The sequence below is a fragment of the Podarcis erhardii genome, assembly GCF_964252035.2.
Source record: "Podarcis erhardii genome assembly, chromosome: 3".
NCBI classification, from domain to species: domain Eukaryota; kingdom Metazoa; phylum Chordata; class Lepidosauria; order Squamata; family Lacertidae; genus Podarcis; species Podarcis erhardii.
Window position 1 is genome coordinate 101219125 of NC_138507.1, and position 1105848 is coordinate 102324972.

Sequence of the window (1105848 nt, forward strand, 5' to 3'; positions counted from 1 at the left end):
TCTAAAAAAGAGCTAATGGTATAAATTATGTCAGGGAATGGTCTGAAGATGAGGACTGGGGAATGCATTCTATGGCAGACTAACTTCTCTCTGATGGAGAGCTGGAGGGAGAAGAGTCCACAGCATGTTCAGAAACAGAGAGAGAGAGAGAGACAGAAGCTGAACAGCTTAGGGTGGAGATACCCAGTTATGAGATAATGACAGCAGAACCAGAAGGGAGGTGGCAGCTAGTTGAGATGTCACTTGAGAGTGTTGAGGACCCCCCCATGGAATCAGAGGTCTGAATGTATCAGAGAACAGAGGAGTCAGAGGGAGGGAGGAATTCCTGTTGGCACCGAAAATGCTGCGGATGCCAGAAGGAGAATTAGACTAGCCAACTGCCATCCTTGAGGAGAGCTGTGTATTTGCACTTGCAACATGATGCTGTAATAAAAGGACTAAAAATCCATCAATGCTTGTTAATTCTTATCTGTGAAGTCACCGAAGGGAGGGGAGGACTCTCCACACCTGACACTATGTAATCTTTATGGAAGGAATTATGACAATTGTTGTGATTCCCACAAACAACAATCAACCTTCCCTGAAAAGTCACCTGTGGTTTTGCTCAGGGCTTCCATAGCACCCTGGAGCCTTTAAAAACCAGCACTTCTAGACTTTTGCAGTGTCACTTAAGCTGTGGTTGGTGTCTAACGTTTGGACAGAGTGCAGTTAAAATCCTGAGGGAATGTTTCAAAGCAATGCGGGAAATGTTACCTATGGCCCATGTGTGTGTGTGTCTAAAAATGGGGTTGTCCCCCTGTCCAAGAGGTGATGTAATAGCAAAAGTGTCATGTACAATGATGAAATTAGAGACCGTGACAGTTATATCTTCTGTAAATTTCAAGCTTAATACTAGACATTGTCATTGTACCATGGTAAGAATCCACACAGACTTTCCATTTACATTCTCATCTTTTCCAGTTCATTAGACTTTGAAACTCTTGAGCAAAAAACCTGTCACTACAAAGCCAGGATGGGAAAGCATCTGGGTTTAAGGCCAAAGTGCCATCTGTAGACACAGCTGCTTATGCATAATCTGGAGCGGGTGTCAAAAACTACAAGTCCCGGGTGGTAGATTAGGGAAACCATATGGGAGAAAATGAAACAACTTGACGGGCAAGCATTGCAAATTCTCTAATATAAATGTCAGGGAGACAGTTGGGCACAAAATTCAAAGCCTGCAGCCTGCCAGGAGGAAAGCAGCTGAAATCTCTTCTGGAAATGTGTGTTTGGAAACAAGCCGTTTGGGGAGAACAGAAAGTTTACACAGTGTAATCAAAGCCCTTTCAAAAGGGCAGAGGGAAATGAAGAGAAGAAAGATCCCTCAATAATTCTCTGTTCTGAAAGGAGAAGAACTTTTTGATCATATGATCCCTCCCATAATACATTGGATAGTCCTAGGAGCTCAGCGTATGCCAGTTTTTGCCATTACTGGTACTTGAGGAACTTTGTAACATCACTAATGGCCTATGCATTTACCCATAATATTCTTTTACACCTCAGTTGTTGGGTGAATGAGCCGTGGAAAGCTGAGTCAAGCGATTAAACTTACCATAGAAAACAGCCATTTAGCAGAGTTTGTCTTTACTTGGACAACACCGACATATGCCACTATACACACACACACCATTTACAGGTGTTAGAAGTAGTCTTTTCTCTCTGAGTCCAAAGAGGGTTATTCGCCTCAAAGTCCTTGCTGTGTTAAATTCCGTAATCAAGTCCTTGGTTCAGTTGCTTGCAAAGTCCTGCAACTGATAGAGTTCTTTGAGTTCTGAAATCTGACAATTTCCTACTTTCTTCCTTAGGCAATCTCTTCAAAAAGTCTTCACGCAAACCCACAGTTGAAACAGATAGTCTTCAACACCTTCTGCAATCTACCACCACGACCTCACACAGTATGCTGTAACAGGACCCCTTTTATACACAAAGTTACTTGCCAAATCTGCCCAGTAAAACAGATAAGAGAGTCACAAGGTGCCTGCAGGTGCATTGTGGGGAATGAGACCTGTCTGTGGACTAATGGAGTATCCACGTTTTCCTTCTCCTTCTCTCATCATGCTAGAATACTATCCAATGAAGCTGAATCTTGGAAGATATGGACAAAAGAGTGTACTTCAGGCAGCACATGGGAATATTATCCTTCAAGATATAGTGATGGCCACCGACCTTAATGGCTTTAAAATAGTCATGATGACTAAATTCTGTCTACACTGTTGGGTGTAACATGCCTTTGGCATAGCTGTCAACTTACAGATTTGAAAATAAGGGACCAGCAGCCTCAAAAATAAGGGATCAGCAGCCAAAATAAGGGATTTTGCTTAGCTTATACATAAATCCGGCACTGATGGAGCCATGCTGCTTTTGCTGCGACTGACTGTGTTTTGCAGGGGGTTGGACTAGATGATCCTAAGGGTCTACAACTCCAACCAAAGAAGAGTGGCAGACAAAACTGATGAACGACATCGAGATGGCAAAGCTTACAGGCAGAATTAGAAACCAGGAAGAGGACCTTTTTAATAAAGAATGGGGAAATTTTATAATTTATTTGAAAAGTTATTGTAAAGAGTTACATACATTGGTAGGATTGACAGAAAACCTGTAGTAAAAATTTGAACTATGGATGGACAAATGATTTATAAAAATAGAGTTATGAAAGGGATGCAGAGGGGGAAATCACTACATTAAGATGCTGCACTGGTTGGAGGGGATGCTAAGCAGCACGTGGGGGCTGCTGTCGTCCTGGTGCGAGGAGTTCCATCAGTCCTTCCCCGCCCGAGAGGGAGGGAGGGAGGGAGGGAGGGAGACTCTCGCTTGTGCCGCCCGTGAGCCCGGCATGAGGTGCTTGTGGCACCGCGGCAGCCACTGAAGCATTGCCCTTCTGCGTCCCTCCCCGTACCCTCCTCTTCCTCCTCCTTCAGGCCGCCTCCTCAGCTGCTGCCGCCGCCGCCGCTGCCGCCTCCAGCTTCCCCTGGCAGTGCGGCGGAAGTCTTGCAAGAGAGGGGCTGCCTGCCCGCCCGCCGCCACCCATCTCCTCACAACACACCCCTGAGGGGGAAAAGGGAGAGAAGAGACGCGGCAGCTCGTGCGCTCTCTCTCTCTCTCTCTCACGGCGGAGGACCCCGAGCCGCTGCTTCCCTCCCAAGCCGGGCGAGCATGAAACCCGGGAAATTTAAGGGACATCATCAATAAGGGACAGCGGTGGGACACGGCGCTGGGATAAGGGAGTTTCCCGCCAAATAAGGGACAGTTGACAGCTATGGCCTTTGGATATCCGTTGCTGAGCATCACAAGTGGGGAGAGCACTGTTGTACTCAGGTCCTGTTCATGCACTTCCCATAGGTGACCATTGTTAGAACCTTTGTCCTGACCCACCAGGACTCCCATGTTCTTATGTTCCCATCTGAAGGGTACCTGGTACAATACAAAGTACATGTGCACGTATTGAAACTTAGCAAATGCCCTTGTTAATTGGGCAAAAAATCTGTAACTTCAAAAAAGAGAAAGTACTTGAACAGAAAGAATCAAACTCTTACACATCATTTAGAGTTGGATAGCCTCTGAATCTAATTTTGTCAATGCTACCATTACCACAAGGCATGGCATTTTTCTTTTTTTTTAATTTTTTTTAAAAATAATTTTTATTAATTTTACAACATAAACAAAAAACAAACAAACATAACACGACTTCCCCAAACCTCCCCTTCACTGCATTCTTGTTTTAAAATTTTTTAGCAATCCTTCATCCCTTTTTATATTTAATTCTCTCTAAAGTTTTTTAAGTTTCAATTTTTACAGCTGTAATTCTTTATATCCAATCCCTTGACATCTTAACATTCCGAAATTTTACAACAATTTTTAAGATAGATTTTGAATTTTTTCCAGTCTTCTTCCACTGTCTCTCTCCTCTGGTCACGGATTCTGCCGGTCATCTCTGCCAGTCCCATAAATTCAGTCACCTTGGTCTGCCATTCTTCCAGAGTAGGTAATTCTTTAGTCTTCCAATACTTTGCCAAAAGAATTCTTGCTGCTGTTGTTGCGTACATAAAAAATGTTCTATCTTTCTTTGGAACCATTTGGCCTACCATGCCCAAGGGAAAAGCCTCCGGTTTCTTTACAAATGTCCACTTAAGGATTTTCTTAATTTCATTATAGATCATTTCCCAGTAGGCCTTAATCTTCGGGCAGGTCCACCAAAGATGATAAAAAGTTCCTTCACATTCATTACACTTCCAACAGTTGTTATTGGGCAAGTGATATATCTTTGCAAGCTTGACTGGGGTCATGTACCACCTATAGATCATTTTCATTATATTCTCTTTTAAGGCACTACATGCCGTGAATTTAATACCTGTGGTCCATAACTGCTCCCAGTCAGCAAACATAATATCATGACCAATATCTTGTGCCCACTTAATCATGGCTGATTTAACCGTTTCATCCTGTGTGTTCCATTTTAGCAGCAAATTATACATTCTAGACAAATTCTTAGTATTGGGTTCTAGCAATTCTGTTTCTAACTTTGACCTCTCCTTCTGGAATCCTAGTTTCCTGTCCTGCTTAAAGGTCTCATTAATCTGGTAATAATGTAACCAGTCTCGGACTTTAGGTTTCAATTTCTCAAAACTCTGTAGTTTCAACTTTTCACCATCATATTCTATAATTTCACAATATTTTGGCCAGTCTGAATCCATGTTCAGTCTTTTTACCGCCTTGGCTTCCATTGGTGACAACCACCTGGGGGTTTTACTCTCTAACAAATCTTTATATCGGTTCCATACATTATACAGTGCTTTCCTGACAATATGGTTTTTAAAGTTTCTATGTACCTTTACCTTGTCATACCATAAATATGCATGCCAACCAAAGTTGTTATCATAACCTTCCAGATCCAGAATATCTGTATTCTCAAGAAGTAGCCATGGTTTCAGCCAGCAAAAAGCTGCTGCTTCATAGTAAAGTTTTAAGTCCGGCAGGGCAAAGCCCCCTCTATCCTTTGCATCAGTCAAAATCTTAAATTTTATTCTGGGTTTTTTGCCCTGCCAGACAAATTTAGATATATCTTTCTGCCACTTCTTGAAACAGTCCATCTTGTCTAAAATTTGCAATGTCTGGAACAAAAATAACAATCTCGGCAATACATTCATCTTGATAACAGCAATTCGGCCTAACAAGGAAAGTCTCAGCCTAGACCATATATCGAAATCTTTCTTCACTTCCAACCAACATTTCTCATAATTATCTTTAAATAAGTTCACATTCTTAGATGTTAAATTCACCCCCAGATATTTTACTCTTTTTGCAATTTCCAAACCGGTTTCTCTTTGAAGGCATGGCATTTTTCTAAAGGGAAGAATAAAGAATGAGGTCATGCTCTAATTAATTGGAGTTACGAATAAACAGTTCAATATGTGTGTGTGTTTCAGTGTGAGGCTAATCTTCTTCTCAAAACTCTCCCATCTGAATTCCCCTTGTAATGTTAGAAGAATGAGTCCATCCTAACCCAGGAAACTGTTATTTAATGAGAGGTCAGGCATATGTACTAAAATGCCCATTCAGTGGTACCTATGGTTACATACTTAATTCGTTCTGGAGGTCTGTTCTTAACCTGAAACTATTCTTAACCTGAAGCACCATTTTAGCTAATGGGGCCTCCTGCTTCCACTGCACGATTTCTGTTCTCATCCTGAAGCAAAGTTCTTAACCCGAGGTAATATTCCTGGGTTAGCGGAGTCTGTAACCTGAAGCGTATGTAACCTGAAGCGTATGTAACTCGAGGTACCACTGTACTATGATAAAGTGTGCATCAAATGCATGCATTATTGAAAACAATGCATTATATCAGGGGCAATCACACACAATGTTTCCTCTTAGGAAAAACCTGCACTAAAATACTGGTAAATTTTCATGAGGCCTTCAAAGAAAACAATAAACAACTTATGTGGAGACCAGGAGAACTGAAGTTAAGATGGGAAAAATGAGGAGCTGAGAAAATGGATTGCTTCCCCAGCCCTAAGGGCAAACAAACAAACAAACAAACAAACAAACAAGGCAACACAGACAAATTGCAAAGCTGTGATTGATTTGCTTATACATACTTACCAGAGCTGGCCCATACATGAGGCAAGGTGAGGTGGCAGGATCTATAAGTGCAGCAGGTCCAGTCTCCAAGGAATGCATCCCCTACTGCCATGGCAGTATGTGCAAACAACTTGTAAAAATGGTTCTGTCCATCATACCTGCCAGACACTTTCCTTCTAATGTAAGCAATCAAGGATAGTTGAATTGAATCTTAAACCCAACAAAAAATTAACTGCTAACTTTGTAATGGGATGCTCAGCCAAACACAGACCTTGCACTCATTGCACAAAATGCCCAAGGTTGCAATCAGTGCAGATGGGGTTATTGGTGCAGGGGATAAATCTAATTATTATTATTATTATTATTATTATTATTATTATTATTATTATATTTATTTATTTATACCCCACCCATCTGGCTGGGTTTCCCCAGCCACTCTGGGCAGCTCCCAATATAATAATAATAATAATAATAATAATAATAATAATAATAATACAGCATTAAACATTAAAAACTTCCCTAAACTGGGCTGCCTTCAGATATTTAAAAGGAAGATAGTTGTTTATTGCCTTGACATCTGATGGGAGGGTGTTCCATAGTAAAGGCACTACTACCGAGAAGGCCCTCTGTCTGGTTCCCTGTAACCTCACTTCTCGGAGTGCGGGAACCATCAGAAGGCTCTCGGTGCTGGACCTCAGTGTCTGGGCTGAATGATGGGGGTGGAGAGGCTCCTTCAGGTATACAGGACAGAGGCTGTTTGGGCTTTAAAGGTCAGCACCAGCACCAAGCCATGCATATAGCTTACTCAAAGGGCATATTTCACAATGAAAGCAAGCAGAGGGGATCTCAGAAGAAGCTGTGTTAAGAATGGCACATTTCCATTTTCCACCAATGATCTGAAATTAGGAGGACGCTAAATGCACATTGTACATAGTGCGAAGATAACTAAAAGGTACAGTGTATGCACAGTTCAGCCTGTCCCAAGTAACCGAAATAATGTTCCTACTCCTGCTCATAATAATGCACTTTCATATATAATTAATTTTGATGAACTCCAGGAAGTGCACTATATGAATGCATAAGTTTCCAAGACTCACTCTCCCTCATTCACATTGTAATCTCATGTTTATGTAGCCAGTTTATGACTTCTCCTCCTTACAAGGGCAGAGTGTCCTTGAAGAAGCTTGTGCATGCATGTCATCAGGGGAGGAAAAGGAACTGGTCTACCCTATCAGTGGGGATAGGGTAGACCAGTTCCTTTTCCTCCCTTGATGCCATGCACCAGTGTTTCTTCCTCTGTCAGGGCTTTGCTTTGATGGAATACAAGAATCCACCACACGAGGCTGCTGGAGAAAAGAAGACTGTGATGGTGAAGAAGGCCTGCATGGTCGCCATCTCATTGTTCAATGCTGTAGTGACAGAGACTTGTGCAATGAATATATATAGAAAGGACTTAAGGTCACCTGACTTAAAGCATGCATGTGCCCTTACTCTTTGGGCTGGCTCTCGCTTTTTCTTCTTAATTAGGATCAGTTCTGGATAAGATTCAGTTAATTTTTAATTAATTAAATAATTAATTCATTCAGTTTAATTTCTAAAAGGATTCATGAGTTAATCAATACTATGTATGGTTAATGATTATAATTGCAGGGTTGTATTCAACATGCTGCTTATTTGGTCTGTGAGTGGGCCAATTATGATTTCTCGGCTCACCCAAGATGCTCTCTTGGGTTCTTGTTGAGATGCCTCATCATGGAGAAGAAAAGAAAGCACCTGTTCCAGTTTGCTGAAGGCCAATGCTCTTGTTCCTTTTTGTGCATGAGTGGGCCAGTTATGATTTCTTGGTCCACTCCCTTTCCTCTTTGATCCCTGTAATAGGAACTGATGGTCTTGTTCAGATGTGTCACAATATTGTTGTTGTTTTTTAATGAAAAATGGGCATTATTTACAAATGTTACTAGGATCAGTTCTGGATTAGATATCAACTATTATAATTTATTCAGATAAATTTACAATAGCACTCAAAAATTAACGGATACTATGATAGTGTTAATGACTGTGATTGTATTTCATTGGCCTAGCTCCTTTCTCTTTGATCCTCTTAAGGGGACATGGTATTCTCTTGGGTTCTTTTTGAAACATATCATCATGGAGATAAAAGGAAACTCTTGCTGCAGAGTGCTGAAGACCAGTGTGACTTGGGTTTTGCTTTGTCCCATTAACCTCCAGATTCCAAGATGATCTCAAAGGAATGACTTCTGCTTCTTGCAATTATGAAATAATGTGTTCACTAACTCATATGGCAATTTCACAAGAAGCATGAAGAATGAACAAGAGCCATGTGATTCTATAACTGTTTTCTTAAATAAGCAATTATAACCACCCCATGGAACCTCTTAAAACTTTTGAGAAGCTAAATCCTTGCTCATGCTTGCAACTCTCTCTGTGCTGGTTCAGAGCTCAGCAGTTCTTCACAGGATACCCATGGAACTATGGCTTAGAAAAATGGGACATCAATTTGAGCTAATCTGTAAGATGGGTATAATAGTAGAGCCACTTCCGACATAAGGAGGAGGTGGTGTTGCGGGCTTCATGCCCCCAGCACGCGCGCGGAGGCTGGTTTTCAGCCCCGCGCGATTAGGGGAATTCTTGGGGCCGCGTCATCCCATGAGCCAGCCAATCGACTGGCTCGGGGTGTGTGGCTCGTCTCATTTAAGGCAAGCGCAGCCTCTGGGATCTCCCTCTTTGGTCCACACAGTTTCTCTCTGTTTTCTATTTCCCAATCTTAAATTTACTTCTGCACATTTCCAAATCAGTTTGTGACTTTTATCTTTTTTTTTACAGAAAGAAGTCCTCATAAAAAATCATCAGCATTTTTGTGTGATTTTTACCTACTGTAATCTATCTTGAGTCTTCATTATATGCATACTTTACCCAAGCAAGTTTTGAAGAAATAATTGTGTTTCTGTTCATGTATTATTTCCAAGGCACTGGCTCTGAGGGGCAAGCCCTGGGCAGGAAAAGGGGGGAAGTGGAGTAGAGGGCAAAGAGTCTTGATTTTTTTTTTTTTAATGCCTTGTGCGTCCACATCTAATCTTACCCTTTTCTAAAATTTATTTACTGGTGTGTGTTTCTCTTTTTGTAAATGTACCAAAGACTTTTGAACCACCCTGAGACCTCCGGGTATAGGGTGATATATAAATTCAATAAATAAAAATAAAATCAGGATTTCTCAGGACAGGGGAGGGTGTGTGTGTTGTGTCCCGTTGGTGTAAAGATGGTGGCACTTGTCTTTTTTGGATTGGAAGTGCTCTGTGGTGGGTGGGAACAAAAAAATGGAGAGTCAAGGAGGGTCAGTTGGAGTGAGAAATGTGCCTATTTTCATCTGAGGAATGTTGGAGGGTGTGGGGAATGTAGCTTATCCAAGGGGTAATATTTCACATTGAAAGGAGGCAGGGGTCTCTCAGAAGAATCTGTGTTAAGATTGGCACATTTCTCCTTTCCATCAATTATCTGTGATTAGGAGGACACTACATGCACATTGTACGTAGGGTGAATGCTCAGTTGATGCACAGCTCAGCCTGTCCCAAGAAACTGAAATATCACTGATCATAATGATCCAACTCCTGTCCATAAACATTTACTTGCACTATTAGGTATAGTTGATTTCAATGAATTCAATGAAGTGTAACTTATGAGTGCACCCAGAAGCTATCAAAGAACATTTAGAGAACTAAAGAACAATAAAGCTTTCAAAGCTCTCTCTCTCTCCTGCTTTCATATCTCATATTTCATATCTCATATTCATGTGGCCAGGTTATGGTCCACTGCCCTTTCATTTCCCCATCTTATAAAGACAGGATATCTTCTAGTGGGTTGTGCATGCATGTTATGAGAGGAGTTAAAGGGAACTGCCTACTCCACAGGGCAGGGGGCGGAGATCAGTTTTTTACCTCTATGAGCTAGGGCTTTGCTTTGACCCAGAACCCTTCTGATTCCAAGATGAGCGTAAAGGATCAGATCCTGCTCCTTGCAATCTGTGCTCTCCTCACACCTGGAGGTAAGTTCCATTGGCAAGGCACAGGATAAAGACTTTTCAGCAAGTGTGTAATACATAAACAGCGACTCCTCTTTTTGAAATAGAACCAAAATTTTCATAGCCTGGAGAGAAATTGGATTCCCCTCATATGATTTATTTAATCTCATCAACAATAAAGAAAGAGATATACAGTCGTACCTTGGCTGATGAATGCCTTGCGACTCAAATGTTTTGGCTCCTGAACACCACAAGCCCTGAAGTGGGTGTTCTGGTTTGCGAACGTTCTTTGGAACCTGAACATCCGACGAGGTTTCTGTGGCTTCTTGCAGCCAATCGGAAGCCGTGCCTTGGTTTCCAAACATTTTGGAAGACGAACGGACTTCTGGAATGAATTCCGTTTGACTTCCGAGGTACCATTGTATATGAATTATGTGCAGGTACAATATATATATCTAGAGAGAGAGAGAGAGAGAGAAGGTAGAGAACAAGGAGGAAATCATAACATGTAAGGTCATAACAATAAGCATACAATAATCAAATCAAATAAATATATTGTACAGAGTTTGAATCAATACGCTCTTCAAACCAACAAAGAATTCCAAAGTTTTACTGCAACCTGCCTTTAAATTTGTTACAAAAATGTTGAAAATACGAATCAACTCATTGCTCTTAAACAACTAGCAATGTAGTCCAGTTTTAAGTTCTTACTTTTTAATATCATCCAATAACTATTCTCTCTCTGGTCCCATAGAAAGAGTCAGATAGGAAAATTGCTTCTTCAATATGCTAGCAACTTCAGAGAGAGATCCAAACTCTAAGCGATGAGTAACTGATTAACATAAACACTTAAAGTCTTTGGGAGTAAGCCCCAAGAAAAGAAAAATTAGTACCTGCCACCTTGCAGGACATATTTGAGAGAAGAAATGGCTAAGGGGTAAACCCTGCAAAAATCCAGACTGGAGACCCTAAGATGGTTGGATCTGATATCCTTCCGGCAACTCCTGCAGCCAAGCTGGTGCCAAATATATATTGTTTTGCTTTCCTTTGGATCACTTCAGCGAGGCTGAAAGGGGGTGTCTTGTCATCTGGGCAGCGCATGACCTCTATACACAATACACACAAACATAGCATTTTATGCACATTAAACTTTTACATGATTTGCCTGTTAATATAGCTGCCCATTTGTGCTCTTGTTCTAACTCTATGGATAATTATTGAGAAGCTTTATTTGGAAGATCAGTTAAAGAATTTCATTTCTGCTCTTTGTAGGGAAAACTGCAAGAAATGTGGTTGTGTGGCATGTGTATTTCATTCTCAGCTGAAGCTTTGTTTTGGAATAGCTATTATTATAGACACGTGTCTTTTAGATACCCTGCTGTGTCGACAATGTCAGTCTATGCCACCTGATCTAACATGTCAAAAATACGATGGCTTTGAAACCTGCAAAGCTGACCCTGACACCAAAAACTGCAATGTAGCCAGAATCTACAAAGGTAGGTTATCCTAAGCCCACTGATATCACCTTCAACAGAGAGGCCTCATTCCAACAAGATGGGGTACACCTGTCCGATGAGGGAACTAATGTGTAGTTGGCTGACCTGGTGGGAGGTTTAAGGTCTTGGCTTCCGACATGAGTCGTTTAGTTGTGAGCATTTGGTCAAGTGGCAGTTTAGGCATTGTAGTCTCTCTCTCTCTCAAGCATCAGACAGCAAAGAGAAAGAACAAAGGACAATAGTACCACTTCACAGAACGACTCCCGGCTGGTTGCCCAGGAATGTACAAAGACAGGGGAATACTTCTTACCATCCTCTTTTTATTCAGTATTTACAGAGAGAGCCTATAGAATCCAGCCTCTTGGATAATGCCATTGTCCTGAGTGAATCTCCACCCCTCGTCTCTTCCTCATTTGTCAACTTCATTGTCTCTGTCCTCTTTGCTCTCCTACTTTCAAGGCTTGCTGGGTTCAGGGGGGATCTGGAATGCTTTCTAAAGACACAGTGTCCATCAGCTGTTGCCCCCTGATGCTTCCTCCTTCTCCTCTCCCATTATTTCCCAACTTTCCCCCTCATCTGCCTCTGAGCTGCTATCTCCCTCAAACCCTTGTTGTAATTCTGAACTGTCTTCTTCCTCCTCCCTGGAAGAGTCAACTGGGGAGGCAGTCTCCACCATTCCTCCTCTGCCCAGTCCCTGACAATTAGTAGCCCAGTGCAGGTGTATATGGCGACTAGACATATAATAGGAATAATTAATTATTATGGTAAAAATAGCACGGCTCACTCTTTTTCCATGCTCCCCTCCTTAGGTGGAAACCTATATTCCATTGTACGTGGATGCTGGAGAAATGAAGACTGCAATGCTGAAGGAAGCTTTGAGGACACCAAAGTCATCCTAAAATGTTGCAGTGACAGTGACTTGTGCAATAAAGATATATAGAAAAGTCTTAAAGTCACCTGAAGTACTTCAACATAGACCAGCATATATGTATTCTTACATCTTTGGCTGCCCTTCATCATTTCCTTTCTCAAGAAGATCAAGTCAAAGTTGTGGCTATCTCTGTAATTCCGTGAACTGATAAGAATGAAAGCTACTATATTATTCTGGTGTCTTGGTTTTATTTTTATTCCCCCCCCCCCATAAGGTTGCAGAAGAAAACCTGGAAAATAAGTGGCAAAATCAGTAATGGCTGAAACAATAAATGGAAAAAAACACAGGGAAAAAAAATACAAAAAACCCCCAAAAATACAGAAATACAAAAGTACAAACAATTAACATAGAAAAAGGGCAAAAAAGAAAAAGAGAAAGAAAAACAAAAAATCCCTCTTTTTTAGTTTCTCTTCTTTAGTTAACTTATTTTCCTGACTTCCTCACGCCTCCCTTTTTTGTATTCCACTTAAAAATTGGTTCAGCAAGTTCATATCCTATTGGTCTATCCTTAATTATTTTTCCTCACATATTTTAACTTCAAACTTTCATCTAATATCAATCCATTCTTGCCTGATCTTTTACCTTATTACGAAAACCCCTTCATTTCATTTCAATGTCATCAACATTCAAAAATTTTACAATGTTTCTGTAAGTAGATTTTAAATTTCCTCCAATCTTCTTCCACCAATTCTTCTCCCTGGTCTCGGATTCTGCCAGTCATTTCCGCCATTTCCATGTATTCCATTACTTGCATCTGCCATTCTTCCAAGGTGGGTAGATCTTGTGTCTTCCAATGCTTTGCGATGAGTATTCTTGCTGCTGTTGTTGCATACATAAAGAAAGTTCTATCCTTCTTTGGCATAATTGGCCGACCATGCCCAGGAGAAAGGTCTCTGGTTTCTTCAGGAAGGTATATTTAAATACCTTTTTCATTTCATTATAGATCATCTCCCAGAAAGTCTTAATCTTTCGGCACGTCCACCAAAGGTGAAAGAATGTACCTTCAGTCTCTTTACATTTCCAACATTTATTATTGGGCAAATGGTAGATTTTTGCAAGCTTGACTGGGGTCATGAACCACCTGTACATCATTTTCATAATATTCTCTCTTAGGGCATTACATGCCATAAATTTAACCCCGGTGGTCCACAACTGCTCCCAGTCAGCAAACATAATATTATGTCCTATATCTTGTGCCCATTTTATCATTTTATTATAATCCACTCTTCACATCTTCAAATTAGTTGACACTTTTTTTGGTGAAAAAGGAAGTCCTCATGAAAATTCATCGACATCGTAATATGATTTTTCTCCTAATATAAACATATTTGTAAAACATACTATACCCAAGCATATTCCACAAGCAGGGCATCCCTTTCTTTGCATGAGAGCATGCTAGCTACTTTGGGAACCTCAATTTCACACCAAGATCTTGCCTCTAAAAACCCACTTTTTCCATTGCTACGATCTCGTGTGGTCGCATGACTCACATGGGAGCACAGCTGGGAAGATGTGTGTCCTAATTTTAGGACTCAGCATGTTGGAGAGCATGCCTATGTTGATACATTTTTGTGCACTTTACTTGTATAGCAAAATTCAGAGATGAGTGAATTTTGAAGGAGGACTCTGAATCTGGTTGCGTATTATTTCCCAAAGTGTAAATTTGGCATATTCACCTTTAAATGCAAACTGAATCAAGTTTCTCCCCCACCCCTAGGCACAAACCTCACAGGTCTGTGCTTATTTTTAGTTAATTTCATACAACTTATATGTCACTTTATTATTAAAACCCCCCTCAAATCAGTCTATAAAACTTCTTTGTAACATTAATCTAACTGTGCAAACCAACAAACCACCATTCCCCAAACCTAAAATTGTGCTGAATGAATGAGAGAGGGAGTGTGAAGATAGGCTCTACTTGCTTTTATGTGTTGAACTTACAGGCTAGGACCATATCATCTTTTATATGGGCAGGGCCAGACCAGGGGGTCTAGTCTACACAAGGCTATATTTCTCATTCCTCTCTCCTGGGAGGAAGAAGCATGACCAGAGCTGTAGGACACATTCCAAATGGGGAAACGGACTGAGAGAGGATGCAGAGCAAAGACAGGTGAGATGGTGGCATGGCCTGCTGAGAAGGACTGGCCAAGAAGAATCTGGGAGGCCATATAGAGAGGACCACATTCAGCACCCAGCCTCCTGCTACAATGTGGCTATAAGCAGCGAGAGATGAAGGCTTAGAATCCAGAAATTGGCTTGGCAGTCTCTCACTTCTGTGCTTTTTAATTCAGTGTATAACCAATCCTCGCTTCCTCGCTTCACTGACCATCTGCACATTAGTCTAAATGTTTCCCTGACATGTCTCCATCATTCTTCACCAGGATGTTCAGAATTCTTTGAAAAGGTTCATGCCCACCTCACAGTTCTATTGCTCTTTGGGGGCTCAGAATGTGCAGGTGGCAGCCTTCAGGGAGGAGAAGTGTTTACCTGACTTTCCAGCAGTGGAGATGCTGCAAATTACTCAGAGGATGAGTCGGAGCTAGGAGGCCAGTGCTATGTAAATGCTCTGGTGGAGTCAAATACAGCACATTCTGCCATGCTTACTCTCTCACTGACCCTCCAGGGAAACTGTGGGATAACCAGCCTCACATAACCAACATGCTTATGTCTAATTAAGGCATGAAGGGCACCATCATCATCATTTTATTTATTTATACCCCGCCCACCTGGCTGAGTTTCCCCTGCCACTCTGGGCGGCTCCCAACAGAATATTAAAAACACAATAAAGTATCTATCCTTAAAAACTTCCCTAAACAGGGCTGCCTTCATTTTTTTTTTAAAAAAAATAATATTTATTGAAATTTCTGAGAAAAAAGAAAAAAGAAAAAAGAAAAAAAGAAATTACATAGTCCAAAAAAAGAAAAAAGTACAAAATACAGAGAAAAAAAGAAAAGGAAAAATATGAACAAGCTAAAAACAAATCCCTCTTTCTCTGTCTTATAATTCATTTACTTATTTCCATGACTTCCCCACACCTCCCTCCTTTGTATTCCAATTCAAATAATTAGTTCAGCAAATTTTCCCCTCTTTGTTTTATCTTAGTTGTTTATCTTAAACATATTATATCATTCTATTTTTCATCTAGTTATCCAACCATTTTTTGCATATTCCCTTTTAACCTTATTGTTAGAAATCACTTCGTTTCATTCCTACTTCATTTTGACATCCATTGATTTTACACTGTTTCTGCAAATAGTCCTTAAATTTCTTCCCATAAAGTTTCAAAATTTAAACCATATTTATGCCTAACTTCTTCAAACCTTTCTACTAAAGCCATTTTCCCCCTTTCCAACAAATTCCCTGTTATTTCATTAATATCAAACTAATTCCAAAAATAAATAGAAGTTCTCCTCAAATTTTTATCCAACGTCCCTTCTTCCTGGTTTCAGGTTATGTCAGTCCTTTTAAGTCTCACGTCCAGTCCATCAATCTGGTGTTCTGATAGCCGAGGCTCTTAAGTCTCTTCCATGCCCCCTCTGCAGATTTTCTTGTTCCTGTTTATTCTTACACCCTTCCCTGTCCCTTGTTGGTTTGTTTTGTAATTTCTTCTCTTTCTCCTTGGGAGGTGGGCCTCCGGGGAACTCCAACCGGTAATAATCTCCCTTTTCTTTCATCAGGCTAGCCGAGTCCCACTCCCCTAGGTTAATTTTGTAATCCAAAAAGTAGTTGTTCCAGAAGTAGTTGTCAACCCGTTCCAGAGTCCCGCCAGAGCTGAGAGCTTCCTTAACTCCAAACACTTCCAGAAACACACAATATTCAATCTTGCAGTACTGCGGCTTTTGGTCGTGCAGGACTTTAGGTTTCTCCATCTGTGTCTTTTGAAGTGCAATCACAACCTCTTCCGTCATCATCTGCCCTTGAGCTTGCCCTGTCAAGCCAGTTTTCTGAATTAATTGTTGTGGAGCTTCTTTATCCTTATTTTCTGTTAGTTCATATTTACTGGCTACAACAGACATAAAATATAGCTTTTCATTCATCAAGTTCATTTTCTCATGCAGCTGCTGTAGCATAGCATTTATTCTGCCAAGGTCAGACGACAAGATTTCTTCCTGGCACATTGCTGTTCAAGGTCAGGCAGCTGGTCCCATGGTCTAATTCCCAGAGTTGTAGAGTTTCACTATAAACTGCAGCAACAAATTGACAAGCTCCCTCTAGGGGACACAATTTCAGTTCACATCCATCTTTAAAATGTATCCAACAAAGGAAAATTTACTTTCGGTTTTCAAATACTTTGTTTCCTTAACATGCAAAATGCAGAAAGCAGCATTAAAGATAATTTGTTTCTCTTCTTTTTGCTATCTGTCAAAAATAAACCACTTTCACTCGATGGGCATCTCCAAAAATTTCTGTTCTGACACCCCGTCCCCAGGTTTGGGACGACGGAGACTTATGTTCCTTTACTCTCTCTCCGCAGGCTTAAGAAATCAGAGATTTCCCCCCCTTTCCCCTACTGTCAAGGGGGGTTTTGTTGTTTATGAATACAGGAAATTTCAGTCTTTAAATCAATTTTCCAGGCTGTTTTGCTTATAAAGTCTTTGCTTCAGTCTATTTACAAAGCAGAAGGCAGACTTCCTGTTTAGACCTTCCCGCTTTGTGCCTAAATCATAAATTTTGTAATTTTCTTAGTCGAATCTTCCGTTTTTACTCACGGGTATTTTTTGAGTACGATTATCATCCGGAAAAAGTCAGCGCTCTCTGGTGATGGCTGCGTGGCTTCCCTCCGTGAAAGTAGCAGTTGGTTCGATGCACCGCGCTGCTCACCCCACTTCGCTCCGGAGCCCCCAAAAGGGGTTTCCCGCGAGTAGGGGAGGGGCTCTCGGCGCTCTGCCGAACCCCACATCCCCAGGCTCCTCCACCTGGGGTTTCTAGCGGGCCCCCACCTTCGCCGCCGTGGGAAGACCCAACTTTCACGGAGCCCGCTCCTCCAGTCGGAGGAACTCCGCCATTCACCGATGGCGCAAAGCCGGAAGTCCCTAAACAGGGCTGCCTTCAGATGTCTTCTAAAAGTCAAATAGTCGTTTATTTCCTTGACATCTGATGGGAGGGCGTTCCACAGGGCGGGCACCACTACTGCCTGGTTCCCTGTAACCTCACTTTTTGCAGTGAAAGAACCAGCAGAAGGCCCTTGGAGCTGAACCTCAATGTCTGGGCAGAACGATGGGGATGGAGACACTCTTTCAAGTCAAGGCCGTGTACTGCTTTAAAGGTCAGCACCAACAGACAGATGATTCTATCAGGGTTGTTGGGGCATCTCCTTGGAATGTCTTCTTGACAACAGGAGAGAGAATGGGAAACTGCTCAAGTGGGGCTGTCAGTCGTTTTATAGAAACATGGGAGGGATATTATTATTATTATTATTATTATTATTATTATTATTATTATTAAGAATTACTTCTGGATTAGATATTAATTACTATAATTCATTTTAAACTAAAGTATCTCCCTTCAAAAATGCTTGAGCCTTAGCAAAGTTTACAAATTGAAAGACCAATGACTACATTGTTCAAGAAACTGAAGGTTTCGCTCCATCTTCAGATGCAGTCTCACAAAGAGTGTGTTTCACAAGTACTACCTGTGGGATCTTTATGAAATCTGATTGGGAGAAAGAAAAAGCGGTCGAAAGGAAAGGGTTCATGCATGTTTAGGTTTATTGCCCATCTCCCATTATATTACAATAGTCATGGTCATCACAGCAGTTAATTTTGAAGGCCACCTTCTTTTCTGGATATTCGTCTTCGACACCACAAAATGTACTAGTTACAGGTGGCTTACAGTTGTGACAGCAGTCTTGGTGTATTACAGTCAGCGTTCCTCCTAGAACGAGATCCAGAGAGAAAATAAGGAAAGAAAGGGTTTGACAAATTGCCCTTCTTGAATAGGTATCTCATAAACTAAAGTATCTTAAAAGCACAGCTCAAATAACTTTTTTTCATATATTTCATACATTTTATTTCCTATACAGTACTTGTACTGATTCACATGATCACTTTGTGTCGTCAGTATATGCAAATGGCTGGTTCATTTAAGGCTATATTGAACCTTTATTCTCAGTAATAATGGAACTCACAGATGGCTAATACTCTTTAAAATTTAAAATTCTGATAATTTGTTTTGCTTGTTTGCACTTTTTGTTGTTGTCAAGAAATCAATTATAAATAAATAAATAAATAAATAAAGTGGATGGTGGGTTGTCCCCCCCCCCTCTTAAAACCAGCCAACATAAAATGTCTAAAATTTGCATGTCCTCATGAGATACACCTTGAGTAAGCTATTCGCATTCTCCTTCCTCCAGAGATGAGATAAGCAAAAAGGGTCCACTGCTCAGAGAGGACTTTAACCCTGGCCCAAGACAAACATGCTCTACTTTGGACCAAGGCGTGCACCTTACAGGATCAATCTAGCTTGTCTTTATGTGGGAGGATCCTGTGCAGTTCTGCTGCTTTGCAAAAAGATTCCCTGCGTGCAAGGAAGATATTCATGAAAGTGCGAAAACCAACCATCCAGGCTCAAATCCTCCAAAGTGGGAGGATCTGAGACAGTGCTGTGCGGCTTCAATAGGCAGGAAAAAGGAGATGCCTAACAGTGGGCTTCTGGGACCTCACCCTCTTTTGAGAGAACACTAGTATTTTTGCATCAAGAATTCCCTCTTTGTTTTATAAAAACAAAAGATGAGAAAGTTTGGGGAGATGAGTTCCAACAGTTTGGGTATATGCAGTTGGAGCTCCGGCATATAGATTACCTCTAAACTCTTGCATAGTAATGCAGGCATGTGGTCCAGACGGCACTTCACAGAGAGTTCGTTCACTAGCCACACTGGTTACAACATTGGTTTTGCCTTTCGTACATAACAAAGCATCTGCTTGGGAAGAGAAAATGTACATAATCAAATCTCTTGCTAACCCAAATCTCAGCTAAGAAAGGACCAAACAACCTTAGCTGACAAATTTTGTTACAATACTTCATGTATACAGCAGAAAAGAAACCCCGAGGCCAGGGGTCATCCAGGTGAAATGTCACCCATTTTCATCATCCCTGGGCTTTCCCTTCTGGCTGAGTCACTGTCATGCCACTGCATAAAGAATTTAGCTTTTGTGAGGAAGTAGAAACTCATCTTGACTGAAGTCTGTGGATCAAAGGAACAAGAGCATTGTTCTTCAGCTATGGATCCTTAAATGTTGTTGGAGTGCAGCTTGCATCATCTCTGGACCCTGATCCTTGGCTAAGCTGACTAGGGAGATTGAGAGGATGTTATCCACCCAACAACACCTGCTGACCCAAGTTTGAAGAACACTTGACTAGAGAAGGAAAACCTGTTCAGACATAACAGGGAAGTTTAAGCTGTGAGGTTGAGTGGGCTGACAGACAAGAAGAGGAATGTTGTTAAGAAACACTAAGGAACAAAGAGGTTGAGTGACCACAGGAAGTGATCAGAATGGAGAGAGGTCTTGGACATGGGCCATGAGCACTGAGCAGTGTCAAGCAACAGGTTGCATCTGAGGCAGAAATCATTGCACTAATGGGATGGCTTTGCTGGAACCAACTTTATGATTTACTGAACTCCTGTCTTTTGCCTGTTCTGTGCCAGCTTCAACTGGCACGACAAGAAGAGGAATGTAGTTAAGAAAGGAACAAAGAGGTTGAGTGACCAGAGGAAGTGATCAGAATAGAGAGAGGACTTGGACATGGGCCATGAGCACTGAGCAAGCAACAGGTTGCATCTGAGGCAGAAATCCTTGCACTAACAGATGACTTTGTTGGTGTCAGCTTCGCCTTTGAGCCAGTGCCAACAACTGGGCTCAATCTCTTCAGCCCCGACTGGGCCAGGTGAACTGGGAAAGCACTTCCAGAGACCTTCCACTGCAGGGAGCAGGTCTACGTGCTGTGGACTCACAACTTAGAGCTGTGAGCACCAAACTCAGTTCCAAAAGTCAGCAGAGCACAGCAGAGCTGAACCACACAAACGACAGCTCTGAAGTATAACTTCTTTTATTCTCTACAGCTACTGCATAAACTAACTAAAAACTAATCGGAGACGCTGGACTGCATGAGTGTTACAGCTGCTTGAGCAGTCATCTTATACAGATAAGACTCAGACTCCCGCAGGATGGAGCGGAAGAAGCGATGAGCAAAATTCGCCCCCTCCTTTCTGAAACATTGTCAGCAGATTCTTGCAATGGGAGGGGTGAAACATCCTCAGTTGGAACCTACCTTATGATTTAATGAACTCCTATCTTTTGCCTGTACTGTGCCAGCTTTCTGCATACATATATAGACACTGAATTCCAGCAGATAATTTTTTACACACAGCTGGATTGGATTGAATATTTGGCTAAATTCCCCTCATGTTTTTCTACAACAAACAAATATGACGCCTAAATCGGCCCTGCCATTTTTGCGTGTGGAACAACCAATCTTCTCCATTTTTTGAAATGAGATTCCTTTCTTTGCCAGGTCTTCCCTTAGGAATTGCTTTCTGTGTGAAAACCCTTCTCTGATCCCTTGTCAATGGACCTTACCTCCAGATGTGAGGAGGAGAAAGGCAGAGATTGCAAGGAGCAGGATCTGATTCTTCGGGGCCATCTTGGAATCGAGAGGGTTCTGTGGTCACAGCACAGCTCAAGTCACACTGGCTTTCAGCAAACTGGAGAAGAGGCTTCCTTTTATCCCCATGAAGAGACATCTCCAAAAGAATCCAAGAGAACATCATGTCCCCTGAAGAGGATCAAAGAGACTGCAGTGTGGTCCTATCTGCCCACTTGTGGACAAAATAAGAAGCTGTAATAGATACTACCCCACAATTATAAGTGCATTTACGTGTATATAATTAACTATGAATCCTATTTTTAAAATTAATTTGAATGAGTTACAGCATTTCATATTTGCTCCAGATCCTGATCCAGAACTGTTCCTACTAAAGTTTATAAATACTGCCCACACATAAAAAAATTCCCCACTCCAATGCTATCTTGTGACTGAATGTAATTGCATGCCAAGACCCCGAGGCTTCCCCCTTATGTTGAATAATGACAGATGGACACCATATATGCGCAAAATTTAGGCCACAACTTTATTGGTTAGCCAATGTGAGCAATATTGGCTTAGGGATTAGAATTGAACCAACTATATCTGACTCCTGCCCACCTGCAGGAAGTCTCACAAGGGTTAACCACCAGCAGGGGGAGCCCTGCTGATGCACACCAACCCCTCCAGGGTCACCGAAACCAGGTTTACCAATGCCTAATCAGTAACCATTCCTCCTCTGTCCAATCCCTGACAATTAGTAGCCCAGTGCAGGTGTATATGGTGACTAGACTTCCGGGTTGGCGCCATCGCCGAATGGCGGACTCCCTCCGAGCTCCGGAGGGAGCCTGCTCGGCAGGGGCTGTATCCTACCGCGCCTTCATGGAGGAGAAGTGTTTACCTGACTTTCCAGCAGTGGAGATGCTGCAAATTACTCAGAGGATGAGTGGGAGGTAGGAGGCCAGTGCTATGTAAATGCTCTGGTGGAGTCAAATACAGTACACTCTGCCATGCTTACTATCTCACTGACCCTCCAGGGAAACTGTGGGATAACCAGCCTCACATAACCAACATGCTTATGTCTAATTAAGGCATGAAGGGCATCATCATCATTTATTTATTTAAACCCGCCCACCTGGCTGAGTTTCCCCAGACACTCTGGGCGGCTTCCAACAGAATATTAAAAACACAATAAAATATCTATCCTTAAAAACTTCCCTAAACAGGGCTGCCTTCAGATGTCTTCTAAAAGTCAAATAGTCGTTTATTTCCTTGACATCTGATGGGAGGGCGTTGCACAGGGCGGGCACCACTACTGCCTGGTTCCCTGTAACCTCACTTTTTGCAGTGAAAGAACCAGCAGAAGGCCCTTGGAGCTGAACCTCAATGTCTGGGCAGAACGATGGGGATGGAGACACTCTTTCAGGTCAAGGCCGTTTAGTGCTTTAAAGGTCAGCACCAACACTTTGAATTGTGCTCGGAAACATACTGGGAGCCAATGTAGGTCTTTCAGGACCATACAGTAAGCTCTTCTGCCAGGTTTAGCTTACTTTGGGAGGGAATGTTAATCAAGCCTATTGTTCCCCTTCAGTCTACCTGAGAATCACAGCGTGTGAAGAGGTTGGAGCTGGTTGCTCCAGTTGAACCACAAGACTCTCACCAGCCTTTCTTGAGTTCATATACCAATAATTTAGGAGCTTTCACCACTTGGTAACAAAACCAAGTTTTACTGCCAGTGCAACTCTCTGCATCACATACATCTGACCTTGTGCTACCTGTTGCTTCTCTGGTTACCAGAGCATGCTCAAAGTTCTCTCCATGCTGAAAGCTAGGGAGATCTGGCCTTCATGAAAACAGGTCTGGGCATGCTCAGAACAGACAGATGATTCTATCAGGGTTATTGGGGCATCTCCTTGGAATGTCCTCTTGACAACAGGAGAGTGTGAAACTGCTCAAGTGGGGCTGGCAGTCCTTTTATAGAAATATGGGAGGGATATTATTATTATTATTATTATTTAGAATTACTTCTGGATTAGCTATTAATTACTATAATTCATTTTAAACTAAAGTATCTCCCTTCAAAAATGCTTGAGCCTTAGCAAAGTTTACAAATTGAATGACCAGGTGACTACATTGTTCAAGAAACTGAAGGTTTCGCTCCATCTTCAGATGCAGTCTCACAAAGAGTGTGTTTCACAAGTTCTACCTGTGGGATCTTTATGAAATCTGATTGGGAGAAAGAAAAAGCAGCCGAAAGGAAAGGGTTCATGCATGTTTAGGTTTATTGCCCATCTCCCATTATATTACAATAGTCACGGTCGTCACAGCAGTCAATTTTGATGGCCCTGTCCTTTTCTGGAAATTCGTCTTCGATATCACAAAATGTACTAGTTACAGGTGGCTTACAGTTGTAACAGCAGTCTTGGTGTATTACAGACAGTGTTCCTCCTAGAACGAGATCCAGAGAGAAAATAAGGAAAGAAAGGGTTTGACAATTTGTTTTGCTTGTTTGCACTTTTTGTTGTTTTCAAGAAATCAATTAAAAATAAATAAATAAATAAATAAATAAATAAATGAATAAATAAAGTGGATGGTGGGTTGTTTTCCCCCCTCTTAAAACCAGCCAACATAAGATGTCTAAAATTTGCATGTCCTCATGAGATACACCTTGGGTAAGCTACTCACATTCTCCTTCCTCCAGAGATGAGATAAGCAAAAAGGGTCCACTGCTCAGAGAGGACTTTAACCCTGGCCCAAGACAAACATGCTGTACTTTGGACCAAGGCGTGCACCATGCAAGATCAGTCTAGCTTGTCTTTATGCTACCAGTTATGTGGGAGGATCCTGTGCAGTTTTTCTGCTTTGCAAACAGATTCCCTGCATGCAAGGAAGACATTCATGAAAGTGCAAAAACCAACCACCCAGGCTTAAATCCTCCAAAGTAGGAGGATGTGAGACTGTGGTGTGTCACTCCAATAGGCCGGAAAAAGGAGAGGCCTAACAGTGGGCTTCTGGGACCTCACCATCTTTTGAGAGAACACTAGTATTTTTGCAGCAAGAATTCCCTCTTTGTTTTATTAAAATAAAAGAAGAGAAGGTTTGGGGAGATGAGTTCCAACAGTTTGGGTATATGCAGTTGGAGCTCCGGAATATAGCTTACCTCTAAACTCCTGCAGAGTATAGCAGGCATGTGGTCCAGACGGCACTTCACAGGCAGTTCGTTCACTAGCCACACTGGTTACAACATTGGTTTTGCCTTTCGTACATAACAAAGCATCTGCTTGGGAAGAGAAAATATACATGATCAAATCTCTTGCCAACCCAAATCTCAGCTAAGAAAGGACCAAACAACCTTAGCTGACAAATTTTGTTACAATACTTCATGTATACAGCAGAAAAGAAACCCTGAGACTTGAGGTCATCCAGGTGAAATGTCACCCATTTTCATCATCCCTGGGCTTTCCCTTCTGCTGAGTCACTGTCATGCCACTGCGTAAAGAATTTAGCTTTTGTGAGGAAGTAGAAACTCATCTTGACTGAAGTCTGTGGATCAAAGGAACAAGAGCATTGTTCTTCAACTATGGATCCTTAAATGTTGTTGGAGTGCAGCTTGCATCATCTCTGGACCCTGATCCTTGGCTAAGCCGACTAGGGAGATTGAGAGGATGTTATCCACCCAACAACATCTGCTGATCCAAGTTTGAAGAACACTTGACTAGAGAAGGAAGGTCCTGTTCAGACATAACAGGGAAGTTTAAGCTGTGAGGTCGAGTGGGCTGAACAAAATTCGCCCCCTCCTTTCTGAAACATTGTCAGCAGATTCTTGCAATGGGAGGGGTGAAACATCCTCAGTTGGAACCTACCTTATGATTTAATGAACTCCTATCTTTTGCCTGTACTGTGCCAGCTTTCTGCATACATATATAGACACTGAATTCCAGCAGATAATTGGATTGAATTGAATATTTGGCTAAATTCCCCTCATGTTTTTCTACAACAAACAAATATGACGCCTAAATCGGCCCTGCCATTTTTGCGTGTGGAACAACCAATCTTCTCCATTTTTTGAAATGAGATTCCTTTCTTTGCCAGGTCTTCCCTTAGGAATTGCTTTCTGTGTGAAAACCCTTCTCTGATCCCTTGTCAATGGACCTTACCTCCAGATGTGAGGAGGAGAAAGGCAGAGATTGCAAGGAGCAGGATCTGATTCTTCGGGGCCATCTTGGAATCGAGAGGGTTCTGTGGTCACAGCACAGCTCAAGTCACACTGGCTTTCAGCAAACTGGAGAAGAGGCTTCCTTTTATCCCCATGAAGAGACATCTCCAAAAGAATCCAAGAGAACATCATGTCCCCTGAAGAGGATCAAAGAGACTGCAGTGTGGTCCTATCTGCCCACTTGTGGACAAAATAAGAAGCTGTAATAGATACAACCCCACAATTATAAGTGCATTTACGTGTATATAATTAACTATGAATCCTATTTTTAAAATTAATTTGAATGAGTTACAGCATTTCATATTTGCTCCAGATCCTGATCCAGAACTGTTCCTCCTAAGGTTTATAAATACTGCCCACACATAAAAACATTCCCCACTCCAATGCTATCTTGCGACTGAATGTAATTGCATGCCAAGACCCCGAGGCTTCCCCCTTATGTTGAATAATGACAGATGGACATATATGGGCAAAATTTAGGCCACAACTTTATTGGTTAGCCAATGTGAGCAATATTGGCTTAGGGGCTGGAATTGAACCAACTATATCTGACTCCTGCCCACCTGCAGGAAGTCTCACATGGGTTAACCATCAGTAGCGTTAGCCCTGCTGATGCACATCAACCCCCCCCCCCCCGGGTCGCCGATACCAGGTTTACCAATGCCTAATCAGTAACCATTCCTCCTCTGCCCAGTCCCTGACAATTAGTAGCCCAGTGCAGGTGTATATGGTGACTAGACATATAATAGGAATAATTAATTATTATGGTAAAAATAGCACGGCTCACTCTTTTTCCATGCCCCCCTCCTTAGGTGGAAACCTATATTCCATTGTACATGGATGCTGGAGAAATGAAGACTGCAATGCTGAAGGAAGCTTTGATGACACCAAAGTCATCCTAAAATGTTGCAGTGACAGTGACTTGTCCAATAAAGATATATAGAGAAGTCTTAAAGTCACCTGAAGTACTTCAACATAGACCAGCATATATGTATTCTTACATCTTTGGCTGCCCTTCACCATTTCCTTTCTCAAGAAGATCAAGTCAAAGTTGTGGCTATCTCTGTAATTCTGTGAACTGATAAGAATGAAAGCTACTATGTTATTCTGGTGTCTTGGTTTTATTTTTATCCCCCCCCCCCCTTCCCATAAGGTTGCAGATGAAAACCTGGAAAATAAGTGGCAAAATCAGTAATGGCTGACTCTGCCGATTTTGATTTCTCTCAGTTTCTCATTTTCCTAATCCATTCTTCACATCTTCAAATTAGTTGACACTTTTTTTGCTGAAAAAGGAAGTCCTCATGAAAATTCATCGACATTGTAATATGATTTTTCTCCTAATATAAACATATTTGTAAAACATACTATTATTAAAACCCCCCTCAAATCAGTCTATAAAACTTCTTTGTAACATTAATCTAACTGTGCAAACCAACAAACCAACAAACCACCATTCCCCAAACCTAAAATTGTGCTGAATGAATGAGAGAGGGAGTGTGAAGATAGGCTCTACTTGCTTTTATGTGTTGCACTTACAGGCTAGGACCATATAATCTTTTATGTGGGCAGGGCCAGACCAGGGGGTCTAGTCTACACAAGGCTATATTTCTCATTCCTCTCTCCTGGGAGGAAGAAGCTTTACCAGAGCTGTAGGACACATTCCAAATGGGGAAACAGACTGAGAGAGGATGCAGAGCAAAGACAGGTGAGATGGTGGCATGGCCTGCTGAGAAGGACTGGCCAAGAAGAATCTGGGAGGCCATATAGAGAGGACCACATTCAGCACCCAGCCTCCTGCTACAACGTGGCTATAAGCAGCGAGAGATGAAGGCTTAGTATCCTGAAATTGGCTTGGCAGTCTCTAAGTTCTGTGGAGATGTGCTTTTGCTTCACTGACCATCTGTACATCAGTCTAGATGTTTTCCCTGACATGTCTCCATCATTCTTCACCAGGATGTTCAGAATTCTTTGAAAAGGTTCATGCCCACCTCACAGTTCTATTGCTCTTTGGGGGCTCAGAATGTGCAGATGGCAGCCTTCAGGAGGAGAAGTGTCTACCTGACTTTCCAGCAGTGGAGATGCTGCAAATTACTCTGAGGATGAGTCGGAGCTAGGAGGCCAGTGCTATGTACCGTATTTTTTGCTCTGTAATACGCACCAGACCATAAGACACACTTAGTTTTTGGAGGAGGAAAACTGTGATGGCCTGGGATTCCGATTCAGAGGCTGAACCAGAGGAATCCCAGCCTGCACTGGAGTCCCCGCCTCCAGGGCCGGCTGAACTGGGGCAAGGCCTAGATTCTGAGGAGCCTGCACCTGTGTCAGATCCTCAGGAGCAGGCACCAGGTGAAACCCTTCTGAACTACAGAGGCTTAGGGCAGAGAGGCGAAGGGAACTGGTTGCTCCCAGGAGGAGCGCTCGCCTTAAGGCCAGAGGAGGCGGGGCTCCTGGGGACCGGGACCGCCCCTGGCCTTAGAAGAAGATAAAGGTCAGTCAGCCCGGTTCCAGGTTGCGGGAGCAACGTCGTTGTTGGCTTCAGATCTTCCAGTGTTCCTGTTCCCTGCCCGGCCTCCTGCTCCTGACCTTCCAGTGTTCCTGTTCCCTGCCCGGCCTCCTGCTTCTGACCTTCCAGCGTTCCTGTTCCCGCCCGGCTCCCAGTTTCGGACCTCGCCTCTCATCTTGTGAACTCTGACTACGATCACGGTACCTTCCCCCCGGGGCCAGCACAAAAACAAGGAAAAAAATATTCTGAATTTCAGAAGCCAGAACAACAAGAGCTTTCGCTGCGCAGCGATCACTCTTGTTGTTCTGGCTTCTGGGATAGCTGTGCAGCCTGCATTTCCTCCATAAGATGCACACGAATTTCCCCTTACTTTTTAGGAGGGAAAAAGTGAGTCTTATAGAGCAAAAAATACGGTAAATGCTCTGGTGGAGTCAAATACAGCACACTCTGCCATGCTTACTCTCTCACTGACCCTCCAGGGAAACTGTGGGATAACCAGCCTCACATAACCAACATGCTTATGTCTAATTAATGCATGAAAGGCATCATCATCATCATCATCATCATCATCATCATCATCATCATTTATTTATACCCCACCCACCTGGCTGAGTTTCCCCAGCCACTCTGGGCTGCTCCCAACAGAATATTAAAAACACAATAAAACATCTATCCTTAAAAACTTCCCTAAACAGGGCTGCCTTCTGATGTCTTCTAAAAGTCAGATAGTTGTTTATTTCCTTGACATTGGAAGGGAGGGCATTCCACAGGGCGGGCACCACTACTAAGAAGGCCCTCTGTCTGGTTCCCTGTAACCTCACTTTTTGCAGTGAAAGAACCAGCAGAAGGCCCTTGGAGCTGAACCTCAATGTCTGGGCAGAACGATGGGGATGGAGACACTCTTTCAGGTCAAGGCCGTTTAGTGCTTTAAAGGTCAACACCAACATTTTGAATTGTGCTCGGAAACATACTGGGAGCCAATACAGAAATAAATAAAGTGTATGGTGGGTTGTTTCCCCCCCTTAAAACCATACAGTAAGCTGTTCTGCCAGGTTTAGCTTACTTTGGGAGGGAATGTTAATCAAGCCTATTGTTCCCCTTCAGTCTACCCGAGAATCTCAGCGTGTGAAGAGGTTTGAGCTGGTTGCTCCAGCTGAACCACAAGACTCTCACCAGCCATTCTTGAGTTCATATACCAATAATTTAGGAGCTTTCACCACTTGGTAACAAAACCAAGTTTTACTGCCAGTGCAACTTTCTGCATCACATACATCTGACCTTGTGCTACCTGTTGCTTCTGTAGTTTCCAGAGCATGCACAAAGTTCTCTGCCTGCTGTAAGCTAGGGAGATCTGGCAGTCATGAAAACAGGTCTGGGCATGCTCAGAACAGACAGATGATTCTATCAGGGTTATTGGGGCATCTCCTTGGAATGTCCTCTTGACAACAGGAGAGAGAGTGTGAAACTGCTCAAGTGGGGCTGGCAGTCCTTTTATAGAAATATGGGAGGGATATTATTATTATTATTATTATTATTATTATTATTATTATTATTTAGAATTACTTCTGGATTAGATATTAATTACTATAATTCATTTTAAACTAAAGTATCTCCCTTCAAAAATGCTTGAGCCTTAGCAAAGTTTACAAATTGAATGACCAGGTGACTACATTGTTCAAGAAACTGAAGGTTTCGCTCCATCTTCAGATGCAGTCTCACAAAGAGTGTGTTTCACAAGTTCTACCTGTGGGATCTTTATGAAATCTGATTGGGAGAAAGAAAAAGCGGCCAAAAGGAAAGGGTCCATGCATGTTTAGGTTTATTCCCCATTTCCAATTACATTACAATAGTCACGGTTGTCACAGCATTTAATTTTGAAGGCCACCTTCTTTTCTGGAAATTCCTTTTTGATATCACAAAATGTACTAGTTACAGGTGGCTTACAGTTGAAACAACAGTCTTGCTGTATTGCAGCGAGCGTTCCTCCTAGAACAAGATCCAGAGAGAAAATAAGGAAAGAAAGGGTTTCACAAATTGCCCTTCTTGAATAGGTATCTCATAAACTAAAGTATCTTAAAGGAACAGCTCAAATGACTTTTTTCATATATTTCATATATTTTACTTCCTATACTTGTACTGAGGCACACGAGCGCTTTGTGTCGTCAGTATACACAAATGGCTGGCTCATTTAAGGCTATATTGAACTTTTATTCTCAATAATAATGGAACTCACAGATGGCGAATACTCTTTATTATTTGTAAAAGGAATCTTTATATGAGTTCGAGTTCATATTTTATTGTCCCTTTGGAGGCACACTGTATCTTTGTATTTTGGTCTTCCAGGCTGTGATGCTATATAGTTTAAAATTCTGATAATTTGTTTTGCTTGTTTGCACTTATTGTTGTTTTCAAGAAATCAATTAAAAATAAATAAATAAATAAATAAATAAATAAATAAATAAATAAATAAATAAAGTGGATGGTGGGTTGTTTCCCCCCCTCTTAAAACCAGCCAACATAAGATGTCTAAAATTAGCATGTCCTCATGAGATACACCTTGAGTAAGCTACTTGCATTCTCCTTCCTCCAGAGATGAGATAAGCAAAAAGGGTCCACTGCTAAGAGAGGACTTTAACCCTGGCCTAAGACAAACATGCTGTACTTTGGACCAAGGCGTGCACCATGCAAGGTCAGTCTAGCTTGTCTTTATCTGGGAGGATCCTGTGCAGTTTTTCTGCTTTGCAAACAGATTCCCTGCATGCAAGGAAGACATTCATGAAAGTGTAAAAACCAACCATCCAGGCTCAAATCCTCCAAAGTGGGAGGATCTGAGACTGTGCTGTGTGGCTTCAATAGGTAGGAAGAAGGAGAGGCCTAACAGTGGGCTTCTGGGACTGTATTCCTCTCTCACCATCTTTTGAGAGAACACTAGTATTTTTGCATCAAGAATTCCCTCTTTGTTTTATTAAAACAAAAGAAGAGAAAGTTTGGGGAGATGAGTTCCAACAGTTTGGGTATATGCAGTTGGAGCTCTGGAATATAGCTTACCTCTAAACTCCTGCACAAGATAGCAGGCATGTGGTCCCGACGGCACTTCACAGAGAGTTCGTTCACTAGCCACACTGGTTACAACATTGGTTTTGCCTTTCATACATAACAAAGCATCTGCTTGGGAAGAGAAAATGTACATGATCAAATCTCTTGCCAACCCAAATCTCAGCTAAGAAAGGACCAAACAACATTAGCTGACAAATTTTGTTACAATACTTCATGTATACAGCAGAAAAGAAACCCTGAGGCTAGAGGTCATCCAGGTGAAATGTCACCCATTTTCATCATCCCTGGGCTTTCCCTTCTGGCTGAGTCACTGTCATGCCATTCCATAAATAATTTAGCTTTTGTGAGGAAGTAGAAACTCATCTTGACTGAAGTCTGTGGAACAAAGGAACAAGAGCATTGTTCTTCAACTATGGATCCTTAAATGTTGTTGGAGTGCAGCTCCCCTCATCTCTGGACCCTGATCCTTGGCTAAGCCGACTAGGGAGATTGAGAGGATGTTATCCACCCAACAACACCTGCTGATCCAAGTTTGAAGAACACTTGACTAGAGAAGGAAGGTCCTGTTCAGACATAACAGGGAAGTTTAAGCTGTGAGGTCGAGTGGGCTGACAGACAAGAAGAGGAATGTTGTTAAGGAACACTAAGGAACAAAGAGGTTGAGTGACCACAGGAAGTGATCAGAATGGAGAGAGGTCTTGGACATGGGCCATGAGCACTGAGCAGTGTCAAGCAACAGGTTGCATCTGAGGCAGAAATCCTTGCACTAACAGATGACTTTGTTGGAGCCTACCTTATGATTTACTTTTGCCTGTACTGTGCCCCTGAATTTCAGCAGAGAATTTTTTACACACAGCTGGTTTGGATTGAATATTTGGCTAAATTTCCCTCATGTTTTTCTACAACAAACAAATATGACGCCTAAATTGGCCCTGACATTTTTTGTGTGGAACAACCAGTCTTCTCCATTTTTTGAAATGAGATTCCTTTCTTTGCCAGGTCTTCGCTTAGGAATTGCTTTCTGTGTGAAAATCCTGTGTGAAAAGAGTTTCTAAATGGTATTAAGGCAATCTATACAGAACACAGAGCAAAATTGATAGTTAATAGCGTAATTACAGAAGATATAAAAATATCTAAAGGAACAAGACAAGGTTGCCCGCTCTCACCATTGCTATTTATAACGGTTCTGGAGGTCTTTTTAAATGCGATTAGACAAAATAAACAAATAAAAGGGGTTCCAGTTACAGATAGGTAGCCGTGTTGGTCTGCCATAGTCAAAACAAAACAAATTCCTTCCAGTAGCACCTTAAAGACCAACTAAGTCAGTTCTTGGTATGAGCTTTCGTGTGCATGCACACTTCTTCAGATACACTGAAACAGAAGTTTCATAGAAGGGTCTGGAAACTTCTGTTTCAGTGTATCTGAAGAAGTGTGCATGCACACGAAAGCTCATACCAAGAACTGACTTAGTTGGTCTTTAAGGTGCTACTGGAAGGAATTTGTTTTGTTTTGACTATGGCAGACCAACACGGCTACCTATCTTATATAGAAGGGTCTGGAAACTTCTGTTTCAGTGTATCTGAAGAAGTGTGCATGCACACGAAAGCTCATACCAAGAACTGACTTAGTTGGTCTTTAAGGTGCTACTGGAAGGAATTTGTTTTGTTTTGACTATGGCAGACCAACACGGCTACCTATCTTATATAGAAGGGCCTGGAAACTTCTGTTTCAGTGTATCTGAAGAAGTGTGCATGCACACGAAAGCTCATACCAAGAACTGACTTAGTTGGTCTTTAAGGTGCTACTGGAAGGAATTTGTTTTGTTTTAAATAAAAGGGGTGACAGTAGGTCAGAATGAGTATAAAGTTAAAGCCTTTGCCGATGATTTGGTAATAACAATCGAAGAACCAATAGAAAGTGTAAAAGAGGTATTGGATGAGATGGAACAAGTTGGGAGGGTAGCCGGATTTAGACTGAATAAGAAAAAGACTAAAATGATTGCAAAAAATATGGAACAAAGTAAGATTGAAACAATGCGGCAACAGACGGAGATAGAGGTGGTGAAAAAGGCAAAATATCTGGGAATTTGGTTATCTCCCAAAAATATTGATTTGTATGAAAATAATTATATTCTGGTTTGGAAGGGAATAAGGAATGATCTGGAGGTGTGGGGTAGAATGAAACTATCTTTTGGGGGTAGAATTTCTACAATAATGCTGAGTGTACTGCCAAAGATGTTATTCTTATTTCAGACTATCCCCATTATAAAGGGGATAGGAATTTTTAAAGAATGGCAAAGAGTGATTTTAAGGTATATCTGGCAGGGGAAGAAGCCAAGAATAAAATATAAGTTATTGACAGATGTAAAAGAAAGAGGAGGCTTCACCCTACCAGATATGAAATTATATTATGAAGCAGCATGCCTATGTTGGCTAGAGGAATAGATAAAATTAGAAAATAAGGAGTTACTAGATCTTGAAGGTTTTGATAACTGATTTGGTTGGCACGCGTATCTATGGTGTGATAAGAAGAAAGTCCATAAAGGTTTTGGAAACCACATTTTCAGGAGTTCGCTAATACAAATATGGGAAAGATATAAAAATTTACTGGAACCAAAAGTTCCACATTGGCTATCTCCGCTGGAGGTTATGAGTGTAAAAAAAAATTAATATGAGAGGTAAATGGATCACATATGGAGAATTGGTAAGAAAAGAAGGAGGAAAATGGAAACTAAAACCATATGAACAAGTTAAAGATCATGTATATGATTGGTCACATTATTTCCAGGTAAACGAAATGTTTAAAAAAGATCTAAAAGAAAGTGGTTATGTAGAAAATGATTCTAAATTCCAAACGGATATAATAAACAATGAATGTAAAACTTTGTCAAAAATGTATAAGATATTGTTGGAATGGCATACAAAAGATGAAGAGGTTAAATCGGTAATGATACAATGGGCCAAAGATTTTGGATATAACATACAATTTGATGATTGGGGAAAACTGTGGAAAGAGAATGTAAAATTTACTGCATGTATCGCGTTGAAAGAAAATGTTATGAAAATGTTTTATAGATGGTACATTACACCAGTAAAACTAGCAAAGATGTATAAGACGTGTAACAAATGTTGGAAATGTAAAGGAAAAGAAGGAACATTCTTCCATATGTGGTGGGAATGTAAGAAAGTGAAAAGTTTTTGGGAAATGATTTATAATGAAATGAAAAAGATGTTAAGATATACTTTTGTAAAAAAAAAACAAAAACCAGAGGCTTTTCTTTTAGGGATCACAGGAAAGGAAATAAGAAGAAAAGACTGTAAACTCTTTCAATATGCAGTTACGGCAGCTAGAATCTTGTTGGCCCAGAAATGGAAACAAGAGGAAATACCGACGATAGAAGAATGGAGAATGAAACTGACAGACTATGCGGAATTGGACAAACTGACTGGGAAAATTAGATACATCAGAGACCAAAAGTTCATCGAAGACTGGGGAAAGTTTGTAGATTATCTGAAAAATCTGAGTGATGTGAAAACAACGCTAGTGGGATTTCAGGAGGCACTGTAAAAACAAAGAAGTATTGTTAATATGAAATAAAAGGAGAAGGGAAGTTTAATGGCATTACGTATGAAGGGAATGCGTATTAAGGATATAAATATGGATGACTGTCAGAGACGCTGAAGGAAGTTGAAAAAGAGATGATTTGTTAAAATTTGGTTTAAAATGTATAATTGTATGGAAAACTAATAAAAATTTATTGGCAAAAATAAAATAAAACAGAATTCCCAACAGGCAAAAATGGTCCTCCTTTAAACAGGCCTTTCACTGACTGACATGCAATGCCCTTTTAAAATGTGTCAGGGGGGAATTATGGGTTTGTTCTTGTTTTTTATTTTGATGACTTATATTGTGTTTTTATCTTGTGATTTTATGTGGTGGGTTTAAAAAAAATATTAAAGATTTATTAGTTTACAAAAAAAGAAAGTAAAGAAAATCCTTCTCCGATCCCTTGTCAATGGACCTTACCTCCAGATGTGAAGAGGAGAAAGGCAGAGATTGCAAGGAGCAGGATCTGATTCTTCGGGGCCATCTTGGAATCGAGAGGGTTCTGTGGTCACAGCACAGCTCAAGTCACACTGGCTTTCAGCAAACTGGAGAAGAGGCTTCCTTTTATCCCCATGAAGAGACATCTCCAAAAGAATCCAAGAGAACATCATGTCTCCTGAAGAGGATCAAAGAGAATGTGGTGTGGTCCAATCAGCTCACTTGTGGACAAAATAAGAAGCTGTAATAGATACAACCCCACAATTATAAGTGCATTTACGTGTATATAATTAACTATGAATCCTATTTTTAAAATTAATTTGAATGAGTTACAGCATTTCATATTTGCTCCAGATCCTGATCCAGAACTGTTCCTGTTGTGACGTGGGGTTTGTGATTTCAGCTCTCTTGACATAATATGCTGGAGACAGTTCTCTAGTAACACTTCTTTATTAACGCAACAAGACTGAAACTTGAGGAGGGGAGAGCTACATTTATAGGGACAGGGAACAAGCTAGAAAGGATACATTTTGGAGGGAACAATATCAGGCAATCACAGTCCTGCCTTTTGGAGGCAACCAATAAGACAGAGGATCCAAATACAGCAGCTTAAATGAACCAATAGTAGCTGTACCCTCTGGAACCAAAAGGCAGTTACTTTACCCTAATGCAAATACAGACAATAATAATACAGATATAAAATCCTTTGACTCAATACACAACAGTTCCCACTAAAGTTTATAAATAATGCCCACACATAAAAACATTCCCCACTCCAATGCTATCTTGTGACTGAATGTAATTGCGTGCCAAGACCCCGAGGCTTCCCCCTTATGTTGAATAATAACAGATGGACACCATATATGGGCAAAATTTAGGCCACAACTTTATTGGTTAGCCAATGTGAGCAGTATTGGTTTAGGGATTGGAATTGAACCAACTATATCTGACTCCTGTCTGCCTGCAGGAAGTCTCACAAGGGCTATCCACCAGCAGGGGGAGCCCTGCTGATGCACATCAACTAGGAGCTCCTCCAGGGTCACCAGAGGCTTCAGACAGGAACCACAACCCCTGGATTCCTTTAATGGAATACCCTTTAGAATGGGAGGGCAGGTGATGGCCACCCCTCCCCTCCCCCAAACCAGGTTTACCAATGCCTAATGTCACTCAAGCTGGTAAGGCTCACCGCCTATACCCTCACACCCTCAACCAACCTCTAATGCCCTCAATGACTATGGCCAACCAAACATCATTTCCCCAACTGGAAAGATGTACACCATCAACATGGAACAAGGCCTCTTTGCTGAACATAATGGTGTGGTATGCAATCTCCAGACCCTTCAGCTCTTCCACCTTCCGTGTCACCACTCATTTCACAAGTTTCCTGGCCTAGTTAGTGGCAGCTGGACAAAAACTGCAACGCAACATGAGCATTTGTCCTAATTAGTGTTATGTTTGGAAATGCTGTTGTCAACTCATCAAAGACCCTTTTATTGTTCCAATTCAAGTCCAAGCCTTTCCTGAAGACCAAGTTATACACTCCCAGCTGCACAATCAAAGCAATTGGGAGGGCCGAGTGAGCTATCCCGGCATTCATGACCAGCAGAAACTCTTCCCATCACATTCCACGCCTCGATATCCAGGAAATTTGGATGTTATAAGGCAATTGCCAGACTGCACCCCCAAGCCACTGTCAACAGCACACACTTGGGCCCAGTGGACAATGCTGTGACCCACCATCCACATATGAGCACCAATAGCCCCTGAAAATAAAACAATGACAACGCAGGATTAGAAGTGATGAAGTCTGGTTACAAATTATGGCGAATATAGCCTTTGTAAGCATCCAATCTCCAACAACCCATGTCTTTGATTTTGTCAGTAGGCAGGCCTCAATGAGCAGCCATTGTGGAAGCTCCTATCCTGAAAGAATGAGCAGTATATTCTCTGACCGGGAGGCCACAGGATGCCATGGCCTTATACATCACCCACGTGAACTGATGGTGGGCGAAGTGGGTACCATCTTGATGTATCAGGAATACACCCGAACCAGGGGGCCTAAGGTAAATGTATTTCCAGGTGTCTTTAACAGGACAGGGACCTTACGTTCTGATGCTGTGAACCGGATAAGGGCACCTTTCCCCATTTGGTTGGCTTTTGATTGACGGATGCAGAGCACCAACTCTGAACTAGATAAATTTACCTCTTCCAAATGCAGCCCCCTAGAGGAGCATCCTGGATCACCCTCGTTAACAACTTCACTCATTCTTAGGGAGCCAAAGAGGGTAACAGAGAAAGCAGCAGAGAACAAGCGAGAGTCATAATTTGACCAATAAATTACTCTTACTTTTTAAAGTATTTGACAAAGTAGGTTGAATGTAATAGGCCTTCAACCCTCACCGCTTGGTGGCTGCAACCTGCGCCATCCCTCAATCACCCTGTGGACTACAAATTCAGCACAGGGGGCCGTAAAACAAATGGATTTACTGAAGAAGGAAATAGCGGCTGACAATATTTAAAGTCTTAGCTGTGCGCCCCAAGTTACGCAGGTATACAAAGTATTGAAGCACTTGATCTGTGGTGGGAGGCTGACTTTGCCCAATGTGAGGCTTAATATTAATTAATAAAGCCCTGAACAACTTAGGTCCAAGTACCTTAGGGACTGCCTGAACCCTTGTATCCCAGCTTGATCACTGAGAGCATCACTGTGTCAGGAGGTCCTACACACGAGTAAGAGCCTGGCAGAGACACATGCTCGACTGGCATGTTCTCCCCCTCATGGTTCAGGAGATTCAAAAGCTTTCTTCAGCACGAACATCATAGTGACTGATACCTAAGAGGCATCAGCACACTTCAGGATCAGCAGAGCATAGGCAGTCAGCATACAGGCACAGCCTCACAGCATTTTGGCTAAACTACATTTATATTTAAAAAGCAGAGACATCACCTTACCAACAAAGGTCCGTATAGTTAAAGCCATGGTTTTTTCAGTAGTGATGTATGGAAGTGAGAGCTGGACCATAAAGAAGGCTGATCGCCAAAGAATGGATGCTTTTGAATTATGGTGCTGGAGGAGACTCTTGAGAGTCCCATGGACTGCAAGAAGATCACACCTATCCATTCTGAAGGAAATCAGCCCTGAGTGCTCACTGGAAGGACAGATCGTGAAGTTGAGGCTCCAATACTTTGGCCACCTCATGAGAAGAGAAGATTCGCTGGAAAAGACCCTGATGTTGGGAAAGATTGAGGGCACAAGAAGAAGGGGACGACAGAAGACGAGATGGTTGGACGGTGTTCTCGAAGCTACCAGCATGAGTCTGACCAAACTGCGGGAGGCAGTGGAGGACAGGAGTGCCTGGCGTGCTCTGGTTCATGGGGTCACGAAGAGTCGGACATGACTAAACGACTAAACAACAACAATACGTTTATTTACATATACACACTCAGAGCATCGTAACTCAGCTCCTTCCTCTTCAGCATCAGACAGCAAAGAGAAAGAACAAAGGACAAGTGTCCTACATCATGGAAACACAGTAATACAAACATCCTGTCTCTGTCACTTCCCACAATGTGGAATCAAAATATACGCCATCATGTGATAAAAACAACCCCATGACTGCAACACAGGAAAAGAATCCTAACACACTGATTATTCCCTGAGTTTGCAAGCTTCATTTGGCAGCAAGAAGAAACCTAGCCCTTAGTATCATCTGCCCAGTCATGTGGAATACTTTGCAAATTGTCACTTGCTGGTCCAGTGTATTTTTGCAGTTAAACTAGGAGAAGTAGTTTGAGAGACAGAGAAATTTATACATCTTCAGATGATATGCTCTCTGAAGAAATCTACTTCCAGAGTTCCTTGTGCAAGTGCAGAGGTAAGAGGAAGAGGAAGGAGAAAGTACCATAACAATTAGGGACTGTGGATGCTGTTGTAATACAATTACAATGGAACCTCAGGTTAAGTACTTAATTCGTTCCAGAGGTCCGTTCTTAACCTGAAACTGTTCTTAACCTGAAGCACCACTTTAGCTAATGGGGCCTCCAGCTGCCACCACGCCGCTGAAGCACAATTTCTGTTCTCATCCTGAAGCAAAGTTCTTAACCTGAGGTAATATTTCTGGGTTAGCGGAGTCTATAACCTGAAGCGTATGTAACCTGAAGCATATGTAACCCGAGGTACCACTGTACTGCTAGTGCTGCTCTCCTCTACCCATGTGCCTCTAATGTCTTCCCCAAATCTGTTGTGGAGGGTTGGTGGGGGGATGCAGAACACATTGGGCAGTAGCACAGAAAAAGGAGAAAAGTGTTGTTGCACGGGTGCAAATCCTTGCACTAGTGGGATGACTGCATTGGATCCTACTCAATGATTTACTGAATTGTGATCACACTATGCCAGCTTTTGTGCACACAGCTGCATTGGATTAAAATAAATATTTGAATATGATATTTAAAAGCCCCTTTTCATTTTTCTCGAACAACTACTCTTCCTTGTTATTGGTCACATGATTCTTTTGCCAGCCTGGTTAAGTTCCTGTAAATGGAATCTCTTAGGAATTGCTTGTCACTCCTGAGTGCAAAATCTTCTTCCACCCCTCTTCCCCCGGTGTGAGGAGGAGGAAGGTACAGATTGCAAAGATGAGGATCTGTTCCTTCAGGGCTAGTTCAGAATCAGGAAGATTCCGTGGGTTAATGTGGGTCACTCTGGCCTTCAGCAAACTGGAACAGATGCTTCCTCTTATCTCCATGATGACACATCTCAAAAAGAACCAAACAGGATGTCATGTTCCCTTAATAGGATTAAACACAAAGTAGGGTGGGCCAAGAAACCATAAGCAGCTGACTCATGGACAAAATAAGCAGCACCATCAGAATTGTCGTTGTTGTTGGCATGAGTGTTTCTTGAGAGACAATGGAGTGCACCCCTGGGGGTGAAGTCAAACCTCTGTGTTAGCACCGAAGTGACCTCTTTTGTATGGAGGTCCTGGGGTTCCCAGATGATAAGACCCCCCCTTTCAGTTTCACTGATGCGTCCAAAGAAAAGCAGTGCAAAACAATTGGCAGCAGCATGGCTGCAAGGAGTTGCTGGAAGGAGGCATACAAGACTCCATCCAACCATCTTAGGGACTGCACTCTGGATTAGTGTAAGGTTTACTCCCTAGCCTTTTCTTCTCCCCACAATATCTTACAAAGCAGCAGAGTTTAGGCTAAGAGTTTTCCTTCTTTTTGATGGACTACTTTTCTAGGTTGATGAGCCCCATCTACCTCTCACTTCCCTCTACAGTAAGAGTGAAACCACCTTCTTGACTGTTGGATCACCTCTTGATCTCGTCTGTATGGTTAGAATTTTGCTTCTAAAACATAATTCCAACCAATGCTTCCAAATAAAGCAATAGCTTGAATTCTTTTTGGTGCATGGAAGCATACAGATAAGTCCCGACTGACTTAATTTGACTGCAGTCCGTGCTTCCTTCACTTTTACAATCATCATTTCTCCAATTTTGTTGTTTAGTCATTTAGTCGTGTCCGACTCTTCATGACCCCATGGACCAGAGCATGCCAGGCACTCCTGTCTTCCACTGCTTTCCGCAGTTTGGTCAGACATTTCTCCAATACCCTCATGTAATGAAGACCTGCTTCCCATTGCAATGAAGGTGTAGAAGGGCTGAAAAAGGGTGAGTCCTTATTATCTCCCCCCTAGAACATCTCTCTCTCTCTCTCTCTCTCTCTGTGTGTGTGTGTGTGTGTGTGTGTTACAAGAAAAATTTGGATCACAGTAGTCTAGATTATGCACTGAATTGATCCAGTTAAGGCTGATTGAGGCTTTGATCGGAATGGGTTGAGGCAAAGCCTGGTCAGGCCCATCCGGAGTGAAGCAAGGTTGTCAGAGGGTGAAGGGCTGCATCTTGTCTCAGCCACCTCCTGGTCTTCTACAATGATGCATCTTCTGCAGGACAGGAAGGCTTACACCATTTGGGATGACAATGACAAGATGCCATCTCAGACTGGTCTCAGCACCACTCCTTTATGCTCATTGCTCCCAGCCTGTTCATCCTCGCTGCCACTCACATCAGCACATTTACTGCAGCTCTGACTCCTGTTGTAAAGTGTGGGAAAGAAGCCAGGCAAGGTGTTGGTGGCAGGAGTGCAGCCTGTTAGGGACCACAACCCTAGTATTTTCCTCCTTGGACACAAAGTCCACAGCCCACTGCAACTCCATCTTTCCCCCTGAACTGACCATATGTTTAAAACCCTGATTAACATTAGGGCTGCTCCCTGATTCATTTTGGGACATAAATCCAGGTCATGTTGGGTCAGCAATGGATTACCCCAGGTCAGATCAGGCCATGCACAGCCCTAGATAATGACTTTGTCTCCATTCCACCCAGTGTTTTTTCCCCCAGGGGGTACTCAAGGGTACACAGTACCAGCACCTCTTTTGTTGTTGTTAAAAAGTGTGGCACTTACTGTAACAACATCATGGCGAGTACCAGCACCTATTTTTCTAGGAAAAGAGCACTGATCCCACCTATCCTGCAAAGAGTTGCAATGAATTACAATGACTGACATATGAACGGGAACTTAATTGATTCCCTCTGTCCAGGGCCCCAAAGAACCAGTGATTCTGTATCCAATGAGTAGAGAGATTACAACAAAGAAGACAACCTGTAGTTTTTATCCTACAAGTCCCAATTCACAAAAATAATTGCAAAATGATTAAGTAGAAATAAGCATTTATTATAGAGAGAGACTGTGTCCACTTTCTAAACAGAAAGAGCTCATTAAATTAGGAAACATTGTGCTACCAGTTGCTTCTCTCGCTACCAGAGCATGCTCAAAGTTCTCTCCATGCTGAAAGCTAGGGAGATCTGGCCTTCATGAAAACAGGTCTGGGCATGCTCAGAACAGACAGATGATTCTATCAGGGTTGTTGGGGCATCTCCTTGGAATGTCCTCTTGACAACAAGAGAGAGAGAGAGAGAGAGAGAGAGAAACTGCTCAAATGGGGTTGAAAAGTTAGCAGTCCTCTTAGAGAAACATGGAAGGAATAATAATAATAATAATAATAATAATAATAATAATAATAATATTGCAATACTTTTGGATTAGGACTGGCAGCAGCATTTTCCTCCCTTCCTCTACCTTCAAGATATCTGGAGCTTAAATTATAGGAGCACAGACACACTTTCTCTGTTCTAGTGAAGGGTCTTGGCCAGTAACTGATTGTTGAGAATATTTTCAACATCTATCTAAACTTCAGCCTCAATTCCTCACCCCTTTTTGGTAATGGGGATGCAGCTTAGGCCCCGGTAAAGTGTAACACCCCACCTCACTGTGAAGTGCTTAGAGATAACATTGAATTATGGGTAAAAAGGAAATGTTTTTACAGTAACTGGGTGTAATTTAGACACTGCATAAGGATTACTCCTGAACGAGAAACTAATGACAAATACTATTGGCAAAGTTTAGTGATTGAATGACCAGGTGACCACATTGTTCAAGAGACTGAGGGTTTTACTCCATTTTCAGAGGCAGTCTCCTTTTATCTCGATAATGACACGTCTCAAAAAGAACCAAACAGGATATCATGTTCCCTTAAGACGATCAAACACAAAGCAGGGTGGGCCAAGAAACCACAACCAACCTACTAATGGACAAAATAAGCAGCACCATTGGAGTTGTTGTTGTTGTTGTTGTTGGCATCCGTGTTTTTCGAGAGACAATGGAATGCATCCCTGGGGGTGAAGTCACACCTTTGTGTTAGCACTGAAGTGACCTGTTTTGGGGGGCAAGCCTGGGCAGTGTGTATGGAGGTCCTGGAGGACAAGACCCCCCTCTCAGCTTCACGTATGAGGTCCAAATGAAAGCAGAACAATACATTTGGCATAAGTATGGCTGCATGAGTTGCTGGAAGGAGGCATACGCCATCCAATCGTCTTAGGGACTGCACTCTGGATTTGTTTACGCCTTAGCCTTTTCTTCTTCCCACAATATCTCACAAGGCAGCAGAGTTTAGGATAAGAGTTTGCTGCATGGAAGCATACAGATTTGTCCCAAATGACTTAATTTGGCTGCAATCGGTGCTTCCTTCACCTTTACAATCATCATTTCTCCAATAAACTCATGTAATGAAAACCTGCTTCCCATTGTGAAGAAGGTGTGGAAGGGCTGAAAAAGAAAGAGTGAGTCATTGTTATCTTCCCCCTAGAATCTCCCTCCCCCCCTCTTTCTCTGCCTGTGTGTGTGTGTGTGTGTGTGTGTGTGTTACAAGGAACATAAAATTTGGATCACAGTAGTCCAGATTATGAACTGAATTGCTCATGTACAGGACAATAATTATGATTGGACCAAGAGATTGTAATGCTAATGACTCTGAAACTAAGAGAGTATTGGATCCGGCACTGAATTTTCCTGGATTGGATTCAACTTCCATATGAAAGTGATGCTGTTTTAAGCTCATGTAGATGAATACAATTAAGCAAGCATTGCCCTCATTCTAAACAGGAGCACGCATTTTATCCTCCACAACTTCATTTCAGACATAAGGACTTTGTGGAGAGTGGAGGTGCTTGCTTCTCATTGCTGATCTGTGGGTCAAGGGTGGTATACAGATTATAACAGCAGCAGCAGCAGCAGCAGCAGCATGTACCCAACCTGCATCTTGAAAAGAACAGAACCATTTGCACAGAGTCATTACACACAGTCAATTAAAATGCATGTATACCTTTAACCCTTATCCCCAATAAAGAACTTGTCACACCAGGAAGAAGGAAAAGGCTGGTTCATTACATGGAAAAGCAAAGAATGAATATGTTCTGCTTTAGACAGCCTGTTAAAAAACCTGCAGGCAGCAAAATGATCATGATTACATTCACACACCTTATTTCTGTAGAGCAAAAGTGTCCCTAGGTACCTAAAAGCCCAGAGAGTAAGCGCAGGGACAGGACACTAGCTGGTCTCTCCATAAAAGATAGGAAATGTATTGGAGTCACAGAGAGTTCATGAAATGTCTTTGGAAAAGAGAGCCTTCTTTCATTGGCTGTTGCTGCTGGCAGGGTTGAGGAGAATGAAGGGTGTCATTTCCCCAGCTGGAAACATGAACTAGGAGGGAGGCTTGGTGAAGTGCAAAGAGAAGAGAGGGGGCTGGCAAGATGCAAATGGGGAGAAGGGTGCTTGGTAGGGTGTGGGTTTGGTAGGTTGCAAAGGGAGGGCTTAATGCAATGGGTGATTTGTAGGTGGGATTGGTGAGTAAGTTGAGGAGGGCAGGCAGCCCCTAGTAATAGAATACAATGTAATAAAAAGAAGCAATATGTATAAACGTGAAAACTCTACAACATCTAGCACAATTGCTACAACAGACAAATCATTAGGTTGCTCTCCAAGAACCTCAGCAATTTGCAGGTGGCCAGTGGATGTAACAGGAATCTATGGTCGTCTGCTATATACAATAGGAACTTTCCTCCATGAGGCTCCCTTGGAATGAAGTGAACAGAAGTTGATAACAAGTGTGCCTGTTTTAAAGAGCCATGCCACATCCCAGACTGAAAAAGGAGACAATCGAAAGGAGCAGACCATATGCATTTGGGGGGGGGGTCTTCAGATGGCCTTCATACCTGTCTACATGTCCCTGTTGCAGAAATCAAAATTATTGCAGCAGATATTATTCACCATGTACTTCTCCTTTTCATTGCTAACAGATGTCACCTCATAGCCAATGCCACACATTTCTTTATTTTCAGCGCAGTAAGTCAGTCTCCATACAGGTTTCTTATCTATAAGGGTAGAAGGTAGAATCCATTGGAACAGAAAATGAGTACAAGCATTAATGTTTCTGTTCCCTGATTGCCATTTATACTTCATATAGTTACTTATGTTTCAAAACACATTCCATATAACCCTTTTTATCATCAAAACAGTAGGGGACACTTGCTTCCATTGTATAGATGTGATAAAGCAATGAAAATTCAGCATTGCACAACTGAGAGTGCATTGATAACTCATCTGTAGGTCACAAAAATGTTTTGTATGAAGCTTCAATCCATAGCATATCCAAGTAAGAAGGATAAAGTGGCAAATGGGATGTTTTGCCCCATCAAATAAACCAAAGGGCATGGAACTGCTGTTTACTACTGTGCCAATTCATGTACCAATATCTGAAATCACTGAAATTTGCATGGGCAATATTTTACACCAATGTTTACCATGGCAGTGGTGGGAAGGTCTATGACACGGGTCCTCAAACTTTTTAAACAGGGGGCCGGTTCACTGTCCCTCAGACACTGTTGGGGGCTGCTGAGATAAACCTGATGGGCCTGTAGTTTTAGGACCCCTGCCTTAGAAGGTCACAACCTTGTCATAAGGGATGGTGGCCATTTCCTGTTTGTCTCTAGAAACACATGGTATGCACAGGTAAACTGCCTCTAAAAATTCTAAAGTTCCATTTAGCCACCAGAAGCCTATGTAGTGTTCACATTACATCTGACTTAAGAGCCAGGCTCAAATCCACACATGAAGTTCACAGGGTGATCTCAAGCCAGTCTTTGAGCCTGAACTCTCTTACAGGGCTGTGGCAAGAATAAAACAGAATGGAAGAAGAAAGAAGAAGAGCTATGTACCCTGAACTCCTTGAGAAAAGGATAGGATTAAAATGACAGACAACTAGAAAATCCCTCCAGGAATTTGTCTTTTTTAAAAAATAATAATAATTTTTATTCAATTTTTAAAACACATAATTAAAAGACAAACACATCACAAAACACAAACAAACATAAACAAATCAAACATAAATAAATTCATAATCTTATTTTCTTGTAACTTCTTTCAATCGACTTCCCCATACCTCCCTTTCGCTGCATCCTTATTTTAGAAAGAATTTTTTTAGCAACCCTTTAGTCAATTTATCCATTTAGTTCCCTTCATTAAATTCCCATAAATTTGTTGGTTACAGCTGTAATTCTCTGCTTCTTACCCCTTGACATCTTAACACTCCTCAATTTTACAACAGTTTTTAAGATATATTTTAAATTTCTTCCAGTCTTCTTCCACTGCCTCTTTCCCCTGGTCACGAATTCTGCCGGTCATCTCTGCCAGTCCCATGAAGTCAATCACCTTTGTATGCCATTCTTCCAGAGTAGGTAGTTCTTGCATCTTCCAATACTTTGCCAGAAGAATTCTTGCTGCAGTAGTAGCATACATAAAGAAAATCCTATCCTTCTTTGGCACCAATTGGCCAACCATGCCCAGGAGAAAAGCCTCTGGTTTCTTAGTAAATGTCCATTTAAGGACTTTCTTAATTTCATTATAGATCATTTCCCAGAATGCTTTCACCCTCGGGCAGGTCCACCATAGGTGATAGAAGGTACCTTCATTCTCCTTGAGAAAAGGATAGGATTAAAATGACAGACAACTAGAAAATCCCTCCAGGAATTTGTCTTCTTGTGATTTTTCTTTTAACAAACCATCACCAACACCACCACTAAAAGAAGAGCACAACTGGGCTTGACTTAATGTCAGCTACGGAAGAGTCATCCTCACCCCTCCAGCTCCATCATTCCCATCATTCTCAGCCCTCTTATCCTGTTCCTCATAGAAACACCAGATGAGCCCTGCTGGATCAGGCCAATGGCCCATCTAATCCAGCATCCTGTCTTCCCAGTGGCCCCCCAATGCCTGTGGGAAACCCCCGTGAGCAGAATTCGAGCACCTTCCGATTCCCATCAACCAGCATTCAGAAGTCCTGCTGCCTCCGACCCTCCCAGGATGCACGCAAATAAATCTCCCCCCCAACCTCACACTTTCCACGTAGCCTTGGGCACAATCTCCCTCCCTCCCCAACCAGGTGCCTCTTGCAAGTATGACTAGAATAAGCCCCTTCTGACCCCCACCCCTGCCTCAGCTTCCTTTCCCCCAGGCCTACCAGAAACACGGCTCTGTCCATGTTTTTACTTGCATTCATTCCACCATGCTTCACCATGTTCCTTCCTTTACCTCAGTATGTCTTGTAGAGTCGCTGTCAGGAGAAATGGTGGGATAGAAATCAATATACAATGTGAGGGTCCTGTTCCCACCCTCACCACCTCTGCCAGGCTCACGCTTCCCCAAAATTCACCTCAGGTGGAGGGGGGAGGGACCCTTTCCCCCTGCCCTGAAGTTGGCGACATCAGCGCCACCCCCACCCCCCGCTGCTGCGGCGGCCAGTGAGGAAACACAAAAGTGCCGGTGCATTACCTCTCTCCATCCTTTCTCTTTTTATTTTAAATTTCCATGGAGCCCCAGAGAACAAGGGCTCATGTGTACCTGTGTGAGAGCGAATTGCTTTGTTCCATCCGTCCGAGAGTTCCCGGATGCAGCACCCCCTTTTTTCTTTGCTCCTTTCCCTCAGGTGTGTGTCCTGCCCAGTGCTCATGCATTAATTCCCTCAATGCCCAGTTTGTACTCTTGTGCCAAAATTCCATAAGACCCCGCCCACTTCCACGTCCTGACCACACCTCAGTGGTGGGTGTGCATGCATGTGTAAAAGGCAACGGGCCAAAGGGACTAAGCACATGCGTTTGTTCTTTTCAACAGAATTGCCACACCACGCTGGGTTTACCTTGCCACGCTTCCTGCGGCAAGTTGGAAGCCTCACCGCCCACTCAGTCAGTTCCCACTCACTGAGGTAAACCCAGTGTGGTGTTTCAGTCAGTCAGTCAGTCAGTCAGTCAGCAGCGTTTCACTCAGTCAGTCCCTGCACGCTGAGGTAAACCCGGTGCGGAGTTTTGGCCAGCGGGCTGGATTTATAAGCCTGGCGGACCAGATCCAACCCGCGGCCCGTAGTTTGAGGAGCCCTGGTCTATGGGAACAGTTAACAACGCATCCAGGGAAGGATGAGAGATTTCTGATACTTCTCAGTGGCTTCAGATGTCCAAAAAGCATATCTGACGGGGAAATCTAGCATTTAATCATAGTGAATTGTTTCCCACAGATTTTGGAAGGGGTTGTTAAGCAATCTTTGTTTACCATATAGATCTATGTCTTCCTGTATGCAATTCAACGTAGAGATCTGCATTGTATATTGGAAAAAATCTAGGAGTGGAAAAAGGAACCAGCCCCACCAATTACCCTTGGGGTGAGATGGTTAATGCTGAGGATATGGTCTCCACCACCACCTTTCCTGGAGATTTATGCTCCTTTTGCACCACCCTCTTTTCCCCAGCCGGAAAATGGTACCGCCTATTGCAGCTGCCCAAACTACTGCAGCTGCCATTTCGAAATTGGGAGAGAAGGAAAAGCTTATAGACTTTGCAAAGGTGTCCTGCAAGCAAACCTCTGGATCCCAACACCTTGGAAGTCCTAATGGGGCTCTTGCCCCTCCAAACTGCATCCACTTTGGTCGAAAGAGGAAAAAGTGAAAACCATTGCTATATTTTCCCTTGTCGTGAATGGGAAGCACTGAGCATTTTATACACAGTGGCTCAAGATCCAGATTATGGACTAACGCAGTGCTATTTTTCTGGGAAAAGTGGTGCCGGAACTCACCATGAACGCCTTCCTTGTTCTCTTATAATGGCAATGGTATCTACCTGAGAGGGGTCTGGACTAAAGCACAGAGAGCACAGAGCATCTCAGAAGCTGACTGATTACAAAAAAGGGACAAAGAATGCAGGTAAAAGGTAAATCTTGGGATCCTTCCACACTTACCATATGGCAACATTGTATAGATAAGACACGTCCCATTTTCTGCCTTGGTTTCACAGGTTTTATTAACTTCATTTGGAGTACGTGAGTTGGATAGTTCACATTTCAGGGTGTCTGCTCCAAAATAATAATAATAATATTAATAATAATAATACAAAAAAGAAAAAACGAAAATAAATCCCCACTCTTGTAATTAAAATATTGAGCTTTGAGTGAGAATGAAAAAAATAACTTTTATTTGGTAGCTCTTTGCACTGCATATTCTCTACATGGCTGACAGCACAGAAACTTTAAATCAGAGAAGAAAAAGATAAAGGTAAAGGACCTCTGACAGTTAAGTCCAGTTGCGAACGACTTTGGGGTTGAGGCGCTCATCTCACTTTAGTGGCCAAGGGAGCCAACGTTTGTCCACAGACAGTTTTTCCGGGTCATGTGGCCAGCAGGACTAAGCCACTTCTGGTGAAACCAGAGCAGCGCACGGAAACACCGTTTACCTTCCCACCAGAGCAGTACCTATTTATCTACTTGCATTGGTGTGCTTTTGAACTGCTAGGTTGGCAGGAGCTGGGACTAAGCAATCGGAGCTCACCCCGTCGCAGGGATTCAAACTGCCAACCTTCTGATCAGAAAGCCCTGGGCTCAGTGGTTTAGACAACAGTGCCACCCACGTCTCATAATTAGAGAAACCTTAGCCTAAATACATACAAAAAAATCAAGACTTTGTAATGCCCTGGTTTTCCTGAGGCAAGAAACTTACCTCCAAGTCGAAAGTAGATGACAACATAGAAAGCCAGGAGTATGATGCGAACTTTGGGAAGCATCTTGGAACTGGGAGGGTCCTGCTCACCACAGTGGAGCTCCAGGATACAGAGGAAGGAGTGCCGATCTCCTTTCACTTCCAATAGGATGGACAAGCTGCTTCTTATTGTTTCATCTGCAAGGCGGCTGCTCAGGGACCTCTGAGATCATTCTGTCTCTGTTCCTTGCTTAAATAGAGAGCATAATGGACCATGAAATCACAAACTGGCCATTCACATGCAGGACTGGACATCCCTGAGGGGGGTTTGACAAAATCCCAGCCAGTCCCGATCATGGGCGTGCCGGAGCGCACCCCCCCCAGCCTGGCTGCTGTGGCAGATCACGCCCCCTGGCCTGGCCACCATGGCAGAGTGTGCCTCCCGGCCTGGCTGCCAGGCCGGATCGCATCCCTGGCTGTGCCGCCATGCCAGATTGCGCCCCCCTGGCCAGGTGTGATCACCCCCCACTTTTTCGGGAGTTACAGGGGGCAGCATGCCATTACCCTACACTCCTGCCTGGAGGAGGTAGGCAGACAGGCAGGCAGGTGAGAGAACGGGAAAGAGGCAGGCGAGCAAAAACAGAGGGGGGTGGGAGTGGGTGCTTCAGGCCCCATCCCGTCCCTCCCTATGGGCAGTTCACACTGCCCCAGGTGCCATAGAGGTTTTCTCCACCACTGACTGGACTTATACAGTGTCATGTGAGTTGGACTCAAACAGGGACAGTATAAGATGTTAAGCAAGAAAAGTGGGGAGAGAGAATTTGCACGTGTGCTTTATTGGTTATGGTTGTCCCAGTGATTAAAAAAACCCCTACAGTATAGCCCATAGTCCAAATAATTATTACCCACACTTGTAGTAGAACCAACCAGCCCTTGAGTAGTGAGGGGGGCAGCATTAGGTCAGGGGTGACTTTTACTGCCCTGAATTCTCCCCATCACCCGAATTTCCTCCTTCCTGGTTTCACAGCCTGTGAATGATGTCAGTGGAGAACATACTGGAATCAGGAGGATTGTGTTGCCGCAGCAAAACTCCAGGATGCAGAAGGAGGAGCACTCATCTACACTCACTTTCAGCAAGATGGACAAGCTTCTTCCTTTTATTCCATTGACAACATGACTGCACAGGCACCTTGAGGACAATTTTGTCCTTCTTCCTTGCATGGGTGAAGAGAATTGTGGGCTATGAAATAACAAACTGGTCATTCACATAGAGTACATAGGTGAAGATTGGGCTGATGGGTTGTAATGTGCATGTGACTAAAACAGGGCTAATCTTACCTTGTGCCACAATGTTCTTGGAGATACTGTATTACACTCTCATCCAGTAAGACAGACAAGCTGCTTCTTTTTATCTCATCGAGGACACGGCTGCACCGGCAGCTCAAGGGTCATTTTGCCTCTACTCGTTGTCTGTGTATGTACAGTGGGTTGAGACACAGCCTGATTAGGCTCATCCGGAGTGAACCTCAGTTGTCAGAGGATGAGGGTCAGTGGGAGTGGAAAGGAGACCTTACATCTTGTCTGAGCCACCTCCTGCTCTTCTACCACAAGGTATCTTCTGCAGGACAGGAAGGCTTGCACCATTGGGGATGACAATGACAGGATGTCATCTCAGCCTGTTCTCCTCAGCATCGCTCACTTATGCTCATTGCTTCCAGTCTGTTCAGCCCTTCTGCCACTCACGACAGCACATTTACTCCAGCTCTGACTCCTGTTGTAGAGTGTGGGAAAGAAGTCAGGGAAGGTGGTGGCAGCAGGAGTGCGGGATGAAAGAGGATCAAAGAGAATACAGCGTGGTCCAATCAGCCCACTTGTGGATGAAATAAGCAGCTGTGATACATACAGCACCACAATTATGAATGTATATAATCATGAATAATTCATGAATCATATTTTAAATGAATTATAGCAGTCCAGAACTGATCCCACTAAAGTTTATAAATTATTCCCATATATACCAGTAATTTGGGATAAAAACATCCCCCCTCCCATATAAAAACATCCCCCCTCCATTGCTATCTTGCAACTGAATGTTATCTGTAAACTTTGGCAGTACCCAAACATTCAGAGGAGGGGGAACTATGACTAAATTTTAGGTATTGCTTGAGAATATTTATGGAAACCTATTCCCATAAATATTCCCATAAATAAACTTAAACCCATAAATATTTTATTTGTCTATCTATTGAGCAGATCACATGAGAATTCAGCTATCAAGCTGAGGATTTGGCTACCTGGCTGACAACATGTCATCTGCACAGAGCGCCCGTTTGCTACCAAGTCAGGTCATGTATTAATTGACAAAGCCCTGGACAACTTAGGTTCAAGGTACCTTAGGGACTGCCTGAATGCTTGTGGACACATGGTCCACCAATAAGGTTGTCTTGTAGTTTGAGAGACAGAGAGATTTGTGCATCTGAAGAACTCTACTCCCAGAATTCCTTGTGCACGTGCAGGAGCAGCAGGAAGGGAAAGCTGGTGAGAGGAACAAAGCACCATAACAATAAGGGACAGTTGAGGCTGTGCTACTAGTGTTTCTGTTAGCGCTGCTCTCCTCTACCCATGTGTCTTCCCCACATCTGTTCTGGAGGGTTAATGGGAGTGGAGATGCAAAACACATTGGGCAGTAGCACAGAAAGAGGAGAGAAAGTGTTGTTGCACAGGCATAAATCTTTGCATTAATGGGATGATTTTGCTGGATCTAAACCCTATGATTGACTGAATGGTGACTTCTTCACATATTATGCCAGCTTTTGTGCATTCACTGCTATGTACTGAATTTCACCAGAGAGTTTTTGCACACAGCTGCAACAGATGGAATTAAGTATTTAGATAGATTCCCCCCTCCCCCATGGTTTATTTTATTTTACAACATAAAAGAGAGAGAATGGAGTTTGTGGGTGAAGTCAAACCTCTGTGTTAGCAGCACTGAAGTGACCTCCTTGGGGGCAAGCCTGGGCAGTGTATATGGAGGTCCTGGGCTGCTCATATGAGAAGACCCCCATCTCAGCCTTACTGATGTGGTCCAAAGGAAAGCAGAGCAATATGTTTGGCACCAGTTTGGCTGCAGGAGTTGCCAGAAGGAGGCGTACAAGACACTATCCAACCATCTTAGGGACTCCACTATGGATTTGTGCAGGGTTTACTCCTTAGTCTTTTCTTCTCCCCACAATATCTTACAAGGCAGCAGATGTTTAGGATCAGAGTGATTAGCACATCTATGGGGTGATTTATGTGCATGAAGGAAATGAACTCCTTCTCATGTCCAGTTTCTTCAATGAATCCTTTCATATGCATCTGCTTGGCCTTGTTTCTCTCTGCTCTTAGCCAAGTGTGCTTTTTGTCAGCTCCCCCATGACAGCAGCTCAAATAGCACAGGCAATATGCATGGTACTGTAGAATGTGATGCCCTATGGACCATACGGACTATAGACCATATAGTCCATATGGTGAGGGCATTGCTGGTGAACAGATAGACAAATATTGTTTGCTTTCATAACCAAACTGATAGGTTTTTGCCTATCAGCTAGGTCAGGCATAGGCAAACTCCGGCCCTCCAGCTGTTTTGGGACTACAACTCCCATCATCCCTAGCTAACAGGACCAGTGGTCAGGGATGATGGGACTCGTAGTCCTCAAACTTCTGGAGGGATGGAGTTTGCCTATGCTGGAGCTAGGTACACAAAGCTCCTTTCATTAATATTAGGAAGTTGCATTCAGTCCTCGACACCACTCCAAAAAGGACAATAAACAGAGTACACAAAGCACATTGTACTTATTTAAATGGTACAGTTGGAAAGCAGAATAATCCAGCCTGACCAGTGACCAGTTTCTGTCTGTCCCCATAAAATGTACCTCCACTATCATTTTCATCTGCTGTAAGAGGTGTACTGTTGCAAAAGTGTACGCTTACCAATAGACCACATTAATTGGCAGCCCAAGAACTAGAAAGTTCATATCAGGTCAGTGGACGGCCAACCTGACTACTTGGTTGATTTATCAGGGTGCAAAAGCACTGTGCAAAAATTTTCTAAGAAAAAAATCAGCTGCCCCCACCCCCCCGATTTTGGAGCTCTGGGTTACCAGATCTTGTTTCCAAGATGAAGCCATTTTATTTTATTTTTTTAAAAATAATATTTATTACTTTTAAAAGAAGAGAAGACAGAAGCAGAAAAAAACAAAAGAAAAAAAGTACAATACAATACAATACAACATAAAAACAATACAAAACACAACCTAAACCCATTAAACTAAACACTATAAACTAAACTAAACAAAACCCACTCCCTAACCCTAACCCTAAATAAAACAAATCAAAAACAATTTTAAAAAATTACATCCCCCCCTTTTCTTTCATTCCCTTGTTTCCTCGACCTCCTCGAGCCAGTGTGGTGTAGTGGTTAAGAGCGGTAGACACGTAATCTGGGGAACCGGGTTCACATCCCCGCTCCTCCACATGCAGCTGCTGGGTGACCTTGGGCCAGTTACACTTCTTTGAAGTCTCTCAGCCCCACTCACCTCACAGAGTGTTTGTTGTGGGGGAGGAAGGGAAAGGAGAATGTTAGCCGCTTTGAGACTTTTGAAGGGGGAGTGAAAGGCGGGATATCAAATCCAAACTCTTCTTCTTCTTCTCTCACCTCCCTTTTTGTTTTCCACTTCTACGAGTTGTTTCAGCAAATCCTTTCCATCTTTCTCTATTCTCTATCATATTATACATAACATTTTTTTAACCTTATTTTAACATTAAAACTAAAATACTTATATATACTTAACTCCTTATAACATTTCTGCTAAATCCATAAAATATCAATCCACCATTTTTCTATCACTCATTAATTTTGCAATATTTCTATATATAAACTTTAAATTTTTCAATCTTCTTCCATCAACTCCTCTCCCTGGTTTCGGATTCTGCCAGTCCTTTCTGTCAATTCCATATAGTCCATCAACCTGGAGATCTTATGTCCGAGGCTCTTAACTCTTTTCCAGGTGCCTTCTGCAGATCTTCTTCATATTCTTTAATGCTAGAGAGCAAATCTCGAGACAACTCCATCCTAACAATATTTTTATTCCTTCTGGACAGTTCAGCCAGATTTCCATAGTTGAAGCTAGGGTCTATAAAGTGTTTCAGGACGTATTTCAAGATTCTTCCAAATCCAAAGGCCCCCAAAACTTCAATCTCCTCCAAATCCAAGTCCATGTCCCAAAAGTCAATTAATCCCTTGATAGAGGGATCTTTCCAACTTTCCTTCTTCAGTCCAAACCGGGATCCAATCCTCGAAATCTGACTTTTTCTATATTCAATCATAAAAGGCCTCAATTTAAAGTCCTCAATTTGCTTCTGTAAAACTAAGGGTCCCACTTGTGTTATTTTAGGTTCACAAACAACAACTTTCTCCTTTTCCTCCACCATTTGCTCTGCCAAAGTAGGTTCCTGTGCCAGGTCCTGAATTATTTCTGTGCTGGTGCTCTCTTCTTGTATCAAATTAGTCACTTTCTGTTCCAAGTTATCAACTTTAAAAGTCGTGGCATCCGTCTTTTTATTAAGCTCTTCCAGCGAATGACTTATTTTACATAATAGAGTCACAATATCTTCTCCTATCAACATTTTGAATAGTCCAAGGTCAATCTCTGGTTCTCAGAATCCTTATCTTGCAGCTGGAGATCCCCCAGTTACACTCCTATAACAGTTTCAAAAGCTTCCTCTAGAGGGAAACAGTCTCCACTTGTATCAGTTCTTTCAAGCACAACTCAAGCAATAAACAAAGTTTCGATTTTCAGTTACTTTTTCTCCATTTTGAATGCAGAAGAGGACAATGGAAACAGTATCTTGCTCTTATTTTAGCTAGCTGTCAAATCCGGTCTGTCAACAAACTTTCCCCAAACGTCATCTGGCAACCCGTTCCCAGGTTCAGAGCTGAGGTAATTTGATTTCCCCTCACTCCTGCAGGCTTACTAAGTTCAAAATTCAAAATTTCCCCCCTCTTCACCTGCCTCCAAGGGGGGGGGGGGTTTGTATTTTTAACCGATGGAAATTTAATCTTTTATCAAAAGCTTTCAGAGACTTTAGCTTGTAATGTCTTTGCTTCAGTCTATTTACAAAAGCGGAAGGCGGACTTCCTGTTTGTGACCTTCCCGCTTCAGATCCAATTTTCCGTTCTACTCACGGGTAGTTGTTTAAAATCCACAGGAAAAAGTAAGCGCTCTCCAGCAATAGCAATGCGGCTTCACTCCATGAAAAAAGCAGTCTATTCAAAGCACCGCGCCGCTCACCCCACGTCGCTCTGGATCCCCAAAACAGGGTTTTCCTGCAAGTAGGGGAGGCGCAAAAGGTGCCAGCCGAATCCCAGGTTCACAAGCTTCTCCCGCTTGTGATTTCAATGGGTCTCCACCTTCGCCGTGGCGGTCAGACCCTGTATTTCACAGAGTAAGTTCCTCCCGCAAGATGAAGCCACTTTAGAAGGCAGAGCAAAATGTGGCCCTCATTTCCTTACTACCCTGTTCAATAGAGGCTGCTACACATTTGGACTGGGAGGGCAGAAGGCAAGGAGACAAACAGCTAATGGAGCCAGAGTCAGCGACAGGCAGACTTGCAACCTGATTGGCTGGAAGAGATTGTTGGGGCAGTTCCCTATCCACCCAAATAGATCAGCCTCGGCTTATGTCATTTATAGGCTGTGAAACCAGGAAGGTTTTGGGTGATGGGGAGAAATAATAATTCAGGGCAGTAAAAGTCACCCCTGATCTAATGCTGTCACTATCACCCCACTCAAGGGCTGGTTGGTTCTACTACACGTGTGGGGAACCATTATTTGGACTATGGACTATACTGAGACAACCATAACCAATAAAGCACACATGCTAATCCCCCCGCCCACTTGTCTTGCTTAACACCTTCGTCTTTTTCACTGTTAGTTTTTTATTATGTCTAATTTATTTATTGAAAATCAAGCTATTTTATTTATGGCTTTTGACACCTGAGATGATTGACACCCGAGTGATCTGATTGAACTGTTTTTAATTCTGAATTTCAAGCTGTTGTAACCCACCCTGGGTCCTGCTGCTGAGGGGCAGAGATTAGGAAGGAGAGGGCGTCAGGAGGTAACCCATTTTGATAATTGCTTTCTTCCGTTTCATTTTTCATCTGTGAGTATTTCCTTTTCCTTAAGTAGCTAATGAAAACAGCTTTAAATTTCCTCAGTTTACTGTTTACAGTGGCCGCTTGTAATTGTTTCATAGTGTTCATTTTTATACAATGATACAGAATTTCCCTTCAGTGGCCTCACAGCACATCATCCTTGAGTGTTTTAGCCTCACCATAAGGTGTCCTTAACCTATTGTGATTATTGAATAAACTAATTGGTAAGAACTTTTCTTTGTTTTTCTCGGCTTCTTTGCTGCCACCATGAGAGGGATCTGATTCCCCAAAGCCTAATAAAGGCCGAGTTTCCAGATCCTTTATCACCTTGGTTGCCCTCCTCTGCACATGTCCTAGCTTGTCAACAAACTTCAATTGTGGTGCCCTGAATTGGTGGCAGTATTCCAGAGGTGGTCAGACCAAGGCAGATGTCTATATCTATATAGTATTTCCATGGCCTAGGACAGATTAGCTCATGCTATCAGTTGCTAATGATCAACAGTGGGAGACAGCGACTGCCTCCATGTTATGCTCCCAGAGGCATCTGCTTGGCCACAATGGGAAACAGAATACTCAACTAGATATTCATTTTCTTTCTGATCCAGCAGGGATCTTCTGACATTAATGGACTTCCGGGTTAGCGCCATCAGCTAATGGCGGACTCTGATTTGGAGGGACCAGCTCCGTGGAAATCGGGTCTACACCGCTACGGCAAAGCGGGGACCCTACAGAAACCACAGGCGGGTGAAGCCTGTTAGAGTTCAGAACTTAACTGGTTAAGTGTTCTGAGGTGTGCGTCACTTTCTGACGTTAGCGATTCGAAGCTGGGAGGAGCTTGTTCTCTGTTCTTTCTCTTTCCTCTGTGTCTTTGAGGGAGACGGACGCAGCTTGTAACGGCTGTAATGGCTGAAAGAAGCCCTGGACTATTTTTCTGAGAAATGTCGCAATAAAGAACTGTAAATAGACAAACCTGTACTGTGTATGTTTGTCTGGAGCAAGTGACAGCTTTACCGCTGTGTCTACTCTGCTAGGCGTGACTGAAGAGACAGCAGGAGTTGCGCAGGGGAAGCGCACCGGACCGCTGTAAAGAGCTGATTGGGATTGTAAACAAATCAGCAAGGTCACGCCCCAATCAATAAATTGCACAAAGCCTGTGAACGTGGGACTCGGCGGGCACCCTTTGCGCCCCCCCAATTCACAAGGAAACCCGTTTACGGGTTTCGGAGTGGAGCGGGGCGAGTGGCGCGGTGCTGTGAGTCAACTGCTCTTTTCACAGAGCGAAGCCGCATAGCCGTTGCTGGAGAGCGCTGACTTTTTTCCTGGGACAATTCGACTATAAAAAGCAACTACCCGTGAGTAGGGGGAATTGGATTTATTTAAAAAGAAGGAAAAAAAGATGTAATTGGATACCGAAGCGGGGAGGTCTAAACAGGAAGTCCACCTTCCGCTTTTGTAAATAGATCAAAGCAAAGAGACTTTAAGCTAAAGCTTTGGAACTTCGCCTGGAAAGGACTGATTTCTAACTCGATAAAATTCCGAACCTCCTTCCTAGGAAGCAGGGAAGGAAGGGGGACGTTTTGGACTGTGTATTCCTGCAAGAGAGAGGGAAAGAGCTTGAAATCCATGGCTCAAACTTGGGAACGATCTGCCGGTAGACAAAGACTGACGTTTTCTGAACTGCAGCAATAGAAGGTTTGTTGACAGTAAGAGAGATACATTGTGACCAGTTATTTTACTTTGTTTGAAAAAAGGAGAGAAAGTAATTGGAAAGTAACAAAAAGTAACAAAAATTAGAACTGTTTATTTTTCTCGGTTGGAGTTTTAAAGGACTTTTTTTTTGTTCTTTTTTGGACTATTGCAACTGTTTCCCCCTAGAGGGACTTTTAGAAATTGCTACAAGGGGAAATTTCCACTGGTAAACAGACTGTGTATTTGAGATTGACCTTGGCTCTTCTATTGTTTAAGTGTTATGGCAGATGGGAAAGAAAAAGTAGATTTGCCACCCCCAGACAGATCAACAAGGTCTGGGAAGATCTTGGGGCAGCGAAGGCAATCAGCTGCTGGCCTTACTACTACATCTTTGACTGTACCAACACAACCTAAGCCTAGTGCAATGTCTTCAGAAGATGCCTTAGTGAACGCACTGGCCAAGATTAATGAAACTTTGGTGCAACTCAGTACGAGGGTTGAAGAGACAAATAAGAGGGTCGAGGAGACAAACAAGAAAGTCGATACTGCAACTACTAAAATTGATTTAAATACAGAAACTTTAAACAGTTTGCGACAAAAGGTTAACAGTAATACAGAATCTATCCAGAAATTGTTGCAGGAATCCACTTTGAACCAGGAAAAAGCTGCTGTTATGGAATTCAAGTTAACACAATTGGAAACAGAGAAGGTTCCAGACCTACAGAAACAAATTCAAGACAATAAATTGATGCTGTCTATGTTGGAACTTAAGGAAAAACAGACGAATTTAAGAATTAGAGCTGTACCCGAATTGGAGGAGGGCACCTTGATACAGGACTTTTTGACACAGGAATTTGCAGAGTTTTGGAAGCCGGAATTGAAACAAGAAGAATTTAAGATTGCGAGGTCCTTCAGACTAGGAAAAGGAGGAAAGAAGATCAAAATAAGGGATTGTCTGATCACCCTCCGATTAAAAGAAGAGAGAGACAAAATCTTGGGTTTGCATTTTCAGAATCCTTTGATAATTCTGCAATCAAGAGTGGAATTTTTTAAAGACATACCGAAACATCTTTTGGATCTTAGATCCAACTTTGGAGATTTGGTTGCCCTTCTGAGAAGGAACAAAATCATTTTCAGGTGGGAATTCCCCCAAGGCCTATCCTTTAGCTACAAAGGAAGAAAGATAAAAATAAGATCAGTTGAGGAGAAAGATAAGTTTTTGGGAAATCACGAAGAAGATCTGCAGAAAGAACTTGGAAAAGAGCCAGAAGCTATGGAAGAAGCCCACCAAAAAAAGGGAAATCAACACCACCGACAGACATAGATAAAGTACTGGGTGCTGGTGGAGGAAAAGCAGAGTAATTACATCATGACACTGCAAGTATTAAGCTGGAATGTGAATGGACTGAACTCCCCGGAAAAAAGGCGGAGAGTCTTTCATTTATTAAAAAAAGAACAATTGGATTTGATTTGTCTACAAGAAACACATGTGACAAGGCTACATCGGAAGATTTTGAGTAACAAAAGATTAGGACATGAATTTATTTCATCAGATAAAGTCAAGAAAAGAGGAGTAGTACTTTATGTAAAGGAGAGCCTGTCACCGAAATTCCTATTTAAAGATGACCAAGGAAGATTTGTTGCAATTGAAATTCAATCACAAGGAGAAAAGTTTTTGAAGTAGGCATCTATGCACCAAATGAAGGGAAATCGGAATTTTTTAAGAAGTTGTATGAAACTCTGATAGATTATTTGGATTATAATATGATCTTGATGGGAGATATGAATGGAGTGGTGTCTACAAATATGGATAAGGCCCAGAGACAGTTGGTTACAAAAGATGGCAGATTACCAAAGACGTTTTTTTATATGGCTGACAATATGGACCTTATTGACATTTGGAGAACTAAGAATCCCTTGGGAAGAGAAGGAACCTTCTTCTCTGAAGCCAAAATGACATGGACAAGAATTGGCCAAATTTGGGTAACTAGGGGGCTGGCCCCGAAGACTAGAAAAGTGGAAATTTGTCCCAAAACCTGCTCCGACCATAATGCGGTGAAGATGGAAATGAAACTAACACCAATTGGTTCCTTTAGATGGAGGATGAATGACTCATTGTTTAGGAATGAAGAAGTGACTAAAAAGGCCCCCCAAAATTTGAGAGATTATTTCGAGATAAATATGAGCACCACTGTTGAAAAAAGAGTAATTTGGGACGCAAGTAAAGCAGTTATGAGAGGATTTCTGATACAACAGAATGCAATTAGGAAGAGAACTCAAAATGAAAAAAAGGACGAAATTTTGAAGAAAATAAAGGATGGAGAGAAAAGACTGAGAGCAAAACCAAAATCACAGGAGATTCTGAAAGTGATAAAGTTATATCAAGTACAATATATGAAATTGATGAATCAGGAAATAGAATGGAAGATTAAACAGATGAGACAAAAGACATTTGAATCGGCTAATAAATGTGGGAAACATTTGGCATAGCAAATGAAAAAAAGACAAAAACTTAACACGATTACCAACTTGGAAGTGGAGGGAAAGAATATACAGAATCCTGAGGAGATCAGGAAGTGCTTTCAGAAGTATTTTAAACAGCTATATACACAGGAGACTCAGAAAGAAACAGACATTGACTGATTTCTCAAAACAAATGGACTACAAAAAATCTCTCAAGAGAATAAGTTAATGTTGAACTATAAAATAACAGATCAGGAGGTGGAAGGAGCTATTCAGAACATGAAATTGGGCAAATCTCCAGGGCCGGATGGCTTGACTTCAAGATATTATAGATCTTTGAAAGAATGGTTAGTACAGCCTTTGAAGGAAGTTTGCAATGAAATATTGGAGGGGGAAAAGGCACCAGAGTCGTGGAAAGAAGCCTATATTACACTTATACCGAAAATAGAGTCTGAGAAGACACAACTTAAGAACTACCACTCCATTTCTTTGCTCAATGTGGGTTACAAAATTTTTGCTGAAATTATGGCTAAAAGATTAAAAAAGGTACTGGTAGAAGAAATCCATAAAGATCAGGCGGGCTTTCTCCCGGGGAGATACTTATCAGATAATACAAGGAATATAATTGATATTTTAGAAAAACTACAAGTGAATATTAATACCAAAGCAGTTTTGATATTTGTGGACGTGGAGAAAGCCTTTGACAACATCTCTTGGAGCTTTATGAAGAAAAACTTACAGGGAATGGGGGTAGGCCAAGGTTTTGAAAACGGTATAGGTGCAATTTACTCAGAACAAAAAACTAAATTAATTGTGAATAACGTAGTCACAGAAGAATTTAAGATTGAGAAAGGAACATGACAGGGTTGCCCAATCTCCCCATTGCTTTTTATTTCGGTCCTGGAGGTTTTGCTCAATATGATTAGAAGGGACCAATTAGTTAAAGGTATACAAGTCGGAGCCAAACAGTATAAAATGAAAGCATTCGCTGATGATTTAGTCTTGACATTACAGGAGCCAGAATCCAGTACTAAAAGAGTATTACAATTAATTCAAGAATTTGGTCATGTTGCGGGATTTAAGTTGAATAAGCTGAAAACTAAGGTGTTAGAGAAGAACTTAACAGTGATTGAGAAAGAGAGGTTTCAGAAGGAGACAGGATTAACATTGGTTAAGAAAGTGAAATACCTGGGGGTTAATATGACTGCTAAGAATGTGAATTTATTTAAAGATAATTATGAAAAATGTTGGATGGAAGTGAAAAAGGATTTAGAAATATGGTCAAATTTGAAGTTATCATTGCTAGGCCGAATTGCTGCGATAAAGATGAATGTATTGCCAAAGATGTTGTATTTGTTTCAAACATTGCAAATTTTGGACAAGGTGGACTGTTTCAAGAAGTGGCAGAGAGATATTTCTAGATTTGTCTGGCAGGGCAAGAAGCCTCGAATAAAATTTAAGATTTTAACTGATGCTAAAGAAAGAGGGGGAATTTGCCCTGCCAGACCTGAAGCTTTACTATGAATCAGCCGCCCTTTGCTGGCTGAGAGAATGGCTACTTCTTGAAAACACGGACATTTTGGACTTAGAAGGTTTCAATAATGTATTTGGGTGGCATGCATATCTGTGGTATGATAAGGTCAAAGCACATAAAGCGTTTAAAAACCATATTGTCAGGAAAGCACTGTTTAATGTTTGGATAAGATATAAGGACTTGCTTGAAAATAAAACTCCAAGGTGGTTGTCACCAATGGAAGCTAAGGCTCTGAAAAAACCCAATATGGAGGCAAATTGGCCAAAATATTGGGAAATTTTGGAACAAGAAGGAGATAGATTAAAACTGCAGAGTTTTGACAAACTAAAAAACAAAGTACGAGATTGGCTTCATTATTATCAAGTAAGGGAGGCTTATAATTTGGATAAGAAAATTGGCTTTCAGGTAGAAAAATCAAAATTGAAAACAGAATTGTTAGATCCTAAAACTAAGAATTTGTCAAGAATGTATAACTTGCTGTTGAAATGGAATACACAGGATGAAATGGTTAAATCTGTTATGATTAAATGGGCACAAGATGTTGGACATAACATTATGATGGCTGACTGGGAAAAGTTATTGTCAGGGAACTGCCATCAGAGCTAGAGGTGGAGGGAAGGCTCCGGAGGGATGCCGGAGAGGGTCCCAGTAGGGAGAGAGGCAGCCCATCTGCTGGGGAAGGAAATCCGCGTAACACCAGTGGAGAAGGGGGGCAGATGGGGGATTCGGAGAGGAGGCTCCAAGACTCTTCGCCAGAAACCAGCGGGGAGAGCACTGCCCACTCCTTCCCTGCGCAGAAGACTTCCGCGCAGGGAGAGTAGGAGGAGACTTGGCGTCAAACAACTTCTTTGCTGGAAGAGATTCAAAAAACGCCCACTGACGGATTCTGCTAGCGACTGAGACAGCCACGAAGTGAAGGGCTGTCCAGACAGAAAGGGTTCAACCAGGCAACCAAGCCAAGAGTGGTGGCAACTTATGCACAAGCAACCCCTAGAACCATTACAGTTATGAACCACAGGTATGAAGTTTACGGCATGTAATGCCTTAAGAGAGAATATAATGAAAATGATTTACAGGTGGTACTTGACACCAGTCAAGCTTGCAAAAATCTATCATTTGCCTGATAATAAATGTTGGAAATGTAAAGAGATTGAAGGTACATTCTTTCACCTTTGGTGGACATGCCCAAAGATTAAGACCTTTTGGGAGATGATCTATAATGAAATGAAAAAGGTATTTAAATATACCTTCCAGAAGAAACAAGAGGCCTTTCTCTTGGGCATGGTCGGCCAATTGGTGCGAAAGGAGGATAGAACTTTTTTATGTATGCCACAACAGCAGCAAGAATACTCATCACAAAGTATTGGAAAACACAAGATCTACCCACTCAGGAAGAATGGCAGATGAAGGTGATGGACTATATGGAACTGACTGAGATGACTGGCAGAATCTGAGACCAAGGAGAAGAGTCGGCGGAAGAAGAGTGGAAGAAATTTAAAGTTTATCTTCAGAAATATTGTAAAATTAAGGAATGTTAGAAAGATGTTGGGAAAAAAATTATGTGATTTTAGCAGAAAAGATATAAAGGATTAAGTAAAAATGAATTGGTGAAAGAGAGAATGTAAAATTATAGTATATTAAGATAAATTATTAGGACAAAAACAAAGTTGGAAGGATTTGCTGGAATATCTAACTGAATTAGAATACAAAAATGGGAAGCGTGAGGAGGTCAAGGAAATAAGTGAATGTAAGTAAGTGATTTAAAGGTTTGACGTTTCTTATTTCTTATTTTTTATTTCTGTTTTTTGATTATGTTTTTCTATATGTATTGTTTTTTCTTTTTCTTTTTTGATTGTCATGTATGTGTGTGTGTGTATATATATATATATATATATATATATATATATATATATATATATATATATTCTTTTCCTTCCCCCCCCGTAACCTTTAAATTTTTAATAATTTTTTTTTTTTTAAAAGACATTAATAAGACCATACTGAACTAGATATTCATTTTCTTTCTGATCCAGCAGGGATCTTCTGACATTAATAAGACCAGCCTTCACTCTTCACAGCTTAGTCCAAAATAAAGATGTCAATGAAAAATTGGCTTTCTCTTGGGCTATTTTTATTTTGGGATGTGAATTCCAGGAGCTCTCTTACAAGTTGGGCTCCCTTTTATGGCACAGAATAATATTTTGTGACAAAAGAACATCATATTGACTTTAAAGAACATAAGAACATTAAATGCATACTTTATGAAACACAGTTGATCCATGTAAATGACTGTTGGAAACTCAATTCATCTGTATGCTGTATCCTACAATTTTTCAACTTTAATTACATACATATATTAAAAGTGCTAACTGCTCCTGTGGGTCCTCTGTTGTGATGCCAAAATAAGAGGAGGTGGCTAACATGTTTAGCTATGTTGCAAATCTTCCATTGGCTAGTTTTACCTCATTTATAAACCGTCATTGCAGAAATTAATGCCTACTGAAGGCTTTGACTCTTCGCAACATTTGTACTCAACATGGATATGTTCGGTCACCTGCTGTTTGGTATCACATACTTCTTTTGGCCCACAGCCAACCTTTGTCCAGATTAGTTTCCCCTCTAAAATGAGCCAGAAAAAGAAGAGGAAAAGATGTGGTGAGCCACTTTAGTCATATTAACTATCCAGAGTATAACACAGTCCAGTTTCTTTGTCCTCAACACAGATCAGGCATGAGCACAGTGAACAGTGAATCTAAAGAATGAGGGTGAGGTTTCTTACCTTCATAGGCTTTGGCTATATTGCAACTTTCCAGTTCAGGGTCAGCTATGCAAATCCGGTCAGAGCCTTCAACTCCAATACATCCTTCTTCAGTCACTGTGCAGTCCCGACATAGCAAAGGATATGCTCCAAAAGACAATTTTTCACAATTAAACACATTCCAAACTACTGCTCAAACTCACACTGAATTGTGCATTCTGTGCAATAATTTTCTCACAGCACAACTTTTTACTGTTTGGGCTATTTGGTGACGAATTTGAAGAACCATCAGCCTACAGATAGCTCAGTTGGTTCGAATGTGGTGCTGATAATGTCAAGGTCACAGGTTCAATACCAAAACGAGAGAGCTACATAGTTCTCCATTGCAGGGGATTGGACTAGATGATCCTCAGGGTCCCTCGCAATTCTATGATTCAGTAATTTATTATGACTGCTTCCTCTGCCCCACATTTATGATCGAGTTCTGTAGCTTCACAATAATATGTATGTTGTGTCATCCCCCCTATTTCCAATGTTTCAGAATAAATGTTTTTAAGCATCCAAAACAGCACCATTGACAACGAGGGGGGTCAAAGTACAGGAGGGGGTCACATAATCATGTGAAGAGAGGGATAAATACAAGAGAAGTATGGGGAGAGATTGGGACGCGGGTGGCACTGTGGGTTAAACCACAGAACCTAGGACTTGCCGATCAGAAGGTTGGTGGTTTGAATCCCCGTGACAGGGTGAGCTCCTGTTGCTCAGTCCCTGCTCCTGCCAACCTAGCAGTTCGAAAGCACATCAAAGTGCAAGTAGATAAATAGGTACCGCTCCGGTTGGAAGGTAAACAGCATTTCTGTGCACTGCTCTGGTTCGCCAGAAGCGGCTTAGTCATGCTGGCCACATGACCCGGAAGCTGTACATTGGCTCCCTCGGCCAGTAAACCGAGATGAGCGCTGCAACCCCAGATTCGGTCATGACTGGACCTAATGGTCAGGGGTCCCTTTACCTTTTATAGGGAGAGATTCATTGTGGTGGGGTTCCATCCCCATGAGGAACACACATGTCCAGTGGTTGCAGAATACTAACTAGGCGGGGAGTGGAGGCAGAGGGGCAAGGGAAGTATTTTGGAGGAGCATGTGGCTGGCTGTCAGAAGCATTGAGCAGGAGTGCTCTACACTGCAGCATTTCCTTAAAGACCCCACATGTTTATTCTGATTGATAATGTGCCCTAAGATCACCTTCGCTCTTCCTTATGTAGCCTGGTGTCTCCTTGTCTGATCTCCTGAAATCCACCACTGCAATATGAAATCCAGGCATCCAGAACCCTGAGCTGTGGAGGTTGGGGAGGCAGCCTGGCTTTTTTTAAAACCCTCATATAGTAAGAAGATATTTGGATTTTCTTTTTATGTTCCAACATATCAAAATTGCCCCTTCCTTTAAAAAGAAAGAAAGAAAGAAAAAGAACTGCTCTTATCTATTTTTTGACATGTAGATCCATTGCCAGCCAAATCCAGCTGCCACTAAAGGTTGCTTTCTGCATGTTACACTCGAGTGAAAACCCTTCTCCGATCCCTTGTCAATGGACCTTACCTCCAGATGTGAGGAGGGGAAAGGCAGAGATTGCAAGGAGCAGAATCTGATTCTTTGGGGCCATCTTGGAATTAAGATGGTTCTGTGGTCACAGCACAGCTCAAGTCACACTGGCTTTCAGCAAACTGGAGAAGAGGCTTCCTTTTATCCCCATGAAGAGACATCTCCAAAAGAATCCAAGAGAACATCATGTCCCCTGAAGAGGATCAAAGAGACTGCAGTGTGGTCCTATCTGCCCACTTGTGGACAAAATAAGAAGCTGTAATAGATACACCCCACAATTATAAGTGCATTTACGTGTATATAATTAACTATGAATCCTATTTTTAAATTAATTTCAATTAGTTATAGCAGGGGTGAGCAAACTTTTTCAGCAGGGGGCCAGCTCACTGTCCCTCAGACCTTGTGGGGGCCGGACTGTATTTTGGAAAAAAATATGAACAAATTCCTATGCCCCGCAAATAACCCAGAGATGCATTTTAAATAAAAATGCACATTCTACTTACGTAAAAACACGCTGATTCCTGGACCATCCACGGGCCAGATTTAGAAAGCAATTGGGCCACTCTCATCTATTTTTTTGACATGCCGATCCATTGCCAGCCAAGCCAAGCCAAGGAATTGCACAAGGTTTGCTTTCTGCAGGTTACACTCGAGTGAAAATTCTTCCCTCTTCCCTTGTCAGTCAATCTGGCCTCCAGGTTTGAGGAGGAGCAGGACACAGATTGTAAGGAGCAGGATCTGATTCTTTGGAGTCATATTGGAATCAAGAGGGTTCAGCGTCAAAGGAAATCCCGAATCAGCAAACTGGACCAAGTGCCTTCTTTAATCCCACTGATGGCACATCTCAACAAGAACCCAAGACGACATCATGTCCACTTAGGATGATCAAAGGAAAAGGGGGAGTGGTGTGACAAGCAATCATTATCAGCCCACTTACGGAAAGAAGAATATATAATTGTGGGGATACAACACCACCATTATAATCATTAACCATATACAGTAGTACCTCGGGTTAAGAACTTCATTTGTTCTGGAGGTCCATTCTTAACCTGAAACTGTTCTTAACCTGAGGTACCACTTGAGCTAACAGAGCCTCCCGCTGCTGCCGCTGCGCGATTTCTGTTCTCATCCTGAAGCAAAGTTCTTAACCCGAGGTACTATTTCTGGGTTAGTGGAGTCTGTAACCTGAAGCGTCTGTAACCTGAAGTGTCTGTAACCTAAAGTGTCTTTAACCAGAGGTATCACTGTATAATAATTAATTCACGAATGCTCATTTTAAATGAACTTGAATCAAATATATCAGTTGATATCTAATCCAGAACTGATTCTAATAGAGTTTACATATAATACCCCCATTTCATTAAAACACACACACACATTGTGACACATCTGAATGGGATTGGCTCACGTGGACAAAAGAAGCCGCAGCATGGGCCTTCACCAAAATGGAGTAGGTGCTTCCTCCCCGCCCCCATATGATGGCATACCTCAACCAAAATCCAAGAGAACATCAAGTCCATTTAGGAGGAGAGAAGATAAATGAGGGAGGGCCAATAAATCAGGTCTTTCATGGTTTTTTAAATTAATGAATTAGAGTCATTAATATCTAATCCAGAGTTGATAAATAACATGGTGCCCTTTGAATTCTCATAATGGGAGAAGCTAATCAGGTTCTTAGCCAGAGGCATGTCGCCCACCCCACTTGCTCACTGATCCTTTTATATTCGGGGATGCCAGGGATTGAACATGTGATGTTCTGTATGCAACACACATAGTGGGGCGATCAGTCATAAACATTATGCCAGTGTGTTGTGCACCCTTGAGACAATGGAAATAAATTCATTTTCAGTCATAGAATCCTAAACTCAAATCAGGCATGGATTTTGCTTCCCTTATCTTTTCCGTACAATGTTGAACCGAAGATAAAACAGATTGGGTGGAAAGAGGTTTTGACATTTAATCTGAAGTGTATGTAACTATTGCTCCCCCCCTCTCTCTTCACTCATTTGCACTGACCATCCCAGATGGGAAGCAAATTAGGAAAACTGCAGGCAAAAGGAATCTGCCAAATGTGACACTACAGGGAAGTCTTAATGCAATTGTACATTGCCTTTTGAGCAGTGCTTTATCAGTGCGCTGTGTGCATGCCTGATCCAGAATTAATTTTATAAGCACTCTTAAATGTTTTTTAAGTACTCTGACTTCTTCCCTTATATTCCTTTATATTCCCTGCATCGATTCCCAAGTCCACATCCCCTCCAGATTGCACAACTCTCTGGCTCTGCTGCTCACTGCCAAGGACATGTTTATGAACTGTGCCCTTGAACTATATTAATGCCTCTTGCTCACCTCGAAGGACAAGGAAAAGTTTGTGTGTGTGTGTAAATCTCTCTCCTTTGCATAGCTATAAAGCAGACTATAGTACAAAGATACATCTGTTACCTAGCTGTCACCGGAACATGCCAGTCAGTAATCACACAATTCAAAGTTGGAGTTAACTTCTTATTAGCAAAAATATCATTTCCCCACCTGAGACATTTGGGGCTGGGTGGCAAAATTCTGTCCCACCCAAGGTCAATTTTGCTAGCGGCCACCCAACATTTTCGGGATTTAAATGCCAGTCCTTTCTCCATTACCACACATCCACAGCCAGGGGGGCATTTTAACCAATGCATTTTGACACCTGAAGTTAACCACAAAATAGCACCCCCTCCCAACCAGATAAGAAGGTCTGAGTGAAGATCTGCATCAGAAAACTGCAGCAGTAATATCAGTTCCTCCTGTGCTGGATCCCCTACTCTGCTGGTTTCCATCCCAGTGGTGTTGCAATCTCCCAGTCCACTCTTGATCATTGTCCAGCCACTTTGTGAGTCCATGGCACCTAAGAGTTCCTATCCACGCCAAGAAAACCACAAGACTCTCTGTGCTTGCCAAAAATAGGTACAGAATGAGGTGGGTTGAGGGGCCTATGCAGTCATGCCATCAATGCAATAAAAGCAAAAAGTTTGTCCACCTAGCTGGAAGTGAGTGGAGATCAAGGCATCTCCTTCTGTATCCCAGAATTGCTACGTAGCAGACAGAATCCTCTTGATTCCAAGCTGTTCCCCATGGCTCAAATCCTGCTCCTTGCCTTCTGTGCTTTCCTCTATCTTCCTCCTGAAGGTAAGTTCCTTATTCCAGGGCTGAGAGAAGGAGTTTTGATCAAAGATGAGTTGTAGATGTCAACTTCCAAGCAGCTTTAATCTTTCGAGCTAGAGAGCCCTCTCAAGTCTGCAAACAATGATAGAAATACAAAATTATATAAAAGCATTATATTCTCTCTCTCTGCACCTGAGGTTTTCTGTTCACCTTCAGAGGTAGCCCTGCGTAGAGTGTGCAAATGCACACAATCCTTCTGCAAACAGGAAAAAACAACAAGATTGTGAACACTTAACTTAGACAGATTCCTAGGCAGATCTACTTTCTGTGCTAGTGAAATTGGGTGCAGATCACTCTGGTGAAAAATCCTACTGTGGCAATGCATGCTTTTTTCCAGGTAGGACTTTTTGGAACTCAGTTCCGCCACCTCTCAGGTGGGCACCATTGCCATTATAAGAGAACAAAGGAGGCGTTTTGTGAGTTTAGGTACCTGGAAAAATAGCATGGGATATGATCATGCACTAAAGATCCATGAGGTCAATGTAAGATACACAATTTTCGTGAATGTGGCTGTGTTTCAGGCCAGATGGTTGTTGAAAGGTATGCTGGTGCTAAATTTGTTAGAAAGGAAAGAGTGGTGTTTCTCCACATAACTGAGAAGCTGCTCAAGAGAAGCCTCTGCAATACATTCTGAGATGTGAACTGTGTAAGTCTGATACACCATTATGCTGCAGAATGGAGTCCTCTGCTGTTTTAACTGTGATAATTCCATTATGGGATCAGATAATCAAAGGTATTAAAGGATAGTTTTGCTTCAGTTCATTTATTGGTCCAGGATGTGTGGAATAGGTACGTTCACCTTTAAGTTTGAATCTAAAGATGTTCTCCACCATCCCCCTTGCCTGGGGCCGGTTTTTGTCTTCTGAAATCTGCTCTCTCTCTCTCTCTCTGTGTATGTGTGATGAGGCATAAAACTGGCACCATGCACAGAGCAGCGTGCTTGATTTGGACATTGCATGCAAACATCACATAGGCAATGCTCCTTATTCCTCCATTCATATTTAGAAGAGGTGCAGTTGCAGGAATTAGGAGTGTCAAATATAAAATTATCATGCAAAATTCTCCTCCTTCTCACTGGCGCATGTTCCTACTACATCTGAACTTGCATAAAACCCCAAATTCACCCTTCACCCCTCACTCCTGAGTACAGCAGCTTAAATAATGGCGGACACCTTAGCTTCATGAGCTGATTTCAACCAACTTTTCCACAGTCACCAGCTTTTACACAGATGCCTAAGCAGGGATACAATTTCCTTGGAAGCAACAATGATGGCTCTAGTGGCACCCACAAACTGTGTACCAGCTCCTTCACTGAAAGGACATCACCGTCCAGGGCAAACTCAATGGGTGTACCTCCCAGAAATAACAAGGCTGTATTTTTTCTAGCTGATGCCTTGGAATGTGCATTCTACAATCTGATGCAAGATGTGAAACCGCTACCCTGCAAAGGCACAAAATGTGCTGCCTCAAAAGAGTATGCAATGAGTGAGTTCTCCCAGTTTAAATTTCTTTGGGTTTGATTGGTAAATGGTGGGGAAATATACTACAGATGCAGTGGCGTAGCGTGGGGGGTGCAGGGGGGGCCGGCGGCACCGGGTGCAACATCTGTGGTTAGGGCAAATCCATGGGTTAGGGGGCGCAAATCCACGGGTTAGGGGGCGCAAATTACTTGCCTTGCCCTGGGTGCTGACAACCCACGCTACGCCACTGTACAGATGCATCCTCCTACTGCCACTGGAGATTGGGTTAGCCTCCTCACTGCTTGCATGGTAATGATGGAAGTGCCATTGACCATGCACATTTCAAGGATGTGGCATGCTGGAGGAATTCTCTGTTTGTTTGGTGTTTTTTTATATAAATATTTTATTAAGTTTTAGAAAAGACAACAAACATAAGAAAAAACAAGAAAAAATACACAAAAATACAAAGTTATAAAGTACATAAAAATAAAGAAAAAATAGTTTCAAAAGAGAAAAGAAAAAACACATTTCAAAAAAAGGAAAAAAAACCACAAAATCCCTCTTTTTGCTTCTCATCTTTGATTCACTTATTTTCTTGACTTCCTCATATCCCCCTCTTTTGTATCCCTGTTACAAATTAATTCAGCAAATTCATGTCCAATTTATTTGTCTAATTATCCATCCAATCTTATTTTTAACCTCGTTGCTAGAACCCCTTCAGTTCATTTCAATGCCTTTAACTTTCAAAAATGTTACAATATTTCTGTAAGTAAATTTTAAATTTCTTCCACTCTTCTTCCACCAACTCTTCTCCCTGGTCTCGGATTCTGCCAGTCATTTCCGCCATCTCCATATATTCTATTACTTGCATCTGCCATTCTTCCAGAGTGGGTAGGTCTTGTGTCTTCCAATGCTTTGCGATGAGTATTCTTGCTGCTGCTGTTGCATACATAAAAAAATTCCTATCCTTCTTTTACACCAATTGGCCGACTATGCCCAGGAGAAAGGCCTCTGGTTTCTTGGGGAAAGTGTACTTAAGTACCTTTTTTAGTTCATTACATATCGTCTCCCAGAAAGCCTTAATCCTTGGGCACATCCACCAAAGGTGAAAGAATGTACCTTCTGTTTCTTTACATTTCCAACATTTATTATCGGGCAAGTGATATATTTTTGCAAGCTTGACTGGGGTCATGTACCACCTGTACATCATTTTCATAATGTTCTCTCTTAGGGCATTACATGCCGTAAATTTAATCCCGGTGGTCCACAACTTCTCCCAGTCAGCAAACATAATATTATGTCCTATATCTTGTGCCCATTTTATCATAGCTGATTTTACCGTTTCTTCCTCAGTGTTCCATTTCAACAGCAAATTATACATTCTTGATAATATCTTAGCATTGGGTTCTAACAATTCTGTCTCTAGCTTTGATTTTTCCACCTGGAAACCCACTTTTTTATCCTGGTCATGGGCCTCTCTTATTTGAAAATAATGAAACAGTCTCGCACCTTATCTTTAAGCTTCTCATAACTCTGCAAACGGAATTCTCTGTTTGTTGTTGTTTAGTCGTTTAGTTGTGTCTGACTCTTCGTGACCCCATGGACCAGAGCATGCCAGGCACTCCTGTCTCCCACTTCCTCCCACAGTTTGGTCAAACTCATGCTGGTAGCTTCGAGAACACTGTCCAACCATCTCATCCTCTGACGTCCCCTTCTCCTTGTGCCCTCAATCTTTCCCAACATCAGGGTCTTTTCCAAGGAGTCTTCTCTTCTCATGTGGTGGCCAAAGTATTGGAGCCTCAGCTTCAGGATCTGTCCTTCCAGTGAGCACTCAGGGCTGATTTCCTTAAGAATGGATAGGTTTGATCTTCTTGCAGTCCATGGGACTCTCAAGAGTCTCCTCCAGCACCATAATTCATAATTCTCTGTTTACAACCCCCCTTTCCTTACCAGAATTTTGTTTCTTGTTTCTCTGTAGCAGGATGGGAAGTCATGTATCCTGGAGGGACATCCATTTCCTAACACATTAGCTCACTCCTGACCTGTAATAGTCTTAGACTTCTCCTCCTGGGAGAAACTGCTCAGGATCTCAGACAGAGGACTTTCACCTCACCTGCTACCTGATCCCCTGTGAATTCCTTTGAATCCCCTTTGATTCCTGCATTGCAGGTGGTTGGACTAGATGATTCCTTCCAACTCTACAATTCTATGATTTTATGAATTGCAGGTGCCAGGAACTGAACCTCAAACTTCTGTAGATAATGTGCTATCCACATGCTGTACAAGAGAGCTATCAATCATTAGTGTCACCACATTGCATACCCTGGATCAAATGCAAATACGTTTGTTTTCCACCACAAAGAATCCTTAACAAAAATCATTCTTCAGACATCCCTTACAGATTCTCCAAGTGTCCCTATTTTCTAGGGATGTCCCTGATTTAGAGAAGCCAGCCAGTTTCTGATTTGATCCTGGAATATCCTGCTTTTCCTTCGGATGTCCCTATTTTCACTGGAGAAATGTTGGAGGGCATGGAGTTATCTGAACCATGAGCCATCTGAAGGCAATCCTGTATATGGAAGGGTTTCTTTTAATGTTCAATGCTTTATTATGTTTTTATATATGTTGGAAGCTGCCCAGAGTGTTGGGCAACCGACTAAGATGTGTGGGGTATAAATAGTAAAAATATCATTATGGAATGGGATGTCCCAGTTTTCACCAGAGAAATGTTTTGGGGTCATGCCCTTATCCTTTTTGCACAATGGGCAGAAGAATAGCTTAATGTGCATCAACCTTTAAAATGGTGGGGGCGGGGAAGTGTTTTGACATCTAATGCAAAGTATATGTCACTATTAGTGGAAATAAAATGCTAATGCTTCTTCCTATCCTCTCTCTCAATTTATTGTTCCCACTACCATCATAGATGGAGAACTGAGAGAAGTGGTTTTGTTTTGTGCGAAAGCTCTATCGGAGTGTGGCACTAGAAAGAACATCAGCCAAGGTGGTAAAGTTACTGGTTACATGGAAATCCTCTGTTGTGAAGACAGAGACTTCTGCAACGCTGGCTTATAGACAGGTCCTAAAGCTGACTGAACATCCTCCACACACCAACACATGCCTTTGGACTTTTCATTTATTTTTTTTTTACAATAATATTTATTAATTTTCAATAGATATAACAAAAAAGAAAATATACAACAACACAATAAAGAAGTTAAAAAGAAGAAAAAAGAATAACAAACTTAACATACCTAAACAGGGGGGGGGGGGGACTCAATTAATTAATTAAAATCCATTTTCATAAACATTTTAGTTGACTTCCTCTAATCTCCTCCATCTGAATTTCCTCTTAATTTGAATGTAGCAGTTTCCAATATCATTATTTCATAAAACAATATTACAGTCGTATTTCAATTTTCTTATTTATATATATAAGTCTAATTTAGTCGTAGGCCTGATTGGTTCTTTCAAGTGGTTACATATCTTTAATATTAGAATATTTATTCAAATAGTCTTTAAATTTCTTCCAATCTTCTTGGTAGTCCTCTTCTTTCTGGTCACGGATTCTCCCGGTGAGATCAGCCAGCTCCATAAATTTCATCATCTTCACCTGCCATTCTTCTACCGCTGGTAATTGTGTTTTCCATGCCTTTGGACTTTTCAGCTCCCTTTCCTCATGTGTATTTTTGGAAATCTGTGTGCCTCTGTGTGATTTGGCAATCAAGGTGTCTGAATTAAGAGTTTCCATTAAATGAAGCAAGCACTAAATGCCATGGCTACAAAGTTAGCAAATGGAAAATGCCTACACTGCAATGGAGCAAGGTGTGGTGAATGAGAGGCCTGCTGCATTTGTTTTCCTAGATGGGCAAGAAACAGTTGGCACAAAACTAGTCCACCGAATGTTCTTCTTCTGCCTAACATGACCGCCAGGGCTGTGCATGGGATGCTATTTTAAAAGAAAACTGGAATATTCGTCACTGAAGAATTTTTTCAGAGGAGGGGTGTGTGTGTGTGTGGTAAATTCACACACACTACCACCTTTCTGGCAAAAAGTTGATTAGAGAAACACAGCATAGATAGTATATTTATGCAAATATATGTATTGCTTTTTCATAGCCTCCCAGATCCACTCCATGGCCACAACCTGGGGGCACCCTACAACAGGACTATCCGCCTGCCTCAGATGCAGTCCTGAATTAGTTCTAGGTCTTGGGTTAAAGTTTATTTGGGGGTGGGGAGGGTTATACTGTTGGGGGTGGATTATGGGAAGGAGAATTTGCAGGAGGTTCGATTCTATTGGGTGCTCATTTCTAAGCAGCTTCTCTGCAGGAAGTCAACTGAAAAGCAGCAGCCTGCTTTTCAGGATCACTGCCTCTGCTCAACAGCTGTTGAGAGGAAGCATGAATTGGGCAGGGTTCACCTCAAGGGGTGGGGGTTTGAGGGAAAACTTGGGCAGGCATGGCTAGTGCAAAGGGACAACTGAGGAGGTGTTTATGTCTGCTTCATTCCAACTCTCCCTTCGTCTCCTTGCAGTGCTGAACCTCCCTCCCTCTACACTATGTCCCCTTTGAAAGTAGTCACCTTTTCCAAAATTTGAGTAGGACAGGGGCTGGGGCAGTTCACAATCCTAGGAGCCATCAATAGCCTTGCCTCCAAAAATTTAGCTCCTCCTCCCCTAAAAAGGTAAAGGACCCTTGACAGTTAAGTCTGGTTTCTAACGATTCTGGGGTTGCGGCGCTCATCTCGCTTTACTGGCCAAGGGAGCCGATGTTTGTCCGCAGACATTTTTTCTGGGTCATATGGCCAGCATGACTAAACTGCTTCTGGTGAAACCAGAGCAGCGCACGGAAATGCCATTTACCTTCCCACCGGATAAGTACCGATTTATCTACTTACATTGGCATGCTTTCGAACTGCAAGGTTGACAGGAGCTGGGACCGAGCAACGGGAGCTCACCCCCGTCATGGGGATTTGAACCGCCAACCTTCCAATTGGCAAGCCCTAGGCTCAGAGGTTTAGACCACAGCAGCACCTGCATCCCTATCCTCTTCTTTTAAAGCTACCCAAAAATAACATGAAGCAATAGCCACTAACACTGTGCAAGACCCCACCCAATGCATTTGGTTTGGAGTCTGATTCAGTTTCCATTTAAGAGAAAAGGACTGAAAAACAGTTATATGAAGAAGGCTGGGTTCTAAATAAGCAGACCAAATACCACCAAACTCTAGCATCCAAAGAACTTACAAAAGAGTGAGTTAGTGAGACCGAGCTGCTAGTTTTCACTTCCCCTCCTCACCAAGTGAGTTTGGATCACAAAACTAGTGCTGTCATTCTGCAAAGTGCAGTTCCACTCCCACCCCACCCACTCTGGCATTCTCCTTATGTGGTGGTGCTGTTTTGCAATACTTTGGAGATACACTGTCTGGAGTGTTTTGCGTTCCAGATTGATCCACATTGCTACAAATGGTCCAAATTGCTACAAATCTCCCTCTCTGTCCAGGGACATTGATCAGGGTGATCCTGGCTGATTCTGTGCAAAAAGTGGACCCCCCAAAAATCCAGGAATGGAATAGATCAGGGCTGGGAAACATTATCAAGATCTCCCTTAGGGCCAAATTTGACAGGTTAGCGTGGCCTGTCAATTATGTGATGACATTATGCAGTTGACGGACAGGTGTCCCCACACACCTGTCAAAATCCCTTGCAGGGTTCCCAAACACTTCCTGATGCTGTGGGAGGAGAGAAAAACAAGTTCTTCCTGGTGATTTGCCCAGCAGCAGTAGGAGCCTGGGAACCCTGCTGGCTTTCCTTCTCTCCCTTTCAGTGGTGGTGGCAGCAGCAGCAGAAAGGGTGGGACGAAGCTTATTTTTCTCCTTTGGGGTGAAAGCTTTGTCCCCCACCTCAACCAACCAACAGCAATGGAAGGAAGGCAGTGGCTGCTGCTGTTGTGTGAAGCCATTGGTGGCCAGTGGGCTTAAATTTCCTCCTGTCGCTTTTTAGTCAGATCTTGCTACAATCTCAAAGAAGGAAGAAGAGCCTCCCAAAGGCTTTCCCCAGTCTTTGCATGTCCCCCACCCCGCTTTGAGACCACAGTGAGATTGGCTTTAAAAGGGAAGGGGGAGAGAAGTGTTCTCCCTTCCCTTCTAAGACTGATCACACTGCAGTTGGCAGGATGGAGTGGAAAACTCCCAAATGCTCCCAAACTCTTTTAAGACCCTGATCTGCTGTTTTAATTTCCACTCTTATTAAATCCTTCTGCCTAGGCTGTGTGATCCTGTTCCCTCCTGGGAACAGTGCTGAACAGGAAACACAGGATTTAACCCTGTCCTCCTGCTCGGCAGCTGGCATCGGCCGTGACATCAGCTGATAGACAGTGGAACTCACCATGAATGCCTTCCTCGTTCTCTTATAATGGCAATGGTAACTACCTGAGAGGGGTCCAGCTGAAAAAAAAGTTCTGGACCAAAGCATAGAGAACACAATTCATTGTATCCATTTCAATCATAGATGGGAACCTGTTTGCTAAAGAAAAAAGATGCATGTTGACTCCTGAGATGGGGTGTGATAAACACGAGACAATAGGAAATAAATTTCTTGTACATACTTACATGGACTCAAAAAGGTTTAAAACCTCTGCTTGAATGAAATAAAAAGCACTTCATTTGCCAATCATTCAGTTTTATTCTGTTTATTTAATCTTTATTTAATCTTCCTATCACAAATTATTGCTACTTTGTTTTTTTAGGCACATTGAACCATTCAGATTTTCAGTTGATTGATTGGCTTCTGAAGGATCTGTCTTTATACTTCTCTTCCTACTCTTATTTCTACAATGTTGTCTCTACTAAGCATTTTCTGTCAATAAACCATTTAGTTTAAGTTAAAGTAATGACTTTGTCTCTATCTATCTATCTATCTATTATTATTATTATTATTATTACTACTACTACTACTACTACTACTACTACTACTACTACTACAACGAAAATGACTTTATTTATGGATTTATTTCATAAAGTTCATACACCTCTCCATCATATAAAGTCATCAAAGAGGTTTACAAAAAGGATAAAGCAATAAGAGAAATTGACAACAATAATTTGAGACTTTTGAAAAGTGAAAACAAAAGACTAAAAACAGATTGAAACCTCCATCCATTTTCCTAAACATTTGGGTAGGCCAGTCTAAACAAAAATGTTTTCAGCAGGAGTAAAAAAAAAGTACAGTGAAGGGATCTGCCTGAATGGAATACGTAGGGAGTTCCAAAGTATAAGGTGTTACCACACAACAGTTCCAGTTCTGCTGACTGAAGCAGTCTAGTCAATATTGTAGGTAAACTGATAGTACCAAGCTTATAAAGGTAAAGGTACCCCTGCCTGTACGGGCCAGTCTTGACAGACTCTGGGGTTGTGCGCCCATCTCACTCAAGAGGCCGGGGGCCAGCGCTGTCCGAAGACACTTCCAGGTCATGTGGCCAGCATGACAAAGCTGCATCTGGCGAGCCAGCGCAGCACACGAAAACGCTGTTTACCTTCCCGCCAGTAAGCGGTCCCTATTTATCTACTTGCACCCGGGGGTGCTTTCGAACTGCTAGGTTGGCAGGCGCTGGGACCGAGCAGTGGGAGTGCACCCCGCCGCGGGGATTCGAACCACTGACCTTTCGATCGGCAAGCCCTAGGTGCTGAGGCTTTTACCCACAGTGCCATCCGCGTCCCACCAAGCTTATACGTAGGGAGTTCCAAAGTATAAGGTGTTACCACACAAAAAGATCAAGTTCTTACAAATGCAGAATGGATATTATTAAGTGGTGCCTGTAACAGTTCCAGTTCTGCTGACTGAAGCAGTCTAGTCAATATTGTAGGTAAACTGATAATACCAAGCTTATAGGACATCGCAAATAATGCCGTTTTCTGGGCTGCCACTCCTCAAATGTCTGAGGGTGATGGAAGAACCAAGAAAGCCCCATCTGAACTTAATCTTGGATGGTGTCAGGAGTTTCTGCACATGGTGTTGACGGAAGTGGGGGGCAGGTGGGTTCATTGACTTGGGAAGGTAGTCCATGTAAGAGAAAGAAAGATCTGATCTGAAACCTCCACTGCCTTGTGGAATATATTCTGGAAAAGAAAAGGCCTAGAGAGTAACCTCTATACAAATTTGGAGTCCCTAAGACTGTTGGATGGCGCCTTGTACAGATCCTTCTGGCAACTCCTGCAGTCAAGCTGGTGCCAAACATATAGCTCTGCTTTCCTTTGGACCACACCAGTGAGGCCAAGAGGAGGGTCTTGTCATCTGGACAGCCCAGGACTTCCATATGCACTGCTTGCATCCCAGGGAGGTCACTTGACTGTTGCCAACACAGCAGTTTGACTTCACCCTCAGAGGCACACTCCATATGTTTTCCGAGGCAGATGGATGACCACAAACCATGTATTATCATCTCTGTAGTGGATTGACAATCCACTTGCAGCTCTTCAGCCAACAAAGCCTACTCATTATGCAGGTAATGATATACTCATCAAGATGCCAACAGACCACTGACAATCCATGGAGAGGAAAAGGGAAACATCCGATATGTAGGAGATTTCATAGCCCATTAGACTCACTCTTCATGCAACTAGTAGAGGAAAAATGACTCTTGAAGTGCCTGTGGAGTCATGCCCTCAATGGGATCAAAAGAAGCAGATTGTCTGTAAGTGTAATATCGTGAGTGTAATACGGAATCTCCAACTACACTGTGGGACAAGATAAGATAAGCATTTCTTTCTAGAACAGGGACACATCCTGTACACTCCTTGTTTTAGTAGCTTGAAATGTTTGGTTTACTTCCCATGGAAGGAGGATGGTGGTGCCTGCTATGGTGACACATGCTATAAGAGGAAGAAATTTGGGCTGGGTAAATATCCTCAGTTTCCAAATATTTGGGTTTCATTGTAAATGTTTGAGAACAGAAGTGCATTTATACTGCCACCAGAAGTTAGATGTTAATAGTCACAGCACCCCCACAAACATGGTAAATATGGAAGGCAGTTGAAAGCAATATTTAAGCAGAATCAAAATCACTTTCTTTATCAATCATTCATTTATTTATTTAATCCACATTCTAATAATGAATTATTGTTACTTTGTTTCACTATGCACATTGAACCGTTCAGATTTCCAGTACATTGATTTGCTTTTGAAGGATCCGTGTTTCTCTTCCCGGTCTTCCTAATATATTGCTTCTGTACTGAGCGTTATCAGTCAATAAACCTTTTAGTTTGAGTTACAATGACAACTCTGCAGTTATTAACTCTATTTCTATTACTATTAATTCATTTTTGTCTCCCTTCACTCAGGTCCCAGGGTGGCTTACCACAATTTTAAAACACAAAATATAACATTAAATATAACATTAAAATAATCAAACCTTCCTCACAGAGTTGTGATGAGAAAGGGAAAGGAGGGATTGCTCATGCTTTCTTGAATTTATTGGATGAAAAGAGGGACAAATTATCCAAAACATGTAATAGTCAGGCTAGATTGGTTGAACCCTTGGAGCTGTACCAGTTTGAGTGGGAAGGACAGAAAAACATGGCTCTTTATAAGACAAAGATGTGCCAGTCTGGTTAAAGGAACCAATATTCTTTTGTTTGCTACTATACAAAAACAAATTCTCAGAATAGGGACTTGTTCATCAGTTGAGGAGCAGGGATTAAATCCTGATGGTTTTGCAGCAGAAGTCTTGTTTCCTGCTGGGAACATGGTGCACAGCCAGTGCATGATTAAGCCCTGCCCTTCCTATCTCACCAGTGATGTCAGCTGAAGGATGGATGGGCATGGTTTGGAAAGAATGGCCTCACAGGCTAAATTAGACCCTCTGGCAACCCAAGATTGATTGGCTTATGGGACTGAGGTCCTGGTGTATCATAGAATCCTAGAAATGTAGAGTTGGAAGGGACCCCATAGGGCATCTAGTCCAATGCCCTCCAATGAAGATATCATACATGACAGATGGCTATCCAACCTCCAAGGAGGGAGAGTTCATCACCCCCCAAGGGAGTCTGCATTTTGAAGGTGTTAACTTGGTAGCCATGGACGACACTTAAGATCTTACTTTTGAATATATATATTTTAATGGAAACGCTTTAGCATTCCGCACTCAGAGCCATAATCACACTCAGAGTCATGCCTTTAACTAATATGAGCATGGGACAAAGGAAAACTAAAGGGCACAAACAATGCACCCACACGCTGATGTGTGGAGGATCTTCAAGCTGCTTCCAGTGCCGTGAGAAATTTGTCATTGCAGAAGTCACTGTCTTCGCAGCAGAAGAATTCGGTCCACTGGTCTGGGAACGGGGCGGGCTCTGAGGTGCCGCACTTTGCATCTTTCTTTGTCCTGCAGCTTAGTGTTTGTATTTGAAGATCACCATCTGTGATGGCAGAGAATAAAATCAATGGAAAGAGGGGGGAAATGAGTAAGCATTTCCATTTATATTTTCATAGGTATATATACTAGGTGCTGCTATCCCTGCTTGCATTGCTCACCAACCCTGCCTGGCTGGGTGCCCACTCCCTTCACGTGGCCTCTCTCTCATTCAGCCAGGCCACCCACTCATTTGGACCCCAGGCTTCCCTTCTCGACATCGTTTGCAGATGCACCGACTTGAACCCGAAACATTGGGTGCCCAGGGTGTGCCACCATCACCGCGGCATGTGCACATGTGCACACGTCAGCACACCCCGTGATGTGCTGATGTCACTTGCACATGCCACAGGGAGTGTGTGCACCACCAAAAAGAAACTGGGGGGGGGGGCTGATCATTTTAAATTTGTGGGTGCCCAGGCACCCGTTGTTGTTGTTGTTGTTGTTGTTTTGTTGTTTTGTCGTGTCCGACTCTTCGTGACCCCATGGACCAGAGCATGCCAGGCACTCCTGTCTTCCACTGCCTCCTGCAGTTTGGTCAAACTCATGTTCGTAGCTTCAAGAACACTGTCCAACCATCTTGTCCTCTGTCGTCCCCTTCTCCTTGTGCCATCCATCTTTCCCAACATCAGGGTCTTTCCCAGGGAGTCTTCTCTTCTCAGGAGTTGGCCCAAAGTATTGGAGCCTCAGCTTCACGATCTGTCCTTCCAGTGAGCACTCAGGGTTGATTTCCTTCAGAATGGATAGGTTTGATCTTCTTGCAGTCCATGGGACTCTCAAGAGTCTCCTCTAGCACCATAATTCAAAAGTATCAATTCTTCGATGATCAGCCTTCTTTACGGCCCAGCTCTCACTCCAGGACCCCACTTAGTTGGCTCCTATGTCCTCCTATGTCCTTTTGTGCACACATGCAAGTGGGAAAATGGGTGGCAGCAGGAATATGGAGAACATGTGAATGCCCACTTGGGACCACCCAATTGCTTGCTCTGCCAACCTGTAACCTGGCCTGCCTGGTTTCCACACTCCACCTGCTGTTCTTTAGCTGCAATTCTTACCAAAACATTATATAGTAAGATATATATTTTGGGGTGTCCAGCACTATTCCATTCAAGACAGGATTTTAGTCCAGCACTGTTCTGTGAGTGCACCACCATGCGGAGGGAGAGGAACAACCTGGTGTACCGCTATGACACTGGCAGTTGCACAACTCACATACAGAAAGTCCACATTTCATTCCCTTGCATCCCCACATTAAAAGAGAAAATCAAGTAGTGGGTCTTATAAAAGACCTCTGCTGAAACCCTGAAGAGCCAGTTCCAGAGTATGCAAAGGGCACAGTAATAAATCATTAATCATCAGTGTGCAAATGGCTGTCCTTCCTGGACTCAGATGTTTTGACAAACAGTCATACCTTGGAAGTCGAATGGAATCTGTTTCGGAAGTCTTTTTGACTTCCAAAACATTTGAAAACCAAAGTGTGGCTTTTGATTGGCTGCAGGAAGCTCCTGCAGCCAATCAGAAGCTGCAGAAGCCTTGTCGGACATTCAGCTTTCAGTCACTTTCAGGTTTCGATCGTCGGGAGCCAACAAATTCAAGAACTAGGCTGTTCAAAAACCAAGGTACATCTGTACTTTGCAACAAGATACTGTATGTACCAAACTGTGGGAAGCAGATGGAACTGTAAACATGGAATTTGATGTCAGTGAAATTTGCATTGGCATTATTGCTCCATAATTAAGCCCAAAGAAGAGGAAGATTAGATTACTTACTAAGGTACACCTTTAGGGCATGGCAGGTTTGCCTTTCAGGATCAGCTTCACAGGCACGAGGAGGCAAAAATTCTTCCGATGGACTGGAGGAGCTTTCCCGACATTGCAGCGTATCAACTTCGAAAGACAAACCATCCTGATTATACCACCAAGCTTGACCTCAAGTGACAATGAATGAATAATCTATTCTTTGAAGTCACTGAAGTTTTCCATATGAACATGCAGTGCAGAATCCTTAAATTAAGGATAATGCTGGCTGAATGGACGCAAAATATTAACTATTTGACGCCCTTTAAGATTAGATTATGTGCTTGTAAAGTCACTTGGTAGGTTTAGCTTGGAAAAGATTAGACTGAGATAAGATATGCTAGCCATCTTCAAATGTCTTAAGAGCTGTCACATGGAAATAGGAACAAGCTTATTTTCTCCTGCTCTGGAGAGTAGGATTCGAACCAATGGCTTCAAGTTACAAGAAATGAGACTCTAACTAAACATCAGGAAGAACTTTCTGACTGTAAGAGCTGTTCAACAGTGGAATAGTCTCCCTCGGGAAGTTGTGGACTCTCTTTGCTTGGAGGTTTTTAAGCAGAAGTTGGATGGCCATCTGTCATGGATGCTTTAGCTGAGATGCCTGCATTGCAAGGGGTTGGACTAGATGATCCTTGGGTATCCTCCAACTCTATGATTCATTAACAATGCAACTTCTACAACACAAGTCATGCATGTGGCACTCACTGGGACATGGTGGGTCAAGATTCCAGTCAGAGCTCATTTGCTGTTTGTTGTAGCTTGGAAGTGCATGACCACCCTCAGGGGTCACCACCAGCTTCTGGACCTCCCAGCTTCTTTGCCTCAAACCATTTCCTCAGCATTACTGCAGGCAGACTTTTCACCTGGACAGTATGCACAGAAATCCATCAGTGCATGCACTATGGTTCACAAACTTGTTTTGTGCCACCACCCCTTGGTTCTATAAACTTATCTGCAATATCCCCATCCCTTTAAAAAGCATCATTCAGAACAGCACAACCCACCAAGGAAGATCATAGCACAATACAATTCATGACACTACCCATTAATTGCACATTTCCCCACAATATCCAATAAAACTATTTAGTCTAATTAATTCAACAAAATGGATAAACTTGATGCCAGCTTTTCAAAGGCTGTGTCAGAGCTGTTCCCTTTCAGAACAGAACAACCCATCAAGGAAGATAATAGCACAATACAATTCAGACACTAAACATTAATTGCACATATATTTTTTTCAAAATCCTGTTATAACTATTTAGTTTAATTCAACAAAATGGATGAACTTGACCCAGTGATACCAGCTTTTCAAAGTCTGAAAGTCATCTACACCTGCAGCACCCTCCTGCTGACACCTGCCTCATCGTGCCCCCTAAGTAAGATCACGATTCAGAACCACAGCTGAAGTTTGCTCATGCTTTCCTATGTATTGAAATGAGTTACTACTGTTCCCTTTCTCTTTTTTAAATGCTTTTGTCTATGATACCTTGAGTGAACAGCCTTCTTTTACCTCTGGGAGAAGGAACTTACCTTTGTGTGGAAGGAAGAGAAAAGAACAGATAACAAGGAGCAGGAGCGGAACCCTGGGGGACATATTGGAATCAAGAGGGTTCTTTGCACCACAGTAAAACTCTAGGTTCTTCAAAGGAGACACAATGATGTCCACTCCCTCCCAACAAGACAGGACAACCTGCTTCTTTTATCCCTTTACTGGCATGTGTACAGAAGCATTCTGTCCCCATTAACTGTGGACATAGGGAGTTCAGTGGGCATTGACTGGAAAGAAAACGAACACACATTGTAACACCGAAGTGAAGGGAGGATGACACTGTTTTGTACATTCTAAGACAAGATGTGAACCTTAAAAGAACTATCTCTGGAAATTTACACTTATTTTAATTTTGTGATATGATTCTCCAACCAAATAAATATCTTTTCTTCTACCTTGGGGAGCATCATGCCAAATTGGGTGAATGCCTCTTCAGAGGTGTCCAAATTAGTCTAGTTTGGAACAGTCTAGTCTGCCATCTTGATCCAAAATGGCATTCAACACTTTCCAAATGTAGACAAGAAACAGCTCCTACATTTCAGAAATCAATATGCCAGATATCTTCACAAAGTCTTCATGGAAGATAGTGGTACTTCCTCCCATTATATATCTAACAAGTGCCTTCTCTATTGTCTTTTTAGCACCTACTCAAAACATTCCACTTTGAGCTAGTCTTCTTAGTGGATATCTTCATCCAAGTTGATATCGGTATTTCATCTGGAGTGAATTTATTCATGTTATCTCTCTCCCCCCTGCCTAAGAAACAGTATCTGACTTTCCTCCTTGATCTGGGCTGATCCAGGGAACTCTCAACCAGGATCTGGTCCCCAAAGTTAATTGCAAGCAGGGCTACATTTAACAAGGGCTTTTTAAACCCTGTATGGTGGGGAGACACATTGCCATGGGGGCAATAACCCATGGTGAGAGACGTATTGACTCTGCTGGCTCAGTTGGTAGAACATGGAATTCTTAATCTCAGGATCATGGATGTGAACTCCAAATTGGGCAGGTGATTCCTGCACTGCAGGGGGTTGAACCAGATGATCCATGTGGTTCCCTCCAACTCTCACATTTTAAGATTCTTTGACCCCTGGCGCTATCCCAACAGTAGTTTCGTATCAGATTGTTTTACAGTTTTGGAAGGTTCAGCTCACCATCTTGATTTAAAGTGGAGTCAAATGGTTTCCAATTATAGAATAAAACCCCTTCCTTAGTCCCAGGAATCACCATGCCAAATTGGGCAATGGAATCTTCTGTGAGGTCCCAAGCAGTGTATTGTTTGGTCTACCCTCTTGACATTGCAAAATGAAGCAATTAGCAATGGTAAATCTCCATGGGATGCCTCATGGGAAGAAATTAATAATTGAAACAATAAAAAATAAATAAATTTGTTGAAAGGGAATGAAATTTCAGAGATCGACCTGCCTTCCGGTCGGCGCCAGCGTCTTAATGGCGGTCCTTGCTTTGAGCTCCGAAGCAGGACTGCTCCGTGAGTTCGGGTCCGACCCGCTACGGCGAGCGGGGGACCCCTAAAATCACAGGCGCTGAAGCCTGTGAACAAGGAGATTCGGTGGGCACCTTTGCGCCCCCCGGTATTGCAAAGGAGTCTTTTTAAAGGCTCCGGAGCGGCATCGGGTGTGAGCGCGGTGCTGAGGATCGCAACCCAGCTCGCGGAGCGAAGCCGCGTCGCCATTGACGGAGAGCGCCGATTCCTTCCTGAAATTACCGATTGGCAACAATACCCGTGAGTAAGAACTGCAAAACAAATTGAATGGGACTTTTAAATTAAGAAGATTTGGCTGAAAACGGGAAAGGCAAAAATTAAGGAAGTCAGCCTCCCGGAACTGCACGACTAACGCAGCAATGAAAAGAGCTAGCTGTATTTAAAGGGAACACTTTTTGAACTTTGCTAAACCTGACATTGGAAGGGTCTTCCCCCCACTGAGCGGGAGTAGGGGGGAAGGAAAAATTGACTTAATTTAACCCGCTAGAAGAAAGTTGTGAACGGGAAACTCTCCGCTGCCGATACCTCTGATCAGGCTGCCTGAGCGGTGAGCGCCTAGAAACGAACTGTCAAAAAGAGAGGACTGTGGATACAAAGTAAGACTTCACTTGAAATATAACAACGGAACTTTACTTGGCAGAGTCTGATTTTAAATTGCAACAAAGTAGGACTTTGGGTTGGATTTTATTTCTTTGGGACATTGTATGGCTACTTGCTTCCCTGTTTCTTTGTTATTCCTGCCTGGATACAATTTCCCCCTCTAGAGGACTAAAAGAGAGACTGCTGTATTGAGGCAAAGAACTGGGATTTTCCATTTGCAACCTTCCTGTGGGAACGACCTTGAGTTATGAGCACGCCACTGGATGAAATATCAACAAGAAGCAAAACAAAGCAGGCTCAAAAGCAGGCTCAGAAAAGAAGCTCCATATCAGGAGCAGCAGCTGCACAGGAAAAAGTAACAACAGCATAAATGGATTCTATGACACAGGCACTGCTCAGAATAAACCAATCTTTAGAAGCACTCACTAAGCAATCTACAGAGAACTCTAAGAAATTGACAGAATTGACAACAAGATTGGATTTGAACACAACGACAATATCATCTAATACAGAGTCTATAAATCGTTTAATACAAGAAAGCACGGAAACAAGGAAAATAGCTGAGACCGCTAAGAGCACTGCCGAGGAAACCAAGGGAAAATTTGCGCCTATTGCAAAGAAGGTACATGAACATGATGCAACTTTGGCTCTTATGGAATTGGAGAGGAAAGGCAAGAATCTGAAATTGAGATTGGTACCAGAAGAGGAAGAGGGCAACCTCGGGGAATTTCTCACAGATAAATTTCAAGAATTTTGGACTGACGAATTAGAAGGAGAAGAAGATGAATTTGTAATAACTACAGCTTTCCGGATTGGCAAGAAGCAAGGCAAGAAACCAAGGGATTGCTTAATCACTTTGAGATCCAAGGAAGAAAGAGACAAAATACTGAACCTACATTTCCAGAAGGCTCTGATTATTAAGAATTCTCAAATACAGATTTTTAAAGATATTCCTAAATACTTTTTGGAGGCGAGGACTCAATTCAAAGATTTAGTGGATTTATTGAAACAAAACAACACTCCATTCAGGTGGGAGTTCCCACAAGGGTTGTCCTTTAATTTTAAAGGGAAGAAAATCAAAATAAAAACAATCCAAGATAAAGAACATTTTTTGGAGAGAAATTTTGAAGACTTTCAGAAAGGAACTGTGAGTGAGAGAGAAATACCGGATATTGCAAACCTATCATTTGGATTGACCCCAGCACCGACCGATCAGGAACAAGAACTTGGTGCAGTCGGTGGAAAAGATACCCAGTAACAAAAATGTCTCTGCAACTTCTGAGTTGGAACTGCAATGGTCTTAACCATCCCCGAAAAAGGACTCAAGTGTTTCATATATTAAAGAAAGAACATTTAGACATAATATGTTTGCAAGAAACCCATATTGCCAGAATACACAGGAAACTTTTGACAAATAAGAGATTAGGACTGGAATTTATTTCCTCAGATAAAGTTAAGAAAAGAGGAGTGGTGATTTATGTCAAGGAAAAATTGGAACCAAAAATGATCTTTAAGGATGAACAAGGAAGATTTCTGGCAGTGGAAATTCAAATTCAAGGAGAAAAAATTTTGATTGTAGGAATTTATGCACCCAATGAGGGGAAGGCTGAGTTTTTCAAGAAGTTGCATGAGACGCTAACGGATTTTATGGACTATAAAATTATAATGATGGGCGATATGAATGGAGTCGTCTCCACAAATATGGATAAGGCTCAAAGACAAGTAATCTCTAAGGATGGGAGACTACCAAAGACTTTCTTTGAACTGACTGACACAATGGACTTGATTGACATTTGGAGAACAAGGAACCCTCTGGAAAGAGAGGGGACCTTTTTCTCTGAAGCAAAAATGACATGGACCAGGATTGACCAAATATGGATTTCTAGCAATCTGGCACCAAGGGTTAAAAAAAGAGAAATCTGCCCGAAAACTTGCTCCGACCATAATGCAGTAAAGATGGAAATGAAATTGACAACAGCTGGAACCTTCAGATGGAGAATGAATGACACCCTTTTTAGAGATGAAGCAATTTATAAAAAGGCCCAAAAGACTCTGAAAGATTACTTTGAAATAAATCTAGGAACAGATGTGGAAAGAAGAATAATATGGGATGCAAGTAAGGCCGTGATGCGTGGTTTTCTAATCCAACAAAATTCGATAAAAAGGAAACAACAGAATGAGAAGAAAGAAAAAATTTGGAAACAAATGAAAGAAGGAGAGAAGAAACTGAGATCAAAACCTAAATCCCAGGAGATTTTAAGAGAAATAAAGTACTATCAGACCCAATATATGGAATTGATGAATCAAGAAATAGAATGGAAAATAAAACAAATGAGGCAAAAAACTTTTGAATCAGCTGACAAATGTGGGAAACTGCTGTCATGTCAATTGAAAAAGAGACAAAAGTTGAACACTGTGACATCCCTCGAGGTAGAGGGAAAATTTATAAATAAACCAAATGAAATTAGTAATTGTTTTCAAAGTTTCTTTAAGAAATTGTATGCACAAGGGCCAAAAGATGAACAAGAGATAGAAGAGTTTATTAAAAAATATGGACTATCAAAGATCTCGGAAAAAAATAAAAGGAGTCTAAATGAAAAAATTACGAACCAGGAAATTGAGGGTGCCATCCAGAATATGCAATTGGGAAAATCACCAGGACCAGATGGGCTGACGGCGAGATACTATAAAGCAATGAAGGAATGGCTAATACAACCATTGAAAGAAGTTTGTAACCAAATTTTGGAGGGGAAAAAGGCTCCCGAATCATGGAAAGAAGCATTTATCTCACTTATACCGAAGACAGAAACTGAGAAACATCAAGTTAAGAACTACCGCCCTATATCACTTTTAAATGTGGATTATAAAATTTTTGCAGACATTTTAGCAAAAAGATTTAAAAAAGTGTTGTTAGAGGAGATTCATAAAGACCAAACAGGCTTTCTCCCAGGGAGACATATGTCAGATAATGTAAGGAATATTATAGATATTTTGGAACTATTGGAGACTGACATAAATAGAAAAGCAGTTTTGATTTTTGTGGATGCGGAGAAAGCCTTTGACAATATTTCTTGGAGCTTTATGAAGAGGAATCTCCATGGGATGGGGGTAGGCCAAAATTTTGAAAACGGTATAGGTGCAATATACTCTGAGCAAAAAGCTAAATTAATTGTGAATGCTGTGGTTATGGACGAGATCCCAATAGAAAAAGGGACACGACAGGGTTGCCCAATATCCCCTCTATTGTTTATATCGGTCCTGGAGGTGTTGCTGAATATGATTAGAAGGGACCAGCTGGTTGAAGGAATACACCTCGGAGCTAAACAATATAAGTTAAGAGCATTTGCAGATGACCTAGTTTTGACTTTGCAGCAGCCAGAAGCCAGTACAAAAAGAGTTTTAGAACTAATTGAAATATTTGGTCAAGTGGCTGGTTTTAAATTAAATAAACAGAAGACAAAGGTGCTGGAAAAAAATCTAACGATGGGGGGAAAAGATAGTTTTCAAAGGGAAACTGGTTTGGAAATAACAAAAAAAGTGAAATATCTGGGGGTGAATTTAACATCTAAAAATGTGAATTTGTTCAAAGACAATTATGAGAAATGTTGGCTGGAAGTTAAGAAAGATTTTGACATATGGTCTAGATTGAGATTATCCTTGTTAGGCCGAATTGCCGTTATTAAGATGAATGTATTGCCGAGATTGTTGTTTTTGTTCCAGACATTGCAAGTTCTAGACAGGATGGATTGTTTCAAGAAGTGGCAGAAAGATATATCTAAATTTGTCTGGCAGGGCAAAAAGCCCAGAATAAAATTTAAGATTTTAACTGATGCAAAAGATAGGGGGGGTTTTGCTCTGCCGGACTTAAGACTTTACTATGAAGCAGCAGCTTTCTGCTGGTTGAAACAATGGCTACTTCTTGAAGACACAGATATCTTAGATTTGGAAGGGTATGATAACAATTTTGGCTGGCATGCATATTTATGGTATGACAAGGCAAAGATCTATAAGGGCTTTAAAAATCATATTGTCAGGAAAGCTTTGTATAATGTTTGGAATCGATATAAGGATTTGTTGGAAAATAAAACACCCAGATGGTTGTCACCAATGGAAGCTAGAGCGGTGAAAAAACTTAACATGGATTCTAATTGGCCAAAATATAGTGAAATTATAGAATATGACGGTGAAAAAGTTAAATTACAGAGCTTTGAGAAATTAAAATCCAAAATTCGAGATTGGTTACATTATTATCAGATAAATGAGACTTTTAAGCAGGACAGGAAACTAGGATTTCAGAAGGAGAGGTCAAAATTGGAAACAGAACTGTTAGAGACCAATACTAAGAATTTGTCTAAAATGTATAATTTGTTGCTGAAATGGAATACACAGGATGAAACGGTTAAATCAGCTATGATCAAATGGGCACAAGACTTAGGTCATGATATTATGTTCGCTGACTGGGAACAGTTATGGACCACAGGCCTTAAATTTACGGCATGTAGTGCCTTAAAAGAAAACATAATGAAAATGATCTATAGGTGGTACATGACTCCAGTCAAGTTTGCAAAGATATACCATTTGCCCAATAATAAATGCTGGAAATGTAACGAATGTGAAGGAACTTTCTATCATCTTTGGTGGACCTGCCCAAGGGTTAAAGCCTACTGGGAAATGATCTATAATGAAATTAAGAAAATCCTTAAGTGGACATTTGTAAAGAAACCGGAGGCTTTTCTCTTGGGCATGGTCGGCCAATTGGTACCAAAGAAAGATAGGACCTTTTTTATGTACGCAACTACAGCAGCAAGAATTCTCCTGGCAAAGTATTGGAAGATGCAAGAATTACCTACTCTGGAAGAATGGCAGACGAAGGTGACTGAATTTATGGGACTGGCAGAGATGACTGGCAGAATCCGTGATCAGAGGAGAGAGACAGTGGAAGAGGACTGGAAAAAATTTAAATTATATCTTAAGAACTGTTGCAAAATCTCAGACTGATAAAATGTTAAGGGTTAAGAAATAGAGAATTATAGCTGTAAATATTTAAGTTAAGAGAATTTTGAGGGAAATTAAATATTGAAATGGAATGAAGGATTGCTAAAAAATTTTGAAACAGGGGTGCAGTGAAGGGGAGGCATGGGGAAGTCATGTGTTGTCTATGAATGTTTTTATTTGTGTGTTTTTTGTTTATGAAAATTAATAAAAATTATTTTAAAAAAAAGAAATTCATAAATGAAACAATAAAAAATAAATAAATTTGTTGAAAGGGAATGAAATTTTGGAGATCGTAATACTGGATGGATAACTTTTATAAATATTAGTTAGAGACATTTTCCCTTTGAAAACAATGATAAACACAACCCTTGTTGGCTGCCCATCTCATGACTGTGGACAGCCAGAGATGATGTATTGGGCAGACCCAAGAGCAATACGATGTTTTCCTCTCATTTAACAGAGCTTGCAGCAACACCATACATTTAAAGAACTCCTACACCACTTAAACAGCCATGGCTTCCCCAAGAACTGTAGTTTCTTAAGGGTGTTGACCTCACAGTGCTAAAATTCCCAGCACTCTTAACTAGCTACAGTTTCGAGGATTCTCAAACCCAAAGTAGTATAAGAGTGCTGTCAATGTATAGCATAGATCTGAACATAGGGAAAACCCATTCTACAACCACAGGTGTTTCAAAGTTGGCCTCGCTAGCTGCTTTTGATTCCTTCTGTGGAATTGCATAGGCCAGGGATGTCCAACCAGTAGATCTTGACCTACATGTAGATCCCCGGCTGATCCTGGTAGATCATGGGATCCCTATCATGTTCAAAAAGTTACAAGGGAAAAGCTTAAAAAACTCTGTGCAATCCTCCCCCCAAAAAGCTCAACAACTCTGGGCAACCCACCCACCCCAAGCACGCTCCTCCTCCCTCCAATGACAAAGGGGAGATCACTGCCAGTTTTTTTAAACTGGGAGTAGATCACAGTCTTTTGGGAGTTGGACGTGCCTGGTATAGACTACTGAAGATATTTGCTTGAATGCTTCCTAGCTTCCTGGTTTTGTAACTGGTGACTACAATCTTAATCCCTGATCTGTACATATGTTGATGGCTTCATGCTCACTAGAATGTGATCATTACAATGTGCAACTGTTATTTTGCAAGCCATTGCCCATGGGACCCTCTGTCTCTGATAGGGACGGAGTGCACTTAAGGGCATCTGGGCAAGCACATCATCAAATGGATAAAAGGAAGCTGCTTGTTCGCCCCAGTAGAAGTGAGTGGAGATCACCATTGCCTCTTCTGTAACCAAGAGCTCTGCTGTGGCAAGATGTCCCTCATGGTTCAAATGCTGCTCCTTGGTATCTGTGTTAGCCTCTTCCTTCCTCCTGGAGGTAAGTTCCTTCAAGGTTGGTATTTTGGAGTCTGAGAGGGACTCAGAGGCAATATGTCTCCAAATAGCAGGGGATTCACCAGTGGCTGAAGTGCTATTGAGCTCACATGCTGCTTGTGATCTGTTGGGCTTCTGTGAGAACAGGCTGCTGGACCAGCTGGGCCATTGGCCTGAACTAACAGGCTCTTCTTGTGTTCTTATACATTGATTACCCATTTATTATCACCTGACTTTCAAGACTGGTATTCTGATAACCTTGGGGTTCTCTCTTTTGATGCAGATGCATTGACATGTCGACTTTGCAAGTCCCCATCTGAAGGGAGTCCATGTCTCCCTACAGGAGTTACATGCTCAGCAAACCCTAGAACACAAGTGTGCCATGCCTACACAGTGACCAAATGTAAGGGTTCTACATTTCCCCATTGCATATAATGATGAAGGGTGGTATAATATATCACAGAAGTACCTTTATAAGGAAACCTATGTTGCTATACTAACATGGCAATCAGGGACACGATGCTGGTCATGAAAATTTCATCAATATTTCTTGCTGCAGAAATTCCATATTATTACAGTCCTTTCTCCTTTTGGAATTTTGTTTCCTGTGGTGGAAACCATAAGTATGTCTAACGTCCTGCATTCCGGAAGAGCCCCCATGGCCTAAAGCAAAGATGGAGAAAAGGTGAAGCTCCAGATTTGTTGTACTACAGTTCGCATTGGCCTTTGCAATTGACCAAGCTGGCTGGGGCTGGTGGGAGCTGGAGTCTACAACAAGTTGACCATGCCTAAACTCAAGGATAGGCACAAAACTGAGCAATGATCGATCATTGGGCACTAGCTAAGAGCAACTCCTGAGTGTCCTTCAGATCACCCTCTACCTGATCTATTTTAACTGGAGACCTTCCGTATGCAAACCATTTGCTCTGCATTCTTGTTCATCATACTGGTGTGAAGTGCAGCTTTCCCCACAAAAATAGTCTGGGAACGCAGCCCTGTCCCTCCTGCTTACGTGTACGAGCTGGAGAGGCAGGGCTGTGAGGGGAGGGGCAGAGCAGACGTGCAGGGAAGAAACCTCCCTGCATGTCAGCTCTGCAAGCCGCAACTGTCCCTCCTGCATGCAGCCTTGCCTCTCTGGCTGGCGCATGCGAGCCACAGGTACAGAGCGGCTTGCAGAGTGATGCTCAGGGTGGCTTCTTCCTGCACACCAGCTGCTAGCCAGGAAGCTGAAAAGCCTCATCAAAGCCCCGCTGCACCTCCAGCTCATAAGAAAACCCTTTTCAGAGCCCACAAAGAATGTCCCCTTTGTGCTCCAAGGACAGTCTTCTCATGAGTCAGAGGTACTATGGGCCCAGAGGTGTTACTGCTGAAAAAAGCCCTGCCAGTGTGCCAACTGATTCACAACTGTGGCACAACCTGGATCCTGTAATTAGCATGGCTGATAGTTTCACCACACTCACAAGTGGGGAGAATGAAGACTCAGGAGAGGACTTCATTTGATGTAAACTGTAGATGTGAGGTATAGTAGCCTCTGTGTCCAGAGAGCATAAATATAAATGTCTTCTCCTTTTCTCTCTCTACTTGCATTCTGCCTGTCACCATAATAGATGGGAAAGTTCTGAAGAAAGTTCTAGGCTGCAAGCCAAAGAAATCTGTAGTTTGCAACACCGGCACCAGTCGTGATGGATTTGAGGCTACACATATCTGCTGTGGTGACGGAGACTTCTGCAATGAGTATCTGTAGACAGGAACTAAAAACAACCTGAAGAATGACTGCAAATTGAAGCATGTATAGGATCTTCTGTTTATGGTCACCTTTTTCTATATCCTCTTCTTCTGTTTATTTGATACAGGTTTTTCTTTGAAAAAAATTAAAGGCAACTGCTACACACAAATACAGCTACAGCAGAGCAAGATGATGATGATTATCTATCTATCTATCTATTATCTATCTATCTATCTATCTATCTATCTATCTGTCTATCTATCTATCTATCTATCTATCTATCTATCATCTATCTATCTCTCTATCTCTCTATCTCTCTATCTATCTATCTATCATCTATCTATCTATCTATCTATCATCTATCTATCATCTATCTATCTATCTATCTATCTATCATCTATCTATCTATCTATCATCTGTCTATCATCTATCAATCATCTATCTATCAATCATCTATCTATCTATCATCTGTCTATCATCTATCATCTATCATCTATATCTATCTCTATTATCTGGCGATCTATCAACTGCTACACACAAATACAGCTACAGCAAAGCAAGATGACGATGATTATCTATCTATCTATCATCTATCTATCTATCTATCTATCTATCATCATCATCTATCATCTATCATCTATATCTATTATGTAGCGATCTAGTAATCTATCAGCTATTTATCCTGTGTCCATGCCATAGTGGCTTTTAAGTGCTTTATAATCATCAGATCAACAATGAGATCCTAATGTAATTAATATAAACAATAAAAAAAATTCAAGAAAGCATCAAAAACATTCATATTATTTTCAGATTTTGGAGATGTGATTTCTGGAGTGAAACTGAGTCATCTATCAAGCATTGCCACAACTTTCACAACCTATACTTCATTTCCCACCTTGTCTGCCTGCCTCCCTGTGCTATAGATGCATATGAGGATATTGATAAAACACAAAAGGCCACATTAATGTGATTTTATGTACGATGGGGTCAATACAAGTTTTCTCCAGTGTTTCACAAATGCACAAGGCCTGCAACTGTGGAGCAGAAAGGCACTGCAGAGGTAGATTTTGGCTGCACCTATACATATCTAGGTGTGCAATAATCTATTCTTTGAAGTCACTGCAGTTCTCCATACGACCATGCACTGCAGAATCCTTAAATTAGGGATTTCAAACCAATGTCTTCAAGTTTTAAGAATGGAAGAAGAAGAAGAAGAGTTTGGATTTGATATCCCGCCTTTCACTCCCTTTAAGGAGTCTCAAAGCAGTTAACATTCTCCTTTCCCTTCCTCTCCCACAACAAACACTCTGTGAGGTGAGTGGGGCTGAGAGACTTCAGAGAAGTGTGACTGGCCCAAGGTCACCCAGCAGCTGCATGTGGAGGAGCGGAGACTCGAACCCGATTCTCCAGATTACGAGACTACCGCTCTTAACCACTACACCACACTGGAGACTGACTAAAGATCAGGGGGGAAACGTCTGATGGTAAGAGCTGTTCGACAGTGGAATGGTGTCCCTCTCTCATTCTATAAGTAATGCCACTTTTACAACACAAGTGAAAGGTCTTTGGATCATGCATGTGGCACTCACTGGGACTGGGACATGGTGGGTCAAGGTTGTAGTGAGTGCTCAGTTACTGTTGCAGCCTGGAAGCGCACGACCACCCTCAGGCGTCACCACCAGCTCCTTGACCTCCCTGCCTCCTTCCCCCAAACCATCTCCTCCCCAGCAGTTACAGTGCTGCCACCACCTGCAGCATGCTTCCCTTATGTGCTACTGATGGTGCAAGCATTACCACTGCAGGCATTTCTCATTTTAAAATGCTTTTGTCTATGATACCTTGAGTGAACTGCCTTCTTTCAGCCCTGGGAGAAGGCATTTACTTTAATGTGGAAGGCAGAGAAAAGCACAGATAACAAGGAGCCGGAGTGGAACCCTGGGGGACATATTGGAATCTGGAGGGTTCTGTGCGCCACAGTAAAGCTCTAGGTTCTTCAAAGGAGGAGCAATGATTTTCATTCCCTCCTGCCAAGACGGCACAACTTGCTTGCTTTATCCCCTTACTGGCATGTGTACAGAAGCATTCTGTCCCCATTAACTGCATAAATAAAGAGTCCAGTGGACAGTGTCTTGAAAGAAAATGAACCCACAGTGCGTAACACTGAAGTGAAAGGGGCCCCTCTTTGGTACAGTGGTGCCCTGCAAGACAAATGCCTCGCAAGACGGAAAACTCGCTAGACGAAAGAGTTTTCCGTTTTGGAGGTGCTTCGCAAAACGAATTTCCTATGGGCTTGCTTCGCAAGACGAAAATGTCTTGCGAGTTCCTGTGGTTTCCCCCCCCTTTCCCCCCTCTTTTTCTAAGCCGATAAGCCGCTAAAAGCTGCTAAGGCGCTAATAGCGCTAATCCGCTAAGCTGTCAATGGGCTTGCTTCGCAAGACGAAAAAAACGCAAGACGAAGAGACTCGCGGAACGGATTCTTTTTTTAAAAATATAATATTTATTGAGGTTTCCAATTATAAACATATAAACACAAACCAACATACAAACATACACAAACAAACAAACAAACAAGTATAATTCCAATCCTTTCTTTCTTGAACCTTATTTCCCTGACCTCCTCACACCTCCCCCTTCTGTATTATAACTTCATTTTTGTCCGCTCAACAAATACTTATTTAAAATCTATTTAATCTAAAAAGAAAAACCACTTTTGAGTTAATTTTAAACCTTATTCCTAAAGTCGACCCAAAACTCTCTTCCGCGATTTTCCCACCTTCCATAAAAGTTACAAAAAATAAACATATGAACAAGATCTGAACAAATTATATTTAAACACCCTTTGGATTCCCAAGTCCCCCCCTCCCTTTCCTGGTTGTGGTCTCTAAACCCAATGTCCATCAGTACAGCTATTCTAGCCTGTGTCCCAAACGCCTGAGGCATTTGGCCCTCTCTTAGTTTCTCTCTGCCGGTCTTCTTGACAGTCCTTTATTTTCAACACCAACTCTCGAGGAAGCCTTATCACCTTAGTATTCTTTTTTCTTGCCAGCAGGCCTCTGTATTTAGAAGTGGAGCTCAAATTCTCTTTCTTAAGTCTTTTGAATCTATATGGCCCTGAAGCTCCAATTTCCATCTTGGATAAATTTATGCTGTCAGGCCTCTGGTCAAACTTAATCTTCTGCAACCTTGTGGCTTCTCCTTCAGTTTCCAACAAGTCCTCATGTGTCTCTTGGGATTTGTCAAAGTTCATTTCCTCAGCTGTAGCAGCCTCTATTTCACCTTCCAAGGCTTTTGGTTCGGAGACAAAAACTTGTATCAATTCACTTCCTGTTCCCATAAGATTATTGACAGTATTATTCAATGCTGTTGTCGTTGTTGCTAAGATACCACTTTGGTCATGAAGCTTTCCCAGGAGATAAAAAGTCCTATTCAGTTCTTCCAGTATTTTTCCACTGAGAGCCATTTCTTACAGTATCTCAAAAGTCCCCTCTAGGGGAACTCTGTTTACTTAGTATCTTTCCAATTACTCCAAAAGTCCAAATGTAGCTTATTTTCCTTTACTCCTGACAAATTGTATCCAAATTTTAAAAAAGATCTAGCCAGCAGAGTCACCAGAAACAACTTTTCCTTTTATTTCCCAACTTTGACAGCTAGTTTGACAGCTGTCAAAGTCCGTATCTTTTCAACAGGCTCTCTTGCAGATCACTCCCGGTTCCCGGGGGGGGGGGGGTTGTACTTTAATTTAAGTCAGTTCTTATCCTCCAGCAAAATCAATTGTACAGTCCAATCGCGAAAATATTAATTTTTCTTCCAAAAAGGAAAAGATGGTTCTCTCGACTTTAGTTATCCGATCTTTGCTTTAAGATATCTACAAAGTGGGGGGGGCAGACTTCCTTTTTACCCCTCCCCCGTTCGTACCGAATTTAATTTTTTTTTTCTTTTAAAGTCCAATTTCCGTATTACTCACGGGTTGTTGCTTTTAGTCCGAATGTTTAAAGGAAAAAGTCAGCGCTCTCCGTCCATGGCATGCGGCTTCGCTCAGCAGGGGAAGCAGAAGACTCTCAGCGCCGCGCCACCCCCCGTCCCCCGCGCGGAACGGATTTTTTTTCGTCTTGCGAGGCACCACTGTATGAGTTATATCTGAGTCCATTCCACCCATGACCATCTCTGCAACAATAACATCGTGGACAGACTTCAGTTAAATGATCCGTGGTACAAAATTTGATTTAAAAGCTTGCTTGAGGGAAATAAGAAATCCATACAGTAGCAGTAGTTGCCAGCATCATGCCCTCCAGGTGTTTGGATGCCTTGTGTTTTCTTATTTTCAGAATGGGGGCAGGGAGCAAGGTTGCTAATTATTTGGTATGTTACTTGTATTTTCCTTACTATTAGATGTTAATGCTCATTTGTGTCTGTGTGTCCTACACAGGCATTCAGTATTATATGGATTTTTCCCTTTTGTATACATGATGTGCCTTTCTGTTTCTTCCAACTTTTATATTCTCTCTCTCTCTCTCGTCTTCTTGAAAACATTCAAACAATCTCGTTACCTATTTCTAAGCAACAAATTGGTAGGAGGGGGACATTCATAGGTTTAGGGGAATGTTGAGGTTTTCAGCGATCATATGTAGCTATATATACCACAAACCATATTGATTTAACAACTAGACATTTCCACCACATATGCACTTCTTTGATTTTTGTGGTGCAGAAATAAATACAGTGGTATCTCGGGTTACATACGCTTCAGGTTACATACGCTTCAGGTTGCAGACTCCACTAACCCAGAAATAATGCTTCAGGTTAAGAACTTTGCTTCAGGATGAGAACAGAAATCGTGCTCCGGTGGCGCAGCAGCAGCAGGAGAAGGCCCCATTAGTTAAAGTGGTGCTTCAGATTAGGTACAGGTTAAGAACAGACCTCTGGAACAAATTAAGTACTTAACCCGAGGTACCACTGTACCTTCTATTCCACCTTGGGGAGCATCATGGCAAATTGGCTGACTGTATCTTCAGAGGTGTCCAAAGCAGTGGAGACTTTATTCAAAATGACATCCAGAACTTTCTAAATGTAAATAAAAACCAGCTCCTCCATCTCATGAACCAGTGTGCCAAATATGGTGACAATGTCTTCAGAGGTTTCCAAAGGCATTCAATATGTGCCTTCTGTGTTGCCTTTTTAGCACCTGCTAAAGACATTCCTCTTTAGTTATTTAAAAAAAAAATAAATGGAATTTTATTTACAACATAACACAACCCCCACCCCCAAATACACATTTTGCAGACCCTGGCAAAATGTCCTGGCCGTTGGCAGAGGAAACACTTCTTTGTGGTTTTCCAATCTTTTCCCTCCCTCTTGCAATCTCCACTGAGGTTTGAAACCTCACGCGCACCTCACGCACACGCGCGCCATCTATTTCCATTGGCTCAGCCACCTGGGAAGGCTGTCTCGGTATTTCAGGAATGCAGTAGATATGGCAACGTTCCCCTCTCACTTCGCGTTTCTCTTGAGCCCGCGCTTCCTGCCGCACTCCAATCGCAACTACAGCCTTGGTCAGCTGATGCATCGACTGTGGACGGGGCGCGTGGGACAGTTTGTCTTTCACCGTTGGGGATAACCCCTCCTCAAACAACATTTGTATAGGTTCAGCATCCAGATTCCACCCAAGCCGGTGGATCAACATCGCAAAGCGCGACCAATAGTCTCTAACTGACTGGTTCCCCTGCTTGCACCCCACCAGTTCCCGACGTGTCACACTTTGCTCCACTTCACTGGAATACATCACATTCATTGCTTCGAAAAACTTCCTAAGGTCCTTCAAGGCAGCATTTTGCGTGGCCATTAGGGGCCTGATTCATTCACGTGCCCCATCCTCCAGATGCCCCACAATGTAGGCTACCCTCTCCCCATCATCAGCAAAGTCATTATGCTGCAGTTCCAAAGCGTACTCTATTTCCGTTCGGAACGCATTGTAGTCCTGGGGCTTTCCCCCAAACTTGTGTACCAGCCCCAGTATCTTCCTTGCGATGGGGGTGGGTCTGACCTGTGCATCCAGAGTTCGTCTTTCGTCCAGCCGTGCCATCAGGAGGGCCACATGCTGTTCCAAATCTCGGTTCCTCTCTACCAGATTTTGCACTCCAGCTGCTTGCCCTATCTCTCCTGTTTCCTTGGGTTGGCTCATTGTGCTGCCTCCATTGAGCTGCGCACAAGCAACTTGAGGGACTGGGGGATTTCTGTAATGGTTCTAGGGGGTTGCTCATGTGTAAGTTGCCACCACTCTTGGCTTGGTTGCCTGGTTGAACCCTTTCTGTCTGGACAGCCCTTCACTTCGCGGCTGTCTCAGTCGCTGGCAGAATCCGTCAGTGGGCGTTTCTTAAACTTCTTCCAGCACAAAAGTTCTTTTACGCCAAGTCTCTTCCTACTCTCCCTGCGCGGAAGTCTTCTGCGCAGGGAGGGTGTGGGCAGAGGAGTGCCCGTGCTCTCCCCACTGGTCTCCTGTGAGGAGTCCTGGAGCCTTCTCTCCGCTTCCTCCCTCTGCCCCCTGGTGTTACGCTGATTTCCTTCCCCAGCAGATGGGCTGCCTCTCTCCCTGCTGGGACCCTCTCCGGCATCGCTCGGGACCCTTCCCTCCGCCTCTGGCTCCGATGGCAGTTCCCTGACATGATTCTTACAATATCTTTTAGTTGTCTCCCCGGTAGGAAAACCGCTTGGTCTTTATGGATTCTTTTATTTAACACTTTTTTTAGTCTTTCCGCCAGAACGTCGGCAAATAGTTTATAATCATTATTTAATAATGAGATCGGCCTGTAGTTTTTCACCTCAAGGCCATCCGCATCTTTTTTAGGGATTAAGGTAATGTAGGCTTCTTTCCAGGTATTTGGAATTTTCCCTTCTTTTAAGATGTTATTCATAACTTCACATAGTATTGGTGATAGTTGGTCACTTAATATTTTTTAATACTTGGCCGATATGCCATCTGGCCCCGATGCTTTTCCTATTTTCATTTTCTTTATTGCTTTCCTGATCTCTTCTTCTGTAATTATCTGATTTAATTGTTCTCTTTCTTCAGTCGTCATTTGTTGCAAATGATGTTTTTCCAAATAACCCTCTATTTCATTATCTATTTCATTTTCTCTTTTATATAATTCCTTATAGTATTTCTGAAATATCTTTTTTATCTCTATTGGATCTTCCACTGCCCTTTCTCCATCCCTTATCTTACATATCATATTTTGTTTTTTCCTTTCTCTTAATTGCCACGCTAGGTGCTTCCCTATCTTATTAGCTGATTAAAAGTTCTTTTGTTTCATCATTTTAATCCTCCATTCAATCTCCTGGTTCACTATCATAGAAAGTTGAGCTTGTAGCATCTTTATATTTTGTTTTATTATTTCATCTCCTGGTTTAATAGTTAGCTGTCTTTCATCCTCCATAAGATGTAATAAGATTTCTTCTTTCCTTTTCTCTTTTTCTTTTTTTAGGTGGCTATTTTTCTGAATTAGGAAGCCACTCATAACGGCCTTTCCTGCATCCCATACCGTTTCTATAGATGTTCCTTTGTTTAATTTTCAATTCAAATATTCTTTGATTGTCTCTTTCACCTTGTTTATTATCTTTTGGTCATTAAATAATTTTTCATTCATTCTCCATCTGAATGTTCTAGAGTCCTTTCCCTTTATCTCCATATATACTGGATTGTGGTCTGATATGGTTTGTGGGAGAATTTCTGATTTAAGTAAATTTTGTGTCAGTTCCTTCGAGATCCAGATATAATCTTTTCTCCCCCAACTCTGGTTTGGGTTTGAGAAGAAGGTAAACTGTTTTATAGTAGGGTTTTTAAATCTCCAGGCATCAATTAATCCCATATTATCCACCAAATCAAAGAAGGTTCTAGGTAATTTACCTTCCTTCATTTCTTGCTTTTTTATTGATCTATCTAAGTTCGGTAGAACCACTCCATTGAAGTCCCCCATCAATATCAATTTTTGTTCCATCCAGTCTATTAACTTATTACCCAATTCCGGAAAACCCTCCGACTTTTTATCGTTAGGCACATATATTCCGGCGACAATTATCTTTTCTCCTTGAAAAGTGATTTGTACTACTATCATTCTCCCCTCTTCGTCTTTATAAATTAATTTTGGGTCGAGCTTTTCTTTTATATATAATACCACTCCTCTTTTCTTAACATTATCTGATGCAACAAAATCCAACCCTAATCTCTTATTACTTAAGATTCTTTTATGCTTCCTTGTTACATGGGTCTCTTGTAGACAAATTAAATCAAGGTTCCTCTTTAATAATACGTGGGCAATCTGGTATCTTTTATTTTTATTATTAAGCCCGTTCACATTCCACGACAGTATTTTTAAAGCCATGGTTGATATACAATAAATAGGTTATCAAATCTAAGTTAGGTCTACTGTTCCTTATCTTCTGTCTCTTCCTCTTCTTTTTCTTCTCCTGAATTTTCCTCCTCTTCTCTCTCCCCACTCCCTCCATCTCCACCCCCCTCTCCCCCATCCGCTCCCCCTTCCTCCCATCCCCCATCCTTTCCAGTTCCTTTTTGTATCTTCTTGCAATTTTTTCCAGCTCCAGAGGACTAGATACTTTAAATCTTTTTTCCTTAAAACAGAATGAAATCCGTTCTGGGAATTCCCATCTGTATTGGATCCCATTTTTCTTCAACTGGTTGGTTAATTTTTTATAAACATCTCTCCTTCGAAGAAATCTTGAAGGAATCTCTTTAAATATAATAATTGATTTTCCCTGAATACACAACTTTTTGTTATAGTTCTGTTTCAATACTGCATTCCTCATGTTCAAAGAGTTGAACATAACTAATATGTCTCCTGGCAGTTTCTTCCCTCTAGCTTTAGCGGATTTTACTTTTATCTGAAAGATGTTTGCTATTGAATATCCCATATCCTCTTCCTTCATATCTAACCAAGCTGCCAGTTCTTTAACCAGTTTAGATCTTATATTTTCATTTGGGTCCTCTGGGATCCCCCTGAATTTCAGATTTGATTGTTTCTGTCTCATCTGAGTCATTGCCATACTGTCCAACAAGTCTTCCTGTATTTTATTTATCTCCTTGACCTCTATTTTAATCCTATCCATATCCTTCCTACTTTCTTTCATATCTTTTTGCACCCTCTTCATTGAGTCCTCAAGAGATTTGGATCTTACCGTCAAATCTTTTACTTTTCCTGTCAGCTCTCCCACCACCCCCTCCAATCTCTTATCCAATGTATCCTGTACTTCTAATAACTTTTTCTCAATATATTGTTCATTATGTTTAAATTCTTTCCTTATTTCCGCCATGAAGCTGTCATAGTTCTTGATTTCTTTCCCTTCTTTCCCATTTTCTTGTCTGGGTGGTCTCCTTTCTACTGGCGTTCCCACCCCTTTTTTCATTTTGTATTTCAGCTTATATTAATTAACTTTCTCTATCCTTCCAATGTAGTTCTTCCCATGTAGTTCCCTTCTACCCCCACACTGTGGCACCTTAATTGCTTTCCAAGTCTTAACTCTTAAAATACAAAAAATACAAAGAAGGAGAGGGAAGGAGAGGGGAAAACAACAACAAGAATCCGAGAAAAAGGGGGGGGAGACACACAACCAAAAAGTTCTCAGGAACAGGAACAGGATACGAGGTGAGTCTCAATGTGAGAGCAGAAATGGAGAAGAGAGGTGGAGCTAAGCGGAGGGAGCTCCACGAGGAGAGGAGCTTCCCGGGGTAATGAAAGGTCTTGCCGAAAAGTCCTACTTAAGCCTTCCTTTCTTTTCCCCTTGTCTGTTTGCCCCCAGTCTCTTCCGACTAAAGCGGTAATTCAATCGCTTAAAGTGCAGCGTCCATCTTCTCCTAATTAGTTGTTGTTGTGTACCCCTTTAAAGAAGGAGGAGGAAACAAAATGTGAAATGGCGGTGGAGAGTCCCGCTGTATTCTCAAACTCTCCTCATACAGTTCGTGTTTTGCTCCCAAACCTCCTTAAAGAGACGCTGCCTCTCAGCGTTTCAGTTTCTCTTATTTCCAGTTCAATTTTTAGTCCTTCAGACGCCTCAAGCATAAAACAATCACTGTTTAAACGTGGGAGGTGGAAATCACAATTTAAGCACTATTTAAAACAGGCACTGTTTAAACAGGCAAGCAAGAGGGTTGATTGCAGAGTCTCACTTATGTGTCCCAAACGAGTCGCTGGCGTAACGCACTCCAACCTGGACAAACAAAGAATTTCCATTCACTTCTCTCTAGTCCATTAAGATATTTTCTTTCTTTCTTTCTTTTATAAATATTTATTAAGATTTCCAATTTAATACAAACATAAATACCACAAAAGAGAAACAAATAATACACAAAAAAGGAAAAAACAAAAATATCAAAAACACACAATTTTGAACAAAATAAAACAAATATAGTTCCAATCACTTATTTCTGTTACCTTATGTCTCGAACCTCCTCTCACCTCCCACTTTTGTATTCTAAATCAAATCATAATTCAGCAAATTCTTATTGTAACTTAATATAGATTATTTTAGCTTATTACTCAGCCTTTGCATTACAGCTGGTAACCACTTAATGTCAGTCCAACATCATTCTAGCATTCATTAATTTTGCAATATTTCTGTAAGTAGTCTTTAAATTTCCTCCAGTCCTCTTCCGCCGACTCTTTTCCCTGGTCTCGGATTCTGCCGGTCATTTCTGCCAGTCCCATGTAATCAATCATCTTCATCTGCCATTCTTCCAGAGTGGGTAAATCTTGTGTCTTCCAATATTTTGCAGTGAGGATTCTTGCTGCAGTTGTCGCGTACATAAAGAAAGTTCTGTCCTTCTTTGACACCAATTGGCCAACCATGCCTAGAAGAAAGGCCTCTGGTTTTTTCAAGAAGGTATATTTAAATACCTTTTTCATCTCATTATAAATCATTTCCCAGAAAGCCTTAATCTTTGGGCATGTCCACCAAAGGTGAAAGAATGTACCTTCAGTCTCCTTACATTTCCAACATTTGTTATCGGGCAAGTGATATATTTTTGCAAGCTTGACTGGGGTCATGTACCACCTATAAATCATTTTCATAATATTCTCTTTTAAGGTATTGCATGCCGTGAACGTTAAACCGGTGGTCCATAACTGTTCCCAGTCAGCAAACATAATATTGGGCCCAGCATCTTGTGCCCATTTAATCATAGCTGACTTCACCGTTTCGTCCTGAGTATTCCATTTCAGCAGCAAATTATACATCTTTGACAAGTTCTTTGTTTTAGGTTCTAACAATTCTGTTTCTAATTTTGATTTTTCCACCTGGAATCCAACTTTTTTATCCAATTTATAGGCCTCCATTATCTGACAGTAATGAAGCCAATCTCGTACTTTACTTTTTAATTTCTCAAAACTCTGCAATTTCAATTTATCTCCCTCTTGTTCCAAAATCTCCCAATATTTTGGCCATTTAGACTCCATGTTAAGTCTTTTGAAAGCTTTAGCTTTGATTGGTGACAACCACCTTGTAGTTTTGTTTTCCAGTAAATCTTTGTATCTTATCCAAATGTTAAACAATGCTTTCCTGACAATATGATTTTTAAATACTTTATGTACTTTAACCTTGTCATACCACAAATATGCATGCCACCTGAAGGCGTTATTAAAACCTTCCAAATCCAGAATGTCTGTGTCTCAAGAAGCAGCCAATCTTTCAACCAGCAAAAAGCTGCTGATTCGTAGTAAAGTTTAAAGTCTGGCAGGGCAAACCCCCCCCCTTTCCTTAACATCAGTTAATATTTTAAATTTTATTCTGGGCTTTTTGCCCTGCCAGACAAATCTAGAAATGTCTTTCTGCCACTTCTTGAAACAGTCCATCTTGTCCACAATTTGCAGTGTTTGAAACAAAAACAACATTCTAGGCAATACATTCATTTTTATAGCTGCAATTCGGCCCAACAAGGAAAGCTTCAAATTTGACCATATTTCTAAATCTCTTTTGACTTCTGACCAACATTTTTCATAATTGTCTTAAAATAAATTCACATTTTTTGCAGTCAAATTTATCCCCAAATACTTCACTTTCTTAACCACAGTCAAACCAGTCTCATTCTGAAACCTTTCTTTTTCAATTAATGTTAATTTTTTCTCTAGAACTTTGGTTTTCGACTTATTCAGTTTAAATCCTGCCACCTGACCAAAATCAGTAATTATGTCTAAGACCCTTTTCACACTAGATTCTGGCTCCTGTAGCGTCAAAACTAGATCATCTGCGAATGCTCTCAATTTGTACTGTTTGGCTCCGAACCTGTATCCCTTTGACCAACTGGTCTTTTCTAATCATATCCAGCAGAACCTCCAAAACCGATATAAAAAGCAATGGTGAAATTGGGCACCCCTGTCGTGTCCCTTTTTCTATCTTAAATTCTTCCGTAACCACATTATTTACAATTAATTTTGCTTTCTGTTCAGAGTTTATTGTGCATATACCATTTTCAAACCCTTGCCTTACCCCCATCCCCTGTAGATTCTTTTTCATAAAATTCCAAGAAATATTGTCAAAGGCTTTCTCAGCGTCCACAAATATAAAAACTGCTTTCGTATTTATATTCACTTCTAATTTTTCCAAGATGTCAATTATATTCCTCAAATTGTCAGACAAATGCCTTCCCAGGAGAAAGCCCGCTTGATAATAATAATAATAATAATTTATTATTTGTACCCCGCCCATCTGGCTGGGTTTCCCCAGCCACTCTGGGCGGCTTCCATAAAAACCAGAAATACACTAAAATATCACAGATTAAAAACTTCCCTGAACAGGGCTGCCTTAAGATGTCTTCTGAATGTCAGGTAGTTATTTATCGCATTGACATCTGATGGGAGGGCGTTCCACAAGGCGGGTGCCACTACCGAGAAGGCACCCGCCTGATCTTTATGAATCTCATCCATCAATACTTTTTTCAATCTTCTAGCCAAAATATCAGCAAAAATTTTGTAATCCACATTTAATAAGGATATGGGACGGTAGTTCTTAAGTTGTGTCTTTTCAGTCTCTGTTTTCGGTATAAGCGTGATGTAAGCTTCTTTCCACGACTCTGGTGCCCTTTTCCCTTCCAAAATCTCATTACAGACTTCCTTCAAAGGTTGTATTAAGTACTCCCTCAAAGATTTATAGTATTTGGAAGTCAGTCCATCAGGTCCTGGAGACTTGCCCAATTGCTTACTCTGAATGGCACCTTCTATTTCCTGTTCTGAAATTTTATAATTCAACATCAATTTACTTTCCTGTGAAATTTTTTGTAATCCATTTGCCTTTAAAAAACGTTCTATGTCCATTTCTTTCTGTGGCCCTTGTGAATATAGTTGTTTAAAATACCTCTGGAAGCAGATTCTAATCTCAGTTGGGTTATGTATATTTTCCCCTTCCACTTCTAGATTTGTAATGGTATTTAATTTTTGTCTTTTTCTCATTTGCCAAGCTAAAAGTTTCCCACACTTATTTGCCGATTCAAAAGTCTTTTGTCTCATTTGTTTGATCTTCCATTCTATTTCTTGATTCATCAATTCCATATATTGTGTTTGATACAATTTTATTTCTCTCAAAATCTCTTATGACTTTGGTTTTGCTCTCAACCTCCTCTCACCTTCTTTTATTTTCTCTAGAATTTTATCTTTTTTCTCATTTTGGTTTTTCTTCTTTACTGCATTCTGTTGAACCAAAAACTCTCTCATAACGGCTTTACTTGCATCCCAGATTATTCTTTTTTCAACATCAGTTTTCATGTTTATTTCGAAACAGTCTCCCAAAGTTTTTTGGGCCTTCTTATACACTTCTTCATCTCTAAATAAGGTGTCATTCAACCTCCATCTGAAGGAGCCAGTTGTTATTTGTTTCATCTCCATCCTTACGGCGTTATGGTCGGAGCCCATTAAGATATTTTCAGTCATTTTGTTGCCTCAGATTTCTTATACTTTGTATCCGAGGTCTCTCCGCTACACCCACTTAGCGGTTACTTTCTTACTTTCTCTCCTCTCCCAGCCTTCCGTTATACTCCATTTTACTCTTACCGCTGCAGTGGACTCCTTCTCCTTTCTCGCCACGTCTTCTTATTCCGCTGGTTTTCTTAGCCAAATTTCTTGGCCAGATGTCTATTTGTTGTTGCTTTCGTTGCCTTATTTGTATCCCAGCTTCTTAACTGCTGTTGGAGGCTCACCGCTTTCACTCAGAGCCTGAGGCTTCACAGCACGGGGTTTGTTGCTTTCCTCATGTTGCAGCTCAAATCCTGTTAAAAACTAAAAAACAGGAGAGCACACGAAGCACCGCCGGGTACTCTGTCCCCCAGGAGAATTCTCCTGGGGTTTCGAGGTTCACGGAGCCTTCGTGACACCTCTGGACCCCTGTGTTGTTCGAGACCCCCTGGAGGGTAGCCTCGCGCTCCTTTTTCGTGGCTGCGGCTCACCGGAAGTCTGTTAGGGCCCTGACTGCAGCCAATTCATTTTTGTTGAGTCAGAGCAGACCCTGCTGGCTGGTTCCGGCAGCCATATTGAATGGCGGAATTCTTAATCTTAATCTCAGGGTCATGGATGCGAGCTCCACATTGGGCAAAAGATTCCTGCACTGCAGGGACTTGGACCAAATGATCCCTCTGGTTCCCTACAACTCTCACATTGCCATGGGGCAATAACCCATGGTGAGAGACCTATTGACGCTGTACCTCAGTTGGTAGAACAGGGAATTCTTAATCTCAGGATCATGGATGTGAACTCCAAATTGGGCAAAAGATTCCTGCACTGCAGGGGGTTGAACCAGATGATCCATGTGGTTCCCTCCAACTCTCACATTTTAAGATTCTTTGACCCCTGGCACTATCCCAACATTAGTTTCGTATCAGATTGTTTTACAGTTTTTGAAGGTTCAGCTCACCATCTTGATTTAAAATGAAGTCCAATGGTTTCCAATTATAGAAGAAAACCCCTTCCTTAGTCCCAGGCATCACCATGGGCAATGGAATCTTCTGTGAGGTCCCAAGCAGTGTAGCTTGGTATTGTTTGGTCTACTCTCTTGACATTGGAAAATGAAGCAATTAGCAATGGTAAATCTCCATGGGATGCCTCATGGGAAGAAATTCATAAATGAAACAATAACAAAATAAATAAAGTTGTTGAAAGGGAATGAAATTTCAGAGATCACAATACTGGATAGTTAACCTTTATAAATATTAGTAAGAGACATTTTTCCTTTGAAAACAATGATAAACACAACCCTTGTTGGCTGCCCATTTCATGACTGTGAACAGCCAGAGATGATGTACTGGGCAGACCCAAGAGCAGTACGATGTTTTTTCTCTCATTTAACACAGCTTGCAGCAACACCATACATTTAAAGAACTCCTACACCACTTGAACAGCCATGGCTTCCCCAAGAACTGTAGTTTCTTAAGGGTGTTGACCTCACAGTGCTACAATTCCCAGCACTCTTAACTAGCTACAGTTTCGAGGATTCTCAAACCCAAAGTAGTATAAGAGTGCTGTCAATGTATAGCATAGATCTGAACATAGGAAAAACCCATTCTACAACCACAGGTGTTTCAAAGTTGGCCTCGCTAGCTGTTTTTGATTCCTTCTGTGGAATTGCATAGGCCAGGGATATCCAACCAGTAGATTGTGACCTACATGTAAATCACCAGCTGATCCTGGTAGATCGTGGGATCCTTATCGTGTTCAAAAAGTTAAAAGGGAAAAGCTAAAAAAACTCTGTTCAATCCTCCCCCCCCCCAAATCTCAACAACTCTGGGCAATCCACCCACCCACCCCACGCATGCTCCTCCTCCCTCCAATGACAATGGGTAGATCACTGCCAGTTTTTTTATACTGGGAGTAGATCACAGTCTTTTGGGAGTTGGACGTGCCTGGCATAGACTACTGAAGAAATTTCCTTGAATGCTTCCTAGCTTCCTGGTTTTGCAACTGGTGACTACAATCTGAATCCCTGATCTGTACATATGTTGAGGGATTCATGCCTCACTGGAATGTGATCATTACAATGTGCAATTATTATTTTGCAAGCCATTGCCCATGGGACCCTCTGTCTCTGATAAGGATGGAGATTTTCAAAGTCTGTGTCAGAGCTGTTCCCTTTCGGAACAGTACAACCCACCAAGGAAGATAATAGCACAATACAATTCAGACACTAAACATTAATTGCACATATATTTTTTTCAAAATCCTGTTAAATCTATTTAGTTTAATTCAACAAAATGGATGAACTTGACCCAGTGATGCCACCTTTTCAAAGTCTGAAAGTCATTTACACCTGCAGCACCCTCCTGCTGACACCTGCCTCATCGTGCCCCCTAAGTAAGATCACGTTTCAGAACCACGGCTGAAGTTTGCTCATGCTTTCCTATGTATTGAAATGAGTTACTACTGTCCCCTTTCTCTTTTTTAAATGCTGTTGTCTATGATACCTTGAGTGAACAGCCTTCTTTTAGCTCTGGGAGAAGGAACTTACCTTTGTGTGGAAGGAAGAGAAAAGCACAGATAACAAGGAGCAGAAGCGGAACGCTGGGGGACATATTGGAATCAAGAGGGTTCTTTGCACCACAGTAAAACTCTAGGTTCTTCAAAGGAGACACAATGATGTCCACTCCCTCCCAACAAGACAGGACAACCTGCTTCTTTTATCCCTTTACTGGCATGTGTACAGAAGCATTCTGTCCCCATTAACTGTGGACATAGGGAGTTCAGTGGGCATTGACTGGAAAGAAAACGAACACACATTGTAACACCGAAGTGAAGGGAGGATGACACTGTTTTGTACATTCTAAGACAAGATGTGAACCTTAAAAGAACTATCTCTGGAAATTTACACTTATTTTAATTTTGTGATATGATTCTCCAACCAAATAAATATCTTTTCTTCTACCTTGGGGAGCATCATGCCAAATTTTGTGAATGCCTCTTCAGGGGTGTCCAAATTAGTGTAGTTTGGAACAGTCTAGTCTGCCATCTTGATCCAAAATGGCATTCAACACTTTCCAAATGTAGACAAAAAACAGCTCCTACATTTCAGAAATCAATATGCCAGATATCTTCACAAAGTCTTCATGGAAGATAGCGGCATTTCCTCCCATTATATATCTGACAAGTGCCTTCTCTATTGTCTTTTTAGCACCTACTCAAAACATTCCACTTTGAGCTAGTCTTCTTAGTGGATATCTTCATCCAAGTTGATATCGGTATTTCATCTGGAGTGAATTTATTCATGTTATCTCTCTCCCCCCTGCCTAAGAAACAGTATCTGACTTTCCTCCTTGATCTGGGCTGATCCAGGGAACTCTCAACCAGGATCTGGTCCCCAAAGTTAATTGCAAGCAGGGCTACATTTAACAAGGGCTTTTTAAACCCTGTATGGTGGGGAGACACATTGCCATGGGGGCAATAACCCATGGTGAGAGACGTATTGACTCTGCTGGCTCAGTTGGTAGAACATGGAATTCTTAATCTCAGGATCATGGATGTGAACTCCAAATTGGGCAGGTGATTCCTGCACTGCAGGGGGTTGAACCAGATGATCCATGTGGTTCCCTCCAACTCTCACATTTTAAGATTCTTTGACCCCTGGCGCTATCCCAACAGTAGTTTCGTATCAGATTGTTTTACAGTTTTGGAAGGTTCAGCTCACCATCTTGATTTAAAGTGGAGTCAAATGGTTTCCAATTATAGAATAAAACCCCTTCCTTAGTCCCAGGAATCACCATGCCAAATTGGGCAATGGAATCTTCTGTGAGGTCCCAAGCAGTGTATTGTTTGGTCTACCCTCTTGACATTGCAAAATGAAGCAATTAGCAATGGTAAATCTCCATGGGATGCCTCATGGGAAGAAATTCATAAATGAAACAATAAAAAATAAATAAATTTGTTGAAAGGGAATGAAATTTCAGAGATCGTAATACTGGATGGTTAACTTTTATAAATATTAGTTAGAGACATTTTCCCTTTGAAAACAATGATAAGCACAACCCTTGTTGGCTGCCCATCTCATGACTGTGGACAGCCAGAGATGATGTATTGGGCAGACCCAAGAGCAATACGATGTTTTCCTCTCATTTAACAGAGCTTGCAGCAACACCACAGTTTCGAGGATTCTCAAACCCAAAGTAGTATAAGAGTGCTGTCAATGTATAGCATAGATCTGAACATAGGGAAAACCCATTCTACAACCACAGGTGTTTCAAAGTTGGCCTCGCTAGCTGCTTTTGATTCCTTCTGTGGAATTGCATAGGCCAGGGATGTCCAACCAGTAGATTGTGACCTACGTGTAGATCCCCGGCTGATCCTGGTAGATCATGGGATCCCTATCATGTTCAAAAAGTTACAAGGGAAAAGCTTAAAAAACTCTGTGCAATCCTCCCCCCAAAAAGCTCAACAACTCTGGGCAACCCACCCACCCCAAGCACGCTCCTCCTCCCTCCAATGACAAAGGGGAGATCACTGCCAGTTTTTTTAAACTGGGAGTAGATCACAGTCTTTTGGGAGTTGGACGTGCCTGGTATAGACTACTGAAGATATTTGCTTGAATGCTTCCTAGCTTCCTGGTTTTGCAACTGGTGACTACAATCTTAATCCCTGATCTGTACATATGTTGATGGCTTCATGCTCACTAGAATGTGATCATTACAATGTGCAACTGTTATTTTGCAAGCCATTGCCCATGGGACCCTCTGTCTCTGATAGGGACGGAGTGCACTTAAGGGCATCTGGGCAAGCACATCATCAAATGGATAAAAGGAAGCTGCTTGTTCGCCCCAGTAGAAGTGAGTGGAGATCACCATTGCCTCTTCTGTAACCAAGAGCTCTGCTGTGGCAAGATGTCCCTCATGGTTCAAATGCTGCTCCTTGGTATCTGTGTTAGCCTCTTCCTTCCTCCTGGAGGTAAGTTCCTTCAAGGTTGGTATTTTGGAGTCTGAGAGGGACTCAGAGGCAATATGTCTCCAAATAGCAGGGGATTCACCAGTGGCTGAAGTGCTATTGAGCTCACATGCTGCTTGTGATCTGTTGGGCCTCTGTGAGAACAGGGTGCTGGACCAGCTGGGCCATTGGCCTGAACTAACAGGCTCTTCTTGTGTTCTTATACATTGATTACCCATTTATTATCACCTGACTTTCAAGACTGGTATTCTGATAACCTTGAGGTTCTCTCTTTTGATGCAGATGCATTGACATGTCGACTTTGCAAGTCCCCATCTGAAGGGAGTCCATGTCTCCCTACAGGAGTTACATGCTCAGCAAACCCTAGAACACAAGTGTGCCATGCCTACACATTGACCAAATGTAAGGGTTCTACATTTCCCCATTGCATATAATGATGAAGGGTGGTATAATATATCACAGAATTACCTTTATAAGGAAACCTATGTTGCTATACTAACATGGCAATCAGGGACACGATGCTGGTCATGAAAATTTCATCAATATTTCTTGCTGCAGAAATTCCATATTATTACAGTCCTTTCTCCTTTTGGAATTTTGTTTCCTGTGGTGGAAACCATAAGTATGTCTAACGTCCTGCATTCCGGAAGAGCCCCCATGGCCTAAAGCAAAGATGGAGAAAAGGTGAAGCTCCAGATTTGTTGTACTACAGTTCGTATTGGCCTTTGCAATTGACCAAGCTGGCTGGGGCTGGTGGGAGCTGGAGTCTACAACAAGTTGACCATGCCTAAACTCAAGGATAGGCACAAAACTGAGCAATGATCGATCATTGGGCACTAGCTAAGAGCAACTCCTGAGTGTCCTTCAGATCACCCTCTACCTGATCTATTTTAACTGGAGACCTTCCGTATGCAAACCATTTGCTCTGCATTCTTGTTCATCATACTGGTGTGCAGTGCAGCTTTCCCCACAAAAAATAGTCTGGGAACGCAGCCCTGTCCCTCCTGCTTACGTGTACGAGCTGGAGAGGCAGGGCTGTGAGGGGAGGGGCAGAGCAGACGTGCAGGGAAGAAACCTCCCTGCATGTCAGCTCTGCAAGCCGCAACTGTCCCTCCTGCATGCAGCCTTGCCTCTCTGGCTGGCGCATGCGAGCCACAGGTACAGAGCGGCTTGCAGAGTGATGCTCAGGGTGGCTTCTTCCTGCACACCAGCTGCTAGCCAGGAAGCTGAAAAGCCTCATCAAAGCCCCGCTGCACCTCCAGCTCATAAGAAAACCCTTTTCAGAGCCCACAAAGAATGTCCCCTTTGTGCTCCAAGGACAGTCTTCTCATGAGTCAGAGGTACTATGGGCCCAGAGGTGTTACTGCTGAAAAAAGCCCTGCCAGTGTGCCAACTGATTCACAACTGTGGCACAACCTGGATCCTGTAATTAGCATGGCTGATAGTTTCACCACACTCACAAGTGGGGAGAATGAAGACTCAGGAGAGGACTTCATTTGATGTAAACTGTAGATGTGAGGTGTAGTAGCCTCTGTGTCCAGAGAGCATAAATATAAATGTCTTCTCCTTTTCTCTCTCTACTTGCATTCTGCCTGTCACCGTAATAGATGGGAAAGTTCTGAAGAAAGTTCTAGGCTGCAAGCCAAAGAAATCTGTAGTTTGCAACACCGGCACCAGTCGTGATGGATTTGAGGCTACACATATCTGCTGTGGTGACGGAGACTTCTGCAATGAGTATCTGTAGACAGGAACTAAAAACAACCTGAAGAATGACTGCAAATTGAAGCATGTATAGGATCTTCTGTTTATGGTCACCTTTTTCTATATCCTCTTCTTCTGTTTATTTGATACAGGTTTTTCTTTGAAAAAAATTAAAGGCAACTGCTACACACAAATACAGCTACAGCAGAGCAAGATGATGATGATTATCTATCTATCTATCTATTATCTATCTATCTCTATCTATCTATCTATCTATCTATCATCTATCTATCTATCTATCTATCATCTATCTATCATCTATCTATCTATCTATCTATCTATCATTATCTATCTATCTATCATCTGTCTATCATCTATCTATCATCTATCTATCTATCATCTATCTATCTATCATCTGTCTATCATCTATCATCTATCATCTATATCTATCTCTATTATCTGGCGATCTATCAACTGCTACACACAAATACAGCTACAGCAAAGCAAGATGACGATGATTATCTGTCTATCTATCATCTATCTATCTATCTATCTATCTATCATCATCATCTATCATCTATCATCTATCATCTATATCTATTATGTAGCGATCTAGTAATCTATCAGCTATTTATCCTGTGTCCATGCCATAGTGGCTTTTAAGTGCTTTATAATCATCAGATCAACAATGAGATCCTAATGTAATTAATATAAACAATAAAAAAAATTCAAGAAAGCATCAAAAACATTCATATTATTTTCAGATTTTGGAGATGTGATTTCTGGAGTGAAACTGAGTAATCTATCAAGCATTGCCACAACTTTCACAACCTATACTTCATTTCCCACCTTGTCTGCCTGCTTCCCTGTGCTATAGATGCATATGAGGATATTGATAAAACACAAAAGGCCACATTAATGTGATTTTATGTACGATGGGGTCAATACAAGTTTTCTCCAGTGTTTCACAAATGCACAAGGCCTGCAACTGTGGAGCAGAAAGGCACTGCAGAGGTAGATTTTGGCTGCACCTATACATATCTAGGTGTGCAATAATCTATTCTTTGAAGTCACTGCAGTTCTCCATACGACCATGCACTGCAGAATCCTTAAATTAGGGATTTCAAACCAATGTCTTCAAGTTTTAAGAATGGAAGAAGAAGAAGAAGAGTTTGGATTTGATATCCCGCCTTTCACTCCCTTTAAGGAGTCTCAAAGCGGTTAACATTCTCCTTTCCCTTCCTCTCCCACAACAAACACTCTGTGAGGTGAGTGGGGCTGAGAGACTTCAGAGAAGTGTGACTGGCCCAAGGTCACCCAGCAGCTGCATGTGGAGGAGCGGAGACTCGAACCCGATTCTCCAGATTACGAGACTACCGCTCTTAACCACTACACCACACTGGAGACTCTGACTAAAGATCAGGGGGGAAACGTCTGATGGTAAGAGCTGTTCGACAGTGGAATGGTGTCCCTCTCTCATTCTATAAGTAATGCCACTTTTACAACACAAGTGAAAGGTCTTTGGATCATGCATGTGGCACTCACTGGGACTGGGACATGGTGGGTCAAGGTTGTAGTGAGTGCTCAGTTACTGTTGCAGCCTGGAAGCGCACGACCACCCTCAGGCGTCACCACCAGCTCCTTGACCTCCCTGCCTCCTTCCCCCAAACCATCTCCTCCCCAGCAGTTACAGTGCTGCCACCACCTGCAGCATGCTTCCCTTATGTGCTACTGATGGTGCAAGCATTACCACTGCAGGCATTTCTCATTTTAAAATGCTTTTGTCTATGATACCTTGAGTGAACTGCCTTCTTTCAGCCCTGGGAGAAGGCATTTACTTTAATGTGGAAGGCAGAGAAAAGCACAGATAACAAGGAGCCGGAGTGGAACCCTGGGGGACATATTGGAATCTGGAGGGTTCTGTGCGCCACAGTAAAGCTCTAGGTTCTTCAAAGGAGGAGCAATGATTTTCATTCCCTCCTGCCAAGACGGCACAACTTGCTTGCTTTATCCCCTTACTGGCATGTGTACAGAAGCATTCTGTCCCCATTAACTGCATAAATAAAGAGTCCAGTGGACAGTGTCTTGAAAGAAAATGAACCCACAGTGCGTAACACTGAAGTGAAAGGGGCCCCTCTTTGGTACAGTGGTGCCCCGCAAGACAAATGCCTCGCAAGACGGAAAACTCGCTAGACGAAAGAGTTTTCCGTTTTGGAGGTGCTTCGCAAAACGAATTTCCTATGGGCTTGCTTCGCAAGACGAAAATGTCTTGCGAGTTCCTGCGGTTTTCCCCCCCTTTCCCCCCTCTTTTTCTAAGCCGATAAGCCGCTAAAAGCCGCTAAGGCGCTAATAGCGCTAATCCGCTAAGCTGTCAATGGGCTTGCTTCGCAAGACGAAAAAAACGCAAGACGAAGAGACTCGCGGAACGGATTCTTTTTTTTTTTTAATATAATATTTATTGAGGTTTCCAATTATAAACATATAAACACAAACCAACATACAAACATACACAAACAAACAAACAAGTATAATTCCAATCCTTTCTTTCTTGAACCTTATTTCCCTGACCTCCTCACACCTCCCCCTTCTGTATTATAACTTCATTTTTGTCCGCTCAACAAATACTTATTTAAAATCTATTTAATCTAAAAAGAAAAACCACTTTTGAGTTAATTTTAAACCTTCTTCCTAAAGTCGACCCAAATCTCTCTTCCGCGATTTTCCCACCTTCCATAAAGGTTACAAAAAATAAACACATGAACAAGATCTGAACAAATTATATTTAAACACCCTTTGGATTCCCAAGTCCCCCCTCCCTTTCCCGGTTGTGGTCTCTAAACCCAATGTCCATCAGTACAGCTATTCTAGCCTGTGTCCCAAACGCCTGAGGCATTTGGCCCTCTCTTAGTTTCTCTCTGCCGGTCTTCTTGACAGTCCTTTATTTTCAACACCAACTCTCGAGGAAGCCTTATCACCTTAGTATTCTTTTTTCTTGCCAGCAGGCCTCTGTATTTAGAAGTGGAGCTCAAATTCTCTTTCTTAAGTCTTTTGAATCTATATGGCCCTGAAGCTCCAATTTCCATCTTGGATAAATTTATGCTGTCAGGCCTCTGGTCAAACTTAATCTTCTGCAACCTTGTGGCTTCTCCTTCATTTTCCAACAAGTCCTCATGTGTCTCTTGGGATTTGTCAAAGTTCATTTCCTCAGCTGTAGCAGCCTCTATTTCAAAAAGGAAAAGATCTATTTCCAAAAGGAAAAGATCTATTTTCCAAAAAGGAAAAGATGGTTCTCTCGACTTTAGTTATCCGATCTTTGCTTTAAGATATCTACAAAGTGGGGGGGGGGCAGACTTCCTTTTTACCCCTCCCCCGTTCGTACCGAATTTAAAATTTTTTTTCTTTTAAAGTCCAATTTCCGTATTACTCACGGGTTGTTGCTTTTAGTCCGAATGTTTAAAGGAAAAAGTCAGCGCTCTCCGTCCATGGCATGCGGCTTCGCTCAGCAGGGGAAGCAGAAGACTCTCAGCGCCGCGCCACCCCCCGTCCCCCGCGCGGAACGGATTTTTTTTCGTCTTGCGAGGCACCACTGTATGAGTTATATCTGAGTCCATTCCACCCATGACCATCTCTGCAACAATAACATCGTGGACAGACTTCAGTTAAATGATCCGTGGTACAAAATTTGATTTAAAAGCTTGCTTGAGGGAAATAAGAAATCCATACAGTAGCAGTAGTTGCCAGCATCATGCCCTCCAGGTGTTTGGATGCCTTGTGTTTTCTTATTTTCAGAATGGGGGCAGGGAGCAAGGTTGCTAATTATTTGGTATGTTACTTGTATTTTCCTTACTATTAGATGTTAATGCTCATTTGTGTCTGTGTGTCCTACACAGGCATTCAGTATTATATGGATTTTTCCCTTTTGTATACATGATGTGCCTTTCTGTTTCTTCCAACTTTTATATTCTCTCTCTCTCTCTCGTCTTCTTGAAAACATTCAAACAATCTCGTTACCTATTTCTAAGCAACAAATTGGTAGGAGGGGGACATTCATAGGTTTAGGGGAATGTTGAGGTTTTCAGCGATCATATGTAGCTATATATACCACAAACCATATTGATTTAACAACTAGACATTTCCACCACATATGCACTTCTTTGATTTTTGTGGTGCAGAAATAAATACAGTGGTATCTCAGGTTACATACGCTTCAGGTTACATACGCTTCAGGTTGCAGACTCCACTAACCCAGAAATAATGCTTCAGGTTAAGAACTTTGCTTCAGGATGAGAACAGAAATCGTGCTCCGGTGGCGCAGCAGCAGCAGGAGAAGGCCCCATTAGTTAAAGTGGTGCTTCAGATTAGGTACAGGTTAAGAACAGACCTCTGGAACAAATTAAGTACTTAACCCGAGGTACCACTGTACCTTCTATTCCACCTTGGGGAGCATCATGGCAAATTGGCTGACTGTATCTTCAGAGGTGTCCAAAGCAGTGGAGACTTTATTCAAAATGACATCCAGAACTTTCTAAATGTAAATAAAAACCAGCTCCTCCATCTCATGAACCAGTGTGCCAAATATGGTGACAATGTCTTCAGAGGTTTCCAAAGGCATTCAATATGTGCCTTCTGTGTTGCCTTTTTAGCACCTGCTAAAGACATTCCTCTTTAGTTATTTAAAAAAAATAATATGGAATTTTATTTACAACATAACACAACCCCCACCCCCAAATACACATTTTGCAGACCCTGGCAAAATGTCCTGGCCATTGGCAGAGGAAACACTTCTTTGTGGTTTTCCAATCTTTTCCCTCCCTCTTGCAATCTCCACTGAGGTTTGAAACCTCACGCGCACCTCACGCACACGCACGCCATCTATTTCCATTGGCTCAGCCACCTGGGAAGGCTGTCTCGGTATTTCAGGAATGCAGTAGATATGGCAACGTTCCCCTCTCACTTCGCGTTTCTCTTGAGCCCGCGCTTCCTGCCGCACTCCAATCGCAACTACAGCCTTGGTCAGCTGATGCATCGACTGTGGACGGGGCGCGTGGGACAGTTTGTCTTTCACCGTTGGGGATAACCCCTCCTCAAACAACATTTGTATAGGTTCAGCGTCCAGATTCCACCCAAGCCGGTGGATCAACATCGCAAAGCGCGACCAATAGTCTCTAACTGACTGGTTCCCCTGCTTGCACCCCACCAGTTCCCGACGTGTCACACTTTGCTCCACTTCACTGGAATACATCACATTCATTGCTTCGAAAAACTTCCTAAGGTCCTTCAAGGCAGCATTTTGCGTGGCCATTAGGGGCCTGATTCATTCACGTGCCCCATCCTCCAGATGCCCCACAATGTAGGCTACCCTCTCCCCATCATCAGCAAAGTCATTATGCTGCAGTTCCAAAGCGTACTCTATTTCCGTTCGGAACGCATTGTAGTCCTGGGGCTTTCCCCCAAACTTGTGTACCAGCCCCAGTATCTTCCTTGCGATGGGGGTGGGTCTGACCTGTGCATCCAGAGTTCGTCTTTCGTCCAGCCGTGCCGTCAGGAGGGCCACATGCTGTTCCAAATCTCGGTTCCTCTCTACCAGATTTTGCACTCCAGCTGCTTGCCCTATCTCTCCTGTTTCCTTGGGTTGGCTCATTGTGCTGCCTCCATTGAGCTGCGCACAAGCAACTTGAGGGACTGGGGGATTTCTGTAATGGTTCTAGGGGGTTGCTCATGTGTAAGTTGCCACCACTCTTGGCTTGGTTGCCTGGTTGAACCCTTTCTGTCTGGACAGCCCTTCACTTCGCGGCTGTCTCAGTCGCTGGCAGAATCCGTCAGTGGGCGTTTCTTAAACTTCTTCCAGCACAAAAGTTCTTTTACGCCAAGTCTCTTCCTACTCTCCCTGCGCGGAAGTCTTCTGCGCAGGGAGGGTGTGGGCAGAGGAGTGCCCGTGCTCTCCCCACTGGTCTCCTGTGAGGAGTCCTGGAGCCTTCTCTCCGCTTCCTCCCTCTGCCCCCTGGTGTTACGCTGATTTCCTTCCCCAGCAGATGGGCTGCCTCTCTCCCTGCTGGGACCCTCTCCGGCATCGCTCGGGACCCTTCCCTCCGCCTCTGGCTCCGATGGCAGTTCCCTGACATGATTCTTACAATATCTTTTAGTTGTCTCCCCGGTAGGAAAACCGCTTGGTCTTTATGGATTCTTTTATTTAACACTTTTTTTAGTCTTTCCGCCAGGACGTCGGCAAATAGTTTATAATCATTATTTAATAATGAGATCGGCCTGTAGTTTTTCACCTCAAGGCCATCCGCATCTTTTTTAGGGATTAAGGTAATGTAGGCTTCTTTCCAGGTATTTGGAATTTTCCCTTCTTTTAAGATGTTATTCATAACTTCACATAGTATTGGTGATAGTTGGTCACTTAATATTTTTAAATACTTGGCCGATATGCCATCTGGCCCCGATGCTTTTCCTATTTTCATTTTCTTTATTGCTTTCCTGATCTCTTCTTCTGTAATTATCTGATTTAATTGTTCTCTTTCTTCAGTCGTCATTTGTTGCAAATGATGTTTTTCCAAATAACCCTCTATTTCATTATCTATTTCATTTTCTCTTTTATATAATTCCTTATAGTATTTCTGAAATATCTTTTTTATCTCTATTGGATCTTCCACTGTCCTTTCTCCATCCCTTATCTTACATATCATATTTTGTTTTTTCCTTTCTCTTAATTGCCACGCTAGGTGCTTCCCTATCTTATTAGCTGATTAAAAGTTCTTTTGTTTCATCATTTTAATCCTCCATTCAATCTCCTGGTTCACTATCATAGAAAGTTGAGCTTGTAGCATCTTTATATTTTGTTTTATTATTTCATCTCCTGGTTTAATAGTTAGCTGTCTTTCATCCTCCATAAGATGTAATAAGATTTCTTCTTTCCTTTTCTCTTTTTCTTTTTTTAGGTGGCTATTTTTCTGAATTAGGAAGCCTCTCATAACGGCCTTTCCTGCATCCCATACCGTTTCTATAGATGTTCCTTTGTTTAATTTTCAATTCAAATATTCTTTGATTGTCTCTTTCACCTTGTTTATTATCTTTTGGTCATTAAATAATTTTTCATTCATTCTCCATCTGAATGTTCTAGAGTCCTTTCCCTTTATCTCCATATATACTGGATTGTGGTCTGATATGGTTTGTGGGAGAATTTCTGATTTAAGTAAATTTTGTGTCAGTTCCTTCGAGATCCAGATATAATCTTTTCTCCCCCAACTCTGGTTTGGGTTTGAGAAGAAGGTAAACTGTTTTATAGTAGGGTTTTTAAATCTCCAGGCATCAATTAATCCCATATTATCCACCAAATCAAAGAAGGTTCTAGGTAATTTACCTTCCTTCATTTCTTGCTTTTTTATTGATCTATCTAAGTTCGGTAGAACCACTCCATTGAAGTCCCCCATCAATATCAATTTTTGTTCCATCCAGTCTATTAACTTATTACCCAATTCCGGAAAACCCTCCGACTTTTTATCGTTAGGCACATATATTCCGGCGACAATTATCTTTTCTCCTTGAAAAGTGATTTGTACTACTATCATTCTCCCCTCTTCGTCTTTATAAATTAATTTTGGGTCGAGCTTTTCTTTTATATATAATACCACTCCTCTTTTCTTAACATTATCTGATGCAACAAAATCCAACCCTAATCTCTTATTACTTAAGATTCTTTTATGCTTCCTTGTTACATGGGTCTCTTGTAGACAAATTAAATCAAGGTTCCTCTTTAATAATACGTGGGCAATCTGGTATCTTTTATTTTTATTATTAAGCCCATTCACATTCCACGACAGTATATTTAAAGCCATGGTTGATATACAATAAATAGGTTATCAAATCTAAGTTAGGTCTACTGTTCCTTATCTTCTGTCTCTTCCTCTTCTTTTTCTTCTCCTGAATTTTCCTCCTCTTCTCTCTCCCCACTCCCTCCATCTCCACCCCCCTCTCCCCCATCCGCTCCCCTTCCTCCCATCCCCCATCCTTTCCAGTTCCTTTTTGTATCTTCTTGCAATTTTTTCCAGCTCCAGAGGACTAGATACTTTAAATCTTTTTTCCTTAAAACAGAATGAAATCCGCTCTGGGAATTCCCATCTGTATTGGATCCCATTTTTCTTCAACTGGTTGGTTAATTTTTTATAAACATCTCTCCTTCGAAGAAATCTTGAAGGAATCTCTTTAAATATAATAATTAATTTTCCCTGAATACACAACTTTTTGTTATAGTTCTGTTTCAATACTGCATTCCTCATGTCCAAAGAGTTGAACATAACTAATATGTCTCCTGGCAGTTTCTTCCCTCTAGCTTTAGCGGATTTTACTTTTATCTGAAAGATGTTTGCTATTGAATATCCCATATCCTCTTCCTTCATATCTAACCAAGCTGCCAGTTCTTTAACCAGTTTAGATCTTATATTTTCATTTGGGTCCTCTGGGATCCCCCTGAATTTCAGATTTGATTGTTTCTGTCTCATCTGAGTCATTGCCATACTGTCCAACAATTCTTCCTGTATTTTATTTATCTCCTTGACCTCTATTTTAATCCTATCCATATCCTTCCTACTTTCTTTCATATCTTTTTGCACCCTCTTCATTGAGTCCTCAAGAGATTTGGATCTTACCATCAAATCTTTTACTTTTCCTGTCAGCTCTCCCACCACCCCCTCCAATCTCTTATCCAATGTATCCTGTACTTCTAATAACTTTTTCTCAATATATTGTTCATTATGTTTAAATTCTTTCCTTATTTCCGCCATGAAGCTGTCATAGTTCTTGATTTCTTTCCCTTCTTTCCCATTTTCTTGTCTGGGTGGTCTCCTTTCTACTGGCGTTCCCACCCCTTTTTTCATTTTGTATTTCAGCTTATATTAATTAACTTTCTCTATCCTTCCAATGTAGTTCTTCCCATGTAGTTCCCTTCTACCCCCACACGGTGGCACCTTAATTGCTTTCCAAGTCTTAACTCTTAAAATACAAAAAATACAAAGAAGGAGAGGGAAGGAGAGGGGAAAACAACAACAAGAATCCGAGAAAAAGGGGGGGAGACACACAACCAAAAAGTTCTCAGGAACAGGAACAGGATACGAGGTGAGTCTCAATGTGAGAGCAGAAACGGAGAAGAGAGGTGGAGCTAAGCGGAGGGAGCTCCACGAGGAGAGGAGCTTCCCAGGGTAATGAAAGGTCTTGCCGAAAAGTCCTACTTAAGCCTTCCTTTCTTTTCCCCTTGTCCGTTTGCCCCCAGTCTCTTCCGACTAAAGCGGTAATTCAATCGCTTAAAGTGCAGCGTCCATCTTCTCCTAATTAGTTGTTGTTGTGTACCCCTTTAAAGAAGGAGGAGGAAACAAAATGTGAAATGGCGGTGGAGAGTCCCGCTATATTCTCAAACTCTCCTCATACAGTTCGTGTTCTCCTCCCAAACCTCCTTAAAGAGACGCTGCCTCTCAGCGTTTCAGTTTCTCTTATTTCCAGTTCAATTTTTAGTCCTTCAGACGCCTCAAGCATAAAACAATCACTGTTTAAACGTGGGAGGTGGAAATCACAATTTAAGCACTATTTAAAACAGGCACTGTTTAAACAGGCAAGCAAGAGGGTTGATTGCAGAGTCTCACTTATGTGTCCCAAACGAGTCGCTGGCGTAACACACTCCAACCTGGACAAACAAAGAATTTCCTTTCACTTCTCTCTAGTCCATTAAGATATTTTCTTTCTTTCTTTCTTTTATAAATATTTATTAAGATTTCCAATTTAATACAAACATAAATACCACAAAAGAGAAACAAATAATACACAAAAAAGGAAAAAACAAAAATATCAAAAACACACAATTTTGAACAAAATAAAACAAATATAGTTCCAATCACTTATTTCCGTTACCTTATGTCTCGAACCTCCTCTCACCTCCCACTTTTGTATTCTAAATCAAATCATAATTCAGCAAATTCTTATTGTAACTTAATATAGATTATTTTAGCTTATTACTCAGCCTTTGCATTACAGCTGGTAACCACTTAATGTCAGTCCAACATCATTCTAGCATTCATTAATTTTGCAATATTTCTGTAAGTAGTCTTTAAATTTCCTCCAGTCCTCTTCCGCCGACTCTTTTCCCTGGTCTCGGATTCTGCCGGTCATTTCTGCCAGTCCCATGTAATCAATCATCTTCATCTGCCATTCTTCCAGAGTGGGTAAATCTTGTGTCTTCCAATATTTTGCAGTGAGGATTCTTGCTGCAGTTGTCGCGTACATAAAGAAAGTTCTGTCCTTCTTTGACACCAATTGGCCAACCATGCCTAGAAGAAAGGCCTCTGGTTTTTTCAAGAAGGTATATTTAAATACCTTTTTCATCTCATTATAAATCATTTCCCAGAAAGCCTTAATCTTTGGGCATGTCCACCAAAGGTGAAAGAATGTACCTTCAGTCTCCTTACATTTCCAACATTTGTTATCGGGCAAGTGATATATTTTTGCAAGCTTGACTGGGGTCATGTACCACCTATAAATCATTTTCATAATATTCTCTTTTAAGGTATTGCATGCCGTGAACGTTAAACCGGTGGTCCATAACTGTTCCCAGTCAGCAAACATAATATTGGGCCCAGCATCTTGTGCCCATTTAATCATAGCTGACTTCACCGTTTCGTCCTGAGTATTCCATTTCAGCAGCAAATTATACATCTTTGACAAGTTCTTTGTTTTAGGTTCTAACAATTCTGTTTCTAATTTTGATTTTTCCACCTGGAATCCAACTTTTTTATCCAATTTATAGGCCTCCATTATCTGACAGTAATGAAGCCAATCTCGTACTTTACTTTTTAATTTCTCAAAACTCTGCAATTTCAATTTATCTCCCTCTTGTTCCAAAATCTCCCAATATTTTGGCCATTTAGACTCCATGTTAAGTCTTTTGAAAGCTTTAGCTTCGATTGGTGACAACCATCTTGTAGTTTTGTTTTCCAGTAAATCTTTGTATCTTATCCAAATGTTAAACAATGCTTTCCTGACAATATGATTTTTAAATACTTTATGTACTTTAACCTTGTCATACCACAAATATGCATGCCACCTGAAGGCATTATTAAAACCTTCCAAATCCAGAATGTCTGTGTCTCAAGAAGCAGCCAATCTTTCAACCAGCAAAAAGCTGCTGATTCGTAGTAAAGTTTAAAGTTTGGCAGGGCAACCCCCCCCCCCCTTTCCTTAACATCAGTTAATATTTTAAATTTTATTCTGGGCTTTTTGCCCTGCCAGACAAATCTAGAAATGTCTTTCTGCCACTTCTTGAAACAGTCCATCTTGTCCACAATTTGCAGTGTTTGAAACAAAAACAACATTCTAGGCAATACATTCATTTTTATAGCTGCAATTCGGCCCAACAAGGAAAGCTTCAAATTTGACCATATTTCTAAATCTCTTTTGACTTCTGACCAACATTTTTCATAATTGTCTTTAAATAAATTCACATTTTTTGCAGTCAAATTTATCCCCAAATACTTCACTTTCTTAACCACAGTCAAACCAGTCTCATTCTGAAACCTTTCTTTTTCAATTAATGTTAAGTTTTTCTCTAGAACTTTGGTTTTCGACTTATTCAGTTTAAATCCTGCCACCTGACCAAATTCAGTAATTATGTCTAAGACCCTTTTCACACTAGATTCTGGCTCCTGTAGCGTCAAAACTAGATCATCTGCGAATGCTCTCAATTTGTACTGTTTGGCTCCGAACCTGTATCCCTTTGACCAACTGGTCTTTTCTAATCATATCCAGCAGAACCTCCAAAACCGATATAAAAAGCAATGGTGAAATTGGGCACCCCTGTCGTGTCCCTTTTTCTATCTTAAATTCTTCCGTAACCACATTATTTACAATTAATTTTGCTTTCTGTTCAGAGTTTATTGTGCATATACCATTTTCAAACCCTTGCCTTACCCCCATCCCCTGTAGATTCTTTTTCATAAAACTCCAAGAAATATTGTCAAAGGCTTTCTCAGCGTCCACAAATATAAAAACTGCTTTCGTATTTATATTCACTTCTAATTTTTCCAAGATGTCAATTATATTCCTCAAATTGTCAGACAAATGCCTTCCCGGGAGAAAGCCCGCTTGATCTTTATGAATCTCATCCATCAATACTTTTTTCAATCTTCTAGCCAAAATATCAGCAAAAATTTTGTAATCCACATTTAATAAGGATATGGGACGGTAGTTCTTAAGTTGTGTCTTTTCAGTCTCTGTTTTCGGTATAAGCGTGATGTAAGCTTCTTTCCAATGACTCTGGTGCCCTTTTCCCTTCCAAAATCTCATTACAGACTTCCTTCAAAGGTTGTATTAAGTACTCCCTCAAAGATTTATAGTATTTGGAAGTCAGTCCATCAGGTCCTGGAGACTTGCCCAATTGCTTACTCTGAATGGCACCTTCTATTTCCTGTTCTGAAATTTTATAATTCAACATCAATTTACTTTCCTGTGAAATTTTTTGTAATCCATTTGCCTTTAAAAAACGTTCTATGTCCATTTCTTTCTGTGGCCCTTGTGAATATAGTTGTTTAAAATACCTCTGGAAGCAGATTCTAATCTCAGTTGGGTTATGTATATTTTCCCCTTCCACTTCTAGATTTGTAATGGTATTTAATTTTTGTCTTTTTCTCATTTGCCAAGCTAAAAGTTTCCCACACTTATTTGCCAATTCAAAAGTCTTTTGTCTCATTTGTTTGATCTTCCATTCTATTTCTTGATTCATCAATTCCATATATTGTGTTTGATACAATTTTATTTCTCTCAAAATCTCTTATGACTTTGGTTTTGCTCTCAACCTCCTCTCACCTTCTTTTATTTTCTCTAGAATTTTATCTTTTTTCTCATTTTGGTTTTTCTTCTTTACTGCATTCTGTTGAATCAAAAACTCTCTCATAACGGCTTTACTTGCATCCCAGATTATTCTTTTTTCAACATCAGTTTTCATGTTTATTTCGAAACAGTCTCCCAAAGTTTTTTGGGCCTTCTTATACACTTCTTCATCTCTAAATAAGGTGTCATTCAACCTCCATCTGAAGGAGCCAGTTGTTATTTGTTTCATCTCCATCCTTACGGCGTTATGGTCGGAGCCCATTAAGATATTTTCAGTCATTTTGTTGCCTCAGATTTCTTATACTTTGTATCCGAGGTCTCTCCGCTACACCCACTTAGCGGTTACTTTCTTACTTTCTCTCCTCTCCCAGCCTTCCGTTATACTCCATTTTACTCTTACCGCTGCAGTGGACTCCTTCTCCTTTCTCGCCACGTCTTCTTATTCCGCTGGTTTTCTTAGCCAAATTTCTTGGCCAGATGTCTATTTGTTGTTGCTTTCATTGCCTTATTTGTATCCCAGCTTCTTAACTGCTGTTGGAGGCTCACCGCTTTCACTCAGAGCCTGAGGCTTCACAGCACGGGGTTTGTTGCTTTCCTCATGTTGCAGCTCAAATCCTGTTAAAAACTAAAAAACAGGAGAGCACACGAAGCACCGCCGGGTACTCTGTCCCCCAGGATAATCCTCCTGGGGTTTCGAGGTTCACGGAGCCTTCGTGACACCTCTGGACCCCCGTGTTGTTCGAGACCCCCTGGAGGGTAGCCTCACGCTCCTTTTTTGTGGCTGCGGCTCACCGGAAGTCTGTTAGGGCCCTGACTGCAGCCAATTCATTTTTGTTGAGTCAGAGCAGACCCTGCTGGCTGGTTCCGGCAGCCATATTGAATGGCGGAATTCTTAATCTTAATCTCAGGGTCATGGATGCGAGCTCCCCATTGGGCAAAAGATTCCTGCACTGCAGGGACTTGGACCAAATGATCCCTCTGGTTCCCTACAACTCTCACATTGCCATGGGGCAATAACCCATGGTGAGAGACCTATTGACGCTGTACCTCAGTTGGTAGAACAGGGAATTCTTAATCTCAGGATCATGGATGTGAACTCCACATTGGGCAAAAGATTCATGCACTGCAGGGGGTTGAACCAGATGATCCATGTGGTTCCCTCCAACTCTCACATTTTAAGATTCTTTGACCCCTGGCACTATCCCAACATTAGTTTCGTATCAGATTGTTTTACAGTTTTGGAAGGTTCAGCTCACCATCTTGATTTAAAATGAAGTCCAATGGTTTCCAATTATAGAAGAAAACCCCTTCCTTAGTCACAGGAATCACCATGCCAAATTGGGCAATGGAATCTTCTGTGAGGTCCCAAGCAGTGTAGCTTGGTATTGTTTGGTCTACTCTCTTGACATTGGAAAATGAAGCAATTAGCAATGGTAAATCTCCATGGGATGCCTCATGGGAAGAAATTCATAAATGAAACAATAACAAAATAAATAAAGTTGTTGAAAGGGAATGAAATTTCAGAGATCACAATACTGGATAGTTAACCTTTATAAATATTAGTAAGAGACATTTTTCCTTTGAAAACAATGATAAACACAACCCTTGTTGGCTGCCCATTTCATGACTGTGAACAGCCAGAGATGATGTACTGGGCAGACCCAAGAGCAGTACGATGTTTTTTCTCTCATTTAACACAGCTTGCAGCAACACCATACATTTAAAGAACTCCTACACCACTTAAACAGCCATGGCTTCCCCAAGAACTGTAGTTTCTTAAGGGTGTTGACCTCACAGTGCTACAATTCCCAGCACTCTTAACTAGCTACAGTTTCGAGGATTCTCAAACCCAAAGTAGTATAAGAGTGCTGTCAATGTATAGCATAGATCTGAACATAGGAAAAACCCATTCTACAACCATAGGTGTTTCAAAGTTGGCCTCGCTAGCTGTTTTTGATTCCTTCTGTGGAATTGCATAGGCCAGGGATATCCAACCAGTAGATTGTGACCTACATGTAAATCACCAGCTGATCCTGGTAGATCGTGGGATCCTTATCGTGTTCAAAAAGTTAAAAGGGAAAAGCTAAAAAAACTCTGTTCAATCCTCCCCCCCCCCAAATCTCAACAACTCTGGGCAATCCACCCCACACACGCTCCTCCTCCCTCCAATGACAATGGGTAGATCACTGCCAGTTTTTTTATACTGGGAGTAGATCACAGTCTTTTGGGAGTTGGACGTGCCTGGCATAGACTACTGAAGAAATTTCCTTGAATGCTTCCTAGCTTCCTGGTTTTGCAACTGGTGACTACAATCTTAATCCCTGATCTGTACATATGTTGAGGGATTCATGCCTCACTGGAATGTGATCATTACAATGTGCAATTATTATTTTGCAAGCCATTGCCCATGGGACCCTCTGTCTCTGATAAGGATGGAGATTTTCAAAGTCTGTGTCAGAGCTGTTCCCTTTCGGAACAGTACAACCCACCAAGGAAGATAATAGCACAATACAATTCAGACACTAAACATTAATTGCACATATATTTTTTTCAAAATCCTGTTAAATCTATTTAGTTTAATTCAACAAAATGGATGAACTTGACCCAGTGATGCCACCTTTTCAAAGTCTGAAAGTCATTTACACCTGCAGCACCCTCCTGCTGACACCTGCCTCATCGTGCCCCCTAAGTAAGATCACGTTTCAGAACCATGGCTGAAGTTTGCTCATGCTTTCCTATGTATTGAAATGAGTTACTACTGTCCCCTTTCTCTTTTTTAAATGCTGTTGTCTATGATACCTTGAGTGAACAGCCTTCTTTTAGCTCTGGGAGAAGGAACTTACCTTCATGTGGAAGGAAGAGAAAAGCACAGATAACAAGGAGCAGAAGCGGAACGCTGGGGGACATATTGGAATCAAGAGGGTTCTTTGCACCACAGTAAAACTCTAGGTTCTTCAAAGGAGACACAATGATGTCCACTCCCTCCCAACAAGACAGGACAACCTGCTTCTTTTATCCCTTTACTGGCATGTGTACAGAAGCATTCTGTCCCCATTAACTGTGGACATTGGGAGTTCAGTGGGCATTGACTGGAAAGAAAACGAACACACATTGTAACACCGAAGTGAAGGGAGGATGACACTGTTTTGTACATTCTAAGACAAGATGTGAACCTTAAAAGAACTATCTCTGGAAATTTACACTTATTTTAATTTTGTGATATGATTCTCCAACCAAATAAATATCTTTTCTTCTACCTTGGGGAGCATCATGCCAAATTTTGTGAATGCCTCTTCAGGGGTGTCCAAATTAGTGTAGTTTGGAACAGTCTAGTCTGCCATCTTGATCCAAAATGGCATTCAACACTTTCCAAATGTAGACAAAAAACAGCTCCTACATTTCAGAAATCAATATGCCAGATATCTTCACAAAGTCTTCATGGAAGATAGCGGCATTTCCTCCCATTATATATCTGACAAGTGCCTTCTCTATTGTCTTTTTAGCACCTACTCAAAACATTCCACTTTGAACTAGCCTTCTTAGTGGATATCTTCATCCAAGTTGATATCGGTATTTTATCTGGAGTGAATTTATTCATGTTATCTCTCTCCCCCCTGCCTAAGAAACAGTATCTGACTTTCCTCCTTGATCTGGGCTGATCCAGGGAACTCTCAACCATAGAGTTGGTGTAGACTACTGAAGATATTTGCTTGAATGCTTCCTCGCTTCCTGGTTTTGCAACTGGTGACTACAATCTTAATCCCTGATCTGTACATATGTTGATGGCTTCATGCTCACTAGAATGTGATCATTACAATGTGCAATTGTTATTTTGCAAGCCATTGCCCATGGGACCCTCTGTCTCTGATAAGGATGGAGTGTACTTAAGCGTATCTGGGCAAACACATCATTAAATGGATAAAAGGAAGCTCCTTATTCGCCCCAGTAGAAGTGAATGGAGATCACCATTGCCTCTTCTGTAACCAAGAGCTCTGCTGTGGCAAGATGTCCCTCATGGTTCAAATAATGCTCCTTGGTATCTGTCTTAGCCTCTTCCTTCCTCCTGGAGGTAAGTTCCTTTCCCCAGTGCTGGGAGAAGGTTTTTCAGATGGAAGCAATAAACCTTTGATTACCAGTTGCTGGCAATCACAAGTGAAGAAAGTGCTGTGGTGCTCCTACTTGTGGACATCTGGTCAGGCACTGTGGGAAGTGCTGAACTCAATGGGCCACTCCCCTGATCCAGCAGAGCTCTTCTGAGGTTCTTCTACATAAATTACACTTGAGGTTCAAGGTTGGTATTTTGGAGTCTGAGAGGGACTCAGAGGCAATATGTCTCCAAATAGCAGGGGATTCACCAGTGGCTGAAGTGCTATTGAGCTCACATGCTGCTTGTGATCTGTTGGGCCTCTGTGAGAACAGGGTGCTGGACCAGCTGGGCCATTGGCCTGAACTAACAGGCTCTTCTTGTGTTCTTATACATTGATTACCTATTTATTATCTCCTGACTTTCAAGACTGGTATTCTGATAACCTTGAGGTTCTCCCTTTTGATGCAGATGCATTGACATGTCGACTTTGCATGGCCCCATCTGCAGGGAGTCCATGTCTCCCTCCAGCAGCTACATGCTCAGCAAAGCCTAAAACACAAGCGTGCCATGCCTACACAGTGACCAAAGGTAAGGGTTCTACATTTCCCCATTGCATATAATTATGAAGGGTGGTATAATATTTCACAGAAATACCTTTATAAGGAAACGTAGATTGCTATAACTAACATGGCAACCAGGGACACGATGCTGGCCATGAAAATTTCATCAATATGACTTGCTGCAGAAATTCCATATTATTACAGTCCTTTCTCTTTTTGAAGTTTTTTTCCCTGTAGTGGAAACCGTAAATCCCCCTGCAACAGTATGTCCAAAGTCCGGAATCCCGGAAGAGCACCCATGGCCTAAAGCAGCGATGGAGAATACGTGAAGCTCTATATTTGTTAGACTACAGTCCCCGTTGGCCTTTGCAACTGACCAAGCTGGCTGGGGCTGGTGGGAGCTGGAGTCTAACAAGTTGACCATGCCTAAACTCAAGGATAGGCACAAAACTGAGCAATGATCCATTATCGGGCACTAGCTAAGAGCAACTCCTGAGTGTCCTTCAGATCACCCTCTACCTGATCTATTTTAACTGGAGACCTTCCATATGCAAACCATTTGCTCTGCATGCTTGTTCATCATACTGGTGTGCAGTGCAGCTTTCCCCACAAAAATAGTCTGGGAGCAGAGCCCTGTCCCTCCTGCTTACGTGTACGAACTGGAGAGGCAGGGCTGTGAGGGGAGGGGCAGAGCAGACGTGCAGGGAAGAAGCCTCCCTGCATGTCAGGTCTGCAAGCCGCAACTGTCCCTTCTGCATGCAGCCTTGCCTCTCTGGCTGGCGCATGCGAGCCACAGGTACAGAGCGGCTTGCAGAGTGACGCTCAGGGTGGCTTCTTCCTGCACATCAGCTGTTAGCCAGGAAGCTGAAAAGCCTCATCAAAGCCCCGCTGCACCTCCAGCTCACGAGAAAACCCTTTTCAGAGCGCACAGAGAATGTCCCCTTTGTGCTCCAAGGACAGTCTTCTCATGAGTCAGAGGTACTATGGGCCCAGAGGTGTTACTGCTGAAAAAAGCCCTGCCAGTGTGCCAACTGATTCACAACTGTGGCACAACCTGGATCCTGTAATTAGCATGGCTGATAGTTTCACCACACTCACAAGTGGGGAGATGTAGTAGCCTCTGTGTCCAGAGAGCATAAATATAAATGTCTTCTCCTTTTCTCTCTCTACTTGCATTCTGCCTGTCACCATAATAGATGGGAAAGTTCACCAGAAACTTCTAGGCTGCAAGCCAAAGAAATCTGGAATTTGCAACACCGGCACCAATACTGATGGATATGAGGCTAAACATCTCTGCTGTGATGACAGAGACTTCTGCAATGAGGATCTGTAGACAGGAACTAAAAACAACCTGAAGAATGACTGCAAATTGAATCATGTATCGGATCTTCTGCTTATGGTCACCTTTTTCTCTATCCTCTTCTTCTCTTTATTTGATACAGGTTTTTTTGGAAAAAATTTAAAGGCAACTGCTACACACAAATTCAGCTACAGCAGAGCAAGATGATGATGATTATATCTATCTATCTATCTATCTATCTATCTATCTATCTATCTATCATCTATCTATCTATCATCTATCTCTATCATCTATCTATATCATCTATCTATCATCTATCATCTAAATCTCTTATCTAGCGATCTAGCAATCTATCATCTATTTATCCTGCGTCCATGCCATAGTGGCTTTTAAGTGCTTTTTATAATAATCAGATCAATGATGAGATCCTAATGTAATTAATATAAACAATAAAACAATTTCAACAAAGCATCAAAAACATTCATATCATTTTCAGATTTTGGAGATGTGATTTCTGGAGTGAAACTGAGTCATCTGTCAAGCATTGCCACAACTTTCACAACCTATACTTCATTTCCCACCTTGTCTGCCTGCTTCCCTGTGCTACAGATGCATATGAGGATATTGATAAAACACAAAAGGCCACGTTAATGTGATTGTATATATGATGGGGTTAATACAAGTTTTCTCCAGTGTTTCAGAAATGCACAAGGCCTGTAACTCTGGAGCAGAAAGGCACTGCAGAGGTAGATTTTGGCTGCACCTATACATATCTACGTGTGCAATAATCTATTCTTTGAAGTCACTGCAGTTCTCCATACGACCATGCACTGCAGAATCCTTTTAAATGGCTGAATGGATGCAAAATATGAACTATTTGGTGGCCTTAGAAATTAGATTATCACTGAATGGGTCTGGAACCAAAGCCTTACGAGGAGTGTTTGAAGGAACTTGTTATGTTTAGCCTGGAAAAGCACAGACTGAGATGAGTTGTGATAGCCATCTTCAAATGTCTTAAGAGATGTCACATGGAAATGGGGAAACAAACTGTTTTCTCCTGCTCTGGAGGGTAGGATTCAAACCAATGTCTTCAAGTTTTAAGAATGGAGAATCTGACTAAAGATCGGGGGGGGGGGGGAACGTCTGATGGTAAGAGCTGTTTGACAGTGGAATGGTGTCCCTCTCTCATTCTATAAGTAATGCCACTTTTACAACACAAGTGAAAGGTCTTTGGATCATGCATGTGGCACTCACTGGGACTGGGACATGGTGGGTCAAGGTTGTAGTGAGTGCTCAGTTACTGTTGCAGCCTGGAAGCGCACAACCACCCTCAGGTGTCACCACCAGCTCCTTGACCTCCCTGCCTCCTTCCCCCAAACCATCTCCTCCCCAGCAGTTACAGTGCTGCCACCACCTGCAGCATGCTTCCCTTATGTGCTACTGATGGTGCAAGCATTACCACTGCAGGCATTTCTCATTTTAAAATGCTTTTGTCTATGATACCTTGAGTGAAATGCCTTCTTTCAGCCCTGAGAGAAGGAACTTACCTTCACATGGAAGGCAGAGAAAAGCACAGATAACAAGGAGCCAGAGTGGAACCCTGGGGGACATATTGGAATCTGCAGGGTTCTGTGCACCACAGTAAAGCTCTAGGTTCTTCAAAGGAGGAACAATGATTTTCACTCCCTCCTGCCAAGACGGCACAACTTGCTTGCTTTATCCCCTTACTGGCATGTGTACAGAAGCATTCTGTCCCCATTAACTGCATAAATAAAGAGTCCAGTGGACAGTGTCTTGAAAGAAAATGAACCCACAGTGCGTAACACTGAAGTGAAACGGCCCCCTCTTTGGTATGAGTTATATCTGAGTCCATTCCACCCATGACCATCTCTGCAACAATAACATCGTGGACAGACTTCAGTTAAATGATCCGTGGTACAAAATTTGATTTAAAAGCTTGCTTGAGGGAAATAAGAAATCCATACAGTAGCAGTAGTTGCCAGCATCATGCCCTCCAGGTGTTTGGATGCCTTGTGTTTTCTTATTTTCAGAATGGGGGCAGGGAGCAAGGTTGCTAATTATTTGGTATGTTACTTGTATTTTCCTTACTATTAGATGTTAATGCCCGTTTGTGTCTGTGTGTCCTGCACAGGCATTCAGTATTATATAGATTTTTCCCTTTTGTATACATGATGTGCATTTCTGTTTCTTCCAACTTTTATATTCTCTCTCTCTCTCTCTCTCTCGTCTTCTTGAAAACATTCAAACAATCTCGTTACCTATTTCTAAGCAACAGATTGGTAGGAGGGGGACATTCATAGGTTTAGGGGAATGTTGAGGTTTTCAGCGATCATATGTAGCTATATATACCACAAACTATATTAACATCTAGACATTTCCACTACATATGCACTTCTTTGATTTTTGTGTTGCAGAAATAAATACAGTGGTATCTCGGGTTACATACGCTTCAGGTTACATACGCTTCAGGTTGCAGACTCCACTAACCCAGAAATAATGCTTCAGGTTAAGAACTTTGCTTCAGGATGAGAACAGAAATCGTGCTCCAGTGGCGCAGCAGCAGCAGCAGCAGCAGGAGGCCCCATTAGTTAAAGTGGTGCTTCAGATTAGGTACAGGTTAAGAACAGACCTCCGGAACAAATTAAGTACTTAACCCGAGGTACCACTGTACCTTCTATTCCACCTTGGGGAGCATCATGGCAAATTGGCTGACTGTATCTTCAGAGGTGTCCAAAGCAGTGGAGACTTTATTCAAAATGACATCCAGAACTTTCTAAATGTAAATAAAAACCAGCTCCTCCATCTCATGAACCAGTGTGCCAAATATGGTGATAATGTCTTCAGAGGTTTCCAAAGGCATTCAATATGTGCCTTCTGTGTTGCCTTTTTAGCACCTGCTAAAGACATTCCTCTTTCGGTATTTTTTTTTTTTTAATTATTGGAATTTTATTTACAACATAACACAGCCCCACCCCCAATACACAAATCCACCCTCATTAAACATGAACATAACACAGTGAGCATAACATACAACAATACAAACAACCAAATAAAAGACTTCCTTTATCCTGTATCTGGCCTCTTTATTTACTTCTTATAAACTTTTCTTTTATGAATAATTATTAAGATTTTTCTAATTATAACTTAAATATCCACAAAGTCTCTTGCATTAATCAACATAAATTGAAACAAAGACTCTCCTCCCTGAAAGAGAGGGGAGTGGTTGTGGGCAGGAGCCCGAACACTGCTCCTAGCAGGGGGCGTTGTCCCCTGCCTCCAGCTCACCTGGCTGGTCTCACGCCCCCCCGGTGGCCGTCCAACCAGGTGCCATGGGGGGGCGCGTCCAGCAGCCTTTACGCTGCAGCACCAGCCTCTCTCCCAGGGCCAATTGCCACCGTAAAAAGTTTGGGGGAACACAAGATTGGAAGGATGGAGCTCTGTTAAAGGATTCAACTACATCCACCTACTCAACTTCTGATGTTATACCAGGTGATCATCTCTTTGCAGGCAAAGATCTTAAATAGTGAGTTTGTTGATATGTTTAAGTTGGTTCCTCCTGCAGAGGAATTAGGCAGGGATGAAAGGAGGCATTCCCATGGTAAGAGGAAGAACAAGTACCCTTCCGTGCCTAGGACGTTTGAGAACTGGCTTGATGGTTTTCAGGCTTTTATGCGTACGATTGTAGCAGCTTATCCCAAACGGGCTGTGCATTTGGTCGCGTATCTTTCGCATATTCGTACGGCCTACGCCCTCTCAGGGGAGGCTGCCGCCATAAGTTATGTTAAGAAGTTTCGTAGGAAGGCTTCCAGGATCCCGTTAGCACGATGGGATCAGATTGAGAATGGCATCTGGTCAATATCAGTGGGCCCATACGTAGAGAAGAAACCGGCCGATTCATTCCGTTCGGCCCGAATCGAGTCTAGGAAGGATTTTAGGCACAAGTTATGTTGGGAGTTCAACAAGGGGTTGTGCCAGAGGCCATCGTGTAAATACCCTCACGAATGCGAGAGATGTGGTGGTGCTCATTCGGTAGCAACCTGCTTTAAAGGGGGGAGGCAGCCCTTTCGTGGGGGCCGGGGGTTCCATCATTCCAGTTCCTGGGGAGCCCCCGTGGCGGGGAACAGGAGATGAGGTGGTTTGGGAGTTGGCTTTTCCCCCTATTAAGCTTGCCCCCCTTTGCTACTTTCTGTCCTTTTACCCAGACAAAAATGCAGCTATTTACCTTCGGGAGGGCTTTTCCAGTGGGTTCAGAATACCTGTAACGGGCTCTTTAATAGCGAAAGATTCCCCCAATCAGAAGTCGGTAAGGGAGGGACCAGAAGTTGCTGAGAGGAAGATAGCCAAAGAGGTGAGCGCAGGCAGGGTAGCAGGCCCATTTGACAGCCCCCCCATCCCAAACTTGCACGTATCACCATTAGGCATCGTGCCCAAGAAGACCCCATGGGAATTTAGGCTTATTCACAATCTCTCTTATCCGAAAGGTGGCTCGGTTAACGACGCCATCCCACCAGAGTTATGCACGGTTAAATACGCCTCCTTCGACCAGGCAGTCAAGCTAATCTGTAGTTTTGGTCGCGGGGCGCTGTTGGCAAAGTGCGATATCGAATCGGCCTTTCGCCTTTTGCCAGTCCATCCTAGTGACTTTTGGTTGCTAGGTTTCAAATTTAAAGGAAAATACTACGTGGACAGGGCCATGCCAATGGGCTGTGCAGTGGCCTGTTCGGCATTCGAAGCTTTCAGCACGTTCTTAGACTGGGCCCTGCGTTTTAGGACCAAATCCATTGGGGTCACGCATTACCTGGATGATTTTCTTTTCGTGGGTAAGCCCAACACTAGGGAATGCACCTCCTTGCTCGAGGCCTTCTCAGCTCTGGCCCAGGACTTGGGTGTTCCTCTTGCTGCCGAGAAAACTGAGGGACCAGCCATGCGCCTAACTTACCTGGGCATCGAGCTGGATACAATGGTCCAGTCATCCCGCCTACCTGCGGAAAAGATTGAAGCCCTTAAGGAATTAATTCAAGACACTCTTAGGCTGAGGAAGATCACCCTTAGGCAAATTCAATCTTTATTAGGCCATTTTAACTTCGCTTGCAGGGTAGTGTCCCCCGGACGCCCCTTCTGTGCCCGCCTTGCCAGGCTGTCAGTTGGTCTTAGTCACCCACATCACAGGGTCCGCCTCCCCAGGTCGGTCAAGGTGGATCTGGAGGTGTGGACGACTTTTCTGGAAAACTACAATGGGGTATCTCTATGGCAGGATGTCTTGAATTTGTCATCAGACTTCCACGTCCAATCGGACGCAGCTGGGTCCTTAGGATTTGGCTTGTACTTCAAGGGGCGCTGGTGTGCACAACGATGGCCAACGACATGGCAAGGTCAGGCCATCACGCGGGATCTCACCTTTCTTGAGTTCTTTCCAATAGTGGTGGCCGTTCACATCTGGATGGAGGATTTTCGAGATCACCGTGTGTGCTTCAGGACCGACAACCTGGCGGTGGTGAACATTCTAGCCAGGCAGTCATCTCGGTCTGAGAGGGTCTCCGCCCTTCTGCAGGTGTTCGTCCTCCGGTGCCTTGAGTACAACATAATATTTTCAGCCAAATTCGTACCCGGAGCCAATAATGACATAGCCGATGCCCTGTCTCGATTTCAGATACCTCGCTTCCGGTCGCTTGCACCTGGAGCACAACTGTCGCCCGAACCCTTTCCGGAGTACCTGTGGAACGTTGGAGACGCAAAGTGATATAGGGAGTATTAGCGTCCGTGGCACCCTCCACTCTCAGGTCCTACAGAAAGGCCTGGTGTGATTTCCTTGGTTTCAGGTCTGGGTTATCTGGGCTCTCACATGATGTACCTCCTACCACTGACGATGTCTTGCAGTACCTTTCCCATCTTGATGATCTGGGACGTGCTCCCAAAACCTTAAAGATTCACGTAGCTGCCATCAGCTTCTTTTCAAAAGCTACATTTACTCATGACCCGTGTAGCGACTTTTTGATCAGTAGAGCCATTGAGGGTTGGGGCAGGTTACAACCTCCCAGGGCCGAGGGCCGTAAGTCGATTTCTTACGGGTTGTTATCACAGATCCGCATAAAACTGAGGTCTATTTGCTGGTCCAAGTTCGAAGCACGTCTCTTTTCCGCAGCATACGCTGTCGCCTTTTTTGGCGCGCTTAGAGTTGGTGAGGTGGTGTTTGAAGTCAGTCCACGAGGTTTAACACGCGGCCTCCTGAGGGAGGATGTGCAGTTGTCCGAAACTGCTGTGACAGTGCGTATACATCAGTCCAAGACGGATCAGGCTGGTAAGGGTGTCCTAGTTAAGCTCATGGCGTCGGCACAGCAGGGCCCTTGCCCGGTAAAGGACACTAGGAGGTACCTCTACCTCAGACCACCCGGCCCAGGTCCGTTCCTGGTCCATGAAGATGGGTCACCCCTGTTGAGGCACCAGTTCACCAGAGTACTTCGCAAGACTATTGAGGCTTGTGGTCTATCCTCCCAGGAGTACGCTGCGCACTCATTTAGGATTGGTGCCGCAACCACGGCCGCACACCTGGGGCAGACAGGATCAAAGAAATGGGCTGGTGTAAATCCAATGCTTATAGGTCTTATATTCGCTAGTATGCGACCTGCAGCTTTACCCTACTTATCCGCCTTTTCTTTTCTGTCTTTTACCCCCAGCTATGCTCAGGAGAAGCGTATGGATTTGCGGCCACAGTATAGTTCATTGGGCCCACGTAAGAGCGGTGAGCTGCGGCTTCGCACCCAATCTTGGCCTTCCACATGGTGTTCGAGTTTCCTGGTTTTCGAGAAGAGGCGCGCGTTGGGAGGAGCTTATGCCATTGCTTCGGGAGAAAGTAGCCAAGTTCAGCCCTCCTGACATCCTTGTGATTCATTTGGGGGAGAATGACCTCGCTAACAGAAGGAGTGTGGACTTGTTGTGGAGCATAAAAAGAGACTTGAATGCATTTGCAGCCTCGTGTCCCAGAACAATGGTGTTCTGGTCCTCCTTCTTGGAAAGAACTGTTTGGCGCGGTGCCAAAGCTGTATGGCCATTGAAAGAACCAGGAAACTTGTAAATCGGGCGGTAGCCCGTTGGGTGCGCTTTATGTATGGCCGAGTCATTTATCATGACCATATCCGGATCGGCGACCAAGCTTTATGACGGCGTCCACTTATCGGATCTGGGGAACGACATTTGGTTAGCTAGTGTCAGCAAAAGCATCTGGGATTGGTTGCAGCTTTGAAGGTATTGGCGGCGAGCCTTTAGCTCGGGTGGCGGTTAGGCATTGGAATAATGTGTTGTGGTGTGTCGAAGTGCTAGGTGTGGCCATCGCCTATGCCTTCAATTTCTAGGGGTATTCCCTAGGGGTATTCCGTTAAAGGAATCTGGTGGTCGTGTATTCCGTCCGAAGCCTGCTTGGCGGGAGGCCATGGCACGACCCTCGGTGACATCAGGGGTGAGCCTATAGTTGGATTAGCATCAACAGGTGATGAACCCCTGGTGAATAAACCCACTTGTTTCACGATCCAATGCCTAAGCCAATACCTTTTCATTGCTGTAATCAATAAAGTTGTGGCCTTTTCTAGCCCATTAACCTTATATCACGTGTCCCTGTGTCTTCATTTTACTTCGCGGGGGTCGGGTCCTCGAACCACAAGTCCAGGTATGTATTTTAGGGCACTGTTTTGTGAAGTATTCTCTGCATTTCCCTCAAACTTTTTGAAACTCTTGTCTAGGGTGATCTCTAATTGCCTCTGTTAATCTAGCCACTTCAATATAATCTAACAGTTTGTCTTGCCATTCCTTTTTTGTTGGCACAGTTTCTTTTTTCCACTTTTTAGCAATTAGGATCCTTGACGCTCCTGTGGCATAGAGGGATATATTCTGATCTTCTCTTGCTATACCTGTGTCCGTTATCCCTAGTAGAAAAGCTTCTGTATTTTTCATAAAGTTATACAGTGGTATCTCGGGTTACATACGCTTCAGGTTACATATGCTTCAGGTTACAGACTCCACTAAACCAGAAATAGTATCTGGGGTTAAGAACTTTGCTTCAGGATGAGAACAGAAATTGTGCTCCAGCGGCGCGACAGCAGCAGGAGGCCCCATTAGCTAAAGTGCTGTTTCAGGTTAAGAACAGTTTCAGGTTAAGAACGGACCTCCAAAACAGATTAAGTACTTAACCCAAGGTCCCTTTGTACTTAAACATTTTTTTAAGCTCATCATACACTGTGTTCCAGAAGCTTTTGATTTTTTTCACAGGTCCACCAAACATATATAAGTGTCCCCTCTGTTTTATCACACCTCCAGCACAGATTTGTTTTTGTCTTATACATTTTAGCTATTTTGGTAGGTGTTAAGTACCATCTATAAAACATCTTGATTAGGTTTTCCGCTCAATACTTCACAGGCTGTAAATTTCCAGTACTTTCTTTCTTTTTTTTAAATGATATTTATTAAACTTTCCAATAAAAACATACAAATACAAAACAACTACAATGAAAACAAACACAAACAAAAGACAACAAGTATAATTCCAAAACTTATTTTCTCAACCTAATTTCCCCAACTTCCTCATACCTCACCGTTTTGTATTCTAGTTTCATTATCCCATCAGCAACTCCATCCCCTTATTTCCCAAAAGTTTTTTTACTAATTCCATTCCTTTTCTTACTCTAATGTCTCTGAAAACCACAGTATTTTTAAATCCATGTCAATCTAACATTCTTTAATCTTATAGTATTTGTTGAGATAGTCCTTAAATTTCTTCCAATCTTCTTCCACTGTCTCTTTCTCCTGGTCTCGGATTCTGCCCGTCATCTCTGCGAGTCCCATGTAATCTGTCATCTTCATCTGCCATTCTTCCAGAGTGGGTAGGTCTGATGTCTTCCAATACTTTGCAATAAGGATCCTTGCTGCTGTTGTGGCATATAAAAACAAAGTTCTGTCCTTCTTTAACACCACATGGCTGACCATACCCAGGAGAAAGGCCTCTGGTTTCTTCAAGAAAGTGTATTTAAACATCTTTTTCATTTCATTATATATCATTTCCCAGAAAGCCTTAATCCTTGGGCACGTCCACCAGAGGTGAAAGAATGAGCCTTCATTTTCTTTACACTTCCAACATTTGTTATCTGGCAAGTGGTAAATTTTTGCAAGCTTGACTGGGGTCATGTACCACCTATAGATCATTTTCATAATATTTTCTCTCAAGGCGTTACACGCCGTAAATTTCATGCTGGTGGTCCACAACCTTTCCCAGTCAGCAAACATAATGTTATGACCAATATCTTGCGCCCGCTTAATCATAGCTGATTTAACTGTTTCATCCTGCGTATTCCATTTCAGCAGCAAGTTATACATTTTTGATAAATTCTTAGTATTGGGTTCTAACAGTTCTGTTTCCAATTTAGATTTCTCCACCTGGAAGCCAATTTTCTTATCCATCTTGTAAACCTCCATTATTTGGTAATAGTGGAGCCAATCTTTCACTTTATCCTTTAATTTCTCAAAACTCTGCAATTTGAAGATACTACCCTCCTGTTCTAAAATTTCCCAATATTTCGGCCATATACACTCCATATTAAGTTTTTTCACAGCTTTTGCCTCCATTGGTGAAAGCCACCTTGGAGTTTTGTTCTCCAGTAGGTCTTTATATCTGATCCAAACATTGTACAGTGCTTTCCTGACAATATGATTTTTAAAGCCTTTATGAACCTTAACTTTGTCATACCACAAATATGCATGCCACCCAAAGAAGTTATTAAAACCTTCCAAATCTAAAATGTCTGTGTTCTTAAGGAGCAGCCAATCCTTCAACCAGCAGAAAGCTGCTGATTCATAGTAAAGTTTCAAGTCTGGCAGGGCAAATCCCCCCCTTTCCTTTGCATCAGTTAAAATCTTAAATTTTATTCTGGGTTTTTTGCCCTGCCAGATAAATTTGGAAATATCTCGCTGCCATCCCTTAAAACACTCCATCTTATCAACAATTTGCAGTGTTTGGAACAAAAATAACATTCTAGGCAATACATTCATCTTAATAGCTGCTATTCGACCAGACAAAGAAAGCTTCAAGTTTGACCAAATTTCTAAATCTTTTTTCACTTGGTTCCAACATTTCTCATAATTGTCCTTAAATAAGTTCATATTTTTAGCTGTCATATTAATCCCCAAATATTTTACACTCTTAACCACAGTTAAACCTGTTTCATTCTGAAACCTCTCCTTCTCTCTTACTGTTAGATTTTTCTCTAATACCTTAGTCTTTAATTTATTTAATTTAAATCCTGCCACTTGACCAAACTCTTGAATTAATTCCAAAACCCTTTTCGTACTGGATTCCGGCTCTTGCAATGTGAGTACCAAATCATCTGCAAATGCTCTCAATTTATATTGTCTCGCTCCGACCTGAACCCCTTTAACCAGCTGGTCTTTTCTTATCATGTTCAGCAAAACCTCCAGGACCGAAATAAAAAGTAGTGGGGAAATTGGGCACCCCTGACGTGTCCCTTTTTCTATCTTAAGTTCTTCTGTAATAACATTATTTACAATTAGCTTTGCTTTTTGTTCAGAATAAATTGTGCCTATACCGTTTTCAAAACCTTGGCCTACCCCCATCCCATGGAGATTCTTCTTCATAAAGGTCCAAGAAATATTGTCGAAGGCTTTCTCCGCGTCCACAAATATCAAAACAGCTTTTGTATTTATATTTACTTCTAACATTTCCAAGATGTCTATTATGTTCCTTACATTATCTGATAAATGCCTTCTCGGGAGGAAGCCCGATTGATCCCTATGAATCTCCCCCATCAAAACTTTTTTCAGTCTCTTAGCTAAAATGTCAGCAAAAATTTTGTAATCCACATTTAATAAAGAGATTGGGCGGTAGTTCTTCAGTTGAGTCTTTTCAGTCTCTGTCTTCGGTATAAGCGTGATAAAAGCCTCTTTCCACGTATCAGGTGCTTCTTTCCCCTCAAGAATTTCATTACAGACTTCCTTCAAAGGTTGTATTAGCCATTCTTTTAACGCCTTATAATATTTGGAAGTCAGTCCATCAGGCCCCGGAGATTTGCCCAGTTGCATGTTTTGGATGGCATCTTCTATTTCTTGTTCAGTTATTTTCTGATTCAGAAGCACTTTGTCTTCACTTGAAATTTCCTTCATCCCATTTTTCTCCAAAAATTGTTCTATATCAGTGTCTTTTTGTGGCCCTTGTGCGTATAATTGTTTAAAGTATCTCTGGAAGCAGCTTCTGATTTCAGTTGGGTTGTTAATGTTCTTTCCATCCACTTCTAAGTTTGTCACTGTATTTAATTTTTGTCTCTTCTTCAATTGCCAAGCCAAGAATTTCCCGCATTTATCAGCAGATTCAAACATTTTCTGTCTCATTTGTTTGATTTTCCATTCTATTTCTTGGTTCATCAGTTCCATGTATTGGATTTGGTATAATTTAATTTCTCTCAAGATCTCCTGAGACTTTGGTTTTGATCTCAATTTCTTTTCTCCTTCTTTAATTTTTTCTAAGATCTTATCCTTTTTCTCGTTTTGGCTTTTCTTCTTTATTGCATTTTGTTGTACCAAGAAACCTCTCATGACCGCTTTGCTTGCGTCCCAGATTACTCTTTTTCCCACATTAGTCCTCATGTTAATTTCAAAATAGTCTCTTAGTGTTTTTTGGGCCTTTTTACAAAATTCTTTGTCTCTAAATAATGAGTCATTCATCCTCCATCTGAAAGTGCCAGCTGTTGTTTGATTCATCTCCATCTTCACGGCGTTATGGTCGGAGCAAGTCTTTGGGCAGATTTCCACTTTTTTTATCTTCGATGCCAGTCCTCTAGTGACCCATATTTGGTCAATTCTAGTCCAGGTCATTTTGGCTTCAGAAAAGAAGGTTCCTTCTCTTTCAAGAGGATTTTTTAATCTCCAAATGTCAACTAAGTCCATATTGTCAGTCATTTCAAAAAATGTTTTTGGTAACCTTCCGTCTTTAGAAATTACTTGTCTTTGTGCTTTATCCATGTTTGTAGAGACAACTCCATTCATATCTCCCATCAAAATTATATTTGAGTCCATGTAGTCCAGCAAAATCTCATGCAACTTTTTAAAGAATTCAGATTTGCCTTCATTTGGTGCATAGATTCCTAGAATCAAAAATTTCTGGCCTTGTACTTGAATTTCAATTGCCAGATATCTTCCTTGTTCATCTTTAAATATTTGTTTCGGCGTCAATCTATCCTTTGCGTATATAACCACTCCTCTTTTTTTCACTCTGTCCGATGAAATAAATCAATCCTGGTATTGTTGGCTCTTCTCCAAGTTCTGCTTCCTTCACTAAGTCTTCTTCGTGATCTCTCAAGAATTTATCTTTATCACTCAGTGTCTTTATTCTAACTTTCTTTCCTCTGTATTTGAAAGATAGGCCTTGGGGGAATTCCCACCTAAAGAAGATTCTGCTTTTTTTCAGTAGTACAACCAGATCTTTGTAGTCCTCTCTTGCATCTAGAATGGGCTTTGGGATATCTTTGAAGATCTCCATGAAAGAATCCTCAATTTGCAGTGTATTTTGATAGTGCAGGTTTAAAATTTTATCTCTTTCCTCCTTTGATCCCAAAGTAATCAAACAGTCTCTTGGTTTATTTTTTTTTGTCTTATTCCAAGTCTGAATGCACTCACAATCTTGACCTCCTCCCCCTGCAGGCCTTCTTGCCAAAAGTCATAAAGTTCTTTTGTGATAAAATCCACCAGGTTGTCCTGTTCACTTTCTGGGACAAATCTCAATCTTAAGTTACGATCCCTCCTTTGAAGATCTATCATAGCAAAGGATAAATCATGGTCCGCCAGTTTCTTCACAACTGGTGGTATTTTTCCCTGAGTTTCAGTTGCAATCTCCTTTGCCTCCTCAGCAATCTTTCGTGTAGTGGCTGATTCCTCTAGGAGTCTCCCAATATTCTGAGCATTAGCAGTAACTTGAGTTCCCAATTCTTTTAGGCTGGAAGTATTCAAATCTAGTTTTTTTGAGATCTCAGCTACTTGTTTGCTTGTATCAGTCCCTTGTTTCGTTAAAAATTCCAGAGATTCATTTATTTTTCCAAGAGCTTTCATCAAAGCATCTTCTGCAGACATAGCTTTAGATTTTATTTGCGAGGCCGCAGCTGCTCCTATCACTGAGGCCCTTCTTGGCTGTGTAGTACTGTAGGTTTTGCCGGATCTGAGGTTTTTCTCCTGAGCCTGATCTATCTTTCCTTTGCCATCTGCCATGCCACTATCAGCCAGGCCAAGGTCAGTCCCACACTCCTAGATTTGTTTTTACTAGTAAATTTCCAGTGGCTCAGCTTCTAGTTGCTTAGTTGTTTCTCACAATGTAACAAAGTCTCCTCTAGAGGGGGAAATTCCCAACTTGCATTCACAGTTCACAGTTCTTGCAACAGATATACTGTTTCAAAGTTCCCCCCATCTCTTCTAAAGGAGAGAAAACCCCCAGTTCCAGCACTTTTTTCTTAAATAGTTACAAATATGTAACAGTCCAGGTAAAGTCCTCAACAATGTATCTTTCCCAGTTATTTCCAGGCTCACTTTTTTGGCAATTCAAAGTTCTTTTTCCCTTCTTACAAAGCAGTCCGTACCCAGGATACAAAAGGCAGTGGGTAAAGTTCAATTCTTTCCTTTCATGCAGGTGAATAGTTTCAGTGACAGTTCTCCCTCACCGCTCCTGCCCGCTAGGTGAGGGGGTATCTTGCTTTTAGGCAATGGGTTTGTTATTCAAATACAATCCTCAAAGGTTTCAGCTTAATAGTCTCTTTGCTTTCTTCTCACTACAATGCGGTAAGGCAGACTTCCTTTTTGTACCTTTCCCGTGGTGGCCAATCTTTTAAACTTTAAAATCCAATTTAAGTCTTTAAGTTTTTGCTCTTTAAAGTCGAATTTAAGCTTTTAATCCTACTCACGAGTAGATGCTTTCAGGATCAATTTGCCGGAAGAAATCAGCGCTCTCCGATAATGGCGACGCGGCTTCGCTCCACAGGCTGGGTAGCGGCTCTCAGCACCGCGCTCCCCCCGACACTGTTCCGGAGCCTTTAAAAAGGCTCTTTTGCAGTTCGGAGGGGTCGTAATGGTGCCCACCGAGCCTCCTTGCTTACAGGCTTCTCCACCTGTAATTTTTGAGGGTCCCCGCTTTGCCGTAGCGGCAGGACCCGAACCCGCGGAGCAGGCTTCTCCCGGAGCTCCGGGAAAAGTCCGCCATTAATCGCTGGCACCGACCGGAAGTCAAATTTCCAGTACTTTCTTCACATGCTGTTAAGTTAATGGTTTTCCCAATTCTGTCCCCATTAACTGTGGACATAGGGAGTTCAGTGGGCACTGACTGGAAAGAAAACGAACACACACTGTAACACCAAAGTGAGGGGAGGACGGCACTGTTTTGTACATTCTAAGGCAAGATATGAACCTTAAAAGAACTATCCCTGGAAATTTACACTTATTTTAATTTTGTGATATGATTCTCCAACCAAATAAATATCTTTTCTTCCACCTTGGGGAGCATCATGCCAAATTTTGTGAATGCCTCTTCAGGGGTGTCCAAATTAGTGTAGTTTGGAACAGTCTAGTCTGCCATCTTGATCCAAAATGGCATTCAACGCTTTCCAAATGTAGACAAAAAACAGCTCCTACATTTCAGAAATCAATATGCCAGATATCTTCACAAAGTCTTCATGGAAGATAGCGGCACTTCCTCCCATTATATATCTGACAAGTGTTTTCTCTATTGTCTTTTTAGCACCTACTCAAAACATTCCACTTTGAACTAGCCTTCTTAGTGGATATCTTCATCCAAGTTGATATCGGTATTTCATCTGGAGTGAATTTATTCATCTCTCTCCCCCCTGCCTAAGAAACAGTATCTGACTTTCCTCCTTGATCTGGGCTGATCCAGGGAACTCTCAACCAGGATCTGGTCCCCAAAGTCAATTGCAAGCAGGGCTAACATTTAACAAGGGCTTTTTAAACCCTGTATGGTGGGGAGAAACATTGCCATGGGGGGCCATGGTGAGAGACCTATTGATGCTGCTAGCTCAGTTGGTAGAACATGGAATTCTTAATCTTAATCTCTCTTTTTTTTAAAAAAATGAATTTTTATTGGTTTATCATTATATATACATATAAACAAATACAAAATATAATACATAAATTACATGTGTCGTATCCAGTCCATGAATCATACATATATTACATAGTTGTTTTAAGCTCCACTGAGCCTTAGACTTCCCTCCACTCCTTTGGTAAGTATCAAATAAATTCTGGAATCACATATTTTATCTCCTTTAGTTATTAGCCATTCGCTGTTAGAGTTATTCCAGTCCTGCCAGTGTCATCAAAGTTCTACAATTAATTCTTATATACGTCAAATATTTATTCCAGTTGTCATGAAATTTCTGTTCGTCCTGATCCCTTAATCTTCCTGTTATTTTAGCTAGCTCAGCATAGTTTATCATCTTGACTTGCCAGTCACTTATAGTAGGTATTGCCTCCATTTTCCAGTTTTGTGCTAACATGGTTCTTGCGGCCATTGTGGCATAGAGAAATAGATTTTTATCTTCTTTTTTAATTTCTTTGCCAGTCATTCCTAGCAGGAAGGCTTCAGGCTTTTTTGGAAAAGTATATTTCAAAAAAATTTTAAGCTCATTGTAAATCAGTTCCCAAAAGCCTTTCACCTTACTGCATGTCCACCACATATGATAGAAATCACCTTCTACCTGTCCGCATTTCCAGCATTTCTTACTCTTCAATCTGTAAATCTTAGCTAACTTCACTGGCATGAGATACCACCTATAAATCATTTTCAAAAGGTTCTCCCTCAATGCTGTACATGCCGTTAACTTCATATTAACATTCCACAATTCATGCCACATTACAAAATCAATATTGTGACCAATATCCATGGCCCATTTGGTCATAGCCTCCTTCACCTCTTCATCTTTTGTGTACCAATCCAGTAAGAGATCATACATCCTAGACAAAGTTTTATTTTTACCTTCTATAACTTCCACATTAAAGTTAGATTTTTTATCTTCAAATGCTAATTTCTTTTTGTCTTCTTTTAGCAAGTCGTTTACCTGGTAGTATTGCAACCACCCTGTAAATAAGTTCTTTACCTCTTCATAGGGTTTAAGTTTTATGCCCTGATCAGTTTTCCTGGTAAGTTCTTCATAAGTGGCTTCCCCCCCCTCCATATTAGTTTTTTTGACAGTCAGCACTTCTATTGGTGAAATCCACCAGGGTGTTTTCTTTTCCAACAAATCTTTATTTCTTTCCCAAACTTGGAATATTGGTCCTCTAATAATATGATTTAGAAAGCCTCTATGAACTTTCACCCACTCATACCACAGGTGCCACCCGTACCTGTTATCGAAGCCCTCTAAATCCAAAATGTCAGTATTTTCCAGTTTTATCCAATCTTTCACCCACATTAAACATGCCGCTTCATAATATAAACTCAAATCTGGTAATGAGAAACCTCCTCTCTCTTTTTTATCTACCAATATTTTCATTTTTATTCGTGGTCTTCTTCCCTGCCAAATGTATCTCGCCAAAGCCCTTTGCCACTCTTTGCACTGTTTCAGCCCTTTAATTACTGGAATAGTTTGAAACAAAAATAGCATTCTGGGCAAGACATTCATTTTAATAACTGATATCCTCCCCCAAAAAGAAAGTTTCAGACTCTCCCAGATTTCCAGATCTTTCTTAATACTCTTCCAAGTAGCCTCATAATTATCTTTATATAAGTTTATGATTTTAGCTGTAATCCACACTCCGAGATATTTCACCTTCTTTGCTGCCATAATTCCTGTTTTTTTGTTCTAATTCTACTGTATCTTCTTTGCTTATATTTTTTATCAACATTTTAGTCTTGCTCTTGTTGAGTTTAAGGCCTGCCACTTTACCGAACTCTTCTAATTTCTGTAATGCTTCTTGCAGACTATTCTTTGGGTCTTCCAATGTTAATACTATGTCATCCACGGAAGCTTTCATTTTATATTCCTTACTTCCTACCTTCACTCCTTTGACCTCCATTGTTTCCCTCAACCTCTTATTAAATACTTCCAGCACTGTTATAAATAGTAGGGGAGACAGAGGACCCCCTTGCCTCGTCCCTTTAGCAATATCAAAAGATTCTGATATATTATTGTTTATTATAAGTTTGGCTTTTTGCTCTTGATAAATAGCTTCAAAACCTTTTCCAAATCCTTCTCCAATCCCCATCATTTTCAAATTTTCCTTCATAAAGCGCCAAGAGATATTATCGAATGCCTTTTCGGCATCTATAAATATCAGCGCTGCCTGCTTATCTATTCTGCTTTCCAAGTATTCAATAATATCTATCATGATTCTTACGTAATCTTTTAGTTGTCTCCCCGGTAGGAAACCTGCTTGGTCTTTATGGATTCTTTTATTTAACACTTTTTTTAGTCTTTCCACCAGGACGTCGGCAAATAGTTTATAATCATTATTTAATAATGAGATCAGCCTGTAGTTTTTCACCTCAAGGCCATCCACATCTTTTTTTAGGGATTAAGGTAATGTAGGCTTCTTTCCAAGTATTTGGAATTTTCCCTTCTTTTAAGATGTTATTCATAACTTCACATAGTATTGGTGATAGTTGGTCACTTAATATTTTGTAATACTTGGCCGATATGCCATCTGGCCCCGGTGCTTTTCCTATTTTCATTTTCTTTATTGCTTTCCTGATCATTTGTTGCAAATGATGTTTTTCCTAATAACCTTCTATTTCATTATCTATTTCATTTTCTCTTTTATATAATTCCTTATAGTATTTCTGAAATATCTTTTTTATCTCTATTGGATCTTCCACTGTTCTTTCTCCATCCCTTATCTTACATATCATATTTTGTTTTTTCCTTTCTCTTAATTGCCACGCTAGGTATTTCCCTATCTTATTCACTGATTCAAAGTTCTTTTGTTTCATCATTTTAATCCTCCATTCAATCTCCTGGTTCACTATCATAGAAAGTTAGTTAACTGTCTTTCATTCTCCATAAGATGTAATAAGATTTCTTCTTTCCTTTTCTCTTTTTCTTTTTTTAGGTGGCTTTTTCTCTGAATTAGGAAGCCTCTCATAACGGCCTTTCCTGCATCCCATACCGTTTCTATAGATGTTCCTTTGTTTAAATTTCAATTGAAATATTCTTTGATTGTCTCTTTCGCCTTGTTTATTATCTTTTGGTCATTAAATAATTTTTCATTCATTCTCCATCTGAATGTTCTAGAGTCCTTTCCCTTTATCTCCATATATACTGGATTGTGGTCTGATATGGTTTGTGGGAGAATTTCTGATTTAAGTAAATGTTGCGTCAGTTCCTTCGAGATCCAGATATAATCTATTCTCATAACTCTATTCTATACATCTATTCTATAACATCTATTCTATAACTCTGGTTTGGGTTTGAGAAGAAGGTAAACTGTTTTATAGTAGGGTTTTTAAATCTCCAGGCATCAATTAATCCCATATTATGGACCAAATCAAAGATGGTTCTAGGTAATTTACCTTCCTTCATTTCTTGCTTTTTTATTGATCTATCTAAGTTCGAACCACTCCATTGAAGTCCCCCATCAATATCAATTTTTGTTCCATCCAGTCTATTAACTTATTACCCAATTCCAGAAAAAAACCTGACTTTTTATCGTTAGGCACATATATTCCGGCGACAATTATCTTTTCTCCTTGAAAGGTGATTTGTACTTGTTAGAATTCAGGCTCGGTCAGAGGTATGTGCCTATCTGCAGGCACCGGCTGAATTCCTTTGACCTCCCTCCGGCGACTCCCGGCAGGAATGCACACACGAGGTCCGTTCCGGCGATTTTCCTCAGGCTGTAAGAAAAACACACCAACTGCTTCTCCTCCTTCTCCTCCTCCCTGCATATCCCCAGGGAGGGGAATCAGACACAGACAGAAATGTAACTACATTGCTTTTATTCCTGTCTATAGCAGTCATACAGTAAAAGATGTCTGCTCTCTTCAACAAACAGAGAGAAACTCCAAACTCCACCCATGTACATCCTGTACAGGTCATATGACACACACTGAGCTCATATCCTGTGCTCAATAAGGATGGACTGCCCCTTTGTTGCCATGGCAGCAGTCACACACATCCTGTCTGGCTTTACAGCCACTAGCAGCTGTCTGAGCTGTTAGAGCCTTTGCTTGCTGCAGCATTGCTGCTTTAGAATAACATACTCCCCCTAAAGTATCAATGCGTGCTGCGAGCAAAGCGTCATCCAGAGAAGAAAACAAACAGTTGTTATACTTATAACATTCCCCTGTTGTTTCAGTTCCACCCTTGGAACTACCCGCCACTGGTTTTACCAATGTACCTCTCTGGTTGTGTGACTTCCAAGGAATGAGTGCTTCTGCATTACCTTGGTTAACAACTCCCTGTTGTGCCTTTGTCTCTGACACAGCTTCAATTTGACCTTGGTCGTTTACAATAGCAACAGCTAGGTTAGCAAACTCTTTCGAATACCTCTTGGGTGGTACACCCTTCGTTGCTCTCTCAGACCTACGTAAGAAGTGCTGCTCTTCTTTGCTTTCTGGTTCAGCCTTTGGACTCTCTGGAGAACCAGTATCAATTGTAAACAGTGGTTCGTCTTCCTCCTCTTCTGAGGGTCTAGTCATTACGTGAGATTTCCTCTCAATGACTGTGACAACTGAGCTGTCTGAGCTATCGCTGTCATCAGTACTACTGAACTCAACAAAATCAACATCATCATCATCATCATCAGAATCATCATCACCTGTGGGAAATGTGTGAACAACCACTCTCTCCTGTTCAGGAGCATTCTCTAGAAATTTTGTGAGAATCACCTTACCAGATTCAGACAAAATTACTCTGTAGAGACCCTTTTCATAACCCACAAAAATGCCTCTGGCATTCTTTACTCCACCCGGAGCTTCTGTCCTCACATGAGACCCAAAAACCTTGAAATGGGCAACAGAAGGTTTTCTGTGGAACAGTTTCTCAAAAGGAGAACTTCCCAACTCTTTTGAAAACTTTCTCAACCACGTATAACAAAATGACATTAGCGATTCAGACCAGTACTCATGTGGCAGATGTGAACTAAGCAATTGCGCTTCCATTCCCTTTTGCAATTCTTTGTTCACCCTAACACAGACACATCTGTTCCAAGCTTCTTCGGAAGCTGCAATTTTGTGTCTTATCCCTTCCTTCTTCAGGAACCTCTGGAAATCCTGTAAAAGAAAAATTGGCTTCTCATCTGTGCAAAGACAATCTATGTCAGCATCATGCATATTTTTAACCGTGTCACAAAACTCTTTAAACCTTTCTAAGGCTTCTTTCGGTCTCTCCAAAAGATAAATCCATACAAAACCTGTGAAAGAATCAACACATATTAGGTAATACTTTGCATTGCCTCTAGATGGTGCTAAAGGACCAATCACATCAGCATACACCCGCTGAAATGCCTTGTCGACCCTCGAGGTGACCTGGTTGGCGTTCTTCTTGGCTACACCTGCAAAAGAAATCATGTTAGAATCACAAGAATTACATTCCATGTAATCGCTTTGATCAAAAGTCAACAAACATAGTCCATCTTTCTCTTCGGCAGAAAGATACAACTCTCCATCTTTGTAGATCTCGCAGTGTTGATCATCATAGGACAGTTTTAGTCCCTTCTTGGCAATCTGCGATACGCTGAGCAGATTGTACTTCAACTCTGGAACCAAATAAACATTGTTTATAGTCAAGTTCTGACTTTTAAGATACACAGTCCCAATTCCGGTGGCTTTTAGCTCTTGACCGCTGGCTTGTTGTACAACGAAGCTTTGCTTCTTAAACGACGAAAACAAATCCCTACGATGGGTCATGTGAAATGTGCACCCAGTGTCTATGATAAAAACGTTCTCCACATCCGGCTTGGTTCCTTTCGACATCAAAGCCTTTGCAGGCTTCGTCTGTGACTTGGCATGACCTCTGCCTGACGCCTCAGACTTTGTGGAGCTTCCCTTGGCTCCCTTGTTCTGACGTGGCTTCTTGCAGTACAGCTGAAGATGCCCAGTCTGTCCACAATTGTAGCATCGGACAACGTTCAAAGCTACGGCATTTTCTCCAGTAGCTGTAGCAGTGGGGGTGTCAGAACTCCGTTCTTGTCTCCCCCTGTCCTTGACTTCCAGGGCGGCGAGTCTGTCATGTTCACAAAGAACCACGGCAAAGACCCTCTCCGACGTTAGATCAGCTGCTGGGAGGGACCCCAGCTGACTGGCAACTGTTTTGTAAGTCCGATTCAGACTGTTGATGACCATGAAGCAAAACACTTCCTCCTGCAGACAGAAATTGCGTTCCACCATCTGTTGACGCAGAAATTTCATTTCCGTCAGGTGCGCTTGAACATCTCCATCAGGCGCAAGCCTCAGGTTGGTCAACTTCTCAAAATACAGCAACGCTGAAGAACCTGCATCTCTCTGATGTGTTCTTCTCAGCGTGTCCCAAACATCTCTCGCGTGCTGTAAATCTTGTATATGAATAAGCTCAGAGTCTGACACGCACAGAATTATAGCAGTTCTGGCCTTTACATCCTGTGACTCCCATGCACGCGTTGGTGCTGGAGGGATGGGGTTCTCAATCACCCCAAACAGTCTCTGATTCTGCAGCAGGGCCTTCATCTTAATAGACCAAGATGCATAATTGTCACTGGTCAGGAGGGGCGGAGAAGGCAGGGCTCCCCCCTTCTTAGCATTCATTTTGAGTCCTTGCACTGACTCTCAAACACAAGCCTCTAAAATCCAATAGCTGGCTTGTTTACACTCTGTGCACCTGGCAGCTTTAACACTGGCCGCTTGCAGAGTCGCTTTCAAGAGTTCCTTTCTAAGGGCCTAGTCAAAACACCAGCTGTTTTTGCCTGACTTCCAGCCCTTATCTTGAAACTGGCCTGCGTTGCTAAGCAACTGCATTCCTTTTCCTTGGACAGGATTAACCACAGGAATGTTTGGAATGCAGAGTTCTCCTCTCTCGGAGCTGTTTTTCCCAAACGCGGCTCCCTCGAAGCAGAGAATGAATCAATCTGCATTCACACTTTTAAGCCCGAAAATCTCATACCTGGGCTCCGTAGCTTGGCTTTCAGCTTCCTCTGGTGAGCTTCTGGCTGCAGAGAAATAGCCTCTCACTTCAGGCTTCCATGGAGCAATGGAAACAGCAGCTCTGCCACTCTTTGATGCAGACTCCCATGGATCGAAGAAACCATCTGGCTCTTGCTACCACTGTTAGAATTCAGGCTCGGTCAGAGGTATGTGCCTATCTGCAGGCACCGGCTGAATTCCTTTGACCTCCCTCCGGCGACTCCCGGCAGGAATGCACACACGAGGTCCGTTCCGGCGATTTTCCTCAGGCTGTGAGAAAAACACACCAACTGCTTCTCCTCCTTCTCCTCCTCCCTGCATATCCCCAGGGAGGGGAATCAGACACAGACAGAAATGTAACTACATTGCTTTTATTCCTGTCTATAGCAGTCATACAGTAAAAGATGTCTGCTCTCTTCAACAAACGGAGAGAAACTCCAAACTCCACCCATGTACATCCTGTACAGGTCATATGACACACACTGAGCTCATATCCTGTGCTCAATAAGGATGGACTGCCCCTTTGTTGCCATGGCAGCAGTCACACACATCCTGTCTGGCTTTACAGCCACTAGCAGCTGTCTGAGCTGTTAGAGCCTTTGCTTGCTGCAGCATTGCTGCTTTAGAATAACAGTACTACTATCATTCTCCCCTCTTCGTCTTTATAAATTAATTTTGGGTCGAGCTTTACTTTTATATATGATACCACTCCTCTTTTCTTAACATTATCTGATGCAACAAAATCCAACCCTAATCTCTTATTAATTAAGATTCTTTTATGCTTCCTTGTTACATGAGTCTCTTGTAGACAAATTAAATCAAGGTTCCTCTTTAATAATACGTGGGCAATCTGGTTCCTTTTATTTTTATTATTAAGCCCGTTCACATTCCACGACAGTATATTTAAAGCCATGGTTGATATACAATAAATAGGTTATCAAATCTAAGTTAGGTCTACTGTTCCTTATCTTCTGTCTCTTCCTTTTCTTTTTCTTCTCCTGAATTTTCCTCCTCTTCTCCCTCCCCACTCCCTCCATCTCCCCCTCTCTCCCTCCATCTGCTCCCCTTCCTCCCATCCCCCCATCCTTTCCAGTTCCTTTTTGTACCTTCTTGCAAATTTTTCCAGCTCCAGAGGACTAGACACTTTAAATCTTTTTTCCTTAAAACAGAATGAAATCCGTTCCGGGAATTCCCATCTGTGTTGGATCCCATTTTTCTTCAACTGGTTGGTTAATTTTTTATAAACATCTCTCGTTCGAAGAAATCTTGAAGGAATCTATTTAAATATAATAATTGATTTTCCCTGAATACACAACTTTTTGTTATAGTTCTGTTTCAATACTGCATTCCTCATGTCCAAAGAGTTGAACATAACTAATATGTCTCCTGGCAGTTTCTTCCCTCTAGCTTTATCGGATTTTACTTTTATCCGAAAGATGTTTGCTATCGAATATCCCATATCCTCTTCCTTCATATCTAACCAAGCTGCCAGTTCTTTAACCAGTTTAGATCTTATATTTTCATTTGGGTCCTCTGGGATCCCCCTGAATTTCAGATTTGATTGTTTCTGTCTCATCTGAGTCATTGCCATACTGTCCAACAATTCTTCCTGTATTTTATTTATCTCCTTGACCTCTATTTTAATCCTATCCATATCCTTCCTACTTTCTTTCATATCTTTTTGCACCCTCTTCATTGAGTCCTCAAGAGATTTGGATCTTACCGTCAAATCTTTTACTTTTTCTGTCAGCTCTCCCACCACCCCCTCCAATCTCTTATCCAATGTATCCTGTACTTCTAATAACTTTTTCTCAATATATTGTTCATTATGTTTAAATTCTTTCCTTATTTCCGCCATTAAGCTGTCATAGTCCTTGATTTCTTTCCCTTCTTTCCCATTTTCTTGTCTGGGTGGTCTCCTTTCTACTGGCGTTCCCACCCTTTTTTCATTTTGTATTTCAGCTTATATTAACTAGTAAAATTGTTCACCCCTAGAGGTCGCTAAAGGGATGCGGATGGCGCTGTGGGTAAAACCTCAGCGCCTAGGACTTGCCGATCGCATGGTCGGCGGTTCGAATCCCTGCGGCAGAGTGCGCTCCCGCCGTTCGGTCCCAGCGCCTGCCAACCTAGCAGTTCGAAAGCATCCCCGGTGCAAGTAGATAAATAGGGGCTGCTTACCAGCGGGAAGGTAAACGGCATTCCGTGTGCTGCGCTGGCTCGCCAGATGCAGCTTGTCACGGTGGCCACGTGACCCGGAAGTGTCTGCGGACAGCGCTGGCTCCCGGCCTATAGAGTGAGATGAGCGCACAACCCTAGAGTCTGTCAAGACTGGCCCGTACGGGCAGGGGTACCTTTACCTTTACCTTAGAGGTCGCTAAACTGAGATATTGAATTTCTCTATTCCTCCAATGTAATTCTTCTAGTGTAGTTCCCTTCTGCCCCCACACGGTGGTGCCTTAGTTGCCTTATATTAATTATCTGATAAGATTTTCCCCACCCCTAGAGGTCGCAAAGCTGAGATATTAACTTTCTCTATTCTTCCAATGTAGTTTTTCCCATGTGGTTCCCTTCTACCCCCACACGGTGGCGCCTTAATTGCTTTCCAAGTCTTAACTCTTAAAATATAAAAAATACAAAGAAGGAGAGGGAAGGAGAGGGGAAAACAACAACAAGAATCTGAGAAAAAGGGAGGGGGGAGACACACAACCAAAAAGTTCTCAGGAACAGGAACAGGATACGAGGTGAGTCTCAATGTGAGAGCAGAAATGGGGAAGAGAGGTGGACCTAAGCGGAGGGAGCTCCACGAGGAGAGGAGCTTCCCGGGGTAATGAAAGGTCTTGCCGAAAAGTCCTACTTAAGCCTTCCTTTCTTTTCCCCTTGTCCGTTTGCCCCCAGTCTCTTCCGACTAAAGCGGTAATTCAATCGCTTAAAGTGCAGCGTCCATCTTCTCCTAATTAGTTGTTGTTGTGTACCCCTTTAAAGAAGGAGGAGGAAACAAAATGTGAAATGGCGGCGGAGAGTCCCGCTGTATTCTCAAACTCTCCTCATACAGTTCGTGTTCTCCTCCCAAACCTCCTTAAAGAGACGCTGCCTCTCAGCATTTCAGTTTCTCTTATTTCCAGTTCAATTTTTAGTCCTCCAGATGCCTCAAGCATAAAACAATCACTGTTTAAACGTGGGAGGTGGAAATCACAATTTAAGCACTATTTAAAACAGGCACTGTTTAAACAGGCAAGCGAGAGGGTTGATTGCAGAGTCTCACTTATGTGTCCCAAACTAGTTGCTGGCGTAACACACTCCAACCTGGACAAAGAATTTCCATTCACTTCTCTCTAGTCCATTAAGATATTTTCAGTCATTTTGTTGCCTCAGATTTCTTATACTTTGTATCCGAGGTCTCTCCGCTACACCCACTTAGCGGTTACTTTCTTACTTTCTCTCCTCTCCCAGCCTTCCGTTATACTGCATTTTACTCTTACCGCTGCAGTGGACTCCTTCTCCTTTCTCCCCACATCTTCTTATTCTGCTGGTTTTCTTAGCCAAATTTCTTGGCCAGATTTCTATTTGTTGTTGCTTTCGTTGCCTTATTTGTATCCCAGCTTCTTAACTGCTGTTGGAGGCTCACCGCTTTCACTCGGAGCCTGAGGCTTCACAGCATGGGGTTTGTTGCTTCCCCTCATGTTGCAGCTCAAATCCTGTTAAAAACTAAAAAACAGGAGAGCACATAAAGCACCACTGGGTACTATGTCCCCCAGGATAATCCTCCTGGGGTTTCGAGGTTCACGGAGCCTTCGTGAGGCCTCTGGACCCCTGTGTTGTTCGAGATCCCCCGGAGGGTAGCCTCGCACTCCTTTTTCGTGGCTGTGGCTCACCGGAAGTCTGTTAGGGCCCTGACTGCAGCCAATTCATTTTCATTGAGTCAGAGCAGACCCTGCTGGCTGGTTCCGGCAGCCATATTGAATGGTGGAATTCTTAATCTTAATCTCAGGGTCATGGATGCGAGCTCCACATTAGGCAAAAGATTCCTGCACTGCAGGGAGTTGGACCAAATGATCCATGTGGTTCCCTACAACACTCACATTTTAAGATTCTTTGACCCCTGGCGCCAGCCCTACATTAGTTCCGTATCAGATTGTTTTACAATCAGAGCAGTTTTGGAAGGTTCAGCTCACCATCTTCATTTAAAATGGAGTCCAATGGTTTCCAATTATAGAACAAAACCCCTTCCTTAGTCCCAGGAATCATCATGCCAAATTGGGCAATGAAATCTTCTGTGAGGTCCCAAGCAGTGTAGCTTGGTACTGTTTGGTCTACCCTCTTGACATTGCAAAATGAAGCAATTAGCAATGGTAAATCTCCATGGGATGCCTCATGGGAAGAAATTCATAAATGAAACAATAACAAAATAAATAAAGTTGTTGAAAGGGAATGAAATTTCAGAGATCACAATACTGGATAGTTAACTTTTATAAATATTAGTTAGAGACATTTTCCCTTTAAAAACAATGATAAACACAACCCTTGTTGGCTGCCCATTTCATGACTGTGAACAGCCAGAGATGATGTACTGGACAGACCCAAGAGCAATACGATGTTTTTCTCTCATTTAACAGAGCTTGCAGCAACACCATACATTTAAAGAACTCCTACACCACTTAAACAGCCATGGCTTCCCCAAGAACTGTAGTTTCTTAAGGGTGTTGACCTCACAGTGCTACAATTCCCAGCACTCTTAACTAGCTACAGTTTCGAGGATTCTCAAACCCAAAGTAGTATAAGAGTGCTGTCAATGTATAGCATAGATCTGAACATAGGAAAAACCCATTCTACAACCACAGGTGTTTCAAAGTTGGCCTCGCTAGCTGCTTTTGATTCCTTCTGTGGAACTGCAACACACTTATACCAAATAGTGAATCTGAGAAGACACAACTTAAAAATTACCGCCCCATATCCCTGCTTAATGTGGATTACAAATTTTTTGCTGACATTTTGGCTAAAAGATTGAAAAATGTATTGGCAGAAGTGATACATAAAGACCAAGCTGGCTTTCTCTCGGGCAGACATCTATCTGATAAAATACACAAATCCACCCTCATGAAACATGAACATAACATACAGTGAGCATAACATACAACAATACAAACAACCAAATAAAAGACTTCCTTTATCCTGTATCTGACCTCTTTATTTACTTCTTATAAACTGTTTCTTTTATGAATAATTATTAAGATTTTTCTAATTATAACTTAAATATCCACAAAGTCTCTTGCAGACATGAATCGAAACAAATCCAGGTATGTATTTTAGGGCACTGTTTCCTTGTTGGGTTTTAATCCTGATTGCTATCATCCTCCCTTTTTCATCTTTAAATACAAATTCTGGATTTAGTTTGGGAGTTGCGTAAATAATAACCCCTCTTTTTTATTTTTTTAAATAATATTTATTGAAAGTTTCCAAATATAACAGAAAGAAGAAAAAGAAAAAAAGAAAACATTTACTTTTAAACCTTATTTTCATTAACATCTTTCCAGGACTTCCCCACCCCACCCCCTCTTGTATTCCAATTCCTTCAAATAAATTCAGCAAGTTCTTACCCCAAATTTTAAGCTTATTATCATTGACCCAATGTTAAAAATATTTTTTTTTATTCCCTAAAATCGAACCCTGTTCCCTTCCACGAGTTCCCCTCTTTAATATGCAGAACAGAATAAAATAAAAAATAAAGAACAAAGTATAATTTTACACCCTTTGGATTTCAAATTTCCCTCCCCCCTTTCCCGGTTACGTTCCCCAATGTCCATCAATGTCTGCTGTCGTCCTGGAGATCCCACATCTAGGCTGAAATCCCTCACAACTCCACTTTGCCGTCTTTTTAATAGTCTTTGCCATCTTTTTGGTCGTCTTTAATTTCGAACATCCAATCTTGGAAGGACTCTATCTCAAGAAGGTCCATTTTTTCCATCCAGATTTCTATATTTAAGAGTAAAACTCCAATTTTATTTCTTTAGACCTTTTAAATCTGGATGTCCCAAATGTTCCCACTTCCAGCTTTGTCCAATTCTTGTTGTTCTCTTTCCTCACTTTCCTCTGGTTTCTTTTCCTGCTCCACTGCAAAAATGTTCTAATTCCAAAAGCTTCTAGTTCCTCTACAGAGGCTTTGTTTGTTCAGGAACAAAACCTTACGTCAAGTCCCTTCCATTCTTCAATAGATAAATCTATTGTCTTCTTTAGTGTAGAGACCTCTGTAGACAAAATAATGTTCCATTTCTGCAGTTTTCCCAGGAGATAAAAAGTCCCATTCACTTCCATGCGTACAGCAATACTTGTAGTGTCCCAGAGCCCCTCTAGAGGGATTATGGTAACTCAGTTTCCTTCCAGATCACACCCAAAAGTCAAAGTAACTTGTTATCCCTTGTTTTCAACAATTTATATCCAAATTGTAACAAATATAACCGGCAAAGTCCTCGTAACAAAGTTCTCTTTTTATTCTTCAACTTTGACAGCTCCTTTGACAGCTGTCAAAGCTTCTATTTCTCCTCACCAGGCACTCTCACGGATCGCTCCCGGTTCCCGGGGGGGGGGGGGTTACGTTTTAGCTCACACGTTCCACTTTTCTCCTCCAGCACAGTCTTATAATTTTCCATCATGAAATTAATAACTTTATCAATATAAAATAGACCCTTCTCTCGATCTTAGTTGTCAAATCCTTGCTTTAAATCCTCTACAACAGGGGGGAGATGGACTTCCTTTTTGCACCTCCCCCGCTCGTTCCAATTTTTTTAAAAAAAATTTCCTTTTGAATCCGATTTCCCAATTACTCACGGGTTGTTCTTTTAAGTCCAAATTTTCAATGGAGAAAGTCAGCGCTCTCTGTCGAATGGCATGCGGCTTCGCTCGGCAGGGGAAGCAGAGGACTCATAGCACCACAACACCCCCCGTCCCCCACTCCGTAGCCTTTAAAAAGGCTCCTTCGCGGGTCGGGGGGCGCAAATGGTGCCCGCCGAGTCACCAAGTCCATGGGTTTCAGCGCCCATGGTTTTTGAGGGTCCCCGCGTCGCCGGCGCATCGGGACCCAACCCCTGCCGAGCAGGCTCCCTCCGGAGCTCGGAGGGAGTCTGCCATTCGGCGATGGCGCCAACCCCTCTTTTTTAAACTACATCTGAGGATATAAATTCTTCACTTAATTTTCTATTAATTAACACCCTTCTGTGGTTTCTTGTAACATGTGTCTCTTGTAGACAGATTATATCCCATTTATTTCTTAGGCATAGGTGTTCAACTTTGTTTCTTTTAACTTTGCTGTTTAATCCATTGATGTTCCATGAAATAATTTTTAAGATCCATAACTCATCAGATTCAGATTCCTTTATTTCAGTTATAAATTGTATTATGTTATGTAGTATATGGTTTAAAAGTTCCTCCTTATTTCTACTCTGTCATTAACATCCTGTATCTTCCTTTGTTTCTCCCTTGTCACTCTCTTGTTCCTCTTTCGTATCTCTCCTGTCCCACCCATTTCCCCCTCCTAATGCTTTATGACATCTCCTCCAAATTTTTTTTGCTTCTTCCTCTGAGTTCATCCTCTTCCTGCTCTGTTTATAAGTGAATGAAATTCCTTCCGGGCATTCCCAGCAGAAGGGGATGTTGTTCTTTTTGAGTGCATCTATTAAGCCTTTATATTTTCCTCTTTTCTTCCTCAACCTAGCTGGTATTTCATGCATGATTATAATTTCTTGTTCTTCAATTCTGAGTTTTTTCTTCTTATTTGCTTGCATTATTTTATCTTTTATAATTCGCAAGTTAAGAAAGACGAGGCAAACTCCAGGCCACCTATTGGGTCCGGCAGATCTTGACCTAATTTGGAATGCTCTGTTCATGCAGATAGAGATGTCCTCTTCCTGGATTTCCAACCAGGATGCTAAGACTTTTATTATTACTTCTTTGATATTCTCATCGTGATTTTCTTTTATTCCTCAAAATCTCAATATTAATTCTTTTTGGTTTAGCTCTTGGACTGCAACCGTGTCCAAAATACTTTCCTGTCCCATCCTTAAATCCAAAATTTACTCTCATTCTTTCCTGAGATTTCTTAAGTTCCTTGTTGTTTAGTCGTGTCCGACTCTTTGTGACCCCATGGACCAGAGCACGCCAGGCACTCCTGTCTTCCACTGCCTCCCACAGTTTGGTCAAACACATGTTGGTAGCTTCAAGAACACTGTCCAACCATCTGGTCCTCTGTTGTCCCCTTCTCCTTGTGCCCTCAATCTTTAGGAAAGTTCCTTACTTTTTATTATTTGTTTTTTAATTTAAGTTCTTGTACCTCTTTCTCTAGTTCTTTATTTTTCCCTGCTAGGTTATTCACTACTGCTGTTAAATCTAAAATCATCTTTGTATTCTGGTCCATTCTCGCACCCATTGTGTCTATTTTCCCACAGAGATTCTCCATTTTATTATTCAATTCTTTCTACATTCCTAAAGTGAGTTCTTTCAAGACTGCTCCCTGGTCTATCTCAGTCACTGAGGCTCTTCTTCCTTGTGTCCCTGATGATATAGGAGTCACCCCTGAGTGAGCCTGTATTTTCTTAATTTTGTCTATTTCTTTGTTTTCCTTAAGGGAGCTCATTAAGTTGTTTAATAAGTTAACTCAGATTTGAGGCAAAAATTCTATCGAGGGAAAATTGAGTGAGTTATTTCCTCACTCTTCCATACCTTGTTTGCTACTGTTCACTTGTTCTCTTACTTCCTCTTTGTATCTTGTGACTTATTGTCAGTAAAGTTATACAATTTCAATCATAAACACAGTTTCAATCACAGCTGCAATACATTAACCATAAAAACAAGGGCAAGAAAAATAGAGAGGAGTATGATGTAGGGGAAGGAAACAAGAAGAGACAAGAAGAAAGCAGGAGGGTGAAAGACCTGCAGATACGTATTTTAATCAAAACATGAACTCATTTATATATTCCTGCAATTACTTCCTTCTCCACCTGGTGTCGATATCTTCTGTTGGCAGCTTGCTTCGTTTACTTTACTTGATTCACTCCTCCACCTCCTTCTTGGGCGTCATTTCTCAAACAGTCATTCAAGCAGCATGAGACAGCAGTTTACCCCCCCGCCATTTTCCTCTTTAGGGCCTTCCGTCACTGACCACCCCTCCCTACCAAGCTCCACCATTTGTCCCTCTTTTCCTCTTTCAGTCCTCAAAATTATCTTAATGTGCTGGGGTTCTTCCTCTCACTCTGCCATTTTTGGCAGCTCATCTGTAGCTTGGGGAAACCACTTAGAACATAGCTTGGCACATTTGAGGTTATATTTGCAATGGGGGTGGGAGAATGGGGAAGAATGTGTGTGTGTGGGGGGGTAAATATTAGTAAAGTCATTCTCTCGTCTATTCCTTTCTGATCCAGAGTAACAAAGCAACAATGTATCAGTTTGCTGGTCCCGGGGGGAGGTTACCGTAGGGTGAGGTCCAGGACCTGAGTCGAGGGTCGGCAGACAGTCCTCCATGGGCAAAGCAGGGTCCAAAGCGAGGAGCCGGGCAAGGACAGGAACTCTGGAGGAACAGGACTGGGTGCTGGCCAAAACAGCTCTTCAACGATGTTGCTCCCGCTGACTGGCCTTTATCTTCTCTGAGGCCAGGGGCGGTCCCGGCCCCCAGGTGACCCACCTCTTCTGGCCTTAAGGCGAGCACTCCTCCTGGGAGAAACCAGTTCCCTCCGCCTCTCTGCCCTGAGCCTCTGCAGCTCAGGAGAGGCTGGAGGGTTACTGGAACCAGGGGGAAACTCGCCTTCCCCTGACAGGGCTGGGAGAGGCGCACCTGTAGGCAATGTGTCCTCAATCTCCTCCGGAGCCAGAGTAGATTCACCTGGTGCCTGCTCCTGAGGATCTGGCACAGGTGCAGGTGCCTCAGAGTCAAGGCCCTGCCCCAGCTCAGCCGGCCCTGGAGGTAGGGACTCCTGTGCAGGCTGGAGTTCCTCCAATTCGGCTTCTGAATTGGATTCCCAGGCCATCACAGTAAACACCTTCATCCCACCTTCTCATTAGGAACCACTATTACTGAATTCATCCATTGACTGCTATACTCACTTCCTTTGATGTTTAATTATCTCCCTGCAGTTTACGGTCCATTAATTTAGTCATAAATCCTGGAGAAATCCATCACTCCCCTGGTCAGGTTAACAAGGCTTCTCACAGGAGGAATTCGCACCGTCTCTAACACTGAGGTTCTCCCGCTTGCTCCGCTGCTGTAACAGCTGCCACAGCTTCTCCGAAGACAGGGGAAACCCCTTAGTGTGCTGCTAGGCACGTTTGAAGCTCAGAATGCTTTTCCTGAGCTTTTTAGGGTGTTGCGTTGCCTCCACTTCCCTCTTTCAACTCCTCCGCATAAGTGAGCCATCTTGACCTTAAAGCTGGACGAACTCTTGACCTGAACGCAGCTGTGACGGATCTGGAAATCAAGACATTCCTCTTTCAATAAGCAGGATGAGCCTACCTATGAGGCAAGGTGAAGTGACTGGAGAGACTGGATCTCCAGCGCAGGCAATCCCAGTGTCAATCTTTAGGGGGAATGCCTCAGTTGTCAAAATGTCTTGGGCCAGCCCTGTCAACAAGCCTACTAAATGGATATGTTGGATATGTTGATTTGGATTTAGTTTATGTATGTGTTGTTGCTGTTTATTCACATACACACACACACGCAAACAGTACCAATTGTTGCTTGAGAAATAAAAACAAAACAAAAAAATGCTGACATTTTAACAACTCCTACTTCCAGTGCTTTTATCCTGGGGGTATGCTGGGGTGCTCATACGCCTAAACATGTTCTGAATCTAAGTTTGGCCTCATTAAGGGGCAGTATTTCAATATATGAAGACAGGAGTGCCTAGCATGCTCTGGTCCATGGAGTCACGAAGAGTCAGACACGACTAAATGACTAACCAACAACAACCACAACAAATTTCAATATAAGTAGGAAAATGAGAGTACCACTAAACATTTTTTTAAAGGAAAAAAGCACTGCCTACATCACTTAAACAGCCATGGCTTCTGCAAGGAACCCCAAGAACTGTAGTTTCTTAAGGGTGTTGACCTCACAGTGCTACAATTCCTAGCACTCTTAACTAACTACAGTTTCCAGGATTCTCCAACACACAGTAGTATAAGAGTGCTGTCAATGTTTGGCATAGATCTGACCATAGGAAAAACCCATTCTGCAACTACAGGTGTTTCAAAGTTGGCCTCGCTAGCTGTTTTTGATTCCTTCTATGGAATTGCATAGGCTACTGAAGGTATTTGCTTGAATGCTTCCTAGCTTCCTGGGTTTGCAAATGGTGACTACAATCTTAAGCACTGATCTGTACATATGTTGATGGCTTCATGCTCACTAGAATGTGATCATTACAATGTGCAATTGTTATTTTGCAAGCCATTGCCCATGGGACCCTCTGTCTCTGATAAGGATGGAGTGTATTTAAGCGTATCTGGGCAAACACATCATTAAATGGATAAAAGGAAGCTCCTTATTCGCCCCAGTAGAAGTGAATGGAGATCACCATTGCCTCTTCTGTAACCAAGAGCTCTGCTGTGGCAAGATGTCCCTCATGGTTCAAATAATGCTCCTTGGTATCTGTCTTAGCCTCTTCCTTCCTCCTGGAGGTAAGTTCCTTTCCCCAGTGCTGGGAGAAGGTTTTTCAGATGGAAGCAATAAACCTTTGATTACCAGTTGCTGGCAATCACAAGTGAAGAAAGTGCTGTGGAGCTCAGGTCCTACTTGTGGACATCTGGTCAGGCACTGTGGGAAGAGGATGCTGAACTCAATGGGCCACTCTCCTGATCCAGCAGAGCTCTTCTGAGGTTCTTCTACATAGATTACACTTGAGGCTCAACGTTGATATCTTGGAGTCTGAGAGGGACTCCATGGCAGCTTCCACCTCCACAATCAGAGGCAATATGTCTCCTAATAGCAGGGGATTCACCAGTGGCTGAAGTGCTATTGAGCTCACATGCTACTTGAGAACTTCCCAAAGGGGTCTGTTGGGCCTCTGTGAGAACAGGGTGCTGGACCAGCTGGGCCATTGGCCTGAACTAACAGGCTCTTCTTGTGTTCTTATACATTGATTACCCATTTATTATCACCTGAGTTTCAAGACTGGTATTCTGATAACCTTGAGGTTCTCCCTTTTGATGCAGATGCATTGAAATGTCGACTTTGCATGGCCCCATTTGAAGGGAGTCCATGTCTACCTGAATATACATGCGATGTTAACCCTGAATTACAAATGTGCCATGTCTACAAGTTGACCAGAGGTAAGAGACCTACCATATTTTTCCATGTATTGGATGCCCCAATGTATACAACATCCCCTATTTTTGGGGAGTCCAAATTAAGAAAATGGGGGAAATTACCCTGACTTATTGAGCTTTTTTGGGGGGAGGATTGTTCCCTCACCAGCAATCTCTGAGCTGTCTGGGGGGGCAGAGTTGAGCTTTTTTGGGGGGGGGGGTTAAGCTTTTTGTTTTAGCAATTTTTGCCTTTTCCGTGGGGCATTCTTAGTCTGCTTGCCTCCTCACACTCAACCCACCCTACAGCTGGGAGGGACGCTGAAGATGGTCCATTTGTGCAGCGAGGATTCTGCGCCCGGCTACTCGTGAGTGGCGCTGCAGTTGTAGGGCAGGCTGAGTGGGCCAACTTGAGCGGCCAACTTGAGCAGGATGCTTCCTGAGGGAGAGCGGGAGCGAGTGTGTGTGTGTGTGGGGGGGAGGTAAGCAGACTTAGGAGGCCCCAGGCTCACCACTGCAAGGAGCTGCGACTGCAAGAGCATATATGGTGGAAAGTTCCATATTTATTTATATATTTTATTGCTATATTCCATGTATAAGATGACCCACATTTTTAAACTTCAAAAATGTTTTTTTTGGGGGGGAGCACATCTTATATACGGGAAAATGCAGTACATTTCCCCATTGCATATAATTATGAAGGGTGGTATAATATTTCACAGAAATACCTTTATAAGGAAACGTACATTGTTATAACTAACATGGCAACCAGGGACCCGATGCTGGCCATGAAAATTTCATCAATATGACTTGCTGCAGAAATTCCATATTATTACAGTCCTTTCTCTTTTTGAAGTTTTTTTTCCTGTAGTGGAAACCATAAATCCCCCTGCAACAGTATGTCCAAAGTCCGGAATCCCAGAAGAGCACCCATGGCCTAAAGCAGCAATGGAGAATAGGTGAAGCTCTATATTTGTTGGACTACAGTCCCCACTGGAGTTTGCAATTGACCAAGCTGGCTGGGGCTGGTGGGAGCTGCAGTCCACAAGAAGTTGGCCAGTGCCCAATAATGGATCATTGCTCAATTTTGTGTCTATCCTTGAGTTTAGAAGGATAGGCACAAAACTGAGCAATGATCCATTATTGAGCACTAGCTAGGAGCAACTCCTGAGTGCCCTTCAGATCACCCTCTACCTGATCTATTTTAACTGGAGACCTTCCATATGTCAGCTCTGCAAGCCGCAATTGTCCCTCCTGCATGCAGCCTTGCCTCTCTGGCTGGCGCATGCGAGCCACAGGTACAGAGCGGCTTGCAGAGTGACGCACAGGGTGGCTTCTTTCTGCACACCAGCTGTTAGCCAGGAGGCTTTTCAAACCCTTTTCAGAGCCCATAGAGGATGTCCCCTTTGCTCTACGGGGAGAGTCTTCTCATGAGCCACAGGTGCAGAGGTGCCAGAGCCAGAGGTGTTGCAGCTGAAAAAAGCCTGGCCAGTATGTCAGCTGGTTCACAACTGTGGCACAACCTGGATCCTGTGATAGGCATGGCTGGTAGTTTCACCACACTCCCAAGTGGGGGGAATGAAGACCCAGGAGAGGACTTCATTTGTTGTAGCCTGTAGATCATAGCATTATGTTGTGAGCGAGATGTAGTAGCCTCTGTGTTCAGGTGGCAAAAATATAAATGCCTTCTTGTTTTCTCTCTCTACGTTTATTCTGCCTGCCACCATAATAGATGATGGGGCCCTTCTGATGAAAAGTCTAGGCTGCCAGAATAGGACATCTGCATATTGTACCGAACCCACCGTTATTGAGGGAGTAAATTTAGAACATATCTGCTGTGATGATAGAGACTACTGCAATGAGGATCTGTAGACAGGAACTAAAAACAACCTGAAGAATGACTGCAAATTGGATTTGCTGCTTATGGTCACCTTTTTCCATATCCTCTCCTTGTGTTTATTTCATGCAGAGTTTTCAAGGTGTTTTTTTAATAAAAAAATAAAGGCAACTGCTACACACAAATACAACTAGGAGCAAGATGATGATGATGATCGATCGATTGATGGATCAATATACTGCATCATCTATCTATCCTGCATCCATGCCATAGTGGCTTTTAAGTGCTTTATAATCATCAGATCAATGAGATCCAAACGTAATTAAAATACACAATAAAATAATTTCACCAAAACATCCCAAACATTCATGTTATTTCCAGATTTTGGAGATGTGGTTTCTGGAGTGAAACTGAGTTGTCTATCAAACACTTCCACAACTTTCACAACCTACAGTTCATTTTCCTCTCAATCTCCCCGCTTCCCTGTGCTATAGATGCATATGAGGATACTGATATACACAAAAGGCCACATTAATGTGATTGCATGTACGATGGGGTCAATACAGTGGTACCTCAGGTTGTGGAAGGGATCCATTCCAGAGCTCTGGTTGGATCTCGAGGTTTCCGCAACTGGAGGTGACTGTTCTGTCCATGCACATGGCATGATATAGTGATTGTGTGCATGCGCGCGCGGCAAACACAGAAATATACTTCTGGGTTTGCTGCTTTTGCAACCCGAAGTTTATGTTATTCAAGGGTAACATAAGTTGAGGTTCTACTGTACACGTTTTCCCCATTGCTTCACATATGCACAAGGCCTGCAACTGTGGAGCAGAAAGGCACTGCAGAGGTAGAGTCTAAAGTCATTTGCAGCTCCAGGGCCCCCCTGTTGCCCCCTTGCCTCTTCGTGCCCCCTAAGTAAGACCACACTTTCAGAACCATGGCTGAAGTTTCCTCATGCTTTCCTGTGTATTGAAATGATGGTGTGAATTGACCCTAACGCTGTCTCTTGGATTCAGTTACAGATAGGTAGCCGTGTTGGTCTGCCATAGTCAAAACAAAAAAATTCCTTCCAGTAGCACCTTAAAGACCAACTAAGTTAGTTCTAGGTATGAGCTTTCGTGCAGCAGCTTGAAGCAACCTGAAGAATGGCTGCAAATTGACACATGTGTACAATCTTCTCCTTGTTGTTACTTCTTTTCCATATCCTTTCCTTATGTTTATCAGGCAGAGGAGGAATGATGGAGACCGCTTCCACAGCCTGACCCTTCCAGAGAGGAGGAAAGCAGTTCAGAATCACAAGGAGCACTCACACTTTACATTGTGGGTGCCTTTTGTGGGATCGTGCACGGTGCTACAATTCCCATGGAGCTTACTGGCAAACAGGGGCTGGCTTGCCTCTCAGTGTTAATTTTTGGAGGTTCACGCCCAGCCTCAGTAATCAAGTTTCTTGCTGGGAGGTGGGGCCAGCAACATTTATAAATAGGGGGTGGGGCCGACAATAGTCAGGCAGTCGGCTCTGGAGATTCACCCTCCCTTTGTTTGCAGGTTAACTTTTTCTTTCTGTTTAGCGGGTGCTGCTATAGTCTTTGACTGGTTGCTGTTGAAGGACCAGGAAGAAATTTTCCTGCATTGGCAGGTTTTGTCTTCCCCGTAGCAAATCGTCACAACTTTGGCAGTTATGGCCTTGGGTGGAATCCTTTAGTCTTTTCTTCCCTATTGGGTGTGTGTGAAGTGGTGACTCACCCTCCAGCAACGATGATTCCAGGTCCCCCTCTGAAGAAGAAGAAGAAGAAGAAGAAGAAGAAGAAGAAGAAGAAGAGTTTGGATTTGATATCCCGCCTTTCACTCCCTTTAAGGAGTCTCAAATTGGCTAACATTCTCCTTTCCCTTCCTCCCCCACAACAAACACTCTGTGAGGTGAGTGGGGCTGAGAGACTTCAAAAAGGTGTGACTGGCCCAAGGTCACCCAGCAGCTGCATGTGGAGGAGCGGAGACGCGAACCCGGTTACCCAGATTACGAGACTACCACTCTTAAGCACTACACCACACGGGCTCTCTATAAAGGGGTTATATATATGGGTGTCACTGGCCATACACTGAAAGGTCGTCAGTGAACTACCCTGCGTGCGGGGATATGGGCTTGGCTGCCTGCTACATTTACGTCTCGCTGAGGACCCCCATATCCCATTTACCCTGATGAGCCCCAGTTCTCCCCGGCTGGGGGGCTGGGGGAGATACACACCCAAGGCCTAACCAAGGTCTTCCTACATTCAGAAGTTTAATAAAGTTGTGGCCTAATTTTAATTCCCTAACGTTGTCAGAGTCTTTATTCCTTCTTTATGATCCCTTGGGGGCTGGGGCTGTTGCCGCCTGGTCACGCAACAGGGGCTTAAGGGAGGTCACAGCTCAGAGGCAGAGGAGGGGACAAGTTGGAAAATAATGGGAGAGGAGGATGAGGATGAGGAAGAGAAAACACCAGAGGGGTGACAGCTGACAGACACAGTTTCTTTAGAAAGCATTTCAGACCCCCCCCCCCAATTCCCAGAACCTGGCAAGCCTTGAAAGTAGGAGAGCAAAGAACTCAAATGCATGGGGCACTTATCAGTACCTGTAGAGATGATAAATGAGGAAGTGCAGAGTTTTCAAGGTTCTTATTTTTTTCGCCTACCTCATAGCAACCGTCACAACTTTCGTGGTATTTGGCGGTTAGGCATTGGAATGTGTTGTTGGTGTTTCGGGGGCAAGGTGTGGCCATCGCCTTCCCCGGCAATTTTGGGTATTCCACTAAAGGAATCCGGCGGTCGTGGATCCTGTCTGATGCCCGTGTGGCGGGGGGCCATGGCACGACCCTTGGTGACATCAGAAAGAGAGCCTATAGTTGGATTAGCATCAACAGGCTTCCCCTACTGGTGGTTAACCCCTCCTCAGACTCACCCCTCTATGAGTGGGTGGAGTCTAATGTTCCGTGGTCCAATGCCTAAGCCAATACCTTCTCACATGCTGTAATCAATAAAGTTGTGGCCTTTACCTTACCCATTAACCTTACATTCTTTGCCCACGTGTCTTTATTCCCCAAGCGGGGATCGGGTCCTCGAATCACAAAACATCAGACATTAAAAACTTCCCTTCAGATGTCTTCTTAAAGTCAGATAGTTGTTTCTTTCCTTGACATCTGATGGGAGGGTGTTCCACAGGGTGGGTGCCACTACCGAGAAGGCCCTCTGCTTGGTTCACTCTCACAGTGAGGGAACCGCCAGAAGGCCCTCGGTGCTGGACCTCAGCATCCAGGCTGAACGATGGGGGTGGAGACGCTCCTACACTTAAGATGACTTACATGTCAAAATGGCTTCTAAGGGCTTTGTAAGCATAAAATAAATGCCAAAATCCATCCATAATTAAAACACACAATCAAACAATACCATCAAAACATTAAAAACATCTGTATTTAAAATCCACAATCAAATCAATCATTTAAAAATCTACAATTAAAAATGCAATCCAAAATGCAATATAAACAGATGGGAAAAGGAATTCAAATGTAGGGGCATGATTTTAAATTATTTAAATCAATCATTTAAAAATCTACAATTAAAAATGCAATCCAAAATGCAATATAAACAGATGGGAAAAGGAATTCAAATGTAGGGGCATGCTTGCCTAAACAGATGAGTTTTCAAGAGCTGGTGAAATGCCAATAGGGATGGGGGTTCTCATATTTCAAACAACAAAGGCATACAGAGAGTAGGACCTCATCAAGCACAACTCTGTGTGCTCTCATTTCATATACAGAGTTGTGTTTGATGAGGCTCTCATATTTTAGCATGGAGGGCATTGCAGATCACCAGTGCAAAAGACCCCATCTTTGTTTCTGAAAGCTGATAATCATTAGTGCACAGAAAAACTAGCCAATCCAATAGTAAGTCATACATTTTAGACAATAATTTGTTGTTACCTTCTATAATGTCAATATGAAATTTTGATTTCTTGTCTTCAAATCCCAACCTCTTTTTATATCTCATTGATTTGGTGGTACTGTAGCCACCCTGTCAGCAAATTCTCTACTTCTTCATATGTCTTCAGCTTAATACCATGCTCAGTCTAGGACTTTCAAGACCAGTCTTGGTGGCCGCTGCCAGTCACCAGTCTAGCTGCCGCATTCTGAATTAGTTGTAGTTTCCAGGTCACCTTCAAAGGTAGCTCCATGTACAGCACATTGCAGTAGTCCAAGCGGGAGATAACCAGAGCATGCACCACTCTTGCGAGACAGTCCGCAGGCAGGTAGGGTCTCAGCCTGCATACCAGATGGAGCTGGTAGACAGCTGCCCTGGACACAGAATTGACCTGCACCTCCATGGACAGCAGTGAGTCCAAAATGACTCCCAGGCTGTGCACCTGCTTCTTGAGGGGCACAGTTGCCCCATTCAGGACCAGGGAGTCCCCCACACCTGCTCACCCCTGTCCCCCCAAAACAGTACTTCTGTCTTCTCAGAATTCAACCTCAATCCGTTAGCTACCATCCATCCTCCAGGCACTGACACAGGACCTTCACCACCTTCACTGGTTCTGATTTGAAAGAGGTAGAGCTGGGTATCATCTGCATACTGATGAACACCCAGCCCAAGCTCCCTGATGATCTCTCCCAGTTGCTGAATGTAGATGTCAAAAAGCATTGGGGAGAGCAGGGAACCCTGAGGCACCATATATATGGTTGTTCCAGACCTAGTGTGTTGGGAGAGTTAATTACCATATTAGCCCTAATATAAGACTCACTTTTTTTCCAAATTCCGAAAGTGAAAAGTTAAAGTGTGGCTTAAATTTGTGACCTTACAAAAAATGACTTTTATGATATTGCTGCTGAAACAGATATATGGTAAAACGGAACAAAACAAAAAAAATGTTTTATTGTCAATTTGCGAGCTTGAGACTGTTCATTTGCCATTTATGGTTGTGAGTGCCTATGGAATTGTCACAACTGAATAGCGATTTGTGATTTTAGTGATTGTATAATAACTTTTGTGAACTTGCAAAGGCTTAAATTGGCTTGGAGTTAAAATTCTACCAACTGCAGTGATTTTCAGCCTGTAACCCAATTTTTCCTCCTTGAATTTTATTTATTATTGTTTTTTAAAATAATTTTATTGATTTTCTTTTCTCATAACAATTATTCAATATCATCATTTAACATCCATTTCCTAGTTTTCCCCCTCCCTGTTGACTTCCCCCAACTTCCATTTCTGGTTTGTTACACCAAATGTTACATTCTGCTGTTTATACATAATGTTCTGTTATCACTAATTATATTTCTTGTTCTCTGTAAATAAAATTGTAAATGTTTATTTAAATCCCGCCAAGGAGTCCATGTTTTTTCTGCAAGTATGTTGTAAAGGGTTCCCATTCTTTTCCAAAGTCACTAATGTCCTTTTCACACAGTTTGTCTGTAATTTTGCCAGTTCTGCATAGCTCATCAATTTTTCTTGCCATTGTTCTTTAGATGGTATTTCTCCAATCTTCCAATTTTGTTCTATTAGTATTCTTGCTGCTGTAGTAGCATACAGGATAATGTCTTATTTTTCTTCGGCATTTCTTGTCCTAGAATACCTAACAAAAAGGCTTCTGGTTTTTCCACAAAGGTTATTTTAAACATTTTTTCCCCCAATTCATTATATATCATTTTCCATTTTTTAAAAAATAATCTTACAATCCCACCACATGTGATAAAATGTACCTTTAATTTTAAAGGTGAGGCTTATATCTAGGTGAAGCTTATATTCGGGCCAATACGGTACTATCTTCCATTGTTCAATTCTTTGCAGTGTTTATCTGGAGGGTACAAGGTCACATTCCATTCCTTCCACTGTTTACAGACTAGTGTACAGGCTGCAGCCATAAATAACTCACAGAGTGCGTATCCAAACTCCGCCATTAAAATTCTGCTCTAGGGCTCTTCCTCGGCACACAGTTAAAAGCAAGATATTTTCTCAAATTCAACCGCTTTACCACATCTGTTTGGCAGCAGTTCATTCTTTATTCCCCCACTGCATTCCTCCAATAGCAGTCCAGGAATAATTTTAAATAAAGTCTATTCAGCCTCTGTCAAGGAGGGTGTGCATAGGAAAAACCTTGTTAAATTCATTGTTGAGCATAAATCAAAAGCCATCAACCTCTTTTCTGAAATAACAAACAGAATAACATGGCAGGGACTACACATGTCCTTTTTCATTCTGCAGGGGAAGACAGGAAAAAGGAGAGCATTTGTAAACCATAAGAAAGCATAGGAAAGCACAAAGCGGAACAGGAATGGAAAGTAATAAAGCTTCTAACCATTGATAGTACTACTACCAGGGCTAATAATATTTTTTATTATCATATTGCATTGTATTTTGAGTCATTCCTTGGAAGCAGTTGTGAGAGTCAAGCAGATTGGAACATCGACAAGACTATCATGCTATAGACCTACCTGTTACATGGTGTGCTGTCTGTATTAAAGGTACTAATCACGCCACAGTGTGTGTAACCTGCAGGGTAAATGCCAAAGTCCTACTTCATTATGATAGCTCAGTGTTGAAGTGAAATATCCCATTCCAAGCTTTTGTCTGAAACTGAAAAGGAAAGCTTTGCAAGCAGAGCTGAAATTCCTCTGTCCCATTGTTACCACTCCATAGGCAAAGACATCATCATTTGGAGGTAGGGGGATTTTAGATTATTTGGAAAAGGAACACAGGGAGCTGTCTTGTACTGAGTCAGACTGCTGGTTGCTTTAGCTCCGCATTTGCAGTTCCAGTCACCGTGCCACCCTTCTCTTGGCAGTGGCTCCATGCAAGGTGTGATAAAATAAACTCAAGCAAAAAATGTTCTGGATTAGAAAATGGCCACCACTTAACTGATGTAGGTGGAATTTTGGCTCAGGCATTAGGTGTATTATTGTTCCAGCCTTCTGCTGGAGAGATGAAACTTTTTCAGGGTTGTGAAAAGAATCATGGCCTCCCTAAGACATTGATTCACTGAGGCGGCTGTCCTAAGGCAGCTGCTGGAAGCTCTATGGCCCATCTGCCCCACACTTGGCTTCTGGACAGAGACCTCCACTGAGACCCTCTTACGGGGTACCCTGAATACGCTGCTGGTTGAGGACAGGATAATGCACCACTTTACCTCAATATTTGAAGACTAGAATTCCACTCAATGCTTTAACTGCCAAAAAGTGTGACGTTTTGCTATGGTGAAGGCAAAACCTCTAGATGGGCCAATTTGTCTGCAGACAAATTCCTTCCCAGCTCCAAATATGGCAACCGTTGGCAACCACAGCAAGGCCAGGAAATCCAAGGAATAAAGACATGGTTAAATAAAAGAAAACCTAGGGAATAAAAGATGGTTAAACCTACAACCTAGAAAGCAAAACACATTTTAGAATACACGATAAAGAATTGACAGTGTTCAGCAGTGGAACGGGCTTCCTTGGGAGATTGTGGACTCTCCTTCCTTGGAGGTTTTTAAGCAGGTGCTGGTTGGCCATTTGTCATGGATGCTTTAGCTAAGATTCCTGCATTGCAGGGGGTTGGACTAGATGAGCCTTTTTGTCTCTTCCAACACTACAATTCTATGATTCCATGACCTAGAATGTAATAAACACTTAATTATAAGGGATGAAGGGAGGGTTTGCTCTTTTCCCGATGAATCTGAGGGAGTCAAGTGTAGCCAGTTTTTACGCATTGCTGGTTGACCAAGCAGACAAGCAACCAACCCCAATCAGCCAGCAAGGCACTGCCTAATTGGCAGGCCTCTGATTGGCCTGTTTAAATGTAGCTTTTTGGCGGGCAAACCTGCTCTGCAGCTGAGCCAGTTGGGGAAATCCCCACATGCCCTGGCCAGCATGGATGGCAGCCAAACATGAGGGGCTGTAACCACCCAGGAATGGGGTAAGCAGACATGTGTTGAGGTCCTACAAAGTCTCCCATGTGATACTTGCCTGATCTGGTTTAGTACCACTTCCGGTTTATATCTCTGTATGTTAAGAATAAGTAAAAGTCTGTAAAAGAAGCTCTTCCTTAGCAAACTGATTGGACTGACGGGAGACCAACACAATATGCTGTACAGTGGTACCTCAGGTTAAGTACTTAATTCGTTCCGGAGGTCCGTACTTAACCTGAAACTGTTCTCAACCTGAAGCACCACTTTAACTAATGAGGCCTCCTCCTCCTGCTGTGCCACCAGAGCACAATTTCTGTTCTCATCCTGAAGCAAAGTTCTTAACCTGAAGCACTATTTATGGGTTAGCGGAGTCTGTAACCTGAAGCGTATGTAACCTGAAGCGTATGTAACCTGAGGTACCACTGTAGTTGAATAATCCACTATGTGCTCCAACGACCACCTGTGTTTCCAAAAGAACCAGGAAAATCTAAGCACTGACCGACATCAAAATGATGTCTATACCACACATTTTAAATCCTGTTGCACCACTTAATCAGTCACAATCTAATGGAAGTGCTTACCTCTATGTTAATTGCTTCTAGAGGGAGAAGGAAGCATTTGTCTTCCATTAATCTAGAAAATCAAATGAGTAAAGTGATGAAATTTGGGGTGGCATCCCAGCACACATCTCTTTCTTAGCATTTTTATGTTATGGGGATGGGAGAATAGAAGCAATCACAAAGCCAAAGTTTCTTAACACAACAGGTAATGAAGAACATTAGAAACTGGGGCAGAAGCACTAGCATTATAACAAGAAAAAACAAATGCAATAACCCCATGTCTAAATGCAGGGTCTGGAAATGACAGTCTATTTGTCAACCACAGCGAAAATTGTGCTTTGTCAGAAAAGAAAACTCATACCACTACCTATTGATTTGCAACTCAATCAATAAAGTTTGGGAAATGGCTAGCTAACATGATGAAATGAACTTACTTTGTTAAGAGTCAGAGACGGCATACGAAAAGATGGTGTTTATTAGAAAATGGAATTTATTTGTTTTACACTGGAATAATAAAGCACAAGATCACATTTGTTGTTGTTGTTGTTGTTTAGTCATTTAGCTGTGTCCAACTCTTCGTGACCCCAAGGACCAGAGCATGCCAGGTACTCCTGTCTTCCACTGCCTCCCGCAGTTTGGTCAAACTCATGCTGGTAGCTTCGAGAACACTGTCCAACTATCTCGTCCTCTGTCGTCCGCTTCTCCTTGTGCCCTCCATCTTTCCCAACATCGGGGTCTTTTCCAGGGAGTCTTCTCTTCTCATGAGGTGGTCAAAGTATTGGAGCCTCAGCTTCACAATCTGTCCTTCCAGTGAGCACTCAGGGCTGATTTCCTTCAGAATGGAGAGGTTTGATTTTCTTGCAGTCCATGGGACTCTCAAGAGTCTCCTCCAACACCATAATTCAAAAGCATCAATTCTTTGCCAATCAGCCTTCTTTATGGTCCAGCTCTCATTTCCATACATCACTACTGGGAAAACCAGTAGCTTTAACTATATGGACCTTTGTTGGCAAGGTGATGTCCCTTCATGGATCACTGCCTTGCCATGGCAAAGGGGCTTGAATAACTCAGAGAAGCTATGAGCTATGCTATGCAGGGCCACCCAAGATGGACAGGTCATAGTGGAGAGTTTTGACTAAACGTGATCCACCTGGAGCAGGAACCGGCAAGCCACTCCAGTATCCCTGCCAAGAAAACTCCATGGACAAAGACAACAGGCATAAAAAAGATTACATTATTTCACATTATTTGGAGAAATACATAAGGCAAAGTAGAAAGAAAAGACAGTCTATCAGAAAATTCTTTCTGATATCTGTAGTCTTTAAAAAGCTTAAAGACAGATATAATAGTACCCTTTATAAGCTTCTGGGAAATAGAATATATTTGTTAGTAAAAATGAACGTGTTCCCTAAACTACTCTTCCTATTTCAATCAATTTCAATACTAGGTGGAACAGACCACCTCAAGGCGTGGCAAATATTTATTTCTAAATTTATTTGGCAGGGGAAAAGACCTAGAATTAAACATCAAATCCTAATCGACATCAAGGGTAGAGGAGGCTTTTCCCTGCCAGACCGAAGATGCAGTGGCCTGTCTCACCTGGTCAAAAGAATGATGCTCACTTAAAAACCCAGACCTGTTAGATCTAGAAGGGTATTAAAACAGGTACGGTTGCCATGCATACCTGGGATATGGGAAAGTCAAAGTGCACAAAAACTTTTTGAACCAAATCATTAGAAAATCTCTATATACCTTCTGGGGAAAATATAAAGACCTCCTCAAACCCAAAGTGCCATCGTGGATTTCACCACCCGAGGCAATTGTGGTAAGAAGGAAAAATAAAAATGGAAATTGGCCTGTATACCAAACAGTATTAAAAGAAGAAGGGAATCAATTAAAACTAAAGAGCTTTGAAGAAGTGAGAGAACAGGTATCTGACTGGTTTTAGTATTATAAACTACTTGAAAAATTTAAAATTGACAAGAAAAAAGGATTCGTGACAGAGATCTCAAGATTTGAAACAGACAAACCAAAACTCTTTCCAAAACATATCAACTCCTCTTTGACTGGGAAGTCAAGGAGGAGGAGGTTAAATCAGCTAAATGGGCCCAAGACTTTGGTCACAATATAGAGATGTGTCAATGGAAAAATCTATAGAAAGTAAACTGGAGATTTACGTCATGTTACTTTAAGGGAGAACTTCCAAAAGATGTTCTTGACCCCTTATAAGCTTTCCAAAATGTACAAAAGCATCCCAAATACATGCTGGAGATGTGGAGAACCAGGCAGCACTATGTTTCATATGTGGTGGGTATGTAAAAAGATCAAAGACTTTTGCAATGATATCTATCTTGAGCTTTAAAAAATGCTAAATGTAACCTTCCTTAAAAATTCAGAATCATTCCTACTCAGTATCACAGGCCCAGACATTCCTAGAAATGTAAGAAAAGTTTTTTTTATATGCCACCGTTGCTGCGAGGGTACTTATAGCCACACAGTAGAAAAGCGACAAAATCCCCACTAGATCTGAATTGGTATTGTAGCTTGTAGAATACGCTGACCTAGCTAACCTTTCTGAAAAATTGAAGATAAGCTTAAGCAGCAGTTCATTTCAAACTGGGAACCCTTCAAGAGATATTTTAAAAATAGTTGCTGTCAACCAGCAAGCAACAACAACTATGAAGAACATTTATTGTTCGAATATTTGTACGTTTTGTGATTTTTGATGATATTGATTTACTGATAACAATGAATACAATTTTTTTCTGTTGTACAGATGCAATTACGAACAATAAAGCAAATGGAAAAAATGTGTTAGTAATTTTTGGAATATATTTTATGGTTTTTTTAAATAGATTTGTTAGTATGTTTATAAAAGCATACTGTCATGATTAAAAAGTAGGATTTATTGCAAAAACAAACTTTTCATTTCAAATAATACGGCCTGGCAAAAAATCAAAGCTATTTCGTATGTTACTGCTCCTAAATTGCCAACTCAAACCTTCTGATTCAGTGTGGATACCCTGATGCCCAAAGTGGGGACTAGGTGATCCAACCATCAGATCTGTTGTTCCAACCACTTCCTGCTTATCCCTGCCCCAAACCTTTGAAAATGTGCCTGGAAAGTACAGTACACCCCTGACTCCCCCAACAAGCTTTGAAAGATCAATGAGTCCAGTAGTGGTTAAGGGAACTCCCTGTCCCAGATCTACTAGCAGTTTAAGAAGGTGGGCTTTATGTTTTTAAAAAACCCTCCCCCACAAGCATCCTGGAGAACAACCTGCCTTCATGAAGGGAACATGCTGCTGAATCACAAAAGAGTACACTGGTAATTGACAGGACCATAATGAGGATGGGAGTGGGAGTATGAAATGGCAGAAGGACAAGAGCATCATGAGCAGACAGCCAATATGGGGCCACTTCTGTACCTCCTTCCCCAATCACTATGCAGCGAATGCTGACTTTGCCCAGGTTCAGCAGTGAGGATCATTATTTACTCTTGAAATTTAGAACTCTGGAAGAAACATATAGACTAGACTTGCATACAGGGCAAGGAACTTGCAGCCCTCAAAAACAGCCATCATGAGTAATGTTGCTGAGGCGACTGACAGGTGTGCAAAGAGCCACCCACCGCCATGACCCACCAGCAAGGGCCCTGTTGTCCAAAGGGTCATTGGTGGGCAGGGGCTGTTTTTCTCCATGCTGGTTTTTCAGGGGCGATGCTTTTATCCCTTGAAAATTAATAGCAGCACTGCCTCAATGACATGCATAAGGGGGAACTTTCTCCCACAGAAAGTATTGATGGTAACTAACCAGGATGGGTTGAAATGAGGATTGCACATTTGGATGGAAGATAAAACTATCCATGGCTACTAGCCATGATGGTTACGGTCTGCAACCATGGTTCCAGACAGTATTGTTTTTGTATACCCTTAAAATCACAAATTGTTGTGGAAATATATATAAATATCAGAGTGGTGGGCCTCATTCTGCTCAGTGGGACATATTTTTAAATAGGCATGCAATAGTTAGCAATGTAATTGTGGCTTTGTTTTTGGTTTTAATCAGGTCATTTCTACAGATTTATTATATTAAATTAGAAACATTAAAACCACCATTCATTTATTGTTGTGCAAGAAGTAATAATATTGATGATTATTGAGTATCCCATGAAGCTCTGGCCTTTTTACACCTGATCATCTCCCTGCCCCATCCACATAGATATGTCACTGCAATCTTTCTTGTCCTGCCTATGAGGGGTCAAACGTGTGATTTCATGGCCCAGAAATCTCTACCTACATTTGCTTCTTCAAAGACAGAATCATCTTCCGGGTACTTCTGCATACAAGCTATAAATGGGAACAACTTGCCCATCCTGTTGGAATGAACAGAGACTAGTCTTCCTTCTTCCATAACTTTCAGCTGTGCTGTGGCACACAGAAGCCTCCAGATAGGAAGATGTCCACAGTGTTTCAGATCCTGTTCCTTGCATTCTGTGTTATCCTTTCTCTTCCATCTGTAGGTAAGTTCTTCTAAGGCTGTTAGAAATATTTTTATGTCACCAATGTGGTATGAAGCATTTCACATAATGCCCTCCTCAGGCATTCACAAGAGTGTCCTAGGACTATTGCTGGCTAGAGATGGATAGCATCTTCAGCATCCCCAGTTCTCCATAGCTAGTGTGGTGTAGTGGTTAGAGTGTCAGACATGGACCTGGGAGATCAGGGTTCAAATCCCTACTTGGCCATGAAGCTCACTGGTTCACCTTGGGCCCTCAGTCTAACCTATCTCAAGGGTGGTTGCGGGGATTAATTGGGGAGTAGGGAAACCATGTATGCCCCTGTGAGCTTTTTGGAAGAGCTGTCCAGAGTGGCATATAAATGTTGTTGTTGTGGTGGTGGTGTACCCACTCACTGTACCCTAACTTATTGTTTCTCCTTGTTTCTTTCTCTGTTCAACTTTCAACTCGCCCCAAATGCCTCCTGGACTTAGATTCCTCGTTCCATTATCATGTGCGAGATGTTCTGAAGACAAGACAATATTATCTTGAAGAGGCTGTGCATACAACATATCCCATGCATTAAATCTCTGTTGCTAGTAACATGAGGGTTTGTTTTGTTTTTGTTTTTTTGTCATTGAGCATATGAAGATCTGCAAACCAAATGGCTGTGAAGAATACATTGTTGACCCTGGTGCAATGTTGGCTTGGTGTTCTTGTAATAGTCAATACTTGTCTTTTTAGGAGCAACTGTTCGTTATTGTAGTCACTGCAAATCAGTTATACCAGGAGCTCCCTGTAGACCAAAGCACTGCAAGATTAGCCCAGAAGGAACTTGTGTGGCCCTCATAATTTATAGAGGTAAGAAACCTATCCCAAACTCATATATTCTTTAGATTTTTTGCTCCTCATCCAAACACCTCATTTTCTCTTTAAGCCACATCTTCATTGGGTTTAATGTTTCAAGGAAGTGGGATATTCTGTAGAAGTATTGTGTTAGGAGTTTGCGAAGCTTCCAACATTGGCAGGAGAACCCTGGAAGGAATATTGAATATGTACATCCCAGCTTCTGAGTAGCCACGCAATGGTGGAAGGACAGGGATTTGATAGCTCCTGCTGAGCACTGTCAGATTCGGTTCTGCAGAGGGTCAGAGGAAGCATGAGAGTGACACAAACTCCCAAGAAAGCCCTGGTTTTGCAACTGGCAACAGTAATTCGGTGGGCTCCTTTCTCTGTCTCAGTGCTGGAAAGTATGGAGGGGGGGGGGGTCAGCGACGAAAAAGCTGGTCAGTTAGGTGACAACACAACCCTGCGGAGTGAAGCTTTTGTTTCCAGCCTTACAGCGGCTACTTATCAAAGAAATCTTCAAACCAAACTTCAAGGTGAGGAGTTACCAATTTAATTAGGTTGAATAATTCAGTTACAGCGGGGAGTATTAAAAGGAAGTCTACCCCTGTCTGTGGCTGCTTGCGAGCATGAGAGACAATGCAAGTGGAAAGTTTGTGGATTACTTTGATGGAGTTAGAGCCAGCTAATGTTTGAGAAGGAAGTAGGATTATAGAAGTGTTTTTAATACCAATCTGAACTTTTGACTTTTTCAAATATTGAATTTGAACTTGACCTGAAGTAGAATTAAGAAGTGAACTTGACTTGAATTTGAGATTGCAATTAAGGTTCTTAAATAAGAGACCCTGATGCTGATGGAAGAAAGGAACCTTGGCTAACAGCCAAAAATATAAATATAGTTAAAGACAATTATGAAAAAACACGGAAGGAGATAAAAAGGAATTTAGAAATTTGGGGAAGAATGAATATTTCATTGATAGGAAGAATATCAGTTATCAAAATGAATGTATTACCAAAAATGTTATTTTTATTCCAGTCAATTCCAGTAATCAACAATGCTTCAAAGAATGGCAAAGAGATATTTCAAGATTGATTTGGAGAGGGAAGAAGCCAAGAATAAAATATAAATCACTAACAAATATAAAAGACAAAGGAGGATTCTTCCACATCTTCAAAAGGGGCAGGGTGCAGGGAGGCTCGAAAGGGGCCTTTCGAGCCTCCCTGCACCCTGCCCCTTTTGAAGATGTATATATTTGTTGAAATATATTTTGTTGATATATATTTTGTTGAAAGCCTGTGCCCAAAATTTGGATTCCAGAGTAAATTTATGTTGACCTTAAGCTCCAGAGATCTGGATTATAATTTTTGATCAGCAGTGGATTTTATTTCCATTGTCCTATCTATAAAATGGGAATATGTTTGACTGATTTCAGGGGCAACTAGTGATTTCAAATGGGGTTGAGCATTTCATGTGAAATCAAGTTGATTACTGGAGAAAATGCAAATGTTTAATCTCCTCACCCCCCCTTCCTCTTCTTCACTCTTCATTTCAGGGGGAAAGGTTTTTGAGAGAATACTTGGTTGCCGGAAGAAGACAGATGTGACATGTGGCCTCATCCATGTTGATAATGAGAATTCTTACCGCTATGATGTCATCTGCTGCACGGATAAACATTTCTGCAATGAGCACTACCCATGAGACAACACTTAAAGCAGCCTCTAGGCCCTCCACACACAAATAAAGCTTTTGCTGTGTTTCACTTTGGGTTTTCTCTTTTCATACTTTCTTTCCTCACATTTGTTGGTTGGAACTTTCAATTCTATCCATGTGACGAGAATCAGTAATGATCAGTCTCACGCCAGGATGTGTTGAAGGCGTCTGATGATTCTGGGTCACCAGAACCCCATATTTATTGAACACACTTCCATAAGCCATACCAGAAAAAAACAACCATATAAAGAACATAACATTGTATCCGCCATCGGATAGGGAACTACCATATGAGGGCATCATACCATCACACTACTTCCACGTAGCTTGTCATGCTATACTACGTCAATATTTCTTTTACAGGATTTTCAGGACTTCCTGCAGAAGAAAGGGATAAGGCACCGAGTTGCTGTTTCAGCGGAAGCGTGGAATAGGGGTGTCTGTGTACGGGTGAACAGAGAATTGCAAAAGGGGATGGAAGCGCAATTGCTTAGTTCACATCTGCCACATGAGTACTGGCCGGAGTCGTTAATGTTGTATTGTTATACGTGGTTGAGAAAGTTTTCAAAAGAGTTGGGAAGTTCTCCTTTTGAGAAGCTGTTCCATAGAAAACCTTCTGTCGCCCATTTCAAGGTTTTTGGGTCTCATGTGAGGACAGAGGCTCCAGGGGGAGTAAAGAATGCCAGAGGCATTTTTGTGGGATATGAAAAAGGTCTCTACAGAGTAATTTTGTCTGAATCTGGTCAGGTGATTCTCACAAAATTTCTAGAGAGCGCTCCTGAACAGGAGAGAGTAATTGTTCACACATTTCCCACAGAGGACAATTCAGATGATGATGATGATTTTATTGATTACAGTGGTACTGATGAAAACAGTGATAGCTCAGGGAGCTCAGTTGTCACAGTCATTGAGAGGAAATCTCACACAATGGCTAGACCATCACAGGTGGAGGATGAACCATTGTTCACTGTTGGTACTGTTTCTCCAAAGAGTCCTGAAACTGAACCAGTGAGCAGAGAGGATCAGCACCTCATACGTAGGTCTGAGAGAGTCACAAAGGGTGTACCACCCAAGAGGTATTCAAAAGAGTTTGCCAACTTAGCTGTTGCATGTATTGCTGTTGCACACAACCAACGACAGGTTGAAACTGTGTCTAAGTCAGAGACAAAGGCACAACAGAGAGTTGCTAGCCAAGGTAATGCAGAAGCACTCATTCCTTGGAAGCCAGACAACCAAAGAGGTACACTGGGGAAACCAGTGGCGGGGAGTTCCAAGGGTGGAACTGAAACAACAGGGGAGTGTTATATGTATAACAACTGTTTGTTTTCCTCTTTGGATCAAGCTTTGCTCGCAACACGCATTGATTCTTTTGGGGGAGGATGTTACGAAAAAGGAGCAATGCTCCGGCAAGCTGCAGCTGGCTGTAAAGCCAAACAGGATGTTGATGTTGTGGCTGTACCGTGGGAGCAGAGGGACAGCATATTCACAGTGCTGAGCACCGGATGTTGGCTCAGTGTGTCATCTGACCTGTACTGGAAGTACAGGGGTGGAGCTACTCTCTCTGCTGTTGTTGTTTGAAGAGTACGGACGTGTTTCTCTGTACTGCTGCATAGACAGAAATAAAGGCATGTAAATACATTTCTGTCTGTCTCTTCCCCCCTCCTGGGGAAACAGGGAGGAGGGAGAGTGGTGTGTTCTTCTCACGTTTGAGGAGAATCGCCGATAGAGACCCCGCCTGTCTCCTGCTGGGAGTCGCAGACAGGGGAGGTCAACAAGTAATCTTAGCCGGGTGCCTGGAGAATGGCACATTCCTCTGACTAGGCTTGAAGATTACAACAGTCCAATCATCAACATTGCACGAGGTGTTCACGTGCTCATTATGCCTGGCGCAGCGTACCATACCAAAAGGTCAGACTGCAGTAGATTTTCACCCACGCACTCATTGGGCCACGTATGCACAAGCTACCATTTTCCTACATCCATGCACAACAGATAGAATTAGATATGACCATCCAGGTGCTTCACTTATGTCTGGTATGAGATGCAGTAATTCCTGATGGAAGCTATGATTTAAAAAATAAAAAGAAGGTTGGATTATATAATAATCAGGACTACAAAGGCAAACCGATAACCCTACTCCATGATATATCAGGTTTGAAGGTGTGTTGAATCAGGGAAGCATTAAGAACTTCAGTTTTCCATCTGCAGTCAGAAAGAATCAGGACTAGCATCACAGCCTTCACAATGTATCCTTAAGGTAAAGGTAAAGGGACCCCTGACCATTAGGTCCAGTCGTGGCCGACTCTCGGGTTGCGGCGCTCATCTCGCTTTATTGGCCAAGGGAGCCAGCGTACAGCTTCCAGGTCATGTGGCCAGCATGACTAAGCCGCTTCTGGCGAACCAGAGCAGCGCACGGAAACGCCGTTTACCTTCCTTTTTTGTTCCTCTTTGGCCAATCAGGTACAGCAAATCCTTACCCTCTTTCAAAACTAGTTTCTAATTGTTAAAATCACTTCTATTATGTCTCCCATCTTTCCTCCATATGTTTAAACACCCTTAGCATATTATTTACTTTTGACATAATATAACTTTAATCTTTCGCCCTTTTTCTATTACATTTTTGCATACTTCTTAACACTGTATCCCTAATGCCATATTATTTTTATACCCAACATCATTTTAACATTCATAAACTTTGCAGTGTTTCTGCAGATAGATCTTGAACTTCTTCCAGTCCTCTTCCACTGCTTCTTCTCCCAGGTCTCGGATTCTGCCAGTCATTTCTGCCAATTCCATATAGTCTATTACTTGCATCTGCCATTCTTCCAAGGTGGGCAAATCTTGTGTCTTCCAGTACTTTGCGATGAGTATTCTTGCTGCTGTCGTCGCATACATAAAAAACGTTCTATTTTTCTCTAACACCAATTGGCTGACTATGCCCAAGAGAAAGGCCTCTGGTTTCTTAGGGAAGGTATATTTAAATACCTTTTTTTAGATAGATAGATAGATAGATAGATAGATAGATAGATAGATTCTTTATTGTCATTACACAAGTGCAACATTGCACAAGTGCAACGAAATTGGATGCCATCCCTTAAAAACAACAAAAGCAAAACAACAACAACAACCAAACAAACCACATTCCAGCCACACCCACACCCACACCCATCAAACTCCCAGGTCACACTATCGAGTTACTGCATTTAAGAAGGCCACAGCTCTTGGATAGAAACTATTTTTCAGTCTATTTGTCCTTGACTTGATGTTTCTGTATCTCCTGCCAGAAGGCAGTAGTACAAACAGACTGTGTCCCGGGTGAGATGCATCCTGCAGGATATTGTTTGCTTTCCTAAGACAACGGGAACCGTACAGTTCTTCCAAAGATGGGAGGGGATGACCAATAATCCTTTGGGCTGTGGTTATGACCTTCTGGAGCACCTTCCTCTTCCTAGCTGTACAGCTGGAGAACCAGGCACAAATACAGTATGTGAGAATGCTCTCTATGGAGCCTCGGTAGAAGGACACCAGCAGTCTCTCACTCAGATTGTTCTTCTTTAAAAGTCTGAGGAAATAAATTCTCTGCTGGGCCTTCTTCACCAGAGCAGTGGTATTTGCGCTCCAAGTCATGCCCTGATCGAAAGTCACTCCCAAAAACCTGAATTCCGCCACCCTCTCCACCCGTTCCCCGTTGATATACAAGGGCTGAATGTCCGCCTTTTTTTCCCTGTAATCCACCACCAATTCCTTGGTCTTAGCCGTATTAAGAGCCAGATTGTTCTCTCCACACCAAGCACAAAGCCGCTCCACCTCGTCCCGATAGGCGGACTCATCCCCTCCTGAAATGAGCCCCACCACCGTAGTGTCATCAGCAAACTTGATGATTTTGTTGCTGGAATAAATGGCTGTACAATCATACGTATAGAGAGTATAGAGCAGGGGACTCAACACACAACCCTGTGGTGAGCCGGTGTTAAGGCTAAGGGCTGTGGACATATGTGACCCTACTCTAACCCTCTGAGAACGTTCTGACAAAAAGTCCAAAACCCAGAGACAGGTGGAGTTGGAGAGTCCAATCGCCTCTAGCTTGGACACCAGTCTATGGGGGAGGATAGTGTTAAAAGCAGAGCTAAAATCCACAAACAGCAGCCTCACATAACTCCCCGGCTGCTCCAGATGGAACAGAGCAGCATGGAGAGTGGTAGTGATAGCGTCTTCCGTGGATCTATTTGCCCTGTATGCAAACTGGTAGTTGTCAAAAGTTGATGGAAGACAGGAAATAATGTGACGGCGCACCAGTTTCTCAAAACACTTCATGATGATTGGAGTCAGTGCAACTGGTCTGTAGTCGTTCAGACTACTGATTGTGGATTTTTTAGGTTTTTTTTAGATTTTTTTTTTAGATTTTTTCAGTTCATTATATATCATCTCCCAGAAAGCCTTAATCTTCGGGCACGTCCACCAAAGGTGAAAGAATGTACCCTCAGTTTCTTTACATTTCCAACATTTGTTATCAGGCAAGTGATAAATTTTAGCAAGCTTGACTGGGGTCATGTACCACCTATAAATCATTTTCATAATATTCTCTCTTAAGGTATTACATGCCGTAAACTTCATACCGGTAGTCCACAACTTTTCCCAGTCAGCAAACATAATGTTATGACCAATGTCCTGTGCCCATTTAATCATAGCTGATTTAACTGTTTCATCCTGAGTATTCCATTTCAACAGCAAGTTATACATTCTTGAAAGAATCTTAGTTTTGGGTTCTAACAATTCTGTTTCCAATTTCGATTTTTCCACCTGGAAGCCCAATTTTTTGTCCATATTATAGGCCTCTCTTATTTGATAGTAATGAAGCCAATCTCGCACTTTATCTTTTAGTTTCTCAAAACTCTGCAATTTCAATTTATCTCCTTCTTGTTCTAATATCTCCCAATATTTCGGCCAATTGGCCTCCATATTGAGTCTTTTCAGAGCCTTTGCCTCCATGGGTGACAACCACCTTGGGGTCTTGTTTTCCAGTAAATCTTTGTACCTTATCCAGACATTAAATAATGCTTTCCTGACAATATGGTGTTTGAAAGCTTTGTGCGCTTTAACCTTGTCGTACCACAAATATGCATGCCATCCAAAAACATTATTAAAACCCTCCAAATCCAAAATGTCAGTGTTCTCAAGAAGCAGCCAGTCTTTCAACCAGCAGAAAGCTGCTGATTCAAAGTAAAGTTTAAAGTCTGGCAGGGCAAACCGCCCTCTTTCCTTCACATCAGTTAATATTTTAAATTTTATTCTGGGCTTTTTGCCCTGCCAGACAAATTTAGAAATATCTCTCTGCCACCTCTTGAAACAATCCATCTTGTCCACAATCTGCAAAGTTTGAAACAAGAATAACATTTTTGGCAATACATTCATCTTTATAACTGCAATTCGACCCAACAAGGAAAACTTCAGTTTGGACCATATTTCTAAGTCTTTTTTAACTTCTGACCAGCATTTCTCATAGTTGTCTTTAAATAGGTTCAAATTTTTAGCTGTCATATTTATCCCCAGGTATTTCACTTTCTTAACTAAAGTCAAACCAGTCTCATTCTGAAACCTTTCTTTTTCAGTCTGTGTTAAATTTTTCTCTAAAACCTTCGTTTTTAACTTGTTCAGTTTAAATCCAGCCACCTGACCAAATTCTTGAATCAGTTCTAATACCCTTTTCGTACTAGATTCTGGCTCCTGTAATGTCAAAACTAGGTCATCTGCCAATGCCTTCAATTTATATTCTTTCGCTCCGACCTGAATTCCTTTGATCAAACGGTCCCTTCTAATCATATTCAGCAGCACCTCCAGGACCGAAATAAATAACAATGGAGAGATAGGGCAACCCTGTCGTGTTCCTTTTTCTACATGTTTTTCCTACTGTTGCTGGAAACATTATAAACTCCTAAATGCTGAGGCATGTGATAAGGGCATTTCTGTGACCTCTTTCCCTTTATTGCATCACTAAGCCAAAATAAATGGAACTTAAGGAGAAGGGGGAGGTGGAGCCCAAAGACAGGACAACCTTAGCTGCTGGTTCTTACTTGTATATATGAGGAGGGCCATGCAGGGGCTTCCATCTTTAGTTTCACAGGTTTGGAGGTTGCATGGGATTTCTGGTATAATGGCTATGCAGTGTAGACAGACGATAGCATCTGCTCCAAAAGACAAAACCAAAATCCCATGTGAATAAATGACGGTAGTTTTGTAGCCATTTCATTGGAGGTCTTCATATTCTCACCAACAAAGGAAGTTTGGAAAATCCTGACTTGGGTTAGTAATAGTTGAAGATCATGGACATATTTACACTCAGGAGAAACTGACACAGGGAACACACAACAACAAAACACACATCACAACTTGTTCTGTGGGTAACACATAGGGTTCTTCTTTCAAAGCTAATTCCATCAATGAAAGCAGGAGGGGATGACACTTTGGCAGCCCCTAGGTTACAAACCATGTTGATTTGATGATCCCATCCATTTGCAACATAAGGAATGTTCACCAGCAGTGCACTTTGAGAAAAGAAATGGTTCCCTATCTTGCTTTCAAAATTCCTGATGTACAGACATTGGGAAAACAAGAACAGGGACTGGCTCAGCTCTCTTCTCTTATTTCTGTACAATGTATCTGATAGCTTTAAAATTGCTGCCCCCATAAGCACATAGGGGTGGGCATCTCTTTCACCATACAATTCCGCAGGAAGGGACAGAACATGACCAGAGAACTGTTCTAAGCAGTTGTAAAATGTTTAAGGGAGAAAGAGGCAGCCCCCAGACCACCTCTTCAGAACTTCATATTTCTGCTTGTAAAGCTGGGTGGATTTCTGATGGCTTGTTCCTCACACAATATGGGTGCCACCCCAGGAGGGAAATATATTGATCTACCCATCCCTAGCTCTTAGATAGTGGAACCTATTGTCCTGAGACAAAGGTTTTTGAGAGCAGAAGCAGTAAGGCCTACACAATCATTCAAGCCTGCTGACTTGTTAACTGTTAACAGCAAACTGCTAAGTCACTGTGACCCATGACTCATCTTGAGTGAAGACTCATTCTCCCTACAAAACTAGCCAGCCAGTGTGTGTCTCAGCTAGGTGTGTGTGTTGCGTTGTTGCAGACAGAGTGGCTCCAGGACTCTAGTAAATCAGTAACTAAGACTGTGCCTCTGTGAAGAGTCAGATAGCTGCTATGAGCACTCTGTGTATACTCTTTAACTATGCTGTTTATGAACAACTTTATTTTCTCGAGTAAAAGTTTTATTCTGGTTATGAAGAAGACTCTGCTTTGATTAATTTACCGCTGCACGATAGCCTGCTCAAATCTTGAGTCTTATTTTCTACTTGCAAAGTATCTTTACTCAGAAAAGCCCTGACATACAAATTTAAATATTAGGGAGAGTGGCTTAAATAAATAAATTTGAGCAGACTGTAGCAGGCTGCAGTAAAGGAAGAGATGTGAAGCAGGGCCACTTCATCATTGATTGCAGGGGGTTGGACCACTAGATGACTCTTGGGTCCCTTCCAACTCTTAGATTCTCTGATCAGCTCTACTGCAACAACAGCTGCCTTTGGCTCACCCTCTCCCTCAGTTATCACCTAGGAACAGTCTTTCCATTCAGGTGCAACAGAGGGAGAGAAGAGAAGAAGGGCCATTTCATTAGCTAAGTTCAGATTTTATGGAGGGGCAGGGTTAAGTTTGGTTTGGCTCAGTATTAAACTGCCTAAGTTGCATTTGCCTTCTCTCTTAGGCCTGTCAACCTGCACTTAAGCTGCCTCCCTTGGCTGACAGTGCTTTTCCCAGCTCTTGCAAAAAGAACATACCTCCAGGTGTAAGGAACAGGAAAACAGAGATTGCCAGAAGTACTTGACTTGGGATGGGCATCTTGGTATCAAAGGGTGTGTTCTCCAGCAGAGCCCCAAATCACAGAGGAATAGATGTGGACCTTTACTGGATTCCTCCAGGGTGGAGAAGCTTCTTCCTTTGATCCTTTTAACAACAGCCTAGAGATCATGGTGTCCTCGGAAAGGGACTATAAAGATAAATGAACTGGCCACTCATCACAGATCAAAAATCCCAATTTGAGTGATAACTTGAAGTGTGGGTGGAACAGATTCTTTGATGTCAGGGCTTCAATGGCCTCTGCAAGTCTGCACTGGCACACCTGCCACTTTTAGGACCAAAAAACTGCAGGACAAGATCTGTAATCATCAATATTTTCACTTCTTGCACACTAATCTATGGATGGTGGTTTTAATATTTATATTTTACTGTAATTAAATTGTAGAAATGTCCATTTTAACACCACAAACAAGGCTATATTTACATTGCAACCTTGGACATGCCTATTCAACAGTAAGCCCCATTGAGTTCAATGAGCCTTTCTCCTCAGGTGCATACAGGATTGCAGCCTCACTGTATACAAAAGACGGAGGTAACAATCTTGTAGCAGATTTTGATAGTAAAAGGTAAAGGTACCCCTGATCGTTAGGTCCAGTCGTGGACAACTCTGGGGTTGAGCGCTCATCTTGCTCTATAGGCCGAGGGAGCCGGCGTTTGTCAGCAGACAGCTTCCGGGTCATGTGGCCAGCATGACTAAGCCGCTTCTGGCAAACCAGAGCAGCGCACGGAAATGCCATTTACCTTCCCGCTGGAGTGCTACCTATTTATCTACTTGCACTTTGACATACTTTCGAACTGCTAGGTTGGCAGGACCAGGGACTGAGCAATGGGAGCTCACCCCATTGCGGGGGTTCGAACCACTCACCTTCTGATCGGCAAGTCCTAGGCTCTGTGGTTTAACCCACAGCGCCACCCGCGTCCCTAATGTATCCTTAGGTGGGTTTAATACAAGGTTGAAATGGTCCCAGCACACACTAGCTTGACAGATGGAATCATAAAGTTGGAAATGCAGGGAATCCACTGCTACATCATCTCCAATAGGTGGCAGCCCAACCTTTGCTTAACATCTTCTAACCATGGAGATTCGAACACCTTCCAAAGACGGCTGTCTTCTAGTAGGAATAATTTAAATGTCCAACACTGAAAGTGATCAAACATTATTGCATTCCTTGAGCCCAGAGAGATCAAACAGGCTGCACTACTAAGAAGGCCCCCTCTGGTTATAAAATCCAAAATTAAACTATGTTCTACTGTGCCAAATTCCAATTCTGAATCCATGAAAAATACATTCTATTATATGTTTAATAACTCATAAGGCAGCTGACTACAAAACCATTCCTATTGATATCAATGTAACCAACCATAAGATTATTGCTCTTGTTCATCAATATGATATTCTAAAGGTTGAAAGGGGTCTGCATGATACGCTTCATATAGTCATCCCTTCCAGGGACTTGGGAACAATATATCCAAGTACATTTTCACTTGGAAAGAGCAGCAAGTGGAGTATCCTGTCCCCATCCTGGATTGAAGCCACAAGGCAACATGCACAGAACTCCCCCCCCCCTTCTTCTCTAACTGCATAATGCTTATGACAACCTGGTGTCTCATACTGAATGTAAATGAACTGTGAAAAGACTCTATGAATTGAAAGTGGAGAGCAGTGTGTACTATTTTGTCACACATGAAATTTTTAATTAATTGATTGATCAATTAATTAAACAGAGTGCTTCTACTTCTTTTTTACCTTTACTTCCTTTCAAATAACACAGCATGGCAAAAAAGCAAAGCAATTTAATATGGAAATGCTACTAAATTGCCAGCTCATCCCTTCTGATTCAGTGTGGATACCCTGACTCCCAAAGTAGGGACTAGGTGATCCATCCATCAGATCTGTTGTTCCAACCACTTCCTGTTCATCCCTGTCCCAAATCTTTGAAAATGTGCCTAGAAAGTACAGTACACCCCTGACTCACCCAATAAGCTTTGAAGATCAGTGTGCCTAGTAGTGTACCTCCTTCCCCAATCGCTATGCAGCGAATGCTGACTTTGCCCAGGTTTTGCACTGAGGATCATTCTCTACTCATGAAATTTAGAACTCTGGAAGAAACATATAGATTTGCATACAGGAGAAGGAACCTTCAGCCCTCAAAAACAGTCATGATGAGTGATGTCACTGAGGCGAATGACAGGTGTGCAAAAAGCTACCTCCCGCCATGACCCGAAGCAATGTTGTCCCGAAGCAATGTTGTCATTGGTGGGCAGGGGCTGTTTTTCTCCAAGCTGGTTTTTCAGGGGCGATGCTTTTATCCCTTGAAAATTAATAGCAACACTGCCCCATTGACACGCAAAGTATTGATGGTAGCTAACCAGGATGGGTTGAAATGAGGATTGGACTTTTGGACGGAAGATAAAACTATTCATGGCTACTAGCCATGATGATTATGATCTGCACCCATGGCTCCAGTTAGTATTGTTTTTGCATACCATTAAAATCACAAATTGTTGTGGAAATACAGGTGAAACTCGGAAATTAGAATACCATGGAAAAATTCATTTATTTCAGTAATTCAACTTAAAAGGTGAAACTAATATATGCGATAGACTCATGACATGCAAAGCGAGATATGTCAAGCCTTTATTTGTTATAATTGTGATCATGGAGTACAGCTGATGAAAACCCCAAATTAACAATCTCAGAAAATTAGAATATTAAATGAAATCAGCAAAACAGGGATTGCAAATAGAGCAATATTGGACCTCTGAGAAGTAGAAGCATGCATATGTACTCAGTATTTGGTTTGGGCCCCTTTTGCATCTATCGGCCTGTGGAACTGCTGAGGTCTTAGTGGAAGACCAGGATGCTTCAATAGCAGCCTTCAGCTCTTCTGCATTGCTCAGTCTCATGTCTCTCATCTTTCTCTTGGCAATGCCCCATAGATTCTCTATGGGGTTCAGGTGTAGCCAGTTTGCTGGCCATTCAAGCACAGTAACCTGGGCATTGAACCAGGTTTTGGTACTTTTGGCGGTGTGGGCAGGTGCCAAAGTCCTGCTGGAAAATGAAGTCAGCATCCCCATAAAGCTAATGTGCCCAAGGAAGCATGAAGTGCTCCAAAATCTCCTGGTAGACGGCTGTGTTGACCCTGGACTTAATGAAGCACAGTGGACCATAACCAGCTGATGACGTGGCTCCCCAAATCTCTTTTCTGATGAGAGCAGCTTTTGCATCTCATTTGGAAACCAAGGATCCAGAGTCTGGAGGAAGAATGGGGAGGCATACAATGCCAGATACTTGAAGTCCAGTGTGATGTTTCCACAGTCTGTGTTGATTTGGGGAGCCATGTCATCTGCATGCTTCTACTTCTCAGAGGTCCAATATTACTCTATTTGCAATCCTTGTATTGCTGATTTCATGTACTATTCCAATTTTCTGAGATTGTTAATTTGGGGTTTTCATCAGCTGTACGCCATGGTCATCACAATTACAACAAATAAAGACTTGACATATCTCGCTTTGCGTGTCATGAGTCTATCTCATATTAGTTTCACCTTTTAAGTTGAATTACTGAAATAAATGAACTTTTCCATGATATTCTAATTTTCTGAGTTTCACCTGTATATATAAATATCAGAGCAATGAGCCTCATTCTGCTCAGTGGGACATATTTTTAAATAGGCATGCAACATGAAGCTCTGGCCTTTTTACACCTGATCTGGGAGAGTGGTGCTTGAGGCTGCTGAGGTGTTGGGGAGAGAGTTGTTGCTCTTGTTGCTGCTGGGTTTGTTTGTTGTTGTTGTTTTTTTGTATCTTCTGTGATTTATTGTTAAGTTTGGTTTTGCATTTTCTGTTGATGGCTACTTTTGAGATGTTGTAAGCTGTTAAGGGACACGGGTGGCGCTGTGGGTAAAACCTCAGTGCCTAGGACTTGCCGAGCGCATAGTCGGCGGTTCGAATCCCCGCGGCGGGGTGTGCTCCCGTTGCTCGGTCCCAGCGCCTGCCAACCTAGCAGTTCGAAAGCACCCCCGGGTGCAAGTAGATAAATAGGGACCGCTTACCAGCGGGAAGGTAAACGGCGTTCCGTGTGCTGATCTGGCTCGCCAGAAGCGGCTTCGTCACGCTGGCCACGTGACCCAGAAGTGTCTGCGGACAGCGCTGGCTCCTGGCCTCTAGAGTGAGATGAGCGCACAACCCTAGAGTCTGTCAAGACTGGCCCGTATGGGCAGGGGTACCTTTACCTTTACCTAAGCTGCCTTGAGTATGGTTTGAACTGTAGAAAGGCAGAATGCAAATAAAAATATGTATGTATGTATGTATGTATGTATGTATGTATGTATGATTACACGTCTTGTCCTGCAGGGGCAAATGTGCCAGTGGAGACTTGCAGAGCCCATTGTAGCCCTGAGCTAAAAGACTCTGTTCCTCCCACACATCATTAGTGTCCTGTTATGAGTGGCCAGTTCATAATGTCACGGCCCACCAGTTTATCTTTATAAGTCCTTTCGGAGTACACTGTGGTCTGTAGGGTGGTGTTAACAGGAACAGAGAAGAAGCTTTCTACTCTGGTGGAATCCAGTGCATTTGTTCCTCTATTACTTAGGGTTCTGCTGCAACATACACAGTGTCTTCTGCTTCCAAGATGTCCACCCCAGGCCAACTTTTTCTGGTAATCTGTGCTTTCCTGTGCCTTATACCTGGAGGTATGTTTTCTTCTTCTTCCGAGAGTTGGGGAAAGTATTATCAACCAAGGGAGATAGGTTCAAGGCAGGTAGACTGGTCCAAGGGAGAAGGAAAATGTAACTTAGGTAGATTCACATCGAAATATGAACCAAATCAAACTTCTCCCTCCTCCATAGAATCTCAGCTAAGCCAATAAAATGACCCTGATTCTGTTATCTGCTGCCACTTGATGGAAGGATTGTTTTTAGCTGACAACTGAAGGAGAGGGAGAGCGAAAGACAACAGTAGTTGCAGTCGAGTGGATGGAGTGGTCCTGCTTCACATTTGCACCTTTCCTGCCAACTGCTACAGCCTGCTGAGATTTATTTATTTATGCATGCCACTCTCCCTAATATTTAAATTGGAATGCCAGGGTAGAGGTATCTTGGTAGAGATACTTTGCAAATACAGAATGAACTCAAGCTGTGGTCAAATCATGGGCTCCATCATCTCAGAGCTGGGGACGGATGGGTCAATGTATTTCCATCCTGTGCCAACTCCTTTTAATCCCATTTGGGGCAAATTATGTAAGGAAAAATCAACCCAGCTTTTCAAGCAGCAATATTGAATATTCTGAAGAGGTGGTCTCAAGCAGCAATATTGAATATTCTGAAGAGGTGGTCTTTAGTATTTTACAGCTGCTTAGAGCAGCTCTGAGGCCATGTGGCAAAACAAAATTGTGATCTCAGGAATTGACAGTCCCTTCCTGGGGACTGTCCCTTCCTGGGGAATGGTAATGTAGAAAGGGATGCCTGCCCCTGTGTGCCTATGGGGGCAGCAATTGTAAGATACCAATACAAGAAAGAAAGAAAGAAAGAAAGAAAGAAAGGAAGGAAGGAAGGAAGGAAGGAAGGAAGGAAGGAAGGGGGCAGAAGGAAAGGAAGCTGAGCCTGGGCCCATTACCCCTTTTCCATTGTCTGAAAGTAAGTTTACAGATTCAAAAATCTGTAATCAGGCATTCTGAAAACAAGATAGTTTTCCATTTCTTTTTTTGAAGTACACTGTCTGTGAACATTCCGTCAATGTTGTTTTTGTAACCTAGGGGCTGCCAAAGTGTCACCCATGAGTGGATATGCATCCACAGGCACATCCCTGGTACCTACGATATCCCCTCTCCACCCCTTGAGGAGGCAAGACTTGAAAGAAGAGCCCTATTTGTCACCCGTAGGCCAGATAGTGATGTGTGCTTGGCTGCAATGTGTTGCCCATGTCAATTTTTCTTGTTTATAAATATGTCCATAGTCCCCAAAGAGTTAACAATCCTTGTACTAACCTAAGGCAGGGTTTCCCAAACTTGGGGGTCTCCAGCTGTTGTTAGACTACAAGTTGCATCATCCCTAAATAGCAGGATCTGTGGTCAGGGATGATGGGAAATGTAGTCAAAAAACAATCAGAGGACCAAGTTTGGGAAACCCTGACCTAAGGGATTACTTTCTTGCCGAGAATATGAAGATTTCCAACCAAATGGCTACAAGGCTACCCTCGTTTATTCACATGAGACTTTGGTTTTGTCTTTTGGAGCAGATGCTCTCCAGTGTTCACTGTGCGTAGCCTCGGAAGAAGGAGGAAAATGCGAAATGAGTACCTGTGAAATTGATGGTGAAGGACAGTGTATTGCATTAATTGCCTATAAAGGTAAGAAAACCACACCTGCTATAAGGTTGGACCTTCTTTGGGCTCCATTTTCCCTTTCCCCTTAAGTGTCTGGGGGGGGGGGCTTAGCGATACAATAAAGGGAGATAGAATTCAATGTGGCACTAAGTGAGGAATGTGGGGGGTGGAAAAATTAGATTCTAGTGAAGCATTTCAACAACAAAAGAGGTGGGGTTCCTAGATCCAAAGAGCAGGGCTAGCACACAGAAAGACCCAGCAGGGTTTAAAATCATGTCACACTTTGTGCAGTAGGACAGTGTGGGGATAGGCTGTTAAAGCTGCTTTAATATCCCATTTAATCTACCAAAGCAGTGGACCCATTTCTATCCCTCTTAGCATTTAAAACACCACACCTTGTTAAGGAGGTTTTCAAATGCTTTACTTACAGATGCAAAAGACTGATTTATTATTTGTTCTATGCAGTGGCAAGCAGAAATCAGGTACAATGCTCTTTGGTGGAAAACATAGAAGTTTAGTTTCAAAAACACAGTCTGAGCTTGTAGGGAGCAAGCTCAGACACATTGAATGGTGGAAGAGAGTGTGGAAAGGAAGAGAAGGCTTGACTTCTTCCCTCACAGGAGAAGACAGTGTGGGACCTCAATGATTCTAGAAAACACAGTTTTCTGTTATTAACCCCTTCATACACTAACTAGCACTCAGGCACAATTATGTTTGACTGCAATGTCCCATAGTATGCATTTGGGTAGCAAGGTCTGATCACATAACAAGTATCCCCCCCCACCTTTCCTTCCCATATGAACTGCTTAAACCTGTTCTGGGTTTCTGCTAGAGCAGATTAGGGAGCAGGGGAGGAGTGTGTGCCTATACCCAGAATAGCTTTGTTCCCCAAGAGTAATAAATTTTGTGTTTCTTCTTTCCTTCAGTCATCAGTATTACCAGACTATTTATTTCTAAGCTCTGCAGAACTCTCAGTAGGGGGCACAGCTCAAAGGACAGCAGTTTAGATCTTTTAGGTGAAATTCAGTTAATCATTGTGGTGGCAATAGTGATGCAAACATTCACTCTTTTCTCTCCTCCTTTTTCCTGCTTTCTGTCCCTTTTCTCAGCTGAGGAAGTTTTTGAAAAAATACTTGGTTGTTCGAAGAAGGATGATGTCACCTGTGATGAAACAAGTGATAACCCAGAAAATGGCATGCATTATAAACTCCACTGCTGTGATGAAAGTGATCTCTGCAATTCAAAGTTTTAAGACTCTGCTCAGTTGCAGACAATAAAAGCTTATGCTCTTAGCTTGTCAACTTTTCTTTGAATGTTCTTTATGCAGTGAGGTCATAGTCTGAGACAGTGGCACCAGGTGAGTTCAAAACAGCCAGTACTATTTCTGCAGCAGTGTCCCAAACCTACCCAGTTAGCGTGAAAAGGGAGCTTTTGGGCCACTGTAGTTTCTAAAGCTAAGCATCTGGAAACACTGCAATCACAAGGGGCTTTGGATTCAAGAGAATGGTGTGCAAGTTCTGTTAAGCACAATGTGTCAATTATTTGGTTAATTAAAAAGAATTCAATGGATTCCTAAATCCAAAGGTGGGACTAAATACTCTCCAGTAAGAGAGAGCCCAGGGAAGAGTTTTTTGAAGTCACAAAACATGCAGCAGTAAAGCATGGGAATATAGGCAATTTGACCATTTTAAATATCCCATTCTAAGTCAGTTCCAGTGCTTTCCTTTAGCATTTGACAGAGCACATTGGTTAGTAAGTTAAAATGGTTCTTACTTACAAACTTCTAAAGTTTGATTCATGCATTTTCCCATAAAGCAGCAAGCAAAACTGGAAGAAACCTTGGGTTAAAAATATGGTAAAGTTTATATAAGCACACGGTCTAAACCAGGAGCCTGTGGTTCAGACCTCCATTACAAATGGCATTCACATGGTGGGCTGAATAAACAAAGCACTTCTCTAAGCTTCTCAAAGTCTAGGAAGTCACTTCTCAAAGTCTAGGAAAAGAGTTCTGTGGTCTTTACCCCTTCATGCATTAACTAGTACTAAACACACTGGTTGTATGAGGCTGCAATTACCCCACAAAATGGAACTTCATGGAAAACACATCTGAAGTAATTCCAAAGCATTATATTAGAAAATATTAGATCTAGCTGAAAGACAACTTATGGAGATCAGCACTGATTGTGGCAATACAACCTACATCATCACCATAACCATCATCATCATCACCCCCTGCAAGGCAGGGAGCAGGTCTTCCAGGTCTTTCCTTAAACTCTTCTAACCATGGAGAGTCTACCAACCTAAGAAGGCTGTCTTGTAATGGAGACCCTTAAAAGAAAGCAATGAAAATGATCAAGCATTTCTACATTCCTTCTGCCCAGAGAGATCAAACAGGTTGTACCATTAATAGGCCTCCACTGAGCATCAGATCCAATTTAAAGCTACAATTTGTTGTGCCAAATGCCTTTTCTGTATCCATGAAATATAATACTCTGGTTTTTTACAATTCCCTAGTATATTATAGTTAATAACTCCTAATTTAAGGCAGCCGGCTATAAAACCATTCTCATGGATAGCAATATAACCAAGCACAAGCATATCACGCTTCCTGATCAATATGATATTCTAAAGGTTGAAAGGAGTCTGTATAATATGCCTGCTACATTTCACTCTGCTTTGCAATCAGGACTATATTGGTTTCTTTTCAAGAGTGATGGAGATTTCCATGGCAATTTGATAGTGAAATGAAGGGGTGAAAAGCAAGGAGCACAGAAGAATGAATGGAGCCATCTCTTCACCCTGAACAATAAACCTCCACGTACTTGGGAACAATATATCCAAGTACAGTGGAATCTTGGTTCTTGAACGGCTTAGTTGATGAACAATTGGCTCCTGAATGCCAAAAACCCGGAAGTAAGTGTTCTGGATTTCAAATGTTTTCGGAAGCCAAATGTCCAACTTGGTTGTTGGCTATTGTTTCCGGGGCACCTGCACCAATCAGAAGCCGCACCTTGGTTTTCTAATGTTTTGGGAGTCGAATAGACTTCTGGAATAGATTAAGTTTGAAAATCAAGGTTCCACTGTACATTTTATGGGGAAAGTGCTGCAAATGGGGGTATTTCCCTCATTTCCTGGATTGAAGTCACAAGGGAACAGGAACAGAGGGCTTCTCCTTAAAAAAAATAACAACACTGCATGGCTAAAAAGCAAGGCTATTTAATATCTAACTTCAATTTAAGTGCCAGGTCACTACTGCTGATTCTGTGTAGATATCCTCACTCATAAACAGAATTCTAGGTGATGCATCCTGACTCCAAGTATCAAATCTGTTATTCCAATCACTTCTTGTTTAACCTTGCCCACAAACCTTTGGAAAGTGCCTAGAATGTACAGAACACTGTTTATTCCTGCAACTTGGAAGATCAATGAGTTTAATAGTATTTCAGGAAGCAACCCTTAAATTTTTGACATGACCATTATTTTGCATTCCCAGAAACTGAAATGGCACAGCCATCGGTCTATGGGCCTTGTCTGAGTTTTTCATTTCTTCATCTGCCTTTCATGTATGTGTGTTCTTGGCCAGCAAAGGCATTTGCTCTGGTACACTTCCCACAGTGTACTGTGCTATCTGGAACATCTGGTAGAGATCAGCCAGATTCAACTATACTGTGTACTTTAACTACAATGTGTACTAGTGTGCTCTGCTTAAGGGTTTCTTGTGTGCCCTGAATGCATTTCTAACGTGCAGGAGCTTTGCGTACCTATATGTCAGGAATACTTTCGCTGGCAATCACACATTGAGAGCTGCTTCTGAATACTACCGGTAGTTGCTGAAAATAACCGAAGGGAAGAAGACCCTTGTGCTTGGGTCCTTCAAGCCAGTTTCCCACAGGAATTTGGCTGACTCTTGTGAGAACAGGATGCTGGACCGGATTGGTCATTGGCCTGATCCTGCAGGTGAAGGCTGAACCTTATCCTTGCCAGGGAATTCGTTTGCCCGCGTCCCCAGTGCCGAAGAGAGAGCAAAAAGCACCAGGAAAGTTTCTTCTTTGGAGAAAAGAGTTTATTGCAATCTGCGCAGAGTGACAACCAGCAGGATAGCTCCTGCAAACTGGCTGTGTCGCAAGACACTTCAGCAGACTTTCTTATACTTTTCTGAACACTCTCCCCCCTCCCATACCTTCTCAAAAACTTCCCCAATCAGCTGGCAAATGTTCAACTTATTCCCTTATATGGCACATCTATATTGCTTACTAAACATATTTTTACTGCTTGCTAAACATTCCTCATACGTGTCTTTCTGCTAGCTAAGCACTCCCCCCCTCCCCTCTTGCTTGTACATGTCTTTTCTTATTTTTGCATTAGTAAGCATAAGCACAGGAAAAGGGGGCCTCCTTGGCAGGCCTGATTAAATCTGCAAACAGCAGTTAAAATGTTTCTGCAATGCTAAGAAATGGACTTTTGACCTGCCAGACAAATTTAGCAAACAGTCACTGGCGATGTGCTAGCTGTCTGGCCGAAATTTGCAGAAGTAAGATTAGCACAGGATTAGCACAGGAATTTACTGCAGATAGTATTTGAGAGCAACCTTTCTTAGGTACAAAGTACAGAGCTTAGGTGCAGATTTCTTAGGTACGAGGTACAGAGAATATTGAGAGAGACCTTTCTCATCCCCTGCATATATGTCTTGCATTTCTAAAACATTTCTAAAACATTTCTAAAACCGGTAGCACAAAACAGGAAACAGCTCCCAGTCTGCAGAGCTGAAAACAGGAAGCAGCTTCTGGCCTACAGAGCTGACACATTTGCGGTTTCTGCTAGCTGCCTAACCACAACTGCAGCCCTTTAGCTTCTTTTATAATATTCTAGTTAACCTTTCCTTCTCCCTTCACAGGCTCTTCTCATGTTCTTAATTTTGCAATCTAAACCAAATCCTGAAATTCTAAACATGGTACAATTGTACCTTGGTTGACGAATACCTTAGCAGTCTAACCTCTTGGCTCCCAAACGGCTCAAACCCAGAAGTGAGTGTTCTGGTTTGCAAACATTCTATTGGAAGCTGAATGTCTGGTGGGGTTTCCATGGCTTCTAATTGGGTGCAGGAAGCTCCTGGAGTCAATTGGAAGCCACGCCTTGGAAGTCGAACCTTTTTGAAGTAGAAAGGGCTTCCAGAAAGGATTCCATTTGGCTTCCAAAGTATGACTGTATTACTAAATATTTTGGACATTACCTTTACCATTATGAAATGTAATCTTCATGTTCATTCAGTGAAACCTGACAGCAACTCAACAAGATAAATTTGTGCATTTGCAACAATAAAACTGTGATCCTGTATGGGTCTACTCAGAAATCAGCACTGCTGAGTTCAATAGAGCTGATTCCCTGGTCTCTTCAATACATAACAAAACAGAGGACATTGTAAGTCCGTCCTTCTTCATTAGGTGGGGGAAATGCATTTAATCTTTCAGGAACCCTGAGACTCAGTCACTGCTCCCGTTGTTTGGTAAAGCTCCTGCCCATTTGGTAGTTCAAAAGCATGTTAAGTGCAAGTAGATAAATAGGTAGCACTCCAGCAGGAAGGTAAATGGCATTTCCGTGCGCTGCTCTGGTTTGCCAGAAGCGGCTTAGTCATGCTGGCCACATGACCCGGAAGCTGTCTGCTGACAAACGCCGGCTCCCTCGGCCTATAGAGCAAGATGAGCACTCAACCCCAGAGTTGTCCACGACTGGACCTAACGATCAGGGGTACCTTTACCTTTTACTATCAAAATCTGCTACAAGATTGTTACCTCCGTCTTTTGTATACAGTGAGGCTGCAATCCTGTATGCACCTGAAGAGAAAGGCTCATTGAACTCAATGGGGCTTACTGTTGAATAGGCATGTCCAAGGTTGCAATGTAAATATAGCCTTGTTTGTGGTGTTAAAATGGACATTTCTACAATTTAATTACAGTAAAATATAAATATTAAAACCACCATCCATAGATTAGTGTGCAAGAAGTGAAAATATTGATGATTACAGATCTTGTCCTGCAGTTTTTTGGTCCTAAAAGTGGCAGGTGTGCCAGTGGAGACTTGCAGAGGCCATTGAAGCCCTGACATCAAAGAATCTGTTCCACCCACACTTCAAGTTATCACTTAAATTGGGATTTTTGTTCTGTGATGAGTGGCCAGTTCATGATGTTATGGCCCACTCATTTATCTTTATAGTCCCTTTCCGAGGACAAAATGATCTCTAGGCTGTTGTTAAAAGGATCAAAGGAAGAAGCTTCTCCACCCTGGAGGAATCCAGTAAAGGTCCACATCTATTCCTCTGTGATTTGGGGCTCTGCTGGAGAACACACCCTTTGATACCAAGATGTCCATCCCAAGTCAAGTACTTCTGGCAATCTGTGTTTTCCTGTTCCTTACACCTGGAGGTATGTTCTTTTTGCAAGAGCTGGGAAAAGCACTGTCAGCCAAGGGAGGCAGCTTAAGTGCAGGTTGACAGGCCTAAGAGAGAAGGCAAATGCAACTTAGGCAGTTTAATACTGAACCAAACCAAACTTAACCCTGCCCCTCCATAAAATCTGAACTTGGCTAATGAAATGGCCCTTCTTCTCTTCTCTCCCTCTGTTGCACCTGAATGGAAAGACTGTTCCTAGGTGATAACTGAGGGAGAGGGTGAGCCAAAGGCAGCTGTTGTTGCAGTAGAGCTGATCAGAGAATCTAAGAGTTGGAAGGGACCCAAGAGTCATCTAGTCCAACCCCCTGCAATCAATGATGAAGTGGCCCTGCTTCACATCTCTTCCTTTACTGCAGCCTGCTACAGTCTGCTCAAATTTATTTATTTAAGCCACTCTCCCTAATATTTAAATTTGTGTGTCAGGACTTTTCTGAGTAAAGATACTTTGCAAGTAGAAAATAAGACTCAAGATTTGAGCAGGCTATCGGTGTCGTGCAGCGGTAAATTAATCAAAGCCGAGTCTTCTTCATAAACAGAATAAAACTTTTACTCAAGAAAATAAAGTTGTTCATAAACAGCATAGTTAAAGAGTATACACAGAGTGCTCATAGCAGCTATCTGACTCTTCACAGAGGCACAGTCTTAGTTACTGATTTACTAGAGTCCTGGAGCCACTCTGTCTGCAACAACGCAACACACACACCTAGCTGAGACACACACTGGCTGGCTAGTTTTGTAGGGAGAATGAGTCTTCACTCAAGATGAGTCATGGGTCACAGTGACTTAGCAGTTTGCTGTTAACAGTTAACAAGTCAGCAGGCTTGAATGATTGTGTAGGCCTTACTGCTTCTGCTCTCAAAAACCTTTGTCTCAGGACAATAGGTTCCATCACCTAAGAGCTAGGGATGGGTGGATCAATATATTTCCCTCCTGGGGTGGCACCCATATTCTGTGAGGAACAAGCCATCAGAAATCCACCCAGCTTTACAAGCAGAAATATGAAGTTCTGAAGAGGTGGTCTGGGGGCTGCCTCTTTCTCCCTTTAACATTTTACAACTGCTTAGAACAGTTCTCTGGTCATGTTCTGTCCCTTCCTGCGGAATTGTATGGCGAAAGAGATGCCTGCCCCTATGTGCTTATGGGGGCAGCAATTTTAAAGCTATCAGATACATTGTACAGAAATAAGAGAGCTGAGCCAGTCCCTGTTCTTGTTTTCCCAATGTCTGTACATCAGGAATTCTGAAAGCAAGATAGGGAACCATTTCTTTTCTCAAAGTGCACTGCTGGTGAACATTCCTTATGTTGCAAATGGATGGGACCATCAAATCAACATGGTTTGTAACCTAGGGGCTGCCAAAGTGTCATCCCCTCCCACTCTCATTGATGGAATTAGGTTTGAAAGAAGAACCCTATGTATTACCCACAGAACAAGTTGTGATGTGTGTTTTGTTGTTGTGTGTTCCCTGTGTCACTTTCTCCTGAGTGTAAATATGTCCATGGTCCTCAACTATTACTAACCCAAGTCAGGATTTTCCAAACTTCCTTTGTTGGTGAGAATATGAAGACCTCCAAGGAAATGGCTACAAAACCACTGTCATTTATTCACATGGGATTTTGGTTTTGTCTTTTGGAGCAGATGCTATCGTCTGTCTACACTGCGTAACCATTATACCAGAAATCCCATGCAACCTCCAAACCTGTGAAACTAAAGATGGAAGCCCCTGCATGGCCCTCCTCATATATACAAGTAAGAACCAGCAGCTAAGGTTGTCCTGTCTTTGGGCTCCACCTACCCCTTCTCCTTAAGTTCCATTTATTTTGGCTTAGTGATGCAATAAAGGGAAAGAGGTCACAGAAATGCCCTTATCACATGCCTCAGCATTTAGGAGTTTATAATGTTTCCAGCAACAGTAGGAAAAACATGGAAAGATTCTTGGCTATGTACATGGCAATATTGTGATATGTTAGGGGAATGCTCTGGGTGAAATTCCATGTAGCACGAAGTGTGGGGTGGAAAAATTAGATTCTGGTGACCCATTTGTGTGGGTGAACAAGAGAAGAGCCAGCAAGATACCTAGATAAAAAGAGCACACAGAAAGACCCAGGAGAGTTTAAAATCATGTCACAATTTGTGCAGCAGTACAACTAGGGACAGGCTATTAAACCTGTTTTAATATCCCATTTATTCCACTGAGCACTGAACAAAGCACACACTGAGAGATAAGTTTACAAATGCTTTACTTACAGATTCAAAAGTTGGATTTATCTGTTGTTCCATGCAGCAGCAAGGAGAACACATGCAGAATACTCACATGGAAAATACAGAAGCATAGTTTCAAGCAGACAGTCTGGGCTTGTATACAGCAAGCACAGACATGTCTTTCTTTTTTATTTTCTTTTTTATCAATAATTTTTTATTATTTTCTTTACACAGTTGTTTTACAATACATTAAACCACATATGCACTTTTAGCTCTGCCGAGCTTGCGACTTCCCTCCTTACCTTCAGTGGGTATCCCTTATTCTCTTCAGTCGCGTATTTTAATTTTTATCCTCATATCTATATTATACTTTGTAGGAGTTACTTCAGCCCTGCCAGTGTTTTTAAGTTTTTACAATTATCCTTTAAATACACAATAAATTTACTCCTACTTTCCTGGAATCTCTGATCATTCTGATCCCGAATCCTGCTGGTCAGTTTGGCTAACTCCGCGTAGTTAATCATTTTCATCTGCTACTCTGCAATGGTAGGGAGTTCTTGTAGTTTCCAATTTTGGGCCAACATATTCCTTGCTGCAGCTGTGGTGTACATAGATAGTCTTTGGTCCATTTTCTTAATCTCCCTCCCCATCAAACCCAACAAAAAAGCCTTTGTTTTTTTGGGGAAAGCTATATTTAAATATTTTCTTAAGTTCGTTATAGATCAACTCCCCAAAATTCTTAACTTTCTTGCAAGTCCACCACATGTGATAGAAATCTCCATTCGTCTCTTTGCATTTCCAGCATTTCTTGTCCCTCATCCTATATATGTGGACAGTGGAATTTGCTGCCAAGGAGTGTGGTGGAGTCTCCTTCTTTGGAGGTCTTTAAGCAGAGGCTTGACAACCATATGTCAGGAGTGCTCTGATGGTGTTTCCTGCTTCGCAGGGGGTTGGACTCGATGGCCCTTGTGGTCTATTCCAACTCTATGATTCTATGATTCTATATTTTCGCCAGCTTTACTAGTGTCAAATGCCACCTATAAATCATCTTCATTAAATTTTCTTTTAGAGCCGTACATGCCGTGAATTTCATACTTTCATTCCATAATTTTAGCCATGCATCCAATTCAATATTATGCCCAAAATCTATAGCCCATTTTATCATTGCTTCTTTCACCTCTTCATCTTTTGTAAACCATTCTAATAACAAATCATACATCTTAGATAATATTTAACCTCTGCCTTCTATTAATTCTAATTAAAATCTTGATTCAGCTTGAACCCAGCTTTCCTTTTATCCTCACTCAGTATATCGTTCACCTGATGGTATTGCAGCCAACCTGTAAACATGCCTTCTGTTTGATAATATGGTTTAAGCTTTAACCCTTGTTCCATTTTTCTAATGATTTCCTCATAAGTGGCTTGCCTTCCTTCCATATTCACTTTTTTGACAGTCAATACAGTGGTGCCCCGCAAGACGAATGCCTCGCAAGACGGAAAACCCGCTAGACGAAAGGGTTTTCCGTTTTGGAGGTGCTTCGCAAAACGAATTTCCTTTGGGCTTGCCTCGCAAGATGAAAATGTCTTGCGAGTTCCTGCGGGTTTTTTTTCCTTTCCCCCCCTTTTTCTAAGCTGCTAAGTCGCTTATCAGCTGATCCGCTAAGCCGCTAAGCCGCTTAACAGCTGATCCACTAAGCCGCTTATCAGCTGATCCGCTAAGCCGCTAAGCCGCTTATCAGCTGATCCGCTAAGGCGCTAATAGCGCTAATCCGCTAAGCCGCTAATGGGCTTGCTTCGCAAGACGAAAAAACCACAAGACAAAGAGACTCGCGGAACGGATTCTTTTCGTCTTGCGAGGCACCACTGTACCTCTATTGGCAATATCCACCATGGGATTTTCCTTTCCAATAAATTTAAATTGACCTTCTGATCACATGATTTAAAAAACCTTTATGAACTTTTACCTTATCATACCACAGGTACGAGTGCTACCCGTACCTGTTGTCAGGACCTTCTAAATCCAAAAGGTCCGTATTTTCCAATGTTATCCATTCCTTTAACCATACGAGACAGGGTGCTTCATAATAGAAATTCATATCTGGTAAGGCAAACCCACCTCTTTCTTTTTTATCTATCGATATTTTCATTTTAATCCTCGGCTTCTTTCCCTGCCAGACGAATCTCGACAATATTTTTTGCCATTCTCTACATTGTCCTGTCTCCTTGATCACTGGAATTGTTTGGAATAAGAATAACATTCTAGGCAAAACGTTCATCTTAATCACCGATAATTTCCGCCTGTTCCAAATTTCTAAATCCTTTTTAATCTCTCTCCATGTGATTTTGTAATTATCTTTATACAAATTTATATTTTTCATTGTCAGCCAAATTCCAAGGTATTTCACTTTATTAACCACCACAATTCCTGTCCTATGTTGCAATTCCTCTGTCTCTTCTTCATTCATATATATGAAAATAAGCACAGACACATCTTTCCTGGCTGCTGCATGGTTGAAGAGAGTGTGAGCATGCAAAGGAAGTGAAGGCTTCACTTCCTCCTGCACTGGAGAAGAGGGTGTGCATCTTAACTGAGTTTAGGGAACATGGTTCTCTTGTCTTACTTTATACACCAATTAGCACTTATGCACACTTATCCTTGACAGCAATTTCCCAGTTTGCATGTGGGTAGCTAGGTCTGCTCACATAACAATCTTCCCCCCACCTCTCCTATCCACATGCATGCCTGAGGTTTTCCCCTACCCTCTAGAGCAGATTTAGGAGTGCACGAGGATGGGGAGGGTGGAACATGTGTGCCTATACTGAGAATAGCATCCTCACTTGTGCAGGGATTCCATTCCCAGCTGCCACATGCACCAGCAAAACATATGTAATTGTGTCCTTCACTTCTCCGCCCCTGTGCTGCCCTCACCTCACCCCCTTCTGGTGCCAAAAATGCCACATTGACAGCAGCCCCTCGTGGGCTGATTGTGCACAGGTAGGGCGGTGCCTGTTATTGTTTCTGTGCTCTGAAGTGGTTTAGTCATGCTGGTCACATGAGCCAGAAAGCTGTCTGTGGGCAAACGCCGGCTCCCTCGGCCTGAAAGTGAGATGGGCACCGCAACTCCATAGTCGCCTTTGACTGGACTTAACCGTCCAGGGGTCCGTTACCTTTTATTTTACTATATACAGTGGTACCTCGGGTTAAGAACTGTGCGATTTTTTGTTCTCATCCTGAAGCAAAGTTCTTAACATGAGGTACTATTTCTGGATTAGCAGAGTCTGTAACCTGAAGCGTCTGTAACCCAAGGTACTACTGTATACACCAAACTCCCAGTCAATAGGGAATACAGACACAACTCATTGGATATTTTATGTGAAATCCAGTTACTCATTGTTGTGGTGGTGGTGATGACCCAAACATTCACTCTTTTTTCTCTTCCTCTTTCCTCCCTTTCACCCCTTGTCTCAGATGGGAAAGTTTCTGGGAAAGTACTTGGTTGTAGGAAGCCTGATTCTCCGAAGTGTGGTTCTATAGTTTATAAGCCAGAGATCGTAACCCATTATGAACTCCACTGCTGCAGGGGTAAGGATTTATGCAATGGAAAATTGTAAGACAGGCTGAAAGCAACATCAAGATTCTACACTCCTGCAAACAATAAAAGTTTGTGCTGTTTCCCCTTGGCTTGTCAATTTTTTTAATTGTTTTTGTTTTAATTGTTCTATGTGAATTGGTCTAGTGGTCCGGGTTAGCACGCAGGGGCTGGGGTTTAAAATGGAAAATATTCTACAAAGCTAAGCATTTAGGAACACTGAAAACCCAAGGGGCTTTGGTTTCAAGAGAATGGTGGGTAAATTTATTAAGGACAATGTGTTGATTATTTAGTTAATTGGAAAGAATTTACTGGATCCCTAAATTCAAACATGGAACTGAAGACTCTCTGGTAATAAAGAGCCCCCCCCCACAGTGTTTTAAAAATACAGCAGTAAAGCATGGGAATATGGGCTGTTAGATCTTCTAGAGATCCCATTCTATGTCAATTACAGTGTTTCCCCTTTCTACCTTCTGTAATATTTAATAAACCACACCGTTTAGTAAGTTAAAATGGTTTTACTTACAATCTCCAAAGCTCAGATTCATGTGTTTTTGCATACAGCAGAAAGAAAAACTCAGGCTGAAACCTTGGGTTACAAAATATGGTAGAAAGTTTATAAACATAAGAAGAGTCTCCTGGATCAGGCCAATATTTTATCTAGTCCAGCATCCTGTTCTAATAGGGACCAACAAGATGCCTGCAGGTAAAAGGCAAGGAGGACCCAAACACAAGAGCACTCTGCCCCCTTGCAGTTTCCAGCAACTGACCATGGAGGCAAAGCATATACCTCAATCATAGCTAATGGTCATTGTTGGCCTCCCACTCCATGAATATGACCAGTTCTCTTTCAAAGGCACCTAAGCTGGTGGCCATAACTGCCTCCTGTAGGAGCCAATAGCTCTGTGGTCATATGTGAACGATTCCATTCACTCACAAAAAGGAAAGCTGGTGTTGAGGACAGCATCCTCACAGAGCATGTGAAAAGTATTGCTAATTAGAAGGGCAAGTATATTATGTTTATGACACTATGGGCTCATCCCAAGATGTGCCTCCAGCGTGGCCCACCATCTGCTAGGGCTGATGGGAACAGAGAACAGCTAAGACAGGCACAACATATATTAAACAAGTGCCCAGTGGGGTTGCTGCCATGACCATTGGCTATAGCACTGCGCCATCTCTAGTTTGTGTTTGCCAATAGATCACATCAAAAGAAAAGACAAGAGAAGAAATCCAAGATATGAACACGGTGCCCCATATATACTAAGCCTGTACTTGGCTATGACTCTTCTCAGAACAGAGATGGAGACATAGCTGTCAACTTTTCCCTTTTCTTGAAAGGAATCCTATTTGGAATAAGGGAATTTCCCTTAAAAAAAAAGGAAAACGTTGACAGCTATGGATGGAGAATCTCTTCCAGATGTTGTTGGACTTCAGCTGCCAGCTGCCCTAGCCAGGATGGCCAAAGTATTTTAATTGTGTCAGTTTGACAAGATTTCTCTACCACCTATTTGACAAAAAAAACCTGTAGTTTTCATAAGGATATATAAAATATTCATTAAAAATACTGATAAGACATTAGATAGAGTTACAGAGAGGGTGTCTCTGAGAAATATTAATGGGTAGGTACTTCCAGGGAGTAGGGGCTATGCTAAAGGAACAGTTTATTGGGGTGGATGTGTTGAACAATTCTCTCTATATAGCTGACAGATGAGGAATTCAGAAGTTCTTGGGAATCAGGTGGGGGATTTCCCCCATTTCTTGGATTGAAGTTACAAGAGAACAAAGGGAACGTGAACAGAGGGACCTTCTCATTTTGAAATAACATGGCATGGCTGATAAATTGCAAAGCAATTTAATATGTACCATATTTTTCACTCTATAAGACACCCCAGACCATAAGACACACCTAGTTTTTGGAGGAGGAAAACAAGGAAAAAAATGTTCTGAATCCCAGAAGCCAGAACACTGAGAAGGATTGTTGTTCTGGCTTCTTGGATAGCTGCGCAGCCTCTTTAGGGCAGTGGGATGAAGGCTCCCCATACCCCGAAGAGGCTTCGCGTGGCGAAGCTAGAACAGTGAGAGAGAGTGCTCACAGCGATCCTTCTTGCTGTTCTGGCTTCTGGGATAGCTGCGCAGTCTGCATTCACTCCATAACACACACACACATTTCCCCTTACTTTTTAGGAGGGAAAAAGTGTGTCTTATAGAGCGAAAAATATGGTAACTGCTTCTTAATTGGTGTTACTGTTCTGGCTTCTGGGATAGCTGCTCAGGCTACATTCACTCCATAACACACACACACATTTCCCCTTACTTTTTAGGAGGGAAAAAGTGTGTCTTATAGAGCGAAAAATATGGTAACTGCTTCTTAATTGGTCACTCCGTCCAATTCAGTGTGGATATCCTCACTCACAACGTGAGGGCTAGGTAATCCCTCCTGACTCCAAGCATCATATCTGTTGTTCCAACCACTTCCTCTTTATCCCTGCCCATAAACCTTTGAAAATGTGCCTGGAAAGTACACTACACCCCTGACTCCCCCAAGAGCTTTGAAGATCAATGAGTCCAGTAGTGTTTAAGGGAGCTCCCTGTCCCAGATTCACTAGCAGTTTAAGAAGGTGAGCTTTATTTATTTTTTAAAAAATCCTCCCCCACAAGTGTTGTGGCTAATGGCATGGCCAATCCAGTCCAGCATCCTGTTGTCTATTCAGAGTCCCTAAATGCTTAGCTTTGTAGAATAAGGTAAAGGGACCCCTGACCATTAGGTCCAGTCGTGACTGACTCTGGGGTTGCTGCGCTCATCTCGCTTTATTGGCCGAGGGATCCAGCGTACAGCTTCCGGGTCATGTAGCCATCATGACTAAGCCGCTTCTGGCGAACCAGAGCAGTGCATGGAAACACCGTTTATCTTCCTGCCGAGGCGGTACCTATTTATCTACTTGCACTTTGACGTGCTTTCGAACTGCTAGGTTGGCAGGAGCTGGGGCTGAGCAACGGGAGCTCACTCCGTTGTAGGGATTCAAACCACCGACCTTCTGATCAGCAAGTCTCTGTGTTTTAACCCACAGTGCCACCCGCGTCCCAGCTTTGTAGAACACAGTGGCCAAACTGTACTCATGAGGGAGGGAGATAGTACTTTCTCTTTCAAACCCCCAGCCCCTGCCTGCTTTCCCAGACCACTAGACCACTTCTCATAGCTCAATTAAAACAAAAACAAGAAAAATTGACAAGCCAGGGGGAAACAGCATAAACGTTTATTGTTTGCAGGAGTGTAGAATCTTGACATTGCTTTCAGCCTGTCTTACAGTTTTGCATTGCAAAACCCCCTGCAGCACTGGAGTTCATAATGGGTGATGAGCTCTGGCTTATAAGTTATAGAACCACACTTCAAAGACTTATCCGTCTTGCAACCAAGTATTTTCCCAGTAACCGAGACAAGGGGTGGAAAGGAGGAAAGACGAAGAGAGAAAAGCATGAATGATGTTTGGGTCATGACCACCACCACGACAATGATTAACTGGATTTCACATAAAATATCCAAGGTGCTCTCCAGTGAGCTGTGTTTGTATTCCCTATTGACTGGGAGTTTGGTGTATATATTGCATCAGAGTACAGAAATAAATGCAGGCACCATCTTCTTGCGCACAATCAGCACACGTGGGGCTGCTGACATGAGCAGCATTTTTGGCACCAGAAGGGAGTGAGGTGAGGGCAGGGCAGGGGCAGAAAAGGGAGGGACAGAATTACGTGTGTTTCGCTGATGCATGGGGCAGCTGGGAATGGAACCCCTGCATAAGTGGGGGTTCCATTCCCACAACACCAGAATTAATTTTAAAAGTTGGCAGGTGTCAGTATACAGGTAGAAAAATTCAATTTCAGAATTCATTGGGCTGAAAGGGATGGAGTGGGGTGAAGGGAAGGATCTGTAAAATCTGAGTCAGAAGTTCATAGATCCCACTTGAAAAAGCCCAAAGGCGCTGTGTAGTAAGAAGCTGAATTGATGGCTTGAAACATAAGTTTTGATAAAAAAAATACAGAGTTGATGAAAGTTTTGAAAGTAGAGTATATATAGCCAGTTAATTCTTTTTGATTAACCAAGAAATCAACACATTGTGCATAACACTTGTCCACCATTCTCTTGAAACACAAGCTCCTCATGTTTCAAGTGTTCCTAAATGTTTAGCTTTGCAGAATACAGTGACCAAAAATCTCACCTTTCATGCTGTTTGGGCTGCTTTTTTCCTTTTTAAATCATTTTTTCTTAAGTTTCACCTTTTAACAATCCAATCAAATTACATAGAACGTTCAAAATTAAACAAATACATATCAAATAGTCCAAATATTCAGCCTAAATTATAAATATTTTGTTGGGACTTCACATGCTTCAAGTTTGGCAGGCTCTGATCTGTTTGGGGTTCTATCAGATACTGCAGCCAAAATAATACTGGCAATTTTGAACACTTACCCACCCCCCATCTTGGACCATTACATCAGTGTATATAGTATATTTGAAAGAAAGGAAAAAACAAGAAAGGTTGACAAGCTGAGGGGGAACAGAATAAACGTTTATTCTTTGCAGGAAGGCAGAATCTTGAGGTGGCTCTCAGCCTGTTTTAAAAGCTTGCATTGCAGAAATCAGTATCATCACAGCACCTGATTTCCTGAAGCATGTTGTTTCGCTGTAAAGAATTTTCACACTGCACATTATCCTTCTTTGCACAACCGAGTATTTTATCTATAACCTTCTCATCTGAGACAAGGTGTGAAGAGGAAGAAAGAGAAAAAGAGAAAAGAGTGAAGGTTTGTATCATCCTCACCCTCAGTCCCCACAATGATTAACTGGAATTCACTTAAAATATCCAAGGTGCTCTCCATTAAAAACCCTGGTAATACTGATGGCTGAAAAATTAAGAAACAAAAGGGCTGAATCAAGACATATATATATAAAATTAGGAAAACGTGTTGTAAACTTTATAATGGGAAATCACGTTGGAGAAAGATGGGACTCCACAGCGCCATCCAGTGTCATAGCGTTATAACGCATATAAAATGCTTTTTCTTTACTAATGCAGCTGAGTCCAAGGTTTATGACTCTGGGGAAACAAAGCTATTCTGAATACAGGTACACATGTCTCTGCCCAACTTCTTCAACAGCCCCTAAATCTGCTCTAGAAGATAGAGAGAAACCCACAAACAAGTTTAGGGAGCATATATGGGAAGGAGTGGAGTGGAGTCTTGTGTGGTACCCACAGGCGTACTGTGGGATATTGCAGTGAAACATAAGTATGCATGGAGGGTTTGAGACCAGAGAGCTGTGTTTTATAGAATTGGGTCATACACCCTCTATTCTGGTGATGTATCTTATTTGTCCTTCTTTTAATTATTTCAATGTGCTGCGGAGGGGGGGGGGGGTGACAATAAATTTTCTGCACAGGGAACTACCTGACCTTGCTACGCCACTGAGTGATGGAGGAAATAAGACTTTCTCTTCCTTTCTACACTAACACTCTCTTCAACTATGCAACAGTCAGGAAAGAAATGTCTGAGCTTGTTGCATACAAGCTCAGACTGCATGCTTGAAGCTGTGCTTCAGACAAAGGCATTTCCATGAATTATTCCACTTTCTTGTATCACTAAGCTGAAAGAAATGGAAAATAAGCAGAAGGGGAATGTGGACAAGGAGCCCAAACAAGGCACAACCTTTGCAACTGTTTCTTACTTTTATAGGTGATGATGCCAACGCACATTCCTTCATCATCAACTTCACATACTTGCTGTTTGCATGGTACTCCTGGTATCATATCTATGCATTTTATACAGAGGCGAGCATCTGCTCCAAAAGAGAAAACAAAAATGTTGTGAATAACAGAGGGTTGCTTTGATTGATGGATTATATTTTTATGCCACTTTTCATTCAAAGGAACCCCAAAGTGTCTTAGAAACAATGAATGACAATAGGGTAATAGAGCATCGGAAATACAGCAGAAATCATATAGATTTTTAAAAAGTAATAGCCAAATAGCCATGGAGTTTCCCTAAGCATCTGTAAAATGTGAAATGGAGAAATGGAGAAAGAGGTATCCCCCAGACCACTTCTGAAGGACTTGTAAAAGTAAAGCTGGGTGGATTTTTCATGGCTTGTTCTTTAAAGAATTGACCCCAAATGGGATTAAAAGGAGTTGGCACAGGATGGGAAAACAATGAGCCATCAACCCTTAGCTCTGAGATGAACCTATAGTTTACCCTCATCTTTTTTAAAATAAATAGTTTTTATTAAAGATTTCTTGTGCTACAGAAGGCTTGCCCACATCTTCAGTTTTATTTTCTATTTGCAAAGTATCTCCACCCAGTAAAGGAGTCAGTTTCCCTGCTTGAATATTAGGGAGAGTTGCTTAAATAGATAAAATGTTGAACAGATTCTAACAGGCTGCAGTAAAGAAAGAGATGTGAAGCAGGGCCATCATTGATTGCAGGGAGTTGGACTAGATGACTCTTGGGTCCCTTCCAGCTCTAAGATTCTATAATTCTCCGATCAGCTTCACTGCAACAACAGCTGCCCTTGGCTCACCCTCTCCCTTTGTGATCACCTAGCAGCAGTCTTTCCATTAAGGTGCAACAGAGGGAGAGAACAGAAGAAGGGCCATTTCATTGGCTAAGTTCAGATTCTGTGGAGAGAGCATAAATTTGGTTTGGTTCATACTTCAGTATGAAACTACCTAAGTTGCATTTTCCTTTTCTTAACCTGCCTCCCTTGGCTGACAGTGCTTTTCCCAGCTCTTGCAAAAAGAACATACCTCCAGGTGTAAGGAACAGGAAAACACAGATTGCAAGAAGTACTTGACTTGGGATGGACATCTTGGTATCAAAAGGACACTGTATGTTCTCCTGCAGAGCCCCAAATCACAGAGGAATAGATGTGGACCTTCACTAGATTCCTCCAGGGTGGAGAAACTTCTTCCTTTGATCCTTTTAATGACACCTTAGAGATCATGATGTTCTCGGAAATGAAGTATAAAGATAAATGGGTGGGTCGTAACATCATGAACTGGCCACTCATCATGAAACAAAAATCCCAATTTAAGTGAGAATTTGAAGGGTGGGTGGAACAGATTCTTTGATGTCAGGGCTTCAGTGGCCTCTGCAAGTCTCCACTGGCACACTTATAGCAGATTTTGATAGCCAAGATGTGTAAGACCTACATAGCCAATACCTACATTGGCTCCCAGTACGTTTACGAGCACAATTCATAGTGTTGGTGCTGACCTTTAAAGCCCTAAACAGCCTCGGTCCAGTATACCTGAAGGAGCATCTCTATCCCCATCATTCTGCCCGGACGCTGAGGCCCAGCGCCGAGGGCCTTCTGGCGGTTCCCTCATTGCGAGAAGCAAAGGTACAGGGAACCAGGCAGAGGGCCTTCTCGGTAGTGGCACCCACCCTGTGGAACGACCTTCCAGCAGATGTCAAAGCGAAAAACAACTACCTGACATTCAGAAGTCATCTTAAGGCAGCCCTATTCAGGGAAGTTTTTAACGTGTGATATTTTACTGTATTTTTGGTTTCTATGGAAGCTGCCCATAGTGGCTGGGGAGGCCCAGCCAGATGGGCGGGGTATAAATTATTATTATTATTATTATTATTATTATGAAGAAGAAGAAGCAGAGTCTTGACATTCCTGAAGGACTAAATGCATTCCCCCACACCAAAAGAACAAGAAAGTGTTATAGGACTTCCTTTCAACATCCTTTGTTTTATTTTGTACAGTCATACCTCATGTTGCGTCCGCTTCAGGTTATGTGTTTTCGTGTTGCGTCCCGTAGCAACCCGGAAGTACTAGAAAGGGTTAGTTCTGGAGTTTGCAACTGGTGCATGCGCAGAAGCACTAAATCACACCGTGCACTTGCGCAGACGCAGCGCTTTTGCTTGCATCAATTCCATGTTACGGAAAGGCCTCCGGAATGGAGTCCGTCCGTAACATGATGTTCCAGTGTACTGAAGAGACGTTATCCACTCAGTCAGTAAACCTACACCCACTTACCAAGGAGTAAGCGCCATTTCACTAAGTAGATTTCACTTCTGAGTAGACCCATACAGGATCACCTTTTTTCAGGTTTCATTCAATGAACATGAAATGTGACATGTAATGTTAATGGCAATGTGCAGATTATCTAGTAATACTTTATTTAGAATTTCAGAATTTGGTTTTGAGTGCAAAATTAAGAAGATGAGAAGAGCCTGCTGGATCAGGCCAATGACCAATTCAGTCCAGCATTCTGTTCTCATAAGAGTCAGCCAGATGCCTGTGGGAAACTGGCTTGAAGGACCCAAGCACAAGGGTCTTCTCCCTCCGGTTATTTTCAGCAACTGGTAACCGGAAGCAGCTCTCAAAGCGTGATTGCCAGAGAAAGTGTTCCTGACAAATTGGTACACAAAGCTCCTGCACATTAGAAATGCATTCAGAACACACAAGAAACCCATAAAGAGAGAATGCAATTGCACATTGTACTTAAGGTACTTAAGGTACACAGTATAGTTCCATCTGGCTGAACTCAGATAGCAATGTCCCAACTCCTGCCTGTTGGAGACAAGGGGCACAAATCTTCCCACTCCTCCAGCTCCTCTTCAAAGAGGACCTGATCTGCCTGAGAATGCATTCCCCAATCCTCTGATTCAGACCATTCCCTGACACATTCTGATTGGGCTGTTCTAGAATACTGTGGGAGGCATTGTGGTCTAAACCACTGAGCCTTGCGTTTGCCAATCAGAAGGTTGGCGGTTTGAATTCCCGCAACTGGGTGAGCTCCCGTTGCTCGGTCCCTGCTCCTGCCAACCTAGCAGTTCAAAAGCACGCCAAAAAGTGCAAGTAGATTAATAAGTACCGCTCCGGCTGCTCTGCTGTCAGTGTTCGTTTGCTCCCCTGGCCACATGACCTGGAAAAACTGTCTGCAGAGAGGACAAACACCGGCTCCCTTGGCCTGTAAAGCGAGATGAGCACTGCAACCCCAAAGTCGTTCGCAACAGGACTTAATTGTCAGGGGTCCCTTTACCTTTACTGTACCTTATGATACTGCAGCTGAAATAGCACTGACTAATTTGAACCCACTCAACCCCCCCCCCACTACCTTGGACTATTACACCACTGCATATATCATACTTGAAAGAAAATAAAAGAAAAAACCAAGAAAGGATGACAAGCTAAAGAGAAACAGTATATAATTTTTCTTCTTTGCAGGAGGGTGAAGGCTGATGACTGTGTCCATTCTGTTTCCAAGAATGCAAAGCTTGCCATGTCAACATTTGAAGGGGAAATATATTAGTGCAGAGATGGATCCTCTTTTTCAACTCCAGGGAAATCCTGAAGGTGCAAGGGGTTCATGTCAGTGGCCGCACACATTGACAAAGAAGAGGCAGGCAGCTTATACACACATGCCATGGGAGAGAAGGACTATGACAACTGACATATTTGTTAATTTTGGATTCTGTCTCATTTCTTGATTCCTAAATTCAGTTTTCCAGAATTCCACAACAATTCATTATTTTAATGATATTTGGAAGTAATTGTGCTGGGCCCAGGGGTAACATGAGAACCTTAGTCCAGGTCCATTCCAGAATCTAAAGGTTCTGCTAGGAGTCAGTCCGACAGGGTCAAGGCAGGACACGAGGCAGGAAACCAGGCAAGGACAGGTACCGGATCTGGCATACAGCAATGTTGCTCCCGCAACCTGGGGCGGGGTCTGACAGCCTTTTATCTTTGTTGGGGTAACAGCCGGTCCTGATCCCCAGGCAACTCACCTCCCTGTTTCGCTCGAAGGTGAGCACTCCTCCTGCAAGTACTCAGGTCTCTCCTTCTCTCAGACCTCAGTCTCTGCAGCTAGGGAGACGTCGGTGTGTTACTAGACCCAGGGGCTGCCTCAACCGCTGCTGACCATACCGGTAGTGGAGCAGCTGTAAGTGATGGCTCAGGGCAGGCTCAGGGACCTGACTCGGCCCAGTTGGTGTTTGTTGCAAGGGAACCTGTGCAGACTGGGACTCTTCAGGATCAGGCCCCAGACTTGGTTCAGATGATAGGCAAAGGATCCAGTGCAGACTGAGACTCCTCTGGTTCCGAGTCTGAGCCTGAGTCCCAAGCCATCACAGTAATACTGTCTCCAACCCTTGGGGCAAAGCATAACTATCATGGCTACTAGGCACAGATAGCCTTATCTTCCATTAATATGTCCAAACGTCACTGAAAGCCATCCAAATTAGTTGCCAGTTCCAGCAAGCTCTTCTTACATTCTTAATTTTGCACTCAAAACTAAAATCTGAAATTCTAAATAAAGTATTACTAGATATTCTGGACATTACCATGAACATTATACGACTCATCGTATAATGAACAGAAGGGAAGGGACAGCCAGCAGAGACGACATTAGAGAGTATGGGAGACCCTCCCTCCCCCAAAACTAGGAGGTCTGTCCATATTAGAGAACAAAGAATGCAGAGAGGAGGAACTTCTCGTTGACGCCTGGGATGTTGTGGGAGATGGAAGGGGGAGGATTCATTGCAGCCAACTTCACTCCTTGTGGAGGGATATGGATTTTTGCTTGCAACCAGATGACTGAATAAAAAGGACTATAAAATAGAAAGTGCTCGTTAATTCTTGTCTTTGAAGTCACTGAAGGGAGGGGAGGACTCTCCATGCCTTATAGCATGAAAGGGGAGGTTTTTGGCCAGAAACTGAAATGAAACAGTCATCAGCCTATGACCTTGTCTGAGTTTTTCATTTCATCATTTGCCTGTTATGTATGTGCTTTCTTGGCCAGCGGATGCATTTTCTCTGGTACACTTCCCACAGTGTACTGAAATTATATGAAGGCAGGCAGGAGTTGGAACATTGCTATCTGAGTTCAGCCAGATGGAACTATACTGTGTACCTTAAGTACAATGTGCAATTGCATTCTCTCTTTATGGGTTTCTTGTGTGTCCTGAATGCATTTCTAATGTGCAGGAGCTTTGTGTACCAATTTGTCAGGAACACTTTCTCTGGCAATCACGCTTTGAGAGCTGCTTCCGGTTACCAGTTGCTGAAAATAACCGGAGGGAGAAGACCCTTGTGCTTGGGTCCTTCAAGCCAGTTTCCCACAGGCATTTGGCTGACTCTTATGAGAACAGAATGCTGGACTGAATTGGTCATTGGCCTGATCCAGCAGGCTCTTCTCATCTTCTTAATTTTGCACTCAAAACCAAATTCTGAAATTCTAAATAAAGTATTACTAGATAATCTGCACATTGCCATTAACATTACATGTCACATTTCATGTTCATTGAATGAAACCTGAAAAAAGGTGATCCTGTATGGGTCTACTCAGAAGTGAAATCTACTTAGTGAAATGGCGCTTACTCCTTGGTAAGTGGGTGTAGGTTTACTGACTGAGTGGACGAAGTCTCTTCAATACAAAATAAAACAAAAGACGTTGAAAGGAAATCTTATAACACTTTCTTCTTCTTTGGGAGTGGGAAATGCATTTAGTATTTCAGGAACGTCAGGACTCTGCTGCTTATTTACACATCTTGGCTATCAATATCTGCTATAAGATTGTCACTCCCATCTTTTCTATATTAGTGAGGCTAAAAGGTATCCTTGAAGTTATTTTTGAATGGGCATGCATAAGGTTGTGAGGTAAGTATGGCTTTGCGGTTGTTTATATTGTCATTTCTACAGATTTATTATATCAAATTAGAAACATTAAAACCATTGTCCATTTATTGTTGGGCAAGCATTGATGACATTTCTGATTTTGCCCTGCATTTATTTGGTCCTAATGTTGGCTATTTGCAGACTAGTTGCGCTGCAGAGAGCTTGCAAGGGAGACCACACATTACAAGGAACGCAAAATAGCTTTAGCTAGGTTTTAATAACAAAAACAAAAACTCCTTTTACACTTAATATATCAATAAACATGACCCATCCACCAACCCAACCACCAGGAAACTGAGAGAGCTAGGTGCTGCTCTTTATATATTATACCCAATTGCTGACACAGCTTAATTAACACAACTTAGCAGCACCTGCTATACTGTTTCACAGCTGTAAAACTAGGTCGCGTTATTTGCTCTGGCCCTTAAAGACATACACATCTTGTGGAACAACAATGAACCTTCAAATTTAAAGAGACCATTCAACACCTAAAAGTTGAATTAAACATTAAAACCACTGTCCATTTATTGTTGGGCAAGCATTGAAGATATTTTTGATTCTGCCCTGCATTTATTTGGTCCTAAAAGTGGCAGGTGTAACAGTGGGGACTTGCAGAGGCCATTGAAGCCCTGACATCAAAGAATCTGTTCCACCCACACTTCAAGTTCTCACTTAAATTGGGATTTTTGTTCCATGATGAGTGGCCAGTTCATGATGTTACGACCCACCCATTTATCTTTATACTATCTTTCCAAGAACATCATGATCTCTAGGCTGTTGTTAAAAGGATCAAAGGAAGAAGTTTCTCCACCCTGGAGGAATCTAGTGAAGGTCCACATCTATTCCTCTGTGATTTGGGGCTCTGCAGGAGAACATACAGTGTCCTTTTGATACCAAGATGTCCATCCCAAGTCAAGTACTTCTTGCAATCTGTGTTTTCCTGTTCCTTACACCTGGAGGTATGTTCTTTTTGCAAGAGCTGGGAAAAGCACTGTCAGCCAAGGGAGGCAGGTTAAGAAAAGGAAAATGCAACTTAGGTAGTTTCATACTGAAGTATGAACCAAACCAAATTTATGCTCTCTCCACAGAATCTGAACTTAGCCAATGAAATGGCCCTTCTTCTGTTCTCTCCCTCTGTTGCACCTTAATGGAAAGACTGCTGCTAGGTGATCACAAAGGGAGAGGGTGAGCCAAGGGCAGCTGTTGTTGCAGTGAAGCTGATCGGAGAATTATAGAATCTTAGAGCTGGAAGGGACCCAAGAGTCATCTAGTCCAACTCCCTGCCATCAATGATGGAGTGGCCCTGCTTCACATCTCTTTCTTTACTGCAGCCTGTTAGAATCTGTTCAACATTTTATCTATTTAAGCAACTCTCCCTAATATTCAAGCAGGGAAGCTGACACCTTTACCGGGTGCAGATATTTTGCAAATAGAATATAAAACTCAAGATGTGGGCAAGCCTTCTGTAGCACAAGAAATCTTTAATAAAAACTATTTATTTTTTTAAAAAAACAGATGAGGGCAAACTATAGGTTCATCTCAGAGCTAAGGGTTGATGGCTCAATGTTTTCCCATCTTGTGCCAACTCCTTTTAATCCCATTTGGGGTCAATTCTTTAAAGAACAAGCCATGAAAAATCCACCCAGCTTTGCAAGCAGAAAGTCTTTCAGAAGTGGTCTGGCGGCTGCCTCTTTCTCCATTTCTCCATTTAATATAGGGAAATTCCGTGGCCATTTGGCTATTACTTTTTAAATTCCTGTTAATTATTCTGTATGATTTCTGCTGTATTCTGTCTTATGATTAGTGATGTATTTCTGATGCTCTATTACCCTATTGTCTTTCATTGATTCTAAGACACTTTGGGGTTCCTTTGAATGAAAAGTGGCCTAGAAATATAATCCATCAATCAAAGCAACCCTCCATTATTCACAACATTTTGGTTTTGTCTCTTGAAGCAGATGCTCGCCTCTGTACAAAATGCCTAATTATGGTAGCAGGAATGCCATGCAACCACCAAACATGTGAAGTTGATGATGGAGGAACCTGTGTTGGCATCACCACCCTCGAAAGTAAGAAACAGCTGCAAAGGTTGTGCCTTGTTTGGGCTCCATGGTCCACATTCCCCTTCTGCTTATTTTCCATTTCTTTCAGCTTAGTGATACAACAAAGTGGAATAATTTATGGAAATGCCTTTGTCAGAAGCATAGCTTCAAGCATGCAGTCTGAGCTTGTATGCAACAAGCTCAGACATTTCTTTCCTGACTGTTGCATAGTTGAAGAGAGTGTTAGTGTAGAAAGGAAGAGAAGGTCTTATTTCCTCCATCACCCAGTGGCGTAGCAAGGTCAGGTGGTACCACGTACAGAAAATTTATTGTCCCCCGTCCCCCCAGCACATTGAAATAATTAAAAGAAGGACAAATAAGATACTTACATCACCAGAAAAGAGGGTGTATGACCCAATTCTATAAAACACAGCTCTCTGGTCTCAAACCCTCCATGCATACTTATGTTTCACTGCAATATCCCACAGTACGCCTGTGGGTACCACACAAGACTCCACTCCACTCCTTCCCATATATGCTCCCTAAACTTGTTTGTGTGTTTCTCTCTACATTCTAGAGCAGATTTAGGGGCTGTTGAAGAAAGTTGGGGAGAGACATGTGTACCTGTATTCAGAATAGCTTTGTTTCCCCAGAGTAATAAACCTTGGACTCAGCTGCATTAGTAAAGAAAAAGCATTTTATATGCATTATAACACTGTGACACTGGATGGCGCTGTGGAGTCCCATCTTTCTCCAACGTGATTTCCCATTATAAAGTTTACAACACGTTTTCCTAAAATGTTTATATATATCTATCTAGATTCAGCCCTTGTGTTTCTTTATTCTTTCAGCCATCAGTATTACCAGGTTTTTTAATGGAGAGCACTTTGGATATTTTATGTGAATTCCAGTTAATCATTGTGAGGACTGAGGGTGAGAATGATACATATCTTCACTCTTTTCTCTTTTCCTCTTTCTTCCTCTTCACACGTTGTCTCAGATGGGGTGTTTAGAAATAAAATACTTGATTGTGCATCGAAGGATGTGGTGAACTGTGATATGCCTTCTCCTAATCAAAATGGTATCCGTCTGGAAGTCAACTGCTGTGATGATTCTGATTTCTGCAATGCAAACTTTTAAAACAGGCTGAGAGTCATCTCAAGATTCTGCCTTCCTGCAAAGAATAAATATTTATTCTGTTCCCCCTCAGCTTGTCAACCTTTCTTGTGTTTTCCTTTCTTTCAAATATGCTATATTCTGTGGTGTAATGGTCCAAGATAGAGGGGGGTAAGTGGGTTCAAAATGGCCAGGACTATTTTGGCTGCAATATACGATAGCAGCTGAATCAGCATGAAAGGGGAGATTTTTGTTCACTGTATTCTGCAGAGTCAACCATTTAGGAACACTTGAAACATGAGGAGCTTGGATTTCAAGAGAATGGTGGGCAAGTGTTGTTATGCACAATGTGTCGATTTCTTGGTTAATCAAAAAGAATTCACCGGCTCTATATATCACTTGCTCTCATTTCCTCTACTTTCAAAACTTTCATCAACCCCGTAGTTTCTTTAATCAAAACTTATGTTTCAAGCCATCAATACAGCTTCTTACTACACAGCTCCTTTTGGCTTTTTCGAGTGGGATCTATGAACCACTGGCTCAGACTGTCCAAATCCTTCCCCTCACCCCACTCCATCCCTTTCAGCCCTAAGAATTCCGAAATTGAACTTTTCTACCTATATACTGACACCTGCCAACTTTTAAAATTAAATCTGGTGTTGTGGGTGATGCAAGTCTGTTCAAGAGTTCTGACACTATGTTATATATAACAACTAGGCATTCATGTTGCAAGACCTCACTCCTAGTGGAACACTGAAATATGTTTTATTTTTTCTTAGGCCACATTCACACCATGCATTTAAATTACTATGATGCCACTTTAAACAGCCATGGCTTCCCCCACCCCTAAAATCTTGGAGTTGTCGTTTATTTTTATTCTTTTTTTAAAAAAAACCCCATTGTTATCGCTTTACAAAAATATAAACATTAACAGAACAATTGGTTTTCCCCATTCCCACCCCCTCTCCCTGAAATAGAAGACTAATGAGTTAGATTTTCCCATAAGTCCACGTGAATATTTCATAAAGGGGTAACATATTTCAACAAAATTATCCAGATCAGATGCCTTTTGAGACATGTACTCTCTTTGTTAGTTTCTCAGACAAAGCAATTGTCCATATTTTTTTCCATTATCTGATGTGTAGGTGATCAATTACTTTGCTATGAGTAATTGTGCAGCCACCAGAAGAAAATTAATACAGTGGTACCTTGGGTTACATACGCTTCAGGTTACATACGCTTCAGGTTACAGACTCCGCTTACCCAGAAATAGAGCTTCAGATTAAGAACTTTGCTTCAGGATGAGAACAGAAATCGCACAGCAGCGGTGCAGCGGCAGTGGGAGGCCCCATTAGCTAAAGTGCTGCTTCAGGTTAAGAACAATTTCAGGTTAACAAAGGACCTCCAGAACGAATTATGTACTTAACCTGAGGTACCACTGTAAGTTCTGTGTATAACAAATTAAGTTGAATATCTGTTAATAAGCCTAGGCTTGGGTTACATTATATGTCCTGATCCGTGATTTTGCTTATTTCTGTACATACGCTTTCCCAGAATGGTTGTAACAGCTCACATGCCCACCACATATGAAAAGTCCTATCAGTTGCCCTGTAGTTTATTCAGGGTGCTGAGAGTTGCTTGTAAACTCTCCTATTCCTTCCCAGAGCTACAATTCCAGAGTCGTTTAACAATCATTCCCTCTTCCCAGGGAGTTGTGGCAACTTTAACAAACTACCATTCCTAGGATTATTTGGGGAAATCTATGACTGTTTAAATGGTGTCATATAGTTTTAGATGTGGATTCAAGATTAATGACTCTTCTTCTTCTTCTTCTTCTTCTTCTTCTTCTTCTTCTTCTTCTTCTTCTTCTTCTTCTTCTTCTTTTGAGATTGCAGTGCTCACATAAAACATTTTACCAGTCTTTTATTAATCAGTCTTGCCAGCAACTCAGGTATAGGGTCTTTTCCGTGCAGGATCCTGAATAATGGAAAGAGCAATGGATCCTTTAGCTCTCTTCCACTGGAACCTTCAAAACAAAACAGAGAATGGGACTGAATGGCAGACATGCACCCCTCCACTGTTCCTGCTGTTTTTTAAACCATATCAGTTAATCTTTTCAGATTGACTCTAAGCATTCATTGCCCGATAACAATAAACTCTCCGTTTAGGTTATTCATTGCTTGTTGACAATGCTAGAAGAATTTCTGAGGATGTGGAACACTTTTTACCAAATACCAAATCCCTTCCACCTCTCACTTCACCTCCTGCTCCTGAATTTAATTACTGATAACTAGCAGAATGGAAAGAAGTAAAATGGTAGTTTAGGGAAAATGTCATTGCTTAATTGAGCAGTCAGCTATACAGAGTGTTGCCAAAATAAGTAGAAACATTAGATTGTTGTAATGAGACTGGACTGCCATGACTGAGAATGAACATCTCACCAGGGATTTGAGTAGATTAAACATATTGGGGGGGGGGGGGAATTCAATGCAGTTCAAAGCAATGAGACCCTAGCTGTCAATTCCCCATCATAGAGCCGGGCTCTACCAACTGTAAAACATACGGAGCACATTAATTCTAAATAGGAAAGCAATCTATGGTGTGTGGGTCACAAATTATTAGGAGATGGGACAGGAACCTGAATCCCAGTGGTCCTCCTGAATATGGGACAGAGTTAATCCTCCTTGCATTTCCGGTGCTGTATCACTGCCACTGAAATATACTCGGAGTCGAGAGTGGATTTCATGCTCTTTATTCAGCTCATAGTGGTGAGGAGGAATAGAAGTTCCCCCAGAATGTCTGCTTTATATACATTATTTACATAATGGGCCCCACATGATTGGCTAATTCCGGGATTCACCTAAAGGCCAATCAGGTTGCGGATTCACTTCCACCTGGAGCTGGATTGGGTGGCTCCTGTGGACCAATCAGACTGCTGCATTCTGGACCCTATTGTTCTAGGACCAACCAGACTGCTGCCTTTTGGATCCTATTCAACTCAGTACATAACAGCCACCTTTCTAGTTCAGTAGATTAAAGGTAAAAAGCATTCCAAGAAGACAGGAGTGGAATGGCAGCGCGGGATTGCTTAGTTTGAGACAGACAACATAAACCTATATCACTCAGAAGAAATACCCACTGATATCAGTGAGGTTTACTCTGATGTAAATGTGTATTGCAGACAAAATCTCAAGCTTTGTATTTGATTTGTGAAACAAAGTTACAAAAAGCAAAACAAAAACCCTCACAAAATATTTGGCTATGATGACTCCACTGGGGCAGGCGAGGCAGCCAATCTGATGCTCCAACAATGGACTCGATGAGAGGAACCTGAGGAGGAAAAGCAAGGTAGGGCTCCAAGTTGACACTGTTTAAATGGCCTGGGCACAGACCTGAGGGAAGCCTTCTTGCTCTGTCAGCTCCACCCCCACCCCTGGCCCAGCCCATTGTCCAAGCCTGAACCCTCATTCGTATAGCTGGCAACTTTTCCCTTTTCTTGCGAGGAATCCTATTCAGAATGAGGGAATTTCCCTTTAAAAAAGGGAAACGTTGACAGCTATGCCCATTCGCCAATTCCTGGTGCAGGCTAGGATCTGGCTTGTGATATGCCCAGGCCACCTATCAGGGCAGGACACCATCCTCAAATCCCTCATCAAGGTCTTAGAAGAGCCTCTGCCATCCCACAACACTGCCGCATCGAGAGGGTGAGCGGACTTGGCTATCGTCACTCTGAAGAATGTCCCATTAAGCAATCATTTAAATAAATAAATAAATAAATAAATGGGAAATAGTTTTTATTTTATTTATTAAATGTGCATACCACCCTATACCCATAGATCTAAGGACCACCAACTCAATAATAATAATAATAATAATAATAATAATAATAATAATAATAAACAAACCATGGTGTATAATTAAAACTTTAAAATACAGTCGTACCTCAGAAGTTGAATGAATGCCTTGCAACTCGAACGTTTTGGCTCCCGAACGCCACAAACCCGGAAGTGAGTGTTCCAGATTGGAAATGTTCTTTGGAACCCAAACATCCAGCATGGGTTCTGCGGCTTCTGATTGGCTACAGGAACTTCCTGGAGCCAATCGGAAGCAGCGCCTTGGTTTCTGAACATTTTGGAAGTCAAATGGACTTCCGGAACGGATTCCGTTCGACTTCCAAGGTACGACTGTACAGGGGAAATAGCCAACAGGGAAACAAATAAATTATCTGAGAAGGCCTGGCCTGCTGAAACAAAATATCTTTTGGTATCAAAAATATCAAAATGGCAATACCTGTCTGATTTCAGTAGGAACAGTGTTACAAAATACTGGTGCCACTGCACACAAAAAGGGGTAGCCAGTATGGTGTCCTTCAGATGTTGTTGGACATTGCCCACCAGCCTCAGTCATCATGGTTAGGAATGATGGGAGCTGTAGTTCAGCAAAATAAATAAATAAATAATGGCTACCCCTGGTGTAGAAACTAAATGAATTTTTCATGAATAGAAAGCAGAAGGAGCAGTGATGCACCAATTCCTGGGTGAGAGGAGGTGGCCATTTGCAAAAGGTGGCCAACCTCACATACTGTTGTATACTTACGCAGTCTGTTCTGGAATGAGAAGGCTGTCTCCATTTGGTAGACACAGGGTATTACTGTCAGCAGTAACAACAACAGATGTTCCTTCCTGAAAAGGCAGGAACAAAAGACAGGCTTTTAATTCTTCCTGGACTGTCATTAGCAGCCACAAACTAGGAAGTATATCTTAATGAACTAATCAGTCAGTCTAACCAAATCATCAGTAATCTAGTGATCTGGGAAATAAACAAATCAATTAATTCTGTAAAAGCAGGGCTTGTGACCCAAAGCAGTCATTAACAACTATATGCCACAGGCTTGATAGACATTCTTGGTTCTCATCTTTCTGGGACCTGAATAAACTGAATGGTCGTTGGGACAAGAACCTAGATTTGGCTGCTGGTGGACTTCCGGGTTGGCGCCTCCGGTAATGGCGGAATTCCTCTGAGCGGGAGGAATTTGCCTTGTGGAAATCTGGGTCTGGCCACCACGGTGAAGGCGGAGACCCACTAAAAATCACAGGCAGGTGAAGCCTGTGAACGTGGGATTCAGCTGGCACCTTTTGCGCCTCCCCCACTCGCGGGGAAACCCGGTTTCGGGGCTCCGGAGTGACGTGGGGTGAGTGGCGCGGGCTTCAAATTGGCTGCTTCTTCCACGGAGCGAAGCCGCATAGCTGTTGCCGGAGAGCGCTGACTTTTTCCTGTGGACAATTTGATCTTAAAGTAATTACCCGTGAGTAGAGCGGAGAATTGGATTTTCAAACGTCTTAATTTGGCACCGAAACGGGGAAGTTCAAAATAGGAAGTCCGCCTTCCCCTTTTGTAAATAGACTGAAGCAAAGAGGCTGCAAGCTAAAGTCTTGGAAAGCCTACTGTAAAGGTCTAAATTTCCATCGGTAGAAAACATTAAACCCCCCTTGGAAGCAGGAGAAGAGGGGGGAAGTTTTGGATTGTGTGTGCCTGCAGGAGAGAGTGAAGAAAGTTAAAATACCACCGCTCCAAACCTGGAAACGGGCTGCTAGTAAGATTGACGTTTTTTGATTGTTCATTGATAGTGAATAGAACGTTCGCTGACAGCTAGCTAAATAAGAGATATACATTGTTTCCATTCTCTGTCTGCTCTTTAAAAGGAGTAAAAGTAACTAAAAATTGAAACTAACTTTATTGTTTGAACTGTGTTTAAAAGGACTAATACAAATAGAAACTGTTTCCCTCTAGAGGACGCCTTTGAAACTGTTATAAGAGCTGAGCTGGGGGGGATTTCCAGCTGTAAGATAAAAAGCTGTGAGATTTTGGGACTGACCTTGAATTGGTCAAGAATGTTGACAGAAGAGGCCTTAGTGGCTGCATTATGTAAGATAAATGACTCACTGGGACAGCTTCACAAGAAGCTGGATTTAAATATAGAAAGTATAAATAATTTGGGACAAAAGGTGAACATCAATACAGAAACTATCCAGAAATTGACACAGGAATCTACTTTGACATGGCAAACTGCAGAGAAGGCTAGGGAGAAAGCTGTTGCTGTTGAACCTAAAGTAACACAATTGGAGAGAGAGAGTCCCAGCCTCACAGATGCAACTTGATGATTATAAGTTGATGCCTGTCATGACTGAATCTAAAGAAAAACAGATTTTGAGGATCAGAGCCCTGTCTGGAGAGGGAAGGTTTGATGGACTTCCTCACACAGGAATTTGCTGTTTCTTGGGACCTGGACTTGGGTCAAGAAGAGACTAAAATGGTGAGGGCCTTTGGACTTGGAGGAGGAGGGAAAAAAGAGAAGAACAAAATAAGAGACTGTTGAAACTACCAGAAGAACTTAGAAGAACAACAGTTAAGAGAGGAAATTTTTAATGACATCCTGAAATACCTTTTGCGTCTTAGGTCTCACTATGGAGATTTGGTTGCCCTGTCGAGAAGGAATAAAATCATCTTTAGGAGGGAGTTTCCCTGAGACCTACTCTTCCGCCTCAAAGGAAGGAAAATAAAAATAAGATCAGTAGAAGACAAAGTAAAGTGCTTGTATAAGCACGAAGAAGACTTGCAGAAGGGACTTGGAAAAGAGTTAAGAGCCTCGGACAGAAGATCACCAGGTTGATGGACTATATGGAATTGGCGGAAAGGACTGGCAGAATCCGAGACCAGGGAGAAGAGACGGTGGAAGAAGATTGGAAAAAGTTTAAAGACTATTTATAGAAATGTTATAAGGAATTAAGTATAAATAGATTATTAGAGTATTAAAGGGAAAATAAGGTTAAAATATGTTAAGATAATTATATGACAGAAAATAGAGGAAGATGGAAAGGATTTGCTGAAACAATTAACAGAAGTGGAATACAAAAAGGGAGGTGTGAAGAGGTCGCTGAAACAAGTGAAAGAAAGATAAAATATTGAAATGGTAAGATGTGTGTTTTAAATTGTTTTTGTTTGGTTTTGTTTAGCTTACTGTGTTAGTGTTGTGTTGTTTAATGTTTATATATTGTATTGTTTTCTTCTTTTCTCTTTCCTTTTTTTGTAGTGTTTAAAAGTAATAAATATTATTTTATATATATAAAAAAAGAACCTAGATTTGGCTGGTGGTGGGAGATTTTTCATTTACCACAGTGTTTCTCAACTTTTTTTCAATCCATGTCCCCTTTTAGCTAACATAAAATAGATTCCACACCCCCTTCAATTCCAGTTCACGTAATTATTTAATTTGTATTTTTCACATGGATTGAAATTTCATAACTTTAAATTTGTTTACTTATATTGTACATTACCAAAACAAAAAACCCCTATTCTCTCACACACTCCACACCAGGTTCTTCGTATGCCCCCGTTGGTTGAGAAAAACTGATTTAGTGCATCACAAGTTGTGCAAACCTAGTATGCAGTGAAAAGGTCCTCCTTTGTTTTGATCAGTTTAGGGCCCATTACTTGCAGGGCGGGGGGGGGGAATATTGAGACCAATAATGTGAGTCGATGTAGAATTTGGGGGGAAAGTTCGTCTCTCCTTAGAATTCTGTAGTGATAGCTGACCTTTTCATTTGTGGAACTATTTGAATTGAAATAAGGGGGGGGGGGACTGAGTGAGGCTTAACTACCATAAGTAAAGCCAACAGAAAAAGAAAAACTCCCCTGCTACCCAGTACAGAGGCACTGTGAGGAGTAGCAATCAGACTGAGTTTTGCAGCCCACAGCTCCACATAATGAAGCTGTCTAGAGGTGACCCAACTAACCTAGCAGTGTGCTGATAGATATGTCAGCCTGAAAATACAGCACTTGGTTGTTTGAAGTATTTTTCAGTCTTCTCATCAGATCCTTGAAATACTTTCCAGGACCTGAAAAGTTGCACACCAAGCCAACAGGGACTAGACTGACACTGTGTTGTTGTTTAGTCGTTTAGTCGTGTCCGACTCTTCGTGACCCCATGGACCAGAGCACGCCAGGCACTCCTGTCTTCCACTGCCTCCCGCAGTTTGGTCAAACTCATGCTGGTAGCTTCGAGAACACTGTCCAACCATCTCAGCCCTCTGTCATCCCCTTCTCCTTGTGCCCTCCATCTTTCCCAACATTAGGGTCTTTTCCAGGGAGTCTTCTCTTCTCATGAGGTGGCCAAAGTATTTGAGCCTCAGCTTCAGGATCTGTCCTTCCAGTGAGTACTCAGGGCTGATTTCCTTCAGAATGTTTAAGTTTGATCTTCTTGCAGTCCATGGGACTCTCAAGAGTCACCTCCAGACTGACATTACTACAAGGAAAACAATGAATACACTACTAAAAAGGGCTTATATCTTTCTTCTAAAAATGATGCTCTGTGAGCCATTTCATTCCTGTGAGGACTAATGGAGGTCTTGCATGAGCAGAACTATTTCAAATGGGCAGGTAGGGAGAATGATTTTACACTCAGGTTGTGCTTGTGGGCTACCAATGGGACAGCTGGGCTATATGGACTTTTGACCAGATCCAGCAATAATCATTTTATATTCTTAATCTGAGGCATAGCCAGCATCAACAGTAGACTGGGTTCAGAGACTGCTGAGGAACCCATGGGTGAACCCCACTGCCTCTGTCCAACTGCAGCAATCACGAGGGTGTCCCAGCATCATCTGTAACTTTTCTCCTGAACCAAACTCGGACCCACAGCTGGATCTTCTGCCCATGGAGGCTTTCTGACAAGCGTGTTGTTATTGCTTGCTAGGAGGAAAAGGGACAAGGCTGTGGGGTAGGGGTGGCGGAGACATGGCCAAACACTGGATTGGCTTTGCACCATGCCAGCCTCTATGTCACCTTGCTGCTCTCCCTCCAGATAAGCAACTGGCTACCCCAGAAGCTACCATAGCAGTTCTATCCTACCTGTTGAGCCACCTATGGTCAGTTCACACACCTCATTTATTTCCATTGCTTGTTTGATGGAAGAATTACCGTATTTTTCACTCTATAGGACGCACCCGACCATAAGATGCACCTAGTTTTAGAGGGGGAGAACAAAAAAAATAAAATTCTCTCCCTCTCTGTGCAGCGCCCCTTCAGCGAAGTGGCAGGAGAAGTGGAACCCCTTCCATTTCTCATCCCGCTGCAGCTATCCCTGAAGCCAGGAGAGTCTTGCTCTCTTGGCTTCAGCGAAAGCAACGTGAAGCCTCCAGAGCACAGCGGAAGCTCCCACTGCACTCTGGATGCTTTGGGCGGCTCTCCCTGAAACCTGGAGAGTGAGAGGGGTGAGTGCGCACCGACCCCTCTCGCTTTCCAGGCTTCAGCAAAAGCAACACAAAGCCATGGAGCCTACATTTGATCCATAAGACGCACACACATTTCCCCTTAATTTTTGGAGGGGGAAAAGTGTGTCTAATAGAGCGAAAAATATGGTATTGCCCATGCGGAAACACCGGCTCCCTCAGCCTGAAGTGAGATCAGTGCTGCACCCCCTAGTCGCCTTTGACTGGACTTAACTTTCCAGGGGTCATTTACCTTTTTACCCTACCTACATAGTTAGTGCGAAATGGAACTAGCATCACATACCAGCTGCCATAGCCATACATCTGCATTCTTTCCTCCCTCTTTGGTTATTCCTGGTCCAAAAATTATAACCTAGGCAACAAACCAAGAAAATGCAATGTGTTACTATGAGAAACATTTGTGTCAATGTAAAATTATTTAACGGAAATTGTGAGAAGATGCATTAACCTTGCCAAAGGATTTGTATACCAGAATGTAAAAACAAAATGTAACAGATCACATCTACACATTTCTCTCTCTCTTCACCTCTATGGTCTTCCCTCCTGTACTCTTCTGATCCTCCCACTAATAGCTTTGTGCTTTTATCCATAGCGTACACCACTCTTGGGACAGACAGTGCGTTTTCCTTTTGCCAGAGGCTTGCACTTGAACTTAATGGGAATCTTTTTCTGGACTTCAAACAGCTGTGGTTCCTCATTTATTTTTCGCTTCTCATTCCTCTTAATCCCTGTTTAGAAGTTAGGGGCAGATCCCCATGGTTAACCTTGCTGGCACTGGTCTTTGCAGCAATGCTCTGCACATCTTGTCCCAGCTCCTGGAGACTATGGGCATTTGGTTTTAATGATTTATTGTTTTTGTAAGTTGATTTTGGTTACTTTTGTGAGGAAAGCAACATCATCAATAGAAGATGCATCCATGTGGGGGATTTTTCTGACATTGTAAACCACCTCAAATCAGACTTGATTAATAGAGTTATATAGTAATAATAATAATAATTTTATTATTTGTATCCCACCCATCTGGCTGGGTTTCCCCAGCCGCTCTGGGTGGCTTCCAACAAATTTAAATCATAATAAAACATCAAACATTACAAACTTCTCTAAACAGGGCTGCCTTCAGATGTCTTCTAAAAGTTGTATAGTTATTTATCTCCTTGACATCTGAATGGAGGACGTTCCACATGGAGAGAGCCACAACTGGGAAGGCCCTCTGCCTGGTTCCCTGTAACCTCATTTGTTGCAGTGAGGGAACCACCAGAAGGCCCTCAGAGCTGAACCTCAATGTCTGGGCAGAACGATGGGGTTGAGATGCTCCTTTAGGAATACAGGGCCAAGGCTGTTTAGGGCTTTAAAGGTCAGCACCAACACTTTGAATAAGTTATATAAATATATAACTTATATATATATAAATATCTATTTTTATTTATATTTAATGTTAACTGAAAAGGCACATTTAACGTCAATTGTTTGTTTTCTTGATGACTAAATCAGTGTTTCTCGGATGTACTGGTGTAAATCAGTTTGTGTATTAGCAGGAATCTGTATACCTCCCTAGAACGGCTGTTGGGCATACAACTCCTATAGAGTTTCTCCTAGTTCAGGGTTTGGGAACCTGCATTCTTTCACACATGGCTTGACTACAGCCGCCTTCATCTACTGAGAGTTCAACAGAGATTGGGCAGAGATTCCTCATCCTTGTCCAAGGACAATAGAAGAGAGAGAGAATGGACATCTTCAGGCTAGATTATCCTTGAGGAACATTGCATATCATTTATTCCCTGCCCCTGAATAAGATATAAAAAAACACTTCTCCACAGGAGGCTGCCTGTTCACTTGAAAAAATAATTCACTCAACTCCTCCTTTTCAAAGTACTCAAGTTCTTTCTACCTCAGTTTCAGAGCTGTCTCCAAAACGTCTGAAGGATTTCGACTTCCGGAGGCAGCGCCATTGGCAAATGGTGGATTCCCTCTAGTTTCGGGGGGAATTGCTCCACGGAATTGGGGTCTAGCCGCGACGGCGAAGTGGGGACCCTTCAGAAACCACAGGCGGGATCAGCCTGTGGCCGTGGGACTCGGCGGGCACCCTTTGCGCCCCCCCAATTTGCGAAGGGGACTCTGAAAAGGGTCCCGGAGTGAGACGGGGCTGCGGCGTGGTGCTGAGAGTGAATTGCTTCTTCCGTGGAGTGAAGCCGCACAGCCATTTGCCGGAGAGCGCTGTCCTTTTTCCTGTGACAATTTGGCTACCAAACAACAACCCGTGAGTAGGTCAAGCTTAAAGATCGGGGGACTGAAGAACTAAAAGTTATAAATTCGGCACTGAAGCGGGAGGGTGCAAACAGGAAGTCCACCTTCTGTTTTTGTATACAGATCAAAGCAAAGAATGTTCAAGCTAAGACTTTTAAAATTGCGTTGGAAAGATTTAAATTTCAATGTCAAACCCAAAGAATTCCCTCCCGGAGTTGCAGGAGAGGGGAGGGAAGAAGAGAAAGTAATTTGTTTTGCCTGCAAAAACAAAGAAAAGGGGAGAGAAGAGAATAAACCACAATTCAATCCCTGGGATCAGGCTGTCAGAAAAGGGGAATTGATGCACTGAGATCGCGCTGTGTAAGGATTGTTAATATTTGACAGCAAACTCTGCAAGAAAGATACTTTGTTTTCAAAGGGATTTGAAACTGTTTTCTTTGGAAGGGGGGCTTGGGAGAGTCGAAAAAAGATACCATATTGTATATGGACTTTGCTACTGTGTCCCCCTAGTGGAACTTGGGAATTGTAACAACTGACTGAGGAATTTCTTTTACTTTTAACTGGCCTGGGAAACTTCCACTGTAAAACAAGCCAAGGCCGTGGGACTGACCTTGATTTGAAGACAAAGTGTTATGGATTTGTCTGAGCTTAAGAAAGCAAGATCAGGCAAGATCATAGCGCAGCAGCATAGGCCATCAGTACCTGGCCCCCCTGTTCAACAGGGGGAAGACTCTGCACAAGCTGGTTCCACAGGTACGATGTCTGATGAGGGTTCGAACTCAGCACTAAGTAAAATACTTGAATCACTGGAAAGACTTAGCAAACAAGTTGCTGATGTAACGACTAAAATTGATCAAAATACTACAAGTATTAATAATTTTGGACAGAAGGTGAATTTAAATACAGAATCTATCGAGAAACTCCTGCAGGAATCTACGTTGAACCGAAAAACAGCGGAGGAAGCAAAGGAAAGTGTCCTGGCAGTAGAGGAAAAGATCCCTCCAATAAATAAACAGCTTCAAGATCATACGTCTATGCTGTCTATGATTGAACTGAAGGAGAAACAGACGAATCTGAGGATCAGGGCGGTACCCAAAGTTGAAAAAGGTAGTTTAAGTGATTTTCTCACACAGGAATTTGCAGGCTTTTAGAACCTAGATTTGGAAAAGCAAGAATTCAAGATAGTAAGTGCTTTTCGACTTGGAAAAGGAGGGAGAAAGATCAAGACAAGAGATTGTTTGATTACCTTTCTAACAAAAGGGGAGAGAGATAAAATATTGAGCCTGCATTTCCAGAAGACTTTGGAAATACAAGAATCAAGAATAGAGATTTTCAAGGACATCCCGAAACATCTATTGGAGCTTAGGGCTAACTACGGAGACCTGGTGGCCCTGCTGAGAAGAAGTGGAATTATTTTCACGTGGGAGTTCCCCCAAGGCCGATCTTTTGCCTTTAGAGGGAAAAAAATTAAAATAAGATCAATAGAAGATAAAGAAAAATTCCTGAGAGAGCACGGAGAAAACTTGCAAAAAGAAGCTGAAGTAGAAGAGGAGCCAATAGCATCGAAACCAGGAATCTTACCAATATTACCACCTTTGGATCTGGACAAACCAAAGAAAGTGACACCACCGACAGAAGAAGAACAATTATTGGGTGCAGTTGGAGGAAAGTAAAGTAAATACACCATGTCTCTGCAACTGTTAAGTTGGAACATTCAAGGTTTTAATTCCCCGGAAAAAAGGAAAGAAATATTTCATATATTAAAAAGGAACAATTGGACTTGATTTGCTTACAGGAAACACACGTGATAAGGCTACACAGGAAAGCATTGATTAATAGAATACTGGGCCAAGAATTTATTTCATCGGACAAGGTCAAAAAGAGGGGAGTTGTAATCTACGCAAAAGAGAGTTTATCACCGAAATTTATATTTAAGGATGACCAAGGAAGATTTGTGGCAATTGAACTTCAAGTTCAAGGAGAAAATTTTTTGGTAGTAGGAGTGTATGCTCCGAATGAGGGGAAGTCTGAATTTTTTAAGAAGTTGCATGAGACATTGGTGGACTTTATGGACTATAAGATCATAATTTTGGGAGATATGAATGGTGTGGTGTCTACAAATATGGACAAGTCACAAAGGCAGGTAGTGACTAAAGATGGCAGACTACCAAAAACCTTTTTCAATATGACTGACAACATGGACTTAATCGATACATGGAGAACCAAAAACCCCCTGGGTAGAGAGGGGACTTTCTTCTCTGAAGCCAAAAAGACATGGACAAGAATTAACCAAATTTGGATATCTAGAGAACTGGCCCCCAAGATACGGAAAGTGGAAATCTGCCCTAAAACATGCTCCGACCATAACGCTGTGAGATTGGAAATGAAACTAACACCAATTGGTTCCTTCAGATGGAGGATGAATGACACCCTGTTCAGAGATCCCGAGGTTACCAAGAAGGCCCAAAATAATCTCTCAAACCTTGAGAGATTATTTTGAGATAAATATGAAAACTAATGTCGAAAAAAGAGTAATCTGGGACGCAAGCAAAGCGGTCATGAGAGGGTTTTTGATTTTTTTTTAAAGTAATTTTTTATTAATTTTCCAATTTTTAACACTAAACAGCAACAACACACAAACATCAACAAATACAAACACACAAAAAAAATATCATTTCTTAACCTCATTTTCATACGCCTCGTTTCTCGGACTTCCCCATACCTCACCCTTTTTGCATCCTTGTTTTACAGTTTTTCAACAACCCTTTTTGCCAATTAAATTTTAAATTTAAACTCATTGTCATTCTCAATTTCACCTTAAACCATCAAACAGTTTTAGCTGCAATTCTGCGTCTTCCTTCCCCTTGACATTTTATCACTCCTCTATTTTACAACAGTTCTTAAGATATACTTTAAACTTCTTCCAGTCTTCCTCCACTGTCTCTTTCTCTTGGTCGCGGATTCTGCCGGTCATTTCTGCCAGTCCCATAAAGTCAATCACTTTCGTCTGCCATTCTTCCAGTGTGGGTAATTCTTGTGTCTTCCAATACTTTGCTAGAAGGATCCTTGCTGCTGTAGTGGCGTACATAAAGAAAATCTTATCCCTCTTTGGAACCAATTGGCCGACCATGCCCAGGAGAAATGCCTCCGGTTTCTTTTGAAAGGTACATTTAAGTACCTTCTTAATTTCATTATAAATCATTTCCCAGAAGGCCTTAATCCTTGGGCAGGTCCACCAAAGGTGAAAGAAGGTACCTTCGGCTTCATTACATTTCCAACATTTATTATTGGGCAGATGGTAAATCTTCGCGAGCTTGACTGGGGTCATGTACCACCTATAAATCATTTTCATAATATTTTCTTTTAAGGCATTACATGCCGTAAATTTGATACCGGTGGTCCATAACTGTTCCCAGTCCGCAAACATAATGTCATGACCTATGTCCTGTGCCCATTTAATCATAGCTGGCTTAACAGTTTCGTCTGTTGTATTCCACTTCAGCAATAGGTTATACATTCTTGATAAATTCTTAGTATTGGGTTCTAACAATTCTGTCTCTAGTTTCGATTTCTCCACCTGGAAACCAATTTTCCTGTCTTGTTTAAAAGTCTCCATTATTTGATAATAATGGAGCCAATCTCGTACTTTAGACTTTATTTTCTCATAGCTCTGTAATTTAAATTTACCACTTTCTTGTTCTAAAATTTCAAAATATTTTGGCCGTTTAGATTCCATGTTAAGTTTCTTCACCTCCTTGGCTTCCATAGGTGATAGCCACCTAGGAGTTTTATTTTCCAGCAAATCCTTATATTGAATTCAAACATTATATAATGCTTTTCTAACAATATGGTTTTTAAAACCCTTGTGAACTTTAACCTTGTCATACCATATATATGCATGCCAACCAAACCTATTGTCAAATCCTTCCAAATCCAACGTGTCTGCATTCTCAAGAAGTAGCCAATCTTTCAACCAGCAGAAAGCTGCTGATTCATAGTACAATCTTAAGTCCGGCAGGGCAAACCCCCCTCTTTCTTTTGCATCAGTAAGTATCTTAAATTTTATTCTGGGCTTTTTGCCCTGCCAGACAAATTTAGATATATCTTTCTGCCACTTCTTGAAGCAATCTAGTTTATCCACAATTTGTAGTGTCTGAAACAAAAATAACATTCTAGGCAATACATTCATTTTGATCACTGCAATTCGGCCTAACAAGGAAAGCTTCAAGTTCGACCATATTTCTAGATCTTTCTTTACCTCTGTCCAACATTTGTCATAGTTGTCTTTAAATAAATTCACATTTTTGGATGTCATATTAATCCCCAAATATTTTACTTTCTTTGCCACCGTTAATCCAGTTTCATTTTGAAAACTCTCTCTTTCAACATTTGTTAATTTTTTTCCAAAACTTTAGTTTTTTGTTTATTCAACTTAAATCCTGCCACCTGACCAAAGACTTGAATTAACTCTAAAACTCTCTTTGTACTAGTGTCCGGCTCTTGCAAGGTCAATACTAAGTCATCTGCAAATGCCTTCAGTTTGTACTGTCTGGCTCCGACCGAGAGGGTTTTTGATTCAACAGAATGCAGTAAAGAGAACTCAAAATGAGAAAAAAGATAAGATTTTGGATAAGATAAAAGAAGGTGAGAGGAAACTAAGAATGAAACCAAAGTCACAAGAGATTTTGAGAGAAATTAAACTATACCAAGTACAATATATGAAAATGATAAACCAAGAAATAGAAGGGAAAATCAAACAGATGAGACAAAAGACGTTTGAATCGGCAAACAAATGTGGGAAACTACTAGCTTGGCAGATGAAAAAGAGACAAAAACTTAATACTATAACAAATTTGGAAGTGGAGATTAGAAATTCCTTCCAGAAATACTTCAAACAACTATACTCACAAGGGCCACAGAAAGAGACTGATATAGACCAATTTTTAAGAAAAAATGGATTACAAAAAATATCTCAAGAAAATAAAATAATGTTGAACTATAAAATAACAGAACAGGAGGTGGAAGGTGCCATTCTGAATATGCAGTTGGGCAAATCTCCAGGACCTGATGGCTTAACCTCCAAATACTATAGATCCCTGAAAGACTGGCTAATTTGACCATTGAAGGAGGTATGCAATGAAATTTTGGAGGGGAAAAAAGGTGCCAGAGTTGTGGAAGGAAGCTTACATCACACTTATACCAAAAACTGAGTCTGAAAAAACACAACTTAAGAACTACCGCCCCATATCCCTGCTTAATGTGGATTACAAAATTTTTGCAGACATATTGGCTAAAAGATTGAAAAAAGTTTTAGTTGATGAGATTCATAAAGATCAAGCTGGCTTTCTCCCGGGCAGACATCTGTCAGATAATACGAGGAATATAATTAACATTTTGGAGAAGCTACAAGTGAATATTAACACTAAAGCAGTTTTGATATTCGTAGATGCGGAGAAAGCATTCGATAATATTTCTTGGAGCTTTATGAAGAAAAATCTTCAAGGGATGGGGGTGGGTAAAGGATTTGAAAATGGTATAGGTGAGATTTATTCAGAACAAAAGGCTAAACTGATAGTTAATAATGTGGTGACAGAAGAATTTAAGATAGAAAAAGGGGCACGACAAGGCTGCCCAATTTCCCCACTGCTTTTTATTTCGGTCCTGGAGGTTTTGCTGAACATGATTAGAAGGGACCATCTGATCAAAGGTATTCAGGTCAGAGCTAAACAGTTTAAATTGAAAGCTTTTGCAGATGATTTAGTATTAACATTACAGGAGCCTGAATCTACTACCAAAAGAGCATTGGAACTGATCCAGGAATTTGGTCAAGTGGCAGGATTTAAGCTGAACAAATCAAAAACTAAGGTTTTAGAGAAAAATTTAACACCGTTAGAGAAGGAGAGGTTTCAGATGGAGACAGGATTAACATTGGTTAAAAAAGTGAAATACCTGGGGGTAAATATGACCGCTAAGAATTTAAACTTATTTAAAGAAAACTATGAGAAATGTTGGTTAGAGGTGAAAAAGGATCTTGAAATATGGTCAAATTTGAAACTTTCCTTGCTTGGTCGAATTGCTGCTATAAAAATGAATGTATTGCCAAGAATGCTGTTTTTGTTTCAATCATTACAAATTTTGGACAAAATGGACTGTTTCAGGAAGTGGCAGAGTGACATTTCTAGATTTGTCTGGCAGGGCAAGAAGCCAAGAATAAAATTTAAGATATTAACTGATGCAAAGGATAGAGGTGGATTTGCCCTGCCAGACCTTAAACTCTATTATGAATCAGCAGCATTTTGCTGGCTGAAAGAATGGCTGCTTCTTGAGAACACAGACATTTTGGATTTAGAAGGTTTTGATAATGTTTTTGGGTGGCATGCATATTTGTGGTATGGCAAGGTTAAAGCACATAAGGCATTTAAAAACCATATTGTCAGAAGAGCATTGTTTAACGTCTGGACAAGATATAAAGACTTACTTGAAAAACTCCAAGGTGGCTATCACCCTTGGAAGCGAAGGCTCTGAAAAAACTCAATATGGAGGCCAACTGGCCAAAATATTGGGAGATTCTGGAACAGAAGGGCGATAAACTGAAATTGCAGAGTTTTGAGAAGCTTAAGGATAAAGTGCGAGACTGGCTTCATTATTTTCAAATAAGGGAGGCTTACAATTTGGATAAAAAAATTGGTTTCCAGGTGGAAAAATCAAAATTGGAAACAGAACTACTAGAACCCAAAACTAAGATACTATCAAGAATGTAAAACTTGCTGTTGAAATGGAATACTGAGGATGAAACGGTAAAATCTGCTATGATAAAATGGGCACAAGATATCGGACATGACATTATGTTTGCTGACTGGGAACAGTTGTGGACCACAGGTATGAAATTTACGGCATGTAATGCCTTAAGAGAGAATATTATGAAAATGATATACAGGTGGTACATGACTCCAGTCAAGCTTGAAAAATTTATCATTTGCCCGATAATAAATGTTGGAAATGTAAAGAGACTGATGGTACATTCTTTCACCTTTGGTGGACATGCCCAAGGATTAAGGCTTTCTGGGAGATGATCTATAATGAAATGAAAAAGGTATTTAAGTATACCTTTCTGAAGAAACCAGAGGCCTTTCTCCTGGGCATGGTCGGCCAATTGGTGCCAAAGAAGGATAGAACTTTTTTTATGTATGCTACAGCAGCAGCAAGAATACCCATCACAAAGTATTGGAAGACACAAGACTTACCCACCTTGGAAGAATGGCAGATGCAAGTAATGGACTATATGGAATTTGCGGAAATGACTGGCAGAATCCGAGACCAGGGAGAGGAGTCGGTGGAAGAAGATTGGAAGAAGTTTAAAGACTATTTACAGAAACACTATAAAATTATTGAATGTTAATGATGTTGAAATGAAATGAAGAGGTTTTAGCAATAAGGCAAAGGAATATGTAAAATGGATTGATTTTAGACGAAAAATTGAAGTTTATAATATGTGAAGATAAGAAATTAAGGATAAAATAAGAGGGTGTGGATTTGCTGAACCAATTATTAAATAGAATACAAAAAAGGGAGGTGTGAGGAAGTCAAGAAAATAAGCAAATGAATGCTAAGAATATAGAAAGAGGGATTTAGTTTTTAACTTTTCTTGATTTTTCTTTGTTATTTCTATTTTGTATTTTGTGTTTTGTGTATTCTTTTGTTTTCTTTTTTTCTATTTTTGTAATTTTTCTTATGTTGGAAAACTTAATAAATATCATTATATATATATAAAAAACGTCTGAAGGATTTCTTCTGATCTATCTCTTCACGATGATCATTCAGCCAGCCTTGAAAGGAAAAAGGATCCATGACCTTGGATACAGACAACATTAAGCAGACACATTTACTGCCACTACTCATTACCTCCCTACTGGGCATTCAAATGCCTTCTAGGGATTCTCTTGGCCAATATGGAACAAAACTGAATACGCAGCACTTCAAAATTTAATACCCTGCATTTCCTGATTGTTTTGAAACAGTCTGAAACACTCTCTGCCCTTTCAAATCCTGTTCTAGGGTTCACAGTTTTGCACCCTGTGAAATTAACTTCAGTCTGTTAACTAAATGCAAAGGTGAAATCTCACCCTCTCCCTCAACCGCCACCTAGCAACAGTCTTTCCATTAAGGTGCAACAGAGGGAGAGAACAGAAGAAGGGCCATTTAACTTCCTCAATTCAGATTCAGAGCATAAATTTGGTTTGGTTCATACTTCAGTGTGAAACTACCTAAGTTGCATTTTCCTTTAATTAACCTGCCTCCCTTGGCTGACAGTGCTTTTCCCAACTCTTGCAAAAAGAACATACCTCCAGGCGTGAAGAACAGGAAAACACAGATTGCAAGAAGTTGTTGACTTGGGAAGGACATCTTAGTATTAAAAGGACACTGTATGTTCTCCTGCAGAGCCCCAATGGGTGGGTTGTAACATCATGAACTGGCCACTCATCGCAGAACAAAAATCCCAGTTTAAGTGAGAATTTGAAGTGTGGGTGGAACAGATTCTTTGATGTCAGGGCTTCAATGGCCTCTGTAAGTCTCCACTGGCACACTTATAGCAGATTTTGATAGCCAAGATGTGTAAATAAGAAGCAGAATCTTGAGTTCCTGAAAGACTAAATGCATTCCCCCACACCCAAAGAACAAGAAAGTGTTATAGGACTTCCTTTCAACATCCTTTGTTTTATTTTGTACAATCACACCTCATGTGTGTCCGCTTCAGGTTACGTGTCCGCTTCAGGTTACGTGTTTTCGTTCTGTATCCCGCAGCAACCCGGAAGTACCAGAAAGGGTTACTTCTGGATTTTGCAACTGGTGCATGCACAGAAGCACTAAATCACACATGCACATGCACATGCACAGATGCAGCGCTTTGGCTTGCATCAATTCCATGTTACGAACGGGCCTCCGGAATGGATTCTGTCCATAACATGATGTTCCAGTGTATTGAAGGGACTTTATCCACTCAGTCAGTAAACCTACACCCACTTACCAAGGAGTAAGCGCCATTTAACTAAGTAGATTTCACTTCTGAGTAGACCCATACAGGATCACAAAGCGTGATTGCCAGAGAAAGTGTTCCTGACAAATTGGTACACAAAGCTCCTGCAATTAGAAATGCATTCAGGACACACAAGAAACCCATAAAGAGAGAATACAATTGCACATTGTACTTAAGGTACACAGTATAGTTCCATCTGGCTGAACTCAGATAGCAATGTTCCAACTCCTGCCTGCCTTCATATAATTTCAGTAAACTGTGGGAAGTGTACCAGAGCAAATGCATCCGCTGGCCAAGAAAGCACATACATAAAAGGCAAATGATGAAATGAAAAACTCAGACAAGGTCATAGGCTGATGACCGTTTCATTTCAGTTTCTGGCCAAAAACCTCCCCTTTCATGCTATAAGGCATGGAGAGTCCTCCCCTCCCTTCAGTGACTTCAAAGACAAGAATTAACGAGCACTTTCTATTTTATAGTCCTTTTTATTCAGTCATCTGGTTGCAAGCAAAAATCCATATCCCTCCACAAGGAGCGAAGTTGGCTACTATGAATCCTCCCCCTTCCATCTCCCACAACATCCCAGGCGTCAACGAGAAGTTCCTCCTCTCTGCATTCTTTGTTCTCTAATACGGACAGACCTCCTAGTTTTGGGGGAGGGAGGGTCTCCCATACTCTCTAATGTCGTCTCTGCTGGCTGTCCCTTCCCTTCTGTTTTTCTTTCCATTATCTCGTAGCTATTCAACTCCTGTCTAAGATCCTCTGTGTCTGTGTCTCTACCTGCTTCTGAAACTGCTGGAGACAAGGGGCGCGAATCTTCCCACTCCTCCAGCTGCTCTTCAAAGAGGATCTGATCTGCCTGAGAATGCATTCCCCAATCCTCTGATTCAGACCTTTCCCTGACACATACTGATTGGGCTGTTCTAGGATACTGTGGGAGGCATTGTGGTCTAAACCACTGAGCCTTGGGCTTGCCAATTAAAAGGTTGGCAGTTTGAATCCCCGCAACGGGGTGTGCTCCTGTTGCTCTGCCCCAGCTCCTGCCAACCTAGCAGTTCAAAAGCACGCCAAAAAGTGCCAGTAGATTAATAAGTACCGCTCCGGCAGGAAGGTAAACAATGTTTCCGTGTGCTGCTCTGGTGTCGGTGTTCGTTTGTGCCAGAAGCAGCTTAGTCATGCTGGCCACATGACCTGGAAAAACTGTCGGCAGAGAGGACAAACACCGGCTCCCTCGGCCTGTAAAGCGAGATGAGCGCCGCAACCCCCGAGTTGTTCGCAACTGGACTTAACTGTCAGGGGTCTCTTTACCTTTACTGTACCTTAATATACTGCAGCTGAAATAGCACTGACTAATTTGAACCCACTCAACCCCCCCCCCCACTATCTTGGACTATTACACCACTGCATATATCATACTTGAAAGAAAAGAAAAGGAGAGAAATTTTTGATCGTGGGAATTTATGCACCAAACAAGGGGAAAGTTGAATTTTTTAAGAAGCTGCATGAGACACTGACGGACTATATGGACACAAACTTAATATTGATGGGAGATATGAACGGAGCAGTATCGACCAACATGGACAAATCTCAAAGACAGGTAGTCACAAAAGATGGAAGACTGCCAAAAATCTTTTTTGAAATGACTGACAATATGGATCTAGTTGATATTTGGAGAACAACACACCCACTTGAAAGAGAGGGAACTTTCTATTCTGAAGCTAAAATGACATGGACTAGAATTGACCAAATATGGATTACTAGAGGAATGGCACCTAGGATAAAAAAAGTTGAAATCTGCCCAAAGACTTGCTCCGACCACAATGCAGTAAAGATGGTGATGAAGTTAACAACAACTGGTACCTTTAGATGGAGGATGAATGACACCCTATTTAGAGATGAAGAAGTTTGCAAAAAGGCTCAGAAGACTATAAAGGACTATTTTGAAATTAATATGAGGACCAATATAGAAAAAAGAATTATCTGGGACGCAAGCAAAGCAGTGATGAGAGGATTCTTGATACAACAGAATGCAATTAAAAAGAAAAGCCAGAATGAAAAAAAAGAGAAAATCTTGGAAAAAATAAAAGAAGGGGAAAGGAAATTGAGATCAAAGCCAAAATCACAGGATATCTTGAAAGAAATTAAATTATATCAGACACAATATATGGAGCTGATGAACCAAGAAATAGAGTGGAAAATTAAGCAAATGAGACAGAAGACTTTTGAATTGGCTGATAAATGTGGTAAACTGCTGGCTTGGCAAATAAAGAAGAGACAAAAATTGAATACAGTTACAAATTTAGAAGTGGATGGAAAGAGCATTTATAAACCAACAGAAATTAGGGATTGCTTCCAGAAATACTTTAGACAACTGTATAAACAAGGTCCTCAAAGTGATACGGACATAGAACAGTTTTTGGAGAAAAATGGACTGAAAAAGATCTCTCAGGAAAGTAAAAGGTCTTTGAACCAGAAAATAACAGAGCAAGAAATAGAAGGTGCCATTCAAAACATGGCATTGGGCAAATCTCCAGGACCGGATGGATTGACTTCTAAATACTATAAGATTTTGAAAGAATGGTTAATACAACCTTTGAAAGAAGTTTGTAACGAAATTTTGGAGGGAAAGAAGGCACCAGCTACGTGGAAAGAGGCTTTCATCACACATACCAAAGACTGAGATAGAAAAGACTCAACTTAAAAACTACCGCCCAATCTCCTTATTAAATGTGGATTACAAAATTTTTGCTGATATTTTAGCGAAAAGGCTGAAAGTAGTTTTGATGGAGGAGATACACAGAGACCAAGCAGGCTTTCTTCCGAGAAGACATTTTTCAGATAATGTAAGGAATATAGTTGATATTTTGGAAAAACTGGAAGTGAATATTAACACTAAAGCCGTTTTGATATTTGTGGACGCTGAGAAAGCCTTTGATAACATTTCATGGAGTTTTATGATAAAAAATCTTCGGGGGATGGGGGTAGGTCAAGGGTTTGAAAATGGTATAAGTGCGATATACTCTGAACAAAAAGCAAAACTAATTGTAAATAATGTGGTTACAGAAGAAATTCCTATTGAAAAAGGGACACGTCAGGGATGCCCAATCTCTCCATTACTTTTTATATCGGTCCTGGAGGTCCTGCTGAACATGATTAGAAAGGACCAGTTGGTTAAAGGAATACAGGTCGGAGCTAAACAATATAAATTGAGAGCCTTCGCAGATGATTTAGTACTTACACTGCAAGAGCCCAAATCTAGTTCTAAAAGAGTATTAGAACTAATTCAAGAGTTTGGTCAAGTGGCAGGATTTAAATTAAACAAGTTTAAAACGAAGGTTTTGGAGAAAAATTTAACAGCATTGGAGAAAGCAAAGTTTCAGAGTGAGACAGGGCTAATTGTGGTTAAGAAAGTAAAATATTTGGGGATAAATATGACATCTAAAAATCTGAATTTATTTAAAGATAATTATGAGAAAACTTGGACGGAAGTAAAAAAAGATTTAGAAATTTGGTCAAATATGAAGCTTTCCTTGTTGGGTCGAATTTCAGTTATAAAAATGAAAGTATTGCCTAGAATGTTGTTTTTGTTCCAAACATTGCAAATAGTGGATAAGATGGATTGTTTTAAGAAATGGCAGAAAGATATTTCTAAGTTTGTCTGGCAGGGCAAGAAGCCTAGAATAAAATTTAAGATATTAACTGATGCGAAAGAAAGGGGCGGATTTGCCCTGCCAGACCTTAAATTGTATTATGAATCAGCAGCTTTTTGCTGGTTGAAAGAATGGCTACTTCTAGAGAATACTGATATTTTGGACTTAGAAGGTTATGACAATTTTTTTGGATGGCATGCATATCTGTGGTACGACAAGGTAAAAGTTCACAAGGGTTTCAAAAACCATATTGTCAGGAAAGCATTATATAATGTCTGGATTAGATATAAAGATTTGTTGGAAAGTAAGACTCCAAGGTGGTTGTCGCCAATGGAAGCAAAAGCTGTTAAAAAATTAAATATGGAGGTCAATTGGCCAAGATATTGGGAAATTTTGGAGCAAGAAGAAGACAGATTGAAATTGCAAAGTTTCGAGAAGTTAAAAGGGAAAGTGAGAGACTGGCTGCATTATTATCAGATAATGGAAGTTTTTAAATTAGACAGGAAAGTCGGCTTCCAGGTGGAAAAATCAAAAATAGAAACTGAATTGTTAGAACCTAGTACTAAGAACTTGTCAAAAATGTATAACTTGCTGTTGAAATGGAATACACAAGATGAAATGGTTAAATCTGCAATGATTAAATGGGCGCAGGATATTGGTCATGACATAATGTTTGCTGACTGGGAAAAGTTATGGACCACCGGGATGAAATTTACGGCATGTAGTGCCTTGAGAGAAAATATTATGAAAATGATTTATAGGTGGTACATGACCCCAGTCAAGCTTGCAAAAATCTACCACTCGCCCGAGAACAAATGTTGGAAGTGTAAAGAAAGAGAAGGAACATTCTTTCACCTTTGGTGGACGTGCCCAAGGATTAAGGCTTTCTGGGAATTGATCTATAATGAACTGAAAAAGGTACTTAGGTACACCTTTCTTAAGAAACCAGAGGCCTTTCTTCTGGGCATAGTCGGCCAATTGGTTGCAAAGAAGGATAGAACTTTTTTTATGTATGCTACAACAGCAGCAAGAATTCTTATAGCAAAGTACTGGAAGACACAAGATCTACCCACCGTGGAAGAGTGGCAGATGAAAGTGATTGACTACATGGGCTTGGCAGAGATGACGAGCAGAATCCGAGACCAGGGAAGAGCAACGGCGGAAGAAGATTGGAAAAAGTTCAAAGACTATTTAAAGAAATATTCAAAAATCAGTGAATGCTAGATTGATGTTGAATGAGAAAAATAGGGGTTAATAGCGATAACGGTTAAGTGGAAGAAACTGAATGTTTTTACAATTAATTTGAAAGTAAGGGAGGGATTTGTTAATTAATTAATTCGACACGAGAATGCAGAAAGGGGAGGTATGAGGAAGTCGGGAGAGTAAGGAATATGAAATGAAGACTCTGAAATTATACGTGTTGTATGTTCTTTATTGTTTTGTTTTCTTTGTTATGGATGGAAAATTGAATAAAAAACATTAAAAAGAAAAGAAAAGAAAAGAAAAAACCAAGAAAGGATGACAAGCTAAAGAGAAACAGTATATAATTTTTCTTCTTTGCAGGAGGGTGAAGGCTGATGACTGTGTCAATTCTGTTTCCAAGAATGCAAAGTAAAGCTTGCATGTCAACATTTTGATGATTTGCAAGCCCCCTCCATAGAGGCTGGCCCCTCTCACTGTCCTCGGAGCTTGCTTACCGGTAACCTCCTCTGGCTGATATCCAGACAGACCAGGGAGATTTTGATAGGCGACATTTTCCCAAGCATGGGCAAAATGCACAACCCCTCCCTCCTGCTTCCGCAGGGGAAAGAAAATAAGTCAGAAATCTATTTACATGATGTTTATTTCTGACATTACAGCACTAGAGAAAAACACGTCCTTTCAGTTCAGTTCTTCCAGCACGTCTGACAAACTTCCTGAACATGCGCACACAGAAGGTTTCAAGCTACACTCTTCACAAAGACTTATCCAGCCTGTGAACGTCCTGGGAAAATCTTCTTTCCCACAGATAAGCGCATCATGTTGTGTCAACAATCTGGCTGTCTGCAGCGGTGATGTTTCCATATACTGACACATTTAAAGGGGAAATATATTAGTGCAGAGATGGATCCTCTTTTTCAACTCCAGGGAAATCCTGAAGGTGCAAGGGGTTCATGTCAGTGGCCGCACACATTGACAAAGAAGAGGCAGGCAGCTTATACACACATGCCATGGGAGAGAAGCACTATGACAACTGACACATTTGTTAATTTTGGATTCTGTCCCATTTCTTGATTCCTAAATTCAGTTTTCCAGAATTCCACAACAATTCATTATTTTAATGATATTTGGAAGTAATTGTGCTGGGCCCGGGGGTAACATGAGAACCTTGGTCCAGGTCCATTCCAGAATCTAAAGGTTCTGCTAGGAGTCAGTCCGACAGGATCAAGGCAGGAAACCAGGCAAGGACAGGTACAGGATCTGGCATACAGCAATGTTGCTCCCGCAACCTGGGGCGGGGTCTGACAGCCTTTTATCTTTGTTGGGGTAACAGCCGGTCCTGATCCCCAGGCGACTCACCTCCCTGTTTCGCTCGAAGTTGAGAACTCCTCCTGCAAGTACTCAGGTCTCTCCTTCTCTCAGACCTCAGTCTCTGCAGCTAGGGAGACGTCGGTGTGTTACTAGACCCAGGGGCTGCTCCCCTGTAAGTGATGGCCCAGCTGAAGGTAATCCCCGCATCTGGAGCCAGGGCAGGCTCAGGGACCTGACTCGGCCCAGTTGGTGTTTGTTGCAAGGGAACCTGTGCAGACTGGGACTCTTCAGGATCAGGCCCCAGAATTGGTTCAGATGACAGGCAAAGGATCCAGTGCAGACTGAGACTCCTCTGGTTCTGAGTCTGAGCCTGAGTCCCAAGCCATCACAGTACAGTAATACTGTCTCCAACAAGTCTCTTCAATACAAAATAAAACAAAAGACGTTGAAAGGAAATACTATGACACTTTCTTCTTCTTTGGGAGTGGGAAATGCATTTAGTATTTGAGGAACGTCAGGACTCTGCTGCTTATTTACACATCTTGGCTATCAAAATCTGCTATAAGATTGTCACTCCCATCTTTTCTATATTAGTGAGGCTAAAAGGCCTCCTTGAAGTTATTTTTGAATGGGCATGCATAAGGTTGTGAGGTAAGTATGGCTTTGCGGTGTTTATATTGTCATTTCTACAGATTTATTATATCAAATTAGAAACATTAAAACCATTGTCCATTTATTGTTGGGCAAGCACTGATGACATTTCTGATTTTACCCTGCATTTATTTGGTCCTAATGTTGGCTATTTGCAGACCAGTTGCGCTGCAGAGAGCTTGCGAGGGAGACCACACATTACAAGGAACGCAAAATAGCTTTAGCTAGGTTTTAATAACAAAAACAAAAACTCCTTTTACACTTAATATATCAATAAACATGACCCATCCACCAACCCAACCACCAGGGAACTGAGAGAGCTAGGTGCTGCTCTTTATATACTATACCCAATTGCTGACACAGCTTAATTAACACAACTTAGCGGCACCTGCTATACTGTTTCACAGCTGTAAAACTAGGTCGCGTTATTTGCTCTGGCCCTTAAAGACATACACATCTTGTGGAACAACAATGAACCTTCAAATTTAAAGAGACCATTCAACACCTAAAACTTGAATTAAACATTAAAACCACTGTCCATTTATTGTTGGGCAAGCATTGAAGATATTTTTGATTCTGCCCTGCATTTATTTGGTCCTAAAAGTGGCAGGTGTGCCAGTGGGGACTTGCAGAGGCCTTTGAAGCCCTGACATCAAAGAATCTGTTCCACCCACACTTCAAGTTCTCACTTAAATTGGGATTTTTGTTCCATGATGAGTGGCCACTTCATGATGTTACGACCCACCCATTTATCTTTATACTATCTTTCCGAGAATACCATGATCTCTAGGCTGTTGTTAAAAGGATCAAAGGAAGAAGCTTCTCCACCCTGGAGGAATCTAGTGAAGGTCCACATCTATTCCTCTGTGATTGGGGGCTCTGCTGGAGAACACACCTTTTGATACCAAGATGTCCATCCCAAGTCAAGTACTTCATGCAATCTGTGTTTTCCTGTTCCTTACACCTGGAGGTATGTTCTTTTTGCAAGAGCTGGGAAAAGCACTGTCAGCCAAGGGAGGCAGCTTAAGTGCAGGTTGGCAGGCAGAAGTATGAACCAAACCAAATTTATGCTCTGTCCATAGAATCTGAACTGAGTCAGTTAAATGGAAATTCTTCTGTTCTCTCCCTCTGTTGCACCTTAATGGAAAGACTGTTGCTAGGTAGCAATTGAGGGAGAGGGTGAGCCAAGGGCCGCTGTTGTTGCAGTGAAGCTGATCAGAGAATCAGAGAATCTTAGAGTTGGAAGGGGCCCAAGGGTCATCTAGTCCAACCCCCTGAAATCTTTGATGGAGTGGCCCTGCTTCACATCTCTTTCTTTACTGCAGCCTGTCAGAATCTGTTCAACATTTTATCTATTTAAGCAACTGTCCCTAATATTCAAGCAGGGAAACTGACTCCTTTACTGGGTAGAGATACTTTGCAAATAGAATATAAAACTCAAGATGTGGGCAAGCCTTCTGTAGCACAAGAAATCTTTAATAAAAACTATTTATTTTTTAAAAAGATGAGGGTAAACTATAGGTTCATCTCAGAGCTAAGGGTTGATGGCTCAATGTTTTCCCATCCTGTGCCAACTCCTTTTAATCCCATTTGGGGTCAATTCTTTAAAGAACAAGCCATGAAAAATCCACCCAGCTTTACTTTTACAAGCAGAAAGTCCTTCAGAAGTGGTCTGGGGGCTGCCTCTTTCTCCATTTCTCCATTTAATATTTTACAGTGGCTTAGGGAAACTCCGTGGCGATTTGGCTTTTACTTTTTAAAAAACTTTTTAATTATTCTGTATGATTTCTGCTGTATTCTGTCTTATGATTTGTGATGTATTTCTGATGCTCTATTACCCTATTGTCATTCATTGTTTCTAAGAAACTTTGGGGTTCCTTTTAATGAAAAGCGGCATAGAAATATAAGCCATCATCAAAGCAACCCTCCATTATTCACAACATTTTGGTTTTGTCTTTTGGAGCAGATGCTCGCCTCTGTACAAAATGCCTAATTATTATACCAGGAGTAAAATGCAAACAGCAAACATGTGAAGTTGATGATGGAGGAACCTGTGTTGGCATCACCACCCTCGAAGGTAAGAAACAGCTGCAAAGGTTGTGCCTTGTTTGGGCTCCATGGTCCACATTCCCCTTCTGCTTATTTTCCATTTCTCTCAGCTTAGTGATACAAGAAGGGGAATGATTCATGGAAATGCCTTTGTCAGAAGCATAGCTTCAAGCATGCAGTCTGAGCTTGTATGCAACAAGCTCAGACATTTCTTTCCTGACTGTTGCATAGTTGAAGAGAGTGTTAGTGTAGAAAGGAAGAGAAAGTCTTATTTCCTCCATCACCCAGTGGCGTATCAAGGTCAGGTGGTACCACGTGCAGAAAATTTATTGTCAGCCCCCCCCCCCCCAGCACATTGAAATAATTAAAAGAAGGACAAATAAGATACATCACCAGAAAAGAAGGTGTATGACCCAATTCTATAAAACACAGCTCTCTGGCCTCAAACCCTCCATGCATACTTATGTTTCACTGCAATATCCCACAGTACGCATGTGGGTACCACACAAGACTCCTCTCCACTCCTTCCCATATATGCTCCCTAAACTTGTTTGTGTGTTTCTCTCTACATTCTAGAGCAGATTTAGGGGCTGTTGAAGAAGTTGGGGAGAGACATGTGTACCTGTATTCAGAATAGCTTTGTTTCCCCAGAGTCATAAACCTTGGACTCAGCTGCATTAGTAAAGAAAAAGCATTTTATATGCGTTATAACGCTATGACACTGGATGGCGCTGTGGAGTCCCATCTTTCTCCAACGTGATTTCCCATTATAAAGTTTACAACACGTTTTCCTAAAATGTTTATATATATCTGTCTAGATTCAGCCCTTGTGTTTCTTTATTCTTTCAGCCATCAGTATTACCAGGTTCTTAATGGAGAGCACTCCTTTAAAAATCACTGTGGTAACTGAGGGTGAGAATGATACATATCTTCACTCTTTTCTCTTTTCCTCTTTCTTCCTCTTCACACGTTGTCTCAGATGGGGAGTTTAGAGATAAAATACTCGATTGTGCATTGAAGGATCTGGTGAACTGTGATATGCCTTGTCCTAATCAAAATGATATCTGTCTGGAAGTCAAATGCTGCGATGATTCTGATTTCTGCAATGCAAACTTTTAAAACAGGCCGAGAGTCACCTCAAGATTCTGCCTTCCTAAAATAATAAACATTTATTCTGTTCCCCCTCAGCTTGTCAACCTTTCTTGTGTTTTCCTTTCTTTCAAATATGCTATATTCTGTGGTGTAATGGTCCAAGACAGAGGGGGGTAAGTGGGTTCAAAATGGCCAGGGCTATTTTGGCTGCAATATACGATAGCAGCTGAATCAGCATGAAAGGGGAGATTTTTGCTCACTGTATTCTGCAAAGTCAATCATTTAGGAACACTTGAAACATGAGGAGCTTGGGTTTAAAGAGAACGGTGGGCAAGTGTTGTTATGCACAATGTGTCGATTTCTATATATCACTTGCTCTCATTTCCTCTACTTTCAAAACTTTCATCAACTCCCTATTTATTTTTTTTATCAAAACTCATGTTTCAAGCCATCAATTCAGCTTCCTATTACACAGCTCCTTTTGGCTTTTTCGAGTGGGATCTATGAACCACTGGCTCAGACTGTCCAAATCCTTCCCCTCACCCCACACCACCCCTTTCAGCCCTAAGAATTCCGAAATTGAACTTTTCTACCTATATACTGACACCTGCCAAGTTTTAAAATTAAATCTGGTGTTGTGGGTGATGCAAGTCTGTTCAAGAGTTCTGACACTGTGTTATATATAACAACTAGGCATTCGTTTTACAAGCCCTCACTCCTGGTGGAACACTGAAATATGTTTTATTTTGTCTTAGGCCACATTCACACCATGCATTTAAATTACTATGATACCACTTTAAACAGCCATGGCTTCCCCCACCCCTAAAATCTTGGAGTTGTCGTTTATTTTTATTCCATTTTATTTTTTAAAAAAATGTTATTGCTTTCGAAAAATATAAACATTAACAGAACAATTGGTTTTCCCCATTCCCACCCCCTCTCCCTGAAACAGAAGACTAATGAGTCAGATTTTCCCATAAGTCCATGTGCATATTTCATAAAGGGGTAACATATTTCAACAAAATTATCCAGATCAGATGCCTTTTGAGACATGTACTCTCTTCGTTAGTTTCTCGGACAAAGCAATTGTCCATTCCCCCCCCCCCCCATTGTCTGATGTGTAGGTGATCAATTACTTTGCTATGAGTAATTGTGCAGCCACCAGAAGAAAATCAATAGGTTCCTTGTATAACAAATAAAGTTGAATATCTGTTAATAAGCCTAGGCTTGGATTGCATTATATGTCCTGATCCATAATTTTGCTTATTTCTGTACATACTCTTTCCCAAAATGGTTGTAACAGCTCACATGCCCACCACATATGAAAAGTCGTATCAGTTGCCCTGTAGTTTATTAAGGGTGCTGAGAATTGCTTGTAAACTCTCCTATTACTTCCCATAGTTACAATTCCAGAGTCGTTTGACAATCAATCCCTCTTCCTAGGGAGCCGTGTCAGCTTTAAAAAAAATAGCATTCCTAGGATTATTTGGGGGAATCTATGACAGCTTTAAAAAAAATAGCATTCCTAGGATTATTTGGGGGAATCTATGACTGTTTAAAGTGGTGTCATATAGTTTTAGATGTGTGGATTCAAGATTAATGAATCTCTTCTTCTTCTTCTTCTTCTTCTTCTTCTTCTTCTTCTTCTTCTTCTTCTTCTTCTTCTTCGATTGCAGTGCTCACATAAAACATTTTATCAGTCTTTTCTTAATCTGTCTTGCCAGGAACTCAGGTATAGGGTCTTTTCCGTGCAGGATCCTGAATAATGGAAAGAGCAATGGATCCTTCAGCTCTTTTCCACTGGAACCTTCAAAACAAAACAGAGAATGGGACTGAATGGCAGACACGCACCCCTCCACTGATCCTGCTGTTTTTTAAACCATATCAGTTAATCTTTTCAGATTGACTCTAAGCATTCATTGCCCGATAACAATAAACTCTCCCTTTAGGTTATTCATTGCTTGTTGACAATGCTAGAAGAATTTCTGAGGATGCGGAACACTTTTTACCAAATACCAAATCCCTTTCGCCTCTCACTTCACCTCCTGCTCCTGAATTTAATTACTGGTAACTAGCAGAAGGGACACGGGTGCCACTTTGGGTTAAACCACAGAGCCTAGGACTTGCCGATCAGAAGGTCGGCGGTTCAATTCCCCGTGACTGGGTGAGCTCCCGTTGCTCGGTCCCTGCTCCTGCCAACCTTGCAGTTCGAAAGCACCTCAAAGTGCGAGTAGAAAGATGGAAAGGTAAATGGCGTTTCCATGCGCTGGTCTGGTTCGCCAGAAGCGGCTTCGTCATGCTGGCCACATGACCCGGAAGCTGTACGCCGGCTCCCTTGGCCAATAAAGCGAGATGAGCGCCGCAACCCCAGAGTCGGTCACGACTGGACCTAATGGTCAGGGGTCCCTTTACCTTTACCTTTAACTAGCTGAATGGAAAGCAGTAAAATGGTAGTTTAGGGGAAATGTCATTGCTTAATTGAGCAGTCAGCTATATAGAGTGTTGCCAAAATAAGTAGAAGCGTTAGATTGTTGTAATGAGACTGGACTGCCATGACTGAGAATGAACATCTCACCAGATTAAACATACTGGGGGGATTCAATGCAGTTCATAGCAATGAGACCCTAGCTGTCAATTCCCCATCATAGAGCCGGGCTCTACCAACTGTAAAACATATGGAGCACATTAATTGTAAATAGGAAAGCAATCTATGGTGTGTGGGTCACAAATTATTAGGGCATGGGACAGGAACCTGAAAGCCAGTGGTCCTCCTGAATATGGGACAGAGTTAAGACTCCTTGCCTTTCCAGTGCTGTATCACTGCCACTGAAATATACTTGGAGTCGAGAGTGGATTTCATGCTCTTTACTCAGCTCATAGTGGTGAGGAGGAATGGAAGTTCTGCCAGAATATCTGCTTTATATACATTATTTACACACTGGGCCCCACATGATTGGCTAATTTTGGAATTCACCTGTAGGCCAATCAGGTTGCGGATTTGCTTCTACCTGGAGCTGAATTGGGTGGCTCCTGTGGACCGATCAGACTGCTGCATTCTGGACCCTATTGTTCTAGGACCAATCAGACTGCTGGATTCTGAATCCTATTGTTCTAGGACCAATGAGACTGCTGCCTTTTGGATCCTATTCAGCCCAGTACATAACAGCCACCTTTCTAGTTCAGTAGATTAAAGGTAAAAAGCATTCCAAAAAAACAGGAGTGGAATGGCAGCGTGGGAATGCTTAGTTTGAGACAAACCTATATCACTCAGAAGAAATCCCCACTGATATCAGCGAGGTTTACTCTGATTTAAATGTGTATTGCAGCCAAAATCTCATGCTTTGTATTTGACTTGTGGAACAAAGTTACAAAAAGCAAAACAAAAACCCTCACAAAACATTTGGCTATCATGACTCCACTGGGGCAAGCGAAGCAGCCAATCTGACGCTCCAACAACGAACTCGATGAAAGGAACCTGGCGAGGAAAAGCAAGGTAGGGCTCCAAGTGGAGGCTGTTTAAATGGCCTGGGCACAGATCTGAGGGAAGCTTTCTTGCTCTGTCAGCTCCACACATATCCCAGGCCAGCCCATTGTCCAAGCACCCCGATTGCAGGCTAGGATCTGGCTCGTGATAGGTGGTCCGGGCTTATGCCCAGGCAACCTATCAGGGCAGGACACCATCCTCAAATCCCTCATTGAATTGAGGGTCTTAGAAGAGCCTCTGCCATCCCACAACACTGCCACATCGAGAGGGTGCACGGACTTGGCTATCGTCACTCTGAAGAGTGTCCCATTAAGCAATCATTTTAATAAATAAATTGCAAATATATTTATTTTATTTATTTATTAAATTTGCATACCACCCTATACCCATAGATCTTAGGGCCACAAACTCAATAATTATAATAAAAAAAAACCATGGTGTATAATTAAATCTTCAAAAACAGTCGTACCTCAGAAGTCGAATGCCTTGCAACTTGAACGTTTTGGCTCCCGAATGCTGCAAACCTGGAAGTGAGTGTTCCAGTTTGGAAATGTTCTTTGGAACCCAAACACCCAGCATGGATTCTGCGGCTTCTGATTGGCTGCAGGAGCTTCCTGAAGCCAATCAGAAGCAGTGCCTTGGTTTCCGAACATTTTGGAAGTCAAATGGACTTTCGGAATGGATTCCGTTTGCCTTCCAAGGTACGACTGTACAGGGGAAATAGCCAACAGGGAAACAAATACATTCTCTGAGAAGGCCTGGTGAAACAAAATATCTTGCCCACCAGCCTCAATCATCATGGTTAGGAATGATGGGAGCTGTAGTTCAGCAAAATAAATAAATAATGGCTACCCCAGTGTAGAAACTAAATGAATTTTTCATGAATAGAAAGCAGAAGGAGCAGTGATGGACCAATACCTGGGTGAGAGGAGGTGGCCATTTGCAAAAGGTGGCCAACCTCACATACTGTTGTATACTTACGCAGTCTGTTCTGGGATGAGAAGGCTGTCTCCATTTGCTAGACACAGGGTATTACTGTCAGCAGTAACAACAGATGTGCCTTCCTGAAAAGGCAGGAACAAAAGACAGGCTTTTAATTCTTCCTGGACTGTCATTAGCAGCCACAAACTAGGAAGTATATCTTAATGAACTAATCAGTCAGTCTAACCAAATCATCAGTAATCTAGTGATCTGGGAAATAAACAAATCAATTAATTCTGTAATAGCAGGGCTTGTGACCCAAACCAGTCATTAACAACTATATGCCACAGGCTTGATAGACATCCTTGGTTCTCCTCTTTCTGGGACCTGAATAAACTGAATGGTCATTGGGACAAGAACCTAGATTTGGCTGCTGGTGGGAGATGTTTCATTTACTACAGTGTTTCTCAACTTGTTTTCAATCCATGTCCCCTTTTAGCTAACATAAAAAAGATGCCAAACCCCCTTCAATCCCAGTTCGCGTAATTATTTAATTTGAATTTTTCACATGGATTGAAATTTCATAACTTTAAATTTGTTTACTTATATTGTACATTACAAAAAAAAAAAAACCTACTCTCACGCTCCACACCAAGTTGTTCATATGCCCCCATTGGTTGAGAAAAAACGATTTAGTGCATCACAAGTTGTGCAAACCTAGTATGCAGTGAAAAGGTTCTCCTTTGTTTCGATCAGTGTAGGGCTCATTACTTGCAGGGGGCGGGGAATTGAGACCAATAATGGAGAACTCTGGGGAAAAGTTCACCTCTCCCTGGAATTCTGTAGTGATAGCTGACCTTTTCATTTGTGGAACTATTTGAATTGAAACAAACAAACAAACAAACAAACAAACAAACAAACTGAGTGAGGCTTAACCTCCATAGTAAAGCCAACAGAAAAACTCCCCTGCTACGCAGTACAGATGCACTGTGAGGAGTAGCAATCACACTGAGTTTTGCAGCCCACAGCTCCACATAATGAAGCTGTCTTGAGGTGACCCACTTCTATGGCATTGTTAATCAACTAAGCTAGCAGTGTGCTGATAGATATGTTAGCCTGAAAATACAGCACTTGGTTGTTCGAAGTATTTTTTCAGTCTTCTCATCAGATCCTTGAAATACTTTCCAGGACCTGAAAAGTTGCTCACCAAGCCAACAGGGACTAGACTGACATTGTGTTGTTGTTTAGTCGTTGAGTCGTGTCCTACTCTTCGTGACCCCATGGACCAGAGCACGCCAGGCACTCCTGTCTTCCACTGCCTCCCGCAGTTTGGTAAAAAACATGCTGGTAGCTTCGAGAACACTGTCCAACCATCTGGTCCTCTGTTGTCCCCTTCTCCATGTGCCCTCAATGTTTCCCAACATCAGGGTCTTTTCCAGGGAGTTTTCTCTTCTCATGAGGTGGCCAAAGTATTAGAGCCTCAGCTTCAAGATCTGTCCTTGAAGTGAGCACTCAGGGCTGATTTCCTTAAGAATGGATAGGTTTGATCTTCTTGCAGTCCATGGGACTCTCAAGAGTCTCCTCCAGACTGACATTACTACAAGGAAAACCATGAATACACTACTAAAAAGGGTTCATATCTTTCTTGTAAGAATGATGCTCTGTGAGCCATTTCATTCCTGTGAGGACTAATGGAGGTCTTGCATGAGCAGAACTATTTCAAATGGGCAGGTAGGGAGAATGCTTTTACACTCCGGTTGTGCTTGTGGGCTGCCAATGGGATAACTGGGCTATATGGACTTTTGACCAGATCCTGCAATAACCATCATATATTCTTAAACCGAGGCATAGCCAGCATCAAGAGTAGACTAGGTTCAGAAACTGCTGAGGAATCCATGGGTGAACCCCACTGCCTCAGTCCAACTGCAGCGATGACGAGGGTGTCCCAGCGTCGTCTGTAACCCCTGGAGTGAAATACTTTTCTCCTGAACCAAACTCGAACTCACAGCTGGATCTTCTGCCCATGGAGGCTTCACCGAGCGGGGCAGAGCAGCTATGCTTGCTTTCTGACAAGTGTGTTGTTATTGCTTGCTAGGAGGAAAAGGGACAAGGCTGTGGGGTAGGGTTAGGGGAGACATGGCCAAACACTGGATTGGCTTTGCACCATGCCAGCCTCTATGTCACCTTGCTGCTCTCCCTCCAGATAAGCAACTGGCTACCCCAGAAGCTACCATAGCAGTTCTATCCTACCTGTTGAGCCACCTATGGTCAGTGCACACACCTCATTTATTTCCATTGCTTGTTCGATGGAAGAATTACCGTATCGTATATTTCGGGATGCACCCGACCATAAGATGCACCTAGTTTTAGAGGGGGATAACAAGAAAAAAAAATCTCTCCCTTTCTGCACAGCGCCCCTTCAGCAAAGCAGAAGGAGAAGCGGAGCCCCTTCCATTTCTCCTCCCGCTGCAGCTATCCCTGAAGCCAGGAGAATCTTGCTCTCCTGGCTTCAGCGAAAGCAACACGAAGCCTCCAGAGTGCAGCAGGAGCTCCTGCTGTGCTCCAGAGGCTTCGGGCAGCTATCCCTGAAGCCTGGAGAGTGAGAGGGGTCGGTGTGCACCCCTCTCCAGGCTCTCCAGGCTTCAGCAAAAGCAACGCGAAGCCATTCGCTCCATAAGCCGCACACACATTTCCCCTTAATTTTTGGAGGGGGAAAAGTGCATCTTACAGAGCGAAAAATACAGTATTGCCAGTGCGGAAACACCAGCTCCATCGGCCTGAAGTGAGATCAGCGCTGCACCCTGTTGGTTTTTATTTCCTTCACTGTGCAGCAACTGCAGTCACAAGACATTATTTGCATTCCACAGTCAGAGTTACTGTTGGATTCCCACGGGAATGGGAGACTGGATGTGACGTACACTGGTTTCCTGTTTTTCACTGTTCTCTCGGTTTCTATTAGAGAGACAGTTGCTTCTCTGCTCTCACAGAGGCAAGATGCATGTTTGTATTCTCTCAGCATAGAGTATGAATAAAGTTAAAGAATGTAGCACATACTGCTTATCCTTCTGCTGTGTGGATTACTCTGCTTGGGCTCAAGATAAGACGAGCCTGTATCAGCTTCAGATGGGCCGAAGCTGGTCAAAATCTCACACACCCCACAGTCGCCTTTGACTGGACTTAACCTTCCAGGGGTCATTTACCTTTTTACCCTACCTGCATAGTTAGTGCGAAATGGAACTAGCATCACATACCAGCTGCCATAGCCATACATCTGCATTCTTTCCTCCCTCTTTGGTTATTCCTGGTCCAAAAATTATAACCTAGGCAACAAACCAAGAAAATGCAATGTGTTACTATGAGAAACATTTGTGTCAATGTAAAATTATTTAACGGAAATTGTGAGAAGATGCATTAACCTTGCCAAAGGATTTGTATACCAGAATGTAAAAACAAAATGTAACAGATCACATCTACACATTTCTCTCTCTCTTCACCTCTATGGTCTTCCCTCCTGTACTCTTCTGATCCTCCCACTAATAGCTTTGTGCTTTTATCCATAGCGTACACCACTCTTGGGACAGACAGTGCGTTTTCCTTTTGCCAGAGGCTTGCACTTGAACTTAATGGGAATCTTTTTCTGGACTTCAAACAGCTGTGGTTCCTCATTTATTTTTCGCTTCTCATTCCTCTTAATCCCTGTTTAGAAGTTAGGGGCAGATCACCATGGTTAACCTTGCTGGCACTGGTCTTTGCAGCAATGCTCTGCACATCTTGTCCCAGCTCCTGGAGACTATGGGCATTTGGTTTTAATGATTTATTGTTTTTGTAAGTTGATTTTGGTTACTTTTGTGAGGAAAGCAACATCATCAATAGAAGATGCATCCATGTGGGGGATTTTTCCGACATTGTAAACCACCTCAAATCAGACTTGATTATTAGAGGTATATAGTAATAATAATAATAATTTTATTATTTGTTTCCCACCCATCTGGCTGGGTTTCCCCAGCCACTCTGGGTGGCTTCCAACAAATATAAAATCATAATAAAACATCAAACTTTAAAAACTTCCCTAAACAGGGCTGCCTTCAGATGTCTTCTAAAAGTTGTATAGTTATTTATCTCCTTGACATCTGATTGGAGGACGTTCCACATGGAGAGAGCCACTACTGAGAAGGCTCTCTGCCTGGTTCCCTGTAACCTCATTTCTTGCAGTGAGGGAACCACCAGAAGGCCCTCAGAGCTGAACCTCAATATCTGGGCAGAACGATGGGGTTGAGATGCTCCTTTAGGAATACAGGGCCAAGGCTGTTTAGGGCTTTAAAGGTCAGCACCAACACTTTGAATAAGTTATATAAATATATAACTTATATATATATAAATATCTATTTTTATTTATATTTAATGTTAACTGAAAAGGCACATTTAACGTCAATTGTTTGTTTTCTTGATGACTAAATCAGTGTTTCTCGGATGTACTGGTGTAAATCAGTTTGTGTATTAGCAGGAATCTGTATACCTCCCTAGAACGGCTGTTGGGCATACAACTCCTATAGAGTTTCTCCTAGTTCAGGGTTTGGGAACCTGCATTCTTTCACACATGGCTTGACTACAGCTGCCTTCATCTACTAGGAGTTCAACAGAGATTGGTTAGAGATTCCTCATCCTTGTTGAAGGACAATAGAAGAAAGAGAGAATGGACATCTTCAGGCTAGATTATCCTTGAGGAACATTGCATATCATTTATTCCTTGCCCCTGAATAAGATATAAAAAACACTTCTCCACAGGAGGCTGCCTGTTCACTTGAAAAATAATTCACTCAACTGCTCCTTTTCAAAGTACTCAAGTTTTTTCTACCTCAGTTTCAGAGCTGTCTCCAAAAAGTCTGAAGGATTTCTTCTGATCTATCTCTTCACGATGATCGTTCAGCCAGCCTTGAAAGGAAAAAGGATCCATGACCTTGGCTTTGTTTAAGGGGAAAGGCATTTCTTTCAAAAGTTCATCTGAAAAGAAAGAAAATCTAGAGGTAGATAAGATAAATAGATAGATGATAGATAGATAGATAGATAGATAGATAGATAGATAGATAGATAGATATTTCTGATTGCTTTAGAAGTGGCGACAGGTGTTTGCCCATCAGAAAGCTTATTGCAAGAACATGTGATATTGTCATATTAATGCTTGGTGTTTCATATGGGTAGAAAAGGACAAGGGCCAAATTTCAAATTATTTAACAGTCCACGACAGCTTCTCCTACTTCTCCTGCCCTTCACCAGCTTCTTTAAACCTGCCGCCCATTAGGTCTTTCAACTCCTGCTTTGTCATAAATACAGACAACATTAAGCAGACACGTTTACTGCCACTACTCATTACCTCCCTACTGTGAGTTCAAATGCCTTCTAGGGATTCTCTTGGCCAATATGGAGCAAAACTGATTACGCAGCACTTCAAAATTTAATACCCTGCATTTCCTGATTGTTTTGAAACAGTCTGAAACACTCTCTGCCCTTTCAAACCCTGTTCTGAGGTTCACAGTTTTGCACCCTGTGAAATTAACTTCAGTCTCTCAACTAAATGCAAAGGTGAAATCTTCTCCCACACTCCCGTTTTCTTCTCCGAAAGCCACGGGGTACTCTCAAAACATGTCTCTGGGGTGCTTTTTCAGCAATGGTCCAAATAAGATGCAGAAAAATGCAACGTCTCTCTGTGGTATCCCAAGTAGTTATGAAGCACATTAGGTAAGCATCAGTAGTATAGTCAGCAAGGGGTCCTGGGATTGCGTTCATTTGGCCTACTTAGAAACCTTCCTGTATCCTGTATAATTGTTTTTGCAGATCAGGTTTAGATGTGAAAAAAAATGTACTGCACTGTGAATAACAAAGACATGGCACCAAAATTTATAGTTAAAAAAACCCAACCCAAACAGATAAGAAACTTGTTAAAACTCTGCAGATCTCTGGCAAGAAAATGCTATTCCTGGCAACTGGCCTCTAAGGTCTTTTAATTTTAAAAACCCTCAGGCCAACACTTCACGCATGGTGGAGCAGCACAAGCTGGGCAGCTTCTTCCCAACACCTGCCTTCCCAACCCCAAGAGTCACTTGGAAGGAAGAGGCTTAGCAGAGGTAGTCCAGTGCTCCTGCCACCATGTTTGCACCTCACTGGGACCCAGTGTGGTGTAGTGGTTAAGAGCAGTAGACTCATAATCTGGTGAACCGGGTTCACGTCTCCACTCCTCCACATGCAGCTGCTGGGTGACCTTGGGCTAGTCACACTTCTCTGAAGTCTCTCAGCCCCACTCACCTCACTGAGTGTTTCTTGTGGGGGAGGAAGGGAAAGGAGAATGTTAGCCGCTTTGAGACTCCTTCGGGTGGTGATAAAGCGGGATATCAAATCCAAACTCCTCCTTCTCCTTCTCCTCCTCCTCCTCCTCCTCCTCCTCCTCCTCCTCCTCCTCCTCCTCCTCTTCTTCTTCTTCTCTGAACTCCCTACCCTTTGTCTCACCTTTCCTCCTCTCAGGAATGCTCAGCATTGGGAACGCAGGTGAGCAACGTTGCCCTGCCTACCCCAACCCCTCCGATGGCTGCTGCATCTAATGGTGCCTTATGGGTAGAGATGGAGAAGAAATTCAGTTTAGTGAGGACTTGCAATGCGAACCTACCTAATTGGAAGTTCATGAAACAACATGCAAATTTTCAAGATTCACACTTCTCTACATTTTACGATGCAGTTCCCCAACAAAATGATGCATACAAAAATGTGTATATTAAAGTGTGCATCAAAAGGCACATGTTCCTGAAAACAACATATAGAATGCAAAATTGCTTTGCCAAAAAAAAAAAAAAATGTGTATGCCTGGGAAAATGCAGATAAAAGGAGAAAATTTCACTAAAATGCTGATGAATTTTCATGGGAATTTTTTAAAAAAATAAATAAATCACAGACTGATACAGACATGTGAAATGACTTGAAAAATGAGAAACTGAAACCAAAATGGGGAGATTCACCCACCCGTATTCCAGGAACTTGTCATGTACATTAACATCCTTGAACAGCAAGGATGACTGCACTTAACTAAATGAACAACTGATGCAGAAAACAGGTCACAAAGATGATGGTTTTCTTTTTGCAACAACCAGCTATTTTTCTTGCATTTCCCTCCTACCTTTCATTCAAGGCTGCCCAGAGCAGCTTAAACCTTTCTCTTTCTCCTCTTCTCCTCCATCATTTTAACTCCACAGCAACCCTGCTTGGGTTGAGAGATAGTGAACTCACATGATCACATCCCAGGGTATAATATGAATGGATGGCATGCATGACACGAGCTAACTTCTACTAAATCTTTAAAGAAGGTGAAGGAATCTGTGTGGAGAACCAGAGCAGCACATGGAAACACCGTTTACCTTCCCGCCTGAGCGATACCTATTTATCTACTTGCACTTTGACGTGCTTTTGAACTGCTAGGTTGGCAGGAACAGGGACCAAGCAATGGAGCTCACCCTGTCGCGGGGATTTGAACCGCCAACCTTCTGATCAGCAAGTCCTAGGCTCTGTGGTTTAACCCACAGCGCCACTCGCGTCCCCCTGGGATAAACCACTGTAAAACCCAATGGCTGTCGCTAAAATGCAATTATAGCATTTGCCATTTTTTAATCTACTCTGCCTGTTGTGTCAAGCTTAAGAGACAAACTGGCTTCAAGTAGTCTAGCTTCTTTGTATCTAGAAATAAACACAATTGGTTTTGTTATTGTTAATATAATAGAGAAGGAGAGAGAAATACTCTCATAAGAGTTTTTAAGGAGGGGGCAGGAATAAACACCTTAGACAAAGCACAATAGCTCCTCTTTTGCTTTGTAATACTCTTAACCATGGAAGCTGCCCCATGGGGCCGTGTGCAAACAATCATGCCTAAGAGCTCTCCTAATATCTTACCATGGGAATTGAACTAAACCACTGAGAACCTTTTGCACAAGTTTATTGAAGCTGTCAGAGGAAGCACAAACACTCCAGAACAAAGTTTTCCTCTTTCTTGTGAAAAGCTTTGTTAGAAAGCTATGTATTTTAATTTTTGAGATTCTGAAAAGCCCAGAGAAAGCTAGGCAATAAATCCATCTCCCTCTTGTCTCTACCCTTTAATTCTGGCAGAGTCTCAGTTAAGAGAAAGAGAGAGAAGAAAGTTAACATTTCTCTTGCAGAAGTTATTTCATTTGGAGCAGTGTTTAAAGAGAGACAGTGGTTCTGTACATACCATACATTTAAATCACATCCACCACCATCCCCAAATCCTGGGAACTGTTAAGGATGCTGAGATTGGGAATAGTAGCTCTGTGAGTGGTAAACTACAGTTCCCAGGATTCCCAAGGTCTGTGTGCTTTGAATGTGTCATGTGTACACAGCCAGTAATAATACGTTTTTTTTGTTTTTGTTATTTTGCTGTTAATTAAGTGGATGGCACTGTGGGTTAAACCACAGAGCCTAGGACTTGCCAATCAGAAGGTCAGCGGTTCGAATCCCCGCGGCGGGGTGAGCTCCCTCGGTCCCTGCTCCTGCCAATCTAGCAGTTCGAAAGCACGTCAAAGTGCAAGTAGATAAATAGGTACCGTTCCGGCAGGAAGGTAATCAGCGTTTCCGTGCGCTGCTCTGGTTCGCCAGAAGCGGCTTAGTCATGCTGGCCACATGAACTGGAAGCTGTCTGCTGACAAACGCCAGCTCCCTTGGCCTACAGAGTAAGATGAGCGCGCAACCCCAGAGTTGTCTGCTGCTGGACCTAACGGTCAGGAGTACCTTTACCTTTTACTATCAAAATCTGCTGTAGGATTGTTACCTCCATCTTTTGTATATTAGTAAGGCTGCAGTCCTGTATGTACCTGAGGAGAAAGCCTCATTGAACACAAAGCGAGATGAGCGCCGCAACACCAGAGTTGGCCATGACTGGACCTAATGGTCAGGGGTCCCTTTACCTTTAAGCTTTCCTTAAGGGGAAAAAAAACCCACCCATATTATTGCTTGTTGAATAATTGCTTTGGTTCTGAAATCAGTTTATATTACCTGGATTGGGTTTTCCAGTCTGATACTGCATTGAGCTGAAAAACCTGGAATGACAAATGTTAAAGGAGTAAAACTTTTCAGACTAATATAGGTAACCAAATTGTATGTCTGGGCGACATTACAAATGCATGTTTGCTTTCCCACTCCCTCTGTGACAAGTGAAGCAACAGAGAACTAGGCAGAGGGCCTTCTCGGTAGTGGCACCTGCCCTGTGGAAAGCCCTCTCAACAGACGTCAAACAGATAAACAACTATTTAACTTTCATTAGACATCTGAAGGCAGCCCTGTTCAGGGAAGTTTTTAATGGCTGGTATTTCATTGTGTTTTTAGTGTTTTGTTGGAAGCTGCCCAGAGTGGCTGGGGCAACCCAGTCAGATAGTTAGATGAGCAGCAAATAATAATAATAATAATAATAATAATAATAATAATAATACAACTTGGGCCCATTAATTTCAGTTTGTCAGCTCTGAATAAAAGTTATTTGGATACAACACGATGCAATAAAATGGAGAAGACTTACTCTTGGATTATTGGGATAAGTTGTGTGCCAAGGTCTTCACAGTAAAACCATCTCTCAAAAAGGACATTGGTTGATTCTCCAACGTAGTATCTGACAAAAGGGTGGGGGAGGAACTGCATTAAGTGGCTGTATCATATAAAATGGAAGGCTGTGTTATTTTACTCTCTAAATGTGTTTCAAAATAGCATGCACTGGTAAAAACAAATAAACGTATAATGCTTTGATTTGAACTTATCTGCACTGGGTAGGATAATAAAATTCGGCACCACTGAGAATCTTGAAATCTGATTTCGGCTTAGATTGGACTTCAGTTAATTCAAATACATGGCAGCACATTCTTGTCATTAAGCACAGTATTGTCTGCACTGATGGGCAGACAATCTCCAGGATTTGAAACTGAGGACATTTCCAGCCCAACCTTGGGATACCAGACCCTCTGTATGCAAATATGTCCCATCCCACTGATCTATGACTCTTTCCTCAATATGTTATTTACTACACATTGCATACTTGTTGGCATCTATCTGTCTAGAGAGACAGTGCAGTGTGCCTCCAGGGGTGAAGTCAAACTGCTGCTTTATCAGCACTGAAGTGAGCACCATGGGATGTGTAGGATGTTACAGGAGGGGTAGTACCTATGGAGGGGGAGACACACATGCATTGTGCTCCTTATGGGCTAGTTTGTCCCACTTTGGTCTCCATCCTACACTCAGATCACACCTGTGACTCCTAAAAGCTGCCAGCATGTGTCAGCCTGCAGCCACACCAGCTAAACCAGGTGAGGGTAGTTGATGGGTCTCAAACCCTCAGTGAGTTAGGGACTCCCCCCTGAATGTGTAGACAGGCTCTGCGACCAATGGAGGGTTCAATGTACAAGAAGGTGGTTTCTGCATGGGCTGTAGAAGGAAGTGAGGAGCAGATGGAGCTCATCAACCTAGGAAGGTGACCCATCGAGGAGAAGGAATACTCTGATCCTAAACCTTCGTTGCCTTGTGGGATATGGTTGGGAGAAGAAAATGCTAAACCCTACACAAACCCAGAGTGAAGGCCCTAAGACAGTTGGATGGCGCCTTGTACGCCTCCTTCTGGTAACTCCAGCAGCCAAGCATATTGCTCTACTTTCCTTTGGACCACATCAGTGAGGCCAAAAGGGGGGTCTTATCATCTGGGCAGCCCAGGAGCTCCATACACACTGCCCAGGTTTGTGCCCCGGGGAGGTTACATATTGCATAAGTACTATATTTATACTACAGTATTTGTATGCCACTTTTTTTGAACCAAAATTGTTCTCAAAGTTGCTCAAGGTAATAGAGTCAGAGTTTTAAGAAGATTATATTTCACCTGAGTCCATCGGTTTCAGTCTTTAATCTTTTTCTCTCAATAACCAATCCCACAGTGTTTGCGAATCTCTGAGGGGAATGTGGTATCCTGGCTGGTAGGAGGAACATCTGCCCAGAAAAAAAGAAAGGAAGTGGAAACAGTTGCCATAGTTCATGGCAGGAGTGGGGAACCTCAGGCGTGGGGGCCAAATCCTGCTCTATCTGGCCCTCAGAATTCTCCTCAGGCCATACACTGGCCTTGTTTCACCCCCTGAATGTTTTCTGGCTGGAACGTGTCCTTGAACTCTGATAATACCTCTTGCTTGTCTGGATGGAGGATACAGAGGTTGTATTGAAGAAATGTTGGAGGGTATGCTATACACATGATAAGGGGAGGACTCCAGGAGCATCCAGAGCTCATTCTGTTTGCTTGTTTTTCTTTTCATGCAAACGTTCCTATAGCTGAAGAGGTAAGCCACAAGTCAATGGAAAATGTGGCTTGTTTCTTCAGCAGAGAGAACTATGACAAATACACCCTTGCTTTATGTGCATATTTCCCCCACCAATTTCCCATTAACCATTTACAAGCCTATGTTTACCTCTCCTTCTTTAATGTAGATATCCTTGTGTTTTCCATTCTCTATTATCTTCAGGCACATATCTCCTTCCAGCTGGTAGAACAACTACAGTGTAGAAGAGGGGAAAACTTAATTTAAAGTATGCATATCACAATGCCATATGCACAGTCTGCAAGGGATTCATGTATATTGCAGCGCCTGCACAATCAGTTTTGGAAAATTGAACTGTGGTTTTAAAAATTCAATATGAGGGAATATGCTGACATCTATTGGATACATGGAAAACTGCAAGCTACGAATGCTAAGATCAGGCATAGGCAAACTCGGCCCTCCAGATGTTTTGGGACTATGATTCCCATCATCCCTGACCACTGGTCCTGTTTGCTAGGGATGATGGGAGTTGTAGTCCCAAAACATCTGGAGGGCCAAGTTTGCCTATGCCTGGGCTAAGATGCTCACTTTAAAAAAAATAGCTTAATGATAACAGTCCCCTACTCCTCTATCAGTCCCAGCCAGAGTAGCCAATGATCAAGCATGATGGAAGTAGTAGTCCAACAACATCTAGAGGGCATTGCGTCATAGATAGTGCAAGCCTATGTAAGGACATTGTACCCAAATCACTAAATGAAAGACTTCTCAATGGGTTACCTCTTCTCCTTCTTCAATATGATAATCCTTCCTTTGGTTTGGTCCACCAACAAACATTACATTGAGCTGATAGCGGTGCCTGCAGGGTAATATAAAAACCAATTTTTAACATAAACCTATGATAAATTAAGGCATGAAAGGATAAAAGAGTAAAGACTCCTCAAACCAGCATTTTTGTATGCAACCTTGCCTATTTGCACAATTTTGCATGTCTGGCTTCCCTGATATAAAGCATATCCGCATGCTATTTTCATTGACAGGTGCACTTTTATACAATTTACTTGGTCAACAAACTACACTGCAAAATTTGGAGAAGTTTAAATTTCAAAGGATGCTCGTGTATTGTTTCAAATAGTGTAAATTAGTGAGTTTCACCTCTACATGAGAAATGAATCAAATTTCTCCCACATTCCTGCTTTCTAACATTCAGAGAGGGAGCTTGCAAAATTATGAAGCCAGTGAGAGCTGAGTTGTACTTTGAAGTTTTCACTATCCCTCTCCCCAAACACTGTGATTGGATAGTGTTCAATGAGACTTTAGCTCTGGGTTGGGAGATAGAGCTCTCAGTGAGCAAAGTCCAACTTTCCAAACTGGCATCCACCTAATATGGTGTTTTGCAATGGGGGGTGGGGATGGGGTGGGGCAGGCAGCTAAGCTTAGACAGAGTTCCAAGCTCCAAACAGGCTCAAATCACTCCCAATTTACTCAGAGCAAGTCAGAGCAAGTTGGAGTGGCCTCAATTCAATTCAGATTCAAGCTGAATCATCCCAAATCTTCCTGCATCAGTGGGATTCAGCCGAAGTGGTTGCACAGCCCACCTCTGAGCTATCCTAAAATTGTTGTTGCACTTTGATGATGATGATGATGATGATGATGATGATGATAATAATAATAATAATAATAATAATAATAATAATAATAATAATAATTTATTATATATACCCTGCCCATCTGGCTGAGTTTCCCCAGCCACTCTGGGCGGCTTCCAATCAAGTGTTAAAAACAATACAGCATTAAATATTAAAAACTTCCCTAAACAGGGCTGCCTTCAGGTGTCTTTTAAAGAGAAGATAGCTGATTATTTCCTTCACATCTGAAGGGAGGGCATTCCACAGGGTGGGCGCCACTACCTCACATCTTCCCTGTAACCTCACATCTCGCAATGAGGGAACCGCCAGAAGGCCCTCGCGCTGGATCTCAGTGTCCAGGCTGAATGATGGGGGTGGAGACGCTCCTTCAGGTATATGTTATTTCCCACCCTCTTGGTGCCTAGAAAACTCAAACATGTTTTCCAGTTACTGTATATGACTTGCTTCTTCAAAGCCTGGAGTTCTTCTCAAAACCGCCTCGGTCCAGTATATCTGAAGGAGTGTCTCCACCCCCATTGTTCTGCCCAGACACTGAGGTCCAGGGCCAAGGGCCTTCTGGTGGTTCCCTCACTGTGAGAAGCCAAGTTACAGAGAACCAGGCAGAGGGCCTTCTTCGTAGTGGCACCCGCCCTGTGGAATGCCCTCCCACCAGATGTCAAAGAGAAGAACAACTACCAGACTTTTAGAAGACATCTGAAGGCAGCCCTGTTTAGGGAAACTTTTAATGTTTGATGCATTACTGTATTTTAATATTTTGTTGGAAGCCGCCCAGTGTGGCTGGGGAAGCCCAGCCAGATGGGCGGGGTATAAATTATTATTATTATTATTATTATTATTATTATTATTATTATTATTCTGAACCTGTGTTTTATTTTAAGGTGTGAAAAATACTATTTGTGGAGTGTTGTACACTCTTACAACCTGCTGTCCACAGGCATACAACAAGTTTATTATCAGTGCATCTGTGAATGCCACAAAGACTACAAAGCATGTTTATTATCAAGAACTACTGTTTACTTAATGTTGACAACTATGACTTTTAATCTGCAAAACAGCCTTTAGGTTTGATTGCTTCTGTTTCGGCCAGACATTGAAGACCTTTGACAGACATATACAGTATTTCACTCAAGGACCATACGGAGCTGCCTTGTACCGAATCAGACCACTTAGTAATGTCTATACTGACTGGAAGTTGTCCTCCAAGGTTTCAGACAGAGAAATCTCCCAGTGTTACCTGAAGATGCTAGGGGCTGCACCTGGAACTCTTGGTATAATATTATATAATAATAATAATAATAATAATAATAATAATAATAATAATAATAATTTATTTATACCCCACGCATCTGGCTGGGCCTCCCCAGCCACTCTGGGCGGCTTCCAAAGAAAGCAAAAATACAGTAAAATATCACACGTTAAAAACTTCCCTGAACAGGGCTGCCTTAAGATGTCTTCTGAATGTCAGGTAGTTGTTTATCGCTTTGACATCTGCTGGAAGGGCATTCCACAGGGCGGGCGCCACTACCGAGAAGGCCCTCTGCCTGGTTCCCTGTAGCTTTGCTTCTCGCAATGAGGGAACCGCCAGAAGGCCCTTGGCGCTGGACCTCAGCGTCCGGGCAGAATGATGGGGGTGGAGATGCTCCTTTAGGTATACTGGACCGAGGCCGTTTAGGGCTTTAAAGGTCAGCACCAACACTTTGAATTGTGCTCGGAAACATACTGGGAGCCAATGTAGGTCTTTCAAGACCGGTGTTATATGGTATGCAAAGCATTGCTGCTCTACTGAGCCGTGACTCTCCTCTCCTCTTTAATTTGCATAAGAATTGAAAGACAACATTTTGTTTTCAATGAAACATAGAACAGCGAATTATAGAATCCTAGAATCTTAGAGTTGGAAGGGACCCAAGGGTCATCTAGTCCAACCCCCTGCAATGCAGGAATCTCAGCTGAAGCATCCATGACAGATGGCCATCCAACCTCTGCTTAAAAACCTCCAAGGAAGGAGAGTCCATCACCTCTTGTGGGAGTCTGTTCCACTGCCAAACAGCTCTTAATGTCAGAAGTTTTTCACGATGTTTAGTCAGAATCTCCTTTCTTGTAAGCTATTGCCTTGAGTCCGACCCTCAAGAGCAGGAGAAAACTCTGCACATGTTCCATAAAAACAACAACACAAACCCATTAACTTACATGAGCTTATTGCATACTGGAGGCAAGAAGGCAGCTCTGTTTTCTTCTACCCATTTCTTTATGTTCACAAGCATCTTCTCCATGACTCTTGATAGCAAAGTGCGCCGGAGGAAGGAAATGAGTTTGCATAGCTCAATACATCATGCCAACTAAGTTTTGCACAACCTTCGTGAGCTGCTATACGTGGTTCTAAGCTACTTCGGAGCGGCAGTGTCTGCTCTGACTGTCCCCCCTTCTCAATAGAATGCCAGATCTCTCTGCGTTCAATCTTCCAAAGGTCTCTTTGTTGAAGAAAGGGTATCTCAGTAGCTTAGCCAATGATCAACTTGTGCAGGGATAAAGTACACAGCAAGCAGCTTCCTTTTCAAAAGCTTGCACAGTCATGGTAAAAAGTGATGTGCCAGCCGTGTGTGTGTGTGTGTGTGTGTGTGTGTGTGTGTTTTCTGAAGGCTGCTCTGCAAACCGGTCCTGCTGAATCAGCCTGATAGTCCATTTGGCCCAACATCCCTTTCTCACAGTGGCCAACCTTATGCCTATGGGAAGCTCAACAGCAGAACCCAAACTCAACAGCAATTTCCCCACTTGTGATCCCCAGCAATTGGAATTCAGAGGCACGCTGTCTCTGCCACTGGATGAAGAACATAGCCATGTTGTATTGTGCTTTGTTGGGAGCCACCCAGAGTGGCTGGGGCAACCCAGTCATACGGGGGGGGATATTATTATTATTAGTATTAGTAGTAGTAGTAGTATTCACTGATAGCTTTTTATCACCCTCTTTGTCATCTATGAGATTGAGCATCTATCCTATGTGTAACATACAAATGCGACAACACAGATGAAAATTTTCAAAGTGCCACAGGACTCTTGTTATTTTCCTCCTCCTCCCCCCCCCCCTATTTTTTCTTGATTAACTCTTTGGAACTTTTACACTGCCAAGGGAGATTGAATGCAAGCAAGTTGCAATGTTTCGTCGGGCCTAATAAAGCCATGACCTGATTGTGGACTTTGGATTTATTATTTTTCTCAATACTCCTCCTTTTCGGTATGCGTGAGGGAGCAGAATTAAAAACACAAAACATACAACCAATTCCCCTTAATATATAAGGGAGAAAAGGGGTGAGAAAGAAACTCAAGGATCCAGCACCATTTGGATTCTTTATAACCTGATCAATTTCCATCCCAACTGGTTGCTGGAATAGCTCAGCCTGCAGAGCACGAGACTCTTAATCTCGGGGATGTGGGTTTAAGCCCCACGTTGGGCAAAAGATTCCTGCATTGCAGAGGGTTGGACTAGATGATCCTCGAGGTCCCTTCCAACTCTATGAATCATGATAAGAACTTTATAGTTTACCGGTATATGGTAACTCTGTAGCTACTATATTGGTTTGCTTCCTGCCTATCGCCTTTTCATTTTGTGCCATGGTCTTTCAGTTCTATAAGCCTGAGAGTAGCAACTGTTTGGGTGGGCTTTTTTATTATTGATCTGAAAGCCACTTTGGCTTATTTTTATTGATCAGCAAGCCACTCTGTAAGCCTAAAGAGGAGCACAAAATGCTTTAAGTACCGTATTTTTCGCTCTATAACACGCACCAGACCATAACACGCACGTAGTTTTTAGAGGAGGAAAACAAGAAAAAAATATTCTAAACGAAACAGTGGATGTATGATTTTTGTGGTTCATGCTGTGGCCACAGACATGTGATGTGATGGTGAGTTTGTGGTAGCCCAATGCAAAAATCCTGAGGATCCATGTGGATCCATGCTAAAGTCACCCTAAAGTCGCCGGGGCACTGGGGGAGTGAAGGGGAAGCAAGAGAAGGAGAATGATGCCTCACACACACAGAGACACACAGAGTATCAATCCTAAAGTCGCAGGAGAGCGCAGGGGAGCTGGGAGAGTGAACGGGAAGCAGGAGGAGGAGAACGATCCCTCACACACAGAGAGACACACAAAGTATCAGTCCTAAAGTCGCAGGGGCGCTGGAAGTCGCAGGGGTGCTGGGAGAGTGAACGGGAAGCAGCAGGAGGAGAACGATGCCTCACACACACAGACACACAGAGTATCAATCCTAAAGTCGCAGGAGAGCGCAGGGGCGCTGGGAGAGTGAACGGGAAGCAGGAGGAGGAGAACGATAGCAGAGACACACAGAGAGACACACAGAGTATCAATCCTAAAGTCGCAGGGGCGCTGGAAGTCGCAGGGGCGCTGGGAGAGTGAACGGGAAGCAGGAGGAGGAGAAGAACGATAGCAGAGACACACAGAGTATCAATCCTAAAGTCGCAGGAGAGCGCAGGGGCGCTGGGAGAGTGAACGGGAAGCAGGAGGAGGAGAGCTATCCCTCACACACACAGAGTATCAATCCTAAAGTCACAGGAGAGCGCAGGGGCACTGGGAGAGTGAACGGGAAGCAGGAGGAGGAGAACGATAGCTCAAGCACACACATACACAGCCCCTATAGTGGCTAATCCAAAATCGGACAGCAAAAAACTGCAGGCAGGGACAGAGAGCACGGGGTTGTTTTAAAGCAGCCAACCCCGCTCTGCTTCTCTCCCTCCTTCCGGCTAGGCTGGCTGAAAAGCTTTGCTGCTACTTAGCGAGCTCAGTGGGGAGGAGAGAGGGACATAGAGCACGGGGTTGTTTTAAAGCAGCCAAGCCTGCTCTGCTTCTCTCCCTCCTCCCGGCTCGGCTCGCTGACAGGAGCCGCTTACACCCGCTTTGCTATTTCAAAGCGAGCCACGGACTGCTCACAACTGCAGCAGATTCCCCTGCATTCGCTCCATAACACGCACAGACATTTCCCCTTACTTTCTAGGAGGAAAGAACTGCGTGTTATGGAGCGAAAATTACGGTAAATAAAGAATTGATTCTGGTGACTCTGCTGATGCCACAGTCCAAGGCCTTGCCCTCATTTGCCTGCACTGATGAGATAACGAATGAATGGCTGGACTGCCTGGCAAGTGGACTCAAATCAATACTAAAAGATACTATTAATTATGATCAATCGGGCTTTCTACCAAACAGACATATGAAAACATTGATTTAATTGAATATTTGGAATTAAGACCTAGCAAAAAAGTAGCATTTATGCTAATAGATGCCGAAAAGGCCTTTGATAACCTATCATGGGCCTTTCTGCAAAAAACTATAGAACGATCAGCTTTTGGAGAAAAATTCTGTAGAGGTGTCAAAGCAATATATAAAGAACAAGCCAGTTTAATAGTAAACAACACCAAGACCGATATTACAAAAATTGAGGACACCAGGCAGGGTTGTCCACTTTCGCCCTTATTATTCATTTTAACTCTCAAAATTTTAAATTCAGAATGAAGAAATGAAGATGAAATAAAAGGGATTACACTTGGGGGAAAGATATTTAAAATCAAGGCATTTGCAGATGACATCAGGGAAAGAAAAAATGCAAATTGTGAAAAAGGCAAAATATTTAGGTATAGAATTAACCATGAGAAAGAAGAACCAGAAAAAAGTGTCCCAAAAGCAATAGAGAAAATTCTAGAATTTGGCTGTGTATCAGGATTTAAGATGAATATGACAGAGACAAAGTTAATGGTGAAAAACATGCAAGAGCAGGAACAAAAAGATCTACAGGGAAAGAAAAAATGCAAATTGTGAAAAAGGCAAAATATTTAGGTATAGAATTAACCATGAGAAATATCAATTTATTTGAAAATAATTATAATAAGGTTTGGAAAGAAACAAAAAAGGTGTTTGAAACTTGGAACAGATTAAAATTATCAATAGGAGGAAGAGTTTCCATAATTAAAATGAATGTCCTTCCCAAAATGCTCCATCTCTTTCAAACAATTCCCATAATATCTAGAGAAACATGTTTTGAGGAATGGAGGAAAGATATGACAGCTAGCAGGGACTCAGCTATGCAGCTGCAAATGAAACGTTTTAAATGTGTTGTATCGTGCAATAAATATACAAATTTAACACTAGATGGCGAGAGTGAGCTATGCCAAATTTGATGTATTTTCCAAAACTTATTTTTTAAAAGCATTTTCACAATGTTTTTAAAATGTGTGTAGATTCCACCCAGGGCTGGGGGCGCTATCCAGGTTTCTGCATTGCAGGGGGTTGGACTAGATGACTCTTGGGGTGCCTTCCAACTCTACAAACTCTGATCCTACTCCTAAGGTGTAAGCTCCCCCACCGGCAGGGAAAATTAGGGTTTCAGGGAAAGAGGTGCTGCTCTGAGGGGAAAGATCTGAGAAGGAAAAGACCTATTTCTTAGGAAAATAGGTATCCTCTCATGTCAAGGACTGTGGGGGCCCTAGAATTGGGTGATTTGATCATTAGGGATAGAGATGACTGAGTATGAAAGCACCTTGTGAATTTATTCATCCATCTTTGAGATGAGAAGCAAAACTGGCATAGTGGATAACTTGCAATGTCCTCTGTGTTTCAGCACTGGAATGCACATCTTGAAAGAGGAGCGCGCGCACACACACACACACACACAGAGAGAGAGAGAGAGAGAGAGACCCATCCTCAGGCTTTTTCTTTTCTTTTCTTTTCTTTTCTTTTCTTTTCTTTTCATTGCTTTGAGTACATTTTTAATATTGAAATTGTACTAAATAGGACTAATTTAGCTAACTAGCCCTGGTGATCATCTAATGTTTATTGGATGGATTTCCCCTCTAAATTGATTTTGAATTTTGAATTTATTGTTATTCACGTTTTCTACTGTATTTTCTACTGTTTTTGTTGCATCCATTAAGTGTTTTAGATTTGTTGTTAGCCGCCCTGAGCCCGGTTTTCTGAACCGGGAAGGGTATAAATAATTTATTATTATTATTATTATTATTATTATTATTATTATTATTATTATTATTTGCAGTGGACATGCAGAATATTGCCTGCCCAAACAGAGAGTTTCTCCTCAAGATTGTTTCATAAAATGTATACACTGCCTGATTGCTAAAATACCTCAGAGCGGTTTGCAAAAGACAAAACGGTAAACTCAAGATAAATTCACAACCCTACTTTAAAACATATGTAAGTTAAAATACTAAAACTGTAAAATTATCTCTACTTTCTAAGCAACTAAACAGGAATGTTTTTAAGGAGGCTCCAGAAATGAGTAGAGCAAATAATAATATTGGAGGGATGGGGAACCTATAGCCCTCCAGTGGTGTTGGATTCCAGCTCCCATCATCCCTGAGCATTGCCCATGCTGGCTAGGACTAATGGGAGCTGGAGACCAATTAAATCTCGAAAGTTACAGGTTTCCCATCTCTGCCTTTGGAAGCGCTTGTTCCTATGACTTGCCCGCTTTCTGCAGTTCAGGCAACAGGTGGCGCTGTGACCACGTGCCTGGGTGGGGAAAACTCCCCAGGCAAAACACAGGGAGAAAGAAAGCAGTTTCTAAAAATAATAAGAGGCCTCTTGCCAAGCACTCACAATGTTTGTTCCTCAGAGTGAGAAACAATAGGTCCGCATTCCAGTGGTCAGGGGGAAAGCCAGAGCAATAAATGGAGGGATAGGATGGGTTTTGTGTGTGAGTGAGACCGATATCTTCCAAAGCCAAGATTTTGGAAGCAAACTGATTGCTGGGGTGCCATGTAAGATGACAAGAGACAGATGGAAAGTGTGTGATTGTGAATGGCACTTTTATTTTGCTCCTCTGTGAGCTGAGCATTCTTCAGCAGGCCTGTTAGAATCGGCCCTGGAAATGGAATCTCCGCCTCTAGGGAACAGTGGGGCAGCACTCAAACATCCCTGCAATTTTATAACGTAAAGGATTTGATGGCTGCGTTCTGTGGCTATAGCCCTTCACGTGTGCTGAGAAAGTGTTTTAGGAGAATGTATTTTCCTGATAGCGATCAAGGAAGAAAATAATATGTGGCGCTTACTTTTTAAAAGTTTATATATTGGCGTTTAGCTGAAATCCAACATGGATTCTTATTCTTCAATTGTGTTGCGCTGGAAAGAGTGAAGGCAGGGCTGTCTGAAGCATATGTGGTGCCGGGGTGCAAAGATCCGCCCAGTGCCCCCTCCTCCAGGTTGCGCAGTCCCAGGCGCGCAGGTGGGCGGAGCCAGGTGGTCACCTCAGCGTCTTGCTGGCTCGGTTGCCCCCAAACCTGCGGGGCAGAGCAGAAGAGCAGAAGAGCCTTCTCTTCCTCGGGCTCAAATCTTGGGGCCCCGACTCTCAGCCTGGCAGCCCTGAGAGCCCAGCGCCCGGGTGCCCCGCACCCCTAGTGCCTATGGGTAAGACGGCCCTGAGTGAAGGCCTGACAGAGTGGACACTATCCACGTAGTGTTCATAAAGAGATCAACCTGGAATAAGTGCAAACTAAGCCTGCCTTGCAGTATCAGCAGAGTCACTGGAATAAATTCTTTATTTACTTAAAGCAATTTACACTATTCTTTAGACTTGCAGAGGGGCTTACAGATCAATAATAAAATAAATCACCCATCCACATAGCATTGCACACCGATGACATGTAGTGGATTCACACAAGGGGGGGGGGGAGAGGCCGAGAGTAGACCCCATCCAACAATGTGCTGGGCACATGTGTAACTGCACACCAGTTACACATTCTGCCACTACTGCATTCACACTCTATTGTTATCTGCAGATGAGTGTGAACTGCAATCCATATCTCAGTCATCTTCATTGCAAACGAGGTGTGGTGGGCGTCCTCTTGGGTGTACAATGTTATCCTTGTTTCTTGAAAAATCTGTAATGCTGAGTTCATGGGGATTTTTGCTTCCAAGGCAGGGAATGCAGGGTTTCAGCCTTTAAAATGACCATTTTGCAGATTAAGGAACTGAGGCTTTAATCTTTCAACGACATTAAAAGTGATTCTTACTCCAGTCAGATTAGTCACTGCGTCAGGGAAAATGAGGATTGCAACTCAAAAGTCTCTAATCTGTCATTGGCTTGAATAGTAGCTACAGAATATCACAATGGGGGAGAGGAGGCTCAAAAAGTAATATAAGTTTTGTGTGTGAAAGAGAGCACATCATTTTTCTAAATTCACCAGCTAGTGAAATACAAAAATCAAGTTTTGCACCAGTTGCTGATGGCCTCGGGAGATAAAGGCAGGTGGGCATCAGGAAGGTAAACAAGAGAAGAAAACTAAGCTTGTGTGTGAAGTCTTTTGGATTCATCGAACCCTTTGAAGAATCATAGAATCATAGAATCATAGAATCATAGAGTTGGAAGAGACCACAAGGGCCATCGAGTCCAACCCCCTGCCAAGCAGGAAACACCATCAGAGCACTCCTGACATATGGTTGTCAAGCCTCTGCTTAAAGACCTCCAAAGAAGGAGACTCCACCACACTCCAAGAGAGGTGGATGGAATCCATATAAACACAACATCGATTCCAATCAGATACAGAGCAGCATAAGAATTTCCACACAAAAGATTTGTTTAAAAAGGAAGGTTTTAAAAGGTGCTGACAGGACAACAGAAGCAACGCCTGTCTGATATATGCAAAAGGAGGGACTTTCAGTTGGTAGATCCCTCTACACTAAAAGCCTGATTCCTATATGGAATAAACTTCCTGATGAGACTGTATCTGAGGAGATTTTTTATCCTGTGAACTGCCCTGAGACCTACGGGTATAGGGCTGTATACAAATTTAATTAACCATAATAATAACAACACCTGCAAGATGCCCTCTCATAAGAGCACTGTGACTGGTTGGGTATAGAAGAGGTGCTGTGATGTTTCAGGTATCCTGGTCCCAAACTATTTAGGGCTTTGTTCACAAATATCAGCACTTTGAACTTAGCCTATTAGGTAGTTGGCAGCCAGTGCACCTGAGGCAGAAAATCCCACAAGCATCTCTCCCTGGAAGTAAAGATACAGTAACAATAAATCAAATATTTGCAGCATTTCAGTCAGGCAGAATCCGCTGACTGATTTTTCCTCCAGGGAGAAATCCCAGAACACTTAAAACTCAAAAATGGAATGTGTACTATGAGCACTTTAGAAGCATAGGGAATAATAATAATAATAATAATAATAATAATAATAATAATAATAAATTTTATTATTCATACCCCAACCACTCTGGGTGGCTTCTAGCATAATAAAAGCATACCCAAAGCAAAACGTCAAACATTAAAAACTTTCTGATACTGGACTGCCTTCAGATGTCTTCTAAAGGTTTGAATTGTGCTCGGAAATGTACTGGCAGTAAATGTAGACCTTTTAGAAATGGTGTCAAATGTGATTGATTCATTGGTTGATGAAGGCAAAGGGGTGCAGAAACTCTGCCCTCTGGGCCCTGTTTGCGCCATGAGGCCATTTTTGCTAAGCTGTGCCCATGTGCCCCATACCTGGCATAATAAGTTGTCCGGTGCAGGGCAGGTAAGGATGTGGCAAAGCAGAGTTTGCAGTCCACGGCGTAGAAATAGTATTGCAAAGGCTGTCCCTCAAAACAGCTCTACCTAAGAACATCCAAACATTGCAAGCTAGAAATCTTCCACAGTGTTTTCTTCTATGCTCTTGGCAACTGCGCCCTCTGCAAGAGGCCCAGTTCGTTTGCCAACGCTGGGCTGGAATATGCGCACACAGACCATCCTTCGAAGCTAATTTTGCATAGATGATCTAACTGTGTTCCATCTCCAGCGTTTATGATTTCCTAAAATTGCAGCTGCCAGAAAGAGAAACTGGCTACAACCTTTCAGGAATAATCGTCGCATGTGAAAAGAGTTCTGTGTTGCCGATGCCTAAATGGTAGGTTGGGGCTGTGGGTTTTATTATAATGCCATGCCTCTTCCCTTTCCCTCCCATAGTCACGAAAGTTTGCATAGCCAAAGGGGAGCCCAGCATGATGCTTGAGAACCATCTGCAGCTGCGGAGAGGGAAACTGTCGGAATGTTTTTATTCCTCTGGTCAGAGATCAGATCACAGTTTCCGCCCCAGTTTTTATTTATTCAGAAATATAAGTGGCACACGATGGGTTGCCGTGTGTGTGTGTGTGTGTGTGTGTGTATGTGTGTGCCTCTTGTCAATTCACAAGTGTCAATTCTGCGGCATGTCTCAGACATTCATATTTCTATCAGTATGGAAATACCAGGAAGGTCAGCAAATCGCACCCTGACCCTTCTCTGGGCAAAGTGAAAGCAAATGAAGCAAGGACTCCATTATGCAACAGCTCAGTGTTTCTCCAGGGCAGATTCCTTGATGAACTTACAAAGGAAGGTTGACTCCAAAGTCGTCATAGGTCAGGAATGAGCATATGGATTGATAATATGGACAGATTAGCTACATATGAATGAATTGCATGTTGACGCAAAATAAGAATGGATAAATATGAAGAAATCTGGAACGAATATTTAAGCGATAAGGCGGATAGTGGTGGGAAGTAGGGGGAGGAGAGAGAGGCGGGAAAATGTTGTTAAAAAATGTGTAGTCATAGGTATATTCAAATATGAACTGTCAAATTGTGTTATTATTGTTATTATGGTTTTTGTTATATGTGTCTTTTGCGGTTGATGTTTGTATCGAAAAAATGATTAAACAAATTTTTAAAAAGAAAAGAACCTGTGGCCTTTCAGATGTTGTTGGATTACAGCTTTCATCATCCCTAGTCAAAGGCTATCCTGGTTGAGAATGATGGGAGTTAAGAATGTTGTTGTCCAATTCTGGCACTCACTAAAAGAGATATTACTGGACTTTTAAAATGCATCAGGATTGAAGGTGAACTTTTCGAAATCCTCTATGTTATGCTTAAATGTTACTCTGCAAGAGCAAAATTACCTAAGCAGAACATTCAAAATGGAAACCTGCCCAGGTTGTTTCAAGTACCTGGGAGTCATTATCACAAACGAACTGAGACAACTCAAAAAGCCAGCTTTGATCCTTTAATGGGGCAGCTTAGGAAGGATTTACATCGCCAGTGTGAGCTGAATCTTACCTAGCAGCATAGAATAGCCGCAGTGAAGGTGGCGCTTCTACCTAAGCTCCTCTTTCTTTTTCAGGTTTTACCTGTCTAGCTTGAGAAGGATGTTCTTCATAAATGGCGAAAACCTTAGGCTGCTTTCATTAGTGGAAATAACAGATGAAGGGCTGGTGATAATGGGGGTTTGGGGATCCCCAGACTTTCCTCATTTTTGTGATGCCTGCCTGCTTAAGCAAGCCATTCAATTTTATAAGAGGGAATGAAAATGTAGAGTGGTCTCCACTGAACCTGAAAAACCTTATGAAACTGAAACACTACAGGGCATTGCTCAGTTCAAATGAAAGGAACTAAACAATCCATTCTACATTATTACTCTGAAGACTTGGAAGAAATGCTTGGGGTTTGGGGCCAGTGGCAGAAGAAGTCTCTCTGGCACCCAGTGCAGAATGCTGGGGGGCCGGGCGAACCATCCATAAGGACAGGGCGAACTGCCCACAGGAGCGGAGCAAGCTGCCTGGTTGCGCACGCAGAGGTTCATGAAAAAAGAGACACATTCATTAGAAGAAGAAGAAGAAGAAGAAGAAGAAGAAGAAGAAGAAGAAGAAGAAGAAGAAGAAGAGTAGCAGCAGCAGTAGTAGTAGTAGTTTGGATTTGATATCCCACTTTATTACTACCCGAAGGAGTGTCAAACTGGCTAACAATCTCTTTTCCCTTCCTCCCCCACAACAAACACTCTGTGAGGTGAGTGAGGCTAAGAGACGTCAGAGAAGTGTGACTGGCCCAAGGTCACCCAGCAGCTGCATGTGGAGAAGTGGGGAATCGAACCTGGTTCACCAGATTACGAGTCCACTGCTCTTAACCACTACACCACACTGGCCCAACCAAATTAGTGTTTGGTACCCATTTGCAGTGCATACTGTGGTTCACATGGGAGCAGTAAGCCTCAGAAATCATTATGTTACTGAGACAGTTATGGTCACAACCCTCTTAGCCAGAATCTCCAGATATTGTCTGTTTTATCCCCATTTTAATTGTGCTTTATACAGTTGACAATAGATGTATTGTTTTACTTACTGAAATGTTGTATGCTTTCTATATATAATTTTTATTACATTTTCTGTTTTACAATTTAGAATATCCAATTAAACAACCTTAAAATGTCAGTGACTTCCCTTTCCATGGTTCATTTAGTATATCATAAAACCCTGCATGTTTTACATAAACTAAACCATTCAGTATTCCATTATTACATCTGTCAAAACTTGTTTACACTGTTGGATTTATCTTAATGCTGCCAACGTTTTCAAGTGTACACAATTTGCTTCCATATATTCAATAAACATTTTCCAATCTTCTTTAAACGTATGTTCTTCTTGTTCTCTTTTTCTATATGTGAAATCTGCAAACTGCACATATTCCATCAGTTTAAGTTGCCATTCTTCTTTAGTTGGGACCTCGCTTCTTTTATGCTTTCTACACATGGGATGCATAGTACAATGATAATGTGATTATTTTTATTTTTATTTCTTCCCTGCTTTTATTTCTTCCCCTGATTGTTCAGCTTTGGCCTGATCTTCCAGGTTTCTTGGTGTCTTCTTAAATGTTCAACATGACATAACTGCTTCTAGTGTTTTCCCAGGCCTAGTACAATTGGTTGGTTGCCTTTTGCCAAGAGTGTGAAAATGCTGGACACGTCGCCATTCATTTACAGTGGTACCTTGGGTTACATACACTTCAGGCTACATACGCTTCAGGTTACAGACTTCACTAACCCAGAAATAGTGCTTCAGGTTAAGAACTTTGCTTCAGGATGAGAACAGAAATCGTGCTCCAGCGGTGCGGCGGCAGCAGGAGGCCCCATTAGCTAAAGTGGTGCTTCAGGTTAAGAACAGTTTCAGGTTAAGTACGGACCTCCGGAACGAATTACGTACTTAACCTGAGGTACCACTGTATTTTACTAGGTGGTGCAGAGGATTTGCATGGTGGTGCCACCAGCAAGCCATATGTTTCCCACAATGGCAACTTTCACATCATACATTTAAAGCATTGTGGTACCACTTTCATGGCTTCCTGTAAAGAACTATGGGAGTTGTAGTTTGCCAAAGGTGCTGAGAGTTGTTGGGAGACTCCTTTTCTCCCTCACAGAGCTACAGTTTGCAGAATGGTCTAAACAGTCTATTCCTCTTCGCCGGGAACTCTGGTAAGTGTAGCTTTGTGAGGGGACAGGGGGTCTCCTTGTAATTCTCAGTACCCTTAACAAATTGCAGGGCCCAGGATTCTTGTGGGGGAGCCATGACTGTTTAAAGTTGAATGGTACAGCTTTAAAAAATGGTGTTAATGCGGCCAATGTCTAGCTAGGCTTTTTCCAAAAATCTGGAAATTCTAGAAAAGGCAACTATCCAAGAGATGGCAGTATTGCACTCTGCATCTTCCAGCGACACCCTTCTTGCGCTAACAAAACCAGAGCTTATTCTAAACTCATCTATGGCCCTCCTAGAAGCAACAGCCTGTAAAAGAAGAAGAAGAAAAAGAAAAAATCGAAACATTCTTGGAAAAAGTTTTACAGAACAGATTCTAGCATACAATGCTAATTGTGTCTTTTTGGAGAGGGGTGGGATGGGAGATCACAGTTGTCAACTTGGAAATTCATCATTTGGGCCTTACAAATGTCTTCCAAGTTGAAGCCCTGCATCTAAATTGAAAACAAAGTTGTGTATATGAAATGTCTGAAAAATGGCTCTGAGCACAGGAAACTCTAGCAGATAGCGGATTTAGATAGAGCACTCTCATCTGCAAAGTGTTAACCTTCTCCCTCTCTTTCTAAAAGATGTGCCTATCCAAAATTAAGATCATATGGGAAAGACCACAAGTCACTTCCCACATTGGATTTTATGGCTCCCCCTTCCCCCTCCCAGTGAGAACCAGAGAGACTTCAACCAATATATTCCAGAATATCTCCTAATGTTAGTGGAGATGGCTTTGGAGGAGACTGTCACAAGTTGCAACCTATGTCTGCTTAGAGCTGGCATTCTCAAGGGTTACAGGGGGCCAACTATGCAGAGAGTTCAATTTCTACAGCAGAAACAAAGTTATAAAATTGGACAGTACCAGTTCGGAAATGGGAGGGGTTTCAATGTTTGAATATCCCTAGCACCACTAAAAGATACATCATGCAGTACAGGGAAAGGAAAATAGGAGGAAATGCTCCTTCACTCTGACACTGCTTCCCCCCCCCCCCCCATGCAGGAATGTGTTGGTGTTGTTTTTGTGGCATGGCAGTGCGTTCAAATGCGTGCTTCCCAACCTATAGCCTGAAGTGAAATCTAATATCAAATTCTGACTTTGGCACAGCCAGTCATTCACGCACTTTCCATTTTGCATGGCTGGATTGATTTTAATTCCAAGAAAGCTATGGAGCAGAGATCCTTGAATGGCAGTAGTGTTGAAGCATTTTCCTTTACGAAAGGTGAGATGTGACAGTGAAGTCCTCTTGTCCATTGGGCACAGGGCAGCATGACTTACACTGACACTGGAACTTAGGAAGCTGCTTTAATCTGTGTCAGACCATTGATCCATTCAGTATTGTCTACACCAGGGGTCAGCAAACCTTTTCAGCAGGGGGGCCAGTCCACTGTCCCTCAGACCTTGTGGGGGGTCCGGATTGTATTTTTTTGGGGAAAATAAACAAATTCCTATGCCCCACAAATAACCCAGAGATGCATTTTAAATAAAAGCACACATTCTACTCATGTAAAAACACACTGATTCCTGGACCGTCCGTGAGCCGGATTGAGAAGGCAATTGGGCCGGATCTGGCCCCTGGGCCTTAGTTTGCCTACCCATGGTCTACACTGACTGGCAGTAGTACTCAAGGGTTTCAGACCAGGGACATTCTCAGATATCAGGGGTTGAACCCAAGACCTTCCACATGCAAGGCAGATGCTCTAGCACTGAGCCATGGCTCTTCGCCAGATGGCCATTCCATCTGGCCATAACCATTATCTAAGAGTCGGTACCTGAATGTACATATTTTCCTCTTCCACTCGTGTCACTTTTTCTTTTTTCTTATGTTGGTTTGATTGTAAGCCATTGTGCGAGGCATAGGGTGAGGAACGGTCTCCCTCAGGAGGTTGTGGACTCTCCTTCTTAGGGAGTTTTTAATCAGAGGCTGGTTGACCATCTGTCATGGATGCTTTAGCTGAGATTCCTGCATCGCAGGGGTTTGGACTAGATGCCTCTTGGGCTAGATGCCCTTCCAACTCTATGGTTCTATGATTATTTAACTGTTTGCTAGAGTTGGGGGAGAAATTTTGTTTCAATGTAATGCATTTCTCCCTAATTCACACTTGTCAAAACAATGCATAAACCAAAACACTGGGCTTCTTTGAATTTTGCGGTGCAATTTGGCAGCCTAAAACTATGTACCAAATGTCTATACTGAGGGACAGGTTTGCATACAAATGCATATATTAGTGAAAATCAGGGGGGGGGTGATGTGTTAAACTGGGGTAAATTGCTTGCAAAAATGTGTATATTGGGCAAAAGTGTGTGCAAATTGTGTATTTTGGGAGCAACACACACAGACATTTTCCCTCGTACTGCCCTAAAAAAGCACAATCAGGGGAGAGATTTTCCTCATGGTGGGAAGAAAGGGTTAAATTGTCCCTCCATACTTGTTGCAATTCTGGTAATCATTACCTCCTCAAGCCTCAGCTGATGCTATTCTGCAATTCTGCAAAATGTGGATGAAATCTTTGTTTGTTTTGCAGTGTGTGTGTTTGCTGTCTTGCCCACCCTCCCCACTTTCAGGACGCAACAAGCTTTATGTATAACTAAATAACTAAATAAAGCAATCAAGCAATCTACAGATACAGATGTTGAGGATATAATGAGGAAGGAAGAGGAGAAGGCAGGAGGGTTAAGGGTAGAGTACAGCTGCTCAAAGCTGTGCGGTGGCAGAGAGCCAAAGCATTGTTGTGGCAGATCTGATGCTAAATGCAGAGACTGCTTGTGGTGCTTGAAAAGCTTGAGCTATATGGCAAGGAAGGAGGGAAAGGGAGAGACAGAAAGAGAAGAGAGAGAACAAACAAATCTGCAGGAGTAATAAGAGTGCTTTGGTGTCTCCTGGCAATGATGTAAGATGGGGGACAAGGAAGAAACATTTGTGTGCAAACGTGTGTTGAAAACGTCCGTGAGCAACCACATATAGAAAACAAGTACCAGTAACCTACCTACTTTAGATTAAAACCACGGTCCTATTCCTGACTTGGGACCAAACTTATCCCCATCCAACTTCCATACACCAGCCAAAGTCAAAGATAGACTGATGTAGGAACGACTAATGTCCACAATGGTACTTAACTGCCAAGGCAGCACGACACCCCTGGAGGAACTTGGGCTGAGATGGAGGAGTGAAAGTTATTTGGAATCTTATGCTTGCTCAACGGTCTGTCCCATGCCTAAGAACAGGGAACTGATTTGCGGCCGACCCTGCCATTAGGCAGGGAGATGGCCCCCTCCCGTAGCTCATTTTAGCTGCTCAAAGTGTGCTCTGGTGAGCCCCAGCTTACACTGATCAACTCCCTTGGGCTTACCTGGAAGTAACAGCTTACCACTGCTGTGGTTGGGGGCTCCATTTTGACTTCCTGCAGTGCACCAGAACACTCAATGTACTGCGTTAAAATGGAAGCTCACATACCCAGTTGCTTAGCATTTTGTAAAGCATTTTGTTATATACATGTGTGATTATGTTTTAGATATTTTTTTTGTTTTCTATTATGCTTTCTTTTATCCTTTATTGTAAATTGCTTTTATTACTTGGGTTTTTAAAAAGTGAGTAATAAATTTAATAAATCAGATAAAAATTAAATGGCGGGTATGGGAACAAGGATCAGTACTGATTGGCCCCCGATAGGGCAGTGGACTTTGGAAGCTACCATAGGTTGCCAGCTGCTGGTTTCAGGCATGCCAAACGATTGCTCCATGAGCCAAAAAATACCAGACAAAACAGGAAGGACTTATCATTGCTTCCAGAAGGAACACAAAACTTCAGAGAAATGTGGGGGGTGGGAGGAATTCCACTTCAGCTTAATGTCACTGAAGTTAATGAACCCATTCCAAAATGAGATATTTAAGGACTGCAGCATAGTTGTGAAATGATGACTGCCATCCAGGGAATGTTAGGCGCTTAACTTAAATGTTAAGCGCTTGGTTTCAGCGGGTCTTAGGTATGCTTAATTTCCCCAGAATTATTTCCTTTTTATTTTTACACATATTATAATGGCATTAAATTGACAAATGGTGAGCAGGATGGGAAAGCGTACATAAAGACTCAATACAACGTAAACTCTGCAATCTCAATCCAGGTGATTCAAGAAAATGCCAACAACATCTCTCAGTTTCTTCTTATTCACATTTAGCCCAGGTGGACAGGAATTGACATCTGGTAGCTAAATGTGCAATTGATGACACCATCTAAGTCAGGGGTCAGCAACCTTTTTCAGCCATGAGCCGGTCCACCATCCCTCAGACCATGTGGTGGGCTGGACTATATTTTGAATTTTTAAAAAAATGAACGGATTCCTATGTCCCACAAATAACCCAGAGATGCATTTTAAATAAAAGCACACATTCCACTCATGTAAAAACACCAGGCAGGCCCCATAAATAACCCAGAGATGCATTTTAAATAAAAGGACACATTCTACTTATGTAAAAACACGCTGATTCGCTGACTGGATTGAGAAGGCAAATGGGCCACATCCAGCCCCGGGCCTTAGGTTGCCTACCCCTGATCTAACTGCTTGGCCTTTGCATTTAGGGGGTAGAGTGGGGGATGTCTTGATTCTACAAACCGTGATCTGGAACTATATTCCATAATGCAGCATCCCCCAATCTGATAACTTCCAGATGTTTTGGGTCTACAACTCTCATAATCCATGAACATTGGCTATGCTGGTTGGAGCATGGTTTGCTTTAGAGCAAACAATGTTTGGCTTCCCTTGCCAATCTATCGGTTCTCCAGCCACCTGCGTAGGTTTGTGTCCTGTGGTCTGCTTTGCTTCTGGTATAATGGCAGGGTTATATTGTTTTACACCTTTCCGTTTAGGTAGAGGTGTGGGGGAGGTTTCCAGGTGTGTGCCCTGACCCTTGAAGAGTAGGACCAGGAAACTGCTCTGCAGAGGAAATCCTCTACTTTTAACAGGATAGAAAGTGGCAAGCAGGAGGAAGACCACATTTCATGGAATCATAGAATTATAAAGTTAGAAGGTACCCGGAGGGTCATCTAGTCCAGTTCCCAGCAATGTAAGAATCTTAACTAAAGCATCCATGACAGATTACCATCTAACCTCTACTTAAAACTCCCATGAAAGAGGGTCTACCACCTCCCAGGTCTTACTGTCAAAGTTTTCCCTGATGTTCAGTCAGAATCTCCTTTCTTGTAACTTGAATCCATTGGTTCAGTCCTACCCTCCAGAGCAGGAGAAAACATGTTTGTGCCATCTTTCAAGTGACAGCCCTTTGGGTATTGGAAGATGGTTATTATATCTCCTCTTAATCTCCTCTTTTCCAGGCTAAACATCCCCAACTCCCTCAACCATTCCTCGTAAAGTTTGGTTTTCACACCTTTAATCATCTTGGTTGCCCTACTTTGCACAAGTTCCAGCTGGTCAATATCCTTCTTAAATTGTGGCACCCAGAACGATTACAGTATTCTAGGTGTGGTCTGACCAATGCAGAATGGGGAGAGGGCTATTCCTTCCTTTGATCAGGACACTATAGTTCTGTTGATGCAGCCTAGAATAGTATTTGCTCTTTTCTTGCTACTGTTCATTCATGTTCAGCGTGTGGTCTACAAGGACCCCTTAGATGCTTTTCACATGTATTACTCGCAAGCCAGGTCCCCCATCTTATATCTGTGCAACTGGTTCTTTCAGCCTAATTGTAGAACCTTATGTTTGTCCCTGTCAAAATTCATGTTGTGAGTTTGGGTCTGATCTCTTAAGGCCATCTTGAATCCTGATTTTGTCTTTTGTGACATTAGCTACCCCTTCCAGTTTTGTGTCATCTACACATTTTATGAGCATTTACTCATTTCCTTCATCCACGCTGTTTATAAAGAAGTTGAACAACGATGGGCCCAGGACAGAATGTTGCGGCACCCCCACTTGTCCCTTTTTTCAGGATGATAATTTCTAGTATGTAGCCCAAACAAATCAACAATAGCAGTTAAGCAATTGCAAAGAAGAGAAAACTCTGCTCCAGTTGACTTCACTGAAGCAGTGAGGAGATGCATCTGGTCGTAAGGAGAATCAGTCATCAGTTCCAAGCCTGTCTCTGGCTGCAAGGGAACTGCAGCTGGCGGTGACTTGTTTTGCAGGACTGAGGACCACCAATGTTACTTAGCTCAAACTGCAAGAGGAGTGGGGTGCTTTCTCCTGAGAGTACCCAGAGTACTCAGCCTTCTGCACTGAGAAGAGTTTTCCAGGTAAGATTTCCTAGATTGCCACTGTTGGCTTGACACCTTGGCTTGCATGCCAATTTGATTGACTGGACCGCCCCTTGCTCATGGCACATTGGAGCCATCTATTTTGGAGGTGCTTGGACTAATGTGTGGATCAAATGTAGGTACAAATGCACTTCCCTGTTTGCAACACACACAAAATGGTTTCAGTTTCAGAGAAAATACATTTGTTGTTGTTTAGTCGTTTAGTCGTGTCCGACTCTTTGTGACCCCATGGACCAGAGCACGCCAGGCACTCCTGTCTTCTACTGCCTCCTGCAGTTTGGTCAGGCTCATGTTGGTAGCTTCGAGAACACTGTCCAACCATCTCGTCCTCTGTCGTCCCCTTCTCCTTGTGCCCTCCATCTTTCCCAACATCAGGGTCTTTTCCAGGGAGTCTTCTCTTCTCATGAGGTGGCCAAAGTACTGGAGCCTCAGCTTCACGATCTGTCCTTCCAGTGAGCACTCAGGCCTGATTTCCTTAAGAATGGAGAGGTTTGATCTTCTTGCAGTCTGTGGGACTCTCCAGAGTCTCCTCCAGCACCATAATTCAAAAGTATCAATTCTTCGGCGATCAGCCTTCTTGATGGTCCAGCTCTCACTTCCATACATCACTACTGGGGAAAAAATACATTAGAACTGTGTATTTTGAGAGAAAACATTTTTAAAAAATGTTGATTAACACAAAAATGGGATAGGCCTAAGTTATGGGTGAACATATGCAGAACTGATGGTCTCTGTGTCCATCCTGATATTGGACTTTGTCCATGGAGTTTTCTTGGCAGGGATACTGGAGTGGCTTGCCGGTTCCTGCTCCAGGTGAATCACGTTTGGTCAAAACTCTCCACTATGACCTGTCCATCTTGGGTGGCCCTGCACGGCATAGCTCATAGCTTCTCCAAGTTATTCAAGCCCCTTCGCCACGGCAAGGCAGCGATCCATGAAGGGGGCAAAAATGGGATAGGCCTAAGTTATGGGTGAACATATGCAGAACTGATGGTCTCTGTGTCCATCCTGTTATTGGACTTATGAATCCAATGTACCCTGGAGCCTGGTGGAGGGCAAATTCTGCAATTCTGAAGACTGCCAACCATCCACAAGTCTTTTATAGTTCAGGCACATCTCCCACCATGCATACAACATAACTAATGTTTCGTTCTCCTTAGAGACTGCAGCTACCAGAATGCAAACAGATGTAGAAACACATATACAGTGATACCTCGGATTAAGAACTTAATTTGTTCCGGAGGTCCGTTCTTAACTGAAGCACCACTTTGGCTAATGGGGCCTCCCGCTGCCACCTCACCGCCGCCGTGCAATTTCTGTTCTCATCCTGAAGCAAAGTTCTTAACCCGAGGTACTATTTCTGGGTTAGCGGAGTCTGTAACCTGAAGCGTCTGAAACCTGAAGCATCTGTAATGCGAGATACCACTGTATAGCCAGTGCTTTTTTTTCTGGGGATACTCAAGGGTATGCATTGCTGGCACCTCCCCCCCCCCCAATTTTAAAAGTGTGACATTTAGTATAACAACTTCATGGAGAGTACTGGCACCTTTTTTTCTAAGAGGGAGAGGGGAGAGAGAGAGAGGACTGTATATAATGACGTCATATTCTTGTAGAGAGTAAGAATGAGAGTCTTTGTGGCGTAGTGCTTAGAGTACTGAGCTAGGACCTGGAAGTCCAGGGTTCAAATCACCACTCAGTCACGAAGCTCACTGGGTGACTTGGGGTCAGTAACTGCCTCTCAGCCTAACCTACCTTGCATCGTTGTTGTGATAATTAAGGAAGGAGGGTGTGAACCATGTACACCACCTTTAGCTCCTTGATGAAAAAGATGGGATATAAATGCAGGAAAATAAATAACTTATGCATTTATAATAAAATTAGGCTGCAGAAATGCCTTTGAACCAGATTCCTCTCCATCCCTAATCCTGACTAGTAGCCATTGACTGAATCTGTCTAATCCCCATTTAAAATCACCCATGCTGACAGCCATGGTCAACATCTTGAGATAGTGAACCCCATGTGTGAAGAAGTCCTTCCCTTGTATATCCTGAATCTTCTAACATTCAGCTTCATTCAATGCCTGCATTGGGTTTCTAGGATTGTGAGAGAGGGAGGAAAATGAAACATTTGATGGTGGCGCCCAGAAACTCGAGCTTTATATTGAGCTCTGTGCCTGGCTTCTGCTTTAATGTTTGGTCCTGGCTCTTATACAACTGGGTACTGGAGCCTAAACGTTAGAAGTGTTTGTCAAACTCTACCACTGCCAAGCATGTCTGCCTTAAGCTGTTTGAGAATTTAAAGCCATTCCTTTGCCAAGAGGCAATAGCCAAAGGAGGCCTAGCCCTGCCCAGCTACCTATAGAAGAAAGTCATGTATATAACTAGCCTGCTGTGCAAAAATGTTCTCCCTCCACTGTCAGAGGCAGTATGCCTCTGGATGCTGGTTCCTGGGATACACAAGCAGGGAGAATGATCTGGTACTCAGGTCTTGTTTGTGGGCTTCTGGCTAGCAAAGGATCCTGAAAGGGCCAAGGTCAGGCCCACACATGAGGCATGGTGAGGCGACTGCCTTGGGTGGCAGGATCCATAGGGGCAGCAGATCCTAATTACCTGCCCTCTTTGATACTGATCTTCATTCATCACTTTTTCCCTTAAGGGGAGGGAGGACACCGTTTTGTGGTTCATCTCAGGTGCCAACATGTCTTGGTTTGGCCCTGCCTTGGCCTGTTCCAGCAAGTTCTTCCCATAACGAGCCCCTGGTCTGGGTAAATGAGTACACACTCACTGTGTGGTATCATACAACTTTTTAAACAGCCATAGTTTTCCACAAAGAACCCTGGAAATTGCAGCTCTGTTAAAGGGGCTAAGAAAGTTATTAACAGACCTACAGCTCTCAGCATACTCAGCAAACTACACTTCCTAAGATTATTTGGGGCAAGCCACGTCAGTTTAAGTGGTAAGATGCTGCATTAACTGTACAGTGCAGGTGGGGCCTAGCTGTTGCAGATGAGGAACAGGCTGGTTCTCCAATTAAAAAATATACTCTTTGGGAGGAAAGCATTTCACAAGGGCCATCTGACCCAGTATAGATTCTTCTACACCAGGGGTTTGGAACCTCAAGCCCAGAGGCCAAATGTTGGCCTATTCCCCCTAGGCCATGTCCCTTTCACAGTCACACCCTCTTCCCCCAGGTCACACACCTCACCTGCATTGCTTCACATCCTCATTGTGTGTTTTTGCCTGTGTGGGATGTTTACCTTGAACTCTGATAATGCCTCTGGCTTGCCTGGATGGGGGATAGGGAGGGGTGCATGACTGGAGCAGAAACCATCCTGTTGCACAAAGGTAACACATACATCGCTACACCCACTTTCGTCTGTAACTCTGCTGTGGGCCCCAGAAGGCTCCTGTGCTGGTGAAGTTTCTTCACCCCTTTTCTATGTGGACCAGCAACACTTCCCAAGGTCTCATTTTGACTGGAGACTAAACTGGCAAGAGTCAGCCTTGCACTGAATTGTGCTCCAGGGAAGGAACATCTACTCTGTCCCTCTGTCTCTTTAGCTTTTGAATATGTTCCTTTTTCATTGCACTTGTAGCCGATTTCATGACTTTGGCACGCAGTTTGCATCCATAAATAATACATCCCTGTCATATAAGTTGATAAATGTGCTTGCCAGGCTCTGTAAATCTATATTTATTCATACCATATGAACTGTTTATACTATTTATTTCAGCCATGGAATGGATAATTGCAAAGATAGCATGTGGCGGATGTTTCCTGAGCCTGGCAAACCCAAACTCTGCCTCTCAAAGCAGTGGCCTGGTTATCTGCTTCGAAATCCACTCCCGCCTGAGTTGTCAAACATGTGCTGTACCATTTTGCTAGGACCTCCTCCCCCTCGCCCCAACACAGGTGCACCCAAAAGCACCAGTAAGCCTGGACTTGGAGGCAGATATCTGAGTACCTCCACTCAGCTCATTGAACAAGAGTGCCTCCAAGCGAGGATTTGTGTTATACATTGGTCTGGAAGAGGCGCACATGGGGACAGAAAACCAGGATCTCCATTGTTGGAGGAGCTGGCCGAACAGAGGCTTGGTCAATGCACTGTTCCTACAACCCCTGCTACCTTCCAACAATGGAGATCCTGCATCCCTCTCTTCCAGGCCCTTTGGAATTACCAGCAAGAAAGGGGATGGTGGTGGCCATGGGAAGCTTAAAACACTCTAGATCAGCTGGGAGGCACGGCAGATAGATAGATAGATAGAGAGAAATGGTCCTGGGAGGAAGCATGCCTCTCTTTCCTCCAACATACGGGCTCATCTGGAAATTGAACCCAGGACCTCTGATGTCCACAGCAAGAACCATGCCCTTATATCAGACTCCCCCAACCTAAGTCCATCTAGATCAGTGGTTCTCAACCTGTGGATCCCCAGATTTTGTTGGACTACAATTTCCATCATCCCTGAGCTCTGGCCTTGCTAGCTAGGGGTGATGGGAGTTGTAGTTCGACAACATCTGGGGACCCACAGGTTGAGAAAGGCTGATCTAGATGTTATTGGACTACAAGTCAAAGCATCCCTGGCCATTGGCCATGCTGGTTGGCACAGATGGGATTTGGAGTCCAACGGCATTCACAGGCAGCAGGTTGGGGAAGGCTGCCTGCTTATCAAGCCTGACCTTCAAGGAGCCAAATAAATAAAGAAGCAAAATAATATTGAAATCATTATACAGATATTCCTTTAGAACAGGGGTGAGGAATCTGTGACCCTCCAGATGATACTGAACTACAAATCCCATCATCCCTCACCATTGGGGCTGACGGGATTGAGTCTAGCAACATGTGGAGGTCCACATTTCCCTACCCCTACTTTAAATTGTCATTGTCCCAGACGAGTTATTCACTGCCATTCATTCACCGGCCTCACTTTCTGCCCAGTGTTATCCTGGTGTGTTGAAAAGCGCAGTGCAAACGAGTAACGATTCTAATAGTGGCAGCAAGAAGAAAGCATGAAATGCATTCAGATGGCATTTTGGTACTTCCTTGTTGTGATTTAGAAAAAGAAATGTTCCAGTGGTTTAAAAACCTGCAAAATAACAGGAAATCTCTTAAATCGTACTTTCCATTCCTGTAGTCAAAAATGCATTCCAAACCCTGGCTATAAACATAAGGCAAAAGACTAAGTGGTCACAGAGAGCTATATTTAGCTTTGATGAAACAGCATTCTGAAACTGGCTATGTTCTGAACTTTCTTTGAACACAGGCTTCCAAGGATTCAGAATGTGTATAGTTTTAATGAAGGCACATTTTAAATGGCCTGTTCTCGAGGACTGAGTTGGGTTTACTCTACTTTGCTGATCATAAATAGAGCAGCTTACGGGGAGAGTTTGTCCATATTTTCGTTGCTGTGATTATTAAGGAGACACACTTTTCTATAGGCATTTATACAGCTTATAGAAGATTGCTAAAGTTACTTCTTTAATAGGCATTAATGGCTACAAGATGCTTGCTTGAATGTGCATGGATGATCTGCTAGCTGCTAGATACAGGACACCTCCCCTGTTTCAGTGAGGACTAGAGGGAATCATAGAATTGTAGAGTTGGAAGGGACCCTAAGGGTCATCTAGTCCAACCCCATGCAATACAAGAATCTCAGCTAAAGCATCCCTGACAGATAGCCATCCAACCTCTGCTTGAAAACCTCCAAGGAAGGAGAGCCCACCACCTCCAGAGGGAGACCGTTCCACTGTCAAATGGCTCTTACTGCCAGAAAATTCTTCCTGGTGTTTAGTGGGAAACTCCTTTCTTGTAACCTGAAGCCATTTTTGAAACACTTTTGAATGCAGCCATCACCCCCCCCCCCCAATATTGTTTGGTTGGAGAACTGCAAAACTGCAACATTCAGAGAAGTCTGAATGTCAAGAGGTGTCTCTGTGCCGGTTTTCGTATCGTTTCAGAAAGTGTGAAGGGAAGGGCTGTATGTGATGGCCTGAGACTGGGGCTTGGACTCAGAACCAGAGGAGTCTTGGTCTGCACCGGATCCTTTGCCTCAGGCGGCATCTGAACCAAGTCTGGGGCCTGATTCTGAAGAGCCCCAGCCTGCACAGGTTCCCCTGCAACAAGCACCAGCTGGGCTGAGTCAGGGGCCTGAGCCTGCCCTGGCTCCAGATGCGGGGATCACCTCGTTGCCTTCAGCTGGGCAATCACTTACAGCTGCTCTACTACCAGTTGGGTCAGGAGAGGCTGAGGCAGCCCCTGGGTCTAGTAACACACCGACATCTCCCGAGCTGCAGAGACTCAGGTCTGAGAGAAGGAGAGACCTGAGTACTCGCAGGAGGAGTGTTCACCTTCGGGCGAGCCAAGGAGGTGAGTCACTGGGGGATCAGGACCGGCTGTTACCCGGTCAGGGGACTTTGTCAGGGGACAAAGGTAAAAGGCTGTCAGACTCTGGCCCAGGTTGCAGGAGCAACATAGCTGTATTCCAGATTCTGCCTGAGACCCTATGCCTGTCCTTGCCTGGTTTCCTGCCTTGTGTCCTGCCTTGGCCCTGTCGGACTGACTCCTCGTGGAATCCTTGGATTGGGACTGAACCTGGACAGAGTTGCTCGGGTTAACCCCATGACCCAGCACACTGTAGCTCAGGGGTAGAGCATCTGCTTTGCATGCAGAAGGTCCCAGGTTGAATAACATCTCCAGGTAGGGCTGGGAAAGACTTCCTGCCTGAAATCATGGAGAGCCATTGCCAGTCAGTATAGACATTACTGAGCTAGCCCTTTAAGTAGAAGGCAGTTCCCTGTGAATCTTGGCCTTTAAAAGTTTACTAAATTCAAGCTTCTCCCCCATATTTAGTTAGAAGCCTGTCAATCCCTGTGAATCCCTGCAGCAATTGAGAAGGAATGATCCATGTCTGCCTTGGCATGGGGAATCTTCTCTTCACAGGTGGAGCTCCATGCCAGTGTTCTGTGTAGGAAAGGGCAATGAGGTACCTACTTTTTAAATGTAAATATATATATATATTAATACCGAAAAATAGCACCCATCAAGATCCCTAACCCACTCACAATTCCCTAAAATGACCCCTCAACATTACCTGTTTATCAGCAGGCAGCAAAATGATGCTTTATTAACAAAACCCCTCTCATATTTGTTTTCTCTGCTTTCAAAATAGGAGCCTCGTTCATGATTTACGTAGGCTACCACTTTCCAATTTGTAACAAAAGGTTGTCTAGACTTGCCATTAGTTTCTCATGTACAAATACAGGGCTGTGATGGGGTCATGACGTGGTTTTTTTGCTTCACTTTTGTGTGTTCTCTGAACTATAAACAGTGGATAATCTTAACCAGTGCTCCCCCCCCTAAAAAAAATATGTTTAGGGGTACTCTCATTTTGACTCAAGAAAATCACCATTTTATAGTTCAAATCAGGAAAAATAAATACAGTAAATGGACAAAAGTACAAAGAACATGCATTACCTCCACACATCCCATACTGCTTCACACACTGACGATTCACTGGAACTGATGATTCACCATGCTAGAGAAGAAACTAATTTTTTTTTCTTTTCCCCCCTGTTAGATTCACAAATTATTTAGGGGTATGCGTACCCCCAGAAAAAAAGCACTGCCAGTGCCACATGGTATGGAAGCAAGCTATGATAAACAACATGGATACTTGACAGTGGCCTAAGTTCACATGTTCAAACAAGAGAACAAAAGATGCCTATTCAAATTCGTACGAAAACCTAAGATTTATGGCTAGTTAGAAGCCTCCCTCATAGGGCAATGAACCCTAGAGTAAAGAGCAGGTAATTTGAGCATTGTTGCCTTTTAGCGGATTAGGAGCTGACTTTTCCAAGCCATTAGTGAAAGAGTAAATATGTTTTAAAAGCTAGACAAACTCAATGGGTGAACAGTTTGTTTCGGATAGAGCATAAATCCTTGGGGTCCTCTAGACTAACTGTAGCCTGAAATGCCTTAAAAAAACAAAGATTTCCTTTGCTCTTAAACTCTCGTAGTTCTTTCTGAAGTCCAGTGTCTGCCAGCCCAACACTTAAGGAGGGGCAAGCTGAGGCAAGAGACTCTCATCATCACAGGAAGTGAAGGACCTGGCTGGTGCTTTTTCTGAACTTCTGACCATTATGAAAGCTCTGAAGCATTCATGAACGTCTTGGATTTTATGTCAACCAGATCCCCCCTTCATGAATCAAGGGATGTCTTAGAAAATGCAGTAAAAAAAGAAGTAGTAAAGATTCATCTTTGTTGTGTGTTTTTAACAAAGCATCTTGAGAATATTTATCCCCCGATGCATTAAAAATAATGTGTGGATGTGCGAATGCTGGCATGTGTCTGTCTCAGAAGACAGTGAAGGAGTGTGCCTTTATGGGTTAAGTCAAACTGTTGGAGGGTTATAGCGCCTGCTGTGGCTGTAGAGACAGATTTGGGAGAGAGATGTTTTGTTGCAGCCGGGGCAGATGAAGGTGTCCAGTTGCGCAACTGCAGATGCATCATTGTGTTTCTTCTCTCTGTGTTCCTCCCAGCGGTCATTCCTCCTCTGTCACTGCTAGGGATACATGACTTAACAGTCTGTCTCCAGGCCACTGTGGCTGTAGCAGCGGGTTTGGTGTTGCCAGCTATAATGTCACATTTACAGACATTACTGTAACACAGAGTTGGTCTGCCAACAGGCCTGGTGCCTGATAGCTTCTTGTAGAGCACGCCCTTGGGGAACTGCCATCTTCCATTCTGTGGACATGACTAAGCCAGCATAATTGCAAAATTTAGAGAATTGCAAATTTCAAAGGATGGCCACATTTTTGGTTTGCATATTACTGTAGGTAAGAATTAGGCAAGTTTCCAATTAAATGTGAATTGAACTGATTTTCTCCCTGTTCCTGCCAGAGGGCACTTTACCTCAAACTCAGAGTTGGCCCTCTTTTAGCTCGTCTGTCAAGAACTCCAAAGTATCCAGCCTTTCTACATGGAGATTTCATTGCACTCTCATGGACAATTGCCCTTTAGACTTATTTTCAGTGGCATCTGTCTAAACCCAAAGCAGCTAGTGGTCACTCCTTGCTCTTGACCTAATAAATTCCATAAGTAAATTTTGAATTGTGTGAGGGAAGCAAGATTCTCTCTGCCTCGTATATTTCATATATGAATGCAAATCCTTTATGAACGCTGTTTTTATTGTGTAAGCTGGTCTTGGACCGTAATAAATTATCTATCTATCTATGAATGCAAATCTCTTTTATATACCAACACAAAGCAGAGGGTTCCATGGTGATGAGCATTGGTAAAGTTAGAATTTAAGTTCTACAGGTAATCATTTCATCTACCTTGTGTGTGGGGTGATGGTGGATCTCTTTACACAAGCAAGAAAGTTGCATGTTATGTTATAATGGCGACCAAAGGGCCCCCTCCTATCCTTTTTCTCTGTAAGCCTAGTAAGGCTGGTACGTAACATCAAAGCATGTGGTATTAGGGTTGAACTTTTGTCTCCACCAAGGACTGAAGAGCTATGGATTCCACATTGTTCATGTTTTCTTTCAAAACAGCCTTGACTCTTGCCCTTTTGGGTTCTGCATGTGTGAATGAGTGGATGTTTGTTATTGCCAGCCTCACTGAGAACAGCAAAGTTAAACCCCTGGCCTCTGTGAAAGGCACAGAGGGGGCAAGCACTTAATATAAACACCCTGGTCACAGGAACATATCACAATGTTCTTAGTGAGGGCTATGATTCATCTCAAGTCAATATGGTCCTACTTCCTCCCTTCTGTCTTATGTGAAAGAGAGAGCGCGAGAGAGAGTGTGAACAGATCTGAAAGGAAAATTATTAAGATAAAGGAGAGGGGTTATCGCTCAGGAACTAGGCACACATCTTGTCACATTCAGAAGACTCTGGGTTCAATTCCTGAGATGGGGAGCAATCAGGGAAAGACAGTTCTAATGCCCCATAGAGCTTCAGTGGTATAGGGAAGTTTTTGATGTTTGATGATTTATTATGTTTTTGTATATGCTGGAAGCCACCCAGAGTGAGTGGGGCACAAATAATAAAATTATTCTTATTAACTCTGGCCCCACTCATGAATTATCTCTGTGAAGGGAGAGTATGTGGGTTGTATTCAAATTAGCATTGAAGCAAATGTTCCATCCTCCTCACCCTCTTATCCATCCTGCACCCCCCAAATTTGTTCTGGGGTTTCTCCCAACCCTTCAGAGCAGATTGGGGGATGGCTCAGGGGGCACACTGTGGGAATCCCATTGCACAAATGCATAATTTAGCTGAACAAGGCGCTCTTTGTTTAAAGAGTCACAAGACTACAGCACCAGCTCTGTTCCAAACATGGTTTCTTCACCTCCACTTACTGGGCACCCAAGAAGAGCCTGTTTCTCCCTGTTCTGGAGGATCCCATAACTCTCTGGAGCTGATTTGAAAGAGGCACTGGGAAGTGGGGACCAGCAAAGATATTGTTGTCTCCTCTTCCTTGAGACTGACAAACCTGTGGCACTCAAGCTATGGTTGGGCTTCAGCCTCCCAACAGCTCTAACCAATGTAGACACTGGTCAGAAATGATGGAAGTTTTTTGTTTTTATTTATTATTGCATTTATATCCCACCTTTCCTCCCAGGATATCAAGGGGTGTCCACCTCATATCCTGGGAATCAAAAATATTCTCCCACCATTCACAACATATGTTTGTACACACACACATGTCACATTGTAACCCATGGGGACAAAATGCCATGAAATATACAGTAAGTGGCATAGTTGATCTGTGACATTTGGTTTCTCTCACATCTGTTTGCAACAAACAAACAAACAAACAAACAGTCCTTGTGAAAATCACCAGCATTTTAAGGCTCATTTTTCCAAATACACACATAATATGCACTTTTTGCCCAACACGTACATTTTTGCAAATAGGGCATATGTGTATGTTATTTTCATGAATATATGTAGTTTTATGAATACATTTCCCTAGTATATGCAATTTTGTACACAGGACTCAGCTGGAGAATTGCACTGCAAAATTCAGAGAAGAGTGCATTTCGAGGGACAGCTGCATTTCAGTTTGTAGATTGTTTCAGAAAGCAAAATTTCAGTAGGTTGCCTTGAAATGCAAACTGAATCAAACTTCTTACCCATCCCGACTCACAACTGATGGTGAAGGATGTCTTGATGCACGTATGGCCTGGCACCCTGGAAACAATATGTGTGCAGAGGTCAAGCTTGAGTGGAGCAAGATAACAACAACAGCATTTTAACTCCTTATTCAGTTCTTGCAGCTGCAGATACAAGACCTGAAGTGCAATTGCTCTTTAAAGCTGAAAAGTGCAAAAGCCAGTTTCTAAATGCACAGAAGAGTTGGTTCTACCTGGTCCACAGCCAAGCAGACACTCCAATGCTCAACTTACACTCAGCATGCAAAGGCGCTGTTTGGGAAAGCTGAAAAGCATGCAGGGGAACTGATGCAACATCTGCCTCTACTTATGCTTGTCTCTTTAGACAATGCCATATATATCTTTCCCTTTTATAAACAAAAGCAGAGAACAGAGAAAGAAGAGCTTTCAGATAACCAAAACAGCTAAGTTAGGAATGGCAGGATGATGGAGTTAATCAAACAATTCATTTTGAAATGGCAGTCAAATATCCGTATGTATGTTTATTTTTTAGAAATGGAAAGTCAAAACAAAGAAATGAAGTTCAATTCCCTCCTAAAGCCATATGATGAAGTCATGCATAATTGGAAGTCCTGCAGGCATATTCTCCCCAAATGTTTATGATACAAAGTAAAAGCTCCCTTTCTGACAAATCCTGGATTTATGAAACAAAGAGCAAAGTGCTGCAATTATGGCAAACTGGTAGGTTTCTGTACACGAGAAGAAGATGGGCACAATTCTGATATCAACAATGGTCAGAATCCAGAGAAATTGCACTTTCATCTCCTTTGGCACTCTGCTGCTGACCTCAGAGCCACCATGCTCTCAACAAAGAATACTTCAATGGAGGCCCCACAGCAAGATGGGTGAACTTGACATTATTAGCAAATTTGCTGACTGATTCTGTTTGGTTTGAACTAAATTGGAGCTGCTTATTACTGTCCCACTCTGGGTGTTACATTAGCAGAACCGAGCTAGGAAGACAGTATCGACTGTGATGGCTGTTGTGAGTGGGTCACTTTTCTTACATTGCAAACATCTAGGTCAACTGTGACATTTGTAGGCACTAAACTTAAGAGGGGATGAATGAGAAGCTGTGGGGAAAGCAGCAGGGCAAACAGAAAACCGTTTGGACACATATTTTCTAGGCACGGGACAAGCGTATGTGTGGACAAGCCCCTAGTCTTGCACCTAAAGCTCAGCAAAGAGAATGCCTGCCTAATCTCAGTTGGGAGGGAGTTCAGCCCAGTATACCTGAAGGAGCGTCTCCACCCCCATCGTTCTGCCCAGACACTGAGGTCCAGTGCTGAGGGCCTTCTGGTGATTCCCTCACTGCGAGAAGCAAAGCTACAGGGAACTAGGCAGAGGGCCTTCTCGGTAGTGGCACCCGCCCTGTGGAACGCCCTCCCACCAGATGTCAAAGAGAGCAACAACTACCAGACTTTTAGAAGACATCTGAAAGCAGCCCTGTTCAGGGAAGTTTTTAATGTGTGACATTTTAATGTATTTTTAATCTTTGTTGGAAGCTGCCCAGAGTGGCTGGGGAGACCCATCCAGATGGGCGGGGTACAAATAATAAATTCTTCTTCTTCTTCTTCTTCTTCTTCTTCTTCTTCTTCTTCTTCTTCTTCTTCTTCTTCTTGGCTCAGGATGTGTTTGATGGGTTTCATGAGGCAAGGTTTGCCTTTAAATGCAGACTGGACCAAATTTCTTCCCTATCTGACCTTGAAAACCCCCACTGATTTTACTGAGTGAGGAATGCCTTTCTTTGGTGAGTGAATTAAAAAGGCAGTTCTTGCGGTATAGGATGCAAATGTTGGTTTAGGGCCAGTCTGGGAAAGCTGTAGTCCTTCCAATGTTGTTGGACTGCATCTACCACCATCCCTGACCATCCAGGCCATTGGAGTCCAGCTATGGGAAGGCAAGCTCTGATGTTTCCTCAGAAAGCATCAAACAGAGGCAGAGCCTCATGTAGCTGCAGTATTCCTGTTGCTAGCCACACCCTCACCGGAAGGTGCCTTTTTGGTTAAAGTGCCCTTGCCTCCTCCATCAAGGAAGAATCTGGTCTCTTTGGGGTCTCTGTGATGGAAACCAAGATAATGCCAATTGCCTAGCCAGATGTTTCAGGGCATGAAAGTTGTCTCCCGTCCCCAGTTCTCCCTACCATCTGATGGGGCGGTACCCTGTATCCACACAGAACTGCCACATGCCTCTCTGGTGCATAGCAAAGAGCAGTAGATTTCTCTTTCTTTCTTTTTTCTAAAGAGAAATTTGATTCTCTAGTTGGATTTGTTTCAGCAGCAGACTAGCCAACAGCACTTTCTGTTGCCTCACCTGGAATGGGTCTTTTACACTTCTGACATGCTTTTGGCAAGGAAATAAGCTGAGTAAGGAGAAGTCTAGAAGGATCAAATCTCTGCCTAGCTTGAGTCCAGCACTTCCTTTGTGATCTGTAACGTTTTAAAAGGTAACCAGGGACCTGACCGTGAAATGGGCTACAAGATGAAAATGAAAAGGAGACTCTTCTCAGTAAACTCTTCCCCCTGTAGCTGCCACCCTATCTCAGGACCCTTTATCAGAGCCTTTGTGTGTTGCTGACATTCAACAGGGCATGCATGGTGCTTGAATGAATATGGTGCTTGAATGAATGGTGATCATGCATCCCAACAATTATGTCTTCTTGTGAGCAAACTTGACATCTGAAGCCTCCATTTTGCAGGTCTCTCTCAACAGATGCCACTGATATTTATGTGGGGTATCTTTCTTTGAGAGGGGATATTTCTTCAGATGCAAAAGACCTAAAAACAAAGATCAGTTAATGGCACCGAGGAAGGGACCACCAGTGAAAGACTCTGTGTGAGAGGCAGGGAAGGGAAGATCTTCCAGGGTGGGAAAAGAAAGGGATGCTTGGGTTAAGATCGACCCTTGAGAGAGGACTTTGTATTATTATTATGTTCTCTTTCTCTTTCCCCTTTTGTTTTCATTTAGGTTAGTCTGTTTTTTTATTTTATTGCATTACGAAAAAGCCTTAAAAAAAATTATTTGGGGGAGGAGAGGACCACCACAATAAAAAACAACCAATGGCATGGAAGAACGCATATGAGGTGCGCGCACACACACACACAAATCAACACACGGCATTGAGGAAAGGATACTGCAAGAATTTTGTCAGGAAAAATGGATGAGTTCAAGGAGTCAAGAGTTGATGGGATGCTAGAAACATATGATGAGATCCAACTGACTAAAATCAATGGATTTAAGTAAGTCTGTTGATGTCAGTGAGTCTACTTCTGAGTATGATTTAGCTGACTCCCACCCATGAGATAATTCAAGTGCAGACCAGGACGTAAGGATGTGGAGATGCTTGCTTTATATACCATTGGACTGTGTGAATTGCAAAACTACCTGCCTGGTGATGATGATGATGATGATGATAATAAGAAGAAGAAGAAGAAGAAGAAGAAGAAGAAGAAGAAGAAGAAGAAATTTTATTTCTACCCCACCCTCCCCGGCCAAGACCAGGTTCAGGGCGGCTAACACTGAATAGAAATACGATAAAAACATAAAAAACAAACAAACAAAAACAGTTGATTAGAATATAAGTTAGAATACAGTTTAAAATGCAGCTTAAAATGCAGCCTCGTTTTAGTGGTAGCCCATAGATCAAAGCCATAAGGGGAGAAAATGTCAAATATTCACCAGGGCCAACTATCCATACTGGTCCTACATGGGCCACCAAAAAGAGCCAAGGGAAAATTTATATACAAATCCCATATAAGAGGTTCCATTAAAAAAATAAAAATAAATGAAAGGGTAGGTTAGACTGAGTCCAGCCCAAAAGCCAGGTGGAACAGCCGCGTCTTGCAGGCCCTGCAGAAAGTTGTCAAATCCCGCAGAGCCCTGATCTCCTGTGGTAGGGCTAAGGCCAGGGCCAGAGCTGAAAAGGCCCTGGCCCTGATTAAGGCCAATCTGACCTCAGAAGGGGCTCAGAAGGGGCTCAAAGTGTTGTTATTTATGGAGCTTAAGGTCCTCTGCAGGGCATACCAGGAGAGGCAGTCCTGTAGGTACAAGGGTCCTAGGCCGCATAGGGCTTTAAAGGTCAAAACCAGCACCTTAAACCTGACCCTGTACTCCACTGGGAGCCAGTGCAGCTGGTAAAGCACTGGCTGAATGTGATCCCACGGCAAGGACTCCGTAAGGACCCGCTGGAGTTTCTGGGTCAGCTTCAAGGGCAGCCGCGCTTAAAGTGAATTACAGTAATCAAGCCTGGAGGTGACCATCACATGGATCACTGTGGCCAGATTGGGGTGAGAAAGGTAAGGGACCAACTGCTTAATATGGAGGAGATGGAAAAAGGCCACCTTTGCTGTAGCTGCAACCTGCGCCTCCATAGAGAGGGAGGCGTTGAAGGTGTGCGTGTGATGAGGTTCCTTTCCTGCATCTCATACTTAGGGAACATTCCTGTATAATTTTATGAATGAGCTGTAAAATGGAGAAAAATAGGATTACAAATGTCCTCAAAATTGCTGCAGAACATCAGCACCCTTTAAATAAATGTTCCTCTTGTAGTCAATGTTCCTCTTGTAATGTTTGCCATGGGTGTTGTGAAAGGTGTTTCCACTTTGGCACATTACTGTTCTAAATTTGGAGATGTCTTCCCTCACTGGTGCACGGGTGAGCTATTCGCCTAATCTCTGTTGACACTCGTGGGTGTCACATGGAAATTGTAAGTCCCCAACACATTCCAAGAAGAAGACTTTCTGCTAGTGTCCTTTTACTTGGAGCTGGGAATTTCTCGACATCTGCAAAGGGCTGTTTTGGAGGACCAATGTCCCAAATCCCAAACCATACACAAATATGGTGTTTTGGGGTGGAGAGTTTGCGAAACTCCAAACATATTTTGGAAGCCACTGACACAGCCATGGGAATGTTCCACTATCTTCCTTACATCATCTTTCCATTTAGTCAAATAACAGGGCGGCAGGGTTGCATGGAGACAGCCACAAAACCATAGTGACAGCATTGGCCCATCCCAAAGCATCCCCATTTATAGGGATACCAGTTACACACCTATGTTTGCAGCAAATTAGCAGTGTGGGTTTTTTGGTCTGGAATTGCTCTCTGCCAGGATGTGGGATTTGTACTGAGCAGAATCATCCTTTTGCTGAAACGGACAACCTCCGGTGCTTTCTCCTGCAATTGCCCAAACACCTCTTCTTCTTATAAGTACACATAATACAGTGGTGCCTCGCAAGAAGAAATTAATCCATTCCGCGAGTCTCTTCGTCTAGCGGTTTTTTCGTCTTGCGAAGCAAGCCCATTGACAGCTTAGCGGATTAGCGCTATTAGCGGCTTAGCGGCTTTTAGCGGCTTTTAGCGGCTTAGCGGATCAGCTGATAAGCGGCTTAGCGGCTTAGAAAAAGGGGGGCGAGGGAAAAAACCCCGCAGGAACTCGCAAGACATTTTCGTCTTGCGAAGCTAGCCCATAGGGAAATTCGTTTTGCGAAGCGCCTCCAAAACGGAAAACCCTTTCGTCTAGCGGGTTTTCCGTCTTGTGAGGCGTTCATCTTGCGGGGCACCACTGTACTGACATAAGATTGGTGGGTTGAGCTGTATGGCCTTTCAGGGACCCTCCCAACCTTATAATTCAGTGGCTGATGAAGAGTGCCTGCTAAAATGGTAAAAAACGGTTGGACAGAAGATTGCCTCAATAGGCCTGGCCTAGCCTGGCGAACCTCCTCTGTTATGGAAACTGGACCAATGGGGTGCAACAGTTGGCCTTTTCAATAAATCTTTCCATCTCCCCTGGCTGTGAATGATGTCATCAAGCAGTGTTTGTGTGTGCGTCAGTGGTAGTTAGAAGGAGAGTGAAGGCAATGTGAGAAAGTCAGATTTTTGTCTTTGTAAAAGTTTCTTGGAGGTACTAGCTGTTCACCTAGGAATCTGAAACAGCAGTAGTGAGTTTAGAACATCTGTCAAAACGTTAAAGCTGTACCTCCACCTGCACTTAATCATTATATCTGTAAATCTATTGACTGTTTTATTTTTTTATTGTCTTTATTGTACATCACCTTAAGATTGTTGTTTAGAAGGTGATTAATAAATCAATAATGATGATAACAATAATAATAATAGTTTTTGCTGTTGTTGGCATCCGTCTGTCTTCGGAGACAATAGTGTGCCTCCTTTTGAATTATGGTGCTGGAAGAGTCAAGAGTCCCATGGACTGCAAGAAGATCAAACCTATCCATTCCTAAGGAAATCAGCCCTGAGTGCTCACTGGAAGGACAGATCCTGAAGCTGAGGCTCCAGTACTTTGGCCACCTCATGAGAAGAGAAGACTCCCTGGAAAAGACCCTGATGTTGGGAAAGATGGAGGGCACAAAGAGAAGGGGGTGACAGAGGATGAGATGGGTGGACAGTGTTCTCGAAGCTACCAGCATGAGTTTGACCAAACTGCGGGAGGCAGTGGAAGACAGGAGTGCCTGGCGTGCTCTGGTCCATGGGGTCATGAAGAGTCGGACACGACTAAACAACTAAACAACAATAACAAGTGTGCCTCCACGAGTGAAATCAAACTGCAGGGGAACCACAGAGCCTGCTGTGTTTGCAGAGACCAGTAACTCATAGCTGCCGCCTACTGCATTGTTTTTTTTGCTGTGTTAGCAGCACCAAAGTGATCACTCTGGGTCACAAGCTTGGGCAATGTGTGGGGAGATCCTGGGCTGCCCAGATGACAGGACACTCCTCTCAGCCTCTCTGATGAAAGGAAAGCAGAGCAATACATTTGGCAGTGAGTTTCATGACTGAATGGAGATTTGAATCCTGGTCTCCCCAGTCCTAGTCAGACACTTTATCTGCTGTGCAATACTGGCTCTGCACTTCTGAATTTGCAACTGAATCCTATACTCCTGCCACCCCACCAACCTCCCTTCTATTTGCCCCTTTCCTCCCTGCTAAGTGACCCACCTGCCAGAAACCAACTTGTGAGCTGCTTTTGGTTTAGAACTGGAAGTAAGGGAGCAGGAGCTGGGAAAACAGCTTAACAAACTCTCTTTTAACTGTGAAGCATCTCACATAATGAATAGTTCTGGTATTATTTTTTATTACCGATAGTAGCAGCAGCAGGAGGAGGAGGAGTACACAATGGGCACAACAAACCACTCAGAATGGACTTTGTTCAGATTTGCAGGTTGAGCGGTTTGCATAGCTATGGACATTTTTTTGTTGTTGTTTTTTGCCCTGCCCCAAATTGTGGGGGGGGGGGGCAGGGAGGGTTGCGTTTGCTTCCTTCAGCTATTTAAAACATAAGCTTGCATGAAATCAATTTGGATTCCTTGTGGATGAGGTAACAGGCCTTGGACCAAGTTTAGTTTCAAAATATATTCTAAGGTGACTCAAAGAAGACTGGAAATTTTCCCCTAAAGCGGAGGAGGACGTTCTAATCCCCGGTTGGTATATGGGTTACTGGTGCCTGCTCTGCACACTGGTTGCAAGAGCCCGCCAAAGTGGAGCATTTAAAAAAACCACCTCATTTATTTCAGCATAGGACAAATGAGTAACTGCTTAATTCTTCTCTGAAAAATCAACAGGAGGGAGAACAAGAATTAACCTCAGCAGGATTGTGGCCATAACAATTTATTTACTTGCATGTTTATATTAACATTTATTTGCTGCTTTTCGGCACTGTAATATGTGATCGTATTAAGATGGACACAACAGAGGGAATGTGTTTGCATGGACTTCTATTCTTACCTGAGGTAGCCCTACTCAGAGTAGACCCACTGAAGTTAGTGGGCATAACTATCCAAAGTTAATTGATTTCAATGTGTCTACTCAGAATAGAATTATATCTGAGTTCCACACTTTGTGTGCTCGGTTTCTGACCTTCTAACTGTTTCCAGCTGCAGCCTTACCAGTGTTGGCCAAAACATTTTGCTGCCTTCTCACAGGACACATTTTGGCCAAGCAAAAGAAGCTGAGGAGGGTGCTGAGTGGAGCCTAGAAGAAGAAGAGTTTGGATTTGATATCCCGCTTTATCACTACCCAAAGGAGTCTCAAAGCGGCTAACATTCTCCTTTCCCTTCCTCCCCCACAACAAACACTCTGTGAGGTGAGTGGGGCTGAGAGACTTCAGAGAAGTGTGACTAGCCCAAAGTCACCCAGCAGCGGAGACGCGAACCCGGTTCACCAGATTACGAGACTACCACTCTTAACCACTACACCACACTGGCCTAGGCTTGGAGGGCCACTTTTCATAGAATCACAGAGTTGGAAGAAACCACAAGGGTCATCTAGTCTAACCTCCTGCAATGTAGGAATCGTTTGCCCAACTTAGGGCTCAAACCCACAACCCTAAGTTTAAGTGGCTTATGCTTTACCAACTGAGCTATGTATGTCAATCTCCCAGGCTTGCAGTTCCCCATTCCCATACCTTCCAACATTTTTTCCCGATGAAAATAGGGACTTCCCATTCCATAACAATAATTTTACTATTTATACCCCACTCATCTGACTGGGTTGCTCCAGCCGCTCTGGGCAACAGAGCTTCCAACATATATAAAAACATAATAAAACATTTTAAAAAAATTAAAAAATCTCTTCCCTATACAGGGCTGCCTTCAGACAGCTATGGGTTTGGATGATTCCATACCCTCCAACATTTCTCTGATGATCAAATCAGAAACTGGGACAACTTCTCTAAATTGGGGACTGTCCCTGGAAAATAGGGACACTTGGAGGTTCTGCATTCCTGTCTTAGCCAAAGTCTTCTTCTTCTTCTTTGGCTATCACTCGTAGCCGAGTAAGATTGTATTCCATAAACACGGTTTTAACAATGAGTCCGTAAGTGACTGTGGAGGCCAATTCTGGATCCACATGTCCTTCCACAGTGGGGACCTTGGTTTCTGGGCGGGAGTTGATCACAGTGTGGATTTGCCAAGCGTGCCTTCCTCTTAGCACCACTGAGCCTCTTGGGCTTGCCGATCAGAAGGACGGTGGTTTTAATCCCCACAACGGGGTGAGCTCCCAGCTCCTGCCAACCTAGCAGTTCGAAAGCATGCCAGTTCAAGTAGATAAATAGGTACCACTGTGGTGGGAAGGTAAACGGCATTTCTGTGCGCTCTGGTTTCTGTCACCGCATCCCGTTGCGTCAGAAGCAGTTTAGTTATGCTGGCCACATGACCCGGACAGCTGTCTGGACATACCCCAGCTCCCTTGGCCTGAAAAGCGAGATGAGCGCCGAAACCCCATAGTCGCCCTTGACCGGACTTCCCCATCCAGGGGTCCTTTACCTTTACCTTTTTACCCCACGTACTGTATGTAAAGCACTATTATTTCACTTTAACAGCCAGAGCTTTCCCCAGGAATCCTGGAAACTGCACTTTGTTAAGGGTGTTGACAGTAGTTAGGAGACCAGAGTGGTTTAATTCTTTTCCCAGGGAATTCTGGCAATTGTAGCTCACTGAGGAGAATGGAGGTCCCTTAACAATTCTCAGCATCTTCAACAAACTGCAGCTCATTCATTCAGGTGGTTATGACTGTTCAAAGTGGCATACGGGTGCTTTAGATGTCTGGTGCAGAAGTGGAACAAGAAACAGGGCTGAGGCCTGTGGTGCTTTCTTTGGGTGCCTTGAGCAGAAAGAGCCCAAGTCCTCTGGATTAAGTGGGGAGAGGGCTGGGTGGTCTTGGTGCATAAGGAAGAGCAAGTTTTCATGGAGCCCCAAGGCAGTTTACAGAGTAAAAAAGAGAAAAAAATACAGCATTTGAACACACCAACCAAGCAGACGAAAATTACTGACACGTATGGGACCAAAGGCTTGTTGGAACATGTGAGTGACTCAGGCTAGGCAAGGCAAGAAGCAAAGAGGTTAGGCAGGCATACAGTTGGCCTGGGCCCATTCCCCTTTGCCAAAAAGCACTCCAGAGTCTGTCACCCACACCACAACTATCGGAGACACCAAAGTGTCATGCCACTGGGGTTGCTGGATGCAGCCCCCCTCCCCCTGTTTCATTTTTGGGTTTTTTAGATTTGTTCGCGCAAGGTTTCAACGAAGCAGAGATCTTAACAGTCAAGAAAATAGTGTGTTTGGAACGAGAAGAGAACAAAGATACAATCTTATAAGATCATTACTTCACAATTTACAATGGAGCTATTGACATAACGTTATGGTGCAATGTTTTTCCAAAAGCCCTAATCTTGCAGAGCAAAGAAAACAAAACAGTATACTTGGAAATGGAAGAGAGCAAAACAACCATGTTACCAGGCTGATAGTGAAACTCCTACAAATGAACTAATAATGTAAATAATTGTAAAACTCCCACATGCTCGTCGTTTAACAAACCAGATACCACATAGATTTGGAAGGCAATTTGTGGGTCCTCAAGTCCAACCTTTGTATGTAAAAGTTCTCAAGACTTGCAATCCTCTACAAGCAACTTATTTCTTGCCCTTTCATGTATTAATGTATTAATCTCCCTCTGGTGAATATAGCGCCTGGGCAGTCTAGAAATGATCCCTTCCCGATCACTGTGTTTGGAGCAAAGAAGATACACTGAACATCTCTTTGTACACTAACAACATCTTTCTAAACATGTTCAGAAACAGAAAGAGTGGAGAGAGGAGTGTGAGTGTGGACTGCGGCCTGCCCTGAATTCCCTAAGCTTAGCCTGCTACCCTCAAGTGGAGGGCAATGTTCCATTGCCAGTGTCAAAGTACAATTCAACTGCCAGGCTGGTAGACTTTTGTTGAATGGAGAGACCTCTTGTCACCTTCTCTTTTGCCTCAGGCGGCAAAATGCCTTGAGCCAGCTCACAAGTAAGATAGCTACTAGCCATAATGACTATGGTTTGCATCCACTATTGGAGGAATAATGCCCCTCAGTGCCAATTGTTGTTCTGCTGTGCTCAAGTTCTGCTTGCAAGCGTCTCAAAGGCATCTGCAAGAACAGAATGCTGGGCTGGATGGGTCAATGGCCTGATTCATCAGACTCTTTTTATCTTGTATAGTTGTAAGTCCCATTAAGATCAATGGGTAGACCTGGCCTCTGAGAGGGAGAGTGTGTATGGGAGAGAGGGGGGGGGGAGAGGGAGAGTGTGGGAGAGAGAGAGATGCAAATAGATTATTTATAAACCCAATCTTCCCAGGAAAAGAAGGGGATTACGTTTCAGCCCAAGTCCCTTTGAAAGCAATAGGTCTCACTTCAGAATAAATATTGTTTCATAAATAGCACATCCTTTAACTGAATGGAACCTATGTCATTAAAAGTTTGGGGTTACTCATTGCTTTTATTAGTATTATTTTTACCACTTGGTACTCCAAGCAACATGCAATGGACAAAATCTACATTAAAATTTGCAGATACCATACAATGTAACCCAGTAGCAGAGATACAATAAAACCAGAGAGCAATTAAAATTCTATTAAATTACAAAGTATCGGCAATAAAGTTCCCTTCCTTAGCAGTAATCTCTGAATTAGCAAAGAGGAATGGATTTTATATGCCGATGGAGGGATCAGGTACACTTCCTTCTGATAGGGTTCTGTTATGCCACTGTGCAGTGCTTGGAGTCACAAGACTCTGTTTACATTCCAGTCTCTTGGAAGTCTCACGGGAGATGGGAGACAGATGTTCATGTTACTGGTTTCCTGTTTCTTTGTCCCAGTTGGTTCTCTGTCTTTCACAGAGAGCAGATGCATATTCTTTTCTGTCCTGCGTAGTTAGAAATAAAACATAGCGATGTAGCACATATTTCGACTCCTTCTGCTGTCCAGATACTCTGTGGAATGGGGGAACGTGCCTGAAGCCTCATCAAGGGCTTAGGTCGTTAATCACCGTCAGAGGAGATTCTGAAGACACGACCGGAGGAGTAGCTCAGTCATACGGAGATTCCGACACCTTCTGTAGGGTCCCTCCAAAGTCTAGGCACAGCACCAAGAATGTTCCATGCCATGCCCTTAGAGCAGGGGGTGGGGAATCTTTGTGGCCTAGTGAGTCAGATCCTTATCTGTTCCCACTCCTGAGGGCCAACTTTGACGCACAGACCCCAATCAAAGTGCCTTGCACAGCTCTGTCCAAGCACCCAACAGCCAGCTAGTTGTTTAGCACTAGGGAATCACGGTGGGAGGGGCTTTGCCAGCCCTATGTATGTCAAAAAGCTATACATAGGGCTTTCAAAGTTGCTTTCTGAAAGGATCAGCTGTGCAATCAAATTCCCCCATGGGGAACTCAGTCACGTAGCCAATTCAGCATGGTTGAAGTCAGTGTGCAACACAGTTGATAGGGCTTCAGCTGTGATTTCTGCAGGGATTGGCTTTATGATTGTGTTCCTTGAAAGGAATTCCATTGTGCAGCCCAGCCAATTGTGCCTCTACCTGCCCCATATCTGACATTGCATACCATGTCACTTGTGGGACAGGTGGCCCTGGTTTGGGGGAAATGGCCTCATGAGTCAAACTGGGATGCTCCCTTACAACAACAACAAAAAAACCAAAAGTTATGTGAATCATGGTGGCCCCACATATTCTCATTGCCTGGGAAGGCTCCCATGAGAAGAAGGTGCCTCCTTACAGATATCATTCTGGGCTTTAAGACTAAGTGGATGTGGGCACTGATTTGGGCTCAAAAACTAATGGGAAGCCAGTGCAGAAGGGTCAGAGCAGGTATGGTACTCCCCCAGCATTTTTTTTTTTTTGGGGGGGGGTGACATTTAACAAATTGCCTTGTTCCATACCAGCTATACAGAAGTACTTAAAATAAGTGCACACAGCACTCTTAGGTTCTTTGTTGACACACCTCTCTGGCTTTCTGTGTTTCACTGAAAGCTGGGGGGTAGGCATCATGAGTTAGCTTCTCCCTTGGGGCCTCTTGGGAAGGCACAGGCAGCTAGGGAGGCTGCAGAGCACTGCAGAATTGTTTAATGGAAAGAGAAATGTGCACAACTGGGGAGGGACAAATGTGTCAATTCCCAGTTTTTCTCATTTCTCCCCCAACTTAAATTCACTTCTCTTTATTTCTACAATAGTTTGCCATTTTTTATTTTTTAAAAATCCCAATGAAACTTAATCAACAGCTTAATGAAAAATTTATTCTAAAAATACATTTTTATTTGCAGTTTTTACTAACTGACACATTTTGGTAACATGTAATTCCCCCTAATGTTTTCTCTGGATTATTTCTCCCTCCCTCCCTCCCTCCCTCCCTCTCTCTCTCACACACACAGAGATTCTCATAAAAATGCAAAAAAATTTAAAATTCTTCCATCCCTGCACAGCACCCACAGCAATCTCACAATAATCAAGTAAGCTCAACCCCACCCTCACCAAAATGCTAAATAAATTACCGTATACCATGGAGAGAGAGAGAGAGAGAGAGAGAGAGAGAGAGAGAGAGAGAGAGAGAGAGAGAGAATGGAGAAAATTTTCAAGACTTTGTATTGGCGAGAATGGCGTGACTCTAGAGGACACACGTTATGTTACTTGCACAACAACTCATCTTCTAGGGAACTACTATATAAAAGACATAAGATGTAGTAGTGTTGAGTAACATGCTGTTTTAGTCTACACGAGTCAACTACTAGCTGGAGTTGTGAATGAGGAAATGGTGACGGATCCATTCATGTTTGTTTTAGGATTGCTTTTCTCAATGCCGAGATTAACCAAAATTCTTTGCAAAAAGTAACATTGGAACATGGAATGCCAGCAATAGCTGGCAAAGTGGTTCACCAGCAGGAACCAACCACTTCTGCTGCTTTGGCAGAGTGATCATGTATCTTCCTCCCTCCTCTACATGATACTTAGCACTGCAAAACCCATGCTGCAACATTGCTGCACTGCAAATTTCCTTGATCCACTGTGCTTCATTGACTGCTGCTTAACAGGGGTGGGGACACTGAACACTGACATCGCAGTAGGCTAACATCACATCATCACACCTTTTATAGTACAATATGAAACTCAGAAAGAGGAGAGGAGGAAATGTGTTGCCATGCTTGCTTGGGACATGTCCACATCTGCAAATGACTTCTCTGCATTCAGGGAACAAACCTTTCCGAAACACAGATTATTAGAGGAAAATCAACTCCAACGTCCGCTATTACCCTCACTCTATTCTCACAAAGAACAAGCCACTTCTTTGATAAAGCTAACCTAGAATTTAGCACCTTTTTTGAATACTAGGAGCATGCATGCATAGTTTTAGATTTTTTTTTCTTTTAATGGCCCAGAGTGCCTTTGTAGAGTACTCAGGGGGCAACTGAGGTGAGATCAGAGCATTTTGAAAAGGAGCATTCTTGGGAAAGTGCAACAGATGGCAAATTATTGATTAACTGTGGAGGTTGTCCCAAGAATGGGATAAGTAGAGGAGAAGGAACCAGAAGTGGGATGTTGGCCAGCTGTGGAGGCCGTGTGGTGGATTGCTTCAGTTTCTGAGGAGGCGAGAGAATGGGGAATTCCAAGAGAAATTGAAAAGTGGGAGAAAGAAAGAGCGGAAGGGTTTTTACCTTGATGCTAAGGTTCACTGGGTTCAGATGGAGCCCGAGAAAGCAAATATATCTCATAAAATGGCACCCAACACAAGGGTTATAGTGCATGTGTGCTGGCCTGCAAATGGCCAAACTCACAACAGCTATGTCACATAGCGAAAGCACAACACTCCAGGTAGTAAAGGAAGTCAATTCCTGGGTGTAGCTTACAACGAAAGAGCAACAATTGGGAAGAGACAGGAACCACCTGTCTGAAAGCAGGCTAAGTCTTGCTATGTTTATCACAGTAATACTTTTTTCTAGAATCCCCCGAAGTTTGGGATTTAGAGTAGAATGTCTACCAGCCAGCTAAGCTAATGAGACACCAATTCTTGGTGGATTTCATGTAGATTTGAGGAGAAAAGAGACTCACTTTGTTCTGGACAGATCCAGCTGCTGAGACTCTCAGAATGGGGACCTAGACTTTATCTGGAGTGTGAAGGCTTCCTTTTAAAAATCACACAGAATCTTAGGCCTCTTCATTTCCAGACAATAAGTGCAATCATTGAAAAGATTAGGAAGTGTAAGCAGGTTGGATGTTTAATGATTTCTTGAGACCCCTCATTAATATATAGAGTGTTGATTCTTCCTTGTCCATTTCAACAGAGGGTTTGGGTGGGAAAATTTCAAGTGCACTTTCCCCTGGTATTCCAGGTTCTTACTAGCCTTTTGAGTCATGAGTGGACATACAAAATGGCAGAAGATTAGACATCTCTCCAGTAACAGATGTGACACTACTTAACTTGGTGGAAACCAAACAACTCCTGAGTCAAGGGTGGGGGACTTGTGTCCCTCCAGATTGTATTGGATTCCAACACACATCAGCCCCAGCCAGCATGGCCAATGGTCAGGGATGATGGGCATTGGAGGCACAAAATTCCCCATCTCTGTCCTGTATAATGTAGTTGCAGCCTTACAAACACAAAGGATACTTCTACAATGATGTCTTCTTCCCACATTTTGGGCATGTTTCCCATTCGCATTTGGTGACATCTGAGCCCTCCACCATTTTTTAAAGTGAGAACAGTAATTTTAGATTTCTTTCATCACTCGAGTCTGTTTTATCACATGTCATGAAGACATTTCGGGACTAATGCATGTAAATGATTCCAAAGCATGATTTGCAATTAGCATACCAAACTAGTTTCCCACCAAGTCTGATAATTAAAAGCCTCAAATATAGCTGCAACACCCATGCTCCCAGGATGAAAAACTACAGTTAAGAATCCCTTAGAGCCATTATGTTTATGCATGCTCATGGATTTCTAATTGCAAACAAGACTATGTATTGATTATTTGCCAACTTAGTTTGTTGCTGTGCTCCATGTTTCCCATGCACGTTATTAGCATTTGTTATGAAAAACAGTTGGTGGAACTGACGTCCTTCCTTTGTGACCTTCTTTTTATAGCAGCAGGAATTTCATCTTATAAAATGTGAAATCATGCTCTACTCCAGCTCAGTATAATGTTGCAAATGAGGCTGATGAATCTGTGCTTTTAAGTGGGTGCGTTCATGTGTGTTGCTGGAGGTTGGGTTCACAAAAGTAAACCAGACATCACTACCCACTGAACCAATATGCAGAGGCGAAATCCAAAAGGAGATGAAGAGCAGTTTGGATATTGGGCATCATGTCACTAGGATTTCTGAACTGGAAGGGGAATTGTATGCAGAAGCTAGTCTGCAAGATAAGCTCATGGCACCTGGGCCCAGAGATGTTGCACTGAGGACTCCATTACAGAAACCTCGGTATAATCAGGTTCTCCACTGCTTCACTGAAGTAAAAGGTTGCTGGAGTGAGCTAGACTACCTTAACTGAAGGGACACCTTTCAGTAAAGGTGAAGCTTATAACTGAGATAAAACATAGCCTGAGCCCTTCAAAAGGCCTTGGTCTTAGTGCCCACATCATGGCACTGGTAGCAGAAGGGGCATGCTTTCTTGGCAAAAGATGGGTGCTATTTCTGGATTCTGGCAGCTGGGCATATTAGGCACCAGCTCTTGTGAAACTTTAGAAGACCCCAGGAGTTCATGGGATGGAAACACTGGGATATTATTAAAGGTTCAGGTTAGTACAGGGCGTCACATTAGGTTGGTGCTTTATATGAGGAGGAATCCTGCATGAGGGCAAGCAGGCTCTCTTTGGAAAACCAAGTGATGAAGCAACCTCTGCTACCCAAAGGTGGAACTAAATGTTAAGAAAATACAGGGTTGTGGGCTCAAACAGTAGCTTCTAGTTTTCTCCCATAATTTGCAATGCAAGTTACCCTGTGGTGTGATAGCATTATAATATGCATTTCTACATTGACAGCAGGGGCAGTCAGCGATGTTGGCTGCAGTGAGAAAGCACACAGTACAATTGTACTAAATGTTATGGAGAAGGCAACTCAGCACAGAGCCTTCATTTTTGCTACCGATGCTATTTTGTACTTGGGGGCAGCGCACTAACTAAGCACTGATTCCTTAGCCACAGCTCAGGGATCCCCTCTACTTTTCTTCTTTTGGATTTGTGGAAACCCTGCTGTTAGCCAGTATTTGGATACCTGTTAGAAGGCTGGATAGCTCAGTCAGTAAAGCATGAGACTCTTAATCCCAGGATCATCAGTTCGAGCCCCACATTGGGTGAAAGATTCCTGCATTGCAGGGGGTTGGACTACCTGACCCTTGTGGTCACGGCCGACTATACAATTCTATGATTGTCTCCGTTTCCCATTTTTCCAATCTTAAGTTCAACTATCCACATTTCTGCAGACATATATAGATTTCATCTCTCTCCCTCTTACACACACACACATGAATTTTATCAGCCCTTTAGTGAGAATTTCTCCCAAAATACACACTTTGTGTGCAATTTTGCATTTGCAGGGGGTTGGACTAGAAGATACTTGTGGTCCCTTCCAGCTCTACAATTCTATGATTCTGCAAAACAATTTCACCTAACATAGTGCACTTTTGTATATTATTTCAATAGCATACACACTTTATCCTCATATATGTACACATTTCTTGGTCAGAGAATCATATTGCAAAATTTGGAGAAGTATGGATTTTGAAGGATGGGTATGTTTTGGTTTATATTCTTTCAGAAAGTGACAATTTGGTAGGTTTGCCTTTAAAAGCAAATCCCACCCCCCGATTTCTACCTAGTATGGACCTCCGTATGGCCCACTTGATAAGCTGGTTATGTTACCAACATGTGTTCGGAGCCCAAGATCAGTATTCCACACACAACACGAGCCTCTTGTTTTTCATAAGATCTAATTCCTCTCTGAAGCTACAAATTCTCCACAGTCATCTTCCCATGTTGAAACATCTTTGTCTTCTGGTAGTATGTGCATGCGTGGTTCCACTTCGCTATGCAAACTTATATCCTGGTATTAGCAGGCATGAGAAAGGGACCTAAGATAACAGAGAAAAGTTAGCCTCACTGGTGGAATGCAAAGGACTATCAAAATGGCCTCACCTCTGCAACATTTAAGCCACCTTGTAAAAATGATTGCTTTCAAAAGAGAGCAAAGAAGGCTTTGAAATATAACTGTCGAGAACTACAGACTGTGTACAATAACTTTTACAACATTAATCTTTTATACCCACCCTCAAACAGTAAAGTCTTCCCTTCCAGGTGAACATCATTCTGATGTTTTTCAGACTTCATCATCTTAGAAGGGGTGGCCATGTCTGGAAACTGAACTCAATTCTGGCAGGAAACCAAAAGGTAAGAGAATTCCCTTTTCTTTAAGTAATGAAATTTAAGGCACCCTACACAAAACCCCAGGATATGTCTACTTACAAGTTGGCAAGCTTTCTCCATTCTCCAGGTACTAGAATGATGGCAAATTTCAGCTGCTTTGCCCCAAAGGTGAGAACGCTATAGCCATTTTTAGATGCCCCATTATAGTGCATAGGGAACACAGATATTTGTTTTCTAGAGTGTGGCTTCGAATCCAGAGCACAAATCAACATTGAGATTGCATAGAGCAACTCAAAAACAGATTAGGATTTTAAAAACACAGAAAAACATGAGACCTATCTTGGAACACTCCTACTGCATACTGTAAAACTTAGTGCCAATGGGGAATTTAGTTTGGTCTGCATTTTAAAGTGAATTGGCCTAATTCACCAGTCCTGGACTCCTATGGAGATTGGAATGTAGCTATAAATTAGATTGTATGCTGAATTTTGTAAAGCAGTTTTGGTTCCAAAATGTGTGCACAAAAATGCAGACTTTAAAGTTAAAAATTATTTACAAAAATGCATCTCTTGGGAGAAAGTCCACAGAAAAGTACATATAAATGCATATATTAGGGACTGAATTTAATTTAAATGCAAAGGAGAATGTTCATGTTGTTGTTTTTAAATCTGCAGGAAACAGGATGGAATGAACTTCTAATGGAATGCATGTGAAACTGACATGGAAAGGAAATAGTCTCTTCTGTCTACCCCTAGAAAGACTTTTCCTTTCTGCCATGGTCCTTGGCTGATGCAACTGCAAAATTAATCTAAACACCAACATTAAACAGGCTGATCACGCACCAATTATCACCATTATCAATAATTGTAACGGTTGAAAAAAATATTATCAGATGGTGCTGTTGGCTTTGTTTGCTCATTTATATTTCCCCCCTAGGTTTAACTCAGGTTTAAACTTGCATTAACAAGCCCTCTGTCCCAAACTAGCTTTCTGCTCAGGGCATTTCCAGGCTGACGTGTTACAAAGCAGGGTTTTACAACTTTTTAACTGGGAGATTTTATCTCTTCCCAGTGAACCTTGACTCACAGTTTTAGTGTTCCAAAGTCCCCATAAAAGATATTTAATATTGCAGTACTGTATTTTATTTTATTTTTGTTCTGTGGAAATATTTTACACTGTCTTAGAGATTATCTCCAAATCTTCTCTAAGGTTTAGGGGAAGCCTAGTTCACAGACCTGTAATTCTCAGAGTATTTTGATTTTCTCTCTTCTTTTGATGCTCAAAAACTCCACATTAATTAATCCAGACTAATTAAACACTTTCTGGTTTGGGAAAAAGAGGTCTAATCTGAACCCCACACTTTACCCCATGACGATGTATGGAAAAGGTCTGCCTACATACAGTTTAATGTGAAATGTTAATGAACTCTCCATTTTTTCCTGTTGAAGTTAGAGTTGTTCTTTTTCACCAGACTGTTATTCTTCTGCTGTTTATTGGACCCTTACAAATACAAATGTGGTCCATCCATTTAATACATTATGGTGCCCAGTATTGGGGTTCTGTATTTTTCAAAGAAGAATAAAGCTATATGTGGGGGTTTTTTTTTAAGGACACGGGACGGTTTTCATGCAAGATGTTACAATCCCATAAATTGAAATAACACTCCCCCCCCTTTTTTTTTTTTTGCTATTTGGGTCTTAAATATATCATAACATATTGATCCAGTGAAGAGCCATTTTTTGAAAAAGGAGAAAAAAGCCTTCCCCACCAAAAAGGAAAATAAAACATAACCCTTCAAAGGAGTGCGTTGTTTCTCTTAGGGCAACCATCCACACCAGGAATGACTGAAGGCTCCTCTTTCCTAAACTCAATGAGACAGGTGAATCCCCAGAGAAGTGACTAGCCAGTGGCTAAATAGAACCTGTCGGGCTTTCATGCAAACTTCCTCTACATGTTTTTTTGCGGCTTCCAAGCATATGGTACAGTTTATTAGTATTTGCATGCATAAAGAAAATGACGACGGGGAAGGAGGAGAGCAATAATATTTATTCTTCAGTGATATTTTCTAGATAAATATTTATTAAGTTGACACAGAGGCTGATCCTGTGCATACAGCTGAGACCAGCAGCTCAGAGGGGTTTGATATGTAGCCTCATGGATACACACACACACACACACACACACACACACACACCATTAGGAGTCAAGAAGAGTCCTTGTAAGCGCAGGGTTGCCAGACCCCTGGGCAAAACTGATTATGTAGCTAAGGTGCTAATTTTCCAACTCAGTGCCGGCCTACGATATTTTGCTGCCTGAAGTTAAGCACAAATGGCCATCCCTTTCTGGGGTGAGGAACAGAGGGAAGAAATTTGGTTCAGTTTGCATTTGAAAGCGAACTATCAAATTCCCATTCTTTCGAAAAACGATATAAACCGAAACACAACCATCTGTTGAAACTCACACTTCTCTGAATTTTGCAATGCAATTCTCCAGCCAAACAATGCTTACAAAACTGCAGATGTTGAAAACAACATAGAGAAATACATTATATTTGGGGAGATTGCTTGCAAAGCTGTGTGCGTTAGTCCAAACTGTATACAAAAACGTGTTTATTGGGGGAAATTTATACTAAAATGTGACTGAATGTTTGTGAGGATTTAAGAAATAAACAAATCACACATTACTGCAGTTGTAGAGAATTGATTTTTAGTTTAGAAAAATGGGGAACTGAGAACTGAAGTGGATGGATCGTTCCATCTCTAGTTCGGCCCAAAACTATCTATCTATCATCTATCTGTCATCTATCTATCATCTATCTATCTGTCTATCTATCTATCTATCTATCATCTATCTATCTATCTATCTATCATCTATCTATCATCTATCATCTATCTATATCTATCTATCATCTATCTATCTATCTATCTATCATCTATCTATTTATCTATCTATCATCTATCTAGCTATCCTTGTTTCACAGTTAGTTCAGACACCAATTCTTACAATCATCTTCTTCCTTGGTCCCTATAGTACCACCAGAAGCAGATCACTTCACTTTGTTGCATGACAAAGTACACATATCCTTTCCTTACAAATCTACAATTGTCAGCTCTGGAAGCCTGAAGGATTGTCTTCTCCCATATAAGCGGTCCTAAATATTAAGAACATCAACATGTGTACCAGATCCATGTCTGGCTGGAGTAAGAGAGGATATATTCTGCAGCTACACCTAGGTTCTATGATCTGCTATTTAGGCAAGCAATTACAGATTGATTCATAGTTCATCGTGAGAAGCATCCTTGACTGCTAAAAGATATTTCAGGTTGCTTTTCATGAGGTCCCAACAAAATAGTACTGACTTTCCCATAAGAGAGTACTTTGAAGTAGAGAACATTGCTCCTGGTTGTCAAAGTGTTTTCCCGTCTTCCACCGCCCCATGAGGAAAGCACTCACTATACACACACACACACACACACACACACACACACACACACACACACACAGAGCAATCTTCTTCCATCTGCCTTCAGGCAAAGAGATATTCCATTATATGAATGAAGAAGTCCTCATTTATCAACCTAAGTGTTGGGCAAAGGCAACTTCCAGTGTAAACAAGCAAGCACAGCATTCTTGAGTGCCTGTATGGGCTGAGGTTTGTTTACCACACTTTTCTGGAGGCAGGAGATATTTGCATTGTTGTAACCTGCCCCAGAATCCCGGAGCAAAGGGCATATCACAAATCCAATAAATAAAAATGGAAATAATAACCACAGAGACATGTGCGTAACACAAATGAATTCAGTGCTTTACTGATAGAATAGGCTCAGGACAGAAACACCAAAGAAATAATAGCAGGAATATAAATGAGAAGTTCATTCTAAGCAAATCAATGTACTGAAAATATGAACATTTTTGTGTGTAAAATAGAACAAAGTAACATTGATTCAAGATAGGTACCACACACACACACAGGAACGCAGTTATTTTCAATAAACAAAACAATTTACAACAACTGTCATTCTTTACAACAGCAGAAGAAATGACAGAAGAAGGTTTAGAGAAATGGGAGAAAGAGAAGACAAATTTATGAGTGTGTACAGGGTGCTTCCGAGTGTTGTGTGGGATACTTCTGAAGAGGGGTATATTTTGCACATGAGATATCACAAATGGGTGCTTGGTAACAGGGTTTTTTAAGGTTATTTTTAAAAATTAACCTATAAAATTAGTTTTAACAGTAAATCTGCATTGATGGGGGCATAGGAGTATGGCTGGCATTTCAGTGCCAAGGGTATTTGGTGGGTGCTGACAGAATATTACCTTTCATGGGCCTAGAATCAGTGGATCGTCATCCAGGACAGAGTTCAGGACAGAATTTTACAATATTATTTGTTTCATTGTTCACTGCCTTGAGAGGGCTTCCTGTCAAAAGAATAAAGTTTAGAAGTTGAGTTGTACATCTGCAAATCCCTATAGGGTTGTCACGTGGAAGTTGGAGCAAACTGGTTTTCTGCCGATCCAGCGGGGAGGACCCAAACCTCAAATTACAATAAATGAGATTTCAACTAAACATTAGGAAGAACTGTCTGATGGTAAGAGCTGCTTAACAGTGGAATGGACTCCCTCAAAAGGTGGAGGTTTTTAAACAGAGCTTGGATGGCCACCTGTCACAGATAGCTCCATCCGTAGCTGTGATCCCTGCATTGTAGGAGGCTAGACTAAAAATGATTCTTGGTAGTCACTTCCAGTTCTACAGTTCTATGATTGTAACACATCTTTGAAAATCCCTCTTCCAACCCTTATAGAAGGAACTTACCTTCATAAGGAAAGTAGAGAAGAGCACAGAAAGCAAGGTTATTGCATACCAGTGTGTAGCATCAGATCAGATTAGGTGGTGGCACGTCTCATGGTTAAAGGTAAAGGTAAAGGGACCCCTGACCTTTAGGTCCAGTTGTGACCGACTCTGGGGTTGTGGTGCTCATCTCACTTTATTGGCTGAGGGAGCTGATGTACAGCTTCCGGGTCATGTGGCCAGCATGACTATGCCACTTCTGGCGAAACCAGAGCAGCGCACGGAAACGCCATTTACCTTCCCGCTGGAGCGATACCTATTTATCTACTTGCACTTTGACATGCTTTCGAACTGCTAGGTGGGCAGGAGCAGGGACCGAGCAATGGGAGCGCACCCCGTTGCAGGGATTCGAACTGCCGACCTTCTGATCAGCAAGTCCTAGGCTCTGTGGTTTAACCCACAGCGCCACCTGCATGTTACTAGCCATGATTGAGGCTATGTTGCTTCATGGGAAGCTGCAGGAGGGGGGAATGTTTTTCTGCTCAGATCCAGTTCGTGAACTACCCTCAAGCATCTGGTTGGCCTCTATAAGAACAGGATGCTGGACTGAATGGGCCATTAGCCTGATCCAGCAGGCTCTTTTTACGTTCTTACGTTTCTTTGGCTTCTTTCATTGTCTCCCTACCCCCTCACTCTGCAGGCTACAGCTGTGCTGTCACAACATGTGTTAGGAATCTTTAATGCAAACCAGAGCCCATAAATGCACCCTCCACCTAATTAAAATGTATGCTTGCAACATATACAAGTACAGCCACATCCTCAATCACCTGAATATCATTCATAACAATGTCCCAGCTACTGTTCATCCCCTATGGATAGATACTTCCTTATACAATTTCACTATGTCCTGAATGGTGTACCATAGAAAAAGCACACGGTAAGCCACCAGTAAAGCTCTTTGAAATGCAAATGATTAAATGATTAATCAAGGTAACTGTTAGGTGGATTTGTAGCTGGTTGACTGACCGAACCCAAAGAGTACTCATTGATGGTCCTACTGTCCCTGACACAGGGCTCTTCTTGTGTGCTTCTATTCTTTGGATGTTCTAAACCTACATCTTGAACCCTTGGATCCCCAGATGTTGTTGGACTACAACTCCCATCATCCATGACCAATGGCTAAGCTGGCTTGGCCTGATGGGAGGCCCAAGACTGAAGAAGGCAGTCCTCCAAACCAGCCCGGTTTAGAATGTCCCCAAGTGAACTTGCATATTTTCTTTTGTGGGCAGATCTGTGAGCTGTCTGCATTTGGAGACTTGAGCCTTTCTTATGTAATGTCTTCTAATTTGCATGATATAAACAAATCGCAGCGCACAGACTTTATTAAAAGGCTCTTATAATCGATGTGGCAAAGGCACAAAAACTGAGTTATTAGAGTTCCTCTGTTGCTGAAGGAGCCAGTGAGTCACCATTATAAAACATTCTGGCTTTATGAAGAGCTTACTTTTAGACATTGTGTACTGATTTTTGAAAGAAGATGGTAAGTTGCACTGATGATGATTGACAGTAGTCACTACCCCTTGCGGTTTTGCTAGCTATAGTGAAACTTCCTCTGCTGGAAGCCATCTATTCTTTTAAAATGTGTGTGTAGATATTGATAGATACATAGATAGATGATGATAGATAGATAGATAGATAGATAGATAGATAGATAGATAGATAGATGATAGATAGATAGATAGATAGATAGATAGATAGATAGATAGATAGATGATAGATAGATAGATGATAGATAGATAGATAGATAGATAGATAGATAGATAGATAGATGATAGATAGATAGATGATAGATAGATAGATATAGATAGATAGATAGATATAGATAGATGATAGATGATAGGTAGATAATAAACTACTAGTTGCTACTGCACCACACTCAAGGGCAGCCAAATATTAGAGACATTATTTCAAATGGTTCCTTATGAAACGTGTTTCATTTTAGTTTCCTTTAAACGTCTAATAAAGCAAGCCTTCAAAGCTGAGGATCTATTTCAAAGCAGAACATAAAGGCCTTGTTTGAATTGGGATTTGTCTCTGGGGTTAGGCAGTGCTGTGAAATAATATCCAGAAAAGGAGTCACCGGACGTTTCTTACATGTGAATGTGTGTAACACGTAGTTCCACATGAAATCCGACTCTCCTTACAGCCTCTTTTCCTCAGGTAGAGTACTTTACTGTCTTCCCAACAATTGGGATTACTGGCGACAGATTCACACCAATGTCATTCTACCAAGTTGGGAGGATTTAAAACAGGCTTCCTCAACCTCAGATCTCCAGTTGTTTTGAGACTACAATTCCCATCATCCCTGACCTGCTAGCTAGGGATCATGGGAGTTGTAGGCCAAAAACATCTGGAGGGCCAAGGTTGAGGAAGCCTGATTTAAAACACCCCATCAGTCCAAAGATTCCTACTTATGCCACTGGAGTTTCCCTTTTCTCCCACCCCACCCCCTCCAGATCTCCTCTGGAGAGTTCGGGAGTAAAAAACAGAACAGATTTAGAAGGCATGGAAGGTGGAGAGGAGAGAAGTCCTGTTGTGCAAGTGCATTGGATATATGTTGGATGCTCAAGATACAATTGTTGCTTTCAAGCCTGACTTGGTGGTTGGTGTCAGGATGCTGTCAGCGGCTCCCGGCTGGTTGCCCAGGCAAGTATAAAGACAAGTTTCTTACAGACCTTTTTTATTTCAAACTTTGCAGAGAGGCGCTATAGAACCCAGCACATACTCTGCACGCAAAACATCCTTGGTTTACCCCAGACAATTCCAATGGGGACTAGGGAGAGATGGTGGGAAAGACCTCTGTCCAAAACCCCCAGAGAGCTGCCAGTCAGAGCAGACAATATTGAGGTAGATGGATAAATAATCTGAGCTGGAAGAAGGCAGCCTTCCATTTGTCTGTTTGAATGTGCTCTCCCCCCCTTCTTTTGGCATTTCCCCCTTTGGATAACCAAGGAAGAATTGAGTATCAAATACAAGGTGTTTGTTAGGCCTTCAATGTCAGGGGAGCAAAGAAAGCTGACCTCCGAGGAAATAATAACTTCTGTCCAAGAGAGAAATCTTAGAATATTCAATAGGACTGAAATAGAACTCTATGGGGACTTTTCAGGAACATCATCAAAGAAAACATGTCCCGGCCCGTCACAATGAAATGTCTGATGACGAAACAGGAATGAAATCGTTATTTAAAAGGAACAAAGGGAAGCAGAGACTCACAATAGATGAGTTAGTGTGCAAAGTTGTTATCTCTTGTATCAGGCAAAAACCCTTGAGACCTTCAGCAATGCTGGGATGGGGACACACACAATGAACATCAGCAATGAATCATTTTGATAGGGGAAACTTTCAGTTTTTACTCATTTGAATCTATTTTGTACCATTCAAAAAGAGTTTGGGCAGTACCCAGATGGTTTTTCTGAAAGGATGCCATCTCTTGTTCAGCTGATAAATTGCATTCGTTTGTTCAGATTTCTGCCTCAGCCCATCCTTGGGGTTTGGCGTGAATATGAAACATCACACACATGCACACAAACGCACACACAATTTTAAAAATAAATCAAGCCGAAATAAAACATAAAAATGTAATTCTAGTATTTACAAGTTATATGTAAATAAAGTCCCCTCCCTTCTCCGATGGGCAGAGCAAACCCGGTGAAAGATAAAAAGAACATACCTATTCACAGGCATCTGGGTGGCAACTATGACAAGAGGATGCTGTGCTCAATGGGCTGTTAGTCTGATCCAGAAGCCTCTTCTTAAAATATATACAGATTATTAATATAATTTACACAGACTGCTCCAGAGCCAGTTTATTTTTATTTTTAAGAGATTTCTAAATTGCCTTTCCACTTTAAAATTTCCCATCAGGGCAGCTTACAGCAAATGAACCAATATACCGCAAATCAACATGTGCGCTAAAAACAATACAAACTACACAGAGAAACACAGAAGGCCGCCATAAACTGAGTCAGACCATTGGACAATATAGCTCAGTATTGTCAATAATGACTGGCAGTGACTCTCCAGGGTTCTAAGAAAGAAGAAGAAGAGTTTGGATTTGATATCCCACTTTATCACTACCCGAAGGAGTCTCAAAGCAGCTAACATTCTCCTTTCACTTCCTCCCCCACAACAAACACTCGGTGAGGTGAGTGGGGCTGAGAGACTTCAGAGAAGTGTGACTAGCCCAAGGTCACCCAGCAGCTGCATGTGGAGGAGCAGAGAGGCGAACCCGGTTCACCAGATTACGAGTCCACTGCTCTTAACCACTACACCACACTGCAACAATCCTAGAGCCAGATACCTGGAGATGTTATGGATTGAACCTGGGGCATTCTGCATCCATAGCAGATGCTCTTCGAAGGAACAATTCCCCCAATAAACAAAAGCAGCTGCAAAATCTTTCACGCACACACACACACACACACATCAGAATCCCATATTACCCCCATGTGGAACCAGACTGAAATCGTCATTCGCATTACTTCCATATTGGTGTACATCATTCACTTCAATAGTCTGTCAACCTTGAAGTGTTTATTCTACGGAGATATAAGGAAACAGTGTTTTGTTTTTAAACTCAACCCGGAAAATTCACCTCCATTGTTCCTTATAAAAGAAGATTTGGTTTCAAAGGCATGGCCCAGTCCTAGAAGTGCCTTATATAATTGGTGCAGGGTCAAAGAAGGGACCTGCCTTTCCACACAGGGGACACGGATTGTAGGTTACAGTAATATCATTTCCATTCCGTCTCTGCAATGTATCCAAAATATCCAAAAATATCACATGGCAGGGAAATAAAATAAATCACCGTGGCAGTCTGGCAAGCTCATGACTGGGTCAAAGTATTTATAAATAGAACTGGGTCACTGATATACTTAGGTTCTGGCAGGTCATTTTGTTTTTATGATGCACTTTCTGCCACCATGCCACCATCAAGAACTCTAAGGGGCAATGTTGTTTTTAAAAACAGAATTTAAATCATTTTCCCATATGGTGCCATTTTGTTTTTGTTTTTTTGTTTGCAGAAAATAACTGTGGGTCTCTCCAAAAACACAGAGAGGGATGACACGACTTTCAGCTACAAAACCACTGAATGCAATATGACTTATTTTTACTGGCTTGGGGTTGCCATATTTCAAAAAATTGTTGTGGAGCTTTTTTTGGGGGGGGAGGGGGGTGGACAAATCCAGGAATCCCTGCTATGTCCAGGAAATTCTGGTTGTATATCAGCCCTGTACTGGCTGTGCAAACAACAGCAATTAACAGGGATTCCTTCCATTTCTGATCTTCAGATGCGAGTGCCATGACACTGCATTGGTAAACAAAATGGCATCAAGGAGGAGACATCAGAAGACTCAGTTGAACTTGAGGCTTGCAGAATAGGGGGGAAAAACAAAACTTTAGGAAAAAAACACTGGTGGGAGGAGAGAGGAGGCCCAACACCGAGCTCACCCATTCTTTCACTTGTCGCATGCCTAGAAAACATCCGTCCAAGAGTTTTGCTTGCCCCATGCTTTCTAGACACGGGTCAGATTGGTTTGGCCTTCCTGCTGCTTTCCTCTGGAGAATCTGCTCTATAGCACTAAATTGGAACAAAGGCAATCTGCAGAAAAACTTACTGCCCTTTGTTCCAGTTCAGCACTAAACTACAGCTTTTCACAGGGGAAAGTGGCAAGGCCAATTGAAGTGTGGATGGGACAGCAACCCCTAACTGTGGGTGAGGGAGCAACAGAAAACTGGGTAGAAAGGGCGGGATGGAGTATTGTAGAGGAGAGCAGGACTGGCTGACTGAAAATCATGATTTTATAGGCCTTTTCCTCGTTTATTATTTATTTACTAGATTCTTGTCATGCTCTGTCTGAAGGATTTTTCCTTCAATATCTACAGAAATTGGCTTTGGCATTTTGAGTCTTCCTACCCTCCCTTCAAGGCTTTTCAAAACATTCTGCTCCAGCTATGTTCCTTTCTCGTCTTTCTGCTTAAATCTAAGCAGCGGCTCTTTTCAGACCGCCAAAGGGACTTGGCTGACTGGGATTTCAATATTTTCTTAATCCCCATCGTATTTATTTTCTAACATTACAACATTTTCTTAGGGTCACCAGGGTGAGGACTAATTAAGTCCGGGGTCTGGGATGTCTGGTCCTGAAATTTCACTTCTAAGTTTCACCTACCAGGTAAACTCTCTCTCCATTTATAAAATCAGCTTTGTAGGGAGAGAAGCCAAATGCATGCCTTTCCCCAGATCCTACAGCTCCTATTGCAGGGCTAATGCTTGTTCTTTAAATAGTCATCATTCCAAGGGTATTTTGATGTTGGGCGGAAGCCTGATCACCCCACTCTTTACACCTCTAACCTTTCTAGGCCAGGAGCAATGGAAAATACCTGCAACATTCTGCAAAGACAGGCGTGGCAAATCATTGCTCAGTAGAGGACAGCAGCTTGAGGTCATAACCTTGTGAGTTTCCCCGTGACTACCAGCAGAAGCCAATGGTGTCGCATGGAGGTGGGACAAGTCCCATTGTGAGGACATCCCAACAAGTGGTCCTCAACTTTGTGGAACAGAGTGGCAAACACAACGTAGGGGTGCTATTTTCAGCCCTGTCCCCACGACATGCCTCCTGCATACTTCTGGCTAGGACTCACAAATTTGATAGTATATGCAATGAATTTCTAACTTCTAGGAAATGTTTGCATTTGGGCAGTGATATGACCACAATAGCAATTTATGACTGCAAAATGTGTTTTTCAGCTAGAGGGATTGGAGAAATGTACATATAAGATGAGAACTGTCTGATACTAAATTAGAACCTTGGCCTCTCTTAGATCAATACTGTCTGCACTGACTGGCAGCAGCCCCCTGGGGTTTCGAACAGGGGCCATTTCCCATTCTTATCTGGAGATGCCATGGGCCTTTTGTGTGCCAGACACAAACTCTGCCACTGAGCCAATGGTGGAGCTTTCATTTTTTTAAAAAAAATCCAAAATAAATAAATAAAAAGTGATGGCCACAACTCTAAACAGCATGGAAGTGACTTGATCATTTTATTTATGACTCGCTTCCATACTATGAACCACATATCCAAATCTCTTTCTAAAACAAAATTGCGAAAACCCAACACAGATTGCTATTCTTTAGCATTCAAGAACCAAAGATCATGCCGAGACAAACCAGTTATTCAAAGGACTTTGACAGTTTTGGCATGTGAAGCATAGAAAACGGTGAATCTGTCGATTTCAGTTTCTCTTTGTTTCTTATTCTTCCAGTCTTCCAGTCTTAGGAAGATACATATTTCTGTATCAGTTTGCAATTTTTTTTATATGAAGACAATCTTTGTGAGAAGTTGTCTGCATTTCAGTGTATTTTTCTCTACATTACATTTTTTTCTCAAATTTTTGTATGCAATTTTGCCTGTATACATATTTTTTTACAAGCCAGTTCCACTAATATACTGTATTTCCCCATGTTATTTTCATTATGCACCAGATGCTGATCAAAAGAATAAGAAATGTGAAGCATAGAAAACGGCGAATCTGTTGGTTTCAATTTCTCTTTGTTTCTTATTCTTCCAGTCTTCCAGTCTCAGGTTCTCCATATTTCTGTATCAGTTTTCAAAAAAAAATTAATACAAAGACAATCTTTGTGAAAATTTGTCTGCATTTTAGTGTATTTTTCTCTACATTACATTTTTTTCTCAAATTTTTGTATGCAATTTTGCCTGTATACATATTTTTACAAGCCAATTCCACTAATATACTGCATATTTCAATGTTATTTTCAATATGCACCAGATGCTGATCAAAGCAATAAGAAATCAGTTGACGTACATCTCTGTATGTGCAAATGTGTGTGTCGCAACTGACCGGTTAATTTATAACAGCTCAGTCCTAAGTATGATTATTCAGAAGTAAATTGCTCTAGAGGCTCAAGGGGAGTTCCCCTGTAATCGATGTGTTTCACAAGTGCTACCTGAGCTGCTTTTTGTTCTTCTGTAATGCAAACAGGGAACCTGTTTGCCCCCCAGACATTGGTAGATTCCACTTCCCATCAACCCAGGGAACACAGCTAGTGGACAGCTAATGGTTCAGCTATATCAGAAGGATTAAAGGCTCCCCATTCCTGCACATGTTTGGGATCTTTTGGAGTTTTCCCTCCCCTCGAACCAAATTAATTTGACAGGCCCAACCATTTTTTTGTGGATGGTGGTTGTTTGGTTCTATAGCTTCCTCCTGATGTAGCTTTGAAATGGTAAAAAGTAAGGTGGGATGAGAGACTTCTCCATGCTTTGGGTTTTTTCTTTTCTTTGTGGGGTGAGGGGAATAGTTGGATATTTTTGAGGTTCCTTGAGTTTCTGAAAAAGCTTGCCTGTTTTGCAAGAGCTCTCTCCTGGTGGGTCACGCTGCTGGATGCGCTCTTGCTAGTGGTGCTGAATGAATTGTTGTATTGACACTGTTGATTTCAGTCTGGTTCCACCTGCCATGACTCTGCTCCACAGCATCAGCCGTAGCAGAGAGACATTTGCACAGTCAGCACTCCCTCCCCTTCCAAAAGAAGAATTGCAACAAGAGAGGGCTTTAGACAGGGAAGTAGTACAACCACCCCGAAGCCAATTGCCCCAGGGCAAAAATGAAACAGGCAATCCAGTGCTGTTACCTATGCAAAGATATGTGCAAGAGATTCTAGCTGGTAAACAGGTGCTAGTTAGCAGAGGCTGGGGAAGAAAAAATAGCTGGATCAGGCTGTGTATCTAATCTGAGAATGGAATTTTCCATAGCTGTCAAGTTCAGACACAAGGCCAGGTCTAACCAACTGAAGCCATACATTAAAAACACACACACACACACAAAAACCACAGTTGTTTACTTTTGCACAGCCTGTCTTTGCAATGGCTGGCAATACACGGTTGGGCAATCGGCTCGTTGCCTTATTGTTCAGCTTTGAAAACAGAGCTGTTTCTTTCCTCTTTGAATGTTTGCGATATGGGTCACAGCCGTGCCTCTAACTTGTCTGTGCCTGGAAGGTCAAGGCAGGGAGTGTTTTGCCTGAACACAATACCTGTTACTGTGCTCACAGTTATTAAACTGGCTGGCTTGATAAACATCAATGGGAATGTTTAACTGCACAGATTATTAGAGGGAGAGAAAGGGAGAGACTGAGAAGAGAGAAAGAGAGAGAGAGAGAAACTAGGCCAGCTATCTACCATAAAGGCAGCTTGCTTAACTGATCGAATGATTATAAACGAATAAATGATGCTTTTCTATCATTCTTTTTGATGTTGCTAGACTGTGTTGAAGTCTACTGACTGCCACAACCCATGTGCTAGCAGCAGATCCTGGTGTGGTGGCTCTGTGCTGAATGTTTACTACCAAATAAACTCCATTTGCAGTTCTCTGGACCCCATTTTGGTCTCCCCCCTCCCCTACTCATGCACTCACACCATAAATGTTTGTGCTGGTAGCAATTACGTCATCTACAATTCATTTCAAAACCACCTCCAGGAAGACAAACGAGGGTTTGAAGAGTGCAGATGGGAAGGGAGAGATGAAGAATAGCTGTGGAGATGCCTGTTCGTGGGAGAATAAATATACAATTTCTGATAATTAAATACATTTTAATCCTTTTCAGTGTTGCAGAATTACAGGAGGGATGACTCACCCACACAGGCTGTCATCGTCTCTCTCCCTCTGTTCAGCCTAGCAAGTAACAGGATTATTAGCCTGTTAATAATTATAAACTTCTTGTCTTCTGGGTTCACTTCACTTTGCCATATTGCGAGGACGTCTTTTGAAAAGCCAGCGCTGACATACTGAAATGTTTAAGACACCAGAATGTGACATGTGTTGTTGTCTGAGATCCATCTTGCGCATGGTAGGAGGGAACAGGACTATTTGTTCCAGTTGTTATAAATATTTATTACACAAAGACGGGGCCATGCTTGCCACCACCGGTGGAAGTGTGAAAAATAAGGCACATTGCAGCAGCGTTTGCCCAAATGCCTCAACTTCTATGCACAGAGCATAGTTAAACTATAGAACTTGTTCCCACAGGAGGCAGTGATGGCCACAAAGCTAGACAGTTTTAAAGGGGGATTAGACAAATTCATGGACAAGAGGGCTGCCAGTGGCTACTAGCTATGACAGCTATGCTCTAGAGTCAAAGGCAAGAATGATTCTGAACACCAGTTGCTGGAAACCACAGGAGGGCAGAGTGCTCTTGTGCTCGCATCCTGCTTCTATGTTTCCCACAGGAATCTGGTTGGCGACTGTGAGAACAGGATGCTGGAGTATACAATCATAGAATTGTAGAGTTGAGAAGGACCTTGTCCAACCCCCTGCAATGCAGGAATCTCAACTAAAGCATCCGTGACAGGTGCCCATACAGGCTCTGCTCCAAAACCTCCAGTGAAGGTCTAGATGGGCCATTGGGTTGATCCAGCAGGAACTTTTCATGTTCAATGAAAATGACTTTCATGGACACCCCAGAAGGAACACTGCAGCAGTGTTGGACTTGACAATTGCACCACACCTCTCTATACTGCCTGCAGTGTTGATTGTGCAGGTAAACAATGCATTCCTTGTAGGCATTCAAAGGGAGAAGAATCTTAGCTCAGTGATAGAGCATCTGCTTTTCGTGCAGAACATCCCAGGTTCAATCCCCATCATTTCCAGGTAAGCCTGGGACTGCCCCCTGTCTGAACTTGATGGGCCAATGGTTTGGCTCAGTACAAGGCAGCATCCGATGGTCCCATATTGCAAAATGTAGCCACCAAATTTGCAGTTCATCAAGAGATTCAGTGCTATGACCTGTAGACTGAATTGGGACAGAAGGTTATTCAAATAATAATAATAAAAACTGTGCCACATTGCATCTTTCAATTGGCTTCTTGATGCCAGGGATGCCTGTGTTACCACCAATAACCACACTGGAATATACGTATATATGTGCAACACTCCTATAGTACCTAGTACAAGCAGATGTGATCTGTATAGACACAGTGGGATGCATTTCAAGTGCCATGCTGAATCTGCTGCTTGCTTAGGACTTAGTCTGGGACTTTCATGTTTCCTTTTCACTCTGTGGTTCAATACACTGACATATTATATCCTGACATTTTAAAAAAGCATCTGTTTCAGCATGTTAAGGTAACTCTGTCTGGCTCCACCTTTGTTTGGTCAGGTGTCGGCTCACCAAATTGAATTAAAGCCTCTATTCATTGTGCCACTGCTTTTTGACATGGTTAGCACCTCGCTTAGATGTTTCGCACAACCTCCCGTAATCCCACTGAAAACAACCCTCCCCCTGAGCCCGTTTCATAAATCCCTTTGTGCGCTATTGTCCTCTCTCTGCAAAATACCTTCCTTTTGTGAGAACCAGCATTTCGACGTTTTTCGGTGTCAACCAGGTAAGGCAAAATGTTGGGTTAATATTGCAGGAGAGGTTCCAGGGCTTTCCCATTAGATCTCCCTTATACCATTGCCTAGTTACCCTTCCCCTTCCTCTCCTCTCCTTTCACTGTGTTCTGGAAGGTCTCTCAAAACACTGGAGCCGATTGGTGCAAAGTGGGTGCTAAAGAGGAGAGAGCAAGTTTTGTTGCACAAGGAGAAGTCTGTTGAGAAAATGGATGAGCAAATCAGTTGTCCAGTGTCTGTATCTTGCTCTTCTCTCAGGCCAGGTCTCCTCTAGCTTTAAGAATTGTATGGAAGAGGAAAAGCTGGCAGGCAAACCTGACTACTCAAGGATGTAAAAAGCAACACTTCTATTAAAGGCAGAATTGAGAACCAGTGTGGTATTATTATTATTTATTGCATCCTACCCCCCCCCCCAAACTCAATGTGGTGTATATGGTTTTCTCTACCCTCTACGTTTAATCTCCCAAACAAGCCTGTGAGGCAGGCTGAGAAGCGGAGAGTGGCCACCCAGTGAATTTCATGGTCGAGTGGGAATTTGAACCCTGGCCTCCTAGGCCACTCTGACCATTACACCACACTGTTGTTGTGGAGTGTCAGAATAGGACCAAGGAGAGATGCAATCAGGACCTCCCTCAGCAGTGATCACTGGCCAGTCATTGCATCTTGGCCTAACCTATCTCACAGAGCTGTTGTCAGAAGTAGCTCACCAGGTGGGTCAGAACTACTACAACAGCTTCCAGGCAGGTGGGGGATCACCACTTTTGCTTCTAGCCATGTCCATTACTGGTGTGTGGCCTCTGGAAGGTTCCTGAAGGGAATAGGGTTCTCAGACAGGGAAAAAAGAGTCTCATCCCTGCATTACAGAGCTTGTTTCTGAAGCTTTGCTTAGAGCTGATCTGTGTCTCTTCTGCAACTTTAAGCAGCAGACAAGGGAATGAGGCGATGCTAGGAAAATGAATAAGGTGCATGTTATTCCCTAACAGGTCCATCCTGTTCCCTGTCCTTGAAGGCAGTTTGTCTAGCCCAGGGTTTACCGATCATGCCTCTCAAGAAGAGAGCCTATGGGCAACAATGGAGTCTGTTGGTGCCAAAGACTTCTACAGGAGAGTATGGCCAGTGAGTCCAAGCTTTCCTATAAGCTTTTTGGGCTAAATCAGATGGTACCTCTCTGTGATCCATCCTACACCTTACAGGTCTGATCTAAGAAGAGTCTGCTAGACCAAGCCAATGGCTCATCAAGGCCAGCATCTCGTTCTCACGGCAGCCAACCAGATGCCTATGTGAAACGCAACAGCAGGACCAGAATGCAAGAGCACTCTCCTCATTTGTGATTTTCTGCAAATGATATTCAGAGGCATACAGTGGAACATAGCTATCAGCTGGCGTACCCTCCAACCTTTCTCCAATGAAAATAGGGACATGCTAAGGAAAAGCGGGACATTCTGGGATCAAATCAGATACCAGAACGACTTCTGTAAATCTGGGCTTGTCCCTGGGAAAAAGGGACACTCGGAGAATCTGAGCTAGTAACCCCTGATAGCCTATCTAGCTTTTTTTGTTGTCATCGTCTTCCAGTAAGAGCTGTAGGCAATCCTGCTCCACACTAGAACTGGTTATTGGAGTACAGCATGGCAGACTTTGATAAATGTAATAAAAAAAATTTCCTTCCAGTAGCACCTTAGAGACCAACTAAGTTTGTTCTTGGTATGAGCTTTCGTGTGCATGCACACTTCTTCAGAAACACTGAAACAGAAGTCACCAGACCCTTATATATAGTGCTCTCATGGGAATGGGTGATTGGCTGATAGGTGTGGTAAACCAGTTGACGACTGTTAATGACTGCAATTGGTCTTACAGGAAAAAGCAAGGGATGAGATAGCCAAAAATAGCTTTATCATGTATAATGAGATAAGAATCCAACGTCTCTATTCAGACCAGGTCTCTCCATTCCCACCACCCTTCTGAGTAATATCCCTCCCCACCCTCTCACTAAATATAAGGGTCTGGTGACTTCTGTTTCAGTGTATCTGAAGAAGTGTGCATGCACACAAAAGCTCATACCAAGAACAAACTTAGTTGGTCTCTAAGGTGCTACTGGAAGGATTTTTTGTTGTTGTTGTTTCGACTACAGCAGACCAACACGGCTACCTACCTGTAACTTTGATAAATGTAGTCTTGCTTGGTTTATGTGGCCACTCAAGTTGGTCCTTCTCAGCACCAAGTGCGGCCAGAGACACTTAATATCATTGACCTCAGTTAATAATTACACCTATGGTCCCTTTGATCATTCACAGATACACAGGGTCTGTTTCATGGCTTCATAAATATTTACCAAAGTCATGAGGCTCTTTGTTTTGCTATCTGCCCTGCCCACGCTCATTGTTGCTAAGCATCAGCTTGAAGCGAGTAAGTGCCCATCTAATTGATCTATGCATGAAAGGAAGTGGCCTAGTTCATAAAAAAGATTGTTGTCTTTACATTCAGAGTCACTTCGCCACTCTTATTTCTTTTGTTTACTGAGTTGCTGGGAAATGGTGGGAAATGAGAAATGCAAGCAGTCTTGCTCTGGACATCTCGATACACTGGTGAAATGCATTGTTCTATGCGCAGGGAATTAGTTTAGGTCACACCCGCAGAACTTGCACCCACCAAGCTGAATACTGCCTGTCATGGATTCAGGTAGGTAGCCATGTTGGTCTGATGCAGTCAAAATAAATAAAAAATTTAAAAAATTGTCCAGTAGCACCTTAGAGACCAACTAAGTTTGTTCTGGATATAAGCTTTCATGTGCATGCACACTTCTTCAGATACACTGAAACAGAAGTCACCCCACCCCACCCTCCCATTATATATAAAGGTCTGGTCAGGTGACTTCTGTTTCAGTGTATCTGAAGAAGTGTGCATGCACACGAAAGCTTATACCCAGAACAAACTTAGCTGGTCTCTAAGGTGCTACTGCACAATTTTTTAAAAAATTTTATTTATTTTGTCAGCAGATCAATAAGCCATGGGTGTGGTCAAGAACTTTGCAGCCGACAGGACATGGCTTTTGCCTAAGGTTTGACAGGGTCTGCCAGCCATTTTTAGGTCCATTGGTCGATTTCACTTGGGTATAATTTGCAAGAGCACTGCCATGCTTTTGTGCTGCTCCCATTCATTTCAACAACTAAAGGAGTGGGATCATATCTCAGTGATAGAACATAAACCCAACATTATTGAGTTGTTCCCGTTTTTGTTTTTATTATTTATGTTGTGTTTTTATATTGTGATTTTATGTTGTGTATAGGGCGGTATACAAACTATCTTCATCATCATCATCATCATCATCCTCTTAAAAAAATACATAATAGGGATTTGGGGAAAATTCAATTAGATTCACAATTTGAACCAACCTAATCATGAAATAATACCAAAACAGGAACACAACTCTCCTTTGAGAGAAATGTGCATGTTAGAAGAAAGTGTGCATTAAAATGTATAGTGAAAAATTAAGTCAGCATCTTGTTCTCACAATGGCTAATCAGATGCCTATGGGAAGCCCACCAACGGGGCATGAGCACAACAGCAGTCTTGAGACATACACAAATATACAAATATCTACCACATCATCCCTAACCGTGCGCTCTCAAAGAACTCAAAAAGTGAAACAGTGCTTACATTTGCAGAGAACTTATGTTTGAAGGCAACAGTCCTCACTGTTCATCCTCAATGTATGGCTTTCTAAGACTTAGCACCCCTTAACATGCTTGCCGCATTTAGCATGGCCACACAAATATTACATTGCATGTGTCACACTATATGTAGGCTATCCTGGTCAGTTTGGCAGCTAGGGTTATGGTATCTGGGCCACTACAAAACATGACTGCTCTACAACAGGTCAGATAGCATTGGCTTTCCTGTGAAGGTAGCCATGCAATACTACTTATAAGGAACCACACTAGTGGGTATGTTTGCCTTTCCTATATTTCCCCATTCTTACTGAAACAACTCATTATTTTTTTCAGATTCCTCGTTGAAATAAGCTGTTCCCTTGAATGGGCAATTTTAACTTAATGGTCAACATTTGCGTACCCCCAAAGGAATACAATCTCTTATTCTGGGAGGCAAGGCTGCTGGAGACTGCACAACTGGCTATGTGGTGAGTTATGTGTATATGAGCATTTAGGGAAGAGAAGATGAGACGGACTTTATGGGGAAACATTATGGTGTTAAAGGGGAGTGTAGCATTTCCATATGAGAAAATGTCTAGAGACAGTTTAGATAGCTGGAAAGCAAGTGGTGAATTGTTGTATTGGGAATAATATTAGGGTAGTCTGCTGTGCTAATTTATTGAGCTACAGTGCTCCTTTAACTGCCTGGGTTGTTTGGTTCCCCCACAAGGAAACTCATGGGAGGTAGGAGCAAACCTTTAATACTTAGGAATATATATTTAAAAAAGAAAGAAAGAAAAACAAAATGAACTTCAAATCCACCTTGAGAGAAATACAGTTAATTGGCGTTTCCCTCCTTGAACGTGTGAGCAGATGGAGGTTGAGGTTGAGTGGGGTGCAGTTTACAGACATCACAATCAGAATTTAATCCAGTACAATTACAAAATGTTAGGTGGGAGATGGACGTTTAGAATAAAAAGTTGACAACTCCAGAGCATTTTCACTTGAAAGTTGTGATAAGTTCAAATATATCCAGCTTGGGGAAAAGTTCCCATATCGGAAAGTTTGCTTTATTTAGTTAAAAGTAGGTATATATTTGAAGCTAACACACTGAATGGAATACAGTATTTTTGCAGGATGCTAAAGTGGTCGGGATACTTTAGAGAACAAAGTTGGATAGATTTTTTTAAAAAACTAGGGCTTTGGAGGAATCTCTTGGATGCTCAACAGCTTCCAAAGGAACATACTCTTCCATTTCCTACTTTTTATTCCAAGTGTTCTGGTCAAATGCTAATTTCATTGAGCTAATGATAGAGCACAAAGTTACTTTGCCCTAGCCCACCCCCCCATACCTCATCTACAAATGCAGACCCTGATCAGGATGAGATCAATGGGATAAATCAATTAAATGCCACCAGTATCAGTTAACACAACTAATTTTTCCTGAAGGGGCTTAGCCAGGGGAGAGAGTGGACTTTTAGGGACTCCCAGGATTCATCCCCTGGCCCACATTGGCGTAACATGCAGCCACAAGCTACGTCCATGTGCCTCATCACTCCCTATAGGGGAAAGGCTGATGGTTGGTGGTAGAGCATCTGAAGACCCATGTTCAGCCCCCCAACATCTGCAGGTAGGGTTGGGAATGTCCCTTGCTTGAAACCCTGGAGAGCCACTGCCAGTCAGTGTACCGTTGAGTGTACAAAGCCAGATATACCAATGGTCTGCTTCAGTACAAGGCAGTTTCCTGTGTCCCCTGCCAACATCCACCAATTTGCCCCCTGCACACACTGCAGCAGGCAGGGGAATGTGGAAGCGAAGGCAGAGAGAAACACCTAGAAATCTGCAAGGTAAAATTTGCAGGGGGAGGAAAGAGAAACCCTGCACCTCCAAAGCATTTCCCCTTCAGCCTACTGACAGCTCGCTTTGTCCATCACCTCCCTTACACCAGCTCATGTTTTTCACACAGCCTGTCAACTGGAAGAATGCCATCTTCTCAACGTGCTGCCAAAGGCTTCCCAACAACTGGCTACCTTGACTATTAACCAGCAAATTGCCTAATGTAAGAAGAGTCCTGCTGGGTCAAGCCACAGGCCTCTCTCACCCAGCCATGGCCAACCGGAGGAGTGCTGGAAGCCCAGGAGCACAATAGCAGCATCACAATGTTCTAATGCAAGGGTAGCCAACATGGTGCTCTCCAAACGTTGTAAACTACACCTCCCATAATCCTTGACCATTGGCTATACTGAATGAGGACAATGTCAGTTGTAGTCCAAAACACGTGGAGGACATCACGTTGACTGTCATTGTTATAATGTGTGATCGGCCAACAGAGCAGGAGAAATCAAGGTTAGCACATATCCCCGCAGAAGCAGGAGTACAACTGTTCATTAATCCATTGAATTTATATTCTGCCTATGAAACAGGTAGTGAAAACAAATGCACATTGGTTGGATTTTGCTGCCTCCATTCTCCCGCTTCTTGACACTTGGAGCCATTATAAAAAATTCCAGGAAGAGGCAGGAACTTGCTGTCTAACCCTATGACCATCTGCTGGGATCTGCTCCTTGGTTTGTGAGCAAGAAAGCAAATTCACACTGTTCTCCCAGCAGCTGAACGTTTACATGTGGAACACCGAGGAACCAGAGCTGGCAGGAAATAATAGTTTCCCTTTGTTCATGGTGTTTACTCCAAGCCTCTGCATTTCAGACAGAAATGCCATAAGGAGATGCAACGTGGCGTATAGTGCTTAGAGCGTTGGACTAGGACCAGGGAAAGGCAGGTTCAAATCCCTGCTCTGCCATGAAGCTCAGTTTGGTTGACTTTGGGCTTGTCACTATCTGTCAACTTAGCCTACCCCACAGGCTTCTTATGGGGATAAAATGCAGATGAGGGAACTATATACACTGCCTTGAGTTCATTGGGGAAAATATGGGATATAAGTGTAGCAAATAAATAAATGAATTTGCATGAAGTGAGGCCACCACCTTCTGGGGCCGCCTGTTTCCTGGCCAAACACTGCTTACTGTTAGGAAGATTCTGCTGATGCTTAGCTGAAATCAGTTTCCTTGACATCTCCACCTATTAGTTGTGCCCTCTGGAGCAACAGAGAGTAACATCTGCTCCATCTTCTGTGTCACAGCCCTTCAGATATTTGAAGAAAGCTATCAGGCTCATTGTTTTCAATGTCTGCTTTTAGAGTTACACAAATTCCTTAGCAAGGATTTATTATTCTTCAGACGCAGTTGGAGACTCTTATATGAAGTAATAGTGGTGGTTCCATCTTGAAGGCCCATAGGTATGATTAGCTGTTTTATAGCTGTTCCATGTATTCAAGGATTGCAGATCCAGATCTGCCCATCTGAACACTTTTTAATAGAACACTCTACCGACATATCTGTTGCTATAGCCCATGCAAAGGGAAATGAATTGTATGCATTTCTCATTTCCTGAGGGGCAATGAGGGGAAATGAAGGTCATAGGTGTCCTCTGCAAGCCTTTGTAGAGGATTTAGTAGAGTGTGAAAAGAGGAAAAGGAAGAAAGGGGTTAAAGAGTCATTGGCCTTGTCCATGGCTGCTGTTTTCATGGTGATGTAACTGACTTCCTGGATTGTCCTCTGGGTTTTTCCTGTACATTTTCAGCACAAATCATGCTTATGACAGTAGTATTTAATCTGTCAGAGATGAATTCTGCTTCAGCCTCTCTGGCGAGCTTTTCTATCTCCACAAGTTTGAGCTTGATCACTTGCCATTGAGATCTTTCCTTGATTCATATGGGGTGTGTTGCTGGGATCAGCCATGCCAAGGTGAGAGTCATATGTAAACAAATGAAACCTTCGTGTTTACATTTTGATCAAGGGACTTTATGGCTTAGCTGGAGCTGTGTCAGCAGTTGCCATGCGAGCTCTGTTGTGTTTGAAGAGGTCTTAGCAAAATTCTGAGAAGGGGTGTGGAACATTGACTTTAAAGTGCCATTGCGCCCTTCCCAAACCTTGAGGCACTGTGAACTCCAGGCTGTTTCCTAGCTGCGAGTCAGCTTCAAGGACTATTCCACTCCCTTGAATTTGTGAGAACTTTTGCTGCCAACAATGCACTGTGTTTATTGCTAGAAGTAGGGCAACACTGTTGGGGTCACAGCCAGCCTTCTTGGCTAAAAGCAGGGGTGGGGTAGCCTTTGGAGGTTGCTGGACTACAACCACCATAATTCCTGACCTTCGGTCATGTTGGTTGGGGAGTTGGAGTCCAGCAATAGCTGGAGGGCCTGACAGATCATCCTGGTCTACAGTTTCAGGATGAATTACTGGTGCAGAATACAATGGCCATGTTGCTCACTAGGACAAGTTGGTTTAAGCATATCACACTGATCCTGGCTTGACTGCATTGGCTGCCAATTAGCTTCCAGGCCCAATTCAAAGTGCTGGTTTTGACCTAAAAAGTCTTAAATGACGCAGGATCACAATACCTCAAAGACCACCTCTCTCCATAGGAACCAGACCCTGAGATCATCCTTTGAGGCCCTTCTTTGTGTGTCTCCTCCACAAGAGTCCACAGTGTGGCAACTCGAGAACGGGCCTTTTCTGCAATGGCTCCCCATTTGTGGAATGCTCTCCTCAGGGAGCTTTGGCTGGTGACTTTGACTACACCTTTAGGAGCCAGGTGAAAACGTTCCTTTTTAACCAGGCCTTTGGGTGATTAACACTGTATATCCCTTTTAAATGTGCTTGTGGGGGGGAATATGAGGGGGGACTATTGATTTGTTGTTGTTGTTGTTGTTGTTATCGTGCATTTGGTATTTTTATATTGTACTTTTAGGTTGAGAACCGTCCTGAGATCTGCTGATGAAGGGCAGTATACAAATTTAATAAATGATAATAACAACCCTAGTGAACCTAACAATGAGGCATAATGTCTCACTACAGTTCAACTCACTAAGCTCCACACATTACTTCTGCTATTCCAGATGGGCAGCTGTCTGAAGGACAGACTGTGAACGTGGCTTTTCTTAATCTTGGGCTATGAGAAATTAAGACCAACCTTGTAACTAACCCATACATAATGTAATGGGGAGCTGAGGATATGCTCCAGAGTTATGGAGCTCCAGAGTTATAGGGTGTTGTGGCATGTTTAAACTTTTAATTTCCCTCCCCATGTATATGAGACAGGCACCATCTTTGCTGTCTTTTGGGTACCTAATAAAGCTTTCTTCTTTTAACATGCCTTTTAAGTTGAGCTCTTCCCTAGTCTAAATCTGTATTGGAATTGTTTTTAAGATGTCTTCTTACTTGTTGTTTACCACCCTGGGCTCCTTTGGGAGGAGGGGCAGGGTAGAAATTTAATGAACGAATTAACAAATAAATAAATGCAGGCTGAGCTGGGTGGATATGCCAAGAGAAAGAGTGGAAAGGATGGCAACGTTTAGATATTGTCACAGGGAGGCAGATAGTGTTTCTAAGTCCAAGTAATGAATGAATAAATAAAGAACTTCTGGCCTAAATATAGATGTAGGGATCAGGTTCATGGGGCTCCATGATTTATAGTTTAACATCCGTTAATCAACAGAAAATATACACATACAACCTTGCATGTGGCGCACAAGTAGAAGATACTAAATGTTCCAGAATCACATTCCTTAGTATGAATGCATTGCTTTGAGGATAATTGGATTAACTAATGAAACTGAATTAAGACTAAATATGGCAGCATTGTTTATTTACCTAGATGTTCTTTCTACTGAATATCTTAAAGCCCACTCATTGATTCTGGAGCCTATGAAGCAAATGACCACAAATTACTTTTACAAATGGTTGTTTCCTCCCTCTTCCCCACCCCACTTTTTTTCCCCCTTAATGACTCTGTTAAGCAACTGCTATAGCCTCTGGAAATGAATCATTAGAGTGGTCCGGTAAGGACTGTGCCTGAACCTAGCCCAATGTGAGGCAGAGGGAGAAGCATTCTTGCAAAGCAGAGGATATGAAGCATGTTGATCTTATGCCATATGCTGTAATGTGGGACCAGCAGCTCATCTCTTAGGTGCAATTAGCTGGTCCATCGAGCACCTAATCTGGCCCTTCGGAAGGTAAGACAAGTTGATCAGCCATGACTTGCAAGCCAAGCTGCAGAAAGGGCTAGACGAGTTTGAAAAGGAAGCTAAGGAACAAGCCCCTCGGGGCTACAAATTCTGGATCTGAGACACAGCCGGAGTCAATGAAATGTTGCACCAGGGAGCCCTGCAATGGAATTGAGGAGAATGAGTGACTGATCTGAGAATGTTCCCACAGTCATCTCTGACAGCAACCCTCTATATAAAGGTTCAGCAATCCCCTATAAAGGTTACAGCATAAAGGTTACAGCATTAGGGTCTTAAAGAGGAAGAGGCAATATGCCAGAAGAGTAACATGATGGTACCATTTTGTGTAAACAGTTTAGAGATTTTTTAAAAATTGAGTGGCATATCTTCTATTATTATTGTTGTTGTTGTTGTTGTTGTTATTGTTGTTATACCACCCTTTATATAAAAATACAACACAAAACCACAAAATAAATATTAAAAACAAGAGCAACAACAACCTCAGGTGGGTGCCATTCAGGGACGTCTTTACCATTGGGCGTAGTGGTGTGGCGAGCCAGGGCGCCAAGCAGTGGAGGGCGCCAAGCAGACAGTCCAGGGAGAGTCCGGGGAGGGGAGAACGTGGAGGTAGGTGAGTGGGGGCTTGGTGCCTGCGCACCTCCAGCGCACATCGGAGGTGGGAAGGTTCTGGATGCTTTCCGCATTCTGGAACTCCGCTGGCTCTGCAACACACCACCTCCTTGGCTGCGTGGTGTGTGCTTACATCCCAAGCTCTGCGCATAATAAATGTCACTCTACCACCGCTCCCCCCATCCACTCTACCTCGAAAGATCCCCATGCTTGAGGCTACACGCTGCAACTGCTGCCCCCAGCGCCCCTCCCTCCTTCCCCTGCTTCTCAACCACCACAGAGCCTGCCTCCTCCTGCTGCCCCCACTACCTCTGCACTCCTTCACACGAACCGTGTTTCCTTCCCCTGCCTGATCCCCTCCCAGTCATGCTCTCTCCTCCCCCCCTTCCTCCCCAAGCAAGAACGGCAAGACTGCAGCTGAGTGCGCGCGCTTCTCTGCTGCGGCGACATGGATGGCCCAGCTCACTTCGCCCGTCCCTGCCTGGTCAAGACCTCCGCCTGCCTCCCGTGCCACCCCAATCGCACCCGGCTGCCCAGCCCCACACCATGATCCTGCCACGAGAGCCAATGCCTGGTTGTGTGTGAGCAGCACGAGGGCAGGAGCAGCCTTTCCTAAAAATGGTCAACAACTTTGGGGTCCCCCCCTAAGAAAGGTTGACAACCCTGGGAAAGGGGGGACGCCGGAGGGATCTTTGTACCATGGTGCTGGATATGCTTAAGACGGCACTGGTGCCATTGCCATTATAAGAGAACAAGGGAGGCATACATGGTGTGGGAATGTATAGAGGATGGAACTTCAGATTGGGGTGAAAATGAGAAATGAAGACATTTGTCCATCCTTAACAGTGAATGAAGATTTCAGTAGCTGCTTTTCAACTTAGCAACGACAACTCTCTTCCTCCGACGATCCAGTGTGTTCAGTAACAGAGCTGAAAGTGTAGTTATTGGCCTTCGTTTACACCCATGATACTAGAAGCTAGAAAGTTCCAGTGGTGTGTGGTCATTGGACAAAGGAGACTAGGCTAGTCCCCTAAATGTTCCCCTGGTGCCTCCTTCCCAAAGCCCGGGAAGCTTCTGCCCAGCTTAGGGAGGGAGGTGTGAGGCTCCAGTGGGTCCAAGATCCATCCTGCCATCTTTCCAAAGCCCATCTGGCTTTTGGAAGGAGGCAGGAGGACTCCAGAATACTGTCAAAGCCCTGGCACCTTTTTCCCAAAGCCCGGGAAGCTTCTGACTGGCTTAGGAAGGGAGGCATGATGCTCACGTGCACAACATCAGGACATCACAATGTCACATGCATGACATAGCCCCCTATCCCCCTCACAAGCTGGCACCTCTGCCCCTAACAGTTCCCCTATGAAAATCAGCAGTTCAAAGATTTACCACATGGAGAGCTGTACACAGAATTGGTTGTTTCTGATACAGTGATACCTCGGGTTACTTACGCTTCAGGTTACATATGCTTCAGGTTACAGACTCTGCTAACCCAGAAATAGTACCTCGGGTTAAGAACTTTGCTTCAGAATGAGAACAGAAATTGTGCTCCGGTGGCGCGGCAGCAGTGGGAAGCCCCATTAGCTAAAGTGGTGCTTCAGGTTAAGAACAGTTTCAGGTTAAGAACAGACCTCCAGAACGAATTAAGGTAAGTACTTAACCCGAGGTACCACTGTACTCAGAAATGAGCTTTAACTCCTACCTGCAACATTTTATTTTACTGTATGAAAGCATTTCTTCCCACCCCCTCAACACATTTTATTTAACAAATTTTCAAAACTTTAAAAAAGGGGGGACCCCAAAAGAATACAGAAACAACAAGTGAAGAGAGCGACAAAACAGAATGTTTCACAACATTCCTGACAAATTCAGTCTTTCTAAACTTATTCTAGTTCGGGATTTGCGTCAACCAGTGTCTAGAATTGTCATAGAATCATAGAATCATAGAATCATAGAGTTGGAAGAGACCACAAGGGCCATCGAGTCCAACCCCCTGCCAAGCAGGAAACACCATCAGAGCACTCCTGACATATGGTTGTCAAGCCTCTGCTTAAAGACCTCCAAAGAAGGAGACTCCACCACACTCCTTGGCAGCAAATTCCACTGTCGAACAGCTCTTACTGTCAGGAAGTTCTTCCTAATGTTTAGGTGGAATCTTTTTTCTTGTAGTTTGGAACCACTGCTCCGTGTCCGCTTCTCTGGAGCAGCAGAAAACAACCTTTTTCCCTCCTCTATGTGACATCCTTTTATATATTTCAACATGGCTATCATATCACCCCTTAACCTCCTCTTCTCCAGGCTAAACATGCCCAGCTCCCTTAGCCGTTCTTCATAAGGCATCGTTTCCAGGCCTTTGACCATTTTGGTTGCCCTCCTCTGGACACGTTCCAGTTTGTCAGTGTCCTTCTTGAACTGTGGTGCCCAGAACTGGACACAGTACTCCAGGTGAGGTCTGACCAGAGCAGAATACAGTGGCACTATTACTTCCCTTGATCTAGATGCTATACTCCTATTGATGCAGCCCAGAATTGCATTGGCTTTTTTAGCTGCCGCGTCACACTGTTGGCTCATGTCAAGTTTGTGGTCAACCAAGACTCCTAGATCCTTTTCACATGTACTGCTCTCAAGCCAGGTGTCACCCATCTTGTATTTGTGCCTCTCATTTTTTTTGCCCAAGTGCAATACTTTACATTTCTCCCTGTTAAAATTCATCTTGTTTGTTTTGGCCCAGTTCTCTAATCTGTCAAGGTCGTTTTGAAGTGTGATCCTGTCCTCTGGGGTGTTAGCCACCCCTCCCAGTTTGGTGTCATCTGCAAATTTGATCAGGATGCCCTTGAGTCCATCATCCAAGTCGTTGATAAAGATGTTGAATAAGACCGGGCCCAAGACAGAACCCTGTGGCACCCCACTAGTCACTCTTCTACAGGATGAAGAGGAACCATTGATGAGACCCTTTGGGTTCGGTCAGTCAGCCAGTTACAAATCCACTGAGTGGTAGCATAGTCAAGACCGCATTTTACCAGCTTCTTTACAAGAATATCATAGGGCACCTTGTCAAATGCCTTGCTGAAATCAAGGTAGGCTACATCCACTGCATTCCCTTCATCTACCAGACTTGTAATTCTGTCAAAAAACGAGATCAGGTTAGTCTGACATGACTTATTTTTCAGAAATCCATGCTGACTATTGGTGATCACAGCATTCCTTTCTAGGTGCTCACAGACTGTTTGCTTAATGATCTGCTCCAGAATCTTCCCTGGTATTGATGTCAGACTGACTGGGCGGTAATTATTTGGGTCCTCTCTTTTCCCCTTTTTGAAAATAGGGACAACATTTGCCCTCCTCCAGTCTGCCGGGACTTCGCCTGTTCTCCAGGAATTCTCAAAGATGACTGCCAGTGGTTCTGAGATCACATCTGCCAGTTCTTTTAATACTCTTGGATGCAGTTCATCTGGCCCTGGAGACTTGAATACATCTAAACTAGCCAAGTATTCTTGTACTATCTCCTTAGTTATTCTGGGCTGTGTTTCCTCTGCTGAATCATTTGCTCCAAATTCTTCAGGTCGGGCATTGTTTTCTTTATCGGAGAAGACTGAGGCAAAGAAGGCATTGAGGAGTTCAGCCCTTTCTGTGTCCCCTGTTTTCATTTCACCATCTTCTCCTCTGAGTGACCCCACTGTTTCTTTCTTCTTCCTTTTGCTACGAACATACCCATAAAAGCCTTTTTTGTTGCTTTTAACCTCTCTAGCAAGCCTGAGTTCATTCTGTGCTTTAGCTTTTCTGACTTTGTGTCTACACGTGCTGGCTATTTGTTTGAATTCCTCTTTGGTGGTTTCCCCCCTTTTCCATTTTTTGTACACATCCTTTTTTAATCTTAACTCAGTTAAAAGTTCTTTAGATAGCCACCCCGGCTTCTTTAGGCACCTTCCATGTTTCCGTCTCATTGGTATTGCCTGAAGTTGTGCTTTTACTATCTCTCTCTTAACAAACTCCCAGCCATCATGAACTCCCTTTCCTTTTAATATTACTGTCCATGGGATCTCACCCAGCACTTCCCTAAGTTTTATGAAATCGGCTTTCCTAAAGTCAAGAAATTGAGTCCTAGTATGCTTGGCTGCTCCTTTCCGCTGTATAGTAAACTTCAGAAGAGCATGATCACTCGCGCCTAATGATCCTTCCACTTCTACCCCACTAACCAGGTCATCAACATTGGTTAGGACCAGATCTAAAATGGCTGTTCCTCTTGTTGCTTCTCCCACTTTCTGGACAACGAAGTTGTCTGCAAGGCCAGTGAGGAATCTGTTTGACCTTATGCTCTTGGCTGAGTTTGACATCCAACAAATATCCGGGTAATTGAAGTCCCCCATTACTACTATCTCCCTTCCTTTTGCATGCTTGGCCATCTGTTCCAGGAAGGCATCATCTATGTCCTCCGTTTGGCTTGGGGATCTATAGTATACTCCCACAATGAGGTCCCTGTTATTCATCTCTCCCTTAATTTTGACCCAAATGCTCTCACTTTGGCTTTGAGGTTCTAAATCTTGGATCTCTTCACAGGTATACACATCCCTGACATATAACGCCACTCCTCCTCCTTTCTTGTCTGGTCTGTTTCTCTGAAATAGATTGTAACCCTCCATTATTACATTCCAGTCGTAGGACTTATCCCACCAGGTTTCAGTGATGCCTATTATGTCATATTTAGTTTGCTGTACCAAGAGCTCAAGCTCATCTTGTTTATTACCCATGCTTTGCGCATTAGTGTACAGACATTGAAGTCCATTAATCATTCCCCCGTGTCTCTTATTTAAGGATTTTTTCCTCCCACCACTAGGTCTGCGTACTGTTTGCTCCATTTGGTCTATGACATTTGGATGATCATCTTCATCAATTGATAGACTCCTACCTTCAGGAGCACTGTCTTCCTCCCCCACAAGGAACGATATTGTTCATTTTTCCATGTGTACAATTTCAACTCTTTTCACAAGCCATTCCAATATAGCAGGAACTGGGGGATTTCCAAAAGTGAGCATAAACTACTTTTGCAGAAATCAAAAAGTTCATAAGGAACAATTGGGTCATCTTTTATCTGTCATCTTTTAAATAAATAAAAAGAATTGTTACTGTGTCACAGTTTCTCTAGTGATCTGCTGAATATCTATTATGTAAAGCCAATATCCTTGAGCCTTGCTACATAACCACCAAAGGCAGTATTAGTCTGCTTGATGAGGATTAAATTTCCAACTCTTAAATCTGTTTACACCTTTAACTGCAACCTGAATCTGTAGCAGGAACCCCCCCCCATCATTCAGTTTGTACAAACTTCACACACACTCACACTCACGCACTACATATGCTATGCTTCTGTTATAAGTTCATAGAAAATCAACCATGCATCGGATTTGCACTGTTCTACTTTTATTTTACTCCATGAAGGAAGGACTACAAAATGGGGAAGGTTTGATACAGGGCACCATAATCCCTTCACCATCCCAGCACATCCATAGGAGCCCTGCCCAGTTGCTATGCCAACCCTGATGGTCCTAGACAGAAGACAATCAAGATCACAAATAACTTGCATATGGGAATGGATTCAGCATGGACTGGAACAAAGGACAATGATCAGATCTTCCCTCAGGGGGCAGGAAACTGCGACTACCTTTTGTCTTCAGAAAATGACTCATGGGGAGGAGGAGAAGGGAACCAGCCAGGTGACAGGACACTCAGGTTACCACCACAACTCCTCCCTCAACCCCTCCTTTCTGTAATGTATGCATGATGTTTCTGGGGGTGGGCTTGACCTACAGGATGGGAATTTCGAAAGTTTTTATAAGGTCTTGCACACCATTTTTCTGTGTCTTTCCTCTCACCTGCAAGTGAGGGGAGCACCCTGTTGCAACAGTCAATAAAGGCCAAGCTTACAGGCTGCTGATTTGCTCCAATTTACTCTGGTTGGTGTCTTTACTTTTTGTCCAAGGGAGCCCTCGGATTTTTCCGGTAACAAATCAAATGACCCACATTAAAAAATTAATACATGCACATCCCTCTCCAATTTTATTTTTTCTATCTCTCTCTTCCATATTTAGGTTTTGTGCTTTGTGTGTGTGTCTTTAAAAAGAAGGCAGTTGAAACACTGTTGGTACAACCCCTGTCTGAAAACAAATATTACATAACATGGAATCTGGGCATGTGTTTTGGGACTAAGTCGCAACATATAGCTATATATAGGACTCAATCAGACCTTTATGGAAGGCATTACTGGCTAACCTGTGTCCTTCCAGATGTTGTTGGACTGCATCTGCCATCATCCCTGAACATTGGCTAGAGCTGATGGGAACTGGATTCCAACCACATCTGGAAGGACTAGGATTGGAAGGATCTGTCAGTTTTGGTTCTCTCCGTTTTTCAGTTTTTCCAGTCTTCAGTTAAGTGCAAGGATCTGAGAGATGGCCAAGAGGTGCTGAGTTTTCACTGAAGTGGACAAATTAATAGGAAGGGACAGGAGAAGGGAAAGAGAGAGAGTGGGAAAGGTGGGGAGAGAGGTCTGATTTTATGACAACTAGGTAGATTGATTGCTTAGTTGGTAGGGATATAGGAATGCATTTATGTTTTTAAGAGGGATGGGGGACCTGTGGTCCTCCAGAAGTTATTCAACTCCCATCAGCCTCAACCAGCATGGCCCATGGTCAAGGGTGATGTCCAACAACATCTGGAGGACCACACATTTTCCATTGGTGGTTTAGAAGGAGCCTTAGCATTTCTCTTCCAGAGTTGTTCAGGCCATTCACTCTCACAAACGGTTTTGTACCCATTAAAACTGTATCTGGTAAGTGCTCTGATCTGTTTGCATTTGTTTGCTGTATGAGGTTAATGGGAACCATTCATTTACATGACAGAAAGTGATGGATGCACTTAGAAATAACATTTGACTGGTGATCCCACCACCAACGAGAATCAAGACTGCTCCCTAAACGCATAGCCCCACCCTGAGTTCTGTTTCTTGGCCACGCTAATGTGCCATGGGACGTTGGGAATAGATAGATATATTTTCTAATTTGGCATGGCTCAAGCTCAAGAATAAATAAATAAAATAAATAAAAATTCCCCCCTCTTCCTAAAGAGATTTTGGCAACTCCTAACGTGAAAGAAAAGCCAAACATCTTGCTGTAGATTAGGCAGAGGCAGTTTCTTGTTCAAGAGATGCTGTTGTTCTAGCATGGTGTTTGCAACAGTAATATTCTTAGCTTAGTGCCAGCCGCTCCATTAGGTTCCATCCCTGTTCCTCCACCACTCCTTCACTCTGTGGGGTTTATAACTTGGCTGTAATGTAAAGTTTCCTCCTGGCTGAAACTTGCCATGCCAAAATCTCAGCCCAAGGGATAATTTCCTTTCTCTTTCCCTCCAAAAAAGCATTTCAGCTTTCTTCATGTATTTATAAAACTGGAAACAGCTTTTGAGCTTTGAGGAGTCAAGCACATGGCTCAAAATACCTGGATCTGTCTTCCATCAGCCATTTATGTCCTGAAAATGAAAACCTTAAGACTTAAAGACCATTTTCAGATTTTTAGGCTTGCAAAGCAAACCTTCCATGATGAACTGATGCTACACTATCTTCCCGCAGCTACAGACAACCTGTAGCTATGACTGTGAACTATTAGTTTCATTATTAACCCACCTGTCACCCTAAAGTCCCAAAGTGGGTTACAACAATTAAGACTCAGTATTTAAAGCATTTTAAAACAACTTACGATCATAGAAATAAGATGGGTCCTGGAAATAAACATCTCAAATGTCAAAAGCCAGGGTTAAGAGATGTGTCTTCAGCATTTACCAAAAGCTTTATAATGAAAGTGCAAGACAAACCACTGTGGGGAGGAAGTTCTATAAGTTAGGGGCTCCCACAGATAATGTCCTCTCCCAGGTCACCACCACCCTGAGCTTCTGAAGGTGGTGGAACAACCAAGAGTGGTCCTGATCTTAGCACCTGAGAGGGTCTGTAGGGAAGGAGACGGTCTTTCAGGTAATTTGGGGGAGATATGGTATTTGCTGGGGTCACGCAGTGTAATGAGTGGGTGCTTGAATGTTCAAATGGGGAGTCAAGAGCTCAGGGCACCACATGGTACATTCTGCAGTGAGTGGGGACTTGGTCTCAACAGACATTTTAATGGTCATAGATTTCTTTGGTCTAGGACAGCAGGCTGTGCTTCCCAAAGGTAAAGGGACCCCTGACCATTAGGTCCAGTCATGACCGACTCTGGGGTTGTGGCGCTCATCTCGCTTTAGTGGCCGAGGGAGCCGGCGTACAGCTTCTGGGTCATGTGGCCAGCATGACTAAGCCGCTTCTGGCAAACCAGAGCAACGCACAGAAACGCCGTTTACCTTCCCGCCGGAGCGGTACCTTTTTATCTACTTGCACTGGTGTGCTTTCAAACTACTAGGTGGGCAGGAGCTGGGACCGAACAACGGGAGCTCACCCTGTTGCGGGGATTCGAACCGCCGACCTTCTGATCGGCAAGCCCTAGGCTCTGTGGTTTAACCCACAGCGCCACCCGTGTCCCTACCTTATTTCTAACTCGCATGGAGAGGGAACATAGCTCAGGTAACTAAAGGATAGTTTAGGCAAAGTGGTTAAATAGCACATAATGTAAATAATAATAATAATAATGATTGAATTGAACCCCTAGAGAGCAACTGTCAATCAGAGTTGGCAAGACCAATGTTCTGATCCAAGGAAGCTTCCTGTGTTCCCATCTAGAATGAAGTTGAATTTTGTGGTCCTTTTTTTAATGTGGAAAAGTAACCACAAATAAACCACAAAGTAATTTTTGCTTGTCATTCAAAATTGTGATGAAACTTCCTTTCGAATGGATCCAATGTTTAGCCTCTCTAGGATATCAACAGATATCAACAGAGCTAAACACTCTAAAGAAGGATCGTCTCAAGTAATTGTAATTATGGGCTGTAATTATGGGTTTCAAGGAAAATAATTACTCCTGCATTTCTTAGGTTTATCTTCTATTGTTTAATTTAACAGTCTGTAAAGTTTTGCAACTCCTGATGTTATTTTCAGTTGCTACTGTAATGTAATGTAATCCTAGGGCACAAATAATAATAATTAAAATTGAAAAGAAAATTCATCAAGGTTTTCGTGTGAATATTTCTGAATATGCACATTTTTGAATGCAGCTTTTCCTATGTCCGTTTTATTGTTGAACAGCTCTAACCATCTGAAAGTAGTTCCTAATTTTTAGTCGAAATTTTGTGATTTGAATCAATTTGTTTGGGTCCTACATTCTGGAGCATCGGAAAACAAGCTTGCTCCAACTACCATGTGACAACCCTTTAGAGGACTGTCATATCTCCTCCCAGTCTCCTCATTACCAGGCCTCTTTAAAGGTAAAGCGACCCATGACCATTAGGTCCAGTCGTGGCCGACTCTGGGGTTGCGGCGCTCATCTCGCTTTATTGGCCGATGGAGCGAGCGTACAGCTGGTCATGTGGCCAGCATGACTAAGCCGCTTCTGGCAAACCAGAGCAGCGCATGGAAACGCCGTTTACCTTCCTGCCGGAGCGATACCTATTTATCTTTTTTAAAAAAATATAATATTTATTAAAGTTTTAAATATTACAAAAATAAAAATAAAAATACCACATTAAACAAAAATAAAACAATACATCACAATATTAAAAAAGCAGAGAAATAAGACCCATTAAACAAAAACACAGGGGAAAAAATACATCAGATCTCCTCATTACTAATCTTTCATTAGCTTATTTCCTTGTCCTCCTCACACCTCCCTTTTTTGTATTCTAAGTCAATTATCCATTTCATCAAATCCTTTCCCTCTTTTAAAATTTTTGTCCTGTAAATTGTCTTAATATAATGTAACTTTACTTTTCCTCCTTTCACCAATTAACAGTCAATTATTCCCAAATCCTTTATATCATTCCTGCTAAAATAATATAATATTATTCCAACATCCTTCTAACAGATATTAATTTTACAGTATTTCTGTAAATAATCTTTAAATTTCTTCCAATCTTCTTCCACCAACTCTTCTGCCTGGTCTCGGATTCGGCCAGTCATTTCCGCCAGTTCCATATAGTCCATCACCTTCATCTGCCATTCTTCCCAGGTGGGTAAATCTGTGTCTGGTACCTATTTATCTACTTGCACTTGACGTGCTTTCGAACTGCTAGGTTGGCAGGAGCAGGGACAGAGCAACGGGAGCTCACCCCGTCGCAGGGATTCGAACTGCCGACCTTCTGATCGGCAAGTCCTAGGCTCTGTGGTTTAACCCACAGCGCCACCCGCATCCCTTACCAGGCCTCTTTACCATCCCTCATAAGCCTTGACTTCTAGACCCTAGATCATCTTGGTTGCCCTCCTCTGCAGCCTGTCAGCTTACACTTCTTAAACTGTGGTGCCCAGAACTGGATTCAGTCGTCCAGGTGGAGTCTGACCAAAGCAGCATCGAGTGATACCATTACTTGACTTGATCTGGACATGATACATCTATTGATGCAGCCTAGAATTGCATTCACTCCCCCCCCCCCACACTGCCACTTTCATTATGCTTGCTGCCTTCACACGTGTAATGTTTGAAGAGGCCTACATTTGGAGGGGAGGAAGGGGGCAGTTGAACACATATGTATCATGACTATATTAATTGCCAAGCTGTACTCTGACTTTGAACAACACCAGGGCTTGTAAGCTTAAACATATGTGCGATTTTGGAAATGCTTTAAAGAGATCAGTACCCATGCTGAGGTCAAACATGAATGTGAATGGATATTTCTGGCAAAAGGAACAGAGACATATTTGTCTGACTTGGTTTGAACTGGGTGGATATTTAATACAGAGGCTATATCTTCCACAAAGGCAAATTTTAAAATATTTGTAGGTTGTTCCATTCCTATTAGATGGGTAATGACTCTGGGCCAGAAATGTGGTTTGTGATGTGGTTTCCATGACAATTACTACGCATACTGGAACCCACTAATTGCTTTAGCAAAGTCATGGGAAATGGCTGTGTTTTCTGTCCAACATGTAAAATGGGCAGAAACTCTTTTTGCCCATTTCCACCTTCTTCCTATGTGGAATCAAAATATTTTACCACAGAATCTTGTCTCTTCAGCAGTAACATTGCATTCCTGTGCATGCATTCTCCTACTGGATTCAGTGGAATTTACTCCTGGATAACTATGTATAGGATTACAACCTTAATTCCCTTAATTCAAAGTAATTTAACCCAAGGCATAGGATTGCCTCATAACCTTGTTGAACGACCTTTTACTTGTCAAATGGCACCAGAAGATCCCCAAAGTTATTGTGGAAAATGTTTTCTAGGACTAGACGTGTCTGATGAAGTGAAAGGGATGCCAGAAGAGGGGACTCCAGCAACCTCTGGAGAGCCAAAGGCTTTATGGCAATGCTTTATGGTTAGGCAACATTATTTCTCCTATATTGCAGAAGGGGAGGAGAGAAATTCATGCACACACATAATTGTAACATTACCACAGAGTCATTGCATATATAACTGCAAGGACAACACAAAGAAATCATCACAGGGAACCTAGATTCAGGTAGGTAACCATGTTGGTCTGACGCAGTTGAAATAAATTAAAAAATTATCCAGTAGCACCTTAAAGACCAGCTACGTTTGTTCTGGGTATACACTTTCTTGTGCATGCACACTTCTTCAGATATAGTTAAAGCTATGGTTTTCCCAGTAGTGATGTATGGAAGTGAGAGCTGGACCATAAAGAAGGCTGATCGCCGAAGAATTGATGCTTTTGAATTATGGTGCTGGAGGAGACTATTGAGAGTCCCATGGACTGCAAGAAGATCAAACGTCTCCATTCTGAAGGAAATCAGCCCTGAGTGCTCACTGGAAGGACAGATCGTGAAGCTGAGGCTCCAGTACTTTGGCCACCTCATGAGAAGAGAAGACTCCCTGGAAAAGACCCTGATGTTGGGAAAGATGGAGGGCACAAGGGAAAGATGGAGGGCACAAAGATGGGAAAGATGGAGGGCACAAGGAGAAGGGGGCGACAGAGGATGAGATGGTTGGATAGTGTTTTCGAGGTTACCAGCATGAGTTTGACCAAACTGCGGGAGGCAGTGGAGGACAGAGGTGCCTGGCGTTCTCCAGTCCATGGGGTCACGAAGAGTCGGACATGACTAAACGACTAAACAACAACAAGGTGCTACTGGACAATTTAATTCTTTTATCATAGGGAACCATGAGTGTAGCGGCAGACTTTGGCCTCTAAAATTCCAGCAACTCCCTGTGTGAGATTAAAATTTGCCCCCACCTCTTGCGTTACATTCTACAGCATTGTTGTGGCGCCCCCTGGAGTGCAGTGCCTACCCTAAAACCACCTCTGATGTATGGATACATCGTCTTATAATACAGGTGAGGAACTGGCTTCAGCCAGATCTTTCCCTTCCCCATCTTCCACAGGTTAACTTTGACAAGTGGCCTCACATCTTTATCGGTTCTGGGTGACACAAGCAAAGAAAGGAAGAGGAGAAGATTCAGTTTTGTATATAATTTGGTAGTAGCATGCTGTTTTATCAAGTTTGTTCCTTCTAATTTAGTATCTGTGGCCCGGCTGTAATTCTGTAAATACTACAACTGGGGGTGGAACAGGTGTGTTCTGGGGGAAATGGTCTTGTAGGTCCTATTGGGATCTCTGCTGGAAAATTCCCAGAGTGACTCAACAATCAATCTCTCTTCTGAGAGAACTCCAGGAATTGTAGCTCTGTGAGGAGAATAGTAAGTTAAGCACCCTTAACCCAGAATTTTTGGTATGGGGGACCATAACCACTTATAAAGGTGTAATGCTTCTTTGAATGTAAAGTGCTGATGGGGCCATTCTCCAACTTCATTTCTCTCATTATGTGGGGAACAATGGGGAAACCATTAAAGATGAGAGGGAAAATAACTTCTCTTAATAGTGTGCATTGTTCTTTCTTAAAAAATAAAATCTGGGAGATAATACACTTTCACAATGGAAATATTTGCTTCCCCTTTCCAGTAATGACTGTGTTTTTGTTCCTTATGTGCTCTGTATTACTTTCAAAGACCACTTATTGAAAGAAAAATGTAAAGCAGTTGCAGCCTGCACCTGCATGTAGACTATGTTTTGGACAGTGGTGAATGTGGGTTCAATAGAGGTTCAGTGTGTAAGAGAATAGAGCATATTGTACAAATAAGGAATGCCATAGCATGGAAGCAGCCAATTCAGTCACTTAGACAGCGGCACAGACTCATTCCAGAAGAATTATGAAGAGCTGCTGCCTTTGCTGAAATAATAAATAAGGGGAGACAAATTCATTTTGATTCACATTTTAATTCACAGTTCCCAAGACAATCCTCAAATCGAAACACTCCTGTAATGGTTCTAGGGGTTGCTTGTGCGTAAATCGGCACCACACCTGGCTGGGTTGCCTGAGTGAATCCTTTCTGTCCGGACAGCCACTCACCCGTGGCTGTCTCAATCGCTGGCAGAATCCGTCAGTGGGCGTTTCTTGAACTTCTTCCAGCAAAGAAGCTCTTTGACGCCTAGTCTCCGCCTACTCTCCCTGCGCGGAAGCCTTCTGCGCAGGGAGGGTGTGGGCAGCAGAGGACCGGTGCTCTCCCCGCTGGTCTCCGGCGAGGAGTCGTGGAGCCACCTCGCCGATTCCCCCATCTGCCCCCTTCTCCACTGGTGCTACGCTGATTTCCTTCCCCAGAAGATGGACTGCTTCTCTCCCTCCTGGAACGCTCTCCGGAATCCCTCTGGAGCCCTCCCTCTCCCTCTGGCTCTGATGGCAGTTCCCTGACAATTCCTATCCATACAAATGCAAACTTTTCTGAATTGTACAATGCATTTCTCCAACCAAAACATGCATACAAAATTGTTTGTATTACAGAAGGATATGCACTGTGTATTATTACACAGGAAAGCCAAAGTTAAATGGCAGAATATGTGTCTGTGTGGTTCAAGTAATCTTGTTATATTTATAATATTGAAATGTGTTTTTTATGTTATTACATTTGCTATTGTTTTTCTATGTTACGATGACCTTGTTACTATTATTGATGTTTTGCAATGACATCATGAAATTGTTTCCGTAGTGCTTGTTTGAAATGTATGTTTCTTTTGTTGAATGATGCTTTGAGCATGATTTTTTGTGTGTGGAAAAGTGAAATACAAATAAAACGAATGAATGAATGAACAAGATTATTTCAGTGGCATGTGTATCTATTAATGGTCTGGCATTTTATGGACTGCAGTAAATACATTTAATGAACAGATCTGAAGTTATGTTTAGTTACAGGCCGAGTTTCACGAGGGCAGGTAGACCAGGAAGGTTCTTCCAAAGGTTTTCCACAAAAAGTGGGTTTTGAAGCATCACCCAAGTGTTCTTGGAGTCAATTCAAGTTATATGAGGCAGCAAATGAAAAAGGGCTGGGCATTTTGAGGCGTTATCAGATGATGGAGAGTGTTGGAACTGGAGCAGCAAAGAGAGAGAAGGGGGAGGAGCCCATGGAGGGTTTTAAGAAGCTTTTGCTGGATCCAGAGCTTCCTTTGGTTGGGAGATAATGAGGCAGATAAAAATGTCTGATGATGACAACAACAACACAAAAGACAAAAGTCACTCAGCAGGAGTGGGATCTAGATTGAGGATGGGGAACCTGCGGCTCACCAAATATTGACGCACTCCAGCTCCCATCAGCCCCTGCCAGCATGGACCATGGTCAGAGATTGTGGGAGTTGTAGTCCAGTAACATAAGGAGGGTGGGACGCTGGTGGCACTGTGGGTTAAACCACAGAGCCTAGGACTTGCCGATCAGAAGGTCGGCGGATTGAATCCCTGTGACGGGGTGAGCTCCCGTTGCTCAGTCCCTGCTCCTGCCAACCTAGCAGTTAGAAAACATGTCAAATTGCAAGTAGATAAATAGGTACCACTCTGGCGGGAAGGTAAATGGTGTTTCTGTGCACTGCTCTGGTCTGCCAGAAGTGGCTCAGTCATGCTGGCCACATGACCTGGAAGCTGTACGCCGGCTCCCTCGGCCAATAAAGCAAGATGAGCGTTGCAACCCCAGAGTCAGGCACAACTGGACCTAATGGTCAGGGGTCCCTTTACCTTACCTAACATAAGGAGGGTGCCACTTTGGCTATCCCTGATCTGGAAGAATGCTGCAAGTATTTGATGATGTGGCCTGTAAATGGCCTAGAACTTCGGGTCACTGGGATCAGATGATGTTCCTGGCCCTGGAGGAAAGGATGCCTCTTCTTTTGCACCAGCGAGGCCATTCTACTGAAATTTAAGGAATGCTTTGATGGTATCATCAGACTTTTCATTCACCCCCTCCCCATTCTAATGTAAAGACCAGACTGGGCATCGTTCAAGAGAAATCCTTCTGATAGCAAATCCGTCCTTGGCACTAATACACAATGGATAAATGGTTCACAGCTTTTCTCATGAAGCTTACAAAGAGCCAGGACGTCTTGATCCAGGAGGGTTACACATAATATAGTTCTATAAATATAATAAGCCCGAGAACAATTAAAAAAAGAAAAGAAAAACAACAACTCCAGCTTCATCTTGGCTTCTGAAAAAGACTCCTGCTGTTTCATTAACTCAGATGTAAGATAGCTTCCAGCAGCCTTATTTTTCCTTCCTGGTGTGTTGAGACCAGGCACAATAAAATAACCACAAAATTATAATGCAGTACCATGCACAGTTTTCATAGCAAAATGACTGAAATGTCATTAGCATTTTGTAGCTGTAAACAAAGATGCTTATTTTCATGTTGCATTCCTAACTAGCAGGGTTCTCCCGTAATAGCTGATATATCTTCCCTCGTGACAAAACATGGTGAACTGTAATTACTTTATTTGTAACATTCACTACTAAGGAATTTAAGATAGTAAAGGTAAAGGGACCCCTGACCATTAGGTCCAGTCGTGACTGACTTTGGGGTTGTGACGCTCATCTCGCTTTACTGGCCGAGGGAGCCGGCATACAGCTTCCGGGTCATGTGGCCAACATGACTAAGCCGCTTCTTGTGAACCAAAGCAGCACACAGAAATGCCATTTACCTTCCTGCCGGAGTGGTACCTATTTATCTACTTGCACTTTGACGAACTGATGGGTTGACCGAGCAATGGGAGCTCACCCTGTAACGGGGATTCGAACCGCCGACCTTCTGATCGGCAAGTCCTAGGCTCTGTGGTTTAACCCATAGCGCCACCTACTGTGCCATAATATTGGAAGTGTTTAATTAATTGATTAATTTTTAAAAATCTGTATAAGAACATAAGAAGGGGGTTAATGATCTCTGACAAGCAAGCAGCCTGATAAGCAGCAACGACTCTCTGTCAGTTTTATGTAAGTTTATTTACAAGAAGAAACACATTCAGAGCTCGGCCTTCCTGCCTGTGCTCATTGACAGTAGTTGCTCAGTCTGACTCATCGTCCCTCCCCCAACAGGCAGAACGCCAAAATCCAGCCTTTCTCCTCCTCCCTTTTTGTTGTTCTCTGAGCTTCTCCCATCTCCTAGTAAGGGGACTGAATGGATGGCCTGTCTCTGCCCCCTACTCCACTCTCAGAAGACACAGTCACAGACTCTGGCTTATCTGATTGTTGCCTGGCAATGCTCTGGCTGACTCCCAACTCCTCCTCTCCTTGAGAGCTAACAGCTTCTTCCCTGGGAAGGAGCGGGGCCGGGCTGTCCTCTCTAAACACCCGACAAACAGGTCTCATCTGCAGGGTCGGCCCCTTGTTTGCTTAGCTCAATTTCTGAGGCCGACTCTCCCGCTGCGCTTGGGGGGGGCATGTTCCTGACAGTTGGTCTAATTCTCTTTGAAAATCATTCAAGTTGGGGGCCATCACTGCAACTTGTGGGTGCAAAGGCCACTGGTTAGCTGTGTGTGTGTGTGTGTGTGAGAGAGAGAGAGAGAGAGAGGGAGAGAGAGAGAGAGAGAGAAATAAAAAAGAATACTTGGGGTGGTTTTGTTCAGTGCTTGAAAAGAGTCAATAAGCATGAGCATAAGACCATCGGAAGTTGCCTTATTCTGAGTCTGACCATTGGTTCATCTAACTTTGTACAGTCTACTCTGACTGGCAGCAGCTCCCCAGAGCTTTAGGCAGCAGCTTTTTTCTTTATCTATTTCCCAGCCCTGCCTGGAGAAATGAGGGGTTGAATCTTGGCCATTCTGCACCTTCTCTCACCTCATCCCAAAACCATGAGCTATTGTCCTTATTTAAAAACCATCACAATGGCAATGTTGTAGCAGATCTCACAAGCTGTCTGATCGAGGTGCAACACAAACTCCTGCTCCCTATCTCATTTTTGGCACATGTGCTAGAAATTGCCCACCCTTGGCCATAGGGCATCAAAACTTTAATATATGGTATGACATAAGAAATGCAACCCACTCAAAGCTGGCCAAAGTTAAAGACAGCTAGGCCTTATTGATTTCACCAAGAGATTTACCTGTTTGCTTTATTCTCTCCCACTGAAATCCATAGGATTGTAAAAATGCTTAACTTTGGCTGGATCAAGAGATCAACCTGCTGCAAGGACACAAGCAGTTAGGGACCCTCACATTGGACTGCTAAGTGTCAGATTTTTCCAAGTTAAAATTGGTTTTTTACCTTCTAGGCTGCTGTCAAAGGCACAAAAGCAAGGCCAGAGGGGGAAAAGATGTCACAAAACTTAGGTGGAGTATGTCTCCCTATAAATCAACAACACTCATGAGCTCATTAAGGCTTTTTTGAACAGAAATATTGTTGCCATGATTTTTCTTAGCTCTGACAGCAAGTACCGTCTCTGTTTCCAGCTCAGCACAGCAGCCAGCCAAAGGAGGGTGGGTAGGGGGAGTTGTTCTCACCTGTAAGACTGGGCTCAGAGTTCCTCTTTCCTTGCCAAGCCACAGGGGATTGGAGGGTAAGCCGTAGGGTTCAATCCATGATCCCCTATTTTCCCTTCATGGGTGGGAAACTTTGGAGTAAGCAAGGTAAGCTTTGCATCCTATTGCAAATTTGGAGAGACAGCTGAATTTCCTTCCAAACTGCAAACTTCAAAAGTTTCACATCAAGGCTCGCTAAAATGAGAGGCTAATCTGAGGGGATTTTCTGCAACCTGAAAGTATTCTTGTCTTAAACAGAAAAGCCTTATTATTCCCTTCAGCGAAGCACTTGCAACATGCATGTGAGTTAAGCTTGCAAACATTTTGTGCTAGCAGAAGCACCCAACCCTTTGCATGCAGATATTCAACAGGTGATGTTGGGGTTTCAATCTCATCCATGGGCATTGCAATCCCAGATGTGTCCTAAACAAAAAATCTGAGAAGCGAAGCCAACACATGAAATAGTCCAGCCTAAAAACCTGAATAGACAGGTAAGCAGGTAAAAGGAGGACAGAATTAATTCCTATTAAAGTCTCAGGCAAAAAGGACGGGCTTAGGTAAGCATATACTGTAAAGGAGAATCCTGCCAATGTGTTTAAGGACAGCAGCGGCACATGAGGTGGTAGATTGGAACCGCTGCTGCTCCACGCTGGGGTGACTGGTGGTGAAATCAGAGGCACTCCAGGTTTTTATTTCATTATTAAACTTATTAGTTGCTGTTTCTACAAAAAACATCTCAGTGACTTACAACAATAACAAGGAGGAAAGGTTGAAGAAGCTGGGTATGTTTAGCCTGGAAAAGGGAGAGACTGAGAGGAGATACAATAGTCAACTTCAAATATCTCAAGGGCTTTGTCACATGGAAGAGGGAACAGGCTTGTTTTCTCCTGCTCTGGAGGGTAGGACTCAAACCAATGGCTTCAAGTTGCAAGAAAGGAGATTCCGACTAAACATCAGGAAGAACCTTCTGAGAGTAAGAGCTGTTTGAAAAGCTCAGGAAGTTGTGGACTCTCCTTGCTTAGAGGTTTTTAAGCCGAGGTTGGATGGCTATATGTTATGGATGCTTTAGCTGAGATTCCTGCATTGCAGGGAGTTGGACTAACCTTCTAACTCTACAATTCTATGAAACAAACAAACAAAAATCCAAAAGGCAATCGTACTTGTGCATTGAAACATCCCACCCGCTCAAGGAGACCACAGATAAAACCAATGGCCTAACAGAAAGGAAATGTTTGTGCCTTGTGCCCAAAGATATATTATGATGGCTCCAGGCCGGTTTCCTGGGGAGAGAGAGCATTCCACAAGCATTGAGCCACCACTGAAAAGGCCTGTTCTTGTGTTGCCACCCTCCAGACCTCCTATGGAGGAAACACACAGAGAAAGGCCTCAGGGGTTGATCACAGGATCCAGGTTGGTTCAGCAACCCAGAGCTCCCACAACCTCCCCCTACCCCATCCATGTTAGGGGCAGCACTGCTGCTCAGCCCCCTTCACACACCACTGCAGCTTTGGGAGTTCTATAATGTGGCGCCACCACAAAGAAGACCCTACCTCTAGCAGCACGCCAATAACCTCTGGAGGTTGGGGCACCCAAAGAAGAACCTCTGATGAAGGTTGAAGGTTCAAATTACATATTTCAGCAAACAAGCTTTTGAAAAACTCGCTGCTTCTCTTTTGAAGAAAGGTGCAGTTTCCTGCTTAAAATACCACCCCCCCGCCACCCCCCCAGGCTGTCATTTGCCCTTGAGGATGCTGTTCACAGAAAATAATAACAAGAGACTAAATCAAAGGAAATAAGCAGTCTTTTAGAAACCCCAGGCCCAAACTGTTTAGGGCTACATAGCCTTTCGAATTAGGCCAAGAAACAAGCCCAGAGCCAGTCAGATTCCCAAAGAGTGCAGGAGGACACCTTTGAACAATTTCAGAGATGAGAACTTTTTTAGCAGTGCTGTTTTCATCAATCTACATGGCAACAAGGTGCCCTTGCCAAAAAATCCCTCTTACAGGAGCCCCACGCGCTGTTGTGTCTGATCGGTTTATTTGAAAGCAGTCCAGGAAATTATTTAAAATGAAGAGAATGGCTTTCAAACTTCTAGCATTTTTTAAAACACAAAATAAACCCCCTGTACTATACTGGACCCAAAAAGATACTGGTTTACATTCCTTTGACCAGGCAAAAGCACAACGTGTTGGTGTGCTTCCCCTTTGCTTGATTAGTAATTAGGAACATGAGTTCCACTCTTAAACACTCCAGTTTTGCTGTTCTAAGTTATAAAGGAGACCTCATCTCTAGCTGGCTGTACCTTTTAGCTCTGGGTCACTGGTTCAACAAGCTCTCATTAACAGGGCACAGATATTAACTCTTCAGTCACTCACTGTGAGATTTTGCTATGCAACCCATTCCTGGGCATGGGGCTGATGAAATCCACAGACATTTAATTTCTTTTATCTTTTGTCTTTCCTTATTCCCAGCAGGTCACCTATTCAGTTTAAGCTTGCTAGGATGGCTGGCATCTGTCTGTCTCAGGAAACAATGGAAGAATGTGCCTTCAGGGGTGAAGTCAAACTATTGGAGAGTTATGGCACCTGCTGTGGCTGCAGAGACTGATACAAGAGAGACATGTTTTGTTGCAGCTGGGGCAGATAAAAGTGTCTGGTTATACCAATGAAGGTGTACCATGGCATTTCTTCTTTCTGCACTCCTCCCAGTGATCATAACTTCTCTGGTCACTGCTGTGGATATGCAAGCTGACTGATGGTCTCCCGGCACTGTAGTCATTTGCAAGAGATTCCTGCACAACCATGTTGATGATGTCGGTCTTCATGTTACGTTTGCAGACATTTTTGTGGTGCAGGTATGGTGCCTGAAGCCAGCTCCTCACGGAGCACATCCTTGGGGATCCTGCCATCTTCTATTCTGTGGACAAGCCACCATAGACGTCATTGAGACAGGAGTGCGAACATGCTGGGAATGTGGCCCTGGGAGAGCACATATTTGTTTGCGACTGTCCTGCCATGTGATGCCCAAAATCTTCCTGACACAGTGCATGTGGAAGGTGTTGAGACATTGCTCCTGGCAGGTGTAAGTTGCCCACAACTCACTTCCATAAAGCAGCGGGCTCAGCATGCAAGCCTGGTAGACCTTCATTACTTCCATTGCCTCAGATGCAACTGATATCAGTATCAACATACTTTTAAATGCAAAATAGGGAAATGAAAATGACGTAAGGTGGAAGTTAGTCCATTAGTAATACCACTAAATTTGAATGCTTGTCACTATCCATTGTGTTTACAATATCTACTTAGCATAGTGGCTCTTCTATATTTCCGTGAGTGTGTTTTGTGTAAAATGAGACTGGGAGATTTACTACCTAAGTTACAGGAAGATATAAACTTCCTTTATTTAAACGTTCATTGCCCAGCTAGAAGGAAATGTCATTACCACAGGAATTTCAACAAGTTTCAAGATGCAGACTATATTCTTAGTGGGATTACTTGTACGGAGTTTTCCAGGCTATCAAAGAATTTGAGGGTTATTGTGCAAACAACTACATGTAGAATCTTCAAGAATATATGTCAGTCAACTCCAAAGCAGGTCTGTGTTACCTTTCCAAAGGATATATTTCAGATGTTTCCAAATCCTTTGAGGGAAAATTAGGGATGGAGAAATCTGTCAATTGCAGTTTTGCTTTGTTACTCATTTCCCCAAATTTAAGTTCAGTTCATCTGCACCTGAGTGCTGGCATTATAGTGTCATATATCCTTTTAATATGCAGTTTTTGTGTGTCAGCAGAGACCACACCCTGGGAAATGGTTTTGACTGGCCGGCTAAACCAGGTGAGGGCAGCTGAAGGGTTTCAAACCCTCAGTAAATTAGGGACTTCCCCTGCATGTGAAGACAGGGTCCAGCCGATTGAATGGACAAGACCAATAATGTGTCCAACGGTGAAGTAGGTGGTTTCTGCACGTACTGTAGAGGAACCTGGGAAGGTAGCCTATTTAGGAGAAGGAAGACTCTGATCCGCTGTTGACTTGCAGGAGAGAAAAAAGGCTAAGGTGTAAATCTTACACAAATCTGGAGTGGAATCCCTACGATAGTTGGATGACGCCTTGTACCCCTCCTGCCAGTAAATTCCTGCAGTCAAACTGCTGTCAAACATATTGCTGTGCTTTCTTTTGGACCACATCAGTGAAGAAGAGTTTGGATATGATATCCCGCTTTATCACTACCCGAAGGAGTCTCAAAGCAGTTAACATTCTCCTTTCCCTTCCTCCCCCACAACAAACACTCTGTGAGGTGAGTGGGGCTGAGAGACTTCAGAGAAGTGTGACTGGCCCAAGGTCACCCAGCAGCTGCATGTGGCGGAGCGGGGACACGAACCCCGTTCACCAGATTACGAGTCCACCGCTCTTAACCACCATACCACACTGGTTCTCAGTGAGGCTGAGAGGGGGGTCTTGCTGTCTGGGCACCACACATACTGTCCAGGCTTGTGCCCCAGAGAGGTCACTTTCGTGCTGATAACACAGCAGTTATCACCTCACCCCCGGAGGTGCACTCCATTGTCTCTCTAGACTGACAGATGCCAACAATGCAGTTCACGCAGGCTGAAATCAGGCTGAAAGGCCTATCAAGTCGAGCTTCCTGTTCTCACCACCAGCTGCCTATGGAAGCCCACAAACAGGACTTAAGGACAACACCAATTGTGATTCTCAGCGACTGGTATTCAGAGGCACACTGCCTCCAAAGTGGAAGAATAACATAGCCATCATGGCTGGAAGGCACTGACAGCCTTATCCTCCATGAATGTGTGCTCAGTGCCCTGAACACTAGCAGTGAAATTTGATAATAATGATAAATCCTTGTTTAAGAATAAAACTTCAGTCAGATCATTGTTTACATAAAAACTTGCCGGAGATTTCAAGGCGTATCTGTCAGCCTGTATTTATCTTGCCCCACTGTGGTTTAGGGAACATGTTTCCAAACCAAAATGCCCTAAGCAAAATTTGCTGACATCTTAATGTGCAGGAGATGCATTTAAATTGCTTCAGATATGTTTTGGGGAAAACAGACTGCAGAGAGTTGTCAAATCCTGGAATTAGCATGGCTACAAAGGACGTTGGAACTGTAAATAGGAAAGTAACCTTGAAGCCTGCTTGTTGATGTCCCATAGATTTCACTGTATCAATCAGTTTAGTTGAAAACTTCAGTCACTGATTTATTTTTATTTATAGATTGAAATGTATTAATTTTCCTCAGGTTAAAACGGGCAGAAAACCCATTGTGAGTCTTATTATTTGTCAAGATGAATGCAGTGGGAGAGGAGCAGAGAAACAAAACCTAGACCTGGCAGTAATTATGGGATTCAAGGTGGTTATGTTGGCTTTGAAACCCATGTGTCAAAGTCGAGATTTATGGCCAAAATGTTCAAACCTGCAAAACGGTAAAGCCAGACTTATAATTAGTTGTTAGCATTGAATAGAACTGGCATTGTTTCAGAGTTGATTCAAGTCAGAGAACCTTTCTTTATACATTAGATTTTGGAGGATAAGCTTCCCTCTCCTGCCCTCGTCCATGGCACCCTTAACTAGCACTGGCAAAAGAAGAAGAAGAATGAATTAGAGAGCCAAATTGGTTTAGTGTTCTCCCATAGTTGCAGAGCTAGATGATAATTCTCTGTGTACACAAGAAAAGAGCACCCAAAGCGGCTTATAATAAAACAATCATTTTCTCTTTCTAGGTGGTAGAACAGGGCTGTGGAACCTTCTTCAGCCTGAGGGCTGCATTACCTCACGGGCAACAAACATTGGGCAGGAGCAGAGGCAAAAGTGGGTGGAACAATGAATGTGTCTCTTACCTCTGCACAGTTGGGCACATTCCAGCCATGCTAAAGTCAGAGGTTTATACACACACACCCTCTGCCCTCCATGCACAGAAGCAAGAGTCATCATCACAGTTCAAGAGCACATTCCAAAGAAGCAAAAGCCCTCAAAGGAGGCTCGGAGCAGGACTGGTGGGACATGAGTGGGGTGGGGTGGAAGAGTTGAAGGTCAGATACCACACAGACCTTGGCTCTTGGGCGTGGTGTTCTCCTTTAATAGGACAATGGCTGGATCTACACTGATCTGGAAAACACTGTAAAAACAAACAAACCCTTAGTATAGCTCTCAATGCAATTTTACATTGACAACGGATCACTGCTGTACAGCGCCCTCTGGTGTCATGTTTTTACAACACATTTCTAGTGTTTTAACTGACCAGTGTAGATGAGTCCCAGGTCAGGGCTGGAGTCAGGCATAGGTCAGCAGCGAAACAATAAATCAACCAAGGCCAGTGGAGTGAATTCTTTATTCAAGGAAACAAACCACTGCTCCGGCCTAGTGGTCTCAGCAATTCTTTCCAGGGCATCTTGCAAGGACTGAAGTCCCTGCCTTCCCAGTGCCCTCTAGGACTCCCCACCCAGGTCTTTCCCACACAGTCTCAGGCTGTGTCTGCACACAAAACCTCCTTTGTTCTGCTCGTTTCATTTCTCGGTGTGTTCTAGGAGACCAGATGGGAGGGGAGCTGGTCACAGCATGAGGGGGAAACTCCCTGGCTTCTGCTTCTGCCTCAGAATCTGAACTGTGCTCTGGTGCAGCCTCTTCCTGTTCACTAAACCCTGTCACCTCTTCTGCTTCTGACACCTCCTCCTCCCAGTCTGCTCCTTCTCCTTCTGACCACATTGTCCCACCACCAATCCCCTGGTTCTGAGCCTTCTTCCCCTGGGGGTTCCCTGACTGGTGTCTCCCACCACTCCTCTACATCCAGCCAGCCAATGACAGACCAGTAGGAGCGTACTGTTGCATTGAGCTCATGTCCTGCTTCTGAGCTTCCCATAGGCAACTGGACTTGATAGGCCTTTGTCTATCCAGCAAGACTCTTCTTAACTTCCTTTCCCTTTTTGATCTAGCCATCCTTCTACATTTTTTTATTTAAGGTCCCGTCCCCCATCCCCTGGCCAGGTGTCCAGAATGGCATGTTCTACTATAGGTGGAAGCTATTCTTGTTTTTATTTGTTCTGGCAGGTGGTCTAACGGTCCTACCCTTTGGATGAAATACAAAAACGATTGCCTCCGAAAGCGTAAAAAAGTATTTGGTGGAAACAATTGTCCCCAAGGAAGGAAAACAAGGAGAGAAACAAGACATCTGACTGAGTGGAGCTAATTGCAAACATGAGCTTAATTCCTGCTCACCACTTGGAAACTCTGGTGCATCCAATTAGAGATTGTGGTCAAACAGAATGATTGCAAAGATGCTGGACAATTCCATCAGGTACACAAAGCCAAGAGACTTGTGGGGAGAAGCACTGCGGTCTCTCAGCAGTCTCAAAATAGCATGTGCCCTAATTGAAACCTTCAGGTGTAGATCTGTGGCCACATCTTAGATGGGAGCTTAAGTTTTACCACAGATAAAAGCAAAGCAGAATAAGAGAAATGGGATGTGTTCAAACCATGTTGACACTAAGTCTGCAAAAGAAAAGGTCTGTATATAACACATTGACTTGGAAAGCACGCACAGGGACTGAACGCATCTGATACCATTAACAATTGAAAACAAAGCAGCAATTGCAGAATGCGTCTATTTGTTTTGACATGCAGATGTTTGAGTTCTCTGATTACCTCTGGTGGCTAATTGAAGAGGAAACAGAAGTCAGAAGAGCAGGGAAGGGAAACAGAGGAGCTATCAAAAGACAATGTATACTTTTGCTAGCAAAAGGACTGAAATCTCTATTCGAAGCACACCATGTTATCATTGGAAGAGTTCCAGTTGGGCTACCCCAAAATTGTCATGAAAAAACCCTTCAGCTACAAAGTGCAAAACTGATACCTGCTGAGATGCTTGTAATCCCTAAAAAGGTCAGCACATTGATCAATAACATGGTTTAACCATGGTTTAACAAACAACACAGGTACAGTTTTCTTGGGTGGAAATACAGGAAAATAGCTGGGAGTTATTGTGAGGCACATCCTCCTCCATGGCTTACATAATGAAGAAGAGAATAAGGAAAGGAAGAGAAGAAACGCACCACTTACTCCCTCACAGAGGTGAGGGGGTGTGACCTAACTGAGCCTACTCTAGCAATTAGAACTCTGTGTTTCTTAACCCCTTCATATACTAACTAGCAAATCATGAACAGTTATGTTCTCCCACATAAACTTGTCCCGCTACCTCTACTTTTCAGGGCTCCTGACTGAAGATACGGCTTTTCACTAAAAGCTTGCATGGATTAGCTCTGTTCTAAGCTGTAGATCATCTGCAGATTGGCTAAGTGTGGTTTTCTGCTCTTTCTAATTGCCTTCTAATTGTTCATGAAGACTTTATACAATGGTTTTTAAGATTGTTGCTGCATGCATAATCTGCTCCTGGCACAGCTTCCTATTCAGCAATGATGAATCAAAATGTCATTTGTCTGTAGGAGCATAGGAACTTCTAGCTCAGTCTTGTCTACAGAGACTAGCAGTCACTTTTCAGGATTTCAGAAAAGGTTTTCCCTCAGCCTAACCTGGAGATGCTGGGAAATGAATCTGGGAACTTCTGCCACTGAGCTGCAATCCAGCAACCACAAATGGGGGTTAAAGGTCTAGTAACTTCGGGATATCACCAACAGATGCAGGATTGGATCAGAAGGAGAGGGGAGGCCATTGAGAATCTGGGACAGGCATGCCTAATAAATAAAATGGGAATTTGTACTGGTCCTGAGGGTTAACCGTGCAGCCGAGTCCAGTCTGAGTCCAGTCAAGGTCGAGGGTGTGGTATGGAGGTTGTCTGTCAAAGCTGAAGCAGGGTCCAAGGCAGGGAGTTGGGTGAGGTCAGGAACTCAAGCAGGAGAGGGTGCAGGCAGGAACAGGCTACCAACAATGTTGCTCCTGCAACCTGGGACTGGGGCTGACTGGCTTTTATCTGCCCCGAGGCATAGGGCGGCCCCAGTCCACAGGTGACTCGCCTCTCCTGGCCTGGAGGTGAGCACTCCTCCTGCGGGAACTTAGTTCCTTTTGCCTCTCTGTCCTGAGCCTCTGCAGCTCAGGAGAGGCTGGAGGGTTACCGGACCCAGAGGCAACCTCAGCTGCCCCTGACGGGGCTGAGAGTGCAGCACCTGCAGGCAATGGGTCCTCCATCACCTCAGGAGCCAGAACAGACTCAGCTGGTGCCTGCACCTGAGGATCCAGCACAGGTGATGACCCTTCAGGCTCAAGCTCCAGCCCTGGCTCAGCTGGTTCTGGAGGCGGGGACTCCTGTGCAGGCTGGGATTTCTCAGGTTCAGCCTCCGAGTCTGAATCCCAGGCCATCACAGAATTGCTTGCTTGAATAATGTCAAATCAAAAGTATGCCTATGAGATTAAAGTAAGAATCACCTGCATTGTGGGTGGGATGTAAACCATCTTTTGCGGCTTTGCTACTTGAGTTTCAGCTGGAAAGATTGAATCTGGAACCTTATCCACACAAAACATATGGTCAACAGTAGAACTAATATGTCCCCATCCATCCCTCTAGTTTCTCATCTGTGGTCCTCCGAGTTTTGCAGGACTACCAAGTCCCATCATCCCTGGCCACTGGCCATTCTGGCTGAGGCTGATGGGAGTTGGAGTACAACAACATCTGGAGGGCCGCAGACTACCCACGCCTTCTCTAGTAGGTTTCCATCTGTTTTCTCCCTTGAGCTCAAAACTCCACCATGGCCTGATAGATTAGCCCTGATTGCATACTTGAAAATTGTTTGACTATAATATCAATGGGACTACTTTATAGTAATTGGTTTGCAGAATGTACTTTAAAAAAAATAGAAAGAAAGAAATGCAAACAAAAGTGGACAAACTGAAGAGAAGATTTAAGTACTGGGGATGATAGATTGCAAAAATGATGGGAAGCAGTTCCAGCAGGGAATCGCTGGATGCTAAATAGGAAGAAGCAGCAAAGCTTAATGGAAGCCATAATTCACGGCGCTTCCTATGGAAATTTTAATTCTGGCAAAGATTGAGAAGATAATTCTGAGGGGGTGTGGAATCCAGGGAGTGCCTTTAAATTTGAGTCCTATGCAGCATCTATTTCTGTTTGTTAAAGGCCTTTTTAAAAACACTCACACGCACCTCTGGCGGCATCTTCATTTTTCTTGGCTTTGGAGTAGAAAGAAACGTCCAAGTCCATTTTAAAAAAAAAAGGAACAGCCAGGTGGCAAGTCTATTTGCCACCTAGTCAGATGTGGAAAATACAGAATGATCGAACGAGAGTTTCTTTAAATAACATGAATCCTGGGACAGAAAACGTGCCAAAGCAAGGAATTTCTGAGTTAAAGGAAATTCATTTCCCCTGTCCCCCCACCCTGAAAGGGGGCTGGAGTGAATATTCAACTTATTCACTACCGTTATTTCAGTGTTAATTTTCTTATTCATGTAATGTAAACCTTAAAAGCTGTGTTTACCCATCCATGTGTTGTGCACACATTAGTGTGTTGTGAAAGGGGCTGAAGTGTGTCTTGAAAAGTTAAACCAACATGTCAGATGCATCTCCTGCACCATGCCCCCCCACCAGACTGGAGAAGTTGCAGCATTGATTCTCTCCCCCCCCCCCCACTGCTGGCATACGTGAAAGTGCTGGCATCCTGAGGCCAGGAGTAAAGATAATTTGAGATTCAAAAATCAAAGATGGCACCAACTACATTGGCCTTCTGTGCCGTGTATTTTCTGCATCGCTAGAGGGTTGGACTCGATGACCTTTGAGATACCTTGCAACTCCTTGATTCTACATCTGCGAGGCACAGAGCAGGAATGCCATGGTCAGTTCTGGTACCTTCTCCTGACAATGATACCGTAGAGATCCAAACAGTTCAGAAAGGGGCAACCAAAATGAGGAAAGGTATAATATTTGGTCTGTTTAATTCGGGGGGGGGGGAGTGAGACAAGGGGGACATGATAAAGGTGTATAACATTATGCATGCTGAGAAGAAAGTGGACCAGAACTCAGGACAGAAAATAGAAAGTGCTTCTTCACATAAAGGTAAAGGGTAAAGGGACCCCTGACCATTAAGTCCAGTTGCGGACAACTCTGGGGTTACGGCACTCATCTCGCTTTACTGGCTGAGGGAACCGGTGTACAGCTTCCAGGTCATGTGGCCAGCATGACTAAGCTGCTTCTGGTGAACCAGAGCAGCTATTGGTACCTATTTATCTACTTGCACTGTGTGCTTTCGAACTGCTAGGTGGGCAGGAGCTGAGACCGAGCAACAGGAGCTCACCCCGTCACGGGGATTCAAACCACCGACCTTCCAATCAGCAAGCCCTAGGTTCAGTGGTTTAACCCACAGCGCCAACTGCGTCCCTTGCTTCTTTACATTGTTTATAGCTAAACTATGAAATTCACTTCCAAAGGAGGCAGTGATGGCTACCAACTTGCATGGATTTAAAGGACTAGTCTAATTCATAGACGACAAGGCTATCAATGGCTGCCAGCCATGATAGGTATTCATATAATCATATAATTGTAACATTGGAAGGGACCCTGAGGATCATGTAGTCCAACCCCCTGCAATGCAGGAATGAATATGCAGCTGTCCTTTTTGGGGATTGAACCTACAACCTTGGCGTTATCCGCACCATGCTCTAACCAGCTGAGCTATTCATTGCCTCCATGATCAGACACAGCAGGCCTCTGAATAATAGTTGCTGGGGAGCACAAGTAGGGAACAGTGCTGTCCTCATGTCCTACTTTGGGGCTTCCTATGCAGATCTAGTTGATTGTGGTGAGAACAGGATACTGGGCTAGAGAGACCCTTGGTCTGATCCAGCAAGTCTCTTCTTTCATTCTTAATCCCAGAACCATGACTAAGGAAAGACTCACTTTGCTCCTCTCTGCCCAACCTACTGATTGGATTGTAGAAACTTGCCGTGACTTTTGCAATTTGCTCCAATCTGGTGGTGGAGAAAGTAATGAAAAGCTAACCTGTTGATGGACTGGAGTCTTTCGGATACGAGCAGACGGGAGTAGTCCAATCTTGGAGATGGCACTGCATTCTAAGGACTTCAGATTCGGCATAGAGAAGAACTTCAATCCATCTGGGAAGGACAACATAATATTGCTATCCTTTGCTGGATCACAAATATCTCAAGGAGGTATATTTGGGTGCTCCTATCATCATCATCATCATCATCAGCAGCAGCAGCAGCAGCAGCAGCAGCAGCTTCCCCATTCAGGAAATTGGTGCAAAGCTCCGCCACCAAGCAGGAGGGGGACCTGAAAAAGGATCTCTTTCTCCCACGCAGCATGGAAGACTCCACAAATGCTTCTTGAGGAGAAGCCCTTACAGAGTTTGCCCCCCACCCAGTCACTGGGGTGGCAATGGGGTGTTTCACATCAGGTGACAAAATGTCTTGGGCCGGCCCTGTTTGCTAGGAAAGTCTGGGAGCAGTCAGGTCTGTTGCACTGTTGGGTTTTACAGCCCACACTCGTCAGTACTGCAGAATGCCCACCGTGTGTGTGTGTGTGTGTGTGTGTGGACGCACACATGCATGTATAGTGGTACCTCGACCGTAATTCGTTCCGGAGGTCTGTACTTAACCTGAAACTGTTCTTAACCTGAAGCACCACTTTAGCTAATGGGGCCTCCTGCTGCCGCTGTGCTGCTGGAGCACGATTTCTGTTCTCATCCTGAAGCAAAGTTCTTAACCCGAGGTACTATTTCTGGGTTAGAGGAGTCTGTAACCTGAAGCATATGTAACCTGAAGTGTATGTAACCCGAGGTACCACTGTATGTTTAAGGCACTCCTCACCCAGGATGCCAATTATCCCAGAGCTGGCCCTGCAAGTGGAACCAGAACTCCACTTCATCCCTAAGCATCACCATTTCTCAGAAAACATATTTACACCCCTGAGCCCTGATTGACAGAACAAAGTGGCTTGTGGGATGCTGCAATGCAACATAAGCCAGCCTATCCTACAGTAGTAGGGCGGGTGCCCAACTTTTCTGGGGATTAATTGAAAAAGATGCATATATATCTCTTCCTTTGAGGTAGAGCATGAACTATGGCTTTAATTTTAATCCATTTTTTCTTTTTAAAAAAGAAACATTCCAGGTATCATGAGTTTGGGAAACACCAGCTTAAAGTCTTCATTTCTGCCTACAAAGCAGTTCTGCTCCCACACCCACCTGGTTTAAGACTGTGTACCTCTCTGTGTATAATATATGCCAGCAATTAATCCACATTCCTCGGTCAAAAATTTTCAAGGAAAGGGGTAATTTTGGCATTGAAATGTAATCTCTGTAAAGTAGGATACAGGCTAGGCTATTGGCTGACAGAGTTTAAGCACCAACAAAACTCCTTTGAAATATAGAAACATTAGATCTAGGATTGAACCTTTAAGTAATGTGTTGATTGCAAAAGCTTGTCAGCCTGGAAAAACAAAGGACGGCATGGTTAGTTTTATTATTATAAGCCCTGTTTTATACTTGTTTTCTCACAACCTGAATAAGACCATCTGGTTAAAATATCACCTCTAACCTCACTTTTTCTTTTTTTCTGTGTCTGCTGGGCATTCATGAATTGGAAAGCTACTAACCTAGGCTAATAAAGAGAGCTGTGTTTTCAGCGATTTGGCGCTGCAAAAAAATACTCCAGATGAAAACTGCTGTGGGATTTTTAAACAAAATTCCACGCTGGAACCAACAGGAGGTTATGATTTGATTTCATTCGTGCAAGTAGACGGGGAAGTCATGATAAATTTGAAAAGGTGGCTCAACAGTGCAATCCTGTGTGTGCCTACTCAAATGTAAAGCCTGTTCAACGGGGTTTACTCCAAGGAAAGTGTCAAATCTTTTCAGTTTGTTGCTTTTGTTATTCTTCATATGGTCTGTATTCCTAGCATCCTAAAGAGATGCAGAGGGAATACAGACCTGTGTTCTTTCTCCCAAGAAACTCACAATATAAAAAAGGCAGTGTGGAACAAGTGGGAGAAGTTAAGGAGGAAAGGAGAGCCATGGATGGGCAAGTCTATCAGTTTCTGTTTCTCTGAGTTTCTCATATTTTGAATATTTAATTCTCCAAATCGCCACATCAGTTTGTAATTTATTTATTTTTTAAAAAATCCTCATGAAAATTCATCAGAATAATATATGTTTGTGTGCCATCTTTCTTAGTATGGTTATAACACACCCTCCAACATTTCTCTAATGAAAATAGGGATGTCCTATTCCACAACAATAACAACAATTTTATTATTTATTGCCCCAGTCACTCTGGGTAGCTTCCAACATACATGAAAACATAATAAAGCATTAAACATTTAAAACTTCCCTAGAAAGGGCTGCTTTCACGTGTCTTCTAAAGGTTGTATGATTACTTATCTCCTTGGCTCCTTGGTGCCAGGTGAAAACATTCCTTTTTAATCAGGTTTTTGGTTGGTCTGATTGACATCCTATGCCCTTTTTAAAAAGTGGCTGGGGGGGGGCGGGGGACATGTTGTATTGGGTTGTTTTTAATTTTATTATATATATTGTGGTTTTTATGTTGATGTTTTCTGTGAACCGCCCTGAGATCTCCAGGTATAGGGCGGTATATAAATTTAATAATGATGATGATGTTAAACAGGTCAGTGTAGATCCAGCCCATGTCAAACCATTGGTTCATTGAGGTCAGTACTGTCTACACCAGGGGGTCAGCAACCTTTTTCAGCCATAGGCCAGTCCACCGTCCCTCAGGCCATTTGGTGGGCCAGACTATATATTTTTTTTGGGGGGGGGGGAATGAACAAATTCCTATGCCCCACAAATAATCCAGAGATGCATTTTAAATAAAAGAACACATTCTACTCATGTAAAAACACGCTGATTCCCGGACCATCTGTGGGCTGGATTGAGAAGGCGATTGGGCAGCATCCGGCCCACGGGCCTTATGTTGCCTACCCCTGGTCTACACTGACTGACAAGAGGCTCTCCATGGTGACAGCTAGGCATCTCCCCCAGATGCTAGGGATTAAACCTAGAACTGTTGGAATGCAAGGGTGTATCTTAAGGCAGCCCTGTTCAGGGAAGTTTTTAATGTGTGATATTTTAGTGGTTTTTGGTTTCTATGGAAGCCGCCCTGGGGGAACCCAGCCAGATGGGCGGGGTACAAATAATAAATTATTATTATTATTATTATTTCTATATATAGGGTGCCTACATTCTGCATGGACAACATGTGCAAATGGCTTTAGATACCTATTAGGTCCATAAATTACTATATAGCATATATTCAACACAAAAGAACAGCGACAATTTGTTGTTGACAGTGGACAGCTGGACATATAAAGGGCCCCATTAACTTCAGTAGCTTAGAGCCTCATCAAACCTAAATCCAGCCCTGCTTAGCTCAAGCTCTTGGCTTCATTGCTAAACTGATGTTAGGCAAATAAAAGTCCCTCAATGCTCTGGAAAGATCAGGGGATAAATCTGCCGAGGAATCTGAGCCTCTGAGCCACGTTTGATTTATGCCGTCTGAACTATGTGTGGTTGTGGACGACTTTCCAGTGTTTTGCTCGGTTTGACTATCCACATATGGCATGAAAGCATCTCTCCAGAGGAAAAAGAGAAGTCTGAGAAACTTGTTAGTCAACCACTCTCTGTTAGATTTCATGGGGATGGTAGCACCCATTATGAAGATAGGGAAAGCTCGCATTTAACAAATAAATTCAGTGATGAGAGATTCAAACGTTGGTTGAACACAGTGAGCGATGTTTATCCTTGCTCTGAGAAAGACCTCATGCATTCAGCAGAAACAGCTCGCCCCTTTCCCCCGGGTCACAAATGCATTTAATTATATATTTCCAACAACATTTATAACTGATCTTTTAGCCGTAAAGAGTATCTTACAAAAATAGGTCCTATGATGCAACCAGATGCCTGTGGGAAATCCACGAACTGGACTCCAGCACAAGAACACTCGCCCTTTCTGTGGTTTCCAGCAACCATCATTCAAAAGCATTACAGCCTCTGACTGTGGATGCAGAATATAGCCAGGGTGGCTTGTAGCCATTGATGGCCTTCTCATCCATGGATTTGTCCAATCCTCTTTTATAGCCATCAAAGTTGGTGGCCGACACCTTCTCTCGCAGGAGCAAGTTCCATAGTCTGATTTTGCAATGCATGGAGAGCTACTTCCTTTTATCTGTTCTGAATCCTTCAAGGGCTCAGCTTCATTTGTCATAGAAGTCTAGCCTTCGAAAGGTGAAGTCACTACTTGATGAGTGGAGGACATAGCTTGTTGCAGGCATCATCCGTTGCAACATGCAGGATTCTTATGCCATAGAATAGTAATTATTATTATTTATTTATTTATTTATTTATTTATTTATTTATTTGTACCCCACCCATTTGGCTGGGTTTCCCCAGGCACTCTGGGCGGCTTCCAACAAAAATTAAAAATACATCACAATGTCACACATTAAAAACTTCCCTGCCTTCAGATGTTTTCTAAATGTCAGGTAGTAGTTTTTCTCTTTGACATCTGGTGGGAGGGCGTTCCACAGGGTGGGCACCACTACCGAGAAGGCCCTCTGCCTGGTTCCCTGTAGCTTTGCTTCTCGCAGTGAGGGAACCGCCAGAAGGCCCTCGGCATTGGACCTCAGCATCCGGGCAGAACGATGGGGGTGGAGACGCTCTTTCAGGTTTACTGGACCAAGGCCATTTAGGACTTTAAAGGTCAGCACCAACACTTTAAATTGTGCTCGGAAACGTACTGGGAGCCAGTGTAGGTCTTTCAAGACTGGTGTTATGGGGTCTCGGTGGCCACTCCCAGTCATCAGTCTAGCTGCCGCATTCTGGATAAGTTGTAGTTTCCGGGTCACCTTCAAAGGTAACCCCACGTAGAGCGTATTGCAGTAGCCCAAGTGGGAAAAGGTGAGTTGTGGTTTGTATTGTGCTGACCAGGAGTAGAATTGCAAGGAATAGAAATGGTCTTCACTTAAAGCTCAAAGGAAACAGAGTGGGTGGATGATAACCTTCATTTGATGCGACTGCAGAACTCTGAAATGAAGCACCTAGATCTGTAGCAGTCCTGTACAGTTGATCCACATATTATTAACGCCGGTTAAATGAATGAATGAATTTATTATTTCGGTCACAGACCAGTTCCAGCTCACATACAAAATCAGGGAAGTCATGAAACACAATAGGGATACATTTAGATTTGCAGTTCGGTAAGAATATCCATTCAATTATTTGTGGAGTTGTGTTTTGTGTGTTTCTTTTTTGTTTTAGTATCATATTCTTCCTAGGCAAAGGCTTTCTGGATCACCTGCTTAAAGAAATGACACATGTATTGCAGGCATATAATCCCCCCCCACACACATGTAGATATCCTGTTTTATCCTGTTTTTCTCCCACTTCACAAAGAAAACTCAGTGCTAGAGGGAACTGCAAACTAGGTTGTGCTAGAATGGCCTAAGATAAATTTAGCTGAAGCCAAGAATGCCCCTGGTTTGGCTCTGAGAACTATGCAAAGCAGCCAAGGACATTGGGAAGGCTGGTTCAATGTCAACATGAAGAACACAGTGTATGGCACTTTGCAAGGAACACAAGTAAATTACATATATCCTATGCGGATTGCATAAGGGATTCGAAAGCATTATACTGCGACCTACGCAGAAGACTACCACTATCCAGTGCAAGGAAAGGACAACAGCCAGCAGATTTCTGCAATCAATAAAGTTTTGTTGTTCAAGAAAGGTTTTTGTTTCAGTTTGTTTCTTTTCTGAGTATTTACCCATTGCTGACTTTTTGCTTTCTGTTGAATTTTATTGTGCATAATCCTGCAGTCCTGTACACACTTGGAACTGGGAAGGTTGGTTCTAGGTTTGAAGGGGTCTCAATGATGTGGGCTCTCAGAAGGCAACAAGATTATCAGTATGTATAGTTGTTGAGCTGTCTTCAGCCTGTTATGTTAATCACCCTTCACAGCTGATTTATTTACTTTTAATCTGTATTTTCAAAAACGTTTTTAAAAGCGTTTTTTAAAAACCCAAATCATTGTGGTCATCGAGCTGCCATTTTAAATACCTCACGATGCCCAATGCAGCCTTGCACCATGGTGAGATGAAATCATTGCCACCGGGGGTTGCTATTTCCCACAATGCCTGGAAGATATATACTGAGGCATTCTGGGAATTTAAAAATGGCTGGTGGCTTCCAAAGCCATTTATCCACAGGGTGTAGGGAAGGAGCTGGGCCTGTGTAGGCAAAGGGCCCTGCTGAGGTTCTTGTGCCCTGACAGCTGCCCCAAAATGCCCATTGCTGCCACCATCCCTGGAATTAACTTCCACTGAACTTGATGAAAAATACATTCAAGTTACATATATGGGATTAAGCAGGTTGCATTTTTGAGGGATGCAGTTATGTCTCATGACAATATTGATACCTGGAGAGCGAAAGGGGCAGGATATGACTGCTCAATGAGTGCCTAAACACAGGAGACCTCTGAAATGCCTAGTAATTGGATTAATTTCCATTCTGTAGCCCTTCCAGTAAGCAATCATGCCAGCAACTACTTCCGGTTTGGAATAATATAAATGTGATCCGGTATGAAAATTCAGTGAAGGACCTATGAAGCCTTAGTATGGCAATTGGATCCATCCCAGAGCCTACTAAAAATAGTAGTTATAAGGGAAGACATCACACCAAAGGTAATGGTCTGGGTTCCCCTTTAATTCCTTCCTGTGCCCCCACCCCAGATAATAGCAGCATTGGTTCAGGAGTTTTGGTTACAGCCAATACAGGATGTTTGGGGAGGGTGAAGGGAGGAGTAGGATTTCCTCTTGCACCCCTTTGTATGGGAATCTAAACATGCCGAATGCTTGCGATGGTAAGGGAAGCAATCGGGAATTCCCGGAAAGGGTGGGAAAAAGAACACACTTTGCCTTGATTCACAGGCATGGACCTGAGCTTCCACAAACGCAGTGGTGCAAGGCTCTGTTTGCTGAAACCAATCCATGCAAAGCACCAGACTTGGTCAACATATGTCTGTTTGTTGAAGTTGGTATAATTTTGCTCAAATTTATGACTTTTGGATTGATTGCTATAATTTTCGCAGGGAACTAAATTAGGGGCTTACAAAACAATCATCCAGGGTTCCCCCAATACACAGTATCGAGCTCAGAGACTTTTCTTTCGGGGAAGGTCCTTTGGCGCAATATGTTTTTTTTCAGAAAAAAAAATGTATATGAACATCTATATTAGGAGAAAATTGTTGAATTTTCCTGAGCATTTTCTTATAAAAATTGAACAAAACCACAAAGTGATAAGGAAACGTAGAGAACTAAAGAAAAGTGTTCAGAACCAATCGGTAAGTTAAGGGGAAAATAATTAGGGGAAAGGAGGGTATAATTAGGGGAAAGGTGGAAATAATTAGAGGAAGGGCTCTACCTCAGTGGTAGTGCATCTGCCTAGCTTGCAATAGGCTCTGGGTTCAATCCCTGGCATCTTCAGGTAGGACTGAGAGAATCTCCTTCCTGAAACCCTGGAGACCTGCTGATGGCCAGTTCAGACAGTACTGAGCTCGATGGGTCAGTGGTCTGCCTTGGTGCAAGGCAGCTTCCTAAGTTAATGTGGAGGTAGGAATGGGTGGGTGGGTGAGAGCTGAACCTTCTTTCAGCGCTAGGGTCAAAGTAGTCCACTTTACTTGAGTGCAGCAGGCTAGCTTGTGTCAGGGACTGGACAGAGGAGGAATGGTGGAGACCGCCTGCCCAGCATGAGCTTTCCAGAGATGAGGAAGACAGTATAGATTTACAGCAGTAGTTTGTGGGAGGTCATAGATCAGGGGCAGAGGAGGAGAGACACTGGAAAATAATGGGAGAAGAGGAGGGGGAAGAGGAGCCAGAGCAGCTGGCTGATCCGTTATCAATAGAAAGCATTCCAGACCCCTCTTCTCCCAGAACCCAGCGAGCATTGAAAGTAGGAGAGTAAAGGGCTTGGAGGCAAATGGCCATAAGGTGAGTGGTGCTGTTGACGAATGAGGAGACAGGGGGCGTGGAGGTTACTCGGAGCAATGCCATTACTTGAAGAGGCAGCATTTCTAAGCCTCTCTCTGTGAATATTGAATAAAAGACCTTGGTAAGACTTTCCTTGTCTATCTGTTGCTGGCAGCCTACCGGGAGGGGATCGGATTCCCTCAAACCTGACAGCTTTGGGGGGTTTCAGCACAAGATATGTGGCACATATGTCAGTCCTCTTCAAATTCTTTGGCCTGGCTGGAATGATCCTTTCAACTGTGATAATGTCTCTTGCTAGCCTGGATGGAGGGTGTGCTGAATTCTCTGGCTTACTTGCACCCTATAGTACAAGGGCTTTACCCACTTCTGCATCAGGTTCCACCCACTATGAACAGGTGGCCCACAGACGGTTGCCCTCAAGGGAATGTGGCCCTTAAGCTAAAAAGGGCTCCCCATCCTAGCCTTTAGGCCATAGTCTTCAAGCCCAACTGAAAATAAACCTTCCTACCTATTGAGTGCATTTGCATCCTTTGTCAACTTTTCTCTCCCTCCTCACATTGTCTAAGCTCCTTCAAAGTGTCATGATGGAACTAAAGGACACCAATGGTTTCACGTGGAATTGGGTTGTGAACCCTGATCTCAAGACCTTTGGCAAAAACCTAGTATTCCAACCAATCTCTACGCAAGAAATCCTAACATCCTGATCCCATTAAGTGTGCTGCTTTACAATACTTTGGATAACATTGTACTCTGACCATTTTAAAGCTTCGAACATGCAATCAATGTTTTCCACTTCACGTGCCAAAGAACTGCCATGTCCTTTGAGCTGAGTGAAGCCAAGCTGTCAAACAGGAGACACTGTGGAATTGTACGTTCACGCAAGCTTCATTCTGCCAACCAGCATCATATATCCTTGACATGCTTCTGAACTCCTGGCTTCTTTCTGGGATGCCATATGCCATACACTTCTTTGAATCACAAACCACAAGCAATGAAAGAACATCCAGACTGAGGCAAAGCAATAGTCCACCTCGCCCAGTGTGATTTTGAAGGCCAGATGTGTAGCTTGAATGATGAAAGGGTGTGGACCGACAAACACAAATTGGCAGACGGTATAATAACATCACAAGAGACAGTGGGCTAAATTGACCTAGAAGTTTTCCTGTGCTCTTGTGCATCTCTGTGATGATGACTTACTCCTTCAAGTGGATCTTTTGGCAAGGAATCCTTGAAGGATTGGAGGGGGAAGCATAGCACCATTTCACCTTGGAGAGCCAGTGTGGTGTAGTGGTTAAGAGCGGTAGTCTTGTAATCTGGGGAACCGGGTTCGTGTCTCCGCTCCTCCACATGCAGCTGCTGGGTGACCTTGGGCCAGTCACACTTCTCTGAAGTCTCTCAGCCCCACTCACCTCACAGAGTGTTTGTTGTGGGGGAGGAAGGGAAAGGAGAATGTTAGCCGCTTTGAGACTCCTTAGGGTAGTGATAAAGCGGGATATCAAATCCAAACTCCTCCCCTTCTTCTTCTTCTTCTTCTTCTTCTTCTTCTTCTTCGAAGACAACGAGGCAATATAGAGGAGCTAGAGTACTTGGTGGAGACCTTAGCAATTTGATCAATGGATAGTAGTTAGATCAGTGAGCAGCAATAAAAAAGAAGGTTCCGGAGTTTGTCATTTGATAGAAAAGCCTATTGTCAGGTCTAGAACCTCCATCCTTTCCAGTATCTAGACACTATTGAGCTAAAAAGACAGAAGCAGTACTGGCACCAACTTACATTGCTTTATAGGAGATTTAAAGATTTCATGGAAGATAAGGCTATCAAGGGCTACTTATCATAATAATTGTATACTACCTCCAGGATCGTAGGCAGCCTGTAGCAACAGGAGAAGACTATTGCCGCCTTGTTCTACTTGTAGGCTTCCCTGGATCATCTGGTTGGACACTGTCATAAGTAGGATACTGAAGCAGATTGGCATTTGGCCTGTTCCAGCAGAGCTCTTCTTATGACCAAAGAACTCAGTTACTAATGCAGGTTATGGTGCAAGTAATTATTATGGACATTGTTTATGACATTGGGTCTAATAACCCTGGACCTTTAGATCTGAACAAGTGAGCTCACGGCAAAAAATAGGACTTGGACCCACAAGTTCAACATCCTAAAACACATTATCCACATTCTTTACATAGCTATATGGAACATAAGGTCAGGTTCAAAATAAAAGGGCGAGGACTCTGATTGCAGATGAAGAACAGGTTATTTCTAAGAATGCAGAACCTGTTATTCTTCCCCAGACATGTCAGTTAAGTGACTAAATGAAGGGTTTAAGTCAGTATTTCTCAACTGCGGGTGCATATGTAGGTCTCAGGAGCAGGGAGAATTTTTTTTTTAAAAATGAACAATGTAAGTTTTTAAAAATATATAATATAAAAGTATGAAGTGTTATTTGGAAAAGTATGAAGGTATGTGTCTATTCGCATTCATAATTAAGCCCTTGCATTTATGGGAGATATGAATTTGGCTGTTTTTCTGCACTTGGAGCAAATTACTCTCCCTCAGTCTGAAATCCACCTAGGAATTAGTTCCATTGAACTCAATGGTGTCTACTTCTGAGTAAACATGCACAGGGTAGCACTGTGTAGGACTCAAAACATTTCTGAATATATGTAGTTAAGAAGTTTGCAGATTCAAAGTATTGAATGTTAATGGTGGAAATGTCCTGTTGCTCTCTCATAAAATAAATAAATAATACAAAGTGATCCCAAAATCTTTTCCTAGACTAGCTGTAAGAATGAAAATAAAAACTACTATTTGAATTCCTTAAATTATGCCGTGGCGGTGGTTGCTGTACAAGGCAGTTTACATAAAAAAGAGTTCAATTCAAATGCAAAATAAGGTAGAATGAAAAAATAGAAAGAGAGCTAATAAGCAAAACTAAGCAGCAGGTAACACCAATTTAAGGCAGTTCAAAATTGTGTGTCGAGGTCCCCCAAGCCACCCCTAAATAATTCACAATTCACACATAATTTTTGTTTAAGGTTTTTGGCATAATTTTGGCCACAACTTTATTAAAACACATAAATCTGAGTGGTTGCATAGGCATCGGTTCCGACTATCTGTCCACCGCCCCGGGACAAAACTGACTTCCAGATTCCAGTGAAAGCCAGTAAGGGAAAACAATATTGGGGAGAGCATGGAGCCAGGCACCAGACCCTCACCCCTCCCCACATGCTCTCAGGGGTTTGCGCGGTCCAAGCCCCATTCAGAGGTATAGACGAAAGAATGGCAAGCCCCTAGATTCCTTTAACGGAATTCCCTTTCTGCAGCAGCATTGGAGGGGCAGGCACCGCCAATCCATACTCCTCCACCAACCAATTTTTTAACCAATGCCTAACCGCAACCTTACAAGTTGTGATGATTTGCTATGCAGTAGGCAAAAACCAAATGGCACCAGCCAATCAGCCAAATGGACAAAATTCCTACCAGGCCCCTGCCCCAAAAGCAGACGACCCCATGACAGGCATAGCAAATATCCTTAAATTAGGGAGGGTGATCCAATGCAAGCAGCAAAAGTGCCCAGTCTGCGTGCCTTGCTTTATAACCTTTGGTCCCTCCCCCTAAATGGCAACACCAGAATTTGCCCAGTAATCCAACCGCCCAATCACTGCGGATGGTCATCCATACTGACCCGCCCAACAACAGAGGGTGACTTGTCAGCCCCCACCGCAACACGTGCTCTCTATGAAGGAGAACACGCTTTGCCAGTATTAAGCATGTCACTATTTCGCTTTGCCATCTGAGGTAGCCTCCAGACTGTCACTATTTTGCTGAAAGGATTCAAGCCACAGGAGGGGAGAGTGCTGCTCTAACCAGGTCCTGCTTGCAAGTTTCCCATAGACCTCTGATTGGTCACTGGGAATAGCATGCTGGCCTAGATGCCACACTTGCCTGATTTAGCAGGCTGTTCTGATGTTTGGATGTTCAGAAATGTAAGTTTGTACAACTGAAGTGGCTTAAAGCATTCTATCACCCTGGCACAACAACATCAACCCAGAGTTTTGTGGTTAGGAAATTCATGGGAAAGAAATGAATGAGTTTGTTTTAAATCAGTGAGTTTTAAGCATGCACACACCTCCCCCCCTTTTAGCTGCTAACATTGTCCTCAGTGCTGCTTTTGCAGGGATAATGTCTTTGGCGCTGACTGAGATGTTTCGGTGTTCTACACTGCCTTAAGCATTGCAAATGGCTACAGGGAAAACGTTGTTTAAATAAATAAATAAATCACAAGAAGTTGCTTAAAGCAACAAAGGCTATGATTAGACATGACACAAAGGATTTGAACACAACTCATGCAAAGCATGCAGTGCTTGTATGGTCCTGTTCTCATGAAGTATTTGATTTCTCAAGCCTTTTTCCTGCCTCTTGACAGGCGGTGCTCGCAAAAAGAAACCCGAGGAGGGAAGCTGTTTAGAGACCTTTCACATGGTTCCCATTGTAAAGAAAGCCACTTCCTGAGCAGAGCCTGTCCAAAGAAAAACAATCGACTGGAGACACCCTCTTGTGCAAACGACAGAGGCTTCTGAAGACAAAGCAGGACGCAGGGTGGGGAGAAAGAAAGAGGTAGAATCACAGAGTTGGAAGGGACCCTAAGGATCATCTAGTCCAGTGCAAGAATATGCAGCTATCCATATGGGGATCGAACCTGCAACCTTGGCATTATCAGCACCAGGCTTCAACCAACTGATCAAGATGCCGAAAAATAGTCAAGCATAACTCTGCATTATCAGAGTGGGGTGTGTGATCTAAACCCCAACTAACTACACCTCCCAATTTATTTATTTTTTTGGAAAATAATAATAATAAAATTTTATTTATATCCCACCCTCCCCAGCTGAAGCCGGCTCAGAGCGGCTAACAGCAATAAAAGTAACACAGCATTCTAAAATCAATTCATTCTAAAATCAATTCAAAATCAAATTAATGGCAACCATTGGGCTAGAGTTCTGTGAGGATTACCAAAGGAGCGGGTCAGACTGTGCCTTGGCCAACTAGGTTCTGCAGGGCCCTAGTCTCTTGTGACAGAGTGTTCCACCAGATCAGGGCCACAGCCGAAAAAGCCCTGGCTCTGGTTGAGGCCAGCCTAACCTCCCTGTGCCCTGGTACCTCCAAGATGTTTTTGTTTGAAGACAGTAAGGTCCTCTGTGGGACATACAAGGAGAGGTGGTCCCATAGGTATGAGGGTCCTAGCCCATAGGACCTAGGACCTATCAAACCCTATCAAACTTAGGGCGGCTAATTTCTGAGTGGACCTGGGAATTCTAAACTTGGGCAGCCATGGTGAAAACTGATGTAGGGTGCTCCTTAGTTTGGATTAGTTAATCCAGAATGCCTTTGTCTCTGGTTCCTCTCAATTTCAGCTCTGGCCATGTGCTCTACCCATCACTGCCATGTGCTTCCATCAAGATACCTCTGAGGGAATGCAGGCCTCAGCAGGTAAAACAACAACCCCTTGCCTACCCAAGGTCTGAGGGAACATCAATGTTGATCTTCTCTTTATCTCTGTACCTCAGCCAAATGTCCCCAGGGCTTTATATTGTTTATTAACTTTCTACCCCACCCTTCATTCAAGAAGTTCAGGCTAGTGTACAGGTTTGCTCTTCATGTTATCATCTCAAGAAGAAGAGTTTGGATTTGATATCCCGCTTTATCACTACCCGAAGGATTCTCAAAGCGGCTAACATTCTCCTTTCCCTTCCTTCCCCACAACAAACACTCTGTGAGGTGAGTGGGGCTGAGAGACTTCAGAGAAGTGTGACTGGCCCAAGGTCACCCAGCAGCTGCATGTGGAGGAGCGGAGACGCGAACCCAGTTCACCAGATTACGAGTCTACCACTCTTAACCCCTACACCACACTGACTCAACCTTTCATGCAGGTTAGGCTGAGAGCCTAGCCCCCAGTGAGTAGGGGTTTGAACCTGGGCCACCCTAGTTGAGATGCAACACTCTAGCACAGGCATAGCCAATGCGGTGACCTCCAGATATTGCTGGACTACAGTTTCCATCATCCCTGACCACTGGCCATTCTAGCTGGAGCTGATGGGAGTTATAGTTCAACAATATCTGGCAGAAGCACGATATTGGCTCCCCCGACTCTGTTCTACACCAGCTTGCAAGGGATAAGTGGTGCATTTGGTGGGAATGTTTAAAGCTATCTCATCTAGCAAAGGCATGGAAGGAGCAGCTAGCATAACAAGACTGCCTAGTTGCAGATGGCAACTTATAGCAATGAAAATAAATATTGCAATAACATTGGGTGATAGACAAAATACGTCCTCCTCGGGATCATAAATATATAGAAACGTATTTTATTTGTTTCATCAAAATTATATACCGCTTGATGGTTTTTAAAAACAACAACCCTCAAAGCAGTTTACAAAAAGATTAAACAATAAAATTACATTGAAATATACAGAAGTTACAACAACAACAACAGCAGCAGCAACATGTCACCCCCATCTGACTGGGTTTCCCCAGCCACTCTGGACAGCTCTCAACAAAATATTAAAAACACAATAAAACATCAAACATTAAAAACTTCCCTATACAGAGCTGCCTTCAGATGCCTTCTAAAAGTCAGATAGTTGTTTATCTCCTTGACATCTAACAGGAGGGTGTTTCACAGGGCGGGTGCCACTACCGAGAAGGCCCTCTGCCTGGTTCCCTGTAACCTCACTTCTCACAAGTGAGGGAACTGCCAGAAGGCACTCGATGCTCTCAGTTTCCATGCTGAACGATGGAGGTGGAGATGCTCCTTTGGGTATAAATTCATTTTTTAAATTTATTGGGTGTAAAGTTGGGTATATTTATTGGGTATATATTTATGGCATGCAAAATTTTTATAAATACATGAATAAATACCATACTCTCTTTGTTGAAGTGGAGAATACTTATGAGTTACCAATTGTTTGGTCAGTATGGATGGGTTCTCTCCCCCCCCCTTTTAAATAATAATAATAATAATAATAATAATAATAATAATAATAATAATAATACTTTTATTATTTATAATCCACCCATCTAACTGGGCTGCCCCAGCCACTTGGGGGGCTTCCAACATATATAAAAACATAACAAAACATTAAACATTTAATGTTTAATGTTTAATGTGGATGGGTTCTTTAAAAGATGTGATACTGCAGCTATAGCATAACATTAAGCTCTACTTACTGATTTCCATGTAAGTACAGCAAATACAGTAATCAGAGCTTTTTCAAACCTCATTGTTTTGAGGCTGTGTATAAATACAATAAGGGCAGTATATAAATAAATAAAATAAAATATATGGTGTGAATGTCGCCTGAGCTGAAATGCACATCTGTTGGTCAAAGTCTTTCCCATCTGCATCTGTACATATATATTTCTGTATGTAATTTGTATGCAAATGAGCAGCCTCCTTTTTGGTGATCTCTTAAGTAGCTGCCCTGAAAACATAGCTTACAAAATACGAAACTGGTGGAAATCTAGCTCACGTTCTTTCACCATCATCTCATTCTCCCACCTTTTCCTTTTCAAGTCAGAACCAGTTCCTTCAGGGGGAAAAAAGGAATTTCCTCTGCAGCCTGTTTCATTGCTTTGACAAGTGGTTTTATTTTGGCTTTTTTTCTAAAAAAGAAAAAATACAACAACAACAACAAAATCTACGCGGAAGACAGAGAGAGTTTCTAACATGTTATAAAAAATGTTAACAGACTCATGCGATCAAAATAGTTCTTGCCAAGGAGATATAAAAAGAGACTACACAAACATTCCGGGAATAATTTATGCTGAGTTCAAGTTGGAAACCAGAGACATAATGGTATATTATGTGTTCTCTTGGTGTTCCTTTTTGGAATCAACCAAACAAGCTCACCTTTTGCCCTCTACGCAAAGTCCTCAGTTCCTTCATGTGGCGTACCCTGGAGTGCAACAAACTCCAAATAAAATTTCTTTTTAACCTGCCTGCCCAGGAAAAAAGCCCTATGTGAAGGTAGATGGTGGGAATTGGCTCCTTCTCTTGGTTCAAGAAATCATTAAAGACTCTCCCACCACCAACCTCCTTGCCTTCCCAACACTGTCCCTTCTTGGTAATCATTCAAAACACGACTGCCTTCTACTCACAACTCTTTTTTCTTATATTTTTTTGCTCTTCTTAGGGCATCAGCTTATGGACCAAACCTATGACTTTTGAATTTGTGCAGGATGCTGAATGATTATAAAAACTGATCATATAACTGGGGGGGGGGAGGGTATTCCTCATTTCATTCTACTCATGTAAAAACACCAGGCAGGCCCCACAAATAACCCAGAAATGCATTTTAAATAAAAGGACATATTCTACTCATGTAAAAACACGCTGCTTCCCGGACCATCAGTGGGCCGGATTTAGAAGGCCATACCTACCTAAGGCCATATCTACCTAAGGTCAATAGGTCCATTTCAATGTTAGCTCAATGTGAAACCAGTGAGGAAGGCGACTCGTGTGATGTAATGGCAAGTGGTCTGAAGCAAGGAAGTGGGGGAGAACAGTCAATACTACTTCCCTAAAATATTGTTCTTAGCTATAGATCAGGAGGCAGAGCCACTGGACCATCAGAATGATGATGATGATAATGATGATGATTACAATCACACCTTTTTAAATGATCTAGCAGGAATTCCCATATACCATTTTTGTTGTTGCTGCTGTTCTTTAGTAAATAGATTTTTCTACCACTGCAATAAGCCTGTAAATTTGCATTGCTATTCCTCTTTGGAATCCAGGCAATCACTCTAAGTCTGAAGAAGGAAGAGATTTAATGAATAGCAGCAAAGTGCTTCCCTCCCTCCCTCTCTCTCTTTCTAAAACCACATTCCAGTGCTTCTTTTTCTCATGCAGAGACCTAACCTTTGCTAGGAAATGACTGAACAAAAGTTTTCTTTAATGAAAAGAGCCCATTGTAATCAGGACTGCTGAGAGTACGGCATTCTGCATACATCGCGGAGTTGTCAGATGTTCTTCATTACGAGGCAGAATTCCCGCTAGATGCTAAGTCATCTTCATCCGATGTGGGCAATGTTAGAATTGGATGCACAACCAGTGTAGCTGCTTCTTTTATTAAATAAATAATTTTTAAAATGAAAGGACATTTAATTGAAAGTAAGCTCTGCTGAAATATGTTCATTATTTTCCACAGACGTTTACTTAATATTCATTGATGCATGGGGCGGGGGCTGCATTTCACAGCGGTCATTTCTTTTTTCATTCTTATTCTTATGCTGTTAAGGGGAACTCATACCATTAAAAGTGGATTTGCATTTTTCTGACATTAAAAAAAGAAAACACCCCATGGGTGCCAAAGAGCATTCACTCCAAGGCAATCAACTATTTTCACACACACCCATGTATTGAGAAATCGTGTCCTCCCTAAAAGAGGGCACGTGTTGTGGTGAGACCTGGAGACAGACCTCCTGGTTGTGGGTAGGTCTGTTGGATAGCCACAACACCCGATTGGTAGGTCCCTCGTTGCTGGGTTTAATCTGGCCAATGGTGTACAGTCTAAACAGATCGAGGGACCTATATAATCCCTTGCACGTGTCCCAGAGCTTCCTCTTTCGGCTCGTGCATCAGAACACCTGCCCACCTCTCCCTAATTTTAGGACATTTTTGCAATTTGCAGAAGGAGCCTGGGTTTCACTTTCACTCTCTTTCTTTCCTTCTGGTGTGGTGTCTTGTATATAGTGTTATGGTTTAGACTTATTATAAGTTATTGTAAGTTTAAGTTAAGTCTGCTGCAACTGGACTTCTTATGGACAGTGCCAATCCTGAATGTATTGGATTTGTGACCATTATGCTCATTTGCCTTCAGTAGCAGTAAAGCTCTGCTGGATGAAATACAATTGCCTCTGGTCTATTTTTTTGGGAGTCCTGCAATGTGTTTAAGTTTTTACTCTACTAAATATACATGGGAATCTACTCTGGATCAATATTGAGTAGAATTTCAATTTCAACCAATGCAGTTGAATGTTGGACAATTCAGGACAGATAAAAGAAAGTACTTAACATGGCATATAGTTAAACTACAGAGCTTACTCCCACAGGAGGCAGTGTTGGCCATAAAACCGAGATCGCTTTATGAGCATTAGACGAATCCATGGAGGAAATGATTATCAGTGGCTACTAGCCATAATGACCGCTCCCCAATTAAAACGGGGGGCGCCTTTTGCGTGGACGCGTGCAGCCCTGGATCTGGAGTGGCCCCATCAGCATAGGCTTTGCCTTCCCTCAGGTGGGATACCTGGAGGTCCCCGCCTACCCCAGCGAGTTGTCCAATCCCACCTGGGGGAAGTGTTGCCAGGGAAACCAGGCCAGGTAAGGGGAGGGATTACCTGCCCACACAATAGAGGGTGGATCTTAATTGTTAATCCTCACTTGGCTCCAGAGCTTCTCCCACCCTACCCACCCTCAGTTAATGTCTTCTTTTGCAGGTTAACTTTTCTTCATAGGTTTTGCAGGTTAACCTGTCTCCACAGGTGTGCGGGCGCTGCTACGATAAGGTCGCTGTTAAAGGGCCGGAAAGGAATTTCCCTGCATTGGCAGGTTTTGCCTTTCCCGTAGCAAAACGTCACAACTTTGGCGGTATCAGGCCTTGGGCGGAATCCTTTAGTCCATCTTCCTCTTTGCGGCGGCGATACCAGGGTTCCCCGTTAAAGGGGTTTTTGAAGGGAGGCTTTGGCCGTACGCCGAAAGGTCGTCATTGCTCTCCCCTGCGGCGGCGTAACGGGGGCGGCTATCTCTGCTTGAACATATGTTCTCCAGAGCCGGCCCATCCCCCCCCCACACTGGATAACCCTGATGCTCCCTAGGTCCCCGGCTGGGGACTAGGGAGGGAGAACGCCCAATGCCTGAGCCAAGGTCTACCCACATTTGAAATTTAATAAAGTTGTGGCCAATTTAATCCCATAGCACGTTGTCTAGAGTCGTTATTCTACATGACGGGGGGACCACTCGGGATCTGGGGACTCCGCCTGTCCACGCAATGACTATGCTCTGCCTCTATGGTTGGAAGCAGAAAGGCTTCTGAATGCCAGTTGCTGAAAACCACACGAGGGGAGAATCCTGTTGATCTCATGTCTAGCTTGCAGGCTTCCCACCTGATTTGCCATTGTGAGAACAGAATGCTGGACTACATAGACCATTGGCCTGATCCAGCAGGCTCTTCTTACAGTGGTGCCCCGCAAGATGAATGCCTCGCAAGACGGAAAACCCGCTAGACGAAAGGGTTTTCCGTTTTGGAGGCGCTTCGCAAAACGAATTTCCCTATGGGCTTGCTTCGCAAGACGAAATGTCTTGCGAGTTCCTGTGGGTTTTTTCCCCTTTCCCCCCCCCTTTTCCTAAGCCACTAAACCGCTTATCAGCTGATCCGCTAAAAGCAGCTAAACCGCTAATAGCGCTAATCCACTAAGCTGTCAATGGGCTTGCTTCGCAAGACGAAAAAACCACTATACGAAGAGCCTCACAGAACAGATTAATTTCGTCTTGCGAGGCACCACTGTATCTTCCTTTCATCTGCCCTAAATCTGCCATCATTCTGATTCGTTGGAGGACCAATGCAGGATATAAACTATGAGGAGGGTTGTTGTTTTTCATGCCCTGATTTGATTTCTCAGGACCATCTGGCAGGCCTTAGCTGGAAACCAAACCAAAGAGTTCTTCAGTTCCAATGCCACCAGTCAATCTAAACATGCAAATGGATGATTAAGTTCTGCCTACAAAACCATTTATCTTCCTCTATTGCACAAAAGAAGTGAGCCTTCCAAAATGTTATAATTTATTTTCCTGACAGATGTGCGTTGCGTTTTTGAGCAAGCGATTCCGACTGCTTGTAAGAAAGCGACCCATAATCCAGCGGCCAAAAAGAAAACCTGTAGATTTGCGTTTTCTTTGACCCCAGGATCCTAATGGCTGTTTCCTTTATTCTCCTCAATCCTTGGCAGTTTTCTTCTACTTGTTGCTCTTCAGGTTTAGCCGGGAGTTGACACACACAAAGTAATGAAAACATAATCTCTTAAGGCTAAAGGAGAGATGGCTTGATATTTGAAGTAGGGAAACTGATAAAAGCAAAACAACAGCTGCAATTGCGTGTTGTGTCATTTGATAGTCCCCTCGAATCATTAACATGCTACCTCGCTGAGCTTACAGTACAGAAGAATGTGTGACCTATGACTGTTCCCATAGAATATTTACAGCAACCACAAGCTGGTCTGAAACTTTGCCACTTCGGACTGACACTTTGCCACTTCGGACTGTGTTTCGCCTCAGCTCACACCTGTGCCAAATGGGTGTCATCAGCATCTCGACATCAGGTCAGGTGGTACGTGAGAGGGCAACACTGTGAGTTCCCTCATGAGAAGTTCCCTCATGCTCTCCCTGAAGCGCCCAGTTTTGATATACGGGGTTGTTGTTGTTTATCATGGCTCTGTCATGTAAATGACATTTCAGTCCTCTGAAATTGCTTGAGAAAATGAGTCTGACGAAATCAGTTCTAGGAGAGTTCTGGATGCTATATTTGTAATGGCAAAAGAAAGTACCTCTTCACACAATGCATAGGTAAAACCAGTGTGGTTTTTTTCTTAAAAAAATGTTTAGAGGTACTCTCATTTTCCTACTCATATTGAAATACTGCGCCTCAATGAGGTCAAGCTTAGATTCACAAAATGTTTAGGGGTATGCGTACCCCTGCGTCCCCCCAGAAAAAAAACACTGGTGGGATTTGCCCCTGCAAGAAGTACTGAGAGCCACCAATTTGGATGGCTTTAGAAAAAGATTATACAAATTTGCTGAGGATAAGGCTACTAACCATCATGGCTATGTTCTACCTCTACTTTCAGAGGCAGCAAGCCTTTGAATGCCGGTCACTGAGAGCCACAAGTTGGGAGAGCGCTGTTGTGCTCAGGTATTGTGTTTGGGCTTCCTACAAGCACCTGGTCAGCTACTGGAAGAAAAGTATGCTGGACCAGATGAGCCAATGGCCTGATCTAGTAGCTTCTCCTTATGTTTTCATCCAGAAATGCAGAGTTATGTTAAAATCAGATGGAGGGGGGAAATTATAGTGATGACATTTCCAATTCCATCATTCAAATTTTGAGGGGGAATTTGATATGTGTCCTGATAGCATTGCTCTATGTGCTTGTTCCCAATTTTGCTAGCTGGGTTGGAAACCCTGTAACATAATGACACCTGTCAGGACTTAGGGCAAGCAAAACTATTACACAGCTAGGGAAGAAAGAGACAGAGGACAAGCCAGCTTTCTTGTCATTTGTGGTTCCATCTTAAGAGGGCGCTGTCAGCCAACCCAGAGGTCAGAGTGCACTGAAGGAAGGGAGTCGTCTTCTGTGTAGGGATTTATATTGCTGCAATTGTTCCTTGACTTCATTCATGCCGGAAAATATGCTTTGATGTCCTTGCTTAAGAAGTCCTCCATTGCTGCGAAGCAACAATATCGTTTTTACATCTTTACCTCTTTCATCCTTTTGTGGTTGCGTTCTCCGGGACTACATCTTCTTGTTGTTCACATTCCTTTCATTCGGGCTGCTCTTCCTTTAGGGAAATCATTTGTGGTCCTTGTTTTTCATCAATGCATGAAACTGCAAACACCTGGGAAGATTTTCCATGGTGCAAGCACTTAGCGCACCCCCGGACAGACATCTGAAACCCATTTGGTGCTTCCCAAAGGCCTATTCAATCACAGAACAAGATGGTTTCCCTCCTTTTATAAGTCGCATTGCTCCACTGGGATCGATCCCAGGGAGATAAAAGGGTGTGCGTGTGTCTTTTTAACTGTTCAAATTCAAAATGAACTTTATTCGAAACACATGTGTGCACACTTCCCCCACCCCTTTTAAAACCATATCAATAGGATTTGATTAAAATATCCAATGTTTAACAAATATTCAGCCTGACTTGGGGCAATTGGTGTTGACATCTGAAATACAATGTTGTGGCTAATAAAAAAAAATTAATCTAGTTTAAGTATTGTTAAACAGGGCCTCACCTGACACTCAAACCATTATATATATATATATATATATATATAATATCTGAATGAACTGTGGGGATGAAATGTTGGCCAAGACTAGCATTTTTCAAACTCTGTTCTGGGAAATGGCTATGTTCCTGGGTAGCTTTTCAGTGAGTTTCTAATGGGAAGATCCATCACAGTGCACAGAGTTCCCTGAAAGACTTTGGGTTGTATCCAACAATCTCTGTCTGCTAGCAGAAGGGGCTTTGCACTAGCAAATTGACAATTTTTAATGCTGCAGTGGAATTCAGAACAAGAGCTGTGCTCTCAGAAACCCATTGTGCAATGGGTTCTGCAATCTATTGTGGAGTAAAGTTACCAGAGGCTTTCAGTCTTGGCGCAAACACTTTTCGGCCCCTTGTTATGGTACCTAGGTATCGACAGGAAAGCTTTTATCCTGCTGATGCCACTCATTCCTTTTGGCTGTATTTGATAGCATTGATCACGAAGTGCTGGTGACGTGGTCTGACAGTCGGTTGTAGCTTGGCATAATTTTGTCCCCTGGCTGACCTGACCTGAAGCAGATGAACAGCACCTGAGCTGCTTAGACTGCAGTCAAGATCGAGTTGATCAAAAGATCTAATATCGTAGCTCGATATCACCAATGAAGTCTGGTCTCAGCTCCAGGCACGTTGGTCGAATCAAACCCAAGACGCATGTCAACATCACCCAATCTGCTCTGAAAACGTTTGTTTGGCATGTGCTGGGCTTTCACAAACCTCTGGTAAGGTTAAATTCCTGTGGGGTATATATGAACTTTGGCTGATCCTACCCCAGGTCATAATACTTGGCAAATGTTCTACCAAGTGATGACTGCCTCCCTTTTGTGTTCCGGTGATAACGCATCAGAGAGTAATATTTTGCTTACCTATTAACTTCTTGTGTGCGTTGAGTAAAATGTGAAGAATGTTATCAGCCCATAGGGAGAGACATTTATGATGGGAGTGTTACAATATATGTCTGTACAGTGTGTGTGAGTCAGCTCTGTGTCTGAACTGCACTTGGTCCTTCACGTTGAAGGACAGGGTTGCAAACCACATCCTAGGCAACTGTCAATCACTTCCTAATGAGGCCAGGGACATGCACTCCTCTTAACCAAAAGGAGTAATGTGTTTCCCCCTCTAGTCACTTCTCAAAAATACATATTTAGGGAAGAAGTCAGAAGATGACCCCAAACTGTGTTGTTTTCTTTCATAATTTCCAAAAGTTATGCATTGCATAACATGGTCAGTCAGTTGCATCACTGGTAGAATGTTAACTAAATAATAGTTGTTGTTGTTGTTGTTGTTGTTGTTGTTGTTTTATGCCATGGATCTGACTGGGTTGCCCCAACAACCCTAGGTGGCTTCCAACACATTAAAACATTAAGCACAGTAAAACATCAAAAAGTTCTCTATACAGGGCTGCCTTCAGATGTCTTCTAAAAGTCATGATAGTTGTAATAATAATAATAATAATATTCATACCCTGCCCATCTGGCTGGGTTTCCCCAGGCACTCTGGGCGGCTTCCAACAGAATATTAAAATACAATAGTCTATTCAACATTAAAAGCTTCCCTAAACAGGGCTGCCTTCAGATGTCTTCTAAAAGTCTGGTAGTTGTTCTTCTCTTTGACATCTGATGGGAGGGCGTTCCACAGGGCGGGTGCCACTACCGAGAAGGCCCTCTGCCTGGTTCCCTGTAACTTGGCTACTCGCAGTGAGGGAACCGCCAGAAAGCCCTCGGAGCTGGATCTTAGTGTCCAGAATAGACAATGGGGATGGAGACACTCCTTCAAGTATACTGGGCCGAGGCCATTTAGGACTTTAAAGGTCGGCACCAACACTTTGAACTGCACTCAGAAATGCAACCTTCGGCAGCTGGGGCCTTGTTGGTGATGCTGATTGGCACTGAATCAGAATTCCTTGATTGTGGAAAGTGAGCTGGACCATTCCCCACCAATGCAATTGATTTTCCCAATCCTGGAACAATAAATACAGATTAAGAAACAGACCTCACGTTTTGTTAATATGATATTATAGCCTGCCTCACACACATATGATGCCAAGTCCTGTGTTATGCAGTTTGCGGCAGAAAATATCATGTAAAGTGAAATAATTACCAGATTGTGTAAAGCTGCTTAAAAGAACAACGAATGAAAACATTTCTGAATGTGATACAGTGGAGCTCGCAACCATCTGTAAACATTTCATGTAAATTGCTTCTCAGTAATTTTTTGTAGCAGCCAATATTTAACCCTAGGTTAAGTTATAGGATTATCTTCTGAAACCCAACTACTTAGGTATGTTATTAGCAACTGTGTAGTCTCTTCTCATGAAATTCAGAAGAGAGCATCAAAGAAGAAATGAATGGGCCCTGATTGAGAAATGAAAACAGGCTTTAAAGTATTCACTAGTAGGCAGTCATTTTGTGAAGTTCCTTTAGACAATTTTTTTTTGCAAAAGAAAAGCACATCCCTTCTATAAATGGAGACAACACCCCCCCAGAAGAGCTCATTAGTATAATTTGCCACAAATTCCATGGACTTAACTGTTTCCACACTGCGTAGCTATATATATCCAACATAGAACATGCAAGGCAGAACCATAATAACTTTTTTATAGACATAGTTATAAGACTGTGTGGGATTTTAAGACGTGCTATGGCACTGGTCATTCTTTGTCAATAGGGTTGTAAGCATTTATTTCAAATTGCGCTGAATAACATAAATAACTTGAATAAACCTGTTCCCAGGAAAGATGGTTGCTTATGGTTGCCAAATCAATTTTCCAAAGTCAGACTTCTATGACTCACTTTGCTTTCAATGTTCAGAGGGGCTACCAAATCGTTCTGGCTACTTTCTACCTCCACCATCACAGGCATTATGTCTCTGAATAGCAGTTGTTAGGGATGGCAGCTAGGCAGTGAAGTGCAGGTGAGTTCCCACAAGGCAAGACACAGTGATAACAGCAAGAATCTTTACTGAACTAACAGAACTGGACAACAGGGGCAAAGCAACTGCTTATATACATTTCTGAAGGCCTGGGCCACTCCCACTCCCAACGTGATTGGCTGCCTAAACTTCCAAGCTGTGAATCATAACTCAGAGTTTAAGGGCCAATGGCAGAGGCCCAAATCCTGAAATGTTCTGTGATTGGATATCATGTATTGCATCAGAACACAGGGAATCAGAACCGGCAGACTCCTCTTATGAATGGCAACCAAGATCACCAAGGGGTTGGAGAAACTCCCCTATTAGGAAAGATCACAATATTTGGGACTTCTAAGTTGTGATGGTTCACTGAGGGGAGCAACAGAGGTGTATAAAGGTTTTTAGCTGGGGCAATCAGAATAAGATCCATTATTTAACTATTGATTGAAAACCCTAAAACGTATTTTATATAATTGACTTTTTATTTCTATTCTTTGTATATCGTATTGTTGTTTTATTGCTATGGCTGATACAAATAAAGATTCATTCATTCATATGGATAGGAGTGGGTGAGGTCAGTGGAGACTCACCCCTACCACTCTGGGAGGTCCAGTGGAGGAAGGAGGACAAGTGAACCAACCCCACAAAAGAGCCTCCACAAGCATTCTCAGGGAGTCCCCCCTCCATGCAGCTGAGAAGCCCTGAGCCTGCTTAGCTTCATCAGCTGAACGCTGTCAGGCGCCTACAGACTTGTTCCGTGGGCCTTTGCCTCATGCAGGTAATTGGATGAAGATGCTGTTACAGACCCCCTCGCCGTTAAACAAACCTGTGATTCTATTAGGAGGAGTGGACTTTGGATAGCTGCACCCTGTCAACTCCAGCACCGTTTCGATGATTAAAAGGGCCATTTGGATATTTTGCTGGCGAGCCAGAGTGCATTTTCCCCCTTAGGTCTCCTTTTATAAACACCTCCTGGGTGTAAGTACAATGAGTGCATTATGAACCAGAGTTCAGGCCTAGTCAAGCTTCTTCCAAACAGAGCGGAGCTGTGAAGCTGGGGCCGCAGCTGAGCCCTGCTTATCGGAACAGCGTTGGCAGGATGAGCTTTCGCATATCTAAATATTTATGCCAGCAGATGCACATTAAAACCACTTAGAAATAAATATGACTTTCTGAAAATAGAACCATCCGCAATGACATCAGGAGCTGTTTATCTTCCAGAACTGTGGGAACGGGCTCAGATAATAAAATATTTCATTGAAAAAAGATGGGGGGGGAGGTAGAAAACTAACCTCAGATGGAGCTTTTAACGTTTATTTTGACATAAGCCGTCTGGCTGGGCCAAGTCTGCAGATAGCGCTGGTTCTTCGCAAGCCAGACATTACCTTCACGTCAAACACATCACCTTGGAATCTGGAGCTGCTCTTAGGCACAATCTCAGTAGCATGCAGAGATGATCGGCACTGAAATTCTTGCTTAATCAGTAGCATTAATTGCAGCAAAACACACAAACACAATGAGCAACCAGCACATTGCAGTAATCCAAATAGGAGGTTACCAGAGCATGGATCACAGAAGGGAAATTATACAGATTGCACTGCAGCTATAAATGAAAGAGAAATTCAGTTTGGTTTCCATTTCAATAAGAAGCTACTTTATTCGTACTTCTCAAACCACTGTGTGAACTGAAACACAGGTAGCCTTTGAAATTAGCACTTTTCCAAATTTTGCAATGCAGTTGTCCAACCTAATAACATGTTCAAAAATGCATATATGAAGGGAAAATGTAAATTAGAAGGCATATATTTGTAACAAATACATTACAAAAATGCATTATATTGGGGGGAGTGGGGAATTCCTTGCAAAATTGTGAATACAGGTTATTTTTTCATGACCTGCTTACATGCTTGGTGCCAGGAACCCGGAAGTGGAACCTGGAAAGTGGACCACCCTGGAGAGTCATCCTGGCTTGCGAGGAGACCCTCCCCAGAGGCTGAAAAGGATATCCTCTTCAGGCTCTGGGGAGGATGTCCTCACGAGCCACAAGGATTCCCCACTTATGCGTATTTCACTTATGGGGGGCTGGAACGTAATCCCAATGGAAGTGGAGAGTATTACATAAAACTACATACAAGACTGACTGGGACAACTCAGTCAGTAGAGCATGAGACTCTTAATCTCAGGGTCAAAGTTTCGTGGTAATTGCTTTGCCGTGAAAGAGCACTGACCCACAAGCATTTGGTATACAGTGGTACCTCAGGTTAAGTACTTAATTCGTTCCGGAGGTCTGTTCTTAACCTGAAACTGTTCTTAACCTGAAGCACCACTTTAGCTAATGGGGCCTCCTCCTGCTGCCGTGCTGCTGGAGCATGATTTCTGTTCTCATCCTGAAGCAAAGTTCTTAACCCGAGGTACTATTTCTGGGTTAGCTGAGTCTGTAACCTGAAGCGTATGTAACCTGAAGCAGTGGCGTAGCGTGGGGGGTGCAGGGGGGGCCGGCCGCACCGGGCGCAACATCTGGGGTTAGGGCAAATCCACGGGTTAGGGGGCGCAAATCCACGGGTTACGGGGCGCAAATTATTTGCCTTGCCCCGGGTGCTGACAACCCACGCTACGCCACTGACCTGAAGCATATGTAACCCGAGGTACCATTGTACAGCCAACTTCTAAGTTGGGTGCTAACTCTGCAAGGTTAAATCAATGTCTCTGAGGTCTCCCAGTAGATATTTTCCCCAGTTCTGCTTTGTGAACTGGACGTCAGAGACCATCCATAAACAAGCACGTGTTGCACCACTGCATTATTGCTCTACCCATTGTCCTTCCTTAGCTAGCCAGCTGCCTCCACAATCACTTTTGCCTTGGGATGAAGACCCTCAGCTGTGGAGCATAATGTGTTGACCTTGTGTTGGATAGCTAAGCAGGCTGAATATGTGGATGTAGTCTGTGCACATACCCCGTACGGGCTCCTTGGGTGCTAGAAAGAAGCCGAGAGACCTGTGAGAGACATTGTGCAGGCAGCTGGTGGCGCTTGTTTGCAATGCTCAGCTCAGTTGCAGCACAACGGCCGGCAACGTGATTACATAAGCCAGCATGTTTTGCTTTGTTTTTGTTTTAAAACCAATGTGGTAGAAAGTTCACGTCTCCCAGCCTGGTTTTGAATGTCCGTACGGATTTGGCCTCTTTTGAGTAAGCCAAGCGTTTGCACTCTGTGATTAGGATAATCTTTACAACCACTTCTTCCTGCGTAATATCATTTTATGACCGCACCCAGCCTGGAAGAAGCTTGCTTGGTCAGACGGGCTCCTAATCATAGAGGGTGACGCGAGAGTCACTTTATGCGCAGAGCCCTTGGCTGCAGCTTGGGAAACTTTGTAGGTCTGAAGGCTCATTAAATATGAAGCCGAACCTAGTGGTTATTTCCATTTAAAAAAAAAGAGGAGGGAAAAGGTTTCTGACCTAAAAGCTTACCTCTCAATTTCAGATGTTTGGAAACAGGGCTGTGCTTACTCAGTGGTAAGGAAAATACACTCCTTCCTCTATAGCACAGGCGGGGAACATACGGTTCCAAGACATTGTTGAACTCCAGTTCCCAGCAGCCCCAGTCAATGTGACCAGTGGTCAGGGATGATGGGGGCTGTAGTTCAACAACATTCTAAGGTCACAAGTTCCCCACCCCTGCCCTAAAGCACTGGCGGAGGAAGGGGGTGCAGTGGGTGCGCCACCCCCCCAGGTGTTATCCCTAAGGGGGGTGACATCGCCACACCACCTCCCTGGGACACTCGCTGCAGGTGGCACCCCCCTGGGATACTCACCATGGGTGGCTCACGATGCCCCCACGGGCAGCTCGCCACGCATGTGCATCGCTCCGGGTGCTAGAGCAGTTAGCTCCACCTCTGCCCCCAAAAAGTTAATTTTCAGCTCATACTTGGGGGGGTGGACAAATGATTCTCTGAAATCTTACCCCAGCAATCAGCTTGCATTTTTCTCTCTCCTGCAAGCTGTTTCAAGATCCTGGTGGCGCAGGTTTGGGTGATTTCAAAGTCCGTGTGATGGAGCCACTTAGTGGTGACTGTTCTCTTCCTCCCCACCACACACACACACACACACACACCATAGAATGATGATGATAATGATGATGATGATGATGATGATGATGGAAAGGCTAAATATTCTCCCACTGAGAACAGACACTCACAGACAAAACACAGTGTGGGGCAGTTTAAAGGCCCTCTTGCAAAGAGCCCCATACAACTATTTGCAGAGGCTACCTCTCCTCCTTTTTGCTGATGCCCTGTCCTCTGACAGCTTTATATCACCCCAAACCATCCGACCCAACCCAGCATTATCTGGGACTAAATCAAAGCCTGGACCCCCCCCCCCCAAAAACCCCAGCCTGATTCAGTTTGGGATTCAGGTTTGGGCCACATCTGGAACACAGTCCTACTAAATATATGTTGCACTTTCAATACCATAAGAAAAGTATTGCAAGCTTTAAAAAATTCCACCCTAAAAACTCGAAGGGATAAGACCAAAAAAACACAGAATGATTGCATCAGTGGGAGCAGTATTCACAGAAAAGGGAAATCCTGGGAAGCTGTGCTCAGGTTTGCCATGGTCAGTATCTAGGTAAAAAAAGGTAAAGGACCCCTGGACGGTTAAGTCCAGTCAAAGGAGACTATGGGGTGCAGCACTCATCTCCACTTTCAGGCCGAGGGAGCCAGCGTTTGTCCTCAGACAGATTTCTGGATCATGTGGCCAGCATGACTAAACTGCTACTGGTGCAACGGGACACCGTGACGAGCACCAGAGCACACCGAAACACTGTTTACCTTCCCATTGCAGTGGTACCTATTTATCTGCTTACACTGGTGTGCTTTTGAACTGCTAGGTTGGCAGAAGCTGGGATGGAGCAATGGGAGCTCACCCCTTTGCATGGACTTGAACTGCCAACCTTCTGATCAGCAAGCCAAAGAGGCTCAGTGGTTTAGACCACAGTGCCACCTGCTCCCTGGTCAGTATCTATCAGTCTTTGAATGGATAAAGGGGAACATCTTTAAATTTCTCCTGAAAGTCCATAATGAATGAGACAGATGCACCTCACCAGGGAAGCCATCTCAGAAATCGAGAAACACCACCAAGAAGGCCCTGCCATGAATCAGTTCCAGACTTTCCTGTCTTAAGGAGACCAAAACTGAAAGGGGCTTTGACTCATGATCACTTGAAGTACACACCTCCACACAGTCAGGAGCCCTGGGCTACCAAGGTCATGATCTCACAGATGTTTCTGCTTGCATTCACGTGAATGTAATGAGAATCCCCCTTCAGACATTTTCTGCTCAGAATGGAAAGGACAGAGAGGAAGTGGATGGTGATTTGTGATGTTGCCGGAAGAGCTGGCTCATGGAACCCTGTGCAACCAACACAGATGTATATTTCCTGTTCAGACATAGCACCTAAACAGGGCCCAAGTAATTCATAATTCCAACATCCAGAGGAAAACTTGAATGTGGACTGTAGCGGCTGGTGGTGTGGTGCGGTTCTTGCTCCCCTGGCTTGCTGCCGGTTGCCAAGAGGGGGATGGGATGGGCAAGGGAGCAGGGAGCTTGGTGTGGTGTGGACACAGCAGTGGGAGCCCTGCCAGCTACTACTGAATGTGGGGCATTTCTGAAGACTCCCAAGCTCACTCCAGAGAAGTTTGGTCCTCTGCATGGTCCCTCTCCTCCATGCCCCTCCTGCACACCCACCCACCCACACCCCAAATCCACTCCAGAGCATTAGGGGAAAGCCCAGAACAGATTTGGGTGGCACACAAGAAGAGGAGAGGGAGAAGAAATCTCATTGCACAGGCAGAAGCCCTTAACTAGGTGATTTTTGCAGGATGCAACCCAGGGATTTTGTACTCCTAGATCTAAAGGATCTCCCTTCAAACCTAATTTATGAGTCTCCATTAAATGTTGCCCTTTCTACCTTTTGTATTGCTTTGTCATCATTACGTAACGTTTGGCAGGAGAATTCTAAGCCGCACATTCAATATCTGAGCTGTAAGTGTCATTCTTGGGCACAAGGCCGTTTCATCACAACAGGAATTGCTGCCTGAGAACTTGTTTATTTGAAAAAGAAAGGTTTTCATTGTTCTATTTTGGTTTTCTATAAAAAGAGAGAGAGCTTCTTAATTTGGCTTCAGAGACACACCAGGAAGAAAGCCACAGAATTTTTGGTACAGATTCTTTGCATGGCATGGATGAAACTGTTGAATCACACCACCTGCACTTAACTAAATAAACTTCGTTAAGCAAGGAGGATGACTTGTTGCTTCCAAATTATTGTGATGGAAGGATCTAATTGCTCAAAATAAAAATAACCCTCGACTTAAACTTGGCCCAAGCCTAATTAAATTACTTTAGTTTTTGCTGTCATACTGTGTGATGGATTATACTACAGCGGTATGAGAGATACTGGGGTTCACAATTGTATGAGATGCTCTTATTATTACTACCATCTGCCCAGGCCCTGTGAGTTTTCATTGTGCATGTTGCTGCCACAAGTCATCACAAATGGTGGAATCATCGTTTGGTTCAGATCTCATTTTTCCCTCACATTTTTCATTAAAACGCGTTGCCAGAGCATTTTTACGTATTTGTGGTCTCGCAACTTGCCCTGCAATCTAATAAAAGAAAACATATAAAGCGGGAAGTAGGGAACGACACTGTCTTCCCACAACTCTGGCATATATCTCTCCTACGAATGTGGACAAGCAACCTAACATCTTGTGTGCCTGTTTCCTTACCAATAAAGCATGAATGTGCTTAATATTCAACACGGCCATGGTAAGACGCTGAATGAAATTGTAGCTTTGTTGATGTCAAGATGGAAGTCCTGAGCTCTAAATTCGCAGGTGGAACACACTGAGGCCCTCATGCAGCAAGGGAAATGGATGAAGAACATAAGAAGAGACTAGCTGGATCAGGGCTGTAGCCCATCTAGTCCAACATCGTAAGAGCATAAGAATATCATATCCTCTGACATTTCTCCAATGAAAATAGGGGCATTCTATTCAATGATCATAAGCATACATACATACATAGCCTGACCATCTGACTGGGTTGCCCCAACCACTCTGGGTGGCTTCCAACATATATAAAAACATAATATTAAGAATTAAGAAACTTCCTTATACAGGGCTGCCTTCAGATGTCTTCTAAAGGTTGTATAGTTACTTATCTCCTTGGCTCGGGGGTCACATAACTCCATACCCTCCAACACGTCTCTGATGAAAATAGGGACATCCTGAGGAAAAGCAAGACATTCCAGGAACAAATCAGAAACCAGGATGGCTTCTGTAAATCCCGGACTGTCCCTGGAAAATAGGGACACTTGGAGGGTCTGGAATATAAGGACATATTTTCTTATGCTCTTAAAGGGAAATTAATGAATCCGTCCAGTGGCCTATCCAGTCCAATATATTGTTCTCACAGTGGTGAACCAGATCCGTGGGGGAAGAACATGAGCAGGACCTGAGCGCAACAGCTCTCTCATCACTTGTGATTCCCAGCAGAGGTATGCTGTCCACTGCAATGCATCATGGCTAGTAGCCTGATCATCCACAAATTTGTCCTATTATCTTTAAAGGCATCCAAGTTGATGACCATTACTGCCTCTTGTGGGAGTCAATCCCATGCCAAGCTCTTCCTTTCGTCTGTTCTGAATTGTCCAACTTTCAGCTTCCTTGAATGGCCCCCAAATTCCAGTATTATGTGAGAGGGAGAAAACCTTCTCCCTATCCTCTGTATTCAGCAACATACTGCCTGTGACCTAGTAACCGTTGAGGAGGGGGCACAGGCTCACCTACCCTCTGGGCAGCAAGCGTCACTGATGGTTTCTGAGAGGGGGTGAGGTACAATCATAGAATCATAAAGTTGGAAGGGACCAGAAGGGTCACATAGCCTAAATCCCTTGCAATGCTAGCAGGGTCTTTTGCCCAATGTGGGGCTCAAACCCACAACCCTAAGATTAAGAGTTTCACATTCTACCTACTGAGGTACCCCAGAGATGTGGGCATGGCAGGAGTATCAGATTGGCACCACACCTTGCTACACGTGCCTCACCCCTTCAAGAACTGGCAGCGACACTTGATGTTTGGAAAGCAGATACTCAATTCTGGCCCACCAAGCACTCCTGCCTCAGACACTGGAGACAGAGCATAGCCATGAGGGTTAGTAGCCCTCAAGAGTCTGGTGACTGGGAGCGGCTGCTGAGACCACATAACACCAGTCTTGAAAGACCTAAATTGGCTCCCAGTACATTTCCAAGCACAATTCAAAGTGCTGGTGCTGACCTTTAAACCCCAAACAGCCTTGGTCCAGTATACCTGAAGGAGCATCTCCACCTCCATCGTTCTGCCCGGACACTGAGGTCCAGCGCTGAGGGCCTTCTGGCGGTTCCCTCGCTGTGAGAAGCCAAGTTACAGGGAACCAGGCAGAGAGCCTTCTCGGTAGTGGCACCCGCCCTGTGGAATGCCTTCCCACCAGATGTCAAAGAGAAAAACAACTACCAGACTTTTAGAAGACATCTGAAGGCAGCCCTATTTAGGGAAGCTTTTAATGTTTAACAGACTATTTTATTTTAATATTTTGTTGGAAGCCGCCCACAGTGGCTGGGGAAACCCAGCCAGATGGGCGGGGTATAAATAATAACTACTTCTTCTTCTTCTTCTTCTTCTTCTTCTTCTTCTTCTTCTTCTTCTTCTTCTTCTTCGCCTCCTCCTCCACCTCCTCCTCCTCTTCCAGGAAGCTGTCCTGTGCATTCAAGTTGATGGCCATCACTACCTCCTGTGGGAACAAGTGCCATAGTTTACCTATGCACTGTGTGAATAAGTCCTTTCTTCTATCTGTCCCGAATTTTCCAACACTTGGCTTCATTGGCTGTCCATGAGTTCCAGTGTTATGGGGGGGGGGGAGTGTTTCTCTGTCCAATTTCTCCATGCCATGTATACTGATGATTTTCTGAACCGCCTCATTATGTCTTCTCCACGCTATGAGAAGACACAGGGGGAGTTTTGTAGCTCAGTGGCTGACCTCATGCTTTGCCATCCCAAGCATCTCCAGGTACGGCTGAAGAAAGACCCTTGTCTGAGACCCAGGAGAGCTGCTGCCACTCAATGTAGCCAACACTGACATAGATGGACTGTTTGTCTCATCCAGTATAAACAGTCAGCTCTCCAAATGACTGGCCGATAGCAATGGATGAATCTGCCCATTTTGACTTCTTTCAGCTTCTTATTTTTTCATGGAGACTTAAATTTGCTTCATCATATCTCCGCTTAATTTTGTCCAGCTTTTTTAAAAAACAACAACAACAAGTGATTAATATACAAAATTTAGCATGCACATGTCGCCAGCATGCACATTCTGAACAGATCCTTTGGTTGGAGAACTGCATCAAAAAATTTCAGAAATGAAAATTGGAATGGAGAGTCACAGTAAGTAGGCTTTGTGGTCCTGATTGTGCCATGAGACCCGATTGTACCACCATGAGACCTGCAGGTATAGGGAGGCATGCAAATAATAATAATAATAATAATAATAATAATAATAATAATAATAATAATGCCAAGCCCACACTTCGGTCTAGGACAGGGTTTGTCAAACTTGAGTCTTCAGCTGTGTTTGGACTACAATTCCCATCATCCCTAGCTAGCAGGTCCCATGGTCAGGGATGATGGGAACTGTAGTCCAAAAACAACTGGAGACCCAAGTTTGGAAAACCCTAGTCTAGAATCATAGAATTGTAGAGTTGGAAGAGACCAGAAGGGTCATTGAGTGCACCCCCTGCAATGCAGGAATAACTTTTCATTGCTGTGCTACAGCCTGCTCATGAATCTGTTCTATTTTGTAATTGCTGTTGTTGTTGTTGTTTAGTCGTTTAGTTGTGTCCGACTCTTCATGACCCCATGGACCAGAGCACGCCAGGCACTCCTGTCTTCCACTGCCTCCCGCAGTTTGGTCAGACTCATGTTGGTAGCTTCAAGAACACTGCCCAAAGCCACTTCCGGGCCTGCCCCAGGAGGTGGGGTTGCGGGCTTCACGCACACCCCACGTGAGCGGGGGCTGGTTCCAGCCCCCGCGAGAGCAAGGGAATCCCCGTCGGGCCTGCCCCCCCAGCCAGCCAATCAGCTGGCTGGCTGGGGGGCGTGGCTTGCCCTATTTAGTGCCGGCACGGAGGGGGCTCACCCTCTTTTCGCCGGCTCGCCCTCACGTTTTCCCACCCTCCCTCCCTTTAAGAAGGTTTAGGCTTAGGTAGGTCTTGGCATTGCTATGGACTTCGGTCTGTCGCCGCAAGGGGCATGGTAGGAATTTTTCCCAATTGGCAATTTCTGGCCGTTGGTTTTTCACCTACCGCGTAGCAACTCGTCACAACTTCTCGGCATTGGTGGTAGGCATTGGTAAGAAGGGGTTAAGACGATGTGTGTGGGGGGAGGAACGCCATCACCTCCCCCCAGCGAGCGAAGGGTGGTCCGTTAAAGGACTCTGGGGGGCGTGGCCCTGTCCGAAGCCTATGGAGGTGTGGGCCAAAGGCACGCCCCAGAGCGGTGACCTGGGGGAGCTCCTAGTCGACGTGCCTCGGCAGGAGACTCCCCCGATATAAGGTTAACCCTTCCCCGTGTCTCCAGCAATTGGGCTGGAGCCGGATAGTCGTTAGGTCCAATGCCTAAGCCAATGCCTCTCATTCCTGAATTCAATAAAGTTGTGGCCTAATTCGCCCAATTAACCTTAAATTACGTGTCTCGTGTCATTATTTACCCTGGTGGGGGGTGGGAACTCGCCACACAACCATCTCGTCCTCTGTCGTCCACTTCTTCTTGTGCCCTCCATCTTTCCCAGCATCAGGGTCTTTTCCAGGGAGTCTTCTCTTCTCATGAGGTGGCCAAAGTATTGGAGCCTCAGCTTCACGATCTGTCCTTCCAGTGAGCACTCAGGGCTCATTTCCTTAAGAATGGATAGGTTTGATCTTCTTGCAGTCCATGGGACTCTCACTATTTTGTAATACATACCATAATTATGAGGGTTTATATGTTGACCATGGGATGCTATGTCTCAACTCACCAGGAAATGGATGTATGCAACTCTGACTAAGAATGATACATTCTTTGCATGCAGAAGGTCCAAAAGTCAAACAATGTTCAATTGAAAGGGCTTCTCTCAGCCTGAGAGCCAGGAGAGCTGCTGCCTGAAAGAGTAGACATTATTGGGCTACATGGACAAGTAATCTAACCAGGTGTGAGAACTTCCTATGGTGTTCCCAAGACAGTGCTCACTGTACGGAAAAGGAATTGCTCAAGTCTATCTTTTGTGGGACACTCCCACACCTACACTTTTCATTGACTTTAGTTAGAGCAGAACCCTAACCACTTCTCTCCACCACTGGTGCTTTGTGGGGTGATGTGACCACATCTATGTCCCTGCCACTGTCATGAGATGGTGGCAATGAGACCAGCTCATGATCTGGGCCAACTCAGCCCCTCCCTAACTCTGGAATGCCCAGTTCAGGGGCCTTCTACTGATTTCCACCAGTATAGAACCCACCAACAAGTCCTCCAAACCTCTGGCACATTTGGTAGGCAGAAGGTGGAATATTGTGCCAATTTACTGGTGCTGTCATCAGCGCCCAGCAAGCAAGCAGCTGGCTTTCCTGGCAGAGCTCGGCAGAGGAACACCTCTGCCTAATCCACACACCTCAGCCTGCCATAAGTGTTTTTTGTTTTTTTTTATTCCACTGCTACTTACATATAGTAAACTTTCTATCCCACAATTTCATTTCCAAACAAAAGTGCTCAAAAGAAGTCAACAAAATGCAGTCAGTTAAGAGAGCCATTAAGATAGGGTTACAAGAAGTCCCCGGTTTCTGGGGACAGTGCCCGGATTTGTAAATATGTCCCCGGACAAATTCCGTCCCCGGAATGTCCCCTGATTTGCAAATCTGTCCCAGGGAAACGTGGTAGTGGCAGCCTCAGCAGCCCGGAGCCAGCCTGGTAGCACAGTTGTCTCTGTCTGGCTTCAGGAACTGCTCACTGCCATGGTGCCCGCCATTTTTCCTGCACCACAGCAGTGAGCAGCGAGCAGCTCCTGAAGCCAGCCAAAGCCAACTGCACTACCAGGCTAGCCCCTCCTGGGCAACGGCCGCCCGCCTGTGACTCCCGAGCCTCCCCTGATCTGTCAAAACAAAGGGGGAAAGGGGAAGGAGATTGGGGAAGGCTCGGGAGTCACACGCGGGTGGCACACCATTGCCCATTATTTTAAAAAAAGCTCTGCGCATTTATGTTTCACAGGATACAAAAGAAGGGCTTTGCACCTTTATAGAATATGCATGTGTGTTTGGGCCCAGGGTCTTTTGCCTCACCATCCCCACTACTGACTCCCTGTTGCTACTCAGCTTAAAAAAAAGGGGGGGGGTCCCTGGATTCATTGAAAAAAATCTGGTAACCATACATTAAGAGACCCAAATAACACAGAGAGTTAACTCCTCCCCATCCACTGTCAGCATAAAACCACAAACTGAAAGTGCTAGCTTACTCCATGGTTCTTCACTGTGGCCTGCAGATATATTTTAGTATATAGTATCAAAAGCTGCCAAAAGATCTGCTACAATCCACAGGATTGTATTTAGCTGTCATTCTTTGGCTGATGATCCATCTTCCAAAATAATCAAAGCAGGATTGATCCCTGCACCACATTTTTTAAAAAATGAAATTATATTTGGAGGATCATATATTAAATTGGCCTATCAATAATCATCAGAGCTGTGAAAGGCAGACACATCTTCACTGAAGAAATCCTGGATTTATATATTTTATGCAATTGTTGTTTTTATTTTTTAAAGGAAGGCAGTTGTGCAACATTGCGGACATCGTCTTAATTGAAGCTGTTCCTACATTCCAGCCGTGAGGTTTAACCAAAAACAGCTTTGGGGATATCGTGATGCAGGGAGTGGGAGAACGCAAAATGTCCTGATTGCATTGGGACTATATTAGCTGCAACGCTGTCTCAGCAGCTGGCCCACAGGCTTTTGAAAGCAGAGTTATTCCAAGAACTATATAAATAAACAGAGACCTTGGGAATTTTTATTCGTCCAAAAAACCCTCTTTGCCAAGCCAACCATTACCCAAAGTTTCTCTGTATGTGTGCCTCATATGTAGGGTACTTGACACAGAGGATATCATGACTGTTCGCCTGTGCCAAATCCTTTAGACAAAGATCTGGCAAACTCCCATTCCAAGGTGGACGGATTTTCCAAGATCTAAACTCTCAGTCATTACTCAGTTAATTCTAATTGGGACTCTTTTTTTATTGCTCCTACTGTCCATCGGATATGTCGCTCACACCGAAGTCAGTGGACCTCTGCTGTGAATGCATGTCTGGGGGGTGGGGTGGCGGCACTGTATTAATATAAATTTCCATAAAAGATTTCGCAGCTTTCTGATTCTCAGTAATCTAAACTCAGCATATTTCCGTAACCTTTTGAATCAAACAGCTTGCAGTTTCCATGTGTTTCTGCTAGGCGTCACTGATCTCACCTGGGAGCTAGAAATTCAAATGGTTCCCTCCCTCCTTTTCCTGCTAGGAGGAAAACAAAGACTCGGATCCAAAAATGCATTTTGCCACCTGGCCACAGGTTAGGTGGCAAGAGCAACATTTGGGCTGCTGTTATTCCAAGTGAAGTAGCCATGCCGCTTCTAAGAATACTGCTTTTGTTGGCATCTGTCTGTCTTGAGAGAGAATGGAGTGCACCTCCAGAGGTGAAGTCAAACTACTGCAATAGCAGCCCTGTGTATGGAGAAGAAGAAGAAGAGTTTGGATTTGATATCCCGCTTTATCACTCCCCTTCAGGAGCCTCAAAGCAGCTAACATTCTCCTTTCCCTTCCTCCCCCACAACAAACACTCTGTGAGGTGAGTGGGGCTGAGAGACTTCAGAGAAGTGTGACTAGCCCAAGGTTACCCAGCAGCTGCATGTGGAGGCGCGGAGATGCAAACCCAGTTCCCCAGATTACGAGTCCACCGCTCTTAACCACTTCACCACACTGGCTGCCCAGGTTGTGGGTTGTGGGCTGCCCAGACAACAAGATCCCCCTCTTGACCTCGCTGATGGGGTCCAAAGGAAATCAGAGCAATACATTTGGCACCAGCTTGTCTACAAGAGTTGCCAGAAGGAGGCGTACAAGATGCCATCCAACCGTCTTAGGGATTCTACTCTGGATTTGTGTAGGTTTTACTCCTTAGCCCTTCCTTCTCTCAAATAAAGTTTCATCTGCTCAATCACCCAGGACCTGTCTTCACATGCAGGGGAAGTCCCTAACTCACTGAAGGTTTGAGAGCCATCAGCTACCCTCACCTCTAAAAAACACTGAGCCGAAATATCTTTCCCCTCCCTCCCCCTAAAAAGCCTCAGTGGCAGGTTACGTGATGGCTCATTTATATGCCATTTTTTGGACCAAACAGCATATTAATACCAAAAAAAAAAAAAAAATGCCACCATACATTTAAGGCACTATGATAAAAATTTAAATAGTCATGGCTTCTCCCAAAGAACTCTGGGAGCTGTAGTTTGTTAAAGGTGCTGACAGTTGTTAGATGGCCACTATAGACTTAACCGTCCAGGGGTCCTTTACCTTTACCTATACCCCTCCCAAAGCTACAGTTCCCAAAATGGTTTGACAAGCCTTGTCTCTTCACAGAGAACCCTGCTAGATTTATGGATACCAAGGTCAGGACCTTTTTCGGTGGTGGCCCCAGACCTTGGAATTCCCTCCAGGGATGTACAGATGGTTTACCCATGGCTATTATTTTGGGAGAACTCTGGATACTTCTCCCACCTTCAGTCCGTATTTGGTTAATATGATGGACTTGAAAGGGCAGTGGTAGAAAGAGCTGCTGTGTGTTTTAATTAATGGTTTCGTCATTTGCTGTATTTATGGTTTGATTCTTTGATGCTTTTATGTTTGTTTTCTTTCAAATGTGTTGTGTGGTCGTGCTGTGCTCTGAAAGGTGCTAGGGATGTGCTCATTAAATAATTGTTGCATAACTTCCAACATTTTGTAAGAAAATTCTGGGACACCCCCCCCCCCATCTCTGTTGCTCGCTGCCTCCCTGCCTTTGACCCCTTCCTTGCCGCCCACTCACCTCCACCTCCCCTCCCCTCTCTTCCCTTTGCTGTCTTCGGCTTCCTGCTCAGCGGCCTAGATCAGCCTCAGGAAGGTTGTCCTAGGCCTCGCAGCACCGGGAGACACAGCACAACCGAAAACAGCCTCAGGGGAAATTGGGGCATCCCAGATTGGAATCAGAAGCTGTGGCAGCTTCTGTAAATTCAAGATGTCCCAGTTAAATCAGGACACTTGAGGGGTCTGTTGTTGTTGGCCCTTGTCCGTCTGAAGAGGAAATGGAAGTGTGCACCATCAGGGGTAAAGTCAAAAAGTTGGAGAGTCACAGTGTCTGCTGTGGCTATAGAGACCAATACAGGAGAGACATGTTTTGTTGCAGCTGGGCAGATGAAGGCATCCAGTTGTGCTGCTCAAGATGCATCATGGCGTTTCTTCTCTCTGTGCTCCTTCCAGCAGCCATTCCTCCTCTGGTCACTGCTGTGGGCACATGACCTGACCATCTGTCTCCAGGCACTGTAGTTGTCTGTTGCCAGCTTTCATGTCATGTTTGCAAACTTTTTTCTAACACAGAGTGTTATGTACTGAAGTTCTCACCCTGGGCCAGCAGGGGGATACTGTAGATAGTTCAGGTCCACATATGCAAATAAGGGATCGAAAGTGACGTTCAGTGATTGGATAGTTACAGAAAGTGGTTACTGTTGCGTTGTAGTGGAGCTCTATATAAGCAGGCTGGCTGAACCCTTCAGTTCAGTTCTGTTCCGGCCTGTGAATAAACAAGAGCTGTTTGGAGAATCGCTGTGTCGTCTGATATGTTCACCCACAACTTAACACAGAGTAACTCTGCTAATAGGGCTGGTGCCTGGGGACAGCTCCCCTCAGAGCATATCCTTGGGGATCCTGCCATTTTCCACTCTGTCTACATGACCATTAATACATGAACATGAAATAAAAAGATACATAAATGTAGTAAATGCATGCCTGCAGCCACCTTAATTTCCAGGTAAGGATGCTGAGGGCTGGGGAGGGTTAAATCTTTCTGAGTCAAATATCATCCCCTCCTCTGCCCTCCAGACAGAAAATAGATAGCTGCAATTGCTCATTTAAAAGCTTCTGGCCAGGCTTCTTAAACAGTCAATCTTGGTCAGTTCTATCTGGTTTGCACATGTGTTTCCTGTTTTTCTTCTAAATTCTATACCGTTCAGGGACCTGGGGAATGAGAGTCCAGGATTTTCCTGAAAGGAAGGGCCGTTTTGTTCATTATTGCCTTGGGAATGTGTTAAAGTTTCGCATGTGTACTGCAGGCAACACACCGCTTTTCCAAGGGCAGTAATCAGCTTTGCTTGTTAAATAAAAGAAAAAAGAGGTAGAGCCTAAAGGAAGGCAATAATCAGAATATTTCTTTTAGATGTTGGCATTATCGACCTGAGATCCTTTTTTACTTTAGCACTCATGTACTGCCAAAACTAGCAGGGATGTCGTGAAATGAAAGCAAGGCTCTTAAGTGCATAATCAAAGAAGGTTTAGTCAGTGGTAGATAAGGGGTGGTTTCCAAAGTCTCGTCATCTGAAAATATCCTCCAGATTTCGGTGTTTCAAATGTTGCGGTCTCGTTTCAGAAGCACGATAGGGTTGCCATACGTCTGGGAATACCCTGACATATCCTTTTTGGGGGGTCTTCCATGCCCATCTGGGGGTGGGGATTGTACATTTTAAAGCAAATGTCCTGGATTTCGGGGTTTAAAAAATAATAATTGTGTGCGGGTGGCTGTGGTTCAGGTTTGGGCTCAGACCAGTGCTGGATTTACATACAGTGGTACCTCGGGTTAAGTACTTAATTCGTTCCGGAGGTGCATACTTAACCTGAAACTGTTCTGAACCTGAAGCACCACTTTAGCTAATGGGGCCTCCTGCTGCTGCCGTGCCGCTGGAGCACGATTTCTGTTCTTATCCTGAAGCAAAGTTCTTAACCTGGAGCACTATTTCTGGGTTAGCGGAGTCTGTAACCTGAAGCGTATGTAACCCAAGGTACCACTATATAAGCTAAACAAGCTATAGCTTAGGGCCCCACTCTGTTGATGGCCCCCCAAAAAATTAAAGGGGGAAAAACCTGGATGTACATTTCCAAAATATAAGATAAAAAACAAATAAAATAAAACCTACATACAGCTACAAATAGTGTTTCATGTTGTGTAGGCTCCTATTTGTTATGTGCAAATGGCTTTAGTTACCTATTAGGTCCATAAATTACCATATAGCATATATTCAATACAAAAAACAGTGGCGATTTGTTGTTGACAAAAGACAGCTGGACATATAAAGGGCCCCATTACCTTCAGTAGCTTAGGACCTCATCACACCTAAATCCGGCTCTGGCTCAGATGACCCAGCTCTGGCTGTGGCTCTGGTGTGGGTGGCTTGGGCTCAGCAGTAGAGGGGCTAACAGCGATTGCCCTAAAAAAAGTCGCTCAACAACTTTTTGTGTCCAGATTTTTATCTCTTGAAATATGGCAACCCTACTGATGTCTCAGAAACATGTAAGAGACTGTTTATTTAGATATTTATTCATGTGTGCTACTACAGCAGCAAGATGTTACTTGCCCAAAAATGGAAAGAAGAAGTCCCAGTAAAGGAAGAAAAGATACAAAAATTTATGGAATATGCAGAAATGGTGAAACTTGCCGGAAGAATAAGAAATCAAGATAAACTTTTTTATATAAAAGAATGGAAATGGTTTATTGCATAAATTGTAAACAGATAAAAACATTAGCAGGGTTGCTGTAATAACTTGCAGTTTTATAAGAGTATATATTTACAGTAGATAATTAAATAAGAAAGTTAAATGAATTTGGACACGCAGGAGATATTAAAAAATAAATTTAAGGAACCACAGAAAGAGGGAGAAGGAAGGAAGTTAGATTTTGAAATGTTAAATTGATTGTAAAAATAATGAAATGTATAAATTTGAAAAGTATAAATAAAAAACACAAAAACCCCACACACCATAAAGGGAAATAATCCATTTTGACATATTCCTACAGCATACAAAATACAGCCATAGGAAGTTTTAGTAGCATAATGAACCACAGAAAAAAAATGGTCTCAGTCCAACAGAGGCATTGGGGAAAGTGAAATCTTTAGCTGTTTCTAAAAAGTAGAATATTTTTTTAAATAATAATAATAATAGGAAAACAAAAAGTCATGCCCACTTTGACGACACCCACTTTGGCCTGGCCCCTCCCACCAGTGGCCTGAAGGCCCTGAGTGGTGGTTGACCAAGAGAAATGTTTTTCTCAGGCCAAAAAATGTCCCCCACTCTTCTTTGAAGTAAGGCAAAACCGTATTCTCAATGTACTCACATAATAAACTAAATTAGCCTGTTTTCGCTCTAGTAGATGTGGCTACAACATTAATATTTGTAAAGTCCTTTGACTATTTCTTTTTGTTCCATACAAAGGATCTACAGACACATCCTCAGTGAATTTATGTTGGCAAACGCCCCTTTGCAACAAATGGGCTGTTTCCAGGAGAGTAAATTTCATTTCATGGACCTTGCTCATGATCCTGGCCACTTTGTTGCACTCTATAAAGAACCAGACCCGGTTCCTGAATCTTAGGGCAAGGGCTACGGATTTGGCATTCCAGAAATTAAAACAAATAAATAAATTAACCCCAGCGGATAAATGAAGTAATTCACACAATCTGCTGAAATAATCCCAATTTTGAAAAATAGATGTTATTTTATTGCATTCATTAGGTAACTAGTAATTTGCTGCTGTCGCTGCTTATGGAAAATATGACTTGCTCTCCTCATTTATTGGGTTTTAAGGAAAGGCCTGTGCAAAATGGGGAGCAAAGACGCTTTTCCAAAGTTTGGATGTTCCAGCACGCCAGGAAAAATAAAATAAAAATAAAATCTTTGTTTATTTATTGCTAATTACAGAAACATCTTTATTAGATGTGGGCCTCAGTTATATTCCAATACAGACAGTGAATTTTGCCAGCATAAGAAAGACTGAATTGGGCGCAGCACACAGATTCATGGAGGTGAAAAGTACAAATTGGGAGCCAGGGCTGTGTTCTCCCATCAGTGATGACCCGTGTAAGGCAGGAAAAAGAAGAGAATGGGTGCTCTTAATGGTGGTCTGAAATGATCCTGTTACCCGGATTGGGATTTTCAGCCCATTAAAGGGAGTTAGTTGGATCATGGCAAGGGTGTCGCTGCTTCATTCCATGCCCCTGGTCAAAATTCTTTTATTTCAGGAGACCATTGAACTCACATGTCTTTAACTAATACAGTGATACCTCGGGTTACATACGCTTCAGTTTACATACGCTTCAGGTTACGGACTCTGCTAACCCAGAAATAGTGCTTCAGGTTAAGAACTTTGCTTCAGGATAAAAACAGAAATCGCGCAGCGGTGGCGCGGCAGCAGCAGGAGGCCCCATTAGCTAAAGTGGTGCTTCAGGTTAAGAACAGTTTCAGGTTAAGAACAGACCTCCAGAATGAATTAAGTACTTAACCCAAGGTACCACTGTAGTAATAATAGTAACAACAACAACAACAACAACAACAACAACAACAACAACAACAACAACAACAACAACATTAATAACTTACATTGTTGAGGTTTAAGACTTTGGACAGTGAATTTGGACAGTGAATAATTCATGCTTTAATTCATTTGTATGTTTTATTGTTGCAGTCAGCTTTCTGACCTACATGGTGAAAAAAGCCAGAATTAAAATTTTAAGTAAATACATAGGGGTGTTTCATTTTTGGCAAACAGTGCACAACGTGCTTTTTGGAATTGTTCTCGGCTAATCGTGCTCCGCAGTGTGATTTGCTATCACAGAATCATAGAGCAATAAAACATTTTAAAATGAAATTACCTCTGACATTCTAAAAATCAGTCTAAGATTAAAGTCTAGAGGTGTCTCCATAGGTTAAGCTAGAAGAAGTGAGTCTTTAAAGCCTGTTTGCAACACACACACACACACACACACACACACACACACGGGACACTTACAAATTATGTTGAGCAAAAGTAGGCTCCCAGATTTCTCCACCCTTCTTGCAGCTGGCATAATGCGTGAATTTTGCTTCACACTCCCCAGGGCAGAGAGTGGAGGGTGCCATCAATATTATAACAAAACTATTTTTGGTTTCGGGACGCAGGTGGCGCTGTGGGTTAAAGCCTCAGCACCTAGGACTTGCCGATCGAAAGGTCGGCGGTTCGAATCCCTGCGGCGGGGTGCGCTCCCGCTGCTCGGTCCCAGCGCCTGCCAACCTAGCAGTTCGAAAGCACCTCTGGGTGCAAGTAGATAAATAGGGACCGCTTACCAGCGGGAAGGTAAACGGCGTTTCCGTGTGCGGCTCTGGTTCGCCAGATGCAGCTTTGTCATGCTGGCCACGTGACCCGGAAGTGTCTCTGGACAGCGCTGGCCCCTGGCCTCTTAAGTGAGATGGGCGCACAACCCCAGAGTCTGTCAAGACTGGCCCGTACGGGCAGGGGTACCTTTACCTTTACCTTTTTATTTTTGGTTTGCACTGGTGGGTGAACAAAGCAATGAGTTAATAAAAGGGATATTGGAAGGGTAGGGAATAGCCACTGCTTCTTTTACCGATATTAAAATATATTTCAGGGATGGGAAACCCTTCCAGATGTTGTTGGACCCCAGTCCCCATCTGCTCCAGCCAGCATGGCCCATGGTCAGAGAAGATGGGAGTTACAGGTAAATGACATTTGGAGGGTACCCCCAATAACGTTGCTACATGTGGCGTTTGCCCTCCTAGGTGTGTGACATCGACATCATACTGGGTTCATAAGGAAAGGGTTAACTAATTGTAAAATGACTAACCAATGGGAACCCAGGGGGCGGAGTTAACGTTGTATAAGGTTTAAGTACCAAGGGTTTTTTGGAGGAGTTAGAGGTTAGAGGGGTTGAGAAGACAGTTTGGAGTTAGACGAGAGAGGGAAGATAAGTCTGTGGGTTGGGCTAGTCTGGTGTGAAAGAGTGAGAGAATTTGTTAAGAGGAGTCAGTCAAACAGTTGAGATAATCAGGCAGAAGGTATTAGTAAGGTATAGGCCAGTAAACAAACTAAAGTTAAGATCCTGACAGGAATATTATCTGAGAAACCATAAACTTGTCAATGTTTGTAAAATAAACTTGTTTTTTGGTTCACTTTTAACAGCTGACTGGACTCAGTGTTTTACCAGAGAGTAACTGGTTGGTGGCAGCGGAGAAGCGATCACAGTGGTGGCACAGGGATCAATAGACCATTAAACGTCCGGGGACCCTATGTGATCGCCATACTACCCATCCCTAGAAAAATGTGAGCACCCTTTTTTGGAGAAAAGCATGCCGGTGGCTGCTGAGGAGAAGGAGGCAGATCTAACTTCCAAGGAGCATGCCATAGCATTCCTTGGAGGTTGGAGCTGCTGTCCCTATGACTCCTGCCACCTGAAGCAGTCATCTCACCTTGCCTCATGGGTGAGCCTGGCCTGCTGAGTGCTCACCAAAACTCCCTCTTGTGTTTACCCAAGCAGCTTCCTCCGCCATGTGCTGGTTTACAACAGGCAGAGAGGTTTTCCTTGGTGTGTTTTCTTACAAGCACGTCAACTATTTATTGCCATGTTTTAAGACAAACATTTGCAATGCGGCTCACAAATAATTAAGCGGTTTAATTCCTTTTCAAAATAGAACAGTAAAACGATATTAAAGCAGCTCAAGCCCATTTAAGAGAAAATTGCAGCGGCAATAAAATCAGAATCAACAATAGCACATAAACACACAATTGTTTCCCGTTAATTTCAGAGGTCTGGTAGAATAAATTAAATATAAAAAACATGTTGCACAATGGCCTCGTATACTTTGCAACTCAAGGGCAGGCTGCTAGCCAAAGCAGAGCTTGCTAAAATGTCTCGGTGCTGTGATGCTAACTGGTTGCAAAAGCTGATCATTTGTCTCTGAGCTCCTAAGGCAAGTAGATCCCTGGCAGTGTTTGAAAATGTATGGTGTTGCTAACTCCCAAAGCAAAGGGCTTAAGCTACATACAATATGTGTCTACTCAGAAGCAAGTCCCAATTAATTCAATGGGGCTTACTTCTAAGTAAGTGAAGTTAGGATTTCAGCCTAATTAGACTCTATGGGTAGGATTGAAACCAATGTCCCATTAGCTAAAGCCCTGTGCAAGGACTTGTGCAATGGGGCTCCCTCCCGTGCACCCCTAAAATTGGTGGATGACACCTCCACTGGGAGTAGGCATGGAGGGGAACATCAATTCAGTACACTTTTACAGGCAAAGCTACCTAATTCACACTTCCTGAAGCAACACAAGAACCAAAGCACAGTCATCCTTCAAAGTTCGCTGTTCTCTGAATTTTGCGATGCATTTCTCCAGGTAAGTAATGTGTACCAAAATGCACATACCAGGGTAAAGTGATCTGGACTGCTTTTCTACTCAAGCCATTCCTTAGCCATTCCTCGTTCTTCTTTCTGCTCCAACTGCAGTTCTATCTACACACCAGCTCTGAAACGCAATCCTATGGCCCCCGGGAGGCTATTTGAAGGGAAACAATATTTTGCAAGGAGATGTTCTGAGGGCTGGTCTGTGGAGGTTTTATCAGTCCAGAGCAGTGTGTAGTTAAATTATGGAACTCGCTCCCACAGAAGGCAACAATGGCCAACAACCCAACAACTTGCCTTTAAAAGAGGTTTAGACAAACTGAAGGGATTGTACACAGATGAAGGTGATGGCTGGTTGATGAAGGACCCTGTGGGAGAGGCAGGGAAGGGAAGATCTCTCAAGGTGGGAGGCTGGGAAGAGAAAAGGAAGCCCTCAGGTGAGTGCTGGGAGGGTCCATCCCCTTCTGTGTGAGACAAGAGTTGAGATCTACCTGTGAGAGAGTGCTCTGCATTCTTCTTCCTGCTTTTTTTTGTTTAGTTTTTTATTGTGTTGCATTATGAAAAGTCTCAAGGAAATCATATTTTTTAAAAGGGAGGAGTGGACAAATTCATGGAGAAGGCTGCTAGCTACAATGGCTATATGCTACTTCCACTGTAAAAGGCAGCTGGGAATCACAGGCGAGCAGAGTACTGTTGCACTCATGTCTGGCTTACAAGCAACTGGTGGGCCACTGTGAGAACAGGAAGCAGGAGCCAGGATAGCTCAGTTGGTTGGAGCATAGTGCATAACCCCAAGGTTGCAGGTTCGATCCCCATATGGGATGGCTGCATATTCCTACATTGCAGGAATTTGGACTAGAATATCCTCAGGGTCCCTTCCAACTCTATGATCCTATGACTAGATAGCCTATTGGCCTGATCCAGCAGCCTCATAAAAGCCGTTTGGTTTCCATGCCACACCTCTGAAACAGGGGAGCAGGGAGAACATCACCCCTGGAGATGACATATTTACTTGCCTCAAGCTGACACACTGCTATTGCCCTCGATTGTTTGGTTGCGGGCTTCCCAGAGGGACGCAATTAGCTACTGAGAGAAAGAGCATGGGACTTTGGACTTTGGTCTGATACAGCAGGGCTATTTTCATGTCCTTAAGACGTTATTATGTGCCCAACCCTTTCAAATACTGGAATTTCTACCTGTCCCGCTATGTCATTGTTTTCAAATACAGTGGTACCTCGGGTTACATACGCTTCAGGTTACAGTCTCCACTAACCCAGAAATAGTGCTTCAGGTTAAGAACTTTGCTTCAGGATGAGAACAGAAATTGTGCTCCAGCGGCGCGGTGGCAGCAGGAGGCCCAATTAGCTAAAGTGGTACCTCAGGTTAAGAACAGTTTCAGGTTAAGAACGGACCTCCGAAACGAATTAAGTACTTAACCCGAGGTACCACTGTACTGGAATTTCTATCTGTCCCACTTTGTCATTGTTTTTATCGTCTTGGCTTTATTGGATTTGGTATGTTATCTAACTCTGGGAACTTTGCCAGCTGAAGAGTAGGGTATTAAGTTTATTATATAAACCAACCAACCAAATAAATAAATCTCTCGCTATCTCGCTCAGTTAATCTCCTGTAGCAATTGAGAGGAGGAGGAACTGGGTTGTGGGTGTGTAGGAAATCAGAAAAGGGGCAAGAAGCCAGCCAGCTTGGCAACTCCTTCCATCCGCTCAAACAACGAGCTATCCTTTTTTACTTTTTACTGTATTTACAATATATTGATGCATGCCTTATTGGTTTTATAAATTGTCCACACACAAAAGAAATACACATACCGATGCAAACCTCAAATAAAATACTGCACATCAGCAAAGCATGTCAGTTCACAAGTGCCAGTTTACAAAACCAGATTTATGTGGGTGAAACCAACAATTTTTTAAAAAATAAGAAAAGAGGAGAAGGGGCCATTCTAAGAGGGAAGAAGGGAACACGCTGACAGAGCCCATAAGGCTTACACTCCCATCATTCAGCCCTGTCACTGAGGTCCAGCTCCGAGGGCCTTCTGGCGGTTCCCTCACTGCAAGAAGTGAAGTTACAGGGAACCAGGCAGAGGGCTGTCTCCGTAGTGGCACCCGCCCTGTGGAACACCCTCCTATCAGATGTTGAGGAAATAAACAATTAGCTGACTTTTAGAAGACATCTGAAGGCAGCCCTGTTTAGGGAAGTTTTTAATGTATGATGTTTTAATATTCTGTTGGGAGCCACCCAGAGTGGCTGGGGGAAACCCAGCCATATGGGTGGGGTATAAATAATAAATTGTTGTTGTTGTTGTTGTTGTTGTTGTTGTTGTTGTTAATCATGCAAATACCTATCAATAGGGATGTTTGCAGTGTAATTTTTTCCCCTCTTGGTTTTAATGTATCTCTGTGGGGGATTTTCTCTGTTCGTTTGGTTTTAAGTAGCTCTGTGTTGCCTTGGGCAAGATAAAGCGACTAACACACGCAATAAATAAAATAAAGACATGAATCCCAGATCCCAGAATAAAATATTGGGGCCAGTTTATTTGCAAGATCGCCTTACCCCATACATGCCCACGCAACTGATTTGATCTGAGGAACAGACACTGTTAAATGATACTCATTCCACATTTGTAAGTAATCGAACTTGTGGTATGGCAGCAGCCAGACTTTGGAACTCCCTGCATATTGACATTAGGTAGGTACCTTCACAGTGCTCTTCCCCATGCTCACTTTAAACATTTTAAATATCTGCTTAAAACATCCAGACATGTATAATTTCCATGTGTTTTTCATTTCCGCTGCTGTTGAGTTCATCTTTTAAATACCTTTTAAAACCCATGATTTCAATGTTTTATTTTTTAATTTTTGTTTCAAGGTTTTCTTACAATCAAGCAGTTTATAAATTCACAAGCTTTGAATCTCACTTTATACCGGTGGGGGGGGGGGTCGGCTGAAATTTCGGTTAATGCAGCTGTGCAGCACAGATTTTTTGTTGTTGTTCTTATTTTTGAAAGCCGTATCCATGCTGCTTGGCAGTCTCACGTTAAACAAAACAAACAAAACAAACAAAACAAAAACCCTGGCAAATATGCTTAAAAGCCTCCCCCTACCTCCCCACACCCCTAAGGCAACACTCTGCCTGATAAACAAGCTTTCAGAACATGGCCAATGGACCATCGAGTTCAGCATCCCATTCTCAGGGTGGCTAACCAGATGTCTGTGTGAAACCAGCATGCAGCACAAAGCAATTGGGACTCCTGAGCATCATCGCCTCTGACTGACCAGAGCCAGCAAGGCTAGTAAAGGTAAAGGGTAAAGGGACCCCTGACCGTTAGGTCCAGTCGTGGCCGACTCTGGGGTTGCGGCGCTCATCTCACTTTATTGGCCGAGGGAGCCAGTGTACAGCTTCCAGGTCATGTGGCCAACATGACTAAGCCGCTTCTGGCGAACCAGCACAGTGCACGGAAACGCCGTTTACCTTCCCACCGGAGTGGTACCTATTTATCTACTTGCACTTTTGACGTGCTTTCGAACTGCTAGGTTGGCAGAAGCAGGGACCGAGCAACAGGAGCTCACCCCGTCGCAGGAATTCGAACCGCCAACCTTCTGATCGGCAAGCCCTAGGCTCTGTGGTTTAACCCACAGCGCCACCCGCGTCCCTTGGCAAGGCTAGTAGAACAATTAAAATGCTCTGCTTCCCATTCGCCTTGAATAACAAAACAAAAAAACTTCATATTCCAAACCGCCAACTGGGGCAGAAGTTGTGTGACCAATTCTCCAGCACTTCCTTGAAGGGAAATCTGATAACAAGACCCGACTATCTCAACTGAAGAAGGAACGAAAGATAGCATTTAAAAGCTGCACTGGGCCATTTGTTCATTATTTAATATGCAGTTCCAGCCTTGAGTGCACGCGGGCCTAATGACTTCCTTCCTCCTTCCCAGCAGTAATTCATTCTCATGCAAAATCAGATAGCAGGCCATGGTCTAATACACAATGCACCTGTGATGTTATCCGTGGCCCTAATTGCAGATGTTCCAACATAAGGAAGCATTTGGATTTTCTTTTCCCCTTCAAAAGTGGTTCTGGGAGATGCAAAAAAGTTAGCATTTCTGTCCCTGCACACACACACCCCGCCATAATGTATTGTTGCTACATGATCACTTCGCTTGCTCACTTTTTCCAGCTCACTGGGAGCTTGGAAGTGACAGAGTTACTATCAGAGACAAGCCATAGACAGTTGTCAGAGGGAGACCAGAAGCTGTGCCAGAGACTCGTAGCTGGAGGGACGAACTCAAGAGCTAGAGCCAGACTGAGGGACAAAGGTAGAGTCACGCTAAATTATTGTAGAGCCAGGAAAACCATAGTGCCTTTGGCCTGTGATGGAAGCGCTTTATACTCCTTCCCGTTTAGGAGGAGCCAATAGCCAGAATCATGGATCCCAGCTCTTTGATCCTGTGAAGCATATCTAGGTGTAGGTACTTATCTCAGTTTCTGTTGCTGCCCTGCCCTCTATTCCAGTCTTCCCCAACTTGGTGCCCTCCACAGGTTTGTTGGGCTATTACAGCCCCCATCATCCCTGATAATTGGACAGTTGAGCAAGGCAGCCCTATTCTCTGTGAAAAGAAGGTCAGAGACATTCTATTCTGTCCCTTCAAGGTAACCAAGAAGGAGGAGGAGGAGGAGGAGGATTTATAATTTATACCCTGCCCATCTGGCTGGGTTTCCCCAGCCACTCTGGGTGGCTCCCAACAGAATTAAAAGCACAATAAAATATCAGGCATTAAAAACTTCTCTAAACAGGGCTACCTTCAAATGTCTTCTAAAATTCAGATAGTTCTTTATTTCCTTAACATCTGATGGGTGGGAGTTCCACAGGGTGGGCGCCACCACCGAGAAGGCCCTCTCCCTGGTTCCATCATAACAGGGATGGGGAACATCAAGGAGTTGTTGGACTCCAACTCCCATCATCCTTGACCCTTGGCCAGGGTGGCTGGTGTTTGTGGGAGCTGGAGTCTAATAACATCTCAGGTTCTCCATTCCGGCATTCCAGTGATGCATGAGGGAATGGATGAATTCTGGTGCACACTGGAAAAGATCTGCATTAAAATGGCCATCCAGCTTAAGTTAGGAGAGTTCAGCATAAAGCCTCTTCTTGTTGAAACAGGCTCCACGAGGCCTGCTCTGCTTTTTCCTTCTCTTTTTTTAAACATTGGACAGAAAAGGGAGTAACTGCTTATATGAAGGCTTGCAGCTCTAATTATTTCTGACAGTCCTCCCATCATTTTAATAGGATTCCAAAAGGGTAAAGAAAAACAGATATTTTTATATTTCAGCCTGGGCTGTCATTGTGAAATAAGTCAGGAGCAGAAGAATCGCTTAATGTTTTCTGATGAGCGTTTCTAAAAGTGCGCCGCCCCTCTCCCTTTCTCTCTTGCTACAGATCTGAGTGCAAAAAAGTAGAAAATGAGAGCCAGGAATGGCTTTTCGTGATCTATCTGCCTTTGGCCTGCTGGAAGGTTTAAAAGGCAGATATAACACCGGCAGTTGTATGTCACTTCTAAAAGAAAAACGAAAAACCCACAAAGTGAGTTTTGGCAGTAAGTGTTTACAGGCAGTTTGCCAGGATCCTGAATCAGTGCTTATAGGAACATCTTCAAATAGCTCCCAAATTAATGACTGTATCTACCATCACTCTCATATGATGCCTGAACATGAGGAGAAAGTAAACAATAGTTAATGATCTGGGATCTGCTGGCAGATGCTGAATTTGCTCTGGTTCTGATTTTCACTTATCAGCTGCAAGCTGTTCTGATCAGATTTTATCCTGGGGCGTGGAAGAGGAAGGACACACACACACACACACACACACACACACACACAAACACTGGACAGCTGCCCCTGGGATTGTTATTCCTTCCACAGCCTCTTCCACTGAGGAAGTTTCATACACAATCAAATTACTTCACAGGACGCAACTTGCTCAGATTGAAAATGGCCCTTTAGGCTGTAACTCTTACCTGTAACTCTTACCTCTTATCCACTTACCTGGGAGTAAGCCTCACTGAACTCAGGTGGAATCTACACACATATTTAAAAAAAAGTTCTGAAAATGCTTCTTTTTAAGCGTTTTTTAAAATACATCAGATTTTCCATAAGGCTCGCCATCGCCATCTAGCGTCACATTGTATATTGCACTTATAACACACTTAAAACATTTTATTTATGAAACATATGGTTGAGTTAGATATGTACAGGTTTGCACAGTTAGAATATTTTCCCCTTTTCGTAATGCGTAAGAAACCTGAGCAAACCGTACAGGGTATGGTGTTTCCTATTTTAGCTATGGTGTGTACAGTCCACACCTGACTCATCTAGAGGCTTCTTAAGTAAAGTCTGGCCACCCCAATAATGCTCAGATTTCTGGATCAGGCTACCATGGGGTTGTTTTCAGTGTGACAGTTTTCGCACAATATTTTGAATGTGCCCTCCTGTGGTAGGAGCTGGCATTACCCAAGGGAAAAAGAAACATTCGAGCACAGAAGTTAGCCCCTCATGTGGTAGATAATATATATTGTTTTGCATTTGGCTTCCACCTTTCTATCAAGGCAGCTGTCAGAGAACTGACATCAGAGCGAGAGGCGGAGGCAGGGCTCCAGAGCGATGCCGGAGAGGGACCAGCAGGGGGGAAGGAATTCAGCGTAACACCAGTAGAGAAGAGAGGGAGATGGAGGAATTGGAGACAGGTCTCCAAGACCCTTCACCAGAGACTAGTGGAGAGAGCGCTGACACGCCCCTGCCTTCCCCTTACTTGCACAGACGAGTTCCGCGCAGGGAAAGTAGGAGGAGACTTGGCGTCAAACAGCTCTTATGCTGGAAGAGGTTCAAGAAACGCCCACTGACGGATTCTGCAAGTGACTGACCAGTCACAGAGTGTGAGCTGTCAGCCAAAGCATGGTTGGCCAGGCAATATAACTAAAACTGAAGGCAACTTACGCACAAGTAACCCCCTTACAACCATTACAGCAGCTATCACCAATGATACAAAAGTAACACACTACACTACACTACACTACACTACACTACAGCAGCCAAAACAAAACAAAGTTTAAGAAATATAGCAATTAAGGTGGGTAAAATATTACCAAACATATACATGTTTATGCAGAATTAAGACCCGTTAAGTTAATGGTATGTAGGCAAAGGATTGCATCATGAAACCAGTTCATCAGGAGTGGCTTACCAAGTGATGCAGAGCTGCAGAAATATTGTAAGCAATGCTATTTGAAGGAGCATCTCTCCCTATGTTCTCTTGTCTAGAGGTTATGATCTTGCCCATTCTCAATGTTTCTGCTGTGGAATACCCTCCCCTCTGATGGGAGGGCTTATAACTTCACTTCTTGCAGTGAGGGAACCACCAGAAAGCCCTCAGAGCTGGATCTCAGTGTCCAGGCTGGACAATGGGGGTGGAGATGCTCCTCCAGGTATACAACAGCTTGGAATTGCAGTGCTATTGTTGTTTTTTCACCAGTGCAGAAATCCTGCTTGTATTTTGATTGCTTGGATGAGGGCAAAGATTGTCTGAAAGGGAATGACTTACATTTTGCTGGAAATTTCAACATGAACGATACCCAGTGGAACTAACGTCATACGTTCCCAACAACTGAGCAAGGAATTCTCACATTGTAGGTTGCCAAATCAAATAAATCCCCATATAGCTCACATGAGGCTGTACCTCCTTTGCTTTAACAATGCCTCTTGCACGTGTTCTATTTTAGTTTTCTAATGAAATTGGGGGGGGGGGTGAGTTGAGACTAGCAATTTATGAGATCCGGGATGGTGCTCTGGTGAGGGTGCTGGGCCAGAGAAAGCCATGTTTAAATCTTTGCTCAGCTTTTAAGCTTTTTTCCCCAGGCAAGGTGACCCAAATGCAGGTTGTCACAAATTCGAAGTAATAACAGTTTGAATCCAGGAGCAATATTGCCAGTAGTGTTTAGAGTTGCAGTGTTCTCACCTGACCTTTCATAGACCATGTTACTGCTACTTATTGGGAGGTAGAGAGAGGGAGTGTTGAGGCAGCAGAGAGCTTGGTATAGTGCACATGCTGAAGGAGTGTCTCCACCCCCATCGTTCTGCCTGGACACTGAGGTCCAGCGCCGAGGGCCTTCTGGCGGTTCCCTCACTGCGAGAAGCAAAGTTACAGGGAACCAGGCAGAGGGCCTTCTCAGTAGTGGCACCCGCCCTGTGGAATGCCCTCCCACCAGATGTCAAAGAGAACAAAAACTACCAGACTTTTAGACACCTAAAGGCAGCCCTGTTTAGGGAAGCTTTTAATGTTTGATGTATTTCTGTATTTTAATATTGTGTTGGAAACTGCCCAGAGTGACTGGGGAAACCCAGCCAGATAGGCGGAGTATAAATAAATTATTATTATTATTATTATTATTATTATTATTATTATTATTATTATGTGATGCTCCCACCGGTGTGGTTACCCCATGTTGCCATTGTTTCCATCTTGCCCTCCCCACTTCCTAATAAGCATCAGCGACACAGGTGATTGGAGACCAGGTGAGCACCCCCCCCCCCTGCTCCTGGATGTTGGGATCCCGGAATGAATCGCAGCATTGGCCAGTAACTTTGATGGCTCTAAAAGAGGCGTAGACAAATTCATGGGGAATAAGGTTATTAATGGCTACTAGCCACGGTGGCTATGTTCCACATCCACTGTTGGAGGCAGCCTGTGTAGGGCTTTATAGGTCAAAACCAGCACTTTGAATTGTGCCCAGAAACAGACCAATATATTCTTGAGGGAACCATGGTGACTGACCCTGGTTTAGATAATCTAAGCTGTGAAATTCCCTCCCCACAGAGTTGCATCTGGGACCTTCATTTTACAGCTTTCGGCAAACACTGAAATGCACCTTTCTTTTGACACATGAGATGTATATTTTAAGAACCCACCTCCTTGTTGCAATTTTAAGTTGTTTTCTAATGTTGTGTTTTGATTGTTGTAACCAGGCCTGGGGTGAAATGCTTTGTTGGGTTGGTAGTGCACGGCCATATGGTTCTGCTGCCCTAGGATGATTATTGTGAAGGTTTGAGATCTTTGTGTTTATTCTCAGAGCATTGAGAAGCTGCAAGCCCCTGCCATTTCAAAAAGTTTGACCATCGTAGACATTATCGGAGAAATTTCCCATTGAAATGTTACTTTCCCCCAGGTAAAGATTTGTGATGGTTTCCTGGTGTTTTTCACAGCTCCCACTCACTTTGGATAAGCTTCTAGAGGGAGAGTCACTTTTGATACATGCCATTTAGCAAGCATTTCCACACTGCTTTGGCCTTTCATCTGTGAACTAATAAGTCCTTGCTAGCAGAGTGTGCCATTCATAAGCAAGCAACCTCTCTTCTCCATTGTTCCCCTAATTACTTATTGTTGATCGGTCTGACTTGCTGCACATTGTTTCAAAGCATGATCAAAGACAATCTCCAATTAATCTACTAAACTAGATGTCAGATTAGCAAATTCTTGTGTGCTGTTATGAAGATTTTATTTTCAGTCGTCAATAAAAAGCTTGTCAAGGAATAATGGCTTCAATATATCTCTGGCAGGTCAGTGCAGAGGTCATTTTCCAAAACATGCAGAGTAGCAATTTGTGGTGCCTTGTTTATATCCAAGTGAAATCTCCATCCATTTTGTTCAATTTCATTTAACGAGAAATAGATCTTTGTTGACAGTCTTACAATGCTGGGGAACAAGCAACTTATTATACAGATTTGTGCCCTTCACTATAGTAAAATATATATGTTGACCTAGTGGAAACTGTGGGTATGATCCAATTGAAAGGTTCACATTTTATTATTTACTAGCAGCCTCATACCAGATGTCACTGGGGAATTCTAAGAAACAAAGAAATCTGTGCAATTTTGAAATCAATGGTTAAAATCAGTGCAGCTTGGAAAGGTTCAGTCCAGGGGTGGAGGAAAGGCGGTGTGATGGGGGCAGGCCATCCCCGGTGTCACCACTGAGGAGGGTGACAAAATGCCAGGCAACACTCACTGCAGGACCTGCAGTGCGCCTGAGCCACTGGTTCAGTCTGCCATCTTGATTCAAAATGATGTCCAATTATATCCAAACATAGATGGAAACCTGCTTCTCAATCTCAGGAAAGGTGATGCAAAATCTGGTTACAAAATCTTAAGGGGTGTCCTGTCCAAGTGCACAATGAACAAACAACTCTCCAAAATATATAAAGTGGTACCTCGGGTTACATACGCTTCAGGTTACAGACTCCGCTAACCCAGAAATAGTACCTCGGGTTAAGAACTTTGCTTCAGGATGAGAACAGAAATCGTGCTCTGGCAGCGCGATAGCAGTGGGAGGCCCCATTAACCTGAAGTGGTGCTTCAGGTTAAGAACAGTTTCAGGTTAAGAACGAACCTCCGGAACGAATTAAGTACGTAACCACTGTAGTAGATAGTACATGACCATCTTTCTGCATTTCCAATCTCTCTCCCCCTCTCCACTTCATCCTTAGCTCTCTCCATGTCCTCCATATGCGTGCTGGATCTTCTGTTTTTAGTGGAAAGAATTGGCACAGTAAGGGTGTTCCAGGGTGTAGAGGATTTTTATTTTATTTTTTGTATTCCCCTCTCTGAGGCCACAGAGGCCTCATAAGCCTCTTTTCTTGCCTATAGCCAGTGCTTTTTTTCTTAAAAAAAAATGTTTAGGTGTACTCTCATTTGCTTATTCATAATGAAATACTTCCACTCAATGAGGCCAAACCTAGATTCACAAAATGTTTAGGGGTATGCGTACCCCTGTGTCCCCCCAGAAAAAAAGCACTGCCCATAGCTACAGAAAAGGGACGCGGGCTTGCCGATCAGAAGGTCGGTAGTTCGAATCCCTGCGACGGGGTGAGCTCCCATTGCTTGGTCCCTGCTCCTGCCAACCTAGCAGTTCGAAAGCATGTCAAAGTGCAAGTAGATAAATAGGTACCACTCTGGTGGGAAGGTAAACAGCATTTCCGTGTGCTGCTCTGGTTCACCAGAAGCAGCTTAGTCATGCTGGCCACATGACCCGGAAGCTGTATGCTGGCTCCCTCGGCCAATAAAGTGAGATGAGCACCACAACCCCAGAGTTGGCCACGACTGGACCTAATGGTCAGGGGTCCCTTTACCTTTACCTTTTTATAGCTATAGAAAGGTTGACAGCCAGTGCCTTTCTGACTTTGGAACTCTGATATCCATAAGCACAAGTAAGACATTTGTCAATAAGGACCCTAGCTCAGTGGTAGGACATATGGTTTGGATTCAGAAGCTCCCAGGCTCAGTCTCTGGCATCTCTAAATAGGGCTTGTCTGAAACCCTGGACAGCTGCTGTCAGTTAGTGCAGAAGTAGATTTTTACTTCTTGGAAAAAGGTATCTCACCAATGAATAAGAACTTACTGTCATAAAGTCTGAGGCTCTCCAGCCCACACCACTCTGGTTACTTTGATAGAGAAGAACCATTTCGAATTGACTAAATGTTGCTCCTTCCAAAGTCTTCTTTCTCCAGAGACATCTACCTTTGTAGATCTACGGATCTACGGATTGTGGAATCTATGGCATTCACATGCTGTTTGACTCCAGCTCCCATCAGCCAGCATGGATCCTGGTCAGGCATCATGGTATCTGTAGTCCAAAAACATCTTGAGGGCCACAGATTCCCCGTTCCTACAACAGGCAAACTATAGGATATTCTTCACTTTATAAAATTTGGCCAAATGTAGTGCCGTAAAGCCTATTTTCATTTCTGCAAGCCATAGAATGACCATAGTCCTGAATGTTCCAAGGCTAGTAAATATTTTCCTGTAGCTCTGCATGTTGAACTGAGGTCAATTTGTACCTGAACTCTCTTTTTTTCATTTGTGTCAGCAGATTGCTGCAGCTTTCTAGAAGACAAAAGAATGAAAGCTGAACAGCTGAAAATAATTAATATTGGACCTGACACATCAAAAATGTAATTTGTCACTTGTGATTATAGCATGTATCTTTAGTTTTATTTTTACATCCATCACTGCTCTCCCTTAGCTATCATTAGATTCCACATGGTTAGAATTAAGCCTGACCTTTGACCCTCCTTTACCAGATCCAAATCATTCCATTGCTTCAAGACTGGAGCCCAAACCAGCCCAGCAAGAGCATGGATGAACATAGTTAGTATAATGTTCATCTTGTATTCTGTGGGGTGTCGTCTTTGATGTGCGTACCTTTGGGGTCTACACTGATTAATGTCCGGTGATGAGAAGAGGCATCTCCCAACATAAATATAGCACCGGGAAAAGAAAAGCATCCAATTGCGTTCCTTGTTTAAGAGCAACCGGGATCAATCTGCTCTCATCAGTTCTGCTGAGGTTATATCCTTTGGCTTAAATAATTTCCGTTATTTTCTGTAGTGCCAAATGAGAAGCCTCGGTGGATTATCAGCAAATCTGGAATTTCACATAGTTGGTTTATGGTAGGTAAAAGAAACCGACAACATAAATAGCAATGGAGGAGGAATCCACTCTAAACAGATTTATTTGCAGAATTTGGCAGTTCCAATCCAACAGAGTTTTGCCTCAAGTGCCTACTTATGTCCAAGCCACTTGTGCATTGCCAAGTTATTGTTTTGAAAGCCTAATTATATTCAAAATTGTGTTTTCAAAATTGTATATTATATGTAGAACAGATATAAAAGAGTCAAGACCCATGCTGTATTTTATTTCTGCAGCATAGTTTTATGAGTATCAATATGTAAGGTTTTTATACAGTTAAACAAACTATGTATGCTTATGTGCTGATTACTTTAGGAACCCTGACACATATGTGTGTATGTATAACATGCAATATTCTTTGTATTTTGGTGGAATCATAAAAAATAACTCACTTCTCATTGAAATTTAGAAGCAAGAGGGAATTGGGTGGGTGGGGGAACCCGCTAATTACTTATTACTTTATTTTCTTTCAGTTTCAGAAAAAAATGAATTTCAGGAAAATTCTGAAACTGGGATTGATCAGTTTCATGGGGGGGGGGATGAAACAAAGCTTTCTAGGTATGAAATTTTCTGAAAATCTTGATGCTGACTTTTAATATATTCCCTATAGCGTATTTCATATAAAATACTAATCTTCACCCTGATTTATTAAGATAAACAACAAAGTCCTCCTTGAGCTCCATCTAGAATGAGCAGCTATGTTAGTGAGCATAAGAGACAGGACCTTCTCAGTGGTGTCCTCACAGTTGTAAAACTCCCTTCTTATGGAACTATGAAGCCTCTTCAGTACAGACCTTCAAACATACCTGAAGGAACTCTTGTTTATCTCCTTCTCTCTCTTTATTCTGTTATTATTCATATCCCTTTGGTTGTTTCCTTTCTTCTTCATTTTCTTTCTTTCTTTCTTTCTTTCTTGTTTCTGTTTTTTATTGTATGTCGAAAATTTTTAATAAAACATTTTTATTTTTATTTTTAGAAAAAGAAACAATAATTTGCTGTTTTGTCATCAAACACATATTGTTGATTCAGTCATTGGTTCCAAGTAACGATACCCAATAATCCTATCACAAACTTCTCAGGGCGACTTACAATATTAACAAAAAACAAAATGCAAACATATAATAAAACAGATCAATAATGAAATATATAATATATACGCTGTACAGATAAAATCAAATTAAAAGCTAAAACAGATTAAAAAGTCCAGGAAAACACCCCCCAAAAAGGTTTTTGCCTGCTGCTGAAATTCAACATATAATAAAAACAGATCAATAATAAAGCATGAAGGCTGCATAAAGAAGAGGAAGAAGAGTTTGGATTTGATATCCCGCTTTATCACTACCCGAAGGAGACTCAAAGTGGCAAACAATCTCCTTTTCCCTTCCTCCCCCACAACAAACACTCTGTGAGGTGAGTGAGGCTGAGAGACTTCAGAGAAGTGCGACTAGCCCAAGGTCACCCAGCACCTGCATGTGGAGGAGCGGAGACGCGAACCCAGTTCACCAGATTACGAGTCTACTGCTCTTAACCACTACACCACACTGTGCTGGAGATAAAATCAAGTTAAAAACTGAAATATAGAATCATAGACTTGTAGCATTGGAAGGGACCCCCAGCGCCATCTAGTCCAACCCCCTGCAATGAAGTAATTTCGACTAAAGCATCCATGACAGATGGCCATCCAACCTCTGCTTAAATACATCCAGTATACCTGAAGGAGCTTCTCCACCCCTATCGTCCAGCCTAGATGCTGAGGTCCAGCGCCAAGGAACTTCTGGCAGTTCCCTCACTGCGAGAAGTGAGGTTACAGGGAACTAGGCAGAGGGCCTTCTCGGTGGTGGCGCCTGCCCTGTGGAACACGCTCCCATCAGATGTCAAGAAAATAAACAACTATCTGATGTTTAGAAGACATCTGAAAGCAGCCCTGTTTAGGGAAGTTTTTGATGACTGATGTTTTAATGTATTTTTAATCTTTTGTTGGAAGCCACCCAGAGTGGCTGGGGAAACCCAGCCAGGTGGGTGGGGTATAAATAAATTATTATTATTATTATTATTATTATTATTATTATTATTATCCAGTGAGGGAGAGTCCACCCCTTTCTAAGCTGGTCCATTCTAAGCTGGTCAAGCAGTTCTTACTGTCAGAAAATTCTCTAAGACGATGTACACACTTTACCTTCAAAACACATTCTTTCTCTCAAAGACTTCTGGAAACTGAAGCTTGCCTGGCGCAGAGTTAAAATTCCCAGCAACTCTTAACAGACTACAGTGCCCAGAAGTCTTTGAGGGGGTAAATGTGCTTTGAATGTGTTTTAATGACTTAATATGTACACAGCCTGAGTTTCCTTAAAGAAGGCCAGTAGGGTCTGAAACATGTTGGAGCAATAAACTCTTTTCTTGTTTAACAACTTGTTTTTTTTTATTTTGCTTTGGCTTCCAGTCACATTCTGGATGAAAGAAATTGCATTTTAATTTAATTTGTTAAAAATAGGCAGAAGTGGAGAGCCATGAAAGTCATAAAAATGTAAAGATCGTTTCAATTCTACACATGTCCTTTCTTTTTTTCTGGCATTGCCAATCTAACCTGTAACTTGTTTTTTAAAAACAGTAGAGGGGAAAAAATCATAATCTTACTATTAAACCTATTTAAGTTACGGGCTCTGTAATTTTTACTGCATTCCTGTTTTTCAGGTGTTGTCAGGAGTCAAAACAATGTTAAAAGTTTCCGCCTTCAAAAAGCTTTTTGTCGATACAGGTACAGGGTCTTTTTCCTCGAATCACAATATTTTTTTTCTTGGCAGAAGTTTATTGAGTCAGATATTCTATACAATAAAATGGAACATGTCTTTCCCCCCACTCCAGAATTGCATTATTGTTTGAACTCAAATCTGAATGCAGTCCAGGAATACAAAGGTGCTTAATAGTTATTCAGCTTCAGAGTGAGGTTACAGACTTAAGCCAGCAAAACTGATAATTGCTTGCTGGTTATTTTTCAAATCAAGGATTACTGTTTGTTTGTTTGTTTGTTTGTTTCCCACTATCTTTCCCACTATTTAGCTCCTAGTCCTACATTTTGGAGTGGGTGTCTTGGAAATATTAAAATCTTTGACAGCTGTTCTTGAGCTATATTTCCAGTTTTCTTTAATAGCTTTATGGGGTTAACCAGTGAGAAGATCAGTCACAGCATATAAGCTTTCTTTAATGCCATAGTTAGGAATCTTTGTTCTCTCTTGTTTTATTCTCTTCTTAATTACTTGGTTTTAAATGTGCATTTCATATTTGACTTCATTTAGCAATGTTTTCTTTTTGAAATATTTAAGATTATTTTTGCTAACTTTGTGTTAAATATGTATTCTATAGTTGACCTCCTTTCTAATAAAAAAAAAATGGAAGTCTTTAAGACAATAATATAGTTTGCTGTTAATTATGTTGCTTTGAATGTATACTTTATATTTGACTATTACAGCCGTGGAAACCCTTATAATTATGGGAGATTTGCCCACATAAAAAGATATCATTGGATGATATTTAGGCATACTGTGCAATGAATCATGGTTGGTATAGACGCACACATGGACCCAAAGGGTGGGCGATTGGCGACAGGTCTGATGATGTCCACTGTTGTGTCATGCCATGCCCAATGGGGTGAATGGAATATAGCGCAATATGGCAGCACAGCGCTCTAAAGGTTCTGGAACACAGCAGGAACTGCAGTGTAAAAGGAACCTTAGAAATGGGGAGAGATGCGCTTGCATCATAGCCAGTAAAACTAATGTGGTGATTCCCGCAACTGAATGTAGGGTTAGGGTCAGGGTTGCACCCTCCATAAAATACCAGTCTGGAAGGGCCCTCACTCTGCAGCCTGATGCACATGTAGCAGCTGAGGGCCCAGTTGGAAACAGATTTTGAGCACATAAAATGTGCACGAGCAAGTTCCTGCTTACCTTATGTCATGTTTAAATGAGGCCTAAGGCACTTCACTGAAACCACTGACAAGAAAATGGATTGCAGGCATATTAGGCTCTTGCTAATAAACGAGATCCTCAGCTTGAAAGGTTCAAATTTTGGTACAGCCCGTTTCCTGGCACCGATCCCATATATAGCAAGAGTGTACTCTGGATAGTTTCACTGCTTCTGTCTTTCATTTCTTGCCGTATTGTTCATTATCATGCTATTTTGGGAACAAGAAGCTGAAGAGACTGCAGTGCAACTTGGACATCTAAAAAAGAAAAAAGATCCCCTTTTCAAGGCACATGTGTGTGTTCCCCCCCCCCCTTTTGCCTTTATTCTCCACACACCCACACCCACACCCCTTAGTCTGTTCTTTTTGGTTCCTGACAATCCCACTTTGTTTTGATTGTGAAATTACAGAACAAAACTTTAATTACAGTGTTTGGATGGTAAGCAATTAGCAGACTAAATGTTTTGCTCTTGGTAGTCGAGTAGTTATGTCTTGTCTGGAGAGACACCAATCACTGCATGCATTTGTGAGGGAGGTTAGTCCTGAGGTCAGGGGATTGGAACTGCCAAATACATCACATTCTTCAGGCAGGTATTCCACAGCTAACAGAAAACAGACCTTGCTTCAAACTCCTACAGCTGGCTGGGAAATCTGGCAATTTTTAAAACAGTAATATGCAAAATGGTAGATTATATTTTAGATCAACCCAGCCTAAGTCCACCTTAACCATAACAAAACAAAACAAAAAATCTTTGAGAGTTCAAAACATTTCACAAAAAGCCATGGTAATAATAGTCGTTCATAAAATGGGGGGGAAGCAATTCTGCAACCCCCAAAAGCGCAACCTATTATAGACCTTTTCATGTGGCAATATAAAAATGGAAATGTTAATATAATGAAACATCAAGTGTGTGTTTGTGTTCATAGCTCACTTTAGAAACCAATCATGAGAATTTTGGACAGTCTTCCCTAACCTCATGTGATAATTTTCGACTGCAACTCTCATTAGTCCCAGCCAACAAAGCCCATAGTTAGGGATGATGGGAACCCCAGATCAGAATATCTGGAGGAAACCAGTTTGGGGAAGGCTAATTTAGGAGAATGCAGGATAATCCAACAAGCTTTCATAATCTCATCCAGAGGACTTATTAGACAACCTGTTTAAATACCTATGTTATCCCTTGCTTTCCATTTCCTCACAAATGTTTCCATAAAAAGCAAAGGTCACTATGTTGATCCATCAAGGGCAATGGACTTCAAAGTACTAATACCGGCCTTAGGACCAATAAGAACGGCATAAAAATGTGATGTGCTTTTGAGTTCTCAAGAGCTCTTCCTCAAGCAAGCTGTTACACAAAGCAAGGTGTGGTGATGTAAGTGAAAAAGAAAAAGTAGGGAAAAAATAGGTCAGAAGTTGTAGCCATGAGGTCAGCTTGTAGGGTTACCATTTTACCTGTAGGGTGAGTTCCAAGATGGCAATTGCTGGTCTCCAGTTCGTCATCAAGATGTGATGGTACTCAATATGAGATTAGCATCAACATGAGCACAACCCAGCTTAAATTCCATAGGGTATGTGTGACATCCCTACAATGTATGTATGACCAAGTTTGAGAAGGGCTTTCAAAATACTGGGTCTACAGATTCTTCTGTATTTCTTCTTGCAGAGATTCATGCCTTCACTTCATTTTTCACGTATGTAATTTCAATAGTTCTATTGGAACACTCCCCCTCTCCCCTATTAAACAGGGATGTACTTTTGAAATTCTACACAGATTTCTGGAAACACATGCATCAGTGTCTGTGTGGATGTTCTTTTTACCACCTGTGAATGGCCATTGTTTCCTGGAAATGCTGCAACTTTGGAACTACTGTTTTTGTTTGTTTTCTCAGAGCTCCTTCCACCTTCACAGAACAATCCCAGCTCAATCGAGATCACATACAGAATGAATGATGTCTCAGTACTGCATAGCCAGTCATATTTGACTAGATGGCAACATATCTAAAGGCAAATTTGGAATGTGGGCAATGCTTTGAGATAGGTAGTTCTCCCTCCTGCCCCCCAATTAAAGAAGAATTCACAATTGTCCTTCTGTTTTAAGAACTTTTAGTAGATATTGGGTTTTCCCATTGTGCAAAGGAGATGGCAAAGTGTTCGTTGAACCCCTTCTAAAAAGGTGGTGGAGAAAGTCAAGATGGAACAGCTTTCATCCAACTGCCCACAGGAAGCATTAACTTTCCCATCTCCTTGTTGACACTGTGCCACTGCTGTTGAAGCAGTGCTAGTGCAAACACAGAGCTAACAATAACATACATTTTTTAAAAGCCTTAGATCACTTCCCCTTTTCAAACAATCCTTTCCCTTTCCCTTTCTTATGAGAGAGAAAGCCATTTAGTGGGTTTTACTGGTTTGGGGATATCAGGCTATTTGTTTTTATATCCACTCACTCCATCCACCCAGAGGCATCTTTCGAACTGACCAGCAAGACTGGATTAGAAACCACAACTAATGAATGAAGCATACTTAAAAAGCATAAATAAAAAGAGTCATGGTTTACCTCTCACCACAAGAAGGAAAACATACAACCATGATGGGTGGCGTATTGCGGTTGCTTTATTGCGAATCACAATATAGCAGGGGAATATGAAACCTGGGATACTAAGGGGAATTCGGTAAACAGCAGTGAAGAGGATGCTGGTGAACAAAGTATGCTGGAGATATTTAACTTTCCATCCATGCGCTCATTTCCATCAAATCCAGGAGGGCAGGGAAGTATTGGCTCAGCTTCAAGGCTTTTGAGTTGATATACAAAGCCCTGAACAACTTGGGTCCCAGATACGTTAAATGACTGCCAGAGCCCATGTATCCCAGCTCAATCACTGAGAATCTAGAGCAGTCTTCTTCAACCTTGGGTTCCTAGATCTTGTTAAATTTCAACTCCCACCGGCCCTGTCCATTGGCTAAATTGGTTTGGGATTGTGGTAGTTGTGGTCCTACAATATCTGGTGGCCAAGTTTGAAAAGCAGTGATCTAGAGGAATGTTGTTAGTTGTTCCCCATGTTACAGAGGCCTGACTGGCCTCAACCAGAAGTAGGGGGCTTAGCCTTTCCAGACCTATTCTGCAGGAAACTCATCAAGTAGAAATTCAGAAGGCCCCCTCCCTTTAGACTTCCAGGCATCTCTTGAAGACTTGCTGACAAGCCTATGCAGTTGTTTAACATTTTCTTGAGTAGCCAGTCATTTTAATGATTGCCCTGTACTTTTAATGTGAAATGCTCTTCCATTGCGACTTGGGCAACCATTTATGCATAACTCCAAAAGAGGAAATACAGCACCCAAAAAAGAAGACAAAATGGGAAAGATAGATATGAAAAAATGTGCATATGCTAATTTAGGGAGAGATGCAAACTTACAAATCATTAACAATAATTTATACAGAAGTAGTGCATCTCACCATAGTGGGGGAGATTGACCAGGTAACCTCTGTGCCTTCTCAGGTGCTCATATTTGATGGCAACTTCAAGGCCTCTGCTCACCTTTCGTCTGGTTTTTTATCATTAAACTAGACTTGGACTGGGCAGCTTTTCAAACAGAGGACACTAAACAGAGACCTATCACCCCTTTTCCAGGCCCAAGCTAGTCTCTTAACAGTTCACTCCCAAATCCAGGAAATACTACGGCAAGCTCCAATGTTGTTTTGGTTTGCAATTAATTTGACAACCGCTTTTAAAATAAAAATAAAAATAAAATAAATGAGAGTTAATTTCATTGGGCACGCCCCCCCCCCCCCCCGATTCAATCCTCTGGCTTCTCCTGAACTTTTGAAATGCAAGACATGTTCATTCTGTGGTTGGAACACCAGCGGCTGATTCTGATTTATTTTTGGTTGGATGTCAGCACAGCTGATGTTGGCATGATTTGTCATGCATTAAGATCAGCCAGGAAAATGGGGGGGGAGAGAGAGAGAGAGAGAGAAACCCATAATCTTTCCTGAAAATTGCATGTAGCCAGGTGCTAGAGGGCATGTGAGAGAGGGTGGGTTGCTGCGCCTTCCAAAGCTCATATAAGCAAGTGCTAAATATGGTAGAAGATAAAAGAAAATCATCAAACCTCCTCTCCAAAATGTAAGAAAAAAATGACAAGCTCCAGAATCCGCCAAGAATCTTAATAAATCCATGTTCTGGTAGATTAAAAAGGAAAGGCACAGGAGGTTCAAAGCCATGAGTCCATTCTACAGTATAGGGCTCAAGCTAGAGTTAATAAAATCTGATATATTTTTTTGCACTGACCTGCCTTGATATTGCCAGGAAAGGTGGCATTCTCCCTAGTACTGCCAGAATGAATGCCCTCTAACATTTGCCAGAGGAAATAAGTACTATAAGGTGAGGTACATAGGGATGGAAATAAGAAGATAAAAAGAGCCTGCTGGATCCTGTCAGGTGTGCGTGCAGGAGCCTGGCCCTGTGACCAATGGGACTGGGGTCTTCCTAAGTTTGTTCTGAAGAGGCAAGGCACAGACTCACAGGTGAGGCCGATTGGTAACTCTCAGCACCTGGTGGCAAGAGCCGGGAAGGGATATAAGGTCAGCATTTCCCTTTGGCTCTTTGCCACAGCAACACGTTCCCTGCCTTGTTGTGTTTGGCTTCTTGCTTCCTGATCCTTGAACCTCAGCTTCTTGACTCCCTGCTTCTTGATCCTTGGACCCCTGACTTTGTGCCTCCTTGCTTCTTGACCCTCAGACCCTTGGATTATTGACTCCTGGCTTCTGAACCCCGTTCCTGCTCCTACCCCGTCATCTTGCCCCCAGTCCTGACGTCCCGTGACGGGACTTCGAGCGCCCGTGACAGAGCAGGATAAGGCCAATGGCCTGATCTAGTACAACATCCTTTTTTCTCACAGTGGCCAACCAGAGGCCTGTGGGAAAGCTGCAAGCAGGAGCCAAGCACAAGAGCCCTCTCCCCTCCTGTGGCTTTCAGCAACTGATCTTCAGAAGCATGTTGCTTTTGCAAGCACAGCATTGCCATCATGGCTAGTAGACCACCAATAGCCTTCTCCTAAATCAGTCCAAGTAGGTGGCCATCACTGCCTCCTGTGGAAGCAAGTGCCATTGTTTCACTAGGCACTGCGTGGCTGAACCTCTCAATTTTGTTTCTCTCTGTTTCTCGTTTTTCCAGCCCCAGTTCAGCTCTCCAGATTTCTCCATCAGTTCGTGAAATATTCCATGAAAATTTGTGAGCATCTTAGTGCACTTTTCTCCTGACTAAACACCAGGAAGAAGTTTGGGCTGGTGGACGGAGCTGCTCAACAGTGGAACAGACTCCCTCGGAAGGTTGTGGACTCTCCTTCCTTGGAGGTTTTGAAGCAGAGGCTTGGGTGGCCATCTGTCATGGATGCTTCAGCTGAGATTCCTGCATTGCAGGGGGTAGGTGACCCTCGTGGTCCCTTCCAGCTCTATGATTCTACAGTTGATCTTAGCCAAAAGGCCGAGAAGCGATTTTTTTCATCAGTGAAACCAAAAGATACCTCAGTTCCAAAATGCCATATATAACCAGTCTAAAGGTAATGGGACCCCTGACCATTAGATCCAGTCGTGGCCGACTCTGGGGTTGCAGCGCTCATCTCGCTTTATTGGCCGAGGGAGCTGGCGTACAGCTTCCGGGTCATGTGGCCAGCATGACTAAGCCGCTTCTGGCGAACCAGAGCAGCACACAGAAATGCCGTTTACCATCCCACCAGAGCCGTACCTATTGATCTACTTGCACTTTGACGTGCTTTCAAACTGCTAGGTTGGCAGGAGCTGGGACAGAGCAACGGGAGCTCACCCCGTCGCGGGGATTCGAACCGCCGACCTTCTGATCGGCAAGTCCTAGGCTCTGTGGTTTACCTAGAAATACCAAAATAGCTAAGGGCCTTCACTTTGGCCTGATGCCAGGCCCTCCCCTCAGCTATCGGAAGGCCGTTTTAGGAAGGTATCTTACGAGGAGAGAAAATGCCCCTGTGGCTCAGGGCAACTAGAAACTGCTGTCTTCTTCCACTTCCAATATTATACAGACATACAAGTCAGGTTCATCCTGCCAATACTACACAAATTCCCTGGACGGACAGGGCAACTCTATACCTTCTTGCTGCTTGAAGATGCAAACCCAGACATAACAAACTCAGCAGCCATATTTTGTGCTGCTATGGCGGTCATTCACTGAAGAATAGTTTGGGTCATGCACCAGACCTAAACTGAAGGCTCAAACTCAAGAACTGTGCCCTCTGCTGCAGCCTCCCTTCTATAGTTACTTTTGCAACAGCTTGCTCTTAACCCTCCAGCTGATTTTAAGTTTCCCTCATGCATCCCTCCTTCTATGAGTCACTCTTTTACCCGTTTTATCTGTTTTATGTCCTAAATTACTGTGTGTTTCTATCATCATTATTATGGTCACAGACCAGCTGGTCTGTGAAAGTAATAAAGATGATGATGATTCTATGATTCTTTGATATGTTAATAGATTGAAAATAATGAAAGCATCAGCAGAATAAAACAAGGTACATATGCAATAAGTAGTGGATATATACAAGGTGTGACCGGAAAGTTCTGTGAATGTTCACAGAAATCTGACAGCGAGAAATATTTGAACATATATACCTTGCAGGCCTTCAAAGTAGGCCGCCTCTGATACAATGCACTGTTGACAACATTCATAGAACTGTTGTAAACGTCTGGAGAAGTCCTCTTTTCATATTGCTTTCAGTTGCTTCGTCACAGCAGCTTGGGCATGTGAAATGTTGGAAAATCTGTGCCCTTTCAGTGCAAATTTCAGTTTTGGAAAAAGAAAGAAATCCGGTGGGGCCAGATTGGGAGAATATGGAAGGTGGGACAACTCAGTAACCTCAGTAATGGTTTTATGCAGAATATTCAATTCTTCCGCCATCATTCGGTCAGACAAACACCGATCCTGCATCAATAACTCACAAATTCTGTAGACATTTGCCGCCATTCTGCTTGTCAATGGTCTGCCAGACTGAGGGTCATCTTTGATGGTTTGGCGTCCTTCACGGAACTGCTTAAACCACTCATACACTGTCTTTCGAGTTACAGATTCATCTCCGAACACGTGTGAGCATCTTGTGGGTTTCCGATGCTGGTTGTATGTTCGAATATTTCATGCTGTCTGATTTCTGTGACCATTCACCAAACTTTCCGGTCACATCTTATACATTCCACTGCTTATATTCAGGCTTATGAAGGACCACATGCAAAATAAACCCAGACTAGAAAAAGACTGAGCCATCCATCCCTCTCTCTAGATTAGTAGTTCTCAACCTATGGGTCCCCAGATGTTGTTGGACTACAACTCCCATCATCCCTGAGCTCTGGCCTTGCTAACTAGGGGTGATGGGAGTTGTAGTCCAACAACATCTGGGGACCCACAGTTTGAGAAAGGCTGCTGTAGATCCTTAAGCAGGGGACTTTCACAGCCTTGGCTGGGGACACCAGGGATTGAACCTGGGATCTGCAACATGAAAAGCAGATGTTCTACCACTGAGCTATAGTCCTTTCCAGATTAGCACTTGTGCATCTGATTCATAGCCAAGTTAAAAATGACATCTTCCTTGACCCATTTAGGTAGCTGTGTCCATAGGTTCAAAAGCTGTGACTCTTGTTTCCTAAAGAAATCCATTGGTTTCAGGGTTTTGATTTTTTAATCATAATCATAATCACAAAGCATAATGGCCCTGACTGTTTTTGTTGGACTGCAAAGCTGTAGATAAATGGCTCATGAATCAAGGGCTGGCAGCTTGACTTTCTGGGGTTTATTAATTCCCGTGCTATTTACCTCTTTGCATGTGGCATAGCAAAAACAATTTGAACTTCAATATACCAATCTTCTGCACCACTTGATCATTTTGTGTTTGGCTTGGTTAAACAAATGCCTCCAAAGGAAGACAATGGAATGGTGGAGGGTCTTTTAGTTGGAGACTGCCGAGTCACTAGAAAGTGCAGCCATAGCTCAAAACTGTCATTTTTCTGGAGCACTGAATTGGAAACATGGATCTCTGCCATGAACCTTAAGGTACCATGTTTCCTCCATATTAAAGCCTCTTCCATCATAAGAGCACAGGATGTATTACAGTAGCTATTCGTAAGCAAGGTGAAGGTTCAAAAATAAGATCAACTTTTTTGAGGGGGGGGGGATGTTGTGGTTAGGTGCCAAACTAGCTCCCAGAGAGAATCAGGTTCACATCCCCATTCAGCTACAAAATTTGCCTAGCGTACCTCACAGGGCTGTGGTGAAGATAAAGTAGGTGAGAGTGAGGGATCATGTACTCTGCTTTGGCAGAAAGTACTTCCAGACCCTCCAAGTTTCCCTATTTTAGAGGGACAGTCCTTGTTTTACAGAAGCCATCCCAGTTTCCGATTTGATCCCAGAATATAGGATTGCTACAGGTATTGTTGCTTTACTCCCAGCAAAAGTGTGCTTAAATGAGACTAACTGAGCAGGAATCCTTCAAGCCCTCGTTTTCAAATGTGTTTCCACTTGGCAACTCCAGTCAGGCTGGGGAAATGTGGAAAAAACCTTTCCTTAAAATCCTGCACCAGTTGCCCCCCCCCCTTCCTAGAAACATCAAAGTAAGAGATTTCTTACCTCTCCCAAGCTTTTTACCTGTACCATTTCCTGGTCAAGTTTCTACTCATTCTGAAACAGCTGCCTTGTCTAACCACAGCTATGGAAATTGCACATAACATAAATAGTTGAGCTCCATATATCGCAGCAAAAAGAGAGAGAGGAAGTTGAATTCCTCTAGTGTTTTTGCTTATTGTAATAGTTCACAGTTGCTCTGACATTGTCCGGGCATGTGGCTCCATTTGTAAGTCACTGGGAGGTCGCCATTTGTTCTTTCATTAAAGACAGAAAAAAATACGACCTTTTCCTCCATTGCGGCTGCATAAACCATGTTTTGTTTGTTTATTTTTAATTTATGAATATGTTTTTCAGATTAACAGTCTAAAAATCCATTTCTGAGAGTGCAATGTACATCAAGCAAAAAAAGAACCCAGCAAAGAATTTTTTAGGGAAATGGAATAGGCAGAACATTTTTATATCAATAGCTGCTGAAGACTAATGCTTACTAGCGTTTAGAAATCAGCAGTACCAGATGACCCCACTCAGCTAGGCTAGATTTTTTTCTTCAGTTCTTCAACCAATAAATTTTTACAGCTAGTTGAGCTGCTACCTGGGACTCAGTTACATTAGTAAAGAAAAAACATTTTGTATGCGTTATAACATTGTGACACCAGATGGCGCTGTGGAGTCCCATATCTCACCAACGTGTTTCCCCACCTAGAGGTTTACAACACGTTTTTCCTGGAAAGCTTTTTTGATGTGTTTAGATCCAGCCCTGGTGTGAGAATGAGCCTTCCACCATGGCTCTGTAACAACTCTTTAAAAAGGATGTTTGAGAATCTGCCACAGCTGAAAACAGAGACCACTTCTTAAACTGGCACAGGCACCTCCATATTCTACAGCATGAAAACAAAAAAAGTATCCACCTTAATGCTATAATAATGTAAAGCATATTCAGTAAGGATTATTGGTGATGGATGGATGTTTGTAAATTCAAAGCCTGTTCTCAGACGGAGCCATCTGACCCTTTGCCTGAGGCAAGATCAACAACGCTTAATCCATGCCCTCAGCTAGACTTCAGCTCTTTGGCCTTCCTCAAAGCCTCTGTCCTTTCTTCCTTCTTCGGAAGAATTGCAATAAAGTACACAAAAAGCAAGAGAAGGGAATGAACTAGACAAAGGAGGAATCAACCAGTAGAGCCAGCGCAAAAGTCCAGGCTTCCAGAACTGGATACATTTTCAGATAAACCCACAGGTGTGAAGAATTGTTCTCCCTCCCTCTCTTTCTCCTCCCCCCCCCTTTATTGAATGTGAGCAAACTCTGATCTAAAACTATGTTAAGCACAATTTCCCTTAAATTTCAGGGTGTGTCCATTTCAAAGTCACTCTCTGAGACTTATGGGTGCAAAGAGGGAAATAAATTTGTTTTTAAAAATAAACAAACAGGTTGGCCACATGTCCTGCTTTGTGATAGACAGTCCTGTGTTTGAAGGGTTGTGAGGTCCAAATCTGGTTTAAAAGGTTTAAAAGAGAAGGGAAAAGGGACAGCCGAGAACTTGAAGTTGCTCATTGGCAGACTGAGCAGGCTCACAGCTCACCTGTTCACAGTCTTCCCCACAATGTATTACATTTCTGTTTTACTGACTTTTTTGCAGTGGTTTTGCTCCTTATGGTTTTAATGTTTTTGTTATTTGTATGGTGGATAGTAAGAACAGGCGGAGCAGCAGCAACACTTAAAAGTAGAGCCACTTTGCTGTTGCGGTAGAAGAGACTTGGGTGATTTTAAGAGTGCATTGTACTGTCACCTATACTTTTAATTCTATTACATGTGGCTTCCTGTCAATGGAATGCTCTCCCCAGTGAGGTCCACCTGATGCCTTCACTGCCATCCTTTTGGTGTCAGGTGTATACTTACCTTTTCTTCCAGGGTTCTGATAGACTGGTGTTGTTTTGTTACCAGTGTTTTGCCAAAGCTTCCGGTGGAATGTTTTGTTTTGTTTTGTTTTGATGGTATAATGTACCTATATTAAAGTGTTCAAGTGTGTTGTAAGTCATTTGGAGACCTTTGGGTAACAAGGGACTAACAAGTCTAATGATAAGAATGACAACAGCAACTCTGCTGATTGCATCTTAATTAGTACTGTGCCCAATTCTGGGACCATATGATGAGCGAAGAATGAAAAATGCCCTTAACCAGCATTCTTCTAGTGGTCATGAACTGAAAGATTTTTCTCCATGGCTGCTTCCATCAAGAATAAAAGCTTTGATGTTCATATTAAACTTGTTTACTTAAACCAGCTGAGTGTTGATCTTGGGATCAATTTGTTTAATAAATGGGTCATAATGAAATGGCCAGACATAAATAAGGCTTCTGATTAGGTGCTATTCATTCTGTACACAACTGTATCCAGAATAATTCTCGTAACTACAAGATCCTTTCTAAATTAAATTTTCCTGACTGCCTTCTGAGCTGTCTGCACCCAATGTAAAAATCAAAGTGTCTTCTAATGGTTTTAGGAAATTGGTCGTTCTCCTAAGGCGGCTTCCTTTAATATCCCAACAGACACTGAATCAAATAGGCATCTGATGATTTGTTGGCCTATTTTAGGATATGAGCTATTTCGGTCATTTGTGACTTTTACAGGGGTAATTCTTGTGTGTTCTGTGGAGAGGGGAAATAAAAGCCTTTGAGATCCAGGAGACAACAGAAAACTTTCCATGACTTCAAGCTTGTACAGCTGCAGCCCCCAAGGATCTTCAGATCCATAAAGATATTGCAAAAGAAAACCGTGCAGATTCTTTTTGAACCAATACCAGTATTTATGGACTGAAGCCACATGAGGTCACTTGCGTTGCTGAAGGTCTGGGTCTGGTCAGTGCCTGTATGGGAGACCATCTGGGAACCAGACCACTTTAGACTCCATGAATGTAAGAAAAACTTTTTGGGCAGTTATGCCACAAATCAGTTTGAGACCATACGTTTCTTGTGCATGCTACATCCAGTACATACATAGCCTTGGTGTGGTTCAGCTTCTACTCTGCTGTGCGAAGAAGAATCAGCCAGACGGGGAAACATCAGAGAAACAGGCCAGGCAGGAATGCAAGTTCTAAGTGGACTATGTATCCCAAGATGTGCCAATTGGTTTGTAGAGCTGTGACCATCAGGGTTCTCATTGTTGCCAAGGGGCCCTGGTGACCACTGAATTCTTCATGCATTTCATCCATAATGTTGCTTCCTCTTTATCTGCCCACTGCAATCATGCAAGCTGTGACAAGAGGAAGTGATAGAAGAGCACCTCTTTGCTTCCCTTTCTTCTGGGTGTGTGTGCAAGCTGAGCAATGGTGGTAAGGAGAAGCATGGCCAGCTTGGGAAACTTTGTCCTATACGGCACTGGAAGGAGCACCGAGTTCTGTGGTGGGCAAAGCCATGCATTAGGCCAGGGGCGGAGAACCTGTGGCCCACCAGATGTTGTTGGACCCCAGCTCCCATCAGCCCTGGGCAATATGGCCAATGGCCAGGGATATTGGAAGTTTTAGCCCAGCAATATCCAGAGGTCTACAAGTTCCTCATCCCTGCTGTGGACCATATGTGGTTTTCCCTCAAATTGCTAGGGTTCTTGCTAGTTCCACACAGTGGGTAGCAAGCTATTGCCCAAACATTTCATTCTGGGATGTATAGAATTAAAGGCTGAGGTGGGACACAATCCAGGTCTCCCTGTCTCTGCTCCAATGCCCTAGTGACCGGGCCAGAGTAGGATTTTTGTAAAATGTTCCGCGATTGGTGAGAGCATTTGCTCAAAGCCACTTACGGTCCTCTTTAGCAGAGTGCACACACAGGCCATTGATGGCCAACTCCTGCTTGTTCCGCAGCCGCCTCTGTACCCAAGTAAATATTTATCTTGGCATTTGCCCCATTTGTTTACCAACCATTCACCAGCTGGAGAGCTTGGGGGAAATTAATTGGGTTACATAAAGATGCTGTTTATTATTTGACAGCCTTCTTCGGACTGACCCTTGTAGATGGCGGCTTTGAAAACATTGCCAGATGAAAACACACATGATCTTCCAGGGGAGAGTTAGTTTAGAGAGCAAATGCATATGGGAAACATAAGAAGCCTTGTGTGTGCATCTGTGAGCTGCACTGAGCCAGAGTGTCTCCTCAAAGGAGCATACACCAACTGTTAATACATATGTTTAATGATATTACCTCAAATGCACATTGTCAAATGACAAACCAAACTTATATCCCAGTGCTTTCATCTTTATTTAGAGTGTGATCCTATGCTTGTTGACTCGGAAGGCTGCTTCAATGTGTTCAATGGGATTTACTCCAAGGTAAATTAGTTAAATGGACCTACCTTGGGCTACATTTACACCGTACATTTAAAGCACTATGATGCTACTATAAGCAGTCATGGCTTCCCCCAAAAGACTTCTGGGAGCTGTAGTTTGTTAAGGGCTGAACACAGCTGGTCTCACTTTTGTGTAAACAAGCATAGGCTTGCACTGTTAGCGTTGAATGAAACTCTGTTATTCACTTACATTGGTGGATGGGGGGGCAATAAGGAGGACTGGAATGAACCCATTTCTACATATGTATATGACAGTGGTACTGCTGTTGTGATTCACTTTGCATCATGCTGTGACCCAGTACAGTGGTACCTCGGGTTACAGTCGCTTCAGGTCACAGACGTTTCAGGTTACAGACTCCGCTAACCCGGAAGTAGTACCTTGGGTTAAGAACTTTGCTTCAGGATGAGAACAGAAATCGTGCAGCGGCAGCGGGAGGCCCCATTAGCTAAAGTGGTACCTCAGGTTAAGAACAGTTTCAGGTTAAGAACGGACCTCCAGAATGAATTAAGTTCTTAACCCGAGGTACCACTGTACTGGGTCCTCCTGACTCACCAGCAGAAGACCAGTGAGCTAGACAATCATCTGGATTTCCTTTTTCACGTAGGACTCAATAGCCTACAAGGCCTCATCTATGATTTAAAGAGGCTTCATTTTTGTTTATTTAATTTTCCTGCACTTGTAGTCAAGCAACTGGTCAAATGAAGGTCGGCATCCTCCACATGAAGTCAGAAATTTCACTACGGTTTCCATATGCCTCTCCTCTGGTTCCCATGAAACCATCAGAAAGTTAAACCATTTGGTTTCCTTCTTCTATCCCTGGGCAAAGAAAAGAAAAAAGGTTTCAGACTAGCTCTTTCTCTCCTGTCACGTGGTTAATCACAATCCAATGAGAACTGACATTCCACACTGAGATGCCACCCTCGTTTTTGACAGGATCCAAACAGCTTTCTTGCTTAAAGGCTGGTAGCATCAGAGTGCCCCATGAAGGGGATCCTTTTGGACAGCCTGATTCTGTGTTAGTGCTGTTGTTAACGAAAAGCAAAAAGTCAGAAACAATCTGATTCTGCCTGATTTTTTTTGCATTTTTTTTAAAGAAACCTCTCTATTGTCAAGTTCTTTTTCTTTTTAATTATCTCTTGGAGGCTGAGCAATTATTTACACAGAAAAGCAAGTTTCAGCTAAACAACCCCCACTCTCCTCCCCTGTCCCACTTTATTATCAACATCCTCTTTGTGTTGCTTTCTTTTGTACTTTCTCCCCCATCCCTCTGCACCTTCTGTCTTGTCTCTTAGTTATGCGTTAACTTTCTAAAAGCCAACATCAATATTTCTCTCTGCAGACATTCACAATTAGGGGATTTTTATAGCCGAGCGGGGGGCTTCGGCAATTCGAGATATTGTGTTCTCTTTCTTCCCCCAAAGCTGCTTTGTGGGTTTGGAGGAAACTCCTTCGAAGCAGCTCTCCACACTTCGGGGTGCTTTGTAGGTTGTTGCTGTGTGCTTTTGTTGTTGTGCAAGTGGATCCTCATTAGTTTGTTTCTGCATGCTGAATCCCCGGCGGCTGCTTTGAAGACATGTTAATTATAGTAATAATTTCCAAGTCATTTACTAGTCGTTGCCAATTTTCTTACAGGAGGGGAGAGGGAAGCTAGGACTTGTCCAAACCACTCCGTCTTGAACAGAAATGCCTTGAGAGCTGGATATTTTTATTTTCTTGTAATTTATTTATTTGCTCCAGTGATAGTTGCCAGAAGTGATTTTTCCTCACTCTCAAGGCCTTTTCTAAGAAGCTGCTTGATCCAAACTGTACTAATCATCTCCCCCTGCCTCCCCCCCCCCAATTTTGAGAACGGGGAATAAGGGAAATTAACCATCAGCAGGAGTGTATGAAAGCTGTAAGTCCTGTTAGATGGAACATATTCATTTACTGCTGGCTAAATACATCATGATTATATGCAAGCTCACGGTCTCCGAATTCTAACCTCTGAGCTTGTGAACATAAGATGGCTCACTGTGGTTATTGGAACAAGAACTGCCTGTCTCAAAGGTCCGACTTGCTGAGGTGTAGGCGACTTTCTGTGTGGCACTCCGTTCCCACCAGGCTAGCGGAGCCAATTCTTGGTGAATCAAGCACATGGCCAAATGTCCTCAAAAACAGACAAAGAGCTAGTTCTTTGCGTGACAGTTTGCATTGGATATCTGAGGGCACGTTCACTGCGAAAGGAATGGGAACGTTGTTCCCTTCGAAATTTACCAAAGGCTGAACTGGGCTGGCATATGATGATTTCACCAATTCATATCTCCAAATCTTGGCATTCGTGGTGAAAGTCACCACATATCTATCCATTAAGGAGCAAAGTTATTGTGGTACTCATATGGGTATTAGTGGCCACCTGTCATGGATGCTTTAGTTGAGATTCCTGCATTGCAGGGGGCTGGACTGGATGACCCTCGGGGTCCCTTCCAACTCTACAATTCTGTGATTCTACAATTCTATCATTCCACTGGGATATCTGCCTTTTGCTTGATCAGTTTGTTGTTTGCACCTATATACCTCCTTTCTGCCAAGGCAGATTATGAACTAATCTACACCGGTCAGTTATAACATTAAAAATGTGTTATAAAAATGTGACACCAGAGGGTGCTGGAGAGCAGCAATCCATCAGTGATAGAAATTGCATTGACAGCTATATGACGGGGGGGTTAGCGGGGGGGTTTCATAGCGGTGTAAATTCAGGCTATAAATTAAAATACTAGAATAAAACAGATGCTACAAAATATTTCCAGGCCAACTTCAAGAGCTGATAACATAAGCCTGGTCTTCCTTGCTTCTATCTTCCCTCAGGTCTGACAGGTCTTAAGTAGGTCTAGAAATGGGGAAGGAGCTGTAGTAAACCATTTTTACTGTATGCTAATCCTTTCTAACCACGCCAGTTCTTGTACAGAAATCCACATCATGTGTATTCTATGGTGCATTATTTTCTTTCTTTTCTTAAAATATTTTATTGCTTTTTTGCATATAATAAATACAACTGATTTACAGAAGCCATCCCATTTTCTGATTTGATCTTGGAATGTCCCGCTTTTCCTTAGGACGTCCCTATTTCCATTGGAGAAATATTGGAGGGTATGGAGTCATGTGACCCCCGAGTCAAGGAGATAAGTAACTATGCAATCTTTAGAAAACATCTGTATACGGACGTTTTTTAATGTTCAGTGTTTTATTATGCTTTTATCTATGTTGGAAGTCGCCTAGAGTGGCTGGGGCAACCCAGTCAGATTGGCTGGGTATAAACAATAAAATTGTTGTTATTATTATGGAACAAGATGTCCCTATTTTCATCAGAGAAACGTTGGAAGGTATGTGAAAATAGCTGCTAGTGTGCCATTGATTGGAAAAAAGCATAAAAGGCATAAAGCAGCTTCAAGTTGCAACCACATAGAAAAAGTGTATAACACATCTTAAAGTCTCTAGGCCAATACATCTCTCCAGATGTTTCCATGGGTCTGGGAAGGTTGCCTCAATTGATTATCACATCCCATATGGGAGATGAATGGATACCAGGTGTTGTGAAATGATAAAGGACTCATCTTACCTCTGGCTACGCTGACAGGTCAGTTTCTCAGCCAGAGCAATGGAACACACCTGAGCGTACCATGAGTCTATTGGCAGGCCTGTTGCAGAGGACCAACATTTCTAACCGAGCATCTCCCAGCAAAAATGTGGCCCTCCAGGCCTCTCTATGTGGCCCTCAAGATTCTCTCCAGGCCACACCTCCTCCCTATCCACACCCCTGGTCCCCAGCCCTGCTAGGCACCCTCCACAAGTGTTTTGCCTGACTGGAATGTGCCCTCAACCTCTTGACAATGCCTTCTGCTTGGTTGATTGGCGAACTGTGCCAAAACCAGGCTATGACAAAGGTAAGATTTACACTGCTTGTTCCACCCACTTTTAGCCCTGCCCCTGACAACCCTGTGTCCCCCAGGAAGGTTGCTAAGAAGAAAGCATTGCCCTCAGCCTTAAAAAAAAAAAAAAGGTGTTGGTACATGAGTCAACGGCGGTTCCAGCCTAATCAAAGCCTTAGTGCAATATTTCCACAAGCCCATTTTCTCATTGTTAAGCACATATTTTTTGCTCCATGAGTGTAAAAGATAATGGAGAGAAGGGAGATGCTTTATTCCCAGTAACATCAGAAGGGTCTCCCCCCACCTAACATCTCCTTAGCATCTGAGCCTTCTGCTTTGACTGTTAACATGAGCTGCTTTAATTAATATCTTAAATATAATTAACTATGGGGGATTCAGTAGCAGATTTATCACCACAATCAACCTTCGAGCTTTATTTTATCTATAATATCTGAGACAGGAACAATCATGTCAAGCACATGACGGCTTTTCTGAAAGCCCTCAAGGCAGAGTGAACTTTGAATAGTATTTCTATTTGCTGGAGTTCCCCGAGATTTTCAAGTGAGAAGATCCAGGGCTTCTTTCGGTTTGGCAACTTCTAGTTTCCACCAGCTGAAGCATCTCATTGGATCCAATAAACAATAACAGTCAGAACATAAATCCAATAGAAGGAGACAGAGCTTGAGAACTTCCCATGGGTGAGCAGGGAGGACATATTAGGGAGACAAGACTTTGATATTACACAGAGCTGGAACTTAATAGAATGGCTCTGTTTGATTTAGATTTACTACCCAAGCTGAAGATTTAAAGACCACCAGCAATACAGTCCTTACAATGGCATTGCGCAGAAAGTTGTACTCTAGCATAACTCCCCGGACAGTGACATTATGTGGACACTGCAAAGTTTTTACATGTGATGTGATGCAAACCATCGAATGTTTGCTTTTGAATTAAACAGGCATTGTGAGACAAGCAGGAAGCAAGAGCTCCCTCAGATGTAAACGATCCTCAGGGACATTATCTTGTTTTAGGAACAATTCTGGGCCTGTCTGACAGCTAAATAAACTCAAATATAACTAGTATTCAAAGCTCTGAACTGTTCCAGTGAGCATGTAGACCTTCGTGAGGCATGGGAGGGTTCCCTGCTTGATCAGGATTGAAGTTAGACTCTGGTAGAAATGTGGGTTGCTAATTCTAATGTGTTGAAACGGATGAAGTGTTTTAAATGTGATTTATTGTGATTTATTGTTGCATTTTATGAATGATTTTCTTTTTTGGAAGATGTGATAGAATTTCAATAAAATAAATAATTTTGTCGGAATTCCCCAACATCTCTACAAAGAGCAAATACTTTCAAGTAAATGAAGGGAAAGCACAAGAAGTGACATGATCTGCCAGGGTTATCAGCACAATGGGACTCCCATTTATTTAATGAGACTTGTGTGGGGATGTTTCACCTGAAGAGAATCACACTTAGAAGTTTAGTGCAGTAAAACATTTGCCTGTAAATCAATGGGAATAGCTACTAGGTCTGTTGTGACCCCCTAATTGGCATGAACTTATAATTTCCCCCTTACAGCGTTCTATCAACACCTTATTTTTATTTTTATTTTACATCTATAACACTTGCATGGGCAAGCAACATCTAAATACATCTCTCTGGCATGCATTGTGACTTACCACCCTTGTAAAGGAGTACAGTGGTACCTCGGGTTAAGTATTTAATTCGTTCCGGAGCACAATTTCTGTTCTCATCCTGAAGCAAAGTTCATAACCTGAAGCACTATTTCTGGGTTAACGGAGTGTGTAACCTGAAGCGTATGTAACCTGAAGCGTATGTAACCTGAGGTACCACTGTATTATTCAACACTCCCAGCACAGTTTATTCTCCTGGAAAAGCCAAAATTGAGGCAGGTTTCCTAATCTTGCAGCAACAAGATGCAGATGTTGACTACTGAAGATGTTAAGGTTAGTCTACTCCTGCAAGGCTCCTCCTATCTTCTGAGGTCTGCCAGGAAGGTGTGTGTAGAGACTTCACGATTGTGTTCGGAGAGGAGCTGAATTCACCAGGTACATTTCACAGAAAGTGACCAGATCTATCCATTTGCCCATAAAAAGGGTGGATAACCATATACTGAGAGCAACATAACCCAAGCCCATACTGGCACTAAACCTATAACGAACCCTATGTGTAATTGCATATCTGCCTCCTGTTTATCCCAGCCTGTTCGGCAAAGCTTAGAAGCCTGCTGGAAAGAGCACAGAAGGAAGAAATGCCATGGTCCATCTGCAGCAGAACATCCAGATGCCTTCATCTGCCCCAGCTGCAACCCAACATCTCTTTCCCGTACCAGTCTCTAGATGGTTTGACTTACCCCTAAAGGCACATTCCTCCATTGTCTCCTGCGACAGATGGATGCCAAGCAGCTCATTTACTCCTGTTTTAAAACAGCTGCACTGGTTGGCAGCTCGTTTTTGGGTCTAATTCAAGATACCCAGGTTGGTGCTTGATGATGTGTAGGGTGTTAAAAGCCCTAAATTACTTAGGCCCTAAACATCTGAAAGACTGCCTCCTTTCCAACCAGCCTCCTCTGGTGTTAAGATAATCAGAGGAGGGGGCTTTCTCGGTGGTTTCACAAACTTTGCTGGGGACAGAGCCTTCTCTGGGGCAGCCCCTTAACCGTGGAACGCCCTCCCCACAAGTGTGCCTCTAGCATCATCACTGCCCAGTTTCTGGTACCTGCCGAAGACACACCTCTTTACTCTAGCCTTTGACACCTGAGAGATGTTCTGATTCTAAATTGTTTTAAATTATTTTAATGTTGTATTTTTAATAGCTGTAACAGAGTGAAGGAGATGGCGAAGCCACGGCAAGGAGGAAGAGACCATAGAGGTGAAAACGGAAGAGAGTGCCCATGGGAGAGGGAGACTAGAGTGGTGGTGAGTCCTTTGGCGTGGTACCTTCCCAATGACCCCCTAAAAACCTGACGGTGCTCCTGGTGCTCCAGGAGACAATCACTTTCAGGAGACAGTGTGGTGTAGTTGTTAGAGCGTTGGACTAGGACCAGGGAGATGCGGGTTCAAATCCTCACTCAGCCATGATGCTCACTGGGCGGCCTTGAGCCAACCACCACCTCTTATCCTAACCTCCCTCACAGGTTTGTTGTGAGGATAAAATGATGAGGAGCAGAACACCACCTTGAGCTCCTTTGAGGAAAGGTGGGGTATAAATGTAACAATAAATAAACAAAGCAACAAAGCAAGGCCGAAAAGTCTCCAAAGAAATGAAGATTATGGCTACAGACTTCCCCGGTGCTTCTGCTTGGAGCACCAGATCGATTGCTGCCATCTTAGAAATGATTTTTTTTTTTTTAAAGGAAAAGGCCCTGGTATTTGCCCTATCATGGTGGGTGCTGAGACCAGGTATGCATTGTGTTGTGGCCACTGGCCTTAATTAAATTTAATGGCAGGTTATTCAAACAACAACAGTTATAAACTCTGAGCAGTTTACACAAACTACCATAAATAAACAATACTGATAAAATCATTAAACTTTCAAAACAAGTCAACATCAATTGCTCCGAAAATATAGATTAAAATCAACATTTTTTAAATAAAATAAAATAAAATGTATGGGTAGGTTTGCCAAAACATAAAAGTTTTTAGCAGACATAAAAAAATAGAAGAAAGACACCATGCTTCCCATCAGCAAAAGAAAGATTTTCCAGCCCTGATCTGATGAAAAGATGCCAAATTTAACTTAAATAGCAGAGTGGGCAGGATTTAAGAAGAGACAGCGGAGTATCTGAGAAACATGCCAAGTATATGAACAGAAGGCACAACTTTATTTTCCCAACTCCCAAACTCCTGAAGTTGTGAAGGCAATAAAACAAGGATTTTCGTGCATGAAATAAGAAGGAGTTCTGAGCATTAAGCGAAGAGAGTCTGGCAGCTGAAGTACATTAGCCCCGCTCTGCTAAAGATAACAGGAAAATTCACAACAGCGAAACACCAGGAAATGCGTAAGCAACTTCAGTAATATGTGATTCACCACATATTGCTGGAAATAATAATCACTAGGCCGCTGACATGCATGGTAGAGAAAATGGTCACATATATACCTCACCAACTCAGGTTTGAACCTAATAGTTATTTGTCCTTTTGTTCATCTGGGACTCACTACCAGGAAGATGGAGGCAGATGGATCGGTGCCCTGTCCCCAAAACAGATATCCTTACTTTTAACCTGGAACTTTATGTATTTGTTCGTTCGTAAAATGTATTATCTTTCTTCACATAAAACTCAGTCTGATGACCCTGTGAAAAACCCCAAGAAAGTGACTTGGAACAGCAGGAGTTTATGAGCAAGGTAGGGGAGAGAGTCACCCCCCCCCCAACCGTGGTGGGGAGGGAAGGAACAATTTTCACTGAGGTGTCTGGGGAGGTGAAAGTTAAATGTCCCCTCTCTATGTACTATGGGTGGGAATTGCCAAGTTACATTCTTAAAATCTCCATACACTGTTGCAAGCTACACAATTAAGACAATGTGCACTTAAGCCCGAACTTCAGGCAAGGGAGAGAGATGCAAAGGAACAGACAGAACTGAAATCTGGAGAAAATGGTGAATGTTCTAATTGCAAAATTATTATTTTTTTAAATTCTCCATCTGAAATTACGAAGTTATGGAACTCAAGGCACAGTGCAGCAGACAACTGGAAAAGGTGATGAAAGTGGTCATGTTCAAAGTGTTCAAGGGGATCAATTCCCCTATGAGGAAAGGTGACAACATTTTGCGTATTTTTTTTTTTTTTAAAAAAAAGTTTAGTGAAATGATAAGGGGGACATCATAGAAGTATATAAAATTAGGCCTCGTGTAGAGAGAGTAGATAGACAAAAGGTCTCCTGCCCCCCCACATGACACTAAAACTCAGGAACATGCAACGAAGCTGAAAGTTGGAAGATTCAGGTCAAAAGAGAGTAAGATCAAGCAGCATACTCCTGTTACCTTCCCACCCTAATAATATGAAACTAATAAGAATGTGGGTGTTTTTGTTGACCTAATAAAGGTATTGCCCTAATATGGATTATGGAAGAAAGTAAATACTGGACCTATTTCTCTGCAAATTGACGGCTTTAAACCACTCTAGAAAGGCTCCTAGTCCTTTGAGTTTCATTAGCTTTGACCAAAAGGGGGAAAGTTATAGGTATTTTTAGATTTCCCATTATAGTAAATGGGTTAACAGAGAGATGCATCAAAAGTAGTGCCATGTGAACATTGCATCAGCACAAGCATTTCTGCTTGGACAATGGGACATTTCCCCTTCCCTCGCCTTACACCCCTCCTAAATATGCCTTAGGGCTTCTACCAGCCTTCCAAAACACATATAGGGTGGTATCTGTGTACATAAAAACCCTAGTTTGTACTACAAGAGTTCATGTATAAGCTTAGTTGCTGCATCCCAGTGTATGCACAGACAAGTTACAAAGTGGACCCATAAAGTAGCAGTGGTTTCAATAACAACAGCCGCCCATGTACTTTGCCAGATACTCGGAGAGAGCAAGAGAAAGTTAATATTTGGCAGATTCCAGATGCAGCTGAATGCAAGCTAAAAATAAATTTTCTTTGTTTCTCTTCTTAATGGCCAGTCATTAAGGCAACTGTGCAAATGTAACATATTGTGAAGGTTCTCTTAAGAGCTGCTTTCATCCATCTTTATTATTTATTGGTTCAAGTCAGATGACACAACCAAGCTACTTTATAGTTGGAGGTGCGGCTGATGGGCTGTTTGCCCTATCTGACCTTGGAAAGGGCAAACGTAGTTTAAAGATGTTTATAAATGGTAAATTTCGTGGCAGAGAATGATGTGAAAATAAATCGAGCACACTCCTGAAATGATTAAAAGGAGGACATTGTATAAACAGGATGCTGCAGTGGGCAAGCTTCTGAAAAGTACGATACAACGCTGGGAGCCAGAGTGAGCCGTGAATCAATGTGTTCCACAAGCGGATCATTATAAAGGATTTCTGTCATTGCTCTTGCTGGAAATGGCATTCGTTTTGAGGGCAATGGCTGCAACGTTTAACAATGGATTACCTGTGGGATGTTGATGTTTAACATTATAGAGAAATGCGAGGTGAACTGGAATGCCTTTCGTAATTGAACAATGAAACAATTCATCACTCCCAAATGAACAAATTAAAAGAGACCAATGCTTTCCATTCATGCTCCAATCTGTTAGGGGCTGCTTTGAAACTACTTACATTGTTTCATGCTTGTTTTTGTAAATGCTGAGAAGGACCTCCTGGTTTCGTCTTTCTCAATGACTTTCAGCACCTGATGCAAAAACGGCCATGTTGTTTCGATGCTGCCCTTTGTGTGCCATTTTCCTGCATTGCCGTTTATTTATTTTACTTTTATTTATGCAATTTTAACAGCTTTTATACACACATCATACAGTATCCATCTCTTTTCTCTCTTCCTAAGACTTCCCAATCCATCTATCTGTGGCATTCCAGGGAAATCTTGATCTGCTGCATATCCTGGTATTTCACCCATTATCTCGTCTTCCTTTTTTGATGTTATCTGCTGCTCATATGTTAATTCCTACTTGTAGGTTAAATTGTATATTGTACCCTCTAAAATAATCTTCCAAACACATCCACTTTTCTCTTAACTCATCATTATTCCTTAGTTTCATAGTCATAGTTACTAGTTGCCATTTAATCCTGTTGAATGTGGTGACACACATTTTTTTTTGCCAATAAAATCATACACTGACACCTGGTTGAACTGCAATGGGAAACCATGGTTTTCCACTATGAGAATAAGCCATGGCAAGCCATGGGCTCACATGTTCTCCCAACCTTCTCCTCTTCCGTTGTGTTTACATTCTTCTCCAGTACCTTGTGATGTCCTAGCTTGGAAAACTGTGGTTTGTTTAAATTATAGTCAGTGAGAACAAATTAGGGTTTCAGAATCTGGCTCCTTGACAAACCATAGCTGAAACAAGCTGCAAGTTCCTCAGTTTTGAGGGATTCTGGTTTGTTCAACACTGGAGATTAATGATTGCCACTTTCCATTCTGACAGGAAAGAAGAGATGTGGGGAGAGAAGAACATGGGAGCCAAGTTCACTCAGAATGGACCATATCTGAACTGGACTGGACTGTCCTGATGATGTCACAGACACTTGGAAACTCAATCATGTGAGTTATGACAACCAATCAGATTGAATGGGACTGGAATTATAGAGAAGCACATTTTGTTCTCTACCATGGACCAAGGCCTACTGGGAGGATGCTCTTCCTGGAAGAGCATAATGGCATGGTAAAGGTTGGCTTGGCCCCATTCATTGGCCAAAGAAGGCACTTTGCATATAGAACGAATTCTCTTGTAGCCAGTTGCCCTGGAAGTAGGGAAGTAAGGGGAAAGGACCCTGACCCTGGCTATTGGCCAAAGGGGTCACTAATGCAAGCAGGCAGACCAGCAAGGTCTTTTGTGTTTTATTCAGTTTGTACCTTGTATACCATGGAATAAAGTGGTCGATACAATTTGTTAAATAAATGCATAGCTTCATAAGTGGTTGCTGTTTTGCTTATCCTCCATATCTATAGTCCACCATTTCTCAGAAGGGAAAGCTATCCAGTTGGTGTCTCATTTTATTCTAACATAAATCCTGTGTGGTAGGTCAGTCTGAGATAGATTGAATAGCCTTGGTCCAAATAAGTGTTCCATGAGCATCAGTATGAAGTCCTGTATTCTAGCTGCCACACCAAAGTAAAAAAATCAACATCTTAGTTAATTGGTAACTGGGGCAAATGCTGCCAAAATAGTCCCCCCCTCCTTCATTATACCTGTCCAAAGACATAAAAAAAAATTAAGTTCATGCCAGCATAGAGCACATTATGGTTACAGTCCCAAGATAATACGGATGCCTTAAGTACTCACAAAGTCTTTCTTTGCCACCTCTGCATTTAAGAAACATATGGCAGCTGTTAATGCCTCGGCTGTACTTCTAATAGACTAAGCGTCTCATTGACAATGTTTTTCCAGCTACGTTAAAACAGATCTACATCATACATAGCTGTGAAGTCTGGACAAAGATTGCGCTGCAATGCCAAATGTTCTCTGTTCTCCTCGGGGCATTGGAGTTCTTTATTTTTGGTCAGGCAGGCAATGGCTATCAATTAAAACTAAAATGAAATAAAAAACCGGATTCATCTCTAGAATTTAGATCTTACTTTCTAATCCAAACCTGGTTCCTGTTATTACTAGCCCCCTGTGACTATTAGAGAGAGTCTTCCCAACCCAATGTTCCTGATATTTCCTTAATGACATGGAGTCCGGAGTGCAGCTAACGAAAAGCATATTACCAAAATTTGAATGTGCATAATGGAAAACATTTCGCTGGGCTTTCTCCAGAGAATGATGTATTGTGGCCACACCCTCCTCGATGAGCGTGGAGAGCTTATCTCTCAAAGGAAAGCAAAATTATATTTAGTTCATTACAGAGATCTTTAACGGGGAAGGGAAGGTTTTTTAGAAACACCACACACACACACACACACACACACACACACATACACACACAGACTCTCTCTGCCGTGCTGTTAGTGACCCTTATCTTTACTGTGTATGGAATAAAAATTCATGAGCAGATGTCTCACTTTGCCATTGTAAGCACAACCTTAAAGAGGTTAAAAGCAGAAAAAAGGGGCTCTTAGTGCACAGACATTTTGGAAACAGATGTTTAGAGTCTAGTATGTGATTTCTATTCATATCCCCCTTCCTTTTGAGTGTGTGCATGTGTGCTAAGTAGAGACTGTGAATTGCATTCATATCACTTTAAACAGTCGCGGCTCCCACCCACCCCCCAAAGAATTCTGGGAACTGTAGTTTGTTAAGGGTGCTGAGAGTTCTAAGGAGACCTGCCCCCCCCCCCAGAGCTACAATTCTCAGAGGTTTAAAAGTCAAACCCTCTTCCCAGAGAACTCTGGGAATTGTAGCTCTGTGAAGGGAACAGGGGTTTGCACTCATCACCCTTAACAAACTACAGTTCTCAGGATTCCTTGGAGGAAGCCATGGTAGTTTAAAGTTGTATAATACTGCTTTAAATTTATAGTGCAGGTGTGACTTGGTTTTTTTAAGAAATGCAGCAGGAACTGTCTCTAACTCCACAGGAAGTGTAAATGGGAGCTGTTGGCTATTGAGAGTCACTGCAGTTACAGGGGGGCCACTAGGGAGCGCATTGGAAGATGGCCGACAATACCATCTCTCCGACCCACACGGGGTAATTAAGAGGCTGTTATGGGAGTAGGCAGTCTCCCTTGTTGCCCCAAGGAAATGGGGAACACTGCCCTTGCCTGCTGTGCCTATAAATCACCCCCTAATTCGAAAGAAGGGGGTGAGGGCCCTAGGCAGAATGCCCCCGTGTGGACCTCGGCTCTCCTGGACGGTGTCTCTGATCGCGCACTAGTTGCAGCAATTTGGAATAATTAATTACAAAAGAAGCAAATGCACATATTTCAAGTGAAGAAGGGGAGTGAAGTCTGCTAATTTAAGTGACCTCTGCAAAAGAAGACGACGGGCTGGAGAAACAAGAATATTTTACGATGAAGATACACCAAAGGCGGGGTATGTTGACAACGGGGCTGAATGGGGGGGGGACCTTTTTTACTTTCCTTCTATGTGATTTACAAGAACCCCTCCTCATTAGAATCGTCGGTTGAACTGACCCAAGCAGGATGATTAAGGTCTGTGTGAAGATAAACTTTAACCAAAAGTATGCTTTATGGAGACCGAGAAGCAATAAGAGCTATTGGGAATGGCGCAGCAATTAATTCGGAGTCGCCATCTTGCAAAAGGATTTATAGCCGGGAGGAAGAAAGGGCTTGTTTTCAGACTGCATTCCTAGTGAATCTCCTCAGAGGTTTTGAGAAAGGAGGCAGATTGGTGAATATTAATGACGCTAAGACTGTTTTGATGTATGGAAGTGATGTTATATGGAAAACGTCTGGATATGGCTACTGGATAAAAAAATAATATCCACGCAGGATTACAAACTGTTCTAACCAGCTTGCAGAGACTATCAGAGGTCACAAAGAGAAAGGAAAAATATATGAAAATAACAACAAGAGATGTGGAAAAATAATAAGAAAGGACTGGATAGTACTGTGAACATCATAAGGTTAGATTTGTGGACATTAAAACAGCAGTAAGAAGCAAGAAGTTGATTGGATCCCTTCGGAACTTGAAATATGGGTACCCCCAACAAAAAATTAAAATTCGGCTGTGTAATTTGGAATTTATGTAATTTGGTTTGATTTGATGTGATTGGTCGGTTAATAAAAAATTATTCTTAAAAAAAAAGAGAGAGTCACTGCAGTTACTTTAGAATTATTAGTTTGTTTACTGGGTAACTGTGCCATGCAATTATACTCCTGCTTTGCTTTCAGCGTGGAATTAAGTTTCAGACTGCCCTTAGACGGGCGCTTTAAAAATCAATCATACAAGAATCTGGGTTACTGTGAATTACCAACACAATAACAGTCCCTTCATCTCTTCACATGGTGTGACTGTGAAGGAGCTCCACCCCTCTCACATTCAAATTCTCTGTAAGTGGGGTATGGCTTAGCAAAGCCTTCTTTGCCCTTTTGCCCTCCAGATGTTTGGACTACAATTCCTATCAGCCCCAGCTACCATGGTCAATAGTCAGGGATGATGGGAGTTGTAGTACAAAATACCTGGAGAGCAGCAGGTTGGGGAAGAATTGTAGAGCTGGAAGGGACCTCGAGGGTCATCTAGTCCAACCCCCTGCAATGTAGAAATCTCATCCATGACAGATGGCCATCCAACCTCTGCTTAAAAACCTCCAAGGAAGGAGAAATCCCCACTGTCAACCAGCTCTTACTGTCTGAAACTTGTTCCTAACATTTGGGTGGAATTTCCTTTCTTGTAATTTGAAGTCATTGATTTGAGTCCTACCCTCCAGAGCAGGAGAGAACAAGCTCGCTCCATCTGCTATGTGACAGCCCTTCAGATATTTGAAGATGGCTATCATATCTCCTCTCAAGCTCCTTCAACCGTTCCTCATAAGGCTTAGTTTCCAGACCCTTGAATATCTTGGTTTCCCTCCTCTGCACAAGCTGAATAACACTTATCCCAATACTGAACAGATCCTTGGAGGACCCCATGTCTTACTTCTCTCCACTGAGAGATCTGCTTGTTTTACCCATGTTGTTTAGCCAGCAACTGATTCATACAATAACCCACCCTCCTATCCCATGACTGCTAAGTTTACTCAAAAGCCTCTGTCAAAAGTTTACTTTTGTGCTTATTTGAAGAATTTGAACGGAGACGGCTTTTCTCACTACTGCTATGCTTCAATTCAGCAATCTGCACCCTGGTGATATTCTGGCCTCCACACAATATAAAGTATGGAAGATATGGCCTGGATCCAACTGCAGTCAAGGGCAACTGATGGCAGCCAGTGGCCTTGGTAGCTGGTCCCTGTTTGTATCTATTTAGTTCAGTGGGGCTCACATCAGAATGAATATGGATGGGATATCAGATCCATGCAACTGTCTTCTACTGCATCTGGTTACTTTGGGAGCAAGACATTGGAATTTAGCGGCAAATAATTGTTCGCAACTCCCAGTGAGTAAGCAGGCAAGAAATGCATTTCTGACTTCAGAGGTACCTGGATGGATGGTTTTTCAAAATAATAATTAAAAAAAAGTTCACTAAAGGGAGTAGGAGAAATCCTTAGGACAAAAGGATATGATGGATGATAGCCCTGTGGCTTAAATTGCCATTCCAAAACCATATTTTGTAGCAAGCGCACAATCCAAAAAAACCACCCACTCAGACTCTGATCTTGCTAGATGAAGTTGCATTAAACAGTAATGCCTTTTTCCTTTAGTAATTGTTTTTATGGTCAGTTGGGTTGCCAGTTTATTAAAGAACAGTTCTTTTATTTCCATTTTGGAATTACCCAGGCGTTTTATAAATGATGCAGTCATGACTGTTCCTGGCTTTAACATGGCTTCATTTTGCTTGAGTAATAATAATGAACTGCTAGATTTTAACAGTACATGGGCTGCTTGCAGATAATCGACAGGCATTCCTGCAAGCATATCTTTCTTACGCTTGGTGGCCCATCTGTCTCTGCACCTTCTATAATGAAATGTGCCCTAGAGGTGCTTAACAATCCTGGTATTCTCCTCCCAGAGGACCACATGAATCCAACAAAGGAGGCAGGACAGAGTGAATGCAGGTGACCTCCCTGGGGCAAAAGCCTGGGCAGTGTGTATGGAGGTCCTGGGCTGCCCAGATGATGACCCCACTTTTTGCCCTGCTGATGTGGTCCAAAGGGAAGCAGAGCAATACGTTTGTCACCAGCTTGGCTGCAGGAGTTGCTGGAAGGAGGCATACACAACACATCCTATTGCCTTAGGGACTCCACTCTGGAATTGTATAGGGTTTACTCCTTGGCCTTTTCTTATCCCAAAGATATCCTGCAAGGCAGTGGAGGTTTAGGATCAGAGTTTCCCTTCTCCTAGATAGACCACCTTTCCAGGTTGAGGAGACCCATCTGCTCCTCATTTCCCTCTACATCTCATGCAGAAACCGCCTTCTTGACCGTTGGACCCACTATTGGTCTCATTTGCTCAATCTTCCAGATGCAGGGAATCTTCACATGCAGGGAAAGTCCCTTACTTACTGAGACCCATCAGCTACCCTCCTCTAATTTAGCCAGCCAGACAAAGCTTTTCTTGGGATATGGCCAATGTTGCATGCTGACCAATGGTGGATGAAGCAATGCTATTTGTCTGGGATCCCTCTAGAATGGTTGGAGGCAGTTGTGAGGAGAGTCCCTGGAAGGCAACCCATGACAGCGACAAGTAGGTAAAGGTGCAACCAAAGCCTCAGAGTTTCAGCCGCCTCCTCAGGTCTTCAGCCTGGCCTGGCCTGGCCTGTGAATGCAATAGAACTAGAATACACTGTACCACTTCTGGTTGCACTTGGCTCCCATGAAACCTCCCTTCCCATTAGGAGGGATTGTTCTAGTCCAGCACAATCCCCATTGTGTTTTCTAGATCCAATGTGTTATGTAAGTGAGGATTCATAAATGGGATTCCTCGCCTCTAAGTTGACGTGCTACAGCTCCTTTGTACCAACTCTTTCACATCATGTGCTAATTCCTACGCAGAAGTGGCTCAGTAGTAGCGACAGAGCAGCAATGAGCGGATAGATCTGAGCGGATGGATCACCATTGCATACCAGGAGGGAGATTGAGAGAAACAAGGTGGTGGAGAGGTCAGCACAGTGCACACACACCAGCAGGAGTGTTAGATAGGCTCTGCAGCTGCATTTGCACTGTGACAACCTCTCTGCCATCTCACCCTTCCCCCAGGAAGCAACAGCAGCTCTTCTGCCTGTACACAAGTTTTGTGGCTCAGCTCCACCCAGTGAGCCATTTCTGTTCCTAAGCCTCAGGCTGGGAAAGAAGCAGCTCAGTTTTTACCTGGGCAGTCAGAGGCTGAATTTTATTGGCCTTCTCTTCACAGTGAAGCTTGGTGTGATTTCACATGCAGTCAGCCTAGCAAACCTCCCTGTGCATTTCTTGCTCTGCAGTGCTTCCACCTGCCACTATCAGACTTCCTAGTCTCTCCTTTGCCAATCCAGGAGAGAGGCACGAGCAGTATGAGGCAACTCCCAATTTGTCAATAGCCACTCCCAGCCATTAGATAAGGTTTGTGACAGTCAAGATGAAAGAGATTAAGGACCTTGTAAATTCACAGAGGAACCTTGAACATTGCCTGGTAGTGTGTGGGCAGCCATTGTAGACTTTTGAGCACTGGAGTTATGTGCTGGTGATAGTTTGCCCCCAGCAACAGATTCTTTTGACCTTTTCTGGCCTGTGAAAAGGACCACCTAGTTGATCCCCACCCCCCAATAAGCCTTCAAAGAAGCTTTGAGATGAAATAGTGTCGAATTCTGGTGTTATGAGTGTGGGTTTCCTTCTCCTACCCCTTTGAGACCTTTGGTGAGAACTGAAGCTGTCTTACAGGTTCTGGAACAAACTTTGGCATTATTCCTGGCAACGTCTAGAGGAAAAGATGTGGATAACCACTTCAAAAGTCATTTTTTTTCATTTTTCAAAATATGCATTATTCTCCTGGCATTGACTAGACAGCAATCTCCCTCAAGCTTCCTAGTGCCATAAATTAAATATTCTAAACTTAGTTTAGGATAATAATGAAAGTCCTTTGATGTCAGCCTAATTTCTAATAGCGCTAAATGCAGCAAAGCTCAGCGCGCCGTCCTCATTAACCAGAAACACACTGCGGTGTAAGTTCTTGCCGCAACACAGGATTTCTCCTTTGTATCTAAGGAAGTTGGGACGTTTCTCTGCATCAAAAACAGAGCTGTTGATCTATGGCTCAATCTAAAGCCCCATGAAATCAATGAAAAACCTTCCACTGCAGTATCAAAAAGAGTTACCAAGAAGCATTTTGCTCCTAGTTATAGAGATACAGTCTGGGTGACTTGGCCTCTTGTGTTGGTATGGAATACCCAAATGTATCAGCCTCTGGCCAAGCAACTTGCCAGGGTAGGAGCCCCCAGAATTCATTTGTGGAAAATATTTGTGATGGAACAACCCAGAATGCTGTGCAGAGAAGGGCTTCCACTGCTAAAAGTGACTTCCACAGCTCCAATTGGCATATGCATAGTATGTATGGATATTTCTCATTCCTGCCAGCCCCTGAAGATCCAAAACAGAGATTCAGAGTCCATTCTAAAAATATGCTGCCAAGCAACTGTCACAGAAACAACCTCACTTGTGCACAACATCAACGTAAGTCATTGGAGACTAGATAAGATCTCACAAAATATAATCCATGATACATTTTTATTTTAGGAAATGTTGACCCTGTCTTTCCATCCAAGGGTTCTCAGAGCAGCCAACGATTTTTTTAAAAAACCAAAAATAATTCACAGTGCATTAAATCTGATGTCTTCCTTGGTTCCAAATCCACATCAAGGCAGAAGGGTTTTTTAAAAAAAACCAAAAAGCATTTTTTTCATCTCTTGAAAAACAACAACAACATACGTTTCTTTTAATTAAAGTAATCAGTGCAAACTTATTTAACCAAAACACAGGGGTCAATGTAACAGTGGGGCAGAGAATCATCATGGAGAGTTTAAAACTGATTAATCAGAAATAGCAGACTCAGCTTTTGCTGATTAGGATACAAAGATGGGATTTCGCCTCGTTCCACTCTCCCCCCAACCCACAAGTCCTACCACTATTGTGGAGGTGTTTGTTGCAAGGTTTTCTAGTTGTAACTGGTTTGTTTTTTGTCAGGTCACTGCCTGAGTCAGGTCAGGGCTTGGCTTGGCTTTGAAACAATGTCCTCTTTCAAACTGGCCTCACAAGAGACAGTGCAAATGTTCAAGTTGTCAATTAGCAAGAGAAAGTGGGTCATGTCTTCCCTGGAAAACCTAGAACACTCAGATTTCCATTCTAAAATGGAAACAAATGTGAAAGCCAGCATTCAAAATACCTTTCTCTTTTCTTTTTCAGCATCACACAAAATATCTAAAAGCCTTCATGAAACAATAATGTGATGCCTTCACTTTATTTTGCTGTTTTTCAGTGAGTTGAGACGATAAGCAGAACGGACCAAAGATATATGAGGGAGGCCCTGTAAGCTTTCTCTCATATGCACATTGTGACCTGGTCTCTGCAACTCATTGCAAAAGCTTACAATCATAAAATTGTGGCCGCAGATTTGTGGAATTGGCTCCCACCAAAAAGAGGGGGGGATGCCTGTTTCAAGGACCTTGTGGTCCATTTAAGAGTGCAATTAAAAACTTTTTTTAAAAAAAAATGGATTTGCTTTCAAATACTGACAGTGAGATTTCAGAGTTGCAAGCATAGCCTGCTACTTCTGTTTTAAGAGTTGATTGCATTTTTTTGTTTATCTTACTGTTTTAGTGGTGTTATTGGTGACATTCTTCTTGGTAATATCTTTTCAAAAAGCAGATTTTAAATGCTCTAAATAAAAATAAGAACCATAAACTGCTATGACTCTATACCTAGGATGGGGGGGGGGGGGAGGAGAGACGGTGCCTTTTCCACTCACATCTCAGTATTGTTGGACTTCAACTCCCACATGCCCCACCCATTGGGGACGATGGTCAGGGGTGATGGGAATTGTGGTCCAGCAACGTCTCAAGATTTCCCTAATTCTTTCCCCTGCACTAAGCCATCTTTCTTATATGGTAGAAATTTAATCACTGAGTGTACCTCAAGACACAGAGACCTGAAGGCAGCACAAGGAGGGGTTTTATGTTTTCAGAGGCATTCTTAAATATCAAAGCAACATAGGAAACACCTAAAAAACAACAACACCTTACCAAGAATGTTAAAGAAATTAAAAATGAAATGAAACATTTTTAAAATAAAATGTAAAGCATTAATAAAATGTAAAAACGTTTCAAAACAATCACAGGTAATAATTTCAGGGTTCAATACCCTTCAGGCATCGAATGCCCGGGCGAAGATGTGTTTAAACGTCAACTTGTTGTTAATAATGAGGGAGAAAAAGGTGCACCACCCCAGGGAAGGCAATCCCAAAAGACGGAGCCACCACCAGGAAGGCCGTGCCGTAGCTCAGTGCCAACTCGCGCCGCCGCCACCACCAGTGCCTCCCCTGTACTGATTTAGATTTTGTTACTAAATCAATCAATCAATCAATCAATCTCAACCCTCTCTTCTGCCTCTTACTTCCTGGCTCCCTCAACAAGTGATTGATGTCAGAGCAAATGGCATTCACCATCTATTTGTGCACTGAATGGGCACAATTCTCCACTGCACCCAAGAATCTTTGGATTGGGGCAATTACTTGGAAACAAGGCCCCGTGATATCTGTAGCACTGATATCCAAATATGTGCGTTTCAGATCGAAGCATAGAGCGACAATCCTTTGCAAATTCTCCAGGGATTGCAGCTCAGCGGCATGCTTTCTAAATGTACATGCTTTGGCTCACACTGTGAACATGAAGTCAGAAGCATTAAAAACGCTATAATAAAGGCATGACAAATGACTGTGCTAACAGTATGTATTGATAATGGCATGTATTAATGAGAGGATTGCTCCATTTCCCTTTTCATCAGGTTGTCAGCTCAGGATAGAATTTCTTTTATCCATCTGATGGCATTTCCCCCTCCGACACTGATGTCTAAAATCATGCACTCAGTCTGATTGTTACTTTGGCTCAAGCATTTAACCCAATAGCCGCAGTGACCTTTTGGAAGTCTAAAAACATATAGAAATGTACAAAAAAAATTAAAGCACCACAGAGCTGGAAAAATACAGGGTATGGAGCTATGTGACCCAAGGAGCCAAGGTACAGTGGTACCTTGGGTTAAGAACTTAATTTGTTCTAGAGGCCCGTTCTTAACCTGAAACTGTTCTTAACCTGAGGTACCACTTTAGCTAATGGGGCCTCCCATTGCTGCCATGCCGCTGCGGCAAGATTTCTGTTCTCATCCTGAAGCAAAGTTCTTAACCTGAGGTAATATTTCTGAGTTAGCGGAGTCTGTAACCTAAAGCGTCTGTAACCTGAAGTGTCTGTAACCTGAGGTACCACTGTACAACCTTTAGAAGAGATGTGAGGGGAAGGTTTTTTATGTTTAATGTTTTATTATGTTTTTATATATGCTAGAGGCCACCAAGAGTGGCTGGGGCAACCCAGTCAGATGGGTGGAGTATAAATAAAACTTATTATTATTATTATTATTATTATTATTATTATTATTATTATTGAATAGGACATCCCTGTTTTCATCTGAGAAATGTTGGAGGGTATGCATGCAAACCAGCATTTATCCAAGAATATAAGATGTGGGAAGAATTTGTTGCCATTTTGTGTTACAAGGAGGAGCACATGTCGTGTGCTTCCCTCCCCAGAAACCAAGCCTATATCTTAATAGTTCCCCTTTACCTCCCCCCTGCCACCGCCCCACACTTTCCGACTTAATTGCCAGCGAAGATGAAAGCCAAGAGTCGAAAAGCTCAAGGTCAGGCTCCACCTGTTCTAACAGCAGCTCGGTTTTCTGCGAGATAGCAAACAATGGCGGCAGATAAGTAAGAGATTACAGCAATGCATTCGTCCAGTGGAGGCAATGAAAGCACAGCTTACGCTCACCCCATTCACATACAGGAAAGAGAAATGGCCAGGCTAGATGTGTTTAGATTGTAAGGCTGGGCATACAAAGGAGTGTATGGTGACAAGGTAAAAGGTTGAGTAAGAGTTACAAGGTGCCATTGCCCTACAGGTGCCCAAAGAATAAGGCAGATTGAAAGTGGGGTTTTTTAAAAAAGAAAAAGAAAAAAGAAAGAAATCTGCTTTTAATAGGCTAAGCCCTTTTAAAAAATAATAGGCAGGATTTACATTATTAAAAAGACTGGAAATGCAGAAAAGATTAAACTCTATCTGATAAGCAGCCACCATAAACCTTTGACTTGTACTGTATCAATATTCTGTGGACCTTCTCTATGGCTGCACCTAAATTGTGGAGCTCCTTGCTTCACTCCCATCTTCACTCGAACTGAATGCATATGAGAGGCACACTTTTCCCTTGTTTCCCAAGACAGACGGGTGCCAATGAAAATTTGTATATTCTATTGGTCATAGGCCATAGGCGTCATCCTTAATGTTTTTGGATCTTGTCATATCTGAGTTTTAGAAATGCATGATACTTAATTAGTACCTTAACTTTGTTTCAGGAGTGGGGAAACTTTGGCCCTCCAGATGTTGCTGAACTGGAGCTCCCATCAGCCCTTGCAGCATCTGAAGGACCAAAAACACCTCACGGCGACTTTATTCTTCTGCATCTATTTATTGGCCAGGGAATATATTTTCTGTAATTGATTTTTTAAAAAAACAACCTATAGAATTGCGAACGCAAGTGAGTTATAACTTCAAAGATCCTGAGCATGTCTTCTTGCTGTACAGAACACATTTGCTTGGATCCTGACCTTGTTTTTGGAGACAGAAGAGGGAGAAGGAGCAACTTTTGCCTGTTTCCTCTTCCTCCTTGCACCCTCCCAAAATCTGCTCTTGTCAACATTTTAGTGTCCATTTCTCCAAATGCACACATTTTTGCAAGCAATAGCATATTATATTCACGAATATATTTTATGCACTCTTTCCTCTAAGATATTCTTTTTTATACCCCCTCCCTTTTGTTGGAAGATTGCAATATTTGGAGAAGTGTACATTTGGAAGAATAGCTGCATTTTAGTTCACATATTGCTTCAAGAAGTGCGAATTAAGTAGCTTCATATTTAAATGTGAAGGGAACCCGATTCCACCCGCCTTCCTACTTCTTGGTAGCCAGACAAAGTCGGTGCGAACATTTCACATACCTTTGGGTTTATCCAACAATGTCTTCCCACTGTGTGCTACTTCTTCAAGAATGTTAAGCTTCTCCATTCTGATTCAATTTTCAGAAATGATCCTATAAAGCCCCCAAAAATGCACTTGAAAGAAATAACCACCGCTTTATGGAGCAATAGAAACATAGCCACCCACTGCTAGGGAGTAGGTAGAGAGCTTGGTAAGTAAGAGGAATGATTTGCCAAGCCAGTTAAAAGATAATTGAAACCTGAAATTAAAACAATCCGCAAATCCCCAAATGATTATCATGGATGCAGGGGCAGAAGGGAGACTTTCAGAATAATAATAAAAACACTGTACATCTAAGTAGTTAGGGGTTGCTGAAGGTGTTCAACCAACAGAGGCTGGCTTGAGTCCTGGATTGTCCTGCAGAGGCCATGGGACCCAATGACATTGCTGGCTACTGATGTATCTGCTGCTGTTTTTAACCCATGCTTCCCACACATCATCCCTAGGATCCATACCATTTTTCAGGTGGATGTTCTAGCAGTGATGGCCAGTGCTCATTGGACTGGTATGGCAGAAGGCAGAGATGAGTAGGATGAGCCAGACCCAATGACAGGCAAAGCTAAGGACACCTAATTATGTTGCCATTCTCCTCTCTGCTGAGCACTATAAGGGCAACACTGAAACTGAAGAGGCCAGCAGGAAGTCCCCCCACCGCCCCGGTCTGATTGTAAGTAAGGAGGTGGGTGGAGACTTGCTGAGAATATGTGGAGATCAATGGTACAGTACCCCATATTCCCTAATGGATCTGCCTCCACTTGGCCCTAGTAATGTCACTTGAATGAAGATTCTGATCGCTTTCCATGCTCAAACAGGAACTTCTTTTAGCTGTTAAGTGTAATTGTTTAATTGCACACTGACATGGAGAATGCCTGTATGTATATTGCTGAAATATTGAAATTTCCATTGAAGAAAACTGAAACTCTCTCTGAGTTCTGAGTTGATGATGAACTATTGGTGTTCTCTGCTAGCTCTCACGTGAGTGTTTAACCATAGAACATGTAATTAAGATATTCAGTTGCAAATCTCCATTTTTGAAAGGAACTTCTTTTGCCTTCTCGTTCCCAGGAACAGTGGGAATATGATATGTAAATGAACCTCTCCAGGAGCTGCATAGCCTTGGGCTGGATGCAGGCTAATGCAAGCCAAGGAAGAGACAGAGCTTTGATTTTTGCTCTGATTGTAAAAGTGTTCAATATTTATGAAGAAGAACCTATACTTGAATAAGCATAAGCTTTATGGAATTATTTTGATGTATTGTTGATGTTTTTTATGTGTTTTGAAGTACAGTGGTACCTCAAGTTAAGTACTTAATTCATTCTGGAGGTCCGTACTTAACCTGAAACTATTCTTAACCTGAAGCACCACTTTAGCTAATGGGGCCTCCTGCTGCTGCCGCACCGCCGGAGCACGGTTTCTGTTCTCATCCTGAAGCAAAGTTCTTAACCTGAAGCACAATTTCTGGGTTAGCGGAGTCTGTAACCTGAAGCTTATGTAACCTGAAGCGTATGTAACCCGAGGTACCACTGTAGTTCTGGTTAGTAAAGCTTCGAATAATACTTATGGGTCTGGACAATTTTTTATTCTAAAGAAGTCAGCTTTTATGCACTCATTTGTTTCAAGCTGCGCAATATTAATATCGGAATATTAGCAACCACCATTATTGTTGCCTGTTTTCTTCTTGTTGCACAGAGATTCTGGTACCATTAAGCTGGCAGAGAATGTATTACATAAATTTCAGATTGCTAAATAAAATATCTAGTTAGTAGATAAGAATTGTCTGGAAAGAAGGCTTTTCTGGTTTCCTATGTGTAACAGTGAAAGCATTTCTTTTATTCCTCATGCTCTGCTTCTGTTCTCCCTGTGCAATATCCAACTCATTCCCCATCTTGAACCAAGTCAATTTCAACATTTTGCTAACACAGCTAATTGTGAGGCCAGGCCAGGAGAATCTAAGTGTTTTCATGTTAGTTTTAGTATCACATACCTTCTTTTTTGAGCACTGGAATGACGTATTAGGTAAATCTCATAACTTTAAAAAGTGGCATTTTATGAAATCTGGCAATGGATATAAATAAATAACTCCATTATGAAACATAGGTGTAGATTATGGCAATCTTCTTTATTTTTTCCTCAAAAGGGGGAAGCCAGAAATTATTGGTAAGCATCAGAAGGAAAACAAGTATGTTACTTTTCATTCTTGACTTCCAGTCATAATAAACAGCAGAGTTTTGAAACTGTTCAGGGATACTGTTAAATAAAGACACTTGTCAAGTTTTCTTTTTTAATGAGCTTGTTAAAAATTCAGATCTGGGGTTCTGTATTTTTTTTTTCCTTGTGTGTGTAAAATGATCGTTTTCTTTCATTTAGAAAGAACATGTTTTGGCAGATCACAGCTTCGGAATGCAGAAAGACATGTTGTCGCAATTAAAAAGAAAAGCTTTCAGATTAACCATCGCGTAAGGGTTGAATGCTTCCTTTGGGTTCTCTTGCATTTTATCATTGTATTAACATTTGTGCCCTGGGGTGCAACATGGATTGTTTTGACAGCATGAAACCGCACTTTTGACAACTTTAGCTGCGATCCACCCCCACCCCCACTCCGCAAGTTCTTGTATATCTTTTAACATATTATTACATTATGCAATAATAACTCATGAATTCAGCACCTTTGACAACAAAGGCCCCATCTGCACTCTGCATTTAAAGCAGCATCATGCCAGTTGAAGCAGCCATGGCTTCCCCCAAAGAATCCTGGGAACTGTCATTTGTTAAGGGAGCTGAGAGTTTTTAGCCGATTCCCCTTCCAGAGCTACAGTTCCCAGAGTTTCCTCAGGAAGAGGGATCGTTAATCCACCCTGCATAATTGTAGCTCTAAAAGTGGGACGGGATCTCCTGTTCATACTCCTGTTTACTGTGCACACACTTCATTTCCAGTCCTGGGTTTTAAATCTGTGTCCACACGATACTATCATAAATGGCTATTTACCCTGTACACCTTGGTTCTCGAACTTAATCCATTCCGGGAATCCATTCGACCCCCAAAACCATTCAAAAACCAAGGTGTGGCTTCCAATTGGCTGCAGGAGCTTCCTGAACTCAATCAGAAGCCACGGTGGATGTTCGGCTTCCAAAAAAATGTCCACAAAATGGAACACTCACTTCCGGGTTTGTGGCCTTCGGGAACCAATTTGTTTGACCACTAAGCCGTTCGGGAACCAAGGTAGCACTGTGCTTTGATAATACTGCTTGGTGCATTTTTTCTCAGACCAACTTCACACCCCATCTTTGCATGGGTTAAAGGCAGCATCGCCCCCTAGAGGCTGGAGGGTGGGAAAGAGCTGTGAAGCACACTGGAGGAAAAACAACTTAGCTGTGCTCTAAAGAGGCAACGTGATCATCATGCCCTTTGTCAAAATGTTGGTGGGGAGAGTTTGAGTTCTCCTTCACCCCAGACCCCCCAGATGAAAGCTGAATCCCTGGAAGAACAGGACTGATGGTTCAATGGTAGAGTACAGCACATCCTTTGCATTTGTGAGATAACAATGTTTTCTGTTGATTTCATTCATTTGTGAGGGTGGGTGAAAGAGAAAAAGAACTTAGGAAGTTGCCTTCTATTGAGTCACACCTTGTGTCCATCTAACCTGGTACTGTCAACCCTGACTGGCAGCAGCTCTCCAGGGTTTCAGACGGGGGCATTTGCCAGCCCAACCTGAGACCCTTTGCATGGAAAGTATATGCTGAGGTGTAGATCTGCCCTCTGTTTTCACCATTGCTGTTTACAGCACTATTTTTACAGCATCAGGCAAGTTTCCTTTTAGGATGAGCACCAAGGACTCATGCTTGGAGTTTAAACATGCTGAAAAACTCCTGCCTTTGCTCTTGAATTGCTCTGAAATGGAGCTCTGTTGCTTCTGATGGTGGACTAACAACTAGGAAAAGAAAAAAAATGTAAGCTAACAACCCAGCTCATACCACACAAAGTGTCAGACTACCCGTTCCCAGACACATGGAAGGAATCTGCCATGTACCATCTCATTAACCACCTGCAAACATTTTGGTGATGCAATCCCCATGTTATGCCATGCATTTGTTTTCATATTCTGTACAGTATTTGCAATATATTTTTAATCATAGCAAAGCTCGCTTTCATCCGTCAAAGTCAAACGTCTCCTTTCAGACCATTTGTTGACTCTTTTCAATACCCATCCCTCATTTCAGTTCTTCTCCCAAGGCGTCCTGCAGCCAAGCAGAAATGTATTATTTTAACAAATGGAACGGGGTTCAGCAAAGGCTATTTCTGAATTCAGAGGCAATCGAAACACAGAGGGAAAGATTCTGTCCTCTGCTCCTGATGGCCCAAGAATGAAGAAGAAATTCAAAATTGATTGCACCCCTTTGTCCCATTATATGTAACAACAGCGCTTCCCACCATAATGGTTAAAAATAGGGAAAAGACTTGCTGAGAAACTCAGTGTTGAGCTTATCCATATGGATGTTTTTCTGAATCCCATGTCACTCCTTAATCTTCTTGCCATACATCCAGTTCAACTAAAAATACAAGACTTGCATATTATATCACAGAATTATAGAAAATTGTAGAGTTGGAAGAGACCATGAGGATCATTGAGTCCAATCCCCTGCAATGAAGCTGTCCCATAGGGGGATCGAACCTGCAACCTTGGCATTATCAGTACCACGCTATAACCAACATACATTTTATATTCATTATTATACTTCAAATATTATATGAATATCATAAGTTTATGAGTATACTTATACCATAAGTATATAATGTTTGATTGTATCAGTATTTTTAATTGTTCTTTTATATTGTTTTATCCAAATCCTTAGAGGCTTTCATTGATTAACCAGGATTTAAATCTCATCAAAATAAATTGAAAGGCAGACCCACACCTGCTTAGCTTCAATAAACAGATAGTTTTATGTGCCTTTAGAGCATACACTGCATTACTATAAGGGCACCAAAGAAGGAACATGTATGCTACCCTCAGTTCTTGGAAGGAAGGGTGTGTTATAAATGTAATAAATAATAACTGGATCAGTGATCCAGGTAGTCCACCATCTTGTTTCCAGCAATGGTTCAGAAGCAAGGCATGAAGTCAATGTTCTCCCCTGTCGTTTGTCCCCTGCACCTGCTATTCAGAGATGTTGTGTGTCTTGACATGAAGGTTTCACTCAGCCCACAGGCTGAGAGCTTTTGAAAGTAATAATTTCTGCTTCAGTATAGCTGTTCCAGGAACCAGCCATGAATTCTAGGACTGGGCCTGGAGTCCATAAAGATGATTGCCGCTGATTATCCAAGAGGCAAATAAAAGCAATATGCACCCGATTCCCACCATTTCAGACATAAAAGCATGACAACAATCTTGTTTTCTGTGCGACTGGCCACTGGGCACATTTCGATCTGCCTGGAGAAGTAAATTACCATTCCCGAACAGAATCGTTTCCGGGCATCCTGTTTTACATTTCTTTAATGCTTCATTACAAACAAAATCAATGTAGCGTGAATAAACAGAAGTCTGGCAAATGGGCAGGGGCTGTACCTCCCTTTGCTAGTTGCTGATACACATCTGTAGATGGCTTAGACTTTGATTAGAGTCAGCCGAACTGTAGGCTGTGACTTCTTTCATGGCAACGGATGCCTGGAATTGCACGTGTATAATGTACTGTAAAGGGGCCAAGCCGAAACTGGAAGTGATTGTAAGATACATCCCACATTGAAAAGTCCATGTGCTTGGATTTTTCAAGGCTGCATATATGTTCGTATTTTTAATGAATTGTAGGGTGTGGTAAAATAATAGGGTTTCTATTATATTGGCATTTGCAATACAGTGGTACCTCGGGTTAAGTACTTAATTCGTTCCGGAGGTCCGTTCTTAACCTGAAACTGTTCTTAACCTGAAGCACCACTTTAGCTAATGGGGCCTCCTGCTGCCGCCGTGCCGCCGGAGCACGATTTCTGTTCTCATCCTGAAGCAAAGTTCTTAACCTGAAGCACTATTTCTGGGTTAGCGGAATCTGTAACCTGAACTGTATGTAACCTGAAGCATATGTAACCTGAGGTACCACTGTATAGGAAGCTAATATTGGAATCCCATGCACACTTACCTGGGAGGAAGTCTCATGGACTTAATGTGACATTTATTTGTTTGTTTTATTTATACCATTTTCATACCGCTTAATATAGTAAAAACATCTCTAAGCAGTGTACAGAAAACTGAAGCAACACCAGACAACAAAACTATTACCAAAATATATGAATGTTACATGGATGCAAAGTTTCTAATATATAAATATCTCCTTCTCAGCCTCCAGGTTCTCACCCCAGGTCCAAACACTCACAAAAGTCTCGCAACGAGAAGAGTTTCTGGAAACAGGGGACACCATGCTAGTCTTATAATCTAGACTTGCTTTTTATGGGCAGGCACAAAGTGGATGGTAGTTCCTCAGACTGCCCACCTCACTCAGTTCCATGTAAAGCAGCTAAACTCAAAAGTCAGTCAGTGAAGGACATTTTCAGTCTTTGGCAATCCCAATATGAACCGGCAACCTGCACCTCCGAGACCAAGCTGTGTTGAAGAAACCGTGTGCTGCAGACATCTTAGCCAACATCAATGGACTATCTCAGATTTAACACTAATCAGGTCCTGAATTTAGATTGTAAACTTATTGGGACAGGACGTCTGTCATATTCCATGTGGACTGCACTTGATGTCCAGTGTAGGGTAGGACTTTGAGTGTTAAGACTACGAACTGAGAGATCAGGTTTCAAATCTGCAGTTGGACATGAATGGTGGCGTAGAGTTGCCAACACCCAGTGCTACATGGACGGGGTGGTTGAGAGGGAAACAGATGAAGTACTCATGTGCATTCAACTGCCTAACAGCATCCGCATCACCCAGGAGATCGTAGTCACAGAGATAAGAAAAGAGTCATTCTGTTGTCTGTAGAGGTTACTTCCTGGTTCGTATGGAGAAGCCATTTTCGACAGAGCACAGCAACAGAAGCACGCAGCTGTAGTGAGGCAGCACCAGATGTTGAAATTTTGCACTCCTAACAAATTTGCGCCTGGGGAAACCCCCACCCCACTCTACGCCACTGGCCATGGGTGACCTTCCCTGGGTGACACACTTAGTCAAACCTACATTGCAGGGTCACTGTGCGAATAACATGGGGAAAAGGGGAACCCTGAGTGTCACCACGAGCAACTTGGACTCAATGTGGAATATAAATACAACAACAAAATTATAAATCAGAAGTATGTAACCCCCAGTCCAGGGCTTGATCTGCCCCAAAAGCAATTTTCTCTCTCCCCATAAGACTTTACCAACCCTGGCAAATAAAGAAAACAAATGGCATAGTATGCTTAGGTGGTCATAGAGATTTAAATTTCTCTGTCCAGCCCTGCACCCTGATGTACATAATCCTGCTCATTCATCAGATTGATCACAGATGGAGCTCATCATGGTGCACTTGCTGAGATCCCCTCTATTATGGGATGCGGGTGGCGCTGTGGTCTAAACCACAGAGCCTAAGGCTTGCTGATTGGAAGGTCGGCGGTTCGAATCCCTGCGAAGGGATGAGCTCCTGTTGCTTGGTCCCTGCTCCTGCCAACCTAGCAGTTCGAAAGCAGGTCAAAGTGCGAGTAGATAAATAGGTACCACTCTGGCGGGAAGGTAAATGGAGTTTTCATGCACTGCTCTGGTTCGCCAGAAGCGGCTTAGTCATGCTGGCCACATGACCCAGAAAAACTGTCTACGGACAAATGCCGGCTCCCTCAGCCTATAGAGCGAGATGAGTGTGCAACCCCAGAGTCACCCATGGCTGGACCTAATGGTCAGGGGTACCTTTACCTTTACCCCTCTATTAAAGGTGTGAGTGTCCCATCCTCTTTTTGCATCTCACCATCCTAAGACAAAAGGATGGTGAAAGTTGAAGAACAAGCGGAGTGCTGGGAGAAACACTGCTCAGAATCTAATGCTTCTAGCTGAACAAATGAGACCAGTGTCCTGTTTGTTTATTAACCACCCAATTGGCAGGCAGGGGTTTTGTTGTGCATGTGTGTGTCAAGGTTGTTAAACAAAGGAAGCAAACAAGGCGACACTTGCAACGGCCTCTTATATGGACAGGCCCTTCTCCTGTTTGATCAAGATGAAATGGGTTAACAATTAACTCAAGACCAAACAATGGGAATATTATTGGTGCAGCAAATTATGCCCAGTCCAAAAGAAGCAAGTCAGAGCTGACAGCTCTTTGGGGGTGGGTGGTGAGTAGGGGAGAGACTGGGAAGTGATTGCCATCAGCATACCAAGGCTATATAACACTGCTTCAGATCATTGATAGGGTTCCTATAGAAAACCCAGACCTACCACCGATCCTAATGACAGACACTTTGCTAACATAGAATATATTCAAGCAATCACTTCCTGTTTCAGGGATGGGGAATCTATGGCCCTCCAGATGTGGTTGGACTACAAATCCCATCATCCTGAGCCATTGGCCATGCTGGCTGGGGCTGATAGGAACTGGAGTCCGATAGCATCTGGAGGGCTACAGGCTCATCATCTCATTCATCTCTGCTATAAGGGTTGCTTGGTCCTTCATGAAAATGGTGGTTGGTAGAGCTTCTTGGCTTGGTCTCAGAGAACGAGCATGATAAAATGGGCGGAAATAGGATTTCACTGGAGCCCTTTTCTGATGACAGAGGCATGGCCATGACAACCACAGGAAAACTAACAAAACTCTCACAATTTTCTGAGTTAATGGGGTTGCAATTTTTTCCTGGAAATAATTAACATGGATGGAGATGAGCACTAGACTTCTGCTAGATTCCACTAGATCTCCAGAAGTGGCTTTTAAATCATGTGGAAGATCATATAAAAAGTGAAAATTATCAGATCAGGAAAGGTCAAGAAAACAGAATAAAGTCATGATAGCTACAGGTATTTAGAACATCTAGGGACTCAGCTACATTACTCACATTACACCACAATAACTATGTTATAAACATGTGACACTAGATGGTGCAGTAGAGCACAAAATTTTATCTAAACAATTTTACATAGAGTTTTTTTCTTTTGATATGACGATTTAGTTTATTACTTATTTATAGCGTGTGTGTTTTCCTGTGTGTAGATCCAGCCCAGGTTGAGGGGCACATACCACTGAATATATCAGTGGCTGAGGAGCAACAGCAGGATGGGACCTTCAAGACTCACTCTGCTATAGGGGTGAAGGGGAAATTATCTTATATTATCCAAACCAATACACAAACCCAAACACAGCTATGCTTTACAATTCACATTGTCAAAATGTGTGATATAGTTATCCCTGGGGGAAATTTGTGAAGGCTGATTTTGAGATGTATCCCTGTTTTCTTTGTTGTAAGCCATTTTGAGCCTTATTGTTTATGTGGAAGGGTGGCATACAAATGAGGTGAATTATGGTTATTATTCTCCCACCCTTCACCCTAAGGTCCTAGAATTTGCCAAAGCAATGTAAATTAAGCACAGTTCCAGAACAAATTACAATATATGGGTGGGGGGGTGTTGCTTGTTAAAATGTTTATATTGGGCAAACCAAAATGAGTATACAGTGGTACCTCGGGTTACATACGCTTCAGGTTACATACGGTTCAGGTTACAGACTCCTCTAACCCAGAAAGAGTACTTCGGGTTAAGAACTTTGCTTCAGGATGAGAACAGAAATCGTGCGCCAGTGGCATGGCGGCAGTGGGAGGCCCCATTAGCTAAAGTGGTGCTTCAGGTTAAGAACAGTTTCAGGTTCAGAACGGACCTCCAGAATGAATTAAGTACTTAACCCGAGGTACCACTGTATTAGGAGCAATGCGCATGGAAAAATTGGGCAACTTTATCCAAACACGGAAACAGAAATAGGGTGAAGTGAACAACTGAGAGCAACCAGTGTTGGGAGATATATTCTCCCCTACATTACCATCGCATCTGGTTGTCCATCGTGGGAAGTAGACACTGGATTGAATGCCCCGTTCATCTGATCATTCATCTGGGCCCTCCTTAAGGGTTTACACTAAGCAAGATGGAAAGATACTAACAAAAGAATAACATTCCTCCTGAGATCCAGTATCCTGCTTAAGTAAGAACACCGCCAGAGTGCTTTTATAAAAGTTCTGTTGAAAGCCTTCAAGTTCCAGCCTGGCTTTGGCACGAGAAGCAGTCTTTAAAGATTTTATTGATATTATTTTTACTGGGCTGGTTTGAAGTAATGGCATACCATTAAACTGGTACGGTCGGCACAGAAATATTTCACACAGCTGGAGGCTGTCAGTGCTGGGAATGGTGAATTAAGAGGCTGCAAACAAACAATCCACTGGAAGCATTTGCAGGCGCCCTGGCGCAGGTCCAGATTTATTATTATGATTTCCCTGGCATGCCAGGAAGGAGGGCTCTGTTTCAGACCTTGGTTCTGATTCTGTTCCATTAACTGACCTTTCAGGTCTGCGTTTTTCACATGCGGTGCCTTAAAAACACCCATTAAGACATATATTTGAGGCTGCTTTCAACAGCAGCTATACTGTGCATTCCATTCCTTAAGCTTTATGGCAGAATCATCAAGCAGGCCTACTCCAGTACAAATCAGTCTTACTTACACAAACTTTGCAGAATTGTGCCTCCAAAGTGTGCCTCCAAAGCTAGCGCTTCTGTCCCAATCTGCAACATGCCTTTTAATTATTTGGGTTTTTTATTATATTTCTTTTCACTTACATGTGTCAGAAAGCAGCTTGCATACCATAAATAATAACATAGTAGAACACCACAACCAAAACATAAATCATATAAAATAATTAACAAATCATCAGTAATACAACCACCTTCTATAAAACCTTCTATTAACAAAACAACTTAAAAAACAGGCTAACCACAAGAAAAGCCATATTATATAAAATCCACAAAGCATTACAGCAAATTTAATACACAAAACAACATTAACAGACGAAAACTTTGTTACCTGTTGTGTTATCGAACTGTGGCTTTTTGACTGATACCAGGATACCACATGAAAATTCATCCTAAGTGTGAGTTGTACGATCATGCAAACTCCTATGCTTTTCTGGTTTGACTGGGTGGCAACTGGATTTTTTTCTGGAAACAATTCACATGGAAATAAATGCTAAACTTACACTAGATTTCCCTAAATTTTGAGAGGTGGATGGCCTTGTGAAAGATCGCCTAAAATTAGCAGGTAAGGATATATCAGGAAAACACAATGAAGTGCCCTCTGAATGCAGCCTGAAATTCATTTCTCCACATTTCTGCAGCAATTTTCAAATTTTTCTTTTAAAAAAATCCTCATGAGAGTTTATCTGCATTTTCGGGTACATTACTCCTCTTTTGCATGCGGTTTTGACCAATTTACACATTTTGCAAGTAATTTCCCCTAAGATTATGCATTTTGATGTGTTAAAACTCATTCAGATGTTATTGGACTCCAACTCCCATCATACATGAGTGTTGGCCAGGTTTACAGGGGCTGAGTCTAACAGCATCCTAGAGAGACACAAGCTTAACACTCCTGTTCTGTACCATGGAATGAAATGTCTTCAAATCCTTTCTAAGATAACACTGCTTGTAAACTGGTACTTGGGTCAACCCAAGGAAAAGAAGTACTTCAAGAATCAAACCTTAGTTGAGGAGCAGAGCATGTTGGGACATGATGGCTGAAAAACCAAAACTATTTGTTCTTATGCTCCAGCACCGTGCCTCGATGTATTCATTAAAGTCTGGCAAACTTTCATATGGATGCACATGAAAAGGATGATTGTTGGCTCACTTGCTTGCAAGAAAGAGAGTTGATGCTATACCCCAGACCTATTTCATCAGATCAGTATGTACCATATGGCATGGCAAAAGTAAAACAACTTGATTTTGGAAATATATTGATAATAGTGGTACAACTTATTGATTGTCTAGGAAGTGAACCAAGTCATTCTTACCCCTGCCATTTGAAGATGACATAATGAAGTATCGGGCGTCTTAATTATAGAGCTGCTATCTATGGCATTTTGTTTAGCATGGATGCTTTGAAAAGTGTCACCAAAAAATATGAATGGGGAAAATTTGGCTGAGTTTCCATTTTATTGATTAATTAATTAACCTGCTCTTCCTCCCAAAGGAGCTCAAGGAGGCACACAACAAAGTAGTAAAACAATACAATTAAATTTTTAATTCTAAAAAACTTATTTAACACAAGCATTTAAAAACAGTCACATGTTCTCACAGCTAAAAATTTAAAACTTTGGCCCTCAAATGCCTGGGTGAACAGCAATTTGTTTAAATACCTCCAGAATGTTAACAATAATGGAGACAGATTCATCTCAGCAGGGAGGGCCTTCCACAAATGAGGAGCCATCACTGTAAAGGCCTTGTCGTGGATGAATGCCAACTGGGCCTCACCCAACAGTGGTACCATCACTTACCAATTCTAACTTCCCCAAACAATTCGTGAACCGAAGTGCAGCTATACACTGAAATTCACATTTTTCTGAATTTTCTGATGCAGCTCTCAAACAAACAAAAAGTTTGCATATGCATATATTAGGAGAAATAGTCCACTAAAAATCATATATTGGTGAAAATAAATACTGGGAAAAGGGGCTTTCAAAATCTATATTAGACAAAATTGTTACAAAAAAGGTGTGCATATTAAAAGAAACAATCACTAAAATGATGGAAAATCTTTATGATATCTCTAGACAAAAGATTGGAAAAATAAGTAACTGAGAGAAACTGAGGTTGCCCATCCCTACCCAGAAACATAAAAAGGAGAACAATAGTTGACACTGAAGAAGCAAGCCACTGTGCAAGTTGAGTCTTGTAGTTTTTTTACCACATGCTGCTAAAATAAGCACTTCTGAGTGCAGTTTAAGTACCCATTTCTATTTTAACTTCTCCCAGAGAAGCATTCTCTTGTCTTGCAGCTCTTTCCTCTCAACCTGTTCAGGAAAAACGCTTTCATTAATTATTGTTTTCAACTGAAGGCTAATTTACAAATTGTGAATGAATCAGATTTATTTTTTTTTACCCTTAGAAAAAAACCGCCCTTTGTTCACTCTTGTTTGCTTCCTGCTTACTATTTATAGCTGACCCGAGCCAAATTCATTTAATGTTCTAGCACATAGCAATTCTGTGTGTTTTGTCTGGGTTTCCTCTGCTTTCAACAAGAAGAATTCTGACTTCATTTAGAGTCACTTCTTGTGAAAGTCGGGCTTTCCTTTTATTTGCGGTGCCATGGACTTGGGCAGAAGAGGGAGGGCATGCAGGACACACCCCAGAAATGTGTCCATCAGACAAGGAAGGGGTGCCCTTTGCTCTGCATTGAGGATGCAACATTCCTGCCCTCAGACTTGATGTCCCAATGACATCAAAGTCTCTCTTGCTCTAATGTAAGAAGAGCCTGCTGGATCAGGCCATGTCAGGGACACGCCCAGCAGAGAGTAATTGGCTGCACCTGAAGAAGAAGAGGAGGAGGAGGAGGAGGAGGAGGAGGAGGAGGAGGAAGAGTTTGGATTTGATTTCCCGCTTTATCACTACCCGAAGGAGTCTTAAAGCAGCTAACATTCTCCTTTCTCTTCCTCCCCCACAACAAACACTCTGTGAGGTGAGTGAGGCTGAGACTTCAGAGAAGTGTGACTGGCCCAAGGTCACCCAGCAGCTGCATGTGGAGGAGCAGAGACGCGAACCCGGTTCACCAGATTATGAGTCTACCGCTCTTAACCACTACACCACACCTGAGTCTCCAACTTTAGAGGAGGAGGAATTGGCTGCACCTGAGTCGCCAAGAAGTAGGAGGCAGAGCAAGCGATTAGAGCAGAGGCGGTCCAGCAGGTGGTGGGGAAGGATGTGGCGTATATCTGGCCTTGGGAGAGGTCAGAAGCCAGTCAAGTCAACTGACTCTGACGGCAAAGGATGAGTTGTGGAAACTTGGACTGCTGTAAACCTGATATTGAGAAATAAACCTCAGCTACTTAAACTGCCAGCATACCATGTATTGTGTGGGAGAAGCGCTAAACCTGACAGGCCAGTGGCTCATCTTGTCCAGCACCCTGTTCTCACAGTGGCCACCGGGATACCTGTGGGAAAACCTCAAGAAGGACCCAAGCAGAAAAGCTCTGTCCTCTCCAATGGTTTCTAATGACTGGTATTCATAAGCCAGGCATTTGATGGCTGAAATTCCTGTTTCTAAGATGGAAAGAAGAAAAGGTCCCTGCCAGGGAAGAATGGTAGATTAAGTTGGTGGACTATGCTGAAATGGCAAAAATGACCGGAAGAATCAGAAATCAGGAAGACCAAAATTTTAATAAGGAATGGGGAAAATTTATAACCTATTTTAGAAACCATTGTAAACAGCTAAAATCGTTAGTGAGACTAGAAGGACACTTGTAGTTTAATGGTGAATTTTGGACATGGAGATGCAAAGGATTTGGATTATTATAAAAGATGCAGGAGGAAAGGACTAACAATAGGACCCACAAAGGGGAAGAAGGAAGTCCAGAAAGATTATGTGGAATCTTGCTTCTATATTGTATGTTGATATTTTATTATAAAATTTTAATTTGAAAAACCCAAATAAATAAATTTACCAGAAGAGAAGAGAAATTCCTGTTCCTGGCAACCCTGGAATTATTTCTTTGAGAGTAGGTAATTCGTTTGAGAGTAGGTGATTGCTTTCAGGAGTTCCTAATTGTTTTTAGAAGGTGTTTTTTAAAAACTATTTTTAGAAGGTGGTTTTTAACTGTTTTTAGAAGTTTTAATTGTATCATCTTAATATTGTGTTTACTGCCCTGGGCTCCTTTGGAGGGAGGAGATATAAATTTAATAAATGAATGACTACACCAGCTGATGGAACTGTACCACAGGGGAATCACTGGTCGAAGGGACAATTCCTGTCCTAACCAGAATTCAGCTGGAGGCAGCAGTGGAAACAAGGAGTCCCTCTAGCCCCCAGGCCCCGAATCATCAAGTGAGCACCACCATCCTCTTGTTTTTCTCATTGCACTCGGTGTCAGTTAGTTGTTTTTCACTGCTTCTGTTGATACGGGTTGCTCCAAGGCTAAGAACTATGGCACGCGCCCTCCCCCAACAAGTAGGAGATACATCTCCAGGCCAACAAAAATGCACCGTCAAGAAGAAATTCTTTGTTTGCAATCTTTGATTCTTCTGTAAGTTTAGAACTTTCACGATCAAAGCATGCAGAGAAAAGGGAGATAGTAAAAGAAGGGGGCACAGCAATTCCATATGCTCATGTGACAAGTCTAGATGCAGATTTAGAAATTGTTGTTGTTGTTTAGTCGTTTAGTCGTGTCCAACTCTTCGTGACCCATGGACCAGAGCATGCCAGGCACTCCTGTCTTCCACTGCCTCCCGCAGTTTGGTCAAACTCATGCTGGTCGCTTCGAGAACACTATCCAACCATCTCGTCCTCTGTCGTCCCCTTCTCCTTGTGCCCTCCATCTTTCCCAACATCAGGGTCTTTTCCAGGGAGTCTTCTCTTCTCATGAGGTGGCCAAAGTACTGGAGTCTCAGCTTCAGGATCTGTCCTTCCAGTGAACACTCAGGGCTGACTTCCTTCGAATGGATAGGTTTGATCTTCTTGCAGTCCATGGGACTCTCAAGAGTCTCCTCCAGCACCATAATTCAAAAGCATCAATTCTTCAGTGATCAGTCTTCTTTATGGTCCAGCTCTCACTTCCAGATTTAGAATGATTAATGGACTTCAGTGTCTGTACACTAATGCACAAAGCATGGGTAATAAACAAGATGAGCTTGAGCTCTTGGTACAGCAAACTAAATATGACATAATAGGCATCACTGAAACCTGGTGGGATAAGTCCCACGACTGGAATGTAATAATGGAGGGATACAATCTATTTCAGAGAAACAGACCAGACAAGAAAGGAAGAGGAGTGGCGTTATATGTCAGGGATGTGTATACCTATGAAGAGATCCAAGATTTAGAACCTCAAAGCCAGAGTGAGAGCATTTGGGTCAAAATTAAGGGAAAGAAGAATAACAGGGACCTCATTGTGGGAGTTTACTATAGATCCCCAAGCCAAACGGAGGACATAGATGATGCCTTCCTGGAACAGATGGCCAAGCATGCAAAAGGAAGGGAGATAGTAGTAATGGGGGACTTCATTTTTTAAAAAAAATAATTTTTATTAATTTTCATAAACAAAAACACACAAAAAAAAACATACACAAACAACACATGACTTCCCCATACCTCCCCTTCACTGCACCCTTGTTTCCAATTTTTTAGCAATCCTTCATTCCATTTTTATAATTAACTTCCCTCAGGTTTTCTTAACTTAAACATTTACAGCTGTAATTCTCTGTTTCTTACCCCTTGACATTTTATCAGTCTGAAATTTTACAGCAGTTCTTAAGATATATTTTGAATTTTTCCCAGTCCTCTTCCACTGTCTCTCTCCTCTGATCACGGATTCTGCCGGTCATCTCTGCCAGTCCCATAAATTCAGTCACCTTCGTCTGCCATTCTTCCAGAGTAGGTAATTCTTGCATCTTCCAATACTTTGCCAAAAGGATTCTTGCTGCTGTAGTTGCATACATAAAAAATGTCCTATCTTTCTTTGGTACCAATTGGCCGACCATGCCCAAGAGAAAAGCCTCCGGTTTCTTTGCAAATGTCCACTTAAGGATTTTCTTAATTTCATTATAGATCATTTCCCAGTAGGCCTTAATCTTTGGGCAGGTCCACCAAAGGTGGTAGAAAGTTCCTTCACATTCGTTACATTTCCAACATTTATTATTGGGCAAATGGTATATCTTTGCAAGCTTGACTGGGGTCATGTACCACCTATAGATCATTTTCATTATGTTTTCTTTCAAGGCACTACATGCCGTAAATTTAAGGCCTGTGGTCCATAACTGTTCCCAGTCAGCAAACATAATATCATGACCTAAGTCTTGTGCCCATTTGATCATAGCTGATTTAACCGTTTCATCCTGTGTATTCCATTTCAGCAACAAGTTATACATTTTAGACAGATTCTTAGTATTGGTCTCTAACAATTCTGTTTCCAATTTTGACCTCTCCTTCTGAAATCCTAGTTTCCTGTCCTGCTTAAAAGTCTCATTTATCTGATAATAATGTAACCAGTCTCGAACCTTGGATTTTAGTTTCTCAAAGCTCTGTAATTTAACCTTTTCACCATCATATTCTATAATTTCACAATATTTTGGCCAATTAGAGTCCATGTTAAGTTTTTTCACCGCTCTAGCTTCCATTGGTGACAGTAATGGGGGACTTCAATTACCCAGATATTTGCTGGATGTCAAACTCAGCCAAGAGCATAAGGTCAAACAGAATCCTCACTGGCCGTGCAGACAACTTCGTTGTCCAGAAAGTGGGAGAAGCAACAAGAGGAACAGCCATTTTAGATCTGGTCCTAACCAATGTTGATGACCTGGTTAGTGGGGTAGAAGTGGAAGGATCATTAGGCGCGAGTGATCATGCTCTTCTGAAGTTTACTATACAGCGGAAAGGAGCAGCCAAGCATACTAGGACTCAATTTCTTGACTTTAAGAAAGCCGACTTCATAAAACTTAGGGAAGTGCTGGGTGAGATCCCATGGACAGTAATATTAAAAGGAAAGGGAGTTCATAATGGCTGGGAGTTTGTTAAGAGGGAGATAGTAAAAGCACAACTTCAGGCAATACCAATGAGATGGAAACATGGAAGGTGCCTAAAGAAGCCAGGGTGGCTATCTAAAGAACTTTTAACTGAGTTAAGATTAAAAAAAGGATGTGTACAAAAAATGGAAAAGGGGGGAAACCACCAAAGAGGAATTCAAACAAATAGCCAGCACGTGTAGACACAAAGTCAGAAAAGCTAAAGCACAGAATGAACTCAGGCTTGCTAGAGAGGATAAAAGCAACAAAAAAGGCTTTTATGGGTATGTTCGTAGCAAAAGGAAGAACAAAGAAACAGTGGGGTCACTCAGAGGAGAAGATGGTGAAATGCAAACAGGGGACACAGAAAGGGCTGAACTCCTCAATGCCTTCTTTGCCTCAGTCTTCTCCAATAAAGAAAACAATGCCCGACCTGAAGAATTTGGAGCAAATGATTCAGCAGAGGAAACACAGCCCAGAATAACTAAGGAGATAGTAAAAGAATACTTGGCTAGTTTAGATGTATTCAAGTCTCCAGGGCCAGATGAACTGCATCCAAGAGTATTAAAAGAACTGGCAGATGTGATCTCAGAACCACTGGCAGTCATCTTTGAGAATTCCTGTAGAACAGGCGAAGTCCCAGCAGACTGGAGGAGGGCAAATGTTGTCCCTATTTTCAAAAAGGGGGAAAGAGAGAACCCAAATAATTACTGCCCAGTCAGTCTGACATCAATACCAGGGAAGATTCTGGAGTAGATCATTAAGCAAACAGTCTGTGAGACCTAGAAAGGAATGCTGTGATCACCAATAGTCAGCATGGATTTCTGAAAAATAAGTCATGCCAGACTAACCTGATCTCGTTTTTTGACAGAATTACAAGCCTGGTAGATGAAGGGAACGCAGTGGATGTAGCCTACCTTGATTTCAGCAAGGCATTTGACAAGGTGCCCCATGATATTCTTGTAAAGAAGCTGGTAAAATGCGGACTTGACTATGCTACCACTCAGTGGATTTGTAACTGGCTGACTGACCGAACCCAAAGGGTGCTTATCAATGGTTCCTCTTCATCCTGGAGAAGAGTGACTAGTGGGATGCCACAGGGTTCTGTCTTGGGCCCGGTCTTATTCAACATCTTTATCAATGACTTGGATGATGGACTCAAGGGCATCCTGATCAAATTTGCAGATGACACCAAACTGGGAGGGGTGGCTAACACCTCAGAGGACAGGATCACACTTCAAAACGACCTTGACAGATTAGAGAACTGGGCCAAAACAAACAAGATGAATTTTAACAGGGAGAAATGTAAAGTATTGCACTTGGGCAAAAAAAATGAGAGGCACAAATCCAAGATGGGTGACACCTGGCTTGAGAGCAGTACATGTGAAAAGGATCTAGGAGTCTTGGTTGACCACAAACTTGACATGAGCCAACAGTGTGACGCGGCAGCTAAAAAAGCCAATGCAATTCTGGGCTGCATCAATAGGAGTATAGCATATAGATCAAGGGAAGTAATAGTGCCACTGTATTCTGCTCTAGTCAGACCTCACCTGGAGTACTGTGTCCAGTTCTGGGCACCACAGTTCAAGAAGGACACTGACAAACTGGAACGTGTCCAGAGGAGGGCAACCAAAATGGTCAAAGGCCTGGAAACGATGCCTTATGAGGAACGGCTAAGGGAGCTGGGCATGTTTAGCCTGGAGAAGAGGAGGTTAAGGGGTGATATGATAGCCATGTTCAAATATATAAAAGGATGTCACATAGAGGAGGGAGAAAGGTTGTTTTCTGCTGCTCCAGAGAAGCGGACACGGAGCAATGGTTCCAAACTACAAGAAAAAAGATTCCACCTAAACATTAGGAGGAACTTCCTGACAGTGAGAGCTGTTCGACAGTGGAATGTGCTGCCAAGGAGTGTGGTGGAGTCTCCTTCTTTGGAGGTCTTTAAGCAGAGGCTTGACGACCATATGTCAGGAGTGCTCTGATGGTGTTTCCTGCTTGGCAGGGGGTTGGACTCAATGGCCCTTGTGGTCTCTTCCAACTCTATGATTCTATGATTCTATGAAATAAGCATAGCCATTTAAACAAAGCAGGTGCTCTACCACGCATCAACTGATGATGCAACCTGCCCTTCTCTTCCAACACTGGGTGCCCCAGCCCTCTCTGATAGGGATCCTGCAGAGGTCTCCTGGCAGGGAGCACAAAAAGGCTCGCTTGCATGAAAATTCTTTCCCATTCACTTCATCAGCTGGTCCAACAGCACCTCATCCCTGGAGAACACATGGAGAACTTCTACTGAAGTAAATGGGACTCTTGTACACTCATTAGCACTCCCATGCCTACAGGAAAAGCCAGAGCAAAGTGATGAAAAGGGAGATGCTCAAAGAACTGCATGCGTAGTAGGCTCTCGCTGAGTGGAAACAGATGCCTTGGAATCATGCAATAGCTGCTTAAAGGCTTACCACTGTCTAAATACTCAGATTATGGGCATAATCCACTGGGAACATCTGTATTCTGGTGTATTTCACATTCCTGGATTGTGCCCTTAATGGATCTACCAAGATTTCTGGATCCAGGTGGCTGACATTTTAGTGCAAATCCCTATTGCTCTTTGGCAGTATTTTTTAAACAACCTTCATCATAATGAAATCCTCAAGTTAGTCATGTATTTGCCTGTCCTCAGCTTTAGCATTTGTTTTCCCTAAAAAAATATGGAGCATATTTAAGGTTTGAGACTGGATTTCTTGGGTTATGGGTTAAGGGTGTGAGGAGGCAGCCTGTCTGAAAAGTGAAGACATAAAATCACCCAGCTGAGCACGATAAGTGAAAATACATGTTCTGCACTCTGGGTTGGCTTTGCCAGGGTGCCAATTTTTATTCTTATTTTAGTTTTTCCAGGAATCATCAGAGCACAGGATCAAAAGCTTCCATCATTTCTTTCTACACTCAGGATTCTGCATGAATTATCTGATTGTAGAAGCCATTTTCTGAGTACAGTGCAATTCTAATAGCAGATCCTTAAAAAATATTTTTTGGAGAATGAGTACAATTTTTTTTGCAAAGAGGTACTATTTTATTGATTGTGCCACACACACGTGAATGAACACAGTTGTAGACCACTGGTCATTTATCATGGAAAGACACTTTAGGTTAAATTGATTTCATTTGAGAGTTAGCACTTTGGAAACATTTGTACATGAGAATGCTCATTGCTTGTTCACCATTTGCTTTTCCTGTTGTCACTAGGATTTTCTTTTTCCCAGCTTAACAGAAAACAATGGCATAAAAGAGGTCCACTATTTCTGACTTCAGGGTTGATAAATGACCATAAGGACATGTAAGGAATAGTATTGTAAGCTTGGTGGGTTGAACTAGATGGCAAGCAGAAGACTGCTATAAAGTGGTTAGGAAAACTGGGGCAATGTGTTGTCATGGGAACTAGTTGCTAGGCCATCTTCCTGAAAGACTAGGAAATAGCCAGAGACAGTTTTGGAATGGATCTTGGCTTCTCCTTCATAATGTGATCATAATGTGCATTCAGACATTGGGTTTACTGTGTCAGTCTTCCTGGTTAGAAACTGGTACCGAAGTGCCTGTATCACATTCCTTTCACACTGCATTACCTGTTGTTTTATGGAACTTAAAAAACACACAGATGAACCTCCATGTTGCGCTAGATTTCATTCCTACCAATGGGCATGGTGTGATACAATAGTATGTGTCAATTGATTGGGCTGGCAAGTCAGGAACATCCCAGACCCTGAGATTTCAGAGCCCAAACCTGAGAATTTGGGGGGACCCATGGTGAAATCATGAGGGTGAGTCCTGGAGATGGAAGTTTTAATTGGGGGAGAGAAGCAGAGGAGGACAGATTCGCCCAGAGATCCATGCTGCAGAGAATCAGCAGTCAGCTCCTGCCAAGCTGAAGCTTGCGAGCTGTCTCCACAGTCTCTCTCAAGTCTCTCATGCACACACACACACACACACACACACACACACACACCCTACCTGGAACCTTCAGGCTAGAGCTGGAGGCCTAGCAACCCCATCAGTGGGCATACTGCCACCCTTTATGTGCACATGAGCAAACTTTAAATTTCATTTCAGGCAAAAACCTTGGTATCAACTCTGAATGACTTTCTAGTAATTCATTCCCCAGTGAAACTATTGAGCAAAGCCTGGGCTTCCCCCGTAGATTTTATTTTGAGCTGTGAAGTGCTGCAAGCTTGCAACATTGTTGTTTTGGGAAGCTTTTAATGTGGGGTGTTCTGTTGTATTTTTGTATATTGTGCCTGCTACTCTGTTTTATTTCAAATTTGTGGCTCAGTACGCAGTTCCCCTATTTGGTATTTTAACTCATCTCTGTTAACCTGTCAGAACATGCTGCAAGTTCGATTGACAGAATATTTTGATCTTTTTGCTGAAAGCACCTCACCTTTCTCATTAATCTGGGATGCCATGAAGGCTGTGCTGCTAGTGACTCTTTCAAGCTGAACATGATTTCCTCTCCCTTCTGGCATATCCCATTATAAACAGAAATTAAGGAGCTGGAGATAAGACATAAATCTTTCAGATCCTACAGGGTCCTAAATTCAATTCCGGGTATCTCCCGTTAGGACTGGAATAAACCTCTGCCTGAAACCCAGACCGTGTAGAATTAGCTAGACCGTGTAGAATTAGCTAGACCAATGGTCTGACTCAGTATAAGACAGCTTCCTATGTTCCAAATTTTAACTAGCATCATAAATAGTTTATTCATAGTTGTAGGCAGTTGGAAAAGAAGACTGTTCTCAAAACCTGCGGGAGATAAGAGGCAGTCCACATTGCACTGTTACCATTCGCTCGCATAAAATCCATAACTGCTCTGCAATGCTAACATTTATTTATATCTCTTATGTTTACCACTTTCTACTTGCACTTTCTAACAACTGGCAGTCAGAGGCAATATACAGAGACTGCGGCCTGTTGAAGCACCGCCACAAAACCACACAAATCTCATTGGGGCAGAACAAACCTTCACCTAACACAACAACCCTAAGCGACTTTCCCAATACATGCTAATCAGATCTGGGAAAGAAGACTTTCTCCTGTCTAGGCATGCACTGATAATATGCCAATAAAATTAAAATGTAAATTGTGTCTCTGGTGCCAGTTCTTATGCCGGTGTTCCGATCTAATGTTATAAATTTGGGATGGAGTATAAGTTCAGGGTTTCCAGTCATGGCTGGCATCGACACCTCTCATCTGCACAGTACCCTGGCAAGGCACAGTGCTGATGCCTGTCTTGCCTCCCACCTCAATTTCTTTTGCACAACCAGCACTCTGAATATTGCCAGAGTGCATCAAGCAATGCTTTTAATACCCCACCATTCCCCTCAGTACACTGGGGCAGGGTGGGGAAACTCAGGCCAAGGGGACCATGTTCAATGTGGCTCTCCAAGCATCTCTATGTGGCCCCCAAGATTCTCCCCAGGCTGTATCCTTCACCAGCCCTGCCTTGCATCCACCATGAGTATTTGTGCCTGGGTGGAAGGTGTCCTTGTAGTGGTTAAGAGTGGTGGACTCTTAATCTGGTGAATCGGGTTCGCGTCCTGAGAGCCAACCCCCTACAATACAGGAATCTCAGCTAAAGCATCCATGACAGATGGCCACCCAACCTCTGCTTAAACCGCCCCCCAAAGGAAGTAGAGTCCACAACCTCCCAAGGGAGACTGTTCCACTGTCAAACAGCTCTCACTGTCAGAAACCTTTTCCTTGTATTTAGTCGGAATCTCCCTTATTGTAACTCGAAGCCATTGGTTTGAGTCCTACCCCCCAGAGCAGAAGAAAACAAGCTTGCTCCTTTGATACATTTCACCTGTAAAGGTTACCCTTGGTTTTGGGGTATTATGGGAAATTAAAAAGTGTGACTAGGCTCAGTTGTCCAGTACTCTTCTGAGTAGTTATTCTGCACTCAGCTGGTAAGCCCACTGACAAAGGGGGAGACGTACCATAGAGCCCCTTTGACTAGGGCCACCTCAGGCCTAGACAAAGAGTTTTTTGTGTTTGGGTGCTGAAGTTCCAAAAGGCAAACAAGTTTAAAATGATATTATTCTCCTTCTTATTGAGTTCACACACACTTTATAACATTACGGCACTTGAGGGTTACAAACGCTTCAGGTTACAGACTCCGCTAACCTGGAAGTAGTACCTCGGGTTAAGAACTTTACTTCAGGATGAGAACAGAAATCAAGCAGCAGCAGCGTGGCAGCAGTGGGTGGCCCTATTAGCTAAAGTGGTACCTCAGGTTAAGAACAGTTTCAGGTTAAGAACAGACCTCCGGAACAAATTTAGTTCTTAACCAGAGGTACCACTGTACATATCTAGTTTGCTTCAGCATCTGTTTCTAATGATTTTTATAAAACAAGTCTCTCCATGGGGGAGGGTTCAATATATTGTGAGCTTTTAGTCACAAAGTGCCCTAAGAGTTAAGGAGGGGACTCCCCCCCCCCAATGCACTATCTGAATTGTGTGTGGTCATTTGGAGCCATGGCAAGAAGATTACAGCCATCTTTATGTGGTAAGCCATTGTCATCCTTTCTGGCAGGAAACTTGAGAAAGTGCCTAAATCATGCCCAAAGCTTGTGAAGGAGAGACTATTTAGACAGATGCTTCAGGATACGCTGGGCCTATGAAACAGAAACAGGCTTCTAATGATAGTGGAGGGCTCTTTGGATTGCAGAACGTCCAATGATGTAAAACACCAGTCTCTTGACACATCATTACCTCATTAAATAATGGAATGCAGCACAAAGGATGGCTCCCCTGCCCCCCAGCATATTTGGCCTCGGAAGTGCAGGATAATTCTCTGTAATTTCCCCTCCTCCAAAGCATACCAAATGTGTGAACATCCGTGGCACAAACAGAAGGCTAAAATTGCCCGCCGGCAGCCAGCTATGCCAACCAGGAAAGTATGCCTTAAGCTCCCAAGTCGTAATTGTGTTTCTCTCTTGATGAATGCTTTGAAAACATCTTATGTAACTTGTAAGTTAAAAAAGACGGAATAATTACAGTAATCAGAACATCGAGGGCTGGGCCAAGGCTCAGCAGAGGGTTACAGAGGAGTTGCGCAAGGCAAGCAGAGATCAGCAACGGTCTGGACTTCTGGGAACTGACAACCATCTTGGTGAACCTCCAGAAACTCACAGTGGGCCTTTCTTTGCATTGTCCCATTATGCTGCATCAAAGACTTTGCAAATCCTGAGCACGGCCCTCCAAGCCTCTCCATCTGGCCCTTTAGTCTCTCCCCCGGCCACATCCGGCTTCCCAGCCATGCCCCTGCTTTGCACCCACCTTGAGTGTTTTTGACTGGCTGGAATGTGTCCTTGAGCTCTGATCATTTCCTTTCCTTGGATGGGTCATACAAAGGGCTGTGTAAGTGCCTGCAGAAACTAGCCCGATGTACATAAGATTTGTCTCCATTGCCCCACCCACTGCTGCCTCTGCTGCTGCCCACCTCTGGCACGTGGCCCCCAGAAGGTTGCACAGACAAGAATAAAAAGTTTTCCCACCCAGTTTAACCACTGTATCAAAGCTGCATCAATGACTTTGCCAAATTTCTCATTTGCCTTTCCTTTGGCCTCATCTAGGGATGGACAAATCGATGAATATCAGTTCCTCTCTGTTTCTCATTTTTCCACACTTAAGTTCAGTTTGCTCATTTCCAAATCAGTTTGTGAACTGATTCTTTCCGCCAAAAGTCCTTGTGAAACTTTCTGCTTGCTTTTGTGTTGCAGTTTTCTGAATAGGTACTTTTTATGCAAATACCAACTTTCCCTACCACTATGCCTTTCTGTACATTATTTTCAACTCATGTAGGCAATTTTCTTCACACATTCCCCTAACGCGTGCTTTTTTGTGTATGCACAAATCTTGGTTGGATTGCATCACAAAAAAATGGCAAAATGTGGATTTTGAACAATAGCCATGTTTCAGTTTTTGTAGAGCTTGTGTAATGCAAACTGAACTAATGTCTCCTCCATTTCTAGCCTAATCATGAAGTGTTGTTGTTTTTTTAAAAAAAACAATCTCCTTCATTCTTAGCAAAAGAAGTTGGATAAGGAGATACACAACCCTGCCCCTTTATTTCTACATACATTTCTGCCTTTCCACACACTGGCATCTTAGGCTAACAATAGTCATCCGCAGATGTGAATAAACAATTTTTGAGGTTCTCATCTAAATAATTATTGTGTAACTGATATTATTATTGTCCCTAATTTTGGCTTAGCTTCACGTCATCTTCCCCATCTATTTTAGCATCACAATGCAAAACCATTGTGTTGTAGCAATTGTGCAACTGCCTGCGCTGAATAATAGCTGGTGCAATCAGCAGCTACGCCCCTTTCACACATCTGACAATAATACTCTCAAACATGTTCTGTTTCTGGATCACTTTGCCACAGCAGCAAATATGTGGGATTTGCAGAAGAAATGGGAAACAAAGGGTATTAGCATCATTCTCGGTGCTAGGGAATGTGTGGCGGTTAGGCATTGGGTAAGCCTTTGTTTAATGGAGGGGAGGTTGTAGCCTCCGCCTGCCCCTCCTCAGTAAGGGTATCCTTCCTGTTAAAGGGATCCGGGGTGTGGATCCTGTCCGAAGCCCAGACATGGACTAGGGCCATGCCATGACCCCAGTGGGGTTGCCTCGGGCTGCACCTATTCAATGTAAGACATAGGGCTCCCCCTCTTTGGTGGTTTACCCTTATTTTTACTCTCTGCAGACAAGCGGGAGTTTCAACCAATGCCTGATTTCACCCAATGCCTAAGCCTAAGCCACTCACGTCTGTAACCAATACAGTTGTGGCCTGTTTTAGCCCATAAACCTAAATACTCGTGTCTGTGTGTTTATTAACCAGTAGGGAACTGTGGAGCATGGGGCCTTGACACGCAAGATAAGGTAAGGTGCAAATTTGCCAGCTTACTGTCATTTTCTTCTCCACATTCTCTAGCATCAGCAAGAAAAGCTGCAGAATTTGGGGCTTTTCAGTCTGGAGAAAAAGTAAGTAAGAGCTGTTGAAAATTATGCATGAAGTGGGGGAAAATGGGGAAAGTGGAAAGAGAAAGGTCCCATAAGACTAGAACTCAAGGACATCCAATGAAACTGGGCGTTGGAAGATTCAGAACAGATAAAAGCAAGTCCCTGTGTTAGAAGAGTGGAAATAAAGGCACAAAGTATGGGGTGAACTAAGGCTACTTTCTTAACTACGGCTTAAGAACAATAAAACTCAATAAATTTAAACCTTCTAAGCTGTATAAGGGGAATGAGACTATGTGTAGGAACACAGGTGTCAACTCGACTATACACTGTACATACCTATAGATATCTATATATATTTATAGGGATGCAGATGGTGCTGTGGTCTAAACCACTGAGCCACTTCGACTTGCCAATCAGAAGGTTGGTGGTTTGAATCCCTGTGACGGGGTCCTCTCCCATTGCTCTGTCCCGGCTCCTGCCAACCTAGCAGTTCGAAAGCACACCAGTGCAAGTAGACAAATAGGTACTGCTGTGGCGGGAAGGTAAAAGGCATTTCCATGCGCTCTGGCACTCATCACAGTCCTCCATGTGCCAATAACAGTTTAGTCATGCTGGCCACATGTCCCAGAAGGCTGTCCCCTCCAGCTCCCTTGGCCTGAAAAGCAAGATTAGCGGCGCACCTCCTAGTCGCCTTTGACTGGACTTGACCACCCAGGGGCCCTTTACCTTACCTTACCTTATATTTATATCAATGGCCCAGCATTTCATGGTATCTCTGCTCATTTTAGCCCTCATGAACACAACCGTGAGGGAAAAGGAATCACGCAAAGTCCCATAAGTCTGCAAGCTGTGAATTCTTGGCTGTTTGAGATAGCACTAATATGTAAACATAAAAGAAACATAGTCATAGTAGCTACAACAAAACGTACCACGTGTCTCAATGTGGTAGCCTAAACTAAACCAGAAAGAGGAAAAACAAGCTAGCTTCTTGGCATATGGTAACTCACATAAGCAAAAGCTACTATAAAGAATCCATTCCCTTTGCTAAGCATTTGGCTAGTTGATTGCATCCCTTATGCAGCAAGCAAAACATGTAATTGCCAACTTTTGTAGCTGATAGGGCTACACTGCACATTGGCAGAAGCTTGTCGTTTTCTCATCTTTGGAACACATTTGGTGAAAGGAATGCACTTTGCTGGTGTGCAATGAATTATATAGGCAGAATGTAATGCAATTCTAGGGACGCACAATGAATTTGTTCTTTGAGAATTCCAATACAAAATGTCCTGATCTTTGCTGCTCAGTTTAATCTGCTGATCAGAGCATGGATTTCCACCAGCTTTTACACTTCTCTGGATGTTGAGACAGTTCTTGGCAGTCTAAGCATGTCAAGCTATGCAGGCGAACATATATTTTGGGAGAAAATAGAATTAAATGCATATTTAGATATATATTTTGAAGGGGGAAGATTAAAAAATTAAATTGCCGACTAATGCAGAAATGCACAATAGAATTATGGGCAAAAAAAACCCTTGCAAAAGTGAGAGAGAGGCTACCTAGAGAATTGCCTTCCTCTGTGCAATACTAGTGCTGAGCTGAACCAGAGAGACACATCTTGCTAGCAACTTTCCTCCCTGCCATGCCACTTTCATTGATCATAAGGAGGCTTGGAAGTGGGGGGAAATAGTTCAACATGACCTTTGCCATTCCTGACAGGGACCCTCACTCTGTCTCTCTCATTATTTTACTCATTCACCCACACCACATCCTTATAGACCACAACATCCATCATACCTAATAATAATAATAATAATAATAATTCATGTGGCTGGGTTTCCATTGGCCATGCCTAGGACTGATGGAGGTTGGAGTACAACATCTCCAGAGAGCACAATATTGGCTGCTCCGGCTCCAGTACCAACTGGACCGTAGAAGCTGTGGCAATCCAATCCTCTCAGGTGGTTACACTGGCAGAAGATGCATATTTGTGGTCCCAGTAGGCAGCTGCATTTGCATTGTTGTTGTTTTGTTATTTTGAAATCAGTGTCCCACTTCTGAAAATAGCTAGGCCACCAAATAGCTAATGAGATGTGGCTGCAGATGATGTCACTGGGATGGGTGGGCAATAGCTTCAATGGACCTCGGTGACATCGGCACATAGCCAACTCAGAGTGACTATGCAACCGCTTCATTATTTTTGAGAAGAGATGATCAATTGGATGCAGTGGAAAGGCGGCAGGCATGGTGCCAAAGTAGCAGCAATAACAAAAATAATAGTAGGTAAAGAAGATCGCACACAGGTGGAGGGAAGTACTGGGTTGTGGAGGAGGAGTTGAAGGGATTAATTGAAATTGTTAAAGATTGGTATAGGATTTAAGAGATTTAAATTTTTATAAAGATTCTATAAGGAAAGCAGAAAGCAGCAGGAAATATCAAGTAAAGGTATCGGAGAGGAGATCAGTGTAAATGAAAACATGAGACTTATGGTTTTGTTACATATGATTTTATTTTGGAGTTGTCTGTTTATTTTGGAGTTGTTTGTTGTAAAGAATGTATATTATGTGAATAAAATAATAAAGGATTTGAAAAAGTAAAAAAAAAAAAAAAAAAAGCAGCTGACCAGGGATGCAAACACCACTGGAAAAAAGGAAAGGAGAAAGAAAGTATGAATTGCCAAGCAGGCACTCCTCAAGAGATTATTGCACTTGAGGAAATGTGGTCCCCTAACAGCAAAGAGAACAAAAGAGAAACAAATATTGCCCACCCCTGCTTTAGAAGAAGGGTTAGAGATAAGTGGCATAGCTCCTTCTCACATGAAGGAAGCCTAGGCTCAATCCCCAGCATGTACAGTTGTTTGTTTGTTGGTTGGTTGGTTGGTTTAAAGGATCAGGTAGCAGGTGACAGGAAAGACCCTCTACCTGAGATCCTGGAGGGCTGTTGGTGGTCAGTGGTGTCTCCAGGAAAGGCTGGAAAAGGGGAATGAACCCCTTAGAGAGCTACTGCTGTTCAGCATCAACAATACTGAGCTAGCTGGATCAGTGCCCCAACATGGTGCAAGGCAGTTCCCTACATTCCTACATGGTCACGGGGTGTCCAAAGTGCTGAGTTATCCTTATAACAACAATGGACTTTGAACCAGTATGATTCAACTAAATACAACATCGCCATCTGTGCATGATGTAAGATCCGTGCCAAAATAAATAAATAATTTGGGTCCAGCTCTGCTGTCAGGCAGAGTGAGGTGGCTGCTCAAGGAGGCTGAAGGTGCCATGTAACCTGCCCTGCACCCCATATACCCTAGCCTGCTGCTGCTCAGTGGAGCAGTGAAGATTCTCCCCACTCCCCCAGCAATAAATACAGTCTAGTCACCATCTGTTCCTATCTTGTCCTTTGCCTTCAGGCAGCAAAATGTGTTGGGCCAGCCTTGATAATAGTAAACAGCCCAGCCCATCCAGCTGTTCTTTGCTAACTTAAATAATTGCTCATAGATTCAGATTTTTTGGCACTGAAGGACCTATTTCTAATCATGCCCTGTCATCTTCATTATTACTTTTCCTTGTGGGAGTTTGGAAGCTTAACAATATCTTATTGGTAAACTAGGCTGATTAAAGGCATTTTGCTTACAGGAATGGAAACGCTGGCTATGTATTCATGATTTTAAGCAAGAGGACATTAAATTACCCAGTTAAATGAGTTGGTTTCAGAGAAGACCACTGTAGTTTGCAGGCGCTATTGGTAAATATATGCTACACAATACATTTAAACACACATAGCCTGCCATTCTTTATTAGCTAAGCCAACAAGGACTTCTTGGTGAACAAAGAAGCAACTTAACAATTTCTGAAGCGTAATGCAAAAGTCACAAAGAGAATGGGTGTGATGGAGCAAACGTAAAACTCTTTTAATCCCTCCTGATTTCCAAAGGAGAGCAAAGCATATATTTCATTCCCCAAAGAGAAAGACACCAAAGGGTATCAACCCTTTGTGTGAACACTTTGGAGAGGTACAGTGGCACATCCCCTGTCAGTCAAGATATGGAATTGTAGCCAAAGCACTGCAGGAGAGAGGTCTGGGACCCTTGCCCAGGGTTTGGTGGGTTCCCCAGAGTAAGAGACAAAGGGAGGACAGTTGTGGTGAAATTGCAGTCTTTTGCCTCATATTTGGGATACACCTAGTACATGGCCTTTTAAAATTATCTCTGGGCTTAATCTACCAACTGTATAGTGTGAAATTAGATGGTGGGATGTGTGTGAGTAAGCAGGGTTGCAAAGATGCTGCCCCAGTTTCAATAGCAGGAGGAGTGGAGGGGCTGGCTACCATCTGGGTAAAGACCTATGTATTTGGTGTTTGTCAACCAGCTCTTCCACCCCTCCAGATATTACTGATTGCTTATCCACTGACTTCACTATTTTGGTGGTGCTGTTGTCGAATGCTGGTTAGTCCATAAAAAGACCATGTTCATTCATGACTTGACCATGAGTGAAGGGGCTGACCTGGCCTGTATTATGGAAACTTCAGTGGGTGGGTGACCTAACTCAGCTCTGCCAGTCTAGGTTTTTGGTACAATACCAGGCTATACTGGGCAGTCAAGGTGTGGTGTTGCTATTATCCATAGAAGCACCATCTCCTTTACTGTCTTGGGACAGGCTTGGAGGATCGGTACCTGATGTGGGGCCAGACTGAGGATGCTGCTGGTCTGTTGACCAGCCTGTTTGCTTGCAACATCCCTGACTGAGCTGGATGGACCAAAGATAGGGGGTGCAATGCACTCACCCACTTGTCATTGTTGGACTGTTTCCTGTTGAAGTTTGGACTAGTGGCAGAAATTTCCCCCTTTAACGGTAGTGGGCTCGGTGGTTCTCAAAGTCCTCTCCACATAATTTGTAAGTTACTCAAAGCTCTGTTGCATGGGTGTCCCAGTGGTTGCACTCCAAAAGGAGCCATTACTTTGCCTGTTGTCCAAGAAAGCCCCTGGTGCACACTGACTGGAAGTGGATCACTTGGGTTTCTCTCCCAGCCCTACCTGGTGATGCTATGGATTAAAGCTGGGACCTTCTGCATTGTCTGCCTCCAAGAGGGCATCTTCTCCCACTGCTGCTGGAACTACTGGCCTTGGCAGCTCCAGTGGAAAAATGACAAGGACCATCTCTTTGGTGGAAACAGCACACGCAGCATCATTTTCTGCTGGTGGTGCTCAATCTGGTAGCTCCACTTTCAGTCCTAGTCCCTTGGTGGGGAAGACGCTCCACTGTGGAGCTGGGAGTGCCCACCTTTTCCTGCGCCTGCACCATGGTAAATTTCAATCAAAGGCATTTGTCATCCTGATAATGCTCATTAACATTCAAGTAGGGGTGTTTGCCTTCTTAAACAACCCAACAGTAAAATCAGCAGCAACTAGGCCCCTGACAACCTTCGAAAACCTCCTCCTAACAACAAAGGGAAACGGTAAAGGGACGGTATCCGCAATATACAAAATACTACTCCAAAATCCCGCAAATCCCCTAGACACAATCAAAAAACAATGGGAGAATTACATAGGCTATGAGATTAACCCCACTCAATGGACCAGAATGTGGTCTAACCCCCCCTTTAAATCCATATCAACAAAAAGAAAAGAACTCACACTGAAACTCACCTACAGGTGGTACCTAACACCAAGGAAACTAGCACTAATACACCCAGGAACCTCACCAAAATGCTGGAGAGGGTGCACCTCCTCAGGCACATACCTCCACATGTGGTGGGAGTGTCCCAAAATTCAACTATTCTGGACAACAGCCATACAAGAAATATGTAAAATAACTAAGCAAGTAATAGACATCACCCCAGAATTGGCCCTACTAAACATCTTCCAAGACAACAATGCCCATTTACACCACAAAGAACTTATAACCCACCTGCTCTCAGCAACCAGAAACATCATAACCAGACACTGGAGAGACCTGTCAGGAGTAAGCATGGACCAATGGTACCAAATAGTATGGGAAACAGCCCTACTAGAAAAATTAACCAATAAACTGAAACTGACACGGGGACAAACAGAAGAAGACGCCTTCACCCCGGTATGGCTCCCCTTTATCACATACACAGCCCAACAGGACAACGACAATAATCCACCAACAGCATACAAATCAGTATGGCTAACCTGATCCAAAACACCCACCCACCTCACTCACACACGAAAACAAAGATCACCACAGCCAATCACAAGCAAACAATCACACCCTAAGCCAACCCCAACCTCTCTCACCACCAAAGGAACACAAGTGAACAACACAAGCAACGCTGACACCAAACTCTACATACATTAAACATAATAGAAACACCGCCACCCCACCCCACCCCCATCCATCCTCCCTCTCCCCACCCCACCTTTCTTTTTTCTTTCTGTTTTCTTCTCCCCCTAATGCCTCAACAAATGAAACGGATTTGTAAAAACGTTACATGGAAGAAGAAGAAGAAGAAAAAACAAAAAACGAGGCACTACACTTCTGTAAAACAAGAAAATCCTTAATAAAAAATATTTTTTAAAAAAATAATAATAATAAAAAGTAGGGGTGTTTGCCTAAATGAGCGCCACTCTGAGGACCTTCCGAAATCCAAGCATGGTTTTTAAGTCTATGGTTGCAAACTATCCCCTATTGAATGTAATGTCTTGAGCTATATATCCCTGTGGAGATGACACTTCTGCAACCCCGACTCCTGTAATGTTATTTTTCTCTTACTACAGAGTTCCCTAAAGAGTTACTCACCCCTTTCATATTACCTCATCCAAGGCATTCAACCAATTATTGCACAACTTTTCTCCTTGCAGCCTAAGATAAGCTAGACCAGCAAGACCAGAAAATTTAAAGCAACCGCTATTTCTTAGGGCCATGATCATGCTCCCTGACTTTTAATTTGTCTGGGGTTTTTTTTTTTTTACAATTTTAATCTGGCAATTTTATCTGCTTAGTCATGTTTATACAGGTTTGTACTTTGCATACAAATTGGAAAGGCTGGTGGCTGACGCAAATACATGTTGCTTGTATTTTGTTTTGTTTTGTTTTATCCATAAGCTTTTTTAATTGATCTGCACCATAAGGTCTTAGGAGGAGGTCACAATAATATAATCATACAGTTATATAAAAAGAGGTAAAACAGCAGCAATTATAAAACCAGTGCAACCATTCCAACCAGAACAGAATAGTATAGATTCCCTTTAACAAAGTCAAGAAATCAGCAGGTGAAGCTTTTCATGACATATTTCAGAGTAGCCAACATGGTGCTCTGCAAAGGTTGTTGAACTACAGCTGCCATAATCCCTGGCCATTGCCCATGCTGGCTGGGACAGATGGGAATTGTAGTTTCACAACTGGAGGTCACTGCGCTGGCTATCCCTGATACGGAACTGAACACTGTCATCTGCTAAGGGTTGCAGGCCAAGGGACAGCTCTTCAGCCACTCTACTTCCAGTTTTTAATTCTCAATCCTTAACTCTCACATTGAAGCCAAGTTAATTCACAATTTAGTTTAGCTTCCTGCATTGCAGGGGGTTGGACTAGATGACCCTCAGGGTCTCTTCCAATTCTACAATTCAATGTTTCTATGAATTTGTTCACCAGGGCCTACTTCTCAGTACAGTGGTACCTCGGGTTATGTATTTAATTCGTTCCGTGGGTCCGTTCTTAACCTGAAACTGTTCTTAACCTGAAGCACCACTTTAGCTAATGGGGCCTCCTGCTGCCGCTGCACCACAGCTGCACGATTTCTGTTCTCATCCTGAAGCAAAGTTCTTAACCCGAGGTACTATTTCTGGGTTAGCAGAGTCTGTAACCTGAAGCGCCTGTAACCTGAAGCGTATGTAACCCAAGGTACCACTGTAGCAGTGTTTAGGATTGCAGCTTTAATTTTTATTCTTCTGTCCATATACTAAGCGTCATTATGTCTCCCAGGGAGATATGAATTCCTACTGCTAACTGATTAAATTTGGATTTGGATGCATGCAGACAATTCCTATAGCATACAAATTAAGTCAGACAAGGCCATGTGCAAGCTCAAGCACTCCTCTGATTATAAATGGGTCCCATATGCCTTGCAGTGTCTAATACACCATTCATTTTCTTAATCGATCACACTCAGATATGGTATCATTGTCTACACAAATACGTATCTACAGAGGAAAAAGAGTCCAGGTACAGATGAGTTAAATTAGCTGCAAGACAACATCGGTCTGTGAAACAAAAACAGGTGCTTGTCTTTGAAAAATGGTGCTGAACTGAGGAATAAAAGTGTGGGGTTGTGCTATACTTTATGTTTCTTTACTCAGAAGGCAGTCTCTCTGCATTCAGTGAGCCTGAAGTTGTGATTCTATGCATGCATACCTGGAAGTAAATCCCACTCACTTCAATTAAACTTACTCCTGAGTAGACAATCCTAGGATTTCCTGGTGCCTGAGAGGCAATTCAAAACAAAAATTTATGAAAAAATGGGATAGATATAAGATATATGTTCAAAATTATAGTAAAGGTTCGCTATCTATGCTAGCATTCAATTGACGTTGGAGAGAAATTGAGTTGAGAAACAAGATTAAGGGTACATATTGATATAGGAATGTATTAGATAAAATGTAAAGAAATATACAATAATAAGAGTACATTCATTTGTAAAAAAAAATAGAATATACAACAAGATTGATAGGAAATCCGTAGTGTTGGTACAAATATTATTTTCAAATGGCTTTACGTCTTTGTTTTTTTCTTTTTTCTTTCATAAATTTGGTATATAAACTTTGTATACATGTTGGAAATTATATTATAATATGCCCTGTAATGTAATATGATAATGTATACATATGTGACATAAGAACGTTAATTAATTTTTTTAAAAAAGAAAGAAAGAAACTTACTCCTGAGTAGACAATCCTAGGATTTCCTGGTGCAGACTTACAGCTCCATTGACAACAGTGGTGTTTACTTCTGAGTGAGAACCTAGAAAGAGCTCTGTTGGATCAGACCAAAGGTCCTTCAAGGCCAGCATTCTGGTCCCACAGTGACCAACCAGATGCCTGTGGGAAGGCCACCAGCTGAATATGAGGGCAAGGGTCCCCTGTGCTGCTCATGATTCCTAGCAACTGACATTCAGAGGCACACACTGCCTCTGACCCTAGAGACAATATAGCCATCATGACTAGAAGCCATTGGGAACTGTATCCTCCATGAATTTCTCTTACCCCCTTTTCAGGTTGTCCAAGCTGCCTTGCGGGCAGCAAATTTCATCATTTTAACTATGCACTGCCTGAAGAAGTAAATAATAATAAATTGCACGTGATGGTGCAACAAACCAAAGACACTGATTTAAACGTTTCCTTACCTGACCTTAGAAAACACTTCCAATTACAGCAAGGTATGCATCATTCATGCAAGACAGAGGAACCTTTTCCTGGCACCAGTTGAAACCATCTATCTTCTCTTTCACCTCAGGCAGGTTATGCATCACCTCAGGTTAGCAGAGCTAAAGGCTAATGGTGACGTTGGTCTAGGTCAAATGAGAGGACATCTGCTGAATTTCTAAGGCCAGCCTGCAGCATTTTGTCAGATACATATTTATGCTGTTATTTCCTAAAGTTTCACTCACTTATCATGTGCAGGACCTTTTGTTTTTGGGAAAAGAATAAAGACCTCCTACATTCAGCTGTTCTTAGGGGCAAACAGCTCTTGACCAGTTCAATCAGCTGTTGATCATACAAATAATTTTTGGCCACTTAGTACAGGTGTGAGGAACATTTATCAGCCTGAGGGCCAATACATACATACATACATACATACATTTCCATTTGTAACCAATGTTTTCCAGCTTGAGGGTCATATTCCCTCCTGCGGAATTTTCTGGAGGCCGTATACCAGAAGTGGGTGGTGCTAGAGACAAAACGTGGGTGGCACAAAAGTTGTAACTCATATTATCAGCTCTGCAAAAGTCGGGGTTTTTTTTTAAAAAAATACATGCACAAAACACCTTTCTTCATCCTCCATCATGGCAAGTGAAAAGCAATAGTGCCAGGCAAGTCTCCCTAGGGAGAGCATTCCACAAATGGGGAACCACCACCAAAAAGGCCCGTTCTCAGGCAGCTACCCTCCAGACCTCTCGCAGAGGAGGCACACAAAGAAGGGCCTCAGATTAAGATGGCAGGATTCAGGTTGGTTCATATGGAGTGAGGCAGTCCTTGAGGCATTGTGGTCCTGAGCTGTTCAAGGCTTTATAGCTCAAAACCAGCACTTTGAAACTAATTGGCAGCAGTGCAGTCGGGCCAGGATCAGTGTAATATGCTCAAGTCATTTTTTTCCAGTGAGCAGCCTGGCCACCAAATTCTGCACCAGCTGCGGTTTCTGAACCATCTTCAAAGGCCGCCCCACATATAACATATTGCAGTGATTTAACCTAGGGCTTACCAGAGCGTAGACAACAGAAGCTAGACTATCCCCATCGAGACGGGGGCATAGCATTGCGCAGGCAGAAGAGTTTGGAAAGTTAAGGCAAATGCAGTGGTGGCTGTTTCAGGGGTTTACTAGTGGAACAGCTGGCTGCCATTGTGGCAATTGTGGGGCAATTCCTGCAGCAGAGACAAAGGGCATGTTTCTTGACACCGTACAAGTGCCCAGTTGCTGACTAGATGCTGGCATAGGCTGCCCATCCCAAAGCCATTAGTCTGTCTTCATTGGCATTTGCAATGTTTGGAAATCCGGGTATCTGAAAAGCCCAGGCTGACACGTCAGGAGTGCGTGGTATTTGCTGGTTTCATTCAAAGGTTCTCACATCAAGTACGTCTCTTTTCAATGGAAGGATCTATGAGATTCTGCCTCTAAAGCTGAGTTAATGCCTAAACAGAGCCAATGGCCATCTTTAAGCGAGAGAAAATGTATGTGGGGTGGCAGTGGAACCCCCCTAGTTGAAAATTGCATAATTATGTTTCTCTTACCTAAGGCAAGTTTTACCAGTGAACTATCATCAAAGGTATGCATTTAAGCAGGAATCCAGCATTTCTGGCCGGGAAGAAAGGCTCTATTATCTCGAGCTTGTTTACTTTAAGCTGCTCCAGTGAAGGTTTAGCACGAACATGGGACTTTGCTTCCCTGTGTGCAGCACAGGGGAAAGAGACGCAGGAGGAGGGAAGAGATGAAGTCCATATGTCGGCTTGAGGGGGGAGCCTGAATGTGTGTATCTTCATGACTGGCTTAGAAGGTTTAACATACATCACCACACAATGCTGAAAGATGCCATCTCTGGGCCAATAAATCTGCACTCTTTGATTGGGCTTTCGGAATGGCAAGTCGTTTAACAGAGCAGCAGGTCTCTACAGGGAGAGCTGGCTTGGCCAGAGAACATGTGCTGAATGGGTTGAGTTGCCCCCAAAGATTGCCTCAAGCAAAATCCGAGGCAAAATATCTGAGGAATTTCATTTTGATAAGGCTAATGAAATTCATTGCGAGTTGTTTTGTTTTTTAAGTTTTGGGACCTTTGTACAGCCTGTGGTTGCCTGAAGGAAAACCTTGATGTTCCTGCTTAAGCACAGCATTGGGATAAATTTTGAGGGAAGCTTATGAAAGAATGATAGCAAGGTCTCCAAAGTGCTTCAAGGGCCTTCGCAGGCTAATAGCTAGTAATCTAGAGTCATTCCTATTAACTGGAGGTGGGGAAACTTCAGGCCCAGGGTAAATGAGTATGGCCTTCTGGACCTTGTTGAAGCACGGGCAGCAAAAATTCAGCTAAGAAGCTCAAATCAGATGTATGAAATTAACATTAAACCAATGGAAATTAAACCAATGTCCAGACTTCAACATTCAAAAACTTTACTTACAGAAACTTATAGTAAAAGATGAATTAAAACATAATATTTATAGTCACATGCTTCTCCAAGCATGGGCTTACAGTCTCTTCTTCTAACTTCCAAACAGCTGTATTTTCCTTTCTTTCCAGAGCTCAGCAATCATCCTTTTGTATTTCAGGCCATGCCTTGCAACTCCTATGAGAAAGCTCCACTTTTACCTCATCCTGCAGCTTTGCTCTCTTTCATGTTGAGAGGAAACACTCCAACAATCTATTCAACTTAACAGTGTTCACAGTGGATTCTAAAACACAGTCATCTTGCTTCACATAAAATTGAGTCTCTCCTTCATTAGATACCTCCCATGTGACCAACATTACCCAATCACATGAGAACTTCTCTAGAATTCAGTTACCTAAACCAAATCTAAACATATAGTAATGCATACAAGTACAGTGGTACCTCGGGTTACATATGCTTCAGGTTACATACGCTTCAGGTTACAGACTCCGCTAACCCAGAAATAGTACCTCGGGTTAAGAACTTTGCTTCAGGATGAGAACAGAAATTGCACGGCAGCGGCGGGAGGCCCCATTAGTGGTGCTTCAGGTTAAGAACAGTTTCAGGTTAAGAACGGACCTCCGGAACGAATTAAGTACTTAACCCAAGGTACACTGTATTTGGGGACACGGGTGGCGCTGTGGGTAAAACCTCAGTGCCTAGGACTTGCCGATCGCATGGTCGGCAGTTCAAATCCCTTCGGCGGGGTGCGCTCCCGTCGTTCGGTCCCAGCGCCTGCCAACATAGCAGTTTGAAAGCACCCCCGGGTGCCTACCAGCGGGAAGGTAAACGGCGTTCCGTGTGCTGCGCTGGCTCGCCAGATGCAGCTTGTCACGCTGGCCACGTGACCCGGAAGTGTCTGCGGACAGCGCTGGCTCCCGGCCTATAGAGTGAGATGAGCGCACAACCCTAGAATCTGGCAAGACTGGCCCATACGGGCAGGGGTACCTTTACCATTACCTTTACCACTGTATTTACAATTTCAGTAAATTTAATTACTGTACTTAACAGACCTCTCTATCTGGTGCTGATCACTCTACCTGTCACCAGGCAACCCCGCAAACTGGCTCTCCTTTGTACCCTGAGCGTTTTTGTCCAGTTGAAATGTGTCCTTAAACATTAGCATGTGCAAGTTTTATGCAGATCTGTGTTTGCCCCCCTTTTTTCGGGTTAAGATGCATGTAGCCACCTGAATGGATATTTTGTGGAGAATGTCTCAGCTTGGGAGAGGGCCTGTTCTGTGCCGTGAGCTTTGAACTCCATTTACAAATGTTAATTGATGAGTTTTCATTTATTTTTAAATATAAAACCCGGAAAGCAGTCTCATTCTGAGAAGCAACAAGCTTTCTAAAACAACAACAACAAACACACATCTTGTTTGCTCGCATAATAGGCTTTGCTTTTGTTAGATAGACATGCTTTTCATTATATTTCCTTTGAAAAACAGTGTTCCACATGAAGGGAAAAGGGAGTTGAATGAAAAGGGCAACATGAAGAGAAGTAGAATTTGTGCCAATTGTCAGGGAAAACATCCTTGACAACTTGCTGTGTTTGAGTGTCTAATGGTGCTCTCAAGGGAAAGGGCAGGAGCAAAATAGCTTTCTTTGAACCAATTTCACACCATGGGGAAAAACAGAGAAGCGCTAGCATGAAAAGGGCAAAAATAAGCGATGGTGAAAGTTGCACTAAGCATCACGAAAAGTCAACCTTGACAGAGAGATGCATTGGAGAGCCGAGGTGCCACCTGGGAGAAGGTGTGGGAGTTTCATTGCTTGAGAAATTTCAAAACCTGCTTCAACGAAGCACAAGAAAATACAGTAGAATGAGTTTGCCAGGCATACAGAAACAAATAGGACCTGCAGCTAAATCCCACAGTGGATTTCACCTCCTAGCCTCCTACTCAGGGCTCCTGACAGCTAGTCAGATGTGCCTCCCTCTAGGATACAATAAGCTATTAAGAGCTTGTGTAAGGCATTCCATTCCCTCCATGCCAGAGGGGTCCCGTCCCCCCAACTGACTCACAACATTCTGTGGATACTGAGCATGCTCAGTGTTAGGTTTGAGCGAATCTGACAATTTCAGTTTTTCTCAATTTCTCATTTCTCCAGTCTTAAGCTCAGTTCTCCACATTTAAAACATTTCTTTGTCTGAAAACAGCAGCATTCTAATGCAATTCCCCCCCTCATAAACATATTATTATATGCAGCTTTTACTAGCATGCACATTTTTTCAAACCAATTTCCCCTAATATTATGCATTTTGGCATGCTATTTCCCCCATATATATGCATTTCTATGCATGCTTTACCCTAGTTCGTGGATTGTTTTACACCTTACCTGGCTGGAGAACTGCATTGCAAAATTCAGAGATTGTGCAGAGCTTCAAAGGAGGGTTGATTTTTGGCTCACACAATGTTTTGGAAAATGTGAATTGTGTCGGTTTGCCTCTGAATGCAAACTGAATTGAATTTCTCCTCCATCTCTACTCAGTAGTCGTTAGGCAGTGTACTGCCCCATACTGCTGTGGAAACTATAAGTTTTCTTCAAGCTTTCTTCTTTTTCTCTGTCTGTTTTGGCTCCATTTCTATCAGCTACTCACCGCTTGTGTTACAGGAAGTAATACCAGAAGAGTCACACTACATTGTATTACAGAAATAAAAGAAAATAAATAACCAAACAAGGCAAAACAGCAGCAACAACAGCACCCAGCTTTGATGAAAGAAGAATACCTATATCCAGTAATGGCTTGGTCTATGCATACTGCAGAGACCTTTTTTTTTTTTTTTTGCCTTGTGCCCTGTGCATAGATGGAGGTATGCATTTTGGGCTGTGCACAGAACTGCCCCCTCTCTGTGACTCTGATCTCTTGCTCTCAAATCAGGGCCCATTCATCCTGTGCTGTCATAGGGACTACCTGGTATCATCTCATGAGGGATCACCACTCCAAAGAAATCTGTATGGCGTGGAGACCAATGGGGCAAAATTAAGAAGTAAGGTGTGAATTGGCTGCTGTGGTTTCAATGTGCCCCATCCTTCTGAAATTGTTTGAGCCTGGTTTCAGAAGTGGTAAGGTGAGACTTCAAGTTAGGGCTGCAATCTTATGCACACCTACCTGAAAGGACGTCATACTGAACTTAATGGACTTCGTAGTGGAAATGTTCAAGACTGTAGGGTGAGTTGCTGGTTTCATTGCAGTCATAAGATAAGCTGAAGTTAACACTAGATGTCAATTTCATGAGCCAAAATGGAGTCTATGAAAGATAAGCGTGGGTCTGAAGAGCATCAACTCTGTAAGTGCTTCTCATGTTGCTAATGATTCATTGACCTTCAGTCATTTGGTTTTGAGTGTTCACAAAAGTCTACTGTAATTCTGCATATGGCTTTAGTTCAGTGCTAGATTTCCAGGTCTATTTGCTTGAAATGTGCAGTTGGCTAGGTTATTTATTTTATTTGGTTAACAGACCTCGCTGTGTTCATTTGATCTTATTACGGGAGGACGTGTGCAATAAATCCTATTTAATATGGGGCTAGATAAGTACATTCCATACTCCACAAACCCTCTCGCAAAATTATACCATTAAACTATTATTTTCACAGACCTTGAAAAAAGGGCACCTTGAGAAATGTACCTTTCCCACTCCCCAACTTACACAAAATTCATTAAGCTCCTCTTTGAAGACCCTTGAGATATGTTTTATTGTAGATCAACAAACCACTCCTAGCCTGCTCTCAATGCCGTTTGCCAGAAATAAGCACAACGAGCATATGTTTAGTACTTAAGAACTGTTTTGGAAACTTAAAAAGCACAGTGTGAAGAGGAAAATGAAACCCAAAACCGACCCCCCTCCCGCCCCACTCTCAGACAAGCAGACAGCCACATCATGTGTAGCTGGCTGAACCAGACTCACACAAATTGTGGAAATGTCTGGCAAGATAAAATGTACCCTCAGCTGGAGGAAAATGACTCAAGAGTCACATGATGTCCCGTAGTCGCAGAGTCTTGGAAACAAACATTTGAGAAACCCGTTCCACATATGTGGAAGGAAATCGGGGGATTGAAAGCATGAATTGTGCAGATGGGGACCTTGGTTGGTATCTTCATTGGGTGTTTAAGAAGTTACACGCTTACAATCTGCTTCGGGACCAGTGAATAGCATGAAGCTGTCATGACCAGGCTTGTAGTTTCTACAATTGCTGTGGTCTGGTCAATTTCTACTTCACAAAAGGTCTATTCTTAGAAATAACAATGCTGGGACAAGACCCAATTCTAACTAGTTTGTAGTATTATTATTGGATTGTGTCCAACTAAGTCACCATCATGGCAGAGCCACCGAAATCAATAAATTTAAGTTAGCCATCTTGGTTATTTTCAATGAGTCTACTCTGCATATACCTTAGCTGACTACAGTCAAACCTCAGTTGTCTAATGTAATCTGTTCTGGAAGACTGTTCGGCTTCTGAAACGACCGACAACCAAGGCACAGCTTCCAACTGGTTGCAAGAGCTTCTTGCACTTAAGTGGAAGTCGCGTCCATTGTTCAAGTTCCGAGGAACGTTTGAAAACCGGAGCATTTACTTCTGGGTTTTCAGCGTTCGGGAACCAAAATGTTCAAACAAGAGAAACAAGGTTTGACTGTACAGCCCATCTTCAATTCTATTCTATTTATACTCCACCTTTTCCTCCAAGGAGCTCAAGGTGGTATATGTGGTTACCCATCTCTCAATTTTATCCTCCCCACAATCGTATGAGGTAGGTTAGGCTAAGAGACTGCAATTAGTCCAAAGTCACCCAGTGAGCTTCATGACCAAGTGGGGACTTGAACCCTGGTTTCCCTGGTCTTAGTCCAACACTCTAACCATTATGCCACACCAAGCATATATACAAAATGTCTTTGCAATACAGAGTACATCTGGCGCTCAGCATTTTTCTTCCAGACTCCTCACAGTTCCTTTGAAGCAGATGGAAAAACCATCCTATTTATTTTCAGTGAGTAGAATGGAGTCTGGCCTAATGGGAAAGGAAAGCATTCTCCTTATATTTTCAGGTTCCATTCCCAGATCCTCCAAGTGTCCCTATTTTCCACGGACGTTCCAGATTTGCAGAAGCCATTCTGGTTTCTGACTAGATTCCAGAATGTCCCACTTTTGCTTAGGACGTCCCTGTTTTCATCAGAGAAATGCTGGAGGGTATGGAGTTATCTTTTGACCAAACCACGGGGGGCAGTGGAAGATAGAAGTGCCTGACGTGCCCTGGTCCATGGGGTCAAGAAGAGTCGGACATGACTAAATGACTAAACAACAACAATGGAGTTATCTGACACCCCGCAAGCCACCCATACAGGCAGCCCTGTATAGCCTTGTTTTTATATATGTTGGAAGCTGCCCAGAGTGGCAACCTGGTCAGATGGGTGGGGTATAAATAGTAAAATTATTATTATTATTATTATTGTTGTTGTTGTTGTTGTTGTTGTTGAATAGGACATCCCTATTTTCATTGGAGAAAGGTTGGAAGGTATGCATGCCTTGGTCTGAATTCTGTTTGTCATCCACAAGAAGCCAGTTTTGTGGATTCTCTCTGCCTAGCTTCCTGAGGTTTCTTTTGCAAAATATGAATGCTAATGTGCTGTTACCAAGTCTAAATGTTTGGTCCTGCTCTACTGCATGACATCATTTATGTCTCATTCCATCTTGATTCCATCTTTTTACAAGCCTTGCCACCTGTACAAAGCTTATTGTTTCATATCATTGTGAAGGGTAGCAGTGCTGATTATCCTTTCTTCCAATACTGATAGCTTCCCTCTATTGAGGGGCAGATCTGGGAGATTTAATTGGAGATTTGAAGATCCCGGGGGGGGGAGGAGAGCTGGTGCTTTCTTGCCAAGGATACACCCCTTCTTTCTTTTTCTTTCTTCTGGGGACAATCGCGGCTGCATTTTGGGGTGGAGGGAATTGTTTTGCACAAAAGTGTACACTAAGGAAAATTTGATACAAGCAACAACTGTTATCTATGCACCACCATGCACATGTCAGGGACTGGATATTGGAGGAGGAATGGTGAAGACTACCTCTCCCTTCACCTGAACCTTCCTGAGAAGAGGAGGACAGCATGGATTTACAATTGTGGTTTGCAGAGGGTCACAGCTCAGAGAAAGAAGAGGGGCAAAGCTGGGAGATAATGGGAGAAGCAGAGCAGGAACAGCTGGCTGACACGTTATCACCAGAGAGCATTCCAGACCTCCCTTCTCCCAGGACCCAGCGAGCAATGAAAGTAGGAGAGCAGAGAGCCCAGAAGCAATTGTCCCTATGGAGACACTGTAAGGAGGGTGGGGCTGTTGATGACTGAGAAGGGAAGTGGGGAGGAGGTTATTCAGAGCAATGAGAGGCAACATCTCTAAGCCTGTCTCTGTGAACATTAAATGAAATACATTGGTAGGAACTTCTTGTCTATCTATTACTGGCTGCCAGCTGTGAGGGAGAGGGATCGGATTCCCTGAAGCCTGACAGCACATGAGCATTGCACCAAACATGGAAGTGCCCTGAAAATGTCACAAAAATGAGCAGAACAGGGCAAGGGTGAGGCGAGGCAGAATGGGATGGGACAGGGTAGCCTTATGTGGGCCCCACCAACACGTGGGGGGGCGGGAACATAACCCCCACACCAATTGGTTGCTGCCTAGAGTAACGTGAGCGGGAAGAAAAATGTGCACGAATTTTCATGAGGATTTCTTTTTTAAAATGTAGACTATTTGAAATGATGGACAGAAGGCTGGAAGGATGAGTAAAACCAGAATTGACAATTTCACCAATTCCTAACCTGAGTTAGAGCCCTTCCAAAGGTGAATATCCTCCACACATTTCTCCATGTTGCACACGAATCCTGTAGACTGATAACCAACTTATGCAGTAGTGCATAATTGTGTATTCTATCCCCAAATTCAACCTTTAAATGGATGGATACATTGCAGAAAATGTAGCTTTGCTTTTATTTCAGAGTCCATAACAAAGAGCTGCAGCATGATCAGTTGACTTGGTTTGTCAGGATTCGGCTCAAATGCACTAGTTACAGGGCCGGATTTAGGTTTGATGAGGCCCTAAGCTACTGAAGGTAATGGGGCCCTTTATATGTCCAGCTGTCCTTTGTCAACAACAAATTGTCACTGTCTTTTGTGTTGAATATATGCTATATGGTAATTTATGGGCCTAATAGGTATCTAAAGCCATTTGCACATGTTACCATGCAACCAGTCCATGCAAAATGCAGGCACCCTATATATAGTAATGAGCAAACCAGTGATATTTGAGGGAGCAGGCTAGCAGGCAGGACCCATTACTTATATCATAGGAGCCTACACAACACAAAACACTGTTGCTGTATGTAGGTTTTATTTTATTTTATTTTTATCTTATATTTTGGAAATGTACATCCAGGTTTTTTCCTTTAATTTTTTCGGGGCCCCCCAAGAGAGTGGGGCCCTAAGCTATAGCTTGTTTAGCTTATACGTAAATCTGGCACTGACTAGTTAATATCTCTCTATGAACAAAGAGGTTTTCTGCTTCTTCGGTGTTCCCTTTTACCCTAAACCATCAGGTTGTAACTCTTAAGAAAGGCATTTCCTTGTGACACTAAAAATAGATCCCGCTTGACTCAGACATCGGGCTATGTTTATTTGAGTTGAAATTTGGCCCGGGATTTTTTGTTTTTTTGTTTAAATGAAAACTCTGCACAAATTCGGCAAAAATATTTGGGAAATGTTGGGCGCATTTGGACAAGGTAGACAGATTTTGTAACAAATGTCAAAGTCAAGCAATGAGGCATGAGTAACAGCGATCCTTTGGGAACTTCCAGAAATGTCAAATAGCACGTATCAAGGCTTTGGAATCCATACTTTTCAGTTCCATTCCATGCTTCCTCAACAGATCTTGGTTTCATGTTCTTCACTTCAAAACAGTCAGGCAGCCTGTTCAGGAGAGCCATAGGAATAAAACCTGAACTCTAAGGCAAAAATCTCCCCCTGATTTTAATGGATTGCACAGACTGATCATCAGAACCACATCTGGTTGATGTGAAACATTTTTACCTTGGCCACACCACACCTTCCATTTCTCATTATTTTCCATCGGAGAGTTAAACACCACCTTTGCTCCACCAATAAACTGAATGAGGCTCAAATTGTATTTACTTCTGCTAGATCAGAGATGGGGAACTTGAGGCCTGTAGCTCCACCCTCTCTGCCTGACCCTCGGGTCTCACAATCTCAAGGCCACACCCCTCACCAGCTTTGCTCCGCCCCTTCTGCGAGTGCTTGTGCCTGGCTGAAATGTGCCTTTGTCTTGTGATAATGCTATTCACTTGTCCGGTTGGAGATAATATGTGTGCAGAAATGTAGAACTTGGCATGGATGGAATGGAGTCTATTGCACAGCAGTAAGAATCACATATATTGCCTCACCCACTTTTGTCCCTGGCTGCACCTATTACTGGCATGTGGCTCCAGAAGGCTGTCCACGAGAAATCATAGAATCACAGAAGGGTTACAAGGGACCCCAACTGTAAACTGACCCCAACTCTCGGTGCCGAAACTGTTGAGAGTTTCCGAAAACTGAGGTGCCAGGAGGAATCTGGTGCCTTTCCCTCCTTTCAAGGCAATCTTTTCTTCTAAGAAGTTTGCAGGGTTGTGGTGGAAAGTGCTCAGTTTGCATGACAAGCTGTGCCACTTGAATGGCTTAGAGCAGGGGGTTTCAACCAGACACCCTGGGGTGTCTTGAATGATAGTCAGGAGTGCGGTGGGCAACACTGGCCTCTCTCCCTCTTTCCTCCCCTCCCTCATCTGAAGCCCTCTCACATCTCTGCCTCCCAAAGGCTCGTGCAGCTGTTTGTCTCAAGTTCACCTTTGGCCATTCTCCATTGGGCTGCTAAGGCTGGGGGCATCCTCTTCCCAGACCTCTGTGGGGCAGCGTGAGGAGGAACTGCTCTTTGGGATGGGGAGAGGGGTGGCAGCTGCCTGGAGGACTCCCAATGAGATGGAAGAGGAGGCTGAGGGAACACTTCACAAGGGAAGGTGTTCGAAAAGGGGTGTGGGGCTGCCGGCTCTGCAGGCAAGGGGTGATATAACTGGGCTCCTGAGCCCCACGGGGTGCCACAGAAAGAATGCAATTGGTCAAGGGAGCCAAAGGTTGAAAATCTCTGGCTTAAAGAATGATCGTTCCTGACCGTTGGCCACATTGGCTGAGGCTGATGGAGTCCAACAACATCTGGAGTGTCACCAGTTCCCATTCCTGTTGTAAATAGTCTTATATTTCACTGTATTCCTCAGTAATGAACTGTGCGGCTTTCTAAATGTGCATTTGCCCTACAAATCTGCACTGTGTTTAGAGAGTGCCCGGCAAGCAAATACCTTATTCTTTTTTTCTTTTAAATTTGGAATTTAGGGTCCTTTCACCATCACCACTTTCTTTTTTAAAAAACGGGAATTCCCCTGAAAGACAAAAAGGAAAAAGGAAAAAAGATTTACAGCGCACTTTGATATAATTTATATGACAAGCGACAAGCACAAGCCAGTGTCTGCAGCCTATTCCACTCGGCAAGATCCAGACAGTGCAGGTTTGATCAACCTCATCCTGTCAAGTCAAGTAAAGCAAAAATCAATCAATCAATAGCCAGAGTGGGAGCACTTAAAATGAAAAAGGAGAGTCCATTTCCTGCGAAGGGAGCGGAGCACACGAAAACCGCTGCCATTTTGAGTCTTGGAGAAAAACACTGCAAGGAAGTGAATTTCTCAGTGTTATTTCCTAGAGACTTAACGTCGAGAATTCAAGCCTTTCTTGGGTGTTGTGGCAGCCCGGTGCGAGATGTATGGTGTTGATGGCTGGAAATGGGTCTTTCAAAAGACGAGCCCAGGTCAAAACTAACCTGACCTTTCGAGTCACATTTCCATCTGGACTCCATCAATGGCAAACCCACACAAGGATACACTTTCAGTTTTTTAAAAAGGCCTTTCATACCTGGTGTTGCTAACTTGGAACTCACAGTTAATCAATGTGACCAAATATTTTCATTTGAAATGTGAAGCCGCTAAGAGGATCGAAAGCATGTGCTTAAACAAAAGCTGTCCGGCAGTCCAAATCCTGAGCAGTTCTGCTAACTCCAGGCACAAATATGTACCGTAGGGCGAGGATAATTTATTGCTTGGAAGCAAAAAATGATCTAGCCTTTTAAAAATGTGGTGATTCCAGTGCAGGCACAGCCTATGGACATCAGTTATCTTGGATGATCAGTTAAGGTGGCAAAGGAGGAGAAGGATATTTGTGGAAGTAAAAGCACATTGGGCAGTATTCAACTACCACCTCCCATCAGCACAAGGATTTCTGCTTGTGTGGTGGGACTTTCACCTCCTCCCTTTTCCCCACATGCCATGTGCCCCACCCCCAACAAATATGCTCTAGAAGTTTGGGGAAATAACAGATTTGGGGGGGTAGGGGAGAACATTTCATTGCAGAAGCAGAAATCTTTGCTCCCATAGAACATTCATGTAGCACTACGTTGGATGCAACGCATTGCCTGACAGGGTCGGTCCTGCCATTAAGCAGAATGAGTCAACTGCCTCAGGTGGCAGATGCTGTGGGAAAGCAGTGGCAGGCCCTCAGTCGCTCCTCCTGAGCTCCCGGGCAGAAAACAGAGCTATGTGTGCCACACAGCCTGTAATATCTCCTCTACACAAGTGTGGTAGAGGGCACTATCCCATCACCAGTGCTAGAACAACATTCATCTGCCAGCCCAGTTGGTTTCTGAACAGCAAAATGTCTTGGGCATCCCAGATGCCCAATGAAGATGAATGCTAGAAGGGTAGGCAGCTGCAAGCAAGCTGAACACTGATAGCCCCTTTCTGAAGAGAGGGCTTAAGCAGACTCAGTATGGTTCTAGATATGTCCCTGGCCCTGGAAGCTGATGATAGGAATAATCATAATCGTAATCGTAATCGTAATCGTAATATATTTATACCCCACCCATCTGGCTGGTTTTCCCAAGTATGGTATGAATGTGGCCTTAAATGGGCATACTCATGCCAAAGGCTCAAATCCTTTTCGCTTGAATGAAGGAGTGACTTTTAGACCCACGCTGATAAGATTGCTATAATTATTACGAGGTAAAAATAAATCAGCTCAACAAATGCTCAAAGAATAAGGGACTTGCTTTTTAGCTATTTAATCTTGATTTCATCCAAGCATGGGCATTTGAACTTTGGCTGCTGTAAATCTTAAGTCTTTTTTGACACACAAACACACACACACACAGTCTGAAATACCATATTTGCTCTAAATAATTGCACTAAAGGCTGTATTGCCAGCCTAAGGGTACAAAATGGAGTGGCATAACAGGTTTACATGTCATTGAATTTGAGTCATGAAATGATTTGGAATTCGCAGCAGGGAAGAGCAAGGATGTGTGGTAGACAGAAATCCAACATGACTTTTCTAGTATGGGAGCACAACTATGGGGAAAGCTTCACTTGTACACATTCTGTTTGTCAGACATCTTATGTCAGGGAATGGCTGCCCACCCAAAGCCGCCCTCCTGGACGATTCAGAGGAAAGAGACTTAGATCCAGGACAGTGGTGGTAGGACACAGGGGATCAGCCTGCAGAAGGGATGAACTGGAAGGTGCTAGGAGCAGGAGGTTTGAATGAAGATGGGGGGACAGAAGAAGGAACATGTTTATTTCTTGTGTTTGCTTGAACAAGAGTGAAAGCAATGTTTAAAGATGCAAAGATAGGTTGTTGGGTTTTGGGTCCCTGCCCCTAAATAAATGCTGTACTCCCATGATGACTCTGTTTACAACTGTTGGCATCTCATCTTCCTAACACGGTGCTGGTCCAAACTGATCTGGCTGTCTGATGCCACCTTCCAAAACTGGCAAAAAAAGAAGAAGGCTGAAGACCAATAAACCTCACTGAGATGCCATCAACTCCTCCAGCCGATGTCAAAACTCTTAAGCTTCTAAAGGTTCGGATGCTGTTCAACCATAACTACCATCCAAAAGTCCGTATTCTTTACCAAACCACTTTGGTTTGGAAATTGAGCTGGAAAGTTGTAAGATCAGATGTTCTTATGATATTTACAGCGGTCGGTTCTTCCTGCCAGCTTGAAAGGACCGTGAGAACAGGCTCTCACACAGTTCTCTCTGTCATTCCCTCAGCGCCGCTTCTTGGCTGAAACAAACAGGCACTAGAAGAAAAGAAAAAAGTCAGAAAAAAGTAAGCATTAAAAAAAGCCTCCCCTTCTTCAAGCCATTCCCTTAATAATCACACAGCTTGGATAAACCACAATCTCATATGTGCAGAGTTATGCATAAGCATAAGATGAACTCTTTGCAAAATTTGGAAACCACTTCCTTTCCTTCCATCCCCCCACTTTGTGGAGCTTAAATCTAAAAAGAGTTTCATTTCAAAGACAGCTTCAATTGCAATTTTATTGACTTAAAAATGAGGTTGAGGCTAATTCAACCACTACAGAAAGTTCTTTTTTTCTTTCCTTGCAGAAGTCATACATATATGGTTTTAAGAGAATAAGCATGTGCTTGTTTTTGTCTTTCCGCTCTGGTCTTTCTATCCTCCCTCCCGCCCCGCTCCATGATATGGTATCATGTTTCAGACCACAACCACAGCCCTCAAAACACTTACTCCTGGAGTAAGGCTATTGCAATGAAGACGGCTACTCCAAAACAGCTGGTTTACACATTATGGAATAAATCACATATGGTTCTTTTATTCATGAAAACTTTGCAGGAAAGGAGGGCAGGGATAAAAGAAACAGTCAGAGTTGGAAGCCAAAGTCTTTGTCTTACTCTAGAATCTGGCAATTCTACTCCCCAACCGCTAATACATTTCTGCTTGGGAAAAGGAATTACGACCGCAACAGAGAGGAAAGATCTATAGGAGTGTAAATATATGAAGCACACCCAGGTAGAAAAAGATCAGTCTTTGAAAGAGTGGGATGAAAAATGGCTGAACGAAAACAACAGAGGAGGCCTCGTGGGCAAAAAGCAAACATCATTCCAGAACCCCAAGCCAGCTCTCTCTGTGACTGTTTGCCTGTGGTGAGCTGAGATGAAGGGTCAGAGCACAAATTATTTTAGACGTGACTTCTATGTGGCACCTCCTTAATGGTGTCGGTGTTTTCAAGGGATTGGAACTTAATGAATAAACTGTGAACTGAAAGTCATGACCGTTGGCTGGCGCAACTTAAACAGTCACGAGCATCTTGGTGATACAGCCAGTGACATTTGGCCAGATACTTAGCTCAGAAGGTATGTTTGTAATATGGAAAGGAAGCCAGTTTCTTCATTGGGCAGGGGAGTGAGGAAAAAGCTATCCATCCATAAGGGGTAATCTACCTGACAAAGAAGTCGGTTATGAATGCAAAGTCCACAACATATTGGTTGTGCTTAACTATGGCTTGTTGACAGCAGAGGGTGACTGCCCAAACCACATTGTCTAAACCAGCTTTCCCCAACATGAAAGGTCAGCAATGTATGTTGATGTACTACAGCTCCTATCATGCCTGTTCATTGGCCATGCTGGCTGGGGCTGGTAGGAGTTATTGTTCCAAAAATCTAGAGGGCACCATAGTGGGGAATGCAAGTTAAAATGCAGAATTATCACAATAAAATACTAAATTGTATTTTCCCCCACCCACAAATTGCCCTTAATTATGGCCTATTTGGTGATCAGTAACTATTTCTGTTGTTATTCATAATCTGTCTGATAGCCAATATAGTAATGCTCAGAGTAGGCCCATTGATTTCAATGTGTCTTCTCCAAGGTGACTTAGTTGAATGTCACTATTAAGAATTGCCTATGAAGGCTGATGTTGTTGCCCTCCAAGCCAAGTATGGTGCAGCAATGATGGTGCTGGGGTTGGGAGCCAGTGTGGTGTAGTGGTTAGGAGTAATAGACTCGTAATCTGGTGAACCAGGTTCGTGTCTCCGCTCCTCCACATGCAGCTGCTGGGTTAGTCACACTTCTCTGAAGTCTCTCAGCCTCACTCACCTCACAGAGTGTTTGTTGTGGGGGGGGGGGAAGGAAAAGAGATGGTTATCCGCTATGTCAAGGTGGTGTTCCCTCTTTGCAGTAAGAATGCAGCACAATCAGCATGATATTTACAGTCTTTATTACATCTATACAAAAGAACAGCTACAGTTCATAATCATGTATCCAAACCTGTCAAGTCAGATTCGGGGAGTGGCTTCTTTCGATTCTGGCTCCAACAAAGTAGGCGTGGAAACCTCGCAAGACGTCTTTGATCTTTACGTTTCATTTTCCTCCTTGCCTGTGCTGATGTGAATGCTTCCCCCCCCCCCCACTTTCTGAGTCTGAACTTCCTCCTCCCAGCTCTGGTGGGTTATAAGGCTCTTCACCATCTCTGACCCCCTGCTCCGCCTGACTAGTCTCCGCCCCCTGCTCTGCTTCATGCGTCATTTCCCTGTCTTCCTCTTCTGACAGTTCCTGCTCAGAACCCTCCCCTGCTACTGACGAAGCAGCGCGTTCTGGCTCTTTCCTGACATCACCATGGGAGCCAGCATGGTGTAGTGGTTAAGAGCAGTAGACTCGTAATCTGGTGAACCGGGTTCGTTTCCCCGCTCCTCCACATGCAGCTGCTGGGTGACCTTGGGCTAGTCACAGTTCTCTGAAGTCTCTCAGCCTCACTCACCTCACAGAGTGTTTGTTGTGGGGCAGGAAGGGAAAGGAGAATGTTAGCCGCTTTGAGACTCCTTAAGGGGAGTGAAAGGCGGGATATCAAGTCCAAACTCTTCTTCTTCTTCCCTCTATGCCCAGCCCATAGCTACCAGGAGCATGGCAAAAATGAGCACCATCAAGGAAGTTGTGTGGCTAGCAAGTGTGATCCCACTGTCCCTCCTATCTGACCATCTCACCAGCTCATCATGATCTATAAACCTTCTCTTCTCTTCTCTTCTCTTCTCTTCTCTTCTCTTCTCAAGAAAAAGCTACAGAACTTAGTCCAGACACTGCACAGGACAGAGTGAGTTTGCTACCCTTTGTGTCATTTTCAATGTCAGTGGAAATCTAAAGGAGAAACAAGACCTTACCCTGGTATTATCATATTAAAAGCAATTGATGCACCTTCCAGAATGATTCCAGACAGCAATAATAATTTCGCTTTAATGACACTCTTCCTTTGTGGAAAGTACATCGAAAGCAGAAACCTCCCATTCCTTCCAAGTTATTTCCTTCAATAAAACAAAGGAAAGGTTGTTTCAAATCAAAGAATAGAAAATGATTATTCCATTAATTGCCTCCTAGCCTCGATATGCACTTCTTCCCCAGGCAATTATTCTTTAAACAATTTCCAGGGGGAGGGGGGAATGAGGAAACGAATGAGTTGTAGGAAAGTTATTAATTGATGCTAGAATTAGATTAGCAACATACTGGGAATATTTTATTTATTTTTTTTAAATTGCAATCAGTAAGGGACTGTAGGAAGAAAGTCTGGTATACTATGTGAACAAATTAGATATATGAAATGTGTCCAGAATGTACAGTCCCCTACATTTTCTGTTAAAGTGATAGTATCAAGCACTGCAATATTCTTACTTGTAATTCTTAAAAAAAAAAAAAAAAAATTGCAGCTTCCGAGGCTTATGCTGTTTAGAACTCTGAGGGGCTTTGCTTCACACATACAACTCCCCTTAGAGTAGAACAAGGTAGGATAAAAAAAAGTGAATTGAATTTTTAAGTTGCTTTTAAAGAATCCTCTGATTTAGCAAAAACAAACCCTGAACTCTTCAGTGCTTCATGAGCCATTTATTTTATTATTACATTTATCTCCCACCCATTCTCAAAGGAGCTCAAGGCAGCTTCTCTCACTCTCCATTTTATCCTCGCAGAAATCCTGTCAGGTAGGTTAGGCTGAGAGTCTTAGAGCCCAGAACTCTATCCACCACACTTGTGTGGTGGCAAAAATCTTATAAACCTGAAGAAACATAAAGCTTAGGGTGGAGCTACACACGGGGGGGGGGGGTTTGCTATAAATAAGCCATAAATTTAATCATTATAACAAAAGGGAAAAAACACTATGTAGAATTGCATAGAAAAGTTTTATGCTCTACAGCACCATCTGGTGTTGCATTTTTGTAATGCATTCAAAAGGCTGTTTTTGACTAATGTAGCTGAGTCCATAGAAGTGTCCAGTTGTGTCCAGTTCTGGGCACCACAGTTCAAGAAGGACACTGACAAACTGGAACGTGTCCAGAGGAGGGCAACCAAAATAGTCAAAGGCCTGGAAACGATGCCTTATGAGGAACGGCTAAGGGAGCTGGGCATGTTTAGCCTGGAGAAGAGGAGGTTAAGGGATGATATGATAGCCATGTTCAAATATATAAAAGGATGTCACATAGAGGAGGGAGAAAGGTTGTTTTCTGCTGCTCCAGAGAAGCGGACACGGAGCAATGGTTCCAAACTACAAGAAAGAAGATTCCACCTAAACATTAGGAAGAACTTCCTGACAGTAAGAGCTGTTCGACAGTGGAATTTGCTGCCAAGGAGTGTGGTGGAGTCTCCTTATTTGGAGGTCTTTAAGCAGAGGCTTGACAACCATATGTCAGGAGTGCTCTGATGGTGTTTCCTGCTTGGCAGGGGGTTGGACTCGATGGCCCTTGTGGTCTCTTCCAACTCTATGATTCTATGATTCTATGATTTCATTTGAGAGTTAGCACTTTGGAAACATTTGTACATGAGAATGCTCATTGCTTGTTCACCAGTTGCTTTTCCTGTTGTCACTAGGATTTTCTTTTTCCCAGATTAACAGAAAACAATGGCATAAAAGAGATCCACTATTTCTGACTTCAGGGTTGATAAATGACCATAAGGACATGTAAGGAATAGTATTGTAAGCTTGGTGGGTTGAACTACATGATTCTAAGTATAAGGGGTGAAAATATAGAGTGACAGAGCAACAAGTGGCACCGAAACAACTCGGGATAGGGTTGCTGACATCATGCTTTAACCACTGGATTAGTCTAAGTCACCTTGTTATTCTATGTGAGAATGCCTACTGACTGCTATCAATATTGATCAGGTTCCCAGTAGTATCTGGCTTGGCCACTCTGAGAATAGGTTGTTGCCACAGATAGACGTTTGGTCTGATCCAGAGCAAATCTTCCTAGGTTCTTATGTCTTCATAAAATGGCACCAATGTAACAACAGACTTGCCTACAGATATATATCTAACTGGATGGGAATTTCAGTTACAGATGGGAATTTCAGTTACAGATAGGATGGGAATTTGTGTATGCATGCAACCTGATCCATGGTTGAGACTGTACATACAGCCCTTTAAAATGACAAGAATCCCACCAATCAGATCTTTCAGAGGCAGCTGGTAACCACATTCAGTTCCCCCTCTCCCGCCCCCAACCTTTCCCATCAAAAACAGTTAATAGACTGAATTCCAGTTTCTTCAAGACAGAGAGAGAAAGTCAATCCCAGTATGCTCTGTTAGATCTGGGTAGATGTAACAAGCCTTCAGGCAACACTCCAGTGACATATCTCTCTAAATTATGGATTTCCAGAAGGTGGATACGGAGCTCTAAATCAAGGGGAATTTATGGGAAGGTCTCTAGTTCATACACATTTTGAAGGCAGGGATTACAATGGAAAGGAGCTGTATTTTAAGTAAGGATATGTGATCACTCCATGTTCCAAGACAGTGCAGGCAAGTGCATTCATTTTGGGCTCCATTTGGCTCATCTGCCATTTGTGAATGCAGTGAGCAATGGATACCTCTGGATAAGTTCTTTTTTGTTATCCTGTTTGTTCAACACCTTTAGTGGGATTACCTTTCTCTGAGGAGCTTATTTCAGTGGCAGCCTCCTGGAGGCTGCTGGAATGCTCCGGAATGACACAACGTCTGGGGCATTCTGGAAAACAAAATGGCAGCCACCAGAAGCTGCTGCTGAACACTCAGTAAAAAAACCTGTGTCTGTGCTATTAATCCTCCACCTCTCTCACGCACACCCTGCTAAGATATCAGTCTATCAATTCATTCATTTATTCATTCATTTATATTTACATCCCACTTTCCTTTCAGCATGGAAATGAAGGTGTGGTTCTCAGAAAGTCTCCCAAACCTGCTTAGCTTCAGCTACGGAATGGCTAAGGATGAGGGAGCTAATTTTTTTTGCTTCCATTTAATGCAAACTGACCTGATTTTCTCTTCCCCAATAACCAAACTGAAACACAGCTATCCTTTACTGAACTTTGATGGTGCAGCTCTACAGCCAAAAAGGGTTCACAAAGATCCATATATAAGTTAAAAACTATGTAGAAGATTACATAATGTTGGAACAAATTGCTTGCCAAAATCTAGGTATTAGGCAAAGTTAAAATGCAAAAAAAGCACGTATCAGGAGAAATGGGTGTGGAATTTTCATGCACACTTTTGAAAGGAGAAATTGCACATTGCTTTGGAAGGAAAATGAACTGAAATTTTTAAAAATGAGAAGCTGGGGGTACCCAACATTGGCAAATTTGTCCGTCTTTAGCGGACATGCCTTCAGAGCATACCTTGGGAATATTCCCTCCTCCCCACAACTGACCTTAATGCAAGATCAGATTAACTGGAGGATTTGTTTGTGGCTACAGCAGCATCTCTGTCTGTAGTGTCCTTTATCACCCAGGAATATTGAAGCCAACATTTTATAAGCCTTTGCATTTTGTCAAATGCATGTGGAAGATCCTTCACAAACTGGAGTCCTTGACTTTTCCTGAAGACATAAGTCAGAGCGGGATTACCTGTATTTCCTTCATATCTATATAAGTGGGAAGTCTCCATTTGTATTTATATGTCACAACAATGAGCTGTTTGTTGTTAATTACAGACTGTGAAGCCAGACAGCAGCTGGATAATGAGAGAAACAAATTGAGTGGTGGGGGATAGATTAGATAAGAGGAGACGAAGGATGAGGTTGCAGTTAAGGTCCTCCTGAGGATTTCTGGAGGTCTAAGTTCAGTAGCTGGTTCCACTGAAGACTTTCTGGAAGATTTTCATTGTATCTCTACATATGTCTCTTGTCTAATATCAATGAAGCCAGGAAAGCTTGAGACTTCAAAGTGGCCAACCTGATGCTTGTGAGAAGCCCATAAGTAGGACCAGAGAACAATGACACCTTGTCTTCCTGCGGTCTCCAGAAAGTGGTATTCAGGGCTTATCCACACTTACTGTTGTGGGATGTAACATCACAAAAACAGTCAAATGCAACATTTCCTGTTTGCCCAGAGTGGACACACAGGAGAATGTTGCTCCGTCCAGGAGAACTTCCTGTCACACCTGGTCTGCGGAATCCTCCCCCTGTGTGAGACCAGGTAGATGGGCGTGACCCTAGGAGACCCCCTAAAAAGGCTGGTCATGCAGCTATCGTTCTCTTGATGCTCTTGTTGCTCTTGACTCTCTTTCTCTTGACTCTCTTGGTGCCTTGTCTACATTTTGCCCTTTTGCTGTCTGCTGGCTCTCAGCCAGCAGCACATGGGCTCATTCCTCACAAGAGGATGAACCCACACTTTTCTCTGCATCTGTAACTACAAGCTAAAGCCTGCCTTCAGGATCACACTGTGGACTGAATGTGAGTAAACCTTATCATTACTTTAAAAGAAGATTACTGTGTCTTTATTGTTTTAAGAGGGAACAAAAGGGGATTTATCAGAAACAAATCCAATCTGGATAAGCCAGACTGGATTGTTTAACTCAAGTGATTCTCACGAATCCATTCAACTAGCTTCCTGCTATGAACATGGGAATGTGCTCTGCTACAAGCAGGAAGGATAATATTAATCAATATATCCTTTCCTACTGTCCTCAACATTCCTACAACTGTTTGCCCCACTCTTTTCAGGCACACGTCCATGCTTAAAAACTTCATGTCGGAGCAGTTTTGTTTTTGCCTCAGAGCTTTCCCTGCAGAAACACTCTCTTTAGCGCTGAATCAGAGCAAACAGCAGTTCAGGTTTTCTGCGGGTTGCCATTTTCCCTGACTGAGCTTTAAAGGGTGGGTTTTCATGGGGGAAGATCTGGAGCAAAAATGAGGGGGTGCTCAGAAACGCAGAGCGTGGATCGTGCCTGAAAAGAGCAGAAGAAAGGTAAGTGTGGAGAAGCCCTCAGAAACGTAGCCATCACAGGTAAATGTAAAGGTAAAGGGACCCCTGACCATTAGGTCCAGTCGTGACCGACTCTGGGGTTGTGGCGCTCATCTCGCTTTATTGGCCAAGGGAGCCGGCATACAGCTTCTGGGTCATGTGGCCAGCATGACTAACCCGCTTCTGGCGAACCAGAGCAGCGCACGGAAACGCCGTTTACCTTCCCGCCGTAGCGGTACCTATTTATCTACTTGCACTTTGACGTGCTTTTGAAACTGCTAGGTTGGCAGGAGCAGGGACCGAGCAATGGGAGCTCACCCCATCACGGGGATTTGAACTGCCAACCTTGTGATCAGCAAGTCCTAGGCTCTGTGGTTTAACCCACAGCGCCACCTGCTTCCCTTCGCCATCACAGGTAGTGATCACCTTATCCTCCTTGAATTTGTCTTATCCTCTTTGAAAGCCATCCAAGTTGGTGGCTGTCACTGTTTTCTGCAAGTGCAGGTCCCATAGTTTAACTATGTTCTTCATTAAGAAGTACTTTATTTTTTTCTGTCCTGAATTCTTCTTTATTAACTTTTAGGAGGAACTTAAAAACATTCCTGCTTACCCAGGCATTTGATGGTTGAAGGATACTGTTCCTGGCAATCTTGAGATGATTAACTGTGAGGATATGTGCTTGTTTTTAAAGGTTACTAGAAATGTTTAGTTGTTTGATTTGTATTTTTATTTTGTATATAACTTTTATTAATTTTCCAATAAAGACAAATTTATAACACAATTAAACATTAAGAATTCATCACACATCTTTTTTCTTTTAGGCTTCCATCAACATGTCTGATAATTTTCCGCAGTTATTACATATCTTCACATTTCTTCATTTATATTGCACTATGTATATCTTATCTTACCATATTATTTAAACAATATTTCTACCAAACCTTCTTACAGAGCTTCTTGGAAACTTACAAACATTATATCATTATCACAAATATTTTTAATATATTCTGTAAATTTATTCCAGTCCTCAGTGAATCTTTGGTCCCGTCGGTTGCGAATCCTCCCTGTTAATCTGTCCAGTTCTGCATAATCGAGTAATTTCGTTCTCCATTCTTCAATCGTGGGCATTTCTTGTTGTTTCCATTTCTGGGCCACCAGAGTTCTAGCTGCTGTTACTGCATATAAAAATACTTTCTGATCCTTCCTTTTTATCTCACCACCTAAAATTCCTAATAGGAATGCTTCTGGTTTTTTAAGAAATGTATATTTCAATATTTTCTTTATCTCATTATATATCATTTCCCAGAAGCACTTCATTTTTTTACATTCCCACCACATATGATAAAATGTCCCTTCTTTCTCCTTACATTTCCAACATTTATTACTCACCTTATACATCTTACTTAATTTGACTGGTGTTATATACCATCGATATATCATTTTCATAACATTTTCTTTAATTGCGGTGCATGCTGTAAATCTCATCCCTTCCTTCCATAATTTTATCCAATCATCAAATTGAATGTTATGTCCAAAATCTTTGGCCCATTGAATCATAACTGATTTAACCTCTTCATCCTTCAAATGCCATTCTAATAATTTATACATCATAAATAAATTTGTAACTTCATTATTCAATACTTCTCGTTGAAACCTAGATTCTTTTTCAAAATAGCCTCTTTCTGCAACCTCTTTTCTAAACATTTCATTAATCTGAAAGTAATGCAGCCAATCATTTACATGTTCTTTCACTTCTTCATATGGTTTCATTTTCCACTTACTCCCTTCTTTCTCGATTAAACTCCCATATGTTATCCACCTCCTAGTCATATTGATCTTTTTAACACTCATCACCTCTAATGGTGATAGCCAATGTGGGATTTTTGGTTGCAGTAGGTTTTTATACCTACCCCATACCTCGATCAGAGATCCTCTAATAATATGATTTTCAAAACCTTTATGCACTCGTTTCTTTTCGTACCATAAATACGTGTGTCAACCGAATCTATTATCATATCCTTCCAAATCTAACAAATCTGTATTTTCTAATTTCATCCATTCTTTCAACCAACATATACATGATGCTTCATAATATAACTTCAAATCTGGCAGGGCAAAGCCTCCCCTCTCTTTTAAATCTGTTAACAGCTTAAATTTTATTCTCGGCTTTTTGCCCTGCCAAATATATCTTGAAATTACTTTTTGCCATTCTTTAAATATTGCTACTCCTTTAATTATTGGAATTGCTTGGAATAAAAACAACATTTTCGGTAACACACTCATCTTTATCGTTGCAATTCTTCCCCAAAATGATAATTTCATTCTACCCCACACCTCTAAATCTCGTTTAACTTTATTCCATACTGGTACATAGTTATTTTGAAACAAATCAATATTCCTGGAAGTCAATACAATCCCTAAATATTTCACTTTCTTTACCACCTCAATCTCTGTCTGTTGCTGTATTCTTTCACTAATTTCTTGGTCTATGTTTCTCACCATTATTTTGGTTTTTTTCTTATTCAATTTAAACCCTGCCACCTGTCCAAATTCTTCCATTTCTTTTAGTACTTCTTTAATACTCTTTATAGGATCTTTGTTTGATTTTTAAAATATATATATATTAAAACCATGTTTTTGTTTTAAATATGTGGTTTTGATTTATTTATTTTTAAATTATATTGTTTTGCCTGCCCTTTGCTGCCCTGGGCTCCTTGGGCGGGTGGAGCAGGGTAGAAATTTAAGCATTCAATTAATCACCAATTTGAACAGACCTCCTTATGAAATTGTATCTGCAGGAGTCTCTTGTAGAGTGCAGTGATTGGTTGGGTATGTGACATAATAATGTTGGTATCCTGGTTGCAAGCTGTATAGGGCTTTGTGCACCAGAACCTTGAAGATGTCACAGAAAGTTAAGTTTCAACAAGAGACCTTAAGTACCATCACAAAAAACAATCAGCATCCCAGCCACTTCTCAAATGCCCTTTGTGATTCATAACAAGAGAAAATGCTTCCAGATCAAGGGAAGTAATAGTCCTGCACTATTCTGCTTTGGTCAGACCACACCTGGAATATTGTGTCCAGTTCTTGCTGCCACAATTTAAGAAGGGTGTTGACAAACTGGAAGGTGTGCAGAGGAGGGTAGCCAGATTATCGAGGGTCTGGAAACCATGCCTTATGAGGAACATCTGAGGGAGTTGGGTGTGTTTAGCTTGGAAAAGATGAGAGGAGATATGATAGCCATCTTCAAATATCTCAAGGGCTGTCACATGGATGATGAAGCAAGCTTTTTTCTCTTGCTCTGGAGGGTAGGACTCGAACTGATGGCATCAAGTTACAAGAAAGAAGATTCAGACTGAACATCAGGAAGAACAGTAGGAGCTGTTTGGCAACAGAATGGCCTCCCTCAGAAGGTTGTGGACTCTCCTCCTTTGGTGATTTTAAAGCAGAAGTTGGATGATCACCTGTCATGGGTACTTCAGTTGAGATTCCTGCATTGCAGAGGCTTGGACTAGAGGATCCTCAGGGTCCCTTTCAACTCTACAAGTCCATGATTCTAGGCTTCCATGACTCTTTTAGGAGCAAACTGCTTTTTAAAATCTACTTTCTATTACAGGTTCAAGGTGCTGGTCTTGACCTTTAAAGCCCTTTGTGGCTTAGGGCCCTCATATTTACGGGACCGCCTCTCCTGGTATGCCCCGCAGAGGACCTTAAGGTCCATGAATAACCATAGTTTAGAGGTCCCAGGCCCTAAGGAAGTCAGGTTATCCTCCACCAGGGCCAGGGCCTTTTCAGTGATGGCTCCAACCTGGTGGAATGCTCTGTCCCATGAGACTAGGGCCCTTCAGAATTTAACCTCCTTCCGCTGGGCCTGTAAGACAGAGTTATTCCGCCTGGCCTTTAATTTGAATTCATCCTGATCTTTTATTTCCCTTCTCACCCCTTCCCCTCCCCTTTTAGGAAGATTATCCGCTCTGAGACCCCACAGCTAATTCTCCCCTAGCCTCCTCACTGGCCCAAGTAGGACCAATTCAGCCAGCTAGCTTTGAGGATTATCTAAGGCTTATTTCCCCTAAATTGATTTCTGAACTTTGAATTTTATTGTTATTCATTTTTATATACTGCATTTTATGCTACTTTTACAATTAAGTGTTTGAAATTTGTTGTTAGCCGCCCTGAGCCTGGTTTTTGAACCGGGAAGGGCGGGGTATAAATGGAAATTTTTCATTATTATTATTATTATTATTATTATTATTATTATTATTATTATATTACATCACAGTTTTGAAAGGAAGTGCACTTAAATCAGCCACAACGACATTCCCTCACAGAAGGACAGCAAGATGTTTGTGCCCCACTTTGTTCACCTTGGAAGGGAAGGCAGGCATCCAAACCCATCATCCAATGATATGAGCCATATTCAAGGAGACATGTTTCCTGCAGGAGAAACTGAGCCACTGCAAACAGGAAAGGAGCTGACAGGGCAAACCATCTCTCTCGTGGATTATGGATTTTATTTGAGGGGATGTTTACTGATACTTTTTGCAGGCATCGTAGGAAAAGCTGGTAGGCACTGACACCCATGGGTGCCATTTTGCCGACTCTGCCCTGAATGAACGGGAAACAATTAAGTATCTTTTGCTTCTACCCCATGATAACTGTATGTCGTTCTGATCTCAAGATGCAAACAGAAATGGCAAAGGGAAAATGCTGACCAGACCCAACTTCAAACCCAGAGGACCTTTCCCTACCCTATGGTTTAGTGTCAAAATGCATGTTATGAATTTGCCACATGCCCTTCCCATCCCAAGTTAATTCAGCTATCTGTTGAACAATAAAGTTTTAGGGAGAGGCTTTTAATGTGTTAACAGATCCTTAGGATATATAATTACATAGCAAATAAGGAGCCAAACAGGGCAGGAATGGTGGGGAGCGGGGGAAGTCATTAAAAAGAATATACTTTACAATGGAGGACAGATTCTTCAGGCAAGCTGGAATGAAATGCTTATAGCCAGGACTCCTGTTTGAGAGAACCCCATGCCAAACACTTAATATATATATATATTTTAAGCTTTCTAAATGCCAGACGTGTAACTTTTACTACTAGCCGTGGTATTTCTCAGGGTTCTGTAGTTCCATTGATCCACGGAGCCCAGGACCATGGGGTGCTGGGAAAGGAAAACACATTTGCCTCTGAGTCACTTTTCCTTCTCACACTGATTTATTTTCTCTTCTTCCTCTTCGCTATTTCAGGAGAGTGGGATTTGTAGCAAGGGCAGCAGCTTCTCTGGATCGCTCTGCTGGTCAAATCCAAGCATCCCAAATGAAAACCATGGGCAATGCTGGGGAGAGGACTGAGCACAGCACAAGCTTTGAGGACAAGTCAAAGGTAACTTGAATTGTCGGCCAGGATGCGCATTCCGCAGGCGGTGAAGTTACAGGGGTAGGCCTGGTGCATTTGAAAGAATGAAAAAAACTTGAATAGGGTGGCGTGTCTTCTAGACCACAAGCCTGCCAAAGGGCTGCGGCTAAGGATGGGGAAGAAATTGGATTCAGTTTGCAATTAGAGGCGGACGTCCCTAATTTGCACTTCCCAAAACAATATGAGAACCAAAAACACACCCATCCTTTGAAATTCACACTCTTCCAGATATCTGATGCAGTTGTCGAGCCAATGTTAACAAAACATGCACACATTTTGTCTGATGCAGCACGATTCTCCAACATGTACATAGTGCAGCAGGCAATCTACAAGACCTTGCCATTTCAGAGGATATAAGACACTATATTTATTTTTCATTTTTGCCTCACGAAAGAGCCCTCGTCCGCTCTCTGGACTGCAGGGAAAGGGCCTGAGAAATAGTGGGTTTGAAAGCTTCTGCAGGGGGAAATAGCCCTCCAGATGTTTTGGGGCTTCAGCTCCCAACATTCCTAAGTTGGAGGACTATAGATTCCTCACCCTTGTATGACACTGTGGTTCTTTTAGCTCCAAAGCAACCAACACGGTGCTCTCCAGATGTGGTTAGACTTCAGTTCCCAACATCCTTGACCAATCATGTTGGCTGGGAGCTAGATTCCAATGACCACTAGAGCAGTGTTTCCCAACCTTGGGCCTCCAGCTGTTTTTGAACTACAATTCCCATCATCCCTGATCACTGGTCTTGCTAGCTAGGGATGATGGGAGTTGTAGTCCAAAAACAGCTGGAGGCCCAAGGTTGGGAAACACTGCACTAGAGAACATCCAGTTAGCTGCCCCCCCCACTTTTTCATGTTTGCTAATGAGGCTCCAATACTTTGGCCACCTCATGAGAAGAGAAGAATCCCTGGAAAAGACCCTGATGATGGGAAAGATTGAGGGAGAAGGGGACGACAGAGGATGTGATGGTTGGATGGTCTTCTCGAAGCTACCAGCATGAGTCTGACCAAACTGCGGGAGGCAGTGGAAGACAGGAGTGCCTGGCGTGCTCTGGTCCATGGGGTCACGAAGAGTCGGACACGACTAAACGACTAAACAACAAAAATGTGTCTTATGCAATCTCAGTGAATTAACTGTGCACTATTCCCACACAGGCTTCTCTTCCCCCAACTCGCTTCTTATGATCTAGGGAGAAACTCTGCAGCAGGCCAGTCGAACCATGTTAATAGACCAGTAAAGTTGTCATGACATGCATGGAAAGCTTGGATTCAGTTATCAAGCTTCAACAGGGAACATAGCTAAGCCAGAGAAGAAGCTTGGTGGGCCTTGTTTCCTAGATACAGAGGAGCAAAATTTATTTCCAACCACTCATTTGACCATACAGCATTCCTTCACAGTGTATGAAACAGCTCTAGAGTGATTCAGTTAGTGGTGAACCACAAATGGCCGACAATTTCCAAACAAAGCAGAAGTTGACTCAAACACCTTTCTGAAAAGATTCGAAGGCTTGACATTTGATTTTTCACACTGTGGCACATAATTCAGCTGTAAGCATTTCACCTGCCCAATCCCAGGGGTGGGTGAGCTTCAGAAGGTATGCGCAAATGTTCCTCCACTGTAATTTCCACACTAGGAAAGCTTCAAATTCGATAAAGCTAACAACGGCTTGAGTTCAAAATGGGATCACCGATGTTTCTCAGTCTGAGGACTATTACTGGATGGCAGCTGCCATTCCATAGGTGTCTGGCTAGCCAAACTTATGCCATAAATAATTAGAAAACTGGTATTTATTGGCGGTGGCCAACTGCCAGCAGGTTGCAAAAGCAAACATTGTCAAGCAAGCTGGCATGTCTAATTTGTATCCTGGGCAGGTAATAATTACATTTCTAGTCACAATGCCTTCTTTATTGAAATAATAGGGTACTGTAAATGGCACACGCACACAACAGTTTAATGTTATTTCTCGTACCATTTCTAAAAATTGGGTGCCATTGGGGGGGGAAGGCATTGTGACTAGAAATGTAATGTATTGCCCCTCCAACGCTGAGCTTTGTCAGGGAATGGTTTTTGCATTAGTGTTTTATGCTTCCTTGTCTTTGTTTATGTCTGCTCTAGAGCAACAAATACATGCAGGTGAGTATGGATGGATGAGCACACCAAGTTAAGGTTAGCCTTGTTTCTAGCAAAACAGGATTTGAAACTTTTGGTTAATTAGGGCTCCTATCATAACCAGGGATCCTCATAGTGTCGTTTTCCCTGATGACTTTCTTTCTTTCTTTCTTTCTTTCTTTCTTTCTTTCTTTCTTTCTTTCTTTCTTTCCACATTTACGCCCCACCTTTCCTCTAAGAAGCTCAAGGTGGCAAACGTGGTTCTCTGCCTCTGCTTGTTATCCTCACCACATCCCTGTGAGGTAGGTTGAGCTGAGATTGAGTGACTGACCCAAGGTGAGCTCCAAGCCTGAGTGGGGATTTGTACCTTGGTCTCCCAGGTCCTAGTCTGATACTCTGACCACCACACCACACTGGCTCTAACTCTTTGCCAGAAGTCTGAGCTGATTGCTTGCAGGGTGCTCCCCATCCTCCGCCCATCTCTCTACCTGTTTGGAATAGTAGAGAGAGGGAAAGGCAAGGCTGGCATTGGTTCTGGCCCTATTCACTGCCAGCATATCAGCCCTGACAGATTACTCCTTCTGGAATGTGACCCTAATAACAAAGCAAAGTAAAAACCCACCTTAATTTAACAGATGTGCAACAACAGGCAGAAGTCTGGCAGGTAAAGTTTTTCCTATACGAGACTTCAAGAGATAGGAAACATTTCACCTGTTAAAAATCTGCCCACCTCTCTGTGCCTTAGCAGGAAAAAATAGATGCCGTTACATTATCTTAAGTGGTACCACGATGCCATTTTATGATGAGAGATTGTAACAACCTATTGCCTATTGATTTCTAGCTTATTGCATAATTGCTCAATTACCCAAAGACAGTGGCAAAGATAGGTTTCTGTAGGAAGCAGTTGCTTTGGCCTTATTTTCAGCACAAATAAACCTGTAGCAGGTAGCAATTACTGCCACATTCCATGTACCGGTTGCTTGACTAGTTTTTTTTTTCCTCCAAAAATTGTGCCTTAATTTTGCATTCAGTTAAGAAAAAGGAAGGAAGGAAGCTACCTCTGTTTTGAAAAGGCCTTTTAAAGATGCATCCGTAAATATTGTCAATTGTGATAAAGTCAAGGTATTTCCACCACGCTTGACAAGTAGATTTGTATAAGTGCTGGTTGGTCCATCAAGGAGGAAGTAAAGCAAAGACTGACAACCGCAAAAGCAATTTCAGGTGTGCCAAATTAGTTTGAGTTCTGTATAGGGAAACCTGAGCTACAAATTATAGTGCTTTCAGGTATTTAACACCTGTAGTTCAGGAGTGTTTTAACCTAGGGGCTTTATTCTGCCTGCTAACAAATACTGTATGGGGTAATATTTATATTCATAGCAATACACAGATATAGGTTTTGTTCTAATAAACATCCAATGCGGTGATGAACCAGAGTATGAGGGACTCAAAGGGACGTGGGTACCACTGTGGTCTAAACCACTGAGCCTCTTGGGCTTGCCAATCAGAAGCTCAGTGGTTCGAATCTCTGCTATGGAGTGAGCTTCCGTTGCTCCCGCCAACCTAGCAGTTTGAAAGCACACCAGTGCAAGTAGATAAATAGGTACCGCTGTGGCAGGAAGGTAAACAACATTTCCATGCGCCCTGGTTTCCATCACGGTGCTGTGTTGCGCCAGAAGCGGTTTAGTCATGCTGGCCACATGACCCGGAAAGCTGTCTGTGGACAAACACTGGTTTCCTTGGCCTGAAAGAGAGAAGAGCGCCACAACCCCAGAGTTGCCTTTGACTGGACTTAACCGTCCAGGGGTCCTTTACCTTTTTTCCTATGAGGGACTGTGCCACTTTCCATCGGGAGTGACCATAGCTTAATGGTAGTGCACTAAGGTTGGGCAAGTTGTCTCTTCCTCAGGGATTTTTAATTCTTTTGGAGAAATATTCAGTCACACCTGACATGGTACAGTCTAGACATGGATTTTGCCACCTCATCTGCTGTTTTTGAGGCTAGGCTTAGTCTTAATCAAGCCACTAATGTCAGGGACAATTAGGATAGGCAGGTTGCAATCTTATGGCATATGAATTTTACCAGAAGAAGAGCAGAGCAATGGCTGTGGAAACTTTGGCCCTCCAGATGTTGCCGAACTACAACTCCCACCATCCCTGACCAGTGGCCTTGCTGGCTGGGGCTGATGAGAACTGGAGTCCATCAACATAGAGAGAGCTACCAGTTCCTCATCTCTGAGGAATCTATTCATCACCATGACCAGCCAGATGATTTTGGGAATCCCACAAGCAGGACACGAAGACATCACCCTCTCCAGTGCCCCAGCTGCTGGTATTCAGTGGCACAGTGCCTCTGAAGCAGGAGAGAGCATATAGTCACAAAGCCAAGTCATCGCTGAGATACTTGTCCTCTCCTCTTAAGGCTGGACCGATCTGCGACCACTACCACAGACAGTGGCAAGGACTCTGTAGCTGTGGTGTCTCTATACCACTGTATCTGTAGCTTGGCTCTCCAATGGCTATGGAGACATTCAACTCACCTGTCTACCCTCAGCTACATTGTAAGAACATAAGAAGAGCCTGCCCAACTGGTCTCACACCTGCCAGTCTGTTGCCTGTGGGAAACTGGCAAGCAAGGCCTGAGCAGAAGAGCACTTCTGTGGTTTCCAGCAACTGATACTCAGAAGCATTGCTGCCTCTAACTGTGGAATATAGCCATTAAGGCTGTTAGATTTTGATAGGTTTTTCCTCCATGAATCTGTCCACTCTTTTAAATCTACCCAAGGTCCATCCGAGGATTGATGTGATACTTTATCCCATGGGTAGGCAAACTAAGGCCCAGGGGCCGGATCTGGTCCAGGAATCAGCATGTTTCTACATGAGTAGAATGTGTCTTTTTATTTAAAATGCATCTCTCGGTTATTTGTGGGGCATAGGAATTCATTCATTTCTTTTTTCAAAATATAGTCCAGCCCCCCACAAGGTCCGAGGGACAGTGGACCGGCCCCCTGCTGAAAAAGTTTGCTGACCCCTGCAAGTTTATCCTGTCGTTTTAGACTTGAGCATTTTAGACCTCAGCAAAGGAAGTGCCCTCCCATTTTGGGGTGTGGGGAAGACCACAAAAGCTTTAAAGATGACAGGAAAATAAGGCACAGCATTTGAAGTTGCAGGAAATGAAAGTGCTGTTTTATAGGCTCTGCTCATATCCTTACTGAATGTTTTTGTTTTAGTGTTGATTCTCCTAACTTCTGGCTTCTGCATAACATTCACATCTTGGCTGTTTAAAGGCTGTGGGGAACATCAGTGTGGGAACAAATAAACGTTCTTTTACATAAATCAAGAGCACATCCTGGATGAATATTACATTCCCTTCCTGCGTGCCTTATTGAAATATTTATATTTAAAAAAAGTCCCCCCCCCCTTATTTTTATTTTTTGCAGGTATTCTCCTCCTTGTTGTGTATATATGTTTGCTGGAGAAGTGGTGGAAAGGAAGCCAAGAGCTGTGAGCTGCAATCCTGTTATCAATGGGTGGTAAACAATATTAGAAGGGATGGTGTCACCATAACAAGAAGAGGAGTCAGACCACTTGGCCTACTCAGAAGTGATGCAGCCATCCAAATGTAACATAGGATCTGTGTAACTGAGCTCACTCATAAAACATGAGCCCACGGTTCTGTTTAGGCTTGATACCACAAGGAGGGGAGGGAGTTTAAAAGCTTCAAGGCCCACCTCAAACTCCTAGTAGCTCATACTTCTTACTAACATCTAGTTTCAGTGTGCAGGGATTTGTAATTCTTTTGGGAAAGTATTCAATCACATGGAAACCAAGCCTTATGAGGAACAGTTGAAGGAGCTGGATATGCTTAGCCTGGAAAAGAGGAGACTGAGAGGAGATATGATAGCTAACTTCATATGATTCAAGGACAGCCACATGGAAGATGGCGCAAGCTTATTTTCTCCTGCTCTGGAGGGTAGCACTTGAACCAATGGCTTCAAGGTACAGTACAAGAAAGGAGATTCTGACTAAGCATCAGAAAGAACTTTTGGCCAGAGGCGTGGTAGTCTCCTTGCCAGCCAGTGGCTTGTTGAGGCTGCTCAGCTGAGGCGAGAGGAGCTTTTCATGCCTCAGCTGAGCAGCTTAATGAGTCCCACCCCGCTTGTGTGACCCTGAGCAGCGTTGGTGCTTGTTCAGCTGGGGTGTGGCTTTCCCACATGCCAGTTATTAGCTGGGAGACTGAAGAACCTCAGCAAAGCCCTGCTGCACCTCTGGCTTGTGAGGAGACCTTTGGGCTCTGAGGAGAGTGTGGTGTAGTGGTTAGGAGTGGTTGACTCGTAATCTGGTGAACTGGGTTCGCTTCCCCACTCCTCCACCTGCAGCTGCTGGGTGACCTTGGGCTAGTCACACTTCTCTGAAGTCTCTCAGCCTCACTCACCTCACAGAGTGTTTGTTGTGGGGAGGAAGGGAATGGAGATTATTAGCCGCTTTAGGGTAGTGATAAAGCGGGATATCAAATCCAAACTCCTCTTCTTCTTCTTCATGAGCGGAGGTGCATATGCTGAAGCTGGTCAGCTCTCTCCTCCCAATTCCAGGGCCTACGTTCTGGCTGAAAAAAGGCCCTGCTTCTATCCCTACTTCTGAGTATGGTATTGCACTCCTTTCCTTCCCCTTCTGAATATGGTATTGCACTCCTTTCCTTCCCCTTTCCAGGAAATGGCCATGCATTTTGCTATTTATCATGCTAACACAGTCTTTCCAAATATACTTGTATTTCCCTGTCATCAACGCTCCTGGCATCAGTGTATTTGCCATAGTGCTGATTTGTGGGTGTTTTTGGCTATTGTCCCCAGTCCCAACTGTGGTGCTACTTATAGAAGAACTAAAATATGGTTACACATAGTAAGAGGATTGAATAGTAGAAAATGTTCTTGGCAAACCTAAATTAAGTTAGGATGAGCACATAATAGGCACTTGAATGGAAGAGCTGTTTTTTGTTTATTTTTCCATTGGCAAGCCAAGAAATAGAAAAGTCTGTTCTAAGCTTCACCCCTCCCCCAAATTATTATTATTATTATTTTAAAAATTAAGAACTCAGATGCAAAATCTTATTTTCTTTTGGGTCTCATCCCAAGAGCCCAGACCAAAAGCTTGCTTAAATAATATTTCCACCCCCCTGCAGATGTTATTTATTCATTTTTCACCAGTGTTCAACTGCACACTGTCCCAAACATTGTCTTTAAAAATGCACATACAAAGTATTTCCTTATGCTGGAATTAAGCTTGGGTTTTCACTCCCATGTGAAGACAAAGGTGAAATTTTCCACACGGGAAGAAAATTGCACAATGTTCTCAACAACTATTAATTGTGTAGGGGAGGAAAAATATTTGGCCACTGGTGGTCCTCACATCTCCTCTGCCTATGTTAGAAAAGAAGCAGACCGTATTTAACATCTCAAAAAGTTGGATCCCGGTAGTCTTCTAAACTTTGTGGCTCTTGTGGGTCCAGTTTATTTGATCTAACCAAGTATAGTGAGTGGATACAGTGCCACACATGCCCTTGGGTACACAAGTGAAGGAGCAGAAGCCCAAACAAGACTGGTTCACACCAGTCACTAAGACTTGCATACTCTCACTCCTTTCACCATATAACGTCGAATCATAGAATTGTAGAGTTGGAAGGGACCCCAAAATCATCTAGTCCAACCTCCTGCAATGTAGGAATCACGATGTGGTCATATAAATTGGTAAGGAGATTTGCAACATTGACAGCTTCCCTTGTGTTTCATAGCATAACCTAGAGACTTACTATGGGAAAACAGCAAAATCCTGTCTACAGAATGAGAAGGATACTAGGAGAGAGAGGGGGGGGCAGGCAGGCAAAGATCGAGCCTAATCCAGTCGATCTGTTCCCACCACCACCAGGTGATCTACCCACAGCTGGATTGTGGGAAGCATCCTGATAGCCTGATCCTGATATTGTTTGTGGTGATTTCAGTAAATTGCAGACAAATAGCTGCAATGAAATAAGCAAAGAAAGAAACAGGCATGGGGAACTGAATCTTGTTCGGATCCTCATCTCTCTCACCCCACAGTCTGGGTTGGGCAGGTGGGTGGTGACTCTCCTTACCTATCACCTGACTAGTTTTTGCATCACACTGTGCAAAGAAGTCCTAGCAGTCAACTGACCATCACAGACTCTCCCAAGTGTCCCTATTTTCCAGAGACAGCTCCAGATTTACAGAAGGTGTCCCGTTTTCTGATTCAATCCCAAAATGTCCCGCTTTTCCCTGAAGTCCCTATTTTTATTGGTGAAATGTTGGAGAGTGTGGAGTTATGTGACCTCAAACCAAGGAGATAAGTAACTATACAACCTTGAGAAGACATCTGAAGCCAGCCCTTGTATAGGGAAGGTTTTTTTTATGTTTGATGTTTTGTTATGTTTTTATATATGCTGGAAGCCACCCAGAGCAGCTGGGGCAACCCAGTCAGGGGGGTGGAGTGGAAAAAGTTGGAGGGTATGTCATAAAGGCTTATGATCAGCTGATTGCTGGTGCTTGAAAACCCTTGTGCCCCTTTGCAGGGCTTTGCAAGTGCCCCTTTTGGCTCAGTCATTCTTTTACTCCCCTGAGTGAGTGCCTGAGGGCCCTGCTCCTTCCTGCCACTTACCATCTGGCCTGGGGTGGGCCTGAAGCCTCACCAGGACTGCTTGCTGCTTGCTGCCTGCTGCCCGGGAGGACTCCCCTGAGTGAGTGCTTGAGGGCCCTGCTCTTGCCACTTACCACCTGGCCCAGGGCGGGGCCTGACAGGCCTCACTAGGACAGTTGCTGTTACTGCCAGAGGGGCACAGAGTGTTTTTAAAATGTTTTTAAAAAAATTCTTTTGGATTTTTTGTATGTGGGGGGTGGGGGTGGGATGGATGTTTGGTTGGGCTTGGGGAATTTTTTTTATTTTGATGTTTTTGTAATTTTTACAGTTTTTTGTTTGTATTGTTTTATTGGTTTTGTTTGTTTGTTTGTTTAAGGTGTTATTTTGTTCTTAAGGGGAGGGGTCAGGGCTGCCAGGGAGTGGGCCCCAGCCCACAAAATGGCTGGGGCATGTTCCACAGGGGGGGGGGATGCACTGGGACAACCGATCTCAGTGATCACGGGTAGGAGGAGGAGTTCAGCTAAGACTAGACCATGTCATTACAGAGGGGGGCAGGTTTAGTCATTGTCTGAGGACTGTCTCGCCAGAGTGTGCATGCTCTGGTTATCTCCCACTTGGACTACTGCAATGCACTCTACGTGGGGCTACCTTTGAAGGTGACCCGGAAACTACAACTAATCCAGAATGCGGCAGCTAGACTGGTGACTGGTGACGGCCGCCGAGACCATATAACACCGGTCTTGAAAGACCTACATTGGCTCCCAGTACGCTGCCGAGCACAATTCAAAATGTTGGTGCTGACCTTTAAAGCCCTAAACGGCCTTGGTTCAGTATACCTGAAGGAGCGTCTCCACCCCCATCGTTCTGCCCGGACGCTGAGATCCAGCGCCGAGGGCCTTCTGGCGGTTCCCTCATTACGAGAAGCAAAGCTACAGGGAACCAGGCAGAGGGCCTTCTCGGTAGTGGCACCCGCCCTGTGGAACGCCCCTCCAGCAGATGTCAAAGCGATAAACAACTACCTGACATTCAGAAGACATCTTAAGGCAGCCCTGTTCAGGGAAGTTTTTAACGTGTGATATTTTACTGTATTTTTGGTTTCTATGGAAGCCACCCAGAGTGGCTGGGGAGGCCCAGCCAGATGGGCGGGGTATAAATAATAAATAATAATAATAATAATAATTATTATTATTATTATTATTATTATTATTTTACCTGCTGAACTCCTGACATGCTATATGCTGTCAAGGGTCGAGTCGGTGGGCCTGGCTTAGCCAAAATGGCCTTGTAAGCCAAATGGTGGAGGCCTGGTGAACCTAGCCTTGCAGAGTGGAAGTTCCCCACCGCTGAATTAACACTATAGTTTAAAGACCACTTCGGTGGTATTTTACAGTTCCCCAGTCATTTCAGATCTCAAATGGCCAATCACTTTTGCCACTGTGACAAAAAGGAGAAGTAGAGAATGCACTTTCAGATCCAGTAGATGAAAGGGAGTTGCAGGGAAAGATAATGGATCTAGAAATATAGAAAACGGTTGCATCAAAAAGAAAAGAAATCAGATGGAAAACCAGTGCTCAGCATTATGCTATATTTAAACTTAAATGTCTTGGGTCAACTCATAGTGAGAAGTTAGCAATTATTAGGCTGTCTGTTTAAATTACATGTCATGTAGAGAATACAGTATTGAAAATCAGCAGTTTTCAGTTCCTTAGCCTAAAGCTGACCCTGCTTAGTAATTTTGCAATTCCAGCTTTTCCTCTAAAACAGCACTTTGAACAAGCTGTTATTTACAAGGTTCGGTTATTGAACAAGGCTTCATGGTTAGCACTAGCAAACCCTGATATTAAGGGTGTTTCTTGGTGGAAATGCCTATGTGATTATCTCAAATAAATGCCATGTATTTGTCTTGGAAGGGCTCTGCCAGACATCATAACGTAGGCAAAGCTGAACAGCCACCAGCAAATCAGAAAGTCAAGTGAGCGGGATAGTAAAAGCAAACAAGCTGTATTTGGGGCTTATGCAAGGATGGATGATGAAGGGGAAAACTGGGGGTTGGAATCATAATCTGCATAAAACAAGTGAGTATTTCTGCTAGAATTTATAGTTCAATGCAAGACTAGGGAATCTGTGGCCCTCCAGATGTTGCTGGAATGTAAATCACATCCACACCGTGTGTTGAAAACACTCTTATATGACTATTAATGTGGTACAGGGTGAGTCCTTTAAAAGAGGCCCCGTGGATACTGAGTACACATGTTCCACAGGGCCTCTTTTAAAATACTCACCCTATATAGGGGTGGTTTAAATGTATGGTGCAGATGCGACTTGCCTCCTGTCTATTGGCAGTGCTGGATTGAGCCGATGGGAGATGGAGTCTGCCAACATCTGGAGGGCACCAGATCCCCCATCCCTGATGTAGAGTGGAATTAAGACCATGTAGATAAACAGCCAAGGCAACGCCCTGGTTGTTGGCATCCATCTGTATTGGGAGATAATGGAAGAGTTCACCATCGGGAGTAAAGTGAAACCATTGGAGAGTCACAGCACCTGCTGTGGCTGTAGAGACCAAGACATGCTGCAGCTGCGGCAGATGAAAGTGTCCAGTTTCACTGTTACTGGTGTCCCATGGTGTTCCCCCTCTCTCTCTCCCCACTCCTCCCAGTGGTCATTTCTCCTCTGGTCAGTTTGTGGATACATGACTTGACTCTGTCTACAGGCTCTGCAGTCATCTGCAAGGGATTCCTTGGTAGCCACAGATACAAAAGGAACTGCATTGCAGAGTTCATGACGATTACATTAAGATGTCCCTAAACAGAAACATAGTATAAATAAAATATCAATACTATAAAAGAAGAAACACCAGAAGTACCATCAGCTAACTCAACTTCCAGTTAAACTCCAGAGTCTTCAGAGCAATACTATTTAACTCTCTCTTTCTAATCTTTTTTGCAGCCTGTGCAAAAATCACCACTTGTGTCACAAAGCTGTAAGCGTCATTCAACAGAAATAGTACCATTTCTGCCAAAGTATTCCTGCTTCCATATGTCAACAAAGGTTTCAGAAATCTCCCTCTTGGATCACTAAATAAAGGACAGGTTAACAGTGAGCATATAATGTCTTCCACCTGATATTGGCCACAAATGCAGACTCACAGGCAACCATCCAGAACTGCAGTTGACATCAACTGAAATCCAACACCATCTGGAAACCCAAGGTTGAAAAACTGGGTAAACCAGAAATGAGTGTGCAGATTTGCACACACAAAAATGTGCCTATGATAATCCATAAAAAAGAAGGTATATGTTTGGATGCAAATTTAGACATAATTGGCATCACTGATAGTTCAGTTGGTTAGAGCATGATGCTAATAACATCAAGGTCACAGGTTTGATCCCCATATGGGATAGCTACATGGTCCAAAATTGCAGGTAGTTGGCTAGATGATCCTCAGGGTCCCTTCCAACTCTACAATTCTATGATTTAAAAAAAAAAAATACATCTCACCATCATGGGGAAGATTGTGATCTGTGTACTCACTTAATTCTGTTGACCAGGTGTTAGCTGCTGATGGGCAGCTAAAGATCCTGCTCTCCCTTCCTATGTTTATTTTTATCTTTAAAATAGACATGAACTTGACAGCTCTTCAAATAAAGGACTGTCTTCTGTAAAGTAGAACCCATGGCTGCCCTTTCTTAACTTTCAGTTAATCATGGAATTTATCACAGAAACGCTTCACGTTTAAAGAAACCGTTAACAATTGCAAGAGAGACCAGGGACTTTTTATGCAACCATACTTTGACTTCGTTCTTGGTAGGGAGACATATTTTCAGTTGTATGCAATACATATTTCTGGCTGATTTGAATGAACTAAGACCCAGAGTTAAAAACCATCTGCACCTCCTGTTTCCGCCTGAGACATTATTTATGTTTTTGGCTTTGTACCCCTGAGCTAAATACAGAACGAGTAAAGACTGTTAATTAACCCTTGGAGAAATGTGTTTCCCAACAGCATATGGAATGGGAAGATGTTTTTAATCAAGCAGTAAAACTCTCAGGATTTAGACAGGTTTAAATTGTCCTGTTTAATGAACCCAAAGGGAATAGATGTTAAATATTTTCTTAACATCAACCTATGTTGAAGTAAAGTTACAACTGTGTAACACCCAAACAAGAGCCACGGAATTAAAATCTGAATCTTATGAAGCCTCATCAAGGCCAGGGTTGAATCTTCCATGATGTGAATGTCTGAGCTTCGGTATTTAGAGCGCTTAGCTTAAATGTTTTGTCTTGGAAGATACAAAAACCCTTGATTGCAATGGAACTGCCATAAAAGAAAGCAGAAGAATCATTCGTTTCTTGAAAGACTTGGGACAAAGGCCCGCAATGCAAATATGCAAAAGAATATATGAAGGTACAGCTATTTTCTAAATGAAAATAGATACTGGGAGGGTGAAGCTCATCTACTGGACTGCAGTCCTCTACTCTTGTTTGGTAGGAGCCCCATGGAAAATATGCATTATAACTTGCTTTTCAGTGAATTAGCCACAATCCAGGGATTGCTGCCATTCTTCCATACACATGGAGCTTGCTGTGAAAATGGAGGTAAGGTGTTGGAGCGGGTGCACTTGTGCCCACTGCCATCTTTCACAGTTTTGCATTTCCCTTATTGTGATGCCTGAATAGGGCTATAGTCCTGCTAACCGGCCAGGGAACTCCCCAGTTCTGCAAAGGAGGCTAAGGGTGGAGTCAGACCAAGAATTCTAATTCCCACGATTCTATAGGAGGAGTCATGACACAGAAACTGGCATAAAAATCAGTTTAAATGTATCATACAAAGCTGCCTACAATGTCCTTTGGGATACAGTCTAACTCTGGATCAAGCAGACTTCAGCATATTGATTTCAGTGGGGTTAAGTATGTCTTAATGTCTTTTGGGCAGTATAACAATGATTACTATTCAGCTGTACAGAGTGCCAAGTTATTGTTTTCATTCTTTTCCAGATGCTCTGTTAGAACGCTACAATTCAGCAGCTGGGCTTGGATTTTTCTGAAATCTAGTTGTTGAGCTAATGCGCTCTCTCTCTCTCGCGCACACACACATACACACACATATATTCTAATTCCCCTCTTGCTCCTTGATCTTGAGAAGCTAGTTGTGTACGTTCCTCCCCCCCCCCCTGAAGATTCTGCTAAAAAATAAAAACAATGCTTACATATTATACGTATTATCATGCATGCACTACAGTGGTACCTCAGGTTACATACGCTTCAGGTTACATACACTTCAGGTTACAAACTCCACTAACCCTGAAATATTACCTCGGGTTAAGTACTTTGCTTCAGGATGAGAACAGAAATCGCGCAGTGATGGTGTGGCAGCAGCAGGAGGCCCCATTAGCTACAGTGGTGCTTCAGGTTAAGAACAGTTTCAGGTTAAGTAAGAACCTCCGGAACGAATTAAGTACTTAACCTGAGGTACCACTGTGTTATATGCACAGGCATTCCAGGTTTCCTTTTTTTAAAGACCAGCACATGAGCACAATGCAAACCATGCATATCATTTGCATTATTACTATGTTCTGTGGTTTTGTTTGTTTGTTTGTTTGTTTTTTTGCAAGCCACCCTGTGACCCCTGTGATGAAGTGTGGGATAGAACATTGATTGATTGATTGATTGATTGATTGATTGACAATAGGTATAACATTCTGTATAATTTCCTAAAGAAATCAGCATATCAAGAGATACACATGCCAATCCATGTAGCTGTCTAAAAATACTTATGTTAATACTTATAAAATTATGCTGCACAAATATAGTACCATGTGGGGTGTGACACTTTTATATGTATTATTTGCATAGAATACTTGTGTATGATTTGGCTTGTAATATTTTGGCAAGCTCGTTTGCTATTTCCTGGATTGCAGGGAAAGTTCATCGCTTTTAGGTTACATCAGAAGAGCTAAAATTCATTAAACGTAAAAGTTCTCCTTTTAATAAACAGCTGAAAGAAGTTAGGAAGTACTAGAGGAGAGGAAAAGCTTTCATGAAAACGTCAGAAACCTTTTACAGTGGTTCCACAGCAGAGGACACAGCATTTTCAGCATAGAACTCCCGCAAAGGACATTTTGTGAGGCAAAAATGAGTTTGGCTTTTATTATCATTCTATCCCCTAGTTGTAGGATTTGGAAAGAGAAGCATCTCTCACATGCCACACTCCCTCCTTCAGTGGTGCAGTTAAGTAATTCTAGACTCTGGACGCCATGTCTTTGCGGGAAGGGGAGTGGTGCTCTGTATATGGCAATGTGTACTACTTCAAAAATTGGCAAATATTTTTGTTCCTCTTCCAAAATGTGGTAAACATTTTGTTCCACCTCCTTCTTGCCACTGAATGTCAGTGCAGTGATTGAACAGCATAGAGACATAACACTGACATATTTGAGTATGCCAGTTATGTTTTTATATGTGCTGGAAGCTGTCCAGAGTGGCTGGGGCAACCCGGACAGATGGGCGGGGTATGAATATATTATTATTATTATTATTATTATTATTATTATTATTATTATTATTATTATTATTCCAACTGTCTGCATAGTAACTCTGCTTCTCCACAGATTGCTTGATTGGTTGTGCATTATTGCTCCAGTCCACCAAAAGCACAGACAAGGCAGCAAAGGGTTTATTGTCATTTCCACCCAATATCACTCCCCTCAGAGGTAGGCATGTATGCTGTGGGTTTTCAACCAGGTTTTCAACCTCTATCTTTTTCTAACTGCTTTTTCTCAAAGTTATTTTTTTTTTTCTTTACAGGGTTTGGTTACAAAATGTAGCCCTGTTTAGTTGTTTTGCAACTCTTTGTCATCCTTTAATCCCTGGCCTTTTAAGTAATGGTTGATTGTGCTGTCTTTGTGAATTCTTATTATTTTAGATCCTTGAATTTATTGTGCTTCTACTACAATCATTTGAGCCACAGGCTATATCCAGAAAAGGTGGGGTATAAATATTTTTATAAATAAATATAAACGAGGACTGCTCTCTCTTTTTTCTTTTTTTAAGGGCGGTGATGACTGGATTTCTGTATTGGAGTTTGTCCCTGACACCACAACTGCTGTCACCCCTCTCCCCCACTGTAAAACCAAACAGAAAGAAAGTTTTCAAGATTGGTTGAAGGAGAGAGAAGACCATACATGTGAGGTGCATTACTTTGAGCTGACGGAAGCTGTACTACCCAGGACAGGATGGGGTTGTGCAGAGTTGTTATGGCAGCAGAGAGCATTGTTGGCTGCCCACTCTCCACCTTAGAGCAGATTTATGCCACAAGGTGCCATAGGAAGGCACTGGACATAGTAAAAGATCCATCGCATCGTGGTCACTGTCTCTTCGAGCTCCTGCCGTCGGGACGGAGATACAGGACGATGAAGACAAGAACGAGCCATCTCAAGAACAGCTTCTTCTCCAGAGCGATCTCGGCCCTGAATGGGAAACCTGGACTTTGAAAGTCATCTAATCTTCCTTGCTGTATTATACTGTATTGTTTTAATTAGTGTTTTTATAGTTGTTCTGATTTTGAGTGGAGTGCCCTACCTGGGTGGATGGAGCAGCCAAGTAATTTCGTTGTCCCCGAGAGGGGGCAATGACAATAAATATATTATTATTATTATTATTATTATTATTATTATTATTATTATTATTCTGAAAAAGCTTTCTGTGTGGGAAGTTGATGACATAAAGGATAAGGCAACAATGAAGTCTTAGGTCAGATGTGAGCAGCCAGCAGAACTCCAGATGTTGCTGGACTCCAACTCCCCCCATCCCTGACCCTTGGCCACGCTGGGTGGGGGCTGATGGGAGCTGCAATCTAGCACCATCTCTGAGGGCCACTCATGTTCCCAAGTCCTACTGTCAGAGTCACCCGTGGTCCCAGCTCACAAGAGACCAAAGTCCACTCCAGCTTATGTACAAAAGTTTTTATTGAAGAACATTATTAGCTTTACATCCGAGCTCCGTGACTCTACGTCTGTTACGCTTAGACTGCTGAAGTCCCCTCTGAGTCGGTCCCCCCTCTACACCAGTTTAAGAGGCTTGTACTGGTCCACCTCTTTCTCTCTTTCCTTTTCCGCAGGGTCTTTCTGCCCCCCTGTGTTCTCTCCCTTCGGGACTCTCCAGAGGCTGAGTCCTCTGCCGCCTCCTCCCCCCTCCTTCGGGCTTTGGGACCAGGCTCCTCCCCAGGACTCTCTTCATTTCCGCGCGCCTCCCATTTTGAACTTGGCGCGCGTACGTTGCTCCTGACCTTGCCTTCGACAGTTACACTGCCCTCGATACTACTTTCCTCCCCTTCCGGCAGGACGTTTTGCCCTGATCTCCTTCCCCTCTCTGCTTCCTGTTCTGCTCCTTCTGACACACTGGTCACTCCTCCCCCCTCACTCCGTTCCAGCGGAGCAGCCGGTCTCGCTCTCCAACTCCCACTGGGGGTTCCCCCTTCGTTTCCCTGCTCCTGACTGCTTCCCCCTCTAGCTTCCCTTGGCTTGACCAGAGGGGCTCCCTTTTGGGAGTCCTCCGATTCACTGGACGGACTCATGGACAATCTTGGGTCGTTGTCATCCTCTTCCTCGTCACTCTGGAATCCTTCCCCCTCACTCTCTGTCTCCTCCCTCATCTGCGCCTCTCTCCCTGAACCCCTGACACCTATTATAGCAGGAGATGCCAGGAACTGAACCCAGAACCTTTTGCACGCAAGGCATCTGCTCTTCCACAGAGATAATGGCCTCTTCCAAAATTATCTATGTGCACATATGCATGTACATATTGTGAAGTGTGGCCTTATTACATTTATACCTCGCCTTTCATCAGTGGAGTTCAAGATGGCATGCTTACTTCTCTTCCCCATTTTATCCTCACAACAACTCTGTGATGTAGGTTAGGCTGAGAGGTGGTGACTGGCCAAAGGTCACTTCATGGCTAAGTGGGGATTCAAACCCTGGCCTTCCGGGTCCTAGTCCCACACTCTAACTGCTACACCACATTGGCTTTTCTACTGCTGCAATTATTTGAGTTATAACAAAGGACATAACCACAAGTATTGTTGTTAAAATATGATGGTGTTGCCAAGTGAATATATACAAGAACAGATATTTGTATATTATTCCCCATACACACTGAAATTCCTCCTACTGAAATTTGAACTCCAGAGAGGTACATGTTAGAATTGCCAGTTCTTCATTTATGATAAGGAATGCTTGCATTGAAATTATGACTGAAAACAACTTGTCACAAGGCTTGTGAGCTCCTACCCCTAAGAACTGTCACTGTAAGATCTTGGAGGCTGCTGTGGTGCCTGAATGCTTTCAGTTTTCATTTGGAATCTCCCCTTCCAAGAGACTCCGGAGTTCACTGCCCTAACATTTACATCCTCCCTGAACTGGCCCCCAAATATGATGTTCTGTGGCTTGCAGTCCTGCCTGGGAAGAAATCCTTGAATTATTTGCTGATGATAGAAGTGATCCAGGTGGCCGGCAAACTAACTGCTCAACGGTCTTGTGTGTGTTACAGAAAAGGCAGCCCAACATTCATCAAGCCCTTCCAACAGACTGCAAAAACAAATCTCTCTCGAAATGCATTTCATGTACAAGTTCTAAGGGCATCACCCTGCTTTCCCTTTTTCCTCGCCCTGCTGACAGCGTGTTGACTAATTGCAGTGGTGGAACTCTGCCTGAACCTTTGTCTAATCCAAGCACAAGAAATAAACCTGCATCTCAGTCAGCAAACTATTTTAAAAAGTTATGCAATCTTTGCAAATGCAAGGAGTGGTCTGCAAAAGGAGCCTCGCATCTGCTCTTCTGGGAGCAAAGATGTACGGTTCAGTCTGAGTGTGCTCAGTCTCCATGTTGTTGTCAAACAGTACAAAGGCAGCCAATATGGCACTCTCTGGGTGTTTTGAATTACATCTCCCAGCAGCCGCAGCTAACATGGCCCATGATCATGATGGGAGTTGTATTAGTAGTAGTAGTGATAGAATTTATTAAATTTATATACTGCCCTTCATTTGTAGATCTCAGGGTGTTGTAGTCCACACATTTAGAGGGTACCACATTGGCTTCATATGAAATAATAAATATATTGTCACAGGAAAGGGGCTCTACCCTATAATGTCCAGTGTGAAGGGAGAGCTTATTTGAAGGGCCTTCACATTCTCAGTGAATACAGGGCAGAAGAGCCCTCAGACTTCAAAAAACCCACCCTCTCCACAGAGGCTATCATTCTCACTAATGTCCTGCATTACATTCATGAGGCATGTCCAGATAATATGTCCTCCTACAAGGGGAGTCACTAAGAAAGAACAGAGAATACTTTTATGGTAGGCTCCCATGCAGAATCTCCAGCCCCAGCTAACAATTAAGGGGAACTACCCACGTGGGTGGTGCTGTGGTCTAAACCACTGAGCCTAGGGCTTGCTGATTGAAAGGTGGGCTGTTCGAATTCCCGCGACAGGGTGAGCTCCCATTGCTGTGTCCCAACTCCTGCCAACCTAACAGTTCGAAAGCATGTCAAAGTGCAAGTACATAAATAGGTACCGCTCCGGCGGGAAGACAAACGGCATTTCCGTGCACTGCTCTGTTTTCGCCAGAAGCGGCTTAGTCATGCTGGCCACATGACCCAAAAAATCTGTCTGTGGACAAACGTCGGCTCTCTCGGCCAGTAAAGCGAGATGAGTGCCGCAACTCCAGAGTTGTTCGCGACTGGACTCAACGGTCAGGGGTCCTTTACCTTTACCTTTACCCATACATAGCCAACTCATATCATCTTATATTTGGGGATGGGCCATAGTTCAGTGACAGTGCATCTACTTTGCATGCAGAAGGTCCTAGGTTCAATCCCTGGCATCTCCAGGTAGGGTTTGGCATGTCCCCTGTTGGAAGGCCAGGACGGCCCCTAGCTGTCATTGTGGACAGTAGTGAGTTACATGGACCAATGGTCTGGCTCAGTTTCAGGGAACATCCTACCATGTAGAATCCATCAGCTTTCCACCAGCCTTCAGTCTCTGCAGAACACTTGCGAGAGTTCAACCAGAACTTGTTATCATCAGTTCCAGATTGCATCATTGGTTGATGGCCAATGTTAGTCTCACTCAGAACAGTCCTATAGAAACCAATGGGTCTTGAAGATCAGGCTATCAATGGCTCCTAGCCATGATGGCTTTGTTCCACCTCCAATGGCTGTGGCAGTATGCTGGGAGTCACAGATTGGGGAAATACTGCTGTGTTAGGTTCTGCTTGAACCACATACCCCAAAGGCATTCTGGGGAACTGAAGGTGGTGGCAACTGATGCAGCCACTTCACCCACCAAGTCTCTTCCCAGCAGTGCACCCCTCACCCAAAATGTGCAAAAAGTATTCTCACTATGGTGAGATCAAACCTGACAACAGCCCTACCTGTCCATCAAGAAATGTCATATATGGTATAGAAAGCAGATGCTCAGGATTCCACATGTAGCATGTTAAGAAAACTGCAGATCTTCTCACACATTTCAGAAATCCTGAGAGAGGGAGAGGGAGAGGGAGGGAGGGTGAGAGAGCTATCTGCTGCCAGACAGTTCCACTTAGATGACCACAATTTTTCAGACTTGGAAATATTTCTAATACGGAAACCATATAGTCTTGAGACTCTAGAAGTGAGAGAAAACATCTGGATATATAGACTTAGCACTCTAACACTCTGGGGCTTAAACTTGGAAGATAATAGATAAACTTAAACCTAGTGATGGAAGAGGAATTTGCTTAGTACACATTTTGTTCAGTGGACGGACCTGAGTCACCAGGCACCTGGATGAATATGCAGATTGGCATGTGCCTATCAATAAGAATCCAGTGGCTCAAGTTACAAGAAAGGAGATTCTGACTAAACACCAGGAAGAACTATATGGCAGTAAGAGCTATTCGACAGTGGAACAGACTCCCTCGGGAGGTGGTGGGCTCCCCACCTCCCCACATCTGTAGGCAGATGTTGGATGGCCGTCTGTCATGGATGCTTCAGCTGAGATTCCTGCATTGCAGGTGTTTGGACTAGATGACCCTTGGGGTCCCTTCCAACTCTACAATTCTCTGATTCTCTGTAGAAATTCCTCAGAGTGTGCTGTCAAGGCTATGTCATCTGCAAACAGCATCTATCGGATAATAACACATCACACTTTTGTCTTGGCATGGAGACGTATCAAGTTTAACCGGCCTCCATTGCTCCTTGACTATCTTTAGTCAAACGGTGGACATTTGAGAGCCACAGGGAGAATAATATGCCAAAGAGAGTTGCGAGGAGAAGAGTGCCCTGTTTCACACCACTCTTTATAGACAAGATGTCCAAGGATGAGCCATCCTGTTGAGTGCTGCTGTGCATGTTCTCATGGAAGGACATAATAATCTTGTGTTGCTTAGGTGGGCATCCTGTCTTATTGAGCCATGTGAAGTATCCTTTTCAGGTGTTGAGGTCAGAGGCAGCAAGCATTTTCCCACACTGGTAGTTCATGAGAGCCTCGCACTTTGCAGCAATAACAGGCTGCATGTCCTTAAGGCGAGCTTCAAAACCATCAGGGATCTGCTGCTGTCTTTTGCCAAAGGAGGACATAGTTGTGTTGCATGTTGCCTCTTTGATGTATTTCCACTTTGCTTCAACACTGTCTCTGGAGCATTTCAGTAGACCTTGTTTCAGGTATGGCTGTTCTGGCAACGTTGATTCATGGTCATACTTTCTGCTTTGTGCTATGGGTCCTCTTTGGCCGGAGAAGGATCTTGCTCAACGCCAGGGAGTGATCCATGTCACAGCCGGCATGAACAGAGTTCTGTGCCAATTGCCTGCTGGCAATCAAGTCCAGCTGGTGTCAGGGCCTGACCTTGGATATCTCCAGGACACTCACTGCTTTGCCTTGAAAGAGAAGAAGGCGTTTGTGATGCCGAGACTGTGATATGAGCACAGCTCAAGCAGCCATTGTCCATTCTCGTTCATGCTGCCAGTAGCAAAATGGCCTGTGCAGTTGTCCCATGGGTGATGATCACCCCCAACTCTGGCATTGAAAGTTCCCAGCAGGACTAGATGTTTGCAGGCTGGGCCCCACTTGACAGCCTGGTCTAGTTCTTCGTTGAACTGGTCTCTCCCTGGTATGTCTGTCTGTCTGTCTGTCTGTCTGTCTGTCTGTCTGTCTGTATGTCAGAGTACCTAGTGGGAGCGTAGACGCTCAAGATGTTAACAAACCAGATGTGGTTGAAAGGCAGAGGCAAAGAAAATGTTCTGAGTCCTTGGTTGACAGTTCTTTCACAGATAAAACAAAGAAACAAACCTATGCTAAAAGTGAGTCAGTGGCTGGAGACATGAGGCAGCACAAAATGTAACCATCATCTCAAAATAAGAATGGAAGCCCCAACAGCAATATTGCATCAGTGGGTAGTCTTTGTTCCCGACCCTTTGCATTGTTGTGTAGATTTGCAGCCTACTCCAGCTGCTGATCGAGTCAGCTTATTACAGTTTGTGCAGCGACCCAGTTTGTGAAAGCACCTCAATTTTTATTTGTCTGTCCAAGGCAACAAGCTACAAGATTTTTACCCCCTCTGTGTTATAATAAACAATCACAACTTCTCCCACACAAACAGGTCACCGGGCTTCAAGAATTTTCTCTGGCTCCAAGGACAGTAATGAAAATGGAAAAAATAGAACAGGCTCTGCACAAATATAAATTCCTTTCTGCTCCACCCCCATCATTCAACCCAGACACTGAAGTCCAGCTCCAAGGACCTTCTGGCGGTTCCCTCACTGCGAGAAGTGAGGTTACTGGGAAGCAGGCAGAGGGCCTTCTCAGTAGTGGCGCCCTCCCTGTGGAACACCCTCCCATCAGATATCAAGGAAATAAACAACTATCTGACTTTTAGAAGACATCTGAAGGCAGCACTGTTTAGAGAAGTTTTTAATGTTTAATGTGTTTTTAATATTGTGTTGGGAGCTGCCCAGAGTGGCTGGGGAAACCCAGCCAGATGGGCAGGGTATAAATTATTATTATTATTATTATGTTTGGAGGTTTCTTGTTCAGCATTTCAGATGCCCTCCAACAGAATACTCCATTACCCCCTCTAGAGATGGGTAAATCTGTCAGTTTTAGTTTCTTTCCAATTCTCATTTTTCAATCTTCAGTTCAGCTCTTCACATTTCCAACACAGTTTGATATATGTTTTCTAATCAGGGTGTAATTCAACTAAGTTTTACTCAGAGTAGACCCAGTGAAATTCATGACTAAGGTGCAATCCTTTATTCACTTACTAGGAAGTAAGCCCCATTTGAACACAATGGCGCTTACTTTTGCATAAACATGCATAGGATTGTATTGTAACTTGGGTCCATTAATTTCAATAGGTTTGCTCTGAGTGAAACTCAGTTGAATACCAAAGAAAACTAAAGAAAAGTTAAAGAAAGCTAATTCAGAAAGGGTCCAAATTTATGCTAACGTTGCCCCCTCTCCACCCAAAACAGGCGTTATTACAGGCATATTAAAACCAGTTGGAATAGTAATCCTCTGGCAGTCCTGTTTGGTTAGAAAACAAGCAGTAGATAAACACAAAGAGGCAACCAAGTAGCTCCTCTAAATCTACTTAATGGCGTAAATTGAGTTACAAAGTTGAGTTACAATGTGGGGTGCAGGGAGGCAGTATTCTCTCCTTTTAAACCAGTCAACATGAGCAGCTTTGATACATTTTGGCCTCTTGGTGGCAGCATGACAGAGGCAGTAAACAGGACTGCAAATGGTTGTAAATCATTGTACATCAGGCAAACACTGTTCAGACCATTTGCCTCCATTTTGAAAGATAAGAGAAGGACTGACTTTTCTGGAACTGTGTGTGAGAGAGAGGGGGTGGTGGTCTTGGGTTAAACATCAGCACAAATGCAAAAAAAGGATAAACTACCCTAGCATTCTGCTACTATTGGGAGCGCTATGTTACCTCAGAACTACATGATGTTTTAACAAATGTACATTCCCAACCCCATGGTTTTGTTTTCGTTTTTAGTGCCATTCTTAATGTATGTATGTGGGATTTTTTGCACAAAACATTGTAAGCCGCCTTGAGCTGTCGTGGCAAAAAAAGACTAATAAAACAGAATAACAATCATCTTTGCTGAGTTAGCACATATGCAGAGCCTAAGTGAAGGGGGCTTGTAGGAGAGAATTGGCGGGTGAGCTGTGGGCTTCACCCTCTCTGTCCCTCACAATTCCCCCTGCAGTAGAGCTAGCCTGGTGGGTGGGTGGGTATCTGGGTGCGAGAGATTAAAACTTCCAAGAGATTTGCAGGGATGGGGGAATCAGCCAGTGAGGAAGCATTCAAGCATCATTTCCCACCTTTCGATTCTCCCCTGTATGAGTCCCTGTTATGTATTGAAGTTCTCACCCTGCCCACCAGGGGGGAATGTGTATATAGTTTTCACTCAGGTCCACGTAAATTAATTTAGGCGGGAAACCCTGGGCTGCTGTTGTTACAATGTTGACAGCCAGCTGCCTCTAAAAGCAAGCCGGCTGAGCTGTTTACTGTTCAGTTCAGTTCCAGCTTACTTATAAAGAACTACGTGGCGAAATCTCTGTGTCGTCTGCTATGTCAACCCATTACTTAATAGTCCCCCACCCTTCCAATGGACTTACAAGGAAATCACATGTTATATGTAGTTCTCCCCTTAGCTCTCTGCTTTTTATACCTAATAATAATAATAATAATAATAATAATAATAATAATAATAATTTATTATTTGTACCCCGCCCATCTGGCTGGGTTTCCCCAGCCACTCTGGGCGGCTTCCATAAAAACCAGAAATACACTAAAATATCACAGATTAAAAACTTCCCTGAACAGGGCTGCCTTAAGATGTCTTCTGAATGTCAGGTAGTTATTTATCACTTTGACATCTGATGGGAGGGTGTTCCACAAGGCGGGTGCCACTACCGAGAAGGCCCTCTGCCTGGTTCCCTGTAGCTTTGCTTCTCGTAATGAGGGAACCGCCAGAAGGCCCTCGGCGCTGGACCTCAGCGTCCGGGCAGAACGATGGGGGTGGAGACGCTCCTTCAGGTATACTGGGCCGAGGCCGTTTAGGGCTTTAAAGGTCAACACCAGCACTTTGAATTGTGCTCGGAAACGTACTGGGAGCCAATGTAGGTCTTTCAAGACCGGTGTTATGTGGTCTCGGCGGCTGCCCCCAGTCACCAGTCTAGCTGCCGCATTCTGGATTAGTTGTAGTTTCCGAGTCACCTTCAAAGGTAGCCCCACGTAGAGCGCATTGCAGTAGTCCAAGCGGGAGATAACTAGAGCATGCACCACTCTGGCGAGACAGTCCGCGGGCAGGTAGGGCCTCAGCCTGCGTACCAGGTGGAGTTGGTAGACAGCTGCCCTGGATACAGAATTGACCTGCGCCTCCATGGACAGCTGTGAGTCCAAAATGACTCCCAGGCTGCGCACCTGGTCCTTCAGGGGCACAGTTACCCCATTCAGGACCAGGGAGTCCTCCACACCAGCCCGTCCCCTGTCCCCCAAAAATAGCTCCTTGCTATTAAAGAACTAGCATGCTGCTGTCGTATTTCTCATTCTTCACTTGGAATCTAGTCCATAGGTTGAGGAACAGTAAGTTGGACAGCAGGGTTTGACATGTTGCGTGAACATGGACTAGATGGGCCATTGGCCTCATCCAGCAGGTTCTTCTTAATTTTTTATTATTATTTTTTTTATTTTTGGGGGGCAGCAGAATGAGCAGGGACACCAGTCCCTGGTCCCAGTCTTTGCCACTATGGTGTGATATACTGCATATCTGTTTAAGATAAAGGAACTATTTCTAAATTTGCCTCCATATGCGCAAATTTTATTCAAATCTGATTCCCTCTCTCCCTCCTCTTTCCTTTTTCTCTTTTTGCTGATGTTTTAGTGGCCACACTAAGAGAGTGTGATTCAGTAATTGTGCTGGTCCCAGGGGGGATGAGGTACTATTACCGTAGGCCAAGATCAACAGGGAGCCGGGCGGGGAAGCAGGAACGATGGTAGGGCAGAAGCAGGAAGCCAGGCGAGGAACCGGAACACTGGTAGGGTAGAAGCAGGAGTCCAGGCGGGGAACAGGAACACTGGTAAGGCAGAAGCAGGAGTCCAGGCGGGGAACAGGAACACTGGTAAGGCAGAAGCAGGAGTCCAGGCGGGGAACAGGAACACTGGTAAGGCAGAAGCAGGAGTCCAGGCGGGGAACAGGAACACTGGTAAGGCAGAAGCAGGAAGCCGGGCGAGGAACAGGCACACTGGGAGTGCCGAACAAGGACTGGGTAAAGCAGATACTTCACAACGACGTTGCTCCCGCAACCTGGGACCGGGCTGCCTGACCTTTATCTTCTTCTAAGGCCGGGGGCGGTCCCGGCCCCCAGAAGCCCCGCCTCTCTTGGCCTTAAGGCGAGCACTCCTCCTGGGAGACACCAGTTCCCTTCGCCTCTCTGCCCTAAGCCTCTGCAGATCAGGAGAGGCCGAAGGGTTACTGGGCCCCGGGGGAGGCTCACCTGTAGCCACTGAGTCTACCAGCACCTCTGGGGCCTGAATGATTTCACCTGGTGCCTGCTCTTGAGTTTCCTCAGCAACTAGGCCTTGCCCCAGTTCAGCCGGCCCTGGAGGCGGGGACTCCTGCGCCGGCTGGGATTCCTCCGGATCACTCTCAGACTCGGAATCCCAGGCCATCACACCATCCCCCCTCCCAGGCCCCCCCCTCACTTGAGGGCCCGGACCCGGCTTGCTGGGGTACGCTGCATGAAACTCCCGGATGCAGGCAGGTGCGTGGACGTTGACCGCTGGTTCCCAGGAACGGTCCTCTGGCCCATACCCCTTCCAGTCAATGAGATACTGCAGCCTTCCCCTGCGGTATCGGGAGTCCAGAATGCGTTCCACCTCGTACTCAGGCTCTCCCTGCACCAAGACTGGCTGCGGTCGGGGACGGTCCGGGTGGAACTCGTCGGGTGGGGCCACCGGACTCAGAAGGGACCTGTGGAATACCGGGTGAACCTTCAGGTTTGCTGGCAACCGGAGACGGAATGCCACAGGAGAGACCTGGTCCACGATAGGGAACGGGCCGGTGAACCGGGCGTCCAGCTTCCGCGAAGGTCGAGAAGGGTGGAGGTGGCGAGTGGAAAGCCATACCAAGTCACCGACGTGAAGTTCCGGCCCCACCTGGCGGTGGCGGTCGGCCTGGACCTTGTACGCCTCCTTGGCCTGGTGCAGCTGCTCCATCAACAGCTGTTGCTGGGACTGGAGCTCCTGAAGCCACTCTGTCACCGCAGGGACCGTAGATGCCGGCAGCACATCCGGAAACAACCGTGGATGAAGGCCATAATTGGCTTGGAACGGGGTCTGCTGGGTGGACGCATTCACCGCGTTGTTATAAGCGAACTCCGCCAATGCTAGGTGGTCGACCCAGTCGTCCTGCTGGTAGCTGCAGTAACACCGGAGGTACTGTTCCAGTACCGCGTTCGCCCGTTCCGTCTGGCCATCAGTCTGTGGGTGGTAAGCAGATGAGAGACAGACCTCTGTTCCGAGGGCCTGGTGCAAAGCACGCCAAAACCGGGACGTGAACTGAACGCCACGGTCGGATACTACACGCTCAGGTAGGCCATGCAGGCGGAAGACATGCTGAAGGTACAGCTGTGCGGTTTCCTTAGCTGAGGGTATGGATGGGCAGGGGGCACAGTGCACCATCTTCGTGAAGTGGTCGGAGAAAACTAGAAGGCAGGTGCAGCCACGAGACGGGGGTAACTCCACTACAAAGTCTAGAGAAACTGTGTGCCAAGGACGTGGTGGAACCGGCAACGGCTGAAGGAGGCCGGGGGGTCGCCCGGTAGGCCCCTTGGCCCGCCTGCAGACGTCACAACCAGCGACGTAGCGAGCCACGTCAGCCTTCAAACGGGGCCACCAAAACTCACGGCTTACCAGATGGGTGGTCCGATACCGCCCAAAGTGCCCCGCCGCTGGAGCGTCATGGGTCATCCGGAGAACCTCAGCCCGCAGCGGCCCTGGTGGGATGTACAGGCGCCCGTAGTGCAGCAGAAGACCCTGATGCGAGACCAGCCCTGGATACTGAGGGCATGATCCTTCGGCCAGTTCCCGGAGTCGTTCCTGGGCCCAAGCGTCGACCCGCTGCTGTTCCCGCACCCGAGCCTGCAGTGGCTCGACCTCCTGGGTGGCCAGGAACGCAGCTGGTGGTAGGATCGTGGTGGGTGCTGCTTGCTGAACCGTGTCTGCGTTGTCTTCAGGTTTCCGGGACAGGGCATCCGCCTTCTGGTTTTGGGAGCTAGGGATGTAGCGGATCCGGAACTGGAACCGGGAAAAGAACAACGCCCACCGGATCTGCCTTTGGTTCAGCTTGCGGGTGGTCTGGAGGTATTCCAGGTTCCGGTGGTCGGTTCTCACCTCCACCGGGTGTCTTGCTCCTTCAAGATGGTGGCGCCAAACCTCAAAGGCCACCTTGATGGCCAGCAGTTCCCGCTCCCACACGGTATAGTTACGCTCCGCTGGAAGGAGCTGGTGGGAATAGAAGGCGCAGGGTAAGAGTGGCGCTTCCGGTCCGTGCTGCTGAGACAAGACGGCACCGAGAGCCGTACTGGAGGCGTCAGTCTCTACCACAAAGGGTCGAGAAGGATCCGGATGTTGCAAGATTGGCGCTCTCTGGAAACAGGCCTTCAACCCTTGAAACGCCTCCTCCGCCTCCTTGTCCCAGGAAAACGGCGTCTTGGGGCGCAGAAGCCGGGTCAACGGGATGGTGCGGTGAGCATAATCCGCAATGAAGGTCCGGTAATAGTTGGCGAACCCCAGGAAACGCTGTAGGTCCTTGCGGTTCCGAGGTGCCGCCCATTCTCGAACCGCTGCCACCTTCCCAGGATCCATTTGCACCCCACCTGGTGAGAGTCGATGACCCAGGAAGTCCACTGACTGCTGATGGAACTCGCACTTGCTGAGCTTTGCATACAGACGATGCTCGCGCAAGCGCTGCAGCACGGTCCGGACATGGCCCTCGTGGCACGCCGGGTCACGGCAGTAAACCAGAATGTCATCCAAGTACACCACCACGTACTTGTCTAGCAAGTCCTGGAACACGTGGTTGATGTACCGTTGGAACACAGCAGGCGCGTTGCACAAACCAAAGGGCATAACCAGGTATTCAAACTGTCCGTACCGGGTCCCGAATGCTGTCTTCCACTCATCCCCGGCGCGGATCCGAATCAAATTGTAGGCTCCCCGGAGGTCTAGCTTGGTGAACACCTGCGCCCCTTGCACCCGCTCCAGTAACTCCGAAATAAGGGGCAAGGGGTACCGGTCCGGGATGGTAATTTTGTTCAGGGCCCGGTATCATGGCAAAGGCGGAGCTCCCCACATTTCTTTTTAACAAAGAGCACTGGTGCAGCAGTGGGCGAGGTAGAGGGTCTAATGAACCCACGCTCCAGGTTCTTGCGCAAGAAGTCCTGCAAAGCCTCGCGCTCTGGCTCTGTTAACGAGTATAAGCGACTCACCGGTAGAGGCGCTCCGGGCTGGAGGTCTATGTCGCAGTCAAAGGACCGATGCGGCGGCAGCTGGTCTGCCCCCCGTTCCTCGAACACGTCGTGATAGTCCCGGTACTCAGCGGGGAGCGTCGCAGCCGCCTCCTCAGTGGGCGCAGCTGCTAGCATCTCAGTCTCAGCAGGAGAATTGGGGTCTGGGAAGTGTACAGTCCGTTTGACCCAGTCAATCTGCACATTGTGAGCCTCTAGCCAGTCCATCCCAAGCACCAGGGGGAACCGGGGCATGGAAGCAATATCCAGAGTTCGCATCTCACGGTGCTGCTGGAGGCACAGGACCAGGGGCTGGGTCTCTTGAGTGACGGCGCCCGAACGCAGTGGCCGTCCGTCGATTGCCTCCACCTGTACCGGTTCTGGCTTGTTCCGAAGTGGCACCCGATGCTGGGCAGCAAAAGCAGCGTCCATATAAGAGCGGGTTGCCCCTGAGTCCACCAGAGCATGGGTAAGAATCCATGGCCCTCCTGGAGGGTATAGATGTACCGGAACCATAAGGTGTTGTAATTCAATTGGTGCGGCCCCATTCTGTGCTGTTTGGGACCCCCGGTAGCTAGGGCCATCAGCTACTGGGGTTGGCGGTTTCCCTGCGGCTGGCGTTTCTCTGGACAAGACCGAGCGAAGTGTCCACTTCCGCCACAGTAAAGACAGAGATTTCCCTCCCGACGCCGCGCCTTCTGTGCAGGGGAAAGGCGTGGCCGCACTGCCCCGAGCTGCATAGGCTCCTCCGTTAAATCAGTTGTGACCGTGGGGCTGCTGGAAAAAGCTGGTGCCGTGAACTGGAAGTGTCGGCGACCCCGGGCCTGACGACGATCCTCCAACCGATCGTCTATTTGTAGACACCGTTGAATGAGAGTGTCTAGCGTGGTGGGGCGTTCCATTGTGGCCAACTGGTCCAGTACCTCGTCTGAAAGCCCCTCGAGATACTGGTCCCGCAGTGCCGAATCATTCCAGGTCAAGTCCTGTGCCAGCAGCCGAAACTCCGTGGTATATGCGGCCACCGTGGACTTGCCCTGTTTCAAACGCCGAATCGCCCGGTTGGCTTGACTCCCTTTCTGGGGATTGCCGAACGCGGCCTCCAAATGATTGCAAAACCCCGTATACTCTGCCAGCAAGGGGGAGTCTTGCCTGAGTAGCGGCAACGCCCACTTGGCCGCCTGGTCCTTTAACAAACTAATCAAAAAGTGCACCTTGGTGCGGTCGTCAGGAAAGTTCCGGGCTCGCCCCTGAATATACAGCTTGGCCTGGGCCAGGAACATGGGAAAGCTGGCCGGGGCTCCATCAAATTTCTCAGGCAAAGCCACTGGGTACTTGCCAGGAGCCGGGGCGTCGGCCCCAGGAGCCGGTAGGGCTTCCAAGCGTTGCTGAAGTGCCACAACCGCGTCACTGAGCTGCTGCACGGTGTGAGTCAAGGTCTGCTTCCTCTGGGCCAAATCCACCAGTGCAGCCGCCTGGTCAGCCATGGCCTCTGGCTCTTCCCGAACGCACCCCTACGAAGGGGGAGTGCGGGTATGGCGGGAGCAAACTGTGCTGGTCCCAGGGGGGATGAGGTACTATTACCGTAGGCCAAGATCAACAGGGAGCCGGGCGGGGAAGCAGGAACGATGGTAGGGCAGAAGCAGGAAGCCAGGCGAGGAACAGGAACACTGGTAAGGCAGAAGCAGGAGTCCAGGCGGGGAACAGGAACACTGGTAAGGCAGAAGCAGGAGTCCAGGCGGGGAACAGGAACACTGGTAAGGCAGAAGCAGGAGTCCAGGCGGGGAACAGGAACACTGGTAAGGCAGAAGCAGGAAGCCGGGCGAGGAACAGGCACACTGGGAGTGCCGAACAAGGACTGGGTAAAGCAGATACTTCACAACGACGTTGCTCCCGCAACCTGGGACCGGGCTGCCTGACCTTTATCTTCTTCTAAGGCCGGGGGCGGTCCCGGCCCCCAGAAGCCCCGCCTCTCTTGGCCTTAAGGCGAGCACTCCTCCTGGGAGACACCAGTTCCCTTCGCCTCTCTGCCCTAAGCCTCTGCAGATCAGGAGAGGCCGAAGGGTTACTGGGCCCCGGGGGAGGCTCACCTGTAGCCACTGAGTCTTCCAGCACCTCTGGGGCCTGAATGATTTCACCTGGTGCCTGCTCTTGAGTTTCCTCAGCAACTAGGCCTTGCCCCAGTTCAGCCGGCCCTGGAGGCGGGGACTCCTGCGCCGGCTGGGATTCCTCCGGATCACTCTCAGACTCGGAATCCCAGGCCATCACAGTAATACTCTAAAGATTCATATCGTTTAATAATCTGAATAGTTGTTCATGAGGGAGACTCAAGAGAAATAGTCCGCACTCCAAAAATTCCTCTTTTTCCACATGGAGTGCATTTTTTTTTAAATCACAACACTAATAATAATAATAATAAATCTTGAACAGGAATCAATCAGTACACCAGGTTACACCCTTGGCTCCCCCACCTCACTCCCACAGGCACAGAACACATTTCTTCTGTTTAAAGAAAAAGCAATTGAGCCAATTCAACATTTGCCTTTCTATTTTTAGATGACTAATAAAAGTTGAGGGACATTAAAAATGGACAAACAATCGAAGATCCCAGCCCATCTCCAAGCATGCAGTTCATGTTTTTCGAAGTTCAATTGTTTGAGCCTGGTAATGGTGTGGGAAGATATCTTTGGGTATGGAAAGGACAAACGTTATTTATTGTCATACGAAAGGAAACACACCAGCATAGGGCAAGTATAAATAGGGACAGCTTTAACAACAGGCTAGACCCCTCCCCATCATTTGCATGCATGAATTGATTGGCTGTTAGGGCAGACTAGGTCTCTGGTCGTGCTGCTGAAGATGGTGTTCCTTTGTGCTCCTCCCAGTGGTCATTCCTCCTCTGGCCACTGCTGTGGATACACAGCCTGAATGTCTGTCTCCAGGCACTGTGCTCATCTGCTAGGGATTCCCACATGGTGAGGTTGATGTTACCAGCCTTCATGTCATGTTTGCAGACATCTTTGTAACACAGAGTTGGTCTTGCAACGGGCCTGGTGCCTGAAACCAGCTCCCCATAGACCGTGTCCTTGGGAATCTTGCCATCTTCCATTCTGTGAACATGACCAAGCCAGCATAACTTAAAAACAAGATTAAAATACAACATTAAAATGCAGCCCCATTTCAGTAGAAACTCAAATCAAAAACTTTTTGGGGATGAAAACGTCAAATCTTCAGCAAGACCAACTATCCAGACTGGTCCTACGTGGGCCAGAAAAAAGCCAGGGAAGTCCCCAAATAGGAGTTCCACCACAGAAAGAGAAAGGAGAAAGGAAAGAGGGGGAGGGGATCAAGTTGATTCCAAGCCAAAGGCCAGGCGGAACAACTCTGTCTTACAGGCCCTGCGGAAAGAAATCAGATCCTGCAGGGCCCTGGTCTCATGAGGCAGAGCGTTCTACCAGGCTGGAGACAGTGTTGAAAAGGCCCTGGCTCTGGTTGAGGCTAATCTGACTTCCTTAGGGCCCGGGACCTCTAGAGTGTTGCTATTTATGGACCTTAAGGTCGTCCGTGGGGCATACCGGGAAATGTGGTCCCGTAGGTATGAGGGAAAGCATTGAGGTATTGCTCCTGGTGGCTGTAAACTGTGCATGACTCACTGCCACAAAGAAGCATACTCAACACACAAGCCTTTCAGCTTGGTATGCATATGTACACTGTTACATATTCAGTGGTCTGTGTTTGCCTGAGCTTGAGTCTGGACTAAAGAGTCTGAGCCCCTGTGTCCTGATTCGATACATGATATCCAATCACAGAACATTTCAGGATTTGGGCCTCTGTCATTGGCCCTTAAACTCTGAGTCATGATTCGTAGCTTGGAAGTTTAGACAACCAATCATGGTGGGAGTGGGAGTGGCTCAGGCCTTCAGAAATTTTTATAAGAAGTTGCTTTGTCCCTGTTGTCTAGCTCTGTTAGTTCAATAAAGGTTCTTGCTGTTATCACTGTGTCTTGCCTAATGGGAACCCACCTACACTTCATACACATATATATTTCAGTGCAATTACACAACCACTGGTGTGTGTGGTAAATACTAAGCAACACCTCATATTACTAACATGGCCTTGGAATGGCAGTTTTCTGGAAGACTCCTGGTAGAACTCTTCTCTGTTTGTCTTCTACAAAACGTGCAGTTTTCATGAGTCTTAGCGGGTTAGGAGGGCATGATCAAGCTTTTAAATGCTTTTGATGGATACACTGTTTTGGGTAACATTTTAGCTGTTTATTTTTCATTACGTTGTTTTATTGATGCTTTTAGTTTGGTTCCTAAGTATAAACCATCCTTCCTGCCATTTGAGGCGGGATGTAAATATTTGAATCAGCCGGACAGTCAGTTTCACATGTTCCATCTCCTTTTCTTTAGTTCCGTAGCCAGAAACACAGAGTGACAGGAGGCCTCTGAGGCAGTCCCTATGTGTGTGAGCACAGAGTGGACTTTCACGTACTGCCTTTCCCGCGGTTTATTTATAAATAGGCTTATTTGCTTGTATCATCAAGAAGCAACCATTCGTAGATTTATTTCTCAGAGACAAGAGGAATCAAGATTAAAATGCTGCCAAGTGGACACTTCATCCATCAGACTTCACCAACCTGGTGTTCTCCAGATGTTTAAGACTTATGACTTCCATCTGCCCCAGCTGGCACAGGTGGGAGATGGAGCCCAAAACATCTGGAGGGCACCAGGTTGGTGAAGACTGTACTAGATACAGGCGGAGTACATAGCGCCAGAATCCTCCTTTTTTGTGTGGAAATTGGACCATTTTCCTGTTATCAGAATGAGAACCAGATGTTAAGAAACATGTCAGTCATGCATGCTTATGCTTTGTAGAGATGGTTGTTATGACCTGAGATGCAGAAAAGTTTTTCACCTATATTTTTTCAAAGGAAAGAAATCAAATTGGGAAATGAAAATGAAATTGTCAGGGGTTCAGAAGGAGAGACACAGGAGGGGGAGCAAATGGAGAGTGAGGAGGAGGAGTCCGAGGGGGGCGCAGGCAGTGACAGTGGAAAGAGTTATTCCACAAGCCTCTCCAGCGAATCGGAGGACTCACAGAAGGGAGCGCCGATGGCCAGAGCGAGGGGGGTTCCAGGGGGGAAGCCCCAGGAGGAAGGGGCCAGCGGGGAGTCCCTGAGCAGCAGTTGGAAATCAGGACCAGCTTCCCCACCAGAGCGCAGTGGGGAGGGGGAGTCCCAGGAATCGGGACCAGTGCTCTCACCACCAGCGGGAGGAGAGGAGTCAGGTTTGGTGACGCCCACATCAGGAAGCGGGGAAACGGTCAGGAGGAAGGTTACCGGCTGGGCGCGCGCGCCAAGTTCAAATGTACAGGCGAGCGGCACAGCAGGGAGCCCGGGTAGGGAGCCAGGTCCTAAAGCCCGCCGGAAGGAAGGGGAAGACCAAGGGGGTCAGCGTCAGAGGAGTCCAGGAAGGAGGAAACCCCAGAGGGCAGAAGGACCCAGCGAAGGAAAGAACAGCGTAGGAGGTGGAGCCGGGCTAGGATCTTAAACTGGTGTGGGAGGAGCAGTGAGTCAGAGGGGACTTAGCCGGTCTAGCGTCGAGACGTGGGTCTGCGCGCCCAGAGCTTTGAAATGGAAACCAAACTTCAATAAAGACTTTGTATATTATATCCACCGGGCGTTGGTCCTCTGTGAGCTGGGACCTAGAGGCAGACCTGACAGTAAGTCCCCTCCCACCCCCCTTTCACCAAGAACCTCGCAGCGAGGGGCGAAGATTGGTGCTTAACGAGCTCACAAAAGCAAGGCAAGATGACTACCGAACAGCAAATGGCAGCCCTGCAAAATACAGTGACGCGACTCAACGAGGAGATACTCGCATCTAGGAAGAGGGGAGACGAAGCAGCTGCTGCCTGCAAGGATCTACAAGCCAGGTTGGAAGCGCTTACAAGGCAGGGGCACACCCCCCCAAAGCCAGAGGGGATTGGGCTGGGGAAGAGAGGGGGCAGCCTTGTGTCTCATTTCGATGGGAATTTGCAGCAGTACCCTAACTTCCGAGCAGACGTGCTGTTTGCGCTGCAATTGCTGGATAAAGACTTTAGAGATGAGCAGGAGAGGGTGGGATTTATATTATCTCATTTGCATGGAGAAGCTAAAGCGTGGCTGCGCAATCTGTGGAGAGATAAGGATCCGGCGCTCCGAAGTGCGGATGCCTTCATTAAAGCCATGGATTCGTGTTTTTTATCAACAATAGACATTGATATCGCCAGAAAACAGATACATGGGCTGAAACAAGGGAGAGCCACTGTGAGGGAGTATCATTCCCGCTTTTTTGCATTGGTGAATGCGCTGGGATGGGAAAAAGATTCAGCTGCAGTCAGAGACCTTTTCTGGGAAGGGCTGAATGGAGCTGTAAAAGATGAAATTGCAAGGGGAGAGAGACCACATACCACCAAAGACGTTGTGGAGAGGGCACTCACGATGGGGGTTAGGCTGGAAGGACGCCCTTGGGACAAGGAGGAAGGGCATTGGGGACGCACGCCAGCGAGAGGACCGCCCCCCTTTCCCAAGGAAGCGGCGCGCGCTCGATCCATGCCTCCGCTGGGAGAGGGAGAGGAGCCGATGGAGATAGGTGGTGCTAAGGCTCAGTCCCCAGCCGGAGCCCTAACGCCAGGAGCAGTCAAAATGAAGCCTCCTAGAGGAACCAGAAAGTGCTACATCTGCGACAGTGCTCAACACATGGCGAAAGAGTGTCCCCGGAGGATCCACAAGCACACTGCAGCCTCAGCAACAGTAACAGAATCAGTTCAGCAGACTGCACCACAGCAGGGAAACGGCACTGTCTGGCTGGAAGTGGAGCCACTGGGGCCCAGCCAGACGTATCAGTGAAGCAGTCGCCAGGCATCTTACAGCCCACAGACCCCCTCCCGCCCAAACCAGTGGTGCAGCTCACCGCATCCCTCCAGCTTCCAAATGGGCTCACCGTGGAAGTCCCCATTTCCATTGATTCTGGGAGCAATGCAGATTTTATAGGCATGGAGTTCATCCAGCAACATGGCATAGCCCTTCTGCCAGCGACGGTACCTCTGAACGTCGTCACGGTGGACGGCAGGGAGCTACTGGGAGGGCAAGTGCTACAGCAGACGCCGCCAATGGTGATGCGCATTGGTAATCACCGCGAAGTCATCAGCTTCAACGTCACCCGCCTGTCAGACACGCCCATAGTGTTGGGCATGAGTTGGCTGGATAGGCACAGCCCGGCATTAGCTTGGTACCAGCGTCAACTAACCTTCGGCTCCTCCTACTGCGCAGAACACTGCATCCTGGCTGACCTGGAAGATGAGGGGCAGGAGGATGGACCACAGCTGAACTTGGGCATCCTGCAAGCAGTACCTAACAAGTACAAAGAGTTTTTGGAGGTCTTCTGCGAGAAAGAAGCGGACAAGCTGCCTCCCCACAGACCATACGACTGCAAGATTGACCTCCTGCCGGGGGCGACGCTCCCGACGGGCAAACTGTATTCCATGTCGGAGGATGAATTGCAGGAGCTCAGGGAGTTCATAGATCACAACTTGAAGCGGGGATTCATCCGAGAGTCCAAGGCGGTGGGGGGCAGTCCTGTATTTTTTGTAAAGAAACGGGACACGCCCCAGAAGAGGCTGGTCGTGGACTTTCGCGTCTTAAACCAGAAGACCAAGCCCTCAGCTTTCCCTATGCCCAAGATCGATGACCTGCTGGCGACGGTGAGGAAGGGTCGCATCTTTACCAAGTTGGATCTGCGGGGAGCGTACAATCTCATTCGCGTGCGCGAAGGTGACGAGTGGAAAACGGCCATGTTTACGCCGCTGGGCACCTATGAGTATAAAGTTATGCCTTTTGGATTACAAAATGGCTCCCACTGCTTTCAAGCATTCATGCATCATGTCTTGGCGGGTCTTCTCTACAAGAAGTGCGTCTGCTTCCTGGACGACATCCTCATCTTCTCGGAGTCGCCGGAGGCTCACGAGAGAGATGTCAGGGAGGTCCTGCAACGGCTGCGGGAGCACAGGCTTTATGCCAAGCTGGAGAAGTGCCAGTTCGACAAGACGGAGGTGGACTTCCTGGGCTACAAACTGTCCGACAAGGGACTCACCATGGACAGTACCAAGGTACGTGCAGTGCTGGACTGGAAGAGCCCACGCAATCGGAAGGAAGTCCAGAGGTGGACTTCCGGGTTAGCGCGAACGGCTAATGGCGGATTCCCTCCGAGCTCCGGAGGGAATCGGCTCTGCTGAGGACGGGTCTTGCCGTGCCGGCGACACGGGGACCCTCAGAAACCGCAGGCGCGGAAGCCTGCGGACTTGGTGACTCGGTGGGCACCTTAAGCGCCCTCCCCGACCCACGAAGAGCCTTTTTAAAGGCTGCGGAGAGGGTACGGAGAGTGGCGTGGTGCTGAGAGTAGACCGCTACCTCAGTAGAGCGAAGCCGCAAGCCATGGCCGGAGAGCGCTGACTTTCTTCCCAAAATTTGGACTGGATAACAAAGGACCCGTGAGTAGTGGAATTTGGACTTTAAAAATTTTATCCTGTGAATTCGGCACGATCGGGGGATGTGTTAAAGGGAAGTCCGCACCCCCTCTACTTATAGACGTTTCAAAGCAAGGAACGGAGAATTAAGGCGGAATGAATACTGTTTTGAAGATTTAAAAGTTTCTCACAAATTTGATAGAACAAGATTTTTGTGCTGGAGAGAAAGGGAATTTGGAACTTTGTGTGTATCCCCCCCAAAAAACCCGGGAGTGTCCTATTTGGGTCCCGGAGGAAGAAGTGAAAGGAGTTTGACAGCTGTCAAAGAAGCTGTCAAACGGGCGGACAAAGTAAAGAATTTTGCTATTTAATAACTCTTGGAATTAAAGCTGATACATTTGGACTGAGGCGATTGGAAACAAAGTATTGATAATAACAAAGTAACAGATTATTGGAAAAGGACTACTAAATAACTGAAAGCCCCCTAGGGGGAATTAGTGACATTACAATGGCTGCAGAGGGAAAATTACTGGCGGAGATAGAAAAAATGTTCTTTCTCGTGGGAATCCTGCAGGAGCAGAGTATGGCTCTGAGTAAAGTTTTTATGACCTTGAATCCTGAAACAAACAACTCTGCTGAATGCACAAAGGAGATGTATGATAAAAATTCTGCAGCTGAGCAGGAAGAGATGCCTTTGGAATTGACAGAGAAAAAAGAAGGAGTTCAGACACTACAAGTGGAAAATATTAACCAGGAATCTGCAGCGTTAGAGTATGAGCAAGAAGACCTCTGGATTACAGACCTGCGAAAGATGAGAAAGAAGAAGAGAGAAGCCCCTGGAGTACTTGGAATATTAAAACTAGAAAGAACAAAGCAATATGATTGGGACTTTTCTCTTGAGTATGGAAAACTAGATGGCCTTTCGCAGCAAACACTCTTCAACATTCTGAATGAAAGAAAATATGATCTGACTCTGACTGAACTCCTTCGGGGTCTTAGGACCATCAAAGAGGACTACCAATATAGCTGGCAGAGAGGGACTGACAGAGAATCAGACGCCTCGGACGTGAGGAATCCGGGCTAGAAATATTTTTTGTTTGTTTTCTGGACATTTGTCTAGGAAGGGACAGAAACCGGGGCAGGGGGGGGAGAGAATAGAATTATAAAATGTTATGTTTTGTTTTACTTGGTCAATGTGACCTATAATTAATATAATAAAGGGAAAATTTGTGAAGGGGAAGCTAGATCGACCTTAAAAAAAAAAGAAATTAATGATTACAAGAGAATTGGATAGTTGAATATAGATAAACAAAAGAATTTAATTTTTAAAAGCAATGTGAATATCTTTAAGAGGTTAGGTAAGAACTTGCTGAATTAATTTTGGAATTGGGATGTAAGAGGAGGGGGTGGGGGGAAGTCAATGAAAGTGGGTAAAGAAACTTAGGGTATGTAATTGTATTTGTGTGTTTGTTTGTCTTTGTCTTTGTGTGTGTGTCTGTTGTTATAAAATGTAAAAACCCAATAAAAATTATTTTTAAAAAAAAAAAAAAAAAGGAAGTCCAGAGGTTTGTCGGCTTTGCCAACTTTTATCGCAAATTCATCAAAGGTTTCGCCATGCAGACAGCGGCCATCACTGACACCCTCAGTGCCAAGAAGAAGAAATTCATCTGACCACAGGTATTAAATTTACGGCATGCAGTGCCTTGAAAGAGAATATAATGAAAATGATCTATAGGTGGTACATGACCCCAGTCAAGCTTGCAAAGATATATCATTTGCCCAATAACAATTGCTGGAAGTGTAATGAATGCGAAGGAACTTTTTATCATCTTTGGTGGACCTGCCCGAAGATTAAGGCCTACTGGGAAATGATCTATAATGAAATTAAGAAAATCCTTAAGTGGACATTTATAAAGAAACCAGAGGCTTTTCTCTTGGGCATGGTGGGCCAAACGGTTCCAAAGAAAGATAGAACATTCTTTATGTACGCAACAACAGCAGCAAGAATTCTTTTGGCGAAGTATTGGAAGACTAAAGAAGTACCTACTCTGGAAGAATGGCAGACCAAGGTGACTGAATTCATGGGACTGGCAGAGATGACCGGCAGAATCCGTGACCAGAAGAGAGAGACAGTGGAAGAAGACTGGAAAAAATTCAAAATCTATCTTAAAAATTGTTGCAAAATTTTGGAATGTTAAGATGTCAAGGGATTGGATATAAAGAATTACAGCTGTAAAAATTGAAATTTAGAAAAAAAAAAGCTTTAAAGAGAATTAAATATAAAAAGGGATGAAGGATTGCTAAAAAAAATTTAAAATAAGGATGCAGTGAAGGGGAGGTTTGGGGAAGTCGTGTTATGTTTGTTTGTTTTTTGTTTATGTTGTAAAATTAATAAAAATTAATTTTTTTAAAAAAAAAAGAAATTCATCTGGACGGAGCAGGCAGAGCAGTCCTTTCAAAAGCTCAAGAATCTCTTCGCGTCCGAGGAACACCTGCTACACGTGAACCCCAGCAGGCCCATGAGAGTGGAGACGGACGCCTCAGACAGGGCCGTAGGGGCCGTCCTGTTGCAGCAAGACCACCAGGGGGACTGGAGGCCGTGCGCTTTCTACTCCAGAAAACTCAGCAAGTCGGAGCAGAACTACACCATCTGGGACAGGGAGTTACTGGCCATACATGCAGCCTTCAAGGCGTGGCGGCACTTCCTCGTCGGAGCCAAACACACGGTGCAGGTCCGTACAGACCATAAAAACTTGGAGTACTGGCGCACGGCGAGGTTCCTGAACCAGAGACACATCCGCTGGGCGGAGTTCTTTGCAGATTTCGACTTCAGAATAGAATACATCCCTGGAAACAACAACATCATGGCGGACGCGCTGTCCAGGAAACCGCAGTATCTCGAGGAAGAGGCACTGGCGGCGGCCAAGCACATGTTCGCACCGAAGGCGTGGGCATGCGCGTCAGCCACGGTGGACCTGGACGCAGTGCGGCGCGCGCTGCAGACGGACTCCTTCGCGCGAGCCAAGATGGAGGAGGTCCGTAGCGGCACGGCGAGGGACGACGACTTCCAAATACGCGACGGCCTGCTCATCCGCAAAGGAGCCCTCTACGTACCGGGAGACAACCTCCGAGCGAAAGTCCTACAACAGATGCACGACGCGCCCAGCGCGGGACACTTCGGCAAGGAGAAGACGGTGGACTTAGTAGCCAGAGACTTTTGGTGGCCCAAGATGAGAGGGGATGTCGCGGAATACGTCAATAGGTGCGACACCTGCCAAAGGGCCAAGCCAGTACACCAGCCGCCGGCAGGCCTGTTGGAACCGCTACAGACACCGTTCGAACCGTGGGAGAGGGTGGCCCTGGACTTTGTCACAGATCTGCCCAGCTCGAGGGGCAAGACGGCAGTACTCGTGGTAGTAGACTTGTTCACCAAGATGGCCCACTTCATTCCTTGCGCGAAGGTGGCTACAGCCGAGCAGACCGCCAAGCTGTTTATAGACCACGTGTTCAAGGTGCACGGCCTGCCACGGTCCATCCTGTCCGACAGGGGGCGCCAGTTCATATCCAACTTCTGGCAAAAGCTGATGGGTTTCCTGAACGTCAAGGTCAGCCTGGCGTCGGCGCGACACCCGCAGACCAACGGGCAGGCGGAGAGAGTCAACGCCATTATGCAGCAGTACCTGAGATGCTACGCGAACCAGCAGCCCTCGACCTGGGTGGACTATCTACCGTTGGCCGAGTTTGCCTACAACAACACGAAGCACGCGTCCACGGGGGTGACGCCGTTTTTCGCCAACAATGGGCGGCATCCCAGAACCTTCCTGGGTTTGGAGAAAGGGAAGGCAGGGGAGCCGCAGGGAGCAGAGGCCGTGGCAGCGGAGTTGCAGGAGATCCACGAGCAGCTCAGGAGGCAGTTAGAGGTGGCGAAACAGGCTTACAAAGTGCAGGCAGACCGACACAGGAGAGTGGGGGAAGACATCCGGGTAGGAGACTGGTTGTGGTTAGCAGCCCAGGCAGTTCCAGCCAGATCGCTGGCCAAGAAGAAGCTAGGGCACAAGCAGCTAGGGCCGTACCAAGTAGAGGCGCAGATCAACCCAGTGGCCTTCCGGTTGACACTCCTGGAGGGGTCCAGAATGCACCCGGTCTTTCATAGATCAGTGCTCACACCCTACAGAGAGCCCCACAGGTTTCAGGCACCAGGGACGGCGCCAGACCCGCTCAGGGAAGTGCCCAAAAAGGGGGGGTCGCCGAGAGGGGAGCCACTCAATGAAGCCACAGAGATTTTAGACTCAAGGTGGGGGGAGGACGGGATCGAATATCTTCTCGCCACAGAGGACACCCCGGCCAGCGCCAACAGGTGGGTGCAGGATTACGCATTGGAGGAGCAGTGGCTCAAGGAAGAATTCCATACACTTTTCCCGCACAAGCCCATGCCGGCGGGCTTTTTTGACGACTGTCTGTTCACACCCACACTCTCAGCTAGCACTTTCCGGGGTTTCTCTTCAGCTGAGGAATCGACTCCGGGAGGCAGTTCCCCAGAGGGATCACTCTCAGGGTTTGGCACAGGGGGATCTTATTGGTGGGAGGACCAACCCGAAGTGGGCTGGCGCAGAAATATGCCGAAGGGACCCTGGGAAGTGGAGTCACCTCAGGTGACAGAGGGAGAGGGGGTCTTGGGTGATTTGGGGGCGGCTTCAGATTTCGAACACACCGCCCAGGAGATGGAAGCGGAGGAAATCGCCTTCGACGAGCCCATGGAGGACTTCCCGGACTTATCCCGCTGGCTGCACGCCTCGGGGGACGAACTGTATCCTGAAATTACCCCCACAACACTGGAGCACCCGGAACCCGCACCTGAAGAGGGGGAGGGGGAAGGGGGGGCTTCGAGGGGGGGATGGATGTCAGGGGTTCAGAAGGAGAGACACAGGAGGGGGAGCAAATGGAGAGTGAGGAGGAGTCCGAGGGGGGCGCAGGCAGTGACAGTGGAAAGAGTTATTCCACAAGCCTCTCCAGCGAATCGGAGGACTCACAGAAGGGAGCGCCGATGGCCAGAGCGAGGGGGGTTCCAGGGGGGAAGCCCCAGGAGGAAGGGGCCAGCGGGGAGTCCCTGAGCAGCAGTTGGAAATCAGGACCAGCTTCCCCACCAGAGCGCAGTGGGGAGGGGGAGTCCCAGGAATCGGGACCAGTGCTCTCACTACCAGCGGGAGGAGAGGAGTCAGGTTTGGTCACGCCCACATCAGGAAGCGGGGAAACGGTCAGGAGGAAGGTTACCGGCTGGGCGCGCGCACCAAGTTCAAATGTACAGGCGAGCGGCACAGCAGGGAGCCCGGGTAGGGAGCCAGGTCCTAAAGCCCGCCGGAAGGAAGGGGAAGACCAAGGGGGGTCAGCGTCAGAGGAGTCCAGGAAGGAGGAAACCCCAGAGGGCAGAAGGACCCAGCGAAGGAAAGAACAGCGTAGGAGGTGGAGCCGGGCTAGGATCTTAAACTGGTGTGGGAGGAGCAGTGAGTCAGAGGGGACTTAGCCGGTCTAGCGTCGAGACGTGGGTCTGCGCGCCCAGAGCTTTGAAATGGAAACCAAACTTCAATAAAGACTTTGTATATTATATCCACCGGGCGTTGGTCCTCTGTGAGCTGGGACCTAGAGGCAGACCTGACAGAAATGAAGGTTGCCATTAAGGCAATATCAAAGCAGCTAATGTATTAGCCTGAAAGGTATCTCCACCAATATATGAAAGATAAGCTTTATGCTTTACTCACTGATGCCTATGGAAGTGTGACAACCTCAAGGCCTTTTTTTCTAAAATGACATGTGCCAGGGCAGAAACTTGCCTGAAATGACTGTTGCCAAGAAACTCTTACTCCTGATCCCAGATGTAGAAGAGGTAGAAGCCATTTTGTATGTGCTCCTTGTGAGCTCTTTGTAAAATTGTTTGCAATGTTCTTTGAAGGGTTCTTTTCTTTACTGTTATTTTACATCCTCCAAGGTTGGGTACCACTAAAGCAAAAAGCTGCTCTAAGTCGCAAAGTGCCCTATCTGGGTATTGCTTTGGTTGTGAGATGTTCTAGGTTCAGTTGCCATAGAATTTCATGTTTTGGGGGGAATAGGGGATGACTTTATAGGGCATAGGAATGGGGAGGGGAGAGAAATTTGATGCATGGTAATATGCATTTAAAGGCAAATGATCTGATTTGCACTTTTCAAAACAATGTGCGAACCAAAACACGATTATCTTTGGAAATTCACAGTTCTCCAAAATTTCCAATGAAGTTATTCAGCCAAGTATTGTATACAAAAATCCATATTGCTAAGGGAAAATATGCATTAAAGTGCATGTATTAAAGTGGAAATTACATACAAAATGCATTATTTTAGGGAAAATATAAATATGGGAAATATGGTTTGCAAAAGAAGTGTGTGCTAGGCAAACTTACAAATGAAATGTGTTCTTTAAAAGAAATTTGAAATAAAATGCTGCTGAATTTTTCATGACAACTTTTTTTAAAAAAATGCTAACTGATATGGAAATGCAGAGAAATGAGGGGATGAGCCCGGGGTTAATCTGTCAGGAGCCACAAGACAACAGTGGGCAGAGCTGATGATGGATAGAGCCGGAGACTGTTCTGTATTAGGGAATTCAGAATAAAGACCACCTTGCCTTGATTTCCATTATGGTGAACTAGGATTGGAATTTCCAGCTCTATGCGTGTCTACACAGAAGCTAAGTCATACTGAGTTTGAAGAGGGCTTCTCAGGCTACAATATTCAGGGGATATCCATAGAGAGGCAATCCAGAGAATATTCAACATCAAAAAATTGTGAAAGGAAATTTTGATTCCTTTTAGCTAAGCAGGAGCTATTCATATAGTTTTTAGTTTAGTTTAGTTTAGTTTAGTTTAGTTTAGTTTAGTTTAGTTTAGTTTAGTTTAGTTTAGTTTCGCTTAGCTTAGCTTAGTTTAGCTTAGCTTAGCTTAGCTTAGCTTAGTTTAGCTTAGCGTAGCTTAGCTTAGTTTGGCTTGGCTTGGCTTGGCTTGGCTTAGCTTAGTTTAGCTTAGTTTAGTCTAGTCTAGTCTAGTCTAGTCTAGTCTAGTCTAGTCTAGTCTAGTCTAGTTTATTATTATTTAGACATTTGTAGCCCGCTCTTCAACTTGTCCCATTAGCCCCACCGATAAAGTGGCTTTGTAGACTAGTCAACAGTACGGTGGCTGCACATTTGTTCTGCCCTCCCATTTCCAATTTAGTTATGGTTCCTATAATGGCATTCATAATGCTCTTGTTGCAAAATGCCACATGATTCTCAAATAACCACATAGGTTTTTTTAACAACACACACACACAAACAAAACATATGAACCATGAGAAGACCTTTTAAATGGTTTGTCCCAAACCAATGTTAGCATGAGGTCTCCTAACTATGAAATTGCATGGGTTTTTCTTTTTGTCTTCCACAACTACATTACCAGCCAATTAAAGCTGAATGTAGAAGGAATTCACTAAAGTCACATCCATACCATATGTTTAAATCAAATTTAAAGCACAGGGCTTTCCCCACAAGGAATCCTGAGAACCGTAGTTTTCCCCTCACAGAACTACAATTCCCAGTATCCTTAACAAATCACAATTCTCATGATTCTTTGGGGGAAAGCAATGTGCTTTAAATGTGTGGAGTGGATGTGAAATAAGACAAAGTTATTTCCCATTCAGCTATATAAACCCTTTTGAAGAAAGAGAATGTGAAACCAGGGGGGGTGGGATATAATGTTATTCTGTGACATGAATTGTTGAATTAGCTTTGAGCTTAAAGTACTCTCTTTCTCTGCAGGAGAAACTGATAACAGGAATATTATCAAAACTGAAAGAAGCAGACAGATACCTCTTTGTCCTATTTCTCAGGATGCATAAGGAGATCGTCTAGCCAGGGAACATTAGGATGTAGACCGATGTACATCAGCTTCATGGTCTAGATTATACTGACTCCAGCCATATCATCCAGAAATTGATGCAGAACTCTAAAAAGGCAGACACAAGGGTTCATTGTGAGACCTCAGAAGGTTTTCCTTCTCCCCACCCCCCAGAAATTGCTACTATCATGCTTGACAAGAAGGTGGCACCATCATCCTGAGATTGAGAATTAGTCCTAGCCAGGAGCTTCAGATATACCTGCATGGCACTAGATACCTTTGAAGTCAGAGCTGCTATGTAAAAATGTCCTGCTAGTGGCAAACAAGTCATCATTTCATTCATGCAGATGTCAAATACTGACACGCCACTATCGAGCAGCTGGCTATTCAATATCAAAACCGTATCAGATGGTATGTCACACTCTGCAGGAAAGAGCTGAGGAGCAAATTCATATTCCTTCATTTATATATTTCCTTTTCAGTCTGCCCTTCATCAAATAAGTGCAGAGTACATCAAATATATGGGACGCGGGTGGCGCTGTGGGTTAAACCACTGAGCCTAGGACTTGCTGATCAGAAGGTCGGCGGTTCGAATCCCCGCAACAGGGTGAGCTCCCGTTGCTCGGTCCCTGCTCCTGCCAACCTAGCAGTTCGAAAGCACGTCAAAGTGCAAGTAGATAAATAGGTACCACTCCAGCGGGAAGGTAAACGGCGTTTCTGTTCGCTGCTCTGGCTCGCCAGAAGCAGCTTAGTCATGCTGGCCACATGACCCGGAATCTCCCTTGGCCAATAAAGCGAGATGAGCGCTGCAACCCCAGAGTCGGTCACGACTGGACCTAACAATCAGGGGTCCCTTTACCTTTACATCAAATATAAAATCAAAACTAATGGTACAGCAATTATCATTGAATCATTATAGAGTTGGAAGGGACTGTGTGGGTCACCAGTCCAACCCTTTGCAATGCAGGAATCTTTCATCTCAGCATGGGGCTTGAATCCACAACCCAATTCAAAAAACACTGTAAAACATCACTGTGGCTGGGTTATTTCTGTCCATATCTAGTGGACCACCCATAGCTGGCAATGGGCACAATAATACATGTACCAGGGAAAGCATCTAAATATTGAACAGCTGAAGTCATATCTACATGGAGATTCCAGTGAACAAATGAAACCCCAAATGAAGAGAAATTCTTCTGTCCTCTATAGTGTGAGAAGATATGCTGTTTGCTTGCACAAAGCTTTTCCCAATGTGAAGGAAATGGGACATGTCCCAGCAGATCTGGAAGCAAAGTAGGGCCATAGATCCAATCAGTGATCCAGATTGGACCCTGATTCAGATCATTCTGAATCCAATCCAGCCCCAAATCCAGAAAGGTGAATCTTGTCCACCCATTCATTTGCATTAGGAAACCAAAACACCTGTAATTCTTTGTGTGTTTGTGTGATAGCCCCAGCCTAATCCAGATTCAGCAAAAATCAGTACAAATTTGTCTGATTCAGTGCCAGACTTGGACAAATCAGTTGCATAGCTCAAGGAGTGGATGCATGGAAGAGACTAGACTGAAACGTGCAAATCCAGATGTAAATGAATTCAAAACAGTACTTCATAGTTCCCTCAGAGTGTTGGGGAAGAATGGTCAAAGTGCAACCCAGTAGGTTTTGCTGAAGAAACAAGTTTGATACCTGGCAAATCCACCTCTGTCACTGGTTGCAAGAAGGCATATACTTTCCAACAAGTCGCCAAAATTCAGGCTCACCAGTGATGAAAGCTGGTTGCAATTACTGCCTCTATTACCCAGACATACTTGCTTAATTAGGACCAGAAAGGAAAGTCTTGCTTCCCCAGGGAAGCAAAAATATCTGAGCAAAAACAATGACACCATATTTTTATATTCTTCAAAATAAAATATTAGCTTGACGTCTTTCTAAGCCTCCCCTTCCTTATTCAATAAACTTGAGTTTCCAAAATCAAAACATGGACTTGTGTCTTCAGCTTAATCCAGTTCCATGTGTTTCTTTCTATTCTGATGTTGGCCTCTAATATGCTTCACATAACTATCTGGGGACAACACAGCTATCACTGTGTGCGTCAACTGGACTTAGCCACAATAATACATTTACCAGGGAGAGGATCCATAGGTCAGTGACAGAACATCTGCCTTGCATGCAGGAGGTCCCATGTTGAAACCCAGGCATGCCTGAAATTCTGGGGTGAGAGGAACTTGCTATATTCCTGATCTGAGCTTCTTATATTCCTAAATTCTGGTGCAGTGACAAACTTTTCCCTAGTTGTGGCCACTCTCGGCGGCTCCCAGGAGAATATTAAAAACACAATAAAGCATCAAAAATAAAAAAATAAACTTCCCTAAACAAAAAATAAAAAAATAAACTTTCCCTAAACAAGACTGCCTTCAGGTGTTTTCTAAAAGTCAGGTAGTTGTTTATTTCCTTGACATCTGATGGCAGGGCATTCCACAGGGTGGGCGCCACCACCGAGGAGGCCCTCTGCCTCTCTTCCCTGTAAGTGAGGGAACTGCCAGAAGGCCCTCAGAGCTGAACCTCAGTGTCCGGGCTGGATGATGGGATGGAGACGCTCCTTCAGGTATACTGGGCTGAGGCCATTTAGGCCGAGGCATTAAAGGTCAGCACCAACACTTTGAATTGTGCTTGGAAAGTCAAGGCATAGTACCCAGAGAAACAGTTCCCATACTGCAGTAGCAGCTGCTCTTGGTGCAAGCAGTGCTTGTGCTAAAAGTGGATTTTCATACCCTCCAACATTTCTCTGGGATGTCCTATTTAGTAGTAGTAGTAGTAGTAGTAGTAATAATAATAATAATAATAATAATAATAATAATAATAATATATCTGACCAGGTAGCCCCAGCCACTCTGGGTGGCTTCCAACATATATAAAAATGTTTTTTAAAACTCCCCTATACAGAGCCATAGCTGTCAACTTTTCCCTTTTCTTGCAAGGAATCCTACTCAGAATAAGGGAATTTCCCTTTTAAAAAAAAGGAAAATGTTGACAGCTATGTACAGAGCTGCCTTGGCTCGGGGGTCGCATAAAACCATACCGTCCAACATTTATCTGATGAAAATAGGGACATCCTAAGGGACAATCGGGGATCAAATCAGAAACCGGGATGGCTTCTGTAAACCTGGGATTGTCCCTGGAAAATAGGGACACTCGGAGGGTCTGGATTCTGGGCAGGGGCGAAAGGCAAGACTTCCCCTAAGCCTGGTATTGTGCACTGTGCCTCTGTCCTCTGCTTTTTAATTTCAAGAGTCCTGGCAACTGAGCTTCGCCTGTGCCAGGGATATGTTGTCTATTTCCCTTCAGCTTTTGATAAGATACAATACTCATATAGGGAGAAGTAAAATATGCCTGTTTTGCAGATAGGGAAGTGGGGAAGGAGTTGCAACATTTTAAAGACAATTTCGTGGAGCACTGGGTTACGGATGGCTACTAACTATGGAATCTATGCTCCCACAGTTGGAGGCAGGAATGCTTCTGAAAATCAGTTGCTGGAAGCTACAGCAGGGGAGGGTTCGAAGCCTGCTCATGGGTTCCCCACATGCTTGGCCGTGGTGAGAACATGATGCTGGACTAGATGAGCCATTCACCTGATCCATCAGGCTCTTCTTTTGTTCTTAAAAGAACCTAATTAATCATTAGCCCATCTGATTAGGGTCTCCAGAATTAGGGCCATGGAGTGAATTAGGGTGGCTGAGCAGAGCCCTAATAAATATATTCAGCAAACAAACAATTCTGTCATCAACTTAGCAGTAGTGCTTCAAACAATAATGTTGGCAAAGTCGTATTTGCCCATCAGAATGGTCTCAAAGTAGCAGTATTTGTTCATCAAAGTGTATAGTTACCATTCCATAAGTGTTTCACAGACAGAGTTCATTTCCCTTCTGAGGTTTTGAGAAGAAAAAAACATTACCCAGAGGAATTTTATTTACTTTTTGTTTTGTTTTTCCTCCTTTCAAAGTCCACGTTTGCATCTTTTGTCCCTGGTCCTCGCTGCAAGTTTCACACGTCGTAAACTTTGGAGTAGGAAATGAAAAGGCTGAAGGTTCTTCTGTTACTGGTCAAACGGCTATTTATAGGTCTCTATAAAATCAGGCCCAGATTTTGAAGTTAGCAAGGCAGCTTTAAATATCAAAGTTGTCTTTGAATGTAGGGATTTGTTTCACAAAGGCAGCGGTTTAATAATCAGTGTGAAACGCTATCCTATTCAGTGATCTGCCCCCGCTAGCTAATCCTGGCAACTTTCTCTTTAATTAACAGTTGGGAAATGGGGGCGGGGGGCCAAGAAGCTGTGCTCAGCTGAAGCCTCCTTTCTGACAGGGCTGCGATTCTGTTTGTATGCAGTTTGTGCAGAGGAGCAAGCAATTCTCCTTGTAAGTGGCAAGCACAATGACACACCAGGCTTTCCACTAATTGCTAGACCCAAGAGGAGTTCTCTAGACATTTATTTTACTCTAATTGCATCAGTAAATACTCGTTGCTCTGCAGTGTGTGTGAAAGTTGGAGGGGAAATCCTGCAAGAAAGAACGTCAAAAGAGATACTTTGGGGAGGATAACGCTACACAGGAACATGGGAAGCTACCTCATATTGACTCAGACCCTTGGTACACCTAACTTGGTCCATCTACACTGGTTGGCAGCAGCTATGCAGAGTTTCAGGCAAGGAATTCTCCTAGTCCCACCAGGATTGAACCTGGGAACCCTCTGCATGCAAATCAGATGTTCTACCATTAAGCTATGCCACGTTAACAAACCTTCCAGATTTTGGGCATTATGCATTAATGCCCAGCTGATCAAAACCATAGCCAGATGCCACATGGACCATCCAATTCAAGTTGGGACCCAGTGCCAATTTCCTCAGTCTGCCCCCTATGTGGGAGCTGTTATGCACACCCGTAGCTCCAAGAATGGGCTGCTCTGTTCCCACAAAGATATGCACACAGCTTCCACAAGTTTCCGGCTGTCCATTGAGTTCTTCCAGAAATGCTCATTTCATAACTGTCTTGAAATATGGTTGGTGGCTATGCACAAGAAGACCCTCTCAGCTGTGGCAGCCAGGCTCTGGAGAACCCTCTTCAGAAGGCCAATATAAGAACATCTGAACATTATAAAGTGACAAGTGGATCAGACCAAAGTCCTAGGTAGTCCAGCATCCTGTTCTGACAGTGCCCCCCTCCATATGCCTCTGGAAAACCCACAAGCAGGGCATGAGGACATCATCACTCTCCCTTGTATGCCACAGCAGCAGGTATGTCCATCTGTTGCTTTGGATTTCATGTCCACTGAGCATGCTCAGTTCTCATAGTTTTCAGGCGGGTACCCTGTTATGGTGTCCCATTTTGGCTGTGAGTCCTGGAAGACCCTGCTCCCTGCCTTGCAGGCCTTTTCCCACCTGGCCAGGGAGGATGGAGCCCTGACTGACTCCAGCTACAAAGGCAGAGGCTGCTAAAGAGACTTGTGGGTTGGAGTCTTTTGGGGGGCAGGAAATCTTTCTTTTAGATCTTCTTGTGATTAATGTGGAAATTGTTCCGTTTGGCTGGGTATTCTTTAATATTTTATTTATAGCTATTGACTGCTTTGATTACATTGAAGTTATGTAGTTCGTGTTGTAAGATATACAAATAAAATATGTATGCATCTATGTAAGTAGGTTTTCTTGTTTAAGTTTTGTTTTTGTTTTTGTGGTACTCCCACTTCCCCATGAGCCATGTTGAGAAGTCCCATTTTGTCTCTCACTGGCCCTGTTTCAGCTTCATTTCCAGTGCCTGAGTTCACTATTAGAAGTAACCTAGACATGAAGGTAGAGAATGCCACCATTATTTTGACAAGTTGGTATGGTTCTACAGGATATGCTAAACATTGGAGGGACATATCTGGTAGCATTTGAGGCAGGGCAGGTTGAGAATATCTGCTGCCGCTTGGACTTTCAAAACACGTCCATTGTCAGAACCTGGCATTGGATAACCTGGCCTCTAGTGAACAGCTGCAAAACAATAAGAAATTCGTCAATTTGCTGTGAAGAAAAGGCAGGTGGGATGGGCATATTTCCTCTGGCCACTGCTTCCTCCCCTGCCACCCCCTCCTCAGCTTCTTCTCCTCCAATAGCTCAGTCCGTAGAGCATGAGACTCTTAATCTCAGGGTTGTAGGTATGAGCTTCACATTGGGCAAAAGTTTCCTGCATTGCAGAGGGGTGATTTAGATGACCCTCATGGTCCCTTCCAACTCTACAGTTCTATGATTCTAACCCTGTGATGTTAGCCACACCATAGGCATATAGGAAGCTGTCTTATACAGAGTTAGACCGTCTAGCTCAGGATTGACTATACTGATTAGCAGTGGCTTCCCAGGGCTTCAAGTAGGGGACATTCCTAGTTCTATCAGAAGATGCCAGGGATCAAAACTGGAACCTTCTGCATGCAAGGCACCACTGAGCAAGGGCCCTTCCAATCCCTGGGAAAATCAGTAGATCGGAGTGCCTCTCCCCACTTGCCATTTCTTCCTTGCAAACGACGTCATCCCAGCCCTATCTTGCAATAATTGGGACTCTCCAGGCCATGTGTCTGCCACCAAACATCCAGCTCTGAGCACAGATCACAGCCACAATCTGGAACATCACTCTGGGTCGCTGGCATGAGAATGAGGGCCGTGAAACCACTGCTAGCATCCAGGCTCTGGGAACCAGCCTCAGGCCGCGGACAATGCCTCTCCATTTGACTTTCACAGTGTCGCATAACTAAAGGGAATCGTGCAATAAAGAAAATGATACCCTGTGTGCTTGAAACCTATAATAAGGCAATGCAAGTTTGTAGTTAGCCTTTGCATTGCGGTGCGTGAGTAAGCTTTAAAAAAAGCAAGTTGACGTTTGGTGGTATGCGAAACAGATGGTGGAAAAGAGCAAGCCTGGGCTGGTGTATCAGGCCACTGAGCAGGCCTCACCACATGATATGTCCACTTCAGCTTGGCTCCAACCCAAGCCCAGCTCACTGTTTTTGTGCATGTGTGTTTATAGACTCACCTCTTCTCTGTCCGAAAGCAGCTGCTAGCAGGAAAAGCAGACCCGGGGTATATGAGCACCTACAAATATAAACCCACGTAATCAGCTTAAGTTGCTCCCTTGTTCGGGGGCTGAAAATTACTTGACTCTTAGCAGGACCCCAATTGTTACCAGGGATCTTTGCTGAGACTTCCAAGTCACACATAGCATTGGCACAGATGTAAGAACACAAGAAGAGCCTGCTGGATGAGCCAATGGTCCATCCATTCCAGCATCCTGATCTCATATACCTGATCTCATATACCAACCATATACCTGTGGAAATCCCACAAGCAGGACCTGAGCACAAGAACACTCTCCCCTCCTGCAGTTTCCAGCAACTGCTATCCAGAAACATTACCACATCTGACCGTGGAGTCAGAGCTCAGCCATCATGGCTAATAGCTGTTGATAGACCTCTTCTCCATGAATTTGTCTAAACCTCTTTTAAAGCCATCTAGGTGGGAGAAAGTTCCATAGTTTGACTATGCTCTGTGTGAAGAAGTCCTTTCTTTTCTCGGTCTTGAATCTTCCAACACCCAGCTTCATTGGACGTCCGTGAGTTCTAGTATTACGAGAGAGGGGGAAAAGCTTTCCTCGGCCCACTTCCTCCTTGCCATTCACAGTTTTATAAACTTCCATCATTGTAGTTGCCTTTTCTCTAAACTGCTGGAGTAGACTCTTGAGAGTCCCATGGACTGCAAGAAGATCAAACCTACCCATTCTGAAGGAAATCAGCCCTGAGTGCTCACTGGAAGGAGCTTTGGCCACCTCATGAGAAGAGAAGACTCCCTGGAAAAGACCCTGATGTTGGGAAAGATGGAGGGCACAAGGAGAAGGGGACGACACAGGATGAGATGGTTGGACAGTGTTCTCGAAGCTACCAGCATGAGTTTGACCAAACTGCGAGAGGCAGTGGAAGACAGAAGTGCCTGGTGTGCTCTGGTCCATGGGGTCACGAAGAGTCGGACACGACTAAACGACTAAACAACGACAAAGTTCCCAAGCACTGCAGCCTTTCTTCATAAGGATGTAGCTTCATCATCCTTAGTTTTCCATCAGCATCATCCATTTACTTGTGCTGGCTGTTATAATCTTGGGCTCTAGGGTGGCCATGTGTCCTGCCTTGCAGAGAGCAGTGGGAGAGCTCTCTGGTTGGAGACCATTTCCCCTATAAATGGCCTTCAGTTTATATGGCTGCACAGTGCATAAGGAACGTAGGAAGCTCAGACCATTGGTCCATCCCATTCAGTATTCTCTACACTGACTGGCAGTGGCGACCCAAGATTTCAGATGAAGGACACTCCCTATCTGGAGATGCTGGGAATTGAACCTGTGACCTTCTGCATGCTCTACTACTGAGCCCCATCTCCTATAGCTTTGGGAACTGCACACATTCAACATGAATTGGTTAACTCATCTGCACCCAGCTCAGTGTGAAAGAGAGAGAGACATTCAACGTTTGAGCCAGCAGAGTTCACCAGGCTTCTGTCTTTGACAAGCGGAGGGAGCTCTGAATTCCTCAGAGACAGGCGGGGAATGGCGCAGAGTCCAGCTCCTCGGCTGTCCTGGGTAAAGCAGCCAGATAAAAAGATAGGTGGGAAGACAAACGAGCCAGGAAAACAAAAGAAACAACTCTGTGAGCCGGGCTTTCTTGTAAACAGAGATTTCTCCTTCACAGGTCGCAGAAGAAAACAGTGTGATTTATGGAGATCCAAAGGCAGGCACATTGAAGTCGAGTAGCATTTGTGTTCAAATGCTGGAAAAGAAAAAGGAGGAGGGGAGGAAAAAGAGAAAGGCCTTCATTTTTCCTGAGCTGTCACTTGTTAACAGTGCCGTAGCAACAACTTTGCACAGGCACAGCTTGACTAGGAAAGAGAGTGATCAGACTCCCAAGGGAAGCAATGAATATGAGGAATAGGAATGAGCTGCATACAAGACTCTGGGGCTGCGAACAGAGTTCCATAGGCAGGGAGTGGGGCAAGGCTGGGAGAGGGGAAAGCTGGATTTCGGGCACTACATATTGAAAGCAAATCCTCTGTGTTAAAACTTGAGCTGCCTACACAACGCTGGACCCCTACAGAAAGTTTTGGCTTCAGAAATGACTGTACAGGTCCAAGCACGTTTTGTCACGTACAGTTTTCAAAATACAGTAAATCACCAACATTGTATGTCACCGCTTCCCTTCAGCACAATGGAATAATGGTGTATGAGGTTCAGTCGTTTAAAGACTACAAATACACAACTCAACAACCTGCAGTTGCATGTCATAGACATGCTAAACTAAAATTCCTCCTAAAAGAATTATTTTTGTGGACACCCTTGCATTTATCATAGGCTAATGAAACCAACATTTGTAGCATAAGAAGGTTGCAGCTGACTTGGGAAAGAATTATGAAATTTGGGCTAGTTTTCTTGTTTCTTCCTAGCTAGAGTTGTGCTGGAATGTGAACTCGCTTGCAAGTAAGAGGGCAGTGTGTGTATACTATTGTTTATATCTGTAACTTAAATCTTCAGCAAAAAGGGGGGCAAATCCTTCGATATTTCTTTCTCTGTGACAAAAACCACTGGAATGTTTTTTATTTGCCAGCCTGTTTTTGCCAAATGTCTGCATTTCTTCTCTTTCTCTGCTTTTAAATCACTGGCAGAGTGACTCCTCCTGATGGCCTCTCTTCTCTCTTTTACCACGAACAACTTGGCAAACCCCTTTCAGCACCACATCATGGCAGATACATGTCTCATAGATGGTATAATCAATGTGAACTCTGGTGTCATCCATCAGCTGAGATGTGACATATCATAAATGAGTGAATACAGTCGTACCTTGGATCCCGAACGCCTTGCTACTCAGACGTTTTGGCTCTCAAATGCTGTAAAACTGGAAGTGAATGTTCCCATTTGCAAACATTCTTTGGAACCCGGACATCTGACGGGGCTTCCGCGGCTTCTGATTGGCTGCAGGAACTTCCTGCAGTCAACCAGAAGCCGTGCTTTGGTTTCCGAACATTTTGGAAGTCGAACGGACTTCTGGAACGGATTCCGTTCAACTTCCAAGGTATGACTGTATATCATTTTGGGTTTCTGTCAGTTTCCAAATTTTTGAATCTTATGTTTTGTTCTCCACTTTTCAAAATCAGATGGCAGATGTATGTTTTTTAAGTCTACATGAAAATTTGTAACCATTTTAGTGCAATTTTCTCCTAATACAGTATGCACATTTCTGCAAGCAATGTTCCCCAACACAATGCATTCTTGTACATTATTTTCACTATTGTATCCTTGGATGTGCATTTTTGCACACATTTCTTGTCTGGAAAACTGCATTGCAAAATTTGGAGAAGTAGCTGCGTTTCGATCAGCTTTTGTTCTTGAAAGGGTGATTAGTTATGTTCACATCAAAATGTGAACTGAATTGGATTTCTCCTCCGATCTTCATGTGGAGTGCAGTTTCTACCTCCTCCTTCATTTCTTAACTAACCCACCTTGTTCTTGAGTAAAAAGCTGGGTTTTGTTTGAAATTTACACTGCTTAACTTTAAACCCACCTAGCATCAAACAGTAATGTCTTTGTCAAACCACAGCAGCATCAACCTCAATTGCTAAGGAGTTTTTGACTGCCATCATTAAAAATAATGTTTGATCAGTGTTAGTAATTCGTTAAATTCATTTGTTCTGACATTGCTATTGGTCTGGAAATCTCTCAATCACAGTAACATCAACAAAGCCTTTGGCACAATGTTCTGCTTGTTAAGGGTTCTATTTGGCAAATCAGGTTCTGGTGTTGCAACACACTCTACCTAGGACTGCATTGAATTGTGAAGTTTGTTTATCATTTTCATAATAAGGGAATTGGGTTATGGGACCCCAGTGGCGTTTCTGGTGAGTTGAGATTAAATCATGATTTCCTCCTATCTAACTGAATGTTTTAAGGTATGCAGGTGGCGCTGTGGTCTAAACCACAGAGCCTAGGGCTTGCCGATCAGAAGGTCAGCAGTTCAAAACCTGTGATGGGGTGAGTTCCCATTGCTCGGTCCCTGCTCCTGCTGACCTAGCAGTTCAAAAGCACGTCAAAGTGCAAGTAGATAAATAGGTACCACTCTGGTGGGAAGGTAAATGGTGTTTCTGTGTGCTGCTCTGGTTCACCAGAAACGGCTTTGTCATGCTGGCCACATGACCTGGAAGCCGTCTGCGGACAAACGCTGGCTCCCTCAGCCAGTAAAGTGAGATGAGCGCCGCAACCCAGAGTCATCTGCGACTGGTCTGAACGGTCAGGGGTCCCTTTACCTTTACCTTTAACTGAATGTTTGATTCAGAAATAAGAGGCGTCGTACAAAATATGGGTTGGATACACTTTTGTGACTATGCTCTCACGATAAAAACTGGAAAGATGGCGTTCAGGAAGAAGGCATTATGGATTTGGGCTTCAAAGTGTTGGAGGATATGTAAAACACATTTCTGGCCTGCATTTTGGCCAAGCTGCCTACAGTTCTAGCCTGGCCTTGTCATGTGGCTAAAGAGCACAGATGGAATCAAGATATGTTCCAAAGTTTGATCACAGAACCCCTGTTTCAGAAGGTCTAAATCCCTCTCCCCACCCCACCCCTTTCATCAATAGGGAACACAGAGACAGCCTGTCTGAAACCTGGTATTCAGACACACCTTTTGCTTAAAGCTTTGTATTGCTATAGGTAGGGCCACTCATACCTGTATTAAATAAACATCTCTGCACAGAGAGCTCAAGACGTAATGTCAGCTCCACAGACAGTCAATATTTGGCTAAGATCCTTTAAATTGCTTTGGTATCACATGAAACATCCATAACAGGAAGTGAAGTTCTTTGTTCTTTCATGATGAAGATTTCATCTGTAGTGATGACCATTCTGTGCTGCTAGGTACTGTGTTTGTGTGTGTGTGCTTTAAAAAAGCATCTATTAGCCTCCTTCCAATGTATAATGCAGTGGCAAATAATGTTTCTTTAAAATAGCAGGGAGTTTTTCCCCTCAGCTGCTAACTTTCTTTCAGCTTCCACCTTACAAAACTACCATTTATGAGGAAATATTTCCAAAGAAGAATATCTCTAACCTGAAGCAATTTACACATTTCATTCCTAGGCAATATTAGCTTATAAAGATAGGGGTCTCTTTCAGCGTACTCACTTAACGTCTCCAAATATTTACTTTCAATGTAATTGTGCCAAGAATTGGTGCTACAGCACATATATTGTGTGAACAAGTGGGACCTGGGAAATAGCTCAAATGGTTTTGAACCCAGGTGGACTTGCTGATAACTGTTAGAAGGAAGATTTATCAGGTCTTGGGAAACCACAGAAAAGCTTTTGTACTGTCATTTTAGCCAGAGACTAATGGCAAACAAAGTTATCGCCAGGTCCAGGTGTTGAACTGCCCCACTTTAGCTGCAGTTCTCTTTACTGAAAAATGTTTGTCCATTAGCAAATTCTTTATTTATGAAATGTTGGAGTTGCATTTCCACTCGCGGTGAGCTGAAATTTCTTAAAATACTTTTTTTTCCTTTAAAGATTTCACACACATACACACCTCAGCCTCTCCCCTTTCCAGCATTTTCTTCAAATAGTATTCTTCAAACTGTATATTTTAGGCGGACACCATTACACACAAATGAACACACACACACACACACACAGAGAGAGAGAGAGAGAGAGAGAGAGAGAGAGCGCTACAGAATGTGCTATAATGTGTCAAACCATAGTTCTAGGCAGGATTTTTCTGTCACAGGAACCAAAGCTTCATCAGCTGGTAAATTCCAATAGGTTAGTTGGTGGACATTCTGCTTCATTCCATTGGATCATAGTCATAGGCCAAGGGTGCTGTAAACCTGAAGGAGCATCTCCACCTCCATTGTCCAGCTCAGACACTGAGGTCCAGCTCCAAGGGCCTTCTGGTGGCTTCCTCACTGCAGGAAGTGAAATTACAGGGAACCAGGCAGAGGGCCTTTTCACTAGTCGCACCTGCCCTGTGGAACATCCTCGTGGCTGATCTCAAAGAGTTAAACAACTATATAAATTTTCATAGACATCTGAAGGCAACCCTGTTTGGGGAAGCTTTTAATGTTTGGTGGGAGAGTTGTTTTGGGGTTGTTGTTTTTTGTATTTTCATTGGCAGCCTCCCAGAATAGCTAGGGCAACTCAGTCAGATGAGAAATAAAATTATTATTATTATTATTATTATTATTATTATTATTATTATTAGCCACCCATGTGCATCACATGAGCTGAGTGATGCGTTCATACATGTGACGCTTGTGAAGTGCATTGCAAGACTAGCTGCTGTTCTCTCTCTGCTTGCTCAAGCATGTGGCTTTCTTAACAGGCCATGAAAAGAATGCAGCAAATGGAAAAATCCTAGAGCAAAACTAGAGAGATGTGAAAAGGTATTCATTTCCTGTTCTGCTCTGCATTTGTCACATACGGCACTGTTTCTGTTCCACTGCAGTTTGTCTCCCACCGAAAACTATGTTATTTGTTTTGCTGTCCGCTGTGGCAAAATCGCAGAACTTACATAAATTCTGGAATTAGGTAAGTAAATTACATTGCCATTAAGTTATTCCACCCCTTTGATTTTATGCAAGCCAAATGCAATGCACAAATGGGGGTCAGAATGTAATCAGTTACATATCGTTTGTGGACTGAAAGCAACAAGATCAAATTCAGATCATATTCACTAGATAGATTTCCATTCCAGACATGGGCTGAATAAGTGGATGCCAGCGATTTCTGCTCCCTTTTCCATTTTCGTTTGAATTCTCTCGCATCCGTGTGCAAGAGGAAGTGAATGGTTGGGAAGAGGGACTTGGGATAAATGGTTGGGGAGGGAGACCAGCCTCCACATCTACCACTTGCCTAATGGCAGGGCTGGCCTCAGATTCCTCTATTTAAACAGAAGACACTACAGTGGTACCTCGGGTTACAGACACTTCAGATTACAGACTCCACTAACCCAGAAATAGTACCTCAGGATAAGAACTTTGCTTCAGGATGAGAATAGAAATTGCACGATGGCGGCATGGTGGCAGCGGGAGGCCCCATTAGCTAAAGTGGTACCTCAGGTTAAGAACAGTTTCAGGTTAAGAATGGAACTCCAGAAGGAATTAAGTTCTTAACCTGAGGTACCACTGTACTGCCTATTCATAATGTTGCACATATCTTGAAATGTAGAACATTAGGACTGGCTTCTCCAATTGTGGTTTGTGTCTGACCAAATTTTATCAAAAAGCTGCCATCCAGAATCAAGACTCTTTGCAAATATAAAGTTGCCTAATTCAAAACATTTTCATCAAATAGCAGCCAAGACCAATAAGTAAACTCAGGATTAGCCTTTGGTTAAAGCACCTCTTTCATCCTTATACCAGCTTGATGTTAGACATATTTTCTCTTGCGTCTAGAGTCCCTGTGATTACGATAATTGATAAAATCATTATTTGGGGAAGTTTGTGAAACATTTAACTGGAGGTGGGGGTGGGGAAACCAAGCCTCTAAAACTTTATATTGCTGTCAATTACTTTACCCCTACAGACTCCAAGGCAGAGAATAGTTCATTAGAGCGGGTCACCACCTTTGACACATCCAACTCTGCAGAAACGAACCTTTTAGTAATGTGTCCAAATTGAAAAGCAGCTTAATTTATGGGCTTGCTAGATTCATGGCTCCACTGCCTAATGTATGACTGATTTGTGTGCCAGCATTGCTCCCCGGTGAGAAATATGAAATAGCTGAATCACATATTAGAAAGGATGGAAAGAACCAGCCAAACAGTGCAGTGCAGTTATGGCTTTAGCAGCTCAGTAATGACTTAACATAATGTTCCTACTTATAGGGGAAACCAAGACATGATTCATATCTCAGAAATCTTAACATGATCGGTGTAGCTCCCTATTTGAATTAATGTTCCACTTTCTTAGGTTATACACCAGGCAATCAGCATGTGTTACTCCACAAACAAGACCTGCTGCTACTGCTCCAGCATTTATTAACAGGGAAAGGAATCAGGAGCCCAGCTTATGAAAGAAGTCACAGAGGCCTACCAGGACATTATTTTATTTTATTGATGTGCTCAAGGATGTAAATCAATACTTATTTACCAGGATGTAACTCTCATTGGAATCAGTGTTGCTCACTTCTGCTTGGATTTTCATTTTCCCATTTTCTATGCCACTTTGCGCACAATATGCGGACCATGGTGATTTATGGCAACTATTGGGGCCTTTCAGATTAAAATTGAAATGATGCAACTGAAACAACATCACCCAATCAGACAGAGATAATATAAAATGCAAGTGCAAAGGCGCTGGTGACAGAATAATTAGGCATCATTGGGCTAGAACTATATAGGCACAACAATCCATATTCACAATGGAGGTAATTTGGATGGACCAGAGGTGTTCCTCCACTCAGCTCTGGTGGGGAATTTTACTGTCAATGAGGAAGCCCTCAGGGAGAATTGACCAAATGGCAGATGCGCTACCAGTCGCAGCCAGCAGGAACCCCAAAATGGAGCTATATGGGAGGCGTGGAGTATTAAGTATAATTGTTTAATTCTACAATGAAATAAAAAATGACTCTGTATGTGTGCTGCTAAATGCATAGCATAGAAACTTCAACTGTAGGTAAACAAAAATGTTGCAGAGAGTTTAACAGGTTGATAATTAACTTAGAATGTATCTCTGCTACATCAGTTTAACATTAGATCACATGAGAAGGGTATTGCAAATCTGCATTTTGTTTGCTTTCAAGCACCATAGAAGAAAGGGCATGTGCCAATGATTCTTTCTAGGAGAACATAGCCTCAGGCTGGAATGCAGGCTGTGTGGAGAGACAGAGTTTTGTTTGAAGTAATTTTATATTTCTAAGGCACTGTACCTGTGCTTGGACAAGCACATTATATTGTCCAACTATTTGGATATAGCACTATTTGTTTTTGTGTATGTTTTGGAACAAGTCTTGTTAGTAAAGCTTTGGTACCGTATTTTTGGACTGCACAATTTTTATTTAAAAAGTGTCATTTTCTATTCATCCTGTTGTTTCCATATGCGCAACATTAACAACCATAACATGGAAGGGGCTTGCTTTAGCCAGCACAGGATCAGCTGCATCCTATGATGGCCCTGTTACCATCACATGATCACTTGGAAGATGACATAGTGAAGAGGATTTTTTCCCCACTTAACCTACACCGCACCTGCTGGTATGAGCTGCAAGACTGTAATTGTAGAACTGGCTGTGTAGCTGTACGAGCCCCAATATGGCCAGTCAGTTCCGCCTGAACCCTTCTATCCCAGCTGGATCGCAAAGATCATCTGAAAGATTGTTGGTCACTGCCCAAGGCTCATTTGACAAAAACAGGAAGCCAAGCCTTTTGTGTCATTAACCCAGTCTTGTGGAACGAAGATTTGGACACTTTCTCTTTCGACTTTGAAACGCTCACTGAAAACTTTTCTATTCTATCAGGTTTATGCAGGCAATTAAAAACACACCTTTCCTTAATAGTTGGCTGGTTTCGGATTTTAGCATTCTTATGTGGCTTTTATTGTATGATTTCATGTATAATTGTTGTGATTTTTTTTTTAAACTGTGCTAGAATGTTTCAATTATTTCGTTGTGTTTACTGCTCTGGTCTCCTTTGGGAGGAAGGTTGGGATATAAATCAAATTATTATTAGTATTATTATTACAATATGTTTGTCCAAGCTGGCTGTTTATTAAGGAATTGTGAAGTCAACTGAGAGAACACATTTCAGGTGCTGGTTTTGTTTGTTTACAAGACTGGTTCCATTTCATCCCATTTGTGCGTGGATTTTTAAAATAAAAATCCTAATGAGATCCACCAAGTTTTGCAACAAACAAAATGTACTTCTGAGGTGGTCCAAAGTGTGTCTCTTTCTTCCTTTAACATTTTACAGATGCTTGGAGCAGCTCTGTGGTCACCCAGTTAAGAAAAAGAATCTATTTTGAAATGTACCCAGAAGTGACTGCATATCACAAGGTGCTCCCGTGTACCTATTGGGCAGGGGGAGTTGGTTGTCACCATATGTACAGTACATGGGGACAACCATCTTTTTCTCCACACGATTCCACATACAGTGGTACCTCAGATTACAGACGCTTCAGGTTACAGACTCTGCTAACCCAGAAATAGTACCTCAGGTTAAGAACTTTGCTTCAGGATGAGAACAGAAATTGCGCTGTGGCGGCAGCGCGGTGGCAGCAGGAGGCCCCATTAGCTAAAGTGGTACCTCAGGTTAAGAACAGTTTCAGGTTAAGAATGGACCTCCATATGCGCAACAATTAAGTTCTTAACCTGAGGTACCACTGTATTTTTAACACTGCACAGCCACAGAGCTGCTTTAAGCAGCTGTACAATGTTAAAGGAAGTGAGAATCAACTCTCAGACCACCTCACAAGTACAGTATGGACCCATGTGTTGTCCAGTGACTATACGACTTAATCCTTTCTGACCCATGTTTGTGTCTAAGGGGTAAGTTTGTTCCAAAATTCAGGGTGAACCAAAATCCTCCCAGCCCCTACAGACCTCTGATGAAGTCTGTTGTGTCGAAACACATTTGACTTACATTAGACTATATTGCGTAGCATTTGGCCTATTGTTGATTTATTATTGAAGTATTTATTCATCCCAATGGAATCCCTCTTTGGAGTCAGTGGCGTAGCGTGGGTTGTCAGCACCCGGGGCAAGGCAAGTAATTTGCGCCCCCTAACCCATGGATTTGCGCCCCCAACCCGTGGATTTGCGCCCCCTAACCCGTGGATGTGCCCTAACCCCAGATGTTGCGCCCGGTGCGGCCGGCCCCCCCTGCACCCCCCACGCTACGCCACTGTTTGGAGTATCTGAAAAAATACCATAATCAGATGAAATGGTAAGCAGTATTCGAAATATGAGCAATGGCAGAAGATTGATAATATATGAAACGATAATATATGAAACAGAAGAACATGTCTTAGGTAAAATTTGAATGTAGTATGTAAATGGGATGAGATTAAGAACAGCATGGAGGAAAGGTGGTATGTCAAAGTTTAAAGAGAAATGTGTAACAAATTTGGAATCTGGAATATATAAACCAGAAAGGGTAGTTGGGGGAAGTCGGGGGGGGGGGTTAATTGAAAATGTAAAATGTAATTTGAATTTTTGATTAGGCTAAAACTTGTTGTAAGATTTTAATAAAAATAATTTTAAAATAAAAATAAAAGTTTATTTTTTTAAAAAAGGACTCAGAAAGAAAGCATTTATTCACCTGATGGCTATTTTATTGTAATAAGATCATTCCAAAGAAGAATTTGGACTCATGCTATATATTCTCACCAAGGCCCCTTCAAATCAATGCAAAGCATTCATTGAAATTCGAAAGAAGATGAAAAGCAGACAAACTATAGCCTGAGATACTTAACATAATCTGAGAAATGGCCGTTCTCTCCAATATGATTTCATCTTTCGCTTGCGGTTTCCCAGGGCTCCTGTTTGGTCTGAGCCACTACATTATGTCATGGGTCAAAGTCCTGTGCATGTAAAATGAGAATTGAGCTAGAACAAAGTCGATAGCATGAGTTAATCCCTGGCAAACTTAACATCACAAATACAAGCGGCAAACTCTCAGCCCTCTTCCCTTTATTATTTCTCCTGTAAGCGATAGCAACTCTGGGTTAGGTTCATTCATGCTGTCAGGGTCACATGACCTCTAGGGTAGTCTGAAGCACTTAAAAAATGGGGTGAAAGGGAGGGAGAAGTTTCACAAGCTTTAAACAAGAATGCATGAAGAAGAAGGATATTACGTTCACAGGATGCAATGTTCGACTCATAATGGTGTGATCACCTGTTGGGTTTATATGTCAAAACTGACAGCTTCTAATCCTGTTTCCTGTTTCAAGCCTCACACTCTCATGCTGCCACAAATAACATTTACTCTAGTGCTTTATGAGTTGATTTCTTCAAATCAGGAACTGCACAGAGTTGCGTAACAAGATCCTAAGTTTAAACAAGCTCCACTTAGGTCCTTCCATCTCATAGGATCGTGGCCTTCGGTGGTAAATGTGAAAGAAAGTAAAGAAGAACTCAGCTGGTTCACATCAAATAACTATCTAGTACACAATTCCTTTTCCAAATTGGCCATTCAAATCTGTTGATGATCTGTTTGTTTTCAAGATTTTTATCGTACAGGAAATATCAAGGCCAGCCATACAACACATCAGAAAATTCTATTTTAGGAGTGCTGTTCAGAAATCCTCTGAGAACTTCACAGGCAAAACATTAAGGCAGCAGATCTTCCCTCTTGTTTATCCCCAGTTTGTCTAGTCAAAGACATATTAGCTCTCAATATGGAAGCTTCATTTAGCTATCATGGTTAAAAGCTGTTGATCGACCCATGTTGAAAGAGAGCAGGAAGCTCTATTAGAATCAAATACGGGATCAGCAAATTCCGTGTCCTCTAGATGTTGTTGGACAACAACTCCCATCATCCCTGATCATTGGCCATACTGGCTGGGGATGATGGAAGTTGGAGTCCAGTATCATCTGGTGGCAGGCACCGATCCCCCAACTCTGGTTCTGGGTTGGTTATATTGATTTCTGTATAGCATGCACTTAGTGTCTTTGTTTGCAGTTCTTACCTGGAAACTAAGTGGGATTTATTCCTATGTAGAACAGTAAAGGATTTTACTGAAATAACCAGTTTGGTGGCTCCTACTGTGTCAAAAATGAATCCTTAATACTGTACTATGATATTGGAATTTACAGAAAGTTTCCCTGCCCTCTGGCTACCATTGTGAAACCCAAACTTGAAAAATGAATTCTTTATGAAGAACGAAACTGAGATAAGTAGTAGTAAGTATTTAGCAAATAAATTCCTAGCACTATTTGCAGACTTTGTGAGCAGAACAAAAATTAAAGCTCATTATGCCTGATTTAATACTTCTTTTCAGATGCAGCTGAAATGCCCCAATTGGGGTCAGATGATCATCAACATTTTTATAGCCTCAGTTTTGTCTTGTTTTTATCTTCCTGGGCTCCCTTTCATTTGCCACCCAAAGATGCTGCTGATAATGAGCAAACCTTCTTTTATGAGAATGAATGGCCTTCTCAGCTTTAACCGAATGGTTGCTTCTGGCTTTCCTATAATTAAATAGCCATCAAAATAAAACGGAAGGCTTCAGAGTTGCTGGGGTGTTTTTTTGTTTTTCTTTTTCTTTTTCTTTTAACCACTTATGGAATAAACTGATTTAACTTAAATATGTTGGTCTGCTGAGATTTCTGGACTATATCAGTGGAATAATGATGGGCTTCTCGACTGGTTCCCTCAGTGAACTGCAGTCAAGTGAGGAATGGAGCACAGATCAGTCAGGCAGCAGCTGCTTTGGATGCAAAAGATTCCAAAAGATCCCAGGTTCAATGATTACCATTTATATAGGGCTGGGTAAATCTGTCTATTTCAGTTTATCTCAGTTTCTCAGATCTGCCACCTCCTCAGCAGTCCCACCCCCAACTGCCTTCACAGTGGCTTATCGGCAAATAAGAGGCACTGTTGGTCTCATCCCAACCCTAGGGAGGAGCTGCCCTCTGGGTTTCCCCAGGTCCTGCACCCACTCAGGGTGATTCAGCCCCACAACAGCATTTGAGTCCCAATTAAACTGTCAGATGACGGGACGCGGGTGGCGCTGTGGTCTACACCACTGAGCCTCTTGGGCGTGCCGTCAGCAGTTTGAATCCCTGTGACGGGGTGAACTCCCATTGCTTGGTCCCAGCTCCTGCCAACCTAGCAGTTCGAAAGCACACCAAAAAAAGTCCAAGTAGATAAATAGGTACCGCTCCAGCAGGAAGGGGAACAGCATTTCTGTGAGCTGCTCTGGTTTCGGTGTTCCGTTGCGCCAGAAGCGGCTTAGTAAAGCTGGCCGCAAGACTCGAAAAACTGTCTGTGGACAAACACTGGCTCCCTTGGCCTGTAAAGCGAGATGAGTGCCGCAACCCCAGAGTTGTCTGCGACTGGACTTAACTGTCAGGGGTCCTTTACCTTTACCTTTTTAAACTGTCAGATAAGGTAGATTTTATTCCTCCTTGTTACTAATGTAGATCTTCACCCACTCCTTCTTCCCTGGTCAGATGAGTGTGCCATTTTGTCACTTGCCTCAGGTGGGAAAATGTCTTGGGCCAGCCCTGAACTCATGGCATTGGTATTGCCTCCTCCATGAGCTGGGTGTAAGGTAAAAAAAAAGGTAAAGGATCCCTGGACGGTTAAGTCAAGTCAAAGGCAACTATGGGGTTGCGGCGCTCATCTTGCTTTCAGGCTGAGGGAGCCAGCTTTTGTCCACAGACAGCTTTCCAGGTCATGTGGCCAACATGACTAAACTGCTTTTGGCGCAACAGAACACAGTGACAGAAACCAGAGCGCACAGAAACGCCATTTACCTTCCTGCCGCAGCGGTACCTATTTATCTACTTGCACTGGTGTACTTTTGAACTGCTAGGTTGGCAGGAGCTGGGACAAAGCAATGGGAGCTCACACCATCACCGGGATTCGAACCACCGACCTTCTGATCAGCAACCCTAGGAGGCTCAGTGGTTTAGACCACAGTGCCACCTGCATCCCTGGGTGTAAGCATGGAGGGTTCTCCAACAGAGAACCCCCTTGTCTCTCACAACTGAGTGTGTGAACTGCATCCAATGGAAATTGTGCCCCTATCAACAAATAAGAAAACTCTTTTTCTAAAGTATTAATTTGTGAAGACATGCAAGTTAACCCTGGATTTTTTTCTCTCTCTCATTGAATGATGAATATCCTAAAATTAGAATGTTGGCAGTCTCCATGTGATCATGCTTAGCCCACAAATACTTTTAAAAATTAAAATATGATGGTAAAAAAGGGTTATAGAATAATGAAAGCCTACATCGTGATGCATAAGAGTAGTTGTTTTCCCCATGGATCTTCTGCTGCTAAGTTTCTTTGTTATCCTGATATATTTTGGTTGCTAAAGGTAAGCAGTCAGTGTTACAATCCCCATCTGTTTTACACAGTGGTGCTGGGTGGCATGCTTAAAAGATAAATAAATAAAAGTGATATTGAGAGATTTTATCTAATCAGGATTCCAGAATAGATGACAAATTGCCCTCTTTTAAAACTGTGATGTATAATTAATTACACTGAAAGGATTTCCCCCTTCAGCGGGATGAGGGTAGAAGGTTAAGTGAAAGCTTTTGGCATCTTGAATGTGTGTGGCTTATGGCTGGAAAAGAAGCAAGAATTTTAAAAGGGGGCTATTGAATATGGGTCCAGGGTTACGGATAAAAAAATATATTGCTACAGAGAATGAAGACATGGCTAGAGAGTGAATGGCCTAAGGCAGCTTTGGGTGACCAACAGGACGCAGACCTGCCAAGTGTCCCTATTTTCCAGGGGCGTCCTTGATTTAGAGAACCATCCCAGTTTCTGATTTGATCCTGGAATATCCCACTTTTCCTTAAAAGGTAAAGGGACCCCTGATCATTAGGTCCAGTAGTGGCCAACTCTGGGGTTGTGGTGCTCATCTCGCTTTATGGGCTGAGGGAGCTGGCGTACAGCTTCCGGGTCATGTAGCTAGCATGATTAAGACGCTTCTGGTGAACCAGAGCAGTGTACGGAAATGCCGCTTACCTTCCCACCGGAGCGGTACCTATTTAAGTACTTGCACTTTGACGTGCTTTCGAACTGCTAGATTGGCAGGAGCAGGGACTCAGCAACGGGAGCTCACCCCGTTTCAGGGATTTGAACCGCCAACCTTCTGATCGGCAAGTCCTAGGCTCTGTGGTTTAACCCACAACACCACCCATGTCCCTGAAAGGATTTTCCTTAGGATGTCCCTATTTTCATTGGAGGGTATGGAGCACTTTAAATATATGGTGTGAATGAGGCCAGAGTGGAAGCGTACACAGAATTGCCAGCTTTTCCGTGGCATCAGAAAAGCAGGTGGTGGGCAGTCCAACCATGTGCTATTTCATTGAGGCGAAACAAGTACTGACATCAAGAGACTTGGTGCAGCCACAAAATAATCAAAGGCATCTAACCCACATTGCTTCAATTATTTTAATTGTTGAACATGCCTAACGGCTGTTACAGGCCCTTATTACTGTAGGTAGCAACTGGAGTTTCCAGAGTGGTTCAGACAAACAAAACAACATCATTAAGCATTATATTTCTCCAAACCTATTTACCACTAACCTATTTATTTATTTTATCTCTAAAGCATGCTTCCAGTGTTCCCACCCAACTTTTCCCAAAGGCATATGCCTGCAGCTGTGTATAGCAAGACTGACTCAGGCTTTTGCTTTTCAGGCAAACACATTTCTCTTTCGAAGAAAATCAGTGCTTGTATTATTATTATTATTATTATTATTATTATTATTAGGGATTTATGGGCCCTTGATGAAGTACATAAGCCCCTTCTGATTCCTCCCAACTTTAGCAAAGCCATGTCTGCCCCCTATAAAGAGATGGCAGGTTTGAAATTATGGGATGGGGTATGCACTGTTACTACAGTGGTGCCCCGCAAGACGAATGCCTCGTAAGACGAAAAACTCGCAAGACGAAAGAGTTTTTCGTTTTTTGAGTTGCTTCGCAAGAAGAATTTCCCTATGGGCTTGCTTCGCAGGACGAAAACGTCTTGCAAGTTTGTTTCCTTTTTCTTAAAACCGTTAATACCCAGGGTGCATTCAGGGGGTGCAGTTGCGACTTGACTTCGAGGAGCAACTCATAGCACGTGGTGTGGTAGCCTTTTTTGAGGTTTTTGAAGACTTTGGTGATTTTTGAAGCTTTTCCAAAATCCGTGCTTCGCAAGACGAAAAATTTGCAAGACGAAAAAACTCGCAGAACGAATTAATTTCGTCTTGTGAGGTACCACTGTATTGTTACGTGCCAACCCAATCTCAGCCAAGAGATTCCAGAGTTCAAGGCTCTTACCCAGGATATTTCCATTGGGCAGTTTGAGGCACCTAGGAGGCTGGTACCTTTAAGAAATACTGTTTATTAATACATATTTACACATGGAAGTCTGCAATGGAGGTAGTGTGGGACATTAAACCCCAAGAGTGTCTCTCACTGCCCCTCACTTAGTTTCAGCAAGCTTGGGGCCAAACAGCAGCCAGTCATGGCTCCAGGTCTCTCGGTGCAGCCTCCTCCAGCCAGAGCCAAGATGGTTCAGACCACATAGTAGGTGAAATCTCATTCCATGGGAAGAAAGAGGACCATAGATACTGTTTCAGCAGCATCCTTGTGTCAGCCATAATGTACAAGAAGGAGGACAGGTTTCTAAGGAGAGCTGAAAATAATGCTTCATGTTTTCGTAAGCATTGCAAAAACAGAATATCATTCCTGGCCTGGGAAAACCCCATTCATTTCGGTGCTGTAAATAACCAGTGTTTTTGTTTTACTACTGAAGGTATTACATTCGTGCACTGACGCTGAACCAGTGCTCTGCTGTCAGCATGGCAAAGGGCAGACAGAGGCACCAGACAATGTAAACAGTGCTAGCCCCTGCTTAATGAGAAGAGCCCGGGAAAGCAGGGACAAGTTTGACTTGCATAACTTCAGCTGATAAGCACAGAGACCCACAAGCTTACAGAAAGGCTCTTGTGGGCTTTAGTCATACTTAAGCAAGGGTGGACAAGCCATGGCCCTCCAGATGTTGGACCCAACCAAAATGGCCAATGGTCATGAATTACACAAGTTGTAGTCCAGCAGAATCTAAAGGGCCATTGATGACCCATTATTACAACAATCCTGTTAAAGTTTTTATCTGTTTGCAATTTAACCGTAAATATTCAATAAACCATTAGCCATTGTTTTATAAAAAGTTTGCTATCTTGATTTCTGATTCTTCTGGTAAGTTTCACCATTTCTGCATATTCCATAGGTTTTTGTATCCATTCCTCCTTTACTGCCTTTACTGGGACTTCTGCTTCTTTCCACTTTTGTGCAAGTAGCATTCTTGCTGCTGTAGTAGCATACATAAATAAATTTCTAAACAATTTAGATACTTCTGTCCTTATAATTCCCAATTATAAAGTTTTTTATAAAAGTTATTTTGAACATCCTTTTCAATTAATTGTATATCATTTCCTAGTACGCTTCAACCTTAGTACAAGACCACCACATATGATAGAACATTAGCTGTTTTCCTCAATACTTCTCAAGAAACTAGAAAGTTTAATTGTTACAAGAAACTGCAATGCTTATCTTTTCTGTTCTGTTGCACAGCAATAATCAGAGGGGTCAGCTTCTCCAGATGATTCGGAGGGCTCAACGAGGCCCCCGACATCACGCCTGCAACATTGCAAGGAGCCAGAGGGTGGAGCCGAATGCCTTCTGAACATTGAGAGGGCCTGGCCCCCTCAAAACCCAAAAACATTGGGGGACCAAAGTGCCTCAGCCTCCTGAAGCTGGCCCCTGGAAAAACAGGCTGCATGTGGCAGTAAATTCCACATTTGGAAAACTTAAAGGTAAAGGGACCCCTGACCATTAGGACCAGTTGTGACCGACTCTGGGGTTGCGGTGCTCATCTCACTTTATTGGCCGAGGGAGCCAGCGTACAGCTTCCGGGTCATGTGGCCAGCATGACTAAGCTGCTTCTGGCGAACCAGAGCAGCGCACGGAAACGCTGTTTACCTTCCCGCCGGAGCGGTACCTATTTATCTACTTGCACTTTGATGTGCTTTCGAACTGCTAGGTTGGCAGGAGCTGGGACTGAGCAACAGGAGCTCACCCCGTTGCGGGGAATCAAACTGCTGACCTTCTGATTGGCCAGTCCTAGGCTCTGTTGTTTAACCCACAGCACCACCTGCGTCCCGTTGGAAAACTTATGATGGTGATTATTCAAGAATCTGTGCCCATAGTGGAACTGTCACATGACTACCACCAATCACCATATCTGGGGAGGGGTGGGGTATGTTGCCCACCATGAACGAAGCAGTCATGTAAATGAGTCTTGGGAGTTTTTAAATTTTATTTTAAAATAAAACCTGTTTTAATGTGGACCTGCATTGCATCATGGAATGAAAGTACCTTCCTTTGGATTCCCCGCCCCTCCTGTTAAGGGGGTGTATAAACATGAGTATTTGTTCAATATATTTATGTCGTATTTCTTTAGGCTCCCCTGATTCTAATGGCATTTGTAGTACCTGGGCTATTAATCAAAAGTAACAATGGAAACAGCTTAGAGTTAATGGGAGCATGAGAAGTTTTCCAAACATAGTGTATTTGACAAGGACCAGGTCGAGTCCAAAGGAGCTGCTCTTGGTTAAATAAATAGTGAAACTGCAGAGTTAAAAGCAAGGACTTTGCAGCCATTTATCAACTTTCTATGACTCATTTTGTGATTATGAGGAAGACTAAAGTGAAGCTTGAATTTATGACTTAAAAGCTTGAATTACAAAGCTATGAACACAAACTTGCTTAGAGAGAAAAAAGCCATTCATACAAAATGAAACCCGCATCATGTCAGAACGTTTTGCATTCCACCTCCCCAATTTGATCTACTGCAACATAGTTCACTAATATATTTTTGAATTCATTAATGTTTGTAGGATTCGCACTGGCTGACAATCTGCTACCAGGCCATGTTCAAGGAGTTAGCACTAATATCTAAGGCCCCATATAAGCTCAGGACCAGGTTGAAAGACGTCCTTCTCCTTTATATACCCAATAAGTCATGGCGTTGTGCAGGAGTATTTCTCCTTCATGTCCCCCCCAAATATCAGAAGCCTGCTTCAATGGAGCAGGGCTAACAGTGTGGCTGTGGAGCATCATACCTGTTGAGATTAGACAGGTGTTCGCTATCCGCACTTTTAGGACAAAGCTGAAGTCATTCTTGTTTTGACAAGCTTCTACAGTAGCCTTAGGCAGGCATGGCTAAACTCAGCCCTCCAGATGTTTTGGGACTGCAATTCCTATCATCCCTGACCACTAGTCCTGCTAGCTGGGGTGATGGGAGTTGTAGTCCCAAAACACCTGGAGGACCAAGTTTGGCCACACCTGCCTTAGGGGGATTGTTTTAAAGTCTATTTTTGGTTGTTTTTCATATACTGTTTTTCAAACTATTTTAGCTGTTTTTATGATATGGCTGCAAATTGCCTTGAGCAAAGTGTTGGGTGTGAACACACACAGAGAGACTTGAATGGCTGAGGAATCACACCCTGTTGAGTGATCCCCCTTTGTATCTCATTCTCCTTATATAGCCAAAAAGGCATAATTCACACAAAAACTGTCATTCGTATGGGGAAAAGTGGTGCAATGAGAGCAAAACCAGCCCTTGAGCCAATCTGTACCATTATCAAACCCACGAAAGGCTGACCTCCCCACTACGTTGCCTTGTAATATTACTGTGTCCACTTTTGGGCACCGCAATTTAAGAAGGCTATTGACAAGCTGGAATGTGAGCAGAGGAGGGCAACCAAGGTGATCAAGGGTCTGGAAACCAAGCTTTATGAGGAAAGGTTGAAAGTGCTGGGTATATTTAGCCTGGAAAAGAGGAGATTGAGAGAAGGTGTGATGGCCATCTTCAGATATCTCAAGGGCTGTCACCGAAGCAATGGCTTCAAGTTATATGAAAGGTGATTCTGACTAAATATCAGGAAGTACTTTCTGACAGTAAGAGCTTTTTGGCAGTGGAACAGCCTCCCTCGGGAGGTGGTGGACTCTCCCTCCTTGGAGGTTTTTAAGCAGAGTTTGGGTGGCCATCTGTCATGGATTCTTAACTGAGATTTCTGCATTGCAGGGCTTGATGACCCTTGGAGTCCCTTCCAACTCTAATATTTTATGGTTTTATGAGTCTATGTTCCACACTCCACCCACCATGACTCACTAGTATGATAATATTATAATCAAGCTATATTATAATCAATAATGGCTTCAAAATGGGTCCACCTAGGTGGGGTGTATGTCTTAGTAGCTGCTTGGAGGAATGCTTTCTTGAGTTCAAAAATATTATCTGTGTTAATGCAGAGGTTCCTGTTTAATGAGACAATTCAGAAAAGGCATCTATAAGTAGCCAGTGGATTTCACAAGCCATGTTGACTCTGGAAAATCATGAAAAGACCTTTTTTTTTTCCTGGAAGTGACTGATTACAGAATTGGACAGATGCAATAAGTTTCCTTTCTTTTCCCCCAAACCCTTTTCCCATTGGGATTGGGCAAAAACATCTTTATGGGGTGGTTCATAGGAAATGTATTCCATTTGTCCTGGCAGAGAACTTAATAGCTCTCTTGAAACTATCCTCTTTTTCTCAAAACTGCTCTCTCTCAAGGATACCACATGATAACTCTGGTTTAACATACTGAAAATTTGGAACGGGCAAGCAATAAGCTACTGAACTCTTTCCCATCTGGAGACGCTTTTGCTTTCGTCTGGCCTGCCAATGTGTTTAAACTCTATAACCTAAGTAAACCTGTAGAATTTGTGGTGCTTACTTGGAAATAGTATCAGATTTTATTTTATTTTTATTTTTTTAAATAAAGCTCCCTCTGTTAACCAAACTGCTTCTTAGAAGGCAAGATGGCCACAGAAATTGGGCTGATGTGATATATGGAAGGTCCTGAAAGGACAACAGTTCCCATCACCCTTGGGCCATGCTGGCTGAAATTGATGAAGGCTGGGAGTCTACCAGTCTCCCCAGTCCTACCAGGAGATGCCAGTGACTGACTATGGGATCTTCTGTATGAAAAGCAAGTACTGTGTCACTGAGCCACAGCCCTTCGCCATTGCTGAGCTATCACTTTCTCTAATTATGGTGGCTGAATGACAACAGGAGTGGAACCTGCAAAGATACACTGACAAAAGAGGAAAATGGATCATATAGATAACTATTGTACCCTATACTTCACAGAAGGAATAATATCTATACAATTTACACCTACTGTCCATCAAAATGTGATTTACCATTTATTTCCTTGCTATTGTTTTCTGGGAAGGTGCTCTCGTGATCCTCAAAGGGACGCACAGGACAACGATTCTTTGCCTTGCTGCATCCCTGGTGATCCTCAAAAGAACAGGGACAGGGGCAAACATCTTCGCCCTGCCACATCCTGAGGATCACTGCAGAATTTTGGGGTGCCCCGGCCCCCTTCTTGAAAATGCAGAGACGTGAACATTTCAAAAGATGGCTGTGTTGTGGTTTGCATGACGTTTTTGTGGACATGCCAATGTGGCAGGTTCACCTTTAAGTACAAAATGAATTGCATTCCTTCCACATCCCTCAATTCAAGTCCCATCAGTGTTCAGATACTGCTAACGTTGAAAGACACCATGTGGAGATTTAAGTGCTCTTTAATGCATTTTGCTCTGACTCGTACCAGAACATGACTTTTCCAATTGGGGACTTTGTCAACCTTATAAAGATGGTTCTGAAGAAGGTTAGAAGCAATGAAAGGAATCCCACAAGTTGGGAAGAGATGTGGATGTAGGATATATAAGACAGCTCCCCCCTTTCAGTACCTGTTTCGTAAAATGAAACATTCAGTAGCTTGCGGCAGCACAGCTCTCAAGTGACTTTTTCCAGACTCATCCCAACAAAGGTGATGGAATCGCTCCAAAAGTAAGTGGTCTGAGGGCTTTTAGCCAGGGGCTATTAGGAGTCACCCCATCCAAATGGTCAGCAATTTGAGATACATTTCTGAGAAAGACCAGAGCGAAGTCACGCTGTAGCATGAGGCATTCCATGCGGCCTTCGGACATTTATGCAGGTCTTGTGTTGCAGTCATATAACCTTTCCTAATATGCTGCAGATGTTTGCCAAGCTTTGAATCTTGTGTGTATCAAGTTCTGCATTTATTCTTTTGGGCAGCCAATGCATTAGGCTCTCACTATTGGGGATTTGTTGCTGCACGGTACCATTTCTGGGTGGAAATGAAGTCTGTTTTCATCCAGCTGTAACCAAAAAGGCTAGCAAAGTCAGGAGATATCAATGGCAGACGACTGTGGCTTTAGAACAAACAACTAAATCCAGCGCGTGAGACATGTCAGATTCATTTTTTTATTTGTAAGTAGAAATGGTTAGAACTGCCTTAACCTTAAAGGGAGTTTTGCTGGCGGGCAGCAGTTAAGAGGACTGGGGTCTCTACAAATGCTCTGGGAACATCTGTTTTCAGAAGCTGAGGGGAAATGGTAGTGCCAAATAAAGATTTTAAGGCTCATAAATTTCCATTGCCCCCAAGCCTTCTCAGGTTGAGGAATCTATCTCCTTATGCTTCCTTATTAGAGAGAGGAAAGTTACCACATCATTTCACTGTTGTATTCCTAGAAAGCAGTGCAGATACCTTCAGGTGAAAGAGGCTGTGGAGAAAGATTCCTTCGGCCATTGAGGTGTTTTACCACCACTGAAATGTGCAATGTCATACCATTTTCAGTACGTGCATTTCAGCTGTCATTGATGCGTCTTCCCTCAAGAATCTGCAGGGGTGCGCAGGGAGCATTTGAAACCCTGGGTGAACCACAAACCCCCGATTTCTGGCTTTCACTAAAATAAAATAAATAGAATTTGTAGAACCTGATATATGAGGCAAAATATACAGGGTCTATTCTCCTTTTTTGTTTGTGACCAACTAATTTGCTCTACCCCCTTTCAGTGTTTTAACTACCAGCAGAAAAATATTTGCAGATGTCCATGACTTTCCTGCCATCTTCCAAACTTTCCTTTCCACCCAACTTCACATACCTTCCTCTTCCGAGGCCTTGAATGGATTTCCACCTAGATTTCTTTCTCCCTCATTTCCTCAGCTTCCTTCCATCTCCTCACCTTTCTGTCAGTCCTTTGTTTCCTCAGGTCTTTGCTTCCTGGCTCACATCTGTTCCGTCACCTTTCCCTTTGCTGACTATGGAAAAATCCTTCGGTCTCTCTGGAGACGGCTTGAGACATTATACAGTGTGTGCTAGGGACTTGCCCTCTTTGACTGATGATTGTCATGCTGCTTTTAAAAATATATCCTTATTTATTTATTATAGCATTACTTATCCACTCCTTCACCATGAGGTTCCAGGGCAGGCTGCAACAATATAGTCATACTGTTTAAAATCAGATAAAGGTAACGTAACCTAATGAAATTTAAATAAGAAACCCAAAGTGTTTAAATAATAAAATAATGACAGGTATTAAAACACACCTCAGTTGTCAGAGGTCAGGGCAAAGATATGTGCCTTTAGCATCTGTGGAAAGCTGTACAATGAAGATGTTAGATGCACCTCAATGGAGAGGGAAGCACCTGGTTGACAGGCTATCACAAAGGATGCCCTCTCCTAGCCTACTTACGTCCTTTTGGTCATGGTCTGATCTGAAAATACAAATATTTAGGTTACAAAACTGTAAAAATAATGAAGAATTAAGTTTGCAAAACAATAATTACCATGTGGTTACGATAGATCAACGTATCAGTGTCCACTTATCCCCAGTGTTATTCCCCGGCCAGGACTTGGCTCAGGGCAGCTAACATCAAAGTATGATACAGTGGTGCCCCCCAAGACAAATGCCTCGCAAGACGAAAACCCGCTAGACGAAAGGGTTTTCCATTTTTCGAGGCGCTTCGCAAGACGAATTTCCCTATGGGCTTGCTTCGCAAGACGAAAACATCTTGCGAGTCTTTTCGCCCCCCTCCTTTTTCTAAGCCGCTAAGCCGCTAATAGCCACTTAGCCACTTTGCTGCTTTGCCGCTAATAGCGCTAATCCACTAAGCCGCTAATAGCCTTGCTTCGCAAGACGAAAAAACCGCAAGACGAAGAGACTCGTGGAATGGATTCTTTTCGTCTTGCGAGGCACCACTGTACATTAAAAACATAAATCAAACAATCGATTAAAATACAGCTTAAAATCGAATTTGGAGCAGAATAAAATCAGATGGCAACCCACGGATTTTAACTATAGGGGATGGGAACATTACGTGCTCACCAGGCCCAACTTTTTGTGCTGGTCTTATATGAGCCGGTGGAAAAGGTTAGGGAGGTCACTTACATACTGGGTCTTATAACAACAAAAAAATCTTATTAATGCTGCAGAGAGTCTACAAGAGTATTTCATCCTTTTTGTTTCACTTTTAGAGTAGCTGCTGCCACTCTTTGCAAAAGTGCATGGTGATTCTAAAACTTCCAGTTCCACAGATCCAAAGAGGTTGAGTTGGCACATACTGTGAGGTGATCCTTCAAATAAACTGGGATATATGAGGAATCTTTTCAGGTCATTCTCCTTTCTTCCCTAATCTGTGCAACTGTGGCAGTCTTAAACCTATGGTAAAATAGACTTGAATCTATTGGGGGGGGTGAGTTGTGAAAATAACCTTTAAGATGTTGTTGAAACCCTTCCCTGAGCCCCACAAGCACAGAGCTTTGTTAGGAGCCAAAGCAAATAACCACGCAAGCCTGTCTTGCCTCCAACCTCGGCCCGCTAATACAAAAGGGTGCCATTTATCAGTTCCAAAGGAAAACAGCACCTGACAGCACCCAGAGTACAGACTATTCATTACATATCTAAAGGCTATTGATCAACAGCCTGTTTTAAAATTCAATAGGTTCAAGCTTAACTGATTTTCATGGCTGTTTGAATGCGTTTATGACTCCAAAGGCATGTTCCAAACAGTGCTTTGTCGCAAGGGTCTGCCAAGAGAAAATAATGTGAGGCATTAATAAAGCACCAGCAAACAAGCTGACACCTCAGAGGTAAGGTGGAAAATCCAGAGCGCTGCCCACAGAAAAGGGAGTAAATACTCAGTACGGGGAGTTGGCCGACAGCTGCAGGATCAACCCAGTTGGTATTCACATCGGATGCTGCAAAAGAGGTTCTGTCACAATGCCAGTTCAAGGGGCATTCTCTCACAGGGTGAGTTGTTGTGAGGGGGGGGGAGGGAAGCGGACGGGACAAGGGGGACATCCATCAAGTGCAAGACTGGAACAATGGATCCACTAGTTGCGCGAGCCCAATATCCGGATCTTAAAATTGCCAGGAGATACATGCATAGACAGCTTACACAGTGTGCCTGTGAAAAGCCACAAAATAGGACATTATGCTAGTGAAACTTGTCACATCGCATCAAGAGGATCAGCTAAACCAGGAGGTTGCCCAGCTGTAGACATGCCCCCAATGCACAGAAAGCATGGAGGAGGCGGTTGCCAGTGTGGTGGGTAGAATCAAATGCAAGGTGGCAGTGCACTTACTCTGCAAAGGGTTTTGTTTGTTTGTTTGTATTATGTAATGTTTAACAAACAACTCATTAAGTATTCCAAGAATTCAATGAAAGAAACCGGGGGGGGGGGACTATTGAGCATGGCCAGGCATAAGGTATGGGGATGAAATATATAAAGAATAATATGAAAAGAAACTTATACAAAAGAGGCAACATGGCAGCATTTCAAGGTAAGACATAAACAGTGGATCAAAAACTCAAAAGCAGTGCCAAATGAAATCATATTTGGATGCAATTGGCCATCTGTGTGACTGCGTCATTAAATAAGCTGCAAAACACACACAAGATAGCTGAAAATGTCCAATGGGTCCTCTTCTCCTCTGAGAACCCCTCTGGTGGGTGTTTTTAAAAACAAACAACAGCAACAAGACCTGATACACAAGAGCTGAAATGTAAGTGGAGGGTGACAGAGTGTTGACTTTGCTGGGACCTCTGAGCATGCATGTAGTCCAGGGTTGCAACCCAAAACAGATGAATCCTGAAGATTTAATTTGATTTTGTTTTAATATTTCTATTCCGCTTTTCCAACAACAAATTGTGAACTCAAACTGCTCACAATAATCACAAAAGCATTGCAACAACAAGCATTGCAATCACTATAGCATCAAGCACTGTTTGAAACAGCTTTGTTTTATATCTGCTGAATGCAGAAGACAAAGAAGCAACAGAACACCCATTTTCTGTGATTTAGCTTCAGTGTTTATTTTTATAATTAATTTTGTACACCGCCCTTCGACCATAGATCTCAGGGCGGTTCACAATCACAGAAAATTGCACAACTTCATGCACAACTTCCTGCCTTCTCTGGAACTTTGCTGTGTGGTATGCATAAGCAATCCTCTCCATGTGTGTCTGTGTGAGGGGGGTGGAAATGCCAAAGAAGGGGGATGGGGAGGGACATGTGTTGCAAACTGCAACCTTCTTTGCTTTTGATCTTCTCTTCCCTGCTTTGCTCTGCAACATGAATCCTAATTTCCTTGAAGGAAAAAAACCTCACCCCACGCTGAGAGCCCACACAATGCTCTCCATGGCCCTGAAGCTCTCAGGTGGTTCCTTTACCCGCGGGAATGAGACCGAATCAAGATTCCTGCCATGAATATATGATTGCTCAAGTCTCTGCTGGCTCCAATTTGGAGGCTGCTGAAGTGTGTGCTGAATGTAGATTGAAGGAGGGGCTGCTCAGTCTATTACACTTAAGTAGATCTATGGGATGAGAATCTCCAGCATAAGGGATGCAGATGAGTTCCACTCCCTAGTTTAGGCCTCGTGCAACAAATAAACTCAAGATGCTGTTACTGAAAGGCGTCTAGTCCATGATGGTTCATGTACTGCGAGCAGCAGAGGTGCTGAGTTACGGCCAACACTGGGGGTGGGGGGGAGAGGCACTGCACGTGCATGACATCACATACGTGTGACTTCACACAAACAAGTCACCAGTGCTCTGAGCTCCTCAAAGGTTCACGTCGGAGTGCAGGACCTTTGGCACTCTGGCGCAACCCTGCTGGTGAGCCCAGATCACCTTCCTGCCCAGCGCTGGTGCTCCAAGCTCATGGAGAAGGTCAACAGGAAGGCTGACCGTCGGTAGCCTCCTCCACCCCGTCAACATTGAGGGGGCCTGGCCCCTTGCCCAGAGATTTTGAGGCAGCCAAGGATACCTCAGCCGTCTGGAGTTGGCACACCTGGCAAGCAGAGGTACACCTAGGCAATGTTGGCCACCCAGAAAAGCGAAGGAGCAGCACAGGGAGTGCATGGATGGGCAGACAGGCTCCTAACTATTCTGAGCCAGAGGGGAGAGGTGTGATTTTTTGCACATCCCTTGGGAGGGGTCGACCTGGCCAACCCCTAGCTATGCAGGCTGCAACATTTAACCTGCTCAGCTGTTAGGTGGATACACATGATCAACTAAAAAGAATCCCTGCAAGATCCCATTATAAGTGCTGACTGCAAGCACCATCTTTTTTTCTTTAAAAAGATTACAGTGGTACCACAGGTTACGAACTTAATTTATTCTGGAAGTCCCTTCTTAACCCAAAGCGTTCTTAACCCAAGGCACACATTTACTACATAAGCCTCCTGCGGTCCCGGAAGCAGATTGTGTTCATATCCCAGGGTAAAGTTCACAAGCTGGGACACCTACTTCCGGGTTTGTGGAGTTCGTAACCCAAAGCGTTTGTAAGCAGGACTGTTCGTAACCTGAGGTACCACTGTATCTCTTCTGAGATGCTGCCTGCTATGGCACATAAATGCTTTTACATTGTTAAGGACCTACATTGGCTCCTAGTACATTTCCAAGCACAATTCAAAGTGTTGGTGTTTAAAGCCCTAAATGGCCTCAGTCCAGTATACCTGAAGGAGCGTCTCCACCCACATCGTTCTGCCCGGACACTGAGGTCCAGCAGCACTAAGGGCCTTCTGGCAGTTCCCTCACTGTGAGAAGCGAAGTTACGGGGAACCAGGCAGAAGGCCTTCTCAGTAGTGGCACCCGCCCTCCCATCAGATGTTAAGGAAATAAACAACTATCTGACTTTTAGAAGACATCTGAAGGCAGCCCCGTTTAGGGAAACTTCTAATAGTTTGATGTTTTATCGTGTTTGTAATATTCTGTTGAGAGCCACCCAGAGTGGCTGGGGAGGCCTGGCCGGATGGGCAGGGTATAAGTAAATAATAATAATAATAATAATAATAATAATAATAATAATAATAATAATAATATTTTACACCCTGCCCTGCCCATCTGGAATGACTGTTCAACCATTTTTCAGTCTGTGGCACATTGAATGCCCTCAAAGGACAGGAAAGGGATAGGTGTTTACACTGATATTAATTAGACTGAGAAGTTTCATTGTGGCCAAAATTGTAGCCTCCTAATAACATGCAATTTGGTTGGGTAGTGTAGCTTAAATCACAACCACCATTCACGTTCAGGTTGTTCCATAAACAACCTGTATTTAGCAGAGTTACAGGCAGGAACGGAGTGCATTGTACACCCAAATGAGAATAGTACACCTGCAAATAGTTGCTTCTGTATTTATGGCTGCCCGACAGCTGTAATGAAGGGCAAATGGAGCCTGTGTGTTGTTTTTTTTCTTGGGCTTGGCAATTATTATTATTTCCATAAATTAAAAATAAAAGTGAAGCCTATGCACCTGGCATTAATTACAGGTTTTAAATGGCCGTGATCTCCTCACCAAGGTGCTGGGGGGGGGGGGAGAGCAGAACATATTCTCAAGGCAATAGGCAGGAAAGTAATTGTTAGCCAACCACAACTTTCACCGAGGAACGGGGGGGAGCGTGAACCTGTCAGGAAAAGCCCATATTATGTTACGGTTTAATTTGTAACTACATCCAGTCAGTCTTCTATGCAGCACATCTCAAGTCCTGCCATCCCTCACTGTACGGATGGGTGTTTCGAGGCCAGTATCTCACCTTGCTTTCTGAGCAGATGAGAAATTGCAGATAAACTGTTTTGTAACCTTTATAATAATGTGTTAAACTTCAAAGTCTAATGAAGATCCTCCCAGGTACCAGCTTCATGTTTTGGTCTCTGGTGTGTTACATCTGGCCCCTTTCCTCTCTCAAGCTATTTATTTACTTACATAAAGTAAAGGTAAAGGGACCCCTGACCATTAGGTCCAGTCGTGACTGACTCTGGGGTTTGCAGCGCTCATCTCTTTATTAGCTGAGGGAGCCGGCGTACAGCTTCCGGGTCATGTGGCCAGCATGACTAAGCAGCTTCTGGCGAACCAGAACAGCGCACGGAAACGCCGTTTACTTTCCTGCCGGAGCGGTACCTATTTATCTACTGTATTTTCCACTCTATAGGACGCACTTTTCCCCCTCCAAAAATGAAGGGGAAATGTGTGTGCATCCTATGGAGTGAATGCAGGCTTCAGGCAGCTATCTACAAGCCTTCTGAGCCCGGCGGGAGTTCCTGCTGGGCTCAGAAGGCTTGCAGATAGCAGCAAGCTCCAGGAGTGAAGGCAAGGTTGCGCGCAACCTCGCTGCCGCTCCTGGACCCGTTCTGGGGGCTGGGGTCGGGGGAAGCTCAGGCTTCCCCCGCCCCAGCCCCGCGGCTAAAAACGAAGCCAAGACAGCGAGCGGGATCCATCCCGCTCGCTGTCTTGGCTTCTGCCAAAGCTGCACGCAGCCTCTCCCGGCTGGAGAGGTTGAGTGCGGCTAAAGAGGAAGCCTAGTTTCCCCCTCCTAAAAGATAGGTGCGCCCTATGGTCCGGTGCGCCCTATGGAGCAAAAAATACGGTACTTGCACTTTTACTTGCTTTCGAACTGCTAGGTTGGCAGGAGCAGGAACTGAGCAAGAGGAACTCACTCCATTGCGGGGATTCGAACTGCCGACCTTCTGATTGGCAAGTGCTAGGCTCAGTGGTTTAACCCACAGCGCCACCCGCGTGCCATTTACTTACATACCTATTCATTAATCACTTGCCCATTTGGGCACCTACATTTTGGAATTCCTTCCCAATATATATATCAGACAGGTACCTCCTCTATTGTAAACTGTTCCTGTCAAAGACCTTCCATTTTCAACAAACTTACCAGTGGAGTTTTCTTTTTTTTTTTATCCCCCTTAGTATCTGTGGTGGATATGAATTGAATGCTGTTCATTCATTCAATTGTAGGGACAGAACTACTGAAACTGTCTAGAAACTTATTCATGTATGCTACTACAGCGGCAAGAATATTACCCGTCCCAAAATGGAAAGATGCAGAAGTCCCAGCAAAGGAAGAATGGATACAAAGGCTTGTGGAATATGCAGAAATGGCAAAACTTACTGGAAGAAGAAGAAATCAAGATAGCAATTTTTTTATAAAAGACTGGAAATGGTTTCTTGAATATTTACAGATAAATTGTAAACAGATAAGAACATTGGCAGGATTACTGTACTGTAATAACCTGCAGTTTGATAAGAGTATATATTTAAAGCAGATGAATAAATGAGCAAATTAAGTTAATTTGGATATGCAGAAGATATTAAGAAGTAAATTTAAGGAACCGCAGGAAGGGGGGGAGTGAAGTTTTGGAATGTTAAAATGATTGTCAAATTAGTGAAATGTATAAACTTGAAAAGCATAATTTTTTTTTTTAAAAAAATGAATTGAGTGCTGTTGTTCTTGTTTTACAAAGTTTGAACAGTTTTTAATAGTTTGGATATAGGCAATCATTCTCTCTATAGTTTTATGGTATTATAAATCGCTGAGGGATACCTCTTAGGAAGTGATTCATGATTATCATCATCACGTTTTCTGCCAGTATGTGAGTCTAGCCTCCTGGGGACTGAAGCTTGGCTAGCTCTGTCACTGATGACCTAACAAGAACAGGCCAAGCCCTCTCCATTTAAAAGGCATTTTAGTTGTGAGCTCCATCCTTTTGCTCCATTTTATTTGTTTCATTGGACTTACTTTTAATCTTATTTTTATCTGCTCTTTTTACACACTGTTTTTATTCTAATGTTTCCGCCTTAATAATTTACGCATATTTTAATTTTACTGCTTTTCCTTACCTTGGTGCAAGCTGCCTTGGACACTAATAGAAGGAGGCTAAATTAAAAAATAAATCAAGAACTGAATAGCAAAAATACACCAGCAGCTGCTCCCATGTGATTCCACTGTTCTGAACCAGAGTGATGTAATATGTAATATGTTGTGCTATGATGTAGAATTTATCTTATTTGGCATACGCAGAACAGAATAAAAATGACGAGGGACCGCATCTGCAGAAAACCACTGGCTTCCGAAGATCCTTGGGCCACTTATCTGACCAGCAAGCTTTTCCGTAATGGGCGTGAACCAAAGTTTCATGGACCATTGGGACATTTTGTATTTTTCAGTTCTTGATGATCAGACATTTGGTTGCAATTACTATACACAGTATTAAACAAGAGCCAGTCTAATGTAGTGGACAGGGATGTGCACTGGAGAGACTCGGGTTCCAATTAGAGCTGCCACTTATGTTCATAACTGAGCACTTTTCACACTAAAATTGTGCTTTCAAAGAAGCCACTGTGTTCCTCTCACAAAATACTGTTATTTGTATTTACCTGTTTCCCAAACCATTTTGCTACCTTTCTTGGCATGCCTCCCAGCCCCATTTTCAGTCATCCTCTTGGCTATATGTGATTCCAACCAATCAAGGATCACATGGTCAGCTTAATGACCTTCCACATAGCCAATCAGCGTTGGCTATACAACAAATATTTATTTACTTTCTTAAATTATATCCCACCTTTCTTAATGGCACATGTGCTTCCCAGGTGGGCACTCAATCTGACTCAAGCCCGCTTAGCTTCAGCCATGCACCCCATGTGCTTTCAGACCATACCTTGAGACCAAATACAGTGAGTACCACAGTTTATGAACTTAATCCGTTCCAGAAGTCCATTCTGAAACCGAAACCTTACTTAAACCAAGGTGCATTTTCCCTAATGAGGCCTCCCATTGCCGGTGCCCTTTCACCGTTCAGATTACGTTCTTAGACCGAGATAAAGTTCACAAACCAGGACACTATTTCCGCTTTTGCGAAGTTCATAAAGCAAATCGTTCCTAAACAGGACTGTATAAACCGAGAAACCACTGTATAAATGAAGCTAAAATATGTATGTGACAGCAGACTTGAAAGGTGCTTGCTGCACTGTCAATACTTTTGCCCTTGTTCACTGTCCCTACCAAAAAAAGAGAGAGAGAAGTTGCTGGAAGGGACAGAAAAAACACTGCCAGCCACTTTCAGCTCAGCCCTAATTTGAGTCTTCCCTCAGCTTTGAAGGCTATATAGCAGGGGTGGAAAGATAGATCAAGAGCTCTGGATGCTTTAAAGTAAATTGGCAGGGTTTTCTGATCCCCAATCACTTAACAGCAGCAGCAAGAACCTGACCTCCATTACATGACACTTCCAAAATGGAGTTTAAAAAGGAAGGGGTTTTGGTGTGAAAGAAATGTGGGTTCCACGCAGTTCTGGTACTCAAAATATATTCCTGGGCACAGAGTTATTTCATTCTAAATGTATGTCTTTTGCACTAGGCTCCAGTTGGTGAATCTCAGGGGACTAATAATATTTTTTTAAAAAACAAAGCAGATCCCACAAGCTTGGTGTCTGTCCACCCCTAGGCTACAGGGTGGCTGACCTTTGGCAAAAGGAAATGAGAGAGAGAGGTGCACAGGAAACAATGCTGTTTATTATGGCCCAAGGTGTAAGAATAATCAGATATTTAGATCTCCCTTTGCAGTTTTACAAGTTATTTTAGCATGCTGAAAATAGGCAGCTCTTTCTAAGAAATGTTTTCTGTTGGCCCTGAGGAGGAATCTTTGGCTCCAAATGCATGGGTCATTGTTTCCTCTGTTCTTTCAAGGCAGACACTCCCCTTTGCTTCCTGGATTGGTCCTTCTTGGAAGGGCAAAGTAAAATTGCAGCAAGTCCGTCTTGTTTGATCATCTTAAGGCCCTCTGACCTTAGCTGTCAACTTTTCCCTTTTCTTGCGAGGAATCCTATTCGGAATAAGGGAATTTCCCTTTTTAAAAAAGGGAAACGTTGACAGCTATGCCTCTGACCATATAAGCTGGTCACTTTAGTTCCAGGGATCCTCACAACAAATGTCCCATTTCCAGACTGTATGATGAAATCCAACTCCTGAGCTGAGGCTAGGCATGGAAGCATCAGTCAATTTCCGTTTTCTCAGATTCTCATTCCCCCCGCCCCAATCTTAAATTCAGTTCTTCACATTGCTGCAGCAAATTGTGATTTAAAAAACAACATGCTTATGAAAAAAATATTCCAGCATTTATTGGGAATTTCTCCTACTATGACCAATGCACATATTTCTGCAAGTAATTTCTCTTAATATAATGCACTGCTGTATGTTATTTTCACTAATATATTCATCCATGTTCCCTGGAGAACCACATCACAAAATCTGGTTGAGCGTGAATTTCGAAGACTGGCTGTGTTCAAGTTTGAATATTGTTTCAGAAAGTGCAAATTTGATAGATTTGGCTTTGCATTCAAACTGAATCAAATTTCTCCCCCCTTCTCTAGTTGGGGCTGTGATATGGCGTGTTTCCCTGACTGTATTCCACATCAGCGATGGAGAGGAGAACTCACAGCTTCCTAGGTGTTAAATTCCATTGGTTCTAGGAGTGGGGAACCATTATCAGCCTGAAGGCTGCCTTACCTCATGAGCAATCTTCTGGGACTTGTATGTCGATGGCCAGAGCAATATATGTGGGTCTTACATTTTGCCAGTAGGTGATGTTCCAGTCATGCTAAAGTCAGAGGTACCTACACACACCTCTCTTCATGCAAGCAATCAGCATTGTTGTGATTCAAGGATCCTTCCAACCAGGCAAAAGCAGTCAAGGACCGTATGGAGCAGGACTAATGAGGAGTGAGGCCTGGGAACAAGGGGCTAGATAGAAAGGCCTAGAGGGCCAACTCATTCCCCGCACTAAGACACAAATGCTTCAAAGATCATTTCTCGGACCTTGCAATTTAACTGAGAGGCTTTATACCTCTGACACCTTTCAACGGATTTCAGTGACAAATCCAAACACAATGATCATTTAATTACTGTTTTCCTGTGCTCCAGCACTTAGAAGTTATTATCGTTCTTGCAACATACTTGCCCAGTATCTGTTTATATATATTAACTTCCTGCTCCAAATCACTATGTACAATTCCGCTTTGGTGCATCTGTAATTTCGCACCTCCTGGAGTTTGTGACTATCTGGCTATAATTGAGTCCAATCGCCGTTTAATTAATGGGAACAGTGGCTTCCACATGTCATGGGATGCTGCTTTCTTCTCTGTTTTTAAATGCATTCTTGTGGCTTTGCCCAAATCTGTGCCAAATAACCTGCAATAATTTGTGGTTTTGAAGCTCTCTGGTCTGTGATGTGGAAAGTGCATTGTTCTTTTGGATTCTGCTGGTGTTTTTCTTTTTCCACAGGATGAGACATAACTGATCTTTAACAATAGTGCGTTGTGAACGTGGTCCCTGGGGTGAGTCAGCTGGGCACTGGATTTCTCCCAGGTGGACAATAAAAAAGATCTTTTTGTTTTGTTTCGTTTTCCTGGAACACGCACTGTGTTTTTTTGTTTTGTTTTTTACAGACACATTCATACTACGTAAGAACATCTCAAACTGGGAAGACTGCCTTTTTCCTTATATTTGTGAAACCACCAGCATTCCTATTAACCTATTCCTGATAGTAGACAGAATGACTTCCAGAGTAGAGGGTCTAAATTCCAGGAAGGTTGTGTGTGGGCATCTCTCGTTTTTAAAGACTGATGCGCATACCCTCCAACATTTCTACGCTGAAAAGAGGCACGTCTAATTCCATCATGATAATTTTACTATTTATACCTCACACATCTTACTGGGTTGCCCCAACCACTCTGTGCAGCTTCCAACATATATAAAAATGTTTAAAACATTTTTTAAAAATCCCTATACACGATTGCCTTCAGATGGCTCGGGGGTCGGATAACTCCATACCCTCCAACATTTCTCCAATGAAAATAGGGACATCCTAAGGAAAAGTGGGACATTCCAGGATCAAATCAGAAACTGAGACAGCTTCTGTAAATCCAGGACTGTCCCTGGAAAATACTGATACTTGGAGCCGTCTGGATGCAGCGAGTCTTATTCTTTGGTGAACACTCATAGCTGAGTAAGATTGTCTTCCATGAACATGGTCTTAACAGTGAGTCCGTAAGTGGCTGTGGAGGCCAATTCTGGATCCACACATTCTTCCACAGTGGGGACATAGGTTTCTGGTTGAGAGTTGATCTTGGGTTTGCCAAACGTACCTTCCTCTTAGCACTTTTCTCCCTTTCGTTCTGAGTTTGAGCGTCTTCATAGTCCATGACACCTTTGGTAAAGGCTGTTCTTCAATTGGAGCACTTGCTCCAATTGTGTGTAAATCAGTGCACGCTGACCAACCAACGCATAGTCTTCACAAGTAAGGCTCTATTCTGATGGCATGTGTATCAAGACGACTGGTAGATTCTTATCTGCTGCAACCTTCATCCGCCTTCGCAGCCACTGTAATATATCACTTGTTATCTTCCACCTCTTCTGCTGCTGAGGACTTCTTGGATCATTCTTTGTCTAGTTCCTCCCTTTTGACCTTACTGCCTTGGGTGACCTTGCTGGGAGTATGAGACTCCTGACAGCTTCGCTCACAAGGGTCATAGGAATGTGCAAACCCACTCACCATGACAAGGTGATGATCCAGCGAGTGAGATGCAGTGAGTAGTTTTTGGATAACAACTGTGGGCCTTTGGTACAACAGGTACAGGGTTGATTATGATGCAGCTTGTCAGTAAAACCTGAACAGCACTTTTTATTGGACTTGGGTAGAAAGGTATATTGCTATACCTTCAAAGGAACCTGCCATTTGAGAGTACTTCGGCCTGAAGCGAAATGAGCGCCGCACTCCATAGTAATCTTTGACTGGACTTAACCATCCAGGGGTCATTTACCTTTACCTTTACCTTTTTTTTACCATGTGGCATGAATGGATCTGTGCATAGCAGACTTTTTTTTCAGATGGAAGCCGGACAAAACCTGTTGAATTTTGTGGCTTTTGAGGGCTCCCAACTGTGTGGGAAAATCCTACTCAGTGCATGAGTAGAGGTGCTTCTCACTTTCAGACAAACCCACATGGGTGAGTTCCAGAGCCTGCTACCACATTGATAGTCCTACACCATGCACATTCATCCCAATCTATAAAATTCTGCTTCTTTCTTTGGGGAAGGTCTCAGTGGGACAGCATTTGCTCTGCATGCAGAAGGTCTCAAGACTAATCCCTGGCATCTCCAGGTAGGACTATGGGAGACCACAATATTAAGCCCTGGAAAACAACTGCCAATCAGTATGGACAATACTGAGCTCGATGGACCAATGGTCTGTTGCAGTATAAGACAGCTTCTTATATTCCACTTTTAAAATATTTATCTTGATGTTGTGTCTCAAGGGAGCAAGGTTGACTATTCAGTTCCAAGGGCTGGTCAACATACGTAGGACAAACTCAAGACTGTGTGATACTATTCATACTATGAAAATAGGCATAGGCTGCCTATACGCCTTACATTTAAAGCACATAACTTTCTCCAAAGAGTCCTGGGAAGTGTAGTTTGTTAAGCGTGCTGGGAATTATAGTTCTGGGAGGTGTAAACTACAATTCCCAGGATTCTTGGATGAGGGAGCCATGTGACTAACAGGTATGGTGTGCATGCTGCCATAATATGGGGAAACGGTGTTGGTATATCATTAGCGCTTTGCCAGGCCTCCATGTTCCATTCAGTTCATGTATTGAACAAGCCTAAACTAAGTCAGTATATGCATAAAGAAAAGGATAGCTGACCTATACAAAAAAAAAAAAGGAAAAGTATCTTGTCTTCTTTGATCATGAGCATATTTTTAAAGGAAATGTTGGTATCTCCAGGTTTCTGTCCAAGAAGCTTAGAACTGTGAGGTCAAATTGCCTGTGCTCTTTTGAATTACAGATGGTGTGAAAGTTACCAAGTTCCAGGTTCAATTTAATTTGAGAATTGCTTCAAATTGCCAAAAAAAAATTGCTACAAGAGATCCTGTCGCCAATCTTCACACTCTGGTGTCAATCGCAGCTGCGTTTCCTTTGGAATATACAGTCTGCCATTCACTGCTTTTCAAAATTAACTGGCAAAACACTGCTATTATGTCAAACCATTTACCAAAAAATAAATACCCATAGGAAGTATCCATTTTACCAGAGTGAATACCATTCCTATATACTTGTCAATCCTTTGGCCAAACAGCCTTTACGCAGTCAGCAAGCTAAGATGTAAACGAAGAAGCCAATCAGGGCCTCTCCAGGTATTCCCTTTTCACAAACAATACACAATGCTTAATTTCCTCGCAGGAAATTATAGCCTCTGCTGAGATTTCAAAATCTGATTAGTTTCAGAGGCCTGGGGTTTTTAAAAACCTGTAATTCAAAATAAAGATATAAACATTACAACCACCACCACCCTGCCCCCAAGTCTAAAGAAACCTGCTTAGTGGATTCCCTCGAGGGGGAAAAGAACGGGACCCTCAAGATTCTTACTGATAAGGTATGAATAACATTCTCATAAAGCTCAAAGATTGCCCAGATAGACACATTTAAAATAATTACAGTGATTAAATAGAGTTGCAAGCGGCTATAGCTCCAGGCAACACCACCGAGGCCTAAAGAGAAAAACAACTTGGGCATATGTTTGTGATTTATGATCTTACGCATGCTTGTACAAGCAACACACCATTCATTGGCAAATAGCCACCTCTGACTTTGCGGTAGCGATGCTTTACGGTTATCAACTCGTTGTGTTGGCTTGACAAGCTGACTTTGCCCTAAAATGAAGGTTTACTCTTCAAAATACAGTTTTCACAATTAGTATTCCCCCCCATCCCAGGGAATATGAATGCAATGGCCTCGATTTTTTTTTCTTTGTATGATTCATTTGATGTCATTCATTCCTTCTCGCTCCTTATTTCTTACACATTATTGAATTATAGGATTATAATCAAATAACTAATTTTTAAAAGGATTTGTGGAGATCCAAGTTATTCCCAGCTTCATTTTTGGAAGAAAGCAGTGAAATGAGAGCTAAAATGAAGGAGTTGTCGCCTACAAGTTTTTTTTAGGGGTGGGGACAGGACAAAATGTCAAGCAGGAAAGAGGGAAGAAATATTCAAAATTTTATGGGAATTTGGGGAGACTCACCAGTAGCAGTAGTGGCAACAATTTTTCCTAAAGGACCACAAATGTCATAACCTTTCCTCACATGGCAGTTGCTGCAACCCCTTGATTATTTTGGTTGCCATTTTCTGAACCTGTTCCAGCTTGACTTGTACCTAGGAAAAGAAATTGCTTTGCAAAAGTGTGAAATTGCATTCAAAGATATGTCTAAGAGGAAAACTTTGCACCAACATGTTGATGAATTTTCACGAGGACTTAAAAATATTACATATGTGAAAATGCAGAGAACTGAACTGAAGGCTGCAAAAGTTGGGGGCTGAGAGAAACCAAAATTGACAGATTTGCACATTCCTAATAGTATCCAAGACTGGTCAATTTATTTTGTCAACTAAGACAGAAAATCCCACAAAGTCTCCTCCTCTTTCCTGACAGTAAAAATACAGTCATAGTGTGAAAGTCCTTCCAGGATGGAATTATTATTATTATTATTATTATTATTATTATTATTATTATTATTTTCATTTCTATACCGCTTTGTGTTTTTAAGAAAAAAATCTCAAAGTGGTTTACAACCTACATTGAAACTTCAGATAAAAGAATCTAAAATAAAACATTACAGAAGAAAATCAAATATAAAGTATATATTCAAAGCTACATAGTTAACAGGAAACTAAAATATTATCTTAATTATTTCAAACTAAGACTTGACAAAGGAGGTCAAGAATACACATTTAATGCAACAAAGTTAACAAAAAAATCTTAAACATTTCAAAATTAAACATTGCTAAAGGAAGTCTGCTTTAAAATACACTTTTAGAACAGCATAATCAGCAAGTTAATAAAATATTATCTTAAACATAGAATATACCTGCTCTGTTTCTGCCACTGCTGCCAATGTATCTGTGTATATTATCTTTCAGCTGACAGAGTGCAATTCTGAACAGAAAAATTGACAGAAGGGAAGGGTTAAGCACACCTCTGCTACCTATTCCTCACTCTAAGTTTTTAACCTCCTGCAGCTGCATTTCATTTTTTAAAAAAAATCAGGATATTACCACATGCATGTGCCAAATAATATTGTCTTTTGGATTCCATCCAATCCAATGAAATTTTCTTCCAAATAAGTCCCTCTTGGGCTGCAATCCTATACACGCTAATCTGGGAGTTAGTCCCATTGAACTCAGTGTGGATTACTTCCACCTAGGAATGCACTGTACAATAGGACTTATTCCCAACTAAGCATTCCTAGAATTGTACCCACAGTATGATATGTTTTTATAGTGGTACATCATATATTTGATTAGGGTTGCCATACTTCAAAAACGCGGGACGCGGGTGGCGCTGTGGGTTTACCACAGAGCCTAGGACTTGCCGATCAGAAGGTCGGCAGTTCGAATCCCCACGACAGGGTGAGCTCCCGTTGCTCGGTCCCTGCTCCTGCCAACCTAGCAATTCGAAAGCACGTCAAAGTGCAAGTAGATAAATAGGTACCGCTCCAGCAGGAAGGTAAACGGCCTTTCCGTGCGCTGCTCTGGTTCGCCAGAAGCGGCTTAGTCATGCTGGCCACATGACCCGGAAGCTGTATGCCGGCTCCCTCGGCCAATAAAGCGAGATGAGCGCCGCAACCCCAGAGTCGGCCACGACGGGATGTAATGGTCAGGGGTCCCTTTACCTTTACCTTTTTACTTCAAAAAGTAAAAACCAGAACACCCTGGGTTGTTGTTTTTAGGAGGACCCCAAGATTGGCAAGGAGAACCCCAGAGTTGTTGAACTTTTTTTTGTCAACAAAGCACCACCTTTCAGAAATCCACCCCCCCCCCCGGACATCAATTCTGCCTTATAAATTATCCACCTGAAATCTTTTAAACTTTTTTTTATCCCTCCTGAGGCATTGGGAGATAAAGACCAACGAATATAAATACAGCAACGAATTGGGAGGAGGTGTGTTTTATGAAATGATTTGGTGAGTAGTTCGTCCACTGAAAAGATCAACAATTTGGGAGTTTTCTGTTGCTATGCTTTGCAGTGGAGCACCTTCATTCCTCATTCTAGCAAGCTGAAGCAAACCCAAACGAAAGGTATTTCCCTCCCCTCCTGTCTCCGTGAGAGCAGGTGTTTGGCTCTGAGGGACTTGCGTCTGATTGTTCTGTGTTGTGGTGGTGTGGGGTGTTAGTGCGTCCCCTAAAGCAAAGCACACAAACACAAATAGCACTTAGAATGCAGAACCTGTGAGACCCCCTGAAGTCAACTAAACTAGGTGTCCACCCTCTTGATCTGATTTATGACAACAGAGACAGAGTGGAGCAAGCTGAATTCAAGAATGGCTCAAAGGTGGAAAAGGCTTAGCAGAGCTTTTACCAGGCCTAGCCTGAGGGGTGTTGTCTTTTTGATAGAACTGATTGGGTGGAAGAAGGAAGATCTTGACGGAGTGAACTGTCACGTAGGCAGGTGGAAGGCCCAGTGACCCTTGGCTCCAATTTTAAAGATCTGGGGGGCAAAGCGGGAGCAATACATGAAATTCTCCCTCTCCTCCTAGGCTCCTCCGCTGGTGGAAATGCAGATTAATCTCGCAATAGGCAGAATTAAAGTCTGTGTTTTTTACCTGCTTTTTCAAAGTCTACACGATGGGTGGGCTATTAATATCTGTGAAATGTTTTAATCCACTCTTCAGGCAGGTCATATTTCTGTTACGGAATGTATGTAGGGGGCTGTTAATGCATGCTGCTGAGAAATCCACTTTGAGCCTGTGCAAGGGGAGCATTTAATTTACATTTAAAAAAACGCTTGTGCTTTATGGGATCTCCATGAAGCTGTAGGGAGATGTTTTCTGAACATTGCCGGCGATACACAACACTACTTCTCCTTTTCACCAACAAACTTTGGAGGTGCTGTGGAAATCCTGAATAAGTGTTTGGGTTTCTTTTCAGATACCTGAGTGCAAGCAAGCTTAAACTTAACCCTGATTGAATTGAGGTGTTGTGTTCTGTTGGATGTGTAAGACATCTAATGCTGACATTATGCATCTATCCTGGTCCTGTATTAAAACAGCAAAAATTGGGGTTACTGTTATTAAGGAAATGGAAACTGTTATTGGAAATCTCTTACCAAATGACCCCCTAGTTCTTCTTTAGGTAAAGGTAAAGGGACCCCTGACCATTAGGTCCAGTGGCGGACGACTCTGGGGTTGCGGCACTCATCTCGTTTTACTGGCCGAGGGAGCCAGCGTACAGCTTCCGGGTCATGTGGCCAGCATGACTAAGCCACTTCTGGCGAGCCGGAGCAGCGCACAGAAACGCCATTTACCTTCCCGCCGGAGCAGTACCTATTTATCTACTTGCACTTTGTGCTTTCGAACACCGAGTAACGGGAGCTCACCCCGTCATGGGGATTTGAACCGCCGACCTTCTGATCAGCAAGCCCTAGGCTCTGTGGTTTAACCCACAGCACCACCTGCTTCTTTAGGGGTATATAAAAAAAAATAGTTCCAACAAGTGATAGGGATATGATTTTTTATTTGTTTATTAAGTGCTGCTTGGATTACTATTGCCTATAAATCACTGAGCTTGAAAGACAGACTGGTTAAAGTTTGGAACACAGCTACTGTGGCATTTCCTTGCGCTCTGGCACTCATTATTGTGTCTCATTGCACCAGAAGCAGTTTAGTCATGCTGGCCACATAACCTGGGAAAGCTGTCTGTGGAGAAACGCCAGCTTCCTTGGCCTGAAAGCGGAGATGAGCGACACAGCCCATAGTCAAATTCAACTGGACTTAACTGTCCAGGGGTCCTTTACCTTTTTACCTGTTGTTGTTTTTAATTACTTTTAAAAGTTAATCACTCCTTAACTTGTTTCTCTCAAGTTTCCTATTTCTCTGAGCATAATTTGGCTTGAAGCAACCACTTGGCACCCACAGAAAGGGAAATGTACCCTTTGACCTCAGGAATCCAAGGCTCAGATTCTCTGGTTTCATGAGGTGTGTGAACCTTCGCACAACTTTGATTGTCAGTGCCCTGGAGAAGGAAGCTCTGCTTTCAGGGAACTTGGCAGGTGCAACCATCTTGCAAAGTTGTTCCCAGTCACCTTTCCTCTCCCTTAAACCCAACTATTCAGCCATCAAGCGAGCCTTTGGGGAGTAATTTCCAGACACACAAAAGGCTGTGAGGAACTTGCCTTCTCCAAAAGGTCAACAGGCATCAAGTGCTGAACTCCAATTGGTGCTTTCTGAAACCCTTACTCAAAAGCTACGGAAATATCTGAAGACAATGAAACATAGCAATGGTTGGGAAATCATTTCAATTGCACCGTACATTGCCAAGGGAGGGCAGGGAGTAGCTAATTTTCTTTTCTATTCAGGCCTAATCCTGCACAGATTACAGTGGCATGTGAGCAACTTCAATTCCAACTAATCAAATACACTGAAGAGTTTCATTTCCAACATCTGATATTGCCACAAAAGGCAAGAGGTTTCGGTCCAATGTCCTCTCCGACGGTATCCCATTTATTTCAGTCATCTTCCTTCTTCTGACAAGTCAAAGAGAAATCTAAGCTTTAGTCAATCAGTTCATTGGGTTGCATTTAATTTACTACAATTATACCCTGCCTTTAGCCCAAGGAGGTCACTTTGGAGGAGCACCACAGGTGGTCTCACAGACCAAGCACAGACCAAGCTGAGACCTGCTTAGCAATGTAAGAGCATTTTTGCTGTTGGACCACGTTCTATGACCAGAGAAAAGGATTGTGGCGATGGAAGGAAGCAAAAGACCATGCAGTCAAAAGTTGGCAAAGGACTGCCAACTTTTTTTGCTAGGAAGATCTCAGTCATTCCAGCTACTGCATATGTATCCAGAGCAGCAACCAGGGCAAAAAAATAAATAAATCTCCTAGTCTGGCCAGTTTCTTGGTTTGTTCTTTTGGTAGGCATTGCCAGAACAACAAATATTCTTTAAAAACTATATGATTTAGATAAGGAGTGGGGGACAACCTAGCGGGATCCTTGCCTCCCCCAGCCCCTATGAGTCAATTTTAACAGGTGGGCTAGCTTGCTTATCTTTCAGTCACCTGGTGATGACTTTCAATCATCAGGGGATGACTTCAAAGGTGCTCTCTCCTGAGCATCTTTGAAGATGTGCGTGTTCAGGAAGCTTTGTCTAAGGCGGAGATGCAATTTAGATGCTGAAGACACACCTCCTTTTGACACCTGTGTTTTTAGGACTCACCCTATTTCTGTGATTGCAAGTTGTTTTATACTGGAGTCTTGCACTTCTTCCCCAAAGTCCTGCCCTGAGTACATCTCTTGGCGTCATGGGCAAGTTGATTTGGCTTCTCTGCAAACCGTTTTTTTAAAGAAAGAAACTACTCTATGATAAAAGGATGATAAGCACATTAAAATATGTATTTGCCTTCATACCAAGCCAGACCATTGGATTCATCAGTACTGTCCACACTGACAGTGGCTCTCCTGGGTTCCAGACATGACATTCTCAGCCCCACCTGACAATGCCAGTGATTGACATTGGGACCTTCTGCATGCAAAGCAGATGCTCTTGTTGCTGAGCCACAGCCTTTCCCCAAAATGAATAATAATAACCAAGAAATGACTAGGGCTGGGCAATAACTGGTTTTCAATATTGCAATATATCACCAGATAAACATCGCAATATATTGATATATCAAAATAGAAGAATTAAGGAAGGACTTACGCAGAGGCAAACAGGACAATGTCCTGGCAACTGCTACCACTTAAGGGTCTAAGACTGATAATTAATCACCTCATGTTCACTTTCAGCAGCAGGCAAGCCAAAATGCATTCAAATGAGACTTTTGGTTTGAGACTTGGCTACCAAATGTGGCATTCAGGACAATCCAAAGTATGGTGATGAGTCATAGTGAATACAAATAATCTGGGACTGTCAGACTGCCAGCTGGCCTGCTAGGAGGCAGAAGCAGCAGCCTGGCGGCAGTAGAATCAACAACAGCAACGGCAGAAGCAGCAGCGGCAGCGGCGCAATAGTCAGCAGCCTGCGAAGCCTTGGCATGGCAGTGAGCAGCGGCAGCAGAAGCTGTGGCAGCCTGCGAGGCCTTGCTGTGGTGGCAGCAGGAGTGGTGGCCTCCCAGGCCTTGCGGCAGTGGCAAAAGCCGCGATGGCCTGCAAGGCCTTGACATGGTGGTTGCAGTAGTGGTGGCCTGTGAGCCCTTGCAGTGGCAGCAGGAGATGGTGACAGAAGCAGAGGTGGCCTGCAAGGCCTTGTTGAGGCAGGTTGCCACAGCTTTTGCCACCGCTTCCTCACTTCTTGCCACCATAGCAAGGCCTCGCAAGCCCCACTGCCATGAGGCCTCGCAGGCTGCCACTACTATTGCTGCCATCTTGTCGCCGCTGCAAGGCCTTGCAGGGTGCGGCTACTGCCGTCACCTCCTGTCACTGCCGCGAGTCCCCACAGGCCTCTGCTGCGAGGACTCACAGACCACCACTGCTTCTGCTGCCAAATCCTGTTGCCATGGCAAGGCCTCACAGGCCAGTGCCGCTACTGCTGCCATTTCCCCCCATTCCACTGCAGGAAGCGGTAGCAGTAACAGCATTGCAACGTTTAGCTGGTGATATAATGAGGTTTAGCTGCTGGTAACATTGCAGTGTTCAGCTGGGAGTTATCGTGATGCTGAAAACCAGATATCGCCTAGCCCTTACACACATTGTGATCTGCGATATATTGCCAGCTACTATGAAACAATTATCACAATGTGAACTTCAAACCCGTTTTTTACAATGTATCAATATACAGTGTTACCTCTGGTTGCGAACGGGATCCATTCCAGAGGCCTGTTCACAAGATGAAAAGAACACAACCCGCAGCGGTGCGTCTGCGCATGCGTGGGTTGTGATTCGCCACTTCTGCGCATGTGCGCGACATAATTTTGTACGTCTGCGCATGCGCGAGCGGCGAAACCCGGAAGTAACCCTTTCCGGTACTTCCATGTCGCCGTGGGATGCAACCTGAAAAAAACGTAACGTGAAGCAAACGTAACATGAGGTATGACTGTACCACCAATCCCTAGCAATGCCTAATAACAGAACGCAGAATGGGAGCAGTTTGGCTATATTCATGAAGGCAGCAGTTATTTGCTTACAATACACAGTTAACTCTCTCACACACCCTGCTCTCTTGCAGGAAACCAGTTTTCTATAAAACAAAACCAGGGAGTGGGAGAGAAGGCCATTGCTTGCAGCCCCAGAAAGCTTATGCCACAAGTAATGTGCTAAATGTAGCATTATTGGTCAGGTCATGCAGGCCAACACTGTACTCGTTTTCCCACAATCTCAGCTCATTAACATCTAGTTCCCCCATTGTGAGGGTTTTTTTTGTTTTGTTTTGTTTTTGGCTGAGTTCCACCAGAGAGAAAAAAGAAGAATGTTTATAATATGCAAACTTGACAGGATTTTTTTTTTAAAAAAAAAAAGCTTTCCCAATAATAGGTCTTGGAAATTGGATGAAAATATGAAGGTTTCATAAATTAGAAGTTGATCATCAGGCAGGGTGGGGGCAGTTCTACAGCACCTGCTTTTAGGGGCTGTTTAAGTAAATGAACATACGGTATTTGGGTTAGCTCAGCTCAAAGAAGAACATCAAAACACATCTATGTTTTCCAACTTAATGTGGAAAGAAAGATAAATATGACTGTATGTGAGAAATGTTAGACAACTCTCTAGTCCTCAGGATTATGGAACCAAACTACTAAACGCGGCAGGCGTTTGTTGCAAAGAGGCAAAATCAATAAGGATCAGCCTGTGCAAATATACTTATTTACTCTAATTCCCTTCCCACTTCACAGTTGTTATTCATCTGTACCATCCATACATGTAGGTTACTAACTTTATTTCATAGATGGGAGAAAGAAACAGAGATTAGTTACAGAAAAAGAGAAGGGACCAGGATCAAGGCCCTACCTGGAAACTTTGCCCTCTAGTCTCCACTATATTTTGGTGTGCTGTGGTTTGAGGAAGTGCCCTAGGTCAGTGGTTGAGCATCCACTTTGCTAGGTTTAATCCCTAGCATCTCCAGATGGGGCTAACTCTGTCTGAAATTGTTAAGTTGTGGCTGAACATATCAGACAACACAGCAATTCTTCAAGCAGCTCTTTTTTATTCAGAGGCCAGAACAGAACTGAACTGAAGGGTTCAGTCAGCCTGCTTATATAGAGCTCCAATACAACGTAACTGTAACAATTTTCTAAAACTATCCAATCACTGAATGTCACTTTCGATCCCTTATTTGCATAACTATCTACAGTATCCCCCTGCTGGCCCAGGGTGAGAACTATAGTACATAACAGAAATCTTGTAGAGTTACTGCCAGTTAGTATGGAGCTTGATGTACCAATGCTCTCACTCAGAACAAGGTTGCTTCCCATGTTTCTATAGAGATGGATGAGGGTATTTAAATGGAAAGACTCAAAATGACTTACCCTGGATTACTGGTACAATAAGGTATGAGGCATAGCCTTGGCAGAAAAGCTGAGTGACTCTGCCTAGCAAGAAGACAGATTTATTTTTATTTTGCTGCAGTCTGCTGAATACGATTGCCAGGTCAGGAACATCCCATACCCTGAGATTTCAGAACCCAACCCTGAGACCTAGATGCAGTCACTGATGATGTCACAGGGGATGGCCCCCAGTGATGTCGTTAAGCATGACACATTGAGCAATGGCCACAGTTGCTGAGAGCACATTGTTCAGATTTTTAAAACCCAATTAAATTAAAACAGAAACCTTACCTACTGGGGGTGTTCCTTAGCTGAAGTGAGAGGACCGTTCCTTCTCATCTGCTTAGGAAGCCTGGTAAAGAATCTCACCTGGAGATTCGAGCCTCTCTCCTGCCCCTGGGTTGGGGGAAAGCAAACCTGGAGACTTCTGGTTTCTTTGTAATATGTGGTTTTATGGGCCCACATATGTGCAGTCTGAGCATTAGAAGGGAGAACTTACAGCATTAATGCTCCAACAGATATGGCTCCCTCAGGGTTTTTATTATTTTATTTTGGGGGGTGGTAGCAAAGCCGTGGCACTGGATTGAGCATGGACAGCAAAACCAGGTCTCTCTCTTTCTAACCTCAGTCCAAGGAAAGACTAGCTAGTCTTCTTCTTTCACACTTATCCCTAGCCAGAAAAGAAGTGGGAAACTGATTAACTGCTCTGCCAGAGCTGTCAAAGTTACTGCTGCAGCTTCTTCCATTAGGCCGCTCTTGACCAAACCTCAGCCTTACAACCAAGAATCACAGGGCTATTTTTTCACAACAGTGCTCTAAGGTGGGCACACCTGTATATTTTCTGCCAAGTGGTAAGGAACATTCTATCACTCCTGCTTCTCCATATTTCTGATCACGTGGCATTTGCTAGGACAATATGGACAATCAGCTCACCAGATGCTTTTATGAACTGTTGTAAGATAGCCCTTCCTAAATTATTATATCTGGCCCACCAAGAGAGGAGCCAAGTCCTGCGAGTTTAGCAGCAAAGTCAGTCTGGATCCACAGTAAAACCATTTGAAGGAGTCTTTGATCAAGCCAGGAAAGAAGTTTGTTGAAGGGGCAGCAGGAACTCTTCAGGATGACTCAAAGTGGGCTCAAGCGAAAATCCCATAAAGATGAGGCTGTGTGCTCCAGACCCAAACAGACACATGAGATTTCACATCAACCTGTTCCCATGGACCCAAAATGGCAGAACAACTGTTGCTCTGGATGTGAGTCATTGTATACTAAGGAAGGTAAAATTCAATCCCCCAGAGAAGGCCACTAACCTTTGGCAGACACTCTGAAATTCAAGTTGGTCCCTTTCTATAACAACTCACACTAAAACAAATTTAGGATAAAATGGATAAAAGGCGCAGAGGCTGTGTAATTACTTTGAGCATTTCAATGCCTGCGGCTTCCTGATTAGGACTAAGGGAGAGGAGAGGGGTGGGGTGGGGACAAAGATCCATGCCAATGTATCTGCAATCATTGCCCTTAATTTAATATTAAACAACAGGCTTGTTAAGTAAAAGTCATTTTCATTATTCCTTGGTTGCTGGAGTCTTCGTTTAGGAGGAAAGACCAGGAAAGAGCACTTAAGTTGTAAAGCTGAAGAAAGCCGCTGTTTATGGTGAGTTTTCAATCTCCTTCCTTCAAAGCCCCATGCAATCAAACAACAATAGGGCCATTATGTCTAAAGCTGTCAGGATGTTCTTCTCAACCTCCCCGCCCCCACCCCTGCCCCGCAAATATAATTTGTCAACTGTTAGTTACTTCATACTGAAAATGCCAAAGCAGAAAAGGGAAAAAAAGCCCTTCAAGTATAGAAAGCTAGCACTTTTCAGATGCTAGAACTGGGCATAATGAATGCATGAGGATGGGGGGGGGGCAAGGATGGGGGGAACTGGACTTAATAGTGGGCCTTACCCCTGACCTGACTTATTTGTGACCCATTGGACAGACCCCAAACACCAGGCTAGGGGACCTTTGGCCCTCCATATGTTGTTGGACTGTAATTCCCATTAACTCTAGACAACATGACCAGTTTCTGGGGTTTAATATTATCAATGCTTTTTTCTGCGGGGATGCAGGTGTATGCATACCCCTAAACATTTTGTGAATCTAACGGAAGGAGAAACTATTTTTTTTAAAAAAAGTTTCTTCTCTAGCATGGTGAATCATCAGTTCCGTTGCTATGTTGATTTTCTTGAGTCAAAATGAGAGTACCCTAAACATTTTTTTTTAGGAAAAAAAGCACTGATTATTATTATTTATTAAATTTGTATACCGCCCTTCATCTGTAGATCTCAGGATGGTTCACAACATAATAATACAATATAAAAAACCCACAAGTACATCATTAAAATAAGAACAAAAACAAACCAATAAAGCAGCTGAACCACCGCTCCATTTATATATCACAAAGATTCTAAATTTAAGTTTTGTCGTATAGTAGTTTTCAATACAGCATTATTTTGAATGATGTAAAGCAGCCACTCAGATACTGAAGTACCCCAGGCAAGGTCCAGCCAAATACATTTTGTTGCCTGAAGCGAGGAGCAAGATGGCGCCTGCAGCTTTCAGTGTACAGAAACTGCTTGACCTGGCAACTGAATCTTACTACAATTCAGGGAGGGAATGAGAACATGTCCTTCACTGTATCTGAGGGCCACAGGCTAGTTGTAGAAGTTCAGGACCGGTCACAGCGCATGCAGAGCTCTGTCCTTCAACTTATCTGGAGGGCCACAGGTTCCTCGTATAGTATGCCCATTGGTTCTTCCATACAAGCAGAGACTACCACTCCTTTGTCCACTGAAAAGGGCTTATAGCTTTTGCAGATCCCTACATATTACTAGCCGTCAAGCCAGCTGGTCCTATGTTGCTCTGAGGTTCAAAGTCAAAGGTGATGCTAAAGGCGCATTTAACATGCAGATTTTTATTTTTAATGCAGTTAGTGGTGGTTGGGGAAGCTGATCATTATTAGGATGGCAGCGAGAAAAACTGTCTCCGGACAAACGCCGGCTCCCCGGCCAGTAAAGCGAGATGAGCGGAGCAACCCCAGAGTCATCTGCAACTGGACTTACCGTAACTGTCAGGGGTCCTTTACCTTTACCTTTTTAGGGGGAGAGGGAAAATTTCACCTCCCACACCGACCCACCCTCTGCTGCCGTCACTCACCAGGCCTTGAGGGAAATTTGCAGGGGAGCAAAAGGTTATACAGCGGTACCTCTGGTTACGAACTTAATTCATTCTGGAAGTCCGTTCTTAACCTGAAACCATTCTTAACCTGAGGTACCACTTTAGCTAATGGGGCTTCCCACGGCCGGCGCACGATTTCTGGAGCAAAATTCTTAACCTGAGGTAACTAACGATGTTTTAAAAATATTTAAAATCCAGTTTGGAGCTTTAAAAATCCACATCTTTTGCCCACTTTGGGCCCAAGAATGTCCTTAACAACATGAGAGTCCTGCGTTGCTGGGGGTTGGACTAGTTCCTAGCTGTCAACTTTTCCCTTTTCTTGCAAGGAATCCTATTCAGAATAAGGGAATGTCCCTTTTAAAAAGGGTAAGGTTGACAGCTATGGACTAGGTGACCCTTGGAGTCTCTTCCAACTCGACTATTCTATCTGTTAAGAAGATGGAGTACAAGATCCATTGCCCCTCCTGTGGTTTCCATCATCATCAAACCTTTTATTGGCATCACATACAAACATCCAAAGCAAATTGTGGTTTCCAGCAACTAGCAGTCCTTGATTATGACTCATTAATTCTAAGTGAATGGCAACCATTGTAGTCTTTCGCCAACCTATTAACATAACAATGGGCATTTTGCTGACAATGCTTACAAGAAACAACTGTACTCAACAAACACATCCCTCCCTAGCAAGGAGGAGACGTGCAAAAGTGTCCCTTTCACAGACTCTGATGAGTTTGCAGCTGTATAAGCCAGTTCTAACCACCCAGTAAGTATTCTTAAAGTTAGCATTTAATCTGCTTTAAGGCTATGAAAGGTAATTAATGAGATAGACAGGGAGGCATGGCTTAAATCTTTGCCTGACTAAACCCACTAAGCTGAAGAGGACACAAGTCTTGCCTGAGTATCCCTGCATTCGGAAATGTGACTTCTCTGTAGATTCTGTAGCAGCAAAGCCCCATTTTTCTCCACAGATTAATCTGGTGCGCTCGAACCAAACTGTTTAATGTTGTAAGAGACAGATTATTTGTACAGACCTGAGTGAGAGAGAGGAAAATAAGAATATAAATGATCATAATAATGAATGTGATACTTAACGGATAAGCTGTTTCAGGACACCAAATCCCTTGCTGATCTAATCGTACAGGTTGTTCTCTTTTTTTGTTTTAAAAAAGGGGGTTTGAGCTTTTTAAAGTTCTCCTCCAAGGAGTTGAAGGAATTGGAAACATCAGATGGATCATCTTTAACTTTCCACGCACTGGACTCAGGTAAAGTAGCATTTCAAACAGGAGGCAAGTCCTGCTAGATCAGAGTAAGAATCTACCTACTGCAGCACCCTGTTTTCTCAGGGGGGCCAGCTAGATGCCTCCAGGAAGCCACCAGGCAGGGCTTGAAGCAAACATGATTTCCATGCCATTGTCTATCCAACAACCACAACCCGCCACCATAACCTAAAAATAAGGATAAGCTCTGCTGTCGAATGCCTTCCAAGAGGTAACAATAGTTAATATGATTCACTCTCAGAAGATGCAGTGGTGGCCATCAACTTCAGATGGCTTTGAAACCAGATTAGACAAATTCAGATTAGACAAACACTATCAATGGCAATCTCCCTCCGTATACCTGTTGGTGTGAGTCACAAGAGTGCTGTTGCACTAGGTTCTCCCAGAGGGGTTGGCCCATGTGAGAATCCTGGATCCTGTTCAGGGCTCTCCTTATGTTTTTAATATATTAGTAGTTGTGGCCGGCACAGTGGAGAACATTTGATCCTCCACCTACAATCTTTCCAGGGGTTTACTCCAACAGCAGATGGTTTGTGTAAACCACAAAGCCTAGGGCTTGCTGATCAGAAGGTCAGAGGTTCGAATCCCCATGGCGGGGTGAGTTCCCATTGCTCGGTCCCTGTTCCTGCCAACCTAGCAGTTCAAAAGCACGTCAAAGTGCAAGTAGATAAATAGGTACCACTCCAGCAGGAAGGTAAACAGTGTTTCCGTGTGCTGCTCTGGTTTGCCAGAAGCAGCTTAGTCATGCTGGCCACATGACCCAGAAGCTGTATGCCGGCTCCCTCGGCAAATAAAGTGAGATGAGGGCCAAAACCCCAGAGTTGTCTGCGACTGGACCTAATGGTCAGGGGTCCCTTTACCTTTAAGCACATATAGCCTTCAATATGTAAACTAACTGCTTTGGGAAGCATTGAGCCTGAGGTCATGTGAACATTTTATCTGCAGTGTTTGATCTGAGATGGTTCATTCACACTGCACATTCTCTCTTGATGATGATGATGATGATGATATTGATCATCATCATCATGTTGTTGTTGTTCCTTCACCATAAGGTCCGAGGGCAGGTCACAACCATTTACATTTTAAAAGTGTAAAACAAATTACAACCCCACAAATAGGGTGTGTCCTAAAAGATCTCAAATACAGCCATCAAGTGAAGAACATGGAGGTGTGATCACTTTGTTGGAGAATGGTGTGGTTTTATTACATACGTTAATAAACAAGAGAACAACACCTCTCTCCCATTCTGTTATATAAGACTGTGAAAATTGCCTAAGTGGGGAGACCCTCTTAAACACCTTTTAAATGCCCTCTCGGCTACTCTTTCTCTACAATCCAGGTCAAAAATTCTGTATTCAAAAATATCCACAACTAGAATTGATACTCTGGGGCTGGCAGGAGGCTGGAGGATACATGGGAAAGAGGTGGCCACTGCTGCGATACCACGCACATCAGCTGTTAAGTGGGGAGGCTGAGGAGCCTAAACCAAGCCCCACTAAGTCCTTTTTGAGCTCCACGGAGGGTCTCCTCACAAGCCACATGGACTCTCCAGCTCTTTCTCTGCATTTCCGGGTATGAATTAAATTATTTTCATGTACGCGGTCATGTGCAAGTTGATTGTGCATGATTGGGGTGTGTAACTGCCCTGGAAACATATCACAATGAAAGCTCAATATTAACTACCACATAAGCTTTGTGCAAGGCGACTCAGGGTGAATGCCAAATAAAAATAAAAGTGTTTTTTTTTTTAAAGAAAGAAAGAAAGAAAAATACTTGTTCTCTCATTATTCAGTTTAGTAGCTTTGCTGCCTTCCCATCATTAGCTCAACCCCAGCTAATCACCCTCTTTGTAAGGCCTTCATCTGGGGGAACAGTCCATTAATGATCAATGCAAAAGAAGGTGTCGGGAGTCAGCTATCCCCCCCCCCTTCATCATTTTATTACTTCCTCTTTTATGTTGCTTTAAGTGCAAAACTCCTCCATAAAGCCAGGAAGAATGCCCCTAATAACTGTACCAGCAAACATTTAACATTAAGTTGACAGGAACAATCCATTTTTAATAACAGCCTGCCTTGGTAACCTTGTATTCTGACCCAAGGTGAAAGGTGAAGATTATATCTCCTTCACCTTCTTCTGAATGCAGCTGCTCCGCACACAGGGATTTAATTGATGGGAGAGACCCAAGCTTTGTAACCCAAGCCCAGCCCCTGCCTGCAGCTCTGAAAACGTGCAATTCAAGGCTCAGTTTCAACTGATAGCTGGTCCCACTCAGCGGATGGCCTGGACAGGAGAATAAACTCTTTGTCGTTATCTGTCCTCCATCAGGGTATACCTCCCCCCTTCCCTAATGCCTCTCGCATTCAGGGCAGCCTATAATAATGGCCTCACCACAAGAAACATGATGAAGTGAAACGTAACTGAATTGGGAGGGGGGGCACACAGAGGAGATTAATTCACGGATAAACAAAGCCAGAGGAGCTGAGCAAAGATCCATCTTGTTTTAGCTGAATGGAATATTTGTTGTCATAGCATGTGTATGTGCAAAGGTAGATAGGTAGGTAGGTAAAGGTAAAGGGACCCCTGACCATTAGGTCCAGTCGTGACCGACTCTGGGGTTGCAGCGCTCATCTTGCTTTATTGGCCGAGGGAGCCAGCGTACAGCTTCCGGGTCATGTGGCCAGCATGACTAAGCCGTTTCTGGCGAACCAGAGCAGTGCACGGAAACACTGTTTACCTTCCCACTGGAGTGGTACCTATTTATCTACTTGCACTTTGACATGCTTTCGAACGGCTAGGTTGGCAAGAGCAGGTAGGTAGGTAGGTAGGCACAATTCCTAAACAAAGTAAGCCTCAACTAGAGCCAGGGCCTTCTCGGCTGCGGCTCCAATCTGGTGGAACGCTCTGTCACAAGAGACTAGGGCCCTGCGGGACCTGACATCCTTCCGCAGGGCCTGCAAGACAGAGTTGTTCCACCAGGCCTTTGGTCAGGGCGCAGTCTGACTCCCTCCTCTGGCAACCTGCTTAGAATCTTGCTTAATTAGTTGCCATTAATTTGATTTTAATTGATTTTTATAATGTAATATTTTTAGAATGTGTGAATATCTGATTGTTTGATTGTTGATTGTTGTTAGCCGCCCTGAGCCCGGCTTCGGCTGGGGAGGGCGGGATATAAATAAAATTTATTATTATTATTTATTATTAAGTTTTCCTCAGCGCTCCCCCCCCCCCAACACAGACACCTAGTTTCAGGACTCAAGCAATTCACCAGTTGCTCTTCTTCAGTTTTTACTCAGTTAGGATGTGGGATATTGGAGTTGTACAGTAAAGGTAAAGGGACCCCTGACCATTAGGTCCAGTCATGACTGACTCTGGGGCTGCGGCGCTCATCTCGCTTTATTGGCCAAGGGAGCCGGTGTACAGCTTCCGGGTCATGTGGTCAGCATGACAAAGCCGCTTCTAGTGAACCAGAGCAGCGCACGGAAACGCCGTTTACCTTCCCGCTGGAGCGGTACCTATTTATCTACTTGCACTTTGACATGCTTTCAAACTGCTAGGTTGGCAGGAGCAGGAACTGAGCAACAGGAGCTCACTCCGTCGAGGGGATTCAAACCACCGACCTTCTGATCGGCAAGTCCTAGGCTCTGCAGTTTAACCCACAGTGCCACCCGCATCCCGGAGTTGTGCAGTACCGGACAACATATTCCAGGTATCCTGCTTTGCTCCAAGTGTGGCCTTGTGACTAAAGGTGGGGATGCTGATGGTCGGAAGTTGGGTTTGGTTTGCCATTTTTTAGTCCAGAGCAGAGGCTAATGTTCTTTCCAACTGGTCTGGCCCCTTTAGCCTTGCAGAATGATTTCCAGTCGGCCTGGAAACAATATTGGACTGGAAAGCTGCCGTATTATGGATTTTCCATGTGTTACTTTATCCCTGTGGGATATGAATCCACCAGAGCAAAACTCAAGCAATGTATTGCAAAATGATCTCAGCTTAACCTCAGACAGCATGCTAATTGACAGAGCACTTCAGCCCTGTAAACCAGTGAACTATCTGTTCAAAAACATCACAGATGGCGTGTTCAAATGTTCCTCCATCAGCAGTTCTGGAGGGGAGGTTCTAAAAAAAAAATCCCTACTGTAAATGTAAATGTCACTGAGAATCTGAAGGCACAGAACTGATAATCAATGTTCTTATGTATTGTTCCTTTCCTCATGGTATATGGAAGATTTTTACTGAACCCACCTTACAGAAATTTCCAGGACAAGTCAGATGCATTTTATTAATCTTTTTACTTCTTTCAGACCAGAAAGCATCCACCTTTTCCAGGATGGCTAAATATTGTGCTGTTGCAGGCAAAACTTGCCCAGTACTTATTTTTATCAAATTGTGCTTTCTGTGCCTGGTGGTCTATAGTATGATGCAGATACTATAAAGTCCATTGTTATAGTTCTCTCATTTGGTTTTGTTTGCTATTATTTTATATATTTGTCAGTTTTTTTTCTGAATACTAGCCATCGACCATGATAAAGAAATTGATTGACTGACATACAGGTATTACAATAGTTAAAGTATTACAACTATTTAATGAATAATGATTAACAAACAGAGACAGGCTCAACAGGTAAAAGCAGAAATCACCACCCGAAAATGTTATTTGCCCAACAGGACAAAAGGCTACTGGAATAAAACAGTCTTCACCAAACAGCAAATGATAGCAAGGGAAGGGTCTGGCCAAATTTCCTGAGGCAAACCATTCCATTACCTGGGTGATAATGTGAACACATTTTGTTCACACACACCCCTTAAAATAAAGGTTTTTAAAAATATGATTCCCCCCCCCAAAAAAATATGCATTGTATCCTTTTCTTAAAATGAAAAAACCTTATCACAGAATTTTGAGAAGAGCGTAATTTGATTGTAAAGTGTTTTCTGACTGGCATAGAGAAGTATGTGTGTTACAAACAAAGTTGGTTTGCTTTAAAACAAAGGCCAAACAAAATTCTTCACCATTCCTAAGTGTCATCCCCACATGCACACATCCGAGGGCTGGACAGCTATTTGTGGCATCTACAAATAGCTCAAGAAGAGTTATGGGGCTAAGACATTGCTGCAGGCAAAGCTGACTCCACAGAGAAAAGTGTTGGAGACAAAGAATAAAGGTGACCCAAAAAATACTTTGCCCTTGCCATTTTTCTCATTGTCCCCATTTTGTTGTGGTTCCACACTTGTAATGGGAACTTCACCCTCACAACTTCAGTTTAAAAAACTGAAAGGTAAAGTTACCTTTTGATCCAGAAATTTGATATGTGCTCAGTGGATATCAAACTGTTCATTTATCTTTTTTTTTAAAGGCCCCAGAAAATAAAACACAATGAAGATTGACTGCTTTATGAAGAAACCATGAAACGTTGGCATGAAACCACATCTCTATAAGAGGATTAACAGAATTCCTTTCTTTTAATCACTGACTAGATGCACTTACTACTTGTTCTCCTTGGCAGGCACTATTATTTTATCAGTATAAAAACCTCCTCAGGAAATCTGATGAAACCAACCCAGAAATGTATAAGCAATTCTCAAGATGCCAGAGCTTTCCTTCCACACGCCTGCCACAAAATGATGGAGCTGGTAAACTCTGTCTGCAGGGATATGTTGAATTACACAGCATAATTTCATGGAACTGGAACAAAAATACTCCGTGGCCAAGCTTAGACACTTACCTGTGCCTTGGACCCTGTCTTGATGGTCTTGAGAATGTGTCCAACACATCCTTTCCTACACCCAGCACAATGTAACATCTGACCCAACATGCAAGGCTCTTTTTTCTTGAGAAAGGATCGAGTCAATCAAAGCTGAGGTTTAGAACCTTTTTGTAACCTAAGGGCCACATTTCCTTCTGGGCAACCTCCTGAGGGCCATACGCAGTGGGGTTAGAGGCAACCAAGGACAGAGCTATGAATGTAAGTTTTATCATGGTACTGTAGGCTAGTTTCTACAAACACATACCCATAGATGCTGGCTTCTAGGGGCTAATACACTTTGAGCCCCGAATGGTTTTTTTAGGTGGCTGAGGTGTCAGGAGCTCGTTCTACACTCGATTAGGACCCTGGTAGAGACACATGCCCGACTGACATGTTTCCTCCCTCCTGGACGATCGTTCGAGAGCTTCAAAAGCTTACTTCAGCCTGAACATCACAGAGACCAATGCCAACAGACATCAGCACACTTAGGGATCCACAGAGTCTTCGCAGCTTGCGTGACAGACCTCAGCAACTCAGCATTTTGGCTAATCTACTTTATTTACACATAAACACACACTGAGCACTGCAACATGGCTCCCTCTCTCTCTAGCATCAGACAGCAAAGAGAAAGAACAAAGGACAATCGTCCCACTTCACGGAACACAGTAACACAAACACCCTGTCTCCATCACTTCCCACTCTGTGGAGGCAAAACAATCCGATGACTGCAATCATGGAGCAGGAATTCCCGCATTTTTCAGAGGGCAAACGTGGAGCCGGGTTCAGTGCAGCTCAGTGGTTGGCAGCTCCTTCTGCTGCTGCTGCCACCACCACTGGCTGTGGGTGGCTTCCCCCATCTTTTGCTTGTGTGGCAGACAGAGTGGGAGGATGGGGGTCACTGGCTGCTGGGGCTCTGCTGCCACCACAATCAGCTCCGCCCCTGGCTCCATGTGACAGTGCATGTGTGACGTCAGGATGTCATGTTGGGCCCCTGCAATGTTTTTGAGAAGTTGGCATACACTCCTCCCTATCCTCCAACCAAGGAAGCAAGAGGCATGATCAGAGTCCAAAGACATGGACCAGTTAGATGAAAACACTCCAGGTATGACAAAAGGGCCAGTTAGGGGTATGGCCTGGGGAGAGAGAGGGATGGCCTGGGGAGAGTCCAGGGGGCCAGATAGAAAGGCATGGAAGGCTGCATGTAGTCCAGGACCTGAGGCTCTCCACCTCAGCTGCACTTGCCCATTTTCACTTCCATTTAGCTTCCCCATACACACATCAAATGAACAGGTACAGGTGGGACTGCTGATAGGCTTCACAGCAACCTACATTCATTCATTGGAAGAGAGACCCCACCACCACCATGTAGAACTCTGCATTTGGAGTGAGCTCTCGTCCTTCTCTAGTGTACAGGCAGTGACCCTCTTCAGGCTTTCAAAATGATTACAGTGGTACCTCGGGTTACATACGCTTCAGGTTACATATGCTTCAGGTTACAGACTCACTAACCCAGAAATAGTGCTTCAGGTTAAGAACTTTGCTTCAGGATGAAAACAGAAATCGTGCTCCGGCGGTGTGGCAGCAGCAGGAGGCCCCATTAGCTAAGGTAGTGCTTCAGGTTAAGAACAGTTTCAGGTTAAGTACAGACCTCCGGAACGAATTAAGTACTTAACCCGAGGTACCACTGTATTCATAATGAGCATAGCATGCTCCTTTGCCCTCTCCATGCCTTCCTTTGAATGTCTGAAAAGGTTTAAGATGTGTGGTGGAATCAAGCCATCTACCACTCCTCTGCCATGCAAGGTGGATCCCCAAACCAGGTGAGTTTATGAACCAGGACTACTGCTCAGTCGTTATGAGGTTCCTTCACGGTTCTGACACCCTCCAGATTCAGTCATTCAGCCAAAGCTCTATATGATCTCTCTGTGTGTGTTTTAGCATGTACTAAAAAAAAAAAAAAAAGGACCTCTGTAACCTATCAAAGTAACCCAGTCAAACTCAAAGAGCTGCTTTTACATCATCACCACTACCGTCAGCGCTTTTTTCTGGGGGGACGCAGGGGTACACATACCCCTAAACATTTTGTGAATCTAAGTTTGGCCTCATTAAGATGCAGTATTTCAATATGAGTAGGAAAATGAGAGTAGCCCAAAATTTTTTTTTTTACAAAAAAAGCACTGACTACAGTTCTAGCCTACCTTTCCTCTAATGAATAATAAAAAATTGTCCAGTAGCACCTTAGAGACCAAATATGTTTGTTCTGGGTATAAGCTTTCGTGTGCATGCACACTTCTTCAGATACACTGAAACAGAAGTCACCAGACCCTTATATATAGTGGGAGGGTGGGGTTGGTTTCCCCCCTCTAATGAGATCAAAGAGGCATAAATGGTTCATGCCATATCATCTTATCCTCACCACAATCCTACAATATAGTTTCAGAGGAGAAATGGGCAGTGAGCTTCATGGTTGAGTGGGGATTTGAACCCGGGTCTCCCAGGTCCTAGTCCCACACTCCTAACAATTGCACCAAGCCGACTCTGGGTAGTCATGATGAAAATTGAAACAGGATTGTCAGACTTTTTTCTCTGGCTCTACACATCATTGCCTTTGGCTCCGCCTACCACTAGCATGCAGCCTCAAGAGAATACACAACTTGCACCCCTAAGCTACAGTTATATTGGTAGGGTTAACAGAAAAAGGTGAGAAAAATCCTTATAGCAGGAATGTCCGGTTTCTGCCAGAATGTTTTCATTCAGGGGGAAATGAGAGTGGGGAGGGCTGGGGGCTACAGCTAAAAGAAAGGCATTACCTTGAAAAAATCATGTAACAAAAACACATTTAAATCTCTTAGTATAGCACTTTGCCTCGCTGAAGCTATTGTTTTCACCCAACTGTAGATGGAGGAGATAGGTTTATCCACAGGTCTATTCAGGAATCAACAGAAAGCACTCAGGGTCTTCCTGACACAGGTGTTTAACACCGACAGGTGCATTTACCTGTTAAACTGTGAACCTCTCGAATTACAATGAGTTACATGGTGTCAGGTCACATCTTTACAAAGGTGAAGAAGGCGAGTAAACAGAAGAGATGTACTGAGCATTCACAAAAGATTTGGGCCTTTAACATGAGAAGCTTCAAGAGGTTTTGCTATTGTCTATCAGAGGGGGATGAAGTACTGCAGAATTTTCAGGTGTCCCCATTTGGAATAACAATCCTCTATTAAGGATATGGGTGGTAATCCTTATCAATGTAGAAACTGGAGAGCACTGCTTATGGGCATCCCATAGGCATTTGTTTGGCCACTGTGAGAGAAGGAAGCTGGACTAGGTGGGCCTAAAGCCTGACCTAGCAAGGCTCTTCTTATGTTCTTGCTCTGGTAGGCCTACATATGCATGATATTGGACTGCCACTAGTGATGAGCAAATCCAGTTTCTCTGAGTTTCTCATTTTTCCAATCATAAGTTCAGTTCTTCACATTTCCACATCTGTTTGAGCAGGGCTTTTTTTTAAAAAAAAAAAGTTCTTGTGGAAAAGTGTCAGCTTTATGGTGCAAATTTCACCTAATATACATGTTGGTATACAATTTTGCCTAACAGACAAAGGCTACTTTAATGATAAAGTACCATGAGAAGGGGACGTGGGTGGCGCTGTGAGTTAAACCACAGAACCTAGGACTTGCCGATCAGAAGGTCGGCGGTTCGAATCCCCGCGACGGGGTGAGCTCCCGTTGCTCTGTCCCAGCTCCTGCCAACCTAGCAGTTCGAAAGCATGTCAAAGTGCAAGTAGATAAATAGGTACCGCTCCGGCGGGAAAGTAAATGGTGTTTCCGTGCGCTGCTCTGGTTTGCCAGAAGCGGCTTAGTCATGCTGGCCACATGACCCGGAAGCTGTATGCCGGCTCCCTCGGCCATTAAAGCGAGATGAGCGCCGCAACCCCAGAGTCGGTCACGACTGGACCTAATGGTCAGGGGTCCCTTTACCTTTACCTTTAGCAAGAGAAGGGAGAAACTTCAGTTGCCCTTCAGCAGTTAGAGCCTGGACAAGAGACTGAGCAACACAGGGTACCTGGTCACAGTCTTCGCCAATATGGTGAGACGTATTGCATCTCTATATAAATTTTAGTAATTCCTTCTAAATGTGCATCTATACATATAAATTGCCATATGCAAATTTTATGTAAAAAAAGAGGATTGCTTCTTCTCTTGGTACGAAATCTCACAGTGTTGCTTTCCCAATCACTTCACGATCAGAAATGTTGCAGCTGTTGAATGTCTCACTGTTCCTCTGTCCTTGAAAGGCTACATCTTAAATGTGCTCACAACACAGTCACATATACAGTGGTACCTCGGGTTACATATGCTTCAGGTTACAGACGCTTCAGGTTACAGACTCCGCTAACCCAGAAATAGTACCTCGGGTTAAGAACTTTGCTTTCAGGATGAGAACAGAAATGCTCCAGTGGTGCGGCAGCAACAGGAGGCCCCATTAGCTAAAGTGGTGCTTCAGGTTAAGAACAGTTTCAGGTTAAGAACACACCTCCGGAACGAATTAAGCACTTAACCCAAGGTACCACTGTATGCCATGTATCTGTTGTTCTAACTCTGGTTTATAGCCACCATTTTAGCAGGGCTCCCGTGCCTTTAATATCTTTCTGAGAGGGATAAATTAAGCTGCTGATATCCCTCAGTGCATCTCAAGCAGAATTTGAAATTCTAGGAGCGTGGAAGTGCTCCTATAGTTAAGAGTGAGTAGCAAAAAGATTCTGTCCTTTTAAACAAAATTCTGTCTTTTAATTTGTTTAAAACTATATCTTTGGTAAAAGAAAATTTAAAGATGTGGATTGTTTTGATTTTTGACAGGGTCGAACAAGAAATCTTAATACTTAACACATCTGCCTGTTGCCTTACGACTACTGTCAGAACCAAACACATTGTGTGTGTTCCCTCAAATACTGTCAAAATTCTGAAATCAATGTCAAAAACTGATACCCAACATTCTGAGAACATCCGGTGAATGCTCAATACCAGATTCCTAAAAAGGGAATCCTGAGGAGCAAACTCGCTTCAGTTTGTGCCACTCGAAATTAAGGATGACTCCTCAGGAAGAGAATGAAATTAATTGTAGACAATACAACGCATGCAATACGTGCTGCTCATCAAACGTTGTCACAATGTTTAAGAAACAGTGTGTAATTCCATATGGCTACACTGCTTGCTGACAATTTCTTGGCCAGGGAGCTCTAATAATGATTGGAGCAGCCTGCCTCAACTGTCAGGAACAAATAACATGGGAGCAGATGCTGCAGCATGTCTGATATGATGAGAAAATGAGCAGGTGGGATGAAGGTCCGATTGGCTCAGCCTGAAGACCAAAACGAATGAAAAGCAACTCCAGATAGTTTGACGTGTGTAAAGGGCAAGAGGCTATATACTGTTGACATCTCCACCAGAAGGTCTGCCTAGACTGAGTGACGTTATGCAGCCATAGTTGCCATATTGTTCAAATAAATATGTCCTCATTAAAATACTGCTGGTTGTTTTTGGGTTTTGTTTTTTAGGGCAGAGGATGACTGATACACACACCCAGGTCCACTGTTTAGTTTGGTGCTGGAACAAGATAAACATCTGATGTAGTGTATGAGAGGCCTTATTTAGTGCTAAGCCAATAACTCGACAGTTGCACCTCTTTGGCTTGTCATAAGTGGCTATCCATTAAAATCCCATACGATACCCTGCCTGCTCTACAAGGGTCACTTCCTCTTCCCTCTAAATAGATGCCAACGATGGGTCATCCTTGGGCAGTTTCCAGAGTCCAAGCACTCTGGCAGGGTCTACCTCTGGTATCCACCCATCTTAAAAACAAACACACAAAAACAGCTGGGTGTGGGAGCAGGCATTATATTCTGCCATGATCCGACCTTTCACTCTGGAACTCTCTGGGAGATTCAAACAGCAACGCCAAACTACCAGAACTGGTTGGAACACCACTGAAATCTGCTGCTGTTGCCCCTACTTCCACCATCATTAGCACCCGCTAGGCCTCATCAAGGTAGGAAAGGATCCACCAGGTCTCTTCTGCAACCCAGCTTGGGGCATCCAGTCACCAACGTTGCCCAAGCTCACACTGAAAAGTTGTTACAGTCATACCTCAGCTTCCAGATGCTTCAGGTTGCGTTTTTTCAGGTTACAGATGCTCCGAAACCTGGAAGTACCGGAACAAGTTACTTCTGGGTTTCGGAAGTCATGTATGCGCAGAAGCACCAAATCACAACCCATGTGTGCGCAGAAGCACCACTGCAGGTTGCGAACATGCATCCCGCACGGATCATGTTCGCAACCCGAGCGTCCACTGTATTTGGGAGCGTAAGAGAGGAGCTGGCTGTTGGCTTCCCTGTTGTATGGGAAAAGGATCCTTTGATTAGGGATAAATATTTGCTGAGATCAAATGGATCTGGACTACCAGTAGCCTTGGGAAAAGACTGTAGCTCAATGGTAGAACACCTGCTTTGAATGCAGAAGTACCCAAGTTCATCCACCGCCATGTTTTGCTTTCTGTTTGCAGGCTTGCCATAAGCATCTGGTTGGCCACTTTAGGATTCTGAAGCAGATGGGTCTTTTGACTCTTTTTATGTTCTTTGCTTCTCTAGGCAGAGCTGGGAACATCCCCTGCCCCCCAGCTGAGGAGACCAGCCATCAGACCGTGTCAACAATACTGAGCTGGATGGACCAATGTTCTGATTCAGTATAAGGGGGCTTCCGATATTCTGATGAGCAATTGTGGGAGGGAAAGCTGCACTCTGCACTTCTTTTCAGGGCTGTAATGAAAGCGCATCGGCTAAAATATTTCAATGCTTTTGTGGGGTAGGTTTATTTTCAGCTAGACCTGTGCCAAGCACTCTGCCCTGATTACTCAAAAGTTATTCCTCTGCGAAAGAGGCCTCAAAGTTTCTGCCTTTTTCTTGGGGCACTTTGAAATTTCTGAAATTGCACTTTGATGTCTGTGGGACAGCCTCCCCAGGTGTCTGCACTTCCTGGTCTGAAAAAGCCCCTGGGAGAAAGTTGTTTCATGACACCTTTCTGTTAGTTTAACTGAAACACAAGAAGCCACAAAGGCTGGCTTCCAAGTGCCTGAGATGAGTGCAGTCACAGATATTTTTCTTTTTTCCTTTTTGAAAAGAGAAGTCCTTTTCACATTTTTTGCTTATTTCTTTAGAAGTAAAAACACTTTAAAACAAACAACTGCCGAAAACATGGTAGGCAGGACCCCCCTTCCCAAACTTACAGGAAGGACAAGCTGGGGACGCCATTGTGTTTGCAGGAAATGCAGGCGGTCAGAGTGCATATCTCTGGAGAGATACCCTCTCCTGGACTTTGATTGAAGTGTGGGCACCTGGGAAGGCTGCACAGACCAGACAATGGTGAGATGATTTGTAGAATGAAAGATGAAATACCCTTTCTTGATGACCTCAAAAGTAAGGTAAGTGCAACAAAAACTCTGCACACAAGTATTTCAGTGATGTTTTCTCTCCCCTTTGATAACTTTTCTTATAATTGGAGAATTGTCAGCAAAAAAAGAAAGGATAATTTTTCAGCACTTTCAACAAATTTCTCAAGGATTTATGCCAGCTTTTGCCTACAGACATTGTATGCAGTTGACAGAACCCTGTGCTTGTTTGTAGGCCACAAAAGGTGATTCGGGAGGGGCCAGCTTCTTTCAAAGTATACTTTGCTCCACTAGAAAGGAAAACGAAGGCAAACCGTACTTTTAAACTAGTAGCTTAAATAGTTATTATGGTTACATCCAAACTGAAAGAAATCCAGTTATCCCTGTTGAATTCTTTTTTTAAAAAGGCAACATAATTATTATTGTCTTATTGCAACAAAACAGATAATTACGCCCTGCAATTCTGCCACTGGTAATTCTACATAATTTGTTCCAAATCTGACTTTTGACATGTGTAAGAAAAGTGAAGAAGAGGGAGTTGTTTTCAGGGAACATCCTGGGAACCACTATAAAGTAAATAAATGCTGGTGAATCCCCTGTTCCATACACTTTTGAAATACAGGAAGTAGGCAATATGAAACCGTGTGTGTGTGTGTGTGTGTGTGTGTCTTCAACAGCCAAAAAGAAAAAAATAAACCCTATAAAGTGCAGAGTTGAGGCTAGATCAATTTAAATGCCAAAAAAGAAAAAAGACTGCAAATGTTTTGCCTTCAGTGGTCACTGCAGCAATGTTAATTGTGGGCTGAAACATATGCCGTTCATGAATTGGACTTCACATGCATGCAAATTTCATAGGTGACTGGGTAAAGGAAAGTCAGAAGATCTCAAGAAAGATTTCACTAAAGTTAACTTCTTCTAAGAGTCTTTTGCCACGATCTGTGCACCAGCATTTAACACAGAGGCACATCCTTTTCTGCACTATGATGCTCACCCCAGCTCTGCTGAGCTGCCTGGAAGAGTCTTCCAGCAAACAATGCCGAGCGACTCTGCCTGGGGCCACTTCGTTGCTGGGTTGGGTTTTCATCAGTATGCGGATGATACCCAGCTCTACCTCTCTTTCAAATCAGAACCAGTAAAGGCAGTGAAGGTCCTGTGTGAGTGTCTGGTGGCAGTTGGAGGATGTATGGCAGCTAACAGATTGAGGCTGAATCCTGACAAGACAGAAGTACTGTTTTTGGGGGACAGGAGGCGGGCAGGTGTGGAAGACTCCATGGCCCTGAATGGGGTAACTGTGCCCCTGAAGGACCAGTTGCACAGCCTGGGAGTCATTTTGGACTCACAGCTGTCCATGGAGGCGCAGGTCAATTCTGTGTCCAGGGCAGCTGTCTACCAGCTCCACCTGGTACGCAGGCTGAGACCCTATCTGCCCACGGACTGTCTCGCCAGAGTGGTGCATGCTCTAGTTATCTCCCACTTGGACTACTGCAATGCACTCTACGTGGGGCTACCTTTGAAGGTGACCCAGAAACTACAACTAATTCAGAATGCGGCAGCTAGACTGGTGACTGGGAGCGGCTGCCGAGACCACATAACACCAGTCCTGAAAGACCTACATTGGCTCCCAGTACGTTTCCAAGCACAATTCAAAGTGTTGGGGCTGACTTTTAAAGCCCTAAACGGCCTCGGTCCAGTATACCTGAAGGAGCGTCTCCACCCCCATCGTTCTGCCCAGACACTGAGGTCCAGTGCTGAGGGCCTTCTCGTGGTTCCCTCACTGTGAAAAGCCAAGTTACAGGGAACCAGGCAGAGGGCCTTCTCGGTAGTGGCACCCGCCCTGTGGAACGCCCTCCCACCAGATGTCAAAGAGAACAACAACTAACAGACTTTTAGAAGATATCTGAAGGCAGCCCTCTTTAGGGAAGCTTTTAATGTTTGATGGACCACTGTATTTTAATACTTTATTGGAAGCCACCCAGAGTGGCTAGGGAAACCCAGCCAGATGGGTGGGGTATAAACAATAAATTATTATTATTATTATTATTATTATTATTATTATTATTATTATTACATATGCAATAGCTACATATGTACAACTACAGCTGGATCAAGGCCAGAGATTTCAATGGGAGGGTTGGTTGTGTGTGTGCCCAGCCTTTCCCAACTGAGCCGATGTTTACAGCCAGATCCTATGCATATCGACTTGGGAGTACATCCCTTTGAACGGAATTAAACAACATCCCAAGTAACTGCTAAGAAGGTTACAGTCATAACCTGTGCCCCTTTTCATTTTTTATTCTCTTCAATTCTCAAAAATATCCATTGTAGCTCATTTTAGTATGCTTCCCATATTTCCACATTTTTCATTCATTGCGCACCATTTTTATTTTGTTTTTGTCCATTTGACATGAGAAGGGAGCCACCATATTCAGATTTGGAGAATAGGGGGTAGTGCCATTTAGTAGCTGATACTTCCAAGGGGCCTTTCATGTCTTTCTTGCTCTTTCTATTATAGATGACTGTATTTTTCCTGTTTTCAGTATAGTTCTCTTGTGCAATACATTTATTCACAGTTAGTACAATACTAAGCAGGCAGAGCCATCCAGCATGACCAAAGGCCAAGGATGATGTGAGTCGAAGTTCACCTTTTAGTTATGGAGAACATTGTCAGGAATGTTCATTTTTGGAATTAGATTCAGTGTTCACTTTATGTGAATATAATTTTAGAAGCTCCATGACAGTTACTTAGCTGGGCGATATTTATGATGGTACTAGCAGTTCAGGTAATTCCAATCCCTTCTTCCCTCCCCCAAACACAACATTAGTAAACTCTTAAATACTCCCCAAAGATCTTCTCTTTTCTTGGCAGGGACATGAAACTCTCATTAGTGTCAGCAAGGGTCGTGGTCATATATCAGGAGCTGAAGAACTCTAAATAAATTAATTGGATTCCCCACATCACTCACCCTCTTCAGTGAATGGGGGCTATTCAGATTCATGCATGTTTTGATTTCAGAGCTAAGGCACCCAGTGTCATTTCATGGAAGATGTAGGGTGGATGGGCCACCAGCTTGGATGGTTTTAAAAGGCATTTTAACAAAGTTGTAGAGGATGAACCTGTTGGTGGTTATTGTGCTGGGAAACACAAGTGGGCAGAAACTGTGATGTTTCTGGTTCCAACAAACCATACTAAGGATGAGGAATAGTTTTATGGAAGAAGCTGTATTCAGCGGTGCTTCAAATACCCTCTGCTAGAACTGAAAATCAAAGCCTAAGGAACTCTTTGCTCTCTTACTTTTAAGGCTTGCCGGGTTCTGGGACATGGAGGGTCTGGAATGCTTTCTAATGACAACATGTCAGCTGGGTGTTGCTCTGGCTCTCCCATGATTTCCCAACTTTCCCCCTCATCTGCCTTTGAGCTGCTACCTCCCTCACCCCCCTGTTGTTAAATCTATACAGTGGTACCTCTGGTTGCGAATGGGATCCGTTCCAGAGGCCCACTCACAACATGAGCAGAATGCAACCCGCATCTGCGCGTGTGCGGGTCACGATTTGCCGCTTCTGCGCATGCGCGTGATGTCATTTTGCTAGTCTGCACATGTGCAAGTGGTGAAACCCAGAAGTAACCGTTTCCAGTACTTCCGGGTCGCCGTGGGACACAACCTGAAAACGCTCAACCTGAAGCAAACGTAACATGGGGTATGACTGTACTGTCCTTCTCTTCCTCCTCCCTGGAAGGGTCAGGGTGGGGAGGCGGTCTCCACTGTTCCTCCTCTGCCCAGTCCCTGACATCAACATGGTTGATTCCACCCTGGCTTCAAAGGCTGGATCAGTCTGGGACCTGATCCATGTCTTTGGTAAGAGCACCATACCTGCTGCATCTTTCACCCCCTTCGACCCATTCCTACTTGTCCCATCTCTACATTAGCATGTCTTCAGGTGCACCCCAAAAGCAATCTTGGTTGTACACATGGCCACAGTGAAACATTACTCCCATAAATAAAGAACATTTAATCATGGGCGTGATTGTGTCATCACCCCCTCAAATAGATGTGCTCACTGTGGCGATCACACAGGGTCCCCGGACGTTTCACCGTCTATTGATCCCTGTGCCACCACTTTATTTCTCGCTGCCGCCACCTAGGCCCTACCTGGTACAATACTGAGTCCAGTCAGGGTTAAATTGGAACATAAACTTCTGTTTATTTATTGCAGTTTAACAAGCACGTGGTTTCATAAACGGTATCCGTCAATTACAATCATGGGGTGCCTATCCAGACCTGTAACTTCCGCTACCTGCTCTCACTCACTAAACCACCTCTCAGTTATTTACTTGTCTTCCTAGCTCCTAACTGTTCCTGAGTCAGCTTATTTCGCCACACTAACTCAACCTCCCCACAGACTCTATCCCAATTCACTCCCACTCCAACCAACCACCCAACTCCCAACGAACTCCTCCTTTTGCCCTTCCCAGAGCTGGTTTTATAGTCCCTCTGGCTCCACCCCCCTGGGTCCTGATTGGGTAACCTGTTTAATTATTTCTCCTCCAGCACTCTCATATGTACGTCACAGTCAGCAAGGCATTTATGCTGCCTGCAGTGGGGGCCCCAGCACAAACAACCATCTCTCCCTTTCTGCTAGCATTTGGGGGGCATGAGTGGCTGTGAGTTCCGGGGTGGGGGAAGCCAGGCAAGCCATCAAATCTGCTGAGCTCCCCTGGGTGTATAGGCCCTGGCAAATGCCCCAGTAGGCCAAGTGCAGATTCCAGGCCTGGTGTCCAAGGTACTAATAGAAGGCATGCTGAAGCTAAGCAGGCCCGGATCTGGTCACCATCTTTGGACCACTTGTACACCACCCTTAGTCCGTAATTATTATTTTTTTAAAAGCAGGATATAAACCTAAGAGAATAAATAATTAAAACGCGTATTAAATTAACATATACAATCAGTGCAGATTTTTGCACATTCCCTAAGGCAACTGATTCGTGAAGACAGGCTTGCAAAAACACAGGTACAAAGAAAGAGGGAGGGATATGTATGTCAGAGAGAGAGAGAGAGAGAGAGAGAGAGAGAGAGAGAGAGAGATTTAAAGATGATTTTGGATGTCATATTGGAACCGAAACCCTCCTTGAACTGGCTGTGGAGCTCTTTTAATCTCAGCTACTTGAGCGTTTTTCTGACCCGCTAGAGCAAATAGCTTCTAAGGTTACCCGAGGATCGGATTTTGTTTTGTTTCTTTTAAGTGGGAGAGCATTACAGGTCTTCTCCATGGTACAGTGATCATTGTTCTGCACAATCGAGGTTCACTGCTGTGAAAGCTAAGCTCCTGTTTCAAATCTACTGTGGTCTGAGAAAGCCACCACTTTAATAATGCCCTGGCTGTGATGCTAGCAAAACATTATCAATTTAGGCCTTAAATTTTGAAGTACCAGGAGGCTATATTGACAGAGGGGGGGGGGAGTAGTCCTGTCTGTGATCTTATTTAAACAGTGAGCAACGGACTTGATGCCAAGGCCAGCTTCAGCTTTCAGGTGGTATGATGCTGCCAGGGGGCATCCATTCCTCAACTCACCCACCCAATGCAGCAACATCCTTTTCCTCTGCTGTTGCTGCCATTGGGGAGGCAGCAACACGAATGATTGGCTCCTCCAGCTTGACCAGCCATCATGGAGCTGAGTTTGGCTCTCATTCAAAAGTAGCAGTGCCTGTTGGGATATTCCATTCCACCTTAAGGGACAGGCATGATTGTTGTGTGTCACATGTCTGTTTACACTCCAGCACAGCTTGCTGGGAACTTCCGTTTGTGTATAGCTTTTGCTTATGCTGCTTGCTTGGACACGAAGGAGAGAAGACATGTTTTCCTCTTGTCCTGATGTATGCTGAATAAACTGCTTGTAAATATGCTCAACACAGCCTCTACCCGCCACTTCTGTTGCGCAGCGTTATTTACTCTGCTGAGTTGTGTGCTCTAGCTTCTGAAGGCGTCTGAAGCTAGGGTCGCAGTTTCATGCTGATCCAAGGACTGGAGATCACCTGGCACACCAGCCGGTGGGCTGGGGTCAGCTGGGGGCCTGCCAATTGCCCCCGATTCCTTGGCTGCATTCCAACAGTGCTTCCCGCCCACCACCATCTGAATATCATGTTTGACCTGGTTTATCTTTAGTTCAACCTCGAGAGTACCTATCTCTCGAGTGTATATGAAAGTTTTTAATGCCTGATGTTTAATTATGCTTATATATTTCTTGAAGCTGCCCAGACTGGATGGGCAGGGTACAAATAAAAAAATCATCATCAACTGAGTGAGTTTAACATGGCCGGATAAACTTCATGCAAATATATGCAAATATGTGCAAATAATTTGATGAATTCATGCAAATATATGCAAAATATTTATAAGTTACATATATCCAGGTTGATAGCCCGAGAGCAGTTTTCAAAGCAGCTTACTCAAAATTTCCATAATATAATCACAGTCCATTGTATTATCAGGAGTAGAAATAGTTTGGTCCACCTGGTAATGCCAGGAGCATTACCCAATTTAATCTTTCTGCTCCAGGGGCAGGGCGTCTTCTATCACCTCAGGGAAGAACCATAATTTAGTGATCAAGCATCTGCCTTAGGAGCAAGAGGTCCCAGCTTCAAAGAGATCTTCCTGAAATCATGGAGATTGGCTGCCAGTCAGTGTAGACAGTAGAGGAGACTTAGAGGAAATGTGACAGGAGAAAGGAGATTCCGACTAAACATCAGGAAGAACTTTCTGATGGTAAGAGCTGTTCTCAGTGGAACGGTCTCCCTTAGGAAGTTGTGGACTCTCCTTCCAAATAGGTTTTTAAGCAGAGGTTACAGGGCCATCTGTCATGGATGCTTTAGTTGAGATTTCTGCATTGCAGGGGTGTGACTAGATGTCCCTTGTGACTCCTTCCAACTCTACAGTTGACTTAGTATAAGGTAGCTTCCTACATTACTCCCCACATTTGTGGAACTTCCAACCAAGAAATATTAATACTTGATCCCATCTTTGTTACTTTGATATGGCCCTTGGAGTGCTTTTCATTATCTCAGACCAGTCTTCCCCAAACTGGTTCTTTCCAGATGTTTTGGACCCCAACTCCCATCAACCCCAATGGTAAGGAAGGATGTATGGCATTACTGGGATCTCAAAGGGGGAAATGACATCTGGGGAGATTTTCTGAAAGGCGGCACTTTGTCCTGGATTTTAGGAAGAAGAAAAAAAGCCCAACAAGTCTCGGATTTTTCTCAATATCTTCTCTTTTTCAGGGCAACCCTAAAGAATGGGAGTTGTGGTCCAAAACATCTGGATAGCACCAAGCTGCCATCAATTGAATCCTGGTGGGGGTTTTCCACTCTTGTAATACATATCTATTTTGTTTTTTTAGCGTTTGTTGTTTTAATCATGTCACTGCTGCTGTGAGGATCGCTGCTTTATGAACTGCTGCTGTTTCAATGAATTGTTTTTCTCTATCAGATTTTTCTTTTCTTGGCTTGTTATTTTAATATTGATGCCCTGCAATTGTTATTTCTTCAATTTTTGTTTGTTGTTTTGGTTCTGCACCCTTTTATACATTGTGTGATGTTTAAATCTGTAAGCCATTGTGCATTCAGGTTGCTGCTGTTTCTAAGAAGGTGGGATAGAATTTATTTTGCAATGGTCTTAATTGCTTCTATTGTTAGCCCTGAGAGTATGATGTTGCAGAGAGTATCGTGCAAGTGTGTAAACAGATAAAGATGCTCACTATTTTGTGTGAGGGATTCCAGTGCATAATGGAAATGGAGGGTTCTGCAATTAAAGTTTATTCAAGCGCACTTTCACCCTGGTACAACAAAGCCGATTGTGGTTTTTTAAAAAATATAAAAAATACAGGCTTATTGCAGTTATAACAATGATGAGGCAATACACTGAAAAGCATGGGATGAATGAATGATTAGCAAGAAGATGCATGAACAGCCCACAAGCAAACAGAGATGAATGTTTACTGCCATATAACCTCCAACAGACCACATAATAGTCTAACCTCCCTGCCAGCTTTCTGCAAGGGTGAAAGTTCAATAAACAGGTTGCCCGGAGGACTCTAAATAAATGAAAATGAAAGGCACAGGGGCAGGCCAGCCTATTTCCTCCCCAGTTCAGCTGGCACCCTTGGTCCCTCTCTGCAAAGGTAACAGGAGAAGAGAGCCTTGGTGTTATTTCCATTTTAGCCCGCTAAATTGGGCTTCCCCTTTTTGAAATGCCCGCCTGCCCACAAAGCAACACAAATTCCACACAATGAGATAAGACACTGTGAAACTATTCAACAAGTCGTCAGGGTCCGTGTGCCAATGGCAAAGTGTAGCTGAACAATGGCTTGCTAAACGGCAGCACAGTATTAATTGCTAATTATTTCACCAGCCTGTCTGAAATGCAACTCCCCTCCCCAGCCTCCTAAATCAATTTTTAATCCATTTAAACAGCCAAGGAATGCTCAATCACAAAACATGTAATTACAGGGGATTATATCACACCTCCAGCATTTTGGCAACGGGACTCGGTGGCAAAAGATAAAAAAAAGAAAAAAGAAAGAAAGAAGGTAGCACCAGATTGTTTTATTCATGAATTTTTCTACTTAACAGCAAAATTGCTAGTTATCGCTACAATGCATTCTTTGTTCAGACTTTTTGCTCCCATTCTTCAGGTTTAGAAATAAGACTTTAAAGTAAACAGAGACATACAAAAAGGACCCCCGCCCGTACCCTACTCATATCAGCACCATGATAGGGAAGCAAGTAAAGCTAATATTAATTCTAAAAAGGAATTGCAAACATTAGTAGAGAAAATTCCCCCAGGGTATGGCATGGTAGATAGCAATGCTACCTGTATTGCTATCATAGCTTTTTTTTTCATGAATATGGTTTTTTGTTTTTTAATGATGCGGTCTTTGCATAGAATTGAATGAGGTTTTTAAATATATTAAAGAATGAAACCAAGGGATGTAAGATTTATGGCTAATTTCTGCAACCTGTTACATTTTGGACTACAACTCCCATCAGCCCAGCCAGCAGTCTAAAACACCTGGAGGTGATTTGGAGAAGGCTGATTTAGGGGGTGGAGGTGTCCTGGGGTAATTGTGTTTGGTTTCAATCTCAACTTCCAAATTCATGGCCCCACTTGAAATAGTGGGGTGCATGGGGTGTTGGGGGAGGAGTAGTGCCTTTGGAGGGGGACATGTTGTGCTCCATCTGGGGTAGTTTGTCCACCTTTGGTCCCCACCCTGCACTTGGCTCTCACCTGTGGCTCCTAGAAGTTGTCAGCAGGCAACAGCAGCTACAGCTTTGACTGGTCAACTAAACCAGGTGAGGTTAGGGACTAAGGGGCTTCCCCTGCATGCAAAGACAGACTCTGGTGGATTGAGCAGACGAGATCCATAATGGTGTTGGGAATTCCATTCCTCTCGTGCTGCAGATGTGTGGGATTGTTACATGTCGCATGTCTGTGTTTACATTCCAGCACTGATTGTTGGAGTCTTGTGAGCGGAAATTGAGATACAGTGGTACCTCGGGTTACAGACGCTTCAGGTTACAGACTCTGCTAACCCAGAAATAGTACGTCAGGTTAAGAACTTTGTTTCAGGATGAGAACAGAAATCGTGTGGCGGCAGTGGGAGGCCCCATTAGCTAAGGTACCTCAGGTTAAGAACAGTTTCAGGTTAAGAACGGACCTCCAGAACGAATTACCATAAGTTCTTAACCCGAGGTAACACTGTACACTCTTCCATTCTGTATAGCTATTGCTTTTGCAGTTCTCTCTCCAAGGAAGAAAGACAGAGAGAGAAGCCATGTTTTCTTTGTTCTGTTACATTCGATTTTGTGCACAATAATTTAGGCTTAGATGTTACACCTCAAGGTACAGCTTCCATTTGGACTCTGCTAGTCGTGTGCTCATGTCCTTGGATATGAAGAAAAAGAGTTTGGATTTGATATCCCGCTTTCTCACTACCTGAAGGAGTCTCAAAGCAGCTAAAATTCTCCTTTCCCCTCCTCCCCCATAACAAACACTCTGTGAGGTGAGTGGGACTGAGAGATTTCAGAGAAGTGTGACTAGCAGTTGCATGTGGAGGAGCGGAGACGCAAACCCGGTTCACCAGATTACAAGTCTAACACTCTTAACCACTACACCACACTGGCTCTGAGTCACATCAGCGTGACGGGACACCGGAGTGATGAATCCCGGGCGACGCTGCATTGGGGTGGAAAGGCGTTATCAACCAACAAGTGGGTCCAATGGTCAAGAGGGCACATGCTGTAGAGGGAAGTGAGGGGCAGTTGGGGCTTGTCAACATGGGAAGGTAGCACATCTAGAAGAAGGAAAACTCCTAAACCTTCACTGCCTTGCTGGATATCTTCAGGAGCAGAAAAGGCTAAAGAGTAAACCCTACACAAATCTGTAGTCCCTAAGACGGCTGGATGGCGCCTTGTACACCTCCTTCTAGCAACTCCTGCAGCCAAGCTTGTGCCAAATGTCCTGCTCTGCTTTCTTTGGACCACATCAGTGTGGCCAAGAAGGAGGTCTTGTCGTTTGGGAATCCCAGAACACACTGCCCAGGCTTGTGTCTGGAGGAGGTCACTTCAGTGCAGCAGTTTGACTCCTCCCCAAGGCATACCCCATTGTCTCTCGAGACAGACAGATGCCAACAATTTGCAAGCAGTGAATTTGGGGGAGACTTTTCAGCACAAAAAGATGGGGCACTTCGTGTAAGAGGTTTGAACAGCATTATTTTTTCAGATCTTTTAGGTGGGAATCTTTTTGGCAGTTGCTGTCTAGTGGCCACCATTCTCCCCCCCCCCAAAAAAAAGTCTCTGGATGCAGGGAGAGTTGGGGCAAGAAAGAGCTCTCCAGCTGTGTTGGACAGCCACTCCCCCAGCTGGTGACACCCCAAAAGATACTTTTTTAAAAAAGAAAAGAAGATTCACAGTTGCAGCCTACTCAAATGTTCACCTCCCTCAATCCCTTAGAAATGGTCTTCCTTTCCAAATTGCCTCCAGGTTTCCTTCCAATTCCCCCCCCCATTCAAACCTTCTCTGTTGCTGTACCCAGATTTTGAACTCCCTAGCATCTAGTCCAGCAACCTATAACCTGTTCTCACAGTGACCTGAAAGAGAATCACAAATTGGGAGAGCCCTGTGACACTCAGGTCCTCCTTCTCTGGTTCCTATAAGCATCCAGTTGGCCACTGTAAGAATAGGATGCTGGAAAACCCAGCAAGGCTCTATTTATGATCTTGTGCTTCATGGTTTCCTTGACTTGAAGAAGAGTAAAAACATAGACTTTCTCTTTTCTTTTGTGGCATTTGAAATGCTGATTTTAGGTCTGGTTCCAGAAAACACTGGAAAGATTCTTGATCATATATGCCATGCGGGAAAAGAAAAGGGGCCAAAGTGGTCAGTAATTGGCATAAGAGATAGGAATTATTAAACACACATATATTTGTTTTTAAAAAGAATTGGTGCAGACAGATATCTTTGCAAGCCACAGAGTGACTTCCAGATTTATAACAGATAATATTATGTAATAATATAGCTTTCCAGGCTGCTACAGGAACACTAATCAAATAAACCATATAGGCTCCATTCCTATATCCACTTACTTTGGAGTAAGCCACATTGAACTCAGTATGTCTTACTTCTTAGTAGACGTGTGCAGGATTGTGTTGTAAAACATACTTTTTGCCAATGAACAGTATCTCTGTGTGTGTATTCGAGCAAGAAAAAAGATGTTTTTCTTGGCTAATCGAGACTCTGCAGCTACTTATGTTTAGGGGAAATGATAATTTAATGCATTCATGGGAGTTGTAGCCTGGCCTTCTCCCTCATTCCGAGTTACAGGAAATGTTCTTACTGAATGGGATTCTGAATACCAAGGAGTCAAACTGAAAGGCAGATACTGAAATGTTGTGATCTGATTTATACAACCACAACCATGCAAAAGAGAACTACAACCCAAAAACTCGGTGCATGCAACTGCTTGATCTAGTTATATACACCAATACAGACTAACCCATTGCCTTTAAATAAAACTCATCAACTTGGGGATTCTTTAGCTGCGATTCCTACATTCTGTGCATTCTGCTCAGTGAACATAGGAATATAGGAACATGCCTTGTACGGAGTCGGACCATTGGACGATCCAGTTCAGCTTTGCCTACACAGATTGGCAGCAGCTCCCCAGGTTACAGGCAGGGAATCTTTTCCAACCCCACCTGGATTGAACCCAGGGCTTTCTGCATGCAAACAGGTGCTGTACCACTGAGCCATGGCCCAATGGTGCTTCTTCTCATGTACGGTGGTTATAGGATTGTATCTCAGTCTTGGAAACTGGTCCAATGAAAACTGCCATCACCTAGCCTAATAGCACAACTCCCAGGACCACAGAAAGGCTCGTGAGCGCCAAGACCTGTCCTGGGCCCTCCAAGCTGAGGGACTAGAGAGTAATTGGCCATAGCTGTGAGCCTCCAGTTGGATTTCCCACAATGCAGTGGGTGGCACTGTGCTTGGCACTTCAAGGCATTGTAGGGAATAAATTGGCAGGTCTCAGTCCCCTTTGAAATGTTTTTGCTACCACCTGTGCCAGGTAAGCCCAAAGGAGAGAGCATCAACATCAGAGGAGGGCACTGGAAGAAACTTTCTAATAAAATATTAATGTTAGGACTCAGCTACCTTCTTGTTATTTTTTAAGTGTTTTAAATGTGTTATAACACTGTGACACCAGATGGAGCTGTAGAGTTCTGTCTTACGGCAACATGTTTACAATGTGTTTTCCTGAAACACGTTTGTTTGTTTTTTATGTGTTTAGATCCAGCCTAAGTCTTGCTGGTGCCCTTCAAAACCAGCCTAACTTTTACATGAATAAATGAAGAAAATGCAGGCTTTCCTAGACAGAAAGAGGTGCTAGCCTGAGGTTAAGACTGAAGAAAACCGACTTGTAATGTTCACATGCTTAACCCTAGTGAAATCAGCGGGGCTTTCCTGAGTTCAGTCTTGGCTGGACCATGTTGTGTATTCTTCAAATGCAACCTCAGCAGCAAGCAGTTTCATCGGTATTCACATCAATATACAAAGAATGAGAAATTCTCTTTTCCTTTTCTTCTTCTGACATCACTCATGTACCCAGGTGCTAAAGTCTCCCCTCCACCTGTTTTTGCAACTTACTGACACGCTCCTTTCATTCAGGAACATGAGCATGCTACCTACCTGCCACCTGATCCCTTAACACCCTTTGATGTCCTTCTGCCCTGCGCCCGAGGTCGAAGTCGACAGCGGACATGCCTTTGGTATGAATGATTTAAGGCAACAGGTGAAAGTCTTTACATGCAAATACTTACAACGGCCTTTCAAGGTCTCGGTATCAGTTACGATCATATTCCCCAAGTGGTCCCTTGTGTATTCCCAATTGTGTTGCTGTTTATACAACTTGCTGCCCTGCCACATTTCATGGATTTTTAATATTATTTTTAATGAATTGTGCACACAGATCCTCTGATTCTTGCCTGGGGGAGCATCTCTCAAGCAGTCATCCTTCATTAAGGGGAGCTGCCATTCACTGTTGAGACAACAGCAGATCACGGATGTAAGTTTCCTGTTAACTTCTTTGAGTCCCACCTTCTCTCTGCGTCCACCGATTCTAAACTTCTGAGAGAGTCAGCCAAAAACAGCTGTAGTTTTGCTGATGCGGTATGTTTGAGAGTTTGGTGCTCTTTCTGGGTTTTTGCTTTTACGGCTTGGATTTTAACGATGCTTTAAGACCATTTTCGATTGCGTCTGAATTAAATTTTATGCGAGCAGCTCTGAAGGTTCATTTGAGGTCTGATAGGACAGGATATAAATGTAAAACATATAGCTCCCTTGTTCCTTTTATTCTCCTCTCCCTTTTTTTCCACTCTACCTTGACAGCTCTTACTTTTATGAGGTATAAAATAAGACAACCTGCCCTACCTTTGTGGTCTCTAGGTGATTTGAACTTCGGCTTCCATCATCCCTTACAATTGGCCATGCTGTCTGGGGCTGATGGGAATTAGGGCCCAAAACATCAGGAAAGCACCAATTTGGGGGAGACTGGCCTGGGGTTTAAAACAAAAAACAACACCTTCTTCTCTTGATGCTGAAAGGACGTAAGAGGAGGGGCTAGGTAAGTCTCTCTGGGAAGGATGTAACCCAAAAAAGGTACCACAGGTGAACAGGCCAAGTGAGTCACCCACCTAACTTGGGGTGCTCACAATGCTACTGCAGATACAGTACATATGGGAAAATATTTCATTTCTTTTCACTTTTAATTTGTATACCGCTCAGTGGCAGAGCTTCATGCTCCGGCACCAGGGGGCGGAGAGTAGGAGGGGGCGGGGCTGGCGCACCACCCATAGGGGCATGGCGCACATCCCAGGGCATGGCGCACCACCCATAGGAGCATGGTGTGGCGCCCAGCGGGGGGGGGGGCAGCTGCAATGGCACTGCGCCAGGAAGGTGCACTCCCCCTGCATGCCTCTTCCTCCGCCAGTGATACCACTTTTCTATATTACTATACACAAGTCAGTTTATAGCAACAAAACGCACAACAAAGAACCACACCTTATAAAACATAACTTTAAAACGGACCAACTGATATCTGATATCCAATAATCTATTGGAATACATTAGTACGCAATAAATTTGACTCTCAAAACATCAGCAAATAATAATTAAACAGAAATTTACTCTTAACAATTACAATAAATAATTATTGAATTATGATCGGTAAAAATAACTTCAGGTTGGGGAAGGCTCAGCTAAGGCATCACTAATCGGTTTAGTTTTTGTTGAAGGGGGTATCAACCTTTCAGTTAACTAAGACATGGGCAGAATAGAACGGTTCTCCAACTATTTGTGACGACAGATGCTATCCAATCACATGAGCCAGAGGTCTCCAACCTTTTTCAGCCTTTAGGAACATTTGGATTTTTGAGTGAGTGGCATGGGCCCCAGCCCCTCTGGCCATTTCTTTCCCCACTTCCCTGGATCAGCTGCCTCCTGGGAGGGAGAGGGAAAGAAAGCACACACACACACACACACACACACACACACACACACAGACTTCCTCAGGGAATGGGGCAAAAGTTGAGTCCAGCATAATTAATCTGTGCCTTGAAAAGTACACAGAGCTGAAAACAGGAAGTAGGAAAAACAAAACAAATTCCTTCCAGTAGCACCTTAAAGACCAACTAAGTCAGTTCTTGGTATGAGCTTTTGTGTGCATGCACACTTCTTCAGATACACAGATACTTCAGATTCTTCAGATACAATATCTATAAGTTTAGCAGGTAGGTGTCTTTATTAGGAATGCCTTTTGTAAACAGCAACAACCCCAGGTATTTGAAGAGCGCTCAGCAGCTGATTTCAAAGCACTACATTACCAGGAACTGCTCTTTCCTTTCTCGTGTTTTTCCTTTGGCATAGTATCATAGCAAGCTGCACAACTCAGCCTTTCAGAGAATCCTTTTTGAATTCCATCCTTATGCCCTGTGTATCTGAAGAAGTGTGCATGCACACGAAAGCTCATACCAAGAACTGACTTAGTTGGTCTTTAAGGTGCTACTGGAAGGAATTTGTTTTGTTTTGACTATGGCAGACCAACACGGCTACCTATCTGTAACAGGAAGTAGGAAGAGTGCCACTCTTCCAACCTCCTCCTTCAGCTCTATGTACTTTCATACCCTCCAACATTTCTGCGATGAAAACAGGGACGTCCCATTCCATAATGATAATTTTACAGTGGTGCCTTGCAAGACGAAAAGAATCCGTTCCGCGAGTCTCTTCGTCTAGCGGTTTTTTCGTCTTGCGAAGCAAGACCATTGACGGCTTAGCGGATTAGTGCTATTAGCGGTTTAGCGGCTTTTAGCGGCTTTTAGTGGCTTATCAGCTTAGTGGAAAAGCGGATAAGTGGCTTAGCGGCTTAGAAAAAGGGGGGGGGGAGGAAAAAACCCCGCAGGAACTCGCAATACATTTTTGTCTTGCGAAGCAAGCCCATAGGAAATTCGTTTTGCGAAGCACCTCCAAAACGGAAAACCCTTTCGTCTAGCGGGTTTTTCGTCTTGCGAGGCATTCGTCTTGCGGGGCACCACTGTATTATTTATATCCCACACATCTCACTGGGTTGCCTCAGCCCCTCTGAGCAGCTTCCAACGTACATAAAAACATAATAAAACATTAAACATTTTTTTTTTAAAAAAAACCTTCCCTATACAGGATTGCCTTCAGACGGCTTGGGGGTTGGATACCCTCCAACATTTCTCCAATGAAAATAGGGACATCCTGTGACATTCTGAGACCAAATCAGAAAATGGGACGGCATCTCTAAATCAAGGACGTCCCTGGAAAACAGGGACACTTGGGAGGGTCTGTACTTTTCAAGGGAGAAAAACGTTTTCAACAGTTTTCAATTCACTCAATAAATTTGTCATTTCACAAACCAAACATGCACTAGGGAGGTGCCAGCAATCATTGCCTTAAACTATCAGACAATATCTATAAGTTTAGCAGGTAGGTGTCTTTATTAGGAATGCCTTTTGTAAACAGCAACAACCCCAGGTATTTGAAGAGCGCTCAGCAGCTGATTTCAAAGCACTACATTACCAGGAACTGCTCTTTCCTTTCTCGTGTTTTTCCTTTGGCATAGTATCATAGCAAGCTGCACAACTCAGCCTTTCAGAGAATCCTTTTTGAATTCCATCCTTATGCCCTGTAGCCTCCTCACATTCCTGTAAGGCAGTTTAATATTCATTTAATCATGCTAGAACACCACATGCGGTACTCTGCGATGGCTATACAGACGCTAATTAAGCCGAGCTGTGCAAACAATCAAGCAATTTAAAATCAAAACAAATCCCCCTGTTTCATCCAAACAATTGATGGGGGCAAAATCAATGAAAACACTCTCGGCGCATGCAGAGTGCAGAAATCATCCCATGATATATTGATGCAATTACAATAATAAATGTCACATTTACAATCGCAAGTGGTCAGGAACCTCAAGCGAGGGAAAATAGTAATTTGCTGGGTAAGTGGAAGTATGTTTGGTATGTTCACATAACACTTATTTCTCTTAAAAGTAATAGCATGGCAAATTTTAGTTTGGGCCATCAGCGTTTAACTTCGGGAATCATTTGGGAGCCAAGCTTTTAATTACAGTGTTACCCTCTCCCCAAGAAGTGAGAGGTTTCGGTGATCTTACCCAGGCTCAATTTCCTTTAGAAGATAGCCAGTGAAAGTTTATTGGCATTTTTAAATATTGGTGTTTATTTAGAAACATACAGGTTGAGTATAGATGAAGACCCAGCACTGAAGACTGGCAGCCAGCCCAAAGTTTGGTGCTTTCACATCCGATATCCAGTACACTGAGACTCTTGATGAGCCAGCTCATCTCTCTGGCACCCACCTGCCTGCCTTTCTCAATCCCATAAAAATGCTTTTGGTTGGATCCAGAGTTCCTGGGGCTAGAACCCCGCTCAGGAGATGCTCCTACAGGGGGTAGGCCATAGCTCGGTGGTAGAGCATCAATCCCTGGTATCTCCAAGTGGGGCAGAAAGAGACCTCTGCAGTTCTAGAGAGCCACTGCCTGTTGGTGCAGATGTATCAGTGGTCTTACTCCCATCCTTTTCCATTAGTGAGTGACCCTGTTGGACCAAAAGACCTTCTGTGAATGCAAGGGCATCAGCAGGATTCGATCCAATATGTTTATCTGTGAAGTGGTAGCTTGGACATCAGTGACTCGGTATTGTGCAATTTTAAAATTTCCATTCCTATAGCAGGGGGTAGATCACTGCCAGTCTTTGTGAGTAGATCACAGTCCCTTGGGAGTTGGCCACCCTTGCCGTAGAGCATGAAACTCTAAATCTGAAGGTCATGGGTTCGAGCCCCAGTTTAGGCAAAAGATTCCTGCACTGCAGGGGATTGGACTCGATGATCCCTGTGGTCCCTTCTAACACTACAATTCGATCATTCTATGTGCCCTTTGCAGACTTTCATTCACACATTCGACAAATGCACCTGGCTCCCCTCACAACCTGTGTGTTCATGGAATGAGCATCACCCTAATGAACATCTCAAAATAGCTGTGATTGTCATTCAGGGAGTGAGGGGGCAGGATCAGACAAAATGGGATTTCAAGAAGTAATGTCTAGAATAACATTTCATTTAGACTACTCCCACTAAGGTTAGGATCCCCAAAGTTGTAGCTGTGGCTGCCATGGCACCCCAGATAACCCCCTGGTACTGGTTGAGACCCCCTGCACCTTCTTAATATTTTTGAGTAGTGGAGGCTCTATTTTATTTTATTTTACCTTGGTCAGTGTCTGGCTGGATGAAAAGAGAAGGGCAGGTCTCCAGCCCATCCCAGCCTTTCCCATTCCATTCTCAGAATGCCTTTGGCCCGCGTATAAGCCCAGAGACAGCAGAAGAAAATACCAGGGAGGGACAGCTTGAGGCATGGACTTTTGTCTTGCACCTTCTTCAGAAAAGAAAAATAAATGGGGCCATTTTACTGCTACATTTTGGGGAAATTATGGGAGTGACCTGAGAACGGTGATTTGGTGTGTGCTTATGTTTGTTTGGAGGGTGTTCTGCATGCATTTTTTATACTGCCTGTCTTTCTTTTTGCTTCCCCATCCCCAGTGTCTGTCTTTTCAGGGGGTGACTGCTCTTTGTGGTGTTTTTTATGGTGGGTAGCCTGACGTTTTTGTTTTATGGAGGTATATTGCCTATAGTGTTGTTGTTGCTGCATGTGTTTATGAGCATCACCACTTCCACTGCTGGGCATTTTCTGGTGCCCTCCAACATACAGATATCTAGATGTGCGCCAAGAGCCAAAAAGGTTGGAGATACCTGCAACATTTAAGGTGGCTTTTGCGGTAATTGCACAGAGAAGGCTCTGTTTGCCATCACTTAAGGAGTGTGTAACGTTTGCGTACTCCAAATTGGGATATACAATTTACTTTACCTTAAATATAGCGTTTTCACAGAAACCCTGCATTCTCTAGAAACTCTATCCATCTAAATTGCTGTATTTAGTGTGGCTAAATAAGTCCAAGCCAAATTTAGTGCCTGTCCACAAACAGTCCCCGCCAGCTGAATTGTAAGGGTCATTTTGGAAGGTAGTAATGACTAGTGGCACTTGTGCCATTTTATCTGGGAAACTAAATAGATTTTAGAAAACACCTGGGAAACATTGAATATGAAGCTTTAGATGTGTCACGAAAGTTGACTTTGGATTCATGCGGGACTTTTCCTTTCAGCAAGACTTACAACCCAGAGCATCCGTAGCAGGAAAACAATCCCAGGACATCCCATTTCCCCCTGCAAGAGTATGATGGCTATTTGAGGCCTTTTTCAAGGCCGCAATCTCACACAGGACCTCAAAATGCGTGTTTTTTGGTGCCATAAGAACACACCCCACCCCAATCATTTCTTTGAGGCTCTGTGATCTTCTGCAGATCATGTGACTCACATGAGAGCACTGACAGGAAGAAATGTGTCCTGCTTTTGGGACTCAACATGTTGGAGGGTCTGGTATTTCAAACAATGTTTATTCAGGTTGTGTTTGTACATACAGTCGTACCTCTGGTTTTCAAACAGCTTAGTTCTCAAATGTTTTGGCTCCCGAACGTCGCAAACCCAGAAGTGAGTGTTCCAGTTTGTGAATTACTTTTGGAAGCCAAATGTCCAACGGGGCTTCTGTGGCTTCCCATTGGCTGCAGGAGCTTCCTGCAGCCAATCAGAAGCCACACTTTGGTTATTGAACATTTTGGAAGTCAAACGGACTTCTGGAACGGATTCCGTTCAACTTCCAAGTTATGAGTGTAGCTCCTTTTAGACCTTCCAATCAGGGTAGAAAAAACATGTAGGGAGCAGGATTGCAGCAGCAAGCTGAAACGCAACATAAAAAATGCCCTGCTGGATCAGACCAAAAGCCCATCCAGTCTAGCATTGTGTTCTCCCAGTGACCAACCAGATGCCTGCAAGAAGCCCAGAAGCAAGACTTAACTGCACTTGCACTCTCTAAACTCATCTCCTTATAATGTTGCCCAAAAAACTTCAATGTGCCCATCTCAGTGTCAGAAAAGAAGCTTTGCATATACAGTGGTACCTCAGGTTAAGAACTTAATTCGTTCCGGAGCTCCGTTCTTAACCTGAAACTGTTCTTAACCTGAAGCACCACTTTAGCTAACAGGGCCTCCCACTGCCGCCGTGCCGCTGCTCAATTTCTGTTCTCATCCTGGAGCAAATTTCTTAACCCGAGGTACTATTTCTGGGTTAGTGGAGTCTGTAACCTGAAGCGTATGTAACCTGAAGCTTATGTAACCCGAGGTACCACTGTATACTTTTATGAGCATTGACTGTTCTGGTGTTCAGATGAACACCTGTAGGTCGTGAGCATGGCCTGCCACTGCAATCCCACCTTCCAGCTCCGTGTGCAGTCATTCCTTGTGGATTTAAAGGTCTAAAAGGGGCTCGAGGCACTCTTACAAAAGAATAGTACACTTACAAGGAGGTGTGATTTCACGAAGGTTTGGAAACATGGGCTTCCTTAATGCTCCGGTGAGATTAAATGGCATTAATGGACATTAAGTGAGAGCTGGACCATAAAGAAGGCTGATTCCCGAAGAATTGATGGTTTTGAATTATGGTGCTGGAGGAGACTCTTGAGAGTCCCATGGACTGCAAGAAGATCAAACGTATCCATTCTTAAGAAAATCAGCCCTGGGTGCTCACTAAAAGGACAGATCATGAAGCTGAGGCTCCAATACTTTGGCCACCTCATGAGAAGAGAAGACTCCCTGGAAAAGACCCTGATGTTGGGAAAGATGGAGGGCACAAGGAGAAGGGGACGACAGAGGACGAGATGGTTGGACAGTGTTCTCGAAGCTACCAGCATGAGTTTGACCAAACTGCGGGAGGCAGTGGAAGACAGGAGTGCCTGGCGTGCTCTGTTCCATGGGGTCACGAAGAGTCGGACACAACTAAACAACAACAACAGCAATGGACATTGGTTCCATTTTGATTGAAACAAAATTGCTGCTGATCCTTTTGGAAAGCAAATGCAATTCACAAGGAAGCCGTAACAAGAAACGTGCCATCTAGCATTATTGTTGACTGCTAGGCTGGTTGGGGGAGGGTGCTGGGGGTGGGGTGGGGCAACAGGCGGTAAGGACACACAAACCAATAACTCAGCTTAATGGCATTTGCAAAACCTGGGACAAACAGCAAACATTGCTTTTGACAGCCTGTTGGTTCTGTATTGTTCCAAAGCCTGGTACCTTGGTTACGAAATATCTCCAGCTCTCTCCCCCCACCCCCCAATGATCAAAAAGGCTTACTGTGGCATGTTGGATGCAGAGAAAGAGAAACAATGGGTTACTAATGAGGAGAGAGGTACTTAGTAAGTTCTGTAGAAAGAAAATGGCTCCATGGCAGCTTTATTCATTCAGACAAATGCTTACAGGTCCCCTGCCAAAATGGATTCCCGAGACTACAAGAGAAACAACTAAGGCACATTGGTTCTGTTATCTCTGTTTGGACATTTGTCTGTCTTCACCAGATCTTTGAAAGCTTGTTTACAAGGAAGACAGGTTGCCCCAAAGCAGAAGGGATGAATCTGTTGATGGATAGGATGCAGTCTGGGTTTTTCTTTCTTTCCTTTTTTTAATTGGAAGCTGATGTTCGCTGGAATGAGCCTGTAAGGTTTGCTGTGGAACAATACGACCTACCACCAGCGGCTTATATTTCAGCAGGGTTAAAGCAAGGCGTCTTTGAAACTTGGAGTGGCGTGGAATTCTTCATTTTAATGCAGAGATTGCATCTGATTCGATACATTTTTTTATTCTTATTTTTAAAGGTTCCTTGTCCTAGCAAACTGAATTCTGATAGGCTTTTGGGAGGGGGTTGTTTTTGTTTTATTCCCTTTGCAAAATAATGCCTTTCAAATGCAATCATACAGAATATGTCTACTGAGACCAATGAATATTAGTCACAGTTAAGACAGCAACCATTGCAAATTCTATAGGAAATGAACGCTATTTTGTCATGGCAGGATTTTATTTTTTTTATGCTAGTCCAGATAAATAAATAAATAAATCCCCAATTTCCTCTGTCTTTATTTAAACTTCAACCAGATACAAAACTCAGAAAAGAATATATATAATGCCTACATTTATGCTCAGTATAAAGGTAAAGGGACCCCTGACCGTTAGGTCCAGTCGTCGACGACTCTGGGGTTGCAGCACTCATCTCGCTTTACTGGCCAAGGGAGCCGGCCTGTAAAGTGAGATCAGCACCGCAACCCCAGAGTTGTATGTGACTGGTCTTAACTGTCAGGGGTCCTTTACCTTTTTAAAAAATAAATTCCATAACTATTTCCTAACTAGCCCAAAACAATATTGGGTTTTATTCCTTTAAGTTTTATTGAGAGTGGACCCACTGAAATGAATGAACTTAAGTTGCCATGGGCAATAAGTTCAACGGGTCTACTCTGAGTATGACGAACATTGGCTGCAACCCATTATTCGTTTCATTTGCAGTTGTGTGATTTGTAAAGCTGTCACCAGATTAAAATAAATAGTTGGTTAACTATATGAGCGTCAGTCAATGAGCCAATAAATTTTGCATAAATTCACATATGAGTTAAAATTATTATTCTTATTATTTACTGAATTTATATACCGCCCTATGCGGTTCACAGTTTATATACCGCCTCAGGGCGGTTCACAGAATAATAGCCCCAAAGCAAGAAACACCATACTTTAGACTTTAAAAAGAAATTAAATATAACCTCAGATCTTTCCACTCTGTTCCATCTCTCTCTGTTGGGACCCACAGCCTGGAACATGACTCTTTCATTCTCCCACAGGTCCCAATGTCCATGTCTTCACTGTCCTTCCTCTGCCTCCCACTTTCATTCCACTCTGCTCACCTTCTAGACACACCTACTACCACTCCCATTCCTCACACGGGGTTCTGACTGAATGTTGTCAGTTCAACAGTGTGTGAACACACAAGGTCAAACACTCATGTCCTCCTCTTCTCACATGCTTGACATCAAAGAAGGCTTTCCATGATTTGATCCCGGTTTGTAATCCTGGTTTATATGGAGCTGAAGTCGGTTTGTCAAAACGTTTCAAAGTCAGGGCGAAACTGTGCTTTATTAACAAACCAGGAAGTTTATTGGGCACATGAGAAAAGGAGGGAAGGAGATGAAGAGGAGAGGATGTTTGAGTTTATTGCTCATTCCCACTTCCACATCCACTCAGGGTTCCTGTTCACTTGGATCAGGCCACACTAAACGTGTGGCAAGGCAGCATGGCTTGCGGACGCATTCCCATTGCCTTCACACATTCACTGAATGCTTATAAGAGGGTCATCTGTACATATGTTCATCCTTTTAGCTAACAGCTTGCAGGTACCTCTAGCCTAGCTTCTTTGCGGTCCATTGTTCTGTGAGTCCAAATCATTTATGGATTTTATTTTATTTTTAGTCACAGAAAACGAGGGGAATGATTAACTCTGACTTGCATGATAAAATGGTGATGCGCCCAAATATGACAGGCCTTAAACAATAGTTTTCATAGCTCGCTTTGCGTTCTTAGCTATTTCATAAGCCAAATATTGACAAATAGGCAACTAAGGCCACGGCGGAGGGCTGCCAACCAAATGGGCCCTGACATAAGTAAGAACAAATGGTGTATTATTTTCCAAACGCCTTATACCAGGACAATAAAAATTGTTGCATATGATTCTCATATTTGCTGTTAGGTTATGCAATTCCCCCCTCCTTTTTTCTGACAATAGAGACGCCCAAAGCTGCTTTACACCGAACCAATCCATTGGTCCATCTGCCTTCTTATTGTCTACATCAAGGATGGAGAAATATTTTTAGCCCAAGGACAAAATTTCTGCATGAATGACTTTCCAGGGCCCACACACCAGTGGTGGGCTGGACCAGATGCAAAAAGGACAATTGGAAACAAGGTCCTAAACAAGTACTGGGGAGTCTTAGTGGTTGTTCTGCTGTTCACACAGCTGAGAGAAAGGTTAACTTCTCCAGGAATTTCCAATCTGTACTTGGTTTTTAAAAAATATTTTCATGCACCCAACTGGTGTCCTCCAGATGTGGATGGACTTCCAGTTCCCTCCAGCCCCGGCAAAGATGCCCAATTGTCAGAAATCTGCTCCAGAAGGTTGAGGGACCCTCCAGATCAGATATGGAGGGGATAGTACAAGAGGAGAGGACCAATGGAGCCCCGCTTTGTGCAACACTGGATGCAACCTTATAAAAGGCAAGCATGCTGATAAATTGTTTCTGGTTCATCACAAGGGTGCCTCAATATGTTTTGCAGCTCTCACCGCACGGCACTATAATCTTTGGATCAGGCCCCAAGGAGGAAGCTCGACACAGAAGGATCAGTGTACGTTCTCAGATTACTGACTGAATGGGGTCACAGTATGCATGGGTACTTAGCAAAGAAGCCACAGCATTTTCCACTGGCTGCGACTTCCAAACAGAACACAACTCGCACACTGTGCCGCGGACTCTGGAGCAAAACACCCTGTGACCACTTTAAATGCAGAGGTGTCTTTTTGCGTGAGGAAAAGGGAAAGTGTGGGCACAAACTACTCTGGACTTCAAAGAGTCAGCTTTGACTGAAGCAAAGACGGCAAGGCCCGGTGGTTAGGTCCCTGACTGCATATCAACAACAGTACCATAAATCACATTTACTTCCAAACCTAATACCTAGCATTTAGAGTCAAGAGACATTTAGAGAGCTGCCTTCAAGACATTGCATAATTTATTGTTCCCTGATTTATTCTCCATATGACAAGTAAAAAAGTTGAAGTATTGTCGGTAGCTATTTTGATTTCTCTTCAGATCCATTTGACATCTGTTATCCAAGTAATGTTATCTTGGTGGATAACAAGATTTGCTCCGATTTCTTGCATCGTTCCCCCCCCCCTTTATTTTTTAGGGAATGACAATTAAATAGAATTAAATTGCAGCGTTCTGCTGTACATTTAAATGTAAACAGGGCAGGACTGCAGTATAAAGATGTATTACTGATGAGGTACACAAAGCTCTGTAACAGAAACTAGTTTTGATCTACTGTTTATAGTAGAGCAGTGAGATGTCTACCAAATGAGGATGTCTGAAATGTGTTTGCCATTTACAGCTTGAACTTTCAAACATGTGAAGAGGAGGGAGAGAATTGGCCCCTTTGCTGCTGATGACACAGTCATTCCTAATTTTATAGTGAGAATGCCTTTTCCTTGCTATTGCTCATAAGGTGAGCAAAACTAATTCAGAACATTTTCTAAATTCAAGATGGCACCCTCTACCGCCATTCCACATGCAAAAGCCAACCAGACTCACCGTTGACTCTTACTTCATCAATGCACTGCACTTCATCACTGCATACCCCCCAATATTTCTCAGATGAAAACAGGGCCATTCTATTCTACATCAGTATCACTGCTGGGGGCGGGGGAGGGCTTAATGTATATATATATATTAAGATATTTATTAAAGTGTTTATGATACGGACAAGTCCCCCTGCTGAAGTCCAGCTAGCTCCAGCACCCACCCTTGACCCCCATAACCTCCTGGCCCCACCACATTTCAAACTCTAGCCCCCCCACAGACCTGTCTGCACCCTGCCAGCTACACCCTTCCCCACCGCCCCTAGGACCTGCTTCTCCAGCCACCACCTCCTCTTGAAGCCTGACTTGGCTTATTTTCTCCTCCTTGTTCTTATTTGGCACAACCAACTGGCTGGGGGCCTGCCAGGCTGGAGAGTCGCAGCCTCCAAGGTGGGAATGGTAACCCTGTTGCCTAATTCCCTCTTCCTTCTCCTCCTCTTCCCACTACTCCTCCTGCTTCTATGCCCGCAGCTGTCAACTTTTCCCTTTTCTTGCGAGGAACTTCCCTTAAAAAAAGGGAAATGTAGACAGCTATGGCTATGCCACCGGCCGGCCGGCCAGCCCACCAGCCTGCCTGCCTGGCTCCCTCCCTCAGACCCAGCCCAAGACTCTTCCCTCAGTCAGCAATTATCTCTTCTCCCTGCAGTGTGCAGCCATTTCCGCTTACCATACCTTAACAAAGATGGGAATTCAAGACTCTACATGAGAAGCCATGATGGTTTAAGGGTTTCCGTGATGTTCCCAGCATTTTCAGGGCAGTTGAAGACTATGTCACTGCACTAGGGGACACAGTGCAGGCTATATTAGAGCTTTTTGGGGGGGGAGTTGTTGAGAGATGTTTTTTGAGTTATTTTAAAGGAAATTCACCAAAACCTGCACTTAGAGCAATTTCCGCCCAGACACTGTTTCTGACAGCCGAATCCCGGAAATTTCCAGACATATGGCAACCCTAGGCAATATGGCACTCTCTGCTCTGTCTTACAACTCCTCCCCACTGCAGCCATCTCTGTCTAATGGTAGGGCCAGCCCTTGAGGTAAGACATGGGGGGGAGGCTTCTCTCAAGGTGAGAGGTGCCCCAAAATGTTTACTACATTCCCCTTCTTAACAGGTTGTTTTCTTGCCTGCACTGATGAAGGGATCCCAGAGCCAAGATTGGATAGGGACATCCTTCAGCTGGAAGATGCCTGTAACCTTGTTACAGTAATTCTGATCGGAGAAACTCTGTGGGTAGCCTTATTTTCAATTGATTGTCAAATCTCTTTTAAAAACCTATCCTGTTCTTGCACTGGCAGTATTCTTACAGATGCATGGCTAGATACAGTTAGCAACAGACCTATTTCAGTACAATAATCAGTGACTAAGAGCTTGACTGGTTGTTTGCAGTTTTACAACCTTCCACAGTTTTTAAATTGGGCCAACTTGGAGATACAATCTTTTCCCCTTTGGCTTTATTTCACTTTCCAAGCATTAAAAACTGCTTTTCTGCACTCCCCAAAGTTTCTCTTTTGCCAAGTCATGCTGCACTATTCAGCTTTTTAAAAACAGTATTTTACCTTTTAAAAATAAGGGTGCCATCAAAAAACACCACTATGGTACCCCAGTTGTGGAGTTTCTTCCCAGTATAGATACAATTGTCCCCTCATGGTATTGTTGTCCAGTGTCCAGATAGCAATTGAATATTTCTATTATTATTATTATTATTATTATTATTATTATTATTATTATATTTCTTCAGGCCTTTGGAGATTACTGAGCTGGCTGCTGATTGTTCCCTGTTGAACTATTTACTGCTCTTTACTGCTCAACCGATGGTTTCGTGATTATATGCCGTATTTTATTTTAAATTCTGGGGGTCTTGGAGTTGAAGAATGTTTTTAAAATGCAATGCATTAAATAAATAAAACTTAAGGTGTCCAGGGTCCATCTATGTTCCTCTCTCCTCACTCTCAGTGTTCAGAATACTGGAACCAAAAGGATTTGGTCCCTGTACAATGTCTATTTTTATTGGAATTGTTGTGAAAAAGCAGTTAATCATATTTGACATATGGGTGGTTTTTTTTCTTCACATCTCAGAAAAATTCTGTTCAGAGACAAATGGGGGGATTGTTGGCTGCCTTTTAGTATCACTCAAAAGAAATCCAAGTGCAAAGGTGTGATTCATAATCAGTGAGAAGGCACCATGAGGTATGGAAGGGAAATACTTTTTAAAAAAGTTTGAGGAGAAAGATTTGACAGAAAAACAAAAGGTCCTTCAGACACTACACAGAAGAAAAGGGTGGAAAGAAAAAGGTCACAGACAGGAGCCAAAGTTAGGTGGACAAGCAGGTTCAGGAAGATACTCAGATGAGGGAAAATAGGCTTCAGTTTCATAATACTGAAAGCCTCGAGGAACAGCAAAGATTAGGGTCTCTCCCTTTTTCTTTTTCTGGTTAAGATTTTATCACCTTTGAAACGCGGTGGGAACCAGAGTAGGTGTTTCCCCAATTGCTCTTCAACTTGAAAATAGCAAGTCAGAACCAGACAAAAGCATGGGTTTCAAATGCCTGACAAGGCCCTCAGAAATTATCCTGTTTTAAAAAAAACATAACACAAATGTTCTTGACGATAACCAAGAGTAGATTTTCTAGGGAAATGACCAACTGGTGTTTACAATACCACACTGTGTTCCCATAGCTTCAGCAAATGCACAATAGATTTTATTTCAAGCATGTTTGAAAGGCTAAGGTTTTAGGAAGCCCTGTTTTCCAAACGTAATGATGATGAGGAGATTATTTACAGTGGGGTATAAATAAAAATAAAATATTAAGCTGATTCAATGAATGTGTGTGCTTCTCTCTTTCACAACTACAGCTCTGTATTTGCAGTGGGAGAAGGTAGGGAAAATATTTACATATGTTTTCCATTAGAGGTCTTCAGAACTAGGTCTACTGCTTTTAAAAACTTCAGCATCATGATTGGCAGAGTGTTTGCTTGATGGAAAAAACAATAAGGCCTTTTCAGTTGTTATATGAATTAATAGATGGAAGAGAAAGAGATTGTGTACTTTCAGTGTAATCTAAATTGTCACTGGGTATACAACTGCATGAAGAATCCTCTTCACACAAATTGGAACCCTGAAAATTCAGGAATTGTTGAAGGGATACATGATCCTGCCTCCCACTGCATTCAGTTCAGATAATTTACAAACAGAGCTCTTCCCCACCTCGAGAACACTGAGGTGTCAGGATGAAATTGTTGTGCATGTTCGGGGCGTAGATGTGTGCTGCAAATTCAGTCATGGTGCACCACTCCTGAACCGTCTTCCAATGGAACCACCAATGTGTTTTCAAGCCTTAGGAATGAGGTTATTTCCCCCTGCCTTGAGTATGTCAAGATGCCCTTAGAACAGGCATAGGCAAACTCAGCCCTCCAGATGTTTTGGGACTACAACTCCCATCATCTCTGGCCACTGGTCCCTGTTAGCTAGGGGTGATGGGAGTTGTAGTCCCAAAACATCTGGAGGGCCGAGTTTGCCTATGCTTGCCTTATAAACTGCAGAAACTCTTGGCACTGCCGACAAGCAGGGAGAGAGAAAGAGAGCAAGAGCTTGCATATAATATTTTTAATGTATAGATTTTATTTTTGGAAACAAATGTCATTAGAAATATCTCGCTCCAAAATGGGGAATATCCAACCAGAGGTTGGTGTGCCTACTCAGTCTGCTGCTCAGATGCTAACTTTGGATGGACAACTTCAGGGCCTGAGATGTCACTTTTTATAATATAATAATATTTTTTATGGTTCCTTCTCTTTAAACCAGACTTGGGCCAGTCTCAGTTTCAGACAGAGGACTGTCCTCCAAGACTGCCCTTCATACAAAGGATTCCTTCAAGTACAGTAGAAGACTGTTTTCTGTAAAGTAAGGCATGTGACCAACCATGTTTCCATTCTTTATGGATAAAATTTTGCTCTGCGTCCCTTGTAAGAGCAAATATGTAGAAGACCAAAAAGAGTGGCCACTGGCGCAGATAGAACCCCATTTAATTAAGCCCGCGCAATTGACCACTGAATCACCTCGCTGGGATTTTTGAGCATGGGAGAACATCATGCAGTTGATGGAGCAGCAGCGATAATAGAACTCCGAACAACAATGTGATCCATTTGCCTAAGCCCCGGGAGAGAGGAAGGAAGCCAATTTATTATAGCCACTTGCTTTATACTGTGTCAGTTCATGTGAATGTTTCATTTGCTTTTTCACATGAACTGCCACAGCATGGGTTAAATAGAGAGCTCCGTAGCCATGGTGTTAAGGATTCTCATTAGCATCATTTTGGGAGTCATTAGGGCAAAACAAATCCCTGTGAATAAAGTGCAGTTACACCAAAGATCCTTTTGGTCTATTGTCTGCACCGAGCTCTCTTGTTCCTGTCGCTTCTGCTTGGAGTATTTTAAGTCAAGCTTTTTTTAAAGCTGCAAATGAAATTTACCATAGCACTCTCCAAACTCAGCAGGAGAACACTGTGCACACATAGATGTGTTGCTAGTCAATGGGCTTCATCCAGGTACTCTCAAGCACAGCTGGATGCAGACTTTATACCCCTATTCAGCATTCTTGAGTGCATGCAGGGTCTCATCCAGAAGGAGAATCTACACATGGCAGCTTTTCCCTGTGTGCAGGTGGGCCTTGCTGGATAAGTGAGATGATGATGATGATGATGATGATGATGATGATGATGATGATACAATACCACCCTTCATCTGCAGATCTCAGGGCAGTTCACAACATAAAATTATGAAAGCAAGAACTCAAAGGTTTTGTTGTTCCGTACTCTCTTACAGTCACATTTTAGATAAGATTGGATCCAAGTTTAGTTAAACTCATGGAATTAAGTTAAAATGCAGTTCTACAGCTCAGTACCCGAGACTAAACCTCAATGAGAAATTCTGAGCAAACTTGCATAGGACAGCACTGTTACTCATCTAACTTTATGGCTAAAAAGTCGCACTGAAATAAACTGCAATGAAACATACAGTATGGGTATCTCAGTTGGTTAGAGCATGGTCCCGAAAAAACTGAGGTTGTAGGTTCAGTCCCTATTACGATATTCCTGCATATTCCTGTATTGCAGGGGGTTGGACTCTACAATTCTAGGGAATGTATAGCCCTCCAAATGTTCTTAGACTCAAAATCCTATCATCCCTTCACTATCATAACCAATGGTCAGGGATGATGGGAGATGGAGTTCATCAGCATATACTAGACCAGCCAACAATACTGTAAAGGCAATATTAAATAGTAAAAAAGGTAAAGGTAAAGGACCCCTGATAGTTAAGTCCAGTCACAAACGACCATGGGGTTGTGGTATTCATCTTGCTTTGCTGGCCAAGGGAATGGACGTTTGTCCGCAGACAGTTTTTCTGGGTCATGTGGCCAGCATGACTAAGCCGCTTCTGGTAAAACCAGAGCAGCGCACAGAAACACTGTTTCTTCTTCTTTGGCGATCACTCGTAGCTGAGTAAGATTGTCTTCCATTAACACGGTTTTAACAATGAGTCCCTATTTATCTACTTGCACTTTGACGTGCTTTCAAACTGCTAGGTTGACAGGAGCAGGGACCGAGAAATGGGAGCTCACCCCATCACAGGGATTCGAACCGCTGACCTTCCGATCGGCAAGTCCTAGGCTCAGTGGTTTAGACTAAAGCGCCACCCACGTCCCATATTTTTAAAATAGTAAGCCATGGCTTATTTTTCCAAACACCCTAAAATCTACACTAGATTTTAGCAGCAAGCAAATATAAATGTCAGGGCAACAGGTAGAATCCTCTCTAGAAGACATATTTTAAGTATTTTAGTCCTAATCTGATGTCAAGTTTGGCTGTGCTGACTCTGGCTGGGAAGAAGAAATACGAAGAGAAGCAGGTTTTGGGGATCAAAAGTGTCATGCTGGGCATCTCCCCACCTCCACAGAGCGCCCTTTTGCTCATGCAGGACCACATGCAAATGAGCCACCCCATGTGCAGAGGCCGGTTTGTTCCCCTGAACTAATCCTCACTGCTGCACAGGGACACCGGCATTTTTTGCAGAATAACAGCCTACAGTTACATAAACAGCCGCTGGAATTTATGCACTGCTGCTTCTTTGATGTGCAAAAGGCGTTCTGCTGCCAAGCGACACCAAAAGCCATGCAAGTCTGACCAAAACGGATTCTGAGTTCGCTGCTGGCAACCAAGATACCCATCAAACATGCAATCACTTCTGTGGGATTGTTAGTTAAATCCCAAAGCTAATTGCCACATGTGAGGGGGTGAGAGAATATTGTTTTTTTCCTCTGAGCTGTCTCAGAAACAGGAAAGTTTCGCCCAAGAATATGGTTGAAAAGGAAAAAGAGAAGGCAGGGTGGAGGAGGAATGTATGAACTTGTATTCTGTATTCAACTCTGTCGGCTTTGTCATCCTGACGGCGTAACACAATATTCCACGAAAGTGGTCCATTTCCCCTTGCTCTGGTACTTGCATGCGTATTTTGTATAGTTTTAGTGACAACAGAGGAGGGAAATGAAGCAAAGCACACAGGAAACTCCATATATAATCAGGGCTTCCCCCTCCAATGAATAATGGGAACTGCAGTTTGTTAAGTGTGCTGAGAGTTATTGGAAGACCCTAATTGCCCTCACAGACAGTTCCTCTTCCCAGAGAATTCAGTGAATTGTAGCTCTGTGAGGGGAACAGCTCTCAACATCCTTAATAAACTATAGTTCCCAGAGTACTTTGGGGGAAGCCATGACTGTTTAAAGTGGCATGACACTGCTTTGAAGACAGGATTCAACAAATGAGTCCCATCATCAGAAGCTCTGTGCAGGGACTTCTGCTTCTGCTATGGTCTTTCCATCTTCTTCCTCCTGTCTGTCCCCTACACACACCCAAAACTGGCTTAGAGGGGCTGGCTTAGAAGTACTGGAACAAGGCACAGGGGGATGGGGCAGATTATCACTCTGCCTGTCAAGCCAAAATGCTTGCCATGATGGAATGATTGTCTTAGCACAATGTGGAATCCCTCCTTTTATGTATAGTGCAGATGGAGCTCAAGTCCCATGCCACCTAATGACTAAACCATATACTAGTCATACAAAACCCAACACAAAAAGTGCCCAGGATAGAATGTCCTTCAAAGCAGATGCTAATATTTTTTATTATTATTATTAGTAGTAGTAGTAGTAGTAGAATGTCCTTCAAAGCAGATGCTAATATTTATTATTATTATTAGTAGTAGTAGTAGCAGCAGCAGCAGCAGAAATTTTCCTTTCTCAAAAAGAGCCCAACAGACACTGAGGTTCAGTTCTGACGGCCTTCTGGCGGTTCCCTCAGTGCAAGAGGTGAGGTTGCAGGGAACCAGGCAGAGGGCCTTCTCGGTAGTGGCGCCTGCCCTGTGGAATGCCCTCCCATCAGATGTCAAGGAAATAGAAAACTATCTGACTTTTAGAAGACATCTGAAGGCAACCCTGTTTAGGGGTTTAATGTTCGATGTGTTGTTGTTGTTAATTTTGTTGGCAGCCACCCAGAGTGACTGAGGAAACCCATCCAGATGGGTGGGGTATTAATTATTATTATTATTATTATTATTATTATTATTATTATTATTATTAACAACAACAGTTTATATGAACAAAACACCCTTACATACTAGGGAGGAAATGGTAACAGATCAATGAAAATACATTGCTGGTGAGGAATATGAGGTTGAGACAGAAAAAATTGCCTATGTCCCCTTTCCAAATCCTAAGAGAGAGTATTCAGCTCAGCACAGGCCTTCACATTTTTCATCACCAGCAAACTTTAATTGCAACAACAATCTGGCTGCATTATCACCTCAGGATATTGGAACAGTACGGGAAGCCGGCCTGACCAGGCCAAACAGCAGGGAGATGCGTCCTGTTTAATTCAGGGTTGATCTTACCATTAGACAAACTGAAGCAGCTCCCTCAGGCAGCTGATTTGTGGGAGTCAGGAAATGGCAACAAAGTGTTAGTTATTTCGTTTGAAAATACAATAATAATTCTTTCAGGGAGAAGGGCTTGTGGAATTTTGTGCCTCAGGTGCCAAAATAATCTGTTTGGCTTTGGTCTCTGTGTGTCTTGGTTGGGGTATTTGTTGCTCCATCTCAGCCAGCAAAATGTATTGGACTGGTCTTGGTCAGGTTGCAATAAGGGACAGGAACAGGGGTGCGAACTTGAATAAAATATGGGGGGGGGCAGGTAAGCCCTGACCTGCATAATCAATCTCATGATGCAACATACACACACTATTTGAATGGCACCCTCTAAAATTTTATTGGAGGAACCAAAGGGATCTCAGCCCCTTGGAGTTGGCTTCCATGGGCAGAAGGATAGATGAAGGCAGATATAGGTGTCCAAATGGTACAGCAAAAGTTCTTAAAGTAGGAACTCTAGCTGGGGAATGGCTCAGAGAGGTACTAAGGATGTGGATTCCGCTTTAGGCAGCAAAATGTTTTCAGACAACACTGACAGAAAAGCTTTGTTCACTGTGGCTTAGCACAGAGAAGCAAGCATGCTGGTCCAGGGGAAGAAAACTGTGGCAACTTTGCTCCTTCTGCTGCTGCACTGCTGGGAGTGAACATGGCTCAGTTTTTTATTGTTATTAATGGTTTTTAACACAAATTTATTACAGGGAAGAAAACAAGAAAGAAGATGAAACCCATCAGCTCACATCAAAAATACGATTAGCATCAGTTGGTATTGGCACCTGCCTGTCTTGGGAGACAATGGAGGAGTGCAACTTTGGGGGTGAAGTCAAACAAACAGAGCCTGTTGAGGTGGGAGAGACCAACAAGGAGAGGCATGTTTTGTTGCTGCTGGGGCAGATGGAGACATCTGGTTCTGCTGCTGCAGATGCACATGGTGTTTCTTCTCTCTGCACTCTTCCCAGTCCTCTGGTCACTGCTGTATGGATACACAACCTGGGTGTCTATCTCTGGACACTATGGTTGTCTGCAATGGATTCCCACATGGTGGGGTTAATGTTGCCAGCCTTCATGTCACATTTGCAGGCATCTTTGTAATGCATTGATGCTGAAATCCAGCATCACCTGAGCTCTGCGAGTGCAGATTTCTCATGATTGAGGTGCAGAGTGTTTGAGGACCGGGACATTCACAGGGAAACCAAAGTGCTTGTTTACCAAGCTATTGTACTACCAACCATACTTGTGAAACATGGACCACTTATAAACGCCATCTCCAGCTCCTCGAAAGATTCCATCAATGATGTCTCCGAAAAAAATTGCACATCACTTGGGAAGACAGGCGAACTAATATTAGTGTACTGGAAGAAGCAAAGATCACCAGTGTTGAAGCAATTATTCTTCAACATCAACTTCGTTAGACTGGTCTTGTTGTGTGGATGCCTGATTATCATCTTCCAAAACAACTACTCTATTTTGAACTTTAAAATGGAAAGCGTAATGCTGGTGGTCAACAAAAGAGGTTTAAAGACTCTCTCAAGGCAAATCTTTAAAAATAAACACCGACAACTGGGAAACAGCTCTGCTCTTCCTCTTGCCCTCAAGGCAAAGGCTACTTGTGATTCCAGTAAGAGATGCCTATATACCATGAACCTTGATCTTTACACCCGTTCATCCGTTTTTTCAACCTTTACTGTAATCACTGCCGAATTTCACCACCTGGACTTTAAGCCTGATGAATGAAAGGTCAGGCCATTTTAGGTTTGGGGGTGTGATTATTTTTCCAGCCTTTTTTCATTCTGCGATGCCGTCAGTCTTTGTGAAACATTTCAAACATAAGGAAACTGAAACGGCTGTCGTTTTCATCCATTGGTCTAAGATTTTAGCTGTTTTTGCTCCTTTTTCTTTTCTCCAGAAATACAAGAAAGAAAGAAAGAAATGTGAACTCTGTTGACTACCACTCGATGAGTTTTAGTGTTTTGTGCATTTAATCTTTACAAGTCCATCATTTAACTGCAATGCTCGATTCTTTCTGATGGCTCATATAATTGGCTTCAACAGCTAATGGATTTGTTTATATGAGCAGCTGACTTTTAAGATTAGCATGCCACACTGCTGTCTCGCGTAGTGATATATTACTCATGCAAGCAGAGCGAAAGGGAAGGGAAGGGCTTTCAGATTTTTAAAAACTTCTGCCTAGTTCACACCATCAGGAGTAAAAAGCCCCCAGAAAGAATTCAGGGTAGTCTAGTGAAAACCACAGGGTCTGTGCAGCAAGATTAAGATTTTACTGCTGGGATTTTATGTTCTAAATTATCCACCATGTTTCCAAAGTAAAACATATGCATAAGCAATTATCCATTATTCCAACTTTTCATTTCTGCATTTTGTACACAGTTTGACACAGCGTTCTGTTCCTTCTTTCATACTTTCTCCCATGCATGCATGCCCACATTGATAAAATACTACAATAAACGCAATCTTGATGTGTGTGTATTGATAAAACCAGTGCCATTTTTCTAGATAAAGAGGGGCCGGAACTCAGTATGAACGCCTCCCTTGATCTCTTATAATGGCAATGGCACCCACCTGAGAGGTGCTGGAACTAAGTTCCAGTGTGATCCAGCTGAAAAAAATATCCCTGAATAAAACATCACATAAAGGCAATGCAGATGTGATTGTACACATGGCTGTATCAACTCTTTAATGTGTGTGGCATTTACCAAGGTACAAAAGTGTGTGTGAGCACACCAGTAAAACACTGCACAAACTGTTGATGAAATTATACTTATGATCAGATGACAGTTGTCTTTTGTTGCATTTTATCCTGGGTGTGTATATACATTTTTAAAAAATAATATTTTGCACAGACGCATGCATCAGTAACATAGTGGGGAAAACAAACTGGAAGTACAAATCCATGATTCTGTGAAGTTGCGGCAATGTGAACATGCTGCTGATGGTTTGTGTGAAAACCAATATCCCAGCGACTTTGGAGTAAAAAAAAAAAAAAAAGGGCACTAGAATCACTACACACATATCCCTGCTCTTTGATGTGGTATAGCTAAGGAGCAGTTTTACAGCATGAGGAGTGGTTAGCCTAAAGACCCTCTGGTGTGCCCCACCAAGCTATACTTCATTTCTAAACTAGGAGGTGAGAATAAGACAAGGCAGATTGTACCACCTGAAAGCCTGTTGTACAGATCTGTGAATTATGGCTGCAGTAGAAAACACAGCTCAGGCTATTCAACCAAAATGACATATAGTACAGTATATGCATTTTTGCACAAAATGGCGGGCTGCATTGCAAAATTTGCAGAAGTGTGAATTTCATTTTATATACCATATATATATATATATATATATATATATATATATATATATATTTTCCAGGTTTATTCATTTCTATAATTTTGCAGTCATTTTAACATTTAAAGACTTGACTTCTTTCCCCCTCTTTCTGTTGTTCCTTAATTTATTTTTAATATCTTCTGCATATCCAAATTAACTTAATTTGCTCATTTATTCATCTACTTTAAATATATATTCTTATCAAACTGCAGGTTATGACAGTAATCCTGCCAATGTTCTTCCCTGTTTACAATTTATCTGTAAATATTCAGTAAACCATTTCCATTCTTTTATAAAAAGTTTGTTATCTTGATTTCTGATTCTTATTTATTTGATTCCATTTATGAATTGCTTCTGATAAAACATCTCAAAGTGATTCCACGGTCTAGGCACTAATAATAATAATAATAATAATAATAATAGACAATTCCTCATGTAAAAACGATGAAAGACAATTCCAGATAGACAGACAAGTCCATGCAAACAAAAGTAATTCCATATATTAAAGACAATTTCGTATGTAAAAGCAGGTGCTTGTCATAGTTTACTTGTCAGTTGCTGATTGATGGGGCTGGGAAGGAATTTAGCTTGCATTCTTGATTTTACCCACATTCCTCACAAAGCTAGATTTGCTTTGGGTTTTTGTTTTGTTTTTTGCCTTATTTTATAGCAAACCCAGACTGCTCACTCGCTTTACTTTTTAAAGTGCACACACACCCTTAAAGTTTGTTAAGTGTGCTGGGTACTGCAGCTCTTTGGGTATTGGGTACTCTTTGGGTACTGCAGCTCTAGAAACAACAGTTTCTAGAATTCTTTGGGAGTGCTTTAAATGTGTGGTGTGTACGGAGACACAGTTATGTTTCTTTTCCTTGGATTGGTCCTGTTCTCAACCCACAGGTCACAACTGGCTATTGATTAGGTGCTGGGGCTGTGGAAAAGTAGAAAAATGCATTCCTTCAGGGGAGGTCTTTGAAGGCAAGGGCTCTGGGGCCACCCTCTCTTCTTCATGGCAGTGGGCAGCATGGGTAGCACATACCCAAGGCGGGAAACCTTTTTCGGGCCAGAGAGATGCATCCTCTTCTGAGACCATGCGCCACCAGCTTGTGAGGCCGGAGGCAAAGGTGGGCTGAGCAACAGGTGTAAATGTTACCTTTTTACAGCAGGCTAGTTTCCCTTTTCCAGTCTCCATCCAGACAAGCAAGAGGCATCATCAAGAATTCCACATTCTAGGCCAAAACACTCAAGGAGGATGCAAAGCAAGACAGATGGAGGTGTGGCCAGGGGAGGGGGTGTGGTTGGGAGAGGCCTAGGGGACACATTTGGCTCCTGAGTCTGACATACACTACTCTTGGAATCTGCTGGGTCCCCTAAGCTAGTTTCCTTCCTCCAGTTGATGGAATGTGAACACCACTGTTAGCAGTCAGGGTGATAGAAACATTGGGAGCACCACTCTATTCCGCCTTGGTCAGACCACACCTGGAACAGTGTGTCCAATTCTGGGCACCACAATTTAAGAAGGATATGGACAAGCTGGAATGTGTGCAGAGGAGAGCAACCAAGATGATCAAGGGTCTGGAAACCAAGCCTTATGAGGAACACTTGTGTTTAGCCTGGAAAATAGGAGACCGAGAAGATATATGATAGCCATATTCAAATATCTCAAGGGCTATCATATGGAAGATGGAGCAAGCTTGTTTTCTCCTGCTCTAGAGGGCAGGACCCAAACCAATTCCTCCAAGTTACAAGAAATGAGATTCTGACAAAACATCAGGAAGAAATTTCTGAAAGTATGAGTAGTTCAACAGTGGATCTGTCTCCCTCTGGAGGTGGTGGACTCTCCTTCCTTGGAGGTCTTTAAGCAGAAGTTGGGTGGTCATCTGTCATGGATTATTAATAGAGAATCCAGGAGGTTGGACTAGATGACCCTTGGAGTCCCTTCTAACTCTACAATTCTATGATTCCTAACCTTTCAAATAAAATGTACGTTTGAAACATTCAAGTGTCAGTTCTTGTATACGGTCTCTCTCTGTCCCTTTAACCTCAATTCAACTACAAGGAATCTAGTCCCTGCTTCTTTGTATTTTGAGGGGGAAACTCACAGCCACCCTTCACAAGCGACAGGGCAATTTCATGATTTGAGAAATATGAAAGGCCTAAATTAATATGCTGTTCTCTATAATTAGATCGGCATTTGGACTATATCCTTTTGGCTCGTGTTTCAGCACTGGAGTACAGCAATCCTGCATGTTTGACAATGAACCTTCCACACTACTTCCGGTTTCCGTCGCGAACAGAAAGGGAGCGCGGAAAAACTCCGGAGAGTTTTTCCGAGTAACACAGCGATCAGGGGGGGTTGCAAAGGCACTGCACCCCTCCAGAAATCTCAGGGGGGGAATCCCCTGAGGGAGAGAGCCCCAGCCGTGTGGACGCGGCTCGCCGTTTTTCGGGATTTTTTTTAAAAAAAAGCCTGAAGTGGCGGACCGCTAGCACCAAAGGGGAAACAACGATCCTGTGTTACGATGCCTCTGGCTCCCACTGAAGAAGGCGACGGACCTCCAAACTTATAAGTGCGGGACCCTTAGTGTGAGTAGATGCTTTTTATACCAAAGGATTTGAATTTACACTAAGAGAACGTCGGATGTTGGAAGATTTAACTTAAAGGGTTTATCCCGATTGAGGCTTAAAATGGCGCTGGCTACAAAGTAGCAAGGAGAGAACAGGAAGTTTCTTTATCGCTTGACTGTGTGAGTTACAAAGTAAATTAGCCTGGACTTTTGAAGTTACAAAGTAAATTAGCTTGGACTTTTGAAGTTACAAAGTAAAGATTATGGACTTTTAAAGTACCAACCTAAAAAAACGTTAAAAAACAAAACAAAAAAAAAGAAACATTCCACTACCACGAACTACGGATTGATAGCGCCTATATAGACTTTGAACTGCAGACTTTGAAGTGCTTTGAACTGCTTTGAACTGCTTTGAACTGCTTCCTCAATGGTCCTCCTCAAACCCCCCTAAGTTAGGATTTTTGCGGGTTCGACTGTCTCCACGAGCTGCCTGTAAAGGTTCCCGGGGAAGAAAAGTAAAAGTATCCGGGGAAAAGATTTGCAAGACACGGGAGAGAGACGCCTTTAAGACTTTTATTGTTAAGACAAAACTTTACGAAACAAAAACATAATTACTCGCTTTATACATATTATTTAGTGTTCTTCTTCCCTCCCCCTTTGTGTTCCCCAGTTGCACCCCCCTTACTTCCTCCTCCCGCTGCCCTCCCCCTTCCCCCCCTCCCGCTCTTTCTCCTGAACACTTATCCTTCTTATTTTCTCTCCTTCTCTCCCCTCTCTAACGCAATAATCTAACCCAACTAAAAATTTATTTAACCCATTCTCAACCTCATTTCTTACATTTTTGGCCACGGAAAGATTCCGAACTTTTTGAACCACCTGAAAAACATTTGAATCGGATGTTTGGTTAGTGGTCAGATAAATCCCGTCACGTTAGAGGATAAGAAACTGTGGATAGAAAGTCACTGGGATCTGGACCCAAAGTCACCAGAGTGTAAAACTCAACACAGCCTCTGAAAAGTGGATTAAGCCAGTCAAGTGGCTGAAATTTCTGGAGAACAGGAAAACTACTCAACCCCCCTGGATTATAAAAGAAGGACACTATATTTGACTTTTGCCTGCATCCTTCTAATTTGGTTAACCCTCTTTGTCTTTAAAACAATTATACTAACATACTAATTTAATTTTGAGTATCTAATAACAAAAGGTTCTTGAAAACGTAATCGAAGGGAATAGGGGAAATAGGTAGATTGAATTAAGAAAACGAAAGGTGCTGAAAGGGGGGAACCGAAAGAGGTTCAAAGACAAAAAACAAACAAACAAAAATAAACAAACAAACAACAAGATAAATAAGATTGTGAGCCCCTCTGGGGAGAGAAAAATAACCCATAGGATGTCGGGGAAAGATGCAAAAAAAATCGGAGGGACCCCGGGGGAAAGGAAGGTATCCAAGCAGGAGGAGGTCAAAGATCTAGACATTCTATGGTTAAAAATTAAAGAAGAATTTAAGCAAAGGGAAATACATATGGAAAGCAAATTAGGAGAACTACAGGAGCAAATAGATAACAAAATAGAAAGTGCTGTAGGGGAACTTACCAAAAAGATACAAGACTTGACAGTCAAATCAAAAATATTTGAAGAATCAAATAAAAGAACACAGAAAGACTTGAGGGACCAAAAGAAAGAAACTGAAAGGTTAAAGGATGAAATAAAAAATCTAAATAAAACACAAGATCAACTGTGGGACAATTTAGCTATGACAGAACTACGTCAAAAAAATCTTAATTTAAAATTCAGAGGGATAGTAGAAGAAGCAAACGAGAACATAAGGGAAAGAATAGTTAAAGAACTTGCAAATTGGTTACAGATGGGAGAAGAACAAGTAGCACATACTATAGAGAATGCGTTCAGAATAAGAGGGAAATTACAACAAAACAAATCAAAAAAGACCCCTGGAGATTGCTTAGTAATTTTCAATACTATGGAAATGAAGAATACAATACTAAAAACGAGCTTTAAAAGAAAGTTAGTGATTGGAGACCGCCCAATCATTATTTTCAAAGAAATTCCAGTTAGGATTCTCCGTAAAAGGGAAGGATATACTCAGTTGACAAGAGTGTTGAAAAGAAACGCAATCCAATATAAATGGGAATTTCCAGAAGGGGTTTCGTTTTATTACAAGAACAAAAAATTCAAGTTGACAGATACACTTGAAGCAGAAAAGTTCCTGAGAAGATACGAAAAAGATTTAGGTAGAGAGGAGGCAGGACAGCGAGCAGGTGATTTGGTTGCGGGGGGGGCGGGGGGACACGGGGTTGGGGACGGGGGGTCGGGGGGGGAGACAGAGGACTCAGGGTCGGAGGAAGAAGAAGAAGGAGAAAGCAGAGAATCTAAAAGAAAGAATAATACCAGATTATAAAGCAGAAATAAGGATAAAGTGAATTCAGTAATAACCCGAAATGTCTCTTAAATTTTTTTCATGGAATGTGAACGGCTTTAACGACAAGTCCAAGAGAAATAAATTTGAAAAGATTATAAAGAAAAAAAACATTGATGTCATTTGTTGCCAAGAAACCCATGTTGCCAAAAAACACAAGCATATTTTAATAAATAAAAGGCTGGGAATAGAATTTATCAATTCTGACTCCAATAAAAAGAGAGGAGTAGTAATCTATGCGAAAGAGAAATTAGAACCCAAACAAATATGCAAGGATGAGGAAGGAAGAATCCTAGGGATTCAAATTAATTACCAGGGAGAGAAAATAAATGTGGTTACAGTTTACGCCCCAAACTCAAATAGAATGGAGTTTTTTGAAAAATTGGAACAACTTCTATTAGATCTAGATAACAATAAATTAGTTCTACTTGGAGATTTAAATGCGGTACCGACACCAGAACTAGATAGAAATACAAGGAAAAAAAATTTAAACCAAGGGAAATTACCAAAATCGTTCAATGATCTGGAAGAAAATTTGGACTTAATAGATATATGGAGATATAGAAACCCCACAACGAAACAATTCACTCATTTCTCTGAACCACACCAGAGCTGGAGCAGACTGGATCAAATATGGATCTCGAGAGAATTAATAACAAGAACGGAGAGATGTGAAATTTTACCCAGAACCTTATCGGATCACAGCCCAATAACACTACAATTAAAATGGAAGACTCAAGGTTTATACAGATGGAGAATGAACGATTACCTATTCGAAAAAGAAGAAGTGATCGAAAAAGCAAAAACCACTATAAAAGATTATTTTGCCTTAAATATTACTAAAGAGATTGGAATAGATACAGTATGGGACGCTAGTAAGGCAGTGTTAAGAGGTCTCCTGATACAACAAAATTCTCAAAGAAAGAAGGCTAAGGAAAGGAAGAAAGAAGATTTAATCCTTCAACTGAAAGAATGTGAGAAAAATATGATAAAAAATCCAAAAGATGACAGCCATAAGCAACAATACAAAATGCTTCAAACACAATATTCAACATTAATAAGCCAAGAGGTTGAATGGGGAATAAAGTTAATGAAACAAAAGTTTTTTGAATCGGCAAATAAAATTGGAAAACTTTTGGCGTGGCAACTGAGAAAAAGAAGAAAAAGTAGTATCATAAACAAAATAAAAGTAGAAGAGCAAGTTCTGGAAGATCCTATTGTAATAAAAAAGAACTTTTTTAAATTTTATGAGAACTTATACAAAAGAGAAGAAGAAGATTTAAAGAACATTATAAAATATCTAGAAGAAAATAGCCCTAAAAAAATAACAGAAGAAGAAAGAACCGCTTTAAACAGACCCATAAAAATAGAGGAAATTCGAGAAGCGATTAAAAGAATGAAAATTGGAAAAGCCCCAGGTCCAGATGGGTTATCAGCTAAATATTACAAAGTCTTAGAGGAATACATAACACCAGTGCTATGTGACGTTATGAACGAGATATTAAGAGGAGGAAAAATGCCAACATCCTGGAAAGAAGCCTACATTACGCTGATCCCGAAACCAGATTCAGATAAACTTAACATTAAGAATTACAGACCGATTTCTCTATTGAATAACGATTACAAAATTTTTGCAGACATAATGGCCCACAGACTTAAAAAATGTTTAATTAATCTTATTCATTGTGATCAGGCCGGCTTTCTTCCTAATAGACAAATAAAAGACAACATCAGACACACAATAGATATCATTGAATACCTAGAAGTTCATAATGAAATTCCTGCTGCTTTACTGTTCGTTGATGCCGAGAAGGCTTTCGACAATGTCTCTTGGGGTTTCCTAATAAAATGCTTGGAAAAAACAGGGATAGAGGGCACATTCCTAGAAGGAGTTAGAGCAATATATACACAACAAAGAGCTAGATTAATAATAAATAATAACTTGACAGAACAGTTTGAAATAGCAAAAGGTACCCGACAGGGGTGTCCTCTATCACCACTGTTGTTTATTATGGTTTTAGAGACAATAACAAATAAGATAAGGAATACCCCAGAGATCCGCGGCATAAAAATCGGCGTGCAAGAATACAAATTGAAAACATATGCAGACGATCTCATGTTGTCATTGGAAGAACCAAAGGAGAGCATCGGTAAAGTTATAAAATTACTGGAAGAATTTGGAAAACTATCGGGATTTAAACTGAACAAGGAAAAAACAAAAATAATGACTAAAAATATGAAAGAAGACACCAAAAATGAGCTTGAGATACAAACTGGAATTAAAATAGTCAAAAAAGTTAAATACCTTGGAATTTGGATAACTATGAAAAATATAAATTTGATGGAAAACAATTATAAGAAAACATGGAAAGAAATAATGAAGGACTTAGATACATGGAACAGATTACATCTTTCGTGGATGGGCAGAATGGCGGCGATTAAAATGAGTTTACTACCCAAATTACTCTTCCTATTCCAGAACATTCCAATAATTAGGGGAATTGCAATATTTAAAGAATGGCACAGATTACTATCCAGATTTATTTGGCGGGGGAAAAGACCCAGAATTAAATTCAAATTGCTTACAGATCTAAGAGATAGGGGGGGGTTTGCGGTTCCAAATCTGAGGTTATATTATGAGGCCGCATGCCTTTGTTGGGTAAAAGATTGGATCGTTATTAAAAATAAAGAGTTGTTAGACCTAGAGGGGTTCAACTTAAGATTTGGATGGCATGCCTATTTATGGCGAGACAAGGGAAGGGTCCATAAAGGTTTTTCCAACCATATCTTCAGAGGGCCGCTACTGGAAGTCTGGGAAAGGAATAAAAAATTGCTGGAGCAGAAAACACCCTGGTGGCTATCACCAATTGATATTTTAACAATTAAAAAATCAAATCTTGAGGGGGAACGGTGGACATATGAGGACCTACTAACCAAAACAGAATCCGGGTGGAGGATTAGACCATATGAAGAAATAAAAAATAAGTTGACTGGTTGGATTCAATATCATCAAATAAATTCAATATGGACGGAAGACAAAAAGATTGGAATAAGTGAGAAAAAATCCAGATTCCAGATTGAAATAATAGAAAGTAAAACAAAATTACTATCAAAAATGTACAACCAGTTGCTTGAGTGGGACACCAAGGACGAGGAAGTAAAGGAGGTGATGGTGAAGTGGGCGGTAGATCTAGGGTATAACATAGAATTTGATAAATGGGAAGCTTTATGGCGCAAAGATATGAACTATTCAGCATGCACGACACTCAAAGAAAACATGTACAAGATGATGTACAGATGGTACATAACGCCGATAAAATTGCATAAAATTTATAGAACAGGTGATAAATTGTGTTGGAAATGCAAGAACAAGGAGGGCGAATTCTTCCATATGTGGTGGACGTGCGAGATTCTCAAGAAATTTTGGGAATCTATTTATAATGAATTAAAAAAAATTCTCAAATATACGTTTGTCAAAAAGCCTGAAGCTTTCCTGCTGGGGATAATTGGCAAGGATATCAAAGAAGAAGATAGGACCTTTTTCCAATACGCAACAGCTGCCGCTAGAACCCTCATAGCACAGTGCTGGAAAACACCAAAAATCCCAACATTAAAGGAGTGGCAATTTAAATTATTGGATTATTTAGAATTGGCAAAATTGACACAAAAAATAAGAAATCAAAAACGTACAAAATTTAGTAATGAATGGGATAAATTTAAAACATATATGGAAATAGAGACAAGGGGTACATCAAAATGTTAATCAGAAATATATATGTATCAAAAAAAAAAAAAAAATCACAGTAGGCATGAGATAACGCTTACTACGTTACAAATGTCATTTTGGAATAGATACAGCAGATAGACAACTAAGATAACATTATCCGAAATCGAGATAAAGGGAAGTCGATCAATGTTGTTGTAAAATTAATGTTAAGTTGTGTTGTTTAGGTAGTATGCATTGTATGTCTTTTTTCTTTTTTATGTTTGTTTTATTTATTTTTGTCTTTTGTCTTTTGTATGTTTGTGAAATATACTTATGCAAAACTTAATAAAAATTAAAAAAAAAAAAAAAGACAATGAACCTTCCACAATGATCCTTAACTACGTTTGATCATAAAGGAAATGTGTAATCTGCCCTAAATATAATTGCAGTTCTCAGTTTGTCAACCCGTTTGACACTCTGGTTCCGAAACCTCTTTCTTTTTAGCGATGCTTTTCAAGAAAGAAATTGCAACAAGGAACGGGAGTGGGAATCTGAATACCTTCTTGTTGAACAGGAATTCAGATGAAAATATTTCTCCCCTACGGTGTGGTGAACTTTGAAGTCACCAGATGGGGGATCCCAGTATACATGAAAGTGACTCAGCAGGAGCTATGTTTTCAGCAAGTTAGATTTGGGGAGCTTTGATTGTAAATGGATGTGAAGATCAGCAGAAGCAAGCCCAGGGAGGCTAAGAGAGAGAGATGCATGCAGTCAGTGGAGAGAGAGGAGACTCTAGCAATGGCTTCTTAAATTGGCTAAACAATAGATATGTTAGCACAGTTCCATTGAGCAAGGCTCAGAAAGCAATTTTCAGGGGTCTGTAAAACCCTGCCTAAAAAAAAAGAAAGAAAAGAAGCGATAACCAAATCTGAGCCATGGAAGAATTCACAGCTTCACCCTATTCATCTCAACCACCTGACACTGCTCTGAAAAATCATCCCCACCTGTCTGCACCCTGCAAAAAAACCCCCCATGCATTCCCTTTCCCTTAGCCAGTGGCATGAGCAACAGCAGAGAGAGAAAGAGGCAGTTCCCCCTCTTCTTCTTTCCCATCTGACACACTGAAGCACAACATGCTGGGCTGTGGGGAACCCTGAGATTGTAGTTTTAAAGGCTGCTGCAGCAACCCCTAGAAGAACTACATCTCCCAGGGCCTTCCTCCCCGCAGTAACCATAGGAGACAACTCCCAAGGTCCGAGGTTGTAAACCACGTTGAGATTTTCTCTCCCTTATAAATAACAATAACGACACGAATAATAATTGCATAATAATACAGTGGTACCTCGGGTTACATACGTTTCAGGTTACATACGTTTCAGGTTACATACGTTTCAGGTTACAGACTCTGCTAACCCAGAAATAGTGCTTCAGGTTAAGAACTTTGCTTCAGGATGAGAACAGAAATTGTGCTCCGGCGGCACGGCAGCAGCAGGAGGCCCCATTAGCTAAAGTGGTGCTTCAGGTTAAGAACAGTTTCAGGTTAACAACGGACCTCTGGAACGAATTAAATACTTAACCCGAGGTACCACTGTAATAATTAATTGCACAAGTTACCTAATGATGTCATTATGTTATTCCACCCTATTCACTTCAATGCAAACAACAACAACAGCAACTCAATGCAAATGGGAATAAATGTATGCATTGTTTGCATACTGCAAGCAAGAAAAAACAATGGCAAATACCAACTGTATTTGCTGGATCAATTTCCATTGTGCACATGGGATGAATAACTGAATGTTGGCAATGAACTCATATATGGTTTTGATCAGAAAAGCAGTGCATTTAATGCAGGGTGTCTTCTTTGTTTTCTGCTTTGAAAATCCTGCCGGCTTCATTGCCTCACCACCATCTCACAGAGCATCTCTCTCTTGCCAACCAGCAAATTGCAGCCCAGAGGCCCTCTCTAAAAATAAAAGTCTTTACATTTCTACCGTGACACATCACAGAGCAATGCCAGAACTGGGTCAAGTTACACAGCACTGTAATGTGCCAGAGGTCTTGTGACATGACGTAAGGGGGCTGCGGAGGAATGGAAGGGCTTTCAATGTAAAGAAAGACAGCTTGAAAAAGTTTGCCTGGAAGCAAACGATTGTTGCTGCGCATGAGGGGTGGCAGATGGGGGCAGGAACTGGGGAGTGAGTCAGTCTTGTGATACTCTGCCTCTTCTCTCTCTTGCGAGTTCCAGACAAAGAAGCCTTCTGATTTTTAATAAAAAGCATCCTGCCCACTTAGTATCTGTGCTTGAGGCCACAAAGCCATTACGGTTCCAGGTTTTCAACTTGCAGAGTGGTATTTCAGCACTAGGGGGGTGTGGGTGTGGGTGTGGGTGTGGGTGTGGGTGTGGGTGTGGGTGCGCGCACGCACACATGTATGTTGCCCAGTCAGAGTGGGAACCCATTGCCAGCATGTCTGCCAGTCTTACACATTCTGGAAAATGTAGGGTTGGAAGAAACCTCATTTTTTTGCCATCTCCACTGCAAAATTAAGATGTCAGGAGCGTTTCCAGAGAACAAGGAGCAATCAGGTTTTGCGCTGGCGTGGTTTAATCTCCAAGCTACAATTTTCTGAAGCACCAACGTCCTCCCAGAGTGTAAAAAAAAAAAAAAGCATGAACCACAGCTGCAAGACGATCCGAATATGGCCACAAAAGTCTCCGTTAGGTGGGGTGGAGGCAAAATGAGTGGCCATGTTTAAATCAATTGATCACATGGTTAAACTGAAACGATACCAGGAGGCACAGACCCGGTTCATACATTTAGCCAGTTTGCTGTTGTGAGTTGTCAAGGCTCCCATTCCCCTCACAAAACTACAACACCCAGAGTGTTTTAACCAGGGCTATTTTTCTAGAAAAAGAATGCCTCCTGTTTTTATGGCAATGGCCCCCACCTGAGAGGGGGCTGGAACTGAGTTCTGAAAAAAAAAACCTGGTTTTAACAATTCCTCTTCACAGGGAGCTCTGGGAATTGTAGGTTTCGGAGAGGAATAGGGGGTCTCCTAACATTCAGCACCCTTAACTACGACAACTCCCAGAATTCTTTGGGGATGCTGTGCCTGTTTAAAGTGGAATCATAGTGCCTTAAATGTATGGTCTGAAAGTGGCCATAGTGAAGTGGCTCTGTTGAGCTATAAAAAAGCATTCTTTTTACACCATCACCTCCTTCTAAGGCCTATTTACATCAGAATCACGTACGGAAGTGGTTCCTGGCCCAAACTGGGCCCGGTAAGAAACTGCCATCTTGTATGGTTTAGCTTTTTTTAAAAAAAGTTCAGTTTTAAGAACCGCATCAAAAGTAATAATTAAGCTCATATGTCTTCACAGCTGCAGAAACCACAAACAGCCCAGTGTGTGTCTTGTTGCCTGTCATTTTATTTTTATTTATTTTTTTGTCCTGCAATCTTTCGTCTGATTTGCTGCAGTGGGTTGGGAGGAGAGAAAGTGGATGGCTGTGTCGCTTGTCCCATACTCTGTATGGCTGTGTGTGTGTGTGTGTTCCCAAGGCTACATGCCTCTGTCCTTCAAACTATCTCCACCAGTAAATCATTGATCTCACCCGTCACTCCGGGCCATTGTGAGGGACACAACAGTTGCCCATTTAACCCCAACCATGGCTGATTCCCTCTGCGGGGAAGAAGGCTTAACAAAAGTGGGGGGCAGGAGGAGTGGGGCTGTTGGGTTGAATTTCATGTTTGCCTTGTGCCGATTTTCTTCCCCTCTTTCTGTTATTCAAATCAGCATTGCCTCTCATGCAGGGGGGGCTTCTGAGGGCTGCATGTTTGTCAACATTGCTGAGCTGTAACTTGATCCCAGCTGGCTTCTCAAAACCTTGAAAGGGTAAGGAGCACACATACATCCCCACGGGCACCTATCCATTAACCTTTTCACCTAGCCAGCTTCTAGGAGTGCTTTGGTTGGTAGCGAGAAAGCTTGTCCCTCTCCAGGGAGAGGAAGCCAGTTGCTGCCAGAATGAGGATGAGCAAAGAGGTGAACAGGCAGCCATGGGTGGCTGTAGCAACTGGCAGAAATGGGAGCCATTACAGTCACCCGGAGGCTTCTTCCCGATCTGATCCATGCCCATCAAGAAAGTTCACCAGATTCCTGCCCAAGCAGGATACAAGTTTGAATCCAAGCTGCTGCATCAAGTCTTGATGAGAAATAAATCAGATGGATTGTTCAGGATAACTGTCCATTTGGGCAGAAACTGAATCTCTTGGGTCTCCCCCAAATAGTCAAGGTACTCTGGAAAGTTTCCATGAGGTGGGCAGGTTTCGATCATCTCAGAACCTTTCTGTGCCATACGGGATCAGCGCCAGCTGAGTTTAAGTCACCAACAAAAATTATCACAAACACTACGGATTCTACAGAACTTTCTGACTGCTCAGAAATCAGCCTCTTCCTTTTCCACCTGGTGGGAGAGACAACAAAAGGTTAAATGTCTCAAAAAACTCCTTGGTTCCTAAGTCAGGTTACGAGGAAAATGTCCATGCCACTTCTGATAGTATTTAGTTATTAATTAATTTATTTATTCCCACACACATCTCAAGGTAATGTACAGAATGCAATAAAAACAGCGGGGGGGGTAGTTTAAAACATTATAGAAATGAGCAGAAGATTATTTTTAAAAACCCAGTACCAACTAGGCCCTCATGACAGAGACCTATTCATCTAGCTGGGGAGGTCTGTTAGAACAAAAATGTCTTCAGTCGTTTCCAGAAAGTGCAGAGAGTGGGTGCCTGTTGTATCTCAACAGGGATGATATTCCACAGGTCAGGAACAGCCACACTAAAAGCCCTGGTTACTGTGAGTTACTGTGGAGTGGGCTTCTGAGATTTTTGGAACTTGCAGGATAAGTCTGTTACATATATATGGAAAAAGACAGGGCTGATATGCAGTTTATCATAAATGGACCGTGGTGTTTCGTTCTACAGGCAGTCCTCTGACTTTTTACAAAAATTGAAAAGCCCAGGGGAGTAACTCCCAAAAAATATGACCTCATTGTGGTTTTCTCCTGCACCGTGACAGGTCCCATTTACCCAGCGCAATGGGTTGATTCAATCAGCTCAAACCCAACTCAGCTTCAGGGATCACAGCTCCTGTTATATGAGCTCAAGGATAAAGGAGCTTTCAAGTAGGTGTTGTTGGCTAATGAAGAAATCCACCCCTATTCCACCCCATGCCTCTACACTGCACACACATACCATTTTTTGTGATATTTCCTTTGTAAAGAATCAAGCGGTTTTCTAACAGCCAGTCCTAAGCCTGTATACTGAAGAGTAAGCCCCACCTAGTTCACTGGGACTTACTCCCCTGTGGGTGTTTCGGGCTTAACTGAATTATTCGTATCAATTTATCTTTAAGGTTTTCTTGCAAACATATCCCAGCTCAAACTTCAAACCAAATTGCACATTACATGTGAGGTTTGTAACTGAATCTGCCAAAAGTCGTTGTTTTTTTTTTCTAAAAGAAGACTCTGGCTCTGATTGGAACTGTGGCAAGTGAGCTAAGCTTAACCCCTTCCCCTCATATTTTTCCTGATCTAAGGCTGTAGCTTTGTACATTCTTACCTGGGACTCGCTGTAAAGTTATGCCAGCCAGCACCCCAAAAAACCCTGCTGCTATTAGCCCCATGAGAGGAAATCCTCCTTTAAGAAATGTCTATGACCTCCATCAAGAGGCCACAGGGCAGCTAGCAGCATAGCAATGTAATAAACATAGCAATAATTTGCATACATAACATAATATTGATAAAATACCAAAAGGCACATAAATACAATCCAATGTAAGCATCAGCGTCAAATTATTCATGTTGTTGTTGTTGTTGTTTAGTCATGTCCGACTCTTTGTGACCCCATGGACCAGAGCACGCCAGGCACTCCTGTCTTCCACTGCCTCCCGCAGTTTGGTCAAACGCATGCTGGTAGCTTCGAGAACCCTGTCCTCTGTTGTCCTCTTCTCCTTGTGCCCTCCATCTTTCCCAACATCAGGATCTTTTCCAGGGAGTCTTCTCTTCTCGTGCGGTGGCGAAAGTATTGGAGCCTTAGCTTCACAATCTGTTCTTTCAGTGAGCACTCAGGGCTGATTTCCTTAGTCTCATCCAAAATTCTAGGCTGCATCAACAGAAATACAGTGTCCAGGTTGAAGGAAGTAATAGTCCCGCTCTATTCTGCTTCGGTCTGACCACATCTGGAATACTATGTCCAATTCTGGGTGCCACAATTTAAGATGGAAATTGACAAGCTGGAACGTCTGCAGAGGAGGGCGACCAAGATGATCAAGGGTCTAGAAACCAAGCCCTATGAGAAACAGTTGAAGGACCTGGGTATGTTTAGCCTGGATAAGAGAAGACTGAGAGGAGATACCATAGCCATCTTCAAATATCTCAAGGACTGTTACATGGAAGATGGTGCAAGCTTCTTTTCTCCTGCTCCAGAGAGTAGGACCCGAACTGATGGAGTCAAATTACAACAAATGCGATTCCACCTAAAAATTAGGAGGAGCTTTCTGGCTGTGACAGCTGTTTGCCAGTGGAATGGACTAGCTTGGGAAGTTGTAGACTCTCCTTCCTTGGAGGTTTTTAAACAGAGGTTGCATGGCCATGTGTCAGGAATTCCTTAGCTGTGATTCTGTGCTGGGCTCGGGGGTAACCCAAGTAACACGGTCCAGGTCTGACCCCGAATCCAAGGGTTCTGTGAGGAGTCAGTCCGACAGGGCCAAGGCAGGACATGAGGCGGGAAACCAGGTAAGGTCAGGCACGGGATCACAGGCAGGTTCTGGCAAACAGCAACATTGCTCCCACAACCTGGGGCAGGGTCCAGCAGCCTTTTATATCTGTTGGGGTAACAGCCGGTCCTGATCCCGCGGTGACTCACCTCCCTGTCTCGCCCGAAGGCGAGCACTCCTCCTTCGAGTACTCAGGTCTCTCCTTCTCTCAGACCTTAGCCTCTGCAGCTCGGGAGACGTCGGTGGGTTACTAGACCCAGAGGCCGTCTCAGCCTCTCCTGACCCAACTGGTAGTGGAGCAGCTGTAAATGATGGCCCAGCTGAAGGCAACAAGGTAATCCCCACATCTGGAGCCAGGGCAGGCTCAGGTCCCTGACTCGGCCCAGCTGGTGCTTGTTACAGGGGATCCTGTGCAGACTGGGGCCCTTCAGAATCAGGCCCCAGACTAGGTTCAGATGCCACCTGAGGCAAAGGATCCGGTGTGGACTGAGACTTGGAAGGAACTTGGGTGGGGCTCATTGAGCAGCAGGAGTATTAAGCACCAATTTCCACAGTGCTGTTTCTCCAGTCAACTTTGGAGTCTCCTCCAGCTTCACTTGGCCCACTGCCTTAAGAATGCTCACTGCTACTTTCAAAATTCTCATTTCATAATAGTTTCATCACTTTCAGTGGACTTAATCTGGAGTAATTAGCTGGTAGAATTACAAGCTAGCAATAAAGGTAAGCAGTACCGAAATGGTATGCCAAGAAACCCATATTTCCTTAATTCTTCTGTTTAACTTCATAGTCTCGTAAACCTGCAACGGTTATAGATATTTCAAAAGGAGCCTAAATCAAAAGAAGCCTACGTGCACATAGAGAGAGATTCCTGAAATTTTCAATAAAACTCTGACTGAGACAAATCTAACATTTGTAATCCACGCCAGATCTAAATGAGGCTTACATTTCCCTGCCAAAAGTTGACATTTGACTCCGAGGTCATTATTCATAGCTTTACAGCAAAATCTGACTACACAAAACAAACAGTGGATATCTGCATTCATTTTTTCCAGCCATGTATTTTCGGTTACAAACTGGAAAAAGACAGACAAATCGGAAGCTGACATATTATGTGAATATTCCTTTTTATTCTTTCATGTTTGGCTAAATCAGAAGAATGGAGTTCACACCTGACCAAGGGAGATATACTTGATTGGATCTGTTAGCTGATATATTATGGATTCCTTTGCTTTGACTCAGCCTAGAGAGTCAAAGTCTGTACTTTGCTGTGTAAAAAAGGAATGGATATGTCAGTTCATATTAGAAGAGTCCACAAGTGTCAAGCAACTTCTTAAGAACCAAGCAGAATATGGGCTGTATTTGGTCTGTCAGTGCCTTTCCTTCAATTGATTCAGCTGTTGCAGTTCACCTATGGCCATGCTAGGGCTACCAGCGGGCATAATTGTAGCAAGAGTTGTCATTCCAGGGGCCTAGATGTCTCTTGCAAGAATTGAAGTGGGAGACTTGAGCTGGAACCAGAGTCTGGAGCCAAGTCTGGATTGCAGCAAGCAAAAGATTCTGCTGCAGCAGAAATATGATGTGATGATCTGCTCACAAAGAACCAGCTTTCACAGCTGATTGGAAGAGCCTGAATGTCTGGGTTCATTTTTAAATTTTATTTTTAAGAATAATTTATTATTGGATGATGAGAACTTCCAGATAGGTGCTTATTGTTAAATCAGTGTTTTGTGTTATATGCTCACTGCCGGATTTACGTATAAGCTAAACAAGCTATAGCTTAGGGCTCCACTTTGACACAAAAAACAGCAACAATTTGTTGTTGACAAAGGACAGCTGGACATATAAAGGGCCCCATTACTTTCAGTAGCTTAGGGCCTCATCAAACCTAAATCCAGCCCTGTAATATGCTCCAAGATTTTTACTATTTCCACAGGCCCCCTTTTTAAGGAAAATCCAATAAGTTGTTTTTTTAAAAAAAGCCTTCTTGCCAGTGATCCATTTGTGAAAAATTAAGCCCCTATCTTGAAACACTCCAGGACCAGGGAGCCTGTTCACCTGTGAAGCTCACCAAGTGACCTTTCCCCAGTCACTGGTTCTCAGTCAAACCTACCTCACAGGGTTGTTGTGAGAATAAAAAGCGTGAAGCCAAGTACAGTGGTACCTCTGGTTTCGAATGGGATCTGTTCCAGAGACCCGTTCGCAACATGAAAAGAACGCAACCCGCAGTGGCACGTCTGCACATGCGCGGGTTGCAATTCGCTGCTTCTGCACATGCGCGTGACATCATTTTGCGTGTCTGCGCATGCGTGAGCGGCAAAACCCAGAAGTAACCCTTTCCGGTCCTTCTGGGTCGCCGCGGGACGTAACCTGAAAGAACGTAACATGAAGCGGACGTAACATGAGGTATGACTGTATAGAGTCTTGAGGTCCTCTGAGAAAGTGCAGGATAAGGATGAAGCAAAAAATAATAATGTCATGGCCGAATACAAAATGGCTGCACTACTTTCAACTGAAAGATACTGAGAATGCCATTAATTAGGGATGACTGTGATGCCCCATGAATAGACATGACATGGCAAATATTTGCATTGTTTCTTTGATGTGCTTCATACACAAGGGCAAGGAACAGAATGTGAGCTAGGAGTTTCACTCAAGTATTTAAAAAGAGAACGTATATATCACTTAATGACAGCCTAATGCTCTTTCCAAGGCTAGTGCTTATCATATGATGTGCCTTTTCTTCTCCTGTCAGGGAAATTCATCATATATTAAGAAATCTTTTCTCTACAAATGCTGTTGTATCAAATAGTTATTTGGGAGGGTGGAAAGATCTGCCAGGTCTACTTAATGTCTTTATCCCTCCCTCCGCCCCCCCACCCAAAAAATCTTGCCTTACCATTCTTTCTAAGTTCAAAACAGGTTTTGACAGCTGAATAATACCTTCCCATGAAGCTGACTTGAGGAATCCATGTTTTGCATTGTTGAAAAGCTTGGGTTAACCTTGGTCTCACTCAAAGAACTTCTTGTCAGTTCAGTTCTGGGGAGCAAAACAACCTCTCCTAGTGTTTGTGAATTGCTTTACCATTCAAAGGCTGGGCCACTTTTCACAGATCTGAGCATCAATTTTAAAAAGAGTGTGGGGGAGGGAAGGAGGGAGAGAATATCTGATTTCTCATTCCAGCCTGTATTCAGTTTCTTTCTTATTCTTTGTGAAGTTTCTTGGAGAGTTTCTGGGGCTCAGTCAGAGGGGCTGGCATTTTGCCAGAGTTTCACTCCAGGAGCCTTAAAGCTGGAATCTTTAATATTCGAGTCAAAAGCTCTCAGAGCTAAGGAACAGAAAAGAGATTATTGGCAAGGGGAGGAGAGGAAGAGAGAGAAAGATTGTTTGCTCTCCCTGCCATCTCCATTTTTGGTTATTACTACATGCTCCTCATAAAGTTGCCCTTTGCATATTATGAAAAACTCTGAGAAATAAACGCTTCATCCGGCAACTTTGTCCTTGCTTCCTGCTGTTGTATCTGTGAGCAGAATGAGATGTTTCATACGGATTAAATGCCTTTCAAAAATTAAAATGAAATTTGGTGATTCTCACTGTACATTATGTAACCTGTACATTATGAAATCTGGTTTTCTAACAAATAGTGGGCCTTCTGCCTGATTTCTTCATTTGACATTGGAATAAAACCTTTCCTTTATTAAAGCATCACATTTTTGTTTGTAATATGGCACTTCACTTGTCGTGCAACATATTTCACAAGCATTATTCCCCCCAAACACCAAAAATAAAAAATGTTTGCAAAAAAAAATAGTGCCAAGGAATCAGAGAGTGAGGAAAGTCATAGGCTTAAATCCAGCCTTTCCCAACCTGGTGCTCTGCACAAGTTGTTGGACTACAGCTCCCATCAGTCCTTGTTAACCATTGGGCATCCAGGAAGGGGGTGATGGAAGTTGTAGTCCGCCATCTCCTGGAAGGCAACAGACTGAGGGAGGCTACTGTAGTCAATGGACACCCACTCTGGCCATTCCCCCTCAGTCCAAACTGAGGTCTAAACTGCATGTCATATATGGGCAGACAATGACTACATTTCCCAATATAGTTTTCTTCCTCTCAAATCAGCCACAGATTTGGATTGTGGCCAAAGGTGGATGAGGACCTGCCCATATGTGACCTGTTCCATCTGGCTGCAAAGCAGAGGTAGAAAAAATGGAAGCAGGACTACTTCACTGTTTCTGCTGAGAAGGCAGTCGCCTTTGGCCATCTCTCAAGTGTCACCTAATGGCAGCCATTCCCATCAGGCTACCTGGATTGTTTCCACCAGAGATCGTTGCTGTGAGGTAAATGTAATTTTAAGAACTAGTGCCTGAGTTTGTTTGTTGTTCAATTTAATGTGGAGAACAGCCATTTTTAATGTGAATGGTACTTCCTAGAAGTCTGGCTATTTAGTTGTGCTGATTAAAGGTAAAGGTAAAGTTAGATGGTTGCAAATTTTGCCTCCTGTTAACTGGCATGATCTTAAATATGCAGTACTTTTTTTCTTGAAATATGTTTAGGGGTACGCTCATTTTCCTACTCATATTTAAATCCTGCCCCTCAATGAGGCCAAACTAAGATATACAAAATGTTTAGGGGTATGCTTCCCCCTGCATCTCCCCAGAAAAAAGCACTGTAAATATGGCATGCCTTTTCAGACACTAGATGACATCCCCACCAACACCAAAGTGGGTCATAGCATCTGGGTTCAACTTCCTGAGGATGTAGCCTCTGCTGCTCTTGGAATAGGGTGCGGCAAAAGAATGAAGTCTTTGTAAGGATGCTTACCAGTGTTTGCTGACTCAAACTTAGGTCTCATTGAGTTTGACTGGATTTACCCCCCAGTAAATGTGAATAGAACTGTAGCCTTAATTTACCACCTGAGCAGGAATTGTCTGAGGTAAGATTCGAAAGCACATCAATGTGCAAGTAGATAAATAGGTACCACTCCTGTGGGAAGGTAAATGGCATTTCCATGCGCTGCTCTGGTTTTCCAAAAGCGGCTTAGTCATGCTGGCCACATGACCCGGAAGCTGTACGCTGGCTCCCTCGGCCAATAAAGCGAGACGAGCGCCGCAACCCCACAGTCGGTCACGACTGGACCTAATGGTCAGGGGTCCCTTTACCTTTACCTAAGATTTTCATGCAGACATAGAAAATTGAATGAATATGATTCAGCGAAAATCAAGCATTTACAAGTTCTGTTGAGTTACAGCCTGAAAGCAAAGCAAACCTTCGAAGTCTCTCACATTGCAATCAATGGGGTTTAAACACTGGGAACTTGGCCTGGATCGTGTCCATGGAACCTGGTTTTCATTGCCTCCCATGAAAGGCGTGTAATGCCTTTCTAATCCCAATACAGAAGGTATGTCGTGCAGGCATTTCCAGTGAAGAATACTGGCGTCTGTCGAGGATATTACTCGCAGGCTCTGCGGGTGATGCAATGATCAGATGGAACCTTTCATCAGATCCCTAATATGCCGTCCTGTCTGCTTTGCCAGAACTCATTCCTGAATACTGTATGCAGCTCTAATCCAAGTCTAAACATCTGAGGGAGATATGCCATTGCCTACATCAAAGGCAGCAGACTTCAGTTTACATTGGAAGAATGACTCCATTTAGCAGCGTCAGGCCAATAAAAATGCGCATGTAGTGTGCCGCAGCCTTGGGGCCTGTCTGTTGGGGGAGGTGGGGGGACCCCTTTTATTGCTCATTATCATTTAACAATAGCAAAAAAAGGAAGTTATTCCAACTTCAGAGGGAAAAGAAAAGCTTGTATAAAAAGCCTTTTGGCCATTTGCAGATCCTGCAGCCGTTTCACGGGGCTCTCTTGGGATAAGTTAAAGAAGGGAATTAGCCTACAGAACCAGAATGAGAAAAACATATTAGCAGGGTCTTTACTCTCTTTTTTTAATGCAGTGCCTGGTGTGTGAAATTGAACCTCTCCTTCAACTTCAAAATCAAAGCTCGTTCTATATGAGAAGTGGAAGTCCCAAGCCAAACCACTTGAGGTTTCCATTTGGCTTTTCCGTAAGCAACCATCTCTCTCCATCTCCTTCCCAGTGGGCTATTGGAAATCTCTGGGTGGTTGTCAACCAAGTTTTACTCAAGAGTAGACCAATTAAAATGAACATGACCGATGGTGGAATTCAACGACATGTTAAGTGGGGTGTGTTGAGCAAAATAAGGTCCTTTCGCACAACAGGTCTTTCCCCCCCTATTCTCCCCACCCCCATGTGCCCCCCAAACCTATTCCAGTGCTTCCCCCAACCCTCCGGGGCAGATATAGGAGGAGCACAGGGGGGGAGTTCCATTGTACAAGCAGATTTTGTTCAGCTTGGGCAACAACTTAGTTGGATCCAGCCCTACGTCAGACCCATTAATTTTGATATGACTCCTTCGAGTAAAGCTGAGTTGCATGCCACCCACTCTTTAGAAGGAAAGGCAGTGAAGGAAGGTTGCATGGGGGGGAATACTCTTCCTCCCTCGCTGGCCTATGTTTTGGCAAAGCAATTCAGCAATGCCAGAAGAGAATGGAACCTTTCTAATACAATCTTCTAGACTATAGGCTACTTGGATGGCGCTGTGGGTTAAACCACAGAGCCTAGGACTTGCCAATCAGAAGGTCAGTGGTTCGAATCCCCACGACAGGGTGAGCTCCCATTGTTCGGTCCCTGCTCCTGCCAACCTAGCAGTTCAAAAGCATGTCAAAGTGCAAGTAGATAAATAGGTACTGCTCCAGCGGGAAGGCAAACAGTATTTCCGTGCGCTGCTCTGGTTCGCCAGAAGTGGCTTAGTCATGCTGGCCACATGACCCGGAAGCTGTACACTGGCTCCCTCGGCCAATAAAGTGAGATGAGTGCCGCAACCCCAGAGTCGGCCACGACTGGACCTAATGGTCAGGGGTCCCTTTATGTTTACATAGTGTTTAAATGCATGGGGTGAATGTGGCTTGAGTCCCTTTGCCACCATAAGCTCTCACAGAATCCACTTTCATTGTCCAGCTGTCAATTCCCACTCCACAGGCATATAAGTTAAGAGTGCATGAGGAGCTCATACAATTAGGAAAACAAGTCAAACAACTGCGAAGAACAGCCCAGAACAATACAGAAGAGGCAGGTCCCACAAAAAATACCTTAAACATCAAAAGACATGGTGAGGAAAGGCGACGTTAATGTTTGGTGGCACTATGAGGGACAGAATTTTTCATCAGGCTTTTCTCTCCCAGCTCTGCAATTCGGTGCGGTTTTGTGTCAAGTTGCTTTGACAAATCAGCAGATGCACTTTTGATTCAGGGACTGGTAGCATATTGATGCATGTTTTCCTCCCTCCTCCCTTCCCCAGGCCAAGCTTCTCAAGAGGGGGAATATCCATCTCCTTTTCAGCGGTCCAGCTTCACTTCTGATTTCAGAGTCAGGTCATCTGCCAGAAAGAAAAGGTAGAAATCGAAATGGATACCCTGAAATCCTCCTCTCCAGTTTTATTTAAACCTCATTTGTATGACTGTAATGTCTTCTGTACCATGAAAGATTGTTCAATTTAATCAGTGGCTGGGTGGGTTGGAGTGGGTACATGAAGAGAGAAACAACTAGGGTTGGGGCAAGAAACATGGCTCGTTCTGCACTTAAAGGCAAACTTATGCAATCAATTTCTGAATCAATTTGTGAACTGAAAGACATCCGTACTTTGAAATTTGCACACCTCTGAAATTTGCAGCGCAGTTCTCCAGTCAATTGCCGCATACAAAAATGGATGTTCTGGGTTAAAATGTGCATTAAAGATGATGGACTATATGGAACTTGCCAAACTGACCGGGAGACTCCGAGACCAGAGAGAAGAGACGGTGGAAGAAGATTGGAAGAAGTTTAAGGAATATTTGAAAAAAAAATACGTTAATATTTAAATCTTAGAACAGCTTTGGAAGTGGATTTAGGCTGTAGGGTTAGAAGTAGAAGATAGTGTATTTTAAAATAGTATTATTTGCAAGTGATAAAATGTGAAAATTTTTATGGTTAAAGTAACTGTAATTTTAAAAAATGCTTAGAAATTATGATATATGTAAACTGCTAAAGATGAGGTAAAATGAAAATCAGATAGAGGGGACTTGGGGAAGCCCACCTAACAATGTTTAGAAAAAATAAGGATAAGACAAGAATCTGTTTGTATTGTTTGTTTTCATGTTTGTGTTGTTTATTTTTGTTATAAAATGAATAAAAAAAAATGGGGGGAATGTGCATTAAAATGCATATATTTGGAGAAAAAATAGCATACATGATGCATTATATTAGAGAGAATTGGGGTTGAACTCAATGCTGGTCCTACTCAGAGTAGACTCATTTAAATTAATAGCCATGGCTAACTTCAGTCCATTAATTTTAATAGGTCTATTCTGAGTCAAACTTAATTGCATAAAAGCCTTAAGAACATAAAAAGAGACTACTGGATCAGGCCAACAGCCCATTGAGTGAATCATCCTGCTCTCACAGTTGCCAACCAGATACCCCTGCAAGCAGGACCAGAGCTCAAACATACCCTCCCCTCCTGAGATTTACAACAATTGGTATTTAAAAGTGAAGTACAGAATGAAAACTGGGGAAACGAGAAATGGAGAGGAGCCAAAACGGGCCGATCCACCCATCCCTCACAACAGCACAGCCTCAGACTTCTGCTTCCCTACTGGAGGCCGGCGTTTCTGTGAGCCGTTCCCAGAGAGCTGCATGGGTCCATCTTGCTTCACTGAGCTGGAACAGCCAGTCTTTCAGTGAGCACACACATTAAGGCCCTCTGGTTGCGCTCACTATGGCAACCCTCTCCCACCCAGCCCTTTCTTCTCATGACGCTTTGCGATTTAAGAAGCGCCACAGCCCATTATACTTCCTACCACCTTCTCTCTTTCAATTCTACCATTTGCTAAGGAGCAAGTGGGGTTGTTGTTGTTTTTCTTCCTGGAAGGTTTCCTTTTCTAAGGGGAGCAGAAAATTCTGCTTCACACACACACACACACACACACAGAGAGAGAGAGAGAGAGAGAGAGAGAGAGAGAGAGAGAGAGAGAGCGCACAATCCAAGTATCTTCTTATCTGATGGGGGAGAGAGAGAGAAAGAACCAAAGGTGGAAAACATTTTTCTGTCACCAACCATTATAATTTCAACAGCCCACATGTGGGTCAAAGCTCACAGGATCACAGTACTGATGTAAAAGACTTTGCTCTTCTATTACATAATTTGTTTGTTTGATTTGTCCGCCTTTCCTCCAAGGAGCCATACATGGCTTTCCCCGACTCTCCATTTTACTCCCACAACAACCCTGTGAAGTAGGTTAGACTAAGAGGCAAAGACTGGCTCACGATCACCCAGCGAGCTTTAAACCCTGGTCTCCCAGGTCCTAGTCTGACACTCTAACCACTATACCAAGCTGGATCTCAAATGCTGACACGGAAATTCCAGCTTTCCCTTCCCTTGTTTATTCTCCTACTAGGGACACTAGTTAACAATGTCTTAAAATTGGATAATTTGTGGACATGTCCTGAGGTACAGGTGGGGTACCTCAGGCAAGGAGGCCAAACACAACCCTCCAGATTGTGTCCACTCTGGAGGCTTCTCCCTAAGCCACACCCCCTTGCTCCAGGCCACACCCCTCATCAGCCCTGCTCCTGTCAGTTTGCATTTCTTAGTACAGAAAGTATTGATCTGATATGTAGAGATCTTTCCTATTCTAATTAATTCAAGAGGGTTCTGGAAGCTTCTCTGCGTGAAAGAAACAAGCAGAATGTTCACGATGTTTGAGTTATTCCTTCAGAGAATCTGAGTACAGCTGGCTTAAACTAGTTCTGTTATCTCTTTCTGTCAAGTTCATGCTGACTATAATAGTATGGCCAGAAGGAGCCTGGGTTTCACTTTCTTTCTGTCTTCTGTCCTTCTGGTGTGGTGTTCTGTATATAGTGTAGTAATAATAATAATAATAATAATAATAATAATAATAATAATAATAATTTATTTATTTATTTATACCCTGCCCATCTGGCTGGGGGTTTAGACTTATTATAAGTTATTGTAAGTTTAAGTTAAGTCTGCTGCAACTGGATTTCTTATGGACAGTGTCAATCCTGAATGTATTGGATTTGTGAAAATTAAGTTCATTTGCCTTCAGTAGCAGAGAAAAACTGCTGGATAAAATATTAATTGCCCCTGGTCTATTTTGGGGGAATCCTGCAACATGTTTAAGTTTTTACTCTGTTAACTATACATTGGAATCTGTTGTTGTTGTTTAGTCGTTTAGTCATGTCCGACTCTTCATGACCCCATGGACCAGAGCACGCCAGGCACTCCTGTCTTCCACTGCCTCCCGCAGTTTGGTCAAACTCATGCTGGTAGCTTCGAGAACACTGTCCAACCATCTCATCCTCTGTCGTCCCCTTCTCCTGGTGCCCTCCATCTTTCCCAACATCAGGGTCTTTTCCAGGGAGTCTTCTCTTCTCATGAGGTGGCCAAAGTATTGGAGCCCCAGCTTCACGAACTGTCCTTCCAGTGAGCACTCAGGGCTGTTTTCCTTAAGAATAGATAGGTTTGTTCTTCTTGCAGTCCATGGGACTCTCAAGAGTCTCCTCCAGCACCATAATTCAAAAGCATCAATTCTTCTGCGATCAGCCTTCTTTATGGTCCAGCTCTCACTTCCATACATCACTACTGGGAAAACCATAGCTTTAACTATACGGATCTTTGTTGGCAAGGTGATGTCTCTACTTTTTAAGATGCTGTCTAGGTTTGTCATTGCTTTTCTCCCAAGAAGCAGGCGTCTTTTAATTTCGTGGCTGCTGTCACCATCTGCAGTGATCACGGAGCCCAAAAATGTAAAATCTCTCACTGCCTCCATTTCTTCCCCTTCTATTTGCCAGGAGGTGATGGGACCAGTGGCCATGATCTTCGTTTTTTTGATGTTGAGCTTCAGATCATATTTTGCACTCTCCTCTTTCACCCTCAATAAAAGGTTCTTTAATTGGAATCTACTCTGGATCAATATTGAGTAGAATTCCATGACAGCTCCACCCCTTCCTCAAGGCCTGGTTGGAATGTGGTCCTTGCAGTCTGCAAATGCCTCTTGCTTGCCTGGTTGGAGGATGAAGAAATGTGGGAGGGGGGGAGTCAGGGCCAGCCCACCCATTAGCCACAGTTAGACTTGGATTGGCACACCCTCCCCCTGGCCCACCTGTCCACCAACTATGTGTCATTTAGGACTAGGAGTACCACCACCACTTTGTCACTGTAGCAGAGCAGGCAGCAGCACTGCCACAAGGCTCTCCAGTGGTGACTGGTCACTCACATTGCAAGGAATCCTGGGAGATGTAGCCTCAAAGAGTGCCTTCACTGCTGCCGCTTTGTCAACAAAGGCTGCTTAAAGTTTAATAGTAGGAAGAACAGCCACCACACCCACAATCCTTCACTCAGTCTGGAAGGACTGGGAACATAGGCATTGGACGAGGGAGCCACTATTAGGCCTGAGGCTCTGGAGAGATTCAGCATGACCTTTCTGGCACAGCAGGGGGGAGTGGCAGGTGGGTGGTCAGCACTAGGGAAGATAGTGACCAAGCAGGATTGAACTCCTTGCACATCAGATGATGGACAGTGTGTGTGTGTGTGTGTGTGTGTGTGTGTATTTCAGTCGTGCTTTCTGGAGGAATTGGCTTTGTGAGCAGCCACATCTTTACCCCATATCAGGTGTGGGGCAGGTGTCTGTGGTTTGGAGAACGGGGCTACCAAATCTGACCCATGGGCCAGCTTCCAACCCTAAAATTGCAGATTTCAAATTGGTACCATCTTCAGTGAGAGATTTTTTACCACAGGCCTCCCGGCTTGGGAACATAAGTAGACTGAGTAAATCTGTGAGCCTTACAGCACTTCTCTCTAAAATTGCTCAGCTGAAAGTGAGGAGTAAGATTACCCTGAAGTCAGCTGCAGATCTCAGATGTCAGGAAAGGAAAACCAGAAGAAAAATGAAAGGGGTGATTGGTTATTATAGCAGCGAAAATCCTTGATCTCTACCTGTCAAAATAGAGCTGCCCAAATCAAGATCCATCTCATTTCCACCCATATTTGGCACGTCGCTGGCAAGCATAACCCCCATATTTAAAATGTTATAAAAACTATGAAGTCATGTGGAAGAGTAGCGGGTTGATTTTGCTGAAATAGAGACGGATTGGCTCAGGGCTCATGGGGAACAACCCACATTAAAAGATGAGCCTAAGATGCAGACTTTCTGGATCTCAATCATGACAGGCAGGAAGAGCCATTATCTTGATGATGAGGAACTGCTTTTGTGGGGCAGGGAGGTTGATAGAAGAAGCCAAATTTACCTCATCTGAGCTGCTCAGTGACCCTGTGCTGCTCAATGATCAAGTGTAGACGGGCCTAGAGGGAGAGGGGGAAACTTTCTTGGCTGGTGCCATAGACCAGGCCTAACATATTTTAAAATGGATCTGGAAGCTTCCGTTCCAGTCACCAAGCACAACTGCAGGCATGATCTTTCAGGCCAAGAATTTCAGTGGTAACTGTGGTTGTAAGTTGTAGCCCACATCACTAAGCTTAAAAATTCATGTTGGATAAGGAAATGATGTTCATGAATTTGAAAAGCAATTGAGATATATTTATGCTTTTGATATTTTATGAGAGGGGTGGAGAGCCTGCTGGGTCAGGCCAGTGGCCCATCTAGTCCAGCATCCTGTTCGCACAGTTGCCAATCAGATGCCTGTGGGAAATCAGTATGCAAGGTTTGAGCAAGCGATCTGGAACAGGACCACAAAGAGGTAAAACGCTGTAAAGTCCCCATCCACACTCCCTGTGCAGCTATTTGCTTTGCATGATAGATAGCTGCGTTTTAGTACAGCTGGCACAATGTATGCCAAACAGAGAGCCTGCAAGGAAAGATGGCATTGGGGTAAAGGTCTCAACATCCTCCTTACGTGGAGCCTCTCTTTGTGCATAGAGAGTTGCAAGCTGCCCACACAATGGACAAGGTTTGCCAGGTCAGAAACATCCTAGACCCTGAGGTTTCAAGGCCCAAACCTGAGACCTAGAGGAGGCCCCTGGTGATGTCACAGGTGGAGGCAACAGGTGATGTCACAGGGGCAGGCCCTGGAGATGGAAGTTCAATGGAAGAGGGAAGTGGAGGAGGGCAGACCCTCCCCAGAGCCCGAAAAGGACATCGGTGAGGGTAGAGGAAACACCAAAGAGACCAGAGGCACAGTGGAGCTTTGTTTACGCTGCTCAGCCTCCCTGCCTTACAGCTGACACATGGGGTAGTGCAGCAACAACTGTTTCCCACGCAGCCTCCAGCTGACCCCAGAGCTTCAGTCTGGTTGCGGATATTTTCAGACACAGTATTTTTTGTATGGATTGACAAGAGAGCGACAGGGAGGGCCTTTAAAGGGTGTTTAGAGGGTGCTCCCAGCTTTACGCAATTTCACTTATGCTCGTGGGGGCCCAGAACATAACCCCTGCATAAGTGGGGGGACTCCTGTATTATATATCTTTTATTTTTCATTCCCAGCTATCTTGCAAGTGGGTGGGTGGGTGGGTGGGAGATAATGTTCCATTGAATTCATATTAAAACCCTGATAACTCAAAGGTGGCTCTTTTAAATTTTGTAGTCTGAGGGTCCTTTGGTGGTTGCTCTTTCACGAAGCAAATTAATCGAGGACAACTGTAGCTAATATGATCAGAGGCAACTGTGTGTGTCTTAGAGGTGAGAGCTCACAGCAGCCAGTGGATCAGAAATGGCCTGCCCTGAATGGGACCTCCTATACAATGAGCCCAGTAAGATATGCACATTTTAACACCCGCTTAACACTGAGACAATGCCATGGCTTTTGTTGCTTAACACAGAGGAACGATTCTGATAGTGGGAATTCCAGGCTCAAAAGCGGTGTTCTTTCAGATGTGGTGCAGTTTGCCTAATGACCCGGGTACATAGCAAGAAAACGAGAGGTGGAAATTTTCCCCTTAAAGAACCATCTTTCTCCTTCTCCCCTTCTCTGTCTTTTACACACACACACACACACACACACACACACACACACACACACGGCGGATAACAAGAGGAAAATGCTGCACTCATTTCCTAGCCAAAAGAAATGCTGAATTGAGGAATCACAATGGGAAATATTGGAGAAAGAAAACTCATGCAGCAGGCTGCCCAGTCTTTAATGCTTAGCTCAGCAAGATAATAATCCACAAACTCATAGTTCTGTGGGCAACATGGTAGGGACAGGTCTAGAGCTGAAACCAATTATCCTGAAAGTCTCCTAATTTTGTCCTTCCATTTTTGAATTCATATTTTGAATATGCAATGCTTAATTCCAAGCTTGGACACTTGAGACCTGTTGACATTTCTTAAGTTTTTTATTTTTAAAATTAAATTTATTTTTGGCAAGCGTCAGATAAGAATTCCCATAAAATGTTAACTCGCAAATTCTAATTGAAACTGCAAATATACCAAATGCTGTAAGGTTTTTAGAGAAATACTTTATGCCAACTGTCAAGTGCAATCAAATATGACATGGGAGCGGTTTTTGAATTGTTTGACGGCAAACTATCGATTGTTTCCAGAGGGGCAGCAGCCAAGTCAAGCAAACTCAACAGAGAGTCTTGTGGCACCTCAAAGACTCATAACTTTGACTGTGATATATATGCCATAAAAAACAAAAACAAAAGGTGTTGCCTTTGCCTGTGGGCAAGCTATCACTTCTCTCCTCCTCCAAATGACCCAGATGCAGTGTCATTCTGGGTGATTTTGGGAGGAAACATGGTGGCCAGCCCAAAATCATGGTGGCTACCAGGACTGTACACATACACACAATCCAATTGGGATAACCCTTTTTAACCAATGACGATTGGTTAAACTTTGGGGCCTTGAACAGTGTTTGATTAAACATGCAGCCAGGCAGGAGAATGTTGGAGAAGATGCACCATGACCTCCTTCTTGTCTCCAGACCGCCCTCTCCCACTTTGGGCAGTCCCAGTTCACTCTGGGTTGACCCATTCCGGCCCAAGGCTGCCTCAACCTACTATGACTAAATCCCAGGTTTACTCAAATTGGCCCAATTCGGTTCGGGATTTGGCTGGAGCTGGTGCACAGCCATGGTGGCTATACTGTCGTCACCCACCTCACCCCCAATCTGGTTGACTGTGGCTGGGTCCTTTGGGCAAGGATTTGGTTCAGTTTGCATTGAAAGGCAAACCTACAAAATTCACCCTTTTCTAAACAATAATTGAGCAGAAGAAACACAGTAAACCTTCAAAATGTGCGCTTTTCTTAATGTTGCGATGCTGTTCTCTGGCCAAGTCATGCGTCCAAAAAATGTATTACATTCGGGGAAATGGTTTTGCAGAAAAGTGTCTGATGCGGCATAACAAAATATGTACACTATGAGAAATTTGCACTGAAATCTGCATGAAGTTTCATGAGGACTTTTAAAAACACACACCAAAAAACAAACAAATCACAAGCATATATGGAGGACTAAAGTTAAGACTGGAATAATGAGAAACTGAGAGAAACCAAAATGTACAGATTTGCCCATTTTGGAGGTGATAGAAATGGCAGCCAGTGCACCAAGAGCAGATCCCAGTCCAATACTGTCTTCTCTGACTGACAGCAGCACTCCAGGGTCTCAGGGAGAGGGAATTCCCATCTCTTGGCTGCTGTTTTCAAATGGAGACATTAGGGATCGCAGCTGGAACATTCTAGAGCAAAGCGCATGCTCTGCCCCTGACCTTTGATGCCTCCCCATGAAGGAGACCCCTCATTAAAGCACAGGGCTCTTGGCAACCTGAGTTCCCTTTGCTCGCTTTTAATTAAGCTGCATTTGTGGGTGGCATTTTATTTTCAGAGAGGAATGTACAACAATTGACCCCCATAGTGACGCCATTTCCTCTCAGAGGAAACTCTTGAGGAAGGAAGGTTATACACAAACAAACTTCCATTCAATGAAGCCGTGTGGGTCATAATTGGACCTCTCCTTTTTTTCAGCTCATGGCTGAGGCCAGGCCAGTCTTCCTGTTCATAGAGTTCATTGCTGATCACAATCCTGCCTCGCCATCATTTAAGCATCCAGTTCATGTACATCTATTTTCTTCGTAGCGTGCAGATGTATTCCATTTCCCTGTTGCTGTGGAACACAGCCACAACTGCAAACAGAGTTACATAAATGGCCATCTGTGCTTCGAAAACTGCTGACGCACATTATTGCTGGGTGAGATTTTTCACCAGTTAGCAAAATCAAGCCATTAATACATTTGAAACGTCCTTGAAATCAAGGAAGAAAAATCCTGAACAGAGCTATCTCTGCAGTAAGTATTCAGAGGGTGGTATACTAATGCAAAGTTGGACAAAGTCTCCATATCCCTGTAGTAAGTTTATAATTTTATTGATTTATTGCATTTTTATCCACCTTTTCTCCAAGGCGCTCCAAGAGGTGTACATGGTTTCCCCCCCCCCCATTTAATCCCCACAATAACCCCCTGAAGTAGGTTAGGCTAAGAAGGAGTAATGGGCCCAAGGTCACCTTGTGAGCCTCATGCCTGAGAGGAGATTTGAACCCTGATCGCCCATATCATAGTCCAACACTCTAACCACTCCACCCCGCTGGCTCTCTCTATACTTCTCCAAAGGTCTCAGTTTCAGCCCGTGTCCATATCATCCCCAGCAGAAAAGTTGGGAAAGCCCACAGCCAAAGATGTGTGCGGAGTTGCTGTGGACAGATAGCACTGAACTAAATTGACAAATGTTCTGATCCAGTATAAGGAATTATATATTGGTTGTTAGCATGGGAAGAAACTGGCCCTAAATCCAGATAAAACGGAACTGGTAATAGTGGGGTACTCAGTGGACCAATTACATGAGGAAAATGTCAACTATGGGTGAAAATGCACTCTTCTGTAAGGATCAGGGTCATGGCATGGAGAACGTTCCTGTCATTTCTCCTGGATTTCCTGTGGTGTCTTTCATTTTCTTTTGCACTTTTCCCATACCTTCTCTTCAATAGGATTCAACCATTCAAGATTCGTCCTTCTTCACAGATAAGCATTTCATCATCGTTGTCCAGGTTGTGTTCAAGATATCAATAACCCTGAAGATTTACATGGAAGCATGGACGAGAAGCAAGTTCAGTTGGTTGGATGGAACAACTGTAGCCTCTTCCTATTGTTTCTTCCTACCCTCAAATACAGGTCAATACCTTTTTCCGTTGTTTTAATTGGCCTTATGCATCATAAATTTTCTCTCTGTATGCAATGTTTCAAGAGTTGTGGTGGGCTTTCTCATGAGAAGCAACACAGAAGTGTTGAAAAATGAAATAAACCAAATAAAATTATCGAGGAACTATTACCAGGTCACACCCCAAGTTCCAAAGTAAATTTATTTCTTGTTATTTATTAGTCATGTTTTTATACTGCCTATCCAACTGTGCTCTCTAGACATTTCACAGCATGCTAAATTCAAGACACATTTGCCTGGCAAAGCAAAGATCAGGATAAAGATTAGCTTGCCGTGTGTCTCTTTTTTTTTTTTTATAAATATTTATTAAAGTTTTTAAATATAAATGCACAAACAATAAACAATCTTACTTCTGTCACAAACATAATTTCATCACTTCTTTGGACTCCCTCGCGTCTCCCGCTCCCATTTACATCGTTAGAAGTTTTTTCCAAACAAATTATCAACTTGTTTACAATCTCATGTCCACTCATTCAAATATAATCTAGCACTTCTTCTAAAAAAAATTTTATATTTTCTTTTAGTCTCACTTATCATCAAATTTAAATCTAATTTAGTGGTGGCCAATTTTTTATAATCTAGCATCCTTCTTAACATTCAACCAAATTACAATGTTTTTGTAGATACATCTTGAATTTCTCCCAGTCTTCCTCCATCTCTTCTCCCAGATCACGGATTCTGCCAGTCATCTCGGCCAGTTGCATATAGTCCATCAGCTGCATCTGCCACTCTTCCAGTGTGGGTAGATCTTGAGTTTTCCAGTTTTTTGCGATGAGTATCCTTGCTGCCGTTGTTGCATACATAAAGAATGTTCGGTCCTTCTTTAGCACCTTCTGGCCGACAATACCCAGAAGGAAGGCCTCTGGTTTCTTAGTGAAGGTATACTTAAATACCTTTTTCAGCTCATTATATATCATTTCCCAGAAGACCTTCACCTTAGGGCATGTCCACCAGAGGTGAAAGAATGTTCCTTCATTTTCTTTACATTTCCAACATTTATTATCAGACGAATGGTATATTTTGGCAAGTTTAACTGGGGTCATGTACCATCTATATATCATTTTCATTACATTTTCCTTCAGAGCATTACATGCGGTGAAGTTCAGCCCAGTGGTCCACAACCTTTCCTAGTCCTCAAACATAATGTTATGCCCAATGTCCTGTGCCCATTTTATCATAGCCGATTTAACCATTTCGTCTTGTGTATTCCATTTTAACAGCAAGTTATACATTCTGGATAGTACCTTAGTCTTTGGTTCTAACAATTCTGTTTCTAACTTCGATTTCTCCACCTGGAACCCTAACTTTTTGTCATTTTAAAAAACTTCTTTAATCTGAGCATAATGTAACCAGTCTCGCACCTTATCCTTCATTTTCTCCAAACTCTGCAATTTCCAATTGTCTCCATCTTTTTCTAATATTTCCCAATATTTTGGCCATTTGGCCTCCATATTGGGTCTTTTTCGGGCCTTAGCCTCCAGAGGTGAAAGCCACCTTGGGGTTTTATTTTCCAATAAGTCTTTATATTTTGTCCAGACATTAAACACTGCTTTCCTGACAATATGGTTCTTAAAGGCCTTATTGATCTTAACTTTGTCATACCATAAGTATGCATGCCAACCAAAAGCATTGTTAAAACCTTCCAGGTCCAGTACATCAGTGTCTTCGAGAAGTAGCCAGTCTTTTAGCCAGCAGAAAGCTGCGGCTTCATAATACAACTTTAAGTCTGGCAGGGCAAAGCCCCCTCTTTCTTTCGCATCTGTTAATATCTTAAACTTAATTCTGGGCTTTTTGCCCTGCCAGACAAATTTAGATATATCTTTCTGCCACTTCCGGAAGCACTCCGTTTTGTCCACAATCTGTAGTGTTTGAAACAAAAATAACATTTTTGGCAATACATTCATCTTAATAGCAGCAATTCGGCCTAACAAAGAAAGCTTCAATTTTGTCCAACTATCCAAGTCTCTCTTAATTTCAGACCAACATTTTTCATAGTTATCCTTGAATAGACTCAGATTTTTTGCTGTTATGTTTACCCCTAGGTACTTTACCTTTTTAACCATAGTTAGTTCTGTTTCTCTCTGAAACCGTTCTGACTCTGTGTCTGTCAAATTTTTTCCCAGCACCTTGGTTTTCTGTTTGTTTAATTTAAATCCCGCCACCCGACCAAAATCCTGAATCAATTGTAATACTCTTTTCATACTAGATTCTGGCTCCTGCAGGGTCAAAACTAGGTCATCTGCAAAAGCTTTAAGTTTGTATTGTTTCGCTCCGACCTGAATCCCTTCCACCAACCGGTCCCCTCTGATCATGTTCAAGAGCACCTCCAGAACCGAGATAAATAACAGAGGGGAGATCGGGCAGCCTTGTCGTGTTCCTTTTTCAATTTTGAACTCTTCTGTAACCACATTGTTAGCTATCAATTTGGCCTTTTGTTCTGAATATATTGCATCAATCCCATTCTCAAACCCCCGTCCCACTCCCATTTCTTTTAAATTTCCCTTCATAAATTTCCAAGAAATATTATCAAAGGCCTTCTCCGCATCTATAAAAATTAACACTGCTTTTGTATTTATATCTGTTTGCAAAAGTTCCAAAATGTCAATAATGTTCCTAGTATTGGCAAACATATGTCTACCTGGGAGAAAGCCTGCCTGGTCTTTATGAATTACTTCATTAAGAACTCTTTTAAGTCTACTTGCCAAAATGTCTGCAAATATTTTGTAATCCACATTCAGAAGGGAGATGGGACGATAGTTTTTGAGTTGTGTCTTTTCAGTTTCAGATTTTGGTATCAATGTGATAAAAGCTTCCTTCCACGATTCCGAGCTTGCCGTGTGTCTCAGCCTTCATTTATGTTTTCTCAAGCATGCTAGTATACAGCTCACTTTCATTAGGGCCACATCTGCGCTATATATTTAAAGCATTATGATACCACAGCCATGGCTTCCTCCAAGTAATCCAGGGAACTGCAGTTTGTTACAGGTGCTGAGAGTTGTCAAGAGACCCCTATTCCCCACATACAACTACAATTCCCAGGGTTCCCTAGGCAAGAGGGATTCTGTGTGGTGGCCTAAGTCTGTAGTGGCCTAGTGAGGATGTGGCCTAGGTCTGTCGAAACATCGATATGAACCTACTCAAACCAGTCAGTCTTCATTTGAAGTCCTTTTCTGGGTGCCCCTGTGAGGGAGTTTTTGAGGCTTGCAAACTTTCTCAACCTTTTCAGTTCTGCCTCCTCGCTTTAGGGATTCTCTTCGCAGGGAGGCCCATCTGTCTCCATCATTAACATCCTTGTAACACCAGGGAAAAGCTTTTCTCTTCTCCCACACATTTGACAAGTTATGATGATTTTGGTGTCTACTACACAGGTGGCACTGTGGTCTAAACCACTGAGTCTCTTGGGCTTGCCGATCGGAAGGTTGGCAGTTCGAATCCCCACGACGGGGTGAGCTCCCATTGCTCTGTCCCAGCTCCTGCCAACCTAGCAGTTCAAAAGCACGCCAGTGCAAGTAGATAAACAGGCACCGCTGCGGTGGGAAGGTAAATGGCATTTCCATGTGCTCTGGCTTCTGTCACAGTGTTCCGTTATGCCAGGAGTGGTTTAGTCATGTTGGCTGCATGAACAGGAAAGCTGTCTGTGGACAGAAAGTGAGATGAGCGCTGCAACCCCATAGTCGCCTTTGACTGGACTTAACTGTCCAGGGGTCCTTTACCTTTTACCTTTACTGCTTTCCATTGGACCACACCAGTGAGGCTGAGAGGGGGGTATTGTTGTCTAGGCAGCCTAGGATCTCCATACACACTGCCCAGGCTTGTGCCCTGGGAAGGTCACTTCAGTGCTGCTAACATAGTGGTTTGCCTTCACCCCCAGAGGTGCACTCCATTGTCTCTCAAGGCAGACAGCAGTGTGTTTCGCTGCTGAAATTATTGCTGTTGTTTGTTTCATAGATTACCGTATGGCTTTATTTCTTTTTTCTCTCTAGTTTCACGCCATGATTTAGGTTTGCAAATGTTGCAAGTGACTTGGAGCCAAGAAACTCATACGTTGAATAAATCAGCGCCCTTTGCTAAATTTGAAATTCTATTAGATACTATGCTGTTAAAGGGGGACATTCTATGTCGTGTCTAATAGAAGACCTCTACCACCATTAGAATTTCACATGATTCATTCAAAAATGAGAAGCAGCCATGCAAGGCAAGCATATTACGAAAGATGCCATTGTTCCTCCTGGAGTGTAAGTAAATTGTCTGAAGGAATTTCATTTCCATCTCTTGGGTAAATAAGATCTAACTTAGTTTCTACTGCTTTATCTTTCTATCTTAGTTATTCTTCTCTTTTTTTTCCATCCTCAGAAAATGTAAAGGTTTAGTGCTTTCTTGCCTTAGGAAAGGAATGTGGCTTTATTTTTTTAAAAAACCTGCACTACTTAAACATTAAGCAGTTTCATTCACATATATACGCCTCCCTTTTTACAAACTCTTCCCTGTTTTGTGGCATTTGCTCTTTGTTGCATTAAGCAGACCTTCTGTTTGGCTGGAGACTCGGATTTCATCCCTCCAGCTAAGTCGTCCCATTTACAAATATTTAAAATATGACTTATGTCAGCTCCTGGGAGGCCCGGCAGGTTGTGTACATACATACAAACCTCTAACTCGGTGGTTCTAAGCCAGAACAGCTATTTTGAGGTTAAATCAAGTCGAGTCAATCAACAGTTCAATAAAAATGATGGAGCCCCAAAGTCACATTCAAGTCAGCTATCTCAGCTTCAGAATAAATATTTTGCCACTTTAGAAGAATTCAGAGGATATAATCCTTCACTCCAGCCATCCATTAACCCAACACAAAGCAGCTGGTAAAAAACACAAACCCTTAGCAGAGACATTACTTTCTTCCTCCCCCTTCCCTTGCCCTGAGAGCAAGATGGCTATTCTTTCTTGAAAGGCACAGAGCATCTGAAACTGGTTAGTAGCTGAAACATCCTGGGTTGCTGAGGCAGCAAAAACATGACCCTGTAAATTTTCCTTTAGGGGATGTGTGTGGCGCATTAATTAACCAATCCAAAAAGCATGGCTTATATCATCGTGGGGTGCGTTTAATATCCCAGCTCCCTGCTTAATATTGAGGGCGTCAGCAGAAAGACACACGTCAGATGTAAGTTCATAAGGCTACAAAAAGAAATCTGGTTTGTGGAACAGAAGCTGAAGGGAAGGGTGATTTGAAGTGAAATATGATCAAAATCCCAGCAGAAGATCTGGACTGAAATCCAGTCACCCTGGTTGGATTTCCACTTCTAAAGAACTGTCGAAGCCCTTTATGCATGAAGTTATTTTCACAAACTGAGTGGGTATTTTCCTTTCTGATATTAGTCAAATGGACTGCTATGAGTTTATTGAGGCATAAAACAATACTTTTCTCAATATTCATGCACTTGGAAGAGCCTTAATCCCTGTCCATTCCATGGCCAGGTTGACAGGTAGACAGGGCCACACACGTCGATCACATGTCATAATAGCAAAAAGCTGATTGGCAGGCAGGCAGCCCACCCACCTGTTAAAGTTCAAACAGGCTGCTGTCAGGACCAGTCAGCTGATTGGTACTGGGAGTGTGCTTCTGAAAGGTCTTGCTGTAACCACCAATCAGTGAGCCCTTCTGAAGTCCATTTGCTATGCCATGTGTGGAGGGAGATCTTGTCAAGAGCCGGAGTCAGTGATGAAGTTAACTCTTTATTCAAAGAAACCAAAAGAATGCAGGCCTAGTGATCACAACAACACCTCCCAGTAGATATTGCCCCAATGAAGAGGTCGTAAGAACTGAAGGTCCCCACCTTCCCACTGCTCTCTAAGGCTCCTCTACCAGTTATTCTGCATGTCTAGCAGATCAGGAGGAAGGGGAGACTCCCTGGATGCTTCAGCAGCCTGCCTCATCTCTGTCTCCTGGCCCCCTCCTCTTCTGCCTCTGAGCCTGGACTGTCCTCTGCCACAGCCTCTTCCCGCTCACTAAACCCTGTTGCTTCTTCAGTACCCACAGTCCTTCTCCCTACAGTCTGCTCTCTGCTTCTGACCACCACCAATCATCCCACCACCAATCTCCTGGCTCTGAACCTTCCTCCCTTGGGGGTTCCCTTGGGGGTTCCCCAGCTGGTGCCCCCCATCATTGCATCCAGCCAGTCCATCTCTCTCTCTCTCTCTCTCTCTCTCTCTCTCTCTCACACACACACACACACACACACAGTGTTTCCCCAACTGAAGTCCAAGTTGTTCTTACTGGAATAGCTTTCCAAGTTGTGCAGTAAGGTTCCTCCCCAGCTAAATCAAAAGAGAAACTACTAGAATGACACTTACCATTGCAAGCTCTTGAGTAACATTCCCTTTGGTGCAGGGGGTGGGGACCTGTTGGTCTCCAACTCCTATCAGCTCTAGCCAGCATAGCAAATGCACATTGATGATGGGAGCTGTAGTCTAGTGACCTTTGGACAACCACAGGGTTTCCCAAGCCTGTTTTGATGCCAATTCTCATTGAACGGCTTCATCTAGGATCAGGACAGCAATTCAGGATGGGCTCTGATGTTACAAAAACCACAGTGTTCCTAGCAAATATAGCATCCCAGTGTCAAGTCTGTCCCTCCCATCCCTAACAAGATGCTGGATTAGATGGGCTATTAGCCCTATCCTGCAAGTTCTTATGTTCTTATCTTACATTCCAACATGCAGAAGATGTGTTAAACTGATTTTTTTTTAAAAAAGGAGCTGCTGAAGATCCTCCTTGTTCCCCTTTCATAAATCTGACCCCTTTACGATTGATCCCCAGCTTCTTCTCTGCCAAAGTATGCTTGCACTTTCTCCTTAACCCAAAGAATTCTTGTGGGGTGGTATGAAAACCATTGTTTACATGATTAGTCATCCTTGGTCTCTTCTAAATAGTAGGACGTATCATTTTACATATTTCAGATGCGCACCATTTGTTTTCTTGCGGTCGCTGATGGCTATCTCTCCCCAAACCAAGATAATTCTGTTTTCTAATAAAAATTCTCTCAAAATCCCAACAGTGTCCAAAATATGAAGCAAAGAAATGTGCTCTTGATCTTATTTTAAGGGCATGGACCGGTTGTTGTAGAGTGAACTGCATTCTAGCAGAACTCCAGATTTATAATAAAGTTAAGTTATGACAAGTTCTGGGACCGAAGCCAGATTCAGACCAAATCTAAAGTTTTTACAGGGGTGAAAAGGGTTTTGCTAGGGAGTCTAAATCTCCTGCAGAACGCCTGTTTTTTTTTGCATGTAAACATTCGTGGAAACAAATGGCAGGGGTTCCAATAAACTATCAAACCCCAACCCACCCTTTTTCATTTGTGACAAGACCATAAAAGAAAGCTTTATGGGGGAGGATAGACAAGGAGAAATGAGAATAAAAATGAATTCCATGGTACTCAAATAGACCTCCCCATTATTTTGATAACCTGATATTGATTCCTAAGTGAAAAGGACTCTCCTCTTGCAGTGGATGTACTTCTTAGAAGATGGGGGAGGGATTCAATTCAGTTTATATTTAAAGACGAATGTACTTGATCTGCACCTCCTGAAACAATATGTGAAATGAAATGAACCCATTCTCTGAAATCCATGCATGTCTGGGGTTTCTGCCTTGCAGTCCTCCAGGCAAATCATGCATAAGAAAAATGCATATACAAAGGTAAAGTGAGCATCCAAATTAGCATATATCAGTGGAAATAACATCCAAAATGCATGATATTACGGAAAGTGTGACTCTAAAGAGAAAAAAAATATGCTTTGCAAAAATGTGAATATTAGGCAGAATTGCACAGGAAGAAAATGTGTATGGTAGGAGAAATTTGCAGTAAAGTGCTGATGAATTTTCACAAGGACTTAAAAAAAATTGTGGTCATGTGAACTGAATCTAAAATGGGAAAAGTAGAAACTGAAACCCACAGTTTCACCGATCTCTATTGCACCTGCTGGGGAATTCTATTCAGTTGTCTTCCGGGCACAATTCAATGTCCAGGTTTAGGTCTATGCAGCCCTTGACAGCTTGAGTTCCTAAATACCTCTGTTCTTTTGAGATTGAACTAGGAGCTGTGCCCCTGCTCTCACCAACCCCCCACCCCTCCCTTTCCTCCTTGTCACCCCCTCCCTTTTCTTCTTGCCAAAGCCACCCCCCTTGGGATAAGGGAGGGAGAGAGGATTGCTTTCTATCATTTTAACCTCACTTAAAGGAATACGTATTCATCGGTGGCCGGATATTAAGAACCCAAGCTGAGAAGACTTGACCAAACGTCTCTATGTAAAGAAAGAAAGGGTAGGTTCTGAGCAAAGGAATGCAACTGGGAGCCAGGTCATTATTCAGCACTGGACAAAATTGTGAAATACATTTTCTGTTTCTTTTGGCATTGGACACAATAAACACCAACTGAGAACTGGCCCTTCAAAAGACAACTCACTGGGATGCCAGGCTTTGTTAATGTCATTCCAGTCTAGCACTCGCACCAGAGTATGTCATGCAAATCAACTCTCTCAGGGTAGGATTATGCCTTCTCCATGTTTCGCAAATATGTGCCTGCCAATCTTCATGAGTTCTGGAGGGACGTTTGGAGGGCAGAAGCAGTGGGTGAGAGGGAATGGGTAAGTTGCATAGCAGGAACACGCTGATGAGAAGCCTTGAGTAGTCACAGGGTCTTGAACTGGCATCTAAACAATAACAATGTAGATGCTAGTGTTGTGCACCAAGTCGTGCATCCCAGATTCCAAAATGAATTCAGCTGATATGGGATTTGTCCAGAGCAAGTCAAGGCAGCCCCAATTTGCCCTGGATCAGGTCCACCAGGCCTGTGAAAAATGGGCGGCAGCAAGGAGAGCTTGGAGAGGGAGATGATGCTTGAATGTCTCCTTGTCTCTCCCCCCCTTGCTGCCAACCACATATTTAATTAGGGATTAGGACTGTGCAAGCACCCCAGTTCAAATTGCGGGTGGATCTGTCTGGTTCAGTTTGGAGACTAATCGGGATCACCAAATTGGGCCCTGAACCAAATCGATGGTGCTATAGATGCCTCATGAATCTGTTTAGGGAGAATGGAAAGGCCATCTCCTCAGCATACAGCGATAATCAATTGTTGCACATGCATGTGTGAACCAGTCCTGGAAGAGAGGCATTGAAAGACTCTGGGAATCTTCCAACTTTTCCTACCCTCTGCATGTGCAAGACACAACCGTGGTGGTCCAAAATTAGGGGACACCTAATCAATGATTTGTGACCCTGTTACGGCTGCCTTCCTTCCATTTTCCTGCTCAGAGTCACCCAGCTCTTCACTAACACTGATAAAGATTTTGCAGATCCTCTGCTATTTCCTCAAATGCTTGTTTTTATATGGGATCCAGATTTGTTCTCTGGTGATATGGTTCGTCTAAAGAATGATGGGTGGGAGCAGTCAGAGACTGTTTAGTTTCTCCTCCTCCCATCCCATGACTACCTTGTTAGGGAGATCTCGCCTGTTGTAAACAAAGGAGGGTTGCCAAGGAATGTATCTGCCTGTTTGGAATAAGTAAAGGAAATACAAACAACAGTTTGGATAGAGAGTAAAACACAGATCAGGGAGATCCCAAGGGGGAAAGGACCTATATCAAGTTTCATTAGCCGTGAGCTTGATTTCTGTGGAAACAATTCGCTCCCCAGGACAGGAGAAAGGAGAATTATGTCTGCACCAATAGGAACAATGAAAAAATCTGCTTCGGTTCACATTTTAACACAAACCTAACTAATTTGCACTTCCTGAAACAATGCATAAAGTGAAACACTGGTATCCTTTGAAACTTTTCCAAATTTTGCAATTTCAACCCAAGAAATGTGCTTCAAAAATCCTATATGAGGGGGAAGTGTGCACAAGAAAAACACGGGGAAAGTAACATTTTTTTTTAAAGCCTTACAACAGAGGAAATTTATTGGAAAGAACGTTTGCATTAAGAGCTAGGTGGAACATTGGTGGCTTGGTGAATGGCAACTTCCTATATTCCTTGCTATTTTATTAAACATGAACATAATTATACTCCACAAGTTTTGTTTGTATTGTTTTCTTCAGTTGTCATTACAGGGAGGAGGGAAATCAATAACAATTTGCAAGAAAACTGTTAGGCACTTAAGACTTCTTAATATTGTACTGCATTCCTAATTGAGCATATAGTTGTGCTGTTCCTTGTAATTTGTCATTCCAGTACATGATAAACAAGCAATTACTTCAGAATTTTCCTTCTCAACATTTGTTTGGCCATGTAAGCCAGAGGTTGTGAAACTGAGGCCTGCCTGGCAGGTGAATCTGGTCCTCTCTCCCCCAGGCCTCATCCCTCCCCAGGCCATATTGCAAATATTAATATTATGCAGCGACTGCATGTACCAATGCAAGGGTACTAGACTAGGCCTTCCAACTCTGCCATTCTAAAAACGGATCTACATATTTTGCATAAGGAAAGTCCTGCCTTTCCCCCACTTCAGCGCTATAAACCTGTCAGGGAACTGCCATCGAAGAGTCAGGTGGTGGAGGGGCTCAAGGAGGCTAGGAGACCCTCGGATGCGGAGGAAGGAACCAGCAGGGGGAGAGAGAGAGTTCATGGAGAAACTCAGTCGGAGGGATGGCTCCAAGAGACTTCCAGTGAAAACAGCGGGGAGGTCTCAGGACCTCCTCTGGGTACACCTACTCCTCGCAGGAAACTGTCACGCCGAGAATCCCGAAGGAGAGTTTCCATTAAGGAACTCTTATGTTGGCGCAAATTCCGGAAACGCCCACTGACAGATTCTGCCAGCGATTGACGGAGTCATGCTTTGAGGGCTCCCGTAAAGGCAGAGCTTTGAGACCTATGCCAAGCTCTGAGGGATTCAGCTTTTACGCACAAGCAGCTCATTATCCCATCACAAAACCATGCTCTTATTCATTATTCTCATGATCAATTTATTCTTTACTGTTGTGTTTTGATCGGAGAATCCAAAGCAGCGTTTATGGAATCCACACGTTCTGCCAAGATTTTAGCTTGTCTTCCTCCAGCTGGCAGCCAGTGCTTCTATATGATTTATCAGAATAATTGCAGCACAAAGACAAGAGTTCAGTACTCTCAGGCTGTTCATGAATCGCAGCTACTATTGGCAGAGATAGTTCATGATTGCTGGATGCTATTTAAGTCTTGGCTGCGCCATAGGCCACATAGGAAGGACCACCCACGGTCATGACTAGATCCCTCTCCTCCATGGATCTATGGTCAACTCCTACATTTTCTCTCACAAATGCACAGTGAAGACAACTTTCTGGCTAGGTGGGTTCATCCAGAAGACAGTCAACATACGAAGAGACCTGCTGGATCAGATCAAAGGTCCATCTGGGCCGTTGTCCTGTTTTTCTTAAGTAGCCAAGCAGATGCCTGTGGGAAGCCCATAAGGAGCCAATAGTCCTTTTCCATCTTTGTTACCAAGCAGCTGGTAGACCTACCCTCCGTTATTTTCCTTTCTTAAAACCACAGTGGCCCTTACCGTGGATGCCATCTTATGAATTCCATGAGTTAAGGGTGCATTGTGTGACAACAAAAGCATGCAGAACACAAAACAGTGTTGTCCTGATTTAGAGATCCTGTTATTATCCTGGCCCTTACACCCAGGTCTGAGTGTTGCCCAAAAGAGGACTCCTATTCAGATTATTCACAAATCAACCCCCCTTAGGAGGGGAACACCCTCTTGTATGTTGTATCATTTTATTGTTGTTAGCCGCTCTGAGCGGTTATTATTATTATACATCATCCCAGGGTGATGAAACAACACTCCCATCTTCCTCAAAAACTGGGGATTATGCCTTCTGCTCCACAGCCATGCAGGAGCAGGCAATTGCAGAATAAGTTACAGGTCCTTTAGGGATTGCAGGCACGACCCCAGGGGGTGGAAGCACTGGAAGTAAAGACCTTGCCAACCTTCTTCAACCTTCAGATTACTCTGGTCCTTTGCTGAGACAACATCTTTCAAAGAGCAACTGGCAGAGTCTACTTGAACTGGCCAGAGACCTGATTTGTATTTTAGGGTGGGGTTTTTGTTTTGTTTTGTTTTATAGTATTGCATTTTCTTTCTTAGATGTAGTGTGCCCTGGGACTTCATGGTGAAGTTGAGGAACAATTAGGGGGGGTTGGTTATTTTGATTTGCCTCACCTCACCTTGACTTCAAGAAGCTACCATCTCATTGCTAGCAGTTCCTCAGCAAAGCTCTAGCAGAACGGGATAATTATGGACTTCCATAATTCCAGTCTGAACATGGAGCTCTGATGTCTAGAATGGCTTCCTCATTCATTCCAGTAGAGGAGTCATTTACATTTTAAGAATTAGCTAGGCTATCATTTTTATGACCTCTTTACAAGGCAGCAGTGGTTGCTCTATGATTGAGCTTGTGTTGGAAACTGTCTATTCAGCTCCAAACTCAACACTTCATCCATAAACCAAGGATGGCGAACTCCTGTATTGTCATGGGATATGCAGTTCTCCAGAAAACAGGCTGGGGATTGGAATTTTATTTTGTTGCACAATCTGACTTCTTCAAAATGTTGGCATGTGAATAGATGCTAGGAGATTATATATATTTATTAGATATTATCCTTCCTTCCTCACATTTGTGAGATCAGCAGAGTGCTGCCCCTTTGCAGTTTAAAAGGGAAGCTTAGGCTAGTTTTAGCTTTTTAGTTTCAATAATCCAGGATGCTTTAAGGCAGACTGGATTTTCCTGTTATTTCCCCCTTTTCTCCCCACAATCACACAGTCTTGTAAAAGGTAAAAATAACATTTACTCACTCAGAATACTTGCAACAGATGCAGCAGCTTTCTTCAAGCAGACTTAAAATGGTCACTTGGTTACAAAAACATACTGTACAGTGGTACCTCGGTTTACGAACTTAATCCATTCCAGAAGTCCGTTCTTAAAAGAAAGCCATTCTTAAACTGAGGTGTGCTTTCCCTAATGAGGCCTCCTGCCACCAGTGCCCTTCCACCATTCAGCTTCCATTTGTAGACTGAGGTAAAGTTTGCGAACCGGAACACTACTTCCGGTTTTGCGGAGTTCATATACCGAATAGTTCGTAAACAGGGCTGTTCTTAAACAGAGCTACCACTGTACTTAAGTCTAGCTTAAATGGAGTATTGGCTTGGTGCTCAGACTACCGGAGAGTTCTCACATTGCTGGCAGAGTGGAAAGAGAAAGTGAAAGTGATAGAAAAGTGTGTACCCAGGCTGCTACATCCTCCCACTGTCAGAGCACAGTGGGAATGTCTCTTACAGAGACCTCTCTAGCAAACTTACAGGAAGACTCTGTGAGCTTCTGCTCCTAGCATGTGCCTATCTAGCAAAACTTGAATTGCTGGTTTGACTGCATTTTAAATATCACCCACAAAAATGGTACGGCAAGACTCTATTTATGAACTCTATAATAAATTGTTGCTTCATTTTGAGGGCCTTGCAGTTATGGAAGACACTTTGGTATGTTTTATGAAGCCACTGAGCTGTGAGATAGCAATGTACAGTGGTGCCCCGCAAGACGAACGCCTCGCAAGACGGAAAACCCGTTAGACGAAAGGGTTTTCCGTTTTGGAGGCGCTTCGCAAGACGAATTTCCCTATGGGCTTGCTTCGCAAGACGACAGCCCATAGGGAAATCTCCGGGACAGTGGGGAAGCGCAGCTCGTCTTCCCCGCTGTCCTCGGACCTCCTCCGAAGCCTGGCGGCGGGGCGGGGACACCTCCTCCCGCCGCCGGGCTTCGGAAGGATGCCCCGATGCCGGGCGGCGAGGCGGGAACGCCTCCCCCCGCCGCCCGGCATCGGAACGATGTCCCGAAGCCGAGCGGCGGGGCGGGAAAGTCTCCCCCCGCCGCCCGGCATCGGAACGATGCCCCGATGCCGGGCGGCGAGGCGGGAACGCCTCCCCCCGCCGCCCGGCATCGGAACGATGTCCCGAAGCCGAGCGGCGGGGCGGGAAAGTCTCCCCCCGCCGCCCGGCTTCGGGGCGGGAAAGCCTCCCCCCGCCGCCCGGCTTCGGGGCGGGAAAGCCTCCCCCCGCCGCCCGGCTTCGGGGCATCGTCCCGATGCCGGGCGGCGGGGCGAGAAAGCCTCCCCCCGCCGCCTGGCATCGGAACGATGTCCCGAAGCCGGGCGGCGGGGCCGCGAAGCCTGGGCGCGCTGGCAACTCTCCGCAAGGAGCGCTCCCGCTGCTTGCGGAGAGGTCCGCGAAGCCTGTCCTGGACCTCTTCTGAAGGCAGGCGGGGGGCAAAAGTCTTTGTCCCCCCTGCTTGCCTTCCCAGGGGCTTTTAAATCGCCCGGACAGCGGAGAAGTCCTCCGCTGTCCTGGGCGATTTTAAAATGCCGCCCGCCAGAAGAGGTCGGGGGAAGGTGGTTTCCATAGGAACGCATTAATTGATTTTCAATGCATTCCTATGGAAAACCGTGCATCGCAAGAGGAAAAACTCGCAAGACGAAGAGACTTGCGGAACGAATTAATTTCGTCTTGCGAGGCACCACTGTACATGAAATGCCCATGGCATCTCATAGGTTCTCAAAATAGTTATGAGCCAGCACATTTTGCATAGAAGAACCAAAGAAGGAAAGAATATTAGCATGTGGAAAAGTCCTCAATGCTATTTTCCTCTCAAGTAAAACTGTGCAGCCCTTTTTTTTACCACACAAACACACACATGGCAGAATCCTCCAAGAACCAGACGAAGCGGCTTCTTGGCCCCTAGGCTCCTCCTGCCATAGTTTGTGGTTTAGATGCTCACCATTTCAGTCATGAATTCTCTCCCTCCCTCCCTCCTCTCTGCATCATTTCTTTTACAAATACAAAAAGTCTACGGCGAACAGCACTCGCCAGGAAAAGGGAAAAGGAAAGAATGTGTTCTTTCTTTCCTCCTCTCAGTCATTTGCTTCTCCAGGAACTCACTGGACAGTGTATAACATAACATAACAAAAAGTGCATTTATTATGAAAGCATTTGATGAGAGGAAATAAGATGATATCTATCTACATCTTGAGAATCATAGGCATATACTGTTACTGACAAAGCCCTGGATGGCAGTCAAAAACCTACTCATCCCTCTCAAGGATACTGAAATGCTGCACTGCTCTGCCAAAAAGCCACAGTGATCAAAAGACATAAACAATGAGGCCTTTTAGGCTAATTAGTGCATTTCAATACTTCCCTAAGTAGTTTCATTAAAGAAAATAAGCTATAACTATTAAAATGGATTTTTAATAGTGGATCAGTCACAAGCCTTCTTAAATTTATTTAAATTTAGAACTATTTGTTTCGGGGGTTATTTGTTTTCCACGCTCTTAGCAAATTACATCAACAGCTGACCCAGTCATTCCTCTTCCTTTTTCTTTAATTCAGAGAACATACATTTCTGATGTGGTTCTGATTAACATGAAAAGCAAACTGCAAGGTTTGGAACGACAGCTTCGTTTTTATTTGCCCAAATTTTAAAGCACAGCCAAACTTGGGTTTTTTTATTTCAAATCAGGGGGTAGGTCATCAGCTATAGAAGGCCAAGCGAAAACACACATTTTGGGGCACCATGCTCTTGCGCGACTGGATTTCCTGCTCCAACATGTTGGAGGGTATGCAAGCTCAGTCTGCTCATAGTCAGCTCCCTCCCACCACCATTCCCACCATCTTATAACCAGTTCAAGTCAGCTCCCTCTATTACTTGGTCTTTCTAGAGCACAGCAGAAAGGAGGATGGGGGGGAAACTAGAATTGGGACTCAGCTATACAGCTGCAAAAATAACGTTTTAAGTGTAGTGTATTATACAAATGTGACATGCCAACAAAGTTCCGTATAGTTAAAGCTATGGTTTTCCCAGTAGTGATGTATGGAAGTGAGAGCTGGACCATAAAGAAGGCTGATCGCCGAAGAATTGATACTTTTAAACTATGGTGCTGGAGGAGACTCTTGAGAGTCCCATGGACTGCAAGAAAATAAAACCTCTCCATTCTGAAGGAAATCAGCCCTGAGTGCTCACTGGAAGGACAGATCGTGAAACTGAGGCTCCAATACTTTGGCTACCTCATGAGAAGAGAAGACTCCCTGGAAAAGACTCTGATGCTGGGAAAGATTGAGGGCATAAGGAGAAGGGGACGACAGGGGACGAGATGGTTGGACAGTGTTCGCGAAGCTACCAGCATGAGTTTGACTAAATTGTGGGAGGCAGTGGAAGACTAAACAACTAAACAACAACAATACAAATGTGACAGTCGATGGCGCTGGTGAGCTAATGGCAAATTCCATATATATTTTAAAACTTCTTTTTTTAACAGCATTTTCACAGTGTTTTTAATATATGTGTAGATTCAGCCTTGGTTGGCTCTGCCTATCATTGGTTCTGTAGCCCCCCATGGTCTGTCTCCCTGCCTTCTGCCCTATCAGTTCCAATGAGCACCAGTCACCATGGACCAGATGGACAAATACACCAACACTGTATAAAGCATTCTTATAACTTCATCAGATTTAATGTCCTCGAGGCAACTTTCGACTCTTGAACATGGAAATGAATATTGCTGATGCTGAAAGAGTACCCATCCAAATACAATAGCTTCCTTTTTTCCACACACTTAGCAAAAAAGCAACTTCTTTATGGTAACTTCTAGACAGCCACTGGCCACTATCATATATTTTCCAGGAGGCCATTGGTATAAAGCGGAAAAGTTTTCTTTCTTTTTTTATATAGAGGAAAGAAAGTTATTGGTCCTTTTTAATATCAGTTCAAATCTGCTTTCTTGACTTCGCTGCTAGGAGTAATTATCAGTAAAATCATCGGTGACATTTGTTCATTCCCACTTCCTTAAAAAAAAGGTCATTCTCTCCTCCTTAAAAAAATAATAATAAATGTTTGCTTTCATGCAGCCTGCTTGGGGCTGCTTTCTTTTCCAGCAGGCCCACACCCTGCCAGCAAGTGACCCTCCGACTCTAATTGGGAGAACCAAATCCCCATTGAAGTCCTGCATACCTTTGTTACCTCAGTGGAAACTTGCTGGCGAGGGCCACATTTGACATCCGAAGTCAATAAAAGGCAGGAGAGGGGGAAGCTTTCATGTTCTTCAAGAGGACCTCTTTCTTTTCTTTCTTTTTCCAGTCAGACTCCAGCGGTGTCGGCCCTAATTCCCCCTCAGCAACAAAGTTAAACTTGCATGTGTTTTGGAAGCAATTGGCAGGCTGTTCTGGGCTCCTTTGCTAAGCTGCGCTAATATTCCACTATGCTTCATTTACTCTCATTCTCTCTCTTTTTAAAAACTTTCCTCAAATCTTAAACCAACGTCTCCGTTGTTCAAAGTTTCTTTATTCAGACAAGCCTGACCTCAGATATCCTCTCTTCTTTCTTTCTCTGCACCTCAGAGAAGCCCCACTTATTCATACGGTATTTATTCATATGGTAACTACACGTATTCATTAAGTCATCTTAGTCCTCTGAACAAGGTCCATACAGATTGAAACCTTCACTGCAATTTCTCAGGCTAGTGGTGGGGAGCTTTTTTTCAGATCGAGGGCCGCATTCAGCAACCTTCCAAGGGCCAGTCACAGGCAGGGCCAGGGGCAGAAGTGGTCAGAGCAACAAATGTAAGTTTAGCATTTCTAGAAGAGTCTGGTTTCTACAAACACTTACACCCCTTTCTCTGTCCTGCATCTAGGCAAGCAAGTGGCACTAGCAGAATTCCAGCTAGGCAGAAACATTCCAATAGTGTGTGCAAAGCAGGGCAGCCAAGGAGTATAGCTTAGGAATCTGTGTGGCCTGAGGAGAGTCCTGAGGGCCAGATAGAAAGAAATGGAGGGCCACATTTGGCCTCTGGGCCTGAGGGTTCTCTCCCTTTCTTGGGCCACCTAAACTCCTTGGTAGTGGCATTGATGATGACAATGGAAATGAGTAGGACAAGAATTACCCAAGTGTCATGTTCTTTCTGGGACTTTCATTTCCGACTGACAACAATTACAACATTCCTAATTTGTCCCATCCCTGTCCCCCATTCTACACCATTCAGCGACAAGTGAGAATGAAGCTCCTGTAAACTAATTTATCATTATCATCATCATCATCACCATTATTAAAATTTCTACACCTGCCTTCATCCGAGGATCACAGGGCGGTTTACAATATAGAAACACAAAAATACATAACACCATAACAAACTAAAACAATAACACAGCGTATTATTATTTATTCACTTTGTGTCGTTCTGCCATGTAGATATTGTAGCAACTGATCTGCACCCTTCGGGCTTCACCCAGTCTGCCACTAGCACATGACCCCCCAAAAGTTGCCCAGAATGGAATGTTCCCCCTGGTTTGAAAAACATTGCCCACCCCTGACCTAGAGGTATCATGGGGAGATGGAATGATTAAACTAGCATAAATCTGCCCTTAAATGGGGATAAGAAGGGAGAGCTGAACTCAGCTCCCCACTGGGAGCTTGCTGGGTAGTCTGGTGCTAACATTCTCCCAGGTCTCCCCAATCCAAATCCAATTCTACACTGCCAATGAAAATGTCCAGAATAGAAATGACCGTTTCTTAAGTTTTCCATCATGCCAGGGTAGGATGAGTCTTGCCCATTAAATCTTTGTTCCTTCTTGGTTGCATTCTATTATCTTTGAATGCAGGATATGAGATATCTAGTTTCATTTTTCATGGGTTTCAAGCATGATAAAACCCCTTGTAGCTGGCAGGGAATCCAGGTGTTCAGGTGTGCCTTCCCTTGATCTCCTGCTGAATCTTATCAAAATGCTCAAGAATTTTAATTGCAGCCTCTTCCAGGAAAGGAGTTGGTTGCACAAGACCTCCCAATTAACTGTAATCCCACAACTCGCATTTACCAGCATGCCACTGAGTCCCACCTGAAAAAAACCTGGTGATATGGAAGTGCTGCAAGTCTGCATTCCCAATCACGAGCAAGTAAGCTGTGCTTTTAAGTTCCACTGGAGTCACGGGAACAAATTAGCTGTGATCTGAAGCCTTGATGATTTCAATTGCATTTTTCTTGAATGAGAGTCTTCCTCGAACCTGCCTTGGGAGTTTTTAAGCAGAGGTTTGGATGGCCATCTGGCATGGATGCTTTAGCTGAAATTCCTGCATTGCAGGGGGTTGGACTAGATGACCCTTGGGTCCCTTCCAACTCAAAGATTATATGAAACATTTTGACCCTCAACCTATAGAGATCATTTAACTTGAACCGGATGCTCATCAGCTCCCATTGGTTTTTCTCCCCCAGCCATCAGTTTGAAAGCTGCTCTGCCACCTTTTTGATGTTTCGCACCAGCAGTCTGGTTTTGCTAAGCGTCTGGTTTTGATCACATATGACTCACCACTGCTGTGTCAAGAGATGCAGGCAAGTGTTTCATTTTAATCAGTCTCTCTGTTTTGTTTTGCTTCTAAGAAAGTGACACCGTCAGTGATGTTAACCTTTCAGCCAAGGGCTAGCATTAGCTTCTACTGGTATACAAGAATATCCTCATTCATTCCAATGCTGGGGCAGCAGGTGGGCCCAGTTCCCCATTGCTTTGCATACCTGTGCAGAATGTGGACGGGTCAAAAAGGCATCCAAGGGTGGTTCAGGCAATACAGATATTGGCAGATCTTGGAGTCTCAAATTTCAGCGGTGCCCTGTGCAACGCCAAAATCCAGTATCTCCCTGGCACTGCCCCTCACCTTCTGCCTTCCGTTGGGTGTCATAGTTGCAGTGCCTGCAGCAGCGTCCCAGAAGATCTGCACCCAGTGCAGCCAGTATGGCCAGTGGTCAGAGATGATGGTAGAGATGAACTCCAGCAGGATCTAGAAGGTCATGGTTCCCTATACCTGCTCTAGAGCCTCAGCTCCCATGATTGATGGTCAGGACACTTGGAGAGCCATGAAGGTTGTCAAAAGCACAAAGTAAAACCTTTTATAATGGTACCTCGGGTTTCAAACTTAATTCATTCTGGAGGTCCGTTCTTAACCTGAAACTGTTCTTAACCTGAGGTACCACTTTAGCTAATGGGGCCTCCCGCTGCCGCCGCACAGTTTCTGTTCTTATCCCAAAGCAAAGTTCTGAACCCAAGGTACTATTTCTGGGATAGCAGGGTCTGTAACCTGAAGCATCTGTAACCCAGGGTACCACTGTATATGTGATCGGATGGTGGGTGGCGTTCCAAATCAGTGAAGTCAACATGGAAAGGAATGGACTGCAATTTGCTCCTTGTAGATCTGCCCACCATATCCATCTGATGATGGGAATTTGGAAGATACCATCATAAGGAAGTTGAGATGGGTTGCAGAAGAGGATGGGGGTGCTGCACTTTTACTCTTGAAGAAGAGGGAATTTCAGGAGGTATAGAGCAGCTCCTCATGCAAGCTGCAGCCAAGACAGAGTTAGATAGTTGCCTCGGGCAGCAGCAGATTCTGGTGCTAGAGGGGGGTAGCAACCCCCTAAGCTACGGCCCTCAGATGTAGTGGAGGATCCTAACCCATCACCAATATTGAACTCAGGACCATAGCTAGCGGGGTGGCCAGGGGTGCAGGCGATTGGGGGGCACAAAATTGCCTAAAAATATGTCCATAAATATAAATATCGATTATTGCCTCATAAGAAATGGTTTTAAATAGAGGGTGAATTGAATGGGTGGAGGGGGAGGTTGGAGGAGAGGCGGAAAGAAGAGCTCATTTGTCCATGGCTAGGGGGCGCAATCTGGACTGTTCTGCCAAGGGCGCATGATCACCTAGCTACGGCTCTCATTGCACCTTGGTTGGTTTTTGGACGTGGAATGGGGACACCACATTGGCCTTGGCCTCAGGCGGAAAAATGTATTGGTCCAACACTGGCTACACCTGCTAAAATTCCCTCTTCTACACAACTGTTAAAGTTGCAGGAGCCCCATCTTCCTAGGCATGTGCCCCATCCCCAGCAGTAATGGAGGATCTTACTGCTGCATTTTGAGGTATATGATCTTCTCATTCTCTCACCCACCTTTGCTATAGACAATGTGCATGGGGCTAGTGTCCCCACATTCACACCAAGCCCAAAACCTAGTATCCCCAAACCTCTTCCTCAAAAAGGAGGGAGGGAGGGAGGGAGGGAGGGAGGGAGGGAGGGAGGGAAGGAAGGAAGGAAGGAAGGAAGGAAGGAAGGAAGGAAGGAAGGAAGGGGGGGAAGCCTCTGATGGACCTTTCTAGACTTAGGGATTTGTCGGATTAGAAAACGTGCTGTGCTTGATTGGCATGGCATTAAAGAGATGAGCTACAGGTTTTTCCTGAAGCACTGCAAGGGAGATGCTACCTGTCCTGGGATTGTGCATGTGATGAAGAGATTGGAGGGGCTGCCTCTAAGCATGCAGCATCAGCAGAAGTCGGGACTTTCCCACAGACTGTGCGTGGAGTGAGTAAACCAGCCCTGAGAATAACTTTTGGCCTGAATTGGTGAAAGAATACTATGGCTGCGCATCAGCTCTGTGAAGGGGGTTGAATAATGAGGTGCATCAGGGCAATTTGGGAGTCTCCACTCACCACAAGCTGAATCATGTCAATAAACCCCCAAGTTTGGATCAAGGGACCCCTTGCGTTGCTCTATTTCTGTACTACTTCTGCACTTTTATAATTCTTAGATTTTCTGATATATGGCTGCCATCTTTTCCCTTCCAAGGACACTCTGGAGCAGAGAAGCAACCACTGGGTGAGCATTACATGAATTGCATGCATCTAAATGTGTCTAATAAGCCGCAGATATTCAGAATAGTGTAAGGTAAGTTTTCATAAATCTTCATGAAGAGCAACCTTGTGGAGCAGCAAGCATCTAAGCTCCTCACATGTTTTAGAACCCTAGAAAACCAGGGTATGAAAGTAGAGGACACCACCCCCAAGTTTGCCCTCCATGAGCTGGAAGGCAACTGGAACTGTGACAGATATCTCTAGAACATGCATAAATACCATATTGAGTTGCTTTGGTGTGGCATGGCTTCCATAACTCCACTTGCCAATATGTCCAAAATGCATGATTAAAAAATGCAGCTGTTGAGATGATGAAGGCACACCTGAAGCTATCTCCTAGACAGCAAAACTCGCTGTGCCTTGTGACCCTGAAAGGCAGAGAAATGTTATGATTGCAGCAGTATGAACAGACCACTAATATGTTGTGTAGTCCCGAGGTGAGGAACCTGCAGATGTTGTTGGACTATAACTCCCACTTTCCCTGATCCTTGGCCAGTGCAGGCTAGGGCTGATGGGAGTTGGAGTCCAGCAACTCCGGTAGAGTTGCAGGCTCTGCGCCACTGGTCTAGTCCACCTGACCCCAGCTCTGCGGGGTCTCAGGCAAGAGTTGTTCCTAGCTCTGTGCCTGGAATCCTTTTAACTGGAGGTGCCATAGATTGAACCTCCCTCACCCAGAAACAGAAAGGTGAGTGAAAGGGGTGACTTTTCTCCCAATTGATTTCCATCCCTGACAACAATTACTAAGCTTTGCTCAGCCATACACACCTTTAGTAAAGGGTCTTGTGATGTGTCAATGAATAAAACAGGGGGGAAAAGCATCCTAAAGCAAGACAAAAATTAAAGTTTTACTATGTTGCTACCTGATGGCATATATCCTGACTCAGCCCAGATCTGTTAAATTAATGACCAAAGCAGAAACTAAGCTTCTACTTAGGTTTTGTTTATCATAGAGTAGTGGATCTGAGGCATTGGGGGTGGGATTCAGTGTGTGGGGTGGGTGAGGGGTAGGAGGCTTGTGGGGAGTGTAGAGGCAAACAGAATGTGATTGTACGTGAGAGCAGCCCCATGCTGATGTGATAATAAATTCAAATTTCTCATTTCTGTAGAAAGTTGACCACAGGCACTTCATCAATCAGTATTTTGATTTGTAATGTGTTCCATATGGCCCTCAGTCATTACTTAATGGGGAACATCCCATCTGCAAACATCTGACTCCAAGCTCAGAATCGGCAGAGCTCCTCAGGTTTCAACCACGTTTTCCCAGAAACTGAACACTCAGCAGCATATTCATTTTTTTCCCCTTGACAACCGCCGCTAATGAGAAACAGCCCGGTGCCTCACCAAGACAGTTACGGCCGTGAATATTTCATATTAACAGGGAGAAAATCCCAGGCTTCGTTGAAATGATGAATATGCCTAAAGTGCACTGCCATGCCAATAACATCCTCAAAAGACCTTTCCTGCCCTGCATGAAGATTTGTGAATCTCTTATTTGATGTAATCTTGCGCTGTATTTATTTTGCATGTTTTTCTAGTCACTTCCTCTGTCAGATGATGCTTGGCGATGACTTGAGAATTACTGTCAAGACACAATGCGATGGGGTGATATGCAACCATAGGGCTTTTCCGGGGCCCAGACTTAATTGGAATGTCAAGGACATGTGAAGCAGTAATTGAAAGTATCACTCGGCACATACAGAAGGTAGCTACCTCACTGCTGAACAACCTGGGATTGTGGCAGAGTTCAGGGCACTTGTCCTCCAGATGTTTTTGGACTTCAACTCTCATCAGTTTCAGCCAGGACTGATGAAGGAGGAGATAGGATACAGTGGTACCGCTGGATGCGAACGGGATCCATTCCGGAGCCCCGTTCGCATCCTGAGCAGAACACAACCCACGTCTGCGTGTGCGCGAGTCGCAATTCGCCACTTCTGTGCATGCGCGTGATGTCATTTTGAGCATCTGTGCATGCGTGAGCGGCGAAACCCGGAAGTAACTCGTTCCGTTACTTCCAGGTTGCTGTGGAGCACAAACTAAAAATGCTCAACCTGAAGCGACTTTAACCCGAGGTATGACTGTATTTTCATTCTATGAACTTCATTGAGTTAACTTAGGATCCAAACCCACATCTCTAAGATGTATTCTCGAGCACATTGGTTTATCTGAGATGCAAGATTCACAAGGTGACTTGTCAGAACTGGGCCATTGCTAAGAAGACAGTTGATTAAGACAGTTAATGATTGCACCCTGCTCAGAGACTGAGAATGGATCAGGATCCCTCAACTTCAATCTAACTTCAAAATGCTTATTTCTTTTGGAAAGCCCTTAAGCTCAGTGGTAGAGCACATTCTTTGCGCGCAAAAGATTCCGGGTTCAGTTCCCTCTGTCTCCAAGCAGAGCTGGGAAACAGTGGTGTAGCGTGTGTTGCTGGCTCCCAGGCCTGCGCAGAGGGGGTGGGAGAGAAATGGGCAGACTACGCATCATCACCATTATTATTATTATTATTATTATTATTATTATTATTACTGGAGAGCTGCTGCCGGTCAGTGTGTTAACAATCCTGAGCAAGGTGGCCCATGAGCTCTTACCCTTTTACCCTTTCAGGGGGAAATCCTGCACATTTAAAAAATAAATTTAGAAAGTTAGAAGCCTGTTGTCAATTGCTTGTCAATGGCCCATTTGCAATATTAAGCCCTCATCTATTTAGGATCAATATAAGATGCATTCTGAAAAGGAAAGGACTTTCTTCTGCTTCTGAAGACATTTGCAAATTCTGAAGAAGTTATTTCATTGACGTGAGGAGTGCGGAACTGCATCCCTCAGCCTAACTATGTGAGATATGGTAGCACAGAGAGGTATTGATGGGGTGGCAGAGAGAGAGGAGGAGAGAGAGAGAGAGAGAGACTTGTAATGTTGCAAACCCATGGCCCTTCTAAAACTGGCACCATCCACGGCCAGTTCCAACTCCACCTCCAACACATTGCTCCCAAAGGAATGCATCCATCAGCGGGGGGAAGAGGTTCCTCCCGCACACTTTCAAGCTTCCCAGATCTCTCTTAATTTTCAGACATGGTGCAGGAAGAAGCATCTTTATCTGCACGTTGGCATATTGTAGTATGTGCTGCGTAACATGCTCCTGAGAATGAAAAACACATTGTGTCCTGGGAGACAGCTCCTTTTTAAAAAGAAAAATGTTCTGTTAATGATAACGTGGCCAACATTGCTTTGCGTGCATAATGGGATAACATTGTGAAGGAAAGAATACTGCCTCTAATACACGCAATCCATCATGGCTCAGGGACAATGCCAAACTGTGGGTTGAGTAAAAAGTAATTGTTTGGACACTTTTCCCGCAACATTTTCCTACTCCCATGTGATTTATGATGCCCACTACCTATCTGTTTCTAACCAAACTTTTGAAAAATTCAGAAACAGGTTTTTTTAATTTAGCAATTGTTTATGAAATGAATTGTTAAATTGGCCTATTGTCCAGAGAGTATTACTCAATAAAATGATTTATCTAAGCAGATTTTTCCATGAATTAGAAACTATAACCTTCTTTTAAATTTTTGTTTTTGAAAAATAAATGTTTACATTTGGGCTAAAGCTGTGTCAGAGCATTCAACTCTCACAAAATGTATGAAGGCATGAAGAAAGCCTTTGGACCAACAGTCGTGAAAAATACACCGCTGAAAACCTTGCCTGGAGAGATCATCACAGACCACTGCAGGTAGATGAAGTGAAGGGTGGAGGACTATGGGGAACTTTACTCATGGCCCACTATACCTGAAGGAGCATCTCCACTCCCATCGTTCAGCCCAGACACTGAGGTCCAGCTCCGAGGGCCATCTAGCAGTTCCTTCACTGTGAGAAGTGAGGTTACAGGGAACCAGGCAGAGGGCCTTCTCAATAGTGGCACCTGCCCTGTAGAACACCCTCCCATTAGATGTCAAAGAAATAAACAACTATCTGACTTTTAGAAGACATCTGACAGCAGCCCTGTTTAGGTAAGTTTTTAATGTTTGAAGTTTTACTCTGTTTTTAGTCCTCTGTTGGGAGCCGCCCAGAGTGGCTGGGGAAACCCAGCCTGATGGGCGGCGTATAAATATTACTGTTTTTGTTGTTGTTGTTATAAAATATGGTCACTGACACAGCAGTTGACAGTGTCCAGATTCCGCCTTCCATGGAAGGAGCTGGATGTTCCTCCCTCCCTGGATGAAATGAAGAACACCATCAACTCCCAGGCATATGGTAAAACCTCAGGACAAGATGGAACCCCAACAGAATTACTGAAAGCCAGCCTCAACTCCTCCCTCATGGGACACCTCCGCGGCCTTCTCTTGCAGTGTTGGGAAACCGCATTCGTGTCACAAGACCTGTGCGACACCAGCACTGTGACCCCCTGCAAAAAAAAAAAAAGGTGACTCTAACAACTATTGTGGAATCTCTCTGCAGAGTACTGTGGGGAAAGCCGCCACCCATTTAGTTCTCAAAAGATTGCAGTTGCTCGCAGGCAGGGTCTATCCTGAGTCGAAATGCAGCTTTGGAGCTCAGAGGTCAACAGTCGACATGATTTTCCCACTGCGCCAGCTGCAGGAGAAATGCTGAGACCTGATGAAGGCCTTGGACCTCATCCGCCGAAAAGGACTGCTCTCCAAGATAGGATGCCCACCTAAGCTCCACAAGAAGATTGTGTCCTTCCTCAAGAACATGAGTGGCACCATCCAACATGACAGCTCATCCTCAGATGCCTTTCCTATAAAGAGTGGTGTGAAAAAGGGGTGTGTTCTCCCTCCAACTGTCTTTGGCATAGTCTTCTCCCTATGCCCTCAGCTTGACTTAAGACAGTGTGTACATCCATTCAAGGAGTGAAAGGCCAATCTCCATGCCAAGAGGAAAAGTGTGACAGGTCCTTCTTTAGAGTTTTCTATACCAGTACCAATACCTTGAATTGGACCCTTTATCATCCAGGCATCCAGTACAGGGCCTTAATGATTGATATTTTACAATCACTTCTCACTGTCCCGCATTATGGCCTGGCAGAAGCATTCTCCACTAGATACAGCATCCAGGCCATTTTCAAGGATAGCCCTATGTAGAATGCATTGCAGCAGTCCAATTGTGATTTGCATAGAAATTTCCAGAAAACCCACATCAGACATTTCCTCTCCCCGCCCTGATCGGATTACTCTGCCCACCTGCAATTCTATAGACATGTGCCTGGACGTCAGCCCCATGGAACGCAATGAGACTTATTTCCAAGTAGATATTAATAGATGTGTACCATTAGTCGCAAACAGGTGCTTCTCCGTGCTATCAAAAAAATTATATGTCCCAGGATTCTTCACACTAATATGTGAAAGTTAAATTGGCAACAATGATCAATGTTTGTAGTGCTGACACGCTCCGGGTAATTAATCTTCTGGTGGCATTTTGCACATGGGAATGTAACTTTCTGGAAGTGGGGGAAGCACCTCTGCTGTGGGACCCCCACCAACCTGAATTTCTGGAAGGAAGTTCCATGTTAGTCTGTTGTTGCAAAAACAAAACAAAACCTTACACCATAATAAATTTGTTAAGTTGTTAAGGTGTCACAAGACCCTTTATTGATTTTCCCAGTGGCTCTAGGGATCCTAGAAAAACTTTCATGATTGCGGGAGAAATCATTATTATTTCCTTTCCTTTTATTTTTTTTTTATATTTTGGGAGGGAAGGTCCTTGCTCATTGTGCTTGACCCAGCAAGGCTGCATCCAGTTCCCAGAGAAAAGTCTGTGTGTGATGTTGCAGAGATGTGCAGATGCTTGCGAATGGGATATCATCATAGCAGAGTGAGCACACAGCTGCCTGAGCAATTCTTTGTGGTCATCGCTCAGAAATGCTCACATGCAGGCACTTTGCTCATGGGAACTGTGAAAAGAGGCTTTCTTTGGACTGTAATTTCAAATCACGCGGCCCAGTCACCTTCCAAGTGTTGAATCCTGGCAGGAAATTGTGGCAGAATGTGTCATTCTCTAATGGGAGAAAGAGAGAATCAAAGGATGCTAATTTGAGTAAGGGCTCACCAGACTTTAGCCTTAGAGCATGGGTAGGCAAACTAAGGCCCATGGGCCAGATCCAGCCCAATCGCCTTCTCAATCCGGCCCTCGGACAGTCCAGGATTCAGTGTATTTTTACATGAGTAGAATGTATCCTTTATTTTAAATGCTTCTCTGGGTTATTTGTGGGGCCTGCCTGGTGTTTTTACATGAGTAGAATGTGTGCTTTTATTTAAAATGCCTCTCTGGGTTATTTGTGGGGCATAGGAATCCATTCATCCCCCCCCCCAATATAGTCCGCCCCCCTACAAGGTCTGAGGGCTAGTGGACCGGCCCCCTGCTGAAAAAGTGTGCTGACCCCTGCCTTAGAGCATGCTTGTGCTGCCAGGTGCCTCAACCCAAAGAACATGGAAAGTAGAAGACAACTGTTTTACTATGTATTTCTCCTGATAAAAACTATTAATCACTTAGTTGTTGCCAGTGTCTCAATGTATGCCTTTCCAAATGAATTTTAGAAATGCACTTGGAAAAAAATCTTTTATAAAAAATGCAAATAAACAACAAGACATATTCAACCTAAATTAAGAAGACCCAGGTAATTACCAACCAGTCAGCTTAACATTGATACTAGGTCCTAGAACAGATGATGAAACAGTTGGTCTGTCAGCACTTAGAAAGGGATACAGTTATTATTAAGACCTAGCATGAGTTTCTCAAAAACATGTGACACCAGATGAATCTCAATTCTTTTTCTGATTGAGTTACAAGCTTGGTGGATCAGGGGAAGGCTGTGGATGTAGTGTAGCTTGATTTCAGTAGCATGTGAAAAAGGGATCTAGTGGTCTTGATAGACCACAAACTTAACATCAGTCAACAGTGTGATGCAGCAGGGGGGAAAAGATAATGCTATTCTAGGCTGCATCAACAGAAGTATAGTGCCCAAATCATGGGAAGTAATAGTACCACCCTCACTGAACGACAGATTGTGAAGCTGAGGCTCCAATACTTTGGCCACCTCATGAGAAGAGAATACTCCCTGGAAAAGACCCTGAATTTGGGAAAGATGGAGGGCACAAGGAGAAGGGGAAGACAGAGGACGAGATGTTTGGATAGTGTTCTCGAAGCTACCAGCATGAGTTTGACCAAACTGCGGAAGGCAGTGGAAGACAGGAGTGCCTGGCGTGCTCTGGTCCATGGGGTCACGAAGAGTCGGACATGACTGAATGACTAAACAACAATAATTTTGCCCTCATCAGATCACACCTGGAATACTGTGCCCAGTGTCCACAATACAGTGGTACCTCTGGATGTGAACGGGATCCGTTCCAGAGCCCCGTTCGCATCCTGAAGCGAACGCAACCCACGCCCGCGGGTCGCGATTCACCACTTCCGTGCATGTGCGTGATGTCATTTTGAGTGTCTGCACATGCGCGAGTGGCGAAACCCGGAAGTAACGTGCTCCATTACTTCCAGGTCACCATGGAGCACAACCCAAAAATGCTTATCCCGAAGCTACTTCAACCCGAGGTATGACTATATAAGGAAGATATTGACAAGATGGAACGTGTTCAGAGGAGAGCGGCCAAGATGGTCAAGAGTCTGGAAACTAAGCCTTATGAGGAATGGTTGAGGGAATTGGGTATGGATAGGAGGAGAATGAAAGGAAAAACAATAGCCATGTTCAAATATCTAAAGGGCTGTTATGTGGAGGGTGGAGCAAGCTTGTTTTCTCCTGCTCTGGAGCATAGGACCTGTAACAATGGGTTCAAGTTACAAGAAAGGTGATTCTGACTAAACATCAGGAAGAACTTTCTGATGGTAAGAGCTGTTTGACAATGGAATGGACTCTCTCGGAAGGTGGTGGACTCTCCTTCCTCAGAGGTTTTTAAGCAGAGGTTAGACAGCTATCTGTCATGGATGCTTTAGTTATGATTCATGCATTTCAATGAGTTGGACTAGATGCCCCTTGGGGTCATTTCCAACTCTACAATTTCTACAGTTCTATGACATAGGCATGCTAAACTTCATTCACACCAGTGGGTGTGGTGTGACACAACAAACATTACTGGACAATGTTTTGTTGGTATTCCCCGCTCTTCCCTGACACACCTTTTCCACAAATGTGTGTTTCTGTTTTCCCTGATTCCCCCGCGAAAACAGCAAGAAATAACTGTATACAAGTACACAGCACAAAATTAATTCACTTTACTCCCACAATTTTCCAGGTTAAGGCAGGCTGCAAATGAATTTTTCTGGAATCAAATAACGCAGAAACGTATGCTAAACACGCCCTATAGGCCATTAGTTTCCCAGAAGCGGCTTTTACATTCTGCGAAAGCTCAAATATAATGTGGAAATTTAACAAGTTAGGGAAACGACAAGGAAACGGAATAAACTGCCTCAGACTGTCACTGTATGGAACTGTGAAAAGCCTGCCACTCAAATCGCTTCTTGGCAGAATAAACAGTCTTTGTGAGTAAATGTATTTACTACAAAATAAGTCACTGGAAAGGGATTCTATTTGGAGCATAACAAATGAGAATCAACATATTTTTAGCTTTGTTACATTTTAGTGGGATGCACTGAGCAACAACGTAGACCCTGACAGTAAGGGGTTCTGTTGTAGCGATGGGGGCGGGGACTGAAGGGAAGGGGGGGGGTTGAACTCCAAAGACTTGATAAGGGATGCCGGGATGAATTGTGAGCTCTGTTCTCTGTTTTCCAAAGACCGGCGAGCTTCTGGTACACTGAAGACCTTTATTCCCTGCCTGTGGGAAAGTGGTGGGCGAAGGCTACATTCTCAGTTACACTCCGCGCATGCAGATTTTAATTAGCTGGGTTAAAAACAAGAGCTGTATCATGAATTTTCCCTGACTCTCCACAGCCTCTCCACGCTCCCCTACACACATACACACACAGGCCACTGGCTTCTGCAAGCTGTAAAAGAAGGCATTACTTTTTTAAAAAAAAAAAAGATTGCAGCAGTTTGATATTAAAGGTCATTCATGATAGGAACTTTGTGTGAGGGGAACATCATATTTATCACAGTGATAAAGAGACGCTCTGTCTCTTCAGCAGTTGTCTGGGGAATAAGGAAACGAGTAAATACATGCAGTGGTTGGTAGTTTGACATTATTAGCGAGCAGGTTGAACTCTGTGGTTGATGTTGTTGTTGTTAATTACCCATCTTTCAGCCTAATTTTCCAGTATGGGACTGAATTCAACCCCCAAATAGTGAACTGTCTGGAAGTGTCCCAACTCCCACCAGCCTTGACCACCAAACTGACCAATGGGACTAGGAATCCAACAACATCCGGAGGGCTACAGGTTCTCCATCTTTGCTGCAGATGCACGCTTTTCAATGGAACACGAACCTGAAAGCCTTTTGGAAACAGAAGGCCAAATAAGACTGACTTTCATCTGATCTGGCAAGGCAATTCTTATGTTCTGATCAAGGAATATAAAAAGTTGTTTCTTCAGTTCCATCACACACTAATAATAATAATAATAATTTGTTATTTATATCCCGCCCATCTGGCTGGGTTTCCCCAGCCACTCTGGGCGGCTTCCAACAGAACACTAAAATACAATAATCTATTAAACATTAAAAGCTTCCCTAAACAGGGCTGCCTTCAAATGTCTTCTAAAAGTTTGGTAGTTATTTTTCTCTTTGACATCTGGTGGGAGGGCGTTCCACAGGGCGGGTGACACTACCGAGAAGGCCCTCTGCCTGGTTCCCTGTAACTTGGCTTCTCGTAGGAGGGAACTGCCAGAAGGCCCTCGACGCTGGACCTCAGTGTCCGGGCAGAACGATGGAGGTAAAGATGCTCCTTCAAGTATACTGGACCGTTTAGGGCTTTAAAGGTCAGCACCAACACTTTGAATTGTGCTCTGAAACGGACTGGGAGCCAGTGTAGGTCTTTCAAGACCAGTGTTACATGGACTTGGCGGCCGCTCCTAGTCACCAGTCTAGCTGCACCACAACACAAAACAGAACCCTTTTTTGCAATCTGTTCAGGGAATGGATCTTGGATGTCTATTGGACAATGTGCAGTGGGGAAAACTGTGGCCTGCTGCCCCTTTCAGATCTGTCTCTACAAATATCTGAGAAATCTCCTTTAAAATAACCCATCAATTGTTCTTGACTCTAGTCTGTCTTGCACGTGTAACTAGCATTGGTTCCCCCATGTGTTGGAGGGGATATAATGAAAGAGGAACCTATTGGCACATATGGTAGCCTTGCAAAATAAGTGAACAAAATTTGGGAAGAGGCAATAAAGGAAATTTCTGAAATGAAACCAAATTGTGTATTTTATCAATTTTTGAGGAGTTGAATAGAGACTATAATATGCAAACCACTCACAATTTTTCTATTATAGCTGCTGGAAGGAGTAATTGGGCTTTTTCTTTAAATATTTGGTTCAATAAAATATCATTTATTCTCATCTCTGAGAAATTGACATAATTAAAGGGTATCTCAGAGTGCACATAAACCTATGAATTTTGCCTTGGTTTGGTGGCCGTTCGTTACTTATACGATAGGTGAATCAGGGGGATAACAAGTCCCACAGAAATATGGCTTTATTTGGTATTAATATCATTTGTTTTGTATTCTTTCTGTATCAGGTCCATATTTTTTTGTAATATCTAAGCAGTAGTCTCTTGTAAATGCATATTATTTTATGAGGCTGTGAACCCTGGTGGGAGGGGGTTGCACTGCCCCCCTTCTTTTTATTTATTGTATTTCACATCTTCCAGATTCATATAGATTTAAAAATGAAAGGGGGGCAGACCAGTGTTGGTAAATGGTCCTCAGTCAAGCAGAGGTGTTACAAAACAGGCTTGAGTCAGTTTAGGTGAAGATGGTGGTCTGTTAATCAAGTGTATAATCTGTATAGCATTTCTAAAACAGAGGAGCCTGCCAATTTTATGCACTGAGCAAGCCAGGAGTTGTAATGGGCTTCACGGGCTAAAGGAGAAGCTGGTATTCCCAGCTGGCAAACAAGTGAACCAAGGTTAAAAATTCCACTCTGACATTTCACCAAGGGCCTTGCAGATAATTTGCTATAGCCTGAGAAGCACTGCTCTAAATCAGTCTCTGAATTCAAAGTTGGCTAGAACCAAATCAAGCTTTTTCTGTTTGTTGCAGTGCGGTGCCAAGACTTGTTCTGAGTGAATTGTTGGTTGCTTGGTTTTGCATGTGTGTGAGTATGTGTGTGCGGGGGGGGGGCGGAATGTTACTACATTTAGCTATTTGCAAATGACATTGGTAAGCCTGATTAGTTCAACTCACCAGAAAGTTTGTTTTCTATTGATGGTGCAATCTTTTGCTGGCTTTATTCAGTATCAGGCTTAGAATTTTGGAGTGCCCACAGAAATTCATACAAAGAGAAGCCAATGCAATTTTTTTTCCTGCTGTGGGTGATCTCATCCAATGACACATATACTTGACTCTAGTGATACGGGGAATATTTGATTCCATTCGTATTTAAAACTAAATCTATCAAATTCTCACTCTCCAAAACAATATGCAAACAAAAACATAGCCATCCTTTGAAATTTGCACTCAGACAAATTTTGTGATATTTTCCAACCACTATTCTCCTCCCAGAGCAACAATTCCCAGAGTTCCCTGGGAAGAGGGATTATTGTGCCAATCTGGGAACTGTAGCCCTGTGATGGGAGTAGGAGTCCCCTAACAACTCTGAGCACCCTTAACAAATTACCGCTCCCAGAATATTATGGGGGAAGCCATGGCTGTTGAAAATTGTGTCCTAGTGCTTCAAAAGTATGATGTGCATGTGGTCAGTATTTAACTCTGCAGTTACCAATTAGTGCACCATCACCCCCCATTGCCATGTAGACTGAGGCTTAACACCGTTATTCTGATCCCTTGCTGGAAGTATGGCAAACTGCATCTCCCCTCACATTGGTTCACCAAATTGGTTTCGCCACTTCCTCTTCTTCTAAAATTGGAGGGAATGTTCTCTCTTTTTGCTCTGTTTGCTGGTGAAACTGTGCAAGTTACAAATGGTGAACAGGAGTAATAAAAAGGAAATCAGCGGTATAACATGACCAGGCATGGGGAACCTTTTCTGTCCCAGGTGCTGCATTCCTTCCCGGGCAATCTTCCAGGGGCCACTTGGCAGTGGTAGGAGTGGACCAGAGGCAAAGCTGGGTAGAGCAATGAAGGTCCATTTTACCTTTGGGCAGCAGGTTAGTTTTCCCACACTCACAAACCCCTCTCTAGTTTCCATCCAAACAAGTGAGAGGCGTAAGCAGACTTCCAGGACACAATGGGGGGGGGCGTTATTGGTTTGTTTTTGTTCTTGTTTTTATTATGTGTGGGGGTTTTTACCTTGTGTTTTCATGTTGTGAACTGCCTACAGGTAAAGGGCGATATACAAATTGAATAAATAATAATTAATAATAACAAGGTTGTATGATCATCTGTCATGGGTGCTTTAGCTGAGATTCCTGGATTGCGAGGGGTTGAAGTAGAAGACCCTGTGGGGTCCTTTTAAGCTCTACAAGTCTATGATTCTGTGAGCAATCCAGTCAGGCAAAAGAGTCAAGGAGGGTGTGGACGGAGACTGTGAGGGGTGTGGTGTGGTGAGAGTACCGAGTGCCAGATAGAGAGCAACGTGTGCCCTGTCTCTGAGGATCCCCTACTCCTGAACTAGACGGAAGCTGGGTTATCTCTCTTTTTTTGGAGTTACATGATTAACACGGACATTATTGAGGGGAAGTGTGTGGAACAGGTCTCGATGTTTCAATTTCTGGGAATGGAGTTGAGAGATGACCTAACCTGAGGAGAAAACAGTAAAGACTTGATGAAGAGAGCACAGCAGAGGTTATATTTTCTGAGAATCCTCTGGAAAAATAATCTCTCAAAGGACCTGTTGATGGCATTTTACCATTGTACTGTTGAGAGTGTATTAACTTATGGTCTGTGTGTGTGGTTTGGGAGCTACATGGTCAGAGGAAAACAATGCTGTCCAGGGTTATAAAGACTGCGGAGAGAATAATTGCGTGCACTCTTCAGACCTTGGATCAAATCTATGCTTCCAGGTGTCATAAGAAAGCTGCAGAGATGGTGCAGGATAGTGCGCACCCCAGAAAGATCTCTTTCAGCTTCTGCCTTCTGGAAGAAGGTACAGGGTTATAAAGACTAGGACTAGCTACCTGAGAAACAGTTTTTACCCAAATGCAATTTTGGTTTCAAATGCAGTGTAAGGTAGTCTCCGTAGGAGTATATTGAATTTAATTATGGGGTATCAGAGTTTTTAGGGGGTTAACCAGGCTGGGATAGCTGGGATAGGAAGCTTGTTGGTTTTTGAATGTCTGATGTAGATTTTTTCAATTCCGTTGTTCTGTATGGGACAATATGTATTTTGATTCCCTGTATTCACCTGCATTCAGGCTCAAGGCCTACAGAGACTTTCCCACTATCAAAGGCTGTAAGTTGGTTGGATGCGCGGGCAGTTTTCGCAACAAAAAACAAGGATGGCATTTGATTTCTGTCACGTTGGTGTTATAATGCAATATTTGCAAAAGGCAATGAAAAGCAAACCAGGGAAGGGGGAACGTGACTGGATTGCAAACAGAGCTGCATTTTGAGGCTCTTGCCGGGCTTCCTCAGAGGAGGCTGCCAGATCACGCTGGCAAGAGGACCTCATTCCACACGGCTTTGGTTTCTATTTGCTCCAGGTGGCAAGTGTTCTGCCACCCATAAGTCATTCCTTGGCATACGCTGGAGATGTTTGTTCACTTTCTCTGGGAAAATGAAGCAACATTGTACTTGGCCCATGAGGCTTGTTGGAACACTTGCATCATTAGATCAGAAACAAGTAAAAATGCCCAGCGAATGAGGGCAAGGGGAAAGGGAGAGTTGAGGGGCCTTTTCTGTCCTGAGCACCACATTCCTTTCTGGAAAAAACTCTTGGAGGACCACATGCCGGGGGTGGGCTCGGCCAGAGGCAAAAGTGGGCGGAGCAAACAGCAACATTAAAGCTTTCCTAACAGAGACAGAAAGATAAATCCTACCCCCCAAGATCTGCTGTCTGGAGTGGGTTAAGATTGGGCAGGTGTGCTTGCACATCTGGATCCAAAGCCTCCTCTGTCACACCTCTGCCCTGACACCAAAATGCCCTGTTTGGAGCCCTAAGCCCAGCTTCTGCTGGCTGCAAACTTATCAATGGGTTTGAGTCCCATGTTGGGCAAAGGATTCCTGCATTACAGGGGGTTGTACTTGATGAACTGCCCTGAGACCTGTGGGTATAGGTAAATTTAATTAATTAATTAATAATATTACTAATAATAAATGGGATACAGGTGGCGCTGTGGTCTAAACCACTGAGCCTCTTGGGCAGGGGTCAGCAACATTTTTCAGCCGCGGGCCGGTCCACCGTCCCTCAGACCATGTGGTGGGCTGGACTATATTTTTTGGGGGGGGGGAATGAACGAATTCCTGTGCCCCACAAATATTAAATAAAAGGATACATTCTACTCATGTAAAAACACACTGATTCCCGGACCATTTGCAGGCCAGATTGAGAAGGTGATTGGGCCGCAGCTGGCCCCTGGGCCTTAGGTTGCCTACCCCTGCTCTTGGGCTTGCCGGTCAGAAGGTCAGTGGTTCGAATCCCTGCGACGGGGTGAGCTCCCATTGCTCTGCCCCAGCTCCTGCCAACCTAGCAGTTCAAAAGCACGCCAAAAATGCAAGTAGATAAATAGGTACCACTCCGGCGGGAAGGTAAACGTTGTTTCCGTGCAATGCTCTGGCTTCGCCAGAAGCAGCTTAGTCATGCTGGCCACATGACCCAGAAAAACTGTCTGCGGACAAACGCCGGCTCCCTCGGCCTGTAAATCAAGATGAGTGCTGCAACCCCAGAGTCATATGCGACTGAACTTAACTGTCAGGGGTCCTTTACCTTTATGTTTTTAAATAATAAATAATGGCCCTTGCGGTCCCTCCCAACTCTACAATTCTATGGTTCTATGGTTCTATGAATGCCTGCTGAGCTTTCCTCCCCAAACTCAACTCTGCTCAGTCCTATCTTCCTCCAGCCAGCATATCCAGAGGGTGGAAATGCTCTGCTCGTCTCTCTCCACAAGGGAAATCTTTGTGTTATTATTTTTCATCAATTTTTGTTGTTTAAGTTATTGGGTTTTTAAAGACCATGCAATAGTTTCGTTCTGTAAGTCACCTAGAAAATGGGTTCTCGGCGGTTGAAATTTAAAATGATAGCAATGATAATATTGGTACATAAATATTATTGTAATTAATTAACGTACTGCGATGATGATGAACAACCAGGGTGCTGAACGTGCATGAAAATTACACTGATTCTGATTTAAAATAATTAGTCAGCCGGTCCAACCATGCAAACACTTTTGAGGGCTGGGTTTCTTTTCAGCCAACGAGTCCTTTGGCTTCCTATATTTGCTCGCTTGAGAAAGAGCAAAGGGACTGTTATGTAAAGAACCAAAGAGGCTGCAGAAACTCCCAAAGGTTTCAATGAGGGTGCCACAGTTTTAGCCTTCTGTTTGTGTGTTCCCAATAGGTGTATTTAAATGTAAATGCTACCCTTTCACCCTCCAAGCCACCTATTCTTAGAGCAGCAGAAAGAGAGCATTCATGGTATAATGTCTTTATGATCTCATACTTCATTTCTCGTGTGAACCAGGCCACTTTACAAGGCATTTCTGTGTGATTTCTTTTTAAAAAAGAAAAGAAAAGAAAAAGAATAACAACAACATGGGTCTACTTACTCAAGATCGCCAGTGCACAGTCCACTTATGATGACCCGGGTTCAAAAGGGGTTGGGGAGTTTTAGTTTCTCAAAACATTGCTAGAGCTGTTTGGCTTGAACTGATGCTGCAAAAGTTTATGAAATATGAGATGTGACTTAAACCTCCTCAATGAGAAGTTAAAGAAACCTGATATGTTTCATCCTCATCTTCATTGAGTCTGAAAAGCCTGTCTTCTCAGGAAAACGACTGGGGAGAGAAGATCAAATCTGAGGGAAAACATGCTAGTTAAGAATACCCTGCAATTCAAGCCTTTTCTTTCACTGCTAATTACAATCATCCTCCAGAATCCAAAGAACCATGTAACTAGTTCTGCACAAACCCCCAAGGGAGGCTGTGTTTGTGTTTCTCTAACAATGCACAAGCTGTGTACACACTATAACCTTAAAGCACGTTCAAAACACATTCTTTCCCTCAAAGAATTCTGGGCCCTGTAGTTTGCCAAGGGTTGCTGGGAGATGTAACTGTGTGAGAGGTAAACTACAGTGCCCAGAATTCTTTGCAGGAAATAATTGTGTTTTGAATGTGCTTTAAAGGTATGGTGTATACACAGCCAGGCACACACAAGTGTCCATAGCAAATGAGTTTTGAAACTGTTACAAATGGAGTATTTTAGCATGGGGGGGGGTCTAAAGGTGAGCTAAAGTCCAGTCACAGGTGACTATGGGGTGCAGCACTCATCTTGCTTTTCAGGCTGAGGGAGCGGGCATTTGTCCAGAGACAAAGCTTTCTGGGTCATGCGGCCAGCATGACTAAACCGCTTGGGAATCTAAAAGGCCTAGCTCAGTCAGTAGAGCATGAGACTCTTAATATCCGGGTCGTGAGTTTGAGCCCCACGTTGGACAAAAGGATTCCTGCATTGCCGAGGGTTGGTTCCACATGGTTCCTCCCAACTCAACAATTCTATGATTCTAACTCCAAAAGAGCACTTTGGATTCCAGCTATGGAATTTCACGCTACCTAAAAACCATTCAGTTCACACATAGTGACACACCCACATCACAAGAGAGGACTATCATGCTACCCGCAAGTCATAAATGTAAGCTAGAGAGCAAGCACATGTGAACTTCAAGCAGTCTCCAGACATCTCAAGCAAGAAAGCCAAGCTAGTCAAAACCTTCCTCTTTATGAAGGCTTTTGAGCTGTATTGGTTTCTACCTGTTGAACTGATATAGCAGAAGGTATAGCAGAAGGCAGAGAAGCTGCTGGATGTGAGTAACAGCTGAAATCCATCAACACTTGTACTGTAATACCCCAATATTTTACAGATGAAAATAGGAACACTCTTGTCTACTATGAGTAGGTGGGGTTAGGGGCAGAGCCTAGCTGGGTAATGTCATGGCCCAGTGGGCAACTGACCAAGGAAATACAGACTGAAGTGTGTCACAAGTCTAAAACTGGAACCAAAAGTGCATGAAGGTGCATGGTTGACCTGTTTTGTTTATATCATGTACTTGGGTACCCAGATCTGGGTGGACTACAACTCCCATCATCCACAGCCAGCTTAGTATAATGGGATGGGAGCTGTAGTCCACCTGTACCTGGGGACCCAAGGTTCAGCAATAGTGATGTAGAGGACATTGGTCCCATTGTAAAGCTGAAGTAACCCAAGGCAAGCCTTGTCACTTCCAAAGAATCAAGGTGCTTGGAGGGTGGAGTCTCCATCACCACCACTATCAATACAAGGCTCTGAAAAGAGTAGCAGTTGCAGTTAAAATTAGGGTAAAGACTCCAAGTGGAATTCAGACACTTCTGCCACCCCAGAGCTAAAAGATTTCTCAAGAGTGTCAAAATCAAATTCTCCACTCAGCAAATGGCAAGATGATGAGTCTACTTTTCCATGTCACTTTCCGAGTTTTCTCCAGGTCATTCATATGTAAGCCTGTTTCTTCACTTCTCTGCATTAATCTGTAAAAATCTGGGACCACAATATGATGGCAGCAGAGCTGCTGGGTTGGGGGTGATGCTGCCACAGAGACAACCAGCCCTGTCCAGGTAAGCAGTTGTGACCAGTATCCGGGCAGTTCCACAGTTCTGCCCCACCAGACATGTCACAAGAGCCGTCAAAGGCCACATTCACACCGTACATTTAAAGTCCTATGATGCCACTTTAAACAGTCATTGTTATTGTTGTTTAGTTGTTTAGTTGTGTCCAACTCTTCATGACCCCATGGTCCAGAGCACGCCAGGCACTCCTGTCTTCCACTGCCTCCCGCAGTTTGGTCAGGCTCATGCTGGTAGCTTCAAGAACACTGTCCAACCATCTTGTCCTCTGTCGTCCCCTTCTCCTTGTGCCCTCCATCTTTCCTAACATCAGGGTCTTTTCCAGGGAGTCTTCTCTTCTCATGAGGTGGCCGAAGTATTGGAGCCTCAGCTTCATAATCTGTCCTTCTAGTGAGCACTCAGGGCTGATTTCCTTAAGAATGGATAGGTTTGATCTTCTTGCAGTCCATGGGACTCTCAAGAGTTAAACAGTCATGGCTTCCCCCAAAGTGTATGTTAAGGGTGCTGGGAATTGTTTGGAGAGCCCCTATTCCCCTCACAAAGCTACTGTTCCCAGGGTTCCCTGTGAAGAGTGACTGACTGTTAAAGCACTCTTGGAATTGTAGCTTTGGTGAACGTACCGTGTAGACATGGCCAAAGTATACGCATTTGGATATGCTTTTTAAGATGAGAACTTGCATCGAAAAATTCATGCAAGTGCAAAAAACTGCCTCTGAAATCTATACATTAGTCCAAAATGTGCAGATCAGGCCAATTCATATAGGGCAGATGCATGGAACCTTTGACCTTCCAGATGTTACAGAACTACAGCTCCCATCATCCTTGGGCAGTGGCCATGCCTGCTGGTGCTGATGGGAGTTGTAGTTCAACAACATCTGGAGAGCTTAAGGTTCCCTACCCCTAATACAATGATCAAATCCCTCGAGCATTCCTAGTCCAGGACGAGATGTATAATTCATCACTGAAAAATTACAGTTTTTGATAAGGAAGGGAGCCAGCAGTAGGACCAGTGGCTGTTTTTTAACTTCTCCCTTGCCAATGCCTCGCTTGTGAACATCATTCTCAGCACTGTCTAAAGCTGCCATTAATTCTCTCCTTTTAGGCCGAAGTGAGTTCCATATCCCAATCTTTTAAGCTCACTTCCCAAATACCCCTCATTGATGTCCAAAACTCTCTCTCTCTCATGTCAAAGCAGCTGCTCCTCCCTCATTCTGCAAGCCAAAATATCCCTGTCAAGCAATGTCAATCCCTTTCCACTGGCTGTAGGCCATCCCCGCCCCCCGCTGCTGCCCCACTACCATTCCTCAGCCCTTCTCTTTGGCTGCAAATGCTTTCAAATTGCAAATTCCACACTCCTTCTCACCTGTTTCAATAGAATACATAAGAGGCCGGCCCTTGAGGCATGCTGCTCCTGCAACCACTGGAATGTCAACCAACAAAGGGCACTGCTTCCTAGCTTCAAAGTTGGTTCAGGCATTTGCGTGGAGTGTCCTGGGTGGGTGCCACAGGCTGCCTTCCATCTCAGGGAAACCTTTAAAGTCCAGTCAATTTGGGGATATAAATGGAGTTATGGAATCTTATCTGGCTTCAGGAATGAAAGGTAGAGGTTTGGTCAGCATCAATCCTTCTTTGGTCAGTATTCACCTGGTCCTGGTCTGGGCACCACAGTTAAAAAAGGATATTTATAGTAATAATATTAAAATCATAATTTATAAATAAATTATTTTCGTTAGGTAGCTTCCAACAAAAATATAGCATCAAACATTAAAAGCTTCCTGAAACAGAGCTGCCTTCAGATGCCTACGAAAATTTATATAGTTGTTTAACTCTTTGACATCTGCCAGGAGGGCATTCCCCAGAGTGGGTGTGACTACCGAGAAGGCCCTCTGCCTGGTTCCCTGTAACCTCACTTCTCGCAGTGAAGGAGCCACCAGATGGCCCTCAGTGCTGGCCCTCAATGTCTTGGCTGAGCAAAAACATTAAACACCAAAACATTAAAAACTTCTCTATACAGGACTGCCTTCAGATGTCTTCTAAGGGTTGTATAGTTAGTTATCTCCTTGACATCTGATGGGATGGTGTTCCACAGGGCGGGCACCACTACTGAGAAGGCCCTCTGCTTGGTTCCCTGTAACCTCATTTCTCACGGTGAGGGAACCGCCAAAAGGCCCTTGGAGCTGGACCTCAGTGTCCGGGCTGAACAACAGGGGTGGAGACGCTCCTTCAGGTACACAGGGCCAAAGCTGTGTAGGGCTTTCAAGGTCAACACCAATACTTTGAATTGTGCTCAGACATATACTATTATTGCATTTATATCCAGCTTTCCTCTCAAAGAAGGCCTGGGCAGCACTGGAACATGTCCAGAGCAGGGCAAGGAAGATGATGGTGTGCACCCAAACCGAGTCCAATGAGGAAAGGTTGAAGGAGCTGTTGTCTGTTTAGTCTCAGGAACAGGCTATAAACGGTAGCCATCTTCAAATTTTTGAAGGGTTGGAAGAGGAGAAACTTATTTTCTATAGTTCCAGATGGGAGGCCCTGATCCAATGGGTTCAAATTACAAGAAAAAAGGGCATAGATTAAATACTAGGAAGATATTCCTGGTGGCTAGAACATCAGAACAGCCTGCTGGTTCAGGTCAATGGCTCACCCTTCCTGTGGTTTCCCCAAAATTCAGACGCATTGCTGCCTCCAACTGTGGAGGGCAGAGCAAAGCCATCGTGGTTAATGGCTGGACGGCCATTGATTAGGGGCGCTGTAGGAGCACATTCCCTGAAACTGCAAGGGGGTTGGACCACATGTCCTTTGAAGTTCTTCCAACTCTGGCCCTCTTCGGATATCTGCCTGTGCACATGAGGCTTAAAAGTGCGCAGAGGATCAGGACAAACCCTGCTTCCAATGTCCCTGTGCATGCATGGGCTTCTCTCGGATCTTTGTGTGTTGGGACAGGGATAGAAGGACCTATGAAAGCTGGTTCTCTCAGTTTCTCATTTTTCCAATCTTAAATTTGGTTCCCCACATTTCTGCAACCATTTGTGATTTATTTATTTTTTAAATCCTCATGAAAATTCTTCAACCTTTGAGTGCAAATTCCTCCTAACAGACACATATTTTTGTAGGCAATTTTGATTAATGCACAGATTTTTGCAAACAATTTACCCGAATACAATATATGTCGGTACATTATTTCCCCTAATATATTGATTTTTACACACATTTTCCCCAAATATATACATTTTTGGAAACATTGCCTGGTTGGAGAACTGTGCAGATGTTTGGGGATGAGCGCGAATTTCAATGGATGGCTGTGTTTGGGTTCTCATGTTGATTGATTATTTGATTCAGAAAGTGCAAAATTGATAAAATCAGCAATAAATGCAAACTGAAGATAATTTCTCCCCCTTCCCTAATTGTACTTTGGAACTCCCTGGCTATTGACATTAGGCTGGTGCCTTTACTATATTGTTTTAGATACCTGCCAAACATTTTTCCATTTACTTATGATTTAGTTACCTGTATTTGTTTCAAAGTTTTATTGATTTTATCTTTGTTTTTAACAACGATGGTGTTATGTATATTTGTTTTTAATAGGTTTATGGAATGCAGTTGGATTCTAGCTACATTTTTTTCTCTCATCAAGCAGGTTATTCTTTTTCAAGATAAATAAATAAATAGTGTTGCGCAGATGGGAATGGTACAAAATGACTGCACAATTGTAGTTTTGTGCAATTGTCCCATGTGCTCAATGGGACATGTACTGGCCAATGCTTCAGTTGCAATGACTTATGCAAAGTATCTCAAACGTTTAAAAAGAAAAGGGGGAGGGGAGGGAACAAGGCTTCTTTAAGAGCAACCACAGGAAAATTCTGTATGGTCATGCTCTTTCAAACTGTCTTTTCGTTTGCTTTAGCAATGTGTTTCAGCTGACATGCTATTCAGGACAGGGAACAATGCCAAACTATTCTAATGGAGTTTTAAACATTTAACTCCCTTTTTTCTTTCTCCTTCGAAGGAATGGAAGGAAGAGAAGTTCTGAGATTGAAACAGATGATTTAAACTTAACTAGATGCATCTGACAAATAGTTTTCAAAGATAGTTTTTAACATATCAGTTGTACCGAAGATGGCCAGAACTCTAAGTTAAAAGTGGTTTTATCTACTGATAGCATGCAGCAAGCAGCTTCTACTGGGGGAAAAATATCTCCCAGCTTTTTGTTCTGCTGATGCACAATAACGCAATGTTTGAGCATATTAAATTAGTGGGAAAGAATCAGGACTTGATGCTGGCATTCATTAGCTTGAACATCCAAGGGCATTCAATATTATTTTTATTTTGCCACACTTAGCAAATGCATTGTGAAAGCCTCAGAATTGCTCCTCAGTTGCACGATCCTGCGTTGTGGCAAGTGAGTAGGGCAAGAAATATATTTGGATGATTTTCCAAATAGTTTCAGTTGAAAGAGAAAGACTGAAAGCTGAACTGATACTATGATTATTATAATTATTTGCCAGTCTCAGTAACTCAGAGCTTAGAATGACACAGAGGAAGGGGAGTAATAATGATCTGAGTTGTCTAAACTATGCGGATGTAAACATGCATTCAAATAGAGGATTGATTTTTTAAAAAAAGTACAGTGGTACCTCTGGAAGCGAACAGGATCCGTTCCGGAGCCCCGTTCGCATCCAGAAGCGAACGCAACCCGCGTCTGCGCGTCTGCGCATGTCGCGATTCATCACTTCTTAGCATGAGAGTGACATCATTTTGACCATCTGCTCATGCGCAAGTGGCAAAACCCACAAGTAACGTGCTCCGTTACTTCTGGGTCACAGCAGCGCACAACCCGAAAATAGTTATGCCGAAGCTACTTCAACCCGAGGTATGACTGTAATAATAATGAAGGTTTAAAAGCAACCCTCCCTTTCTGCAAATGAGGAAATACAGTGGTACCTCGGGTTAAGTACTTAATTCGTTCCAGAGGTCCGTACTTAACCTGAAACGGTTCTTAACCTGAAGCACCACTTTAGCTAATGGGGCCTCCTGCTGCCACCGTGCCACCAGAGCATGATTTCTGTTCTCATCCTGAAGCAAAGTTCTTAACCCGAAGTACTATTTCTGGGTTAGCGGAGTCTGTAATCTGAAGCGTATGTAACTTGAAGCGTATGTAACCCGAGGTACCACTGTAAAGACAAGGACTTTCATTTCCCGCTGTTAAATACACTAAATAAAGCTCTCTCTTTTTGCTTTTATCACTCCTCCCAGAACACTTCATCAGCATAAGCAGATAAAGGAAGAAAAAGAAAAGAAACAAAACACTTAAACTTAGTTTTTATAATCTTTGGGAACTAGGTGTACCGCAGATGGTCTGCAACTTATCGGTATATAAAAACCATGCCCAGGACGGAAAGTTTTCCAAGGTCCGTAGCAGAAGAGCAAAGAGGCAGATAGTGGGGGCACTGAGCAACTGTTGTTGTCAGAGAGATTTCCCCCTCCTCCTCCTCCCCACACCATTTTTTTGGCTGCTTCCCCACATCCAATGAGTGGCCTCGGTCTCCCGGAGGCCAGACAATGGTTGCTTTGGAGAAGGAGGGAAGCCTTAGAACACCATGTAGATTTAGGCCTGGATAGGAGGGCATTGTGCTGAGGCCATGCCCATTACTCATCCGCTGGCAACGGCCTCCCTTCCTTTTGTCTGGGAAGACGGTAAACTTTCAATGCCATCCGAAAACAGAAGGCCTTTCAGAGACTGCGAGAACTCTGCCATCGCCATCATGTGAAAATATTGTAAACAATTTCCCAGCTCGCCTGCCCAGGCCCCCCCCCCCCCCCAGCTATCCGAGAAGCTGGAAAGCACGGAGCAAAAGAATAACTGGGAGTAGCAAGAGGAGGGAACTCTTGGGATATATGTATGTGTGTGTATATATATATATATATATATATATATATATATATATATATGCCTGAATAGGCTATTAGGTTTACTCCTTACCACTGTTTCAGTGCTGATGAACAAAGAGAGGTAGATTTATTTCTTTAAATGTGGGGCTTGTCACATCTCAAAGGCTCAGGGTAGATTTTAAAAAAAATGTGGCAATAAACAGGTTGTGTAAAATAGTGAACATAGGATTGCATCCAGCTCTGCTGGATTGGGCCAAGAGATCATCTAAACCAGGTTTTCCCAGACTTGGATCTCCAGTTGCTAGGACTACAATTCCCATCATCCCTGACCACTGGGTCCTGCTAGCTAGGGGTGATGGGAGTTGGAGTCTGAAAACAGCTGGAGACCTAACTTTGGGGAACCCTGATCTAAAACTCAGTCACACCATACATTTAAAGCACTATTATTTCACTTAACAGAGTCACGGATTCCCCAAAAGGATTCTGGGAGCTGCAGCTGGAAAATGTTAGGAAACCCCCTACTCCCACTAGGGAGCTACAATTCCCAGGTTGGGGATCCCTGCTGTAATAAACTTAGACAGCTGAGTCCTTGCTGGCTGCCCACAATGACTTAATCATCATTTATTGCCTTTTCACCCAAGCCTGATGATCATTTCTCCCAAGAAACTAAATTTATTAGGTGGCATTGAGCGCATCGTTATAATTCATCTTCAATTAGCCTTTTATTAATTGGGAATATTAATGTCTTTTTTGCTGGTTTCTTATTGGCCCAAATGATGAATTAATGATTTAAAGCTCCTAGCGAATATTTTTTATTATTATTAATCATTCAGCACAGTGTTGTGACCTATAGTGTAGCCCGATTCAAACATGCCAGTTATCATCAAGGGGGCAGAAGATGGGTACTTTATATTTAAGAAACAATGAGACATTTTCTGGAGTCTGCAGTACACTTGGGGCTCCCCCCCCCCCATCCCCCTTGATCCTTCCTTTTTAAAACCAATTTTTTTAAAAAGAAAGACGTTACAATAAATTATAAGTTAGACGTAAAAACTTCTTCTAAAATTAAAAGCAACAAAATGGTTCAGGCATATGGAGGTTTATGAGGGGAGAGGGTGAAAAATGATCCCTATACTATGAATAAATACATAATTTTTAAATGGTTTTACAGATTATGGCAAAGATCCACAAGCTTCTTAAGCCAAGAAACGTGCGGCTAAAGTGTCTTGCTCCATTAGAATAAAGTGTCTTGCTCCAGGGATAAAGCCAATTAAGTAGAAATTAATTGCCTTAAATGATTTGTGGACTAGGGTCCTGAAATTACTGTTTTTAGAGCATTAAAAATTATCTTTCACAATTCTTCAGATGATAGATAGATAGATAGATAGATAGATAGATAGATAGATAGATAGATAGATAGATATGGACAGAGTTGGACATGGGTGGCGCTGCGGTCTAAACCACTGAGCCTCTTGGGCTTGCTGATCGTAAGATCGACAGTTTGAATCCGCTCGACAATGGTGAGCTCCCGTTGCTCTGCCCTAGCTTCAGCCAACCTAGCAGTTTGAAAGCACACCAGTGCAAGTAGGTAAATAGGTACCACTGCAGCGGGAAGGTAAATGGTGTTTCCATGCTCTCTGGCACTCGTCACTGTATCCCATTGTGCCAGAAGTGGTTTAGTCATGCTGGCCGTGTGACCCGGAAAGTTGGTTCCCTCGGCCTGAAGCGAAATGAGCGCCGCAACCCCATAGTCGCCTTTGATTGGGCTTAACCATCCAGGGGTCCTTTACCTTTAACCTTATGGACAGAGTGAAAAGCAAAATAGCTTAGATGGCACAATTTCTCAACTGATACTAAATACTGTCGAGGTCGCTAAGCTTTTTGGACCAGTTGGCACATTTCAAATTTAGAGCACGTGCTCGGACAATGTCACAAAATTCACAAAATGGCTACCATGGAGGGGGAGTGGCATAACACAAAATGGCTGCCATGGGAAGTGTGGCATAACACAAATTTAGAGAAACAACCACCTCTGGCAACCGTATACCATGGAAAGTCAGCTAGTTCCTACTGTTCATGATTATGGAGATCGTGTGCTCGTGGGCACTCCCACAAACACTTTATCCACTTTATCTGCACCATGCATAATTTTAGAAACCTCAATAATGTTCTCTCATTAGCCCCAAATTTGAGGATCTTTCCTCATGGGGGAGTTGCTCCAGCTCCTTCATCGTTTTGCTTGCCCTTTGCTGCACCTTTCCCTGCACTGCAATCTCCGTCTTGAGGTGCAGTGAGTTCTATGAGCCTTTTTGAGAGTTTGTAGGGCAGGTGAGCATTCAAATATGTGACCCCCCTCAACTGCAGTATGAAGAAATACAGCCCATTCTATCACCTGAAAGCATGCTATGTGAAGTTCCCTATTGTAATGTTTCTATCTATCTATCTATCTATCTATCTATCTATCTATCTATCTATCTATCTATCATCTATCTATCTATCATCTATCTATCATCTATCTATCTATCTATCTATCTATCATCTATCTATCTATCATCTATCTATCATCTATCTATCTATCTATCTATCTATCTATCTATCTATCTATCTATCTATCATCTATCTATCATCTATCTATCTATCATCTATCTATCTATCTATCTATCTATCTATCTATCATCTATCTATCTATCTATCTATCTATCTATCTATCATCTATCTATCATCTATCTATCATCTATCTATCTATATCTATTGATCTATCTATCATCTATCATCTATCTATCGATCTATCGATCTATCTATCGATCTATCTATCATCTATCATCTATCTATCTATCTATCTATCTATCTATCTATCTATCTATCATCTATCTATGCCTTGCAACTGTCCTTTGTGGCCCAGAGAATGAAATTACCATCCCTTTGGAGTTTGTTCTGTGACAAGTATTACCTAACATCCAAACTCCGTCCTCACACCCCATGGTTTATGAGGTGATGAGAAAACAAAACACAGCTCCCTTCTTGTCGGTAGGACATCTCCACTCAGCCAGCGGGGGTTGGGGGAAGGGAAATGTTGAACACATGGAGGAACTCCAGTTTCTACAGACAGCTGGAGGCCAGGGGTGGGCAGTGGAAAATGTTCTTTACAAACTTTCAGTGCTCAGTACTTCACAAGTATCACCAAACCCAACAACAAAAACTCCTTTGCATTCAGTGACCTATGTCTGGGATGTTTTCTGCTCCATAGGATGCTGCAGGAAGAATTTAAACAAGATATAATGAACCAAAACAAAGAAATTGCAAATATTTATTTTCTCAGACACCGGAAATTCATCCTTTACTACATATGGAAGCATTTAAAAAAATATTCTCGTGCAAACCTCTCTCTCTTTCTCCCTGTCCCCCGCCACCGCCAACATATATATTTTAAAAACAGGGTAGAACTATACATCACCAAGTTCCTTCCAGCAGTTCTCAACCTCTGGGTCCCCAGATGTTGGACTACAACTCCCATCATCCCTGAGCTCTGGCCTTGCTAGCGAGGGGTGATGGGAGTTATAGTTCAACAATATCTGGGGACCCACAGGTTGAGAAAGGCTGCTTTACACCCTGGCTCTGGTATAAAATAAATAAAAATAAATCCCCCATCTCTTTTCCCTACTGCAGGTTAAAGCAACTTGGGAAATTAGAGGGGGGAGTTGTAGTGGGGAGTGGCATTTTGGTGTGTATGGAGACCCTGAGATGCCCAGATGACAAAACTCCCCTTTAAGTCTCCCTGATGAGGTCTAAAGGAAAACAGAGCAATATGTTTGGCACCAGCTTGGTTGCCAGAAGGTTGGAGTTGCCAGAAGGAGGCATCCAACCGTCATAAGAACTCCCCTCTAGATTTGTGTAGGGTTTCCTCCTTAGCCTTTTCTTCTCCCAAAGATATTGTGCAAGGCAGTGGGGGTTTATTATCAGTTTTCATTCTCCTAGATGGGCTACCTTCTCAGGTTGATGAGCCCCATCTGCCCCTCACTTCCTTCTATAACACATGCAGAAACTGCCTTTTTGACCATTGGACCCATTATTAGTCTTCTCTGCTCATCCCACCGGAAGCTATCTTTGCATGCAGGAGAAGTACCTAATTCACTGAGGGCTTGAGACTTAAGGTACTACCCCTCTTCTAGCACCCTATGCACCCCAAACTCTGCTTATGGATTTACACACACACATTTCAACACATCTAAAAACAACCATATACCCTCATGGCTAATAATGGCAAGGTTGCCCCGGTCAATATGTTTCAGACATCAAAAGCATACCCTCCAACATTTCTCTGATGAAAATAGAGACGTCCCATTCCATAATGATAATTTTTCTATTTATACCCCACACATCTTCTTGGGTTGCCCCAGCACTCTGGGCAGCTTCCAACATCTATAAAAACATAATAAAGCATTAAACATAAAAAAATTCCTTATACAGGATTACCTTCAGACGGCTCAGGGGTTGCATAACTCCAGACCAGGGGTTGGCAAGGTTTACGCTGCCTGGGCCGATTCACTCCAGTGGAGATCCCTCCGTGGGCTGGATCGCGTGCACCCATGATTTCTGGCATCTGCGTCTGTGCAGACATGATTTCCAGCATCTGTGCATGTGTAGACATGATTCCTGGCACCGCAGAAGCGAGTCGTTGTGCCGGTTTAGTTCAGCATGCAGGGACTCGCCAAGCGGATGGCTCGGATCAGGGGCAGCTCGTGGGCCAGTTAAATGACCCCCGTGGACCGCTTGTGGCCCATGGGCGCTAGGTTGCTGACCCCTGCTCCATACCCTCCAACAGTTATTCAATGAAAATAGGGACATCCTACCATACCCTGCAACGTTGCTCCAAAGAAAATAGGTAAAAGTAAAGGGACCCCTGACCATTCCAAAGAAAATAGGGACACCCTAAAGAAAAGTGGAATCAAATCAGAAAACAGAACGGCTTCTCTAAATCAGGGATATCCCTGGAAAATAGGGACACTTGGAGGGTCTGCAAAACCTGGGAGCTGGACTAGGGTCCAACTCTACAATTCAGGTTGTTTTACAAAGGAAGGTGACTTTATAATTTTTAAAAAGCACAGCACTGGCTCCCTTCCTTGCTTGGGGCAAGATATGCAGGGATGAGTTCTGAACAAAACAATGGAAACACCGAAAGTTTCTAAAAAAAATGAGGCCCCCAATCGTACACAAAATCTGACTTCTTTTTTACCGCAGTCCTCTGCACAGTTAAAACAAAGCAAAGAACTGCATTCTGAGTTCCACTGATTTCAACGTATCACTAGCAGCTCTTGTTAACTTTGGCTTAACGATGAGGAAATTTCTAAGAGAAGATGGAGTTTGTCAGTGACACTCTCCAGCATCTGTCTCATTATACATTTTTATTATTTTCTCCAAGGCCTTTAAAATAAAATCCCATCAACACAGTGCTATTCACAGCTAAGAACAGGAGGGTTTTAAGGCAATTTGCTTATTTGACTCCCCCCCCCCCCCGTGTTTGGCTCCCCTTGAGGCTGAGGAAGGTTAAAATATATTCTCATCACTTCTTTTTTTTCCCACAGTATGCAACAGGACACAATTTGCAAGGCAGAATCATGGACATGCATTTCCTCCAATATGAGACTGTCAGATAACTCAGATTGTCACCAGAAATGTGTGCACATTTGAAATGCTTTCACACATGCAAACGCACACACTGTTGCACATTCGGGCTCCCTCTGAGATGGTGCTGGTGACCACATGCGAGTGTCCAATTATTTCCCCTGGAAGGCTGGTTTGTCTCCTTCCCTGCTGATGGGGAAAACCATTTAGAAATATGGAACTTTAGGCTGTCATTCTGTGCTATTGGTGTAAGGTGGAAGAGTTTAAGTTACATTCAGGACAGAATTAAGTGTGCATGTGTGTTTTTCAAATGGCCTTTTTAATTAGCATTGATGATTATTTGTGCTCCTGTTGGTATCAGGGTGTTTATATGAGATCCCGTTTTCCATACTGTTTGTGGTAGCCAAAGATTTCAGGCAGACATACTGTTTTGTTTCTGACTGGTGCATGCCCTGTAGCTTCCGGCTGAAATTTTTCATACCACAAAGCATTCAAGGGTGGGGTGGGGGGGGGTTCCTGCTTTTGTTGTGCTATACCACAAGAGTTTGCTATAGCAAACAATAAAGTGGTAACATTGAGGGAGCATTGTGGAACAACTAATAAAGTAGAATAATGTGTAAATCCATTGTGAATGCACTGTTATTGTATCAATGACATGTTGCAGAATACACCCACCTGCTCCCCCACCCCCTCAAAAAATAAACCATGCAGTCTGGAGGGGCCATAGATCTGGGTTAGGGAATTTCATGAAAAGCAAAAGCTCAGGAATTTGTATCAAGTATTGTCCTGTATTATAGGGCTTCACATAGTGATGTATAACACTGAGGTATTGAAGCCAAGGTTTTATATAACATACTATGTTATTTAACAGATGGCATTCTCATAAAGCTTGGACACACACAAAAAAAGAAATCTAAAAGAAGTTAAAGTGTGCAATGGAAAGGGAGGAGAGATTTTAAGATGGCTGCCAGACTCAAAACCACAGTGGATGTCAAGTAGGGACCTAGTCAACATTCTGCTACCCAGCTCCAACCAAAGAAGGGAACTGCCGAGATTCTAACCAAGGAAGGCTCCGTATACCAAAAGACCAGAAGGGGTCAGCCCTTGGAAAATGTTCCGGGTCAGACCTGGTGGCTGAGCTGCAAACTTCATTTCTCTTCACTCGGGTCCATACAATATGTATAGGAATCAAACCCTTATTGTGATGGCATCTAACCCTTTGGAATAATCTCTACAGTGGTACAGTACCTTGGTTCTCAAACACCTTGGTTCCAAAACGCCAAAAACCCAGAAGTGCTCCAGTTTTCAAACGTTTTTCAGAAGCCGAACATCTGATGTGGCTGTCGGCTATTGTTTCCGGGGTGCCTGCACCAATCAGAAGCTGTGCCTTGGTTTTTGAACATTTTGGAAGTCAAATGGACTTCCGGAATGGATTAAGTTTGGCGCTTTTGTTTTTGGGGCTTTTTCGGTTAGTTAGTTTTTGTGACTGTGTGGAACCCAGTTCAGCTACTGATTGATTGATTGATTGATTGATTGATTGATTGTGTGACTGTGGAAATAGATAAAAGCCCCCCATCCAAATAATGACTATCAGTGCAGGTAAAAAAAAAAAATAAGAATTTTAATTTTAATCATCTACAATACTGTCTTATTTATTTTATAGTACAGTACATTGATTATTGCTTTATTGATTATTGCTTTACTGATTGTTTCTCCTTGGGAAAAGCCCCCAAGAGCCACACACACGCTCCACGCGGCTCCTTAAAGGGAGCGCTGACAGAGCCTCCCGCCTGCATTCTCTCCATAAGATGCACACACATTTCCCCTTACTTTTTAGGAGGGGGAAAGTGCGTCTTATAGAGCGAAAAATACGGTACTCCCAGCATGAGAAAAATCAGCGCAGGCAATGTGAGATTTAAGGAGTTGATTTAAGAAGCAAGACAGCGGCTAATCCACTGGGTTCTTCTGCCGATGTCAAATTAGAGATAAAATTAAAAGTGGCAATGTCCAAAATCAAACCAGCAAGCCTTATGGTGCCCGTCTGACCTCCCCTCTCTCCTGCCTCCTGGGGGAAAAAATGGGACCAAGGCTGACAAGTCTATGGGCATTCAGCAGTTTATCCCTATTTATCCCTCTTTAAATCGCTTAATCCTATAAGGAACTTGTGCAGTCTTCTTCCAGTTTAGATTTTCAACACTCTTAAGGGAAGGGGTTATAATTAGAAGCAATGTAATTTATCAGACAACACAGCCATCTATTCTAATTGGAAAAGTCCCGTTGGCATAACTGTGTGCTGCCACAATCTATGCTTCATCCTCTAGAAATATGAGCTCCCGGCTGAAAAGTTTCTTTCAGTTCTGGCTCTGGCAGTGGCAATTTTCAGTCTGGGATTCCATGCCCTTCTTCCTGTCATTATCAGGGCCGTATGCGAGGGACCCATTTCCAGATGAAGTTGGCAAATGCTCTTGGCTGCTCGGATGGAAGCAGCCAGCTAGTTTATACAGGTCTTCCATTCTGAAATATGCAGTTCATTTGGCCAAATAGGATTGATAAGAATCAATGGCCTGTTTCTCAGTTAATAAACAGCATGCAAAGAGGAGGAGGTTCTGCCAGTGTATCTTGTTTACAAGAGAGAGAGAATGTTTGGCGTCATATGTGAAATCGGAAATGAGCTCATCCTTTGATTGTTTTCACATCAAGGAATTAGCTCTTGTTGTTGAGGGACTGGACAGGGGAGCTTGTCTTCAAAAGTCCTTGGTATGATGGAGTGGTTTGATTATATAATATGTAGGGTGAATGTAAAAAGTGCTTTCATTTTCACAATAAAACTGGTTATAATTCCAAATCTGAACAAACTGTTGGGAAGAAAAGTTTCCCTTGCTTGGTTTCAACATTTTTGGAAAGAAACCCTGAATGATTAACAGAGGCCCTGTATCACTGACCACACAGCAGCACTTAAGATTCATTTGCTATCCTGAAGGGCACATCTGTAGGGTAGAAAGTGGAACTTTCAACAAATTGTTCTGAACCATGCTGCCCTCTGAAAAGTCTTCCCACTAGTGGTAGTGAAACCCATCAGAAATGGCTCAGGAACTAATGCCTCAGAATTCCCTTAGCCACTCCTGAGTGAATTCTGGTCTAGCCTTCTAGAGTATCAGTTTCCTTTCTCCAACCCTTTATAACTTTTGCCCAAACCTACAAATTTATTAGAAGAATTGTGAGGGTTGGGGGGAGACAGAAGCAGCCAAGGGAGCTGCTTCTAAAATTTCTCTGTTATGCTTGTATTTATGTCATTTCTAGACTGCACCATTCCTAGGAGCACAGAATGGTTCACTACAAGGAATCTAGAACATAAAACAAAATATTGTATATTTGGAGTAAATTTGAAGAAGAATTTCCTAATGGTACAAGCTGTTCCACAGAGCAGCAGCAAATGTTGTCTTTGAAGATGGTGCACTATTACGATGCAGTTCTCGTGAATTTCCTGCTATCTCCATGCATTCACCTTATTTCCTGCATTGGCAGGATTTGGCCTAGATCAGGGTTTCCCAAGCTTGGGCCTCCAGCTGTTTTGGACTACAATTCCCATCATCCCTGACCACTAGTCTTGCTAGCTAGGGATGATGGGAGTTGTAGTCCAAAAACAGCTGGAGACCCAAGTTTGGGAAACCCTGGCCGAGACTCTCAGATCATCAAATGAGGTCCTTCTCTGTGTGTTCCTCCACCCTTGGCCGAAACAATCTCTAAATGCATACAGACTCTACAAATCATATATACAGGAGACGGTACAGTTGACAGCAGTGAACAGCAGAATGATCCTGTTCTCTCTATATGCATTCACCATATGCATGATGTTTAAATGAACAAGACTTGTAATGATGACTACTACATACCCTTCAACATTTATCCGATGAAAATAGGGAAGTCCTAATCAATAATGACGTGGGTGGCACTGTGGGTTAAACCACAGAGCCTAGGACTTGCCGATCAGAAGGTCGGCGGTTCGAATCCCCGTGACAGGGTGAGCTCCCGTTGCTCGGTCCCTGCTCCAGCCAACCTAGCATTTCGAAAGCACGTCAAAGTGCAAGTAGATAAATAGGTACCGCTCCGGCGGGAAGGTAAACGGCATTTCCGTGCACTGCTCTGGTTCACCAGAAGCAGCTTGGTCATGCTGGCCACATGACCCGGAAGCTGTACGCCGGCTCCCTTGGCCAATAAAGCAAGATGAGCGCCGCAACCCCAAAGTCGGCCACGACTGGACCTAATGGTCAGGGGTCCCTTTACCTTTTTATTCAATAATGATAATAATGACTTATTATTATTATTATTATTATTATTATTATTATTATTATTATTTCCACCCATCTTGGCTTCCAACATATATAAAAACATAATAAAATGTTAAACATTTAAAAACTTCCCTATACAGGTCTGCCTTCAGATGTCTTCTAGCGGTTGTATAGTTACTTATCTCCTTGGCTTGGGGAGTCACATAACTCCATACCCTCCAACATTTCTCCAATGAAAATAGAAACCTCCTAAGGAAAATCAGAACATTCGTGGAGCAAATAAAAAACCAGGATGGCTTCCATAAATCCAGGACTGTCCCTGGAAAATAGGGGCACTTGGAGAGTCTGTCACCAATATTCTGGAACACTCTGGGAGTGGAAAGGCTAGACACTATTCTTATCGTATTCACATAAGAAAACAGGAATAAAGGCTTTTCCTGACTCCTCGACCTCATAATATTTCTCACAGGCCCATTTCTTATTACAGCAGGAAAGCGATTGCCACCAAAACAATTAAGTGTGGGTTCTTCTCCAAGTTTCCATGTGACTGAGACACATTTAATCACACCAGCAAAGTATTGCATTACTGGTACTGGATAGCACTAAGGTTATGTAAACATGGTGCTAAGGATAAAATCTAGGTGTTCTGGGTTTTTCTGGAAGAAAAATGATCTGGAAAGGTTCTTAATGCAAGTGAAAGCAAGGAATAACAAGCTTAGGAGACATTTTTCTGCTGTCTTTGGACTATTCGTGCACATACATTTTGATGTGGTGTCTTTAATGTGGCCCAGTCCGCCTGTGGTGAGCGCAGCAAATCAGTTTCACGTGGGGAGGCATCTGAATCGACCCCCGTATGAAAATGACAGAACGTATACCCAGAAAATAAGTTCGAAAAGTTGCTTATGCGTCTTACAAGAATGAACATCTGTAGTCTTGCATATCCTGCACTATCGAATATCGGCAAGCAGAGTAGCTCAGTGATTCGAGTGTTGGACTAGCAACCCAGGTTCAGAATAAAATTAAAGGTTAAGGCAGGCTTACCTAAACTCCAACTTTAGCAGGAGTCATAAACAGTACAAGAGAATTGATTCTGTCATGCTAAGCAAGCGCCGTCTCCCTCATGGTAATAAAAACAATTTTTAGTCCTGCTTAATGGTAGGCCTGCGAGAAGCTCCCAGCTCTCCATAGATTAGCGAAACTGCACACCTAAATAATATACACATTAAGAAAACACCAGATTGCTTTCGTCCTATGGACTGATATGTCGAGATTTCAGGCACTGTGGCATATTCAAAGTTTCCTCTCTCACTCGCATTCTGTGGAGTTCCTATAAACTGCTTTCCTTCCTATTTGACAGCCAGTCTAAACCCAGGAACTGGCTGGTCCGGATGGCTGTGTTTGTATTGCCCAGAGGCTCCCCGCCCTGGCAAACTGCCACTCACGCTCCTGAGGAACTTTGCCTCACCCCGCCTGTAGAGAAACACTGAGCTTTCCCTCGTCTGAATTGTTTGTTCTTTGATTTCCTATCTGATGCTGCATCAGCACTCAGCTACACAACCAAACAATATTTCCAAAATGTTTCTGAAAAATTCGCTCTGCATGCCACTCCATCACAACCCAAAAGTGTCTCACAAGGCCCCAATGTCTGTCATAAGTTTAGTGGGAGCTTTATTAGCCCCTTTACAACGGCTTCCCTCTTTCAATGTTATAAACGACAGAGCTGGCTTTCAAATGGGTCATGTGTCTTTTTCTTTTTTTGGGGGGGGGGGGTTTACAATAAACCCAGAAGCTGGTTAGAATCATAGAATCATAGAATCATAGAATCATAGAGTTGGAAGAGACCACAAGGGCCATTGAGTCCAACCCCCTGCCAAGCAGGAAACACCATCAGAGCACTCCTGACATATGGTTGTCAAGCCTCTGCTTAAAGACCTCCAAAGAAGGAGACTCCACCACACTCCTTGGCAGCAAATTCCACTGTCGAACAGCTCTTACTGTCAGGAAGTTCTTCCTAATGTTTAGGTGGAATCTTCTTTCTTGTAGTTTGGAACCATTGCTCCGTGTCCGCTTCTCTGGAGCAGCAGAAAACAACCTTTCTCCCTCCTCTATGTGACATCCTTTTATATATTTGAACATGGCTATCATATCACCCCTTAACCTCCTCTTCTCCAGGCTAAACATGCCCAGCTCCCTTAGCCATTCCTCATAAGGCATCGTTTCCAGGCCTTTGACCATTTTGGTTGCCCTCCTCTGGACACGTTCCAGTTTGTCAGTGTCCTTCTTGAACTGTGGTGCCCAGAACTGGACACAGTACTCCAGGTGAGGTCTGACCAGAGCAGAATACAGTGGCACTATTACTTCCCTTGATCTAGATGCTATACTCCTATTGATGCAGCCCAGAATTGCATTGGCTTTTTTAGCTGCCACGTCACACTGTTGGCTCATGTCAAGTTTGTGGTCAACCAAGACTCCTAGATCCTTTTCACATGTACTGCTCTCAAGCCAGGTGTCACCCATCTTATATTTGTGCCTCTCATTTTTTTTTGCCCAAGTGCAATACTTTACATTTCTCCCTGTTAAAATTCATCTTGTTTGTTTTGGCCCAGTTCTCTAATCTGTCAAGGTCGTTTTGAAGTGTGATCCTGTCCTCTGGGGTGTTAGCCACCCCTCCCAGTTTGGTGTCATCTGCAAATTTGATCAGGATGCCCTTGAGTCTATCATCCAAGTCGTTGATAAAGATGTTGAATAAGACCGGGCCCAAGACAGAACCCTGTGGCACCCCACTAGTCACTCTTCTCCAGGATGAAGAGGAACCATTGATGAGCACCCTTTGGGTTCGGTCAGTCAGCCAGTTACAAATCCACTGAGTGGTAGCATAGTCAAGTCCGCATTTTACCAGCTTCTTTACAAGAATATCATGGGGCACCTTGTCAAATGCCTTGCTGAAATCAAGGTAGGCTACATCCACTGCGTTCCCTTCATCTACCAGGCTTGTAATTCTGTCAAAAAACGAGATCAGGTTAGTCTGACATGACTTATTTTTCAGAAATCCATGCTGACTATTGGTGATCACAGTATTCCTTTCTAGGTGCTCACAGACTGTTTGCTTAATGATCTGCTCCAGAATCTTCCCTGGTATTGATGTCAGACTGACTGGGCGGTAATTATTTGGGTCCTCTCTTTTCCCCTTTTTGAAAATAGGGACAACATTTGCCCTCCTCCAGTCTGCCGGGACTTCGCCTGTTCTCCAGGAATTCTCAAAGATGACTGCCAGTGGTTCTGAGATCACATCTGCCAGTTCTTTTAATACTCTTGGATGCAATTCATCTGGCCCTGGAGACTTGAATACATCTAAACTAGCCAAGTATTCTTGTACTATCTCCTTAGTTATTCTGGGCTGTGTTTCCTCTGCTGAATCATTTGCTCCAAATTCTTCAGGTCGGGCATTGTTTTCTTTATCGGAGAAGACTGAGGCAAAGAAGGCATTGAGGAGTTCAGCCCTTTCTGTGTCCCCTGTTTGCATTTCACCATCTTCTCCTCTGAGCAACCCCACTGTTTCTTTGTTCTTCCTTTTGCTACGAACATACCCATAAAAGCCTTTTTTGTTGCTTTTAACCTCTCTAGCAAGCCTGAGTTCATTCTGTGCTTTAGCTTTTCTGACTTTGTGTCTACACGTGCTGGCTATTTGTTTGAATTCCTCTTTGGTCGTTTCCCCCCTTTTCCATTTTTTGTACACATCCTTTTTTAATGTTAACTCAGTTAAAAGTTCTTTAGATAATCACCCTGGCTTCTTTAGGCACCTTCCATGTTTCCGTCTCATTGGTATTGCCTGAAGTTGTGCTTTTACTATCTCCCTCTTAACAAACTCCCAGCCATCATGAACTCCCTTTCCTTTTAGTATTACTGTCCATGGGATCTCACCCAGCACTTCCCTAAGTTTTATGAAGTCGGCTTTCTTAAGGTCAAGAAATTGAGTCCTAGTATGCTTGGCTGCTCCTTTCTGCTGTATAGTAAACTTCAGAAGAGCATGATCACTCGCGCCTAATGATCCTTCCACTTCTACCCCACTAACCAGGTCATCAACATTGGTTAGGACCAGATCTAAAATGGCTGTTCCTCTTGTTGCTTCTCCCACTTTCTGGACAACGAAGTTGTCTGCAAGGCCAGTGAGGAATCTGTTTGACCTTATGCTCTTGGCTGAGTTTGACATCCAACAAATATCCGGGTAATTGAAGTCCCCCATTACTACTATCTCCCTTCCTTTTGCATGCTTGGCCATCTGTTCCAGGAAGGCATCATCTATGTCCTCCATTTGGCTTGGGGATCTATAGTAAATTCCCACAATGAGGTCACTGTTATTCTTCTCTCCCTTAATTTTGACCCAAATGCTCTCACTTTGGCTTTGAGGTTCTAAATCTTGGATCTCTTCACAGGTATACACATCCCTGACATATAATGCCACTCCTCCTCCTTTCTTGTCTGGTCTGTTTCTCTGAAATAGATTGTATCCCTCCAGTATTACATTCCAATCGTGGGACTTATCCCACCAGGTTTCAGTGATGCCTATTATGTCATATTTAGTTTGCTGTACCAAGAGCTCAAGCTCATCTTGTTTATTACCCATGCTTTGCGCATTAGTGTACAGACATTGAAGTCCATTAATCATTCCCCCGTGTCTCTTATTTAAGGATTTTTTCCTCCCACCACTAGGTCTGCGTGCTGTTTGCTCCATTTGGTCTATGACATTTGGATGATCATCTTCATCAATTGATAGACTCCTACCTTCAGGAGCACTGTCACCCTCCCCCACATTAGTCAGTTTAAAGCCCTCCTGATGAGGTTTCTGAGATTTTTGGCAAAAGCATTCCTCCCAACCGTTGTGAGGTGCAGCCCATCGCTTGCCAGAAGTCCATCTTCAAGAAACTGCAGTCCGTGATCTAAGAATCCAAACCGTTCCTGTTTACACCATTTGCAAAGCCAGCTGTTCACTTCCACTATTTTTCCCTCTCTCCCTGAGCCACGTTGTTCAACTGGGAGGACAGATGAGATGACAATTTGTGCATTTAATTGCTTCAATTTCCTGCCCAGAGCCTCGTAGTCTCTTTTGATCTTCTGGAGGCTATTGCTTGCAGTGTCATTGGTTCCCACATGAACCAAGAGGAAGGGGTATTTGTCAGTGGGTTTTATGATTCTTTGCAGTCGTTCAGTTACATCTTGGATCTTAGCCCCGGGGAGACAGCACACTTCCCGAGACATCTTGTCAGGCCCACAGATCACTGCTTCTGTTCCCCTCAGTAGGGAATCCCCTATCACCACTACACGCCTCCTCTTAGGTTTGGTCGGGGTTCTTCCGTGAGCTGTCCGTTCCAAGGTCGCCTGCATATTCCCTGAGGACTGACTTTGCTGCTCGTCTTCATATACCTGATCGACTGTAATGAGGGAGAGATCCTCAAATGGAGTCTGCTCTTCGTCTTCCATGCTAGGGGAGAGGACCTCAAAGCGATTGTGTATTTCTAAACAATCAGAGCGTACCCTGGGCCTCCTACTTCTTTGAGTCATGTTTCTCCATATATCTGGCTCCTGTGTTGGTGAACTAGCCTGCTTCTCAGGGGAGTCCCCTGTCTCCTCCTTGGTGGAGACGGTGTGCTCTGTTGCTTCCAAGAAGAGCTCCAGCTCTCTAATTCTTTGGAGCGTAGCTACACGTTCCTCCAGTTGCTGGACTTTGTCTTCTAAGAGGGCAATCAACATGCAGTTGATGCAGGTAAAGCTGCCTGCAACCTTTGGCGAGATGGCAAACATTGCGCAGGAACCGCAGGCGACTGCAGCTGTTCCCTCACCCTCCATCTTGAGAATGTGTCGTTGGGGGTGGCTACAGCGGTCCTCCATCATAAAAAAGCATGAAGACAGGACAAATAACTCCCCCCCAAAAACCTAGGTCTCCCCCAACAAACGTTTGAGACTAGCTCCCCTAAATCTAAAAGATGGATCAATCTGCGCGCGCCGCTAGGCAAGCTCTGATAAGCTCCCCCCACAGCTAATCACCTGCCTCAACAGAAACCCTGTCCCCTCTGACCCTTGCACAGGGAGAGCAGCTAATCAGCCACAAAGAAACACACACACACCAGGAAACCCCTTTTGCTCCTTCTTCAGCTGCTGCCCTGCAAGCTCTGATAAGCTCCTCCCACAGCTAATCACCTGCCTCAACAGAAACCCTGCCCCCTCTGACCCTTGCACAGGGAGAGCAGCTAATCAGCCACAAAGAAACACACACACCAGAAAACCCTTTTTGCTCCTTCTTCAGCTGCTGCCCTGCAAGCTCTGAGGTTAACTGAGGTATTAAATTAACAGTTCAGAAAACTGGACAACAGAATAGGCTGCCAAGGTTAGCTTTCCTCCAAGGACCAGAGGGAGAAAAAACCCTGCTTGCCACTACTGCAGGGATAACTAATATGGGGCCTTCCAGGTAGTTGTTTTTTACTACAGCTTCCATCAGTCCCAGCTAGCATGGGCTATAGTCATGGATTCTGGGAGCTGAAGTCCATAACATACTGTTCCCTTTCTAAATCATCCTACTTAGATCCATTACTCATTATATACCCACCACCAACCACCCCACTCACTGAATATATGAAGGGGGTCAATTAAATATCTCATGAAACTGCCTTTTTAAAAAATGAAAACGGATTACAGAGAAGTTTCAGGATACCAGAATTAGAAGCTTTTCCTGGTTTAGGGATAAATAATTGGCTAAAGGTAAAGGGACCCCTGACCATTAGGTCCAGTCATGGCCGACTCTGGGGTTGCGGCGCTCATCTCGCTTTATTGGCCGAGGGAGCCGGCGTACAGCTTCCGGGTCATGTGGCCAGCATGACTAAGCCGCTTCTGGCAAACCAGAGCAGCACACGGAAACACCGTTTACCTTCCTGCTGGAGTGGTACCTATTTATCAACTTGCATTTTGACGTGCTTTTGAACTGCTAGGTTGGCAGGAGCAGGGACCAAGCAACGGGAGCTCACCCCGTTGCGGGGATTCGAACCGCTGACCTTCTGATCGGCAAGCCCTAGGCTCTGTGGTTTAACCCACAGTGCCACCCGCGTCCCAAAATAATAATAATAATAAATAATAAAATAATTGGCTAAGGAGCCATTAAAAAGGGGGGAAAGTAGGGAACGTAACCACATGCAAGCCTCACCAAAGCGGGGGGGGGGGATACATGAAATCTGGACTGAACCAATAAATAGTAACTAAGAAGACCATAATACTGGCAGTGGGAAATTGGCTGCCAACAAGGCCCATATTTTAAAAACAATGAATCTTGTGGTGTCGTTGCCACCACTTGTTGCCTAAAACTGGTCATTCAAATGAACCCGCTATCTTGAAATCTGAAGGTTTGCTTTTTTCCTTTTATAGCCGTGATCAAACAGGGCTGCCAAGATTGCATTTACATTTATGTTAATGAATTGTTCTCTGTGTTTGCAGTCATTCTTAGAAAGCCCGGCAAGTGACAGCTGCCAGAAATACGAGACTATACCAACCCCATTGTATTCCAAGCAAGCTCTCTGCATGGTATCACACCTTTCAACACCTGCAACCACACTTAAGGTTTTATCTCAGTAAGAAAACAGGCAAAGCGCAGTTAACAACTTTTCCTGATGGTGACACTGGGCAGTTGTACTTGAGCTGTTAAGTCTAGAGGGCTGTAGAGACAAAAGGCCTGCTTCCAAAATGTCTCCCAGGAAAATGAAGCCAGAATCTGGTACAAAATTATTTCACTTGTCTTTCCATGCTCAATCTGTGTTTTAGAATACTGTTGCCATGCTAGCCCTGGCAACTGGACCATCCTTTGTCAGTAGCAGCAATCAGACACATTGGCTGTGTTCACATGTACTGCTAAACCATGGTTTAGCATTACAACAGTTACTGCAGCTAACACAATCCCTTCTCCTTTTCCAGCATGGTCACAAGGAAGAGTTTGGGAGCTTCACTTACCCAGAATTTTTTTTTTTGTTGACCTTAACTATGGTTTGTTGAAACAAGCCAGGTTTGTAAGTGGGCTTGTTTCAAAAAACCATAGTTAACAATAACCAAAAATTGACCAGGCTCAGACATAACAACAAACTGTGGTTAATTTAAAACTGAAGGGAAATCTTCCAAACTCTCAGATTTCCATGCTGCGGGGGGCTGGAGAGGGAGAAGGGCAGGAGTCAAAGGCTCACTTCAGCTCATCCTCGCAATGCTAAACCATGACAGCATGTGAACCACAACACAACCAACCTTGAAAATTCAGTTTTCTGAATATTGCAATGCAGTTCTATAGCCAATCATATGTACAAAAATGTATATGCTAGGGTTGCTATATTTCAAAAAGTAACAACCAGGACTCCCTGAAAGTTGTTAAGCTTTTTAAAAAACAACAACAACACTAGAACATTTTTTTTTAATTTAATATATTCATATTCCACCTTTCTTCCAAATTGGGATTCAAAGTGGCTTACAACATATTTTGAAGTTGCAGAAAAATACATTTATTAGTGAACATGTACGTAGTATATTAGGAGGAAATGCTCTGCAAAAATGAAGCAGATTCATAGAATTGTGGAGACCACGAGATTCATCTAGTCCAACCCCCGGAAATGCAGGACTGACAGCTAATACCCATTAAAATGTGTATGTTGGACAAGCTTGCATACAAAAATATGTGCATTAGGAGAAATTCGTGTGAAAATGCTGATGGATTTTCATGGGAACACGAAAGCAAACTGGTGTGAAAATGTGGAGAACTGTAATTTAAAATTATTTTATATTGCAAATATAAACAATTACAAGCAAACATAACCCGAAATCACTCAATAAAATAAACCCAGCTGCATTTTGACCTTATGGTCTTTCTCCATGATCACTAATGCACAGTTTGGCATGTACAAAGTACATAAATGCAAAGTATTCTGGACAATTGGAACAAACAATGAAAAAAATATCTCCATAAGCCAAAAGTAGCAACACCAAACAAAGGCTAGTTCTCATAGTCCATAGTGCTAACGAGTCAATATTGATTTTGGGGGGATACAATACTTGTGATTCTTTACCTGGGCCACTTTTAGATACATGTTCCAATTTGAAGAGAAACTTATAGCTTTGCTTGAGTTCCAGTTCTGGTTTACAAACACACATAGGTGGCACTCCATGCCATCTTTGCCTAAATGCCGTCTTAGACCATCTTTGTATAAACACCACTTTCTAGCTTTCAAATTTTGCTTGGTGCCTTCCTTAAGCAGCTGTCCCGCTGTCAAACTGGCAGGGGCTGCAAAGGCTGAAGCCAACAGGAGTGAAATTAACAAACCCAGAGTGAAATGAAGAATGGCAAGCTGAAATGAACATGCTCCTTGACAAGATGACAGCTAATTACCCGGTCTCAGCAGTAACCAAAGTAGGCAGAACCCAAAAACAACCATAGAAAAGGAAGAAGTGCAGCTGAAAAACAGCTCCTTTGGCTGAAGAGGGTGGAAAACAAACAGCCTTTAAACAGCACTTAGTAACTGACCTGAGCTTCGAAGGAGGTGGGGAACAAAATCACAGGAACATTTAGGCAGGAACAACCAGCTGCACAAATATAAGATGGGGAAAACCTTGCATACATGTGAAAAGGATCTAGGGGTAGACCACAAACTTAGCACGAGTCAACAGTGTGATGCAGCATAAAAAAACCCAACCTAATGCTATTCTAGGATGTAAAACAGAAGTACAGTGGTACCTCGGGTTAAGTACTTAATTCGTTCTGGAGGTCCGTTCTTAACCTGAAACTGTTCTTAACCTGAAGCACCACTTTAGCTAATGGGGCCTCCCGCTGCTGCCGTGCCACCAGAGCACGATTTCTGTTCTCATCCTGAAGCAAAGTCCTTAACCCGAGGTACTATTTCTGGGTTAGCGGAGTCTGTAACCTGAAGCATATGTAACCCGAGGTACCACTGTATAGTGTCCCAATCAAGGGAACTAGCAGTACCACTCTATTCTGCCTTGGTCAGACCATACCGTGACTACTGTGTCCAGTTCTGGGCACTACAATTTAGGAAAGTTGCTGACAAGCTGGAATGTGTGCAGAGGAGGACGACCCAGACAATCAAGGGTCTGGAAACTAAGCCTTATGAGGAACGGTTGAAGGAACTGGGTATGTTTAGCCTGGAAAAGAGGAGACTGAGAGGAGATATGACAGCCATCTTCAAAATATCTGAAGGGCTGTCACATGGAAGACTGAGCAAGCTTCTTTTCTCCTGCTCTGGAGGGTAGGATTCAAACCAAAGGATTCAAGTTACAAGAAAGGAGATTCCATCTAAACATCAGGAAGAACTTTCTAACAGGAAGAGCTGTTTGACAGTGGAACAGACTCCCATGAGAGGTGGTGGACTCTCCTTCCTTGGAGGTTTTTAAGCAGAGGTTGGATGGCCGTCTGTCATGGATGCTTTAGTTGAGATTCCTGCATTGCAGGGCGTTGAACTAGATGAACCTCGGGGTCCTTCCCAAATCTACAATTCTATGATTCTATGATCTCTCCAGGATTTCAAGCAATGGTCTTTCCCAGACCTAGCGGGAAATGTCAGGGATCAAAGCCAGCACCACTGACTACTGAGAGCTTCATGCTTGTGTGTGGCCATCTCACAGAGACAACCAAATGCTAGCCCCGTGCCATGGGATCACACCCTGCTGAAGCAACTCCCATGCTGCTGGGTATGTGTGTGAAGATAATCATGTTTGTATAACAAACTGAATGCTGGGGACTTGTGTTCGGTGTATCTTATACTGGCTGTGGCCATGAGCAATGAGAACATGCTTTAAACTATGGATGCTTGAGGAAGTCAGTCTATGCAGATTCCAAGACAAACTGACCTGATCTAAACCCGTCGGGCTTCACCCAGTCTGCCACTAGCACATGACCCCCCAAAAGTTGCCCAGAATGGAATGTTCTCCCTGGTTTGAAAAACATTGCCCACCCCTGACCTACAGGTATCATGGGGAGATGGAATAATTGTTAAACCAGCATAAATCTGCCCATAAATGGGGATAAGAAGGGAGAGCTGAACTCAGCTCCCCACTGGGAGCTTGCTGGGTAGTCTGGTGCTAACATTCTCCCAGGTCTCCCCAATCCAAATTCAATTCTACACTGTCAATGGAAATGTCCAGAATGGAAATGAGCGTTTCTTAATTTTTCAATTGTGGGATGAGTCTTCCCCATTAAATCTCTGTTCTTTCTTGGCTGCATTCTATTATCTTTGAATGCAGGACATGAGATATCTAGTTTCATTTTTCATGGGTTTCATAGCTTTCAAGCAGCTTTCCCATGATAAAACCCCTTGTAGCTGGCAGGGAATCCAGGTGTTCAGGTGTGCCTTCCCTTGATCTCCTGCTGAATCTTATCAAAATGCTCAAGAATTTTAATTGCAGCCTCTTCCAAGAAAGGAGTTGGTTGCACAAGACCTCCCAATTAACTCTAATCCCACAACTTGCATTGACCAGCATGCCACTGAGTCCCACCTGAAAAAAACCTGGTGATATGGAAGTGCTGCAAGTCTGCATTCCCAATCACGAGCAAGGAAGTTGTGCTTTTAAGTCCCACTGGAGTCATGGGAACAAATTAGCTGTGATCTCCTGAAGTCTTGATGATTTCAGTTGTGTTTTTCTGGACTGAGGGCCTAAGAAATTTCAGCAACTCTACTGCTTGCAAAATTGCAGCCATTGTCTGTAGGGAGAAAAGGGATCCCTGGGGATTTAGCACTTTGATAGGACCTTTTTGGATTTCAGCTCTACAATTAGACTGTCTAAATCTGCAATGCCATATAGCATATCAAGTGCCATTTCAGAGTAATTCCCCCTCCTGTCCCCTAAAAAAAGACAGACCCAGCATTGGTGCACAATAAAACCTAGCCAGCAGCACTGACCTTAACATGTATCAATGTTGTTATTATAGTACAGGTAAAAAAGAGAAAGGATTGTCTTTCCCTCACGTATCACATCCATTTATAAGAGATTTGTTTGGGACTGAAGACAACTGTGCTTTCCACATATACACTGTAAAAGGCTTCTAATTTCAGACTTCCAGCCAACACTCCTTTTGTGTACCATTCACATGCTGAAATTTAAGATTTGATTAGGGACCGCTACACTAAAGGCCTATTTTACAAATGCTGTTGAACAGCATTTGTCAGATGGGAAATCTCTGCTTCATCTCATTTGGAGAAAAGCACATTAAAAAGCAAGCAGTTGTTTTTGGCTGAGCTAAAATGAACGTGGAAAGCACTGCGGCGTCGCTCTTGGTGGTTGTAAGTTGCCCAAGGCTCACTTCCATAAAGCAGCCTGCTAGACCTTCATTTTGGTCTTGGACGTTAGCATCACATTCTCCCATAACCTTTTGGAGAGGTGAGCCATTGTCACAGCTGCCTTGTCAATACACTTGTCCAGCTCAGCATCAATGGAGAGATTCTGGCGATGGTGGAACCCAGGTGGACAAAAATGTCTACCACCTCTAGCATGTGGTCACCAATACTGATGCATGGAGTGCTGGCGACGTCCTGACCCAAGCTATTGGTCTTCATCAGGCTGATGGTAAGGCCAAATTCCATCAGAACTAGGCAATAATTGCCCAGCATCCAACTTTAGGAGTCACCGGCCAGCTCCATGCAGTGCTAGATGGAGCTGATTGCGTGCTTTCCGTGTGTGTTATGCCTCAGTATCAACCAAACCTGTCACCAGAATGCACACAGATCTCTCCATGGGATCGCGGGTCTCCCAGCTGGTAGTATGTACGAAGCCGAATACAAGAGCTTGCCTGCAATCATACCTTGCTAGTTAGTATAATATTGTCTGCCTGGGTGTCTTGGAACAAGATCACACACTTTTGCTAATGTACATTGCATTTTGAAATTCTAGAAATGTTAGCATATTCAGAGTGAAATATTGGGTAGCATAAAACTGTGCAGAGTTAAGACCGCTAAATGTGAAAATGTCATTTCTAGAGAATAAGGAAAGCATATAGTTTTAAGACCATCTTGCAATAATTCCTTGGCAGGACATAGCTCTATACCCTGTGGAAATGGTTTGTCCATATGGCTTTTTCAGTGCTGTGTGATAAACCCCTTGTTCACTTAATGTAAAACAAATGTACCTATTTTCTTCCATCATTCTTCACTTCTGCTGTGCAGACAATGTGCTTCACATGCTGTTCTAAACAATCCCAGTGCCTATCACCATATACCAAAATTATGTAAATTGACCATGTTTTCCTTCCAGTTGCATCTACTTATTTGAATTGCAGGTTTGCGAACTTCTTGCTGGATTACTGCCTCTTGTGTCTCAACAACAAACAAACAAAACACAACAAGCCCATGCCCAGCTGCAGCTGCTTGGGAAATTGTGAATTTTCCACTGAATAGTCACACCTCAAAATTCAAAATTGATGCAGTTGTACCTCGGAAGTCGAACAGAATCCATTCCAGAAGTCCGTTTGACTTCCAAAACATTTGGAAACCAAGGTGGAGCTTCCAATTGGCTGCAGGAAGCTCCTGCAGCCAATCAGAAGCCGCAGAAGCCCCATCAGACGTTCGGGTTCCAAAGAACTTTCACAAACATTTACTCACCTCCAGGTTTGCAGCGTTCGGGAGCCAAAACGTTCGACTCGCAAGGCGTTCAACTTACAAGGTACGACTGTATTATATATAGTCCAATTATTCAAACATGTTAGCTGCTTTGAACACTCTGTCATTGATGACAGGCAGGACATAAAACCTGTAAGCAGATAAAGCTAATTAATCGTTTAAACGTTAGTATTTAGATGTAATCCAGGTAAGATGGAAATGCTGCAGGAATGGAATCTGCTGATCTGGGAGGAAAGCTGTTGTTTGGGGCTGCACTTCACAGAATCATAGAATCATAGAACTGTCCCAAGCGTCATCTAGTCCAACCCTCTGCAACGCAGGAACTTCCCCAAAGTACTAGGTGTGTAGTTGGGTGTCTGTAATAGACTCACCGCTATCAATGGAAGTGCATGTTGCACTGGTGAGCAGGCTTGCCCTTATCAGATTTGCCAACTGCAGCCATGCCTTAGTTACATCCAGGCTAGACTACTGTAGCACACTCTTTGTGGGGGCTGCCTTTGAAGGTGGCGCCTGGTTGCTGGTGGAGGACAAGAGATCAATGCCTCACTCACACACCCCTCTCTATCATCCGTTCCAGACAAGCGAGAAGTGTCATCGGAGCTTAAGAACACATACCAATCAGGCACAAACACTAAAAATCCTATGACTGGGCACTTATTGTGGTTCCCCATGCTACTGAGGTTCTGCCAGCCTTTACTAGGAACCACGTCGTTAGCATTTTACGCATCAGGTTAAAACGGCTTTATATCAGGAGGCCTTTGCACCATGTTCTAATGTTCTGCTCTCATAGAATCATAGAATTGTAGAGTTTGAAGGGACCCTGAGGTTTATCTAGTCCAACCCCCTGCAATGCAGCTGTCCCATATGGGGATTGAACCTGCAACCTTAGCATTACTGACGCCATGCTCTAACCAACTGAGCTATCTAGCATCCTGGATAAAGCAATTGAGCAGAATCTCTGTTGTTTTAATCTATGTTTTCAATTTTGTATATGGTATGCTTTAAAATTTGCATATAGTATAAGTTGTTTTGAGACTTCTGGTGAAGAGTGGGGTATAAATTTCTAAAATGAATAAATATTAGAGCTAAAGTGCACCACTTTTGGAGGGTAGAGCAATCAACACCAGATTAGTGTTTCCTTCAACACTCATGTAGAAAAGTAGTCTAGAGAGCCACTATTTAGGGACATTCCTTAGTTTAGCACAAAGTATTTTTCTTTAAGTAAGGATGGCAAATGCTCTTAAACTATACCCTGCCTTTTGAGATTATATATATATATATATATATATATATATATATATATGCAGGTTTTGGTGTCCTCGGGTGTCTTCCCGTGTAAAAGTTGGGGTGTCTAGGCGACGTTTCGACGAGGTCTCACTCGTCATCTTCAGGCTGGTGCTTTCGGCTTCTTGTTACTGGAACAGAGCAGGATCTCAGTGTTTGAGTTCCTATAAATACTGTAGAGGGGGTGTGGTGTATAGCCTCCAATGTTCTGGGCAGAGAGGAAGTTCCCAGGCTAGTGTGCCTTTTCTTCTTTTGTTCCTTAATTACTTGAGAGATATCTTGAGTGATTTCTTGAGTGATATCCTGAGTACCACTTAGGTGGGTCATTAGGTGTGGATTAGTTGTTAAAGTCTTTGTGTCTTGACCTCTTGAACTTTGTGAAGAGTTTTCCTGAGAAGATGGCTGTACTGTACTTAGTTGTGCTCTGGCTTGGCTTCGTGTATAGGGGCGAGCTGTGGTTTTGTGGCTTGTGTCAGCCAGATCTGTGTAGGGATTGCAGGGGGGTGCAGCATCCGGAGGTGCCACCATGGATTGGCTACTGGATGGTGTCTGTAATTCATCTGTGGAGAGGGTCTGGGTTTGGGTCTGGTGTGGTTGATTGGTGTTGGCGTTCTGTGTGCCTCTGGATCTGGTGTCAGTTTTTGTGGGGAGGGCTAATTTCCAGATGTCTGGCAAGCGGGATGTGTCGTCACGCTTGTTCATGTTGTGAGGGTGTTTCTCTATCTCGATGGCTTCCATGATTATTCTCTTGTGGTGATGTTCCGTGTTAAAGAGCAATTTGGAATCTGCAAAATTAATTTCGTGTCCTGTTTCTTTCATGTGTTGGAAAAGAGAGGAAGTTTTTTCTTCTTTTTTGACGGCATTCTTGTGTTCTGCGATACGTGCATTTATTCGTCTGTTTGTTTGTCCAATGTACGTGGCTGGGCAGACTTTGCAGGGTATTTCATAGATCCCTTGGTTTTCCAACTGGATTTTATCCTTGGGGTTTCTGAGGATATTGGCTATTTTTTGGTTGGTGCAAAAGGCTGTTTTGATATTGTGTTTATGGAGGATTTTGCTAATTTTATCTGTAGTGCCCTTGATATAAGGAAGGAGGGCCATGCCATTGTTTTCTTCTGTGTCTTGGTTTTTGGGGGGTGTTTCCTTTTGGATTAGCTTCGTAATCCTGTTTTGCTGGTATCCATTGGCAATTAACACGTTTGAGAGATTCTGTAACTCAGTTGTCAAGTGGTCTTTGTCAGCCAGGCGTTTGGTTCTGGAGATGAGAGTCTTGGCTACGGAGTTTATTTGTGCAGGGTGGTGGTGTGATTGTGCATGTAAGTAGCGGTTGGTGTGTGTTTTTTTCCGGTAGATAGTGTGTCCTAGGGAGCCATCAGGTTTTTTGTAGATTAGGACGTCAAGGAAGGGAAGTTGGTTGTTGGCTTCTATTTCCATAGTGAATTGTATTTTGGGGTGTAAGTTGTTGAGATGTGTGAGGAAGCTATCCAGTTTTTAGCCCTCCCCACAAAAACTGACACCAGATCCAGAGGCACACAGAACGCCAACACCAATCAACCACACCAGACCCAAACCCAGACCCTCTCCACAGATGAATTACAGACACCATCCAGTAGCCAATCCATGGTGGCACCTCCGGATGCTGCACCCCCCTGCAATCCCTACACAGATCTGGCTGACACAAGCCACAAAACCACAGCTCGCCCCTATACACGAAGCCAAGCCAGAGCACAACTAAGTACAGTACAGCCATCTTCTCAGGAAAACTCTTCACAAAGTTCAAGAGGTCAAGACACAAAGACTTTAACAACTAATCCACACCTAATGACCCACCTAAGTGGTACTCAGGATATCACTCAAGAAATCACTCAAGATATCTCTCAAGTAATTAAGGAACAAAAGAAGAAAAGGCACACTAGCCTGGGAACTTCCTCTCTGCCCAGAACATTGGAGGCTATACACCACACCCCCTCTACAGTATTTATAGGAACTCAAACACTGAGATCCTGCTCTGTTCCAGTAACAAGAAGCCGAAAGCACCAGCCTGAAGATGACGAGTGAGACCTCGTCGAAACGTCGCCTAGACACCCCAACTTTTACACGGGAAGACACCCGAGGACACCAAAACCTGCATATATATATATATATATACACAGCAGACTTTAAACTTGTTGTGATTGCTTCTTCCACACCTGTCCTGGAAGGCTTAGAAGACACACTCTTCAGGAAGCTAGACAAAAACTTTATTGTCTTCTCAAACAAGAACAGCAACAGGAAACTCCTGACTTCACTGAGATTCCACAAAGTAAAGTGCCATCTAGTGACCAAACCAGATAATGACACTATCCACACAACCCCCTAAACCTGAAATGTTACTCTTGTATTGCAAACTACTGTGATGTGATAAGTTATTGCTGCACGAAACATTGGATATCTATCACTTTTTTCCAGACACTAGTAACTTACCTCACTAGGGTGCATTCACAAGACTCACTTTAACCACACACAAAATGAGACCATCGTGGTGACTTTCTCTGAAATAAATTCAGAATTCATGTGAACAGGTGATTTCTAGGATTTGTTTCTTTGTTTCCGGAGAGCTTGTGAAGATTGGTGCAGCCTTCCAGGAATCTGGGGCAGGCATGCGATAATTCATTGCTCTCACGTCCTGGTCTGTAGCTTCCTTCCAAATGAGATTTCCGGGATGGAAAGTTAGCAGCTCCAGTGTGTGACAAGTTTGTAACCCTAGCTCCTCCCTCGGCTGTAATTGTCTAATGCCAGAGTGGGCCGCTGAGCAATAGCAAGAGCTGCCTGCGTATCATCTTTAAATGTGGGGTGTGAAACAGTTGGAAGGCCTCTTTTTAAATGTGTAACCTGAAACACTGGAAACCAGAACTCACAGTGGGGCTTAGCAACAAAATCAACAATATAGAGATAGTTTATGACATGTGATCACCAGAGCAGCAACAAGGTTGCTTAAATATAGATCTAGTAGGTATTAGAATATTTCTGAGAAGTGCACATCAAGCCTGAGACAGATGCTGCTAATAAGTTGAGAGCTTTAGACATTTATTTTTACTTTTAACTGCTCGGCTATATTTATCTGAAAGATTTACCACTACATTCTTGACATATAGGTATGCTAGTCACTTTCTGCTGTCTAGACGGGACAATATATATAAAACCAGAGAAGATAAGAGGTTTGGGAGTGGAGGAGAGAGGAGACAGGCGCTCTTTAGGACTCTTCCTCAACAAACAAACATAAGGCAGCGGATGACGTGATTTTCCTCTCTTTCGATTTTAATAGCTTTTTTTGTGACTCCCTCAAGTTCTGATACATACACATGGCCTGCCAAGATGGGGATGAATCATATGCTCATTTCTGCTTGCTATATGTGCTTGAGGCTGTGCACATGACAGCATTCCGATAGCCTGGAGACAATGTTGTGAAGTTCTCATTTCCCATGGTACAAGTGTAGTCAAGGTTACAGTATTGTAAAGCATTGCACATGGGGCTGCCCTTGAAGGCAGCTTGGAAACAGCACATTGGTACCAAATGCTGCTGCACATAACTGGTGACATGTGAAAGTCAGCAGAGCCATTATCACGCCTTCTGATAGTGAACTCAAAGAAGTCCTCAGAGAAGATAGGGAAGTCCTCCAGTGGGGCTGGAGCTACAAGTGGACCACAGAGAAACAAGAGGGAGGTATCAGCATGCCTGAGCAAATCTCAGGCTATGTGGAAGTACCCAAAAAAGGGGGGAGAGGAACCCCAAGGAAGAAAAACCCCTGTACTCGTACATGAAGACTGAGGACTGTGTATGAATTGTCTTCAGAAGTTAGGGGGAGTTGATTGTCAGTTGGAAAACCCAGCCTGGGTGGGAGGAGAGAAGAGTGAACTGGTTAAATAAACATTTACAATTTTATTTACAGAAAATAAGAAGTATAACAATGTGATATCTTAGTATTATATACAGACAGCAGAATGTATCATTTGATGTAATAAACCAGAAATGAGGGAAATTGATGAGGGAAGTCAACAGGGAGGGAAGATGAAGGAAGTCAACAGGGAGGGGGGAACTTGAAAAATGAATGTTTAGTAATGATATTGGATATTTGTTATGGGGAAAAAAACAATAAAACAATGAAAAAAATTTTTTAAAAGGAAGAGTGCACTGGCTTGCTGCAGCCTGTCACACCTAATAGTATACAAGATGAAGGCATGGAAAGCTGGCTGGCTGAAACCCTGAACAGGAACATTCCAGTTAGGGGGTCATGATATACTGCAACATTTTGTTGCAGCTCTCCCTTGTTACTCTTATTCTGAAACAAGTAAATTGGCTGCCACTGTATTTTCAAGCCTAATTCAAGGAGTTGGTGTTCACCTACAAAACACTAAATATAATACAATTAATATTGTATTGTATTGTATTGTATTGGCCCATCTAGTCCAACCATGGGAAAACCAAAAGCGGCTCCCAAGCACAACAGCGCCCTCCCTCCTATGGGTTCCAGCAACTGTTAATGGGCAACTGTTAATGTTAATTGTTTAGAAACCTGGAAGTTTCAGGGAGGTTGACAATGACACACAAAAACACTGACCCAATTCATAGCAGAATGTTGGACCAGGTGACCTTAGAGGTCCCTCCCAACTCTTAAAAAAAAACAAACCTTAATAATTATTTATAATTTACATCAAGCTTTCTTGTCTTTCCTTGTCTTCCGAATTTAGCTAATCCCTCTCATACATAATAAGTGGCTCAAACTGACACTTCGCTGGGACACTTTGTGCTCGCCTGGCAAAATTACAAACTTTTCCCCCCCAGAATGTCTGCTTGTTGAATATGAGGTGCGACATGAGTGCGCATTTATCTGTGTCACCTATGCCTCCCGCCTCGGTATATTATAAAGGCGCATATTGTAATGGAGAGAAGATGCCAAGAATATAGTCATGACAGAAGAGGGAACGCCAAAGTGGATAGCCCTTCTGGGAACATCACTGTCCATGGGGTAGACAGCAAGATGGCTTAGATCCACCTTCCATTCTCTTCACCTCATCTGTGCCAACCATTAACTCAGTTCTTGGCTCTAATTCAAGAGAGCTGTTCAGTTTGCTTTTCTATTCATCTCCGTGTGCCATGACTCTCTCCTGGGTCAACTCCAGTGTAAATCAGGCCTAAGCATGTTTGCATCACTTGAGTAATTGCTATACCATACTCATGCCGTTCTGCGTCCAGCCCTCCGGCATCTTAACAGGCCTTCCAGACAAAATTCAAGGCGTTGTTTATGATCTAGGAAGGCTTTCGTGCTTTGGCCTAAGCTCTCTCTGCCATCGTTCTGTCACTCCAGCTCAATTCTCCGACTGCCACACTTACGTTGCTGAAATGGCATTTCCCACACATAAGAGGAAGACTCAGGAGCAGTGGCGTAGTGTGGGTTGCCAGTGACCAGTGCTGCACAGAGGGAGGGGGTTGGAGGGAGGGAAATGGACAGAATACGCATGTGCATTCAGCTGCCTAACAGCATCCACATCACCCAGGAGATCGCAGCCGCAGAGATAAGAAGAGCCATTACATTGTCTGGAGAAGTCACTTCCTGGTCCGCATAGAGCATGGGTAGGCAAACTAAGGCCCGGGGGCTGGATCCAGCCCAATCGCCTTCTAAATCCGGCCCGTGGATGGTCCAGGCATCAGCTTGTTTTTACATGAGTAGAATGTGTCCTTTTATTTAAAATGCATCTCTGGGTTATTTGTGGGGCATAGGAATTCGTTCATTATTTTTTTCAAAATATAGTCCGGCCCCCCACAAGGTTTGAGGGACAGTGGACCGGCCCCCTGCTGAAAAGGTTTGCTGACCCCTAGCATAGAGACCATTTTCAAAAGAGACAGTGGCAGAAGCACACAGCTGTACTGAGGCAGCACCGGGTGTTGAAGTTTTGTGCCCCTAACAATTTTGCACCCAGGGCAATCATTCCTGTGCCCCCCACTCAGCAGTTGGTTAACCCCAAGGTCTGTAAAAGTATATATAAAAATATATTTTGTGGCAAGAGGGAACCCTAAGGGGAGGGAATCCCCTTGCAAAGCAGCCCAGTGAGAACTCATGGACTACCCAGACATTTAAGAGGCTGGGGGAGCTGAAAATCTGATGGGATAGGGCAGTGGTGGCACACATAGCCCTCACAGCGCGCCATCAGCCCATCCACACTCTTCTTGTTTTTTTCCATTTGTTCTCCCGCTCTCCCTCATGCTACAGCTTGCATCTGCTATTAAAACCCAGAACCTTCCCCCCTTTTTTCTGCCAGTAGCCAAGATTGTGTTCCGCCATTGGTCTGTTTTTCAATTTGCTGTGTCAGTGGCTGTTTCTGATTGGGTGTGACAGCCTTTGTTTTTTAACCCTTTCTGTGCTCATTTTTTTGGGGGGGGGGGAGCTTTGGCAGACGACGATATCGGTGCTGCGTATTAGTTCCAGTGAAGGTATTATTCGTCATTTATTTCTGTTCTCTCCCCCCCCCCCAAAAAAAAGCTCAACCACTCTGGGCACTTTGCGATAAATAAGTGGATTTTGCTTTGCAGTTTGGGCACTTGGTCTCTAAAAGGTTTGCCATCACTGGGATAGGGCACAGAATGGAGAGACTGGAAAAGGAGGAAGAAGCACATTGATAGAAGAACAGTACAGAGAATCACCTCAGTGTCTACATAGGTCGCTTATTAGCAGCCCCAGCATCAATGATTGGCCTGGTCAGGCACTGCTTAAGGACCCAGGACTCAGAAGGGGCCCTCATGGGCCAGTGGGTCAAACACCCACTGCCTGCACCTTCCACCTTCCTTGCCCTGCCTTGTCTGCATTCTGAAAATACAGTGGTCTACCTTGGGTTACAGATGCTTCAGGTTACAGACGCTTCAGGTTACAGACTCCGCTAACCCAGAAATAGTACCTCAGGTTAAGAACTTTGCTTCAGGGTGAGAACAGAAATCGCACAGCGGCAGCGGGAGGCCCCATTAGCTAAAGTGGTACCTCAGGTTAAGAACAGTATCAGGTTAAGAATGGGCCTCCAGAATGAATTAAGTTCTTAACCCAAGGTGCCACTGTAATGACCAAGGCAGTCTTTTTTTCTCAGACTCTGGCATTTTAAAGGCTTTTTAAAAAGCTTTCTATCCTCCACAGCAACCCATCTAGTCCAGCATCCTGTTCTCACAGTGGTCAGCCAGATGCCCGTAGGAAATCCTCAAGCAGAATCCAAGCACAAGAGCACTCTCTCCTCCTGCTGCTTCCAGCAGCTGGAACCTGCAAGCCTCCAACAGAGCACAGCCATCTTAGCTAGTAGCTACTGATAGTCTTTTTGCCTCCCAGGAAACAATAGTGTTACAAAAGTCAGGTGCCGCCATCTCCACTCTTTGCAAAGCGGTAGCAAGATTCCAGGGGATTCCAGGCACTCACCCACACATATTTACACTGTGAGTCTGCATGGAGGGAGTCCAGATCTTATAACAGGGTCGTCTCAAAAAGGGCTTGTAGAGCGGTAGACTCGTAATCTGGTGAACCAGGTTCGTGTCTCTGCTCCTCCGCATGCAGCTGCTGGGTGACCTTGGGCTAGTCACACTTCTCTGAAGTCTCTCAGCCTCACTCACCTCACAGTTTGTTGTGGGGGAGGAAGGGAAAGGAGAATGTTAGCCACTTTGAGACTCCTTCGGGTAGTGAGAAAGCGGGATATCAAATCCAAACTCCTCTTCTTCTCCCCACACCAGTGCAGCGCTAGAAACCAAGGCATCTCTCCCAGCCAGTCTTCAGCCAATCTGCCCAAGATGTATCTCAGTCTTTGTTCTCTCCCTTGCTAAAGACACTCCTTTCCTGTCACCTCCCACCCAGTTATCCTGGCAACCTTCTGTCTGTTCAGGCCCAATAATTCCTCTCAGATGGACCATCAACACCTTTGGTCTTGTTAATGCCTCCATCCCAGGTGAGGCCTTGGCTTGGAAAGGAAGCTTCGCCTTTATTTTTCCACTGGCCTGCAATCTTCCCTTCAATATTCCAAATAATATAAATCCTACCTTTTATTAATTTGTAGAGTCTCCCCCCTCCATCCATAGCACCATGATAAGGGTCACACAATGGCATTTCCATGTGCTCTGGTTTCCATCACAGTGTCCCGTTGCACCAGAAGCAGTTTAGTCATGCTGGCCACACAACCCGGAAAGCTGTCTGTGGACAAACGCCGGCTCCCTTGGCCTGAAAGCAAGATGAGTGCTGCACTTCATAGTCACCTTTGACTGGACTTAACTGTCCAGAGGAGTCATTTACCTATTAACCTTTGCAGGCAAGACTCAGAAAACAGAGGAGCTCTTTAAGGATTTTCACACACACACACACACACACACACACACACACACACTGAGCTGATTCCAAATGGAGCCTTGCGGCATTCACCCACAACTCTTCCAATATTATGAATCACTGAGGAGGGTGGAGGGGACCTTTACTAACTATGCAATCCCACGTGTTATTGAATCAGTTACACTTTTCCAGATCACACTGAAACCATTTATATAGTTGCTGACTTTCCATTCTTCTGATCTTGTCAAGAGGTCAGATACATGGTGTTGGAAACATTCTTGATTTGATTCAGTTGTGCTCTGGCTTCTTGGGGTTTTCTTTTGTTTTTTTAAGTACCAGTTGCTATCATTTCCATACATATATATTGGGTGTGGGGGCTCTCACACCCTTACATGAAAATGAGGGAAACGTTGCATTAACTACTGCAAAGCCTTTAATGGAAGCCCCAGGCAGAGTAGTTAAAAGCATGTAGAAGGGCGAAAAAAGCTGACTTTGGGGGAGGGCATTTAAAGTATCCCTTTAAAATTTAAAAGTACTTTAAAAAAAAGTCAGAGTGAGGCAGCAGCCTCAAGTGGCAGATGTTGAGGTGTGGGGAGTGAACAGAGCTATGAGTGCCACGTGGCCTGCCCTGTATCATCAAAGCTAGCCTGCTGCCCTCAATTGCAGTGGAGGTTACTGTCCTTTCACCAGCGCTGGAGTAAGATTCAACTACTGGTCCAATGAGCTTTCGTATGCGTCGCGAATTCCTCGCAGCGCTTTAGCAGAAATGCTCAGAGTCCCAGGTTCTTCAGTATTATTTATTGTGAGCTCTATATACAAATATCTATAGAAGCAGTTCATACAGTCAGAGAGAGTACCTGGCTGTACCTTGAGGCAAATAGGAAGATTCTTTCTCTCTGACCACACTCCTCTACACCACCAGCATTACTGCTGGACAGGTTTCCCTTTTAAACCGATGACAGCCAGTCAACTGTCAGCACATTACTGCTGAGTCATTCTGACCCAGCACCTCCATAGAAAGTATTGCATCAGCCTGTTCCATCAACTAGCAGACTCAAGCCTGCAGACTTACTTACAAAGCATTCTGTGAATCCCGACAGTATGTGCCTAAGGGGAGGTCGCCATCTTGTCTTCCACCTCAGGCAGCAAAATATCTTTTACCAGACCTGACTCCACCTATCCAGCTGGCTCTCAAAAAATCTCACAGATCACACACACCTCACCCCAAATCTCACAACAAAGAGGGTTGCTAGAATCTGCTGGCATCACCCTAGTCTCTCATTCTAGGCTTGCTTTTATGGGCAAGTTGATGCCGTGCGGTTGCTGGTAAAATATGCATATTAGGCAAAGTTGCCTACAAAAATGTTTACTATCAGGAGAAATACGCACTAAAATGCTGACAAATTTCTGTAAGGTGTTTTTTTGCAAAGAAAAGAAAAGTGACATTGAAATGCGGAGAACCAAATTTAAGATTGGAAAAATGAGAAACAGCAAGAAAATGGAATTCACAGATTTGTCCATCCCTACCAAGACATTCTGGACTCATGTCCTGCACCAGCTTTCAACACATAACTATTATGTTCAATGTTCCGCTTCTAGAATGAGAAGAGCAATGGCTCAGTTGAAACCCCTCCTTGTGTCCCTGTGTTTGATCATCCTCACAATATATGGCCCATGGAACCAACCACTATAATAGTTTCGGGGGTTATAAGGTAATGTCACCCACCTTCAGAGCAAAAACAGCTAGGGCTGAGGCCTACATGCTGCTTATGATGCTGTCTCGTTTCAGTTCCACTTTAAGACCCTGGGTGTGTTTTTTCTCCAGGACTCTCTGTAGGCCAGGCCCTGGTTATCACATGTACTATCTTGCTTGACAGCTAACCATGACCCAGCATGACAGCTGGAATCGTCAACGTGCAGAGCCAAGAATGAAGCTCAGAGGAGTGGGTGGAGGGGAAAATCAGGCCTCCTTGGCGGGTGGCTGACATCCCTGAAACACTCTCCTAACAGGAATCTGACTGAAAACAGAGCGTTGTGTTTTCCCAAGTCAGATGAAGACTTTTCTCTTTGCAAAACCTCTCAGTGCAGCACAAGTTCCTGGTTACTTCTCTCCCCACCACCCACCCAAGGAACAAGAAATAAACAAGGAAGAAAGAGGGGGACAAAGATTTTACGTCCCTTCCCCTCCCACCCCACCCCAACAAATCCAAAAATGCAGCCGTTCAAATGCCACATTTCTAAAGTCACCTCCGAGCTAAGGTACCATGGTGATCCAGGAGGCAGGGAAAGCAGGCACCTTGGAGAAGCAAAACAGATGAATGTTTGCCATGAAAACATAAGGTCTCGAAAGGAAGACGCCTAAACTTTCATTGTGGCCTCCTTCAAACAGTGTGTGGAGGCACAGCTCTTTTTTAATAATATTTGTGTCCATATTGCTGCAATCCTTTGGGGCAAAGTTTGTTCTTCGTAGTTGTAGATACCCATGTGCACTATCTCGCTTGCAATTCTCATCCCCCAAGAAAATTCCAAAGGGCTTCAAAATGGGAGTCGCATTTGCGTGTTCAGACCCAAAAACCTCCCCCCTAAATAAATTCACACTTGACTCAATTTTTTTGTTTGGTTTTTGGTAGAATTTAGGCCACAACTTTATTGATTACAGAAAGTGACTGGTTGCATAGGGTCTGGTTCGACTAGCTCCCTGCCATGCAGGTAGTGCAGGTTCCAGCATAGGTCAGCAAAGGGTGAACACCTGGATAAGCAGAAAGCCGGGAACAGGCTAACTCTTCCACCCAAGTGTACCCCTGGACTCAGGTACGGGCACAACCCCCTCTCAGGGGTTGACCAAAGCATCGAGTCCCTGGATTCCTTTAACAGAATACCCTTCACATAGGGATGGCGAGAGCGTTCTCCCATCCCTATCAGAACCAGAGCCTATTCGCAACCTTACAAGTTGTGATGAATTGCTACGCAGCAGGCGAAACCCAAATGGCAACAGCCAAGTGGGGAAAATTCCTGCCGTGCCCCTGTCCCAACGACAGACAACAAATGATGGCATAGCAAGGTCAATCACAAAAATACCCTAAAATTAGGGAGAGGTGGGCGGGTGTTCCGAATGCACACCAAAAGAGGAAGCTCTGGGACACATGCATGGGCATAAATTGGTCCCTTGAACTGTTCGGACTGCGTCCCATTGGCCAGATTTTACCCAGCTTTGAGGGACCTACCAATTGGGTGTTGTGGCTGACCAAATGTCCCCACCCACAACACAGGGTGTTGGTTGTCCAGGTCTCAACACAATACGTGCCCTCTTTCAGGGAGGACCTGATTTCCAGTAACTCTGAGACAGGCTGGGAGAAAAAGTGTCTGAGGCAATGGGTAAGGCCTGAAGGATTCAGCTCCTCTTATTAATAACATAAGAAGAGGCCAATGGCCCACCATGCTGTTCTCACAGTGGCCCACCAGACGCCTATAGGAAGCCTGCAATAAGTCTAACTGAACTCTGCCCACTTGCAATTCCTCTGGTTTTCAGGCGCATACTGCGTCCAGTACAGGAGGTAGCGCATAGTCATTGCGGCGGGACCACGCAACACATTGTACCGAATCCAGAAGTGACTTTTGAAATTGCAAAAACAGCCCTAGAAGACCCCAGAAAGGACAAGAAAACAGTACCTAGCAATCCCACAATCCCAGGAGCCCTTGCACTGACTGTTGAGGCATGTGGAGAGTTGGAGTCTGAGAAAGGTTTTTTTTTTTTTGGAGGGGAAGCAATTGTGATGGAGTTTGCCACCATTTGTCTGTTAAGTGCTGGTGGTTTTTTAAGAGTTTTTTGAGAGTTTCCAGAGGTTTGGAGGGTTCCCAGGCCAGAGTAGCTGGAGAAACCCAGCCAGATGGGTGGGGTATAAATAAATTATTATTATTATTATTATTATTATTATTATTATTATTATTATTTTCCAATGGTGTTTTGAATCGATGCGATTTCACTGGTGTGCACGGTGCCTTGAAACGTAACCCCGCACATAAATTGGGAGTTGGTATTATATGTATTATATGGTATTATATGTCTGTATATAACAGATACACACAGGCTGCATAGACACCATGCAATTATAGCATATGACTTCCCCCAAATAATCCTGGGACTTGTGGTTTTGTTAAGAGTGCTGGAAACTATAGCTATGTGCGGGTAAACTACAGTACCCATGATGCTTTGTGGGAAGCCACATGATTTCAATGTGCTTTAAATGGATGTTGTTTACACAGCCACACACACAAACTCTCTCAAAATGCAAACACACCCACACCAATAAACTCAGAAATGCCATTCTTATTTAATTGCGAGCTAATGGGGGTACTTTGCTTTTAATTCCATCGCTGCCAGTCGCTCTGTTGGGATGAAGCGAGCTACAAACACATGGACACACCAAAAAGAGAAGGGGGGTGGAATTGCAAGGAAAGGAGGGCTGTGAGAAGTGGAGTAAAATGACAGACAGTTCAGTTTATTAATCTGTGATGAAAACCAGGCTCCTGTTGGTGCAGCGGGGAGGGCAAGGAAAAGATAGACCGGTCTGTTTAATGCTTGGCTCGGATTTAAAAGCAGGGAGAAAGAAAGCAGCTGAGCGCCCTTCTCCTGGCCGACGTTCCTGGTTGCCGGTGCTCACAAAGAGTATGTTATGTAATGCACTCCTATCAGGAATCCAAGTTCAAAAACATTTCGCGGAGTCTCATGCTGTGCCTGCCGAAGTAATTGTTTCAGATAATGAAAAGTCTTTATCAGTGCCTTTCAGCTGCCTAAACTCTCGGCATGCGAGAGAAGGGCCTCGCCCTCCCCTCGGCCAGGTCTCCAGGTTGCAATCGCAACTTTTGTTCCTGGAGGGGAAAGATTTCTCCTGAAAAGACCTCTGAGGAGAACGGAGGCCAAGATCATACCCAGGTGTCTCTTCCTCTGAGAGCTTCTATCTTGGGTGATTCTTAATGTTATTTTATGTTATTTTATTTGTTTTCAAATCTTTACTTAAGGGTTTCCAAAGGGACCCACAGCAAAGGACTTATTCAAAGGCAAATAGGATAAAGATCCTAAACATCAAACATAAAGAAGGATTTTACATAAATTATATAATTTACAAGCAGGTCATAAAGTTGATAAAACAGAGTCCGCATCATCTCCAGGTTCTGTCATCCAGGTTGTGACATCACAAGATGTCTTCCTGAAATTTGATCTTGATGCTGGCTGGAGGGGAAATTGCCTCTTCTCGGCCACCTCAGCGGTTCTCTCAAATGGGTTGGCACTCAGGAACTGAAGTTTACAGCCTTGTTCTTAAGGGGTCAGGGTCTTGCAGAATAGAGACCATGGGCATCACACACGGAAACGCCATTTACCTTCCCTCTGGAGTGGTACCTATTTATCTACTTGCACTTTGTCGTGCTTTCAAACTGCTAGGTTGGCAGGAGCAGGGACCAAGCAACGGGAGCTCACCCCGTCACAGGGATTAGAACCGCCGACCTTCTTGATCGGCAAGTCCTAGGCTCTGTGGTTTAACCCACAGCGCCACCCACATCCCTACCTTTGTATAGGAGGTGTGGCTAAAGAAGAGATGTAACCTGGGCAGAGTCCCAAGAGCCAGACAGAGAGACTGTGGAGGGCCACATTTGGCCCCTGGAGTTTCCCACCCAGACAATGAGGTATTGTATAAGTCATTCGACGTTTCTAAAAAAAAATACAGATATATGGATTAGATAGATTAACTCAAGAATAGCCGAGGTGGTCCCCTCCATTTGCTGTTGGACTACAACTCCCGTTGTCCCCATGCATTGGCTAGGCTGCCTGTGGTATCACATCGGCTACCCCTGGATTAGAAAGATGGATATTGTACCATGTTCCATTGGACAATAAAAGTACAGTAAATGAAGTACATGGTGTGCATCAGCACACAAGCATTATGAATGAAATATGCAAGGAGAACAGCTGGATACATATCGACTGCAATCTCTGGGAAATTTTTATGGCTCGAGGTCACTGGATATCATAGTATCAGCAAAGGGAACTATTTACTGCTTCGAGCTTTATGTGAATGCATGTGTTTTCTTCTTCCAAAAGAATTAATGATTGCAGTCAGAATGACTCATTCATAATGTCTGCCTCATTCAAACTATGCTTACTAGGGGGGAAAGTGTATTGTTTCTTACTGCTTGTGGCAAAAGTAGTGTGAGCTATATTTAGAAAAGAAAAACAATTCTCCCAGACCATTGTAGCTCTAATACTGTGGAGTCACGATACGGTGGTACAGAACATGCTTTGCTGATATATAGGAACATCAGATGAGCCTGCTGGATCAGACCAAAGACCCATCTAGTCCAGCATGAATCTGGGATAGCTCAGTCAGTAGAACATGAGACTTAATCTCAGGGTTTCACGCTGGGCAAAAGATGCCTGCATTGCAGGGGGCTGGAGTAGATGACTCCTGGAGTCCCTTCCAACTCTACTCTTCTATGATTCTGTGATCTTGCTTTCACAGTGGCTGACCAAATGCCTGTGGGAAGCTGGGAAGCTGGACATGAGCTCAAAAGCACTCGGCTCACCTGCGATTCCCAGAAATGTGCTGATTTCTTGGTCCTCTGGTACAGGACAATGCAGCTGGAAACAACTTGTGCTGACCTCCCTTCCAACAGAATTGCAAAAAATTGCAAAAAATTGGCCCAAACCCTAGATGCAGCAAGAGCATGAGCTTGATAGGAGCACGCATATTAAGAACTTAAGAAGACCCCTGCTGGATCTCGCCAAAGGCCCATCATGTTTCATATCACAGCTGATAGTCCATCCCAAAAAAAGGACCTTAGTGCAACTGTCACTCCTACTTGTGATTCCCAGGAACAGACAGTGGAACAAAGCCATCACGGCTAGTAAGCAACCGATGCACTTTACCCTTCATAAGCTTGTCAAATCCTCTTTCAAAGCCGTTGGGTGGCCATCGCTACCTCTTGCAGGAACAAATTGCAGAATTTAACTCGATGCTGTGCAAAGTAGTACTAACTTTGAATCTTTCAACACCCAGCTTCATTGAGTGGCCCTGGGTTCTAGTTACATTCCATGAGCTTGAAGGCAACTGAAATGGTGATGGAAGGGGCCAAAGCTCTCACCTGTGCCATTCCACCCCCCCACCCCAAAAAAAGTTTAATTAACACATGAAAGGAATGGCTGGGTTTCAGTCTCTCAACATTCCATTTAATCAGTATTAGTATATAGAACTTTTCAATTGTATAGCATTACAAGCTCATTATCCTTGAAAGATACCTGTCCCTGGTCGATCACTGCCCTTATTGTTTCCCATTTTGTTAGTGTGGCTTGCCATTCTTCAGGACTTTAGAAGTTCTTGACATGAGACTACGACTATTACAAATTGATGAGAGTGTACCAGTTTTCATCTGTAAAATACTTTTGCACAGGAAATTACCCAAAGGGGTAGGGCAGAGGAGAAGCAAGTGTTGGACTTGATTCTGCCATCACTAGTGGGGTCGATCCAATTGTTAATTACACCTCTGAAACATTTAAAATAAATTCATTCCTTCTAAGAATTGGCCAAAGAAAATCTGTACAGTCTCATTCATTCAAGTACTTCCATGGGAACTTTCTACTCAGAAGTAAGAGCCGTTGAGTTCTATGGAACATAACCCCCAGGAAAATAATGTATAGTGATTTCCATCTTAGTCACCTGAAAAACACTATGAACTACCAGAATTGTGAAGGGAGAAAGACTTTGTGTGGGCCATCAGGCAATGGCTTTTTCCACCTGCCTTGCCCTGCCTTCCAGCCCTAGGAGCCTTTCCCAGACCATGATTTAGAGCAGTGTTTCCCAACCTTGGGCCTCCAGCTGTTTTTGGACTACAACTCCCATCATCCCTAGCTAGCAAGACCAGTGGTCAGGGATGATGGGAATTGTAGTTCAAAAACAGCTGGAGGCCCAAGGTTGGGAAACACTGATTTAGAGAACAGCGGAAGCAGCTGGAGAGAGAGAGAGAGAGAGAGAGAGAGATGATGATGATAGATAGATAGATAGATAGATAGATAGATATAGATAGATAGATAGATAGATAGAGACAGATGATAGATAGATAGATAGATAGATAGATAGATAGATAGATAGATAGATAGATGATAGATAGATAGATAGATAGATATAGATAGATGATAGATAGATAGAGATAGATAGATAGATGATAGATAGATAGAGATAGATAGATAGATAGATGATAGATAGATGATAGATAGATAGATAGATAGATAGATAGATAGATAGATAGATGATAGATTAAGTTGTGTGTCCTTGTTTCTCAATTTCATGCTTTTGCATGATTTTGCATGTTTCATGGTATTTTATGCATTGTGACTTGCCATTATTTTTATTGATTAAAGGTAAAGGTAAAAGGATCCCTGACCATTAGGTCCAGTCGTGGCCAACTCTGGGGTTGCGGCACTCATCTCACTTTATTGGCTGAGGGAGCCGGAGTACAGCTTCCGGGTCATGTGGCCAGCATGACTAAGCCGCTTCTGGTGAATCAGAGCAGCGCACGGAAATGCCGTTTACCTTCCCGCTGGAGCGGTACCTATTTATCTACTTGCACTTTGATGTGGTTTCGAACTGCTAGGTTGGCTAGGTTGGCAGGAGCAGTTACCGAGCAACAGGAGCTCACCCCGTCGCGGGGATTCAAACCGCCGACCTTCTGATCGGCAAGTCCTAGGCTCTGTGGTTTAACCCACAGCGCCACCCGCGTCCCATTTTTAATCAATGTTTATTGATTACTATTTTGTAATTCTGTACTGTAATTGTTAAGTGTAAACTGTTTAATTATTATTTGCTGATATTTAATTTTGCTGTTTACTATTACATTCTAACGGATTATTAAATGTTGATTCATTTGTTATAAGTTGTTTATTTTAAAATTATGTTTTTATTGTGACCTTTTTGTATTGGATCAGACTGTTGTTTGGTTTGTTATTGGGAGTGTGATCTTTGTGACCTCTATTTTGTTGTTTCTTCAGCTTCTAAACTGCCTTGTGTATAGCAATATAGAAAGGCGGTATACAAATTAAAAAGTGAAATTAAATGAAATGAAACTAAACTACCATTTGGCCCTGATGGGTTTTCGGTGCCAGTTAAAGCCACATTTGTCCACTTGGGCCTTGGGCTAAATTGTTATTGCTGGACCTGCTGATCTGTTGTTGTTTTAAAGTTATGCTTGTTTTATATACAATGTGGTCTTATTACATTTTATGGATTGTGTATATTATATTGTACCCTGCTCTGGGATCGAATTTAAATGAAGAGTGGGCTGGAAGGGCCTCAAATAAATAAACCAGCAAACAAAACAAGAAGCCACCCATAGGAATGATGGGGTGTGGGAGATGTCAAAGAATCATCTTTGTAAAAGCAAAGTATAACTGCTCCTGAGTGCTTCGTGCAAGTTAGCGTTCGGTTGCCACTGTGAGAAATTCTCCAGCTACTTGGTCATTGTAAATCTGCTTTCAGTTTCAGGCATGTTCTCTCTCTCCCTCTCTCCCTTTTCATTGCAACGGGGATCTAATTCAGTGCTTTAAATCTGTGTTCTGCAATGCATAATTAATCTGGCTTCATAGAGATCTGGACAAAAGGCCCCATTCAATCTTGAGTTCCTTCCCCCAAGATATTGTTATTTCTAAAAACTCCGGCCAGCTGGGCTGGAGGGAAACTTCAGCACTGTGGGAGAATGAACAAACTGTAGGCCTCCGAGGGATTTGGACTAACTAGCTGACTAAATTGGATTAGAAAGTATGGAAGAGAGGGGAAGGCAGAGACAGAGGGTGGCTTCGAAGGCTACAGAACTTCACCGGGTTGGGGGTGGGGGGAGAGAGAGAGGAAGGCCTCCTAAAACTATTGCAAAATGGTGAAAAGTTTCTGGAAAGGCAAGAAGAATTTTTATTAAGTCAGAGTAAGATGATAAATTGCCTAAAGGCAGGATGGAGCAGAGCAGAGGAACAATTTTGCAGTGGGGAAGCAGGTAGGAGTTTGTTACATCTGTTTCTGGGCTTTTTAGCAGAGCTTGCTAGCAAGGAGATTGTATAGGCCGATTATAAACAGGCCTGCGCAATGTGTGATGCAATGCACCCAATGCAACTCACTAGCCATGTGGTGTGTCCTATTGAGTCACCACTAGAGATGGAGAAGAAATTCAATTCATCTTGCATCTAAAGGTGAACCTAACCTAATTCTCACTTCCCTGAACAATACATGAGAGGAAATGCAGTCATAACCTAGCATTCTCACTGGTTTGAATTTTGTAGTGTGGTTCCCGTGTGTATAAAAATGTTAATAATAATATATTAGGGAAAATATAAATATTAGGGGGTACATTCTTTGGGGGGGGAGTAAGCATAATGTTAAATTTTATACCTATATGTGCATATTGGGTGAAATTCGCTAGGATGAATTTCCCCAAGGACGTTTTAAAAAGGAAAATCAGACATTGATGTGCAAATGTGGAAAACACTGAAACTGAGAGAAACTGAAATTGACAGTCACCCATCCCTATTTGCAACTTATTACCTTTATCACCACCAGTACCATTTTTACCCTTGTTCTTCTGCCAATAAAGGCTCTGAGAGTGGTTTTCAGATATCAGTGAGAAGACTATCTACCCTAAGCCTCACAGTCTAAGAGGCACAACACAAAGGGAAAAGAGACAGGGCAGGAGTCTGGGGGAAAAAGCAAACTCAAGAGATTACATACAGAAATCTTGCCATGGACTGGAAAAATTGCCAGAGGAGTCAAAATTTGCTGATACTGATGGAAGTGCTCTAAACAGTCATACCTTGGGTTGTGAATGCTGCGGGTTGCATGTTTTCAGGTTACAGACTGTGCCGAACCCGGAAGTACCAGAATGGGTTATTTCCAGGTTTCGATGCTTGCGCATGCACAGAAACACTAAATCGAGCTTTGAGCATGCACAAAAGTGCTGAATAGCATCACGCGCATGCACAGACGCAGCACTGCGGGTTGCAAACATGCCTCCCGCACGAATCACGTTCGGAACCCGAGGTATGACTGTAGTCCCATCTCTCTCCCTCTCTTGCAATCTGAGGGAATGGCTGCACCTTCTTCCTCCCAACTCCCCAGCCCCATGCGCAGGAGCCAGCTCCTAGGGTCCATGGTCCCTTCATCCCTCCAATAAAATATTTGAGGGGGCTGCCCCCCCCAAGGTTAATGGGCATTGCCATTCAAATGGTGTGTGCTATGTCATACGATGGATTGTGTGAGGCAGGCTTTCCTGCCCTCCCCCCAATGTTTTATTCATTTTGGCACCCATGCAAGTTTAGGAGTCCTTGGTAAGTAGAACCAATAATAAATTATTTTAGGCCAGGGTTTCCCATGTCAGCATCGCCCTTGAGCCAGTGTACCAACTGGACTCATGCACTACAGCCCCGACTGGGCTAGGCGAGCTGGGTAGCACTGCCAGAGACCTCCTTTCCCACAGGAACAGGTCACAGTGCTGTGGACTCACAGCTTGGAGCTGAGAGCACCGGATTCACTGTCTCAATAATACAGTCGTTGCGCAGCAGCGTTTTGCAGAGTCTTGCAGAGTATAAACCACTCGGAGAGCAGCTCTGTAAAATATCCTCCTTTATTCTATAACTACAGCTATGATACAAACTATATACAGAGCTAAATATTCTGAGCATAAATCAATGCTATACTCTGAGTGCCTGCAGCTGCTCTTAGCAGCAATCTTATCTATAAACACGATCTCTTGCACTCTCTCTCCGACACACTGACTGACTCTCTCTCACACACAGATTCACTCACTTGACTAATTAAGTAGAGAGCAGTACATTGCTCCTCCTCTCTGTAGAGTCAGCAGAGACCTCAGGATATCGTCAGGAGATTCTTGGGTATGGGAGGGGTGAAATCTCCTCATCCCAAACCTGGATCTCCAGCTGTTATGGGACGCCTGATGACTGGTCCTGCTAGCTAGGGATGATGGGAGTTGTAAACCAAAAACAGTGGGAGACCCAACTTTAGGAAACCCTGGTTTAGGCCCGAGTGAACTTCCGTAGTGGGGATTACACTTCCACTGTTTCGTTTCACATTCTTATGTTTCAGGGAGGGCTGCTGTGTTTGACACGGAACAAACCCTTGTTGCTGCCAGAAGTGTTTTCTCAATGTTCTTTGTGCTAGTTATCTCCTGGCCTAGTGCTCTGCAAAGGCAGAATAAAGGTTGGGGGAGAGGGGAATGCCGTCAATCTGCCTCGTGAAAGACTCTCTTGGAAAACTCATCCCTCTGGCTCCTCCTGAATCGATGACCTCAGTCCATGTGCCAGAGTGCATGAGCACCATTACTGCTGGAGTGCTTCCTACGAGACAGAGCCAACCTTTACTACAGAACTGGAGCTATAACTATGCAGACTTCTGGCAACACTGCGTTTATGAAAGCTGAAGAGAGAATTTGGGTCTCCAGAAATGGAACCGTTCCAAAATACAGGCATCTCTCCAGTTTTCAATGCTCATTTTTATGAGACTGACGCAGCACTTAATGCAAGCACACCCAGATATTCCACAAGAAGTACTTCTACGGTTCAGAAACCCACCCTGTAGAGAGCACTAATGCAAAGCATATTGCCACATTTGCTGCAAAGCAAAGAGTGCTGTGATCCTCAAAATCTGAATCCCTCCCCTCTCACACACACATCCATAGACCATATGGTTCTAATCAGAACTTCTGGAAGAAAAAGAGGGGGACAGCATACCAAAGTTTGAATCTAAGAAAGGAAGTTCTGTGGTGTTTTCGAGCAGATCTAAATTGGGCATCGAAAACACACGATGTTGCCTAATAAAATAGGAAAATTAAGACAAGGCTCTCACTTGGCTATAATGTTTAATTGCGCATACAGAATAACTTCAGGACTCAGAAATGCTGGGCTCAGTGTTTTGATTTAATGCCCCTTTTAATCATGCTGAAATCTGCGGTCTATATATGAAAAATCTAAAGTTCAGTCAGCCATAAAGAACTATAAGGGGGAGAAATGAATTGGAAGCCTGCATGTGCCATTGAGTCAGATTTGGGACAGATGCATTTGTAAAAAATAAAAAGGCACTTGTTTATTTGTACAAGTTTGGACTTCTTGAGTAGGCCTGACTGGTGACAACATTATAAGCAAGTGTTCATAACAGAGAGGGGGGTTAATGCATGCCTCAGCCCAGCAGTATCCCATTAAATCTCATTTTATTTCATTCTGTTTGAGCTTAAGTGTTCCCTGTGTGAGAAAACAAAATAATAGACCCTGACAGCAAGGGAGACTTACACTGCGCAACATCAGGTATGAGGAACCTGAGTGGTGTTGACTACAATGTCAGTCATCCTTGACAATTGGCCATACTAGCTGGGTCTGATGGGAACTGAAGTCCACCATTGTCTAGCCATTAAAAGTCTTATCGTCCATGGATTTGCCTAAATCCCTTTTCAGATTGTCCAAGTTGGTAGCCCTCACTACTTCTTGTGGGAGCACTGTGTGAAGCACTTCCCTTTGTCACTCTTGAATCTTCAAACATTCAGCTTCTACTGTCATGGAAGAGAGAGAGAAATGTCTCTATCCCCTTTCTCTGCAAGCTTCTGTGAAGTTATTTAGGATGGTTTGGAGGTGTGAGCACCTTATATTCGGCCCAGAAACCAACTGGCAGCCAAGTAACTACAGGGATCCACGAAGGATCCCTGTAGTTACTTGGCTGCCAGTTGGTTTCTGGAGTGCTGCTGGCCACCCCTAATGGCACCATCACCTCTGCTAATCAAGACTCAAATAATATTTAAATGCACATTCCTCAAACTGCACACAGGAAACAATGTTCAAAGTTGAACATAAAAGTTTTGCTCAGCTAATTTTCCAGAGGTGGTCATACCCCATAATAAAATTCTTTTCACGCAACATGGCATACTATATCCTTTGAGAGCTAATGATATTCTGCAGCTGGGGCAGCATGAATCTGAGTTTGTTTGGGGGGCTCTCTCTCTCTTTCTCTCTCTCTGTGCTCTGAGTTATTTACTTCCAAAAGAGAATTCTCCATGGCAACTAGCCAAAGGGGCTTGTCTCTTTAGTGTGTGAAATGTGAGCAGATACAAACTTGACACCATATTTCATCCCATCGTCTTCCTTCATGTCTGCATTCCTGGAGGTAAATTATGGGGTGTCGCCAACCATTCAAAGGTGACAAGAAGCAGTTGTAGAAAAAGAAAAAGAAAGTTTGAGAAAATGGAGGAAAAAGATTAACTATTTCAAAACACTCTAAGTAAGAAATTTTGAGCTATCATAAGTTTTAGAAAGAAAAAATCATTCTCTCTCATTCTCTCTCTCTCTTTCTTTCTCTCTCCCTCCCACCCTGTCCCCAATTAGGTTCTGGGCAAACACTGTGAAGTACTTATTCATGCAACTCACAATGAACTTACAGGTCACACAAGCATTTATTTGCTGTTAAATTGGACTACTACAATGTGTCCTATGTGGGGCTGCCTTTGAAGACTTCAGCCGGCTTAAAAAGCAGTGGTAAAAGTTTTGACTAGAGCATTTTTACTGCAATAACAGTGTATTGTAAACATTAATCATAGAGTTGGAAGGGACCACGAGGGTCATCTAGTCCAACCCCCCCCCCCCCCGCAATGCAGGAATCTTTTGCCCAATGTGGGGCTTGAACCCACAACCCTCTCAAGAATCTCATGCTCTACCTACTGAGCTAAGGGCATGATGCTTACCATGTTCCTAAAAGGTCCACTATCAAATAAGCAAGAATTTAAAAAGGGGAAAGGAATGGGGAGTGGAAAGGAAAGCGAGCAAATCTAGATCATTTCTTTCCTTTTTAAAAAAGTACTCTAATTCCCATCAGCCTGAACCAGCATGGTCACAGGTCAGGGATGATGGGCACTGCAGTCCAGCAATAACTGGAGGGCACACTGCTTCCTCATGGCTGAAGTAGCAGATCTGACTGGAGAAAGCATCCTTGCTTGAGAGATGTTGCAGCTGGAAAAGATACATAGGTAAAAAGCCTGACATGATTTAAGGGAACTTTGTATATGTACTTCAAAGTAGGTTGTCAAAATCTGATTGGTAACTGGGGATATTCCAGCTGCGATCTGAGAGCAAAATGTAATTCTGGGAAATAAATTGTAACCCAATGTTATGAGGTTCAGCTATGTGAGCTGGTCCAAAAACAGCTATCTAAAACAGGCTTCAAAGGGTGAAACGGCAGCACCAGGCTCTCTTGGGAGGAGCTCATCTGCATAAGACACCTGCTGTTTTTGCTAAAGTCAGTCACACAGGAGGAGGGTCTCTTCCACCACCACCCATCCATACACTTTAATTTTCCATCAAATTGTTTCTGGCACAAGTAGGCGGAGAAATTTTGTGTTCAGAAAATGGCATTTTGTGTGAGTGGCACTGACCAAAGTTGTCGTCTGAAACAGCTTGAAGGTACAGTGGTACCTTGGGTTACAGACGCTTCAGGTTACAAATGCTTCAGGTTACAGACACTGCTAATCCAGAAATAGTAGCTCGGGTTAAGAACTTTGCTTCAGGATGAGAACAGAAATCGTGCTCTGGCGGCGCGGTGGCAGCAGGAGGCCCCATTAGCTAAAGTGGTGCTTCAGGTTAAGAACAGTTTCAGGTTAAGAACGGACCTCCGGAACGAATTAAGTTCTTAACCCGAGGTACCACTGTACTAGGTTGGGGGAGCCTGGAGTAGATAGTACTGGACTTAAGAGGGACCAGATGAGTCTGGTTCAGTTTTCAAGGCAGCATCTCCTGCTCTTGGCTTAATTTTGCTGCTTGGTTGTATTGGAGGCTACATATTAGCACATTCTTCACATTCTCACCACAAAGTGGCCCTCCGTCAAGACATGCACAATAGCACAGTGGAGAGGCAGGAGGCCAAGGGCGGGCGAGATTCCTAAATCCAAGTCCTGCAACCGTATCGCTGCCGTTGTTTCTTAGGCAAGCATCCAGCAGATCTCAAAGAGCCAGGCTCCTCTGCTCCAAAGGGGAAAGGAGACTCTGGCCTCTCAGCTGGCAAACGTGGGAGGAAAGATCCTCCCCAAAATATCCCCACAATCGTAAAACTGGAGGTACACGCCGTGCTTCCAAGCTGTACTTGAAGGCTTGCAGCTTGCAACATTTTCATAACTTGGAAAATGTCCTGACAGCTGGATTAACTGCCGAGATAACAGAAGTAAAGGCAGGCACTCTTCCGTGTGTGTGTGTGTGTGTGTGTGTGTGTGTGTGTGTGTGTGTGTTCGTTTGGAGCATCATAAAACAAGCCTTCAAATTTCCTAACCAATTTATCAGAAACCAAACCTCAATTCTAAGACAAAATGATTGGGGGGGGGGGCCTTGAGAGAAAGGGGAGAGAGAGAGAGAGAGAGAGAGAGAGAGAGAGAGAGAGAACACCTAGGGAGCACACTCTTGTGTGACCAGCTTCACAAAACTGGTTTGAATAAGAACTGAAATATTCTTTCTGCCAAAGTTGTAGTGAATTATCCCCATTTTTTTAAAAAAACAACAACACCTAAACTCAAATATCTACCATTTAGATAGTCTCAAATCCCTTCCAAACAACAACAACAACAACAGATGGCCACCCATCCTCTGCTTAAAAAACCTCCAAGGAAGGAGGGTCCACAACTTTGAAGAGAGCCCATTCCACTGTCAAACGGCTCTTCCCATCAGAAAGTTCTTCCTGATGTTTAGTCAGAATCTTCTTTCTTGTAGCTTGAAGCCGGTGGTTTGAGCCCTGCCCTCCAGAACAGGAGAAAACAAGCTTGCTCTATCTGCCAGGTGACAGCTCTTTAGATATTTGACCTATTTCACCCAAAAAATGTCAGGGGGTCCAATAATGAATCTCCCACTTCACATCTAGTTTGGCCCTCAATTCTACAGTTTTAGCAAAATAACAAACTCTGTATCTACACTGTATTTTTTATTTTATTTTTTGCCAGCAAGGACTGTCTGATTAAGTACTTGCTTGTATGTGTGCTTTTTTTCCAATGACTAAAACCCCTGTGCACCAAAGCAGAATTATAATAAATGTCTGACCTGGCTGGAATGCAGAAAGGTTGAATGTATAAATTTTCAGGTGTGAAGTTAGACATTACTATATATCGGGTCCTCCCTTAAAGAGGGCATGTATTGCAGTGAGACCTGGAAACCGACACCCTGTGTTGTGGGTGGGTACGATTGGTCAGCCACAACACCATCTTTTCAGCTCTTTTGCTGAATTTGTACTGTTCTGTTCCATTTGGAACAGTTTTGTGTATTTTAGCATTGTAATGATTTTATTTGTTTTTATAATTGTATATTTTGGTGTTGCAACCCACCCTAGGACCTTCCAGACTGCAACAGAGCATGTACAGTGTACATACAGAGTTTATTTGGGGGGGATGAAATATCTCAAACAGAGTGGTGGGTTAATTCCGTTTTTGTTTGTTCTGCGGTGCTTCCCTAATGCTACCTCATTATTGCTGTCTATAGAGAGGCTATAGAACAACAAAAGCGAGACGAAAATGAACCACGGCATTTGTGGTAGAAAGAGTTGCAGGATTTCAGCATTAATGGGATATGTACTGCTTAAAAATGAAGCAATGTGACCAACTCCAAAACTTTCGCAGGCATGAAGAGTAGTGAAAGCAGGATTGTGTGTGACCACCCTGATAGCATTGTGAGTGCAAGTCATCATGAATAATCATGCAATGAAAAGGTATGTCTATAGGGGCCCCTCGTGCTGAAGGGCAAGTAAGAAATGGTGTCAATAAATGTATATGAGGATCAGTGAGGCATATAAGTTAACATTCAAAGACTCAGTCCAAGGAAAACTTACCATGTACTAGATGGTGGATTAGGGAAAACAGGGAATGGTCGTTACATTTTGCCACATAGTGGGGATTAGGCCCGTGGCAACAGTGGCAAAGAGGAGGGGAACCCACTCAGAAAAGGGGTTTACTGAAGATAAAAGATAAAGGTAAAGGACCCCTGGATGGTTAAGTGCATTCAAAGGCGACTATGGGGTTGCAGCACTCATCTCGCTTTCAGGTCGAGGGAGCTGGCGTTTGTGCACAGACAGCTTTCCAGGTCATGTGGCCAGCAGGACTAAACTGTTTCTGGTGCGACAGAACACCTTGACAGAAACCAGAGCACACGGAAACGCCGTTCACCTTCCCACCGCAGCGGTACCTATTTATCTACTTGCGCTGGCGTGCTTTCAAACTGCTAGGTTGGCAGGAGCTGGGACAGAGCAACAGGAGCTCACCCTGTTGCGGGGATTCGAACCACCGACCTTCTGATCAGCAAGCCCAAGAGGCTCAGTGGGATCTAGCCCTAGAGCTACAAACCCTGGTCCTACCATTGTGATACACCCTGCCCTCCTGCTTCATCTCCAGATCTCCAGCTATGACAGAGTGCTTCCCCTCCTACATAGGGAGAGAAGGATTGGGAAAATATAACGTTTCCACTAATGTAGGGAACTGAAAGACTAGAAAACAAGGGATGGGATCTGGAAAATATCTTATTACCAGGAAAGTATGAGTGTGTGTGTGTGTGTGTGTGTGTGTGTGTGTTTGATTTGTGTGTACAAGCCCCAAGTCAATGAAATCAAGATTGCCCTCCCAGTACAGCTCCTCAAGTTCCAGTGATCCATTTGTGTTTAAGCAAGAAGTTGAAGTAATTCAGACAGCAGCACAGTGCGTGTCAAGTTCTGTTTACTTAGCTACTCAAATTAACAGCCTTTGGAAGTGCCTCAGTAATTGATGGCAAATCAAGCTCTTTTGCTTTCTTTAGGATAGGGCTGGATTGCAGCTTGGTTGTAAATAAATACACATTTCTACTCCAAATATGTCATCTGGAGTCCTGAGCTATTGTTAAGAATTCCTGGATCGCTTGCATGAGTATGAATTAATAAATCCAGTGAGTCAAAGTTATGTACCCACCCAGGGGGATACAAATCCTCTTGGACAGGATTAGCCTTTAGCCCACCCCCCGCCCTCCCAAACAATTTATGAATGTTAATAGGTTTTTATATTTAAACTGTTTTTTCCCTCCTCCTCAAGAAATATGTGCATAAAAGCAGCCTTTTGTCATTGCTGAAGTGGCACCATAGCAAGACGGAGAAAATCTCAAGCATGGATAGCGTAGCTGCCATTTTCCTGATAAGGCAACATAGCCAAACTTCCATGAGTGTATCAAAAGACCCCAGCCACTCTCTTCCTTCACACCATCACCACTGGAATACAGATCCTCCAAGTGTTCCTATTTTCCAGGGTTTACAGAAGTCATCATGGTTTCTGATTTGATCCTTGAATGTCCTGCTTTTCCTTAAGAGGTCCCTACAGTGGTACCTTGGGTTAAGAACTTAATTCATTCTGGAGGTCTGTTCTTAACCTGAAACTGTTCTTAACCTGAAGCACCACTTTAGCTAATGGGGCCTCCTGCCATGCCACTGCCGCACAAATTCTGTTCTCATACTGAAGCAAAGTTCTTAACCCGAGGTACTATTTCTGGGTTAGCGGAATCTGTAACCTGAAGCGTCTGTAACCTGAAGTGTCTGTAACCCAAGGTATCACTGTATTTTTATTGGAGAAATGTTGGAGGGTATTGAGCTATGCGATCCCTGAGCCAAGGAGATAAGTAACTATACAACCTTTAGAAGACATCTGAAGGCAGCCCTGCATGGGGAAATTTTCACGTTTAATGTTTTGTTAAGTTTTTCTATATGTTGGAAGCCACCCAGAGTGTCTGAGTCAACCTAGTCAGATGGGTGGGTTTAAATATTAGTAATAGTACAGTGGGACCTTGGTTGTCGAACGTAATCCATTCCAGAAGACCGTTTGACTTCCCAAACATCCGACAACCGAGGCGCAAAGGGCTCTGGGCAATTTCGATGGGGGAAATGAGAAAACATGCCTCGGAAGCCGTTCGACTTCCGAGGCGCATTCGAAAATGGAAGCAATTACTTCCAGGTTTTCGGCGTTTGGATTCCAAAACGTTTGGCTTCTGAGATGCTTGAAAACCAAGGTTCCACTGTATTATTATTACTATTATTATTATCAAATAGGACAATCCTATTTTCATCAGAGAAATGCTGGAGGGTATGGGAATGCTCAGTTCACATTGTTTATTAGGGACAGGATGTGACATTGCGCTCTATTTCCCTACTGAATACAATCTGACTGTTCCTTGTTGGGGTGTTGAGGCCTCACCCCTCATCCTGTGGCCTACCAGCCCCTCAAGAGCCTCTCCAAACAGCACATTCCCCCTGCTAGATATTGTTTACATTGGATATTGTGTATACTGACCTGGGGAGCTTTCCAGAGTCTTAGGCAGACCATTTTCCTATCACCAGATCCTTTTTAACAGGAGATGCTGGGGACTGAAACTGGGGCGTTCTGCAAGCCAAGCAGCTGCTCTGCCATGAGCTATATCCTTTCCCTCATAAAATTCTAGCTTTGCTTTCAGGAGATCTCAAAATAACAGTCTATGGAAAGTGAGCCCTGAACTGATAAAAGTACATAGGTCTCTTTGCAAAGCAACTGCAAAATTGTTAACTTGAGCATTTTTTTTTTTTTCTGGCTTCAAATGGCTATGGAGGGTACTTCCCTTACTGGAAACACAAAGTTAATGAGACAGTTCACCAAATAAATATTTATGGTACATATGGAGTGGTTTTTGTTGCTTTTGTAAAACAAAACAAAACAGGAGCTTACTTTTCCAAAAGTTCTGGAGTACTTACTGTCCATAACCCATGATAATGTGAAGTGTGATGATGAACAGCTAATATTTTTTTCCAGGACTGAAAAAAAAGGGGGATAGGAAGATTATTCGCTGAAATAAACACCCATTCTGCGAAAATGAAGGAAATTTGGCAGGCAGGCTAGAGGTTTTTCAACCTAGTTCAAGAGCAGACTTTGATTGAACACACTGTTCAAATATCATAAGATAAAACGAAAATGTAAACAGCATCCAGGATGAAATGAAACCCAACTGGGAAGAGTTCATTTGTGCTTTAATGAGCTGGTTCTTTATTTAAAAAATAACCTGACTTTGGAAATATGTAACGTGTCCAATAAACACATAGTTCAGTTCGCCTTATGGGTCTGCTGGCCATGCTTCCTACTGATCTCCTGAGGACTAGTCTGGTGAGATTAGTGGGCGCACATGGAGATTAATGTGATCTGCTGTGTGTTCTCTGCTGACCATCCCTATATACTTCAAAAGTCCACTTAATTGGTTCTTGTAAGTAGCTATTAAAAAAATAAGGTCACTTAATCCTAGCTACGTTTCCTAATTCTAACTAACAATCCAACTAACCAGGAACATAAAAGGAGCCTTTTGCTGGATCAGGGGGCCAACCAGATAGGAGGATCCAAGTGCTCTTTTCCCTCCTGCAGTTTCCACCAACTGGTTTTCAGAAGCATGCTGCCTCCAGCAGTGGAGGAATAACATGGCCTATAATGGTTAAAGGTAAAGGGACCCCTGACCATTAGATTCTGTCGTGGCCGACTCTGGGGTTGCGGCGCTCATCTCGCTTTATTGACCGAGGGAGCCGGCGTACTGCTTCCGGGTCATGTGGCCAGCATGACTAAGCCGCTTCTGGTGAACCAGAGCAGCGCATGGAAACGCCGCTTACCTTCCCGCCGGAGTGGTACCTATTTATCTACTTGCACTTTGATGTGCTTTCGAACTGCTAGGTTGGCAGGAGCAGGGGCCGAGCAACGGGAGCTCACCCCATTGCAGGGATTCGAACAGCCGACCTTCTGATTGGCAAGTCCTAGGCTCTGTGGTTTAATCCACAAAGCCACCCGCGTCCAGCCATCAATAGCCTTGTCCAGGAGGGTTTGCCTTAAATAAAAAGAAAAACCCTAATGAAATGGGTTGTGCCTGTTTATGGGTGACATCACTTCCCAGCAGCCCTAGACTGGGGCTCGAGAGCACAAGTGACCAACAGTTGTAGCACAGTTCTCCCCAGGCAGGGAAGAAAGACAAAACCCCTCTCGGCTGTTGATTGATTCATACCCTCCAAGTGTCCCGATTTTCCAGGGACAGTTCCAGAATTACATAAGCCACCCTGGCTTCTGATTTGATCCTGGAATGCCCTTATTTCCCAGCTTTGGGAGGAGGACAGTCACTTGTCCCAAAAGGTGGTGGTGAGGGAGCATCCCATTGCCTCTCCATGGCCACTGCTGCTGGTTTCCTCCTTGGGCAGCTCATAGTGGTTGCTGGAGAGCTGGCGAGGGGGAAGAGAGGCCGCCGCTGCCATGGCCCACCCGATGCGTCAGGTCTGAGGAGCAGGCAGGGCCATGGGAAGAAAGAGGGAGCAGAGCTCAGGGAGTCTTGGTTTAAATAATAATGATCTTTGTGCATCTGCATCTACTCTTGCCCCTTTCTCAAATTTATTTATTGGTGCGTGTTCTTCTTTTTGTACATCGACCAAAGAATAAAATAAAATGAGGATTAATGGGTTTTCTCAGGACAGTGGAGTTCATGTGTGCTTGGTCCTTTGGTGTAAGGGTGATGGCACTCTCCCTGCTTATGATAGGAAATACGTTGGGGGGACACACAAAAATGGGGGGGGTCCAGGTGAGTCAGATGTCCAGGAGTGAGATATGTCCCCATTTTCACATGAGAAATGTTGTGGGGTGTGTTAACCAGGCTGATCTCCCACTTGCTTGAAAAGAGGGCTTGAAACATCATAGGAATCTTCAATCACCTGTCCAGTGAATGAAGCCAAAATTACCAGGGACAGGCCTGAATGTGAAGGGATGCCGGGGGATAGTTCTGTATCTGAAAGTGTCTTCTTGCTAGCTCCATGCTGACTGACCCTTAAAGCTTCATTTTCCATCCTGATATACCCACAGTGGGGGGTTGAAGCACAGCTCTGACAGGCCAGTTTTCGAAACCACGGAATGCAAATAAGTCCCTGAAATTTCTCCCACATTTTTCGGCACACCACCAGAGTGATTTAAAGTGTGGTGAAATGGTTGTCTTTCACCCAACTCCTCCATTGTTTTCTTATGAGAGAAGGGTTTTTTGTTTTTTTCCTAACTTGCGCTGGCAACTGTGCATAAGGAACCAAGGAGATATACCATATGTGTCTCAGCTTAGTTATTCGAATGTGAAGAGAAACACTCCCCAATCCAGCAGGGGTGGGGACTAGGATGGCCATGTGCCCTATTTTACAGAGGACAATCCTCTGGCTGAAGGGCTTCCAGAGGACAATCCTCTGTTTGAAGGACTCTCTGAGCCAAGTCTGGATTAAAGATAAAGAAGCACAAGAAGGGAGAGAGGGGGGGCTTCAAACATCAGCAGTTCACTTGAGGCCTCTGGTGCAAGTGATCTGTCCTGCCTCTGGCAAACCACTGGGCGGGGGGGGAGAAGAGTGTGGAAGAAAGAGAAGATGGAGAGACAGGAGGAGAGGAGAGAGGGAGAGAGGAGGAGGCAGAAAGGAAAAGGGAAAAGAGAGAGGGAAAGAGGAGGGTAGGAGAAATTGAGACAAAAGGAGATGCCAGGGATCGAATGGTGGCACATCTCATTTCAGCACCTGAGGTGAAACCGGAAGGTGCTATTCTGCCCTGCCTCCACTCCCAATGAAGCTTCCTGTTATGTACTGAAGTTCTCACCCTGGGCCAGCAGGGGTACTGTACTATACTGTAGATAGTTTTCACTCAGGTCCACATATGCAAATAAGGGATCAATAGTGACGTTCAGTGATTGGATAGTTACAGAAAATGGTTACTGTTGTGTTCTAGTGGAGCTCTATATAAGCAGGCTGGCTGAACCCTTCAGTTCAGTTCTGTTCTGGCCTGTGAATAAACAAGAGCTGTTTGAAGAATCGCTGTGTCGTCTGATATGTTCACCCACAAAGTAACACTTCCCTTAACAGCAAAGCAGTGGCAGATTCAGGCAAGATATCATGGAGCGCACAATATCTCGTGAGATTTTGGTGAGATCTTGATTCAGTGCCCTTTCTCCAGCAGAGGCAGAGGTGACTGGGCAAGGTGCATGCAGGGACACTGTCTCTTGGGCTTCCGCCGCCTGAGCCTATCTCCTGAACCTAGGTGGGCCCTGAACCTGGGAACTCCATACCATAATAGCTGAGCAAGAGAGATCCTCATTCCAGCTACAAGTTTGTCACTTTCTTTGGGAATAGGAAACCCTATCAGGAGGAAGGGTCACTGAAGTACATACAATATGTACATCAGCCCTTATAAACATATACGGTACATACATGCGCATGCACACATCTTGGCAGTTGTGAACAAGCCTCCCTATTTGGGAGGAGAGGGAGGACCAAAAAACAACAACCCCCATTTAATTTGTTTCAGACGGTGGGATTTACTCACCGAGAAGTCCAAGAAATGGTACAAAGGTATAAATGTAAATGTTGCCTTTGGCGTGACCTTTGTAATATGCATGTGCTCTCTCTCCTTCCTCTCTCTTCTGCCTTCCTCGGTTCTGCTGGCCCTGAGCCAAGAACTACATAACTTCTCTGGCAGAAAACCAGTGGGGGGGAGGTGGGGGGGACAACATTTAAAAATTCACCTTTTCCTTTCTTCAGGAGCTCCTCAGGGATCCTGTTAAAACTGTCTGACTTGTCTGCTATAGTTTAGGAGCCACCTTGCCGGCTCAGCTGTCAGCTATTATGGTATGAAGCGTCCAGAAACAACATCCCTCTCCCTCTTGTTTTCTCTTTCTCCCCCCACCCTCCATCTCTTTTTTTATCCTATTACGTTCAAGGACGTCCATCACTTAACTTTGAAAAAAGAAGAAGCTTCCTCTGTCTCAAATAAATTTCCCTCTCTCCCTGCCCCACAGCTTAACAGGACCAAATTCCAGCATGCTTGAAACAGTGATACGTGTCAAGGCAAGCCGTCAAGGCTCATGGGCCCAATATTTATTTGCTGGTGATTATTATTTACACAGCGCCAATGAAGCACAGGATGCTTTGCAGTGCAATCTAAGCTAAAGAAAGAGACTGGTCCCTGCCCCAGTTTGGGTACAGGCGTTTTGAATGAGGTCGGTCCCATTACAGAGGAGGGAGAAAGTCAATCCCCTTTGCATCTAAAGGTGAACCTACCTAGATAATACGCAAACCGTAACCCATCCATTCTTTGAAATTCACACTTTTGCAATGCAGGTCTGAAGAGTGATGTGTACAAAAATGAATATACAGTCATACCTCTTGTTACGTTTGCTTCATCTTACGTTTTTTCAGGTTGCGTCACTTGGCGACCCGGAAGTACCAGAAAGGGTTACTTCTGGGTTTCGCCGCTCGTGCATGCATGCAAAATGACATGCGCAGATGTGGGTTGTGTTCCTTTCATGTTGCGAATGGGCCTCCAGAACAGATCCCGTTCACAACCAGAGGTACCACTGGACTGTGATAAATGCATTAAAATGCAAATATTAATGTAGCTAACATACTAGAATATGCTACAGTATAGGAAACTGCTTTTCAAAAAAAAATTATATTAGGCGAATTACATAGTGACCAAATGTAACATCTGTAAGCTTCTTTACATAATATTTTATGTATTAGCTAATATTATTTGAACTCCAATTGAGTTACAATTCTCAGAGTGGTTTATCAATTAATGCCTCTTCCCAGGGAACTCTGAGAATTGTAGAGCTGTGAGGAGAAGAGGGTGTCCCAACAACTCTTAGCACCCATTACAAACTGTATACGGTTGAAGCCTACAAGAGTGGCCGGGGTAACCCAGTCAGATGGGTAGGGTACAAATAGTAAAGGATTATTATTATTATTATTATTATTATTATTATTATTATTATTGCAGTGCCCAGGATTATTTGAGATAAGCCACAATTGTTTAAAGTGATATAACAGTGCTTCAAATGTATGGAGGGGCCCGAAAATATAGATCTAACCTGTAAAGCAGGTTTGACAGCATCTTAGCCGGCCCTGCTATTAGGCGGAGTGCCTCAGGTAACAGATGCTGGGGAAGCAGCAACAGCAGCTGTGCCTCCTGAGCCCTCAGGCCTCTGTTGGAGATCAAAGTTGTGCATGCCACAGGCCTGTCATGCACCCTCTAAATTGGATTGTCATCAGGTGCACCGGAGGATGCTATTCTAAGGCTAGTGTTGAAGTAAGACTTAACTGACAGTGCAGTCAGCTTCCATACCTGGGAGAGAGGCTAGCATCTTGTCCTTTGCCTCAGGCAGCAAAATGTAATGAATGGCATGGTGGGGGAACACACTTGTTGAGCAATACGTTCCCCATATTTGTTTTCACCGATATATTTAACAGGCTCCAGACGCAGTTATAAATAATAACTACAGAATGCTTATTTTTAAAAAATTGTTTTAGGTACCTAACTTGCATTATTTTGCTATGAATGAAATGGTATGGAACCCACGGCCATTTCAGGAAGCTGGTTGCTGTTACTCTTGAAATATATCACTAAGAATGTGTGACTCATCTGAAAAATGTCATAAAGCTACTTGCTAATAAATCTCTCACCACTGACGGTGCAGCCCTATGGATTGCAGATTTTTAGATTTATTATTTCTGGGAATTGCCAATGCTTATATTGGCCCTTTAATTTCTGATTTAGTTTTCATCTTCAAAGTTTTTTGGGGGAAATATTTACCGGTATGTGTAGGATTCTGGCATAAGAGTAGCCGAGGTCTTTCAAAGTATAATTCAATAGCATCTCAGTTATTCCTTCCCTACCTTCCCAGAAGTGTGAATTTAACCATAAGCAATGCAATTCTAGGACTTGCCGATCGCATGGTCGGCAGTTCGAATCCCCGCGGTGGGGTGAGCTCCCGTCTTTCTGTCCCAGCTCCTGCCCACCTAGTAGTTCAAAAGCACCCTTAAGTGCAAGTAGATAAATAGGTACCGCTTTATAGCGGGAAGGTAAACGGCGTTTCCGTGTGCTGTGCTGGTGCTGGCTCGCCAGAGCAGCTTCGTCACACTGGCCACGTGACCCGGAAGTGTCTCCGGACAGCGCTGGCTCCCGGCCTCTTAAGTGAGATGAGCGCACAACCCTAGAGTCGGTCACGACTGGCCCGTACAGGCAGGGGTACCTTTACCTTTAATGCAATTCAGGATTGCATTCAGGATATATATTTTTCCACCAAGTTCTGGATTTGACCCTTTACTATATTTCTGCTTGTTAGTTAGTTCAACACTGGTAGTCATATTTGTATTATGGGTGTGTGTTTCTTCTGTTCTATTCTGGAATTCACATCTTGCCAGGTCTTTGTATTTATGTCCTTTGGAGATAGTGTGAATTGACACTTCCTCTCAGAGTAAGTTTCTACAATCTATATTTATGGGCCTCTGAGATTCCTCTTTATTTTAAGAATATTCCCAGTAGCAGAGCTAGCCAACATAGTGCCCTCTGGATGTTTTTGGACGGCAGTTCATATCATCCCCATCCAGTAGCCCTGCTGATGGGGTTGCTTGACTGACAACATCTGACATCATTGTTAAAACACCTGCACTGGCTGCCTGAGCCAGGTTCTAATGGATTATATTAATTTACAAATCCCTGAACAACTTAGGCTCAGGGTACCTCAGGGTACCTGAACTCTTATATCGCATCTTGAATACTGAGACCATTTGCTGGAGCATCACTGGTCATTCCCCAAGGAGGCAAGGCTCATCAACAAGGAACCGAGCCTCTAGTGTCATTGGCCCAGTCCTGTGGAACACTCTGCCACTAGATATTCAGCAGGTGCCTTCTGTTTCAACTTTTAAACACCAGCTGAAAACTCTTCTATTCCATCAGGATTATACAGGCAATTAAAATTACATCTTTCCACCTGGAGATACCAAGAATTGAGCATGGGACCTTTTTACACGCAAAGCACTGTTTTTGTTTGTTTGTTTGTTTACATTATTTATAGACTTGGGGAGGGGGAGAAAGTGAATTAAAAATAGAGCACAGCACAATAAAACACAGCATTAAAACACCAAATACAACTGAAAACGTATCAAAGACAATAGAGAGCAAGGAAGGGGGGAAACATTAGAATCTAAAATCTTATTTAGAAGGCTTCGGGAAATCAAAAGGTATTTCCTTAGTGTTGAAAAGACATTAAAAGAGGAGCCGGGAATATCCTGCCGATTGCTGCAGCAAGGCGCTGTTTTAGGACTTCTGTTTCCTCACCTGGGTTGAATGAAAACTGGAAGCAGAGCTGGACTGATCTTCGGTTTGAAATTCATTCAGATTCCCAAAGCATGTTTTGCAACAGCCATTTCATCGCTTGCACGAATTTAAACTGCCAGGAGGTCGGACTCTGCAAGGAAAGATCCATTTTGCCTTTGCATGTGGCGCCCTGGGGAGGGGGAAGGGGGAACATGACACCCAAGTCAGCAGTGGTCAAGTACCGCATCACAGTTTCCTGCAGCTGTCACTGCAAGAACAGACTCATCCTGTAGTCAGCTGGGCAACTGGCTTCTCCAGGAGGTCTACGAACAGGGGCTCTCTCATGCGGCATATTTTCAGCTCACACCGTAGACACTTCAGGCATCTCTGCCATCTCAACCGTGTCAGCACATCTGACTTCCTACATGGCTTCTGCTCCACCATCTGTAAAAAGGTCAATTTCTTTGCTCATCCAAACCCGGCAGACAAGCTAATTTTGGCACCAAGTCAGGGGGTATGCTGGATTTCTTTACAGGCTTCTCAAATGTCTGTGCTGTTGTGGCCTGGTACAAAAGGCTGGGTCCTAAACCCATCGGTGAATGGTTTTTGAGAAAATGGAGGGGAAAGTGGTCTTGTGCTCATGTTCTGCTCACTGGTTTCCCACAGGTATCAGGTTGGCCGCCACAAGAACTGAGTGCTGGACTAAGATGGGCCATTCGCCGGATCCAGCTGTTCCTATGTTCTTATAAAATCCAAGAAGCAAAGATCACCAGTGCTGAAGCAATGATTCTTCAATATCAACTTTGTTGGACTGGTCATGTTGTGCGGATGCCTGGTGATCGTCTGCCAAAGCAACTACTCTATTCCGAACTTAAAAATGGAAAGCCTAATGCTGGTGGTCAACAAAAGAGGTTCAAAGACTTTCTCAAGGCAAATCTTTAAAAATGTAGTATAAACACCAACAACTGAGAAACACTGGCCTGCCAGCGCTCCAATTGGAGAACAGCCTTTACCAAAGGTGTCATGGGCTTTGAAGACGCTCGAACTCAGGACGCAAGGGAGAAACGTGCTAAGAGGAAGGCACGCTTAGCAAACCCTCGCCGTGATCAACTCCTTCCCGGAAACCTATGTCCCCACTGTGGAAGGATGTGTGGATCTGGAATTGGCCTCCACAGTCATTACATACTCACTGTTAAAATTGTCAAAACAAAACAAATTCCTTCCAGTAGCACCTTAAAGACCAACTAAGTCAGTTCTTGGTATGAGCTTTCGTGTGCATGCACACTTCTTCAGATACACATGCACACTTCAGAAGTGTGCATGCACACGAAAGCTCATACCAAGAACTGACTTAGTTGGTCTTTAAGGTGCTACTGGAAGGAATTTGTTTTGTTTTGACTATGGCAGACCAACACGGCTACTTATCTGTAACTGTTAAAATTGTGTTTATGGAAGACAACCTTACTCGGCTACGAGTGATTGCCAAAGAAGAAGAAGAAGAAATCCATCAAAGAGGGCCTATATGATCCTGGTTTGATTGTACAGGGACAAATTGCAAGCAACCCCATACCACAGCAGTTTCCACATGGGTCACATCGCACAGACAAAATGGTGGCAGAGAAACGGCCTTCGACATAGTTGCTGCCATGACATACTCATTTAAAATGGCCTGTAGGCCATATCTGCTTCATTGCCCAAAGTTACCCTATAAAGCAGGCGGGGATGACTGTCAGCAAAGCTTTGGGAGAGACTGCATTTTCCTTCCAATGTAACACAAGTAAAAACACTGCTACTTCTCTACACTCAGTTCTCCTTTTCCTGAAATGGCTTTAGTCTTAAAACCTAGCCCATTGTGGCACTGTTGCATGTGTTTAGTTTCAGCCTCTGAGATTCCCCCCCCCCCAATAACTTAGTAAGATTATATCTGACTTTTCATTTGAAATGCCTTTCAGTTTGCAGCAGAAAGAATAAACGAATCTATAAACTGTGACTTTCTGAGAGCTTAGTGGTCAATTAGAAGCAAGGGAAAATCTTTTGACACTTTCCATCGTGCAAACAGTGACTGGCTCCCTGACAGCTCGGCTAAGTCAAAAGCAGATTTAAAACAATAGCCTGGGCTGAACCAATGCGTGAGCTACCCACACAAGAGAAAACTAGAGCGGGACTCAAATGTGTGCTTGAAAAATATTTCTGGCATGAAGAGTAGTTCTCAGGAAATTATGTTTCCAAATATTTATTCTGATCCACCAGACTCTCTATCGTTCCCACTCTTTTTTTAAGTTTTTGATTCTTCAACATCTTCCATTCCTTTTTCTTTTCTTTAAACAAACTCCCCTACCTTCTGCCCTCTCTGACTCTTATTATGTTGGTTAATTTGACCATGTATATAACACAATGAGTTTCACAACCCATTCCTCAGTGGTTGCAACTTTTATTTTATTCCAGTTTTGCAGAGATCCGGAGGTGCACTAGCATTTCCATATCTATAGACAAAACCGAGTCCCTTACAAAACCAAATAAATTCAATTAGAGGATCTAATGGTAATCTATAACCCGTTCTTGTTTTTATTTCATTTATTTCCTCTTTCCAAACATTCCTTATTTTTGCAGCTTTTAACTCTTGTTGGTTGCATGTTTTTAACACAATTTCCCCTATGACTTTTGTTTCTGAACTTTTTTTTTAAATGTAGGGCAGCTTATGAAAATCATAATCTAGTGCAAGTGGATAAGGGAGCTGCAAATTGGCCAGAGGTGAATAGCCTCGGAGTGCACAGTCTAAATAAAAACGTAAAAGCCCTGCTAGATTTTTACTTTTTGAAATATGGTAACCCTAGCCTATGGGAAGCCTGAAAGCAGGACATGAGTGCATTGGTCCTGCTCCCACTTGTGAGTCTCAGGAACTGATATTTATTTGCTGGGGGGAGGTACTCTGTCTGCACACATAAAGCAAATATTGCAAAGACGTCCGAAGTTTCCAGTGCTCTTTTATCCAAAGGATGCAGACCCTTCTAAGTGTTCCTATTTTCCAGGGACAGTCCCGGATTTACAGAAGCCTTCCTGGTTTCTGATTTGATCCTGGAATGTTCTGCTTTTCCTTAGGACATCCCTATTTTCATCAGAGAAAAGTTGGAAGATATGGAGTTATGTGACACACACATAAGAAACTATGTACAGATAGGTAGCCGTGTTGGTCTGCCATAGTCAAAACAAAACAAATTCCTTCCAGTAGCACCTTAAAGACTGAAGAAGTGTGCATGCACACGAAAGCTCATACCAAGAACTGACTTAGTTGGTCTTTAAGGTGCTACTGGAAGGAATTTGTTTTGTTTTGACTATGGCAGACCAACACGGCTACCTATCTGTAACTGGAACTATGGAAGGCACCACATTGAGCCGCATGAAATGGAAGTCCATCAACCTGTGTATCTGAAGAAGTGTGCATGCACACGAAAGCTCATACCAAGAACTGACTTAGTTGGTCTTTAAGGTGCTACTGGAAGGAATTTGTTTTATAAGAAACTATGCAACCTTTAAGTAACTATGCAACATTTAGAAGACATTTTAAGGCAACTCTGTATAGGGAAGCTTTTTAATGTTTTATTGTTTTATTATGTTTTTATATATGTTGGAAGCTGCCCAGAGTGGCTAGGACAACCCAGTCAGATGGGTGGGTTATAAATAATAAAGTTTTGTTGTTATAGAATAGGACACCCCTATTTTCATCAGAAAAATGTCAGAGGGTATGAGGATGTTCAGTCTAGTAGTGCTCTCTCTCTAACTTCTGATTGGTCAGGGAAGTGGGAACATGTAACTCTGTCTTGAAATACGGCCCTTTGCAAAACAGAATGACAAAAGTGTGTTGCCTTCTGCTATTTCAGCTATTTTGCCTGCTGTCCTCCCATTCATGAATTTGCTTCTAGCGTCTGAACTCGTTGGCCTCTGTTTGATCACTTTAACGGCTTCTGGCATAAGCTTTCCAAGGCTACTATTGCCCTTCATTCCTTGTTGCGTGGAAAGAGAGAGAGAAAGCAAAGGGCGATTAAATGGCTCGCATTCCTGGAGTCAGTAACCTTCAGGGCATCAGAAACCCCAATGATCAACTCTGGCATCAACATGCAATGCAGTAAAAATAGAATAGCTTATAATTGCAAAGGAGGCAATTGATTGCTTTGCTAAGGCCATGAGAAATGGAGCTTGTTATTCTAACCTCTGCATTAAATGCCTATCCTGGCTTAAGAGGACAGAAAGGGAATTTATGCATTGTTTCGCTCCGACCTGAATCCCTTCCACCAACCGGTCCCCTCTGATCAAGTTCAAGAGCACCTCCAGAACCGAAATAAATAACAAGGGGGAAATCGGGCAGCCTTGTCGTGTTCCTTTTTCAATTTTGAACTCTTCTGTGACCACATTGTTAACTATTAGTTTAGCCTTTTGTTCTGAATATATTGCGTCAATCCCATTCTCAAACCCCCGTCCCACTCCCATTTCATTCAAATTTCCCTTCATAAATTTCCAAGAAATATTGTCAAAGGCCTTCTCCGCGTCTATGAAAATTAACACTGCTTTTGTATTTATATCTGTTTGCAAAAGTTCCAAAACGTCAATAATGTTCCTAGTATTTGCAAACATATGTCTGCCTGGGAGAAAGCCTGCCTGGTCTTTATGAATTACTTCATTAAGAACTCTTTTAAATCTACTTGCCAAAATGTCTGCAAATATTTTGTAATCCACATTCAGAAGGGAGATGGGACGGTAGTTTTTAAGTTGTGTCTTTTCAGCTTCAGATTTTGGTATCAATGTGATAAAAGCTTCCTTCCACGATTCCGGCGCCTTCTTCCCTTCCATAATTTCATTACAGACCTCCATCAATGGTTGGATCAGATAGTCTTTTAGTGTCTTATAATACTTGGAGGTCAGACCGTCTGGCCCTGGAGATTTGCCCAATTGCATGTTCTGGATAGCTTGTTCAATCTCTTGCTGTGTTATTTTGTTGTTCAGGATTAATCTGTTTTTTTGTGACAACTTTGTTAGTCCATTTCTTTCCAAAAATTGTTTAATCTCAACCTCATCTTGCGGCCCTTGAGTGTATAATTTTTTAAAGTATCTCTGGAAGCACTTTCTAATTTCCATGGGGTTCTGGATATTTCTTCCTTCAATTTCTAGGTTTGTAACTGTATTTAGTTTCTGTCTCTTCTTCAACTGCCAGGCTAGCAGTTTCCCACATTTGTTTGCCGATTCAAAAGTTTTTTGTTTCATTAATTTAATCTTCCATTCTATTTCTTGGTTTATCAATTTGGAGTATTGAGCTTGATACAATTTAATTTCTCTCAGAATCGGCTGTGACTTCGGATTTGATCTTAATTTCTTCTCCAATTCTTTGATTTTCTGCAAAATCTTATCCTTCCTTTCATTTTGTGTTCTTTTCTTTACAGTGTTCTGTTGTATCAAGAACCCCCTCATGACAGCTTTGCTTGCGTCCCAGATAGTTCTTTTTTCCACCGTAGTGTTCATATTTATTTCAAAATAATCCTTTAGAGTTTTTTGGGCCTTCTTGACAATCTCCTGATCTCTAAACAAGCTATCATTCATCTTCCATCTAAAGGAACCGGTTGGCAAAAATGTCATATCCATCTTCAGCGCATTATGGTCGGAGCAGGTCTTTGGGCAGATTTCCACTTTTCTGACCTTGGGTGCCAGACCTCTAGATATCCATATTTGGTCGATTCTTGTCCAAGTCAGTTGGGCTTCAGAGAAGAATGTTCCCTCTCTTCCCAGGGGGTTCTTAGTTCTCCAAATGTCAATCCAGTCCATATTGTCTGCCATTTCAAAAAAGGTCTTTGGCAGTCTGCCGTCTTTTGTAACATTTTGATTTTGTGACTTATCCATGTTTGTCGATACGACCCCATTCATATCTCCCATCATAATGATGTTGTTGTAGTCCAGATAGTCCAGCATAATCTCATGCAACTTCTTGTAAAATTCCGATTTCCCGTCATTTGGTGCATAAATTCCTAATATCAAAATCTTTTCTCCTTGATATTGTATCTCAATTCCTAATATTCTTCCATGTTCGTCTTTGAATAAGAGTTTAGGTGACAGGCTCTCTTTTGCATATATCACCACTCCTCGCTTCTTTACTCTGTCCGAAGATATGAATTCTTGACCAAGTCTTTTGTTTATTAACACCTTTCTATGGAGCCTAGTCACATGTGTTTCTTGTAAGCAGATAATATCCAATTGTTCTTTTTTTAATATATGAAAAATTTTCCTCCTTTTTTCCGGGATGTTGCAGCCATTAATGTTCCAGCTCAAAAGTTGCAGAGACATCCTGAATAAATCTGGTTATTTTTCAGGGGGTGGTATCTTATTCAGAAGATCTTGCAGATGACCTAGTTTTGACTCTGCAGGAGCCAGAATCTAGTACGAAAAGAGTATTACAACTGATACAGGATTTTGGTCGGGTGGCAGGATTTAAATTAAATAAACAGAAAACTAAAGTGTTGGGAAAAAATTTGACAGATACAGAGTCGGAAAGGTTTCAGAGAGAAACAGAACTAACTATGGTTAAAAAAGTAAAATACCTAGGGGTAAACATATCAGCAAAAAACCTGAGTCTATTTAAGGATAATTATGAAAAATGTTGGTCTGAAATTAAGAGAGACTTGGATAGTTGGACAAAATTGAAGCTTTCTTTGTTAGGCCGAATTGCTGCTATCAAGATGAATGTATTGCCAAAAATGTTGTTTTTGTTTCAAACATTACAGATCGTGGACAAAACGGAGTGCTTCCGGAAGTGGCAGAAAGATATATCCAGATTTGTCTGGCAGGGCAAAAAGCCCAGAATTAAGTTTAAGATATTAACAGATGCGAAAGAAAGAGGGGGCTTTGCCCTGCCAGACTTAAAGTTGTATTATGAAGCCGCAGCTTTTTGCTGGCTAAAAGACTGGCTACTTCTCGAAGACACTGACGTGTTGGACTTGGAAGGTTTTAACAATGCTTTTGGTTGGCATGCATACCTATGGTATGACAAAGTTAAGATCAATAAGGCCTTTAAGAACCATATTGTCAGGAAAGCAGTGTTTAATGTCTGGACAAAATACAAAGACTTACTGGAAAATAAAACTCCAAGGTGGCTCTCACCTCTGGAGGCTAAGGCCCTAAAAAGACCCAATATGGAGGCTAAATGGCCAAAATATTGGGAAATATTAGAAAAAGATGGAGACAATTGGAAATTGCAGAGTTTAGAGAAAATGAAGGATAAGGTGCGAGACTGGTTACATTATGCTCAGATTAAAGAAGTTTTTAAAAATGATAAAAAGTTAGGGTTCCAGGTGGAGAAATCGAAGTTAGAAACTGAATTGTTAGAACCAAAGACTAAGGTATTATCTAGAATGTATAACTTGCTGTTAAAATGGAATACACAAGACGAAATGGTCAAATCGGTTATGATAAAATGGGCACAGGACATTGGGCATAACATTATGTTTGAGGACTGGGAAAGGTTGTGGACCACTGGGCTGAACTTCACCGCATGTAATGCTCTGAAGGAAAATGTAATGAAAATGATATATAGATGGTACATGACCCCAGTTAAACTTGCCAAAATATACCATTTGTCTGATAATAAATGTTGGAAATGTAAAGAAAACGAAGGAACATTCTTTCACCTCTGGTGGACATGCCCTAAGGTGAAGGTCTTCTGGGAAATGATATATAATGAGCTGAAAAAGGTATTTAAGTATACCTTCACTAAGAAACCAGAGGCCTTCCTTCTGGGTATTGTCGGCCAGAAGGTGTTAAAGAAGGACCGAACATTCTTTATGTATGCAACAACGGCAGCAAGGATACTCATCGCAAAAAACTGGAAAACTCAAGATCTACCCACACTGGAAGAGTGGCAGATGCAACTGATGGACTATATGCAACTGGCCGAGATGACAGGCAGAATCCGTAACCTGGGAGAAGAGAAGATGGAGGAAGACTGGGAGAAATTCAAGAAGTATCTACAAAAACATTGTAATTTGGTTGAATGCTAAGAAGGATGCTAGATTATAAAAAACTGGCCACCACTAAATTAGATTTGAAATTTGATGATAAGTGAGACTAAAGAAAATATAAAATTTTTTGGAAGAAGTGCTAGATTATATTTGAATGAGTGGACATGAGATTGTAAACAAGTTGATAATTTGTTTGGAAAAAACTTTTAACGATGTAAATGGGAGCGGGAGACGTGAGGAAGTCCAAAGAAGTGATGAAATTATGTCTGTGATAGAAGTAAGACTGTTTATTATTTGTGCATTTATATTTAAAAACTTTAATAAATATTTATAAAAAAAAAAAAAAAAAAAGGGAATTTATGCAGAGGGCTGTGACTGGTCAAATAGGCTTCGCCTTCAGAAATGAAATGGATAGATGGTGTCATCGTTGGCAGCGGCACTAGAAAATCACTGCAGAAACAGGGAAGCAATCGAAAAAGAAACATCAAAGCAATTACCAGGGGCCTCTTGCACTTCGTCTTGTTAACATGTTAAATGTTGGCTCATGCTATTGGACTATCTGGTCTAATATCATCATCACATTATCAGTGTATATGACACTTTACTTGCAGAGTTACAAAGACAACATTGACATATATGGATAACAACAAGGAAAAACAGAAGGTGGGGGGGAAGAGAGGATAATGTTGGTAAATGCTGTTATACATTAAACTTGGGAACAGTTTGGAAAGAGGATTAAAGAGATAGGATTCTGCCTTATATTGAGTCACTCCAGCGTAGGTTAGTGCAGAATGCAGCAAGCAGATTTGATTGAACTGAAATCTGGGACAAGAAGGCATGAACATACCATATTTTTCGCTCCATAAGACGCACCTGACCATAAGACGCACCTAGTTTTTAGAGGGGGAATGCAAGGAAAAAATATTCTTTAAAGGGGTATTCACTGACGGGCTGCCCTTCTCCCTCCTTGGGGAAAAGCCCCCAAGAGCTCCACACGGCTCTTGGGGGCTTTTCCGGGAGGTGGGGGAAGGGACTGAGGGGCTAAGCCAGAAGCCAGAACAGCAAGAAGCCAGCGCTGCACAGCGATCCCTCTCGCTGTTCTGGCTTCTGGTATAGCCGTGCGAAGCCTCTTCAGGGCAGCATGATGAAGGCTCCCCGTGCCCTGAAGAGGCTTCACACGGCTAAGTCAGAAGCTAGAACAGCGAGAGGGAGCGCTGTTCTGGCTTCTGGGATAGCTGCGCAGCCTGCATTCGCTCCATAACACACACACACACATTTCCCCTTACTTTTTAGGAGGGAAAAAGTGTGTCTTATAAAGCGGAAAATACGGTAATCACATCAGTTCTGGCCTGACTGCACTGGCCACCAATTTGTTTCTAGGTGTAATTCAAAGTGTTAGTTTTGATCATTAAATACGATTCTGAAGGCTCTCTCTTTCCCATATAAATCTGCCTAGACCCTGAGATCATCATGTGAGGCCCTTCTCTGCATGCTTTCTCATTTTCTTTTCTGTAGCAGCTTCCCACCTATAGACTGCTCTCCCCAGGGAGGCCTGCCTAGCACCAAATCGCCTTTGTTTTCCCCAGACATTTGGGTAGACTGACTGACCTACTGACTGACTGACATTTGGGTGGCAAATTTTCTGTTTCACAATTTAAAATATTCATTTATACAACCTTAAAATATCAATGACTTCCCTCCTTATCTTTCCGTGGTTCATTTTATATAGCATAAATCCCTGCATATTTTTTATAAACTAAACCAGTATTGCATTAATACTTCCATCAAAACTTATTTACACTGTTGAATTTATCTTAATTCTGCCAGCGTTTTCAAGTGTACACAATTCCCCCCCCCATATATTCAATAAACATTTTCCAATCTTCTTTAAACAAATGTTCTTCCTGTTCTCTTATTCTATACATTAGATCCGCAAGCATATTCCATCAGTTTAAGTTGCCATTCTTCTTTGGTTGGGACGTCGCTTGTTTTCCATTTTGGGGCTAATGAAATGTGGGTCACCGTAGTAGCATACATAAATAACCTTTTTTGAAACCTGGGTATGTTTCTACTGTGCTTGTGTATTTTTATTACTGTATCTTATGCTAGTTGTAAATCACTTTGGGATAGCTCAGTTGGTTAGAGCAGGATGCTGATAATACCAAGGTTGCAAGTTTGAGGGATAGCTGCATATTACTGCATTTATGAAATAATTCATAAATTCAATAAACTGAACCTAACCTAAATATTCTCTTGGTACAGTATCTTATCAGGATAAATCCCTATCTCAGGATCCCAGCTAGAATGAAATTATTACCTTTGTGTGGCTGACAATAGTGTCAGAACTCGAGAAGAAGGAAGTTTCATGAAAATATATCACTCTAGTTACCGCGGTTCTGGCAGCAACCTTGTAAAAGAGCAATGAATGACACCCACACACACACTCTGAGGCAGACAAAAGCAGGCCGATCATAAATCTCTCTCAACTATGTGTGGATTGTCAGTTCCAGAAGTATCACTTCACATTTCCACTGTCATTTTTATCATTGTTCAAATGTCTGTGCTGTCAGCAAGAATTATTTGAATTGTCAGGAATACAGGGTTTTCTGCCTCGCAGTTTCAGTTCAGCCAAATCAACTGTTGCACCAGAAGTCCTCGTGGGAAATGGCAGTACCCTTGTCTGTTATTAGATGGCTTTCATGGAGCATATAGTTAAACTGTGGGATCTACTGCCACAATACATAGTGGCAACTATCAACTTTGAAGGGGCAGTAAGCTTCTGAATATCAGCTGCTGGAAACCACGAAAGGGGAGGGCTTCCCATAGGCACCTGGTTGGCCATTGTGAGAACAGGATTCTGGACTAGATGAGCCATGGGTCTGATTTTATGTCCTTACATTAGTCAAATTAATTGAGAATAAGGCTATCAATGGTTACTGGTCATGATCAGTACACTATCTCCAGTATCAGAAACATCACACTCAGCTCTGATGTTGAAGACAGTTCAGAAACTTCAGCTGCTGTAGAACTTGGCAGCCAGGTTGCTTGCTGGGGCAAGATGGTTTGAGCATAGGACACCGATCCTGGCCCAACTGCACTGGTTTCCGAGCCCAATTCAAAGTGATGGTTTTGACCTCCAACGCCTTAAACAGCTCACCACCGCAATACCTCAAGGACCACCTCACCCCATATGAACCAACCCAGACCCTGTTATCATCATCTGAGGTCCTTCTTCTAGTGTCTCCTCCATGAGGGTCACAACAGAAGAATGGGCCTTTTTGGTGGTGGCTCTCTTTTTGTGGAACGCTCTCCCCGGGGATGTTCACCAGGCACCGTCATTATGTATTTTTTAGGTGTTGGGTAAAAACATACCGGGCCTTTGGACTGATTAAACAAAATGTGTTTGTGGGATGAGGGTTATTGGTTTGTTTTTGTTTTACAATACGATACAATATGATACGATAATCTTTATTGTCATTGTCCCATACAGAACAACGAAATTGAAAAAATCTACATCATTCAAAAACCAACAAGCCTGCTATTCCAGCTATCCCAGCTTGGTTAGCCCCCTAAAAACTCTGATACCCCATAATTAAATACAATATACTCCCATAGAGACTACCTTACACTGCGTTTAAAACCAAAATCGCATTTGGATAGAAACTGTTTCTCAGGCGGCTAGTCCTAGTCTTTATAACCCTGTACCTTCTTTAGAAGGCAAAAGCTGAAAGAGATCATTTCCGGGGTGCGCACTATCCTGCACTATCTCTGCAGCTTTCTTATGACACCTGGAAGCGCAGATTTGATCCAAGGTGGGAAGAGTGCACCCAATTATTCTCTCCGTATTTTGTGTTCTCATTTTGTATTTCTATGTTGGGGAACCACCCTGTCATCTTCAGATGAAGAGCAGAATATAAATTTAGTAATAAATAAATAACATAATATTTCTGAATACCATTCATTAAGGATAACTGCTAGAGTGAGTTATTTTGTTTGAGTCCTGCTAGTGGGCTTCTGGGGGGGACCGGGACCACTGTGATACAGAATGCTGAGCTAGATGAGCCTTTGGTGTGATCCAGCAGCAGGGTGGTTCTTAAATTCTTATGAAAAGCAGCCTATAGACGTAAGTAATCCAGAAGATATTTTTCCACAGCTTGGTCCCACTCCCACAAGATGATTCTGCCTTGTCCCACTGAAATCAATGGGAATTAAGATGTCATGAATACAGCTGTATTGGATCTTCCCCAGTTTCAGTTCATAGGGTAGATCTACAAACAATATGACCCACTCCAGCCCAAGGTAGCCAGAGTAGGATACTGAATCCTTCTGCAGCAGAAGGCACTTTTGTTCTAAAATGTCTTGTCCTGCAGCCAAGGAACACACCAAAATAACATGCCATTTCCTTCTTTAAAATCTGATAGGGAACAAATTTGATCTGGTGGAGGAAGTGTGCTTTGAAAGTCTAGCCTCATATTATGTCACCTGTTTCCTGAAGTTTCCTTCCTCTATGGAAGCGGCAGTTAATTTTGCACTACAATAGCGGTCAGAATCAAAAGAGAGGAGAAACTCACAGTCCATAGAAAGCGTTCAATGGAAGCTATGGGGAAGATATGTAGTAAAATGGTGGTTGCTGTCCCTTGAGGCTGATCAACACTTTCAAAACGGCATTGCTAAAGAAAGCAAAAGGGTCATAGTGAAGCCATGACTGACGTGGATCCAGCTTAAACCTCTGTCTTAAAGCTTAATGTCTTAACACTTAATATGAGGATATGGGTATTGCTCTCATACAAGCGTTGAAAAGTTATTCCTGCCACACCAACCTCCTAGTAACTAATCCTAGTATAATGCAGGTGTGCGGAACCTTTGGTCCTCCAGATGTTGCAGAACTTCAGCTCTTATCATCCCTGGCCACCATCCCTTGTCAGATGTAGTTCAGCAACATCTGGAAGACCAAAGGTTCCCCACGCCTGGTGAAATGATCCAAATTCTAGGCCTGAGCCAGATGTTATCATATTCATATGTACGCTTGACCTTTTGACAACATAGGACCACTGGGGATCAGAATTTCCCAACTGCACATACTCTCAAAATGAAGAAAACACGTCAAGGGGACACAGCTTTGGAGGGAAAACTGGGTTCGTTTTGGACACATAAGCTGAAATGAACCCCAAACTGCTTAAGTAGTTTCCCTTCAACTGTGTTTCTTTGGTAATGTTGCTTACCCTCTAGGGCCAGGAGGCATTGCGTGATGGCAATCACATGTGGTATTTAAAATAGGTTCCAAGGCTGAACTCAGATGTGCTGTTTTTGTCCCTCTCCTGCATCTTGTTCCTTTTTCTCATGCCAGATGCATTTTCTATATTCCCAACAAACTTGTTTGATTGTATTCATTAAAGCTGGATTTTCTTTCCAGATATACATGTTCCTGGCAAAGTACTCCTTAGCCCCTACCATCTTCTTCCTCCTCCTCAGCATCAACACTTAAATTCAAGGAACTAGCTTTTGACCCTTCCGTACCCCTGCTCGTAATCATAAATCCAGCCGTCCATGTTTCTTGCTTGTAAAGCTAAATGGAACTATGCAGGAATGCATGGCAAAAATTCTTGTGTGATGCACAGCCTTTTGCCCCCACCACCTCCATGCGGTTACTCATAATCAGATTTGGAATGTGTGGCTAGAAGGGAGAAATCAGAGACTGCAACCCATGCTCCAAGCAAAGTAGCTGAATCATTCAGTTAGCCCATATTTCTAGCTCAAATTGTTTCGTCAGGAGCCACTGTTCTCTCACCAAAGCTAATGAGAGCTATTTGTAACGGGAGGCAGGCAAGATAACTCACCGCCACTTAGCCCGGTATGATTTCATATGTCCTCCATCACCAACTTAATGTTGCTAACTTTGAAATAGTTGTGCATTTTACAATAAGAGTTACGCGCATTTTGCCACCACCGCCATAAATTGTCTTGACAATTTTGCAAGTCTGCTTTCAACACAGGGACAACAGGGAATAAGCCCCAACGGTTTGAAAATATTGTTTAAGGAGTTAGGAGTGGCATAAGAAGGTGAGAGAAAGCTTTGCTGAAACCAAGATGGCACCAATCTAGACTTGTTAAAGCTGAGCAGTTTTAGTGCTTGACAGAGATAGGCAAATCCATTTCTTTGCATTTCTCTTTTCCCAAATCTTACATTCCGTTCTCCATATTTCCACAACGATACGTGATAGATATTTTTGAAGTTCTCGTGAAAATTCACCAGCATTTTTTTTGTCATATTCTTGCACGCCACCTTGATTTCTGAGTGGCGCAGGTTTCCAGGAGTTGCAGGTGCTTACCCAAGATTCGGTTTTCTTGGAGTGAAGGACAGCAGAGACTGTGGTGTCTTTATAGCATATGGTTTATTTACACATATATACAAGCTGAGCCTACAATGGAGAGGCTCACAGCATTCACAGCCCAAGAGGGACTTGCTTCTCCCATAGTAACAACCTTGGATTCCAGAAGAAATCAGGCATGGCTCCGTATCTTGGCTGCCCAGCCTGCTTCCTGCTTCTATCTCTCACACCTCAGCTCTGGTAGTAGTCTTTCTAACTAACAGACAGTTGAGGGAGGAAGGCCTTCCCCTTTGCCACAAATGTCAGAGGTTCAGAAGAAGCAGGGATGCCACTAACATCTCTTATCCATTGTGTTTTGCTCAGGGACCTTCAAAACTGCCTTTTGTCTCTGTTGGGATTAAATATTAGTAATTGCTTGGCAGGTCTTTTTCTCCCCTCAACTGTCTTTCCTGCTTTCCTCTCTTCCCCTGTTACTATTCATTGCAATAATGACTTGCTTTTGGCAGTGAGCTACTACTGGCTCTAATGAATAGTCCTAATTTTGTATTTCGTGTTATACAGACAAACGGTGCTTTTCAGCTCCCTTAATGATCATGCTCTGATGTTTCTGATCCTGTCAAGACAGCAGCTGCTTTCTTCTCTCCCTATTAAGCTCACAAAACTCCCCAGGATTGCTTTTCAAGGGGTGAGCCCCCAAAATCCATCTTCCTCAGGTCTCTGTGGTTACTTCATCTTGTAGTTGTCGGGGGCTGTATTTTCAAGTAAATATTAGCTTCATTTCATTTCATGAAGAATCTCTGCAAGTTCTCTTGGAGGTCAATAATGGCACAGCAAATCATGAATACTGGTGACCAACTGCTAATGCTATTTAACATCTGTATGATGCTGTTGGGCGTGGTCGTCGGGGAATTAGAAGAGAAGCGTCATCAGTATTCTGATGGCAATCAAATCTATTTCTCCATCCCATCAGAATCAAGTGAAGCTGTGAAGATGCTGAACCCATAATTAGAAATGGTGATATTCTAAGCTTCAGGAACCATGGTCACAGTTTGTTCTATATAAGGTTGCACTATCACTAAAGTATCAGGAGAGCATAGTCTGGGGTTAATCCTTGAATCCATCTTGTCCCTGGATAACGATAGTGGTAGAATGCCTAATGCTGGTTTGACTGCTACAGCCATTCATGGACAGGGTTAAACTGGCCACATGTGGATTTTCTTTGTCTGCAGTAGAGAGTTAGGCTAGAGCCTGGTTTGCACATCACATTGGACCATAGTTGAAAACAAGCTATGGTTTAATGTGAATGCAGTGTGCTGATGCATGCAGCTGAAAAGTTCCAATTCTGCTGCTCCAATGCCATTATTATTATTATTATTATTATTATTATTATTATTATTATTATTATATTTATACCCCGCCCTCCCCAGCCAAGACCTGGCTCAGGGTGGCTAACACCGAATATAAATACAGTAAAAATGTTCAAAACAAAACAAACAAAAAACCCAAACAAACAGTTCATTAAAATATAAGTTAGAATACAATTTAAAATGCAACTTAAAATGCAGCCTCGTTTTAGTGGTAGCCTATAGATCAAAGCCATAAGGGGAGAAGACTTCAAATATTCACCGGGGCCAACTATCCATGCTAGTCCTACAAGGGCCAGCAAAAAGAGCAGAGGGAAAATTTATATACAAAATCCCATATCAAGGGTTCCATCAAAATAAATAAATAAATGAGAAGGGGGGTTAGACTGAGTTGTTGTTGTTGTTGTTACTTAATAATTATTAACATTATTTAATAATTATTAAAATTATTAAAATTTATACCACTGTTGGCATGCTTCTGGCAGACTCTGGCAAGCGTCTGGCTTGTTGGTGGTGGTGCTATATAAGAATTCCTGAGTACCAAGTACTCTTTGGTGAGAGAGCTCCAGCAGAGACTTAAAGTCACAAAATATGCAGCAAAGCAAAGCAAAGCATGGAAATATAGGCCGTTAGATCTTTAAAATGTGCCTTTCCAAGTGAGTTACAAAATTTCCCTCTTCGCCTAGCATAGGAAAAGACAACATACTCAGTATATTTAAAATTTTGTTTACCTGCAAATTTTATGAAGGTCAGTTTCATGTGCTTTTCCATACAGTGGTACCTCGGGTTACAGACGCTTCAGGTTACTGAGTCTTCAGGTTCCAGACTCCGCTAACCCAGAAAGAGTACCTCGGGTTAAGAACTTTGCTTCAGGATGAGAACAGAAATCGTGCTCCGGCGGCGCGGTGGCAGCAGGAGGCCTCATTAACTAAAGTGGTGCTTCAAGTTAAGAACAGTTTCAGGTTAAGAACGGACCTCCAGAACGAATGAAGTTCTTAACCCGAGGTACCACTGTACATCGGTTAGAAAAGTTGTTCAGGCAATAAAACATAGCTTAGTTTCAAAGTGGTAAAAGTTCCTGGATTATTGGTAAAGGAACTCCAGAATGGCTGATGAGAGCCATGTAACACACTGAGCTTCTCAGGTAGACTGAGGGAAACAATAGGCTTGATTACCTATTTCCTCCCAAGGCGAGTGACATAGCTAAGCCTGGCAGGACAGTTTACTCTATGGTATTAACCCCTTTGCGCATTAATTAGACTTAAGCATGTTGGTTATATGAGGTTGGTTATCCCACAGTTGTGACATCGGAACCCAGGCTTGTGGTTTGTTTCTTTGCAAATGAACTATGTGTGGTAACCAAGGTTTGTTTCTGGCATACTGCTTGCTCACTTGAAACCACAGTTTGTTATTAACTATGGTTTAATGTAATGTATGAATTGGGCCTGAGTACTCATTTGATTGCTTCCGATTCAATGATTGCATCCTTGATCAACTCAAAATTTTCACTTCATTTGTTACAGAGGTTGGTCTGTCATTCCCTTTGTCAGGAAGATTGCTTGTCAATGGCTCAAGATGTTTGGTTGATGTTTCCTTAATGGGAGCTAATGATTGGAAGGTGGCTGGAGTTTTCTAAAGTGTGTTTGAATGGGAAAGGAACCAGAGCTTAGGGAACTCACATACCTCATCTTTCTTTCTCTCTTCCCCCTCTCCCCCTCTGCTGCCAGAAGAGTGTATGAAAAACATACACTCTTGATTTCACATGAAATGATAGGCTCACCACCATTCTTGAAAGAAAAAGAGAAAGTTTAGCTCCCAGGAGTCAAACTCTAATGCCCATGTAAACCGTGGGTGTTTACTTTAATTGCAGCTATTTTTCAAAACCTATATTAGATGCACCAATATGAACCGTGAACATGCAAGCCGCAAAAGAGACCTTGTTAACTACATCAATCTTGCCTTTGGCTCCAAGCAAATCTGACTCATCTCTTTAAGTTCTGCTCATCTGTTTCCAATACTGAGCAAGCATGCAAATTTCAATTTCCCCAATCAGTACCAGGAAGCAGCAATGGCTACATGGCTGACCACAATGGATGACCCACGAACAAATAAAAGTCCGGAAGAATCCAATGTTTTTGGAAATGTGGTGGAGGCCCCCATGAGGTTTGGTCAGAGATCAGTGCAGTTCTTGCCTTAAAAGATGGACCAACAGTGAGAATATGGTGAGGTTATATTTTCAACAAACAGCCCTCAGCTCTGCACTTGAAACTGTTTGGGGGAGATATGTATATATGTTTCAGCTGGCTGGCTGTTTAAATTGCACATCTTGCTTTCTTTGTCTCTTTCTCAGCCTGTTGCACTGATTAGTTGTAAGAAGCATCCATCGATTTCCATGGAGGTGTGTGCTAGATCCCAAAGAAACAGGATGGTCCTGCTCCCCATCTACAACACAGCAACTTCTGGTCAGGCAGAGAGAGGAAGGAGCCATGTTCAGTGATTGAATGAACAGAACCAGGTTGTATGTGCTGTAGTAATTTGCCTTTTATTATTTATTCATTTTAAATGACTGGGCTTATTCCCTGCCTCGTTATTTGATGATCCTTTCCCACCTCTTTCCTTCATTTTCCTTGAAGGATGTGCAACAGAAACAAATCTCCTACAGCACAAAAGTACACCTCTCCTACCTGTTTTCTTTAAAAAGTAGCAGAGAGGCAACTCCCTGCACAATAAGATTATCTTTCCACTCTTCCTAAGGTCGCCCATCAACTTATTAAGCATGGGTGAGGTACTGCACTTAATGCCACTTTGTTGGTGCTGCATAATGGTTATAGGAAATGTTTGGGGGGGTTCACCCAAATAAGCCCTTTCTAACTCCATTAACGGGTCTCGCGGGTGGCGCTGTGGTTTAAACCACAGAGCCTAGGATTTGCCGATCAGAAGGTTAGCGGTTCGAATCCTGGCAACGGGGTGAGCTCCCGTTGTTCGATCCCTGCTCCTGCCCACCTAGCAGTTCGAAAGCACGTCAAAATGCAAGTAGATAAATAGGTACCGCTCCGGCGGGAAGGTAAACGGCATTTCCGTGCGCTGCTTTGGTTCGCCAGAAGCGGCTTCATCATGCTGGCCACATGACCTGGAAGCTGTATGCTGGCTCCCTCAGCCAATAAAGCGAGATGAGCGCCGCAACCCCAGAGTTGGTCACGACTGGACCTAATGGTCAGGGGTCCCTTTACCTTTACCTTAACTCCATTAACAAAGTAATAAGCACTCCCTGATTAGTTTGAACATATGCCCTACAATGTCACTCATCCCAACCACTCCTTCCACTTCATTGTTATGACTTCTTTCCTCATCCCAACCCAATAAAAATCAAACAAATGTTTTGGAAAATAGCCTGTCCATCTTCGATGGGTCTTGCCGCCTCTCAAGGTATTGTTGCCAAACTTGGCATGAGTGTTCCTGAGGTGGGAGTGGCCGTCTTCATTCAGGTTTGGACACCAGGCGCCATTTTGAATCAACATGGCAGACCCAAACATGACTTTGGCATGATTTCAACCAATTTTTAGGTGCCAGGCAAAAAAATTCCTCTATAACCAGGCCTTTGGCCTTTATCTGCGGCCTGTTAGAAGTGGGTGGGACGTTTTTAGTACATTTCTTTTACCCATCAGTATGGACCAATAATGGGCTGGAATTAGTTTCATGTCATATCCCAACCACTTCCTCACAGAAGAGCACCAGCTGTGAACTGTGAGCCACCAATTCAAATTTCATTTCAGGCACAAGTTCAGCCAGGCAAACCACTAGGTAGCGCTAGGAAGCTGCTGTTCCCTCAGCCTCAGCGTCCCCATCTGCAGCAAGGGAATAATAATATTGGCCTGAGACAGCTGGTCTTTCAGCAAAGCTGATGGAATGAGGACAGCTTCCCATCTTCAGCACAGAGGACATCTGATGGAATGGCTGTTCCCAGGTGACAACTGCAGGAGAGGAGACCCGATGCAACTGGTCTCTCACAGCAGAGCTGATGGAGTGAGCTTATCAGAGAGAAGTAGTTTAAAAGGGGATGGGGAACCTATGGCCCCTCAGATATTATTGGACTCTCATCTCCCGATATTAAGCTTTCTGGGGCCGATCGGAGTTGAAGTTGGAACAACATCTGCAGGAGCAGAGGCTCCCCTAACCCTCATGTTGGCCAGCTGTAACACCCCTGAGGAGGAAGAGTGCTTTTGCAGGACTTAGCAAGCTGCAGCAGTACTTAACCCTTTCCCCACCAGCCCATTCTCACAAAAAATGCTTCGCCCAAGCAATTTCTCCCCCCCCCCCCCGCCCCGCTTTCAGATGTGCTCCAAGACCCAAAGTAAGAGAAGGAACAGGGTGTTGCACTACGCTGTGAGGGGTGAATTAACAGGGTGGCGGGGAGGGTTAAGCAGCCCTGCGTGATGATTCTCTGCTGCAAACGCTCCCCCTTATTCCCGCATCAACATCATTGTGTTAAGAAACATTTGAGAATTTGTGATGGGCCAGATTATTTATAGCTTGGCTCTGAGATACTGCAAGCTCTAAAATACCACCCGAACACCAGTATGGACTAGATGGGCCATTGGCCTGATCCAGAAGCTCGTTTTAGGTTCTTTGCATTGGGCTTCTGCTTCAGTTGTGTGCATCTGTAAAAGAGGAGTACAGTGCAGTTTGCTCCCAAAAATAAGTAGACACGCTAGCAAAAGATACATTGCTTCCATTTTTTCTTTTCCTGCAGTAGGGTAAATATCCTCTGGGGGCAAGTGCCTTGTGCCAGCTCTGTAACAGACAGAGCAAATGAAGTTTCCTCCGTCGCTGTCACTCCAACTGGGGGAAAACTGAATTTGTTGAATTTTACAGCTGCTAAAAGCATAGGAGGCCTGCCAGAAAGCAGGGCACAAGGACCCCATAATGCCCTGAGAATGCAACCTGCTTTTCTGCTTCCCACTGAATCATCTGGTAGGCCACTGTGAGTACAGGATGCTGGACTCGGTCAGCCTGATCCAGCAGGGATCTTATTATGTAAGAACGCACGAGAAACCAGCTGAGGAAAGCGTTTCAGGAATGCGCAAGGCGAATGTTTCCGCTTCACAAGACTCCAAAAACAAGGATAACACGCCTCCCTATCTGTCATGCCGTTTAATGTGCCCTTAACCAGAACCTCATCCAAATTTCTGTTCTCTTTTTTGCATTGTTGTTATTCAGTCATTTCTGTCCCCTGCTCTTGTGCTTTTTCACCGCTAACTTTCAAAAGTTACATTAGCACCCCAGTATCCATTTGAAAAGCTCGCGAAGGCCGGCAAATGCCTTCCGGCCTGTGGGACTGCAAACGTTATTTCCAAATGTGAATAGGACTGGCTGAGACTTCTCTGTGCAGCTGCAATTCAAACGAAAGAACGAGCCAGCGGAGGAGGGAGAGGAATCCTTCATAACGGTGCATCTAAAAAGAGAAGAAAAAAGATTTCCCGCCCTGCTACTCTGAGAGGAACCACTAGGCCCACCTTTAAACTTTAGAGCTTTATTAGTGGCTTTGTCAGCAGTGCAGGGGGCTTTTCATTAATCTTTTCTTCTTATTTTTCTTTTTTTTTAAAAAAAAACCATAAGGGCTGTGAATTCGCCTGTGACAGACTCAAAACAGGAAATTAACACCCCGCTGCGAAGCAGTAAAGCCTCAGAGGAAGCTGCAGAAGGGGACGTGAGGCCTAGGATGGACAAAGGCTCAGAAACATACCATCGCCCATAAAAGTAACACTTCTTTTTTTATACAGAGGAAGGATACTGAGCGGCGGCTGAGGCTGCAGAATGCATCGGCAATAAAGGATATACAGCAAGCCATGAAGGCGGCGGAGGGGGTGGGGTGAGGTTTTACACAGCAGTTTGCGTTACAAACCCCTTCATATGGTAATGCCGTTCAAAGGTATGAGTCTTTCCAGAACAGGGCCTGCTTGCTAGGCTTGCAGCTGGAGCCTTCCTAGAAATCGCTCTGCCCTTCCCCATAATCTGAGATGTGTGATTTAGTTGGCTGGGGGAGAGGAGAGGCACTCGGCACATGCTCCAAGGAGCTTTGTTTATTGCTTCACATGCTGGTACCTCGGGTTAAGAACTTAATTTGTTCTGCAGGTCCGTTCTTAACCTGAAACTGTTCTTAACCTGAGGTACCACTTTAGCTAATGGGGCCTCCTGCTGCCGCCGCACAATTTCTGTTCTCATCCTGAAGCAAAGGTTTTAACCCGAGGTACTATATCTGGGTTAGCGGAGTCTGTAACCTGAAGCATCTGTAACCTGAGGTACCACTGTAATGAACACATGGCACTTTTTGTTGCTTAGTTTTGGTCAGATGCTAAAGACGCACCTCTTTAAGCTGGCCTTTGACAACTGACAGTCATACCTTGGGTTACAGTCGCTTCAGGTTGCGTTTTTTTCGGGTTGCGGACCGCAGAAACCTGGAGCGGGTTACTTCCGGATTTCGGCAGTTGCGCATGCGCAGAAGCACCAAATCTCAACCTGCGTGTGCGCAGACATGGGTTGCGAATGTGCATCCCCCACAAATCACGTTCGCAACCCGAGCATCCACTGTATTACAGGACCCTTCCTATTCTCGTGATACGTTTTAACTGTTTTTCATACTGTGATTTTTTTCTCTCTCCACTTGTTTATTATTTATTTACTGGATTTATATACCGCCCCTTCGTCATAAGATCTCAGAGCAGTTCGCAGAATAAAATACAGGATAAAAAGCAAGTCAATAAGTAAAACCAAACACAAAACAATAACACACGCCCCCTTTCCACCCTAGGACCTCATGGTGAAGGGCAGGTAAGAAATCTAAATAATAATACTGCTAGTAGTAAAAAATAATACAGCCTTACAATGAAAGCAAACTCTAAAGTGAAACCCTGATAAAGTCTGGTCAAATTATGCCCTGATTAAATTCAGGTAACCTGGGTAAAAGCCTCTTCTGAGTACTTTTGTGCTGCGGAAAATATAAAAAAGAAGAAGTAGAAATGGCTGTAGAAAGGCAAAATAGCTGTAGCAAAATGTTCTGCCAATATATAAAGAAGTATGAGTTTGCTGAGGATTTCACATGGTAGCTGCGATATTCCAAGTCGGATGTTACTGGGCATAGACCATCCTATAAACTATAGGGTTTAGATCACGGTAGGGTTTTCTTTTCCCTCCAAATTGGCATCGGGTTCACAATGAACCCTTTCTGTCTTTAAAGGTGTGGCTTCCCATCAGGCAAAGTGTTATGGCTTTCTGCAATGTAAACCTTTCCCACATGATGAAGTCATCAGATCATTAAAAGCAAATCCTTTCTCACACTTCTTTTTAACATAAAATGAAAGGTTTGTGCAGAGCTTCCAAGGCTCCTGCTGAACCAGATTTAGAAAGAAAAATCTGTATGGAGTCTCCCCCCAGCACAACACCACCACTTCCCCTTGCATCATTAGAAAATGTTTCTCTTCTGGCATGTGATCATGTTAGAAGAACTTCGCTTATATAACCAGAAGCTCTTGATGCTGCCACAAGGCTCATTTTTGCTGCAAAGTGGGTCACATCCACCATACATTCAAAACATGTGGCCTCCCCAATAGAATCCTAGGAACAGTAGTTTGTTAAGGGTGCTGGGTACAGTTCCCAGGGTTCTTTGGGGGAAGCCATGTGATTTAAATATGTATTGTATGATAGGAGTTGTTTCTCTTGAGAGTCCCAAGAAGATCAAACCTCTCCATTCTGAAGGAAATCAGCCCTGAGTGCTCACTGGAAGGACAGATCCTGAAGCTGAGGCTCCAATACTTTGACCACCTCATGAGAAGAGAAGACTCCCTGGAAAAGACCCTGATGTTGGGAAAGATGGAGGGCGCAAGGAGAAGGGGACAACAGAGGACGAGATGGTTGGACAGTGTTCTCGAAGCTACCAGCATGAGTTTGACCAAACTGTGGGAGGCAGTGGAAGACAGGAATGCCTGGCGTGCTCTGGTCCATGGGGTCACAAAGAGTCGGACACAACTAAACAACTAAACAACAACAATCCTTTTTTGTAGGCCTCCAAGACACAGGATTGGACACAGGATGTTAGACTAGGTAGACCTTTGGTTTGATCCAGCAAAACTCAACATGTTTTAGTGGCATCAGAAATACACCCTAACACCTTGTCAAATAGCACATAACCAGTTGTGGTAATTGTGGTGCTCACAGAAGCATTTAGAAAAGCTCAGACCAAAGGTCAACCTCTCCCAGCTTTCTGTTCCTACATTGGCCAAGCGCTTGCTTATGGGAAGCCCACAAAAACACTGAGTGATTATTCAACTAAGTTTTATGCACAGTAGACCTATTCAAATTAATGGGCCTGTCTTAGTCATATTCATTTCGTTGAGTCTGTTCTGAGTAGAACTTAGTTGAATACCACCCATTCTCCCCACTTGCGCTCCTCAGGAACTGGCATATGGAGGAATGTTAGCAACTGCACAAGCTGTGAAACTGAACAGTTTAGTACTCAGTCTAGACTTGATAATCAAGGCTATTTCATGCATAGTGCAATATGTCCCGAATGTGTTTTATAAAGTTTCCCCTTGCCCAGAGGTTTTGACCAAAAGAGCACCCTACTGCAGATCTAGTAACAAAGCCCGAAGGAAACTGTCAAATTACTAACAATGGTCCCCCAAAGTTGTTTTTGGGGTTTTTTAATCTAGTTACATATAAGGATCATCTAAGTGGGTTAAACCACAGAACTTTTACTTTTGCTGCTGTGTAATGCTAAAAGCATTTACGTAGCATTATTAATAGCTGCCTTGGGAAACTCCCTTGTATTAATAGAACTGGTTGTAACAGCCTGTGTTTCTGTGGGAGTAATTATAGTATTCTTCTTGTGTTATTTGGTTTGAGCGTGCTGGTTTGAAGAAAGATCTTGATAAGTGGGCAAGTCGAAAAGCAAAATGAATCCAGAATGTCAGTGTTTACAAATACAGCCCTGTGCTGAAAACCAATCCTGTAGCAACATACTCATTGATAACAGAGGGCCCTGGAAGATCTAGGCCAGAGTATCAAATAACTCCTCTCTGCATTTCTGCATCATTCCTGTGTGCTTGCATTTTGCTGAGTTCATTCTTATCGTGCATGTAATAAAACCTCTGGGTATTTATACATTTCTCTCCAGCTACGGCTGAAACATACTTCTGTTGTTTCAAAGCAGGTCTGTGCAAGTTGTGACCAAGCCAGCCAGCCAAATGCAGCCCACAGCCCATCCATCATGGCTTTCCTGACAATCCCTTTGTAGAACCCAGTCCCAAATGCAGATTTATTGCACCCATTAGTGGACTGACTGCACAACCTGTGGGCTACATTTGGCTTGATAGGTCACAGATAAGACAGACCTGTTTGTTCCAGGGAAGAAGACCGTCAGCAGAATGTCTCTGACGTGTACCTGGTAGCGGGCAGCAGCAGTACCATGAATGCTGGCTTAGAGATGACATTTTAATTTCCTGCAATGCCATGGAGCGTCCCTGACGTCGCCCCAGTAGGAGCTGCAATTTCAGTTTCCCACAATGCCCCAGAGTGATGCTATATCAGGGGCACTCCATGGCATTGTAGGAATTTTGAATGAAAATGGAAGGAAAATTGACTGCCAGGTTCCATGAACGTTATCGAAGGAAGCCCAAGCAGGACGACTGGTGGGGTGTGCGCACAGGCACAGGCAGGGGGATAATGTCATAAGTCCTGTAGAAGCGCCATGCAGGGAACTGTCAAATCCCAAGGAAGAATAGAAGGAGCTCAGAGAGTTGAAGGACCCAGGGGAACATCCTAGCAAGATGGCTGTAGTGGGAGGGAACCCTTAGGGAAGGGTTCAGTGGCATGGAGGAGGCTCCAAGTGGGTTGTCAAAGGAGAGCCCAACCTCTGGGATATTGGACACCCCTAAGCTAGCACCTTGTGCTGCAGAGCAGGCTCGAGTGCTACCGCCTGTCAGGGAAGAGGTGAGTGGAAGTCAGAGCTTGCCCACACTTCTGCGAGCAGGGCTCTGAGTGATTTTCCACTTGTCCCATGCTTTCTTGGCATGGGTTCGGGTAGTTCTGCCTTTCCCCTGCCAATTTCCTTTCCCCCAGAAAACCCACTCTTTAGCGCTAATTGGAGCAAATGGCAATCTGCAGAAAACCCCTTTGCCGTTTGTTCCAATTCAGCACTAAACTGCAGGTTTTCCAAAAGGAAAGAATCACAGAGGCACTTGAACCTCTCGGAGTGACTGTTTCAGGACTCAGTCTCAGTACTCTGGCCTCTTGCTGCACAAGTAGCTGTGCCCTCCCTTCTCTTCAAAAGCAAGTAGCAGGGGGAGCGTCACTTGTTGGGTCAACGCCTTAGCATATGCTTAGCCATGTATGCTTAACTGCTTACATGTATGCTTAACCGCTTACATTCCTGCTGAACATTGCAGCCTGTGGTTTGCCTTACATACCAATCTGATCTGAACCTTAAAGCCTTTGACAGAAGGAGAGTTGGGTTCTCCATCTGGCAGTGAGGGCCGTGACATTCTTGGGTGTCAAGCTCAGCACAGGGGACCTTCTTGATAGTTCGGCCGCCCTCAGGAGCTTGAGGGGCTGGCCCAGGAGAGGGTGTTTTCTGTGGCAACTCTTAAGTTGTGAACTCATCCCCTCCGCAGAGGTGTGTCTCACCTTCATTATCTGGCTTCCAGCATATGCTAAAGATTCACCTCTTTCACAAGGCCTTAAATATATGAGATATATATTTTTGAGGACCCTCTCTATTCCTGTGACTGTAATTTGTTTTAAACTATTTTTACTATACATTTTTAAACTGCTGTAACCCACTCTGGGACCTTATAGTGAAGGGTGGGTAAGAAATTGAAATAATAGTAGTAGTAGTAGTGGCAGCAATTTGAATCCAAAACTATTAGCATTTTTGCCAGCTTTTCACACACACACACACACACACACACAAACACACACAACCCCTCACTGAAATGGACGGGAATTCAAGTGGCCGAATATATTCATAAAACATAGCCCTCCATAGTGCTCAAATTAGTATTGCAAACATGAGGGCATAAGGGTATTCATCCTCTGCTTATTGACTCTGCGCTTGTTTAAAAAAGTAATTTCTAAGTTATTAAGAAGCAACATATTTCCCTAGGGAGTATCATGGGGAAAACACGGAGCTCTCATAAAGAGCGCTCCAAAGATTAGGAAAAAATGTTATCTATTTTGCTGAGTTTCTAAGAAAAATACTCACCAGAAAGTCAATGCTGAACTCCCTTAGAAATCGCATGCCAGGAAATCTCTCGACAGCAACATTCTTGACAGTTCCCAGGACTTCTCAGACAGAACAGTTGGCTGTCTTCTTTATGTATTAAAAAAGTGGGTTTTTGACACTGCTTGTTGCTTATTGATACTGACTAGTGCCTAGTACCTGGCACTGGAAGAAGACATAGCATTGCCACCTGTGTGTTCCATGACTACGGTTTAAAGCAGTCTCTCCTAACCTGGTAGCCATGAGATGTTTTGAACCACAACTTCCATCCGCTCCTGCCAGGACAGCCATATCAGCAAGCCGCCCCTCTTACAAAACCACACTAGAGATAAAGTCCGGTTGGAGGTCTTCCTGACCTTCAGAGGAGGGCTCCTCCTAGTTTCTTATAGCCTGTAACCAGGGATTTAACTGCCAACCAAATGAGCATCTGCTGATGTGGTCAATATCACTGACCAGATTCACCAATATTCTTGCCCCTTGTGTGGCGATAATATGATTTCGTCACTATGGCTGTGTACACACTACTAGCTTAAAAAGCAGCTAGGTAGTAATTTTTTCCAATTTGGATCAAAACTGGTTTGGGAGGAAATGCATCAAAATGGCATGTCAAATGGCAGTACAGATGTGGACAGTGGAAAACATCATGTTTACCATTGGAGCGCATTGGACCCAGAGTAAATGGAAGTGTGTATTCAGTCCCTTTAATTGAGATTCAGCCTAAGCCCAACTATTTGCATGCTACTGGATTCTGCAAATTAAACAGAAACATGCCATTGGCAGCATTCATTATGACTGCCATATCTGTGGCAAAGGTTCCCCCAAACAGAGCCCCTTACCTTCATCTTTTTCTTTCCCTTATAGAATCTCAATATTTATTTTTAAATTGTTGACTTTGAATTTTCAGCATATTCCTTTATATCTAGTCTTGTCCGCTTGGTAAAGTCCAGCCCCAGCCCACCTCATTCCCTGCACCAAGTCAAATGTTAAGATGTAATACAGGGGCATTCTTCAATATGCAGACATGTGCCAGGAGACTACTGAAAACTAAACTCTTGGTGACAGGTGGAATTAAAAGATTCCACTTGTTCTCCAGAGAAATGAAGCTGAAGGATTATTACTAATGGAAGAGTCCTGCAGCTAGAGATAAAGCTGTTTAAGTGCTATCTCCACCTTCTTTGGGTGCTTCATGGCACATCTAAGCCCTAGTCAGCATTCCCCTGACCGCGTGTGGGCTAAAAGGGGGGAGCGCGAGGGGCACACATGTAAGCTCTACCCACAATGTCCCTGGTGCACCCTGGATCCACTTCCAATCTTCTTGCACTCCCACATCAAATGCATTGGTGAGCCTATCTCAGGGCCTCAGATGTTTGCAGAACTGCAAGTCTCGTGTGTTAAGTTTTTGTTGGTTCAATCAAATGTTCAGACCCACCATAGGCACTTAACTGAGTGCTCAACTCCATTGTTTGTTTGTTTTTGCATACTGCATTCTAACCCCACGTTCCATGGCTTTGGACATGCAGGGAAATGCCATGCCGGTCCCATTAAAAGCGTGCCTTTGCTCAAGCACCTCTTTCACAATATCCTGCACCTGGAGTATGCTGTGCCCTCGGTACAGACCACCCTTTGTCCCAAGCTCACTTCAGGAGAGCTTGGTATTTGGATATTGAAGCAGCTCAACAACAGAGGCCTGGGATCTTTCCTCACTGAAAGCAGCAACAACATGTAGTAAGTTCTGCATGTTGTAGTTCTAGTGCAAGGATGAGGAACCTATGGCCCTCCAGGTATTGATTTATTCCAGCTCCCATCAGCCCCAATCACATTGGCTATCCTTGTTACAAAAAACAGGTGATGGGAAATGGATTGATTAAATTCAGAAGTAGTCCTTATTTAGGAACATAGGAAGCTGGCTAATACAGAGTCAGACCATTGGCTCTCCAGAGTTCAGTCAGGGAGTCTCCCCAAGTCCTCTCTGGAGATGCAAGGGATTGAACCTTGGACCTTCTGAATTATTATTGTTGTTTTCTTATTTATATGCCATCCATCTCACTGGGTTACCCCAGCCACTCTGGGCAGCTCCCAACAAAATATTAAAAACACAGTAATATGTCAGCCATTAGAAACTTCTAATGGGCTGACTTCAGATGTCTTCTAAAAATCAAACAGTTTTTTATCTGTTTGACATCTGATGGGAGGGTTTTGCAAAGGGCGGGTGCCACTACCGAGAAGGCCCTCTGGCTGGCTCCCTGTAGCTTCACATCTCGCAGTGAGGGAATGCGGTGAGGCATAAGAAACATTTCAATGGCAAATCCTTTGGTTTGAGTTTAGCGTCCATCAGGGACAAGCAGGAAGTATCAATATGCAACATACAGTGTTTATAAATTGCTATAGTTGTTTTTAAGAAGCTGTGCTTGAGAAGCTCTAGAACTTGTTAGCTGTGGAACTATGCGGTCACCCTGTACAAAGAAAGAACCAAACAAAAAGAACAAACAGAAAACACTACTGACACCCCAAAATAAGACAGTATTCAGGTGACTTCCTTTTGTGGTTTGGCACTTTAGTTGCTAATGCAATTTGTACAGAGCTTTAATGCTTATCAAATGCAGCATCTTTGCACATAAGAAGGGAGACTACAATGTGTGCTTGCTATGGTTTCAAAATATACCGTGTACCAAACAGTCCCCAGAGATCTGAAGTTTAAGCATCTATTCACAGCCCTGTGGGTTTCAGCAGAAAGATTAAAAGCACACACTGCATGGTAAATAATTCAGAGAAGAGAAACAAGGGGAGACATTCAAACGTCAGCAAACCAGAAAATGTTCTGTATGTAGAAACAGATAAAGGTATGTATGGTTTGTAACAGGATGCTGAACCATAGCAAGAAAAAAGCTCCAAGCAACAGCTGGGAACTAGAGTTTCAAAGGGACAAAATTGGAGGGGCTTAGAACACAAGAGGAGCCCCACTGAATGAGAGCAAAGGCTCATCTAGTCTAGTCGCATTGTGGAGTGTGAGAACTAAAAGCTTGGTAGCCTTCCTCCCAAGGTGACAGGAAGGGACTTACCTAAGCCTGGAAGGACAGCTTACTCTACGGCAGTGTTTCTCAAACTTGTGTCCCCAGCTGTTGTTGGACTACAACCCCCATCATCCCTAACCTAGCTAGGGATGATGGAAGTTGCAGTCCAACAACAGATGGGGTCACAAGTTTGAGAAGCACTGCTCTATGGTCTTAACCCCTTCATGCATTAATTGGGCTTAAACATATTGGTTATATGAGACTGGTTTATTGCAGATATTTCTATTGCTCAGCATGAAGCAACTGGATGCATAAAAGCTGACTCCTTTTGTAATAAAAATTGTCCAGACCCATAATTATGTTTCAAAGCTTTACTAACCAGAACTTTTTCAAAACAGGCACAATACAATCAATGATGTATCCAGAAGGTTGTATAAAACATGCATATTCAAGCATTGGTTCTTCTTCTTAAATCTATAGCTTAATTACGACTAGAGTAAAACTCAAATCTATGTCTCTCCCATAGCTTGGATTAACCTGCATCCAGCCTAAGGCTATGCAGCTCCTGGAGAGCCATCATTATCACATCCTTTCTCTGACTGTGCCTGGGAACCAAAGGGAAAAGCCAACTCCCTTCAAAATGGTGGATTTTCAATTGAATACCTTAATCACATGATCTAAGGTTAAACACTTGTGTGAAGGTTAGCAGAAAACACCAGCCATTAATTGTCAACTCAGCTAGAAACTCTTTCTAGCTTAGTCTACTTCAATGGAGGTTTCCAGTGTTAAACCCTTAGTAACATACATACAGGCTTTCTCCATTTCAATGTGAATTCAACCATTATACGTACCATGGTTATTCCGCTCCGCCCACTGCCCCAATACACAGCTGCTTTCTTTGCATGATCCGGGAAATAATCCATGATCCATGGTTAACTTTGGCTCCCCACTATGATCTCTATGGTTAAAGGCTTCCAAACAAGCCAGATTTGGGAGCTAGCTTTAAACCATGGTATAAAGATTTTCCGTGCTTTTCTAACCCATGGCTCCACTGGGGAAATACGTAGCTGTTTTAGTGCATATACATATTCACAAATCACAGTAAGAGCTCTGTTACCCGTCACTTCTGAGTTTCCAGCCAAGAGAAAGCCCGGGCCAGATGAAGATAAACCAGGGAGAAAGTAAATATAGCTGTGATTAAAATGTAGGTCACTCCATTTCAGGCAACAATGTACAAGCGTTCCTGCAGGATCTTGTGTCATAGAATAATTGAGTGCAGCTTTTGAGTGGACAGTTTCTGTTGGCTGAGATTCTGAAGTGAGAAGGAACTGAGAATTTAGCGCAATCCATCTCTGTGTGTCCCATATACAGCCTTGGCCTAAAAGGCAATGATGAAACATCCCAGCGGGCGGGGGTTGGAAAGCAGAAATTTTTCCATAACTCTTGTGATCCCAGCATAAAGCAACTGCAGGACATCAAGGGACAGTAAGCAAGAGGCAAGAAGAAATATAAAGAAGAGGAAGCATTCAGAAGAGGATCTGGCAAACTTTGTGCCCCTTAATTTAGAGGACAAACACACAGCGATGCATCTGAAACAAAATGCATACACACAAAGAAAATACCAGAAACTAGCTTGATAATTCTGGAACAGGAGGATGAAATAAGGACACCTTAGAGTATTCACTTACAATGCATGAAGTTGCCAGCCTCTGAACCTCTTGTGAAGAGGACACACCAAGAATGGCCTCAGATCATGATTGCAGGGTCTTTGTTGGTTCATATGGGGAGAGGTCCTTGAGCTATTTAAGGTTTATAGGTCAAAACCAGCACTTTGAATTGGACCTGGAAACTAGCAGGCAGCCAGTGAAGTCAGGCCAGGATTGGTGTTGTATGTTTGAACCATCTTGCCCCAGTGAGCAACCTGGTCACCAAATTCTGCACCAGCTGAAGTCTCCAAACCATCTTCAGAGGCAGCCCCATGTATAACAATTGCAGTAATCTCACATAGGGATTACCAGAGCATAGACAGAAGTTAGGCTATCCCTGTCCAGAAAGAGGTACAGCTGGGCCACCAGCCAAAGCTGATGGAAGGTACTTGGCGCCACCAAGGCTATCTGAGCCTTAAGCAACAGCAATGAATCAAGAAGTCTTCTTCTTCTTCTTTGGCTGAGTAAGATTGTCTTTGGCTGAGTAAGATTCATAGCTGAGTAAGGTTGTCTTCCATGAACATGGTCTTAACAGTGAATCCATAAGTGAATGTGGAGGCCAATTCAAATTGTGTACGCACTCCTTCAGAGGAACTGTCGCCGCATCAAGAGCAGGCCACCTCCCACCCATTTGGTCTAGGAAACCACCCAACAACAGTGCCTCAGTTTTATACGGATTAGAATCATAGAACTGTAGAGCTGGATGGGACCCTGAGGAACATCTAGCCCAACCTCCTGCGTTGCAGGAATATGCAGCTGTCCCATACGGGGATCGAACCTGCATCCTTGGTGTTATCAGCACCAAGCTCTAACCAACTGAGCTGTCCACTTGAATTGAACTTCAGTTTGTTCCATTCCATTACCAAGGTGAGACAATATAATTATTTAATTAACCATGTCTGAAATGTGAACTTCTGGTGGCATGCTGAAAGAGTAGGCTGGTGTCCCGGTTATTTTTCTGTGGCTAAGTTGCCTTCTGAATGCTCCAGCCCATGTCAAGATCAATGTTCCCCATGTGCCCCCAAATCCCTTTGAAAAATGAGCTAAATCAGTACCATCCCTAGTATAAGGCAGCAGAGTCCGATATATTGTTAATGGGCAGCAAACTGCAACCTATATATATAGTTTATGTGTCTCGCTTACCAAAATATCTTGGGCACCCTGGTGGTAAATCATGAACACACTCCAAATCATTCCCAGACTTGATTGCTACACCAAAATCTCCAAAATGTGCCCTCATGTTGACTTCATCGTTCAATTGAATTCACCACACTACTCTGGACTTAGACAATGTTTGCTTCAGGTTCCTGCATATGAGCAAAGCTGAAAACAAGCTGGCTTGTGCATGCCGACATCTTGCGCAAGCCCCTTTCAATTGCCAAGACTCCATCATCAAGGGATGGAAGTGTTCCTAAAGTTTCTCATGTCAAGCCAGGTGCATATAGTGATGAAACATTCTCCCAAAGACAGCTTGACCTCGACAGCCCACAGGTGCAGGCTTCCTTTCAGTTATCAATCAAGATCTGGAGCAGCAAAGCTGGCTTCGTATCATCTTCCCAACAAAGCAGAGGGTGTTCGGTGGGAGGGTGGTGACTGCTTCTCTCAGGGACGTCCACTACTGGCCAACTCAAAGTCTGAAAGTATCAGCACAGCAAAGAGAGACACATGTTAACCAACACTGAAGTCCATCTCTCTCTCTCTCTCTCTCTCTCTCTCTCTCTCTCTCTCTCTCTCTTCATGCTGTTGCAATTGTTGGGACTATTCTTTGGATGTGACAGGGTATGTCGAGGAAGCACTTCTTAAAAGGGCATTGTCATTTCAAAGGTTAGCCCCTCAAAAAATTCTTGTAATTGATAGTTTCTGTGCATGACTTTGAAAAAGCGATTCTTTTAATTTTATGGCTTATTTCTTGCAAGCTGCCTTGAGAACAGGAAGGGTGGCGTGTCAAATAAACATAAAAATAAATGCAACTCTAAGTCCTGATTGCAGTTTCTCAAAAATTTTAGTAGGGCGGTTTTATGTCTGTCTCAAATTTCAAATTAGATCGGGGTCACCAACCTTTTGGGATCCATGACAAACTGGAGAAACTGCAGTGGGCACCACACACCAGTGATGTAGCATGGGTTGCCAGTGCCTGGGGTTGCGCAGAGGGGAGGAAGGGAAACAGATGGAGTACGCATTGCACATTTTGCATCACCCAGGAGTCACAGTCACAGAGATAAGAAAAGAAGAGTTGTTCAGTGGTCTGGAGAGGTCACTTCCTGGTTTGCATGGAAAAGCCATTTTCAACGGAATTCACAGCTGTATTGAGGCAGCACTGGGTGTTGAAACTTTGCACCCCCTAACAATTTTGCACCTAGGGCAGCCGCCTCTCCCATATTGCACCACTGCCATGCACACACCTCACCACAATGTAGTGCAGCCACGCACATCTGCATGCACACTTAGCCACACACTCATTTCGAAAGGGTTAACCTTCCTTTCCCAAGCTGTGACCCTCAAAAACTGCCCCATCACCACAACTAGGCTTTCTAGCCAAATTTTGGCAGAGAGAAGGAGGGGTTCAAGGAAAAACATCAACGGGCACATGTGTGCATGTAGGTCTTGTGTTCAGGACCCATGAATAAGATGGACAGATGGAAAGACAGATATATAAGATACCAGCTTCAATGTGCATTCTTACCCTATGGAAGGCTATATTTCATTTTCTTTTCTATGCTTTCCCTGGGGCTCAGAGTAGCCGCACAGAATCTGCAAAAGAAAACATACATGTCCCAATCCAGTGGCACAGATCCACGTACATGAAGAGACTTACACGGGTATATCACCATTTAAGTCAAGAATTTCCATCATAAATCAGATATAAATTCAAATAAATAAATGTCTGAGTGAGGGGATAAGGTCTATCCGCACTGCATTGCTTTAAAGGGGATGAGCAATCTGGAGTGTATTTAAATGCACATTCCCCACACACATTCTTGCGCAACTAATTGCATGTTATCATCTTGCTTATGTGCAACCAGAACGGGATCAGGGCTTAATTATTCAAAAGTATTTGACTGAAAACTAGCATGCACAAATGTCTTCAAATATCTGATGGGTTACGGTGCAGAACACTTTTTCTCTGTTCTTCCGGAGGGCAGGAATAATAGAATCATAGAACTGGACAGTGTAGGAATCACGGCTCAAGAATCCCTGACAGGTGGCCATCTGACCTCCGCTTAAAAATCTCCAGGGAATGAGAGCCCTCCATCTTTTGAGGTAGTCCTTTCCACTGCCAAACAGCTCTTAGTATCAGAAAGTTCTTCCTAATATTTTGTCTGCCCAACACCACTGGAGGCCAATTAGTTTCCAGGCCCAATTCAATGTGTTGCTTGTGACCTATAAAGCCTTAATCATGGCAAACCAGGAGGTTGGGTGGACCTGGGGAAGCCTGGCTTCCTTTGGGTCCACTTTGGGTCCATTTAAACCTACTGTGCTTGGGGGCAGCAGTGCATTCAGTCAACTGTCACAACTTGTCGGCAGAAAAAGGCATTGGGTTGGATCCTTAGTCTAAACATGTGGGTGGGAACGAGCCCTACTCCCCACTTCATGGTCAAAGTATCATGGTACCCTAGTAAACATGTCTGCGGGGGGGGGGGGAGGTTCCTGTCCAAATGCCTTTTGTTGTTGTTGTTGTTTAGTTGTGTCTGACTCTTCGTGACCCCATGGACCAGAGCACGCCAGGCACTCCTGTCTTCCACTTCCTCCCGCAGTTTGGTCAAACTCATGCTGGTAGCTTTGAGAACACTGTCCAACCATCTCGTCCTCTGTTGTCCCCTTCTCCTTGCGCCCTCCATCTTTCCCAACATCAGGCTCTTTTCCAGGGAGTCTTCTCTTCTCATAAGGTGGCCAAAGTATTGGAGCCTCCGCTTCAGGATCTGTCCTTCCAGGGAGCACTCAGGGCTGATTTCCTTCAGAATGGAGAGGTTTGATCTTCTTGCAGTCCATGGGACTCTCAAGAGTCTCCTCCAGCACCATAATTAAAAAGCATCAATTCTTCGGCGATCAGCCTTCTTTATGGTCCAGCTCTCACTTCCATATATCACTACTGGGAAAACCATAGCTTTAACTATACAGGACTAGCACTCCCAGATGGTGTCCTGGGGGGTTCGCTCTATTTGATGTGTATCAAATGGAGGATCCTTATCCCAGGATTTGACCTTGATGTGGCAATAAGCCAACAATCGGGTTGGTTGATTCAGGATACATAATGCCTAAGCCAAAACCTACCTACATCTGCAATCAATAAAGCTGTGGCCATTTTGATCCCAAGACATTGTCATCTCATTTTTCTGCTTCCCAAGCCTGCCCCCGTCCCCCCAGCAGCCCAGGTCTCCCTGCACATGGGCTTGCAAAGTGCCATCTGAATGCAGCTTTAGCTAAAGTTTTGAAAAAGTGCTTTCAGCGTGTATTGCGACACCCCTGGCAGGCTTTAGAGTATTCAGCAGGTCTAGGTTTTCTCCGAAATTCTCGAGCCTTTAGCAAACCTACATGGGGAACCTGAGCTAAGTTTCATCTGCATAAGGAAATTGCCTGGTTTCAGGTTCCACTGTGAGCAGCTAGCACAGTCCTCATAACAATTCCTCTCTGATTTATGCTATTTTTCCTTCAGGCTTTCTCATTCCCGCAAGAAAGAAGCTTGCTTATGCTTTATGGCTTTTGCTTATGAACATGACGCATAGCATGAATATTGATTGCTTCACCAACTCCACTTATAACTAGGCAGGTTAAATACATTGACTAATATGCTTAGAAAATGTAAGTACAATAGTTCTCATGTCGTTGTTTGGCAAAGTTCCCAGGGAGGGGAGGGGAAGAACAGCATCACCTTCGGGTGCCTCTCAGACTTAATAGCAAGAGTTCTGCCTGTACCAGTGTTCCCTTATCGGTAATTTCTGGGCAGAAATGATGTCAGATCGAAGAAATCTTTTTTGTATCCATTCTGCAGAAAAGAACTCTTGCTGGACAGCGGCTACAAAATAAGACTTATTTTGAAACATACTCGGGACTTTGGTGGATTACAATTCTAACAGTAAAGTGCTACAAACTAAAGACTTTTAATGGGACTTTTGCCTTTGGACTTTCTGTTTCTTTGTTCTGGGTGCCTTTGGATGGTTACAATTTCCTCCTCTAGAGGGCTTTAGTTACATTACGGTGTATCCAGTGGGATTTTCCACTTGCAACTTTCCTGTGTGAATGACCTTGAGTTATGAGCAACCCGCCAGAAGAGATTTCAACAAGAAGTAAAACAAAGCAGGCTCAAAAACAAGCTCAAAAAAGAGGCTCCTTATCAGGAGCAGCAGCTGCACAAGAAAAAATAACAGCAGCATCAATGGAGTCAATGACACAGGCCCTGCTTAAAATAAATCAGTCACTAGAAGTACTTACTAAGCAATCTGCAGAACTTACTAAACAGTCTACAGAGAACTCTAAGAAACTGACGGAGTTGACAACAAGACTAGACCTGAATACAACAACAATTTCATCTAATACAGATTCTATAAACCGTTTGGTTCAAGAATCTACGGAAACAAGGAGAATAGCTGAGAGTGCTAGGTCCACTGCTGAAGAAACCAAAGGAAAGTTTGCGCCTATTGTAAAAAAAGTACATGAACATGATTCAGCATTAGCCCTACTAGAACTGGAAAGGAAAAGTAAGAATCTGAAATTAAGACTGGTCCCAGAAGAGGAAGAGGACAAGCTTGGGGAATTCCTCACAGATAAATTTCAAGACTTCTGGAATGATGAGCTAGATGGAGAGGAAGATGAATTTATGATAACCTCAGCCTTTCGGATTGGCAGGAAGCAAGGGAAGAAGCCAAGAGATTGTTTAATTACCTTAGGATCAAAGGAACAAAGAGACAAAATATTGAACCTACACTTCCAGAAGGCCTTGGTCATTAAAAATTCTCAGATTCAAATCTTCAAGGATATTCCCAAATATTTTTTGGAGGTTAGATCTCAATTTAAAGAACTAGTTGATCTACTTAAGAAGAATAATATCCCATTCAGGTGGGAATTTCCACAAGGGCTGTCCTTTAGCTTCAAAGGGAAGAAAATTAAAATAAAAACAAACCAGGATAAAGAGTTCTTTTTGGAAAGAAATCAAGAGGATCTTCAGAAAGGAACTGTCAGTGAGGAGGAAGTACCGGACATCTCAAATCTATCATTTGGACTGAACCGAGCACCGACCGAGGAGGAACAACAACTTGGTGCAGTCGGTGGAAGATCTACCCAGTAACCAAAATGTCTCTGCAACTCTTCAGTTGGAACTGCAATGGTTTGAACCACCCTCGAAAAAGGGGCCAAGTATTTCATTTATTAAAGAAGGAACATCTAGATGTAATCTGTTTACAAGAAACCCACATTGCCAGGATACATAGAAAACTTTTAACAAACAAGAGATTAGGACAAGAATTTATATCATCAGATAGAGTCAAGAAAAGAGGAGTTGTGATTTATGTCAAGGAAAAATTTGAACCAAAATTGATCTTTAAGGATGACCAAGGAAGATACCTGGCAGTGGAAATCCAAATTCATGGAGAAAAAATATTGATTGTTGGAGTTTATGCACCAAATGAGGGGAAGGCTGAATTCTTCAAGAAGTTGCATGAGACTTTAATGGACTTTTTGGACTTTAAAATTATAATGATGGGTGACATGAATGGAGTCGTCTCTACAAATATGGATAAGGCCCAAAGACAAACAATATCTAATGATGGAAGATTACCAAAGACTTTTTTTGACCTGACTGACACTATGGATCTGATTGATATTTGGAGAACTAGGAACCCTCTGGAAAGGGAGGGGACCTTCTTCTCTGAAGCAAAAATGACATGGACTAGAATTGATCAAATATGGATTTCTAGTAATCTGGCATCAAAGGTTAAAAAAACAGAAATCTGCCCAAAGACCTGCTCTGACCACAATGCTGTCAAGATGGAAATGAAACTGACAACAGCTGGAACCTTTAGATGGAGAATGAATGACACCCTCTTTGGAGATGAGGAAATTTGCAAAAAGGCCCAAAAAACACTTAAAGACTACTTCGAGATCAATTTGAGATCAGACATAGAAAAAAGAATCATTTGGGACGCAAGTAAAGCCGTGATGCGTGGCTTCCTAATACAACAGAATTCAATAAAGAGGAAAAAACAGAATGAGAAGAAAGAGAAAATTTGGAATCTAATAAAAGAAGGGGAGAAGAAACTGAGATCTAAGCCTAAATCCCAGGAGATATTAAGAGAAATAAAATTCTATCAAACACAATATATGGAATTGATGAACCAGGAAATAGAATGGAAAATTAAACAAATGAGACAAAAGACTTTTGAGTCTGCAGATAAATGTGGGAAGCTACTGTCTTGGCAACTGAAAAAGAGACAAAAATTGAATACAGTGACATCACTCGAAGTAGATGGGAAGTCTATTAATAAACCAAATGAGATAAGTAATTGTTTTCAAAGTTTCTTTAAGAAATTATACAAACAAGGGCCAAAAAATGAACAGGAGATAGAAGAATTTATTGGAAAATACGGACTATCAAAAATCTCTGAAAACAACAGAAGGAGTTTAAATGAGAAAATTACAGATCAAGAAATAGAGAGTGCCATCCAGGATATGAAGCTGGGAAAATCACCAGGACCAGATGGACTAACTGCGAGATATTATAAAGTATTGAAGGATTGGTTAATACAACCACTGAAAGAAGTCTGCAATCAAATTTTGGAGGGGAAAAAGGCTCCCGAATCGTGGAAGGAAGCATTCATCTCACTTATACCAAAGACAGAAACTGAGAAACATCAAGTTAAGAATTACCGCCCTATATCACTTTTGAATGTGGATTATAAAATTTTTGCAGACATTCTAGCAAAAAGATTCAAAAAAGTTCTGTTAGAGGAGATTCACAGGGACCAAACAGGCTTTCTACCAGGCAGGCAATTGTCAGACAATGTGAGGAATATTATAGATATTCTAGAACTTTTGGAAACTGACATAAATAGAAAAGCTGTTTTGATTTTTGTGGATGCAGAGAAAGCCTTTGACAATATTTGTTGGAGCTTTATGAAGAGGAATCTCCAAGGAATGGGGGTAGGCAAGAACTTTGAAAATGGTATAAGTGCAATTTATTCTGAGCAAAAGGCCAAACTTATTGTAAATGGTATGGTTATGGATGAAATTCCAATAGAGAAAGGGACACGACAGGGATGCCCAATTTCCCCTCTATTGTTTATATCGGTACTGGAGGTTTTCCTTAATATGATTAGAAGAGACCAGCTGGTTAAAGGTATACAGGTCGGAACTAAACATTATAAGCTAAGAGCATTTGCAGATGACTTAGTTTTGACATTACAACAGCCAGAAACTAGTACAAAAAGAGTTCTGGAACTTATTGAAATATTTGGTCAGGTAGCAGGTTTTAAATTGAATAAACACAAGACAAAGGTGTTGGAAAAAAATCTTACGGTGGGGGAAAAAGACAGTTTTCAAAGAGAAACTGGTTTGGAAATTACTAAAAAGGTAAAATATCTGGGGGTGAATTTAACATCTAAGAATGTGAACCTATTTAAAGATAACTATGAGAAATGCTGGGCTGAAGTGAAGAAAGATTTCGATATATGGTCAAGATTGAGACTTTCCTTGTTAGGCCGAATTGCTGTAATTAAGATGAATGTATTGCCGAGATTGTTGTTTTTGTTCCAGACATTGCAAATTTTAGATAAGATGGACTGTTTCAAGAAGTGGCAGAAAGATATATCTAAATTTGTCTGGCAGGGCAAAAAACCCAGAATTAAATTTAAGATTTTGACTGATGCAAAGGATAGAGGGGGCTTTGCCCTGCCGGACTTAAAACTTTATTATGAAGCAGCAGCTTTTTGCTGGCTGAAACCATGGCTACTTCTTGAGAATACAGACATTCTGGACCTGGAAGGTTATGATAATAGTTTTGGTTGGCATGCATATTTATGGTATGACAAGGTAAAGGTACATAGAAATTTTAAAAATCATATTATTAGGAAAGCATTGTATAATGTATGGAATCGATATAAAGATTTGTTTGAAAGTAAAACCCCCAGGTGGCTGTCACCAATGGAAGCTAAGGCGGTAAAAAGATTGAACATGGATACAGACTGGCCAAAATATTGTGAAATTATAGAATATGATGGTGAAAAGTTGAAACTACAGAGTTTTGAGAAATTGAAACCTAAAGTCCGAGATTGGTTACATTACTACCAGATTAATGAAACTTTTAAGCAGGACAGAAAACTAGGATTTCAGAAGGAGAGGTCAAAGTTAGAAACAGAATTGCTAGAACCCAATACTAAGAATTTGTCTAGAATGTATAATCTGCTGCTAAAATGGAACACACAAGATGAAACGGTTAAATCAGCCATGATTAAGTGGGCACAAGATATTGGTCATGATATTATGTTTGCTGACTGGGAGCAGTTATGGACCACAGGTATTAAATTTACGGCATGTAGTGCCCTGAAAGAGAACATAATGAAAATGATCTATAGGTGGTACATGACCCCAGTCAAGCTTGCAAAGATATATCATTTGCCCAATAACAATTGCTGGAAGTGTAATGAATGTGAAGGAACCTTTTATCACCTTTGGTGGACCTGCCCAAAGATTAAGGCCTACTGGGAAATGATCTATAATGAAATTAAGAAAATCCTTAAGTGGACATTTGTAAAGAAACCGGAGGCTTTTCTCCTGGGCATGGTCGGCCAATTGGTACCAAAGAAAGATAGGACCTTTTTTATGTACGCAACAACAGCAGCAAGAATCCTTTTGGCGAAGTATTGGAAGACTAAAGAATTACCTACTCTGGAAGAATGGCAGACCAAGGTGACTGAATTTATGGGACTGGCAGAGATGACCGGCAGAATCCGTGACCAGAGGAAAGAGACAGTGGAGGAGGACTGGAAAAAATTTAAAATCTATCTTAAAAATTGTTGTAAAATTTCGGAATGTTAAGATGTCAGGGGATTGGACACTAAGAATTACAGCTATAAATCGAAATTTATAAAGCAGAAACTCTTTTTAAAGAGAATTAAATATAAAAATGGGATGAAGAATTGCTAAAAATTTTGAAATTTGGATGCAGTGAAGGGGAGGTTTGGGGAAGTCGCATTATGTTTGTTTGTTTTTTGTTTATGTTGTAAAATCAATAAAAATTATTATTAAAAAAAAAAAAAAGAACTCTTGCTGGAAGAAAGGTAGATTGATTTGATCATTAATCCTGTATAGTGGCTTTCTTTGGCTTCGTGCATCGGCATGACGTCAAAATGAATCGGCTGAAGGGGTCCAGTGTGAGATGGAGTCTGACATCAACACGTTTTCACAAGCTCATAATCTCCCCATCTAGGAACTGCATGATCCAAGTCTTTAGCAGCATGCTGGTTTTAAAAAGGATGGCAGTGCTTGCTGAATTTTCCTATTGGCTGCAACAGCCCAATGGGACTATGTGGACAAGTCTTGCTTGAGTTGTCCAGAGCTTTAAGCGCATGGTTTAAATAGGATGTCTCTGCCCTGCTATAGCTTATTTCAGAGAATTATGGGAAGTTTGGGGTGGCGTTTCTATTCTCATCACCCAGCTAGAGTTTCCAGAAGTAGAGTTTAGTGCAAAAGGACTGTGACCTCAGTTCAGTTCTGAGACTGAAAGAAGGATCTCATGCTGGGAATGTGCTCAGAGGCACCCTGTCCTGCGATTCTAACTCTATGGACTAGTGCAATGATTAGCACTAGCACAAAGGGATTTTTGCCCCTCTCCTTCCTTCCCCCATGCATGCCTTCTGCTCTGGAGGGTTGTGGGAATCTTCAGAATAGATTTAGTGGGTGCACAGGGGTAGCAGTGGAGGAGAACGTTTCATCACACAAGGAAAAATCCTTGCCCTGGCAGAATGTTCACCTTGAATACAACCCTAAGCCTTCTGCACCTGACTCTGGTTGGCAGCCTTGGAGTGCCAGTAGAAAGCAACGTAGATCTGACACTCTCAGAGTCTACACATAAGCGAAGCATTTGCATTAGTAAAATAATTCAGAATGTGTGGGTAAGAAGTCACAAGTGAAAGCATAGCAGAGACGTGTTTAAAAGGTTATTTCCTTTGGTCAGAGCACAGCCATTTTTGTAACAGCAGGCCTATAGGGTACCAGACCTCTGCGTTCTTTCTTTATACACACTTTGTGGGTTCCTTACACGGCTGATTCTAGACAGACATCCTCTCCAAAAGCTCCCTGTCATCAACTCCTGCAGGCCAGTTTACGATGAGATGCTCTTTTTGTCAGTGATTGGCATCATCCTCGTCATTATGTAAAAATGCACCGGAGTAGTGTTCTGTTTACAAATTTCCTGGAGCGGGAAAGGAAGGGAGGGAGAGGATGAATTCTGACAAAGAGCTGAGATGCAGGAATCTCTAAGCGGGTGAATATTATAGGAATGGCATCTGCATGGTGGAATGTTCCAAGATGTCACAGACAAGTGACGAGACCGCAGTTTGCCACCCGACTGTGAGACAGCAGACAACAACACCGGCACGTATCTCTCTCTGAACAAAAGTGGCTGTGTACACACCATACATTTAAATCACATTTCTGGGGAATGGTAGTTTGTTAAGGGTGCTGGGAAGCATAGTTCTGTTGGTGTAAACTACAGATCTCGGGATTCTTGCAGGGTATGTGTGTGCCCTAAAGGTAAGGTGTGTCTGCAGCCACAAAGTACATGTTTGAGTTTTCCCTTTTAATTGGCTCCACCAGCAAATTCCAGCCGCTCGTCGCCAAGGGAAAGAACATTTTCGCTGGAGTTTCTACAAGCTGTACATCTTGACACTTTCCATTTTAACCACACGCAGCAAATCTAGGGCTGGAGGGAGGGAATCAGCACAGTAAGTGGGGGTGGGGGGTAGGAATGCTGCAAAACGTTCAGCAGAGGGAGGTATTGACACAATATTCAGCTCCGGGGTGGAAAGGTACGGTGTTTCAATATGATTATTTCTGTTCTCAGTCCACTGTATCCAAGTGCCTGGAGGGGCACAGAAGCAGCCAAGGCAACCGTACGAAGGCTGTGGGCTGCCTTGGAAGCCTCCTGCCGCTTTACTGGTACTTGGACACATTAGCTTGGCACGGAAGCGAAAACGAATGTGGGCTAGAGAGGAAATGGACACATGAATGTTTCGAGGGAGGCCAAAGCTGGGAGGGGGCCAGAGAGAGAAATAGCCAGAAGTAGATAAGAGTAGCAAATATTGGGCCAGCACCTATGCCAGCAGTTGGCTGAAGTTATATAGTGTTCTTTGATTATGCAAGGCGCCTCTCGCTTGACAGATCTGGGCAAAGCAGAGAGAAGGATACTCATGGTGTGGTTTTGCTCCGGAGATGGGCAGGGTATAAAAACCTGTGTAAAGAAAAAGCAATTTGCACATCTATATAAGCAGCTGTGGATAAATATAAGCCGCAAGGTACCCAGCATTCATTGCTTTCAGCAACTAGCAGCTAATATTTAAACAGCAAGATAAAGGTTTGCTGAGTATTCCCCACCCCCATATACATACACACATCTTTAGCTTGCTGCAAATTGGTTTGGGGACGGGATTCAGTTTCTTTGGGAAGTGGGAAAATGTTAAGATCTGCAATCGTTCCACAACCAGGAAGTCAAACAGGGTGGAGAACTTCCATTGGCACATAACTTCCCCCACAGAATCCTGGGAACTGTAGTTTGTTAGGGGTGCTGAGGATTGCAGCTCTGTGAGAGGTAAAAACTACGGCTCCCAGGATTATTTGGGGAAGGTATGATGTGTAGGACGTCCCTGTTTTCACCAGAGAAATGACGGAACGTATGGAGTTATGCGACTCTAAGCCAAGGAGATCAGTAACTATACAACCTTTAGAAGACAACTGAAGGCAGCTCTATATAGGGAAACTTTTTAATGTTTAATTATGTTTTTATATATGTTGGAAGCCGTCCAGAGTGACTGGGGCAACCCAGTCAGATAGGTGGGGTATACTACTTCTTCTTCTTCTTCTTCTTCTTCTTCTTCTTCTTCTTCTTCTTGAATAGGACATCTGTATTTTCATCAGAGAAATGTTGGAGGGTATGGTATGCAACCTAGGCTGCTTCTGGTGTCTGCCTGGGCCGAACTACCAACTAGAAACCACAGAAAGGAGAATGGCATTAAACCAGAGTAGCTGCAGGGAGCAATGTTAAAATTACTAAGCTCCTTAGGTTGGAAACATCCCCAAATCCCAACAGGAAAGTCATATTATGATAAAGCAAGATCCTTCACCTTTAAAAACATCGCACCGATCCACCAGTGTGGCAACAAAACTGAGAAGAGAAACTTACAAAAGCAGATTGTGACACCATGTAAGTTAGCCTATCCCAACCTCCAGATGTTTCGGATGACATCCACCCCTAACCCTAACTCATCGACCCTGTGTAGTGTAGTGGTTAAGAGCAGTAGACTCGTAATCTGGTGAACCGGGTTCGCTTCCCCGCTCCTCCACATCCAGCTGCTGGGTGACCTTGGGCCAGTCACGCTTCTCTGAAGTCTCTCAGCCCCACTCACCTCACAGAGTGTTTGTTGTGGGGGAGGAAGGGAAAGGAGAATGTTAGCCGCTTTGAGACTCCTTAAAGGGAGTGAGAGGCGGGATATCAAATCCAAACTCTTCTTCTTCTTCTTCTAACCACTAGTCATACTAGCTGGGGCTGCTGGGAGTGCAAAGAAACCTGAGAGCAGTGCATTAGGGAAGGAAGATCCAGGCAAAAGGGCCTCAAGGCAGAGTTATTTTAAGAGATTTTGGGGTAGCTGATAACTAGAGGAAGGAAGGGCACCAGCAGGGATGGGAATAAGGGCAGAGTTTAGGACAAGCAGTTTGTACTGGAAGCTGAAGGAGATAGCAGGTTATTGTAAGGTGTTTCATACAAAGCTGTGGTGGGCAATGTGTTTGACATGGACTGGGGAGCCCAGGATTCAGCCATGATGCTCACTGCTTGACCTTACGCCGGTGACTGTCTCTCAGCCTAATCTACCTCACTTGGTTGTTGTGAGGATAAGGTAGAAAGGAGGAGAAACGTGTGCAAGGTAGAGAGATGTTTCGCTGCAGTTGGGGCAGAAAGCATCCAGTTGTGCTGGTGCAGATGCACCATGGTGTTAATGCAATATAACAACAATGTATCATACAAATTTGATAAACGTCACGGAAAAGCCAATGGCTTTTTCACAGAGAACTTCCACGTGCACAATGGAACTTCCCCTTTCTCACCTGCCACCTGCAGCAGCTCCCTGCCCTCCCTCAAAATCTGCTCCAGGCAGCTGGGGGTCCCTCTGGCCCAGATTTAGTGGGGGAAGAAAATCCATTAAAGGGGAAGATCTATTGCACGGGCAGAAATCTCCACATCATTAGATGCAACCCAATTGTATATTGCAGAATCAACTCCATCCTCACTTCAGTAAAATGCTCAGATGCTGAATTCATTCAGGGACAGGTGTGCCCACTCAGGAAAAGGGCTCCCACTAACAACAGATGCACCCCCTCTGAAAGAAACCCTGGAAGTTATTTTCGAAAGGTGGCAGGAGGAAAGGGGAGCACCTCAAGAAACTGTTTAATTTTATTTATTTGAATTTTATTTACAACATAACATAAACCCCCCACTCCCCCAATACACAAATCCACCCGCATTAAACATGAACATAACATACAGTGAGCATAACATACAACAATACAAACAACCAAATAAAAGACTTCCTTTATCCTGTATCTGGCCTCCTTATTTACTTCTTATAAACTGTTTCCTTTATGAATAATTGTAATCTTAATATTTACTCAATAAACTGTTTATTCCATTTGCTCAGAAACCTGAAAAACAAATGTATGTATGACTTGGAGGAAACTTTGAAGGAACAAACCTAACTACCTATTTGCAAAACACTCACAGTTGTGATATATGGAATCTATATTTAACATATTAAATTTATTTTTCTTGAATTGTCCCCCCCCCCCCAATGTTTCGGACCTTTCTTGGCATCAGCCCGATGACATTTTCAAGATCAATTTACTTCCAAATCTCAAAATGTTCAGGGTTTATTTTTAAACCAATTTAAGAGTAAAGGCTTTAAACTTCTAATGCAGTTTGTTCAGCTTCTTTTACAATCAAAATCAAGGCACTGCGGAATTTCAAGAGTTGTCTTGAAGCCAATGCAGCCTCAAAGTCAGGTTCCTATAAAGCCATTTTTAACCATAATATGTGCAAAGCGGTAGATAGCCATCATCCACTCATCATAAAATATACCATAAAGACGTCATCGCACTCCGCAGAAATCAGCAGCTGCTAGGCCTCAATAAAAATTAAAGTCTCATTACAACGTCTCTTTTATTATTTCTGGCAGAGTAATTTTGCCTCAAACTTCAGGTTTCGATATCTAGAAATGGTCGGCCCTCAGCAAAAATTGCTGACAGGCTGCCAATTTTCCACTATCCTTCTGAAAGAAAGTATATATTATTATTTCGCCCCCCCCCCTCCCTCCCACCCCACACAGACAGACACCAAGCAAAGGGGAAGAGATGATATATTATAATAACTGAACTGCAAAGGCCTACAATCTGAATCGGATCCATTTGTCCTTCCAGCCCAGTATTTCCTATAGTGAGTTGGCAGCAGGTTTTCAGGCAGGGGTCCCTCCCATCCCTACCTGGGAACCCTGGAAATTGAACCTGGGACCTTTTGCATGCAAAGCAGTTGCTCTGCCACTGAGCAATGACCTTCCCAATATACTGGGCCTTGCCCAGTAGCTTAAAGATGGGTCTACACATTCAGCAGAATGGAATGATAGAAGCCTAAGGTGGTAGAACAGACCCTTCAAGGGTCCCTATTCTCCAGGGGCAGTTCCGGATTTACAGAAGCCGTCCCGGTTTCGGATTTGATCCCGGAATGTCCTGCTTTTCTATAATACAGTGGTACCTCAGGTTACAAACGCTTCGGGTTTCAAACACTTCAGGTTACAGACTCTGCTAACCCGAACGTAGTTCCTCGGGTTAAGAACTTTACCTCAGGATAAGAACAGAAATCGCACAGCGGCGGCGGGAGGCCCCATTAGCTAAAGTGGTACCTCAGGTTAAGAACAGTTTCAGGTTAAGAACGGACCTCCGGAACGAATTAAGTTCTTAACCAGAGGTACCACTGTACGTCCCTACTTTCATTGGAGAAATGTGGTGGATATGGTAGGACGTCACTATTTTCATTGGAAAAATGTTGGAAGGTATGGAGTTATGTGACCCCCAAGCCAAGGCAATAAGTAACTATGCCCATCATTGGCTCTGGGTCCCCCTACTGTTCATCTCTGTGCTGGCACCCAATGCTTCTTAGAGCACTGCCACCACAGCCAGGTAAGCCTGCAAGGACACACTGGCAGAGGACACTTTGCCCAGGGTCTCTTCAAACCTTGAACCGGTGCCTGCCCTGTGCAGTTAATTCTTTTATGTGCAAAAACATAGGCTGTGTTACTCTTCTGTGTGTCATGAAATCCACTCCGAGGTGGAGAAGCTGGAGGTGTGAATTATCCATTGCACTGTGAATGTGCCACGCAGTGCAAACTCATGCTGAAAGGACAAGCTGTGCCGTCAAGCTTATCACCCCTGCCTGGCATTTGATGTTTACAGATATCAGAGGGTAGCATCCTGCTGCAACTCAGCCATGTCACCCAGTTGCAGAACCCGATGTTCAAAGCACACCGTCTGGATGATTCATTCCCAACCTCCCAGCAAGTGATAAGCAGGGTTCCAGACAACTCCTTTCAGTCACAAAGCGGCTAAGTCCTCTCTGTCTAAAAGAGTGTGCTTTGCTGCAGGTTTTTTCAGGACAAAGGTGTCACGGAGCTGAGATGTGTGTTGCCGTCATGGCAACTTTGCCATAGCAAATGAGCCAACAGAGCCAAGCGGTCTCAGACTCAAATGAAAACTATCCCCAAGGCCATTTCCTGAAATTAATGGTTGCAGTTGAAAACCACCTTCTCCTCACTGCACATATTCCCTGAAGTCCACAAACTCCAAATCCCATTCAGTTCAGTTTTAAACTGGGACAGTTCTATGCTGTGGACCGTAATTCAGCACTCTGAGGGGTGGGGTGAAAACACCTCTGAAGATTGGATCAATCCAATCAAATAATTATGGAATATGCTCTCACAAGGCATGCTGGAAAATATACTCTTGTGACAGCATATTCCATTGTTTTTTACGGGCCAAGGTGCAGTGAGCCTGAGGCCACCGGGAGAAAGCAACAAAAATGACATAACATATTGGGGTCGAAATGGCCACAACTTTACTGATTAAAGATGTAAGTAGGCTTTGGCAGAGGCATTGGGTATGTATTCTGAATCAACCAGTCTGATTGCTGTCTGATTACTTCATCAGGGTTGATCCTGGGATAAGAATCCCCCGCATGGCGCATTTGAGGAGTCCTATGGCCTGTTAGCTTCTGTCTCCAAGGTTTAAGTAAGTTGGAGGTGGACCTGAGTGAAGCCAGGCTCCATCCAGGTCCGTCTCCCAGTTCCCGCCTTCTTAGTTGGCTATGATTGGCCTGCTTAAATTCAATTTGTGGAAAGTCCTGACAGTCCCCACGGCTAACTGGGGCTAATGATGCTGTCGGTCGGTCACACGAGAAGGAATTTTGCCCCCCTCCCCTCGCAGCCAGGCCAGGCTGCAATGGCCACTGCCACAAAAACTGAATTACACAATACAGTGCTGGGACAGTATACTAATTTTCCTCTATCAGCTAAAGGGGCCTGGCTTAAGGCCTGTGATTTTCATAATACTCTGCTTGTATTGACAATGATGCAAGTGCTGAAATTTTGTTTTTTTTGGTGTGTTTTTTTAAAAAGCACAGCTGCTGAAGACAAAGAAGAAAGAGGAGAAGTCTGTCACCTTCAGTGCCCTGCTTGTGGACTTATTTTCCCAAGATATTTGGCTGGCAGCTGTTGGGAGCAGATTGCTGGACTAGATTGACCTTAGGCTGATCCAGCAAAGCCATTCTTAATATCTCTCCAACCCATTGGTGTTATACAGTACAATAGTAATGGTAGATGTAGCTTTGGGGAAGAGCTGTAGCTCAGAGGTAGAGCAAAGGCTTTGTAAATATAATGTCCCAGGTTTAATTCCTGGCATCTCAAGGTAGCGCTGGAAAACGCTGCAGCCCGAACCCTTAGAGAGTTGCTTCTGGTCAGTGTAGACCAGGATTTCCCAAACTTGGGTCTCCAGCTGCTTTGAAACTACAGTTACCATCATCCTTGACCACTGGTGCTGCTAGCTCAGGATGATGGGAGTTGAGTCCAAAAGCTGAAGGAACAAGTTTGCAAAACCCTGGTGTAGATAATACTGAGCTACATGAACCAATGGTCTGGCTCAGTATAAGTCAAGCATCATATATTCCTAGGTAAGTTAATCATTATGGGAAACTTCCAAGCGCCATTCTGCAAAAAAAAGTGCCTCGAAATTTTGAGCAATCTGCTTCGTAGGCATTTTTTGGGGAAAGATTGGGGAGGCATAAGTCACAAATAACTCCCGTGCATATTTTTCGCATACAAGAACCCAGGGAAATCAAGGCAAGTGTAGGATTCTATGACACTCAACTTCCTTTTATCTTCTCTACCCTTTGGTATCTGGGGGCTTCTTATTTTCATTGCCTTATCTATGTGCTGATGGTATACGTATCAATGTGAAGAAAATGCAATGCAATAACTTTTTTAATTAAAAAAAACACCAAGAAATGTACTTCCCACTTCATTTGGAACAAGCATACAACTTGACAATGACTTGAGCTTTGCCATGTATCTATTGATCTGAGCAGTTCTTCATCCTTGCAGTGGATTCAAAGCAGCCCCAGCAACAATTCGCACTTAACAAGTAACAAGAAAATCTTGCGTTGACACCCATTGACAAGCAGGGTGGGAAGGGGCCTGATTCCAACTGGGACAACAGTGGAGGCAAAGGATTAAATCCCTCCTCCCTCCACACTATGATCCTGATTCAGTGCCAGCTATAAATATGGGTTTTTTTTAAAAAAAAATCAAGCATTGCAAGGCAAATGCTTTGACACAGGTGGGGGATATGTTTTAAGCCAGTGGCAGGCAGGTTCAGAGGCTTTGGATATGACTCTTACAGTAGCAGCCCCTCCGTGTCCCTATTTTCCAGGGACAGTCCTGGATTTACAGAAGCTGTCCTGGTTTCTGATTTGACCCCGGAATGTCCCGCATTTCCTTAGGAAATCCCTATTTTCATCGGAGAAATGAGGGTATGGAGTTATGTGACCCCTGAGCCATCTGGAGGCAGCCCTGTATACAGTGGTACCTCAGGTTACAGACGCTTCAGATTACAGACACTTCAGGTTACAGACTCCACTAACCCAGAAATAGTACTTCGGGTTAAGAACTTTGCTTCAGGATGAGAACAGAAATTGCGTGGCGACGGCGCGGCGGCAGCATGAGGCCCCATTAGCTAATGTGGTACCTCAGGTTAAGAACAGTTTCAGGTTAAGAACGGACCTCCAGAACGAATTAAGTTCTTAACCCAAGGTACCACTGTAATGTTATAATGTTTTTATATATGTTGAAAGTCGCCCCAAGTGACTGGAGCAACCCAGTCAGACAGACAGGCTATTATTATCATTATTAATGATTATGATGGAATAGGGCATCCCTATTTTCATTTGAGAAACTATTCCAGTCATTCAGAACTTAAGAGATTTCTGCACACACTTTTATGCTTTCATCCAAGTCTGAGGCATTAGGACACAACCCAGCCAGCCGAAAGCACTCAACTGAAAACAGCTCCATCCTTCTGATACAAACCGAGTGCAGCACTGTTCTGTCAGGTGCTTGACAACTGCCCTGATTTTTTCAGTCCAGGCAGGCCCAGAATACTAGCTGGCTGAGTCTCTGGCTTGCCCCAAACTGCCTTTGGCTTTTCCCAGAATAGGCAGATTGTTCTAGGTGCACCTTCACCAACATTCTATATTGGGGTCAGCAAACTTTTTCAGCAGGGGGCCGGTCCACTGTCCTCCAGACCTTGTCGGGGGCCGGACTATATTTGGGTGGAGGGAAATGAACAAATTCCTATGCCCCACAAATAACCCAGAGATGCATTTTAAATAAAAGCACACATTCTACTCATGTAAAAACACCAGGCAGGCACCACAAATAACCCAGAGATGCCTTTAAAATAAAAGGACACATTCTACTCATGTAAAAACATGCTGATTCCCGGACAGTCCGCGGGCCGGATTTAGAAGGCGATTGGGCCAGATCCAGCCCCCAGGCCTTAGTATGCCTACCCATGTTCTAGATGCACCCCACTCCTTTCAAACTCCTGATTTTTTAAAGCTAAGAAATGTATTTGTTCTTTTTTTTAAAAAAAAAAAAGAAGAAGAAGCAACCAATACAGTGGTACCTTGGGTTACATACGCTTCAGGTTACAGACGTTTCAGGTTACAGACTCTGCTAACCCAGAAATAGTACCTCGGGATGAGAACAAAAATCATGCTCCGGCGGCATGGCGGCAGCAGGAGGCCCCATTAGCTAAAGTGGTGCTTCAGGTTAAGAACAGTTTCAGGTTAAGAACAGACCTCCAGAACGAATTAAATACTTAACCCGAGGTACCACTGTAATACAAATTTCCACGTGTGTCGAAAGAGGAGAGCCGTCTCCTCCACTCCAGTGAAAATGAAGAATAATCCTAGGCTGCAAAGTTCTTTTTGTCCGCTAGCTAGACAGTTTGTACTGCACTCTAATCCAGACAGTTTACATTGCAGTTCCATATTATGGGTTTCTTATGTAACATGCTTAGGCAAGGAAGGTACATTGAAAGTCTACTCATCATACAGGAATACAGACAGAGATGCTGAAGCAGAAGGAAAAAAATTTTTGTGATGGGGGACAGGGTTGGCCAGCCTCTGGTAAGACGTTACATTAACGCAAGAGGAAAATGAAAGCGTTATTCAGAATAAACATGGGATCATGGGAACCTGCCTTATACTGGGTCCCATCAATGGTCTCTACCTGGTTCAGTGGGAAAGCATCTGCCCTGCATGCAGGTTCGATCCGGGGAAAAGATCCCCACCTGAAAACCTGGAGAGCTGCTACCAGCCAGTGTAGACAATACATAGCTAGATGGACCAATAGTCTTGACTCAGTAGAAAGCCGCTTCCTTGAGAGGGTGCAAAGCAGGGCTGTGGAGGAGTGAGGCTTGAGAGGACATGTGGCCTGCAGAAAGTCCTGAAGGCCAGAGAGAGGGGGGCATTTGAGCCTCATTCCTGGGGTTCCCCATCCCTGCCCCAGCTGCATATTTAGTTGAAATGAAGTGTTTATTCAAGACTGATTTCTTTCTATGGAAGGTGCAGAACCTTACAGCACATTTGCATACTGCCCAACTTTTCCGGAGCAAAAACTGGGACACATGTGCTCCCAGGCGAGTCATGTGACCTTCACCACACTCTCAACCCAAAAAGCACTTTTTTCAAGGTGAGATCTCGCACGGCCCCCCAAAATGCGTGTTTTTTCTGGCTCTGTGCAAGGTCACAGGCTCCCCAAAAGTGCTTTTTCAGGGTGAGAGTACTGTGCAAGAACACACAAGATGGCGGCACCCAAAATGGCCACTGTGTTCTCACATGAAAAAACGTTTTTTTCCTGGGCACTTGGGAGGTAGGCATTTGTAGCATATTATATTAGCCTTGGATCCCCAGTATGTGAAAACTTAACAAGGATAAAACTGGGCATGTCGTCTTCTGCATATTTCTTCTCAAATTGCTCAGCTAGTTACATATGATTTGGAAGGGGGAAGAGGAATTAAAATCTTTTTTTTTAAGCAAAGGTTCAGCCCCCCCCCCGACCCCTTGCTATTTTCGGCTTTGAAAATCACTTTCCTGTCCCCCTGAAAGCTGTCGTTTCACAGCTCTCTCAGGAAGCCCAGACCTTTGTCTGACAGCTGCAGCAAGGAAAGATCCAAAAGATAATCTCTTTCTCCAGTCCTGACCCAGAAACTGGGAATAGTGCGGCAGGCACAGCTGGCTCTCTTGGGTTCAAAGCCAGCCTCCCTCCCGCTTCAAGATTGTGCACTGTGGCCTGGCCTAGCCGAGATGCTGACATCATCTCCTATCCAGTTGTATATTTACTTTCCTATTCTAAGCCAGCATGACAGCCAAAGGATTCACTCTGTGCAGTGTTATTGTGAGAGGGAAGGAGGGAGGGGAAGAGAAAAGGGCTCTGAGAGGCCTTGCAAAGGCCGCCCACACTGAGATTCAGGCCGAAACCAAACCTCTGGACGTTATACACAGAAATCTTACATACTTGCTGTGGCGATCACACAGGGTCCCCGGACTTTTCGCCGTCTATTGATCCCTGTGCCTCCACTTTATTTCCCACTGCCACCACCCAGGCCCTACCTGGTACAATACAGAGTCCAGTCAGGGTTAAATTGGAACATAAACTTCTGTTTATTTATTGCAGTTTAACATGCGTGTGGTTTCATAAACGGTATCAGTCAATAACAATCATGGGGTGTCTATCCAGTCCTATAACTTCCGCTACCTGCTCTCACTCACTAAACCACCTCTCAGATATTTACTTGTCTTCCTAGCCCCTAACTATTCCTGACTCAGCTTATTTCGCTACACTAACTCAACCTCCCCACAGACTCTATCCCAATTCACTTGCACTCCAACCAACCACCCAACTCCCAACGAACTCCTCCCTTCGGCCCTCCCAGAGCTGTTTTTATAGTCCCTCTGACTCCACCCCCTGGGTTCTGATTGGGTAACCTGTTTAACTATTTCACCTCCAGCACTCTCATAGGTTAACGTCACACTTGCCTGGAGAAGGGGGCGCTTCTCACACACCGTTCCTTGCCTATCTACTTATTGCACAACATCCCTGCTGTGCTTCCACCTGGTACCTGATAGTTGCTACTGCATACCCTCCAACATTTCTCCGATGAAAATAGAGACATCTTATTCCATACCCTCCAACATTTCTCCAATGAAAATAGGGATGTCCTAAGGGAAAGTAGGACATTCTGGGATCAAATCAGAAACTGGGACGGCTTCTGTAAATCTGAGACTGTCCTGGAAAACAGGGACACTTGGAGGGTCTGCTACCCATTTTAGTCACCTACAGCTGCAGAAACAAGGGGGAAACTGGGGCAATCCAACTGATTGTTCAGTCCTGGGGTGCTGGACCAGCACACCGCCAGCCAATCCCTTGCAGTTTACACAGAGCACCAAGACAGCTCTCCATTTACTATAAAAGGATGACATGTAGGGTTCTTGTGGGTGCCGTGCCTTTCACAAACAAAACACAACTCCGCACAAATACTTCCCCCCCCCCTTTGGTTTCCAGAGCTTTCGTTCTTTTTTCACGTAGCATTTCCATCCACAAAGGCACTAAAAACTGCAAAATGACTCCCACTGTGACTTTTCCCTCCACACCACAGCTGCCTGTCTGAAATGGTGTTTTGCATTTGTTGACTCTCTTCCATTCAAAAAGTGATAACAAGCGAGCTTCCACTCCTGTCCCCATGGAAACAGGTACCCAAGAGCCAAAAATGGAAGACGGGTGTTTTAAAATGATCACTGTTCAAACAGAAAAAAGGAAGGTTTCCTTCCCAACTCCCAAATTCCGTTTCCACAGGATCGGAAATGGTACTGATCACCCACTGCTTTGAAACTATTCTCTCACAGAAGCTGGGGAAATGTCAGTTTTCCAGAGCTTTCTCTGCTAAAACCATTTAAAATTGCTGGCTGATTTTTCTCTCTCTCAGGGACCCAGGGGCAGCCAGTATATTGGCCAAAACCTTAGCTTCCACTAACAGGCAGTGGGAAATAGTCTGGCATTTGCATGAAATTCTATACAGTGGTACCTCTGGTTAAGAACTTAATTTGTTCTGGAGGTCCGTTCTTAACCTGAAACTGTTCTTAACCTGAGGTACCACTTTAGCTAATGGGGCCTCCCACTGCCGCCGCGAGATTTCTGTTCTCATCCTGAAGCAAAGTTCTTAACCCGAGGTACTATTTATGGGTTAGCAGGCCTACATGATGGGAGACACATACGGGGAAATGCTTCCACGTGGCTTTTTGCTTTCCATGTTCTAGCCACTATTCTTCTGTTAATGCAGCTTAGGGTTGCTTTAGCTTTTTAGCAGCCACATCGCACTGCTGGAAATCAATAAATTCTCAAAGCTACATTGTAAATGCTATGGAAGAAATGCAGAGAGAGAGAAAGGGAAAGCAGCTTGCTTCTAAGGCCATCTGGCAGAAGTGAGACCTGAATAGCAGGCTTCCTGGTTCGCAGGAAAATCTCTGCCAGCTCACGCCATCTTTGCTGAGCATGTCTTACGTTGCTCCAAACGCTTCAAGCTGTTTATGGCATCCCAACATGTCCACAAGAATGCTTAAAAATGTCAGTGAGAACATGCCAGGATGCAATGTAAGCAAATAAGGATAGTCCAATGGCATTGCGACATTTTATATGGCGAATACTCTGATGACAATATGCTAATTAAAAGATTAACATTCCTGTTGAGTTAGGCTTGAAGAACTGCATTATTATTTTCCCCAACACCATGATTATGACTGAGTTTGCTCGATGCAATCGCAGCAGTAATTAGAGATGTACACAAAGGTTGGCAAATCTGTATTTTTGTCCTCCATTCAGGAGCAAATTTATGGTGCCTTTTTTATTGCATGTGCCTAAGATTCTGAGAAGATACTGGAAGTCTGTAAAACGGACACTGGGCTGGAGGGTATCGGGATGTGAAGTAACGCTGTCCTTTGGGGATCTGTTTTGGGGTGATGTTATGGTTGTTGAACTTAAGATCTGTTTTATCCTCTGCTCTTAAATCTTAACATTTTGATGCTGCAGTTATTTGGTTTGTTGCCACTAGCCTTGGAAGGCTAAGCAGCCCAAAAGGTGGGCTAGAAAATACTACTATTATTACTGTTTATTAAACTGATTAGTTGCTGTGCCTTAATTCCAAAGGAAACACAAACCCTGGGTGAGCACCCAGACCCCTGGAATCTAACACCGCTCTGAGATTGGGGTGGCGTGTCACAGTATAGAGGGAGACTCATCATGCGTTCCTCTAATTTCTCCATTCGAGCAGGAACCCTGAACTATCAGTGTACCGGATCACAGGGTGGGTTCTAAGCACGTTCAGCAGGGCACAGGAAGAATCCCCTGGATGTGGTATGCATGGCAACGTTGGGAGCAGGGTTTGCACAAACATCCTCTGTGGTGGATGGTGCTGTTTGAGGCTGGCAGGGCAGAAGGTAGGGAGGTCAGACAGACATAGGTGGGGCCAGAGCACAACCACTCCCTGACTGGTTGTAAGTAAGAAGGTAGGCAGGCAGGTGAGGGTAGGCTGAGGACAAAGAGAGACTGGTGAGGCAGTGCCCTCATTCACTCTAATGGACCAGCCTTATCATATGCTCATCCTATCTGCAAGGACTGAATCCAAAAGCACCTGAATCCTAGCTGTCAACTTTGCCCTTTTCTTGCGAGGAATCCTATTCGGAATAAGGGAATTTCCCTTAAAAAAAGGGAAACGTTGACAGCTATGACCTGAATAGCGCTTCTTATGTGGTGGAAGAAGAAGAAGAGGAGGAGTTTGGATTTGATATCCCGCTTTATCACTACCCGAAGGAGTCTCAAAGTGGCTAACATTCTCCTTTCCCTTCCTCCCCCACAACAACACTCTGTAAGGTGAGTGAGGCTGAGAGACTTCAAAGAAGTGTGACTAGCCCAAGGTCACCCAGCAGCTGCATGGGGAGGAGCAGAGACGCGAACCCGGTTCACCAGATTACAAGTCCACCGCTCCTAACCACTACACCACACTGTCCATGCATGCTTGCGTATTCATTCTTCAGCCAGCAAGGAAAAGGCAGAATTGGGGGTGTGGAGAGAGAATAATTCATATGCAGCTACAGACTATGCCCCATCACGTGCCTGTGGCTGCGGGATTTTATTGGGCTCCTTTGAGTCATGCTTTCAGACTACACATAAAGAAGAAAACGAATGACTAGCAAATGGGAAAGGATCAGCGTAATTGGGATCCTGCTATTTTACACTTACTTGCACATCTGGAAGAAGTCTAGAAAATAGAAGCAGGGAAGGAATTGCTGGGTTTTACCGACCGGTGGAAGGTAGAGGGGGGATGAGAGGCCACTGGGGTCTGGACAGCACATGTTCTGTTTCTAAAGTTACAGGAAAGTGTCATGAAGCAAAGATCAGCAGCCTATTCTTCAAGTGAACCAACCAGCTTAGGATTGTTCCTGTTCATTCTTTCGGCCTCTTTGCCTTCTTTGGGCCTTTTGTATCCAATCTGTGCCCAGTGCTTAAAGGACCTTCCAAGTCAGCCTGGTCTTTACAAAATGAAGGCAGATGCAGTAGCTGAAAACTACTGGCCCTCTCAGAGGTCCAAAGAGACCTTGGGCCGCCAGGAAAAGAAAAGAATGACAACACACAAAAACAAAATAAGGCACCCTAAAAAGAGTGCATGGTTTGTTTATATTACCAGCTGATCTGGGAGGACACATTCATAAAACCACACCATCAGAACCGATGTAATATTTATGCACATTCCAAACTTTTATATGATTAAATCTATTATCGGTCAGCAAAAATTTACGCCTTTGCCAAAGCACATATCTTATTGGCTTAAATCTGCAGCTCTAAGCTAAGAGAGTTTGTTACTTTTTGCTCTGATGTGCATGAAAACAAGTTGTGAAACTTATCAAGTGCCCCCCCCAAACTCCTCATGTCCCACATTTGAGGCCCCCCTTGAACTTCAGGACCCTAGTCAAATGGACCCTCCTGCCCCACCCCAATTTGCCCTGTTATCCTGGGACAAGAGTTCTTTCCTTAAAGAAACTCTTCTCCACTAAAAGTTCTATAGATTTTCAGCAGGGTCTAGTCTGAACCAAGAAAAGCTAGATCTATAGATGCCTCTTAGACTTTGGTTGCTGGGGGACTGGCAGCGCAGAAGGCAGGGAGGTCTACAGTAGGTGGCACCAGAGCCAATGACAGAAAAAGACAACTAATTCCACTAATGTCCTCAACCTGCTACCTGCTGAGTTCCACAAGGGCAACATTGATGCTAAGAAGAAGGAAGGTTGGGACTGGTGGGGCAGTAGCCCATTTGCCCAAATGGACCAGCATCCACTGCTGTTAGGCAGTGCCTTTGATATTAACCACACACACAAGCCCCAGAAAAGTTTCACAATTTTGAATTTTAAAATTGATTTTAAAATGCAAAGGCAGCCATGCTGATCTCAGAGACAGACAGACAGACAGACAGAGAGAGAGAGAGAGAGAGAGAGAGAGAGAGAGAGAGAGAGACATCCACATTAGAGCAAAATGTCAGGAAATCATATGAAGTATTTCAAGTTCTCTAGGATTCTTGCATGTTTCTGCTTCCTAAGAGGCCCCAGGGCCTCTCAGCTAGTCGTAGCGATGTACAAAGAATAAGGAAAAGCTGGGAGCCAAATTGGAGCATTAAGGAATGATATGCAGAATTTGTTGAACACAACTACACACCAATTCCGCATGCCCAGGTTCTATTGTTCCCGATGCCATTATTTTGTCATTCCAAATTTACTTAGTGCTCCGTTACAACATCAAAACCCATTGCATGGTGTAATTATGTTCAATTTTCAATGTAAAAAGCTAAATTAGCTCTCGGGTTACGTTTCAGAGAGCAAGCGATTCTTAGAAGTTCCTCAACTGAATCGCAGGCAATTAAAATTTCTAAGAGGGACTCCAGATAATTTTCTGAAACAGGATGGAGCCTTAGAAGCAGCTAGAAGTAATTTCCTTTGTGGAGGGCTGGAGAATGCATATTGTGTTATATGAATAATGCATTGTTTGATTTAAACCATCTGAGAAGCCAGAGTGTGCTGGTGCGAGGTGGCAAGATGGAGCCAGAAGGGAATGCTACAAAGGCCTGCAGCCAACACCTGTGGATAGCTATCACTACAATAGGTGAACTCAAGAACCAAAGCAAAAGTCAACATGGGATGCTGCCTTAAACCAGACAAGTCCATTGCTCTTTCTACCTAGATATTGTCTTCACTGGCTGGCAGCAGCTCTCCATCTGCTTTGTATCCTCCACTGCTGTTGTGTCCTGCTCACTTTGTCAGCTTATGACATTTCCCCCACCCCTGATTTGGGCCTGGAAGATCCACCCAGGTGACTCTCACAGTACACTCTATGCAAGGAGGGCTTATTCCTAGATAATCTGAATATATTTTTATTTAAAATGTCAGTTTACAAAAATACACGCATTGTCTCTTTTTTCAAGTTGCATTTTCTACAGATCAGTTTCATTTGTTATGAGACCTTAGTGTTACATACAGTGTTGGTTTAGGAAGAAAAGGTGGAAAGAGGGGGAGAAGGGAATGATGAGAGGGGTGGGGTCAGGTGGCAATGCTCCTATTCTTCTACTTAGTGTATGGGGGGGTGTCAGTGTCACTTGTGTGGCTTCTCTTACTATTCGTGTGTTGTATTTCTTTGGTGGAGAGAGAGGTTGGGGGTGCCCTAGGGTGTGGCTGATTGTCTTTGGTTGGCTATACTGTAGTGATATTTGGGAGGTTGGGGAGGTTGGGGTGTGGTTTTGGATCAGGTTAGCCAGATTGATTTGTATGATGTTGGCAGGTTCTTGTTGTTGTCTGTGCATGTGATAAAGGGGAACCATACATCTTCTATTTGTACCCGTGTCAGTTTCAGTTTATTGGTTAGTTTTTCTAATAAGGCTGTTTCCCATACTCTTTGATACTATTGGTCCATGCTTACTCCTGACAGGTCTCTCCAGTGTCTGGCTATGATGCCTCTGGCTGCTGAAAGTAGGTGGGTTATGAGTCTTGTTGTTGTTGTTTAGTCATTTCGTCGTGTCTGACTCTTTGTGACCCCATGGACCAGAGCACGCCAGACGCTCCTGTCTTCCACTGCCTCCCACAGTTTGGTCAAACTCATGCTGGTAGCTTCGAGAACACTGTCCAACCATCTCGTCCTCTGTCGTCCCCTTCTCCTTGTGCCCTCAATCTTTCCTAACATCAGGGTCTTTTCCAGGGAGTCTTCTCTTCTAATGAGGTGGCCAAAGTATTGGAGCCTCAGCTTCAGGATGTCCTTCCAGTGAGCACTCAGGGCTGATTTCCTTCAGAATGGATAGGTTTGATCTTCTTGCAGTCTGTGGGACTCTCAAGAGTCTCCTCCAGCACCATAATTCAAAAGCATCAATTCTTCAGCGATCAGCCTTCTTTATGGTCCAGCTCTCACTTCCATACATCACAACTGGGAAAACCATGAGCCTTACTCCTAGATAAGTGTGCATGCTCATCAGAGTACAGGGATGTAGCTTAACTGGTGCAATGCAACTCTTTCTTCATTCATCCCTCAAATTTCTCCATTGTTCCCCAGTGGGAAGCTGTCACTCTGGACGAAGTTAAGGAAAAAAAGGTCTCCAAAGTTAATTGGGAAATTTGGTCTCCCATCAGTGGGATTGTGGCTTTCACACAACTCTATGCATTTAAGAACTTCAGGTTCCTTTGTAGGCAGGCTCCAAACAGCTTATATGAGCACTTTGCTGGGAGACTCCTGGTCCATCTCTCTTCCAAGTTGCGGCATTCCTGGTTAATGCCATTTGCAGAGAGAAGGGTAATGTTGAACCAAAGCAAGGCTGAGGACCAATGACAAGGGAGTGAAGCAGAGAAACAAGGAAGAGCGGTTATTCCAGCCTGGGGTCTATGACCGCATCCTTTGCCAGTAAATTTCATTTTGGCCAGATGCTTGGATGTCTTTTCCACACTATCAGATCTGTCCATAAAGCAGTGCATGGGCAACAGACTTCGCTGGGGGGTGGAGTTGGAGAGGGGGTGGGAACCACCTGTGGTTTCAACCAGCGGAGCAGTTTGAGGATTACAGTCACTGGGTGGAATTTTTATTGCTCAATTAGTCTCACTGATTTCACAATGGAATTACTCCTGGAGTAAAAGAGCTTTACAAATTCTTTCCTCTCATCCGTGCCTGCACAAATTAGTGTGAAATAAGGACAGAACAATGGTAATTCAAAGCATAACCCCCCCACCCCTCTTGCCTCATTAAATACTGCAGTTAGGTTTTCTACAGTTACAACAAAATAACCTGCACAAGCTTTTATATGTATATTTATATATATATAATTCTCTCTTCTTCTGTCTTTTCTTCTTCGTTTTTCCAAACAATGTGGTTTAAATGTCTGGGTGTCTGAATTAGGGCATGTGACTGAGAAGTCCTCTGGGCTCTTGCTTTTCTGACTCTTTACCCCAATGCATGTTGGGAAAAATTAGGGATGGAGCAAAACTCAGGTCAGTTCTTGTTTGTAAGCAAAGACGCCTAATGACACTTTCTGAAATAATACAGAAAGTGAAACACAGCCGTCCCTTGAAATTTGCAGTTTTCAGAAACTTGCAACACAGTTCTCCAGTGAAGTAATGTGTACAAAAATAAATACCCTAGCTAGGGGAAAGTATGCATTTAAATGTATATGTTTGTGACACCATACAAACGTGTCACATTAGAGGAAACCAGTGTGCAAAAATGAGTATATTAGGCAAAAATTGCAAAAGAAAAATATGTTTATATTAGGAGAAATTCACAGCAAACTGCTGGTGAATTTTCATGAGAACTTAGGAGAAAAAATCACAAACTGAAGTGAAAATTGGGAGAACTGTATTTAAGGGTAGAAAAATAATAAACCAGAGATGACAGATTCATCCATCTCTAACTGTCGGTTCTTGCTTTTATTTATTATTACTTAATTTATATCCTGTGTTTCTTCCCCAAAGAGACTCGGACTGTCTACCCACAGTACATGTTGACCTATTGTTACGTATTGCCATGGCTCATCAAATACTATCTTTTCACATGAGCACTTGTAATTTGGGGAAAACCACATGGAAGCCTTTTTCTTTCATTAGAGTAGAAAGACGTCATTGGATCCAGCACTTACACTGGAAGCATTGATTGATACTTACCGGAGAGTAAGTTCCATTTAATTCTGTGGGACCTACTTCGTAGAATTTATAGGATTATGCTGTTAAATTGGGAGTAAGCATCACTGAACTCTGCAAAGAATACATGCATGGGATCAAGCTGCACATATCACCTTTGACAATGCCCTAAGTAAATAATAATCTGTTTTTCGCAGTTGGGAAGAGCATCCCTTGCCAATTTGCTGAAATTCATAACAATGTATGGAAAAGTAAAATTGGTGCGGAGTATTGCAAAAATATTCAGGAATCAAAACATAAGTTTGTGTGTGTTTTAAAAATAACCAGGTGCAAATCCTGACTAGGAAAATCCACAATCCTGACTCACCTCAAAACATTTTTTTTCCACTGGATGTACCTTTTATTTATCAGGCTGATGTACTTCCAAATAATCTCCCATTGTCCTGTCTGAAAGGAAGTATCCCATGACAAGTGTGCCAAAAGCCGCACGATAGATCACCACACTTCCTCATCATATCTCCTCTGCTTTTGACCTATGGCCCTTTCCCTTTCATAATCTTCAGCTGTCCCGATACCCACAGTGTTGGATCATAGTTACATACTTCCTCTCAAAACAAACTTTTCTCCGTAACTATGGCCATCACTTACCTAGTCCGGAAAATGTAGAAAACAACTGTCCATTGTAAAAGGAATGAGTGCTTGCCTCCCCACACCCCAAATCACTGACCCCCCACAGCCTCGGTGACACTGCTGTGCTGGATTTCTATTTTCTTATCTGAGGAAACGTGAACATGTGTGAGATGATTACTAGTCTGAAAATTGCAGCCCCATTAGGTAATTGCTCCTTTATTTTCTTCTATAATCATGGCATTTGAAGAGAGATCTTACAGGATTTTATTGCCACAAAGCCTTTTTATAGGCCCAGTTAAAAGGTCCCCAGACACCCATTCTGCTTCTCGGATGACTCTTTGGAAAGAACACTTAGTACAAAAGAATTGCTACATCATGGTGAGCGAAAGTGTGTTTAGCACTGAGGGAGGCTTTTCCACGAATCTCAAGGGGCATGGTCCGCTCAGCCTGGCACGCTAGTCGATTCACATGTCCCATCACAGTTTCCATAACTTGCTTATGTAGTGCATCACGTCCGTGCACTTCACAATACAGCCAAACCTCAGTTCTTGAACGGCTCCGTTTTCGAACGTTTCGGCTCTTGGACGCCCGCCAAAAACCTGGAAGTAAATGCTCCAGTTTTCAGAAGTTTTTCGGAACCCAAATGTCCGACGCAGCTTCCGCTTGAGTGCAAGAAGCTCTTGCAACCAATCAAAAGCCGTACCTCAGTTGTAGAACGGAAGTCTGACAGTCTCCCGGAACGGATTACGTTCGACAACCAAGGTTTGACTGTACAGTCTTGGTTTTGTCTTAAATGAGATCTGTCAAACTGATGAATAGCAAAAACGAAAAACCCTGACATGCAAGATGAACGGCATAGACAAATCCTATTATTAACATTATCTGGGGTTTCGGCCTGGCGCCAGATTAGATGTGGAAGTTTGGGTTTTTTTAAAAAAAAAATATTTAAACAACGAAAAACCAACAATTACAGGAGCAGAATATAAAAGTAAGTTTTGCACCATACCACAGGGTTTTCAGGAAAAGGGTCCCTCAAGACAACCAGATTTCCCTCATCAGAGCAAGTAGAGAATTTGTGTGTCAGTTCCCAAAGGGTAAAAAATAAAGTCCCACCATGCAGTATAAAAACATTCCATGTTTTCAGATGCCTTTGAGTTCTCCAGCCATCTTTAAATTGTGGCTTATTTTCTCCAAAGCTGCTGGTGCCCACATATTTTCGTACCAAAGTGTTAACTGTATGTCCTACAGGGTTTTCTGCTGCTCTGTTTTTGAGATTCTAGCTCCAACCAGCATCCATCCATGTTATCTGGCCTTTTGAGCCTGAATTACACACATAACCATCCCACAAATTTAACAAGGGGAGTTGGAGGGGGGAGTTGTTACAATATCACTTTTGCAAATGTTAGAGATCTCCCTACAAATTTCAGCCCCGAATTTAGAAACCAGTGGGCATTCCCACCATAGATGGAAAAAAGTTCCTCTGACCCTACAGCTATACCAGCAATTTGGCAATAGTCCAGGTGTCCGTGTAATTTCCCTTCTTTTCTCCATTTAGTAATTTATATATCCAAATTCACATCAGTCCATTTTTGTGAGTGCTTATGACATAAACGTGGTGTCTGCATGATCCACTCTTTATCGTAGATTTTCCTTGCAAGCATTTTAATATCTTATATTAGCTCCGTGTGATTTGCAGGACAATTGAGAAATCAGAGAATTCACAGCTGGCACCCAAGAGTAAATCCAAATATATGAACTGTGACAAGCAGGTGTTCCACTCCATTCATACTCACACTTTCCAATTTGGGGAAGAGTTGACTATAGTGCAAAAAAAAAATATGTTAGATGTCCAGTCACACATCATAACCCAGAAAGTAGGCCTTTTTTAATTGGTGAAACCTAAGTAACGATTCAAACAACCCTGGTTTTCATTCCCTTTGGGTCCTGCAAACATTCAAAATTAAAGCATACAACATTGTTTAACCTATAATAATGCATTTAATTTATTTCTTTACAAATCCAAAGCCATGCTTTAATTCTTACACATGCAATATTTTCTAAAAATAAAGTTGAAACTTCCAGTATGAAAATGTGATTGAGAGAGTTTTACAGCTGCTGCTGTTTTGCGCAATGATGGGAAACAAACACTTTCCCATTGTAATAAGTTCCTTCTAAACATAATGTTCGAGGGATTAATGGTTCTTTTGAAAAAAGGACCAAAAGAAAAACAGCTGATATTTGAAACATGGCACTTGACATGCACATAGTTCTCAATAAAGAGTATATACTCTACTACATTTGGAGAGTTGCATTAAAAGAATAATCACAACTGAGCAACGTCCTTTCCTTGGCATCAACACACAGTAGCAGCTGCTAAGAATTTAACAGAGCTTTCTGATAGCAAGTCCTTTTCTGGCATTACACCACATCGCAGTCACCTTCTGCTCAGGCAACCATTTGATCCAAACCACCATGTTTATATAGCATTTGGCCTTGTGAAAGCCTGTATTGTGACTTAAGTGAATCTCCGTGTAGTCTTGCAGCCCTGCACTTGCTGGGGCCACCTACCAACTTTTCTGCAGCAAGTGTTGCTTCCAAATCATCCATCGAAACACTTGGAAGCTTTTTTCCATCTTGCAAATATACAAAGTCGGAACAGGCTGACAGCCACCAAGGACATGGGCACAGTATATGGAAGGACTTTGCTACGTTTTTAGATAGTTTTATTTTGGGCTTTAAAAAAACAAAACCGCTCTATTCATTTGGATACTTCCATTTGCATTTGCCTACTTTAAAAATAGTGGAAATAAACATTCTTAGGGCACTTCCAGACTGTCGCCAGTTTCGGGTAGGATTCAATCATGTACCGGTGGATGCAGGTTGCACAGTTATAGCTGATAGGGAGGTCTTGTGCAACAAACCAGCGTTCCAAAAGATCAGACTTTTTGCAATAAGGAAAGTGACAGGAAAGGGCCGTGGAAAGTCTGGTGTAACACTTGCTTTGATTGATGCAACATCATCTAACTTCCCCACAACAAATCTAACAAATCAGAACAAATGCTCATTAGATAGCCAACAAATCATGATTGGAGGTCTATTTAGAAAGAAGAGACCTAGTCCCTGTACACCATGGTCAAAACAAAAATTATCCCCACCTCCTACAAGATTTGCTGAAAAGAGAACTGCCCACCTGGCACTAGAATGTTATTTAGATTCCAGAAATCTGGAAGCTTACTTGCTCTTCCACTTGCAGCTTATGCAATGATTGGGTGCCATTAAAACCATTCATGCCTAGAAGCACCCACAATTAATTGGCAAGTGCTGCTGGGTGTGTCTAGCACCCCATGTGGTGGGACCCCTGAACTGCAGGCGGCAGCTTCTTGGTGAAAAACCATAGGACCTGGCAGGACTGCCACTCAGAATATCCATTGGAACCTCTGGAATTGCAGCTCAGTTCCTGAGATTCTCTGGGGGACATCGTATGCTTCAAATGTGCAGTGTGCACATAACCAATGTCTTCTTGTACTCTTGTTGGTTTCCTGGGTTTGTGGTTATTCTTCAGTCCCAACTTCTTTCTGGCTCCAGGTTTGTCTCATTTGACCTGGGCTTGCCTAGGACTCAGCCCTGACATGGCTAGACATTGTGCCACCCTTCCTTCTAGCCATGGTACCCATATGACCTTGCCTCAGTCTTCATAACCAAAAGATGTGCTTAAGAGAGCTAACAAAAATAGTGTGGTCCAAACCAATGTCTTCAGGAGTCATGATAGTGTAGAGTTCTCCTGTGTTGCCCCATCTATGTGTTCAGGAGAGGTACTTCTCATTTAGCAGTGAAGCACCAAGCTGGAAGCATCAGATGCTTCCATGAAAATGCATTCGCAAAACCATGTTTTAACAGGTATGAAGTGAATTTGGCCTACGTCAAACGACGTCAGATTGAATTGACCGGCTGATAACAGCTGGTGTACCTTGGTTTCCTACAAATGAGTTGCACTCCACGGGGGGGGGGGGGTATGTTTTGCAGGAGCAGGTAGCTTTGGTGTGTTCTTTGTTACTCCTACCTCATTAAATGTGCAGAATAGGCTTTTGATGCCCATTTTGACCACAGTGGTCTGGCTCTCATCTGCTGAAAGCTGGAGAAGCTATTATGAAACATGCAGGCATCTGAAAGAAAACAGAATGTGGTAGGCAAACAGCTCGAGGTGACACAAGTTTAACAAAACAAGCCGGTTGGTTAAAATGCTGGGGTGGGGTTGCAGCAGAGCCTTCTTTTCCTGTTCTTAAAAAAAATTGTTTCATCTTTCTTTCTGTTATTTATTGAAATGCCAGCAGAAACGTTAGCCGGCTTATCGTTCTATCAGCAAAGGCGTACAAGCTGCACATACCACCCAACTTAGCCACATGCCCCAAATAGAAGGCATAAGAAGACCAAAGAGGCGGCTCATACCTGTGTCAAGATGCCAGATTAAATTCCATCCTTGCTGACATCATTTTATCATGTTGCTCTTTGCCGGATGTTAAGAACATGCAACAATGAAGAGCTGTTGCATTTCGACCATGCTTATGAGCTTTCCTGAGGAATCTGACTTTGGTCTGATCTGACTTGCTTTGGCATGCAAGGTAGTTCCTTCTGTTCTTCACTAATCTGTGTATACCAAAGCAATAAACGTCTGAATACTTATTGCTAGGGGAGAAATAACGGTGATCCCATGGGGATCATAGGACATCCCCTCTTCAGGGTTGACCCCAATAAGCAACACTTCCAGCAGTGTTCTAGAGCACTTCTAGGGTGGGTGCTGTTGGCATTATAAGAGAACAAGGGAGGTGTTCGTGGTGAGTTCCAGCACCTCTTTTTCTAGAAAAAATAGCACTGGTTATATTCAATGCCTATGCCAAACCTCTTACATCTGTAATCAATAAAGTTGTGGCCTTACTTGATCCAAATAAAGTATTTGTCTTGTCTGGTTTTTCTCCACAAAGTTGGCGCTTGGGCACGCACGTGAGAAGCAAGAAGGGAAGGAGGACCTTCCAAGAAGCCATTGATGCACCTTTTTAAACACATCTCATGGTAGAGGCAAAGAGTCTTCCTTTAGAATGACGTCACCTCCATCGACAAAATATATATTGATCTTGAGGAACAGCACAGCCATTCTCCACACCAACTTTTCCTTGTCCCGTCCCCCCATCCTACGCACAGCAATTACGTGTTGCCTGTTGTTGGTGTTGTTTGGAAAAACGTGCCAACAGTAAATAACAGCATATGCAACTTGTAGAGTGAAGACTTTGAACACGCTCTGGACATGGTGCTTATTATTAATCTCCATGGGAACTTCAGTGTTTCTAAACAAATTCCCTTGAATTGCAAAACTTTGACATTTTAACTTACATAAAATGACAGGGCTAGCCTTCAGAATAACCGTCTGGGTCATCCGCTGTGAGCAGCAAGCCTGAATTGCAGAAGCTTTCCAGAAGCCTCATGGTCAAACGCCCTTGGCCAGGAGTGGGGGAGACTTCCTGAGCCCGAGGGCCACATTCCCTTCTAAACAACCTATAGAGGGCCACATTACAGTAGTGGGGTGGGGCCAGAGGCAACAGTGGGTGGAGCACAGAAAGTGCACTTGCCCTTTGTACAGTAGGCTAGTTTCTGCGTGCGCACACACACAAAATCACAATCACACAAGCATCTCTATCCACCATTCAGAGCCATCATGAGGGTTCAGTGGCACATTCCAGCCATGCAAATAGACTGAAGGTTTGAAGCAGGCTCAGTGAGGCATCTGGCTTGCAAAGAGTGCCAAGGGCCAAGCAATGAGGCCTGTGTACTCAGCCTCTAGGCCTAAGGTTTCCAACCCCTGCACTATGTATGTATAAAAAATGGTAGGCCTCCTTTGGCCCTCAGACCTCTGATGGCTCTCTGTCAATTCCACCATCACAAGCCCCAACTTTGACTGATTCCCAGTCAATATATAAATCTCCACTTCCTGTTAACAGACTTTGGCACAAACTACAGATGAGGGGGCAAACTTCTGCCACTTCAAAAAGGAGGTTCAGGGTTCATGTGGTTAGATGCTCCTCCACACAAAGCCATTCCTTACACATAAAAAGTCGGAGATTAGGAAGAAAGGTTCTGATCTCACCTTCTTCCTGACATGCTGCATTGCTATATGTGCAGATATTTGGGGAGCAGGGAGCATTCATCCCAGAAGTGATCCTAAAGGTTGAGAATGGCGGCGGCAGCACCTTGATGAACCTAAACAGGTCTAGCCCTGGTCAGGGCCTGGATAGGTGATTAGCTGGGGGGTGTTCCATGCTGGAAAGAGGTGGGATGGAAATATAAGAATATAAAGTCCCTCCTACACTGCAGCCCAAATGGTACTGTTAAGCTGTAGGTGAACCACCTCATTGGGTATTTATAAAAACTACACTTTTGTCTGTGCAACAAAGCACTTGCTATTACATCCAGATTTGGCTCTCTGGCTTGACTATTTCTGCTTCACATACTGAACCTGCAAGTATTTTCCTGCTTATTCAGCCACACTAGTCCAACTACCTGTTTCTTATTTTCAACATCTGCAAGACCTGTCTGTGTTGCCTTTTGGGGAAATGGCCTCAGTTTGCCAACCCAATGTGCTGAAAAAGGCCCAATCCTGCTAAGATCTGGTTTCTTCTGTCGTTGTTGTTGCTGTTGTTGAATACAAGATAAAATCACAAGTAAATAATTAAAACCAAAACAGCAAAACAATTACGCCCCCTTCCCACAAACACATTTAAAAGGCTGTGGAATATTAGTCAGCCAAAGGCCTGGTTGAAGAGGAATGTTTTCGTCTGAGGACTAAAAATAATGAAGGCACCAGGCAAACCTCCCTGGAGAGAGCATTCCACAAACGAGGAGTTGCCACCCTCATGTGGAGGAGGTACATGAAGAAAGGCCTTAAAGGGTCCTTCTTAGACATCTTGGCTTTACAATGGAGCAAGGACTATTCCCACTCCCCAACAGTTCAACAACATTCCCCCAACAGTTCAACACATTGGTGGCTGGTGCTTGCTGGGCTTGCTGGAGAAAAAGGCAGGGAGACCAACAGAACCAACTAATTCAAGTTTCTTCCCCATCCATCTCTCTGCAAGGGCAACATTGGGGAGAAGGAGGTAGCTGACAAGCAGTGCTACTAGCTATAAGAAGGAAGGAAGTTGGGAACTGCTTGAGGGCATTCTGAGAGGGGTGAGGCAGTGCTCTACTTCCCTTAATGAAAAACCCTCCCAATATGATCAACAGATGAGTCCCACATCTCAACAAATAACAGAGAGACTGACGTGAAATAAGCTTCATTTTCATGTCTTGAGCCAAGTTCAGTTATTGTGCAGGAACTCTTCAGATGTCAACCCAGGCCATTCTCATCTGAGACTTGCTTCAAATACTGAAGTAAAAAAGGAGGCATCCTAAACTGGATCTGAACATCTAATGACTAAGTCACAACTTACGACAGTGCCCACTTGGAAAGTTGCTGTTGTCCTCCAGCACGGTTATTATGATTTAATATCCTGCTCTTTATTACAAATTTGCAGAGCAGCTCTGAATAAAATACCAAAACAACAATAGCCGGGGGTGGAGGTGGGGTGGAACCATAATAAGCAAATGATTATAAAATGGAACAGCAACATAGTCATATTAAGAGCAGTATTAAAAACCCAAAATCTAAAAGGTCTGTGAGAATGAAAAGGTTTTCAGCTCACTAAATGGCTGATCCAACCAAATTTTAATCAGGCGCATTGGTGTGGTAAACATTCTCACTAACAGGCAGATCAACAGAGATTGCAAGTGAGATCAATAGCAAAACGTTGCAGCACAGAGTGGTTCTATTCAGTGTTCCAGCCAGCCAGCCTTGCTTTCGGAGTACTCCATTCCATTCACCCTCCCCTCCACTTCCAGTTTTCAGGATTTCCCATCCCATAAAGACAATTAGCATTCTCTAACCACTAAGTCGGTGGCGCTGTGGGTTAAAGGTGGCGCTGTGGGTTAAACCACAGAGCCTAGGGCTTGCCAATCAGAAGGTCGGCGGTTCGCATCCCCGCGACGGGGGTGAGCTCCCGTTGTTCGGTCCCAGCTCCTGCCAACCTAGCAGTTCAAAAACACATCAAAGTGCAAGTAGATAAATAGGTACCGCTCCGGTGGGAAGGTAAACGGTGTTTCCGTGCGCTGCTCTGGTTCGCCAGAAGCGGTTTAGTCATGCTGGCCACATGACCCGGAAGCTGTACGCCGGCTCCCTCAGCCAATAAAGCGAGATGAGTGCCACAACCCCAGAGTCAGCCAAGATTGGACCCAATGGTCAGGGGTCCAATTACCTTTACCTTTAACCACGAAGTCTACGATGCTCTATTACAGGAGTTGCCCTCATAGCTTTTGCCCCATTTAAGATCCAGGCCAAAGCTACCCAGTTCCTTTCATCTTTCTCCATAGGACTTGTTTTCTACACCACTGACTATTCATGGAACTTCCTATATGCCAGGCAGATGCAGGAGAAAATGGGAGCATTTCCTCCAGTGCAGATGTGGCTATTGTTGGAAGAGCATACAAGCATTCACTGGATTCTGGCCATGACTATTAATTTATCTCCCAGGCCATTACTCTTCATGCATTCAAAATGCATTCTTAAAAGTGCCTCCATCAAAATATGTTTGTGCTGCTCCTATTTTTCTCCTGACTTATATATTATATATATTGTTCTGGTCTGGTTTTTTTTCACCCCAATAATTTCATGATTCCACCCTGCACTCTTTTTTTCACATTTGGTATTTATCAATTCAGTTTATAAAATAAAATGCAAAGGTAAATACCTGCTCTGGTTTGCATCTCTGGTTCCATCCCTGCCTAGTATCCACAGTGTTCGACAACAATGACTTTTAATGCTTTGTTCTCATGCCATCTATCACTGTCAGCCTGCTCTATCTCCTTATGAGAGATAAATCTCTTTTCTCTCTCTTTCTCTCACTGGAATCAATTCCAGATGGAGGCGCTGCTGAAAACTCCATGCAAACTTGGTGCATGCACAAAGCAGAGGGGTTGAACCGTGTGAGAAATTCCTGCCGTGCTTCAAAATGCATTCCCAGATAGAATGAGTGATATTTCACATGAAACCTACAGGTCTGCTTCTTCAAAGTACCAAACGTGGCCAAGCTAATCATTAATCAAGATTATGGCACAGCATCTGCAATCAGTAGAACCCAAGCTGTCACTGCAGATGAGTGAATAAGAAAAGGCAAGCAATTTTTTCAAAAGCTGCTCTCTCTTGCGGTCCTTACTAAATGACTTTTAGGCTGAGATTCTATAAGCATTTACCTCGGCATAAACCTTAATAATAGTGATGTATTTATATGCCACCCATCTGACTGGGTCACTCTGAGCAGCATTCAATAAATTAAAACACAGTAAGATATCAAACATTTAAAACTTCCCTATACAGGGCTGGGCTCCCTTGGCCAATAAAGCGAGATGAGCGCCACAACCCCAGAGTTGGCCACGACTGGACCTAATGGTCCTTTATACAGGGCTACCTTCAGATGTCTTTTAAAAGTTGAATAGTTGTTTATTTCCTTGACATCTGATGGGAGGGTATTCCACAGGGCACGACTACCAAGAAGGCCCTCTGCCTGGTTCCCTGTAACTTCACTTCTTGCAGTGAGGGCATCACCAGAAGGCCCTTGGCGCTGGACCTCAGTGTCTGGGCTGGACAACAGGGGTGGGGACACTCCTTCAGGTATACTGGGCTGAGGCCGTTTAGGGCTTTAAAGGTCAGCACCAACACTTTGAATTGTGCTCAGAAATGTACTGGGAGCCAGTGTAGCTCCTTTAAGATTGGTGCTATATGGTCTTAAATTTAATGGGACTGCCTTTTGAGGGGCAACCCAGCACCTTGGCCAATGTCTGTGTCATGTGTTGAGAGGGACCAGTGGAGATTAGAAAAGTCACTTCTATTTCCTTTTAGAAACTCCTATGTGAACACTCAAGCTATTTGTTTCTCAACTTGCAGAAGCTCCTCAGGCAAAGCTGGAAAGCTCCTGCATAGGTATAATAAGGGCCAAACTAGACTTGAATCATTAGCAGCCTTTAACAATAGCAGTTGGATGCAATCACTGCAGAATTGACAAAGTACTAGAGCTATAAGATATTCTTTATGGATCAGAACATTGTCACCTGCACAGTAGCAAAAGATGTCTCCAAATTTAAGTGCTTCTAAGGAGTTGTTTTTCAGAAACCCAAAAAAATTGCCTTGGAGATAAAAGAACCCAAGAAACTAACTGCATTTAGATGTTTTTGTGTCCCAATCAATGGAAAGTGCTAGGATCTTAAAACAAAACCCCCTCAATACTCATGGATTTTTTTGTTTTTTGGCCCAGGGGGGAAAAAACATAAGGGCTCTTCTTTTGACACCTCATGCAATATTTTGGGAACAATTTACTACTCTGAGATACATTTGATATGTCCCAAACATCATGAAAGCTTTCCTTTTGTTCTTGCCAGTGATGGTAAAACGATTGTAATATATTTTATGCGATTTTTCTTCTGTAAATAGCAGCCGCATGGAAAGAGGGAGCTCAAGTTCTGGAGCAGCGGATGGCAACGTTTTTGGCTTGGATTTTTGAGAGAAAGTGCTATGGAAGCCAGTCACAAAATGGCTCCTGTGTGAGCAATGCGAAGCACAAAATGGCTGCCACAGGGGCATGGCGCAACACAAAACAGTTTGGGGGCAAGGCACAACACAAAATGGCTTCCATGAAATGCAAGACATAGCACAAAATGGCTGCCACATCTGAAAGTGCAGAAAAAGAGGCAGGATCACAAAAGGATGCAAGCATGCGCATACCCACCAGTCGCTCCATCAGTGGAAGAAAGGGCACCTACGTCGGCTGCGCTAACTCACAAACTCAAGCTCAGGGTCTGAATGGGAAGGAACTTTAGCTTTCCCTGCCTTGCCAAAACTCCTTGCTTCACACACACACCACCTCTGCTACCAAAAGGTCTGTTAGACCCAGAATGGAAACTTCTCCCCTGAGGCTCATAGCAGCTCCAGAGACAGGATTTTCCTTGGGAATGTGGAAAGCAGGGGAAGAGTTAAGTTCCCTTTTTTCTCTGTGCTACAGTCCAGATCCCAACTGTGGTAGGAGCAGCTGTATTTTCAAGAGCGAAAAAATGCAGCACACTTAAATGCTTGCACGCATTGAACATCACGTCTGGTTTGGCCGTGTATGCCAGGGCTGAATTATTTTTAAAAAGCAGGCTCTTGAGCATGTCACTGGCCGCAAAGCGAGGATAATAGTGCTTACCTTCCAACAACCCAAAGCCAATAACCCATGAAAAAGCTGATTAAGCAAGAGCAGCAGCAACAACAAAATTAATTAAGGCTCAAGTTCAGCCTTTCTTTTTTCCCCTCAGTGGGATTAATAGTTTAATGGTCATATGTTTCTCTCCCGCACTCCACAAGCTATATAAGTTTAGTCATCTATCAAAGGACGGTTTGACATTTTCTCATGGCCAAGGGATTCAATATGTTATTTGTTACCAGCATGCTCCTGAATAGATCAAGCCCAGCTCTTGGCTTTCAGTGACAAGAGTTATTCTAAACCACTTACTCATTTGCTCACATGCTGAATTCATGCAGGGAGAGTCCTCTCTGGCACAATATCTTATTCCTGACTTATTGCACATGCCTTTTGCTCCATATACCCAATATCGAGAGCAGAAAGTATACCCTTCTCAAAAGCCCACTGCATTTCTCTCCCCACCCCCAAAAGCGGATGCCAAACATAACAGTAAATGAACTTTGTTGAAAGGTGAAAGTTACATTCATATAAAACATTTTCTTGCAGGAAATGGAAGCAGAACGTGGAGCTAAGATGTTCACTTAAAAGGACCCATGCACAGACTCCAGGGGCTACGTTGGACGTTAAAGGAACATTTAAAAAGATATTAGCAAATAAAGGATTTAAAAAGAGAGAGACTTTAATAGCTCCGGTTTCATAAAAAAGGATGTTAGAGTGACATGGTAAAATGTAGGCCAACGCAGGTATTCTAGGTAATTCTTTTAATTCCTTTATTACAGTGGTACCTCAGGATAAGAACTTAATTCATTCCGGAGGGCCGTTCTTAACCTGAAACTGTTCTTAACCTGAAGCACCACTTTAGCTAATGGGGCCTCCTGCTGCTCCCGTGCCGCCGGAGCACAATTTCTGTTCTCATCCTGAAGCAAAGTTCTTAACCTGAAGCACTATTTGTGGGTTAGCAGAGTCTGTAACCTGAAGCATCTGTAACCTGAGGTACCACTGTACAGTCATACCTCAGGTTACAGACGCTTCAGGTTGCGTGATTTCAGGTTGCACTTCCGGGTTTGGGCGCTTGCCCATGCGCAGAAGTGCCAAATCACAACCCGCATGGGTTGTGAACGTGCTTCCTGCACGGATCACATTTGCAACCCGAGCGTCCACTGTACTTACTGCTTTCCTGCTGCCACAACGTTCAAGCGGGGTCTAATTAAGGTGATTTGTTCACCTTTCATTTTAAAGTTTGCATCCTGCTCTTCATTTCAAAAGGAAGCACAAAGTGGATAGGCAGATGGACAGCATGCCTTTAAAACACGTGGCTTGCAGGATTCCTAGGATTCTTAACAAACGACAGTTCCCAAGATCCTTCAGGGGATGTCATGTGCTTTAACTGTGTGTTGGATGTGATTTAAATATATGGTGCAGATTTGCCCTAAACAACATACTTGTATTGTTGCCAGCCACCCCAACCATCGAGCGGTGTGAGATCCCAAGGACTCACCAGGGAATGTGCTTCTTTTTTGGAAATGAGGAAATGGTGTCTTTACAAATATGTGGTTTATATACACATAGGTCTTGGGAGAAAAGCAATGACAAACCTAGACAGCATCTTAAAAAGCAGAGACATCACCTTGCCAACAAAGGTCTGTATAGTTAAAGCTATGGTTTTCCCAGTAGTGATGTATGGAAGTGAGACCTGGACCATAAAGAAGGCTGATCGCCGAAGAATTGATGCTTTTGAATTATGGTGCTGGAGGAGACTCTTGAGAGTCCCATGGACTGCAAGAAGATCAAACCTCTCCATTCTGAAGGAAATCAGCCCTGAGTGCTCACTGGAAGGACAGATCCTGAAGCTGAGGCTCCAATACTTTGGCCACCTCATGAGAAGAGAAGACTCCCTGGAAAAGACCCTGATGTTGGGAAAGATGGAGGGCACAAGGAGAAGGGGACGACAGAGGACAAGATGGTTGGATAGTGTTCTCGAAGCTACCAGCATGAGTTTGACCAAACTGCGGGAGGCAGTGGAAGACAGGAGTGCCTGGCATGCTCTGATTCATGGGGTCATGAAGAGTCGGACACGACTAAATAACTAAACAACAGCAATAAAATATGCAATATGAGCCTTCGATGGAGGGGTTCACAGTGCCAGCACTCCAAGAGGGTCTTGTTTCTCCCATAGGCACACCTAGGATAGGGTTCAAGCAGAGAGCCTTCACTGTGCTCTGCCTCTTTCTCTCTTGTTCCCATCACAGCAGCTCTGACTCTAATTTCACTAAGCTCTGGGAAGGCCCCATGCATTCGCAGTCTCAGAGAGATTCTCTTGATCCTTTCTTCTTTTTAATGACCCATCCCCAGGCTTCCGCCTCACGAGGAAGTTAGCCTGGCTTAATTAGCTTTTAACGCTTGGCTTAATTAAAAAATTAGAAGTGTCTAGCACACAGCTTAATACACACACTGGTCTAGCTTAATATGCACTGGCTTAATACAAGTCGGGCACCTAGCCTTAACACCTAGGCCTTCATTAAATTCTAACTCCTACTAGGCCCAGAAATTTAGGGGTGCCTAGCACAAACTCCTAACAGTCAATACGAGTGGAAAATAGTTTACTGTCCAAATACTTTGCCTAACCCACTTTGGGCCTTTGGCCGTGTCCACTACTGCATTTATTTTAAGTGAATCAAAAAACCTTTTTAAGTCGTTTATTATTGTTGATTATAAGCTGCAGCCATAATTATCCTCGTCCTCACTTACATCCTCAATAGCGCTTTGAGACTGAACAAGAACAAAAGCCCCGCTCAGTCAGCACTTTTAAATATTTAGGACAAGCAAAATGCGTAGTGCGAGAATAAAGGCCTAATCAGCCTTCTTTTATTAGCAGCCAGATTCACTATTACAGAATTCAGGAAATATTGTAAAATGCGGCTTCAGAATATTGGTACAAATATTGGGGTCTGGTTTGGGGCTCTGTTTGAAAAGCTAACCCAAAGTATGTGCTTATAGAAGGGTATAACACATACAGAAACTGATTTTATTTGGCATGGTGTGATTTTATTGAATGTATCAATGAAGGAATTGAGGCGCCAGTAACCCCAGCTAAATTTGCGGGTGTATATGGAATACATAATACGCCTTCCACGCCCTAGCTATTTCCAACTGTATCTAAAAAAAATAAGAAGAGAAGCAAATGAGGCGCCCTGACTTCATCCAGAGGGAGGAGGAAGAAAAGACAATGCAAGCCGCAGAATTTGGCGCTACCAATTCCAGAAACACGCAAGATGCATATCTACCCCAATCCAAATGTGCTATGATCGCCAAATCTTACTACTTCATTAAAAAAGAGAAACATGTCCCAGCAGTGATTAAAGCCAGATCGTGGCCTGATTTACATCTCACACCCTTTAAATGTCAAGCTTCCAATTAAAACTGTTGCTTAATCACAGAGCAAGAGATTGACACAAGGTTCCAAACATTGGGGGGAGGGGGGTCGTTGTTCTCTTTAATAACATTGTTTGAAAAGGCCGCAGCTACAGATCAATTCTGTGTGGGGATGGGGGGGGGCAGGAATTACAACTCCAGGCTGCAAAATCTCAGCTTTTCCTGATTAACCTTAGGAGTTGCCTCCTCCTCCTGCCTTTGCAGACTTTGGTCTGGCTGTTCTTCTGTGCCAGTCATGGAAAAGATATAAATTGAATTAGAAATTTTCATCAGGGGGAAAAACGGTGAAATAGGCAGCCAGCACAATCCAGTAAACTTGCTGGCAAAAGTGCTTTTGGAACGGCAAAGGAATAATACTGGTGGGTTTGAAGGCCTCCTGTAGGCAGGATCCTGTGAACATAGCTGTCAACGTTTCCCCTTTTTTTTATGGGAAATTCCCTTATTCCGAATAGGATTCCTCACAAGAAAAGGGAAAAGTTGACAGCTATTTTTTATTTTTTATTTTTGGTTTTCAATAGATTTTTATTGGGATTTTAAAGGTTACAAAAAGAAAAATAAGGAACATATTTAAACAAAAAAATACAGAGCAATACAAGAACAAGGGGGGGGGAGAGATACAGATAATAAAAAAAAAACCAAATCAATCCTTTACATAACTTTCTTTCCTTTGCTTATTTCCTTGACCTCCTCACACCTCCCTTTTTTGTATTCTAATTCAATTAGATATTTCAGCAAATCCTTTCCATCTTTATTTCTATCCTAATGATTTATCTTGATATACTATGATTTTACGTTCTGTTCTTTCACCAATTAACAATCCATTTTTACTTAATCCTTTATATCATTTCTGCTAAAACCACATTACTTCATTCCAACATCCTTCTAACATTCCTTAATTTTGCAATGTTTCTGTAGGTAAACTTTAAATTTCTTCCAATCTTTTTCCACCAACTCTTCTCCTTGGTCTTGGATTCTGCCAGTCATTTCCGCCAGTTCCATATAGTCCATCACCTTCATCTGACATTCTTCCCGGGTGGGTAAATCTTGTGTCTTCCAGTACTTTGCAATAAGTATTCTTGCTGCTGTTGTGGCATACATAAAGAAAGTTCTATCCTTCTTTGACACCAATTGGCCGACCATGCCCAGGAGAAAGGCCTCTGGTTTCTTCTGAAAGGTATATTTAAATACCTTTTTCATTTCATTATAAATCATCTCCCAGAAAGTCTTAATCCTTGGGCATGTCCACCAAAGGTGAAAGAATGTACCTTCAATCTCTTTACACTTCCAACATTTATTATCGGGCAAATGATAAATTTTTGCAAGCTTGACTGGCGTCATGTACCACCTGTAGATCATTTTCATTATATTCTCTCTTAAGGCATTACATGCCGTAAACTTCATACCTGTGGTCCATAACTGTTCCCAGTCAGCCATCATAATGTTATGTCCAACATCTTGTGCCCATTTAATCATAGCAGATTTCACTGTTTCATCCTGAGTATTCCATTTCAACAGCAAGTTATACATTCTTGACAAATTCTTAGTTTTAGGGTCTAACAGTTCTATTTCCAATTTTGATTTTTCCACCTTAAAGCCAATTTTCTTATCCAAATTGTAAGCCTCCATTATTTGGTAATACAGTGGTGCCTCGCAAGACGAAAAGAATCCGTTCCGCGAGTCTCTTCATCTAGCAGTTTTTTCGTCTTGCGAAGCAAGCCCATTGACGGCTTAGCGGATTAGCGCTATTAGCGGTTTAGCGGCTTTTAGCGGCTTAGCGGATAAGCGGATACGCAGCTTAGCAGCATAGAAAAGGGGGGGAGGGGAAAAAACGCAGGAACTCGCAATACATTTTCGTCTTGCGAAGCAAGCCCATAGGAAATTTGTTTTGCGAAGCACCTCCAAAACGGAAAACTCTTTCGTCTAGCGAGTTTTCCGTCTTGCGAGGCATTCATCTTGCGGCGCACCACTGTAATGAAGCCAATCTCGCACTTTGTTTTTTAGTTTTTCAAAACTCTGCAGTTTTAATCTGTCTCCTTCTTGTTCCAAAATTTCCCAATATTTCGGCCAATTGGCCTCCATATTGAGGTTTTTCTGAGCCTTTGCTTCCATTGGTGAAAAGTTGACAGCTATGCCTGCGAAAGCAGTTGTTACAGCAACTGTCAGCAGCTTTACACTGAGTCAGGCCATTGGTCTACCTAGCTCAGTACTGACCACACTCGCTGGCAGCAGCACTCCAAGTGCCCTACCGCTGAGCCACGACCCTTCACATTCAGTAGGGATGAATTGATTATCTGTTTTGCGTGCATCCAATCCCTAGCTTGTCTAGGCAGCGCTGGGAGATACGCCTGCCTGAAACCCTGGAGTGCTGCTGCCAGGCAATACTGTCCTAGTACATTGAATATTTTTGCAATTCGGGATCTGAACCTACTACTCAGGCAGGAATCGAGTCTCGTTTCTGCACTTCTCCGCCCCCCACTGCTCAAGTCGTTTGCTGCCCATCCCTGTCCTATATCCCTTAAACATATACCTGTCACTGTCTAGCTCCACCTGCTTGCTACCCATGGCTGTCAACTTACAGATTTGAAAATAAGGGACCAGCAGCCTCGAAAATAAGGGATCAGCAGCCAAAATAAGGGATTTTCCAGGCACAGGTATGTTCAGCTTCTGAGCCCCTCCGAGCCAAAGGCAGAAAGCCCAGCCAGCAGCCAAACAAAGCCTCAAGTGGTGGTTCCCACAGTGCAGCAACCCAACAAAGGGGATGCAGCAAGGAAAACCACATCACCTCTCCGCTGGGAAGCGCTGAGCAAAGGCGAGTCCCCAGGCAACGCGGCTGATTTGATTGGCACAAGGCATGCAAGCTCCACCCCCAGTCATTCTTAGACTCCTTATTGGGTGAGCAACGCAGCCAAGCAACACAGTTGGAGCCTCCCTCCTCCCTGGCCGGCAGGGAGGGAGGGAGAGGAGCTGCTTCCTTTGAAACCCGGGAAATTTAAGGGACATCATCCATAAGGGACAGCAGCAGGACACAGCGCTGGGATAAGGGGGTTTCCCGCCAAATAAGGGACGGTTGACAGCTATGTTGCTACCACCTTGCAGAAGCAAACAGCAAAGCAGCAACGTGTTTGGAAAAGTACTGCGCACATGCACATCCATGTATTTTGACATGCAAAGTATAGTTATTTATTTCTTTATCCAAAACGTTTGTAACCTGTATGCGTGTCTGCATAGGTTTACTAGACGTCTCCAAGGCAGCTAGCAAAGCACAAAAGAGAATGTAAAAACATACCACATTTTAAAACACCCTATAAAGTGAAGAGTTGTGGCAGTGACCAGAGCAGCAAAATCGAGAACAAGAGGCAACCAGAGAAATCCCAAAACCGTCAGGAAGAGGGCCACCTTGGCTTAGCATCTAAATGTTAATAAAGAAAGTCTGAAGTGAATGCAGTTTTGTGGTTTTTTAAGTACCATTTAAGTCACAAATGGCAATCACTATAACTTTAAAACAGTGCACATAATGGTGCAGGAGTTATTTGGCTTGCCAAGATGTCACTAGTAACTTTACAGGAAACACTCATAGGAACACAGGAAGCTGACTTAGGTTACCTTTAAAGCACATTTCGAAACACATTTCCCTCGAAGAGTTCTGTTTGCAAAGGGTTCCTGGGAATCGTGACTCTGTGAGGTTCACACCCTCCAACATTTCTCCAATGAGAGAATTATTTTGGAATTATTATTCAGTAATAATTATGGTTATAATTATCCACCACCCATCTGACTGGGTTGCCCCAACCACTCTGGGCAGCTTCCAACATATATAAAAACATAATAATACATTAAACATAAAGAAAAACGTCCCTGTACAGGGCTGCCTTCAGATGTGTTCTAAAGGTTGTATAGTTACTTATCTCCTTGGCTTGGGGAGTTGCGAAACTCCATACCCTCCAACATTATCTGATGAAAATAGGGATGTCCTAAAGAAAAGCAGAACATTCTGGGCTCAAATCAGAAACCAGGACAGCTTCTGTAAATCCAGGACTGTCCCTGGAAAATAGGGACACTTGGAAGGTCTGAGAGGATTAAACTACAGTGCCCAGAATTATTTTAGGGGGAAATCTGTATGTAACCCATTGGTCTATCTAGCACAGTACTGTCTACACCAGGGATCAGCAGAGTTTTTGTGGCTTGGGCCAGTTCACAGTCCCACAGACGCTGCTGTGGGCATGCGCGCTTGCATGCACAAACACTATTTCTTTATCCTTCTGGTGCGGAGGAGGCGTGTGCAGCTTCCCATTGGCTGCAGGAGCTTCCTGCAGCCAATGGGAAGCCGGCCAGCATTGCGGAAGGCAGTCCTTGCTCTGCTCCGCACTGGTTTAGCGCGGCGCATGGGAGCCGGCGGCGGGGGTCCCCAAGCTGGTGGCGGGGGTCCATGGGCTGGTTAAACAACCCCCATGGGCCGCTTGTGGCCCATGGGCCTTAGGTTGCCGACCCCTGGTCTACACTGGCTGGCAGTAGCTGTACAGTGGTTCCTCGGGTTACAGACACTTCAGGTTACAGACTCCGCTAACCCAGAAATAGTACCTCGAGTTAAGAACTTTGCTTCAGGATGAAAACAGAAATCGGGCAGCGGTGGCACGGCAGCAACAGCAGGAGGCCCCATTAGCTAAAGTGGTACCTCAGGTTAAGAACACTTTCAGTTTAAGAACAGACCTCCCGAACGAATTTTAAGTTCTTAACCCGGGGTACCACTGTACAGTGTTTGAGGCAGGTAGGAATCTTCCCCAGCCCTACTTGGAAACACCAGGGGCGAAACCAGGGACTTCCTTCTTCGGAAGAGCAGAGAAGACAGAGCAAAAGTTGGAGCTGCCCCCCGCTCATTGCTGCTTTCTATGAGAAGAGCCGTCCTGGATCAGGGCGAAGGCCCATCTAATCCAACTTCCTGTTCTTGGAATCACATAGATGCTCATGGTAAGCTTGCCTGCAGAATCTGAGCACCCCAGTTATTGCCCCTCCAGTGCTTCCCAGAACCTGCCATACTGCCTCTGATGGTAGACAAAGAACCCAATCCTAGCATTGTTGTAAGTTCTGGGAAATTGAGTGATTTAATTTGAAGTTGAGCAGGGTTTGGGCTTTCCTACTTCTCTTTCTCAGCAGTGGCACCCTCCTTGTGGAACACCCTCCCATGAGATGTCAAGGAGATAAAGAACTACACAATTTTTTGAAGACATCCGAAGGCAGCCATCTATCAGGAAGTTTTTAATGTTTGACGTTTTATTATGTTTTTATACGTGCTATAAGCTGCCTAGAGTGGCTGGGGCATTATTACAAATGTTTGTTTTGTTATCAGTGTATGTTTTTATTATGGTTTGTAGTTCGGCAAACCATTATGAAATTGGTGTGGCCTTTGGCTAGTACAATAAACATTGATGATGATGATGAACCCAATCCCAAATTGTGTGCCCTTCCCTGCTTTTTGGACTTCGGAAAAAGATTCCAAGAGTTCCATGGCGCCTCTAATCATGCCGTAAGCTTTTACAGCAGGGGTAGCCAACATGGTGTCCTCCATATGTTCTGGGCTAACAACCCCTATCATCCCTTACCGCCGACTCTGCTGGCTGAAGTATTGTGCAACTAGAGTGTATTTTTATCCACACCTACATTCTTATGAAATCTAAAATCTAACCTTATGAAAAAACAAGCAAAACTCACATTGCATATCTGTGAACACCGATAAACAATGTGTCAACAAAGCAGCAATGATGTCTAGACAAATATGAGCTGCTTAAAATAGCAATAAGCCTGAAGAGGAAATGAGGCATTCTTCCTGTCAAGGTATATTTCTTTTACCACTGACAGGGAAGTACAAAGCCCTGCCTTAAAATTTCACAAACTGGTTTGTTTGAAGTGTGATGCCTCCTTGAATCTTATCGTGCAAGTGTTCATACACATTTGAAAAAAATACACTTCCCCCCCACCCCAATAAATTCACAGGGCAAAAATGTTGATGCCAAAGAACATATTCAGCAATGTCCTAGTCCTCACTCAGGTGATATACCCTTATCACTTGAGATTTCAGGCAGGTGCTCACAAGTCTGTATGTTCCTCTATAAAGAATACAACTTTTCACACAGAAATCTAGGGCCGTAGGCCCTAGTGAAGAGCTAGTTTTCTATATGCAGGGTTTTGATTTTGATTGATGTAGAAATGAATCCCAACTGTGCTTTATAGTAAGTTGGAGCGAATGTAGAGTCTTGACATAGGAGAAGAACGGGGGAAGGCATGGATTTAGCTCTTCCAGACCTAACGTTAGACAGAGGGAGGCGAAACCTTAAGCTCTTGATCCGATCCATTTACTGCAGCTGGTGACTCATAGCACCATTGAGAAAGGCCACATTCATGCACTTTGATAGCACTTTAAACAGTCAAGGCTTCCCCCCCAAAAGAATTATGGGAGATGTAGTATGTTCAGCAAGCTGAGAATTGTAAGGAGATCCCTATTCCCCTCCCCACAGACCTACAGTTTTCAGAATGGTTTAACAATCCATTCCTCTTTGCAGGGAATCCTGGGAATCGTAGTTCTCAGTCACTCTTCTTCAAGACAGCAGCACAAAGAACGGCAAGCCCAGAGGATGCCCACGTGAGCCCACAAGCTGCTGGGTGGCAGAGAAAGAAGCGCTCGTTTCTTTCAGGAGCAGCTGGCTTCTTACAAAAACAATCGCTTGTGTTGTTAAAAGCACAGACCTGCATTTAGAGTTTCCCCAATAGCGCTCTGTTTATTTTAACGTTTGCAACATGCCCTGCTCCAGCCCTGCAGCCTGGTTTTAATCTCATTTACACTTTGGCAAAAATCCACCGAAGTCCCTCGAGTTACGCTGGTGTTAAGCAGGAATGAGAGCTGGACTGAGACACTACTTCCCAATGATAACAGTTTTGTGTCATGTTTATAAATGCCTGTAATTCTGTGCCTTCGCCAGCCTGTCACCTACCAGAAGTTTTGGACTACAGTGCCCAGCACCCTTAACAAATTACAGTTTCCATGTGCTTTAAATGTATGGTGCGACCGTAGTCTGCCTCACCTCAACTTTCTTGGCTGCCTGGTACTTCAGCAGTCCACCATCTTGTGGGGTAAAGGTCCCCACACCTGTCAATCATAGAACTAGTTCACACACACAAAACAGAAAAATAATATTTTCTATACATATATATTGGGAATGAGATTGGACAGTCCCCGTTTCGAATCCCCCTGACCCTCTTTTACACAGTGTGTTATAGTGGCTAGGACCTGGGAGACCAGGGTTCAAATCCCCACTCAGCCATGAACCTCAATTTGGTGACTTTGGGCCACTCACAGTTTCTCAGCATAGCCTACCTCACAGGAATGTTGTGAGGATAAAAAATTCAGGAGAGCCATGTATACACCCTTGGGCTGGAGTATTGTTGTGGGAGGGTTTGTTGCTGTTGGGTTTTTTTGTATCTTTATGTTAGATTTTGTTGTGATTTGTGTGGAAAACCATAATGTTTATGGTTCATGACTTGTGTTGTAGCTATGCATTTTTTCATGTGGTAAGCCACCTTGAGCACGGTTTGAACTGTGGGAAGGCAGCCTACAGATAAAAATTATGTGTGTATGTATGTTTGTATCTCAAACTCCTTGGAGGAAGGAAGTTACAGTTATATCCTTGGGATATATATGAAACAATAACAGCAGCCATCTACCCCACACAGAGTTGTTGTGATGATAAAATGGGGGAGGAGACCATATATGCTGCCTTGAAACCTTTAGAGCAACCTTTCTCAACCTGTGGGTCCCCAGTTGTTGTTGAACTACAACTCCCATCACCCCTAGCTAGCCAGGCCAGAGCTCAGGGATGATGGGAGTTGTAGTCCAACAACATCTGGGGACCGACAGGTTGAGAACCGCTGCTTTAGAGGAACAGTAGAGTGAAAATGTAAATTTTGGAGACCCTGCAGCCTCTTCTTCCTCCAGTTGTCATGCCATGTGTCACATCTTCCCATAACCTAAACATGTACATTTGCATGTATGTGCACCTAATACCCCAAACCTTCCCTCTCAGAAAAGTGATGGATTGCACAGATCTGACCTGCACATAACATGAGTGCACTGACTGAGGTGCTGTGCTCGCTGTGAACTGGTTGCCACATGTACACTGCTTGATCTCCCCACATATGTAATGAAAATGCAATATAGATGGTACTGACCCCGGTTAGACTGGCAAAAATGTATAAAAACTGTAGTGATGTCTGTTGGAGATGCAACAACGGGGCAGGAACCTTTCTACACATGTGGTGGGAGTGCAAAGAGATATTGGGATTCTGGGAAAATATTTATAAAGAATTGAAAAAGATGTTTAGATTATCATTTGGGGGAAAACCACAGAACCCTTCCTCCAAGGTATCATGTCAGAGGAAATAAAAAGAACAGTCAGACCAATATTTATGTATGCTACTACGGTGGCAAGGTTATTAATTGCCAAAAATTGGAAAAACAGCAGCATCCCAAGTAAAACAGACTGGCTATCTGAAATGATGGAATACTTCCATATTGCCGAATTAACAGGGAGGATAAGAGGAGATATGGTACAAAAAGTGAATAAGGAGAGGGCTATCTTTAAGGAATACATCAAAATCTATGTGGAAAAAGTAGAATTTTTGACAGATACTGAGTGAATCCAGAAAATGATTAGAGTGAAAGGAGAGTAAAGTTGAGATAGAAGAAGAGATCAAAGAAATAATGAAATGCATTTAAGCTAGTTGGAAAAATAAAGTAGCGTAACAAGAACGGCTGGAAGTCAAGTCACTTGGTGGGTGTCCGTGTGGGGTAGGAGTGTAGGTATGTTGATATGTACAGGTTAGGTAGGTATTATATAGAGTAATGTAGGTATGTTTTATGCTATGAAAATAAGGTAGTGTGTTGTGTATATGTATCGTGTAAATGTAAATGTATGCGTTTTATATGTTATAATAAATTAAATTAAAATGGGGGGGGGGAGATCTCTCCACATATGATTAGCCTGCCCTTGACAACTGAGGCACTGAATCCGAAAGGTGACTTCAACGAAAGCAAAATTTCTGTCTGGGGTTTTAGAGGTCTGTGACAGCAAATTTGCACCAGGAAGCCATCACTTCACACTTAGCAGTCATGAGGCGATGACTGTGCGTGTGGGAACATGCTCTCCGTGTGCAGGATTCCTGGTTTGGTGACCACGACCTCGCTCCGTGAATCAAGGAATAATTCAGGAACCTATGAGTTGCCTTCCCACATGCAGCTTTTACCTCGCCTCCTGCAGCATCAAAGACGGAGAGGCTCCAGCTCTACTTCACCTCATCGCATTCTCAGATTAGAAACCTGCCATTGTGGAGATGATGCTATCTCCGAGGTTACAGCCCTTTTTGTTGAAGCCCACACAGACATGCAAGCTGTTTACAAAGAAAAATGGATGTGGTAGCATGACATCAGCGTCGCCAACCTCAGAGACCTTTGGTTTCCTTATTGCAAGAAGTGGATGACAGGCTGTAAACAAGCGTTCGTGCACGTTTTCTGTCGAACACAGCAAAAAGCTACAGGAACCTCAAGATCTCCATCTGATCTTTACCAAACCGCCAGTGGCAAAGTAAAATCCGAAACAATTAGGTATTGTGGAGAGAGCCCGATAAAAATCTGAAGACATTCCCATTTCCCTTTTCGGCCCGTATGAAAAAAAACAGGATGGCAAGAGACTGACTCTTCCACTAGTTCTTACATTTGTACCCCTAATGTGCCGGGCAATGTGCAACGATGGGAGATTGAGTGCGCTCTAATCCACTTCACATATCTTTAGCACACTGAAAGATGCTGGTGGGGCGGCAGTGTGGTGTGGTGTAGTGGTTAAGAGCGGTAGTCTCGTAATCTGAGTAACCGGGTTCACGTCTCCGCTCCTCCACATGCAGCTGCTGGGTGACCTTGGGCCAGTCACACATCTTTGAAGTCTCTCAGCCCCACTCACCTCACAGAGTGTTTGTTGTGGGGGAGGAAGGGAAAGGAGAATGTGAGCCACCTTGAGACTCCTTAAAGGGAGTGAAAGGCGGGATACCAAATCCAAACTCTTCTTCTTCAGGGAGCAACAAATAAACGGCTGGAAGTAGAACAGCAGGGAATCATTCAGTTTGTAACGTAAGGGTTAATTTTGTCAGTGTTAAAAGTCAATTAGTCAAGAGGGGGACAGGAGGAAGTGTAGCTTAGCAAACAGATGCAGTGGTGTAACTTTCACTGAGGTGGGACATCTTCTGACTGGCTGGGTAGTTCTGAAGGAGAATTCTTCTGTATATATCACTAGTTGAACATTTCCCTGCTATGAACCAGGCCTGACTTAAGAAAAACAAACCTCAGTATTTCTCCACAAGTTATATGCTGATCTTGTTCAGTTTTATTCAGTATAGTATTATCAGTTTCTTTTCTCTCAGAACTCGATCTGCCTTATTCATGTCACTCTGCTAGCACAAACTTCAACCAGAGGTTTACAAGGAAATATATTTTATTTTCTACTGAAGCATTGTGGGAGACTTTTAACGCCAAAATATTAGAAACAGATCTCCGTGGAAATCTTAATCAGCTCCCTCCTACCACTAGCTCAGAGCTAGTTGGTGCACGCATAATAATCTAAGCTATGGAAGATGGAGCAAGCTTGTTTTCTCCTGTTCTACAGCGTAAGACGTAAGACTCAGTAAAAGCATGACTAGCCAAAGTATATTGATTTCAATGGGCCTACCCCAAGTAGGATTCAGTTTGAAACAGGAGGTGGGGAATTAAATTCTGTTCACACGCAAAGACACATCTATCAAATTCAGTTTCTGAAGCAATATGAGAACTGAAATTCAGCAGTCCTTCAAAATTCACACTCAGTTGAATTTTGCAATGCAGTGCTCCAAAAAAGCCACATTTACAAAAATGTGTGTGTGTGTGTGTGTGTGTGTGTGTGTGTATAGGGGTGCATAAAAATGTCTATATTTGTCACACACACATTCTATTGCAGGAAAATGCTTGCCAAAATGTGTACATTAATCAAAACTGCATACAAAAATTGTTTAGTAGGCCAAAGTTACACTAAAATGCTGATGAATTTTCAGGAGGTTTATTTTTAAAAATCGCAAATTGCAGCAGAAACGTGAAGATAAATTGGAAAGAAGGTAAAAATGAAGAGAAACAAACAGCCTTACTTGTAAAATTAACCAATAAACTGAATCTGACACTGGGACAAATAGAAGAAGACGCCTTCACCCTGGTATGGCTCCCCTTTATCACATACACAGCCCAATAAGACAACGACAAAAATCCACCAACAGCATACAAATCAATATGGCTAACCTGATCCAAATCACCCACCCACCCCACTCACACATGAAAACAAAGACCACCACAGCCAACCACAAATGAACAACCACACCCTAGGCCAACCCCAACCTCTCTAACCACCAAAGAAACACAAGTGAACAGCAGAGAACCTGCACAAGCAACGCTGACACAAAACCCCACATATATTAAGTAAAATAGAAACATCGCCACCCGGCCACACCCCCACCCATCTTCCCCCCCTCCACCTCTTTCCCCCTTTTCTTCCTAATGTCTCAACAAATGAAACCGATTTGTAAAAATGTTACATGGGGGGAAAAATACGAGAGAGAGAGATTGCACACACTTTTGTAAATCAAGAAAATCTTTAATAAAAAAAAGAAAAACGGAGAGAAACAAAACTGGCATAATCTTCTGTCTCTGGTTGGAAACAACCCCTCATTGGAGACAACCTCTATGAGTTCTTCAAGGCAATAGAAGTCTACTTAAAGAGGCATTCCTGGATGGACTTAAGAAACGCAGTCCCACCCTCCAGCCCCAGCAGTATGTGCTTTTGATTGACGTGAGCTGATTTATGAGAAGTGATGTGTATTTCTGTACACAGAAGGCCTGTTTCCACAAAACATCTCCAGAGCTAGCTGTTGTGTTCCATTTCCACTGAGCCATGAAGGACTTCGGGAGAACAGAGAGACACATCAAGCCCAATACAACTCAGTCCCATGTCCCTCACAGAGACCAATCTTCTCCTCACGTTAGGACCACTTGGAAAATAAATTATACCGGCATAGCAATCCTGGGCCAGTGCAAGGGAGGAAAGGGGTTAGGAGGGCATATGGGTGGAGGGGCATGTCTTAAAAGCGTACGGGGAGAGGATCCCACTCGCTCACATATGGAACAGAGGACCAAAAGCCTACTGAGCTCACCATCCTGTTCTTGCAATAGGGAACCAGATGTCTATGGGAAGTCCGCAAGCAGGGCCTGAGCTCAACAACACAGTGATTCCCCACAACTGACATTCATAGAATCATAGCATGGTAGAGTTTGAAGCAGAGCTGTAGCTAAGGGGTGGTGAGGTGCCCCCCAGGGGTGCAGGCAAGAGGGGGGGGTGCAAAATTGGCTTTAAAATATGTCCATAAATATGTCTATAAATAAAAATATCAATTATTGCCTCATAAGAAAAGGTTTTTAATAGAGCAGGGGTCAGCAAACTTTTTTCAGCAGGGGGCCGGTCCACTGTTCCTCAGACCTTGTGGGGGGCCGGACTATATATTTTTGGGGGCAGGGGAATGAACAAATTCCTATGCCCCACAAATAACCCAGAGATGCATTTTTAAATAAAAACACACATTCTACTCATGTAAAAACACCAGGCAGGCCCCACGAATAACCCAAAGATGCATAGCTACAGCTCTGGTTGGAAGGGACCATGAGGGTCATCTAGTCCAACCCCCTGAAGTTCAGGGATCTTTTGCCCACCGTGGGGCTCAAATCTATGACCCCAAGATTAAGAGTCACACGCTCTGCCAACTGATTCAGAGACGTGCTGCCTCCGATAGTGAATACATCCGGCATGGCTAGTAGGCATTCAGTGCCTTTTCCTCTGTGAATTTGCCTAATCCTCTTTTTTAAAACTATCCAAGTTGGGGGCCTTACCTTGGAGCAGCAAATTCCGTATTCTAATTATGTGCTGCTGAGGGGGTAGACAAGAGTTGCTCCACCTTAGCACTGGGGATGGTGGAAGGGATGGGGAAGAAATACAATTCATCGATTTGCATTTAAAGAGAAACCAACCAAAGTTGCAAACCGCCCTGAGATCTACAGGTACAGGGCGGTATAATAAATAATAATAATAATAATAATAATAATAATAATAATTAATATGTTGTGATTATATTATAATGAATTAATTATAATAATTTTATTATTATTATTTCTGAAACAATACAATAACAAAGCACAGCTGTTCTTTGAAATTTGCAATTAAATAAATGAATATGACTAGATTAGTGAAAGCGTACAAAAATATATTGGGGGGAAATGTCTGTATTAGGCAAAATTGTGAACAGAGAGAAATTCACACTAACATGTTGATGAATTTTCTTTAGGGGTTTTTTTTGTAAAAAAAAAAAAAATAGGATTGAGATATTGAGAGAAACCTTAAATGACAGATTTACCCATCCCTGGTGGGAGATTTCCTCCCAGTGCAAACCAGAGCTTCAGAAGAGACATTTTCCTTCTCCTTGCCACCTGCTGCAGTCCAGGAATCTCTCTCTCTCTCTCTCTCTCTCTCTCTCTCTCTGCCTCTTTCTCTGTCACACACACACACACACACACACACACACACACACAGTGCCAGCCATCTGCAAGATCTCAAGCTATCTCACTGGAACCTGCCATCGCCACCACCGCTTGACAGGCACCTCTGTGCATCCTAGGTATGGGAGGCTGCAACAGACTGGCAGCAGGGTGGGGCGGCATCTTCCCATTTTGCCTCAGGTGGCGAAACAGGACCCCTCTCTATCAGCAAAACTGCACACAGGCAGTTTCACGGTTCTCCAGTCCCTTTATTACTATTTTTTTTATTACTAATTTTTCTGTTACTAATTTAGCGAGCCGTGTAGTTTTGATAGTAATGAATGAGTAATGTCGAACAGTGTAAGTTTCAAGTCTGGTGATAGTTTTGTCACTGGTTGTTCTACTTTTATCTCCCTTACCTTGAAGTAGAAATATCGGTATGACAAGACACGTCCACCGCACTTGCAAGCTGTCTGTGGTAGGCAGGAGGTTTGTTTTCTGATTTAGCCATCTTTGTATACAAAAAAACTAAATATTAGGGTGGTCTACTCCACGCTCGGCCTTCCCACGTGAAGCGGGAAGCTCTGAAGTGTGTTTGGCTGAATGCTCTTAGAATGCTGTCATGGATGCTTTTGCTGAGATTCCTGCACTGCAGTTTGTTACTAAGTTCAGTTATTAACTTATAGATTAATTCTGTTATCAGTAAGTCAGCTAACAAAGAGGTGCAGGTGAAGTGTTGCATAGTAACCAGGCAGAATGGCTTGATCTCTAGTGAGGTAGCATGTGCTCCGATTGGCTGTGTAGTTCTGAGGGAGTTTTACTCTGTATGTTTGGTTGAGTTTCTCCCTGCTATGTAAAAGGCCTGAAGTAAGAAAGACCAAACCTCTCCATTTATCCCCCCCACCCCGGCAAAGAAAAATTATACACTGCTCAGTAAAGTGCTAGTAGGGTTTATTTTCTCTCTGGACTCCATCTGTGTTATTTAAGTGACTTTAATAACACTGCATAGAAGAGGTGGGTGGCTTTCCTCTCCCCCCCGCCCTTCTATTTGCTAAAGCCACTGCTGGATTTAAAAGCCCTGCCACAAAAAGAAAGGCACTGTTGGGTGCCACCTATTATAATTTCATTTCTGGAGTGGTTCATTAAATTTGTGCCCAGGTCCATGAGCACAGTAGCGCTCCTTCGTGGATCAATCTCACAGACATGAATTAGCAGGAGGGAGAGGGAAGGGGCTTAGCTGGGCTGCACATTCCCTCTCTTCCATCTGCAGATGGGGAGCCAAAATTAACAGTAACATAAATAGAAAGAGCTACAGCCATTTATCACAATCGCTGCCCTTGGATGCAAACTCTGCCTACATTATCTATTTTTATGATGTCATGCTTTTGACATCCTGTTTTGCACTCTGTGCTTTGGCTTTCCATATGGCCTTTGGCTAACGCAATTGTTAAATAGATGTAAACCTCCTGAACGGGATATGGCAAGGATAGGGGGGATCTTCCTAGCACAGAAGCAAGTGAGTTTGCTCTGCCAGACATGCATCTGCAGAGAGAGTAATCATGCAAACTATGTTTCCTTTGCAGCCATGGATCACATTCTATTTGGATCAGGACCTTGCATTTTAAAGAAGCAAAGTTTAAAATGCATCTTCTGCCTTTATGTACAGATAATGATGATGGATTCCCACCTGACAGGGTTGATGTTGCCAGCCTTTGCAGACATGTTTGTAAGTGCAGAGTTGTTCTGCCAATTGGCCTGGTGCCAGAAGCCAGCTCTCCATAGAGCACATCCTTGGGGATCCTGCCATCTTCCATTCTGTGGGCACAACCAAGCCAATGTAGATGTTGCTGAGACAGGAGTGTGAACATGCTGGGAATGTGGACTTGGGGAAGCACATCTTTGTTTGGAATTCTGTCCTGCCATGTGATGCAGCGTACATGGAAGGCATTGAGGCATTGTTCCTGACAGTTGTAAGTTGCCCACGACTCTCTTCCATAAAGTAGCATGCTACTTGACTTGCTATTGGCCGTTAGCTTGACACTCTCCCATACCCATTTGGAGAGGCGAGCCATTGCCGCAGCTGCCTTGCCAATACACTTCTCCAGCTCGGCGTCAATGGAGAAGTTGCTGGTTATGGTGGTACCCAGGTTGACAGAATGGTCTACCACCTCAAGCGTGTGGTCACCAGTGCTGATGCATGGAGCACTGGCGACATCTTGACCCATGATGTTGGTCTTCATCAGGCTGATGGCAAGGCCAAGCTCCCTGCAAGCTTGGGCAAAATATTTGATGAGTCTCTTTAGAGATTCCTTGGGGTGCATCTCTTCTGCACCGGTCTCTACAGCCACAGCAGGCACTGCAACCTTCCAACACATTGACCTCACCCCCCAAGGGGTGTTCCTCCATTTCTCCCAAGACAGATAGATGCCAGCCTCCAATTATATGAATCTGGGACCATTTGTCTGCCTTGAAGAAACATTTTATGTTTCTTTGCTAGGTTTTAAAACATCCCCTCTGAAAACAGCCTTTGCTAGCACTAATTCCAACTGGAATTTCCAAAGAAATGGCTTTAAGGGGGAGGGGGGAACATTCAATATTATATTAATAAGGGATGATTTAGATCAGAACTGAAATACACTTGGAGACTTCCGTGCCTGTGATTTGTTTTAATCCTCCTTGAATTTAAATGGTACGATGGCCAGCCACTTATGCATCACCGAAAGAGCAGAAAAGCATTACCCCGCAAAAAAAGAGGACAAAGGCTTGCATGAAATTTGCCTATGCTGATTTTTATATATTGATGCAAATTTAGAATGCTAAAAATGAAATACAGTGTATCTCACCATAGTGGGGAAGCCTGTGACCAGGTGGTCTGCATGCATGCTCAGTCTGCTGTCCAGTGAAAACAACTATATAAAACATTTTTATTAAAAAAAATCAAATAAACGATGTTAAAAAAACCAACCCAGATTAAAATGAATTTCAAATGTATCTGGATAGGCTCGCCTAAAAAAATTTTTTTTGCAGGCACTAAAAAAAGTACAGGGACGGGTGGTGCTGTGGTCTAAACCACTGAGCCTCTTGGGCTTGCTGATCAGAAGGTCGGTGGTTTGAATCCCCGCAACGGGGTGAGCTCCCATTGCTCGGTCCCTGCTCCTGCCAACCTAGCAGTTTGAAAGCACGCCAGTGCAAGTAGATAAATAGGTACCGCTCCAGTGGGAAGGTAAACGGAATTTCCATGCACTGCTCTGGTTTTGGTGTTCCGTTGAGCGAGAAGTGACTTAATCGTGCTGGCCACATGAGCCGGAAAAACTGTCTGCGGACAAATGCTGGCTCCCTCAGCCTGTAAAGTGAGATGAGCATCGCAACCCCAGAGTCTTTTGCGACTGGACTTAACTGTCAGGGGTCCTTTACCATTGCCTTTTTAAAAAGAGTACAGTGAAGGAACCTGTCTGATGTCATTAGGCAGAGAGCTCCAAAGTGTGTGTGCTGCCACATCAAAAGATGGCTCTTTGTCCTTAAGCCAGCCCTTCAGACAGAGGTCAGTCACCTGCCAGCTCTTCAGATAGATGAATATTTTTCAGCCCAATGGCTCATAGACAACCTTTGGGGGCCACATTCCTGTGCTGGCAGAGTGGACTTTGGTAATATGATGCCCTGAGCGAGGAAACAAAAATTGGCAGCCCCCCCTCAAATATTTCTTATCTCGTATTTCACAACAATCCCTTCTGGAACAGAGTTCAACCTCCCTCCCTCGTCTCACCTTCCGTTCTGCGCATGCTCTCAAGTGCACTATTTTGTACCATCTCAACTCAGCGCTCTGTGCTGGGAGGACCTTGGGAAGCTGGCAGGAGGACTCATGGACCTCGCTGGAGCATCACACCTCCCTTCCTAAACCGAGCAGAAGGAGGCAGCAAATTTTAATGCTTTCATTTACCGGGAACATTTAAGGGACTGCCCTAGCCCCCCTAGTCCACTGACTGTGCACCACTGTTTTGCACCCACTTTGCTGTTTGAACAATCTGTATGGGACCATTGGTTGAAGGGCCAGATGGGGGATTAATCGCTTTACTGTCTGCTGCAAGAGTCTTGTGCTTTCATTATTATGTTCCGATTGTATATTTGTTGAAGAAAGCAAATGTTATGAAAGCACCGTAAGCTTCCAATGCTCTCTCATGCAAAGGAAACTATGGATGTAATCCTGCAAACAGCGGGACTTCCTTCCAAGTCAAACATACGTAGAAGAAGAGAAGAGTTTGGATTTGATATCCCACTTTATCACTACCCGAAGGAGTCTCAAAGCGGCTCACATTCTCCTTTCCCTTCCTCCCCCACAACAAACACTCTGTGAGGTGGGTGGGGCTGAGAGACTTCAAAGACTAGCCCAAGGTCACCCAGCAGCTGCATGTGGAGGAGCGGAGACGCGAACCCGGTTCACCAGATTACGATACTACCACTCTTAACCACTACACCACACTGGCTCTCAACCCTCTAGGGCTTCTCACAGCAGCTCAGGAAAGCCAGGTGAGCGAGCGACAATATTCCCAGAGACATCTCGCAAGACAAGGAAGAATGTGGAACGGAATGCTCAAGAAGGGAGCTTTATGATGCACTGGATTAAGGAGGTTAGGGCAAATGTTCTGTGTAAATGGATCTGAGATAAAAGGAGGAAATAGCCCCCTCTGAAAGAATGTGAAGGCACCTTCTAAGGACAGGTACAGCTGCAGGAACAGGAACTTCTGGTCATAAAAGGATAGCAAAAGATTTTGATGTGTTCCGTTTATCCCCAAACACTGGAGACTCATAATAAATAGAAGCACACAGAACTCAGCCAATGAACGCAGGCCAGCCATAACTAGTGTGAATCTAAACCGTTTTACAACATCACGGCAGACTTGCAGATATCTGGACGTTTTGTTAACTTTTGTCTGCACGCTGATGCAGCAAGACAAGCCGACATTCCACGTTTCCATGGGCTTATAATAGAATCTCCAGCAGGGTGGCAATGGCAGGTTTGGCGTTGCGAACCAGTCATTGAAAGAAAACCAACGGCTTTGACCAAGTATCCATATCACACACATTCTTTGTCTGGATTGTGTCTTTTGCTTATTAAAGCAGCTTGCCTGGGCTGTTACTGTCCTAAAATCATAAGAGCGCCGAACCCTCTTGTTCTTAGTTCTTTGGGATCATTCTTCTCCTTTTTTTCAGGCTGGTACTGCTGTCCATCAGGACATGATCTCTTTCATAGCATCAAATGAGCCAGATGCACAGTTCAATGGCCAGACACTTCAAGTCATAACAAGCTAGCGAAGCGAGCAAATTCTGCTTGTAAAAGAATTAGCCTTTATTTGCCACGATTACCCACATTTTGCCCTGCGTAGCTTTTTTCCTCTTCTTCTTCTTCTTAACCAGCTGCAACTCTGCTGACTTCACAGATTGAAACACCAGCCGCCAGTGGCCTGTGTGGTTTCTAGAGAGCCCGGAGGGTTTGCTAAAGCAATCTTGTGGAAGCTACAAAAGAAATGGGTGGAGCAAAAGTTGGAAAAAGCACAAGGGAGACAGTTCCATGACTTGCATGGGCCCTAAGAGGAGAGGCACTTTATACAATACAAATGTTTGACAACACTGCTGAAATCCTACAGATATTTATTTGATACCCTTTCACTCCCCCCCCCAAAAAAGTATTTTTTTTTAGTCTTTTGTTAAAATGGGAACATTAGGCTGAGGGTTCTTTTCAGAAAACCTGTTTATTGAGCATTCAGGGGGTTCGCTGCGTTTCCAGGGAGATTAGACGATGTTGGCTATTTAATGAGCATTCACTCTGATTTGCATCCAGGGAGGTTAGATGATGTTGCATCAAAGCAAGTGTTATCCCACCCTTTACAGTGAATTTCCTTTTCGCTTCCCTTATTTGGGGGGGTGGGGGGGAAGCCCGGTCTTTGGGGGAAATTGGTCTGTCGCGCAAAACCTTCCAATCAACTTGAATTGCACAACTTGAATTTGCTGGAATGCAGTTAAATCACACCCCAAAATAATGACAGTCTGGAAGCACCCTGAGATACAGTGGTACCTCGGGTTAAGGACTTAATTCGTACTGGAAGTCCGTTCTTGACCTGAAACTGTTCTTAACCTGAAGTACCACTTTAGCTAATGGGGCCTCCTGCTGCCGCCATATGATTTCTGTTCTCATCCTGAAGCATAGTTCTTAACCCGAGGTACTATTTCTGGGTTAGCGGAGTCTGTAACCTGAAGCATCTGTAACCTGAAGCGTCTGTAACCCAAGGTATCACTGTATAATCCAAAGGAAGAACAGCAGTGGCAGACTTTGGGCTTGCAAATTTTAGTGGCATCCTGTGTGATGCTAAAATCCACACACACAAACACACACACACACACACACACACACACACACATTGCCTCTTGTGCTGCACTGTACACCATCATTTTGGCATCCCCTGCAGTGCAGCACCCAGTGTACCCTGGTTGTTGCGCCCTAAAACTTCCTTAGCATGATTTTTTATTGAGGTATATTAGAACATAAGGAGAGCCTTGCTGGACCAGCCCAAAGATCCATCAAGTCTAGGATCCTGTTCTCACAATACCCAACCAAAAGCCTCTGGGAAGCCTGCAAGCAGGACCTGCAGGCACTTGAATTCAGAAAGGGGAAAGTCTACTGTATAAAATAAAGCCACGTTTTAATATTAGATTAATACCATATTGGCCAAATATCCGTCAGTTTTCACTGACTGAGAGTTACAAGAAAATCAGTTGTTAATATAATTGGTGTCATTCTTTGACTCCAACCTCCTCTAATGAAACTATTCACATTTATTGGAACCAACGAGTCACTTTTTACAAGCTGTAATCCTTTGTGTTTTCAATTTGCGACATCATTTTTCCAAAACACTGTTGTCCTGAGTGCGAAGCTGTTGGTGTAAACATAAAGAAATGCAGGGATGGCAAGGCTGAAAACCATTAAGTTTGAAATATTTATATCCTGCCTCTCAGTTTCAATTTTGGTATACAGCATAATAAGTATTAAGCTGTGCTTATGAAGACTACTAAAACCAGGGCAGAATAGGAAAGGAATGAAAGGGGTGGGGAGTGTGGATTTTTTGCTGTTGTTGTTGTTAAACCATTAAAAGCAGGCATCAACAGCATTAACACAAATTTAGGAACAACTGTGGGGAAATATATTCAAAGGGTACAAAGTCTCACTTTAAGCCTATATAAAAGAATAAGCAGATGGGTGGAGGTGAAGGAGCTCCACAAATGAGGTGCCACAACAAAAAAGGACCTGTAGGACCTGGACAGGGCCTCTAGGAAAGATCCTCAGGGTTTTGCAGGTTACTATGGGGTGGTAGGCAGGAGTGGCCCATCCAGTTTCATTGCCTGAGGCAAAATAGGAATGGGCACCCGCCTGTTGCAACTGCTGTAGCCTCTCTTACCAGGGTTGTGTGGTGGTGGCTTCTACCAAGAGCTGGTGAGATCTCACTGGGAGTTGCCCCCGCATGGCCCCTGAGGCGGCCAGGCCAGGGCCACCACAGGGACACCACCGCATGAGATTCCGCCACCAAGATGGCTACTTCACTCTGCCTCATGGATGGTACTTCCAGAATCCAGCTTCCAAGCCATTTTGTGACTGGAAAATGCACCCTCATTTAACACACATTTAAAGCACATGACTTCCCCAAAGACTCCTGGGAACTGCAGTCTTTCCCTTACCGAGCCACACTTCCCAGCATCCTTAGCAAACTAGAGTTTGTAGTAATCTCTGAGCGAAGCCGTGTGCTTTAAATGTGCATTAAATGTGCTCTACGCGTATGGTGCAACCAAACGGAAAGAAGGTGGATGTAGAGAAAAGATCGATCCCAATAATTTTTTAAGTGTGGACAAGATACATATGGTGGAGGCATGGGGGTTCAAAGTTCAGCAGGACTGGAAAGCTGCTTTTATTGTCTATTCAGGTTGTTCCTTAGAAAACGTAGGGCATGGTCATTCTCTCTGTGGGTGCAGCTGTGCCCGCAGGAGGGGTTGGCACTGGCCTTGAAGAGGAACCTGGAGCGGCAAGCAAGTCACTGTGTCTCTCCGACTCCCTGTGATCTGTATTGTGGGAGGGTGGGCCCCTGGCACCCACCCTTGGCCCAAACTACCTGGCAGCTTCCACCATTGAACAAAACCTGCACCTTTCAAATGGGGGGTCTGTGAGGTTTCTATTTATTTTCACATCTTGTTTTGAAATCCTCGAGTGAACAGGACCAGAGAATTGCAAGTTAGAAATGAAGTCTATCTTTCACACTCTCCTATTTGCTCAAATAACACATTCGCCTCGAGTGCTGGCCTGGAGTGTTCTTTCAGCAAGCTCCATTACATTTTAATTGCCTTTTTCCACTATGCATAATGAACACGCTGGTTTTGAGGCCAGGGTTTTTAAACAAGGCGTGTGTTTTTACAGCGCACCTTTAAATATAAATATTTGGCCTGGGTTCCTTCTTCAGTTGTCTCTTATTCCGTGCGGAATAACATTGGACATGTGTTTTCACCTTTCTGTGTCTGGTAAATGTTAGACATGAGCCCTGTTTGGCCATCCTGCTCATGAGTAAAGCCAGCAGATGAACAGGGGTGGCAGGAATAAGGCACAAAGCTCTGTCCCTTCCTGCCACCTTCTAACTCCTGGAGGGCAAAGTTTTGAAGCAAGGAACCTTCACTACTTGTAGAGTGAGGTGGGTTCCCCCCAGTAAATTTAGGTTTACCTGTTATGGGAACAACCCAATAAATGGGGGAAATCAGTCTCCAAGCCACTGCATTTGGAGTCGCAGACAATCCATTTCTGTCTTTTTGGGTGGATGAATCAATGGCCACTTTCTGCTACTCCTCTTTCCATGCCCATTACTTTGTCAATGGTTTCTTTTCTTTTCCATCTGTACTCATTACTATTTCTGGGGCACTCCCAAATGGAGGACTTACTTTTTCTTTTGATCCCTCAGATTTGCACAAAACTAGAAACTACCCAAGCAAACTACATTAAAAAACTCTATACCAGAAATCTTTGACAGCAATCTGAAAAGTGTGTGTGCTAAAAATATACAATTGCTTTTATTTCTTTTCCAGGAAGAAAGTATCACGAGCTTAGCCTATATATCTATATCTATCTACCGGTATATTTATATCTATATCCATCTATCCTTTGATCGCTCAGATTTGCAGAAAACCAGGCAATGAACAAGCAGATTTACAATTGCTTGACTGTGTGGTTTTGTGATTATTTTTTTAGAAAAACAAGGTGTATACACACATGCCACATCAGTACTTAATTGACATACTAGAATCGACAAACGCAAAAGGGAACACCTACTGGTATGAACAGGAAAGACTGAAATTGTTCCTCATATATGTTCCTCAAATATGTTCTGATGTGGAGAGCTAAATAATGCTCATATGTGGACAAGCCCCTAATGACTTCCCTGCAGAACATTAGATTCTGGATTGTTCCAATGGCCCATCTAGTCCATCTAGCTCTCACAGTGGCCAACTAGATGCTTGTGGGAAACCCACAAGCAGACCCCTTCCTAGGATTAGGAGTTTCCTGTGTCAACAGCAGGTTCTTGCATGCCTTAACAGACTAATCATTTCTGCTTTCTGTTAACTCTTTTCCCAGCACTTTCAATCCCAATGGAATAAGTGGGATTGAACCAGCTACTTCTTCTCACCATGCTTTCTGAATAGTTCAATGGGCCCTCAAATGCCTCAACTCAGTTGTCTTTTCATTTATGGCGTGTCAAGCGAACTAATGCCAATGTACTTGAAGAAGCAAATATCACCAGTGTCGAAGCAATGATTCTTCAATATCAACTTTGTTGGACTGGTCATATTGTGCAGTCATCTTCCAAAGCAACTACTCTATTCCGAACTTAAAAATGGAAAGTGTAATGCTGGTGGTCAACAAAAGAGGTTCAAAGACTCTCTCAAGGCAAATCTTTAAAAATTGTAGTATAAACACCGACAACTGGAAAACACTGGCTCTGCGAGCGCTCCAGTTGGAGAACAGCTTTTACCAAAGGTGTTGTAGGTTTTGAAGATGGTCAAACTTAGGACGCAAGGGAGAAACGTGCTAATAGGAAGGCATACTTGGCAAACCTTTGTCCCCACTGTGGAAGGACGTGTGGATCCAAAACTGGCCTCCACAGACACTTATGGACTCACTTTTGAAAACCGTGTTTATGGAAGACATTCTTATTCGGTTACAAGTGATCGCCAAAGAAGAAGAAGAATTCTGTTGGGAAACATTTTTAAAATCAAGCTTTGTGGTTTTGAAAAGAGAGAGAATGAGAATATATGTGGTGAGCTTCCCTGCTGTGTTAAGAACATGAGGAGAGCATTGCTGGATTAGGCCAGTGGCCCATCTAGTCCCGCATCCTGTTCTCACAGTGGCCAATGAGATGCCTGTGGGAAGCCCTCAAGGGGGGACTTGAATGCAGCAACCCTTTCCCCACTTCTGATCCCCAGCATTCTTCAGTATCTTAGGACTTCTCTTTAAGACCCTGGTTTCCCAGCCCATCTGGGCTTGTGGAAAAAAGAGTGTCAACAGATGTGCCATTGTCTTCCTCCTAAAACCTTCATAAAGCCCAACCTAAAAACAATGGAGCCAAGAAGTGTAAACAAGTCCCATTCAACTTTATGGGGGAGCAGTTAGCTTTGAAGCTCAATTACAATCCCCCTTTAAAACAACATTGTTAATGATTCCAGCACTTGCGGTCCCACTAAAAACTCAGAAGTAATGAACTTACTTCAGGTGGAGTGTTTTGTGTTCCTCCGCTCCTGATTTACTGCTTCAGAAACAGGGCAGGGTGTGAATATTCTGTGACTTTTGATGGCTGGGGCGTTGCCTCTTGTTTGTCTGAACTAGGGTGGAAAAAAGGGGGGCTGGGAGGTTTATTAGGATGAGCTAACGAACTACTGTTAGAACTTTCTGCCTTGGGTAAAACTGGTGACACTGCTTTAATGTGGGTCAGTGTGCAGATGAAAGTTTGATCGACCAATAAACATCCTTGAACAAACATCCTTGGGGGTTTTTACAACCAAGATTTTATTAATGGGACTGAGAATTTACACATAAGGCTTGTGTGTATACAATCCAAGCCCCTTGCGCTCATGCTGGTTTCGTATGAAGGGGGTGGTTGGGAGGAAAATCAGACAACCAGTTAAGCCAGAGAACGAGTTAAAATGCCCCTTTTATTAATTTGTGGCTGAAACAACCCAAATTTCAACAGGCGATATATTAGTATTGAGAGATTAGGGTTCAAAAGCATTGATCTTTAAATACAATTACTTGGGAGCCTGTTATAAACTGTAGACTTAGGGGACAGCATCACTCACTGGTCTTTATTAAGGTATTACCATTCTATTTTTTTATTTCATTTTATTTCGAAGGTTACATTGGGGAGAATTTGTTTGTCACTATGTTATGTATTTTTCTGATTTTATATCATAAACTGCCTTGTGATGAAGCACAATATAGAAATTTAACAAATAATAGGATAATAGTAATAAACCAAGGAACAGGCTAATTTCTCACAGAAGTTTGAGGGGGGAAAGTGTCATCCAGAGCTCCTGCTAAGGAAACGCTTATTCTGGAGCATCCTTTTAATCCTTAATTTTTTATTTTACTTACTGGGAACTTTTTATATTCCGCCTTTCTTCCAAGGAGCTCTAGGTGGGTTTCCCTACCCACATCCACACCCACACAATTTATCCTCCTAACAACCCTGTGTTAGTCTGCAGGGGAATCACTGGCCAGTCGGCTTCCCGGTTCAGCCGCTATTTGAATCTGGGTGACTGAATCTCCCATCATCCCTGACCATTGGCCATAGTGGCTGAGGCTGGTTGGAGCTGGGAGCTCAGAAACATCTCTAGCCCCTGCTCTCCAACCACACCACCACACTTGTTCTCTCAACTCCCTTTTATTTATTTATTTTTTAGGTTACAGAGGCAGCAGCAAAAGCCGGAGGACACTTATTAAAATTCGGCACATCTTTGCTGCATTCCATGCCCCGTGTTAGCCTCGACTCTGTGCCTTGCCTCTTCTTCTGTGGGTTAGAGGAAACCCTCTTTGACAGTTGGCTGCGAAGTTAATATGAAGCTCTTGCCAAAGATGTCATAATCTGTAGTTATGTTGCAGGCATCAGCCTGTTGGAACCTGGCATGCTGACGTCGGCAGGTCTGTCAAAGGCTTTGCTTAACACTCATTTCTCTCAGTCTGCTTCAACGCAGAAATGCTGGCAATGAAAACCTAGCCGGTCTTTTTTTAATCTCTCCACCCCGCCCCGCCCCCCGCCCCCACTACCCCCACCAACTCACCACCCACCCATCTCTCCAGTCTCAGTTGCAACACATAAGAAGAGCTCTCAGCTGCTCAAAGAGACATTCAGGAATTGCCTTCATTCAGAAGACGGATGAGAAGCGCATTGGATGGGGGAAACTTGGATTAGATGACAACAGTTTTAAAGTTATCTTCACTTAATTGAATTCTTTCTTCTTTTTTTGCCTGCTTTCCTGATTCATAGATAAGGTTGGGTTTAGGGGAAACAGGTTTGTTTTTTAAAGGTAATGAAATCATTGCTCAGCAATTTTGTACTTAAAAATCACAGTGATGACAAATACAGCCTTCCAAGGGCAAGCACAATGGGTTCTTCATTTACAGGGTGACCCTAGTCTTCCAATTTGCCCTAGATATTAAAAGCTTGGTTGATGATGCAGAAATCTTTTGCTACCAGTTTTACGAATCAATAAATTGATTGATTGATTGATTGATTGATCGATCGATCGATCGATCGATCGATCAAATTAATACTAGGGCTAATACGACACTAATACTAATACAACACTAGGGCTCTCCCAGTTTGTTTTGGGCCCCACACATCAAGCAGGCCACACGCTGGATTTGATCTTTGGCGTAGGTATAGATGTGATCATGTCTCCTTCGATGAAGGTGCCATGGTCTGATCACTACGCTCTGAAAGGCAGGATTGACTTTCCACCCCCACCCTGCTTAGGTGGCAAACCGATTTGGGCTCGCCCGCAGAGGCTGATGGACCCTGATAGATTCCGCCAAGCCTTGCGGGACCTTGCTCCCCCTGGCGACTCATTGACTGAGCTTGTTGAGGGCTGGAATATCCAGCTCCTGGCAGTCATCGATGAGATCGCACCGATGCGCCCTCTGCGACCCCGCAGAAACTGGGCTCCCTGGTTTACCGAGGAGCTCCGGAAAATGAAGCGGGACCTCAGACGGCTAGAGCGAGTATGGTGGGGTGCCCGTGACGGAGCCTCAAGAACATCTTACAGGGCTTTTATGAAAACCTACGAGATGGCGGTGAAGGCTGCTAAGAAGTCTTACTTCTCGGCCTCCATTGCATCCGATAGCTCTCGCCCGGCGCAATTATTTAGTATAATCAGGTCTTTAACATCCCTTGAGGGACAGCCAAATTTAAATAACAATTTGACACACAGCTGTAAGGCATTTGCAAGCTTTTTTGCGGAGAAGGTCTTGTTGCTCCGCCATGACCTCCCTGCCAATTTGGATACAATAAAGGAACTGGAGGCCCCTCGACTGTCCTCGGGTCCAGTATTGGACCACTTCGACCGGATATCCCCAGCCGATGTGGACAGACTCCTCCGAGCTGGAAAGCCCACCACCTGTCCTCTCGACCCGCGCCCGTCTTGGCTGATTAGAGCGTGTCCAGACGAGGTGCGGGCCCTCCTGGGGGATATCATCAATTTGTCCCTTGGCACGGGGACATTCCCAGGGGAACTGAAGGAGGCAGTGGTGCACCTGCTCTTAAAGAAAACATCATTAGATCCTTTAGATCTATCCAATTACCGCCCGGTTTCGAATCTTCCGTTCCTGGGTAAGGTGATTGAGAGAGCGGTTGCTGAACAGCTTGGTGGGTTTCTGGATGAAACATCGGCTCTGGATCCATTCCAGTCCGGCTTCCGTGCTGGTCATGGGACCGAGACGGCTCTGGTTGCCCTAACAGATGATCTTCGTAGACAGCTGGATCGAGGCGGGTCGGGGCTGCTGATTCTTCTAGATCTGTCAGCAGCTTTCGACATGGTTGATCACGAACTTCTGGACCACCGCCTTGCCGACGTGGGGATCCAGGGCACAGTCCTTCAATGGCTGCGTTCGTTTCTCTCTGGTCGGGGACAGAGGGTGGCGCTTGGGGGGGAATTGTCATCGCGCCACTCCTTGGTGTGTGGAGCACCTCAGGGTGCGATACTCTCCCCGATGCTTTTCAACATCTTTATGCGCCCCCTCACCCAGCTTGTCCGGAGTTTGGGGCTGGGTTGCCATCAGTATGCCGATGACACCCAACTCTATCTATTGATGGATGGCCATCCTGACTCGGCCCCAGACACACTGACCAGATGTCTGGAAGCTGTGGCTGGATGGTTACAGGGGAGCCGGTTGAAGCTAAATCCTTCGAAGACAGAGGTCCTGTGGCTGGGACGGGACGATATGGGATTGGGGGGGCAACTCCCATCTCTTGCGGGGGCGCAATTAGTGCCAGCACCGTCTGTTAAGAGTTTGGGTGTAATCTTCGACACCTCCCTTTCCATGGAGGCGCAGATTGCAGCTATAACAGAGGCGGCATTTTTCCATCTCCGCCAAGCTAAGCAGTTGGCTCTTTACCTCTCTCGCCCTGACCTAGCCACTGTGATCCACACGATGGTCACCTCCAGACTGGATTATTGTAACTCGCTCTACGTGGGGCTGCCCTTGAGACTGACCCAGAAACTCCAGCGGGTGCAGAATGCTGCAGCGAGACTCCTTATGGGGTCTTCGCTGCAAGATCACATTCACCCGGTGCTATACCAGCTGCACTGGCTCCCGGTGGAGTACAGGATAAGGTTGAAGGTGCTGGTTTTAACCTTTAAAGCCCTATACGGCCTAGGACCCTCGTACCTACGGGACCGCCTCTCCTGGTATGCCCCACAGAGAAACTTACGGTCTTCAAATAAAAACATCTTGAAGGTCCCAGGCCACAGAGAGGTTAGGCTGGCCTCAACTAGAGCCAGGGCTTTTTCGGCTGTGGCTCCGACCTGGTGGAACACTCTGTCACAAGAGACTAGGGCCCTGCGGGACTTGACATCTTTCCACAGGGCCTGGAAGACAGAGCTGTTCCGCCAGGCCTTTGGCCAGGGCACAGCCTGACTCCCTCCCTTGGCAATCTTCGCAGAGCTCTGACCCAATGGTGGCCAGTGGCTTGAATTTAATTAATTTTATAATGAATGATTTTAGAGTGTTGTTTGTGTTGTACTTTTGTACTGTTTTATTGTTGTTAGCCGCCCTGAGCCCGGCTTCAGCTGGGGAGGGCGGGATATAAATAAAATTTATTATTATTATTATTAATAATAATAATAATAGTGAGCTGACCAGATATACCCAAAGCACCCCCTGTGTATTCTGAACGCGGGGTGATGAAACAGTGCCTATGCTTTTTGAAACTGCATGCAAACAATTTCTGGAATACAATTGCACTTACAGAATTTAAGGCTTTGAATTTAAGGCAGGTCCGGACTTTAAAGCTCCGTGTCAGAGCAGGGTTTTTTCATGTCCCAGCACTTTCCCCAGGAAAACCCACATTTTACCACTGAACTGCAGCAAACAGCAATTCGCAGAAAACCCAATTGCCATCTGCTCCGATTCAGCGGTAAAATGCAAGTTTACATTGGGAAAGTGCTGGGACAAAAAACCCCACTCAGACACGGAGCTTAAAGCCCAGGCCTGTGCCTAGAAATGAGACTGAGATGAGCCCACTGTTAAGCTCAGACTATTATTGTGACCTTTCTTTGCAATTCTGGCCTGTATAGATTCTTTCAGCCGCTTCCTAGATTGCTCTGGCAATTTCCTTCTCTCTGGTCCATCTCTCCACTTTAAGAATCAGCTCTTATCATGTTAATCTTCTCTTTCCAAACAGCATTGCCTTTATATTTTTGTCTTTTCTAAGTTGGGGGGGTGATGACCGTGACTGGGGGTGTACTGAGTGGGAATAACTCTCTCTCACACACAATGAGGGCTGGGGAAATGGGGACGGCCCATTTGGCTCTAAAGTGCTAGAAGTCTGAAAGTAGAGTTGCTATGGTGGAAGCAAAACAACAGTGACTGGGTGCTACTAAATTGCCCCTGTCTGGAAGAACCCTTTGTAGAAAGTTTCCCTTGTACTAAACCAGGGGTCAGCAATGTGGTGCACACAAATGGCAGTGTGCCTGCCGGTACTCTTTCTGGAGCCTGTGAAAGCTCTCAGTAAAAGTCTCCTCAAAATTAAACAGCGCAGGAAAGACTTTGCTCCTCCTTGCTCAGTTCCTGTTTCCACTGACTCAGCCTCTCCTACACTGAATACTCCCCTTTAAACATGCCCACATTTTATTGAATGGCAAAACTGGGCATCCATCTCCGAGAGAACATCTCCCTGTGAACAAGCACAGCGATGGCTGTTGCTGGTGCATTTTGCCCGTTGATGAGCAGGGTGTGAGGGATGCCAACATCATTTTGTGGACTTTTTTGTCTCTTTCCTGCTGTTTTAGATGTGGCCGCCATTTTGTATTGTGCCACACATCCCCCCCCCCACAGCGGCCATTTTGTGACTGGCGCTCATGCACTAAACTATTATCCATATTGCAGAAATGGTTCAGAGCTCCCATCATCCTTCTGTGCAGAGAAATAGCATTTCATGACGTCATGAACCCAGTTTGGCCAAGCACTCTGCATCCCAGACTTCTAGCAATCGGAAAACAGGGGAAAGACTCTGCAAGCAAATTTCACCCTACTTGCTTCAATAGCAAGGCGCTATGTGGAAGCTCTCAGCTGGGACCTATTATCCCAAGAAAAACTCTTAACTCCATGATAGCAAAATAAAAAAATTCCTTCCAGTAGCACCTTAAAGACCAACTGAGTTAGTTCTAGGTATGAGCTTTCGTGTGCATGCACACTTCTTCAGATACACTGAAACAGAAGATACACTGAAACTTCTGTTTCAGTGTATCTGAAACTTCTGTTTCAGTGTATCTGAAGAAGTGTGCATGCACACGAAAGCTCATACCTAGAACTAACTCAGTTGGTCTTTAAGGTGCTACTGGAAGGAATTTTTTTATTTTGTTTTGACCATGGCAGACCAACACGGCTACCTATCTGTAACTGGATCCATGATAGCAAACTTTAAAGCCATCTGTTGCTCCAGTGTTACGTCAATGAAGCAGGAATTACATGCCAGACTGCTCTGATAAAATATTTCCCTCTGTGAATCTGAGTCAGTCCCTCTTATCGCACACACAGCCCTAAAGTACAAAAACAACAACAACAACAAAAACCTCACATAAAGTTTAACGCCAATGACCAGCAGGGACACTGCAGAAACTTGCTAACGAGTAGGCTAACAATATATATGAGGTTATGGCCCCATGCTAAAAAGCATGAAACAACAACAAGTGATGAGTCATCTGCTACTTGAGCCTGAGTTCAGGCTCAGGCTGTGTTTATTTTTCAGTTCAGCATCCTGTTTCTTATGTTTCTTTTGTTTCTAAGGAAAGTTTCTAGACCTCATGGCTGCAAAGAGAGGTCAGAAAGTATGGAGTCTCAAACTAGATGAGATGGTAGAGATGAGATGATCCCTTGTCTCTTTACATTTTGGTAACAAGTAGATACCATACATTTTAAACACTTAATACCATTTTAGTAGGCACAGATCCCGCCCCCCAAAAGAATCCTGGGAACTGTAGTTCGCAGAGCTACAATTCCCAGCACCCATAACAAACTACAGTTCCCAGGATTCTTTGGGGGTAAGCCATGACTGTTCAAGTGGTTAAGTAGTGCTTTAAGTGAATAGTGTGAGTGCAGATAAAGCACATTGTGGGGAGGGCAGAGGAAGTGCAAAAGGTAAAAGAAACAATACTATAGACCTCCATCATCTCATCTAGTGTGGCCCTCAGAGGTGGTTCTGAATATAATTTTTCACTTATTGTTGGGAAAGTGGGGCGGGGGGGGGGGAGAGAGAATCCAATTTCCTATATAGCTTCTGTGCTGCTCCTCATAATTAGCAGATGAAGAGCTTATCAGGGTTGCCATCAAGGCAGAACTTTGGGGCAAAATGAGCAGGAGAACACACACACACACACACACACACATTCCTAGGGCTTTCAGGTCAGAAGCATCCTATATTGTGTGGTTTCACGACCCAGTCCTGAGACCTAGGGGCAGACCACAGTCACTGATAGCAAAACTAAAAAAAAAAAAAAGGTCTATCAAACGAGCAAGTAGGAGGACACTGGTTGGAAATTAAGACAGAAACCTTAGCTAAAAGGGGTGTTCATTGGCCTAACTGAAGTGAGGACCTCATACCTTCTCACCTGCTTAGACAGCACAGGTAGGGAAGGTGCTTTTGCCTATTTGGAGATTCCAGCCCCTCCACCTGCCACCAGGGATGGGGGAAGGCAAGCCTGGAGACTTGAGGTCAGTCCTTGGAGTCTGGCAACTCTACACAACTCTAGCAAGTCTGGCATGTCACATGTTGAAGCAAGCAAAGTCAAGAGGTTGGGGGGGGTGATTATAAGACCATTAAGTCCACAGAGTCTGAAATGACCTCACTGCGCCTCTGTAACTGATGATGCAGAAGAAGTAAACAGAATAAACCATCCTTCGTTTGAATCTACTGATATGATAATGTTCCACATGTCCACGGCATCTGGTTTTTAGGTTGCCTTTCCCCTCCTGAAACGCTACACTGGGGTGGGCAGAATTGGTGCTGTCAGAAAGCCGAGAGGCAGAGGAAATTGACAGGCTGCAGGTTTTTTTGTGCATCCGTGACCTTTTCATTGGGGAGAGAGGCCCCCAAATGCCCTGTCTCCCAAGGAACGGCTGATTCCGAAGCTTACCTAGCGATCAACAGGATGCAATGTAGTCTAAGGTCAATTATGCCGTTGTCACGGCACCGCTGAAACATAAGGAGAGGGGTTTAAGCATCATTTTAAAAAACATTGAACGGACAAAGCTCCAATGTGCCTAGGAAGCAGGCAGAACATTTCATATGGAAAGCAGCCAGTGACCTGGCAAAGAAGTTATTGGGGACCAGAGGTTAGGAGAACAGAAGCCCAAACAAGATCTCCAGGGGTGGACCAACCTCAGCACTGTAGGACCCACTTCTTCTTTAAAAAACAACAACCAATACTCCATGGTCCACCAACCAGAGCCTGTCAACATGCAGAGGGCCGGGAGGCCAGCTGATAAGCGCTAGCTGTGCCGTCTCCTTCCATCGGCCCGTGCTCTGATGTAAATCAGCGACCCGGACTTCAGAAGCCAGGGCACGCTATTAGCAGAGTGTACTGCGCACACAGAATATGTGTGAGGCTTGTGAAGTCATACTATTGCTACAGATTTATTAAACATAAATCAGAACAAAGAAACATGTCGTCTCTCTCTCTCATGTCGTCTCAGAGAGAACAGTAAAAGCAAAAGCTATACACAAATGGAAGTTCTCAGCATACTGTGCTGGAATGTAAACAGACATGTGACACACAACAATTCCACATGCCTGTTCCTTAAGGTAGAATGGAAATGTCAACAGAGCCAGGATCAAGTTGTCCTTGGAAGGGGTGGAGCTTGATGCAAAATGGTGACTAAGGCAATGGAGCCAATTGTTTACCATGATCCATACATTGGATAATGTTATTGTGTGTTTAAGTCGCTAGGTGGCACTGGAGTTGGGTTTGAGACAAACTGACTACCTTACCTGGGTACAATTTGTACTTTCTTGGGCTCCATGATCACTGCAGATGGTGACAGCAGTCACAAAATTAAAAGACGCCTGCTTCTTGGGAGAAAAGCAATGACAAACCTAGACAGCATCTTAAAAAGCAGAGACATCACCTTGCCAACAAAGGTCTGTATAGTTAAAGCTATGGTTTTCCCAGTAGTGATGTATGGAAGTGAAAGCTGGACCATAAAGAAGGCTGATCGCCGAAGAATTGATGCTTTTGAATTATGGTGCTGGAGGAGAGTCCCATGGATTGCAGGAAGATCAAACCTATCCATTCTTAAGAAAATCAGCCCTGAGTGCTCACTGAAAGGACAGATCCTGAAGCTGAGGCTCAAATACTTTGGCCACCTCATGAGAAGAGAAGACTCCCTGGAAAAGACCCTGATGTTGGGAAAGATTGAGAGCACAAGGAGACGGGGACGACAGAGGACGAGGTGGTTGGACAGTGTTCTCGAAGCTACCAGCATGAGTTTGACCAAACTGCAGGAGGCAGTGGAAGACAGGAGTGCCTGGCATGCTCTGGTCCATGGGGTCATGAACAGTCAGACACGACTAAACGACTAAACAACAACAACCCTCACCTGGTTTAGCTGGCCAGTCAAAGCCGTTTCCTGGGGTGTGGCCGTTGTCACATGCTGACAGCTTCTAGGAGCCACAGGTGAGAGCTGAGTTCTGCGTGAGGACCAAAGGTGGACAATCTAGCCCAGAAGGAGCATGATATGTCCCCCATCAGAGGTGCTACTCCTCCCCTAACTCCCCATACACCCCAAATCCACTATTATTGTGTCAATGAAATGTTACAGAAGACACTTACAAACAACAACAACAACAACACACCAGTCTGGAGGGGCTCTCAGTGCAAGGAAGTGGGAACTGGATTGCCCCCAGTGTCTCCCCACATGTCAGGATTCTATCCAGACATTCCCAGATCATAATATGCCAAAATGATTAATCCCATGTGTGTTCACTTCCACCTGACAAACTGCTGCAAACTTTTCTTCAAGCTCTCCCCCAGGGGGGAGTAGAACTCCGAGGAGAGATGTTGCTTTTGAATCGGGATCCCAGTGAAAATGATGGCCAAACTGTGCCTGAATTGCCTTCTGGTGCATGCAATTCATGCATGCATGTTAGCAAAGGATGGCTCTCCTGACTGCTGAAAGCACAGGCATGGATTTTTTGCAAAGAGCAGGGTGTTCCAGGGCTAGCTATGTGAGTGTCTTGTATGGCACTAAAACAAATGTTTTAAGATTTTTCTTTCAACAGCTTCCTGCTTGTGTTGAAAGTGAAGGAGAGAGGGGAGAATCCTCTTCTAGCAGAAACACAGCCTGGAAGTTTTTCTTAGAACAACTAGGCTGTGCAAGTTTACATTGAACTGCATTTGCCATGTTTTTGACCCATTCACTAAGTCTGGAAATATCTTTCCATCTCACCAGCAAATTTGTCTACCTCACTGCTCATGCCCAACTCTCAATCACTTGTGAAGAAATTTGCAAAAACAGATTACAAAAATGTATGTGGAGATGTTTCGTTTCTCGCTTCCCCATCCCAGTGCCACAGCTCCCATCTGAATCGCTGCTTTTATCATATCCTTCATTTTATAAAAACAAATGTATTTAAGCCAGAGTGGTGCTGTTTGGTTTTATTTTAGGATTATGGCTGCAGTTTTGTTTAATGGTTCAGATTGTTTAATGGCAGGACTATTTACTTGATTTTTTTAAAAAAAAAAAGTTTATATTTCACTGTTTTATTGTTCAGTTGGCTGTTTTAACTGGACAGATGTGTAAACTACCCTGTGGGGGTGTGCTTTTTGAAGGGTAGCTAAACATCACGTAAACAAATAAAAGATTCTTGCAGAGCAGGGGGAAATAAACGTCACAGCCCTTTAGATATCTGAAGATGGCTATCATCACTGCTTTTTTTCCTGGGGGGACGCATACCCCTCAACATTTTGTGAATCTAAGTTTGGCTTCATTGAGGGGCAGTATTTCAATATGAATAGGAAAATGAGAGTACACATAAACATTTCTTTTAAGAAAAAAATCACTAGCTATCATATCCCCTCTCAGTCTCCTCTTTTCCAGGCTAAAGATATACAACTTCAGAAGTGCCAACTTGGCCCCACAACCATGGGTGCCCTGGGCCATGAGTGCCATGCAGCGTGAATGGCCCTGGCACCAAAATTTGTGGGTGCCCGGCCCCTTCATGGGGAATTTTGTGGGTGCCCCAGGGAGTTGGCACCTATGCTCACCTCTTTCAACCTTTCCTCATCAGGCCTTGTTTCCTTAATCATCTTGGTTGCCCTCCTCTGCACACTACACTTCCAATGATGATGCAGCCTACAATAGCATTAGCTGTTTTTGCCGCTGCATCACACAGTTGACTCGTGTTAAGCTTGTGTTCCGCTACGACCCCTTAGATCTTTTTCACATGTACTGCTGGCAAGCCAGGTGTCCCCCATCTCATATTTGTGCAGCTGGTGTTTCCTGTCTCAGTGCAGAGCCTTACATTTGCCCCTATTGAAATTCATTTCATTAAATAACTAAATAATAAATAAATATACAGCGCCCAGACTTCCTTTTCTTGAAGGTGCTTTTGCTTTCCAGGAATGGTGAACTTGTAGAATGAGCTGTTGACCTTGGCTTGAGTGCAAATAAAGGGTTTAAATATAAAACACTCAAGGGCCGTGGCTATCAGCCAATCCACAGAGATCATTTGCTCACCCTGGTCCCAGTCATTGTCTATTCAACTGAAGCATCCTTTGGCTCCTTTGGCTCTGAAGGACCTTGGTCTTAGGGTGGGATCATTTCCCTTTTTTCATTCCCTAAATGGCCCCATTGTTTTTTCATGCAGATTAGTGAACCTGCCGTGGAGGAAGAATGCTCAGAATATTTTATTGGTGTGAAATACTTGTAAACTGAGATCAACCTTTGCTATAACAACCCCTGTATGGCAGCAGTTAAACATGTGAAGCAATCTCCTCTGTGTTAAGCATAATTTGTGCTTTCTCTATCAGCCCTGAATAAACCACATTTTTCCCGAGTAAATGGTGCCACCTTTATTTTTACCCAGCTTCCAGCCCTTACTTGCCTAGCTACTGATTCACAAGGACTTGCACATACCTGTCAACTTTACCTAGTTAATAGTTACAATGTCTGTTTCCTCATTAAGTGTATGCATTGTTGGCATGGGCTCAATTTACACCTAGCGCTGGAGCTTACATGATGACTGTATCTATTTTGGCTCCTGTGTTGCTGCCCATTTATTTATTTATTCATAGAGTCGTAGAGTTGGAAGGGACTCCAAGGTTCATCTAGTCCACTTTTATTAAAAGCAGTTCCCCAGAGCTTGTAGAAACAAATAGTTCTTCACCTGCCAGTGGAAGGACAACAAGGAGAGTCTAACTTCTCCAAAGTCTGGGAGCAGCTATCTAGTATTATTATTTCTAGTTACAGGTAGGTAGCCGTGTTGGTCTGCAGTAGTCGAAACAAAATAAAATAAATAAAATAAAATCCCTTCCAGTAGCACCTTAGAGACCAATTAAGTTCGTTTTTGGTATGAGCTTTCGTGTGCATGTCCATGTTCTCTGTGGCATGCACCATGTCATTCATTTTATTTGTTTATATATTAAATTTATATCCCACCTATCCTCCTCAGATGTCCCCTTCTGGCTTTTTCCTTTTTCTTTTTCGGGTCCTGCATTAGATTTATTTTTCCTGACATTGGAGATAGAAGCCATTGTGACCAGGGCTGGATTCACTAACATCACCCTTAATATTCATCCTAAGCTGCTGGTCCATTCTAATAAATTTTGCTTAAATGCAGTAGTTAAAATGGCATTTCTCCATGGCCTGGCCTAAGGTACATGGTTCTTATAATATGATTTTGTTTTTACTGGTGCTGGTACTGAGGGCGGGGAAGCAGAAATCAATTATGAAGTGGTCTGCCAGAAGCCTCTGGCAATTTCCAAGTGGTCCATGGTGAGGGGAGTATGAGAATTGCCGGACTATAGGAGGACTGTGCCTCTGCCTTTATCCACGGCAAGAAGCCATTGAAGCGCCATGTTTGTTTTACGGATGATAGTTAGAGAGCTGGCGGTGATCAAAGGCTAGGGAAGGAGTATGCACAAAGGGAAATGGTTGGTTGGACTGTGTGTTCTTTTTAACAATGCCCTGTTTTGTTGTGTTAGGCAGCGTTCCACAAATTGTGAACCTGTCAGGCAAACAGCTTCTTCCTTTTTCAGTTCCCTTTATGTCAGAAACCAGGGGAGCTGGAACCCTAGGAAGGCAATTTTCAAACCGTAGGCAGACCCACACACACGCACACACTTCCTCACATTCTTTGTGTGAGACAGCGGACAATATTGGAACAGCTCTGTTGACAGAAGCATTAATTTTAGACCTATTATTCTCTCACTTCGTGTGCTCGCTGAGTTTTATATTTGTCATAAGGCACATCTTTGCTTCATAAGCACTCCTGTCTTCCTGTTTCTCGTTTCCCTCGCCTGAAATTGTGCTGAACCAGAAATGCCTCTGTGGTGACTTTGGCCATTTATTTTCTGAGGAGAGGAAGCAGTTCAGAGTTCGACCTGCTGAAGGAGGATGCTAGACGTTTAGGGCGCAACCCGCTTCCCCTTCCCCATCACAGTTCATAGTTGGGCACATGCGGAGAGGGTGTCTTCAGGCTCAATGGAGGCCACCTCCTTCCATCCCTGTCCTTAGTTGGCCTCAGCTGAACATCATGTGCACTGTGATTCTTGCATGCGTACCTGCCAATTGGTACAAATGTGACTGCGTTCAGGTCCCACTTGCAAGCTTCCCATGCTCAACTGCAGACCTTCCAAGTGTCCCTATTTTCCAGAGACAGTCCCGGATTTACAGAAGTCGTCCTGGTTTCTGATTTGATCCCCAAATGTCATGCTTTTCCTTAGGACATCCCTATTTTCATCGGAGAAATGTCAGAGGGTATGGAGTTATGTGACCCCCGACCCAAGGAGATAAGTAACTACAGTGGTACCTCGGGTTAAGTACTTAATTCATTCCGGAGGTCTGTTCTTAACCTGAAGCACCACTTTAGCTAATGGGGCCTCCTGCTGCTGCCGCGCCGCCGGAGCACAATTTCTGTTCTCATCCTGAAGAAAAGTTCTTAACCTGAGGTAATATTTCTGGGTTAGCGGAGTCTGTAACCTGAAGCATATGTAACCTGAAGCGTATGTAACCCGAGGTACCACTGTATACAATCTTTAGAAGACATCTGAAGGCAGCCCTGTATAGGGAGGTTTTTAATGTTTAATGTTTTATTACTTTTTAAAATATGTTGGAAGCTGTCCAGAGGGGCTGGAGCAACCCTGTCAGATGGACAGGGTATAAATAACAAAATTACTATTAGTATTATGGAATAGGACATCCTTTAAAACCACTTAAAAACATAAGAGAGCCAGGGCTCTTCTTGTGATATGTGCTTGCAATATATAGGTATATCCTGCCATCCCTCTCCCAAGAGGAGCCCTGCTGGATCAGGCAAGAGGTCCATCTAGACCATCTGATCCCCTCTAAGACCTCTAAGTTACTCATTTTCCAAAAGAGGACCCATCTGCAGGTGATGGGTCTAGAGAAGAAAAGAATGGCTGGATGCATGTCCAGCCACAAATGTGGCCACAGCCAGATCCTGGCGACAGTATGTTTGCTAGTAGTCATGCTGTTACCAATTGCATGGTTGCTGGCTGACCAGACCCAGACCTTCTTAGCTTCAGCAGGGTGGTGGCCTGATGTGCCTTCAGACTATATCATGGGTCATGGGGTCTCCCAAACACCTTGAATACTGTATGTGAGAAGTTTCATAGGAATGTACCTAATGTTATTTCACTTTCTGGAAGTTGCAAAAATGATCCCTATCCGTTCTTCTGGGAGTCGATTGAAATTGTGTGTGTGTGTGTGTGTGTGTGTGTGTAAGACAAAGTGTGCCTCCAGTTTTAATCCAGGAAAAAAAGCATACCCTCAGGGTTGCATAAATTTGGGGCACACAGCATATCTGGATCAAGTCATCTGTCTATAAAATTTGCTATAACTTGGGTTGTTTTTTAAAAAAAATGGTTCACAATACTGTTGATTCACAACGGCCATTGTTTTGGCTTTTGGGCATAGCCCAAACACTGGTGCTGTAATGAGGTGAAAAGGACAATGAAAGAAAACTAAAAGTTAAAGGTTTCTGTCATCAACCTAAAGTTGGTACTGACCAGACCCTGGACTTCTTCCCCTGCCACACTTGTGTATGATAAGCTCTTCCAGATCACCATTGTGTGCCGCAACGCTACCATATTTATCATGATTTGAAGGGTGTGCGTGTATCCGTCTTCTTTTTTTCAACTGCTGATAAAGCTTTAGTGAAGTCCTGAAGAACTTTATTTGCTTAACTTTTAACTCTCTGGAAAAGCAGTTGGTTGCTTTGAACCTTTGAGCCTCCTGCTCTTAAAAAAAGTGTTGAAAGGAATGACTTTAAATCAGAGCTTTTATTGCAATTTTAAAAAATACAAATAGATGCCCTGGTTCTCAAGGTATCAACATCAAAGGGGCCAGAGAGTCTGGACTTTGTTATCTCTGAATTGGCCATTCACCATTAATCAGCTTATAAATCCCTCTGTATTAAGTAGGCTGTTTTACTGCTGGGACGGATGTTCGCTCAGCATGCTGTTCGATAAACATAGAGCTGATGATAGCTCTGGTTGGCTTCAGCTGGAGCTACGGTCATCTAACTGGGCGAATATATGTGTGTCATCATCCCCCCCCCCTCCTTGTTTTGGTTAACAGTTGGCATGCTTTGCTATGTAATGTTTTGCTCCTGTGTGCAAATACATAGCTTGGTTTTTGTCTACGATCTTTTGCAAATGCACGGAGCATCACTTCATGATCTTATTTGTGAGAGCAGGAATTGTTGGACGCTTTCTATGGAATTGTTCTACTGATTCAGATTGCTAGCGCAAGATGGCAGTTGCTGTGCTTCCATCCTTCGCTTGACGTTCTGAAAGTGGGTTTATAAAGGGACCCATTGGGTCCATTAATGCAGCGAGAGGTGGCTGCTTCTGGGAGATGGTTTTGAGTGGCTAGTTATTTAATTTATTGTTGTTGCATTTTTACTTCCAGGGAAGGGGGAAGAAGCAATGGTGGGATTTTCTGCTTCAGCTCGCAAAATACCTTGGTTGGTGTTATGTAGTGAAGTTTCACCCTGGGCCAGCAGGGGGATACTGTATATAGTTTTCAATCAGGTCTGTAGATAGTTTTCCCTCAGGTCCGCGTCAGTTATTTTAGGCGGGAACTCTGGGCTGTTGTTGTTACAATGTTGACAGCCGGCTGCCTATAAAAGCAGGCCGGCTGAGCTGTTTGCAGTCAGTTCTATTCCAGCTTACGAAATAAAGAGCTACTTGGAGAAATCGCTGTGTCGTCTGCTATGTCAACCCACAACTTAACACTGGCGACGAGGATGGGATGGATGGACATCAGAGCACAGCCAGATGCGGCCAGCCTCTGAACTGAGCTGAATCACTGAGCTGAATCACAGAGCGAAATCACTGAGCGAAATCACTGGACAGAACCAATTCAGAGCTGACTGTTCTGGCTAGAGCACTGTGTTCCATCCATCGCCCTTCACGCCGGCATCGGAATCATGGCTTCACTTGTGCCTCTACCGCCGTTTGCGCCAGCCTCTGAATCATGGGATTCCTACCTCGCTCGGTTCGACTGCTACCTCCAAGCCAACGAGCTGACAGCAGTATCAAAGGATCGGAAGCGGGGCCTATTCCTCAGCCTCTGTGGGCCTGAGGTGTTTGAGACGGCCCGAGCATTGGTTGCGCCCGAAGCAGTCCAGGCAACACCATGGGACACGATCCAAGAGAAGCTCCGCAACCACTACGCACCAAAGCCGTCCAAGATTGCTGCCCGCCATGCGTTCTACCACCGGAACCAGGCAGAGGGGGAGTCAATCAACAACTACACCACCGCCCTGCGACAGGCTGCAATGCACTGTGAGTTCCGAGACTTAGACGATGCCCTGATGGATCGAATCGTCTGCGGGGTCCGGGACATCCATCTGCAACGGCGTCTCCTCGCCAAGCCAGACCTCACGCTGCAGAAAGCCATTGAGGAGGCTGTGGCCTCAGAAGCTGCTGAACGCTCCGCCCAGGAGATCCGCAAGTGCAGCAGCCCGCGTCTTGCTAGGGAGCCAGTTCCGGTGCATCATGAAGAGGCCAGCAGTGATGAGGCATCCTCCAGTGAAGGCGATGACGTGCACCAGACAAAGCGGGAGCACAGGAAGTTCCAACAGAAGTCCAAGGGCCAACCGGAATGTGCCGGCTGCGGAGGCAACCATTCCCGTGCCAAGTGTCGATTCAGAGACGCCATCTGTAGGAAGTGTTCCAGAAGGGGCCACATCGCTAAGGTCTGCCGATCGGCTCCGTCTGACACCCCCCCTTCATCGACTCGCAAGTCCAAGCCTTCCCTCCAGTCTGCCAAGGAAAGTTGTTTCGCTCTCACCAACTGCCGCTGCCCGTCTGGAACCACGATTGGCCAAACCGACTCGCCTACGCGACGCAAGCTGAACGTCACGGTGCTCATTGAAGGAGCTCCATGTGACATGGAGATCGACACCGGGTCTGCCCTGTCCATCGTGTCGTGGAGCACCATCAAAAGACTGGTACCCAGAGTGTCCAAAAGGCAACTCGACTCTCACCGCATACACCTGAGAGACTACCAGGGAAACGACATTCCCGTGGTAGGCGTTGGCCGGTTCCGGATTGCCTTCAAGGATTTTTCGGGCCTGCTCCGGTTGGTGGTGGTCGAAGGTCAGCGGCCAAGCCTCCTAGGGCTAGACTGGTTTGATGCCCTCGGCCTGGAAGTCACCGGCATCAACTGCATCTCTAACGCAGAGACTGAGGGTCTGGTCAAAGACTTTGCCGAGGTTTTTGACGGCACCTTGGGGCAATATACAGGTACGCCCATCTCCTTTAGCCTTGATCCACAAGTCGCCCCCATCAAGCTAAAGCCACGCCGGGTTCCCTTTGCTCTCAAGGCTAAGGTGGACGAACAACTGGACAAACTGATCGCCCAAGGAGTTTTGGAGCCGGTTGACCACGCCAAGTGGGAAACCCCCATCGTCACGCCTGTCAAGCCAGATGGGTCGGTGAGAATCTGCGCTGACTACAAGTGCACGATCAACAAGGCACTTCAGCAGCACGCTTATCCGGTTCCTGTTGTCCAACACCTGCTACATTCCCTGGGTGAGGGTAAGGTCTTCGCTAAGCTGGACCTTGCCCAAGCCTATCAACAACTGCCAGTCGATGATGCCACTGCTGAAGCCCAGACGATCGTCACCCACCGGGGGGCATTCCGTTGCCGCCGGTTGCAGTTCGGGGTGAGTGTGGCTCCTGGCATCTTCCAAAGCCTTATGGAGCGTCTCCTGCAAGGGCTTCCGGGCGTGGTACCATATTTTGATGACGTCTTGGTGTCTGCAGACTCACACCAGCAGCTGTTCGAGCGCCTCCGTGCCGTGCTGACCAGGTTCCAAGAGGCCGGGCTCAAGGTAAAGAGGGAGAAGTGCCAGATCGCCGTTCCACAGGTAGAGTTCCTGGGCTATCTTATCGATGCCTCCGGCCTTCACCCGACCACATCCAAGATCCGCGCTATCCAGCAGGCCCCCACCCCAAAGAACAAGACGGAGTTGCAGGCATTCCTGGGGCTGCTGAACTTTTATAACATGTTCCTGCCCCACAAAGCCACAGTGGCTGAGCCTCTTCACCGACTCCTTAGTACAAAGACGCCTTGGGCCTGGGGTCATCGGGAGACGGCGGCCTTCAACGCGGTTAAGGCTCTCCTTTCATCAGACAGTGTGCTGGTACAGTACAGTGAATCCAGGCCGCTGGTCCTTGCCTGTGACGCCTCACCTTTTGGCATCGGTGCTGTCCTTAGTCACCGTTTTCCAGATGGAAGAGAAGCACCACTCGCCTACTTTTCCAGGACACTATCTCTGACGGAACGGAATTACAGCCAGCTCGACAAGGAGGCATTGGCACTTGTGGCTGGAGTGAAGAGGTTCCATGAATACCTCTATGGCAGGACTTTTGACCTCATCACTGACCACAAGCCACTCCTGGGCCTCCTCGCCGGTGATCGTCCAACTCCACCGGTCCTCTCGCCACGCATGCTGCGATGGACTGTTTTCCTGGCTGCCTACCACTACCGGCTCATCCATCGCCCGGGGAAATCGATGGGCCATGCCGACGCCCTCAGCCGTTGCCCTCTTCCAGCATTTGTGGAAGACCCGGCTCCAGCTTCATCGCTCCTTCTGATTGAGGATCTTCCGGCAGCGCCTGTATCAGCTGCCACTGTGGCCTCCGCATCTGCCCAGGATCGCACCATCAGCCGGGTGCTCAACTGGGTGTGGAGGGGGTGGCCACAAGGGCCTTTTGCATCAGAGTTCCAGCCCTTCGCAACCAGACAACATGAACTCTCAGCTCATCGCGGCTGTCTGCTGTGGGGAGACCGCGTCGTGATTCCCCAGGGACTCCGTCAGCGCCCTGGAGGCTCTGCACGTTGGCCACCCGGGAATTGTCAAAATGAAGGCGTTGGCTCGGTGTTATGTCTGGTGGCCTAATATGTTTTTTTTTTTTAAATATTTTTATTGATTTCACAGAATAAAAAAGAACAGAAAAAAAAATAAAATACAAAAATTTCATAAGACATATTTCTTTTACAGAATCTTTTGGACTTCCCCACATCTTCCCGAATCTGCATTATTTGTAATACCAACTTCAGCATTTTGTTATCTTATTTCATCACTTATTATATCTGTCATTTTGTCATATTACCCATTTCAATATATTTGTAACCCAATATACGTAATATGAAATCCTCAACTATTTGTTATCTTATTTCATTACTTATTATATCTTTCAATTCATTATTGTATCTTTCAATTCATTACTTATTGTATCTTTCAATTTCATGTTGCCAAAGTCAAAGTTATTGTAACCATAATCTTATATGTTGTGGTTAAAACATCATACAATAAAAATTTTCCTTAATTTCACCTCTCTTTTCTTGTACCTTGGTTTTCATTTCACCTAATTACCATTGCTGGGGCTAGTGTTTCCTAAAAAGTGCATTATCTTAACATTCATAAAGCTTATAGTATTTTTGCAAATAATCCTTAAATTTTTTCCAGTCCTCTTCCGTTTTTTCTTCTCCCAAGTCTCGGATTCTGCCAGTCATTTCCGCCAGTTCCATATAGTCCATCAACTGCGTCTGCCATTCCTCCAGTGTGGGTAAATCTTGTGTCTTCCTGTCTGGTGGCCTAATATGGACGATGCCATCACTGCCTGGGTGTCCGCCTGTCAAGCGTGCCAAGAGTCGAGGCCTGCACCACCGGCAGCTAAGGGACACACCTGGGAGACGCCAAAGACACCCTGGTCGAGGGTGCACATCGATCTGGCTGGCCCCTTTCACGGCCGGACCTTTATGGTAGTGGTGGACGCCTATTCCAAATGGCTGGAGGTCGCCCTGATGCCCTCCACCACTACCGAAGCTGTCATCCGGGTGCTGCGAGGCCTGTTTGCAACGCATGGGTGTCCTGATGTCCTTGTCTCTGACAACGGACCACAGTTCACGTCAGGCACGTTTGAGCGGTATCTTTTGGGACTGGGCATCCGCCATGCCCTAACGGCACCCTTTCATCCATCCAGCAACGGGCAAGCGGAAAGAATGGTGCGCTCGACAAAAGAGGCACTGGCGCGCCTGGACCAGGGAGACTGGCATGAGCGGGTCGCCGAATACTTGTTCGTGCAACACATCACCCCTCATGCGGCCACAGGGAGGAGTCCTGCTGAACTGCTTATGGGCCGCCGCCTCAGGTCACCACTCGACCGGCTACACCCGGACTTTGCCGTGGCTGAACCCCCAGGCTGTGCCAACGCGCCACGGTCATTTGTCCCAGGAAACCAGGTCTTTGCCCGGAACTATGTGGGGGACATTCCTTGGGTGCCAGCCACAGTAGTGGGAGTCACGGGACCTCGCTCGTACCAGGTGGCACTCGAAGACGGACGCTTGTGGCGACGGCACATAGACCAGCTTAGGCGCAGGGTTGGGGACTTGGACACTACCGAGGTGCCCCCAACTGCGCTTGCGGCTCCAGAAGAGACACGTACAGATGGCGAGGCCCCACCTACACCTCCCTCGCAAACTGCCAGCGTGGAGCCGAACCAAGCCGCTTCAGAGGGTCTGCCAGACTTACCACAGACTCAGACCACTCCACTTGCGGAGGCTCCACCCACAGCAGCGGATCCAGGGGATTTGGTTCCAACGCCACCTAGGGTCGCACCACAGCCTCAGCAAGAACTGTGTGGCCCTCCGGACTTGGCTACCAGTCCCCGGCGGTCTGGCAGAGTTCCCAAGCGCCCAACTTATTTAAAGGACTATGTTGTTGGACATGTATCACTGTTGGTCTAAGTATGGGAAATGTAACCAATATGCTTTTGTGCCTAATTGAACCATTACGCGTAGTGCTGTATATAAGGAAACCATTACGATTGTAACTAACGCCTTATCTCGGTGGGGAGGGGTGTTATGTAGTGAAGTTTCACCCTGGGCCAGCAGGGGGATACTGTATATAGTTTTCAATCAGGTCTGTAGATAGTTTTCCCTCAGGTCCGCGTCAGTTATTTTAGGCGGGAACTCTGGGCTGTTGTTGTTACAATGTTGACAGCCGGCTGCCTATAAAAGCAGGCCGGCTGAGCTGTTTGCAGTCAGTTCTATTCCAGCTTACGAAATAAAGAGCTACTTGGAGAAATCGCTGTGTCGTCTGCTATGTCAACCCACAACTTAACAGTTGGCCCTCACTGCTTTGAACTTGGGGCACTTCCAGAACTGTAGGAATCTCTGCGTGGAATTCAATCACATACTGGAAATTCAAGTGTAAATATAGTTCACTGGGAAGTCTTGCACAACAAATTCACTCCCCCCCAAAGATTGGATTTTTTGCGAATAAGGAAAGTAATGGGGAAATGTACCAGAAAGTGTGGGCAAACACTTGCTTTGGTTCTAGTTCCAGGTAGGTAGCCGTGTTGGTCTGCCGTAGTCAAAACAAAATAAAAAAAATTCCTTCCAGTAGCACCTTAGAGACCAACTAAGTTTGTTACTGGTATGAGCTTTCGTGTGCATGCACACTTGCTTTGGTGTAACATCATCTAACCTCCCTGTAAACAAATCAGGATAAATGCTCAATAAATAGATAATCTGGAAGTACCCTTTGACTGCAGGGAGTGGGATTTGCTCTTCTTCTTCTTCTTTGGTGATCACTCCCAAGTAAGATTGTCTTCCATAAACACGTTTTTAACAATGAGTCCGTAAGTGACTGTGGAGGCCAATTCTGGATCCACACATCCTTTCACAGTGGAGACATTGGTTTCCAGGCAGGAGTTGATCATGGTATGGATTTGCCAAGCGTGCCTTTCCTCTTAGCACATTGCGCCCTTACATCCTGAGTTCAAGTGTCTTCAAAGCCCATGACACCTTTGGTAAAGGCTGTTCTCTAATTGGAGCGCTCGCAGGCAAGTGTTTCCCAGTTGTTGGTGTTTATACTACATTTTTTTAGATTTACCTTGAGACAGTCTTTGAACCTCTTTTGTTGACCATTGGCATTACGCTTTCCATTTTTAAGTTTGGAATAGAGTAGCCATTGATGCTGGTGGCCACACACACCCCCCCCAAGTGTGTTAGAGGGGTGAAGCAGGAGTGATGTGGGTCACAGGCCCTAGCACCATGCTTGCTCATGCTAAACCATGCTAAGGCAGGAAGTTTGGGTCCGTGTTATATGCAGATCCTCCAAGTATTTTCCGGAGACGTCCCTGATTTAGAGAAGCCTTCCTGGTTTCTGATTTGATCCCAGAATCACCCACCTTCCATTAGGATCTCCCTATTTTCATTGGAGGAATTTTGCAGGGTATGGAACTATCCAACCCCCGAGCCGTCTGAAGGCAATCCTGTATAGGGAAGGTTTTTTTTAATGTTTAATGTTTTATTATGTTTTTATATATGTTGGAAGCTGCCTGGAGTGGCTGCGGCAACCCAATCAAATGGGTGGGGTATAAATAATAAAATTATCATTATGGAATGTGACGTCCCTATTTTCATTGGAGAAATGTTGGATGGTATGTTCAGTGCTTCCCCCCCCCCCCCCAGAAAAATGGGTGCCGGTACTGCATTCCCTTGAGTACCCCCTGAAAGCAAGAAAAAGCACTGGGTATACTATATGCAAATCTGGCCAATGCGTCAAATCCATATTTGCAAGCTGTGCCTCATAGAGGGGTACAGAGCCAGGTTCGACTGTCACTACACTTGGAAATGGGGTTTGCTGATGTGCCCTGTCTTTGAAATGGTCCTCATTTGGATTTGCACAACTTTAATATAGGTGTCCTTTTCTCTGGACTCTGGCTCCTTTCATTTGATTCATTTGATCAGGGGTGCCAACCTGAATAAAATATTGGGGGGGCAGGTAAGCCCCGCCCTGCATAATTGATCATATGATACGGGGCATGCACACACCATTTGAATGGCAATGGTCATCAACTTTGGGTGGCCCCAGCCCCCTCAGATATTTTATTGGGGGTCCGAACCCCACATGGCCCCTAGGAGTTGGCTGCTAAGGCATCAATGTCCTTATATAGTGTTCTTCGTGCCCATGGAAAGCCTTCATTGTTTAAAGTGCTGCTGAACTGACTGCAAGCAATAGGAGAAACGGCTGTGGGAAAACAGTGCTCCCGTTTCTAAACAGGAACAAGGTTGAACAACAGCCTTCCTGCTTGCTATTGTTAGTGAGACCATTAGAAATATGGAAAGCAAAGCACCGTCCAGGCCCAAAAAATAAAATGAAAATGTGTTGCAGGATTAGCTTCTTTTTCATCTTCCACCTTGCCAACTGTTATTACAGGAACTATTAAAGCAGATTCGGGAGTCTTTTAAAAGTCAAAATTACATGTTGCTTTACAGTTTTATGTATCCACTTATCACACTAGCTGCAGGCCCCCTCTGTATGCAAGGCTTTTTTCCTACATGGGCTTAGCTTCCGTGAAGGAAAATGAATATGCGCCATAATCCAGGGGTAGCCAACGTGGTTTCCTCCAGATGTTCTTGGACTACAATCAGTGCTATTTTTCTAGAAAAAGAGGTGCCGGAACTCTCCACGAACGCCTCCCTCGATCTCTTAGAATAACAATGGCGCTCGTCTGAGAGGTGCCAGAACTGAGTCCCGGCGAGTTTCAGCTAAAAACAAAAGTGCCGTGACTACAACTCCCATCAGCCCTGGTAAAGATGGTCAGTGGTTGGGGGTTTTGGTCATTTCACACCCAGTCTTAATGGGCCATCTCTTCTCATATGTACCTGCCCATGGTAAAAAAAGTAAAGGACCCCTGGACAGTTAAGTCTAGTCAAAGGTGACTGTGGGTTGCGGCACTCATCTCGCTTTCAGGCCAAGGGAGCTGACATTTGTCCGCAGACAGCTTTCTGGGTCATGTGACCAGCATGACTAAATTGCTTCTGGTGCAACGGGACACCGTGAAGGAAACCAGAGCGCACAGAAACGCCATTTACCTTCCCGCCACAGTGGTACCTATTTATCTACTTGCACTAGCGTGCTTTCAAACTGCTAGGTTGGCAGGAGCTGGGACAGAGCAAGGGGAGCTCACCCCATAGCATTGATTCGAACCGCTGGCCTTCTGATCAGCAAGTCCAAGAGGCTCAGTGGTTTAGACCACAGCGCCACCCACTCCTACCTGCCCATGGAAGCCCTTCTGTGTGTGCCCTTTGCATGCTTTGATAAGGCCACAAGGGGTGGTGTCTTCTTAGCAGTGGCCCCTTGCCAAGTCAACAGCTTCTTTAGAGTCTGTCAGTCCTCTGTCTCCAGTTCCGTCTGAGATTCAAAGAACCCTTTTTCTTGGATAAGGCACACTTACAAATCTCAACCTGGATATTGATTTAGAAAACATCTGGCAGAGAATCACATGGTTTGCTATTTGGATCATGTTACCTAAAGGTGGGGGAAGGAGGATACTGAGCACGTAAAACAAGCTTGGAAACCCTGACTTCATTTAAATATATAGACATTTGGTCTTATCTTGACTTTGGCAGATTAAAGATTTAACCCAAAGTGTTAGACTTTGAGCTGCATCTAAGGTGACTTTCCTTTCAAACCATACCTGAGCAGGAAGGATTTGCCCATTTGCGTAGCAAGTACACATTGGGAAGAACTGGCCAAATATCGTGATATCATCTCTTAACTTGTGTTAAGAAGGCCCAATGAAATAACTGTTATTTAGCCTCCCTTGATAGTTGTTGTGGTGGGAGTTCACTGTACATAAGCCCGTCTTAAAAGCACAAACCAGTTGGTAGCAGCTTCTGCATGCCATGAAAATTACTTGTCCGGATCATGAGATTGTAAGTGTAAAGCTAGAATGGAAATAACAGCAGCGGATTCCCGCTGCAAATAGTGCATTTCTGAATGTGAAAAATCAGTGCAAGAGACACAGGTGCAACCCCAATTTCACTTTAGCATTACAGGCAACTCCTCATTTCTACAGAGCTTATGTTCCGAGTGACCACTCATCGCTCCATCCATAACCTCCTTGCTCAAACTCCAACTCTCCACAAGCCTCAACTGTCAGTGCAAGGGCTCCTGGAATTGCATTTGCAAAGGCTTGTGGGATTCCTAAGCTCTCTTTTTTGCTCCTTTTTGCCCTTTCTGGGCTCTTTCAGGGCCATTTTTGCCATTTTTAAAGTCACTGCCACGCTGCTGCAAGCAACACGGAATGCAACCGAGCAAGCACTGGATCCTCTAATCTCTCATAATGCCAAGGAAAAGAAATAAGTATATAAATAAAACACCTACCCACGTGATGCTGACACAAAACCCTAAACGAACACTATGCAATAGAATGAAAGAACATTACCCCATGTCTCCCCCCGCAGCCACCTTCCCTCTCTCTTTCCCCCCAACCACATGATGTCTTCAATGATACTGTCTCATACCGAACGTAAACAAACTGGGGAAAAGACTCTATGAATCAAAAATGGAGACCCTATATGTACTTTTCCTTGTTTTCTCGTATGTTTTGTAACACGAGAAAATCTTCAATAAAAACTAATTTAAAACAACAGCACAGTAATAGCAGAGCTATTTTGGTACTCAGAGGCTACCAAGAGGTGGCATTCCCCAGCATTCATCATTTACTGAAGCCATTCTGGACATGGTACTCATTAAAGTTTCTACACGCATGAACTCCAGTCCATAACAACAGGCATGCAGCAGTGTGCATTCAAAAGAGCAGAAGAAGAACAGCAAGATTAGTCTGAAAGCCTGTCTAGTCCAGTGTCCTGTTTTCCCACAAACCAGAGGCTTCTGGAAAGCGCAGGACATGCGCGTAACAGCCCTCTTCTGCTGTTGTTCCCCGGCGAAGAATATTTAGAGACATCACTGCTTTTGACCAGGGAGGTAACATACAGCCAACATGACTTGTAGCCAGTGATAGACTTCTTCTCCAAGCATTTCCCTAATCCCTTTTAATGCTGTGTATACAAGCACTTAATCACATCTTGTGGCGATTAATGCCATAAATTAACTAAGCACTGTGTGAACACGGTCTGTCCTGAAGCTCCCAGAATTAAAATTCATCAGATGATCCAGGGATCTGATGCTTGAGAGAGACAGGCAGGCAGAGATAGAGTCCTTCTCCTTCTGGCTGAGAGTGAATCCTCATCTTGTACTGTATGGCTACAATTCCGCTTTTCTATTAAAAGAATACTCCAAATAGCCTGCACACTTAGCACACACAAACAAATGCAATATAAAAACACTAGAATTTTATATTGACTACAACAATATAGCAATATAGCAAGAACAACAACGTGTTCCACAGCTGCTGCTTCTTTTACAGTACAGTGGACGCTCAGGTTGCGAACGTAATCCATGCGGTATGCACGTCCGCAACCCGCAGCGCCCGCAACCAGCTGTGGCATGTCTGCGCACACGCAGTTTGCAATTCGGTGCTTCTACACATGTGCAAAGTGCGATTTAGCGCTTCTGCACATGCACGACCGCCGAAACTCAGAAGTAACCCGTTCCGGTACTTCTGGGTTTCGGCGGTCCACAACCCGAAAAAATGAAACATGAAGCATCTGTAACCCAAAGTATAACTATATCCATCCCTGAAACATTTCTGGAACTAGGCTTTTCCAAAGGATCTCCACAAAAGAGTGTGTTCCTTTTGCAATCATCTAAAGGCAATTACTCTACAGTGACATTGCAAGGGAAAAGCACTTTGCCACATCAGAGAAAGAGAGAGAGAGATCACTTTTGGATTTCCACGCTCAGCGGACAATTTGATTTCAATACATAATGATAACAATAGTAGCAGTAACCACAGGACTTTGACGCACACTCTTTGGATGCTTCATGGTTCAACATCAAATAGTTTAACTTAATTTTACATTTCTATCCCACTTTTCCACCAATGTGCTGAAGGCGGCATACATAGTTCTCCTCCTCCCAACTTGATTCACACAACAATCCTGCGAAGTAGGTTAGGCTGAGAGTAAATGACTGGCCCTCAGTCACACACTGAGCTTCCTGGCTGAGAGAAGATATGAACCGTGGTTTCCCAAATCTTAGTCTAGCACTCTAGACTGTTTTAGTGTTGTTAGCCGCCCTGAGCCCAGCTTCGGCTGGGGAGGGCAGGATATAAATAAAATTTATTATGATTACTATTATTATTAATCACTACACCACACTCATACAATGGATATAAGAAATGCACAATGGGAATAAAGAAAATGGACTAGACTTCACAAAGGAACAGAGTTTGCCATTCATTCCCCCATTCCAAGAAGATGCTTATCTATAAAAACAGTAGGTATGCCTCTCTGCCTGTTTGACCACTCATAGTGATATTTACAGAAGCACAAATGCACCAATTAAGCTTGTCAAAGGGACATTTTGCTGTTTTCCAAGGTATGAAGTCATACCTTTTGAACAGGGAGAAACGTTAGAGCAAATAATAATTACACTGCCAGGAAGGGAGTTTAGCTTAATGAGCCATGGATAACCCTTAGGCAACATTCTTCAGAAGGACCCCAAATAAAAAGGACTGCGAGACATTGCCGCAGAACGGTTTGTACATTTCTATTACTTGCTGTTGGACAATAAACTTGAAATAACTCTCATGCGCAGGAATGGTTTAGCTCCTCTGAATGCTGCACTCAAAGACCTTGTGCCCTTTCACCTTCCGACATTGCCTGCTGGTTGAAACTAAGTCCACTGTAACAGTCCGCAAGGAAGGCAGCATGAGGATTTCCATCACAAGGCTGCCATATCTCAAATTCCAAGGGTGGGTTGCCCTTGCAGGCTTGCAGGATTTCCTTTGCTTTTTGCCAAATGAGCCAGCTGCAAAACTTAGAATTAAAAAAGAAGAAGAAGAGTTTGGATTTTATATCCCGCTTTATCACTACCCTAAGGAGTCCCAAAGCGGCTAACAATCTCCTTTCCCTTCCTCGCCCACAACAAACACTCCGTGAGGTGAGTGAGGCTGAGAGACATCAAAGAAGTGTGACTGGCCCAAGGTCACCCAGCAGCTGCATGTGGAGGAGCGGGGAAGCGAACCCAGTTCACCAGATTACGAGTCCACTGCTCTTAACCACTACACCACACTGGCTCCAAGAACTCCAAGCCCAGGAAATTTGTTTTGAGTATCATAACTCCTCTTCCACAACCTGGCTCACCCATATCGCTAGGCCGTAGTTGGTTTAAGACAAGGCAAATTTAAAAACACTACAAGTTCCCCCCCCACACACACACACAGATGATCATACAAACCATGGCTAATATTTCCAAAGTTTGGTTTGTTTGCCAGCTGCTCTTGCCTCATCCCTTTGTAGAATCCAGGGTGGGGCTATAATCCCAAGGGACACCAGGCCACAGTTAAACAACAACAGTTACAACAACAAACCATGGCTTCAGATCATGGTTTGGTGGCAGTAAACAAACCATTGTTAAGCCACTAGTTTGCACATTACCATACCATATGCTGTGGCTTAGTGTCATTTGCGAATCAGGCAAAATCAGAATCAGGCCTTGGCTTTCTTCATTTCAGTTGTATAATTGGGGAGGGAAGGAATCATTTTATCGTGGCCATTTGTTCCGACAATTGAATGGATGTCAGAAATCCTTGTTGATCTACAGCAAATAACTCATAGAACTATCAGTACATCTCGATCTACTTCCTGCCTATCCCTGAAATATACTGTTTTAAAAAGTAAAGAAGCCAGAACACATAAAAGGTAAGCTCTAACATGCAACTGTTAAAGCATAAAGTTCAACCACAAAATCAAAATTTGAGAGAAGGCAAGTCGGATCAGCACCTCTAGGGCATCATTTCAGCTCATAGGATGGGTTGTCCCTTCTTTGAGAAAGAGAAAAATCCTACACAAGCAGCATATGCAGGTATCCCTGTGTCTGCATCCAATCTTATGCATATTCACAGGGAAGTAAATTCCACTGAGTTGAATGGGACTTAAAGGTAAAAGTAAAGGGATCCCTGACCATTAGGTCCAGTCGTGACTGACTCTTGGGGTTGCGGCACTCATCTCACTTTATTGGCCGAGGGAGCCGGCGTACATCTTCCGGGTCATGTGGTCAGTATGACTAAGCCGCTTCTGGCAAACCAGAGCAGCGCACTGAAACGCCGTTTACTTTCCCTCCGGAGTGGTACCTATTTATCTACTTGCCCTTTGACGTGCTTTCGAACTGCTAGGTTGGCAGGAGCAGGGACTGAGCAATGGGAGCTCACCACGTCGCGGGGATTCAAACCGCTGACCTTCTGATCGGCAAGCCCTAGGCTCTGTGGTTTAGACCACAGCACCACCCGCGTCCCTTACCCCTAGGTAAATGCCCATAGAGTTGCAAACACAGAGCTGTAGCATATCACACCCAAACTAAATGCAAAGCCACTCATACAATAAGCAATTGCATGAAAAGCTCTAAAGAAATAAATAGCAGCCACAGGGGGGAAGGATTAGGACCCCAGCATGGGCAATAAAGGTAAAGGTAAAGGTACCCCTGACCATTAGGTCCAGTCGTGACCGACTCTGGGTTTGCGGCGCTCATCTCGCTTTACTGGCCGAGGGAGCCGGCGTACAGCTTCCAGGTCATGTGGCCAGCATGACTAAGCCACTTCTGGCGAACCAGAGCAGCGCACGGAAATGCCGTTTACCTTCCCGCCGGAGCGGTACCTATTTATCTACTTGCACTTTGACCTGCTTTCGAACTACTAGGTTGGCAGGAGCTGGGACTGAGCAACAGGAGCTCACCCTGTCACAGGGATTCGAACCGCCGACCTTCTGATCAGCAAGTCCTAGGCTCTGTGGTTTAACCCACAGCGCCACCTGCGTCCCTGGAGCATGGGCAATAGATGTCTTTAACCCTTTGCCCCCCCCCACTGAAGTCCCAATTCAGATTAGTCCCTCCCACACCTGCTATTTGTATTGGAAATAACGCTTCTACTGATGTAAATAGGAGATGCAACACACACACACCTCAACCTGGATCAGGACCATGATAGGATCAAAGGGTTAAATTCCCGCCCCCTCCAGCTCTGTGTCTGGGTTACTGTTCAGTTCTCCCTCCCTTTACACCTGCTGGGAACTTTTCCCAAAACCATTCAGGCAACTGGCAATTAACAGCTCATTCAGTCGCAGCCCTCAGGGAGAAGACTAGGTGGCCTCCCTGACATGCTAGATTTTTGTGTGCAGGGATTTTTATGTTGCACAAAGAGGTATTCAGTCAGCTCCCACTTATAATGTCACGGGGCATAGCAGACACAGGTTTACCACCTCAGAGTTAGGCCTCTACTAATATTATTTCATTTATTTATTCATTACATTTAACCTTTATCTGTTAAGGATCTCAAGATTGAATACATGGTTCTCCTCCTCCCCTTTTCATCCTCACAACAACCCTGTGAGGTAGGGTAGGCTAGGAGACAGTGAGTGGCCCAAGCTCACCCAGTAAGCTTCATGGCTGAGTTGAGATTCGAACCCTGCTCTCCCAGGAATATTGTGTGTTCAAGCACCACAGTCTGCTGAGGCCTTTAAGAAGCTTACAAAATGACTGAGGAGGTGATTATTATTTTATTATTTTATTTTTTAAAAAATACAATGAAGGCTGTGTTGTGCTCTAAATGATACGATCTGAAATGTGGTTCAATTGCTTGTTCAGACCAGGTCTAGGCTAAGATTCAATTTCCTACAAACTTTGGCTCAGATCTTATCCTAGTAGTAACACCGCTGAGTTCTAAAGTGGCCATCCATGCATTGCTGGAGGAATCAGTTCAGCAGCAACAGTATTGATTTATTTAACAAGGTGGCAAGAGGAAAATGCTGTTTCAGACCCTCCAAGTGTCCCTGTTTTCCAGGGACAGTCCTGGATTTACAATAGCCATCCCAGTTTCTGATTTGATCCCAGAATGCCCCATTTTTCCTTACCACGTCCCTATTTTTACCCAAGAAATGTTGGACGGTAGGGAGTTATGCAACACCCAAGCCAAGGAGATAAGTAACTATACAACATTTAGATGACATCTGAAGGCAGCCCTGGAGAGCAGCGGTTCTCAACCTGTGGGTCCCCAGATGTTGTTGGACTACAACTCCCATCATCCCTGAGCTCTGGCCTTGCTAGCTAGGGATGATAGGAGTTGTAGTTCAACAACATCTGGGGACCCACAGGTTGAGAAAGGCTGCTGTAGAGGGAAGGATTTTTTTTAATGCTTAATGTTTTATTATGGTTTTTATATAGTATGTTGGAAGCTGCCCAGAGTGGCTGGAGCAACCCAGTCAGATGGGTGGAGTAGTGGTGGTAGTGGTGAATAGGGCATCCCTCTTTTCATCAGGCAAACGTTGGCGGGTATGCAAATATCTGGGTAGATCAGAATGTATTTAAGTTCTTCGTGAAAGTTATTAATGGGAAGACAAATGCTCCTCACCAGGGAAAGCATTGCATAAGTGGGGAAGCCCCATTGAGGAGGCCTTGCCATTGGTCAACAGTGGCTGGTCAGCCACCCTCAGCACAAACAGGGCCTCCTCTGCAGATTATAGGGCCTGAGATGATTGATAAAGGATAGTCCTCTATAAAGTTGGACACACAGCCACTGTACAGTGGTACCTCGGGTTAAGAACTTAATTCGTTCTGGAGGTCTGTTCTTAACCTGAAACTGTTCTTAACCTGAGGCACCACTTTAGCTAAAGGGGCCTTCTGCTGCCGCTGCGCCGCTGCTACACGATTTCTGTTCTCATCCTGAAGCAAAGTTCTTAACCCGAGGTAATATTTCTGGGTTAGCGGAGTCTGTAACCTGAAGCGTATGTAACCTGAGGTACCACTGTACTCAAATTGCCCAAGTTTCTCCATGTATTATTATTATTATTAATAATAATAATAATAATAATAATATACCACCCTATACCCAGGGTCTCAGGGCGGTTCACAGAATAAAATCAAGCTATAAAACCACAAAATACAGAGCACATGGCTGGTTGGCTGTGAAACCAAACACTGGGATGTTTCAGCAAGTCACACTTGGCTCGATTTTTTGTAGAAGTTGTTTTATAGGCAGCCTATTCTTTGAAAAGCCATTTTAATGACTCACAGCCGTTGCCATTAGAGGTGACTTCGGGCACCTTTCAAAAGATAAACATTTCCAAGCATCTTCTTGGGACGCATTTTTGAGAACTGCACATGCAGGTATCGAGATTCTTCTTTCTCACCATCTGTCTGCAGTCAAAGTGAGAAGAGAGAAGCGAAGAACGAGCACATTTTGCAATCAGAGTTTGGAATTTTTTTTAAATGATGGTGGGGTGTGTGTGTGTGTGTGGATTTTCTCCCAACAACAACCCTTTCTTTAGAAATTGGTCTTCAAGCAAGGAAGCCTGACACTCCCCGTGTGACAGATTTTGCCTAGCCTGCAGGCACTTTTGACTTTTCCATGAATGCTGCTAATATTCTACAGACATCTCCATCCAGAGGGACTTTTTTGGCACAGCTGGCAAAGGACAGCAACTCTTGGGGATGAAACTGAAAAAGAAAGCAATGTTTTAATGAAGGGAAATGAGGCTGCTTGCAAGGAAATAATGTCACCTTCTTAAAATGTAGGGATACCCTAACAGCCCACAACTCCCATAATTTAAGCCCTGTTTTCCCCCACCCCACAAAAAACATTTTTTTGCCAAGAAATGATTTGAGTAAAAACAGAAAAACAGTCAAAACAGGCAGAAGAGGGAATGACTAATAACCTCTTCTCTGAGGATTCAAATCATGCTTACTCTGAGGCAAGACTCTTAATCCATGCCTGGAGGGGAAGCCCGGCTTAGCATATGAAAGGGTTAACCAGATAGCAATTTGTCCATTGCCTCTCTATTAATATCAGTCACCAGCTTAGCACTCAGCACCTTTTCCAAGCAGTCACCCTCCAGCTACAAGTGGCGCCATCAACAAACCAGATGGGATCTCCCCTCTGTTTTCTTTTCATAAACTCTTGAAAATTCATTGCAAAGCCCCCCTACCCTTAGTAATGAATTTTCGAGAGTTTATTAAAAAGTCTCTTCCTTCTCCCTGCCACCACTTCACCCCAAAGGAAGAAGAGAAAGAAGGCAAATGTTTATTTTGTAAAAAAATAAAAAAAATAAAAAAATGACAGTGCTTAAAGGGGTTGAAAGATGGTGTTTTTATCTAGCTTTCTGGAGGCCGTGTATTTTTGTTAATAACAGCCAAATCTACTACAGAAAGTGCTAGGAGAAAATGAATTTGACTTGTCTAAAGGACAAGGGTTGAACTGAATAAGAAGTACACAGAAGCTGATGTGGTGGTGATGGGGAGAAACAAACTGAATTGTAGATATCTTTGTTGTTGTTTAGTCGTTTAGTCGTGTCCGACTCTTTGTGACCCCATGCACCAGAGTACGCCAGGCTCTGTAGATAGCTAGCTGTGATTAAATGTCTCCTGCAAACTACAGACTCTCAGTGTTAACCATCTTTCATTTGTAATATGGGCATAAATAATACTTCTCTACGACGCTGAGTTGTAGTATGAGTTACCAAGGTATTGTATGTGACGCCCTGAACAGATATGTACAGAAGATCCACACCAGATGTTCAAAGCACATTCAACACACATTTAAATCGCATCATTTCTCTCCAACAATCCTGGGACCTGTAGTTTCCCCCTCACAGAGCCACAATTTGCAGCACTCTTAAACTACAGGTCCCAGGATTAGTTAGCAGCACTCTTAAACTACAGGTCCCAGGATTAGTTAGCGGTGCTAACACATGCTTTAGATGTCCATCAAATTTGCTTTAAATCTATGGCGTGGACTATTGGCAGCTCAATAAGCTTCTTGTTTTTGCAGCTTGCAAACAGTCTGGTGCAAAGCTAGTGGGTGTACCTGCAGGTCTCAGAGGAAGCAGGAGAAGTAATCTACTGTTATACACCAGCATGTCTATATATCTGTCAGATAACCTCCCCACCCCCTTGAGTATACAATCTGGACCAGACCTCAAGAATTCACTGGCAGGAAACATCATTTCTGGTAAGAGGTCACATTTCCAGCCTGGGTCCACTAGGCTACCATTGATAAAGACGACTGCTTCAGGATGTGAAGGTTATTTTTTCTTACCTCTCTCCCTGCCTGTGAACCTGGATTCTCCCTGATTCCTACCATATCATGTAAAATTGAAGCATCCTGGACAGCAGTGGGCTTCGTGCTGGACCAGAAGTTTCCAAGGCCTAGAATCACATAGGCCAAACACTCCAGGTGATTATTCATGCCCAGTTGTTGCCAGTGTGGTATAGTGGTTAGAGCATCGGACTAGGGCCTGGGAAAGCAGGGCTCAAATGCTCTCTCAGTCATGAATCTCACATTGGGGCACTCACTGCCTCTCGGCATAGCCTGCCTCACAGGGTTGTTGTGGGGATTAAATGAGAGGAGGCAGAACCATGTTGTGCCACCTCGAGCTTGTTGGATAAAAGGTGGGACAGAAATGGAATAAATAAACACATTATTCCCTTCTGGGTGACCTCTAAACCAACTTTTGCCAGTCTGGTGCCTTCTAGGTGTTTGGACAACAGGCCCAGCCAACTGCATTTCCACTGTGGCATAAGAAGCAACTTACCATGGTAAACAGACCCTCCAAGTGTCCCTATTTTCCAGGGACAGTCCCAGTTTACAGAAGCCATCCTGGTTTCTGATTTGATCAAGGAATGTCCCATTTTTCCTCAGGGCATCCCTATTTTCATCAAAGAAATGACGGAGGGTATGGAATTATGCAACCCCCCAAGTCAAGGAGATAAGTAACTGTATAAGCTTTAGATGACATCTGTATATGGAAGTTTTAAAATGTTTAATGTTTTATTATGTCTTTATATATGTTGGAAGCTGCCCAGAGTGGCTGGGGCAAAATTCTTGTTGTTGTTGTTCTTGTTGTTTGTTTGTTTGTAAGAGCATCCCTATTTTCATCGGAGAAATGTTGGAGGGCATGATGGTAATGAAGATGGGAGCACTCAAAGCAGAACGAACAAACTATACAGCATTTTGAACACTAGCTGGCCCAATGAACTCACAATCTCACTTGTTCCATTTTGCTTTAATGTTATAGTTGGCCTTCTAACAGTTGAAGAACATCCTGGCTCCTTATCTTCAGATCCTTGTGCTGCAAAAAGTGTGTTAAACAACTTCCCGCGTTTCCTTCTATAGGCATTTACATTTGGCCAATCAATCTGATTAGAACAGAAACAGAGGAAACCAATTTATGTGGGTGGCTTTGTTCCTTCAAGTTATGGCCTATTATCTCCCCTAGCCTGTGTTTACGGAATGCCATGGTTAACGTTGCCCAGATGCTCTATCTGTGGGAAACCTAGAAACCACACAATACTGGCCTACGGTGTTTTCCAAACTCGGAGCCGCCTTATCCTACGTTTGCTGGGCTCTGTTTGTGTAGACTTGGGCTTTTCCCACAGAAAAGGGTGTGCTGTCAGTTAGGCCTGGGCCAAGATATCATTGCTACAGATGTTTGTATGTCTTGCTTGGGGCCTCTTAGCAGCCTCTCAGCAAACATATTGGAACAAAATGATAATTGGGGTGAGAGGTGGGTGGGTGGGTGTGTGGGTGTGTGTGTTGGCAGCCCTTCTGCCAAAATGTAGTTAAAGCGAGAAGCTGGGGAATGAAGAGCCAGAACAAGTGACAAAGCCAAACAGGAGCAGTTTTTTCCCAGCACCCTGAGCAAGCTACAGTTCCCAGGATTCTTTAAGAGGAAAAGAAAAATGCTTTAAACATGTGGGGTGTGTGCAGATTAGTAGATAGGTTCACTGGGTCTGATGAAAGGTCTCATCTTTTTTCCTGATGTGCACCAGGCAGAAATGCTACTTGTGAAGGCATTTATGTGATGTGAAGACTGCAATGTGCCAATGAAAGGCTTTGTCATTAGAATTTCTACCTGTCGTATAGCACAGGAGGCCTGTCAAATAAAAGGTGGTTGCGGGGATATGTTTATCCCCCCCCCCAGCTGTATCAACGTCTACAGAGTTTCATTTGCACAGAAAGCAGCATTTCATATTTAAAAGTCATACAAAAGAGCTGGTGAGGTTCAGTTCCCAAAATAACAAGGTCCTTGTATTCGCTTCCTGGAGCTACAATTTCCAGAGTTCCTGGTGATGAGGGATTGCTAAACAACTCTGGAAAATGTGGCTCTCGGAGGGCAATAAGGGTCACCTAAAAACTCTCAGCCCCCTTAACCAGTGTTGTTGCTTTTTAAGGAAAAAAAGGTGCCGGGACTCACCATTAAGTTGTTAAAGTGCCACACTTCTAACATTTGGGGGGCAGGGTGCTGGTACGATACGATACAATACTATACGATAATCTTTATTGTCATTGTCCCATACAGAACAACGAAATTGAAAATCTACATCAGAGATTCAGAAACCAAGAAGCCTGCTATCCAGCTATCCCAGCCTGGTTAGCCCCCTAAAAGCTCTGATACCCCATAATTAAATGCAATATACTCCCATCGAGACTACCTTACCCTGTGTTTAAAACCAAAATCGCATTTGAATAGAAACTGTTTCTCAGGCAGCTAGTCCTAGTCTTTATAACCCTGTACCTTCTTCCAGAAGGCAGAAGCTGAAAGAGATTATTTCCGGAGTATCCCCAGGGGGAAAAAGCCTTGCCCTTAACAAACTACATGACCCAGAATTCTTTGGGGGAAGCTATGACTCTTTAAAGTGGTATCATGGTTATTTGAACGTGTGGTGTACATGTGGCCTAGATAGCAAAAAGCAGAGGAATAATTGTGTATGGTATGTGCAATAATTGTGGGTGCATGTGGGTGCATGTAATAACTACTACAACCTCAGGCTTCTTATGTGGCATGCAAGGGGAACTGCATTTAAGACCTGGATGTTAGATGCTGCATTCCTCACCATGAAGCCACCTCTTCCCAGTCTGGAAGAGGACCACTGCATGGAAGTCGCTCTCCCTTACCCTCATCCTGCTCACGCCGCCACCATATTTTCCTTGCTGGATCACAAAAAGCAGCATTTAGCTCATATTGCCATTTCTCTAGCGTGTGTTGTCCTTTCTGAATGTATCAAAGAGCCAGCACCCGTGCTTATTTATAGGAAGCACAACTTTTTGCCCTGAACATTTTAATTTTGTTACCCTTGACGTCTGTGGTGGCAACTTTTGCACTGTAGGGTTGTTTCTGCTTCAGTGTTTCGAGTTGATTTGGCTGAGCGAGTGAAAGAAAAGAAACCACCACGTTGCAAACTTTGAGGTTTGGTGCTTATTGTTCACCTTCTACACTCATGTCTTTTCTAGGGTGACTAGCTTGCAACCAAGAAAAGCGGTGTGCTAATTTGCTTGAGTCAGTGACAAGATGTGACTGTCCTATTAACTGTTTCCGATAATTTGACACTATATTTAACTAGAATTATGGGGGGGGGGAGGAAATATCATTTTTCCAAAAAGAGTGAAAACCGCTTAAAACAACTTCTTTTTGGAACACAGCCATCCCTTTGAAAGAGAATCCGCCAGCCTTCGTAAATTCAGTGTGTGTGTGTGTGAGAGAGAGAGAGAGAAATGTGTTAGGGGGGGAAATGCAGAATATGCAAAAGCTGTTATGCATTTTGGGGGCAATCCATGGTGAATTAAAAGCTTAACTCTTGCTGACATCAGTGGGACTCTGAGCACTTAACTGCTTTGGGTCATTGTCTTCTTTGATTATTAACCTCCAGGACAAAGAATTCTCAAGCTCTGGTATTCAAAGGAGGTTATGGGGCTAAGCACTGGCTCACAGCAAGCTCCTTGCTGGGCTTATTCAGGGAATCCAATGTGGTTCTTTTAGTTCCTTAAAAGGAGCAGCTTCCTCTACCACATGGGGTGTGTGGTATTCATATATTTATAAAAACCTGAGTCACGTTAGCTAGTACAGCGGTAAAAGAGCCATACAAATTAAGGATTTTTTTTTTAAGGCATCATTAGTAAACAAATATCAAATTAAGCAAAACAGTCTGCAAAATCATATCGGTCAAAAGTTAACCTAAGCCTACACTGATTCAAGATATGTGACGCAGCAACTTTAATAATAATAATAATTGTTGGTGTTTTATTTGTACCCCACCCATCTGACTGGGTTGCCCCAGCCACTCTGGGCAGCTTCCAGCATATACAAAAACATAATAAAACATTAAACATTTCCCCTTTGTTGTAACTTTGCTGAAGCTAATCAGGTCTAGTAGGCCAAGTCATTGTTTGTCTGAGAAAGCGCATACATAGGAGCTGAATCAGTAAAGTGCCTTGAATTTTATTACGGGCTGGGGGGAAGTGAAGCTATAAACACTATTGCATATCCTAGAAACAGTGGCGCAGAAAACCAAGCAGCGTGGGGATCCCAGGCTTCCTAGAGAAGAGTAACAACAACAACAACAACAACAACAACATTTTTTAAAAAATGATATTTATTAAAGTTTCAAATAAACACATATAAACACAAACAACAATAAAAACATACATAAACCAACAAACCAAAAACAAGTATAAATTCAAACCTTATTTTCTAAACCTAGTTTCCCCGACCTCCTCACACCTCCCCCTTCCGTATTCTAATCTCATTTATCTTATCAACAAATCCATTCCCATATTTCCCATAGTTTTTGATAATTCTATTCTTTTTTCCTTAATCAACGCCCCTGCAAACCACTAATTTTTAAACCCATATCTTTTAACCTTCATTAATTTTATAATGTTTATTAAGATAGTCTTTGAACTTCTTCCAATCTTCTTCCATTGTCTCTTTGTCCTGGTCTCGGATTCTGCCAGTCATCTCTGCCAGTCCCATATAATCTGTCATCTTCATCTGCCATTCTTCCAGGGTGGGTAGATCTGGTGTCTTCCAATACTTCGCAATAAGAATCCTTGCTGCTGTAGTAGCATACATAAAGAAAGTTCTGTCCTTCTTTAACACCACATGGTTTACCATACCCAGGAGAAAGGCCTCTGGTTTCTTCAATAAGGTATATTTAAATACCTTTTTCATTTCGTTATATATCATTTCCCAGAAAGCCTTAATCCTTGGGCATGTCCACCAGAGGTGAAAAAATGTACCTTCATTTTCTTTACATTTCCAACATTTGTTATCTGATAAGTGGTAAATTTTTGCAAGTTTGACTGGGGTCATGTACCACCTATAGATCATTTTCATAATATTCTCTCTCAAGGCATTACATGCCGTGAATTTCATACCGGTGGTCCACAACCTTTCCCAGTCAGCAAACATAATGTTATGACCAATATCTTGTGCCCACTTAATCATAGCTGATTTAACTGTTTCATCCTGTGTATTCCATTTCAACAGCAAGTTATACATTTTTGACAAATTCTTAGCTTTGGATTCTAACAATTCTGTTTCCAGTTTAGATTTTTCCACCTGAAAGCCAATTTTCCTGTCCAACTTATAGACCTACAACAACAACAACAACAACAACAACAACAACAACAACAACAACAACAACAACAACAACAAACATCTGGCTGAGTTTCCCCAGCCCGTGTTTTCACATGGCACAGGAAAGTTTTTCGTAACTCTCGAATTGATGGACAATGACTGAGACTGAACATTGCAAGATTCAGGACAGCATATCATATTTTAAAGTCATTAAAGATGACTTTAAAATATGATAAAGCTATCAGCTACTGGTGATGATGACAAAGCTCTGGAAACTGCAGGATGGCAGAGTGCTCTTGTATTCAAATCCTGCTTGTGGGTTTCCCACAAGTATCTGGTTGGCCACTGTGAGAACAGGACGCTGGACTAGATGGGCCATTGGCCTGGCTCACCTTATATTATTGTGGTCTTATGACCTAGAGAGCAGAGACGTGCACTGGTAGCTCTTTGGGGAGTGAGTGGGTGCCACCACTGGGAAGTCCCCGGCTTGTTCCTATTCCAGCATTTATTCTATATGTCTGGGGTCAGCAAACTTTTTCAGCAGGGGGCCAGTCCACTGTCCCTCAGACCTTGTGGGGGGCCAGACTATATTTTGGAAAAGAAAAAAAATGAATGAATTCCTATGCCCCACAAATAACCCAGAGATGCATTTTAAATAAAAGCACACATTCTACTCATGTAAAAACACCAGGCAGGCCCCACAAATAACCCAGAGATGCATTTTAAATAAAAGGACACATTCTACTCATGTAAAAACACACTGATTCCCAGACCGTCCGTAGGTCAGATTTAGAAGGCGATTGGGCCAGATCCAGCCTCCTGGCCTTAGTTTGCCTACCCATGGTATATGTGGAGGAGGCTGCTCACACCATTCTTCTTGAGTTGAGGGGGAAGATCTGGAGGGGGGTGTTGTAATCATGTTGAGCTGAACATATTTTCAGGCTTCCTTGTGACTGGGGGATCCAGTTCACGGGGTGACCTTGGCCACTGTCTCCCAGCCTAAGCTACCCCACAGGGTGGCTGAGAAGATAAAATGAGGAGTGGGCTTGAGCTTCTTGAAGGAAAATGGGATACAAATGGAAAAGGTGGTGATGAAGATGAGGGTGATGTGTCGTGATATTTCATTTTGTCAAGATATTCTTCTTTCCTGAGCATAGTATATACTATTATTTATTAAATAATATTTGTGTCCCATCCTTCCAGCAGAAAATTCAGGGAATTTGTCCCTCCCTATTCCCCTGTTTGGGGATGTGGGTGGCACTGTGGGTTAAACCACAGAGCCTAGGACTTGCCGATCAGAAGGTTGGCAGTTCAAATCCCTGCGATGGGGTGAGCTCCTGTTGCTCTGTCCCTGCTCCTGCCAACCTAGCAGTTCGAAAGCACGTCAAAGTGCAAGTAGATAAATAGATACTGCTCCGGCGGGAAGGTAAACGGCGTTTCCGTGCGCTGTTCTGGTTCGCCAGAAGCGGCTTAATCATGCTGGCCACATGACCCGGAAGCTGTATGCCGGCTCCCTCGGCCAGTAAAGTGAGATGAGCGCCGCAAACCCAGAGTCGGCCACGACTGGACCTAATGGACAGGGGTCCCTTTACCTTTACCTTACTCCCCTGCTTATCCTCACCAGATCCTTGTGAGATGGTCTAGGAGGAAGACAGTAATGGATACAATGTCACCCAATGAGCAGCATGGCTGAGGAAGAATTTGAAGAGAGGTCTCTCCAGGCTACGTCCAGCATGTTATCCGTCTTAACACATCTGTTGCAAACTGGTAACTAAAAATGTCTTCCTAGGAGGGCCAGTAAGCCATATGTTTTTAATACAGTCCTTGAAGAAGGGAGCCCTGGCCAATTGCTTGTTCTCTGGCACACGGACACATTTTTCACATCAATGTTCCCTCTTTCAGGGCATTTGCTTCTCTCTCCTATACATAATGGTTCCTGCCATGTGAACTGCACATGCATGGTAAATGTGGGAAACCACCGCATGGTAGAGTTTCCTGTTTTGACAGGGCTGCATGACTAACACAAGTAAGTTGAATAGTTTGCATTAAGCCACAGGTCATGGCATCACAATGTTCTGGGGTGGGGAGATGCTAAACTTAACAAAAATCCAAACAGATGAAATGCACTTGGTAGGCAGTGCTAAGGTTTTGTCTTTAGACTCCAAAAGTGTTCTGAGTTGATTTAGAATTGTAGCAATATTCTACCCACCCATCCAATTGCCCAGTCAAACCATTTTTTATTTGTCTTGTCTGCTAGCAAGTATCTCAGTGTCTGATGAGTGGGAAGGAATGAGAGATCCTGTCCAAGGACTGAGCCAACAGATGGTTTCTTCACCGGGCATATATGTTACATCAGTGTATTAGGTAGCAAGGAAGATATTCCACTCTGCCTGGCCACAGAGGCAGATCTGAGATGTTGTGATTGACTTTTAAAATCTCTCTAGATATTCCTATACTCCTTTTGTGGCAGCAGTGGTGGGACAAAGAATGTAGAATCGTTTAAAGTTGCACCATTTCACTTCAGTGATGAAAACCACAGTCATTCAACCTGGCCAGCTTGTGATAAACACTAAAATATTGCTTGGTTTGGGGGGTGGGTCGGTGAACCAACAGCAGGAAGGGATTTTTCAAATAAAACCTCAAGAATCCTGTTCAGGAGGTTGCATCTTTAAAACCGCACACAAATATCTGAGAGGCGGGCAATACCGTTAGGTGGCATCCAAGCACAATTCAAAGTGTTAGTGCTGACCTTTAAAGCCCTAAACGGCCTGAGTCCAGTATACCTGAAGGGGCGTCTCCACTCCCATCGTTCAGCCCGGACACTAAGGTCCAGTGCCGAGGGCCTTCTGGCGGTTCCCTCACTGCAAGAAGCGAAGTTACAGGGAACCAGGCAGAGGGCCTTCTCAGTAGTGGCACCCGCCCTGTGGAACGCCCTCCCACCAGATGTCAAAGAGAACAACAACTACCAGACTTTTAGATGACATCTGAAGGCAGCCCTGTTTAGGGAAGCTTTTAATGTTTGATGGACTACAGTATTTCAATATTTTGTTGGAAGCTGCCCAGAGTGGCTGGGGAAACCCAGTCAGATGGGTGGGGTATAAATGAATTGTTGTTGTTGTTGTTGTTGTTGTTGTTGTTGACAGTATGGTTAGAGTGCCAGACTAGGGCCTGGGAGACCAGCGTTCAAATCATCACTCAGCCATTAAGCTCACTGGCTGACCTTGAGCCAGTCACTGTCTCTCAGCCTAAACTACCTCACAGGGTTGTTGTGGGGATTTAATGAGGAAGGGGAGGAAAAAAACCATGAATGCAACCTTGATCTCCTTGGAGAAAATGGTGAGATTTAATTTCAATAATTAAAATAAGTGTGCATGCACACGAAAGCTCATACCAGTAACTAACTTAGTTGGTCTCTAAGGTGGTACTGGAAGGAATTTATTTATTTATTTATTTATTTTATTTGTTTCGTTTTAAAATAATACATATTTCCCTTGCCATCCTATTATTGCATCCAGGGTCTGCCCCCTGGCATGCTAGCTCCTTCCATACTATTTGTTAGTTGATCTATCACCGATGGTCAATCTGTTACAATTCAGGAAACACAGGCCATTTCCACACCTTAAGCAGTTCTTGTTCCAATGAGCTTTGCAATGCAAATGCAAAACCCACATTGGCTAGAGTGTTCATTTGCATTACAAACATTCCTCCTCCACTTTTGCCTAGGTGTGAATAATCATAAGTGGTGAATGTAGGCAGCCACAGAGAAAAGCAGCTTAGAGTTTTTGCGCCCCTCTGCTGAAAATGGCTTCAGGGCGAGTGACTTCTGTTGTGCTTTAGCAGCCACTTATCCAAGTATTCATAAGCCTAGAGGCTTCTCAGCTTTAACAAGAGATCACCAGGCACTTCCACACAGGGAAGTTTATTGCGGACTTGGCAATAAACTTGGATTGCTTGTACAGTACACCCAAATTTTGCTTTAGCATCCGCACAATATTGTCCTTTCAAAATGTCTGTTGTTGTTGTTGTTGTTTAGTCGTTTAGTCGTGTCCAACTCTTCGTGGCCCCATGGACCAGAGCATGCCAGGCACTCCTGTCTTCCACTGCCTCCCGCAGTTTGGTCAAACTCATGCTGGTAGCTTTGAGAACACTGTCCCACCATCTCGTCCTCTGTCGTCCCCTTCTCTTTGTGCCCTCCATCTTTCCCAGCATCAGGGTCTTTTCCAGGGAGTCTTCTCTTCTCATGAGGTGGCCAAAGTATTGGAGCCTCAGCTTCACGATCTGTCCTTCCAGTGAGCACTCAGGGCTGATTTCCTTCAGAATGGAGAGGTTTGATCTTCTTGCAGTCCATGGGACCCTCAAGAGTCTCCTCCAGCACCATAATTCAAAAGCACCAATTCTTCGGCGATCAGCCTTCTTTATGGTCCAGCTTTCACTTCCATACATCACTACTGGGAAAACCATAGCTTTTACTATACGGACCTTTGTTGGCAAGGTGATGTCTCTACTTTTTAAGATGCTACAAATGCTCTAAGTAAGCAAGTAAATAAGAAAGTAAATAAAGGCCAACTTTCTCCATGTTCTCTCAAACTAACAAGCACACTTTGGAATAATTGCATCTAATCCTCACACCTATTATCTTAAGTGGAGCTGTCACTTTCCTTGTCACTGATTATTTAATCAAACAATTAAATTTAAATACATTTGCATATTTCCAAAACCTCAATTTGAAATGTCTACTTTGGAAATCAAAGGGAGGTTTTTTTAAGGTATTCTTCCCCAACCTGGTGCCCTCCAGATGTGTTACAATACAGTACCCCTAGGCCCCAGACGGCATAGCTGTCATCCAAAACATCTGGAGGGCACTAGGCTGGGCATAGTGTGGCATGTCAAGACTGTGGCTGTGACATTGCTGAAAAGGTGAAAGGGGTTATTTAGCTGTGATTCCTGCGTTGCAGGGAGTTAGACATGGGACTCAGCTATACAGCTGCAAATAAAACGTTTTAAATGTGTTGTTTTAAATGCAATATAGGGATGCAAGTGGCACTGTGGGTTAAACCACATAGCCTAGGGCTTGCTGATCAGAAGGTTGGCGGTTCGAATCCCCGCGACGGGGTGAGCTCCCGTTGCTCGGTCCCTGCTCCTGCCAACCTAGCAGTTCGAAAGCATGTCAAAGTGCAAGTACATAAATAGGTACCGCTCCGGCGGGAAGGTAAACGGCATTTCCGTGCGCTGCTCTGGTTCACCAGAAGCGGCTTAGTCATGCTGGTCAAATGACCCGGAAGCTGTACGCTGGCTCCCTCGGCCAATAAAGCGAGGTGAGCGCCAAAATCCCAGAGTCGGTCACGGCTGGACCTAATGGTCAGGGGTCCCTTTATATGACACTAGATGGTGAAACTGAACTATGTAAAATTCAATGTATTTTTCAAAACTTTTTTATATTTAAAAAAGAGCATTTTCACAGTGTTTTTTATACAGTATGTGTGCAGATTCCACCCTAGATGACCCTCAGGATATCTTAGAATCATAGAATCATAGAGTTGGAAGAGACCACAAGGGCCATCGAGTCCAACCCCCTGCCAAGCAGGAAACACCATCAGAGCACTCCTGACATATGGTTGTCAAGCCTCTGCTTAAAGACCTCCAAAGAAGGAGACTCCACCACACTCCTTGGCAGCACATTCCACTGTCGAACAGCTCTTACTGTCAGGAAGTTCTTCCTAATGTTTAGGTGGAATCTTCTTTCTTGTAGTTTGGATCCATTGCTCCGTGTCCGCTTCTCTGGAGCAGCAGAAAACAACCTTTCTCCCTCCTCTATGTGACATCCTTTTATATATTTAACATGGCTATCATATCACCCCTTAACCTCCTCTTCTCCAGGCTAAACATGCCCAGCTCCCTTAGCCGTTCTTCATAAGGCATCGTTTCCAGACCTTTGACCATTTTGGTTGTCCTCCTCTGGACATGTTCCAGTTTGTCAGTGTCCTTCTTGAACTGTGGTGCCCAGAACGGGACACAGTACTCCAGGTGAGGTCTGACCAGAGCAGAATACAGTGGCACTATTACTTCCCTTGATCTAGATGCTATACTCCTATTGATGCAGCCCAGAATTGCATTGGCTTTTTTAGCTGCCGCGTCACACTGTTGGCTCATGTCAAGTTTGTGGTCAACCAAGACTCCTAGATCCTTTTCACATGTACTGCTCTCAAGCCAGGTGTCACCCATCTTGAATTTGTGCCTCTCAATTTTTTTGCCCAAGTGCAATACTTTACATTTCTCCCTGTTAAAATTCATCTTGTTTGTTTTGGCCCAGTTCTCTAATCTGTCAAGGTCGTTTTGAAGTGTGATCCTGTCCTCTGGGATGTTAGCCACCCCTCCCAGTTTGGTGTCATCTGCAAATTTGATCAGGATGCCCTTGAGTCTATCATCCAAGTCATTGATAAAGATGTTGAATAAGATGGGGCCCAAGACAGAACCCTGTGGCACCCCACTAGTCACTCTTCTCCAGGATGAAGAGGAACCATTGATGAGTACCCTTTGGGTTCGGTCAGTCAGCCAGTTACAAATCCACTGAGTGGTAGCATAGTCAAGACCGCATTTTACCAGCTTCTTTACAAGAATATCATGGGGCACCTATCTTCCAACTCTACAATTCTGATTCTAGAAGGCTTCCCTTCTGCAATCCTATACATTCCTTCCTATTACTTTGGAATAAGCATTGCTCAACTCGGTGGGACTTGCTTCCATGTGAACACTCGCCATTCATTAATTCACGGATTAATCCAGTTTGCAGGAACAGGGCTGGTATGTCATGTCACCACCCGTCCAAAGGATGCTTTGTTTTTTTGAAATGTACAAAAAAGAAAAGCCACGCTGCACAGAGAAACATTTTTTGCCCGGCACATACTAAATAGAAACGCCACATCGTTAGAGATGCTTTCATATATTTCAGGTATTCCTGTTCCTGCGCAGGGGGAAAGGTGAGCCCATTAACACCTTGGATCAAAACACACTCGCTTCCTTCCAACACAGAATGCGCTATTTTCCATGTGGGCCCTTAATGCCTCTGCTGTGTTCACACTTCTGCGTTTTCATACTCTGCAGCACAGATCACCCTTTATGAACGACTGCCTAGGCCATGTGGATGAGGTCACGAGCCTCTGTTTGAAATTCCCTTCCCTCGTCCTGCCGTCCATCGCATTTTACCACCCTGCCTGACAAATTCTGCAGATGCCGCCAGGGCAGTGAGACCTCCTTCTTCTTGCTGGCCTGGTGAAAGAGGGCTTTTCTTCCTTCCTTTTAAATCACCCGTGTGTGTGTGTGTGTGTGTGTGTGTGTGTGTGTGTGTGCTGCCTACAGCTCTGAGAACATTTGGCAACACCTTATAAATGCTAATATTTCACAGCTGGGATCTCAGCTCTCCCTATGGGAAACCATATTGTTGTTGTTGTTGTTGTTGTTGTTGTTGTTTTTAAATACTAGCAGGGTCATTTAGAGCATCCAGGCAGGCAGAATGGAAGGAGAACTATCTCGGAAGGGCTGCCACTATGTGGTATGAGCCTCTGCTTTCCAAGCATGCAGGCCAAGGTTCTAGCAGAAATCTCCAGGTGGATTTGTGAGAGACCCCTTGTCTGATATCCTGGAGAGCAACCACCAAGCAGTGTCAGCAATACTGAGGCAGATGTGTCTGATTTTATCTAACACATCTCCCAAGGTTCTCTAGCTATGCAGAAAGGGCCAGTTTTTGAACTTTTCCAGAGTATTGCTCCTGAAGAATATTGAAGGCAGCTCTGGGCAATGTGGACATGGTCCTATTATTATTATTATTATTATTATTATTATTAGTCACGGGTGGCGCTGTGGTCTAAACCACCGAGCCTCTTGGGCTTCCTGATCAGAAGGTCGGTGGTTTGAATCCCCGCAATGGGTTGAGCTCCCATCTCCTGCCGACCTAGCAGTTTGAAAGCATGCCAGTACAAGTAGATAAATAGGTACCGCTGTGGCGGGAACGTAAATGGCGTTTCTGTGCACTCTGGTTTCCGTCACGGTGTTCCGTTGCACCAGAATCGGTTTTGTCATGCTAGCCACGTGACCCGGAAAGCTGTCTGTGGACAAATGCCAGCTCCCTCAAAATCTGAAAGCGAGATGAGTGCCACAACCCCATAGTCGCCTTTGACTGGAAGTAACCATCCAGGGGTCCTTTACCTTTTTTTACATTATTATTATTATATTATTATTATTACTATTATTATTTTCTTGGTTTACAAAAGTACATGCCTTGTCTCTTTTTTCAGGTTGTACAGTCTTTTTTACAAATCAGTTACATTTGTTGTGAGGCAGTATAAGGTTGGGGGGAAAGAGGGGGGAGAGGAGGCGTGGGGTGGCGAGGCTTATATTCTTTTATATAGTGTACGTGTGGGGTTTTGTGTCAGGATGTGGTCCTTTTCGCTGGTGTTGTGGGATTCCTTCCTTCCTGAAATGCAAGAGGCCCATTCATATGGACATGCCCCTGGCTTCTGAAGAAGCACCTGTTTACTCAGGAATTGCCTAGCTCCCTCGACCCTAGTCACCTGCTTTAATTGTTGCACTGTTTTTATGGGATTGTTTCATTGTATATTTTAATGCTGCAATGAGATTGCTTCCTTGTACATTTTAATCGTGTTTCTGTTACGGCGTTGCCTTTAATTATTTTGTATTTTCACGTTTTGCAGTCGGTTTTTATGTTTTGTAAACTGCTTAGAACGCATCTGAACTTTAAGCAGTGTGTGTGTGTGTGCGTACCGTATTTTTCGCTCCATAGGGCGCACCGGACCATAGGGCGCACCTAGTTTTTAGGGGGGGGAAATAAAGGGGAAAAAATTATTTCCCCCCCCAGCCCCAAAGAGCAAAAAAGCCAAGACAGCGAGCGGGATCCATACACACACACACACACACACACACACACACACACAAATTTATTACAAAGCTCATCATTGCAAGAGACAGCTCTAAGCTAGATGAACCAGCAGCGTGACTCAGGTCAGATAACGTTTGATTGCATTCAGCCACAGGGCATTGCAACTATTCAGCCTACCAAGTGATGATGAAAGCAGCGAGTAATTATAGAGTTAAACATTATCTCCCATTTTTATGGGTTGGAAGGAAGATGCCATCTTTTAGCTGTGTGTGTGTGTAATTTCCACCCTCCCTTCCCTACAAGTGGGCAGGGTTTGCGGCACTGAGAAGGGGTTCACCTGGACGGGTGCCTGCCACCTGCTTGGGTTGGCCTTTGACCTGCCCTCGGACAGGGAGGACAATGGACGGCCGGCTGCAGGTGGGGCTAAGGCCAAGAAAAGAGGCTGACCCTTTTGACCAAGCCTCACCTGGTTTTCTTCCTTCCAGGATCACCCACCCACCCTCCCTCAAATTAATAATTTCTTGCCTCCAAATAATTTCATCCTAGGTCAGCGGTCATCAAGTTAACAATACTTTGTTCTTACAGACTAATATTTTGTATTCCAGGTCAGCGGGCGCAGCTGCGGTCCTAAGATGGTTGCTGTATTCAGAACTGGGAAGGAATTTACCCTGCATTGGCAGGTTTCGCCTTCCCTGTAGCCTTTCATCACAACTTTGGCAGTCTTAGGCCTTGGCAAGGTATCCTTTAGTCTATCATCAAGTTGGGGGGGGATGCATTCATGCTCCCTTTCCAAGCGGCGGCACTTGCAGGGCCTGTTAAAGGGCAAAAACCGGGAGTCCCTGGCCCTAGAGCAGCGGCATGTAGGTCAAACTCCCGGGACAAGGTTAGTGGAAGGGCATGATGTAAGTTTGTGCTTTACAGTCCCTTTTCAGTGGACTTCATCTGCCTGCATATCCTCAGTTACCTGCCAAGGCCTGTGCCAAGTTTCCCATTTCTGAAGCTCAATAAAGTTGTGGTCAATTTGAACCCATACTCTGGTCTCTTGTCTCATTCATTGGGGAAAAGAGTAGGCACCACAGAGAGGGTTTAGCACATGTGCCCACAATTTTTATTCTCCTGTGTAGTTTTGCCTGTTAGCCTCTATATCAGCAACCAGCCTCTTGTTCTAAGCCTACAGAGTAACCTTGCCTTATATCAAATAAGAACTTAACAGGGGCACCAACAAAAATATGATCATGTCAGCCTCTGAAAAAACTAAGGAATTTAATCCTTAAACAGAATAATGGCAGAAATATGTGGGAAAACTGGGGCCCCTTTTCCCTGCTAATGAAATTAGTGAGGGTGATGAAAAGCAAAATTTCTCAGTGTTTTTTTGCGGTAAAACTTACTCCCCTTTTAAGAAGTTTAGTGCAACCACAGAAGCCAGGAATTTGGCCGAGTTGCAAAAGATCTTGTCTGACCACCCTATTCCAAGGCCAAGCATAATTGTGGAATTTTCCAAATTCCTTAATAGGAGGGAGGAGGTGGATCTACCGGTATATCAGAGAACATAGCTGATCTAAAAAAAAAAACCTTACCAAACACCTTATTGTACTTTGTGGGACTACCCTTGTTCCTGGCCTGGAATCTCCACCTGTGCAAAATGATACAGCTACACTGTTATTTAATTAATTAATGACTTTATTAACATTTCTGCATCACTATATTGAAAACAACAACAACAACCCTCAAAGCAGTTTACACACAAAAAATAACACAAGGAAACCAAGGAAAATGTACAACCCTACCTTAAAACATAACAAAAGTTTAAAGTACTGAAACAGATAAAATTGCCTCAACTTTCTTTTTCCTTTTCTTTTTTAATTATTATTAAAAGCACATTTATTCAAAAGTTACACTTCAGCTTTGTCCACTGTCATAATACCACAGAACAATCACTCCAGTCATCAAATCCTCATCACCGTGATGTTGGCTTGCCAAATACCCTCAACAGGAACCCAACTACTGATCTGATTTACTCGACATTTTCAATCAACTTTCTAAGCATTTGGGGAGGCTCGTCTAAACAAGAATGTTTTTTAGCAGGGAGTTCCCAAGTGTAGCTGCTGCCACACTCAACACAAGCGTGTTCTTAAAAATGAGCAGGTATTATGTGGCACCCAAAGTAGGGCCAACTCTGCCAATCAAAGTTGTTAAGGGTTTTACAGTGGTGCCCCGCAAGACGAACGCCTCGCAAGACGGAAAACCCGCTAGACGAAAGGGTTTTCCGTTTTGGAGGCGCATCGCAAAACAAATTTCCCTATGGGCTTGCTTCGCAAGACGAAAATGTCTTGCGAGTTCCTGCGGGGTTTTTCCCCTTTTTCCCCCCTTTTCCTAAGCCCTAAGCCGCTTATCAGCTGATCCGCTGATAAGCCGCTTATCAGCTGATCCGCTAAAAGCCGCTAAACCGCTAATAGCGCTAATCCGCTAAGCTGTCAATGGGCTTGCTTCGCAAGACGAAAAAACCGCTATACGAAGAGCCTCACGGAACGGATTAATTTCGTCTTGCGAGGCACCACTGTATATACTAACAGTAACACCTTGAACAATCGTGCTGCAGCATTCTGCACTAACGCCAGCTTCCAGATCAAGCACAGGAGAAGCCCCACAAAGGACTCAACTACATTAGTAAAAATAAAACGTTATAAATGTGTTTTAACACTGTGACACCAGATGGCGCTGTAGAGCTGAAATTGGAACTCTATGAAATTTCCCATTGTGAGCTTTAAAATGGGGGTTTTCCAGAGCGTTTCCAGAGCGTTTTTTTATAGCTGTGTAGATGCAGCCATAGAGTCTGTTACATAGGGGCAGACCACTGTGACCGGCACCCTCCTTGAACTTTAGACGAGGGACCAAGACTTTCTTGTTCCAGCAGGCATTTTAAGGCAGTGTTTGTTTTTATGATAGTTTTCTCTGTTGTGAAGGATAGCTCAGTTGGCTGAGCATGAGACTCTTAATCTCAGGGTGATGGGTTTGAGTCACACGTTGGGCAAAAAGATTCCTGCCTTGCAGGGAGTTGAACTAGATGACCCTTGTTGTTCCTTCCAGCTCTATGATTGTGTGATTCTGTGATTCTATACCCCATTTTCTCTGGATTGTTTGTACAGCGCTTGGAAAAGTGAATAATTAAGTAGCATATAAATGTCTTAAATGAACAAATAGGCAACAACAGAAGGTCTGTGAGTGTGTGTTTTTGTGTATAGAGAAAGATACTATCGGGTTACATTACCTTCAGGTAATGTAACTTCCAGTTTGCGAATGTGGTAAACCTGGAAGTGTATACTTCCAGGTTTCGCCCTGTGCGCATGCGCAGAAGCGCTCTATGCACCGTGTGCATGTGTGCATGCGCAAAAGCGGTGCCTCATGTTGCAGACTTTTAAAAATTTGTTTTTCCTTTAATACTCACAAGTAAATCTTTACATCATAACTTTAGTTGTTGTTGTTGTTGTTTAGTTGTTTAGTCATGTCCGACTCTTCGTGACCCCATGGACCAGAGCATGCCAGGCACTCCTGTCTTCCACTGCCTCCCGCAGTTTGGTCAAACTCATGCTGGTAGCTTCGAAGACACTATCCAGCCATCTCGTCCTCTGTCGTCCCCTTCTCCTTGTGCCCTCCATCTTTCCCAGCATCAGGGTCTTTTCCAGGGAGTCTTCTCTTCTCATGAGATGGCCAAAGTATTGGAGCCTTAGCTTCATGATTTGTCCTTCCAGTGAGCACTCAGGGCTGATTTCCTTAAGAATGGAGAGGTTTGATCTTCTTGCAGTCCATGGGACTCTCAAGAGTCTCCTCCAGCACCATAATTCAAAAGCATCAATTCTTCGACGATCAGCCTTCTTTATGGTCCAGCTCTCACTTCCATACATCACTACTGGGAAAACCATAGCTTTTACTATACGGACCTTTGTTGGCAAGGTGATGTCTCTACTTTACAATTATACATATTCCTGTTTTCAAAGTATGTTCATAATTATTATTATCATAGATCAGCAAGCATTAGTGTACACAAAAAAGAAAAAAGATATAATTTTAAAATCAAAATATTCCTCATAAATCAGTGACTTCCCAACTCTTCCATTTTGTACTAATAAACTTATTGCCTATATTTGTCCATTGTCTTTTTATTTATAATATTTTCTTATCTATCAGTTTCCCTTTTAAAATTGTTATCCACAGAAACTACTCAAAGGCCCTCACCAGTGACATGTTGCAGACTTTTCAGGGTACGTAAGGACCCCCGGAACGAATTAAGTTCCTATTCTGTGTATCTTCTGTGTGTATATTGTGTGTATATATATTCTGTGTGTATATTCTGTTTCCACTGTGTATCTTCATTTCTGCACTCCCAGCTTGACATTAAAGAGGCTGAACAAAAGCCTGACCAGCTGCCATTCCCATGTGCAAAAGGGCCATTTTATGTCCTGACTTGGACACAACATTTTACCAAGCCAAAAATTGCACTGGGATAAGTTCGAGTGCATTTGCATGTACCCCTGCATCTTCTTGACTCAGGTCCATGGAATGACAGAACTCATTAAGCCTTGATTAGTCACAGAAGGGCATTTGACTTATGGTAACTTGCAGGCTCACTGGCTATTAACAATGTAAATGTGCCGCTAATGCTTAAGGACTCCCCACCAACACCAAGGTAAGTAGCGGCTGCCCCAGGAGGTTTTCCTGGCATATGGTAACTGCCATAGCTGGTAACAGCTAGGCAACAATTGCTTGGACTCGCCCATGTTTTTCCTGGAATGACTCTATTTAATAATGTAAATGAGGTTGCAAACTCAGGTAGTTTGGACTTGGGGGTCATGGATAGTACAAGGTGCCAGCTCCACTTCCCTGGTCAAAACAACCCTCGCAGATCTTGACTTGACCATCAGCAAGATAAAAAATAATAAAACATTCTTCTCCTCCCTTCCCCCACCCTCAGTCTAGAAAAAAAACAAACATGGGCAAGATTATGTTCTTGCTTTCAGCATCAGGATAATTATGCACGCACAAGGGTACAAAATATTTGTTTTAATTTTTGTATTTTTGTTGTTGTTTTTTTCTCTTTTTGTATTACAATGTGTTATTTTTGAAAATTTCAATAAATATCTTATAAAAAACAAAATACAAAATACAAACGCTAGCAGCACTTTATCACATTTGTTTGTCGCTTTTTACACACACACACACACACACACACACACACACACACACAAATTGGATGCGGGTGGCGCTGTGGTCTAAACCACTGAGCCTAGGCTTGTCAATCGGAAGGTCGGCAGTTCGAATCCCATTGCTCCTGTTGTTTGGTCTCTGCTCCTGCAAACCTAGCAGTTTGAAAGCACGTCAAAGTGCAAGTAGATAAATAGGTACTGCTCCGGCGGAAAGGTAAACGGCGTATCCGTGCGCTGCTCTGGTTCGCCAGAAGCGGCTTAGTCCTGCTGGCCACATGACCTGGAAGCTGTCTGCAGACAAACGTTGGCTCCCTCGGCCAGTAAAGCGAGATGAGCGCCGCAACCCCAGAGTCATCCGCAACTGGACTTAACGGTCAGGGGTCCATTTACCTTTACCTTTTCTTTTCTTTTTTTACACAAAAGTGCCTCAAAGCAACTGACATCATAAAGAACAGAAATAACCGAAACGTTAAAGCCAACTGTTTTCAAAAAAGCAATAAAACAAGACCTAACAAGAAATATAAAGGAACATCCCATCCCAAGCATGAACAAGGAAAAGGCCACAGTCACAACTTGCTGCTCTCTCAATTAGGAATCCAAAAACCTGGATAAATAGAAAAAGAATTGTAGAGTTGGAAGGGACCACGAGTGTCATCTAGTCCAACCCCCTGCAATGCAGGAATCTTTTGCCCAATGTGGGGCTTGAACCCACCACCCTGAGATTAAGAGTCTCATGTTGTACCAACTGAGCTACCCCGGGCCTGATGTCTGAACACAATTATGGTGCCAGGTGTGCTCCACCGGGGAGAGCATTCCACAAGTGGGGAGCCACCACTGAAAAGGCCCTTTCTTCCTCTCTCCCTCTTCCTCATCTCTCTCAGAGAGGGCACACAGGGAAGGGCCTCCAGTGATGAATGCAGAGTCCGGGCTGGCTTGTGTGGGAAGAGGCAGGCCTTGAGTTATTGGGGTCCACAGCTGCATAAGGATTTATAGGTCAAAACCAGCACTTTGATTCAAGCCTGGAAACTAATTGGTAGCCATTGCAGTTTTCCCAGGACTGGTGTTATATGCTCAGACCATCTTTCCCCGGCCATTAATCTTGCTGTTGAACCCGCTGCAGTTTCCCAACCATCTTTGAAAGCAGCCCCAACCACTTTTAGAAATAAGTGGTTGTGTATTTGCTTCTTATTGCACCACCTCCGCTGCAGTAGTAAGTCTCTCTCTCCCACACTGTCTCACACAACAATTTCACACACAGATGCCAGCAGATAAGGAAAGCTCTGACATGTCACACCCCACAAATGAGGTGACTGTCACCTACACTACTTTTGCCAGACCCTCCAAGTGTCCCTATTTTCCAGGGATGTCCCTGATTTAGAGAAGCTGTCCCAGTTTCTGATTTGATCCCGGAATGTCCCACTTTTCCTTAGGAAGTACCAGTACCTATTTTCATCAGAGAAATGTTGGATGGTATGGAGTTATCCGACCCCCCAAGCTGTCTAAAAGCAGCCGTGTATAGGGAAGGTTTTTTAAATGTTTAATGTTTTATTATGTTTTTATATGTGTTGGAAACTGCCCAGAGTGGCTGGGGCAACCCAGTAAGTTGTGTGGAATAAAAATAGTAAAATTTTCTTTTTCTTTTTAAAAATATTTTTATTAAGCAATTTCAACATAACAAATTATCAGACCATATAATCACATATGTTATTTTTCCCCTTTTCCCACCCCCCTTAAATTCCTCCCCCACCACCACCACCAAGGACTTCCCTCAGCTCCTCTCTCTGATTTCTCTACACATATTATTCTCTGCATGTTATAAAATTATACATATCCTTGCCTTATCTATCATGTAATCAAGCAATAAATTTGTGGATGTTTATTCAAAACCTGCCAAGGAGTCCAGTTCATTTTGTTGTTTTTTTAGGTAATTTGTAAAAAGTTCCCATTCTTCCTTAAAGTCACAGTTGTCCTTATCACGCAGTTTGTATGTCAGTTTAGCCAACTCTGCATAGCTCATCAATTTTTCTTGCCACTGCTCTTTCGGTGGGATTTCCTCATTCATCCATCTTTGTGCTGTCAAGACTCTTGCCGCTAAAATAGTAAAATTTTCAATGGAACGTCCCAATTTTCATCAGAGAAATGTTGGAGGATATGCTTTTTTCCAGGTTGCTTTTCAAAAACCCTGATATTCAATCTCTCTCTCTCTCTCTCTCTCTCTCTCTCTCTCTCTCTCAACTTGTATTTTAGAAGATACTTGCAGAGCATTGAGTATAACAGTGACATCACAGCTGTGGAGTAATTCATCAGGGAAGGGCTGGTACAGCACATGCAGAATGCCCTAAGAGACCAGGGTTCAAATCCCCACATAGCCATGAAGCTCCCTAGGTGACCTTGGGCCAACCTCTCAGTCTAACCTACCTCACAGGCAAAACAAAACAAATTCCTTCCAGTAGCACCTTAAAGACCAACTAAGTCAGTTCTTGGTATGAGCTTTCGTGTGCATGCACACTTCTTCAGATACCTTCTTCAGATACTGAAGAAGTGTGCATGCACACGAAAGCTCATACCAAGAAATGACTTAGTTGGTCTTTAAGGTGCTACTGGAAGGAATTTGTTTTGTTTTGACTATGGCAGACCAACACGGCTACCTATCTGTAACTACCTCACAGGGTTGTTGTGTGGACTAAATGAGGAGGGGGAAGAACCACGTATGCTACCTTCAGCTCCTTGAAGGGAAAGGTCGGGTATAAATGCAATAAATAAATAAAAACGTTGCTGTAAATAGTGATGTACAGTGGTACCTCAGGTTAAGTACTTAATTCGTTCTGGAAGTCCGTTCTTAACCTGAAACTGTTCTTAACCTGAAGCACCACTTTAGCTAATGGGGCTCCCGCTGCTGCCGTGCCGCCACGGCAAGATTTCTGTTCTCATCCTGAAGCAAAGTTCTTAACCCTAGGTAATATTTCTGGGTTAGCGGAGTCTGAAACCTGAAGCAAATGTAACCTGAAGTGTATGTAACCCAAGGTACCACTGTATTGGCAAAATATGTGTGACCCACACAGCTGAATGCAGTTCACCAGCCATGTGGTGTGGCTTGGTGTGCGTTTGGCAACGCCAGTCACTCTTTTTGCATTTGGCAGCTAGAGCAGCCAAGGGAACTGATAGACTGTTTGGCCAGGTGATCGCTGACCTAGGATGAAATAATTTAAAGGCAAGAAATTATTAATTGAGGGAGGGTGGGTGGGTGATCCTGGAAGGAAGAAAACCAAGTGAGGCTTGATCAAAAGGGTCAGCCTCTTTTCTTTGGCATTAACCTCACCCCTGGCCGGCCGGCCATTGTTGTGAGAATAATAATAATAATAATAATTTTTATTTATACCCCGCCCTCCCCAGCCAAGGCCGGGCTCAGAGCGGCTTACAAGCAATAATAAAAACAAGTTGAATGATTACAACTTAAAAACAAAATTAAAATACAACATTAAAATATTGAAACATTAAAATATTAAAATGTAGCCTCATCGCAGGAGAAGGAAAAGAAAAAAGAAAGAGAGGGAGGGAGGGAATCAAATTGGCTCCAAGCCAAAGGCCAGGTGGAACAACTCTGTCTTACAGGCCCTGCGGAAAGAAATCAGATCCTGCAGGGCCCTGGTCTCATGAGGCAGAGCGTTCCACCAGGCCGGAGCCAGTGATGAAAAGGCCCTGACTCTGGTTGAAGATAATCTAACTTCCTTAGGGCCCGGGACCACTAGGGTGTTGCTATTTATGGACCTTGAGGCTCTTCGTGGGGCATACCGGAAGAGGCGGTCCCGTAGGTACGAGGGTCCTAGGCCGTGAAGGGCTTTAAAGGTCAAAAGCAGACCTTAAATCTGACCCTGTACTCCACCGGGAGCCAGTGCAGCTTGAAAAGCACTGGGTGAATATGCTCCCATGGCAGAGACCCCGTGAGGAGCCTCGCTGCAGCATTCTGTACCCGCTGGAGTTTCTGGGTCAGCTTCAAGGGCAGCCCCGCATAGAGCGAATTACAGTAGTCAAGCCTGGAGATGACCGTCGCATGGATCACTGTGGCCAGGTCGGGGCGGGAAAGGTAAGAAGAGGGTGGGAACTGCTCTTTGGGAAGGTGGTGATTTTTAGCTTTTTCCTGGGGAGTTTTTAGGCAGTGGTTGGGTAGCCATTTGTCATTGATGCTTTAGCTGAGATTCCTGTATTGCAGGGGGTTGGACTAGATGACCCTCAGGGTTCCTTCTGCGTCTACAGTTATGTGATGCTATGATTCTATGCATTCTTCCTTGAGCTCATTAGTGGAATGGTAAGCTATGAAGGTAATAATAATAATAATTAACCAATACAAATAAATCTTCAAAGTTGTTATTTATTTCATTTCTAAATAATTTCCCATGAGGCGAGTTACAGGACAGTAAAAACATTCAGAGAACAACTGCATCATATAAAACAGTGGTGCATATATAAAGAATATGATTCGGTGGTACCTCGGTTTTTGAATGTCTCAGAAGTCAAACGTTTCAGTTTTCGAATGCCGAAAACCCAGAAGTAATTGCTTCGGTTTTCAAATGTTTTTCAGGAGTCAAACGTACCACGCAGCTTCCGTATTGAGTTTTCCATTAGTAAATGCTTTTGGAAGTAAATGCTTTGGTTTTCAAACGTTTCGGAAGTATAAAGGTCTTCCGGAACGGATTACGTTTGAAAACCGAGGTACCAATGCATTAAAAAAAAAAAAGAGTTTAAAACAAGCGCTACAAAGCTACATTTTCAGAGTGGTTTAACAATTAATCCTTCTTACAGTTTAGGGACCAAACAACTCTCTCTACAGTTCCCAGAATCCTTTGAGGGACGCCATGGCAGTTAATGTGGCATCCTAGTGCTTTAAATGTACCGTGCAGATGCGCCTTTTAGTCCTGTAGCTTTTTCCAGCCACCCGGCTACAGCTGCCACGGCCCGTTGTGATATGAAAAACCCACAGCAAGCTGTTTGGCATGCAGTCAAAGTTCCGCTCTTCCATCTCATTCTGCGATGTTTGTCAGCGAGCTCTCGCCCACCAAGCTGCTAAGTTCACATCACTGTTCTTCTAGGAAACCTGCTCATTAAACTGCGCCACTCCAAGAAGTTTAATTTACAGTAGGGCGGAAGGACGTCAGCCTCTTTCCCTTTGCACAAACATCAGGCTCTTGCCAGGGAAATAAAATCAAGATAACACATGGCGTGGAACAAGCATGGCTTTGTGAGGAGATCCCGGCGTGAAGACTCATGAAACCAGCTGACTGTGATTATTAGACACAAAATGCATTTGTTGGTTGATTTTAGACAGGAAGGAGGGGAAGAAGTTCGGTCCTAGGAAATGATCAAGAGTTCCTTGAGCATGCACAGAGTGCATTGCCTCACCACTAGATGACTTTCTTCTAGGCTGCCTTGCTCAGGTGGGGATGGGGCTGCCACTTTGTGTTTTTTTTGGGGGGGGCAGTTCTTTAACAGGGATGAGGAACCGGTAGCTTTTCTGATGTTATTGGACCACAACTCCCATCAGCCTATTGGCCACACTGACTGGGGTTGATGGGAGTTGGAGTACAACAATATCAGGAGGACCACAGGTTCTCAATGCTGGTTCTAGAAGCATGTGCTGGGAAACAGCTTTTATGCCCTGTGACCTTTGGCTTATGTGGTTCCAAGTTCCATCTATTCTCCCATTCTATTTCTCCCACAGCAGTGTGGTGCAGTGGTTAGAGTGCTGGATTAGGACCAGGGAGACCAGCCATGAAGCTCACTGGGTGACCTTGGGCCTGTCACCTAACTTACCTCACGAGGTCGTTGGGAGGATAAAAAGGAGATGAGGAGAAGTATGTATGCCAGCCTTGTGCTCTTTGGAGAAAAGGTGGGATATAAATACAATAATAAGGAAATAAATAAACATGTTTATGTGTGAAAGTGTTGGGGAAGGTTGTTCACTGGAGATTTGACACGATGCTAATTTGCTGGTATCTGAATAGTGTTTGGATGGTTTCCCAAGCAATATATTTTATGGCGCTTTGGCTTATTTTTACTGTTTGTCCTTAGGCGTCAAGGTGAGAGAAAGCCTGGTGACAAAAGGAAGTAAATAACTGTGAAGCAAACCAGCAACCCTACACATGGGAAAGGGTGGCAACTGTTAGCTTTTTCCCATGCAGGTAGGTTATCTTTCCATCTGTCTGCTCTGACTTGCCATAGTTCTACAGCCAACCCGCCTTACCTCCCGCCTACAAGTTGCCGGGGATTGCATCCAGGACCTTCTGCATCCAAAGCATGTGCTCCAGCTCTCCCTTCTGACTAGCCATCCAAGGGCCACGCGCCACTGGTGGGAGGAGCCAGAGACAAAAGTGGGCAGAGCAATAGGTTTAAATTTTACCTTTGTACATCAGGCTAGTTTCTACACACAAACTCAGACACCCCTGTCTATTTCCATCCCGAAAAGCAAGAGGCATACAGTGGTACTTCTGGTTGCGAACGGGATCCGTTCCAGAGGCCCGTTCGCAACATGAGGAGAACTCAACCCACATCTGCGTGTGCACGGGTCGCGATTCGCCGCTTCTGCGCATGCGCATGATGTCATTTTGCGCGTCTGTGCATGTGCGAGTGGCGAAACCCGGAAGTAGCCCTTTCCGGTACTTCCATTTTTTTTTTTTTTTAAATATTTTTATTGGATTTTCAAAATTTTTTTAAACAAACACAAACATATATCATAAACACAAAACACAAAACAGAATATCTGTAGTTTCATACCCTTACAATCATTACCCTCTTTCAGTGACTTCCCCCCACCCCCCCCAGCCACCTTCCCATTTCATTAAATATCTCAGCAAGTTATTTGTTCAAATCTCTTAAATATTATTCATATCTTTTCTTATAATTTATCCTTTATCCATTTTTACTTTAAATCCCATTATACATATTAAGTTGTTTCTCTAAGGTCGGCCTAATTTCTCTCCCACAAATTCCTTACTCTTTATATTAAATCAAAAAACAATAATATTTCTATTCTAAACCCCAGACTTTTACCACTCTGCACTCCCCTCCCCCTCTGTCCCGGTATTTGCCCCTTCCCACATTAATATCCCAAAGAAAAAAAAGACAGATTTAACCCGGATTTCTCACATCAGAGGCCCTTAGGCCCCCGTTAATCACTCTCCAGCAATTTTGTTTATAGTCCTTTTTATTGATCTTCTCTTCTCGAAGGAATTCTGTCACCAGTTCCTCATATTTTTCAAACAAAAACAGTCTTTGTCCAGGATCAACAGATCTCCCATGTTGCAGCTTAAAGAAGAAGTCTCCATCATACTTATTCGTTCTTTCGTAGCTTAATGTTTCAGTTGTTCCAGGGACTTCCATCTTTCTCTCTCTTTGCAGATTTATGATCCATTGGTTGTCTTTTTCACTTCTTTTCCTCCCAAAAGTTACAGATATTTGATTGCTCTCTTCCTCCTGAACTCCTTCTTCTTTTTCTTCTTTTTCCCCCAGTTCTGAAGTTGTCTCTTTTTCTGCAGCTGCAGATTCTTTTTCCATCCGGTTAGCTCCACCAACAGATTTGTTTAGTTTAAGATTGAAGGTCATCAGTTGATCTCTCATGGCTAAGCTCTGCTCTTGCAGAGCTCCCACCAGGGCAAACATTTTTTTTATCTCTGCCAGTAGTTTTCCTTCCGCAGCCATTGCAATGTCTTTAGTTCCCTCCAGGGGGATTTCCATCATAGTTCTTTTCCAACAGTTCGTTACTTTGTTATTCAGAATTAGTTTGTTTCCAGTCAATTTAATGTAACACTTTTAGTCCCAACAATATAGTTATAACACAGTTTTAACTCAATTTCCAAGCTGACGTCCGTTTGACAGCTCTTTTGACAGCTGTCAAACACCTTGTTTTTTCTCTCGGGTTCCCAAGCAGGGCACTGCCCGGGTTCGGGGGGGGGTCCGCCAAAAGCAAAACCTCTGGGATTCCCCTCTCTTCACTCCAGCACAAGTAACTTTTTCAACCAATTTATGAAAGTGTTCTTTCTCCTTTCAACACCAGAGTCTTTCCGACTTAGTGCTCCTCTCCTTGCTTTAAGTCTTTTGGTGGGGGGGGGAGTGTGGACTTCCTTTTTAACACATCCCCCGCTCGTACTCAAATTCAATGATAAAACTTTTAGTGCCAAAATTTCCTTCTACTCACGAGTTGTTTTTTCAGTCCAAATTTCAGGAAGAAAGATAGCGCTCTCCGGTCATGGCTCGCGGCTTCGCTCCGCCAAGGCAGCGATCGACTCTCAGCTCCACGCCACTCTCCGGTCCCCTCCGTAGCCTTTAAAAAGGCTCTTCGCGGGTCGGGGAGGGCGCTTAAGGTGCCCGCCGAGTCTCCATGTCCGCAGGCTTCAGCGCCTGCGGTTTCTAAGGGTCCCCGTGTCGCCGGCACGGCAAGACCCGTCCTTAGCGGAGCCGATTCCCTCCAGAGCTCGGAGGGAATCCGCCATTACCCGTTCGCGCTATCCCGGAAGTCTCCCCTTTCCGGTACTTCCAGGTCACCGTGGGATGCAACCTGAAAACGCTCAGCCTGAAGCAAACATAACATGTGGTATGACTGTACTTCTTAACTGTATTTCAGTTCAACAATTACTTTCATAAAATACATATTTTGTTATGTGCGAATGGCTTTAGATACCTATTAAGTCCATAAATTACCATATAGCATATATTCAACTTAAAAAACAGTGACAATTTGTTGTTGACAAAGGACAGCTGGACATATAAAGAGCCCCATTACCTTCAGTAGCTTAAGGCCTCATCAAACCTATATCCGGTCCTGGGCAAGTTACACTCTCTTATCCTAACCTTCTTCACAAGGTTGTTGTGAGCCCTGGCGGAGCTTCATGCTCCGATACCGGGGGTGTGGGACCGAGAGCAGGAGGGGGTGGGGCTGGCGCATGTCCTGGGGGTATGGCACGCTGCCTGCAGGGGCATGGTGCCCAGTATGGGCAGAGGGCAGCTGCGATGGCACCCCACTGGGGTTGCGCTGCCGGGGGCTGTGCGCTCCCCCCGCACTCCTCTTCCTCCGCCACTGGTTGTGAGGATAAAATTGTGTATTCTGCACAGTGCTCCTTGGAGGAAGGGTAGGTTTCAAGATGTAATAAATAATAAAGACATAATGTCTTCTTTCAACAGAGTTCTTTATTCCATATGAAAGGAGGCACCTCCCTTGCATTAAATATCAGATGAATTTATATAACAAAGAAATATGCATTACGCAGAAATGCAAAGAGCCCAAGAAAATCCCAAAATGAATACATAAATGGTCTACTCCTTTATTGTAAACATTGTTAATCTTTGTAAAACCACATCAGATTATTTAAGAAATGCATGCTGGATTGCTGCATAATTGTCCATGTATTCCCACATTTTTTGCAACAGCAGGGCTTTTGCTAGATCTTTATCCAGGAAGCTCCATGTGTAGGAATCAGAAGGGATCCAGAATCTTGCTCTGTGGTATTTCAAGATTGCATTCTCACACGAAAGCTTTGCATTTACCAGATGTATTCCTTTATGGAAGTAGCATTCCCATTGTGCAAAACATTACCTCAGAGCAAGGATGTGTTTTGGTCCCAGGTCCCACTGGGATAAATATGGGACTCGTTTGTTAGTTATTTGGCTGTTATTTAACTGTCTTCAGATAGAGACACGTTGACTCCATCTAGGATCTCCTGGGAAATTTAAGAGAGCAGAAAACTGATTCCATGCAACACAGCATTGACTTGCACTAGCCAGATAATTGTTAACAGGATTCTCCATTGATTTGCAGTGTCTTGCAGTCTGAACTGCACGCTTGGTCAGATTGCTGGTTACTGGGCTTAACCTGCGAAGCAACTCCCACAAAACATGATGTGTTAGAAGCACTGCACACAAGTAACACCAACAGTTTTGGCAGATATACGCCTGCCCATATGTTTAGCAACATTTCACACTGATGGTGGACCACAAGCTTAACGTGAGTCCACAGTACGATGCAGCAGCAAAAAAAGCTAATGCTATTCTAGGCTGCATCAACAGAAGTATAGTGTCCAGATCAAGGGAAATAATAGTACCACTCTATTCTGCTTTGCCCCCTTCATGGATCACTGCCTTGCCATGGCGAAGGGGCTTGAAGAACTCAGAGAAGCTATGAACTATGCCGAGCAGGGCACCCAAGATGAACAGGTCATAGTGGAGAGTTTTGACCAAACGTGATCCACCTGGAGGAGGAACCGGCAAGCCACTCCAGTATCCCTGCCAAGAAAACTCCATGGACAAAGACAACAGGCATATAAAAGTTATGACACTGGAAGATGAGCCCCTCAGGTCGGAAGGCGTCCAACATGCTACTGGGGAAGAGCGGAGGACAAGTACAAGTAGATCCAGAGCTGATGAAGTGGCTGGGCCAAAGCCGAAAGGACGCTCAGTTGCTGATATGCCTGGAAGCGAAAGGAAAGTCCAATGCTGTAAAGAAAAATATTGCATAGGAACCTGGAATGTAAGAACCATGAACCTGGGTAAGTTGGATGTGGTCAAAAATGAGATGGCAAGAATAAATATTGACATCCTGGGCATCAGTGAACTAAAATGGACGGGAATGGGCGAATTCAGTTCGGATGACCATCATATCTACTACTGTGGGCAAGAAACCCGCAAAAGAAATGGAGTGGCCCTCATAGTCAACAAAAGAGTGGCGAAAGCTGTACTGGGATGCAATCTCAAAAATGATAGATAACATAACAGTAATCCAATTTTATGCACCAACTACTGGTGCTGAAGAAACTGAAATTGACCAATTCTATGAAGACTTACAACACCTTATTGAAGTGACACCAAAGAAGGATGTTCTTCTCATTATAGGGGATTGGAATGCTAAAGTAGGGAATCAAGAGATAAAAGGAACAACTGGCAAGTTTGGCCTTGGAGAGCAAAACGAAGCAGGGCAAAGGCTAATAGAGTTCTGTCAAGAGAACAAGCTGGTCATCACAAACACGCTTTTCCAACAACACAAGAGACGACTCTACACGTGGACATCACCAGATGGGCAGCATCGAAATCAGATTGATTATATTCTCTGCAGCCAAAGATGGAGAAGCTCTATACAGTCAGCAAAAACAAGACCTGGAGCTGACTGTGGCTCCGATCATCAGCTTCTTATAGCAAAATTCAAGCTTAAACTGAAGAAAGTAGGAAAAACCACTGGGCCGGTAAGATACAATCTAAATCAAATCCCTTATGAGTACACAGTGGAGATGAGGAACAGGTTTAAGGATTTAGATTTGGTGGACAGAGTGCCTGAAGAACTATGGATGGAGGCTCACAACATTATACAGGAGGCAGCAACAAAAACCATCCCAATGAAAAGGAAATGCAAGAAAGCAAAGTGGTTGTCCAATGAGGCCTTACAAATAGCGGGGGAGAAAAGGCAAGCAAAATGCGAGGGAGATAGAGAAAGATACAGGAAATTGAATGCAGATTTCCAAAAAATAGCAAGGAGAGACAAGAAGGCCTTCTTAAACGAGCAATGCAAAGAAATAGAGGAAAACAACAGAATGGGAAGAACCAGAGATCTGTTCAAGAAAATTGGAGATATGAAAGGAACATTTCGTTCAAAGATTACCATAATAAAGGACAAAAGTGGTAAGGACCTAACAGAAGCAGAAGACATCAAGAAGAGGTGGCAAGAATACACAGAGGAATTATACCAGAAAGATATGGATGTCTCGTACACCCCAGGTAGTGTGGTTGCTGACCTTGAGCCAGACATCCTGGAGAGTGAAGTCAAATGGGCCTTAGAAAGCACTGCAAATAACAAGGACAGTGGAAGTGATGGTATTCCAGCTGAACTACTTAAAATTTTAAAAGATGATGCTGTTAAGGTGCTACACTCAATATGCCAGCAAGTTTGGAAAACTCAGCAGTGGCCAGAGGATTGGAGAAGATCAGTCTACATCCCAATCCCAAAGAAGGGCAGTGCCAAAGTATGCTCCAACTACCGCACAATTGCACTCATTTCACACGCTTAAAATTCTATAAGGAAGGCTCAAGCAGTATATGGACCGAGAACTCCCAGAAGTGCAAGCTGGATTTAGAAGAGGCAGAGGAACCAGAGACCAAATTGCAAACATGCGCTGGATTATGGAGAAAGCTAGAGAGTTCCAGAAAGACATCTACTTCTGCTTCATTGACTATGCAAAAGCCTTTGATTGTGTCGACCACAGCAAACTATGGCAAGTTCTTAAAGAAATGGGAGTGCCTGATCACCTCATCTGTCTCCTGAGAAATCTCTATGTGGGTCAAGAAGCTACAGTTAGAACTGGATATGGAACAACTGATTGGTTCAAAATTGGGAAAGGAGTACGACAAGGCTGTATTTTGTCTCCCTGTTTATTTAACTTATATGCAGAATTCATCATGCGAAACGCTGGGCTGGATGAATCCCAAGCCGGAATTAAGATTGCTGGAAGAAATATCAACAACCTCAGATATGCAGATGACACAACCTTGATGGCAGAAAGTGAGGAGGAATTACAGAACCTTTTATTGAGGGTGAAAGAAGAGAGCCCAAAACATGGTCTGAAGCTCAACATCAAAAAAACGAAGATCATGGCCACTGGTCCCATCACCTCCTGGCAAATAGAAGGGGAAGAAATGCAGGCAGTGAGAGATTTTACTTTCTTGGGCTCCATGATCACTGCAGATGGTGACAGCAGCCATGAAATTAAGAGACGCCTGCTTCTTGGGAGGAAAGCAATGACAAACCTAGACAGCATCTTAAAAAGCAGAGACATCACCTTGCCAACAAAGGTCTGTATAGTTAAAGCTATGGTTTTCCCAGTTGTGATGTATGGAAGTGAGAGCTGGACCATAAAGAAGGCTGATCGCCGAAGAATTGATGCTTTTGAATTATGGTGCTGGAGGAGACTCTTGAGAGTCCCATGGACTGCAAGAAGATCAAACCTATCCATTCTGAAGGAAATCAGCCCTGAGGGCTCACTGGAAGGACAGATCGTGAAGCTGAGGCTCCAATACTTTGGCCACCTCATGAGAAGAGAAGACTCCCTGGAAAAGACCCTGATGTTGGGAAAGATGACAAGGAGAAGGGGATGACAGAGGATGAGATGGTTGGATAGCGTCTTCGAAGCTACAAACATGAGTCTGACCAAACTGCAGGAGGCAGTGGAAGACAGGAGTGCCTGGCGTGCTCTGGTCCATGGGGTCACGAAGAGTCGGACACGACTAAACGACTAAACAACAACAACAACAACAACAACAACATTCTGCCTTGCTCAGACCACACCTGGAATACTGTATCCATTTCTAGGCACCACAATTTAAGAAGGATGTTGACAAGCTGGAAATTGTGCAGAGGACAACCAAGATGATCAAGGGTCTGGAAACTAAGCCTTATGAAGAGCACTTGAAGGAGCTGGGTATGTTTCGTCACGGCTAAAAATTGGCCACTGTTTCTTTAATGCTAAAAGAACTAAGTCAGCATGAGTCAGTGGCCTACAATGACTCATGCAACCTTTCACCAAATTGTACCTGTATATATAGAGTGGTCAATGTTAGTGGTGGTATGGGTTGGTTGGATGGTAGAAAGCTGGTAGCATTTGGTGTGTGTAAAAGCTGTTGGTCGTGGTTGGAGAAGAAGACTTTTTAAGAATAAAAGCAGCAATACTCTGCAAGAATGCTCTTTCTCTCTCTTTTTTTTAAAATAATTTTTATTAAAGTTTTCCAATTTAAAACAAATTAAATCCAATTTATAATCTTTTTCCAATAACCAGGACTTCCCCTCCCCTCCCCCTCTTGTCTTCCAGTTTAACAAATCAATTCAACAAATTCTTATCCCCAAATTACACTTATCGTCAATAACCCAATTTTTCGAAAATTCCCATCCCCTAAGATCGACCTAATTCCCTTCCACGAGTTCCCCCCCTTCAAGAATAATGCAGATAAAAATAAACAAGATAAAAAATAGTTTTGCACCCTTTGGATTCCAGATTTCCCTCCCCCCTTTCCCGGTTGCGTTCCCAATATCCCTCGACATCTGATATCTTCCTGGGGTTCCCACATCTCACTAAACCCAAACCTCTCTAGTCCTTTACCAGTCATTTTTAAATTCGAATGTCCAATCATAGAAGGAGTCTATCTCAAAAAGGGGCCCATTTCTTCTATCCAGATTTTTATATCCAGGAGCAAAAACTCCAATTTTATTTCTGTAAGCTTGTCAAATCTGAATGTCCCAAATGTTCCCACTTCCAGTTCTGTCCAGATCTTGTTATTTCATTATTCTTATTAATCACACTCCTCCTTTTTATTTTTTGCTTTTTCCCTGCTCTTCTGCCGAAATGTTCTATTTCCAAAAGTTTCTAGTTTCTCTGCAGAGGCTTGTTATTCAGGAGCAAAACATTGCGTCATGTCCCTTTCATTTACATCCATTGTTTTCTGTAGTGTGTAGACCTCTGTAGACAAAATAATGTTCCATTTCTGCAGTTTCCCAGGAGATAAAAAGTTCTGTTCAACTGTTCAAATTTCCAGTCAAAAACACTTGCAATATCCCTCAGCTCCTCTAGATGGATTTCAGTAACTGAGTTCCCTTCCAGATCACATCCACCAATCCAAGTAGCTTGTTGATCCTTATTTGAAACATTTTATATCCAATTTATAACCAATGTAACCGGCAAAGTCCTCATAACAAAGTCTCTGTTTTGTTCTTCCGTTTTGACAGCTCTTTGACAGCTGTCAAAACCTCCGTTTCTCTTCCCCAGGCATTTTCACCAGTCGCTCCCGGGGTTCCGGGGGGGGGGGTTGCTTTTTAGTTCAAATTCCACTTTTCTCCTCCAGCTCAATCTTATATTTTTCCCTCGCGAAGTCACTAATTCATCAAGATAAGGTCACTCTCGATCTTAGTTGTTAAGTCCTTTGTTTTGGCTCTTCTACAATTGGGGGGGGGATGACTTCCTTTTTATACCCCCCCCCGCTCGCTCCGGATTTTAAAAATTTATCCCTCTTTTTAATCCATATTCCAATTACTCACGGGTTGTTCTTTTGGATCCAAATTTTCAATGGAAGAAGCCAGCGCTCTCCACCGAATGGCATGCGGCTTCGCTCGGCAGGGGAAGCGGCGGACTCAAAGCACCACCCCCCCCCAGGTGCTCGCTCCGAAGCCTTTAAAAAGGCTCTTTCGCGGGCCGGGGGGGGCTCAAAGGTGCCAGCCGAGTCACCATGTCCATGGGGCTCCGTGCCCATGGTTTTTGCGGGTCCCCGCGTCGCCGGCGCGGTAGAACCCAGCCCCTGCCGAGCCGGCTCCCTCCGGAGCACGGAGGGAGCCCGCCATTCGGCGATGGCGCCAACCCGGAAGTCTGCAAGAATGCTCTTTCTCAAAGATTCTTTTGTGCCAACTAAGGTCTGAGGACTCTGCAAAGGAGTAAAAAGGAGGTCAGAACCTTTTCTTTTTCAAACACTGACATGTTTAGCCTGGAAAACAGGAGACTGATAGGAAGCATAGCTGTCAACTTTTCCCTTTTCTTGCGAGGAATCCTATTCGGAATAAGGGAATTTCACTTTAAAAAAGGGAAACGTTGACAGCTGTGGTAGGAGGTATGATCACCATCTTCAAATATCTCAAGGGCTTTGTCACATGGAAGAGGGAGCATGCTTGTTTTCTCCTGCTCTGGAGGGTAGGATTCGAACCAATGGCTTCAAGTTGCAAGAAAGGAGATTCCAACTAAACATTTGGAAAAACTTTCTGACAGTAAGAGCTGTTCGGCAGTGGAAAAGACTCCCACAAGAGGTGGTGAACTCTCCTTTCTTGGCGGTTTTTAAGCAGAGGCTGGATGGCCATCTGTCATGGCTGCTTTAGCTGAGATTCCTGCATTGCAGGGGGTCAGACTAGATGACCCTTGGGTCCCTTCCAACTCTAAGATCCAACTCTACACCAGTCAATGGGCTGGTTTGTTTTCGACCAGTTAATTGATGGTCTCTTAGGAGCATAGGAAGTCCTTCTCACTTACTGCTGTCTGCACTGACTGGCAGCAGCTCCCCAAGGTATCAGGCAAGGAGTCTCTACCAGCCCTTCCTGGAGATGCTCGGGATTGAACATGGAACCTTCTGCCTACAAACCAGATGCTCTACCGATGAGCTACGGCCCGCCTCGATTTCAGAAGCATTGAGCTGTTCATTCCCTGCCAGCTTGGGCAATAGCCAACCATGATGGGAGTTATAGAATTGTAGACTTGGAAGGCACCATGAGGGTCATTAATCCAACCCCCTGCAATGCAGGAATCTTCCACCCAATGTGGGGCTTGAACCCACCACCCTGAGATTAAAAGTCTTTTATGCTCTACCTACTCAACTATCCAGCAGCTAAGGCAGCTTCTGGAAGGCACTACATTGGTGCCCCTGGCTTATATAATCCCGTTGATGGCAGCGTGTCACTAACAAACCATCCTCTGGTGCCTCCCTCCCAGCTGCATTTGCTGTTTTGCTTTCATTCATTCCTTGCTATACTTGGCTCCCTTCCAGCTCTCCCCTCTCTCCCTCCACGCACTGTTGGCCCCTTGATGGTGTGCACCTTGGTTCTTATGCAACAGTATGTTCCCAGTACGTTTCCGAGTGCAATTCAAAATGTTGGTGCTGACCTTTAAAGCCCTAAACGGCCTCGGTCCAGTATACCTGAAGGAGCATCTCACCCCCATCGTTCTGCCAGGACACTGAGGTCCAGTGCTGAGGGCCTTCTGGCGGTTCCCTCACTGCAAGAAGCGAAGTTACAGGGAACCAGGCAGAGGGCCTTCTTGGTAGTGGCACCCGCCCTGTGGAACGCCCTCCCACCAGATGTCAAAGAGAACAACAACTACCAGACTTCTACCAGACTTCTAGAAGACATCTGAAGGCAGCCCTGTTTAGGGAAGCTTTTAATGTTTAACAGACCACTGTATTTTAATACTTTGTTGGAAGCTTCCCAGAGTGGCTGGGGAAACCCAGCCAGATGGGCGGGGTTTAAATAAATTATTATTATTATTATTATTATTATTATTATTATTATTATTATTAAGTATGCAACATTCTCTCCATGCAGAAGCTCAAGGTTTCCATGCACATCTCTCTCTCCATCCATCCATCCATCCATCCATTCAGGTAAGCAAGGGACATCATCACATTTCAAGGGTGTGGTGTGGATCGTGGCCCAGGGAGGGGCTTGGCACGAGTGCCAAGGCATAGAAAAGGAAGCCTGAATAACCACAGCCCTGCCAGTGCCGGGGCCAGTGCAGATGTCTATTTTCATTAGACGTTCGCAAATACCTGCCTTGTTTTTTTAGTACTTGGGTATGTTTTGGTGGTCGGTGGTTAGAGTGTCAGGGTAGGGCCTTGGACAACTAGGGTTCAACCCCATAACTCCCTTGGGAAGCAGGTCACAGTCCTGAAGCTCCCTTGGGGCAGGTCACAGTCTCTCCACCTAACCCACCTCACAGGGTTGTTGTGTGGATAAAATGGGGGTTTTACACCGCCTTGAGCTGCTTGGAGGAAAGGGTAGGCAGTGAATGCAATTATATATATTCATTTTCAGTAAACAAACAAACAAAAATGCTATTGGAGTTTTTAAAATGTTAGTTGTGTCTCAGTCAAACTTCTTTACCCAAAGGAGGAAATGCATTGTGGGTTGTTGTTTTTAAATCCAGCATTTAATGAGTTATTAGATTCATTTCATTGATGGGTCAATACGTATTAACTGCCTGAACTGCTAAGGATATTTGGCGTCTTCCCAGCAATGATGGGAAAAGCATTCTCTCTCTCTTTCTTTTGCTTACACTTGAAAAGCCTCTTGATTCACAATGGGAGCATTTTTGGAAGTCCATTCACCCAGCCATTGACAAAACTGATGGAGGAGACAGTTGACTGCTTTGCATGACAAGAGGACTTCAGCGATGATTGCTTGGATAAAGCATTAGACAGTCATCATGCAATTTGCTGACTTCCCGCAAAGCCCTCGGCTAATCTGCACAACAACCACTTTTCACAATCATCCTTCTTAGCCTAGTGCAATTTCTTAGCCTCTTTGGTGCCATTAAAAAAATAAATAACAAAAATCTTGCACCTAAGCACTTGAGTGCTTAACTTCTCAACAGTTTTTGGGGGGCTTTTATGCTGTCTAGTCCCAAAAAGCCTTTGGATGTGATTAATTTGTGCCATTTTGAACGTACCATGTACCTTTTACAATTCCTTTTTTAAAACTTCCAGAAACAACACCACAGTACTGATGAACAAGACTGGGCCTTTTAACCTACCGGTAATTCAGCAAGGTTTTTCTTATGCTCTCATGGTCCCTTCACACAGCCAGATGGGCGGGGTATAAATAAAATAATTAATTAAATAATAATAATAATAATAATAATAATAATAATAATAATAATAATAATACTTTCCTCTCCCACACAGACTTACATTTCTCTTTAAAAAAAATTTCTCCTTAAGATTTTTTGCATGTTTACCAATAAACAAAACACAAATGCCAGCTGTACCTATTTACTAGGAACTGTCCATTTTTCAGCCACTGTCCGTAGTAAATCACAGTGCAAACCTATAGGGAAGTGTCGTTCTTGTTGTTTTTTAAAAAAGAAGAAGTTTAAATAGTTTTTATTAAAGATTTTCTTGGGTTACAAAAGTACGTGCATTGTCTCTATTTTCAGGTTGAAATTCTACAGGGAAGTTTGTTTGATGTTTTACTGGGGTCTTATAATTTATTGGAAGCCACCCAGAGTGGCTGGCTTAATAATATTATGGGTGACTTCTTCTCCTTCTCCTTCTCCTTCTCCTTCTCCTTCTCCTTCTCTCCTTCTCCTTCTCCTTCTCCTTCTCCTTCTCCTTCTCCTTCTCCTTCTCCTTCTCCTTCTCCTCCAGTGCACACATAACCAAATTCATCAACGAAAATGCAAAGCTGTCATGCGCTACAGTCCACAACTCTCATCTTTCCAGTTACATTTTCCTTAACATTCTCATCTACTCCAGAAGATGACTGGCAGCGGCTCTTCAGGGTTTCAGATGGAGTTTTTTTCTGGCCACATGCACACACAAACACACTCTTCAAAGCCGAGATCTTAAGAGTTATGAGGACTGCATCCTTGCCAGTTGAATCACCGTGTCTTGTTAAGGAAGATATATTTGTTTGTGTATCTTTAATCGGGAGAGTACATACCCTCTTCGCTTTTAAATACTGCCAAACAGGCCACGACAGAGTCAATGAAAATTGTGTAAAGCTGATGGGAGTACTAACACACAGTGATCCTAAGGTCATGAGCTCCCTTGTCGTCTGTGTGTGTGTGCCTCTATTTTGACCTGCGAAAGCTTGCAGAGTTTTTGCAAAGCAGCTTTCCTCAGCTTGGTAGCTCCAGATGTTTCAGACTATAATCCTCATCAGGTCTGGCCAGCCTGGGATGATGGGAAGAATAGTTTAATGACATATGGAGGCCTTCAGGTTGGGGAAGGCTGGTGCAAAGGGTGAATGCAACGAAGATGTTAGAAATAAAATAAATAAAAAAGACAAATGTGCAAAGACATGAATCCTATAGGTATAAATGGCAGAGTGATCTGGTCCAAGTCTTACTTAATCCACTAGCACAACTAATTGGTAATCCGCAGAAGGCCACCCAGACTCTGATTTAAAACCTCTAATGAAGTAGAGCTGGACCATAAAGAAGGCTGATCGCCGGAGAATTGATGCTTTTGAATTATGGTGCTGGAGGAGTCTCTTGAGAGTCCCATGGACTGCAAGAAGATCAAACCTATCCATTCTGAAGGAAATCAGCCCTGAGTGCTCACTGGAAGGACAGATCGTGAAGCTGAGGTTCCAATACTTTGGCCACCTCATGAGAAGAGAAGACTCCCTGGAAAAGACCCTGATGTTGGGAAAGATGGAGGGCACAAGGAGAAGAGGACGACAGAGGACGAGATGGTTGGACAGTGTTCTCGAAGATACCAGCATGAGTTTGACCAAACTGCGGGAGGCAGTGGAAGACAGGAGTGCCTGGTGTGCTCTGGTCCATGGAGTCATGAAGAGTTAGACACGACTAAATGACTAAACAACAACAATGAAGGAGAATCCATAACTGGCTGCAGCTCTTGCTGCTGTGTAATGCAGGGTCGGGTCACACACAGGGCCAAATGCAATGCACCAGAGCTCTTTATCTGACCCCCTGTGGACCCACCCCAGATCGCATGTCCTCCCAAACCGCACCCCTCACCCTCCCTTGCATTGCACCGTCCTTGAGTGTTTTTTGCCAGGCACAAATGTGTCCTAGGATTCTGCTCCTGCTCATTGCTTCCCTGGATAAAGGATAAGAGAGGGGTGTTTGAACGTGAAGAAACCATGCTACTGCATAAAGGTAGAATTCATCTTTATTGCTCTTCTCACTTTTGCCTCTGGCCTCACCTGCCGCAGGCCTGCATCCCTCAGAAGCTGTCCCAGAAGGGAAGGTGGGCCTCAGGCCAAATTCTTTCCCCGGTCCTACAGTAATATCTGAAATGGCCATAAGACAAAGATGCTCTCAAGTTGAGGCCATGGTATTTCTTTTTTTCTTTTTTTAAAAAAGAGAAGAAGCTTTTCTTGTCTTTCAGTTTGGGAACCCACAGAAATGTCACTTGCTGTGTTTTCTGAGGGGAAATACCCCAGCTGGAAAACACTCTCTGGAATCATAAATGAAGGATATAGATCAGATCTTGCAGGACTCTTCAGCTTGCAGTTTCCTTCTCATAACAGTTTCCATAGCCTTTGATATTCTATCTACTTTATCATTTCTCTTTCCCCCCGCAACCCGTCCCAATTTTGTGGAAAAACAGCTGTGAAAATAAAATGCCAACAGAGCCCATCTTTTATCCCGCCTGTCACTGGATTCAGTACATCTGCAAAGACAGAGAAAACGCTTGTTTGGAGCCTTCATCTTGCTTCATTTAGGAGGCTAAAGATGCATTGCCATCTGACCCAGCGGGGTCAAAGGTCACCCCCAAGGGGAGTCAGCGAGTTGTTCAGTCTATTCATGGTTTAATTCCTAATGAGTGGCTCTCAGTAAAAGATTCCTTTATTCTAGTGTGTGGATATATATATATATATATAGAGAGAGAGAGAGAGAGAGAGAGAGAGAGAGAGAGAGAGTGTTAACAAGCCTGATAAGAAATCCATGACTCAGGCAAATCCTTAAGGATCAAGGGTGGAGGGAGAAGGGAATAAGTTAGAGCATGTTAATCCACAAGTCTGAAAATATGCTGCCAAATCTTTTAAACACTTTAAAATGAAGGAAAAAAAGAAAGCCTTCACTGTAGCTTGTTAGTACCAATTATGGCAGAAAACGATGGGACAGGATTTGGTGCTTTCCTAACTTAAGGGTTTTTCACCGCTCTCCAAGAAACATGAACAAGAATGTAATGGAATCATAGAATTGTAGCACTGGAAGGAATTCTAAGGGCCATCTAGTCCACCCCCCCCCCCCCGGTAATGCAACTAAAACTTCCATGACAAATGGCCATTTCCATTGAGATAACAAAGTGATCCTGTTATAGGGCAGCGCAACCAGTTCCCCTGGAGTGGGCACCAAATGGAGGAGGGCAACATGGGGCATTGTAAGTACAATGTAGTGCATGCGCAGAATGAAAGGTGAGAGGCAGGGGGTGAAAATTTTGGGCCACAGGGGGCCACTGAAATTTGGAAGACCAATGTCTGTGCCCACCCCCCACCCCCCAGCCTCTGCTCTTTAATGTATAACCTGAGAAAGGAAAAGAGACACGTCATAATAATAATAATAATAATAATAATAATAATAATAATTTATTATTTATAGCCCGCCCATCTGGCTGGGCCTCCCCAGCCACTCTGGGCGGCTTCCATAGAAACCAAAAATACAGTAAAATATCACACGTTAAAAACTTCCCTGAACAGGGCTGCCTTAAGATGTCTTCTGAATGTCAGGTAGTTGTTTATCGCTTTGACATCTGCTGGAAGGGCGTTCCACAGGGCGGGCGCCACTACCAAGAAGGCCCTCTGCCTGGTAAAGGAACAGTACACTAAAAGGCTTTGGTGAAGTAGAAGCTTTACTCAATTTGCAGCTGTGTTTCTTCACAATGTTCAAATTGACATGCTTGCCTTGAGATCAGCCAACAAATCAGAATGTAAAACAGTGGACTGAAGCAACTCCAAAAACCATGGTTTTCACAAAGTGTGGTTTGGCATGACACCCAAACAGTGGTGTAGTGGTAGATTTTGAAGCAAAGGAGCTTATCGTAACAGCTCACATAGCCATATCAGCAAAGAGTTTCTATAATGATGCTCTCAAGGAAAGTCCAAAACTGCAGGCAGCTGTATGATATCTTAGAAATGGGAAAATACTGAGATTTATGAAGGAATAATGTACTTGGTTAGTTTCTTGGGCTGTGCATTACTTCAGTGGCAGCAAATTGGCACAGTTTGAATTATTCAGCCCACCCTCTTGATTCAAAATGGCACCTGACAGTTTTCAAGCATAGACCCAAAACAGCTCCTCAATCTCGAGAACTGTCATACCAAATCGGGCAACAGTGTCTTCAGAGGCATCGACACAATTTGAAACAGTTGGGTCCACCATCTTGATTCAAAATGGCATCCGGTATCATCCAAATGTAGACCATAAACTATTCCTACATCTTGGGAACAGCCACACCAAATTGCATGACGATATTTGCAGAGGTGTCCAAGTTTGAAACGGTTTGGTCGGCCATCTTGATTCAAAATGGTGCCCAGCAGTTTCCAAGCAATAGACCAAATCCCACTCCTCACTCTTAGGAATTGTCACATCAAACTGGAATGACAATACTGTATCTTCATAGGTGTCCAGATCAGCACATTTTGGCATCCTGCATCCATCCATAGACAAAAACCAGCTCCTCCACATGGAAACCCTCATGCGAAATGGGGCAATTATATCTCACAATGTTTCTGAACCCATAGAGAACAGACAGGGAGGTGGATAAGCAGACAAATCACTTTCCAAAACATATAGTAGATTACATTATATTTATATCTTCAACAAAGCTCAAGGTCTCCCATTGAAACTTAATGGATGAGTGGGGATTTGAACCCTGGTCTTCCAAGTCCTAGTCCAATGCTCTAAACACTACACAAAACTGAATTCTGTTTTAACCATGTGGTATGGAAAGAGGAACTTCCTTTTGCCCACCATTCAGCTTCAATGGATGGTCCTGGGTTCTAGTATTACGCAAGAGGGGGACGCGGGTGGTACTCTCTTGGGCTTGCCAGTCGGAAGGTTGGCGGTTCGAATCCCCGCGATGGGGTGAGCTCCCGTTGCTCAGTACCAGCACCTGCCAACCTAGCAGTTCAAAAGCACGTCAAAGTGCAAGTAGATAAATAGGTACTGCTGTGGTGGGAAGGCAAATGGCATTTCCATGCGCTCTGGCTTCTGTCACGGTGTTCTGATGTGCCAGAAGCGGTTTAGTCCTGATGGCCACATGACCTGGAAAGCTGTCTGTGGACAAACGCCAGCTCTCTTGGCCTGAAAGTAAGATGAGCACCGCAACCCCATACTCGCCTTTGACTGGACTTAACCACCCAGGGGTCCTTTACCTTTTTTACCTTTATTACATAAGAGCAGTGATTTTTTCTTAAAAAAATGTTTAGGGGTACTCTCATTTTCCTACTCATATTGAAATACTGCCCCTCAATGCGGCCAAATTTAGATTCACAAAATGTTTAGGGGTATGTGTACCCCCAGAAAAAAGCACTGTGTAAGAGAGATAAAAACTCTGATTTTCCCCACACTACACATCATTTAGTACACCTTCATCATATTCCTTCTTACTCATACAGTATTTCCCCCCAAGCAAAGCAGATGAGAGATTGTGGCTGGCCATAACATGCAGTGTTATGTATGGATTTCTGCATCTGTGTCTTCCTTGAGCTCCCAGGTCTTTTACCCATCAAATCCTAGGCCATCCTCTCTCTCACTTATTCCATGTTTTCATTGCTACCCAAACAACTCTGAGCTCATGCTTACATGTGCACAGTGTACAACTCGAATGATGTATAGTTTGTTTGTGTGATGTGCCAAAAATGGAAACCGCAACGTGTACCAGCACTGGGAGCCCAGTGTCATGGCTGTGTAAGATTCCATAAACATGGGGGACTGGATCTAGCGAAGTGTGAGCAAAAGAAAATGTACTGTTTGTGCTGTTCTGCATGCAGGTGCACAGACCAGGCAAAGTCATGCCCTGCTTGACCAATGGATTGCAACGGGGAAGTTGAATCAACAGGTCTTAAAAGTTCTCCAGGTAACTTGAGTTGTGCCCTTTATGCAAAATGAGATGGTAGGAACAGGCCTTTTATCCAGAAAAAAATTATCTGAATGCAGCTTTCATTTCTCTGCATGAAAGCCCTTGCATGAGTTGTTTGCATGAGACTTCCTGTGGATGTCTATGTGTCAGATCTTGTCCCTGCAAGTTAAGGAAAGCATTTATAGCATTGCACCTGCAAACAACTGTGGTCTTAGAATGCTGCTATCACAGGGCCAAAGGCCAAGCTTGCAGTTGCCTGTTGTTGAAGAGCTTCCAAATTATTTACTTTGAGAAAGGGGCGCGGTAACCCTCCTCTTGTTGTTTTGTCTGACAAAAGTAGCACAACTTAAGCTGCTTCTCTTTTTCACCTAAGGGAGCTTCCCCAGCCTTGGACCTCCCAGATGTTTCATACTACAATTCCCATCAGCCCCAGGGAACTGTAGTCCAAGTAAGGTTGCCATATGTCCTTTTTTTTCCAGGACACGCCCTCTTTTTCATGGGTATGTAAAATGAGAGTCGTCATAGAGATCCATAGTTTTAAAAAGTCGGCAAATGTGTCCTCTTTTTTGCTCTTCAAAATATGGCAACCCTAAGTCCAAGACATCGTGAGGGCATCAAACTGGAGAAGGCTGAGCTAAGAAGTGATCATCTCTAGATATTCTAGTTCATGTTTCCCTTTGGCTTGACGTTTTGGTTCCACCATAAGCCAAGGACTATAAAATAGCAACTCAGTATTAGACAAACTACCTAGAGACTGAAGCCCTGCACTCTAAACCTTACCCACCGGATGTTGTGTAATTTCAACATTTTGTTCTGCTTCGACGTAAAAGTTTCCAAAGAGGTAGCTTTACGAATCCGCTGCAGGAGAAAGCACCGCAACGCCTCGTGACAGCTTAAAGACGAACACATTTAAAAGTTACTGTAAAATGTAAATATTAAGTTTAATGGGAAAAGTAGAACAGGACAACAGAACCACAGCCCACTCAGCCTTCAGTAAGTGGACCATTCTTAACCAGTCCTCATACTTGACCAATGAGAGTATAAGGTGCACCTTGGATGCCTTGAAGTTCACTGAGCAAGTGTCTGGGACCCAAAGACATACAGGAACCACTGAGCCCTTGTGTTTAGCATTTGTGAAGTGATCAGACTTTGCTATCTGAAGCCCATTGAGAGCACCAAGATTAAACCAGCTTATTTCTTTGAGGTGCATCGGTGTATTATCAATGAAGAGAAGCTCTTGTGTAAGCCAAGCCAAGTTAAGCTGCAGGCTTCCCAGCTGTAGTGCATCCATTATATTCCTCTTTCGCTGCCTTCCCTTCAAAGACTCCAAGGAAACAAAAAAAGCTGAATACTTAAATACTTTTTCAACAGTCCGGTGCCTTCTTATTTCTTTTTATTTGTTGTTACTTTGCAAAAGCCACTTCCAGACTCCCCACGGAGAAGTCCTCAGTCAAGGGAAAGCAGACTGCTATTTATATGTTCAGAATGCCATTAGGCCCAGCCCAAAGCAGGGCAGGGGGGCTGAATGGCCCCCCTTTTCTGTTTTAGGAAAGCAGCCAAGGGTGGAAGGATATGGAATTTGGACAGCAATCCATTTGGCCTTTCAGAATAGTTGCTTACACTTGGCAAATGTCAAAGCATCATACAATAGCAAGCCTTTTTCTTCTCTAGATAAACCCATTTATCCAAATAAATGGGAAGGCATTTAACACAGGGGTGAACAGTGTCTACGGGCCACTTCACACATTACAGTGCAACAAACTGAGGTTTGCTATCCCGTGTAAACTCAACAGGGAGCCACTATCAGTCATAGAATCAAAGAGTTGGAAGGGACCCTGAGGATCATCTAGTCCAACCCCCTACAATGCAGGAATATGCAGCTGTCCCTTACAGGGATCGAACCTGCAACCGTAGTGTTATCAGCACCACATTCATCTTGTCCCCCTATTGCATCAGTGGCTCTCATGCCTGCTTTTTCACAAACTACTTGAACATAGGAACACGTTGGCTAAGTGAGGATTTGAACCCTAGTCTCCCACCTCCTAGTCCAACATTCTGGCCACTACGCTACATTGGCTGTCAAGATACAAGTGGTGGCAGGTTGCCCCATTCCCCCTGGTGGGGCTCCAATGCCTCTCTCCAGCTTCTCAACCCCACTGCAGTGAGCCACACTGGAGGCTGTTCCTATCAGTATTTTAATAATTTGTTGGAAGCCGCCCAGGGTGTCTGGGGAGACCCAACCAGATGGGCGAGGTATAAATAACATTATTATTATTATTATTATTATTATTATTATTATTATTATTATTTCTTCTGTGGCTGCCCTTATTGCAATACGAACGTGAGAAGCCCAAGGACAAGGAGTCATATAGCCTGTTCGATAATCTGAGCTTGGTCAAAACAGCTTTGATCTCCATCATCATAAATAAACCAAGCATAGAACCGAGCCCAAATATTCTCAACGCTTCCTCAACCTTTCCATGGACCACCTGACTGGGCCTAGCGGGTCACCAGTGGATGACAGACCACTGTGCCCGCATGATACATGGCACAAATGCAAATGTAATGTGTGAAATGCTTTTCGAGAAAAGCAGCAAGAGAGCAAGCTAACCAAAGCTTTTATTACTTGTTTATTTTCTATGGAGGTTTATCCGATGAGCTAATGTTTGGCTACTAGTGCTTGTGTAATTGCATCCTGGTCCCACCTTGTTACATAAAATAGATCACGGTTTCTAGCTGTTCTGTTCATTCCCTCACATAAAACATGCTCTAGTAATTCATCGTGGTTTAACAATCAGTTGCTCTTCCCTTGGAACTTTGGGAATTTGTAGCTCTGAAAGGGGAATAGTAGTTGTCCCTTAAGCACTCTTAGTACCCTTGACAATTCTTTGGAGGATGCCATTATTATTTAATGTGGTGTCATAGTGCTTTACATACATAGATATACACCATACATTTAAAGCACATCCAGCACACATTGAAAGCACATGACTTCTCCCAAAGAACCATGAGAGGTGTAACTTTCCCCTCAAGGAGTTAAAATTTCCAGCATCATTAACCAATTACAGTTCCCAGGATTCTTTGGGGAAAGTTATGTGCATTGAATGTGCTTTGAATGTATCGTGTGTGCCCATTTTGTTCTCTGCTCAGTTTGATGGCACGGAGTTCCCAGTCGTGTGGAAGATTATTGTCCAAACTGAACATGGTTATTATCCCCCTTCAGACATTCGGCACGCAGCTTGAGAGAGGAGCTGTCATGCACGAGGAACACCTGAAGAGGGCTACACTTGATGCAGAAAGCACCAAATTTAAAGCAGCGTCTTTTCCTATCTCAAATGTCACTCACTGTAGTGCCAGGTAACACCAGAGAAGATCTACCCTTCTGACAAATGGCTGGAATGATCGTGGGTCACTTAACAGGGCTGAAATGAATTTATTTATTATTACATTTATAGGGAGTCCAAGGTCACATATATGGTTTTCCTCCTCCCCATTTTTATAGGCACAACAAACCTGTGAGATAGGTTAGGATGAAAGGCTACAGCGGTTAAAATGTTGACAGGAAGTTCCTTGAAGAACGAGCACACAGCTAGGGAGAGGTTGGGTCCAGGGACACCTAGAAAACCTCACAGCTTAAAAAGCAGTTTAAAAAACAATGTGGCCTTGGCCTCTATAAAAATAGAAGTGTTCAAGGGATACACATATCACAAAGCAGTTGATAACATGCTGTGGGAACATATACCGAGGGAGCCACAGATGGCCTTGGCTCCCTCATACATGTCCAGTGTTAAGTTGTGGGCGAACATATCAGACGACACAGCGATTCTTCCAAGCAGCTCTTTATTTGTAAGCTGGAACAGAACTAACTGAGGAGCTCAGTCAGCCTTCTTATATAGAGCTTCAGAACAATGTAACTGTTGCCATTTTCTAAAACTATCCAATCACTGAACGTCACTTTTTGATCCTTCATTTGCATACAAACTATCCAATCACTGAAAGTCACTTTTCGATCCTTCATTTGCATAACTATCTACAGTATCCCCCTGCTGGCCCAGGGTGAGAACTTCAGTACATAACATCCAGTGTGTTTGTAGACGTGCAGACCTCTCCTTATCTATATAGAGGGATAAAGAGGACTCCTGAGTGTATGCATGAATTATTATTATTTGGCTGCCCTATACCCGCAGGTCTCTGAGCAGTTCACAAGATAAAATCACAATATAAAAACACAAAATACATAATCAAAATAAAAGCAAAAGCAACCCAAGGCTGCATTCATGCAGTACGTTTAAAGCACTGTGATACCACTTTAAACAGTTACGGCTTCCCCCCCAAAATTATGGGCATTGGCTAAGGATGCTCCTGCTCCCCCCACAGAGCTGCAATCCCCAGGGGAAGATGGACTGGCTGTGGTTGTTAAACCACTCTGTGAGGGGTGTATGGGTCTCCCGACAACTCTCAGCACCCTTTACAAACTACAGCTCCCAGAATTCTTTGGGGGAAGCCGTGACTGTTTAAAGTGGGATCATGGCACTTTAAATATATGTCGTGAATATGGCCTCAACCATCACGCTGTTCACTTTCACCTCTGGCCCTGCTCACCATTGCACGTGGCCCCCAGAAGGCTCCCTATGAGGGGCAGCAGCTCTCAGGATGGAGAAGGTTCCCACGCTCTGCTGTAAGGCTTTGATTCTGTGCACATTTACTCGAGAGTATGGACCGCTGAACTCAGCGGGACTGACTTCCAGCTAAACACACTGCAAGCAAATTGTTCATAGGATGTCCACATGCTCGTTTGTTTGCTTAATTTGTATACTGCCCTTCATCTATAGATACAGTATAAAAGCACATAATCCACAATAAAAAAGAAGAGTTTATTATTAAATAAATAAACCCATATATTATCAAATAAATAAGTAAACCCATATATTACTAAATAAATAAGCTGATATCCCACCCTTCCACCCGAAGGCATCCAGGGCAGCAAGCACCAAAATGATAAAGCAATTTAAAATAAAATAAAAACGTTTAAAAACAGTCGCATCACATGCCCTCACAGCTAATGATTTCAAGCCATCAAATGCCTTGCTGAACAGGATTGTCTTTAAGTCAACTCCTGAGTCTTAATAATGAGAAAGTCTGATGTGCCTAACCAGGGAGGGCATCCCACAAATGGGGACCCCATCACTGAGGAGGCCCCGTCATGGGTCACCACCAACCAGGGCTGGTGCAGTATACAAACAGGCCCAACCCAGTGAATAAGAGGGGAAAGTTTGCGACTAGGTTTGTTTTCATAGAATTAAAGCAGCTGTGTTTTGTTCAGCTCTGACTCCTGTACCATAATCCAATTTGAACAGGTAACCTTTGGATTGTTCAGAATACTTATTATTGGCCTCTGCCCCTGTGCCCCAGTTGACCGCACCCATAATCCTCATACAGCTCAAAGGTAATTCTGTGCATTCTTATGCTTTTTATTACTTCCTGTACACCAGTGTAATTACTCCTTTCAGGATGACATGCACAGGAATATCTTTCACTCATTCACAATTATCCTGGTAGCAAATGCTAAGGACTTCTTTCTGAAGATGCAGCAATTTGATTTTGCATCTGTCTTTCCGTAAGGTCCTGGGTCTGGTTACAAAAATATAATTATGCAATCAAACACAAAGCATTTTTGTGATCATATATATATAGGCATTTGATTGATATATGACGTAATACCGTTTAATACATGAGAGCCTTAGACTAGGACTTGGGAAACCAAGGTTCAAATCGCCACTCAGCCAGGAAGCTTACTGCCTTGAGGCTCACTGCCTCTCAGCCAAACCTAACTCAGAGGGTTGTTGTGGAGATAAAATGTATGCCACCTTGAGTGCCTTGGATAGAAAGGTGAGATATAAATGCAATAAATAGCAGGTGGCGCTGTGGGTTAAACCACAGAGCCTAGGAGTTGCTGATCAGAAGGTTGGCGGTTCGAATCTCCGCGACGGGGTGAGCTCCCGTTGCTCGGTCCCTGCTCCTGCCAACCTAGCAGTTTGAAAGCACGTCAAGGTGCAAGTAGATAAATAGGTACTGCTCCGGCGGGAAGGTAAACAGCATTTCTGTGCACTGCTCTGGTTCGCCAGAAGCGGCTTAGTCATGCTGGCCACATGACCCGGAAGCTGTACGCCGGCTCCCTTGGCCAGTAGAGCGAGATGAGCACCGCAACCCCAGAGTCGGTCATGACTGGACCTAATGGTAAGGGGTCCCTTTACCTTTACTAAGTGTGTGTGTGTGTGTGTGTGTGTGTGTGTGTGTGAGAGAGAGAGAATGAATCCTGCATGGTGTAATGGTTAGAGGGTTGGACTACAACTCAGAAGACTCAGGGTTCAAATCCCCACTCAGGCATGAAGCTCACTGGGTGACCTTCTGTCTCTCAGCCTTGCCTACCTCACAGGGTTGTTGTGAGTACAAAAATTGAGGAGTATCGGGGGAGGCAAGTAAATTGCTATGTGGTTCTGTGGCAAAAGGTTGGATATCAAGGTAATAACATAGCAATCTACCCGTTCTCCAGGCACAGAGGTCTGCAGCAAATCAGGGTTGCACGTCATGAAATGAAACCATTTCCACAACTCATGCAGGAAAGAGATTTATATCAAGGTGGAAACCTTTAATGTAACTCTCCTAACAGTGCCAAGAGTGCTTGGGGTTCTCCGCCTGCCCACCCGTACAACCACAGACAGCCCAGGCCTACAGGAAATGAATATTAAGATGACCAGCATAATACAAGTCATTTGCCAGGGTGGTCCATAATCCCGGCTTCCTGTGGGCAGCTGAAGCTTCAAACAGAGCCCCACACCCCGTGCCCAGTTGCAGCGTAAAGATTTCACACACATGTCATTTCAGCATGTCGTGTTGTTTATTTTAATATATTTTGCTCGAGCAAAACACCTCTTTTACAAGAGTGCCCTGACAGCAGTATAAAATGAATGCCTCTCTTGGGGAACAACGGTTTCTTTAGATCTTGCTTTCAAGTAATATATTTTCTGCAACATGGGCCCCCTATACACAATGGAATAGCACTGGTGCAACTGAACACCACCAGTGAGTTTCTTTTCTTTTTAAAAAATAATGCTTTAAACATCAGTATAGCAATGAGGAAAAGGTATTATTCGGTGAGTTAATGCAACACCAATCACAAAGAGCAAGGATGGGGTATCTGTGTGTCCCCCAAATGTTATCAGACTCCAACTCCCATCAGTCCCAGCCAGCATGGCCAATGATCAAGGATGATGGGAGCTGGACCCCAACATTTTGCATACGGGTAGCCAACGTGGTGCTATCCAGATGTTGCTGATCCATGTTGGCTGATGGGAGTTGGAGTCCAATGACATGTGGAAAGCAATATGTTAGCTACCACGGATTTAGGGGGGGGGCACAGATTTCCCACCCTGGTGTTGGATCATAAATACAAGGCACAGTGCAATGCAGAAGCCAGTTATGTTCTTCCTCATGTCTACTTCCATAGGAAGATGAGAAGAAGGTTCAATGATGGGCAGTACGAGAGAGACTGAGGAAGTGGAGATGCCCTCTAGAAGATATTGAGCAATTATCACCACTTCCACCAGCAGATCACATTCTGGAGACCACATGTATTTCCAGAGAAGCCTACTAGCTCTGTACACTGGGATAACAACCTCAATATTAGTCCTAAATATTAGATATAGATGCCTTTTGTTTCAAAAAAAGAGAAGTGCCTGTTTATCTTGTGTGGCCATACAATATTCTAATTCTTTTTGAGATTTAGGAATGGTGGAGACCATGAAGGGGGACAAAATTCAGAGGAAGGTTTAGTGCAGGGATAGACAATGTGGTGTTTTGAAGGAGCGTTTCACCCCCATCATCCAGCCCGGACACTGAGGTCCAGCTCTGAGGGCCTTCTCATTGTTCCATCACTGCGAGAAGTGAGGTTACAGGGAACCAGGCAGAGGGCCTTCTCGGTAGTGGCGCCCACCCTGTGGAATGCCCTCCCATCAGATGTCAACAAAATAAACAACCATCTGACATTTAGAAGACATCTGAAGGCAGCCCTGCTTGGAAAGTTTTTAATGTTTGATGTTTTACCGTGTTTTTAATATTCTGTTGGGAGCCGCCCAGAGTGGCTGGGGAAACCCAGCCAGATGGGCAGGGTATAAATAATAACTTATTATTATTATAAATTATTATTATTCTCCAAATGTTGTGGACTGCAACTCCCTAAGCCCCAGCCAATTTGGGCGGTGGACAAGGATGGTGGGAGTTGTAGTCTGAAACATCTGGCGAGCGCCACCTTGGCTATTCCTGGTTTACTGTAACATATAGTTTAGTCTTGAGCATATGGATGCGAGGATATGGGTACCCTGTGTGAATAGGTGGCCTACAACTATAATATCTGAGGAGGTAAAGGATGCCTTCAAGATTCTATAGCTTGTCAGTGGTTACTGCTTTGGGACATCATTTTCAAACTCTGCCTGAGGATAGATACAGAAGACACTGCCTAACACGGAGCCAGGCCACTGGTCTTGCACTGAGGGGCAGTGGGGATTCAGACAGAGGGTCTCTCCCACCGCTACCTGGAGATGGTGGGGACTGAATCTAGGAGCAAAGCAGATGTTCTGCCGCTGATGAGCTACAGATTTCGAAAAAGCCAAACTGTGACTTTGTCTCTCATGCCTGCGAATCATTAATTCAGCTTTAGGCTGGTCAGAATTGTGCCAGGGCTTCAGAAGGAGTAAACACTGAAAAGAGAAAAACACCAGACAGCCCCAATTAGATAAATCCCTGAAGCAAAGAAGGAGGGGAGGAAGGTCATTGTTTTCTCTTGTTGCTGGCACAATGCATCACAGTGTGGAGCTAAAATTGCTATTTTGATGCATTCGGTTGTGACTATGCTGGATTTCCTAGGCTCGGAGCACTGATTGCTTTGCATTTTTAAATAAACTTCCCACAATAGCTGTCTTCTCGCCTCCCCCACCCCCTTCCCTTCGCCCCTTTTCCCCAATGAAACCCTAGAGCACCCCTGACATTCAAGTCTGCCAAAGGTCAGCATGAAAAAGAAGAACTGGGCCGGCATTATCATTCATAATCTGGGGCAGCAGCGGCTGCTCGCCTCAAAAGGGGCACCCCCCTCAAAGGGAAGCATGTTGGCATGCTTGCGGAGCGCCAGTTAAGGGCCTCCCCGCTGCCTGAGCCCTGCAGCTCTTCAGCGACAGATATTCCGAAACGTATTCTCCGAAAACATTGCAGTGTCGGTTACAACTTGCCATGCCAGGCGGACAAAACAAACACAACAGGTGTGAGCTGTGAAAGCAAAGGGCATGGCCGGCAGAATACAAGTGCATCCTGGCAGAAGGAAGCTGCGGTTTGCCCAGCTCAGGGGGAAGGGATGGCTGTGCAGATGTTGGCCCCACTCAGCATGGTCAATGGTCAGGGATTATGGGAGCTGTAACCCAACAACATTACATTCCTTTCCTTTTTATTATTTTTTTAAATGTATTTTTATTATAGATTTTCTTGATTTACAAAAGTATGTGCAGTGGCTCTCTCTCATATTTCCCCCCCCCCATGTAACATTTTTACAAATCAGTTTTATTTGTTGAGACATTAGGAAGAAAAGTGGGGAAGGGAGGTGGGATCGGGTGACGATGTTTCTATTTTAATTAATATATGTGGGGTTTTGTGTCAGCGTCACTTGTGCAGGTTCTCTGCTGTTCACTTGTGTTTCTTTGGTGGTTAGAGAGGTTGGGGTTGGCCTAGGGTGTGGTTGTTCATTTGTGGTTGGCTGTGGTGGTCTTTGTTTTCATGTGTAAGTGGGGGTGGGTGGGTGTTTTGGATCAGGTTAGCCATATTGATTCGTATGTTGTTGGTGTATTTTTGTCGTCGTCTTGTTGGGCTGTGTGTGAGATAAAGGGGAGCCATACCAGGGTGAAGGCGTCTTCTTCTATTTGTCCCCGTGTCAGTTTCAGTTTATTGGTTAATTTTTCTAGTAAGGCTGTTTCCCATACTATTTGGTACCATTGGTCCATGCTTACTCCTGACTGGTCTCTCCAGTGTCTGGTTATGATGTTTCTGGCTGCTGAAAGTAGGTGGGTTATGAGTTCTTTGTGTTGTGAGTGGGCATTATTGTCTTGGAAGATGTTTAGTAAGGCCAATTCAGGGCTGATTTCTAATACTTGCTTGGTTATTTTACATATTTCTCGTATGGTTGTTTTATTTTGGGGCACTCAGATGGGTAGGGGAAGAAGAAGAAGAAGAAGAAGAAGAAGAAGAAGAAGAAGAAGAAGAAGGAGGAGGAGGAGGAGGAGGAGGAGGAGGAGGAGGAGGGGGGGCAGGGAAAATAGATGTATTTTACCACATTTCTCACATTTTACCAGCAGCAGCAACAACAACAATTTATACCCCATTCATCTGGCTGGGTTTCCCCAGCCACTCTGGGCGGTTCACAACAGAATATTAAAAACATGATAAAACATCAAATATTAAAAACTTCAGATATCTTCTAGAAGTCAGATAGTTGACTTTTAGTTGATCCCCCTATCTTCTCACTGTTCTCAGAACGGTTTAACAATCAGCTCCTCTTCCCAGGGAGCTCTGAGAATTGTAGATATGTGAAGAGTATAAGGTCTCCTAAAAACATGCAGCACTTTTTTAAAAAACAAACAAACTACAGTTCCCAAGACTTTTGGGGCGAAGTTGTGATTGTTTGAAATGGTACAATAGTGCTTAAATGTATGGTTCAATAATACCATTTTTTTATTGTTGGTACAGATAGGACCACTGTACCTGAAACTTTACCTTCCATCATAAACTTCACACTAATCATGACAGAACATCTTTCAGGTTTACTCACCTACAAAGGTTAGGAAAGTGGTTCTTTGAGTGATGGCCTTTCCTGTGGTTGTTTTCTGGTTTTGGAGTTTCTTCTTTTTACTCACCTCTTAAGGCACCCAGCAAAGAATTATGTTCAAACCAGCCACCAAAAGCTCAGGTTGCAGTTGTGATCTCGTTTACACCCGTCCACTTACTCAGATTGGCTTCTTTGAGTTTGGCTTTTGGACTGCCATAAATATTTTCCCGCCTTTTTATTTGCTTTAGGGGTTTTCTTTTGTGCCAGTATGCCTCTTTATCATGGGTAGGCAAACTAAGGCCTGGGGGCCGGATCCGGCCCAATCGCCCTCTAAAACCGGCCCATGGACGGTCTGGGAATCAGCGTGTTTTTACATGAGTAGAATGTGTCCTTTTATTTAAAATGCATCTCCAGCTTATTTGTGGGGCATAGGAATTCGTTCATTGTTTTTTTCAAATTATAGTCTGGCCCCCCACAAGGTCTGAGGGACAGTGGACCGGCCCCCTGCTGAAAAAGTTTGCTGACCCCTGCTCTTTATCATACAGTGGTACCTCGGGTTAAGAACTTAATTCGTTCTGGAGGTCCATTCTTAACCTGAAACTGTTCTTAACCTGAGGTACCACTTTAGCTAATGGGGCCTCTCACTGCTGCCATGCCGCCGCCGCACGATTTCTGTTCTCATCCTGAAGCAAAGTTCTTAACCCAAAGTACTATTTCTGGGTTAGCGGAGTCTGTAACCTGAAGCGTCTGTAACCCGAAGCGTTTGTAACCCGAGGTACCACTGTATTTGCTGCTTTATTTCATTCTTGACACCTTTGATGTTTTTTAGGAACATCAGTTAAGCTGCCATGAACACCACAGACATATATATATATATATCTGGTGGAAAGGTCACACACAACTTTGTACAAAAAAAAGTAAATAAATACCCTCGTGGCACTCTTCCATCTCTGCATGATTCAAGGTTACTTCTTGAGTAATTTGTACCCAGGTGAGCTATAGGAACAGGGCCGTCTTAAGCATATCCAGCGCCATGGTGCAAAGCTCCCTCTGGCGCTCCCCACCCCTGTTTCCCAGAGTTTTTTTAGGGAGGACGGCACTGCCAGCGGGGCTGGAGGAGGCGGGCAGCGACTGGAGGGCGGCTCCTCCCACGGGGAAGGGGCAGAGGCTGGACGCGGCGCCTCCCAGCTCAGCTGGCCGCTTCATGCCACAGTGGCCATGGCAGACGGAGGCTCCAGATGCAGCACTGCTTCGGCGTGGCATGGCGGAGGCGGGCGAGGGTGGCGAGCTGATGCTGGGAGCCTCCGCCTCTTCCCTGGCGCCCTCCAGAACTTGGCGCCCTTGCGCCCCGTGCCACTAGCCTCAATGGGTAAGACGCCCCTGCATACGAACAGGGGTGAACTTGCTGCTGTAGAGGTTTAGTTGCCTCATGGACATGTACTTTTATTTTGCTCAACTGCACCATTTCAGATATTGGTCGTCCCCTGACGACAACCCTTTCCCGGAATCTGCAGCTCCCTCCCACTTGGCCTCTCCAGGCAGCAGGAGTGAATGGTCAGTGGCGGTTGGCAGCAAATGCAAGCCGCCCGCCATTTTGCTTTTCTAGTGCATTGAGAAAACAGGAGAAATGGGCAAGAGCATAGGCTGAATCAGGGCCAGGCCAGCTGTTAGGGAAGATGAGGCCACTGTCTCAGATGGCAGAAGCCTCTCAAGTAGCACATCCCTGGCTGCTCAGCCCCGCCATCCACACCAATTTTGGCCCAGATCACCATCTGCAGCGATGGCGGTGGCGCTTCTCACAGCAGGGCATGTAGCAACGGCAGAGCAGGTGGTGGGCAGAAGGAGGTGGTGGGCAGAAGGAGGTGGTAGGTAGTGGTGGGAGCGGTGGTAGTGGCAGGGCAAAAAGGCACTTCCCATTTGTTCTTAAGTGGCAAAAGAGGATTTGACCACCCCAAATACTCAGCAGGCCTCAGCAGGGTGACTGCCCTGAATGCAGACTTTAATTTAGGAAAAATATAGGAATTTGCCTTGAACCAAGTCAGATCGCTAGTCCATCTAGCTCAGTATGATCTTTTTCAGCTTCTGCCTTCTGGAAGAAAGTATAGGGTTATAAAGGCCAGGACTAGCCACCTGAGAAACAGTTTCTACGCAAATGCAATTCTGGTTCTAAACGCAGCATAAGGGGTCACTATAGTATAGTGTATTTTAAAATGGGGTTTCAGAGTTTTTAGGGGGTTTTGAATGTTTTATGTAGTTTTTATGTAGTTTTATGTAGTTTTTCAATTTCATTGTTCTGCATGGTACAATGACAATAAAGATATCGTATATATCGTATTGCTGACACTGGCTGGCAGTGGCTCTCCACAGTTTCAGAGGCTACGGTGTTTGGCAGCCCTACCTGGAGATACCAGGGATTGATCCTGCAATCTTTTGCATGCAAAGCAGATGCTGAACCACTGAGCTATCGCTGTTCCCCTTCAATTTAGGAACTGCAGGATTGAAATAATAATAATAATAATAATAATAATAATAATAATAATAATAATGGCAGCTGCCCCATATTTAAAGCAAAAAACATCATGTGCATACAGAACTAGGAAGATAGATCTAATGCTTAGCGGTAAGAATAGAATCCCCTTTTAACATTCTCCATGAAGGCCTGCTAAATCCTGCTGAGCCTCCAGCTCTACTGAAGGCCTACATCAAGCCCTTGCTAAAGTCAACAAAGACTTGTTTGTTTCAGTTTTATTAGCTGCCTTTATTTCTGTGGTGTAATGTGATTAAAGAACATAAACTTTGTTGGAGGAGAGAAGAAAAATATGTTGGAAACATAGTGCAGTTTGAGGAAGAAGCAACATGCATAAACATGTTTTTGATCAGTTATGCAAATAAGTCCAGAGAAGTTGCTAACCCTCAACAATGTTTGTGCAGTCATACCTCGAGTTGCGAACGTGATCTGTGCGGGAGGCATGTTCGCAACCCGCAGTGTTCACAACCCACAACGCCATGTCTGTGCACACGCAGGACACGATTCGGCGCTTCTGCGCATGCGCCAAAACCCGGAAGTAACCCATTCCGGGTTTGGTGTGGTCCGTAACCCAAAAATGTGTAACCCACAGCGTTCGCAACCCGAGGTATGACTGTATTTGTATTTTGCATTTTTTAGCCTTTAAAAAAAAAATTCCTGCCTGGTCGCCTACAGTAGTTCTTACTCGCCACAGGTGACCAAAGTGGGCGTGCATAAACTTAGCTTCTAAGTCATAGAATTGTAGAGTTGGGACCCTGAGGGTCATCTAGTTCAACCCCGTACAATGCAGAAATCTCAGCTAAAGCATCAATGACAGATAGTCATCCAACCTCTGCTTAAAAACCTCCACTGAAGCCCACCACCTCCCGCGGGAGACCATTCCACTGTCAAACAGCACTTACTGTCAGAAAGTTCTTCCTGGTGTTTAGTTCTGCCCGGACACTGCGGTCCAGCACCGAGGGCCTTCTGGCAGTTCCCTCACTGCGAGAAGCCAAGTTACACCAGATGTCAAAGAGAACAACAACTACCAGACTTTTAGAAGACATCTGAAGGCAGCCCTGTTTAGGGAAGCTTTTAATGTTTGACGGACTACTGTATTTTAATATTTTGTTGGAAGCCGCCCAACAAACAGATGGGTGGGGTATAAATAAATTATTATTATTATTATTATTATTATTATTATTATTATTATAGTTGGAATCTCCTTTTTTGTAAGTTGATGCCATCAGTTTGCATTGTTGGATAGAGCAAATTGCAGTTGGTCAACATAGTAGTAAAAGGATGGTATAGAAATATTGAAAATAACTAAACAAATATTTTGAATTCCTTCTTTATTCATGGCAGTGAATTCACCTTGGTCCCATCTGCCAATATTTGGAAGGAAATGGTGGTGAATCTTCCCAGAGCTTGTGGTCATCATGATCCATGACGCAAAACACACCCATATATCATGCAGATATACACATAATCAAAGCGCATAGGATAACGATTCCTTAAGAACAGCCCTAAGCACCTCACTATGAAATGTAATTAGTCAAGTTACATATTTAATTCCTCTTATTCTCATTGCACGCCTTCCATTACCTTCTTCTTTGCATCTTACATTATTCTTTTGTTATTGTCATTGAAGTGTGCTGCTTGGTCATTTAAGGACTTAAAGTAGCCACCCCCACACTGCTGTCCTCCAGCTGTTTTGGACTGGCGTCATAGGCCCAGGACTGGGAAGGCTGATTTAAACTTGTTGTTGTTGTTTAGTTGTTTAGTCGTGTCCGACTCTTTGTGACCCCATGAACTAGAGCACACCAGGCACTCCTGTCTTCCACTGCCTCCCGCAGTTTGGTCAAACTCATGTTAGTAGCTTCGAGAACACTGTCCTACCATCTCATCCTCTGTCGTCCCCTTCTCCTTGTGCCCTCAGTGATTTAAACTAGCAACAGCAAAAATGCTCCTAAAGCACAAGGTACTGTTTTTTTAATTCACAGATTACCACTTTCACAATAGATTGCAAGCATGACCAACAGCATTCCTCAGGGTCGGCTCAAGACATTTTGGCACCTGAGGTGAACCACAAAATGGCTTCCACCACCAGCAGGGAAGAAAGAATGAGTGAAGATCTACATCAGGAAAAAGGTGGAAATAAAGATCAACATTGGGAACAAGGAGGGAAGGAGGAATCAAATCATCATTACTTGATGACTGAAGGGGGACTTTGGTAATATGGTGCCCTAAGTGAGGACAAAATTTGGTGCCCCCTCCTCAATATTTCTTATTTCCACAGTCATTTCTTTTGGTTGTTTTTTAATGGATCTTCTCAGTAGGTACCATGATGACGATGGTGATGATGATTTTGCACCCTCCCAGCTCAGTGTCCTGTATCAGGGAACCACCTGCACCACCCTAAATCCGGCACTGGCATGAATCTGGCCTAGGTGAGGTACTCTTGCTTCCTGGCAGAGCACATCCTGAAGTTTCTACAGTCGTACCTTGGTTTTCGAACAGCTTAATCCTTGTATATTTTGGCTTCAGAACACCACAAACCTGGAAGTGAGTGTTCCGGTTTGTGAACTATTTTTGGAAGCTGAACGTCCGACAGGGCTTCCGTGGCTTCCGATTGGCTGCCAGAGCTTCTTGCAGCCAATTAGAAGCCACGCGTTGGTTTCCAAATGTTTTGGAAGTTGAGCAGACTTCTGGAGTGGATTCCGTTTGACTTCCAAGGTACGACTGTATTTCAATTACTTATAATGAAATTGTATTATTAATAATACTTTTCATCACCATTATCCCAATGCCATGTCATGGTTCACTTTTCTTCATCGGTAACTGCTCTGGCCTTCAAAAAGGCTGCAATTTGACAGAATCGAATTCACAAAGAAAGCACTGTGAGAAAAAACTCATCCAGAGCAAACCTACCATCAGTGCAGACCCTAAAACAGTCTGGTAACAAAAGCGGAATCCAACATGCAGGCCAAATTGATAGGCAGAAAACACTACCCAGACCTCTTAACCACAAGCTGCTGATACCAGACTTGATGCCTGGAGTTTACAACGGTCAAGGGAGCCATGTGTTGCGCACTGACACAGTTGCTGCTCTTAATTCTTCTGGCACACAGTCCCCAAAGGACACATATAGCCTGTAACCAAGAAAGTGTTTAGTGTCTAGTTAGGGCTGAAAACTGATAGGCACATACAACGTTGGGTGCCAGCCATTTGCTTCTTGGGAACGAAGGAATGATAAATTTGGGAACTACTAAGTGGAAGATATCTGCTACGGCTGTGTACACACCATACATTTAAAGCATACAGGCACCTTAAAGAATCCTGGGAACTATAGTTCACACCCCCACCCCCACAGAGCTGCATTTCCCAGCACCCTTAACAAACTACGGTTCGCAGGATCCTTTTTTTTTTAAATGATATTTATTAAAGTTTTAAATAACACATATAAACACAAAAGACAATAAAAACATAAACAAACAAACAAAACAAATCAAAAACAAGTATAAATTCAAACCATAATTTCTAATCCTAATTTCACCGACCTCCTCACACCTCCCCCTTCTGTATTCTAATCTCATTTATCTTATCAGCAAATCCATCCCCACATTTCCCATAGTTTTTATTAATTCTATTCTTTTTCCTTAAATCAATTCCCCTGCAAACCACTAATTTTTAAACCCATATCATTTTAGCCTTCATTAATTTGGTTCGCAGGATCCTTTGGGGAGGGGAGATGAGCTTTAGATTTTGGTGTGTACACAGCCTTCATGTCTCAAGTTTGTGCTGGTCGGAGGTATGAAAAGACAAGTCCTTGCTTCCAACTCATGGATAATATTTCCCTCATTGACAGGACCTGTCCATACTGTCAGTTGGCATGAAGTAAAGAGGTGAAGCGGGCAGGCTTGTTATTTTCTGTGACATGAAGGAACAGAAGGGAGACCAGGACTCTGCTGGGTAAGGGGAAACATGGTGGCATGAGAAGAAATGTACAACAAAGCATGTTTCCAAAAACGAACTTGATTCTGTAGGAGTTTTAAAATGCTTAGTTTAAAATGCCAGCCATTGAGATCTATTAGGTGGCTGGGCATGTGGGAAAGGGCCTCTTAAGCAGTGGCCCCTGTGCTTGTGGAATTCCCTCCCTGGGGTGGTCCATATGGCCACTACTCTACTGTGACATTCATTTTATCCTACAGCGGCTATGTTGTGGCCGTTTTGATGTTTATTAACGGGGCTCAGTACAACAAGGTGACAGAAGCGTCTTGTTTAATCAAAATTTGGAGCTAAGCCCTTGTGCTTAGCTAGACTGGTGACTGGGAGTGGCCGCCGAGACCATATAACACTAGTCCTGAAAGACCTACATTGGCTCCCAGTACATTTCCGAGCACAATTCAAGGTGTTGGTGCTGATCTTTAAAGCCCTAAATGGCCTCGGCCCAGTATACCTGAAGGAGCGTTTTCATCCCCATAGTTCAGCCTGGACACTGAGGTCCAGCGCTGAGGGCCTTCTGGCGGTTCCCTCACTGCAAGAAGTAAAGGTACAGGTAACCAGGCAGAGGGCCTTCTCTGTAGTGGAGCCCGCCCTCCCACCAGATGTCAATGAAATAAACAACTATCTGACTTTTAGAAGACATCTGAAAACAGCCCTGTTCGGGGAAGTTTTTAATGTTTTATCATGTTTTTAATGTTCCGTTAGGGACGTGGGTGGCGCTGTGGGTTAAACCACAGAGCCTAGGACTTGCTGATCAAGTCCCCGCTATGGGTCCCCTTGCTGATCTCACCCCTCACCCCTGCTATGGGGTGAGCTCCCGTTACTTAGTCCCTGCTCCTGCCAACCTAGCAGTTCAAAAGCACATCAAAGTGCAAGTAGATAAATAGGTGGGAAGGTAAACGGCGTTTCCGTGCGCTGCTCTGGTTCACCAGAAGCGGCTTAGTCATGCTGGCCAGTCAAGCTGTACGCCAGCTGCCTCAGCCAATAAAGCTAGATGAGCAACCCCAGAGTCGGTCACGACTGGACCTAATGGTCAGGTGTCCCTTTACCTTAATGTTCCGTTGGGAGCCACCCAGAGTAGCTGGGCGGGGTATAAATGATAAATTATGGGTGGGGTATAAATTAATATTATTATAAAATTATTGTTGTAATAATCTTCCTCTTGGAGTATTTCCAGGTGGCATTTTGTTGTGGAATTGGTGCTGATCCAGCCCAGAAGTTGTTTTGCAATGTCCACACGATGTCATCATCATCCAAAGCTACCTTGCAGACTCCCGCCCTAGTACAGACCAAGTTTATCGATCACAATAGTTTTCCTGCATTCAGTTACATGGATCCAACCCTGATTGACTGATTGGCCCAAGCTTGTGGAACACCCTCCTGAGGAGATTAGACTGATATTAGACATGTATCTTCTTTGCTGAACTTCATGCACATGACTAAGGGCTCACCCACCTTTTGCTTGTCTCGTGCCTTGAAAACACAGGACTGAGAGGTTTCCCACTTCGGCATGGGTCCCAATGGTTTTCTGTTTGCTACTTCCCCCAGGGGAAACCCGTTCTTTAACTCTTAATCAGAGCAAATGCCAACCCACCCCAATTCAGCAGTAAATCACAGGTTTCCTAGGGGTGGGGCAGAAGACCCTTCTGTAGCCCTGTTTTCCAGGAGCAATCCCAGATTTACATAAGCCATTTCTGATTTGATCCCAGAACATCTTGTTTTTTTTCCTTAGGAAGGCCCTAATTTTCATCAGAGAAATGTTGGAGGGTGTGGAATAGGCTGTCCCCATTTTCATCTGAGGTTGGAGGGGGCGCCTCTAATTTCCAGCAGAGGAATGTTGGAGGGTATGGAATTGGCAGGACAAGCAGAAGTGGAGACGAGCCGTAGGACTTTCTCGTTCCAACATTTTAAGGTAGCATTCGGTTTTATGATAAATGTTATACAGTGGTACCTTGGTTTAAGAACAGTCTGGTTTAAGAACAGTTTGGTTAAAAACAACACAAGACCACTGCAATTATGGCGGCAAGAATACTTGTAGCAAGAAGCTGGAAAAGTGAAGCAACACTAACAATAACAGATTGGCCGACACTTAAAGGTAAAGGTAAAGGGACCCCTGACCATTAGGTCCAGTTGTGGCCGACTCTGGGGTTGCAGCACTCATCTCGCTCTATAGGCCGAGGGAGCCAGCATACAGCTTCCGGGTCATGTGGCCAGCAGAGCAGCGCACGGAAACGCTGTTTACCTTCCCGCTGGAGCGGTACCTATTTATCTACTTGCACTTTGATGTGCTTTTGAACTGCTAGGTTGGCAGGAGCAGGGACCGAGCAATGGGAGCTCACCCTGTCGTGGGGATTTCGAACCGCCAACCTTCTGATCGGCAAGTCCTAGGCTCTGTGGTTTAACCCAAAGCGCCACCCACGTCCCTGGCAGACACTTATGATAGAGTATTTCCAACTGGCAAAGCTGACGGGAAAAGTCAGGGGAGTTTTAAACTAAAAAACATGGAGAATGGAAAATATTTAAGGAATATATAAGATTATATTGCAAAAATGACACCATCTTAGCAGAATTGGAATACTTGAGAATAATAGATAAATGATATAAACATTATAGTGGAATATATGAAAAAAGATATAAAACAAAACTGTGCGATATTACCATGACAACAGAAAAAGTATAACGAGAAAGATTGGAAGTTTTTTGCAAAAAAAAATTATTTGATAGATATAATGTCGTATAAATCTTTGGTCTTTTTTTCTTTTCATCATTTTTTTGTCTTTGTTTCAAAATTTTCTTTTCTTTTCTTTTCTTTTTGTATTTATCTCTGAAATACTTACCTTCATTGTATGTTCATACCTTTGTATCTTTGTATTTTAAACCAATAAAGATTTACTAGTGGGACTTCCGGGTCGGCGCCATCGCTGAATGGCGGACTCCCTCCGAGCTCCGGAGGGAGCCTGCACGGCAGGGGCTGGGTCCTACCGCACCGGCGATGCGGGGACCCTTAAAAACCACGGCCACGGGGGCCGTGGACATGGAGACTCGGCTGACACCGTTAGCGCCCTCCCGACTCGTGAAGGAGCCTTTTTAAAGGCTACGGATCGGGTGCCGGGGAGAAGCGTGGTGTTTTGAGTCCTCTGCTATCCCTGCCGTGCGAAGCCGCATGCCATTCGGCGGAGAGCGCTGGCTTTTTCCTTTGAAAATTCGGACCTAAAAGAACAACCCGTAAGTAATTGGAACTTGGACTAAAAAGAGGGACAAAAACTTTAAAAATTTCGGCGCGAGCGGGGGAGGCGCAAAAAAGGAAGTCAGCCACCCCCTCCATTGTAGAAGGGTCAAAGCAAAGGATCTGATAACTAAGATCGGAGTAACATCATTTTGGCAAGTTTTTAACCTCACGAGTGAAGAATATGAGATTGAGCTGGAGGAGGAAAGTAGAATTCGGACTTAAAAACAACCCCCCCTGGAACCCCGGGAGCGATCGATGACGGAGTTTGGAGAGGAGAAAGGCAAGTTTTGACAGCTGTCAAAGAGCTGTCAAAGCGGAAAATAAGATAGAGACTATGTTACAAGGACTTTGCTGGTTATATTTGTTATAAATTGGATACAAATTGTTTTAAATAAGGATTATAAAGTTACTAGGGCTAATGGACGCGATCTGGAAGAGAACTCAGTTTTTGCAATCCACCTAGAGGAGCCGAGGGATATTACAAGTGGTTTTAGCTGGAAATTGGAACAGAACTGTTTATCTCCTGGGAAACTGCAGAAATGGAACATTATTATGACTACAGAGGCCACTACACCGAAGAAGACAATGGAATCATCTGTTGTGGAATGAAAGGAACTTGACGTAATGTTTTGTTTCTGAATAACAAGCCTCTGTAAAGGAACTAACTTTTGGAATTAGGACATTTGTGCAGGAAAACAGGGACAGAAAGAAATAGAAAGAGGAGTGTGATCAATAAGAACAACAAAATAACAAGAATTGGACCAAGTCAAAAGTGGGGACGTTTGGGACATCCAGATTTGACAAGTTTAAGGATTATAATTTGGAGTTTTTCACTCCTGGATATAAAAATCTGGATGGAAAAAATGGGCCTTTCTTTGAGACAGAATCCTTCCATGATTGGACATTCGAAATTAAAGAGGACTGGCAAAGGACTATGACTTAGAGAGACGTGGAAATATCGGACATTGAGGAACATTGGGAACGCAACCGGGAAAAGGGGGGGTGGGAAATGTGGAATCCAAAGGGCGTAAACTATGTTTTATTTAGGCTATATACATCTACATGGTATTTTAAAGTGGGGAACTCGTGGTGGGAATAAGCCGATTTTAGGGGAATGGAAAATAATGTTTTTTTTTTAAAAAAAAAAATTGGGTTAAGGATAACAAGTCTGAATTGAGGAGAAGAACTTGTTGAGATCATTTGAGAGATTTGGAATACAAGGGGGGGAGGGAAGGGGAAGTCCTGAAAGGATGTAATTGGAAAAAGATTTGAAGTTGGATGTTTTATTAATTTGTAATTAATTGGAAAACTTTAATAAATATTATTCAAAAAAAATAATAATAAACCAATAAAGATTTACCCCCCAAAAAGGAACAATTTGCTTTACAAACTCCGCAAAACTGGAAATTGTGTCTTGGTTTGAGAACTTTACCTCGGTCTAAGAACGGAATCCGTACGGTGGAAGGGCACTGGCTGCAGGAGGCCTCATTAGGGAAAGCGTGCCTCAGTTTAAGAACAGTTTTAGTTTAAGAATGGACTTCCAGAATGGATTAAGTTCGTAAACTGAGGTACCACCTTGCGTTGTTTTTCTGTGGATTGCTTTTATGCACATTGCTTGGAAATGCAAATGATTAAGCAGGATATAGAGGCCTTAAACAAACAAACAAACAAACAAACAGGCACCACTCTGTTTATTTCAAGATGCAAGCCTATGAATGCCACATTTCACTAGAATCCGTACAATATCCTATGCTTCCCAATCGTTGTATTTCTAAAGCAATTGGCATATAGTGAGTGGAGCAGTTTATAAGGTAATGATGGACGGCTGTTTCCTCATGTAAACAAATGGCCCTATCTTCATCTTTGCCTCCCAGGGAATCAATTCACAGGTGGTTTGGCAGGTTGAAGCATCCTTAAAGGTAAGGTGGGGAAAAAATATATATCTCTGCGTAAACTGGAAGCTTGTTGAAACTTTATACGACATTGTCTTTGCAACCAGATGTAATGCCAAAGTCCCTGTATGGTTGTTCTCAAGCCATAATAACAATTCTGGTAACAAGCAACTGGCTGCTTCACAATCCTATTATCAGAGAACTGGAACTGGAGCCACAATGTTCAAATTAATCAATGGCATCATCATCTCCTTGGAATTAATAGAGGGTTTTAGGGAACGGGGGGGGGGGGGGGGGGCAGAATTACTTAGAAAGAGATTTCCCCTTCTGAGAGCAAAATGCTACAGACTTTTGTTGCTTGAGACTATTGCCACTGTCTGTTGTTTCACTGCTGAAAACTTCTGTAGACCAGTCAATAGAAGAACCATAGTTGGAGTGAATGTTTCTGCTTCATTATATCCTAGTCAGTTTCCAGTCTGGCATCCTGTTTGTGTACTTAGTACTGCAATCTTGCTCTGAGCCCTTCAGGTGGGATAGACCAGCACTCTGATCAGGGCAACAATGCATGTCTAAAAAGGTAAAGGTAAAGGTACCCCTGACCATTAGGTCCAGTCGTGGCCGACTCTGGGGTTGCGGCGCTCATCTCGCTTTATTGGCTGAGGGAGCCGGCGTACAGCTTCCGGGTCATGTGGCCAGCATGACTAAGCCATTTCTGGCAAACCAGAGCAGCGCACGGAAACGCCGTTTACCTTCCCACTGGAGTGGTACCTATTTATCCACTTGCACTTTGACGTGCTTTTGAACTGCTAGGTTGGCAGGAGCAGGGACCGAGCAACGGGAGCTCATGCCATCGCGGGGATTTGAACCACCAACCTTCTGATCGGCAAGTCCTAGGCTCTGTGGTTTAACCCACAGCGCCACCCGCGTCCCTCAGCAGTAAACTCCATCCAGTTCAGTGGGGCTTACTCTGAGTTAAGCATGCAGGATGACTACGCAAACACTGTAAATACAAGCCTTGGGGATGTTTCTAATTTCATAAAATAGGGTTAATATGTAGGAACCAAAGATCAGGGGCACATGCAAGTCCTGCAAATTCTTGTTAATTCTGTTTCTCATCAGATGCGAAGCTAACAGATGAAAGATTTTTTTAAAAAAAATGTGTTTACAAACACTTGGTCAGATTTGATTAAACCACAGTGCCGAGACTAAACAAAAAGCAATCTGTAACGCAGACCCATGTCACGGAGATATCCTTGAAGCATTGCCTATTTGGAGTGGACAGCACATGAAGCTTACCATTCACTACCATTGATCCCATTAGTTTAATGCCCGTATAACTATGTGACCAAGTGTATGCAAAGAATGGCTATAGGGCTGGAGGGCGAGGTTGACTGGGATCCCCATGCGAAATAAGTCCAAGAGCCAGACTGATGTAGTGCATACTGGTTGGACCTGGGTTCAAATTCCTGTTCAGTCCTGGAGCTCATTGGGTGACGTCCTTGGGCTACTCCTAACCTGCCTCACCAGATTGTTGTGAAGATACAGTAAACCCTGTTGCCACGAGCTTTAGGTGATAGACTGAGGAATACCTATGCCTTGTGAAATAGCTGCATGAAACACAGTCCAGACTAGAATTACGGTATGCATGTTCTGTGATACTGTGCATGTAGTTAAATGCTCTCTTGTGAACATGTAAATAAAATAAAGGCAATTTTAATTCAGTAAGTTTTATACATAGGGGTTTCATTGCACTTCACTCTGTTTGATTGTGGCCATTGCATTTACCATTATTACCTATCTGAAAAGTAACACTTCTCTTTAAGCTACAATATCATAATTGTTGGGGGAAATAAACAAAAGAAATGTTCACATTACACTATGCATGTGCTTTGATGTTTTTCTAGTCTTTTAAATAATATTTTATACTTTAGCAGAGCCGCTTGCAAAATTTGGCAGGAAAAACGCCAAGGGCCATGTGAATTCAAGGAATTGTAGTTTTGGAAGGTACCCCAACCAATGGCCATCTAGTCCAAGCCTGAAATGGAATCAGTTTCTGTTTCGGAGGGGGTGAAATGGAACTGGAATGAATTCCTTTTTGCAATGAACTTTCCAAGCACTGGGTCCACAAGATGGAGGATGTCAACCGTTGATGGAGACATTCACTCCTTTCCAGAAGCAAATCTGTATTATTATTATTATTATTATTATTATTATTATTATTATTATTATTATTCCCCTTTCCCCCCAGATGGGACTCAATGCAGCTTACAGATAAAAATAAGAACTGCCAAAAACAATCATTAAAAAGCAATTAAAAGTTGATAGAATTAAAACTATTAGCATCTATAAAATCTATTAAAACCACACCAGTAATTCCAATAGAAACAGCACACCACCAGCCCTTTCGATTGAAAGCAGTCAGTTCCCCAAAGCCTTTCTGTTAAGTTGTGGGTTGATATAGCAGACGACACAGCGATTTCTCCAAGTAGCTCTTTATTTCGTAAGCTGGAATAGAACTGACTGCAAACAGCTCAGCCGGCCTGCTTTTATAGGCAGCCGGCTGTCAACATTGTAACAACAACAGCCCAGAGTTCCCGCCTAAAATAACTGACGTGGACCTGAGGGAAAACTATCTACAGACCTGAGTGAAAACTATATACAGTATCCCCCTGCTGGCCCAGGGTGAAACTTCACTACATAACACTTTCGGAACACGAAAGTCTTCGCCTGCCGGTGGAAGGGCAGCAAACGGGGGAGCCAGTCTAGTTTTTCCAGGGAGGAAGTTCTAAAGTCTAAGAGAGCAATCACCGAAAGGTCTGCACAGATATGAAAGCAGCACCTTCCCTCATCTTGCAAAAGTGGACATGTGATTTAGCTCTGCCTCTCAAGGAGGGGATGCTATTTGACAAAAATCTGTTTCTCTGGGAGGTCAGCCCATGAAAGAGCTTCAACAATTCAGGAAACTGATCTTTCACTCTGTGAGCTTCCTCGGGCATTCTGGCTGTTTAGTTAGCTTGAGTGAGTGCTGCCTGGAAAAAATATTCCTTTTATGACGTTTGTGGTTGCAAAAGAGTTGCACAGACGTTGGTACATATCAAAGCATTGTTTTATAGCAGCCATTCAGGATCTCACTTTATGTTTGTAGGGGGCGGGTTAGTTATTATTGTCTTGCGGTTAAGCTTATGTGGGTTTAGATTTGACTTGACTTTAGAATCTATGTGTAGATATGGGAATGAAAAATGTCAATGTATAGTGAAAACTGCCCTGTTTACTCATACCTTCCCAACCAGGCTAAGATGCAAACAACGTCATGATGAGCAAAGGGGTCTGAACAGTATTTGAATTTGAATTTCTATGGTTACTCACCTTGGGGCCCTTCAAACAAGGTGCAAAAGAATTTCAGTTAATAATATAAAATGAGAACTACTTGGAAGTCCATGCCCATTCATCTGGAAACCCTTTGCCTTAGAAGACTACATCATCTTTGCTGGTCATGGTTGCTACGTGGAAAAGCAGATGCACTCAGTACCTGTTGAATGGCACTCATCTTACGCAGGCCTGCACAATATTTTACCCGCCAAACTGAATGCAGACCGTCATCCATGTATAAGATTGCACCCCAGAATGCTAAATCAAGAAGACCTCCGGACCGGTTTGTTGAGCTTTCATGCTGATTTGTTTGCAGGGAGATTATATGACATTGATATTTACAGTGGTACCTCGGGTTAAGTACTTAATTCATTCCGGAGGTCTGTTATTAACCTGAAACTGTTCTTAACCTGAAGCACCACTTTAGCTAATGGGGCCTACCACTGCCGCCGCACTGCCAGAGCACAATTTCTGTTCTCATCCTGAAGCAAAGTTCTTAATCCAAGGTACTATTTCTGGGTTACCAGAGTCTGTAACCTAAAGCGTATGTAACCTGAAGTGAATGTAACCCGAGGTACCACTGTGTTCTGATTTGTCTGTGGGGCAGTTAGATGATGCTGCATCAAGCCAGGTGTTATCCCACATTTTCCAGTCTATTTTCTCATCGCTTTCCTTATTGCAAAAGGTCCCGTCTTCTGGGCTAGTGCTAAACTTCCCAGTCAATTATATTTGCATCTCCTGAAATTGCTGGTATGAGATTGAATCCCATGCCACTAAACAGTGACATTCTGAAAATATCCCCAGACTCAGATGAACAGGTAAGGTAGTGCTGGAAGTTGACTAAATTCCACCACAGGCAAAATCTACCCCCCCCCCCCAGCTTGCCTGGAAGGAAAAAAACAAAAGCGTTTTTGTGGCAATGGGTTTATTGCTGATCTTTCCCCTTTTTGTTCTTCCACTTCCAAGTCTCCCACGTGCAAACACTCGCAGCTGTCTGAGGGGAGGTTTTAGTATGGCCTCATTATTGCAGGCTGGCTGCATCACACATAATACCTTTATGAGGTTTCCAACACACACACACACACCCTTTTTATTGCTGCTACAAAGCTATAACCAGATGACGCAGCTTTTTGTCACCTAATGTGCTGTCAAACTACTCTTCAAAGCTTCCAAGCCGCACCAAACTCTCCAATATTGTCCTGGCTCCCGCCCAGACCACGATGACCGAGGCTCTTCCTTGAGAGTAAGGAAGGGATTTTTATTGAGGCAGAGAAGAGCTATAGGCTCAACAGCAGATAATGTACTGCAACAGCTGCTACGGTCAGGCTAAATGACAGGAAAGGTGAGCCTAACTGGATTGGGAGCAGCGGTCCACGTTTAAGGAGTCCCTGATCAGGGCATGGAGTTCAGAACTGCATGGATAGTTCAATTGGTTAGAGCGTGGTGCTGATAATGCCAAGGTTGCAAGTTTGATCAACTGCATATTATTGCAGGAGTTGGACTGGATGATCCTCAGGGTCCCTTCCAACTCTACATTTCTATGATTCTATGGAAGCAATGGAGTTGTCCCATTGAGTGGTCATGTCCACCCACCAAGCTTTTAAAGCTCATTCATGAGACTCTCATGCCTTGCAAGCCTGTCGCACATGCAGATACTCGCTACAGTTGGGACAACGTGTCTGTTCCTGGGTGACCAGGGTACCCTTCAGGCTCCTGTCCCTCCACCCTTAGCCGTTGGCTTATGACCCCTTTGGATCCTGTTGCGGCACTCCTTTCCCCTAGAAAGAAGAGGAGAAATGGGAGGGCAGTTTCCCCAGCCGAGGCAGTCAAATCCTGGAAGAGGGAAGTGCCCCCATGCCAATGGCCAAGGATGATGGGAGATGTAGTTCAACATCCAGAGAGCCAAAGGTCCCCCAACCTGCCATGCTGGTTGTGGAGGAAAGGACTTTCCTTCCTGTATACTTGAAGGAGCATCTCCACTCCCATTGTTCAGCCCAGACACTGAGGCCCAGCTCCAAGGGCCTTCTGGTGGAGGGCAGAGGGCCTTCTCAGTAGTGGCTTCTGCCCTGTGGAACACCCTCCTCTCAGGTGTCAAGGAAATAAATACTATAAACACTTTTAGAAGACATCTGAAGGAAGTTTTTAATGTTTGATACTTTGCTGTGTTTGATGTTTTAATTTGTTGGAAGCCACCCAGAGTGACTGGGGCAACCCAGTCAGATGGGCAGCATATAGAGTGGTACCTCTGGTTACGTACTTAATTCATTCCGGAGGTCTGTTCTTAACCTGAAAATGTTCTTAACCTGAGGTACCACTTTAGCTAATGGGGTCTCCCGCTGCCGCCGTGCCACCAAAGCACAATATCTGTTCTCATCCTGAAGCAAAGTTCTTAACCCGAGGTACTATTTCTGGGTTAGCGGAGTCTGTAACCTGAAGTGTATGTAACCTGAAGTGTATGTAACCCAAGGTACCACTGTAAATAAAAAATAATTATCATTATCATTATTCCTCTGCGGCAAGCATGGAAATGAAGAGGGCTGATGGAGGAGGGATGGAATAATCTGCTGATGCTGCCCCTCCACCAGCCTGCATAGTAGCTTGCCCAGATTTATTCTATGGACTCGCCTGCATGAGACTCCTGGCCACTCACTGCTATCCAGCAAGTTGTTAATTCAAGGATGTGGAACCATTTCCCAGGCCAAGGGACACCTTCTCTTCTGCACAACCTTCCAGGGGTCACAAGCTAGCCATAGACTGCCTCTCCTCACATAAACTGTCCCGGACTCTGTGTTCTTCATCTGTCTTTATGTGCCCCCTCTACGTGAGGTCAGGAGAACGGGCCTTCTCTGCAGTGGCTCCCCATTTACAGAATGCCCTCCCCAGGGAGGTTCGCCTGGCACCTTCGTTATATATGTTTAGGCGCCAGGTGAAAGTCTTCCTCTTTTACTAGGCCTTTGGCTGATTAATATTCTACAGCATTTTGAATGTGTCTGCGGAAAGGGGAGGGTTGTTATTGTTTTGCCGTTTGGTTTTAATGACTTACTTGTTTTTATCCTGTATTTTATTCTGTGAACTGCCCTGAGATCTTATAATGAAGGTAGGTATATAAATCTTAAGAAAATAATAATAAATAAATAAGTGGGCAGAGCAGTCAGTGCAGATTTTAACCTTTCTACAAAAGGCTATGTTATGTACTGACTTGAATAGGATCCAAAAGGCAGCAATCTGATTGGTCCTAGAACAATAGGATTCAGAATGCAGCAGTCTGATCGGTCCTAGAACAACAGGGTCCAGAATGCAGCAGTCTGATTGGTCCACAGGAGCCACCCAATCCAGCTCCAGGAGGAAGTGAATCCGCAACCTGATTGGCCTACAGGTGAATCCCGGAATTAGCCAATCACATGGGGCCCATTGTGTAAATAATGTATATAAAGCAGACATTCTGGGGGAACTTGTATTCCTCCTCACCACTATGAGCTGAATAAAGAGCATGAAATCCACTCTCGACTCCAAGTATATTTCAGGCTAGTTTCTTCATACTTAAGCACTCCCTCTCTGTCCTCCATCAGAGTTCAAGGACCCATTCCAGCCAGGCAAAAACATCCAAGGAGGCTGTAAAGCCAGGCCAGTAGAAGGGTTGGCTGGGGAGGGGGGGGTGGAGTGGCCTGCAGAGATCCCTGGGAGCCAGATAAGAGAGGTCTAGAGGGCCACATTCAGATCTTAGGCCTAAGGTTCCTCACCCTTCTATTAAAGACAAGCCTGCAACAATGGTCAGATGCGTAAGGTGGGATGGAAGAACCGGGTGTAGGATCTAGGTGGTGACAAGGGATCTCTTGACCTTGCCTAACTTTGCAAATGTGGCTGATTTCCACAGAGCCATTTGCTCACACTAATTCCAGTGTCACACTGCCAGCGCCTTTTCGCCTTCATGTGCAAGTTTGTACACCCAGACGGGATACAGCAGCAAACTTTCGCTTTGATGTCCAGCCTGCCCAATATGTATTTAAATATTTAGCCAGGCAACAAACTGCCACATAAATGTTGATATTCACGTACATCCACCTCAGAAAAGTGCTTACTTTTGAAGGGGAATATTGCTAAAAAAAATCTCCTCCGCCTGTCAAAAGCTGTTTACTGCCGACTCTTAAGTATGAAGGGAAGCAGCCCAGTTGATAGTAAATTATATTATTTCTTCCTCCTCCTGTTATTTTTCCTCTGATGTCCTTGCTCTGTTTGGCTTTAACCCGTTGCAGAAGATGTTTACATAAAGCAGGAAAAAATAAATGGTCCAATTTAGACAAATATGAGGAGTAACGCCTGTCCGAGGCCAGGCCAGGAGGGAGGCTCAGGCTTCCAAATCAAAGCATATGGCGTCCAAACCTGCATCGTGAAGAAGCTGGAGTTGACTAAACCGCACAAAGTGTTCTGTACACACAGAGAGGATTACAAATGACTGCACTGTGTTGGGCGAAGGATGGCTTTGCAGCTGGGTGTGTTTAATGCCTCTCATTTACGCATGCCTGACACTCGGCCAAGGATTCCTATATGCACCAAGCTGTCGGTCCCTGGCAGGTCACGTGGCTGCCCGTGGACAGATGATTCACGTGGGAAGCCTCGAAAGCCCAGCGCAGTTAAACAAACAGGCCCATGTGTCTAGTCATTAAGATGTGCCTGTGAAACATGATTCTGGCATGACCGACACTAAATGGAGCTTTAAATCTGCCCTCAGTTCCTCTTTCCGCCGTTCCATGCTGCCTTCTCGGGCCGAAAGAATTGTTCTTCAGCAGAATGCTTTGGGGTTTCAAATCATCTCTCTGAAAACACCGCAAAGCTCCCACTGTGGTATTCAGTGACATCATTCGCACACATCCATGCCTTTTTGGGTGTTTTTTTACTAGGCTTTCCAGGTGTTTCTCTACAGGGGTTTGGTTCAGACATTCAGACAAGTCTGCAGGCAAGGACTGTCTTGGTTTAATTGGATGTGGGGGCCCGCATTAGGGGCTGGTGAGTCAGTTACAAATGCTGTCGGTATCGTAAGTAAGAAATACAGTACATATTGCTCTTTTCACAATGTTTCCTTCTGTCCTGGTTTTAAATTATTTTTGCTGTTGTGCTCATAGCATGCTGGTTTTGGGTTGTTGTTGGGGTTTTTCCTGTTTGCTGTTGTGTAAAAATTGGTTTAGTGCTTTACTGTTTCTGGTTTGGAATGTGTTTGTGTATTTTCATGTCTCCGTAAACCACCCAGAGAACTTATGAGAGAGGGAAAGAACTTCTGTATCCACATTCTCCACACAATGCACGATTCCATCATGACTCCTCTGATTCGCCTTTTCTCTCAGCGGAAAAGCCCCCAATGTAGAAGAAACCTTTCTTCATAGGGAACTCACTGCATCCTTTTCATGCTTCTGCCTGCCCATCCTTCCACCAGCAGGTGGCAGTGTAGGGAATCAGCACCTGACCCACTGGACTCCTGCCTTGTTGCAATTCCTGCATTGCAGGGGGTTGGACTAGATGACCCTAGGGATCCCTTCTAACGCTGCAGTTCCACGATTCTATCTAAACCGCAAACAAATACCATATAATAGAGTAGGGCTGCCATACATCTGGATTTTCCTGGACATTCCTGGGATTTCAAAGGCGGAATTGAATTTCCAAAAGGCGGCACTTTGTCCTGGATCTTAGGCAAGTCAATCGGAAAATCACATTTTTTGGGCATTTTTGTAAAAAAAGGGGGGGGAAGCAGCTCAACAATTTTCGGCATGTCGTGGTTTTTACTTCTTGAAATATGGCAACCCTCATTTAGTGTTGGTCTCTGGCATCATCATTCCCTCTATTTCTGATGCTTAGACATGCTGTTGCTTACATAGCCAAAAGAACACCAGGCACACCCACCCGCTAGGGAAATAGCAGCAGGCTCAGGGGAGCCGTAAGATGCAGAAGTAGGGCTGTAGTTCAGTGGTAGAGCATCTAGGTCCTACGTCAGGCACCCCCAAACTCGACCCTCCAGATGTTTTGAGATTACAATTCCCATCATCCCTGACCACTAGTCCTGTTAGCTAGGGATGATGGGAGTTGTAGTCCCAAAACATCTGGAGGGCCGAGTTTGGGGGTGCCTGTCCTAGGTTCAATCCCTGGTATCTCCTAGGAGGGCTGGGAGAAACTCCTGCCTGAAAGCCTGGGCTGCTGCTGCCAGTCAGTGTAGATCATACTGAGGAAGATAGACCAATGTTCTGACTCAGTATATGGCAGCTTCCTATATTCTTAATTCTTTCTGATGAACCCGGAATACCGCATTCATCAGCAGTGTCCGGGCGGAAATCAGCCAAATGTCCGGGGGGAAAGCTCAACAACTTTGCCAAAAAAAAGCTCAACATCCTTTTTCTCCGGATCTTCACTGTTTGAAATGTGGCAACCTTAGCATTCATTTGCACGCACGTTGTAGTCATGATGCTGAAATGGAAAGTTAATGCAAGCAGCTATGGCTTTAGATGCAAGTTCTCCTCGCATGCATGGGAGTTCTGCTGTAAAACATTCATTAAGAGGTCTCTAAAGAAAAAATCACCAGACTCTCTGTCAAATACCCATTTTAGTTTCTGTTTGAGCCCCAGGTTTTTAAATTCCCCTGTCTTTGTCAATGCATAGGTCGGAACAGCTGCCTGGATACTTGGAAAGTGAGCAAATTTTATGGATTAATATTTGCAGGGAGGGGTATTTTAGTTTTATATATAAATATTGGCTTATACTGCAAAGCGGAAGCTTTAAATATATTAGACGGGCCAATGATTTCAGGACTTAATAGGACCTCAGTAGCAAGCCATAGCTTTCTTTAGCACCTTTGTATGTCCAACCCCCCTCCCAAAATGGTACGCTTCACTCTCAATCATAGATTTCCCAGAGATGTGTCAGTTTGGATTTGTTTCAGCTATTTATTCCAATGCCCAGGTAAACTGGAGAGAAATACACATCGGCCATCTGAATTTCCCTCAATGCGCAGTGGAATTTGGTCAAATGGGTTCCAGACGCTGGGGGGTGGGACGTGCTTCTGATCCATGAACATCAACCTCGTGAATGGTCTAACAATCGACCCCTCTTTATGGGGTATTGTTGTAACTCAGATGGGAAATTGTAGCTCTGTTAGGAGAATATGGGGTCTCCTAACAACGGGTGGCGCTGTGGGTAAAACCTCAGCGCCTAGGACTTGCCGATCGCATGGTCGGCAGTTCGAATCCCCGCGGCGGGGTGCGCTCCCGTCGTTCGGTCCCAGCGCCTGCCAACCTAGCAGTTCGAAAGCACCTCCGGGTGCAAGTAGATAAATAGGGATGCTTACCAGCGGGAAGGTAAACAGCGTTCCGTGTGCTGCGCTGGCTCGCCAGATGCAGCTTGTCACGCTGGCCACGTGACCTGGAAGTGTCTACGGACAGCGCTGGCTCCCGGCCTATAGAGTGAGATGAGCGCACAACCCTACAGTCTGGCAAGACTGGCCCGAACAGGCAGGGGTACCTTTACCTAACAACTCTCACAATGAGATGCAGGTGGCGCTGTGAGTTATACCACAGAGCCTAGGACTTGCCGATCAGAAGGTCGGTGGTTCGAATCCCTGCGACGGGGTGAGCTCCCGTTGCTCGGTCCCTGCTCCTGCCACCTAGCAGTTCAAAAGCACGTCAAAGTGCAAGTAGATAAATAGGTACCGCTCTGGCGGGAAGGTAAACAGCGTTTCCGTGCGCTGCTCTGGTTTGCCAGAAGCGGCTTAGTCATGCTGGCCACATGACCCGGAAGCTGTACACCGGCCAGTAAAGCAAGATGAGTGCCACATCCCCAGAGTCGGTCACAACTGGACCTAATGGTCAGGGGTTCCTTTACCTTTACCTTTAACAACTCTCAACACCCTTAACAAACTACAGTTCCCAGGATTCTTTGAGGGAAGCCATGAATGTTGGTTTGATACTGCTTTGAAAGTATAGTGAAGATGGGACCTCAGTATCTTATGCCAGAAGAAGGCTTTGCTCTTCAAAAATCCAAACAGAACTGAAGCCATCTATCAGTTCATTCAGTAACAGGTAAATATTAAATGCCATTGCATGTCAGCTATTAAGTATAATAATATGGCATTGCAGGTTCTCTGAGAAATAAAGGACAATACTACTCACTGTTTCATGTCCGCTATTAAATACCACTGAATGCCAGCTCAAATATAAGTAAACATTTAAAAGAATGTTGTGTGGCATCTTTCAGAAGCCTGCCACATACCAGCTATCGACTATCAAATGGAAATATCAACTGTGTAACGAATGTTCAAGAAATATTTGAATTGTATCCATCAAAATCTATGGAGAGTATTTCAGAAAATTTATTTCCGCTTTAAAGCAAATGTTTATGGGACTATGGTGCAGGCAGTGATGAACACGTTCTCTGTGATCTCAGGTTATAAGGCAGACTCATTACCTCATTGTGAGCAAAACTTGGAAAAGCTTCATTTTGCTGATTGGGCTTAGACTCCAATTAACCTTGTCTGATTTTGCTGTTACATCGACTTTGTACTGGGATTTCTCTGGCCTCGTTGCTGAATTACTTCATCCTTTGGTGCCTCTTCCTTTCAACCTTGCCTTTAGCACCGAACGCTGCCTTCCTTATTTGTATGAATAACAGGCAGCAGACCCGATACTGATGAGATGAGAACGATAACATAGTGGAACCAGGGAAGCAAGAAGAGAGAGCCTGCTGCTCCAACTGCATTTTGGGTGTGCTTTATTCCCTTTTCATAAGCAACCGTCTTTCTTTCTCCTTCCTTCTCTGCCGAACCCCCCCCCCCATTTCCCCTTTCAAGTCACCTCTAATTGAGAAAAACAAATGCCAACGTCTTTTGATGCATTAGTGTGAACAAGCTCCTCCATTGGCTACCTCCCCTTTCCTCTTTGGTTTCATGGAAGACTAAAGATAAGCTCTTTTCTGCCTCAGGAAATAAAACTGCAGAGGATATTTGCACACACCCTAATTAATTTAATCAACCCACACCCACTGGAGGGGCCAAACGATCTGGAGGGAAACTGTAATATGATAAAAGCCTGTAGTTGTGCACAAATACACACACACACACAGAGAGAGAGAGAGAGAGAGAGAGAGAGAGAGAGAGAGAGAGAGAGTCAGGCTGTGCTGCCCCAGCTAATTCTTGTGCTAACAGAGATTATCTCCGTGCTAAAAAGACAGCAGAAAAAAATGGCATGAATAAGACCTAGAGATGGACAAATCTGCCAATTTCGCATTCTCCCTGTTTCCAATTTTCCCATTCTTAAAAAAAAGTTGCCATATTCAGTATCTCTTTGCAATTTTTTTCAGGCCTCACAAATATTCACCAGCACTTCTCCCCCTATACATATTTTTGAAAGGCATCTCCTTGGATACATTTATTTATTTCATAAAATATTACTATTAAATTAATTACATCCCCTTCAGTAGCAGGTCCCAGAGCAGGATACAGGAAACTAAAAATTAAAAAACAGTTAAAAACAGAATTCTTGTTGGCATCCGTCCATCTCGAGAGACAATGGAGTGTACCTCCATTGCATTAGCGGCAGAAGGAGGCGTACAAGATGCTATCCAACCATCTTAGGGACTCCACTCTGGATTTGTGTAGGGTTTACTCCTTAGCCTTTTCTTCTCCTGAAGATATCTTGCAAGGCAGTGGAGATTTAGGATCAGAGTTTGCCTTCTCCTAGATGGGTCACCTTCCCAGGTGGACGAGCCCCATCTGCCTCTCAATTCCCTCTACAGCATGTGCAGAAACCATATTCTTGACCATTGGACCCACTATAGGTCTCTTCCACTCAGTCTGCCGGAGCCTTTCTCTGCATCCAGTGTGTGTGTGTGTGTGTGTGTGTGTGTGTGTGTCCCTAACTCACCAAAGGTTTGAGACCTATCGGCAATCCTCACCTGGTTTAGCCGGCCAGTCAAAGCCGTTTCCTGGTGTGTGGCTGCTGTTGCATGCTGACAGCTCCTTTGAGTCACAGGTGAGAGTTGAGTGCAGGGTGGGGACCAAAGGTGGACAAACTACCTCCCAAAAAACACAGTAGAGTCACAGGAATAGGGTGGATCCTGAAAACACACATCTCAGGTGTCAAAAGACCAGGGTAAAGAGCTGTGTCATAGAATCATCAAACTGTAGAGTTGGAATGGACCTTGAGTGTCATTTTGTCCAACCTGTACATTTATGCTAAGAGGGAATTCCACAACTTAGGGGCTTCCACAGAGAATGCCCTCTGCTGGGCCGCCACCCAACTTCTGACAGAGATGGAACTACCAAGATTAGGTACCTTTGCTGATCTTAACCCCCAGGAAGATCTTCAGGGAAGGAGATGATCTTTCAGATATTACAGTGCATTTTTACATGTTGTTTTCCCTAGGGTATGTGATTTCACACACACTTCCCTTTAATATAAGCATTTTTCTAACTTCCATGCAACGCTTCTGTTTCCATTACTTAAAACACTGCAATAAAACTGACACACAGAACCAAAGTATCTAAACACTTGCACTCCATCCCAGCTTTTTTTTTAAAAGCATTGTCATCAAAAAGAAGAAGAAGGTTTTTTGTGTGTGTATGGAAAAGGAGGCCATCAGGCCTTTCATGCAGGTTGATAAAAGAGCCTGCCATTTTTTCTCATTTCCAGGGGCAAACAACCATCACCCACCAATGCAAAGTGAGACCTCCAGATGTTGGTCCAGTTCTGCTGGGAGCAAGAGGATGTTTGAGAGCCTCTCTTTACATCTTAAGATCAAACATTTGGGAAGAAATTTGGCTGCCCCTAGGGACCCAATTACAACATGGGGGAGTTCGTTCCTCTTAGCAAATTGCCGTTCCCTTCTGTTCTACCTGAGAGCAACAGGGAGGTGCAAAGGAGATGCCAGTGATTTAACAACTGAGAGACGTGTGATGTTTCACATGGGTGAGTAAACTGTTACTTCATCTTATTGCTAACACTATATGTACCCTTTTGTGAGTGGCATCTATATAGCATCAGAAGGCAACAGCAATAACCATAAAGCGGGAGAGGTTTGCTTGCTTCTTTTTGAAATTCACCAGGATCTGAATTCACAGCTGTCCCAGTGAGCCAAAGCCAAACAGCATCCTCCCTGATGACACTTTTCTATTGCACGAGTCAAATATCTTACGTCCCATTGAATCATTCAATGGTTTATTCGTGTGCCACTTTCCCACAACATTTTGCAGCTCAAGGCAATTGAAATGAACAACAGGAACAATCAGGAAAGCACATATTCGAAAGAATCTGAAGTTAGCACAATGCCAGTAAGGAAATACAAAAAAGTAAAATCAATTTGTGCAACATGATATAGAACGAGATAGCTCAGTTGGTTAGAGCATGGTGCTGATAATGCCAAGGTTGCAGGTTCGATCATGTAAATGATCCTCAGGGTCCATTCCAACTCTACAATAATTCTATGATTCTATGAAATGAACTAACTTAACTAATCTAACAGTTGAAAACTAAACAGGAGAGAGAATAATGCGTAAGGCTTCCTTAGCCAGCTAGCAGTACCCTAGGGCTGTGCACCCACCCCACCTTTAAAGCACACCTCTCCCAAGAATCCTGGGAACTGTAGTTTATTGCTCACAGAGCTACAGTTTCCAGCACCCTCAACTTACTAAAGTTCCCCTGCTTTGGGGGGGTGTGTGCTTTAATTGCCTGGTTTGTATGCCCTAGAGTACTGCCCACTCGCTAAGTAAGCTCTCCGTCCGAAACCCCTCCCTGAAAGCTAGATGGGACAGTGGCCTCACTCTGGTAAAGCTGCTTCCTATGTTACTTCCTGTGTGTTATACCAGATCCATGCCACCATGAAATCCATGTATAAGCAGCAGCAGCAGCAGCACCACCACCACCACCAAACATGTCATCATGATTGAGGATGTCCGCACCACCGTGTTCCAGATGATGCACCTGTATATATTAATTTGGATCGGAGCCTCCATCTGCCAACATTCAGGGGGTCCACCATAGTTCTCCTCCCACCCTGGCTCTACCCCAAAAGAGATTGCGCCCATCATGAGCTCTCACCCACACTACATTCCTCACCGTCACAGCCAACCAGCATCCATACATCCAGACTGGGGCCATAAACAGAGACCCGGAAATCCTTGTGTTGAAGGTATCCCAGACACAAATTACTAAGGGCCTTGAAAATTAATGCAAGAACGCAGAACCTGACCTGGTTTTAAGCACCTGAGTTAATGTGTGGTGAATAGCCTTCCCGCCATCAACAGACCAGCTGCAGCATTTTGCATTGGCTGGGTGCATCTGGTTCAGATGATCCTTTAGAAACAACAGCAAGCCCTTCTGTCTAGTCCCAGTTCTCTGCAATTATTTCCAGTTTCAAAATCCCTAGAAGGAACAGTTATCCCACTGGTCTCTTTAGAAGCCACCCCATTCTGATACCACGTGTTGTCTGTTGCACCATGGCTTTCTTGTTCCACACTTGTATGAGTAATGTAAGGTATTGTTTGTGTGGGTGCATATATCCTGGTGTGATTCTTGACACAGGTCAACAGAGCGGGGAGCCCAGGAGGGTACTTAGAAGGAAAGTGCACAGTGAATTCATTTCAGCATTTACAAATTGGCTTGAAAGAGTGTGGTCAGATGTCTGGTGAAGACTCAGCAACAGATGGAACCAGGAAAGCTGAGCTAGGACTGAGGGGGGTGTGTGTGTGTGTGTGTGTGTGTGTGTGTGTGTGTGGATGCTTCAGAAATGTGATGTTTGCAGTTTCCCAATACAGACAGACATCATCCATATCTTCTGGACTTGGCATCTGCAGATCAATGCTTAGGCTGTACACAACATGCATTTAAAACAAATTTAAAACACATAAGTTTCCCCCCAAAGAATCATGGGAAGTATAGTTTGTCAAGAGTGCTGGGAATTGTAACTCAGTGAGAGGTAAAGTAGAGCAACCATGATTCTCTGGGGAGACTCATGTGCTTTAAATGTATGAGTATGCACATGCCCTTTGTCCTGGATCTTAGGCAAAACTTTCGGGTTTTCATTAAAAAAAAAAAAAAAAGCTCAACAGCCAACAGCCTAGATTCTGGGAGAACCAAACCATGTTGATTTTTCTTTTTTAGAAGGAGGGTCTGACAAGGACAATGTCCTTTCGAGCAAAGGTTAAAACGGATGACCTTAACTTGTATACACTGGGTGAGTTTTTTCTGGGTCCCCCCCTTGCTTTCTTGTGCAAGTTTGTCCTAGGGCACATAATATTGCACAGAAAACGACTGCCTTATCCAAGCACAATGGTTCGGGAACACTGTCAAGGTTGGCAGCTCTAAAATTAGACCTGCCCGCTTTGTTTGGGTTGGCAGGCACGTGCGTGTGGCTCTCTCCCTCTCCTCTGGCAGTAAAGCAGAACGGGGCATTTGGCAAGGATTCCTTTCCCCTCGGTGCTGTTGCACCTGATTTCTGAGCACAGGGGCAAGGCAGCAAGCTCACAGTTTGTGTATTGGAAGGTTCAGGACCAATAAAAGATCTTCATGCACAGTTAAACTATGGAACTCACTGCCACTGGAGGAGGTGATAGCCACTGACTTTAGCCTTTAAAAGAGGATTGGACAAAATCATGATGGATAAAGTTATCAGTGGCTACCAGTCACAATCAGAGGAAGTGATGCTTCTATGTGCCAGCTGCTGGAAGGCACAGGAGGGGAAAGTGGTCTTGTGCTCGGGTCCCACTTGCCCACTTCCCACAGGTATATTCCTGCATTGCAGCGGGTTGGAGTAAATGATCCTCAGGGTCCATTCCAACTCTACAATTCTATGATTGGCCATTGTGAGAACAGGATGCTGGACTAGACAGGCCATTGGTTGGATCCAGCAGGGTCTTCTTATGTTCTCATGCATGCTAGCTATTGGCGCGTTCAGTGGCCTCTCTGGCATGGGCAGGCCCTGTTGGAAAATGCCCTGGGGTGCCCCTGCAGCCCCCAAACTCCAAGCGTCCTCCGGTATGCGCAGTTCTGGAAAAGGCATTTCCCTTCTTCTCCAGTGCGCTTCAGTGACGTATATCAAATGATATATGCACACTAATCTTCTAGCATAGCACAGCAAGAAGCGTGAGACATTGTAGAGCTAATCTACGTATTTATTTACACACTATGTACAGACAAAGGAATCATGGAGTCCACTCTCTCTAGCTCCAAGAGAAGAACAGGGACAAGTAAATGCAAAAGTACAGTACAACAGTACATACTGCGGAAGAGATAAGACCGTCTTCTGTTCCCACATTCTTCCCAGACATGTGATTTACACCAATCTCATCTGCAGCATCGGAGGAGTGAAATACTAACAGGCCCACAGCTGCATCCCTGCATGTAGGAAATCAGGAAACATACATGAAGAATAAAGATACAGAAATGGCATTTTCCACAGACCTTTGAAACAGCACAACAACACAGGCAGACCATCCACACCACATGACCGCCATGGGTTCTGTGGATCTGGCTGTAGCATTCATAGAGTAAATGACTCCTCCAGTGGGCATCACAGCATTGCAACTTGGTTTAGGCTGTGTACAAATTACCCACTCAAAATGCAGGTAGGCGGTTCTTTTCCCCTCAATTCATATCCAAGCTGTTTTGGGGGAAAATGCATCAAAACATAATATTACATTCTTCTCATTATTTTTTTACAACCGGTTTATTCATCACCCACACCACAATCTCAAGGAAATTTACAAGTGAAATAATTCAAAACAATTCAAAACAAAGGATTGACAAATACGTTTAGGACAAAACCAAAACCCTAATAAGCAGGCACTCATAGTAAAGACCCATTTAGCCAGCTGGGAAGGTCTGTTGGAACAAAGAAATGTCTTCAGCTGTTTCCAGAAAGTGCAGCTAGTGGGCGCCTGCCATAAGAATGCTACTCCACAGAAGAAGGGCGGCCACAGTAAAAGTATGCTCTGAGTTAGAGGGCTTCTGAGATCTTTGGAACTTGCAGGGGAAACCCTCTCACAGACTGCAGTGGCCTACTGGGGATATAAGGCATCATGCAATCTCTCAGGTAACCTGGGCCTAACCTATAGAAGGACGGTATAGAGTGGAGTTGCCATGTTTCACCAGGTAAAAATCTGGACACAAGAAGCTGCTCACGTCAGAGCCCGGCTCACCTGTGCCACAGCCAGAGCCTGAACCAGAGTCACCCGCAAACTATCTATCTATCTATCTATCTATCTATCTATCTATCTATCTATCTATCATCTATCTATCTATCTATCATCTATCTATCTATCTATCTATCTATCTATCTATCTATCTATCTATCTATCTCAAATCCAGGACATTCGCTTTAAAATGTAAAATTCCCCCCAGATGGGCGTGTAGGATACCCAAAAGAGGACATGTCCTGGAATTTTCGGATGTACGGCAACCCTAGTATAGAGTATGTTAGTCCCAACACCTTGAACTTGGTTGGCCCAGTAACAAATTGGGAGCCAGTCCAAATCCCGCAACCAATGTGTTACGTGCCGGAGGTTTTTTGCCCCCACAAACAGCCTGGCCACTATGTTCTGCACCAGCTGCAACTTCCAGATCAACCCCAAGCATAGCTATGTGTTATTCTTAAATTAATAGTTTGCAGAATGCAGGATGTCCATATGCATACCATAAACTTTATTGACTATTGACAAGAGGAGGAGTCTCTGCTATAGAAAGCCACAGCTTCTGTGTTGCAGAATCGTGTGTTACTGAATCCAGAAGCCCCTTCCTGTCTCATGCACTTAGGCACAACCCACTTAAAGTCATTGTGTCTTCACTGTAGCCCTAAACAGGCTGCATTGCAGTTGTCAACATTGCATGGACAACTGTGGTCAAGCATTGGAAAATTCACGGCTGGATTACTGCATAAGAAACGACAGGATGGATATGGATTGTGTCTGATGTGGTTTGTACACCACTTCTAAAACCAGTGGTGGATGTGCACTAGACCAAGAATAAAGAGGATTGTGCAGAAAACCCATTTCTTAATAATTGAGAGCAATCCACAAAATTGCAAGAGCAAACAACAACCTGAAAAATAAACGGTGTGGAAGCCCCCTCAGTGACCAATACTAGTCAGTAACTAAGGGAGCTTCTAGACTGCCACTATTTTCTGGTGGGATTCAGTTGCACAGTGGCAAATTCAGGCTGCGCTTGACTTGCACAACAAACCCGCTTCCTCAAAAGATCAGATTTTTGCAACAAGGAAAGTGATAGGGAAACACTTGCTTTGATGACGCAACATCATCTAACCTCCCTGCAAACCAATCAGAACTCATTAAATAGCTGACACCATCTAGCCTCCTTGCAAAAGAAAACCCTGGATGAATGCTCAATAAAGAGTTTGTCTGGAAGTGCCCTTGGACTCCAGGGAAAATAATGGAATAATTACCCAGAAAATGCAGCATTCTTCCTTGCACGGGAATTTATGAAGCTAGTAAGGAATTTTAAAGAGCCTGCAGAGCTTATGGCTTACAAGGCTTGTGAAGAATTAGTCTGCATGAAATTTGATACCCAGGTACCTTCAAATGGCTTGCCATGCTGCAAATTAAGTTCATTGGTCCTGGGCTGCTGTGCAACACCATCTCTGCTACGGAAACCATTGATGCAGAGTTCCACCCACACATGGAGGCGGTGATTTCAATAGCAATTGCTGATCCATCATATGCAGCAGGCCATGCCTATGTTAGTCTTTAAAAAGGCCCAATGGTCACAGGATCTGATATGGGAACAATGGGGTTGCGAGAAGCGTTGGGTGTGGGCCTAAGCGCCGCCACTTTTTCGACAGCAGGGTTGATGCCATTGTCTCCCAGAGAGAGCGCTCTGTCAACCTTCTGTATGCCAAATAAATAAGCTTATCTTCCCTGTAGGCAGGTGAGTGACACGAGAAATAGGCAGAAACTGATCATATAAGCTGAGCAGAGGGAGAAAGAGAGAGACTTTGCCAAAACAGGCTTTCAACAGACGCTCTTTTCTTTTGTCAGGTCCGTGGCTCTGGGTGGGTACTGCTTCAAAGCCAACGTACCAATAGCCCCACTCCTCACAGGAATCTGATACATGAGAGGCTGTACTATATAGCATCAGATTATTGTCCAATCTAATCCAGTATTGTCTACTACTCTAAGTGGTTGAGGGACATGGAGATGTCAGGAACAGAGCCTGGGACCTTCTGCATGCAAATGATGTGCTCTTCCATTGAGATATGGCCCCTTCATTTGAAGTCGAGGCTTTCCAGAAAAACAACAAAAACCAGGTGCTATCTCTATCATGGTTGCCTAGACCCATCACCTGCAACATATTTAGGTTTCCAGCTTTTCCACAGTATGACTTCTAAGACTCTAATGGGGCCAATACATCAAATGAATATCACTACATTTCCATTCTGGAGAATACCCTCTCCACATGCCTTTCTCCCTCCGCAATGATGTGTTTGCGAAGCAAGGTCACTTAAAAAAGAAAAAAGATTATTCAATGGTCCTTGAAAGAGCAGAGTAGTGCCAGCAAAGTATGCAGAGGAGAAGAGCCTTGCTGCCTTTTGACCGTTCTGTTTTTGAAACAAAAGCCACACCAAACACTCTGATACCGCCTGAAAAAGACATGGCTTCCCCCAAAGAGTTCTAGGAGCTGCGGTTTGTTAAGGGTGCTGAGAGATGTCAGAAGCCCCAGTTTCCCTTCACAGAGCCACAATTTTCAGAGTGGTTTAACAATCAAGCCTTCTTTCCTGGGAAACAGTAGCTCTGTGGGACGAAGAGGGGATCTCCTAGCAACCTTTGGAGACTCACTGATCTGATTAGCGTTTCTGTGTGTGTTTACATATTACAAAAGAGAAAGCCATTACACAATCATAAGATAACACTGCAAATAAACTATACCCCACTCCCACCTCCCAAAGATAAAGAAGATTCAGATCCCACCTTGCAATTCAAGGTGCAACAATATATGACAATACCATTCATATGAAGCTAATAAGCTGTCAAAAGCGTTATTTGAAACTTATAGGGTGTTGTCTTCCCCTTCTGTCACATTTTTACAAAATTTCTGACTGGCAAATACCGGGGGAAATAATGATTTCCCCATAGAACCCAGGATCTCCACACCGATTTATATTTTCTTGGGACCACCCTGTCACGCTCCTGTGCATTTGTATATTCAATAATGGGAAACCAAATGGCTGCAAGGTGGTCTCTTTTCCATTGCCCCTCATCACCTGTGACCACAGATTTGACTAGCCACCTTTTTGGTTGAGCTTGATCTGCCATGACTCGTTTACCCATGAAGCTGCCACTTGGTGTGCAGTTGTCAAGAGGCAGACATGCCTGCGCATGTGTGAACCACCTCCCTGTGTCATCTCAGCCTTTGCAGACGTAGGCTGGAGAACCTGTGGCCTACCAGATGCTGTTGGGACTCCAATTCCTATGAGCCCCATCCAGCATGACCAGCAGTCAACAGTTATGGAAGCAGTAGTCCACCAGCACCTGGAGAATAATATCTTCCCCACCCCTATCAAATCAAATCATCTGTTCAAGGAAACAAACGTTCTAAACCTCTGAAGCATATGGGATGTATATTGTTCTTTTAAGGAAATGCATTTAATGTTTCCTTTGGCCCTTTCCACAGGTATCTGACATCACAGGCAGACCACGCCGTACAACGAAGCAGACTGCTATTGTTATTTTAAACTGCTTTAGCCCAGAGCTTGGTATTGCTTGGGCTTCTATTTATGTATTTAATATATTCATTGTTGGTTTACTCTGGCTCATTTAAGTGAGAGGCCGTGCAAAGCCACCAGAAAGCCCAGAGCTTATGTGTTGTGAATACCAGCTCATGACTCTGCTATCTGCGCCTGTATGGTAGATTTAGAGCTTCATTCTTCAAATGAATCGTTTAGTTTCCCGAGGATAGACGAGTTTGGGAATAATCCATAGCTCCATTCCCACGTTTGGGAGCTGTTTGGGTGTTTCTCTGTGTTGCTGCTGCTGCTGCTTTTAAAACCATAATCAAACACTACCCAAAACTTACTTTGGAGTGAACATATTTAGGACCTGCCCAGTGATGTGCAATTTTTGTTTTGTTTTGTATCTGCAAGGCTTTAAGTGTACTTATAAGACCTTAGATAACAGCCGTCTAGCAGGTTTGGCTTAGCAAGGTGAAACATGACGACTCTAGAAGAAGCACACTGGTGTTTTGGAGCAGGATCTTGGGGCACAGTCCAGCAGAATAAGCAGATGGGCCCCTAGGAAATCTGGCTCCCGTTTTGAAGTAAATGAAAGAATGCATATTGCCAGTCTGAGTCTGGCAGCCTGGAATGGTCTCAGAGATAGGAGTGGTCACTCTCAGTAGGAATGTCCTTACTCTAAACCTCTTGTCAACTAGCTGCATGTGTACATAAAAATAAGTAGATACATTTAGGATCCTTGGGGGTGGGAAGCCTACTGCTCGCCGTGAAGCCTTTCCTCACACCGCAGTTGCACTAACCCCTGATCATCATGGTTGCTCTTTTCTGCAACATCTCCAGCTCTGGAGATGTGGCAGTCTGAACTGTACACAGTAATCCAGGTGTGGTTGCACCACAGGTTTGCATAAAAGTACTGTGATATTGGCAGTTCCCCACTTCCACTGGACCTGTTTCCTAATGACCTCACAGGAATATAGGGACCTGCCTTCTGTTGAGTAAGACTTGTGGTCCATGTAGACCAGTACTGTCAACGTGGATTGGGCTCCTATCTGGAGGTGCGGGGGATCAAACCTGAGACCTTCTGCATGCAGGCCAGATGCTCTGCCACTGAGCTACAACAATTCTCCATCTCTAACCCTTCAAAGCAGCATTATAAGAGAGGGAGAGGCAGTGGGCAGGATTCCTGATGTCAAGGTTACAGAACCAGACTCTCTGTGGTTAACTGAAACACTGGTTGTCCTAAACACATTTCATAAACACTGCTAGCTACGTTTCTGAGAGAGAAGACATCACTCAGACTTCACATGAAGCAATGCATGTGCCAACCTTCGTTTAATGATCTCTGCTAGCATCTCAATTAACTAGAAGCCTCCTGGAGGAGGAGACAGTGTCAGGTGAAAGGATTTCAACCCACAGTAGACTTTAAACTATGCTGGCTTGAAAACATATTTTGCACCTGAAATGAAAAGTCAAAACGATACCCCTCCCCTTGCTGCGGATTGGAGCTCCTTTTTGTTTTTAATGGCACACACATGGAGAAATGGATCAGAGACAGGAAAAAGGTGTGGCATCTCCTCTTGGATTCCTCTTGGATTCCAAGCCCATCCTTCCAAGCCCATCCTTCACATGGCTTCATAGTAAGGCAGGCCCTGACATAAATGAATGAATGAATCTCTATTTCCCTGACTCCCTCACCTAGTTCAAAGCATCTGTTTGCGGCACAATCCTCCCACATGCATTTACTCGGAAGTAAGTCCCACTGCATTCAGTGGGGCTTACTCCCAGGTAAGCAAGTGCAGGATTACTGCCTAAGGTGTACTAAACAAAGCACAGGCCTTCTTCCGGTGCTTAGGGAAGAATTTCAGCCAGGAAATTTAAAAGGCAGCTTGAACTAATAGAACTCTCTCTCTCTCTCTCTCTCTCTCTCTCTCTCTCTCTCTCTGTGTGTGTGTGTGTGTGTGTGTAATAAAAAGCAGAAGACACACACAAATCAGCCTTAGAGAATATTACATCAGCTTGTCTCTCGGCTTTATTTAAAGCAGATGCCATCACATAGAGCTCTGCAGTTAATCACCGTTAGTGGAAAATATGACTATAGCTTCAGCAGAGGGCAAGTGCATTTTTAAACAAAACCCATCCTTTTCCAGGGGAAGGAGGCTTGATTGCCTGTGGGCTGGAAGTGGCAAGTCTGTATGAAGTTGGAATGCTTCAGTTTACAAGATGGTCTATTAAGCCAATATGTGGCAGAGCTATTTTTACACACCGGGCTCAACTGGGTGCTCTTGCCGACTCACCACAGTGCTTCAAGCTGGCAGGGAGAGTCAAGAGCAGCAGCAGTACATGAAAAGTGGCTCTTTAATTAACAGCATGCCTTTCAAGATTAATTATGGATGGCCATCTGTCATGGACGCTTTAGCTGAGATTCCTGCATTGCAGGAAGTTGGACTGCATGATCTTTGGAGTTTCTTCCATCTCTATATTTTATATAGGGAATCTTAGGCCCAGAGGAGCCAAACCCTCCAGCTTTCACTGTTTATATTACAGTGGTACCTTGGTAGTTGAATGGCTTGGCTCTCAAACAAATCAGCTCCCGAACACCACAAACCCGGAAGTGAGTGTTCCGTTTTGTGGATGTTTTTCAGAAGCCAAACCTTCACCGTGGCTTCCGATTGAGTGCAGGAAGCTCCTGCAGCCAATTGGAAGCCGCGTCTTGGTTTTTGAATGGTTTCAGAAGTCGAATGGACTCCCAGAATGGATTAAGTTTGAGAACCAAAGTACTACTGTATATTATAGCAATCCTTCCTGCGTTGTGACTTCCATACATAAAGCAGCATGTGTAAACATCATGCAAATCTGTGTCCTCTCCTCTTCATTCCCTTTTTGGGTACACGACCATCCTATTTGTAATGCTGATGGGGAGATGGAGCTTGGGGAGAAGGTATAGATCTCTGCCACAGTTCCTATAGCCATGAATGTAAGCTTTTCTTACATACAGGACAGGCAAGGTATGGCTGGTTGCCGAAGTATTGATGCTTTTGAATTCTGGTGCTGGAGGAGACTCCTGAGAGTCCCATGGACTGCAAGAAGATCAAACCTATCTATTCTGAAAGAAATCAGCCCTGAGTGCTCACTGGAAGGACAGATCGTGAAGCTGAGGCTCCAATACTTTGGCCACCTCATGGGAAGAGAAGACTCCCTGGAAAAGACCCTGATGTTGTGAAAGATGGAGGGCACAAGGAGAAGAGGATGAGATGGTTGGACAGTGTTCTCAAAGCTATCAGCATGAGCCTGACCAAACTGCGGGAGGCAGTGGAAGACAGGAGTGCCTGGCGTGCTCTGGTCCATGGGGTCAGAAGAGTCGGACACGACTAAATGACTAAACAACAACAACAAAGGAAGGAAAGTGAACAGCTTCCTGATTGCTGTGTGGACTGTGGAGCTTCTGACACAGAAACAGACACAGGGGGAAAACACGAGCCCCATTTCTTGATGAGTCTGAGGAACGATCGACTCTAAATAGCATGACAAAAACTACAGTTAGGCCATGAATCAAAAGTTCTTGCTGTTTGGTAGGTCAAATGACTTCCACGCTTCTCAGCGCCACGTAAAACACAACAGTGTTCCGTCTGTGCGAGAGGGAGACCTCTGGCTAATTCTGCAGCAGCCCTCTTTCTCCCGTTGCTTCTCAGATTGTGTTTGGAGGGAAAATCCAAAGATATACAACAACAGCCTTTGTATGGCAGATAATTACCCCCCGGGTGCTTATCAAAGGTTGCAGTGTCTAGCGCTGAGCGCAATGAATGAAGGAGGGTAGTTGTGTTTTGCTATTTCGCTTTTCCATTAAAAAATAAAAAGCTTATGTCTTGAGGCTTTGTATGTTTCAGATGTTGGATGCTGAAGAGGTCTTTTATGACATGGATAGGACTCCTCAGCCCCTGACCTCTGACCGCCTTCCTCCTATTTGTTAATTTTCTTCAAGACCTTTGGGAAGGAACTGTGTTTCTGAGTCTGTTTTGCACAGCAAAATACATATTCATTCATGCTAAGTACATATTCATTCATTAGAAAGGCGGTAGAGCTGGAGGAGGAGGAGGAAGCAACTCACTTTGAAATAAATATTTTACCTGCAATATGGTTTCTTTCAAAATCAAATCATTACTCTTCTTCATTCGCATTGTGTTACATTGAAGACACGTATTTGAAAGGTTAAATCCCACCCTTTAAAAATGCTACTGTTCATAAGAGGTTTGCGTCTCTACTGTTAAATCAGTGCGCTGGAAGTCACCCTGGATAAGAAGAAGAAGAAGAAGAAGAAGAGGAGGAACAGGAAGAAGAAGAAGAAGAAGAATAGTAGTAGTAGTAGTTTGGATTTGATATCCCGCCTTTCACTCCCCTTAAGGAGTCTCAAAGCGGCAAACAACCTCCTTTCCCTTCCTCCCCCACAACAAACACTCTGTGAGGTGAGTGGGGCTGAGAGACTTCAGAGAAGTGTGACTGGCCCAAGGTCACCCAGCAGCTGCAGGTGGAGGAGCAGGGAAGCGAACCCGGTTCACCAGATTATGAGACTACTGCTCTTAACCACTACACCACACTGTAGCGAAGAGGTGCTCAACGATGTAGAGTCACATTTGCCATCATCTCATGTCATACTTGAAGACCGTTAGATGTCCATTGCTGGAATACCAAAGAATACAGGGTTAGAATAAAAGAATTGTAGAGTTGGAAGGGCCCCTGAGGATTACCTACTCCAACCCCCTGTAGTACAGTGCAAGTAGATAAATAGGTACCGCTGTGGCGGGAAGGTAAACAACATTTCCGCGCGCTCTGGCATTCGTCATGGTGTCCCATTGCGTCAGCAGCAGTTTAGTCATGCTGGCCACATGACCTGGAAAACTGTCTGTGGACAAACGCCAGCACCCTCAGCCTGAAAGCGAGATGAGCGCCGCAACCCCATAGTAGCCTTGGACTGAACTGTCTAGGGGTCCTTTACCTTTTACCTACATGGGGGGGTCAGATGTGGCACGTAGAAGCTTAAAAACAGTGTCTCCCCACACTTTTGTTGTTTAGTCGTTTAGTCGTGTCCGACTCTTCATGACCCCATGAACCAGAGCACGCCAGGCACTCCTGTCTTCCACTGCCTCCCGCAGTTTGGTCAGACTCATGTTTGTAGCTTCGAGAACACTGTCCAACCATCTCGTCCTCTGTTGTCCCCTTCTCCTTGTGCCCTTAATCTTTCCCAACATCAGGGTCTTTTCCAGGGAGTCTTCTCTTCTCATGAGGTGGCCAAAGTATTGGAGCCTCAGCTTCACGATTTGTCCTTCCAGTGAGCCCTCAGGGCTGATTTCCTTCAGAATGGAGAGGTTTGATCTTCTTGCAGTCCATGGGACTCTCAAGAGTCTCCTCCAGCACCATAATTCAAACTCCCCACACTATCTCCATGTAAATTCTTCAGAATGTTAGTGTGAATTTCTCCTCAGAAACACATTTTTAATAATAATAATAATAATAATAATAATAATAATAATAATAATACCCTGCCCCCTGGGTGGCTTCCAACGGAATATAAAAAACAGAATATAAAAAACCACAGTGAAACATCAAACAGTAAAAAGGTTTGAATAACGTACACATTTTTGCTAGCAATTTCTCATAATATAATACATTTTGTCTGTTCTTTTCACTGATTTTTAATGCACATTTCCCCCTAATATATGCATCTTTGTAAACATTCCTTGTTTGGAGAACTGCATTGCAAAATTCAGACGTGTGCAATTTTGATGGAAGAACAAGCTGTGTTTCGGTTCTCATATGATTTTGGAAAGAGCGGATTTTATAGATTCAACTTTACTGTCTTCTACACAGACTGACAGCAGCTCTCCAGCATGCCTGGAAGTCTTTTCCTGCCATGTCTTCAGGAAATCTGGACCCACTTCCCTCTGGTCCAAATCCAGTTTGAAGTGCTACCTGAAGGAAAAGTCTGAATTCTCCTGCAAGAAGAAATGACTAACAACAACCAAACATTCATTGCACTGTAAACTGATCCCCTGGAATAGTCCAAGGCCTTTTGCACAGTCATGATGCAACCCTGTGAGCTGACCGATGACTTGCATAGGCATCATATGACACATGCATATATTAGTCATCTGACATGTGTGTCATGTGGGCAGGCTCTGGAACTAGCCAGGGTGCTGCAGGGCTAGTACAGAAGCTGGGAACACTCTCTGGAAACACCCTTTAAACCTGAGAAAATGTTCTGGACCTGGCACTGCTAGAGTTAGGCTTTCCGTTAGACTATACTGAAGATGTCCATGCTATGTAAGGGGACTCCCATTCTGAGGCCTTTTGTGGTGCATTATTTGAGTAAAGTGAGGTAATCCTTCAAGACTGACTCAGAGGACGCCTCCTGTTTATCACTATTTTGTGGGATTTAAGCAAGAACGTTGGGTTTCCACAGGTAAACTGAATTAAAGGGCTCCGTCCCCCTAGTGCAGGAAATCCACTTTAAAAAAGAAGAATTGGACTTTTTCCAGTTTGGAAAGCGATGGGGATTGTCAGAGCCAGTGTGGTGTAGTGGTTAAGAGCAGTAGTCTCGTAATCTGGGGAACCGGGTTCGCGTCTCCGCTCCTCCACATGCAGCTGCTGGGTGACCTTGGGCTTGTCACACTTCTCTGAAGTTTCTCAGCCCCACTCACCTCACAGAGTGTTTGTTGTGAGGGAGGAAGGGAGGAAGGGAAAGGAGAATGTTAGCCGCTTTGAGACTCCTGAAGGGGAGTGAAAGGCGGGATATCAAATCCAAACTCCTCCTCCTCTTGAATGACTAACCGGAAGGCGCATAACACCCCATAAGCAAATCAGAGATGAATACAGGACGAATCCTCATTCTTTGCCATATAACCCTGCAAACAAATCAGGATGAGTGCTCAATAAAGACTGGATAGTGTTGTGAGTTTGCGTGGGCCTAGGTCCCTCTTAATTCCTGGATCCAGCAAGGGTTCAATTGTTGGACTAGCCAGGCCTAAATAATGGCCTAAGTATGGGTCCTTAGAATAGAAGGGGAAGAATAGAAGGGGAAGAAATGGAGGCAGTTGTCAGGGAACTGCCATCGGAGAGACAGGTGGTGGACAGGCTCCAGGAGAATAGGAAAGAATCTGCAGCAGAAGAGGGAACCAGCAGGGGGAGTGCAGGAGTCACAGCGGAGGGGAGGCTCTGGGATGCTTCCAGTGAGAGTAGTGGAGAGGTAACGGGACCCCCGTTGGGAACTCCCACCCTTCGCCGGAAACTGTCACGCAGAGAGTCACGAAGGCGCATGTCCGTCAAACAGCTTTTATGTTGGCGTAAATTCCGTAGATGCCCACTGTCAGATTCTACCAGCGACTGACGGAGTCATGCTTTGGGGGCTCCGTTAGTGCCTCGGTTTGGATGACCAGCCAAACCCCAGAGGGATCAAGCTTTTACGCACAAGCAGCTCATTATCCCATCACAGCAATCTGACAGTCTTTGAAAGCAGCTTGTGCAAGCAGAAGGCATCATGAGCGAACCAGCCGGAACCGGAGGAGCAGGAGCTGGAGCTGGAGCAGGTCCAAGCCTGGAAGAAAGGTACAGGGCGTTGGAGGTCCAGCTGGCGCTGCAAACGGCGAGGCTCGAGGAGAGGAGGGCTCAAGATGCAGATAAGGGGAAGACCACCCCACTTGCCAGACGGGTGCCTGGATTGGTGCAGAAATTTGGGGGGGATCCCTGGAACTATCAAGCCTTTAGGACAGAGATGCAATATGCTCTCAATCTACTGTTTGATGACTTCCCCGACGAGAACTCTAGAGTGGCGTACGTGATTGGCCATCTAGAGGGAGGGGCGAAGGACTGGGTTCGGCCCCTGATGGCAGCCAATAATGAAATCTTAAAGGACACAATGAAGTTTTTTCGCGCCATGGACTTGATGTTTTCCAGCGAGATCGAGCAGGGAGTGGTGCGCAGGCAGTTAATGGCGTGTAAACAGGGGAGCCGATCTGTACGTGAGTACTGGACTGAGTTCACCATGCTGATTCATAGACTTGGGTGGGACCTTGCTAGTGAACCTATTCAAATGCTGTTTGAAGAAGGTCTCTCTCCGGCAGTGAAAGATGAACTTTCCCGGGCGCCTAGGGCGGAGTCTATGGATCAGCTGACTAAATCAGCGCTGTCCATAGGAGCACGCCAGGAGGCTAGAGCTATGGAAAAGCGGGAAGGAAAGGGGGAACGTTGGAAGGACTTCCGCATTCCAGAGATTCCGGAGCAGCCTTTCCCGCCAGCAGAGCCGATGGAACTTGGAACAGCGCGCGCGTGCGCAGTTTCAAACACCAGTGAAGGGCGGAAGAAGGAGGGAAAGAGCGGCAAGAGATGCTATCTCTGCCAACAGCCAGGTCACTTTGCCAGAGTCTGTCCGCAAAGGAAGGAATGGCAAGGGATGGCGGGAACTGTTGGGGGGAAGGAGGAAGAAGAAATCACGGAGCAAGTAAAAGCCAACGCCTGGTTGCCAACATCAGGGCACAGCAGCCAGGCCAGGGAGTAATGAATGTGCCCACGCCGGAACCTCCAAGACCAGCGCTTGTGATAGAGGTGTTGCTGGAACTGGCAAACGGACACCCACTGAAGATAAAAGCACTATTGGATTCAGGTAGCTCATGTAATTTCATGAGCAAAGAGTTTGCAGCTGAACACCAGATACAGACTATCCCATTGAGTAAGCCTTTGCAGGTTACCACGATTGATGGGAGGGAGCTGTTGGGAGGAGAAGTGAGCCAACAGACTGTACCAATGATAATGAGGGTGGCACGACACACAGAACTGATAGCGTTTAACGTAGCCACCTTGGGAGGAGCTCCTATTATCTTGGGTATGAGCTGGCTGGCGCTACACGATCCGCTAGTAGGCTGGCATCAGAGAGTGGTTTCCTTTGGATCAGCACATTGCCTAGAACACTGCAAGGAGGGAGAGGCTCAGGCAGGCGCCAGGGCCACTCTAGCAGGGATGGAAGTGATGGACAAGGGGAGGGTGCCACCACAATACGCTGACTTGATTGACGTATTCAGCGAAAAAGAAGCAGATAAACTGCCCCCGCACAGACCCTTTGATTGTCAAATTACCTTACTCCCAGGAGCACAATTGCCAGTGGGCAAGCTGTATGCAATGTCAGACAGTGAGATGCAGGAGTTAAGGGAGTTCATTGACAAGAATCTCAAGTGAGGTTTCATCAGAGAGTCACGAGCGGTGGGGGGCAGCCCAGTGTTCTTTGTGGACAAAAAAAACACGGGCAAGCCCAGGCTTGTATGTGATTTCAGGGCCCTAAATGCAGTGTCAGAACCAGTGACTTTCCCTATGCCTAGAATTGATGACATTCTAACACGGGTGAGAAAAGGGAAAATTTTTACCAAGCTGGACCTTAGGGGGGCATATAACTTGATACGTGTGAGAAAGGGGGATGAGTGGAAGACCACTATGTTCACCCCCTTGGGTACCTCGTTATGCCTTTCGGATTACAAGCGGGCTCCGCCTGCTTTCAATCATTCATGAATCACGTCCTGGGGCCACTGCTCTACAAGAACTGCGTAGCGTTCTTAGATGACGTCCTGGTGTACTCAGACAATGAGGAGCAGCATGTGCGAGATGTAAGAGAGGTACTGAGCAAGCTGCGAGAAAACCGGCTGTGGGTGAAACTGGAGAAGTGTCAGTTTCATACCAAGGAGGTGGAATTCCTGGGGTACCGGTTGTCTGACAAGGGATTGGCCATGGATCCCAGCAAGGTTCAAGCGGTACTGGAATGGAAAACACCAAAGACCAAGAAGGACGTGCAAAGGTTCCTGGGCTTCGGAAACTTCTATAGGAAGTTCATCAAAAACTTTGCCCATTTAACAGCGCCCATCACGGATTGTCTTAGTAGCAAAAAGAAATTTGTTTGGACGGAAGAAGCGCAGCGGGCGTTCGAACGCTTAAAGCAGGCGTTTGCGTCGGAAGAGCAACTTTTGCACGTGGATCTACAACAACCAATGAGAGTGGAGACTGACGCGTCAGACCGAGCGGTGGGGGCCGTTCTTCTCCAGCTGGGAAAAGATACGTCTGAATGGAGACCGTGTGCATTCTTCTCGCGGAAGTTGAACAAATCCGAGAGGAACTACACAGTATACGACCGAGAACTGCTCGCCATTCATGAAGCATTCCGGAAATGGCGGCACTTGCTGATTGGGGCGCAGCACAGGGTTCAAGTCCGAACTGACCACAAAAATCTGGAATACTGGAGAACAGCCCGAGTGCTGAACCAGAGACAAGTGTGATGGGCCCAGGAGTTCTCCAAATTCCACTTTGAGATTCGTTACGTGCCCGGCTCCGAGAACGTGAGGGCGGACGCTCTTTCCAGGAAACCTGAGTAATTAGAGGGGGAGGGAGCGCCTGAGGCAAGGCATGTAATCCCTGAAGACCGCTGGGTGTGTGGGGCGGCATTGGTGGGGCAGAGGGAACTGATAGAGGGTACTGAGAATGATGAATACGCCCAAGAGAAACTCAGAGAGCTCCGGAGGACAGAGGAGAACACAGGGGGGGTTGAAGAAAAGAACGGGGCGTTGTATTACAAAGGGGCACTGTACATACCCGACGGGGAACTGAGGAGCAGAGTACTCAAGCAGTTGCATGACAGCCCCACAGCGGGACATTTTGGACAGCACAAAACCATGTGGTTGGTTACCAGGGAGTTTTGGTGGCCCAAGGTGAGGGAGGACGTACGGGAATATGTCAGGGGTTGCGACAGGTGCCAGCGAGCGAAAGGAGAGAGGGTGGCGCCAGCGGGGCTATTACAACCCTTACCCACACCCGAAAGGCCATGGGAGGCAGTATCCATAGATTTTATGACGGACCTGCCAAAATCCAAAGGCAAAACAGCTGTCATGGTGGTGGTAGATCTATTAACCAAGATGTGTCATTTTATAGCTTGTTCACATGCAGTCACAGCGGAGGAAACCGCCAAGTTGTTTGTAGAACATATTTTTAGGTTGCATGGCGCCCCCTTGAGGGTTTTGAGCGACAGAGGGAAACAATTTACTTCCAGGTTCTGGAGGAAACTTATGAGCTTACTGCACGTAGAACTCAATTTCTCAACTGCCCGGCACCCAGAAACCAATGGGCAAGCGGAAAGGGCAAATGGGATTTTACAACAATACCTGAGGTGTTATGTAAAAGACAGAGAAAATGATTGGGTGGATAAGTTACCTCTAGCAGAATTTGCCTACAACAACGCGGAGAACGTGTCCACAGGGATGAGTCCCTTTCTGGCAAATTATGGGTGTCACCCCCGGGCATTCCCAGGAGAGGGAGGGGAGAGGTGGAGCGTGCCGGCGGCGGAATATTTTTTTGAAGAGATGGAGGCGATCCACCGTCAGCTTCAACTTAACTTAGAGAAAGCCAAGGAAGAATATAAGAAGCAAGCAGACAGAAATAGGAGGGAAGGTGAAACTATAAGGGTGGGGGACCGGGTGTGGTTGTCCACCCAAGGGCTACCGTTCAAGGGCGGGAGTAAGAAATTGAGGCCCAAAAGATTGGGACCCTTTGAGGTCATACAGCAGGTCAACCCAGTGGCATTCAAACTCAGGCTGCCCAGTCACATGAAATTACACCCAGTATTTCACAGGTCATTACTGTTGCCGTACCGAGAGGGACATGAGTGAGGGGAGCGTGAGAGAGAGGCCACCCAAACGCCCGTGATAGAAGAGAGAGAGCGCGACATGAACGTGGCAGGAATCATTGATTCCAGGTGGAAGGGGAATCAGGTGGAATATCTGGTAGAATGGGAGGGGGAAGTAGAGTTGGAAAACACTTGGGTACCAGCAGAGGTAGTCAATGACGAGGTTTTAATAGAAACATTTCATCAGCGTTTCCCAAGAAAACCGCAACCCGTGGCACGATTTAGAAGGGAACACTTTGGGACCACCGATGAGGAAGGAGAGTTTGAAGGGTTCCCAGAGTCAGGGGTGGGTGAAGAAGCCGACTCCGACGAAGAAGAGGAAGACGGGGAGAGAGACGGTACGCCGTGGCTAGAAGTGTTAGAATCCTCGGACGACGAGGAGAGTTCCTTCAGGGGCTTTCCGCCCTCACCGCCAGTGGGAGAGGAGGCGGGAGGGGGTGAAGGGGGCCCTGGGGGGGAGGTGGATGTCAGGGAACTGCCATCGGAGAGACAGGTGGTGGACAGGCTCCAGGAGAATAGGAGAGAATCTGCAGCAGAAGAGGGAACCAGCAGGGGGAGTGCAGGAGTCACAGCGGAGGGGAGGCTCTGGGATGCTTCCAGTGAGAGTAGTGGAGAGGTAACGGGACCCCCGTTGGGAACTCCCACCCTTCGCCGGAAACTGTCACGCAGAGAGTCACGAAGGCGCATGTCCGTCAAACAGCTTTTATGTTGGCGTAAATTCCGTAGACGCCCACTGTCAGATACTACCAGCGACTGACGGAGTCATGCTTTGGGAGCTCCGTTAGTGCCTCGGTTTGGATGACCAGCCAAACCCCAGAGGGATCAAGCTTTTACGCACAAGCAGCTCATTATCCCATCACAGCAGTGAGAGATTTTACTTTTTTGGGCTCCATGATAACTGCAGATGGTGACTGCAGTCACAAAATTAAAAGATGCCTGCTTCTTGGGAGGAAAGCAATGACAAACCTAGACAGCATCTTAAAAAGCAGAGACATCACCTTGCCAACAAAGGTCCGTATAGTTAAAGCCATGTTTTTCCCAGTAGTGATGTATGGAAGTGAGAGCTGGACCATAAAGAAGGCTGATCGCTGAAGAATTGATGCTTTTGAATTATGGTGCTGGAGGAGACTCTTGAGAGTCCCATGGACTGCAAGAAGATCAAACTATCCATTCTGAAGGAAATCAGTCCTGAGTGCTCACTGGAAGGACATATCCTGAAGCTGAGGCTCCAATACTTTGGCCACCTCATGAGAAGAGAAGATTCCCTGGGAAAGACCCCTGATGTTGGGAAAGATGGAGGGCAGAAGGAGAAGGGGACAGCAGAGGACGAGATGGTTGGACAGTGTTCTCGAAGCTACCAGCATGAGTTTGACCAAACTGTGGGAGGCAGTGGAAGACAGGAGTGCCTGGCGTGCTCTGGTCCATGGGGTCACAAAGAGTCGGACACAACTAAACAACAACAACATGGGTCCTTAAGGTAACAAAGGAAGTGGCTCCATGCCAGAAGGCAAATGGGTGGGCCCCCTTCCCTCAACTGGCTATCAGTTAGAAGAACAAAAGCCAGCGCTGTGTTGTGTGTGTGACCTAGGAGCAGCAGGAGGCAGGCAGAAGCCTGTGAAGGAGAGGCATGCTTGATTTCTGTTTGAATCCAAGGCTGTGGGGCTATTGGAGAAACAAGACCTTAATGCTGTGAGCCCCTCCATCATAGGCTCAGGTTATATATGTGTGTAAACAAACCATATCTCACAAAGACACCACAGTCTCCATTGTCCATCATTCTGAGGAAACCAAACTCTGAGTAAGTGCCTGTAACCTCTGGAATCTTGCAACACTCGGAGATTGGGGTGGCTTGCAAAAATATAATCTAACCTCTGCTCAATTAGTAGGATGCCTGGAAGGCCCCTGACTTAGCCTCCAACTACAGCTATATGTCTTTTAGGGTTGTCATTAGGTAAGTCATACTCAGAATCGACCCAATGAAATCAATGGCCTTAAGTTACTCCTGCTCATTACATTTCAGTGGGTCTACGCTGAGTAATGACTTAGCGGCAATCCTCAGGGTTTGAAAAAACAACAACCCACAATCAACAACGCTGGAGAGAAGTGCAAAAGTGCAGATGCAACCACTGTAAATAGACATAAATCAGGCTATGGAAAGTTGTATTTCTCACAAGAGATGTATACATTCGGAGTTATATATTTAATGTAATCATACACTTGCATCATAAACATCATTGCCAGGGTGGTCCAGAAGATAATATGTTGAGCGTTGCACCTAGAAGACTCTGCTGTTTGAATCCCACCCCGTTGCTTTGCTTTTTGGGTGGCCATCAAAGAGCAAAAATGGTGGTGTGCTAAAGATGCCTCTGAGGTTTTAAAAAAGTGACAGCAATGGAGCGGCCAAACTGGAGTTCCCAAGCAATCTGGATGCAGCTTGTGTCCAATATAGGAATGTAAGAAAGAACACCATAGCACTCCCCCTCGCCAAAATACTGCCAAAGCCTTCCAAAGGGTGGTCACTTGCAACCGAGACACTAGATAGATCTTAACATTTTGGTCCTACACACATCCTACTTACAAGTAAACATACATTGCAAATATTTCAGTGGAGCAGAAGACGAGGAGGATGTTGTTTCTGCTAGAGTGGCCTACCAGAACAGAAGGGCACCTTAAATCATTTTGTACAAGAGGGAATTTCAGCTAGTGTCATGGAATCCACAGTGATTAAGGAAGGGGTCAGGAGAGAGGAGCCATTGTGGCCTTATGCCTTTGCCACATCGGGACATTTGAGCTCTGGTTCAGTGTCCAGTTTCCACAGGGCCTACCGACTAGTTAGGCACACTGAGACCTTGGCCTCAGGTGGACCAGAAATGGAGGCAGATTTATACACCTGCTCTGCTGTTTAGCACTCTAAGATTACAGTTGCTGTTTTGCCGTTCTGGGTCCCAAATCTTCTTGGAAGTGGCCAGTGCCTCTGGGCAGAACCACTTGTATCCGAGGGATGAAGTACAGAGCAGGTCCAAAGCTATATAACCACGACAGCTGTGGAGAAGGAGGTCTCATGGTTTGGGCAACACCTGGCAGGAACGTATTTTGGAAGGCCCAAGGGCAAAGCCTATCCTTTGTAGTCTTCTCTCTTTATTTGTAGACCCAGTGGTGAAACCGGTGGTTTCTGACATATCTGAGGACATAGACCAGTACATAGCTGTCTATTCACCTAATAGTCAAAACAAAACAAATTCCTTCCAGTAGCACCTTAAAGACCAACTAAGTCAGTTCTTGGTATGAGCTTTCGTGTGCATGCACACTTCTTCAGATACACAGTGTGTATCTGAAGAAGTGTGCATGCACACGAAAGCTCATACCAAGAACTGACTTAGTTGGTCTTTAAGGTGCTACTGGAAGGAATTTGTTTTGTTTTGACTATGGCAGACCAACACGGCTACCTATCTGTAACTATTCACCTAATAGACAGCGGCTTGCGGGGGGTGGGGTTCAGGGAAATAGGTAGAGGAAAAAATGACCTTGCCCCTTGCTTTATTTGAGGCAACTTTCCTCAAAGCTGGGAGCGAGAGGAAGTTGCCGTCACCGGGAAGTGTATCTTTCGGATTGGTTGGCAACTTTACTTCAGTGTGTGAATTTTAACCACACTTTATATATTTTACAACAGGAAATCAAGAGGGTCAACCATTAAAAAGCCATCAAAAAAGCTTTGCAGAGATGTTGAAGATATACTCAGGGCTTTTTATTTTTCATCCGGAACCTGCCAAAATTCAGTTAAGGCACCTCTCAGGTGTGCACCGTTGCCATTTTGAGAGCACAAGGGAGGCCTCGTTCATGGTGAGTTTTGGCACCCGTTTTTCTTGAATAACAGGACTGGGTATACTACTATTTATAGGGTCCATTATATTATTTTTCTGCACATATTTTAAATCTTCTTGCGTCACTACTGAAGGGGGCATATGGGAATCCTACAGAATTCCCATATGGGTCCCAACACAGACCTATCTACAGAATTACTGCTTATAAGCAAAGGAATTGCACATTGATTGCCATTCCCTTGCCACTTACAACTTTCTGGATCGGGTCTAACCGCCTTCTCCCTTATTAGATTTCTCATGAATATACCTCTGTTGTGGAAGCATTCACTGACCAGACCAGCGTAGTCTTGACACAGGGATCCTTTTTTTAATTGCCTTGGGATTTAGTAAACAAACAGCTGATTAGGAGTCAAGGAGTTAATGCCAAAACAACAGCTGCCTTTCAGAAAGGATTTACTAATATAGCAACTTGTAATCAACACAAGGTCGTCGCTAAAATTACCAGGCTGCTAAATAGCTTCCTCTTGGGGACAGGCCCTTGTTAGTGCAGGAGAATTTTTTAATTGTGTTGATGAAGATAGACACTTGGACAATCTCAGCAGGAGTTGAGCTCCCTAAGGGAGGGTGTATAACCAACTTCTAGGCCTCCATATATCCTCCAAGAGTAGCTGTTAATTACATACAGGATCTCTTTTCTCATGATAATCACCATCATGATTTCAGGCATGTTCATTTGCCCAATCCAGATCCCCCATAGTGTGCTTCAATGTGCCACAACATTCCTTCCCATTCACTTCAATAGGGAATGCACACAAAGCAGTGAAATTATTGGGACAGCAGGCAGCACTGCAGCAAGATGCATATAAAGTTCACAATATGGGACCAATAATATAATTGTAAAGTTGGAAGGGACCCTGAGGATCATCTAGTCCAACCCCCTGCAAAGCAGGAACATGCAGCTGCCCCCATACATGGATCAAATCTGCAACCTCGGTGTCATCAGCACTACGCTCTAACCAACTGAGTTATATTGCTGGAACAGGCCGTGAAGCCACCAAATAAGCCATGCTTTCTGGGTTCTTCCAGAATCCTGACAAAATCTAGCCAATCTCTAGCATAAACAGAAGGCTAGACTTGTCCCTTGCTATTATTTGTGCTGATGGTGGGTTGTGCACACTGTGATGTGATACCTGTCCAGAACTAAATGACCGCTCAGGAGATGTTTACCAGGATGTGCTAATTTTCATTTCCCTTTGAGTTCCCGAGAGCCAAAGGAGATGCTGGAGGGCAGAATTTACGGTGAAATTTTTCCATTAATGTCCTAAGCTATTTGCTTAGAGATGAGCAGACAGCAATGGACCCCTTCAACTCATCAGGCCAAATGTCTCAGCCTGATCTCACTGAGCAGCCCTCCACAGATTGGACAAACAAGTTATTATTCTCCATCCCCCCTGTTCAGAATTTCATATCCTCGAAACTCGCACACATCTGGGGAAATGGAATTCACCAGTAAACAAGGTCCTGGGAAGCATATATTGCCACGGCTCTGCAAGGACACAGCTCTGAATGGATTCTTTGAGTTTCAACGTGTTTGGCGACTTAGCTTCAGTAGCACATGCTGATTTATGATAACCTGGTTTTAATAGGCAGAATGTCTCTTGCACGAAGCAACTTGAGTGTCCTCTTTATGCCGATTCCAATAAAATTAGGGAGGTAAAAACACACCAAGTTATCCTAACTGGAGGAATAGTACTGGGTTCACATAGAGTTCTCGGTCTAATTTGAAACAACCCCAATTGAATGCTCCTTGAAGCAAGCAAAAAGGGTCTTAAAAAAAACAACCTGATGAGTTTGCGTAGTTAGTTCGACCGTTCCCAGTCTGCAAACCACAGATGGCTAAGAAGGACTGGTGTGGTTATTGTGTTGGATTCTCACGGTTGCCCCTGTACAATTCAGTAGGTTTGGGAACAAAACTAAGGACATAAGAGCTTGCTGGATCAGGCTGAAGGATCAGGCTAGACCAGCATCCTGTTCTCTCAGTGGCCACCAAGATGCCTGTGGGAAACCCGCAAGTTGGTCCCAAGCATTCTCCCCATAGTCATCATGGTTGTAGCTGCTGACATCCCTCTCCTCCATGAATCCGTCTCAATCTCTTTTAAAGCCTCCCAAGTTGGACGCGGGTGGCGTTGTGGGTTAAACCACAGAGCCTAGGACTTGTCGATCAGAAGGTCAGCGGTTCGAATCCCCGCAATGGGGTGAGCTCCCGTTGCTCGGTCCCTGCTCCTGCCAAACTAGCAGTTCGAATGCACGTCAAAGTGCAAGTAAACGGCGTTTCCATGCGCTGCTCTGGTTCGCCAGAAGCGGCTTAGTCATGCTGGCCACATGACCTGGAAGCTGTATGCCAGCTCCCTCGGCCAATAAAGCGAGATGAGCGCCACAACCCCAGAGTCGGCCACGACTGGACCTAATGGTCAGGGGTCCCTTTACCTTTAAGATGGTGGCCATCACGGCCTCTTGTGGCAGAGAGCTCCAGGGTCTATCTACGCACCACGTGAAAAAGTACTATCTTTGACCTGTCCTGAATCTTCAAACATTTAGCTCTACTGGATATCCATGAGTTCTAGTATTATGAAAGAGGAAGAAAAAATCTGGTCACCTTCTCCGCACCAGAGGTACACAGTGCCTATGTGCACACTCTGAATTACACGATGAAGGTGATGCAAGGGGTGTTTTCACCTGACTTGAGTTCCACAGTTTGCTATGTGCTGCTTGGAAGAAGTCCTTTCTCTTATCTGCCCTTGGTCTTCTTCCAACATTCAGCTTCACTGGGGGACCACAAGATTATGAGAAGTGTTATGAGAAAGGAAGGAAAACTGAAATTAGTCACCAGAGGAGGACTTAGGGGAGCACAACTGGTTCACCATGCTGAAGTAGTGATCTTGGGCCCCTCCCTGCCTCTCAGCCTAGCCTACCTCACAGGGTTGTTGTGAAGATTAATTGATGGGGAGGAGAATCGTGGACACCACCTTTGAGCTCCTTGGAGAAAAAGGTGAGATATAATCTGAATGTAAAATATATATATAGCTAGGCCCTTGCCTAGCAGAGGATGAGAAAGGTCTTTGTTTGAGATCCAGGAAAGACTTCCGCTTATCATCCTTGTCGGCCAGCCCAAGTTTTTGAAGCATTATGACCATCTGCAAAACCTGTAAGTGCTGCAAGACATGCTTGCCTCTAGTATACCACCTTTGATACTCTCTTTAAAAACTCGTGCCTGTCTCCAGTCTGAGTGTATGCAGAGTTTCTGAAAGAGGCTACTAATGTTAGGAAGTTTAAGAAGTTCAGTATAGGCAGGCACTGTTTGGCTGTTTCCTCTGTTGCTTCTTCCCCGACCTGCAAAATCCCAGCTGTTTACCAGTCCTAATCCACTCCTTGGCACTAACTAAAAGTATCAGACCAGGTGAGTTCTGCCAGATCATGTGGCGGCTTTGAGATGTGCAGAAGCATCCACTTGGGACTTCACTCGGGACCACCAGCCGTGTCTCCCTGCTTCCCGGATCTGACCTGAAAGAAGCTTTTAAGTATGTGAGCTGAAAAAAAGGAATAAAATCGCCCCCGTCGCTTTTCATAAAAGAGCAAAGAATTCTTTATTCAGTTAAATAAATCCATTCAAATACCTCAGCGTGGACAGTAACCTAGTGCATAATTCTTCGTAGGTCACATACACAAGTGGGACCATATTTGGATGCAGCCTGGAGAGCCTTCCCTTCAAGAGAGATCCACCAATGGGGTGCCACAACAAAGAAGGCCAGTGGTGGCTTGTACCTATTGGAACTAGTGGAGCAGGGTGTCAGGGAGACAGCCAGCAATAAATCACACGGAGTAGGTGAAGTTAACTCTTTATTAGCAAAAACAAGGCCTGCTCAGGGGAACCAGGCCTAACGAGCACAGCATCTCTTCTCAGTAGGTCTGAAGATCTCTGCCTTCCCACAGCTGCCTAAATCTCCTCCTCCTTCCCAAGCAATCTCGGACTCCGTCAACATGCCTGCCTCTGCTCATCCCTCTTCATACCACTTCTGGTTCTGGGAAACCAGGAGGAAAGGGAGCTTGTTGCAGCAAGTGGGGGAGACACCCTGGCTTCTTGACCAGCAGGACTCATCTCCAATCCTTGGCCTCCTTCCTGTCCTGCTTCCACTTCTCCTTCTCCTTCTCCGTTTCTCTCTGCCACAGACTCCCCCTGCTCACTAAGCCGTGTTGCCTCTTCAGCTTCCAACACCTCCTCCTCCCCCCAGTCTTCTCGCTTTTCTCCCTCTAACCACTTGTCGGTCGTTGTCCCAACACCAGTGACCTGGCTCTGAGTCTTCTTCCCCTGTGGATTCTCTGGCTGGTGTTTCCCACCATTCCTCTGTGTCCAGCCAGTTCATCACCCAGAGTGACCAACAGAAGTTGGAGCCAACTCATTCTAGGTTTGTCCTCTTCCCTGTTGAGTTCTACCAAGGCAACACTGAGACTAAGGAGGAGGAAACTGAACAGACAGTACCACCCACCAAGACTGGTTGTAAGAAGGCAGGCAGGTGGGAGCTGGCTGGTCAGCCTGAGGTCAGTGGGGAAGTCCCCCATTTGCCCTGAGGGATCAGTCATCACTGGATCTCTCCCTCAGACACCTCACCTCAGGTGGTAGAGGTATTCACAGGGGTGCCTCTGAAGTTAATCACAGTGTGTAAGTAGGCGTTCCTTCATTATAATTTTAAATCTATTCCTCTTTAATGGATACCTAGCCCTTTGTTAAGGGACGCGGGTGGCGCTGTGGTCTAAACCACAGAGCCTAGGGCTTGCCAATCAGAAGGTCGCGGTTCGAATCCCTGCAACGGGGTGAGCTCTTGTTGCACGAAAGGTAAACGGCGTTGCCGTGCGCTGCTCTGGTTTGCCAGAAGCAGCTTAGTTATGCTGGCCACATGACCTGGAAGCTGTACGCCGGCTCCCGAGAGATGAGCACCGCAACCCCAGAGTCGTCCGTGACTAACGGTCAGGGCTCCCTTTAGCCCTTTGTTAGGGACGCGGGTGGCACTGTGGTCTAAACCACTGAGCCTCTTGGGCTTGCCAATCAGAAGGTCACGGTTCGAATCCCTGCAACGGGGTGAGCTCCCTTTGCTCTGTCCCAGCTCCTGCCAACCGAGCAGTTCGAAAGCATGCCAAAAAGTGGAAGTAGATAAATAGGAACCGCTCCGGCGGGAAGTAAACGGTGTTTCCATGCGCTGCTCTGGATTCGGTGTTCCGTTGCGCCAGAACGGAATACTGTTCCGTTCAGAACAGAATACTGTTCCGTTAGTCATACTGGCCACATGACCCGGAAAAACTGTCTGCGGACAAATGCCAGCTCCCTCAGCCTGTAAAGCGAAATGAGGGCCGCAACCCCAGAGTCGTCTGCGACTGGACTTAACTGTCAGGGGTCCTTTACCTTTACCTTTAGCCCTTTGTTGAGAGCCCATAGCCTTACAAGTCAAGCAAAAGCAAACATAATTAAAATTAAATAAATTCTAAGTTTTAACAAATCGGAGATACCATATTTGTTCATGCAACTAAGTCCTTACTCAAAGCAGACCCGTTGGAATTAATGCATAAAAATTAGTCATGTGTGTTAATTTGATAGGTCTACTCTGAATTGGACTGCCTATAAATGGATTGATTGCAGATGGAAACAAAAAAGTATTGAGGGCTAACTAGGGGTATGGGTCCTAGGGCCCTAAGAAGTGCAGGATTTCAAAGGCAAACAAACCTGAATTGGCCTCAGAAATAGAGAAGCCACAGCAGCTCTTTAAGAACCAACGAGATACGGGTGGAAGCTACACACAAATAAAAAAAGTTATGAAAATGCTTTTTTTTAAAAAGCATCTTTAAACATACATTGAATTTTCCATAAGGCTCACCAACGCCATCTAGGGTCACATTGTATATTGCACTTAAAACACACTTAAAACATTCTATTTGCAGCTGAATAACTGAGTCCATGATCCTCATATTTGACCTCAGTTCGTACCCTAGCCCAAGTTATTCTGGCACCTGTGCGTAGCAACTCCCCCCCCTCCCCGACTGTACATTTAAAAGAGTATTTACCACTTAAAGCAGTCATAGCTCTTCCCCCAAAGAATCATAGGAACTATAATTTGCAGATGACACAACCTTGATGGCAGAAAGTGAGGAGGAATTAAAGAACCTTTTAATGAGGGTGAAAGAGGAGAGCGCAAAATATGGTCTAAAGCTCAACATCAAAAAAACTAAGATCATGGCCACTGGGCCCATCATCTCCTGGCAAATAGAAGGGGAAGAAATGGAGGCAGTGAGAGATTTTAATTTCTTGGGCTCCATTATCACTGCAGATGGTGACAGCAGTCACGAAATTAAAAGACGCCTGCTTCTTGGGAGAAAGGCGATGGCAAACCTCAACAGCATCTTAAAAAGCAGAGACATCACCTTGCCGACAAAGGTCCGTATAGTAAAAGTCATGGTTTTCCCAGTAGTGATGTATGGAAGTGAGAGCTGGACCATAAAGAAGGCTGATCGCTGAAGAATTGATGCTTTTGAATTATGGTGCTGGAGGAGACTCTTGAGAGTCCCATGGACTGCAAGAAGATCAAACGTATCCATTCTTAAGGAAATCAGCCCTGAGTGCTCACTGGAAGAACAGATCGTGAAGCTGAGGCTCCAATACGTTGGCAACCTCATGAGAAGAGAAGACTCCCTGGAAAAGACCCTGATGTTGGGAAAGATTGAGGGCACAAGAAGAAGGGGACGACAGAGGACGAGATGGTTGGACAGCGTTCTCCAAGCTACAAACATGAGTCTGACCAAACTGCAGGAGGCAGTGGAAGACAGGAGTGCCTGGCATGCTCTGGTCCATGGGGTCACGAAGAGTCGGACACGACTAAACGACTAAACAAAAACAACAACAACAACAACAACAACAACAAATAATTTGCTAAGGATGCTGGAATACCCCATTCCCTTCAGAGAGCTGCAATTTTTAGAAGGACTGATGGTTAAAACCAGACTTTTCCGCTTATGGTGGTATGGCTTCGGCAAGACATGGTCTTCCTCTCTCTCCCGAGTCTATCTCCTCACTGCTGCTTGTCCAGGAATCTCTTGTAACTAGGGCCTTGAATTGTGGTCTCCTGGCAGATGCCTAACCATGCTGAAATGTGTTGCCAGCCGTTCTTCCATTGTATTTCTACTGACTTCAGCAAAAAAGAAGCCATTGGAAGTGGGCAGATTTGGGGGATAAACTGCATTGATGTCTCCTAAGCAAATGGAATCATTTGGTACATATTCAAGTTTGTTGACTGCTTGGGAACATCACACTCAAGTGCTCAAATATCTGACTCATCAGAGCGAAACAAGAAGTAAAGAATGAGGAAAAGACAAAGCAGGCTTTTATTATTATTATTATTATTGAAACTGGTATCAAGCAAACCGGTTTCCAGAATGTTACCGTTGCTGGAGGCATTAACGAATTCAGCACCAATATCCTGTCTTGAACCATATAGGGCTGTTCATATAAAAGCTCATGGAGGCGGGAAACGACAGTAGCCTTTCATCACTTAAGGCTCTTAACAGCAAATGCTGTTTTGGATTTTATTTTTAAAAATCTAGTCAAAGTAATTTCCCCTCAGCTTCCTCAGCACAGTTGTAAATCCTGTGCAGCTGGTACCAATTTGGAAAGAGACAAAATTACTTTGTGAATAAGTTTGGCATTCAAAAATTCATTTGTTTCCTTTAAAAAAGCCATTATTATTATTATTATTATTATTATTATTATTATTATCATCATCATCATCATCATCATCATCATTATCATCATCATCATCATCATCATCATCATCATCCAAATTTGTTAGCTGCTATATATTGCCCAGGGCAGTCCAAAGCAACTTACAACCAAACAGCAGAAAGTCCAATTCAGGGACAGGGAACTTGTGGTGATTCACATGTTGCTGGACTCCAACTTCCACCACCAGACCCAGCCAGAATAGCCAACGACTCAGTATACCTGAAGAAGCATCTCCCCCTCCATTGTTCAGCCCGGACACTGAGGTCCAGCGCCAAGGATCTTCTGGCAGTTCCCTCACTGCAAAAAGTGAGGTTACAGGGAACCAGGAAGAGGGCCTTCTCGGTAGTGGCACCTGCCCTGTGGAACGCCCTCCCATCAGGTGTCAAGGAAATAAACAACTTTCTCACTTTTAGAAGACATCTGAAAGCAGCCCTGTTGAAGGAAGTTTTTAATGTTTGATCTTTTATCGTGTTTTTAATGTGGTGCAACAAGCTCTGGAGGGCTATGGGCATCCATACTCTAACTACTGTACCACACTCCTGTTTGAAGTTAAGGGCGTGCAAGTAAATATTTAGCCAGCTATTTTCAGATCAACACAAGATACATACAGTGGTACCTCTGGTTACGAACTTAATTCGTTCCGGAGGTCCATTCTTAAACTGAAACCGTTCTTATCCTGAGGCGCGCTTTCGCTTTCTCCTGGCATGTGATTTTCGTTCACATCCTGGGGCAAAGTTCCAACCAGGAGCAGCTACTTCCGCATTAGAGGAGCTCATAACCGGAAGCGTTTGTAACCAGAAGCGTTCGTAAACAGACGTACCACTGTACATCTTCCACCTCACTGGCCTTCCCTGTGTTCCTGACTTTCTACTTCACAAATCACTTTTCAGTATCCACATCCAGTCCTTTATAGGCCAAGGGGTCCCCAAACTAAGGCCCGCGGGCCGGATAAGGCCTGAGGGACTCATTTATCTGGCCTGTGGCAAACCCTGCTGCCCGCTCTTACCAGCGCTGCGCTGCGCGGCTGCCCACGTCTGGGTCGGAGGAGCACCAGAAATAGCTTGTGCGCAAGCGTTATTTGCACATGCGCAAGCGTTATTTCCGGTGCAAATCCGGGTCGGAGGAGGCCCCTGCACATGCGCACAAGCTATTTCCGGTGCTCCTCCAACCCAGAGGTGCGCCGGAAATAGCGTGTGCGCATGCGCATGGGCATGCACTCCCCCGCCCTCCGCATGATTGGTGCTGGAGACACCGGCCCGAGGCACAGTAAGTTTGCTGACCCCTGTGCTAGGCGCTGGGGTAGATTGCACCCTGCACCTTGCAGAGTCAGGCCCCTACCCATTGCCACCCCACCACCGTGCTTACCTGAACTGGGGGTTATGGATTGCGGGCTCTGATGGTCGAAACGGGAGCCTCAGTGACCGCCCGCTTCCGCCGGAAACAAACCAGGACTGCTCCAGGAAAACTCAAGTGGCATAAAGGAGTGCTAGGCCCTGGTGGGCCACCCCCTTACCCACTTGTGATTGGCCAAGTGGATAGCCAGCTAATCAAGATTCTTTTAAACAATATATATTATTCCTCCCCCCCTTCACTTCTCACTTCCCTCTGTGACCCCCAGGCCTCATGCTGTGGTCTCTCATTTACATATTTTTCACCTGGGGCCCGCTTGGAATATCTTGGGGTTCCCAATTGGGATCCCCATAAGGGGATCAAACTTGCAACCTTGGCATTTACAGCACTACGCTCTAACCAATTGAGCTATCTGGGCAGACATGCCATATATAAGAATATCCCATCTCATTCATAAACATGCGTCTGTTTGATCTTCAGAAATCCTTCCCAAATCATGTAGGTTATATCCAGGTTTTTTTTAAAGAAAAGATTTTATTTTCTCTGTTTATGAGTTAGCCATCATTCACGAGGTCACTGAGAAGAAATGTATTTTTGTTTGAATGCATTTTATTTACAGATGGGCCACGGACGTTGGGTGCAGGACCAGCTGCCAGGCTTCAGGCAGGTTTGTTGCCATTGGAAGGGAGAGAGCTGGCAATTCCCGTTTGCATCTGTTCGCTTCAGAAAGAGTCACAGCTACATCAAAAGGCATGTCCTGGTTATTTTTCATGATGTCTGCCTTGATCTAACACAGTCTGGGTTCCCAGACCACTTTGGGGGAGGTGGGAGGGAAAGGAGGTGTTGCTACAAGGGAAGTGGGAAAGAAAATGGAGGCTAACCTAGTTTACCTTGGAACAATGCCACTCTCGAAACTGGGTGGTGTTTTTCCCCCCTTTTCTTTTTCCTTATGAAATACCTACCCCTTGCAGCGAATGTCAAGCCAGCCTTTTTGTTCCATAACCTTCATATTTCCTCACAAGGCACCGCTGTAGTGTTGATTTATTCCTGTTAAAAACCAGCTCTGCACGCTTCTTTCGGCCTGAAACAAAATGAATACAGAAGGTTTCCCATCCTCCCCCCTGTTGATAGAATGCTAGATGGATACGAATACAGTGGTGCCTCGCAAGACGAAATTAATTCGTTCCGCAAGTTTTTTCTTCTTGCGAGTTTTTCGTCTTGCGAAGCACGGTTTCCCATAGGAATGCATTGAAAATCAATCAATGCGTTCCTATGGAGACCGTCCGGGGACAGAGGGGAAGGCGCGCGCCTTCCCCTCTGTCCCCGGACCTGTTTAAAGCAAGGGGTGGCGGGGAGAAGATTGCTTCTCCCCGTTGCCTGCCCCGCAATCTCCGGGGACAGAGGGGAAGCAATCTTCTCCCCACCGCCCCTTGCTTTTACCAGGTCCGGGGACAGAGGGGAAGGCGCGCGCCTTCCCCTCTGTCCCCGGAGATTGCGGGGCAGGCAACGGGGAGAAGCAATCTTCTCCCCGCCGCCCCTTGCTTTTACCAGGTCCGGGGACAGAGGGGAAGACGCGCTGCGCTTCCCCGCTATCCCCGGAGCTTGCGGGGCAAGCTTCGTTTTGCGAAGCAAGCCCATAGGGAGATGCGTCTTGCGAAGCGGCTAAGAAAACGAAAAACTCCTTCGTCTAGTGAGTTTTTCGTCTTCCGAGGCGTTCGTCTTGCGGGGCACCACTGTACTCAAAGAGGCTGTGAAGAAGGGCCAATAGGGGTGTGGGGTTGTGGAGGGGGTGTGGCCTAAGGAGAGTTTTGAGGGCCAGTGAAACAGGCTTGGAGGGCCACCTTCGGTATGAGGTTTTACATGCACACCCAGTATGCATGATGTTATGTACTGAGTTGAATAGGATCCAAAAGGCAGCAGTCTGATTGGTCCTAGAACAATAGGATTCAGAATGCAGCAGTCTGATTGGTCCACAGGAGCCACCCAATCCAGCTCCAGATGGAAGGGAATCCGCAACCTGATTGGCGTACAGGAGAATCCCGGAATTAGCCAATCACATGGGGTCCATTGTGTAAATAATGTATATAAGGCAGACATTCTGGAGGAACTTCCATTCCTCCTCACCACTATTAGCTGAATAAAGAGCATGAAATCCACTCTCGACTCTCGATTATTTAGTATTAATAGTACTTGTTAATTTTTCATCCTGCCCTTCCTTGCAAAGGGGCTCAGAGTGGCGAACAAGATAGCAAAGCATTAACGGAACTGAGCTGTGTTTCCATGCATGGATACCATGCAACCTTTCAGAGCTGGGGTTGGCTATGGCAAGAGGTGTGGGGGGGGGGTGTCACCAAATTTTGACGTTGCCCAGGGCACCACTGAAATTTGAGACCCCAAGGTCCGCCACTGGCTATGGCTCCACCAGATTGCATGCTTTGCTATGTGTAATCTGACGCTTAAAAAACACTTAAAAGCTCGTCAGCAGCCTTAAATAGAGGAACCGAACTTCAAGTGAAGGAGATTAGACAGTGCATAAAGGGTTTGCTCATACAAGAGGTCTTCAGCTGGCAGCAAATCGCTTGGCTGGGTTGTAAGGAACCTTTCGCCTACATAGAGCTGTGCTGGCTCCGGAAGAATTCAGACTTAATGAATTCAACACCAAGGCAGCTCCCCAACGCACACACTTTGCTTGACAAAGCGTTTGCAAAGTTCTGGTGAACTCAAAAGCATGCCCGCCATTTTGGTTTGTTCTTGATAATGGTACTGCCTTACAATGGCCAATCTCACGGTGTCCCCCAACAACACAGACATATTTTCCTCCTGAGGTTAAGCCTCTTACAGAACGCAGTAAGGAGCTGGGATAAGGCAGCTGTATAGAAATATATCCCTGCACAATTCCCATTTCCAGGGAACCTTATGATTTCAAATAACTCCATTCTTCGCACAATGAGCCCATTGAGGGAAGATTGGAACTATTTGGGCAGAACTTCATCTCTAGTATTTCGTCCTTCTTCTCTGCAGTCTCCTGTAGTTAATCGAAATCAATGCCTATTATCTGAGTGGCTCAAATGGAATAATGAAAGAGCCACTGTCCCTACTCCCATCTATTCTGTTGCAAATGGTGCCTTCGCAGAATTCAAAAGCTGTGAGCAGAGTCGGTGAGCAAATCATGCAGTTGGCTCGTCTGTAAAGCCAGGGGACTGTGCAAATGCCAAGATTAACTAAAATAGAGCACACCATCTCAATGAACAAACCAGCAATGAGCGACTACATCAGAGAGGAGACTGGCATTTTCTACTCCTAAAATAAAAGTGAGTGTGTGTGTGTTTTACAGTAAATGTTCACAATCTGGTGAATGTTGACAATGATGTGTGAAAGCTGACAATCCCAGGCACATTTCTGCATTTATCCAAAAATAAAATATTTATTTCCCCACTTGCCAGATTTAGTTTCACTAGTGGGTGATGATATTCACACATAGCTGACTGTCACAACATCCACCACTGTGTTTCTAGTTTTTTGGACATTCACAAATTTCATTGGAGATTGTCAGTGTTCAGATGCGAATGCCATTAATTGCTGAAGTCACGTGTTTTGAGCACATGCTTAATTCTTCCCCATTGAAAGAAAAAATACATAGGTTTGGGTGCATCATTGCAAATGGAAATTTTAAAATGCACACCTTATTCATTTATAGGGCATATTCAAGTACAGACTAGAAGAGTATTGTGGGCTCAAGTCCTACCCTTTGAATCAGGCCATCCTTTTTTTGAATGACCGAATGCTGCATGAGGTTGTCTGTACTGAAAGGCCAGCGCATGAGCACTTCCTCACATTTAGGTTTCTGTGGGATTGGGACACCTGGATCTTCTACAGGTGAGGATTGTCAGGGCTGGTTCAGCTGCAGGCCAGCACAGAGACTCAGAGATGAATAGTGAAGTTAATTCTTTATTCAAGGAAACAGAATATACATGGAGAAACCTATGGCACGACTGGCCCCAGTAATGATATTGCCAAAACTGACGATCTGGGTCTCCTACTTTGTCCTAAGCCTCCTCCCTGTCTGGCTGTCTTCTCAGCAATCTTAAGATCTGCTGGGGAGAGGCTCTCTGAGCTTTCTGCCCTAGCATGCAAAACTTTCCGAGCCCTTGGAGACAAGAGGGCAGGAGAGCTACACACAGTAGGACCTGCCTGCTCCTGTGAACCTGTCACAGCTTCCACCCCACCTCCTCCTTGGCTGCCTGTTCTGTGTCTGCAGTGTCTTCCGTCTTTCTCACTTAAGCCTGTTGCTTGTTCACCACCACCCTCTTCCTCCTCTGAACTATCTTCATTGTCCCACCACCATTATAAGTTCCAGGCTCAGATTCACTACCCAGGGTTCCTTGTTAATCTGAATATATGCCAGCTCAGACTACTGGTCCATCTCAGTAGTTTCTACACCGATTGGCAGCAGCTCCCTACAGTTTCAGACAGGGACCCTATCAGAGGTTGAATTTGAGACATTTTGCTCTACCATTGAGCTCTGGGGAAGGGTCCATAGGTCCATAGTGGAGAACATGATTTGCATATGAAAGGTCCCGCTGAAGTAGAGCTGGGAGAGACTGGGGCTGATGTGAGTTGCAGTGCAAAACATCTGGAGGGCACTAGCTTGGCGAAGACTGAACTAAGTTCCAGAGGCTGACGGAACGGCTCAGTGAAGGTGAGCTAGATTGAGGTGGGGTGGGTGTGGCATATTTCAAAGCACACATAGAAGAACCACTAAAATTAATGGCGTATCTATTAAACTTAGGGACATAGGTGGCGCTGTGGGTTAAACCACAGAGCCTAGGACTTGCCGATCAGAAGATCGACGGTTCGAATCCCCGCAACGGGGTGATCTCCCGTTGCTCGGTCCCTGCTCCTGCCCACCTAGCAGTTTGAAAGGACGTCAAAGTGCAAGTAGATAAATAGCTACCACTCCGGCGGGAAGGTAAACGGCGTTTCCATGCACTGCTCTGGTTTGCCAGAAGCAGCTTAGTCATGCTGGCCACATGACCTGGAAACTGTACGCTGGCTCCCTCAGCCAATAAAGCGAGATGCGCGCTGCAACCCCAGAGTCGGCCACGACTGGACCTAATGGTCAGGGTTCCCTTTACCCTTTACCTTTATTAAACTTAGCCAAAGTGCACACAGGTTCAGCTGCCTTCTCTCTCTCTCTCTCTCTCTTTCAAACAACTGCCAAAATGGAGCATGAAGATCAGAGCAAATTCCTACAGTGATCATGTCATTTCATAGATCTGGGAATTGCTCATCATAAAGAAATTGCCACAAAAGTTGTGTAAACGTGAGTCTTCCATAGTTTTCCATTGTTTCATTAAAAAAAAGGACTTGATGAGAAAACAAGTTTTAAGCACAGCTCAGCTGACTGAGATGATAATAAAAAATACCATCCAGAAGTCAAATCATACTAAGGAAAAAGATGCCCCATCCATTTTTTGCTATATATCACAGATGGGGAACCTCCATCTAGCAGGCTGGATTTGACTAGCAAGGCTTCTGCTTTGAGTCTTCTCAAAGCCCGCCCACCCACAGAACAATTAGGGATTTTTAAAGCCCCCGTTGGGCCAATGGTTGTTTTAAAAAGCATAAATGCTGTGTAAAAGACTGGAATGAGGGGTGGGGTGCAGTTTGCAGCTGGAAAGAGAAAATTGTGAGGGGCTGGCAGCTCCTTGGCAGAGTATCTGCTCTGCATGCAGAAAGCCCCAGGTTCAGTCTCCAGGGAGGATCATGCAAAGACTGTGTGGTGTAGTGGTTAGTGTCGGACCAGGACCTGGGAGAGAAGGGTTCAAACCCAACTTGCCTTGGTGACATTGGGCCAGCCACCGTCTCTTTGTTTAGCCTACCCCCATAGAACTGCTGTAAAGATAAAACGGGGAAGATAAGAGCTATGGACGCCTAAACTCCTTGGAGGAAAGATGGGATGCAATTGTTGTCAACAGGTAGCAGATAAGCCTCCTCAGGGAGATCATTGTGCAAAAGAAATGCCATGACCTTTGGAGCGCAGTAGGTTCTACACAACCTCTGCACAACTGAGCTAAATGTAATGTACTAATTTGAGGGGACCAACTATTTATTTATTTATTTAATGCATTTATACCCCTCCAAGGAGCTCAAGGTGGCATATAGAGTTCTTCCTCCCCCCACAACAACCCCCTGAGCAGGTTAGGCTGAGAGGGGGTGACTGGCCCCAGGTCACTCAGCAAGCTCCATGGCCGAGTGGGGATTTGCACCCTGGTCTTCCAGGTCCTAGTCCAACAGCCTAGTCACTAGAACCACCCTGGCAAGACAGGGGAGAATGGGCTGCATGGAATATAATGAAAATAACAGACCATTTGCTGCCCTCTAATGGTACCCCTGAAGCTACCACCTGATAGGGCAGGTCCAAGGGATGCGGCAGTGCAACTTGAGAGCGATGACACTGGTGTAAAACTGTGCAGGTGGGGCATCTGTTGCAGGCATGGGGCTGTATTCAACTATTCACATCAGTGAACCTAAATTAGTAATGTCTACTAACTTCAGTGGATCTGCCCTGGATGCAACAGGACGGTTATGGTCAGATCAAGGCTGGTTCAAGACATTTTGCTGCCTGAGGCAAAGGGCAAGATGGCATAGCCACTTCTCCATATTCAGAAGACAGTGGACCGGATGGCATCCATCACCACATGCAAGACTAGCTAACGCAGGACACACCAAGCTCTGTCCTCCAATACCTTGCCACCGCTCTCTGACCCTCCTACTCCCTGCATCTGAAGGAAGAGACAACTGCTTCACTCTGCCTAATGGCATGGCTGGCCCTGGGTCAAGCCAGCGGGAAGAAAGCTCTTATTTATGAACATGTTCCAATGGCAACAGTTTTCCATAAAAGTGTGAGAAGATCAGACCAGTGGCTCATCCAGTCAAAGATCCTGGGCTGGATCTAGAGGCATCAAAAATGTGTTTCAGGAAAACGCAGCGTGAACTTTATTATTATGGGAAATCACGTTGGCGAAAGACGGGACTCCACATCTGGTGCCACCGTTTTATAACACATATAAAACACTTTTTCTTGATTAACGTACCTGTGTCCCTGGTCTCACAGCAGCCAACCAGAAGCTCCTGGAAAACCTGAAAACAGCACCCTTGTGATCTTCAGATGTATTCAGATGCCTTTGACAGAAGAAGTAAGACAGACTTTGCAGTGGTTGGTTTAGCACAAAGCAGAGATATTCCTTAAGACGCTCTTGCAGAGTATTTTGTTGCTTCGTTTGCAGCTGCCAAGAGGACTTCCTTTGAAACAAGGAGAACTTTGAGGAGATTTTTCAGCATGAACTCAGGCCTAAAGAATGCCAGAACGAGGCAGCAGAAACTCTTTTCACAAGAGGAATTCCCCAAGGGCAGAAGATGAATCTAGGAGCCTGACTTGTCACCAAGGGCTGAGAGTCAAATCTCTGCCCTGTCCATTTGCATAAAGAGAAGGGGAAACTGAGCCGCTTATCTGTGTGGTTGCTGAATCATGCCCTGGGGCTGCTTGGTCCACACTCCCAGGGCCAGCCTGAGGCATTCTGAAGCCCGAGGTAAAGTGCCTCGGGAGTAGGGGCACCTGCTTTTCATGCAGAAGGCACTGAGTTCAATCTCTGACATCACCAGGTAGAGCTGATGCTTGAAATCTCAAAGAGCTGCTGCCAATCAGTGAAGACTCACCTAGATGGACCCATAATCTGATTCAATGTAAGAGAGCTTTCAATGTTCCCATTCCATGTGTAGAAGCCAGGAAGGCAGGTACCAACCAACAGGACAGCATCCACAATGGCACCAAAGCCTAGTAGGCTTGCTAGCTTGCGGGGCACAAGGCAAGCCATGTAGCATGCAGAGCTGTCTCCAGCACCTTGCCACCAGTCCCTGCTGCTTCACTCTGCCTAATGGTAGGGCTGGCCCTGCGGGGTTCTCACTGATGCCCTTGAAACAGGAGAAAATCTTCCCACCAACACGATACAGCTTGGCCTTTGCAACAGGGATTCTTTCGGAGTATGATAAGTCTTTCCTCCTGCTGCTCCTCCACACTTCACCCCAGACACTTAATTAGTAGATACAGAACCTACCCACTCTTGCAGATTAAGTCTCACTTTAACTGGCTGAAACTGGTAGCTGACCAAGAACTTTGCGGGTTTTCTGTGGGTGTTGGGGGGGTCCAACAGGGCAGGTACACATGGTCTTCATGCCTGCTCCCTAGCTCTGAGATTCTCTTTCCTGGGAGCTCCTCCAAACCTGGCATATTTTCTCAATCTGACTGAAGCAAAATGCTTTTATTCAGGGACCAGGGAGAAGTACTGTTTCAGCAGGGTGTGTGTGTGTCTTTTTGTAAGCCGCTTTTTCTTCCACAGTCAAGCGGTGTACAGTGGTACCTCGGGTTACATACGCTTCAGGTTACAGACTCTGCTAACCCAGAAATAGTACCTCGGGTTAAGAACTTTGTTTCAGGATGAGAACAGAAATCGGGCGGCGGCGCGGCGGCAGCAGCAGCAGCAGCGGGAGGCCCCATTAGCTAAAGTGGTGCTTCAGGTTAAGAACAGTTTCAGGTTAAGAACGGACCTCCAGAACGAATTAAGTACGTAACCAGAGGTACCACTGTATACATTTTATGAAATACTAAATTATGAAATCAATGTGCGCCTGTTTTAGGTGTGACACTACCTTGAAGCTATCGCTGCAGGAAAAAACTATGGTCTCTGTAAATCAGGACACTGAGGTACTGTAGTATCTGGACGTACCCTTTGCCAGCCTGATGCTCTCTGGATGTTGTTGGACTACAACTCCCAGCAGTCCCGTGGCTGGGCCTGCTGGGAATTGTAGTCCGACAACATCAGGAGGGCACCAGGTTGGCAAAGACTGCGCTAGAGTGCCTGGCTTTGACTAGGAGAGGCTAGGGGCTCACGTTTTCATGTCCCCAGGCAGTCTTGAGCAAGTCCACAGGTCTGGTGCGGTGATAAAAACATATGGCCCCCTCGTAAATTGTTTCCACCTCTTTGGAAAGCAGGCAAGGGCTACAAAGGTAGCTTAATACATCCTGGAGCAGACATTTATCTCTCTCACACACAACTTTAGCACACTTTGTTAACTCTACGCAAATACATGGAATTGTTTGCAACATTGTCACGACTCCAAGCTTGTTGCAATCGCGCCCCAAGTAGATTAATACCAGGAACTAACCAGAAGAACAAGCGGGGCTGGGGAGTGGGGGGGGGGGAGAGATCATTTAAAAGCAGGAAACTCAGGAGGAGCAGGCAAGGCAGTATCTTATGATTTATTCTCCCATCAAGCCATGAATTCTTCTCCTTATAAATATTTAAAAATATTTGGGTCAAACACCACGGTTGGGACAGAGCGTAGCTGCTGACTAATCCTGAGTAGTTATACTGGCCTGTACGAGGTCAGAGCACTGTGCAAATATTTACCAATCGATGAGGTGCTCCAGTGTCATGTCTCAGCTGAAACCGTGGAATAAGAACCAGTGGTTTGAACGAGGGAACTGGAGGGGGGGGTGGGGGTTGGATACACCAGCTCCTTGAAGTCTCTGCATGGAGAGCACTGGTTGAATTTGGCAATTGCATATATATCTATATAGCCCATAGGTTCACCCCTAAGGGAGGAACCGTTACCCTGAGTTTGCCAAACTTTACTGGCAGGGATGGAAGATCAGGGAGACTTTCTAGGTAGATCCTGTCTGGACAAGATTTCCCTGTATCCTCTGGGGCAGATGTCAAAGGTCTGAGGAGAGATCTGGGCGATCCAGTTTCTGCCGTGGCCAATCTGATTCAGCAATTGCGTTTCTTGGCTGCTCCTGTCCCTAAGGCCCTATGTGAGGGGCTTCCTGACAATTTGCACTGCCCCTCCTATCCCTAGGGCCTGGTGTGAAGGGTTTAGTCAAAACCAGCCGACAATCCCCTTCCCTCACACGTTTATAAATGTGGGTAAATAAAAAATAATTATGTGAGCCCTCAATTGCAGTAGTCCAGATGGAACCAGTTTGACTATCTCATTTGCTCTTCATGACCACATTAGCGGGGGGGGGGGGGGGCAGGAATGGTGGGTGGTGGAGAATGGGAAATGTTCCAGCGCTTTATTTTTCTGCAGAAAATTTCCTGTTTCAGAAGTTTGTTATTAACAATGAACGGGTTCCCACTGCAGATATTCTATTAGGCAGTTTCAAAGTGTTTTTGCTTTGCTTACTGCAGTGGTTTCTCTGGGCCACACTTTCAGAACGAATATTTGTTCTTCCTTTCCCAAGAAAGCCATTCCAAGGCAGAATCCAACTATTCTGTTATTTCTTTGGTCAAGGTCTAATGCTCTTTCGTTATTTGCAGGGTGGTTCGCCGTATTAAGAAAAAGCACAATGGACTAGATGCAGACACGTCTTCCCACTGGAGTCTGATCCCAAAGTGCATCTGGTGCCCGGAAAGTAGTTGAGGAGGAGTCACTTTTCTTCCCCTTTCAGCTGCCCATACAACTTGCCATGTTGCTCTGGAGGGTCCCTCACCTCCAAGGAAGATTTTCAATGGCAAGAGGAGACTGCAGGAAACTGGTGACAATTGACTTCCTCCTGAAGGAATGTCTCCACCCCCATCGCTCAGCCCGGACACTGAGGTCCAGCCTTCTGGTGGTTCCTTCACTGTGAGAAGTGAGGTTACAGGGAGAAGGCAAAGGGCCTTCTCAGTAGTGGCACCCACCATGTGGAACACCCTCCCATCAGATGTCAAGGAAATAAACAACTATCTGACTTTTAGATGACATCTGAAGGCAGCCCAACCAAAAGATACAATTAGTTACTCCCCTGTTTTGTTTTAGGTGGGGCCTGATGAGCTCCCCCCCCCCCAGTTTTCTTTCAAAATAGATGGCTTTTGTGGCTGAAATGTTGTTTTCACTGGCTGTGAGGATTTAAAACTTTAAGAGGGCCTTCTCGGTAGCGACGCCTGTCCTGTGGAATGCCCTCTCATCAGATGTCAAGGAAATAAACAACTATCTTACTTTTAGAAGACATCTGAAGGCAGCCCTGTTTGGGGAAGTTTTTAATGATGGGTGTTTTATTGTGTTCTTAATATTCTGTTGGGAGCCACCCAGAGTAGCTGGGGAAACCCAACCAGATGGGCAGGGTATAAATAATAAATTATCATCATCATCATCTAATAGCTATTCTGCTCTTTCTGTTTTTGTATCTTTAATTGTAAATTTTGATGTTTTGATTTTTTTAAAAAATCATATTCTGTAAGCTGCCTTAGAAATACGTTCATATTTTGAAAGGTGGCGCTAGAAGTCTAATACAATCAAGCAAGGAAACAGAACAACATTTACCCTCAGGCTTTAAAATCAGAGACTTCCAGCTCTCACACTTGAGTTTTAATGCACCCAGATCACAGTGTGCACGAGAAGTGGCATGTCCGCTATTTGAAACAAACCTGTGCAGATGCATTTCTATACAGCATGAGAGGCCGTTAAGAAATCTCAGTTGTCAGTTCCCAAAACACTCAGCTTAATAACTCCAAGACTGGGGCTTGCGTAACATCACATGTGCTAAAATATTTCCCATGAGCACAAGAATGTTACTGCTGACCATCTGCTGTCTTGCACAACCATTCCTGTTGTACGAGTGGGGGTGGGGGAAAGGCACACAAGTGCTCTGTCAAGCCCATGACACCACTGGAACAAGAGGTGAAGAGTCATCAGTCACATCCGCACAACATTTTTTAAGCAGTCTTGTACCACTTTCACAATAATGGCTCCGCCCGCCCCCCAAGAATCCTGGGTACGCAGACTGAGACAATCTTGCCAGAATGGTGCATGCTCTAGTTATCTCCCACTTGAACTACTGCAATGCACTCTACATGGGGCTACCTTTGAAGGTGACCCGGAAACTACAACTAATCCAAAATGCGGGAGCTAGACTAGTACCTGGAAGCAGCAGCCGAGCCCACATAACACCAGTCTTGAAAGACCTACAATGGCTCCCAGTACGTTTTCAAGCACAGTATACCTGAAGGAGCATCTTCACCCCCATCGTTCTGCCCAGACACTGAGGTCCTCCTCTGAGGGTCTTCTGCTGGTTCCCTCACTGCGAGAAGCGAAGTTACAGGGAACCAGACAGAGGGCCTTCTAGGTAGCAGCACCTGCCCTGTGAAATACCACCAGATGTCAAGGAAATAAACAACTACAGTGGTACCTCTGGTTAAGTACTTAATTCGTTCTGGAGATCTGTTCTTAACCTGAAACTGTTCTTAACCTGAAGCACCACTTTAGCTAATGGGGCCTCCTGCTGCCGCTGTGCCGCCGCTGCACGATTTCTGTTCTCATCCTGAAGCAAAGTTCTTAACCCGAGGTACTATTTCTAGGTTAGCGGAGTCTGTAACCTGAAGCGTATGTAACCTGAAACATATGTAACCCAAGGTACTACTGTATCTGACATTTAGAAGATATCTGAAGGCAGCCCTGTTTAGGGAAGTTTTTAAAGTTTGAAGTTTTATTCTGTTTTTAATATTCTGTTGGAAGCCGATCCAGAGTAGCTGGGGTAACCCAACCAGAAGGGCGGGGTATAAATTATTATTATTATTATTATTATTATTATTATTATTATTATTATTGTTGTTGTTGTTGTTGTTGTTGTTGTTGCTGCTGCTGCTGCTGCTGCTGCTGCTACTTAGAATTGTAGCATTGTGAGGGGTTCCCCAGTAACTCACAGCACCCTTAACAAACTACAGTTCCCAAGATTCTTTGTGGGGAAGCAATGACTGTTAAAGTGGCATAAGAATGCTTTTAATGGATGGTGTGGATGCGATTTATCATCTCTTGAAAGTAAAAGCCGGGCTGGCACCAGAGTTCAGACCCTCACCTTAACCAGGACAGCACCTAGCCTTTTCTGTGCTACCACATGCCTTCTCTGCTGCTGTTGCTACTTCGGCCGGGCAACTGAACATGCCTAATCTGGCTATAAGTCAATGGAATAAGTTTAAGAGTTCTATAGGCTGGGAAATTACCGTACATTTACAAAGTGGTTGGAAACTGAGCTTAGCTCCCATTCAAAAGTAGCACCACCACCTGCCACTGAAGAGCATTCAGGGTCCTCTCCATAGAAATCTTTAGTAAAAGGCAAAAGATTGATACGACCTGAAGAGAAACCAGAGTTTATGTGTTAGGAAAACAATGTTATTTATATACAGTATCTACATAATAATGTATGGAAGTGCAACTGATTGTATTTAGTGTATTTCTTCCTTACTGTATTTTTTTTTGCACTTATTTTCACTCTTTCTTTCATCACTTTATTTTCTACAACTGATTTCTTTTAATAAAATATGAAACTATTAAACAGTAGAAGGCTACACTTGGAAAGGTTGCAAATACCTTAGGAAGGTATCGTGTGCACATTAAAAACAAAATGCAAGGGCAGCATAAAAATGCTAGAGTTATAATCATTAAGATAGTGACAGCTGGGTGACTTTGAAAGGTGATGTTTGCAATACTCTGTCCTTGAAAACAGCCCAGGGTTCAGCTGATACTGAACTGGGTAGAAGATGCATTCCTTCCCCAAACTTGTGAACGTGATCTACAATAAGGTGCTGGCTAAGAGACACAGCTGCAAGGCAATAATTTCCTGGTTGTGATCATCCTTTTGCCATGACTCAGTAGGGGGACTTAAGCAACACACTGTCAGTTATAGCCCTCCAGTTCACAACAGAAAAATAATAATTCAGACCCAAGTCACAGGGTTATTGTAAACATTACTGAGACAAAGTACAGCTATAATAAATCCAAGGTGTTAAGTCTTGCTACATCTTTTTACAAAAGATCCATAAAGCATATCACAGTCTCCAGGAGGGCTGCACCATGGCTCCATGGCAGAGAATATGTTTTGTATGCGAAAGATCCCAGGCCAAATTCATGGCATCTTCAGGTGACGGGGGGCAAAGTTTGGATGTAGCAATAAACATTTGAATCCCAAACTGTGCATTGAATCAAGCCGGCTGCATAAACCATGGTTTGAAGTCAGCATGTTTCTGTAAACTGTAGTTAAGAGTAATGGCATTTCATCTGGTTTCAGACATAATGCTAAACTGGCCTAGTTTAAGCAATGACAAACTTAGACAGCATCTTAAAAAGCAGAGACATCACCTTGCCGACAAAGGTCCGTATAGTTAAAGCGATGGTTTGCCCAGTAGTGATGTATGGAAGTGAGAGCTGGACCATAAAGAAGGCTTATAGCCGAAGAATTGATGCTTTTGAATTATGGTGCTGGAGGAGACTCTTGAGAGTCCCATGGACTGCAAGAAGATCAAACCTATCCATTCTGAAGGAAATCAGCCCTGAGTGCTCACTGGAAGGACAGATTGTGAAGCTGAGGCTCCAATACTTTGGCCACCTCATGAAAAGAGAAGACTCCCTGGAAAAGACCCTGATGCTGGGAAAGATTGAGGGCTCAAGGAGAAGGGGGTGACAGAGGATGAGATGGTTGGACAGTGTTCTCGAAGCTACCAGCATGAGTTTGACCAAACTGTGGGAGGAAGTAGAAGACAGGAGTG

At 43.6% G+C, this 1105848-nt stretch overlaps 4 protein-coding genes and 20 long non-coding RNA genes across 36 annotated transcripts; 11 read left to right on the forward strand and 13 right to left on the reverse strand.

Annotated features, from left to right (window-relative positions):
• Window positions 1-294: 294 nt before the first annotated feature.
• On the forward strand, window positions 295-202022 carry LOC309338031. Its single transcript, XR_014154594.1, has 4 exons — window positions 295-304; window positions 198948-199100; window positions 200644-200754; window positions 201840-202022. It is a non-coding gene; the product is annotated as an uncharacterized lncRNA (long non-coding RNA).
• On the reverse strand, window positions 18273-21337 carry LOC309338697 (uncharacterized protein). 2 transcript variants are annotated; one of them, XM_081856003.1, is made up of 3 exons: window positions 21157-21337; window positions 19380-19499; window positions 18273-18454 (listed from the first exon to the last, which is right to left on the reverse strand). In XM_081856003.1, exons 1-3 carry the CDS (start codon window positions 21218-21220, stop codon window positions 18288-18290), a joined length of 351 nt encoding a protein of 116 aa, XP_081712129.1. In that variant the 5' UTR covers window positions 21221-21337; the 3' UTR covers window positions 18273-18287. The 2 variants fall into 2 exon arrangements, with proteins under 2 accessions (XP_081712129.1, XP_081712130.1); XM_081856004.1 differs by having other exon boundaries at window positions 19380-19496; window positions 21157-21336.
• Window positions 23427-25474, reverse strand: LOC309338665 (uncharacterized protein). 2 transcript variants are annotated; one of them, XM_081855988.1, is made up of 3 exons: window positions 25318-25474; window positions 24321-24437; window positions 23427-23608 (listed from the first exon to the last, which is right to left on the reverse strand). In XM_081855988.1, the coding sequence occupies exons 1-3, from the start codon at window positions 25379-25381 to the stop codon at window positions 23442-23444; spliced, it is 348 nt and encodes a 115-aa protein (XP_081712114.1). In that variant the 5' UTR covers window positions 25382-25474; the 3' UTR covers window positions 23427-23441. The 2 variants fall into 2 exon arrangements, with proteins under 2 accessions (XP_081712114.1, XP_081712113.1); XM_081855987.1 differs by having other exon boundaries at window positions 24321-24440; window positions 25318-25472.
• Window positions 29711-35140, reverse strand: LOC309338317. The gene is made up of 3 exons (XR_014154869.1): window positions 34963-35140; window positions 30928-31044; window positions 29711-29865 (listed from the first exon to the last, which is right to left on the reverse strand). It is a non-coding gene; the product is annotated as an uncharacterized lncRNA (long non-coding RNA).
• On the reverse strand, window positions 64388-65190 carry LOC309338310. Its single transcript, XR_014154860.1, has 2 exons — window positions 65053-65190; window positions 64388-64892 (listed from the first exon to the last, which is right to left on the reverse strand). It is a non-coding gene; the product is annotated as an uncharacterized lncRNA (long non-coding RNA).
• Window positions 69610-74555, forward strand: LOC309339538. The gene is made up of 3 exons (XR_014155444.1): window positions 69610-69789; window positions 71212-71310; window positions 74209-74555. It is a non-coding gene; the product is annotated as an uncharacterized lncRNA (long non-coding RNA).
• LOC309338073 lies at window positions 80735-131675 on the reverse strand. Of its 2 annotated transcripts, none has more exons than XR_014154668.1 (3): window positions 131573-131675; window positions 83460-83576; window positions 80735-81697 (listed from the first exon to the last, which is right to left on the reverse strand). It is a non-coding gene; the product is annotated as an uncharacterized lncRNA (long non-coding RNA). The 2 variants fall into 2 exon arrangements; XR_014154669.1 differs by lacking the exon at window positions 131573-131675 and adding an exon at window positions 85020-85214.
• On the forward strand, window positions 93344-95483 carry LOC309338311. The gene is made up of 3 exons (XR_014154861.1): window positions 93344-93528; window positions 93808-93927; window positions 95132-95483. It is a non-coding gene; the product is annotated as an uncharacterized lncRNA (long non-coding RNA).
• Window positions 132666-134810, forward strand: LOC309338120. Its single transcript, XR_014154730.1, has 3 exons — window positions 132666-132798; window positions 133285-133404; window positions 134573-134810. It is a non-coding gene; the product is annotated as an uncharacterized lncRNA (long non-coding RNA).
• LOC309338628 (uncharacterized protein) lies at window positions 138235-140935 on the forward strand (the record flags this gene model as incomplete). The annotated part of the gene is made up of 3 exons (XM_081855948.1): window positions 138235-138682; window positions 138900-140250; window positions 140348-140935. 3 exons carry the CDS (start codon window positions 138235-138237, stop codon window positions 140499-140501), a joined length of 1953 nt encoding a protein of 650 aa, XP_081712074.1. The 3' UTR covers window positions 140502-140935.
• On the forward strand, window positions 183790-186520 carry LOC309338032. Its single transcript, XR_014154595.1, has 3 exons — window positions 183790-183944; window positions 184665-184781; window positions 186320-186520. It is a non-coding gene; the product is annotated as an uncharacterized lncRNA (long non-coding RNA).
• A 4934-nt stretch (window positions 202023-206956) lies between the features above and the next one.
• LOC309338036 lies at window positions 206957-213050 on the forward strand. Its single transcript, XR_014154602.1, has 3 exons — window positions 206957-207149; window positions 208812-208922; window positions 212845-213050. It is a non-coding gene; the product is annotated as an uncharacterized lncRNA (long non-coding RNA).
• Window positions 213051-217512: 4462 nt separating this feature from the next.
• On the reverse strand, window positions 217513-219919 carry LOC309338054. Its single transcript, XR_014154640.1, has 3 exons — window positions 219763-219919; window positions 218688-218798; window positions 217513-217718 (listed from the first exon to the last, which is right to left on the reverse strand). It is a non-coding gene; the product is annotated as an uncharacterized lncRNA (long non-coding RNA).
• Window positions 219920-225429: 5510 nt separating this feature from the next.
• LOC309338045 lies at window positions 225430-229346 on the forward strand. The gene is made up of 4 exons (XR_014154617.1): window positions 225430-225604; window positions 226604-226714; window positions 227688-229004; window positions 229249-229346. It is a non-coding gene; the product is annotated as an uncharacterized lncRNA (long non-coding RNA).
• Window positions 229265-278164, reverse strand: HAAO (3-hydroxyanthranilate 3,4-dioxygenase). Of its 6 annotated transcripts, none has more exons than XM_081854991.1 (10): window positions 277893-278161; window positions 274837-274915; window positions 274210-274293; window positions 273633-273739; window positions 272292-272381; window positions 271772-271815; window positions 267582-267727; window positions 265978-266046; window positions 232400-232485; window positions 229265-229780 (listed from the first exon to the last, which is right to left on the reverse strand). In XM_081854991.1, exons 1-10 carry the CDS (start codon window positions 277973-277975, stop codon window positions 229702-229704), a joined length of 867 nt encoding a protein of 288 aa, XP_081711117.1. In that variant the 5' UTR covers window positions 277976-278161; the 3' UTR covers window positions 229265-229701. The 6 variants fall into 6 exon arrangements, with proteins under 6 accessions (XP_081711117.1, XP_081711116.1, XP_081711119.1 ...); XM_081854990.1 differs by having other exon boundaries at window positions 229710-229829; XM_081854993.1 differs by lacking the exon at window positions 232400-232485 and adding an exon at window positions 262787-262869 and having other exon boundaries at window positions 229710-229829.
• LOC309338038 lies at window positions 255962-258416 on the forward strand. Its single transcript, XR_014154607.1, has 3 exons — window positions 255962-256150; window positions 257147-257257; window positions 258209-258416. It is a non-coding gene; the product is annotated as an uncharacterized lncRNA (long non-coding RNA).
• A 1273-nt stretch (window positions 278165-279437) lies between the features above and the next one.
• On the reverse strand, window positions 279438-280132 carry LOC309338105. Its single transcript, XR_014154711.1, has 2 exons — window positions 280050-280132; window positions 279438-279961 (listed from the first exon to the last, which is right to left on the reverse strand). It is a non-coding gene; the product is annotated as an uncharacterized lncRNA (long non-coding RNA).
• Window positions 280133-343570: 63438 nt separating this feature from the next.
• LOC309338159 lies at window positions 343571-942948 on the reverse strand. The gene is made up of 3 exons (XR_014154771.1): window positions 942841-942948; window positions 841847-842067; window positions 343571-343638 (listed from the first exon to the last, which is right to left on the reverse strand). It is a non-coding gene; the product is annotated as an uncharacterized lncRNA (long non-coding RNA).
• LOC309338171 lies at window positions 532805-535460 on the reverse strand. Its single transcript, XR_014154783.1, has 2 exons — window positions 535328-535460; window positions 532805-533333 (listed from the first exon to the last, which is right to left on the reverse strand). It is a non-coding gene; the product is annotated as an uncharacterized lncRNA (long non-coding RNA).
• LOC309338101 lies at window positions 663083-692812 on the forward strand. Of its 2 annotated transcripts, none has more exons than XR_014154705.1 (4): window positions 663083-663162; window positions 678076-678171; window positions 689789-689868; window positions 691772-692812. It is a non-coding gene; the product is annotated as an uncharacterized lncRNA (long non-coding RNA). The 2 variants fall into 2 exon arrangements; XR_014154706.1 differs by lacking the exon at window positions 663083-663162 and adding an exon at window positions 677509-677875.
• Window positions 723815-807265, reverse strand: LOC309338114. 2 transcript variants are annotated; one of them, XR_014154722.1, is made up of 3 exons: window positions 806912-807265; window positions 799063-799121; window positions 723815-724281 (listed from the first exon to the last, which is right to left on the reverse strand). It is a non-coding gene; the product is annotated as an uncharacterized lncRNA (long non-coding RNA). The 2 variants fall into 2 exon arrangements; XR_014154723.1 differs by lacking the exon at window positions 723815-724281 and adding an exon at window positions 759868-760267.
• On the reverse strand, window positions 826565-841402 carry LOC309338097. Its single transcript, XR_014154700.1, has 3 exons — window positions 840964-841402; window positions 833562-833621; window positions 826565-826964 (listed from the first exon to the last, which is right to left on the reverse strand). It is a non-coding gene; the product is annotated as an uncharacterized lncRNA (long non-coding RNA).
• A 94425-nt stretch (window positions 942949-1037373) lies between the features above and the next one.
• Window positions 1037374-1046674, forward strand: LOC309338090. 3 transcript variants are annotated; one of them, XR_014154690.1, is made up of 5 exons: window positions 1037374-1037517; window positions 1037703-1037816; window positions 1039235-1039338; window positions 1041104-1041283; window positions 1044475-1046674. It is a non-coding gene; the product is annotated as an uncharacterized lncRNA (long non-coding RNA). The 3 variants fall into 3 exon arrangements; XR_014154691.1 differs by having other exon boundaries at window positions 1037749-1037816; XR_014154692.1 differs by lacking the exon at window positions 1037374-1037517 and having other exon boundaries at window positions 1037526-1037816.
• Window positions 1046675-1073376: 26702 nt separating this feature from the next.
• Window positions 1073377-1085017, reverse strand: LOC309339601. The gene is made up of 3 exons (XR_014155485.1): window positions 1084831-1085017; window positions 1084582-1084714; window positions 1073377-1073465 (listed from the first exon to the last, which is right to left on the reverse strand). It is a non-coding gene; the product is annotated as an uncharacterized lncRNA (long non-coding RNA).
• Window positions 1085018-1105848: the final 20831 nt, after the last annotated feature.

Coding starts and splice junctions, on each gene's coding strand:
- LOC309338697 (XM_081856003.1), bottom strand. CDS start 21,220: ATGGCCCCGAAGAATCAGATCCTGCTCCTTGCAATCTCTGCCTTTCTC. Junction 19,500..21,156: donor TCTCCTCCTCACATCTGGAG/GTAAGGTCCATT, acceptor TCTCTTCCCAAG/CAGATGCTTTGTTATGTACG. Junction 18,455..19,379: donor TACTATGCAAGAGTTTAGAG/GTAATCTATATG, acceptor ATCTCGTTCTAG/GAGGAACGCTGACTGTAATA.
- LOC309338665 (XM_081855987.1), bottom strand. CDS start 25,381: ATGGCCCCGAAGAATCAGATCCTGCTCCTTGCAATCTCTGCCTTTCTC. Junction 24,441..25,317: donor TCTCCTCCTCACATCTGGAG/GTAAGGTCCATT, acceptor TCTCTTCCCAAG/CAGATGCTTTGTTATGTACG. Junction 23,609..24,320: donor TACTCTGCAGGAGTTTAGAG/GTAAGCTATATT, acceptor ATCTCGTTCTAG/GAGGAACACTGTCTGTAATA.
- HAAO (XM_081854991.1), bottom strand. CDS start 277,975: ATGGAGAAGATGCTTGTGAACATAAAGAAATGGGTAGAAGAAAACAGA. Junction 272,382..273,632: donor ACTGAAACCGATGGACTCAG/GTGAAATATAAT, acceptor CCCTTTTGTCAG/ATACTACGTTGGAGAATCAA. Junction 267,728..271,771: donor GACTGGAAAACCCAATCCAG/GTAATATAAACT, acceptor CTTTCTTTTCAG/ATGAACTTTTGAAAGAAATG.